Here is a 1,137,957-nt window from a genome sequence, read left to right as displayed (position 1 = left end):
CAGATATTGTGTTATACCAGACTGATGAAGAGACCTGGGTAGTCCCGAAAGCTTGCAATCTATCATTCTTTTTTGTTAGCCATTAAAAAAGGTATCAACTACTGAGGACTCTCAATCTTTACATTTCATATCCACTGGCTAATACAGTACAAAGATAAAATTTTTCTTATGCAAAAAATTGCTACATGAGTGCGATATGCTACCGCAGTACAAGTAAACTGTCCGAGTACTACTAACGGCATCTGACAAAAATCCAATATATGAGGTGGATTTCTGTCTTTGCTTGGTCTAATAGGATCTGTTGATGTTAATGGGGTTTTCCAGAACTTGGCAGATGATCAAGAGAGAAGGGGGTTGGCTGGCTTTGTGATTACAATGAGTGAGTTTGCTTCACACGATAGTACATAACATACTAAGCAATGAGAAGGAGAGAAGAGGGAATCAGGCACCAGATATGCTTCCAGTCAAGTCAGTCGCTTTCAATAGAATTAAACAACCCATTTAAAAATAGGTCATCGGTATTAAAGCCAGCCACTCCAGTGAATTTTAGTAATTTGGCATCCATTTTATTAATATGTTTCAATAACAGCTTTGTTTAAGGTGTTATATTTTCTTTTCAGTTAATTTCTAGCCCTGTCATACAAGGTATAATAATGAGCAATGTAGCCACGTACCAGGTGTATTATTCACTTTAAACACAATGCACACAATGGGTCACTGGCCCACTTACACACCATGTGGAAATCACTTTTCCTATGTAAGTCTATGAGAATCTTTATCTTATGCTTATTGCCTTACATAGAAATGACAAACTTCCAACTGAGAATTGGCAGGACTTCTGCTCATCACAAGACCAGCCAAGAAGCTACTTTCCGTACATTTCAGGGGTAGGCATTATTCCAGTTTGCTTAAGTGGGGCTTTAAAGGGGGTTTTCATTAAAGCAAATTATCCCTTATCCATAGGATAAAGGAAAACTTAAATATTTGTGGATTTTTAAAGATCCAACCACTGAGATCCCTACTGATCAGGAGAGTGGGACAATTTTTTTCCCCTGTTATGAATGGAGCAGAGATTGGGCTGTATGTGCAGTGCTCCATTGTTTTCATTGAGAGCTGAAGTAGAGTACTCAGCTATCTCTAGCACTCCCATTGAAATGAATGAAGCAGTGAACAGTGCCCAACTACTGCTCCATCCAGAACACAGGAAGAAAGTGTCCCATTCTCCTGATCAGTGAGGGTCTGAGTGGTCGAACTCCCAATAATCTGCCAGTTATCCCCTCTCCTATGGATAGTGGATAACTTGCTTTTGAGGAAAACTCCTTTCATTTTATAGAAAATGTCTTTAGGCTGGAGATACACAGAGTTTAGTTATAAGGAGTTGGCCTCTGCAAAATTGTCAGGAGATCATTGTGTTTACAGGTTTAACATAGTGGATGAAATTTCTCAAAAAACATTGCTCCAAAGAGTTCACATTTATATTGTCTTGAATGTATAGATGTGGCAATTGCCAAGGGCAAATAAGTCACTGTACATAGGTGTATCTCTGGTTTTATGCCACCCAGTGTTCCTGGTATCATTTGAAAGTTTTTTTATTTTAAAAATGCAGCTATCACTAGTTAAAAACACAGTTTAGACTATTTGGTATAAAACTGGAAATACAGTGTTTGAAATCAGGCTACATAGTGAGCCACAGCCAAAACGCCACATATTTGCAGTGTGGGGGCCCGGCCTAAAAAAATTGTTGTTCACATCTGTCTACTTGCAGTAAAATAGGTGATTTAGTAACAACTGGCAAAGTACAACAAAAGTGAAGCAGAGTTCTCAGAACACAATTTAAACTTCAATAAAATCAGGAAGTGGCATTGATGGACAGTCCTGAAATATCAAATTGGCAGGGCAGGACGTGGCTCTGGCAGCACATCTGATATAACTAGGAGTATGAGAGAAAACTAGGAAACAGCTGAAGCACCAAACAGTCAGATGCCCTAGACCTGAAACTAGAAGATACCAGAAACAGGTTCTAGGAATAGCCAAGTCGTGACCAGGAGATGCCAGGAGTAGCATTTAGGAACAGGGAACAACATAGGAGCGAAATTTTGGCACCAACAGGATACAGGCTCAGGTATCAAGTTACACAGGACCAGTGTTCGGGAGTATTTAAAATACAAATTACGTATTTTTTTTGACTATAAGACGCACCGGACCATAAGACGCACTAAGGTTTTAGAAGAGGAAAATAGGGGGAAAAAATTTTGAAGAAAAAAAAATTGTAAAAATTTGTAAAATATTTAATAATATAATATTTGCCCCCCACCAGTGTCCGCTTACCTGCACAGCTGCAGCTCCCAGTTCTTCTTGGTCCGGTCCTCTGTCCTTCACATGTCTTCAGAGCGCCAGGGAGTAGGCGTGGCTTGGTGCCTTTGGAGAGTGTGAGCGGGGAGATGTGAGTGCATCACTCACGTCTCCCCTCCCAGTACCCGCCCACACTCTCCTAAGCCCTGCCTTCTCTATAATACTAGTCTGCGGGACGCAGGGCTCTCTGAAGCCACATGAAGGACAGAGGACCGGACCAGCAGAGGGCAGCGGCAAGCACTTCTGAGCAGGTAAGTAGGGCGAAGTTCACAAGTAGATAGATATTACTGTACATTGACTTGTCTAGTAAATAGACAAGTCAATGTACAGTAGTATCTATCTACTCGTGAACTTGCCTCGTCATCCTCACACATGTCAGGGAGGGGCATGATAAACAAGTACAGGTGCCGCAGACTTTCTTCTAACTTGCCTGCGCCGCCTGTACCCTCTATTTGTAGCCATTCTCTGCTTCGCACAGACGGGACACAGGCTGCATTCGGACTATAAGACGCACCCCCATTTTCCTCCCATATTTGGAGGGGAAAAAGTGTGCCTTTATAGTCCGAAAAATACGGTAATTAAAATATTATTTAAAATACTTGTCAGGTATTTGTATTTTGTAATTAAAATACTTTTTTTATTCAGTATTTTGTATTTGTAATTAAAATACTTTTAGGAAGTATTTTATGTATTTTAATTACTGTCTAAATTCACAACAAATGTTGTAATTTAAATAACCCACCTCAACGCACTTAAAAAAAAAAAAACAGCGCGAATCACGTCATCATTCTTGTTTCTCGTGCGAGGTGCAACGAAAGGATGGAAAATTCCAGCAATGCAAGTCCGCCTTGTAGTGAAGCGTGGTTTATTTTTATTTTTTAATCATCCCGATCGCGTAATCCATTCTGTAAAATTACTTTAAAAATGGAGGAAAATCGTAATACCAGTGAAGGGGGTGCAACTGACAATGACTCAAATCTCGAAGATCCATATCTCCCTGCAATTTTGGACGGAACTTTTTTCAAAATTAACAAGACTAAATCCAAAGCATCAGGGGCAGGATAAAAAGTGTATGCTTACTGCAAGGCCCTTCCAAACAAGTTAATCACGGGTCAAATAAACTCAATGTCCAACTTCCTTAAAGGGGTTGGCCACTTTCAGACCAATATTGATAAAACAAATGTACAATAAAAAGATATACCATTTTCCAATATACTTTCTGTATCAATTCCTCACGGTTTTCTAGATCTCTGCTTGCTGTCATTCATTCTGTTACTTCTAGAGGATAAAACTCTGACCATGGTCATGTGATTTACGGTCCTGTGATGAGCACACAAATGCACAGCTGATTACCAGGCAGATGTCTGATAACTGTGCTATGATTATAACGAGCAGCACCTGTGTCCTCATCACATGACCATGGACCGTAAATCACATGACCATGGACCATAAATCACATGACCATGGTCAGACTTTTATCCTCTAGAAGTAACACAATGAATGACAGCAAGCCAAAATGTAGAAAAACGTGAGGAATTGATACAGAAAGTATATTGGAAAATTGTATATCTTTTTATTGTACATTTGTTTGTCAATATTGGTCTGAAAGTGGCCAACCCCTTTAAGCACTTAAGGGTAAGTTATTTAATTACATCATGGTTTGGTTTTTATTTTACAATCCCCAACCCCAAAGCAATTTTTTAAAACCAGTTTAGGGGTGTTTGAGTCGAAAGTGATAAAAACCTTTTCCTTTTTTTTTTTTTCTTTGGACGATTTATTTCTTACTACACTATTAAAAATTTAAATAAAAATCTGGTTTCAAATAAAAAATATAATTATATAAAAAACAAAATTAATATCCTTTTTTAAAACAAGTAAAATAGAATTTTCTCAGGTGTCACGAGAATCTCGCCCACGCTGCGTTACCTTGTTAATTTATTAATGATAACGAACAATTTCTACATTTTTAACATGTTATTTACTTGTTTTTTTTAAAAAAAAGTATCCGATCGGGAATATATTACGATATATATAATATAAATATACATATATATGTATGATTATGTCATGAAATAAAATACCATAAATTTGCTTTTTTTAGCTTATGTTCAATTGTTCCATTTTTTGTTTAAATTTTTCAAGTATTTTAGTATTTTTAAAATACTTTTGAAGCAGTATTTAGTATTTCTATTTAAAATACTTCAGGATGAAATTATTTCAGATTTGTATTTAAAATACTTCAGTCATAAGTATTTAAAATACTTTCTCACAGTATTTTCCCGAACACTGCACAGGACCAGGATACAGGCTCAGGCACCTGATACAAGGACGCAGCTCAGATTTTGGGATACACAGAATACAGACTCAGGGTTCACAGAAGACCAGGAAACAAACCCAGGCTTTGTGCTTCATAGGATACAGGCTCAGGTTTTGGAGAGTACCAAAATACAGTTTCTGGGTTCAGAGAATACAGACAGCAGTAGAACCTGGGAGCAAAAAGCAGAATTAACAGGTCAGGACAAACCCAGGTTCAGCTACTGAACAGAATGCACATGGGACAGGCAGGCTTAAATACCAGAGTCAATCAGTAACTGCTCATTGGAGAGCCAAAGTTGTAAGAACTTGCAAGAATGAGAGGGATAAATGACTGTGAGGCAAAAATAAATCTCATTGAAGTCAATGGCAGTCTTATTTTCAGCCTGTATCCTTTACATGAGTTATTGTGGCAAAAACAGCGCCAGAAAACTCTGTGTGAATGCACCCTTAGAATATACAGGGTGTGGTTGAGAAAGGCACCTGTATCACAGGCAAGATGGACAAAGTAGAAGAGCTGACTGAGGCTAACGCCCCACGTGTTGAACTGTAACTTTAAAAAACTCTGCTAGTTTTTCTATCTACTGTATTTTTCATTGTGTCTTTGCAGCATTTTGCCTTTAATTAACCCCTTCCCGCATGATCCAAGGTTTTTATACTGACTGCCTAATTGGAGTTAGGAAGGAATTTATTCCCCTGAAATGGGGCAATTGGCATGAGCCTCATGGTTTTTTTTGTTTGCCTTCCCCTGGATCAACACTGTAGGGGATTGTAGGTTTTCATCTATCCATCAATATTGTGTGATGCCACTGTGAGCATGTAATACCGTGGGGGGGGGGGGGCATTGTGAGCATATAAAACTGTTTATGGGCTTCTCTGAGCATGTAATACTGTGGAGCATATAATACTGTCTGGGGGCCACTGTGGAGCACGTTATACTGTTTGGGGGTCACTGCGAAGCATGTAATACTGTTTGGGGGCTACAATGTAGCACTTAATACTGTTTAGGGGCCACAGTGAAGCACATAATACTGTGTGGGGCCACTGTGGAGCGCTTAATACTGTTTGTGGGCCACTGTGGCACACACAATACTGTGTGGGGTCCACTGTGGAGCACGTTATACTGTTTGGGGGCCACTGTAGAGCATGTAATTCTGTGTGGGGTCCACTGCAGAGCATGTAATACTGTCCCAGTATTGTTTACTTGCCAGGTGCTGTGCTGCTCACTCACCGTATTCTTGGTAACTGCAGTTGTTGGTACTAAAGCTGTGCCCCTTTCAAGTATCTGAGATTTTGCTTCAGTGCCCATAACTGCCACTATGAAGAATTCACTCTAGGAAGAGGGTAGGGGGCCCCGGAGAAAAGTTTGCACCCGGAACAACAAGATGTTAGTTACACCACTCAGGGCCGCCATCAGGAATTTTGGGGCCCCATACAGCCTAAGTGTCTGGGCCCCCCTCGCCATTTTAAAACTGCCTTATTTTGCGACATACCAATTCTGTATTACATTTCCCTTTATTTAGCAGCATTACAAGGCTTAATCAGATTCTATTTGCAGGTAAAATCTGCTCCGTGTGACAGCGCCTATAGAGAGCCAACACCATCTATAAGAGCCCTCCTAATAAATCCTCAGGGCTTTTTCACATTGTGTTTTTGGCCTCCCTTGTCGGGATACGTTGGTAACCAGTCAGAATCAGATGTCAACTTATCCCTGCACGAAGAACTGGCCATTAAAAAAAAAAAAGGGGGGCCTGCAGTTCTCCGTGCAGGGATAAGTGGGGAGCTGATTGTGACTGGTTACCAACGTATTCCGGCAAGGGAGGTCAAAAACGCAATGTGAACACTCCTTTAAAGTGAAAGTCCCACCCCCAAACAGGCTGCTATGCTAGTAACATATCAGCCTACATCATTATTAATACAAAGCACACGTACCTTTGGAGGTATTGTGTGCTTTGTAGTTCTCCAGCTAAAAACTTATATATTATATATTATTGCCCCAGTTCCCTCTCCGCAGTGCCGCACACCCGATGCCCCAACAACCCCCCCCCCTTCTAACATCTTTCCATTGTACCCATACCTCCCAACTTTTGAAGAACCAAAAGAGGCAAATTTAGCCCCACCCACTTTTATGTTGACTCCGCCCATTCTCATTAATTTTTCATGTGCCCGTACACAGTATAATCCTCCTACAGTCACCCGTACATTATATGTACCCCCTCTATCTCTCCCCCAGCTTCATATACACCCTTCATCTGCCCTCAGTTTCATGTCTCCCCCTCCATCTCTGCCCCCAGATTCATGTCCGCCCATCCATTTCTGCCCCCAGTTTCATGTCCCCCCCTCCATCTCTGCCCCCAGATTCATGTCCCCTCCATCTCTGTCCCCAGATTCATGTCCCCTCCATCTCTGCCCCCAGATTCATGTCCCCTCCATCTCTGCCCCCAGATTCATGTCCCCTCCATCTCTGCCCCAGATTCATGTCCCCTCCATCTCTTCCCCCAGATTCATGTCCCCTCCATCTCTGCCCCCAGATTCATGTCCCCTCCATCTCTGCCCCCATATTCATGTCCCCTCCATCTCTGCCCCATATTCATGTCCCCTCCATCTCTGCCCCTATTTTCATGTCCCCTCCATCTCTGCCCCCAGATTCATGTCCCCTCCATCTCTGCCCCCAGTGTCATGCCGTCCTCTCCATCTCTGCCCCCAGATTCATGTCTCCACATCTCTGCCCCCAGATTCATGTCCCCCCATCTCTGCCCCCAGTGTCATGCCGTCCTCTCCTTCATCTGCCCCCAGTTTCACGTTCCACCTCAGCGTACACAACATTACACTTACCTTCTCCTTCGTTCCCTCGCAGCTCTCTGCGCGCCTCTCTCTCACTGGCGCACAGTTGTAGACGCGATGTGACGTCATCACATCGCGTCTACAAGCCAGTAGCAGCGGCGGCAGCGGCGAAGCGAGGAGCTGACACAAGTCAGCTCCTCGCTGCAGCCGCATATGTGTCAGCGAGAGAGGCACGCAGCGGCGAAGCGAGGAGCTGACCTGTGTCAGCTCCTCGCTTCGCCGGCTACTGGCTTGTAGACGCAATGTGATCACATCGCGTCTACAAGCCAGTAGCCGCGGCGGCAGCGAAGCGAGGGGCTGACACAAGTCAGCTCCTCGCTTCAGCCGCATATGTGTCAGCGAGAGAGGCACGCAGCGGCGAAGTGAGGAGCTGACCTGTGTCAGCTCCTTGCTTCAGCCGCGTATGTCTTCAACTCAGATCTGCGTCCTCTGGATGCAGATCTGAGTTGAAATAGGACATACAATGACTGCTACGGGCGCCAGGGGGCCGGCACACGGTGGCGGGCCAAAACCGGGCCCCCCCCCATTTTTCAATTTGGCCGGGCCCCTGACGCCAGTACCGGTAGTACTGGCCTATCGGCAGCCCTGACACCACTGCCCCAGGCCAAATTAAAAAATAAACTTTTAACCGGGACAACCCCTTTAAGTTGGAGATGTTTAATTCTATGTTGAGTATACAAGTATAAATGTTTTAAATAAAACTCACAGCTTGCAGCTTTGGTTAACCCCTTCCTGACATCTTCCTTACTATTACAGCAGATGTTGGGTATTTGGGGACATCTAAGGCTAAGTTCACATGTGAATTACGCGTGGAGTAATTTGGTCTGGAAAAAAAAAAAAGCCTCCTAATTAGGAAGCGTTTTTTGGACCTTGAGACGTTTTCTGGAGCGTTTTTTTTTTTTAACAAAAACCGCTTCAGAAAACGCCAGCCGGTTTTCCCCTCCTGGAAAGTGAATGGACCGTAAAAAACACATCGCAGTTTTTGCCAAAAAACGCAACCAAAAGCAGTGACGCGTTTTTTGGCAAAAAACTGCAACACTGTTTCTGCCTCCCATTCACTTCTGTTGTCTTCCTGAGGCAGAATCCACCTCAAGAAAAGTCATGTTGCTTCTTTTTTCCACTAGCGGCAACATGCCACTAGCGGAAAAAAGAACGCTAGCAGTCTCCATAGACCACCATTGTGAGGGCACGGATTATGACGTGGATTCCGTGCCATAATCCGCCCCCTCTGTGCCTGTGTGAACGGGCCATAATAAATACTGTAAAACAAGAAAAAAGTAAAAATTAAAATCACCTCCCCTTCCCTAGAATACATATAAAAGTTTTTGGTTTTTTTTAAAAAATACTATGAAACAAATACACATTAGGTATTCCCGTGTCCTTAAACCCTCCGGTCTACAAATTTATAAAAAAATATTTTTCCATTTTTCCATTCCACTAGCAGCTTTCACTTTTTGGATATTTATTTGATTAGAATTTTATAAACCATGTATTATTTTCTTTCTACTTCACAATTATCTGCTACTCGGTGTTGGTCTGTCACTTAAAATCTCAATAAAACACATTTAAGTTTATGGTTTTAAGGTGACTAAATGTGTAAAAGGTCAAGTTCCAGTGCTTTGTGTGCATATTAACCATTTAGCAATCTAACACATTTTATCCCTCTTTGCATTCTTTACAAGACCTTGTATTCAGATTTCTCTCAATCCTATTAATATTATAAATGTGAAAGTTTGTGAGTTTGGATGTTTGTGGGTTTGTGTGTTCGGATGTTTGTTAGTCAATCATGCAAAACCCGCTCGACCGATTTGGCTGAAATTTTCCACAAACATAGTCACTACACTGGATTGCGCAATAGGCTACTTTTCGTCACAATAGCGCACATACGTTTGTGCCAGGACCCCCACAAAACCCAAACTCACACCACCATCTCTGCAATCTCACACACTTTGGACCATAGCAACCAACAAAATTCATATTACCCTCTAAAGCCTCGCCCCTAACCCCACACAATCTCATATACATATACTTTACCACTTTGCCCCTCACCTTAACGATACTCCAGGAGGCTCTCTTTAACGCTCCGGAGCAGCCATGTTTGCCGACCCCCACCGCTCTGACAATCCGCGACACCGCCCACCCATGTCAATACCCCTAGGAGGTCTAATAAATGCACAAAAAAAAGTTTAAAAAAAAAGTAGAAAAAATATAAAAACAAATAAAAAGGATTAAAAATTCAAATCACCCCCCTTTCCGTAGAACACATATAAAAGTAGTTAAAAACTGTGAAACACATACATGTTAGGTATCCCCGCGTCTGAAATCGCCCGCTCTACAAAGCTATACAAATATTTTTCCTGTTCGGTAAACGCCGTAGCCGGAAAAATGGTCAAAAGTGCCAAACCGCCGTTTTTCCACTGTTTTGATTCTGATAAAAATTTGAATAAAAAGTGAACAAAGCAATAACATTTTCCAAAAATGGTAGAACTAAAAAGTACACCCGACCCCGCAAAAAAAGACGCCCTATACATCCCCGTACACCGGCGTATAAAAAAGTTACGCCTGTCGGAATATGACGACTTTTCAAAAAAAATTTTTTTAACACAGTTTCGGATTTTTTTAAGGTGTCAAAATGTAAATAAAACCATATCAATTTGGTATCCCCGGAATCGTAACAAAACACAGAATACAGGGGACATGTCATTTTGGTTGCACAGTGAACGCCGTAAAACCAAAGCCCGTAAGAAAGTCCCAGAAATGCATTTTTTCTTCAAATCCACCCCATTCTGAATTTTTTCCCTGCTTCCCAGTACATTATATAGAATAAATAATGGCACCATCATGAAGAAAAATTTGCCCCAGGAAAAATTAAGACCTCATATGGCTCTGGGAGCGAAGAAATAAAAAAGTTATGGGGTTTAGAAGGAGGGGAGTCAAAAACGAAAAGCGAAAATCAAAAAAATCCCATCGACGGGAAAGGGTTAACTTCAAATACTTCTGTCCCAAAGTCACTATGTAAAGTTTCTCACAACACCGTATAGCAGCTCAAATACAAATTAACTTCAACACAAAAGTCTCACGCATTCTCTGAATTACAGCAAAAACAAGATACAAACTTACATTTAATATCCCATACCTTATACACAGTACGAAAAACTTACCCACCCCTGTATATACACACTTCTACAATCACCGCAGACGAAGTCGCGGGTACCAGCTAGTAGAGAAATAAGGGAAATAGTAAAGAAGTGCAAAATTTCACAAAAGAAGCCAACATTTTTTCATAAAGTATATTACAAAATTCATTAATGATATTTATGCTGCCAGAAAATCAAAACTTGTTTGAAAGTTTAGTCTTGCTTTTAGATGAGTCTGACTCAACTGTAACTAAGTTACTTGGACTTCTAGAGCATAGTGTCATTTATTAATCTTCTGTTAATTATATGTTATCTGGTATCTATAATTTATTAGTGCCATTTCTTTGTAATGCCCCAAAAAGCCTTCAATAAAAACACTCTCGGGCTAAAGCCCCACAGGCCGGAAACGCCGCGCAAAAGCGCTGCAGGAACAACCACGGCAGGTACGCATCGCGGTTTTTCCCACAGCACTTTGAACAGAAAGTTCACAGAGTTTTCCTCCGCAGAATTTCTTTTTTTTTTTTAAGTCTTATTTTATTAAATTTTTTAAATTTTTTACAAATACAACTAGAAAACAATATCAGAAAAGTAATTGAGAACAAAAATCCACAGTCCAAACTTGTAGTCGAAAAGCGTTAAACAATACTACATTCTGAGTCCAAGAAAAAGAATACAGCAATTATACAGAACAACAAAAATACACATATCAAATCGAGTATCCTGATGAATTGGTCTTTTATACAATCCGCTTATTGTTGTTAGGAGTATTTAGGTTCATTGCTTTCTTTCCTGGTTGATTAGTCTGTCCTCCCATTTGCACCTGGGAGGAGTGGTCTCTACTCTGTATTTAAACCCATGCCTCCCATGGTTCTGTGCTGAGTGTCGCTTTTACAGAGCTAGGCCTTAGCAGGAGGAGTAGGTGGTTATCTTGGATAGAGGAAGTTCCGTGGTTGGTTTTTGGGAGGTTTTGGGTGAACGAGTTGGTTTGTGTTTTCCCTTCTGTGTTCACCAATCCTCCCTCTGTGTATAATTGACTGTGTGAGTGAATTGCCTTATCCTTTGATTTCTACTCAGTTTCCCTGTGTTTGTTTCCTAGTGTAAAGTTCCTTCCCATATTGGTTTGGGGGAATTCTTTCCTACATGTTTCCTGTGTGCTGCTTGTGTTGTTAGTCAGCGCACACCCTTGTCAGTCCCTGTCAGTAGCAGCTTCACTTGTTCGTTAGGGGTGACCCCCTTTAGTCTCCAGTCCCTAGAGGTCTTATAGGGCATTCCTTCTCCCACTTTCCTCTAGGCCTATGGTGTCAGTGAGAGAGGAGCTGTCGGGGTCAGGCTTAGCCTGAGAACAGCCGACCTACACCCGTGAGGCAGGGACCGGGTTAGCTAGTGGGAGTAGTGCAGGGCGAGATTCCCTACTGCTATCCCTTAGCCCCGTTGCAGCTACCTGGACTGACATAACAGTACACTCAGCCGGTAAAAAAAAAAAAAAAAAAAAAAAGGTTTGTTTGTATTATGACGGACCTGAAACAGTTGTACCAGGCGGTGCAGCAGATCTCCACTGAGATGGAGGGGATCAAGCTACGAATGGATGCCATCCAAGCTTCTGGCGTATCTCAAGTACAGCAGTTGGCTCAACACACAGCCTCTCAGGTGGAGGGCATACAGAGGCAGGTGAGTAGCGCCCCTGTGGGTCGGCCTCTGGAGCCAAAAGTCAGCTTACCTGAACCCTTCCGAGGTAAGAGGTCAGATTTTTTCCGATTTCAAAAGGACTGTCTTTTGTATTTCCGGCTACGGCCGTTTTCCTCCGGTTCTGAGGTACAGAGAGTTGGGATTATTATTACTTTATTGAGAGATGATCCCCTCATCTGGGCACATTCGTTACCAGCCGACTCAGCTTGCTTACTAACTGTAGAGGCGTTTTTCTCCACAATGGGGTTACTGTATGACGACCCAGACAGGGTACGCACGGCTGAGTATAACCTACGACGTGTGGTGCAAGGGGATCACGCTATAGAGAAATATTGCACGGAGTTTCGTAGGTGGGCAGCAGAAGTACATTGGAATGACCCCGCTCTACTTAGTCAGTTTGAGACAGGGCTCTCAGACCAGGTTAAAGACCATCTAGTTTCTCACCCTGTTCCGGGAGATCTAGATGAGGCCATGCAGCTGGCAATTAGAGTTGGACGGCGCCTCCGGGAGCGTGGAGACAAGAGTCCTGGGGGGCTTAACCCTCCTCAATTCTCCGTTTTTAGAGAGGACCAGGGGGAACAACCCATGCAGATTGGGGCCACTGTGCGAAGTGCCAGACCCAAGAGTGAAGGGTCCCGCACAGTACGCTGTTTTGTGTGTGGAGGGATGGGACATGTAGCAAGGGTATGCCCCTCCAGAGAATGGTTCGCCAAGGAGAGTAATAACCCCAGGTCTATTGAGGGTAAAGGGAGAAAACCTACTAAGGAGGGAGGTGTGCATATTTCCTGTACTCAGACTGCCGGGTTGACCCTTGAAGGATGGGTAAATGGGCAGAAGTGCCGGATTTTGGTTGATTGTGGTTCAGCAGTCAACCTTATAGACTCAGAGTTTTGTGAGCAATTAAGGGTGAGTCCTTTGGTCTTGGAGTCTCAGATTCCGGTGTGGGCTATTGATAAGACCCCTCTACAGCAAGCTGTCATCTCCAAACAGGTGGAGGGTTTGGAGTTTATTGTGGGTGGCCACAGGGAAGAGATTGACTTGTTCTTGTTGTCTAAATTACCAGCACAAGTAGTGTTGGGGTGACCCTGGCTGAAGCAGCATAACCCTATTATCAACTGGGAGACCGAGTCAGTAGTTTCTTGGGGGCAGGGGTGTAATGGTCGATGTCTGCCCATATCCGTTATGTCTTTGTCTATAGACAATTTGCCTCAAGAAATATGTGAGTTCAGGGAGGTCTTTGAGGAAAGGGCAGCCAAGACATTACCACCACATCGCACCTATGATTGCTCGATTAAATTTATACCAAATGCAGTGCTACCCAAGACACGATTGTACAATCTCACTATTCCGGAGAGGGAGGCGCTCAAAGAGTATATTGAGGGGAGTCTAGAGGTGGGGCATATTCGCCCATCTAAGTCCCCAGTAGCAGTGGGGTTTTTCTTTGTAAAGAAGAAAGATGGAGGGTTGCGCCCTTGTTTGGATTTTAGGGAGATTAACAAAATCACGGTGCGGAATCCCTATCCCATTCCGTTGATCTCGGATCTATTCAGCCAGATTACGGGAGCCCGCTGGTTTAGTAAAATAGATTTACGTGGGGCATATAACTTGCTGAGAATCAAGAAGGGGGATGAGTGGAAAACAGCGTTTAACACACCCCTAGGACACTTTGAGAATCTTGTGATGCCTTTCGGTCTAACCAATGCGCCTGCGTTTTTTCAGAATTTTATTAATGATGTACTAAGTGCCGTCATAGGGAGGGGGGTTGTGGTCTATCTGGACGATATACTCATTTACACCCCGGATTTGGAGACTCATTGGGAGAGAGTGAGAGAGGTTTTAGATCTCCTGAGGGTTAACCAATTAAGTGCTAAGCTGGAGAAATGTGTGTTCGCGGTCAATAAGTTATGTTTCCTTGGCTATATCCTATCGGACAAGGGGTTCGAGATGGACCCTGAGAAGGTCAGGGCAGTCTTGGAGTGGCCGCGACCCGAGAACCTAAAGGCGGTCCAACCGTACTTGGGGTTCTCCAACTATTATCGCCAGTTTATCAAGGGATTTTCTGAGGTTGTGAAACCTATCTCGGACTTGACTAAGAAGGGGGCTGACTGTGCTAAGTGGTCGCCAGAGGCGCTAGCTGCGTTTGAAGAACTGAAGAAGCGATTCTCGTCCGCTCCCATTTTGAGACAGCCGGATGAGAGGTTGGCCTTCCGAGTGGAGGTGGATGCCTCCTCGGTGGGGGTGGGAGCAGTACTTTCTCAGGAGTTCGAGGAGGGTATGCATCCCTGTGCCTTCTTTTCTAAGAAATTCTCTGCCTCTGAACGGAATTATGACATCGGGGATAGGGAACTACTGGCAATAAAACTAGCGTTCGAACATTGGCGTCATTTCCTGGAGGGGGCCAGAAGGCCAGTCCAGGTATTTACTGACCACAAGAATTTGGTTTATCTTGGGTCGGCGAAGAGATTAAATGCACGGCAGGCCAGATGGGCTCTATTTTTTGCGCGGTTCCATTTTAACGTGACTTATGTGCCGGGTTCAAAGAATGTCAAGGCTGATGCTTTATCCCGGTATATGTCGACTGAGGAGGAACGAGAGGCGCCTGCCACTATTCTTGGGGATGGAGTGGTGGTAGCAGTATTGGGCGCGAAATTGGAGAAGGCCTTGATCGAAGCGCAACACGCTGCACCTTCCAAGATACCTAGAAACAAGCTTTTTGTCCCAACTACTCTCCGACAAAGTCTCCTGAGGGAGTGTCACGAGTCGGTTCTTGCTGGTCACCCGGGGGTTTCAGAGACCATGAGATTGGTGTCTAGGAATTTTTGGTGGCCAGGGTGGAGTAAGGATGTCTTGCAGTTTGTTCAAAATTGTTCGGTCTGTGCAAGAGCCAAGGCGTCGCATACCCGTCCCCACGGTCTTCTACATCCATTGGAACCTCCTAAGGCACCTTGGACTCATCTGTCTATGGATTTCATCACGGGCCTTCCGGTGTCTAAGGGTTTCACGGTCATTTGGGTAGTCGTTGACCGCTTCACGAAAATGTGCCATTTGATCCCGTTTTCCAGGCTGCCATGTGCCAAGACACTATCTGAAGCGTTTATTAAAGAAATTGTAAGGTTGCATGGTCTTCCTGAGGATATCGTTTCGGACAGGGGACCGCAATTTGTGGCTAAATTCTGGCGGGCTTTTTGCAGCAGGTTGGGAGTTACACTGTCGTTTTCCTCCGGGTTTCACCCAGAGTCTAACGGACAAACAGAGAGGAAGAATCAGGATGTGGAACAGTTTTTGAGGTGTTTTGTTCGAGAGAACCAGAATAATTGGGCTGCCTTTCTCCCCCTGGCAGAATTTTCCCTAAACAACCATGATTCCAATGCCACAGGTACCACACCTTTTTTTTGCTCCGGTGGTAGACATCCTGTTTTCGGAGTATTTTCTTCCATTTCTTCCCCAGTTCCGGAGGAGGAGCTATTTTCTAAAAAGCTGCAAGGGGTATGGTCCCGTATCCGAGAGAATCTGGTGCGGGCGTCGCACCAGGCTAAGGTCCAGGCGGATCGGAAGAGAGGAGAGTTGCAGTTCTTCCCTGGTGAGATGGTTTGGTTGTCCACCAAGAATATCAGGTTGAAGGTTCCTTGCAAGAAGCTGGGTCCCAGGTTTGTGGGTCCTTTTAAGATCATCAAGATGGTAAATGAAGTGGCGGCGCAGCTGCAACTACCTAAAAGGTGGAAGATAAACCGGGTGTTCCATGTCTCCTTGTTAAAGAAGGCCAAGAAGGGAACGTCTCCTGTTAAGGTTCCACCAGTTTCTGAGTCCGGGGAGTATGAGATATCCCGAGTTCTGGATAGCAAATATGTTCGGGGGAAGCTACGGTATCTGGTGGCATGGAAGGGATACGGTCCTGAGGATAATTCTTGGGTTCTGGAGTCGGATATGTCAGCCCCCAGACTCGTGGAGAAATTCCACAAGGAGTTCCCGAAGAAGGATGCTCCTAGAGAATCCGGAGTCTTCTCCTTGAGGGGAGGATCCTGTTAGGAGTATTTAGGTTCATTGCTTTCTTTCCTGGTTGATTAGTCTGTCCTCCCATTTGCACCTGGGAGGAGTGGTCTCTACTCTGTATTTAAACCCATGCCTCCCATGGTTCTGTGCTGAGTGTCGCTTTTACAGAGCTAGGCCTTAGCAGGAGGAGTAGGTGGTTATCTTGGATAGAGGAAGTTCCGTGGTTGGTTTTTGGGAGGTTTTGGGTGAACGAGTTGGTTTGTGTTTTCCCTTCTGTGTTCACCAATCCTCCCTCTGTGTATAATTGACTGTGTGAGTGAATTGCCTTATCCTTTGATTTCTACTCAGTTTCCCTGTGTTTGTTTCCTAGTGTAAAGTTCCTTCCCATATTGGTTTGGGGGAATTCTTTCCTACATGTTTCCTGTGTGCTGCTTGTGTTGTTAGTCAGCGCACACCCTTGTCAGTCCCTGTCAGTAGCAGCTTCACTTGTTCGTTAGGGGTGACCCCCTTTAGTCTCCAGTCCCTAGAGGTCTTATAGGGCATTCCTTCTCCCACTTTCCTCTAGGCCTACGGTGTCAGTGAGAGAGGAGCTGTCGGGGTCAGGCTTAGCCTGAGAACAGCCGACCTACACCCGTGAGGCAGGGACCGGGTTAGCTAGTGGGAGTAGTGCAGGGCGAGATTCCCTACTGCTATCCCTTAGCCCCGTTGCAGCTACCTGGACTGACATAACAATTGTAACCTAAAACAAAATACAGGGAATTGAAAGTTAAGGCACATAATCTCCGGGTAGAAGACAGAAAATATTAGGGGGGAGGGGGGAGGAGGGGGGGGATCAAAATGAGCAAATATAATCAGTATTTCCATCCACAGTATCCGACAGTGCAGTTCAAGACTCAAATCTACACCTACTAAATATGTCTTCAGCAGGTCTAAGATTCAACAAAGAGGTTTTCCTATATTGTAGCCACGGGGACCATACTTTCAGAAATTTATGATGCGAGAAGTTAGCCCAACTCGACAATTCTTCGAATCTCGCTACCAGATCCATGGTCGACAGAAATTGTGACATTGGTGGCACTGAGGTCTGTAACCAGTACAAAGGAATGAGAGACTTGGCGATTTCTATCATGTCGGTCTCTAGGTTAGATTTAGAGGGGGTGAAAGTAGTTGATGGTACAGATAGGCAAACTAATGCTGGTGTCAGTTGTAATGTCTTAGACGTAACCTCTGAGATCACGTTTGATATTTGTGTCCAATAACTTTCAATCTTGGAGCATGACCACCAGATATGTGATATTGTGCCAGCTTCAATCCCACACCTCCAACAAAGATTTGAGGTAGCTAGGCCATGTTCAAAAAGCCAATATGGCGACCTATACCACCCCTCCGCAGAATTTCTGTTACCATTATATCTACGGGAAAGCCTCCAGCGATTCTGTAATTATAATTGACATGCTGGGATTCCCAAAACTGCGCCGGTTTTGGAAATCGCAGCATGTCCATGCTGCTGTTTTGGCCACAAAGTGGGCATGGGATTTGCATGAATCCCATCCACTTTGCAAGTACTGTAAAACGGTGCGATTTTTCTAGTGTTTTCACTGTGGGCAAATCGCGGTGTTTCCGGCCCGTGTTGCTCCAGCCTTAAAGACAAAAAATATAAAGCCACATATCTTAAGTATTACCTCATATCTTTACTTTGAAGATTGGCATGAACTGTAGTCTTCTGTCAGAATAGCTCATACCATTATGTTGCTTTGTAACTATGTCTAAATAGAAGGGATTTCAAGAATGTTTTATTCAGCTTTAGAGATGCGTTACTCACTCTGAGGTGAATGACTGAGAGTGAGACTAAACAATGCCTTAAATTGGCTGTACACAATGAAATATTTCTGACTGTGTGAATGAGATGTGCACCATGTATGGCAAAATATCTCTTTTGATGATCAGAAGTGTTTACTATTACACAAAGATATTTTTTAATGTGTTAAAAAAAATCATGTGAATCAGTGTTCTACCTTTTTTCTTTGATTAAAAGTTGTCTTGTATTACTGCTGTGTGAGAACAAGAAGACATCTCACTGGCCATAAGATGTGCAAGCAGAACTTTTCTCGGCATGTTTTATGCGGAAACCGAGGAGAAAACACACGGACCCCATTATAGTCTATGGGATCCATGTGGTTTCTTAGCTAACTGCTTTTTAAAGGGGCTCTATAATTGGGAAAAGTCATTTTTAGATAAGCACATACTTGCATAGCCTTTAGAAAGTCTATTCCACACCTACCTTTTTTATGTAAATCTCCTCAGTGGTTTTTGAATGAGCCTGTTTTTATTCATATACTAATTAGCCTCTCGGTGCACCCCGGAAGTCTGATCGTGCACCCTCTGCCTATTGTTCCCTATGTTTGTGTACAGCACAGTCTGCTGCTGCTGCTGATTACTTCCTGCTTCCTGTTGGCAGACACAAAGAGGAGAGAATAGCATAGAGGAGTGCTGCTGGGAACTTCCTGTGCTGGCTGGAAGCTAATTAGATTATGAATAAAAATTGACTTATTCAAAAGCCACTGAGGCAATTTACATACAAAATGTAAGTGTGAAATAGCATTTCTAAAGGCTATGCATGTATGTGCTTAGTTAAAAATGACTTTTCCCAATGATAGAGCCCCTTTAGCGCATTCAGTATTTCATTCAGGTTGTTCCCAATCGGACTTCCCAAACGAAATACTGAACTCAGATGTGAACCAGGCCTAAGGTCCCATGTTGCAGAAACACAGCTATTTTGTTGCAGATTTTGCTGCATTTTTTTGAGACAAAGCCAAGAATGGCTGCAAAAAAAGGGAAATATATAGGTAGCTCTTCTTCCTTTTATATGTCTTCCTATTGCTTAATCCACGCCTGTCTTTGGCTCAAAAAAAAAAACACAACAAAATCTGCAACAAAAAAGCTGCATTTCTTTCATCGGGCTTCATCATTTAGGTTTTGCTGATGTGGTTTTTGAAGCCAAAGTCAGTCAGGAGTGGATTGACGAATCAAATCAAATCAAATCAAAAAAGCTTTATTGTCACGTCCGAATAGATATTTGGCATTGCCAAAGCTAGTAAAGTGTGTGGGGGGGGGGAGTTGGACTCGGGTGGGTGAGTGGTGGGGGTGGGGTGGGTGGTTTGGGGTATAACAGTCCATGGAGTCTCATCTTCCTCTTCGTTGGTGACCGTTATATGGGGAGGTGGGGGTGGGGCGGGTGTTTTGGGATAAATATAACAGTCCGTGGAGTCTCATCTTCCTCTTCGTTGGTGACCGCTATATGGGGAGGTGGGGGTGGGGTGGGGCGGGTGTTTTGGGATAAATATAACAGTCCTTGGAGTCTCATCTTCCTCTTATTTGGTGACAGCTGGACACGTATTGGGCAGCGATCTCCACAGTGGCCTCTTCTTCTCCCAGTAGGATGTAGAGTTTCCTCTTCTCGTCTGCAGATATGAAGTCTGGGATGTGGGCAGAGAGTCTTTGGTAGTAGACGGCCCTCACAGCTGAGTATTTGGTGCAGTGTAGCAGGAAGTGGGTCTCGTCAAAGTGGTTACGAATAAGACAAGTCTTATAATCCTATCCTATGTTTGTTCCTCGATCACGCAAAAACCACTGAACGGATTTGGATGAAATTTGGCACATAGATAGTTTGTAACCTTCATTAACACACAGGCTACTTTTTATCCTGGTAAATGACATGGCATCACGACTGTTATGAATTTATATTCATATATTATTTTAAACTGCTTTTAGCAGCAGGCTGATAAAGCCAGGTCTGTTATCGCTCTATGTAAACACACAGCTAACCTTCAGTCCATTGTGTACATGCATTTGCATATTGTCTGATGCACTGGATGGGAAAACACTAGAGATGAGTGAATACCGTTCGATCGAGTAGGTATTCAATTGAATATCATGGTATTCGACATATTCGATTTTGATCAAATACCACGCGGTATACGCAGTAAAAATTGGTATGCCCTCCCACCTTCCCTGGTGTTAGGAGTATTTAGGTTCTTTACTTTCTATTTTTCTTACCTGGGGAGTTTTTGGCTGCGCAGTGTCTGGGGTGGCATCCTGGCGCTGCGGGGTTGTCCTGTCGTGAGTATTGGTGCACACCTTCTGACTTGCACGTGCGCACTGATGGTAGGCAGCTTTATCTCCTGGTTGATTAGTCTGTCCTCCCATTTGCACCTGGGAGGAGTGGTCTACTCTGTATTTAAACCCATGCCTCCCATGGTTCTGTGCTGAGTGTCGCTTTTACAGAGCTAGGCCTTAGCAGGAGGAGTAGGTGGTTATCTGGGATAGAGGAAGTTCCGTGGTTGGTTTTTTGGGAGGTTTGGGTGAACGAGTTGGTTTGTGTGTTTTCCCTTCTGTGTTCACCAATCCTCCCTCTGTGTATAATTGACTGTGTGAGTGAATTGCCTTATCCTTTGATTTCTACTCAGTTTCCCTGTGTTTGTTTCCTAGTGTAAGGTTCCTTCCCATATTGGTTTGGGGGAATCCTTTCCCACATTTTTCCTGTGTGCTGCTTGTGTTGTTAGTCAGCGCACACCCTTGTCAGTCCCTGTCAGTAGCAGCTTCACTTGTTCGTTAGGGGTGACCCCCTTTAGTCTCCAGTCCCTAGAGATCTTATAGGGCATTCCTTCTCCCACTTCCCTCTAGGCCTACGGTATCAGTGAGAGAGGAGCTGTCGGGGTCAGGCTTAGCCTGAGTACAGCCGACCCACACCCGTGAGGCAGGGACCGGGATAGCTAGTGGGAGTAGTGCAGGGCGAGATTCCCTACTGCTATCCCTTAGCCCCGTTGCAGCTACCTGGACTGACATAACAGTACACTCAGCCGGTAAAAAAAAAAAAAAAAGGTTCGTTTGCATTATGACGGACCTGAAACAGTTGTACCAGGCGGTGCAGCAGATTTCCACTGAGATGGAGGGGATCAAGCTACGAATGGATGCCATCCAAGCTTCTGGCGTATCTCAAGTACAGCAGTTGGCTCAACACACAGCCTCTCAGGTGGAGGGCATACAGAGGCAGGTGAGTAGCGCCCCTGTGGGTCGGCCTCTGGAGCCAAAAGTCAGCTTACCTGAACCCTTCCGAGGTAAGAGGTCAGATTTTTTCCGATTTCAAAAGGACTGTCTTTTGTATTTCCGGCTACGGCCGTTTTCCTCCGGTTCTGAGGTACAGAGAGTTGGGATTATTATTACTTTATTGAGAGATGATCCCCTCATCTGGGCACATTCGTTACCAGCCGACTCAGCTTGCTTACTAACTGTAGAGGCGTTTTTCTCCACAATGGGGTTACTGTATGACGACCCAGACAGGGTACGCACGGCTGAGTATAAAATACGACGTGTGGTGCAAGGGGATCACGCTATAGAGAAATATTGCACAGAGTTTCGTAGGTGGGCAGCAGAAGTACACTGGAATGACCCCGCTCTACTTAGTCAGTTTGAGACAGGGCTCTCAGAACAGGTTAAAGACCATCTAGTTTCTCACCCTGTTCCGGGAGATCTAGATGAGGCCATGCAGCTGGCAATTAGAGTTGGACGGCGCCTCCGGGAGCGTGGAGACAAGAGTCCTGGGGGGCTTAGCCCTCCTCAATTCTCTGTTTTTAGAGAGGACCCGGGGGACCAACCCATGCAGATTGGGGCCACTGTGCGAAGTGCAAGACCCAAGAGTGAAGGGTCCCGCACAGTACGCTGTTTTGTGTGTGGAGGGATGGGACATGTAGCAAGGGTATGCCCCTCCAGAGAATGGTTCGCCAAGGAGAGTAATAACCCCAGGTCTATTGAGGGTAAAGGGAGAAAACCTACTAAGGAGGGAGGTGTGCATATTTCCTGTACTCAGACTGCCGGGTTAACCCTTGAAGGATGGGTAAATGGGCAGAAGTGCCGTATTTTGGTTGATTGTGGTTCGGCAGTCAACCTTATTGACTCAGAGTTTTGTGAGCAATTAAGGGTGAGTCCTTTGGTCTTGGAGTCTCAGATACCGGTGTGGGCTATTGATAAGACCCCTCTACAGCAAGCTGTCATCTCCAAACAGGTGGAGGGTTTGGAGTTTATTGTGGGTGGCCACAGGGAAGAGATTGACTTGTTCTTGTTGTCTAAGTTACCAGCACAAGTAGTTTTGGGGTGGCCCTGGCTGAAGCAGCATAACCCTATTATCAACTGGGAGACCGAGTCAGTAGTTTCTTGGGGGCAGGGGTGTAATGGTCGATGTCTGCCCATATCCGTTATGTCTTTGTCTATAGACAATTTGCCTCAAGAAATATGTGAGTTCAGGGAGGTCTTTGAGGAAAGGGCAGCCAAGACATTACCACCACATCGCACCTATGATTGCTCGATTAAATTTATACCAAATGCAGTGTTACCCAAGACAAGGTTGTACAATCTCACTATTCCGGAGAGGGAGGCGCTCAAAGAGTATATTGAGGGGAGTCTAGAGGTGGGGCATATTCGCCCATCTAAGTCCCCAGTAGCAGTGGGGTTTTTCTTTGTAAAGAAGAAAGATGGAGGGTTGCGCCCTTGTTTAGATTTTAGGGAGATTAACAAAATCACGGTGCGGAATCCCTATCCCATTCCGTTGATCTCGGATCTATTCAGCCAGATTACGGGAGCCCGCTGGTTTAGTAAAATAGATTTACGTGGGGCGTATAACTTGCTGAGAATCAAGAAGGGGGATGAGTGGAAAACAGCGTTTAACACACCCCTAGGACACTTTGAGAATCTTGTGATGCCTTTCGGTCTAACCAATGCGCCTGCGTTTTTTCAGAATTTTATTAATGATGTACTAAGTGCCGTCATAGGGAGGGGGGTTGTGGTCTATCTGGACGATATACTCATTTACACCCCGGATTTGGAGACTCATTGGGAGAGAGTGAGAGAGGTTTTAGATCTCCTGAGGGTTAACCAATTAAGTGCTAAGCTGGAGAAATGTGTGTTCGCGGTCAATAAATTATGTTTCCTTGGCTATATCCTATCGGACAAGGGGTTCGAGATGGACCCTGAGAAGGTCAGGGCAGTCTTGGAGTGGCCGCGACCCGAGAACCTAAAGGCGGTCCAACGGTTCTTGGGGTTCTCCAACTATTATCGCCAGTTTATCAAGGGATTTTCTGAGGTTGTGAAACCTATCTCGGACTTGACTAAGAAGGGGGCTGACTGTGCTAAGTGGTCGCCAGAGGCGCTAGCTGCGTTTGAAGAACTGAAGAAGCGATTCTCGTCCGCTCCCATTTTGAGACAGCCGGATGAGAGGTTGGCCTTCCGAGTGGAGGTGGATGCCTCCTCGGTGGGGGTGGGAGCAGTACTTTCTCAGGAGTTCGAGGAGGGTACGCATCCCTGTGCCTTCTTTTCTAAGAAATTCTCTGCCTCTGAACGGAATTATGACATCGGAGATAGGGAACTACTAGCAATAAAACTAGCGTTCGAACATTGGCATCATTTCCTGGAGGGGGCCAGAAGGCCAGTCCAGGTATTTACTGACCACAAGAATTTGATTTATCTTGGGTCGGCGAAGAGATTAAATGCACGGCAGGCCAGATGGGCTCTATTTTTTGCGCGGTTCCATTTTAACGTGACTTATGTGCCGGGTTCAAAGAATGTTAAGGCTGATGCTTTATCCCGGTATATGTCGACTGAGGAGGAACGAGAGACACCTGCCACTATCCTTGGGGATGGAGTGGTGATAGCAGTATTGGGCGCGAAATTGGAGAAGGCCTTGATCGAAGCGCAACACGCTGCACCTTCCAAGATACCTAGAAACAAGCTTTTTGTCCCAACTACTCTCCGACAAAGTCTCCTGAGGGAGTGTCACGAGTCGGTTCTTGCTGGTCACCCGGGGGTTTCAGAGACCATGAGATTGGTGTCTAGGAATTTTTGGTGGCCAGGGTGGAGTAAGGAGGTCTTGCAGTTTGTTCAAAATTGTTCGGTCTGTGCAAGAGCCAAGGCGTCGCATACCCGTCCCCACGGTCTTCTACATCCATTGGAACCTCCTAAGGCACCTTGGACTCATCTGTCTATGGATTTCATCACGGGCCTTCCGGTGTCTAAGGGTTTCACGGTCATTTGGGTAGTCGTTGACCGCTTCACGAAAATGTGCCATTTGATCCCGTTTTCCAGGCTGCCATGTGCCAAGACACTATCAGAAGCGTTTATTAAAGAAATTGTAAGGTTGCATGGTCTTCCTGAGGAGATCGTTTCGGACAGGGGACCGCAATTTGTGGCTAAATTCTGGCGGGCTTTTTGCAGCAGGTTGGGAGTTACACTGTCGTTTTCCTCCGGGTTTCACCCAGAGTCTAACGGACAAACAGAGAGGAAGAATCAGGATGTGGAACAGTTTTTGAGGTGTTTTGTTCGAGAGAACCAGAATAATTGGGCTGCCTTTCTCCCCCTGGCAGAATTTTCCCTGAACAACCATGATTCCAATGCCACAGGTACCACACCTTTTTTTTGCTCCGGTGGTAGACATCCTGTTTTCGGAGTATTTTCTTCCATTTCTTCCCCAGTTCCGGAGGAGGAGCTATTTTCTAAAAAGCTGCAAGGGGTATGGTCCCGTATCCGAGAGAATCTGGTGCGGGCGTCGCACCAGGCTAAGGTCCAGGCGGATCGGAAGAGAGGAGAGTTGCAGTTCTTCCCTGGTGAGATGGTTTGGTTGTCCACCAAGAATATCAGGTTGAAGGTTCCTAGCAAGAAGCTGGGTCCCAGGTTTGTGGGTCCTTTTAAGATCATCAAGATGGTAAATGAAGTGGCGGCGCAGCTGCAACTACCTAAAAGGTGGAAGATAAACCGGGTCTTCCATGTCTCCTTATTAAAGAAGGCCAAGAAGGGAACGTCTCCAGTTAAGGTTCCACCAGTTTCTGAGTCCGGGGAGTATGAGATATCCCGAGTTCTGGATAGCAAATATGTTCGGGGGAAGCTACGGTATCTGGTGGCATGGAAGGGATACGGTCCTGAGGATAATTCTTGGGTCCTGGAGTCGGATATGTCAGCCCCCAGACTCGTGGAGAAATTCCACAAGGAGTTCCCGAAGAAGGATGCTCCTAGAGAATCCGGAGTCTTCTCCTTGAGGGGAGGATCCTGTTAGGAGTATTTAGGTTCTTTACTTTCTATTTTTCTTACCCGGGGAGTTTTTGGCTGCGCAGTGTCTGGGGTGGCATCCTGGCGCTGCGGGGTTGTCCTGTCGTGAGTATTGGTGCACACCTTCTGACTTGCACGTGCGCACTGATGGTAGGCAGCTTTATCTCCTGGTTGATTAGTCTGTCCTCCCATTTGCACCTGGGAGGAGTGGTCTACTCTGTATTTAAACCCATGCCTCCCATGGTTCTGTGCTGAGTGTCGCTTTTACAGAGCTAGGCCTTAGCAGGAGGAGTAGGTGGTGTTCTGGGATAGAGGAAGTTCCGTGGTTGGTTTTTTGGGAGGTTTGGGTGAACGAGTTGGTTTGTGTGTTTTCCCTTCTGTGTTCACCAATCCTCCCTCTGTGTATAATTGACTGTGTGAGTGAATTGCCTTATCCTTTGATTTCTACTCAGTTTCCCTGTGTTTGTTTCCTAGTGTAAGGTTCCTTCCCATATTGGTTTGGGGGAATCCTTTCCCACATTTTTCCTGTGTGCTGCTTGTGTTGTTAGTCAGCGCACACCCTTGTCAGTCCCTGTCAGTAGCAGCTTCACTTGTTCGTTAGGGGTGACCCCCTTTAGTCTCCAGTCCCTAGAGATCTTATAGGGCATTCCTTCTCCCACTTCCCTCTAGGCCTACGGTATCAGTGAGAGAGGAGCTGTCGGGGTCAGGCTTAACCTGAGTACAGCCGACCCACACCCGTGAGGCAGGGACCGGGATAGCTAGTGGGAGTAGTGCAGGGCGAGATTCCCTACTGCTATCCCTTAGCCCCGTTGCAGCTACCTGGACTGACATAACACCTGGCACTTTTTTTGCACCAATAACTGTGCAGGGGAGGTGGGACAGGAAGGAGGAAAACGTAGGCATCGAAAAAAATAGGATTTATAAGAATAGTGTCAGCCATATTCGTGGTAGATGTGGTTTGGTGAGCTAGGGAGAGACATCGTGATGAGGGTCAGAGAGAAATTTTAGCTTCTGCTAGGCAGGAAATATTCTGAAAGCAGCACTTCTGTTTGAAGGGTCTATAAACACCATCAGCTTATAGACTCATCCTGCAGACATTTCTCAAAAGTACTTTTAGGGCACAAATTCCATACCACAGGTATACAGTATATACCTGGGCTGAAGCAACAGAATGGGTCTGACATTCTAAACGCTGCTGGGGCAAGTTACAACTCCAAGATAGGGGTGAAAGAATTACAACTGGGGGTGGCAGGGCTGAATTGGCACAAAGGGGCACAAAAAAAGAACTCTGCTTGTGGGCTGAACTGGGGCATAAACTGAAAATGCAGGTGCACAAATCTAACTAGAACTCAAAAGAAAGCATAGACACGCAGGTTCTATCATGATGTTACAAGTAGACAGTTGGGGTTTATTGTGTACACTCTATGTCACCAAAAAGGCTAACTGTTGGGTGTACTGGCACCCTGTTGCCAAACTCACCCAAAACTCATCTGGGGCAAGTCTCCACTCATCCCAAGGGCCACAGGTCCAACTTCGACACCCAATGCGTGTACAGCGCAGAGGGATCAAAGAGTACAGGGCTGTGGTTGGCCAGGTACTCATGCAACATGCACCTATACTTTTCCCTCCTGGTGACACTAGGCCCCTCAGTGGCGGTAGTTTGGCCAGGGAGGGGGCATTAACGTGTTCCGCACCTTGGAGAGTGTTCCTTTGGTGGTTGTGGACTGGATGGCTGTCTTGGAGGAAATCTCCTCTCTGCCGCCAGTGGGGGTTGATGGAAACACTTCCATCATATTCTGCACCAGTTGCTTGTGGCAATCATTTATGCGATTGTTCCTCTCCCCTACCAGAACAAAAGACGAGATGTTATTTTTATACCGTGGGTCGAGGATTGCAAAAATGCAGTATTGGTTGCTCTCCATGATGTGAACAATGTCTTTGACTCTGGAAAAGCAGCCCAACATGAAGTCAGCCATGTGTGCCAGAGTGTTACTTGGCATCGACTTCGCTGCCCCCACTGGAAGAGTTACTCTCCATTTCCTCCACTTTCTACTCTCCTTCACATCATCCGCGCTGAAGCAATGGGATGCACTGAACTTCCCCGCGAGCCTCGTGAGGGACAGTGACATCAAATGCCACTTCATCCTCCTTCTCTTCCTCCATCATCCAACAGTGAGAAGATGACAGGAGTGTCCTCTGAATGTTTTCAGGCTAGCAGTGGCTAGCCTGTTTTCAGTCTAGCAGTGTCTACTTTAGACTTATGAAAATGGCTGCACTTTCACCAGTATATCAGGCACAACGGGGTAGGTTTTTAAAAACCTTTGCAGCAAGTTGAAAATGTGGGCCATGCGTGGACCGTGTTTGAGTCTGGCAAGCTGCAGAGTTGCTACCAGTTTCCGGTCATTATTACACACGACCATGCCTGGGCATCGGTGAAAACGACATTGCCGTTTCCTCTAGGTTGGTATCCTTCACCTCGGGGGCAGTGTTTTCTGTCTGCCAAGCTGATGAGCTTCAGCACGACCTGCTGACGTCTCCACACACCAGTGCTGCAGCGAGCTGGGGTCAATGTTGCAGTGGAGCAGTAGGCTTTCTGAGAACCCCTGGCATGACTTTTGGGCTGGGAGAGGAGATAGGCCGCCCCAGTTTGCGTGCTGGACCCAGCCTCCACTACATTCACCCAGTGTGCCGTGAGTGAAATGCAGCGTCCCTGACCACATGTGCTTGTCCAGGCGTCGGTGGTCAAGTGGACCTTACAGCAAAGCGCGGAACACAGGGCCGGACTGATGTTATGGGACACAGTGGAAGAGTCATTGGCGGCAACGCCAGATGACAATTGTCCAGCGTTAGCTCTCTCCCACTGAGCCCAGTGCTTGCTTTCCAAATGACGGTGTATGGCTGAGGTGGTCAGGTTGCTTTTCTCAGAACCCCTATTTAGTTTTGAGTTGCACAGTGTGAAAAACGCAATCACTTTGTCCTCCACGCATACGTTGAAAAATCTACACACCATCGAGGGAGGTGGCCAACATGGGCGAGTTTTGGGCAAGTGGCTAGTACAGGTGGGCCTTGCTGGCTCTGGCCTGGCTTCTGTGAAGCAGCTGTCCTGTGCCTCTGGATATGCCTCTGCCTCTAGCCACCTTTGTTGGTGCTCCGCCTGCCTCCACATCTACACTGCTATCCCTGCTAGACATCACCCCTGTCCAGGTCGGGTCAGTGGCCTCATCGTCCACCACCTCCTCTTCCAATTCCTTCATATGCTCCTCCTCCTGAACACCGCACATAACCACAGCTTACCCTGATGGCAACTGTGTCTCATCATAATCTCTTAGGCAGAGTGCATGGGGACTCGTCAGCGTTGTAGCCTGTGTCCTGCTTAACGCAGCTATCAAGTCAGGAATTGTGATGAGTGCATGCTAATGTATCTTTAGATTTAAATTTGTGTTTCTGTCCATATTAATGTAGAGGAAAGAAGGTTTCCAAGTATTTTTCCACTTTTCATAGAGGTTCTATTGAGTGTGGAAAGTGTCTAGTTTATAGGCTGTGATAGTGGGGTAATACTGGGACTTGGGTGTGTTAGATACACCCAGGCATGCTTCCCCTGCTGTCCCAGTTGCATTCCAGAGGTGTTGGCATCATTTCCTGGGGTGTCATTGTGGATTTGGTGAATTTCCTTAGTCGAATTATGGTTCCCCCTGAAACGAGCATTTTTTTCCCCATAGACTATAATGGGATTCGATATTCGGTCGAATAGTCGAATATTAAGGGTCTATTCGAAATGAATATCGAATATTTCACTACTTGCTCATCTCTAGAAAACACCTTTAATCCAAATTGGCAGTTTGCCAATTTTAAAAATGCTGGGAAAAAGAAAATTTAATTTGTGGCAAAATTCTAAAACAACGAGATCTATGAAGGTAGCCAGAAGTCACAGACTTCTCCTGAAGCGGAGCTCAGGGGAATCATGAACGCCAACAACATGCTCGTTATATGGCGTTCCAGAGAGCTGCTGAGATGCCAGAGCAATCACAGGCACAGCATGAGGAACGAGTTCAGCGGCAGGCCAGCTTGACAGTTGCCGAAATGCCGGAGCAGGCGGATCATCAACACCAACAAGATAAGATAAGATAATCCTTTAATAGTCCCACAATGGGGAAATTTCAGTGATACAGTTTCATAGATGGTACAGTAGTATATAACAAGAGAGAAACACATACAAGCTCATGGCAGATAGAGAAATCCTAGGAATCATAGCAACTAAATAGGAAAGAAACACAGACACACTGCAGGATCATTTAGTTCTCTGTGCGGATTGATGTTAATAATACAGCCAAATGTGGTTGGAGGACACGAGGAGGGGGGTCACAGCATGTAGATATAACAAGCAGAAAACATTTTTGAAGAGGTGGGGGACTTATGCAGCTATCATGATAACATGTGGTAGTTCTTAGTACGTAGTGAGATCTCCTGCTCACAGCTGATAGTTTGGTATCTTGCATCAGCACTATTGTCCATTAACCACAAAAAATGCCCCAAATATCCTTCATCACTAGCCCTCCTCTTCCTTTCTTCTTACCACTGTGTTCTACTGCCCAGAGAGGTCTGAAGCCATCCAGGTAGACAGGGTGCTGCTCTCTTGCCAAGCTTCCATAACTCCTGGGGTAGGTGGGTGATGGTAGGTTCCCAGGTTGTAACAGAGTCCCATGGGTCCACAGTAATAGAAAGAAATACCAGTCATCTGTAGGCATCTTCACACATCAGCAATAGACGCAAAAAATCATCTTCTTGAAAGAAGAAGTCCGCATTTCCATGTAGGTTTCTCCTCCATGCCGCATGGTGTCCATGCTGTCCTTAGCTCCTGGGGGGATGGTAACAGGCACATGTGTACACACAGGAAACCAGCTGAACCAGGTCTTGAGTCATTGTCCATGCTTTACAATAGAAACAAAATACTCCACAGGGTCTTCCATTCGATTTATAGTTGCTAATTCATAGTGCTAGTTTGCTTGGTTACAGGATTTTTGAAGATACAGAGAAAAGAGTGAGAAAGGAAAGATAAAGGTTGCTCCCAGCTTGGAGCCCTGTATCGAGGCAGCCACTAAGGGCGCCAGGAAGTAGGAAGTCTACAACACGCTCATTATAAGTTGTTCCAGCCAGCTGCTGAGATGCCGGAACAATTACAGACACAGCATGAGGAACAAGATCAGCAGGAGGACAGTTTGAGAGCTGCCAAAACGCCGGAGCAGGCAAACCATCAACGGCAGCAATTTGCTGAATATAGGCGGATCATCGATGTCAACAACACGCAAACGAAGTCACGGGTTGAGGCTAGTAATAATTTAATAATACTGATATAAATATAATAATACATTTTATCTACATAGCGCCAACATATTATGCAGCACTTTACAAATTGTAGTGTTCAAGTACAGACAAACAAATACAATACAGTTTAATATTCAAATCACATAATGGGGTTGAAGGCTGTGTTTAAAATAGCTTACAATCTATGAGGTAGAAAGGGAGACACAAGAGGTAGCAGGGGCGACATAGAAGGTAGCATTGCTTATACAGTGAAGATATCTCTCTATATTATAAAAATGAATTCTTGTCTGTCTGTCTGTTCTCCATGCACGACCAAACGACTGGACCGATCTTCACCAAATTTGGCACACAGAAACTTCAGGTGTCCAGGAAGGTTTAAGATGAGGCCCCAACTCACTCGGACGTACCATTCCGGAGATACAGCTTTCCCAACACCCTGCCCCCCCCATTAGCCAATACAAACCTGCAAGTCTTTCACTCATATTCCAACTGTAATACACACGGTCACGCCACATGTACAATCCAACACCGATATCCAAACTGAGATACACACATAAGAGGATTAGGTACACAGGTCAGCACACAGTATCACACGCCAGAGGACTAATGATTATGACTATGAAGTCTTCCTTCTTTCTCTGCCATTCCTTTGCTGCTATGGACTCCTAGTATATTTTCTCTTCTCAGCATATGTGTGTCTACGTCTGTAATATATTACTGTGTATTATCCTGTATCTGTATTACTATGCTGCTGTAACATACTGAAATTTCCCCACTGTGGGACTATTAAAGGATTATCTTATCTTATCTTATCTTAGATATGCACGTCTGAACACAGTTCCACACGTCAGAGGATTAAATAAGCGCATCTGCACACAGTTCCACACGCCAGAGGATTAGATATGCGTGTCTGCTCAAAGTACCACACGCTGAAGGATTAGATACACAGGTCAGCACACAGTATCATAAGCCAGAGGATTAGATATGCAAGCCTGCACAAAGTTCCACAACCCAAAGGATTAGATATGCACGTCTGCACACAGTACCACACGCCGAAGGATTAGATACACAGGTCAGTACACAGTATCACATGCCAGCACACAGTATCACACGCATCTGCACACAGTTCCACATGCCAAAAGATTAGATTAGATACACGTGTCTGCACAAACTACCACGCGCCAGAGGATTAGATACAGAGGTCAGCACACAATATCACACGCCAGAGGATTAGATACCCACGTCTGCACACAGTACCACAAGCCAGAGGATTAGGTACGCACGTCTTAACACAATACCACATGCCAGAGGATTAGATATGCATGGCTGCACACAGTTCCACATGCCACAGGATTAGATACGAGCCACTGCACACAATACCACACGCTGGAGGATTGGATACAAGCCAATGCACACAGTTACACACGCCACAGGATTAGATACGCGCATCTACACACAGTTCCACATGCCACAGGATTAGATATGCGCATCTGCACAAAGTACCACACGCTGGAGGATTAGATACACAGGTCAGCACACAGTATCACACATCAGAGGATTAGATATGCACATCTTTACACAATACTACACAACGGAGGATTAGATATGTGCCACTGCACACAATACCACACACCAGAGGATTAGATATGCATGTCAGCACACAGTACCACACGCCGGAGGATTAGATACACGCATCTGCACACAGGACCACATGCTGGAGGATTATATACACAAGTCTGCACACAGTATCACATGTCAGAGGATTAGATGCGCACGTCTGCACACAGTTCCACATTAGATACACACATCTTTACACAATACAGGAGGATTAGATACACAAGTCAGCACACAGTACCACACATCAGAGGATTGGATATGCACCACTGCACACAATACCACTCGCCAGAGGATTAGATATGCACCAATGCACACAATACCACACAGGGAAGGATTAGATACATGCCACTGCACACAGTACCACACGCCAGAGGATTAGATACGTGCCATTGTACACAGTACCACATGCTAGAGGATTGGATGCGCACCACTCCACACAGTACCACATGCCAGTGGAATTGATACATGTGTCGGCACACAGTACCACACACCGGAGGATTAGATAAACGACTCTGCACAGAGTACCACATATTAGAGTTTTACTCCAGGTTTCCATAGCAACCAGGCAATTTTCTTCAGTACTTTATGTGAGCCTTAAAGGAGCAGGGCGCTGTGGATGACACAAGGTCACACAAACACAGCTTTACTCCAGGTCTCCATAACAACCGATCGCAGGTTTTTCACTGATATCGAAAATGATCACATGATGCTTATGGACACACACAAACGATATACAGAATACACCAGTGCAAAACTGGACAATTCTTATGGGGCCACAACACAAACAGAAAATTAAATATACCCGTGCAAATCTGGGTCCTCCCACTAGTATGTGATATATGTTACTTTCATTACAGATACATAAAGCTGTATGAACCATCACCAGTCAGTGTCCTTTTATGTGCAGAAGGTGCCTGGACATATAAAATTACATTTATTTACAGTCTTTCTTTGTGATGCTGCAATTTTTGTCTGGATAACCCTTTTAATTAATTAATTTATAAATAGTACATTGTGATTTAACTTGTTCTATACTTGTATCTGTATTATTACTAGTAAAGCTGGATTCAAATCTGCCTATGACAGAACAGAAAAATGGAATTTACAATAAAGTCAGATCTGTCCAATGATCCCATTGACAAAAATGGGGTTTATCAGGTATCCATTTTGCAGGATGAAAAAGTCCTTCATTCAGGACTTTTTCCTTATGTGATTTTTGATGAAGTCTGCGCCAGAGGTTTCTAATGGAACATCTAACACAGATGTGAACCCAGCCTAATAGTTTAATTATTAATTAGTTAGTTAATTAAATTATAATAATTAATAGATGATTGTCGTCCAAACCTATTGACCACGCCAATTGCAAAAAAATTGGGATGTTGTGTAAAATGTAAAAAAAAAAGAAAAAAAAGAAAAGAAAGCAATGTATTAGAATTCAAATAAAACTACATTTTATGCACAATAGAACACGCATCATAAGTTCAAAGTTAAATGTTTTTTTCTGCTGGTGAAAGCCCTGGCATGCAGGCAGGTCAGTTCAGCAACTGGATTCTTATATGAACTCATGCTGTTGTGATGGATGCAGTATGTGGTTTAGCATTGTCTTTCTGAAGTATGCAAGGCTTTCCATGTATGTTCACACAGAGTTTTTTGCATGCTGATTTTGAGGCAGAATCTGGCTGATACAAAGCCTTCCATTCATTTCAATGGGAGTCAGTAGCAGTTTTATTCCTCTAACTGATTTTTTTCAGGAAAAAAAAGCAATATAATCTTTCTCAATTTAACCACTGCCCATACCATCAGAGATACAGGCCTTAGAATTATGCTCTGATAACAAGCTAGATGGTCCCTTTCCTTCCACATTGGCCTACAGGCCAACTACCACATAAAAGACAACATTATTATAAAAAAGTATAAATTTATTGAAAAATACATAAATAAATAATAATATAAATTCAGAGGTAATTGATGCAACCAGCAATGAATGCAATGAAATACATACTAATAGGCTTCCATGAGGTAATATGCTTTATAATTAGTCATAATTTGATAGCTATCTCCCCCTGACGAAGCCACTTGCGTGGTGAAACGCGCGTCGGGGCGCGTACTGATGCATGATATACATACAGGTAATGTTCAAAGCAGTTCACATGCCTTTCTTTATGTCTGCAATATTAAGTGTAAATATATTGGCTCTCTAGTAAGAATTGCTAGCGATTCAAAGTTTTCATATATTTATTCACACACAGCAAATGACACCCATCTTTATGGGGTAATTTTTTTCATTGAATATTGCATTGACTAATTATAAAGCATATTACCTCATGGAAGCCTATTAGTATGTATTTCATTGCGTCCATTGCTGGTTGCATCAATTACCTCTGAATTTATATTATTATTTATTTATGTATTTTTCAATAAATTTATACTTTTTTATAATAATGTTGTCTTTTATGTGGTAGTTGGCCTGTAGGCCAATGTGGATGGTTTTGATAATACTACCTAGAATTGCCCTATATTTTTTGTTTGACATTAATGGTCCCTTTCCTGTTGAGTCCGCAGGGGGCCAAATAGGTTGACATGGCAGCTGAAGGTCTAAATCATAGAAACAATATCAACATTGCTGTTGTTTCATGCGGCCTTTTTATAGATGGAAAAATAAAAAATATGGGTTTTAGAAAGCAAAAATAGATTAAAAAAAGAAAGTGTTTTTTTTTTATTGTACAAAATATATTGTATAATAAACATAATTTTGGTATCTTCTTAATTGTGTTGACCCAAATAATAAAGTTATGCTATTTATATCACTTATTGGACAAAAGCCTGAAAACAGCTGTATTTACTGAACTGCACTGGTCTGTGGAGCTGGACTCAGTATTGTAGTTATCTAGGCAGAGCGGTACAGGTTGGGAAATGCCAGACACACAGCACACCACAAATCACAGTAGAACCAGAAACTGGGAACTCTTACCAGCAGATCTTCAGGGCACAGTGCAGGTCCAAGGAACCAGAAGGCAGTGGTGGGTGGGGATCAGCAGTTGGCAGCAGAGAGTCAACGCGTAATCGTTCAGTCTGAGTCGTCATTAAGACAGCAACACATTACAGTGGGAAATCCAAAGGGAAAGTCAGGCAGGCTGGGTCAGTAGCAGGAGAGGCAAAGCAGTACAAAGGTCAGGAAGCAAAGGTCTAAAGGCAAGCGGGGGTCATAAACAGGAGCAGGCACAGTACACAAATCAGGAGGCAAAGGCAGAGTCAGAGGTCAAGGCAAAGAAACACATGAAATCAATTACAGGGAAATGCTTTCTATTAGGAACCAGAGGAAATGCTGAATAGCCAAGAGCCATCCTTAAAGCATGTTCATACGGAAGTTTTTGCAGGCATATTTTGACGTGGAATTTGCCTCAAAATCTGTCTGAAAAACCGCCTCCTATTCATTTCAGTGGGAGTCAGTAGCAGTTTTTTCCGCAAGCGATTTTATTCAGCTAGCGGACAAAAAAAAGCGGCATTCCCTATCTTCAGGCGGATTCCATGGCTGAGTCAGCCGTGGCTCAAGACTCCCTCCTAATTAGGCCCGTTCATCCGGGCCTAATCAGGAGCGGGATGCCACTGCACTGCACTGCATCGGCTTCCCATCCCAGCTAGCTGCGCGAGAAAGGCACACAGCGGAAAAGGTTTTTACCATATGAACTAATCCCTAAATAGGTTCTGACCCGGCGCTAGATAAAAACAAAACAAAACAGAAGTCCCCACATCTGCCGGTAAGCACACGGACCCCATTATAATCTATGGGGTCCGGGTGCTTTTACAGCACTTGTGTTTGGTATTTGGAATTCAAATGCTGATGTGAACAGGGCATGAGCACTGCAGCTCCTGGGAAAACAGTTCATGTGTGAGGATCCCAGCAGTTGGACCCCCCCCATCTAAAACTGATTTCCTATCCTATGGCTAGGACGTCAGTTTAACCTCTTAATGTAAACGCGTACTCTATCATTCTTTCTCCCTATCATCCCTTTCCATGGAAGCTCAAAAGAATGGTATTACTCATGTTTCAGAGTCCTAATATTTTTGTCTAGTTAAAGTTTTGTAGAATCCAAACCAGCAGTTAGGTGCATTTACGCTAATACTTGCACACAACAGTTATACAATTTACATGGAATTGTTATATGTTGGTGATGGGTGTTCTGCTTTCTCAGCCTCTTTCTCTGGCTGTAACAAACTTCTAGCACAACTGTGTTTTAATATAGCAATCTGATGCAGTACTTGTTCCCTGTGAGATGTAAGATAGCCAGGTGCTCTCAATATCCTGTGTCTTATTCTTTGTCCAGAATGACTACCGTACCTAATATATCCATTGCCAACAGAAAGGTATTATTAGGTCTCTTTCTAAAGGTAAACCTGATATTAAATTGTGAGTCTTGAAATTGTGACATTTTAAATAACAATTTGTTGTTTCATTTTTAATGTTTAGTTAATGCAACGATCCTTTCATAAAAATCCTTTGATATAGAGTTTGTGCTAGTAATAGTGAAATTTAACCATGTCTGTACCAGGCCAATTTCTGGTTCAGGACCAGACACATTTTAGGTTTTATTTGTATGTGCAGTTTTTAGGGCTGTAACATTTTTATCATTTGGGTTATTCAACTAATTTCTGCGTCTTTTTTTAAATAGTAGGGAAATCGTGTGTTTTTCACTTTTCTTTTTTTTTTTTATCTAATAACACAAAGTGCTACTAAAAAACTTTTTCCTTTCCATTACTGTAATTTTTATTTTGTATTCGGTCATCTGGGTGGGGCTATAACCTTTAAGGGAGCCTACACACGGAGTTGACGCTCGCTCATTCTGAACGTAAAACTCGCTTGAATGAGCAGCATAAAAAACAGATCCCATTGACTTCAATAGGTGCATGCTCCACATTGAAATGAATGGGAGGCTTTTTTACCTATTGCTTTTAATGTGATACGCGCGTATCACATTGAAAGCAATAGGTAAAAAAGCGTCCCATTCATTTTAATGGGGAGCATGTGTATGCCGGCACCCATTCAAGTCAATGGGATCTGTTTTTTATGCTGCTCACTCCAATGAGTTTTACGTTCAGAATGAGTGAGCGTAAACTCCGTGTGCAGGATCCCTAACAACGGTGTTTTATTGGCATATTATTTTATTTATTTTTTAACCCCTTAAGGACCAGGCCATTTTTTGGTTTCGCATTTTCGTTTTTCCCTCCTCACATTTCAAGAGCCATAACTTTTTCATTTTTCAGTTCACAGAGTCACATGATGGCTGATTGTTTGCGGGACAAATTGTACTTTGTAATGGCACCATTCAATATGCTGTGCAATGTACTGGGAAGCTGGAAAAAAATTCAGAATGAGGTGCAATTGGAGAAAAAATGCATTTGCGCCATTTTCTTATGGGTTTAATTTTTACAGCGTTCACTGTTTGGTACAAATGACATGTTACCTGTGTTCTACGTGTCAGTACGAATGCGGTGATACCAAATTTATATAGTATTTGAAATGTTTTGATACTTTTAAAAAAATTATAAACTTTGCAAAATAGAAAAAAAAAATTGTGTCATCATGTTCTAACACCTGTAACTTTTTCATATTTCCATGTATGGAGCTGGTTGTGGTGTCTTTTTATGCGGGACGATGACGTTTCTATTGATACCATTTGGGGAAAGATCTGATGGTTTGATCACTTTTTATTCAATTTTTTATAGGAGGCAAAGTATTGAAAAAAACGCTATTTGGCTATTTTTATTTTTTTTGCCGCTACGTTGTTCGCAATACGGGATAAATGTTTTAATATTCTAATAGTTCGGGCATTTTGGAGCGCGGGGATACCTAATATGTTTATGTTTAATGTTCTTTAATTACTTTTATAGCTGATCTCGGGAAAGGGGGGTGATTTGAACTTTTATATTTTTTTATTTTTTCAATACTTTTAAAAACTTTTTTGCAGTGAATAGGAAAATCGCAGCACTTCTATTAGACGATGCCTCTGGCATCGTCTAATAGATCTAGTGCAGAGACAAGCCTGGAAGCCTTCAATAGGCTTCCGGCTGTCATAGCAACCGATCACCGCCCTCTTGTGACGTTCAGGAGGGCGGTGATCGCCGAAACATGGCGGCGCCCGTGCCGCCGGCGCCGTTTACACGCAGTGTGTAAAGGGTTAACAGCAACGATCGGCTCGGGCACCGACCGCTGCTGTTAGTGGCAGGTCCTGGCTGTATGATATAGCCGGCATCTGCCGTGTATGGAGCGAGCTCAGCGTGTCATAAATTAACTCTACTTTAAATTTCTCCACAACTTTGTCTCTGATCTGTCTGGTGAGTTCCTTGGTCTTCATGATGCTGTTTGTTCAATAGTGTTCTCTAATGGACAAGAATGAGCTTCTACTTTGCATTTTTTATGCTGGATAGAAGAATAGCAACAAGTCAGACTGGGGGAAGATTTATTTATTTATTTAGAGGATCTATGCGCTGCACTAAACATGTCAAATATTTTTGTTCTGTGTGTATAATCACAGATTGTGCAGATTCTTCAATGAGATATTTCCATTCTTTCAAGCTTGCAATCTTGCAAGCTTGATGGGTAGCATCACCCTGTCTCTGGTGTAGTATTTCTTTTCAGCCAGATAGAAGAATGTGAGAAGAACCACAGGTAACGGATCTTCTCATGGACTTCTTGTGGAATAGCATAGCACCTGTGTCCAAGTAAGAAGAGTAAACTTCCAGGAAAAACTGTCTTCAGCATATGGGTCATGTGAAATGGATGTGAAGGCTTTTTATAAAGAAAAAAGTCACTTTCAGCTTCCATAGTTGAATGCTTCACATTCACCCCCTTCCTGGTCTGTTTCCTGGATTGGCCAAAGTGGTAATGAGTAAGGAAAAGCTAGGGATACACTATGTATAGAAATTAGTGAAGCCAATGAGCACTTAGGCACTGAAGACAAGGCCAATTCTGGATCCATCTGTAGACTAACACACCCTGAGAAGAACAGTGAATATTTTTCAAATCTACACTTCACCATATATACAGAAATTTCTCACATAGTCCAGACAGGACTTAGTGCCAGAAGCATAGTAACTGGGAAGGGGGGCAGCAGGGGTGGCCACCCAGGCTCACTGAGAAGGTCAATCACATTGACCTATGAATACCTGCCACAGTTCTGCTATATATCCGGGGCTAATAGCTCATTTGGCTGCTGCTGGCTAAGCAGGTTGTAAAAGCCAAGTGTTGGGTAGCACTGAGTGCTTTTCAGAAATATCACATGACAAGTTTGTTTCCTCCTTGTATCCTCCTGGAACAGCTGATGGCCTGTAAAGCATCCATTCATCACATAGTTTAGTGACAGTGGGACACACAAAATCCCTCCTCTCCATCTTATGTGGTGTCTATGGCTGTCATTATTGTAGAAAGAGTCCTGGTGTAACATCTCTGCCTGTTCGGGTCTCTGCGCCACCCTCTGCTCGCATGCTGCGGTGCATGAGGCGTGTGCAGTTTGATAACTTGCTTAGAGTTTTTGGTTTCATTGTCTGAACACTGTCCTATTCCTTCACCTTGTGAATTGATTTTCCACCACACCCATCTCTTTCACCTTCATTTCCCTCTGATCCTCTAAGAGATAAGTTTTGTTTTGCCCTGTGATTGACAGCCTGCCCTCCTATCAGGTTCAGGGCAGGTTCTTCCTCCCTATTTATTCTTGGCTCACATTCACATTAATGCTTGCTATTGCCTTGTGCGAACTGCCTTTTCTCTCACTGTTATTACTTGTATTCTGATTCTTGACCTCTGGCTTTCCCTATTGACTACTCTTTTGGATATCATTTTTGACACTGCATTGCTCGACTGTTACTGACCCCTGTCTAGCTGACCTCCCTTTGTTGTTGTTGCCTTGTCTGCATTTTTTGTGTCACGTATATAGGAAGGGATCGTCTCCAAGTTGTCACCTATCACTTAGGATAGGACTGGCAAGCAGGAAGGGACAGTGGGGGGGTTTCATACCAGGGCTCACTGTCTCTTGTGCCCCTTCCTCCAGGGTTCAGCAGTTACTGGGAAATTGTTGTCCTGGCAATTCCCTAACACCTGACCTCTGGGACAGCTAATCTGTGTGAGGTCTGTGTATCACACTACAATAGATCTATATCCTGTAGATAGATCATCATCAGTATGAAAGCTCCTTTTGAGGCCAGAAAAACCCCTTTAACCTGATCCCACTAGGCGTCAGACATGTACAGTGCAGGGTGGATCTTTAAAGGGTTGTGTCACTATACAAACTTACATAAGAAGAATATGCAAATCTGTCTCCCAAGATGTAAACAGGGAGACAGTGCCTCTGTTTGCTGCCCTCTATAGCAAGCACCCTGAACAACATGCCCGACTTCCCAGAAGCCTTTGCTGCATGATGCGAGGTTATAACCAAATCAGTTTCTCACCTCGCATCATGCAGCAAAGGCTTCTGGGAAGTCGGGCATGTTGTTCAGGGTTGCTTGCTATAGAGGGCAGCAAACAGAGGCACTGTCTCCCTGTTTACATCTTGGGAGACAGATTTGCATATTCTTCCCATGTTCCTTTGCAGTGGAGCAACTATGGCTATAAGTCTCCACACACCTGAGAAGGTGGTCTCTCCCTAAGGAGTGACGTTATCCCCACAATCTATACAAACTTATACTCTGTTCTGGAGCAATGAGGCAATATTTTTTTCATTTTTTTTCCAATTCTACTCCATTCTGCTTTTTTCAGTTTACCAGTACATTGCAAAGAATATTAAATGGTGCCATTATTAAGTACAATATTTCCTGCAAAAAAATAAGCACTCAGTTTTGTGAAAAATAAAAAGGTGTGGCTTTTGGAAGTGAATGTTGAATAAAAACTGATCAGTTTCTGCTAATTTTTTTTTTTTTTTTTAATAAACATAGTATGTCTTACTTTTCTGTCCTACAGAAACTGATCCGTTTTTATTTATCATTGACTCTATGTAAAACAGGAGAAAAAACAATGCAAAAAAGGCACAAATACTGAATTTCAACTATAAAGTGCAAAAAATATTGTCAAAAATACAGAAATTCATAAATGAATGAAGTTTATTAGAAGTAATGACGAAGCCATATCAGTGAAACGTGCATCGGGGCGCATACATTTGTGGTAAGGTCCCATTATGATTTACTAAAAGGTGCTTTTTTCCTGTGGGTCTACTTTGGAGATGTTTGGAACTTGACCAGGTTTTCTTGTGCTTTACTATTAGACTTTGCCTTGTTCATTACTATGCACACACTTGGTCACTTTTCTTTACTGCTACCTGTTTCAGAAAGGCTGATGCTCTATATATCTCTCTATCTTATAAAAATGAATTCTTGTCTGTCTGTCTGTCTTTTCTTTATGCGCGACCAAACAACTGGACCGATCTTCACCAAATTTGGTACAGAGATACTTCAGGTATCCGGGAAGGTTTAAGATGAGACTCCAACTCGCTCGGAAGTACTGTTACTGAGATACAGCATTCCCAACACAATGCCCCCCATAGCAAATACAAACCTGCAAGTCTTTCACTCATATTCCAACTGCAATACACACGGCCCCTCCACATGCACAATACAACACTGATATCCAAACTGAGATACACGCATCAGAGGATTAGATACACAGATCAGCACACAGTATCAAACGCCAGAGGATTAGATACACGCGTCTGCACACAGTTCCACACACTGAAGGATTAGATATGTGTGTCTGCACACAGTTCCACATGCCAAAGGATTATATACACACGTCTGTACACAGTACCACATGCCGAAGGATTAGATACACGCGTCTGCACACATTACCACACGCTGGAGGGATTGGATACATGCGTCTGCACAGAGTACCACATGCCATAGGATTGGATACACGCATCTGCACACAGTTCCACACACCAGAGGATTAGATAGGTGCGTCTGCACACAGTTCCACACGCTGAAGGATTAGATATGTCTGTCTGCACAAAGTATCACACAGGGGAGGATTAGATACGCACCTCTTCACATAATACCACACAGGGGAGGATTAGATATGCACATATGCACACAGTTCAAAACGCAGGAGGATTAGATACGCATGTCTTCACACAGTACCACATGCCGCAGGATTAGAAACGCGCATTTACACACAGTTCCACATGCCGTAGGATTAGATACGCGCCTCTTCACACAATACCACACAGGGGAGGATTACATACGTACGTCTGCACACAGTACCACACTATGGAGGATTAGGTACATGCCTCTGCATACAGTACCACACGCCAGAGAATTAGATACGCGTCTCAGCACACAGTACCACATGGGGAGGATTAGATACGCGTGTTCTCACACAGTACCACACACCAGAGGAGTAGATACGCGCTTCTGCACACAGTTCTACATGCCGTAGTATTAGAAACACCCGTCTGCACACAGTACCACATGCCGCAGTATTAGATACGCACGTCTGCACACAGTTTCACATGGCGGAGGATTAGATACGCACGTCTGCACACAGTACCACACACGGGGGATTGGATACATGTGTCTGCAGACAGTACCACATGCCAGAGGATTGGATACATGCATCTGCACACAGTTCCATACAACAGAGGATTATATACGCATGTCTGCATACAGTACCACATGCCATAGAATTAGATATGCGTGACTGCACACATTTCCACACACCAAAGGATTAAATGTACGCGTCTGCACACAGTTGTACATGCCATAGGATTAGATACATGCATCTACACACAGTTCCACAAGCCGTAGGATTAGATACGTGCCTTTTCACACAATACCACAAAGGGGAGGATTCGATATGCATGTCTGCACACATCTCAACATGCCGGAGGATTAGATACGCATGTCTTCATATAGTACCACATGCCATAGGATTAGATACGTGTGTCTGCACACATCTCCACAGGCCAGAGGATTAGATACGCGCATCTGCACACAGTTGTACACACCATAGGATTAGATACACACGTCTGCACACAGTACCACATGCCGCAGAATTAGATACGCACATTTACACACAGTTCCATATGCCGTAGGATTAGATATGCGCATCTTCACACAATACCACACAGGGGAGGATTACATACGTGCGTCGGCACACAGTACCACACTTTGGAGGACTAAATACATGTCTCTGCACACAGTACCACACGCCAGATAATTAGATACACGTCTCAGCACATAGTACCACACGGGGGAGGAAATAGATACGTGTGTCTACACATAGTACCACACGCCAGATGATTAGATACGTGCATCTGCACATAGTTCTACACACCATAGGATTAGATACATGTGTCTGCACACAGTACCACATGCCGTAGGATTAGATATGCGCATCTGCACACAGTACAACACGCCGGAGGATTAGATATGCACGTCTTCAGACAGTACCACACGCCAGAGGATTAGATACGTGCGTTTACATACAGTACTACATAGGAGAGGATTAGATACGCACATCTGCAAACAGTTCCACACACCAGAGGATTAGATACGCGCCTCAGCACACAGTACCATACGCTGGAGGATTAGATAGACGGCTCTGCACAGTACCACACATTAGAGTTTTACTCCAGGTTTTTATAGCAACCCAGCCATTTTTCTTCACTGCTGTATGTCAGCTTTAAAGAAGCAGGGCACTGTGGATGACACTGTTACACAAGGTCACATACACACATATTTACTCCATAACAACGGATCACAGTTTTTTTTTTTACTGATATTCAAAATGAGATACACATGATCATCACGTGATGCTTTTGGACACACACAAACAACATACAAAATACACCAGTGCAAAATTGGACAATTCTTATGGGGCCACTACACAAACAAAAAATGTAATATACCCGTGTGAAGCCGGGTCCTCCTGCTATTCCATTATATATGTATCTGTTACATTGTAGACCCTGCATCCCATTTATATGGTTTTGGTTGAGGGGTTTTGGTTTATTTTTACAATCATGCTACATTGAGACATTGTCTCTTGAATAATTTAGAGCAATAAATGTTTATTTATGCCCCGCACCAGTATGATCCATGTACCTTCCACATTGTTGTTCTGGTAGTTTTGGTTCACCTGTCTTATATGTAATTTATTTGTATTCATTTTGTTACTTTGTTTTCTTATTTTTATTAATTACTTCTAATAAACTTCATTCATTTATAAATTTCTGTCTTTTTGACAATATTGTTTGCATCATTGACTCTATCTAAGACTAGGTTCGTATCTGTGTCGGAGTCTCTGTAGGAGACTCTGTCACAAATTGCTCTGCCAGTTTCAGTATAAAAACAGTGGAAATCCCACGGACACCCCACAGACCCCATTATAGTCTGTTGGTGTCCACGGGTAACCACTGTTTTTTTTATCCGTAAACTTGATGTGAATTATGTGAATGTAGAAATATATGCAGCATCCTTGTTCATTCAGAATGCAATATAACTACATGTGGTTTATGTTGCAAACCTACATTAGGACCCCGGTAGATTGGGGCCTGACTCAGATTTTGGGCACCCTGTGCTGAACTCCTAGCTACTGTATGGCTGTGCATGGTATATTTGTCTTTGATGAGTAAAATCAGGATGTCAAGGTACAACAAATCCCTCAAAGAATTCAGTGAGAAACTCCTGAGAGACTGGAATATATTTATAATCTGAGCACCCATTATGTTCACTGGAGCTGTTTGATTCAATAAAGGTCCAATACAGGAGGGGATGTTCTGTGTTCTCTACACTGTAAATTGGATTAGAAAATATTAATTGGCTCACATTTATAGCTAAAGAATGTGGAAACTCGTCAGACCCCATTACAGTCTAGGAGGTCTGCGGGTTTCTGCGGGTAACTGCTTTTTAAGTGGATTGGGTTTCCATTTTTCGGGTCCTCAATTGGACCTGAAGAACGGGAATCCGAATGCAGTTGTGAACCTAGAGTTAGCCGATTTGGTGACACTAAAGTTTCTATTGTGATTATGATTGATATTCTGTAATGTTCTATGAATGTGGCTTGGTGATAACATACAATATGTGATTCATTTGAAGATGTATATCCTTTGATATAAATTAATAATTATCACTCACTTATTGGCATAGCAACCTTTCACAATAAAAAAAACTCACGTCTATAACAGCATAAGATAGTTTCTATTATGTTTATATTGCTTTCCTCCTTCATTTTCATGTTAATATAGTTCTTTAGATATGCAAACTATCACTGTCTTCATTTATCAGGGATATAAAGTTCAGAAATATCTGGTTTGAGTCTTAGTGTCTTGTTGCTTTAGAATCAAACTGCTTAACCTCGGAGCCAACTTGTTCTATAATGCCATTATGATACCAAGGAAACGCATTAAGAGGTTTATAAACACATCCAGGACAAAGAGACAAAATGTAATATAGGGCACCGACTATTCTCGTGCATTCAACTTTAATCTATGCTTGTTGTATATGTAATGAGAAAGCTTGTATTCTAGTGTTACCCCCAAGGTTGAAATAACGAGTTCCTCAACAGCGCCAGATAGGAATAATTCAGAATGGGCAAGCATCTCCATAATGTTTTACATACAAATGTTATAGAACTTGAATACTCTTTTTGTTTTGTTTTCTTTTTGATTGTAGTTTTAGCAACTTAAAAATCTAAAGCTTATTACAAGTGAAATTTCCTTCTCTATTTCTACTACTTTATATACAACTTATTGCCAAAAAAGAGTATGCACCAAGAAGTTATTGGAATGGAATGAAACTTTATACTTTGCAATTTAATATATGATATATGTAACTGGTTGCAATATTACAAAGAAGAATATACATTTATTGGGGAAAATAGTACAAAGGACTTTTGAAAGGACTTTTAACCCCTTAAGGACACAGCCGAACAGTGCATTAAAGACCAGGACTCTTTTTTCAAAAGTGACGTGTCACTTTAAATGCCAATAATTTTGAGACGCTTTAACTTACCCAAGTGATTTTGAGATAGTTTTTTCGTAACATATTATACTTCATGTTAGGGGTAAACACTAATCAATATTTTTGTACTTATTTATTAAAAAAATAGGAAATTCAATGGAAATTTTGAAAAAAATTGCAATTTTCAAAATGTGAAATTCTCTGTTTTTCAGGCAGATAGTCATACCACCCAAATACATGAATAAATATTAACTACCATATTTCTGCATTATATTGGCACCATCTTTTGATTGTCTTTTAATCCACTTACAAGTGTAATAGAGATTTTTCAGATTTTCCAGATTTACAAGAAAATTTCCCAAACTAATTTTTTAGGGATCACTTCAGTTTTGAAAGGAATTACAAAGGCCTATATAATAGAAACCCCCATAAATCACCTCATTTTCAAAACTGTACCCCTCAAATAATTCAAAACAGCATTTGGGATGTTTGTTAATCCTTTATGCATTTCATAAGAATTCGCAAAGGGTTAAAGGAGAAAATGCATCTGGCAGTTTATCATCCAATTTCTTCCATACACAGAAATACCCTACATGTGGGTGTAAACTGATTTTTGGGCAGCGCATGGAAGGGAAAGAGTGACACTAGACGTTTGAACAGCAGATTTTGTTGGAATAGCTTTCAGGCGCCATGTCTCATTTGCAGAGCCCTTAGGGTACCAAAACAATGACCCCATTTTAGAAACTACACTCCTCACAGAATTCATCAAGGGGTATAGTGAGTATTTTGACCCTACAGCTGTCTCACAGATTTTACTAACATTGGGATGTGTAAATGAAAAATGACTAAAATGTCACTTTATCCCCAAAGTTTTCATTTTCACAAGGGGTTAAAGGAGAAAAAGTACCCCACAGTTTGTTAAACAATTTCTCTTGAACATGGCAATACCCCATATGTGGATATAGACTGCTGTATGGGTACATGGTGGGGCTCAGAATGGTAAGAGCGCTATTTGGTTATTGGAGGGTGGATTTTGCTGGAATACTTTTGAGGTGCTATGTCGCATTTGCAGAGCCTCTAGAGTACCAATACAGTGGAAACCCCCTAAAAGTGACCCCATTTTGGAAAATAAACCCCTCATAGAATGTATCTAGGGGTAGAGTGAGCATTTTGACCTCACAGCTGTTTCACAGATTTTATTAACATTGGGATGTAAAAATGAAAAATTACTTTTTTTTCCAATAAATTGTCCATTTAGCGCCATATTTTAAATTTTTGCATGTAGTTAAAGAATTAAAAACACACCACAGTGCATTACACAATTTCTCCTTAACAGGCCAATACCCCATATGTGGCCATAATCTGCTGTATGGGTACATGGTGGGGCTCAGAATGGAAAGAGGGCTTTTGGAGGGCAGATGTTGCTGGAATAGTTTTCAGGTGCCATGCCGCAATTGCTGAGCCCCTAAAGTATCAATACAATGGAAACCCCTCAAAAGTGACCCCATTTTAGAAACTACACCCGTCAAGGAATGTATCAAGGGGTATTATCATTTTTAGACTAAAAATGCTTCCCAAAAATTAATGTTGAAAATGAAAATTGAATTTTTTAAAGAAATATGCCCAGTACTTGCACCCACTTTGTGTTGTCAGAGACCTGCACTCCTAATACTATTAAGTGGGCCATCCCGAGGGGCAAAAAATTATATATGCAGGTGTAAACTGCTGCTTGGGCACACAGCAGGGCTCAGAAGAGCACTGCGCTTTTTACCTTTTGAGGTTCAGATTTAGAGGGACTTTCTGGGCGCCATGTTGTTTTTGCAGAGCCCTGGAGGTGACAGTAAACTGAAATTCCCAGAGAAGTGACCCCATTTTGTAGGGGGCAATTTTAGGATCTCTGCAAAAGTGTCATGGCATCCAAAAACCAAACCATCTAAGTCTGTGCTCCAAAAACCAACCTTCTTCCGTTCTAGGTCCGGCTGTGCCCTAATATCAGTTTATACCCACATATGACATTACGTACGTTATCCTGGGTACACTAGTGTCATACATGTGGCTTAAACTGCAGTTTGGGCACACTGCAGCTCTATGCGGTTTTTGGAGTGCAGATTCGGATGTTTCGTATCTGGATGCCGTGTCATGTTTGTAGAGCCTGTAAGGTAGCAAAAAAGTGAATTTCCCAAAGGAGTGACCTCATTTTGAAAACTGCACCCCTCAAAGAATTTATCAGGGGGTGTAGTGAGTATTAGTATTCCAGATGTGACTACACAGCGGATGGTGAAGAGTGAATACGTAAGCTGTGCGGAGAACATTGCAAACACCAAATTCTCTACTATGTCCCAGTAAGTCCTATATTTGGGGGAGTCACTTCTGGGGGTCACTTTGGGAGTCACTTCTGGTGTCTTTTCCCTCATAAGTTCTAAATCTGGGGTGTTTGCTGATATTTGCTCGCACAGCTTATCCCTTCCTGCCACAGCCAATTGTGTTCTAATAATTTGGCGTTTTTGCGGGTTTTTGTCTTCACATTACTAGATGCTATATTTTCTTTATTTTCTGGTGATGTGGCCATATAAGGGCTTGTTATTTGCGGGATGAGATGAAATTTGTACCATGCATTTTGCACCATTTTTGGGTGCCTACAACTTATTAAATACTTTTATTAACTCTTTCTTGCTGGATTTAAAAAGGGAAAAAAATCAATTCTGGCATTACGTTTTACGTTTTTAAATTTTTTGCCATGCAGCGTACAGTTTAAGTAATATGTGACCTTTATTCTGCGGTTATGTTCGGTTCGTACAATTATGGCGATACCTCATTTATATGATTTTTTATGCAATTCTAATTTTGCAGAATATAAACACATTTCGGGACATAAATCAATGATTTTTGCATTGCCATCTTCTGAGAGGCGTAACATTTGTATTTTTCGGTTCCCAGTGTTGGTTGAGGGCTTATTTTTTGCAGGACAACCTGTGCTATTTATTGGTACTGTTGTGGGGTACATATGACTTTTTGATCACTTTTTATAGCATATTTTGTAGAGTGAGATGGCAAAAAATCTCTACTTCTGGCGGGTTTTTTCCATTTTTTTCCCCAACGTTCACCATGTAGATTAAGTATTGTTTCAGTTTTGTTGTACAGGTTGTTACAGATGCAACAATACCAAATATGTATTGTTTTTAATAATTTTTAGTTTTTTTTATATAATTCATTTTCTATAGAAAAAAAGGAATTTTGGGGGCTTTATAACTTTATTCTTTTTTTTTATACACTTTATTTATTTTTTCCACTTTCTTTTCACTTTTTCATGTGTCCCTGTAGGACATACTTTGATTGCTGATATAGTATTATATACTGTGAGACACAGACTGCACGTGTCTCATAGTGCATCACAGGAAGTCAGGCTGGGCAGGCATACAGCAGACTAGAATTTCTTTTTTTTAAATTTTTTCTTTCTTTCTTTAGATCCAGAAGACATCATAAAAATTGCATCTGATGGTCATAACGCTAGTACATGTTCAGCGAGATTTAACGAGTCGTTAAATCTCGCTGAACATGTACTAGCGTTATGACCATCAGATGCAATTTTTATGATGTTTTCTGCATCTAAATAAAGAAAGAAATTTAAAAAAAAAAAAAAGAAATTCTAGTCTGATGGATTTCCACCTTGGAATGGTTATTTGTGTTGCCACACCCTCAGTCGGGAGGACTTCTTGGAGTTATCCATGCAGCTACTACAAACCAAAAGTGAGTGATCTTTTGCCTGAGCTTACATTGCAATCAGAACGTTATTTGCATTGTGCATTGGACTGTTTTATTCAGTAAACTCAAGTGGAGGCTGTTGTCAGGGGTGAACCTGGGCTTTCTGCCGCCTGAAGCGGACATCAAAAAGCCCCCCCCCCGAGGAGGGGGCAGAGCTGAGGGGACGGGGGTCGCAAGAAAGGGATGGGGCCGAGTGGAAAGGGACAGGGCCGAGCGGAAAGTGGGCGGGGCCGAGCGGAGCGAGCGGCGTTCGCAGGCAGGGAGAGGACCTGCTCTCTGTCTGAGTGTGAGGGGCGGCCGCTGGAGCGGCGCTGCGTCCAGCAGGGCCGCCCCAATACACCGCTCTCTTCCCATGTCGGGCTGCAGACATGGTGACGCTAAGCCAGTCCAGGACAGCTTGTCCTGGACTGGCTTAGGTCAGCAAAAATGCCGCCCTCCCGAGGCCCTGGCATAGTGGTCGCTTCAGGTCGCCTCATGGGAGGTGCGGCGCTGGCTGTTGTTCCCGTTTCCCTTTTCCCTACCAGTCTATACAACTTTCTGTGCAGACATACACCCTGACTTTCGCAGGTCCTGGCAGGATCACCAGGTATCAGGGGGCTCCGGGCAGCCTGGGGTCACTAGCCAGACCCCAGGCTGCATATTACAGATACCAGACGCGCGTATCTAATCCTCCCCGTGTGGTACTGTGAGCTGAGACGCGTATGTAATTCTCTGGCTTGTGGTACTGTGTGCAGAGGCATGTATCTAATCCTCCAAAGTGCGGTACTGTGTGCAGACACACGTATCTAATCCTCCCCTGTTTGGTATTGTGTGAAGAGGCGCATATCTAATCCTACGGTGTGTAGATGCGTGTATCTAATCCTACGGCATGTGGTACTGTGTGCAGACGTGTGTATCTAATCCTATGGCATGTACAACTGTGTGCAGACGCACGTATTTAATCCTCTGGAGTGTGGAACTGTGTGTAGACGCGCGTATCTAATCCTACGGCATGTGCTACTGTGTGCAGATGTGCTTATCTTATGCTCTGGTGTGTGGAACTGTGTGCAGATGTGCGTATCCAATCCTTTGGCATGTGGTACTGTGTGCAGACGTCTGTATCCAATCCCCTGGCGTATGGTACTGTGTACAGACGCATGTATCTAATCCTCCGGCATGTGAAACTATGTGCAGACACACGTATCTAATACTATAGCATGTGGTAATGTGTGCAGACGTGCGTTTCTAATCCTCTGGCATGTGAAACTGTGTGTAGATGTGCATATCCAATCCTCTGGCGTGTGGTACTGTGTGCAGATGCGCGTATCTAATCCTCCCCGTGTGGTACTGTGTGTAGATGCGGGTATCTAATCCTCTGGCGGTGGTACTATGTGAAAACATGCGTATCTAATCCTCTGGCGTGTTGAACTGTGTGCAGATGTGCGTATCTACTCTTCCCCTGTGTGGTATTGTGTGAAGCGGTGCATATCTAATCCTCCCCCGTGTGATACTTTGTGCAGACACACATATCTAATCCTTCATCGTGTGGAACTGTGTGCAGATGCACATATCTAACCCTTGGTCATGTGTTACTGTGTGCAGACGCACGTATCTAATCCTCCCCTGTGTGGTATTGTGTGAAGAGGCACGTATCTAATCCTACGGTGTGTGGAACTGTGTGTAGATGTGCGTATCTAATCCTCTGGCGGTGGTACTATGTGAAGACATGCGTATCTAATCCTCCAGCATGTTGAACTGTGTGCAGATGTGCGTATCTAATCCTCCCCTGTGTGGTATTTTGTGAAGAGGCACGTATCTAATCCTATGGCGTGTGGTACTGTGTGTAGATGCGCGTATCTAATCCTCTGGCGGTGGTACTATGTGAAAACATGCGTATCTAATCCTCTGGCGTGTTAAACTATGTGCAGATGTGCGTATCTAATCCTCCCCTGTGTGGTAATGTGTGAAGCGGCGCGTATCTAATCCTACGGCATGTGGTACTGTATGCAGACTTGTGTATCTAATCCTATGGCGTGTACAACTGTGTGGAGACGCACGTATTTAATCCTCTGGAGTGTGGAACTTTGTGTAGACGCGTGTATATAATCCTACGGCATGTGGTACTGTGTGCAGACGCGCGTATCTAATCCTCCAGCTTGTGAAACTGTGTGCAGACGTGCGCTTCTAATCCACTGGCGGTGGTACTATGTGAAGACATGCATATATAATCCTCCGGCATGTTGAACTGTGTACAGATGTGCGTATCTAATCCTCCCCTGTGTGATATTGTGTGAAGAGGTGCATATCTAATCCTCTCCTGTGTGGTACTTTGTGCAGACACACGTACCTAATCCATCAGTGTGTGGAACTGTGTGCAGACGCGCATATCTAACCCTCGGTCGTGTGGTACTGTGTGCAGGCAAACGTATATAATCCTCCCCTGTGTGGTATTGTGTGAAGAGGCGCATATCTAATCCTAAGGCATGTGGAACTGTGTGCAGACACGCGTATCTAATGTTCTGGCGTGTGGTACTGTATGCAGATGCACGTATCTAATCCTCCCCGTGCGGTACTGTGTGCTGTGACGCGTATCTAATTCTGTGGCTTGTGGTACTGTGTGCAGAGACATATATCTAATCCTCCAAAGTGTGGTACTGTGTGCAGACACACGTATCTAATCCTCCCCTGTGTGGTATTGTGTGAAGAGGCGCATATCTAATCCTACGGCATGTGGAACTGTGTGTAGACGCGCGTATCTAATCCTACGGCATATGGTACTGTGTGCAGACGTGTGTATCTAATCCTATGGCATGTACAACTGTGTGCAGACGCACGTATTTAATCCTCTAGAGTGTGGAACTGTGTGTAGACGCGCGTATCTAATCCTTCGGCATGTGGTACTGTGTGCAGACGTGTGTATCTAATCTTATGACGTGTACAACTGTGTGCAGACGCACATATTTAATCATCTGGAATGTGGAACTCTGTGTAGATGTGTGTATCTAATCCTACGGCATGTTGTACTGTGTGCAGACGTGCTTATCTTATGCTCTGGTGTGTGGAACTGTGTGCAGATGCGCGTATCCAATCCTTTGGCATGTGGTACTGTGTGCAGACGCATGTATCTAATCCTTCAGCATGTGGAACCGTGTGCAGACGCACGTATCTAATCCTTCAGTGTGTGGAACTGTGTGCAGAAGCACGTATTTAATCCTCTGGTGTGTGGGACTGTGTGCAGATACATGTATCTCATCCTCTGGCATGTGATACTGTGTGCTGATCTGTGTATCTAATCCTCTGATGTGTGTATCTCAGTTTGGATATCAGTGTTGTATTGTGCATGTGGAGTGACTGTGTGTATTGCAGTTGGAATATGAGTGAAAGACTTGCAGGTTTGTATTGGCTAAGGGGGGGGGCATTGTGTTTGGAATGCTGTATCTCAGCAACGGTACGTCCGAGCGAGTTGGAGTCTCATCTTAAACCTTCCCGGATACCTGAACTATCTCTGTACCAAATTTGGTGAAGTCTGGTACAGTGGTTTGGTTTGCAATAGAGAACAGACAGACAGAAATTCATTTTTATAATATAGAGAGATTATACACTGGTGTCTCCCAGACCCCGGAGTATAATAAGTAGAGGTAGAGGTAGGGTAAGAATGATTGTGAGAAAGGTCAAGAATCTGGATGATCCAGAGGAGGCATGAGAGAAGGTCATGTGGTCAGATGAGATCAAAGTAGAACTTTTTGCTATCAACTCCACTCACCGTGTTTGGAAAATGAAGAAGAATGAGTACAACCCCAAGAACACTGTCCCAACCATAAAGCATGGGGGTGGAAACATCATAGCCCAGCGACAGCCCCGAAACCTGAAAGATCTGGAGAAGATCTGCTTGGAGGAGTGGGCCAAAATCCCTGCTGCAATGTGTGCAAACTTGGTCAAGAACTATAGGAATGTCTGACATCTGAACTTGCAAATAAAGGTCTCTCTACCGTATGTTCTGTTTTTCTATGTATATACAGTCCTATGAAAAAGTTTGGGCACCCCTATTAATCTTAATCATTTTTAGTTCTAAATATTTTGGTGTTTGCACCAGTCATTTCCGTTTGATATATCTAATAACTGATGGACACAGTAATATTTCAGGATTGAAATGAGGTTTATTGTACTAACAGAAAATGTGCAATATGCATTAAACAAAAATTTGACCGATGCAAAAGTATGGGCACCTCAACAGAAAAGTGCCATTAATATTTAGTAGATCCTCCTTTTGCACAGATAACAGCCTCTACTCGCTTCCTGTAGCTTTTAATCAGTTCCTGGATCCTGGATGAAGGTATTTTGGATCATTCCTCTTTACAAAACAATTCAAGTTAAGTTTGATGGTCGCCGAGCATGGACAGCCCGCTTCAAATCATCCCACAGATGTTCAATGATATTCAGATCTGGGGACTGGGATGGCCATTCCAGAACATTGTAATTGTTCCTCTGCATGAATGCCTGAGTCAATTTGGAGCGGTGTTTTGGATCATTGTCTTGCTGAAATATCCATCCCCGGCGTAACTTCAACTTCGTCACTGATTCTTGAACATTATTCTCAAGAATCTGCTGATACTGAGTGGAATCCATGCGACCCTCAACTTTAACAAGATTCCTGGTGCCAGCATTGGCCACACAGCCCCAAAGCATGATGGAACCTCCACCAAATTTTACAGTGGGTAGCAAGTGTTTTTCTTGGAATGCTGTTTTTTTTTGGACGCCATGCATAACGCCTTTTTATATGACCAAACAACTCAATCTTTGCTTCATCAATCCACAGGACCTTCTTCCAAAATGAAGCTGGCTTGTCCAAATGTGCTTTTGCATACCTCAGGCGACTCTGTTTGTGGCGTGCTTGCAGAAACGGCTTCTTTCTCATCACTCTCCCATACAGCTTCTCCTTGTGCAAAGTGCGCTGTATTGTTGACCGATGCACAGTGACACCATCTGCAGCAAGATGATGCTGCAGCTCTTTGGAGGTGGGTCTGTGGATTGTCCTTGACTGTTCTCACCATTCTTCTTCTCTGCCTTTCTGATATTTTTCTTGGCCTGCCACTTCTGGGCTTATCAAAAACTGTCCCTGTGGTCTTCCATTTCCTTACTATGTTCCTCACAGTGGAAACTGACAGGTTAAATTTCTGAGACAACTTTTTGTATCCTTCCCCTGAACAAATATGTTGAACAATCTTTGTTTTCAGATCATTTGAGAGCAGGCTGTCCATGCTCGGCGACCATCAAACTTAACTGAACTTGAATTGTTTTGTAAAGAGGAATGGTCCAAAATACCTTCATCCAGGATCCAGGAACTGATTAAAAGCTACAGGAAGCAACTAGAGGCTGTTATCTTTGCAAAAGGAGGATCTACTAAATATTAATGTCACTTTTCTGTTGAGGTGCCCATACTTTTGCACTGGTCAAATTTTGGTTTGATGTATATTGTACATTTTCTGTTAGTACAATAAACCTCATTTCAATCCTGAAATATTACTGTGTCCATCAGTTATTAGATATATCAAACTGAAATGGCTGCTGCAAACACCAAAATATTTAGAACTAAAAATGATTAAGATTAATAGGGGTGCCCAAACTTTTTCATAGGACTGTATATAAATTTGGACACACAGAATTAGGCCCCATTTGGTGCTGATTTTGTAGCGGTTTTTGCCCAAAAATCTGTGACAGATTCATCCCTTACTCTGCTTTCTATTGGTTTTTAAGTATTATAGAGAAGCAAGGAAAAGAATAAAGAAATTAGTACATTAATGCTTGGCAACTTTTTTCATATTTTCTCTCGAAAATTAATAACACTTTTATTTTTCTGTTGCCATAGCTATATAAGGGCTTATTCTTCGCGTAATGAGTTGCTGTCTCCACAGCATTACAGGGCCACACTATTATGGTGATGAGGTTAAAGGGGCTCTATCAGCAAAATCATGCTGATAGAGCCTTACATATGCGTGAATAGCCTTTAAAAAGGCTATTCAGGCACCGTAAATGTTATATTAAACTACCCCCCCCCCGTTTTAAAATAACAGTTTTAATAATAATAATAGTTTTAACAGCTTCCTGCTCTGCTTCCTGCTCTGCACTGTTCTTAAAGGGGCTCTATCAGCAAAATCATCGGAAGAACAAGAGGCGTGGATGAAGAAGAAGACACACCCTGAATGCCCGCCCAGCGTGCACGATCCGTAAGTAGATAACATTCTTTTTTAGGGTTTTATTTTAAAACGGGGGGGGGGGGGGGGGGGGGTTAGTTTAATATAACATTTACGGTGCCCTGAATAGCCTCTTTAAAGGCTATTCGCGCATATGTGGGGCTCTATCAGCATGATTTTGCTGATAGAGCCCCTTTAAGAACAGTGCAGAGCAGGAAGCTGTTAAAACTTCTGGCCACACTCATATCACTTACATTAGTGACGTACATGTTTTAAAAAATTGTGGCCAGTATTTTAAATTAGGAGCCAAATGATATTAAAACAAGAATTTTCAGAAGCAGAGCCACTTTGGTCATTGACTGTTTGGTATTTCAACACCTATCATCTTAAAATGTTGTTTTGAAGATGTATTCAGAGTAATCAATAAATACGTTTAGGCTATGGCCCAATGTAGTGAGCCGCAGCAAAAAAGAAACTCTGCACGAAAAATTGTGAATACACATTGTGTTTCTTTCTGCAACGTTTTTCACAGAATGGGTCTATTCACACGGAGGAAAATGGCACTGAATTTGGTGTGGAATTTCAGCGCTGAAAAAAAGCCTCCCAGTTTTCTGCCCCTACTATACCTGTACGGAAAACGCCAAGTGTGGATGGGATTAGCCAGAATCTTTACAGATTACTTACCAGTATACCACTATCAACAGTGCAATTCCCGACACATTTCACCAGGTTACAGGCTTCATCAAGGGACAGCAATATACTGTCCTGTACTGTAATCGGTATGGGACAGTATGTTGCTGGGAGGTAGGGATTCCTAGCATCATACATAACTATGATAATAGAAGACCCGCTTCTATCATGAAGGTCTGACTGTTAAATCTGTCGTATGCGTATACCAAGTTTCTTGGGTGAAATTCGGTTGTGAAAATCTATTCTTAGTTTATGAGAGCCCAGATGTTTCACTCTCATAGACTAGCATAGATATAAGAATTACTTTGCTCCATGAGTCCCACAATGCAGTCTCAAAGCCCAGTGTTTACACAATTATTTCATTTTCATTATACTAAATTGAATGCAGGAAGCAATAATTCAGACAGGTAACTGTGTGACTTGGGAAATGATATAACCACCTAATTTAATGACTTTCAAGGGCGTACTGCAATATATTAGTGTAAAATGATCATCAATGTCTCCATGATCACTCTTCACAACATGACATAGTTACATTTGATCACAGCCTGCTACAACATTTCATTATGATTTTCCACTATTACTATAGACAATGTTCAACTATTCCCCCTTTATTGATGAGCGCTCACAAACAGGAGATGAGAGCTTGGATGCCTTTGCTCTCCCTCTCATTTTTTATTCATTTTGAGGTATCGCTCTACTCATGATTGTATTTTCCATGGTAATTCTCCGAATGATCTTCTGTACAGAAAGTTTCACACAAATTTCCTAAAACAACATTTAGGAAAAATATCTGCAAATGACAATGGCAATAGGTGACCTTGTTTTGGCAATAAGCCCTAAAGGATAAAATGAAGAGATCTGCAAAAAATAGGATGGCGCATATCAGGAAACTTTATTCATGCATGAAAAATGCCTGGGCAGGCAACCAAAACAAGCTAGTGATGGCGTATTATGTGCAAAGAATAAAACAAAGTAGGGCATGGAAATTGTTCTTTATGCAGACTCATATGAGTGGAACAGACTATATGCAAATAATAGTCTTCTGTTACATTACAGTGTATAGAGTCTACCACAACTCTGCCATTATTTTACATGTTTTATTAAGCTTGGCCTTTGATGTGGCTAGCTGTACAAATACATTTATTGTCTATATATCTTTATTTATACAGTCCTATGAAAAAGTTTGGGCACCCCTATTAATCTTAATCATTTTTAGTTCTAAATATTTTGGTGTTTGCAGCAGCCATTTCAGTTTGATATATCTAATAACTGATGGACACAGTAATATTTCAGGATTGAAATGAGGTTTATTGTACTAACAGAAAATGTGCAATATGCATTAAACCAAAATTTGACCGGTGCAAAAGTATGGGCACCTCAACAGAAAAGTGACATTAATATTTAGTAGATCCTCCTTTTGCAAAGATAACAGCCTCTAGTCGCTTCCTGTAGCTTTAAATCAGTTCCTGGATCCTGGATGAAGGGATTTTGGACCATTCCTCTTTACAAAACAATTCAAGTTCAGTTAAGTTTGATGGTCGCCGAGCATGGACAGCCCGCTCTCAAATCATCCCACAGATGTTCAATGATATTCAGGTCTGGGGACTGGGATGGCCATTCCAGAACATTGTAATTGTTCCTCTGCATGAATGCCTGAGTCGATTTGGAGCGGTGTTTTGGATCATTGTCTTGCTGAAATATCCATCCCCGGCGTAACTTCAACATCGTCACTGATTCTTGAACATTATTCTCAAGAATCTGCTGATACTGAGTGGAATTCATGCGACCCTCAACTTTAACAAGATTCCCGGTGCCGGCATTGGCCACACAGTCCCAAAGCATGATGGAACCTCCACAAAATTGTACAGTGGGTAGCAAGTGTTTTTCTTGGAATGCATAATGCCTTTTTGTATGACCAAATAACACAATCTTTGTTTCATCAGTCCACAGGACCTTCTTCCAAAATGAAGCTGGCTTGTCCAAATGTGCTTTTGCATACCTCAGGCGACTCTGTTTGTGGCGCGCTTGCAGAAACAGCTTCTTTCTCATCACTCTCCCATACAGCTTCTCCTTGTGCAAAGTGCGCTGTATTGTTGAGCGATGCACAGTGACACCATCTGCAGCAAGATGATGCTGCAGCTCTTTGGAGGTGGTCTGTGGATTGTCCTTGACTGTTCTCACCATTCTTCTTCTCTGCCTTTCTGATATTTTTCTTGGCCTGCCACTTCTGGGCTTAACAAGAACTGTCCCTGTGGTCTTCCATTTCCTTACTATGTTCTTCACAGTGGAAACTGACAGGTTAAATCTCTGAGACAATTTTTTTTATCCTTCCCCTGAACAACTATGTTGAAAAATCTTTGTTTTCAGATCATTTGAGAGTGGGTTGTCCATGCTCAGCGACCATCAAACTTAACCAAATTTGAATTGTTTTGTAAAGAGGAATGGTCCAAAATCCCTTCATCCAGGATCCAGGAACTGATTAAAAGCTACAGGAAGCGACTAGAGGCTGTTATCTTTGCAAAAGGAGGATCTACTAAATATTAATGTCACTTTTCTGTTGAGGTGCCCATACTTTTGCACCGGTCAAATTTTGGTTTAATGCATATTGCACATTTTCTATTAGTACAATCAACCTCATTTCAATCCTGAAATATTACTGTGTCCATCAGTTATTAGATATATCAAACTGAAATGGCTGCTGCAAACACCAAATTATTTAGAACTAAAATGATTAAGATTACTAGGGGTGCCCAAACTTTTTCATAGGACTGTATCTATATCTGCTGTATTTACCAGACTCTACACAATTTGAAGACTTGAATTCACAGTATCACTGCCTCACTATGGGACTACTTTACCGTCATGATAGGAGTACAGGACAATGTGGGTGGCCATTTTTTATGGCCGCTTGCGCGAGCAGGCGCTGTACGCTCTGTACACCATAGAGCTACAGGGGCGTACTTTTTTTTTTATTTTAAAAAAATATATATTATTAATAAATATTATTCTTAATATTGAGAATTACCGGAGTGGACAAAACAGCATATAATTTGCATGGTCCAACACATTTAATTAGTTTCAAGAAAAGGAAGTCTTGGCTCTGAACTGTGCCTGCAGCAGAAAATGCTAGTATGATGCAGCATGAGGCTCTCAGCAAACAGTATTTTTTTTATCCCAGCATGATAAGATTGTGTTTTTCTATGGGTTGCTTAACCCCTTAATGACAATATCATTTTTTGGATTCTTCTGTTGTCACATACCAAGAGCCATTTATTTATTTTGCTTACTTACTACAGTGTCAACATATTCCGCAGTGCTTATACAGATATTGTCAACACTGTCCCAAAGTCAGTTGTAAGAAAGGACCGAGTTTGTCGATTTGGGATTACAAATCCTGGACAAGAAGGACCTGCGCTGATAGGTTAGGTGAAAAAAACGACTTTTATTGGAACAACACACTACGCATTTCGGGCATACACTCTGCCCTTCCTCAGGTGCAATAGTTCTTAGCCGTCCAGCCGAGAAGCTTCTGCGGCCCACATGCTGAGTTGAGTTTGAGACCCCTGATCTAGGCAGACAGCATGGCTAGGTGCTGGATTACACTGCGCAACAATGATTTTGCTACTGAGAGAAAAACATGTGATTTATACTAAAATGAGCATGCTGATTCCAAATATGAACTCGGAATTTGCCTCACATGTCTAGATTTTAAGTTATACATGTAAAGCCTATTCACTTATAATATTAATGCATATATTGGAAATATTCCAATGGACATCCCCCAGACCTGTCCAGCAACACAACTTCACACTTTGACATCATTGACACACCAAGTTAGCTGCATACTACGCAATGAAAAGCAATGTCTGTTTCTGCACTGATGTAAATGGTCTTATGATGGTGCACATGTTCCTGATGAATGGAGGCTAATTGGAAATAATCAAATACTCAGAACATGAATGGACAATCTCTGCTAACCTGAAAGTGGTAGCACTGTTGCTTGGTCTAGAGTAGGGTACACAGAACATATGTATTCCTTGTGCCTATGGAACAGTTGTGATGACAACAATTATGACAATATGAGACAGTGGCCTCTCAGATCCAAGCACACAGTTGGTCAATACAATGTACAACACTAGTCACAGGTCGATTCACCTTAAACTTATCTTCCACGACTTCACATTACAACTTGGTTTAATGAAAAATGTTGTATTTGCACTGGAAATGGTTTCCAGCATTTGAAGGAGAAGTTTAGCAAACTGAAAACTGAGGCTAAAATAAAGGGCAGAATTTTTGTTGGCTCCAAAATCAACAAACTAACGCAATGACACATTCAGAACAAAACTCAACCCTCTGGAACTTGCAGCTTGGGATGTATTTGTGTTAGTAGTGCAGAACTTCCTTGGGAACAGACGAGGTGAAAACTGCTGAATTAGTAGACAACATGCTTACAGCATATAGACAACTTGTCTGCTGAATGTCATTGAAAATACATTTCTTACATTCCCATCTTGATTTTTTCCCACCCACATAAGTGACGACCATGGAGTGTGGCTCCATAAAGATATTTCTACAATGGAGAATAGATATCAAGGCCGTTGGAGTCCTAGCATGATGGGGACTACTGCTGGTTTTTGCAACAGGAAAATATGACTGTTCACAAACACAAAAGCAGATGCCTGAAGCACTTTTAACAGTCCTAGGCTTTGCTCAAGTAAGACTTCTAAACTGAAAAATTAGACTTTTTGAAATGTTGTTATTCCATTACATTTTCATACACTGTTTACTAGGAAAACTTTGATGTAGATCAGGTAATCGTTGGAGTAAAACTTGTTCTGTTCAAAATTATTCAATGCTTTCCAAGTGCTTCATTCATTTAGGCATACTTATACATAGCAAAATTTCCTGACGTGTTACACCAATTCTGACTTCGGATTTGGAATCTACACACTCAATTTAGTATAAGACAAATGGATTTTGCCCAGTAGCAGACAAAAAGTTTTTTTTTTGTTGTGTGGTATTATATACAACTGTGGCAATGGGACTGAATGAAACCCAAATTCAATTATTAAGAAGTGTGCCCAATACTTTTATCCATATTGTGGCAGCATACGGTATCCTATAGTGCACAGTTTAAAAGGCCACTTTGTGAAAATCTGCTGCAAACAGCACTATGAGCAATTTACTAATATTGAATATTCTTCTCTGACAAGTGCCCCAACTGGATATGTATTGTGTTCTTAACTGACTGTGCGGTGCTTAATTTCTAACATGGCCACCGATGAAGTGACACATGACCAGGTCATCAGTGGTTTCCATTGAACACTGTTTCTCATGCTTTGCACATTGTGTTTCAATAGATAAAGGACATATGCCCCTCCAGTGACCATGTTGGACCTGGATCACATTAAAAGTTATATTAAGTATTAGTAATAATAAGAGGATAAATTGATGGTTGATAATTTGGTTAGTGTTGGTCAGTCCTTGTCTCTGGACGAGACCTTCCCTTTATTACTTGCCTATTTTCAAGAATATTCTACAAAAGGAATAAAAACTGTACAGACAAGCTTACTTCATCCAAAAACACATTAAAACATACATTTATTATATATGTGAAGGTAGTGAAACTGAACATTATCCTACAAATACAACAACCAGGAAAGAAAGAGCAAAATCTCTAAACAACTTAAGTGATAGATGCTAACATTGTGGAAAAAGTGATAGCTGGGCCTGAGAACACATTGCAGCAACCAGGGAAGCAAGCGGTAATTGTAAAGTACATTATTCAGATGGAGATTGTGAGAAATAGGAAAATAAGACTTGGTTCACATAATGGTTTTTAGCTAAAGAACTGCATGCTGTTGTTAATTGCAACAATGAATAGTACTTGTTAATATGTATATCACATATATGCTAACAACCAGTAAACTGAAAACCTCATAACATAGGCCTTATTCACACGTCTGTGTCCATGATCTAGGTTTAATTTCACAGATCCTTTCTCATCCATGACATATTCATGATATTCTCTTTTTTAATCATGTTTCCGTGAAATGTCTCCAGTGATTCATTAGTGAATGGTCCATGTGTCATTCGTGTGTCATTGTTTTTCTTGATTTTTAAAAGTAGTGCCTTATTAGCCTTAGCCAATCCTAGTATATTAGTTACCAATTATGTTCCAGGTGCCATTTACAATTTTCTTTAGGTGTTTATAAAAAGTTTGTTTTGGCCCTTGATCAGTGTCGGACTGGGAGGTCTAGGGCCCACCAGTGCAATTGTTTCTAGGAGCACACCACCAAGATCCCTGCAGATCAGCTGTACCGACACAGCATGGCTATATGTGATAAAAATGCCATGCTTCTCACCTGCCATACAATGTGCACCATTGTACTACCTAAACCCACCACTACACTCTGTATTTCAAGAGATACATTGACATGGCCCATATAACTATAGTACCCACAACTGCATTTATCAAGAATATGGTGAGTGAGCAGCGTCCAGAATTGAAACAATACTGGAAGCTGTGTATTTTGTTAAACATCTGAGTTGTAGGGTGCTAACAGTTTAAGAAATTGACCGTGAAATGGAATTAAAGCCTGTGATAATATCATATCTCTACTATAAAATTGATGGGATGTGATGTAAATAATGAAGGGGCCCCACACAGTGTAATATGCTTTTTCGTATCCCCCACACAGTATAATATGCTCCATGATAGCGCAGTACAGTACTATATGCTGCACAGTGGTCCCCACACAGTATAATATGCTCTATAGTGACCCACATGCAATGTAATATGCTCCACAGTGGACCACACATAATACAATATGCTCCACAGTGGCCTCAAAGTATAATATGCTGCACAGTGCTCCTACACAGTATCATATGGCTCCCACAGTGGCTCCACACAGTATAATATGCTTCATAGTGGCACCACACAGTACAATATTCTCAACAGTGGTCCCAAACAGTATAAACAGTATAAAGAGTCCCCAATAAGCTGCTTCAGGCGAATCCTGCGACATTCGGGAGGTATGGCAATCAGATTAGATTTATTGCTATTATTATACATTGGGGTTGCCTCAGACCCCAGGGTATAATTATCAGAGGCCTAGGGGAGGTGATGGAAAATAACAAACACTCATACTCACCTTAACTCACCTGTCCTGGGCATTCTTGCTCCATCTGGCTGTCTTCAGCATCCTCTTCAGTCTTCTTCTGCCTGCGACTGCCATGCTCCAGACATTGCTGCTGGGACCTATGATTTGGGCGTCAGCAGTCATGTGAGGCACAATGATGTCATTATATCAATCACAGACCTCATCAGAGAAGTCTGTGGTGAGTGATCTCAGTCAGAGGCTGGAAGAGCACCGAAGAAGTCAGGAGCTATCGGAGCCCCAGGAGAGGTAAGTAAAAGTATTTTTTATGATTAATCACCTCCCCTGGGCCTCTGATTATTATATTCTGGAGTGTAAGGCAACCACAGTATATAATAAAAGCACTATTAGAAAGGGACCTACATAACACCAGGCCCCTTTCCATTAACAATATCTACATATATCTACACAATAGTCTGGAAATTTCCCCGACTACTATGTCAGTGCTGAACAGCCCTGGTAATCTCCAGCGGGACCCCAAATGCGCCAGTTGCACCTCCTGCAACCATGATCATTACCCTGCCCATTACCAGACTTCCACTGCCTATTAAAAAAAGTGAGGGTCCTGTAAGGTGCAGTAGAGACATGGGGCCCATCGGGAGCCTCACTGATTTATTGGTGGGCCAGTCCAACTCTACCCTTGTTTGTGTGTTTGCATGCAAGTATGCCTTCTGCTTCTCCAGACTACATTCCCTTTAGCTGGATGATCTCTAGTTACTTTCTCATTCGATGTTTGAGACAGATTGAAAAACAGAGTAGAAAGAGGCTGTGCGTTCACCCTACATTCTCACTGCATTATCATAAAGGCTGCTTCCACATACTTTATGGTGATCTCCTTCAGCAGCCAGACAAGTTTACAGCCTTCTGTCATATGTCTATCTTCCTTTAACAGACTGTTGGCACTTTATCCAGGCTTTACATTTTTGGATGCTGTTAGGTAAAGTTGCATTTTTCCCAAGGAGTGACTCCTTGTGATGTTGAGGTATATAATTCACAATTTGCATTTACATTTTTAAAATTAAAGCAAACTTCCTTTCTTTAAAGCATAGTCTTTATCACTACCATATATGTTATTTACATTTGTTAAATACTCTCTGTTCTGGGCCTTTATTTTTAAATTGTAATTTTTTTTCAAGTGATTATTCTCATGTGTTCCAGTTTTCAACAAGTTACAGCCTTAGATATGTAAGTGCTGTACTTAGGCTATGTTCGGGATTCATATATAAACATGTATAAGTGTTTGCTGTACAACCCCCTACTCATTTCTCAATGTTGGTACAAACACCCCACTTCTCATTATTGTTGTTGTTTACTACAGATGATTTATTTTTTTTCATTTGCTAATATTTTTATTTTATTTTAACAGATTACTTGCTATGGGGAATTCCTGTGAATCTCAACAATTGCAGGATCTGTCCAGGAGACCTGTGACGTTATTTGGGACACACTGAAGCTCTCACTGATGAGCTAGCCTACATTTCAACAGTTTAAGAAATTCCCTACCACAGTATATATCCAGAAGTTTAAAATGGAATGGTAGAATACATTATCAGAATGTTCATTTAAGCTCATGAATTTAATTTTAGAGCACGAAGAGAAGAAACTGGTTGTTTTGAAAAATGATATGACACAGATTAGAAAGGATCTCTAGAAATATGAGAAAACAAGAGAGTACATAGACCTGCATACTAAATATCAAGCAGAAATGAAAAGTCTAGAAGACAACATAATCGACATAAAAAAAAACCAAAAACACAACAATTTTTAAGGGATAGATTATGAATCAGGAAAGATATATAGATTGTATGGAAATCAAACAAATGGCAATATACTAAGAGGAGAGTTTCCTTTAGTTTATCTGAAAGGGAGTTGGAAATTTCTGACTCAGAACCCTGTTTTATTTTTTATTTTTTTTAACCCCTTAAGGACACAGCCCAAAAGGCCTCGTTTTTCAAAACTGACATGTGTCATGTGTCACTTTACTTCATGTTAGTGTTAAAATCAAATCAATATTTGTGTATTTATTATAAAAAAAAAATAGGAAATTTGATGGAAATTTGCAAAAAAATCACAATTTTCAAAATGTGAACTGCTCTGCTTTTTAAACAGATAGTTATATCACACAAATACATGAATAAATATTATCTACCATATCTCTGCTTTACATTGGCATCATCTTTTGATTGTATTTTAATTTATTTTGGATGCTAGAAGGCTTTGAAGTGTAATAGCTTTTTTCCAGATTTACAAGAAAATTTCCCAAACAAATTTTTTAGAGACCATTTCAGTTCTGAAGGGAATTATAAAGGCCTATATAATAGAAACCCCCATAAATCACCCCATTTTCAAATCCACACCCCTTAAATAATTCAAAAAAGCATTTGGGAAGTTTGTTAACCCTTTAAGTATTTCACGGAAATTAGAAAAATATGGAGGTGAAATTTAGACCTTTCATTTTTTTTCTATAATACATTCATATAACCCTAAAATTAACACATTCACAAAGGGTTAAAGGAAAAATTGCATCTCACATTTTGTTATGCAATTTCTCTGGAGCACAGAAATACCCCACATGTGCGTGTAAACTGTTTTTTGTCCACACAGCAGCGCATGGAAGGGAAGGAGCGACACTGGACGTTTGAAAAGCATTTTGTTAGAATAATTTTCGGGCACCATATCTCATTTGCAGAGCCCCTAGAGTATCAATACAAAGGAAACCCCCCAAAAAGGACCCCATTTTGGAAACTATACCCTTCACAGAATTCATTAAGGGGTATAGTGAGCATTTAGACCCCACAGACTTTTCACAGATTTTATTAACATTGGGATGTGTAAATGAAAAATTACTAAAATGTCACTTTTCCCCCAAAGTTTTCATATTCACAAGGAGATAAAAGAGAAAACACCCCCCCACACACACACACAGATTGTTACAAAATTTCTCCTGAACACGGCAATACCCCATATGTGGTCAGAATCTGCTGTATGGGAACATGGCGAGGCTTGGAATGGAAAGAGCGCTATTTGGTTTTTGGAGAGCAAATTTTGCTGGAATAGTTTACAGGTGCCATGTCACATTTGCAGGGACCCTAGCGTACCAAAACACTGGAAACACCCAAAGATGACCCCATTTTGTAAACTGGGTCTAATGAGTATTAGTATCCCAGACATGACTGCACAGCAGATGGTGGAGCGTGAATATATACGCTGTGCAGAGTACATTGGGAACACCAAATTCCTCACTATATCCCCAGTAGCTCCTAAGATTGGGGGGTCACTTTGGGGGTTAGTTCTGGTATATAGTGTAATAACATGTGACCTTTATTCTGTGGGTCAATACGATTACGGCAATACCTCATTTATATTGTTTTTTATGCGTTACTAGTTTTGCAGAACAAAAAACTATTTGGGGAAAGAAATCAATGATTTTTGCATTGTCATCTTCTAAGATGTGTAGCATTTTTTTTTCGGTTGATAAAGTTGATTGAGGGGTTATTTTTTGCGGAACTATCTGTGCTTTTTATTGGTACTGTTTTGGGGTATGTGTGACTTTTTGATCTTGTTTTATAGCACTTTAATAAGGCGAGATGGCAAAAAGTCATTATTTCTTTGCTTGATTAATTAATTTATTTATTTTTCATACATTTAAATTCCTTTTCTTTAATTTTTTTTTATTTTTTTTTACTTTCTATTGATGTCCCACTAGGGGACCTGAACCAGTGATCCACTGGATCACTGATTCAGCATTATAGATGTGCAATACATTTGTATTGCAGTCTATAGAGGAAGTTACTCTATACAGACGCATAGAGTAACTTCCTCCTTTCTTGGCAGGATCATCCAGGTATGTGAGGTCTGCAGGCAGCCTGGGGTCACTGTCCAGACCCCGGGCTGCAGATACTTGATATGGGCACCCCTGCGGGGGTGCCCAGGGGCCCCTTAACCCGGCACAGCCCATTGGATATGGCAGACATGTTTTCCCGCCGTATTCAAAGGGTTAAAACCCCCGATTGAAGCACAGCTTTGATTGGGGGTAAGGAGCATTTTTAGTTTCAGTTTGAAACACTTAAGATGAGGCAGTCACTATGGACCGCCTGCCCCTTAAGGGTTAAACAGCGAGGATCAGTGTTATCACCGTCCCCGCTGTTACAGCGGGAGCCTGACTGCCAGATACAGCCCGGCTCCCATGGTGATTGCAAGGGCTCTGCTTCTGAGCCCGTGCAATCTCCATCACGTACAGGCACGTGGGAATGTGAGAACAAACCACATTCCCTGACGTGCATGTACGTGAAATAGCGTAAAGGGGTTAAGGAGGGTTTTTCGGAGGTCAGAGGTCTGGATGGTACAGAAGCAATGGAAAGAGAGAGGTCGAACACAAGGAATACAAGAAACATAAGAGGAGACAAAACAGAGGGAGATTAAACATAGAAAGAAATACTAGCTATTATACGCGGAAGCAACTCAATCCCTAGATTTAAAGCTAACATCTTCAACATCTTTAATAGAGATGAGCGAACACTAAAATGTTCGAGGTTCGAAATTCGATTTGAACAGCCGCTCACTGTTCGAGTGTTCGAATGGGTTTCGAACCCCATTATAGTCTATGGGGAACATATACTCGTTAAGGGGGAAACCCAAATCCGTGTCTGGAGGGTCACCAAGTCCACTATGACACCCCAGGAAATGATACCAACACCCTGGAATGACACTGGGACAGCAGGGGAAGCATTTCTGGGGGCATAAAAGTCACTTTATTTCATGGAAATCCCTGTCAGTTTGCGATTTTCGCAAGCTAACTTTTCCCCATAGAAATGCATTGGCCAGTGCTGATTGGACAGAGTACGGAACTCGACCAATCAGCGCTGGCTCTGCTGGAGGAGGCGGAGTCTAAGATCACTCCACACCAGTCTCCATTCAGGTCCGACCTTAGACTCCGCCTCCTCCGGCAGAGCCAGCGCTGATTGGCCGAAGGCTGGCCAATGCATTCCTATGCGAATGCAGAGACTTAGCAGTGCTGAGCCAGTTCTGCTCAACTACACATCTGATGCACACTCGGCACTGCTACATCAGATATAGCAATCTGATGTAGCAGAGCCGAGGGTGCACTAGAACCCTTGTGCACCCTCGGCTCTGCTACATCAGAGCCAAGGGTGCACTTGAACCCTTGTGCACACTTGGCTCTGCTACATCAGAGTTGATGGTGCGCTTGAACCCTTGTGCACACTTTGCTTCATCAAGCTAATAGAATGCATTGGCCAGCGCTGATTGAAGCAGAGCTGAATCTGTGTGCTTAGCTCAACTACTCCACCGGTGTAGTTGAGCTAAACACACACATTCAGCACTGCTTCATCACGCCAATACAATGCATTAGCCAGTGCTGATTGGCCAGAGTATGGAATTCGGCCAATCAGCGCTGGCTCGGCTGGAGGAGGCGGAGTCTAAGGTCGGACCAGAATGGAGACTGGTGTGGAGCAATCTTAGACTCCGCCTCCTCAAGCAGAGCCAGCGCTGATTGGCCGAATTCCGTACTCTGGCCAATCAGCACTGGCCAATGCATTCTATTGGCGTGATGAAGCAGTGCTGAATGTGTGTGTTTAGCTCAACTACGCCGGTGGAGTAGTTGAGCTAAGCACACAGATTCAGCTCTGCTTCAATCTGCACTGGCCAATGCATTCTTTTGGCGTGATGAAGCAGTGCTGAATGTGTGTGTTTAGCTCAACTACGCCGGTGGAGTAGTTGAGCTAAACACACACATTCAGCACTGCTTCATCATGCCAATAGAATGCACTGGCCAGCGCTGATTGGCCAGAGTACGGAATTCGGCCAATCAGCGCTGGCTCTGCTGGAGGAGGCGGAGTCTAAGGTCAGACCAGAATGGAGACTGGTGTGGAGCGATCTTAGACTCCGCCTCCTCCAGCAGAGCCAGCGCTGATTGGCCAAAGTACGGAATTCGGCCAGTCAGCGCTGGCCAATGCATCCCTATGGGAAAAAGTTTATCTCACAAAAATCACAATTACACACCCGATAGAACCCCAAAAAGTTATTTTTAATAACATTCCCCCCTAAATAAAGGTTATCCCTAGCTATCCCTGCCTGTACAGCTATCCCTGTCTCATAGTCACAAAGTTCACATTCTCATATGACCTGGATTTGAAATCCACTATTGGTCTAAAATGGAGGTCACCTGATTTCGGCAGCCAATGACTTTTTCCAATTTTTTTCAATGTCCCCGGTGTCGTAGTTCCTGTCCCACCTCCCCTGCGCTGTTATTGGTGCAAAAAAGGCGCCAGGGAAGGTGGGAGGGGAATCGAATTTTGGCGCACTTTACCACGCGGTGTTCGATTCGATTCGAACATGGCGAACACCCTGATATCCGATCGAACATGTGTTCGATAGAACACTGTTCGCTCATCTCTAATCTTTAACATTTAACTCCAATGTATCTTAACTGAGTGAGTATTAAACATTTGATTCTAGTATATCTTCACAGACTGAGTCTTTATTTCCTGTGAATGTTTCCAAATATACAACTGATTCTGGGAGTATTCTTAACTTATCTTCAATACAACTTTCACAGGCATGTGTTCAGTTATTGGAAAAAGGGTCTGAACTTTATTACAGTTGAAAATTTGATTTATTTAGAACAATGTTAGATGTGAACAAATCTGTTAGGACACTCAAGGACAAGAAGCATTTCTTTGATGCAGATAAGGATAAGTCTGATGTTGATGTGGATTCGCAATTTAGTAGTAATGGATTTGCAGATATTAATTTTCAAGAACAATGCTGTCTTGTGAGTCTTCATGATCTAGAGACAATGGAACCATGTATTAGGTCCAAACATACTGTGGACGTTGAGTAACCTGTATTTTTATCCTTTAACATCTAGCGTTCCAGTGCTGGATTATTTCCAAGCGGCAGTGGAGAGAGATCTAGTTAAATTGTAAGATATTTCTCATTATAATCCGGTTTCTGATAATTTGAGTAATAGTGATATTTGTAATAGAAGTTGTGGAGTATCTTTTGAAACATAATTTCTTTATGTTCAATAACAATTTTTACCTTCAAATATGCGGAGTCCCTATGGGGGCTCATTTCTCCGCCTCCCATGCGAATTTAGTTATAGGGTGGTGGGAAGAGCAGTATATTTATAGTAGTAGTAATCCTTTTTAATCATATATACGATGGTATGGAAGATATATGGACAACGTGTTGTTGATCTTGTTGGGGGACAAAAAAACGTATTGCTTCTTTTGTAGATTACATTAATTACAATCTCAAATTCACTTTTCATATGGATAATATTAAGGTGAATTTCCTTGATGTCATTTTAATATGGCATGAGGATAACAGAAAGGTTTCATCAGATTTGTGTCGCAAAAGTGAAGCAGGTAACACAATTTTACATGAGACCAGTTCACATCCAGGTCATACCATCAAGTCAATACCAGTAGGAGAGATGTTACGCATGAAAAGAGCCTGTTCTGATACTCAAACATATAATATGCAAATTAATATTACTGGCCAGGGACTCAGAAATAGAGGCAATCCTAAATGGTCATTGAACAGAGCTAGAAGAATCGCAGATGCCAGGGATAGAAGATCTTTATTGTCAAAAAGCGCTAACAATAAAAACAAGAACTCTAATAAAAAAAAAGCTCTTTATTTTTCTACAACATATAGTAGAGAGTACAATGACATAATTAAAATTATAAAATAGAATCTGCCCATTTTTCATCAGGATGAGATTTTATCTTCTGTTCTGGATGATGGGTGCAATTTTGAGGCCAGAAACGGTAAAACGCTAGACTACCATTTGTCACCCAGTTTATTTCATGACAAGTCTTTGGAAAGATCCAAAACTTGGTTATATACCAAGGGATTTCATAGGTGTGGAGCTGAAAGGTGTCCGGTGTGTAAATATATGAATAGATCCTCAACATCCTCAAAGTTTGTCTAGGGGAGTAATTTATCCAATTAATACCTTTGTGAATTGCAACTCCAATCATGTTGTGTATTCTATAATCTGCAGAACTTGTAATGTACAGTACATAGGGTGTACAACACAAGCCTTTAAAGTTTGTATATCAGAACACTTTTATAGCAGCACAAGTGAAAAACCCCTCAAAAATAACAGGTCTCCAGACACTTTTCTCTTGTTTATTTATTTATTTATTTATTTATTTATTTTTAAATGTAGATTGTGAGCCCCACATAGAGCTCACAATGTACATTTTTTTCCCCTATCAGTATGTCTTTTTCGAATATGGGATGGAAATCCATGCAAACACGGGGAGAACATACAAACTCCTTGCAGATGTTTTTTTTTGTCCTTGATGGGATTTGAACACCAGGACCCCAGGGCTGCAGTGCTAACCACTGAGCCACCGTGTGGCCCCCTCTTGTTTATTTATTAAGCAGATACAAGACATATGTCTCTCTTAGATGAACAATAAAGGGCTCTGTACTGTCCTATGGAGTTAATTTTCGGGTTGATGATTTTCAGATTTTTAATTCTTGTCAGTGTTGTAGATTTACTCTTACTTTGTTCTGTTATGTAAATGGTGAACAGTTTACAGCATAGACATACAATAAGAATAGATAGATAATGAACTGTGGCTCACCATGTATTGCTCCGGAGACCTGGAGGGGTGCACAACCTTGTACCCTCCGGACTAGAAAGGCATGTTTCTTCAATAGGAAATCTTGACAAAAATAAAGATAATCTGCACTGTTCCAGGGCTCCATAAAATGTAACTTTTAATTTTCCATCTTAATATATAGACAAGTACAAAAAACTACAAAAAAGTGAAAAGATCAGAAAAAACAAATATAGTGATTAACCCCTTCCCGACATCTGCCGTAATAGTACAGCGCTGCAGAGAAGGACTTCCCGCAAACCGCCGTATACTACGGCGGCTGCATGGTGCACACACAGACACTGTGTGCGCATCATGCCCTGCCGTAACATACGGCTGACAATGCCCTGTAACACTCGTGGTCGGAACTGGGTCCGATTGTGGGTGTTAACCCCTGAGATGCTGGCAGTCAAACATGACCACTGGCATCTCTGGGCATTGGGACATACTGGTGCCGGTTTCGGGCGGTGGTGGTAGAGGGCAGCCCAAGGTCTGATCAGTGACCCCGGGTCTGCCCCATGCCGTCCCCTCCACTTACCTGGTTGATCCTGCCAGGAATGGAAGCAGTCATCCCGTGCGTCTGCACAGGATGACTCCTTCCTGTGTTCTGCAATACACATGTAACACGTGTATTGCAGATACAGTTAGTGAGGCAGTGATCAGCAGATCACTGCTTCAATCCCCCATGGGGACAGAAAAAAAAAGTGATAAAAAAGTAAAAATAAATAAGTTTAAAATAAATTAGAAATAAATAAAGCCCCAAAAATCCCATTTTCCCATATAAAATGTTTCTTTATGTAAAATAAAAAATAGAAAAAAATATTACATATTTGGAATCACCATGTCCATAATAACCTGAACAATAAAATTAAAACATTATTTAACCCGAACGGCGAACATCATTAAAAAAAAAACGTACAAAACCGCATAAAATAATGATTATTCACCAACTTTGTCAGATGAAAACCAAAATGGTACCAATAAAAAGCAGAGGTCATCCCGCAAAAAATAAGCCCTCAACCAGCTCTGTCTACCGAAAAATAATAAATGTTATGCCTTTCAGAAGATGGCGATGCAAAAATAATAGATTTTTTCCCGTAAATTGAATTTTATCCTGCACAAATAGCAACACATTAAAAAATAATATAAATGAGGTATCGCTGTAACCGTACTGACCCTCAGAATAAAGGTAACATGTTACTTATGCTGTACGCTGTGCAGGAAAAGAAAATGCTAAAAGCAATGCTAGAATTGATGTTTCCTTTTATATCCCACCCAGAATGAGTTAATAAAATGTAGTCAATAAGTTACAGGCACCCCAAAACGGTGGCATTGAAAAGCACATCTAATACCGCAAACACCAAGCCCTCATATGGCCACATTGCCAGAAAATAAAAATAAAATAAAAATAAAACAAAAGTCACCAAATCATTAGGACATAAGTGGCTGCGACTAGAAGGAAATGTATAAGCTGTGCGAGCGTTTTCAGGGGACACCCCATATTTAGAGATTATGAGAGAGAATACACCAGCGTTGATCCCCCAGAATGCCTCTCTTCCTCGTCCGGGTCACTTTCTAGAGGTTCATCAATATAGAATCGAAAAAGCGGCACTACTGCGATCGGGGTGGCAATCAAATAATATCACCTCATCGTAATCGAGCCTATTACGAGGAATAAACCATGGACTTTAGCTGATCCCAGGTGGTGCTCACTGCAACGAGTACCATCAAAAAAGTAAAAAAATTTCTAAGAAAAAAGCTTCGTTATTTCATCATTTCATCTGACTCTATCCCTATGATTAAAATATCGACTGTTTTAAGAAGATGACATAAAAGTTTGCTGTTTTATTTATTCCGTGGCTGGTGAGTGCCCTGTTTTTTCTTACAATTTTTTTACTTTCTAGAGGTTTCCACTGTTTTGACACCTCAAGGGCTTTGTAAATGCAACATGGTTCCTGAAACTGATCACAGCCAGATCTGCCCTCTAAAAGCTCCTTGGCGCGCCTTCCCTTCTGCGTCTCGCTGTGCGTCCATATATTAGTTTACACCCACAAGTGGGGTACTATGGTAGTCGGGAGAACTTGCATAACAAATTGTGGGATATATTTTCTCCTTTAACCCCTTGTGAATGTGCAAATTCTAGGGCTAAACGAAAATATTAGTAAAATAAAATCAAATTTGAAAATTTCACCTCCATTTTGTCTTAATTCCTGTTACACAGTTATAGGGTTGAAATACTTGGTATATGCTGTTTTGGCTTATTTAAGGGGTGCAGTTTTGAAAATGGGGTGATTTATGTTTTTTTTTTTTTTTTAAATACAAGGTTCTTTGAAAACCCCTTCATAACTGGATTAGTCCCTTAAAAAATGGGTTTTAGAAATTTCTTGAAAATTTGAATATTGTTGTTTCATTTGTATATCTTATAATATCCGTAAAAAATAAAAGGGTCACTAAAGTTTTATGCCAACATAAAGCAGAGATCTGGGACATGAGATTTATTATATAATTTTGGCATTCTGACTATCTGTATGCAATGCACATCATTTCAAACTTTATAAAATGCATATTTTTCAAAATTTCCACCAAATTTCCTATTTTTTTCATAATTAAATACAAAACATATCAACCAAAATTTACTACTAACATGAAGTACAATGTGTTATGAAAAAACAATCTCAAAATCACTTTGGTAAGTTAAAGCATTCCAAAGTTATTGCCACATAAAGTGACACATGTCAGTTTTGAAAAATCGAGCTTGGTCAGGAAGTCAAAAAGTGCCATCGGCGGGAAGGGGTTAAATAACAGTCAAGTGTTGCGGATCCCCTCTCTATTGAAGTGAATATGTATATCTTTTTATATGGTTTTCATGACATGACTTTTTCTTCTTCTTTTCTTCTGCATCTTATTTATGTATGTGTTGGATTGATTTTGTTTTATTTCATTGTATTTGACTTTTTCTGGTCATCAATATATTAATATAAATATTTTGTTATGTTGATTTATTGTTCATGTTTTGTTTTGTGTTCACTCTGTACTAGTTTTTTTTATTTCTTTTTTGATTTTGTGTCAACTCTGTGTTAGTTTTTTTTTTTTTTATTTCTTTGTTTGTTCCTGGTATCCTTGTATGGGTAAGTAACAAATTGATGCAGGTGGTTTTAATGGTTTGAGTGTTGTATTGTGGGTAGAGATGAGCGAGTAGTATTCGATCGAGTAGGTATTCAATCGAATACTACGGTATTCAAAATACTTGTACTCAGTCAAATGCCACGCGGTAAACGCAGTAAAAATTTGATTCCATTCCCACCTTCCCTAGCACTTTTTTTTTTACACCAATACCTATGCAGGGGAGGTGGGACAGGAACTAGGACAACATAGGCATTAAAAAAAACAGCAAAAAAAGTTTCTGCTCACCTTCATGTTCGTATCCAAGGACAAGGAGAATTTTTCGGGGTGCACGGCCAGCACATCACTCCATGTGTGCTAATGTATTAGAATTCAAACAGGAAAAAACTTTGTAGTCCGGAAACTCTCCATATAAATAAAATTTAACTTTTAATAATTTTCATAAAAATGACCAAAACATGAAATATAGAGAAAAATAAACAAAAAAGAAAAGCAAGAACCCCCTAAAAAAAAGCCAATGCCTTTCGGAGTTGCATAGTTCCTTTATCAAAGCGTATCTCAAACAAATAGCATGCTAGTTTTATATGCACTAGATTCCTTACGTCATATCCGTTCAGGTGAATAATTCTACCTGTGTAATTTTTAACCACTTGTTAACTCATTTTGTTATAAATATATATATTTACTTCACGTGAACCGACATCTCAAGATTAAAGACACTGTGACTATCTCCCTGACTAACTTGATGGTTTCCATTCATATATTTTGTTTGGTGGCGTGTAGCGTATTTAGGTGAATCGTAAGCATTTCAAATTAATTGTTTGTGTTTGTTTATATTAAAAGTTATGTTTTATTAATTAAAGGAGTGATTTGTATTCTGGACACCGTGCTTTTTTTTATACACTACAACAGTGGCGTGCAATAGATGATAGTTTCATGTATTCTGCTTTTTTCTCCTCTTTTCTGCTTCACTCACACATTTTTTCCTTCGGCTTTTTCTTTCTTCTCCTCATTTCAGCCTCCTCTCCATCTTTTCTTCACCTCTTCAACTCTTTCTCAGCTAACTCTGGTTCACATGATATGAGTGCCGGTTCCAAACCCCTCATCAGCAACAATCATAAAAGGGACTGGGGGACCAGATGATCCAGGGCGTGGTTGGGTATTAGGGAGTCCAAACTCATTGTTCTGAAGCCGCAGACCCATTATGGAAGTCCTGAAGAGGTGAGTATCAGAAGCACTTCCATAGACATTGATATTAACATTTATATATTGGTATCTGCTGTCAGACAAGGCAACAGCATTACCAATAATTAATGCTTGTAACTGAAATATCATTACCCTGAGTGTGGCGGCTTCTTCACACATATGTGCTTGCTACTTATGGTGCCAACGCAGTTTAGGAAAAAGGTAAAGAGATTTGCAAACAAGATCCAGGGATTTGAGCAAAAGATCAATGTAATGGTAAGATGTGAAGAAAGTCACTCATTGAAACCAATGATGTCTTCTTAAAGGGGTTGTCCCACGTCGCATACTTACCCGTCTTCGTTCCTCTAAAATCTTCTGTCTTCCGGCTTTGTTTCGTCATTGGTGGGCGGGGTCACATATGCAGAGCCAAGCGGCGAGATGCCGCCGGCCCTGCGTGCGCGCTCATACACCAGTCTACCCTTCACAATGCAAATACAGACCCGACACCCTGCGGGTCTGTATTCGCATTGTGAAGGTTAGACTGGTGTATGAGCTTGCACGCAGGGCCGGCGGCATCTCGCCACTTGGCTTTGCATATGTGACCCCGGAGCGGAACAGCATAGCTTCTGCCGCTGCTGTCTTCATGCAGGGCAGAAGCATAGCGATGTGCCTGTGCCAGCGTCTAACAGTCCCCAGCATCCGCCTATTACAGCGGATGCCGGGGAGTTAGACGCCGACACAGGTGAAGCCAGCAACATCGCTATGCTTCTGCCCTGCATGAAGCCAGCAGCGGCAGAAGCGATGCTGTTATTCCGCTCCTCCGCCCCCCCCCGCCCCGGAATAGCAGCATCGCTTCTGCCGCTGCTGTCTTCATGCAGGGCAGAAGCATAGCGATGTTGCTGGCTTCACCTGTGCCGGCGTCTATCCCTGTATTGGCGGCCCCTTCCCCCAAAGGGTAAACTACCCCCCCCCCCCCAGGCTCGCTCCCGTGAACTTAGCCCCTCCTCCCTCCCCCTCAGAGCAGGCTGACACATCACTTGACTCAGGAGCAGCTAGGTCAGGTCTGTGGCCTCAAAAAAATGAATAAAGTGAGATAGTGGCCAAACAAAGCAGTTTTGCTGAAGCATTGTATTTAGGAAAAGTCTTACATTCACATTAATAAGCATTATAGATAGGATCCTTGTGACGGGACAACCCCGTTAAACTAGGAAGCATAGGGGAATTTAGATTGTTTCAGGCTTTCCATGTGGCAGATTTCATTAACTTGCTGCAGGATATGATATAGCAATGGGGGTTTAGAGGATCAATCTGCAACTGTAAGCCCACCTGCCCCATCAAGGTGACCTCTGTTAGTTGGGCCTCTACACTAAAATGACTCACCTCTCTTAGGGCCTTGGTCTCCCATGAATTAGTGGCAAATGTGTTTTTCAGCCATATCATATCCTGAATATATCACAAATAGCCTCCTCTCTTTAGACCTATGGCCTCTGAATAAATAGGAGAGTGTAGTTAACCCATATGATATTATGTTCTAGTTAAAATCATCCTTGGACAGATGAGTGGTGTGCTCGAACCAAAATGAATGTCAGCTACACCCCCAAAAAGTACAGCAAAACAATATAATGCACATTGCTGTGGGTGCAATATAATTGCAAAGACAAAAAAAATGAAACCAGTCAACAATCCTGGACAAGTGGGCTACCTAGTAGTATAGTGTCATACTGGGAAATGCAACTCCACCTCAGTTTTCCGGGTGGGAGAGCAGCTTGCACTGGAGGCAAGGTGGTCAGTTTTTCCATACAAAGGAGAAGAAAAGCATGTAAATGTCTCTAAGGAACTCTGAGGGGAGTGATATTGGTAGGGCCTGCATTGCTTAGAGAAGATGGACAGAACATTCTTACATTAATATGACCGAACCAGGAAAGGAATCCACGTCTGCAAGTCCTCCCCCACAGCTCATAGGAGCAGAGGAGAAATAAGGTTTGCTCCACCCCTGCTGGTAAGCAGATGTGCTGAGGTAACAGATGCAATTTGTGTTTTTATTTTTTAAATTTTAATCAAATCAATACTTTGTAGAGCCACCTTTCATTGCCAAACATACCAAATATCTACATATATCTCTATATATACATTTTCACTAAATAGAAGCATAAAACATTCTTGTATTGATATTGTTTGCCCTGTTTGAAATATAGTAGAATCCACAGGTTGTTGTCTCACACTTGATCCAGTATCTAGTAGCTATTCGAGTCTGTGACCCAGTCTCCAACTATTGCCTGATCCGCCCAGCCCTGGAGTCATGGTGGCCATGGTGGTCTTCCAAGTCCTGGCTGTCTTCAAAGAAAATATCCTCTTCCTCCTCTGTTGCACATACCTGATCCCTCAAAGTTATGAGGCTGTCCTTCAATGTGCACAAAAGTGTCACAGTCATGCTGATGCTGGTGTTGTTTGTGCTGACCACTTTTGTACAGTATTCCAGACATTGAAGAACCAAACAGACGTCATGCAGCTGTGCCCACTCCACAGCCATAAGATGGAGATTACCGGGGAAATATTTGTACGTCGGGCCCCTCTCGTCATCAAAAGATCAATTACTGCTAACTTCTGTTCGACAAACCTCTGCAACATATGCAATGTCGAATTCCACCTGGTGAGGACATCACATATGAGCCTGTAAATGGGCAAGCGGTGTTTGCGCTGAAACTGAGCCATGAGAGCTGAAGCTACCTTGGACTGTCGTATATGGGCATACAATGTTCGTACTTTGTCAATCAGGGGTGCAAGATCGGGATAGTGTTTCAAGAACGCTTGCACCACTGAATTGAATACATGTGCAAGGCAAGGTATATGCCTCAATGGGAACAAATTCAGGGCCGCCACCAAATTTCTACCATTGTCGCAGACCAGGTTGCCTATTTTGAGGTCTAGCGGACCAAACCATAATTCAGTTTCAGCAAAAATCGCATCTTTGATGTTTTTGGCAGTGTGACTCAGTTACCCCAAACTAAGTACTGAGTGGCACAGTACTTGCTGCCTTCGCCCGCTAGCACGTCGATACAAATGAAGTGCATTTCCAGCCCCATGATTTGGTGGAGGTTCTGGTGTGGAACTCATTCCGTCCCCGGAACTCTCAGGAAATGAAGTTTCAGAATTTGTTGAAGGGGAAGTTGGAACCCCCAATGACTTCTGAACAACCCTCCTTCAAACATGTTGACCCAATGTGCGGTCAGAGATAGGTAGTGGCCCTGCCCATGCTGGCTAGTCCATGTGTCTGTTGTCAAATACACACATGCACTAACAGATTGCTTTAGGGCATGCTTTATCTGTTGCTTGACATGCTCCTGCAAGTCAGGGACCACCTTTCGTGAAAAGTAATGGTGGCTGGGTTCAACATATTGGGACACAGCATGGGCCATTAGGGAGCGAAAAGCCTTTGATTCCACAAAACGGAAAGCGACCATTTCCAAAGCCAGTAGTTTTGAAATGCTGGAGGTAAGCAGCTTAGCATGCTCATGTGGGGCTGGATAGGTTTTTTTTCCGTTCCATTAATTGCTGGAGGGTGGACTGAATATTAGAGCCAAAAAGAGAGGAACATGATGGAGCAATTGGCATCTGAAATTCAGACGTGGCTCTTCGGCCAGTGGTTCCTGTAATTGTTTTAAGCCAATTGCTTGACTGTTGTCCAGCACTGCTGCCTGGCACACATGATGTTGGTGTGTATGTGGCACTGGCATTGGAAAAGTAGGTGGAAGAACTCGCCAAAGCTCGTGGTGGATCAACGTTTACAGGCACATCCCTATCTTTACTTTCTTGTTTATTATACATTTTAAAAAGTGATGGGTGTACAGATTTCACATGCCTAGGCATAGCATTTGTATTGAGGTGCCTAGTGTCCTTTCCTCGGCTAAGTGACTGCTTGCAAGTCTTGCATATCACCCTCGTTGGGTTATTTTCATCTTTGTTTGGAGCCTTTCTTTTTTGGATTAGCACTTTTAGGTGCTTTGGGTCGCGCAGTGCCGGCGGGAGTAGCGCTTACTGGTGTGCATGTGATAACTGGGATTTGTGTATTAATTGGATGAAGTTTTGGTAGCACTGGCAAACAAACTTGAACCTCATCATCAAAAGTAGTTCCCTGATCCTCTTCACGTGGAGACCAAGTTTTGTCAACATAGTCATCATCCACTGGCTCTTCTGAACAATCTTCTACACTAACACATGGACTGGCCTGGATGATGGTGAAGGCAGCCACGTCTGGAATTTCTGTTTCATCATCGTCAGGTGACAGCAGTATGTCTGTGAACTTGGACATTGAATGATCAAATAATGCATCAGATCCCTCAGCTTCTTCCAAATTTGTTGGACAGGTTAATTTATAAGGGGGTGAACTGGATCCCCATTGAACATTTTGCACAGCAGATGACCCAAAGCTTCGTTCAGTGGAATATGAGGAGGAATTCCTTCCAGAAGAAGATGTTTCAATATATGAAGTAATAAGTTCTCTGTGGACTGGCTTATCAGCATTCAGAATACCAGATTCGCCACACACCATCAATACTGATGCCTTACAGTGGTAAGAAGAAAGGAAGAGGAGGGCTTGTGATGAAGGATATTTGGGGCATTTTTTGTGGTTAACCACATGAGGACCGCCGTACGTAAATTTACGGCCTCATGTGCTGGTACCTAAAGACCGGACTATTGTCAAAATACGTCCGGCCTTTAGGTACCTTGTTGGCGGGGGGAGGGGTGTGGAGGGGGCAGGGGTTAGGTGTTACTAACACCTAACCCCTTCCTCCATAACGTCCAGTCGGAACTGAGTCCGACTGGGCGTTTTAACCCTTTCAATCGCGCCGTGAAACATCACGGCGCGATCGAAAGGGATCCGCCGACAGGTTAACCCGATCGGCACCCCCCGCGGCGAGATCGGGGGGTGCCGATATCAGTAAAAGGTAGTCTGGGGTCTGGCCAGTGACCCCAGACTACCGGAGCCCCCACATACCTGGTGATCCTGCCAGTCGGTGGAGGAAGTGAGCGATGTGTCTCACTTCCTCTGCAGCTTGCAGGACACGAGCAGGCTCATGTCCTGCTCGTGTCCTGCAAGCTACTATACAGAATCAGTTGGTGCTTTCATCAAAGCATCAACTGATTCAAGTGTCCTAAATGGACACATGAAAAAGTAAAAAAAAAGTGAAAAAATAAAATAAAGTGTATGAAAAAGTAATAAAGTTATAAAGCCCCAAAATCTCTTTTTTTTCTATAGAAAATGAATTATATAAAAAAAACTTTAAAAATTAATAAAAACAATGCATATTTGGTATCGCCGCGTCCGTAACAATCTGTACAATCAAAGTGTAATAATATTTAATGTACACGGTGAACGTCGGAAAAAAACCCCGGAAAAAACTCGATGGAAGTAATGATTTTTCACCATCTCATCTTACAAAATATGCTATAAAAAGTGATCAAAAAGTCATATGCACCCCACAATAGTGCCAATAAAAAGCGCAGGTTGTCCCGCAAAAAATAAGCCCTCAACCAACACTGTCAACCGAAAAATAATAATGTTACGCCTCTCAGAAGATGGCAATGCAAAAAACATTGATTTATGTCCCCAAATGTGTTTTTGTTCTGCAGAATTAGTATCGCATAAAAAATAACATAAATGAGGTATCGCCGTAACCGTACCGACCCGCAGAATAAAGGGAACATGTTAGTTTTACTGTACGCTGCATGGCGAAAAATTAAAAAGGTAAAACTCAATACCGGAATTGATTTTTTTTTTTCTAAATCCAGCAAGAAAGAGTTAATAAAATGTATTCAATAAGTTGTAGGCACTAGAGATGAGCGAACAGTGTTCTATCAAACTCATGTTCGATCGGATATTAGGCTGTTTGGCATGTTCGAATCGAATCGAACACCGTGTGGTAAAGTGCGCCATTACTCGATTCCCCTCCCACCTTCCCTGGCGCCTTTTTTGCTCCAATAACAGCGCAGGGTAGGTGGGACAGGAATTACGACACCGGTGACGTTGAAAAAAGTAGGCAAAACCCATTGGCTGCCGAAAACATGTGACCTCTAATTTAAAAGAACAGCGACGCCCAGCTTCGCGTCATTCTGAGCTTGCAATTCACCGGGGACGGAGGTTTCCGTCCAGCTAGCTAGGGGTTAGATTCTGGGTAGGCAGGGACAGGCTAGGATAGGAAGGAGAAGACAACCAACAGCTCTTATAAGAGCTAAATTCCAGGGAGAAGCTTGTCAGTGTAACGTGGCACTGACGGGCTCAATCGCCGCAACCCAGCTTTCCCAGGATCCTGAATGGAATACACTGTCAGTGTATTCCCGTATACCCGATATATACCCCCGATACCCGTTCCAACGGTGTGCCCCCCCACCTTCACCCCAGAAATACACTGCAAGTCCCCTAGCAATAGAATTGGGGCTATATACACCCACTATTTTTGCTACTGCCATATAGTGCCATTGTCTGACTGGGAATTCAAAGAATATATTGGGGTTACGTGCACCCACAATTTTTGCTACTGGTATATAGTGCCATTGTCTGACTGGGAATTCAAAGAATATATTGGGGTTACAAATACCCTCATTTCTTGCTACTGGTATATAGTGCCATTGTCTGACTGGGAATTCAAAGAATATATTGGGGTTACGTGCACCCACAATTTTTGCTACTGGTATATAGTGCCATTGTCTGACTGGTAATTCAAAGAATATATTGGGGTTATAAATACCCTCATTTCTTGCTACTGGTATATAGTGCCATTGTCTGACTGGGAATTCAAAAAATATATTGGGGTTATAAATACCCTCATTTCTTGCTACTGGTATATAGTGCCATTGTCTGACTGGGAATTCAAAGAATATATTGGGGTTACAAATACCCTCATTTCTTGCTACTGCCATATAGTGCCAGTTTCTGACTGGTAATTCAAAGAATATATTGGGGTTATAAATACCCTCATTTCTTGCTACTGGTATATAGTGCCATTGTCTGACTGGGAATTCAAAGAATATATTGGGGTTACAAATACCCTCATTTCTTGCTACTGCCATATAGTGCCAGTTTCTGACTGGTAATTCAAAGAATATATTGGGGTTACGTGCACCCACAATTTTTGCTACTGGTATATAGTGCCATTGTCTGACTGGGAATTCAAAGAATATATTGGGGTTACAAATACCCTCATTTCTTGCTACTGGTATATAGTGCCATTGTCTGACTGGGAATTCAAAGAATATATTGGGGTTACAAATACCCTCATTTCTTGCTACTGGTATATAGTGCCATTGTCTGACTGGGAATTCAAAGAATATATTGGGGTTACAAATACCCTCATTTCTTGCTACTGGTATATAGTGCCATTGTCTGACTGGGAATTCAAAGAATATATTGGGGTTACGTGCACCCACAATTTTTGCTACTGGTATATAGTGCCATTGTCTGACTGGGAATTCAAAGAATATATTGGGGTTACAAATACCCTCATTTCTTGCTACTGGTATATAGTGCCATTGTCTGACTGGGAATTCAAAGAATATATTGGGGTTACAAATACCCTCATTTCTTGCTACTGCCATATAGTGCCAGTTTCTGACTGGTAATTCAAAGAATATATTGGGGTTATAAATACCCTCATTTCTTGCTACTGGTATATAGTGCCATTGTCTGACTGGGAATTCAAAGAATATATTGGGGTTATAAATACCCTCATTTCTTGCTACTGGTATATAGTGCCATTGTCTGACTGGGAATTCAAAGAATATATTGGGGTTACAAATACCCTCATTTCTTGCTACTGCCATATAGTGCCAGTTTCTGACTGGTAATTCAAAGAATATATTGGGGTTATAAATACCCTCATTTCTTGCTACTGGTATATAGTGCCATTGTCTGACTGGGAATTCAAAGAATATATTGGGGTTATAAATACCCTCATTTCTTGCTACTGGTATATAGTGCCATTGTCTGACTGGGAATTCAAAGAATATATTGGGGTTATAAATACCCTCATTTCTTGCTACTGGTATATAGTGCCATTGTCTGACTGGGAATTCAAAGAATATATTGGGGTTACAAATACCCTCATTTCTTGCTACTGCCATATAGTGCCAGTTTCTGACTGGTAATTCAAAGAATATATTGGGGTTATAAATACCCTCATTTCTTGCTACTGGTATATAGTGCCATTGTCTGACTGGGAATTCAAAGAATATATTGGGGTTATAAATACCCTCATTTCTTGCTACTGGTATATAGTGCCATTGTCTGACTGGGAATTCAAAGAATATATTGGGGTTACAAATACCCTCATTTCTTGCTACTGCCATATAGTGCCAGTTTCTGACTGGTAATTCAAAGAATATATTGGGGTTATAAATACCCTCATTTCTTGCTACTGGTATATAGTGCCATTGTCTGACTGGGAATTCAAAGAATATATTGGGGTTATAAATACCCTCATTTCTTGCTACTGGTATATAGTGCCATTGTCTGACTGGGAATTCAAAGAATATATTGGGGTTATAAATACCCTCATTTCTTGCTACTGGTATATAGTGCCATTGTCTGACTGGGAATTCAAAGAATATATTGGGGTTACAAATACCCTCATTTCTTGCTTCTGCCATATAGTGCCAGTTTCTGACTGGTAATTCAAAGAATATATTGGGGTTACGTACACCCACAATTTTTGCTACTGGTATATAGTGCCATTGTCTCACTGGGAATTCAAAGAATATATTGGGGTTACAAATACCCTCATTTCTTGCTACTGGTATATAGTGCCATTGTCTGACTGGGAATTCAAAAAATATATTGGGGTTACAAATACCCTCATTTCTTGCTACTGGTATGTAGTGCCATTGTCTGACTGGGAATTCAAAGAATATATTGGGGTTACAAATACCCTCATTTCTTGCTACTGCCATATAGTGCCAGTTTCTGACTGGTAATTCAAAGAATATATTGGGGTTACGTGCACCCACAATTTTTGCTACTGGTATATAGTGCCATTGTCTGACTGGTAATTCAAAGAATATATTGGGGTTACAAATACCCTCATTTCTTGCTACTGGTATATAGTGCCATTGTCTGACTGGGAATTCAAAGAATATATTGGGGTTACAAATACCCTCATTTCTTGCTACTGCCATATAGTGCCAGTTTCTGACTGGTAATTCAAAGAATATATTGGGGTTATAAATACCCTCATTTCTTGCTACTGGTATATAGTGCCATTGTCTGACTGGGAATTCAAAGAATATATTGGGGTTATAAATACCCTCATTTCTTGCTACTGGTATATAGTGCCATTGTCTGACTGGGAATTCAAACAATATATTGGGGTTACAAATACCCTCATTTCTTGCTACTGCCATATAGTGCCAGTTTCTGACTGGTAATTCAAAGAATATATTGGGGTTACGTGCACCCACAATTTTTGCTACTGGTATATAGTGCCATTGTCTGACTGGGAATTCAAAGAATATATTGGGGTTACAAATACCCTCATTTCTTGCTACTGGTATATAGTGCCATTGTCTGACTGGGAATTCAAAGAATATATTGGGGTTACAAATACCCTCATTTCTTGCTACTGCCATATAGTGCCAGTTTCTGACTGGTAATTCAAAGAATATATTGGGGTTATAAATACCCTCATTTCTTGCTACTGGTATATAGTGCCATTGTCTGACTGGGAATTCAAAGAATATATTGGGGTTATAAATACCCTCATTTCTTGCTACTGGTATATAGTGCCATTGTCTGACTGGGAATTCAAAGAATATATTGGGGTTACAAATACCCTCATTTCTTGCTACTGCCATATAGTGCCAGTTTCTGACTGGTAATTCAAAGAATATATTGGGGTTACGTGCACCCACAATTTTTGCTGCTAGTATATAGTGCCATTGTCTGACTGGGAATTCAAAGAATATATTGGGGTTACAAATACCCTCATTTCTTGCTACTGGTATATAGTGCCATTGTCTGACTGGGAATTCAAAGAATATATTGGGGTTATAAATACCCTCATTTCTTGCTACTGGTATATAGTGCCATTGTCTGACTGGGAATTCAAAGAATATATTGGGGTTATAAATACCCTCATTTCTTGCTACTGGTATATAGTGCCATTGTCTGACTGGGAATTCAAAGAATATATTGGGGTTACAAATACCCTCATTTCTTGCTACTGCCATATAGTGCCAGTTTCTGACTGGTAATTCAAAGAATATATTGGGGTTACGTGCACCCACAATTTTTGCTACTGGTATATAGTGCCATTGTCTGACTGAGAATTCAAAGAATATATTGGGGTTACGTGCACCCACAATTTTTGCTACTGGTATATAGTGCCATTGTCTGACTGGGAATTCAAAGAATATATTGGGGTTACAAATACCCTCATTTCTTGCTACTGGTATATAGTGCCATTGTCTGACTGGGAATTCAAAGAATATATTGGGGTTACAAATACCCTCATTTCTTGCTACTGGTATATAGTGCCATTGTCTGACTGGGAATTCAAAGAATATATTGGGGTTATAAATACCCTCATTTCTTGCTACTGCCATATAGTGCCAGTTTCTGACTGGTAATTCAAAGAATATATTGGGGTTATAAATACCCTCATTTCTTGCTACTGGTATATAGTGCCATTGTCTGACTGGGAATTCAAAGAATATATTGGGGTTACGTGCACCCACAATTTTTGCTACTGGTATATAGTGCCAATTTCTAACTGGGAATTCAAAATGCGCAAGGCTCCCGGAAAGGGACGTGGACGAGGCCGTGGGCGAGGTCGGGGGAATGGTTCTGGGGAGCAAGGTAGCAGTGAAGCCACAGGGCGTCCCGTGCCTACTCCTGTGGGGCAGCAAGCATTGCGCCATTCCACAGTGCCAGGGTTGCTTGCCACATTAACTAAACTGCAGGGTACAAACCTTAGTAGGCACGAGAACCAGGAACAGGTCTTGCAATGGCTGTCAGAGAACGCTTACAGCACATTGTCCAGCAGCCAGTCAGACTCTGCCTCCTCTCCTCCTATTACCCAACAGTCTTGTCCTCCTTCCTCCCAAAATTCCCAAGCTTCACAGAACAATAACCCCAACTGTCCCTGCTCCCCAGAGCTGTTCTCCGCTCCTTTCATTGTCCCTCAACCTGCCTCTCCACGTCACGATTCCACGAACCTAACAGAGGAGCATCTGTGTCCAGATGCTCAAACACTAGAGTCTCCTCCATCTCCGTTCGATTTGGTGGTGGATGACCAGCAACCCACCCTCATCGACGATGATGTGACGCAGTTGCCGTCAGGGCATCCAGTTGACCGGCGCATTGTGCGGGAGGAGGAGATGAGACAGGAGTTGGAAGAGGAAGTGGTGGATGATGAGGACACTGACCCGACCTGGACAGGGGGGATGTCAAGCGGGGAAAGTAGTGTGGATGTTGAGTCAGGTGCAGCACCAAAAAGGGTAGCTAGAGGCAGAGGCAGAGGTCAGCAGCATAGGCGAAGCCAGGCCACACCCGGAATCTCCCAAGATGTTCCAGTTCGTACCCAGCCCCGAAAAACTCCCACCTCGAGGGCACGTTTCTCGAAGGTGTGGAGTTTTTTCAAGGAATGCGCCGAGGACAGATATAGTGTTGTCTGCACAATTTGCCTCTCGAAATTGATTAGGGGCTCTGAGAAGAGCAACCTGTCCACCACTTCAATGCGCCGTCATTTGGAATCCAAGCACTGGAATCAGTGGCAGGCAGCAACGGCAGGACAATGGCCGCCTGCCGTTCATGCCACTGCCACTGCCTCTGCCTCTGCCACTGCCACTGCTGACTGTGCTGGCGATGCACTCCAGAGGATGAGCCAGGACACCACTTCATCTGCCTCCGCCACTTTGTTGACTTCTCCCTCATCCTCCCCTGTTCCTGTCTTATCTCCTTCTCCTGCACCATCAAAGGCACCATCAGGCGCTTCTTTACAACAACCCACCATCTCTCAGACATTGGAGCGGCGGCAGAAATACACTGCTAACCACCCACACGCGCAAGCCTTGAACGCCAACATCGCTAAACTGCTGGCCCAGGAGATGTTGGCGTTCCGGCTTGTTGAAACTCCCGCCTTCCTGGACCTGATGGCAACTGCGGCACCTCGCTATGCCGTCCCTAGCCGTCACTACTTCTCCCGGTGTGCCGTCCCCGCCTTGCACCAGCACGTGTCACTCAACATCAGGCGGGCCCTTAGTTCCGCGCTTTGCACAAAGGTCCACTTGACCACCGACGCGTGGACAAGTGCATGCGGACAGGGACGCTACATTTCACTGATGGCACACTGGGTGAATGTAGTTGAGGCTGGGACTGCCTCCCAAACTGGCCCGGTGTACCTCGTCTCCCCGCCTAACATTCCTGGCAGGGACACGAGAAGAACACCCCCCTCCTCCTCCTCCTCTACCGCCTCCTCCTCCGCCACCGCCTCCTCCTCCGCCACCGCCTCCTCCTCCGCTGTTAGATTGACCCCAGCTACGAGTTGGAAACGTTGCAGCACTGGCGTTGGTAGACGTCAGCAGGCTGTGCTGAAGCTGATCAGCTTGGGAGACAGACAGCACACTGCCTCCGAGGTGAGGTATGCCCTCCTCGATGAGACGGCAATATGGTTTGAGCCGCTGCACCTGGGCCCAGGCATGGTCGTTTGTGATAACGGCCGGAACCTGGTAGCAGCTCTGGAGCTTGCCGGACTCCAACATGTTCCATGCCTGGCCCACGTCTTCAACCTAGTGGTGCAACGTTTCCTAAAGAGCTACCCCAATGTTCCAGAGCTACTGGTGAAAGTGCGGCGCATGTGCGCCCACTTTCGCAAGTCGACAGTAGCCGCTGCTAGCTTAAAATCTCTCCAGCAACGCCTGCATGTGCCACAACACCGGCTTTTGTGCGACGTCCCCACACGCTGGAACTCAACGTTTCAGATGTTGAATAGAGTGGTTGAGCAGCAGAGACCTTTGATGGAATACCAGCTACAAAACCCTAGGGTGCCACAAAGTCAGCTGCCTCAGTTTCACATCCATGAGTGGCCATGGATGAGAGACCTTTGTGACATCCTACGGGTCTTTGAGGAGTCCACAAGGAGAGTGAGCTCTGAGGATGCGATGGTGAGCCTTACAATCCCGCTCTTGTGTGTTCTGAGAGAATCCCTGATTGACATCAGGGATAACTCAGATCACACAGAGGAGTTAGGGATAGCATCCGATCCGTCACAGCTGGAGAGTAGGTCCACACATATGTCCGCTTCACTGCGTTTAATGGAGGAGGAGGAGGAGGAGGAGGAGGAAGAAGAGTTGTCCGATGATGTGATGGTGATACAGGAGGCTTCCGGGCAACTTCGAATCGTCCCATTGTTGCAGCGCGGATGGGTAGACATGGAGGATGAGGAGGAAATGGAGATTGAACTTTCCGGTGGGGCCAGAGGAGTCATGCCAACTAACACTGTGGCAGACATGGCTGAGTTCATGTTGGGGTGCTTTACAACCGACAAGCGTATTGTCAAAATCATGGAGGACAACCAGTACTGGATCTTTGCTATCCTTGACCCCCGGTATAAAAACAACATCTCGTCTTTTATTCCGGTAGAGGGGAGGGCCAATCGCATCAATGCTTGCCACAGGCAATTGGTGCAGAATATGATGGAGATGTTTCCAGCATGTGACGTTGGCGGCAGGGAGGGCAGTTCCTCCAGTAGGCAACCAAGTTCTCACCGGTCCACACAAACGAGGGGCACACTGTCTAAGGTCTGGGACACCTTGATGGCACCCCCTCGCCAAAGTGCCGCCACGAAGGGTCCTAGTGTCACCAGGCGTGAGAAGTATAGGCGCATGTTGCGGGAATACCTTTCCGATCACAGCCCTGTCCTCTCCGACCCCTCTGCGCCCTACACGTATTGGGTGTCGAAGTTGGACCTGTGGCTTGAACTTGCCCTATATGCCTTGGAGGTGCTGTCCTGTCCTGCCGCCAGCGTCCTATCTGAGAGGGTGTTCAGTGCAGCCGGTGGCATCATCACTGACAAGCGCACCCGTCTGTCAGCTGAGAGTGCCGACCGGCTCACTTTGATAAAAATGAACCACCACTGGATAGAGCCTTCATTTTTGTGCCCACCTGTGTAAAGCACCCCAACATGAAGCTCCATGTCTGTACTCAACCTCTCCAATTCCTCCGCATCCTCATACTCATCCACCATAAGCGTTGCACAATTCTGCTAATACTAGGCTCCCTCCACCCTGATTTCCCCCAACTCTGCTGGTTAGAGGCTCCCTCCACCCTGATTTCCACCAACTCTGCTGGTTAGAGGCTCCCTCCACCCTGCTTTCCCACAACTCTGCTGGTTAGAGGCTCCCTCCACCCTGCTTTCCCACAACTCTGCTGGTTAGAGGCTCCCTCCACCCTGCTTTCCCACAACTCTGCTGGTTAGAGGCTCCCTCCACCCTGATTTCCACCAACTCTGCTGGTTAGAGGCTCCCTCCACCCTGCTTTCCCACAACTCTGCTGGTTAGAGGCTCCCTCCACCCTGATTTCCACCAACTCTGCTGGTTAGAGGCTCCCTCCACCATGAATTGGTCCAAACTGGGCTGTTTAGCAGCTCCCTCCACCATGAATTGGTCCAAACTGGGGTTTTTAGAGGCTCCCTCCACCATGAATTGGTCCAAACTGGGCTGTTTAGAGGCTCCCTCCACCATGAATTGGTCCAAACTGGGGTTTTTAGAGGCTCCCTCCACCATGAATTGGTCCAAACTGGGCTGGTTAGAGGCTCCCTCCACCATGAATTTGCCCAAACTGGGCTGTTTAGAGGCTCCCTCCACCATGAATTTGCCCAAACTGGGCTGTTTAGAGGCTCCCTCCACCATGAATTGGTCCAAACTGGGGTTTTTAGAGGCTCCCTCCACCATGAATTGGTCCAAACTGGGGGTTTTTAGAGGCTCCCTCCACCATGAATTTGCCCAAACTGGGCTGTTTAGAGGCTCCCTCCACCATGAATTGGTCCAAACTGGGGTTTTTAGAGGCTCCCTCCACCATGAATTGGTCCAAACTGGGGTTTTTAGAGGCTCCCTCCACCATGAATTGGTCCAAACTGGGGTTTTTAGAGGCTCCCTCCACCATGAATTGGTCCAAACTGGGGTTTTTAGAGGCTCCCTCCACCATGAATTTGCCCAAACTGGGCTGTTTAGAGGCTCCCTCCACCATGAATTTGCCCAAACTGAGCTGTTTAGAGGCTCCCTCCACCATGAATTGGTCCAAACTGGGGTTTTTAGAGGCTCCCTCCACCATGAATTGGTCCAAACTGGGGGTTTTTAGAGGCTCCCTCCACCATGAATTTGCCCAAACTGGCCTGTTTAGAGGCTCCCTCCACCATGAATTGGTCCAAACTGGGGTTTTTAGAGGCTCTCTCCACCATGAATTGGTCCAAACTGGGCTGTTTAGAGGCTCCCTCCATCATGAATTGGTCCAAACTGGGGTTTTTAGAGGCTCCCTCCACCATGAATTGGTCCAAACTGGGCTGGTTAGAGGCTCCCTCCACCATGAATTTGCCCAAACTGGGCTGTTTAGAGGCTCCCTCCACCATGAATTGGTCCAAACTGGGGGTTTTTAGAGGCTCCCTCCACCATGAATTTGCCCAAACTGGGCTGTTTAGAGGCTCCCTCCATCATGGATTGGTCCAAACTGGGGTTTTTAGAGGCTCCCTCCACCATGAATTGGTCCAAACTGGGGTTTTTAGAGGCTCCCTCCACCATGAATTGGTCCAAACTGGGGTTTTTAGAGGCTCCCTCCACCATGAATTTGCCCAAACTGGGCTGTTTAGAGGCTCCCTCCACCATGAATTGGTCCAAACTGGGGTTTTTAGAGGCTCCCTCCACCATGAATTTGCCCAAACTGGGCTGTTTAGAGGCTCCCTCCACCATGAATTTGCCCAAACTGAGCTGTTTAGAAGCTCCCTCCACCATGATTTGGTCCAAACTGGGGTTTTTAGAGGCTCCCTCCACCATGAATTGGTCCAAACTGGGGGTTTTTAGAGGCTCCCTCCACCATGAATTTGCCCAAACTGGGCTGTTTAGAGGCTCCCTCCATCATGAATTGGTCCAAACTGGGGTTTTTAGAGGCTCCCTCCACCATGAATTGGTCCAAACTGGGGTTTTTAGAGGCTCCCTCCACCATGAATTGGTCCAAACTGGGGTTTTTAGAGGCTCCCTCCACCATGAATTTGCCCAAACTGGGCTGTTTAGAGGCTCCCTCCACCATGAATTTGCCCAAACTGGGCTGTTTAGAGGCTCCCTCCACCATGAATTGGTCCAAACTGGGGTTTTTAGAGGCTCCCTCCACCATGAATTGGTCCAAACTGGGGGTTTTTAGAGGCTCCCTCCACCATGAATTTGCCCAAACTGGGCTGTTTAGAGGCTCCCTCCATCATGAATTGGTCCAAACTGGGGTTTTTAGAGGCTCCCTCCACCATGAATTGGTCCAAACTGGGGTTTTTAGAGGCTCCCTCCACCATGAATTTGCCCAAACTGGGCTGTTTAGAGGCTCCCTCCACCATGAATTTGTCCAAACTGAGCTGTTTAGAGGCTCCCTCCACCATGAATTGGTCCAAACTGGGGTTTTTAGAGGCTCCCTCCACCATGAATTTGTCCAAACTGAGCTGTTTAGAGGCTCCCTCCATCATGAATTGGTCCAAACTGGGGGTTTTTAGAGGCTCCCTCCACCATGAATTTGCCCAAACTGGGCTGTTTAGAGGCTCCCTCCATCATGAATTGGTCCAAACTGGGGTTTTTAGAGGCTCCCTCCACCATGAATTGGTCCAAACTGGGGTTTTTAGAGGCTCCCTCCACCATGAATTTGCCCAAACTCTGCTGGTTAGAGGCTCAATCCACCCTGATTTTCAAAACAAATGTTGGTGCCAACCTCAACTTACTACAAGGGCCAAATTCACTGCTGATGACAAGCTCTCCTCACTGCAAGTGCCAAATACACATGTTTCAAGGTGTTTTCCTACTGTCAGAGAGGTGGTATTGAGTGTGTAAAGTGTGTAGTTGTTAGGCTGTGATGTTGGGGTAATAGAGGGTCTTTGGTGTGTTAGATGCCCCCAGACATGCTTCCCCTGCTGTCCCAGTGTCATTCCAGAGGTGTTGGCATCATTTCCTGGGTTGTCATAGTGGACTTGGTGACCCTCCAGACACGGATTTGGGTTTCCCCCTTAACGAGTATCTGTTCCCCATAGACTATAATGGGGTTCGAAACCCGTTCAAACACACGAACATTGAGCGGCTGTTCGAATCGAATTTCGAACCTCGAACATTTTAGTGTTCGCTCATCTCTAGTAGGCACCCAAAGATGGTGTCATTACAAAATGCATCTCATCCCGCAAACAACAAGCCCTTATATGGCCGTGTCACCAGAAAAATAAAGAATTTATAGCCTCTACCAACGTGAAGACAAAAAAACACCAAAATCGCCAAATCATTAGAAAACAACTGGCTGCGGCAGGAAGGAAATATATAAGCTGTGCGAGCGAATATCAGGGGACACCCCAGATTTACAGCTTATGAGCGAAAAGACACCAGAAGTGACCCCCAAAGTGACCCCCAGAGTGACTCCCCCAATCATAGGAGCTACTGGGACATAGTAGGGAATTTGGTGTTTGCAATGTCCTCCGCACAGCTTATATATTCACTCTTCGCCATCCGCTGTGCAGTCACATCTGGGATACTAATACTCACTACACCCCCTGAGAAATTCTTTGAGGGGTGCAGTTTTCAAAATGGGGTCACTCCTTTGGGGAATCCACTTTTCTGGTACCTTACAGGCTCTACAAACATGACATGGCGTCCAGATACTAAACATCAAAATCTGTACTCTAAAAGTCGCATAGCGCTCCTTCCCTTCTGCGCCCTGCTGTGCGCCCAAACTGCAGTTTATGCCACATGTATGACACATGTATGACACTGGTGTACCCCGGATAATGCACGTAATGTCATATGTGGGTATAAACTGATATTAGGGCACAGCCGGACACAGAAGGGAAGAAGGGTTATTGGGTTTTTGGAACACAGACGGTTTGGTTTTTGGATGCCATGACACTTTTGCAGAGCTGAAACGCCAGTAAAGTGGAATCCCCTGATATGTGACCTTATTTTGGAAACTACACCCCTGAAGGATTTATCCAGGGGTACAAAGAGCATTTTTAACCCCCAAGTGTTGCTATAACTTATTATCCATAAATGAATACGAAGCTGATTGTGAGAGGTGAAAATGACCATTTTTCCAGGAATACGTCATTTCAGTGCGTAACATGTTGTGCCCATCTTGTATCAGAGATGAACGCTCTAAAAGCTGTTGTGCCCGGGATACCCCCTACCAGTTTCTGGAGTGTCTCTGCTGACATAAGTCGGGCACAACATATTGGCACTGAAATGGCGAATCTCTGGAAAATTTTCATTTTTAACTTCTCATTATCAGTTGCGATTTCATTTCTGGAAACTAAATAAGTGCAACACTCAAGGGTTAAAAATGCTCGCTACACCACTTGATAAATCCCATGAGTGGGCTAGTGTCCAAAATAGGGTGACATGTCTGCGGATTCCACTTTATTGGCAATTCAGGGGCTTTGCAAAAGTGACGTCCAAAAACCAAACTGTGCGCCAAAAACCAAAATAGCACTCCTTCCCTTCTGTGCCCAAACAGGCATTTTTACCCACATATGGCATTAAGTCTGTTATTTGGGGTACACCAGTGTCATACATGTGGGAATACACCGCCATTTGGGTACACAGCAGGGCGTGAAGGAGCGATATGTGCTTTTGGAGTGCAGATTTATATTCTTTGTTTTTGGACACCACGTCACATTTGCAGAGACCCTAAAATTGTCCCTACAAAATGGGGTCACTTCTTGGTGAATTCCAGTTTACTGTCACCTGTGTAGTTTCTAAAATGGCGTCACTTTTGAAGGGTTTCCATTGTATTGATACTTTAGGGGCTCAGCTAATGCGACATGGCACCAGAAAACTATTCCAGCAACATCTGCTTTCCAAAAGCCAAATAGTGCTCTTTCCATTCTGAGCCCCACTATGTACCCATACAGCAGATTATGGCCACATATGGGGTATTGCTGTGTTAAGAAGAAATTGTGTAACAAACTGTGGGGGGCTTTTAATTCTTTAACTACTTGCAAAATTAAAAATATGGCGCTAAATGGACGATTAATTTGAAAAAAAAGTAATTTTTCATTTTTACGTCCCATTGTTAATAAAATCTGTGAATCAGCTGTGAGGCCAAAATGCTCACCAAACCCCTAGATAAATTCTATGAGGGGTGTAGTTTCCAAAATGGGGTCACTTTTAGGGGGTTTCCACTGTATTGGTATACTAGGGGCTCTGCAAATGCGACATGGCACCTGAAAAATATTTCAGCAAAATCTGTCCTTCAAAAGCCAAATAGTGCTTTTTCCATTCTGAGCCCCACCATGTTCCCATACAGCACATTATGACCACATATGGGGCATTTCTGTGTTCAGGAGAAATTCTGTAACAAACTGTGGGGGGCTTTTTCTCCTTTATCCTCTCGTGAAAATAAAAAATTTGGGGCTAAATTGACAGTTTGTTGGAAAAAAAAGTAAATTTTCATTTTCATGCCCCAATGTTAATAAAATCTGTGAAACAGCTGTAGGGTCAAACTGCTCACTATACCCTTTGATATGTTCTGTGGGGGGTGCAGTTTCCAAAAATTGGGTCACTTTTGGGGGGTTTCCACTGTATTGGTTCTGTAGGGGCTCTGCTAATGCGACATGGCACCTAAAAATTATTCCAGCAAAATCTGCCCTCCAAAAGCCAAATAGCGCTCCTTCCATTCTGAGCCCCGCCATGTACCCATACAGCATACTATGGCCACATATGAGGTATTGCCGTGTTCAGGAGAAATTGTTTAACAAACTTTGGGGGCTTTTACTCCTTTAACCCCTTTTGAAAATGAAAACTTTGGGGATAAAGTGACATTTTAGTAATTTTTCATTTACACATCCCAATGTTAGTAAAATCTGTGAAACAACTGTAGGGTCTAAATGCTGACTATACCCCTTGATGAATTCTGTGAGGGGTGTATATTCTAAAATGGGGTCACTTTTGGGGGGTTTCCATTGTTTTGGTACTGTAAGGGCTCTGCAAATGAGACATGGTGCCTGAAAATGATTCCAGTAAAATCTGCTGTTCACACACCCAGTGTCGCTCCTTCCCTTCCATGCACTGCCGTGTGCCCAAAAATCAGTTTACACCCACATGTGGGGTATTTCTATGTACGGGAGAAATTGCATAACAAAATCTGAGATGCATTTTCTCCTTTAACCCTTTGTTAATGTGTTAATTTTAGGTCTAAATGAATGTATTAGTGAAAAAAAATGAAATGTCTAAATTTCACTGCCATATTATTTTTATTCTTATGAAATGCTTAAAGGATTAACAAACATCCCAAATGCTGTTTGGACTAATTTGAGGGGTGTAGTTTTGAAAATGGGGTGATTTATGGGGGTTTCTATTATATAGGCCTTTATAATTACTTTCAGAACTGAAGTGGTCCCTAAAAAATTAGTTTGGGGAATTTTCTTGTAAATCTGGAAAATCGTTGTTACACTTGTAAGCCTTGTAACAGCCTAAATAAATTAAAAGACAATCAAAAGATGATGCCGATATAAAGCAGAGATATGGTAGATAATATTTATTCATGTATTTGGATGGTATGACTATCTGCCTGAAAAGTAGAGAATTTCACATTTTGAAAATTGCAATTTTTTCCAAATTTCCATCAAATTTCCTAGTTTTTTTTATAAATAAATACAAAAATATTGATTAGTGTTTACCACTACCATGAAGTATAATGTGTTACGAGAAAACAATCCCAAAATCACTTGTGTAAATTAAAGCGACTCAAAGTTATTGCTATTTAAAGTGACACATGTCAGTTTTGAAAAAAGAGGCCTGGTCTTTAACGCACTTCTGGGCCTGGTCCTTAACCGGTTAAAAGGATAATGCTGATGCAAGATACCGAACTATCAGCTGTGAGCAGGAGATCTCACTACCTACCAAGAACTGCCACATGTTATCATGATAGCTGACTATGTCCCCCACCTCTGCAAAAATTTCTGCTTATTATATCCACATGCTGTGACCCCTCCTCGTGTCCTACAACCACATTCGGCTGTATTATTATTAACATCAATCTGCACAGAGAACTAAATGACCCTGCAGTGTCTTTGTTTCTTTCTTTTTTAGTTGCTATGATTCCTAGGATTTCTCTATCTGCCATGAGCTTGTATGTGTTTCTCTCCTGTTATATACTACTGTACCATCTATGAAACTGTATCACTGAAATTTCCCCATTGTGGGACTATTAAAAGGAATATCTTATCTTATCTTTTTTCCCTTTCATGGCAGGTAGTTGAACATTGGCCGGAGCACCTCTGTTGGATCCTTTTACATTTTTAGTTTTTGGGGGCATTTTTTTAAAAATAAAATAGTAACTTTCAAGTGATAAAGCAGTTTGTATTTAGTTGAGTGACTGGAGAGTTCCCCTTTTTGATGGGAACAGCCTCTCTATTTTAAAAAAACACAAAACGTAGATATACGTTTTTTTAAAAAGGTGAATATAGTTTGAGGACAGAGCTGCCTATTGGATGTAGACAGCCACTGGTTCTCAGAAATGAACAGATGCCTTTCTGTGAAAGGTATATATAAATCTGAGGACAGAGCTGCCTATAGGATGTGGACAGCCACTGGTTGTCAGAAATGAATGGATGCCTTTTTGGCAAAGGTATGTATTAATCTGAGGACAGAGCTGCCTACTGGATTATATACAGCAACTGGTTGTCAGAAATGAACGGATGCCTTTTGTGAAAGGTATATACAGTCTGAGCACTATAACACCCTCACTAGCACAGCTAAACACATACACTGACCCTAGCTACAACTGAGCTCCTCTCCCTAGCTAGTATGTACAGCATCATCACCGCCCTTATATAGAGGGGTGTGATGATGCTGCCGACAACCAATGAGATTACTGCCCATAGCTCACATGGTGCCTGAGTTTCAGGCATCATGTTAGCTGTTCCCACAATGATTGGCCAGTCGCCAAGCATTGTGGGAACATAACCTCTGACCTCGATCCCGTCGGAAAAGATCAAGTTCAGAATTCCAATCGCGATCGTGAAATTTACTCGATCGCTGATCGGAATCCAATCTTTTCCGAACCCGATCGCTCAACCCTAATGGTAAGTATATTATAAATATGGAAGTAGCAACATAATGAGGATGAGATCAACATACTCAATCCTACAAACACGGGAATAATTTTATCAATTAAAATCCCACAAAAATGCCCTTAGAAGAACATATAAGCAAAGATGTTGGATGAATAAGCATGTAACAGGAAAAACTTTAATATCAAATAGGAAAATGAATATATGTGCGTTTTCACAAAAAATGGAGCAATGTGAATGTTGACTAAAAAACACTATCACTCACCAACCTGAATTCGTCTATTTAATCTCAAAAGCTACAGAACTCCTAATTATATGTCACCCACAGCAATTTACCAAAAGCACCATGAACTAGACCATATTCACACGATAAAATCCACTGAGAGCACCACATGCGTCTGTCCATATAGAAATAATGTGATCAAACTAATGTATGCCCATAAGAAAGATGGTGTAGGGTAATAAATAACAGGTAACACACATGCTGTTACTAATAGTCCTTATTGGTTATAAGTGGAGATGAACGCCCACAGAGAATAAGCCAATCAGTGTCTCTAAATACACCAAGAAGAAACTGTCAGGATACGGAGTCGCCGCGGTCTCCTTACTGCGCGGCATCTCCCTGGGAGACGTGTTAGGAGTTCTATTGGGTGTGCTTAGGTCACTTTGGGTTTCCTGGTTCCCCTGCTCAGTCTGTTTCCCTGTCTGTTTGTATTCGGTCTGTTCCTTGGTTATATACCCGGCTTGTATTTTTGGCTATCCCTTGTCTTTTGATTCGGTACCTTTATTATATCTCCTGGCTTGACCTCTTGCTCGTCTGACCTCGCCTTCTCTTCTGTGTCTTGCTGGGACTTGTGGTCCTCCCTGGTTCCATGCTGTTTAGTCTTTTGTTTTGCATTGCAGTTACACTGTGCTTTCTGTTTAAGTGTGACCCCGTGACTCCAGTCCCTAGGACTTTCAGGGCCTCCTCTTCCCTTATCCTAGCCACCGGGATAGAAGCGTAAGGAGTCGTGGTAGGCGCACTTCAATTAGGAAGTGCATTGGTCTGCCTCATCTCAGATATTACAGCATAGTTATAGCTGCAGGGCCTACGACCCCTTTTGTCATTAGCTGCACAGTGTTGCTTTCCCAGCTGTGTCACTTTGCACTGCCTGACCCTGACTCCAATCCTTACAGAAACACTCCGAAGCAAGAGTAAGCACAAGACTAGAAGAGCCGCAGCGGCTACTTTTAATCAAACGGTAAGTAGAAAATACATCAATAAATATATGACACTCTTGTTAAGACCTGTTGGTTGTCTGGTGTCTAATTTTAGAATACAGTGTGCTTCCATAATTCTAAGTGTATGTTCTCTGTCACCACCTCTAATAGATTTTGTATATGATCTATCGCCTTGAAGGAAAAATGGGAAATATCCCCATCATGTTTTTGAATAAAATGCTGTGAGACACCTTTTGATTTAGTTGAGGTGCTGTGACTAATACTGTATAAGTGCTCAGCTATTCTAACCTTAAGTGGCCGCGTTATGCTACCAACATAATCTTTGTTGTACATGTTGCAAGTTATAATATAAATAACATGATTAAAACAACAATTCAGAAATTATTTGATGGGATAAGTGCGAGTTCTAGCAGCATTATGGAAAGTTGTGCTTCTAGTAAGTAAATTTACAGATATTGCATCGATTAAGACCACATCTGTAAAAACCCTTTAGATGCATCCTAGATCTAGGGAGTCTGTTAGTTTTGTTAATATATAAACTCGGTGATAGGTAGTTGTTTAACGTTTTTTCCACTTTTAGCTACAAAATTGCAGCCTCCCGAGAGAAGTGTTCCTAAGATAGGATCCTGGTTCAATATGGGCAAATTGGTCTTTATAATTTTTACAATTTGACTATAATTATTATTGAATTGAGTGGAGAAAAAAATATTTGATCTGATGTTATCAACCTGGTTAGATATTTTCTTAGATTGCGTTAGAAGCATTGTTCTGTCCTGTTTTGAAGTAATACTCAAGGCCCTCTGAAATGTCCATGATGGATAGCCACATTCCTTAAACCTGCGTCTAGTTTCTTCTACATGCTTTTGGTAATCATCGGGTTCTGTACAGGATCTCTTGACCCTGATAAGTTCTCCAATGGAGAGGGAGCTAATAGTATGCCTCAAATGTTGGCTATGGGCATGTAACAATCTGTTACCTGATTGTGGTTTTCTGAAAAGGCATGTTGATACCTTACCCGTGTCCAAGTTTCCCTTAAGAGTCACATCTAAAAAATTTATACTATTTATTTCATAATGAAAGGTAAATTTCAAATTGTACAAATTCGCATTGATGTAATCAATGAAGCTCGGAATATTGTCAACAGTGTCCTACCATACTAGTAACAAATCGTCTATATACCTGCCGTACCAGATTAAAGAGCCTCTATATGGGTCATTGTCACTGTAAATGTGCTGTTCCTCCCTGAACGACATTACCAGGTTGGCCAATGAGGACAAGAACTTTGCCCCCATTGGTGCCCCGCAGATCTGGAGGAAATATTCCTTGTTAAATGTGAAAAAATTATGACCCAATAAAAACTCTACAACTGATACAACATATTCTGAAAAAATTGCAGAAAATTTGGAGTATTTTGAAAGATGGTAAGCCACTGCCTGTAAGGCTACGTAATGTGGAATTGACGAATACAAGGAAACAACGTTACAAGATAGCCAGACATAATCCCTCCTCCACTGAAACCCATCAAACATTTTTAATAGTTCTTTTGTGTCCCTGATGTATCCGGGAACTCTTGTAATGAGGCGTTGGAGAATTTTGTCCACCCACTGGCAGAGTCTCTCATTCAAAGAGTCAATGCCAGATCCAGATATGATGGGTCTGAGTGGAGGGGGGAGCACGCCCTTGTGGACTTTGGGACTTTGAGAGGCTTTTCCTCTCCCCGAACCATGCTCAGTACTATGGTCAGACACGGCTGGAACATCTTGGAGACTATCTTCAGTGCTAAAATTTAATTTCACATTTTTGAAAATATATTTTTAAGTAAAATGTATACATAATGATTAAACCCTTCTTTCCACAGCCATTTTTTGATTTTCAATTTTACTCTGCACATTTCCAAAGCCATAAGTTTATTTTTTTGTTCACAGAGCCATATGAAGGCTTAATTATTGTGGGACAAAATGTTCTTCATAATGATATCATTAATATTCTGTAAAGTGTACTGGATGGCTGTAAAAAACTTCATAATGAGTTGGAATTAGAGGAAAACTGTGTTTGAACAACTTTCTTACAGGCTTCGTATTTATGGTGTTTTACTCTCCACTATGGTCTTCAGAAACACTGATGTTTGGATACATTGAAATAAATGCTTATGTATGGTGTTTGCAAAAAAAAAGTGGATGCCATAAGTCCTGTCAGGGTCTGGGGTTGCTAGGTGGGGTGGCATAGACACAAAAGTCCAGTTTCTTTAGTCCAAAACAAAGGTAGAGTTTTAATTTCACTCAAAAATATAGTGCAGCAACAAAAGGAAACAATACAAAAATAAATACCTGCCAGGCTAGGCTCTAACTAAACATAGAATAGGTTACCTCACCTAGAATAAGAGAAATCAAAAGACAGTAGAATCATTCGGGACACAGCTCAAAAAATATGACCTCTAGCTTGGCTCTCCAGCCAAGCTCTGCCCAAAGTCTGCTGCTAGAGTTGACTTCTTAAGCTCCCTTGATGAGCAGATTCTCTGCAGCTGAGTCTCTGCCAGAACATCCCCAAAGTGTGGACTGGAAGGGGGGTGGAATGACAGGTCCCACTGCCAACCTACCTGCCATTCCTAAAAATCCAGCCCAGTAACCGGAACTTTTTAATAACCCTCAGCAGACAATAGTTATCTGATAAGAAACATTCTTTCTGGAGTTTTCTCATCTCACCCACCTTAGTAGTCTGGGGGAAATGTACACCCCCCATTATTTTGCTAGTCATCAGCTTACAGTACATAAAATGCAGACATGTGAAAAAGGTCTTAAAAGGGGTTGTCCAATTTGAGTCAAATATTGAGAGACAAACATAATTGTTTGTAAAATGAAAAGTTATACTGTTTTGTAATATGGTTTCTGTATCAATTTCTCACGCTTTTCTAGATTTCTGTATCTTGATAGACTAATAAATATATAGAGAGGACTTGAGTACAGAAAATTCTAGGCTAAAGTTCCTTAGTAAAGATATATCTAAAACATAACTTTTAATGGTGAGAAAGAATATAACATAATAAACAACACCCCAAAACGTGATTCAAATTGACAATAGGAGTATATGAGGCAAATATCCCAAACGTTGCTGCCTATGTCCTGAATCGGAAGGACTAGAAAAAAAACAGGAAAGGGCTGCCCACTTGTGATATCTCAGAGTTATATAAATTAAGATAATCTACTAAAAGTGGAGGGCCATAAAGGGTTAAAATACTGTTTTTCAACCACCCATGAATAAATTCAAAGTTGAGTATTAAAATAGAATAAAGGGGCATTTATCATAATGATAAATATATCTTTGTACCATATTAGCCAGTGTATATGAAATATAAAGCTTGATAGTCTTCAGTAGTTGCTACCTTTTTAACCCCTTCCCGACATCTGCCGTACTAGTACGGCAGACGCCGGGTGTTTAACTATGGCAGTCGCTCAGGAGTAGCTGCATCGTGCCGAAACATAGAAAACAGATGACATGTCATTTTGGCTGCACAGTGAACGCCATAAAAACGAATCCCATGAGAAAATTGCACAAATGCACTTTTTAATCAAATCCCCCCATTCGGAATTTTTTTCCAGCTTCCCAGTACATTGTATGGAATAATTAATAGTCGCATCATGAAGAAAAATTTGTCCCGCAAACATTAAGACCTCATATGGCTCTGGGAGCAGAGAAATAAAAGAGTTATGGGGTTTGGAAGGGGGAAGTCAAAAACCAAAAACGAAAATCAAAAAATGCCGTCGGCGGGAAGGGGTTAATGGCTAATAAAAATGATGAAATAAATAAGTTAAAGGGATTGTCCCTGAAAAGCATCCTATCTCTACTGCTAGTTTGTGTGGATTTAAGAGATTTCCTAAATACATTGCTTTATCAAAACTGCTTTGTTTGGCCGCTATCTTAATTTATTCACTTCACTGTTGACACTGTGTTTCTATGGCCACTGGGCTTATCTGCTCAGTTCTCCATTGACATAGCTCCCTGCTCTCAGGGGGGAGGGAGTGGCTGACAAGCAACACAGTTCCTCAGATAGGGGAGGGGGGAGATGAGAGCTCTGGCATTATCTTCAGCTTTTCCACTTATCAGCAGGATTAATTGAATTTGGCTGATAAGGGCTGAGATAAGGAGTCCTTTACCTCTGTATGTAATGCAAGCTGACTCAAATCCAGCTCTGCTACATCAGTTTCCACATCAGCTTTATACTGTGGTAATTCATTTACAATCAATCCCTCATTACTGACTGCAAACATAGCAGATAGCAGAGCAAGTGAAACCCCGCCCACCAATGTGCTGAGAAATCCAGGAAGTGAAGAGAGCACACAGCCTGCAGGTGGCAGAACAAGAGTTATGGGAGGTATCTCTTTAAAGAACAAATTATCAGTTCAAAGGATGGCCTTCTAAGTATTATGGTCCCTTTGATTAGTGATGTGATACCTAGTTGTTGTAAAATGACATAAAACCTTTGATTTGAAATTCCCCCTTAACAACTAAATCTTCATGTCATTGATGATATTATGATTTTGATTGCAGAAGTGTTTTGGCACAGGGAGGTCCGTTCTCTGTTCTGTAATCATGTGGTGGTGTGAGTTCCTCCATATCCTGAGTGTCTGTCCTGTCTCTCCTACATAAAGGCCCCCTAATGTGGTGTATTTAATGATATGTACAAAGTATCTACCATCTTTTGACAAGAGGAGCCCCCACATTCAGTAACCGTGACCATCTATCTATCTAAATAAGACCCGGGTCAGTAAGTATGCACGTCAATTTTTCTGGGACTGATATCGGGCCTGTAATTAGTATAGTTATGGCTGTTGTTTATGACAGGCCACAATATAACATTTTAGGAACATCACAGCTGTGGGACATTGGAATAAATCCTCCACCTACGATACTTGCTCAGCAACAAACTCATCTATTTGTTCTTTGAGACTGTTATATGTGGTTTGGGGATATTGTGAATAGTTTATAAGATTGTAAGCTGTCGTGCTACACCACAGCGTGCCCATGACACACACCCCACATAATTATTCCAGGGGTTTCAAGAGATTAATAGGTAAATGGCGGCCGGCCTATCCGAGCATGATGATAAGTAAAGTTGCTTTGTATATCTATAACATGTTTCTGGGCGATTCGCTGCATAGCACAGGGGCCTTGGCTCATACTTGTGTGTATGTAATTTCGAGTTATCTGAGATTTTAGTACCTTTTTCTATTCCCTGGTCTATCAGATGAGTTATATCATTGGACTTTTGTGACCTAGTGACACAAGTGTTAGCCGATTTGCAGTACTATTTGCTAATTGTTTAGCTTGTTTATGGATGCCTATTATAGTAGTAATTTATCAGCACTGCTGTCTTTGTTTATATAACAGGGTTAGGCAACCCCTGGCACGCGTGCCACTCTTGACATGCATGGCATATTTTGCTGCCACGGCAGCCAGCAGAGAACCTGCATGAATTAAATGAAGAAGGAGCGTTCCTTTAGTGCTCTGCTAGAGCTGAGGTATAGGACGCTCCCCCTTTTCTTGCTGCCCTCTCTCTCCACCAATGAAAGGGGGTGAGGAAAGACTAGGAGGCAGTGCTCATCACTGCATAGCACAAGGACCTGATTACTGATCTTCCATATTCTGTGGGAAAGTCTGTCATCTGGGGAGTTGTTGATTGTTTCAGTACAATGTATCATTTTATTCCATTAAAGAGGACCTTTTACCTCCTGTGGCACATGCGGTGTAATACACCCCTAGAAAGCCAACAGTGCGCTGAATTCAGTGCACTATCGGCTTTCACGTTCTATGCCCCCAGTTAAGAGCTATCGTTGCTGGTAGCGTAGCTCTTCACTATCAAAAGGGCATTTCTGACAGTCAGTCAGGAACGCCCTTCCTCACAGCAGCGTTGCTGCGTTCCTCACATTGCTTACCGCCCAGCCATGACGCTGAGCGGTGAGGAACGCCCCCCTCCCCAGTACTAGGCGTTCCTCACCGCTCTCACAGTACAGTGCAATAGGCGCTACTGTGAGGAAGGGCGTTCCTGACTGACTATCAGAAATGCCCTTCTGACAGTGAAGAGCTACCATACTGGCACCGATAGCTCTTCACCAGCGGCACAGAATGTGAAAGCTGAATTCAGTGCACTGTCTGCTTTCTAGTGGTGTATAAAACTGCATGTGCCCCAGGACGTGAAAGATCCTCTTTAACTCAACTTCCAAATGCCAAAATTCTCTTCATATTGTGTATTGATTATATAAGATAAGATAATCCTTTAATAGTCCTGCAGTGGGGAAATTTCAGCATGTTACAGCAGCATAGTAATACAGATACAGGATAATACACAGGAATATATTACGGAAGAAGACACACATAAGCAGAGAAGAGAAGATATACTAGGAGTCCATAGCAGCTAAGGAACAGAAGAAGAAAGAAGGAAGTTAGTTTACATGGTATGCCAGATAACATTGTCATTGAGAGAGATTTGATTTAATTGATTTAATTAACATACAATGATGGTATCCCATCTGGATCCCTAGAAGATTTGAAAAGGGATTAATGTAGACTTTACCCTTTCTGAAAAACCATTTTGTGCCTCTCTCTATACAGCATATATATACCTTCATCTTATCATATATTATTGCTTTTATATTTTTTCTTACAAATCAATATAACGCTTTGACATAAAAATATTACCTGTTCACTTGCTGACAGTTGCTATAGCAGCACATTAGAAATTTCTTATGAGACTGGTTTATAATAGAAATATTGTTCAATTTTACAATATGTCCTTTTGTTTTTCTAGGTCTACAGGTGAATATGTGGCAGGAAATATGTGGCTTTTCAAATGCAGAAAACCTTATAATTTTCAGCCTAAGGACAAACCAATATGTTTTTTCTATTATATACCACATTGCCCTGTTTCATCTTTTCCTATTGTTAAAGAAATAAAAAAAAGCTTATTGGTCAAAGGGAGATGTTATTAGCTACCATTGTTTTTTCATCATGGTGCAAAAGTGCTCATTCAGCTTCCTTCTCATTCTGTGACTTACAAATGGTTAACTGCTGTGGACTCCCACCGATGTAAAGAACCAAAACAGGACAGGTTACATATGACCATTTTAAAATGACACAGATCCATGTAGAACTGGTCTGCCGACTGCTTTACCCATTATGGTCAACTTGAATTTGTCTTATGGTCATATTTATAAAGAAGTTATTTACTTGTACTTTACATCCTGTTGGCTTAGGGCTATTTTTAAGGCCGAGGTCCCACATTGCAAAAATGTAGCATTGTACATTACCTGTAAAGTGGATGGAATTCTGGTTAATTCCGTTCACACATTGCAGAACAAAATCTGCGTTTTCATCTATATCTTGCTGGCTATATGCTGGCATTTTCCTTATAGGTATAACATGGGCAGAAAGTCTGTGAAAAATTCTTTCTGTGAAAAATACTGTGGAAAAAAAGAAATGTGATTTTTTTTTTTTTTTTGTGCAGCTCGCCTAAAGCTGTTGTGGAAGGAAGTTACTGCCCTGGTTATCATATTTTAACCCCATAAAAACATATAGACTTTGCTGAAGGGGAAACAGGTCACTGCCTCCTGGAGTAGTAGTTCTGATGATAGCCGACATGCAGTGGCGTAACTAGGAATGGCGGGGCCCTGTGGCGAACTTTTGACATGCCCCCCCCCCCCCGACACCGACGCCGAAGACCTCGACCGACCCCCTCCAACGCATTCCTTCGCGCTCTATTATGCCCCATAGTGGCCCCTTCACACAGTATTATCCCCCATAGTGGCCCCTGCACACGGTATTATCCCCCATAGTGGCCCCTCCACACAGTATTATCCCCCATAGTGGCCCCTGCACACAGTATTATGCCCCACAGTGGCCCCTGCACACAGTATTATGTCCCTTAGTGGCCCCTGCACACAGTATTATCCCCCATAGTGGTCCCTGCACACAGTATTATCCCCCACAGTGGGCCCTGCACACAGTATTATGTCCCTTAGTGGCCCCTGCACACAGTATTATCCCCCATAGTGGCCCCTATATACAGTATTATCCCCAATAGTGGCCCCTGCACACAGTATTATCCCCCATAGTGGTCTCTGCACACAGTATTATCCCCCATAGTGGTCTCTGCACACAGTATTATCCCCCATAGTGGCTCCTGCTCACAGTATTATGTCCCACTGTGGACACCCATAAACAATTATTATACTCTGTGGTCTTTTCAGACCCCAGAGTATAATAATCGGAGACCCAGGGGGAAAAAAACACAAAAAAACCTCTGTTACTCACCTATCTCCCGGCTCCTATGCTGTCGGCCTCCGAAGTAGTCGATCTTCAATGACGTCAGATGTCACATGACCCTGGACACAGGTCGGGGTCATGAGACGTCATACGACTAGGCCGAAGTCTGCACGGATCGTAGAGAGGTAAGTAACAGTGTTTTTTATGTTTCTTACCTCTCCTGGTCCGCCAATCATAATACTCGGGGGTCCAAAAAGACCCTCGAGTATAATGATAGTAACGGTAGTGGCTGTCAACGGGCCCCTAATGTCCTGGGCCCTGTGGCAGCTGTCTCTGCTGCTATGGCGGTAGTTATGCCACTGCTGACATGGCGGATCAGAGACACTGGTGCAGGAATAGGTGTCAAGAAATGTCAAAACTGGTAGCATACATACAGACTTACAGTGCCTTATGAAAGTATTCGGCCCCCTTGAACTTTTCAACCGTTTGCTACATTTTAGGCTTCAAACATAAAGATATAAAATTTTAATTTTGGGGGGAAGAATCAACAACAAATGGGACACAATTGTGAAGTGGAATGAAATTTATTGGATATTTTAAACTTTTTTAACAAAGACAAAACTGAAAAGTGGGGCGTGCAATATTATTCAGCCCCTTTACTTTCAGTGCAGCAAACTCACTCGTTCAGTTCAGTGAGGATCTCTGAATGATCCAATGTTGTCCTAAATGACTGATGATGATAAACAGAATCCAGCTGTGTGTAATCAAGTCTCCGTATAAATGCACCTGCTCTGTGATAGTCTCAGGGTTCTGTACAAAGTGCAGAGAGCATCATGAAGACCAAGGAACTGTTAAGAGCAAATCAGCCCTGGATATGTTGCCATAGTCCTAATTAATCAATATATGAGTATTGGTGACGTCACAGCAATTGCTCGGAGAACACACAGTCAGACACACAAGTATCGTGATCAGGATGTTCCAAAGTTTATTACATGTTACTTAGCTTATATAGAGGAATAATGGCTGTATGCTAATTTAGGCATAACAAACTACATCATATAGAAATATGAATTATCATTGGTCAAAGTACAAAATGGGCGTTTACAAACTATGAATACGTATATAAATAATACATCAATTAACACATGGTTGTCCGTGTCATCCATTTTAGTGTGTAGCACAGTCTGATGAAATGGATGCCATGACCTTCCAGGTTTCATGCTAATGGATGACAGACAAAACAAGAGATTAGAACTGACTTCATAGCTTGTGAACTTTATGCGTCTTGTTATGGCCATCACGTATTGCGATGTACAAATATGGTAACTTACATCCGCCAGCATGGAGTACGGAGGGGCAGCGAAAAACTGGTTTTAACTTGATATATTTTAATACGCACATAGACACAAAGATCAGCACATTTAGTCACAATATAAGTCTCAGGGTTACTGGGAAGCCTCTTATCTGTTACTCCTGGCTATACGCTCAGGGTTAGTGGTCAGCTTATTTTTCTCTATTTTTCAAGTTACAGTTTTAGGAACTGGAATTAACCCCTCACAGTTTCCCCCATTTTGGACATATGATGAATCCCTCCATCAGGTACATTCACCCAAACGTGAGTGCCAGGCCTGCTGGATTCCCTAAATGGAGTTCATCATCATGTTTACCTGATATATTTGTCCAGGTTATACCAGTTTCGCTTCATTTTACAGAATACATAAAGGTTAAAACAAGTCATAAAGAAAAACCATACAGCAAGTATAATAATCGGATTTTTCATCCAGTGATATAACTTCCCAGCCGTGGGTGACCATCCCGTGAATAGATCATACCAATTATACGCTGTTAGTTCTTGAATAACATTATCTTTGGATAACGCTGCTCTTAGTCATTGTGCAAGGTGTGATTAAATTCATTAATATGCTTTTTAATAATAGCTGACTGATTCAACAAGTTTTGTAATTTACCCATGTAAACTATAAGCTCACTAGTTTTAGATACATCTACATGAATTTCTGTGGTTCAGTATAGATCAAGCTCACTATCTAGCACAAATGTCTAATTTTTCCATACAAGACTAGAGACGTTTCTAAGGCCCCCAGCAAATGGTGCTGTAAGGTTCAGGGGCGACCGTGTTTGTTCGTCATCTGTGACTATACAAACAAACTTTGGACCCACTTTTACCATTATATGGCCTGCAGTGGTAGGTAGTCTAGTCATTAAAGTGTAGGAGACATGGTTCTAGTAAAATACTCCTCTTAGTGCAAACGTACCCTTGTTCTGTTTCTGAACAGGTGTCAGGACTTCATGTTAGTTCAGACATTTTCAAACAAAATAATAATTTGAACAAGTAAAAGAAATACAATATTATCATCATGATTCACATTATAAATTTTCATCAGGGTCAATGTCCCAAAAATCTAAAACAACCCTCCTTGGCCGCAGTGATATAGTCCATTGATCCAACAGTCCAATAGTCCTTTAGGTTTCCTTCTCAGGATCCTTATCCTCTATCAGTATAACAAGACTTTCCTTATAATCTCACAGCTGTATTGGTTATCAACAGGAACTGGAAGGGACCACTGAATCTCATGTGTCTCTTATCACCATCCAATCTTTGGGTTATATCTTATAAGTTACTTCCAATAACTCAGAATCTGGAGGGAAGGAGAAACTGAGAATGTACATTAATCATATGCTATTAATGATTCATCACATAGTCAGTCAGCACATCAGACGACATCTGGGACAATTATGAAAAATACAATCCTAATCTAGGGCTAAGGCTAATTTCTCCTGTCAAGAATATACTTTACAGAGAAGACAAACACAAGTGACAAGTGATAAAGACTTTCCAATACTTTGGGAACAGTATGGGGGTAAGATACACTTGTTATATCCCCATAATTATCGCTTTGATGGTCTCGGGGATCTTACTTACACTACATCTTTCAGTAGCCGTCTATCTTCAGTTTGTGGTGGTTTTCTTCACCAGATATGCCCCAAGCCATCCTGAAGAGGGATATTATATACACAAGCACGTACTCATACCGTCTCACCTTTAGTAACCCCATACACTTAACCTGCAATCTCTGGAATGGGCACAAGGGCTTCAAGTATAACTCACATATATCTGACTGTAGTGATGCTAAATCCTGCAGCCGCCCATCCTCCACTCACCAGGTCACACATAGCTACTGCTAAACACCGCACTTAGTAATGATCTGCTTATGCCATAAGTGGGGACAATGTTCTCAGTACATACTCTCTTACCACCGGACACCAGGACTTGTACATCCTCTTCCCAAGTCTCCTCTCCTCCTGGACCATCTTCGGTGCATCAGTGTCATAAAACCTGAAAAGAGAGCTAAAAGGTCAGGGGCTAGCATGGTGACCCCTGTGGTGAGGCATGTCCCCTAGGCCTCTGCAGCTGGGCTAGTGGCAGTGTCTGCCCATATGTTACCTCTACTTCCTTTCATATCAGCCTTGGTGTGTGTCCTGACTTTTGACTATACCCACCTGTGTGGGGGCAGCAGCAGGGTCTCCATCACTACCTGAACAGCCTGGAAATCCTTTTAGGCTTAATATTAACCTTACAAAAAGCTCTCATTCTCCAGCTTGGACCATAGTCCTACTATAGCAAACACCTACCCTCAGGCCTTGTACCCCCTCCAGTGATGGCTTCTCATGAACCGAGACCTGTGGAGTCCCATAATAGTTCTACCTGTGCATGGTTTACCTCGTATTCGATGACTGTGGCATATCTGATGCAGGATCCACCATCTTTCCCAAATCCAAGACCATCTATAATAGAGCTCAATCAAAAAGTTATCAGTAGGTTCTTATTAACAAGAAAAAAATAATTTTTAAGTCGTCTTTACTTCCCCCTGGAAAAAAAATAAACAAACAAAAACAAAACAAAAACCTTCTAATGCAGCAAGCAAATGTGACTTGTCAGAGAAATGAACTTTAGCACAATTTAATGTATGTGGACTGGACCTGAGAAAAATAACCTTTAATTACAATTCAATATTCATTAACAATGGCTTTTGGTCTTCTGCTTTTTTTTTTTTTTTTTCCCCAAAATTACTTCATGTTCTGTGAGAGAGATGTACAGAGACTCCAAGGTCAAAGCCAGACAATACAAGAAGAGCCAGTATTAACTTATCATGCTGCTGCTCACATAGCTGCCTATCCCACTCATAGCTGCGGCTGGGTATCCCCCCCCCCCTGCATCTCATAGCTGTTAGAGATGAGCGAACAGTGTTCTATCGAACTCATGTTCGATCGGATATTAGGCTGTTCGGCATGTTCGAATCGAATCGAACACCGCGTGGTAAAGTGCGCCATTACTCGTTTCCCCTCCCACCTTCCCTGGCGCCTTTTTTGCTCCAATAACAGCGCAGGGTAGGTGGGACAGGAACTACGACACCGGTGACGTTGAAAAAAGTAGGCAAAACCCATTGGCTGCCGAAAACATGTGACCTCTAATTTAAAAGAACAGCGACGCCCAGCTTCGCGTCATTCTGAGCTTGCAATTCACCGAGGACGGAGGTTTCCGTCCAGCTAGCTAGGGCTTAGATTCTGGGTAGGCAGGGACAGGCTAGGATAGGAAGGAGAAGACAACCAACAGCTCTTATAAGAGCTAAATTCCAGGGAGAAGCTTGTCAGTGTAACGTGGCACTGACGGGCTCAATCGCCGCAACCCAGCTTTCCGCGGATCCTGAACGGAATACACTGTCAGTGTATTCCCGTATACCCGATATATACCCCCGATACCCGTTCCAACGGTGTGCCCCCCCACCTTCACCCCAGAAATACCCTGCAAGTCCCCTAGCAATAGAATTGGGGCTATATACACCCACTATTTTTGCTACTGCCATATAGTGCCATTGTCTCACTGGGAATTCAAAGAATATATTGGGCTTACATATAACTTCAATTCCAGGGAGAAGCTTGTCAGTGTAACGTGGCACTGACGGGCTCAATCGCCGCAACCCAGCTTTCCCAGGATCCTGAATGGAACACACTGACAGTGTATTCCCATATACCCCATATATACACCCCAAATCCCCGTTCCAACGGTGTGCCCCCCCACCTTCACCTCAGAAATACCCTGCAAGTCCCCTAGCAATAGAATTGGGGCTATATACACCCACAATTTTTGCTACTGGTATATAGTGCCATTGTCTGACTGGGAATTCAAAGAATATATTGGGGTTACGTGCACCCACAATTTTTGCTACTGGTATATAGTGCCATTGTCTCACTGGGAATTCAAAGAATATATGGGGGTTACGTGCACCCACAATTTTTGCTACTGCTATACAGTTCCAGTTTCTGACTGGGAATTCAAAGAATATATTGGGGTTACGTGCACCCACAATTTTTGCTACTGGTAGATAGTGCCATTGTCTCACTGGGAATTCAAAGAATATATGGGGGTTATGTGCACCCACAATTTTTGCTACTGGTATATAGTGCCATTGTCTGACTGGGAATTCAAAGAATATATGGGGGTTACGTGCACCCACAATTTTTGCTACTGCTATACAGTGCCATTGTCTCACTGGGAATTCAAAGATTATATTGGGGTTATGTGCACCCACAATTTTTGCTACTGCTATATAGTGCCAGTTTCTGACTGGTAATTCAAAGAATATATTGGGGTTACGTGCACCCACAATTTTTGCTACTGCTATACAGTGCCATTGTCTCACTGGGAATTCAAAGAATATATTGGGGTTATGTGCACCCACAATTTTTACTACTGGTATATAGTGCCATTGTCTCACTGGGAATTCAAAGAATATATGGGGGTTACGTGCACCCACAATTTTTGCTACTGCTATACAGTGCCATTGTCTCACTGGGAATTCAAAGAATATATTGGGGTTACGTGCACCCACAATTTTTGCTACTGGTATATAGTGCCATTGTCTGACTGGGAATTCAAAGAATATATGGGGGTTACGTGCACCCACAATTTTTGCTACTGCTATACAGTGCCATTGTCTCACTGGGAATTCAAAGATTATATTGGGGTTATGTGCACCCACAATTTTTGCTACTGCTATATAGTGCCAGTTTCTGACTGGTAATTCAAAGAATATATTGGGGTTACGTGCACCCACAATTTTTGCTACTGCTATTCAGTGCCATTGTCTCACTGGGAATTCAAAGATTATATTGGGGTTATGTGCACCCACAATTTTTGCTACTGCTATATAGTGCCAGTTTCTGACTGGTAATTCAAAGAATATATTAGGGTTACGTTCACCCACAATTTTTGCTACTGGTATATAGTGCCATTGTCTGACTGGGAATTCAAAGAATATATGGGGGTTACGTGCACCCACAATTTTTGCTACTGCTATACAGTGCCATTGTCTCACTGGGAATTCAAAGATTATATTGGGGTTATGTGCACCCACAATTTTTGCTACTGCTATATAGTGCCAGTTTCTGACTGGTAATTCAAAGAATATATTGGGGTTACGTGCACCCACAATTTTTGCTACTGGTATATAGTGCCATTGTCTGACTGGGAATTCAAAGAATATATGGGGGTTACGTGCACCCACAATTTTTGCTACTGCTATACAGTGCCATTGTCTCACTGGGAATTCAAAGATTATATTGGGGTTATGTGCACCCACAATTTTTGCTACTGCTATATAGTGCCAGTTTCTGACTGGTAATTCAAAGAATATATTGGGGTTATGTGCACCCACAATTTTTACTACTGGTATATAGTGCCATTGTCTGACTGGGAATTCAAAGAATATATGGGGGTTACGTGCACCCACAATTTTTACTACTGGTATATAGTGCCATTGTCTGACTGGGAATTCAAAGAATATATGGGGGTTACGTGCACCCACAATTTTTGCTACTGCTATACAGTGCCATTGTCTCACTGGGAATTCAAAGAATATATTGGGGTTACGTGCACCCACAATTTTTGCTACTGGTATATAGTGCCATTGTCTGACTGGGAATTCAAAGAATATATGGGGGTTACATGCACCCACAATTTTTGCTACTGCTATTCAGTGCCATTGTCTCACTGGGAATTCAAAGATTATATTGGGGTTATGTGCACCCACAATTTTTGCTACTGCTATATAGTGCCAGTTTCTGACTGGTAATTCAAAGAATATATTGGGGTTACGTGCACCCACAATTTTTGCTACTGCTATACAGTGCCATTGTCTCACTGGGAATTCAAAGATTATGTTGGGGTTATGTGCACCCACAATTTTTGCTACTGCTATATAGTGCCAGTTTCTGACTTGTAATTCAAAGAATATATTGGGGTTACGTGCACCCACAATTTTTGCTACTGGTATATAGTGCCATTGTCTGACTGGGAATTCAAAGTATATATGGGGGTTACGTGCACCCACAATTTTTGCTACTGCTATACAGTGCCATTGTCTCACTGGGAATTCAAAGATTATATTGGGGTTATGTGCACCCACAAGTTTTGCTACTGCTATATAGTGCCAGTTTCTGACTGGTAATTCGAAGAATATATTGGGGTTACGTGCACCCACAATTTTTGCTACTGGTATATAGTGCCATTGTCTGACTGGGAATTCAAAGAATATATGGGGGTTACGTGCACCCACAATTTTTGCTACTGCTATACAGTGCCATTGTCTCACTGGGAATTCAAAGATTATATTGGGGTTATGTGCACCCACAATTTTTGCTACTGCTATATAGTGCCAGTTTCTGACTGGTAATTCAAAGAATATATTGGGGTTATGTGCACTCACAATTTTTACTACTGGTATATAGTGCCATTGTCTGACTGGGAATTCAAAGAATATATGGGGGTTACGTGCACCCACAATTTTTGCTACTGGTATATAGTGCCATTGTCTGACTGGGAATTCAAAGAATATATGGGGGTTAGGTGCACCCACAATTTTTGCTACTGCTATACAGTGCCATTGTCTCACTGGGAATTCAAAGAATATATTGGGGTTATGTGCACCCACAATTTTTACTACTGGTATATAGTGCCAGTTTCTGACTGGTAATTCAAAGAATATATTGGGGTTATGTGCACCCACAATTTTTGCTACTGCTATATAGTGCCAGTTTCTGACTGGTAATTCAAAGAATATATTGGGGTTATGTGCACCCACAATTTTTGCTACTGCTATATAGTGCCAGTTTCTGACTGGTAATTCAAAGAATAATTTGGGGTTATGTGCACCCACAATTTTTACTACTGGTATATAGTGCCATTGTCTGACTGGGAATTCAAAGAATATATGGGGGTTACGTGCACCCACAATTTTTACTACTGGTATATAGTGCCATTGTCTGACTGGGAATTCAAAGAATATATGGGGGTTACGTGCACCCACAATTTTTGCTACTGCTATACAGTGCCATTGTCTCACTGGGAATTCAAAGAATATATTGAGGTTACGTGCACCCACAATTTTTGCTACTGGTATATAGTGCCATTGTCTGACTGGGAATTCAAAGAATATATGGGGGTTACGTGCACCCACAATTTTTGCTACTGCTATACAGTGCCATTGTCTCACTGGGAATTCAAAGATTATATTGGGGTTATGTGCACCCACAATTTTTGCTACTGCTATATAGTGCCAGTTTCTGACTGGTAATTCAAAGAATATATTGGGGTTATGTGCACCCACAATTTTTACTACTGGTATATAGTGCCATTGTCTGACTGGGAATTCAAAGAATATATGGGGGTTACGTGCACCCACAATTTTTGCTACTGCTATACAGTGCCATTGTCTCACTGGGAATTCAAAGATTATATTGGGGTTATGTGCACCCACAATTTTTGCTACTGCTATATAGTGCCAGTTTCTGACTGGTAATTCAAAGAATATATTGGGGTTATGTGCACCCACAATTTTTACTACTGGTATATAGTGCCATTGTCTGACTGGTAATTCAAAGAATATATTGGGGTTACGTGCACCCACAATTTTTGCTACTGCTATACAGTGCCATTGTCTCACTGGGAATTCAAAGAATATATGGGGGTTAGGTGCACCCACAATTTTTGCTACTGCTATACAGTGCCATTGTCTCACTGGGAATTCCACAAATAATTTGGGGATTCATTCACCCTACATCTCAGGCTCTTGCCATATTCACCCAGGTTGTCAGTGCTGCACCAGCTCGTTCCCAGACAGCTCGGCCCGAAAAACACGTTACCTATATAGAGGATTTGGACAATGAAGACAACATGTTCTAAATCAAATGTCTGCACCTTCTCCAGAATTAAAATAAAGGCAGCGTTTAACTTTCAAATAGCACTGCACAAAGGAAGAGCTTATCAGCTTGTCTCATGACATGCTACTGAAAAGTGTCATTTGTGTATCTTAATGTAAATATAGTTGTATAAGCTTTTTGGGTTTTAGGCACTGCCAAGTTATTTATTACCACCTGCTCCCTTATAATGATGATGACGCCAAAGTCACTGTGGGTGTTCAGAGCTCACAGCTTTGGTTGACATTTGTCTTGCTCTCTGTCGGTACCAGCTGTCTTTTTGGATACCGTAAAGTTATGTTGACTTTATTAACAGCTATAGAAGCTTTAGCCAGGTTGTGACGGTGTGTAACCCTAACAACACTAAGTGGGATACACATTAATAGTCAGTCTATGTACGCTAAATGTATCACTGAAGTAATTTTTTTTCCCTCTCCCCTAATATAAGAAAGGAACAGACATTAGACCTAGACCGGGGTTCGAGGCTTGTAAAAATCCAGTATTATTTGTTCTTCATAATGTGAAATATGTGTTGAAAAGCAACCCAAGATGAAGTCAGCCATGTGTGCCAGTGTGTTACTTGGCATGCCTTTGCTGGCCCCAACTGTAAGGGTCACTCTCCATTTCCTCCATTTTCCACTCCCCTTCACACCATTTGTGGTGAAGCAATGGGATGCACTGAAGTGCACCCTCTAGCCTCGTGTGGGACAGGGACATCAGATGCCACTCCAACCCCCTCGTCTTCCTCCGCCAGCCAACGGTGCGAAGATGAGAGGAGTGTGCTCTGAATGTTTTCTGCCTAGCAGAGGCTAGTTCTCACTTACGAAAATGGCCCCACTTTGACCTGTATATCAGGCACAATGGTGTAGGTTTCAAAGAAACATGGCACCAACAAGTTGGAAAATGTGGGCCATGCGTGGACCGTGTTTGAGTCTGGCAAGCTCCAGATCTGCTACCAGGTTCCAGCCATTATCACAGGCGCAAAAATGCCAGGCCCCAGGTGTAGCAGGGAAAAAAAAATGCCATCTCAGCCAGGATGGCATCCCTGACCTCGGAGGCACTGTGCTTTCTGTCCCCCAAGCTGATGAGCTTCAGCACTGCCTGCTGACGTCTCCCCACACCAGTGTTTTAGTGTTTGCCGCTAGTAGCTGTGGTGGATGTTGCAGCGTCGTAGGGTTTCAGTCTACTCCTGCCATGAATTTTGGCCTGGGAGAGGAGATAGGCCACCCCAGTTTGCACCCGGGGAACAGACTCCACCACATTCACCCTGCCTGTCATTAAAGATAAGCACTGCAGCATCCCTGACCACAGGCGCTTGTCCAAGTGTCGGTGGTCAAGTGGACCTTGCAGCAAAGCGCGGAACTAAGGGCCCACCTGATGTTGAGTGACACGTGCTGGTGCAAGGCGGGGATGCCACACCGGGAGAAGTTGAGACGGCTAGGGACGGCATAGTGAGGTGCCACAGTTGCCATCAGGTCCGGGAAGGCGGGAGTTTCAACAAGCCGGAACGCCAACCTCTCCTGGGCCAGCAGTTTAGCGATGTTGGCGTTCTAGGCTTGCGTGGGTGGGTGGTTAGCGGTGTATTTCTGCCGGCGCTCCAATGTCTGAGAGATGGTGGGTTGTTGTAAAGAAGCGCCTGATGGTGCCTTTGATGGTGCAGGAGAAGGAGATAAGACAGAAACAGGGGAGGATGAGGGAGAAGTCAACAAAGTGGCGGAGGCAGATGAAGTGATGTCCTGGCTCGTCCTCTGGAGTGCATCGCCAGCACTGTGAGCAGAGGCAGTGGCATGAACGGCGGGCGACGTTTGTCCTGCCATTGCTGCCTGCCACTGATTCCATTGCTTGGATTCCAAATGACGGTGCATTGAAGTGGTGGACAGGTTGCTCTTCTCAGGGCCCCTACTCGATTTCGAGAGGCAAATTGTGTAGACGACACTATATCTGTCCTCGGCGCATTCCTTGAAAAAACTCTACACCTTCAAGAAACGTGCCCTCGATGGGGGAGTTTTTCTGGGCTGGGTACAAAAGGGAACATCTTCGGACATTCCGGGTCTGGCCTGGCTTCGGCAAAGCAGCTGACCTCTGCCTCTGGACATGTCTCTGCCTCTAGCTACCCTTTTTGGTGCTGCACCTGCCTCAACATCCACACTACTTTCCCAGCTTGACATCCGCCTTGTCCAGGTGGGGTCGGTGTCCTCGTCGTCCACCACCTCCTCTTCCAACTCCTATCTCGCCTCCTCCTGCACAATGCGCATGTCAACTGGCTGCCCTGACAGCAACTGCGTCTCATCGTCGTCGATGAGGGTGGGTTGCTGGTCATCCGCCACCAAATCGACCGGAGATGGAATGGAGGAGACTCTAGTGTTTGAGCATCTGGACACAGATACTCGTCTGTTAGGTCCGTGGAATCGCGAAATGGAGGGGCAGGTTGCGGTACAGTCAAAGGAAGGGAGAACAGCTCTGGGGAGCAGGGACAGTTGGGGTTATTGTTCTGGGAAGATTGGGAATTTTGGGTGGAAGGAGGACAAGACTGTTGGGTAAGAGGAGGTAGAGGCTGACTGGCTGGTGGACAATGTGCTTTAAGCGTTATCCGACAGCCATTGCAAGACCTGTTCCTGGTTCTCGGGCCTACTAATCTTTGTACCATTCAGCCTAGTTAATGTGGAACTTTTGTGCAAAGCGCAGAACTTAGGGCCCGCCTGATGTTAAGGGACACACGCTGGTACAAGGCTCAACTCACCCTAAGTGCCAAAAACACTGCTGGTGCAAGGCTCTACTCATGCCAAGGGCCTCAATCTCTGCTGGTAGCTCAGCTTAAGGTCCTGTAACTTTGTTTGGAAGGGCTCATGTTAAGGGCTAGAAAAGTGAATTTTGGAAGGTCTTACCACATCACACACACACACACACACACACACACACTCAAAATGACAGTTAAGGGTGAGGGCTTTTGGAATTCCCATTGCCTATTCCATTTGTGGTTGTCATGGGGAACGTGATTTAAAGGGGTGGTTGTTACTGTTTGTTGAGCTTAAATTGGGGTTTGTGTCCATCCATTTGGGGAGTAAAGAAGGTTTCCAGGTATTTTCCCACTTTGATAGAGGTTTTTTTGAATGTGGAAAGTGTGTAGTTGTTAGGCAGTGATGTTGGGGTAATAGAGGGTCTTTGGTGTGTTAGATGCCCCCAGACATGCTTCCCCTGCTGTCCCAGTGTCATTCCAGAGGTGTTGGCATCATTTCCTGGGGTGTCATAGTGGACTTGGTGACCCTCCAGACACGGATTTGGGTTTCCCCCTTAACGAGCATCTGTTCCCCATAGACTATAATGGGGTTCGAAACCCGTTCGAACACACGAACATTGAGCGGCTGTTCGAATCGAATTTCGAACCTCGAACATTTTAGTGTTCGCTCATCTCTAATAGCTGTGTCTTGTGTAGGACTACAGACTTCAGCAATCTCTCTTAAAGAAACAGAAACACATTTGTACAATCTCATAATATCAATACAATAAGGTTAGGTACATATTCAGAATATATATATATATATATATATATATATATATATATATATATATATATATATATATATATATATATATATATCAGCAGAGAAGGCAGAAACATTACTGAGGGATCAAATCAATCTCCTGGTCACACAACAAAATCATACACAGGGGACATTACACAGCAGATATGGGAGTGACTTCTAATTCACTTAGTATAGAACAAAGGAATTTTTCTCTCTCTTTTTCTTTTTCCTAAAACCAAAACATCATTACAAAGATAATCTGTTCTATGTTTTTTTTTTTATCAATCAACATACACATACACGTTTTCAAATTCGGACACCTTACTGAGTTTCTAAGTTTCAATAACGGTTTTCCTACAATGGGGGACAATCCTGGTTTCAATCAGCTTACATCAACCTATGTTCACTTTCTTGCCCAATCTTTCCACTTGCTTCAATCTAAAATCTGATACCCATCCTATTATGTGCATATTATCACATCACTTTATGTTTCAACATTCTAAGTTCCATCTTTTTGACATCCTGAACTTAGGCAACATACCTAAACCTCCTGTTTCTTGCCACTTTCTGGCATCTTTTCATTACATCAACATCTTCCAACTATCATTCCATGATTCACATAATCTAACACATTGTGACCACTCATTGACCAAAATACATAGGCAGCTCATGGAAATGTCAACAAATGTATTTACAACCTCTCTCTTTTTAAAGATATACATTTTTTTTTTTACACAATTCCACACTATGTTCCAGATTATTGGATGGACGTCTCAAAATTCCAGATTATTGGAATTTTCCTAAAATTTTTACTTTTAACCCCTTAAGGACCAGGCCATTTTTTGGTTTCGCATTTTCGTTTTTCCCTCCTCACATTTCAAGAGCCATAACTTTTTCATTTTTCAGTTCACAGAGTCACATGATAGCTTATTGTTTGCGGGACAAATTGTACTTTGTAATGGCACCATTCAATATGCTGTGCAATGTACTGGGAAGCTGGAAAAAAATTCAGAATGAGGCGCAATTGGAGAAAAAATGCATTTGCGCCATTTTCTTATGGGTTTAATTTTTACAGCATTCACTGTTTGGTACAAATGACATGTTACCTGTGTTCTACGTGTCAGTACAAACGCGGTGATACCAAATTTATATAGTATTTGAAATTTTTTGATACTTTTAAAAAAATGATAAACTTTGCAAAATAGAAAAAAAAATTTGTGTCATCATGTTCTAACACCTGTAACTTTTTCATATTTCCATGTATGGAGCTGGTTGTAGTGTCTTTTTATGCGGGACAAGATGACGTTTCTATTGATACCATTTGGGGAAAGATCCGATGGTTTGATCACTTTTTATTCAATTTTTTATAGGAGGCAAAGTGTTGAAAAAAAACGCTTTTTGGCTGTTTTTATTTTTTTTGCCGCTACGCCGTTCGCAGTACGGGATAAATGTTTTAATATTCTAATAGTTCAGGCATTTTGGAGCGCAGGGATACCTAATATGTTTATGTTTAATGTTCTTTAATTACTTTTATAGCTGATCTAGGGAAAGGGGGGTGATTTGAACTTTTATATTTTTTTTATTTTTTTAATACTTTTAAAAACTTTTTTTTTTCTTCTGTTACATTTATGATCAGACCCCTTAGGTACCTTGAAACCTAGGGAGTCTGATCGCTCATACTATTCACTGCAATACTACAGTATTGCAGTGAATAGGAAAATCGCAGCACTTCTATTAGACGATGCCTCTGGCATCGTCTAATAGATCTAGTGCAGAGACAAGCCTGGAAGCCTTCAATAGGCTTCCGGCTGTCATAGCAACCGATCACCGCCCTCATGTGACGTTCAGGAGGGCGCGATCGGCAAAACATGGCGGCGCCCATGCCGCCTGCGCTGTTTACACACTGCGGTCACGTTTGACCGCAGTGTGTAAAGGGTTAACAGCAGCGATCGGCTCGGGCACCGACCGCTGCTGTTAGTGGCAGGTCCTGGCTGTATTATACAGCCAGCATCTGCCGTGTATGGAGCGAGCTCAGCGTGTGAGCTCGCTCCATACATCCCCATGCGACCCATGACGTACAGTTACGTCAAGGGTCGCTAAGGGGTTAAAGTCAAAATGTTGCTTCTAGCACTATGTTTTCCCAACTATCTTAAGGGGTCAGGTATGGCTTTAAAGAAGGCAACACCAAATGCTTTACTAAGACAATTCTATGTCGGATCGGTGACTACATAAGAAGAGAACGGAAGCTAGTGTGATATTGTGCACACTTCTGTATGATACAAATTATAAAGATTAATATACAAAGATTAAAATACGGCACAGACCAGATGAGTTACCTTCCGTCACAACCGTGATCTGAGTCAGCTCAGGGAAATATACAATCATGAGGTACAAATAAGTAACAAATAATAAGGATTCCGGTCTCTAATGGTAAACTCTTAGACAAAAAGAAGATACTTTAGGATAATTAGCATAATTATATATATGACTGGGTATACAGTTACAACATAAGTTCCAACACATAACTATTGTATAAGACACAAAGAAGTTTCATCCCATTATAGATAACAGTTTCCAGCATGGGAGGGGGGAGTGAACACTGGGCAGAGCCAGTGAATGGAATCTAAGATGGAGACGGTCACATACGACATCCCTCTATTCCCCTAGATTTCACATAGATACAAAAACAAACAAGTAAAAATCAGCACTGTCAACAGTTTAAGTTACAATAACAGACAAAACAGTAAACTCACATAACATGTTACAATAGTACAATAACATCATATGCTTAGATATCCCTCCATACACATTGTCATTATATGTTACTTAGGTTAACTCTTTTGTACCAAACAGATATAACCCATAGACTGTGGACTCTTGTGGTGGCACAAAGCCAAGTTTCAACTCCTCTGTGTTCCCCAGTAATCTTATCAGATAAAACAACCTTGAAACTCTTCGCAGTCAGTTAAATGCTTTGATTGCTCTCTACAGAAATACAGGAAGACAATTCAAGCAGATAGAAGTTAATACTGACACAAAAATTACATATTCATATTTTTGTGCAATTTTTGAATATGTTCATGGCAAACCTCACTCTAATTACCACAGATGTTCAGAACCTCTTAAACTATACTTGAACCTTCTGGATGCCCCGCTTATGAGCATTTTACGCCCTAAGGATTCAAGTCTGCCCGTCACTTCCCCTCCCTTACTGAGTATTAGGGCCACGGTGTCCGCTTGGCGTTATTTTTTGTCATATACTTCCAGAGAAGACCTGGTCCCTTTATCAAAGCTACCCATACTATATTTAACCTCCTTTCTTCCCCAGCTGCGACTCCGTGGTTGGGTCTCTAGGGGTCTCTATAGAGTGACACAGCTGTTTACGGACGACGGGTTTAAATCGTTCTCCGTGTTACAGGAAGAGTTCCAGCTCCCTAAAACGGACTTCTTTAAATATTTGCAGTTGCGTCATTTTTTTCAATCCTATGAACCCTCTAGATTGACCTTTCCCAGGCTAGCCTTAAGGCTGTGGAATAGGTCCTCGCCTGTTAGAGGTGGGCTGTCTGTGTTTTATGGCTTTTTCTCTGTCCCCCCGGAGCGGGTCAAGCCTCTTCACCTGCTTCGTTGGGAGACGGACCTGGCCAGAACTATCCCTCTGTCGGATTGGTATGCGGCAGCTGGGTTTGTTAAACGTGTATCTAAGGGGGCAGCACATTGGGAAACGGCTTTGAAAATTATGCTGAGGTGGTTTAGGACTCCGACCCAGTTGGCGCATATTGATCCTTCTTGTTCTAGACTCTGCTGGAGGGGATGCGGCCAAATAGGTTCATTCTTGCATTTGTGGTGGGACTGCCCACCGGTACGAACCTTCTGGATAGCGGTATTTCATTTCATGTCCACCATGGCTGGGTTTGATATCAGTCCCTCTCCTGGTCTCGCCCCTTGTTTCTTAGATATTGGTAGTTTCCCCTCGGAGATGCAGGTCGTCCTGGGTCAGATCGTGCTCGCAGCTCGGGCCATGATCGCTCGCCAGTGGAAGTCCGCTCTTTGTTTGACCTTAGCTGAACTATTTCACCATGTGAACTTGGCATGTACCTTGGAACGTTTGTTGTCTAACAAAAACCATACTTACACCAAGTTTCGATCCCAGTGGTCTCTCTGGATTTCGTATTTGGAGTCTAATAAGGGTGTTCTTTCTCCTCGGCCTCAGGCCGCCCCCAGGGGGTCCCCTTGATTACTATTTACCTACTATGTTATTACCCCAGGTGGCTTTATTTTATTTTATTTTACCGTTTTCAATTTTTCGGATGTATTTTGTGTTTTTCTGGTATTGTATTCAGGTATGTGGTTATGTTGTTTATGTCATTGTTTGGTTTTCTTGTTCTTTTCTGTTCCTACTCCGTCTCCCCTATTTCTCTTTTTCTTGTTTCTTTCCTGTTCCCTTCTGGTTGTGCTCCCCTTTTCATTCCTTTCTTGTCTTCTTGTAGAATTGGTGTCTTTGTAGCGTTTGTATATCTGGTCCTTTGGTCTTTGTATGTTCGGTCGTGTCTGTGTCATTCATGTATTTGAGCTACAGCCCGGAGTTCCGGCTTGCGATTCCTATTCTACTGCTTGGACTTATGCCGATTCTTCTTATGTTTGTAATTGCTTTTTTTATTATATTGTAAATGCTTTCTTCTTTTCAATAAAAATCATATTTAAAAAAAAAAAAAAAACTATACTTGAAGTTTTTTTTTTTTAAGATCAAACTGCTAGACTTTAAAATTTTCTTTACCAGATTCTAATCTAAGTCTAAACCACTGTGAAACGTCACATTCTCCTTACAAATGCATAAAAGTCAAATACTGACATTGCTTATTAACATACAATTACATAACATTACAATTACAAATCGAACCTTATATACAGAATTTTTCAAACATCATACCAGTGATGTTACACTCAATCACTTATAGCTGACATCTTAGTTACTCATCTCCAATCTGGGTTTTTCTCATCACATCGGGGACAGGTCCATACACCTTCTCCTTTTCCCTCATAAGGAGGGGGCTTCATGGAATGGGCTAGCTTTGCCTTGTCACACATCAACTCGGAACACCCTTTGTGGGCCAGTTCTCTTTCCTGACTCTCTCACTATGATCTATGATACTATGGATGCCTTGTTGCAAATTCTTTGCCCTTAGGTCGCCTGCATGGTCTTATCTAAATTGTTCCCAAAATTCTCTATTCAAAATGCCATCCTTTTTCACCCCAGCCTTTTTGAAAACTTTCTAAGCTAATTCAGCTATTTCTTTATGGGTGAACCATATCTTTGTAGGTCCCACCCCCATTTCGGCTGTTAGCTACGCAGCCGCTGTCCGGGCCGTCTACGGAGAGTTATCGGGGTCTCTTAAGACACGAACTCTGATCCCGGAAATATGGAGATCACGGAGAGCTACGGAGAGTTATCGGGGTCTGCTAAGATACAAACTCTGGCTCTGGACTCCTGGAGTTGAGTCACGGAGAGTTATCGGGGTCACTTAGGACACAAACTCTAGCTCCAAACTCCTTTCTTTCTCTTTCTTTCTGAGGGGAGGGGTCTAGGGCAATTTAACTCTTAAGGATCAAGGGGTGACCAAGGCTTCGGGGAACTCTTATAGATTCGAACATAAACATATACCAAGAATATTGCTAAACCCACCATGCAAGCGCCTATCAGGACCAGTTCGATGCTCTCTACAGACAACATATCCCCTTATAGGGTTCTTCCGTCTATGTACAAAGGTACAGGGCACAAGGTGTTATACAAAACATGCAGCGACTAACCTCCCATCGACACAGGAACAAGATCACGTAGGAGCCCAGATAATATAATGGCAAGACAATGGTTTACCTCAGCGCTGTTTTATCTGGGGTCCTCCGGTTCTCGGTCCAAATCGGTCGGTGGGTGGATGGTCCCTCTATCTGCTGCACATCGAACAACCTCGAGCCCCACGTTGGGCGCCAGAAATGTTAAGAGCAAATCAGCCCTGGATATGTTGCCGTAGTCCTAATTAATCAACATATGAGTATTGGTGACGTCACAGCAATTGCTCGGAGAACACACAGTCAGACACACAAGTATCGTGATCAGGATGTTCCAAAGTTTATTACATGTTACTTAGCTTATATAGAGGAATAATGGCTGTATGCTAATTTAGGCATAACAAACTACATCATATAGAAATATGAATTATCATTGGTCAAAGTACAAAATGGGCGTTTACAAACTATGAATACGTATATAAATAATACATGAGTTAACACATGGTTGTCCGTGTCATCCATTTTAGTGTGTAGCACAGTCTGATGAAATGGATGCCATGACCTTCCAGGTTTCATGCTAATGGATGACAGACAAAACAAGAGATTAGAACTGACTTCATAGCTTGTGAACTTTATGCGTCTTGTTATGGCCATCACGTATTGCGATGTACAAATATGGTAACTTACATCCGCCAGCATGTAGTACGAAGGGGCAGTGAATAACTGGTTTTAACTCGATATATTTTAATACGCACATAGACACTAAGATCAGCACATTTAGTCACAATATAAGCCTCAGGGTTACTGGGAAGCCTCTTATCTGTTACTCCTGGCTATACGCTCAGGGTTAGTGGTCAGCTTATTTTTCTCTATTTTTCAAGTTACAGTTTTAGGAACTGGAATTAATCCCTCACAGAACACACCAGGCAGGTCCGAGATACTGTTATGGAGAAGTTTAAAGCCGGATTTTGATACAAAAAGATTTCCCAAGCTTTAAACATCCCAAGGAGCACTGTGAAAGCAATCATATTGAAATGGAAGGAGTATCAGACCACTGCAAATCTAGCAAGACCCGGCCGTCCCTCTAAACTTTCATCTCAAACAAGGAGAAGACTGATCAGAGATGCAGCCAAGAGGCCCATGATCACTCTGGATGAGCTGCAGAGATCTACAGCTGAGGTGGGAGAGTCTGCCCATAGGACAACAATCAGTCATACACTGACCATTTCCTCCGGACGCAGATCTGAGTTGAATACATACACGACTAAAGCTCCGACTAGTGGCTGTTTAAGCACTAAGATAGTGACACTGCAGAGAGAGCAGCGGGGGAGCGTTGGAGCATTGGAAGGTGAGTATAAGTGTTTTTTTGTGTTAAACATTGAGGAGAACATAATGAAGGGGGCCCATGAAACTGGGGGCAGATGAAGGTGGGGGGGGAGAATGGTATGAAACTGGGGGTAGAGATGGGAGGACATGAATCTGGGGGCAGAGAAGGGGGGACATGATTCGGGGGAAGAGATGGGGGGACATGATTCTACGGGCAGAGATGGGGCACATGATTCTGGGGGCAAAGATGGGGGGACATGAATCTTGGGGCAGAGATGGGGCACATGATTCTGTGATTCTGGGGGAAGAGATGGGGGGACATGATTCTATGGGCAGAGATGGGGGACATGAATCTGGGGCAGAGATGGGGGGACATGATTCTGGGGGCAGAGATGGGGGGGACATGAATCTTGAGGCAGAGATGGGGGACATGATTCTGGGGGCAGAAATGGGGGACATTATTCTGGGGGCAGAGATGGGGGACATGATTTTACGGGCAGAGATGGGGGGACATGAATCTGGGGGCAGAGATGGGGGACATGATTCTGGGGGTAGAGATGGGGGGACATGAATCTTGGGGCAGAGATGGGGGACATGATTCTGGGGGCAGAGATGGGGGACATGATTCTGGGGGCAGAGATGGGGGGACATAATTCTGGGGGCAGATATGGGGGGACATGATTCTGGGGGCAGAGATGGGGGGACATGAATCTGGGGGCAGAGATGGGGGGACATGATTCTGGGGGCAGAGATGGGGGGACATGAATCTGTGGGCAGAGATGGGGGGACATGAATCTGGGGGCAGAGATGGAGGGACATGAATCTGGGGGCAGAGATGGGGCACATGATTCTGGGGGCAGGGATGGGGGCACATGATTCTGGGGGCAGAGATGGGGCACATGATTCTGGGGGCAAAGATGGGGCACATGATTCTGGGGGCAGAGATGGGGGCACATGATTCTGGGGGCAGAGATGGGGGACATGAATCTGGGGCAGAGATGGGGGGACATTATTTTGGGGGCAGAGATGGGGGGACATGAATCTTGAGGCAGAGATGGGGGACATGATTCTGGGGGCAGAAATGGGGGACATTATTCTGGGGGCAGAGATGGGGGACATGATTTTACGGGCAGAGATGGGGGGGACATGAATCTGGGGGAAGAGATGGGGGGACATGATTCTGGGGGTAGAGATGGGGGGACATGAATCTTGGGGCAGAGATGGGGACATGATTCTGGGGGCAGAGATGGGGGACATGATTCTGGGGGCAGAGATGGGGGGACATAATTCTGGGGGCAGATATGGGGGGACATGATTCTGGGGGCAGAGATGGGGGGACATGAATCTGGGGGCAGAGATGGGGGGACATGATTCTGGGGGCAGAGATGGGGGGACATGAATCTGTGGGCAGAGATGGGGGGACATGAATCTGGGGGCAGAGATGGAGGGACATGAATCTGGGGGCAGAGATGGGGCACATGATTCTGGGGGAAGAGATGGGGGGACATGATTCTACGGGCAGAGATGGGACATGATTCTGGGGGCAAAGATGGGGGGACATGAATCTTGGGGCAGAGATGGGGCACATGATTCTGTGATTCTGGGGGAAGAGATGGGGGGACATGATTCTATGGGCAGAGATGGGGGACATGAATCTGGGGCAGAGATGGGGGGACATGATTCTGGGGGCAGAGATGGGGGGGACATGAATCTTGAGGCAGAGATGGGGGACATGATTCTGGGGGCAGAAATGGGGGACATTATTCTGGGGGCAGAGATGGGGGACATGATTTTACGGGCAGAGATGGGGGGACATGAATCTGGGGGCAGAGATGGGGGACATGATTCTGGGGGTAGAGATGGGGGGACATGAATCTTGGGGCAGAGATGGGGGACATGATTCTGGGGGCAGAGATGGGGGACATGATTCTGGGGGCAGAGATGGGGGGACATAATTCTGGGGGCAGATATGGGGGGACATGATTCTGGGGGCAGAGATGGGGGGACATGAATCTGGGGGCAGAGATGGGGGGACATGATTCTGGGGGCAGAGATGGGGGGACATGAATCTGTGGGCAGAGATGGGGGGACATGAATCTGGGGGCAGAGATGGAGGGACATGAATCTGGGGGCAGAGATGGGGCACATGATTCTGGGGGCAGGGATGGGGGCACATGATTCTGGGGGCAGAGATGGGGCACATGATTCTGGGGGCAAAGATGGGGCACATGATTCTGGGGGAAGAGATGGGGGCACATGATTCTGGGGGCAGAGATGGGGAGACATGATTCTACGGGCAGAGATGGGGGACATGAATCTGGGGCAGAGATGGGGGGACATTATTTTGGGGGCAGAGATGGGGGGACATGAATCTTGAGGCAGAGATGGGGGACATGATTCTGGGGGCAGAAATGGGGGACATTATTCTGGGGGCAGAGATGGGGGACATGAATTTACGGGCAGAGATGGGGGGGACATGAATCTGGGGGCAGAGATGGGGGGACATGATTCTGGGGGGTAGAGATGGGGGGACATGAATCTTGGGGCAGAGATGGGGGACATGATTCCGGGGGCAGAGATGGGGGACATGATTCTGGGGGCAGAGATGGGGGGACATAATTCTGGGGGCAGATATGGGGGGACATGATTCTGGGGGCAGAGATGGGGGGACATGAATCTGGGGGCAGAGATGGGGGGACATGATTCTGGGGGCAGAGATGGGGGGACATGAATCTGTGGGCAGAGATGGGGGGACATGAATCTGGGGGCAGAGATGGAGGGACATGAATCTGGGGGCAGAGATGGGGCACATGATTCTGGGGGCAGGGATGGGGGCACATGATTCTGGGGGAAGAGATGGGGGGACATGAATCTGGGGGCAGAGATGGGGCACATGATTCTGGGGGAAGAGATGGGAGTACATGATTCTGGGGGCAGAGATGGGGAGACATGATTCTACGGGCAGAGATGGGGGGGACATGAATCTGGGGCGGAGATGGGGGGACATTATTTTGGGGGCAGAGATGGGGGGACATGAATCTTGGGGCAGAGATGGGGGACAAGATTCTAGGTGCAGAGATGGGGGGACATGATTTTGGGGGCAGAGATGGAGGGACATGATTCTGGGGGCAGAGATGGGGGGACATGATTCTACGGGCAGAGATGGGAGGACATGAATCTGGGGGCAGAGATGGGGGACATGAATCTTGAGGCAGAGATGGGGACATGATTCTGGGGCAGAGATGGGGGACATGATTCTGGCGGCAGAGATGGGGGGACATGATTCTACGGGCAGAGATGGGGGGACATGATTCTGGGGGCAGAGATGGGGAGACATGATTCTAGGGGCAGATATGGGGGGACACGATTCTGGGGGCAGTGATGGGGGTACATGATTCTGGGGCAAAGATGGGGGACATTAATCTGGGGGCAGAGATGGGGGGACATGAATCTGGGGGCAGATATGGGGGGACATGATTCTGGAGGAAGAGATGGGGGACATGATTCTGGGGGAAGAGATGGGGGGACATGATTCTGAGGGAAGAGATGGGGGAAATGATTCTGGGGCAGAGATGGGGGGACATGAATCTGGCGGCAGAGATGGGGGACATGATTCTGGGGGCAGAGATGGGGGGGACATGAAACTGTGGGCAGAGATGGGGGGACATGATTCTACGGGCAGAGATGAGGGACATGATTCTGGGGGAAGAGATGGGGGGACATGAATCTTGGGGCAGAGATGGGGGACATGATTCTGGGGGCAGAGATGCGGGGGACATGATTCTGGGGGCAGAGATGCGGGGACAAGATTCTGGGGGCAGAGATGGGGCACATGATTGTACGGGCAGAAATGGGGGGGACATGAATCTGGGGGCAGAGATGGGGGACATGAATCTTGGAGCAGAGATGGGGGACATGATTCTGGGGTCAGAGATGGGGGACATGATTCTGGGGGCAGAGATGGAGGGACATGATTCTGGGGAAGAAATGGGGGACATGATTCTGGGGTAGAGATGGGGGGACATGATTCTACGGGCAGAGATGGGGGGACATTAATCTGGGGGCAGAGATGGGGGACATGATTCTGGGGTAGAGATGGGGGGACATGATTCTACGGGCAGAGATGGGAGGACATGAATCTGGGGGCAAAGATGGGGGACATGAATCTTGAGGCAGAGATGGGGGACAAGATTCTAGGTGCAGAGATGGGGGGACATGATTTTGGGGGCAGAGATGGAGGGACATGATTCTGGGGGCAGAGATGGGGGGACATGATTCTACGGGCAGAGGTGGGAGGACATGAATCTGGGGGCAGAGATGGGGGACATGAATCTTGAGGCAGAGATGGGGACATGATTCTGGGGCAGAGATGGGGGACATGATTCTGGCGGCAGAGATGGGGGGACATGATTCTACGGGCAGAGATGGGGGGACATGATTCTGGGGGCAGAGATGGGGAGACATGATTCTAGGGGCAGATATGGGGGGACACGATTCTGGGGGCAGTGATGGGGGTACATGATTCTGGGGCAAAGATGGGGGACATTAATCTGGGGGCAGAGATGGGGGGACATGAATCTGGGGGCAGATATGGGGGGACATGATTCTGGAGGAAGAGATGGGGGACATGATTCTGGGGGAAGAGATGGGGGGACATGATTCTGGGGGAAGAGATGGGGGAAATGATTCTGGGGCAGAGATGGGGGGACATGAATCTGGGGGCAGAGATGGGGGACATGATTCTGGCGGCAGAGATGGGGGACATGATTCTGGGGGCAGAGATGGGGGGACATGAAACTGTGGGCAGAGATGGGGGGACATGATTCTACGGGCAGAGATGAGGGACATGATTCTGGGGGCAGAGATGGGGGGACATGAATCTTGGGGCAGAGATGGGGGACATGATTCTGGGGGCAGAGATGCGGGGGACATGATTCTGGGGGCAGAGATGCGGGGACAAGATTCTGGGGGCAGAGATGGGGCACATGATTGTACGGGCAGAAATGGGGGGGACATGAATCTGGGGGCAGAGATGGGGGGACATGAATCTTGGAGCAGAGATGGGGACATGATTCTGGGGTCAGAGATGGGGGACATGATTCTGGGGGCAGAGATGGGGGACATGATTCTGGGGAAGAGATGGGGGACATGATTCTGGGGTAGAGATGGGGGGACATGATTCTACGGGCAGAGATGGGGGGACATTAATCTGGGGGCAGAGATGGGGGACATGATTCTGGGGTAGAAATGGGGGGGACATGAATCTGGGGGCAGAGATGGGGGGACATGAATCTTGGAGCAGAGATGGGGGGACATGATTCTGGGGGCAGAGATGGGGGGGACATGAATCTTGAGGCAGAGATGGGGGACATGATTCTGGGGGCAGAAATGGGGGACATTATTCTGGGGGCAGAGATGGGGGACATGATTTTACGGGCAGAGATGGGGGGACATGAATCTGGGGGCAGAGATGGGGGACATGATTCTGGGGGTAGAGATGGGGGGACATGAATCTTGGGGCAGAGATGGGGGACATGATTCTGGGGGCAGAGATGGGGGACATGATTCTGGGGGCAGAGATGGGGGGACATAATTCTGGGGGCAGATATGGGGGGACATGATTCTGGGGGCAGAGATGGGGGGACATGAATCTGGGGGCAGAGATGGGGGGACATGATTCTGGGGGCAGAGATGGGGGGACATGAATCTGTGGGCAGAGATGGGGGGACATGAATCTGGGGGCAGAGATGGAGGGACATGAATCTGGGGGCAGAGATGGGGCACATGATTCTGGGGGCAGGGATGGGGGCACATGATTCTGGGGGCAGAGATGGGGCACATGATTCTGGGGGCAAAGATGGGGCACATGATTCTGGGGGAAGAGATGGGGGCACATGATTCTGGGGGCAGAGATGGGGAGACATGATTCTACAGGCAGAGATGGGGGACATGAATCTGGGGCAGAGATGGGGGGACATTATTTTGGGGGCAGAGATGGGGGGACATGAATCTTGAGGCAGAGATGGGGGACATGATTCTGGGGGCAGAAATGGGGGACATTATTCTGGGGGCAGAGATGGGGGACATGATTTTACGGGCAGAGATGGGGGGGACATGAATCTGGGGGCAGAGATGGGGGGACATGATTCTGGGGGTAGAGATGGGGGGACATGAATCTTGGGGCAGAGATGGGGGACATGATTCTGGGGGCAGAGATGGGGGACATGATTCTGGGGGCAGAGATGGGGGGACATAATTCTGGGGGCAGATATGGGGGGACATGATTCTGGGGGCAGAGATGGGGGGACATGAATCTGGGGGCAGAGATGGGGGGACATGATTCTGGGGGCAGAGATGGGGGGACATGAATCTGTGGGCAGAGATGGGGGGACATGAATCTGGGGGCAGAGATGGAGGGACATGAATCTGGGGGCAGAGATGGGGCACATGATTCTGGGGGCAGGGATGGGGGCACATGATTCTGGGGGAAGAGATGGGGGGACATGAATCTGGGGGCAGAGATGGGGCACATGATTCTGGGGGAAGAGATGGGGGTACATGATTCTGGGGGCAGAGATGGGGAGACATGATTCTACGGGCAGAGATGGGGGGGACATGAATCTGGGGCAGAGATGGGGGGACATTATTTTGGGGGCAGAGATGGGGGGACATGAATCTTGGGGCAGAGATGGGGGACAAGATTCTAGGTGCAGAGATGGGGGGACATGATTTTGGGGGCAGAGATGGAGGGACATGATTCTGGGGGCAGAGATGGGGGGACATGATTTTACGGGCAGAGATGGGAGGACATGAATCTGGGGGCAGAGATGGGGGACATGAATCTTGAGGCAGAGATGGGGACATGATTCTGGGGCAGAGATGGGGGACATGATTCTGGCGGCAGAGATGGGGGGACATGATTCTACGGGCAGAGATGGGGGGACATGATTCTGGGGGCAGAGATGGGGAGACATGATTCTAGGGGCAGATATGGGGGGACACGATTCTGGGGGCAGTGATGGGGGTACATGATTCTGGGGCAAAGATGGGGGACATTAATCTGGGGGCAGAGATGGGGGGACATGAATCTGGGGGCAGATATGGGGGGACATGATTCTGGAGGAAGAGATGGGGGACATGATTCTGGGGGAAGAGATGGGGGGACATGATTCTGAGGGAAGAGATGGGGGAAATGATTCTGGGGCAGAGATGGGGGGACATGAATCTGGGGGCAGAGATGGGGGACATGATTCTGGCGGCAGAGATGGGGGACATGATTCTGGGGGCAGAGATGGGGGGGACATGAAACTGTGGGCAGAGATGGGGGGACATGATTCTACGGGCAGAGATGAGGGACATGATTCTGGGGGAAGAGATGGGGGGATATGAATCTTGGGGAAGAGATGGGGACATGATTCTGGGGGCAGAGATGCGGGGGACATGATTCTGGGGGCAGAGATGCGGGGACAAGATTCTGGGGGCAGAGATGGGGCACATGATTGTACGGGCAGAAATGGGGGGGACATGAATCTGGGGGCAGAGATGGGGGACATGAATCTTGGAGCAGAGATGGGGGACATGATTCTGGGGTCAGAGATGGGGGACATGATTCTGGGGGCAGAGATGGGGGACATGATTCTGGGGAAGAGATGGGGGACATGATTCTGGGGTAGAGATGGGGGGACATGATTCTACGGGCAGAGATGGGGGGACATTAATCTGGGGGCAGAGATGGGGGACATGATTCTGGGGTAGAGATGGGGGGACATGATTCTACGGGCAGAGATGGGAGGACATGAATCTGGGGGCAGAGATGGGGGACATGAATCTTGAGGCAGAGATGGGGGACAAGATTCTAGGTGCAGAGATGGGGGGACATGATTTTGGGGGCAGAGATGGAGGGACATGATTCTGGGGGCAGAGATGGGGGGACATGATTCTACGGGCAGAGGTGGGAGGACATGAATCTGGGGGCAGAGATGGGGGACATGAATCTTGAGGCAGAGATGGGGACATGATTCTGGGGCAGAGATGGGGGACATGATTCTGGCGGCAGAGATGGGGGGACATGATTCTACGGGCAGAGATGGGGGGACATGATTCTGGGGGCAGAGATGGGGAGACATGATTCTAGGGGCAGATATGGGGGGACACGATTCTGGGGGCAGTGATGGGGGTACATGATTCTGGGGCAAAGATGGGGGACATTAATCTGGGGGCAGAGATGGGGGGACATGAATCTGGGGGCAGATATGGGGGGACATGATTCTGGAGGAAGAGATGGGGGACATGATTCTGGGGGAAGAGATGGGGGGACATGATTCTGGGGGAAGAGATGGGGGAAATGATTCTGGGGCAGAGATGGGGGGACATGAATCTGGGGGCAGAGATGGGGGACATGATTCTGGCGGCAGAGATGGGGGACATGATTCTGGGGGCAGAGATGGGGGGACATGAAACTGTGGGCAGAGATGGGGGGACATGATTCTACGGGCAGAGATGAGGGACATGATTCTGGGGGCAGAGATGGGGGGACATGAATCTTGGGGCAGAGATGGGGGACATGATTCTGGGGGCAGAGATGCGGGGGACATGATTCTGGGGGCAGAGATGCGGGGACAAGATTCTGGGGGCAGAGATGGGGCACATGATTGTACGGGCAGAAATGGGGGGGACATGAATCTGGGGGCAGAGATGGGGGGACATGAATCTTGGAGCAGAGATGGGGACATGATTCTGGGGTCAGAGATGGGGGACATGATTCTGGGGGCAGAGATGGGGGACATGATTCTGGGGAAGAGATGGGGGACATGATTCTGGGGTAGAGATGGGGGGACATGATTCTACGGGCAGAGATGGGGGGACATTAATCTGGGGGCAGAGATGGGGGACATGAATCTGGGGTAGAGATGGGGGGACATGATTCTACGGGCAGAGATGGGGGGACATGAATCTGGGGGTAGAGATGGGGGGACATGATTCTGGGGGCAGAGATGAGGACATGAATCTTGGGGCAGAGATGGGGGACATGATTCTGGGGGCAGAGATGGGGACATGATTCTGGGGGCAGAGATGGGGGGACATGAATCTGGGGGCAGAGATTGGGGACATGATTCTGGGGGAAGAGATGGGGGACATGATTCTAGGGGCAGAGATGGGGGAACATGAATCTGGGGGAAGAGATGGGGGGACATGATTCTGGGGGCAGAGATGGGGAGACATGAATCTTGGGGCAGAGATGGGGACATGATTCTGGGGGGTCCAGAGATGGGGGGACATGAATCTGGGGGCAGATATGGGGGGACATGATTCTGGGGGCAGAGATGGGGGGACATGATTCTGGGGGCAGAGATGGGGGACATGATTCTGGGGTAAGAGATGGGTAAATGATTCTGGGGCAGAGATGAGAGGACATGAATCTGGGGGCAGAGATGGGGGACATGATTCTGGCGGCAGAGATGGGGGACATGATTCTGGGGCAGAGATGGGGGGACATGACACTGTGGGCAGAGATGGGGGGACATGAAACTGGGGGCAGAGATGGAGGGGGGACATGAAATTGGGGACAGAGATGGGGGGACATGAAACTGGGGGAGAGATGGAGGGGGGACATATAATTTACAGGTGACTGTAGGAGGATTATACTTTGTGGGGGCACATGAAAAATGAATGAGAATGGGCGGAGACAACAGAAAAGTGGGTGGAGCTAAATTTGCTGCAGCGCGCTACGCACACTTTGTCCCTCTTTCGGTTCTTCAAAAGTTGGGAGGTATGATAGCGTCAAACAGTATAGTGGGCGGATCTGTGGCTGGAACAGGAAATAGTCATAGCAGAGAGAGGAAGTAATATTCTGTAAGCAGCCAAGGGAGAAGAAGCAGTTAGTATTGTGTGTCAGTAGCCATTTTGTATGCTTGACACTGTGTGCTGTGAGGAAGTGCCACAGCATCGGCAGGGCAAAGAAGTTGTGTGACAGCGTCCTGCATCACTATCATTAAGAGGGCAGGATTATATCAGGCTGAGCAAAACTACAACCCTGGCAGCCTGCACCTACCTCTACAAGGTAACTGAACTCCTGCAGGGGACCAGAAACTGAACCTGCAGACATCTTACATGGGTGGTTTCAGCCAGCTACAAGCCACTTTGCGACAGCTCACTGCTACAGGATATGTGAACCAGCAGATGCCTGTTACAATAAAGCAATGAGTACTTCAACTGATCCTGGCCTAGACATTGCCTTCCTTACAGCTAATCCCTGGGCTCCAGATCCTAGTTGGAGAGGAGTACTGACACCAACTCACTATCTCAGCCCAGGGACCTGCTGGTGTCTGCTTACTTGGACTGGCATCACATCCAACTGATCCTCCCTATTACCCTGTGCACCTCTCCTGGGAGTTTTGGTGCCTATAAGGTCACTGTGATAGTCTAGCTTCCTTTATGGTTCTCCCAGGGTGGTCGTAGGTTATCATTTTCTGGTCTGAGTGGGTCCAACACACAGGCACAGCAAAAATCAGCCACTACAGCAGCCTACAGGCACTACAGCAGTGAACAGGGGAATAGGCCATAGGACAGGATAGGCGATCACATTCCTGGGAGTTGGAAAACATTAGGGATTGGAAAACTCTTTTAACCTTTGCATAGTGTGCATACATTCTGAATGGAAAAAAAATATTGATTGTCTTAAACAAAGGACTCGATATCTTCAAATCCAACTGATGAATTTTTTTCTCCACCCAACATCTGCCATTAAGGGAGAGTCAGTAGGTCCTACTACACATAAGATGGTTGGCTGGTCCCACTGAAATTGACAGGTTTGGCTGTCACTAATCTGAGGTGTATAACCACTTTTAATTAGAATCTGGAATTCACTATAGATTATTTTCTCACACTATTACTATTGGTTCCCTTAAACCAGGGGTCTCAAACTCGCGGCCCGCGGGCTGCATGCGGCCCCCCGAACAATTTTGTGCGGCCCGCACAAGCCTAGGGACGCCAGATCCGAGTTGAATACATTGCGAGATGATTATATCCACTAGCCGCTACGTTCCGGCTAGTGGACATATAGGCGCGATGTGATGACGTCACATCATCACATCGCGCCTACAGATCTATTAGTGAAACTGCAGAGCGCGGTGGGGGAGCGTTGGATGGTGAGTATAAGTGTTTTTTTGTGTGTTAAAGAGGACCTTTCACCATTTTGCCCACAGGCAGTTCTATATACTGCCGGAAAGCTGACAGTGCGCTGAGTTCAGCACACTGTCGGCTTTCCCGACGTGGGCCCGGTGTGAAGAGCTTACGGTCCGGTACCATAGCTCTTCTATGGTCAGAAGGGCGTTTCTGACAGTCAGTCAGAGACGTCCTTCTTCACAGCACAGCCAATCGTGCTGTGCTGTGAGAGCCGGGAGGAACTCCCCCCTCCCTCCGTGATAATGCTCGTCTATGGATGAGTACTGCGAGCAGAGGGAGGGGGCGTTCCTCCCGGCTCTCACAGCACAGCGCGATTGGCTGTGCTGTGAAGAAGGACGTCTCTGACTGACTGTCAGAAACGCCCTTCTGACCATAGAAGAGCTACGGTACCGGACCGTAAGTTCTTCACACCGGGCCCACATAGGGAAAGCCGACAGTGTGCTGAACTCAGTGCACTGTCAGCTTTCCGGCAGTATATAGAACTGCCTGTGGGCAAAATGGTGAAAGGTCCTCTTTAAACATTGAGGTGGAATGAAGGGGCTCATGACACTGGGGGCAGACGAAGGGAGAGGGGAGAACGGCATGACACTGGGGCAGAAATGGAGGGACATGAATCTGGAGGCAGAGATGGAGGGGACATGAATCTGGGGGCAGAGATGGGGGACATGAATCTGGGGGCAGAGATGGAGGGACATGAATCTGGGGGCAGAGATGGGGGGGCATGAATCTGGGGGCAGAGATGGGGGACATGAATCTGGGGGCAGAGATGGGGGGACATGAATCTGGGGGCAGAGATGGAGGGACATGAATCTGGGGGCAGAGATGGGGGGACATGAATCTGGGGGCAGAGATGGGGGACATGAATCTGGGGGCAGAGATGGGGGGACATGAATCTGAGGGCAGAGATGGGGGGACATGAATCTGGGGGCAGAGATGGAGGGACATGAATCTGGGGCAGAGATGGAGGGACATGAATCTGGGGGCAGATGAGGGGGGTATATGTAACTGGGGGAAAGATGGAGGGGGACATATAGTTTACGGGTGACTGTAGGAGGATTATACAGTGTGGGGGCACATGAAAAATGAATGGGCGGAGTCAACATAAGAGTGGGTGGAGCTAAATTTACCGCGGTGCAGCCCGCCGACTGGCTGGGATCTTGCTCTGCGGCCCACATGCTGAGTTGAGTTTGAGATCCCTGCCTTAAACAATACCATTGAATATACAATTTGATTTCCAATGAATTTGCTAAACAGTATTAAACAATGTTATTATGCATAGTTTTGCCACTATGTAGACACGCAGATAAGTGCTCTGGTACAACAAGTTTTTTCCTGGACAACCCCTTTAACTACCATGTGCGTGCTCTGCTCAACAGGTGAACTCTCCAGTGACTGCAATAATATTCCTTAGAAAAATAGAGCGATACTGCAAAACCATATAGTAATAAAAAGGTTTATTCAACCATAGTATTCTGCAATATTTCACTATTACAGCGCTTGAAAAGGACTTCATTGTGAAGTTGATACATTGTACTACACTATGAGTGAATAAACCTTATTCTATTTTCAGTGGTTATAGATAACAGAATATAAATAGAGGTAGATGAACTTGTCATGTGTAATCATAACTTTAGTAGGGAGTTACTCTATTACAGTGTAAAGGCTAGAAAGGCTGTTATTTCCACAGCACATATTTATGTGTCAAGGGCTCCTGAATACATTTCAGGCATTGCTTGACCTACATTGCAGCAGCAGCACATGGTGCACCTACCTGCAAGTATTATCCCACATCATTGAAGACAATGGAGATAGCATGTAATTGTCTTCTAATTCTCATCTGTGGCTCTAAAATGTTCTGTTTAAAATAAACCTAAGCGAGCCTGGAAAGCACTTACTGGATTAAAACCCTTATTTTGAGTTATTGATGTCATCTAATGTGTTCACTTGCAAAAATACCATGTTTGTATTGCTTCATTTCCTTCATGTCACAGAAACACTTGAAATGATTATATGGGAGACTCATATGATTTATTGACTGGTAATAATCTTTCCAGGCATGAACAGAAAACAAATTTCAAGGTCATGTATACTATATATACTTCTAGTTCGTCGGCACAGTGTTCCATTGAATGTAATACATGAACATAATTACTACAATAATATCATTAGCATTTTTGTTACCCAGTAGCACTATCTCCCTCTACTTAACCACCTCAGTACTGGGCCAATTTCTTGTTTAGGGCCAGACACATTTTTGTTTTTTTTATATGTGCGATTTTTGGGGTATAACATTTTTATCATTTGGGTTATTCAACTAAATTCTGCATATTTTTTCAGTGGCACATAGGACGTTATTTTCATGTTTTTTTTTTTTCTTTTATATCCAGGAAAATATAAACAAAAGAGGATGGAAAATGTGTTCTATCACCTTTCTTTTCTTTTTTTATTTAAAGCACTCTAAGTGCCACTAAAACACTTTTTGAAACAGATTTTCCTCTAAGTTACAGTAATTTTTATTTTACTTCATTGAGGGTAGGGCTAGAACCTGAAATAAGGGTGTGTTATTGGTGTATTATTTTATTTATTTTTTAAATTATTTTACTATAATTTTTAATTTTTATATTTTACTTTTCTACTTATATTATAATGTTTGGGGCCACGATGGAGCATATTATACTTTGTGTGAGTCACTGTGAGCATTATACTATGTGAGGGCCACTGTTGAGCATTATACCGTCTGAGAGTGCACTGTATGGGGCCCCTTCATTATTTACATCACACCTCATCTAGTTTATTGTAGACATTTGATAACATCACAGGCTGTAATTAAATTGCATGGTCACTACAAAACAGATATTATCACAGTCCTTTCAAACAGTTGATCTCAGCAGGGGCCCTGGGTGTTAGATCCCAACTGATCTCTTAGATCTTTTAGAGCGTTAGGACCCCCCCCCCCCCCCCGCAAGATCAGATGTTTACCAGAACAGGCAATTCTCAGTATTATGTCCATGCTGAGTGATGTGCTGCTCACTTACCATATTCTTGATAACTACAGTTGTGGGTACTATAGTTATATGGGTCATATTAATGTTTCAGACTCTAATGCAGCTCCTAAAAATTTGAACTCTTGTCTCAGTGACACCTACCACTTACTGCCAGTCACAGGTAGGAGTCACCTGCAGAGAAGATCACGGGTAAAAGGAGTAGGATGGTCTTGCTCACTTCCTCTGTCAGTGTCACTGCCAACTCTATTTTGCCCAATAAGCTGGTGATGCATTTTCATGCCACTATGTAGAGATATAGCTCCTATATTTGTTCCTGTACACCATGGAAAGTTTCTGCTTGCTTATCTTTCACATTGCCATTGCAATGTAAAAAAATGTGCTCAAATGAGAAATGACTGCCAAAACCAGCAGCAACAAAATGTGTCTGTCACTACTACCAGTACCATCACTCCCATCCCCACCCTGCAAGCTTCTCCAAGTTTTGCCCAAGATGATTTTTGGATGTTGGTTGTGTGAATTGTCTAGAATTGTAAGGTTGCATTCACACAGAGGAAAATGGTGAGGAATTTGGTGTGGAATTTCTGCACTGAAAAGAAGCCTCCCATTGACTTCAATGGGTTCCTTTTTCTGTCTTCATCTTGGCCATGGGATTCCTGAAGATTAGCAGGTTGCGTCACTAATTCTTGAGTAACCAAAAAAAAACAAACCTCAGATTAGTAGGCTGCTTCAAAGTTTATTGGGTAACCATAAAAAACCAAAACTTGAGTGGAGATTTTTCAGATTAGCATGTTGCATCACTGTTTATTGGGTTATCAAATAAACCCTTAATAAGCAGATTTTTTTCAGGTTAGCAGGCTGTGTCATTGTTTATTAGGTAACAAAAAACAATCCCTAATAAACACAACAAACAGTGGCGGAATTAGTGTTTTTCCATTGAACACTGGATTGTATCTATTTAACAAAAATAATGTAACTTTTCACCAAAAAAGCCCTTAACAAAAGATTTTTTTCAATAACAGGACTGACTTTGTCAGCAAAAGCAATATAAAACACTTACAGATCAAACTGTTCTATTGAAAAACAGTAACCCTCAGACCCCATAGACTATAATGGGGTCCACCAGGTTTCTACCTGAAATTGACAGACAGAAGTCCTGAAAGTCCTGCTCACAGCACAGTGCAGTTATTCTCCCTCACGCTATCTCACTATCTGGCTGTAATTGATTAAATCTGACTAAACTTCATTCTACTTCTCCTGCTCCTGATTTTCTAATTCTGTTTTCAAGCTTTGCTGCTGTGTATTACAGAATGGAGTAATTGCTGTTTTATATTGCAGTGATGAATAACACATCCATTACTTTCTTGACTATTATTAAAATGATTCCTGCCCACAGCATCTTATATACGGGCTGTTAAATCAGCATTGTGTTATTGACTGGCTGAGAGGCTGTCAGGTGTCACACGCATGTCTCTTCTTTATTTTCATCATGCAATGCATGTCGTGGTGGCCATTTTAGTTCATCTGAAGTATTCTGCTTCATTATAAACTGAACAATTTGGGTTATTCAGGTAGAACTTGGTTCAGAATTAATTGGTTTGCCCATAACTAATCTCTAGTGAGAGGTATTTCTGTAGTACATATTTTTTCATGATTATTCTCAATCGGCTCACTTTAAGTCAGAGAAAATAGATTTAAGTAATAAATACAAAAGAAAAATGTATTATAATAGGGCATTACATGCTGACCATTATTTTTTTAATCTTCTATGAATTACAGAATACAGAAGGCGATCTGGTTCATCTGCAGTTATAGACAGAAATGTTAGCCCCAGATAATGTTAATATAAATGCGAGGTTATGCAAAATTGTTGGACAAAGACCTGCAAACATTAAGACCTCAAATGGCTCTGAGAACTGAAAAATAAAAAAGTTATGGGGTTTGGAAGGGGCAGTTAAAAATAAAAATTCTAAAATGCGGGAAAGGGTTAATGGGAAAATGTTAACTTTTGCCCAAAAAAGTCCTTAACCAAACATTTTTCACTAACAGGTTTGTCTTGTCAGTAAAATAGTAAGTTTAAAGTATAGAGATTAATTTTCTCTATTGCACAACAGTCATACAAAATTTGATTATTGGCAATGAAAGGGTTAACTGTCTGTGTAATAAGCAGCAGTAGAAGCACAAATTCACCTAGTCACTGTCTATGTGGAATTCCTATAGCCTTTTCTGAATTGTACTTTAGTCTATGTTTCAGTGAGATCTATTTACATGTGCATAATTACAGTAACTAAAGGCTGATCATAAGGGTGCAACCTTTTATACTACACTAGCAGGAGGACCCAGCTTCGCACGGGTATATTACATTTTATGTTTGTGTAGTGACCCCATAAGAATTGTCCAATTTTGCACTGGTGTATTTTGTATGTTGTTTGTGTGTTATGTCCATTAGCGTCATGTGATTATGTGTATCTCATTTTGGATGTCAGTGAAAAATCTGTGATCAGTTGTTATGGATACCTGGAGTAAAACTGTATCTAATCCTTCCCCGTGTAGTACTGTGTTTTAGACACAAGTATCTAATCCTTGTTGGTGTGGTGCTGTGTGCAGATGCACATATCTAATCCTCCAGCGTGTGGTATTGTGTGCAGATGCGCGTATCTAATCCTCCCCTGTGTGGTATTGTGTGAAGGGGCGCGTATCTAATCCTCTGGCAAGTGAAACTGTGTGCAGACGTGCGCATCTAATCTTATGTCATGTGGTACTGTGTGCAGTCACGCATATCTAATCCTTCAGCGTGTGGAACTGTGTGCAGAAACAGCAGCAGCCATTTTCATGTAGTATGGCCATTTTTGTTTTTCCAAAGAAAATCGCCACTAGTTCAGTTTCGTTAAAAACCAGTGTGGAATAATTGTATTGAATCCAGTTAGTTACAAACCAATTCTCCATCTCTAGTAATAACAATATATTATATATTTCAGTAGCATGGATATTTAATTGGCAGAGTGAATGGAAAATGTCTGTGTTCTAGACAAACCCTTAACATTCAGAGGGCTATATGGACATATTCAGGGTTTCTGATTCTTCCACCATTGCAGTCTTTTCTTAGTCTTAGCACTATGTGTGACATTGCACTACATTTTAAATATACCAAGACAACCCACGGTTGAATGCAGTACATAAATTGAGAGCAAACGTGAACATTTGCTTTTATAATTATTGCTTAATTATTTAACAGTTGTCTACAAAATATGCTCTGATCTGTGATATAAAAGGAAGTTTCGCTGGTAACATGTTTCATATTGTACAGAGGCACAGAACGTTATCTCTTATTATGTAGGTCAGGGCAAGCAACTAATGAATGTTTAATCTATAACTTTAGTACATCAAACCAAGTTAACCACACAGGACTGTATTATGATGCTCAAAAAGGAGTATTTTTCAGTTTATGTCTTGGAAAATAGAATTGTCAATTAAATACTCAGCAGTTGTTTTGTAACTATTTGTCTTACTTTATTTATTGGAAACCAGATTTGTAGATGATTGAATTTGCTTATAGTCAACTGAGATGGAAAACATATTGCTGTTTTGTAGCATGTAGGAGGTAGATTGTAGGATGATTTTTTTTTAGAATTGATGAGCCCAGCATAATAATAATAATAATAATAAATTTTATTTATATAGCGCCAACATATTCCGCAGCACTGTACAATTTGTAGGGTTCAAATACAGACAGAAAAATACACTACAAAGAAATAGTCATTTCACACAATGGGACTGAGGGCCCTGCTCGCAAGAGCTTACAATCTATGAGGTACAGGGGGTGACACAAGAGGTAGCAGGGGCAGCATTAGTGGCAGCATTGCGTATACAGAGGTCAGACAATTTTGTAATAGAGGTTACTGTCATTACACTAACATAAAACTTTGAGCCATCACGAGTCGTGTCCTTTAATATGTGGATGGTGCCTGGGCATATAAAGTTAGCCTGAAACGGCATCATATCATGTGGGATAAAGTGGGAGCTGGAACAGAGAAGGGTTAATATTAGGGATTCTAATTATGGTATGGAAGTGTTTTCATGTCTGAAAAGACATGCCTTTAGTTTGCGCTTGAAGCTGTAGAAATTGGAAGTTAATCTGAATGTCTGGGGTAGAGCATTCCAGAGAAGTGGTGCAACTCGGGAGAAGTCTTGTGTATGATTGTGGGAGGCTCTGATAATAGTGTTAAGGTCATAGTCGCATTTATGACCAATTGACTAATTGACCAATAATCTCAGGTAACTGTCGTCATCCTAATTAATAAGGCTGAGGGTCGGCGGTCAAGAAATCACACCACTCTATGTGTTGGTATTCATTCTTCTCTCAGCTAAAATGTATGCTGACAAAGAACTCTAAGCAAAGAACCCAACTGAACACACCTTCTGCACGGCAGTATGCAAGCAGAGGATGGCGCAGAGACCTGAACAGGTAGATGTTACAGAATTTGTTATAAGAGATGACCTACTACACAAAACACAACAGAAAAAAAACTTTTCGTCTGCTACTGGGCAAAAACCATTTGTCCTATACTAAATTAAGTGTGCAGATTCCAAAGCCGAAGTCAGAATTATTGTAACATGTCAGGAAGTTTTCCTATGTATAAATATGACTAAATTAATTAAGCACTTGGACAGCAGACTTGGAGTTTTACTCCAACGATTACCTGATCTACATCAAAGTTTTCGTAGTAAATAGTGTATGAAAATGTAATGGAATAACACAATTTCAAAAAGTCTCGTTTTTCAGTTTAAAAGTTTTACTTGAGCAAGACCCAGTATTGTTAAAAGTGCTTCAGGCATCTGCTTTTGTGTTTGTGAATGGTCATATTTTCCTGTTGCAAAAACCAGCAGTAGTCTCCCATCATTTTGGGATTCCAGTGGCCTTGATATCTGTTCTCCATTGTAGAAACATCTTTATGGAGAAGCTCTCCATGTTCGTCACTTACGTGTCCCAAATTGGGTGGGAAAAAGTCATGATGGGAATGTAAGTAATGCATTTTCAATGACATTTGGCAGACAAGTTGTCTATATGCTGTAAGCCTGTTGTCTATTAATTCAGCAGTTTTCAGCTCGTCTGTTCCCAAGGACGTTCTGCACTACTAACACAAATACATCCCAAGCTGCAAGGTCCAGAGGGTTGAGTTTTGTTGTGAATTTGTCTTCATGCATTAGTTTCCTGATTTTGGGGCCAATAAAAATTCTGCCCTTTATTTTAGCCTCAGTTTTCAGTGTACTAAACTTCTCCTTCAAATACTGGAAACCATTTCCATCACGATCAAGTGCAATTACAAAATGTTTCATTAACCCTTTCCCGCCGATGGCATTTTTTGATTTTCGCTTTTCGTTTTTGACTCCCCTCCTTCTAAACCCCATAACTTTTTTATTTCTCCACTCCCAGAACCATATGAGGTCTTAATTTGTGCGGGGCAAATTTTTCTTCATGATGCCACCATTATTTATTCTATATAATGTACTGGGAAGCAGTAAAAAAATTCAGAATGGGGTGGATTTGAAGAAAAAATGCATTTCTGCAACTTTCTTACGGGCTTTGGTTTTACGGCGTTCACTGTGCAACCAAAATGACATGTCCCCTGTATTCTGTGTTTCGGTATGGTTCCAGGGATACCAAATTTATATGGTTTTATTTACATTTTGACCCCTTAAAAAAATCCAAAACTGTGTTAAAAATTTTTTTTTCTAAAAGTCGCCTTATTCCGACAGCCGTAACTTTTTTTTATATGTCAGTGTACGGGGATGCATAGGGCGTCGTTTTTTGTGGGGCCAGGTGTACTTTTTAGTTCTACCATTTTCGGGAAATGTTATTGCTTTGATCACTTCTTATTCAAATTTTTATCAGAATCAAAACAGTGAAAAAACGGCGGTTTGGCACTTTTGACTATTTTTTCCACTACAGCGTTTACCGAACAGGAAAAATATTTTTATAGATTTGTAGAGCGGGCGATTTCAGACGCAGGGATACCTAACATGTATGTGTTTCACAGTTTCAACTACTTTTATATGTGTTCTAGGGAAAGGGGAGTGATTTGAATTTTTAATACTTTTTATTTTTTTTATATATTTTTTTTACTTTTTAAAATTTTTTTTTTTTTTTTGCATTTATTAGACCCCCTAGGGGTGTTGAACCCCAGGGGGTCTGATCACTAATGCAATGCATTACAATGCTAAAGCATTGCAATGCATTGCAAAAAATCATCCTCTCTTTTGCAGGCTGCATAGACCAGCCTGCAAAAGAGAGAATTTGCAGACAAGCCTGGGAGCCTTGTAAAGGCTCCCGGCTGTCATGCCAACGTGACATCGGCCCTGGAGCATGGTCCAGGAGCCGTCGATCACCGGCAAAATGGTGGCGCCCATGCGCCGCCGGGAAAATGGCGCCTCCGGGAAAATGGCGCCTCCGGCGCCTTTGACGGTGGCGCCGGAGGGGTTAATGCCGCCGATCGGTCTGGGGACTGATCGGAGGCATCAGAGCCGGAAGCTTAAAGCAGTAGACACCCGGCCCGGCTCCCGGGCGGTCGCCATAGTTACAGACCCTACGTGCGCCGTACTATTACGGCGCATGTCGGGAAGGGGTTAAACCGAGTTTAATGTGAAGTGGTGGAAGATAAACGTGAAGTAGATCAACCAGTGATTTGTATTGTTATTGTACTGACCAACTGTGTTCTCGACTCTGAGAGGCCATTGTCTCATTTTGTAATGATTGTTGTCATCATGACAGTTCCATAGGCACAAGAAACACATATACTTTGTATACCCTAACTGTAGGCCAAGCAGCAGTGCTACCACTTTCAGGTTAGCACACATTTTCTATTTATGTTCTGAGTATTTGATCATTTCCAGTTAGCCTCCATTCATCAGGAACATGTGTAGCATCTAACTCCATCATAAGACCCTTTACATCAGTACATAAACAGACATCGCTTTTCATTGCGTGGTATGCAGCTGACTTGGAGTGTCGATGACAAACGTATGAAGTTGTGTTGCCGGACAGGTCTGGGTATGTCCATTTTAATATTTCCAATATATAATGCATTAATGTTATAACTGAATAGGATTTGCATGTATAACTTATAATCATAGACATATTGGACAAATTCCGAGTTCATATTTGGAATCAGCACACTCATTTTAGTATAAATCACATGTTTTTCTTGCAGTAGCAAAATCGTTGTTGCGTGGTGTTATATATGAGAGAATTTTGTATATAAGTGTTCCCTCCTTATATTGGTCCCCTTATATATTATAGTTCCTCCCTTATAACAGAGCCATTATAAATATAGATGAGCGAACACTGTTCGATCAAATAGATATTCGATCAAATATCAGATCGTTCGAGGTATTCGATTCCAATCGAATACCACGAGGCAAACTCACTAAAAATTCGATTCCCCTCCCACCTTTCCTGGCGCTTTTTTTACACCAATAACTGCGCAGGGGAGGTGGGACAGGAACTACGACAACGGAGGCATCGGAAAAAAATCTGAAAAAGTTGGCTAAATCAGGTGACCTCCAATTTATACGAATGGTGGATTTAACATTCGGTTCATATGAGACTGTGAACTATGTGACTGTGAGACAGGGATAGATGTACAGGAAGGGTTAGCTAGGGATTACCTTTACTTAGGTGAGAATGTTACTCACACAGCTCTTTGGGACTGTATCTGGTCGGGATCCCTGTCAGCTTGCGATATGCGCGAGCTGACTTTTTCCCATAGGAATGCATTGACCAGCGTTGATTGGTCGAATGCCATACAGAGTACAGCATTCGGCCAATCAACACTGGCTCTGCCGGAGGCTCGTCTGTGAGGAGGCGGAGTCTAAGATTGGACCAGAATGGAGATTGCTGTGGACTGATCTTAGACTCCGGCTCCTCCAGCAGAAGCAGCGTTGATTGGCCGAATGCTGTACTCTGTATGGCATTCAGCCAATCAACACTGGTCAATGCATTCCTATGCCGAGATGTAGCAGTGCTGGCCATATGCTCAGCTCGATTACACCGGAGATGCAGCCGAGCTAAGCGCACGGCCAGCACTGCTACACTGGAGATGTGAAGGATGGTTCAGCGCATCTCTGAGCAGCAGAGATGAGTGTGCAGCAGGGTTCAGCGCACACTCAGCTCTACTACATCTCTGATACAGCAGAGCTGAGTGTGCAGCAGGGTTCACATCTCCGGTATAGCAGTGCTGGTCGTGCGCTCAGCTCGGCTGAATCTCCAGTGTAGCCGAGCTCAGCGCACGGCCAGCACTGCTGCATCTCGGCATAGGAATGCATTGACTAGCTTTGATTGGCCAAATGCCATACAGAGTACAGCATTCGGCCAATCAACGCTGGTTCTGCTGGAGGAGGCGGAGTCTAAGATTGGTCCACAGCAGTCTCCATTCTGGTCCGATCTTAGACTCCGCCTCCTCACAGTCAAGCCAACGGCAGAACCAGCGTTGATTAGCCGAATGCTGTACTTTGCAGTACGCTGCTCTACCTTATTGAATGAAAATAAACTCAAACTCACCTTTGTTTTGGACTAAAGAATATGGACTTGTGTGTCTATGCCACCCCACCTAGCAACCCCAGACCCTGACAATAGGTGGAGGATGCGGGCATACAGTGGTTTCTAGGGGCAACGACACGTCCACTCCTTGCTGGAGAAACTTTTTTTTTTTAATGTCCTGGGTAAAGGCTGCAGCCGCTATACAGACCCAGACTGTGGAGATACTGAAGCATCTTGTACAGTCCAATGTGCAGCAACAAAAAACTAATCATTTGCTGATGGAGCAAATTGCGCTATTTAAAGAGACTGGTGTCACTAGCCTGCAAAAACCTGTGGAGCACAGAGATGAGAAGAAGGCTGTGCAAAGAGCTTTGCAAAAGATGACCCCAGATGATGACGTGGAGGCCTTCCCGACTGTGTTTGAGAGAGTGGCCGAACGGGAGAACTGCCAGCTGCTGACTGGGGAGACGTCATTGCACCCTATTTGACCGGTGAACCCCAGAAGGCCTATTATGACCTGCGCCAGCGAGATGTCCAGGACTATGATAAACCAAAGGCGGAAATTCTTGCTCGGCTGGGGGTAACCACTGCTGTCCGTGCCCAGTGGGTACATACCTGGAGCTACCATATGGACAAGCATACCAGATTCCAGATGTACGACCTGATTCACCTGGTGAAAAAGTGTCTGGAACCAGACACCTGTACCCCTGCAAAGATGGTGGAGAATGTGGTCCTAGACCGATTCACCAGAGCTCTTCCTTCTGTGTTGCAGCGCTGGATTGGACATGGAGACCCCAAAGATGCCAACCAGCTCATCAGCCTTCTGGAGAGGTACCTGGCGACTGAGGCAGAACTCCGTGATGACCCTACAGCGCGACCATCCCCCAGGAACACCTCCAGGTAAGACTGTTCCGTTATTTGAGAGTGGAGGGAAAGGAGCTCGAGATGTGTTTTCTAGGCAGTCCACCAGCCCAAGAAGGGACTGTCTGCTAGAGAAACCAGGGCTGGTACAGTGTTGGAGATGCCATGAGCGGGGACATATTGCTGCCCAGTGCCCATTCACCTCTGAGCCTATGGACTGTGATGCTGGTAGGCGTCAATCATTATTTGCCTGACCTGATTGTGCTGCAGCACCAGGACTAGAGAATGGGCCTCAGGAAGTACAAGAAGCAATGGGATGAAACTAAAGGGAAAGAGATACAGATTAGACATTAGGAAAAACTTTCTGACAGTGAGGGTAGTGAGAGAGTGGAATAGGCTGCCACGGGAGGTGGTGGGCGCTCCATCAATGGAAATCTTCAAGCGGAATCTGGATAAACATATAGCTGGGATGATTTAGGAAGACCTGCACTTGCAGGGGGTTGGACCCGATGGCCCTTGAGGTCCCTTCCAACTCTACCAAAAAGTAAAAAGTAAAAAGTAGGTCTGCCAAGTTGTGGTGAATGGCCATTCTGTCCAGGCGTTGTTGGACTCTGGTAGTCTGGTCACAATAGTGCATGCCAGCTTGATAGCTGGGGACTTTATCCCAGACAAACATATGAGTGTTTGTTGCATCCATGGGGATGTCAAGGACTTCCCCATGTCCAAGGTCACAATAGAGACTATAAATAGGATCTGTTTATTATGAAGTGGGTGTTGTAAACAGACTTATGCATAATGTGATTTTGGGACATGATTTCCCTTTGTTCTGGGATTTGTGGGGAAAAGGTACAACCACACAGCCAAAGGTGGAAACCCCTCCTACGCCCAAAGTGCATGAGGAGGGCGACACCTTTCTGTTACAGGTCCTAGCTGGAGAGAAAGATGATGCCTCTTCCCCAGCTCCTGAGCCTAATATACCTGAATTAGAAATCTCACCGGATAATTATGGTACTGCACATTTGAGAGATCCCACTCTTGCTAATGCTCATGATAATGTGACAGTTGTTAACAATGTGCCTCAGGAACCTGATGCTGACCACCAATTCCCATATTTTGCTATGAATAATGACCTCTTGTATTGGGTTGCAAAAAGTAATGGGGAAATTGTGGAGCAGCTTCTTGTACCAAAGCCATACCGCCATATGGTACTTGATATGGCCCATAATCATGTGCTTGGGGGACACCTAGGAGTGGAGAAAACACAGGAGAGGATTCTCCAAAGATTTTATTGGCCAGGCGTGTACAGGGAAGTGAAAGACTACTGTGTGTCTTGTCCTACGTGTCAGGTACATGCCCCAGCCCCACATTTCCGTAGTCCCTTGGTTCCCCTGCCCATTATTGAAGTGCCTTTTGAAAGGATTGGTATGGACTTGGTCGGTCCAATAATTAAGTCAGCTAGAGGTCACCAATATATTCTGGTTGTCTTAGATTACGCTACTCGCTATCCTGAGGTGGTTCCCTTGCGTAATACGACATCAAAGAGTATTGCCCGTGAGTTATTCTATATGTTTTCAAGAATTGACTGACCAAGGTACACCGTTCATGTCAAAGATGATGAAAGAGCTATGCAAGCTGTTTAAAATTACCCACCAACCTCTGTGTATCACCCCCATACAGATGGGTTAGTGGAGCGCTTTAATAGGACTCTCAAGCATCTGCTTAAAAAGGTGGTAGAAAAAAATGGTCATGGCTGGGATTGCCTGTTGCCATACCTGATGTTCTCTATTAGAGAGGCTCCACAACTGTCTACAGGTTTTTCCCCTTTTGAATTAGTCTATAGTAGACACCCCAGGGGCTTACTTGATATAGCCAAAGAAACCTGGGAATTTGAGGCTTCTCCATACCACAGTGTAATAGAGCATGTAGCTCAAATGCAGGATCGCATTTCAACAGTCATGCCAATTGTAAAAGAACATCTGCAAAGAGCACTAGAGGCCCAAAGCAGAGTTTATAATCGTTCTGCCAGAGTCCTACAGTTTAACCCAGGGGACAGAGTCCTTATTTTGGTGCCTACTATGGAGAGCAAGTTCTTAGTGAAATGATAAGGCCCATATGAAATTGTGGAAAAAGTAAGGCCAGTCAACTATAAGGTTCACCAACCAGGGAAAAGGAAGCCTTTTCAAATCTACCATGTGAATTTGATTAAGCCCTGGAACCAGAGGGAATCCTTGGTGGCCTCAAATACAGAGGTGGGTGATTTGTTGCCACCAATCCCTCCAGTCCGTGTGAATAACAACCTCTCAGTGCCCCAGCAACAGGAGGCAATAGAGTTCCTGCAGAAGAATAGATGCAAGTTCTCTGATCTACCAGGGCGTACACACCTGATAGAGCACCATGTAGAGACAGAACCTGGAAGGAAAGTAAACCTCAAACCCTACAGAATACCAGAGGCACTTAGGGAGGTAGTGTCAGCTGAGGTTAAACACATGCTTGAGTTGGGAGTGATTGAGGAATCCAAAAGTGAGTGGTCTAACCCAATTGTCTTGATACCAAAGCCCAATGGTACTTGTAGGTTTTGCAATGATTTTAGAAAATTTAATGAAATTTCAAAGTTTGATGTTTATCCCATGCCTAGGATTGATGAGCTGATTGAGAAGTTGGGTAATGCCATTTACATAACCACAGTGGACCTTACAAAAGGTTACTGGCAAATACCTTTGTCTAAAGAAGCCAAGGAGAAAACTGCCTTTGTTGTTCCAGAAGGGCTGTTCCAGTACAGGGTTATGCCATTTGGTTTGCATGGAGCTCCTGCTACCTTTCAGAGGTTGATGGACCAGATCTTGCGGCCACATCGTGACTATGCAGCGGCTTACCTGGACGATGTGGTCATTCATAGCCCAGACTGGGGAAGTCACCTCTGTAAGGTGCAGGCAGTACTAGACTCCATAAGTGAGGCAGGCCTTACTATCCACCCCAAGAAATGTGCTTTAGGGCTTGAGGAAGCCAAGTACCTGGGCTATGTCATTGGCAAAGGGGTAATAAAGCCCCAAATCATTAAAGTGGAGGCAATACAAAACTGGCCAAGACCACTGACCAAGAAGCAAGTCAGGGCATTTCTTGGCATTGCTGGCTACTGTCAGAGGTTTTTGCCAAACCTTGCCTCGATTGCAGCTCCTCTCACTGACCTGACGCAAGGTGGGAAGTCAGTGATGATCCACTGGACACCAGAGGCAGAGGAGGCATTCCAGAAGCTAAAGTTAGTTCTTTGCCAGCAGCCAGTGCTGATAGCCCCTGACTTCAAGAAAGAGTTCTTGGTGCAGACAGGTGCCTCAAATGCAGGTTTAGGAGCAGTGCTGTCCCAGGTTGTAAATTGTGAGAAGCATCCAGTAATGTACCTGAGCAGGAAACTGTCCCCTGCAGAGAAAAACTACGCTATTTTGGAAAGGGAATGCTTGGCTATTAAGTGGGCACTAGAGGCTCTGAGGTATTACCTCCTGGGGAGAAAGTTTAAATTGATCATTGACCATGCTCCCCTTACATGGATGAAAATGAATAAGGACAGAAATGCAAGGGTTACCCGATGGTTCCTGTCTGTACAAAATTTAGCGTTTGATGTAGAACACAGGCCAGGGAAATTATTGGGAAACGCTGATGCCCTGTCAAGAGTGCACTGTATGATGGCCACAAATGCCCAGCCCTCCGGTCTGGAAAAGAGGGGGGGATATGTAAGCTGTTGGCTGGTCAGACATCTCACCCAGACTACTAAGGTGGGTGAGATGAGAAACTCCAGAAAGAATGTTTCTCAGCAGATAACTATTGTCTGCTGAGGGTTATTTCAAAGTTCCGGTTACCGGGCTTAATTTTTAGGAATGGCAGGTAGGTTGGCAGTGGGACCTGTCATTCCACCCCCCTCAAGTCCACACTTTGGGGATGTTCCAGCAGCAACTGAGCTGCAGAGAGTCTGCTCATCAAGAGAGTTTATGAAGTCAGCTCCAGCAGCGGACTTTGGGCAGAGCTTGGCTGGAGAGCCAACCTAGAGGTCATATTTTTGGAGCTGTGTCCCGAATGTTTCTACTGGCTATTGATTTCTGTTATTCTAGGAGAGGTAGCCTATTCTATGTTTAGTTAGAGCCTAGCCGGGCAGGTATGTATTTTTGTATTGTTTCCTTTTGTTGCTGCACTACCTTTTTGAGTGAAAATAAACTCTACCTTTGGCTTGGACTAAATAATCTAGTCCAAAACCTAGAAATCCCAGACTGTGACTATAACCACATATTTACACACACATATATATATATATATATATACATATATATATATATATATATATATATATATATATACATACGGCTATTATATGAGGGAAACGTTATAAAGAGGGTATTGTTAAAGGGGCTATTATTTATAAGAGGGCCAACATTGATAATGTGGAGGATTATTTATAAGTAAGGGGGTGTTCACACTACCGTCCGTGTCCGACAGCTAGTGTCCGCTGCTAATGTCCATTCAAAATCTTGCTCGGACATTAGCAGAGGACACTAGCTGTGTCCGTGACATTTTGTATTGATTTAAATGGAGATCAGGTGCGTTCTTTTACAGTCCGTGCATGTCCTTAACTGTCCGTTCCCAAAGATGTCCGACTTTTCAAGTGGACAGCAAAATCCGACATGTAGGTTTTTGCTGTCCGCTTGAAAAGTTGGACATCTTTGGGAACGGACAGTTAAGGACAGGCACGGACTGTAAAAGAACGCACCTGATCTCCATTTAAATCAATACAAAATGTCACGGACACAGCTAGTGTCCTCTGCTAATGTCCGAGCAAGATTTTGCACGGACATTTGCAGCGGACACTAGCTGTCGGACACCGACAGTAGTGTGAACGCTCCCTAAGCTTGAGCCGATCTTGAGATTTCAGGATCGTTTTTAAAATCCGATTTCCGATCATTTTACATTCGAATCCGAGACTGATCCCAATTCCGATCCTAATGCAAGTTAATGGGATTTTTTCATTAATCGAAGATCGGATTTTAAAAACAATCCTATTCACTACACAGCATGGAATCCAAAAATTGAACGCTTTAATTTTTAGACTCCACACTGTGTAGTGATTAAAAAAAAATACTCTGGCTACTTAGTCCCCCCTGTTAACTGCACAGATCACTGCTGCTGCCCGTTGTTCTCGCTCCTCTTCTCTATTCATTTACGGGCCTTGAGAACGCCATGTGCGCCTCCACCTCCCAGGCTAGAGATGATGGGAGAAGGCAGGGCTTGTTATGGCTTATAAGAGTGTGGGCGGGTACAGGGCTGGGAGACGTGAGTGCATTGCTTCAAGGAGGTCTCTAGTTGATGTGGCTGTTGAAGAAGATATTCAAGAAAATATTAATGATGGAGATGATGAAGACAGTGACCAAGAGGAAGAAGACGTGTTAGCGCTCTAGGTCTGTATGAGAAAGAACCGGACCAAGAAGAACGGGGAGCGACAGCGGCAGCAGATCTGTGTTAGCTACTAGAGATGTTAGCTGAGCGAGTACTATTCGAAACTGCCGTTTCCAATAGCACACTCCCATTAGAATGAATGGATGCAGCCGGCGCGCAGCGGATTAAGCGGCCAGACGCCAGAACAGGCTGTGTGCCAGCTGCATCCATTCATTCCTATGAGAGTGTGCTATTCGAAACGGCAGTTTCGAATAGTACTCGCTCATCTCTAGTTAGCTTTTCCCACAATCCTTGCTACTGGCCAAGCATTGTGGGAAATAACCTCTGACCTCGATCTCGGCTAAAAAGATCGGACCGGGATCAGAATTCCGATTGCGATCGTGAAATTTACTCGATTGCCGATCGGAATATTTTCTGATCCCAATCGCTCAACCCTATTTATAAGGTGAACTATAATTTATGAGGTGAGCTGTTACTGATAAGGGGGAGCTATTACTAATATTGGCACTATTTTTAAGGGACTATTGTTTTTGTTTTTTTGTAATGTAGTTTGTGAGCCCCACATAGAGCTCACAATGTACATTTTTCCCTATCAGTATGTCTTTAGAATATGGGATGGAAATCCATACGGACACGGGGAGAACATACAAACTCCTTGCAGATGGTTTTATGCCCTTGTTGGGATTTGAACACCAGGACTCCAGCGCTGCAAGGCTGCAGTGCTAACCACTGAGCCACCGTGTAGCCCCCAAGGGACTATTGTTTATAAGGAGGTGCTATAATAACTGATGAGGGGGTACAAAAATCTATTAGGCCTTACAAAGGTGGTAATTTGAATTGTGTGTTGGCATAAGGGGGGTGGTTGTTACTGTTTGGGGGGCAGAAAGAGGGTGTTATTAATGGGCTGCCATTGTAAATATGATGGCATTGTTGATATATCATCATTTTAGGCTCCACTTTTAATCTTGCCCAGGGCCACAGTTTGTCTAAAAGTCCCACAGTGAGATCTGTGCCTACGACCAAGAACTCTGCACATTGATTGGGCATGTGCTTGAGATCACCATTTGGCATGTCCACCCTCTTCACAGATGAGAACAGGTTCACAATGAACGTATGTGACAGACATGAAAGAGTCTGGAGACAATGTGGTGAACATTATGCAGCCTATGGTATTATCTAACATGACTGATCTATCACAGTTGCTCATTGCTGGTCTGGAAAGGCAAATTCTTGGCGGGTTTCTCAAATCTCCAGTTAGTGCCCTGACTGTTGGGATAGGACCATCATGTCCAGGAAAATGCCTGTTCTAATGTGGTGCAAGTGTGTAGGCACTTCATGGCAAAAGGAATTAATGCTATTGACAGTTTTTTTCACATTCCTTAGACTTAAATTCAATTGAGAACCACTAGGACATTATGAATCAATGCATCTACACCAGCAAGCAGCTTGGCGCACACATATATAAGGACTGTGCCAATGTTAAACACATTAAAAATGAAATAAAATAGGATATGTCCTACTACCCAAAGTTCTTTCATTTTAAGGATTTTTTTTAAATACCAGATATGTTCATTCTGTCATAGTTAGCACTAGCGTTTCCCTTGGCCTTGTCACCAACTGACATGATTGTTTCTGATTCTATCAAATGGAGCAGGTTGGGCAGCAATTTGGTAATGACTTTTAATAAGATTTTGGGGTTTTAACTTGGGTCCAAAATGATGTTCTTATTATTTTCTTAAACTTTGTTAAACTATCTTACTAACTAGAGAGAGCATAATAACTTACTGCATAGTGTTGCATCCATTGGACTCCATGATAAAGACAGTATGCAGTAAGCTTGTATGCTTTCTCTAGTGACTAGAGATGAGCGAACACTAAAATGTTCGAGGTTCGAAATTCGATTCGAACAGCCGCTCAATGTTCGTGTGTTCGAACGGGTTTCGAACCCCATTATAGTCTATGGGGAACAGATACTCGTTAAGGGGGAAACCCAAATCCGTGTCTGGAGGGTCACCAAGTCCACTATGACACCCCAGGAAATGATGCCAACACCTCTGGAATGACACTGGGACAGCAGGGGAAGCATGCCTGGGGGCATCTAACACACCAAAGACCCTCTATTACCCCAACATCACAGCCTAACAACTACACACTTTACACACTCAATACCACCTCTCTGACAGTAGGAAAACACCTTGAAACATGTGTATTTGGCACTTGCAGTGAGGAGAGCTTGTCACCAGCAGTGAATTTGGCCCTTGTAGTAAGTTGAGGTTGGCACCAACATTTGTTTTGAAAATCAGGGTGGATTGAGCCTCTAACCAGCAGAGTTTGGGCAAATTCATGGTGGAGGGAGCCTCTAAACACCCCAGTTTGGGCAAATTCATGGTGGAGGGAGCCTCTAAAAACCCCAGTTTGGACCAATTCATGGTGGAGGGAGCCTCTAACCAGCCCAGTGTGGGCAAATTCATGGTGGAGGGAGCCTCTAAAAAACCCAGTTTGGACCAATTCATGGTGGAGGGAGCCTCTAACCAGCCCAGTTTGGGCAAATTCATGGTGGAGGGAGCCTCTAAAAAACCCAGTTTGGACCAATTCATGGTGGAGGGAGCCTCTAACCAGCCCAGTTTGGACAAATTCATGGTGGAGGGAGCCTCTAAAAAACCCAGTTTGGACCAATTCATGGTGGAGGGAGCCTCTAACCAGCCCAGTTTGGGCAAATTCATGGTGGAGGGAGCCTCTAAACAGCCCAGTTTGGGCAAATTCATGGTGGAGGGAGCCTCTAAACAGCCCAGTTTGGGCAAATTCATGGTGGAGGGAGCCTCTAACCAGCCCAGTTTGGACCAATTAATGGTGGAGGGAGCCTCTAACCAGCCCAGTTTGGGCAAATTCATGGTGGAGGGAGCCTCTAAACAGCCCAGTTTGGACCAATTCATGGTGGAGGGAGCCTCTAAAAAACCCAGTTTGGACCAATTCATGGTGGAGGGAGCCTCTAAACAGCCCAGTTTGGGCAAATTCATGGTGGAGGGAGCCTCTAACCAGCCCAGTTTGGACCAATTCATGGTGGAGGGAGCCTCTAACCAGCCCAGTTTGGGCAAATTCATGGTGGAGGGAGCCTCTAAACAGCCCAGTTTGGACCAATTCATGGTGGAGGGAGCCTCTAAAAAACCCAGTTTGGACCAATTTATGGTGGAGGGAGCCTCTAAACAGCCCAGTTTGGGCAAATTCATGGTGGAGGGAGCCTCTAACCAGCCCAGTTTGGACCAATTAATGGTGGAGGGAGCCTCTAAACAGCCAAGTTTTGGGAAATTCATGGTGGAGGGAGCCTCTAACCAGCCCAGTTTGGACCAATTCATGGTGGAGGGAGCCTCTAAAAAACCCAGTTTGGACCAATTCATGGTGGAGGGAGCCTCTAACCAGCCCAGTTTGGACCAATTAATGGTGGAGGGAGCCTCTAAACAGCCAAGTTTGGACCAATTCATGGTGGAGGGAGCCTCTAAAAACCCCAGTTTGGACCAATTCATGGTGGAGGGAGCCTCTAACCAGCCCAGTTTGGGCAAATTCATGGTGGAGGGAGCCTCTAACCAGCCCAGTTTGGACCAATTAATGGTGGAGGGAGCCTCTAAACAGCCAAGTTTGGACCAATTCATGGTGGAGGGAGCCTCTAAAAACCCCAGTTTGGACCAATTCATGGTGGAGGGAGCCTCTAACCAGCCCAGTTTGGGCAAATTCATGGTGGAGGGAGCCTCTAAACAGCCCAGTTTGGGCACATTCATGGTGGAGGGAGCCTCTAACCAGCCCAGTTTGGACCAATTAATGGTGGAGGGAGCCGCTAAACAGCCCAGTTTGGACCAATTCATGGTGGAGGGAGCCTCTAAAAACCCCAGTTTGGACCAATTCATGGTGGAGGGAGCCTCTAAAAAACCCAGTTTGGACCAATTCATGGTGGAGGGAGCCTCTAACCAGCCCAGTTTGGACCAATTAATGGTGGAGGGAGCCGCTAAACAGCCCAGTTTGGACCAATTCATGGTGGAGGGAGCCTCTAAAAACCCCAGTTTGGACCAATTCATGGTGGAGGGAGCCTCTAACCAGCCCAGTTTGGGCAAATTCATGGTGGAGGGAGACTCTAAACAGCCCAGTTTGGGCACATTCATGGTGGAGGGAGCCTCTAAAACCCCCAGTTTGGACCAATTCATGGTGGAGGGAGCCTCTAACCAGCCCAGTTTGGGCAAATTCATGGTGGAGGGAGCCTCTAACCAGCCCAGTTTGGACCAATTAATGGTGGAGGGAGCCTCTAAACAGCCAAGTTTGGACCAATTCATGGTGGAGGGAGCCTCTAAAAACCCCAGTTTGGACCAATTCATGGTGGAGGGAGCCTCTAACCAGCCCAGTTTGGGCAAATTCATGGTGGAGGGAGCCTCTAAACAGCCCAGTTTGGGCACATACATGGTGGAGGGAGCCTCTAACCAGCCCAGTTTGGACCAATTAATGGTGGAGGGAGCCGCTAAACAGCCCAGTTTGGACCAATTCATGGTGGAGGGAGCCTCTAAAAACCCCAGTTTGGACCAATTCATGGTGGAGGGAGCCTCTAAAAAACCCAGTTTGGACCAATTCATGGTGGAGGGAGCCTCTAACCAGCCCAGTTTGGACCAATTAATGGTGGAGGGAGCCTCTAAACAGCCAAGTTTGGACCAATTCATGGTGGAGGGAGCCTCTAAAAACCCCAGTTTGGACCAATTCATGGTGGAGGGAGCCTCTAACCAGCCCAGTTTGGGCAAATTCATGGTGGAGGGAGCCTCTAACCAGCCCAGTTTGGACCAATTAATGGTGGAGGGAGCCTCTAAACAGCCAAGTTTGGACCAATTCATGGTGGAGGGAGCCTCTAAAAACCCCAATTTGGACCAATTCATGGTGGAGGGAGCCTCTAACCAGCCCAGTTTGGGCAAATTCATGGTGGAGGGAGCCTCTAAACAGCCCAGTTTGGGCACATTCATGGTGGAGGGAGCCTCTAACCAGCCCAGTTTGGACCAATTAATGGTGGAGGGAGCCGCTAAACAGCCCAGTTTGGGCAAATTCATGGTGGAGGGAGCCTCTAACCAGCCCAGTTTGGACCAATTCATGGTGGAGGGAGCCTCTAACCAGCCCAGTTTGGGCAAATTCATGGTGGAGGGAGCCTCTAAACAGCCCAGTTTGGACCAATTCATGGTGGAGGGAGCCTCTAAAAAACCCAGTTTGGACCAATTCATGGTGGAGGGAGCCTCTAAACAGCCCAGTTTGGGCAAATTCATGGTGGAGGGAGCCTCTAACCAGCCCAGTTTGGACCAATTAATGGTGGAGGGAGCCTCTAAACAGCCAAGTTTTGGGAAATTCATGGTGGAGGGAGCCTCTAACCAGCCCAGTTTGGACCAATTCATGGTGGAGGGAGCCTCTAACAGCCCAGTTTGGGCAAATTCATGGTGGAGGGAGCCTCTAAAAAACCCAGTTTGGACCAATTCATGGTGGAGGGAGCCTCTAACCAGCCCAGTTTGGACCAATTAATGGTGGAGGGAGCCTCTAAACAGCCAAGTTTGGACCAATTCATAGTGGAGGGAGCCTCTAAAAACCCCAGTTTGGACCAATTCATGGTGGAGGGAGCCTCTAACCAGCCCAGTTTGGGCAAATTCATGGTGGAGGGAGCCTATAAAAACCCCAGTTTGGACCAATTCATGGTGGAGGGAGCCTCTAAAAAACCCAGTTTGGACCAATTCATGGTGGAGGGAGCCTCTAACCAGCCCAGTTTGGACCAATTAATGGTGGAGGGAGCCGCTAAACAGCCCAGTTTGGGCAAATTCATGGTGGAGGGAGCCTCTAAACAGCCCAGTTTGGGCACATTCATGGTGGAGGGAGCCTCTAAAAACCCCAGTTTGGACCAATTCATGGTGGAGGGAGCCTCTAACCAGCCCAGTTTGGGCAAATTCATGGTGGAGGGAGCCTCTAAACAGCCCAGTTTGGACCAATTCATGGTGGAGGGAGCCTCTAACCAGCCCAGTTTGGGCAAATTCATGGTGGAGGGAGCCTCTAAACAGCCCAGTTTGGACCAATTCATGGTGGAGGGAGCCTCTAACCAGCCCAGTTTGGACCAATTAATGGTGGAGGGAGCCGCTAAACAGCCCAGTTTGGACCAATTAATGGTGGAGGGAGCCGCTAAACAGCCCAGTTTGGACCAATTCATGGTGGAGGGAGCCTCTAAAAACCCCAGTTTGGACCAATTCATGGTGGAGGGAGCCTCTAACCAGCCCAGTTTGGGCAAATTCATGGTGGAGGGAGCCTCTAAAAACCCCAGTTTGGACCAATTCATGGTGGAGGGAGCCTCTAACCAGCCCAGTTTGGGCAAATTCATGGTGGAGGGAGCCTCTAAACAGCCCAGTTTGGGCACATTCATGGTGGAGGGAGCCTCTAACCAGCCCAGTTTGGACCAATTAATGGTGGAGGGAGCCGCTAAACAGCCCAGTTTGGACCAATTCATGGTGGAGGGAGCCTCTAAAAACCCCAGTTTGGACCAATTCATGGTGGAGGGAGCCTCTAACCAGCCCAGTTTGGGCAAATTCATGGTGGAGGGAGCCTCTAACCAGCCCAGTTTGGACCAATTAATGGTGGAGGGAGCCTCTAAACAGCCAAGTTTGGACCAATTCATGGTGGAGGGAGCCTCTAAAAACCCCAGTTTGGACCAATTCATGGTGGAGGGAGCCTCTAACCAGCCCAGTTTGGGCAAATTCATGGTGGAGGGAGCCTCTAAACAGCCCAGTTTGGGCACATTCATGGTGGAGGGAGCCTCTAACCAGCCCAGTTTGGACCAATTAATGGTGGAGGGAGCCGCTAAACAGCCCAGTTTGGACCAATTCATGGTGGAGGGAGCCTCTAAAAACCCCAGTTTGGACCAATTCATGGTGGAGGGAGCCTCTAAAAAACCCAGTTTGGACCAATTCATGGTGGAGGGAGCCTCTAACCAGCCCAGTTTGGACCAATTAATGGTGGAGGGAGCCTCTAAACAGCCAAGTTTGGACCAATTCATGGTGGAGGGAGCCTCTAAAAACCCCAGTTTGGACCAATTCATGGTGGAGGGAGCCTCTAACCAGCCCAGTTTGGGCAAATTCATGGTGGAGGGAGCCTCTAACCAGCCCAGTTTGGACCAATTAATGGTGGAGGGAGCCTCTAAACAGCCAAGTTTGGACCAATTCATGGTGGAGGGAGCCTCTAAAAACCCCAGTTTGGACCAATTCATGGTGGAGGGAGCCTCTAACCAGCCCAGTTTGGGCAAATTCATGGTGGAGGGAGCCTCTAAACAGCCCAGTTTGGGCACATTCATGGTGGAGGGAGCCTCTAACCAGCCCAGTTTGGACCAATTAATGGTGGAGGGAGCCGCTAAACAGCCCAGTTTGGACCAATTCATGGTGGAGGGAGCCTCTAAAAACCCCAGTTTGGACCAATTCATGGTGGAGGGAGCCTCTAAAAAACCCAGTTTGGACCAATTCATGGTGGACGGAGCCTCTAACCAGCCCAGTTTGGACCAATTAATGGTGGAGGGAGCCGCTAAACAGCCCAGTTTGGACCAATTCATGGTGGAGGGAGCCTCTAAAAACCCCAGTTTGGACCAATTCATGGTGGAGGGAGCCTCTAACCAGCCCAGTTTGGGCAAATTCATGGTGGAGGGAGCCTCTAAACAGCCCAGTTTGGGCACATTCATGGTGGAGGGAGCCTCTAAAAACCCCAGTTTGGACCAATTCATGGTGGAGGGAGCCTCTAACCAGCCCAGTTTGGGCAAATTCATGGTGGAGGGAGCCTCTAACCAGCCCAGTTTGGACCAATTAATGGTGGAGGGAGCCTCTAAACAGCCAAGTTTGGACCAATTCATGGTGGAGGGAGCCTCTAAAAACCCCAGTTTGGACCAACTCATGGTGGAGGGAGCCTCTAACCAGCCCAGTTTGGGCAAATTCATGGTGGAGGGAGCCTCTAAACAGCCCAGTTTGGGCACATTCATGGTGGAGGGAGCCTCTAACCAGCCCAGTTTGGACCAATTAATGGTGGAGGGAGCCGCTAAACAGCCCAGTTTGGACCAATTCATGGTGGAGGGAGCCTCTAAAAACCCCAGTTTGGACCAATTCATGGTGGAGGGAGCCTCTAAAAAACCCAGTTTGGACCAATTCATGGTGGAGGGAGCCTCTAACCAGCCCAGTTTGGACCAATTAATGGTGGAGGGAGCCTCTAAACAGCCAAGTTTGGACCAATTCATGGTGGAGGGAGCCTCTAAAAACCCCAGTTTGGACCAATTCATGGTGGAGGGAGCCTCTAACCAGCCCAGTTTTGGCAAATTCATGGTGGAGGGAGCCTCTAAACAGCCCAGTTTGGGCACATTCATGGTGGAGGGAGCCTCTAACCAGCCCAGTTTGGACCAATTAATGGTGGAGGGAGCCGCTAAACAGCCCAGTTTGGACCAATTCATGATGGAGGGAGCCTCTAAAAACCCCAGTTTGGACCAATTCATGGTGGAGGGAGCCTCTAAAAAACCCAGTTTGGACCAATTCATGGTGGAGGGAGCCTCTAACCAGCCCAGTTTGGACCAATTAATGGTGGAGGGAGCCTCTAAACAGCCAAGTTTGGACCAATTCATGGTGGAGGGAGCCTCTAAAAACCCCAGTTTGGACCAATTCATGGTGGAGGGAGCCTCTAACCAGCCCAGTTTGGGCAAATTCATGGTGGAGGGAGCCTCTAAACAGCCCAGTTAGGGCAAATTCATGGTGGAGGGAGCCTCTAACCAGCCCAGTTTGGACCAATTAATGGTGGAGGGAGCCGCTAAACAGCCCAGTTTGGACCAATTCATGGTGGAGGGAGCCTCTAAAAACCCCAGTTTGGACCAATTCATGGTGGAGGGAGCCTCTAAAAAACCCAGTTTGGACCAATTCATGGTGGAGGGAGCCTCTAACCAGCCCAGTTTGGACCAATTAATGGTGGAGGGAGCCTCTAAACAGCCAAGTTTGGACCAATTAATGGTGGAGGGAGCCGCTAAACAGCCCAGTTTGGACCAATTCATGGTGGAGGGAGCCTCTAAAAACCCCAGTTTGGACCAATTCATGGTGGAGGGAGCCTCTAAACAGCCCAGTTTGGGCAAATTCATGGTGGAGGGAGCCTCTAACCAGCAGAGTTGGTGGAAATCAGGGTGGAGGGAGCCTCTAACCAGCAGAGTTGGGGGAAATCAGGGTGGAGGGAGCCTAGTATTAGCAGAATTGTGCAACGCTTATGGTGGATGAGTATGAGGATGCGGAGGAATTGGAGAGGTTGAGTACAGACATGGAGTTTCATGTTGGGGTGCTTTACACAGGTGGGCACAAAAATGACGGCTCTACCCAGTGGTGGTTCATTTTTATCAAAGTGAGCCGGTCGGCACTCTCAGCTGACAGACGGGTGCGCTTGTCAGTGATGATGCCACCGGCTGCACTGAACACCCTCTCAGATAGGACGCTGGCGGCAGGACAGGACAGCACCTCCAAGGCATATAGGGCAAGTTCAAGCCACAGGTCCAACTTCGACACCCAATACGTGTAGGGCGCAGAGGGGTCGGAGAGGACAGGGCTGTGGTCGGAAAGGTATTCCCGCAACATGCGCCTATACTTCTCACGCCTGGTGACACTAGGACCCTCCGTGGCGGCACTTTGGCGAGGGGGTGCCATCAAGGTGTCCCAGACCTTAGACAGTGTGCCCCTCGTTTGTGTGGACCGGTGAGAACTTGGTTGCCTACTGGAGGAACTGCCCTCCCTGCCGCCAACGTCACATGCTGGAAACATCTCCATCATATTCTGCACCAATTGCCTGTGGCAAGCATTGATGCGATTGGCCCTCCCCTCTACCGGAATAAAAGACGAGATGTTGTTTTTATACCGGGGGTCAAGGATAGCAAAGATCCAGTACTGGTTGTCCTCCATGATTTTGACAATACGCTTGTCGGTTGTAAAGCACCCCAACATGAACTCAGCCATGTCTGCCACAGTGTTAGTTGGCATGACTCCTCTGGCCCCACCGGAAAGTTCAATCTCCATTTCCTCCTCATCCTCCATGTCTACCCATCCGCGCTGCAACAATGGGACGATTCGAAGTTGCCCGGAAGCCTCCTGTATCACCATCACATCATCGGACAACTCTTCTTCCTTCTCCTCCTCCTCCTCCTCCTCCTCCTCCTCCATTAAACGCAGTGAAGCGGACAGATGTGTGGACCTACTCTCCAGCTGTGACGGATCGGATGCTATCCCTAACTCCTCTGTGTGATCTGAGTTATCCCTGATGTCAATCAGGGATTCTCTCAGAACACACAAGAGCGGGATTGTAAGGCTCACCATCGCATCCTCAGAGCTCACCCTCCTTGTGGACTCCTCAAAGACCCGTAGGATGTCACAAAGGTCTCTCATCCATGGCCACTCATGGATGTGAAACTGAGGCAGCTGACTTTGTGGCACCCTAGGGTTTTGTAGCTGGTATTCCATCAAAGGTCTCTGCTGCTCAACCACTCTATTCAACATCTGAAACGTTGAGTTCCAGCGTGTGGGGACGTCGCACAAAAGCCGGTGTTGTGGCACATGCAGGCGTTGCTGGAGAGATTTTAAGCTAGCAGCGGCTACTGTCGACTTGCGAAAGTGGGCGCACATGCGCCGCACTTTCACCAGTAGCTCTGGAACATTGGGGTAGCTCTTTAGGAAACATTGCACCACTAGGTTGAAGACGTGGGCCAGGCATGGAACATGTTGGAGTCCGGCAAGCTCCAGAGCTGCTACCAGGTTCCGGCCGTTATCACAAACGACCATGCCTGGGCCCAGGTGCAGCGGCTCAAACCATATTGCCGTCTCATCGAGGAGGGCATCCCTCACCTCGGAGGCAGTGTGCTGTCTGTCCCCCAAGCTGATCAGCTTCAGCACAGCCTGCTGACGTCTACCAACGCCAGTGCTGCAACGTTTCCAACTCGTAGCTGGGGTCAATCTAACAGCGGAGGAGGAGGCGGTGGCGGAGGAGGAGGCGGTGGCGGAGGAGGAGGCGGTAGAGGAGGAGGAGGAGGGGGGTGTTCTTCTCGTGTCCCTGCCAGGAATGTTAGGCGGGGAGACGAGGTACACCGGGCCAGTTTGGGAAGCAGTCCCAGCCTCAACTACATTCACCCAGTGTGCCGTCAGTGAAATGTAGCGTCCCTGTCCGCATGCACTTGTCCACGCGTCGGTGGTCAAGTGGACCTTTGTGCAAAGCGCGGAACTAAGGGCCCGCCTGATGTTGAGTGACACGTGCTGGTGCAAGGCGGGGACGGCACACCGGGAGAAGTAGTGACGGCTAGGGACGGCATAGCGAGGTGCCGCAGTTGCCATCAGGTCCAGGAAGGCGGGAGTTTCAACAAGCCGGAACGCCAACATCTCCTGGGCCAGCAGTTTAGCGATGTTGGCGTTCAAGGCTTGCGCGTGTGGGTGGTTAGCAGTGTATTTCTGCCGCCGCTCCAATGTCTGAGAGATGGTGGGTTGTTGTAAAGAAACGCCTGATGGTGCCTTTGATGGTGCAGGAGAAGGAGATAAGACAGGACCAGGGGAGGATGAGGTAGAAGTCAACAAAGTGGCGGAGGCAGATGAAGTGGTGTCCTGGCTCGTCCTCTGGAGTGCATCGCCAGCACAGTCAGCAGTGGCAGTGGCAGAGGCAGAGGCAGTGGCAGAGGCAGTGGCAGTGGCGTGAACGGCAGGCGGCCTTTGTCCTGCCGTTGCTGCCTGCCACTGATTCCAGTGCTTGGATTCCAAATGACGGCGCATTGAAGTGGTGGACAGGTTGCTCTTCTCAGAGCCCCTAATCAATTTCGAGAGGCAAATTGTGCAGACAACACTATATCTGTCCTCGGCGCATTCCTTGAAAAAACTCCACACCTTCGAGAAACGTGCCCTCGAGGTGGGAGTTTTTCGGGGCTGGGTACAAACTGGAACATCTTGGGAGATTCCGGGTGTGGCCTGGCTTTGCCTAAGCTGCTGACCTCTGCCTCTGCCTCTAGCTACCCTTTTTGGTGCTGCACCTGCCTCAACATCCACACTACTTTCCCCGCTTGACATCCCCCCTGTCCAGGTCGGGTCAGTGTCCTCATCATCCACCACTTCCTCTTCCAACTCCTGTCTCATCTCCTCCTCCCGCACAATGCGCCGGTCAACTGGATGCCCTGACGGCAACTGCGTCACATCATCGTCGATGAGGGTGGGTTGCTGGTCATCCACCACCAAATCGAACGGAGATGGAGGAGACTCTAGTGTTTGAGCATCTGGACACAGATGCTCCTCTGTTAGGTTCGTGGAATCGTGACGTGGAGAGGCAGGTTGAGGGACAATGAAAGGAGCGGAGAACAGCTCTGGGGAGCAGGGACAGTTTGGGTTATTGTTCTGTAAAGCTTCGGAATTTTGGGAGGAAGGAAGACAAGACTGTTGGGTAATAGGAGGAGAGGAGGCAGAGTCTGACTGGCTGCTGGACAATGTGCTGTAAGCGTTCTCTGACAGCCATTGCAAGACCTGTTCCTGGTTCTCGGGCCTACTAAGGTTTGTACCCTGCAGTTTAGTTAATGTGGCAAGCAACCCTGGCACTGTGGAGTGGCGCAATGCTTGCTGCCCCACAGGAGTAGGCACGGGACGCCCTGTGGCTTCACTGCTACCTTGCTCCCCAGAACCATTCCCCCGACCTCGCCCACGGCCTCGTCCACGTCCCTTTCCGGGAGCCTTGCGCATTTTGAATTCCTAGTTAGAAATTGGCACTGTATACCAGTAGTAAAAATTGTGGGTGCACGTAACCCCAATATATTCTTTGAATTCCCAGTCAGACACTGGCACTATATGGCAGTAGCAAGAAATGAGGGTATTTGTATTCCCAATATATTCTTTGAATTCCCAGTCAGACAATGGCACTGTATACCAGTAGTAAAAATTGTGGGTGCACGTAACCACAATATATTCTTTGAATTCCCAGTCAGACACTGGCACTATATGGCAGTAGCAAGAAATGAGGGTATTTGTATTCCCAATATATTCTTTGAATTCCCAGTCAGACAATGGCACTGTATACCAGTAGTAAAAATTGTGGGTGCACGTAACCCCAATATATTCTTTGAATTACCAGTCAGAAACTGGCACTATATGGCAGTAGCAAGAAATGAGGGTATTTGTATTCCCAATATATTCTTTGAATTCCCAGTCAGACAATGGCACTGTATACCAGTAGTAAAAATTGTGGGTGCACGTAACCACAATATATTCTTTGAATTACCAGTCAGAAACTGGCACTATATGGCAGTAGCAAGAAATGAGGGTATTTATAACCCCAATATATTCTTTGAATTCCCAGTCAGACAATGGCACTGTATACCAGTAGTAAAATTTGTGGGTGCACGTAACCCCAATATATTCTTTGAATTCCCAGTCAGAAACTGGCACTATATGGCAGTAGCAAGAAATGAGGGTATTTGTATTCCCAATATATTCTTTGAATTCCCAGTCAGACAATGGCACTGTATACCAGTAGTAAAAATTGTGGGTGCACGTAACCACAATATATTCTTTGAATTCCCAGTCAGACACTGGCACAATATGGCAGTAGCAAGAAATGAGGGTATTTGTATTCCCAATATATTCTTTGAATTCCCAGTCAGACAATGGCACTGTATACCAGTAGTAAAAATTGTGGGTGCACGTAACCCCAATATATTCTTTGAATTACCAGTCAGAAACTGGCACTATATGGCAGTAGCAAGAAATGAGGGTATTTGTATTCCCAATATATTCTTTGAATTCCCAGTCAGACAATGGCACTGTATACCAGTAGTAAAAATTGTGGGTGCACGTAACCACAATATATTCTTTGAATTACCAGTCAGAAACTGGCACTATATGGCAGTAGCAAGAAATGAGGGTATTTATAACCCCAATATATTCTTTGAATTCCCAGTCAGACAATGGCACTGTATACCAGTAGTAAAAATTGTGGGTGCACGTAACCCCAATATATTCTTTGAATTCCCAGTCAGACACTGGCACTATATGGCAGTAGCAAGAAATGAGGGTATTTGTATTCCCAATATATTCTTTGAATTCCCAGTCAGACAATGGCACTGTATACCAGTAGTAAAAATTGTGGGTGCACGTAACCCCAATATATTCTTTGAATTCCCAGTCAGACACTGGCACTATATGGCAGTAGCAAGAAATGAGGGTATTTGTATTCCCAATATATTCTTTGAATTCCCAGTCAGACAATGGCACTGTATACCAGTAGTAAAAATTGTGGGTGCACGTAACCCCAATATATTCTTTGAATTACCAGTCAGAAACTGGCACTATATGGCAGTAGCAAGAAATGAGGGTATTTATAACCCCAATATATTCTTTGAATTCCCAGTCAGACAATGGCACTGTATACCAGTAGTAAAAATTGTGGGTGCACGTAACCACAATATATTCTTTGAATTCCCAGTCAGACACTGGCACTATATGGCAGTAGCAAGAAATGAGGGTATTTGTATTCCCAATATATTCTTTGAATTCCCAGTCAGACAATGGCACTGTATACCAGTAGTAAAAATTGTGGGTGAACGTAACCCCAATATATTCTTTGAATTACCAGTCAGAAACTGGCACTATATGGCAGTAGCAAGAAATGAGGGTATTTGTATTCCCAATATATTCTTTGAATTCCCAGTCAGACAATGGCACTGTATACCAGTAGTAAAAATTGTGGGTGCACGTAACCACAATATATTCTTTGAATTACCAGTCAGAAACTGGCACTATATGGCAGTAGCAAGAAATGAGGGTATTTGTATTCCCAATATATTCTTTGAATTCCCAGTCAGACAATGGCACTGTATACCAGTAGTAAAAATTGTGGGTGCACGTAACCACAATATATTCTTTGAATTACCAGTCAGAAACTGGCACTATATGGCAGTAGCAAGAAATGAGGGTATTTGTATTCCCAATATATTCTTTGAATTCCCAGTCAGACAATGGCACTGTATACCAGTAGTAAAAATTGTGGGTGCACGTAACCCCAATATATTCTTTGAATTCCCAGTCAGACACTGGCACTATATGGCAGTAGCAAGAAATGAGGGTATTTGTATTCCCAATATATTCTTTGAATTCCCAGTCAGACAATGGCACTGTATACCAGTAGTAAAAATTGTGGGTGCACGTAACCCCAATATATTCTTTGAATTACCAGTCAGAAACTGGCACTATATGGCAGTAGCAAGAAATGAGGGTATTTGTATTCCCAATATATTCTTTGAATTCCCAGTCAGACAATGGCACTGTATACCAGTAGTAAAAATTGTGGGTGCACGTAACCCCAATATATTCTTTGAATTCCCAGTCAGACACTGGCACTATATGGCAGTAGCAAGAAATGAGGGTATTTGTATTCCCAATATACTCTTTGAATTCCCAGTCAGACAATGGCACTGTATACCAGTAGTAAAAATTGTGGGTGCACGTAACCCCAATATATTCTTTGAATTACCAGTCAGAAACTGGCACTATATGGCAGTAGCAAGAAATGAGGGTATTTGTATTCCCAATATATTCTTTGAATTCCCAGTCAGACAATGGCACTGTATACCAGTAGTAAAAATTGTGGGTGCACGTAACCACAATATATTCTTTGAATTACCAGTCAGAAACTGGCACTATATGGCAGTAGCAAGAAATGAGGGTATTTGTATTCCCAATATATTCTTTGAATTCCCAGTCAGACAATGGCACTGTATACCAGTAGTAAAAATTGTGGGTGCACGTAACCCCAATATATTCTTTGAATTCCCAGTCAGACACTGGCACTATATGGCTATAGCAAGAAATGAGGGTATTTGTATTCCCAATATATTCTTTGAATTCCCAGTCAGACAATGGCACTGTATACCAGTAGTAAAAATTGTGGGTGCACGTAACCACAATATATTCTTTGAATTACCAGTCAGAAACTGGCACTATATGGCAGTAGCAAGAAATGAGGGTATTTATAACCCCAATATATTCTTTGAATTCCCAGTCAGACAATGGCACTGTATACCAGTAGTAAAAATTGTGGGTGCACGTAACCCCAATATATTCTTTGAATTACCAGTCAGAAACTGGCACTATATGGCAGTAGCAAGAAATGAGGGTATTTGTATTCCCAATATATTCTTTGAATTCCCAGTCAGACAATGGCACTGTATACCAGTAGTAAAAATTGTGGGTGCACGTAACCCCAATATATTCTTTGAATTACCAGTCAGAAACTGGCACTATATGGCAGTAGCAAGAAATGAGGGTATTTATAACCCCAATATATTCTTTGAATTCCCAGTCAGACAATGGCACTGTATACCAGTAGTAAAAATTGTGGGTGTATATAGCCCCAATTCTATTGCTAGGGGACTTGCAGGGTATTTCTGGGGTGAAGGTGGGGGGGCACACCGTTGGAACGGGTATCGGGGTATATATCGGGTATACGGGAATACACTGTCAGTGTATTCCATTCAGGATCCGCGGAAAGCTGGGTTGCGGCGATTGAGCCAGTCAGTGCCACGTTACACTGACAAGCTTCTCCCTGGAATTTAGCTCTTATAAGAGCTGTTGGTTGTCTTCTCCTTCCTATCCTAGCCTGTCCCTGCCTACCCAGAATCTAACCCCTAGCTAACTGGACGGAAACCTCCGTCCCCGGTGAATTGCAAGCTCAGAATGACGCGAAGCTGGGCGGCGCTGTTCTTTTAAATTAGAGGTCACATGTTTTCGGCAGCCAATGGGTTTTGCCTACTTTTTTCAACGTCACCGGTGTCGTAGTTCCTGTCCCACCTACCCTGCGCTGTTATTGGAGCAAAAAAGGCGCCAGGGAAGGTGGGAGGGGAATCGAGTAATGGCGCACTTTACCACGCGGTGTTCGATTCGATTCGAACATGCCGAACAGCCTAATATCCGATCGAACATGAGTTCGATAGAACACTGTTCGCTCATCTCTACTAGTGACCTATCTGGATTATACAGAACCATAATACGGGACCATAGAGCTTTATGGAACTCTACCGTACCTCTGTATGCCTAAAATATTGATTATTAGACCAAATGGAGCAATCAATGGATACAGTTATAAAATTATTATGGTGTTAACGGCAAAAAAAATCCCTTGTAGATGTAGTACTGCAAAAACATGTTTATAGAGGAACCGTCAGTTTAAACAAACTCTTTATGTAAGTAAATACTAGTATGCCCCAATCTTTTTTTAACTCTCAGAATTGTTATTCCTCTGTTGTTTCTAAAAAAAAATGTATACATAAATTGATGATTGGGTGACACCATTCTCCTTGTCAAAGAGAGGGGCCCTACTCAGTCTCATACTGTCACCCTCCAAATGGTAACATCCAATTGTAAATTTATTCATACTTTTCTAGGAAGAATAACAGAAAAAGCACAAAGCAGAGTTATAAGAGAAGATGCTCCAGAATTTGTTATATTAATTATATTATCCAAGAAACAATCATTTACTGGTAGAGAGGTGCCAGAAGTGGTAACATGTCCACTTTATGTCTTATTCTTATGTTATATTAGTTTTGTTGGATTGCATTTTCTCATTTGCTATTGTACACCACGAAATTCTGTTTGGAAGAACTCAGTATGTTTGTCATGCAGGAGTAATTTACAGTTACACTTATTTTGCACAATAAAGTTTAATCTCTCCCAATGGACTCATTATGACAAAGTTGTTTTCACAGAGCATCCACAGTTCTTGCTCAGTTGAATACAATACTAATGTTAAGATGTCAAAGCAATTGTCAAAACAGTTTATTGAAATATCTTCATGTTCTGAGAGATAGTTCCCTGGGGGCTTCGCTTACCTTCTATTCCAACATAACATCTCTGCACTGTGTGTCCCTCTATTTATCTCCTGTCAGATTTCTACTCTTCACTCATGAATCTATTTTTCTACTGATGAATTTCTTTTGCTTTGGACCTTACAATTTAACACAACATGGAGGATTTCCTTGTTTTGTATGACAAATACGAAACAAGGAAAAGGAAATTATAACAGAATGAAGAATAAATATTATAGCTTCAGGTGCTGAAATTTCAGTCCTTTGTGTTAAACTGGACATACACAATAGATTCTGAATGGTAGGGATGCAGCCCTTTGTTTGATGATGCCAGAATTTACATTATCTATTCAAAATGGCTGATGATTTGCTACGTTTTACTGGTAATGCTGAAAACTGTTTTTTTCTCTTTGGTTGGCTGACCATCAGCTGAAAATATGGCTGAACTATTTTTGGCAGAATAGACATTCACTGCTAATCATCGGCTCAAATGGCTTAAATCAACCATTTCGGAATGTGAAATTGGGAAAAGAGTTTTTGAACTTGTAATATTTATTTATTTTTTAAAAAAATTTTTAAACTTTTTCAAATTCATGTACTGTTCCACAAGGGGACTTGAACCTGGGATCCCCTGTACCATATGCTGCAATTTAAATAGTATACTATTACAGTGACTTGTAAAAGTATTCATACCCCTTGAACTTTAATACATTTTGTCACCTTACAACTAGAGATCAGTGAACGGCGTTCGATCGAATTGATATTTGATCGAATATCAGGCCGTTTGAGGTATTCAATTGCTACCTCTTGTGTCACCCCTTCTACCTCATAGATTGTAAGCTCTTGCGAGCAGGGCTCTCAGTCCTATTGTGTGAAATGACTTTCTTTGTAATGTAGCTTTCTGTCTGTATTTGAACCCTACAAATTGTATAGCGCTGCGGAATATGTTGGCGCTATATAACTAAAATTTATTATTATATTATTATTATTATTGAATACCACGAGGCAAGCACACTAAAAATTTGTATCCCCTCCCACCTACGACAGGAACTACGACAACGGAGGCATCGAAAAAAATCGCAAAAAGTAATTGGTTGGCTAAATCAGGTGACCTCCACTTTATACGAATGGTCGATTTCAGATTTGGGTCATATGAGACTGTGAAAAATGTGACTGTGAGACAGGGATAGATGTACTGGCAGGGTTAGCTAGGGATTACCTTTATTTAGGTGGGAATGTCACTCACACAGCTCTTTGGGGCTCTATCTCGTCGGGATCCCTGTCAGCTTGCGATATGTGGGAGCTGACTTTTTCCCATAGGAATGCATTGACCAGCGTTGATTGGCCGAATGCCATACAAAGTACAGCATTTGGCCAATCAACGCTGGTTCTGCCGGTGGAGGTGGAGTCTAAGATCGGTCCACAGCAGTCTCCATTGTGGTCTGATCTCAGATGTAGCAGTGTTGAGCGCACAGGTGTAGCAGAGCTGGCTGTGCACTGAGTCTGCTACACCAGAGATGTAGCAGAGTTGAGTGTGCGCTCAGCTCTGCTACACCAGAGATGTTGCAGAGCTGAGTGTGCACTGAGCTCTGCTATACCAGAGATGTAGCAGAGCTGAGTACTGGAGGAGGCGGAGTCTAAAATCGGTCCACAGTCCGATCTCAGATGTAGCAGTGTTGAGCACACAGCTCTTTTACACCTGAGATGTAGCGGAGTTGGCCGTGCGCTGAGCTCTGCTACACCCGAGATGTAGGAGAGCTGAGTGTGCGCTGAGCTACTGACACTGACCTCCCCCTCCTCCTAATACACAGATATCAGGACACTGTTCTCTCACCTCCTCCACTCCACGCCACGCCACACATACATACACACTCACACACAGACACACACTCTCCATCCTGCATCTCATATCCTCCCTCCCCTTCAGTACCTAGCACCACATCTCTACTTCTCTTCATCTCTTCCTGGACTCTTCCTGGACTGACTGCATGGGCTATAAAGACACGCCCACTTAGTCATGTGATGGCTTACGTCACACAAGGTCCTTCAGCACAAGCTTTCCCCGCTCTTATCGCAGTTACAACATTTTGTCTGTTATAAGAGCAGGGGTAGCAGGGGTAGTGGCTGTCTCTGGGCCCCCTAATGTCCTGGGCCCTGTGTCAGCCACTACCACTGCTACCACGGTAGTTACGCCCCTGCTCGGGGGTCCAAAAAGACCCTTGAGTATAATGATAGCAGCGGTAGCGGCTGTCACGGGGCCCCTAATGGCCCTGTGGCAGCTGCCTCTACTGCTATGGCGGTAATTACGCCACTGTCCCCGTCCCTTTATGCTACCCTGGCGCATTGTCAGAGGTGTACAGGTAACAGTACAAAGCTTTATACTCACCCCTATTCGACACTTGTAATGAATTTGAGCCCTAAAAAGGGCTTTTGTGAAGCTTTGGCAGGTTGAGTGTATATACACTGTTCCTGCAGTGTAGCTGTGAAAAGAGCTGTTGCTTGAATTTGTCCTGCCTAGCAATAGCTAAACTCTCTCTCACCCTAATACAGATCGCTTGAAACCAGTAGCGAGACACTTTGCGGCCTATCACAATAGTGACCCTACTTTATTACAAGTACAGGGCATTGATTGTATTTCACCCACTATCAGGGGAGGAGATATTAAAAAACGTCTGGCACAAATGGAATCACGGTGGATATGGACTCTGGGGACCATGGTTCCGCAGGGATTGAATGAAACAATGAATTTCGGAGCTTTCCTCTGATCTTGTCTTCACTTGGGTACTTTTCCACTACTGAAAAACTATTTTATTTTATTTATTTATTTTTTATTTATTTTTAATGAGTCTATGTTTGTCATCTGTCAGTAATCTTTCTGTTTTTTGTTATGTGTTATGTGTTACGTTTGTAAATGTATATGTGGTGCTGTTTTTTGTATATTGATATTTATTGTGATTTTTTGTATTTTTTGGCAGTAAGCATATAATTATGGATATGTCTGATGGAATGTTGGGGAGAGGATTCATGACAATCTCGTTGGGATGAGAGGACCTTGTGATTTTTGGTATCCGACTAGTATTACATGAAGATTTTGGACCAGTATATATTTTTTACTTTTTCATTTTTCATTTTTTATTTTTTATTTTTTACTTTTTTACTTTGTTATGTCTGATATCTATATATTTATATATTTATTTATTTATTTATTGGTATATACGCATGTATATGTTTATATACATTAAACGCACAGGATGCAATTTTTGTTTATTTACATTTATTTATATCCACTTATTTTTCACTTTGTTATGTCTGATATTTATATATTTATTTATTTATTTATTGGTATATATGCACATATATGTTTATATACATTATATGCACAGGATGTAATCTTTGTCTATTTATATTTATTTATATCCACTTATTTTATATTTCCATAGTTTGTTTATTATGGTATTTTGTATTCTATCTATTATAAATTTTCACTTTCACTTACTATAGTTGTTGATTTTAGTAGGAGGTTACACTTTTTCAACACACCTCATTTACACATTTCATTCATTCACACATTCCTTATTTACACATTTCATTATTCACACATTCCTTATTTACACATTTTTTGTTTCACGATAAATATCTGTATCCATTTTGTTTCCTGTATACTATATGACACAGATACCTCTGATCTTGATAGACAGGTCCTACATCTCGCCTTGTACGCATGCCCGTGTACGCTGCTCCGTTCGTGTGTTCCGGGGGAATCGAGGCTTGGACTGCGTGCCGCGCCTCGGTTTCTACCCGTGGATCACATGATCGGGTCAAGCCTTCTGCACTGGGCATGCGTCAGTAGTGGCGTTGTTAGGTCTATATTCCACAAATAGACACCTACCGGAAATGCTAGTTCCTGGACTCCTCCCCTCATTTTTTAATTGGTTTTTATAGTAATAGGGTATACATATATAGCGTGACACATACTTACCTGACCCCACCCCCGGAAGAAGGCCGGTGATTCGTGCCGAAACGCGCGTCGGGTCGGTCGCAACCATACCAGCGGGCTCCTGGTTTATACTCTAATTATGGGTAAGGAACACTCTCCTTGTATCTAGGCACTATTCACTAGTGGGCATATATATTTATGTGCACTTTATATTACTTCATATGCCCCTTAGAGAATAAAACCATCTAGCATTATCTTGTGGATGTTCTCATGTTAGCACTGCACTCCTTGACATCTACGTATGTACCTCTGTGCCAGCAAGGATTTTGTAATAGACACATTTGTATACATAGTGTCATATGTGCCGGCACTTTAGCGTCTTTATCTATATGCTGCGCCTAGTAGTATGTTCCCAGCATTTTCCCAGTGATTTTACCTGCTGTGTTATGGTTGCTTCTGTCTGTGTTTAAATAATTGTGTCTGTGTGTTTAACATATTATTCGTATTATGTATTTCTGGAAATGATTTTTCATCAATAAAAAATATTGTTTCATACTATTTTGTATGTTGAATATTTCAACTCTTTGGAACTGTTGTTCCTTCTTGTTTGTTTTTGTTCTCTCTCACCCTCAGCACGGTTTCTCTCCCTATCTCACCAAACCGCATCTGACACAAATATGGCTGCCGGTCATCTTATAAATCCGAGGTCACCTGATTTAGCCAGCCAATGACTTTTAACTATTTTTTTTCGATGCCTACGTTTTCCTACTTCCTGTCCCGCCTTCCCTGCACAGTTATTGGTGCATAAAAAGCACCAGGTAAGGTGGGAGGGGATTCGAATTTTTACTGCATTTACCGTGTGGTATTCCAGTGGAATCGAATATCTCAAATACCGTAATATTCGAACGAATACCTACTCCGTTGAACGGTATTCGCTCATCTCTAATAAATGGGCCTCCAGTCTCGAGACACACAACCGGTGGCAATTTCAAATAGGATGCTTATTTTTTAAGTATCCTGCTGCAATATCTGCCTCCCATTGAGAACAAAGGGAGACAGAATCAGCGTGAAATCTGCTACTGATTGTGTGAATTGGATGTTATAGAGCATTAAGACTTGCTCAGTATGGCTGATATTTTAATAGAAGCTCATATGATAGCACTCTTACGAGGTCTTCCATACATGCTTATTGGCAGGGGTATAACTTGAGGGGGTGAAGAGGGTGCAATTGTGCCTGGGCCCAGGAGACTAAGGGGGCCCATAAGCATAGGCATAACTACCGAGGTCACAGTGGTTGCAGCTGCCACACCACTTGGCACATAAGCCAAGGGGTTCACACGTCACCCTCATGACACAATAGATAAATATAAATATATAAAATAAATATATAGGAAGTATTTTCTTCTGCTAAATTCACTCCAAGCTTTGTTTGAAAAAAACAAAACAAAATCTGCAACAAAAAAAAAAATCAGCTTTTCTGCAACTTGTGGCTTCAGATTAAGACTGATTACATTTCCTTTGATTCGCTTTGAATGCTGGCAGTCTGTGTATCATAACTGTATTATCCCTCCACTCAAGGTGCATGTTGTGAGCAACTTTTTATAGTATTCAATGGCCAGATAGAGGCGGAAAGGGAAAGGGAAATGTAATTGTTTTTAAATACAAGGTTATGTTTTGCTCCAGGGCACATGAGCCTTCAGTTACGCCCCTGCTTATTGACATCACTTTCAATAAGTTGTGCTGCTGTTTACTTGGTCAGGGTCCTTGGCATTATATGACTTTTTAAAACTAGATGCTATTTATCTGGACACCGTATATACTTATCTCAGTATTATATGATACGTTTATGTAAAGAATATATACACTATTTATTAGGGTGCTATATGTATCATTCATTTGATGGTATATGTATCCTCCACATTGCTCCACAGAGAAAATCTGGTGCAGTTTACAACATTGATGACAAATTAAAACGTGACTAAGTCTTAGACAGTTTTACTTTATTCCTCAACTGATTTATGCTAGTGAACAGTAGAGTAGGTACTGGGTTAGATCTTGACACCCCAATGTACAATATCAATGAACAAAATCACACAAGTCAATTTTTCTACTTGTGTGAGTTTTTGTATTGAGCTTTATACTCTTCAAGTTTGTGTGTTTGGATGTTTGTGGATTTGTGTGTTTGGATGTTGGATGTTTGTTCCTCAATCACACCCGAATGGCTGAATGGATTTCCTAGAAATTTCACACACACCTACATATTGGCCAGGAAGGATACATAGGCTACTTTGAAAGTGTCTCAGTCACCCCAAATCGCCACCACGACCCTCAAAAGTTGGCTCCGGCTCCGCTGTCGGCCCTGCCATAACGTCAGTGCAGGTAGGGACACGCAGCTCCGATTGGTGCATGACTGTGTGCGGGCAAGATAAGGAGACAGCACAGCGGACCCATAGGTTACCACCAAAATGTGGGCGTGGCCAGCGCGCAAGGACACTTGCCTGAACATGGCAGCTGCCTGCATGTTCCCAACGCTGCTCACATGCCGGCCACCCACACATCGCCTAATGGTGGCATTACATACAGCAGCACAAGCAGGTCACAACCGCACAGCCGCCCGTACCCACTGTTACCAACACTGCTGACATGCCGGCCACACATTGCCTCCTGCAAGCATAACATGCAGCAGTGCGGCCAGCACTCAAGCCCACAGCCACCCGTACCAGCGTACTGTGCCGCCGAGAACAGACAGCACTCATGCCGTCTTATATCGTGGTCACTACACACAGACCTCCCCTGCATATACAAGGTGAGTGCTGGGAGGTTCCATGATCGCCAGTTTCCTTAGTGGGGGGGGGGGTTTTTACAAGAGTTGGCATGTAGGGGGCTGGGGGGGAGACGTGGTGGGTAGGGGGCAGAGCAGGGGGTGGGGTTGGTGGTTTGGAGGAGGTGCTGGTGCTGGGGGTTAGGGAGGGGGCCTGGGGGGGTTGTTTGGTGGGGGTTGGGACCGGAGGGCCGAGGGTAAGTAGGAGGGAGGCCGATTGCACAGGTTGAAAGGAGAGGTGGGAAGGTTACTGGGGTCACGGGTGGGTGGTGGGGGGAGATGTGGAAGGTCACTATAGGCTCTAAAGGGTGTGGGAGGGACCTGCGGCGGCCACAAGAAATGGGGCGTGGGGTCCAAGGGGCCACGCTGCACATGGTCCACGCAAGGATGGGGGGTTCGCGAACGAAGTCATGGCTACAGCTAGATGAATATACTTACACTTTTAAACCAGAAGATTTTATCAGATGAACTATTTAAGTCTTTAGCTTTAAATGTGCTTCTTATTCACTCCTACACTGACAGACTGAAAATAAATGTCTTTAAACTACTCTTTAAATAAATTGCACCTTCTAAAGTTCCTATTCATTTAGTATTAGGAGATCATTTGCTTGTCTTGCCTTTTAAATATTCAGCTTGACTGATATATTTCAATTAATGAGAGCTATTAATATCCCACACAGTCTGAAATTATATAGCCCTTTTGTAAATGAACTTATTAGCCAGGCTGTAGTAAAATGTAGGGGTTGTGAGTTAACTATGGTACAAATACCTTTGTAATATGCCATGCTTCTGTCTGAGATAAGGATAATACCACTGGAAATGCAGGCAATAGAGCTACATTAGGGTCACTAGAATTATCTGGGTGCAATGTTATGGCCCTGTTAAATGCAGAACATGTATGAAGAAGTTATACTATGAATTAGGCCTTAAACTAGCAATAAAGGTGTCAATTTTGTTTCAAAAATACCTAATTGGGGTTAAATACAAACCATGACAACAAAAGGGTACAGAAAAATAAACAGATAAAAAAGCAGGGATAGTCGAAGGAAGAATGATGAAAAGAGAAAAACGATATGTTAATGGGGGCCTGAGCACTAGATACAAGAATTATCATTAGAATTACAAAACTTATAGCACTGGGGATATAGTCTTATGGAAACATTGTCCACTTGTGCCTAATACTTGGTAGCACAACCTTTAGACAAAATAACTGTGAACAACCGCTTCCGGTAACTATCAATGAGTTTCTTACAATGCTCTGCTGGAATTTTAGACCATTCTTCTTTGGCAAACTGTTCCAGGTCCCTGAGATTTGAAGGGTGCCTTCTCCAAACTGCCATTTTGAGATCTCTCCACAGGTGTTCTATGGGATTCAGGTCTGGACTCATTGCTGGCCACTTTAGAAGTCTCCAGTGCTTTCTCTCAAACCATTTTCTAGTGCTTTTTGAAGTGTGTTTTGGGTCATTGTCCTGCTGGAAGACCCATGACCTCTGAGGGAGACCCAGCTTTCTCACACTGGGCCCTACATTATGCTGCAAAATTTGTTGGTAGTCTTCAGACTTCATAATGCCATGCACATGGTCAAGCAGTCCAGTGCCAGAGGCAGCAAAGCAACCACAAAGCATCAGGGAACCTCCGCCATGTTTGACTGTAGGGACCGTGTTCTTTTCTTTGAAGGCCTCTTTTTTTTTTCCTGTAAACTCTCTGTTGATGCCTTTTCCCAAAAAGCTCTACTTTTGTCTCATCTGACCAGAGAACATTCTTCCAAAACGTTTTTGGCTTTCTCAGGTAAGTTTTGGCGAACTCCAGCCTGGCTTTTTTATGTCTCTGGGTAAGAAGTGGGGTCTTCCTGGGTATCCTACCATACAGTCGCTTTTCATTCAGATGCCGACGGATAGTATGGGTTGATACTGTTGTACCCTCGGACTGCAGGGTAGCTTGAACTTGTTTGGATGTTAATCGAGGTTCTTTATCCACCATCCACACAATCTTGCGTTGAAATCTCTTGTCAATTTTTCTTTTCCGTCCACATCTAGGGAGGTTAGCCACAGTGCCATGGGCTTTAAACTTCTTCATGACACTGTAGACACAGGTAGACATGGTAGACACAGGAACATTCAGGTCTTTGGAGATATACTTGTAGCCTTGAGATTGCTCATGCTTCCTCACAATTTTGCTTCTCAAGTCCTCAGACAGTTCTTTGGTCTTCTTTCTTTTCTCCATGCTCAATGTGGTACGCACAAGGACACTGGACAGAGGTTGAGTCAACTTTAATCCATTTCAACTGGCTGCAAGTGTGATTTAGTTATTGCCACCACCTGTTAGGTGCCTCAGGTAAGAGGTGCTGTTAATTACACAAATTAGAGAAGCATCACATGGTTTTTCAAACAGTGCCAATACTTTTTTCCACCTCCTTTTTATGTTTGGTGTGGAATTATATCCAATTTGGCTTTCTGACAATTCTTTTTGTGGTTTTCCATTGAAGACAAATTAAATGAAGATAATACCAAAGAATTTGTGATTGCAATCATTTTCTGGAAGAAAATGAGTATTATCTGACAGAATTGCAGGGGTGTCAATACTTTTGGCCAACACTGTATGTATGGTAAAGGAAATTATTTGGCAGACTGCAGACTGATTCATAGGCAGGGGTGGGGCCTAATTAGCAAACACATAACACATCCCCATTGGCAGATCAAAAAATCTCCTTGTTTGACCCCCGCACACAGAATATTACCCTCTTTTTCTGGCTTCCCACACAGTATATAACTCCCTTTCTTAAGCCCCTACATGCTGTATATAGCCTACTTTTTCTTGCCAAACATATGGTATATGATTCTATGATTCCTTTACGTATCCCACCACACTGTATATTATCCCCTTTTTTTTGCCTTGTACAGTATATGACCCGCTTTTTATGGCTCCCCATAGTATATGACCTCTATTTATGCCACCCTCACAGTATATGACTCCTTTCTTATGGCCTGTACACCGTATATGAACCGTATTTATGAACACCACACAGTATATGACCCCCTTTTTTTACCCCACTCCACCCCCACCACACAGCATATGATCCTCCTTTTTATGGCCCAGGACTTGCAGGACTTCTCACATACACTCTCCATCCAATCTGGCTGAGCTTGACCTATTTTGCAAAGAAGAATGGGCAAAAATTTCAGTCTGTAGATGCGCAAAGCTGGTAGAGACATACCCCAAAAGACTTGCAGCTGTATCATTTTCCTTCCATTTCATAATTATATGCTACTTTGTGTTGGTCTATCACTTAAAATCTCAATAAAGTACATTTAAGTTTGTTATTGTAAGTAGACAAAAAGTGAAAAAGTTCAAGGGGTATGAATACTTTTACAAGCCACTATAAGCAGCAAAGTAAACCTTTCACAAGCAACATAAGCAGAGTTTCCTGTAGGAGCAGTGAGGGAATTCAAAGTCACAGGATGAGGGGATGGTGGATACATTGCAAGTTCTAAGAGGGCCCGGATGTCTTTCTTGATTTGAAAAATATGGGCATTAGATTTTGGTGAAGACAAGTTTGATTCAGGGTTTTATACTGATTGCCAGATTTGGAGTTGGGAAGGAATTTTCCCCTGATATGGGGTAATTGACATTAGCCTCATAGGGTTTTTTGTCTTCCTCTGGATCAACACTGTATGGTTATAGATTTAAGTTGATGGATTCAACTCTTCATTCAACCTCAGCTATTATGCAACTATTTAACAATGTGCTGATATACAGTCCTATGAAAAAGTTTGGGCACCTCTATTAATCTTAATCTTTTTTAGTTCTAAATATTTTGGTGTTTGCAACAGCCATTTCAGTTTGATATATCTAATAACTGATGCAAACAGTAATATTTCAGGATGGAAATGAGGTTTATTGTGCTAACAGAGAATGTGCAATATGCATTAAACCAAAATTTGACTGGTGCAAAAGTATGGGCACCTCAACAGAATAGTGACATTAATATTTAGTAGATCCTCCTTTTGCAAAGATAACAGTCTCTAGTCGCTTCTTGTAGCTTTTAATCAGTTCCTGGATCCTGGATGAAGGGATTTTGGACCATTCCTCTTTACAAAACAATTCAAGTTAAGTTAAGTTTGATGGCCGCTCTCAAATAATCTGAAAACAAAGATTGTACAATTTAGTTGTTCAGGGGAAGGATACAAAAAGTTGTCTCAGAGATTTAACCTGTCAGTTTCCACTGTGAGGAACATAGTAAGGAAATGGAAGACCACAGGGACAGTTCTTGTTAAGCCCAGAAGTGGCAGGCCAAGAAAAATATCAGAAAGGCAGAGAAGAAGAATGGTGAGAACAGTCAAGGACAATCCACAGACCACCTCCAAAGAGCTGCAGCATCATCTTGCTGCAGATGGTGTCATTGTGCATCGGTCAACAATACAGCGCACTTTGCACAACGAGAAGCTGTATGGGAGAGTGATGAGAAAGAAGCTGTTTCTGCAAGCACGCCACAAACAGAGTCGCCTGAGGTATGCAAAAGCACGTTTAGACAAGCCAGCTTCATTTTGGAAGAAGGTCCTGTGAACTGATGAAACAAAGATTGAGTTGTTTGGTCATACAAAAAGGCGTTATGCATGGCGTCCAAAAAAACCAGCATTCCAAGAAAAACACTTGCTACCTATTGTAAAATTTGGTGAAGGTTCCATCATGCTTTGGGGCTGTGTGGCCAATGCCGGCACTGGGAATCTTGTTAAAGTTGAGGGTCGTATGGATTCCACTCAGTATCAGCAGATTCTTGAGAATAATATTCAAGAATCAGTGACGAAGTTGAAGTTACGCCGGTGATGGATATTTCAGCAAGACAATGATCCAAAACACCGCTCCAAATCGACTCAGGCATTCATGCAGAGGAACAATTGCAATGTTCTGGAATGACCATCCCAGTCCCCAGACCTGAATATCATTGAACATCTGTGGGATGATTTGAAGCGGGCTGTCCATGCTCGGCGACCATCAAACAACTGAACTTGAATTGTTTTGTAAAGAGGAATGGTCCAAAATACCTTCATCCAGGATCCAGGAACTGATTAAAAGCTACAGGAAGCCACTAGAGGCTGTTATCTTTGCAAAAGGAGGATCTACTAAATATTAATGTCACTTTTCTGTTGAGGTGCCCATACTTTTGCAACAGTCAAATTTTGGTTTAATGCATATTGCACATTTTCTGTTAGTACAATAAACTTCATTTCAATCCTGAAATATTACTGTGTCCATCAGTTATTAGATATATCAAACTGAAATGGCTGTTGCAAATACCAAAATATTTAGAACTAAAAATTATTAAGATTAATAGGGGTGCCCAAACTTTTTCATAGAACTGTATGGTGCACAAGGTGTAGCTTATTATCAAACACATGACAAAACAGTCCTTATAAAAACATAACCCTGCATCCTAAAAACAGATGTCCATCAGTCCAATACTTATAGCAGTTTTCCTACTGAACACATATATTTAGCCATGTTAATGATGTTAGTTCAGTCAGTTATGAGCAGCAGATTATACACCTAATGGATATTCAAATAAGATTATAAATGATGTTATTCAGGAAAATTCATGGGACTGATCTAATGAATCCCTCCTTCCCTTGTTTAGTTAGTAAAGGACAATGTTAGCACTCAGCCAGTCAAATGATAATAGCAAATTTCAAACAGGAAAGCAGGAAAAAAAGCAGAACTTTTCTCTCCGATGATTTTAGGCGGAAATTGGGACGGAAACTCAGTGGACTCCATTATACTATATGGAATATGCGGGTTTCCGCAGGTAGCCGCTTTTTAATTGAATAGGTTTTCTGTTTTTTTTTGAGCCCCAAGCGGACTCAAAGAATGGAAGCCCAAACACTAGTGTGAACCTAGTGTCATTCATTCATATCCTAACCATCAATTCCCTCGAAAAAAGCTCAGGGTAAGAGAGAATCGCTTTCCAATTAGAACAGCTCCACTGAAAACTTTTAGATCCATGTTACTGTTATGGTCCTCTCTCATGTGTTGAGTGAAATGGGGTGCTCCCTCGCCTGTTAGAATTGAACATATCTATTCCCTAAACCTCCTATTTAACAATGGACACATTAGCATATGATTAAATTAAAGGAAGGCCGAAGACGACAGGGAGTTGTGACTGAGCCTAGGAACAAGGTAAGTCACACTGGTTTTTGTTTTTCACCTCCCCTTGGCCTCCGATCATTATACTCTGGGCCTCCAAATATTAAAATCTGATGGGACCCCATCAAATTGTTTGGTTAGGGCCCATGTCGCTAAACTTAAGCCTGCCCTGCACCCTACTGTCATTTAAACAAGGATCAGTAGACAACCAATCTTGTATAAAACAGATATTACAATCACATTTTCAAATGGTGCCAAAGTGCAGATAAAAACAATAGGTAAGATCATTCACATATATACATGTTTCTACAAGTTCTCAAAAGTTTAGATTTGTGAGATAAAGTGGTGTTGAGCAAGTCATTTTCTGGCAGATTTCATAAACAAAATGAAACTTTGTCGCCTAGAATGAAATAGCAGATGACCTTGATAAATATAATGTACTCACATGTTTGGAGATAAGACATACTTCAGATATAATTTAGCATGAAAACGTAGTAAGCAGCAATTGCAATATATTGAAAATAGTGATATCTGTTCAACGAAGAAACAAAGACATAACCTATCTTCCCTTAGATGACCAAGTCTTAAATATCACAGTGAAAGAACATAAATAGGTAGCATGAGAGATAATAATATAATATTCTCTTTGAAAGTCACCTTGCACCCAAATCTCTAGATCCACACTGAAAACAATGATGAATGAGTTTTATCTTGTTTTCTGTGCAATATTTTTCATGAGTTTTTATTTGAAGCCTAATGTAGTACAAATAAATTCTGCTGCTCCATAAATATGTAAAACTACTACACACATGAAAACTTTTAACACAAGTTAAACTTGTAGTGAGGATGTTTCCAACTACAAAGTATTTGTACTGTTCCAATACCCAACCCAAATTATTATAATGGATGGCTAAATAAGATCACCGGACAAAAAATTAATCACCCTAGTGCGCAAGCAAAGAAGAATCGCTAAGCCTGTAAAGATGGGACAGCAGTTGAGTCACGTGCTCAAATGCGCGTGTACTACCTCTACATGATAATAAGGAAGTAGTGATGAGTTAGTTTGTTTCAAGCGGTAATTGTACGTAAACATGGGTAAATATAAGGATGTGATGGAGTGAAAAAAGGGGCAATCGTGTTTGGCCATGTCCATGACCATACAGTGAGTGAAGTTGCTGGATTTGTTGGTGTTTCGCAGCGGACTGTGCAACGTGTCTATAAGCAGTGGTGTAATAAACATGGCCATGAAACATGATGTCAGAATTGTGGTTGGAAAAGGATCCTTACCAAGAGGTAGCAGAGACGAGTCTCACAGCTTGTGGATTAAAATAATTTCCAAACCCGACAGGAATTGCTGCGGTCACTGAATTAAGGTCCTTCCTAACGTATTAGTGAGCGAACATTGCGACGGGAACTGCATGCAATGAACATTTGGAGTCATTCACCTCGCAAAGGGCCATTGCTCACACAGGCACATTGCTGCACATCTTCAATGGGCTACAAATCACTGAACGTGGACAGTAGCTGACTGGCGAACTGTAATGTGGTTTTGCCTTTATCCAATGAAGAACATCATCAAGTGCACCAAGTGCATCAAGGCCAAATGAAGCATTTCATCCTGAATGCAACAAAAAAAAATGCAGCAGAAAAACTAAACAAAAATTCTGCATGTTTTCTTCCGCACTCCATATAAGTCTATGGGAAAAACACAGCATTTCAGCAGGTAAAATTAAAGGGGTTTTCCGGTTATTTTTTTTTTAAGTGTTATTAATGGGTTAATAAGTGCACCCAAATACCTTTAGCAGTTTTTTTTGAGTGATTAATGGGTTTCTCTGGGAGCGCCTAGCATCTTCTACAATTGTTTACTTGGTGTACCTTCCTGTTGCCTTAGCTGATGTAATGCATTCTGGTAGTTGTAGGCTCTCACACTCCCTCTCACGCCTCCCCCTCCCTCTTTAACACTCCCTCCCTGTCTCTCTACCTGTTCCTACCACTGCTCGCCCTTCCCAACTCACTCAGCTCACCCCCGTACCCTATTACACTTTACCTGCCTTCTTCCATTCTTCCTTCTTTGGGGAACAGCTCCTCTTCTTTTGTGACTGCAAGTGTGCAGCACTGTGCCATAGCCTTCAAGACATCTCTATTGCACAGACTCACAGCTTGCACAATAGAAATGTAGTGTCGGCTTCAGTGCTAAACCAGGACTCTGACTCTATTGCACATGTGCATGCTGACATCAAGGAAGAAGGAGTAGCCATTCCCCGCAGAAGGAAGCCTAGACAGGATGAAGATGGGTAAGTATGAGTGGATGGGGGGGGGGAGAGTAGTAGTGACTATCTGTTTCTGGATAATCAGAAAATGACCGCCCCACGGATACATGTAAATATAAATTTTGATTAGTAATGTAATTTAGAAAGTAGGCAGGGGAAGGGGGTTTAGATTAGGGTAGGGTTTTATAGTAATCCCAGACAAACCCTTTAACATGCAGTGGTTTTCAAAAAACATGCATTTTTTTTCTCCAGAGTGTGGTTGAGATTAGAGATGAGCGAACAGTGTTCTATCGAACTCATGTTCGATCGGATATTAGGCTGTTCGGCATGTTCGAATCGAATCGAACACCGCGTGGTAAAGTGCGCCATTACTCGATTCCCCTCCCACCTTCCCTGGCGCCTTTTTTGCTCCAATAACAGCGCAGGGTAGGTGGGACAGGAACTACGACACCGGTGACGTTGAAAAAAGTAGGCAAAACCCATTGGCTGCCGAAAACATGTGACCTCTAATTTAAAAGAACAGCGACGCCCAGCTTCGCGTCATTCTGAGCTTGCAATTCACCGAGGACGGAGGTTTCCGTCCAGCTAGCTAGGGCTTAGATTCTGGGTAGGCAGGGACAGGCTAGGATAGGAAGGAGAAGACAACCAACAGCTCTTGTAAGAGCTAAATTCCAGGGAGAAGCTTGTCAGTGTAACGTGGCACTGACGGGCTCAATCGCCGCAACCCAGCTTTCCCAGGATCCTGAATGGAATACACTGTCAGTGTATTCCCGTATACCCGATATATACCCCGATACCCGTTCCAACGGTGTGCCCCCCCACCTTCACCCCAGAAATACCCTGCAAGTCCCCTAGCAATAGAATTGGGGCTATATACACCCACAATTTTTACTACTGGTATACAGTGCCATTGTCTGACTGGGAATTCAAAGAGTATATTGGGAATACAAATACCCTCATTTCTTGCTACTGCCATATAGTGCCAGTTTCTGACTGGGAATTCAAAGAATATATTGGGGTTACGTGCACCCACAATTTTTACTACTGGTATACAGTGCCATTGTCTGACTGGGAATTCAAAGAGTATATTGGGAATACAAATACCCTCATTTCTTGCTACTGCCATATAGTGCCAGTTTCTGACTGGGAATTCAAAGAATATATTGGGGTTACGTGCACCCACAATTTTTACTACTGGTATACAGTGCCATTGTCTGACTGGGAATTCAAAGAATATATTGGGGTTATAAATACCCTCATTTCTTGCTACTGCCATATAGTGCCAGTTTCTGACTGGTAATTCAAAGAATATATTGGGGTTACGTGCACCCACAATTTTTACTACTGGTATACAGTGCCATTGTCTGACTGGGAATTCAAAGAGTATATTGGGAATACAAATACCCTCATTTCTTGCTACTGCCATATAGTGCCAGTTTCTGACTGGGAATTCAAAGAATATATTGGGGTTACGTGCACCCACAATTTTTACTACTGGTATACAGTGCCATTGTCTGACTGGGAATTCAAAGAGTATATTGGGAATACAAATACCCTCATTTCTTGCTACTGCCATATAGTGCCAGTTTCTGACTGGGAATTCAAAGAATATATTGGGGTTACGTGCACCCACAATTTTTACTACTGGTATACAGTGCCATTGTCTGACTGGGAATTCAAAGAATATATTGGGGTTATAAATACCCTCATTTCTTGCTACTGCCATATAGTGCCAGTTTCTGACTGGTAATTCAAAGAATATATTGGGGTTACGTGCACCCACAATTTTTACTACTGGTATACAGTGCCATTGTCTGACTGGGAATTCAAAGAGTATATTGGGAATACAAATACCCTCATTTCTTGCTACTGCCATATAGTGCCAGTTTCTGACTGGGAATTCAAAGAATATATTGGGGTTACGTGCACCCACAATTTTTACTACTGGTATACAGTGCCATTGTCTGACTGGGAATTCAAAGAGTATATTGGGAATACAAATACCCTCATTTCTTGCTACTGCCATATAGTGCCAGTTTCTGACTGGGAATTCAAAGAATATATTGGGGTTACGTGCACCCACAATTTTTACTACTGGTATACAGTGCCATTGTCTGACTGGGAATTCAAAGAGTATATTGGGAATACAAATACCCTCATTTCTTGCTACTGCCATATAGTGCCAGTTTCTGACTGGGAATTCAAAGAATATATTGGGGTTACGTGCACCCACAATTTTTACTACTGGTATACAGTGCCATTGTCTGACTGGGAATTCAAAGAGTATATTGGGAATACAAATACCCTCATTTCTTGCTACTGCCATATAGTGCCAGTTTCTGACTGGGAATTCAAAGAATATATTGGGGTTACGTGCACCCACAATTTTTACTACTGGTATACAGTGCCATTGTCTGACTGGGAATTCAAAGAATATATTGGGGTTATAAATACCCTCATTTCTTGCTACTGCCATATAGTGCCAGTTTCTGACTGGTAATTCAAAGAATATATTGGGGTTACGTGCACCCACAATTTTTACTACTGGTATACAGTGCCATTGTCTGACTGGGAATTCAAAGAGTATATTGGGAATACAAATACCCTCATTTCTTGCTACTGCCATATAGTGCCAGTTTCTGACTGGGAATTCAAAGAATATATTGGGGTTACGTGCACCCACAATTTTTACTACTGGTATACAGTGCCATTGTCTGACTGGGAATTCAAAGAGTATATTGGGAATACAAATACCCTCATTTCTTGCTACTGCCATATAGTGCCAGTTTCTGACTGGGAATTCAAAGAATATATTGGGGTTACGTGCACCCACAATTTTTACTACTGGTATACAGTGCCATTGTCTGACTGGGAATTCAAAGAGTATATTGGGAATACAAATACCCTCATTTCTTGCTACTGCCATATAGTGCCAGTTTCTGACTGGGAATTCAAAGAATATATTGGGGTTACGTGCACCCACAATTTTTACTACTGGTATACAGTGCCATTGTCTGACTGGGAATTCAAAGAGTATATTGGGAATACAAATACCCTCATTTCTTGCTACTGCCATATAGTGCCAGTTTCTGACTGGGAATTCAAAGAATATATTGGGGTTACGTGCACCCACAATTTTTACTACTGGTATACAGTGCCATTGTCTGACTGGGAATTCAAAGAATATATTGGGGTTATAAATACCCTCATTTCTTGCTACTGCCATATAGTGCCAGTTTCTGACTGGGAATTCAAAGAATATATTGGGGTTACGTGCACCCACAATTTTTACTACTGGTATACAGTGCCATTGTCTGACTGGGAATTCAAAGAGTATATTGGGAATACAAATACCCTCATTTCTTGCTACTGCCATATAGTGCCAGTTTCTGACTGGGAATTCAAAGAATATATTGGGGTTACGTGCACCCACAATTTTTACTACTGGTATACAGTGCCATTGTCTGACTGGGAATTCAAAGAGTATATTGGGAATACAAATACCCTCATTTCTTGCTACTGCCATATAGTGCCAGTTTCTGACTGGTAATTCAAAGAATATATTGGGGTTACGTGCACCCACAATTTTTACTACTGGTATACAGTGCCATTGTCTGACTGGGAATTCAAAGAGTATATTGGGAATACAAATACCCTCATTTCTTGCTACTGCCATATAGTGCCAGTTTCTGACTGGGAATTCAAAGAATATATTGGGGTTACGTGCACCCACAATTTTTACTACTGGTATACAGTGCCATTGTCTGACTGGGAATTCAAAGAGTATATTGGGAATACAAATACCCTCATTTCTTGCTACTGCCATATAGTGCCAGTTTCTGACTGGGAATTCAAAGAATATATTGGGGTTACGTGCACCCACAATTTTTACTACTGGTATACAGTGCCATTGTCTGACTGGGAATTCAAAGAGTATATTGGGAATACAAATACCCTCATTTCTTGCTACTGCCATATAGTGCCAGTTTCTGACTGGGAATTCAAAGAATATATTGGGGTTACGTGCACCCACAATTTTTACTACTGGTATACAGTGCCATTGTCTGACTGGGAATTCAAAGAGTATATTGGGAATACAAATACCCTCATTTCTTGCTACTGCCATATAGTGCCAGTTTCTGACTGGGAATTCAAAGAATATATTGGGGTTACGTGCACCCACAATTTTTACTACTGGTATACAGTGCCATTGTCTGACTGGGAATTCAAAGAGTATATTGGGAATACAAATACCCTCATTTCTTGCTACTGCCATATAGTGCCAGTTTCTGACTGGGAATTCAAAGAATATATTGGGGTTACGTGCACCCACAATTTTTACTACTGGTATACAGTGCCATTGTCTGACTGGGAATTCAAAGAGTATATTGGGAATACAAATACCCTCATTTCTTGCTACTGCCATATAGTGCCAGTTTCTGACTGGGAATTCAAAGAATATATTGGGGTTACGTGCACCCACAATTTTTACTACTGGTATACAGTGCCATTGTCTGACTGGGAATTCAAAGAGTATATTGGGAATACAAATACCCTCATTTCTTGCTACTGCCATATAGTGCCAGTTTCTGACTGGGAATTCAAAGAATATATTGGGGTTACGTGCACCCACAATTTTTACTACTGGTATACAGTGCCAATTTCTAACTAGGAATTCAAAATGCGCAAGGCTCCCGGAAAGGGACGTGGACGAGGCCGTGGGCGAGGTCGGGGGAATGGTTCTGGGGAGCAAGGTAGCAGTGAAGCCACAGGGCGTCCCGTGCCTACTCCTGTGGGGCAGCAAGCATTGCGCCACTCCACAGTGCCAGGGTTGCTTGCCACATTAACTAAACTGCAGGGTACAAACCTTAGTAGGCCCGAGAACCAGGAACAGGTCTTGCAATGGCTGTCAGAGAACGCTTACAGCACATTGTCCAGCAGCCAGTCAGACTCTGCCTCCTCTCCTCCTATTACCCAACAGTCTTGTCTTCCTTCCTCCCAAAATTCCGAAGCTTTACAGAACAATAACCCAAACTGTCCCTGCTCCCCAGAGCTGTTCTCCGCTCCTTTCATTGTCCCTCAACCTGCCTCTCCACGTCACGATTCCACGAACCTAACAGAGGAGCATCTGTGTCCAGATGCTCAAACACTAGAGTCTCCTCCATCTCCGTTCGATTTGGTGGTGGATGACCAGCAACCCACCCTCATCGACGATGATGTGACGCAGTTGCCGTCAGGGCATCCAGTTGACCGGCGCATTGTGCGGGAGGAGGAGATGAGACAGGAGTTGGAAGAGGAAGTGGTGGATGATGAGGACACTGACCCGACCTGGACAGGGGGGATGTCAAGCGGGGAAAGTAGTGTGGATGTTGAGGCAGGTGCAGCACCAAAAAGGGTAGCTAGAGGCAGAGGCAGAGGTCAGCAGCTTAGGCGAAGCCAGGCCACACCCGGAATCTCCCAAGATGTTCCAGTTCGTACCCAGCCCCGAAAAACTCCCACCTCGAGGGCACGTTTCTCGAAGGTGTGGAGTTTTTTCAAGGAATGCGCCGAGGACAGATATAGTGTTGTCTGCACAATTTGCCTCTCGAAATTGATTAGGGGCTCTGAGAAGAGCAACCTGTCCACCACTTCAATGCGCCGTCATTTGGAATCCAAGCACTGGAATCAGTGGCAGGCAGCAACGGCAGGACAAAGGCCGCCTGCCGTTCACGCCACTGCCACTGCCTCTGCCTCTGCCACTGCCACTGCTGACTGTGCTGGCGATGCACTCCAGAGGACGAGCCAGGACACCACTTCATCTGCCTCCGCCACTTTGTTGACTTCTACCTCATCCTCCCCTGGTCCTGTCTTATCTCCTTCTCCTGCACCATCAAAGGCACCATCAGGCGTTTCTTTACAACAACCCACCATCTCTCAGACATTGGAGCGGCGGCAGAAATACACTGCTAACCACCCACACGCGCAAGCCTTGAACGCCAACATCGCTAAACTGCTGGCCCAGGAGATGTTGGCGTTCCGGCTTGTTGAAACTCCCGCCTTCCTGGACCTGATGGCAACTGCGGCACCTCGCTATGCCGTCCCTAGCCGTCACTACTTCTCCCGGTGTGCCGTCCCCGCCTTGCACCAGCACGTGTCACTCAACATCAGGCGGGCCCTTAGTTCCGCGCTTTGCACAAAGGTCCACTTGACCACCGACGCGTGGACAAGTGCATGCGGACAGGGACGCTACATTTCACTGACGGCACACTGGGTGAATGTAGTTGAGGCTGGGACTGCTTCCCAAACTGGCCCGGTGTACCTCGTCTCCCCGCCTAACATTCCTGGCAGGGACACGAGAAGAACACCCCCCTCCTCCTCCTCCTCTACCGCCTCCTCCTCCGCCACCGCCTCCTCCTCCGCCACCGCCTCCTCCTCCGCTGTTAGATTGACCCCAGCTACGAGTTGGAAACGTTGCAGCACTGGCGTTGGTAGACGTCAGCAGGCTGTGCTGAAGCTGATCAGCTTGGGGGACAGACAGCACACTGCCTCCGAGGTGAGGGATGCCCTCCTCGATGAGACGGCAATATGGTTTGAGCCGCTGCACCTGGGCCCAGGCATGGTCGTTTGTGATAACGGCCGGAACCTGGTAGCAGCTCTGGAGCTTGCCGGACTCCAACATGTTCCATGCCTGGCCCACGTCTTCAACCTAGTGGTGCAACGTTTCCTAAAGAGCTACCCCAATGTTCCAGAGCTACTGGTGAAAGTGCGGCGCATGTGCGCCCACTTTCGCAAGTCGACAGTAGCCGCTGCTAGCTTAAAATCTCTCCAGCAACGCCTGCATGTGCCACAACACCGGCTTTTGTGCGACGTCCCCACACGCTGGAACTCAACGTTTCAGATGTTGAATAGAGTGGTTGAGCAGCAGAGACCTTTGATGGAATACCAGCTACAAAACCCTAGGGTGCCACAAAGTCAGCTGCCTCAGTTTCACATCCATGAGTGGCCATGGATGAGAGACCTTTGTGACATCCTACGGGTCTTTGAGGAGTCCACAAGGAGGGTGAGCTCTGAGGATGCGATGGTGAGCCTTACAATCCCGCTCTTGTGTGTTCTGAGAGAATCCCTGATTGACATCAGGGATAACTCAGATCACACAGAGGAGTTAGGGATAGCATCCGATCCGTCACAGCTGGAGAGTAGGTCCACACATCTGTCCGCTTCACTGCGTTTAATGGAGGAGGAGGAGGAGGAGGAGGAGGAAGAAGAGTTGTCCGATGATGTGATGGTGATACAGGAGGCTTCCGGGCAACTTCGAATCGTCCCATTGTTGCAGCGCGGATGGGTAGACATGGAGGATGAGGAGGAAATGGAGATTGAACTTTCCGGTGGGGCCAGAGGAGTCATGCCAACTAACACTGTGGCAGACATGGCTGAGTTCATGTTGGGGTGCTTTACAACCGACAAGCGTATTGTCAAAATCATGGAGGACAACCAGTACTGGATCTTTGCTATCCTTGACCCCCGGTATAAAAACAACATCTCGTCTTTTATTCCGGTAGAGGGGAGGGCCAATCGCATCAATGCTTGCCACAGGCAATTGGTGCAGAATATGATGGAGATGTTTCCAGCATGTGACGTTGGCGGCAGGGAGGGCAGTTCCTCCAGTAGGCAACCAAGTTCTCACCGGTCCACACAAACGAGGGGCACACTGTCTAAGGTCTGGGACACCTTGATGGCACCCCCTCGCCAAAGTGCCGCCACGGAGGGTCCTAGTGTCACCAGGCGTGAGAAGTATAGGCGCATGTTGCGGGAATACCTTTCCGACCACAGCCCTGTCCTCTCCGACCCCTCTGCGCCCTACACGTATTGGGTGTCGAAGTTGGACCTGTGGCTTGAACTTGCCCTATATGCCTTGGAGGTGCTGTCCTGTCCTGCCGCCAGCGTCCTATCTGAGAGGGTGTTCAGTGCAGCCGGTGGCATCATCACTGACAAGCGCACCCGTCTGTCAGCTGAGAGTGCCGACCGGCTCACTTTGATAAAAATGAACCACCACTGGATAGAGCCTTCATTTTTGTGCCCACCTGTGTAAAGCACCCCAACATGAAACTCCATGTCTGTACTCAACCTCTCCAATTCCTCCGCATCCTCATACTCATCCACCATAAGCGTTGCACAATTCTGCTAATACTAGGCTCCCTCCAACATGATTTCCCCCAACTCTGCTGGTTAGAGGCTCCCTCCACCCTGATTTCCACCAACTCTGCTGGTTAGAGGCTCCCTCCACCCTGCTTTCCCACAACTCTGCTGGTTAGAGGCTCCTTCCACCATGAATTTGCCCAAACTGGGCTGTTTAGAGGCTCCCTCCACCATGAATTGGTCCAAACTGGGTTTTTTAGAGGCTCCCTCCACCATGAATTGGTCCAAACTGGGCTGGTTAGAGGCTCCCTCCACCATGAATTGGTCCAAACTGGGCTGGTTAGAGGCTCCCTCCACCATGAATTTGCCCAAACTGGGCTGGTTAGAGGCTCCCTCCACAATTAATTGGTCCAAACTGGGCTAATTAGAGGCTCCCTCCACCATGAATTGGTCCAAACTGGGTTTTTTAGAGGCTCCCTCCACCATGAATTTGCCCAAACTGGGCTGTTTAGAGGCTCCCTCCACCATGAATTGGTCCAAACTGGGCTGGTTAGAGGCTCCCTCCACCATGAATTTCCCAAAACTTGGCTGTTTAGAGGCTCCCTCCACCATTAATTGGTCCAAACTGGGCTGGTTAGAGGCTCCCTCCACCATGAATTTGCCCAAACTGGGGTGGTTAGAGGCTCCCTCCACCATTAATTGGTCCAAACTGGGCTGGTTAGAGGCTCCCTCCACAATTAATTGGTCCAAACTGGGCTAATTAGAGGCTCCCTCCACCATGAATTGGTCCAAACTGGGTTTTTTAGAGGCTCCCTCCACCATGAATTTGCCCAAACTGGGCTGTTTAGAGGCTCCCTCCACCATGAATTGGTCCAAACTGGGTTTTTTAGAGGCTCCCTCCACCATGAATTGGTCCAAACTGGGCTGGTTAGAGGCTCCCTCCACCATGAATTTCCCAAAACTTGGCTGTTTAGAGGCTCCCTCCACCATTAATTGGTCCAAACTGGGCTGGTTAGAGGCTCCCTCCACCATGAATTTGCCCAAACTGGGCTGTTTAGAGGCTCCCTCCACCATGAATTTGCCCAAACTGGGCTGGTTAGAGGCTCCCTCCACCATGAATTGGTCCAAACTGGGCTGGTTAGAGGCTCCCTCCACCATGAATTTGCCCAAACTGGGCTGTTTAGAGGCTCCCTCCACCATGAATTTGCCCAAACTGGGCTGGTTAGAGGCTCCCTCCACCATGAATTGGTCCAAACGGGTTTTTAGAGGCTCCCTTCACCATGAATTGGTCCAAACTTGGCTGTTTAGAGGCTCCCTCCACCATGAATTTGCCCAAACTGGGCTGTTTAGAGGCTCCCTCCACCATGAATTGGTCCAAACTGGGCTGGTTAGAGGCTCCCTCCACCATGAATTTCCCAAAACTTGGCTGTTAGAGGCTCCCTCCACCATTAATTGGTCCAAACTGGGCTGGTTAGAGGCTCCCTCCACCATGAATTTGCCCAAACTGGGCTGTTTAGAGGCTCCCTCCACCATGAATTTGCCCAAACTGGGCTGGTTAGAGGCTCCCTCCACCATGAATTGGTCCAAACTGGGCTGGTTAGAGGCTCCCTCCACAATTAATTGGTCCAAACTGGGCTAATTAGAGGCTCCCTCCACCATGAATTGGTCCAAACTGGGTTTTTTAGAGGCTCCCTCCACCATGAATTTGCCCAAACTGGGCTGTTTAGAGGCTCCCTCCACCATGAATTGGTCCAAACTGGGCTGGTTAGAGGCTCCCTCCACCATGAATTTCCCAAAACTTGGCTGTTTAGAGGCTCCCTCCACCATTAATTGGTCCAAACTGGGCTGGTTAGAGGCTCCCTCCACCATGAATTTGCCCAAACTGGGGTGGTTAGAGGCTCCCTCCACCATTAATTGGTCCAAACTGGGCTGGTTAGAGGCTCCCTCCACAATTAATTGGTCCAAACTGGGCTAATTAGAGGCTCCCTCCACCATGAATTGGTCCAAACTGGGTTTTTTAGAGGCTCCCTCCACCATGAATTTGCCCAAACTGGGCTGTTTAGAGGCTCCCTCCACCATGAATTGGTCCAAACTGGGCTGGTTAGAGGCTCCCTCCACCATGAATTGGTCCAAACTGGGCTGGTTAGAGGCTCCCTCCACTATGAATTTCCCAAAACTTGGCTGTTTAGAGGCTCCCTCCACCATTAATTGGTCCAAACTGGGCTGGTTAGAGGCTCCCTCCACCATGAATTTGCCCAAACTGGGCTGTTTAGAGGCTCCCTCCACCATGAATTTGCCCAAACTGGGCTGGTTAGAGGCTCCCTCCACCATGAATTGGTCCAAACTGGGCTGGTTAGAGGCTCCCTCCACCATGAATTTGCCCAAACTGGGCTGTTTAGAGGCTCCCTCCACCATGAATTTGCCCAAACTGGGCTGGTTAGAGGCTCCCTCCACCATGAATTGGTCCAAACGGGTTTTTAGAGGCTCCCTTCACCATGAATTGGTCCAAACTTGGCTGTTTAGAGGCTCCCTCCACCATGAATTTGCCCAAACTGGGCTGTTTAGAGGCTCCCTCCACCATGAATTGGTCCAAACTGGGCTGGTTAGAGGCTCCCTCCACCATGAATTTCCCAAAACTTGGCTGTTTAGAGGCTCCCTCCACCATTAATTGGTCCAAACTGGGCTGGTTAGAGGCTCCCTCCACCATGAATTTGCCCAAACTGGGCTGTTTAGAGGCTCCCTCCACCATGAATTTGCCCAAACTGGGCTGGTTAGAGGCTCCCTCCACCATGAATTGGTCCAAACTGGGCTGGTTAGAGGCTCCCTCCACCATGAATTTGCCCAAACTGGGCTGTTTAGAGGCTCCCTCCACCATGAATTTGCCCAAACTGGGCTGGTTAGAGGCTCCCTCCACCATTAATTGGTCCAAACTGGGCTGGTTAGAGGCTCCCTCCACCATGAATTTGCCCAAACTGGGCTGTTTAGAGGCTCCCTCCACCATGAATTTGCCCAAACTGGGCTGGTTAGAGGCTCCCTCCACCATGAATTGGTCCAAACTGGGCTGGTTAGAGGCTCCCTCCACCATGAATTTGCCCAAACTGGGCTGTTTAGAGGCTCCCTCCACCATGAATTTGCCCAAACTGGGCTGGTTAGAGGCTCCCTCCACCATGAATTGGTCCAAACGGGTTTTTAGAGGCTCCCTTCACCATGAATTGGTCCAAACTTGGCTGGTTAGAGGCTCCCTCCACCATGAATTTGCCCAAACTGGGCTGTTTAGAGGCTCCCTCCACCATGAATTGGTCCAAACTGGGCTGGTTAGAGGCTCCCTCCACCATGAATTTCCCAAAACTTGGCTGTTTAGAGGCTCCCTCCACCATTAATTGGTCCAAACTGGGCTGGTTAGAGGCTCCCTCCACCATGAATTTGCCCAAACTGGGGTGGTTAGAGGCTCCCTCCACCATTAATTGGTCCAAACTGGGCTGGTTAGAGGCTCCCTCCACAATTAATTGGTCCAAACTGGGCTAATTAGAGGCTCCCTCCACCATGAATTGGTCCAAACTGGGTTTTTTAGAGGCTCCCTCCACCATGAATTTGCCCAAACTGGGCTGTTTAGAGGCTCCCTCCACCATGAATTGGTCCAAACTGGGCTGGTTAGAGGCTCCCTCCACCATGAATTGGTCCAAACTGGGCTGGTTAGAGGCTCCCTCCACCATGAATTTCCCAAAACTTGGCTGTTTAGAGGCTCCCTCCACCATTAATTGGTCCAAACTGGGCTGGTTAGAGGCTCCCTCCACCATGAATTTGCCCAAACTGGGCTGTTTAGAGGCTCCCTCCACCATGAATTTGCCCAAACTGGGCTGGTTAGAGGCTCCCTCCACCATGAATTGGTCCAAACTGGGCTGGTTAGAGGCTCCCTCCACCATGAATTTGCCCAAACTGGGCTGTTTAGAGGCTCCCTCCACCATGAATTTGCCCAAACTGGGCTGGTTAGAGGCTCCCTCCACCATGAATTGGTCCAAACTGGGCTGATTAGAGGCTCCCTCCACCATGAATTTGCCCAAACTGGGCTGTTTAGAGGCTCCCTCCACCATGAATTTGCCCAAACTGGGCTGGTTAGAGGCTCCCTCCACCATGAATTGGTCCAAACGGGTTTTTAGAGGCTCCCTTCACCATGAATTGGTCCAAACTTGGCTGTTTAGAGGCTCCCTCCACCATGAATTGGTCCAAACTGGGGTGGTTAGAGGCTCCCTCCACCATGAATTTGCCCAAACTGGGCTGTTTAGAGGCTCCCTCCACCATGAATTGGTCCAAACTGGGTTTTTTAGAGGCTCCCTCCACCATGAATTGGTCCAAACTGGGCTGGTTAGAGGCTCCCTCCACCATGAATTGGTCCAAACTGGGGTGGTTAGAGGCTCCCTCCACCATTAATTGGTCCAAACTGGGCTGGTTAGAGGCTCCCTCCACCATTAATTGGTCCAAACTGGGCTGGTTAGAGGCTCCCTCCACCATGAATTTGCCCAAACTGGGCTGGTTAGAGGCTCCCTCCACCATGAATTGGTCCAAACTGGGGTTTTTAGAGGCTCCCTCCACCATGAATTGGTCCAAACTGGGGTTTTTAGAGTCTCCCTCCACCATGAATTGGTCCAAACTGGGGTTTTTAGAGGCTCCCTCCACCATGAATTTGCCCAAACTCTGCTGGTTAGAGGCTCAATCCACCCTGATTTTCAAAACAAATGTTGGTGCCAACCTCAACTTACTACAAGGGCCAAATTCACTGCTGGTGACAAGCTCTCCTCACTGCAAGTGCCAAATACACATGTTTCAAGGTGTTTTCCTACTGTCAGAGAGGTGGTATTGAGTGTGTAAAGTGTGTAGTTGTTAGGCTGTGATGTTGGGGTAATAGAGGGTCTTTGGTGTGTTAGATGCCCCCAGACATGCTTCCCCTGCTGTCCCAGTGTGATTCCAGAGGTGTTGGCATCATTTCCTGGGGTGTCATAGTGGACTTGGTGACCCTCCAGACACGGATTTGGGTTTCCCCCTTAACGAGTATCTGTTCCCCATAGACTATAATGGGGTTCGAAACCCGTTCGAACACACGAACATTGAGCGGCTGTTCGAATCGAATTTCGAACCTCGAACATTTTAGTGTTCGCTCATCTCTAGTTGAGATTACAGAAAATCTCATTCACTATGCTGGTACTATAGTACACAATATTCTTTTATCTTCTGTATTTCCACAACAGCCAAAAATGCTGCGCTTCCGCAATGTATCACATTAGGCTCAGTTCACATCTACATTTGGGGATTCTGTTCTCTCTGCATTGAGAAATTGTGGAGAGAAAAGCGCTGGAAGCAGCACTTTTCTCTCCGCATTTCTCGTGCGGAAACCATACAGACCCCATTATGGTCTGTGGGGTCCATGGGTTTCCTAAGGTAACCGCTTTTTTATGTGGATTCGCTTTCCATTCGGGAGGGGTGGGGGTTCCCAAGCAGAAGTTCATGCGTGGATGTGAATCAAGCATCAGCCTAACTAGCTTTATTGGGAGATTCTTCTACATTGAGGAGTTGCTTATCTATCTAGATTAATTTCATCCCCCAAAAAAATACCTGTACTATGAATATAAATAAATATAAAAAAATAATAAAAGTTTAAGACAGTGTTTGGAATATTTAATATTTCAGTCCTACTTGCCCATAGCACTTCAGTACATCCTGCATTAGATCCTTATAACCTCTGGATTGCCAACTGTATCTGTGTTGGCAGAATTCCCCATAGCTTTCAGGTTTAACTGACTCTGCTAAGACATTTACTTTCTAACATCACCCAGTTCATAATTTATAATAACAAGTAAATAATAAAGTTCAAAAAGTATTGCATAAATGAGAGTTATTAAAATGACAATCAGCCTTTAGTGAAATCTGTCATGATGATATCTGCATACAAAATGCTATGGGAATTTGGTGAAGCATTAAATAAACCTGACAGCAATGCTAATCATTTGTCACATCAATGATAAAATTACGTGTGCTGCTGTTTAACTCCTTTGTTACTAGGTAGCAATTTGATTGCAAAACAGAAAAATAAAATAAGAATTTCAGCCTTCTGTTTGTCAATGCAGTACATCAAAAAGAACTTTGAAATGTTTTGTGCAAAAAGTGTAAAACCATTTTTTAAGAAAACAACTTTTCATAACTGAATAGTAAATGTCAATAAAAGAAACTTTGCAATATACAGTATCTTTGAAATATGTTTCCGTCTCCAGTTATTGGGCTGATCTCCTTGTCAACCTTATCAGTCTGTTTGTTTTCATAGAATCTTTACTCAGCTGACAGACAGAACTCTATGGAGAGAGGAGGGGGAGGTGGAGGCTGTTACTGATTTATTACCTCATTCTGGGAAGAATATGCAAATCTGTCTCCCAAGATGTAAACAGGGAGACAGTGCCTCTGTTATGTTGCCATAGAGGGCAGCATAACAGAGGCAATGTCTCCCTGTTTACATCTTGGGAGACAGATTTGCATATTCTTCCCATGTTCCCTTGCAGTGGAGCAACTATGGCTGTATAAGTCTCCACACACATGAAAAGGTGGTCTCTCCCTAAGGAGTGACATTATCCCCATAATCTGGTCTCTCAGCCTCTCACTTCTACCAAATCTGTTCTCTCTAGGCTGCGCTGATGAAGTACAACCAGACACAAACGGTGCTGTCCGTAGCTGAGAAATTGATTTGGTTATAACCCCGCATTATGCAGTAAAGACTTCTCGGAAAGTCAGGCATGATGTTCAGGGTGCTTCCCATAGAGGGCAGCATAACAGAGGCACTGTCTCCCTGTTTATATCTTGGGAGACAGATTTGCATATTCTTCCCATGTTCCCTTGCAGTGGAGCAACTATGGCTGTATAAGTCTCCACACACCTGAAAAGGTGGTCTCTCCCTAAGGAGTGACATTATCCCCATAATCTTACCTCATTCTGGTGACTGGTAGTCTGTTGCAGCACAGCATAGCAAAAACGTGCCGTCTCAAGCATAGCAGAATGTAGTAGGAGTAGTTATGTGTGTGTTTTTCAGAAGCTACCCTTTCCATAGAATAATATCTAAAAGTGACTCAGCTTGAAAAATGAAGAAAGAAAGCATACTTCTTTAATAAGATATATTACAACGTTCTTATATTCACCATTATTCATTTATTCAGAGTTGTTTTAGAATTGGATTTTTAGAATTGGATGCATAAGTAGAGACTACACAAATTTTTTTAAAGGGACTGTTCAGTAATGCAATTCAATTTCTCTGTTTCCTTAGGTAGCACACTAAGACCCATGTGTGCTGTTGCAGAACGAAAAAGAAACACAAAATTGGGTCTTGGAATTTTTGCTTTCTTTGCATTCAAGTCAGCACAAGAATACTCTAACAAACTTAATTTAAAGAAAAAAACTCATCCAGTTAAAACACAAGGGATTAGTGAAAGAGGAGAGTTATTATACTATCAGTTATGCTAATTAACTCTCTCATTGCTTCATAGGGCTAGTCCTAGAAGGAAGTAGGTGGGACAACTTACCTATGTGTGCTTCCTTGAACTCAAAGAAAGCAAAATTTCAGGTAAGATGCAATTTTCTATATATCTGTTGGTTAAAATTTAGTCTAGAAGTGCCCCCTTCTTGTTGTGTCCTGCATTAGTTGAGAAAGGTTTCCAAAAATCTGTTATATTTGTTGGAACTGCAGGTTTCTGTTTCCCACTTTATTTCGGGGTAGTTCCCCATATTAATTACATCATTCCTTTTAGCTGTCTCCTCTGTTTGTTCCCTTAGTAACTGTTCCACCTCCTTCCATATGTGAGCATATGGCTCATACAACTAAACTGCATTAAATTTGTAATTTTGCCCTCAACACTGGTATACTGTATATTAATTGAGTCAGTTTTGACATACATAACATAGTACATTACCTAATACTTTATCTGCAGCTTTATCAACATTGGTCTCAATTTTATATCTAAATTTAAATAACTCTTTACATAATATTATATACAGTATATCCACAGTAGCGTGAGTCCAATTGGGCTCTTTTTTTTTTTTTTTTTTATCAGGGAATGCTCTGATAGATGCTGGAGGTGTCTCTCCGACCGAGGCACGATGGCCCACATCTGGTGGGGTTGCCCTCTCTTGCGCCCCTTCTGGACTGGGGTCAGACAGGTTATTCTACAGGTAACGGGGATTGATTTAGAAGATGATCCGGCGCCGCTACTTCTTTCCCTATTCTCCCAGACGTTTCGTAAATCCACTTGTACACTTCTTAGATTTTTGTTAGTGGCAGCTCGCTTAGTCATTCCCAGGCTATGGAAGTCCACGACCCCTCCCTCGCTCATTTGTTGGCTGAATGAGGTTCTTGCCTTGCGAACTATGGAGACCCTGGTAGCTGAGCTCTGCCAGGATGATGCCAAGCATCGACAGACTTGGCTCCTTTGGAACCATTTTTATTACTCTGCCGATTTCCGTTCCCTTTTCCCTTCTGTGTCCCCTGTGTAACGTCTCCCTGTGCGACTTGTTTGTTCAATTTTCTCTTCATTTTACCTGACAATTGATACTCGTAATTTCGAGGTTTTTGCACATGTTTTGTTTGTAAGCTCTGCTGCGCCAGAGCATTTATTGGTTTCTTGCCTATTTCCCATCTTCCACCTCCCCCTTTCCACCCCCTTTCTTTCTCCCCCATGCTTTGCCATCAATTGATACCTCTGTATGCTATTTTGGCCCCCTCCCTCACTACCTTCCCCCCCATTTTTTTCTTTTTGCTTCCTCTCCCCCCCCCCCCCCTCCTCTGGTTTTGTAAAAATTTGTAAAACTTTCAATAAAACTTCTAATGTTAAAAAAAAAAAAAAAGCGCGGGAAAAAAAGTGCATTTTTCGCCTCCCATTCACTTCTATTGCTTTCTTCAGGCAGAAAACGCCTGAAGAAAGGTCATGTCGCTTCTTTTTTCTGCTAGCGGCGAAAAACTGGTAGCAGAAAATAAAAAGCTAGCGGTCTACATAGACCACTATTGTAATGAGGCGGATTTTGAAGCGAAATCCGCTGTCAAAATCCACCTCTTTGCCCCCGTGTGAACTAACCCTTATTGTGAGGAAGTATGACACTGCGGCTACTGGCAGGGCTGTCTTATTGGTAGTAGTACATGCAAAATTATTTTCTCCTCCATCTTCTTTTACCTACACCCATGCAGTCAAAAAACATGCCTAAAAAATTAAAACAAACAAATTAACACTATCACACTGTTTTTGGTGAGCAGAGCAGAAAAACAATTAAATAACAAGAGTTTTGTTCAGATTAGTGCCTGCTAGACTGTATATTGGGTGAATACAACAGAAAGGCTTAAATAATGGAGATTCTTTTTAAGATTAGTGAATGCTGCAATGCTGTGCAGCAAAAACCAAAACAATGAGATTAATACTCTGTCACACTGTTTATTTGGTGAGCAGATCAGAAAAAACTGGTTAGATAACAAGACCTTTTTTCTTTTCTTGCGCAGGTGAGACTGTACCGTATTTTACGGACTATAAGGCGCACTGGACTATAAGGCGCATTGCCCATGAGCGCCTTATAGTCCGTCTCGGTTCATATATAAGGCACACCGGACTATAAGCCGCAGTCCGGTGCGCATTATATGTTATTGAAAGCGGGGGCAGGCAGACTTTGCCAGCGGCCGCTTAACCCCCAGCGTGCCAGCCGCTTCTATTGGAAGCGCTCGGCAGGCGAGGAGGGGCTCTATCAGCAAAATCATGCTGAGAGAGCCCAACCGTAAAAGTTAGATTAAACTACCCCCCCCCCCCCGTTTTAAAATAAATGCCTGAAACAGAATGTGAAACTGACCGAGCGGTGCAGGGCGGGCGGGCCTTCAGGCCTCCTCTTCCTCCGATGTTCCGTCCTCCTCGTCCGGTGCTCGCTAACTGATAATGGCCTGGGCGCATGCGCAGTAGAAGCATTATGTGCGCATGCGCCCAGGCCATTATCAGTTAGCGAGCACCGGAGGAAGTGGTCAGGACATCGGAGGAAGAGGAGGCCTGAATGCCCGCCCGCCCGCCCTGCACCGCTCGCCCGCCCGCCCTGCACCGCTCGGTAAGTTTCACGTTCTGTTTCAGGCCGGCGTGACAGCAGGGCTGCCGGACACTTCCTATTCATTTCTATGGGAGCCGGCATGCGAGCGCTCCCCATAGAAATGAATGGACAGACACTTCCCATTCATTTCTATGGGGAGCGCTCGCATGCCGGCTCCCATAGAAATGAATGGGAAGTGTCTGTCCATTCATTTCTATGGGGAGCGCTCGCATGCCGGCTCCCATAGAAATGAATAGGAAGTGTCCGGCAGCCCTGCTGTAACGCTGGCGTGTACCGCTGTGATACACGCCGGCATTCCGTAGTGTGAATGCACCCTTACGGTGCCTTTTATGTATGTATGGAAGCGGCACGCAGACTTTGCCGCCGCTTCCATCCATATATAAGGCGCACCGGACTATAAGGCGCACTTACGATTTCTGAGGAAATATGTGCGCCTTATAGTCCAGAAAATACGGTATATTTGGTGATTTGCTCAGGTAGAAACAGCACTTTACGCTCTTGCCCAAAAAAGTTCCTAGCAAAAGATTTTTCACTATTAGGATTTTTTTGTCAGTAAAAAGTATGTTTAAATCTTGTGTATATAGATGAAACTGCTCTATTGCACAACAATAATGGAAAAAAATTAGATTATTGGCAATGAAGGGTTTACAGTGCTGTTTGTGTGACTTTAATTCTATATTAGAACAGGAATGAAAAAATTCTACACTGATCTGGTAGAGTCTAAAGTTGTCCCCAGGGACTTCACCAGAGCTCACTGCAAGCCAGGTTGGACTTTATTATCAGAAACCCAGGTTACCACACCTAAGAAAATAGATTCATTTGCAGACAAAAAACAGACCAACAAACCTACAGGAAGGGAGTAAATATACAAGCAAGGTAAATCCAGGAGAGCACAAGAGACTCCAAATCAATAGCTAAAGAATAACCAAGTCAGCATTGAGTCTAGGAGTTCACAGATAAAGCTAAATCAGTAAGAAGTCAAATAACATGAAAACCCTTAGAGAACACAAAATTAAGAACAATAAATAGCAGGCAGCTGAGTAGTCTTAAGCAGAGTTTAAATATCCCACCTCAACTCAGGATTGGATAATGAGGCAGCACTCCTGTTGATTCAGTTCTCAGAGCTCTTACTGGCTGCAGACCAAGACAGAACTTCGCTTGTAGGTTTATCAAATTTAAAATGATGACAGTGAAAAGTGCTGCACTGAAAAGTATGATGGCTGCATGTAGCATCATACATATTGAGATTCCCAACACTGCCACTGCATGAACATGGGGCAGGCTATTGAGTGGCAGAACTGTTGTCTGTGCAACTTGTGGCTGAACATTTGCAGAAGAAGAGGCAGAGTTTGGAAGGCCCTGCACTGCGTAAGGAAAGGGCCATGGACTGAAGGGCATGAGAGATGGAGTTTTGATTTGAAATTGGTGACGTTTTATAAACAAAAAATGGGGAGGGGGAGCAGGAGTATAAAATACTGTGAGGGGCCGTCTTACTCTCAACATCGGTGTGAGGAACACCCGCCCACCCTGCCCTTTTATAGATCTTGTCTCCCCTGGTATTTTTCATTTTTCTCGTTTTTTTCTTTTGTTTTTTCAGGTTCCTTCCCTATTGGCGAGTCCATGCCCAAGATGGAGGAAATCGATCCTGATCCACAGCGGGGCATTCTGGCAGGAGGAAGAGAAGAGGACAAGAAAGAGATTTGGGCATGGCAGTATGTGTATTTTGGTTATTTTGTTTTGGTGATTCATGTTCTTTGGTTGATTGTTAAATTATGTTGGCCAACCCCACGTTACCCACATTTAGGTCTCTGTTGTTATTGATAAATTGGTAATATAAGGGGTTTAATCATAACTAAGTCACCAAGAGGTTTACAAGGGGTTCGTAAGTCCATTCAGTCTAGATAGGAAGCAACTGTGTTCATATAATGTTAGTCTTGGATTGCGGGTTACTTCCAAACTGGTTTCACTTTGAGACACCTGTAAAGGGTTTGTCTCAGCAGCATCACCCTTTAATACCTGTACAGGGATATGGATTTCACTGCGGGGAAACTATCAGGTTGCTACCACTTAAGGTGATCGTGATATTGGTAGCAACTGACCCAGTAAGCCAGTAGGCAGTAGATTGATGTAGTAGTGCAGGTACGAACAGGTAGTCTAGGCAGGTGGCAAGCTTCCTAGATCAGGTCGGAGCTGGTGGTTTGAGTAAGGTTTCGAAGTCAAATACAAGCCAAGGTTTGGCACAGATAACAAGTAGGACAGAAACAAAACACGGGTCAGATCAAGTCTGGTTAGATATAGGAACACTTTATAGCTGGTATAACTATCTAGGAATTCTATTGCTAAGGACCTAAGGAGAAAGTTAAGCGCGCTTACAAAGGACAGGACCAGCAGAGATTAGATGGGGACACAATTACTAGTCTGCAATGGCTCCTTAAAAAATCTAAATAACCAGTACACACACTCTACTGATGCAACTATCAGTTTGAAGGAGGAGAATGCTGAACAGGAGAACGAAGGAATGAGGTGGTGAACCTTGATAGGAAGTTAAAGGGGTTGTCCCATCACAAGGATCCTATCTATGCTGCTTGTTAATGTGGATTTAAGACTTTTCCTAAATACACTGCTTCAGCAAAACTGCTTTGTTTGTCCACTATCTTACTTTATTCAATTCTTTGTGGCCACAGCCCTGACTTAGCTGCTCATGAGTCAAGTGATGTATCTGCCCGCTCTCGGGAGGGGGGGGGGGGAGGGGCTAAGTGCAGGGAGCGAGCCTGTGTTTCTAGCTATTCCTGTGTCTACACCATGTGACCTAGCTTCCTGTTAGCAGATAGAGGAGAGGAGCTGCTTTCATTTCTTCTGTTCTCCCAGTTATCAGGCTAGCTAATTCAATTGTGTTCATTATGGCAGAGACAGGCAGTCTCTGTATGTAACACAGAATGGAGTTGCTGCTGCCTGTACTTCATAGTCCAATATGGGTGGGCGGAGCTACACACGAATTTGGGGGCGGAGCTAATCGGCAGGTTACATGTGAAACCCCGCCCACCAAATGATGCAAGAAACCAGGAAGAAAGAAGATTTTACAGCAGTAAAGACTGATGAGTATGTGAGGTGGGAATACCCCTTTAAGCCAGTGCTGCCTACAACAAAGAGAAACAGGTGCCAGTGGCAGTGCACCACTGGTGTATCGTTAACCCACACCTCCCTAATATTATTATTCTGTACCCTACTTAACTTACTCTGATAAACCTCCTTATTCTTTTGAAGCAGGAGATACAAACTGTTTTACAAATAAACACTACTGGCTATCTACTAAGCCCTTTCTTCAATCACTGTACTAGTAGGGTCCCCAAGACCAAATTTTTCAGCATTTTATGCGATAATGTGGTGGTAAATGAGTATTTGATGCTGACTGTGAATGGGCGTTAGTTACAGTTTGTACAAGAATACAGCCGCATAATACTGTGTCATATAGCAGCACTGTGGTCTGAATAACTCACCAACTTAATGTTCGATGCAATACAATGTACAGTATGTCTCAAAAGATGAGCCAACAAATATTAAGCAGGTTTCAGTAATAAGAAGCTTAGTATGTATATAACTGTTTGATATATTTTTATATTGGCTACAATTATGCCCTTGGATTTCCTTGTGAATAATCAATAAGTTAGCTATAGTATATACCTCTGGACAGAACCATGCCAACTTTTCCACTGTGTCCTGATGGGGCTTTTCTATGTTACATATATTTTCTGTATATTTTATATAGCTGTTATAAAAACTACAGTATGTCCTGTTGTATTTGTATTGCACATTAATAATGTTTCAGTACCACCCTATAATATACAGTAGAGATTCAAAAGGACCATAAATTAATATACAGTGTATACTATGCCATGGTTATTTATCAGGTAACCAGGGTTTTAAAATATTGCATAAAAAAAGAACCATCAGGGAAATATGATTGAACTCATTGTTCTGGACACTGACAGCTACTACTTTAGTATTTGGACTAGCTTTATCCATTTAAAGTCAAAAGTCGTCTTTGAAATACCTGTGGTCCTATAAGCACAGCAACCTTGTGTCAGTGTCATTCACTTTCTTTTGTAGAATAAGGGAAATCTCTGAGATTTAGGAAATGTTACAATTTCTGAGTTGGTCGCAGCTGTAATGCCTAGTTTCCCTCGTAGTGAGATGTCAGACTGACCCATTTCATAAGCGACTTGGTTGTTGCTCGATGACTGTGAAGTAATACTGCCACAAAGAATAATCTTAGAAAATATTATGTTACTGAAAGAATAGTTGAGGCTTGGAACAGACTTTTAGTGATAGGGAAATGTACAGTAAGTGAATTTAAATATGCCTGGGGCGTATATCTGAAGATAATAAATTAAATGGAAATTATTATAGGGGTAGATTAGATGAACCACGCCGTCTTTTTCTGCCATCAAACTTCAAAGTTTCTATGTTTATGGTTGGAGTACTTATTAGACATGCTATTTCTGATCAATGGTGCTCTTACTGTAGGGATGAATACAACAAAGTTGAAGCCTAAGGCTAAGGCCCATACTCTGGAAATGCTGCTTTTTTGTTGCATATTTTTCAGTTTATTTGAGCCAATGCCAGAAGGAAGAAATATAAGACCCATTCCTTTTGTATCCATTCCTGACTTTGGCTCAAAAACTGCAGCAAAATCTGCATCAAAAAGCTCTGTATTTCAGCAACGTGGGGCCTTAGCCTTAGTCTAAAGCTGCATATATATTGTCAGGGTCTGGGGTTGCTAGGTGGGGTGGCATAGACACTCAAGTCCAGTTTCGTCAGTCCAAAACAAAGGTAGAGTTTATTTTCACTCAAAAATATAGTGCAGCAACAAAAGGAAACAATACAAAAATAAATACTTGCCCGGCTAGGCTCTAACTAAACACAGAATAGGTTACCTCACCTAGAATAACAGAAATCCAAAAGCCAGTAGAATCACTCAGGACACAGCTCCAAAAATATGACCTCTCTGTTTGCTCTCCAGCCAAGCTCTGCCCTCAGTCTGCTGCTGGAGCTGGCTTCTTAAGCCTCCTTGATGAGGAGACTCTCTGCAGCTCAGTCACTGCCGGAACATCCCCAAAGTGTGGACTGGAGGGGGGTGGAATGACAGGTCCCACTACCAACCTACCTGCCATTCCTAAAAATCCAGCCCAATACTGAGCATTTACCAAAATGCTCAGCAGACGAAAGTTGTCTGCTGAGAACAAACATTCCTTCTAGAGTTTTCTCATCTCACCCACCTTAGTAGTCTGGGTGAGATATACACCCCCTCCATTACCTGACCAGCCATCGGCTTACAATTGGTGCACTATTATTTATGAGGGGGCTATTACTGATAAGTGAGAAACTATTACTGATATCGGGAACTGTTATGAGCAGGGACTATTATTTATAATATGGCGCTATAATAAGTGATGAGGGGTGCAGTTAGGCGCGATTATCTAGATCAAAGTGTGAAGCCCCAGCAGAAATAGAAATGCCCTCAAAGCCCCTTTTCAGCTAATTTTCATAACAATAAAATGTTTATTTTCATGAAAAGGGAGCTGCAATGCAGAATAAGAAAGCTATGTTTGGAAAGTGTAGAAGCAGCTCCACACGGTACTGTCATTATTTTGATAACAATTTTCCTGCTGACAGACTCTCTTTAACAGCTATGTTCTGATGCAGATGTTGCTGTGTAGCCTCTATAGGTTGCAGTTTGAAGTTCTACCATAGTCCTAATATCTATAGTAATTAATCTTGCCATGTCTGAATAGGGAACGTAAAACAATGTTTTTTTTTTATATGTTGTGGTCATCAGAAAAATTTAAAGGGATTCTATCATTAAAATCAAATTTTTTTTGTCAATGACACGTAAGAATAGCCTTAAGAAAGGCTATTCTTCTCTTACCTTTAGATGTCTTCTCTGCATCTCCGTTCAGTAAAAATCCCGGTCTGTATGCAAATGTGTTCTCTCGCTGCACTGGGGATGGGTCCCACAGTTCAAACAGCACTGGGGGCATCCCCAATGCTGCGAGAGAAATCTCCAGAGCTGCCTCCAGCTTCTTCAGGAACGGCCTCTCTTCCCATCTTCTTCCAGAGCTGGGTTCAAACTTCTAGGCCTCGAACAGAGCTGACTGCACATGCCCACAGGCCACAAGAAAATGGCCATTTACCCAGCTCTGGTAGAAGATGCGCAGAGAGGCCCTTCCTGAAGAAGATGGAGGAGGTGCTGAAGATTTCTCATGCAGCATTGGGGATGCCCCTAGTGCTGTTTGAGCGCTGAGGACCACCCCCAGTGCTACGAGAGAAACCATTTGCATACAGACGAAAACCGGAATTTCTACCTAACAGCGGCGCGGAGAAGACATCGAAAGGTAGGAGAAGAATAGCCTTTCTTAAAAATGTGATTTTAATGATAGAATCCCTTTAAAGGGGCTCTACCAGCAAAATTATTTTGTATGAGCCCCACATATGTGTGGATAGCCTTTAAAAAGGCTATTCAGGCACCGGTAATCTTATTTTAAACCCCGCTGCTATTTTAAAATAAAACTATAAGGGGGCGTGGCTAGCCGGCAAGGAGACAAGACGTGTCTCCTTGAGCTTCTGGCGCCTTGTACAGGTTCTCTCCAGCATCCGCGGTTTCTTGCACCTGCAACCAGTCAGTAGCGGGTGGTCTTACCCCAGCAGGTGTAGCAGGTGGTCTTACCCCAGACCCCAGTGGACAGTTTCGGGGCGTTATTTCCCTCTCCTCCCAGACCGGCAGGCTCTCTGCTGTTAGAGGCCTACTTACCATCACGGGACGCACCGCCATCTTGTTTCCGGGCCTTCTTCACCTCCGTGGTCTGCTGCGACTGGGACTCCTCCTCCCCTCACCGGACCCATCAGTCTAAAATTGTTAAAAAAAGCCTGCAAGGACAGACATCCGTCAGATACCAGACAGATCCCGTTATAGTCAATGGGATCACTTAGTCTCCATTGGTGTCTCTTATTTTAATGGTCTGTTTGTCTGTGTTTATGGTCCTTTTACGCACTAGAACAATGGACATCATCACTGCTGTGAACCTAGCGTTACTGTGGTATATACTATGTTTCCATGACTAAAGCACCATTATTTTTTTTTTCTTTTTGTTGTTGACTTTTTATAAGCATAAGTTAACCTGCAACTTTAAGCTGCAGTTTGTAACCAAGACAACTCTAAGTGAAGAAGCAAATGTAATGGCCTGTGAGTGCTGTGACTCATTACTGTGAATCAGTAGGACCCACAAGTCTTTACCTATGCCCCTCTCTCTTTGAAAACAGTTGGCAGTGCCATCATTTGTCATCACAGCATTTTGCCTTTGGCAAAGCAATCCTAGCATTCGGTTAAATGATGTTCACAAATACAAACACCCACAAGGGCAGTTTTATTATTAGTGAAGGAGATGAGAGGAAAACATGTTCCCCATACTTGTTTTCTCTTAATAAAGAAATGCCATGATGTGACATCTGCTTGATCTAATATATGTATCCATTGCTTCTCCCTCCACCTGCATGAATATCTGCCTGTGGCATCTTCCAGCTGTGTCTCCCTTCACATCTGTCAGGCAGTCCACAATGCACTTGGCATTCTAAACATATTGTTAATTAAGTGAAGCAGATAATTGCCTCACTCCATTATTCTTTGCTTGTAGTTAAAAGGCCTTTTCTTGTCTTTATTTTCATTATGCAGAAATTGCTGTGCAAATATCCAAGTGGTGAGTTTTATAGAAAAAAAATCAGACAGTGAATCAAAAAGAAACAGTGGGTCATCCTAGCTCAGGCAACCTTATCTGTTTTATGTGGATATTCATGTATCTCTAATGTCTGGATTTACAGTACCTGCAGTACCTACTGCCACATATATTATATACACATATATAATGTTACATTTCCACTGCAGCAGCTAGAGATGCCTTCTCTGTGTATAATCGGATGTTTACTGGGATTGCTGAGAGCTGGCTCCATGATCAGCTGATCACCACTATGACTCAAATGGCGTTTTCAAAACACATTGGTGCAGATTTATTATGCCCTGTACAACAGTTTTCTGACATATAAAGTCACATATTTTACAAATAACATGGCTTTGCACAATAACATTGTGACTTAAAAAAAAAAAAAAAAAAAAAAAAAAACCTCTCCACTGCCTTCAGCACTTTCCCAAAAAGGGGCAGGGTGTGGGGCCATCAGCCCTGCCAGCTTTACTATCATTGGTGCGAAAATACGACGTAAGTGATGCAGGAAATATACAGCTATAAGGTGTTGTACATTTTCCCTCAAGCACTCGCCCAGCAGAGGGTAAGCCTTATTTTGGTTTTATGCAAAAATGTGACATAGATGATGAAAGTTATGTCAGCTACAAGTTTCAGTTTGTACAGCAAGTGTGCAGTGTGGCTGTGACCCTGCAGATGTAATATTGATTTATCTTAGAAACCAGATAAACATTTCTATTTTATAAAGTACCTCCTACAATCTTTGCTCTCTTTCTCTCTATACATACGTGTGTTGATACATGGTGTGTGATGCTATTGTTTGAATAAAGAAAATTTCTATTATGCTTTATATGGTTGCTGGTAGACTAGACTGCTTTTCTTCTTTGTAAATAACCCCAAATGGGATATGGGGTTCCACTATGCAACTAAGGAAGTGGTTTTACCCCCATTATCTTGAATGCTGCTCGTGTTGGCACCCCTGAAATTTTTCCAGAAAATGAAGTAGTTCTGCCAGAAAATTATTGTAATTACACATGATTATTTCCTTTGTGTGTATTGGAACAACACAAGAAAACAGACAAAAAATAACAAATTAAACACAAAACTCCAAAAATGGGCCGATCAAAATTGTTGGCACCTTTTTAAAATTATGGGTAAATAACTGTATTTCAAGCATGTGATGCTTGTTCATATTCAGCTGTGACAAGTAACAGGTGTGGGCAATATAAAAATCACACCTGAAACCAGATAAAAAAAGAAAGAAATTAACTGATTTTTTTTTTTTTTTGAATCAAGGTTTTTATTAGTTTTTCAAAACTTATTAAAAGTACAATACAATGAGCAATGTAACATTATCGGTTTCAAGCATAACAGTGAGTTCTAGATATTACTTTATAGTAAATGCATCCTGAGTAAAGACACAACACTTGCAGCATTGCGAGGAAGGGCAATTAAAGGGGTATTCCCATGTACATAATTATTTTTAAATTTGTAGATAATTAAAAGTTAAACATTTTTGCAAATATAAATAATTAAATATTTTGTAGAGTTTTAAAGATTTTCTCTAAATATCTTGTGGTCACAGTTTTGTAGTTTTGATCAGTTGCCGATGGATATGACCATGAATGCAGGACCTTTCTAAGGTCAGAAAATCAGCTATGATTTCCTTATTGTGGCCGGGATATCTTCTCATACATGTAGTGTCCCTGCCTGATAACCCAGCTACGATAAGAAAATCATGGATGAGTTTTTGACAAGTCTCAGACCATAGAAAGTTTCTGCATTGGTGGTCGTATCCATTGGCAACCGATGAAGACAACAGACTGTCATTACTAAGATAGTTAGAGAAAATCTTTAAAACTCTGCAGAATTTTTAATTACTTATATTTGCAAAACTGTTTAACTTTAAATTATCTACAAATATATATATGATTATGTTGATGGGAATACCCCTTTAAGTTAGTCAAAAAGCAACATGAGCGCAGACTTCCTGGGGTCCGCAGACTAGGATTGAGCAATAAACAATAGTAGAGAAGAAACAAGAGCAGGACACCAGCTCAAGGAGAGAAAAGAAAAGGAAAGAGAAGTAAGGAAGCAGGAAGGAAGAGAGCAGGGAGAAAGGAGTGGAAAAGAGAAGAAGGGAAAAAGGGGGGGAGTACCCAAATGGCCAGGAGAGGCATCTTTAATGTTTGTGTAGCAACCAGGGGGTCCAGGTTTTCACACATTTGGCCCAGCACATCAGTTCATCAAATCTCGCGATTTGGTTAACTTTGTCAACCCATTGAGAAATTTGATGGACAGCTTTATTCATCCAGAACAGAGGGACAAGGGACTTTTCAGCTGACAGCAGATGGGTCACTAGTTTGTCTTTCTTTGGATTGTAGTCACCGGAGGGCATAAAGAGGAAAATTGTCTCTGGCCGTAGAACGAAATATGGATAGCTGACTTTTCTAATAACAGACTGTATCTCACGCCAGAAAGGTTGTATGGTGGGTCAGTCCCACCAGATATGGAGGTAGGAGCCAACATCAAACATTCATCTCCAGCAGCTATCAGTAGAGTATAACTTTTTCTGGAACAGCCATTCTGGTGTCCTGTACCATCGTGCTAGCAGTTACGTGTAAAAATAAGACTCCCATTGACTTCAATGACATTTTACAGGCATATTTTTACAGGCGTATTTTTACACGTGTAAAAAAATATCATTGAAGTCAATGGGATAGCAAAATTTACAAGTGTAATTTTACTCTACAAAATAATCTAGTGTTTACTTAGTGTGAACTTACCCTAATACAGGGTAAGAAACCGTGTGATTGGCTCAGGATGCCAAGCATGTCGTCTTACGTCAATGAGATCTGCAACTCTTTCTCCCACTGAGATATATATGACGGCTTATAAAACACATGAGGCTCCACAAAGTGATGTAGACAGTGAGATATATTGTACAACATTGCTGTCTTAGGGTGAATTCACACTGAGTAAACGCTAGCTTATTCTGAACGTAAAACACGTTCAGAATAAGCGGCGTCTAAAGCAGCTCCATTCATTTCTATGGGAGCGGGGATACGAGCGCTCCCCATAGAAATGAATGGGCTGCTTCTTTCACTCCGTGCAGTCCCATTGAAGTGAATGGGGAGTGCCGGCGTGTACGCTCCGGCATGAGCAGAGCTTGCCGTATACGCCGGCACTCCCCATTCACTTCAATGGGACTGCACGGAGTGAAAGAAGCAGCCCATTCATTTCTATGGGGAGCGCTCGTATCCCCGCTCCCATAGAAATGAATGGAGCTGCTTTAGACGCCGCTTATTCTGAACGTGTTTTACGTTCAGAATAAGCTAGCGTTTACTCAGTGTGAATGCACCCTTAGAGAGCAGTAGTTTTTCAAATTCTGTAAGATTATGACAGAGGGAATACATCCGCTGAAGCTTGGTTAGTATTGTGGACAGTTGTTGTTTGTGGAGGAAATGAAGAGGTTCGTCTGGAAGTAAAGCACAAACGTCATTGATCAATATCAAGCCAGTGGACGAGACAGCATCTCTCAGGGAAAATCCGCAAAGGTCTTTGTACAGAGATGGAGCCATTCCCACCAAGCGTGGGACCAATTCAAGCGGTAGTACAGGTGAGGGTGGTGGGAGCAAGCCATCCAGCAAATCAGTCCAGGGTTTTGCGGCACTTGGTAGGTAATAATAATAATAAATTTTATTTATATAGCACCAACATATTCCGCAGCACTGTACAATTTGTAGGGTTCAAATACAGACAGAAAGATACGTAACAAAGAACGTCATTTCACACAATGGGACTGAGGGCCCTGCTCGCAAGAGCTTACAATCTATGAGGTAGGGGGGGTGACACAAGAGGTAGCAGGGGCGGCATTGCTTATACAGTATTCAGACAATTTTGTAATAGAGGTTATTGTCATTACACAAACAAAACTTTATGAGCCATCACTAGTGGTGTCCTGTAACATGTGGATGGAGCTTGGACAAATAAAGTTAGCCTGAAAAGACATCATATCATGTGGGGTAATGTGGGAGTGGGGACAGAGGAAAGTTAAATTTTGGGGATTCTAATTATAGTATGGAAGGGTTTACGTTAGAAATTGTGATAGGCTTGTCTGAAAAGATGTGTCTTTAGTTTGCGTTTGAAACTGTAGAAATTGGGAGTTAATCTGATTGTCCGGGGTAGAGCATTCCAGAGAAGTGGTGCAACTCGGGAGAAGTCTTGTATACGAGCGTGGGAGGTTCTGATAATAGAGGATGTAAATGTTAGGTCATTCAGTGAGCGGAGAGCACGGGTTGGGCGGTAGACAGAGATGAGGGAGGAAATGTAGGGAGGTGCAGCATTATGGAGAGCCTTGTGGATGAGAGTGATAACTTTATATTTTATTCTATAATGAATAGGCAGCCAATGTAGCGACTGGCACAGACCCGAGGCAACGCTGTAGTGTCTAGCCTGATAGATGAGCCTGGCCGCTGCATTCAGAATAGATTGAGGGGAGAGTTTAGTGAGGGGAAGACCGATTAGTAAGGAGTTACAGTAGTCAAGGCGAGAATGAATCAGAGAGACAATAAGTGTCTTTAGTGTATCTCTGGTGAGGAAAAGGCGTATTCTGGAGATGTTTTTGAGGTGGAGGTGACATGAACGTGCGAGTGATTCAATATGAGGGGTGAAGGAAAGGTCTGCGTCAAACATGACCCCGAGGCAGCGGGCATTCTGCCTAGGAGTTATAGTGAGGCCTGAGACTGCAATGGATATATCAGGGACAGATCTATTAGATGGTGGAAACAGTAGTAGTTCAGTCTTGGAGAGATTTAGTTTCAGATAGAGCAAGGACATGATATTAGAGACAGCAGAAAGACAGTCACTGGTGTTCTGTATGAGTGTAGGGGTGATGTCATGGGAAGATGTATATAATTGGGTGTCATCAGCATAAAGGTACCTGAAGCCAAATCTGGTGATGGTTTGTCCAATGGGGGCTGTGTAGAGAGAAAAGAGCAGGGGGCCTAGGACTGAGCCCTGAGGAACCCCAACAGCAAGGGAAAGAGGGGAAGAAACAGAGCCCGCAAATGATACACTGAAAGTGCGGTCTGAGAGATAATAGAACAAGGAGAGCACAGTGTCGTTGAGGCCGACTGAGCGGAGCATAGTGAGGAGGAGATGATGGTCAACAGTATCAAAAGCTGCAGAGAGGTCCAGAAGAATAAGAAGAGAGAAGTCACCATTGGATTTAGCCATTAGGAGATCATTGGAGACTTTTGTGAGAGCCGTTTCAGTAGAGTGTAGAGGGCGGAAACCAGATTGTAAGGGGTCAAGCAGAGAGTTAGCAGAGAGATAGCGGATTAAACGAGAATAGACCAGATGTTCCAAAAGTTTAGAGATGAAGGGGAGGTTAGAGATGGGTCGATAGTTAGCAGCACAGGATGGGTCCAGGGAGGGTTTTTCTTAATAGCGGGGTTATAACAGCATGCTTGAAGCAGGATGGGAAGATTCCAGAAGAGAGAGAGAGGTTAAATATTTTAGTAAGGTAAGTCGTGACAGCAGGCGACAGAGATTGGAGAAGGTGCGAGGGGAAGGGGTTGCTACTGCAGGTTGTAGGGCGAGATGAAGAAAGTAGCTGAGAGACTTCCTCTTCTGTAACAGGTTCAAAAGATGAGAAAAGACAGTCTGAAGTGCGGCTGGTGAGGGGATCAGTACTATGGTAGGTGATGGGATCAATGCCACTTGGGGCTTGGGCGGTTATTTCCTGATGGATCTTATCAATTTTATCATGGAAATACGAGTCAGTACCAGGCGGGAGTGACACATTCAATACTTCCAATTTTGAGAAATTAGCCTTGTAACCTGGTATGGTACCATAAAAGGTCAGTAAGTCCATCAGAGTAAGTAGTCCCTCTTCAGCGTTGGAAACGATAAACAATACATCGTCTGCATATGCTGTGGCGTGAAGGGAAAGACCATTCAGCGATATACCGTGAATATTGGGGGCCTGCCGTACCGCCTGTAATAAGGACTCAAGGACCAAAACAAAAAGGTGTAGGTGATAAAGGGCACCTTTGCCTAGTCCCGTTAGTGATGGTAAAACTGTCAGACAGAGTGTCGTTCACTTTCAGTCTCACCGTGGGCATACAGAGACAGAATTGCTGTTACGAAACTGCTTCGGTAGTCCGAAACGTCTCAAGGACCAACCATGTAATTCCATGCGACTCTATCAAAGGCCTTCTCGGCATCAACACCGAGAAGGACCAGTGGGATATTGTTCTTGTGTGCCAGGTGAATCAGTGGGAGCAGATTTGCAGTACTGTGTCTCCCTTCTCTTCCCAACACAAAACCGGATTGTTCCTCATTCACCAAGGAAGGGACTAGTGGTTGCAAATGCTGTGCTAAGATTTTTGCCCAGATTTTGATGTCCAGATTCAGAAGGGAGATGGGACGGAAGCCGCCACATTGGGTGTGATCCTTGCCATCCTTTGGAATGAGTGCTATGTGCGCCTCCTGTGATTGCAAAAGAGCTCCTGTCATAAGCGAGTTACAGAGAAGGGAAAGCTGGGAAGATAAGACTGCTGCAAACTTTTTGTAGTAGTGCAAAGGCAGCCCATCAGGTCCAGGGCTCTTACCAGTAGGGATGATCTTTAGAGTGTCCTCCACTTCCTCTAAGAAAATCGGGCCTAACAGCGATTGGGCTGCATCTGAGGAGAGGCGGGGCAGAGACAGCCCATCAAGGAATCTTTATATGCGACATATTCAGTCTATGGTAGTCGCAGTGTCACAAGCGGAGTCTAGGTTATACAAACTGGTGTAATATGAGACAAACTCAGCCGCAATGTAGAGCAACGGGTCTCTCGCTTCGGACTTTGGATATTCGATATGAAAGGTCTTGTAGGGAAGTGTGTATCCTTCTCAAGGCTCTCTGTGAGAAGGATTGTCAGGTAGATGAGGAGTCCAGGGCACAGTTATGTGATAGGCCGAAATCACCTCCCAAAATAATCGTGCCTTCCGCAAAGAGCTCTAATGTCTGAAGGGCAGCCAGCAGCCATACCATCTGTCCAGTGTTAGGAGCATAAAAGTTCACCAATGTGTAAGTTTCTGAGGCGATAGTTCCTTTAAGCAGCAGTATCCTGCCCTTGGAATCAGTGTATTGTTTGGTGCATACACGTGGTACATCCTTATGGAGCAGGGTGGACACTCATTTAGAAGCTGAAGAGGGTTGCGAGTTATGAAACCATTGGGAGAATTGTGGCCTGGGTAATGTTGTGATGCGGGTACCTTTGAAATGAGTCTCTTGAAGAAAGACGATATTAGCCTTTTGTTTACGGAAGAGCAACAGAGCATGGCTCCTTTTCTGTGGAGAATTGAAACCTTTTACGTTAAAAGAGAGGCAAGTCAGTTTGGCCATTTGGGGAGGAAGGGGTAAGATAGGGTTAGTGAGAGAAAGGTGAGGAAGAATCAGAAGAGCAGGAGGAAGGAGGAAACTGGGAGAAGAATAAGAACAGAGAGATAATACAGGTAAGTAGTTAGTAAGAGAGAGTTTATTGCTCAGAGTACAATGCAACAATGAGACTGTAACAAAAGTCCTGTCTCGCAACAACAGGTCAACAAGAACTGTGCCCCAACTGACACGCTGAGGGCACAGAGTACCTGGCAATAGGTTAACAGGTTAATACAGCAAAAGTTATATAATATGACGAGGGTGGAGATAAGTCCTGTAAAGAAATGCTAATGTCCATTACGCGCAATCTCAGCTTATAGATCCCTATATCGGACTAAGAGTAGGTAACAGTCAAACATATATAGATCAAAATGGCCTGAGGGGAACACTTCAAACCAAAGGATTTCAGGACACGGCATACAAAATGGCAGTGCAATAGTACAGTAAGATCACCGCACAGTGTAGTGTGATGACAGCTCATGGACAGAGCAGCGTGCATTATAAGATGTCTATAAAGGGAAAAAAGGAGGGAGGGGGAGGAAGGGTAATGGGGGGGGGGGGGGAGAGGAGAGGTGAGAGCAGCATTTACCATTTGAGATTCATATCCAAGTAAACGGTAAACAAATAAACGTGGGCGGGCAAAAATAAGTGTCTGTTAGGCAGTGCCGGATTTACCAATAGACTAACTAGGCTTCAGCCTAGGGTCTCAAGATCAAGAGGGGCCTACATTAAAATTGTTAGCCAAATTTAAATTACACTATTCTAAAAACAGTGAACACTAAAACACAGACGAAAATAAGGAGAAATTCTACGCATATGACTAATAAACAAACATAAAAATGTATTGGTTAATATTGTGGCGGAGCTACCACCAGAGGGCAGCAACAACTTGCCCGCGACATACAAAACCGGAAGCTGGCGTAAGTCACTCTCTTTTCTACTTTGTATTTGACACAGTGGGCAGCAACGAAGGATCGTGCTCTCGACAATAAAGTATTTTTTCAGCTAATCTAAGAATGAGTAAAAGATTTGAAAGTGGCGCTTGCAAACGCAAGAAAAAGAAGCTACAAGAGTATGAGGCAAAGAAGCTAATGCCAATTACTGCTTACATGCATGTGCCAACTAGTACTACTCAATTGGAGGCAATGCAGCACTTTGAATGTGAGGACACGGCTGTTGCACCAACTCAAAGTGAAAATATGGAACTAATTCAAGAGCAACTTACTGAACGCGAATATACAAACGAGCCACAAGAAAATAATACGAATATTCAGAATGAGAAACACCATGTTCAAGATGTTGCAATTTTTTTTTTTTTTTTTTTTATTATCCGTGTCACATTTTTTATAAAGGTTAGTACCAATAACAACATATAATACACAGGGTCTAGGAAAAGACTAATTATTCAAATATCACAAAGAAATAATTCCCTATTAAAATATAACTTTTAATGACTACCAATAAAACGTAAATCCCCTTGGTAAAAAGGTCTGGTGATGTAAGGTAGCTGGGGAGTTTTAAACACACATGGGAGCTAGATAGGGGGTACAGGATAAGTGGGACTAATCCCTCCAAACAGTCCTATGGTCACCACTATTCCTACACCAAGTCTAGTGCCCCTCTATAACAATGTACTTGCTCCCATGATGACTCTTGCCCTTACAGACACTAAATTTAGATATAAGCCATATAGCTGCATGGGTAAACAGCTAGTGAGTTAGGTCCTATAGCCTCAGCTGATAGTGCCCTGTCCTGTCAATCCATAGGATCAGGGCTGGCAGATATATGCACCCTCACTGAATGATACCCTCTAGGCTGAACATTTAACCTCAACGCGTTTCACTGCACCGTTCATCAGGAGGTAAGTATGCAATTCAATAGATGTGCGGTAAAAACCGCAGTTCACGGGACCATGAGGGTTGGCCCCGTTACTTAAAGGATTGACGCTGTTCTCTGCTTCACCTCCGCTCTAAATAGACAGAGCCTGGAGGTTCCGCCTCTCCTGGCTCCGCCCCCCCTCCTCGCCCTCCAATCTCTGAGTGCGAGGAGACAAGCCTACAAGGGGGGCGTGCCCGATGTCCGGAGCTGGCCGGGATAGAGATCTCGCTCATGCGCGAGTTCTTAATAAAACACTGACTGTTTCTTCATCCCGTACCAAGGTAAGTGTATTGCGGGCGATGCGTACAACATTGAGATACATACATAGTCCTACCGGTACAAAGTGATATGCAATGATCAAAGCTAATATTGACCAATTATGCAGCTGAAGAATTCGGAACTACCACCTTTTGTCCGGTATACTTGCCAACTGAACTATGAATACTCATAGGAGGCTAATCTATATGTGGGTCGCAAAACAATTGGTCTAAAAGAATTCCACAGTCTCTGACCTGAATATGGTCCTATACCCATTCGTCTCAACGTGACTCCATAACGGCCTCAAGTCGGGTAGATCACTGGACCCGATATTCTAAATACTCCTATAATAGGAATTAACCTCTTAACTCCCCACCACCACCTAAGTGTGTAATTAAAACGCTAACTACAACAAGTATCTATTCTGGAGATCTCGTATATACCCGTTTTAAAAAGTTTAGGGTTAGCTGCATATTGTAATGCACACATATTTGTAGATTTTACGTCCTGCATAAGAACATGTATGATTTATGATAGAAGAAAGAGGAATGTGTTCATCAATCCAAAAACTCAAATGACAATATAACACGTCTAATCTACCACACAATAACCAAAAAACTTCCACAACTCAGGTATCTCAAAAGCACCGTGGAAAAGTGATAACTGCACACGCGTACGTTGAGATCCCGAATGGTGGTTCACAAAAAGGGCAAAAAAGAAATGGAATCATTAAGGCCATTAGGTCTAACGGATTTGAAACGGAAAATCCATTGTGTCTCTTTTTTCAAAATTAGACCCTCCCAGTCACCGCGTCTATTTGATCTAGGGACCCTTTCTATTCCCTGGAATTTAATAGCGAAGGGATCTCCTGTGTGATGCGCCCAGATATGGTTCGCCACTGGAGTATCACGCCGATGTACAATATCTCCTACATGATCTAATATACGTCGGCGGAACTCCCGCTTCGTCTTGCCGACGTAGTTGATGTTGCATGAACACGTAGTTGCGTATATGATACCTTCGCTACGACAATTGATAAATTGACGGGTCTTGTAAGTTTTTCCTGTGGTGTGCGCTAGCACATCCGTGCCCTTCTTTACATAAGCGCAGGCCCTGCAAGATCCACACTTATAAGTCCCTAAGGTACGGATTCTTGTCATCCACGTTTCCTCCACTGGGTTTGGGGAAGATGAGTATTAGTGACCAGATCCCCTACATTGCGGCCTCTCCTGAACGTAATGGACGGATAAGATGTAATAATTCTCCTAGTGTCTTCATCTTGTAGGAGAATTCCCCAGTAGGTGTTAAAGATATGATTTATTTCCTGGGTATATTTATTATACGTTCCTATTAGGCGTGTAACTTTTCTGTCATCCACTCTCGCTCTTGGAGACAATAGAGTTTCCCTAGGAGTGCATCTCGCCGCTTCCCTAGACTGATGTAATAAATTCTTTGGGTAGCCCCTAGCTGCAAATCTCTGCATTAGGGATTCACTATGTCTATCGAATTCCTCCATTGAAGAGCAATTCCTTCGGACCCTTAAAAATTGCCCTTTCGGGATGCCTCTTTTTAAAGCTAAGGGATGATGACTATTCCAGGCCAGTAGCGAGTTGGTAGCGGTGTCTTTTCTGAATAGACTGGTCTCTAGTGTACCCTGATCCGTAATTGTGATAGTGACTAGAGATGAGCGAACACTAAAATGTTCGAGGTTCGAAATTCGATTCGAACAGCCGCTCACTGTTCGAGTGTTCGAATGGGTTTCGAACCCCATTATAGTCTATGGGGAACATAAACTCGTTAAGGGGGAAACCCAAATTCGTGTCTGGAGGGTCACCAAGTCCACTATGACACCCCAGGAAATGATACCAACACCCTGGAATGACACTGGGACAGCAGGGGAAGCATGTCTGGGGGCATAAAAGTCACTTTATTTCATGGAAATCCCTGTCAGTTTGCGATTTTCGCAAGCTAACTTTTCCCCATAGAAATGCATTGGCCAGTGCTGATTGGCCAGAGTACGGAACTCGACCAATCAGCGCTGGCTCTGCTGGAGGAGGCGGAGTCTAAGATAGCTCCACACCAGTCTCCATTCAGGTCCGACCTTAGACTCCGCCTCCTCCGGCAGAGCCAGCGCTGATTGGCCGAAGGCTGGCCAATGCATTCCTATGCGAATGCAGACTTAGCAGTGCTGAGTCAGTTTTGCTCAACTACACATCTGATGCACACTCGGCACTGCTACATCAGATGTAGCAATCTGATGTAGCAGAGCCGAGGGTGCACTAGAACCCCTGTGCAAACTCAGTTCACGCTAATAGAATGCATTGGCCAGCGCTGATTGGCCAATGCATTCTATTAGCCCGATGAAGTAGAGCTGAATGTGTGTGCTAAGCACACACATTCAGCACTGCTTCATCACGCCAATACAATGCATTAGCCAGTGCTGATTGGCCAGAGTACGGAATTCGGCCAATCAGCGCTGGCCAATGCATTCTATTAGCCCGATGAAGTAGAGCTGAATGTGTGTGCTAAGCACACACATTCAGCACTGCTTCATCAAGCCAATACAATGCATTAGCCAGTGCTGATTGGCCAGAGTACGGAATTCGGCCAATCAGCGCTGGCTCTGCTGGAGGAGGCGGAGTCTAAGATCGCTCCACACCAGTCTCCATTCAGGTCCGACCTTAGACTCCGCCTCCTCCGGCAGAGCCAGCGCTGATTGGCCGAAGGCTGGCCAATGCATTCCTATGCGAATGCAGACTTAGCAGTGCTGAGTCAGTTTTGCTCAACTACACATCTGATGCACACTCGGCACTGCTACATCAGATGTAGCAATCTGATGTAGCAGAGCCGAGGGTGCACTAGAACCCCTGTGCAAACTCAGTTCACGCTAATAGAATGCATTGGCCAGCGCTGATTGGCCAATGCATTCTATTAGCCCGATGAAGTAGAGCTGAATGTGTGTGCTAAGCACACACATTCAGCACTGCTTCATCAAGCCAATACAATGCATTAGCCAGTGCTGATTGGCCAGAGTACGGAATTCGGCCAATCAGCGCTGGCCAATGCATTCTATTAGCCCGATGAAGTAGAGCTGAATGTGTGTGCTAAGCACACACATTCAGCACTGCTTCATCAAGCCAATACAATGCATTAGCCAGTGCTGATTGGCCAGAGTACGGAATTCGGCCAATCAGCGCTGGCTCTGCTGGAGGAGGCGGAGTCTAAGGTCGGACCTGAATGGAGACTGGTGTGGAGCGATCTTAGACTCCGCCTCCTCCAGCAGAGCCAGCGCTGATTGGCCGAATTCCGTACTCTGGCCAATCAGCACTGGCTAATGCATTGTATTGGCGTGATGAAGCAGTGCTGAATGTGTGTGCTTAGCACACACATTCAGCTCTACTTCATCGGGCTAATAGAATGCATTGGCCAGCGCTGATTGGCCGAATTCCGTACTCTGGCCAATCAGTGCTGGCCAATGCATTCTATTAGCTTGATGAAGCAGAGTGTGCACAAGGGTTCAAGCGCACCCTCGGCTCTGATGTAGCAGAGCCGAGGCTGCACAAGGGTTCAAGCGCACCCTCGGCTCTGATGTAGGAGAGCCGAGGGTGCACTTGAACCCTTGTGCAGCCTCGGCTCTGCTACATCAGAGCCGAGGGTGCGCTTGAACCCTTGTGCACACTCTGCTTCATCAAGCTAATAGAATGCATTGGCCAGCGCTGATTGGCCAATGTATTCTATTAGCCTGATGAAGTAGAGCTGAATGTGTGTGCTAAGCACACACATTCAGCTCTACTTCATCGGGCTAATAGAATGCATTGGCCAGCGCTGATTGGCCAGAGTACGGAACTCGACCAATCAGCGCTGGCTCTGCTGGAGGAGGCGGAGTCTAAGATCGCTCCACACCAGTCTCCATTCAGGTCCGACCTTAGACTCCGCCTCCTCCAGCAGAGCCAGCGCTGATTGGCCGAATTCCGTACTCTGGCCAATCAGCACTGGCTAATGCATTGTATTGGCGTGATGAAGCAGTGCTGAATGTGTGTGCTTAGCACACACATTCAGCTCTACTTCATCGGGCTAATAGAATGCATTGGCCAATCAGCGCTGGCCAATGCATTCTATTAGCGTGAACTGAGTTTGCACAGGGGTTCTAGTGCACCCTCGGCTCTGCTACATCAGATTGCTACATCTGATGTAGCAGTGCCGAGTGTGCATCAGATGTGTAGTTGAGCAAAACTGACTCAGCACTGCTAAGTCTCTGCATTCGCATAGGAATGCATTGGCCAGCCTTCGGCCAATCAGCGCTGGCTCTGCCGGAGGAGGCGGAGTCTAAGGTCGGACCTGAATGGAGACTGGTGTGGAGCGATCTTAGACTCCGCCTCCTCCAGCAGAGCCAGCGCTGATTGGTCGAGTTCCGTACTCTGGCCAATCAGCGCTGGCCAATGCATTCTATTAGCCCGATGAAGTAGAGCTGAATGTGTGTGCTTAGCACACACATTCAGCTCTACTTCATCAGGCTAATAGAATACATTGGCTAATCAGCGCTGGCCAATGCATTCTATTAGCTTGATGAAGCAGAGTGTGCACAAGGGTTCAAGCGCACCCTCGGCTCTGATGTAGCAGAGCTGAGGGTGCACAAGGGTTCAAGTGCACCCTCGGCTCTCCTACATCAGAGCCGAGGGTGCGCTTGAACCCTTGTGCAGCCTCGGCTCTGCTACATCAGAGCCGAGGGTGCGCTTGAACCCTTGTGCACACTCTGCTTCATCAAGCTAATAGAATGCATTGGCCAGCACTGATTGGCCAGAGTACGGAATTCGGCCAATCAGCGCTGGCCAATGCATCCCTATGGGAAAAAGTTTATCTCACAAAAATCACAATTACACACCCGATAGAGCCCCAAAAAGTTATTTTTAATAACATTCCCCCCTAAATAAAGGTTATCCCTAGCTATCCCTGCCTGTACAGCTATCCCTGTCTCATAGTCACAAAGTTCACATTCTCATATGACCCGGATTTGAAATCCACTATTCGTCTAAAATGGAGGTCACCTGATTTCGGCAGCCAATGACTTTTTCCAATTTTTTTCAATGCCCCCAGTGTCGTAGTTCCTGTCCCACCTCCCCTGCGCTGTTATTGGTGCAAAAAAGGCGCCAGGGAAGGTGGGAGGGGAATCGAATTTTGGCGCACTTTACCACGTGGTGTTCGATTCGATTCGAACATGGCGAACACCCTGATATCCGATCGAACATGTGTTCGATAGAACACTGTTCGCTCATCTCTAATAGTGACGTCTAAGAATGGTATATGTTTATCATTTATCATGGAGGTAAAGTGAAGATTCAGGTTGTTAACATTTAGATGTTCAACGAACTGATGAAATAGTTCATGAGTGCCAGACCAAATAATCATGACGTCATCAATGTAACGGAGCCATAATACAATGTACTCCGCCCATTGTTCACAGTCATCACTGAAAACTACAGTCTCCTCCCAGTAACCAAGATAAAGATTCGCATAAGTTGGTGCGGCGGGGCACCCCATCGCGGTGCCCCGCCGCTGATGGTAAACCTTGCCGTTAAACAAAAAAATGTTGTGGGAGAGAATGAAGCGCAATAGTTCCAGTATGAAATTTCCATGGTCCCTGAACCGTGACCCCCGGGTCCCCAGTAAGCGCCCCACAGCCCCACAACCCAAATCATGGGGGATGGAGCTGTAGAGCGCCTCCACATCCAGCGACGCCAGGACCGCCCCAGGTGGTATCTGGATGCCCTCCAAATGGCGGAGGACATCCATCGTGTCCCGGACATAGGAGGGAAGCGCCAGAACGAATGGACGCAGAACCTTGTCAACATATTCGCTCGCACCTTGTGTTAACCCCCCGGGTACCCTTTGTGGATTTTGGGTAGGATGTAAAACGTGGGGACCCGGGGGCAGCAAGGTAACATGTATTGCCACTCGCCATGGGTGATCAGTCCATTCATCTTTGCCCGGTTCAAAATGTCAGTTAGTTCAGTACAAAAACTTTCGGTTGGGTCAGCAGGAAGAACAGTAAAAGCATCGGTGTCAGCCAAGATGTGTGTACATATATCAATGTAATGGTTTCTGTCTAAAACGACCAAATTCCCCCCTTTATCCGCTGCTTTAATTATCACGGATTTATCCGCCTCCAAAGACTTTAAAGCTCGGATTTCATCCTTGGGTAGATTGTCTCGCTTAAAACCCAAATTCTGTCACAATTTCTCCAAGCCATCAAGTACTAATTTTTCGAAGACGTCTATTATTTTTGTATCGCAGGGAGGGGGATTTATTTTGTTTTTCGGTCGCAAATTTGTTAACTGTAATGGTTCAGACTCGCCCTGTCCCTCAAGTTGAAGGGTTCTAATGCCTGCCCGATCTGATGGTTCTACTCCCAGATCACGGGCTTTGGCGCGTTCCATTATATTCATGTATTTTGACCACCTAAGCTTCCTTGTAAATAACATTGTATCTTTGACCCAATCAAAATGATTGAAACTGACACTAGGGATGAATGAGAGGCCCCTAGATAATACCCTCTCTTCGCTTTCACTCAATATGCGATTTGATAAGTTAATGATCTGTAGCGAGTCTTTTGATGCATGTAAATCCTGAGATTTGTTTATTGGGATGCCAGGTCTGCTCTGGTTCTCAATAGATAGCTCGTGATTCATGGGGTTTGACCTAAAAAAAAACCTGCAGCTCCCACACCACCACCACTATTGGGCTGCCCAGGGACCTTGTCAGCTCCTTGTGGTTCCCTTCTCCATTTGCCCCTATTACTGATGGTATTGCCACGGCCTCTTCCCCTATGGAATAGCCTAGGGCCTCTTTTCATCTAAATCTGGCACTGCTGGTAGGTCACCATGGACAACAGCAACTGTATATAGACGTGTCCAACGTGAGGGCGAAAAGAGAGCATACACGTGAATCAATGGCATTGAGTCAATAAACACATGGCGAACACCAATGAAACATAAACAAACCTGCTGATGAGATTGTGCACGGTGTAACTTCAGCGATGATGAGAAATAAGTATATCCAGAACCATCTAGTAAGAGTACATTACGTGGTGCAGGGCATATCTAGAAGAGGAGGGGTGGGTTAGAAGAGATGGGGGGGGAGTCATTAGGTATAAACAATGAAGATGATCAAAGAGGAGGGAGGAAGCCAAAGGGAGGGAAGGTGTGTGTGTAGCAAAGCTGCTGCGTGTCCCGGCTAGCAATGAGAAAGTGGCAGCAAACAGCCGTTACTGTAGCAACTCAGGTGGAAGATGCAGGTCACATACAATACTGAGGCACGCATAGCAGCTCCGCAGGACAGTGAAAAAAGAGAGAGGAGAAAAGTATAGTAGGAGGGGTTCAAGGGGGAAGAGGTGGGGGAGAGCGGAGGGAAAAGACAGAGGATAGGAGAAAGGAGGGAGAGAGGAGGGGAAAGATAGAGGAGGGGTGGAGGGGATGAGACGGGGGGAGGATGATATAGATAGAAAGCACAATAAGGGGGCATTCACACGGAGTAACGCCGGGCGTGTATCACAGCCGTACACGCCGGCGTTACGGCAGACTGCCGAACACTTCCCATTCACTTCAATGGGAGCGCTCGTAACAGCGGCGTTTATGAGCGCTCCCATTGAAGTGAATGGGAAGTGTTTGGCAGTCTGCCATAACGCCGGCGTGTACGGCTGTGATACACGTCCGGCATTACTCCGTGTGAATGCCCCCTAAAAGAAGGGAGAAGGGGTGGGAATAAAAGGGTGGGTAAGAAGTATAAATAGAAACAAGAAAAGGCGGGCGAAATTCCCACCAACTAACGGCTCACAGCAATGAAGTAGGATACATAATGGCCATTTTGACCACATGAAGTGAACTATCACAGTGCAAACTTTAACCACACATTATGATAAGTCAAAAAGTGCTAATGGTGTGGCTATGGGAAAAGAGAAACACACAGTAAGCACCAAACACGTTTGTTAAAGCTATAAATCGAATGTCCCTCCGTTCGTCACATAATACAATAAAACAATATGTCCGAGTTGCCAACAGACGTGGGGGAGGGTGCGGGAGAAAGTAGCCCTACATCCATAACGCCACTGTGAGCTCGGGGTCTCTGCAAGTCAGCATTCTTACGTAGAGGCAGGTGCCAAAGCTGTGGCCGAGGTGGAGGCCTCTGACTGTTTGAGCAGGGATTTCCGGACCTTGGGGGACTTGTGTTGTCCCAGAGTACGGGGAGAATCCAGGCCACCAGCAGGTAAGGCAGGCAAATCAATTGGGTCCTCCTGCACAGGCATCCATGAGGGAAGGGGCAGTCCAAACCATGAGGCGAGTGCACATTATATTGTCTACCGTTCTTGAGGATTGAAATTCCAAAGGGGAACAACCAAGCGTACCTCAGTCCACTCGCCTTAAGCTGGTCCAGAAGGGGCTTCAGCAAGCCGCGCTTCTGTAGGGTAGACGGCGCCAGGTTCTGATAGATCCGGAGCGGGCATCCTTCGTAGGCCAGGTCCGCCTTGTCTCTGGCAGCACTGAGAAACTCCGTAGTATGCGCCGAGGAGAGAAGAGCGCACACCACGTCTCGCGGAGGGTCCTCTGCACTGGGGTTCGGGCGTACAGCCCGATGGATCCTCTCCAGTGTCATCCCAGAAGCGGACTCTTCTCCGACCAACAAGGTAAAGACATCGGCAGCGATCCATGGCAGGTGTTCAGGTAAGTAAGTCTCAGGTAGGCCTCGGATGCGGAGATCCGCATTTTTGTTCTTGAGGTCCTCCATATCAAGGTAGGTGTTATTGAGATGCGCTGTGTGAGCTTCCAGGGGCCCGGACATAGTAGAGGCAACCTGTAGCACCTCGCTCTGGCAAGTCCTCATGATGTCCACTCTGCGTGTGATGCTATTGAAATCAGCTCAGAGTGCGCCAGTTCGCTTAGCACTGGGGCGAGTGCTTGGGAAAGTGCCTTCTTTAGGTATCCCTTGGAAATTGGAGCTGGGTTACTGTCCTGTAACGAGCTGTCCCCATCAGAATCTTGTGTAGGGTCTCTTGCTCCACCAGTATCAACAGGCGCCATCTTCCGGAGGTGAGCTAGGGAGCCTGTAAACTGTTTCTTGAAGAATTTTTGCATCGCAGTTTGTTGGTTTGAGGGACCCCTCGATTCAGGAGGGTCACTGGACCTATCACGTTCGATCTTTAATGCTAGAGCAGATAATCACTTAATTTAGGCAAATAAGAAGGTACCTGTGATGGAGCACACGAGTCAAGCGTCCATCACACAGCGCGGTCAGGCTCCGCCCCAATCAAATGGTCATTAACTGAATATTTGCATTGAGTGTCTGTGTGTGCCACACTAATGTAAACAGAAAGAGGAATTGAGAACTGTGGACTGAGGACTTGAGAATCAATATTGTGGAACAATATCAACAATCTCAAGGTTACAAGTCCATATCCAAAGATCATCATCTTCTTTTGTCCATGGTGCACAAGATAATCAAGAAATTTACAATCCATGGCACAGTAACTAATCTCCCTGGATGTGGACGGACGAGAAAAACTGATGAAAGATTGCAATGCAGAATAGTGTGGACTGTGGATCAGCCCCAGTAATGTTACAAAGAAATTCAAGCTGTCCTGCAGGCTCAGGGTGCTAATTATGTCGAACTATCCATTGACATTTGAATGAAAAGAAATTATATGGCATGAAACTCAGGAGGACCCCACTGCTGACAGAGACATAACAAATAGAGATGAGCGAACACTAAAATGTTCGAGGTTCGAAATTCGATTCGAACAGCCGCTCACTGTTCGTGTGTTCGAACGGGTTTCGAACCCCATTATAGTCTATGGGGAACATATACTCATTAAGGGGGAAACCCAAATCCGTGTCTGGAGGGTCACCAAGTCCACTATGACACCACAGGAAATGATGCCAACACCTCTGGAATGACACTGGGACAGCAGGGGAAGCATGTCTGGGGGCATCTAACACACCAAAGACCCTCTATTACCCCAACATCACAGCCTAACAACTACACACTTTACACACTCAATACCACCTCTCTGACAGTAGGAAAACACCTTGAAACATGTGTATTTGGCACTTGCAGTGAGGAGAGCTTGTCACCAGCAGTGAATTTGGCCCTTGTAGTAAGTTGAGGTTGGCACCAACATTTGTTTTGAAAATCAGGGTGGATTGAGCCTCTAACAAGCAGAGTTGGGGCAAATTCATGGTGGAGGGAGCCTCTAAAAACCCCAGTTTGGACCAATTCATGGTGGAGGGAGCCTCTAAAAAACCCAGTTTGGACCAATTCATGGTGGAGGGAGCCTCTAAAAACCCCAGTTGGGGCAAATTCATGGTGGAGGTAGCCTCTAAAAACCCCAGTTTGGACCAATTCATGGTGGAGGGAGCCTCTAACCAGCCCAGTTTGGACCAATTCATGGTGGAGGGAGCCTCTAAAAAACCCAGTTTGGACCAATTCATGGTGGAGGGAGCCTCTAAAAAACCCAGTTTGGACCAATTCATGGTGGAGGGAGCCTCTAAAAAACCCAGTTTGGACCAATTCATGGTGGAGGGAGCCTCTAAAAAACCCAGTTTGGACCAATTCATGGTGGAGGGAGCCTCTAAAAACCCCAGTTTGGACCAATTCATGGTGGAGGGAGCCTCTAAAAACCCCAGTTTGGACCAATTCATGGTGGAGGGAGCTTCTAAAAAACCCAGTTTGGACCAATTCATGGTGGAGGGAACCTCTAACCAGCCCAGTTTGGACCAATTCATGGTGGAGGGAGCCTCTAAAAACCCCAGTTTGGACCAATTCATGGTGGAGGGAGCCTCTAAAAAACCCAGTTTGGACCAATTCATGGTGGAGGGAGCCTCTAAAAACCCCAGTTTGGACCAATTCATGGTGGAGGGAGCATCTAACCAGCCCAGTTTGGGCACATTCATGGTGGAGGGAGCCTCTAACCAGCCCAGTTTGGGCAAATTCATGGTGGAGGGAGCCTCTAACCAGCCCAGTTTGGGCAAATTCATGGTGAAGGGAGCCTCTAAACAGCCAAGTTTTGGGAAATTCATGGTGGAGGGAGCCTCTAACCAGCCCAGTTTGGGCAAATTCATGGTGGAGGGAGCCTCTAACCAGCCCAGTTTGGGCAAATTCATGGTGGAGGGAGCCTCTAACCAGCCCAGTTTGGACCAATTAATGGTGGAGGGAGCCTCTAACCAGCCCAGTTTGGACCAATTCATGGTGGAGGGAGCCTCTAAAAACCCCAATTTGGACCAAATCATGTTGGAGGGAGCCTCTAAAAACCCCAGTTTGGGCAAATTCATGGTGGAGGGAGCCTCTAAAAACCCCAGTTTGGACCAATTCATGGTGGAGGGAGCCTCTAAAAACCCCAGTTTGGACCAATTCATGGTGGAGGGAGCCTCTAAAAAACCCAGTTTGGACCAATTCATGGTGGAGGGAGCCTCTAACCAGCACAGTTTGGACCAATTCATGGTGGAGGGAGCCTCTAACCAGCACAGTTTGGACCAATTCATGGTGGAGGGAGCCTCTAAACAGCCATGTTTGGACCAATTCATGGTGGAGGGAGCCTCTAACCAGCCCAGTTTGGGCAAATTCATGGTGGAGGGAGCCTCTAACCAGCCCAGTTTGGGCAAATTCATGGTGGAGGGAACCTCTAAACAGCCAAGTTTTGGGAAATTCATGGTGGAGGGAACCTTAAACAGCCAAGTTTTGGGAAATTCATGGTGGAGGGAGCTTCTAACCAGCCCAGTTTGGGCAAATTCATGGTGGAGGGAGCCTCTAAACAGCCAAGTTTTGGGAAATTCATGGTGGAGGGAGCCTCTAACCAGCCCAGTTTGGGCAAATTCATGGTAGAGGGAGCCTCTAACCAGCCCAGTTTGGACCAATTCATGGTGGAGGGAGCCTCTAAAAACCCCAGTTTGGACCAATTCATGGTGGAGGGAGCCTCTAACCAGCCCAGTTTGGACCAATTCATGGTGGAGGGAGCCTCTAAAAAACCCAGTTTGGACCAATTCATGGTGGAGGGAGCCTCTAAAAACCCCAGTTTGGGCAAATTCATGGTGGAGGGAGCCTCTAAAAACCCCAGTTTGGGCAAATTCATGGTGGAGGGAGCCTCTAAAAACCCCAGTTTGGACCAATTCATGGTGGAGGGAGCCTCTAAAAACCCCAGTTTGGACCAATTCATGGTGGAGGGAGCCTCTAAAAAACCCAGTTTGGACCAATTCATGGTGGAGGGAGCCTCTAACCAGCCCAGTTTGGACCAATTCATGGTGGAGGGAGCCTCTAAAAAACACAGTTTGGACCAATTCATGGTGGAGGGAGCCTCTAAAAACCCCAGTTTGGACCAATTCATGGTGGAGGGAGCCTCTAAAAACCCCAGTTTGGACCAATTCATGGTGGAGGGAGCCTCTAAAAACCCCAGTTTGGACCAATTCATGGTGGAGGGAGCCTCTAAAAAACCCAGTTTGGACCAATTCATGGTGGAGGGAGCCTCTAACCAGCCCAGTTTGGACCAATTCATGGTGGAGGGAGCCTCTAAAAAACACAGTTTGGACCAATTCATGGTGGAGGGAGCCTCTAAAAACCCCAGTTTGGACCAATTCATGGTGGAGGGAGCCTCTAAAAACCCCAGTTTGGACCAATTCATGGTGGACGGAGCCTCTAAAAACCCCAGTTTGGACCAATTCATGGTGGAGGGAGCCTCTAAAAAACCCAGTTTGGACCAATTCATGGTGGAGGGAGCCTCTAAAAACCCCAGTTTGGACCAATTCATGGTGGAGGGAGCCTCTAAAAAACCCAGTTTGGACCAATTCATGGTGGAGGGAGCCTCTAAAAACCCCAGTTTGGACCAATTCATGGTGGAGGGAGCCTCCAAAAAACCCAGTTTGGACCAATTCATGGTGGAGGGAGCCTCTAAAAACCCCAGTTTGAACCAATTCATGGTGGAGGGAGCCTCTAACCAGCCCAGTTTGGGCAAATTCATGGTGGAGGGAGCCTCTAACCAGCCCAGTTTGGGCAAATTCATGGTGGAGGGAGCCTCTAAATAGCCAAGTTTTGGGAAATTCATGGTGGAGGGAGCCTCTAACCAGCCCAGTTTGGGCAAATTCATGGTAGAGGGAGCCTCTAACCAGCCCAGTTTGGATCAATTCATGGTGGAGGGAGCCTCTAAAAACCCCAGTTTGGACCAATTCATGGTGGAGGGAGCCTCTAACCAGCCCAGTTTGGACCAATTCATGGTGGAGGGAGCCTCTAAAAAACCCAGTTTGGACCAATTCATGGTGGAGGGAGCCTCTAAAAACCCCAGTTTGGGCAAATTCATGGTGGAGGGAGCCTCTAAAAACCCCAGTTTGGACCAATTCATGGTGGAGGGAGCCTCTAAAAACCCCAGTTTGGACCAATTCATGGTGGAGGGAGCCTCTAAAAAACCCAGTTTGGACCAATTAATGGTGGAGGGAGCCTCTAACCAGCCCAGTTTGGACCAATTCATGGTGGAGGGAGCCTCTAAAAAACCCAGTTTGGACCAATTCATGGTGGAGGGAGCCTCTAACCAGCCCAGTTTGGACCAATTCATGGTGGAGGGAGCCTCTAACCAGCCCAGTTTGGACCAATTCATGGTGGAGGGAGCCTCTAAAAAAACCAGTTTGGACCAATTCATGGTGGAGGGAGCCTCTAACCAGCCCAGTTTGGACCAATTCATGGTGGAGGGAGACTCTAAACAGCCATGTTTGGACCAATTCATGGTGGAGGGAGCCTCTAACCAGCCCAGTTTGGGCAAATTCATGGTGGAGGGAGCCTCTAACCAGCCCAGTTTGGGCAAATTCATGGTGGAGGGAACCTCTAAACAGCCAAGTTTTGGGAAATTCATGGTGGAGGGAGCCTCTAACCAGCCCAGTTTGGGCAAATTCATGGTGGAGGGAGCCTCTAAATAGCCAAGTTTTGGGAAATTCATGGTGGAGGGAGCCTCTAACCAGCCCAGTTTGGGCAAATTCATGGTAGAGGGAGCCTCTAACCAGCCCAGTTTGGACCAATTCATGGTGGAGGGAGCCTCTAAAAACCCCAGTTTGGACCAATTCATGGTGGAGAGAGCCTCTAACCAGCCCAGTTTGGACCAATTCATGGTGGAGGGAGCCTCTAAAAAACCCAGTTTGGACCAATTCATGGTGGAGGGAGCCTCTAAAAACCCCAGTTTGGGCAAATTCATGGTGGAGGGAGCCTCTAAAAACCCCAGTTTGGACCAATTCAAGGTGGAGGGAGCCTCTAAAAAACCCAGTTTGGACCAATTCATGGTGGAGGGAGCCTCTAAAAACCACAGTTTGGACCAATTCATGGTGGAGGGAGCCTCTAAAAAACCCAGTTTGGACCAATTCATGGTGGAGGGAGCCTCTAACCAGCCCAGTTTGGACCAATTCATGGTGGAGGGAGCCTCTAAAAACCCCAGTTTGGACCAATTCATGGTGGAGGGAGCCTCTAAAAACCCAGTTTGGACCAATTCATGGTGGAGGGAGCCTCTAAAAACCCCAGTTTGGACCAATTCATGGTGGAGGGAGCCTCTAAAAACCCCAGTTTGGACCAATTCATGGTGGAGGGAGCCTCTAACCAGCCCAGTTTGGGCACATTCATGGTGGAGGGAGCCTCTAACCAGCCCAGTTTGGGCAAATTCATGGTGGAGGGAGCCTCTAACCAGCCCAGTTTGGGCAAATTCATGGTGAAGGGAGCCTCTAAACAGCCAAGTTTTGGGAAATTCATGGTGGAGGGAGCCTCTAACCAGCCCAGTTTGGGCAAATTCATGGTGGAGGGAGCCTCTAACCAGCCCAGTTTGGGCAAATTCATGGTGGAGGGAGCCTCTAACCAGCCCAGTTTGGACCAATTAATGGTGGAGGGGAGCCTCTAACCAGCCCAGTTTGGACCAATTCATGGTGGAGGGAGCCTCTAAAAACCCCAATTTGGACCAAATCATGTTGGAGGGAGCCTCTAAAAACCCCAGTTTGGGCAAATTCATGGTGGAGGGAGCCTCTAAAAACCCCAGTTTGGACCAATTCATGGTGGAGGGAGCCTCTAAAAACCCCAGTTTGGACCAATTCATGGTGGAGGGAGCCTCTAAAAAACCCAGTTTGGACCAATTCATGGTGGAGGGAGCCTCTAACCAGCCCAGTTTGGACCAATTCATGGTGGAGGGAGCCTCTAACCAGCACAGTTTGGACCAATTCATGGTGGAGGGAGCCTCTAAACAGCCATGTTTGGACCAATTCATGGTGGAGGGAGCCTCTAACCAGCCCAGTTTGGGCAAATTCATGGTGGAGGGAGCCTCTAACCAGCCCAGTTTGGGCAAATTCATGGTGGAGGGAACCTCTAAACAGCCAAGTTTTGGGAAATTCATGGTGGAGGGAACCTCTAAACAGCCAAGTTTTGGGAAATTCATGGTGGAGGGAGCCTCTAACCAGCCCAGTTTGGGCAAATTCATGGTGGAGGGAGCCTCTAAACAGCCAAGTTTTGGGAAATTCATGGTGGAGGGAGCCTCTAACCAGCCCAGTTTGGGCAAATTCATGGTAGAGGGAGCCTCTAACCAGCCCAGTTTGGACCAATTCATGGTGGAGGGAGCCTCTAAAAACCCCAGTTTGGACCAATTCATGGTGGAGGGAGCCTCTAAAAACCCCAGTTTGGACCAATTCATGGTGGAGGGAGCCTCTAAAAAACCCAGTTTGGACCAATTCATGGTGGAGGGAGCCTCTAACCAGCCCAGTTTGGACCAATTCATGGTGGAGGGAGCCTCTAACCAGCACAGTTTGGACCAATTCATGGTGGAGGGAGCCTCTAAACAGCCATGTTTGGACCAATTCATGGTGGAGGGAGCCTCTAACCAGCCCAGTTTGGGCAAATTCATGGTGGAGGGAGCCTCTAACCAGCCCAGTTTGGGCAAATTCATGGTGGAGGGAACCTCTAAACAGCCAAGTTTTGGGAAATTCATGGTGGAGGGAACCTCTAAACAGCCAAGTTTTGGGAAATTCATGGTGGAGGGAGCCTCTAACCAGCCCAGTTTGGGCAAATTCATGGTGGAGGGAGCCTCTAAACAGCCAAGTTTTGGGAAATTCATGGTGGAGGGAGCCTCTAACCAGCCCAGTTTGGCAAATTCATGGTAGAGGGAGCCTCTAACCAGCCCAGTTTGGACCAATTCATGGTGGAGGGAGCCTCTAAAAACCCCAGTTTGGACCAATTCATGGTGGAGGGAGCCTCTAACCAGCCCAGTTTGGACCAATTCATGGTGGAGGGAGCCTCTAAAAAACCCAGTTTGGACCAATTCATGGTGGAGGGAGCCTCTAAAAACCCCAGTTTGGGCAAATTCATGGTGGAGGGAGCCTCTAAAAACCCCAGTTTGGGCAAATTCATGGTGGAGGGAGCCTCTAAAAACCCCAGTTTGGACCAATTCATGGTGGAGGGAGCCTCTAAAAACCCCAGTTTGGACCAATTCATGGTGCAGGGAGCCTCTAAAAAACCCAGTTTGGACCAATTCATGGTGGAGGGAGCCTCTAACCAGCCCAGTTTGGACCAATTCATGGTGGAGGGAGCCTCTAAAAACCCCAGTTTGGACCAATTCATGGTGGAGGGAGCCTCTAAAAACCCCAGTTTGGACCAATTCATGGTGGAGGGAGCCTCTAAAAACCCCAGTTTGGACCAATTCATGGTGGAGGGAGCCTCTAAAAACCCCAGTTTGGACCAATTCATGGTGGAGGGAGCCTCTAAAAAACCCAGTTTGGACCAATTCATGGTGGAGGGAGCCTCTAACCAGCCCAGTTTGGACCAATTCATGGTGGAGGGAGCCTCTAAAAAACACAGTTTGGACCAATTCATGGTGGAGGGAGCCTCTAAAAACCCCAGTTTGGACCAATTCATGGTGGAGGGAGCCTCTAAAAACCCCAGTTTGGACCAATTCATGGTGGAGGGAGCCTCTAAAAACCCCAGTTTGGACCAATTCATGGTGGAGGGAGCCTCTAAAAAACCCAGTTTGGACCAATTCATGGTGGAGGGAGCCCCTAAAAACCCCAGTTTGGACCAATTCATGGTGGAGGGAGCCTCTAAAAAACCCAGTTTGGACCAATTCATGGTGGAGGGAGCCTCTAAAAACCCCAGTTTGGACCAATTCATGGTGGAGGGAGCCTCTAAAAAACCCAGTTTGGACCAATTCATGGTGGAGGGAGCCTCTAAAAACCCCAGTTTGAACCAATTCATGGTGGAGGGAGCCTCTAACCAGCCCAGTTTGGGCAAATTCATGGTGGTGGGAGCCTCTAACCAGCCCAGTTTGGGCAAATTCATGGTGGAGGGAGCCTCTAAATAGCCAAGTTTTGGGAAATTCATGGTGGAGGGAGCCTCTAACCAGCCCAGTTTGGGCAAATTCATGGTAGAGGGAGCCTCTAACCAGCCCAGTTTGGATCAATTCATGGTGGAGGGAGCCTCTAAAAACCCCAGTTTGGACCAATTCATGGTGGAGGGAGCCTCTAAAAACCCCAGTTTGGGCAAATTCATGGTGGAGGGAGCCTCTAAAAACCCCAGTTTGGGCAAATTCATGGTGGAGGGAGCCTCTAAAAACCCCAGTTTGGACCAATTCATGGTGGAGGGAGCCTCTAAAAACCCCAGTTTGGACCAATTCATGGTGGAGGGAGCCTCTAAAAAACCCAGTTTGGACCAATTAATGGTGGAGGGAGCCTCTAACCAGCCCAGTTTGGACCAATTCATGGTGGAGGGAGCCTCTAAAAAACCCAGTTTGGACCAATTCATGGTGGAGGGAGCCTCTAACCAGCCCAGTTTGGACCAATTCATGGTGGAGGGAGCCTCTAACCAGCCCAGTTTGGACCAATTCATGGTGGAGGGAGCCTCTAAAAAAACCAGTTTGGACCAATTCATGGTGGAGGGAGCCTCTAACTAGCCCAGTTTGGACCAATTCATGGTGGAGGGAGCCTCTAAACAGCCATGTTTGGACCAATTCATGGTGGAGGGAGCCTCTAACCAGCCCAGTTTGGGCAAATTCATGGTGGAGGGAGACTCTAACCAGCCCAGTTTGGGCAAATTCATGGTGGAGGGAACCTCTAAACAGCCAAGTTTTGGGAAATTCATGGTGGAGGGAGCCTCTAACCAGCCCAGTTTGGGCAAATTCATGGTGGAGGGAGCCTCTAAATAGCCAAGTTTTGGGAAATTCATGGTGGAGGGAGCCTCTAACCAGCCCAGTTTGGGCAAATTCATGGTAGAGGGAGCCTCTAACCAGCCCAGTTTGGACCAATTCATGGTGGAGGGAGCCTCTAAAAAACCCAGTTTGGACCAATTAATGGTGGAGAGAGCCTCTAACCAGCCCAGTTTGGACCAATTCATGGTGGAGGGAGCCTCTAAAAAACCCAGTTTGGACCAATTCATGGTGGAGGGAGCCTCTAAAAACCCCAGTTTGGGCAAATTCATGGTGGAGGGAGCCTCTAAAAACCCCAGTTTGGACCAATTCATGGTGGAGGGAGCCTCTAAAAAACCCAGTTTGGACCAATTCATGGTGGAGGGAGCCTCTAAAAACCACAGTTTGGACCAATTCATGGTGGAGGGAGCCTCTAAAAAACCCAGTTTGGACCAATTCATGGTGGAGGGAGCCTCTAACCAGCCCAGTTTGGACCAATTCATGGTGGAGGGAGCCTCTAAAAAACACAGTTTGGACCAATTCATGGTGGAGGGAGCCTCTAAAAAACCCAGTTTGGACCAATTCATGGTGGAGGGAGCCTCTAAAAACCCCAGTTTGGACCAATTCATGGTGGAGGGAGCCTCTAAAAACCCCAGTTTGGACCAATTCATGGTGGAGGGAGCCTCTAAAAAACCCAGTTTGGACCAATTCATGGTGGAGGGAGCCTCTAAAAACCCCAGTTTGGACCAATTCATGGTGGAGGGAGCCTCTAAAAACCCCAGTTTGGACCAATTCATGGTGGAGGGAGCCTCTAAAAAACCCAGTTTGGACCAATTCATGGTGGAGGGAGCCTCTAACCAGCCCAGTTTGGACCAATTCATGGTGGAGGGAGCCTCTAAAAAACACAGTTTGGACCAATTCATGGTGGAGGGAGCCTCTAAAAACCCCAGTTTGGACCAATTCATGGTGGAGGGAGCCTCTAACCAGCCCAGTTTGGACCAATTCATGGTGGAGGGAGCCTCTAACCAGCCCAGTTTGGACCAATTCATGGTGGAGGGAGCCTCTAAAAACCCCAGTTTGGACCAATTCATGGTGGAGGGAGCCTCTAACAGCCCAGTTTGGACCAATTCATGGTGGAGGGAGCCTCTAAACAGTCAAGTTTGGACCAATTCATGGTGGAGGGAGCCTCTAACCAGCCCAGTTTGGGCAAATTCATGGTGGAGGGAGCCTCTAAAAAACCCAGTTTGGACCAATTCATGGTGGAGGGAGCCTCTAAACAGCCAAGTTTTGGGAAATTCATGGTGGAGGGAGCCTCTAACCACCCAGTTTGGGCAAATTCATGGTGGAGGGAGCCTCTAACCAGCCCAGTTTGGGCAAATTCATGGTGAAGGGAGACTCTAAACAGCCAAGTTTTGGGAAATTCATGGTGGAGGGAGCCTCTAACCAGCCCAGTTTGGGCAAATTCATGGTGGAGGGAGCCTCTAACCAGCCCAGTTTGGGCAACTTCATGGTGGAGGGAGCCTCTAACCAGCCCAGTTTGGACCAATTCATGGTGGAGGGAGCCTCTAAACAGCCAAGTTTGGACCAATTCATGATGGAGGGAGCCTCTAAAAACCCCAATTTGGACCAATTCATGGTGGAAGGAGCCTCTAAAAACCCCAGTTTGGGCAAATTCATGGTGGAGGGAGCCTCTAACCAGCAGAGTTGGGGGAAATCAGGGTGGAGGGAGCCTCTAACCAGCAGAGTTGTGGGAAAGCAGGGTGGAGGGAGCCTCTAACCAGCAGAGTTGGGGGAAATCAGGGTGGAGGGAGCCTCTAACCAGCAGAGTTGGTGGAAATCAGGGTGGAGGGAGCCTCTAACCAGCAGAGTTGGGGGAAATCAGGGTGGAGGGAGCCTCTAACCAGCAGAGTTGGTGGAAATCAGGGTGGAGGGAGCCTCTAACCAGTAGAGTTGTGGGAAATCAGGGTGGAGGGAGCCTCTAACCAGCAGAGTTTTGGGAAATCAGGGTGGAGGGAGCCTCTAACCAGCAGAGTTGTGGGAAAGCAGGGTGGAGGGAGCCTCTAACCAGCAGAGTTGGTGGAAATCAGGGTGGAGGGAGCCTCTAACCAGCAGAGTTGGGGGAAATCAGGGTGGAGGGAGCCTCTAACCAGCAGAGTTGGTGGAAATCAGGGTGGAGGGAGCCTCTAACCAGTAGAGTTGTGGGAAATCAGGGTGGAGGGAGCCTCTAACCAGCAGAGTTGTGGGAAATCAGGGTGGAGGGAGCCTCTAACCAGCAGAGTTGTGGGAAAGCAGGGTGGAGGGAGCCTCTAACCAGCAGAGTTGGTGGAAATCAGGGTGGAGGGAGCCTCTAACCAGCAGAGTTGGGGGAAATCAGGGTGGAGGGAGCCTAGTATTAGCAGAATTGTGCAACGCTTATGGTGGATGAGTATGAGGATGCGGAGGAATTGGAGAGGTTGAGTACAGACATGGAGTTTCATGTTGGGGTGCTTTACACAGGTGGGCACAAAAATGAAGGCTCTATCCAGTGGTGGTTCATTTTTATCAAAGTGAGCCGGTCGGCACTCTCAGCTGACAGACGGGTTTGGACCAATTCATGGTGGAGGGAGCCTCTAACCAGCCCAGTTTGGACCAATTCATGGTGGAGGGAGCCTCTAAAAAACCCAGTTTGGACCAATTCATGGTGGAGGGAGCCTCTAAAAACCCCAGTTTGGACCAATTCATGGTGGAGGGAGCCTCTAACCAGCCCAGTTTGGACCAATTCATGGTGGAGGGAGCCTCTAAACAGTCAAGTTTGGACCAATTCATGGTGGAGGGAGCCTCTAACCAGCCCAGTTTGGGCAAATTCATGGTGGAGGGAGCCTCTAAAAAACCCAGTTTGGACCAATTCATGGTGGAGGGAGCCTCTAAACAGCCAAGTTTTGGGAAATTCATGGTGGAGGGAGCCTCTAACCACCCAGTTTGGGCAAATTCATGGTGGAGGGAGCCTCTAACCAGCCCAGTTTGGGCAAATGCATGGTGAAGGGAGACTCTAAACAGCCAAGTTTTGGGAAATTCATGGTGGAGGGAGCCTCTAACCAGCCCAGTTTGGGCAAATTCATGGTGGAGGGAGCCTCTAACTAGCCCAGTTTGGGCAACTTCATGGTGGAGGGAGCCTCTAACCAGCCCAGTTTGGACCAATTCATGGTGGAGGGAGCCTCTAAACAGCCAAGTTTGGACCAATTCATGATGGAGGGAGCCTCTAAAAACCCCAATTTGGACCAATTCATGGTGGAAGGAGCCTCTAAAAACCCCAGTATGGGCAAATTCATGGTGGAGGGAGCCTCTAACCAGCAGAGTTGGGGGAAATCAGGGTGGAGGGAGCCTCTAACCAGCAGAGTTGTGGGAAAGCAGGGTGGAGGGAGCCTCTAACCAGCAGAGTTGGGGGAAATCAGGGTGGAGGGAGCCTCTAACCAGCAGAGTTGGTGGAAATCAGGGTGGAGGGAGCCTCTAACCAGCAGAGTTGGGGGAAATCAGGGTGGAGGGAGCCTCTAACCAGCAGAGTTGGTGGAAATCAGGGTGGAGGGAGCCTCTAACCAGTAGAGTTGTGGGAAATCAGGGTGGAGGGAGCCTCTAACCAGCAGAGTTTTGGGAAATCAGGGTGGAGGGAGCCTCTAACCAGCAGAGTTGTGGGAAAGCAGGGTGGAGGGAGCCTCTAACCAGCAGAGTTGGTGGAAATCAGGGTGGAGGGAGCCTCTAACCAGCAGAGTTGGGGGAAATCAGGGTGGAGGGAGCCTCTAACCAGCAGAGTTGGTGGAAATCAGGGTGGAGGGAGCCTCTAACCAGTAGAGTTGTGGGAAATCAGGGTGGAGGGAGCCTCTAACCAGCAGAGTTGTGGGAAATCAGGGTGGAGGGAGCCTCTAACCAGCAGAGTTGTGGGAAAGCAGGGTGGAGGGAGCCTCTAACCAGCAGAGTTGGTGGAAATCAGGGTGGAGGGAGCCTCTAACCAGCAGAGTTGGGGGAAATCAGGGTGGAGGGAGCCTAGTATTAGCAGAATTGTGCAACGCTTATGGTGGATGAGTATGAGGATGCGGAGGAATTGGAGAGGTTGAGTACAGACATGGAGTTTCATGTTGGGGTGCTTTACACAGGTGGGCACAAAAATGAAGGCTCTATCCAGTGGTGGTTCATTTTTATCAAAGTGAGCCGGTCGGCACTCTCAGCTGACAGACGGGTGCGCTTGTCAGTGATGATGCCACCGGCTGCACTGAACACCCTCTCAGATAGGACGCTGGCGGCAGGACAGGACAGCACCTCCAAGGCATATAGGGCAAGTTCAAGCCACAGGTCCAACTTCGACACCCAATACGTGTAGGGCGCAGAGGGGTCGGAGAGGACAGGGCTGTGGTCGGAAAGGTATTCCCGCAACATGCGCCTATACTTCTCACGCCTGGTGACACTAGGACCCTCCGTGGCGGCACTTTGGCGAGGGAGTGCCATCAAGGTGTCCCAGACCTTAGACAGTGTGCCCCTCGTTTGTGTGGACCGGTGAGAACTTGGTCGCCTACTGGAGGAACTGCCCTCCCTGCCGCCAACGTCACATGCTGGAAACATCTCCATCATATTCTGCACCAATTGCCTGTGGCAAGCATTGATGCGATTGGCCCTCCCCTCTACCGGAATAAAAGACGAGATGTTGTTTTTATACCGGGGGTCAAGGATAGCAAAGATCCAGTACTGGTTGTCCTCCATGATTTTGACAATACGCTTGTCGGTTGTAAAGCACCCCAACATGAACTCAGCCATGTCTGCCACAGTGTTAGTTGGCATGACTCCTCTGGCCCCACCGGAAAGTTCAATCTCCATTTCCTCCTCATCCTCCATGTCTACCCATCCGCGCTGCAACAATGGGACGATTCGAAGTTGCCCAGAAGCCTCCTGTATCACCATCACATCATCGGACAACTCTACTTCCTCCTCCTCCTCCTCCTCCTCCTCCATTAAACGCGATGAAGCGGACAGATGTGTGGACCTACTCTCCAGCTGTGATGGATCGGATGCTATCCCTGACTCCTCTGTGTGATCTGAGTTATCCCTGATGTCAATCAGGGATTCTCTCAGAACACACAAGAGCGGGATTGTAAGGCTCACCATCGCATCCTCAGAGCTCACCCTCCTTGTGGACTCCTCAAACACCCGTAGGATGTCACAAAGGTCTCTCATCCATGGCCACTCATGGATGAGAAACTGAGGCAGCTGACTTTGTGGCACCCTAGGGTTTTGTAGCTGGTATTCCATCAAAGGTCTCTGCTGCTCAACCACTCTATTCAACATCTGAAACGTTGAGTTCCAGCGTGTGGGGACGTCGCACAAAAGCCGGTGTTGTGGCACATGCAGGCGTTGCTGGAGAGATTTTAAGCTAGCAGCGGCTACTGTCGACTTGCGAAAGTGGGCGCACATGCGCCGCACTTTCACCAGTAGCTCTGGAACATTGGGGTAGCTCTTTAGGAAACGTTGCACCACTAGGTTGAAGACGTGGGCCAGGCATGGAACATGTTGGAGTCCGGCAAGCTCCAGAGCTGCTACCAGGTTCCGGCCGTTATCACAAACGACCATGCCTGGGCCCAGGTGCAGCGGCTCAAACCATATTGCCATCTCATCGAGGAGGGCATCCCTCACCTTGGAGGCAGTGTGCTGTCTGTCCCCCAAGCTGATCAGCTTCAGCACAGCCTGCTGACGTCTACCAACGCCAGTGCTGCAACGTTTCCAACTCGTAGCTGGGGTCAATCTAACAACGGAGGAGGAGGCGGTGGCGGAGGAGGAGGCGGTGGAGGAGGAGGAGGAGGGGGGTGTTCTTCTCGTGTCCCTGCCAGGAATGTTAGGCGGGGAGACGAGGTACACTGGGCCAGTTTGGGAAGCAGTCCCAGCCTCAACTACATTCACCCAGTGTGCCGTCAGTGAAATGTAGCGTCCCTGTCCGCATGCACTTGTCCACGCGTCGGTGGTGAAGTGGACCTTTGTGCAAAGCGCGGAACTAAGGGCCCGCCTGATGTTGAGTGACACGTGCTGGTGCAAGGCGGGGACGGCACACCGGGAGAAGTAGTGACGGCTAGGGACAGCATAGCGAGGTGCCGCAGTTGCCATCAGGTCCAGGAAGGCGGGAGTTTCAACAAGCCGGAACGCCAACATCTCCTGGGCCAGAAGTTTAGCGATGTTGGCGTTCAAGGCTTGCGCGTGTGGGTGGTTAGCAGTGTATTTCTGCCGCCGCTCCAATGTCTGAGAGATGGTGGGTTGTTGTAAAGAAGCGCCTGATGGTGCCTTTGATGGTGCAGGAGAAGGAGATAAGACAGGAACAGAGGAGGATGAGGAAGAAGTCAACAAAGTGGCGGAGGCAGATGAAGTGGTGTCCTGGCTCGTCCTCTGGAGTGCATCGCCAGCACAGTCAGCAGTGGCAGTGGCAGAGGCAGAGGCAGTGGCAGTGGCGTGAACGGCAGGCGGCCTTTGTCCTGCCGTTGCTGCCTGCCACTGATTCCAGTGCTTGGATTCCAAATGACGGCGCATTGAAGTGGTGGACAGGTTGCTCTTCTCAGAGCCCCTAATCAATTTCGAGAGGCAAATTGTGCAAACAACACTATATCTGTCCTCGGCGCATTCCTTGAAAAAACTCCACACCTTCGAGAAACGTGCCCTCGAGGTGGGAGTTTTTCGGGGCTGGGTACGAACTGGAACATCTTGGGAGATTCCGGGTGTGGCCTGGCTTCGCCTAAGCTGCTGACCTCTGCCTCTGCCTCTAGCTACCCTTTTTGGTGCTGCACCTGCCTCAACATCCACACTACTTTCCCCGCTTGACATCCCCCCTGTCCAGGTCGGGTCAGTGTCCTCATCATCCACCACTTCCTCTTCCAACTCCTGTCTCATCTCCTCCTCCCGCACAATGCGCAGGTCAACTGGATGCCCTGACGGCAACTACGTCACATCATCGTCGATGAGGGTGGGTTGCTGGTCATCCACCACCAAATCGAACGGAGATGGAGGAGACTCTAGTGTTTGAGCATCTGGACACAGATGCTCCTCTGTTAGGTTCGTGGAATCGTGACGTGGAGGGGCAGGTTGAGGGACAATGAAAGGAGCGGAGAACAGCTCTGGGGAGCAGGGACAGTTGGGGTTATTGTTCTGTGAAGCTTGGGAATTTTGGGAGGAAGGAGGACAAGACTGTTGGGTAATAGGAGGAGAGGAGGCAGAGTCTGACTGGCTGCTGGACAATGTGCTGTAAGCGTTCTCCGACAGCCATTGCAAGACCTGTTCCTGGTTCTCGGGCCTACTAAGGTTTGTACCCTGCAGTTTAGTTAATGTGGCAAGCAACCCTGGCACTGTGGAGTGGCGCAATGCTTGCTGCCCCACAGGAGTAGGCACGGGACGCCCTGTGGCTTCACTGCTACCTTGCTCCCCAGAACCATTCCCCCGACCTCGCCCACGGCCTCGTCCACGTCCCTTTCCGGGAGCCTTGCGCATTTTGAATTCCCAGTCAGAAACTGGCACTATATGGCAGTAGCAAGAAATGAGGGTATTTGTAACCCCAATATATTCTTTGAATTCCCAGTCAGACAATGGCACTATATACCAGTAGCAAAAATTGTGGGTGCACGTAACCCCAGTATATTCTTTGAATTACTAGTCAGAAACTGGCACTATATGGCAGTAGCAAGAAATGAGGGTATTTGTAACCCCAATATATTCTTTGAATTCCCAGTCAGAAACTGGCACTATATGGCAGTAGCAAGAAATGAGGGTATTTGTAACCCCAATATATTCTTTGAATTCCCAGTCAGAAACTGGCACTATATGGCAGTAGCAAGAAATGAGGGTATTTGTAACCCCAATATATTCTTGGAATTCCCAGTCAGACAATGGCACTATATACCAGTAGCAAAAATTGTGGATGCACGTAACCCCAATATATTCTTTGAATTACCAGTCAGAAACTGGCACTATATGGCAGTAGCAAGAAATGAGGGTATTTGTAACCCCAATATATTCTTTGAATTCCCAGTCAGACAATGGCACTATATACCAGTAGCAAAAATTGTGGGTGCACGTAACCCCAATATATTCTTTGAATTACCAGTCAGAAACTGGCACTATATGGCAGTAGCAAGAAATGAGGGTATTTGTAACCCCAATATATTCTTTGAATTCCCAGTCAGAAACTGGCACTATATGGCAGTAGCAAAAATTGTGGGTGCACGTAACCCCAATATATTCTTTGAATTCCCAGTCAGAAACTGGCACTATATGGCAGTAGCAAGAAATGAGGGTATTTGTAACCCCAATATATTCTTTGAATTCCCAGTCAGACAATGGCACTATATACCAGTAGCAAAAATTGTGGGTGCACGTAACCCCAATATATTCTTTGAATTACCAGTCAGAAACTGGCACTATATGGCAGTAGCAAGAAATGAGGGTATTTGTAACCCCAATATATTCTTTGAATTCCCAGTCAGAAACTGGCACTATATGGCAGTAGCAAGAAATGAGGGTATTTGTAACCCCAATATATTCTTGGAATTCCCAGTCAGACAATGGCACTATATACCAGTAGCAAAAATTGTGGGTGCACGTAACCCCAATATATTCTTTGAATTACCAGTCAGAAACTGGCACTATATGGCAGTAGCATGAAATGAGGGTATTTGTAACCCCAATATATTCTTTGAATTCCCAGTCAGACAATGGCACTATATACCAGTAGCAAAAATTGTGGGTGCACGTAACCCCAATATATTCATTGAATTACCAGTCAGAAACTGGCACTATATGGCAGTAGCAAGAAATGAGGGTATTTGTAACCCCAATATATTCTTTGAATTCCCAGTCAGAAACTGGCACTATATGGCAGTAGCAAGAAATGAGGGTATTTGTAACCCCAATATATTCTTTGAATTCCCAGTCAGACAATGGCACTATATACCAGTAGCAAAAATTGTGGGTGCACGTAACCCCAATATATTCTTTGAATTACCAGTCAGAAACTGGCACTATATGGCAGTAGCAAGAAATGAGGGTATTTGTAACCCCAATATATTCTTTGAATTCCCAGTCAGACAATGGCACTATATACCAGTAGCAAAAATTGTGGGTGCACGTAACCCCAATATATTCTTTGAATTACCAGTCAGAAACTGGCACTATATGGCAGTAGCAAGAAATGAGGGTATTTGTAACCCCAATATATTCTTTGAATTCCCAGTCAGAAACTGGCACTATATGGCAGTAGCAAGAAATGAGGGTATTTGTAACCCCAATATATTCTTTGAATTCCCAGTCAGAAACTGGCACTATATGGCAGTAGCAAGAAATGAGGGTATTTGTAACCCCAATATATTCTTGGAATTCCCAGTCAGACAATGGCACTATATACCAGTAGCAAAAATTGTCGATGCACGTAACCCCAATATATTCTTTGAATTACCAGTCAGAAACTGGCACTATATGGCAGTAGCAAGAAATGAGGGTATTTGTAACCCCAATATATTCTTTGAATTCCCAGTCAGACAATGGCACTATATACCAGTAGCAAAAATTGTGGGTGCACGTAACCCCAATATATTCTTTGAATTACCAGTCAGAAACTGGCACTATATGGCAGTAGCAAGAAATGAGGGTATTTGTAACCCCAATATATTCTTTGAATTCCCAGTCAGAAACTGGCACTATATGGCAGTAGCAAAAATTGTGGGTGCACGTAACCCCAATATATTCTTTGAATTCCCAGTCAGAAACTGGCACTATATGGCAGTAGCAAGAAATGAGGGTATTTGTAACCCCAATATATTCTTTGAATTCCCAGTCAGACAATGGCACTATATACCAGTAGCAAAAATTGTGGGTGCACGTAACCCCAATATATTCTTTGAATTACCAGTCAGAAACTGGCACTATATGGCAGTAGCAAGAAATGAGGGTATTTGTAACCCCAATATATTCTTTGAATTCCCAGTCAGAAACTGGCACTATATGGCAGTAGCAAGAAATGAGGGTATTTGTAACCCCAATATATTCTTGGAATTCCCAGTCAGACAATGGCACTATATACCAGTAGCAAAAATTGTGGGTGCACGTAACCCCAATATATTCTTTGAATTACCAGTCAGAAAACGGCACTATATGGCAGTAGCATGAAATGAGGGTATTTGTAACCCCAATATATTCTTTGAATTCCCAGTCAGACAATGGCACTATATACCAGTAGCAAAAATTGTGGGTGCACGTAACCCCAATATATTCATTGAATTACCAGTCAGAAACTGGCACTATATGGCAGTAGCAAGAAATGAGGGTATTTGTAACCCCAATATATTCTTTGAATTCCCAGTCAGAAACTGGCACTATATGGCAGTAGCAAGAAATGAGGGTATTTGTAACCCCAATATATTCTTTGAATTCCCAGTCAGACAATGGCACTATATACCAGTAGCAAAAATTGTGGGTGCACGTAACCCCAATATATTCTTTGAATTACCAGTCAGAAACTGGCACTATATGGCAGTAGCAAGAAATGAGGGTATTTGTAACCCCAATATATTCTTTGAATTCCCAGTCAGACAATGGCACTATATACCAGTAGCAAAAATTGTGGGTGCACGTAACCCCAATATATTCTTTGAATTACCAGTCAGAAACTGGCACTATATGGCAGTAGCAAGAAATGAGGGTATTTGTAACCCCAATATATTCTTTGAATTCCCAGTCAGACAATGGCACTGTATACCAGTAGTAAAAATTGTGGGTGCACGTAACCCCAATATATTCTTTGAATTCCCAGTCAGAAACTGGCACTATATGGCAGTAGCAAGAAATGAGGGTATTTGTATTCCCAATATACTCTTTGAATTCCCAGTCAGACAATGGCACTGTATACCAGTAGTAAAAATTGTGGGTGCACGTAACCCCAATATATTCTTTGAATTACCAGTCAGAAACTGGCACTATATGGCAGTAGCAAGAAATGAGGGTATTTATAACCCCAATATATTCTTTGAATTCCCAGTCAGACAATGGCACTGTATACCAGTAGTAAAAATTGTGGGTGCACGTAACCCCAATATATTCTTTGAATTCCCAGTCAGAAACTGGCACTATATGGCAGTAGCAAGAAATGAGGGTATTTGTATTCCCAATATACTCTTTGAATTCCCAGTCAGACAATGGCACTGTATACCAGTAGTAAAAATTGTGGGTGCACGTAACCCCAATATATTCTTTGAATTACCAGTCAGAAACTGGCACTATATGGCAGTAGCAAGAAATGAGGGTATTTATAACCCCAATATATTCTTTGAATTCCCAGTCAGACAATGGCACTGTATACCAGTAGTAAAAATTGTGGGTGCACGTAACCCCAATATATTCTTTGAATTCCCAGTCAGAAACTGGCACTATATGGCAGTAGCAAGAAATGAGGGTATTTGTATTCCCAATATACTCTTTGAATTCCCAGTCAGACAATGGCACTGTATACCAGTAGTAAAAATTGTGGGTGCACGTAACCCCAATATATTCTTTGAATTACCAGTCAGAAACTGGCACTATATGGCAGTAGCAAGAAATGAGGGTATTTATAACCCCAATATATTCTTTGAATTCCCAGTCAGACAATGGCACTGTATACCAGTAGTAAAAATTGTGGGTGCACGTAACCCCAATATATTCTTTGAATTCCCAGTCAGAAACTGGCACTATATGGCAGTAGCAAGAAATGAGGGTATTTGTATTCCCAATATACTCTTTGAATTCCCAGTCAGACAATGGCACTGTATACCAGTAGTAAAAATTGTGGGTGCACGTAACCCCAATATATTCTTTGAATTCCCAGTCAGAAACTGGCACTATATGGCAGTAGCAAGAAATGAGGGTATTTGTATTCCCAATATACTCTTTGAATTCCCAGTCAGACAATGGCACTGTATACCAGTAGTAAAAATTGTGGGTGCACGTAACCCCAATATATTCTTTGAATTACCAGTCAGAAACTGGCACTATATGGCAGTAGCAAGAAATGAGGGTATTTATAACCCCAATATATTCTTTGAATTCCCAGTCAGACAATGGCACTGTATACCAGTAGTAAAAATTGTGGGTGCACGTAACCCCAATATATTCTTTGAATTCCCAGTCAGACACTGGCACTATATGGCAGTAGCAAGAAATGAGGGTATTTGTATTCCCAATATACTCTTTGAATTCCCAGTCAGACAATGGCACTGTATACCAGTAGTAAAAATTGTGGGTGCACGTAACCCCAATATATTCTTTGAATTCCCAGTCAGAAACTGGCACTATATGGCAGTAGCAAGAAATGAGGGTATTTGTATTCCCAATATACTCTTTGAATTCCCAGTCAGACAATGGCACTGTATACCAGTAGTAAAAATTGTGGGTGCACGTAACCCCAATATATTCTTTGAATTACCAGTCAGAAACTGGCACTATATGGCAGTAGCAAGAAATGAGGGTATTTATAACCCCAATATATTCTTTGAATTCCCAGTCAGACAATGGCACTGTATACCAGTAGTAAAAATTGTGGGTGCACGTAACCCCAATATATTCTTTGAATTCCCAGTCAGACACTGGCACTATATGGCAGTAGCAAGAAATGAGGGTATTTGTATTCCCAATATATTCTTTGAATTCCCAGTCAGACAATGGCACTGTATACCAGTAGTAAAAATTGTGGGTGCACGTAACCCCAATATATTCTTTGAATTACCAGTCAGACACTGGCACTATATGGCAGTAGCAAGAAATGAGGGTATTTGTATTCCCAATATATTCTTTGAATTCCCAGTCAGACAATGGCACTGTATACCAGTAGTAAAAATTGTGGGTGCACGTAACCCCAATATATTCTTTGAATTCCCAGTCAGACACTGGCACTATATGGCAGTAGCAAGAAATGAGGGTATTTGTATTCCCAATATATTCTTTGAATTCCCAGTCAGACAATGGCACTGTATACCAGTAGTAAAAATTGTGGGTGCACGTAACCCCAATATATTCTTTGAATTCCCAGTCAGACACTGGCACTATATGGCAGTAGCAAGAAATGAGGGTATTTGTATTCCCAATATATTCTTTGAATTCCCAGTCAGACAATGGCACTGTATACCAGTAGTAAAAATTGTGGGTGCACGTAACCCCAATATATTCTTTGAATTCCCAGTCAGACACTGGCACTATATGGCAGTAGCAAGAAATGAGGGTATTTGTATTCCCAATATATTCTTTGAATTCCCAGTCAGACAATGGCACTGTATACCAGTAGTAAAAATTGTGGGTGCACGTAACCCCAATATATTCTTTGAATTACCAGTCAGAAACTGGCACTATAAGGCAGTAGCAAGAAATGAGGGTATTTGTATTCCCAATATATTCTTTGAATTCCCAGTCAGACAATGGCACTGTATACCAGTAGTAAAAATTGTGGGTGTATATAGCCCCAATTCTATTGCTAGGGGACTTGCAGGGTATTTCTGGGGTGAAGGTGGGGGGGCACACCGTTGGAACGGGTATCGGGGTATATATCGGGTATACGGGAATACACTGACAGTGTATTCCATTCAGGATCCTGGGAAAGCTGGGTTGCGGCGATTGAGCCCGTCAGTGCCACGTTACACTGACAAGCTTCTCCCTGGAATTTAGCTCTTATAAGAGCTGTTGGTTGTCTTCTCCTTCCTATCTAGCCTGTCCCTGCCTACCCAGAATCTAACCCCTAGCTAACTGGACGGAAACCTCCGTCCCCGGTGAATTGCAAGCTCAGAATGACGCGAAGCTGGGCGGCGCTGTTCTTTTAAATTAGAGGTCACATGTTTTCGGCAGCCAATGGGTTTTGCCTACTTTTTTCAACGTCACCGGTGTCGTAGTTCCTGTCCCACCTACCCTGCGCTGTTATTGGAGCAAAAAAGGCGCCAGGGAAGGTGGGAGGGGAATCGAGTAATGGCGCACTTTACCACGCGGTGTTCGATTCGATTCGAACATGCCGAACAGCCTAATATCCGATCGAACATGAGTTCGATAGAACACTGTTCGCTCATCTCTATTTATTTTATGTTTTTCCGTGTGGATTATAATGGTGAGTCTTTTATTTTATGTTTTCCTGTTTGGACTTGGACAGGTAGATGTCCTGCTGTTGTACTATAATTATCTGATAAAAAGCCATCCAAATATGCTTTGCAATGGAGGAATGAAGTATGAAGTTAGTTCAGACATTAGTGACAAGTCCTTTTATCAAAAGATCTTCTGCTGCTCTTTGAATAAGGGATTATGTGAAAAAGCATTAGATGCAGCCATCAAAAGAAAGAACTTCTTACATAGAAAAAAAAAACACTTCAAAACGAGACAAGTTCGGTACAAAATGTTTTCAGAGACCAAGAATGATGAACATATTTTAATAAACAAAGGGCAAAGGGAACAGTATGCCATTTTTGACGTCCTTAGAAATGTTTGGACTGAGCTGCATGTATGTGATGACAAGGCGTATATAGTACCATCTGCAGAATCTAGTATATGTAAGATATTCCACCCATCACTCCTCATGATGCCAATGATTTCAACCAAATTATGTATAATGATGGAGAAAGGTTATGGAGCAAATATTTCTGGGACAGCTATAACACCTTTGCATTGTAACAGGTGCTGAAGCTGTGTCATTTGCTGTTTTGTCCATGTTCCAGCCCACAGTAAGGCTAAATAGGAAAATGGCAGTTGTTCGGAAATTAGCAATTACAATTAGTCTGGAAGAAATTGGTGTTCAGTCAGGAAAAAAAAACAGATTTAAACAATCTGTTTCTCAGTGACTAATAGTTGCTCACAACACTCTGGTTGGCACTTGAGTCAACTGTATTTGGCTTTGCTTAGTAGCCTGACATGCTTTTCCAAGTTATATTTCAAACATTTTCTATACTTTCCTTATTTCCCTATTATGGATACTACCCTATAGATGTTATTTAGCCTGAATACTTACATTGGACGGACAAGTGCCTTTTCTATAGCTAAGCACATTATTATGAGATGAAAAAACTATATAAAGCTAAGGCCCCACGTTGCCGAAACACAGTATTTTTTGTTGCATTTTTTTGAGTCAAAGCCAAAAATGGCTACAAATGGAATGGGAACTATATAGTGAATACTTATACTTCTACCTTCTGTTCAATCTACTCCTAGATTTGGTTAAAAAAACTGCAGCAAAATCTGCAACAACAAAAAAAAGCTGTGCTTCCTCAACGTGGGGCCTCAGGCTAAGGCTGAGTGCACATGGGGTTTTTCAGTCCGGCCTCCGCCTCAGTATACGGACCAAAAACTGGGTAGCTGCGACTGGATGCTGGTGCAGTGCATCGGCATCCAGTCGCGCACTCCGCTCTGGATTAGGCCCAATGAATGGGCCTAGTTGGCAGGAGGGAGTGTCTTTGTGAGGCGAATCAGCCTGAAGAATGAGCATGTCCAGTTCCCATTGATTTCATTTGGAGCTTGTTTTTGGTCAGGATTTTGAGGTGAACACGGCCTCAAAATCCTGACCAAAATACCCCGTGTGAACTCAGCCTAACAGTTTGAGGCTACCTTCACACAGCAGTAAAAACACCAGTATTGGATGCATTTTTAGTCTAAGGCCCCACTTTTTTGGAAGTACAATAATAAAACACTACTATGTTTTATATAATTTAATCTAATTCACATATTGTAAAAATAAGGCCTACAAAAATCTGAATTTTAAAAAACACATGCATTTTTTTTTATAATCACAGCATGATAATTGTAGCAGTAAAATCACGGATAATAGATTTAACACAAATTACGGCTAATAGATTTAACACAAATTGTGTGAACCTGGTCTGAAACACTGCATTTTCTTCTACAGAATAAGACATACAAGAGAATACAACATTTTTGTCACAGACGTTTAATCTGAAATGATAGGAGGAAAACTTTTATGTCAAAGGTGTTTTCATCTGAGAGCTAGTACGTTCACAGTGGCAGATGGTTTGTTTTATTACTCGTGACAAGATTATATTTCCTTCCTTTGATGATAAACATTATACATAATTATACAAAGTGTCACATAAACGTTGAGAGCTTGTTTGCAAATGAGAATGTTTGCTTGTAAAAGAGCCCTAATTAAGATGTACAGAGATGGGAGGCGATGTCTACCCATTAGCTCTGACTTTACAATTCTGCAGAGGAATACCTTCTTACAAAGTGCTGCCCACCCCTGTGAATACATTTTGGAGTCTGCAAAATGCCTAATCTTGGCAATATACTATGGTAATGAGTTCTGAAATAGCTGCCCTAGAAAAAGAGCCTTTTCTGTCTAAATAATTTCTAAATCCTTGAGCATTACATGGAAGCTGTAACATATGAATATAATCTAAACACAATGGTAAAGGTTTCCCAGGTACACTGTCACTTAAAGGTTATTTCTTTATGTTTCTAATATTGTTACCTAGAAGACTTATGTTAGTCTAAATGTATAACGCGGAGAGGTAAGTAACTTGTTTTTTATGTTCCCTTACCTCTCCCGGGCCTCCGGTCATTATATTCATGAAAAGACCCCCGAGTATAATAATAGTGTTTGTGGGACCCGTGGCATCACTTACCAATCCCGGCCCCTGCCAGGATTGGTAAGTATATAGGGCCCGTTACCGGCCAGAGTAACTCCAGATGGTAACGGCCTATTAAGAAAAAAAAACCTGCAGTAGTAGCGGCAGTCACTGGGCCCCTAATGTCCCAGGCCCTGTGGCAGCTGCTACCCCTGCTACCCCGGGAGTTACGCCCCTGCTAATGACTTTCACAAGTTCAAGAGAGGACTGGAAAGGAAAATATGTAGAAGTTATGGGAACTAGTATTTTAGGGTGGGCTGTTCATCCAGGAATTTATTCCATTAGCAATTTTTTTCTAGTTGGGAAAGATTTATTTTCAAGTGATATGGGGCAATTGGCATTCACTCAGGGAAGTAGCTTTGGAATCAGCACAGGTGGGGGCAAACACATCCAAGTGGGTCCTCAACTCAGGTATATCAATATTATCACTATACGGTGACTATATAATGGTAAGTGTCAGCTCTGCAGACAATCTAGTTAAATACAGTACAGGAAACATTTAGTGACTTAAAGGTGATATTTCTGAATGTAATCATTCACATTTGCTGTGTCTTCCATCTTTACCACTATGACCACTTCCTTCTTCTAGCTGTGACTTGTCTCTGTAAGACATTTTTGGTTCTGCACTCTTCCAGGCACCTAACCCACATGTCCTTACCTACATAAAGATCCTATCCTGCTGCTATCCCCAGTTATAGAGTATATCATATAACCCCACCTTCCAGAATGAATAATACTAAGAGCATCTTTAAATGAATACTGTCCTTATGTGCCCTCTTAAATAATGCATCTTATTAGTAATGCCACCTGTGTACCTCCTAACCAAAGGGGTTTTTCAGGTCATCAATAAAAAATGAGTAGAGGTCCGACAATCAGGCCCCTGCTGATCATGTTTAAAGGGGAACGTGGTTATTGTGCACTCATTCTCTGTTTACATTGTATTGCTTGTTTCATAGTGGCCATGCCACCGCATGTCTTGTCCTATACATTTCTAGTGGGCAAGTCTGCAATGACATTGCATGGTCACTATAAAATATACAGCGTGTGCTGTAAATCATGCTTGCACATGTGCCATATCCACTTCAAACAGCTGATTGGTGGGGTTCCAGATGTCAGACCCCCACTGATCTCTTATTGATGATTGATCCTGAGGATAAATACTGCCCTCCAATGACTTCTTATATAAATGATTCATAATAATACTGTACCCCCCTAATAACCCCTTGCAGTGCCTTGCAAAAGTATTCCTACCCCTTGAAATTTTTCACATTTTGTCACCTTAAATCCACAAACTTAAATGTATTTTATTGAGATTTTAAGTGATAGACTAACACAAAGTAGCAGATAATTGTGAAGTGGAAAGAAAATGATTTTCAAAATGTTAATCAAATAAAAATCTGACAGTGTTTCTCTACCAGCTTTGCACATCTACAGACTGAGATTTTTGCCCATTCTTCTTTGCAAATAGATCAGGCTCAGCCAGATTGGATGGAGAGCATCTGTGAACAGCAATTTTAATGTCTTTCCACAGATGCTCAATGGGATTTAGGGCTAAACTTTGACTGGGCCATTCTAACACATGAATATTCTTTGATCTAAACCATTCCACTGTAGCTCTGGCTGTATGTTTAGGATCTCTGTCTTGCTGTAAATCTCTTTCCCAGTCTCAAGTCTTTTGCAGCCTCCAACAGGTTTTCTTCCAGGATTGCCCTGTATCTAGCTGCATCCATCTTCCCATCAACTTTGACCAACTTCCTTGGCCAGATTTGTGGAGTGCACAACTTATAGTTGTCCTGGAGACAGATTCTCCCACCTGAGCTGTGTATTTCTGCAGCTCCTCCAGAGTGACCATGGGCCTCTTGGTTACTTCTCTGACCAGTGCTTTCATTGCTTGATCTGTTTAGGAGGATGGACATTTCTTGGTAGGTATGCATTTGTAGAATACTTTTTCCATTCTTGGATGATGTATTGAACAGTGCTCATTGAGATGCTCAAAGCTTGGGATATATTTTTATACCCTAACCCCACTTTAAACTTCTCCACAGCTTTATCTCTGACCTGTCTGGTGAGTTTCTTGGTGTTTGTGATGCTGTATTTTCTAACAAACCAATAAGGCCTTTACAGAACATTCATGATTCATTTATGCATCATTTCATTTTCTACATTTTCTGATTTCACAGCACAATACAGCTCTCAGGGTAGCCCAGATCCACAAGCTACTGGTCAATCTCTTGCTTTGGATACTTGTAGTTATTGGTTTTCCTTAATTAGTTACTGAGATGATCACAGGTCCAGAAAGGTTGGCTACACAATTGTGAATATTTGGTATAGAAATACCACAAAGAAGCACTAAGAATAAAAATTACAAATATTTTCAATATTCAACATTGATTGAGTGTAAATATATTTAATAAATTATGAAGTCATCCAACCACAAATAGAAAGACCAAAGTATCTTATGATATAAGATAGAGCTGAACATTCATAAGAAAAGCAATTCTTCCAGAACCAGCAATAACACATAATTATTGTTTAATATAACTACGTTTTCTTATCGATACACTGTGAACAATCTAGAATGAAACAGATAAGAGTCAGCAGGACGGAATAGGAAATGAAAAAATAAGTAAAAGAGGTACAGGGTTCCCAGATTATTTATGTCATGGTGGACAGCTGAATGACAGATGAGCTACAGCAAATTTAAGAAATCTTCCAAAAAGCAACAAGGTTACAAAAAAGAGATAACGAAACTTGTAAAACAGAAAAGAGCTAGACTTTTCTATTAGTCTATATCAGTGACATAATATGTAAGATGATCTTTCAAGGTTCTTACGGGTATGAACATGGCAAAAAAGTGAAAACACTGTTTATATTGCTTCATTTCACAGCAAAAAGAAGCTAGTAAAGAAAAGAAAAAGGAATACAACAAAAACAGTAGAATCAAGTAAGATGACCATATTTGGGAACAGAAGCATAAAAAAGGCTTATTGTATTTATTAATATTTGGAAATAATGTATATTATTAATTTATGAATGTAAAATAAGTCATTGATTAAAATATTATGTGACAAGTGGGAAGGTGAATGGGGGGTGAGATACAGTTTTTTGCCGTTCAGCCTTCCCAGTGGATACTACTAAACGGTTTATGTTTTTTGTATTTGTTTTATTGTTTAGGTGCCACTGTGTGTATATATTGTATTTGTAATTGTTTTGTAGCTTCCCTGCAAATACTTGTATTACATTTCCCCCTGCACTTTTACAGTTTTCCACTGGGAATTGGGACACCCCTTGTTTAGAGGGGGTCTTGATTTTGACTCAGTAATTGGCTGAGGAAGGGGAGGAGATTGGAAGTTTCCAAATCTCAGTTAATCTAGTTTGCAGTTGAGCAAAGCAAACAGGGTCTTGAACAGAAGCCATTAGTATGGAGTAGGAGGGAGGGGAAAAAAATTTTTTTTTTTTGTTTTTTTTTAATGGGCTTGCTATTATGTTAGGGAATTGCTAGGACATAAATTCCCCAGTAGCTGTTGAACCCTGGGACAGGACACAAGAGACAGTGAGCCCTAAGCTGAAGCTCCCAACTGTCCCTTCCTATTGCCAGGCCCAATGCTACGTAATAGGCAGCAACCACGAAGACGTTCCCTTCCTGTATATGTGAAACACAAAACGGAGACAAGACGGACAACAACAAAGAGAGGTCAGCTAGCCAAGGGCCAGTAACAGTCAAGCGATGCAGTGCCAAATCGGAGTCCAAAGAATAGTCAGTGAGGAAAGCCAAAGGTCAAGGATAAGAATTCAAGCAAAATAGGGACAGTAAGGAGCAAGTATGCACACGGTAATAGCAAGCATTGGTGTGAATGAGAGTCAAGACTAAACACGGAGGAAGAACCCGCCCATGGAGTTGACAGGAAGGCAGCTGTCAATCACAGTGCAAGGCCAGATTAACCATTAGAGGAGCAGAGAAAACTGAAGGTGAAGGAGATGGGTGTGGTGGAAAATCAATTACCAAGGTGAAAGAATAGGGCAGTGTTCAGACAGTGCAGGAAGAAACCAACGGAATAAATCACAACCGAACACATCTCCTGCTCCGCGGCATGCGGCCGGATGATGACACCAAAGCCCGGATGGGCAAAGAAGTTACAGTACCATTGCTAAAACCTTGATAAAGGGAAGCATTGCTGAATGGAGAAATGGAGGTTTTCCAGAATTTAACATCCTAGATCCTAAAGTACACAGGTAGACAGGGTACCTAAGGGACTTATTCATATACAGCCCTCATACAGATAGTGGGAGAGATAGAATATAGTCATATTGGAGTGGAAATAAAAGGCACTAAATACCCACATTGGAGCCCAAACCATCTGGGAAACGGCATTGGTTCCTTGTTACCTCACTAAAGTTACAACATTAGTTGATCTGCACTGCTGCCTACTGAGTTGTTCCTGTGCTTACCATCAAGGCCCTGAGGGATGACTGGAGGAAGCCTTTGATCGAGTGTTGAAAATACAGAAAACTCTTTGGGCCACAGGCAATGTATTACCACCCTGGAGTGTTCGAGAGGATCAGGATCCTCTTCTATGATGCCAAGAGAGTCTAAAGTATAATGATTTACCATATAATTTACCAAATGTTTTGGTAAAACCTAAACAAAGTCTCCCACTTGGTGAATAAGCACTACTTTACATACAAGTAAATAGCTTAAATTCAAAATGATTAAAACATAACTTTTATTTCTAGTATTAAAATAGTAGAGTTTTCCTAAAACAAGTTAAGGGGAGTGGTTACCCCCAAACACACAGGCAGCTGTAAGTATTGCATACAAGATGGAACACTGGGAAGACTAATTCATATGGTCAGCCTCAAATAAGCAGTGTTATAGTTTAGATCACCTGCATTGGAGGTAGCTGATCACGCTAAACCTGGGTGCATTCCTGAAGGCCATACTTGCTAAATCAGCTCCTAAGGCTGTATACTGTATAATTATGAGTTGTAAGGCTAATCCACATCCTATTCTAATACCTACACATTTCTGCACTAAGGTAGGTGTGCATCATTAGGGAAATGGCATAATTTATTCTGCAGAGTGCATGAGCAGCTACCGTCTACTGCCACTGCTCTGTGATAGTGTCTCTGATAGTATTAAATGCCTTCTTCTCTACAGTGTTTACACAAGAACATCTTTTGGCTAGCAACATGATTAGGGGTAATGTTAACTCTCAATTCAATGTCACCTGCTTAACCCAGGAAGAATACGGCGCCACCTGCAAAACACTAAAATAAAGAAATTGCCCGGTCCAGATGGAATAGACCCCCGAGTTCTGATGGAATTAAACATGGCTTTTGACACTGTTGACCATCATCTCCTCCTCACTATGCTCCGCTCAGTCGGCCTCATGGACACTGCGCTCTCCTGGTTCTCCTCTTATCTCTCAGGCTGCATTTTCAGTGTATCATTTGCGGGCTCTGTTTCTTCCCCTCTTCCCCTTGCTGTTGGGGTTCCTCAGGGCTCGGTCCTAGGCCCCCTGCTCTTTTCTCTCTACACAGCCCCATTGGACAAACCATAGCCAGATTTGGCCTCAGGTACCATCTTTATGCTGATGACACCCAATCATACACATCTTCCCATGACATCACCCCTGCACTCATTCAGAACACCAGTGACTGTCTCTCTGCTGTCTCAAATATCATGTCCTCACTCTACCTGAAACTAAATCTCTCCAAGACTGAACTACTACTGTTTCCACCATCTAATAGATCTGTCCCTGATATATCCATTGTAGTCTCAGGCCTTACTATAACTCCTGGGCAGCAGGCCTGCTGCCTCGGGGTCATGTTTGACGCAGACCTTTCCTTCACCCCCCATGTTGAATCACTCGCACGTTCATGTCACCTCCACCTCAAAAACACCTCCAGAATACGCCCTTTCCTTACCAGAGATACATTAAAGACACTTATTGTCTCTCTGATTCACTCTCGCCTTGACTACTGTAACTCCTTACTAATCGGTCTTCCCCTCACTAAACTCTCCCCTCTACAATCTATTCTGAATGCAGCGGCCAGGCTCATCTATCAGTCTAGACGCTACAGCGATGCCTCTGGTCTGTGCCAGTCACTACATTGGCTGCCTATTCATTATAGAATAAAATATAAAGTTATCACCCTCATCCACAAGGCTCTCCATAATGCCGCACCTCCATACATTTCCTCCCTCATCTCTGTCTACCGCCCAACCCGTACTCTCCGTTCACTCAATGACCTAACACTTACATCCTCTATTATCAGAACCTCCCACGCTCGTATACAAGACTTCTTCCGAGCTGCACCACCTCTCTGGAATGCTCTACCCCGGACAATCAGATTAACTTCCAACTTCTACAGTTTCAAACGCAAACTAAAGACACATCTTTTCAGACAAGCCTATCACAATGTCTAACGTAAACCCTTAACCCTCCTCTATCCCCGCTCCCACATTTCCCCACATGATATGATGTCATCTCATGCTAACTTTATAGGTCCAAGCTCCATCCACATGTTAAAGGACACGACTGTCGACGGCTCATAAAGTCTTATGTTTATGTAATGACAGTCACCTCTATTACAAAAGTGTCTGACCTCTGTATAAGCAATGCCGCCCCTGCTACCTCTTGTGTCACCCCCTCTACCTCATAGATTGTAAGCTCTTGCGAGCAGGGCCCTCAGTCCCATTGTGTGAAATGACTTTTTTTGTAATGTATCTTTCTGTCTGTATTTGAACCCTACAAATTGTACAGCGCTGCGGAATATGTTGGCGCTATATAAATAAAATGTATTATTATTATTATTGTTGTCATAGACCCTTGTATCTAATATTTAAGGATTCAGTAATGACTGGGTCTGTACCACAGGATTGGCGAATAGCAAATGTGGTGCCAATTTTCAAAAAGGGATGTAAAAGTGAACCTGGAAACTATAGGCCAGTAAGTTTAACTTCTGTGGTGGAAAAGATATTTGAGGGCTTTCTAAGAGATGCTATCCTGGAGTATCTCAATGTAAATAATCTTATAACACCAAATCAGCATGGGTTTATGAGGAATCGATCCTGTCAGACTAATATGATCAACTTCTATGAGGAGGTAAGTTCAAGACTGGACATGGGTAATGCAGTAGTCATGGTGTACCTGGACTTTTCAAAGGCTTTTGATACTGTTCCACATAAACGGTTGGTATGCAAAATGAGATTGTTGGGACTAGGGGAAAACATATGCATTTGGGTTAGCAACTGGCTCAATGATAGGAAACAGAGGGTACTTGTTATTGGTAAATATTCAGACTGGGCCATAGTCACCAGTGGGGTGCCGCAAGGGTCAGTATTAAGTCCTCTCTTGTTTAATATCTTTATTAATGACCTGGTAGAGGGTTTACAAAGCAGGGTGTCCATATTTGCAGATGATACTAAACTTTGTAGGGTAATTAATAATGAGGAGGATAGTAGAATATTACAAGGGGATCTAAGTAAACTGGAAGCATGCGCGGAGACTTGGCAAATGAAGTTTAATGTTGACAAATGTTAGGTAATGCACTTTGGTCGACGTAATAACATGTATGACTATGTACTTAATAGTAAATTACTGGGTAAGACTGCCAATGAAAAAGACTTAGGGATTTTGGTGGACAGCAAGCTTACCTTTAGTGACCAGTGCCAGGCAGCTGCTGCCAAGGCAAATAAAATTATGGGATGCATCAAAAGAGGTCTAGATTCTCATGACAAGGACATAGTTATGCCTCTATACAAATCACTGGTACGGCCGCACTTAGAATATTGTGCGCAATTTTGGGCCCCGATATAAAAGAAAGACATAAGTGAACTTGAAAAAGTGCAAAGACGGGCAACCAAAATGATTAGGGGAATGGGTGGACTGGAGTACAACGATAGATTAACAAACTTGGGGTTATTCAGTTTAGAGAAAGGCGTCTACGGGGAGATCTAATAACAATGTACAAATATATGAAGGGACAATACAAAGAGCTTTCTAAGGATATTTTTACTACTAGGCCAGTGACAGTGACAAGAGGACATCCACTACGTATGGAGGAGAGAAGGTTTCACCAGAAACATAGAAGGGGATTCTTCACAGTAAGAACAGCGAGGCTCTGGAACTCTCTGCCCCAGGAAGTGGTGATGGCGGATTCATTAAACAAGTTCAAAGAGGGCCTGGATGCCTTTCTTGAAGAGAAAAATATAACAGGTTATGGACTCTAGATTTTAAGGACACGTTGATCCAGGGTTTTTATACTGACAAAAGGGGTACACGGACATAATCAAAAATCAGAGAAACAAATGATCAATCATGATTGATCATTTGTTTCTCTGATTTTTGATTATGTCCGTGTACCCCTTTTGTACATATATTGTACAGAATTTTATTCATTTGAAATAAAGTTAGCGATTTTTTAATTTCAAGAGGATTTCGCTGGACTCCGCTTACTTCGTTTTACTATACACTCATGTTCCAGGCTGGAGGAACAAAGGATGTGACGTGCGGCTCCTCTAAGACGCTATGGGTGTGTAAATGCCTAAAAATATTTTTTCCTTTATATATGTTGATTGTTGAGAATGATTTTCCTATAAGAACAATTTTGTATCAAGCAACCACGGGGATCATAGGGCTGTGTTTTATTTCTCCGTTTTTATACTGACTGCCAGATTTGGAGTCGGGAAGGAATTTTTTCCCCTGAAATAGGGCAATTGGCATGAGCCTCATGGTTTTTTTTTTGCCTTCCCCTGGATCAACACTGTAGGGATTGTAGGGTTATAGGTTGGACTTGATGGACTGATGTCTTTATCCAACCTCATCAACTATGTAACTATGCATCATTGCTGGCTATGTCCAATAAAAAGTCATGTGAAAATGCCCCCCCAAATGCACATTATAACCTAATGGAGGGCAAAATGTGTTTTTACAAAAAAAACAAAGAGTTTTCTCACAGCACTGGAGGCCAGTTCCCAGTACACAAACACCACTAATGGCCTCCCCTGTGCTGCATGAAAACTCTCCAGCACCAGCTCTCCCGTTCGGCCACAGGAAAATGGACAACAGACATGCGCAGTGGGCACAGACAGCCATTTTCCTGTGGCCAAATAGGAGAGAAGAGGCGGAGGTGAAGAACAAGAAGGCAGCGCTGTAGAGTTTTCTCGCAGAACAGGGGATGCGCTGTTTGAGTGCTGGGGAACAATCCCAGTGATACGAGAAAACTCATTACCATAATGAAGAAACCGGGAATATACAGTACAGACCAGAAGTTTGGACACACCTTCTCATTCAAAGAGTTTTCTGTATTTTCATGATTATGAAAATTGGTGATTCATACTGAAGGCATCAAAACAATGAATTAACACTAGAGATGAGCGAACAGCAATCTATCGAGCAGAAGTCCGATCGGACATCACGCTGTTCACCATGTTCGATTCGATACGAACACCACGTGGCAAATGTACTTAAAATTCGATTCCCCATGGGACAGGAACTACAACAACGGAGGCCATGAAAAAAACTAGGAAAAAGCCATTGGCTGCCAAGGACATGTGACCTCTGATTAAAAAAAAACAGGCGGCGTCATCTCCGATTCATTTGCGGCTTGTACTTAGTTTGAAACAGACATCTGCTGAGAGCTAGATAGGTTTTTAGATTCCGCTAGGCAGGAAATTAAAAGAAGAAGAAGAAGAACAGCTCTTTTAAGAGCTACACTAAAGGGAGAAGCTCAATCCAGCTTTGTGTTACCACAAACGCCAAAGTGGGATACACAACAATTAAGATAGGCTATATCCGCTCAACCCAGCTTTCCACGGTGTTGAATAAACTAACTAAGATACACTGAAATTGTCAGACTATATACCCTATATACGCTTAATCCAGGTTTCACCAGTGTGTACCCCCTTCCCCCCACCACCAAAAATTAAGTGGGATATACATTCTAATTTTCAGGCTATATACGCTTAATCCAGGTTGTAACGGTGTGTACCCACCAAAAATCAGTGAGATATACATTATAATTTTCAAGCTTTATATGCTTAATCCAGGTTGCAACGGTGTGTACCCCCTCAAAACTAAGTGGGATACACTGAAATTGTCAGCCTATATACCCTAAATACGCTTAATCCAGGTTTCAACAGTGTGCACCCCACCAAAACTAAGTGGGATGCACTGAAATTGTCAGCCTATATACCCTATATATGCTTAATCCAGATTGTAATGGGGTGTACCACCCCCAAAACTAAGTGGGATACACTTAAATTGTCAGCCTGTATACCCTATATACGCTTGATCCTGGTTGCAACGGTGTGTAACCCCTCAAAACTAAGTGGGATACACTGAAATTGTCAACCTATATACCCTATATACGCTTAATCCAGGGTGTAACGGTGTGTACCCCCCAAAACTAAGTGGGATATGCTTAAATTGTCAGCCTATATACCCTATATATGCTTAATCCAGATTTCAACAGTGTGTACCCCCAAAACCCCCAAAACTAAGTGGGATACACTGAAATTGTCAGCCTATGTACCCTATATACACTTAATCCAGGTTCCTTGTCCCTATATATAGGGTATATAGGCTGACAATTTAAGCGTATCCCACTTAGTTTTTTTTTTTTTTTTTTGGGGGGGGGGGGGGTACACACCATCACAACGAGAGATTATGAAGATAATCTTGTTTCCCTTAGTCCTAACAGTGGCACAATATGGGGGTATTTTCTGCCCCTGTGTGCTGGTAGGACAGGCAGAATTTAAATTAGCCAATCAAATACATGGCTTGCCCTATAAGAGGGCACAAGAGCCTCCCCCTGCGTGTTTTTTTTCTGTCCTTTGTGGACAGGGACAGGTGGGGAGGATCTGGTGTCCTCCTTAGGGCCAGACTGTGTCTTACCTGCTGCTCTGGTCCTTTGATTCATTCCATTCTTCACTTGGAAGTCTTCCCTTCCTAAAAGGGAAGAAATCCTGTTATTGAGGTTTTTATTCCTCTCCCCCCCACCTTTCAGCATCTTACCTCCGTTTGCAGGAGGTGCCGGCTTGCTCCTGATCCGGCTATAGGTTTCGCAGGGGGAACCTTTCTTCCTCTGTTGTGTTTCGCGCTGGACACTTTTCCTGGCCGTGCACTTCCGTTTTGCGGGTAGCACGAACCGGAAGTACACTTTTGAGACCAACGGCGGCCTGTCCCAGCTGATTAAGGTGCCGGAGGGCCTCCTGGGAGTTAGAGGTGTCATTCTGGACTGCCCTAGGAGCAGCTATACTCAGGAAACCAGGAGCTTTTTCAGGTCACACGCTTAAAGGCGGCCTCCAGTGGCAGGCAAGTTGCCCTTCCTGGTTTCCTGGTATATGCCTAGAGTACTGGTGGGGTTCTCCTGCATCGTGGCAACCCCAGGGATGATCCCAAGAGAAATTAAGAGTTTTGATGGGGCGCCGCTCTCTGTGGCCACAGATCCTGTTGGAGGGCATCTTCTCCATTTTTTGGAAGCATGGAATACCCATATACAAGACCTTTGGGTTATAAAAGTAGTAGAACGCGGTTATTTCATAGAGTTCGATCGTTTACCACCCGACCGGTTTGTCATTGTGGATTCAGAGTCAATGCAGATCTTCCTCTCCAGCCCAAGGAGGTTGAGAATAGAGGCTGCCGCCCGCTTCCTATTTCGGACCTGGCAAGTTACCATTCACACCGCCATGAGAGTCCTCGGCCTGATGTCATCTTCAGCCTTGGGCTTTATGGCATTTGCGTCCCCTCCAAATGGAAGTGTTGAGAACCTGGAACGACTCTCCACTGGGATTGCACAAGATCTGCCTTTCTCCCAGTACCCCTCTTTCCCTCAGATGGTGGATACACCTAAAAGACGGAAGGTCCATGGTCCCGACAGTGTGGACCTTGTTGACAACAGATGCATCCCACCTGGGATGGGGAGCCCATCTGGAGGACAAAACTGTACAAGGTCGTTGGAGGAGACCGGAGTTGGGAACGTCCAATGTCAAAGAGCTCAGAGCAGTTTATCTGGCACTTCTTCACTTTGCTCAGGATCTCAGAGGCAAAGCAGTGACATGACCACAGTGATCTATCTGAACAAACAGGGTGGCACCAGATCTCCAGCCCTTCTCAGAGAGGCGAACCTAATATTCTCCTGGGCAGAAAAGAATCTGACCCAGTTATCCGTTGTTCACATCAAGGGTTCCCTGAACATAGTAGCAGATCAGTTGAGTCAGGGTATCACCGTATCAGGAGAATGGTCTCTCAATCCAGACGTATTTCAACAGATCGTCCTGAGATGGAGTCTCCCGGAGGTCGATCTTATGGCAGCCTGATTCAACGCCAAGGTGGGGACCTTCTGCTCTCTGTACCAGGAGGACAATCCCTTGGCAGTGGATGCCCTGTCCATCCCTTGGAGGTTCAGGCTGTTTTACATATTCCCTCCAGTTCCAATCATACCAAAGGTAAGATAAGATAATATAAGATAAGATAATCCTTTAATAGTCCCACAGTGGGGAAATTTCAGTATGTTTCAGCTGCATAGTAATACAGATACATGGTAATACACAGTAAATATTGCAGAAGTAGTAGACACACATATGCTGAGAAAGATATACTAGGAGTCCATAGCAGCTTAGGAACAGAGAAGAAAGAAGGAGGACATTCATAATCATTAGTTCTCTGTGCAGAGTGATCTTCGCTTGGTCTGATGTAGATTATACAGCCTGGTCGCGGTTGGAAGGAAGGACCTGCGATAGCGCTCCTTCTCACACTTGGGGTGAAGCAGACGGTCACTTACAGTGCTGCCAAGTCCCATCAGGGTCCCATACATGGGGTGGGATTTGTTCTCCCGCATGGAGGTCACCACAGACAGTATCCTTCTGTCACCCACCACCTGTACTGGGTCCAAGGGGCTCCCCAGGACAGAGATGGCCCTCCTGATCAGCCTGTCAAGTCTACTTCTGTCCCTGGTTGATATACTGCTCCCCCAGCAGGCTACACCGAAAAAGATGGCTGAGGCAACCACAGAGTTGAAGAAGGCCCTAAGAAGTGTCCCCTGGACTCCGAAGGCCCTCAGCCTCCTGAGCAGGTAGAGTCTGCTGTGGCCCTTTCTGTGCAGCGTCTCCAGGTGATCAGCCCAGTCTAGTTTATTATTGAGGAGCACACCCAGATACTTATAGGTCCTGACTATCTCAATGCATGTCCCCTGGATCTCCACCGGGGTCGGAGCACTCCTCCGTTTCCCAAAGTCCACCACCATCTCCTTGGTCTTCCCAGCATTAATCCTGAGCTGGTTCCGCTGGCACCATTCAACAAAATCCCGATTTAAGTCTCTGTATTCCCTATCGTCGCCATCGGTGATAAGGCCGACTATAGCAGAGTCATCGGAGTACTTCTGTAAGTAACAGCTGGAGGAGTTGTGCCTAAAGTCAGCAGTGTACAGTGTGAAGAGAAATGGGGCAAGAACTGTACCTTGTGGTGCCCCCGTGCTACAGATCACAGTGTCAGACACACAGTCCTGGGCTCTCACATACTGAGGGCGGTTTGTCAGGTAGTCTAGGATCCAGTTGGACAGGTGATGGTCCACACCACCAAGGTTCAGCTTCTCCCTCAGTAGCCCTGGCTGAATGGTGTTGAACGCACTGGAGAAATCAAAGAACATTATTCTCACAGTGTTCCCTGGTTTCTCCAGGTGAGAGAGAGCTCTATGAAGAAGGTGGATGATGGCGTCATCTACCCCAATGCCCGGCCGGTAGGCAAACTGGAGGGGGGTCCAGAGCGGAGCTCACTAGGGGGCGTAGGTGTGTCAGGACCAGTCTCTCTAGGACCTTCATCAGGTGGGATGTCAGTGCTACAGGTCTGTAGTCATTGTAGTCCATCGGGTTGGGTTTCTTTGGGACTGGTACCACACAAGATGTTTTCCACAGTTGAGGTACCACTTCCAGCTTCAGACTCATATTGTACATGTGCATAATAATACCACACAGCTGGTCACTGCACATTTTAAGAACTCTTGCGCTTATCCCATTGGGTCCGCCGGCCTTGTCTGCCTTAATTCTCTTAATTTCCCGACACACCAGAGACTCCTTGAGGATCAGACATTTGGATTGCGATTTACTGCCAGTCGGTGGGGGTTGGGTCTTGGTGTGTGAGGGGAAGGGGGTTGCTTGTGAGGGGGGAGTTGGTTTGGAGTCGAATCTATTGAAGAATAGATTAAGCTCATTAAGCCACTTCCTGTCACCTTCTATCTGATGAGCTGTCATTTGTTTATGTCCGGATATCACCTACAGGCTGTCCCAGACCTTTGAGACTCTACCCTCCCCCATCTGTAGTTCCATCTTCCGCCTGTAGTTGGCTTTCCCTTCTCTGATCAGTTGTCTTAGTTGTTTCTGCACCGCCCCCAGGCCATTTTTGTCCCCAGACCTAAAAATTCGCTTTTTCTCCTTAAGAAGAGTTTTAATCTCAGAGTTGATCCATGGTTTGTTATTGGAGAAACACCTCACCTTTCTAGTTGGTACCGTGCTGTCCACACAGAAATTAATGTAGTCCGTTATGCAGTGTGTGAGTCCCTCAATGTCCTCTGGAAATGAGTCTTGAAACACTTCCCATAGAGTTATATTAAAACAGTCCTTTAGAGACTCGACACTTCCCTCTGACCAAATCTTCACTGTACGGGTAACCGCCGGTTCTCTGCGCACCAGTGGAGTGTATGTGGGTCGCAGATGTACCAGGTTGTGATCTGATCTGCCTAGGGGTGGTAGGGCAGATGAGTTATATGCATCCCTTACATTGGCAAAGAGCAAGTCCAGTGTTTTGTTGTCTCTTGTATGGCAGGTTACATACTGGGTGAAGCCTGGTAGAGTGGATGCTGGGGAGACGTGGTTGAAGTCTCCAGACACTAGGAGCAGGGCATGGGGGTGAGATGATTACAGATCGCTCACAACCGCATGGAGGACTTCACAGGCAGAGTCAGCTGTAGCAGAGGGGGGGACATAGGCAGCTAGTACGATAACATGTGATAGTTCCCTTGGCAGGTAGTAAGGTCTCATGCTCATGGCTAGCAGTTCAATATCCTTTCCACACATTTGTTTCTTAACTACAACATGTCCTGGATTACACCATCTCTCATTCACAAATATTGCGACCCCTCCTCCCTTGAGCTTACCGCTCTCCAGTGTTCTGTCCACACGAAGAAGTTTGAAGCCCACCAAGGAGGCGAGTGTGTCCGGAGTGATTTCAGTAAGCCAAGTCTCTGTAAAAACCATCATACTGCACTCACGAAACTCCTGTTGATGTCTGGTCAGTGCTGTCAGTTCATCCATCTTATTCACAATTGATCTCACATTCCCCATAACGATAGCCAGAATCACATGCTTGTTGCGATTTTTCCTTGCCTGTTTTGACACACCGGCCCGCCGTCCACGTTTCCTAAATCGCCTGAGTTTTCTACTTAGCTCATGTGGGATGTTGAGACCATGCTTGTTGTCTTGTCCTGCAGCCATAAGCTGTAACAACGCTTCCTTTGTGTACACAAGCCTCCCCTGTGTGTGTGAAGGCATTGTCCCGCACAAACAAAGGCTCAAAAGATTCCTTTGAAAAAGTGTTCTGCCGCAATTTCAGTCCAGCAATAATTAGTCCATTAGATCCAGCATGCTAATGTTCCTTATAGTGATAGACAAGGAGTGTAAGATAGGAAAGGAAAGAGAAGATCAGTTTAGTTTGTAGCAGCTGAAACAAAAGGCTGCCACACATGAGGGTGCACAGGTATTGATCTAAATAAGACAGGACCAAGCCTCGGGAATTTCCATAATCCCATTCTGGCCAAAAAGGGCTTGGTTTGCCCAGCTCATGAAGATGAGTCAAGGCATAAATTGGAGGCTTCCCCCCCTCCCAGACCTGGTGACCCAAGGAGAGCTGAGATGCCAGGATCTGAGGAGATTCAACCTGACAGCCTGGAGGTTGACCAGTCCCTATTAAGAAATAGAGGACTGTCTCAAGCCGTTCTGAAGACTCTCGCAAGTGCCAGAGCTGTGTCTACTAATAACAACTACAGAAGGATTGGTAACATCTTCAATGCCTGGTGTCTTGAACATGAAGTGGACTCCTCCAATCCCCCAGTGAGGGCGATCCTGAATTTTCTTCAGAACGAACTAGACAGAGGACTTGCTGCTGCCACCCTAAGGGCCCCTTCACATGGAGTAAACGCGCCGTGCATTGTGGCGCGTTTATGGCGCGTGTACGCCGCGTTTTTTTATGGAGCGCGATTACGCCGTGTTAACGCCGCGTGAAGGGGCCCTAAAGGTACATGTAGCCGCTCTGTCCGCCTATCTGGGGAGGCGGTTGTCTCAAGATCCTTTAGTGAGCACCTTTATTAAAGGGGCAACTAGGCTGAGACTATTAGTTTCTACTCCTGTCCACCAATGGGATCTCAGTACGGTCCTCTCGGCACTATTTACAAGTCCCTTTGAGCCTCTGGTTGAGGTCGAACTGAAGTTCTTGACCTATAAGACGACTTTTCTTTTGGCTATAACATCAGCCAAAAGAGTTGGTGAACTACAGACTTTCTCCTCAGAGGAGCCATATACCACCTTCTTTGCTGACCGGGTCCAGCTCAGATTTCTTCTGGGCTTTAGGCCAAAAGTTCCTTCCACCACAAACATTAACCAGTTAATCTCTCTACCTGTATTTTTTCCTTCCCCTTCTTCTGCAGATGAGAAGAAGTTTCATACCATGGACCTTGTAAGATGCCTAAAGATTTACCTTCAGCATACTCACCCATTCAGGAAGTCTGAAAACCTCCTTTAACTTTATGGGGAAACAAAAAGGGCCCTCAATTTCTAGGTGGGTCAGGGAAACGATTAAGGTCTCATATTCAGCCCAAGGGTTATCTCCTCCGGCCCTAGTGAGGGCACATTCAACACGCTCAGTCTCCACCTCCTGGGCGGAGTCTAGAGCTTTATCTTTGGACCAGATCTGCGCTGCAACATCTTGGTCTTTAGAATCAACTTTCGTTTCGCATTACAGACTTAATGCTCGCACCTCAGAAGCTACCGCTTTTGGGTGCACTGTATTGGGTGCAGTCTGTGGTGAGGTCCCACCCTAGGGGATTACTCTCTAATTCCCCATATTGTGCCGCTGGTAGGACGACAGGGAACAAGATATTATGAAGATAGTCTTGTTTCCCTTAGTCCTAACAGCGGCACAAGACTTCCCCCCAAGGGGAGTTTTGATTGTTATTGAGTATTGTATTACTTTGTATGTACACACAGGGGGGCGGCTCTTGCTCCCTCTTATAGGACAAGCCATGTATTTGATTGGCTAATTAAAATTCCGCCTGTCCTACCAGCACACAGGGGCAGAAAATATTGTGCCGCTGTTAGGACTAAGGGAAACAAGATTATCTTCATAATCTCTCGTTGTGATGGTGTCCCCCCCCCCCCCCCGCCATAAAAAAACTAAGTGGGATACACTTAAATTGTAAGCCTATATACCCTATGTACGCTTAATCCAGGTTGTAATCGTGTGTACCCCCAAAAACTAAGTGGGATACACTGAAATTGTCAGCCTATATACCCTATATACCCTTAATCCAGGTTTCAACAGTGTGTACCCCCAAAAAAAAACTAAGTGGGATATACATTCTAATTCGCAGGCTATATACGCTTTATCCAGGTTGTAACGGTGTGTACGCACGAAACCTGCATGTCCAGAGGCAGAGGTCAGCTACTTCGCCGAAGCCAGGCCACACCCAGAATGGCCTAAGGGCCCCTTCACACGGCGTATATGCTCACTGCTTTGGAGCGTGTAAATGTTCCGTAGCAGCGGCGTCTAAACGCAGATCGCATTGTTTTCTATGGGAGCCGGCATACGCGCACTCGCCATAGAAATGAATGGGCTGTTTTTTCCATTCATTTCTATGGGGAGCGCGCGTCTGCCGGCTCCCATAGAAAACAATGGGAAGTGCTTTAGACGCCGCTGCTACGGAACGTTTACACGCTCCAAAGCAGTGAGCGTATACGCCGTGTGAAGGGGCCCTAAGATGTTCCCTATCATAGCCAGCCAAGAAAAACTCCCCCATCGAGGGCACGTTCCTCGATGGTGTGAGATTTTTCAAGGAATGCGTGGAGGACAAATATAGTGCGGTTTGTACAATTTGCCACCCGAAACTGAGTAGGGGCTCTGAAAAGAGCAACCTTTCAACCACTTCCATGTGCCGTCATTTGGAATGCAAGCACTGGACTCAATGGGAGAGAGAAAACGCAGGACAATCATCGTCTGGCGTTGCCGCCACTGCCTCTCCCACTGTTGCCAGTGTTGGCGCTGCAGTCCAGAGCACCAGCTAGGAGACCGCAACATCTGCCTCCGCCACTTTGGGGACGTCTCCCTCATCCTCCCCTGTTCCTGTCTCAGCTCCTTCTCCTGCACCATCATGCACCTCCTCCCAGCAACCCACCATCTCTCAGACATTTGAGCGCAGGCAAAAGTACAGCGCTACCCACCACATGCACAAGCCTTAAACGCACACATCTCCAAACTCCTGGCCCAGGAGATGTTGCTGTTCCGGCTTGTGGAAACTCAGGCCTTCCGTGACCTGATGGCAAGTGCAGCACCTTGCTATACCATCCCTAGCCGTCACTACTTCTCCCGGTGTACCATCTCTGCTTTGCATCAGGTGGGCCCTAAGTTCCGCGCATTGCAGAAAGGTCCACTTGACCACCGACGCGTGGACAAGTGCATGCAAACAGGGATGCTACATTTCACTGACGGCACACTGGGTGAATGTAGTTGAGGCTGGGACTGGGTCACAAACTGGGCCGGTGTACCTCGTCTCCCTACAGACCACAGCAGAACTAGCAAGCCTGAAACAAACCAAACCCATAAGATAAATCAATAAACAGTCCCACAAATGGTTCGATAGTGACTGCAGGGCATTACGCCGTACCCTAAGAACAGCCTCCAACCAAAAACACAGCGACCCCAACAGCAAGGAGGCGTGGGAAGCCTACAACAATCTGCACAAGCGATACAAAGGCACCGTCAGAGAGAAGAAACAAAGGTACCTCTCCCACAAAATAGAGCAACTAGAGGACTTCCTCAAAGGCAGCTCATTCTGGGAGACCTGGCACCACATGGGCACAAAACCCAAGAAAAACTCCCTGCACATCCAAAATGGCAATATCTGTCTCAACTACTTCAGAGGTCTCTACAAAAACATCCCTGAAGAAGACCTAACCCCAGAACAGAAATAGATAACCACCAAACTGAGGGATATGGAGAAAGTCATCAAGGACTTCCAGAACTCTGTGGACTCACCAATCACCATAAAAGATATACAGGAAAGAATTGCCCTGCTGAAAGGAAAAAAGGCCAGTGGCCCTGACGGCATCCTACCAGAGATGATCAAACACAGCCCTCCAGCAATACACGCGGCACAGGCAAAACTATTCACGCTCGTCCTCAATGCAGGACACTTCCCACAAGACTGGAACAAAGGCCTCATAACCCCCATCTACAAGAATGGAGACCAATACGAACCCAACAACCACAGAGGGACCTGTGTCAGCAGCACGCTGGGGAAACTGTTCAACAGCATCATCAATAACAGAATCCTCACCTTCCTCACACAACACGGGGTCCTCAGCAAGAGCCAAGCAGGGTTCATGCCAAACCACCGCACCACAGACCATATCTACACCCTGCACAGTCTCATCAAAACCCACGTCCACAACACCAGAAGTGGCAAGATATTCTCCTGCTTCGTGGACTTTAAGAAGGCGTTCGACTCAGCATGGCACCCATGCCTGCTCCTAAAACTCCTAGAGAGTGGAATAGGAGGAAGAATGTATGATGTCATCAAGAGCTCCTACACCGGAACCCAATGCAGCGTGAAGGTGAATGGGAAAAGGACAGCATACTTCCAACAGGCCCGAGGGGTCAGACAAGGCTGTAGCCTGAGCCCACACTCTTCAATATCTACATCAATGAACTGGCTGCAACCCTAAAGGCCTCACCAACCCCAGGCCTCACCCTGAACAACCGGGAGGTGAAGTTCCTGCTATACGCCGACGACGTCCTACTCCTGTCCCCCACCGAGAAAGACCTCCAAGAAAGCCTGTCAGTAACAGCCTGCAGAACCTTCTACGCCATCAGAAGACAACTGTACCACCTCAAACCATCGCTGAAGGTCTGGTTGAAGATATGTGACGCAGTCATCGCCCCGATCCTCCTCCACGGCAGCGAGCTTTGGGGCCCAGCCACCTACCCAGACCAGCCAAAATGGGACTCTAGCCCAACAGAGACATTCCCCCTGGAGTTCTGCAAATACCTGCTCCATGTCCATCGCAACACCTCCAACATGGTCTGCAGGGCAGAGCTAGGCAGGCTCCCCCTATGGCTCACCATACAGAAGAGGGCGCTAGCTTTCCAGGTGCACATCCAGGAGAGCAACCCCGACTCCTACCACCACCAAGCATGGCTAAGCCACAGAGACCCGAGCAAACCCAACACCCCAACCAAACAACAGCCAACCACCAAACAAAAAACACCAACAGATGATAACTAAGGCTGAAATAAAGGTGACCACGAAGGCAAACAGCGAGCAGTACATCGAAGAATGGAGAAACAAAATAACTCCAAGAAACTCACCATGTACCAATCCCTGCAAAGGGACTACACCATGGCCACCTACCTGGAGAGAATACCCCACCCCAAACACAGACAGACCCTGAGTCGGTACAGACTGAGCATCCACAACCTAGAGATTGAAACGGGGCGGCACAGGCAGACGTACAAGCCACGGGAGAACAGACTGTGCCAACACTGCGACCAAGGGGCCCTAGAAGACGAGACCCATTTCCTGCTATACTGCACCAAATACTCAGCGGTGACGGCCGTCTACTACCAAAGACTCTCTGCCCAAATCCCAGACTTCACATCTGCAGACAAGAAGAGGAAACTCTACATCCTACTGGGAGAAGAGGAGACCACTGTGGAGATCGCTGCCCACTATGTGTCCAGCTGTCACCAAGCAAGAGGAAGATGAGACACATGGACTACCAAACCCCAAAATGATGGTGTGTGCTTTGGGATTGTGTCTTTGACCACCTAGGTTTCAATCTCCGCTCTATACTCCGAGTTAAAGCACTTTCTTCTTCATTTACAAATGGGCTCCAGAGCTGAGTACAAGAGGCATATTTGAAACTGTAAAAACACCACAACAAGATTTTTGGTCAGGTTTATAACCAAGTTACTGCTGACAGACTCTCTCTAAAGAATATTTTGATTATGTAGTCATAAAGCCTACACCCCGTCCACATATACTCTTTAACATAAATATGGTTGGTAAAAAAAGAGGTTGGGGTCATAAGGAATGTCCATAATATAAGCCAGTATGATCAGTCTACACAAGATTTATTTGTTGTATGTTACCTTGGAAAGCTATATATTTCCATAAGAACTTTTGACATAAAAATGACAGGAAAATGGGTAATTATGGCTGCAAAGTTACTTGCTCTTCATTTTAGATGCAATAGATCAAACACGGATGGGCACAAGCTTTTGTCTAATGCGTTTCCCTAGTGGTCGCACAGACCTAGTGGTCTCCAGAGCTGAGAGTTTCTCATTTCTAAACACACACTCTTTAGGTGTGGAAAGTAAAAGCACCCCAAATCAAATTGATAGATCATCGGCTGAACCTACTGATTTCAATGGAGTTAGTCAGCCAGCTATAGTGAGGGCCTAACAAATCTCCCTCTGACAGTAGATATTATAGTCAGACAACCATACATCTAGGGAGTAGACACAATTCCCTACACTCTTTGGAACCACACTGTTCCAGTGCATATGTAAAAGCTGTTGGAAATACAGAGCAGTAATTATTTTCTCTAGTCAAGGAAAATGCAGCACCAGCCACTTCTATTCTGACTTTCAATAATAGCTCATACAAATAAAAAAGGAGCAATTGGTGGGATAGTAATGATTTTCCTTCCATAAGCAAGAAAACATGAAAGCAAAGCAATACTATTACATTTCTGTACTTTGCAGTTTCATTAAATAAATCCTCTGTAACAAAAACAGAACAGTTTCTATTTGCTGCAACATTAATGATTTTCTTACTCTAATCAAAAAGTAATAGAGCAAACCGTCGCCGCTCTATTGAGTGTCTATTTAGACATTGCTAGAGGTGTAGATTGCTTCTGAAGAAATAATAATAAAGAACTTGGAAAATGAGGACTTGATTTTAGCATATATCTGCATTCTCTACATGAATTTAAAAGAAAGTGTCACCAGGAAACTTGTTGTTTAATTTTAGTTCACATTTTTATATTAAACATATTGGTAAAGGTTTTTGGGTGGTTTTTAATCTTCTGTCATTATCTGCATTTAAAGAAAATCGTACAAATCTTGAAACTCCAAATCTTGCCACTAAGCATAACATAATTTGTGACTTCCTATCCCATCTAGACGGATCATGGGCCTTAGACCCAATGGTCTGAAGCAGATCCCATTGACTTTCATGGTAGCATTTTCTAGGCATGCTCTGTGACCTCTGCAGAGGTTATTTTACAGAGGGGGAAGTAGATAAAATACGAAGTCGCTGATGTATTCTGTGTCCTATGTACATATATAGTAATGACTGTAAGTGTTGGCAGCCCTGAAATTTTTCCAAAAAATGTAGTACCGTACTTCTCCCAGAAATTATTGGAATTACACATGTTTTGTTATAGGCATGTATATTTCCTTTGTGTGTACTGTAACAACACAAAAAAAAATAAAAAATTGAGAAAAAAAAGTCAAAGTCAATAATTTCATGCAAAATTCCAAAAGTGGACCTGACAAAATTAGACAGAGCATGGTGGATATCCCCACTACTACCCAAATGTACCCTGTCAATCCCCCTTCCCTGTAACCTATGTGGGTCACAACAATAACATAACGAAAATCATGTGGCATCAGTTGCAATTTCTCAAAATCATAGACTTTTGACACAATTTTGTTGACATGTTCAAGGACACATGTTTTCAGTGCCCTACTTATCATGCCTATGTAAATTAAACCACAAGGACACGTGGGAAAGTAAATTACTGCTTCTTTGCTGTCTGTGTTAGAGTAATTCTCTTTCTTATAATACTCATATTCTTATATGACATCATATTGTTATATGCATCTTTCTGACTCAAATGAGTCTCTGAATCCATTTTGTCAGTTTGATTCCATTATGTAACACCATCAGATTGTGTAATATTGCAGAGTGTCTTCTCGTCCATATATGGACCTTTTGTTCTGTTCTGAGATACAAGACATTCTTGTCCCATTAGGAAACTAGATGTTATCATTTTCATACAATGTGACCAGCCCACAGAACCAAAAGATGGTTATACAGACCCAAAGTATTGGTTTGTCCCAGAAGTGACGTGTATTATTGCTTAATTTCCCCAAATGGTTATTCATGTAGCTTAAAGTGATACCAATGGTCAGCCATATTTTGATGGACGTGTTTTATGGATAAAATAAACAGTTTCTGGGTGGAACCTAACAAAGCTTTGACCGGAGACCATAACCCATCAAGTTGTCCGTTTCTTCAATTCTTCTATTTCTGTGATTGACACTGGTGACAATCTGACTATACAATTTACCTGGGGTAAGATAATTGACAACTATGACATTTTTTGGAGGCACTGCTGAGATCTTTGGCAGTGCAACGAGTGTTGTAAGAAAAGTCACTGGTGTAGCCCGGTCTAAGGGTGTGATCTTTTCTAAGCAGCAATAAGTTGCAAATTGCTGATTTGGATGTGACCGGATTATAGAAAGCAAGGCTTGGATGTGACCAGACTATAGGATGCAAGGTTTGGCTGTGACCAGAGCATAGGATGCAAGGTTTGGCTGTAACCAGAGTATAAGATGCAAGGTTTGGATGTGACAGGAGTAAGAGACACTAAGTTTGGATATGAGCAGAGTAGAAGAAGTAACCCAATATAAATCATAGAGATGTATAATGATGCGGAGCCATACTCCAAGGACTCTAAAGCACTGAAGATATGAAGGAGTTCCTCCTTAGGTTCCAGCAGTGTGCTATATTACAGAGGCGAGCTGCCTGTACATGAGGAGGACAATATATACACATATAGACATATATACAGTACTCACCCTCCACTTATCATATAAACTCTACATACAGTGTTGGCCAAAAGTATTGGCACTCTTGCAATTCTGTCAGATAATACTCATTTTCTTCCAGAAAATAAGATAAGATAATCCTTTAATAGTCCCACATTGGGGAAATTTCAGCATGTTACAGCAGCATAGTAATACAGGTACAGGATAATACACAGTAATATAATACAGACGTAGGCACGCATATGCTGAGAAGAGAAGATATACTAGGAGTCCATAGCAGCTAAGGAAAAACGGAAGAGAAAGATGAAGACCTCATGGTCATCGTCATAATCATTAGTTCTCTGCGCAGAGTGATCTACGCTTGGTTTGATGTAGATTATACAGCCTGGTCACGGTTGGAAGGAAGGAACTGCGATAGCACTCCTTCTCACACTTGGGGTGAAGCAGACGGTCACTTACCGTGCTGCCAAGTCCCATCAAGGTCTCATACATGGGGTGGGATTTGTTCTCCCGCATGGAGGTCACCACAGACAGTATCCTTCTGTCACCCACCACCTGTACTGGGTCCAAGGGGTTCCCCAGGACAGAGCTGGCCCTCCTGATCAGCCTGTCAAGTCTATTTCTGTCCCTGGTTGATATACTGCTCCCCCAGCAGGCCACACCGAAAAAGATAGCTGAAGCAACCACAGAGTTGAAGAAGGCCCTAAGAAGTGTCCCCTGGACCCCGAAGGCCCTCAGCCTCCTGAGCAGGTAGAGTCTGCTTTGGCCCTTTCTGTGCAGCGCCTCTAGGTGATCAGCCCAAATTCTTTGGTATTATTATTAGAGATGAGCGAACAGTGTTCTATCGAACTCATGTTCGATCGGATATTAGGCTGTTCGGCATGTTCGAATCGAATCGAACACCGCGTGGTAAAGTGCGCCATTACTCGATTCCCCTCCCACCTTCCCTGGCGCCTTTTTTGCTCCAATAACAGCACAGGGTAGGTGGGACAGGAACTACGACACCGGTGACGTTGAAAAAAGTAGGCAAAACCCATTGGCTGCCGAAAACATGTGACCTCTAATTTAAAAGAACAGCGCCGCCCAGCTTCGCGTCATTCTGAGCTTGCAATTCACCGAGGACGGAGGTTTCCGTCCAGTTAGCTAGGGGTTAGATTCTGGGTAGGCAGGGACAGGCTAGGATAGGAAGGAGAAGACAACCAACAGCTCTTATAAGAGCTAAATTCCAGGGAGAAGCTTGTCAGTGTAACGTGGCACTGACGGGCTCAATCGCCGCAACCCAGCTTTCCCAGGATCCTGAATGGAATACACTGTCAGTGTATTCCCGTATACCCGATATATACCCCCGATACCCGTTCCAACGGTGTGCCCCCCCACCTTCACCCCAGAAATACCCTGCAAGTCCCCTAGCAATAGGATTGGGGCTATATACACCCACTATTTTTGCTACTGCCATATAGTGCCATTGTCTCACTGGGAATTCAAAGAATATATTGGGCTTACATATAACTTCAATTCCAGGGAGAAGCTTGTCAGTGTAACGTGGCACTGACGGGCTCAATCGCCGCAACCCAGCTTTCCCAGGATCCTGAATGGAACACACTGACAGTGTATTCCCGTATACCCCATATATACACCCCAAATCCCCGTTCCAACGGTGTGCCCCCCCACCTTCACCTCAGAAATACCCTGCAAGTCCCCTAGCAATAGAATTGGGGCTATATACACCCACAATTTTTGCTACTGGTATATAGTGCCATTGTCTGACTGGGAATTCAAAGAATATATTGGGGTGACGTGCACCCACAATTTTTGCTACTGCTATACAGTGCCATTGTCTCACTGGGAATTCAAAGAATATATGGGGGTTATGTGCAAGCACAATTTTTAATACTGGTATACAGTGCCATTGTCTGACTGGGAATTCAAAGAATATATGGGGGTTACGTGCACCCACAATTTTTAATACTGCTATACAGTGCCATTGTCTGACTGGGAATTCAAAGAATATATGGGGGTTACGTGCACCCACAATTTTTAATACTGCTATACAGTTCCTTTGTCTCACTGGGAATTCAAAGAATATATGGGGGTTATGTGCACCCACAATTTTTAATACTGGTATACAGTGCCATTGTCTGACTGGGAATTCAAAGAATATATGGGGGTTATGTGCACCCACAATTTTTACTACTGGTATACAGTGCCATTGTCTGACTGGGAATTCAAAGAATATATGGGGGTTATGTGCACCCACAATTTTTAATACTGGTATATAGTGCCATTGTCTGACTGGGAATTCAAAGAATATATGGGGGTTACGTGCACCCACAATTTTTACTACTGGTATACAGTGCCATTGTCTCACTGGGAATTCAAAGAATATATGGGGGTTATGTGCACCCACAATTTTTACTACTGGTATACAGTGCCATTGTCTGACTGGGAATTCAAAGAATATATGGGGGTTATGTGCACCCACAATTTTTAATACTGGTATATAGTGCCATTGTCTGACTGGGAATTCAAAGAATATATGGGGGTTACGTGCACCCACAATTTTTACTACTGGTATACAGTGCCATTGTCTGACTGGGAATTCAAAGAATATATGGGGGTTACGTGCACCCACAATTTTTAATACTGCTATACAGTTCCATTGTCTCACTGGGAATTCAAAGAATATATGGGGGTTATGTGCACCCACAATTTTTAATACTGGTATACAGTGCCATTGTCTGACTGGGAATTCAAAGAATATATGGGGGTTACGTGCACCCACAATTTTTAATACTGCTATACAGTTCCATTGTCTCACTGGGAATTCAAAGAATATATGGGGGTTATGTGCACCCACAATTTTTAATACTGGTATATAGTGCCATTGTCTGACTGGGAATTCAAAGAATATATGGGGGTTACGTGCACCCACAATTTTTGCTACTGCTATACAGTTCCATTGTCTCACTGGGAATTCAAAGAATATATGGGGGTTATGTGCACCCACAATTTTTAATACTGGTATACAGTGCCATTGTCTGACTGGGAATTCAAAGAATATATGGGGGTTACGTGCACCCACAATTTTTAATACTGCTATACAGTTCCTTTGTCTCACTGGGAATTCAAAGAATATATGGGGGTTATGTGCACCCACAATTTTTAATACTGGTATACAGTGCCATTGTCTGACTGGGAATTCAAAGAATATATGGGGGTTATGTGCACCCACAATTTTTACTACTGGTATACAGTGCCATTGTCTGACTGGGAATTCAAAGAATATATTGGGGTTATGTGCACCCACAATTTTTACTACTGGTATACAGTGCCATTGTCTGACTGGGAATTCAAAGAATATATGGGGGTTATGTGCACCCACAATTTTTACTACTGGTATACAGTGCCATTGTCTGACTGGGAATTCAAAGAATATATGGGGGTTACGTGCACCCACAATTTTTAATACTGCTATACAGTTCCTTTGTCTCACTGGGAATTCAAAGAATATATGGGGGTTATGTGCACCCACAATTTTTACTACTGGTATACAGTGCCATTGTCTGACTGGGAATTCAAAGAATATATGGGGGTTATGTGCACCCACAATTTTTACTACTGGTATACAGTGCCATTGTCTGACTGGGAATTCAAAGAATATATGGGGGTTACGTGCACCCACAATTTTTAATACTGCTATACAGTTCCTTTGTCTTACTGGGAATTCAAAGAATATATGGGGGTTATGTGCACCCACAATTTTTAATACTGGTATACAGTGCCATTGTCTGACTGGGAATTCAAAGAATATATTGGGGTTATGTGCACCCACAATTTTTACTACTGGTATATAGTGCCATTGTCTGACTGGGAATTCAAAGAATATATGGGGGTTATGTGCACCCACAATTTTTAATACTGGTATACAGTGCCATTGTCTGACTGGGAATTCAAAGAATATATTGGGGTTATGTGCACCCACAATTTTTACTACTGGTATATAGTGCCATTGTCTGACTGGGAATTCAAAGAATATATGGGGGTTATGTGCACCCACAATTTTTAATACTGGTATACAGTGCCATTGTCTGACTGGGAATTCAAAGAATATATGGGGGTTACGTGCACCCACAATTTTTAATACTGCTATACAGTTCCTTTGTCTCACTGGGAATTCAAAGAATATATGGGGGTTATGTGCACCCACAATTTTTAATACTGGTATACAGTGCCATTGTCTGACTGGGAATTCAAAGAATATATGGGGGTTATGTGCACCCACAATTTTTAATACTGGTATACAGTGCCATTGTCTGACTGGGAATTCAAAGAATATATGGGGGTTATGTGCACCCACAATTTTTACTACTGGTATACAGTGCCATTGTCTGACTGGGAATTCAAAGAATATATTGGGGTGACGTGCACCCACAATTTTTAATACTGGTATACAGTGCCATTGTCTGACTGGGAATTCAAAGAATATATGGGGGTTACGTGCACCCACAATTTTTAATACTGCTATACAGTTCCTTTGTCTCACTGGGAATTCAAAGAATATATGGGGGTTATGTGCACCCACAATTTTTAATACTGGTATACAGTGCCATTGTCTGACTGGGAATTCAAAGAATATATTGGGGTTATGTGCACCCACAATTTTTACTACTGGTATATAGTGCCATTGTCTGACTGGGAATTCAAAGAATATATGGGGGTTATGTGCACCCACAATTTTTACTACTGGTATACAGTGCCATTGTCTGACTGGGAATTCAAAGAATATATGGGGGTTACGTGCACCCACAATTTTTAATACTGCTATACAGTTCCTTTGTCTCACTGGGAATTCAAAGAATATATGGGGGTTATGTGCACCCACAATTTTTACTACTGGTATACAGTGCCATTGTCTGACTGGGAATTCAAAGAATATATGGGGGTTACGTGCACCCACAATTTTTGCTACTGCTATACAGTTCCATTGTCTCACTGGGAATTCAAAGAATATATGGGGGTTATGTGCACCCACAATTTTTACTACTGGTATACAGTGCCATTGTCTCACTGGGAATTCAAAGAATATATGGGGGTTATGTGCACCCACAATTTTTAATACTGGTATACAGTGCCATTGTCTCACTGGGAATTCAAAGAATATATGGGGGTTATGTGCACCCACAATTTTTAATACTGGTATACAGTGCCATTGTCTCACTGGGAATTCCACAAATAATTTGGGGATTCATTCACCCTACATCTCAGGCTCTTGCCATATTCACCCAGGTTGTCAGTGCTGCACCAGCTCGTTCCCAGACAGCTCGGCCCGAAAAACACGTTACCTATATAGAGGATTTGGACAATGAAGACAACATGTTCTAAATCTAATGTCTGCACCTTCTCCAGAATTAAAATAAAGGCAGCGTTTAACTTTCAAATAGCACTGCACAAAGGAAGAGCTTATCAGCTTGTCTCATGACATGCTACTGAAAAGTTTCATTTGTGTATCTTAATGTAAATATAGTTGTATAAGCTTTTTGGGTTTTAGGCACTGCCAAGTTATTTATTACCACCCGCTCCCTTATAATGATGATGACGCCAAAGTCACTGTGGGTGTTCAGAGCTCACAGCTTTGGGTGACATTTGTCTTGCTCTCTGTCGGTACCAGCTGTCTTTTTGGATACCGTAAAGTTATGTTGACTTTATTAACAGCTATAGAAGCTTTAGCCAGGTTGTGACGGTGTGTAACCCTAACAACACTAAGTGGGATACACATTAATAGTCAGTCTATGTACGCTAAACGTATCACTGAAGTAATTTTTTTTCCCTCTCCCCTAATATAAGAAAGGAACAGACATTAGACCTAGACCGGGGTTCGAGGCTTGAAAAAATCCAGTATTATTTGTTCTTCATGATGTGAAATATGTGTTGAAAAGCAACCCAAGATGAAGTCAGCCATGTGTGCCAGTGTGTTACTTGGCATGCCTTTGCTGGCCCCAACTGTAAGGGTCACTCTCCATTTCCTCCATTTTCCACTCCCCTTCACACCATTTGTGGTGAAGCAATGGGATGCACTGAAGTGCACCCTCTAGCCTCGTGTGGGATAGGGACATCAGATGCCACTCCAACCCCCTCGTCTTCCTCCGCCAGCCAACGGTGCGAAGATGAGAGGAGTGTGCTCTGAATGTTTTCTGCCTAGCAGAGGCTAGTTCTCACTTACGAAAATGGCCCCACTTTGACCTGTATATCAGGCACAATGGTGTAGGTTTCAAAGAAACATGGCACCAACAAGTTGGAAAACGTGGGCCATGCGTGGACCGTGTTTGAGTCTGGCAAGCTCCAGATCTGCTACCAGGTTCCAGCCATTATCACAGGCGCAAAAATGCCAGGCCCCAGGTGTAGCAGGGAAAAAAAAATGCCATCTCAGCCAGGATGGCATCCCTGACCTCGGAGGCACTGTGCTGTCTGTCCCCCAAGCTGATCAGTTTCAGCACGGCCTACTGACATCTCCCCATGCCAGTGTTACAGTGTTTTCCGCTAGTAGCTGGGGTGGAGGTTGCAGCTTCGTAGGGTTTCAGTCTACTCCTGCCATGAATTTTGGCCTGGGAGAGGAGATAGGCCACCCCAGTTTGCACCCGGGGAACAGACTCCACCACATTCACCCTGCCTGTCATTAAAGATAAGCACTGCAGCATCCCTGACCACAGGCGCTTGTCCATGTGTCGGTGGTCAAGTGGACCTTGCAGCAAAGCGCAGAGCTCTGGGCCCGACTGATGTTATGGGACACATGCAGGCGCAAGGCAGAGACAGCACACCAAGAGAAGTAGTAACGGCTAGGCCCAGCATAGGGAGGTGCCCCAGCTGCCATCTGCTGACGGAAGGCCTGGGTCTCCAGAAGCATAAACAAACACCAACATCTCCAGGGCCAGCAGTTTATCGATGAGGCTGTTACAGGCTTGGGCATGGGGGTGGGTTGTATTGTACTTCTGCCTGCAATGAAAAGCTTGGGAAATGTGGAGTGGCTGGGAAGAGGCGCATGATGGTGCAGGCCAAAAGGGCGCATGAGGGTGAACTCCCCAATGTGTCAGAGATAGGTGTGTAGGTGTCCTTGCATCATATACTTGCACCATATTTGGCTTTGGAAGTTAATTTTGTGCCAAAAAGTGGTTAAGACAGCGATCCCTCAGCTACTCCCGTTACACTGTCTATTGAAGTTACCATCTGTGGAAGTGGACCACCATTTCTAAGATCCCAAAGGAAGCAGGCAAGAGATGTGCAGTTCAGAAAAAAAGATGAGAAAATAAGTTTAGGCTGTAGAGCACAGAGGGATCGGAGAGGACAGAGCTGGTGTCGGCCAGGTATTCCCACAACATGCGCCTATACTTGTCCCTCCTGGTGACACTAGGCCCCTGAGTGGCAGTAATTTGTCCAGGGGGGCCATTAACGTGTTCCAGACCTAGGAATAAGTCTTCCAACAGGGTAGAGTTTTGCATGCCTTTGCTTCTACCCACTGTTTTTGCTGCTTAGCTTCCCTCCACATCTACTCTGCTTTCACCCCTAAACATCACCCCAGTTTATGCCTTTGCTTCTACCCAGGTTTTTTGTTGATTTAGCTTCCCTCTACATCTACACTGCTTTAGCCCCTAGACATCACCCCTGTCCATGTGGGGTCGGTGGCCTCGTCATCCACCAACTCCTCTTCCAATTGCGCACTGCCCCCTTACTGCAAACCGCACATGACCACAGCTTGCCTTGATGGCAACTGTGTCTCATGATCCCCACTTAGGTCCAGACAAGTCGGTGGCGGGTCCAAAACCCCAAAATTGGAAGGAAATGGCAGATGCTGCAGTATTTCTAACACCTGTTCCTGGTGCTCGGGCCTGGTCTGTGTTGTACCCTGCACCCTGCTTAACGCATCTGCCATATCCGAAGTTGTGCTGAGCGCATGCTAATGTTTCGTGTCCAGTGGAATGGATGGGATGGGATTTCACATAAGTCTGCCACCCATGGCCACTCATGGTTGAGCAACTGAGGGAGTTGACTTTGACGAACCCGAGGGTTTTGGAGTTGGAACTACATCAAAGGTCTGTGCTGCTCACACACTCTGCTCAACACATGATATGTTTAGTGCCAGCAGTGTGGAGACGTCGCACAACAGCCGTTGTTCCAGCAGGTACAGGCGTTGTAGGAGTGCATAGAGGCTAGCAGCGGCAACTATACACTTTAAAAACTATCCGCACAAGCGCCACACTTTCACCAGTAGCTCAGGAACATTGGGGTACCTTTTTCAAAAGATTAGCAGCAATGAGTTAAAAACGTGGCCCAGGCATGGAATATGTTGCAGGCTGCCAAGCTACAGAGCCAATCCCAGGTTACGGCCATTATCACACATGACAACATGCCTGGGCCCAGGTGCAGTGGCAAAAACCACATTGCCGTCTCATCGAGGATGGCATGACTCACTTTGTAGGCAGTGTGCTGTCTGGCCCCCAAGCTGATGAGCTTCAGCACGGCCCGCTGACGTCTCCCCACACCAGTGTTGCAGCGTTTCCAGCTCGTAGCTGGGGTCAATTTAACAGCGGAGGAGGGTGGTGTTTCAGCCCTCCTCCCAGCAATGTTGTGTGGGGAGACAAGTCAGGCCACCACATTTTGCGACCCGGTCCACGCCTCAACTACATTCAACCACTGTGCCCAAATTGAAAGGTAGCGTCCCTGTCCGCATGCACTTGTCCATTCGTAACTGGTCACATGGAACTTTAGGGCTAAGCGCTGAATTTAGGGACCGCCTCATGTTTGGGGGAAAGTGCTGGTGTGGACGGCACAGTGCGGTGGCGCAGTAGACACTCTGCCCAAAAAGGGCAGAGTGTCCCCCAGCCGGGATTCCAACATCTCCTGGGCCAGATTTCTTGAGATGAGGCCGTTGAAGCCTTGGGCATGTGGGTGGGTTGCGCTGTACTTTAGCATGAAATGAAAGGCTTGGGAGATGGGGAGTTGCTGGGAAGAGGCGCATGATGGCGCGGGCAAAAGGAGAAATGGCAGGAAAAGGTGAGGATAAGGGTGAACTCCCCAAAGTGTCAGAGGCAGATGTGGAGGTGTCCTGGCTCCTGGTCTGGACTGCAGCGCCAGCCCTGTCAACAGTGGAAGAGGCAGTGGCCGCCAGGCCAAACGACGATTATCCTGCGCTTGCTCTCACCCACTGAGCCCAGGGCTTGCCTTCCAAATGATGGCACCCGCAAGAGGTGGTGAGATTCCTCTCCGCAGATCTCCAAACCATCTTGGACTTGCAAATTGCACTAAATTTGTCATGTAACTGACATGTATATGATGAGTCTATCCATTGTCTGTTCATTTTGGTGAAAGTCAGCCTGTCAGCTGACAGACAGCTGTGCTTGTCAGTGATGATGTCACCGGCTGCTTGTACCCCCAGTTTTTGCTGCTTAGCTTGCCTCCACATCCACACTGCTTTTGCCCCTACACATCACCCCTATCCATGCCTGTGCCTCTAGCCATAAGTCTGCCACCCATGGAAACTCATGGTGCAGAAAGTGAGGGAGCTGACTCTGAGGAACCCTTGGGTTTTGTAGCTGGTACTCCATCAAAGGTCTCTGCTGCTCACACACCCTGCTGAACATACGGTATCTAGGGTTAGAGCGTGTGGTGACCTCGCACAACAGTAGGTGCTTCAGGCAGATGTAGGCCTTGCTGGAGTGTATTGCGGCTAGCTCCAGGTACTGTAGACTTGGAAAAGTGGGTGTCCAAGTGCCGCACTTTCACCCTTAGCTCAGCTAATTTGGGGTATGTTTTTAAAAATCATTGCACCACTACATTGAACATGTGGGCCAGGCATGGAACGTGTTGGAGGCTGGCAAGCTCCAGAGCCCTCCAACAAGCTAAAAAACCTGGCCCCAGGGGCAGCGGGGATAAACAAATTGCCATCTCATCCAGGATGGCATCCCTGACCTCAGAGGCAGTGTGCTGTCCGTCTCCCAAGCTGATGAGCTTCAGCCCAGCCTGCTGACGTCTCCCCACACCAGTGTTGCAGCGTTTTCAGCTCGTAGCTGGGGTAAATCTAACAGCGGAGGAGGAGGAGGGTGGTGTTTCAGCCCTCCTCCCAGGAATGTTTTGTGGGGAAACAAGTCAGGAAAATTCTTGAAACGGGAGAGTTTTGCATCTTTGCCCTTGCTGCCTATGGACATCCCTTTGCCTCTAGCCACCATTTTCCCTGCTTTGCTTGCCTCCACATCCACACTGCTTTTGCCCCTAGACATCACCCCAGTCCATGCCTTAGCTTGTACCCCCAGTTTTTCCTGCTTAGCTTGCCTCCACATCCACACTGCTTTTGCCCCTAGACATCACCCCAGTCCATGCCTTAGCTTGTACCCCCAGTTTTTCCTGCTTAGCTTGCCTCCACATCCACACTGCTTTTGCCCCTAGACATCACCCCAGTCCATGCCTTAGCTTGTACCCCCAGTTTTTCCTGCTTAGCTTGCCTCCACATCCACACTGCTTTTGCCCCTAGACATCACCCCAGTCCATGCCTTAGCTTGTATCCCCAGTTTTTCCTGCTTAGCTTGCCTCCACATCCACACTGCTTTTGCCCCTAGACATCACCCCAGTCCATGCCTTAGCTTGTACCCCCAGTTTTTCCTGCTTAGCTTGCCTCCACATCCACACTGCTTTTGCCCCTAGACATCATCCCTATCCATGCCTCTTCCCCTAGCCATAACTCTGCCACCCCTGGAAACTCATGGTGCAGAAACTTTGGTTGCTGACTTTGAGGAACCCTTGGGTTTTGTAGATGGAACTCCATCAAAGGTCTGTGCAGCTCACACACCCTGCTCAAGATATGGTATTGTAGGGTTTCAGCGTGTGTGAATGACGGACAACAGCCTGTGTTTGGACAGATGTAGGCCTTGCTAGAGTGTTTTTAGGCTAACAGCGACTCCTGTGCACTTGCAAAAGTGGGTGCACAAGCGCCGCATTTTCAACAGTAGCTTCGGTACATTTGGGTATGTTTTTAAAAAACTTTGCACCACTAGGTTAGACGTGGGCCAAACATGGAACGTGTTGGAGGCTGGCAAGCTCCAGAGCCGCTACCAGGTTCCAGCCATTATCACAGGCGTAAAAATGCCAGGCCCCAGGTGTAGCAGGGAAAAAAAAATGCCATCTCAGCCAGGATGGCATCCCTGACCTCGGAGGCACTGTGCTGTCTGTCCCCCAAGCTGATGAGCTTCAGCACCGCCTGCTGACGTCTCCCCACACCAGTGTTTTAGCGTTTGCCGCTAGTAGCTGTGGTGGAGGTTGCAGCGTCGTAGGGTTTCAGTCTACTCCTGCCATGAATTTTGGCCTGGGAGAGGAGATAGGCCACCCCAGTTTGCACCCGGGGAACAGACTCCACCACATTCACCCTGCCTGTCATTAAAGATAAGCACTGCAGCATCCCTGACCACAGGCGCTTGTCCAAGTGTCGGTGGTCAAGTGGACCTTGCAGCAAAGCGCGGAACTAAGGGCCCACCTGATGTTGAGTGACACGTGCTGGTGCAAGGCGGGGACGCCACACCGGGAGAAGTTGAGACGGCTAGGGACGGCATAGTGAGGTGCCACAGTTGCCATCAGGTCCGGGAAGGCGGGAGTTTCAACAAGCCGGAACGCCAACCTCTCCTGGGCCAGCAGTTTAGCGATGTTGGCGTTCTAGGCTTGCGTGGGTGGGTGGTTAGCGGTGTATTTCTGCCGGCGCTCCAATGTCTGAGAGATGGTGGGTTGTTGTAAAGAAGCGCCTGATGGTGCCTTTGATGGTGCAGGAGAAGGAGATAAGACAGAAACAGGGGAGGATGAGGGAGAAGTCAACAAAGTGGCGGAGGCAGATGAAGTGATGTCCTGGCTCGTCCTCTGGAGTGCATCGCCAGCACTGTGAGCAGAGGCAGTGGCATGAACGGCGGGCGACGTTTGTCCTGCCGTTGCTGCCTGCCACTGATTCCATTGCTTGGATTCCAAATGACGGTGCATTGAAGTGGTGGACAGATTGCTCTTCTCAGGGCCCCTACTCGATTTCGAGAGGCAAATTGTGTAGACGACACTATATCTGTCCTCGGCGCATTCCTTGAAAAAACTCTACACCTTCAAGAAACGTGCCCTCGATGGGGGAGTTTTTCTGGGCTGGGTACAAAAGGGAACATCTTCGGACATTCCGGGTCTGGCCTGGCTTCGGCAAAGCAGCTGACCTCTGCCTCTGGACATGTCTCTGCCTCTAGCTACCCTTTTTGGTGCTGCACCTGCCTCAACATCCACACTACTTTCCCAGCTTGACATCTGCCTTGTCCAGGTGGGGTCGGTGTCCTCGTCGTCCACCACCTCCTCTTCCAACTCCTGTCTCGCCTCCTCCTCCTGCACAATGCACATGTCAACTGGCTGCCCTGACAGCAACTGCGTCTCATCGTCGTCGATGAGGGTGGGTTGCTGGTCATCCGCCACCAAATCGACCGGAGATGGAATGGAGGAGACTCTAGTGTTTGAGCATCTGGACACAGATACTCGTCTGTTAGGTCCGTGGAATCGCGAAATGGAGGGGCAGGTTGCGGTACAGTCAAAGGAAGGGAGAACAGCTCTGGGGAGCAGGGACAGTTGGGGTTATTGTTCTGAGAAGATTGGGAATTTTGGGTGGAAGGAGGACAAGACTGTTGGGTAAGAGGAGGTAGAGGCTGACTGGCTGGTGGACAATGTGCTTTAAGCGTTATCCGACAGCCATTGCAAGACCTGTTCCTGGTTCTCGGGCCTACTAATCTTTGTACCATTCAGCCTAGTTAATGTGGAACTTTTGTGCAAAGCGCAGAACTTAGGGCCCGCCTGATGTTAAGGGACACACGCTGGTACAAGGCTCAACTCACCCTAAGTGCCAAAAACACTGCTGGTGCAAGGCTCTACTCATGCCAAGGGCCTCAATCTCTGCTGGTAGCTCAGCTTAAGGTCATGTAACTTTGTTTGGAAGGGCTCATGTTAAGGGCTAGAAAAGTGAATTTTGGAAGGTCTTACCACATCACACACACACACACACACACACACACACACACACACACACTCAAAATGACAGTTAAGGGTGAGGGCTTTTGGAATTCCCATTGCCTATTCCATTTGTGGTTGTCATGGGGAACGTGATTTAAAGGGGTGGTTGTTACTGTTTGTTGAGCTTAAATTGGGGTTTGTGTCCATCCATTTGGGGAGTAAAGAAGGTTTCCAGGTATTTTCCCACTTTGATAGAGGTTTTTTTGAATGTGGAAAGTGTGTAGTTGTTAGGCAGTGATGTTGGGGTAATAGAGGGTCTTTGGTGTGTTAGATGCCCCCAGGCATGCTTCCCCTGCTGTCCCAGTGTCATTCCAGAGGTGTTGGCATCATTTCCTGGGGTGTCATAGTGGACTTGGTGACCCTCCAGACACGGATTTGGGTTTCCCCCTTAACGAGTATCTGTTCCCCATAGACTATAATGGGGTTCGAAACCCGTTCGAACACACGAACATTGAGCGGCTGTTCGAATCGAATTTCGAACCTCGAACATTTTAGTGTTCGCTCATCTCTAGTTAGGTGTGACCATAACCGGCTGGTTACAGAGTTATATAGTACATAAGGTTGGATGAAGACAACAGTCCATCAAGTCCAACCTATAACCCTACAGTCCCCTACAGTGTTGATCCAGAGGAAGGTAAAAAACCCCATGAGGCTTATGCCAATTGTCCCATTTCAAGGGAAGAAATTCCCGACTTCAATCTGGCAGTCAGTATAAAACCCTGGATCAACATGTCCTTAAAATCTAGAATCCATAACCCGTAATATTGTTCTTTTTGAGAAAGGCATCCAGGACCTCCCTGAATTTGTTCAGTTAATCCACCATCACCTCTTCCTGGGGCAGAGAGTTCCATAGCCTCGCTGTTCTTTCTGTAAAGAATCCCCTTCAATGTTGCTGGTGTGACTTTCTCTCCTCCAGACATAGAGCATGTCACTGTCACTGACCTAGGAGTGAAAAGATCATTAGAACGTTCTTTGTGCTGTCCCTTCATATAGTTCTACATTGTTATTAAATCTCCCTGTAGACGTCTTTTCTCTAAACTGAATAAATCCAAGTTTGTTAATCTATCGTTGTTGTACTCCAATCCACCCATCCCACTAATAACTTTGGTTGCCCTTCTTTGCACTTTTTCTAGTTCGATTGTGTCTTTCTTGTATATCGGGCCCAAAATTGTGGCCTTACCATTGATTTGTATAGAGGCATATTTATGTTCTTGTCATGAGAATTTATACCTCTTTTGATGCATCCCATAATTTTATTTGCCTTGGCAGCAGCTGGCTGTCACTGGTCACTAAAGGTAAGCTTTCTGTCCACCAAAATCCCCAAGTCTTTTTCATTGACAGTCTTACTTACTATTAAGTACATAATCATACATTTTATTTAGTAAAAAGGCATAACCTTATTCCCAATGGCTGTATGTTTTTTAGTGCCCCTATTTAGAATGTTTTTGAAGATGTCCCATTTAGTTTGTGTTCCCGTCACTTTAAGGACATTGTCCCAGTTTATGCTGCTAAGCTCCTCTCTGAGCTGGGTATAATAAGCCTTCCTGAAGTTTAGTGTTTTTGTACCCCCTCTACTGAACATCTTCTTAATGTGTACAAGAAAACTTATTATGTTATGGTCACTATTACCCAGATGTCCCCCAACCTCCTCTTTTGACAGTGTGTCACGTTCACGTGTTAAAATTAGATCTAAAAGTGCTTCCCCTCTTGTTGGGTACTGCACTAGTTGTGATAGGTAAATGTCTTTTATTACTGACAAGAACCTGTAACTTTGCTGGACCTGCAGGTTTTTGGCTCTCAGTTGATATCTGGGTAGTTGAAATCCCCCATAAGGGCCCCTTCACATGGAGGATACGCTGGCTGATTCTGAGCGTGTAAACGTTCCGAATCAGCGGCGTTTAAAACAGGTCCCATTGCTTTCTATGGGAGCCGGCATACGTGCGCTCCCCATAGAAACGAATGGGCAGCCGGAGCCGGGTAGTGGGAGGCAGCAGGAGGGCACATCAATCCACATGGGCAGCCATCAAGAAACACTGGAGCATCCTACTGAACAACCCTCATTTGCTGGAATCTTTGCCTAAAAATCCAAGGTTCACGTTCAGGAGAGCAAGAACTCCGAAGAGTCTGGTGGCGCCTAGCAGGCTGAGACAAAGCAATCGTCAGACTTCCACTACCACCATACAAAAAAAGGTCAGCTTTCATTGTCATAAAAAAATATATTTGTCTGCACTTGAGAAAGGGTATTTAGGCCTGGAACGCGTCGTGCTAAATAAAGTTTATTCTATTGTGAATGGGTGAGCGCTGGTCCTTGGCTATTCCTTTGGAGGCTGGTCCTTTTCTTCCACCTGCTGCTGAACTTGTTCCTCACACTGTGCTTGTGATTGTTTTGGCATCTCAGCAGCTCGGTGGGACACCATATAATGAGCGTGTTATTGGCGTCCATGATCCACATTCTCTAGCGTTTCGGCAGCTGTCAAGCTGGCCTGCCGCTAAACTTGTTCCTCGCACCGTGCCTGTGATTGTTCTAGCATCTCAGCAGCTTGCTGAGACGCCATATAATGAATGTGTTGTTAGCATCAATGATCCCCCTCATCTCCGCTTGATCAGAAGTTTGTGACTTCTAGCTACCTTCATAGCTCTCGTTGTTTTAGAACTTTGCGACAAATTAGATTTTCTTTTTCCTGGCATGTTTTCCCATCCAGCGTGCAAGCACATTGCCTGGAGCAGATCAGATAATATGCAAATGCATGTACATAATGGACTGAGGGTTATTTGTATGTTTACATAGAGAGATAACAGACCAGGCTTTATTAGCCTACTGCCAAAAACAGTTTAATATAGTACATGAACATAAATTCATAACAGTTGTGAAGCCATGTCATTTACTGGGATAAAAATAGCCTATGCGTTAATTGAGGTTACAAACTATCTATGTGCCAAATTTCATTCAAATGCATTCAGCCGTTTTGCGTGATTGAATAGCAAACCTCCAAACTTTCACATTTATAATATTAGTAGGAAGAATAGGATTAGTAGGATAGGATCTACAATTCCATTAACATAATCAAAATAATATATTTTTGGCCATTGTAGATAACTTTATTTTTAAGATAACACTCTGATGTCTAAATATTGGAATTACTTAGTATAGATAAGTCAAGTATAATTTGGAGGATTTATTTGAGCTGTTGAGTTCATCTAGGGAAGCTGGTTATGTAAAACGTTCAGATGACTCATTTTCAGATTTTTTTTTTCAATTCTATTATTTTGCAACAATGCAAGTAAGTACTGTAAGTAATTTTCCATAAGGAAACAAGTAGATGTTGATCTACATTGTGCAGTTGTGAATAATATTATAATAATAATAAAACATTTTATTTATATGGCGCCAACATATTCTGCAGCAATTTACAAATTGTAGGATTCAAGTACAGACAAAAAGATACATTGCAGAGTAATAGTCAGTTCACACAATGGGACTTATGGTCCTTCTCGCAAGAGCTAACAGTCTATGAAGTAGAGGGGGGGTGACATAAAAGGTAGCAGGGACGGCATCACAGGTGCATTGTTTATACAGTGGTCCAGACATTTTTGTGATAAATATTACTTTCATTACGCATAAATTAAGCTGTATGAACCATCACCAGCCAAGGCCTTTTAATGTACAGATGGTGCCTGGACATACAAAGTTACAGTACAATACAGAATCATATCCTGTGAGATAATGCGGGAGTGTGAACAGAGAAGAGTTTGTCTTAGGGATTCTAATTGTGGAAGGGTTTACATCAGGAATTGCGATAGGCCTGTCTGAAAAGATGTGTCTTTACTTTGCACTTGAAACTGTAAAAACCGGGAGTTACTCTTATTGTCTGTGGAAGAGCATTCCAGAGAAGTGGTGCAACTTGGGAGAAGTATTTGATTCGGGAGTGGGAGGTGCTGATAATAGAGAATGTTCATCTTCGGCCATTGAGTGAACGGAGAGCATGGGATGGGTGATAGACAGAGATGAGGAAGGAAATGTAGGAAGGTGCAGCATTGTGGAGAGACTTGTGGATGAGGTTGATAAGTTTATATTGTATTCTGCATTGAATAGGTAACCAATGTAGTGACACAGACTGAAGGCATCTCTGTAGTGTCTAGACTGATAGATGAGCCTGGTTGCTGTATTCAGAATAGATTATAGAAGGGAGAGTTATAGTGAGGGGAAGATCGATTAGTAAGGAAGGAGCGGATTCTGCAAGTGTATTCAAGGTAGAGCTGAGATGAGCGTGCGAGTGATTGAATATGTGCCGTCCTCTGGCCTCATTGTATGATGCAGCAGGCGTGTCCGCTCATGATTAACTGCTCCCAGACTCTTGTCATTCTGTGTGGCAACCTTTGTGTGCTTGTGATTGACAGCTTACCTGCCAATGAAACCTCGGGCGGGTTTTGGACTTCCTTAAACTGGCCCACACATGGTTTCTAGCTATTGCTAAGCATTTCCATTACTCTTATATTGTATTTTCTGACCTCTGCTTTTTGGGGGTTTTTTTTACTACTCTTTTGGATTGCGATTTGGTACTGTTTTGTCTGGTTTGACCCTTGGCTTGCTGTCTCCTCTTCTGTGTTGTGCTGTCCTGTTCTGTGTATCACTTATCTAGAGTAGGTTTGTCATCCAGTTGTCCATGTCTTTAGGACAGTTGCTGCAAATAGGTAGGGACACAGGGTGTGCTTAGGCTTAGGGCTCACTGTCTCTATCTTCCTTTCCCCTAGCAGCTTTTATTGGGAATTACTTTCGGGCAATTCAAACAGGGGGTGAAAGAAAATTCTGAGTTAAACATAACCCTGAGGCAATGGGTATACTGTCTATAAGTTATGGTAAGGCCAGTGTGACTGAAATGGAGATATCAGGGTTGGGTCTGTTAGATTGTGGAAATAGTAGTATTTCGGTGTTTGAGAGTTATAGTTTCAGAATAAGCAAAAACATGATATATGAGACAGCAGAGAGACAGTCACTGGTGTTCTGTATTAGTGCACGGGATGAGGTATATTGTTCGGTGTCATCAGCATAAATATGATACCAGTAGCCAAATCTGGTAATGGCTTGTCTACCAGAGGTGGTGAATGGAGAGAAGAGCAGGTGACCTGTGATGGAGCCCTAAGGAACCCTAATGGCAAGTAGAAGAAGGGAAAAGACAGAGCCCACAAATGATACAATGAAAGTGCGATCTGAGAGATAACAGGAGAACCAATACAACGCCATGTCCGTGAGGCCGACAGAGCGCAGCATAGTGAAGAGGAGTTGGTGGATATTAATACAACTGAACTGAAATTTAGAGATGAGCGAGTAGTATTTGATCGAGTAGGTATTCGATCGAATACTACGGTATTCGAAATACTCGTACTCAATCGAGTACCACTCGCTATTCGAATGGAAAAGTTTGATGCAGAACCAGCATTGATTGGCCGAATGCTATACAGTCGGCCAATCAACGCTGGTTCTTCTCCTACCTTTAGAAGTCTTCTCCGTGCAGCTTCCCCGTGGCGTCTTCCGGCTCTGAATTCACTCTGCCAGGCATTGGGCCTGGCAGAGCCGACTGTGCATGCCCGTTTGTAGTGCGGACACACGCAGTCGGCTCTGCCCAGGCCCAATGCCTAGCAGAGTGAAATCAAAGCCGGAAGATGCCGCGGGGACGCTGCACGGAGAAGACTTCTCGGAGGATCCAGCCCGACCCTCACTCGTGGACTTGGTAAGTATAATTTGATCGAATGTTGCCTACACCTCAAACGAGCATTTTCCCCCATAGACTATAATAGGGTTCGATATTCGATTCGAGTAGTCGAATATTGAGGGGCTACTCGAAACGAATATCGAATCTCGAACATTTTACTGTTCGCGCATCTCTACCTATTATTTGTGCTTATTACAAAGTGTATTCATCTACTGTATGTGGTGGATGATTGATATTGGAATATGGGAGGAATATGCAAATCTGTCTCCCAAGATGTAAATAGGGAGACAGTGCCTCGTTATGCTGCCCTCTATAGGAAGCACCCTGAACATCATGCCCAACTTTCCCAGAAGCCTTTACTGCATAATGTGGGTTTTATACCAAGACAGTTTCTCAGCTACGGACAGCCGTTTCGGTCTGGTTGGACCTCGTCAGCGCAGCATAGAGAGAACTGACTTGGTAGAAGTGAGAGGCTTTGAGACCAGATTATTGGGATAATGTCCATCCTTATGGAGAGACCACCTATTAGGTGTGTGAAGACTTATACAGCCATAGTTGCTCCACTGCAAGGGATTACGGGAGGAATATGCAAATCTGTCTCCCAAGATGTAAATAGGGAGACAGTGCCTCTGTTATGCTGGCCTCTATAGGAAGCACCCTGAACATCATGCCTGACTTTCCCAGAAGCCTTTACTGCATAATGTGGGTTTTATACCAAGACAGTTTCTCAGCTACGGACGGCCATTTCGGTCTGGTTGGACCTCATCAGCTCAGCGTGGAGAGAACTGACTTGGTAGAAGTGAGAGGCTGAGAGACCAGATTATGGGGATAATGTACATCCTTATGGAGAGACCACCTATTAGGTGTGTGGAGACTTATACAGCCATAGTTATAGTAAAGTAATGCACACAGTACTTGACAGCAGTTTAAGGGGAGTCTGTTATCTCCTAATTTACTATTAGACTATGCCTAGAACCAAGTAGACTAATTAATCCTAAGCACCATCATTCCTGTGCCTTCTAGGTCTGCAACACTGAGAATACTTGTAAATGTAAATAAGATGTCCAGCAAAACTGAGGGCTAGGACTTCTGGAACTGTGCGCTATTTATCACACTGTCTTTCTGTCTAGCCCCACCCCTCTCATGCTTGACTGACAGCTCATGTTATCCCCCTTCTTTTAGCACAAATGGAAGTGGAGCTGAGTTGAGCAATACAATGGGATATATTGTGTTCATGCCTGATAATCCACGCCTTTCTGCTCAAGACTACTAATATACATAAAGAATAAAAGATAGGTTTCCTAGCTTGGTGGACATGAAGTTGCAAAGTAGATATATATAAGGGAAACACCGAGCATTTGGAGAATCCCAGGGATGATAGCCAATTGGTAATCCCTCTGGTCCGGGGAGAAAAGATCATTGGAAGTGTAAGCAGCAGAAGCCTTTTAACAACCCAAGCAGGGATGAAATGATGCAGGAAACCAGATAGGCCAAACCTGTCCCCTCAAGTAGTGGGTGGGGACCAGAGAATAAGGCAATGCGCTCACTCTGAATTTCTCAAAATACGCAAAACTTTAATCTAAAACACACCATCACACACAACGCTGAACAGCGTTTCAGGGTAACACACCCCTGTTTAAAGTGAGACAAGGTAACAGAGAAGGATCTTCTATATAGCTTAGGAAAGTAGAGGCTGCTATAGCATGGGAATATATCAATTCATGGCTATATAGTGAACTTTCTCTGTTACCTTGCCTCACTTAAAAAGGGGGGGTGTTACCCTGAAATGTTGTTCAGCGTTGTGTGTGATTGCTTGTTTTGGATTAAAGTTTTGTGTATTTTGAGAATTTCAGAGTGAGCACGTTGTCTTATTCTCTGGTCCCCAATACCTTTACAGGTAGTTCTGCGGCCCGCACAAAAGTCTCAAACTTTGTCTCTAAGAGACAAAGTTTGAGACTTTTGTGCGGATCGCAGAGGTGCAATACTCTCGCGGCTACTCGGTACTACACGCTGCTGTGTAGATGTGATGTGACGTGATGACGTCACATCGCGTCTAACTCTTCAGGCGGAAGCCGCGCGGGTTGAGCCGCGCGGCTTCCGCCCCCGGCAGCACCCTCAATGTCGGCTCATTCTTTTGAGCCAACAGCGGAGGGGAAAGCCGCGACCGTGATGGTCGCTGCAGGCGGGTTTTGCCGCGTCGCCGCGTCTCTCTGGGTGTCAAAACCCGCGTGGGCAGTTCACGTGTGAACTAGCCCGAGAGGGAGAGAGAGAGTGTGCGGCGGGGGAGCGAGGACTCGGAGTCGTCAGAGAAGGTAAGTTTAATGTCTGTACGCATAGAGGTGGAACGTGAAACTGAGGGCAGATGAAGGAGGGGACGGCGTGACACTGGGGGGCAGAGATGGAGAGGACATGAATCTGGGGGCAGAGATGGAGGGACATGACTCTGGGGGCAGAGATGGAGAGGACGACATGACACTGGGGGCAGAGATGGAGAGGACGGCATGACACTGGGGGCAGAGATGGAGAGGACGGCATGACACTGGGGCAGAGATGGAGAGGACATGTATCTGGGGGCAGAGATGGGGGGACATGAATCTGGGGGCAGAGATGGGGGACATGAATCTGGGGGCAGAGATGGGGGACGTGAATCTGGGGGCAGAGATGGGGGACATGAATCTGGGGCAGAGATGGAGGGACATGAATCTGGGGGCAGAGATGGAGGGGACATGAATCTGGGGGCAGAGATGGGGGACATGAATCTGGGGGCAGAGATGGGGGGACATGAATCTGGGGGCAGAGATGGGGGGAACATGAATCTGGGGGCAGAGATGGAGAGGCCATGACTCTGGGGCAGAGATGGGGGACATGAATCTGGGGCAGAGATGGGGACATGAATCTGGGGGCAGAGATGGGGGACATGAATCTGGGGGCAGAGATGGGGGGATATGAATCTGGGGGGCAGAGATGGGGGGACATGAATCTGGGGGCAGAGATGGGGGACATGAATCTGGGGCAGAGATGGGGGACATGAATCTGGGGGCAGAGATGGAGAGGCCATGACTCTGGGGCAGAGATGGGGGACATGAATCTGGGGCAGAGATGGGGACATGAATCTGGGGGCAGAGATGGGGGACATGAATCTGGGGGCAGAGATGGGGGGATATGAATCTGGGGGGCAGAGATGGGGGGACATGAATCTGGGGGCAGAGATGGGGGACATGAATCTGGGGCAGAGATGGGGGACATGAATCTGGGGGCAGAGATTGGGGACATGAATCTGGGGCAGAGATGGAGGGACATGAATCTGGGGGCAGAGATGGAGGGGACATGAATCTGGGGGCAGAGATGGGGGACATGAATCTGGGGGCAGAGATGGGGGACATGAATCTGGGGGCAGAGATGGGGGGAACATGAATCTGGGGGCAGAGATGGAGAGGCCATGAATCTGGGGCAGAGATGGGGGACATGAATCTGGGGCAGAGATGGGGGACATGAATCTGGGGCAGAGATGGGGACATTTATCTGGGGGCAGAGATGGGGGACATGAATCTGGGGGCAGAGATGGGGGGATATGAATCGGGGGGGCAGAGATGGGGGGACATGAATCTGGGGGCAGAGATGGGGGGTATATGAATCTGGGGGGCAGAGATGGGGGACATGAATCTGGGGGCAGAGATGGGGGGGATATGAATCTGGGGGCAGAGATGGGGGGAATATGAATCTGGGGGGCCGAGATGGGGGGGGGATATGAATCTGGGGGCAGAGATGGGGGGATATGAATCTGGGGGGCAGAGATGGGGGGACATGAAACTGGGGCAGAGATGGAGGGGGGACATGAATCTGGGGGCAGATGAAGAGTGTATATGTAAACAGAATTTTATTTTATGAAACTAACAAAATCTCAGAGAACAAGGCTGACTGATCACTACTTATAATCTAAAAAAGATTGAAAAAAATGATAGCAAATAAATGTTTAGTTTTTAATTGCTGTATTTTTGTTAAATATATGTTGCTGTTACATATTACTACTTCATATCTTGTTTTCATGACTGCTCTTAAAATACGTGTGTGACATTAGCTCCTGTGTGCGGCCCTCGCAACAACCTCTTGTTACTCATGTGGCCCTCGGGGTACCCTGAGTTTGACATGCCTGCATTATACCATATACGTTGTACCTTAGGGGGCATTTTAACACAACTTGGTTTTTTTTGTTTCCTATGGATTTTCCTCATACATTAGTCTCAGTTCCAGGAGAAATACAGCATGTTGAGCTACACTGGAGAGCTGAGTTGGGTACTGCATTCCTGGACTTAAAGAAGGCCTCCGGTCAAGTCCAGCACTCCGTGGTTTCCAGGCCACGTGTATTAGGTCTGCGTCCGGCTATCGGATACCGCAGCCCAGTAACCGCGAGTAACTACATACTCCCCAAATTAGTCACCCGCTGGGAGCAAATCGGTGAAGATCCCTCTTCTGTAGCTATAATCTGGACTGTGTTTCTCCAAAATCTGAGGAAAGCTGTATCAGAATTAGCCCTCACCTGTCATTGTACAAGGGAATCCTGCATCACATGCACCTGCTGTATTGTACATGAGACTGTATCACTGTGAGGTATTGCTGTACTTTATGAGAGTCCTCAGTGAAGAAACTTTGGTTAACAAAGGACTGTGTCTTTTGCTATCCTTCTTTTGAAAATTGACTTACTGTGTGTTCTATGAGAGGTGCCCCACAGTCTGGACCACTATAGCGTGACCATTACAACAGCTCAACTATCAGAGGGACTACTACCCACATTAGGTCCTACTATAACACCTGCATCCTCTGGGATACCACATACAGCATTTTGAGCTACACTAGAGAGCTGAGTTGGGTAATTTAGGACCTAACAGTTCATACAGTTCCTGGCCCCAGCTGTCAAATGATCACTTGGCTGGAAAGTTTGCTGGAAATTTTTGCAGATTGAAAACATAAGTAAAACAACACAATAATAAAAACATGCATGTAGAGATGTAACAAAACTTAAAGAGGACCTTTCGCCATATCTGGGCACATGCAGTGTTATATACTGCCGGAAAGCTGACAGTGCGCTGAGTTCAGCACACTATCAGCTTTCCCGATCTGTGCCCGGTGTGAAGAGCTTACGGTCCGGTACCGTAGCTCTTCTATGGTCAGAAGGGCGTTTCTGACAGTTAGCCAGAAACGTCCTTCTGCCTCGCAGCGCCTATCACGCTGTACTGTGGAGCGGGGAGGAACGCCCCCTCCCTCTACTCACAGTACTCGTCCATAGACGAGTATTATAAGGAGAGGGAGGGGAGAGTTCCTCCCCGCTCCACAGCACAGCGCGATAGGCGCCGCGAGGCAGAAGGACGTCTCTGGCTAATGGTCAGAAGGGCCCTTCTGACCATAGAAGAGCTACGGTACCGGACCGTAAGCTCTTCACACCGGGCACAGATTGGGAAAGCCGATAGTGTGCTGAACTCAGCGCACTGTCAGCTTTCCGGCAGTATATAACACTGCATGTGCCCAGATATGGCGAAAGGTCCTCTTTAACTGACAATTAACACATTAACAATACTGTGTGACTGAATATAACTCCACTCTTTCAACAACTTTTTGGCTAAAGCCACATGTTGCACAAACGCAGCCTTTTTGTTGCAGATTTGACTGCATTTTTTGAGCCACGAGTGGATTTAACAATAGGGAAACATCTACCATTCCTTTTCAAGTGACTCCTGACTTTGGCTCAAATCACAGCAAAATCTGCCAAAAAAAGCAGAGCTTCCGCGATGTGAGGTCTTAGGGCTCGTTCACACGTGAACAAAGGACAGCGGATTTCGCTTCAAAATCCGCCCCTTTACAATGGTGGTCTATGCAGACCACCGGGCTTCTTTTTTCCACTAGCGGCGGGCTACTGCTAGCAGAGAAAAGAAGCGACATGTTCTTTCTTCAGGCGGAAGCCACGGCGCGCTGGACCGCGGCTTCCGCCTGGCGGCAGCACCCTCCTGTATCAGCTCATTCATTTGAGCCTACAAAGGAGGGGAAAGCCGCGACCGCGATGGTCGCGGCAGGCGGATTTTGACCAGAGAGAGACTCAGCGAGCCGCGTCTCTCTCTGTGTCGAAACCCGCACGGGCAACCCACATGTGAACTAGCCCTTAGCCTTTAACAGTTTTTGTTGTGTGATAATCCATCATGTTTCAGCAAGTTACCTGTATTTTAACTTTGCTACATCTGTAAACCTTTTTTCTTTTGCGTTGTAGTCAATCCAGTGTATTTGTCCTACAAGTATTTGTCTCATTTATAAGGAAGATAAGTGTTTAGTACATGTTATCAGTGAAAAGATAAAAGTATTAACTACTAAATCACTAGAGTACCATTGTTACTTATCACAGACAAATACTATGAGCTCTTTCAACTTGAATAAAATTTAAAAAAAAAATAAGATTACAGCAGAATACAGAAATAAGCAGTTTGTTTTTTTTCTAATCACAACAGCATATCACACTATTTCATGATGTTCTCTAGCTTCAAAAAGCACTTGAGAGGAAAAATATGTTTTTTGATTTAATTAAAAAGATAATTACCTTTATGAGTTTTTTTCAATAAAGGATACATTGTGATGTGTGTTTTTGTAATTATCCATTTTTACAAAATGTTGTATCTTTTTAATCTTGTAGAAAACCTTGTAGAGATAATAAATAACCTTAAAAGGGGCTTACTGGGACAAAAACAATTATACCTTAAGGCTAAGGCCCCACGGCCCGGAATTGCTGCGCTTTAGCGTGTACACATTGCGGTTCTTCCCGCAATGCTTTGAACAGAAAGTTCACAGACTTTTCCTTCACAGACTTTCTGTTACAGTTATATCTATGGGAAAGTCACTGGCGTTTCCATAGATATAATTGACATGCTGCGATTTTCAAAACATGAATCCCATCCACTTTGCAAATGGAAACTCTAAAGCGCCGTGATTTTTACTACAGCATATCCGCCACGGCTAAATCACGGTGGTTCTGGGCCGTGGGGCCCTGGCCTAAGTTTGGGATCACACTATGTTGATTTCCGTTATGAAGGTGTCTGTTAAGAAAAAAAAAAAAACACCTATCATAACAGACATTAACGGACACTCTGATGTTAATGTTGTAAGCCGATGGCTGGTCAGGTAATGGAGGGGGTGTACATCTCACCCAGACTACTCAGGTGGGTGAGATGAGAAAAGCCTGCCAGATCCCAGATGTACGACCTGATTCACCTGGTGAAAAAGTGGCTGGAACCAGACACCTGTACCCCTGCAAAGATGGTGGAGAAGGTGGTCCTAGACCGATTCACCAGAGCTCTTCCTCCTGCGTTGCATCGCTGGGTTGGACCATGGAGACCCCAAAGATGCCCACCAGCTTGTCAGCCTTCTGGAGAGGTACCTGGAGATTGAGGCGGAACTCCGTGATGACCCTACAGCGCGACCATCCCCCAAGAACACAGGGCGGAGGGCATCTCCCGGTAAGACTGTTCCAATATTTGAGAGCGGAGGGAAAAGAGCTCGTGATGGGTTTTCCAGGCAGTCCACCAGCCCAAGAAGGGACTCTCTGCTGGAGAAACCAGGGCTGGTACAGTGTTGGAGATGCCATGAGCAGGGACATATTGCTGCCCAGTGCCTATTCACCTCTGAGCCAATGGACTGTGACGCTAGTAAGCGTCAATCATTATTTGCAGTTCCTGCCTGTGCTGCGGTACCGGGACTAGAGACTGAGCAGCAGGTCTGTAACATTGTGGTGAATGGTTGTCCTGTCCAGGCGTTGTTGGACTCTGGTAGCCTGGTCACTCTGGTGCATGCCAGTTGATAGCTGGGGACTTTGTTCCAAAGAAACGTATGAGTGTACTTTGCATCCATGAGGATACCAAGGACTACCCCATGTCTAATGTCAAAATAGAGACTATAACAGGATCTGTTTATTATGAAGTGGGTGTTGTAAAAAGACTTATACATAATGTGATTTTGGGACATGATTTCCCTTTGTTCTGGGATTTGTGGGGAAAAGGTACAACCACACAGCCAAAGGTGGAAACCCCGCCTACACCCAAAGTGCATGAGGAGGGCGACACCTTTCCGTTACAGGTCCTAGCTGGAGAGGAGGATGATGCCTCTTCCCCAGCCCCTGAGCCTAATATACCTGAATTAGAGGTCTCACGGGATAATTTTGGTTCTGCACAATTGAGAGATCCCACTCTTGCTAATGCTTGTGATAATATGACAGTTGTTAACAATGTGCCTCAGGAATCTGATGCTGACAACCAATTCCCACATTTTGCTATGAATAATGACCTCTTGTATTGGGTTGCAAAAAGTAATGGGGAAATTGTGGAGCAGCTTCTTGTACCAAAGCCATACCGCCGTATAGTACTTGATCTGGCCCATAATCATGTGCTTGGGGGACACCTAGGAGTGGAGAAAACACAGGAGAGGATTCTCCAAAGGTTTTATTGGCCAGGTGTACAGGGAAGTGAAGGACTACTGTACGTTCTGTCCTACGTGTCAGGTACATGCCCCAGCCCCACATTTCCGTAGTCCCTTGGTTCCCCTGCCCATCATTGAAGTGCCTTTTGAAAGGATTGGTATGGACTTGGTCGGTCCAATAGTCAAGTCAGCTAGAGGTCACCAATATATTCTGGTTGTCTTAGATTATGCTACTCGCTATCCTGAGGCGGTTCCCTTGCATAATACGACATCCAAGAGTATTGCCCGTGAGTTATTCTATATGTTTTCAAGGACAGACATACCTAAAGAGATACTGACCGACCAAAGCACACCGTTCATGTCAAAGGTTATGAAAGAGCTATGCAAGCCGTTTAAAATTACCCACATACGGACCTCTGTGTATCACCTCCAGACAGATGGGTTAGTGGAGCACTTTAATAAGACTCTCAAGCATATGCTTAAAAAGTTGGTAGAAAAATATGGTCGTGACTGGGATTGCCTGTTGCCATACCTGATGTTCTCTATTAGAGAGGTTCCACAAGCGTCTACAGGTTTTTCCCCCTTTTGAATTAGTCTATGGTAGACACCCCAGGGGCTTACTTGATATAGCCAAAGAAACCTGGAAAACGAAGGCTTCCCCATACTGTAGTGTCATAGAGCATGTAGCTCAAATGCAGGACCGCGTTTCAACAGTCAAGCCAATTGTAAAAGAACATCTGCAAAGAGCACAAGAGGCCCAAAGCAGAATTTACAATCGTTCTGCCAGAGTCCGAGAATTTAACCCAGGGGACAGAGTCCTTATTTTGGTGCCTACTGTGGAGATCAAGTTCTTAGCGAAATGGCAAGGCCCATATGAAATTGTGGAAAAAGTAGGGCCAGTCAACTATAAGGTTCACCAACCAGGAAAAAGGAAGCCTTTTCAAATCTACCATGTGAATTTGATTAAGCCCTGGAACCAGAGGGAATCCTTGGTGGCCTAAAATACAGAGGTGGGTGATTCGTTGCCACCACTCCCTCCAGTCCGTGTGAATGAGACCCTCTCAGTAACCGAGCAACAGGAGGCAAAAGAGTTCCTGCAGAAAAATAGACGCAAGTTCTCTGATCTACTAGGGCGTACACACCTGATACAGCACCATGTAAGAGACAGAACCTGGGAGGAAAGTAAACCTCAAACCCTACAGAATACCAGAGGCACGTAGGGAGGTAGTGTCAGCTGAGGTTAAACGTATGCTGGAGTTAGGTATAATTGAGGAAAGTGAGTGGTCTAACCCAATTGTATTGATACCAAAGCCCAATGGTACTTGGCGGTTCTGCAATGATTTTAGAAAATTGAATGAGATTTCCAAGTTTGACGCTTATCCCATGCCCAGGGTTGATGAGCTTATTGAGACGTTGGGTAATGCCAGGTACATAACCACACTGGACCTGACAAAAGTTACTGGCAAATACCTTTGTCTAAAGAAGCCAAGGAGAAAACTGCCTTTGTAGTTCCAGAAGGGCTGTTCCAGTACAGGGTTATGCCATTTGGATTGCATTTAGCTCCTGCTACCTTTCAGAGGTTGATGGACCAGATCTTGTGGCCACATTGTGACTACACAGCAGCTTACCTGGACGATGTGGTCATTCATAGCCCAGACTGGGGAAGTCACCTCTGTAAGGTACACTCCATAAGTGAGGCAGGCCTTACTATCAACCCTGAGAAATGTACTTTAGGGTTGGAGGAAGCCAAGTACCTGGGCTATGTCATTGGCAAAGGGGTAATAAAGCCCCAAGTCAATAAAGTGGAAGCAATACAGAACTGGTCAAGACCGCTAACCAAGAAGCAAGTCAGGGCTACTATCGGAGGTTTGTGCCAAACTTTGCCTCTATTGCAGCTCCTCTCACTGACCTGACGAAAGGTGGGAAGTCAGTGATGATCCACTGGATACCAGAGGCAGAGGAGGCGTTTCAGAGGTTAAAGCAAGCTCTATGCCAGCAGCCAGTGCTGATAGCCCCTGACTTTAGGAAGGAGTTCCTGGTGCAGACAGATGCCTCAAATGCAGATCTAGGAGCAGTGCTGTCCCAGGTTGTATATGTGAGGAGCATCTAGTAATGTACCTGAGCAGGATGCTGTCCCCCGCCGAGAAAAATTACGCCATTGTAGAGAGGGAATGTTTGGCCATTAAGTGGGCGCTGGATGCTCTGAGGTATTACCTCCTGGAGAGAACGTTTAAAGTGATCACTGACCATGCTCCTCTTACATGGATGAAAATCAATAAGGACAGAAATGCTAGGGTTATCCGATGGTTCCTGTCTCTGCAAAAGTTTGTGTTTGATGTAGAACACAGGCCAGGGATATTATTGGGAAACGCTGATGCCCTGTCAAAGGTGCATTGTATGATGGCCACAAATGCCCAGCCCTCCAGTCTGGAGTAGAGGGGGAGATATTTAAGCCGATGGCTGGTCAGGTAATGGAGGGGGTGTACATCTCACTCGGACTACTCAGGTGGGTGAGATGAGAAAACTCCAGGAATGTTTGTTCTCAGCAGACAACTTTTGTCTGCTGAGCATTTTGGTAAATGCTCAGTATTGGGCTGGATTTTTAGGAATGACAGGTAGGATTGGTAGTGGGACCTGTCATTCCACCCCCCTCCAGTCCACACTTTGGGGATGTTCCGGCAGTGACTCAGCTGCAGAGAGTCTGCTCGTCAAGGAGGCTTAAGAAGCCAGCTCCAGCAGCAGACTCTTGGCAGAGATTGGCTGGAGAGTGAAAGAGAGAGATCATATTTTTGGAGCTGTGTCCTGAGTGACTCAACTGGCTTTTGATTTCTGTGATTCTAGGTGAGGTAACCTATTCTATGTTTAGTTAGAGCCGAGCCGGGTAGGTATTAATTTTTGTATTGTTTCCTTTTGTTACTGCACTACCTTTTTGAATGAAAATAAACTCTACCTTTGTTTTTGGACTAAAGAATCTGGACTTTTGTGTCTATGTCATCCCACCTAGCAACCCCAGACCCTGACAATGTGAATAACAAAAAAAAAAATAGACATACAGTACTAGCATCAGTTAGTTTCAGTTAGCATCAGTTAGTGTCTGTTTTTTTATACTGTTTTTTTCTTTTTTGTTTCTGATTTCTGAGCATGCGCAGAAAAAAAGGACACAAAGTAAATGATGGCTATTAGTTACTGTCTGTTATAAGTCCGTTGCCCATAGACTTCAATGTTAACAAAATAACAGACACTTGCCGTCTGTGTTTTCTAATGGAAACAAAAGATCTGCATGTAGGTTTTTTTTGTCAACTGGAAAAAAAAAAAGACATCTGACGGATTGGAAATTGAATGAAAATTTTAACGGATTTCTGACGGTTAAGTTAGTGTCCGTTGCTAAAATCTTGTAAAGGACAATAGCTACGGACACTGCTAACGGTAGTGTGAAAGCCCCATAAGTCTAAGGGCTAGTTCACACGGGGACAAGGAGGCGGATTTTGACAGCAGATTTTGCCTCAAAATCCGCCTCCATACAATGGTGGTCTATGGAGACCACTAGCGTTTGCGAGCTGCCCTTTGCTCAGATGGATTTCGCGGCCCGCCGAGCCGTGGCTTCCGCCTGGCGGCAGCAACCTCCGGGTTTGGGCCATTCATTTGAGCCGACTCTGGAGGGGGAATCCTCGACCCCGACAGTTGTGGCAGGCAGGTTTTGACCCGAGAGTGACACGGCTCCCTGCGTCATTCTCGGTGCCAAAATCTGCCCCACAGCCCCCCGTGTGAACGAGCACTAAGCCCCCACATAGTGAGGTGCAGCAAAAAAAAAAAAAGTAGCAGAAAAGCATGGTGTTTTTTTCTGCAGCGTTTTTCATGACATTTTCGTAAAGTTTCCTTTTTGTCCCTATTATACCTACATGGAAAGCGCCAGAATTTCACAGGTATAAATGACAGGCTGCGATTTTAAAAAATGCAGCAAAAATGCTTTTCTGCTACAGATTTTTTTTCTGCAGTGTGTGGATAGGATTAGCCAGAATGTCATCCACTTTGCAGGTACTGTAAAATGCAACATTGTTTGCTGATTTTTCCCAACAATGCCTAAAGAGGATATTCATAAAGTATAGAGTCTAGGCATTCAGTGTTAGGTTCTTAACAAAACTTATTTTATTCGATAGATCAAATTTTATAGGATTAAGGAGAAAAATGGGTGCTGATAATGGAAATACGTTACCGGAAAGTCACTGGGTCATTTTATGTATGGCCATCCAGCAGTGATGCCACAAACATATTAAATGCTGTAATGGAGACAAAAAAAAATTACTGCTTCGCTTGTAAAAAAATTTTTTGCCATGCAGTGTACAGCATAAGTAACGTGTTCCCTTTATTCTGCTTGTCGGTACAATTACAGTGATACCTAATTTATTTTGTTTTTTTATGCATTAATAAGGCCTGGTTCACATCAGGCCATTCCTTTCCCTTTTTCATGCGGAGAGAAAAGTCTAGTGTTTAGTTTTATTGATGGGGTTTTTACGGACGCGTTGATACCAAATATGTAATATGTATGTTTTTTTATTTATTTTTCTTAATTTTACATAAATAAAAGATTTTATAACGGGAAATTGTATTTTTGGGGCTTTATTTATTTATTTAATTTAGGGTCCATTCACAGGGAGGAAATGGTGAGGAATTTGGTGTGGAATTTTCCACTCTGAAAAAAAAGCCACATACGATTCTCTACGACTTAAGGGTGCATTCAGACTACGTAACGCCGGGCGTGTATGAGAGCCGTACACGCCGGCATTACGGCAGACTGCCGAACACTTCCCATTCACTTCAATGGGAGCGCTCGTAACAGCGGCGTTCCCATTGAAGTGAATGGGAAGTGTTCGGCAGTCTGCCGTAATGCCGGCGTGTACGGCTCTCATACACGCCCGGCGTTACGTAGTCTGAATGCACCCTAAGAACAAATTACTAAAATTTTACTACTTCGGGTAGTACATATACTTTCTTAATTGTTCATTTTATCACGGTCTTGAAATCATTCATTTGTTATATTCTGGTGTTTGTCACCCTTAATTCAGTCAAAATGTTTGTTTTCTCTTTTTTGGAAAATGTTATGTATTCAACTTCAGTCTATGATACTGATTTTTTCTCTTGTATATGTAAAAAAACAACTAAAATAAGATTTACAGAAAAAAAGCCTCCCATTAATATCAATGGGTTCTGCTAGTTTTTTTTTTCCACTAGCAGAATTTTCCACTAGCAGAAAATTCCACTAGAGGAAAAAAAAAGCTAGCAGAACCCATTGAAATGAATGGGAGGCTTTTTTTTCCAGTGTGGAAAATTCCATACCAAATTCCTCACCATTCCACACCATACTCCTCACCATTCCACACCAAATTCCTCACCATAAGCGTCCATTCACACGGAGGTGTGAATGGATGCTTAAACTTTTTACTTTTTTTTTTTGTCCCATTGGAAATTGAAGCAGCGATCTTCCGATCTCTGTTTCAATATACCTATACACATATATTGCAGTGTATAGGAGGCTGTCAGCCCGTGCAGATACATACAGGTAGTCTGACAGCCTCCATTCAGGGCAGGATCAACCAGGTAAGTGGACGGACAGAAAATGATGATAAAACTTCCAGCATCCATAAAAAATAACTTTTAATCTTCTTTGTTATAACATGAATAAAATGTGAAGGTATTTTATTATGTTATTTCCAAGGTCAAAAAAACGCTTCCTAATTAGGAAGCGTTTTTTTCCCGTGCCAAAATAAGCCACACGTTATTTATGTGTGAACTAAGCCTAACACCTACAAAGCACAGTGTGCACACAGTTTCTGTGTGAGCACCATTTTAACGCCGTAGTACTACGGTGGTTTGCGGGAAGTCCTTCTTTGAAGTGCCATACTATTACTGTGGATGTTGGGAAGGGGTTAAAAAGGCCAGTTAGTGCTACTAATAGGTTGATAAGTGCACCCAAATACCTTTAGCAGTGTTTTCATGGTTTCTCTGGGAGCTCCTGGCATCCTATGCATTTGTTTGCGGGGTAGCTTCCTGCTCTTCATTACAACTACCATGATGCATTGCACTTCACCAAATGCTGCCTCACACTAGCTCCCATTCTCCCTCTCTGTTTCTGCAGCTAGCCTGCCCAACTAACTCAATAACCCCACCCCACCATACTTACCTGTCTTCATGTTCAGATCTTCTGGACATGGGAGAACACTACTTTTTGTGGGGCCAGCTCCTCCTTCTCTTGACTCTGCTAGCACCTGTGCAATAGAGTATAACCAGCACTCTGGTTCTATTGTGCAAGCGTGGGAGGCCTTTAGACATCAAGAAGAGAAAGAGCCCCTTCACGCGGAGTATACGCTCGCTGATTCGGAACTTGCAACACGTTCCGAATCAGCGGCGTTAAAACAGGTCCCATTACTTTCTATGGGAGACGGCATACATGCGCTCCCCATAGAAATGAATGGGCTGTTTTTTTCCCTATTGCTTTCAATGTGATATGCGCGTATCACCATACCTCCCAACTTTTGAAGAACTGAAAGAGGGACAAAATGTGCGGCTGAAAATTTAGCCACGCCCACTTTTGTGTTGACTCCGCCCACTCATTAATTTTTCATGTGCCCGCACACAGTATAATCCTCCTACAGTCACCCGTAAATTATATGTCCCCCCTCTATCTCTCCCCCAGTTTCATATAACCCCTTCATCTGCCCCCAGTTTCATGTCTCCCTTCCATCTCTGCCCCCAGATTCATGTCCCCACATCTCTGCCCCCAGATTCATGTCCCCTCCATCTCTGCCCCCAGTGTCATGCCATCCTCTCCATCTCTGCCCCCAGTGTCATGCCGTCCTCTCCATCTCTGCTCCCAGTGTCATGCCGTCCTCTCCATCTCTGTCCCAAGTTTCACGTTCCACCTCCACATTAAACTTACCTTCTCCTCCGCTTCAGCCGCATATGTGTCAGCGAGACCGGCGGCAGCGGCGAAGCGAGGAGCTGACACAGGTCAGCTCCTATTTCAGCTGCATATGTGTCAGGGAGAGAGGCGCACAGCGGCGAAGCGAGGAGCTGACCTGTGTCAGCTCCTTGCTTCAGCCGCATATGTGTTCAACTCAGATCTGCGTCCTCTGGACGCAGATCTGAGTTGAAATCGGGGCATACCTCCCTCCAATCGGGACCGTGGGACATGTCACCCAAATCGTTACTGTCCCGCGGAAATCGGGACGGTTGGGAGGTATGGTATCACACGTTCAGAATCAGCGAGCGTATACTCCGTGTGAAGGGGCTCAAAGAGTCGGCACTAAAGAAGGAAGGGAACTCCTGTTCTCAGAAGATCTGGACTGGAAAATAGGTAAGTATGATGGGGTGAGGTTAGTATTTGGTGAAACGTAACGTCACCAAAAAATGTGCCTTGGCGATTTCGATATACATCTGTTATATACTAAATTAGAGGAGGAATGGTGTAGAAATATAATTTTTTAATATACATATAACATAATTTCATCCCGTACAACCCCTTTAAGACTGTTTAGTCGAACTTTACACGGTATTAAAGTTAGACTGATAGTGTATCTGCCACAGCATATATTGATGTTGCGCATGCTCAGAAGCACTATCAGTACACTACCAGGAGTAAAGTATTGGCCCGTGTCTGTGAGACAAGACACGCCATGTGAATAGACTCCTGTACACAGCCAGGCAGCTTTCTAGGATTTATGAAGTCGTTCAGAATGGAGGGTTTTTATAACTACGTAGAATTCATAGGCGAGCGCCGACTCCTACGTTTTCTACACACGTGACTGATCACGTTGTCGTGACATCACGAAGGTCCTTTAGTTTCTAAGTGCCTATTCTGTCTTTATCTACTGCATGCGGAGCTTCCAGAAACAAACATGGCTGCCTCTACAGTTCATCTGTCACATGCGGCTTTTTCTGCCAACCGGTGCCCGCACTGTGTGAGCTGGAGTCGGGGTGATGTGTTGGCGTGTGGTAGTTGTCACTCCATAGTATTGTACAGCCCTCAGGTAATTACATTGGGGCTGTGTATGTGCTGACAGCCTGCTGGGGGTGGAGAAGGGGGGTTTGTAATGTGTAAAGTATAAGCCTTACTTGTATTTCTTTCTAGAAGACTAGGTGACAATGGCTATGTGGGTGTACCAGAGGAGATGGCAGATCTTACTCTTTAGACCAGGGGTAGGGAACGTACGGCTCTCCAGCTGTTGCAAAACTACAACTCCCAGCATGCATACTGGCTCTGCTGTTCTGGGAACTCCCATGGAAGTGAATGGAGCATGCTGGGAGTTGTAGTTTCACAGCAGCTGGAGAGCCGAAGGTTCCCTACCCTTGCTTTAGACGTTTGGGAAACTGAGTGACAGCAGCTGGTTCTGTTCGGTTCAGGAATCTCATTACATCACTGTGATGGGACAGATGTCTTTTTTACTAGTGTATCTGTCATACTGCTAAACCTGCAAACGTTTGCCGGAAATGGGCGACTTTAGTCAGCTAAATGAAGTTCAGTCATGTGGGGAATTTCTGGTCGGTGGTCAAATGAAGTTATTAGTGCTTGTTATGTTCGTCTGCTTTTGTCACAGATTTATTAAAATGACCTAAAAAACAAAACTTTCTTAGTTGCCCATAGCAACCAATCATATCGGAATTCTTATTTTTCAGGAGAAGAATTCAAAATGAAAGCTGTGTAGTCTTCGTTGCTATCGGCAAATAAGACTGTTTTGCGTTCTGCTCTAGTGTTTTTTTTTTTTTTTTTTTTTTTAAAGGGATCCTATCATTCACAAACTATTTTTTTCTAGGTACCACGTCGAAATAGCCTTAAGAAAGGCTGTTCGTCTCCTACCTTTCGTTGTCTTCTCCGTGCCGCCATTCGCCTACAATCCCGGTTCTTGTTGGTATGCAGATTAGCTCTCTCGCAGCACTGGGGGCGGGCCCCAGCACTCAGACAGCACTGGGGGTGTCCCCAATGCTGAGAGAGAACTCTCTCCAGCGCCGCCTCCATCTTCTTCAGCAGCGTCATCTTCAGCCTCTTCTTCCGGCGGTGGCTTGTAACTTCTAGGACGCTGCTGAAGAAGATGGAGGTGGCGCTGAAGAGAGTTATCTCACAGCATTGAGGACGCCCCCATTGCTGTCTGAGCGCTGGGACCCGCCCCCAGTGCTGTGAGAGAGCTAATTTGCATACCGACAAGAACCGGGATTGTAGGCGAACGGCGGCACGGAGAAGATAACGAAAGGTATAGCCTTTCTTAAGGCTATTCCGACGTGATACCTAGAAAAAATAGTGTGTGACTGATAGGATCCCTTTAAGAACTAAAATGCCCCCCTGATCCAGGTAGTTTAGTTGTTTATAGTGGGATCGTTCAAGCATCAACCAAACGGCCCTCCTAAGTCTGTGTATGGTCAGCTTTAGGAACAGTTGATTGAAATTCGTAGCAATGTCACCCCATTTGATGGTATATCTGATGTTCATGTTAGAAATTCAGATGGCAATCCTAGCTAACGCCATTAAGGGAGCGTTCACACTACCGTCGGTGTCCGACAGGTAGTGTCCGCTCAAAATCTGTCACGGACATTAGGAGTGGACTCTAGCTGTGTCCGTGACACCTGTCATTTATTTACATGGGCATCGGGTGCGTTCTTTTGCACTCCGTGCCCGTCCTTCCCTGTCCGCAAGTGAAGATGTCCGACTTCTCAAGCGGACAGAAAAACCCTGGGTTCTTCTGTCCGCTTGAGAAGTCGGACATCTTCACTTGCAGACAGTGAAGGAAGGGCACGGAGTGCAAAAGAACGCACCCGATGCCCATTGAAATGAATGACAGGTGTCACGGACACAGCTAGTGTCCACTCCTAATGTCCGTGCCAGATTTTGAGCGGACACTACCTGTCGGACACCGATGGTAGTGTGAACGCCCCCTAACCAGCTATCTGTCAGAGGGCTCTGAATGCTGTCATTGAATTATAGCAATAACTGTGTATGCTTTTCTTCAGTATTGTCTAAATATTACAATATACTCGTCCAGTTTGGTAGTCGGACCTGTCATGATATTATGCTGCTGTTGAATAGGACGGTGTATTTTAGTTACAGATCCAGTTTATAAAATTAAGTGAGCGCCTTTTTATTCTCAGGATGTCTGTTTAAAAATAAATATTATTAGTAATTATTATATATATTTTTTTTTTAATAGAAAAAGATTGTGTTATCCATACTACATGGACACACTGCGCGGGTCAATTGTGTACAATGGATTCAGAAACCTGACTGCAGTAAGTTCTGGTAATCCAGTTACCAAAGATATTTGAAACTGTAGTAGTTTCTTATAATTTTAAGCACTCTATATGCTTTGTCAGGGAAGTAATGGGGGTCTCTCTCTTTCAATTTCTTTCTCTCTCTCTCTTTCGACATTTACATTTTAAGCAGGTCACACACATTACTGTTGGCCAAACTTGCTGACCATTTAGTTTGTATCAGAGCCTCTCTACTCTTCCTTACCCTTTGTTCACATCTGCGTTTGGTAATCCGTTCAGGGAGTCCACATGGGGACTACTAAATGCATTTGCAAGTGGTGTGCAGTTAAAGCACTTGGACCCTATAGACTATAATGGGGTCCATGTGCTTGCCGCGATATCTCCGCACGGGTCATGCAATCAGGAAAGTAGATTCTGAGCTACTTTCCTGTCCGCATGTTCCCTGCGGGGATCTCGGTAGTCCGTTCGGGGTGGGGTGGGGGGGTCCCCATGTGGATTACCGACGCAGATGTGAACGAGGCCTGAGTTACAAATCTCCAGGAATTAAGTATTGGGCAGTTGGAGTTCATTATTGATATGTGCAGGCACTAGTACGCTTCAAAATGTCTTACTGGAGTGGGGTGTTGGTATGGCTCCAGGATCTTTTGAGTCCATTGCTACAAGTGCTGGCATATATTAGCTGATTTTGTCACTTTTTTAAAGGGGTCCTATCATTCAATCACAATTTTTTCTCATTAACACGTAGGAATAGCCTTAAAAAAGGCTATTCTTCTCCTACCTTTTGTTGTCTTCTCCGCGCTACCGTTCGCTTGAAAATCCATTTTTTTGTCGGTATGTAAATGAGTTCTCTCACAGCACTGGGGGCGTCTCCAATGCTGCCATAGAACTCTCCAGTGCTGCCTCCATCTTCTTCTAGAAAGAGGTCTTCACTGTGTCTTCTTCCGGCGGTGGCCTCGGGCCTAGGGCAAGCCAACTGTGCATGCCTGCCGGCCACGAGAAAATTTGCTGCTTACAATACTTTGTCAGCGGCCATTTTTCTTGTGGCCGCGGACATGTGCAGTCGGCTTTGCCCTAGGCCCGAGTCCTAGAAGTTACAAGCCACCGCCGGAAGTAGATGGGGTGAAGACCTCGTTCCAGAAGAAGATGGAGGCGGCACTGGAGAGTTCTCTGGCAGAATTGGGGACGCCCCTAGTGCTGTTTGAGCGCTGGGGCCTGCCAGTGCTGCGAGAGAATTCATTTATATACCGACAAAAAATGGATTTTCAAGTGAACGGCGGTGTGGAGAAGACAATGAAAGGTAGGAGAAGAATAGCCTTTCTTAACGCTTTTACACCGTGTTAATGAGAAAAAATTGTGATTGAATGATAGGATCCATTTGAAGCCTTCATATATCTGAACAGGGCTGAAAATGAAAACTGTTGTGGTGTTTGGTCTCTGTCCTCTTTTACTCTGCTGCTCCCGTTTTATCATATTTTGGCTGCATGGAAGATGACTGTTTCATATCTCACAGTGTTCACTAATTTTTATTTGCTTCCTCTCCTTGTTAGTTATTTACTGTTCTCTATTGGTGGTGTTAACGTTGGCAGTAATGTTGAGCTTTATAGAGGACCTTCCACCACCTCCATCAATTCACGATATTAGTCTGTTAATAGGTGTCCACTGACTCCAGCACAGCTGGAATTATTTCTCTACCCTCCATCATTCCCTAACTAAAAGTACAAGTGATTTTGGTTCCTGATGTGTTATTTAAGCTCTGTACTGCCAGAAGAACAGATGGGGCATGATTCAGAGTTCCAATCAGAGGCATCCAGAGTCAGACCTCAGAATCGCACTACTTGTCTTCTGCCTGACACCACCCCACTTGACAGTACAGAACCTAAATGGCATATCGGGCACCAAAACTAACAGCCTTGATTGATCGGGAACGGTGGGGGCTAGAATAAATACCAACTGTGCGGGAATAATAATAATAATGCATTTTATTTATATAGCGCCAACATATGCAGCAGCACTTTGCAAATTCTTGGATTCAACTACAGAAAAAGAGACATTACAGAGTGATAAGTCAAGTTACATGCTGGAACTGAGGGCCATTCTTGCAAGAGGTTACAATCTATGAGTTAGAGGGGGGGGGGGGGGTGACACAAGAGGTAGCAGGGGCGGCATAGGAGGTAGCGTTGCTTATACAGTGGTCTAGACATTTTTGCAATAGAGGTTACTTTCAAGACACATAAATAAAGCTGTATGAACCAGCACCAGTCAGTGTCTTTTAATGTGCATATCTTGCCTGGACAAGCAAAGTTATAGTCAGATACAGCATCATATCCTGTATGATATTGTGGAAGTGTGAACGAAGGAAGGTTAGTTTTAGGGACTGACTGCGAAAGGATTTATGTTAGGAATTTTGATTGGTCTGTCTGAAAAAAGTGTCTTTAGTATGAGCTTGAAACTTTAGAAATTGGGAGTTAATCTGATTGTTGGGGGTAGAGCATTGTAGAAAGTGGTGCAATTCCGTATACGTGTGTGGGAGGTTCTGATAATAGAAGGAAATGGGAGTGATAAGTTTATGTTGTATTGTTGTGTTCAATAGAAAGCCAATGTAGTGACTAGCATAGTTCGGAGGCATCGCTGATAGAAGAGTCTGGTAGCTGAATTTAGAATAAATTGTAGAGAGGAGACTTTAATAAGCTTAAGACCGATTAGTAGGAAGTCACAGTAGTCAAGTCGAAAGTGAATCAAGGTGACAATAAGGGTCTTTAATGTTTCCGTGGTACGGAGAAGGTGTATTCTGGAGATGGTTTTTGAGGTGGAGATGACATGAGCATGTAAGTGATTGGATATGGGGAAGGTGGGGTGGGGGTGGGGGGTGAAGGAAAGTTCTGAGTCAAACATACCCCTGAGGCAATAAGATAAGATCCTTTAATAGTCCCACAGTGGGGAAATTTCAGCATGTTACAGCAGCATAGTAATACAGGTACAGGATAATACACAGTAATATATTACAGACGTAGACACACACAAGCTGAGAAGAGAAGCTATACTAGGAGTCCATAGCAGCTAAGGAACAGAAGAGAGAGAAGGAAGACTTCATAGTCATAATCATTAGTTTTCTGCACGGAGAGATCTTCGCTTGGGCTGATGTAGATTATACAGCCGGATTGCGATTGGAAGGAAAGACTTGCGATAGCGCTCCTTCTCACACTTGGGGCGAATCAGACGGTCACTTACAGTGCTGCCAAGTCCCATCAGGGTCTCATACATGGGGTGGGATTTGTTCTCCCGCATGGAGGTCACCATGGACAGTATCCTTCTGTCACCCACCACCTGTACTGTGTACAGGGGGCTCCCCAGGACAGAGCTGGCCCTTCTGATCATCCTGTCAAGTCTATTTTTGTCCCTGGTTGATATACTGCTCCCCCAGCAGGGGGGGGGGCTTACCTGTTTTGTGCATTATCTAAGTGCCATGTGTGAGTGCACTTGGTTTGTGATGCACTTAAAGTGCCTTGTATAAGTATTCATACTCCTTGAACTTTTTCACATTTTGTCACCTTACAACCACAAACTTAAATGTATTTTATTGAGATTTTAAGTGATAGACCAACACAAAGTAGCATATAATTGTGATGTGGAATGAAAATGATACATAGTTGCCAAATATTTGATCAAATATAAATCTAAAAAGTATGATGTGCAAAAGTATTCAGCCTCCTTATATCAATAATTTGTGAAGCCACCTTTGGCTGCAATTACAGCTGCAGGTCTTTTGGGGTATTTCTCTGCCAGCTTTGCATATCTAGAGACTGAGATTTTTGCCCATTCTTTCTTTGCTCAAGGTCAGCCAGATTGGATGGAGAGTGTCCATGTATTGTCACAAATGCTCAATGGGATTTAGGTCTGGACTTTGACTGGCATTGTAACACATTAATATTCTTTCATCTAAACCATTCCACTATAGCTCTGACTGTATGTTTAGCATGATTGTCTTGTTGGAAGTTGAATCTCCTTTCTAGTCTCAAGTCTTTTGCAGCCTCAAACAGGATTTACCAGTATGTAGCTCCATCCATCTTCCCATCAACTCTGACCCGCTTCCATGTTCCTGCTGAAGAAAAGCCTCCCCACAGCATGATACTGCCACCACCATGTATCACAGTGGGGATGGTGTGTTCAGGGTGATGAGCAGTGTTACTTTTCCACCACACATAGCGCTTTGCATTTAGGCCAAAAATTAAACTTCGGTCTCATCTGACCATAGCACCTTCTTTCACATGTTTGACAAACTGCAAATAGCATTTTTTATGTCTCCTGGTTTACTTCTTGCCGCTCTTCCGTAATGGCAACATTTTTTGGAGTGCACAATTTATAGTTCTCCTGTAGACAGATTCTCCCACTTGAGCTGTGGATTTCTGCAGCTCCTTCAGAGTGATCATGGGTCTCTTGGCTGCCTTTCTGACCAGTGCTCTCTTTGTTCAATCTGTCAGGTTAGGTGGCTGGCCATTTCTTGGTAGGTTTGCAGTTAAAGAATACTTTTCCAATTTTCTGATGATAGATTGAACGGTGTTTGTTGGGATGCTCAGAGGTTGGGATATGTTTTTATAGCCTAACTCTGCTTTAAACTTTCCCACAACTTTCTCTGACCTATCTGCTCAGTTCCTTGGTCTTCATGATAATGTTTGTTCACTAATGTTGTCTAACAAACCACTGAGGTCTTCACAGAACAGGTGTATGTATTCTGAGACTAAATTACACTCAGCTGGACTCTATTAACTAATTAAGTGACTTCTGAAGGCATTTAATTGTACTGGATTTTATTTTAGGGGCTTTTGAGCCAATTTCTGAAACTAATAACAAAGAGCTGTCCTGTTGAAGTGCCTTTTCTGGTTACCATAACATCTGCAAGATGCTACATGCGGCCTTAACCTGAAACTCATTCTACCACAGCAAAATCAGTTTCTTAGGCTTATAGGGCTGATGACTCTTTAGATCAAATCTGTATAGCAGCTACTTGGTCTTCGGTTCATACATTTACTAAACTTTACAGATTGGACCTTTATCACTCGTCGGACTTCTCTTGTGGAAGGAAGGTCCTACAGGTGATAGTCCCTCCCTCAAAATAGTTGTCTGGTATTCTTCCTGTGGTGCTATCATAGAGGCCATTTAAAATTGAATTAAAATAGAATTTGTACTTTCTGGTAATTCGGTTTGTAGTGTAGCCCTCCATGATAGCACCCTGATTACCCTCCCTTGATCTTGACTATATTTGGTTTAGGATATACTAATAGTGGTCATTTGAAAAACACTGAAGAGTGAGGTTGGGACGAACTGATTAACCTCTTGAGAGTTTTTTCTTGATCCTAATAGTGGGTAAAGATACAACCTCCTGTGGTGGTGTCATGGAGGGCTACCCTAATTCTATTTTGTTTGCAGAAAGGGATGGATTAAAGGGGATCTATCATTAGTTAAAAATTTGTTTTGCCAATCACATCCTTGCATATCCTTTAGAAAGGCTATTCCACACGTACCTTTTGTATGTAATTAGCCTCTGTAGTATATACAGCAAAGGCAGCAAAGTGGTATATGCAGCAAAGTAGTATATACAGCAAAGGCTGCTTCTGCTGCTGCTGACTCCTCCCTGCTCTCACACACAGCATAGAGAGGAGAGCTGGCTGATAACTTCCTGTGCACCCTGGAGCCTAATTAGCATAATTAGAATTTTGAATAAGTCCGTTTTTATTAATATGCTAATTAGGCTCCAAGGTGCACAGGAAGTTGCCAGCCAGCTCTCCTCTCTATGCTGTGTGTGAGAGCAGGGAGGAGGAGTCAGCAACAGAAGCAGCCTGTGCTGTATATACAGAAGACAGTGCACGAGGACACTTCCGGGGTGCACAGAGAAGTTATTTAGCATATGAATAAAAACTGACTTATTCAAAATCTACTGAGGCAATTTACATACAAAACATATGCGTGGAATAACCTTTCTAAAGGATGTGCAAGGATGTGATTAGTTAAAAATGACTTTTTTCCATTGATGGAGCCCCTTTTAAGCATGCACTTCAGTGGCAAAGTTGAATTTCTGTGCAATTTTTGCTTTTAATCAGTTTGCTGCAAAGTTGCATGAAGGTAGTTGTGTATATTGTGTGTGTGTGTATATATATATATATATATATATATATATATATATATATATTATATATAATGAAAATACAAATTAATATTTCATATAGTAAGCTGTGCAATCTTAAAAAAGTTAGATTTTGGCGTCACAATTTGTGTTTTGTGTGAATGTGCAATTGAATGTAAGTTTTAGGTGCAAGTATATGTTTTATTGAATTTTTTTCAGAAAATAATTTTTATTAGTCACAAAGTTACATGAAGGTGGACATGGCTATTGATAACCCATTGAGACTCAGGTTGTCTAATTTCAAGAAATATTTATGGTTCATGGGTGCAATTGCTTTTTATGATGTGTAATCCCACCATTTTATGGGATACTCTTTTTTTTATTTTTTATTTCACAGTATCCGCAGAGATCTCCACTGAAAACTTTCTGCTCCCATTATACCTGTAGGGATAATGGGCGTTTCCATAGGTATAATTGATAGGCTGCGATATGCAAAACTGCAACGGTTTTGGAAACGGCAGCATTTGCAATGTGTATATTTTTCTACAATGTGTGGATGGGATTCGCTATCACTTTGCCGTGACTGTAAAACCACTCAGCCAAACTGCAATGTTTAGGCCACATGGGGTCCGTGCCTCAAAGCAGATTTTTTTTTTCCCTTCCAGTTCTAGTGATTTTATGAATATATTTCATGCAGGTGTAGGCCTTAGTGATAGGAATGAACTTTGAACAAGCTGAACTCTTATTTTTAGGAGGTGTGGTACACATAACTTTTTGTTTAGTTTCTACTTTTATGAACCAATATAAATTTGTGTAATTTTTTTTTTTTTTTTTTTATGTACACCTTTCCGATTTAAATAATAAAAAAAAACTCCCTCTAATAAATATTAAGCATCCATGGTTGTTGTTTGTGTTTGTTTTTTAGGTGCTGAAACAGAGCTTGTTTCTGGTGGGTCTGATAAGAAGGTGATTATTTGGAGGACAAATGACTGTCAGGTATTTAGATTTTTGAATTTACATTGTAATAACCCACAACATGCTGTATTTTTCATTCTGATGTTAGGAGGCATTCAGGGTCTAAACTAATGTGGTGGATGCCAGAAGAAATACTATAGAAAAAATAAGATCAACTCTAATTTCAGATCCCACTCCTGCAGTGAAGCTATGCAAGAAGAGAAAAAGGGGCAGGCCAGATGGGTGAAGGAGGTGTGGTTTTCTAAGCAAACTTGAAAACACACCTCCTTCACCCGTCTGGCCCACCCCTCCTTCCCTGCCTTTCTGGCTTCATTGCAGGAGCAGGATCTGAGAGGCAGTTAAGGAAGGGCAAGCCAGACGGGAGAAGGAGGTGTGGTTTTCTCGGCAAGCTTCAAACCACGCCTCCTTCACCTGTCTGGCCCGCTCCTCCTTCCCTTCCTTTCATATCTCGCTCCTGCAATGAAGCGACACAGGAGGGAAGGAGGGGTAGGCCAGACAGTTGAAGGAGGTGTGGTTTTCTCGGCACAGCGCTGCTCTCCTTTTGCCATCCCTGAGGCTTTCCGGACGCCTCCAGTAATAGGATACAAGGGCCAGAGGGATGCGCTCTGATAGTCCTGGAGACTAGAGTCGGCGTATAAGACGACCCCCAACTAGAACGATATGATCATCCCCATAAATGCATGAGATTTTGTGAGTTAAGCTAAATGTACGGGATCTTAAAGTTGTATAGATTTTTTTTTTTGGACGGTATGCAGCTTTATCGATCTATAATATTTTATAGGGGCAGTTAAATAAAGCAAGTCAGACTTTGTTTAAACAGCAGATATCTTAGAATATCGCTGGTATGTATGTATACCGGTTGAGGAATGAATTTTTCTTTACAGAAACATCTAAAGACGCACGTTTACTAATGAAGTCTGAACAACTAATACAAAAACAACTTTATTGAAATGGCAACAGACATGCCAAAAGAAAAGGAAGTTTGATTAATGAGAAACAGATGAAGTGCCTTAGGGTGTGTCAGTTTGCTATTTAAACAGGGGACTCCGTAGGAGTCAGTACACTATGACTAAGGGGCGAAGTAACCCCGAAACGCGTCAGCAATTCTTTTAAACAGCACTTTTTTGTATGTTTTTCCTACTTTCACAACTTGTTTGTATACTATATCTTTTATGAAGATGAAATAAAGAAACGTATTTAGAAGATTCGGTGAGATGCGAACTTCTCTTTTCAAATACTACTGAAAAAATGTGTTCTGCTCCATCTTGCCACGGAGTCTGTGCTGTGAGACACTCAGCTGATCATTTCCATTCATCTAGGGCTGATCAGTGAGTGAAATCTGCGGTATAAAGTTGAAGCACCAGAAAGTGAATAGAAATCGAGATATGTTATTTATTGTTTTATAAATCTATCCATCCATCCATCCATCCCTCGAAATGTGATCAAAAGACACCTGCATAATGCTGCATTCACACTAGCGCCTATGTCTGCCCTTTGGGTTTCCGTCCTAATCCCAGGAAAAACTGCATAGAGGACGGCTTCAAATGAATGAGTTTTAAAACTGACCTCCGACAAGCTATGCACTTTTTCTGGGGGTTAGGATGGAAACCCAAAGGGCGGACTGGGTGCAAGTGTGAACACCCCTTATTAAGTTTTTTTTCAAGTCATATTTGTGTGTCTGGATTACCTGCTCTGTGTAGTCCTTGCCCCATATCCTGCTTTTATGAGTATTTTTATTATAATAGTAATGATTCACATTACTAGATCTTGGGTGCTGAGTCTCACATTCCTATGCACCGTTGCAGGGAGGAGGAGTTTGAATAGAGCAGCAATCGACCATGCATGGTTTGAGGGATTGGTGGAGACAGCCAGCTCTGGTGCGGGTCTTCTGGCCTCTTCTGTTCGTAGAGGCGTCATGAATGACGTCAGACACTGCTCACTTAGGCCTGTGATTGGGCCTCAGCGTTCACATTGGCGTCAACCTACGTGACTGTGTCATTTTGCATTTATTGGGCCTTAGGGGTCTCTGCCATTATTCATGACTTTTCTACAACCAAATGAGGCCCGAAGACCCACACAGAAACCCTGGAAAGGTGAGTAACACTATTTACTCTGTTTAATGACCTCCCTGGTAGAGATGAGCGAACACTGTTCGGATCAGCCGATCCGAACAGCACGCTCCCATATAAATGAATGGAAGCGCCTGTGACGCTGACTTTGCCGGCAGCCCTTGCAGTTTGCAGGCATGTGTGAGGCTGTGAGTAGAATTGGCCCCTCCCATCTGCATTTCTCCTAGTGGCAGGAATTTTAGAGAGGTTTTTCAGGGGAAAAGCAGCTTCATTTTAATTAAAGTGCATTATGTGTTGGTCCTGAATCACATACTCTATGAAATGAGAATAAGTGGTCTGAAAAGTCATTAACCATTGAACTGCTATTATAGTAGTTAGAATGTGGATTGGATCAGGAAAATGAACTCTGATTAGAACAGATCTTTCATTGTAAATAGAGTGACTTTCACGCACCTTTGTTGCTTGGTTCTTGGTAATCGTAATCCTAATAATTATAGCAGTGCTGTTTTAAAGGGATTCTACCATTAAAAACTTTTTTTTTTCTCGTTGACACGTCGGAATAGCCTTAAGAAAGGCTATTCTTTTTCTACCTTTAGATGTCTTCTTCACCCCGCCGTTCGGTTAAAATTCAGTTTTTCTTCGGTATGTAAATGAGTTCTCTTGCCGTACTGGGGGTAGGGCCTCAGCGCTCAAACAGCACTGGGGGCGTCCCCAATGCTGTGAGAGAACTCTCCAGCGCCGCCTCCATCTTCTTCTGGGCATGTGTCTTCTTCCAGCTCTGGGGTCACACTTCTACGCCTGCGCAGTCGGCTCTGCCATCGGGCCGCAAGCAGAGTCGAATGCACATGCCGGCGGCCATGTTTAATGTAGTTCCTCAACCCTCACTCTTTACCAAAGATATACATCAAATGGATATAAACAGCAAACTAACTCCTCTTCGCTGCATCACAATTATTAGTGTGTGTATGGTTGGTGCATACATTGAGAGATTTTCTTGGTATGTGCACTAAACTTAAAGGTGTTGTCTGGGATAACCGTAAAACCCTACACTAATCTAAACACCTTCCCCCTCCTACTTTTTAAATGACATTATTAATAAAAAAAAAATGCCTACTTGCCCATATGACGACCCCAGGGACATTTTTTGACTATCCAGTGACTGTTTTCCCATTTCCGGAAACAGATCGTCACTACTACTCCCCCTCCCATCCACACCATCATTCTTACCCATCTTCTCCCTGTCTGGGCCTCCTTCCCTGGGGGAGGGCTCCTCCAATGATGTTGGTGCGCGCATGCGCAATAAAGCACTGAAGTCAACAATACATCTCTATTGCGCAAGCTGGGAGCATGCGCAATACAAAAGTAATGAAGGCTACGGACACAGTGCTGCGCGTTCCCGGCAGAAGGAAAAAGACAGGTAAAATATAATAGAGTAGGAAGGGGGTGGGTGGGCTGAATGAGATAGGAAAGGCTAGCAGTGGGTGGAATAGCTAGGGAAACAGGGAGGGAGTGTTAGAGAGGGGGGGGGGGGGAGTGAGCTGGAGATAGTGTGAGAGCGTACAACTACCAGAATGTATTACAGCAGGAAGCTACACACCAGTAAACAAATACAGAAAATGCTAGGCCTTCCCAGAGACACCCAGAAATCACTCAAGACACTGCTAAAGTTATATGGGTGCACTTATTAACCCATTGATAACACTAACAGACCTTTTAAAAAAATAATAATAATAATAAAAAAAAAAATTATATATATTTGCCCAGAAAACCCCTTTAAAGGTCCTTCGTTTTAATGGCAATATTCTCTAATAACCTTACTTTCTCCTTTTTACAGCTTGTCCATAGTGAAGTACTGCTTGGTCACACTGATGCTGTGTGTGCAGTTCATGCTGTGTACATAACCTCGAAGCCTGAGCATGATCTTCTTGTGGCCTCTGCAGCCTCAGATTGCACTGTTAGAATATGGTTAAGGCACAAGTCAGCAAGTAAGTGGTTGTTTTTCTGTTTGTTTTTTTTTCTTTCTGAAAAATACATTTAGATGTACTGTAAGATATTTAAAGGGATTCTACCACTAAACTAACATTTTTTCTAATGGTCTCCGTTCCGTAGAAATAACGGTTTTAACTGGTATACAAATAAGCTCTCCATGGCAATGAGGGCTGGCCCCAGCGCTGAAACGCCGGTGAGCGCGTCCCGACTGCTGCCCGAGAGCTGTTTCCAGTGCCGCCTCCTTCTTGAGGAGCAACTCCGCCTCTTCTGTCGTCTGATGCGGTCCAACTTCCGACGCCTTGTAGTTCAATGCAGGAGCATACAGCGCCACCCAAATATGGCCGCCGGCCGCTCCTGTATTGAACTGCAAGAGCGGCCACCCAAAAATGGCTGGCGGCCATTTTTGGGAGGCTGCTCTTGTAGTTCAATACAGGAGCCTACTGCGTAGGCGTCGGAAGTTGGACTGCATCAGAAGACAGAAGAGGCGGAGTTGCTGCTCAAGAAGGAGGCGGAAACAGCTCTCGGGCAGCAGTGGGGACGCGCTCACCGGCGTTTCAGCGCTGGGGCCAACCCTCATTGCTGCGGAGAGCTTATTTGTATACCGGTTAAAAACGGTATTTCTACGGAACGGCGTGGCGGAGACCACGTCTAAAGGTAGGAGATGAATAGCCTTTCATAAGGCTATTCCGACGTGGTCATTAGAAAAAATGTTAGTTTAGTGGTAGAATCCCTTTAAATGCATTTTATTCTTTGCAAACAAGAAGTGATGCATTAATGCAGTGGTTTAAATTGCTTGCTGTTAAAAGATTGCAGTAAAATTGTAGACAATTAGATATTATTATTAAATATTTTCTAAATATTTCATCTGATGGCTACTGGACATGCTAGAATGTTATGCATAAATAAAAATACTTTAAGTAAAATAATAAAATCAGTAGGAAAATGTACACCATATTAGCAATATGTCACTATTTTATTGAACTTAGGCTAAGTTCACATCTGTGCCAGAGACCCCGCCTCAGAAACTGCTAAAAATCATCAGAGAGAAAAGTCCTACATGGAGGACTTTTCTCTCTGGTGATTTAAAAATAAAAATTGTGGACTTCATTCTAGTCAACTACAGTTTTTAACTGCTGTTTTAGTGGTCCAGCTTTCTCTCGTGCGGGGGTTCTTAACCCAGTGAGGATGTGGACCTAGTCTTATTACCATAGTACTAGCCCTCATGATGTACTGAAAAACAGCATGGTGTGGTACTGTGTTAGCCAGAAAACGTATGTTCTGTATCACAGCAGAAGACTAACTTTAAAGAGCATGTCTCTTCCACTAGCTCAGGAGTTACGCAACTTAAGAATCTCCAGAAACAGTGGAACTAGTTGTGCTATGCTGTTTCCACAGCCCCAATTTACTACTATGGGAGTTATGGAATTGGTGAAGAACAGTGAACTTGACTGTTTCCATGATTCGTAGCCACTGAGTTACAACCAAGAGTTACTAGTGACTTGGATGGTGTTACCTTTTTTGAGATTGTTTTAGGTCCCTTCTTTAGGATCCCATCTATCAGTCATCTATGGCCTATCCTGGAGATATTCCATGAAACTATAAAGGAGCCTTAACTGGGTATTTCCATCAGACGTGAATAATTATATGAAAAATTTTATATAACTGAGCAAAAGTGGCAAGTAGTCAATTAGTGTAAAACCGTACAACAGTCAGCCGACAAGTGACTGATCAAGGCCGAAAAGTTTTTCCTTGATCACTTCTTTTATGCTTTCATAAGAATAGCATAGCATAGCATTGCAAGGTAAAGCATTTGAAATGAGCGAGAACATATGTGATATACATGAATACAATGGTTCATCATTCAAACTTTGACTTGCTGCACGATTACGTCAGTTATCCACACATCTAAAGCTGGCCTAAAGGATACCATTCCATCTGTAACCATAGTTTTATTCCTCTGGCTTATCTTAATGATGGATTCCACCATGTAAATGTCTTGGTATAACCTTAAATTGGTTGCAATTTTTCTCTTCTCCAACTGAGCAAGTTTAGATAGTAAATCCCATGCCAATTGCAAGTCTAAACTAGGTCATACACGTGAGATTTATTTGTAGATCATTGTCCAGTTCGGATTATATTCGTAGCATGTGTTAAATTTTTCTATGTGACCACCGCAACTGAATGTGCAAAAGGCCTACAAAATAAATATGTATGGCCAGCTTGATAACCCAATCTAGCAGCCTCATAGTGATCAGTGGTGGTGCAAGTTAAGATCATAAGATCCACAATCTGGATAGTATTTGAAAATGAACAGTAATATAGACTGTATAATGTCACCACATTTCAGCCATTTAAATTCGCCTTTAGTAGGCTGGCTCTTCCTGTTCTGTAGAGTTACCGTAACTTTTCAGTACTTCAAAGTATCATTACAGGCAGGCTTACAATGAAAGAAAACTGCAAAGATATAATGATAGGGAAATTATATTGTGATTGCGTTGTACAAGCTCAGTTATGATAGAACTGTTTAGAAACCTGAGTTCAGGGGGCTTTCACAGTAAGGGCTAGTTCACAATGAGTTTTTTGGCAATGGATTTTGACGTGGAATCCGCCTCAAAATCCACTGCCAAAAACGACTTACATTGACTTCAATGGGAGCTGCTCGCTTCTAGCTAGTAGTGGGACAAAAGAAGCGATATGCCCCTTCTTCCCACAGATTGCGCGGCTGACTCGTCCGCGGCGAGACACTCTCTCTCCCGATTAGGCACATTCATTTGGGCTTAATCCGGAACGGAATGCTGCGACGGGATGCTGGTGCACTGCATCGGCATTCCGTTGTGGCTAGCCGCGCGGTATGTTGACACGCGAAATTCAATTTCTGCTGTGTGAACATTCCCTTAAGTTAGGCAATCCATTATTTTTTTATGTAGATTGTGAGCCCCACATAGAGCTCACAATGTACATTTTTTTTTTCCTAACAGCATGTCTTTTTGGAATATGGGATGGAAATCCAGGCAAACACAGGGAGAACATGCAAACTCCTTGCAGATGGTTTTTTGCCCTTGGCGGGATTTGAACACATGTTCAATTCATCCCTAGCATTGATGGGACGAGATCAGTGCCATATTCATTTTCTAGGCTGTTTCTCAGCTGTAATAAATTGCTCTGCGATGGATCTTGAGTAATATTCATTGCATTTATCTGCTTAGTTGAAATTGAGAAGCAGAAAAGGTCAAATGTGCACAATAGGTGAAGCACTTGGGGCCATGTCATTAAAAGTTAGCCTGTTAATACAGTTCCCAAGCCTTTGGCAGTAATATTCTCTTTGGCATCTGTAGATGGGTGCACTAGCCTAATGGATTTTTTTTTTTTTTTTTAAGCTGAATGTCTTCAAACTTTGTCATTTGGAAATGGATTTGTTCTGGATGTCTGCTTATCAGTATTACCTGGCAGTGGAGGTGAGTAGGGTTCACCAGCTCTTTATCATTGCTAATATTATCAAACAGTAAGATGTCTCTAAAGTGACATTTTAGAGCTTTTAACTTGACAGCTAAATAATGAAATTTACTTTCTTCTGCCATTTACTTTTTTAGTATCTCAGAAGTCCGAAGTTTTATTTGATTATTTACCTACAATCTAGAACAGGGGTAGGCAACCTTTTTTGTTCAGCGTGCCAATTTAAATGAAAAAATCAAAGATGAAGTACTTGTAGTGTCGGCAATAATTGTAAGGCTGAGGATCCCTGTAGTAAAGTCATATCGCACAAACTATAACCTAGAGGTGCTGTCATACTGCGCTCCCAGCCACATGTGTTTACCGCTATTTGCCTGGAGTTTTCCATTAGAAGCAATGTAAGTACATGTGTAACCCACAATTAGTAGTAAATGTATGTGACTGGAAGCAGAGTGAGGTAACCTGTAGAGCAGTGACACACTATGTACCTGAATGCTTCCTCCATTCCCCGGCCGCCAATACTTTCACATTTCTGTAAACGCGGATTAATTTCAGCCATTTTTAATTCTTGGTGGTGCGGTAACAGCAAAACCACAGCCAGGAATTAATGAATGTCACACTTCCACCAAAGTGACAGCATTGGTACCCGGAAACGGGATTTGGCTATAGCCGCACCTGGGCACACAATGTGTCACCACCTGAGGCCCCACGTTGCAGAAACAAAGCTGCTTTTTTTTTTTTTTTTTTTTTTTTGCAGAGTTTTGCTGCCTATTTTTTCAGCCAAAGCCAAGAATGGGAAATAGAAAGTAAGTTTCTTATACCTCTATTTTCTGCTCAATCCACTCCTGGCTTTGGCTAAAAAAAAAAACTGCAACAAAATCTGCAGCAAAAAAAAGCTGTGTTTCCGCAATATGGGGCCTCATCCTAAGGTTGAATATGCTACACATGCCAACCTTGACACACGTTCCAGGGGTTGCCGAACCCTGATCTAGATGATTGTGTGGATAACTTTAAATCGACCTTTCAGTTCATGGTAAAATATTTACAATTAATACATGGTGACTTTCTGCTCTCAATCCTTCTAGTACAATTGTTCCTATTCTCAACTTGGGAAGTGTCCTAGACTACTTTACTGCATTGTGGGCGTATAGGAGAGAGGAAAAAAAGTGCTCATAGGTTAACGTTTGAGATGAATGCTTATCAGTTACCCACAAAATCCTTGTGTATGGGTACTCGCCTATTGTAAGATCAAATAAGGTGCAATGCCCTTCACATCGAATGGTGTGAAAATAGATGCAGTAATGGAAGAAACCTTCCAGGAAGACTCTGGCACAAATTCCTTTACATTTTCATTACCCAATTACACCTTTGTATTAAGATATTCCTTTTTTGGGTGTAAATAAATCCAGATTTTTATTAGTAGTAAATGACACGCTTTGGGGTTAAAGGGGCTCTATCATTGGGAAAAGTCATTAACTAATCACATCCTTGCATAGGCTTTAGAAATGCTATTCCACACCTACCTTTAGTATGTAGATTGCCTCAGTGGTTTCTGAATGTCTGTTTTTATTCATATGCTAATGAGTAGAGATGAGCGAGTACTATTTGAAACTCCCGTTTTGAATAGCACGCACCATTCATTCCTATGCATGCGTGCTATTTGAAACGGCCGTTTCGAATAGTTCTCGCTCATCTCTACTAATGAGCTTCCAGCCAGCATAGGAAGTTCCCAGCAGCACTCGTTTCTGCTATTATCTCCTATGTGTGTGTACAAACATGAAGCTGAGTCATCATCATCATCAGCAGCAGCAGCAGCCGCTGCATGGGAAACAATAGCAAAGAGGATGCATTGTGCACCAGTCTAATTAGCATATGAATAAAAACTGACTTATTCAAAAACCACTGAGGCAATCTACATACTAAAGGTAGGCGTGGAATAGACTTTCTAAAGGCTATACAAGGATGTGATTAGTTAAAAATGACTTTTCCCAATGATAGGCCCCTTTAAATAAACAAAATGTATATATGTTTATTTGAGAAAGTGGTTGAAAGTGACCCTTCCCCACTATTATTTTCTCTTCACTTCATACAGCCCCTACACCATACAGCAGGGGTGCTCACACTTTTTCAGTATGCGAGCTACTTATAAAATGACAAGTCAAAAGATCTACTACCCACTTCTTGTGGGCGGGGCCTGTGCCGCAGCATTGTCAGATCGACATCGAAATACTCCAACAGGTAGCAGCCTATTATAAAACAAACAAACATAAAGTTCTCATACTGACCGACCTCGATGCCTGCGTGATGACGCTGCCTACGCTGAAACGTAGACGTCTGAACCAGCGCAAGGAGAGCGGCAGCTCTCCTGCGCTGGTTCAAACAAAATAAAATGTAAAATATAAAAAATGTTAAGCGATTGACCCATACTTCCTTTAGCGATCGATGTATTGGGGACCACTGCCATACAGGATGACAAAATGAATAGAATGCAGCGGAGACCCAGTGCTAATGCCCACAATCAGAGTTCACTTGTCATTGCATTGTCATTGTCATTGCATTATCGCTTAAGGCTAGTCTATGACCAGCTTCAATAGCTATGTAACGAATCTCCCATAGACTGCAATATAGTTCTATTGCAGTATATGGCACTTGCAATCAAATGATTGCAGGTTCAAGCCCCCTAGGGAAGGCTAGTAAAAAAAAAAAAAAGTGCCAAACCGCCATTTTTGTCGCTATTTTGCTTCTGATTTTATTAAAATCAACTCTGTGGAAACAGATATTCATCTTTTTTTTTTTTTTTTTTTTTTTTTTTTTTTAAAGCTACAGTATAAAACTGATGAGAATGATTTGATGATCAAAACGTGATGTAAACAACTCCTTTAGAATGCATATCGCAACCATATAGCAGAGTTCTTCAGTGGATGTTTAACAGATGGGCACCTGTTTCCATAGAGTCAGTGTAAAAAAGAAAATGGGTTCATCACAGCACATTAATTGATACAGAAAGTATATTAAAATTATATGGCCTTTCGTTATACAAACAAAATTTCCACTCCTGAAACTCTAAGCATTTTTCTCTGTACTACAGTAAACTGCTCTTTGGTTACGTGGCTATCCCTGCTGGGGCTGGAATTCCCTTTTGGCAGCTACCATTGATCTGCCACACAAGATTGGGTGCTACAAGCAGACGCAGTGCGGGCTGTGAGTGTGTACCGCAAACCAAATCCTGGCCAAATTGATCAAATCATTTAAAACATAGATTGCATATCACTAATCAAATGTGGATTTTTCAATGATTTCATGAAAGAAATCCAATGCTAAAATCTTTTTGTATTAGAAACTAATGCCAGCAATGTACCATGCTATGGGAATGTAAACCGTGAAATAAACTTTGCTGCTTGTCGAGTCTAACTTTATGCCATGCAGCGTCTCGTCCAGGATACGTGAGCAAAGTGGTATGACATATAGACCTACCTTTACTAACAGTTAGTATAAACTTAAGCAGTCTGAAAATATGCCAGATTTATCACAGTGCCTCATGCTAGATGATAAACTTGGTGCATCCTTAGACTTGTCTAGTCTAAATTTATGCACCTATTAGTAGTCTTCGTTATGCTTTGTCTCATGTTGTCCCCCACCCATTTACCCGATAATCTCTGCCCTTTGTCAGACAAGGTGCAGAATGTGAACAGTTAAGGAATTTGTTTGAAGGCATGTACAATATATGTGCAGGTTTTTTTTTTTTGTTTTTTGTTTTTTTAATGTAGATTGTGAGCCCCACATAGAGCTCACAATGTACATTTTTCCCTATCAGTATGTCTTTTTGGAATATGGGATGGAAATCCATGCAAACACGGGGAGAACATACAAACTCCTTGCATATGGTTTTATGCCCTTGGCGGGATTTGAACTCCAGGACTCCAGCGCTGCAAGGCTGCAGTGCTAACCACTGAGCCACCGTGTAGCCCCCTAATATATGTGCAGGTTTTATGGCACATTTTCAATAGTAAATTTTACCCAAGTGACTTCAGGTAAGAATTTACATTAAATAAGTGATACACAGTGGAGTATTTGTTTCTTATTTTGCATATACAAGGAGAATAAACCTCTCTGGTTCTTGTTATTAAAAACCTAACCTAAGCCTACTATGATTGCAGTTATCCTCTGGTGTTTTGTCAGTGGGTGTCGAAGTTTAAGTCTTCAAACCAATTTTAAGAATCTCGTTTTGCACAACGCTACAATGTAATTTATATGGGTCATTAACACAGCAAATACTGCAGTATTGTCTTATATCTTAAAGAGGACCTTTCATCAGATTGGGCACAGGCAGTTCCATACACTGCTGGAAAGCAGACAGTGCGCTGAATTCAGCACACTATCGGCTTTCCCGATCTGTGCCTCGGGTAAAGCACTATTGGTCCTGGTACTGTACCTCTTTGCAGTCAGAAGAGCCTTTCTGACAGTCAGCCAGGAACGTCCTTCTCCACAGCAGCACCTATCGCACTGCACAATGTGAGCGGGGAGGAACGCCCCCTCCCCTCCTGATAATACTCGTCTATGGACGAGCACTGTGAACAGAGGGAGAGGGCGTTCCTCCCCGCTCACACACTACAGCGCGATAGGTGCTGCTGTGGAGAAGGACGTTCCTGACAGACTGTCAGAAATGCCCTTCTGACTGTAAAGCGCTATGGTACCGGGACCGATAGCGCTTTACCCGGGGCACAGATCGGGAAAGCCAACAGTGCGCTGAATTCAGCGCAGCGTCGACTTTCCAGCAGTATATGGAACTGCCTGTGACCTGGACCATGAAAGGTCCTCTTTAACTATCTGCTTGTTATGCACTAATGTTCATTTTTCACATTTCTCTGTATCCTTAGTTCCTATTTTAGCCTGTGGAGGAGATGATAGCCGTGTTCATTTGTATGTAATGCAGGACAGACAGGTAACTATTCCTTCCACAGTTGATATTGATGTAGTTGTAGAAATTTGCTTTATTTTTCACCTTCTTTGATATATGGCCCAGCTGTAGCTGTAACTATATTAGTTCTCCCCAGACAATCACCATCTGTGACTTTTCCAGCTGAATTTGGGTACACGTTTTCTTTCTATGAAAAACAGAAAAGCTCATTGCTTCTCTGCCTTTTTGGCTAAGATCAAGTATATTTTCTGTTCTCATCAGTGGTAAGTAATTACCTCTGCCAGCGGTTGTTTTCATGCTTGTGTATAGGATTGAGGGATACCATTGTCCTTTTGAGACCCTTCCGAGGTCTAGGGAGAGGAGTTGTGTGGCTACTATGTTCTCTCTTCCCCAGCCCACTTCTGATTCTGTGGAACAAACTAGAGTAACTAGACTTGGACAAGCAACTTTATTTTCATGAAGTTATTACACAACTCCAGTTTGCCGAAGTAGTTCTAATTTAGAGGACTGCTTACCAAGATGTTAGAAAGGCAGTAGCTTTTCTTAAAATAATAATAAAAAAAAAATTATAATAATTGTGCTAATAGTTTGTGTGTTTTATGGAAATGATCTAATTATCTGGTTAGCAAAATCCCATTATGCACCTGGACCCTTTTCTCAACTCCCAGCAGCATACAGAGTTAGAGCTGTGAGATGTCATGGCTCTCACTAAGAACATTGCTGATAAATCTTCTAGTGTCACACTTTGTCAGAGCTGTAAGATCAAGGCATTGACACTGTATGTCACTGGGGGTTAGCTAGCAATGCTGTTTTTAGTCAGGGCCACAAGATCTTACAATTCTGAATCTGTGTGCTGCCAGAGGCGTGATGGAATTCTCCTCATCCATATGTTTGGACCTGACTCCTGTGGAGTGCTGCAGAGTTCACAAGGCAAAAATTTTCTTTTTTTTTTTTTTTTAATTACCTAATGTCCATTTCAAGATATCAGGGACGAGTAGACCCTTTTGTATTATAAATTGTCAAGCCCTTTTTGGCTGGATCCTTTTTCCTACTTGTCTCTGGTTGGTCCCCTTTTTTTAAATTTATTGTACTTGTTTAGATACTTCTATGTGTGTAAACCCCTTCACTAATTTACAGCACCATATAAATAATAATTGTGTACTTGCCACTTCTAGAAAATTGGCAAACTTTTCACAATAAGAATTAGAATTTAAATGGACATCGGGTGCGTTCTTTTACTATCCGTGCGTGTCCTTAACTGTCTGTTCCCAAAGATGTCCGACTTTTCAAGCGGACAGCAAAAACCTACATGTCTGGTTTTGCTGTCCGCTTGAAAAGTTGGACATCTTTGGAAACGGACAGTTAAGGACACCCACAGACAGTAAAAGAACGCACCCGTTGTCCATTTAAATCAATGCAAAATGTCATGGACACAGCTAGTGTCCGTTGCTAATGTCCGCACAAGATTTTGCACAGACATTAGCAGCGGACACTAGCCGTCAGACACCGACGGTAGTGTGAACACCCCCTTGTTTAGAGTCGGAGCAAACCAGAAATACAAAGAAGACCCCTATGCAAACATGGACAGATGTTGTCCTTGACTGGATTCGAACCCAGCACTTCAAGGCAGAAGTGCTAACCACTGAGCCACCATACTATCCTCTATTAGGTGTTTCATATTTTAGAAAGTAATAGCATAACCATACACTGCAAAGAGATTGGCTGAGAGTGTTGCTGTTAAGGCAAACACTTGAAAGCTGAGGCCCCGTAGAAAATCCACTTTTTTTTCCTGCAGTTGATTTAGTTGAATTGAGAAGTATAACTGATTCCTTCATATTTCTCATTCATTGTAGCCAGTATAAACCCTATTAAATGCATATTTTTACTTTTTATAATACAGTATGTACAGCAAACACATGATAAATCTTATCTACTTTAATTTTAGTTTCAGAAAACGCATGTCCTCCATGGACATGAGGATTGGGTGAGAGGTGTAAAATTCGCCACTAACGGTATGTACTACTTTTGCTTGTGGAAACAATATTTTCTGGTTGTTCCTTATGCAGAATATGGTACTGAAACAGTTATTCTGATTTGTAGGTAACAGGAATCAAGTCTGACTTAAAGGGTTGTAAAGGATAAACTGTTTTTGGCAAAGAAGCCAGAGTCTGCTTCTTCTGACGGAAGTCCTCTCCTCCACTGAGGCCAATCGGCAGCGTAAGGAAAAGAACCAGAATGTCACTTTGTCTTTTCCCAACGCCACTGATTGGCGGCAAGGACTTCCGCTTGACCAGACTGTGGTGGACAGGTGAAAAGCACCCAACCTTCCCGGCCTCCTTGCCAAAAACTGTTTATCCTGGGCAACCCCTTTTAAGGTTTAGTCTGCTGTAATATGGGTACTTGTTTTGTACTGTATTAAGGATGCAATGTGCCAAGTGAATAATTAGGATGATTAGCCCAGTGAAGATTTGTTCTGTTGACCTTTATGGATCTTGTGTGCAAATTTGCCATTAAAAACTTATAGTAACTCCAATTTTGATGACCTGCCAAAGGTTGGCGTTTTGAGTCTGTAATAATATCTCAAAACGCACCTGAAGGCCCCAGATTGCGGAAACACTGCTTTTTTTTTTTTTTTTTTTTTCTTTCAGATTTTGCTTTGGTTTTGTACCAAACCCAGTAGCGGCTATAGACGAAATAGGAAATATGTAGGAAGCTCTGATACCTATCCCTTCTGCTCAATCCACTCCTGGATTTGGTTCAAAAAGCCTCAGTAAAATCTGCAACAAAAAGGCAGCTTTCTACAATACGGGGACTTAACCTATTATGGTTTTCTGTAAGTAGCTAACTAGCAGAAAAAACTGAGTGTGGGCTTTTATTGATGTTTGCACAGGAGAATCTGTGGTGGTCTTCTGGCTCCTCACTTCTATATTGGCTAAGTGTTGGGGTGGGGGAAGGATCAGGTTTGGTATCCCTTTAAAGGGATCCTATCATTCAAACGCCTTTTTTTCCTAGTAACTTGTCGGAATAGCCTTAAAGGGGTCGTCCCATCTCAAGGATCCTATCTATACTGCTAGCTTATGTGGATTTAAGACTTTCCTAAATACATTGCTTCAGCAAACCTACTTTGTTTGGCCGCTATCTGAGATTACTCACTTCATTTTATTACACTGTGTTTCCATACCCACGGACCTGGGGATGATCTTATATCTGGGATTCTCATCATCTATTAAATCCAGTTCTACTACATCAGCTTCATATTGTGCATTTTCCAGTGATACTGTGCTAATTTATTTACAACCATCCGTCATTACTGACTGCAAACATGTACTGCTATGAAGAGAGCTAGCAGAGCTGGCTTTGTGTGTGAGATAGCAAGTGAAACCCCGCCTACCAATTTACTGAGAAAACCAGGAAGTGAACAGAGCATACAGACTGCAAGTTGGTGAACAGGCGAGTTGGGAGTACCCCTTTAAGAAAGGCTATTCTTTTCCTACCTTTCGTCTTCTCCATGCCGCCGTTCGCTTGAAATCCCGGTTTCGTCGGTATGCAAATGAGTTCTCTCACAACACTGGGACGGGCCCCAGTGCTCAAACAGTACTGGGGGAGTACCCAATGCTGCGAGAGAACTCTCCAGCGCCGCCTCCATCTTCGTCAGCAACGGTCTTTCCACGCGTCTTCTTCTGGCGTGCGTGGGGGAGGGGTGTGGGTCAAAATTCAACGCATGCGCAAGTCGGCTCTGCCAGCAGACCTCGGGCAAAGCTGACTTCACATGCGGGCGAACTTTTTGATTGTGGCCGCTTACGTGAGCATGCGCAGTACGCTCCTGTAGTTCTATGGCCGCCCGTATGTTAACTTCGCTCTGCCCGAGGCCCGCTGGCAGAGCTGACTTGTGCATGCGTTGAATTTTGACCCCCTTCCCCGTGCACGCCAGAAGAAGACGTGCGAAGAGGCCATTGCTGATGAAGATGGAAGGGGCGCTGGAGAGATAGATCGCAGCATTGGGGATGCCCCCAGTGCTGCAAGAGAACTCATTTGCATACCGACAAAAAACGGGATTTTAAGCGAACAGCAGCACGGAGAAGACAACAAAAGGTAGGAGAAGAATAGCCTTACTTAAGGCTATTCTGACGTGTTACTGAGGAAAAAAGGCGATTGAATGATAGGATTCCTTTAATTCTGCTTGTAACTATAACATTGCTTAGGTAAGGTCTTTCTCCATTGAAGTAAACTTACACATTGGTTATGGTAAGCTCCATGTGTTTGCTGTGCTCTTTGAGGTTGTGGTGATACTCTGCTGGGATTTGTAAATGGGGTAAAATAATGTGAAACATTTTCTTACATTTTGGTGACTTTGTAATCTGTTATATTTGTCACATTCTGGAGCGATAAATGCTATCTAGTTTATTAATTAATTTAATGAATTTATTTTTAGCATCTCTTATTCAGGCTATGCTTTGCTCTCCATAGCCCTTACTATACAAACTGATGATAGTGTATGTTCTGTAGCCTTTCAAGTCTTTCATCCTGACCTTATACTAATGCATAAAATTGCTTGTTGACTCATCACTTTGTATGTTTGTGAATCTTTCCTTGGTTGTCTATCCTGTTTTTTTAACAGTTTACTGCTCTATTTGGAGGTCCTTTTCGCTCTGTACCAGCAAATTTCTGCAGTTTCTTGCACTGAGCAGCAAAAACTTATTTAGAAAAAAAAAAAATCTAATGCATCGAGTTAATACAACATCATCCCTCATAGGGAGTGCCAAGTCTGCATGTGCTCAAGTGACAGTTGCTAATATTGACTTACTGAAATGTACTTTCCTGAGGCGCTGTTCTGGGACAGTTGCTTTTCAGGACTGGTGTAACTTGTCTATACATCATTTGGCTACTTGTTTTGTTGATGGTCCAATTAAACTGATGGAAAAGGTTCAGTACAAAGTGCAAGAGCATGCAGTAAAGTACTTGTACTGTTTCTGATAATGTTCTGGTGTACTACACCAACCAAGGTTTCCAATTTCTTTTCTTGCATTTTAGGCGGAATGCTTTTTCTTTAAACTATTTCATTCTTGGATATAACGTGTATATTATTTAGAAAATTACTCACATCTTTTGTATTCCATATGCATTGTTTATGCATATGTGTAAATACATGTTTATTTTTCTGTTTGTCTCTCATATTATGAGGCTGAACTGTCTGCACTAGAGCTGAGCGAACGCTATTCGAAACAGCCGTTTCGAATAGCACGCTCTCATAGAAATGAATGGAAGCGGCCGGCACGCAGACTTTGCCGGTAGCCGGCCGCTTAACTCCCTGCGTGCCGGCCGCTTCCATTCATTTCTATGGGAGCATGCTATTCGAAACAGCTGCTTCGAATAGTGTTCACTCATCTCTAGTCTGCACATGCAGCAAAGGTGGTGAGTTAACTGCAATTCCCTTAAAATGTGGTTCTACCATTAGATTTTGGCCATTTGAAATAATCATATGCCTGAATAGCCTTTAAAACAAAATATTCAGGTGCTGCTAATCGTTTTTTTCAAGACCCCATGGTTGTTGTGATATACCGGTAAAACGGATATGCTAATGAGCCCCTCCGTGCATCCCCCCCCCCAGCGCCATACCTTGCTCATGCCCACCTCTGTTGCTTGTGCTCTAAGTCGTCCTCCTCCTCCCTACGAGTAATCTCAGGCATGCGCAGTAGCAATACACCCTATAGTACACCGTAAGCTCTGCTATATCAGCGTTCCTATGGCATTGTCATAGGTTTAAATGGGAAGTTGTGGATTTGTCTTCTCTGATCCTCCCACAACACTAACAGCTCAGCTACTTCATGTTCTGCTGTGTTCTCCAGCTTGGTGAAACTTCTGCTGTGCCCCCCTCTCCTCTTGGTTTCTCGGTCTCAGCGTCTGTATTCTCGGCGATTTTAGGCATGCGCAGTGTCAATTGGTGTAGGTATACAGAATTAAGCCCCCTCCTCAATTATAGCGGTGGTGGGGGAAGGCGCAGCAGAAGTTTCCCCAGACTGGAGATCACAGCAGAACATGAAGTAGCTGAGCTGCTAGTTTTGTGGGAGGAGCGGAGAAGACAAACCTGCAACTTCCCATTTAAACCTATGACACTGCCATAGGAACTCTGACATAGCAGAGCTCTCTGTGTACTATAGGGTGTATTGCTACTGCGCATGCTCAAGATTACTCGCAGGGAGGAGGAGGAGGACAACTTAGAGCACAAGCAGCAGAGGTGGGCGTGAGCAAGGTATGACACTGGGGGGTGCACGGAGGGCCTCATAAGGATATCCGTTTCACCTGTATATCATAAAAACGGGAGGGGGGGGCATCTTGGAAAAATGATTAGCAGCATCGGCATAAGATTATCTCAAATGGACAAAATCTAATGATAGAGCCCCTTTTAAAAAGTTTTTTTTTCCCCCCCAAGATCAACATTATCCACAGAATAGGTAATAACTTTCTGAATATTTGGGGTTGAACACTGGGACCCTCTGCAACCAAATAATGGTGATGGATGATGTGTGTTGTCCATTCTAAGTATATGGGACTGACAGAGATAAATGAGTCTTTTAACAGTATCATAAACTTGGAATGGAGTGGCAGTGCATATTCTTGACCACTGCTCCACATTGTCCATTTAAATGTTCATGTGACTGGTGCAGTCTGCAGTGATACATTGGGTGTGATAAGTGTTGATCTTGGGACAACCCTTTTAGGCCGGGGCCCCACGGACCGGAAACGCCGCGATTTGCCCGCAGTGGAGACGCTGCGGGAAAAATCGCGGCATTGTACAGTGCAGGCAAAGTGGATGGGGTTCATGTGAATCCCATCCCCACTTTGCGGAAAAGATCACAGAGCGGACATGCATGTCAATTATATCTACGGAAACGCCGGCGGCTTTCCCTTAGATATAATGTTAAGAGAAAGTCCGCAGAGGAAAACTCTGTGAACTTTATCTTAAAAGCGCTGCAGAAGGAACCGCAATGCGTTCACGCAGCGGTTCTTCCCGCAGCGCTTTAGTGCTGCAGATACGGCCCATGGGGCCTTAGCCTTAAGCAGGAATCGCAGCCAAATTAAAAAAAAAAAGTAATAAGTAAGCCTTTCTGTTTATAGCTTTACATTTTGGACCCTTTGGTTTACATTTTGGAGCTTTGGTTTCTAAAACTCTGTGGACAAACCACATTTGCATTAAAACTGCCTGTATGATGGAGGAAGGTGAATTCAGGTACTTTAATGTGAAAACCTGGGCAGTTGGGAGTGTGAATAAGTGTGTACTTTGATATCTTCTGTTTTCTATACAGAGCACGATATGTATTTGGCAAGCTGTGCCCAGGATTCTCTTATCCGCATATGGAAAATATTTCCCAAATCTGCAATTGAAAATCTGAAAACTGATAATGAAGATACAGAAAACTACATTAAGCTGAAGGAGAACATGCTTACAGTTAAAGAGCAGGGTAAGTAACTTTTACAATGAGACTTGGATTCACGTGTTGTGGACTACATACATACATACAAACATACATATGTTAGTGTGTGTGTGTATTTTTATAGATACACACATGGACAAAATTGTTGGTACCCCTCGTTTAATGAAAAAAAAAACAGAACACAATGGTCACAGAAATAACTTCAGTCTGACAAAAGTTATATCTAAATACAAATTCTATGAAAATGAACAAATGAAAGTCAGACATTGCTTTTCAACCATGCTTCAACAGAATTTAAAAAAAAAATAAAACTCATGAAACAGGCCTGGACAGAAATTGATGGTTAGTTGCACAACCTTTTGAGGCAATCTCTGCAATCAAACTATTCCTGTTACTCTCAACAGGTATTCTGACGCACTCCTCATGAGCAAACTGCTCCACTTGTCTCTGGTTTGAAGGGTGCTTTTTCCAGCCGGCATGTTTCAGCTCCTTTTAAAGATGCTCAATAGGATTTAGGTCAGGGCTCATAGAAGGTCACTTCAGAATAGTCCAATGTTTTCCTCTTAGCCATTCTTGGGTGTTTTTAGCTGTGTGTTTTGGGTCATTATCCGGTTGCAAGACCAGTGACCTGCGACTGAGACCAATCTTTCTGACACTGGGCAGCACATTTCTCTCTAGAATCCCTTGATAGTCTTGAGATTTAATTGTACCCTGCACAGATTCAAGACCCCCTGTGCCAGATGCAGCGAAGCAGCCCCAGAACATAACAGAGCCTCCTCCATGTTTCACAGTAGGGACAGTGTTCTTTTCCAGATATGCTTCATTTTTCCATCTGTGAACATAGAGCTGATGTGCCTTGCCACAAAGTTACATTTTTGTCTCATCTGTCCATAGGACATTCTTCCAGAAGCTTTGTGGCTTGTCAACAATTTTTATTTACTATTATTTTTGTCATGTTATTTCTGTGACCATTGTGGGTTTTTCGTTCATTAAACGAGGGGTACCAACAATTTTGTCCACGTGTGTATATACACACACACTGTCTCACACCTCTATAAGTATGTGTGTGTATATTAAATTGACTTTAGATGGCTGTTTTATATACGACTCTAGGTTAGTGTTTTGTGGTCAGCAGCTTACTCCTAGAAAATTATGTGACAATGGAGGAGACTTGTGTTTGCTGTACAAAAGATGATTTGAATTCCATTTTGCCATTGTACGTTATAACAAATACATATTAAATTCCCTTGTAGGCAGCCTCTCCTCTCAGCACAATCACCTTCATTGTCAAGGGAAGATTGTAATCCGGGAGAAGAATAGTTTGGTCTTTTGAAGTAGTCATTGTTATTCGGCAGAGCTCAGAAGTGATATGTTACATTCCAGCTCATGGGGGAAATATTTCACATGTCGTTTTATTGATTAGAAGTCATTTGGCTCTGCTGTTCTCCCGCGTATGCATCCAGCCAACGCTAATCATTTCAGAGCGGAACAAAAAGCTTTGTCTTTATTGTTTGTGTTTGTTATTAAAGGGGCTCTATCAGCAAAATTTTGCTGTATGAGCCCCACATATTCGTGAATAGCCTTTAAAAAGGCTATTCAGGCACCGCGAATCTTATTTTAAACCCCCTGCCAGTTTTAAAATAAAACTATAAAAACATATATGTAAATCCATACCTTTGCATGCACGCTGGCCGGCCGTGCACGATCCAACATCATCTTCGGTCCTGCATTCCTCCTCTTTCTTCTTCCAGCGACGTTCTCCTGTCCTGGCTCTTCTTCACCTTCAACTTCTTTTCTTCCGGAGTGAAGAAGTTCACGAGCGTACTGCGCATGCTCACGTAGTTCTAAGGGATACTTACAACTACAACAAAAATGGCGCGTGCGCAGTAGCGCTTCGGAGGGAGAGCTACTGCACACGCATGGGATTTGAACACAACTCGCCGGAAGAACAGAAGATGAAGGTGGAGAAGAGCCAGGACAGGAGGACGTCGCTGGAAGAAGAAAGAAGAGGAAGGCGGGACCGAAGACGACATCGGATCGTGCACGACCGCCCAGCGAGCATGCTGAGGTATGATTTACATATATGTTTTTATAGTTTTATTTGAAAACGGGTGGGGGGTTTAAAATAAGATTAACGGTGCCTGAATATCCTTTTCCTATCCTGAAGGTGTAAAGGAGTACAAAGGTTAAAGAGGGTCTACTAGGAGGCAGGTAGGAATCGGAACTTTATTTCTTCAAGCTGTTTTATTGCTGTAGACCAGGAACAGTACCTCCCCAGTACTCTTCGATGGACAAGCACTATCAGGAGGGGAGGGGGGCATTCCTCTCCGCTCTCACAGTACAGCGCTATAGGCGCTACTGTGAGGAAGGGCGTTCCTTACTGACTGTCAGAAACACCTTTCTGACGGTGAAGAGCTATGGTACCGGCACCGATAGCTCTTCACCCGGGACACAGAAATGACAGCCGATAGTCCGCTGAATTCAGCGCGTTGTCTGCTTTCTAGCGGTATATAAAACCGCATGTGTCTCAAGTGGTGAGAGGTCCTCTTTAGAATAAAAATGCATACTGAAAGGTTCTGTTTTATAGGTTTCTGCCTTAGCATTCCCATACTTTTTTATTTCATAGTAGTGAAATCCCTTGCTATAAGATGAAGGAACAAGGTGCTTGGAAGACTAGAGAATCCTACCATTTATGCCATTTTTGTTAGAATCTGGGACCTACACATCCAAAGCTGACTATTTAGGTGGAATACTACTTTAAAATAATGATCACATTAAGTCTGGAAGCGATGAATTTTCAGTGACAGACTGTTCACAGGAAATTCAAGACTGATTAGAGTATGCAATTTATAGCATTCAGTAGTTTGTAAATGTAGGCCTCAGACTACAGTGTGTTGTAAATAATTTTATAGTTTAAGGGACCTGGAATTAGTTCTGAAATTTTAAAATGTGTAGATCAGCCTTGTACAGATATAGCATATTGTGACATTGAAGTATCAGAGATGTGTTCTATATTTCACAGTTCTACTAACTGAAATTGTTTGTTTTTCTTTATAGGGGAAGAGTTTACTTATGCACTTACCTTAGAATCTGTCCTAGCTGGTCATGAGAACTCGGTGTATGCTGTCCACTGGCAGCCATCTTTCATGAAAGGTAAACCTGTAGCACACTTTAGCCTCTATTCGGACAATAGACTACAGTGAAATGCAGCCTGCAGTCAAAGCAAGTTTTCAGTGCTCCAGATCGCCCAGCAATCTGTATAATGCTCGCCCCTGTGGTGCCACCACACAGTATGTTTTCCCTGAGTGACCCCCCCCCCACACCACCACACAGTATGTTTTCCCTCAGCCCCGCCTCCATAGCATAATGCTCTACACAATATGTGAGCCTATCATGTAGTATAATCCTGTCCTCATAGCATAATACTCCCCAGTGCCCTCTCACATTGTGCAATGCTTTCCTCCTGTGGTTCACACACAGTATAATGCTTTACCCTTAAGATAAGATATTCCTTTAATAGTCCCACAATGGGGAAATTTCAGTGATACAGTTTCATAGATGGTACAGTAGTATATAACAAGAGAGAAACACATACAAGCTCATGGCAGATAGAGAAATACTAGGAATCAGAGCAACTAAAAAAGAAAGAGACAAAGACACACTGCAGGATCATTTAGTTCTCTGTGCGGATTGATGTTAATAATACAGCCGTATGTGGTTATAGGGCACAAGGAGGGGTCACAGCATGTAGATATAACAAGCAGAAATTTTGCAGAGGTGGGGACATATGCAGCTATCATGATAACATGTGGCAGTTCCTTTGGTAAGTAGTGAGATCTCCTGCTCACAGCTGATAGTTCGGTATCTTACATCAGCACTATTGTCCATTAACCACAAAAAAAATGCCCCAAATGTCCTTCATCACAAGCCCTCCTCCTCCTTTCTTCTTACCACGGTGTTCTACTGCCCCCAAAGAAGTCAGAAACCATCCAGGTATACATGGTGCTGCTCTCTTGCTATGCTTCCATAACTCCTGGGGTAGGTGGGTGATGGTAGGTTCCCAGGCTGTAGCAGAGTCCCACGTGTCCACAGTAATAGAAAGAAATACCAGTCAGCTGTAGGCATCTTCACACATCAGCAATAGACTCCAAAAATCATCTCCTTGAAGGAAGAAGTCCACACTTCCATGTAGGTTTCTCCTCCTTGCCGCATGGTGTCCTAAGCTCCTTGGGGGATGGTAACAGGCACATGTGTGCACACAGGAAACCAGCTGAACCAGGTCTTGTCATTGTCCATGCTTTACCCTTAAGGCCCCCACATACAGTGTAATGTTCTCCCACAGTGTCACCATCCCCACAGTATAGTACTGTCTGCAAGTGATCCTCAGACACAGTTTATTGGGCGGTGGTGCACTAGGGAGAGCATTATAATGTTCATCCTACTGGCCCTTCACACATTGTAATGCTTTACACAGTGCCCCCCTCCAAACACATAGTATAATGCTCTCCTTGATGGTTTTCCCCACACAATATAATGCTGTCACTTGTGCGTGTGTGCGCGTGCGTGTGTGTGTGCATATAATGCTCTCCGCCGGTGGCCAACCCACAGAGTGTATTTCTCTCATCAATGGCTCCACATAGCATTTGTATCATATAAATACATTTTCTCCATTTCACTGGGGGACACAGCACCATGGGTATAGATCTAGCCACTAGGAGGCTGACGCTAGGAGTATCAAATGATGTCTGCTCCGCCTCTGGGCTACACCCTTTCACAGACCATATACTAGTCAGCTTTAACCTAGTGTCTGTAGGAGGCACACAACCCCTGAATCAGGTCTTTCTGTCTTGCATCGTTTTTATTTTTTCTTTCAGGTGCAGGGGGGTCTTCAGCATGTATGCTATGCTAGTCATAACCTTCCCCTGTGGGCACAGTGCTCTGCAAAAGAGCGCTTCGCCAGTCACCCAGTCCCCAATCGCTGCCTCTGTGGCCAAAATGCCAGTGACCCCACTCCCATGTGCAAGGTTCACCAAGGGGCTGACCCTGCTGTGGCTGAAGACGCCATATAGGTGAGTATGAGAATCTCCCAAAACGTTTTCTTTGGTAGTCTGGTAGGTTATTCCTTTGGTCCCATTCACCTTATCATCCCTTGAAGAGCCAGCCCTCCCCTGGCACCCTCCAGAGCCAAGGTAAGTTTTATTCATGCGATGGCTGTAACAAAAAGTTATCATGTGGACAGCCTGAGCCTATCTGCTCTCTCTGCCTTCCTCCTAAGCCAGTTCAGGAACCTTCTGGCCCTCTACAACGCATCCCTCCATGAATTGAGCTGTCTCCCTTACGCGGGCCATAGGCGACCTTGCCAGACTTAACCAGTTTGTGATGGAAACTTTGCCACTCAGATTGCTGCTCAGTCAGTGGATTCTGGGTCCCTCCCTGGGCACCCTCATCTTTCCATCTCCAGGAACTGTCTGTGCAAAAGGACCAGGAAAGTTTCTGACAGGTCATGGTCTTTCTCTCCTCTTCCTCTGGGCATTCCCTGTAATGGGCCTCAGCTCACTGCTCCACTCTGAAAGGTAGATCCCTGTCTCCCCCTGCTTAATTTGTTTCTCTTGGGGACGCCTCTGTCTCCAACTCGGAGCACCATTCAGGCACTTCTATAGCTGCTACTATGCGGGATGTCATCTTTGTGGTCAGAGATTCCGAGATCTCAGAGGAACCTGAATCCTGCTTCTTAAGAGGACATCTCCTTCCTCCACAGTTGCTGCCCTCCTCTGGTCTTCCTCAACCATGGGCATTTGACCGTATCTTAAAGGAACATTGGCTTCACCCAGACTGTTCCCTGTCTTCCCTTCCCAGACCAGTGTGTCTCTAAATGGATGGTGCCTCATGCGGCAGACTGCAATTGCTAGGCTCTCCAAGGCAACTATTCTGCCTTTAGCGGACTCCTCTTCTCTCAGTGATCCTTTGGACAATAGGGTTCACTCTCTTGCCAAGGCAGCCTTGGTTGCAGCTAGCTCCTCCCTGTGGCCTTTCTTTGCTACTTCTTGGGTCAGCAAGGCCTGCATTTCCCGGGCCAAACAGCTCCAGACGTATCTATCCAATGAAGCTCCCAGAAGCAGCTCACTGTTGTGCCAAGACAACCACTAATGCAGTGGTAATCCACCACACGGTTAAGAGGCGTTTGTGGAACACTGAATCTGCCTCCAAGAAGGCGGTTGTGGCCCTTCCCTTCTCTCAGGGCTGGCTTTTTGGCATGAGCCTAGAGAAGCTGATCTCTAAAGCCACATGGAGGAAAAAGCTCACTCCTCCCACAGAGGCATCCTAATCGACAACCTATCTCCTCCAGCTGCTCTGTGTTTTCAACTTTCGTGGCTCCACCTTTCGTTCCAGAAGACAGCTATCCTTTTTACTTGCGCTCCAAGAAGCCATCTTTTAAGCTAAGATCTGCATGGCAGTTCTGCAACCAAGTCCTCAAAGTCTTCCTCTTCCATGCGCTTCTCTGCATGAAGGTCTTCCCCCTCAGGTGAGGGGACAACTGTTTTCCCTCCGGTATATCTGACTTGCCAGTGTTGATGACACCTGGGTCCTCAACCAATTACTACATTGAATTCTCCTCTCTTCCAAGCGGAAGATTTTTTTCTTTCTGTCCACTTTGCCTTCTTCCCCCTACTTAAGCGGTCACTTTTCTTCATGCTATCTCCACTCTCCAGTGGCAGAGAGTCATCGTGTCCGTTCCCACTTCAGAGCATTTCCAGGGTTTTCAATAAATCTTGTTTATCATTCTCAATAAGGACGGCTCGCTTTGCCCCATCCTGGCCTCTGCAGGGGCTCATCAGGTTCATCCCTGTGTCTGCATGTTTCACATGGAGTCCTTGCAGTACGTGGTAGCATCTCTGGAGCCTGGGGAATTCCTGTCGTCCATCAACATTCGCGATGCCTACCTCCTCATTCCTATCGCACTGTGCCATCAGCGTTTGTTTCATGGTGGGTTCAGCCTCTTCGGCTGGCACATCACTGAGGAAAAGTCCTATCTCGTGCTTTCTCAGAGCATGGAATTTCTGCGCATGATCCTCGACATACCATGGCAAGATTCTCATCCCGGAGTCCAAGTTCTTGGCTCTTCAGTCTGTTGTGTCCCGGTTTCGGAGGAACTCTCTGTGCTCTGTGGTTCTGCATACGGTTCCTGGGCATGATGGTCTCGACCTTCGAGGCCATCCATTTTGCTCAGTCCCACTTGCATGTTCATTAATCGGCGATTCGGGTCTGCTGGGACAAGTCTCCGTCCAGTTTTGTCCATCTGATTCTCTTGCCTCCTTGGGTTTGCAGAGACTTTCTTTGGTGGCTCTCCTCCCTGGAAATTTCTCAGGGGAAGTCTTTTCTTCCTTCTCCATTGCCATGTGGTCTCCATCGATGCCAGCCTTTTCAGGCTGGAGAGCAGTCATCAGTGCCTTGACCATCCAAAGGTCAGTGCTACAAAGCCAACATTTCCCTCCAGATCAACCTACTGAAACTGAGGGCCACCTTTTTTGCCCTGTCTTATTGGACCTCTCTCCTCCAACAGCGTCCGATCAGAGTCCAGACTGACAACTCTACCTTAGTCGCCTACTTGAATTCTTATAGGGGCACCAGGAGCCTTGCAGCCATGCCAGAAGCCTCCCACTCTCCTTTGGGCAGAGTGTAATGTCCCATCCCTGTTGGCAGTTCACACTCCAAGACGTGGACAATTGGGCAGCAGGCTACCTAAACTGAGAAAAGCTCGATCCGGGTGAATGGTTGCTTCACCAGCAGAATTCTTCTCCAGTTGTGCTCCCGGTGGGGTATGCCCAGGTGTCGTACCTGTTCCCTCCTCTTCTCACTCAGGTTCTCAAGAAACTCAAGACTGAGGGGGTTACAGCCATGCTGGTGGCTCATGGACCGCTGTTCCACCTCACCTTGCCTCATCAGTATTTAACAGCGGGGCTGTTGAAGTTGAGGTCCTGCGGTGTTGTGGGTTTTTCAGAACCTGTTATCCACACCATGCTCAAGGCCCGAAAACCCCATTCTGCAAGGATCTATCATAATACATGGGGGGCTGACGTGCGGTGGTGTTTGAGTAATGATTTCCATCCACTCTCCCCCCCCCCCCCCCCCTTTCTGTTTCTAGTCTATTTCTATTCAAATTCTATTTCTTTTCTCCAGTCCGGTTTGGACCAAGGTCTCCTCTTTTCTCAAGGGGCAGGTTTCTGCCCTGTCCATTCTTTTTCAGAAGACCCTGACATTAGTGTCTCAGGTAAAGATTTCCTGCAGGGAATGGCACGCTGTGCTCCTCCTGTGGAACCATGGGACTTTAATCTCATCCTTGACACATTTCAGGCTTTCCCTTATTTTTGAGCTTTCGCACAAGGTCTTTTTTCATCTTTTGTCCTGGAAAGTTGCCTTCCTGGTGGCCGTTACTTCCATCCGCGTGGTCTCCAAACTTGCTGCCCTGTCCCAGAAGCCTTTCTTTCTTGTTTTCCACAGGGACAAGATTGTACTTTGTCCTCCAGTCTTTCCTGTCTAAAGCGGTTTAAACTTTCCTTACTGTATTTCTGCCCTAAGCACAGATGTGAGCACTCTCTTCACTGCCTGGTTGTGGTCTGAGTGATCCAGGTCTATTTGTCCCTCACTGACCGCTTTCGCCATTTGGACACATTGTTATCCTTGAGGGCTTTCTTAAAGGTTAAAGGCCTGGCTGCTTCCAAGGCTTTCGTCTCTAGGTGGATTTGGTCTATCTGGAGGCCTGTTGGTTTAAGGATCATCCGCTTCCTCTCTGTGTGACCACGAGAGCGGTTGGAGCTTCCTGGGCTGTTCAGCATTAGATTTCCGCTGTTTAGGTCTGCAAGGTTGCCACCTCTGTCTACACTTTTATCAAGTTCTACTAGATCCATTCTGTGGCCTCTGCCAATGCCAGTTTGGGTCGTAAGGTTCTGCAAGCAGCTGTGCACTAGGATGCTCACATAGCTGTGTAATTCCCACCCCCGGGACTGCTTTAGGACATTTCATAATGGTGTGTCCACCAATGAAATAATCAAGAAAAATGGATTTTTGTACTCACTGTAAAATCCTTTTCTCGTTGTATTCGTTGAGGTACACAGATCCAACCCTTGTTTCTTGTTGTTAATGCATCGGGCTGTTTTTTTTTTTTTGTTTTTTTTTAAGTTCAGGACATGAAGGTGATGGTTATTGCTTCTGTGTTCTTTCTCCCCCCCCCCCCCTGTTTGTGTCTTTCTCCTATTGCTGTTGTATAAACTGGATAGCATAGTGTCTGTGGTGAGGGAGGATATAGCCCAGAGGGAAGCCGAACATCTTTTGTTATTCCTAGTGTCAGCTTCCTAATGGCCAGGCCAATACCTATGATGCCATGTCCCCCAATGAATAAAACAAGAAAAGGATTTTATGATGCATACAAAAAGCCTTTTTTTTTTTTTTTTGGTCTAGAAATGTCATAACGTGATTGTAAAGTGTGTTTTGATTATGCCAGTTAAATGCCTAGGATTGTATATATTTTAACATAAGCTGGAATTTCATGAGCTGCAGAAATTATTCTTTATCAGATTTGTAGCTGAAGTACTGCACAGTAAATAATCATTTTGCTGGATTCAAAAAATAAAACTTTATCCTCAATAAAATAATGCACTACCAACAAATGAAATCTAAAGGAGATGATTTGTGAATGTTATTTAAAATTTGTACAGTCACTAGATTTATAACAAAAAAGCAAGGTAAAGGCAGAGATCAGGCTCACCGAACCTGAAAGGTAAACTTGTATAATCCATGAAGTCACTTCTTGACATCATCCACTCTAGATGTCTTCATCTATGCTGCAGTGGACTTCACTAATTATACAAGATTTCTAAGTTTTTCCAATGATCTTTCTCAGTATGGGAGCGTTCACACTACTGTCGGTGTCCGACATGTAGTGTCCACTCCTAGTGTCTGGTCAAAATCTGTCACGGACACTAGGAGCGGACACTAGCTGTGTCCGTGACACCTGTCATTCACTTTAATGGGCATCGGGTGCGTTCTTTTGCACTCCATGCCCGTCCTTTCCTGTCCGCAAGTGAAGATGTCCAACTTCTCAAGCGGACAGAAGAACCCTGCATGCAGGTAGTGTGAACGTTCCCTATGGTCTTTTAGTTATGACCAAAAAATATATATATCAGTGTTGTGTTTTTGTGTTGTTTTGTTTTTTTTGTCACTATATGCTAGGGAAGTTTTCAGCTGCTCAAAAATATTGCAATTTGTCCCACAGATGGCAGCATTGTACAGCCTATGAGCATCTTATCTGCATCAATGGATAAAACCATGATTCTATGGGAACCGGATGAGGAGACTGGAGTATGGCTAGAACAGGTCTGTATAGTATATGTTTTATATTTATGATTGTATCTTTGTAACAACATTTGCTTTGCATCAAACTGTTTTTGATTTTTGTTACTTCAGAGTGTCTTACTGAGCATATGTTCTCTCAGTAGGGACAAGGAAATAAGATGAATGCTAATGATGTTATAAAAATAATACCTGGTTTCCTTTTAATTTTAAGGACTCTGGATTAAATGTATTACTTTTGATGAGTTTTCCACTTTTGTGGAATCCAGTACAATGCAATTCTCTTCAACTCCCTTCTCCGTCCTCCTGTGCCCCCTCTGACGTCACTTATCTCAGCTGACAACTTTGCCTCTTATTTCAAAAGTAAAATTGACACCATCAGAGACAGTCTCACCCTACACCCCCAGCAACCACTCTACCCAACTGCTCGGTGCTCCTCATCCTTAACCTGCTTCTCCACCATCACTGACTAAAAACTCTTCCACTTCACCTCCTGCACGCTCGAACCGATCCAGTCACATTTCATCCCCAAACTCACTAAAGTCATCACCCCAGCCCTAACCCATCTCTTCAACCTATCTCTAACCAATGGATCCTTCCCTTCCACCTTCAAACATGCCACTGTCACTCCTATACTTAAGAAACCATCCCTCGACCCATGCTATCGTCCCATCTCACTGCTCCCGTACGTCTTAAAACTGCTTGAGCAACACGTCTACTGAGAACTATCCTCCTATCTCTCATCCAACTTGCTCTTTGAAAGACTTCATTCAGGCTTCAGACCCCATCACTCCACAGAAACCGCCCTAACCAAAGTCACTAATGACCTTCTAACCACCAAAGCCAAGCGCCATTACTCTATCCTCCTCCTCCTTGACCTCTCCTCTGCCTTTGACACAGTCAACCACTCCCTCTTGTTAGAAACTCTCTCATCCCTTGGTATCTCAGACCTGGCCCTTTCCTGGATCTCCTCATACCTCACTGACCGCACATTCAGCATCTCCCACTCGCATACCACCTCCTCACCACGCCCTCTCTCCGTAGGTGTCCCCCAAGGGTCCGTCCTAGAAACCCCTCCTGTTCTCCATTTACACCCTCGGCCTAGGCTTACTCATAGAATTTCATGGTTTTCAATACCGGTGATATGCCGATGACACCCAAATATACCTCTCTGGACCAGACCTTACCTCTCTGTTGGCCAGATTTCTAGATTGTTTATCCTTTTCTCTCCTCCCACTTTCTCAAACTCAACATGAGAAAACGGAGTTCAGCTTCTTCGCCCCACCCCATACGGTCCCTCTACCTCACCCATCTATCAAATTTAATGGAACCACATTTACCCCTGTCCCACAGGTCCGATGCCTTGAGATAACCCTGGACTCCGACCTATCCTTCAAGTCGTATGTTCAAACCCTGAACACTTCTTGTCGCCTCCAACTCAAGAACATCCATCGAATCCGCTCCTTTCTCACCCCAGAAACTACTAAGACTTTAGTCCATGCCCTCATAATCTCCCATTTAGATTACTGCAACACCCTTCTCCATGAACTCCCAGCAAACACTGTCGCCCCTCTCCAGTCCACCCTAAACTGCTGCTCGCTTAAAGGGGTTGTCCCATCACAAGGATCCTATTTATACTGCTAGTTTATGTGGATTTAAGACTTTTCCTAAATGCATTGCTTTATCAAAACTGCTTTGGTTGGCCGCTATCTTAATTTATTCACTTCATTGTTTACGTTCCGTTTCTTTGGCGCTTGGGATTATCTGCTCAAATGTCAAGTGATGCAGCTGCCTGCTCTCAGTGGGGAAGGAAGGGACTGGGAGCAGCTCTGAGCTGTTTGAGAAGCTCCGCTACTTAAATGACACAGATAGGGGAGGTGAGAGCTCCGGGATTTCTGAGCTCTTATCAGTCGGTTTAATTGAATTTGGCTGATAAGGGCTGAGATAGGGAGTCCTTTACCTCTGTATGTAATGCAAACTGACTCAAATCCAGCTCTGCTACATCAGCTTCACACTGTGGTAATTCATTTACAACCAATCCCGTGCAAGTAAAACCCCGCCCACCTATGTGCCGAGAGAAGCAGGAAGTGAAGAGAGCACAACAGCCTGCAGGTTAGTGAACAAGCGTCATGGGAATACCCCTTTAATTCACTTCGCCCCCTGTTCTTCATCGGCTGCTCCCCTCTGCCAGTCCCTCCCCTGGCTACCCATTGCCCAGTGAATTGAGTTCAAGCTACTAACGTTAACATACAAAGCCATCCACATCTTGTCCCCTCCATATATCTCCAACCTAATCTCCCGCTACCTGTCGACATGTAACCTTAGATCCTCCAAAGACCTCCGCTCTACCCTCACCTGTTCTTCACGCAACAATCTCCAAGATTTCTCCTGTGCATCCCCCATACTCTGGAACTCCTTACCAAGACACATAAAACTGACCCCCACAATCACAGGCTTCAAGAAGGTCCTGAAGACTCACCTATTCAGGAAGGCCTACAACCCCCAATAACAATACTGTCGCCACACCACCACCTGAACTATCTCCCACTCACCTTCTGTCTCTAGCCCTCTTCCCTCTCAGAATGTAAATCCTCGCGGGCAGGGCACTCTATCCCACTGTGCCAGTCGGTCATTGTTAATATTATATCTGTTTGTATACTTTGTGTACTGTATGTTAACCCCCAAATGTAAAGCACCATGGAATTAATGGTGCTATATAAATAAATAAATAATATTATTAATTGTCTTGTTGTAAAGTCTGCACTGATGTAGAAAACGGTATTGATATTTCCAAGACCTAACATTAATTTCTACAAATCATTTCACATTGTAATATGGCATAGTTATATACTAAATTTTATTTTCTGATACCTGGTACATGATAAAATATGAGGACATTTTATTGAGTTAAAAAATGGACTTCAGTTTATCTGTTCTCCTGATTTTTGAAGGGATCCTATCATTAAAACGCAATTTTTTTCTGACTAACATGTAGGAATAGCCTTAAGAAAGGCTATTCTTCTACTACAGTGGGGCAAAAAAGTATTTAGTCAGTCACCAATAGTGCAAGTTCCACCACTTAAAAAGATGAGAGGCGTCTGTAATTAACATCATAGGTAGACCTCAACTATGAGACACAAAATGAGAAAACAAATCCAGAAAATCACAGTCTGATTTTGTAAGAATTTATTTGCAAATTATGGTGGAAAATAAGTATTTGGTCACCTACAAACAATCAAGATTTCTGGCTCTCACAGACCTGTAACTTCTTCTTTAAGAGTCTCCTCTTTCCTCCACTCATTACCTGTAGTAATGGCACCTGTTTAAACTTGGTATCAGTATAAAAAGACACCTGTGCACACCCTCAAACAGTCAGACTTCAAACTCCACTCTGGTGAAGACCAAAGAGCTGTCAAAGGACACCAGAAACAAAATTGTAGCCCTGCACCAGGCTGGGAAGACTGAATCTGCAATAGGCAACCAGCTTGGATTGAAGAAATCAACTGTGGGAGCAATAATTAGAAAATGGAAGACATTCAAGCCCACTGATAATCTCCCTCAATCTGGGGCTCCACGCAAAATCTCACCCCGTGGGGTCAAAATGATCACAAGAACGGTGAGCAAAAATCCCAGAACCACGCGGGGGGACCTAGTGAATGAACTGCAGAGAGCTGGGACCAATGTAACAAAGCCTACCATCAGTAACACACTACGCCGCCAGGGACTCAGATCCTGCAGTGCCAGACGTGTCCCACTGCTTAAGCCAGTACATGTCCGGGCCCGTCTGAAGTTTGCTAGAGAGCATTTGGATGATCCAGAAGAGTATTGGGAGAATGTCCTATGGTCTGATGAAACCAAACTGGAACTGTTTGGTAGAAACACAACTTTTTGTGTTTGGAGGAAAAAGAATACTGAGTTGCATCCATCAAACACCATACCTACTGTAAAGCATGGGGGTGGAAACATCATGCTTTGGGGCTGTTTCTCTGCAAAGGGGCCAGGACGACTGATCCGGGTACATGAAAGAATGAATGGGGCCATGTATCGTGAGTTTTTGAGTGCAAACCTCCTTCCATCAGCAAGTGCATTGAAGATGAAACGTGGCTGGGTCTTTCAACATGACAATGATCCAAAGCACACCACCAGGGCAACGAAGGAGTGGCTTTGTAAGAAGCATTTCAAGGTCCTGGAGTGGCCTAGCCAGTCTCCAGATCTCAACCCTATAGAAAACCTTTGGAGGGAGTTGAAAGTCCGTGTTGCCAAGCGACAGCCCCAAAACATCACTGCTCTAGAGGAGATCTGCATGGAGGAATGGGCCAACATACCAACAGCAGTGTGTGCCAACCTTGTGAAGACTTACAGAAAACGTTTGACCTCTGTCATTGCCAACAAAGGATATATAACAAAGTATTGAGATGAAATTTTGTTACTGACCAAATACTTATTTTCCACCATAATTTGCAAATAAATTCTTACAAAATCAGACAATGTGATTTTCTGGATTTGTTTTCTCATTTTGTCTCTCATAGTTGAGGTCTACCTATGATGTAAATTACAGACGCCTCTCATCTTTTTAAGTGGTGGAACTTGCACTATTGGTGACTGACTAAATACTTTTTTCACTCCACCGTTCGTTAGAAATCCTGATTTTCGTCGGTATGCAAATGACAGTAAGTAAGCGGCCATTTTCTTGTGGCCGTGGGCATTCGCTGTCGGCTCTGCCCGAGGCCTAGAAGTTTGACCCCCTGCGCTGGAAGAAGATGTGTGAAGAGTCCGTTCCTGAAGAAGATGGAGGCGGCGCTGGAGAGTTCTCTTGCAGTGTTTTGGACGCCCCCAGTGCTGTTTGAGCGTTGGGGCCCGCCCCCAGTGCTGAGAGAGAACTCATTTGCATACCGATAAAAACCAGGATTTCTACCGAACAACAGCATGGAGAAGACATTTAAAGGTAGGAGAAGAATAGCCTTTCTTAAGGCTATTCCTATGTGTTAGTCACAAAAAATTGTGTTTTAATGATAGGATCCCTTTAAATGCAGGTCTTGGTGCAGCTCAATGGGCCTTGTATACAAAAATGAGTCCGGTCAAAATGTAAAGCAGTTTTCCCTTATATTTTTCTGTTCCTAATGGCCAATGTGTAAAACAGAAGTTTTTAACTGTGTTGGTGTAAATCCAGCCCTTGAATGAATATAATGCCTTTTGTTAGCCACTTAATAGTTGCCTACAGACAGGAAGAAATTATATAACTTTTAAACTATGAAAGATATTCAAAAGGTATTTGAAGCGGTGAAGTGCATGTATATCCTAAGCTGAGGCATATATTTTAACTGCTTATTGGAACTATGATCAAAGTAGAATTCATCTGGCCTCCATGTGATGTGAACATAGGCTAAGGAATTGCTTAACAAATTGCAAATGCAGAATTACCTAGGTAAATAAATAGATCACATCTCTGATCTGTCTATAACTCTTGCGGGTGTCTGTAAACATGGACAACATACCCTGATACTGTTAACAACCAGTTTTAGGATTATTATTTGAAACCTTCTGTAGAACAAAGAGAAATAAACATTTGAAAAGTTGCAGAACATAGGTTAACCTCTACATAAAAGAAACCATTTTATTATAATTAGCTCCATTATGCATAATGCCAGGCAAATTTCTAGCGCGAATTATGTAAAAACAGATTTCTCACTTAATTCATTGAGGGACCCAGCACCATGGGTATAGACCTGGCCACTAGGAGGCTGACACTAGGAAAAGCAAAGGATGTCGGCTCCACATCTAGGGCATTCTATACCCTATCCACAGATTCTGTCTTAACCAATTTTTATCTAGTGTCCATAGGAGGCTCGCATGACCTGACTGAAGTTTGTTTCAGCTGCAGGGGGTCTTTATCATATACACCACTGTAGTTGTACCCCACTGTGGGTGCAGCAATTTGGGAAGGAGCACGTCGCTGGTCACCCAGTCCCCACTTGCCACATTGGCCACTGGAATGCCGGTGACCCTACTGCCATGTGTGAGGTAAACCATTCTGGTCACCCTTTTGCGCCGGAAGATGGTGGATGAGGTGATTACACAAGAACTCATGGTCCCTGCACCCAAAACCCCCTAATTCCCCACCTGAAGGGCCCCCTGAGATTCTAGGCTTACTTTCCCTGGTGTCTTTCTTTCTGGGGTCCTTCCTGTAGACAATTTAGATGACCCCCATTTCTTTTGGTGCTCCTGGGCCTTTTTTGCTGCTCCTGCCAAGCTCCCCCATTGTGCGGGGACCCCCTTTCCTTGCCCCCCACACCTTTTTAGGCCTTCATCGGGCCTTTCAGAACTTCCAGCCCGATTTCCACAGTGAGGGTACATCGGCTGCCGCTTCTACTTTAGGTCCAGGCCTGACCAGGACTCGGCTGCAACTAGGCCTGTCTCCTCTTTGTGCCTCCTAGGCTTCTAGGACACCTACTGGCTCAGAGGAGTTCCCATCTTTTCTCCTGCCTCAGGTCCTTGCAGGAATTCCTGCAGTTTCTCAGGATCTTTTTTTTTTCTTCAGATCCTTGCTGGTCTCAGCACCTGGGCACCTCTCTGTGCAGCCCCCTATCTTCCCTGATTTATCCTTAGGGCCCCTGCTGCCATGTCCTACGTGACAAACCAACTCTCCCCTGGGAAGCTCCCAGTGCTGCTGTGTATTCCATATGCGCCTTCTGTACTTAAAGGTTACCATGCAGTCAGCCTGAGTCCATCTGCTCTTTCTGCCTTCCGCTTAAAGGGGTATTCCCATGTACATAGTTATTTTTAAATTTGTAGATAATTAAAAGTTAAACATTTTTGCAAATATAAGTAATTAAATATTTTGTAGAGTTTTAAAGATTTTCTCTAAATATCTTGTGGTCACAGTCTGTTGTCTTGATCAGTTGCCAGTGGATACGACCATGAATGCAGGAACTTTCTAAGGTCAGAAAATTTCTTTATTGTGGCCGTGATATCTTCTCATACATGTAGTGTCCCTGCCTGATAACCCAGCTACAATAAGAAAATCATGGCTGGGTTCCTCACAAGTCCCAGACCATAGAAAGTTTCTGCATTAGTGGTCGTATCCATTGGCAACCGATCAAGCTAAAAGACTGTCACCACTAAGAAAGTTAGAGAAAATCTTTAAAACTTTGCAGAATTTTTAATTACTTCTATTTGCAAAAATGTTTAACTTTGAATTATCTACAAATATAGATATGATTATTTACATAGGAATACCCCTTTAAGCCAGCTCAAGATCCTCTTGGCCCTCTCCAGCAGAACCTCCCCTGGATTGGGTGGCATCCCTTGCCTGGGATGTAGGCGACTTTGCCTGATTAACCCAAGTTATGCTCCTGGTGGGGCACGCCGGTTGTCGACCTCTTCGTCTCCTGTCTGATCCTCAAGCTTCTCCCCTACATGGCCAGGTCAAAGGACCTCAGGACATCGCCAATGTGATTCCCTGGTTGAACTTCAGCCTTCTGTATCTATTTCCTCTTCTTCCTGTTCTCTCTCTCTGGTTCTCTGGAACTCAAGGCTGAGGGGATTCTAGCCATCCTAGTGGCTCCAGATTAGCCCCGCCGGCCTGGTACACAGGTCTCATGTTCCACCTGGCAGACGCTCTTTGGTCTTTTCCTTTGCAAGTCGACCTCAAGGACTGCTGCTCCCCAACTTTACCTGCATTTACGGCGTGGCTGTTCAAGCCAAAGTCCTGAGGTGTTGCAGTTTTTGGTAGCCTGTTATCCGGACTATTCTCAAGGCTCTAAAATCCCAGTCTACGAAGATCTATCCCTGCACGTGCCTGTGTACAAATGTGTGAGCGTCATCCCTTCCTCCTGCTCTTCTTTTCTCTTCCCAGAATCCTGGCTTTTCTCTACTCCAGTCTGACCACAGACTTGGTTTTTCTTCCTTTAAGGGGCATGTTTCTGCCCTATCTATTTTCAGAAGACACTGGCCTTCCCATCTCGGGAAAAGACCTTCCTGCAAGGAGTGGCACACTGTGCTCCTCTTACCGTCCTCCCTTGGAACTGTGGGATCTTAATCTTGTCCTTGAGAAGCTTCAGGCTCTTCCTTTTGAGCCTTTCGGTATATAATACTATGTTTGTTAACCCTCTAGTTTGCAGCTTTAATATACCAGTCAGTGACTTGATCTGAGTATCCGGAGCTTATTTGGTTGTGGCCTCTGTCCTAAGGAGTGACATTATCCCCATAATCTGGTCTCTCAGCCTCTCACTTCTACCAAATCAGTTCTCTCTAGGCTGCGCTGATGAAGTCCAAAGAGACAGAAACGGTGCCGTCCGTAGCTGAGAAATTGATTTGGTTATAACCCCGCATTATGCAGAAAGACTTCTGGGAAAGTCGGGCATGATGTTCAGGGTGTTATGTCAGTCCAGGTAGCTGCAACGGGGCTAAGGGATAGCAGTAGGGAATCTCGCCCTGCACTGCTCCCACTAGCTATCCCGGTCCCTGCCTCACGGGTGTGGGTCGGCTGTACTCAGGCTAAGCCTGACCCCGACAGCTCCTCTCTCACTGATTCCGTAGGCCTAGAGGGAAGTGGGAGAAGGAATGCCCTATAAGACCTCTAGGGACTGGAGACTAAAGGGGGTCACCCCTAACGAACAAGTGAAGCTGCTACTGACAGGGACTGACAAGGGTGTGCGCTGACTAACAACACAAGCAGCACACAGGAAAAATGTGGGAAAGGATTCCCCCAAACCAATATGGGAAGGAACCATACACTAGGAAACAAACACAGGGAAACTGAGTAGAAATCAAAGGATAAGGCAATTCACTCACACAGTCAATTATACACAGAGGGAGGATTGGTGAACACAGAAGGGAAAACACACAAACCAACTCGTTCACCCAAACCTCCCAAAAACCAACCACGGAACTTCCTCTATCCCAGATAACCACCTACTCCTCCTGCTAAGGCCTAGCTCTGTAAAAGCGACACTCAGCACAGAACCATGGGAGGCATGGGTTTAAATACAGAGTAGAGACCACTCCTCCCAGGTGCAAATGGGAGGACAGACTAATCAACCAGGAGATAAAGCTGCCTACCAGCAGTGCGCGCATGCAAGTCAGAAGGTGTGCACCAATACTCACGACAGGACAACCCCGCAGCGCCAGGATGCCACCCCAGACACTGCGCAGCCAAAAACTCCCCAGGTAAGAAAAATAGAAATTAAAGAACCTAAATACTCCTAACACAGGGTGCTTCCCAATAGAGGGCAGCATAACAGAGGCACTGTCTCCCTGTTTACATCTTGGGAGACAGATTTGAGTAATAGGAATGGTGTAGAAGCCCCGTCCACTACATAGTGGTGGTGCTAGGGAACTGCAGCTCTATTACTTGAATAGGAACAGCCTAGCCTGTCCATGGTGAATGTGTACTGTAGAATTGTAAAGCAGTTTGCATGCTTCTATGCATTGTGTGCAGGAGACCTTAGACTAAATACCCCTTAGTAAATACTAAATTCTACGCCTATTGTTGTTTCCTGGGTTTAACACCATATAAAATGTTTCTAACTATGTTTCATTGATCCCGGACATTGCTCTTTTAAAGCAATTTAATGGATACTATCAAATCATGCTTTTAGACTTTCACTTTGTATGTATCCAAAGCGGTTTAACAAATACAGCCTCTAGCACATTAAGCAAGTTTTTTGTCCATTTGAAGGATAAAACCACTATAACCCTGAGTGGAATATAGAATGTCCTGAAGGATGCAACACTTAATTCTTCCATTTGGAAGGTTTCAGTCTGCTGCCTGGTTGAATATCTTGTGCAGTCATATTTGAGCAGACATGCAAGGAAAGTTGTTTCCTTTCTGTTGGACTCAATTTAAGCTTGCTTGCAGGCTATCTGCTGTAAAAACTGGAATTTGTTGCATACGAGGCATATTTAGTTTATGGCATGTACTGCTAGAGCATTTGTACACGTGTGTATGCATTTATAGGCATTTTTATGAGTAAGCTGAAAGCCATATCCTCAGGTATACTATAGACTGTGCTCCTTTGATATGCCAAGGGATATAACAATACCGTTCAATTCTGAAAATTCCTGTCCATTTCTGTTAAATTCAATTTCTCTTTTTATAATGTAACTAAATGCTAGACACAATAGTCAAATTCATCTGGAGTCACATTAGGACTTATATTACTGAGTATCTGCATGGACAAATGTTACCAGTCCACAACACTCTCAATATGCAGATGTCTTAAATGATTTTATTCCATCTGGTAGTTTTATATTGATCCAGGCCTAGGTTAACAGCAGAACTCAGTTGTATTGTATGGCTGTAGATACAGTAATTGGACATTTGGTTCCTCAGAACTTTCTTCAGCTGTATTACATTGTGTGTGCACTTTGCATGGTGTATACAGAGGAATAGCTGGCTATATATATTATAACATCATAACATTAGAACATGAAAGCATGTAATAGGCAAAACTCAGCATCTTAAGCTGCTTTTGATAAAAATAATAAATAAAAATAAAGGTGCTTGGTGACTGCCAACATCAAAATCTAGTAAGAATAAGTGAATATTGCACTCTACATGACCCCTGCTTCTGCAAAGCCATCCTACATTAACAGACTGAGGTCAAAATACAAGATTGGTGGTGCCTCTGAGCCCCTTGCAGAGCACAAAGAACCCTCAAGTTTAATTTTAGGTTATATAACACAATTTTTTTTGTATAGGCTGGGGTAGCCCTCAACCTGAAATGGTGCTAGTCTCTTTATATCATAATATATTTTAAATATTGATATAAATCTTACATAATATAATATTTGTATGTTTTATTAAATCTGCCAGCTTCCAAATTAATGAAATTTGCCAGACTTTTATCAAATTGTGGTATTAGTTGTTAAATATTGCATATGGATGTGTAAGATTTCTTTTTCATACACTATACATCAGTCAGGTAATCCAAAAATGCATGCAGAATATGTACATCAAATGGTTAATGTTAAGTTAAAAGAAACATTCTCACAAAAAATATTCTCTAGCCCTTCATTTGATTTAAATTCTAGTCTTCTTACCAATAGATGTATTTGTAAGTTATCCATTTCCTTCTGGTCCTCAGCTGTGTCATGTGACCAGCAATGCAGCAATGTGCAACTGATTATCTTGTGTGGACAAAAATTCTGTTTCTTTATTCATTCCTATGAGACTCACATTAAAAAGAGATTACGACAACATTTCTTTGCTAGCTAGATAGATTAACTTCCTACTGTACAAAATTCACTGAAGGGGGTTGACTAATCCACCATAGGAATATATAAATATTTTAAAACTTCACTTTTATTAGATTACCCATAAATAAAACATGAAAAAGAAGTAAAAACATGTTTCACACCAAAAGCCAATTTGACATAAAGTGGGAAGTCTTGAAAGGGGGGGACACTGTTTCAGGTTCTTACCCTACTGAGTATATCTTGCTACCTCCCTATTCCAATCAAGATGTGCGCTAGACTCAACATTAATCAGACCAGAACCTACATATGCAGGACTCCGTGGATATCTCCCCCACACCTCCGAGGTTACTGGCCTAATGCCACACCAACAGAGAGGGGAGGTACCACTGGTCAGGTTCCTGTTCAGATTCAGTGAGTGAGCCACACACCATAAACTATTTACACTGACCCTACGCGTTTCATGTTTGAAAGGAAAGAATCATCAGGGGTCATACTACAAGATTCCCACAATTGCATAGCAGTAACAACTGCTGTATTACAAATCAGCGGTGGGTACACTGACCGCCGGCAGGACCGCCGCTAGACTGTCAGCAGTGAGTTGCCCTGCCTTGCTCCAGCTATTTACACTTCTTTCCGCGCCCATCCATATCTTTCGGTCCAATAGTTGCCGTGCATCGAACGCACAATTGAGAATTGCCCAATATTACCTTGCCTCATATTAGATAAAAAAATTATATTAAATAAAATGCATATTAAATCTGAAGCGGGAAAACCCCCTGAACCTGTCCACGTCTATTCAAGGAAACATGAAAAATCCAACTGTTCATTTAAACCCTTCGGCGAGATACTGTCCATCCTATAAATCCGTCGTCTCCTTTTTAAGGATAAAATTATCCCATTCTCCTCCTCTTGGGGGTGGTCTCACCACTTCCATAATCTGGACTTTAAGTTCCATGCATGAAAATTACAGAAGTGACGAGCCACTGATGTGTCTCTATTATTCTCAATATCACAAATGTGATCCTTAATCCTCCTCCTCAGCTGCCTTTTGGTTTTACCCATATAATTTAGTGAGCATGGGCAGCTGAGGAGGTATACCACTCCCATCGTTTCGCAATTAGCGAAACTTCGACATTTGTACATGTGGAATAGCCTTTCTAAAGGCTATGCAAGGCTGTGCTTAGTTAAGCACTGATCCCAATGATCAGTTCCCAATGATAGAGCCCCTTTAAAGCTACCAAGAGAATGAGAAACCAACTTCCCGTCAGTCATAGATAATGCCAGCCTAAACATGCATACACAGTATACATGTCTATTTTAGTCAGCTTGCTTTTTACCGCCATCTTGCTATTAAGGCCTCTCTGAAAGCCTCCATAAACAATACTGATGGTTAATCCTGACAAAATTGTCCTGCTTAAATAATTTTTGTCACATATGTACTTTATGTCCAGATATTGAAAGAATTTAATGGACAGCCATTTAAAATGGTTTCCTATTATATTTATTATCAGAGAGAATTTTTTCATCTGTTACTTTTTCAAGAAATACATAATGTTTTCTCTTTTTTTTTTTTTTCCCCTTTATTAACTGAAGGTTCGTGTTGGAGAAGTTGGAGGAAATACGCTAGGATTTTATGGATGTCAGTTTAGCCCAGATAAATCTATGATTCTTTCCCATGCGTTTCATGGAGCCCTGCATTTGTGGAGTCGGAATCCAGAGAAACATGTAAGATATTTGTGTTTTTATCTTTGAAGAAGCAAATGTGAACACGTGTAATGCACTTCATATGATTGATCTGGTACTGTAAGTAACTATTAAACGCTTCTCCCGTGGCTGACATTTAAATAGCCCTTTCTCTACCTTTCTGAGATGGTTGGGAGTTACAGTAACTCCTGAAGCTATGGAGTTACTTTTACTTCTGTATTTCTCAACCCTTTCAACTGAAGTACCCCCTAGTAATAAAAAAAAAAAAAAAAAAAAGTCCCAACAGAGTACTACCAAAGTAGCGATCATTTATAAGTATTAACAAAATAAGGCTTTGTTTGGAATTGCATCAACAGTTATGTAATGGCATCCTCACGGCGCCCAGATGTAATATAATAGCGCACGCACTCCGTAGAATGTCTCTCTCAATGCCCCACTTGTAGTGTAATGGTCCCACAGAGCTGCCACATGTTTAGTGCCCCCACACTTGGTGAGTACAGAGCGAATGGTAAGCCCATTAATTACTTACCATTCTGCTCCATGCTCACCACTCTGAAGTAGGAAGTAAGAGTGGTGAGTACTGAATGCAGCCTGCCACTTAGTCCCTAGGGAACCAGTAACTGCTATTAGTGCCTCCATCAGTATTTGTGGAAGTGCCCATTGAGCTTGTAAAGTAAGGATGGTGTCCATGGTAGTGTGTAGGCATTCATACTTGGTGGGGGCCTGGGAGTGCTTCTCAATACAGCACATGTCCTGTGGGTACATGTCCTGTGGGTTTAGAACCTCTGGCATAGAACAGTAAATCATGTTAATACTGAAATCTGAGGAAGTAGAGAGAGGGCTATTCTCATCTCATCCATGAAAGGAAATTGGTAAATATGTTTAGATTAATTTTATTATTCATGACATTGGGTTACAGGTACCAGTGAAATTACCTTATTTTATACATTGCTTAAAACATGCATTTAACAATTTGCCCATAACATTCTGTATTCATTGTTAGTCTTCAACTACAGTATTTCAATGTAGGGCAGAATGTAGGCTACATGTGTTTTCTACTTCAAGGACTATATGGGTACTATTTTTTGAATATGTTTGTATGAGTCATAAAATTAGAAGCATGGCAAGATCACTACCGAAGAACTTGTAATTAGTCATTAAAACTGTAAGACAAAAGGAGACGTCAGCCTTCTCTCCTCAGAAGATGATCTTCCTTTTGTGGGGATGCAGCGCTAATCAGTGCAGGGCAGATGGCAATCAGAATTGCAGCACATTAGAGCTGATTGCAGCAGAAGTCCAACTGGCACTGCTTTCTTCTATTTAGAAAACTTATGAGCTGCCTGCTGTCAAAGCGACATGGTGCCGATATACAGCACTGCTTCAGTTCATTTCAGCTTGTATGCCCTGCACCTTTCAGCATGCTGTTTGCCTATGATAAAGTTAAAGGCTGAAAATTGCAGCCCTTAAGGGAACATTTTTGCTGTCTATTAAATTGCAGATCACTTTAAGCTGATTACTTCATAATTTTCTGTAAAGTAGGCTAAGATGTTAATAAAATCCCCCCATTGTCATTATTAGGGCTCACATTGCTTAATCAATTCCTCTGGATGCTCCAGAATTATTAAGATCCTCCAGTGCCTTATAAGGTTTGACTGACCCCAAATTGATTTTTTTTTTTTTGATGATCTTTGCTAGACTGTGGTGTGGGACCTGTACTTGTTCACTCCTCTTCCTCTTCTACCTTGGGTTCTCAAGAAACTCAAGACCAAGGGGGTTCCCACCATCCTGTTGGCTCCTCATGTTCCTGCTGGCGGATGCTCCTTGGCGTCTTCCTCTGCAGGTCAACCTTCTGTCTCATGAACTGCTTTTCCACCCCAACTTACTTCAGCTGCATTTAACGTTGTGGCTGTTGAAGCTGAGGTTCTGAGTCATCATGGATTTTCAGAGCATGTTATCCAGACCATGCTCAAGGCCCAGATACACCAGTCAGCTAAGATCTATTATCGCACGTGGAAGGCTTAGGTCCACTTGTGTGTGAGCAACAATTTTCATCCGCTCTCATTCTCTCTTCCCAGGATCCTGACTTTTCTCCAGTCCGGGCTGGGTCTTGGTCTTTCTTTTCTTAAAAGACAGGTATCTGCCCTTCCCATTCTTTTTCAGAAGACTCTGTCCTTTCAGCCTCTGGTGAAGACTTTCCTACCGGGAGTTGGCGCACTGTATTCCTTTCTAATGTCCTCCTGTGAAATGATGGGACCTTTAAAGGGGAACTTTCATGTCCTCCTGCACATGTGGTTTTATATACCGTTAGAAATCAGACAGTGCACTGAATTCAGTACACTGTAGGCTTTCCCGTTATGTGCCCACGTCAGAAGAGCGTTCCTGACAGTTAAACTGGGCTGTGAGGAATGCCCCTCCTGACAATACTCCTCCATAGACTTGTACTGGGGGGTGTTCCTCGTATAGGGCCGAGTACTGTTGGGGGGGGGGGGGGGGGAGGTGTTCCTCACATCCCAGTTAGACTGTCAAGAACACCCTTTTGAATTCAACGCACTGTCTGCTTTCTAGCGGTATATAAAACCACCTATGCAGGAGGACATTAAAGGTCCTCTTTATTCTCACCTTTGAGGTTCTTCAGGCTCCTCCTTTAGAGCCTTTGTGGGATATCTCTCTTCGCCTTCTGTCCTGGAAGGTCAACTTCCTGGTGGCTATTACCTCCATCTGCAGAGTCACCAAGCTGGCTTCCCTCTCCTGGTATCCTCCCTTTATTGTTCTCAACAAGGACCAGTTTATCTTTCGTTTACCACCATCTTTTCTGCCTAAGGTGGTTTCTTTACTTCCACATCAACAAGGATCATCTTATCATCTTTCTGCCTATACTCCAAGCATCCACATGAGCATTCTCTTCACTGCCTAGGCAATCCGGGTTTATTTGTCTCTCATTTACCCTTTCCATTGTTTGGACGCCTTGTTCGGGTGTTCGGTGTTTCCTTGGTAATTGTAAGGACCAAAGTTGCTTTTTGTGTAGATATCACAAAATTAAAGTCTAAGCTGGTGTTTCCTGGTCCTGTAAGCCAAGTCCTAGGGTGTAGTGGGCCTTTTTTTTTTTTTTTTTTTTTCTGCAGAAAAGGACAAGCTGTCAACGTTTTTAGCATGTGAAAACATTGTCAGTGCCTTTTTGGGATTTCTTGCAGACTAGTTAAGGACACATTGGTCTATGTCAATGTTTTTCAACCCATTCAAGCGAAATACCCCTTGATGAGCAAACGTCCCAACCAATTACTTAGTAATTACTATAATTGGCCCTACAGTGCCCCACATGTAGTATAATGACCCCTATGTGTAATATAATTGCCTTCAGTACCCCCAAAACTCATTCATGCATGAGAAGTGAGTGGTAAACAGCATTCATTGCTGCATGCTTCCCCATGCTCACCCAGATGCCATCCTTATTTTACAAGCAGGATAAGTGCTTCCATCAGTTTATAGGTGCTCATTGCAGTTCCAGCTTCCCTGGGGAGCAAATGGTAAGCTGAATTTAGTACTCACCGCTTTGCTCCTAACTTCCTCTTTGATTCCTGGTTCTGAGTGCTAAGATCACAGTAGGCCCAGAGCAGAGTGATGAGCACTAAATGTAGCTTGCCACGTTTTTCCCAGGGCATCAGTAACTACAATAAGCGCCTCTATCAGCAGTACTGGTAGATGCATTCATTGCACTGGTGAAGTGGAGGCCGTTGTGAAGCATGTTATACTGTGTTAAGCCACTGTGGAGCATTATATTGGGTGGGGGGGGGCACTATTGTGTGCATAGTAGAGCATATTATATTGTGGGGCTGCTGGGTAGCATATTGTACTGTGTTGGATACTGTGGAGTAGTCTACTGTGTTGGGGCTCTGGGGAGCATATTATATTGTGTGGAGCTCAGAGCACCATTTAATTCATTTTATACCATGTGGGGCCACTGTGGTGCATTATATACCATGTGGAGCATTACACTGTTGGGGGGGAGGGGGGGGGCTCAAAATTCCTGCTGGCAGGAATCTTTCACATACGTGTAGTGCTCCACGGCTATTTCATTCCTCATACAGTGCTGTGTATGAACTGGCCATTCAGTTATTGGGGCCTGCACAATACTATAGGAGCTAACTATACTGGGAACATACTCAGTAGCACCAGATAGTCAGTACATATGTAAGATTTCAGTGAAGGAGCCATGGTGTAGGCTATTAGCAGGAAGTTACTGGGTAGGGCCCCAGAACAAGTTCCTCTAGTAGGCCTAAGGCCTTTCAGTCCGACACTATACAAGGGAGAACTATTATATTTAAGGGGATTTTATTTATAAGGGAGGAAATATTATATGTAAGGATGGGCTTCTATATATATGGTGGAAACTGTTAAATATGAGGGGGCTATTATAAGGTGGAACTATCATTTATTAGATGAGCTGTTATTTATACTAGTGTGTGTGTGTATACTATCTATACTATTGTGTGTGTGTGTGTGTGTGTGTATATATATATATATATATATATATATATATTAGCCCCGGCTATGGGGGCTGCTGGATGATAAAGAGAGAAGAGACAGCATGTGTGAGCAAGAGGGGGGAACGAGGGGCAGATGCAGGGGGGCAGTTAAACTTAATGCACATGTAGGGGGGGACATTAAACTTGGGCAGCTGGAGGAGGGTATTAAACCGTGGGGGGTAATTGCCCCAGTATAATGTCCCCTCTAGCTTTTGCTGGTTTATACTGGGGCACCAGGAGAGGGACTTAATGCTGTGGGACATTTGGAGGAAAACGTTATAATGTGGGGGTGTATAATATTAGGGTGAGTGTAGGAGGATTTTACTTTGTGGGGCACATGGGAAAAATGAGAATGGGCGGAGTCAGCAGAGAAGTGGGTGGAACTAAATTTGCCACGACTCGCATGGCCCTCTAGAACAGTTACAATTTCTCATGTGGCCCCATGGGAAAATTAATTGCCCACCCCTGTTTTAAGGGATGATGGGTGTTTTTTTGTTTGTTTTTTTTTACCTCTATTAAAGAACCTTCATCCTTTCTCAAGATCTTTGCAGAGCCGATTCTTTGTGTAAAAATAAATTGATAAAATATATTGACATTTGTAAGATATATGGGCAAAGATATTTTCTTTGGTTAGTGCTGTCACAATCCCTTTTGTGTTATCTATCTATCTATTTATTTTTATAATATAGGAGGAGTGGATTCCTCAGGTTGTGATCTCTGGACATTTCAACAGTGTTCAAGGACTGAAGTGGGATCCGGATGGAGAATTTATTATAACAGTAGGCACAGACCAAACTACCAGACTGTTCGCTCCTTGGAAAAGAAGTGGCCAGATGCAGGTATTTAAAGCTCATTTTATTTTTTTAAATTGGCCATGTGAAAAATATGAAAGGTTTTTTTAGTCATTTTTCAGTTATTCCTTCCTTTAGGTTTGCATTTTCATCTGTCCTCCTCCTCTTTTAAGATGTGCAGACAGCTTGTGCTTATATATGGAGCCTGTATGCAGTACTAGTGAAGTCTGCATACGGTATCCTTGTAATAAGATTCAGGCGTGATGGCGTCCTCACCCAGTGACTGGTAAGCCTGTCAGCTTATCTACTCTGCAATGAAAGAGGCAGCTGAGTGATCTGCAGGCAGTTGTCTTACTTGTTTCGTCAGTACTTTGGGGTAGTTGTCGTCCTCGGGATAAACATACTTGTCCAGCAACATGAAGCTCATGGAAATAAGAGCGCTAACGGTCTACATAAACCGCTCTTGTGAGGTGGCGGATTCCGCGCCAAAATCTGCCACCTCTTGCCCCGTGTGAACGGGGCCTTAGGCTCTCTCCCCTTATCACCATAAGTTGCTAGTAGGTTTGTGTCGTGTCCTTGAACTGTATATATTCTACAGTACACAAAAACTAAAGTACCAACTGCAGAATTAGTAATTATATTGTAGTAAAGTTAATATTTTTGTGATCTATATATGATGGAAAACACCTTTTTACAAGTTGTAGTAAACTGTGTTTATTTACAGTCTCCCCAAAAAGATATGGATTAACGTTTGATGATTCATCCTCTAGTACAGATCGATAGACGTTAGAATAGCCACTGCAGTAAGTCAAGTGCACGCAAGCGTTTTATTGCATTTACAATTACTGTAACTTGATTATAAAAGCACATCCTGTGCCATTTTGTGTTGAAATGTAATGTCACATTATAGCTTATTATCTAACAGCCTATATGGCCATGTAGCAATGGTCTTTTATGCCGTGAAAAATCCATAATGTGGACATCAACTAAGGGTTTTATAAACATTAAGCTCAAGCCTCCAAAGATTCACTGATCTATCAGCAGATATATGAAAAGATTTTAAATTTTTCACACTTGAAAGATTTAAAAATTTCCTCCTATAATCTGAAGTACTTGGTACCAGATGCAATTTCTTCCTTTAAAGGGGCTCTATCAGCAAAATCATGCTGATAGAGCCCCACATATGCGTGAATAGCCTTTAAAAAGGCTATTCAGGCACTGTAAAAGTTAAATTAAACTACCCCGCCGTTTTAAAATAATAACTTAAAAAAGAATGTGATCTACTTACTGAAGGTGCACGCTGGGCGGGCATTCAGGGTGCGCCGTCTTCTTCTTCCCCGCCTCTTCTTCCTCTGACGTCTTCGGGTCCCGTCCTCCTCTGGCGCTTGCTCGCGGACACTGATAAAAAAAAAAATAGCCCGGGCGCATGCGCAGTAGCCGTAGTAGAAGCCGCGTGCTACTGCGCATGCGCCCGGGCTATTTTTTTTTTTTTTTGTCAGTGTCCGCGAGCAAGCGCCGGAGGAGGACGGGACCCGAAGACGTCAGAGGAAGAAGAGGCGGGGAAGAAGAAGACGGCGCACCCTGAATGCCCGCCCAGCGTGCACCTTCAGTAAGTAGATAACATTCTTTTTTAAGTTATTATTTTAAAACGGCGGGGTAGTTTAATTTAACTTTTACAGTGCCTGAATAGCCTTTTTAAAGGCTATGCACGCATATGTGGGGCTCTATCAGCATGATTTTGCTGATAGAGCCCCTTTAAAGCAGGGGTAGACAACCTGTGACACGCCAACTGCCGTGGAACTAAAAGTTCCAGCATGCCTACTTTCTCTGCTCTTCTTAGAGGCACCCTTGGAAGTGAGTGGAGTATGCTGATGGCTCCAAAGGTTTATACCTGCATTTAAAGCATACTGGATCATCAGCCCATAACATGTGTTATAACCATGCAACTGCTAATAAATGTAGTCAATGGTTCTCCAGACATAAACTTTCTGATAACCCCCCCTCCCCCTTTCAATAGTACAGTAAGAGCTTTGAGGGATTTAAGATCTCCATCTTCAAGTCAAATCCTGTGTGTGTATGTATGTAAGGATCTGCCTGTCAGACTGGACCCATGCCTGACATTAGGCTTTTTCCAATGACTGCTGTTGTTGCATTAATATCTTGTCCAAGTATATGTGTTTTTTTCAATGTAGGAGACAAATTCACTTATGCTAGACACCTCTGCCAGGCTGTTGCCTGTGTGAACATGGAATCCGCCATGCTGAAATCTGATGTTCCTGACACTTTTTTTTTTTTTTTTCTTTTGATCAGTAGCTACTAGGAGGCTTCCATGCATATAAACTTATTCATTGAGCCTGGTGAACTTAGCTGTTTTAGTGGACTTTAATATAATGTTTATTGCAGTTTTATTTGGGAGACTAGTCAAAATGAAACCACCTCTGTCGTCCCTCTCACTGTGCAGAGACTTGTCTTATTACATCTCTGCCTGTCCATTAAGAGGAGTTGTGGCAATTTATGAGTATGGTGGTAAATTGCTGGTACTCTTCTGTTAAAGTAAGGAAACCTCACAAAGGTCACTGAATTAAATTTAAAAAGACAAAAGTATTAATACATTTACTAAAAATCAAATAAAGAAAATCAGACTTTTTTTTTTTTTTTTTTTTGAATTGAGGTTCAACAGGTTAGTTAAGAAACAAACTAATGAAACTGGCCTGGGCTAAAATGATGGGACCCTTAGAAAAGATTGCAGAGAATGTGTTCATAGGGAGAAGTGCTAAACTCTGTATACCATCTTCCAAAAGCCACAACCCTTTTTTTTTTTTTTTTTTTTTTAATTTTTCAATTCATAGGTGGTCTTAATTTTTCTCACACAAATTGTTCTTCGTACTAGCACAGTTTTATATTCCTGTATTCCATATGGTGTACTGTGATGGTACCCTCTTAGTTTTTAAGGACTTGTACTTGCTTGGCGTTATTCCCAGATTATGTGCTTAGGTTTTTTTTTAAAACAATGCATTGATCTATAAGGAACTACCTTCCAAAAGGTGGTTCTAAAGCTCTACCAGTGAGTTCTTATTTGCATGTTCTTTACTTTGAATTTTTAGCAGGACATACATGTTCTAATAAGCCCAATTACTGAAACCTTTATTGATAAATAAAGTTTATGCAAAGATTCAATATTTACAATGTTGACCCTTATTTTTCAAAACTTCTGCAATTTGCCCTGGCATGCTAGATATCAGCACCTGGAACAAATCCTGACTGATGGCAGTTCTTACCTAATCAGTGCTTGGGGTTTATCACCGTTTCTTTGTTTGTCCACGCACATTTTGAGTATTGATAATAAGTTCTCAATAGGTTTTAGATCTGGAAAGCATTCACAAAATTGCAATATTTTGTTCACTGAGCCACTTAGTTATCATTTTTGCCTTGTGACACAGTAATCTTTCATGCAAAATCAAGACCAATTGAACATTTTTGCTGGATTATAATTAAAGGGTTTGTCCACTTTCAGACCTATATTGATAGACTAATGTTATTGTCTGTATTATAAAAAAGTTTTGCAATTTTCCAATATACTTTCTTTACCAATTCCTCACACTTTTCTAGATCTCTGCTTGCTATCATTTATTCTGTTACTTTTAGTGGATAAAAGTCTGACCATGGTCATGTGATGAGCACACAGGTGTGCAGATCATTACCAGGAAGAGGTCTGATTACTGTGCTGTGACTATAATGAGCTGTGCACCTCTGTGTCATCACATGACGATAGACTGTACCTCACATGACCATGGTCAGACTTTTATCCACTAGAAGTAGGCAGAATAAATAACAGGAAGCTGAGATCTAGAAAACTGTGACTATACAGAAAAGGACCTATCCAACCAACTTCTACAGAAGTATCAAATGGATAAAAGGATCCGCGCTTACCAACCGTAGTTCTTGTTGCATTCGTTTATTAAAGCCTCACACACAACGCGTTTCGAAACCGGAAGCTGGTTTCTTCTTCAGGTGCACAAAGGACATCTATGTCCTTTGTGCACCTGAAGAAGAAACCAGCTTCCGGTTTCGAAACGCGTTGTGTGTGAGGCTTTAATAAACGAATGCAACAAGAACTACGGTTGGTAAGCGCGGATCCTTTTATCCATTTGATACTTCTGTAGAAGTTGGTTGGATAGGTCCTTTTCTGTATAGTACCATGCATACGTGTTTTCACGGTTAAGATCTGCCAGCTACTAGCCATTTTGTCTATGAAGTGATATTTGAGTGCTGTGATCACTTCACAGCGCTTAAAGGTGATTATATGTTGAATAATACTTTGTGGAATCACTTTAAAAGGGTAATGCACAAGGTGCCGCGCGGTGCTCTCTCTTCTGTTTTCTTCTAGAAAACTGTGAGGAATTCATATTGTTCTGAAAGTGGCCATCCCCTATAATGAGCGATTTATTTATTTTTTTATTTCTTTAAAAACATCCTTTTTTACATGTAATTTCTCCTATTGACATGCCAAGCCATGCCACTGAATTTTAGTTTCAGTGATATGCATGTCAGCAATCCTGGTTGGAAAGCATAATTAGGGCTAGTTCACATGTGCGGCACCCGCCTGCCGCGACTATCGCGGTTGCGGCTTTCCCCTCCTATTTCGGCTCAAATGAATGAGCCGACACAGGAGGGTGCTGCCGCTAGGCGGAAGCCACGGTCCAGCGTGCCGCGGCTTCCGCCTGAAGAAAGGACATGTCGCTTCTTTTCTCCGCTAGCAGCAGCCCGCTGCTAGTGGAAAAAAGAAGCCCAGCGGTCTGCATAGACCACCATTGTAAAGGGACGGATTTTGAAGCGAAATCCGCTGTCAAAATCCGTCCCTTTGTTCACTTGTGAATGAGCCCTAATAATACATTTTATTTATATAGCGCCAACATATTCCGCAGCACTGTACCATTTGTAGGGTTCAAATACAGACAAAAAGATACATTATAAAGAAAGTCATTTCACACAATGGGACTGAGGGCCCTGCACGCAAGAGCTTACAATCTATGAGGTAGAGGGGCTGACACAAGTGGTAGCATGGTAGCAGGGAGCATTGCTTATACAGTGGTCAGATAATGTTGTAATAGAGGTAACGCTGGGTTCACACCTGCGTTTGGGGTCTCCGTTCTATGGTTTCCGTCTTCTGCATGCCAGAAGACGGAAACCATAGACTGGGTCCGGCCGTGAGCGGCGGAGAGCGTTTTAGGCTCTCCGCCGCGAAACCGGATTTTTTTATCCGGACACAGAGTACTGCATGTCCGACTCTGTGTCTGGATTATAAAACTCGGTTTCGCGGCGGAGAGCCTAAAACGCTCACCGCCTCGCACGGCCGGACATTTCTCTCACCCATTCAAATGAATGGGTGAGAGAGACTCCTGCAGGTTTCCGTATCCTGCCTGTGTTTTAGGCAGGAAACGGAAACCTAAGTACGGAGTGCCGGGCCGCAGATGTGAACGAGCCCTTACTGTCATTACACAAACATTAAAACTTTTTGAGCCGTCACCAGTCGTGTCCTTTAACGTGGATGGTGCTTGGACATATAAAGTTAGCCTGAAATGGCATCACATCATGTGGGGTAATGTGGGAGCTGGAACAGAGGGTTAAATTTTGGGAATTCTAATTACGGTACGGAAGGGTTTACATTAGGAATTGTGATAGGCCTGTCTGAAAAGACGTGTCTTTAGTTTGCGTTTGAAGCTGTAGAAATTGGGAGTTAATCGGATTGTCCGGGGATAGAGCATTCCAGAGAAGTGGTGCAGCACGGGAGAAGTCTTGTATACGAGCGTGGGAAGTTCTGATAATAGAGGATGAGCGTGGGAAGTTCTGATAATAGAGGATGAGTTAGGTCATTGAGTCAACGGAGAGTACGGGTTGGGCGGTAGACAGAGATGGAGGAAATGAAGGGAGGTGCAGCATTGTGGAGAGCGACTGGCACAGACCAGAGGCATCACTGTAGCGACTGATAGATGAGCCTGGCCACTGCATTTAGAATAGATTGTAGAGGGAAGAGTTTAGTAAGGCGTTACAGTAGTCAAGGCAAGAATGAATCAGAGACAATAAGTGTCTTTAGTGTATCTCTGGTAAGGAAAGGTGTATTCTGGAGATGTTTTTGAGGTGGAGGTGACATGAGTGTGCAAGTGATTGAGCATGGGGGGGCGAAGGAAAGGTCTGAGTCAAACATAACCCTGAGGCAGCGGGCATGCTGCCTAGGAGTTATAGTTAGTCCTGAGACTGCAATGGATATATCGGGGACAGATCTATTAGATGGTGGAAACAGTAGTAGTTCAGTCTTAGAGAGATTTAGTTTCAGATAGAGCGAAGACATGATATTTGACACAGCAGAAAGTCAGTCGCTGGTGCTCTGTATTAGTGCAGGTGTGATGTCACGGGAAGATGTGTATAATTGGGAGTCATCAGCAGAAAGATGGTACGGGAAGCCAAATCTGGTGATGGTTTGTCCAATGGGGGCTGTGTAGAGAGAAAAGAGCAGGGGGCCTAGGACCGAGCCCTGAGGAACCCCAACAGCAAGGGAAAGAGGGGAAGAAACAGAGCCCGCAAATCATACACTGAAAGTGTGGTCTGAGAGATAAGAGGAGAACCAGGAGAGCGCAGTGTCCTTGAGGCCGACTGAGCGGAGCATAGTGAGGAGAATTTGATGGTCAAAAGCTGCAGAGGGGTCCAGAAGAATAAGAAGAGAGAAGTCGCCATTGGATTTAGCCGTCAGGAGATCATTGGAGACTTTTGTGAGGGCCGTTTCAGTAGGGTGCAGAGAGTGGAAACCAGATTGTAAGGGGTCAAGTAGAGAGTTAGCAGATTAAACGAGAATAGACCAGGCGTTCCAAGATTTTAGAGATGGAGACGTTAGAGATGGGTCGATAGTTAGCAGCACAGGACGGATCCAGGGAGGGTTTTTTCAATAGCGGGGTTCTGACAGAATGCTTGAAGGAGGATGGGAACATTCCAGTAGAGAGAGAGAGAGAGAGAGAGAGGTTAAATATTTTAGTAAGGTAAGTCGTGACAGCAGGCGACAGAGATTGGAGAAGGTGTGAGGGGAAGGGGTCACTGCTGCAGGCTGTAGGGCGAGATGAAGAAAGTAGCTGCAATACTTCCTCTTCTGTAACAGGTTCAAAAGATGAGAATGGACAGTCTGAAGTGTGGTTGGTGAGGGGATTTGTACTATGGTAGGTGGGGGAATCAATGCCACCTGGGGATTGGGCAGTTACAGTCCTATGAAAAAGTCCTATGAAAAAGTTTAATCTTAATCATTTTTAGTTCTAAATATTTTGGTGTTTGCAGCAGCCATTTCAGTTTGATATATCTAATAACTGATGGACACAGTAATATTTCAGGATTGAAATGAGGTTTATTGTACTAACAGAAAATGTGCAATATGCATTAAACCAAAATTTGACTGGTGCAAAAGTATGGGCACCTCAACAGAAAAGTGACATTAATATTTAGTAGATCCTTCTTTTGCAAAGATAACAGCCTCTAGTCACTTCCTGTAGCTTTTAATCAGTTCCTGGATCCTGGATAAAGGTATTTTGGACAAACAATTCAAGTTCAGTTAAGTTAGATGGTCGCCGAGCATGGACAGCCCGCTTCAAATCATCCCACAGATGTTCAATGATATTCAGGTCTGGGGACTGGGATGGCCATTCCAGAACATTGTAATTGTTCCTCTGCATGAATGCCTGAGTTGATTTGGAGCAGTGTTTTGGATCATTGTCTTGCTGAAATATCCATCCCCGGCGTAACTTCAACTTCGTCACTGATTCTTGAACATTATTCTCAAGAATCTGCTGATACTGAGTGGAATCCATGTGACCCTCAACTTTAACAAGATTCCCGGTGCCGGCATTGGCCACACAGCCCCAAAGCATGATGGAACCTCCACCAAATTTTACAGTGGGTAGCAAGTGTTTTTCTTGGAATGCTGTTTCTTTTTGGACGCAATGCATAACGCCTTTTTTTTATAACCAAACAACTCAATCTTTGTTTCCAAAATGAAGTTGGCTTCTCCAAATGTGCTTTTGCATACCTCAGGCAACTCTATTTGTGGCGTACGTGCAGAAACGGCTTCTTTCTCATCACTCTTCCATACAGCTTCTCCTTGTGCAAAGTGTGCTGTATTGTTGACCGATGCACAGTGACCCCATCTGCAGCAAGATGATGCTGCAGCTCTTTGGAGGTGGTCTGTGGATTGTCCTTGACTGTTCTCACCATTCTTCTTCTCTGCCTTTCTGATATTTTTCTTGGCCTGCCACTTCTGGGCTTAACAAGAACTGTCCCTGTGGTCTTCCATTTCCTTATTATGTTCCTCACAGTGGAAACTGACAGGTTAAATCTCTGAGACAACGTTTTGTATCCTTCCCCTGAACAACTATGTTGAACAATCTTTGTTTTCAGATCATTTGAGAGCGGGCTGTCCATGTTCGGCGACCATCTAACTTAACTGAACTTGAATTGTTTTGTAGAAAGAAATGGTCCAAAATACCTTCATCCAGGATCCAGGAACTGATTAAAAGCTACAGGAAGCAACTAGAGGCTGTTATCTTTGCAAAAGGAGGATGTACTAAATATTAATGTCACTTTTCTGTTGAGGTGCCCATACTTTTGCACCAGTCAAATTTTGGTTTAATGCATATTGCGCATTTTCTGTTAGTACAATAAACCTCATTTCAATCCTGAAATATTACTGTGTCCATCAGTTATTAGATATATCAAACTGAAATGGCTGTTGCAAACACCAAAATATTTAGAACTAAAAATGATTAAGATTAATAGGGGTGCCCAAACTTTTTCATAGGACTGTATTTCCTGACGGATCTTATCAATTTTATCATGGAAATAAGTGACCAGGTCATCAGCACTAAGGTCTGTGCATGGCGTCTGCAACTTGGGTGTGAGTAAGAAGTGAAAAGTTTCAAAAAGCCTTTTAGGGTTGCTGGAAAGAGAAGAGATGAGAGCAGTGAAATAGCCTTGTTTGGCGAGGTAAAGGGCAGAACTATGTGTGTTAAGCATAAATTTGAAGTGGAGGAAATCTGCAGGTGAATGTGATTTTTCTCTACAGACGTTCGGCACATCTAGAGCATCGCTGAAGAAAACGTGTCTGTGGCGTGTGCCTGGGTTGCTGCCTCCTATGTGGGATTTTACGAGTGGAGGGGAGCCACGTCATCCAGTGCATTTTTAAGGGTTTCATTATAGTGACTGGTGGCCAGATTGGGACAGGAGATTGAGAGATGGGGGACAGAGAGGACTGTTGAGTATCTGAGAGGTGCTGGGCGTTGATAGCATGCAAATTCCTATATGTGTGTTGGATTGGTGTACCTTGTGAAGGGGAGAGAGCAGTGATGGTGAGAGATAGAAGGTTATGATCAGAGAGTGGCAGAGAAGAGTTAGTAAATTTAGAAACTGTGAGGAGTCAATGGAAAACAAGATCAATCATGTGTGGCAGAAGAAGAACATTGTGAAAGACCAAAAGAAGTGGTTATTGAGAGAAACTGTGAGGCAGCTGGGGAGACAGGGGTGTCAATAGGAATGTTAAAGTCACCCATGATGAGGGTATTCATTTCATTCGATAAAAAGTGGAGAAGCCAAGAAGCAAAGTGGTCCAAAAATTGGTAGGGGTGGACGGTAGATCACGGCTACACGTAAAGGAAACTGGACAGAAAAGTCTGATCGCATGGAGTTCAAATGAAGGGAATGTGAGTGAGGGTACCGGTGGAATAGACTAAAAAAATGCACTGTGGCGACAGGAGTAAGCCTACCCCACCACCCTGCCTATTATCAGGCCTAGAGGTATGTGAGAATTGTAGGCAACCATGAGACAGAGCAGCAGGGGAGGCTGTATCTAGCTGCTGGATCCAAGTTTCAGTAAGGGCGAGCAGGCTGAGGGATTTACTAAGGAATAAGTCTTTAATATATTCTAGTTTGTTACACACTGAGTGGGCGTTCTAGAGAGAGCAGTTAAGAGACGGGGGAGAGATGAGGAGAAGGAACACGGTAAATATTAATGAGGTTTGTAGGCCTTCTATGTGTGCAAGAAGAAGAGTTAGTGAAAGAAGGAATACAGTTAGTGACTTATCTTTTTGCCAGTGGCAGTGTGAGACAGGATGGCATTTATGCAAAATAGATGTGAGCAAGTTTACATCCATTAGACTTACATTTTCTATAATTTTGCGATTAATTTCCCAGCTCTAATTCCCTAACTTCCTTTGGATGAAAAGCTGATAATGATGATTTCCTCTCTATAGCCCTGTTGCTCACATACTACCGATTGTGTGAGAGGGATGAACTGTCAGGTCATCTTGTTCCCATTACCCAAGGGATTGGATATGAAATTTTGTCAACAGGGCAGTATTGAGCATTAAAGTACATTTAACTTTTTATAATGCTAGGCAACCCCTTTAAAGGGATTTTTCCATCTCCCTGTTTCAATAGCTTTGCCTGCTGTCTCTTCTTCTCACTTCCTATATTCCCATCCTACCCTCCCAGCTTGCTGAACAGGACACTATGAAGGTATCACAATACTTTTGATGCTAGAAATCTAATATAAATGCAGATCAGATAATATACAGATGCTTGTAGAGAAGGGACTCCGTGTTATCTGTGTGGTTACATATAGAGATAACACTGGGCTTTATAAGCAAACTGTGATTAACTGAACTGATTGTCCTGCAGAGCTATAGATAACAGTGCAAGCAGTGAGTGATGTCACTTGTCCTATCACACAGATCCGGTGTTATGGAAACGCTGGGCAAACAATGGGAGGAATAAGTTCACACATAACAGGCAAACAAAGCAGCATTTCTACATCAATATCTGTAGGGAAACTCTTCAATTCAAATAAGCTACCAGTATAGATAGGAGATTAAGATGGGAATAACTCTTGAATGCTACAGACCATTTTGTTATTCTCAAACTTGTAGTTTTAGAACACCAATAGCTATTACACATTTCTTTCAGAGATCTGTGATGTGCAAGTTTTATACTACCTGGTGCATTAGAAAAAAAACATTAGTATTCTAGTAATAAAATATATATATATATATATATATATATATATTTATATATATATATATATATATTTTCTAGAACCGATGGTATAGTCCCTTAGTACTGTAATAAAACCTGATATTGTGTTAGGCACTGTTGTTTGTGATTATTCTTCCTGACTCATTAGGCAAATGTGCATAGAAAATAAACAAAAATCTGTGTATTTTTATTTGTTTGGGTTTACCTTGCCTGACAAAGTGTGATTTGCGGCTGTAAGAAAATAAATATATAAGAATAATGTGCTGAATAACTGTTTGTTGCCTGAAAAATCTATTCAGTAGGTCTGTGAAAGAACCAGGCTTGTTGCTAGGCAACAAGACAGCATGAGGAGCTAGTCATCTAAAACAAATAAAATGTAATGATGTGACTTTTTATTTTGGCTCCGAGGGGCACCTTTGTGGGGCTGCAGTATGAGCAGCCTTGTTATTGTTGTGCTCCATTAGCAGGAATCTGGTTACAGCCTCTGATACAACCACGTAACAGATCCTTCTAAGTAGCTTCCACATCTTTCGACCATCAAATCAAAAGTTGCCATTGGTGGTGATCTGCTTGCTGTCACCTCCACCAGTTAGTAAAACCAGAGCTGCAGGGCTTGTTGTATAAATGTGTTCCAGCCCATGGCCTTTCTCTGACTTTCTATCAAGGCTATGGTTTCTCCATGTGGCTCTCTTGGCCAATAACTACCTCCATCACAAGGAATGCAAAACACCATGCCACAGTTTTCTTTCTTTATGGTTTTATTATGAATCTGTTTGAAAAAAACATGTAAAATCAGTGGCATACAGAGGTACAGTAAGGGCCTATAGGCATATATATATATATATATATATAGTATATGGGTGTAGTACAACACCAATCTATAATAGAGCTGTGTACATTAGTTTTTATATGGATCTAATGGGACCACTGCCTGAAGTAAAGCCAAACTGAACAAGGAAATACCGTATATACTTGAGCATAAGCCGAGTTTTTCAGCACAGTTTTTGTGCTGAAAAAGCCCCCCTCGGTTTATACTTGAGTCAAGCAAGAAAAAAAAAATCTATGACCATCTGCAATAGTAATGTATAGAAACTCACATAATATAGTGAAAAAAAAAAAAAAGAATTTAAAAAATAAAAAAATAAAATGTTCTAAATCACTCCTTTCCTTAGAATACATATAAAAGTAGAAAATGACTGTGAAACATATACACATTAGGTATCCCTGTGTCTGAAAGTGCCCGGTCTACTGAATATAGGGTATCTGCAGTGCTCCTGTTCCGTCGGGAAGGGGTTAATAGGAGCACTGCAGATACCCTATATTCAGCCAGGCTGAATCCCCCCCCCCCCCCCCCTTCCCCTTCGGCTTATACGCGATTCGATAAGTTTTCCCAGTTTTTTTGTGGTAAAATTAGGGGCCTCGGCTTATATTTGAGTCGGCTTATACTCGAGTATATACGGTAAATCAATGATTTTAGTGAACATTTTCTCACAGAACTGTAACTCATACAACTTATTTGTTTCTGGTCTCTAACCTGCTGCAAGAAAGAAAGAGGATGAGGTAATCAATATACACTCAACATATGAAAACATACAAAAGTTTTTATCAAAATATATACATATATATATGTGTGTGTGTGTGTATATATATATATATATATATATATATATATATATATATATATACAGTCCCATGAAAAAGTTTGGGCACCCCTATTAATCTTAATCATTTTTAGTTCTAAATATTTTGGTGTTTGCAACAGCCATTTCAGTTTGATATATCTAATAACTGATGGACACAGTAATATTTCAGGATTGAAATGAGGTTTATTGTACTAACAGAAAATGCGCAATATGCATTAAACCAAAATTTGACCGGTGCAAAAATATGGGCACCTCAACAGAAAAGTGACATTAATATTTAGTACATCCTCCTTTTGCAAAGATAACAGCCTCTAGTCGCTTCCTGTAGCTTTTAATCAGTTCCTGGATCCTGGATGAAGGTATTTTGGACCATTTCTTTCTACAAAACAATTCAAGTTCAGTTAAGTTAGATGGTCGCCGAACATGGACAGCCCGCTCTCAAATGATCTGAAAACAAAGATTGTTCAACATAGTTGTTCAGGGGAAGGATACAAAACGTTGTCTCAGAGATTTAACCTGTCAGTTTCCACTGTGAGGAACATAGTAAGGAAATGGAAGACCACAGGGACAGTTCTTGTTAAGCCCAGAAGTGGCAGGCCAAGAAAAATATCAGAAAGGCAGAGAAGAAGAATGGTGAGAACAGTCAAGGACAATCCACAGACCACCTCCAAAGAGCTGCAGCATCATCTTGCTGCAGATGGTGTCACTGTGCATCGGTCAACAATACAGCGCACTTTGCACAAATAGAAGCTGTATGGGAGAGTGATGAGAAAGAAGCCGTTTCTGCACGTACGCCACAAATAGAGTTGCCTGAGGTATGAAAAAGCACATTTGGACAAGGCAGCTTCATTTTGGAAACAAAAATTGAGTTGTTTGGTTATAAAAAAAAAAGGCGTTATGCATGGCGTCCAAAAAGAAACAGCATTCCAAGAAAAACACATGCTACCCACTGTAAAATTTGGTGGAGGTTCCATCATGCTTTGGGGCTGTGTGGCCAATGCCGGCATCGGGAATCTTGTTAAAGTTGAGAGTCGCATGGATTCCACTCAGTATCAGCAGATTCTTGAGAATAATGTTCAAGAATCAGTGACGAAGTTGAAGTTACGCCGGGGATGGATATTTCAGCAAGACAATGATCCAAAACACTGCTCCAAATCAACTCAGGCATTCATGCAGAGGAACAATTACAATGTTCTGGAATGGCCATCCCAGTCCCCAGACCTGAATATCATTGAACATCTGTGGGATGATTTGAAGCGGGCTGTCCATGCTCGGCGACCATCTAACTTAACTGAACTTGAATTGTTTGTCCAAAATACCTTTATCCAGGATCCAGGAACTGATTAAAAGCTACAGGAAGCAACTAGAGGCTGTTATCTTTGCAAAAGGAGGATCTACTAAATATTAATGTCACTTTTCTGTTGAGGTGCCCATACTTTTACACCGGTCAAATTTTGGTTTAATGCATATTGCACATTTTCTGTTAGTACAATAAACCTCATTTCAATCCTGAAATATTACTGTGTCCATCAGTTATTAGATATATCAAACTGAAATGGCTGTTGCAAATACCAAAATATTTAGAACTAAAAATGATTAAGATTAATAGGGGTGCCCAAACTTTTTCATAGGACTGTGTATATATATATATATATATATATATATATATATATATCTCTCTATCCTATTAATATTATAAATGTGAAATGTTTGTGAGTTTGTGACTTTGGATGTTCGGATGTTTGGCGGTCAATCACGCAAAAACCGCTCCACCGATTTTTCTGAAATTTTCCACAAACATAGTCACTACACTGGATTGCGCAATAGGCTACTTTTCGTCACAATAGCGCACATACATTTTTCCCAGGAGCCCCACAAAACCCAAACTCACATCACTATCTCTGCAATCTCACACACTTTGGACCATAGCAAGCCACAAAATTCATATTACCCTCTACAGCAGAGGTCAGCAACCCCTGGCACACATGCCAAGAGTGGCACTCCTGCCATATTTCACTGGCATGCCAGCAGCACAGGACCTGCAAGAGTTAAATGAAGTCCGTGCTCTGCTAGAGCTGAGGCATAAGGACACTCCCCTTTGAGAGGGGTGCAGGAAACCCAGGGTGTGGAGCTTAATCGCTCAAGTCTCTGCCTGCTATAGTGATAGCTCCTGCCATCTGCACCCTGCAAACATTCCCCGAGGAGGACAGGAAGCTGCTAGCAAACAAAGTAAGAAACACACAGGTCCCTTCCTTTAGTTCCTATTCTCATTAATGTCAGGCATTTGGGGTTATTGGTTTAGTGTTAGTAACTCCATGTGCCTCACATTAATAGTAATAAACCCCATCATGTCCCTCATATTAACCCCTGTGTGCCCCATATAAAGGTTACTAATATGTGAGACATATGGAGGTACTAATAAAAGACCTCAATAATGAAGATACTTAAAGGGTGCATTCAGACTACGTAACGCCGGGCGTGTATGAGAGCCGTACACGCCGGCATTACGGCAGACTGCCGAACACTTCCCATTCACTTCAATGGGAGCGCTCGTAACAGCGGCGTTTACGAGCGCTCCCATTGAAGTGAATGGGAAGTGTTCGGCAGTCTGCCGTAATGCCGGCGTGTACGGCTCTCATACACGCCCGGCGTTACGTAGTCTGAATGCACCCAAAGAGGACCTTTCACCACTTTTGGGCACATGCAGTGTTATATACTGCTGGAAAGCTGACAGTGCGCTGAATTCAGCGCACTGTCGGCTTTCCCGATCTGTGCCCGGTGTAAAGAGCTTATGGTGCCGGTACCGTAGTGCTCTATGGTCAGAAGGGCGTTTCTGACCATTAGCCAGAGACGTCCTTCTGCCTCGCGGCGCCTATCGCGCTGTGCTGTGGAGCGGTGAGGAACGCCCCCTCCCTCTGCTCGCAGTACTCGTCCATAGACGAGCATTATCAGGAGCGGGAGGGGGGAGTTCCTCCCCGCTCCACAGCACAGCGTGATTGGCGCCGCGAGGCAGAAGGACGTTCCTGGCTAACTGTCAGAAACGCCCTTCTGACCATAGAGCACTACGGTACCGGCACCGTAAGCTCTTTACACCGGGCACAGATCGGGAAAGCCGACAGTGCGCTGAATTCAGCGCACTGTCAGCTTTCCAGCAGTATATAACACTGCATGTGCCCAAAAGTGGTGAAAGGTCCTCTTTAATTATTACCTCCAAGTCTCTCACATATCAGTAACTAGAGATAAGCGAGTACTGTTCGGATCAGCCGATCCGAACAGCACGCTCCATAGAAATGAATGGATGCACCTGGTACTTCCGCTTGGACGTAGCTGGCGCGCTTAACCCCCCGCGTGCCGGCTCCGTCCATTCATTTCTATGCGAGCGTGCTGTTCGTATCGGCTGATCCGAACAGTACTCGCTCATCTCTATCAGTAACTCTTACACAGGGGTTAATGTGAGGGACATTATGGAGTTAATTGCTATTAATAAGAGGCACATGGAGTTACTAAACTGTCATGCACAGGGCCAGACTTTATGTTGCTTGCTCAAGAGTATCCTGTGCCCAAAACTTACATGTACTGGCACAAAATAACAAATTATACAATGTCGTATATCGAAGTATATTAACCTGAAATACCTCTGTCCCAAAGACACTATGTACAGTTTCTCAGAACACCGTATAGCAGCTGAAATACAAGTTACCTTCAACACAAAAGTCTCATGTGCTCTCTGAATTACAGAAACAAGATACACAGTTACAGTTCATATCCCAGACCTTATACACAGTACTAAAACCTTACCCGCGCCTGTATTTACCCACTTCTACAATCACCGCAGACGAAGTCGCGGGTACCAGCTAGTTGTATATAAAACAAGGATAAACAACAGGAATACAGGCAAATTCCCGCTAGAGGTCAGCACTGGGATAGATTATAAATCCCAATAATGTTAATATATTGTACTACATCTTTATAACAGTAATACATGGGTATAATTACTGTCCTTAAAAATCCATATATAATAACTCACTTTAATTCAGTTATCTCGGAGTTTGAAGTGCTTACAAGGCAAAGGGAATAGATGGCAACAAAGTAATTACACACATGTGTTTGGCAAAATCCTTATGGCTGGTTAAACAAGCATGTACAAATGACCCTGCGTCTACATAGGGATAGGATTAGCAAGTGCTCAAAGGTACAAGTTTAACTACCTGACCCAAAAAATAGACTAATAGTACCAGCCACCATGCAGTGCTGAGCTGCAGCCCTTGCTCTAGGTAGGCACAATGATGAGATCGAAAGAATTTGATAATGAATCACACATCGTAACTAAATTGCTTACCCATGTAGAAAGTGATCGAGTGACAAAAAGTGATGGAAATGCCCAGGCCGACCGCCCGACGCGTGTTTCGGCGTGTCGCCTTCGTCAGGGGATGGTCATCCTAATGTGCCTGCTGTTAGCACGTAGAAGATTCAACATAAATGATCCATTATTTTTATAAATTCATAAGCTATACAAAAGTATGCGTAGAATAGTGTTTCTCTTGGATTTGAGAGTTACAAGCAGCTTCCTCTGTGCTTATCCAGCACTTTCTCAGTGATCATATGTAATATTTATTTACATGGCGCACCCTTGATAAAGATGAAATGTAGCCATAGGATATAATAATGACAAAGAATTTTAAGCTAACAGATTTGGGCAAAGTTGACAAAAGCCCTTTACTAGTGTCAATGTGGTATTTTAATGTCCACTAGTCCTTCAACAACCTTTGCATTAAAGGGATTCTATCATTTGAATCCAATATTTTAAGACTCTTTGGAATAGCCTTAAAGGCTAATCTTCTCCTTCCTTTAGAAGTCTTCTCCACACTGCCGTTCGGTAGATATCCTGGTTTTCTTCAGTATGTAAATGAGTTTTCTCGCAGTACTGCGTGAGGTCCCCTGCGCTCAAACAGCACTGGGGGCGTCCCCAGTGCTGTGAGAAAACTCTCCAGTGATGGCCTCCATCTTCTTCTGGCATACCTCTCCCTGATGTCTTCTTCCAATGGTTTCTTCTGTATTTAAATATCACACATGTGCAGTCTGCTCTGCCAGTGGGTAGAGCCGACTGCGCATGTCCGTGGCCATTTCCTTGTGGCCGCTTACACAGCGAGAAAACTCATTTGCATACCGAAAAAAACGGGATATCTACTGAACGGCGGCACGGAGAAGACTTCTAAAGGTAAAAGAAGAATAGCCTTTAAGTCTACTCCTACGTATTAGTCTTAAAAAATAGGATTCAAATGATAGAATCCCTTTAATTACAGTGCTTGTACATGGCGAGTAACACAATTTCTGCTCATTGTATGACTTGATATTTAGCATTTTTTAGCCTTTTTTCCCTTTTGCAGTCTGTGTTTTGAAATTTACAGTTCTCGCTGAGCTAAGTGGAAACAAGCTGTTGTGATTTCTTCTACACAATACACACAAAGTAGAGGAGAACCCTGCTTCTTAAAGAGGACTTTTTATGTTCTCATGAATGTGTTTTTATACTGTATAACGCTAGAAAGTCGACAGTGTTCTGAATTCACCGTCTGCTTTCCCAGTGTTTGCTCGGTGCTAGAGATATCAGTGCCGGTAATTTCAGAATGTTTCCCTCTGGCGGTACAAGGTTGTGGTTGAGTACAGTCAGGGGCTGAACTGTGACCTCCTTCACCATAACTGTGTGATAGGAACTGTCTACTCTTCAATAGTTAGTGACAGAAGCTTCTGTCTCCCCCTGTAGAGTTTGTGTGGAAGCCTCCTTTAGACAGATAATATTTAAACTTGGGCTTACTGAACTGTTTTAGCCAATACATTGATTTGCTTATCTTGCTTCATTTGTCAGATACAGCTGTGTTTGTCTTACTCAGTCCCTATCCCCAGCCAACTGGTCTGGGCTATGCTGATCTTACACTACCGTATTGAATGTACGGTCCGCAAGTTGCTGATCAGCAACACTAGTTGCTGATCAGCAACACTAGTTGCTGATAGGCAACATAGACTCCGCAGACGTCCGTGTCCTGCCGCACTCGCCCATAGAGTTCTATGGGCGAGTCCGTGCAGTGCTGCAATTCACAGCCATTACGGACATGTTCTATAAATTGCGGACCATGGTTGCGGCCTGGCCACACCACGGATAAAGTATCCGGTGGTGTAAAAGGCCGCATTGAATATAATGTGTCCGCAACTGAAAACCCTCAATTGCAGACCATTTGCGGACTTACACTACGGCCGTGTAAGACCAGCCTTAGTCATTAATCACAGCAAAGAGAAAAGAATAATAGCTCTGTGAATTTGGTTGCTGAGCCCTGATAAGGGCTATAACAGTGCTTTATCTGTGTCTGTTCTCTGTATGGAAATCTTAAGCACACTGTTAATTTAGAGAGCGTGTTGCTGTCCTTAGGGGTGTATTACACAGGCTAAGCCAGCCCACCAATTTGTCACTAAAAAACAACATTTTTGTTTGTTTTCTTGCAGGATAGGAAAATATGGCAAGTGCACACTTTGCTATCCTGCAAAGAAGCAGATAGCCAGAGACATAGTGGATACCCTTTTCTTTGCATCTCTACCTTTTTTATTTTTCCTGTAAATGCAGTAGTTTAGTAAAATCATTGGCTCCGAGGTAAAAGGGGGGAGTTTGGCTGACAGTTTTGTGTACATTACATGCCAATTTCTTTTCTTTTCAATAGGTCACTTGGCATGAAATAGCAAGGCCTCAAGTTCATGGATATGATATGCAGTGTATTGCAATGGTTGGAAGATTCCAATTTGTGTCCGGAGCAGATGAGAAAGTTCTCAGAGTGTTTTCTGCAACAAGGAACTTCATCGAAAACTTCAGTTGCATTTCTAATATATCAATGGAAAAAATCCTTTTGAATGTAAGTGCCAACACCCATTATTATTATTTTAGAGATCTGCAATTATGTCATATAGTAATATCAACAAATGAGACTTTATCTGTAATTCTCCTTCTAACTGGGCTATATCTACCTTGTGTGTTTCTAAATAATTCTCTAAATTAGCAGTGTGTATGCAGCTGTCATATTTGACTTCCGCCTTTGTATCATAGTGAAAAAAACTGAAATGAGGTTGGGGTCTGTTTTGTGCCAGTATTTGCATTGTTTACATATTAGGATCACATACATTACTGAACTCTTTGGTGCTCTATTGTATCTTCATTCCTGCGAAAAGTTCATGGAAGATGGAAACAGGTATTCTCGTATCTCCCAGCAAGCCAGCTGCATGGCCAAATTTGTTTATCTTTAACGCTGAGAAGGTGAGCAAGGAGAGATCTTTGTGTTGCGTCTAGCAAGACTGTTTTCAGCCAAGTTTCTGCAAATTCACCTGGTCTCTGGTCCTCTGCCCTCAGTAAGAGCTAAAGTCCTTAACATGAGTGACATGCTGACACAAATTCTGAAGATCTTGATTAAGGAGACCCAAATCTGACACTGATCTCATCAATGTTGGTAGTAAGGGAAGGTCTAGTATCCATTATAGCTGCCACAAAGCTAGTTTCAAAGTGATTGAGGTACCTCAGCAGGTGCTGCAGAAGTATAGGTGGCGCTGCCTTCCACGATAGAGGCACTGGAAGAACAAGCCTCCCATCCACTCTGAGGAATCCCTCATAACTGCTATGGGGCTAAAGAGCAAAGTCCACAGAGTGCCTGACCATAAGGATCAAAGCAGGAGTATCCTAGCACCCTATCACTGGGGGGTGGGGAACTTGTATATGCAAGAGAGTAGCAATTATGCAAAAAGTTCAGTGTCCCAGAGGAGCAATAAAATGTGCTATGCTAAGAGCAAGCAACACTGCAACGGTCCAAAACAGCACTGAAAACACCCAAAAGGGGGGCATTTACAGAGTATGTACTCTAGAAATGCACCCCATGTGCTCCTGCTACCCAGGGGAGCAACTACAGGATGTTTTTGCACCAGAGGAAGAGCAAGGACTGCAGAAGTCCGGGGCTGAAAATCCAAAATGGCTGCCATTCCTCATGATGCCATTAGATGTGGAATGTCAGGTGGCCAGGAATGCAAAAATTTCAAGCTCAGAAGTGACTCCAAGAAAATGGCAAATGTACCCTCTCTGTATACTGGATTTAGTTTGCAGGATGATGAGGTGCTGCTATTCATATTCGGTAGCTAAACTCTCCAACGTCCTGCTATGCTTAGCGTTAGCTATGTCCCTGGTGCATGACTTGCACGTATCCTTTCTGAGGTTACAAATGGTGGCTATCTGAAGCTTCGACTATTGTAAAAATGTCACAGGTCTGTGGTCTTGGGGAATATGTGTTGCTGGCATTACAGATGATACATCAAAGTGGAATTACCGTTTAATGGTGGTTTATATAATCAAGTTGAAATGTTTTATATTGTCTTTGAGCTGCTAATACACCTTACAATGTAGATGGCATATGAATATTTTTAATTGGGACAAAGGTTAGTAAAGGTTTTTTCTAACATACGATTTCAAACGATTTGTCCAAGATTTAGATTTTTGTTGACTGTCTTTATGGTGTATCGGCTGTACGGGTGTGCTTCCAATGCCTATACTATTCACAGCACAGATCTGGAAGCAAATAGCATCAGTCCTTGTATAGTAGCCGAGTACCAGTACTGCAGCTCAGCTACCATTTGAAGTCAATGGAAGCTAAGTTGCAGTTACAAGCACTCTCCACTAAATATGACATGGAACCAACCGCTTCAGGCCACATATTGCGTATAGTATAGGCTTCAGAAGCAACCCCTTACAGCTCAAAGTCATATAAGACATTATAACACGTACAAGCTTGCTTTTAGAGTCCTATTAAAGAGGAGATTCTCTTATTTTATATGTCACTAAGGCTGCAGTGCTATCTAAATTATATTTTCAGAAATATAACTGGTTGAAAACACACCTGAGATTAGGATAGTTATATGCAGCTGTATAATATATGATTTAAATATTCCAATCACAACTGTATTTTCAACCAGGGATATTTATGTAAATAATTTAGGTAGCTCCTTAGTGTTATATGAAATATTTTACAGAGTCCTGTACTCCTAGCCTGTACTACATACATAGTGAGAGGTAGGAACAGCTTTCAATTCAGAAGCACGGGAAGTATAATGAGTTGCAGAATTGCACAGAAATTCTGTCCTACTGATTTTTCCAAAGAAGATAGTCCTGCATGCCTAGGAAACAACATGTACAGGAATCCATGAAAGAGAAAAGTTCCAGGAATCTATTGCCCAGTTATCCTGCAAATCAAGCAAGTGGTCCTGTTCGGTCGAGGTCTTGGATAAGAAATATTAGATTCTGGATGAAACCACTACTACTTCGTCAGAGAAGGTGTGACACCATCTTTTCCCCAGACTACTACTTCCTAGAATAACTGTCCCTTGGTATGTCTAGGGTCACATTGATGGCAACGTTTAAATGTATAGCATTAGGAAGAGGAATATCACAATCTTTTGCAAGTTAAATGGCTACTCTTGGATATAGGCTTTTTCCACCAGATTCTCTCCCATTAGATCCAGCTGTTTCTGCAAGGAACAGAGAAATTCATTAGAGAGGAAGAGCAGGAATTAATCTCCAAAGTAAAAGGAGATACCTTAGATTGCAAAAAAAGCTTACCTAGTAGAAAACAGGGTTGGGGGATATCGTCACTCCAAAGGGAGAGACCACCATTGAGGTGTGTGGAGTCTTATTAAGCCATTAGCGCTCCACTGTGCAAGGGAACATGGGAAGAATATGCAAATCTGATTTCCATGATGTAATAAGGATGTCAGTGCCTCAAGTGTGCACACCAATAGAGGGCGCTCACTGAGGATGTGCAAGTCTGTCTTCCATGATGTAATTAGAAAGACAGAGTGGTGCTCCCTTTAACATCATGCCCGACCGTCTCAGAGGCCTTTGTTTGCAATGATGTTGGGATTTTACCAGGTAGTCTCTCAGCCAAGGACAGCTGTTTCGATGCATCTCGTCAGCTTGGCCTCTCACTTCTGCCAGGTCAGTCCTCTCTACGCTGCGCCTCTCAAGATGACGAGATGCAATAACAGCTGTCCTTGGCTGAGAGACTACCTAGTAAAATCCCAACATCATTGCAAACAAAGGCTTCTGAGAAGGTCGGGCATGATGTTAAAGGGAGCGCCACCTATTGGGCTGCATGACTGAGGCTCTGTCTTCCTAATTACATCATGGAAGTCAGATTTGCATATTCTTCCCATAATAGAAAACAGCAAGAGTAAAATACAGAGCAATATATTTTACATAGATCTAACTATCTGTCTCAGTGGATTTGTAATACTACTGCTATAACCAGTAACAAAGGATAAAGGCTGCCCACATACAAGGAAAATGAGGCAGGGAAAAACATGCAAACAATCCCCACAAGGGGACGGATACAAACTCCCAACTTAGTAAGGGAGAATGTGCATTATAATGCTGAACAGTAAGAAAAAGTGACGAAAGAGAACTTCTGCCCTGCTGGATATGCTGTACCGATGTCCAAAGAGAAGAAATTTCCCTCCGGCCAGTGTATATATCCTGCCCAGTAACAAGGAGGGCAAAGAGAAAACAAGACCAAGAAGTGATGAACTCCACTTGAGCTGGTGTGAGTGATTGAAAGTTTGAGTGAAGGAAGTGAGAATTAACAGCTGAGCTCATCTGTTAGGCAAATTACAGAAAATAGAGGCTATCTATTTTAATTTAGCCTTTGGTCCCTTGCTTGTGAGACATAATCGCAGCAAAGCTTTTTGGATAGCATTCTCTTGGTTTTTGTGCTGATTCATTTACTACTATTGAATATATCCAGTTTTCCAAAATTAAAACCTATATAGGTTCTAAAATCTAATAAATGCTAACAAGTTATTGATTCTATAGTTGATTAGTAATGTTACCTTTGATGAGATTTGGATGTTGAGGGTAATTTATGTTCCGTCATGAATCTCTGTAAGCAATGTTATGTGGAGTGGTCATAAGACTACTTCACCAAATTTGGAATCTTCTGTCTTGACAAATATTTTATATTCACATGATAATTATGAGGGTACATTGGACCTTAGTTATTCTAAGGTAACAGACTATACCAGTGAAATAACTTATAAATGATACTCATTGAAGAAAATGTCTTGCCTTAAAGATAAGATAATACTTTAATAGTCCCACAATGGGGAAATTTCAGTGATACAGTTTCATGGATGGTACAGTAGTATATAACAAGAGAGAAAATACAAACTAGCTCATGGCAGATAGAGAAATCCTAGGAATCATAGCAACTAAAAAGAAAGAAACATAGACACACTGCAGGATCATTTAGTTCTCTGTGTGGAGTGATGTTAATACAGCCCGACCGAGGACATGAGGAGGGGGTCACAGCATGTAGATATAACAGGCAGAAACATTTTTGCAGAGGTGGGGGACATAGGCAGCTATCATGATAACATGTGGTAGTTCTTTGGTGGGTATTGAGATCTCATGCTCACAGCTGATAGTTCGGTATCTTGCATCAGCGCTATTGTCCATTAACCACAAAAGAAATGCCCCAAATGTTGTCCATCACAAGCCCTCCTCCTTTCTTCTTACCACTGTTTTCTACTGCCCAAAGAAGTCTGAAGCCATCCAGGTAGACAGGGTGCTGCTCTCTTGCCAAGCTTCCATAAACTCATGGGGTAGGTGGGTGATGGTATGTTCCCAGGCTGTAACAGAGTCCCACGTGTCTACAGTAAAAGAAAGAAATACCAGTCAGCTGTAGGCATCTTCACACATCAGCAATAGGCGCCACAAATCATCTCCTTGAAAGAAGAAGTCCACACTTCCATGTAGGTTTCTCCTCCATTCCGCATGGTGTCCATGCTGTCCTTAGCTCCTGGGGGGATGGTAACAGGCACATGTGCAAACAGGAAAACTCCAGCTGATTCAGGTCTTGAGTCTTGTCCATGCTTAACAATAGAAACAAAAGGAAAAAAAAAATACTCCACAGGGTCTTCCGTTCGATTTATAGCAGCTGATTCATAGTGCTAATTTACTTGGTTAGAGGATTCTTGAAGATACAGACAAAAAGAGTGAAAAGGAAGATAAAGGTTATTCTCAGCTTGGAGCTCTGTATCGAGGCAGCCACTCAGTGCAGTGCCATCATTTTAGTGTATTAAAGCCATATACATGGAAGCTATTTTTCTGTTTTGCAAGTTGACCTATCTTGAACTGAAATTTTAATACATTTCATTTGCTAGATCCTGTGTCTTTTGTATAGCATCTTAACTATAAACCAGCTTCACTATCTATTTCCTTGATGTCACCTTGTAAAGTGATTACCTTCAAGCTTCTTATATATGTAATTTCCCATTGGCCTTCAGGTCTCATCTGCTTCATTTACTTAACTAAATTGTTTCCATTTGTTTAGATTAAATTAATTGAAAATGGAACGTAGAATTCAGGAGGTATTCATTAAAGAATTTATATCATAAGACCACGTGATGTAAGGCCAGTGTCTGGTGAAATGAAAAATGAAATTGCCTGGGCAGATAAATAATGTAATCCACTTTGTGATGTTACTGCATCATTTTTTATGCACGTCATAAACCAGTAACTATTGAATGAATTGGCACAGTGTCATCAAGCATTATAAATGGAGTAAACGGGAAAAAGCAAGAAAACACTGTAACAGCACAAGTGTCGTTCTGCGCACGTTTTGTTTTTTTATTTTTTTATTTTTTTTTGAGAGGCTCCATTTTCCAGGATACAAACTTTACGTATAGTTACACAGTAGATGAGGTTGGATAAAGACATCAGTCCATCAAGTCCAACCTATAACCTCTTACAATCCCCTACAGTGTTGATCCAGAGGAAGGCAAAAACAAAACAAAACATGAGGCTTACGCTAATTGCCCCATTTTAGGGTAAAAAATTATTTTCAGACTCCTCCAATGTGGCAGTCAGTATAAAAACCCTGGATCAATATGTCCTTAAAATCTAGAATCCATAACCCGAAGTATTGTTCTGTGCGAGAACGGCATCTAGGCCCTCTTTGAACTTGTTCAATGAATCCACCATCGCCACTTCCTGGGATAGAGAGTTCAATAGCCCCGCTGCTCTTACTGTAAAGAATCCCCTTCTATGTTGCTGGTGAAACTTTCTTTCCTCCAGATGTAGAGGATGTCCCTTTGTCACTGCCACTGGTCTAGGAGTAAAAAGATCATTAGAACGTTCTTTGTTGTCCCTTCATATATTTGTACATTATTATTACATCTCCCCGTAGAAGTCTTTTTCTCTAATCTGAATAACCCCAAGTTTGTTAATCTATCGTTGTACTCTAGTCCAGTGATTTTCAACCAGTGTGCCGTGACACATGGTCGGGTGTGCCGCGGGGAAAATTCCCCAAACGCGTGCCAAGATTGGCACGGGAGACCTATTTTGCTGGCACAGCAGCCAGTCCCCGACGTTCGTGTACTTGTAAATGTAGACGGAGCGTCCCTTCACTGCTCTGCTAGAGCTGAGGTGTAGGACACGCCCCCTTCTCTCCCTGCCCACCAATCAGAGATGAGCCTCTCACTGCACAGGATAAGGGCTCCTTGGACCTGGTGCTACACGTGAGGAGCTCCTGCCGTCTGCAGCCCTGAATAGGAGAGGAAGAGAGGAAGCTGAACAAAGTGAAAGTAAAAAAAAACACCAGGTTAGTAACTATTCTTATGAATGTCAGGCATTTGGGGTTATTACTTTAGTTTTAGTAACTCCATGTGCCTCACATTAATAGCAATTAACCCCATCATGTCCCTCATATTAACCCCTGTGTGGCTCACATAAGAGTTAATAACATGTGTGACATATGGGGGTACTATATAATGAAGATATTTACTTAATTATTACCTCCATATGTCTCACATATCAGTATCCTTTATGTAAAGCACACAGGGGGTTAATGTGAGGGACATGATGGGGTTCACTGCTATTAATATGAGGCACATTGAGTTGTAACCTGTAATATACATGACCAGACTTTTTATACACAACTTTGGATAAAAGTACAGACCTATACATTTCTAAGGACCCATATATACAGCCATTCTTTTTGTGGCTGTGTATCTGGGCCAAATTGAAGAGCTGAAAATTATAGAGCAGGTCCTATATCTGTCCTATACGTACCCTATATCTGTCCTATATATACCCTATATCTGTCTGCATTTGTGGCCCTGTCACTTATTTTTTAATATTTATATCAGTGAAAACCACATGCATGCCACTTGTATGCAGGAGGCGTAAGGCTGAGGCCCCACGTTGCATAAATGCAGCGTTTTTGTTGCAGATTTTGCTGCAGTTTATTTCAACCAAAGAATCAACCATTTAGAATCTATATTATTAACTATATGTATAATATGTACTGTTTTAGTGTCATTTTGTGCCATTTTGGTTGGTGGTGTGCCCCGGGATTTTTTAAGTGTAAAAAGTGTGCCGCGGCTCAAAAAAGGTTGAAAATCACCCATTCCCCTACTCATTTTGGTTGCACTTTTTTAAGTTTGATTATATCTTTCATGTATACAGGGGCTCAAAATTTCATACTATACCAGTGATTTGTATAGAGGCATAACTATGTCCTGTCATGAGAATCTTTACCTCTTTTGATGCATCCCATAATTTTATATACTATAGTATAGTACTACTGACTACTGGAGTGTAAGCATCTCCCAACATGAGCTCCTGACTTTCATCAAAGTAAAACCTTGTAATTGAGCTACCTGCAAGACGAAAACCAGGAAATATCGGCTCCATGGAAGACATAACTAAGCGAGACTAAAAACATCCCAAGAGAAAAATGAAATAAGAACAGAAAAAGGATTTTAAAATACAAGAGAAGATTCCTACAGACCTCAGACTGGCTGAATGCAACAGGAACATCACATCTGACCCCAGGATCCCACATCACAGAAGGTAGGGCCATCACTTGGCTAATCCCATAAGAAATCGGGGACACCCTCAGATTTTGGGAACCTGGGAGATTATAATATGGAATTCTTAGATGAACCTAGTATGAGCTCCATAGAACCTAGGACAAGGTCCCAGCACAGCAGGGGGTCAGGCATCCCAGAAGGTGTGAAAGAAGCAATGCAGCCAACAGAGGACATTGACTGTTATGCGAAGAGCACTGTCTCTGTACACAGTGGGGGGCAGGCCACTCTACAGATTACATACCCTGATAACATGAGTGCCAATGAAAAGAAAAATGCAAAGAAAGATCTCCTCAAAGCCCATGCTGAGACCCTGTTTGCTGATTACACATCAAACCAAAGAATGACTAACCTCATTATGCACACCGATTATATAAGAGCCTGGCAGCATGCAATATGTGACTGCTACAAGAGTACAACAACAGAAGAGGCGGATACAGGCAAAATAACAATCAGAATAAAAAACCCACAAGGGGCCGGCGAAGTGATTCTCACAACAACCATTTTTAATAATGGGACTTTAATGATTCAAGGAAGAGAAGATAGGCTTCACCAATATATAGAAAAATTCCCAGAAATCAAGAATCAGGCACAACTAAAAAGGGGCACAGACACAGGATCACCCACTGACTCAGGTGAATTACCCGTGACATCCCCCAACACTGCCAGTACACAAGCCCTCCCCCGACTCCTCACACCTCTCAGTAGAGTCCCTCACAGAGATTGTATCCCGGCTGGAGAGAGATTTTACTATCTATAAACACAATTATAACAGAAACTGTAATGTCAACGAACTGTCCAGCACAAATGGCGACACAAAAGCCATCCACAAACTTATCCAGGAAAACACAAATCTGAGAAAAGAGATAGCAGCCTGCCAGCAAGAGAATGTCAAGCTGTGGGATAAAATGACGCAGTGCCTACAAGAAATCACAGAACTAAAGGAAGAGTTATCAGGCCTGAAACTACAGACACAAGAGATAAGATCTAAGGAAGAGGGGGAGGAAAACACAACAGACTCTGATCAAGGTATCAATAAGCCAGAAATGCCTCACACATCACAAGAAAGCCCAGAACTGCCCATCACCCCAGACATAGAGCCAGAGAGAACCCAAACAACGAGAACCTCAAACCCAGATATAGTCCTGATCATAGACTCCAATGGCAAGTACATTAATACAAGAAAGCTCTTCCCACGGCAAAGAGTCAAGAAAATCCACAGCCCAACCATTGAAAAAGCCAATACCGTCATTTGCAAGCCTTTCTTCACTACCCCGAAACACATTGTCATACACACAGGCACAGAAGATCTCACTGACCAGCCCCAACAGACAGCAGGCCAACTGGTCCAACTAGCAGAGAAAGCAAAGCAACAGTTCCCAGACAGTAGTATCATCCTGTCATCTCTGCTCCCACGAGAAGACATCTCTGAAGCTACCATCATGGGGATCAACAAAGAGCTGGCGACCAGAATCAGACAAACATCAGGCATCACCCTGGCACAACACCCCTCCATAGATAAGCGTCACCTATATGATGACAAACACCTCAATAAACATGGCGTCAGCCTCCTAGCGAAGGAATTCAAAGACTTAGTGCTCAACAGAGCCCCCGGGCCTAGACAACAAACAAGACAAAGAACCATGGAAATAATACCCGACAACCGCCAATATCCAAGACAGAACCCCCCAAAGATGCCACCTATCAAGAAAAAGCCAACCAGAGCAACCCAGAGCACCAACATAGAGACAATAAAGAGAATAGAGCATGCGGTTACTACAATGGCCACAACAGCAATGCACATAAACCAATACCTGGCCACACTGCAACCAACCAAGAACCCAGCCCGTCCTCTGCAGGACAGCTCATTACAAGGTTTACACACTGAAGATGAAATCACTAACTATCAGTAGTTGGAACATACAAGGGCTGAACGCCTCAGCCTTTGGATCTAAATCAAAAGATCCAGACTTCATAGACAGACTAAAAAACATAGACATTCAAATCCTCCTAGAGACATGGACCCGGGCAGATGACGAGTCCCTAACACCCATGGGCTACAAGGAATTCTCAGTGCCCGCCCAGAAAAATAAGACCACCAAACATGGCCGCCACTCAGAAGGCATACTAATATGGTACAAGGAGGAGCTCAAAGAACACGTAAAAGCTACCAAACGTGGAACTAATCACATATGGATAAAAATAAGCAGCTCCATCCTCAGCGGCCAGCAGGACATCTATCTCTGTGCAGTATATATGCCCCCACCAGGGTCCCCCTACCACGACCCCGACACTTACGAGGTCCTACAAAGGGAAGCTGTCCACTTCCAACCCAAAGGCAGAGTACTAATATGCGGAGACCTGAATGCAAGGACAGGCACAGAGTTAGACTACCTGCCTCCTGACGACAACCCACATACGCACGGTAGTGAGATCCACCACCCAGAACCCACACAGACAAGAAGAAACAGCCAAGACAGAATTGTCAACAAGAGTGGGAGACAACTGCTGAACATGTGCCGAAGCCTAGGACTGTACATAATAAACGGACGTACCACAGGCGATCCCAGAGGACGCTTCACACTAAACTCTCAAGTGGGCAACAGCGTGGTGGACTATGCCATTACAGACGCAGACCTGTCAGACATTGAAGACTTCACAATCGCACCTGACTCCCATCTATCAGACCACAACCAGATCCTACTATACATGAGAACCAGGAACAAAACACCCATACATGAGCCCCAACAGTCCGGCCTCTACAACCTACCAAGACATTTCAAATGGGCCAACCACCAGGCCATAGAATATAGCAACGCAACCAACCGACCCGAAATCAAGACACTGCTCACAAACTTCCATACAAACAACTATCAGCCAGACCAACAGGGAGTCACCAGAGCTGTGAAGGATCTCAAGTACATCCTACAGACCACAGCAGAACTAGCAGGCCTGAAACGAACCAAACCCATAAGACAAACCAACAAACAGTCCCACAAATGGTTCGACAGCGACTGCAAAGCACTACGCCATACCCTAAGAACAGCCTCCAACCAAAAACACAGGGACCCCAACAACAAGGAGGTGAGGGAAGCCTACAGCAATCTATGCAAGCAATACAAGGGCACCCTCAGAGAGAAGAAACAGAGATACCTCTCCCACAAAATTGAGCAACTAGAGGACTCCCTCCAGGACAGCTCATTCTGGGAGACCTGGCACCACATGGGCACAAAGCCCAAGAAAAACTCTCTCCACATCCAAAATGGCAATATCTGGCTCAACTACTTCAGAGGTCTCTACAAAAACATCCCAGAAGAAGAACTAACTCCAGAACAGCAACAGATAATCACCAAACTGAGGGACATGGAGAAAGTCATCAAAGACTTCCAGAACCCTCTGGACTTGCCAATCACCATAAAACATATACAGGAAAGAATTGCCGTGCTGAAAGGCAAAAAGGCCAGTGGCCCTGACGGCATCCTACCAGAGATGATCAAATACAGCCCTCCAGCAATACACGCGGCACTGGCAAAGCTATTCACCCTCGTGCTCAATGCTGGACACTTCCCCGAAGACTGGAACAAAGGGCTCATAACCCCCATCTACAAGAATGGGGACCAATATGACCCCAACAACTACAGAGGGATCTGCGTCAGCAGCACGCTAGGGAAACTGTTCAACAGCATCATCAATAACAGAATCCTCACCTTCCTCACACAACACGGGGTCCTCAGCAAGAGCCAAGCAGGGTTCATGCCAAACCACCGCACCACAGACCATATCTACACCCTGCACAGCCTCATCAAGACGCACGTCCACAACACCAGAAGAGGCAAGATATTCGCCTGCTTCGTGGACTTTAAGAAGGCGTTTGATTCAGTATGGCACCCAGGCCTACTTCTAAAACTCCTAGAGAGTGGAATAGGAGGAAGAACGTACGACGTCATCAAGAGCTCCTACACCGGAAACCAGTGCAGTGTGAAGGTGAATGGGAAAAGGACAGCATACTTCCAACAGGCCCGAGGGGTCAGACAAGGCTGTAGCCTGAGCCCAACGCTCTTCAACATCTATATCAATGAACTGGCTACAGCCCTGGAGGCCTCACCAACCCCAGGCCTCACCCTGAACAATCGAGAGGTGAAGTTCCTGCTATACGCCGATGACCTCCTACTCCTGGCCCCCACCGAGAAAGACCTCCAAGAAAGCCTGTCAGTGCTGGAAAAATTCAGCACCACATGGGCCCTACCCATCAACCAGAAGAAGACCAAAATCATGGTATTCCAGAAGAAGGGCCACAATAAAGCCTCCACCACCTCACAATTCACACTGAACGGCTCCACACTGGAGAAAACCAACAGCTACACCTACCTGGGGCTGGAGCTCAGCCAATCAGGAAGCTTCAAAGCAGCAATAGAAACCCTGAAAGCAAAAGCCTGCAGAACCTTCTACGCCATCAGAAGACAACTGTACCACCTCAAACCACCGGTGAGGGTCTGGATGAAGATATTTGACGCTGTCATCTCCCCGATCCTTCTCTATGGCAGTGAGGTTTGGGGCCCAGCCACCTACCCAGACCAGTCAAGGTGGGATTCCAGCCCAACAGAGAACTTCCACCTGGAGTTCTGCAAATACCTGCTACATGTCCATCGCAACACCACCAACATAGCCTGCAGGGCAGAGCTAGGCAGACTCCCCCTATGGCTCACCATACAGAAGAGGGCGCTAGCTTTCCAGGCACACATCCAGGGGAGCAAGCCTGACTCCTACCACCACCAAGCATGGCTAAGCCACCTGAGCAAACCAGACATTCAACAACCAAACAGCAGCCAACCACCAAACCAAAAACTCCAACAGATGATAACCAAGGCCGAAATAAAGGCGACCACAGAGGCAAACAGAGAGCGGTACATTGAAGAATGGGGAAACGAAATAAATAACTCCAAGAAACTCACCGTGTACCAATCCCTACAAAGGGACTACACCATGGCCACCTACCTGGAGAGAATACGCCACCCCAAGCACAGACAGACCCTGAGCCGATACAGACTGAGCGCCCACAACCTAGAGATAGAGACGGGGCGATACAGACAGACGTACAAGCCACGGGAGAAGAGACTGTGCCAGCACTGTGACCAGGGGGCCCTAGAAGACGAGACCCACTTCCTGCTACACTGCACCAAATACTCAGCTATGAGGGCCGTCTACTACCAAAGACTCTCTGCCCACATCCCAGACTTCATATCTGCAGACGAGAAGAGGAAACTCTACATCCTACTGGGAGAAGAAGAGGCCACTGTGGAGATCGCTGCCCAATACGTGTCCAGCTGTCACCAAACAAGAGGAAGATGAGACTCCATGGACTGTTATATTTATCCCAAAACACCCGCCCCACCCACCCCCACCCCCACCTCCCCATATAGCAGTCACCAACGAAGAGGAAGATGAGACTCCATGGACTGTTATAACCGAACCCCCCCCCCCCCCCATACCCAAAAAAATCAAAGATGAGGTCCTCGGAGTGCCGAGCAATAATTGTAAGGCTGACGACCCCTATACTGAAGTCATATAGCACAATCCGAAACATAGAGGTGCTGCCATACGACGCTCCCAGCCACATATGTTTACCGCTATTTGCCTGGGTACACATGTTCTTTTCCATTAGAAGCAGTGTAAGTACACGTGCAATCCCAATTAGTGGTAAATGTATGCGACTGGTAGCAGAGTGAGGTAACACCTGTAGGGGGCGTCACAGAATGTACCTGGATGCTACATCTATTCCCCAGCCGCCAGTACCTTCACTTTTCTGTAAGTGAAACATGGATTAATTTCAGCTACATTTAATCCCTTGCAGTACGGTAACCGGAATTAATAGGTGTCACACTTATACCAAGGTGACTGCACTGGTGCCGGGGACTAGATTTGGCTATAGCCGCATCTGGGTACACAGTGTGTCACCAACTGAAAAGAAACACCCTAAGGGTGCATTCACACGGAGGAAAATGGCGCTGAATTTGGTGTGGAATCCGCGTGAGATTCAGCACCGAAAAAAAGCCTCCCATTCAGCTTCCAAAAATTATCTGCAAATTCATCAACAGCAGTGCTAAATACTCACGGTTTCCTTTCTCCTTGGCTTTATTGGGAGGCTTTTTTTTCAGTGTGAATACACCCACCCTAAGGCTGAAGCCCCACATTGCAGAAATGCAGCTTTTGTTGCAGATTTTGCTGAACCAATGCCAGGGGTGGATTTAGCAGAAGGGAGACATAAGAAGGTTCCTAGATATTTCCCATTCTTTTTGTAGCCATTCTTGGCTTTGGCTCAAAATATGCTGCAAAATTTGCAACAAATATGCTGCGTTTCCACAACATGGGGCCTCAGCCTTAGGGGAGCAGCACACAACCAGCGACATACTGTTTTGCACTGTAATTGATACGGGGCAGAATGTCGCTGGGGGGCCAGGAGTCCTAGCACCATAGATGACTATACTGCCTGGAGTCCCACTCTCAGCATGACGCTCAAGCCGGTAAATCTGGCTGACATACAGTCCTGGTTTCACATGGGAAACACGGTCGTGTGCTGCACCCCTTAAGCCTCCTGCACAAAAAACAGCACGGATGTAGTTTTCACTGACTTATACATGAAAAATGAATTGATAGGACTGCAAATGCGGACACATAGAGGACAGTTATAGGACACATATAGGACCTGCACCATCATTTGCAGCTCTTCAATTTTGGCCCAGATGCACCTACGCAGAAACAACGGCTGTGTGTATGGGCCAATTAAAATATAATAGTCCACAATATTATCCACAATTATATGGTATGGTCATGTGCATTACAGTTTATTAACTCCATGTGCCTTATATTAATAGCAGTTAACCCCATCATGTCACTCACATTAACCCCTGTGTGCTTCACATAAGGGTTAATGATGTGAGATATATGGAGGTAATAATTAGGTATCTTCATCACTGAGGTCTTTTATTAGTACCCCCATGTGTCTCACATGGTAATAAACTGTCAGGCACACAGGGGTTAATGTGAGGGATATGATGGGGTTAATTGCTATTAAAGTGAGGCACATGGAGTTACTGAAACTAAATTACTAACTCCAAATGCCTGACATTAATGGGCATAGTGACTCCAGCATGTACCTGGTATTTTCTTTTTTTACTTTGACTGCTCGAATCTTCCTCTGCGTGCAGGATGCCGACAGTAGGAGCTCTTACTACAGGCAGGGTCCTGGAGTTGTGTAGTGATAAGCTCCGCCCCCTGAGCTCACCTCTCTCCTCTCATTGGTGGGCAGTGAGCAGCCTGAGAAGGGGAGTGTCCTGAGAGCACTGAAGGGTCGTTGCCCTGCTGCATCTCCCATGTGCCGTGCCAGGGAGAAATGCCACACGTGCCAGGGGTTGCTGACCCCTGGTCTAGATGGTGGATAAGCAGTTCCAATCAAGTTTCAAAGAAATTCAAGCAGGCTCAGGGTGCATCAGTGTCAGTACAAAGTATACTTCAACATTTGACTGAAATGAAACACTATGGCAGGAGACCCAGGAGGACCCTGCTGACACAGAGACATAAAAAACTAGATTGCAGTTTTCCAAAATGTACATAAACCAAAATCCTTCTTGGAACTAGAGATGAGCGAGTAGTATTCGATCGAGTAGGTATTCGATAGAATACTACGGTATTCAAAATATTCGTACTTGTTCGAATACTACCCCTATTCGCAATAAGGACTCGATTCAGAACCAGCATTGATTGGCCTAATGCTATACAGTGTATAGCATTTGGTAAATCAACACTGGTTCTGCAGCAGGCTCTTCTTTGCTAGTCGGGAGAGCTGGCACCTTCTGGTTATGCGGGAGCTGACTTTTTCTCATAGGAATCCATTGACCAGCGTTGATTGGCTGAATGCTATACAGTGTACAGCATTCGTCCAATCAATGCTGGTTCTGCCAGAGGCTCGTCTGTGACGAGGCGGAGTCTAAGATCGGACCACAATGGAGACTGTTGTGGTCCAATCTTAGACTCCGCTTCCTCACAGACGAGCCTCGGGCAGAACCAGTGTTGATTGGCCGAATGCTGTACACTGTACAGCATTCGGCCAATCAATGCTGGTCAATGCATTTCTAGGAGAAAAAGTCAGCTCCCGCATAACCGAAAGCTGCCAGCTCTCCCAACTAACAAAGGAGAGCATGCTGCAGAACCAGCGTTGATTTGCCGAATGCACTGTTCAGTTAAAGCGCACGGACTCGTTATAGTCTATGGGGTCCGTGCACTTTAACTGCACAGCGCTCCTCCTATACACTCTCCTCCTGCTACTCGTGGACTTGGTGATTCTCCTTTAGTCGAATAGTGGTTTCCCCTGGAACGAGCATTTTTTTCCCATAGACTAAAATGAGATTCGATATTCAATCGAGTACTCGAATATTGAGGCTCTACTCGAAACGAATCTCGAATATTTCACTACTCGCTCATCTCTACTAGGAACCTTTTGGTTAAGCACATCATTCTACTGGTTACCGAAAACAGAATGAGACAAAGAAAAGAACACAGAACCAACAGTCAAATATAGTGGAGATTCAAAGACGTTTTGGGGTTGTTTTGCTGCCTCTGGTACTTTGTGCCTTGACTGTGTGTAAGGCATCATGAAATCTCAAGATTACCAAAGGATTTTGGGTCTCAATGTAGAGTTCAGTGTCAGAAAGCTGGGTTTGCACCCTAGATCATTGGTCTTCCAGTAGAACAATACTTAATTCGGACATACTTCTGAAAGCACCCAGAAATGGATGGTAACAAAGAGTTGGAGAGTTCTGAAGTGGCCAGCAATGAATCAGCAATGCTGATAAGGGCTGAAACAGAGAGTCTGTTACCTCCGTATGTAAACACAGACCTAAAACTGAGTTTATTACAAGCTGACTCTTGGTCCTGTAGCATGTAAGTTTGGGATTCTCATCATTTATCAGCTCTGCTACATCAACTTCATATTGTGCATCTTCCAGTGATACTGTGCTAATTTATTTACAACCTTCCCTCATTACCGACTGCAAACATGTACTGCTATGAAGAAAGCTAAGCAAAGCTGGCTTTGTCTGGGAGACAGCAAGTGAAACAATGCACACCAATTTGCCGAGAAAACCAGGAAGTGAACAGAGTAGACGGCCTGGAAGTTGGTGAACGGGTGAATTGGGAGTACCTCTTTAAGTTAAGGGTGCAAGTAATGTTTTCTGACCCATTTTTGGAGTTTTGTGTGAGATTTATATAATTTTTGGCCTTTTTTTTTTGTTCCAATACACACAAAGCAAATTATAAAAAGTATAACAAATGTGTCATTGCAATATTTTTTTGTGGAGAAATACTTCATTATCTGGAACAATTTAAGGGGTGCCAACACTTATGGGCATGACTGTAGCTTTACTTGTTTGGCGTCTGTGCAGAAGTTGGTCTGGTGATTTACACTTTCCACTTTCCAGAAAGTCAGTCATTATAACATACATGAGTGAATTGAGGAAAGAGGCCCAGTGGACTGTCTGAGCAGCTGATGAGTATTATGGTACAATGAGCACATTCCGTTAGTGGAGAACATCATCTGAAGAGGGAAGGGGCTTTTTACAGAGGGTAAATATTGAGCTGAGAAAGTAAAACCAAATATAAGTTTGAGAGCTTTGGCTCATCTGGATGGTGAACCATTGTGCAGGATAAACATAGAATAGTTGTACACCACTAAGCCAAAACCATGTGGTTAGAGACAAATCCTAGGGATTGCACAATTCATAAAGTGAAGACAAATCCATTAACTTTAATCAGTTCCTGCTTCTGAGTACTGTAAAACCTCTCTGTATTCTTTTGAATTCTGAGGCACACACATTCCCTTATTGTTCGCTGTTGATATAAAATATTGATTTGTTTCAAAGTGAAAAAAATATTTTGTACACTATTCATTTTCCACTTCTGTGCTGTTGCAGGGCCACTCTGATCTTCCTGAAGGCGCTACTGTCCCCGCTTTAGGATTGTCCAATAAAGCAGTCTTTCACGGTAAGACTGTTTTCATTCTCATGGGAACAGTACGTGTGTTGCTATAGAAGTCAGTCTCTGTAACAGTAAAACTGCATTGTACATAGAGATAGTTTTAATGGCAAGAGACAGTTGTAGCAATTATCTGCTGTAACAGCAGTGACTTATTGCTTGCTGTTGCTTTATTAGTTTGTTTTTCCCCTTTGGTTTGTCATTAGCTTTATCTCATTATCACATTGTTTGTAGGAAGCTGTTTTCACATCCTAAACTTAATAGAGGCATAAAAATCAATTAGGGTTCTACAAGTTACTCATGCACATTTTTTGCTCTTTGTTTTAAGATGTGAGTAAATATAATCTAGAAGTATTTACATTTTTTTATATGTTAATATACATACAGTACTGTGCAGATGTTTTGAAAAATGCTGTTGAAAAAAGTGTTATACCCGTGAAGCTTTAGGAAAGGAGTAGAGATGAGCGAGTACTGTTCGCATCAGCCGATCCGAACAGCACGCTCCATAGAAATAAATGGATGCACCTGGTACTTCCGCTTTGACGTCGGCCGGCCGCTTAACCCCCCCGCGTGCCGGCTACGTCCATTCATTTCTATGCGAGCGTGTGGTTCGGATCACCTGATCCGAACAGTACTCGCTCATCTCTAGAAAGGAGTATTTTTCAGGTGGGAAAGATTAAGGGATTTTTCTTGTACTATTAAAGTGGTCTTGTTTATGTCCATTGAAAATTTTCCTTTACCATCATATAGTCTACCCCATTTGAAATACTTACTACTTCTATTTTCATATGTGTCATGGTCTAGCACTTAGAAAAATTAACTAAAAAAAATATATTTAAAAAACAAAACAGTTGTGTACACATCTTTGCCTGCCAAAAATTGGTTGAGGAAAAATGCAACTGAGAGGCAATGCTAGTGTGAACCCAGCATAAGAATGCTTTGAAAAATAGAAGTGTTATTAAAATATCAATTATACTAGGTAGATTTGATGCACTTTTTGAAGGAACTCTGCAGGGAGGTTGCTTCAAACATCTTGAGGCATTAACCACAAATCTCTGTGGATGTAAGCTTGAGATTGTGCCACAGCGTGGCATTGTGACACTTGCGTCTGTGTGTCACAACTCTATGATGTGATCACAATCACAGGACTCAGTGTTCCCTGACGTGGTTTTAATAGGGGTGTGACCTAAATAATTACCATTAAAGGGGTTGTCCTAGATAAATTAATATTTTTATAATAAGCCTCCCATGCCCACTTCTCCAACTTTCTTAATAATATATATATATATATATATATATATATATATATATATATATATATATATATATATAATATATTTTATTACTGTAATATATCTAGCTCATATAGTTCTACATATATTACATTTTTTACTTTTTCTGCTGACATCCTGGGTTGTCGGGTCTAAGGGATATCCGCACCCCGGGACGTCACTAGAGAGAAGTCCAACCCCATTCCCACTATACTTACCTGTTTCTCCTGTTGATATACGGATCCCAGGACGTCATCGTTGGAAGGCCCGCCTCTTCATTATGTGTGCCGGCCATCCACACATGCGTAATGCAGTGGGCAGCCCACACACGTCACAAAGAGGTGGTGTAAGCCGCTGATGACATCCCAGGGGGTGAACTAAAGAGGAAATGTTGATCGATACAGGTCATGTGTCTGCTGCTACCTCTATAGAGTCAATTGCGCCGTATAATATGGATTGCTAATGCGCAATCAATATTCTGCCCTGTGGGGGACACTATAGAGTCTTGTAACCTCTGGAGGCTACTGTGAAGCATTATACTTTTTTTTAGTTTGTGTGTGTAATATATATATATATATATATATATATATATATATATATACTGTGTGTATATATCCTAACGTCTAAATTAAGGCTTCTGATGCATCTTTGGAAATATATAATAACTAACTTATTGAAAATATGGAATTATGCATTACAAGAAAACTGGGTTAGGTTCTATCTGGAAGATTTCAAGTCTTTTTGCATATTTAAATCCTAAAATGTAGTTGTCAAAGGGCTTTAGGTCACTCTGCATTTACTGTCATTTCAGGATTTAAGATTGAAATTTTATCTTCCACCCTAGATTCTTTTTCTTTACCCCTGGGAGAATATGCCCTCCCTATTACATTTATTTTCTGTCTACACCACCTATTGTAGTACCACACAAACCTATTAGGTGAATGGAAAGAAGGCAGAAAAAGGCAGTGATGTGTTTATATATCTAAAATTTGCTTGACTAAACTTTTGGACAACGTTTGATTTCTGGCAGTATTTGTCATGAATACATTTTTTAATATACTTTATTAACAAATTTTGGATCACTTCCTTGAAATCCTGCATTTCTTCACTCTCACCCTCTCACTCAATGTTACTGTGTGTGGTAAATTCAATCCATTACATCTCGGACATTATAAAACATACAAACCTGCTTTTTGTTTCACATGAAAGAGGAGATTCTCTTTTTTCATGTGACACTAAGATTCCAGTGCTATTAAAATTATTTTTAAACTTAATTTTATTTTTTTATATGCAATCTTTTTGTTCCCCTGGAGTTCTGGGTTCTTAGCATTTGTTTATATCTGCATCTTCCTGTTCGGTTCCTTTTCCTATACTCCCATAATTCCTTGAGCTGCAATAAGAGCTAACTCACTCCCCCTCCCTGTTTTCCTGACTATCCCACCTACTACACCCTCATATAATGCTGCAATGGCCCCTGCACATTGTAATACTCCAGTGACCCCTGGACAGAATAATATGCTCCACAATGGCAACCACACAGTATAATATGATCCACAGTGGCTCTTGCATAGTATAATGCGTTCCACAGTGGCTCCTACACAGCATATTGTGCTCCATAGTGGCCCCACACTGTAAAATATGGATTGCACATGCGCAGTCCATATTATATGGTGCCAGAATCCGTTTTGTGACGTGTGCTGCCAACACCTCTTCTATGACGCCCCCCAAGCTCCATTACACTTCATCGCCAGCTGGCACAATCTGTATTGCGCATGCGTGGGTAGCTGGCACACACAATGAAGAGGCGGCCTTCCAGTGATGACGTAAATATCATGACCTAAATGTCCTAGGTGATAAGAGCAAGCATGCACCCGGACAGTTATATCTGAGAATGCATTATTCCAACACAATTGATGTTGAAAGTCAGTTGGGCGGAAGAAAGCAGAAGTGACTGATGTAGAATGTCTGTATGCCGATCCCTAAGAGTTAATCACACACCCCTTCCCACCTCTACTGATGATGAGATTTTTATGGCCTCCATATTCCTGGATAGCCTCTTTTAATGTATATAGCCTATTATCTAATTTATTTATTTATTTTAAATATGATAACATGATTTATTGCGACATATTAGTAATATTACCTAATACCTTTGTTTTATCCAGGGGATTTGAATTCAAAGTCTGTTCAGGAAGAGGAGACCTTTAACAGTTTGTCTGATCAGTATCCTCAGCCATATTTTCAGTCTCACGTTCTTACAGGTATGTTAAAAATCACTGATAATTTAAGCCTTTAACCCATTGGGGAGACAGCACCAAAGTACCCTAACGACCAGGCTTAGTTTTCAAAACTGACATGTGTCACTTTATATCCTGATTTACAAGAAATTTCCCTGAACTAATTTTTTAGGGACCACTTTAGTTCCGCAGGGAATAAAAGCCTACATATTAGACCCCCCCATAAATCACTCCATTTTCAAAACTGTACCCCTAAAATAATTCAAAACTGAATTTGGGAAGTTTATTAATTATTAACCCTTTAAGCATTTCATGGTAATTAAAATAGTATGGAGATGAAATTTAGCATTTATTTATTTTTTTCAATAATGCATTCATGTATCCCTAAACTTAACATATTCATAAAGGGTTAAATGAGAATATGCATCTCGTAATTTGTTAAGCAATTTCTCCCAAGCACAGAAATACTTATACCATCCTGATGAAGGGACCTTTAGTAGTCCAGAAAGCTCGAAATATGTCATCAATATTTTTTTAAGTTAGCCATTAAAAAAGGTATCAACTACTGAGGACTTCTCTCAAAAAAAATTTTCATTTCATATCCACTGGCTAACACGGTACAAAGATATATTTTTTCTTATATAACCTGAAGGAGCTGACATCTCAGTAATGAAAACCGCCTCACAGGCAGACTTGTGTAGTTGCTCATAGCAACCAATCATAGCTCAGCTTTCACTTTACCTCAGCAGCTTCAGTGATGAAAGCTCCCTGTATAGTAAGCAATAATGACAATCTTACTATGGGGCAGTTTTCGCCTGACCAATATTGCTGCTCAGTAAGGCTGCTTGCACACTTCAGTATTTTTCACGGGTCTCCGGGCTTCTATAGCTCCCTAAACTACAGCTTTATGCACAAAGTGGTCTATGGAACCGCCAAATCCATGGCCCGGAGGCCCGTGAAAAATACTGTAGTGTGCAAGCAGCCACTAAGGACATCAGACGTGTTTTGTCAGTGTTTCTGTGTGTGTGTGTGCGCGAGCACGCGTGTGATCCATATGTATAGATGCATGTGTGCATGCACGGGTGCAGTCCATGTATACGTATGCGTGCATACGCACGCATGTGTGTGATCTATGTGTATGTATGCGTGTGTACATGCATGTGTGTGATCCGTGTATATGTATGCGTGTGTGTGCGTACGCACGCATGTGTGTGATCTATGTGTATGTATGCGTGTGTACATGCATGTGTGTGATCCGTGTATATGTATGCGTGTGTGTGCGTACGCACGCATGTGTGTGATCTATGTGTATGTATGCGTGTGTGCATGCATGTGTGTGGTCCGTGTATATGTATGTGTGCATGTGATCCAGTTTAAGTGTCCATGCGTGTGGTAGTTGTGTGAGAGTATGCATGTGCTCTGTTCGTCCGTGTGCGTAGGGTGCATCCATGTGAGTGTATTTGTGTGCGTGTGTGGTCCTTGCGTGCGTGTGTGTGATGTACATGTGGTGTGATGTATGTGATGTATCAGGTGGTGTTTGTTTTGTGTGTGTCTAGAGTGGTCTGGTGTTTGTGTGGTGTTTTGTAGCATTTGAGTGATGTGCTTGTGGGATGTTGTATGTGTGCTGTCTGTGTGATGTTTATATGGTGATTGTATGTTGTGTGTGGTGGTGTAGCCCCTTTAGCAGCGGCTCTTTGGCACCTTCGCTATAATCCGTCCCTGTCAGTCACAACTGTTGTTTTCCCCTCAGCACTTTCACATTCACATTTCCCCATTATATGTATAGAGCCTAACTTCAGGGACCCCAATCTCATGACGGGGGGTGGGATGATATTCTGCGCATGTGGGTGGAGAGGGGGCGTGCCAAATTTCACTTAAATCGGGCGAGAACTGTGTATTTGTATAGAGCAGGCTACTACAGATTTTGAGTTATATATACAGTGCCTTGTGAAAGTATTCATCAAGCATCAAACAAGGATGTAAAATTTACATTTTTCGGGGAAGAATCAACAACAAGTAGAACACAATTGTGAAATGGAACGAAATTTATTGAATATTTTAAACTTTTTTAACAAATAAACTGAAAAATTGAGCATGCAAAATTATTTGCCCCCCTTGCGTTAATACTTTGTAGCGCCACCTTTTGCTGCGATTACCGCTGCAAGTCCCTTAGGGTATGTGTCTATCAGTTTTGCACATCAGTTCTGGCAAAAGATTGAAAAGTTCAAGGGGGCCGAATACTTTCACAAGGCACTGTGTTTATGTATATGTATATATATGTACATAAAATTCTGAAAGCCTAAAAGGTCATATGTACCCCAAAACAGTATCAATGAAAAACAAAGTTGGTCCCCAAAAAATAAGCGCTTAATAAAAAAAAAAAAAAAATTAGTAATGCATAAAAAAATATATATACAAAAAATATAAATTGGATATCACCATTCTTGTACTGACTCATAGAATAAAGGTAATGTTACTTATTTTGTGAACTGCAAGGCAAAGAAAATAATTTAGATTGAGTGATTTGTTTTAGAATTGTAATAAGTTCATGTGGATGAGTTATTGCACGTATTTATAATGATTACCTTCATTTCAATGTAAAATAATTAAATTGTATTAATAATATTACTACTACCACCACCTAAGATGTAAGTGCATGAGCTTTGTTTGCCCAGAGTAGTGTTAATAAATTAAATGTCCTCTCTGCAGAGCCTCCGACAGAAGATCATTTGTTGCAAAACACACTGTGGCCTGAGGTTCAAAAGTTGTAAGTTTTTTTTGTTCAAATTGGTAACTTATAAGTGTTAACCACACTCAATTGTTATGGAACTTATAGATACAATATATCAAAAATATGCTAAATCCACGACCAAAGAAAACTTTAATATGAAGATTAAAAGTTACATTTTAAATCTCAATATAAAGGGAAAGTGATGAACTCCTGCTTACAAATTTTGCAGCTAAATGCCTTAGTCATTTCATAAAGTCCAACTGCCACCTAACTCAATTTAAAAGGCAAAAACACCACCCCCAATCCAATGACATGTCAGCAGGAGTACATCACTTGCCCTTTATATGGGAATTTTAATATAACGATTAAAAGTTACATTTTATGGTTTCTTTTGGTGCTGGATTTTTTCCATATTTTGATGCATTTAGTTTTACACCCTTTCAAGTCTGAGAAGTTTTTTCCAGACATCAATTGCAACATGAATATAATCGAATGAACAACCGTATTTTTCGGACTATAAGACGCACCGGACCATAAGACGCACTAAGGTTTTAGAGGAGGAAAATAGGGAAAAAAAAAATTAAGGAAAAAAAATTGGTAAAATATTTAATAACCTAATAATATAATATTTCACCAATGTAAATAGAACCGGGGGCTTTCGGACACAGGGATACCAAATGTGTATGTGTTTCACAGTAATGTTTTTGTTTTATATGTATTGTAGGGATATGGGGTGATTTGAACCTATCTATCTATCTATCTATCTATCTATCTATCTATCTATCTATCTAATCTATCCTATCTATCTATCTATCTATCTATCTATCTATCTATCTGTCTATCTATCTCCTATCTGTCTGTCTGTCTGTCTATCTGTCTGTCTATCTGTCTGTCTATCTGTCTGTCTATCTATCTATTCTATCTAATCTCATCCATGGATGGAAAGAGACACCCTGCAGTGAAGCTATGTAAGAAGAGAAAAAGGGGCGGGCCAGACGGGTGAAGGAGGTGTGGTTTTCTAAGCAAACTTGAAAACACACCTCTTTCACCTGTCTGGCTCGTCCCTCCTTCACTGCCTCTCAGATCTTGCTCTTGCAATGAAGCCACACAGGCAGGGAAGTAGGGGCGGGCCAGACGGGTGGAGGAGGCGTGGTTTCAAGCTTGCCGAGAAAACCACGCCTCCTCCTCCCATTTGGCCCGCCCCTCCTTCCCTGTCTGTGTGGTTTCATTGCCGGAGCCAGATCTGAGAGGCAGTGAAGGAGGGGCGAGCCAGACGGGTGAAAGAGGCGTGGTTTTCTCGGCAAGCTTGAAACCACGCTTCCTTCACCTGTCTGGCTCGCCCCTACTTCCCTGCCTCTCATATCTCGCTCCTGCAAACACGCGACACAGACAGGGAAGGAGGGGCAGAGCAGGCAGGCACCGTGCTGCTCTCCGTGCTGCTCCTCATAGACAGGACACAGACGCTGCACACGCTGCATTCGGACTATAAGACGCACACACATTTTCCTCCCATATTGGGAGGAAAAAAAGTGCGTCTTATAGTCCGAAAAATACGGTATGTTACATTTGTTTCATTTTTTCTATGAACAACGTTTGTGTTGACTGTATTTCAATCTGATAGATTTGCTTTGAGTTACACTAGGCTCACACTACTGTTCATATCTTTTTCATTCATGCAAGTACATCGAAACAGCTGTCCTTGGCTGAGAGACTGTATCTGGTAAAATCCCAACATCATTGCAAACAAAGGCCTCTGCGAAGGCCTACCCTCTATAGGCTTGTTTGACTGAGACTCTGTCTTCCTAATTACATCGTGGAAGATAGACTTGCACATTCTCAGTCAGCGCCCTCTATTGGTGTGCATACTTGAGGCACTGGCATCCTAATTACATCATGGAAGTCAGATTTGTATATTCTTCCCATGTATCTGAATATAGTTAGATATCAGGAGAGCAGATTTGGTGGGATCTAATATGACTTTCAGGAACAGTAGAGGAAACAGACAATTTTTAACTCATTTCAACTGTTATTGGACTGAAATCTGGAATATGACAATTCTAAATGTATTCTGTGTTTTGAATGCTGTATGATTTCTTTATTTATGTTAGACAGTTTTTTAGTTTTTGGTTTCCTACAACTTTCAACTGGAAGATGCTGAAAACAATATCGGTACCCTGAAGCATCACCCAGAGAAGCATGAGTATAGTTCTGTTTTCAACCATTTCATGTAGCTTTCTAAATGTGTTCTTTTTGTATACTTTCTAGGTATGGACATGGCTATGAGATTTTCTCAGTAGCTTGCAACAATGCTAGAACAGTCATTGCTTCAGCGTGTAAGGTAATATGCATCATTTGTTGATAAGACTCTTTACATCTCTCACCATAAAATCTATGACTACAGGGTTCCTATTTCTTTTATGTCTATTTGTTATTTGGAAGCAGCTGTTACTTATACTTATTTTGTTTGGTTGGCACAAGCTTACACTGGTTTGACCTATATTTTTTATATGTTTAGGCTTCCAAAAAAGAACATGCTGTAATTATTCTATGGAGTACCACAAACTGGAAACAGATCCAGAGCTTGTCTTTTCATAACCTGACTGTAACTCAGATGGCATTTTCTCCTGATGACAAATTCCTATTAGCAGTTTCCAGAGATAGAAATTGGTCCCTGTGGAGGAAGCAGGAGGAAATTCCAACAGAGTCAGGTGAGGAGCAGATGGGCTTTTCTGCACTCTGTTAATTGGTTGTCAGACTGAAAAAACAAGGTAAAATGTGTCATGGTGACTTGTTTGTATATTATTTTTGTATGACGTCTAGCCCAAGTTTACTGGATCATTGGCTTCTTCAATGGATGTATTCATGATTTTACCTTGTAGTCCTTAAAATATACAACTTTCTTAACCTGTATACAGTAAGCTTGATGTAATATTGTAACAAATGTACGGTATATGAAATTTTTGTGTACCAAAATAATAATTTTCTATGTGGAGAAAAAAAAGCTTACAAAAATTTTTGTAAGACATTAAGGTAATTTTAAAACAAATGTGAATGTATGTGTTGACCTAGCCTAAAGGTTATATTAGTGCTATGTCTTTTATACAGAGATTCTTAAAATATTATCTTTGAAGTAGATACAATTCTATAATAGTCTGATTCCCTGCAGCTACCAGCAACCACTGCAGCTACAAGAGTGGACTGCTTATACACTGCTCAAAAAAATAAAGGGAACACTTAAGAAACACAATGTAACTCCAAGCAACACTGATTGACAATCAATTTCACATGCTGTTGCACACATGGAATAGACAACAGATGGAAATTATTGGTAATTATTGAGACACACTCAATAAAGGAGGGTTCTGCAGGTGGGGACCACAGGCCACATCTCCGTACCAATGCGTTCTGGCTGACTTTTGAATGTTGGTCGTGCTTTCACACTCGTGGTAGCATTAGACAGACTCTACCCACACAAGTGGCTCAGGTAGTGCAGCTCATCCAGGATGGCACATCAGTGCGAGCTGTGGCAAGAAGGTTTGCTGTGTCTGTCAGCATAGTGTCCAGAGGCTGGAGGCACTACCAGGAGACAGGTCAGAGGAGACATGGAGGAAGCCTTAGGAGGGCAACAACACAGCAGCAAGACCGCTTACCTCTGCCTTTGTGCAAGGAGAAACAGGAGGAGCACTGCCAGAGCCCTGCAAAATGACCTCGAGCAGGCCACAAATGTGCATGTGTCTGCAAAAACTGTTAGAAACCGACTACATGAGGATGTGGACGTGGTGGAGATCAACAGATAAGAAAGTTGCACTCCTTCTGCTCAATAATGAGCAGCAAAATCACCCAGGAAACTCCTCCAAATCTTGGGGAAAATTGCAAAACCCAGTTCGACTTTATTTGCGTGAGATGCTTTTGGGCCGGGGCTGCATCCAAATGGGATTACCGGTCATGTGACCACTGGGAAATGAGTAGAGTTTAGAGCATATAGCTCCTGTGCCCAGAAATGATGCACTCCTCTTATAAGACTTGATCAACACGCCTTGGAGTGTGGTTTAACAGGCTTTTATTATACTAATAAAAGACTGTTAAACCACACTCCAAGGCGTGTTGATCAAGTCCTATAAGATGAACACATTATTTCTTTTTCTATTATTCTTTAATGTACACGGTGAACGTCGAAAAAAAAAAAAAAAAAACTCGCCGGAAGTAATGATTTTTCGCCATCTCACCTTAGAAAATATGTTATAAAAAGTGATCAAAAAGTCATATGCACCCCACAACAGTACCAATAAAAAGTACACATTGTCCCGAAAAAAATAAGCCCTCACCCAACCGAAAAATAAAAATGTTACGCCTCAGAAGACGTCGATGCAAAAAACATTGACTTATGGCCCCAAATGTACTTTTATTCTACAGAATTACTAACGCATAAAAAAATATTATAAATGAGGTATCGCTGTAATCGTACCAACCTGCAGAATAAAGGTCACATTTTACTTGTACGATGCATGGTGAAAAATTATAAAGGTAAAACTCAATGCCAGATTAGATTTTTTTTTTTTTTTTTTTTTTTTTTAAATCCAGCAAGAAAGAGTTAATAAAATGTATTCAGTAAGTTGTAGGCATCCTAAAATGGTGTCATTACAAAATGCATCTCATCCCGCAAACAACAAGCCCTTATATGGCCACGTCACCAGAAAAATAAAGAAAATATAGCATCTAGCAATGTGAAGACAAAAACCCACAAAATCGCCAAATCATTAGAATTCAACTGGCTGCGGCAGTAAGGGTTTATATTAGCTGTGCGAGCGAATATCAGAGGACACCCCAGATTTACAGCTTATGAGCGAAAAGACAACAGAATTGACCCGCAGAGTGACTCCCCCAATCATAGGAGTTACTGGGACATAGTAGGGAATTTGGTGTTCCCAATGTCCTCCGCACCGCTTATATATTCCCTCTTCACTGTCCACTGTGCAGTCACGTCTGGGATACTAATACTCACTACACCCCATGATAAATTCTTTGAAAGGTGCAGTTTTCAAAATGCGGTCACTCCTTTGGGGAATCCACTTTTCTGGCACCTTACAGGCTCTACAAACATGTCATGGTGTTCAGATACCACACATCCAAATCTGTACTCCAAAAGCCGCATAGCGCTCCTGCCCTTCTGCGCCCCGTTGTGTGCCCAAACTGCAGTTTATGCCACTGGTGAACCCAGGATAATGGACGTAATGTCATATGTGGGTATAAACTGATATTAAGGCACAGCCGGACACAGAGGGGAAGAAGGTTTATTTGGTTTTTGGAGCACAGACGGCTTGGCTTTTGGACACCATGACACTTTTGCAGAGCTGAAATGCCAGTAAAGTGGAATCCCCTGATATGAGACCTTATCTTGGAAACTATACCCTTGAAGGATTTATCCAGGGGTACAGAGAGCATTTTTAACCCCCAAGTGTTGCTATAACTTATTATTTGTAAATGAATACGAAGCTGATTGTGAGAGGTGAAAATGACAATTTTTCCAGGAATACGTCATTTCAGTGCGTAATATGTTGTGCCCGACTTGTATCAGAGATGAACGCTCTAAAAGCTGTTGTTCTCAGGATATCCACTTAACAGTTCTTGGAGTGTGCATCTCTGCTGACATAAGTTGGGCACAACATATCGGGCACTAAAAAGGTGAATCTCTGGAAAAAATTTAATTTTTACCTTCTCATTATCAGCTGTGATTTCATTTCTGGAAACTAAATAAATGCATCACTTAAGGGTTAAAAATGCTCGCTATGCCACTTGATAAATCCCATCAGTGGGCTACTGTCCAAAATGGGGTGACATGTCTGCGGATTCCACTTTATTGGCAATTCAGGGGCTTTGCAAAAGTGGCATGGTGTCCAAAAACCAATCTGTACAAAATGGGGTCACTTCTTGGCGAATGCCAGTTTCCTGTCGCCTCCAGGGCTCTGCAAAAACAATATGGCGCCCCGATAGTCCCTCTAACTCTACCCCAATAGCTAAAAAGCGCAGTGCTCCTTCCCTTCTGAACTCTGCTGTCTGCCCAAGCAGCAGTTTACACCAGCATATATAATTTTTGGACCCTCAGGACAGCCCCTTAATTTTCATTTTGTACATTAATTTTTGGGAAGCATTTTTAGGCTCAAAATGATAATACCCCATGATAAATTCCTTAAGGGGTGTAGTTTCTAAAATGGGGTCACTTTTGAGGGGTTTCCATTGTATTGATACTTTAGGGGCTCAGCAAATGAAACATGGCACCAGAAAACTATTCCAGCAACATCTGCTCTCCAAAACCCAAATAGCACTGTTTCCATTCTGAGCCCCACCATGTCCCCATACAACAGATTATGACCACATATGGGGTATTGACGTGTTCAGGAGATATTGTGTAACAAACTGCGGGGGGGCTTTCAATTCTTTAACTACTTGCAAAAATTTAAAATAAGGCGCTAAATGGACGATTTATTGGAAAAAAAAAGTAATTTTTCATTTTTACATCCCAATGTTAATTAAATCTGTAAAACAGCTGTGGGGTCAAAATGCTCACTATACCCCTAGATAAATTCTATGAGAGGTTTAGTTTCCAAAATAGGGTCACTTTTAGGGGGTTTCCATGGTATTAGTACTCTAGGGGCTCTGCAAATGCGACATGGCACCTGAAAAATATTCCAGCAAAATCTGCTCTCTAAAATCCGAATAGCGCTCTTTCCATTCTGAACCCCACCATGTTCCCATACAGCAGATTATGACCACATGTGAGGTATTGCCGTGTTCAGGAGAAATTGTTTAACAAACTTTAGGGGGCTTTTTCTCCTTTATCCTCTTGTGAAAATGAAAAATTTGGAGCTAAATTGACAGTTTATTGGGAAAAAAAAGTAATTTTTCATTTTTAGGCCCCAGTGTTAATAAAATCTGTGAAACAGCTGTGTGCTCACTATACCCTTTGATATGTTCTGTGGGGGTGTAGTTTCCAAAATGGGGTCACTTTTAGGGGATTTCCACTGTATTGGTACTCTAGGGGCTCTGCAAATGCGACATGGCACCTGAAAAATTATTCCAGCAAAATCTGCCATCCAAAGCCAAATAGCGCTCCTTCCATTCCAAGCCCTGCAGTGTTCCCATACAACAGATTATGACCACATATGGGGTATTGCCGTGTTCAGGAGAAATTGTTTAACAAACTGTGGGGGGCTTTTACTCCTTTAACCCCTTGTGAAAAATTAAAACTTTAGGGATAAAGTGACATTTTAGTAATTTTTCATTTACACATCCAAATGTTAGTAAAATCTATGAAACAGCTGTGGGGTCAAAGTTCTCACTATACCCCTTGATGAATTCTATGAGGGGTGTAGTTTCTAAAATGGGGTCACTTTTTTTTTTTGGGGGGGGGGGGTTCCGTTGTTTTGGTACTCTAAGGGCTCTGCAAATGAGATATGACGTTCAGGGTGTTCAAACACCCTGTGTCGCTCCTACCCTTCCATGCGCTGCCGTGTGCCCAAAAATCAGTTTACCCCCACATGTGGGGGTATTTCTGTGCACGGGAGAAATTGCATAAACTGTCAGCTGCATTTTCTACTTTAACCCCTTGTGAATGTGATAGTTTTAGGGCTAAATGAGTGTATTAGTGAAAAAAAAAATGAAATGTCTAAATTTCACCTCCATATTATTTTTATTCTTATGAAATGCTTAAAGGGTTAACAAACATCCCAAATGCTGTTTTGAATAATTTGAGGGGTGCTGTTTTGAAAATGGAGTGATTCTATTATATAGGCCTTTATAATTCCTTTCAGAACTGAAGCGATCCCTAAAAAAATTATTTTGTCGAATTTTCTGATAAATCTGGAAAATCGCAGTTACACTTGTAAGCCTTGTGATATCCAAAGTAAATTAAAAGACAATAAAATGACGATGCCAATATAAAGCAGAGATATGGTAGATAATATTTATTTATGTATTTGGGTGGTATGGCTATCTGCCTGAAAAGCAGAGAATGTCACATTTTGAAAATTACAATTTTATCCAAATTTCCATCAAATTTCCAATTTTTTTTTTTATAAGTAAATACAAAAATATTGATTACTGTTTAACATGAAGTATAATGTGTTAAAATCTCTTGTGTAAGTTAAAGCTTCTCAAAGTTATTGCCATTTAAAGTGACACGTCAGTTTTGAAAAAAAAAGGCCTGGTCCTTAACACACTTTTGGCCTTTGGCCTTAAGGGGTTAATGAATTAATTTAATGTTCGGAAACTATATATTTTTATGTGGAATAGTTTTTCAATATATTTTTTCTCCTTTTTTAAACAGTACCACAGTTTATATTGTATGCAAACACTGACAAGAGCACTTCAGTCCATACACGAATCATTTGGTCATGCGACTGGACACCAGACAGCAAGTTTTTCGTCACAGGAAGCAGAGACAAAAAGGTGTGTAACCATTTCTATATTGAGGGTATATTGGGGTGTTGCACACCATTATTTTACTTTATTCTTTGTATATGTTATTTAGGTGATTGTATGGGGTGACTGTCAGGTAACTGATCCCATGGGTGATAGTAACAGTGCACCTGTCAAGCCTTGCTCTACACTTCTGGATACAGAAGACTCTGTCACTGCAGTCAGCGTGAACCAGGCAATTGCTTCTCAAGGAAGGTAATAATACAAATAGGAATTATAAACTTCAGATTGTTTTCATACATTGACTTAAAAAAAGAGATTGTTTTATGTATTTGCACATACATGATTGACATAAGAGATGTACAATTTTCTATATGCATCTGTATTCTGTTATATTGGCATCATTGTAGGTTAGGGAGTCTCTTGCTCTGGCAGAGTTGAACTGTCCATATACTCACTTCCTTTACACTTCCTTCCATTTGTCTAAATACCCTCTTATATTCCTACATATTTGGTTGGCTGTAGCTTTCCCTGGAAATATTGTAATTGCTGGGGACCTCAGCAGATTGTCACAGTGGTTCCCATTGTAAGACCATATATGTGATGAGACAACCCTTTTACATTACCTGATAAATGTAAGCAATTTTACTACTTTTATCTCTATGTATGATGCAAGTGATTTAGTTATATTCAAGGTTGGTATGAAAATCTTTTGAGTAACATCATTCATTCTAATCTCTATATCATAGCTATATCATTGCTGTTGGATTAGACTGTGGCAAGATTATTTTGTACAAATGGCAGTACGGCATTATACCTGACGACTGGATAAAGGGTTATGAGATAGATCAGGGGTGAGTATGACTTACTGTTGGTTTTACACAACTTTACACAGAGTATGTAAAACAGGCATTTTTAAAGTAACATTTTTCACAGTAAAAATTCCAGAACACAATGTCTTGTTGAAATACCTGGTTTGCCTGTCTTTTTTAACCTTTCTGATGCGGTTCCTCTGACTGTTTGTTTTTTTTTTTTTGTTTTTTTTTTTCAATTTTCAAAATTAAAACTGAAACACATAGCTTTTTCACACACCAACTGTATGACCCTGTTTCCTATGCAGGTCTGTGAAAGCATAACATCCAAACTGTCACAGACTTGCATAGGAAAATTGACTTCTGGCTGGTTGCTAATCAGCAGGTTAGAATGCTGACCACATGACCAGCCAGGGGGACCCATTCAGTGGCTGTTTACAGTGAAGGATGTGCTTGGTGAATGACCTCACCCTGCAGTAGACTATAGTATGCCCTGTACTAAATGGCTGGTGATTAAGAAAAAATAAATGTCTGGAGTGTGGATTTAAAGAGGACCTTTCATGGTCCAGGTCACAGGCAGTTCTATATACTGCTGGAAAGCCGACAGTGCGCTGAATTCCACGTACTGTCGGCTTTCCCGATCTGTGCCCCGGGTAAAGAGCTATCTGTCCCGGTACCATAGCTCTTTACAGTCAGAAGGGCGTTCCTGACAGTCAGTCAGGTACGTCCTTCTTCAAAGCAGCGCCTATCGCGCTATACAGTGTACAGCTGTGCAGTACCTCTGCTCACACCTGCTCGTCCATAGACGAGTACTATCAGGAGGGGAGGGGGCGTTCTTTCCCGCTCACACTGTACAGCGCGATAGGCGCTGCTGGGAAGAAGGACGTACCTGACTGACTGCCAGGAATGCCCTTCTGACTGTAAAGAGCTACGGTACCGGGACCGATAGCGCTTTACCAGGGGCACAGATCGGGAAAGCCAACAATGCGCTGAATTCAGCGCACCGTCGGCTTTCCAGAAGTATATAGAACTGCCTGTGCCCGGACCATGAAAGGACCTCTTTAACATGCCTGTCTTTTTCAGTGGCAGATATCATGCTGCAACAAGTTATTAGGATGTTACTAAACAGCTGAAGATTTAAAAAAGTAGTAGTCTGGATTGGGTATTTAACATTTGCTACATCTGTCTTTGTGAACTTTCAGTACTTCTCATGTATTTAGCATGTCAAGTGTCAAATTAAGGTTAACTACATCTGTATATTTAGTTGGTACCTGTACAAGTCATTTCCAATTCTTCTCCAATGGCCAAATTTGGTGCGTATCATGGAAAATGACAAATCTTTTTTTTTCCTTTTTTAAATTGCAGTGTAAGATCACCCCCTAAAATCATTAAATAGTAATTGAGATGTGTGACCTGACACTAATGTGCTGAAAGTGAAATCTGATGAAGACTTCGCAGTCTAAATTATTGACAAGCGAAGGGATAAAATGTCATTAGTCTTGTTAATAACCTTGGCAATTCCGGCATATTTAATACCTGCAGGTTGTGACAAGTCAATTTCTCCCAGTTGGCAGTAGTGAGATAAAGTACACTAATTAGATGTAAGATGGTATTTGAGTCTTGCAGCCCAGCTGAGTTTGACATTTTCCTGTTGTCACACAGATCCTCACCTCATTCTGTTATATCTCTTTCAGCCTTTGTCACACACTGACTGTCAAGCAGCTCTGCTGGAGAAGCAAGCCAGGTCGTGCTGGACATGATGATTCGGACAATGGAGAGTGGCTGCAGCTGGCGAGCTGTGGAGCAGATCATGGTGTGAAGATATTCAATGTTAACAAGAGTATATTCTCCTTATAAAAGCCACTTGGAGGAATGAACATAATTTATAAATGAGCTAGCACGGCCAGTGCTGTTAGATCATGGCTTCAAAGAAGCTAAATGCTATTTTAGTTACAATTGCAAGTCTGGTGGGTTATTTGTTAAACGTAGAAATAAATCATCTGTATGACAACTGACATTTACATATTGTCACTATTTCAGTTGTAACGTTCTATGCATAGAACTGCACCAACAATCATGCACTGGTACTGTATTTCATGCGCTTGTCTATTCTAAGCCCAAGTTCACATCATGTTACATTTGTCTTCATACTGATGAATGACTCTTCTAAATGGACAATATGTACTATCCTCATCATTATTTTGTTCCTACTTCACTGTCAAGACATACATACTATGTTCACATTACTTTGAGTTAGTACATCATACAAATTATTCTTCGTATTGTCGCAGGAAGGGGTTTCTTACTGCATGTAAACTCCTCTTACAGAACATAACTTACAGAACATCATATTTACACACTATGTGGTTGTTTTTATGCTTTTTATTCTGAATATCCTGAAAACAAAGATTGGAATTTTTTTTTTCTTTTTAAGTATGGTTTATTAATAAATTTTGACTCCATTCTATGAAATCCTATGCTGAAATCCACTTCTGGCCTTTCTGTATTTTTTTTCTTTGTTTCTGTCACTGGCCTTTCACTGAAGTACAGTTGTACGGGCTCTAAAAAAACTAGTGAAACTTGGTCGGGAGATCACTTAAAACCGATATATCTCAACCATTGTAAAACATACTGTTAAATGCTGGGCCAGGTTAAACTTAGTGGAGGTGTGTCATGGAGCAACTCTTTTAACCCTTTCCCGACATCTGTTATAGTGTGGTGAATGTCAGGTCTTTTAAATATTGTGGCCATGGCATTGACCCTTTTGATCGCTCGGCCAAGGCACCATTTTCCTGGCAGCATGTGCGGCAGTGTCATTTTGAGGAGGATTGTCATCCTTGTATGAGGTCTGGGGGCAGCAATCTGTTACTTTTGAAGGCCCCTATGCTTGCCATTACAAAACTTATATTACTCGCTGCGCTTCTGTTACCTCTATTTTGCTGTTTCACCTCTAATAAAAATTTGGGGAATGTCTGATGTTTTACTCACTTTTTCATAGTGGTATAAATAAAATGCATATGTGCATATAATGCATATATGGTCCTGCAAAGAAAGACCTCTTGGGCAGTCCTGTATACAGCCCTGTATCCTTGGGAAGACCAAGGAGATGTTGGTAGACTTTAGTAAGTAAGGAGACGGTGGACAACCAGGGAACAGGCATTGAGATAGTCAACACCTATAAGTACCTGGGTGTGCTCCTCAATAACAAACTAGACTGGGGGAATCATCTGAATAGAAAGGGTCATAGCAGGCTCTACCTGCTCAAGAGGCTGAGGGCGTTTGGAGTGAAAGGGGCACTTCTTACGGCCATTTTCAATTCTGTAGTAGCATCAGCCATCTTCTTCAAGTGGCCTGCTCGGGAAGTAGCATTTCAGCCAGGGACAGACATAGACTTGACAGGCTGATTAGGAGGACCAGCTCTGTGCTGGGGAGTCCCCTGGACGCAGTAAAGGTGGTGGGTGACAGAAGTATACTGTCTGTGGTGACCTCCATGCTGGAGAATAACTCCCATCCCATGTATGAGACCGTGACAGCACTGGGCAGTACTGTCAGTGACCGACTGCTTCACCCCAAGGGTGAGAAGGAGCGCTATCGGAAGTCCTTCCTCCCAACCGCAGTCAGGCTGTATAATCAACACCAGGCTAAGTGTAGAGCACTCCGCACAGAGAACTAAAATGATCCTGAAATTTCTTGCTATGACTCCTCCTATCTTTTCTATCTGAGCTTTTTGTATGTTGTTTTTCTTGCATTATTATTGTATTATCTATGCTGCTGTAACACACTGAATTTCCCCACGGTGGGATTATATAAAGGATTCATATCTTATAAAATGGTTATGGTGTCAGGTATATGAAGACTCCAAAATTTAGAAGAAAAAATAAAAACAATTTTTCTTTGAATATTTTTTTTTTTCAACACAAATAAATCACTGTAATCGTACGAACCCACAGAATACAAGTTAAATGCCATTTTGGCTGCATGCTGACCCCATAAAAACGAAGTCTATAACAATGTTGCGCAATTGCTGGTTTTTTCTAATGCTATCCCATTCTAAAAAATGTTTTATCCCTTCCCAATACATTTTATGTGATATTAAATGGTACTAATACAAAGTACAATTTGTTTTGCAAAAATTAAGCCCTCATATGGCTCCATGAACATAAAAATAAAGAGACAGATACATAGATACACAGAAAGGTGATAGATGCACAGAAAAGTAATCTGTCATCATTATTAGTTAGCCATTAAAAAGGCATCAACTACTGAAGACTATCAAGGGTTTTTTGTTTTTGTTTTTTATATTTCCTACCCACTGGCTAACACGGTACGAGAACAAACATTTTCCTTATAGAAAAGTAGACAGCATAGAAACAGGAAAATAATTTAAAATTAGATAGATGTGTAAACAGATAAGTAGATAGGAAAGTGATAAATGGAAAGCTAAATAGGCAAATAAGAGATTGATGGAGAAATGGAGGAAATACAATACAGGAGAGAGATCAAGAAAGCAAAGATAGAGGGAGATATTCGATAATTAGACAGATTGGAACTAAAGAGAGAAATGAAAGTGTCCCTACACTTTTAAACCTATACTGTTGAGACTTGGTAAATTCAGAGTTGCTAAATTTTGTTGGTGATTTATTTTTTTCTTACATGATTCTCTTGTTGGCTGCATCTGCAGCCAGTCAGCAGGACAGGAGGCTGTATAGAGAGGGGCAGAATCTGCACAAGGAACCAAAACTTTTATCTACTTCATCCTCAGTGATTGTCTCATTACTCCAAACATGGATTCACAGAAAATCTATTAACTCCTTCAGGACCAAGCCAATTTCATTTTTGCATCACATGATGGCTTATTGTTTTTTAAACCATTTGCACAGGAGCCATTGCAAAGTACAATGTACTGGGAAAGCTGGGAAAAAAATTTAAAAATGAGGCGGTATTCGAAAAAAAACAACACATTTGCGCCTAGTCCTTTATGGGTTTAATTTTTACAGTATTCACTATGTGGTAAAAATGACGTTACCTGTATTCTTTGGGCCAGTACAATCACAGGGATACCAAATTTATTTAGTATATGTAATGTACCTTGATACCGTTTAAAAATATTAAAAACTTTGCAAAAGTGAAAAAAAAACTTGTCGCCATAATGTGACACCTGTAACTTTTTCATGTTTAGTTGTTTGGAGCTGGACATTGTGTTTTTTTTATGTGGGAGAAGACGACATTTTTGTTGATACTATTCTAGGGAAAGTCTGATGGTTTGATCTCTTTGCATCCTATAAAAATGGAATAAAAGGTGTTAAACAGCCATTTGGCCATTTTGCTTTTTTTCCCCTGCTACAACGTTCACCGGATTAATATTTTTATATTTTAATAGTTTGGGCATTTTTGAGCGAGGGGATCCCTAAAATGTTTGTTTTCTTTTGTTTTATTTTTATATGTGATTTGTGGAAAAGGAGTGATTTGAATTTTTATAACTTTTTTAACAACTTTTATTTCCAGACCCCTAGGAGCCTTGAAGCCTGGGGGGTCTGATCGCTCATACCATACACTGCTATACTAATGTATAATCTTAATTAGACATATTATTTCTGTAATCAGTATATCTTTGTATGCATTTCCCATGTTTGCAGTGTGGAAAGAAACTCGGGAACCTGGAGGAAAACCATACAAACTCCTTGCAAATGTTATGCTTGGCTGGATTCAAACCTAGGATTTCCGCTCTTTGAGGCTTCAGTGCTAACCACTTAGTCACCATGCTGCAGTACTTCAGTTACTTTTGTTTATAGAAAAACAAAAAACTTAAGTCTTCAGTAGTTGATACCTTTTTTTAATGGCTCACTAATAATGATGACAGATTACAAGCTTTCGGATAACTCTGATCGCCTTCCTCAGGTATAGTATAAAAACAATTTCTGAAGGTTGCATATTTATGTACAAAGAGGCACATGAGAATAGAATAGAAACATTGGTACATACAAGTAAACAATTATCAGTGCATAAGGTCCTTATTGGCTCAAAGAGTGGTCTTTTTTGGCTTCGAGTGTGGCTTCGATCAGTGATGATTCCTGTAAGAGGCCATAAAACCATGTGACAAATTCAACCCCTCCTTGAGTGTAATGAACAGAGTCATGAACTTGTACTCGTAAATCCTTCTGTCTTTCTTTGATTTGAAATTTCCCCTTCAATCCAAAATTTTCATGTCATTGGTGATATTGTGATCTTGGTTGCAAAAAAGTTTTGGTACAGGAAGGTCCATTCTCTTCTCCCTAATTGTGTGTAGAGAGGAGTGCACGATGACACTTCTGGAGTGCACCACGAGGCTAATTAGCATATGAATAAAAGCAGGCTAATTCAAAAACTGCTGAGGCAATTTACATACAAAAGGTATGTGTGGAATAGCCTTTCTAAAGGCTATGTAGGTATGTGCTTGGTTAAAAATGACTTTTCCCAATGATAGAGCCCCTTTAACTTTCTAGAATAAGCCAAGAGACTTAATCCCAGACATGTCTGGTGGGCATTATTCTTTATCAGACTTGATTTTGTGAAAACCTATAGACCCAGAACTAAAAATGTTTTTCTCAAACCCCTGATCTAAAGCCTGAACCAATACGCTCAGAAGGAATCATTATTAATGCTGTTTCTTCTGAGATCAGAGAAAATCAGCAGTGAAACATAATGATGGTAATATCCTTGATCTGGTTTACTTAAGTATCTGTTCAGTCTCTGACTTTATTAACTCTCTCCTACTAATGTCTAAGATTCTTCTTTCCTTTAGTATCAAGGCTTTTGTCCTTCTCAGAAAACACCAACCTCTCTCACACACACAGGAATTCACGTGTCATTAACACTTAGAAGCCTTCAGATACCCTACACTTATCTCTGTCCCGCATACCTTCTCTCTCCTGCCCAGATCTGGCCAATCACTACAACACTCAAAATTGATCTGGATGAAGTAGCACTACCGTAATCTATAAACCTGCATGTCCATGAAAAAAAAAATCAATCACTTTTACTCCGCACAGAAAACTAATGATTATGAAGTCTTCGTTCTTTCTTCTTCTGCTCCTTAGCTGCTATGGACTCCTAGTATATCTTCTCTTCTCAGCTTATGCGTGTCTACTTCCGTAATATATTCCTGTGTATTATACTGTATCTGTATTACTATGCTGCTGTAACAATTTCCCCACTGTGGGACCAATGGACTTTTTGCTGGATTTGGGGTCAAAGTTATCACCACAGAAACCGTACCTGAAATAAATGAAGGAATTCAATTGAGATTCAACTTCCATTTGGGCTGAGTATTTAACTCTTTTTTCTTTTCTATTTTTTCATCTATTATACTGAAATAAATGCTCCACTATCAGAAATCAAAGCCATAACTCTCAATTTTCTACAAGGCCAATCAGTATCAGGAGGACAAATCAGATTAGTAAATGTCCAGGCTAGTAGTCAGTAGCAGTTATCCGGCTTCAAGCCAAGGGTCAATTCCTAGAGATCATGATAGAGACAGAGTCAGTAGACAAGTGGTTTTCTGGTTTCAAGCCAAGAGATCATTCCTAGAGATTAGTATGAAGCTGTGTAACACAAAGTCAGGCATGATGCAATTGTTTGGGTTACATTATGGCTAAACCTGTCCCTGAATATTACCACCCTTGGCCTGCAGCAACTGTGACTGTGGCCAGGTGTACACAAGCTATGCCACTGATAATTCAAGAAATGGTAAATAAACTGAATAATTTTGTCAGATTAGAATGGAAAATATATCTAAAATGTAAATGCCCCTCAAAGTTTGTGGCAGTCTGGGGCCAATGGATCTGAAACAGATTCTTGCTTACTTCTTCACTTGCCTGCTGTTGGGGGGAAACTAGAGCTGTGAGGGTAGGGATGACCCTGGAATGGTGTATGCATGCCTGAAAGATTTAAGCAAAATATGTCCACCTTGTTAACCTGTTCCCTATGGATAAATAACTGACATTTACTGTGATAAGCTTGAGCCACATATACTCAATGCCTGCACTCTTGGCTTACAAAACTTTGCTGGAGTCTGGTGGATTGTGTGATTATCTGCACTTGACATTTGTTATATTTTCTTAAAGTCTTAAAAATAATCTGAGTAATAAAAGAAAAAAAGTGTAGTTGATCTAGATTGTACCATTATGTTAGCTAAGCCATTAATTAGATCTTTCCATAGTATAGGTGATTGCTAAGGAGCGTACCACTGGATGCCCTGCAGCCCCTGGAATCAGATGACTGGCAAGTCTGTTGGTATTTTAGCTTTCACCAATGTGAAATGTATGTATCACCAATGTGATAATGATAGCATCTCCTAAGGATAGACTAAGTATAGTAGTCATGGAAAACCACTTTAACTTGTCAAAACATTGCAAAAATTATAAGATGTAAAACTGCTCTATATTGTATTTCTTCCTTATGTCAACCGTTTAACACAACGAACTGCAACATTCCTCTTTACCACATATTGTTATAGTTATTGTTCTTATTGTTATAGTTATAATTCTATAATTTATTCAAGTTTATTCACAAGGTTGTTATAATTTATTTTTAATATGTAGGCAAAGTATCTGTTTGCCGATTTCTCAACACTATTGACTATGAATAAGATAAATTCTCACACTTTATTATGCAATAAAGTTTGTCTTTTGATCTAGATCTGAATAATTTATCACATTATGACTATTTATACTTGCAAATCATCTTATGTTTCTCTATGTTAAATTAATTTAATACAAACCTTTAACATTTTGTATTCATTATTAGAGATGATTCCATACGAACACCGCGTTGAAAATGCACTTAAAGTTAGATTCCCTTCCCACCTTCCCTGGCACTTTTTCTGCACCAATAACAGCACAGGGGAGGTGGGACAGGAACTATGACAACGGAGGCATTGAAAAAAATTAGGAAAAAGCCATTGGCTGCCAAGGACATGTGACCTCTGATTCAAACGAACAGGCGCCATCAGCTCCGATTCATTCTGTGCTTGCACTTAGAGAGAGAGACATCTGCTGAGGGCTAGTTAGGTTTTAGATTCTGCTAGGCAGGAATAGCAAGGAAGAAGAAGAACCACAACAGCTCTTTTAAGAGCTACACTAAAGGGAGAAGCTCAAACAAGCTTGGCACAGTGTCTACCCAGGCTATATACGCTTCATCCAGGTTGTCACGGTGTGTACCCACAAAAAAGCAGTGGGATATACATTCTAATTATCAGGCTATATACGCTTCATCCAGGTTGTCACGGTGTGTACCCCCAAAAAAGCAGTGGGATATACATTCTAATTTTCAGGCTATATAAGCTTCATCTAGGTTGTCACGGTGTGTACCCCCAAAAAAGCAGTGGTATATATATATATATATATATATATATATATATATATATATACGCTTCATCCAGGTTTTCACGGTGTGTACCCCCCAAAAAGCAGTGGGATATACATTCTAAGTCTCAGGCTATATACGCTTCATCCAGGTTGTCACGGTGTGTACCCCCAAAAAAGCAGTGGAGTATACATTCTAATTCTCAGGCTCTATACACTTCATCCAGGTTGTCACGGTGTGTACCCCCCAGAAAGCAGTGGGATATACATTCTAATTATCAGGCTATAGACGCTTCATCCATGTTGTCACGGTGTGTACCCAGAAAAAGGAGTGGGATATACATTCTAATTCTCAGGCTATATATTCTTCATCCAGGTTGGCACAAGTGTACCCCCCAAAAAGCAGTGGTATATGCATTCTAATTCTCAGGCTATATACGCTTCATCCAGGTTGGCACGATGTGTACCCCCAAAAAAGCAGTGGGATATACATTCTAATTCTCAGGCTATATACGCTTCATCCAGGTTGTCACGGTGTGTACCCACTAAACCATCAAAACCATCTAAAAATGCGCACGGCTACTGGTAAGGGACGTGGACGAGGCCGTGGGCGAATGCTGCTGGGAGCAAGGTCGAGGTGAAGCCACAGCGCATTCCGTGCCTACTCCTGCACTTCTTCACAGTCCCCGGCTTGCTGGCCACATTAAGTAGGTTGCAGGTCAGAAACCTAAGTAGGCCCGAACACCAGGAACATGTGTTACAATGGCTGGCGGATAATGCTTCCACCACATTATCCACCAGCCAGTCAGCCTCTACCTCAACTCCTCCTCCTACACAACATTCTGGTCCTCCTTCCTCCCAAAATGCCCAATCTTCCCAGCAGAGTAATCCCAACTTTCCCGGCTCCCAGGAGCTGTTCTCTGGTCCTTTAACTGTCCCTCTCCCTGTCCCTCCATTTCCCAATTCCACTGAGCTACCAGATGACTTTCTGTGTCCAGATCATTCCTGGCAGGGGCTCTGAAACAACACTCTTCTCCTCCTCCTCCTCCTCCGCCGTTAAATTGACTCCAACTACGAGCTGGAAACGTTGCAGCATGGGTAGACGTCAGCAGGCTGTGCTGAAGTTCATCAGCTTGGGGGACAGACAGCACACTGCCTCCCAGGTGAGGGATGCTCTCCTCGATGAGACAGCAAAATTTGAGCCGCTGCACCTGGGCCTAGGCATGGTCGTGTCTGATAACGGCAGGAACCTGGTAGCAGCTCTGGAACTTGCCAGCCTCCAACATGTTCCATGCCTGGCCCACGTCTTTAACCTAGTGGTGCAACGTTTTTTAAAGACATACCCAAATATGCATGAGCTACTGGTGAAAGTGCGGCGCCTGTGCGCCCACTTTCGCAAGTCTACAGTAGCCGCTGCTAGCCTCAAAAAACTCCAGCAACGCCTACATCTGCCCAAGCACCGGCTGTTGTGCGATGTCCCCACATGCTGGAACTCAATATATCATATGTTGAGCAGAGTGGTTGAGCAGCAGAGACCTTTGATGGAGTACCATCTCCAAAACCGTAGGGTACCACAAAGTCAGCTCCCTCAGTTTCTCAACCATGAATGGCCATGGATGGGAGACCTATGTGAAATCCTATGCTTGTTTGAGGAGTCCACCAAGAGGATCAGCTGTGACGACGCACTAGTGAGCGTAACAATCCCGATTTTGTGTGTGATGCGAGAATCCCTTATTGCCATCAGGGATAACGCAGATCACACTGAGGAGTCAGGGATAGCAGCAGAACCATCACAGCAGGAGAGTAGTTGCACACACCTCTCCGCTTCACAGCGTTTAATGATGGAGGAGGATGAAGACGTAGCAAGTGATATGATTGTGACACAGGAGGCTACCGGGGAAGCTCAATGCGTCCCATTCTTGCCGCGTGGATGGGGCGAAAAGGGAGGAGGAGGAAATGGAGAGTGACCATTCCGGTGGGGGCAATGAAGTCATGCCAAGTAACACTCTGGCACACATGGCTGACTTCATGTTGGGGTGCTTTTCAAGTGACAAGTGCATAGTCAAAATAATGGAGAGCAACCAATACTGGATATTTGCAATCCTTGACCCCCAGTATAAAAATAACATCACATGTTTTATTCCAGTAGAGGGGAGGGCCAATCGCATTAATGACTTCCACAAGCAATTGGTTCAGAACATGATGGAGATGTTTCCATCAACTGTCATTGGCGGCAGAGAGGACAGTTCCTCCATGAGGCGAACAAGTGCTGTCTGGTCCACACCCACAAGGGGTACACTGTCTAAGCTCTGGGACACGTTAATGGCACCCCCTTGCCAAACTACTGCCACTGAGGAGTCTAGTGTCACCAGGCAGGAAAAGTATAGGCGCATGTTGCGGGAATACCTGTCCGACCACAGCCCTGTCGTCTCCGATCCCTCTGTGCCCTACACGTATTGGGTGTCGAAGTTGGACCAGTGGCTTGAACTTGCCCTATGCACCTTGGAGGTGCCATCCTGTCCTGCCGACAGCGTGCTATCTGAAAGGGTTTTCAGCGCAGCCGGTGGTATCATCACGGATAAGCGCAGCCAGCTGTCAGCTGAGAGTGCCGACCGGCTGACTTTCATCAAAATGAACAGCCACTGGATAGACCCAACATTTTTGTGCCCACCAGTGTCAAGCACCCCAACATGAATTGACATGTCTGCGCTCAACCTCTACAATTCCTCCTCATATTCCTCCACCATCTGTGTTGCACAATTCTGATCCTTCTAGGCTAAATCCACCCTGATTTCCCCAAAATCTGCTGGTTAGAGGCTTAATTCACCCTGATTTGCCCAAACTCTGCTGGTTAGAGGCTGAATCCACCCTGATTTCCCCAAACTCTACTAGTTAGAGGCTGAATCCACCCTGATTTCCCCAAACTCTGCTGGTTAGAGGCTTAATCCACCCAGATTGCCCCAAACTTTGCTGGTTAGAGGCTGAATCCACCCTGATTTCTCCAAACTCTGCTGGTTAGAGGCTTAATTCACCCTGATTTCCCCAAACTCTGCTGGTTAGAGGCTCAACTCACTCCAAGGGCCAAAAACACTGCTGGTGCAAGGCTCAACTAAGTTAAAGGGCCTCAATCTCTGCTGGTAAGAGGCTGAAGTCACCTAAAGGGCCTCAATCTCTGCTGGTAACTCAGCTTATGGGCCTAACTTAATTTAGAAGGGCTCACATTAAGGGCCAGGAAAGTGAATTTTGGAAGGTCTTACCACATCACACACACACACACACATCCATAATGACAGTTAAGGGTGGGTACTGCTGGATTTCCCATTGCCTATTCCATCTGTGGTTGTCATGGGCAACGTGATTTAAAGGAGTGCTTGTTACGGTTTCATTAGAGTAAAATTTGGGTTTCTGTCCATCCAATTGGGGAGGAAAAAAGGTTTCCAGGTATTTTTCCACTTTCTTATTGGGGTTTTTGAGTGTGGAAAGTGTGTAGTTGATAGGCTGTGATGTTGTGGTAAAACTGTGACCTGGGCTTGTTAGATGCCCCCAGGCATGCTTCCCCTTCTGTCCCAGTTGCATTCCACAGGTGTTGGCATCATTTGCTGAGGTGTCATAGTGGACTTGGTGACCCTTCTGAGTTACACATTGGTTTCCCCCTAAACAAGTATTTTTCCCCATAGACTATAATGGGGTTCAATGTTCGATCGAACAGTCGAGTATTGAGCGGCTACTCGAAACGAACTTCGAACATTTCACTGTTCACTCATCTCTATTCATTATCTGAAGTAAGTAAAATAATTCACGCTAGAGTGGAATAGAGCGGCAGCGCATGTAAAGAAAAATATTTGAAGAAATAGTATATTTATTTGTAAATTTATATCTATGTCTTGCCGATAATATATTAGACATTTTTGAGTACTATAGTTATATTCATACAGCTTTAGTTATTGCTCAACTGAAAAAATATAAATTTGCATAATTCAAATGTTATAAATTCTGAGGGCTGGTCTTGCTAGTGGGAAGTCTTGAAATAAGCTGGTTAGTTAAGTGGTCAAAGGTTTGTCCAAGACATCATTTTGTACATTTTGTAATTCAAGATGGAAAAAAGTGAGACAGAACAGCAGGGTGCTTCCAGAGTATAATGATTGGAGACCCAGGGCAAGACCTAAAAACCTTACACTATTTTGCCTGTTGTAATTTTCAGCATCCTCTGCACTTGCCTAGTAGGTTTTAAACTATAATTGAAGAGTACAATTGCAGACAATTGACAAACTTCTCACCCCCTTCCTGTGGCATAACCAGACTCCTCAATTGGGAAGGTGTCCTTGTGATCAGGGTGGCCTGGCCCTCCCTGACCTTTATCTTTATTATATAGCGATACAACTTTCTTAGGCGGCCTTGTACATCAGGGTAGATGCTAACAACCCTCTGGTGGTACTGGAGGTGGCCCTATTGGGCTCCCATGAGGCTTTAGCTAACCTGGTGTAAAGGTAGAGCTCATACCCCGCCAAGTGTTATACCTCTGATTTGTCTGCAACACTTACAGACATGGAAGACTTTTGTACATATCCATAGAGAAGTAGATAATGATGATGATGATATGTATTGGTCCCCATATATACTTCTATGGAGGAATAACTTTATTCTAGAGTTAAAGAATTTACCTGATTTCGAGTTTTGGCCCCAGAGGAGAATGAAGTACCTCACTCAGTTGTATGACGGGGGAATTCTTCTGTTCTTTTGAGAGTTTGAGATTGGAACTTCATCTTTCACATGCTAGTCACTATCTCCAGTTCCGCCATGCATGTAGGCAACAATTTGGAGGGGACTCTGTGTTTTTGGTGTGTGGACTACTGCACTCTCTGGCAAGAAGGGTGGTCCTCCTACAAACTGATCTCTTTCTACACAGTGCTGATTGCTAGTCAAAAGTCCCTATTAGGTAAATCTTTCCTCATGCGGCAGACAGATATTCACACTTTGTACTTTAGGTGTAAGAAGGAACTGGCCACAACATGGAAATCCATGGTCATAAGTGCTAGAGACCGGCTTAATCAGGTCAAATGGCTTCAGAGAGTGTAAGGGCTCGTTCACATCAGCGTTGTGAACTCCGTTCTCCAGGTTTCCGTTTCCTGCCTAAAACAGAGGCAGGAGACGGAAACCTGCAGGAGTCTCTCTCACCCATTCATTTGAATGGGTGAGAGAGATGTCCGGCCGTGAGCGGCGGTGAGCGTTTTATGCTCTCCGCCGCGAAACCGGGTTTTATAATCCGGACACAGAGTCGGACATGCAGTACTCTGTGTCCGGATAGAAATATCCGGTTTCGCGGCGGAGAGCCTAAAACGCTCACCGCCGCTCACGGCCGGACCCGGTCTGTGCTTTCCGTCTTCTGGCATGCAGAAGACGGAAAGCACAGAACGGAAAGAAGAACGCAGGTGTGAACCTAGCGTAAGCTAATAATATGATTTCTCACCTGGTATGTGGAATCGTCAAGATGAGGTGGGAGTCCACTGGCTGTCAATCCAGATGACTGGAATAGGCGTGGTCAAATAGCAGTCCGAATTTGGTACACAGGTTAAGGCAATAGTTGTACATGAGAAAGGAGCAGTAGTCAAGTAACAGTGTGAGGTTGATTACTCAGGTAAGGCAATAGATGTTAGGTGAGGCTGGAGTCAAGTAACAATCTGAGATTCAGTACACAGGTAAGGCAATAGATGTTAGGTAAGGCAGGTGCAGTAGCTGGACTAAAGGAGAAAGTGTCGAGGCTTGGCTTAAATAGGAAGTTCAAGGGTGGAGTTAATCAGACAATTAAGGCAAGATTACTTGGAACTGTCCAGAAGCAAGGATCAGGAAATTGTCCATAAATTTCCAGTAGCTAAGTGAAAAGAGCTACTGCCTGGGACACAGGAGGTTCTTGGTTCAAATTCTAACACAGAATGTACAGTATAGGATGCCAGTTAAGTTGGTGCAGATTTGCAGACTACTCACCGATATCTGCACCAGATGTGGGGATCCTTTATACATATGGTGTGGGACTGCATGGTTATCTGTGGTTTTTGGTCTGATGTTCATGGGTTCCCTAAAGTGACTATAGGTCTTCCCTGTCTCTGCTTGCCTGAGGTCTGTCCGGTGGGCTTGTTTTAAGCAATTTGCCCAACTCTCCGTTCCTCTTACTGGTTTTGTAGTACCTGTCTCATCTCCAGACTGCCACCAGACTGTGACCATGATTTCATCCATGTCTTTCATCCATTCTTGTGAAAGAATCTGCACTAATATTGCAGGACTGGCATTATCAGTACAATTTCTACCTTTCCCAGGAGGGCAGCTATATGAGTGATAAGCATCATCAGTAAAAGTAATGCAGTGTATTTACAAATGTACTTCATATTTATCTGTTAATTATTAGTTATCCAGAGTCAAATCTAACTTTTCTGCTGCCTGAGGGGAAAATTACAGTTGCGCACCCTCATAAAAATGTTAACTAACCTCTTAGAAAACTGGCATTTGTTCGTAATATAAACATGCCATGCTAGCAGCCACAGTCTATCTGTCTTCTACGCTCTTCTAATAGGATGTTGGAGATGTTGGCTGAGGAGAAAAAACATGGGTGCAAGGTGCTGAAGTCAGTCACACTCACTTGTTAGGTATAAACACTCTCTTTGCAATCATTTGTTAAGTATAATGTGAAAAAGCACAATTCAGCTATTGTTTTTTGGGGTTTATTTTTAAGGCATTCATAGTGTAGTAAAAATCACCTGTTAGGGCTCGTTCACATCTGCGCCCCAGTCTCCGTATTGAAGGTTTCCACTTCCTGCCCGAAAATGGACAAGAGACGGAAACCTGCAGTCATTTTTCAAACCCTTTATTTGAATGGGTTTGGAAAGTGTCTGGCAGTGAACGCTGGTGAGCGCTTTGTGCAGAAGACGGAAACCTGAAAACAGAGATCACGCGCTGGTGTGAACCCAGCATTAACTGTGGGCCAGCAATACCAAATTAATAGAGATGAGCGAGTAGTACTCGATCGAGTAGGTATTCGATCAAATACTACGGTATTCGAAATACTCGTACTCGATCGAGTACCACTCGCTATTCGAATGGAAAAGTTAGATGGAAAACCAGCATTGCTTGGCCGAATGCTATACAGTCGGCCAATCAACGCTGGTTCTTCTCCTACCTTTAGAAGTCTTCTCCGTGCAGCTTCCCCGCGGCGTCTTCTGGCTCTGAATTCACTCTGCCAGGTATCGGGCCTGGGTAGAGCCGACTGCGCATGCCTGCTTGTAGTGAGGACATGCGCAGTCGGCTCTGCCCAGGCCCGATGCCTGGCAGAGTGAATTCAGAGCCGGAAAATGCCGCGGGGACGCTGCACGGAGAAGACTTCTCGGAGAATCCAGCCCGACCCTCACTCGTGGACTTGATAAGTATAATTTGATCGAATGTTGCCTACCCCTGAAACGAGCATTTTCCCCCCATAGACTATAATAGGGTTTGATATTCTATTCGAGTAGTCGAATATTGAGGGGCTACTCGAAACGAATATCGAATCTCGAACATTTTACTGTTCGCTCATCTCTACAAATTAACATAGTAGATATTGGAAAAAAATTGTATTGCCATATCTATGGAGGTATGTAAAGGCTCTTTTTTGCATGGCAAGGTGTCATTTTCATTACTACCACTATGGGACAAGTACAACTTTTTGATCACTTGCTATTCAATTTTTTTTTTTTTTTTTTTTTTTGGGGGGGGGGGGTAGAGGGTGATTTTTTTATTTTTTCTGTTACAGAAAATCTTCGGAGTGACTTGCTGGGGGAGTAGCATACCAACCAGGGATAGAAATAGCCAATCAGGAAGCTTCAAAGAAGCAATAGAAACCCTGAAAGCAAAAGCCTGCAGAACCTTCTACACCATCAGAAGACAACTGTACCACCTCAAACCACCGCTGAGGGTCTGGCTGAAGATATTTGACGCAGTAATCGCCCCGATCCTCCTCTATGGAAGTGAGGTTTGGGGCCCAGCCACCTACCCAGACCAGCCAAAAAGGGACACTAGCCCAACAGAGACCTTCCCCCTGGAGTTCTGCAAATACCTGCTTTTTGTTCATCGCAACACCACCAACATGGCCTACAGGGCAGAGATAGGTAGACTCCCCCTATGGCTCACCATACAGAAGAGGGCGCTAGCATTCCAGGCGCACATTCAGGGGAGCAACCCCGACTCCTACCACCACCAAGCATGGCTAAGCCACAGAGATCTGAGCAAACCAAAAACACCAACAGATGATGACCAAGGCTCAAATAAAGGTGACCACAGAGGCAAACAGAGAGTGGTACACTGAAGAATGGAGAAACAAAATAAATAACTCCAAGAAACTCACTGTGTACCAATCCCTACAAAGGGCCACCTACCTGGAGAGAATATGCCACCCCAAACACAGACAGACCCTGAGCCGGGTTTGGGTGTTGAACCCTAATTATATACTGACATACCGATGAGCTGTCCTGTGGATATGTTATGAGTATACAAAAAATCAATTTGGGGTCAGAAAACCCTTTCATTAATGTGGTGTTTATTGTGTTAGAAGTCTGTGTAGTGCTCGGCTATGGTCTTTGATTCATTATGCAATGTAATGGCAGTAGTCACAGTATGGAGGTCTTCTACTGTCTGAGCTTTGTATAGAGGTGATGTTGGCTTATACATGATGCATTTTGTATGGTAACTGTCTGTATAGTGGTAATAATTCTTCCCAGTATAGCAGTTTCACAACTATATATATATATATATATATATATATATATATATCTTTACAATTTTTTTTGTATTCCTGATCTTTTGAGACTATATCAATGCCGCTGGAAGTGCAGCACTGACTTCTGAAATGACTGAATATGATGGTATTGGTATGTCAGGATATGAGGGCCCCGCTTTTAATTTTGCCCAGGGCCACAGTTTTTCTAAAACCGGCCCTGGGCATGATGCAGCTATAAAGATAATTTTTTTTCTTAACTGTGATTGTTATTGAAATTTTTTACAAAATAATAAAGAAATAAATACAAAGGCAGCTGCCAAAACATTAGACAACAGTCAGTGCAAAAACCAGTCAATAAAGCCACAAAGGCGGAATAACAGCAAATCAGTAACAAAAACAGAGGAGGGGGAGAGAAAGAAGACTAAGGAACAGACTGAAAACATCGGGGAAAAAGAGGGGTAGTGGGGGGGGGGGTAGATGAGAGATCAGAGACCATTAGAACAATAGGAATCCCAAGGTGCCCATACAGCTCGGAACTTCTCCACATTGCCCAGAGAAGCCGTAAGGGACTCCAAGCATTTAACATCCTTAATATGGGGCAGGAGAAAGGGGAGTGAGGGCGGCTGGGTAGACTTCCACTGACGGGCTATGAGGGATTTAGCCGCAGTGCAAACATACAGAAATAACAAGGACGAAGTTTAGCTCAGAGAGCGGGGAGGGAGGTTAAAGGGGTATTCCCACGTCGCATACTCACCAGTCTTCGTTGCTGTATAATCTTCTGTCTTCCTGCTTTGATGCGTCATTGGTGGGCGGGGTTACATATGCAAAGCCAGCGGCGAGATGCCGCTGGCCCTGCGTGCACGCTCATAGATAGTGAGACCAGTCTAGCCTTCACAATGTGAATACAGACCCGGCATCCGCCTCTCTCTATTAAAGCGGATGCTGGGTCTGTATTCGCATTGTGAAGGCTAGACTGGTCTCACCATCTATCTCGCCGCTGGCTTTACATATGTGAATACAGACCCGGCATCCGCTGTAATAGAAAGATGAATGCCGGGGAGTGTAGACGCCGGCACAGATGCCTGCAACATCGCTATGCTCCTGCCCTGCATGAAGCCAGCAGGCTTCATGCAGGAATAGCAGCATCGCTGCTGGGTTCATGCAGGGCAGGAGCATAGCGATGTTGCAGGCATCTGTGCCGGCGTCTACACTCCCCGGCATCCGCCTCTCTATTACAGCGGATGCCGGGTCTGTATTGGTGGCCCCTTCCCCCCAAAGGGTAAACTACCCCCCAGGCTCGCTCCCATGCACTTAGCCCCTCCTCCCTCCCCCTGAGAGCAGCAGATACATCACTTGACTTATGACCAGATAAGTCAAGGGATGTGTAAAAAAAAAATGAATAAAGTAAGATAGTGGACAAACAAAGCAGTTTTGCTGAAGCAATGTATTTAGGAAAAGTCTTACATTCACATTAACAAGCAGTATAGATAGGATCCTTGTGATGGGACAACCCCTTTAAGGAGGTAGACCAATGGATCCAATGGAAGAGCATGAAGCAGTACATCCTCCAGAAGGGACTTAACCTCAAGCCAGAAAGGACGAATCAAGCAGCAGTCCCAGAAAATGTGACAGAGAGTCCCCAGGCCAGAGAGGCATCTCCAACAGACCGAGGGAACATTGAGATTAAGGGTGTGTAGGAGAGCCAGAGTATACCAGTGGAACAGGATCTTATACTAGGTCTTACGATAGGTGATACAAGTAGAGGATTTGATGACCCGAGGCCATATGATCTGCCACTGAGGTAAGGCTATCTGCCTTCCCAAGTCAGAGGACCAACGAGTCATATATCTGTGAACCTGAGTGGTCCCTCCGGAGAGGACAGCAACTGGTAAATATCAGAAATCAACCCTTTATTGGAGGTGCCAGTATGGCACAATCTTTCAAAACTGGTAGGGACGGAGACTTGCAGAGCTCCAAAGTGAGCAAAGTGTGAGATCTGCTGATAATGAAACCACTCTGAATCCGGCATATGTAAAGTAGCAGTGAAGTAAGCAAAGGGCCTGAGCTCCAACGAAAAAGGGTCAATAAGATCAGACACATGAAATAAACCCAGCGCACCATGGGTGACCTCAGCCCCTCCAGGAGAAGCGGGTTGTAAAGAAAAGAGACCATGGAAGAGTGGGGTGAGGCAAGCGGAAACAGCCTAGATAGAGCATGAAGCCAAAATGGATCTAGTAAATTGAATGGGGCCTAACAGATGGATAACTGGGGCAGGGGGGGGGGGGGAGACCACAGGAAGGCATTGGGCTGAGTCGGGGCCAACCACAGCTTTTCAATCTCTACCCATCTGGTAAACACACGGGAAGCCGCCCAAAATGGAATGCAGCACAGATGAGTGGCCCAGTAGTAGTAAAGGAGATGTGGGACCCCGAGACCTCCCTCCGCCTTGCCCATGAGCATAATGCTGTGTTCACACATCAGTATGCCATCCGTCCGTTTGAATTCAGTTTGACACTTCAAAACGGACTGATGCACATACTGATTGTATACTGATACCTTTTTATGCTGATAGCAAACACTGTGCATCCCCTAGAGGACAGATAAGGGGATTAAAAGTAGCAATTGTAAACAGAGTAGAGATAAGGAGGACAGACGTAAGGACATTTATTATATCTCCTTATCTTTACTTTGTTTACAATTGCTACTTTTAATCCCCTTATCTGTCCTCTAGGGGACAGAGAACGTTTGCTATCAGCATAAAAAGGTGTCAGTATACAATCAGTATGTGTATCAGTCCGTTTTAAAGTGTCAAACGGAATTAAAAAGGATGGATGGCATACTAATGTGTGAACACACCCTTACTGAACGAGGAATACGATGACGTTTTCCATCCCATATGAAATGGAAGATGGCCTTCTGGAGGGAGCGAAGCTCAGACCAGGGGACAGCAACAGGAAGAGTTTCAAAGAAATACAAGAGTTTTGGGAGGAGGGTCATCTTAACCGCTGTCATACGGCCAAGGAGGGAAATGGACAAGTGAAGAGGACAAGAATCAAGAAAAGCCTGCAGGGCTGTTCCTGAGGTAGAGGGAGGGGGAGTGGAATGGGCATAGAGATTATACAGACGCTTGTAGTAGGCAGGGCCGCCGATAGGCCAGTACTACTGGTACTGGCGTCAGGGGCCCGGCCAAATTTAAAAATGGGGGGGGGCCCGGTTTTGGCCCGCTACCGTGTGCCGGCCCCCTGGCGCCCGTAGCAGTCATTGTGTATGTCCTATTTCAACTCAGATCTGCATCCAGAGGACGCAGATCTGAGTTGAAGACATACGTGGCTGAAGCAAGGAGCTGACACAGGTCAGCTCCTCGCTTCGCCGCTGCTACTGGCTTGTAGACGCGATGTGATCACATCGCGTCTAAAAGCCAGTAGCCGGCGGCAGCAGCGAAGCGAGGAGCTGACACAGGTCAGCTCCTCGCTTCAGCCATCGCGTCTACAAGCCAGTAGCCGGCGGCGAAGCGAGGAGCTGACGAAGGTCAGCTCCTTGCTTCGCCGCTGTGCACCTCTCTCGCTGTCACATATGCGGCTGAAGCGAGGAGCTGACCTGTGTCAGCTCCTCGCTTCGCCACCTCCGCTACTGGCTTGTAGACGCGATGTGATGACGTCACATCGCGTCTATAACTGTGCGCCAGTGAGAGAGAGGCGCGCAGAGACCTGCGAGGGAACGAAGGAGAAGGTAAGTCCGTCAGTGTAATGTGGAACGTGAAACTGGGGGCAGAGATGGAGAGGACGGCATGACAATGGGGGCAGAGATGGAGGGACATGAATATGGGGGCAGAGATGGAGAGGACAGCATGACAATGGGGGCAGAGATGGAGGGACATGAATATGGGGGCAGAGATGGAGGGGACATGAATATGGGGGAAGAGATGGAGGGGACATGAATATGGGGGCAGAGATGGAGAGGACGGCATGACAATGGGGCAGAGATGGAGGGACATGAATATGGGAGCAGAGATGGAGGGGACAGGAATATGGGGGCAGAGATGGAGGGGACATGAATATGGGGGCAGAGATGGAGGGGACATGAATATGGGGGCAGAGATGGAGAGGACGGCATGACAATGGGGCAGAGATGGAGGGACATGAATATGGGAGCAGAGATGGAGGGGACAGGAATATGGGGGCAGAGATGGAGGGGACATGAATATGGGGGCAGAGATGGAGGGGACATGAATATGGGGGCAGAGATGGAGGGGACATGAATATGGGGGCAGAGATGGAGGGGACATGAATATGGGGGCAGAGATGGAGGGGACATGAATATGGGGGAAGAGATGGAGGGACATGAATCTGGGGGGCAGAGATGGAGGGCATGAATCTGGGGGTAGAGATGGGGGACATGAAACAGGACAGAGATGGAGGGGACATGAAACGGGGCAGAGATGGAGGGGGGGACATGAAACTGGTGGCAGAAAGGGATGGGCGGACATGAATCTGGGGGCAGAGATTGGGTGGGAGACATGAAACTGGGGGCAGATGAAGGGTGTATATGAAGCTGGGGGAGAGATAGAGGGGGGACATATAATGTACGGGTGACTGTAGGAGGATTATACTGTGTGCGGGCACATGAAAAATTAATGAGAATGGGTGGAGTCAACATAACAGTAGGTGGGGCTAAATTTGCCGCGGCGCGCAAAGCGCGCCACACATTTTGTCCCTCTTGGTTCTTCAAAAGTTGGGAGGTATTGGTACAGGGGGCAGTGGAAAGATGTTAGAAGGTGGACGGGGGGGAAGGGGGATTGTTGGGGCATCGGGTGTGCAGCACTGCGGAGAGGGAACGTCTGGGGCAATAATATATAAGTTTTTAGCTGGAGAACTACAAAGCACACAATAGCTCCAAAGGTACATGTGCTTTGTATTAATAATGATGTAGGGGCTGATATGTTACTAGCATAGCAGCCTGTTTGGGGGTGGGACTTTCACTTTAAAGGAGTGTTCACATTGCATTTTTGGCCTCCCTTGCTGGGATACATTGGTAACCAGTCACAATCAGCTCCCCACTTATCCCTGCAGGCCCCCCTTTTTTTAAGGGCCAGTTCTTCGTGCAGGGATAAGTTGACAGCTGATTCTGACTGGTTACCAACGGATCCCGGCAAGGGAGGCCAAAAACGCAATGTGAATAAGCCCTGAGGATTTATTAAGAGGGCCCTTATAGATGGTGTTGGCTCTCTATAGGCGCTGTCACACGTAGCAGATTGTACCTGCAAATAGAATCTGATTAAGCCTTGTAAAGCTGCTAAATAAAGGGAAATGTAATACATAATGGGTATGTCGCAAATTAAAGTAGTTTTAAAATGGCGGCGGGGGGGGGGGGGGCCCAGACACTTAGGCTGTTTGGGGCCCCAAAATTCCTGATGGCGGCCCTGGTAGTAGGACCTGAAAGTTGAGCTATAAAGATTCCTGACACAGGAAAAGAGTAATCTATTGGTATAGTCAGTACATTTGCTTGCTGTCTCTGAATAATATCCCATATGTAACCACACAAGAAGCCAGAAGTAAAAAAAAAATAAAAAATCGTACATTGTAATAATAATAATAATAATAATAATAATAATAATAATAATAATAATAATAATAATAATAATACATTTTATTTATATAGCGCCAACATATTCCGCAGCACTGTACAATTTATATTGTAAGCTGTGAGATGTGCAGAATGTTCAGCCCAGTGCACAGAGAAAGCAGTTTGCAGACGTGCTGTGAAAAAAAACAGCCCTCCACTCTCCATTCACTGTGTGAAGACAAAATAGGCCATCTTCTTCCCACTCAGTGTGAAACTAACTTTTTAAATGGTATCTATGAGAAGACTTCCCTAGTAACTGGGAAGTGCATTACATTTTTGTCCAGAATCACATGTTCTAATATATGAAACTAAGTTGTCTGAATAGTTAGTGACCATTTAATATACTTTAGGTTGCAGTAAAAGATTGTATTGCATTCTAGACCAAATGTAAATTTTAGCCAATCTTTCCATCATTGTTAATGTTCTAAATATTTGCTGAAAACAGAAAACTGATACTTTAAAATCTTAGTAACCAAAGTTTGCAGAAACTCTAATCTTAGTTTAATATATATTTATATAAAACATGTGCAGGTAATAGAATACAAATACATATTAAAATATGGTCTGATCTTCTTTATATTAGGAACATAAATCATCAGAATCTGGTATGTTTAAATATTTTATTCATAAAAACAGATTTTGAATGTTTTATTAAAAATTGGTATCATGCAGTATAAGGATACAAGAAAATCTTCAGTTTCATGTTAATCCTGGCAGTTCCAGTCTAGTTTTAAAGCATTTGTGCAATAACATCATTGGAAATTGCCATCTGGCACAGGCTCTGTACAGTACACTTTATTTTATGTCGCGGACTTAATGAACAAAGCATCATAAATTATCTAGTGTATAGTAGGGTCATGAAATGTGTATGAGAAAGTAAAAGAAAGATATAGTAATTATTAAGATGGTGAACTTCATGGACTTAGCTATAGTACTTACAACTTGCACACAGTGAAGAATCACAAACACAAACACACACTCTCATCTCCAGGAGTACAACAGTTATGTCAAAGAGTTTCTACTGTTATGTGTCTTTACCTTATTTATGTACATATGTGTTATGTCCCAGGATGTTGTTTACCATGAAGTGATCCAAATTAAATTTGACAACAGGTAAGAAATACTCTAAGATACACAATAGTCTGTGAGTCGAGAGACTTGGATGTGCTTGACATGATAGCTTTTTAATGAGTCAACAATTTCATGTTTGTCCTTAAGAAATGAATAGTGTAGATATATTGTGTATGTGTAAAGGTTGTATTAAAAGACTTAATATAGTTTACACTGGAATAAAATCAATGTACACAATCACATTGATCTAGTGTTCATTTCTATTACTTCTCTCAGCATTTAAGTTGAACTCTACCTAAATAATTCCATATTGACAAGTATGATCTGGTCTTTCTCATCAAATCCTTAACCCTACGTGTTCCCTTGAAGTGCCTCTATGGTCAATACAGTGTGAGGCATCTGCTTTGCGTAGTTTGGGTGCAGATTATTAAATCACTATAAATAATTCCTTCAAATAGATTACTTATACAACATGTATAAATTCAGGTCACATATAAATTCTGGAGATCATGTATTCTCAATGAAATCGTTAAGCTTGTTGAATAACTCTAGAAAATATCTGCCTGATCTGAATCATATATTAAAAATAGTCAGACCCAACAGAGGTCTAAGCAGTAATAGTCCATTAGAAAAGTAACCACAGCTTGAATGGACATTTCTGCACTTTTACTTGTAGGAAACGACTGATCAATTTAGTCATCTATGTATTTACTCTGAAAGGTATTGTCCGGGGCTAAACATTTCTTCCAAAAGCCTCATAATGGGTATAAAAAAACGTAAAGAAGCGATACTCACCTCACTGATTCCTCCACGCTACTGTTCTGATATGCTGCCTATTGTCCCTTTCCCTCCACTCAATGGCTGAGGTAAATGACCACTGTGGTCATTTCCTGTATGTAAGATGGGGTAGGGAGAGAGACTGTTAGGAGGTCAGGACAGCATCAGCATGGTAGTAGTCGTGGATCAGTTTTCAACCCATTCTGAGCTTTTGGTAAAAAAAAATACACACTGGACAACCTCTTTAAAATTTATGCAAAACTTGATAAATAAACTATTCTAAAGTAGGTAACAGAGAGGCATGTACCATAAGACATTTATAAATAACATATTTAGAAACACGTATATATTGTGTTATACCTCATATGGGGTCTGTGAGTATAATGCATAACACAGGGATGTTCCCTTTGATGTTCCTTGTGTCATGCACCATCCCCTCAGGCTGGCACCAGGCATAATACAATGTACAGTATATGTGTTGTCTGCTATGTCCATGTTAGCTTATATGATCATTCTGTTATGTATGTGCTCATCTGTTTCTCTTGGCTTGAGTTATGCTGAAATGACCATTCTTAAGAAAATAATGTTTGCATTACTCTGTTGTGTAATAAAATAATTATTCTTTTTGTAAATCTGGTAATATTGTACTACAGATCTTAGGACAATCTTTTGTTAGTAGGAAGGACACATCTGTACGTTCTTCCAGCTTTTATCAACTTCCATTTGTTTCATTAAATAAACTACGTAGCGTAACAAATCATGTCGAGTTAATGAATGGACTGCAAAACAAACACCAATTGAATCCATAATACATCTAAAATGCTTTATGCTGCAAAGCACTATTATTTTATTTGGTAAAAATATATGGTAGTTTATGTATGGTAGCCATCCAATATGAAGGATTGAAGACTAATGAATTTTAATGAAGTTTTGGATGGTTAAATATATTTCTTACAAAATAGAAGTAATTCTACTTCCCCAGTGTTTGACTACTGTGTGAATGGCGGCAAAGTGATAAAATGTTATGGTAGTTTAAATATGCGTGGACATAGCATTGATGCCCATCTACAATAGGTGACACCTAATAAGATACACCAGACTACAGTACATATTCAGTATATACGCAGTTACGTACACCGGACTGTTTCTTATTATTGCTGTAAGTACTGAGGGTACCTCTGACACTGTATACTGCACAGTTCACTTGTAGGTATTAAAGAAAAAAAACAACACCATTCTCAATAAGGTTTTCTCTTTTTTATCAAACAAGTAAAACTACAGATTTGAATACAATTAAATGGCTGTTAATACATATAAATGAGTATCAAGACACTTTACCATTTACTGTATGTCTATCTAAAACAAACCTCAGCATTGATAGTTAAGTTACATTTTGGTAACCGTGAAATCTCTTGTTCTGTGGTGCTATTAGTTATTGTAGTGAGGGGTATCAAAAACACTGTAGCCATTTACTTAATGCTGGGTACCATTTATTAACTATTGAATTGCACTCAGGTTTAATAAATGGTATACTATGAGACTTATTCAACGGTAGGTGAAAATAGCACAAAGTGGTTGGAAATTAGAGTTGATCAGGCAAACGAGACGACCATAGATAGGTAGACCTTGACTGGAGGAAACTTATGGCATCCTGCTTAGAGGGGTTTTGTTACAGGTCGTTTTTTCACTTGTCAATTTATAAAAAGTATGTGAAGAAGATTGTATATTGCAGGATGGATATGTAATAAAACTAAAATTGTTTGTATAGTGATGGAAGGTTTTGGTGGTTGGTCGTTGGTGGACATTTATCTTTTTTTTTTTTGTCTTGAAAAGGCATTTTAATATATAGTGGATTTCAGAAAAAGTCCAATTGTGAAAAAGCAAAACTCCCTTTATTGGCAGGAACAGTCTAATAATAAGCCTAAAGTATAATGCATAAATGTTTGCCCCTATAAAATGTATGGCACTTACACATAAACACACTCTCATTTACTGTCCATGAATTTTAAGGAGGTGTGAATGAGTTTGAAGGGTATATCCACCTTTCAACATTACATTTCACTTCATTTAGAGTTATTCTACATACAAAGCTGAGCAACTTTGCAAATACAGTGCAATGCATATCTCTTGTTAAAATGGAGATACTTCCTTCAGAGTTATATTCACAGTTCTGTTGGTCATCAGACAAAACCCTAAAAGTTTAATGCAATGTAAAGTTTTTTCTATATCAGTTTAGTGCCTTGTGTAAAGAGTACATTTCTAGAAGTGTCTTCAGCAGACAATGAGCTAGCAGAGAATTCAGGGAGAGTTCAGCTCTGAAGTGCACAGAATTGTGTCTATAATACAAACTAGGCCAGCAGTAGTACAAGTAAAGTAATACCATAAACTTACAACGTTACTAAATTTGGAATTCCACTTGTAAAGGTGGAGAGATATTCTAAGTAAAAAGAAATACATTAAATAACAGCTTTCAAACTAACTTAACTAGAAACCTAGCTAAGAGTACCAGCCATTTTGTGCTATTCATATGATCCTGATGTACAAGCCCTACAGTACATGATGTTTAGGTTGGTATGACATTACTCTGAAATATTGATGGCTCATAGTAATCTAATGATTCGTGAAATTGATATTCCAAATATAAAGTTTTTTCACAATTCATATTCATCATTTGGTGCATTTACCAATCAAATCAGGTGTGTATATATATATATATATATATATATATATATATATATATATAAACACAATGTAGTACAAAATTTTTAAAGAACTAAAATCTCTGGCATGTATCAAGACCTTTATTTCAGAAAGTGGACTATTACTTCCACATAGTTCTTTAACTCTAACGGAAAAATACTTAGGGGTTGGTTAAATTCATTAATAAAGCAAATGTAACACAATTCTGGCGCAACGGCGTATGTTGTTAAACATAATTGGCATCAGTGTGGGTATGCCTAAGGAACCTGAATCCACTGTAAAATTGGTTTTATCATACTTTTTCTGTGGCACTGTATGGAACAAATCAAACACAAATTGTGACATATCATCCATCTTGTGACATATAAGCTATTTACTAGGTCCCAAGCCTGCAAGTCACTCAGTTCTGTGCATTACAAAAAATACAGAAACCTTGATAAAACATAGTCCCAAATGGCGAGCGTAGGAACATATCCGTTCCTAAATTTTCAGAAGTGCTGTGCTGCAAATTGTTCTGGCTCAGTACAGTAAAACCTTGGTTTCCTATTAACTCCATACTGCTTTAAATATATACCATTGTTAAAACAGCTTAGTTCAGTTACAGAGACAAAACCTTGGTAATACTGCATGTCTCGCTGTCACCTGAGGGATCATTTGTAAAGATGCTCTTATTTTTTGTTGCCATGTACTGTCTGACATATGAAACACAAGCAGGGCTTATTATAATGGAATGCATTCAGCATCTCAACAGAATTGTGCAAACCCGTGTACAGTATGTTTCTCTGTAAATAATTCCTAGCTGTGCTGTCTCCTCTTTTTTTTTTTATTATTATTTTTTAACATTTTTTTTAAGGTTTTTACATGTGTATAAATGTACTAACCAAAGTTCATAGCAGCCATATTCGTAGCATTTTGTGTTGAATTTAAAAAGTTTCTTCTTTCGGAATTTCTTTATTTCCATTGTGCAAGATTCAGAATTTTGTTCTCTTGTTCTTTTGCTCGTAGAGTTTTGGGAAGAATTATTTTATCTGAGTCCTCTGAGTAAAGAAACAAAAACTCCACAAATAAGGCTCCAGGTATAACTCTGTGCATCTCTCTAACTCTTTCATTAATAGCCCATGCTGGTTGAAATCGGCCTCCCAGGGTGACATCCTTAGAATTCCTCTGTCTCCATACATTAAGAGCAAATGTTATGTGTGTAGCAAAGATTCTATATCAGAATGTGCAGTTGAGTCTTTCTTGAGAAATTACAGGAGTAGTCCAGGAAGCCTGTTTCACCCATTTCTACAGGCCAGAGACCATGACTTGGAAGGAAGGCTGCACATGTCTGTGCCGTGGACTGGCACTAGGGCTTACACACGGGCTGGCACAGCTTGCATCCACACCACCTATTGATGGCAAGTAGGCATGGTGGAGGATGGGTAGTTGTAACGATAGCCGTCGCTGTATACTGTAAAAAAAAAGAGAAATAAATATCTTTAATCATATATAGTAATACAGATATATTCATATTATAATAATATTCAGAAATTAATGCAGTAGTCTTATAATTACAATCATACATTGTTTTGAACCCGTATAACACTTCAATGTGGTTTTTGTTTTGCTATCTTTTGTTATGAAACATCTTCATATTTTTAGACTACATAGTAACTTTTGATTAATTTCTATTCTTTTTGTATTTCACTGTCAAAATAAATGATTTCTTCATATAATAGAGATTACCAAAACACATAGGCAACTCTTCTCCCAGTTGCGATCTTACGGGACAAGGGTCCTTAGTTCGTTTAACTATGTTATATTGTATATCCTGTGAGTTATAAATCCTATTGCTTAGAAATCTCCTTTTAAAGAGGACCTTTCACCTCCTGGCCAGTACCATAGCTCTTCACTGTCAGAATTGTGAAAATTTTGAGTTGTAATAATGGAACTCTAGGCATAAATGGGTTAAACCTTTTTTTTCTCCAGAGGAAATGCCCCCATGTCTTTTGAGAGGATTTTACACAAAACAACTTTCCCCCATATTTCTTGTATGGGCCATTTATATTTACCGCATATACTCGAGTATAATCTGACTTTTTCAGCACAGTTTTTATGCTGAAAAAGCCCCCCTCGGCTTATACTCGAGTCAGGGTCCAACTCAGGGTCGGACTTGCCCACTGGGGAACCGGTGAATCCCTCGGTTGGCCCTGAGCCCCAACTATTAATCCTCATTTTGTTAATACAAATGCATTCGTCAGGGGTCCCGATCGGTTCCTTGGCAAAATGAGGCATGGAGCACAGGACCTGCAAGGACCTGCATAAATTAAACGAAGGGGGAGGTCCTTTAGTGCTACAGTAACAATATAGGACACTCCCCCTTCTCTAGCAAGAGAGATGAAAGCCCAGAAGGCCCCTGCTGCTGCCCTGGAATGAGAAGAGGAAGCTAGAATAAAGTGAAAGTAAAACACACAGGTCCCTTCCTTTAGTTACTATTCCTTGTAATGTCAGGCATTTGCGGTTATTAATTTAGTTTCAGCAACTCCATATGCCTCACATTAGTAGCAGTTAACCCCATCATGTCCCTCATATTAACCCCTGTGTGTCCCATATAAAGGTTACTAATATTTGAGACACATGGGGGTACTAATAAAGGACCTTAATTAGGAGGATACCTAATTATTACCTTCATATGTCCCACATATCAGTAACTCTTATGTGAGGCACATAGGGGGTTAATGTGAGGGACATTATGGGGTTAACTGCTATTACTAGATGGCACATGGCGTTACTAAGCTGTAAAGCACATGACCAGACTTTTTATCTGCAATAGTGGATAAAATTATGGACTATTATATTTCAATGGGCCCGTACACATAGATGCCGTCGCTTTTGCGGCCGTATGTCCAGGCCAAATTGCAACTTATGACTAGGCCTATACTCGAGTCAATAAGTTTTCCCAGTTTTTTGTGGTAAAATTAGAGGCCTTGGCTTATATTTGGGTCGGCTTGTATACGGTATATAGGTTTATCATATCTCTCCTTAAATGCCTCTTTTCCAGACTAAACTGATTTAACTATTTTAATCTCATCTCATAACTGAGATCCTCCATGCCCCTTATTAGTTTTGGTCCTCTGTTGAAGCTTTTCCTAATCCAGGACATCCTTTCTATGAACTGATGCCCAAAACTGCATATTCCAGATGGGGGTAACACCAGCGCCGCACCTCCCATGAGGCGACCTGAAGCGAGCACTTCAGGCGGCGCTATGTCAGGGCCTCAGGGAGGGCGGCATTTTTGCTTCCCTAATCCAGTCCAGGACAAGCTGTCCTGGACTGGCTTAGCACCGAGCGGTGGTTTGGGGAGGCCACTGGAGCAGCGCTGCTCCAGCAGCCTCCCCTCACGCTCAGGCAGAGAGCAGGTCATCTCCGTGCCTGCTCTCTGCCTGCGAACGGCGCTAAGGCCCGCCCCCTCCACTCGGCCATGCCCCCTCCTCCCGGGGGGGGGGGGGGCGGCTTTCTGTAGTTCACCTCGGGTGGCGAAAGGGGAAGGTTCACCCCTGGGTAACACCGATGATTTTTAAGGTGGTATTACATCCCTGTCCCACAAATCCATACCCCTTTTAATACATGAAAATATCCAGATGATTGACATTGCATGCTGTAATTTAACCAGTGATCTACAAGTACACCCAGGTACTTCACCCAGGTACTTCTCCACCAGTGACTCTCCCAGCTTTATTATCTCCAGGACATATATTTCATGCAGATTATTTTTAACCAGATGCATAACTTACATTTATTTACATCAACCTCTTTTGTCATGTGGAAACACTGAACCACTTATAACAGAGGACCAGTATAAGCTGCAGTCATTGACCGCAACTCTCTGTATACGATCTTTTAACCAGTTTTCAATGCAAATATAAAATATATTTTCCAAGCCAATGGCCCTGATTTTACCCATTAAACATCTATGAGGCAGTGTCAAAAGCCTTTGCAAAGTCCAGGAACACTTTATCTACAGTCTCCCCTCTGTCCAGACTTCTAATCACCTCTTCATTAAAAGCAAATCAGGTTAGTCTGACAACTCCAGTCACTTATGATATTGCTTACAGTTTCATACTCCTTTATATACTTGCTTAAGAGCCCCTCAGTTTCACCTCTTCAGGAAAGTCTACAATTTTCAATAATGTTGCTGCAACCAAACCACCATCCAAAGAGCTTCTATCCTTGGCTTCTGTCTCTATTTCCCTTCCTTCATAGATTTTAAGACCTTATAAGTACTTGTTCTGTGTATTGTATGTAAAACCTCAAATGTACAACACCATGGAATTAATGGGGCTCCAAAAATAAACTTTATTAATATGATATGTATAGAACCCTCTAATTATAGCTGATAACAGAGGACAGTGAGTGAGTGCAATCCTCTGATAATGGTGTATGCCATTGAACTTGAGTCTAGAATGGATTGGTTTGAATCAAGTGTGTTGTGGATGCAGTAGATTGTGCTGCCTTGTATACAGAAATAATAGCTGTATGGTCTGGCGGACCATCATAGCTAACACACCTGGAGCCCCTTTATTTTAAGGGTGTTGCATTGTTGAAGTACAGCGTAACTATGCCTTTCATATATATATAACACTAACCCTCCTGGTTTGACATGGATAGAGCAGATGATGCCTCGTTATAACAGTCACAGAAGGTAGTGCAACCTACTGGATCCATGGACTACTAGGGAGCACCTGATTTTGCTCACTTCATTGTAGCATCTACCATGTCAGTGAAGCTAAGAATGAAGAACCAAAATGTGTCTATCAGCAAACAAGGGTCATGTGATGTGATATGAAGGAAGATCTTTGATGTGGAACCAATGGTGCTATATTTGCTTATGTGAATATGACAAGAACGGTAGGTCCCAGAAAGTTGAAACAAGGTCTAAAATCTTCAAAAGCGCTTGATTTATCTATATGTCAAATATGTTGCAGATTTGTCCTGTCATTTGGCTGCACATAAAGACAGCAAATACCATGAATCTATTATATATATATATATATATATATATATATATATATATATATATATATATATATATATATAAACACACAGTGGGGCAAAAAAGTATTTAGTCAGTCACCAATACTGCAAGTTCCACCACTTAAAAAGATGAGAGGCGTCTGTAATTTACATCATAGGTAGACCTCAACTATGAGAGACAAAATGAGAAAACAAATCCAGAAAATCACATTGTCTGATTTTGTAAGAATTTATTTGCAAATTATGGTGGAAAATAAGTATTTGGTCACCTACAAGCAATCAAGATTTCTGGCTCTCACAGACCTGTAACTTCTTCTTTAAGAGTCTCCTCTTTCCTCCACTCATTACCTGTAGTAATGGCACCTGTTTAAACTTGTTATCAGTATAAAAAGACACCTGTGCACACCCTCAAACAGTCAGACTCCAAACTCCACTATGGTGAAGACCAAAGAGCTGTCAAAGGACAACAGAAACAAAATTGTAGCCCTGCACCAAGCTGGGAAGACTGAATCTGCAATAGGCAACCAGCTTGGATTGAAGAAATCAACTGTGGGAGCAATAATTAGAAAATGGAAGACATACAAGACCACTGATAATCTCCCTCGATCTGGGGCTCCACGCAAAATCTCACCCCGTGGGGTCAAAATGAACACAAGAACGGTGAGCAAAAATCCCAGAACAACGCGGGGGGACCTAGTGAATGAACTGCAGAGAGCTGGGACCAATGTTACAAAGCCTACCATCAGTAACACACTACGCCGCCAGGGACTCAGATCCTGCAGTGCCAGACGTGTGCCACTGCTTAAGCGAGTACATGTCCGGGTCCGTTTGAAGTTTGCTAGAGAGCATTTGGATGATCCAGAAGAGTATTGGGAGAATGTCCTATGGTCTGATGAAACCAAACTGGAACTGTTTGGTAGAAACACAACTTTTCGTGTTTGGAGGAAAAAGAATACTGAGTTGCATCCATCAAACACCATACCTACTGTAAAGCATGGGGGTGGAAACATCATGCTTTGGGTCTGTTTCTCTGCAAAGGGGTGAGGACGACTGATCCGGGTACATGAAAGAATGAATGGGGCCATGTATCGTGAGATTTTGAGTGCAAACCTCCTTCCATCAGCAAGGGCATTGAAAATGAAACGTGGCTGGGTCTTTCAACATGACAATGATCCAAAGCACACTGCCAGGGCAACGAAGGAGTGGCTTTGTAAGAAGCATTTCAAGGTCCTGGAGTGGCCTAGCCAGTCTCCAGATCTCAACCCTATAGAAAACCTTTGGAGGGAGTTGAAAGTCCGTGTTGCCAAGCGACAGCCCCAAAACATCACTGCTCTAGAGGAGATCTGCATGAAGGAATGGGCCAACATACCAACAACAGTGTGTGCCAACCTTGTGAAGACTTACAGAAAACGTTTGACCTCTGTCATTGCCAACAAAGGATATATAACAAAATATTGAGATGAAATTTTGTTACTGACCAAATACTTATTTTCCACCATAATTTGCAAATAAATTCTTACAAAATCAGACAATGTGATTTTATGGATTTGTTTTCTCATTTTGTCTCTCATAGTTGAGGTCTACCTATGATATAAATTACAGACGCCTCTCATCTTTTTAAGTGGTGGAACTTGCACTATTGGTGACTGACTAAATACTTTTTTGCCCCACTGTATGTGTGTATATATATATATATATATATATATATATATATATATATATATATATCATTGCCCCAATGACCCACTGCATTGCCTAAAGTAGTTGTATTATTTTTTCTGAATTTTGCCCTATGTATGTTCATTTTATATGAAACAAAAACATATCACAACGAGATAAACTGTAATTTCAGGACACATGATTGAAGCTTAATTCAGCTTGTCAGAAGACTTAATGTCCTAAAATGCTTGTGTATTGTATGTCTTACCATGACACATTAGACTTATGCCTCCAGAAAGTCATGGAGTCATATATTTGAGGGATGTCTGGACCATTAAAACTCTTGGTCAATCAGCTTGTTGTATGCTCATGGGCATCTTGTAGATGTCCTTATATCACAGAAGGAATTCTGTATAATCTACTAAAGGCAGCGATAGCACAATAAATTCTGGTAATTTTCCACACGTTAAAATCTTTTTTTGTGGAATTTCTATTGTTTGAGGTGATGTAGCTCCTCTATTTTCTTTCTTCATGAATGAACTGTGTAACTATTTCCAGTCTCATTTTCATTCTAAAGACATAGGCCGCCTTAGTTAAGTTTAACACAAGAATAAGGCTAATTGTATAGGGCTCCCGCATTCTTATTATTATCATTTTTGAAGTCACGACAAGCAGTTCTTTAAATATTCTCTTCTACTCCAACTCTACAATATGCAGATCGCTTTGAGAACTCTGTTATCAATCTTATTAAAATTTATTTAACCTACTGTAGGAAAAAACTAGCCAAAAAATTCAAAGTATATTATTAGTTGTAAGGTCTTAGAGAGCTGCTGCATTTGTATAGTTTTGAAAATACTGTGCATGTAAATGCCACTGAACCCTGAGATACAGAAGGTTTGGTCAGACAGCTATGGCTCTTATCCATATGCTGTTATCTGCTAATCAGTAGAGCTCACATTGACATCTGTGTGCATTCTATTAATACTATTAACTATATTGCCCAAAGGGCTAACAAATATCCCGTTTACACCACACTACTTGTAATATAAATAAAGCCTAATAAAACATAACTTGAATTCATCAATAAGATTTTGTATTTAAAACGTCTATACTATTGCTGTAAATATAATGTTCGATGAATAAGCTCAAAATGGAGCCAGTATTCACATGCACAGTATTGCCAAAGTTGACACGAACAGCCACTGTTAAGACTAACCTAAGAAACTAGGTGCACCCTGAAATGTATCAGCATTACAAAGTTGGCCTTTTTGTGTCTAAGTTAAAAGACGTGTCAGAAGACTGGAGTGAGTTGTAATCAGGAACGTAATGATCATGGTTGCAGGGTTCCCCGACTGCTATATATATTGTTAATGGAAAGGGGCCTGGAATTTCGCTATTAAATGCCTGCCCAGGGGAGGTGACTAAAAATAAGAAATACTCACCTTTCCTGGGATTCTGACAGTTTTCACCCTGATGTGTGAACCAAGCCTAACAGGGAATTCAGTACAGGATTCACCGTTGATAAGTGATCACTGTTTCCAGTTATATGTGCAAATGCACATACAGCTGAAAGCTGTCAATGTAGGCCATGGTTCACGGAACAAAACTAAGAAACTTTGGTGGAATACTCAACATAAGTATAAAAATAATAAACGTTATTAAACATCATTAAAATCACAGAAGGGTAAGTACCAACAGTCAAGCATAGGTGTGCCCAGATGCCAGTATCACTGATAGGGTATGACTAGAATGTACAATAGACAACAAATGAAATAATGAACAGAATATACAATGAAATAAGTACAATGATATCCCTTCTATGTATGTATGTAACTGACCAACATAGAAAATATCATGGATCAATAGTTAGAGGAGCAAATCTGGCATAGTAAGGATGTAGTCGTATTGAAAAGAAATGCTCCTATGTATTGTAAAACATCATATAAAAATATACAATGGGGGATATCAAGGAATAACTAAATGTAATAAAGTGAGGTAAGTAGACTATGCAGTACATCAATACAAATGTAGACTGGTAACACCATATAAGGAAAAGAGACTGTTATGACCCGGTCTCAGCCTGTTAGGTTCAGGCGTAGAGTGTCTGAACGGCATTCTGCGCATGGATCATCTGATGCACTGAAGGGGTATGTTCACACTAGGCATGCTGTTTCTGCAGTAGCACTCAAGCATGGATCACATAATAAGTTGCCTTGTGGATCAGTGCTTGGCCTCTGAAGGGGTTAAGTCCTCTGCAGTGCTGAGGGCTAATTACAGGCTGTGGGCAGTTCTGAGACCTGCTCTTTCCTATTTAGATTCGCTGTGCATGCTGTCTGATGCCGGTCTTAATCTTCAGTTCCTGTGTCCCCGACATGGTCTGTTTGTCTGAAGCCTACTATCTCACCTGCATCTGAGTCCTGGCCCATTCAGCTTCCTTGCTGCCTGTTCACATTATTCTGAATTACAGTTAAGTATTGAGCTTCTTTATCCAAGCAAGTTTGGAATTTTTGTAGGGTTTTTTGGTGTGTAATACTAAGTTCTGTTTTTCCTATCCCTTTGCATAGTGTCAGTATTTCTGTGTTTCACATTTATTTTATTTCCTCTATACTTTGTGTTTCCTCATATTCACTGTTAGGGCCCCTTCACACGGCGTAAGCGCTCGTCTCATTTCGAGCCATACACGCGAGCGCTTCTAAACACTTCCCATTCACTTCAATGGCAGCGCGCGTAAAGCTGGCTTTACGAGCGCTCCCATTGAAGTGAATGGGAAGTGTTTAGAAGCGCTCGCGTGTATGGCTCGGAATGAGCTGAGCGCTTACGCCGTGTGAAGGGGCCCTTAGTCCAGTCGGACACCTGTGGGGAGTTTTTTCTGTATCTTTTTCTACTCATAAATGTGACACTAGTCAGGATTTCTGTTTCACTAATAGGCGAGTTATTTCTCCGGCTGTGTTCGTGCCCACTCAGGCAAGTTAGTTGGGCCGACCTCTACTTCTAGTGTGCAAAGCAGGGTATAGGAGTATCATACACTAGCTATTCCAAACTGCTCATACTCTTGTATATTGTTTTTTCTTTTATGTTTTTCTATTTAACTTGACTGAAGTTATCAGTCAGGGGCCAGTCCATGGTCAGAGATCCCCAGACCATAACAGAGTCCGAGGCAACTGATGCCATATAGGAGGAGAAGTCAGAAGCAAGCACAGCCACAAATGAATGGTAAAGAAAGAAGTATTCAGAAAAGAACGCACATACCCATTATGAGCATATAACCGAGACCTGGTGAGGGACAGACCCATGGGAACCGCGGCCTACACTGAGTGCAAGTCATCAGCGCCTGTAGTCAGAAGAAGGAGGACACGCAATGGCTCTTCATGAATAGGTGTGTGTCAGTCAGTGTCATTTTATACTGAAGAGCATATAATACTGGGGGGGATATGTACTGAGGAGCATACAATACTAGGGAGGATGCGTACTGAGGAGCATATAATACTGTGTTTGGGAGGGGGGCATACAGAGGAGCATAAATACTGGGGGGGGTACTAAGGAGCATATAATACTGGGGAAGCATACTGAGAAGCATATAATGCTGTGTGTGGGGGTACTGAGGAGCATATAATATGGGGGGGCATACTGAGGAGTATATAATACTGTGTGTGGGGTACTGAGGAGCATATAATACTGGGGAAGCATACTGAGAAGCATATAATACTGTGTGTGGAGTACTGAGGAGCATATAATACTGGGGGGATACATACTGAGGAGCATAAATACTGTGGGGGGGTACTAAGGAGCATATAATACTGGGGAAGCGTGCTGAGGAGCATATAATATGGGGGGCATACTAAGGAGTATATAATACTGTGTGTGGGGTACTGAGGAGCATATAATACTGGGGGGATACATACTGAGGAGCATAAATACTGTGGGGGGGTACTAAGGAGCATATAATACTGGGGAAGCGTGCTGAGGAGCATATAATATGGGGGCATACTGAGGAGTATATAACTGTGTGGGGTACTGAGGAGCATATAATACTGGGGGATACATACTGAGGAGCATATAATACTGGGGGATGTGTACTGAGGAGCATATAATACTGTGTTTGGGAGGGGCATACTGAGGAGCATATAATACTGTGGTGGGGGTACTAAGGAGCATATACTGTGTTTGGGAGGGGGGCATACTGAGGAGCATATAATACTGTGGGGGGGGGTACTAAGGAGCATATAATACTGGAGAAGCATACTGAGAAGCATATAATACTATGGGGGGTACTGAGGAGCATATAATACTGGGGGGGCGTACTGAGGAGCATATAATACTGTGGGGGGTGTACTGAAGAGCATATAATACTGTGTGTGTGTGGGTGCCACTGTGGAGCATATAATACTGTGGGAGGGGCTACTATGGAGCGTATAATACTGTCTGGGGTCCCCTCACTATTTACACACAGTATCTGTTTTATAGCAGACCTGATATTAGTACAGGCTGTAATAACATTGCACGGTGAGCATTAATTATTTAAAAGTACTAAACCTTTACATTTCAGCACAAAGTTGTTTGTATTATTGAAAGCTCTGTAAAGCCCCATTCATACGACTGTATTTGTGGGTCCTTAACTGTTCACAATTGTGGATGCACACATTATTAAGGGTTAATTGCCATGTTGGCACTTTATGATAATTTAGTGGGTTTTGGGTTGCAGTTTGGGCACTCGGTCTCTAAAAGGTTTTCCATCACTGCCATAGGGTCAGGGCCACACCTCTAATGAGGCGAGGTGAAACGGTGGCCTCAGGTGGCACTCTGGAGGGGGAGGCAGCCGCGGCAATTAGATTTTTTTTTTTTTCTAAACTAGCGCAGGAGCAGCTGCTCTGAAAACATCCCAAGCGGTCCTCTTCTGCGCTGGTTATCACACTGCCTGCGCTGAGACACAGATGTCTTAGTGCAAGGTAAAGAGGAAGCAGCGGCATCAGGAGCAGCGGCGAGAACGGTAATTAACATGTTTTTTTTTTTTGTTTGTTTGTTTTTTGTTTTGTTTTATAATAGGCTGCTACCTGCTAGAGTATCCCCAGCAGGTAGCAGCCTATTTACTTACCTGCTCCTAGCTGCCCCCCGCGTCCCCTTCTAGTATAAGCCGCGGAGGGCGGTAGTGAGCAGGCCCAGGCCCAGACCGCAAACCCACTACTGGTATTATAATACTAAGGGGTATTTTCAGACCCCGAGTATAATAATCGGAGCCCCAGGGGAGGTGAAGGAACATAATAAACAGTGTTACTCTATCCAAGCAGGCTTCAGCCCTCTATGGTAATGTACGAGACGTCAGATGGTCTGGGATATTACTATACAGGCCTGTGCTAGCACTACCATACAGGCCCAGTACTAGCATATGCTAGTACTAACAACCTGAAAAGACCCCTGAGTATAATAATAGTTCATAGGTGGGCAACTGTGGGGCATAATAAAGGTTGCAGGGTCCACTGTGGCCCCTGTCACCTCTATTATGCCCCACAGCGGCCCCCCTGCAACCCCCATTATGCCCCACAGTCGAATGTGCCACAGTGGGGCATAACATAGGCTGCAGGGGCTGCTGTGGGACAGAGTGTGTGTGTGTGTGTGTGTGTGTGTGTGTGTGTGTGTGTGTGTGTGTGTGTGTGTGTGTGTGTGTGTATATATCTGTGTTGCAATCTTTACAGAGTCAAGTCACAGATGGAAGACGTGGTCATGGCGGTCCAAAGTGAAGAGATGGGAAATGTGGGAAGACCTCTCCTGTAGGTATTACTCCACAAAATATTACTGCATTGTATTCACTGTAATGTTACTAATTGCACAACAGAATTGTACTGACCCATTGAAGAAAATGAACATGTTATTTATAAAGCAAAGCCAAATGTAAAAAGCAAGATCAATGGTGGCAGTTAATCAGTAAGTACAATGTACCTAATCCTGCAATATACGAACCCCTATATATCAATGTCTATGGAAAATTAAAAAGGCCTATTTGCTAAAATAGTATCGGCACATAAGGGGTTAAATCATCAGCTGCATCTGTTACCATGGTAACTGCAGCCACCAACCAATAAGACTGCTGGATCTGAATTGCAAAAGGCAGTTGGATGCTGTCAGTTACTGCAGTGCTGGAGGAGATGGACGTTGTGCGCTCAGCTCTGCACAGGTGATAACTGTATGGTGACGTCTTTGGTAAGAGATCTGATCATATTGCTGAGGATCTTAAGACATGACCGATCATTAGACAGCACATATTACAGATAACAGCAGGGGGTGACTCTTATTAAGTGTCTATTATTAGTCACAGTTCACATGAGGTTCTCTCTACATTATTCTGCTTCATCAGTTATATAACAAATAAGAAATATTTTTATTAACGTCTTTGCTTATTTTAATAAGATTTCTTCTTGTGGTCAATGGCGTCAGTTATAATCTTAGCTCCGCTCAGTTAGGTTTAGGTTATTTTGGCGACTAGCAGGATAGCACTGTCAGCTCTGCTATTCCACATAGATATACAAGTAAGAACTTTATGATTTATTTTATATCAATATGAGAAATAAAAACTATCAGATAACATGATGGACATGACAGAGAGATCTTCTGATTAAAAAAAACAACAATGTACATTGTTATTGGGCCACTGCTCTGATATTGTACAGAAATTATCTGGTTAAACTAACTGATCATAGCTCATACCTCGAGACACTGGAGCTTAGGTGACAATAGTGGAGTCCAAAGTCCCATAAACTAGAACAGGTGCGAACAATACAATAGTATAGTACAATAAATGCAGTAAATAAAATAATACAATAATAATAGCAAAGAACAATAATGTAAAAATATAAGAGTATAATAATGGTAATAGTGATGTCGGCAATAAATTTAACAATATTTATGATTTCCTGATGTCTACCATCATTACCCCTAGTGCTGAACTGGAAGCAAGTAAATGGAATAAATAAACTAAAATAATAATGTAAAATAAAATAATATAACATGTTTCATATGTAAATCGATGTCATGTATATATTAATGTATGATATATTTATCAAGGTGCCATATGTATAATGTCCATGTTTGATATATGTAAATGTATGTCATGTACTGTATATATTTATATGTTTAGAAATATCTGTAATTAGTGACCGCATGTAATGAAGATATCTCTATATACTGACTGTGTATGGGTATATACATACTGTATAGAAATATCCATTTATATTGTATATAGCTATATCTGTGTGTATATATGTGTGTGTGTTAGATGTCTGTAAATAGTGTACACGTATGTATTTCTATGTACATTATGTATAAGGCTAGGTTCATATCTGGGTAGCAGGCTCTATTAGAAGCCTCCATTGCAGAATCAGCCTAACATTGGACTCTTCTTGTCCAATGAAATATGAGAGAACATACTGGAAACTCAGCAGTTCCTATATATATATATATATATATATATATATAATATATATATCTTTTAGTAGTGTCTACATAAAGGGGTTATGCCATTAAAGCAAGTAAAGCATGTGTGACTGTTCCAGTCACATCTATGGGGGCAACCAGAGATTGTAGTCTTGTTGGATCCATACAAGTAGTGCATGTGGGGGTTAAGTGTCTTTAATGGCACACTACTTTTAATTATATTTACTAGTATACATCTTATACACAGTATATATAACCTGTATAGATAGTCATGTCTAAGTATTTCTGGTTAGCAGCCTGTTTAATATATGCATGTATTTCTAACTATATGTAAAATGTATGTTTATATACAGTATGTGCAAGGTGTGTATCCTGTAGTTACATATGTATACACCTAAACAATTTCTGTGCAAGGGGATATATATATATATATATATATATATATATATATATATAAAATGTATGTTATGTAGTCATGAATGTATTAAAAATTGTGTAATGGGCATCTATGTTAAATGAAGTCTATCAACAGAACCCAGTGTATCACCCTAGTCATACAGATAGATGAGTCAAATAGTGTTTCCCCCTTGTGAATTACTGCCTCCATTGCCAAGATACCACAGTTTTTGTCAAAATGAAAATAAGCTTTTTGGAGCAATGAGGGTGTTCCTGATTAGCAAATTGGAGCAATTATGGTGTTGCCATTGCTCCAAAGAGCTTATTTGCATATTGACAAGAAAAAGTGAGATCTCATGGAGTCATGGAGACAGAGATTCAGAAGGGGAAAACACTGTTTGATTCAGGTGACCCTAACCTTTCTAACTTTGGGGTTAATATGCTGAGATCAAGTAACAGACTCCTCTTAAAATAACATATGTCTGGAAATAATGAAACTTAAAATGGTTGTCCAGGATTAAATTTTATTTTTAATTAGACTGGGAGAGGTGAAAAAAAAATAATTTAAAAAAACTTGGGTGTCCTCCCAGTGTGGTTTCTCTTCATAGAGAAGTGTCAGGGGCTGTTGCTCTGCATATGATTTTTAGAATTATATGCCCCACCAATATTTAGTTATTATTATTATCATCTGTATAGTATTACATCACTGTGTCATCACAGGGATAAATCATAGCCGGATGCTGTCGCTATTAGAGACTGCGGTCCTGTGATGATGCAACCTAGTCATTGGGTTCCACCATAGCTGGACCAATAGGGGCGCCTTTGCCATGATTATTTCTATTTTTGACCACTGCCCTACCAGTGTAATTATTATCCCTGTACTTTGAGTGTGACCCACTATAGGGAAAAATCACAGCAGTGCTGCTGCTGTATGTATATATTTATAGTTGCTGATGCATATTATTTAGTATTTTATTAGTTTTATTTATAGTTTTATTTAAGTGTATGGCATACAATACATTATTGAACTATTTTTGGAGTAGTTGTAGCTTGGATGGTATATAAGATAAGTATATATACTAAAAAAAAAAAAAAAAAAAAACAAAACATGATGGAAAACAAAACAAATAACCAAAAAATAACTAAAAAGATAAACAATTGAAAAATATAGAAAAAGAATTGAGCAATAATTAAGTTAAAACTATAAAATTAGAAAGAAAATGAACAAAATAATAAATAAAATAAGAATAAAAATAAAAAATGAAAAGTACCGTAATGAAAAATAAAAATTTCAAAGTGTTTTGTAGAATGTAATCAATGCAATTGTACAAAAGTAAAAAGAAAGAAATAATATACTGAGAAAAATTGGTGCACAAAAAATACATAATAGAATCATAGGGGGCAATAATAATGACTTAATTCATATATAAGTGAAATATACAGCAAAACACAAAATAAGTGAATAAAAGGTGAAATTAAAATAAGTATATGAAATATACTAATCCAAAATTGTAAAAAAAAAAAAAAAAAAAAAAAAAGTCATAAAAATGTGAAAACCCAACATATAAATGACAAAAAAAAGTTAGTTTTCATTTTCTTTGTTCTTCTTGTCTTTCTCTTTACTGAGTAATTGTGCAGGGGCTGGGAATACCAGAAATTAATGTCTAAGTATGTATGAAGGTTGTTTTTTTTTTTTTTCCTTTTCTTTTATGCAGACACGGATGGTGTTGATACAGGTCCATATGAGACACCAACCCCCCCCCCCCCCCCGATTTAGTGTCCCATACTGACTTGACAGTTTCCCTTTAATTCAATGGCATGTAATATGATTACTGAATCAATGTTTTGAGATTCAGTACCATATTGAGGTTGAGCACGAGTCACAGGATTGGAAACGCGGCTGAGCACGTGGTACCACACGTCGCAGGATTGGGCACACGGCTCAGTACACGGTACCACACGTCACAGGATTGGACAGGTGGCGCAGCACGCGGTACACCACATCGTAGGATTGGACACGCGGATCAGCACACTGTATCACACGTTGCAGGATTGGATCACGCAGCTGAGCACGCAGTACTACATGTCGCAGGATTGCACACGCGGAACCATACATCACAGGATTGGACACGCGGCTCAGCACATGGTACCACATGTCGCAGGGTTGGACACGCGGCTCAGCACATGGTACCAGATGTCGCAGGATTGGACACGCGACTCAGCAATAATGTAAAAAGAATTTCTATATACAGTATATGTTTATAGAGCCCATCAACCACTTAGTGGCCTTATTACGATGGGTCCCTACACTAACACTTTATATATAAGACAGGAGATAAACTTTTTATATTCTCACTGTTACAGTGCAGTCTATAAGAACTTCATCTCTGGGGGTCTTTTCTACAGGGGAAATGCAGCATTTTTTTTAATAAAAGTAAAGTCTTAGTGTAGGGACCCATCTGAATGAGGTCGCCGTGACGTGGCAGATGGGCTCGCACAATTTATTAAACTGTGCGCTAAGAACCTCACATTTTATAACTGTAGTCAGTGACACATGAAAGTGTAGGTGAAGATTTTCACGAGAAGTAGAAACTCGCTTGTCAGAACTCTGAATGGCTAAACACTATTTTGGGTGCATCAGTCCTCATCTAACTTACCTCGTCTTTTAATCTTCCACATTTAATTTACTTTTTAGATTGATTCAAAGGGGCATTCCAGCAAGAAATATTTAACTACCCACTGGGTAGAGGGCAAATATTAAATTGGTCCAATCCAAGTCCAGAGGCTGGTACTAGTATTTCATTTCAATGAGCCATATTAAGTGCCAGTGATTTTTAGAAAATATGCTTTCAATATACAGTATAACAATACATTTCGCTGCTGTTACATAGGAGAGGTTGTAAAAGAAGTGTTATTGCAGCCTCTAGTAGTATAAAAGTTTTGGGATTGCAAACAGCAATTTCATTGTTTATCGTAGGCGTCACTATTGGGGCATCATAATGTGTCGGCAACACTGTGGGGGCATTATTATGTGTGGGAGACACTAAGGCAATATACTGTGTGGGTAACTAAGAAGGCATCATCATTATGTTACAGAAAGAAGGGACTATAAATATGTGGGAGTACAAAGGGACTGAGGAGGAACGGGCAAGGTCATAGGGGACATGGGCAGGATTTAAGGCATGGCTTAAAATACAAAAAATTACTAATTTTTTTGCTCTTTTTATCAGGCTATATGTGTGTGGGGGGGGGGGGAGGGGGGGGGGGTAACTCATGAAACCTTTGCACTGGGTCCACCATTGTGTTAAATCTGCCTTGAATTTACCTGTCAGTATAGACTGTCAAAGTAAATTTTCCATATTTTACTCATATCTAATAACAATACTGATAATGAAATTGATGACGTGTAAAATTTCTATAAAAGTATATAAATTAGATTAGACTGAGTATAGTGCCCAAAATATTGTCTAATTGTGAGATTTAGAAGAATGGATCATTCATTTTACATTAGGTCCCCTAAAATCCCTTTTGTAGGACACATCAACAAAAAATAAAAAAGAGCCCAATCTACTTACTGCTCTGGTGAGTTAATATCTTCTATATTATCTTTGCTGGTTCTGGATGACTCTATAGTGTTCCATTGAGGAGTCATATTTTGATCATGGTGATTTTTTAAAACCGCTTTCTCGCCATCTGTAAACATGACAAATGAAGTTTATGTTACAATATAATTCTTCTTCTTAATACACATAAAATAAAATAATGCTATTGTCCCACATAACTGTACTTTTGAATAGAAATACATGGTCCGGCTACACTAGAGTTGGTACATGCTGATGTTACTACACATGTAGAAGATTTATGAAGACAGGTGTTACATTCACCAGTCTTTATATCTCACGCTCCAACAGAGAATGAGCCTAATTTAAGAGGTGGTACACAGCTTGTCATAAATCTGACAATCTTTCATGGTCATGTACCTGCACTGAACTCTATGCCAGTTCATAGCTGTATAGTGTTTTATCACAGTATGCATCTAGTCCATGCAGGGCTGAACCTGCCGTTGTCGCCGCCCAAGGCGAATGACAGAAAGCCCCCCCCCCCCGGAGGAGGGGGCGTGGCGGAGCAAAGGGGGCGGGGCTTAGCGGCGTTCACAGGCAGAGAGAGGACCTGCTCTCTGCCTGAGCGTGAGGGGAGGCCGCTGGAGCAGCTCCCCAATCCACGGCTCGGTGCTAAGCCAGTCCAGGACAGCTTGTCCTGGACTGGTTTAGGTAAGCAAAAATGCCGCCCTCCCTGGGGCCCTGACATAGCGCCGCCTGAAGCGATTGCTTCAGGTCACCTCATGGGACGTGTGGCGCTGTGTCTGTGGCGCCACTGTGATATCCATAATGTACAAATACTGTATAATTTAAGCTCCTTCATAGGTAGAATCTGATCCCACGTCCAATGTACCAGTAACTTTAATTTAAAGACATAGCAACATGAACATTTTGAGAGTGAATAACTATATAGACTTATTGGTATAACCTAACATAAATAGAAATGGAGTTTTTAAATGAAGGAATTCTGCGTAAAAGTTTGTAGTAAGGAAAAAAGAAGGGAAACCATATGAGCCAAAAATGATGGTTGCAATCTATAGTCTGAACAATGAAGTTACCTTGCACAAAATCTTTTTATCTTTCTACTACTAAACAGCAAAAGCTAATTGGAAATTCTTTAGTCTCCTTTACATTTCACATGTTTAATCACACATATTTCTAATTGTGAATGCCTTATATACAAGTCTACTGAGACTAATAATGACATTTATGTAGAGCAATAGTTACATGGCAGAATCAAGATACTGGATCTGAGGAATTTCACAGCATACCACATTTTTTCTATTGGGATTTTATTAAACTACATATACTTATAATTGAGAACAGATTGTCTTCTTCTCACTCTGCCTATGCAGAGATAATCTTTGAAATCTGTCAACAGAAAGCTGCTAATGTTTTTTTTTTTTAATGTAGATTGTGAGCCTCATATAGGGATCACAATGTACATTTTTTAATTTTTTTTTTCCTATCAGTATGTCTTTGTAGAATGGGAGGAAATCCACACAAACATGGGGAGAACATACAAACTCCTTGCAGATGTTGTTCCTGGCGGGATTCCAACCCAGGACTCCAGCGCTGCAAGGCTACAATTCTAACCACTGAGCCACTGTGTTGTCCCAAAGCTGCTAATCTTTTGACATTGCATTAGTGTTGTCGCCCAATGCCATTCTTCCAGCTGTGACTGGCATTTTCAACCTCTGCCTGTATCATGGCATACTGTAAGGAACTGTGCGTTTGATTTAAATATCCATAAAAACCTGATTGCACCTGCATTGCTTGATCTACTACTGCATCTGAATAAAATAGAATAGCACCCAGACTTCATATCTGCAGACGAGAAGAGAAAACTCTACATCCTACTGGGAGAAGAAGAGGCCACTGTGGAGATCGCTGCCCAATACGTGTCCAGCTGTCACCAAATAAGAGGAAGATGAGACCCCACGAACTGTTATATTTATCCCAAAACACCCACCCCACCCCACCTCCCCATACAGCAGTCACCAACGAAGAGGAAGATGAGACTCCACGGACTGTTATACCCCAAACCAACCGCCCCGCCCCGCCCCACCCCACCTCCCCATATAACGGTCACCAACGAAGAGGAAGATGAGACTCCATGGACTGTTATACCCCAAACCACCCACACCACCCCCACCACTCACCCACCCGAGTCCAACTCTCCCCCTCCCCCCCCACTCTACTAGCTTTGGCAATGCCAAATATCTATTCGGACGTGCCAATAAAGCTTTTTTGATTTGATTTGATTTGATTTGAGCACCAAAAGGTTATGGACTGTTGCTCAGTGGTCAAAGGTGTTTTCAGAGGAAAGTAAATTTTGCATTTCATTTGGAAATCAAGATCCCAGAGTCTGGAGGAAGAGTGGAGAGATCGCTATACACAATCCAAGCTGCTTGAGGTTTAGTGTGAAGTTTCCACAATCAGTGATGGTTTGGAGAGCCATGTCATCTGCTGGTGTAGGTCCGCTATGTTTTATCAAGACCAAAGTCTGTGCAGCTGTCTACCAGGAAATTCTAGAGCACTTCATGCATCCCTCGGCCGACAAGCTTTTTGGAGATGGAATTTTCCAACAGGACTTGGCACCTGTCCACACTGCCAAAAGTACCAAGACCTGGTTTAATAAACACGGTATCACTATGCTTGATAGGCCAGCAAACTCACCTGACATTTTGTAGAGGTATTGTCAAGAGGAAAATGAGACACCAGACCCAACAATGCAGATGAGCTGAAGGCTGCTATCATACAACCTGGGGTTCCATAACACCTCTGCAGTGCTACAGGCTGATCTCCTCCATGCCACATTGCCGCATTGATGCAGTCATTCATACTGTACATACTTTTCATTTGGCCAACATTTCTGCGTTAAATAATCTTTTTACAGTTGGTCTTATATAATATTCTAATTTTCTGAGATAATGACTTTTGGGTTTTCCTTGGTTGTAAGCCATAATTATCAACATTAACAGAGAGTAACACTTGAAAAAGTTCACTCTGTTTGTAATGACACAATATAATATAAGGGTTTCACTTATTCAATTGAATTACTAAAAAAAAAAAAAAAAAAAAAATTTTGATGATATTCCATTTTATTGAGAAGCACTAGTATTTGTAGTCACAAAGGAATGTTTCTGTTCTTACTAAATAACGACAGACATTTGTAAGGCCGGGGCTCCACGAGACATCAACACTGCGATTTGCCCGCAGTGGAGATGCTGTGGGAAAAATCGCGGCGTTTTACAGTGCAAGCAAAAGGGATAGGATTCATGTGAATCCCATGCCCACTTTGCGGAAGAAATCGCAGCACAGACACTCTGCGATTTGCAAAGCCGTTGCTGCTTTGCAAATCGCAGCATGTCAATTATATCTACGGAAACGCTGGCGGCTTTCCTGTAGATATAATGTTAAGAGAAAGTCCGCAGAGGAAAACTCTGTGAACTTTCTTAAACGTGCTGCGGAAAAAAAACCGCAGTGCGTTCACACCGCGGTTCTTTCCGCAGCGCTTTAGCTCTGCAATTACGGCCCGTGGGGCCTTAGCCTAATACAGTTTTCTCACACAAGGGACTAAAATTGTAGGGACTGTTGTGGAGTAGGGGCGTTCGTGGCTGCCATATAGTCGTTCATTTACAACACCCACAAAGATCTGCTGTCTTATGGGAAGCCATGTACTTTTGGCATGTGAAAGGAAACTCCAGTACCCAGAGGAAACCCATGCAAACATGGGACCAAAGCATACACTTGACTTGCTCTGTCTTCAGATTCCTACTGCGGTCACAAGATCATACATTAACTCTTTTTGTAGAACTGAGATAAAGCAACACTGACATAAACTGTTGCACTTGTGAGACTCCTTTCTAATTCTCTGTTACAGCAAAAACACACAAATAAGGTTCTAATTTGATCTCCATCTTCATATTCCATGCCTTCTTCACATACAGTATTGTATGGTATTAAAATAGTGGAGTCCATTTCTTTGATGCAAATGTTTGCATGTTTGCAGGTTCACCACTAGGTGGAGATGACTACCAGAGGGATAATATTGTGAAGCTACGATCTGCTATGTATTCCTCTATGTATTTAAAGGGAAAAACTAAACAAAATTCTATTCCTTCTAATATTGTGTTTGTAGAAATCTGTGAATATTGAAGTTGACCTTCATTCAAACGTGTTCTTAATTAATATAGAGTGGGTAGTTTTTTTTTTGTGTCGGACATATTCATTATACATATAGTAAGATCCAAATAGGAGTATACTGTGTGTATAGGACTACATAGTGCATAATACCGTATATGACTGCCTAGACCAGTGATGGCGAACCTTTTAGAGACCGAGTGCCCACACTGCAACCCAAAACCCAAAAAATTTTCGCGGAGTGCCAACACGACAATATAGACTTAATACTATGCGGATCCACAATTGCGGACAGTTACTGACCAAAAATTACAGTCATGTGGGGCTTTACAGAGCTTTCAATAATACAAACAACGTTGTCCTGAAATGTAAAGGTCTCGGCATTTGGTACTTTGAACAATTAATTTTCACTATTTACATCGCACAGGATCTGTTTTATAGTTACCGTGTAATATTCTTACATCCTGTACTAATATCACGTCTGCTATAAAACAGATACTGTGTGATATAAATAGTGAGGGGACCCCAGACAGTATTATATGCTCTGCAGTGGGCCCACCACACAATATTATATTCTCCACAGTACCACAGTAGCCCCCCAGTGTTATATGCTCCGCAGTAGGTGTCCCCCCCCCACAGGATTATATGCTCCACAGTGGCATCCACACACAGTATTGTGTGCTTATAAATAGCCCCCCCCCCCAGTATTATATGCTCTTTAGTACACCCCCCAGTATTATAAGCCACCCCAGTATTATAAGCCCCCCAGTATTATACACTCCCCCCAGTATTATAAGCTCCCTCAGTATTATACACTCCCCCCAGTATTATACACTCCCCCAGTATTATACACCCCACCCAGTATTATAAGCCCCCCCAGTATTATACACTCCCCCCCAGTATCATACACCCCACCAAGTATTATAAGCGCTCCCCCCAACATCATATACACAGTGAGCCACTCTCATACTCACCCCTGAAGAGCCGCCAGCATCCACCTTCTTGTCACTGGCGGCGCTGATGACGTCATCGCGCCCGCGTCGGGGCAGAGGTCAAACTCTGCAGCCAGTGTAGGCCGCGGTCGCGCGATCCGCGGCCTACCCTGACAGCTTTCAGCTGTATGTGCATTTGCACATACAACTGAAGGCAGTGATCGCTCATCAACGGGGAATCCTGTACCGGATTCCCTGTTGGTGAGCGATCCAGGCGACCGCACGCGTGCCAGCATGGAGGGCTCTGCGTGCCCTCTCTGGCACGCGTGCCATAGGTTCGCCATCACTGGCCTAGACAAATAAGACTGACTGCCTTCACTTTCCTCATTCCCCCCCCCCCCCCACACTGATAATGAACACCAGGCATGCTCTTTATTTTAATGTGACAAATAATGCTGACCTAATTTTTTGTCAACCTTGACCATTTTCTGTGTCACCTTTTTTTTTTAAATATGGGTTTGATCAAATAAAGTTGCTGAAGCAGGTGGCAATATTGCAATGTACGTGTTCCAGTTAGAAAGGGCTAAAAGAAAGTTATTTGGAAATTAACAAATACTCAGAAAATCATTAAAGGAGTTGCAGAGATGTGCTGATACTATACAGTTAGTCACATCTGTCTGGAAATTCACTGGGATTCACTGTACTGATATCAGCAGTACAGTATATTGGCAGTTATCAACCAGACTATAGTTATTTTATCTTTTTAATTATTTGCTTTTCTTCTTATGTAAAGTTGTGCTTGTAAATGTTTGTATTTCAAGCAGAATTTGTAAGGCTAGCTTTACATCATGTTTAGTCTTTGGGGCTTTCTCAAAAACAATATTTACACATACTCCATAATGGATCATTTACTTTCATTGGGATGTGGGTTACAATAATTTGCCCTCTTTTCCTTGTTTTAGCAGTTTTTTGGCCAAAGAGTATAATGCAAAAACTAAGGAAATCAATGGCATGCATGTCTAAATAAGTCGAAAGTATTAAAATGTTAAAATGTATACCATAAAATCATTTTCAGAAATACAATCATATGCTCAATAGAAAGCCCCAACAGAGAGCTAATTGTAATGTGAATCTAGCCAACTATCAACCGAGTGATTTGACAAAACATGCCTGTTACTTTAATGTGTTTCAGATGAAACTGCTTTCCATCACAGAATGACACATTTCTACCAACAGATTTGTGTACCAATGTACATCACAAAAAACAGTAAGGCTAAAGCCCCACATAGCAAAAACGCAGTGTTTTTGCCACTGCGGAAACGCCATGGCAAAAACTGCTGCATTTTACAGTACCTGCAAAGTGAATGAGATTCCAGTTAATTCCATCCACACATTGCAGAAAAAAAATCTTCCGCACAAAAACAGTTTTTTCAAAAACGCCCATGCATTTTTAAAATTGAAGCATGTCAATTATACCTGCGGAAATGCTATACTCGCGTTTTCCATATAGGGTAGAAAACCTGAAAAGGAAAACTCTGCCAAAAAACTATGAAAAACGCTGCAGAAAAAAAAACACATGCGTTTCTGCTGGGGGGGTTTTTGTTTTGTTTTTTAGAGCATTTTTTGTTGTGTTTCGCTATGTGTGGCCTTAGCCTAATGAACTAAACATCTTCTTCGTGATTCACCATAGGGATGGACTGCCTTTTTTCATACTTTAATTTTTTGTCAACTCCACTTGAAACATAGTTGTTCTGAAGGTAAATTTTGGCCTCATTGTTCCACATTATTTTGTTGCAGATTGAAACTGGCCTGGGACTATACTACTTGGCACTATTAGGGTGCATTCACACTACGTAACGCCGGGCGTGTATGAGAGCCGTACACGCCGGCGTTATAGCAGGGCTGCCGAACACTTCCCATTCACTTCAATGGGAGCGCTCGTAACAGCGGCGTTTACGAGCGCTCCCATTGAAGTGAATGGGAAGTGCTCGGCAGCCCTTCTGTAACGCCGGCGTGTACGGCTCTCATACACGCCCGGCGTTACGTAGTGTGAATGCACCCTTACAGTGCAGCGCTGGAGTCCTTGGTTCAAATCCAACCAAGGACAACAACTGCATGGAGTCTTATCTTATCTTATCTTGTGTATGTAAGGTTAAGAAAACAACTATAGCTATTGTATACCATTGTATGCGGGCTGCACATCTGTCCCACACTCTTACAGCTGACATTATATATTAATATCACAAAAGCATTATAGAACAGTTTAGTGCATTGCCTTTATAGAGTAGATAATTAAAAGTTAAACATTTTTGCAAATATAAGTAATTAAACATTTTGCAGAGTTTTAAAGATTTTCTCTAAATATCTTGTGATCACAGTCTGTTGTCTTGAACGGTTGCCAGTGGATACGACCATGAATGCAGAAACTTTCTAAGGTCAGAAAATCAGCCATGATTTCCTTATTGTGACCGGGATATCTTCTCATACATGTAGCGTCCCTGTCTGATAACCCAGCTACAATAAGAAAATCATAGCTGGGTTCCTGACAAGTCCCAGACCATAGAAAGTTTTGTGGTCGTACATTGGCAATCGATCAAGATAACAGACTGTCACCACTAAGAAAGTTAGAGAAAATCTTTAAAACTTTGCAGAATTTTTAATTACTTATATTTGCAAAAATGTTTAACTTTTAATTATCTACAAATCTAGATATGATTATGTTCATGGGAATACCCCTTTAAGGCTGAGGTCCAATGTGTTGTAAACGCAGCCATAATTATGGTGTAAACACCTGCGCAATGGAGTCATAGTGCCAGCTTCTGCATTCACATGACCGCCCTGTCGATCTAGGTAAATATAGATTTTTGGTACAGTAAGTAATTTAGAAGGTAGGTGGGGGAGGGGGGCCAGGGGTGTTTAGCTTAGATTAGAAAGATCTATTTATCCCGGACAACCCCTTTAACATCATACCTTTGTTGTCTGTGAAGTTTCGTATACTTAGTATATCATTCAAATCCTGGTAGTGGTTCTGTTTGATATAGGTTGTTTTCTCTGGAGTATCTTGAAGTTGCATTGTAACTTCCTCAAGGTCTTTGTCCAGCTGTAAATTTTGGAAAATTTTTGTTAATATTTGTTATCGTATAATAGACTGCAAGGACACAGATATAATAGAATAAAGTTTGCAAGTTTGGCACTAACTGAAAGTGATAGTGATAAGAAAAGACTTTTCCATCATTGACAATAGCAGTGAAGGATAATGTAATAGGACATTTTATAACTATCACATTTTGGATAACAGCGAACTGTTGAAGCCTTATTAAAACTGGACCGTTCTTCAATCCATTTCAGATAATGGCATCCTGGATTGTACATGTATCTAGAGCACATTTAGTGGTGTCTACAAACACAACTAAATTATTCATAAGAAGTGACATTATTTCTCAGACTACAAAAATATACTGATAGCTAAATTTGCTTCCTACGAAATTCCCCCACTATTGAATCACTGGACTCTGTACAGTGCTGTGTAATGTGATGGCACTATACAAGTGTGAAGTAAATCTATACATTAATAGAACTTCTGCAATTGGTTAAACTGACAAATAAAACCAGCAAAAAGTAATTAAGAAAAGTTATTCAATGGCTATTCATTGGTTTTTGTTGACTTCTGTGATAAGATTATTTATTTTGCTGACGTTAGGTTCAAACAAGCATTGGGGTTTCTGTTTTTCGGGTCTACTTGTGGACAATCCACATAAAAAGCAGTTACCTGTGGAATCCCTGAACCCCATAGACCTCATGGGGTCTGCTGGGTTTCCACCCTATACTGTTTGCAGGACTTTTCTCTAAGCTTTTTTCAAGCATAATGGGGAACGCAATCCCCAAACAATCACCAATGGTGTGAACTGTAGCCTTACTAGTATAGCACCAACATATTCACTAGTGCTTGTACACACACTGTCCCATATAAGGCTCACAATCTACATTCCCTATCGGTATGTCTTTGGAATACAGGAGGAAACTGGAGTAGATGGAAAATACCCACAGAAACATGGGAAAAACTCCATGTTTGTGTGGGTATTCTCCATGCAGCTGTTGTCACACTGCAAAAGTTCAGGTTAACTCTGCTATAGCTGTATAACGCAAGCTATAATTCACACAGAAATCCATAGCTATATATACTGGAAAATATTTACTACTTCTTCCAAAGTACAAATAGTGTTGATTTCTGTCAGGGCTGGACCTAGCCTTTCTGCTGTATGAAGTGAAAACTGAAAAGGTACCTGAACATAATATATCACCCCTCCTGAATATAGGCTGGGAATTATATCCAATATATAGGACAAGAGCTGTGGTACTGTGGAATATCTACTGTATATACACTGAAACCTCTCCAAAAGACCACCTGCTTCACAAGACCACATTTCTATGGCGAATTTTCTATTTTCAATAGTAACCAACTGCTTTAAGACCAACCTCTAAGAAAAACACTTTTTAATGAAATTTGGGTTTGTAGTCTAAATGAAGTTTCACTGTGTATAGAATAAGAGCACATACTGAGAAATACACACAACAAACAGATCAAAATAAGTCATATTGTGCAATGTACATATATACAAAATAATAGCAGATAATGAGAATTAGACTGAGGCCCCACGTTGCGGAAAAGCAGCTTTTTTTGTCAAAGATTTTGCTGTGTTGAATCAAAACCAGGAATGAACTGAGCAGAAGGTGGAAGTATAATTTTGTCTATAAAGGCTATCCGGAAAGTACGTACACACACTGAAAGGGTGGACTTTAGCCGGTATATTGTCAGGATCTGAGTTGTTTATAAAGTGTGTTTTTGGCAGTGTTCGTCTGGTGTCCTGTGGTTCTTTGGTCGGTTCGCTTTGCCACTGAGCTGTTGGGATAGTGGTTGGATATCTGCCACAGTGTCTACTTGAGCTTGCTTTGTGTATAGGTGGATGTGAGCTTCAGGCATGTGTAATTGTCGACATCCTAGCAAGTCTTTACAGGGTCTGTAAAAGGCTGACTGTTGGCTTCAGTCCTCGCCGGTTTTCGTGGTTACCAGCTAGGATTCTTGGTCCAGTCTTGAAGGAGAGTTTAGTTGGAGTTGTACGGTTTCTGGAGCTGAATTGGAAGTGGTGTGAGTTTTTTTTCTGTGTGAGAGTTTGCTTTTCCCTCATACATTCCTACTCAACCCCTGTCCTGCATTTTTTTTTTTTGCTGCCTGTCACTGTTTTGGTATTAGTGAGTTTCTGTTTTGGGTTTCAGTTTTGTTTTGCTCCTGTCCTGTTATTCCCTTTCCTCACTACTCCACTCCTCCTGTCCTCAATTCTTGTAGTGTGTTTAGTGGTTGTGCTGCACCTGTTATTTCTCCAGCATGTCCCATCCTAGTTAGTAATGTTTGCAGCTGCACTTATCCTTTCGCTACGGGAGACCGCCTCTAGTTTCCCAGTCCCTAGCCTCTTTCAGCTCTCATCCTACCTGTCTGTTAGGTCTTCGTGCTTAGAGAGCCAGTAGTTTTTGGGGCCAAGCTTTGCTCGGGTACAGCTGACCAACACCCTCAGGCAGGGCCTAGTCAGCTGTCGTAGTGCTAGGGACAGCTTCCCTACCCCATTTCCCTAGTAGTGCTAGCACCATCCAGTACCACGGTTGTAGGGCATTGGGCATATGAAGCGTTTTTTATTCATGAATATGTGACCGGAAATTGCCCGTGGTGGTGCTGCAGGTAGACCGATACAGAGAATATAAGCTAGTAATTGTGAATGTAACAGAAATTCTTGTGGGAACATTGTCAAGTCCGTTGTGTATTATCAAAACAAATAGTGAGTGATGCACCTATCTCAAAATTTAGACCAAAAAACAAGAAGTGCACTAAAACATAACCTTTAATAGTAGTGATTAAAAGGCAAAAGGACCCTAAGATAATAAGGTCCTAATAACTAGGGCTTCTAATGAGTGTGGCATTGAAAAACTAGCAGCTGGTCATGTGTACTGTAAGTTCCTTGCATAAACAATTGGCAGGGTCCCCTTTAAGCCAGTATACCTCCCCTCCCCATCCAGAGGAATTGGCTAAATTTCGGAAGGGAGACCCACTTCCACAAACATATAGAACAAAAACAGACACATAGAATTGCAAGCACTGGTGAACAAGACCAGCACTTCACACAGCCCGCCTACTGTTCAATGGCTGTACATCAGAGCCAGCCAAGCGCTTTGTACACCAAGCTCGTATTTTTGAGCAGAGGTGCTTGCCCATGACCAGGGCGGCAGCCTTATGGCCTACTAAAATTACATATATCTGCCTCTGATGAACCAGAATACTGGGGAAACGCGTCAGGTGGAGTATTGTGTGGCCTAATGTGTGTTAGTGTTATGCTATGTGTGTGTCATTAGTGGTGTAGGTAGTATTGCCTTACATCAACTGCAGCTGTGTGAAGTGATGGTCTTGTTCACCAGTGCTTGCAATTCTATGTGTCTGTATTTGTTATATATGTTTGTGCAAGCCAATTCCTCTGGATGTTATATTAGTGTGGAGGTATGCTGGCTTAAAGGGGACCCTGCCAATTGTTTATGCAAGGAACTTACAGTACACATCACCAGCTGCTAGTGTTTCAATGTCACACTCATTAGGAGCCCTATTTATTAGGTCCTTATTATCTTAGGGTCCTTTTGCCTCTTAATTACTACTATTAAAGTTTATGATTTAGTGCACTTCTTGTTTTTTGGTCTAAAGTCCGTTGTGTATGCAACGCCTGTGCCAACCTGCGAAGAGCTCGTGAACCGCATCCAGACTGCGTTCGTTGCAGTGAGGGCATGCCAGGAGTCTGTGAATGGGTGCATCAATCCATCTCCCGGTGTTGCACTGCTTGCATTGAGACAGGCGGCGAGCACCAAGCAATTCTTTTAAATAAGTAACAGTGATTAAACTGATTTCCCATTAATGATTCCCATTCTTTCTTTCTCCTTTCACATGGCGCAGCAAGGGATAGGAATGCCACAACTGTGCATTTCTTGTCACATGTTCATTAATTTAAAAAAAAAAAAAAAAAAAACGCTTCATATACCGGATAAAGTCCAGCCTTTCATTTTGTGTACTTACTTTCTGGACACCCTGTATATTTACCATTCAAAGTGGTAGTGGTACTGGAAGAAGTGGTACTGGATAGTGTCTCTATATACAGGGCAATAGAAGTACTATTGTATTATTGTCTGTAAATATAGGGCAATAGGAGTAGTACTATTTCTATATAAAGTAGAACTCTAATGCTTAGAAATCACATGTATAATTATAAGGGAATGTTCTGATGGCTGATTGCCAGAAATTTGGCTTAAGAATCCCTATTTTGGGACACTTGCCAGACTTATCTGCCTGATCACAGGTCTCTGTAGCTTTGTCTCTGTTCTGTTTATTATCTCCTTTTGCTGTAACCTCACTTTTAAATAAACTTTCCTCTGCATTATCCATCTGAGATACAGTTTATCGCTTGGTTTTGTGTAAAAATTTTCAAAACAGTTGGAGATTGCTCAGGGTTGTCCAGCAGCTTCAGTTCCCTCTCAAGTCAGAGACAAAGCTGCCACAGGTGAGATTTCTTACCAGTCACTCATTTCCTCCTGGGTAGCATGTCCAGATCATGCTTGTCGCATAGCTGGTCTAAGACTACTTCTACAAGGACAACAGTGTATTTGCTGATGTACAGAGACTAAAAGTGTATCTGGTGTTGCACCAATCCTTCCATTTAATATTAAGACGCACAATGGTTGTACTGTACATAGGACAAGGAAGGCATCTGTAGACTGTATCCAGTCATTCAGATGGAAAAGGCAGACAGTGACAGTGAAGAAGAAAGAATTGAGTTAGATAACTGTGTTCTCCTATAACAACACAGAAAGCTTGTGCGTATACAATAAGGGAGGGAGACAGCTAACCTGACGGTGGAGCTGGAGCATTGGGAGGTCAGACTGCAGCTGCTCCCCTTGCTCCATAGGGAAAAATGATTTGATCCCACCTTAGAAAGGAGATTTGTGAAGCAAACTAGATTGTCACATTCCCCGGTCCAAATTTGAGTGGTTCACCTAATTCCTTAATGTCATGATAGTCAACTCACTATACTTGCTCCCAAAGGACACTGCAAGGTTACCGGCTGGATTTTGGGATACTGACAGCATGGACGTGGAGTAAGACGGTCCTTTTGTAGATGTATTCCTTAAAGGGATTGGCCACTTTCAGACCAATATTGACAAACAAATGTACAATAAAAAGATACAATTTTCCAATATACTTTCTGTATCAATTCCTCACGGTTTTCTAGATCTCTTCTTGCTGTCATTCATTCTGTTACTTCTAGAGGATAAAACTCTGGCCATGGTCATGTGATGTACGGTCCATGGTCATGTGATGAGCACACAGGTGCACAGCTGATTACCAGGCAGATGTCTGATTACTGTGCTGTGACTGTAACGAGAGGCACCTGTGTGCTCATCACATGACCATGGACCGTAAATCACATGACCATGCTCAGAGTTTTATCCTCTAGAAGTAACAGAATGAATGACAGCAAGCCGAAATCTAGAAAACTGTGAGGAATTGGTACATAAAATATTAAATATTAATATATTATATTATAATATTATATATTATATTATAATATATTATATTAAATATAAAATAATAAAAATTGTATATCTTTTTATTGTACATTTGTTTGTCAATATTGGTCTGAAAGTGGCCATCCCCTTTAAGCATGTCTTAGAGTCTCAAAGTACAACAGTACCCATTATCCTGAGAACAGTAACAGGGTGTTAGGACACTGATACATGGTGGTAGTTTTTGCTAGTACAAAAAACAAGTTGCTTTCCAGAATCTAATTGCTCAGTAGTCGGTATTTGGTAATAATCTGCATAATCCTTTCTTCTCTCTCAGCCGGAATCCAAGTTGTCATTACCTTCTTACCTTTACATTTCCAAGCTAGACATTTTAGCTAGATTACATTACCACAAGAGTAAGAATTGCTTCTTCCCAGATTGGCTCTCTCTAGCTACACTAAACTTTGTATGTTGTCTGATGGTTATGTTGTTTCTAACAATAGATTACTAGTTTAAGGTTGGCCATCTGGCCAGGAGTTCCATAGCTGTAGACCTTTTCTGGGTGTTTTTGAATCAATGTGCTTAATGTAGAAATAATGTTTAGTACATATAGAATGGAGGACAACAGTAAACCTCATTGAACAGTTTATCTTGAGTGAGATGGTTACCTCCATGGATCTTGTTGTTTGTGGATTGTTTGTCTGTAGATTCATCTGTTGAGTGCAAGAGGAGACTGGTCTGGGAAAACTAGAAACAAACTGTCCTCCTATTGTTCAGATTTTCTAATCTGTAATTTCTCACTGAGTTTTGAGTATGTAGCGGCAGAGATGGATAGGGATAGAGATTCCAGGGACCCCTACCTGTGAGAAGTGTATGTATGTCAGCAAGTGTCAAAGAAAGTCTAGAGAGTGAAAAAACAAGAAGGTAATTGTATGGGGATATCTTATAATAAGAAGGCTTGATATATTTAATGTAGGTTTAGGGGATGGAATGAAAATTTTTTTTAGTTCAATTGTACTCTAAAGTAAAATCAATGGTTAATTTAGCCTTTTGGGATCTGCAGTATAATAAGAGATAAGAAAGATGGTGGGAGCAAATACAGATTGAGGAGTGTAACCTTCACAGGACTGTAAGACTGTGCACTGTGATAAGTTCTACATAAGACAAGTAAACAATCTGAGTGTATAAGTTGTGTGATTCCAGGAACAATCTTTGTTTTATTTAATTTACTATGGTTTTTATATTAATTTGACATCTATGAGATTATTGAAATGTTCCTTCCTTCCCCCCACTGCTCAGATGATTTTATAGCTAATGCTGAACTGACACCTTCTTCTGATGGTTCTAGACTCTATGATGAGCATGGCATCCTTCACACAGCCCATGTAGTTGTGAATAATCAGGCTGTAGTGACAGTGGCCACCTACCTAGTCACCATTCAGCTCAAGATACTGAGTTGGTCATTATTATTGAACATTTACACAGACCTATGTCTAACATTAAAGGGAATATGTTTCCAGTTTAGTAAGTGACAGTTATGTTCACTTGTATAAGCTATCATAGGAGACTAGAGATGAGCGAACACTGTTTGATTGAATACATATTCGATCGAATATCACGCCGTTCGGGGTATTCGATTGGAAACGAATACCACGAGGCAAATGCAGTAAAAATTCATATACCCTCCCACCTTCCTGGCGCTTTTTTTGCACCAATAACTGTGCAGGGGAGGTGGGACAGGAACTATGACAATGGAGGCATTGAAAAAAAAATCGGAAAAGTAATTGGCTGGCTAAATCAGGTGACCTCCAATTTATACGAATGGTGGATTTAACATTCGATTAATTTGAGACTGTGAACTACTGTATGTGACAGGGATAGATCTACAGGCAGGGTTAGCTAGGGATTACCTTTATTTAGGTGGGAATGTCACTCATCCAGCTCTTTGGGGCTCTATCTGGTCGGGATCCCTGTCAGCTTGCGATATGCACGAGCTGACTTTTTCCCATAGAAATGCATTGACCAGCGTTGATTGGCCGCATGCTATATAGAGTACAGCATTCGGCCAATAAATGCTGTATGGCATTCGGCCAATCAATGCTGGTCAATGCATTCCTAAGGGAAAAAGTCAGCTCCCGCATATCGCAAGCTGACAGGAATCCCGACATAATACAGTGACTTGGGCATGTTAGATGCCCCCAGACATGCTTCCCCTGCTGTCCCAGTTGCATTCCAGGGTGTTGGCATCATTTCCTAGGGTGTGATACTTGGTGACTCTCCTGAGTTGAAGGGTGGGATCCCCTGAAATGAAGCATTTTCCCCATAGACTATAATGGGGTTCGATATTCGTTCAAATAGTCGAATATTGAGCGGCTATTCGAAATGAATATTGAATATTTTACTGTTCGCTCATCTCTATAGGAGACATATTGTTTTCTCCTTACTATACTTGATATAACCCAGCATACCTTCTTTCTTGAGACAATCTCTGATTTCCAGTCATCTTCCTTGACAGTTGAATGCAGAGTATGGGAAAAGTAAGGGTGTTTCTCCCTTGGACGTATTTGGGATCTCAGTACTGAGACATGCTGATGGAAGTCCTGGTACTCCCAGGTCCTTGTTCTCCTACCTTGATACTATAGGTTATGGTGTGGCACTTGTCTCAAAAGGAGGGATGACTGTGTTAATAAATCATTGGTACCCTCCTGGATTTACCTTGTTTGTAACCAACTATTGTCAATCATGTTTGACATAATTAGAAAATCTGTGAATACTCCTCAAAAGCACTTTCCAAAAGATTTGTATCCATTACAGAGGCTACATACTGATTCCTTACAAATACCAAAATGTGATATGTGGACTATGTGCTTGTGTGTGGATTAGAGATGAGCGAGTACTGTTCGGATCAGCCGATCCGAACAGCACGCTCGCATAGAAATGGATGGACATAGCTGGCACATGGGGGGTTAAGCGGCCGGCCGCCGTCAAAGCGGAAGTACCAGGTGCAGCCATTCATTTCTATGGAGCGTGCTGTTCGGATCGGCTGATCTGAACAGTACTCGCTCATCTCTAGTGTGGATGTCTTATCGGGGTAGAGGTCAGTCAGGATGGCAACAGCCCAGCTACTACCAATAAACTACTGCCAGAAATTATCTGTAGATTTGGGGTCCCACAGATAGATAACTGATTCATATGATACAAGATAAGTAATGCAGTGGTTTATGACAGACCTAGGGGTAGAGCTGTTTGATACAGCTTTTTATTCTACATAAAGTGGTAATGTTAACATTATAGTTTTACTCTGAAAAACAAAACTGTTATAGGGTTAAAATGGTACTAAAGCAAACCTTTGAACTTGTTCCCCTTTGAGATACTCTTCAGCCCCTAAGACTGAATTATATTTTCTTCATGATTCACAGTTGTCTTCAGCACGTGGACCTTTGCAGTTACATTGGATTCTAAATGATATGCATAAGCAGATCGACACTTCTGGACCCAGATGCCTACATGCTGGTGATCGGGTGGTGGTCAGGGAACAACTTGCCAAGTTCTTTCAACTTAGATGGGAGAGGCCTTTAGGTCTTTACAGGTATTGCTGACTACATCTGCAGCAGTTATGCTACACAGCAAACCCACCTGGATCTACGCCTCCCACTGCAATAAAGTTCTACTAACACTACTAGAATTACACTATTTGAGCAGATTATGGGGATAACGTCCATCCTTAGGGAGAGACCACCTTTTCAGGTGTGTGGAGACTTATACAGCCATAGTTACTCCACTGCAAGGGAACATGGGAAGAATATGTAAATCTGTCTCCCTAGATGTAAACAGGGAGACAGTGCCTCTGTTATGCTGCCCTTAAGCACCCTTAAATACTTCTGGGAAAGTCGGGCATGATCTTCAGGGTGCTTCCCATAGAGTGCAGCATAACAGAAACACTGTCTCCCTGTTTACATCTTGGGAGACAGATTTGCATATTCTTCCCATGTTCCCTTGAAGTGGAGCAACTATGGCTGTATAAGTCTTGATTTGGTTGTAACTCCGCATTATGCAGTAAAGACTTCTGGGAAAGTTGGGCATGATGTTCAGGGTGCTTCCCATAGAGGGCAGCATAACAGAGGCACTGTCTCCCTGTTTACATCTAGGGAGACAGATTTGCATATTCTTCCACTGTTTGAGCAGTGCACTCTATATTTCCTTTGTGGCATCAGAGTCTATAAGTGGTTGCTTGTGAATTCAAGAGGTAATGGTACTGCATGAATGTAGTTCCAATCGTTACGATGAGCTAATAGACTAGTCAGTGATGGTGATCCTTTTAGAGACTGAGTGTCCAAACTGCAACCCAAAACCCACTACATTAACCCACAAAGAGGGCTCTGAGTGCCACCTCTGGCACCCGTACCATAGGTTTGCCAACACAGGACTAGATCACTTCTGATACTCTTGTAGAGGCCTCTCTAGAATCAGAGTAGGTTTGTAGACTAAATTAGTGAAAGATTATTTTTGTACCATGTGTGTTTATCATGTGTGTGTTTGTGGGGGTAAATGTGGCACTTTTATTACTTATGGATATTGTATGGTTGCAGGGAATTTTCAAAACATAAAAGAGCTTCAAGAATTACTATTTTGATTTTCATTCCTGATGATCTTGCCCTCTTTATGAATGTTGCACAGTCTTCATACAGGAAGTCATTCTTACTCCAAACTTTTTTTCTCCTGATATATTGTTAAGATCTTTATTAAGCTTTTGTACTGGAGTGTTTTGCCATGACGCAGAGCGAAAATACTGTAGCACTTTGATTTCCCTTGCTGACAGGTATCTGTGTTCAATAATGCATGACACGGCATTCTTTAAGATACTGTAAGAGGTGTCATCAGTAGTTTCTATCAAACCAAGTTCTGCATGATTACCTCACAACTAACATGCCATCAGAAGCAGCAGGAGATGCTTCATACAGAATATTTTCTACTTATACTGAACTTCTGCAGTGTTGTAAGCTTGACAGCTGAAATCCGGACTATGTGAGTGTGCATTCAATGGGAGGGTTTGCTTAGCCTGTTCCACATTCATTTCCCAGCTCCCTCTCTACAATAACGTTTACTAATGGTCTTATCATTAAATTCAGAATTAAATTATCATTTATATTACTTTTCAATTCCATATACCTTTTTAATGTCTTATAAGAGCTTAAAATATAGTTGCTGAAATATATTATGAGAAATTATTTCATGTATTAATTTTCAATATTTAATAGTTACAGATATTTTGAATAGAATTCAGTCACAACAGATCACATCCAGTAAATGGAACATTTTTGCATATTCAAATTTCATAGATGCTATAAAGATGTCAGGGTTAATATCTGAATACTGGTTCTGGAAAATTCAATGTTGTTGTTGTCTGTTAGGGCAGCGGTCCGCAACTATATATATATATATATATATATATATATATATATACACTAGCTGGTACCCGCGACTTCGTCTGCGGTGATTGTAGAAGTGGGTATATACAGGCGCGGGTAAGGTTTTCGTACTGTGTATAAGGTATGGGATATGAAATGTAACTGTGTATCTTGTTTTTGCTGTAATTCAGAGAATACGTGAGACATTTGTGTTGAATGTAATTTGCATTTGAGCTGCTATACGGTGTTGGTATAAACTGTACATAGTGTCTTTGGGACAGAGGTATTTGAAGTTAATATTAGAGATGAGCGAACACTAAAATGTTCGAGGTTCGAAATTCGATTCGAACAGCCGCTCACTGTTCGAGTGTTCGAATGGGTTTCGAACCCCATTATAGTCTATGGGGAACATAAACTCGTTAAGGGGGAAACCCAAATTCGTGTCTGGAGGGTCACCAAGTCCACTATGACAACCCAGGAAATGATACCAACACCCTGGAATGACACTGGGACAGCAGGGGAAGCATGTCTGGGGGCATAAAAGTCACTTTATTTCATGGAAATCCCTGTCAGTTTGCGATTTTCGCAAGCTAAATTTTCCCCATAGAAATGCATTGGCCAGTGCTGATTGGCCAGAGTACGGAACTCGACCAATCAGCGCTGGCTCTGCTGGAGGAGGCGGAGTCTAAGATCGCTCCACATCAGTCTCTATTCAGGTCCGACCTTAGACTCCGCCTCCTCCGGCAGAGCCAGCGCTGATTGGCCGAAGGCTGGCCAATGCATTCCTATGCGAATGCAGAGACTTAGCAGTGCTGAGTCAGTTTTGCTCAACTACACATCTGATGCACACTCGGCACTGCTACATCAGATGTAGCAATCTGATGTAGCAGAGCCGAGGGTGCACTAGAACCCCTGTGCAAACTCAGTTCACGCTAATAGAATGCATTGGCCAGCGCTGATTGGCCAATGCATTCTATTAGCCCGATGAAGTAGAGCTGAATGTGTGTGCTAAGCACACACATTCAGCACTGCTTCATCACGCCAATACAATGCATTAGCCAGTGCTGATTGGCCAGAGTACGGAACGCGACCAATCAGCGCTGGCTCTGCTGGTGGAGGCGGAGTCTAAGATCGCTCCACACCAGTCTCCATTCAGGTCCGACCTTAGACTCCGCCTCCTCCGGCAGAGCCAGCGCTGATTGGCCGAAGGCTGGCCAATGCATTCCTATGCAAATGCAGAGACTTAGCAGTGCTGAGTCAGTTTTGCTCAACTACACATCTGATGCACACTCGGCACTGCTACATCAGATGTAGCAATCTGATGTAGCAGAGCCGAGGGTGCACTAGAACCCCTGTGCAAACTCAGTTCACGCTAATAGAATGCATTGGCCAGCGCTGATTGGCCAATGCATTCTATTAGCCCGATGAAGTAGAGCTGAATGTGTGTGCTAAGCACACACATTCAGCACTGCTTCATCACGCCAATACAATGCATTAGCCAGTGCTGATTGGCTAGAGTACGGAATTCGGCCAATCAGCGCTGGCTCTGCTGGAGGAGGCGGAGTCTAAGGTCGGACCTGAATGGAGACTGGTGTGGAGCGATCTTAGACTCCGCCTCCTCCAGAACGCCAGCGCTGATTGGCCGAATTCCGTACTCTGGCCAATCAGCGCTGGCCAATGCATTCTATTAGCCCGATGAAGTAGAGCTGAATGTGTGTGCTAAGCGCACACATTCAGCACTGCTTCATCACGCCAATACAATGCATTAGCCAGTGCTGATTGGCCACAGTACGGAATTCGGCCAATCAGCGCTGGCTCTGCTGGAGGAGGCGGAGTCTAAGGTCGGACCTGAATGGAGACTGGTGTGGAGCGATCTTAGACTCCGCCTCCTCCAGCAGAGCCAGCGCTGATTGGCCGAATTCCGTACTCTGGCCAATCAGCGCTGGCCAATGCATTCTATTAGCCCGATGAAGTAGAGCTGAATGTGTGTGCTTAGCACACACATTCAGCTCTACTTCATCGGGCTAATAGAATGCATTGGCCAATCAGCGCTGGCCAATGCATTCTATTAGCTTGATGAAGCAGTGTGTGCACAAGGGTTCAAGCGCACCCTCGGCTCTGATGTAGCAGAGCCGAGGGTGCACAAGGGTTCAAGTGCACCCTCGGCTCTCCTACATCAGAGCCGAGGGTGCGCTTGAACCCTTGTGCAGCCTCGGCTCTGCTACATCAGAGCCGAGGGTGCGCTTGAACCCTTGTGCACACTCTGCTTCATCAAGCTAATAGAATGCATTGGCCAGCACTGATTGGCCAGAGTACGGAATTCGGCCAATAAGCGCTGGCCAATGCATCCCTATGGGCAAAAATCACAATTACACACCCGATAGAGCCCCAAAAAGTTATTTTTAATAACATTCCCCCCTAAATAAAGGTTATCCCTAGCTATCCCTGCCTGTACAGCTATCCCTGTCTCATAGTCACAAAGTTCACATTCTCATATGACCCGGATTTGAAATCCACTATTCGTCTAAAATGGAGGTCACCTGATTTCGGCAGCCAATGACTTTTTCCAATTTTTTTCAATGCCCCCAGTGTCGTAGTTCCTGTCCCACCTCCCCTGCGCTGTTATTGGTGCAAAAAAGGCGCCAGGGAAGGTGGGAGGGGAATCGAATTTTGGCGCACTTTACCACGCGGTGTTCGATTCGATTCGAACATGGCGAACACCCTGATATCCGATCGAACATGTGTTCGATAGAACACTGTTCGCTCATCTCTAGTTAATATACCTCGATATACGACATTGTATGATTTGTTATTTTCTGCCAGTAGTGTGTTGACATTTTTTTCTTTGTAAAAGTTGCCATATTCAGACAGCAGTCACTTTTTTTATTTGTCTGTGTGGGGATGTCTTTTTTTGCGGGGCCGGGTGTAGTTTTTAGTTGTTGCATTCTCGGGAATTGCTATTGGTTTGATCACTTTTGATTGATATTTGTATGATAATGAAAATAGTGAAAAAACAGCGGTTTTGGACTTTTCAGTATGTTTGCGGCTACGGTGTTAAGCGTTCAGGCAAAATATTTGTATAACTTTGTAGAGTGGGCGATTTCAGACACAGGGATACCTACCATGTATGTGTTTCACAGTATTTAACTACTTTTATATGTGTTCTAGGGAAAGGGGGGGGGATTTGATATTGTAATACTTTTTATTTTGTATTTTTTTTTTTTTCCCTTTTTTTTTGTTTTTGTTTTTGCATTTATTAGACTGCCTAGGAGTATTGACATGGGTGGGCGATGTCGCGGATTGTCAAAGCAGTGGGGGTCGGCAAACATGGCTGCTCCGGAGCGTTAAAGAGAGCCTCCTGGAGTATCGTTAAGGTGAGGGGCAAAGTGGTAAAGTATATGTATATGAGATTGTGTGGGGTTAGGGGCTAGGCTGTAGAGGGCAATATGAATTTTGTGGCTTGCTATGGTCCAAACTGTGTGAGATTGCAGAGATGGTGATGTAAGTTTGGGTTTTGTGGGGGTCCTGGCACAAATGTATGTGCGCTATTGTAACGAAAAGTAGCCTATTGCGCAATCGAGTGTAGTGACTATGTTTGTGGAAAATTTCAGCCAAATCGGTCGAGCAGGTTTTGTGTGATTGAGGAACAAACATCCAAACATCCAAACACACAAACTCACAAACCTCCGGCATCCCGCACAGGTGAAAGAATGCAATAACAATCTCTTGGCCAAACCCAGTCCTATGTGGCTGACTTGCCTAATTGGTACTTACAGAGCAGCTACCCAGCCACACCACCCCTCTTATGCGTTCCCTACCAAAGTTCTTCACTAGCAAAGGAAAGCAAACACTTAACCTGGAGATACCGAGGCCTTCACTGTACGGTCCATCTCCTACACTGAGTGCAATACAGTGCTCACCTGGCGGTGACCAGCGCTGCAGCCCTTGATGGCTGATGTGCCACTTTCCTGGTGAGCTGCCATGGAGCAAGCCAAAGTCCAGCCACACCACCCTTCCTTGCAGGTCAGCAACTGGAGCCCCTCATTGATTAAGGAAGGAAGACAAACACTACAGGGCTCTTCACTGGGAAGGAGATGTTTACACCACAGCAATACAGCAGCTGAACAGCAGAATTTAATGGTAAGAGTAGTGAGCAGTTCTCTCAGTCCTGACGACAGGCACCGTGCTTCTACTAGCTCAGGGGATATGATGCCTGCCTTCTGCAAACCCATAGCACTAAGCAGAGTGCAGTTGGTGTCCTAGTTGCAGGTAACATCTAAGGGTAACGGATGCGTTTCCTTGACTGAAGCAGACCCTGCGTGTAGATCTCTGGGCAGCAACCCACCCCTCCTCTCTAGAGAGCTGCACAACTTTTGATGCAGTGGAATGGGATTTTGTTGTGGGAAGTGATGCATAGATTGTTCTTGAACAAAATTTTATAAAATGGTTACAGATTCTGTATAAAACCCCATCAGAAAGGGCAGGGTCGGACCAAGCCTTAACTATCAGTTCGGGGCCCCAGGCTTCTGGCAGCACTGTAATGATTAAAGATGGCCGGCAGTTTCCCAGGGCCCTGACACACACAGGGGCCTCCTGCCAGTGGTATACTTTCCCTATTAATATAGGGAAAGCATACATCTGTAGGACTGAGGACACCAGGGGCAGCAGCTGCACCTATCCCTGCCATCCTATGAAGAGCTTTCTCTGCAGCCCGGACTTCTTCCCCCTCCCCCTTCCAGCAGTGAGTCATCGCTTACATCGTACTGTGTGGGGACAAAGAGACGTTTGCTGCGATGCTCACTTTCTGCTTCACAAATGTGCAGGGGCGTAACTACCGCCATAGCGGCAGAGGCAGCTGCCACAGGGCCTCGGACATTAGAGGGCCCGGTGACAGCCGCTATTGCTGTGGTTTTTTTTTTTTTTTTAATAGGCTGTTACTCCAGCCGGTAACGGGCCCTATTTACTTACCGATCCTGGCTGGCCGGGATCGGTAAGTGACACCGCGGGCCTCACAAAGACTATTATTATACTCGGAGGTCTTTTCAGACGCCCGAATATAATGATCGGAGGCCCAGGAGAGGTAAAAAACATAAAAAAAACGTGTTACTTAGCTCTCCACGATCCGGGCAGGCCTCAGGCCTAGTTGTCCGACGTCTCTGACGTCACATGAACCCGGCCTGTGTCCCGGGTCATGGGACGTCTGACATCATTGAAGAAGGTCGACAGCGTCGAGCCGGGGGACAGGTAAGCAACAGTGGGTTTTTTTATGTTTTTATTCCCCCGGATCTCCGATTATTATACTCTGGGGTCTGAAAAGACCCCAGAGTATAATAATTGTTTATGGATGTCCACAGTGGGACATAATACTGTGTGCAGGGGCCACTAAGGGACATAACACTGTGTGCAGGGGCCACTATGGGACATAATACTGTGTGCAGGAGCCACTATGGGGTATAATACTGTGTGCACGGGCGACTAAGGGACATAATACTACGTGCAGGGGCCACTAAGGGACATAATAGATTGCGCAGGAATGCGGAGTAGGGGGTTGGTCGAGGTCTTCGGCGTCGATGTCGGTCGGAGAGCCATGTCAAAATTTTGCCACAGGGCCCCGCCATTCCTAGTTATGCCACTGCAAATGTGAGTATATATTCTTCTTATTTTGGTAAATGTAATATTTAATATGTATTTTTGTACAATTGATTAACCCTTAAGTACTATCATACATCACTACCATACACATATCATTATGATAGACACCATGATAGTACTTAAGGGTTTTGGCGGGATTTGAGCACCAGGACTCCAGCGCTGCAAGGCTGCAGTGCTAACCACTGAGCCACCGTGTGGCCCCCTTCCACAGTGTATTTCTTTGAGCTTTTGATGCATTTTCCCGGCACTTTCTCCTGATTGTGCAGCTGAAAGTAACCGGCCATGTTTTTAGAAGAACACGCATTTTAGAGTTTACAGCATCTTCCACATCTTTTTTTCCTGCAATGTGTGGATGAGGTAAATTTGATTAAATTTCATTCACTTTGCTTGTTTTGTAAAACACATCTTTTTTTTTTCTGCCGTAGCCAAAAACGCTGTGTTTCTGCAGTGTGGGGCTTCAGCTTAAAGAAGTTGTCCACAAACTGGAGCGATCACTGTGGCGGCTGCCAGGTAGGTGTAAAAACAAAAAAACAAAAAAAAAAAAAAAAAAAAGCATACTCAGCTGTCCCCGGCACCCCATTGTTCCCCACCTGTGTCTGTTCAGTTTCATGGTAATGCCTCATTTCTGGAAATCCTGCACCTAATTGGTCTTAGCAGTCACATGATGTGCAAGACTCCCAGCAAGGAGGAGGCAGCACAAGACTGAGTGGACACTGGCGGCAGACAATGTAGCGCCAAGGACAGATGAGTGTGCTTCTTCTTTTTTTTTTTTTTTTTACATCTCCCGCCTGGCACATGGGTTGTTGGACAAATCTTTAAAGGATTTATCCGTCTTTCGAATATTGATGGTCTGTCGTTAGGATAGGCCATCAATATTACATCTGCAGTGATACAACAGCCAGGACCTCTGTAGATCAGCTCTTCCAGGACAGTGTGGCTGCAGGTAATGGTAACATTCCTAGGAGCCGCGCTGTTCATTTTCCACAAAGGGTGTAGCAGTGGGTTTAGGTAGTGAAGTGGTGCACATTGTATGAAGGGTGAACAGCGTGGCTCCCGACATGTTATTACCTTTAGCCACCCTGTCTCGGTATTGCTGGTCTGCAGGGATCCTGATGGTGGACCCCTAGAAAAAATTCCACTGGTGGGCCCTAGACACCCAAGTCCGACACTGGGCAAGGGTCCAGTGGGAAATATACAGGGCTGCACATTGTGATTACTGTTTGCCGTTATTTGTGGAACCCCTGGCTATGGTGTTAAGGAAGACCAAGGAAATTTGTGGTATTCAAATTTAGTAAATTCTCAGAAATGAGGTCATGTTTATTATAGATCTCAAAGATTGGGGGATAGAATTGGACACTATTACTTGTGGTTTATTGGGGGATATTAAGAATCTTAATTGTCTTCGTCAATGTATTATTCCGATACTTACTTCAAGCTCTTTTTTTTGGCTCGAATACTGTTGGTAGGATATTGTAGTGATAGAAGGCTAAAATTTAATGACTAAAGTGCTGGGACTGTGTTTTTTTTTCTTTTTCCTGCTCTAGGGGCCCCTGCGGGGAAAATCTGGCTCAATTCCACTTAATTTTCTTCCATAATAGTTCCCCTATAGGTAACAGTCTTCCTACTACATACTTAATAGTATTACTTATGGGGGGCTATTGCCTGGAAGAGACACTACTGCCTAAGTACGTTCCTATGGGGAGAAACTATTATGGTAATAGTGCTTCTTAAATGGGACCTGCCAGCATTCCAGTTGAAAGTTACATACAGGCTATGGCAACCCAGCTTGAGGATAATTTGACAAGGATGTGAGGACAAAGCCAGATTTTTGCCCATGAACCTTTACCTACATCCTGGTTTATATCCCTATAGCGTTGCCTTCATACCTCTTGTATGGTAGATTATGCTTATGAAATCTAACAGGTTCTTTGATACAGAAACCCTGAGTACCTCTGTGATTTTCATCCGTAATCGATGATTTTCTGACTGCAGCCCTTCTAGTCGGGATGTGCTTGCTTGATTTACACTGGTGACTGATGTCGATGTCTTGGAATCTTCTTTTTTTTGATTATGTGTAAACTGAAATCTTCTGTTCTGGGTCGCTGCATCAGGATTCGTCCTTAGGGTTATTAACTAGAAAAATAAAACAATAATTTACAATGTAATGTTGTAATAAAAGCTGACTGAAAGAAATTTAGTACTGACTGATCTTTTCAGGTGGATGTTACATTAAGCTGACAATTTAAGTCATTTTTTCCATTTACAATGCACATGTAATGTGCTCAATGGGCAAAAACAATATTAAATATTTATGCAAATAAACATTTTAATTATGCATTAATAACTTCAGCAAGTTATTGTTTGTTGGAGAATGTTGATGCTTTGTCCTCAGTTATAGCACCTGTAGCCTTGTAAATCCATACGTGGGTTTTTAGCCTTTTAAGAATTATTGAAAAAATATAACAATTTTTACATTCACAATCACAAAGTAAGCACGATAAACTGCACATGAAGGAATTAAAAGATACATGTCTTCATCTGGAAACCTATGTATTGTTCACATTTTACGATCCTTTTTTGTTAGCTTGTGAGTACGGAGCTTCTATGCCATTCCCATACAGTTGAATAGAGTTAAGCCTTACATGCATGAGGGGACCTGGGACCCTTGTTCTGGTTTTCCCCTATTGATAGGGGATAATTATTGTTTATCAATTAATCAGTAGTGGTGGGCAAACCTTCAGAGATTTGTTTTGCAAATAAAGTTTATAAGGTTCATCTCCAAGTTTTGGTTCAGACTCAGAGTCATTATGTTGGCGTGGCAGTTCAACAGGACATAATATGATGGACCAAGGACACCTCTGACTGATTGGTGGCCATCGTTGTAGCTGTGGCAACATTTGTGGCAGTGCTGCAGGGCATAATATGATGGACCAGGACACAGGACATGTCTTCCTGAGTGGTGGCAGTGGTGGTAGGCACTAGGCAGCTATGAAAACGTTTGGCAGTGCAGAAGTGAATTTTATGATGGAGCAGCCCGCCGGACATGTCTGGCTGAGTGGGAACAGGGGTGTAAACTGCTGTGGCAACACGTATGGCAGTACATCAGGGCATAGTATAAAGGTCCAGGCCGCAGAACATTGTCTGCTTGAGTGGAGGAAGTGGCAGTAACTATTTAGAAGTCACCATCAGCAGCAGTACAGTAAATGGAAAATGATGATGAAGGGAGATGGTGACAACACTATTCGGAGGCATCAGCTAGAGGTGTTTGATAATCCTCACAGATCCATGCCTGATTCATTCTGATAAAAGTAATTTTTTCCACAATACCTGTGGACATTTTCATCCTTTTAGGTGTTTCAACATCACAGGCAGCACTGAACACTCTCTCGGCCATAACACTTGCGACCAGACAAGACTCTCATGGCAAACTGGGCCAGCTTCTTCCAGAGTTATTTGCTGCACCATAGCTGCACTCTAGTTATGACTGTACATGCTGGTGCAGCCGGTGGGCGTCAGTTGCCTGTTGTAGCTCTGGTTGGTGCTACAAGCTGAAAAATTTCTGCTGGCTGCTGCTGCTTTTACTCCTCCTGACACTTGTGGCACTGACAGAGGTGGAGTGCTGGCTGAGGGAGATACTAGTAAGCAATAGCGTCTTACCTCCCATAGCCCTGATGACACCCTTCCCCTGAGGAAACTGCCAGTTGCGGTGGCAATATGCATGGGGTTGTTTTACCCCAGGCATCGCTGAAACTTTTTCCAGTTGTACTCCCAGTGGTTTGTATCTACAAAACCTTGTTCTGGATGCATGCTTTGTATTTATCATAGTTTCTGCATACTGTTATTGTATTTTGTACTCACAATTGCCTTATATCGTGGACATTGCGTACCTGTTGCACAGCGTGGCGCTCTATATTCAGACACTGCGGATTATTTTCTCTCTGAAAGGGGCTCTATCAGCAAAATTTTGCTGTATGAGCCCCACATATGCATGAATAGCCTTTAAAAAGGCTATTCAGGCACCGCTAATCTTATTTTAAACCCCCGTCCCGTTTTAAAAAAACTATAAAAACATATAGGTAAATCAAACCTGAACGTGCACCCTGGGCGGTGATGCACGATCCGACGTCATCTTCTGGCACACCTACCTCTTCTTTTTTCTTCTTTTGGCAACGAGCCGGTCCTGGCTCTTCCTCGGCTTCATCTTCATCCTCTTCAAATCCGATTGGTTGAAATCCGGCGCGAGGGCAGTAGCGCTCCCTCCGGAGCTACTGCGCACACTCTGGCGCCATTTTTCTCAATGGCAGTGCCACATGGTCTCATGCTGACTTTGTTTGCATACGTTTGCTTGGGCCCTATTACCATATTGAATCCTCTTTGAGCTTTACCATTGAGCCATTGTATTGTGTGTTCAGTAGGAGGTATACTTTACATATATATATATATATATATATATATATGCATTAAGACTGTTTGCATTTAAATTCTTTGCATTGTAGCAACGTACTTGCTTCTTACCCTGCTTCTCATACTTACCCATGGATACTTATTTACTTTGTAACGTGCCTACCCCTGTCTGATGGTTTTGTGATATTAGTCACCAATTTTAAATGTTTTTGTGTATTCATAATAAAATTTATACGTTATTATATATATTTCTTACTATTCCCTGGTTTGTTTTTCTGTTTATTTGTTCTAATATGAACTTTAGAATACAATTATTGTTTGACCTTTCTAAAGGGAATTGCACAATTACATGATGTATTTTCTATTTCCCTGATACCATGCTTGTTTATCTATGCTCATCTCTAATGTCCTATCCTAGGACAAGAAGGAAAAGAGGAAGAAACGCAAACCCCAGGCCCTGATACCAAGGTTGATTCAGTGCGTCTACTGCTAGGAGAGGGTCCAGAGGGTTTGCGGAATGAAAATTCTCCAGTTCGATGTTTTTCCTTGTGGCAAATAAATCTAGGAAGGGGAAACCCCAAATCCTGAAACACATCCTGACTGAGGCTCCGCTCTCTGTGTCGGACATTAACCCTGCTGGGAAAGTCTGCTTGAAAATTTGCACTTTAGGTTTTAGATGCCCACAGTGCTAAAATTTATTCCAGAGCCCCCACATTGATAATTGGTACCCATACTTACCTACAGTGTAGAGCAGACCTGGGCAAAGTCCGGCCCCCGGGCCATATCCGGCCCTCTGACTTATTCAGTCCGGCCCGCACAGCTTTGACTAGGGAGGCGTGTCTAGGGGGCGTGTCTTAGTGCCGGCCGAAGATGGAGATGTGGAGCGTGTCATAAAGTACTGAGAGATGTAAGGTGAGCTGCAGGGGGAGAGAGAGAGAGAGAGTGTGTGCCTGTCTATATGTGTGTCTGTCTATATGTGTGTCTGTCTACTGTATATGTGTGTCTGTCTATATGTGTCTATATGTGTGCCTGTCTATATGTGTGTCTGTCTACTGTATATGTGTGTCTGTCTATATGTGTCTATATGTGTGCCTGTCTATATGTGTGCCTGTCTATGTGTGTGTCTGTCTATGTGTGTGCCTGTCTATATGTGTGCCTGTCTATATGTGTGTCTGTCTACTGTATATGTGTGTCTGTCTATATGTGTCTGTCTATGTGTGTGCCTGTCTATGTGTGTGCCTGTCTATGTGTGTGCCTGTCTATATGTGTGCCTGTCTATATGTGTGCCTGTCTATATGTGTGTCTGTCTACTGTATATGTGTGTCTGTCTATATGTGTCTATATGTGTGTCTGTCTATATGTGTGCCTGTCTATATGTGTGCCTGTCTATATGTGTGTCTGTCTACTGTATATGTGTGTCTGTCTATATGTGTCTATATGTGTGCCTGTCTATATGTGTGCCTGTCTATATGTGTGCCTGTCTATATGTGTGTCTGTCTACTGTATATGTGTGTCTGTCTATATGTGTCTATATGTGTGCCTGTCTATATGTGTGCCTGTCTATATGTGTGCCTGTCTATATGTGTGTCTGTCTACTGTATATGTGTGTCTGTCTATATGTGTCTATATGTGTGCCTGTCTATATGTGTGCCTGTCTATATGTGTGCCTGTCTATATGTGTGCCTGTCTATGTGTGTGTGTCTATATGTGTGCCTGTCTATATGTGTGTCTGTCTACTGTATATGTGTGTCTGTCTATATGTGTCTATATGTGTGTCTGTCTATATGTGTGCCTGTCTATATGTGTGTCTGTCTACTGTATATGTGTGTCTGTCTATATGTGTCTATATGTGTGTCTGTCTATATGTGTGCCTGTCTATATGTGTGCCTGTCTATATGTGTGTCTGTCTATATGTGTGCCTGTCTATATGTGTGTCTGTCTATATGTGTGCCTGTCTATATGTGTGCCTGTCTATGTGTCTGTCTATATGTGTGCCTGTCTATATGTGTGCCTGTCTATATGTCTGTCTGTCTATATGTGTGTCTGTCTATATGTGTGTCTGTCTATATGTGTGCCTGTCTATATGTGTGCCTGTCTATATGTGTGCCTGTCTATATGTGTGTCTGTCTATGTGTCTGTCTATATGTGTGCCTGTCTATATGTGTGTCTGTCTGTTTGTCTATATATGTGTGTGTGTGTCTATATGTGTCTGTCTATCTGTGTGTGTGTCTTAGCAACCTAGGGGCAGAGATGGAAGGGGAATGTTATACTAGGGCAGAGATGGCAGATGGAGGGGGGGACATGAAACTGGGGAAGAGATGGAGGGGGGGGGACATGAAATGGGGAAAATAAAGGGGGATATGAAACTGAGGGAGAAATGGAGGGGGGGGACATGAAACTGGGGGTAGATGAAGAGGGCACTTAGACTGGGGGACATTAAACCGTGGAGGTAGGTGGAGGGGGACCTGTCTGCCTCTAGTTGCCCCCAGTTTAATGTCACCCTCCAGCTACCCCTATGGTTTAATGTCTGCTTCCAGCTTCCCGATTTTAATATCCCCCTCTAGTTGCCCCCAGTTTCATGTACCCGCTCCAGCTGTCAATTTATTGCCCCCCTCCAACTACCCCACTGTTTAATGTCCCCCTCCAGCTGCTCCAGTTTCATGCCCCCTCTAGTTTCCCCCAGTTTATACTGAGGCACCAGGTGAGGGACTTATTACTGTGGGGCAGTTGGAGGGGACATTATAATGTGGGGACATATAATGTACGGGTGACTGTAGGAGGATTATACTGTGTGGGGGGACATGGAAAGATGATTGGGAATGGGCGGAGTCAACATAGAAGTGGGTGGAGCTAAATTTGCCGTGGCGCGGCCCTCTAGCATAGTTTCAATTTCTTATATGGCCCCATGGGAAAATTAATTGCCCACCCCTGGTGTAGAGTATAGTGTAGAGCAGACCTGGGCAAAGTCCGGCCCCCGGGCCATATCCGGCCCTCTGACTTATTCAGTCCAGCCCGCACACCTTTGACTAGGGAGGCGTGTCTAGGGGGCGTGTCTTAGTGCCGGACGAAGATGGAGATGTGGAGCGTGTCATAAAGTACTGAGAGATGTAAGGTGAGCTGCAGGGGGGAGAGAGAGAGAGTGTGTGCCTGTCTATATGTGTGCCTGTCTATGTGTCTGCTATATGTGTGCTTGTCTATATGTGTGTCTGTCTATATGTGTGCCTGTCTATATGTGTGCCTGTCTATATGTGTGTCTGTCTATGTGTCTGTCTATATGTGTGCCTGTCCATATGTGTGCCTGTCTATGTGTCTGTCCTTATGTGTGCCTGTCCATATGTGTGCCTGTCTATATGTGTGCCTGTCTATGTGTCTGCTATATGTGTGCCTGTCTATATGTGTGCCTGTCTATGTGTCTGCTATATGTGTGCCTGTCTATATGTGTGCCTGTCTATGTGTCTGTCTATATGTGTGCCTGTCTATATGTGTGCCTGTCTATATGTCTGCTATATGTGTGCCTGTCTATATGTGTGCCTGTCTATGTGTCGGTCTATATGTGTGCCTGTCTATATGTGTGCCTGTCTATATGTCTGCTATATGTGTGCCTGTCTATATGTGTGCCTGTCTATATGTGTGCCTGTCTATGTGTCTGCTATATGTGTGCCTGCCTATGTGTCTGCTATATGTGTGCCTGTCTATCCAGCTGTCACCAAATAAGAGGAAGATGAGACTCCACGGACTGTTATATTTATCCCAAAACCCCTCCCTCTCCTGATAATGCTCGTCTATGGACGAGCTGTGTGAGCAAAGGGAGGGGGCGTTCCTCCCCGCTCCACAGCACAGCGCGATAGGCGCCGCAAGGCAGAAGGACGTCTCTGGCTAATGGTCAGAAACGCCCTTCTGACCATAGAGCACTACAGTACCGGCACCGTAAGCTCTTTACACCGGGCACAGATCGGGAAAGCTGACAGTGCGCTGAATTCAGCGCACTGTCAGCTTTCCAGCAGTATATAACACTGCATGTGCCCAAAAGTGGTGAAAGGTCCTCTTTAATGTCTGCTTCCAGCTTCCCGATTTTAATATCCCCCTCTAGTTGCCCTCAGTTTCATGTACCGCTCCAGCTGTCAATTTATTGCCCCCCTCCAACTACCCCACTGTTTAATGTCCCCCTCCAGCTGCTCCAGTTTCATGTCCCCTCTAGTTTCCCCCAGTTTATACTGAGGCACCAGGGGAGAGACTTAATACTGTGGGGCAGTTGGAGCAGACATTATAATGTGGGGGCATATAATGTATGGGTGACTGTAGGAGGATTATACTGTGTGGGGGGGGCATGGAAAGATGATTGGGAATGGGCGGAGTCAACATAGAAGTGGGTGGAGCTAAATTTGCTGTGGCGCGGCCCTCTAGCATAGTTTCAATTTCTTATACGGCCCCATGGGAAAATTAATTTCCCACCCCTGGTGTAGAGCCTCTAATCCTTGACTCTAGACGCTAGCATATCCTGAAGATTCACAATAATCCACTGCCAGAGGACTTCAGTTCTTTACAGCGTCTTCTCTTGGGTTCCCTCTGGCGTCTCTCTGTATGTCTAAGTATATTGGGTTTGCACACTACTCAGTTGGTTACAAAAAGACCAATACTATTGCCAGTTGTTTGGACCATAGCCATTTCAGATGTGACAATCTCACTAAATCTGTCACAAAAAATTCCCTGGCTTCTTTCCTTGTTGTATATGCATTGCATGTCAAATTTTGCACAAACGTAAAAGCTTTTTGGATGCAAATGGAAATCGACACAGGATTTATGATCACTTTACACATGCCATAGAGGGTGTAATATACATCCTTTAGTGGACATGTAACATGTACTGTACTATGTTAGCAAAACTCAACGACAACTAAAAATCAGGATTTGGGAGCATATTTTGAGCATTAAAAAGGTCAATCAGTTGGAAACAGACAGCTCTCAAAAAAAGATAATGGACAGAGGGGATCCATCTCACTGTTTCAGGATCTCAAGCCAGAGTGGTCTTGAGTGGAGCTGGGCCCACTTGACCACTGAAATTGCTGAAGTCGTTAGGCCTAGAACAGACATTATTTCCCTGAATGAACAGGATCCCTGCATCAGGATGGGTAGTATCCTTGCAGGGGTGCTGTCATGGGTGTGGGTAAAATTTTTCATTTTAATATTGCTAGAGCCTACAATTGTTAATGCTTCTCTTTGCAACTTCTTTGCTTACTATGCTGAAAGCCATAGGCAACCAAGCAAGTTCAAATTTTCTGAAAGTGTAATCTATATTTTATGATGCATAAGACAGGTTCACACTAGTGTTTGGGTTTCCATCCTTGGGGACCAGATAAACAAAAACCCTATCTGCTTAAAAATCAGTTACATGCAGAAATCTGTGAATCACATTTAAAAATGTTAAAAATAAATTAATGTTAATTAATGGTGCCACCATTTTACCGGGGTTTGCCTGCACCCTGAGCAAGATTCAGGGCTGGTGTTAGGCTTTATGCAGCCTGTTAAACAAATGTAGATATTTTTCAATGCATTAGTGATCAGATCTCCAAGGGTTCAAGACCCCTAGGGGTATAATAAATGCAAGAAAAAAAATGTAAAAAAAAAATGTCAAAAATTCAAATCATCCCCCTTTCCCTAAAACACATAGAACAGTACTTAAATACTGTGAAATACATACACATTAGGTATCCCTGTGTCCAAAAATGCCCAGTCTACAAACCTATACGGTGAACGCCATAGCGGGGAAAAATAAATAAATCAAAAGTGCTGAACTGCCATTTTTCACTGCTCTGCTAAAAATTTTGATAAAAAATAATCAAAACATTAGATATTCCCCAAAATGGTACAACTACAAAGTACACCTGGTCCCACAAAGATGTCATAAGTATCACTGTACATGGAAATATAAAAAGTTTTAGATCTTCATTAAGGGGTTAAAATGTAAATAAAGCTATAAATTTTGTATCCCCAGAATCATACCAAAACATACAATGCACGTCATTTTGCCTGCAGAGTGAACGCTGTAAAAAAGAAGCCCTTAATAAAGTCGTACAAATACACTTTTTCTCCAATTCTACCCAATTATGATTTTTTTTTCCAGTTTCCCAGTGCAATGAAGAAAAATGTGTCCCGCATTAAGCTCTACTATGGCTCTGTGAATGAAAAAGTTAAAAAGTTCTGGGGTTTGTAAGGCGAGAAGGGGTTAATATTACAGAGACATAGTAGAAATGGTCATAAAATATGATATATGCTGTGTTATTTTGTGTGTCATTGGTTGTCTTTATTAAATACAAGCCTAAATATACACTAGGGTTTATCTAAGCAATGACAGCAATAAAGATAAAAAAATGTCAATCATTGCCTATTATGCCATCTAATAACTGGCATGGTAACATTTTACTGCCTTACGGGGCAGAAGACCTCAGGAAAGCAGTAAAACTGTCTACATTAGAATTACTGTAGTGTATGTATAATATGCTTTTGGCTGGTGGTACCACATCCTTTAAATAGACTGTCTGCAAACTCAGGGACACGGGTGGGGACATTTGAAATAATTGTGGCTCATTAGTCAGGCGCCAGTGCCATCCTAAGCTCGCAGCTGTGCTAGTTCACCATGTAAATTAGTGGAACATTGATTTGGACTTATTAGATTAGTGCTGCTTAATGAATAGGGAGCGTCGCTAATTAATCTCTACTGTTGTGGCAGTATTCAATCTCCCATATGAAGAAGACAGGCGAAATATATAGGATGATCAGTTTCTATAGCCCCCTAAAAATAGGCTGGTGGGTAGAAACAGCTGGCAAGGACATGTGTGCATTTGCACTTTAAGTCTCCTCAGTTTATGAAGCTACTATTAACTACAAAATCACTTGATAATCCTCTTGCAAAAGGAGTAATCCGCAAACAGCCTTGTTCTGGGAGATCAAGAAGGAAAATAACAGATAAGAAGACGAAGATAGTAAAAGAATTTACAGTTCACATGGAAGAAAACAGGAATGATGGCCATACTGTAGCCTCTGCTACTATAGTAATACAAATGTACAACATAAAAAATATTAATTCTAATCCAGTATTTCTAGAATTGCAGATAATTAATAAAAATGAGTAGACTATTTAAGTTAGATGGCATTGGTCAATAAAAAGCTGTTATTAAAATGCAACTCCAACTTTAATTCTACTTACTTAGACTTTTCGCAAAGTGAACTCCAAGCTCCAAACTACAAGGCCTTCTAGCAAGTTTACCAACCAATATGCATGTACAGTATCTATACTATATTTCACTCCTTTGAGACTGTTGCATATTATTGGGCAAAGTTCCTGTAGATTGTCTACTGGACATCTTCGTGTCTGTATTATATTACAACCACTATGGTTACAATGTTTTGCACAAGTCACATTTCTTGCGCAAAATTATGACTTTTATGTCTTCCCTGCACATCACTTTGTCCAAGGAGAGCATAGTGAAGTAATCGTAAATTAGGTGCAAAATCCGAGCGTGTAAAATTATGGTACTTCTTGATAAATCAGCTTCTATGTCATGAGCATTACATGACATGTCAAGTCTTCATAGGCCCTTCCATTCTAACACAATTCCAATGTTTTATGGCTTATTCACATGACTGTGCCATGTACTCAGTCGATGTAAGCTTCAGTGGCACTCGTATCTAAGTCGAGTGTCCCATTTTCATGGCTTATTTTCAACCGATTTTAACGGACCCTGTATAAAACTGATGAATTTCATTTGTCCTAAAATCTTTGTTCCAACCTACTGGAAACACCTAGTATGGTTATATGATTCACTAGGCACCATTTTCCCTGGCTATACAGAGATGGTTTGGATCTTCTGCTTTATTGCAGAAGTTTCTGACTTTTTTCCTTTTTTCGTTTTGAGTTTATCATAAGCTTATCAGCTGTGCATCCTTGACCTGTGCTGGGGCCGATTTCTCAGCAATTTGGAGTGTGTCTGCAACCACAGATCCTGGAAGAAGAACCGAGGATGAAACAGCCTTAGTACTGGCTTCATCCTCTCAGCAGACAAGAAAGCGGCAATTCCATGTGCTATACCAGGATGTACACCAGCACCCAGAGAAGTTCCTTGATTTCTGCTGGATGTCTGTTCAGTCCTTCAACAGGCTGCTGGAGTCACTTTGGTTTGGTCTTGCCCACCATGAAAAAAATAGGAGGTGGCTGATTTCAGCTCATGAATGGCTGATCATTTCCTTGAAGTAAATAACTATTAACCTACTGCTGTTAAGATTACATTATACTCATTTCCACAGATACGTTGATTGGTGCGGTTGGGAAGTAGCCTTGTCTTCTTGCTCGGATGTAACTTGAATTCTGACATACAAGTTTTTTGATGTCATTTCTACATTGTTCTTTATACAAAGCCTCAGATTCCCAGCTTTATGCCTCCTGCTAGGATATTTTCCCTATCCCCCACACAAAGGCTTAGTAATTAGACTCATCATACCCATGATCTAACTGACCATCTGTACCCTGCCTTGTGGATTGAAATTACAATAGACAGGAGCCAACCTCAGATCAGCCAGACTTACTAATACATTTAACCAATATCCTTCAACAACAAGGAATGAAAAAAACCCATAACTATCCAGATAACTCATAACAATATGTATATACAAAGATAAAGGTGAAAAAAAAAACTAAATGCAACAAAAAAAATTAAATATCTAATATGACATTTGGGGAGTCATGACCACATTTCTCATTTATTATCCAGATTGTTGACTAGAATGTGAGGACCCATAGAGAGACATAAGATGGACCTGGAGGAACAGATGGACTATGAGTAGTTAAGGCATAAGGTGGTCCTGAAGAAGCAGATAGGCCATGAGAGGAAGAAGGACCAAGTGATGAGGTTGATACATGGCCATATACATTTGTTTTTGGAGCATGACGGCATATGGGATGGCCATATATACCTGGTGTTGGTTGACCACATGCAGAAGTTGCCGGATTCCCATGTGTAGTGATTGTGGGCTGTGAAAGAGAATGTGCACTTTGGAGACATTTTGGACACAGATGGGCTGCTATATGGCACACATACGCATCATGCACAATGTGTAAATGGTGCTTGTCAGGAAGGATTACATTATCATGAAAAACACATGTTGAACACAGATGGTCAGCTATATGGCATACATACTTGTCATGCACCATGTGTCACTGACACTTGTTAGGAATGTGTTAAATATACATGAAAAAAGACATTGTGGGTGCTATTAGGTCTACATAAATGCACATCATGCACTGTGTGTAAGCAGTGCTTGTCAGGAAGAGGTTACATAAGCAAGAAAAAAAAATGCATGTAAGCATTATTGCCAAGATGTCACAAATGGTACATATCAGACTGCATGGTTTTTGACCTATGGCCTATTCCTCAGGGTACATCTCCTTAGCAATGTGAACCCAGGCACTGTCTTTCTTGCTGTAATCCTGGTACAATGCACTGTTGGAATCCCACAGCTCAGGGTGGTTATGCACCAAAGAAGTTAACATCTCAACATCAATAAATATGGGCCTTGTGATCCTCTAGCATACCTCGTGGGACAACAAATATAACACCCTGCGGCAGTGAGGCCAATTGGTGAAAATTGTTTGGTTTTTAAATTTTGGGTGCTAGTGGGGACCATAATTAGGTTGTGGAAAGGCATTAGAGTGTGGCACATGTACATGCGCTCCAGGGATGCAGGTTTCTCCTAAAAATCACAAAATTTCAGCTGTTCCATGATGGGCATAGGCCTGGGTTTCCAAACAACAGATCTGTGAAAGTGGGTCGTACTGAGATACTATCTGAGTGCTGTCCATTGTTTTCAGAAACCCATTGACTTATAAGGGTGTCTGAAGTCTGTGAAAATGGACGGAGTGGTCACATAAACTTAAAACAATAGCCTTGTGTACGGATTCTATTTACAATAGCAGCTAGTACATGACCATGAAACCCTATTGTGTGACCTTAAGGTCTCCCAGTTCCAAAGGCTCATTTAATCTTAGTATATGGTATGGTATGGTAATATACGAAGATTAAATGAGCCTTTGGAACTGGGAGACCTTAAGGTCACACAATAGGGTTTCATGGTCATGTACTAGCTGCTATTGCTTGCTGTAATATAATTACCACCTTCTTTTTCTCCACTGGTGGGTTAGTAATCTGCAGTTTATAATCATTTTGACCTTGCCATGCAGGAAACTCGACATCTACATATCGACTTCCCACACAACTGTCAATTTAAAAACAGCAGTCTGAACCAATGATAAGTAGTATAGAAAGAATGGCTATAGCTAATTAGCATATGCATAAAAATGGACTTATTCAAAATCTACTGAGGCGATTTACATACAAAAGGTATGTGTGGAATAGCCTTTCTAAAGGCTATGCAAGGATGTGCTTATCTAAAAATGACTTTTCCTAATGATTGAGCCCCTTTTAAAGTTACTACTTTACTCTGTAAAGTTACAGAGTTACTACCATATAAGTGTCAGGTCAGTTTTGAAAAATAAGACTGTGTGCAAGATCACAGTGGACACTGCTACAGTTTTTGTTTTGTTTTATATTATTTCTGTGCCACTGTGGTTGCATATGTATTTTTTTGTATGTTGTGTTATATGTATTGTTTGTAGCTTCCCTATATGTAGTTTCCCTCTTTTTCAGATGTATTCCACAGTGGCCTGGTTCACCCCTATTTTTTCCCACATTTTTTAACCATTCCCAGCCAATCACTGGCCAGGACTTAAGGATGGAGACTGGAAGTCTACAGAATCATTTATTCAGTGCAGTCTAGTCCTAGCAGGGAATCTATAGAATACTTGCTTAGAGACCATTGGAGCCACTGAGGAAAAGTATGCTCTTGTAAAAGCTAAAGCCCCAGACACCATCTTTACAGCCCTGAGATGGGGAAGACGAGCTGTCCAAATCCTACCTGACGGGTGGAGAAGTTGAGGTATTCAGAACCTCCCAGCCAGTACCCATTCACATACAAGTAGCCCGGGATCATGGGACTTCATTAATTCAGCCCCATAGACAAATTGGGAGAGGCAGGACTTAGATTTATTGGAGTATTGAGACAGGCACCATATGCCATCTTAATTGTTTATTCCAAATTAGCCGCCCACAGTTGAACTCCATTACTACAACTTCCATAGGAAAGCTGCATATGTTCCTTGTTGTCTCCATCAAGTTACATCTCTGACTCCCCTGCACTGCCGCATCCTCAGTCATTCCTATGTGTATCAGGAAGGTTGTTTCCAAACATCATCACACAGCTCATAGAAAAAAAGAACCCTACGCCAACTGGAAGTGCCCTTGGGGAACTACTACCACCATCAGGTATATCGCAGGCCTTCTCAACATTGTCCATCCTAAAGTAGGTTGAATGTATTTGGTCTACAAGTGACATCACAACCACAGCTATTTCTCCTGGTTCCCTCCATCAAGTTGTGACATATGTTCTTAAGATGACTTTTGGTCATGTCCTCAAGGAGATAATATCTTTATTTTTGTAAATAAAAACTAATTTCATTTGTGAATATATTAATCTTCAGAAAATAATTTTTTTTGTTCACTTATACAAACTGAAAAAGCTTTGAGAGTAAAATGATTGGTCAAAAACTTGCAAATCATATTGTTGCTGACTAACGCTTAAGCTAAGTTACAAGCTAGAATTTTTGTTTCTAAAAGTAGTAGCAAAAGTCATTAGGTGACTGCCGAGGAGGAAGTTGATAGCTCTGCCTCTCAGTTTCTGTATTCTCCAAAGGGTCATCAAACCTCATAAAACAAAGTATTTTGAATTCTCTCGACAAAAATTCTTTAGAATTCTCCACTTTTAGCAACAGAAAATCTGAGCAAAGTGAAATTCTGTATGTAGACGTTATTCTTTGAGTCTGCAGTTTCTTTTTCTTTACAGTATTACAGTTCAAGCCAACATGTGAGTTATCTGTGCCAGCTGCTGACTTAGATCTTCAAGATCAGAAAGTTTTAAAGGCACGAGAGAAGTTTAAAGAGAAATCCAAGGGAGATGCTCGTGCTGATAAAGCAGTCTCTATGAATATGTTAATATAAAACTGACAGTCACAAAGGGGCATACACGTGTCACCAAATCTGCCTGAAGGTGAAATTTTAGCAGTAGATGAATGAGATACAGCCGCAATCAGCATCTCCTCTTGGCATTTGCTAAGGGACATAGGAGTGGTGGATCTTTAGTGCACTGATTTGCACCAATGATGCGCCACTTTCAGAGATGTCAACCTGGGAGAGCCCTTTACAGAGTGATTTGCGAATGACAGGTCATGGTAAAAGTGGGAGTGACCTTTTAAGGGGAGTGGCCTTTATGAAAGGACATAGTTTCATATATACAGACCCCACATAATAATATTAGACTCCAGATTTCTACTGGTTAATTAAAATAAACAATTGTACCATTTTTATTTACACCATTTAGAGATCATGTTAACTTTTTGGCAATACAAAATAATATTAGGACTAATAGTCCCTGCGGCTAAGTTAATAGAGTAGCAGCCTTGTATACTTCATTTCTTTCATCTTCACTCATACCTAATGAAAAAGTTAAACTTGATGGAGGAACTCCAGGCAACCTCCTCATTAATACTCACTGCACTGGGGTGACATCACAGTGCAGTGAATACTATTGAGCTTGTACCTGGGTGAAAGTGACTATCATCAAGGGTCCAGTCCCAGCTCTGACGGCTGGTGCCACAAATTATTCCCATTCATTATGGATGCACCACTGGGCCCCTTTCAGTCAGAGCTGTGACTGGGCCTTATTTAATTACCCACTGGAGCCACTTCATTGGTATATAGCAGGCCTGGCCAGCTTTCTTCTCCTGTCTACAGATGATGTCCTCCTCCAGGTAGCACCTGGCTGCTTATAGCAGTTGTGATGTCTATTCCATATAGTGTAAAACAACTACTAAACTTTTCATCTACACATACAGTCCTATGAAAAAGTTTGGGCACCCCTATTAATCTTAATCATTTTTAGTTCTAAATATTTTGGTGTTTGCCATTTCAGTTTGATATATCTAATAACTGATGGACACAGTAATATTTCAGGATTGAAATGAGGTTTATTGTACTAACAGAAAATGTGCAATATGCATTAAACCAAAATTTGACCGGTGCAAAAGTATGGGCACCTCAACAGAAAAGTGACATTAATATTTAGTAGATCCTCCTTTTGCAAAGATAACAGCCTCTAGTCGCTTCCTGTAGCTTTTAATCAGTTCCTGGATCCTGGATGAAGGTATTTTGGACCATTCCTCTTTACAAAACAATTCAAGTTCAGTTAAGTTAGATGGTCGCTGAGCATGGACAGCCCGCTTCAAATCATCCCACAGATGTTCAATGATATTCAGGTCTGGGGACTGGGATGGCCATTCCAGAACATTGTAATTGTTCCTCTGCATGAATGCCTGAGGATTTGGAGCGGTGTTTTGGATCATTGTCTTGCTGAAATATCCATCCCCGGAGTAACTTCAACTTCGTCACTGATTCTTGAACATTATTCTCAAGAATCTGCTGATACTGAGTGGAATCCATGCGACTCTCAACTTTAACAAGATTCCCGATGCCGGCATTGGCCACACAGCCCCAAAGCATGATGGAACCTCCACCAAATTTTACAGTGGGTAGCATGTGTTTTTCTTGGAATGCTGTTTCTTTTTGGACGCCATGCATAACGCCTTTTTTTATAACCGAACAACTCAATTTTTGTTTCCAAAATGAAGCTGCCTTGTCCAAATGTGCTTTTTCATACCTCAGGCAACTCTATTTGTGGCGTACGTGCAGAAACGGCTTCTTTCTCATCACTCTCCCATACAGCTTCTATTTGTGCAAAGTGCGCTGTATAGTTGACCGATGCACAGTGACACCATCTGCAGCAAGATGATGCTGCAGCTCTTTGGAGGTGGTCTGTGGATTGTCCTTGACTGTTCTCACCATTCTTCTTCTCTGCCTTTCTGATATTTTTCTTGGCCTGCCACTTCTGGGCTTAACAAGAACTGTCCCTGTGGTCTTCCATTTCCTTACTATGTTCCTCACAGTGGAAACTGACAGGTTAAATCTCTGAGACAACTTTTTGTATCCTTCCCCTGAACAACTATGTTGAACAATCTTTGTTTTCAGATCATTTGAGAGTTGTTTTGAGTAGCCCATGATGCCACTCTTCAGAGGAGATTCAAATAGGAGATCAACTTGCAATTGGCCACCTTAAATACCTTTTCTTATGATTGGATACATCTGGCTATGAAGTTCAAAGCTCACTGAGGTTACAAAACCAATTTTGTGCTTCAGTAAGTCAGTAAAAAGTAGTTAGGGGAATTCAAATCAATAAAATGATAAGGGTGCCCATACTTTTGCACCGGTCAAATTTTGGTTTAATGCATATTGCACATTTTCTGTTAGTACAATAAACCTCATTTCAATCCTGAAATATTACTGTGTCCATCAGTTATTAGATATATCAAACTGAAATGGCTGTTGCAAACACCAAAATATTTAGAACAAAAAATGATTAAGATTAATAGGGGTGCCCAAACTTTTTCATAGGACTGTAGTTGTTATAACCTGCTACTAATGCCGTGCACATCATCTGCCCTAGGGTAATGTCTCTGGAAAGTACATGACCTCTGAAGGATTCATCACTTCTGCTTTGCCAACTGCTCCACCACAACTTTGCTGTCTCCAATGGTAAACAATAAGATAAAGCGATTCCGACATCAGGTAAAGTGGGGTTGTACTGTAGTATAAGTGTGTACAGTGTGTGAATGAATTGACATGCAGTGTATAGTAAATGCTATACATTTGGCCTGTGGATTTGCATATAGAAACCATGTAGCTTATTACATATTTAGCCCTATAGATGATATTGTGGGAAATTTCATCTATAGACTCCAGAAATTCATGAATGAAGCAGATTTTTACATCCATAATATATGTAAACTACTGAAGAATTTATTTGAAGGCTTTAATGCATAGTGGTGAAATGTACAGTACAGTCCCCATGCATATACTAGTATATATTTATTTCTATACACACACACACCTGTCTTTTTGCTACTTGCACATATGCAACTGGTGGGGAAAGTGGTTGGGGCCGTGTAACAACATGTGACCACTGAAGACACTTACTTTACTTTAATACTAACATCATGTCTCCCATCACTATGTGGCGATGCCATTAGTATAGTATGTGTTCACTGTGGCCAATGGTGGGTTGCAGTGATCATTTGTGTTGCACATGTACTGATGGGCTGTAACAGTCAAGTTGTGTCCAATTCTTAACAAAGATGACAAGAAGAAACAAATCATAAGTGCTCGATCACCAGCAGGTGATGAGTACTTTTACTTTATTTCTTTATCACATTTGCACAGTTGTTTTTTACATTATTTTAAAATACTTTGATGTTACCTTTTGTTATGTGCCCTACTGATAAATCTGCCTCATGCTGCACTAAAGAAGAATATGACAGGCCACAGATACAGTGTATCTATATTAATTATCTTTCTCTTTGCCATAAAAGAGTTAACCGCCTTTCTAATATTGATTAGATATTGATTTCATATCCTTAGGATGGGCCACACACTGACCCCCTGACAAATGATATGAGGCTGTGGGTTTAGATGCTTCAGCGCTGCCCCATTGAAGTCTAGCCTGTGTAACTTCTGTCAGCATGTCGCAGTCTTTACTGTGCCATTTTCATTCTACTGCTGGCTGCTCACCCTAGAACCTAGCCCAGTCATGTAGCCTGTGGCTATATTGTAGATGGTGTATGACTAGAAACTATTTAATGTGGGGGTGACCCAAAAATGTACCTGCATGTGGCCCAAATCAGGCATGAGCTGTAGTTGAAATATTTGCCAGCCCTTGGGTAAGATAAATTTCAACTTTGGAGTTCAGGACCTTCTGAGTTGTCCCAGAACTATTTAGAGGCTTCTTCATAATTCTATTGTATCTCAGACTAATGGGGTATTTTGATTATGGCTGCAATGTAAATGCGAGTCTTAATAAATCCCCCTATTGTTTCTTTAGCATCTAATGCAGATTGATGTGAGCACTGACTGGTCAGTTAGGTCTGCAGAGATTCTCATCCCCTTGTCACATCTGTCAGATCTGCAGAATTCAGCAATGTAAGACTAGTCACAAATCCTTAGATATGTGAACAAGGGAACTGGCAATCAAGTTTCAGTAGCAGATAAGGAAGCATTGACTCAGTGCTGTGCTTGCTGAATTGTGAAGAAATGGAAATATAAAAGTTATATTTGGTGATAAGTGCAATTCTGTAAATTGGTTAAGTGGTATTACAAGTTTATTTTCTTTCAAAACCCTTTTTTTTTTCTTTTGCTTTGCACCTAGTTCACAGACTAAAAACATCTTAGGGCCCCATGTTGCGAAAACATTGCATTTTACAGTACCTACAAAGTGGATGGGATGCTGGCTAATCCAATCCACACATTGCAGAAAAAAATCTGCAGTGGTAAAGCTGCGTTTTCAACAATGCGTCAATTATACCTGTGGAAATTCTGGTGTTTTGCGCGCACACAAATACGCGCGTTAAAAAAAAAAGCCATTGAACTCAATGGCTAACAACATTTTACATGTGTATTTTTACACGTGTAAAATGGACAAAATGAGCGGAGCATTACATCGTGTGAAGGCAGCCTAAGGACACAATCCAATTTTTCACATGTGACAAACCACTGCTTGTCGTAATAACCTTGGAACACTTTACCTTAACCAAGTGATTTTCAGAGGTTTTTTTGTGAAATATTCTCATTCAACCTTTATTGAGGTTTTTGCACTTACGTATTAAAAAATATGAAATTTGGTGAGAAATTTGAAAACAAAATGGTAAATTTCACAGATTTTCACACAGATAGTCATACCACCCAAACTACACCCCTCAAGTAATGTATCTAGAGGTATAGCTATATCTTTTTACCCCACAACTGTTTCACATAATTAACATTGGAACGTAAAAATGAAAAATAATCTCTAACAAAATAATGCTTAAGGCAAATATTTTTCATTTTCAAACAGCTAAGAGCGGGTTCACACCTGCACCTGGTCTCTCAGGCAGAAGACGGAAACCTACAAAGCAGAGACCGGGTGCAGGTGTGAACCCGCTCTTAAAGGTAAAAAATGTACTCCACAGTTCATTCTCTTGAATACTCAAATATCGCAATCTCTCATATTTGGTTATGAGTATGTGGTTGGGCTTGAAATGGAAAAAGCACTAGTTGCCTTTAAAGCTGAAGCCATACTATTATTACTTGCAGTTAATCTGTGAAAAAACTACATTTCTAATTTTTCCTCCCTGCTCTCACTCTCTGTGTTCCCCTCCCTTCTCTATTCTCCCCTGCAATGAAGTCACAGGTAATAAGTCACTCGTACATCTGAGGTCACATGATACTGTGATGTTTGTTTAATTTACAAGTTTACTCCTCTCTTCCCTCGTGAGCAGACAGATGCATCTTGGGGAATGTAGTTTGTTCACATATTACCTGCATGTAAATAACAGTGACATAAACAGTCTCAATTAAAATAAAGCTAAGAAAAGGGTGCACAAGGGTATGGTGAGTACTTAGCACTTTTCTAGATGCATTTGCAGCTAATTTTTGGAAGCTGGATATCCCATTTAAGGCTAGGGCTTCATTGGATGTCCCGCGGCAAAAAAGTGTTGCAGGAAAAACCACAGCAGCAACGCATCGCGGTTCTTTCCAAAGCGCTTTAGACAGAAAGTTTACAGAGTTTTCCTCTGCAAATTTTCTGTTACTATTAACCTATGAGAAAACCACCGGCGTTTCCATAGCTATAATTGATATACTGTGATTTCCAAAACTGCTCCAGAAATTGCAGTAAAAACTGCGGTGCGGACACGCAGCAAAGTGTGCATGGGATTCGCTAGAATCCCATCTACTTTGCCCTTACTTTAAAATGCTGCTTGCTTTTAGAGAGCCTATAACAGCAATGATCATCTCCATTAACTCATTGTCCTTCTAAAATAAGGATGTTCAGGCGTCTGTCTTGGGTAGAGGGGACCTGCATGTGGTACAGTATAGACATTACAGAGTGTGGGGGCACTTTTGGGCCCATTATGTTACTGACCATAACTATTATAAGTAATATAAAAGAGATCACTACTTTGCAGGTACTTGGTTGGGACTGTTTTTTGCTAGGGGGTACTTCGCTGGAAAAGGCTGAGAGACACTGCAAAAAACTGATCCCCATGAATGGATCTATTCACCCTGTTGGTTTAATGGTTCATGTGAAAAAATAGTACATGCTTATTTCTCGGGCTGTTTTCACAGATACTTCAATAGACTCATGTTTATGAGGGATCCGAGAAGATGGATTACCCTAAGTACTTTTTCACAGCCAAGTGTACAGCACTGTCATGTGAATTGATTTCAGTGTAAGATTATAATTCATATTATTAGCTTCAAAATATGTATATCAGTAAAAGAGATGAAGATAAACAAGAAAAATGTGTAATAGAAAAAATGAAAGACTGTCATAGATAAAACATGTTTTTGCAAATAATTCAAAAATAAGGCAAAAGGTTTTTGGATTAGTAAATGGGGTTGAGCGATCGGGATCGGAAAAGATCGGATTTCAATCGGCGATCAAGTAAATTTCACAATCGCGATTGGAATTCTGACCCGATCTTTTCCAGCGGGATCGAGATCGGAAGTTATCTCAAGATTGGCTCAACCCTAAAAGTGACTTTTCCCATAGAGAAGCATTGACTAGGGTTGAGGATCGGGTTCGGAAAAGATCGGATTCCGATCGGGGATCGAGCACATTTCACGATCACGATCAGGATCGAGATCGGCTGGAAAATGATAGGAAATCGGATTTTAAAATCGATCTTGAAATCTCAAGATCGGCTCAACCCTATTAGTAACATGACTTTCATAGAGTTTTACTTTGCTTTAATTGCACAGATCTTCCATTAATGTTCAGTATACAGAATCACTGGAAATAAGCTGTAAGATAATAAGTCACCTATAAGAACGTTGATTGTGTTACATTCTGTATTGCTGAGAGATAGAATGAGAATTCGCTGTATGCTAGAACAGTTCATTTATGGATTATCATTTATTAGTTGAGAATGGATTTAGTGGCACCATCACAGGAATAAAAAGGATTTTGTTGACAATTTCTTCACCTATATACAGTATTTGTTACATTACAAATGTACGGAAGCTCCTAAGAGGTTAACAATGGTATGAAGAGCAGATGAGCATTACTGGTCTTTAACATGTTGTCTTAAATCTAGGTCACAACACAATGCATGTTAAATGCTGAAAGAGAAAAAATGATCACAGAGCAAAATAAAGTGAAAATGTGGATAAAAATAGAAGGCAAAATAACTTACCTTTGGCACAAAAACTAGACAGAGTGTGATGGTGCTGCAGAAAATGATGACTAAAGCCACAATACAGAACTGGACATTGGGTTGGTCTTTGGTGAGGAAGGAGACTGCTGCTCCTATAATACACATAATGCCCACGTTGTAGACACTCATTCCTATATACTTGCTATCATTAAGTGCTGGAATACTAACATTTCGTGTTTCCCAGGCCAAAAAGCAACCGAACAACTAAAAGGAAAAAAAGACAAAACTTTTTTTAAAAAAATGTATTACATTTTTTTTTTTTTTTTTTACTAAAGTTGTGTACGTCTGTGTAATCCTTTGGTTAGAAAACATATTTTATAGGTTTTAGTTCATTTAAACAAAATGACCTGCATAACTTGCAAAAACAAAAAGTTCATACAAATGGTAATATAGAGAGGAATAGGATCTTCCAAGTGTACCCTTATTTTCTATAGGTAAAAATTCTCCCTGGAGCCATATATGCAGACACATGTTCTGCAGTCTACATACATATATATATATATATATATATATATATATATATATATATACACACACACACATATACACTGTCTTGCGAAAGTATTCAGCCCCCTTGAACTTTTCAACCTTTTGCCACATTTCAGGCTTCAAATATAAAGATATAGAATTTTAATTTTTTAAGGAAGAATCAACAATAAGTGGAACACAATTGTGAAGTGGAACGAAATTTATTGGATATTTTAAACTTTTTTAACAACGAAAAAACTGAAAAGTGGGGCATGCAATATTATTCGGCCCCTTTACTTTCAGTGCAGCAAACTCACTCCGTTCAGTTCAGTGAGGATCTCTGAACGATCCAATGTTGTCCTAAATGACTGACGATGATAAATAGAATCACCTGTGTGTAAACAAGTCTCCATATAACTACACCTGCCCTGTGATAGACTCAGGGTTCTGTTTAAAGGGGCTCTATCACTAGGAAAAGTCATTTTTAACTAATCACACCTTTGCATAGCCTTTAGAAAGTCTATTTCACACCTACCTATAGTATGTAAATTTCCTCAGTGGTTTCTGAATAAGTCCGTTTTTATTCATATGCTAATTAGACTGGTGCACGATAGATGGTGCACACCTCTCCTATTGTTTTCTATGGGAGACTGCTGCTGATGATAATGACTCAGCTTCCTGTTTGCCTCACACACATAGGAGATAATAGGAGAGAGGAGGCTGCTGGGAACTTCCTGAGCTGGCTGGAGGCTCATTAGCATATGAATAAAAACAAACTTATTCAGAGACCACTGAGGCAATTTACATACTAAAGGTAAGTGTGGAATAGACTTTCTAAAGCCTATGCAAGCATGTGATTAGATAAAAATGACTTTTCCCAGTGATAGAGCCCCTTTAAAGCGATGAGAGCATCATGAAGACCAAGGAAAACACCAGGCAGGTCCGAGAAGTTTAAAGCCGGGTTTGGATACAAAAAATTTGAATACCAAGGTTTAAACTTCCCAAGGAGCACTGTGCAAGCAATCATATTGAAATGGAAGGAGTATCAGACCATTGCAAATCTACCAAGACCTGGCCATACCTCTAAACTTTCATCTCAAACAAGGAGAAGACTGATCAGAGATGTAGCCAAGATGCCCATGATCACTCTGGATGAACTGCAGAGATGTACAGCTGAGGTGGGAGAGTCTGTCCATAGGACAACAATAGGTCGTACACTGCCCAAATCTGGCCTTTATGGAAGAGTGGCAAGAAGAAGGCCATTTCTTAAAGATATCCATAAAAAATCTTGTTTAAAGTTTGCCACAAGCCACCTGGGAGACACACCAAACATGTGGAAGAAGGTGCTCTGGCCAGATGAAACCAAAATTGAACTTTTTGGCCACAATGCAAAATGATATGTTTGGCATAAAAGCAACGCAGGTCATCCCCTGAACACGCCATCCCCACTGTCAAACATGGTGATGGCAGGATTATGTTTTGGGCCTGCTTTTCTTCAGCAGGGACAGGGAAGATGGTTAAAATTGATGAGAAGATGGATGGAGCCAAATACAGGATGATTCTGGAAGAAAACCTGTTGGAGTCTGCAAAAGACCTGAGACTGGGATGGAGAATTATCTTCCAACAAGACAATGATCCAAAACATAAAGCAAAATCTACAATGGAATGGTTCACAAATAAACGTATCCAGGTGTTAGAATGGCCAAGTCAAAGTCCAGACCTGAATCCAATCAAGAATCAGTGGAAAGAGCTGAAAACTGCTGTTCACAAATGCTCTCCATCCAACCTCACTGAGCTCCAGCTGTTTTACAAGGAAGAATGGGCAAGAATTTCAGTCACTTGATGTGCAAAACTGATAGAGACATAGCCCAAGGGATCTGCATCTGTAATCACAGCAAAAGGTGGCGCTACAAAGTATTAATGCAAGGGGGCCAAATAATTTTGCACACTTGATTTTTCAGTTTTTTCTTTGTTAAAAAAGTTTAAAATATCAAATAAATTTTGTTCCACTTCACAATTGTGTCCCACTTGTTGTTGATTCTTCCCCCAAAGCAAAAATTTTATACCTTTATTATGTTCGAAGCCTGAAATGTGGCAAAAAGTTGAAAAGTTCAAAGGGCCGAATACTTTTGCAAGGCACTGTGTAAATCTATCTATCTATCTATCTATCTATCTATCTATCTATCTATCTATCTATCTATATACACAGTTTGCCCCTTTCATCCTGAAAGATTTACTGAGTTTTATGCCAGAGGATTAGAGTTCCCAAAGATTTACTGAGTTTTATGCCAGAGGATTTGAGTTTCTGGTCACATGACTTATTTATTAACCTTGCCTCTTATTACATTAGATGTATTCTCACTTCACATGAACTTGGGATCAATACTGGTGGATGAAATGCAGGCCTTGATAAATTCCCCCAATAAGTCCCTAATCAATAGTGGAATGTCATGTGTCCAGGATTCTCTTTTATTTATCGATTCCTGCTCCTGCCCACGGCTGCCTATGCTTCCCCTTCATCCCTTCAGGGAACCCCATGTGTCCCATATCATGTGGCTGTTCCTGAACAGCGTCAGAGCGTTGCTGCCACAGACCTGGTATAGGAGGTCTGCCTGGCATTTTTGAACCAAAACTGCTATTATTATCCTTAGACCCCAGAGTACAATGATCAGAGGCTCTGGGAAGGTAAGCAAACATAAAAACCAGTGTTACTCACCTCTCCTGGGTGTGGGTCTCCAGACCTCCACTATGATGTCACAGAAGTCATGTGGATCAGGCTGCCATCATAATACATACATCAAATACGCTGGCAAAACCCATATCTGTGATGTCATTGAAGAGGCCTAAAGACTCATGCCAGAGAACAGGAAAGGAGAGTAACACTGTTTTTTTATGTTTGATCATCTCCCCTGTGCCTGCAATCATTATCATTAGTTTGCTATAGGGCCCACTCTTTGCTAGTTACCCCTCTGTACTCAGGCCCAAGAAGGTGGGTTGTGACCGGATTTAAACTCAGAGGCCACCAGAATCCAACTTTCCAGGGTGAAGATAGAAACAATTCATGTGCCATCTTTCCCAGATAAATTAGCTGTTCCCACACCTCAAGGAATAGAAGGAGGGGGGGGGGCACCCTGGCAAGGATCATAGGTAAGCACAAGCCAGAAGCACCATCTTAGAAGAGACTGTGAATACATTGGAAACTTCTACACATTGTGGAAGCCAGCGAACAAGTGTCAGCCATACATCTCATCCAAACGTCTTAGAAACCAAAGGACTCTAAGTATAAGGTTCTTCTGTCTTTTCTCCTTCTATTTTTAAAACTGTTATGCTTATTTGTATCTTTTTTGTAAACATAGATCTGAACCCTTTGGGTATTAAATTGTTAAATTTAATGGTACTTTATGTGTACTCTACCCTTTTAAAGTGTGTTTGTAGCTGACTGCTAGAGAGATGCCTGTATACATTAGTGAGGTTTCTGCTGAGCATGGCAGGTCAGAAGTGGTGGCAGTGTATATTTGGAGTGCATGGACTGTGTTGGGGTGTGATTTCTGCTCAATTTGTAGCCTTAGTAAAGGGTGAATGCAAGACTGAGTGACTTGAGTGACTTGACCCCTGATAGTCACATGCTAAGATGATCCGTACGTGACAGAGATTAAATGGCTCTAGTTTGTTACATGATTCTAATATGTCCATTTTATTTCTTCTAATACTTTTTAAAGTGTTTACCCTCAAAAATAGTGGAGAATAAGTTAACATATTTTACACAAATCAAAAAGAGATTATTAGGATATTTTTAAAGGGTTTTCCCACAAACTAACATTTTTACATTTAAAGTTAAATATTTTTGCACATATAAATAAATAAAAATTTTGAAAAGTTTTACAAATTTTCTTTAATAGTCATAATTGTAAATCTTTTGTCTTGACCGGTTGCCAATGGATATGACCATGAATTCAGGAACTTTTAATGGTCTTGGTCAGAAACCCAGTTATGATTTCCTTACTGTGGGCAGGTTATCTTCTCATGCATGCACTCTCCCTACCTGATAACCTAAGTACATCATGTCCCAGACCATACAAAGTTTTTACAAGGAATAGAAAAAAAAAATCTTTAAAACTCTGGAAATTTTTGTTTATATTTGTAAAAAAGTTTAACATTTATTTGTCTGCCAATTTAAATATGGTTATGTTCAATGGAATACCCCTTAAAGAGTGAAAGTGTTTTTTTCTATAAGGATTTAGATATTGATGACCTACGACTATACTAAGGTCATCAATATCCTGGAAAATTCTTTTAATTATATGTCTGTTAATTTCTTAAATAATTTTCACTTACCATAAGAAGCCCTTTATAGGCATAGACAATTCCAAGCCAAATTGTCATATGAGTATTCTCACAATGCTCCAGAAATGGAAGAATGGCAATGTCTCTTCCTGCAGGATCCGGCTGAAAATAGACAAAATATATATGACAATTCCATCACTTTACAGCTTAATATGTCCTTTCAAGCATATTAATCACACTTTTACCTGCATGCCAAATTCTTACCTTTCATATTAACCCATTATTATCTTTCTCTTTCACTCACCTAAAATACTCAACATTTCGTGGGAAGTTAGTCAAAAGCAAAAATCTATTTTTCTTGTGTAGTAGGGCATATTAAACACTACATAATGATCATTTCTTTAGTGCTTACGGTGCTTCATAAAATCACCAGTGTGCATTCATCAGTCCAGATTCCCTTAATCTTCATTTACACATATACTAAAATTCCAATCTCTTCATGGACTTCTAGGGCCTTGTTGTATTAAGGTCTATTTTTCAAATTCATATTTTCAGAAACTGGAACCACTGGAAGATCCACTAATATTGTGATGAACCAGTTCGACCCAGACATGTTTAAATATATCCTAATGGAGCTCATTGACTCTTTGAAACCACTGGAAGATCCATTAATACTCTAATGGCCAAGCTTGACCCAAATGTGTTTACATTTATCCTTATTGAGCATTTACTGATTCTTTGAGGCATCTGGAAGATCCATTAATACACTAATGGACCAGCTTGACCCCAACATATTTAAATTTATCTTAATGGAGTTCTTACTGACTCTTTAACATGAAAACACAAAATGTTTTTTCTTTAGGTCTCTTGCTTTAAAAAAAAAGAAAAAATGCATAGAATACAAGGAAACCCAAAATTATATATAAAAAAAGTAATTGCTTTATATCAGGGGTAATCTTCTAAAAGAGCTGATTGTTTGGTGGAGCTTCACTGTATATTCTGTACACTGTATATTATATGGAATATAAAAACAAAAAATGTGCGAGTCTTCAGTAGTTGATACCTTTTTAATGGCTAACTAATAATGATGACAGATTACAACATTTCGAAGCTCTCTGATTCTTCTTCAGGTATATCTAAAAAATATTTCTGAAGGCTGCATATTTATGTACAGAGGGCACATAGGAATAGAATCCTAGGAGGGAGGGTGGAAGAGGGTTATTGGTTATTGATACATACAAATAAACAATTCATCAGTTTGTAATGTTCTTATCAGTTCAGAGAGTGTCTTTTTTGGCTGTTTCGGTTCAGTGATTTCTGTAGGATTCCATGAACCCATGTGACAGATTCATCCCTTTCTGCAATGTTTGAAGCAGGGTCATAAACTTGAACTCATAAATCCGTCTCTCGTTCCTGGATTTAAAATTCCCTCTTAAAACCAAAATTTTTATGTCATTAGTGATCTTCATTGCTGAAATGTTTTGACACGGGAAGGTCCATTCTTTGTTCTCTAATTGTATGACAATGTGAGTTAATCCATATTCTAAGTTTCTGACCAGTCTCTCCAACATACAAATTTTCAGTGGAACATTTGGTGCATAATATTAAATACACTACATTAGGTGTGTTACAGGGGAACGTACCTGGGATTTTATATTCCCTGTTAGAATTTGGTATCTCTATCTTGTCGGTGGTCAGTATGTGAGGGCAGGTTTTACACCTTTTCCGTCCACATGGAAATGTTCCTGTGTTAGTTGGAGGCAACAGTGAGCTGCTAGTAACCATATTCCTGAGATTTGGTTGCTGTCTATACCACAGGAGAGGGGGGTCTGTATATATGGATTGTGTGTGATTCCTCTAAGCATCTCCAGGTGTGATTTATATGGTCAGATATAATATGTTCAGATAATTTAAATGTATCAAAACAAGCAAAAATAGAAAATGTACAGCATGAAGAATAAAAACTCACAACATCCCCATTTTGATAACATTAAGTCATTCAACTTTCATTGCAGTCTTCTTCACCGTCAATTAATCAGCCTAGAGGAACTAGCAATTGATAGATACGATGGCAATGCACCACTGCCTTTCTAAATGACTCAGTCTGTTGCTATCTATGTTTTCCCGATCTCTGTAAAGAATCAATTTGATTAAAATAGGTCATATGTCCCTAAATCTATGGTTTGGTTATGTTTCCCTTCTAACTTAGTTTTTATTATGATGCAGTTAATGACATCAATGAACAGCAATCTACCTCTACCTTCATTGTAGAAGAACATTTAGGGTAATAATGTGGTACATTTTATCTTTATGAGCTGCTATAAATATTATTATATCATTTGTGGTCCCCAAGCCTGCAGATGCTCAGTACACCTGCAGGAAGCGGATGCTGAATGAATTCTTAGGGAAGCTATGGCGACTGTGATTAATTCACAAGGAGAGTTAATGAGCCTATTTGATATGAAGGCTGTTGAGATGCACGGCATAAACACTTGGTGGGGGATAATAAAGACAACTGAGCCATATTCCTGGAGACATTGCATTCACATAAAGATAGATAGTTTAGAAGATCATGGAAAGCAGATGATCTTCTCTGGGCACTGGACTGTGGAAAACCAGGAGATATTAAGTATCCTTCATTTCCACAACAATGGACAGCAAGTCATTTATAAAGGGTACATGATGCTGTAGAATGTATTATGTCATGACTAATGTAACTATAAATACTGAGATCTCCATAACACACACACACACACATATATATATATATATATATATATATATATATATATATATATATATATATATCTCCCTATATTATAAAAATGAATTTCTGTCTGTCTGTCTGTCTGTCTATCTGTCTGTCTGTCTGTGCTCTAATGCGAACCAAACGACTGGACTGATCTTCACCAAATTTGGTACAGAGATACTTCAGATATCCGGGAAGGTTTAAGACGAGACTCCAACTCGCTCGGACGTACCGTTGCTGAGATACAGCATTTCAAACACAGTGCCCCCCCCTTAGCCAATACAAACCTGCAAGACTTTCACTCATATTCCAACTGCAATACACACGGTCACTCCACATGCACAATACAACACTGATATCCAAATACAGATACGCATCAGAGGATTAGATACACAGATCAGCACACAGTATCACACACCAGAGGATTAGATACACGGGTCTGCACACAGTCCCACAAACCAGAGAATTAAATACGCACTTCTGCACACATTTCCACACACTGAAGGATTTGATACACGCATCTGCACACGGTTCCACATACCGAAGGATTAGATACAGGCGTCTACACACAGTTCCACACTCCAGAGGATTAGATACGCGCGTCTGCACACATTTGTACACGCCATAGGATTAGATACACGCGTCTTCACACAGTTCCACACTCCAGAGGATTAGATACGCGCGTCTGCACACAGTTGTACACGCCATAGGATTAGATACACGCGTCTTCACACAGTACCACATGCAGTAGGATTAGATACGTGTGTCTACACACAGTTCCACACGCCGAAGGATTAGATACGCGCCTCTTCACACAATACCACACAGGGAAAGATTAGATACGTGTGTGTGCACACAGTACCACACTTTGGAGGATGAGATACATGCCTCTGCACACAGTACCACAAGCCAGAGAATTAGATACGCGTCTCAGCACACAGTACCACATGGGGGAGGATTAGATACGCGCGTCTACACACAGTACCACATGCCATAGGATTATATACGCGCGTCTGCACACAGTACCACATGCTGGGGGATTGGATACATGCGTCTACACACAGTTCCACACACTGTAGGATTAGATACGCACCTCTTCACACAATACCACACAGGGGAGGATTAGATACACGTGTCTTCACACAGTTGTACACGCCATAGGATTAGATACACGCGTCTTCACACAGTACCACATGCAGTAGGATTAGATACGCGCGTCTACACACAGTTCCACACGCCAAAGGATTAGATATGCGCCTCTTCACACAATACCACACAGGGGAGGATTAGATATGTGTGTGTGCACACAGTACCACACTTTGGAGGATTAGATACATGCCTCTGCACACAGTACCACAAGCCAGAGAATTAGATACGCGTCTCAGCACACAGTATCACACGGGGGAGGATTAGATACGCTCATCTACACACAGTACCACATGCCATAGGATTATATATGCACGTCTGCACACAGTACCACATGCCGGGGGATTGGATACATGCTTCTACACACAGTTCCACACACTGTAGGATTAGATACGCACCTCTTCACATAATACCACACAGGGGAGGATTAGATACATGTGTCTTCACACAGTTGTACACGCCATAGGATTAGATACACGCGTCTGCACACAGTACCACATGCCGTAGGATTAGATACGCGCGTCTACACACAGTACCACATGGGTGAGGATTAGATACGTGTGTCTGCACACAGTACCACATGCCGTAGAATTAGATACGCGCGTCTACACACAGTTCCACACTCCAGAGGATTAGATATGCGCGTCTGCACACAGTTGTACATGCCATAGGATTAGATACACACGTCTGCACAGAGTACCACATGCCATAGGATTAGATACACACGTCTACACACAGTTCCACACTCCAGAGGATTAGATACGCGCGTCTGCACACAGTTGTACACGCCATAGAATTAGATACACGCGTCTACACACAGTACCACATGCAGTAGGATTAGATACGCGACTCTTCACACAGTACCACACAGGGGAGGATTAGATACGTGTGTGCACACAGTATCACACTTTGGAGGATTAGATACATGCCTCTGCACACAGTACCACAAGCCAGAGAATTAGATACGCGTCTCAGCACACAGTATCACACGGGGGAGGATTAGATACGCGCCTCTTCACACAATACCACACAGGGGAGGATTAGATACAGGCCTCTGCATACAGTACCACATGCCAGAGAATTAGATACGCGTCTCAGCACACAGTTCCACATGGGGGAGGATTAGATACGCGCATCTGCACACAGTACCACACGCCAGAGTCATTAGATACGCGCGCCTGCACACAGTTTCACTTACTGGAGGATTAGATACGCGCCTCTTCACACAATATCACATGGGGAGGATTAGATGTGTGCATCTGCACAAAGTACCACACCAACAAGAATTAGACACTTGCATCTAAACACAGTACTACACGGGGAAGGATTAGATACAGCTTTACTCCAGGTATCCATAACAACTGATCACAGGTTTTTCACTGACATCCAAAATGAGATACACATAATCACATGACGCTTATGGACATACACACAAACCACATACAAAATACACCAGTGCAAAATTGGACAATTCTTATGGGGCCAGTACACAAATATAAAATGTAATATACCCGTGCGAAGCCGGGTCCTCCCTCTAGTATATATATATATATATATATATATATATATATATATATATATATACACATACACACCCAAACAGTAGCCATGTCTATAGGTGGCAGTATGAAATGACCAAAGAGTTTGTCTAGGGTGAGTTCATATCTTTGCCGGTCTGGTCTACTATATAGAACATGCGGTGTCTATCGGTAACCGAAGTTTTGGGGGTCAGGCTCTCCATTGCTCGAGTCTCTCAGCGGACCTGAACAACGGATAACCCAGCACAGATGTGAACCTAGCCTTAGGGTAAATACTTTATGCATTCGATAGCTTTTCTCAAATGGATAACGAATATAGCTTAGCGCTGGTGCATAGCACAGACAAAACTCTCACTCTTCACATGATTCTGCCTCCCATTTTTTAAATGGGAGAAAGAGATCACAGCAGAATGCTGAAAAAAATAAGTATTCTGCTAGATCTTGCTGTGGCTATCCCCATTCATCTCTACATTGGCATTCCACAGCAGGGAGCTGGGGTGGAAAATGAAGGGGGTCCAAGGCAGATGTCAGCCTCAAATTTATTTTAATTTTCTGCCATGAAAATTGGCTCTTAACCCTTTAAGAATGGAGGGTAGTATTTATGTTGATGCTCGGCCTTCCAAATTTCATAATTATTTTCTTTTTCTGTCAATATAGCTATGTAAGGGCTTATTCTTTGCGTTATGAGTTGTACTTTTATTGCCACTTTCTTGGGGTACATATAGTGTTTTGTTTACCTTTTATTATCATTTTACTATGTTTAACAATAAAACAGTAATTTTTTAAAATGATTTTTTCTGGGATAACCACATCTAGAACTTTTTAAATCTTTTGTTGAGAGAGCTATGTCAGGGCTTATTAATTGCAGGTAAAGTAGCAGATTTTATTGGTACCAGTTTTTAGTGTGTATGATTTTCTGATTCTTTTTATTGCTATTTTTGTGGGAAGCAAGGTGACCAAATACATCAATTTGCACATTACAGTAATTTTTTTTTTTACAGCCATAAAATTTTTTGTTTTTGTATAGTGCAAACTTAGACACACATGTGGATACCTAACTGCTTGCTCTATTTTGTTTACATTATGTTTTTTGTTTTTGCTTTTTATTAGAATTTTTTTCATACTTTGTTTTTAACCTTTTCTTTTTTATTGGTTTTATTTTGGCTAGTAAAGTTTCTTAAGCAGTGATTATTTTATCTGGGTATGTAAATCCAGAGATAACTGTTCCATTTACAGCAATACCTGCTGGAGTGAGCTGAAAACTAGAAAGTAAAGGGGAGAAGAGACAGGAGGACAGCTGAAATCCTAACATGAGAAAGCACCTATAAGGCTAAGAACCCACAAAGTGTATTGAGGATGAAAAAGGCTGTAAAAATCGAGCACGAGGGTGAATAGCTTCGCCAGTGCCGCGTGTATTGCTGGAGGGCTGTATTTGATCATCTCTGGTAGGATGCCGTCAAGGCCACTGGCCTTTTTGCCTTTCAGCAGAGCAATTTTTTCCTGTATATCTTTTATGGTGATTGGCGAGTCCAGAGGGTTCTGGAAGTCTTTGATGACTTTCTCCATGTCCCTCAGTTTGGTGATTATCTGTTGCTGTTCTGGAGTTAGGTCTTCTTCTGGGATGTTTTTGTAGAGACCTCTGAAGTAGTTGAGCCAGATATAGCCATTTTGGATGTGGAGAGAGTTTTTCTTGGGCTTTGTGCCCATGTGGTGCCAGGTCTCCCAGAATGAGCTGTCCTGGAGGGAGTCCTCTAGTTGCTCTATTTTGTGGGAGAGGTACCTCTGTTTCTTCTCTCTGAGGATGCCTTTGTATTGCTTGCATAGATTGTTGTAGGCTTCCCTCGACTCTCTGTTGTTGGGGTCTCTGTGTTTCTGGTTGGAGGCTGCCCTTAGAGAACGGCGTAGAGCCTTGCAGTCGCTGTCAAACCATTTGTGAGACTGTTTGTTAGTCGGTCTCTTGGGCTTTGTCTGTTTCAGGCCTGCTAGTTCTGCCGTGGTGTACAGGATGTTATTGAAGTCCTTCACTGCTCGGGTGACACCTTGTTGGTCTGACTGGTAGGAACTCATATAGAAGTTTGTGAGCAGTTCCTTGATTTCGGGTCGGTTAGCCGCATTGGTGTATTCGGTGGCCCGGTGACTGGCCCATTTAAAGGATGGTGGTAGGTTGTAGAGACCAATCTGGTGGGGCTGCTGTGTGAGTGGCTTGTCAGGAAAACCTCTTCTGCTTTACTAATGTCTTAGAGTATTGTTTATGGTCACCGAGGATACATATATCCTGGCATGATGACATGGTACAAGAGACCAGCACTAAGGGAGGAAAGGGTTGTGATAAATATAATTATTTCCTTTAGTTGTGTTATTTGTGATCAGACTAGAGTTGATACCCTCTTCAGTAAAAGAGGAAACAACAGACAATGTCTTTATGCTCTTCTTAAGATTCAGAGATGTCACTCACATTGTAAATTAATACATTTTTGGTTCAATTCACAGACAGAGAAACATGGCTGCCAAAGCCTAGCAGTGGATCATGACTACTTAGCATTGGTTACTGTCTAACATAATGAGGAACATTTGTTTTGAATGTGGACTTGTCCTTATATGATGCTTTTTCTGATTTGTAGCTATTGAATGAATCAGAGAATTATCTGAAATATATAGCATTCTCAATATTTTCAGTATAATGTACAGCATGCATACATGAGGTTGGAAGAGCAAGAAGTTTGTGTAGCTGAGCTTCACTTTGGCCATTTTTCCTATATATTCTAAAAATACGCTGTGTTTTGTTAATTCCAAGCTGTAGTTTACAGTACAAAGCACCATGAAAGTTTGCATTTGAGGAATCATTATGAAAGCAATAACTGACTGGATATGTTACATAGTAGAGTAGTTTCAATTTTCTGATAATAAAAAAAAATTGCCCAGAGTTTAATTTTAATATCTGGTCTGTCCCAAAAGATTTCTGTATAGTTATAACTGTGTAGTGTATCATATCATTATATTGTTGTATAATGTCTGGAAAACAAATTATAATGCTAGACATTGCATTGCAACAGCAACCCCTGTGGTATTCTCTTCCATAGCCTGTATCTATAAAGCTGTAATGTAAGTGGCAGCATTGCTGCTAATTAGTCTTATATTCTCTGCAGAGTGTATGCTTTTAGCAGCATCATTATTCTTAATGGCCACATTGTAACAAGCATCGACTTAGTCCAGATAATAGTGTTAGATATTTATGGCCAAGTCTCTGCATAATTGCAGGATGTGATAAAGTTAAATTTCCTGCATATGCTGGAGGGTTATGAGGTGTCAAGTTAAATTCTTCTACTCATCAAAGTTGCAAATCATTTCACTTCCTCTATACACAAGCCATGTAAAATTATACATCTTAGGTATCATTATGCTTTCAGTGGTAAAATGGAAACCCTCTGGAGCACCATACTTGCTATATTAAACCCTGTTAATCACAAAGTGTGGGCATTGTCTATGACAATTTGTTAGAATAGTGACAACTACAATCTAATTGGCAAGTATGGCTTCTCTTTCTATTGTTCTTCTCGAGTTTTCAAATTTTACCCTGCTATTGGGCACTTGAATTCAATTTAATTTTTTTAAAGGGGAGAGAGGGGTTTCTGAATTCTAAATAAACTAATTGAGGCTGGGGTCCCACATTAACCCTTTCGCTGCCAGGCACGTATGCTATACGTGCTCCCAAGGTGGCACTTCAGTAGCGGAGGACATAGTTACTACGTCCTCCCTACTAATGCCCATATCTCTGGACTGCATCAACATATCTTGATGCTTGAAAATGCATTTTAAAGAAGAGACTCTCATCTTTAAAATTATACCAGGGACTTGATGATTTTACATACAGTCTTGGAGCAATTCACTGTTGAAAACACTATTTGGCATTGAGATCCAACTGCAGATCTCAATTCCCGACAGCGTTTCAACAGTGAATTGCTCCAAAACTGTACATTCAATCATCGAGTTCTTGATATCATTTTAAAGATGAGATTCTCCTCTTTAAAATGCAATTGAAAGCATCAAGATATGTTGATGCAGTCCAAAAATATAGAGCTCCAAAGTGTCCCCCCTCCTGTCTAAGCAAGCAATTTGCGATCTATAACAGGAAAGGGAGAGGGACACGAGCAGTTCAGAAGAGAGAGACAGACTCTGTACATACCCTGTATGTGACAGCAGGAGGGGGTGGCAGGGACTCTATTGTCCCTATTAACCCTTCTCCTGCCAATCAGAGCGTATACTATACATTTGTCTCTGATTGTCACATACAGTTATAATGTAATTCCCCCCTGAGCTTTACTAGTGGGGTATTCTTATGTTATGCTTCCTGAACATAACCAGGAAGTTTATTGGCGCTGTGTCCCAGACGTTTACCATTGTCCAGGTCGCAGCGCCAAAAAAAAAAAAAGTCACAAATAAAGTTTACATTTCACCCAATCCCTGTCCTGTCTATACCTGAGCTTTCTACAGTAAAATACATCTCTAGTGATATCCGTTACACACTAAAATAATAGTAATAACGATTATCACTACAGATGAACGTATAGATTGCTGACATTTTTATAGGGGGATGGAAAATAACATTTTTATGTAAAGTCCTATTTAATTTGCATGCACAAAATGGGATGGCGCATTTCTGCGATTCTTTAACACCCGCCCCTGTAAATATATACATGTGTGGTATGTATGAACTCCTCACATATTGCAGTTTTATGGACAGTACATTATGTTTGCAGAAAGGGATTTCTTAAGCCGCTCTTTAGTGGCAAATTTGAATTTTTGCGCAATTTTTGCTAGCAATCTCTGTTTGCGACAAAGTTGAATGAAGGTGGTTGTATATATAAACTATTAAATTGTGTTTTTATACATGGTATGCTGTGTACTCTGAAAAAAGTTAGATTTTGGTAAAACAGTCACAGTTTGGTAGGTGCAGTATAGCTTTTTAACATATTAGTGAACAACAGCAAAATCCTGCTTGTCTTCTGTATTCGTGTTTTTGGGAGTCCGAGCTCTTGTTGTAATTGATGTTTGCGGTACATATAGTATATTTACACATTGTATACACCATAAGCTATTATTTTAAAAGTATTTTGTATATGAATGTGAGATTGAACATGAGTTTTAGGTGCAAATATGTGTTTTAGCGTATTTTTTCAAAAAAATTATTTGTGTTGGTCGCAAAGTTGCATGAAGGTGGATGTGGCTATCGATGAGCCATTAAGACATTTGTAATCTTCAGGTTGTCTACTTTCAAAAAATATATAGGGTTTAGGGGTTCACTTACTTTTCATGGTGTGTAATCCCTACATTTTATAGGATGATACTTTTTTTTAACATTTCCAGCTTCAAAGCAGAATTTTGTTCCTTCCAGTTCTAGCGATTTTCTGAAGACACGTGCATGCGGGTTCAGACCATAGTGATATGAATGAACTCTGCACATGTTGAACTCTTATTTTTAGGAGGTTTGGTGCATTTAATTTTTTGTTTGGTTTCCGCTTTTAACAACTAATATACATTTATTTGCATTTTTTCATAAAACATTCACTTTAAATCAAAATTGCATGAAGGTGCCTGTTCGTATACAGTACCAAGTGGCATTCTGACAATGCTGCAGGTGTCTACTTTAAGAAAATATATAGGTATGGGGGGTTGGATGCCTTTTTAATGTTGCAATTTAGGTTTGATTTGTCCATTTCAAAACTGTGAAAATTGCTCTGGCTACTGGAGGTGCAAAATTTCCAGAGACCCTTGGCAGCGAAAAGGTTAAAGCACGCAGCGTTTTGGTCGCGACGAAAACAACATGGCAAAAAACGCAGCATTTTACATTAACTGGCTAATCCCATCCACACATTGCAGGAAAAAATCCACAGCGGACATGCCACAATTTCAAAATCACTTGTGTTTTTGCAAATCACACTGTGTCAGTTATATCTATGGAAATGCTGGCGTTTTTGGTATAGCTAAAATACACCTATAAGAGAAATAAGATTTGGAGAGATATCTATATAAAGTTAGGCCTTTGGTGACATCTCCCTCTTTGAACAGTGCTGGCAGTATATTTTTTATTGGTGTGGCATGTGTATCTGGCTGTTATAGAGGTACTTGAAGAGCTGACTCGCCCAATCCTAGATACGTTGCCCAGAAATGGCTCCTTTTGGTTGGAGGAGGTTTTCATTTCTCCGGTGAGTTGAATGTTGTGGCAGTTGTGGGTCTTCTGCCTGTGGCGGGGATGTGGACTTATGCACCCACATTTTGGGGTGCTCTGTGGGGAGGCGTCGGTGGGCTTCTCCTCCTCTAGAGTCTCCAGTCTCTTCTGGTCATAATTTCTTGGGGACCCTAATTTGTGGCAGCAGGTCCCGTCACCATAAACATCATCAATGTTCGCATTCTCACGAGTTCTCTCAAGTTTCTCATCCTAGGGAATTGAATTTTCCTGAAGCAGCTCGACCACATTCTCTACCTGTTCATTTTAGCATTAGCACTAGGCAGATGGAGAGGTCATGCTGGTCACTGACAGGAATTACCTGCTCCCTATGCCAATCCTTCTGCAGACCGGGGACACAGTTTGCCTGTACCGCCTCAAAGAGCTTCCGCTGTGATGCCACCACCGACACAGCCATCTCATCCATCCATCCACAAGAGCCACAGTAACTGGTTTGTTGTCCATGATGAGCCTTTGGCCTATGAATGGTGGGAGTGGTACTGATCATGATTTGGTTAATGTTTTGAAATTGATTCTTACTAGATTTGATGTTAGGTCTCTGAGTGAAGTGGGTTTCTCCCAGGGAGGCATGTGCCTTCGCCTGAGGTTTTGGCTGTGGTGGTCAGCTAAATATTCTATAGTTTAAACAAATCTTCATATTCTGTTCTGCAGGCTACCATTGGTGTGAGGGAGGAGTTCTGCATATTCCATAGCCACAGGCCCTTTCCTACTTTGCTTTCTGCTTATTGACAGATCTCTCCCTATGCACGGTAATAGGGAGAAATCTGTCAAAACTGTTAAGGACAGGGAGCTTGTAGCTGATGCATACTCCCAGACGACTTGTTTATGGAATTCACAGCACTCTCCAACAAATATAATGTAAGTTTTGCCATCAATTTTTTTCACTGATGCTATAGAATGTTTTATGTAGTAATTTTGGATCATTTACATTTTTAAATTCACTTCTCATTTACTGTGGACTATGTAGAATCTCTATAATGTCTAAGCCTATTCAATTACTACATCTAATTCAACACACTGGCATATTGTATTATATCACGTATTGTATGGTCACATCTCAGTTGTAGTTTTGCTTATTTAAGTGATGTTCTCTCTAGAAACATCATCAAAAAGCTGTGAGACTAAGAATTTAATTTGTGCATTTATACATCATTAACTTTATGGGTCTAATCCTTAATGTACCATGTTAATACCTTCCTAATTCCCAGAGCCTTTTAAACAGATGTAGCTTGTTTCAGTCTTAAGACTGTCTTTGTAGAAGTATTTCGCTTTGATGTATATTAAACACATAAGACTGCCTGAAAACAGACATTTCTCAAGTAAACCAAATGGGATAACGGTTATAAATATAGCTATTGTATGAAATTATTCTAACACAATATGATATCTGAGGAATATTCAGGAAATAATAACTGATCACTTCTTCAAAACTATTGATAACATTTTAATACAAAATTGAAAGTGTCCACTCATACTGCATTTTATGTTTCATGCTTAATCCCTCCTTTACCTGACCTCATATCTGGGCATATTCTGATGTGTGTATCGTAAGTTAAAGGGGTTGGCCACTTCAGGACAATACTTAGAGACAAATGTTATTGTTTGTATAATAAAGAGTTGTACAATTTTCCATCTCCCTGGCAGCACTCCCATTCAAACACCCATCCAACCATTGATTCATTCATTCTATTCACTCCCCTACTTCATTCACTCCATTCACTACTAGGCCGGACTCTCACTCCTATGCCCCCACGCATATTATTATTATTTTATGTATAAGATCCCTCGGTGCTCATACGCACCTGAAAAAAAAATTGTTGGACTATGTAAGAAAGAAACTCATCACCTTTCTATCATTGCAGAATTGACTCTTTTTTTTAATGTAGATTGTGAGCCCCAAATAGGGATCACAATGTACATTTTTTTCCTATCAGTATGTCTTTGTAGAATTGGAGGAAATCCATGCAAACATGGGGAGAACTTACCAACTCCTTGCAGATGTTGTTCCTTGGGGGATTCGAACCCAGGACTCCAGCGCTGCAAGGCTGCAGTGCTAACCATTGAGCCACCGTGTTGCCCCGACTCTTTTCTATTATCTTGATTTAACTGAACTTATTACTTTTCTGGTGGTATCTCCAAGTTTCTTTATTTGTAAATTTATGTAAAATTGTAAAATAAAAACTGAGAAAAAAAGTTGTACAATTTTCCAATATACTTTATGTATTAATTCCTTACAGTTTCTAGATGATGCAATCTGCTTACTCCCAGTGGATAAAAATCAGTCCATGGTCATGTGATGTACAGTCCATGGTCATGTGATGGACACCCAGGTGCACAGCTCGCTACCAGGCAGGTCTGATTACTGTGACTATAACGAGCTGTGAACCTATGTTTCCATTGAATGTGCTCAATAATCTAAAGTATTAGCCAGACTTCTATATATAACACTTCAATACTATAGATAAGGTTTTCATCTACCATTATTTTTTTGTTGTATCCTATTCTTAGAGTCACTGTAATGTATTGTGTAAAGGCTTTATTTCTTTTCTTATATTTTTGTTCCAATGCTTAGATATAAGCACTAAAGCAACCAGTCATTTTAGTGCCAGGAAGCTCCTTTTTGTTCCATGAAAGTCTATTCTTCTCCACACATCATTAAAAAAAACTAGTCTGAACCTAACAAAAAATCTTTCAATCAAGACTAAATATGCCGAAAAGCTTTTCAGTGTTTCTCCTAATATTGAAACTATACCAGACGCGTATAGGCCATTGACATTTACAGTTTTGGTTTGTGTTAATTATATAATGGTAAGTAGATGGAATTGACATGTTAACAAATTAAGGGGAGAACAAAAGGAAAATGTGGGTTCAATTTCTTTTGTAAATGTTTTAGTACATCAGAACTTGTGCAGGAATACAGTATTTTTCTCTACATGATGGTTGGCTAATAAAAGTTAATAGGTTCAGAGAGACAAACTTAACTTCAGATAGTAAATGTATATACAGTGGGGCAAAAAAGTATTTAGTCAGTCACCAATAGTGCAAGTTCCACCACTTAAAAAGATGAGAGGCGTTACATCATAGGTAGACCTGAACTATGAGAGACAAAATGAGAAAACAAATCCAGAAAATCACATTGTCTGATTTTGTAAGAATGTATTTGCAAATTATGGTGGAAAATAAGTATTTGGTCACCTACAAACAATCAAGATTTCTGTCTCTCACAGACCTGTAACTTCTTCTTTAAGAGTCTCCTCTTTCCTCCACTCATTACCTGTGGTAATGGCACCTGTTTAAACTTGTTATCAGTATAAAAAGACACCTGTGCACACCCTCAAACAGTCAGACTCCAAACTCCACTATGGTGAAGACCAAAGAGCTGTCAAAGGACACCAGAAACAAAATTGTAGCCCTGCACCAGGCTGGGAAGACTGAATCTGCAATAGGCAACCAGCTTGGATTGAAGAAATCAACTGTGGGAGCAACAATTAGAAAATGGAAGACATACAAGACCACTGATAATCTCCCTCGATCTGGGGCGCCACGCAAAATCTCACCCCGTGGGGTCAAAATGATCACAAGAACGGTGTGCAAAAATCCCAGAACCACGCGGGGGGACCTAGTGAATGAACTGCAGAGAGCTGGGAACAATGTAACAAAGCCTACCATCAGTAACACACTACGCCGCCAGGGACTCAGATCCTGCAGTGCCAGACGTGTCCCACTGCTTAAGCCAGTACATGTCCGGGCCCGTCTGAAGTTTGCTAGAGAGCATTTGGATGATCCAGAAGAGTATTGGGAGAATGTCCTATGGTCTGATGAAACCAAACTGGAACTGTTTGGTAGAAACACAACTTTTCGTGTTTGGAGGAAAAAGAATACTGAGTTGCATCCATCAAACACCATACCTACTGTAAAGCATGGGGGTGGAAACATCATGCTTTAGGGCTGTTTCTCTGCAAAGGGGCCAGGACGACTGATCCGGGTACATGAAAGAATGAATGGGGCCATGTATCGTGAGATTTTGAGTGCAAACCTCCTTCCATCAGCAAGGGCATTAAAGATGAAACGTTGCTGGGCCTTTCAACATGACAATGATCCAAAGCACACCGCCAGGGCAACGAAGGAGTGGCTTTGTAAGAAGCATTTCAAGGTCCTGGAGTGGCCTAGCCAGTCTCCAGATCTCAACCCTATAGAAAACCTTTGGAGGGAGTTGAAAGTCCGTGTTGCCAAGCGACAGCCCCAAAACATCACTGCTCTAGAGGAGATCTGCATGGAGGAATGGGCCAACATACCAACAACACTGTGTGCCAACCTTGTGAAGACTTACAGAAAACATTTGACCTCTGTCATTGCCAACAAAGGATATATAACAAAATATTGAGATGAAATTTTGTTACTGACCAAATACTTATTTTCCACCATAATTTGCAAATAAATTCTTACAAAATCAGACAATGTGATTTTCTGGATTTGTTTTCTCATTTTGTCTCTCATAGTTGAGGTCTACCTATGATGTAAATTACAGACGCCTCTCATCTTTTTAAGTGGTGGAACTTTCACTATTGGTGACTGACTAAATACTTTTTTGCCCCACTGTATATCATCTGCATGAATCAGCCATTGACTTGGTATTTGCGCAGTATATTGCACATATTTAGGAATCAGTTGTGAACCATTAATAAAATATGCATTACTTCTGTAAATAATGAAATCGTCGTCTGTCTTCATTATTTAAGAATATTAATACTTAATATTTCTTTTTTGATTGTAGTAGCATAAAAATATTTAAACCCTTTCATTCTTTGTGCTGCAGATGATGAACATATTGTATGTTAAACTATTCAAGTAAGAAAAGGAATACCATTGTATTCTGTTTTTCATGTAGAAAGTGTTTCACTATTTATAGTTGAAGCTAACAATGGCCTTTCACTACAATGCAATCTCATTCTTGGACAGAATCCCTCCTGCGTGTCTTCTGAATAATGGAAAACAGAGAAAGCTGAATTCTGGCACGATACAATTCTGGATTTCAGAAATTGTTATATAGCTAAATAATTAAATACTCTGACAAAACATTGCCAGAGACCACATGGTATTATAGGAATGGCAAGTAGGGCACCCTGTCTAGAACCGTCTATTAGAATTGCTTTAACTAATGAAGTTCTCAGTTGGAAATTCTATTTTTTGCTGTCCTGCTGATTTTAACCTTTAAGCTCTTACCTCTTGAAAACACATGACTTGTTCTATAGATGTTACAGAAAGCATAATCCAATCTTAACAGTTTTACAAATATTATTGCCATGCCTTAAGCCTGTAAGCAGGAGTGGAGCCTGCGGCTTAATTTGACTCAACATGGGAAACCTCACCCGGCCCGGACACGGAAAGGATTGACAGATTGATAGCGCTTTCTCGATTCTGTGGGTGGTGGTGCATGGCCGTTCTTAGTTGGTGGAGCGATTTGTCTGGTTAATTCCGATAACGAACGAGACTCCCGCATGCTAACTAGTTACGCGACCCCCGGCGATTACTTTTGGTTATTCGGTGTTTTTTGACACTATGCTATTTTGTTTGCATTCTCTGCTCTTGTTTTATACCTGGAATGTCGTTTGGTTTTTATACCTGTTCATGTATACTTTATGCACCCTTGTTTATTTGTATAGCCACCTGAGTCTTCTGCCATTTCTCTCTAGGTTGTTATTATGGTACTCCGCATATCCTCACTTAATGTTAGGGGTTTAAATAGCCCCTGTAAACGGAGTTCTGTCTGGAGGGAGGCCCGTCGCCTCCGCTGCGATGTGCTTTTTCTCCAGGAGACTCACTTTCAGGCTGGCAAGAGCCCTAAGTTTTCTAATCCCTCTTTTCCTCATATATATCAGGCTTCTTGTGATGCTAAGCGTAAAGGTGTTCTTATTGCTGTGCGAGACTCGGTAGCTTTTTCCCTTGAATCCACTCTGACTGATCCTAAAGGCCGATTTTTGGGGATTAATTGCCTTATTAATAATGTTAAATATACTTTGGTAACTGTTTATCTCCCTAATCGTTCCCAGGCTCAATATTGGAAGTCTGTGCTTTCCAAGATCCGCACTTTTGCTACTGGTATGTTAATCATTGGTGGGGATTTTAATTGTCTAGTAGATAATTCCCTAGACTCTTCCAACCCTAAGAGGCGCTCCCCTATATTATCCTCCTCTTTGATTGATCAGGGCCTTTATGATGTCTGGCGTTGTCAACATGGCGGGGAACGAGATTATAGCTATTTCTCCTCTTCGTCCTCCTCCTATTCCCGTATTGATTTTTTTCTTACCGATAAAATTGGGCTGATGCAAGCGGACTCTACGGACATTGGGCTGATCACCTGGACTGATCATGCTCCGGTGTCCCTCTCTCTGCGTGAGAAGTTCTCCACTGCTATGCCTACCCAATGGCGTTTAAATGAATATATTTTAGATCACCCTTCCTATAGTGAGCACCTCTGTGTAGCCCTGAAAGAATATTTTTCCCTCAATTCCCCTTCCATGTCAGATCCTCATGTGCTTTGGAATGCCCATAAGGCATATATGCGAGGGATACTTATTCAGGCGTGCGCGAGAGCTAAAAAAGAAAGGTCTAAAGACATAGATGCTGCACTTCACTCCCTATCCTCCCTATCCGCAATTAATAAGCTTAATCCCACCCCCATGGTCTCTGCGGAGATTAGGCAGTGTCAACTCCGACTGCAGGGCCTTCTGGCTTGCCAACAGGACTTAGCTTTTAGGCGTTTTCAGTGTCAGGCCTATGTGCATAATAGTAGGGCTAGTGCTTTTTTGGCTAAAAAGATTAAACAGTCGCGCCCTAAATCTCGTATTGCCTACCTTGTGGATGACTCTGGTACTAAAGTTATCGACCCCCGCCTCATTGCGGATCAGTTTCGCTTGTATTATAGGTCTCTATACAATCTTAGAGATGATCCCCAGACGTATCAGCCATCCAAGGAGGACATAGATGAGTTTTTAGACTCTGTGGCCCTGCCTCGCCTTTCCCCGGAGCAATCTGCCTCCTTGGCCTCTCCTATCTCCTTGCTTGAGGTTACGGCAGCTATAGCCTCGCTGAAACCGCTTAAGTCTCCTGGTCCTGACGGTTTTTCAGGGGTCTATTACAAGAAATTTGTGGATATTTTATCCCCCCATCTCTTGGCAGTGTTTAGAAAGGCGGTGGAGGAGCAATGTTTCCTAGAGGAGATGTTGTCCGCTACTATTGTGACCCTCCCGAAACCTGGCAAATCTCCTACTGTTCCGGCTAATTTTAGACCCATTTCACTTCTTAATATTGATGTCAAGCTGTATGCTAAAATTCTTGCCGAGAGATTACTCCGTCTTATCCCCCAGCTGATTAAACCTGACCAGGTGGGATTTGTGTTTGGTAGGCAGGCCCCGGATGGCACACGGAGGTTCATAGACCTCATCCAGAAAGCTGAAAAAGATGGTGCACCTTCTTTGCTTTTAGCTCTGGATGCCGAAAAGGCTTTCGATAGGGTCCACTGGAGTTATCTTGATAGTCTCTTAGATAAGTTTGGTATGGGCCCTGTTTTTAAGTCTGCTATTTTGGCTCTTTACTCCCAGCCGTCGGCTCGTGTGCTGTCTTCGGGCTTTTTGTCTGAACCTTTTCGGATCTCGAATGGAACCCGTCAGGGCTGCCCTTTATCTCCCATTATTTTTGCGCTAGTGATGGAACCCCTGGCAGAGTCCATTCGGGTGGCTGAGGACATTGAGGGTATTACTGTGGGCCGCCGGCACCACAAAATTGGTCTATATGCTGATGATGTTATTCTGGCCCTGACCTCCCCTGACTCTTCTTTGCGTGCTGCTACTGCTGCCCTTGCAAGATTTGGTAGGGTTTCTTACTATAAAGTTAATTCTTCTAAGTCCCAGATCTTACCTATTGTTGTTACACCCTCACTGAAACATGATCTTGGTGTCAAATTTCCCTATCAATGGGCTGATTCCCGTATTACGTACCTTGGCATCTCCCTGACAGCGCCTAGCTCTGATTTGTTTGCTGCCAATTATGTCCCCCTTCTGGCTAAGATCTCCTCCCTCCTTTCTTCCTTTTCTCAACCAATGTTGTCCTGGGCTAGTAGAATAGCCATTGTTAAAATGATGGCGCTTCCCCTCATTCTGTATACGTTTCGTACAGTTGCCATTCCCCTCCCGGACTCGTATTTTCCCAAATTACAGTCTATTCTTTCTAAATTTATCTGGGAGGGTAAGAGGTCCAGGGTTCGATTTAAAGTGATGACTGGGCCTTGGTCTCATGGGGGTGCGGGTGTCCCAGATATTAGGAAATACTACATGGCATCTATCCTTGAACAACTCAAAGTTGGTTGGGACGAAACTTCTAAGTGGCGTTGGGCTGAGGTCGAGGAATGCCTGTTAGATGCCCCACTTATGAGTATTCTGCGTCCTAAAGACCTGACCCCCATCAAGGTACACCCCCCTTTATTGAGTCTTAGAGCATCCGTGACTGCCTAGCGTTATTACTTGTCACACACCTCCAGGGAAGATTTGGTTCCTTTGTCGAAATTGCCCTTACTATATGTGACCGCTTTCCTTCCTCAGCTGAGCCTTCGAGGGTGGAGCTCTAGAGGCCTCTATAAGATCGCTCATCTATTTTCCGACGAGGGGTTGAAACCGTTTTCTATGCTACAGGACGAGTTTCACCTTCCCAAAACTGACTTTTTTAAATGTTTGCAATTACGTCACTTTTTTCATACAGTCCTATGAAAAAGTTTGGGCACCCCTATTAATCTTAATCATTTTTAGTTCTAAATATTTTGGTGTTTATAACAGCCATTTCAGTTTGATATATCTAATAACTGATGGAGATATTTCAGGATTGCAATGAGGTTTATTGTACTAACAGAAAATGTGCAATATGCATTAAACCAAAATTTGACCGGTGCAAAAGTATGGGCACCTCAACAGAAAAGTGACATTAATATTTAGTAGATCCTCCTTTTGCAAAGATAACAGCCTCTAGTCGCTTCCTGTAGCTTTTAATCAGTTCCTGGATCCTGGATAAAGGTATTTTGGACAAACAATTCAAGTTCAGTTAAGTTAGATGGTCGCCGAGCATGGACAGCCCGCTTCAAATCATCCCACAGATGTTCAATGATATTCAGGTCTGGGGACTGGGATGGCCATTCCAGAACATTGTAATTGTTCCTCTGCATGAATGCCTGAGGATTTAGAGCGGTGTTTTGGATCATTGTCTTGCTGAAATATCCATCCACGGCGTAACTTCAACTTCGTCACTGATTCTTGAACATTATTCTCAAGAATCTGCTGATACTGAGTGGAATCCATGCGACTCTCAACTTTAACAAGATTCCCGATGCCGGCATTGGCCACACAGCCCCAAAGCATGATGGAACCTCCACCAAATTTTACAGTGGGTAGCATGTGTTTTTCTTGGAATGCTGTTTCTTTTTGGACGCCATGCATAACGCCTTTTTTTTTATAACCAAACAACTCAATTTTTGTTTCCAAAATGAAGCTGCCTTGTCCAAATGTGCTTTTTCATACCTCAGGCAACTCTATTTGTGGCGTACGTGCAGAAACGGCTTCTTTCTCATCACTCTCCCATACAGCTTCTATTTGTGCAAAGTGCGCTGTATAGTTGACCGATGCACAGTGACACCATCTGCAGCAAGATGATGCTGCAGCTCTTTGGAGGTGGTTTGTGGATTGTCCTTGACTGTTCTCACCATTCTTCTTCTCTGCCTTTCTGATATTTTTCTTGGCCTGCCACTTCTGGGCTTAACAAGAACTGTCCCTGTGGTCTTCCATTTCCTTACTATGTTCCTCACAGTGGAAACTGACAGGTTAAATCTCTGAGACAACTTTTTGTATCCTTCCCCTGAACAACTATGTTGAACAATCTTTGTTTTCAGATCATTTGAGAGTTGTTTTGAGTAGCCCATGATGCCACTCTTCAGAGGAGATTCAAATAGGAGATCAACTTGCAATTGGCCACCTTAAATACCTTTTCTTATGATTGGATACATCTGGCTATGAAGTTCAAAGCTCACTGAGGTTACAAAACCAATTTTGTGCTTCAGTAAGTCAGTAAAAAGTAGTTAGGGGAATTCAAATCAATAAAATGATAAGGGTGCCCATACTTTTGCACCGGTCAAATTTTGGTTTAATGCATATTGCACATTTTCTGTTAGTACAATAAACCTCATTTCAATCCTGAAATATTACTGTGTCCATCAGTTATTAGATATATCAAACTGAAATGGCTGTTGCAAACACCAAAATATTTAGAACAAAAAATGATTAAGATTAATAGGGGTGCCCAAACTTTTTCATAGGACTGTACTTATGACCCCTCGCGGCTGACCTTTCCCAGACTAGCTTTGAGAATGTGGAGCCGATCCTCGCCTGCTAAGGGTGGGTTGTCCACATTTTATACTTTCCTCTCTGTCCCTGCTGAGCAGGTCAAACCTCTCCATCTGCTTCGTTGGGAATCAGACCTTGCCAGATCCATTTCTTTGTCGGATTGGTATGCTGCACATGAGTTTGTCAAACGTGTTTCTAAGGGTGCAGCCCACTGGGAAATGGCTCTGAAAATAGCGTTACGCTGGTATAGGACTCCAAGCCAATTAGCGCACATAGATCCCTCTTGCTCGAGTCTTTGCTGGCGGGGATGCGGTCACATAGGCTCCTTCATACATTTATGGTGGGAGTGCCCTCCAATCCTAGCGTTTTGGATGGCAGTATTTCAATTTATGTCTAATGTAGCGGGCCTCATTATACAGCCCTCCCCTGGTCTGGCTCTTTGTTTTTTTTGGACACTGATCTTTTCCCCTTGGGGTCACAGGTTGTACTGGGGCAGATAGTGCTGGCAGCTCGGGCTATGATCGCTCGTCAGTGGAAGTCTGCTCTTTGCCTAACCGTAGCTGAGTTAATCCATCATGTCGACTTAGCATTTACTATGGAACGTATGTTGGCCAACAAAAATCATACATATGCTAGCTTCCGTCTTAGGTGGTCCCTTTGGTCCTCTTATATGGACACTAGGAATGCACCTCTTCCCTTACAGACTTAGGTAGGCCCCGTTGAGATCTCTTATTTACTCCCTGATTACGGGTGGCTTTATTTTCGTTTCTGCTGTATTTCCTTTGTATAATCAGCGTTATATCCAGGTATACTGTTCTTGAGCGTGTTTTGTTTTGTTTCTCTTGTTTTTTTGTGTTTCCCCTGTTCTCTCTTCTCTTTGTATGTTCTCTTCTTGTGGTTCCCTTTTTTCCTCTCGTCTACTGTTTCTGTACTTATCTGTTTTTCTAGTTACACCGTAGTTGCTGGTATTTTGTTCTTATGCCCTGAGACTTGAATGGCGTATTGATCTTATAGGCTGAAATGTGATTATACGGCGCTCTGGTGTTTCTTGTTCTGTTTGTGTTATATATTGTAAAATCCTTTTTTCTCAATAAAAATCAAATTTAAAATAAAATTAAGCCTGTAAGCAGTCTATGAATGCTATGTCCAATGTTTGGGGAAGATATATAATAGCAAGCTAGAGATCATAAAATGCTCCCAAAGTAAAGCATATTTAATAGTCACCAGGTAGATTGCTATATTTAACCCCCTAACAGTCCCCTTACAAAACCCTTCTGAAAATGTAAATGTTTTATTGTACATTTTAAATTTAGTCCTCAAATAAGTATATATGGCTTATAACTCTGATGTTTTTAGTGCATTTTAACCTCTTACTCATATACATAATTTTTCCTTAAGAGCCAGTACATTTTCCTCCTCTATTTTTCAGTTGTCATATATAACTCGTGTTTTTTTTTTTTTATGTAGAAACTATTTTGGAGAACAAAGTATATAATATTGATTATTGGGATTTATTATTACGATGTAAAAATGCTGTAGAAAAGCTGTAAAATGTTACCGTTATTCTGCAGCAGGTTGATACAATTTTGACAATACCAAAGTTATATAGTTATTATATTTTACTTTGTTTGCTCAATAAAAACAAATACATTTTTTTCATGCTACCACATTCTGAGACTCATAATTTTTGTCTTATCATGGGTTTATGGTGTCTTTTTTTTGCAGGACTTGAGGTTTTCATTGGTACCATTCTGGTTAATGTTTTTCATCATATTTTCTTCTTGTTTTGGGGAAGACAGATTAAACAGACAACGATTATTCTGCCATTTTTGTTTGGTGCTCACTGTGTTCATTTTATAGTGTTTGTTGTTACAGATGTGGTAATTCCAATTGTCTGTACTTTTTAATGCTTTTACAAATAAAATGTCATGTTTTGAAAATGAACGATTTTTCTGGGGTTACCGTATTCTGATGATTATACATTTTAAAAATATAATTTATTTTTTTTCAGGACACATAAGGATTGAAATAAGTAATCTTATTTGTTAAATAAGTTGAATTTTTTTTTCCGCCAGAAGTAGAAGAATGTCATAAAATGTGAAAAAAAAAATTAATTTATAGAGTGAGGTAAATAGCTAATTAGCAATGTCTATGGGTTAATAGAGATCTTCAGGACTTTAAGGACAAAAAGGTCTATTCGTTTCTATCTGATAAGTCTACGGGTGGCAAATTAAGACACACCCCTAAAAATGTTTGTCCTAATTTGCATACAGTGATTTACATAAAAACAGGTCTTTCATTCTGAATAACAGGCATATTTAGAAACTAGAATCACCTCTACAAGATCGTGTAATTAGGTGTATAACCAATTTACTACCAATTACTCCCTTTACTAGACTGCTAGTAAATTATAAATTATTTAATGCTTATATACTGTAGTCTATGTTGTTATAAGACTGGAGTAGAGATGAAAACTGTGATGACTATGCCAGTTCTGTACATATTACAGGCAAGAATTGATTATTTTGAACACTAAGAAACAGGACATACACTAAAATGGAATATAAAAATTCAGTCATATGTGATATTAAAACCACCTGCATAACATTGTGTAGGTCCCCCTTGCAAAACACCTCTGAGCCATCAAGGCATAGACTTTCATAAGGTCTAGAGGACAATCATAATGTAACAGCAGATCATTTAAATTGTGTGTTGGAACAATCATGGGATAGATTTAGTACTAGCACGTCACACAAATATTCAATTGGATAAAGATCAAAGGAAATGAATAAAGTCAATGTCATAGACTCTTTGTCATGTTTCTCAAACCATTCTTAAACAATTTTGGCTTGTTTTACTCAATATCTGCTTGTTTGCTAATATGACTTTGCCTGTGAAGTCTTGGACTTGACCTTGGCTTTAACACATTTATTACTTTGGTTCTGTTTTAGTTAATACATTTCTCTCCCGGATTGACCAAATGTGTTTACGGATTTGATCTTAGCCTGTAGTTGTACCTATCTTTTACACTAGCTACTGGTCTGATAACCTGGATCCAAATCCACTCAAGACCATCCGGCCTCCCAATGGGCTCTGGGGAACACATCTGGGTAACCTTAGACTAGTGGTTCTTAACCAGGGTTCAATCGAACCCTAGGCCCTATGCACGGTTCATTTTGTGTACCAGTACAAAAACATATACCTATGTCTTGAATTTGGAAAAAAAATCATATTTGATTTATCACTAAAGAAGGATTCGGTGAATGTGCATATGAAATTGGTGGGTTCAGTAGCTCAAACAAGGTTAAGAACCACTGCCTTAGACTCTAGCAGCCAGGGCGGTCTGAGAGTTAGTTTGTTTGTACTACCGCTCTGTTATAGTGAAATAAAGGAGGTTGTCAAGAAAAATGTAACTGTCAGCTGGATTTGTGGATTCTAGTCAGATATAAGTGCATCATTATTGTACCTCTTGGCAAGTTTTTTTCTTATTTTTCTCTTTTCTTCTTTAACACATTTACTTAAAAATATCAAGAGAAAATATGTTATTTCTACTTATTTATGACATTTGTTTTAGATCCATTGATTTCTATGTTAATCTCTGTTTAAGTAGTTGTTACATGTGACAATACAGTAACATCCCTATCAATGTTAGGAACCAGGGTTTCCCCAAGCATTACCCAGAGTATCACATTATCTCCATTTGCTTGCCTTCATCCTGTAGTGTATATTGATGCAAACTCTTCCCCAGATAAGAGATGTAAATGCACTCTGCCATCTGCATGATGTAAAAGAAAATTACTTCCCAGGCCACCTTTTAACATTGCTCCAGGATCCAGTTCTATGGTCATGCACCCATTGTTGTTTCTGTCGGTGACAGATACCTGTTTTGGGTCCATTCACTAGTTATCCTTTATCGGACCAAACGTTTTTCTCATTGTGGTTTTCATGTTGTAACTGCCCAATCTGCATCTGAATATGAAGCATTTCTGCTTAAAATCCAAGTCAAAGAAAATCTTTTATGACAGAATTTGTTGCAAGATGGTACAAATCTGGTACAGATTTCACCTTTGTAGATTTGGATTTAATATCCATAATACAGGTCAATTTCCATATAGATTATTTGCAGATGCAGATTTTTTTTTCCCACAGCGTGTAGATGAGATTCTTTAAATTTTATACATTTTGTTGCCATTGTAAAATGTTATAAACTACAGTATATGTGGAAATTCTGTAGCATTTTTGTTTTGTGGAAACATACCCTTAACACTAGAGATGAGCGAACACTGTTTGATCGAATACATATTCGATCGAATATCAAGCCGTTTGAGGTATTCGATTGGAATCGAACACCACGAGGCAAACTCAGTAAAAATTTGTATCCCCTCCCACCTTCCCTGGTGCTTTTTTTGCACCAATAACTGTGCAGGGGAGGTGGGACAGGAACTACAACAAAGGAGGCATGGAAAAAAAATTGGAAAAAGTAATTGGCTGGCTAAATCAGGTGACCTCCAATTTAGACGAATGGTGGAGTTAACATTCGATTAATTTGAGACTGTGAACTATATGACTGAGACAGGGATAGATGTACAGGCAGGGTTAGCTAAGGATTACCTTTATTTAGGTGAGAATGTTACTCACCCAGTTCTTTGGGGCTCTATCTGGTCGGGGTCCCTGTCAGCTTGCGATATGCATGAGCTGAATTTTTCCCATAGCATACTCTGTATAGCATTCATCCAATCAACGCTGGTCAATGCATTCCTATGGGAAAAAGTCAGCTCCCGCATATCGCAAGCTGACAGGGATTCCGACATAATACAGTGACTTGGGCGTGTTAGATGCCCCCAGGCATGCTTCCCCTGCTGTCCCAGTTGCATTCCAGGGTTTTGGCATCATTTCCTGGGGTGTGATAGTGGACTTGGTGACTTTCCTGAGTCGAATGGTGGGATCCCCTGAAACAAAGCATTTTTCTCCATAAACTATAATGGGGTTTGATATTCGTTCGAATAGTCGAATATTGAGCGGCTATTCGAAACGAATATCGAATTTTGAATATTTTACTGTTCACTCACCTCTATAGGAGACATATTGTTTTTTCCTTACTATACTTGATATAACCCAGCATACCTTCTCTCTTGAGACCAATCAACGCTGGTTCTGCCGGAGGAGGCGGGGTCTAAGATCGGTGCACAGCAGTTTCCATTGTGGTCCGATCTCAGATGTAGCAGTGCTGACACAGCTCTGCTACACGGAGAGGCAGCAGAGCTCAGCACACACACCAGAGGTGCAGCAGAGCTGAGTGTGCAGCAGGGTTCACATATCCAATGTAGCAGTGCTGGCCATGCACTCAGCCTGGCTGCATCTCCGGAGTAGCCTAGCTGGAGTGCACGGCCAGCTCTGAGTGCACGAATGCCATACAGAGTACAGCATTTGGCCAATCAACGCTGGTTATGCCGGAGGAGGTGGGGTGTAAGATCGGTCCACAGCAGTCTCCATTCTGGTCTGATATTAGACTCCGCCTCCTCACAGACGAGCCTCCAGCAGAACCAGCGTTGATTGGTCGAATGCTGTACTCTGTATGGCATTCGGCCAATCAAGGCTGGTCAATGCATTCCTATGGGAAAAAGTCAGGTCCCGCATATCGCAACATAATACAGTGACTTGGGCTTGTTAGATGCCCCCAGCCATGCTTCGCCTGCTGTGCCAGTTGCATTCCAGGGTGTTGGCATCATTTCCTGGTCAAATGGTGGGATCCGCTGAAACAAAGCATTTTTCCCCCTAGACTATAATGGGGTTCGATATTCGTTCGAATAGTCGCATATTGAGCGGCTATTCGAAATGAATATCGAATATTTTACTGTTCGCTCATCTCTACTTAACACTTGATTATTTTTTGCTTTCAAGACTCAACCTTGAAGAAATGACTGTGTATTTGTTGCTTAATATATTTTAAACATTTACCATTACAATAAAAATATACTATTGCCTTACAAGTGCTACTGTTATTTGCAATGTCAAGATTCAGTGAAGCAATCTACTTTAAATAGATTAAATTTTTACCTACCCTAAATGAATGCAAACCACCAGCAAGTAAATAAATGAGTGTCATTTATAAGCTAATGTTGGAAACTGCTGAACACTGTCTTGGTAAATTTACGTAAATGTTTTAGTTGGCAAGTTTCTGAAAAAGTTTGCACGTCTGCTGCTAGTTTGCTGAAATGCCATGATACTGAGTAAAATGCTTGTGTACATTTATTCAAAATGGTAACAAACTTATCAATCTTTATTGGTGATACCTAACAAAACACAAACAGCATATCTATATACGTGAAACTTATTTATATCAGGAAGATGTCAGAAGACGTTTCATTTAGAGGAACTATCAGCATATATTGTTTATGATTATATATTTTTATCATGGTTTTCTGTATTGAAATTTATAATTACTTGAATTCTTTAATAAAGATTATATATATATATATATATATATATATATATATATATATATACACACACACATATTGTCAGGGTCTGGGGTTGCTAGGTGGGGTGGTATAGACACAAAAGTCCAGTTTCTTTAGTCCAAAACAAAGGTAGAGTTTATTTTCACTCAAAAATATAGTGCAACAACAAAAGGAATCAATACAAAAATAAATACCTGCCTGGCTAGGCTGTAACTAAACATAGAATAGGTTACCTCACCTAAAATAACAGAAATTCAACAGACAGTAGAATCATTCAGGACACAGCTCCAAAAATATGACCTCTCTTTTTGGCTCTCCAGCTAAACTCTGCCAAGAGTCTGCTGCTGGAGCTGGCTTCTTAAACCTCCTTGACGAGGAGAACTCTCTACAGCCGAGTCGCTGCCAGAACATCCCCAAAGTGTGGACTGGAGGAGGGTGGGGTGGGGGTGGAATGACAGGTCCCACTACCAACCTACCTGTCATTCCTAAAAATCCAGCTCAATACTGAGCATTTACCAAAATGCTCAACAGACGAAAGTCGTCTGCTGAGAACAAACATTCCTTCTGGAGTTTTTCATCTCACCCACCTAAGTAGTCCGGGTGAGATGTAAACCCCCTCCATTACCTGACCAGCCATCGGCTTGCAATATATATATATATATATATATATATATATATATATATATATGTATGTTATATAGGTCATTAAAATTGTGAACATATCATATATCAGTACCGTAAGCCCCGTAAAGGCTGCTACAGGGCCTGTGTCCTTATGGGGCCCAGTATGCCCTTGCTGCTTTATTTTTTAATTTTAAGAATAGGCCATTAACCTGCAGGAGTAATCCCAAGCAGTTAACAGACCCTATTTACTTACTGATTGCTGTTTCTGCTCATGGCTTGCTCCACCCCCTGAAGGGGAAGCGGAGGCAGTTGTGAGCAGGAGTGGGGATTGGTAAGTAAGGCCAAGGACCCATGGCAAGAGTATTTGTTGGATGAACTTTTTCTTTTCATTCCCCAGTGCATAATGATTGGGAGCCCAAGAGAGGTGAGTGAACATAAAAAAACAGTGGACAGTGGTACTCACCACTCCTGACCTCCTGCGTGAGTCCATGCTGTCTTCAGCCTTTGTAGTGACATGACAGAGGATCAGGCTGGCATCACGTTTCATAATGACTCCAGTATAACCCACAATTGTGATGTCATTGAAGAGAACCAAAAACAACAGGAAGTCTCGCTGGAGTCCAAGAGAGGTGAATATCACTGTTTTTTTTATGTTTGTCACCTCTCCTAAGCCACTATGTGACATTATACTGTGTTCAAGGGCCATTATGCTTTGTTGCAGTCCCACTATGGAACACTATACTGTGTGAAGGGCCCACTATGGAACACTATACTGTGTGAAGGTATCATTATGGAATATTATACTGTCTGGAGGCCACTTTGGGATACTATAATGTGTATAAATGAGATGATATCGTATGTGGGGGCCAGTAAAGAGGGCACTATACCATGAAGGGGGGGGGGCACAGGTGAAACGTTTACTTATGGGGCCCAATCGTTGCTAGATATGCCCCTGCTATATATGTATATTTTCTTAACACATTTTTCAGAATAAACCTACTTGTAAAACTACATGTAATAAATTGGTTAATGTGATACATTTTATTCCGTTAGTTGAAAACTTCGGTTGAAATTTGGTGAAAATTACAGTTTGCAATTTTCACAAACTGAAATGCTCTGCATTTCATACAGACTTCATACCACTCAAATTAGTTAATAAGTAGTATTTACCATATATCTGATTTATGTTGGCATTGTCTTTTAATCACTCTTGAATTTATTTTGACTCTCAGTTGTCTTCAGCGCTTTGCATAAAGAAGTCTTCACTTCTGGACCAGGACACGTGCAACACTGTCTATCTGCTTGTGATTGTCAGATGAGTTTCAATACAAAAGGGAGGGGCCTTTCAGGTATTGCTGAGAACATTCACAGCAGTTAAGCTAGAGGCCAAGCTCACTTGGGTACATGCTTCTCCATTCTCTCAACAGTATCACCTTCTGACTCAGAGCCTGCTTGCAGACAAACAGCTGGGTGTAGGTGAGAGTTCTACTTTGGTATGTGGATGGACTATAGTTTGCTTCAGCTGCATCATGTCCCAGTAAAAAACTAGAACTCATCAGACTCCTGGGTGTGTAGCCATATGCCAAGTACTGCTATGGAAGGGGGGGGGACTTCATGGAGAATGCTAATAAGGGTTGCTTTAAGCCAGGGGTATCCAAACTTTTTGCAAAGAGGACAAAATTTGGTGAAGTGAAATTGTGCGGGGGCTGACCATTCAGCCGACTATTCAGCCTGACATTTTTAACCACTAACAATTAAAAGCAAACAAACTTTTTATGAAATTTGGTATTTCAAATGGTATACGTTTCATTTCTTCACACAGAAAACACTAATGTGAAGCGTGATACTGAGATCTCGACTGCAGTAAATAGAATAGGTCTGGCTCAAAAACAGTGGTTTTGATGAACAAGATGTCATGCAGGTGAGAGTCACTTGGCCTCATCCTCATGCGGTTCTTCTCGCACAAGCATATGGAGAAGTATATGGCTAGCCTACATTAATGCAAATTAGCATCTGCTGATATATATTTTTTGCTTCTATCTATACCTTACCACATTTATGTATATTATCTATTTGACATTTGCGTATAAACTACTATACATTTATAACTCCATTCATATGTATCTTAGCCATACCTGTGACTAATTGTCCTTATCCAGTGAATGCCATACTATCTACATGTGGATCTCACCTGGAAGGGAAATGCCATCTACTGTGTTCTTTATATTTTGTGTTGTTCTTTTTATATATTAGTTATATTTACTTTTTATTTTTTACTTTTTGTTTTCTACTTTTTTAGTTGTTGTGCATATGGATATTTTGACTTTGCATTTACATATATGTATATTTATCCTTATCGTAGTGACGGAGGAAAGTCCATGTGACCGAACACGTTCACGTATTACTCTACACTGTATATCTTGTTGACATCTCGCAACAACTGTGACATACAATAGTGTTGATTGTACATATTACCTTTATTTATTCTATACACTGAATCAGTGATAAAATCTAGAACACTGCACTATGAGTGTGAAGTCTCTTGCTTATTGTATATGCAGAAGTAAAGACACTAGCCTACATTTAGCTAAATGATTGCATGCTGAAGATTTAGTTATGAATTGTGATTAGCTAGACAATAGATCCTTAGATAGATAAATGTCCTAAAATGTGTTGTCATTTAGCTTCATATAAGAATAGGTGTGGACTGTATTTTTATAGCTTTAGTAGAAACACTTTGCATTCTTCTTACAATATCATCAATAGTACTGTTGGGTTCTTGTAGAAATCTCGTTAAGGGGCAACATGGTGGCTCAGTGGTTAGCACTGCAACCTTACAGCGCTAGAGTCCTGGGTTCGAATCCTGCCAAGGTCAACATCTGCAAGAAGTTTGTATGTTCTCCCTTTGTGCGGATTTCACCCCATACTCCAAAAAGACATACTGATAGTTAAATAAAAGAAAGAAAAGAAACGTACATTGTGAGCCCTATATGGGGCTCACAATCTACAAATAAAATTAAAAAAAAAAATCTCTTCAGAATCAGATTAGTTTTTGTAGACTAGATTAATGGAAGATTTTTTTTATGTGTAAGCGTTTGTTCATGGGGGTGAATGTTGCACTTTTATTTCTTATGGATGTAGCAGTTGGGTTTTTACTTAAAGATAAAGCAGATTCACGTTTTATAATCAAAAAATAATATGCTTTCCTATTTATCAATTACATTGTTATATTTGGCCTTGTTACTATGTGCCTTTCAAGAGTTTTTATATATGATCAAATTACTTAGAACCTACCAAGTCCAGACCTTATGTGAAGACTTGTAATATAGGCCAAAATATTACCCAACACTGATGAAAGGACAGATTTTTACGCCACAAAATGTTTTTAGAGTTAACTATATAACATGTATATATCACATGTACAATTATAATTATAATTCTCCTATGAGAGTGATGTTAATTGTAAAAGGAAGTGCCGATGGCTAGTTGCCAGAAACTTGACTCACAACCCTTGTTTTTGGGACATGAGACAAGCTTTCTCTACCTCTTTGAAAGCCTCTGTTTCTATCTAAATCTGTTTTTGCTGTAACCTCACTTTTAAATATACTTTAATTTACTTGTAAAAACTCAATAAGAAACACTGTGGAAAAAAATGCAATACATTTTTGGTGTGTTTTTATTTTTTGCAGTTTCTTAGCTGCATTTTTGTATTTATTTATAAGGAAACAGGAAATTCGGTGAAAATTTTAATTTTGTAATTTTCAAAATGTAAAAATGCTCTGCTTTTCAGTTAGACATATTACCCAATTTAGTTAACACTTGACAAAATAAAGCAGAGATATAGTTGATATCTTTGAATCACTCTTCAATTTATTTAGGATGTTAGAAGGCTTATAGGTGTAACAGAAATTTTCCAAATTTACAAGAAAAGAACCCAAACCCATTTTTTGGGGACCACTTCAGTTCTTAAGTGGATTTTAAAGCCTTATATATTACAAACCCCCATTTTTAAATCTTCACCTCTCAAATAATTCAGAACCGCAATTGGGAAGTTTGTCAATCCTTTAAGCTTCAATTAGGAATTAAAGCAAAATGGAGGTGAAGTTATTTTTTAAAAATAATAAGTTCATTTAGCCCTAAAATTTACATATTGACAAGATATTAAAGGAGAAAAAGCCACTTGTTACACAATTTCTCATGAATTTCTCAATTTGTGGTTGTGAACTACTATTTGGCTACATGACAGGTCTCAGAATGGAAAGAGCGCTGTTTGTCTTGTTGAGGCTGATTCTGCTGGAATAGATTTCGGATGCTATGTCTAGTACAATGGAAAATCCCCAAAAATGATCTTATTTTGTAAACTACACCCCTCAACAAATTTATCCAGGGGTATAGTGAGCAATTTGATCTCCCAGCTGATTCACAGATTTTATTAACATTGGGATGTGAAAATAATTTTTTTCCCCACAATATAATGTTACTTTAGCCCCTAATTTTTCATCTTCACAAGGAGTTCAAAAGGAAAAAAATGTGCCCCACACAAACACTAAAGATCCAGCAAAATATGAATCAAATGGGTGAAGATTTATTACAATGCAAAAAAATGGATTCATATTATTGGAGTGCTGTCCATTTTTTACATTACTTGTTAAGAGATTAGTGAAAGAAATATACAACAGATGGTGCAAAATGACAATTGAAATTTTGCAAGATATATTCTTTTTAAGGACCTAGATTGCCATGCCCAGCATGTGGTACTGCGAGAGGTCAGCTCTCAAGTTATTATGCTCTGTCTCCAGATTTATGAAACACCCTCCATATAGCCCGAATCTTATACCTAGAAATATGGCGCATGTGCATGACTGAGGTCTTCTAAAAACAAAGAACATGCTTTGCATTGTCATTTTGTCGCAGATCACACAATTCTGCAACAAATATGACACGTCAATGAGATAAACAATTTAGGACTTCAACATTTCCACTTTTATTAGCCTAAAATGTAAACTTCTAAAAGTTTTTTTTATGCTTAAACATCAGGTGCTACCTCCCAACATTATTTCCTCTAGCCGCGTAATCCTCAGTGACATTGGTTTGTTATATAACAATACATGATCTATAAAATTCATGTTCTAAACAGCTACAATGCTGAAATGTTTACTTAAAGCAGGGGAAAAATGAACAGCACAAAAGGTCAGTGTCATTTTTTTTTACCAACAAATAAACATCAAAGCAGAGAATATGCTGTGTGGTGCTAAGTACTGATGCTCCGGGTTACAAGGTATTGTCCTGCATCCTTTAAATAAGCTCAAAAGTCCATGCCACAAAATATATAGAATTTTCAAAATAAACACCATTCTTATAATACAAAGAGATTAATAACAGAAGAGCCCACTGAAACATGAATTACATGGTAGCCATGGTACTTTTATAGTTTTCTCATCAAAATAAGAATCTACATGAAATTGTGGACATTTAAAGGGATTCTATCATTAAAATGCTTTTTTTTTTTTGTGGCCAACGAGTAGGAATAGCCTTAAGGAATGCTATTCTTCTCCTACCTTTAGATGTCTTCTCCGTGCCGCCGTTCCGTAGAAATCCTGGTTTTCTTCGGTATGCAAATTAGTTCTCTCACAGCACTGGGGGCGAGAACTCTCCAGCAATGCCTCCATCTTCTTCTGGAATGGCCTCTTCATGCGTCCTCTTCCGGCCTTGGCTTGAAACTTCTATGCATACGCAAGTCAGCTCTGCCATCGAGCCTCAGGCAGAGCCGACTACACATGCCCGCCTGGTGTAAGTGGCCATTTTCTTGTGGCGGCTACAAGAAAATGGCCGCTTACTCCAGGCGGGCATGCCATGATTAAGAAGCCACAGCTTCGAAACACGTAGGATAGTTGCCCACATCTGCACTTGGACCATGTATATTTAATTCGGAGCTTGTCTCCCAACTAATAAAAGTTAAGTTTTATATACGGCGGTTGACTCTGTGCTGGATTTTCCTGTTCATGCATCTTTACCTTTTTATACTCTTGATTAGAGATGAGCGAACACTGTTCGGATCAGCCCTTCCGAACAGCACGCTCCCATAGAAATGAATGGAAGCACCTGGCACGTACACTTTGCCGGCAGCCGGTCGCCGTGCCAGGTGCTTCCATTCATTTCTATGGGAGCGTGCTGTTCGGAACGGCTGATCCAAACAGTGTTCGCTCATCTCTACTCTTGATTATATATAGATTACATATGGAAGCATATTTAAGTCTTTTAAACACTGGAATTCATACCAGTTTACTGTAGAAATTTTGCTTGTACTGTTTATAAATTAGAGATGAGTGATCAAGTTTGTAATAAACCAGAATAATAAAAACTTTGGATTTGAACAATCTGAATTTTTTGCAGAGACTGGCTAAAATGGTGGTTGCCATGTGTAAGCATGTATAAATCAGTGAAGAAGAATCACATGACCTTAGGGATCAGCTAAGCTTCATAATGCCTGACAAACAGCCAATCAAGAGAGGCTACAGGTCTGAGGTCACTGATGACTCGGTGATGGTATTATAAAAAGGCCAGGCATTAAGGGAAGGTTTCTATTTTGTGGGGAGAGATTATACAGATAGGAGCATGTCAGAAAGATTTAGGAAATACAGATACACTGGTCATACAGGATAGGGAAGTGCAGTGTCTGTGTTAACAAAGACTAGAGAATAAGACTTAAATATAATTGATAGTGAGATAGAGTATATGTCAGAGACTGTGCTAGCTTAACACAGCAGCTACATTAATCTAAATAAGAATTCTCAGACTCAAAAGATTCAAATTTAAAGGGGTTTCTAATCTTTTTGATAGGTCAACAAAGATCGGCAAACAATTGAGTTACACTACATGGTGCTGTTTTTGTATGTATCTGGCATTAAATTAGCACATTTATTTCCCTTGACAAATGCCAAAACTCAGTGAAGTTATATACACCACACTAGTACCTCTGCAATTATCTGAACTTTTGTCCTACTTTTCCCCCTAAAAAGAGAACCATCCAACTTATATACACCACACTAGTGCCTCTACTTCACTTTCTACCAAGTAACAACACCACATACAACATCTTTAGCTACTCTCAAAAAAAAAAAAAAAAGAAATGAGTCTTTGGCCTGAACTAGTGAACCCGAAACTATATTTTCAAGTTTCAAACAAGTTTTTTCATCTCTATTTTTTTATTAAGTAATTCTTAAATAAACAAAAAATAATAAATACCCCAACATACAATATAGGTTTGGAACAAATAGATGTTTCTGTAAAGACTAAATCATTAACCATGAAATATGTGACCTCTTTCAATAGTGTCAAAATGACTGTCATTAAGAAAATGTTTACCTGTAAAAGGAAGGCCATAGACAGCAAGTAAAAAATGCTGTTTATTTTACTTACATTACTGCGAGAATGGGGGTCCCATTAAGTCTTTTGAATGGAGAGAGTTCTACAGCGGCATTGCTCTTCCATTCACTGTTCTGTACTTGGCTATCTCTGCCAGTCCAGTAGAGAATGGGACATGTGTGACCTATTTCTGTATTCAGGCAGGAAAAAGGGAACTCCTGTTCTTATGCTTGGCATGAGTCTGTGCGGTCAGACTACACAGTGGTCAGTAATCAGACAGTAAACATTTAAAATTTGGCGTTTCTAAAAAAAAAACAACTTGGTATCATCTGTGGATTTATGTCAAGCAAGCCATTGATTTTCATTCCCACAACCATTGATTTCCCAAGATAATTTGAAGAGTGCAAATGAAGATAAGGGGCAGGACAAAAGGGAAATCCTTAATCCCTTACATGTTCAAAACGGTCAATAACTAGCTCTGGCTCCACAAAACCCAAGATAACCATCCATGCTTTTGGCAAACCCAATTTTCAGTAGTAATAACCTCTCCTTGTAGCTTTTGTATGCGCCAGTGAAGTTTGTGTTTGGGGCTGGAGTTTCAGGGAATGGGGCTGGTAATTATGATACTGTGATTACCTATACCAGTGAATGGGTGGTGTTTTTGGCTGCATTATTCCTATATGAGCAACGAGTGGCGGATCCAGGGTTTGCGGGGCCCTGGGCAATTGACTTTGGCGGGGCCCTACGTGCAGCGCGCCGCAGCAAATTAGGCCCCGCCCACTTTTATGTTGACTCCGCCCATTCTCATTCATTTTTCATGTGATTCCACACAGTATAATCCTCCTACAGTCACCCGTAAATTATATGTCCCCCCCTCCATCTCTCCCCATTTTCATATACACCCTTCATCTACCCCTAGTTTCATGTCCCCCCCTCTATCTCTGTCCCCAGTTTCATGCCATTCTCCCCCTTTATCTGCCCACAGTTTCATGTCCCCCCGTCTCTGCCCCAGTGTCATGCCGTTCTCCCCCCTTCATCTGCCCCAGTGTCATGCTGTTCTCCCCCCTCTATCTGCCCCAGTGTCATGCCGTTCTCCCTCCGTTCATCTGTCCCAGCGTCATACTGTTCTCACACACACTCACCTTCCCTCGCAGCTCTCTCCCTCATACACATATTGTAGGCGCGATGTGATGTCATCACATCGCGACTACAAATGCCAGAGGTCAGCGTTAAAACAGGAGCTGAGCTGTGACACCTCCTGCTTTAAACGCCTATGTATTCAGCTCATCGGCATCTGTAGGACGCCGATGAGTTGAAATCGGGACATGCTGACCCAGGGCCGGCTCCAGGTTTTTATGGGCCCTTGGGCGACAGAGCCTCAGTGGGCCCCCTTGTAAAGGAGGCGGGGGAGTCGAGACACTGTGCGTCGCAGATGAAACGAGTGACGTCATGCAGGAGTGTGGCGTCACCAATGCCATACCGCCTAATTTTTAATGAGTAGAAAGAGGGGTAAAATGTGCGGCACGCTCTGCGTGCCACGGCAAATTTGGCTCCACCCACTTTTATGTTGATTCCACCCATTCTCATTCATTTATCATGTGCTCCCACACAGTATAATCCTCCTACAGTCACCCGTAAATTATATGCCCCCCCTCCATCTCTCCCCCAGTTTCATATACACCCTTCCTCTGTCCCCAGTTTCATGTCCCCCCCTCCATCTCTGTCCCCAGTTTCATCACGTTCTCCCCCTTCATCTGCCCACAGTTTAATGTCCCCCGTCTCTGCCCCAGTGTCATGCCGTTCCCCCCTCCCCTTCATTTGCCCCCTAGTTTCATTGGGCCCCCTCCATCTCTGTCCCCAGTTTCATGCCGTTCTCTCCCCACCCCCTTCATCTTCCCCAGTGTCATGCTGTTCCCCCCCCTCCCCTTCATTTGCCCCCCAGTTTCATGGGCCGCCTTCATTATGTTCCACCTTAATATTTAATACAAAACAAACACTTACACTCACCTTCTATCACTCACCTTCCATCGTTCCCCCAACGCTCCTCTCTCCGCTCTCACTCCAGTCACATACGCAATTAAAGCAGGAGCTGTGACCTCAGCTCCTGCTTAGCTGCGGCCCGACTTGCGTGTGTAGGCGCGATGTGATGACGTCATCGCGCCTACACACGCAAGCCGGGCCGGAGCTTTAAAACAGGAGCTGAGGTCACAGCTCCTGCTTTAATCGCGTATGTATTCCAGCTCATCGGCGGACGGACGCCGATGAGCTGAAATCGTGACAGGCAAGTGCCGGGGGGCCCCCAGAGGCTCTGTGGGCCCCGGCACTTGCCCGACTGCCGAGCTGACCGGGACCATTTTGTTAGGGCCGGGCCGCGGGGCCCCGGGCGGTTGCCCGGCTCGCCCGGCCCTAGATCCGCCCCTGTGAGCAACGACTTATCTTATGATAGGTCAGGTGGATACGCAGGTAGCCGGCATTCACAAAGTGATTTTTGGGAGTGATCTCATCAGTAAATAAGCTAGTTGTACTCCTGGGTGTGGGTGGTGGGGACAATAGATATGAATAGGTATGAATGAGTCCTAACTACACTGACCAGTGGGGAGTACCTGGGAGATCGCTCAATATATTTACCTATATGGTCTTTAATGGAAAAACACCTTTAGGAGCATCACATAACGTTTTTATATATACTAATATAAATTGAGACAGTTGGCTATTTTATCAGTGGACCAATAAATGTTATGTTTTAGTTAGTTCCTTATTTGTTTATTTTCATTCCCTTTGGAACCAGGAACATTTTTGGTTGGTTTATCCAAACAAAATCTGGCTACATACACATAGACATACACATGCATGTCTCTCTAGCAATTCATGTAGTATTTGAAGGACAAAAGGTCTTTGAATATAATCTTTCGCAAAGGACATTACACCAATGCATCTACATGGGATTGTTTTACTGTTTTAGGGCTTAACATAATAGGACAAACTTATATTTGTCCTATATGTTATAACTTATAAGTTATAAATTATAAGTTATAACTTATATTACGTGTAAAATCTATGACAACATAGATTTTACACAAGTTTTAAAAGTATATGACAAAAGCTAATTTTGAAAGTCATTTTTGTGTCAAAAGTTGTGACTTTCAGATAATTTGAGCTCCCAGTACCACATTTCTGAAATTGGGTGCATTTAGGGCAGAGCTTATTGGTAAGGGGAGTAGCCTTTCACAACTCAACACATTTATTATAATATATGCTAGAATTTGACATAAATAATAGCTTAAATTTTCCAAGGGGTGTTTGGAAACATGCCAGGAGGCAGTGACACTGTGATTGTGAAGATGACTTGATACCTATATACAACATTATCTGCATCCTTAGGATGCTCTTTGTCTTTTGGTAAAAATTATTTGCTATGGGTGGAATTTTTTGAGCCTAAAAAGGTTGGGAAACAATGGACTAAGTCTATGCCAGCTCCTAGCTGGTATAGATTTGTGATTCACGTACAGTTCCTTGCAAAAGTATTCAGCCCCCTTGAACTTTTGCCACATTTCAGGCTTCAAACATAAATATATCAAATTTTAATTTTGGGGGGAATAATCAACAACAAGTGTGACACAATTGTGAAGTAGAACGAAATTTATTGGATATTTTAAACTTTTTTAACAAAGAGAAAACTGAAAAGTGAGGCGTGCAAAATTATTTGGCCCCCTTGCCTTAATACTTTGTAGCGCCACCATACAGCTGCAAGTTGCTTTGGGTATGTCTCTATCAGTTTTGCACATCTAGAGACTGAAATTCTTGCCCATTCTTCCTTGTAAAACAGCTGGAGCTCAGTGAGGTTGGATGGAGAGCATTTGTGAACAGCAGTTTTCAGCTCTTTCCACAGATTCTCGATTGGATTCAGGTCCGGACTTTGACTTGGCCATTCTAACACCTGTATACATTTATTTGTGGACCATTCCATTGTAGATTTTGCTTTATGTTTTGGATCATTGTCTTGTTGGAAGATAAATCTCTGTCCTAGTCTCAGGTCTTTTGCAGACTCCAACTAGGTTTTCTTCCAGAATAGTCCTGCATTTGGCTCCATCCATTTTCCAATAAATTTTAACCATCTTCCCTGTCCCTGCTGAAGAAAAAGCAGGCCCAAACTATGATGCTGCCACCACCATGTTTGACAGTGGGGTGGTGTGTTCAGGGTGATGAGCTGTGTTGCCTTTGTGCCAAACATATCATTTTGCATTGTGGACAAAAAGTTCAATTTTGGTTTCATCTGACCAGAGCACCTTCTTCCACATGTTTGGTGTGTCTCCTAGATTGTGGCAAACTTTAAACAAGACTTTTTATGGATATCTTTGAGAAATGGCTTTTTTCTTGCCACTCTTCCATGAAGGCCAGACTTCTGCACTGTACGACTGATTGTTGTCCTATGGACAGACTCCCACCTCAGCTGTAGATCTCTGCAGTTTATCCAGAGTGATCATGGGCCTCTTGGCTGCATCTCTGATCAGTCTTCTCCTTGATTGAGATGAAAATTTAGAGGGGTGGCCGGGTCTTGGTAGATTTGCAGTGGTCTGATACTCCTATTTCAATATGATTGCTTGCACAGTGCTCCTTGGGAAGTTTAAAGCTTGAGAAATCTTTTTGTATCCAAATCCGGCTTTAAACTTCTCCACAACAGTATCTCGGACCTGCCTGGTGTGTTCCTTGGTCTTCATGATGCTCTCTGTGCTTTAAACAGAACCCTGAGCCTATCACAGAGCAGGTGCATTTATACGGAGACTTGATTACACATAGGTGGATTCTATTTATCATCATCAGTCATTTAGGACGATATTGGATCATACGGACATCCTCACTGAACTGAACGAGTGAGTTTGCTTTACTGAAAGTAAAGGGGCCGAATAATATTGCACGCCCCATTTTTCAGTTTTTTATTTGTTAAAAAAGTTTAAAATATCCAATAAATTTCATTCCACTTCACAATTGGGTCCCACTTGTTGATTCTTCCCCCCAAAAATTAAAATTTGATATCTTTATGTTTGAAGCCTGAAATGTGGCAAAAGGTTGAAAAGTTCAAGGGGGCCGAATACTTTCGCAAGGCACTGTATATAGATGATAAAAGTTATGAATTTTAGAAGACAGGAACCGGAAAATATGAAAAAAGTCACCGAACATTAACGTACAAACTACCCTGCATCTTTAAGGGGTTAATAGCACTGATTTTTATAATTAATACAGGTTTATTTCTTTATTAAAGGGAAATCTGTTGTACAAGATATAGATGGATGTAATCTACCGAAATATACAGTACATTAAATTTACATGTAATCTACCCCTTTGTTCACAATATTTGATTTTTCCTCTTTACTTTAAAAATGATACGGACATAAGATATTCCACAAAAGGTTTGTTGTGGCTTTTAATGAAACCAAATGAATGTCTGTCTAGCCGACATTATTTTCTCATCAAAATAAAAAAAAAAAAAAAACAACATTTTGGAGAATGATTCTGAAAAAATCTGCTGTTACCATGAAGGGCTAGGTGTCATACCGTAAAGCTGCTGATGTGCTCGAAATGTGTCTACCGTGTGCTAATGATATCACTGAGAACAGATGCACGGCTGGTCAAATGAGAGGGAACAGGAGAATTTGTACCATGCATGCAACATCTGTGATTTCCTTCTAGTGAAAGCAGTAACCGTTCTAGCTGATATAGGATTTTCATCTGAAAAGCACAATCATACTGCCAGTCTGGGAAAGGCAGAGGGGGGAAGGAAAAGAACCACCAGGGAAATTTAAGATATGAAATATGTTATTTTTCTTCTAAATGGATAACAGCCAAGCCTGCCTTTTGGTGCAGTTTTATACAGTTGTGTAATTAAAAAAAATATTTACTTTAAGAATTTAACAGAAGATGGAAATATGTTTAGAAGAAGAAAAATATGTATATGATTAGATCTCACAAAGAGATAAGACTTATGAAAGCAATGGAAATATGTTCGACCTACAGAGCTGAAACACCTAATATACAGGTAACAGACAGCACAAATGTATACATATTACGCATAAATAATAGCTATACTGTATGTAGCTTAGCAATAGCTTTGTGTCACATCACAATGGCTTTTACTTTGTGTAGCCACTAGGTGGCAGAAGTCATTAAAGAAAGAAGTGCCTGTTGTATTTCTATTTTGTTTACTAGGTATGAAGCGTTTCTTGTTCCTTAGTCACACCTCTGCCAGTTTACACAAATGTGTGAAGTAATTATTTAAAATCTGTGTAAAACTTTTGCTTGAAAAAAACCCCCTGTTTTCCAGGGGGTGTGTAAGAAGCGTTTGGTTGTGTTTCATATGATGATGAAAGTCAGATGAACTATCAAATCCACACAGCCACTTATGCCATTTCTTAGTTCCAAGCACCACCTGCAGCACCATGTTCTGCATGACCTTGTCAACACACAGACATATGAATAGCATACTCTTACATAGCCAACAAGGTTTCAATATTTATTTTTAAAAAATCCTCCTAATACATTCAACATTGTTTTAAGCGTTTTCTCTCATTGTCCTTCCAAGGGGGCATTCACACTTGTGCCCGTGTCTGGTGTGTGCATTCCGTTGGGAATCTGTCCTCAGCCCCGGAATACTGGACAGGGGACGGAAAACTGGCGGTCGGCTTTAATGGGTTTGAATGGGTTTGTAAAGGTGACCGCCAGTGTCCGCCTGTGGCCTGTCCACACGGAAACAAAAAGTCCTGCATGTACAACTATGTGTCCGGCTAAAAACATGGTTTCCCCGCGGACAGCAGCAGGCAAACACCGGCAGTCACCTTTATAAACCCATGGGTTTTAAAGCTGACCACCGGGTGTCCGTCCCCTGCCCAGTTTCACCGGGGCGGAGGATGGAAACCCAACGGAATGGCAAACACTGGACAGGGGTGCAAGTATGAACGAAGGATAATGTGTATTTAATATCCCTGTAATTAGGTTTCTTAGATTAAGATCTGTCAGTTTGTGGGTAGTGGATCCACTATTTCACCAAACTAGTTATACTTTGGGCCACTCCTAAGTGTATTGTACTATTCACCTTTTAAAGGAAGTCTATCATCTCCTTCAAGCAAGTCAACCCCAGGTTACAGAGCACATTACACTGACAAACAAATATCCTTGTTATATATGTAACTTTTGTAGATTTGGAGAAAAACAACCTTGAAGTCTTATTCAAATTAGGCAGTTGGTGCACTGGGAACGCTATCACCTCCTGTCTCCAACCACCCCATGCAGTGAGAGTTGATCCTCCTTCGGCTATGACATTACCCATCCTATGCAAGTAGCCATATCAGTACTCAAAGGGCTGAAGGCCCATACCCAGTGCACCAAATTCCTCATTTGCATAAGTCTTCAAAGTGTTTTTTATCAAAATCTACAAAAGTAACATACTTAACAAAGGTATGTTGTTTATTGCTGTAACATGCTCTGTAACATGCTCTGTAACATGCTCTGTAACATGGCGGTGACTGTTGAATATGCTTGGGGGTGGTGATAGACCACCTTTAAGCTCTATACAGGGATCTGGAATTCGCTGCAGGAAAACTACCAGATCGCTACCTCTTGGTGTGGTCAAAAGCTGGTTACAGGCAGCCTAGCACCAAGAGACAAGATTTGCTTCTAGCATTGCAGTGTATTGAATTAGAGATAAGATCCCTTTAGGTTCAAGCTAAAAGTTAAAAAAATGAGTTAAAAAAAATAAAGTATAACAAATTCAAATTACCCCCTTTCCCTAGAACACATATACAAGTACAGAAATAAAGTTAAACACATATACATTGGGCATCCATGTATCCAAAAATGCCTGGTCTACAAACATAAAAATAATTTTCCCATACGTATTAGTAAAAAAAAGAGCCGAAATGCTGTTTTTTGCGGTTTCCCCTTATACAAAAATTTCATAAGAATCAATAAAACATTAGGCTTTCCCCAAAAATGTACAAATAAAAAGTACCCTGCAAAAAATATGCCTTATGTAGCCCCATACTTGAAAATATAAAAAAAAGTTACAGATGTCAGAATATGGGGACTCCAAGAATTTTTTTGCAAAGTTTTGGAATTTTTTAAAGCGTAAAAAAACTATAAATTGTGTATACCCGGAATCATACCAATCCAAAGAGTACAGGTGACATGTCATTTTGACTGCACGGGGAACACCATAAAAATGAAGCCTGTAAGAAAGTTGCACAAATGCAGTTTTCTGAAATTTCACCCCATTCAGAATTTTTTCCAGCTTTCCAATAAATTGCATAGAATATTGAATGGTACCATTATGATGTACAATCTGAAAAGACTCCAGAGTATAATAATTGTTCATGGGTGTTCACAATGGGGCATAATACTGTGTGCAGGGGCCACTATGGGGAATAGTAGTGTGTTCTGGGGCCACTATGGGGAATAATACTGTGTACAGCGGCCACTGTGTGTTATAATAGTGTATGTAAGGACCACTATGGGGCATAATAGTATGTGCAGGGGCCACAATGGGGCATAATACTGTGTGCAGGAGCCACTATGGGGCATAACAGAGCATGCAGGAATGTGGGGGGGGGAGAGGGGGGTCGTTCAGGGTCTTTGGCATCGGTCAACGGAGGGGTCTATGTCAAAAGATCGCCACGGGGCCCCACCATACCTAGTTACGCCACTGACCGTTGGTCTATCCACCAGAGGACCCGAACAACAGATAAGTGGACTACTAAAATACTGGTTACACACAGTGTAATGGGGTCCATCAGGTGTCCAGTGGGGGGGAAGGGGGGGGACTATAAAACAGATGTGAACTTAGAGTATGTTTCTACACACAGGCAATACCCTATAGACCACCATTCAATCTACATGGATCAGTAGATGAAAAGCAGTCTGAAGCTTGATGCAAGTGTAGGATCCCAATTCTGGACTCAATAAAACGTCTTCTTATAACCAATTTTTTGCACACAATAAATGTAACATTTTGGTTTACTTAATAGACACTTTTCGAAAGCAATAATGATATTTCCAGTGTATAACTATGAAGGAACAGGGAAATTATTACACTAAATGCTGCTCTTTATCTTCTTTAGTGTGATATCTTGCTATATATTGTACATATATAACTGTCTTTAACTAAATCTTAAATACCTTATAGATCATATTTAGAGATGAGCGAACACCATTGAAATATCAGGCCGTTCGAGGTATTCATTCCCAATCGAATACCACGTGGCATACGCAGTAAAAATTTGTATCCCCTCCCACCTTCCCTGGCGCGTTTTTTGCACCAATAACTGTGCAGGGGAGGTGGGACAGGAACTATGACAACGGAGGCAGTGAAAAAAATTGAAAAAACCCATTGGCTGCCGAAAACATGTGACCTCCCATTTATAAGAACGGCCGTCGCCATATTCGCCAGATTTGCGGTTAGAGATAGGGAGAGAAACATATCTGCTGAGGGCTAGATAGGCATTAACTTCAGATAGGCAGGGAAAAACTGAAGAACAACAGCTCTTCTCAGAGCTATACACTGCAGGGACAGGAGTCCAGCTTTCCACGGACGGTGGAAAACAGGGATACAGAACAGTTACTTGTTGCTATATACGTGCAAACCAACTTTTGTTAGGGGTGTCCCCACACAAAATAGCAGGAATCCACAGCTGTTACTTCTTGCTATATACGTGCAAACCAGCTTTTATTAGGACTGTCCCCCACAAAATAGCTGGAATCCACAGCAGTTACTTCTTGCTATATACATACAAACCAGCATTTCTTTGGGGTGTCCCCCCACTATACAAATTTTCAGGAATGCAGAGCCTCCTGCTATACAAATTTTCAGGAATGCAGAACCTCCTGCTATATACGTGCAAACCAGCTTTTATTAGGGGTGTCCCCCACAAAATAGCAGGAATCCACAGCAGTTACTTCTTGCTCTATACTTGCAAACCAGCTTTTCTTTGGGGTGCCTCCCCGCTAGCCTCCTGTGTGACAATGAAATCTGCCACTTCGTCATCCTCCTCCATCAATATACGCTGTGAAGAGGACAGGAATGTGCACTGACTATCCTGCTGGAATGGTTCTGCTCCTATGCCCGACTCCTCAGCGTACAATGTGTTATCCATGATGGCGATGAGGAATTCTCACATCACACACAGGAGCGGGATTGTTAAAATCAGTAATGCGTCGTCAAAGCTGTCCCTCTTGGTGGACTCCTCAAAGACACGGAAAGATCTCGCATAAGTCTGGCAACATGGACTAGTTTTGCATGAGTGGCTAGTACATGGAAAATCTTTGGCCTTGCTGCCTCTGGACATGCCTCTGCCTGTAGCCACCTTTTTTCCTGCTTAGCTCGCCTCCACATCTACACTGCTTTCCCTGCTATACATCATCCGTGTCCATTTAGGGTCGGTGGCCTTGTTGTCCACCAACTCCTCTTCCAATTGCTCACTCTCCTTTTACTGCAAACCGCACATGACAACAGCATGCCCTCATGACAACTGTGTCTCATCATGATCACTGAGGACGGAAAATGCTGGTTGTGGGTCCACAACCACAAAATTGCCAGGTGATGGCGGATGCTCCAGTGTTTGGGCATCAGTACACAAAGTCGTCTGGTAGCTCCTGGGATTCGGGAAGTGGTTGAACAGGGGGAGAGACAGTAAAATGACCTGAAAAGAGATCCTGGGAGGGGGCAAGGGTGGGATGACTGAGTTGGGTAGATTGGGCATGTTGGGAGGAAGGAGGGGCAGACTCTTGGGTATGAACACGACTGCAGGTAGTGGCTGACCAGCTGCTGGAAAAGCAGCTGGAAGCATTATCCATTAGCCATTGTAACACCTGTTCCTGGTGCCGGGCCTGGTCTGCGTTGTACCCTGCACCCTGCTTAACGCAGCTGTCATATCAGAAATTGTGATGAGCGCATGCTAATGTTTCTTGTCCAGTGGAAAGGATGGGATAGGATTTCACATAAGTCTGCCACCCATGGAAACTCATGATGCAGAAACTGAGGGAGCCGACTTTGATGAACCCTTGGGTTTTGTAGATGGAACTCCATCAAACGTCTCTGCTGCACCCTGCTCAACATACTGTATCTTGGGTTTCAGCGTGTGGTGACCTCGCACAACAGCCGGTGCTTCAGGCAGATGTAGGCGTTGCTGGAGTGTATTGAGGCTAGCACCAGGTACTGTAGACTTGCCAAAGTGGGAGCACAAGCACCGCACTTTAACCAGTAGCTTGTGTAAATTGGGATAAGTTGTTAGAAACTGTTGCACCAATAATTTGAAAACGAAGGCCATGTGTGGACCGTGTTTGAGTCTGACAAGCTCCAGGTCTGCTACCAGGCCATTATCACATACGCCAACCTGCACCTGGGCCCATGTGCAGCGGGGCAAAAAACATTGCCATCTCATCCAGGATGGCATCCCTGACCTCGGAGGCACTGTGCTGTCTGTCCCCCAAGCTGATGAGCTTCAGCACGGCCTGCTGACGTCTCCCCACGCCAGTGTTGCAGCGTCTCCAGCTCGTACCTGGGGTCGATTTAAGGGCGGAGGAGAAAGATGAGGGTGGTGTTTCAGCACTCCTGCCAGGAATATTGGGCAGGGAAACAAGGCAGGCCGCCACAGTTTGCGACCCGGTCCCAGCCTCAACTACATTCAGCCAGTGTGCCGCAATTGAAATACAGCATCCCTGGCCGCATATGCACTTGTCCATGCGTCGGTGGTCAAGTGGAACTTTGTGCAACTTACCGCAGAACTTAGGGCCCGCCTGATGTTACGAGGGCCTAAGGGCCAAAAACACTACTGGTGAATTTTGTACCGTTCCAAAGGACTTTGTGTTTAGATTTGGCTCAGTCGCAAATCCAGAAAATGCCTTTGAAGGCAAGGTTTCCTTTAGTGGCTAGATCTCAGCAGGATGATGATGGTGAAGCTTGGTTAAATCTGGTGTTGGAAGGGAAAGTGGTTTCTGATCTACATCTAAAGTACTGGAGCATGTTGTTTGGACTATTAACACCTAATCAGAACCCTGTAGAGGTAATGTAGAGTCCGATATTACAGGACCATTACCGGTAGTAGTACTTGCAGCCAATTCTCCACCTTTGCGGTCCTCTAAATAAAAGTTACCCCCAAGACTTGATGCCAAAATGTTATCAATTTCCCAATCAAAATCAAGGTCAATGTCTGGGTCCTTAGTCCAATCCACTGCATCAATCCAACACGAGAGTGATGGTTCTGGAACCACCGTTTTTGGGGCTAAGAATTTTAAAGGGGCTAACACTCTGCTGGTGCAAGGCTTAACTCACCCAAAGGGCAAAAAAACTCTCCTGGTGCAAGGCTGAACTAAGTTAAAGGGCCTAAAACTCTGCTGGTAAAAGGCTGAAGTCACCTAAAGGGCCTCAATCTCTGCTGGTAGCTCAGCTTAAAGGCCTGTAACTTAATTTGGAAGGGCTCATGTTAAGGGTCATAAAACTGAATTTTGGAAGGTCTTACCACATCACACACACACACACACATCCACAATGATAGTTCAGAGTGGGTACTGTTGGATTTCCCATTGCCTATTCCATCTGTGGTTGTCATGGGCAACGTTATTTAAAGGGGTGCTTGGTAATGTTTCTTTAGCTTAAATTTGGGTTTGTGTCCATCCATTTGGGGAAGAAAGAAGGTTTCCAGGTATTTTCCCACTTTGATAGAGGTTTTTTGAGTGTGGAAATTGTGTAGTTGATAGGCTGTGATGGTGGGGTAAAACTGTGACTTGGGCTTGTTAGATGCCCCCAGGCATGCTTCCCCTGCTGTCCCAGTTGCATTGCAGAGGTGTTGGCATCATTTGCTGAGGTGTCATAGTGGACTTGGTGACCCTCCTGAGTCGAATGGTGGGTTCCCCTGAAACAAAACATTTTTCCACATAGACTATAATGGGGGTTTGATATTCGATCGAATAGTCGAATATTGAGCAGCTATTCGAAACAAATATTGAATATTTTACTGTTCGCTCATCTCTAATCATATTGTTTTACACTACAGCTCTAAGCCAACATTTAACTGAGTGAACAATAAGAACAGAGAGAATAAAAAGACAACATGAAGAGGGTCAATGTAAACATCATTATCACTAGCAAATAGTAGAGTCCTGGACAACATTTACAGTACAATTCATATAGAAATGTTAATATTCAGTGAAGACCAAATTCTTTGATTTTTTTTATTTTTAGCCACCAAAATACTTTCAATTCACACAAGTGTAAATTGTTGTGTATATAAGCCAACCAACATGCCATGCCAATTCATGCATAGTAAATACACAGCTGAGCATCAATTCCCTAGATGAATGTGTTTCCATAGTAGGTTAATCAAAGTATGTCTTTCTGGAAATCTATTAAAGGTTTCCAACACAATTTATGTCACGTGGTTGCTGTGCTATTATCCGTCAACTGTAGTATTAAGCCTAATAGTTTTCACCAGGTATATGTACTTTTTTTCCAGGCAGATAATTAATAGTTTTCTTGTAGGAATTCTAATTATTATTAATTATTATTATTATTATTAAATAGTTATTTTTCTAATCAGTTTTTCCTCTTCCAGTATCATCTAAAATCACCAATTATGATAACATTGATTATTATTATTAACATTATTTATGATCATTATTATTTCTAACTATACATTCTAATTCTAGGATATCACAAAATGCATTTATATGTATAGTTGGGAGGAGGCCTAAAACATAACCAGAAATAGCCGAAATTTACTTTAAAAAATAAATAAATAAATAAATAAATAAATGAGATTGTGATTTACAATTATGGAAAGTTATTACAAATAACCAAAATTGCCATCAACATCAAGTAAGGGGAAACTCTCATTGGAAAATGTCCTACTCTCTCCATTCATAAAACCCTTTGACAAAGGTCATTAAGTTGTTTTTTTTGGCTTTGTTGCTGGAGCGGAGTTAAAATGTAAGAGATAAAATTATGTATGAGTTCTCATTCTCACATCAAGTATATGTGGTATCTGCATTTTTCGAAGGCATCATGCCTATCCATTCACTTCAATGTGTTTTTTGTGACATTAGGGGTTTTTGCAGCACAAAACAACAAAAACACATCTTTTTTATTTTCAGACGCTGATGCATCATTCCAATGAAAGTCTATGGGTCTGTGTTAAAAAAAATGGATGGTATCTGTATGTGGTCTGGATTTACTGGCCTGAACAGTATTCCAGGAGAGGTTATCTATGCTGCCAGGAGTCCCTGACTCTCAGCGATATAGTGTCTCATACTGATTATAGTACTGGACAGGCAGGGACTTCCAGCAGCATACTGTACGTAACTGTATTTCTAGGAGCCCCCTCGCGACATACTGTTCAGGCCAGTAAATACGGTCAATAAACGTACCGAGTTTCACAGCTAAAACTGTTGTGTGAATGTGGGGTTAATATCCAGGTAGTAACTAACATGATGTAATAATCTTTAAATATATTAGTTACTTTTTTTATCCTTTTTAGCAAAGCATAGTGTAAATGCTATTAAAAGTGGTCAGCCTGTGACTTTCAGCCAGTGACCTGTTCATTTCCATGCATTTGATTCTCATGTAGTAATTAAATATCTCAGTGAAGTGATGGGAGTAAAGCTTTTAATAATATTGATTTTGAGTCTCTGTGAAGCTCAAACAAGAACAGACTGAAGTATTAATGTCATATATTTTTATTTCCCTAAAACACGGTGAGAATATGAGTCATTTCCAATCCAATCATTCCTTTGCGTCTGCATAGACCATTTATTGGCGCAACATGACGCAGACATTTACCATGTCAGTACTGCACCGCACTCATAGACACTTCAGTAAAAATGATTTACTTTAAACTGTATTTACACTATCAAGTATTGTATGCTTTCTCTGGCAGGTTTGGCATTACATTTTAAGAAATTTTATTCATTTTCACTTAAGGAATGCAACAAACAGTACAACAATGATGGGTATGCAAATCCTCAGACATAGACAGTCAGACCAAATGATCATCCTATCCATGCTACTTGCTATAATCCTTCAGTCACTTCAAAGATTAATACACAGTCGCAAAAAGGACATGGAAAACAGCTAAAAAATGAAAAAAAGTCAAAAGGAAAGAACATAACATCAAAAATACCAATTGAGGTTATACTGACAAAGTACTGTTTCACTACCATACCCGAATCCTTAGGGCTCGTTCACACAGGGGCTGGTGGGGCGGATTTTGGCACCGAGTGTGATGCGGGGAGCCGCGTCACTCTCGGGTCAAAACCTGCCTGCCATGACCGTCATCGCAGTCGCGGCTTCCCCTCCGGAGTCGGCTCAAATGAATGGGCCAAGAACGGAGGTTGCTTCCGCCTGAAGAAAGGGCAGCGCGCTTCTTTTTTCTGCTATCGGCAACATGCCAATAGCATAAAAAAGAACGCTAGAGGTCTCCATAGACCACCATTGTATGGAGGCGAATTTTGAGGCGAAACCCGCTGTCAAAATCCGCCTCCTTGCCTCCGTGTGAACTAGCCCTTATGCGTGTTACTGCAAGGCACAGTATTCTACACCACTATACAGGCTCTGTGCAGTCAGGAAATAGCTGTTTTTTAACATGATTCGTCGCAAATTAATTTGGATCAAATTTAATCACTTCAGAAAATTCAGTGAACCGGCCAAATAAAACTTTTGAAAAATTCGCTGATCTCTAATGCCTATGTATATAAAGTTTCATAAAAATATATGGCTGTAATCTTTGGTATAATATGCTTTTTATTTTACATACAGAAAGTCAAAAGTTTGAAAATCATCCCAGCTAGCAGATGTACAAAATAATAATAATAATAATAATAATAATAATAATAATAATAATAATAAAAAATAATATATTTATATAGCGCCAACATATTCTGCAGCACTGTACAATTTGCAGGATTCAAGTACAGACAAAAAGATACATTACAAAGAAATAGTCCCTTCACAGAATGGGACTGAGGGCGCTGCGCACAGGAGCTTATAATCTAGGCAGAGGCGGCATTGCTTATACAATGGTCAGACAATTTTGTAATAGGGGTTACTGTCATCACACAAACATAAAACTGTCCAGTCGTGTCCTTTAACATGTGGATGGTGCCTGGACATATAAACTTAGATTGAAACGGCATCATATCATGTGGAGTAATGTGGGAGCTGGAACAGAGAAGGGTTTATTTTAGGGATTCTAATTACGGTATGGAAGGGTTTACATTAGGAATTGTGATAGGCCTGTCTGAAAAGATGTGTCTGTAGTTTACGCTTGAAGCTGTAGAAATTTAAGTTAATCTGATTGTCCGTGATAGAGCATTCCAGAGAAGTGGTGCAACTCAGAGAGATTTAGTTTCAGATAGAGCAAAGACATGATATTTGAGACAGCAGAAAGACAGTCACTACTGTTCTGTATTAGAGGAGTGGTGACATCACGGGAAGATGTGCATAACTGGGTTTCATCTGGTGATGGCTTGTTCAATGGGGGCTGTGTAGAGAGAGACGAGCAGGGGGCCTAGGACCGAGCCCTGAGGAACCCCAACAGCAAGGGAAAGAAACAGAGCCCACAAATGATACACTGAAAGTGTGGTCTGAAAGATAAGAGAAAAACCAGGAGTGCGCAGTGTCCTTGATGCCAACTGAGTGGAGTATAGTAAGGAGAAGTTGATGAACAACAGTGTCAAATGCTGCAGAGAGGTCCAAAAGATTAAACGGGTATTCCCAACTGGCTTGTTCAGCAATCTGCATGCTGTATGCTCTGTTCACTTCCTGGTTATCTCTGCACATTGGTGGGCGGGGTTTCACTTGCTCTGCTTAGCTCCTCTTCATAGCAGTATGTTTGCAGTCAGTAAGCTGATGTAGAAGAGCTGGATTTGATTGCAATAAACTCGTTTTAGGTCTGTGTTTACATATAGAGGTAATAGACTCCTTATCAGCCAAATTCAATTAAACCCACTGATAACTGGAAGAACCAAAGATAAACAGCAAGCACAGAGCACTCACCTCCCCCTCCCCTATCTGAGAGCAGGAGCACTGTTACTTGTCTGTGGCAGAGACAGAAACAGCTCAGAAATACAGGCTCAGCTCCCTTCCCCCTGAGAGCAGGCAGATACATCACTTGTGGACCAAGCAGATAAGCTCAGCACCAGGCCCGTGGTCATGGAAACGCAGTGTAAACAATGAAATGAATAAATTAAGATAGTGGCCAAACAAAACAGTTTTGATAAAGCAATATATTTAGGAAAAGTCTTAGATCCACATAAACTAGCAGTATTCATAGGATCTTTGAGATGGGACAACCCCTTTAAGAAGAGAGAAGTCACCATTGGATTTAGCCGTCAGGAGATCATTGGAAACCAGATTGTAAGGGGTCAAACAGAGAGTTAGCAGAGAGATAGTGGATTAAATGAGAATAGACCAGGCGTTCCAAGATTTTAGAGATGAAGGGGAGGTTAGAGACGGGTCGCTAGCTAGCAACACAGGACGGGTCCAGGGCGGATTTTTTCAATAGCAGGGTTATGACAGCATGTTTGAAAGAGGATGGGAAAATTCCAGAAGAGAGAGGTTAAATATTTTAGTAAGGTAAAATGGCTCAAAAGCCCTAGTAGAGAAAGAGTTAATTTTGTAATGTCTCCCTACCTCAGCATAGAGATGCAGAAAAAGGGAATCTATTGATAAAAACCTGTCATCTTAAATTACATCTGGTATTGCAACCTATTTTGTATAGTGAATAACCTTTTTACTGGGTTACAAATATTTCAGTGATGTGAAAATCAGTTGTTGGGCAAGTATTCATTATTCTGGCCCAGGGATCTATTTTTAGAGCATAATCTGTGAGTTTAATGCTGCTGTAGTTATAACTTAATGACTTAAAATGCAGAATGCTTATTCGGGTGTCATTCAGGGATTTTATGGCCATAAATATAGCTTGAACTGCTCTCTGCTCAGCACATTTTTACATAGCTGCTGTGTAATCTCCAGCCTCACATCTTGACTATTTGATACAGTTTAAGAATACTAACTGAATAAAAATGCAGAATATTGAAGATTAGGCCAATCACTTCTATCCTGGCAACACTAACTGTGCTGTAACTGCACATTTACCATAAACCCATAAAATATTAGTAAAAATCTACAACAAACCTTATAAATGCCTATCAAAAATAAAGCAAAGTGAGTCATAGCAAACTATAACCTATTTCTTTGAAATAAAATAAACTCTTTTCTCTTTCCAATAAACACGCCCGTCTGAACCATGTATAATATGATGCAGAAATCACTTTGGACACAGTTTGCGCTGCGATCTTTTCCGCAAAGTAGGGATGGGATTCGCACAAATCCCATCCACTTTGCCTGCACTGTACAACGTCGCGATTTTTCCCGCAGCGTCTCCGCTGACGGCAAATCGCTGCGTTTCATGTCCATTGGGCCCCGGCCTCAGGCAGACCAGTGAGACACTACTGAATACATACTAGAATATGCTCGCAAACAGCAGTGACCAATCAGCCGTAATTACTAATCATTCACACATAGATTCAGAGGTTTGCCCACAACTAGAGGTGGGCAAACCTCTTAGGACTTATTTCGGTTTGAGTGGCTCAGGTCAAACATGAGCTACTAGAAACCTATCTATACAATACCAATCACAGACCTTAGCAGTGACCCTGAGACAAGGATGTCACAGAAGAGCGCCAGACATCACCAGGAGAGCCCTGGACATTGCAAGGAGGCCCTAAAGAAGTACAGTAACAGAAGGTGAGTATGAATATTATTTTATTTTTTCCTTTTCCCTGGACTTCTACTTATTATACTATCGGGTCTGAAGATACCCCAGAGTGTAATAATGTCACTTTCAAATTGACATACCGTATATACTCGAGTATGAGCCGAATTTTTCAGCCCAGTTACTCGAGTCAGCAAAAAAAAAATTTTTTATTTATTTATTTTTATTTTTTTTGGGGGGGGACTATGACCAGCCACAATATTAATGTATAGAATCTCCCATAAAATAATGCAAAAAAAAAAAAAACCTTTAAAAAAATAAAAGTTCTAAATCAATCCTTTTCCTAGAATACATACAAAAGTAGAAAATTACTGTGAAACACAAACACATTAGGTATCCCTGTGTCTGAAAGTGCCCGATCTACTGAATATAGGGTATCTGCAAAACTCCTGTTCCATCGGGAAGGGGTTAATAGGAGCACTGCAGATACCCTATATTCAGCCAGACTCAATTCCAAGTGGGTGAAGAAAACAGTCTTCAAGCTCAGGGAAGGGGCAGCCAGACAACCAGAACACCCCCCTCCCCTTCCCCAGCACCCAGCAACTACTGCACCAAAAACTCCGACCATTTTAATTTTTGAAATTTTCCAGTAGCTGCTGCATTCCCCCCCCCCCCCCCTCGGCTTATACTCAAGTCAATAATTTTTCCCAGTTTTTTGTGGTAAAATTAGGGGCCTCGGCTTATATTTGGGTTGGCTTATACTCGAGTATATACGGTAACTTTAGCTGTGCTTGACTTAGAGAGCTAGAAATTAGACAGACAGACATAGGTTCCTAGGAGCCGTAAGAGTGTTCTACTCTATGTTTTAAGCCAATTTAACGTGTGCTTCATACCAAACTTGTTCGACTTGAAACAAAGGGAACTGAGCCGCCAAACCTGAACATAAAATGAATCCTCTAGTAAGAACACATTTCAAAGCAATAAAGGATGCTTGTCAGGTGCTTCATGCTGCCCAATGTAATACAGTGAAGAGTAGTTCCTGACCTGACTGGCAGACAGACAGCGAGGGTCCTACTGGCCCTGCTCTCACAGGATGACTGACAGCATTTTGTGGACAATGATACAGGAGGTCTAGTAGTGATATAGGAGTCCTGTCAGTGGTTACTTAAAAATCCACTCCAATTTATAAAATCCAGCACTGTATATTACAAGGCTCAAGTTTTCTTCCTATTATATTTCCTGCTCTCAGAGCTGTATAAGTCACCTGAGAGGTTTGCTTTAAGATTAATCCTTTTTTTCGCACCATGACAATAATTATCAATAACCATCATAAAATTGCTCATGTCATTAATGATAATCTTTACAACCATGGCGGACTTCTCAGTAGCTACTCTGTTGTGTTCCCACAACACTGTTCATGCATACCTGAAAGGGAGTCAATTGGATTAGGCTAATTAAGCATTATCTGAAGAGAAATGCTGAAAATCCTTTCTTCTTTGCCTTGACAGTACATCTTCATACATACACATAAGAAAGCAAAGTGTCTTATATAGTATACCAAGACATCACATAATAATTAAATGTTAATTAAATGCCATAAGCCTTTATAGAATTTTCCAGAGGTACAATTTTCTCTATCTCAACAAATAAGTGAAAAAGAGGACCAAATGTGATAAATTAAAGTGGTCATATACAATAGATAAAAGCTGGTTGATGTTTGAACGTCCAGGTACAGAATGAGCAACTGGTAACCAATTGTAACTAAAGAAGACATACATAGTCCAGGACATAATAGTTGCTCAAACTGGCAATACAGTTTGTTAAATTTTCAATGGTCAACAGTCTGGAGTCTTGTTTTTTGAGAACACGGCTGGCTACTTTTCAGCTGATGACCATGTGCTGTCAAGTTTCAGCTGGTAGTCCAATCTGCATCACTACCTTAAAGAGGACCTTTCACCACTTTGCAACCTGTGCAGCTTTCTGCCCCATGTTATAGATGCAGCTGCATAGACTGTAGTGCACTTTGAATTACCTCCCTAGCCCCCCTCGTTTTGGAGCTGTGAGCCCCGTAAATTTTGGCGCCCTGTATGGTAATTAAGGCTTTAGTGTCAGAAGGGCGTTTCTGACGATAAAAAGAAAAGCTACGTCAGTCTGACACTGTCCAATTAGCAGTGGACAGTGTCGGAGCTGCTTCTCCTGCCTAATCTCGTGAGTTCTCGTGAGATCAGGCAAACGTCTCTTCACAGGGCTGCACAGAAGACCCGGAGAAGCGATCCAGGCTGAGCACTGAAGTGGATGAAGGAGAACTTCAGTGACATCTTCACAGGTAAGTGAAGAAACCCCTAAGCAATGAGCATAACTGCCCTGTACACCCTGTGGTCCTAGGTCTAGCCCCTATACAACGAGCATTAACCCCTATAGCCCCTAGGCAATGAGCATTAACCCCTATAGCCCCCTAGGGGTTAATGCTCATTGCCTAGGGGCTATAGGGGTTAATGCTCATTGCCTAGGGGCTATAGGGGTTAATGCTCGTTGTATAGGGGCTAGACCTAGGACCACAGGGTGTACAGGGCAGTTATGCTCATTGCTTAGGGGTTTCTTCACTTACCTGTGAAGATGTCACTGAAGTTCTCCTTCATCCACTTCAGTGCTCAGCCTGGATAGCTTCTCCGGGTCTTCTGTGCAGCCCTGTGAAGAGACGTTTGCCTGATCTCACGAGAACTCACGAGATTAGGCAGGAGAAGCAGCTCTGACACTGTCCACTGCTAATTGGACAGTGTCAGACTGACGTAGCTTTTCTTTTTATCGTCAGAAACGCCCTTCTGACGCTAAAGCCTTAATTACCATACAGGGCGCCAAAATTTACGGGGCTCACAGCTCCAAAACAAGGGGGGCTAGGGAGGTAATTCAAAGTGCACTACAGTCTATGCAGCTGCATCTATAACATGGGGCAGAAAGCTGCACAGGTTGCAAAGTGGTGAAAGGTCCTCTTTAAGAGCGATAGTTGTCAATACAACCCCACTTCCAAGTCCTGCCAGTATATTATCACCAATATATGGATTTATACTGTATGATCAAATTGTAATTCACACCAAACATGTATTTCTATGATATATTAATACAGTGTTATAAAAATGATTGTATACATAATTGTAATATATTTATTTGGTTGATTCTTTGACAATGGCACTTGAGAAAAGCCTGTAGATATACAGTATGATGATGTAGCAGTTCTGAAATGGAGAACAAGTAAAGCAATCTTTATGTACTTCTGGACATTTCTTTATGGTGTTACATAATTCATCCCTTGGTTACAAACAGAACCTAAATGTCACTTAGAAAATTAAAAATGCAAAACCTTGGCATGGGTAAAAGCCTTTGATGCAGGTGGAATAGCTGAAGTTCACAGCTGGGATCTCACATCATGTCAGCTTTCACATGAAGTTCTGAGGCTTTGAGATTAATAGGCACATAGAAGACTCATTTCCCATTCAACGACAGCTTTTGCATTAGACAAGGGTATACGAGAATGGAAAACAAAGAGTAGAAGGTAGATATAATGTCCAGGAAGAATTAGATTCTCACATGAATTTCTGAACATCTCCCTGAGCCCAAGCCCACAGTCTCTTATCTGCATTCTGCAGCATCCTCTAATGAGATATTTCAAGTTCATTGCTATTACTTGAAATATTTAACATCCCTCTTAAGGTGCATTTGCACTTCAAAGGAATGACTCATAGTAGCCATCCTGCAGGGCTGTAGCAAGCAGGGAAAATATCTCCTTTTGCACTCTCAGAACATGTATGTACAGACATCCAACGTGTAGCGCACAATATCTAAGCAAAGACAATCTCGCAAAAATAAGTAGATATACAGTTAAATCTCACTCCTAATTCCTGCGTAACTACCTTAGGCTATATGCACAACACCCTGTCAGATTTTCAACTGCAAAAAATGACCCATTTTTGTTACGGCTGCTGTGCATTTGATTTGCCTTTGTTTTAAGTTCGTTTGTCCAATTTTGATGGCTGACTGTTATCTGCTTTGCTTTTAACAGACTGTTTAAAAAATGAATGAATTTCATTGTTCTTTTCTCAACTCACTGATCCATTTTTAGAGGTTGTTTCTTAGATTCAAATCTGTTTCTATTGCTGTTAAAAATGGATCCATTGACTGCAATGGGGACCATGTGGTGCCCAAAATGGTCAAACATGGAACATGATGAACCTGTTAAACAGTCACTCAAAAAATGGAAATGTGAATCGACTTATTCACTATTATTGTTTTTATAATGGACAAATGAAGGCTGTCTTTCACTGTTATGTGATTAAGCTCTTAGATATGTATGTTACAGAAACTGATGCCCCTGGCACACAGAAAGTAACACATATAGCAAGCAAAATGTACAGATTATATTGACCCATTTCTATTACTATACTTTTGTAGATCCAGCTTTGGATTTACACTCCAAAGTGTTTAGCCTGCTGGGTGGAGCGACATATTCATCAACTATATATCATTGTTCAAAAATGTCTGTCTCATGGCTGTTTTTCACATCACGTGAATAAGGCCTTAGATGAAGGCAGATAAAGGATCCATCATTCACATTTACAATTGGTGATGGACAGAGCTCACCGTGTTGTACAGTGACCTCTGCACTTTGTAGCTGCTGAAAATGTCATCTCTGAACTCAGACAAGATGGCAGCCCCCATAATTAAGTACAGCATATTGAATAAATAGTCTACACAATAAGAATCAGAAAATAAAGATTACAAAACAAATCCTAGTCATTCTCTATGGGATTGCTGTAGATACAGTAAACAAGGGACCCCTATTCTCATACTCAGTAGAGGCCCAATTCCATCAATTAGTGATGTGGTAAAAACTGAAACTGTATCTCATGTATGACTAGAACTAAGGTGCCCCCTCCATCCCGACACTTGTAGGGCTTATCACAGAGGCATTGGGACATTTATGAAGTAGCATTATTGGGAGACACGTAATAAATTAGGGTTTGTTTTCATTTGTCATTAGTGGAGCATTTTTGTGTCACATTAAGATGAGGCTTGATATTTTATCATAGAAGATACCAAACGCCATTTAAATGCTAAAAAAAGAGTTAAATTAGTCACTTCATGACTGGGCCATTTGTTTGGGTTATTCAAATAAGTTTTGTGTCTACATAGGGCTTTCTTTATATATAATGTTTGTTTTACCATGTTTTTCCTTTACTAAATATTCAGGAAAATGGAAACAAAAATTAGAAACATGTCTGTGTTTTTGAAATTATCATTTCTTTTTCTTAATAATACAAAGTGGTACTTTAGGCTAAGGTCCTACATAGCAAGCCACAGCTAAAAAATGCTGTGGAATAGACTGTCGCTTAAACGCATCACGTTTTATTCTGGAGTATTTTGTGCAGAAAGTCTGAAGACTTTCTTCCTCTATGGAAAACAGCAGCGTTTACATCGGTATAATTGATATACTGTGATTTACAAAAATACAAGGGTTTTTGAAACTGCAGCATTTTCTCCACATATTTTTTTCTGCAATGTGTATATGGGATTAGCCAGAATATGCGTAGTGTTTTTTGCAGTGGGGTTTCTGCCACAGCCAAAACACTGCATTTTCACAATGTGGGGCATCGGCCTCATAATTGTTTCCCTTCTCAGTTATCTTTTACATTGAGTCACTTGGAGCGAAGCTAGAACCTGTGATGTGGGCAAGGTAGTGACTTTTTTTTTTTACATTTACATCTATATTTATGCTTATAATTTTTCAGTTTATTTATATATTTTTTAAGATCATAATAGACTATTGGGGCGACATTTAAACATTTAAACTTTTTTTCCTAGGTTTCCTCTGGGACTAAGCAGCTAATGCAATTCCTGACACCAGATCACATCACCACTGTGATGGGAGGAAGCTGAAATATGGAAGCTCCAATAGCTATGCATGTACCATCCCTGTCTTCTCTCTGTCTAGGTATTAATAATAGCCTGCTTGCCACTGCTTAACTCTGCAGGATATGCAGTTAGGTCTTTGCAGAGTTAACCCCTTAGCGACCCTTGACGTAACTGTACGTCATGGGTCGCATGGGGATGTATGGAGCGAGCTCACACGCTGAGCTCGCTCCATACACGGCAGATGCCGGCTGTATAATACAGCCAGGACCTGCCACTAACAGCAGCGGTCGGTGCCCGAGCCGATCGCTGCTGTTAACCCTTTACACACTGCGGTCAAACGTGACCGCAGTGTGTAAACGGCGCCGGCGGCATGGGCGCCGCCATGTTTTGCCGATCGCGCCCTCCTGAACGTCACATGAGGGCGGTGATCGGTTGCTATGACAGCCGGAAGCCTATTGAAGGCTTCCAGGCTTGTCTCTGCACGAGATCTATTAGACGATGCCAGAGGCATCGTCTAATAGAAGTGCTGGGATTTTGCTATTCACTGCAATACTGTAGTATTGCAGTGAATAGTATGAGCGATCAGACCCCCTAGGTTTCAAGGTACCTAAGGGGTCTGATCATAAATGTATAACAAGAAAAAAAAAGTTTTTAAAAGTATTAAAAAAATAAAAAAAATATAAAAGTTCAAATCACCCCCCTTTCCCTAGATTAGCTATAAAAGTAATTAAAGAACATTAAACATAAACATATTAGGTATCCCCGCGCTCCAAAATGCCCGAACTATTAGAATATTAAAACATTTATCCCGTACTGCGAACGGCGTAGCGGCAAAAAAAATAAAAACAGCCAAAAAGCGTTTTTTTCAACACTTTGCCTCCTATAAAAAATTGAATAAAAAGTGATCAAACCATCAGATCTTTCCCCAAATGGTATCAATAGAAACGTCATCTTGTCCCGCATAAAAAGACACCACAACCAGCTCCATACATGGAAATATGAAAAAGTTACAGGTGTTAGAACATGATGACACAATTTTTTTTTCTATTTTGCAAAGTTTATCATTTTTTTAAAAGTATCAAAACATTTCAAATACTATATAAATTTGGTATCACCGCGTTCGTACTGACACGTAGAACACAGGTAACATGTCATTTGTGAGGAGGGAAAAACGAAAATGCGAAACCAAAAAATGGCCTGGTCCTTAAGGGGTTAATTAGCTACAACCCAGATATATGTAGTCAACAAGCAGTCGGCATCTGGTTAACATTCTGTGCCTCAGTTTTTCTAGAGCATTAGGAGTCAAGTTAAACTGCTATTTCTGTACAACTTCAAAGCAAATTTTATTGCAGTAAGAGAACACAGAATGTAGACTGAATTGGTGGTCACTTCACATGAGAGAAAGTTTCATTGCGTATAGCATAATCTATGAGTACAGCAATAAGAGGTCTAAAGGGATATCAGAGTTTCCAATCTCCTCATTAGAGGGTTCTTCAGACATTTTATTGAACATGCTTCTTAAGTGCAAAGGATGCTAGGGATTGTCTGATCGAGTTTGAGTCACTGTCCAGCAAGCCCAAAGGTAATCATCCTGGATCAGCATATCTTAATATACTGTAGATCCAGGACTGTCAACTACTATCAGGGTCGGACTGGGATGTCTAGGGCCCACCAGTGGAATTGTTTCTAGGGGCCCACCGCCAGGACCCTGCAGATCAGCGGTACCGAGACAGGGCGGTTAAAGGTAATAACATGTTGGGAGCCATGCTACTCACGCACTATACCATGTGCACTACATATACCTACTGCTACAGCCTGTATGGCAAGTGAACAGCATGGCTCCTAGAAATGTTAGCATTACCCGTAGCTGAAGTGTCCTGGAAAAGCTGATCTGCAGAGGTCCTGGCTGTTGTATCATCGCAGATGTAATATTGATGGCCTATCCTAAGGACAGACCATTAATATTATAAAGATGGATAAATCCTTTAAAGTGGTTGTCCAGGAATTGGAGCAACTCATGTGGTGGGCGGGAGGTGTAAAATAAAAAAACAAATAAATAAAAAAAGAATACTCATCTGTCCTTGGCGCTCCGTTGTCCGGCGGTAGTGTCTATTCAGTCTCGTACTGGCACTACTTGCTGGCAGTCCTGCACCTCATGTGATCGCTGAGACCAATTAGGTACAGGAACTTCAGAAATGAGGCCATGAGACCAAACACAGGCGGGGACAACGGGGGCTGGGGACAGGTGAGAAGGCTCTTTTTTTAAAAAATATATATATATATATATATATTTTTACACCTCCCTGGCGGCCACCACAGTGATTACTCCAGTTTATAGACAACCTGTTTTAAGGGGTTGTCTGGGCCAAATATTTTATGGCCACTTCACTGGTCCCCCATAATGTATGGGATACAGTGATGGGGCCATTATACTGTGTGGGAGCAGTGATGGGGTAACATATTGTGCAGAAGGGGGATGTTAAATTATGTGGGGCATATTAAAGGGGTTTCCAGGGTTAAACTTTTTTTATGGCCTATACTCTGGATAAGCCATAAATACCTGAAACCTCACATTGCAGAAACACAACGTCTTTGGCTACTACAGAAAAAAACAGCAAAGTGAATGAAATATAATCAAATTTACCTCATCTGCACACTGCAGGAAAAAAGATGTGGAACAGCCACAAACTCTAAAATGTGAGCGCTTCTAAAAACATGGCCGGTTACTTTCAGCTGCGCAATTGGGAGAAAGTGCGGGGAAAAAAACACTGTGGAAAAAATACATTGAGATTCGCCATTATTTTTTTCCACAGCTATTTTTTTTAGCCGCGTCTCACTGTTGGGCCTCATCCTTATTATCTCAATAGACTGAGCATTATACTATAAGGCTGAGTTCACACAGAGTTTTCTGGTCAGGAATTTGGTTCTATTGGGTTAGAGTTCTATTGGGAGGCTTTTTTGGAGGATGATTTTGAGGTGGATTCCTGACCAAACAACTCCGTGTGAACTCAGCCTTAGGGCTCGTTCACATCTGCGCCCGGTCTCCGTTCTGCAGGTTTCCATTTCCTGCACAAAACAGAGGCAGGAGATGGAAACCTGCAGGAGGCTCTCTCACCCATTCATTTGAATGGGTGAGAAAGATGTCCGGCGGTGAGCGTTTTATGCTCTCCGCCATTAAACCGATTTTTTAAAATCGGACACAGAGTCGAACACGCAGTACTCTGTGTCCGATTTAAAAAAAAAAAAAACGGTTTTGCGGCGGAGAGCATAAAACGCACACCGCCGCACCCGGTCTGACAGCTTTCTGTCTTCTACATGCAGAAGACGGAAAGCTGAGAACGGACTGCCGAACGCTAGTGTGAACCTAGCGTCAGCCTAAAGCCCCATGTAGCAAGACAAAGCAAAAAGCGCTGCGGGAAAAACCCCGGCGGCAACACATCAGTTTTTCCTGCAGTGCTTATTGCAGAAACTCCGCAGAGGTTTCCTCTGAGGACTTTGTTTCCTTTAGGGTAAGTTCACGCGGGGATTTTTGGTCAGGATTTTGAGGCCGTATCTGTCTCAAAATCCTGACCAAAAAGACGGCTCCCATTGAAATCAATGGGAGCCGGTCAGTTCTTTTTTTTCCGGGAGCCGGTTTGTTCCAGCTCCCAGAAAAAGAAGCGTGGTGCTCATTCTTCAGGTTGTTTCGCCTCGCAATTCAGCCAGAAGACACTCCCTCCTCCCATCTAGGCCCATTTATTGGGCCTAATCTGGAGCAGAGTGCGTGACTGGATGCCGATGCAGTGCATCGGCATTCAGTCGCGGCTACCCGATTTTTGGTCTGGAACCTGAGGCAGCCTCCGCCTCAGGTTCCGGACCGAAAAACCCGTGTGAACTTAGCCTTATACCTATAGGGAAACTGCAGGTGTTTCTGTAGATATAAGTGACATGCTGCAATTTCCAAAACCGCAACAGTTTTGGAAATTGCAGTGTGTCCGCCATGTGTGTTTTTCTGCAATGTGTGGATGGGATTACACTCACTGCGTTCAGTAATGCATTTGGGGAGTCCGCATGGGGACCCCCCCAAACAGACTACCGAACGCATTAGCAAGCGGTGTGCAGTGAAAGCACACATAGACTATAATGGGGTCCATGTGCTTTCCGTGCAGTGTCCGCATAGAACATGCGGACAGAAAAGTACTTTACAATCTACTTTCCTGTCCACATGACTCGTGCGGAGACCGCGTGGAAAGCACACGGACCCCATTATAGTCTATGGGGTCCGCATACTTTCACTGCACACCGCTTGCTAATGCGTTTGGTAATCCGTTCGGGGGGAGGGGGGGGTTCCCATGCAGACTCCCCAAACAGATCACCAAACGCAGATGTGAACCAGGCCTTATACATATACCATATATACTCACACATATACAATACAATATACACATACAATACTATAGCACATATACATTTATATACATTCATATACCATATAAGTCATATATATACTTGTATGAATACTATATATACACACACACACATATACATACACATTATTATAGCATACAGTATATACTCACACATACCTGTATACAAACATACAGTACTCACAGTATAAAAGTCACATACTTTACACAAATGTACATATATACATATTAAACATACAGATTTTACAAAAAGAGTTTATTCACCTATTCCAGCAGTAGTGAACTCAGCAGACGGCTCCTGTCCTCCCCACACGCTGCGATGTAAGAGGACTCAGTGTGAGGGGGAGGGGGAGGAAGTGCGTGCATGCAGCAGGGGAGACCTCACAGGAGAGCAGCAAAGCAGCTGCAGGTAAGTGAAGGGAGCGACCGTTAGCTGATGCTGAAGAAAGACACGTTGTCCTCCGATGTGTACTTCTTCAGCATCAGCTAATGGGGGCCCCTGTGTGTGGAGGCAGATGCATTGGCCAGGTGCCTGGTTGGGGCCCCTGGCCATCCCGATCGGGCCCCGACCAATGCATCTGCATTGGTAAAAATCAAAACTTTAAGTCAGGGCTTGGGGGCTCACCGGGGGATTCCCCGGTACACCGGTGGGCCAGTCCGAGCCTGACTACTATATAGAAGAGACATTAGTAGTACTAGCCTACTTCTGCAGCTGAGCACAGTAGGAGAGATTCTATAGGCTGCTAGAATTGGAAAACAAGGTCAACCATTTTGCATTTTTTGCCTTACAAAAGTCATACCTATTTTATTTTTCTGTTCATAGTTTTTTTGTGAGGGATTTTTTTTTTTCAGGACAAATTTTACTTCTTAATGGTACCATGTAATATTTTGTATGATGTACTGGGAAGAAGGGAAAAAATCAGAATGGGGTGGATTTTGAAAGAAACTGCAATTGTGCCATTTTCTTATGGGTTTTGTTTTTATGATGTTCACAAAGATTACACATTACTTATATTTTGTGTGTTATCTTTTAATAGATTTACAAAAATTCAAATATTAGTACTATTTTAGGGAATTTCAGATGTTTTGATCACTTTTTGAAATTTTTTTATTTTTGGGAGTGAAATGACAAAAAAACCCAAAACTGTGTGATTTTGACTATAGTAGCAATTCTGCCACATAGTGTTCAAGTATGGAACTAAAGGCAACCCCCCCCCCAAAAAAAAAAAAACAACTAAAATGTTGTAAAGTATTAAATCAAAGTAAAATAAAAGAAACAAAGCCATTTTGTCAATATTATTTTCATGATGATAATAATAATAAAAAACAACAATAGAAAAATAGCCATATTCGGCATTGATATACTATAATATACCATACTATAACTACATACTACAACCATACTATAAAAATAAACATTATTTATCTTGCATGGTAAATGCTGTAAAAATACAAATATAAAATAACACAACAAAACTTTTTTTTTTTTGTCACTGCATAAAAAAATTATAAAAAAAACTCTCATATATAAACCGAAATAATACCAATAGGAACAACATCTGATCCTGAAAAAACAAGCCTTAACACAGCTCCAATTAATTATGTAAAACATAAAAATTTTTGCTCTGAGAGTATAGTGACAATATAAGAAATTAGTTTTGGTAAATAAGCAATTTTATTGTAAAAAAGTAGTCAAACATAACAAAACCTATATAAATTTAACTTGGTCAATGCTAAACACTAAGACACTAACCTAAGTGTCTCCCAAAATGGTATAATAGAAAAGTAAAAATTGTACTGCAAAAAACAAGCCCTCATATGGCTCTGTTGACAATAAAATAAAAAAATATATATATATGACTTTATTGTGACCACGAAGAAAACAAAAAAGGAGCAGATATAGTACAATATCTATTCATTTGCACTATCTCTATTCTAAATGTTTATACTGCATTAAAATACAGAGTTTCATTCTAGACAAGTTACTTAAAATATCAGATGGGACTGGCGTTATTTGTGTCTGTAGCTCTTGTCACAAAGAATACATCATTTGAAATATTATCTTGTTACAATGACATGTACAGGTCTAGAGGTGACAGGCTGTAACTCTCCTGAGCAATCCAACCCTGGAGGAAGATATAGCTTTCAATCCCTTAACCTTTTCTAGCTGGTGGTCCCCAAAGAATACTTGCCATTTATCCCTGAATCCATGCCATATACATGAAGCTCTAGAGGCCATTTAGTTATGTCCTTTTGTCCTTGCCCTAAACTGACCTACACAGTAAAGGCTGCAGCATGCTTCTGCACAACTTGTATCATTGTATGCTTGTCTAATATCATTGTTTGAACAGTTAGACATACTTTGTTGTTCTTTGTGTTACATGTGGATAATTGGTCATTAATCACGATACATAATTCCTTACAGTGGGTATTCTTATTAGAGAAGAGGGTGGGAGAAAATGGACTTCAGATTTGCTACAGTTTCATAAACACAGCCAGGGGCTTAGCAAGCAAAGACCGATCCCCATATCAAACTTTTGACTGGGGGCTCTCTGCCCCCACTCAGACTTACACTTGTTTTCTTGGCTTACACATGGTATAACGCTACATTTACTGGCCCCCACATGAAACAATGTCCCCTTACCTCTCTCACTGTATACTGCCTCTTTATTGACCCCTATATAGTAAATACAAGAGATTTTAGGCTGCCACCTGCCCCAGGTCCAATTGCTGGATAACACATTTAAGAATAATGTCCCATAGTGCACGCACGCACGGACACACACAGTATAACTTCCCACAGAGGCCTATCCACACGGGATAATGTCCCATTGCTGCCCTTCCACACAGATAATGTCCCATATTGGCCCCTCACTGTCCTCTTCTCTGGTTAAGTGTGAGAGCCCTAAGTGGGTGTATGATTTATATTGAAATTAAATGTCCTAACCCTAACTCTGCAGCAAAAATGAATCATTAACAGGCACTTATTAAAAACAATAGCTATGTACGCAATTCACAAAGACTATCTCTCCAAAGAGTTGTCGCAAAGGGGGTCTCAAGTGGTAGCTACCCATTTGTTCACCAATTATTCCTCTAGTTCACATGCAACAGGGTTGAAAAAGGCCGACAACTTAGTTAAATTACAGTTTTGGCAAATAATGTAACGCATTCTTCATGTACAAATAGAAAACATACACAGAACATGTCTTATTTCTCTGTTAGCATAAAATAATAAAAACAACATATAACATACAAGGTATTATCAGCTATATTGTGCAAGCAGGTAAAGATACAATTTAGCTTTGCAAATACTATAGGATATTTGAAACATTAAAACATAGCTCTGGTTGTGGATCAGATGTTAGTTAACACTGTTCCAAAATAAAACAGTGAATGAGTCTGAGTCTAATTGTTATGATTATTTTAGAGGAACATTGCATCTCATCTATCTATTTATTAATCTTTTTTCAACATACACCAGTTATTCAATGCGTTGCTTAGCTGTTTAAAATGATGGCTGTACATTTGGCTTTCCAGCGGTGAATAGCTTTGCAATACAACAACCAGGTAAACCTTGTCATTTGTCACTCTGACCTGTTCTGTTCCATACTGTAGTTCAAAATATTAAATGAACTATTTTGTCCATGGGGACTGCAATTTTGCTTAGAATAGAGACACAAAAAGGAAGGCTTCAGATGCAAAATGAACTGTTGTTCAGTAAAATTGATGCTGCAAACACAGAAATAGGTCAAATACTCAGCTAGGAAAAGCTGAAAAAATGGTATTTGTCCTTAAAGGGTTTGGCCACTTTCAGACCAATATTGAGAAACTAATTGCTATTGTTTGTACAAGAAAAAGATATACAATTTTCCAATATACTTTCTGTATCAATTCCTCACAGTTTTCTAGATCTCGGCTTGCTGTCATTCATTTTGTTACTTCTAGAGGATAAAAATCTGACCATGGTCATGTGATTTACGGTCCATGGTCATGTGATGAGCACACAGGTGCCGCTCGTTATAGTCACAGCACAATAATCAGACATCTGCCTGGTGATCAGCTGTGCACTTGTGTCCTAATCACATGACCATAATCAGAGGTTTATCCTCTAGAAGTAACAGAATGAGTGACAACAAGCCGAAATCTAGAAAACTGTGAGGAATAGATACACAAAGTATATTGGAAAATGGCATATCTTTTTATTATAGAAACAATAACATTTGTCTCTCAATATTGGTCTGAAAGTGACCAACTCCTTTAAGGAAAGGCAAAAGTCCCATCTTTCCTTACTAAACAATAAGTATTAGAATTTGTGACTATCTATCTATCTATCTATCTATCTATCTATCTATCTGTTCCAAATAAAAAGGGGGTGACTTGTGTGCCCTCACATGCCATGTTCTTCAGCTGAGCATGTGACTTGGATACAGTCCGCGCATATGCTGCTCTGTCCTTACTTCTTCGGTTGGCAATATTTATATGTGTTGTTTTGCAGCGGACATCTGACCTCATGGCCAGTAGTGACTTCCATTCCTCAGCATGCACGTGACTGTGCTTTGGGGAACATGGTGCCTCACCGTATTGAGACTGTGCCAACTATGTCCATTTTGTAGGTAGTTTTGTTTATTGGTCTATGCCCTTCTTTTTTCCTTTACATACCCCCAGCTTTAACTGTAGTCACCTGGCTAGTCAAAGCCTAGAGACAATGAAATGAGTGTTGGGGTTGTACTTGTGACTGAAATCACACTGATACTTCACCCACAGGTATGTATTTATTAGCTACAGAGTTTACTCTACTATTTCCTGATTAGGAGCAGGTTTCCTGTAATTGTATTATTCAGCACATCCTTTGGATACTTAATTTATTGCTTGGTATTTTTCTTTGCATATTCATATATTTTGTGGTATTTCCTACATTAAATGGTCCACTTCATATTTATTAATTATGTGTGTAGTGGTTTATTATATGCACTTGCTGTAAACAAAAAAAAAATAAAAAAAAATTATATATATATATATATATATATATATATATATATATATATACATACACACACACACACACTGTATATATATATATATATATATATATATATATATTATGCAAGGCTCGTTTGCACTTTATTCATCTATTTATTTATTGCTTATTAATTTGTCTGTTATGATTTAGAAAATCTACTTTACTTTCCTTTTGTTCTGCTTTCATGTAGCCCTTTTCTTTTATTGGTGGAATCATGTCATAACTGATATTACTTGTACCATCGTTTTTTATGTGGTTTCACCCCGTCATGTGCTTCTTGGAATGGTAACAGGCTACGTTTTGTTATTCCTCCTGTGTATCTGCTTTTTGTGATTATTGTTTTTGACAATTTTTGGTATCTGTTTTATTATTTATCATAACTTTGTATTCTTATATGATATGGGCATAAGCTCATTATGTTTTGTTGTTTTGGCAACAGTTATTGAAGAACAGACTATTCACCTATGGTATTTGATTTGTTTGTAGGTTATATGCATCTTATACTGGGCAGGTGCTGAACAGTAGTTCAATGCATTCTGTGCCTGCAAGAAAATGGGTGTATCATGGGACTTCTGCCATGTTGCTTGTTATGGATGCAGGTATCACTGTACTGCAATGCATGCATAGCTATAGACAGGTTATTGATGGAGTCCCAAGTAGATAAACTATAATCAGCTTTACAGTTTATTGTGCCAGAGTATAGTTTTAATGTGTAGGTAGTCAATGCTTCTGTATACTGTAGTTTATTATATTTTGCCTTTAATGATCACTGTAAAAGGAATAGAAAAATTGGTGTAATATCATAACGCAACACAATGTTTATAATAAATAAAGAAAAAAATGTGAGGTTTACTCACTGAATAACTGTAGTAAAAAAATCTTTTCATTGACAAATCAGACTGTGGACATTGTAAATAAATGGTCTATTCATTAGTTTTCTTTTAATATTCATACAATTGCATTAAAAATAGACTTCTAGAGGGGTGTTTCTCTCAAACAAAAGGGGCAATAGGATATTTAAAAATTGAAAATCTGTCACTGCAAAATCTGGTCTGTACAGATTTTCCTGAAAATCTGAAAGCTACATAGAAATTGCCTACATTTAAATAGACAGCTTTGGTAGTGTAGCCAAGTTGACGGATCATGATAATAACATCTGCTGTATCATATGGCTCGAAAATTCTGAAAGGTTTTCTGTTCAGGTCTCTACATGTATCAAGTATAGTTTTCTTAAAGTGTTAATACTAATGCTGCTTTATTGATACAATGAGATTACAGATGTTCATAGAGACATTTCCAGGTATTGTAAAACTCTAATCATCATTTCCTGTTCCTTTAACTCTAAATACCTGTATTCTGCACATTAAAAATATTCCATTCCACATCCTTAGTAGTTTTCAGTTAAATGTCTCGCTGGGAATAAATCGCCTATTGTGTTCTCTATGTAAGTAAGAATGAGAAAGACGTCAGCATATGATGCACATTATTTGAACCAATGTATTTTTAACATTCTTTTGAATGTTGAACTCCTTTCATCTCTTCTGTAAGCGGGAGCATCCACCTACACAGTGAACTGGGACACAGATGGGAGTTTTAAATATGTAAAAAAATGTATTCACTGAGAATTCTTCCCCATGTAATGGGTTATAAGCAGTGCATGTTTTCTAGAGTAGTCTCCTTCAGTCAAGAGCCATAATTAACAGGGAGCAAAATGGGTGGAAACCCAAAATCCCCGGCCTTCTCAAGGGCTGTGTTTAACATGAATACCCCTTTCAACAGTATTGCATCTGCAGGATGCTGATACAGCTGAGACCTATGGTAAAGCATATTATTCAAGGGGGGCATCAAGAAAAACAGGGAGCATTATTATTCTGGTAAAAAATATTTATCAAGTTTAAGGGGGCAGTATTTATTTAATGGAAATTATTCATTTAAAGGTCACTCAATGGGCATTATTATGTGGGAGTACAGCAGGTTATTTTGACTTTGTTAAACACAATTACTATTTGGGGCACAAAATGTATAATCATGGCCGTAAGTGGTCACACCTCTAAAATGTTTCCAGTAAATGAAGTACTTCTCCCAGAAAATTATTGCAATTACATGTTTTGTCCTTTGTGTATATTGGAACAACACTAGACAAAGGTAAGTAGGACATAATTTCACACGAAACTCCAAAACTGAGCCGGACAAAATTTTTGGGAACTTTTCAAAATTCTGAGTAAATAACTTTTGCTTCAAGTATGTCATGCTCATTCAATCTCACCTGTGGCAAGTAACAGGTGTGGGCAATATAAAACTCACACCTGAAACCAGATAAAAAGGAGAGATGTTGACTCAATCTTTGCATTGTATGTCTATGTGTATCACAATAACCATGGAGAACATAAAGAGGATAGGAGAATTGTCTGAGGACTTGAGAACCAAAATTGTGGAAAAATATGAACAATCTCAAGGTTACAGGTCCATCTCCAGAGATATTGATGTTCCTTTGTCTATGGTGCACAACATAATCAAGAAGTTTACAACCAATGGCTCTGAAGCTAATCTGCCTGGATGTGGACAGAAGAGAAAAATTGATGAAAGGTTGCAATGCAGGATAGTCTGGATGGTGGATAATCAGCCCCAGTCAATTTTCAAAGAAATTCAAGTTGTCCTGCAGGCTCAGGGTGCATCAGTGTCTGCGCAAGCTTTCCATCAACATTTAAATGAAATGAAATGCTATGGCAAGAGACCCAGGAGGATCCCACTGATGACACAAACACAATAAAACTAGACTGCAGTTTACCAAAATGTATGTGGGTAAGCCAAAAACATTTTGTGGATGTTTACCGAAAAACAGAACAAAGCCTACAAAGAAAAGAACACTGTACCAACAGTCAAATATGGTGGGTGTCAATGTAGGGCCCAGTGTCAGAAAGCTGGGTCTGCCAGCAAGACAATGACCCCAAACACACTTCAAAATGTCCCCAGAAATGGATGGAAACAAAGCATTTAGAGTTCTGAAGTGGCCAGAGTCCAGATCTAAATCCTAATGATCACCTGGAGAGATCTTAAACTTGCTGTTGGGGAGAAGGCACCCTTCAAATATGAGCGGCCTAGAGAAGTTTGCAAATGCAGATTGGTCCAAAATTCCATTTGAGAGGTGAAAAAAACTTTTTGATGGTTATAGGAAGCGATTGATTTCAGTTATTTTTTTCAAAGGGTGCGCATCCAAATAGTATAATTTTTGGGGTTTTTTTTCCTTCATTAAATGTTTTGTTCCAATATACACAAAGAAAATAAACATATGTAGAACAGGGAAGCCAACACTTACGACCTTACAACTGTAAGCAGATTTTGTTTTATGGGGATCTGTTTGCATGGTGTTAGATTTTAGAGGTAATTGTAGTTAAGACATATTTAAAGGGATCCTATCATTAAAAGTCATTTTTTTTGTCCCTAACACGTAGGAATAGCCTTAAGAAAGGCTATTTGTCTCCTACCTTTAGATGTCTTCGCCGGTATGCAATTGAGTTCTCTCGCAGCACTGGGAGCGGTCACCAGCGCTCAAACATCACTGGGGGCATCCCCAATGCTTCGAGAGAACTCTCTAGTGCTGCCTCCATCTTCCTCAGGAACGTCCTCTTCACGCGTCTTCTTCCGGCGCTGGGGGTCAAACTTCTAGGCCTCGGGCCTAGGGCAAAGCCGACTGCGCATGCCCGCCAGCCACAAGAAAATGGCTGCTTGCACAGTATTGTAAGCGGCCATTTTCTTGTGACCGGCAGGCATGCGCAGTCGGCTTTGCCCTAGGCTCGGGGCCTAGAAGTTTGAAGCCAACCCCAGAAGAAGACGCAAAGAAGACCCGTTCCTGAAAACGATGGAGGCGGCGCTGGAGAGTTCTCTCGCAGCATTGGGGATGCTCCCAGTGCTGTTTCAGCGCTGGGGCCCACCCCCAGTGCTGCGAGAGAACTCATTTGCATACCGACAAAAACCAGATTCTATACCGAACGGCGGCCTGGAGAAGACATCTAAAGGTAGGAGAAGAATAGCCTTTCTTAAGGCTATTCATACATGTTAGGGGAAAAAAAATACTTTTAATGATAGGATCCCTTTAAATTAAAGTATTTGGGGTCAGCATACCATACAGTAGATGCAGCATTAGAGGTCAATGGATAGAAACAAGATTGGAAATTTGTGTGGTCATGGAAAAGGTGGATCAGGTACTGGAAAAGTAACGAGTCAAAAATGGTGTGCTGCAAACTTTACAGAGGCAAGTCACAGCAGAAGAAGTGACCATGGTAGTCTGGGCCAGATGAAGTAGAAACTTCATATGTGAGTAACTAAATTTGTACTGTATTATCTTCACTTACATTTTCTAGTTCTTCATCTCTATTTTTATTGTTCGATCATAATAAAGGCAGATGTGTAATGTAAATTTGATTCTACAATATTTACAAGAAACATTTTAATACTTTCTTACACAATATTACATATGCTTCAGAGTGCATTTTTTCACATAGCTTATCATTACTTTGCAAGAGAAACTAAGATAACAGTGGTTCCTGGCAAGGTTGGTTAATGTGAATTTTCTGGCTCTGTGTCAGCCTAGCTTCCAGGAACAGCCTTAAATTACTCCATTACTGAGATGTTCAATCCGGAACTAAGGAGACAAAGGCAGGCAATGGGATATCATTATTGAAACCCCTGTAGGATTGATTGAGATGATGGAGAAAGCTGTCGTATTATATACATACATTTGAGCTGAATAAATTTTACAGGCAATCAATGCAATGTGAAATTGAGCATTTTAAGTTTATTGAAGGCCGGGAGCTGAAACAGTTAAACAACTGCTTTTTATAGCTACATCAAGGTATGAAAACATTAGGACTATGCTTAATCTACAGTGACATTACCCCTTCACAAACATTTTATTCCCATGACTGGCACATTTTACTTATTAATACTTTATAATCTCAGTGATCAAGCCTTTTTTCATGACCATCATATGACGTAAAATTCTGCAGTGCCAGAATCTTGTTTCTGGAATGCACTATATTAAATGCCAGAAGGAAGATATGCACCATCTGATGTTCTGATAATAGCTCTTCTCTAAAGTAAATGATAAAAAAAGATACCTAAGCATCTTCAGGAATGATCGGTTTTCAATTGACTTCTTTCCTGCAGCCATGTGGAAGTTTTTGCTAGTGTTCATCTAAGTTAGGTCTTACCAAGCATGTCTAGTGTACTAATGGGTCCTGCAAATCAATTATTCATTGCTATAGCATCTATTATAAACTCTGAGCCTAAATGTCTCTTGTGTTTTTAGTTTCTTGCTCTACTTTGAAACTGTAAAATGCCGTTTAAAGGAAACGATTGTGTAGAGCTCTTGTATAACACTTCTCCCTTTGATAGCAAGTCTGTGTTTCTTCCTTTGTTCATATGTGCCTAATTATTAATTGTAAGCATGATTATATATATACTCAACTAGCACACTGTGTATCTGGTTCCCATTTCAATACAGCTCCAGTCCATTGAAGCTTTTATCTGACTGCCACAAATATATTAAAAGCATATTCTAAGTCTTGAAAGTTCTATTGTGGGCCACCATGGATTGGACTTCCCACAGAATAGCACATCCAAATTGTAGAAATAGGCTAAGGGGGCGTTCACACTACCGTTGGATTCCGTCAGCAGTGTCTGTGGCTATTGTCTGTACAAAGTTTTAGCAACAGACACTAGCTGGTCTGTCTGAAATTTCCATTCATTTCAATGGGATCTTGTGTCCGTTTGTGTCAGTTTAGACCCATGTCCGTTTTTTCAAGTGGACAAAAAAATCCTACATGCAGGACTTTTCTGTCCATTTGAAAAAACAGAAAGCAAGAGCACGTTATTTTTTTAACATTAATGTCTATGGGCAACAGACTTCTAACTATCAGTTACTGTCCGTATGATAGGTATCTGTTTTTTGTTTTTTTTAATGGACACCTTCTGAATAGAATCCTATGGCATTGTGAGCCCTACCTAAGTCAGATCTTTGTCATATCACTTGAACCATATTTATACAATTTTTGCAATATGGTAGGGTGCATTATTCTGCCAAAATGGGCTACTGCCATTAGGGAATGTCATTGCAATGAAGAGATGCCCAACCTATCTGGGAACAACCATTTTCCATACAAAAATTGCCCACTTTTTTGCCCAATCCCTACCTCATTTGCAGTTCATCATGCTTCATCCTACCCATTTTCCACAACTTTGGAGTGCACTTTGTCTGCAGGTAGGTAGTACATGTCAAAGTAACATGAGCATGAATGGCCGGACCCAAGATTTCCCAGAAAAGCTAGCAATTTGTGCTGCAACATCAGACCAGATGGACTGTCCTTTGTTCTCTGTGCATAGCAGTGATGTTTGGGAGCTAATGATTCCGTCAATGGTTCAATAGTTATATTTCTTTGAACTACTTTTAGTAGGTACTAACCACTGCATACTGGGCAAAACCCACAAAACCAGCTGTTTTGGAATTTTTCAGTCCCAATCATGTGGACATCACAGATTGCCAATTTATCCTGCTTCGAAGAAACCATCATCAAGAACTGACTGTTCATTTACTGCCTATTATATCTCACTAATAGGGTCTATTGTCACAAGGTATCTTCACCTCACCCATGTATCATTTTTATTGCAATTACTTTGCAGTTACACTACAAATGCTATAATGCTACAATTAGACTTACCATGAAAAGCTGAAAGTCAAACGTATACTCCAAATTAAAATATGGCACACTCCTGTTACATGTTGTGTGGCCTGAATTTGGCTCTGTAATGTCCTGAAGCAGAAGGATCAGCTCTACACTGTCCTCAGACGACACAGCCAATATTTAGCACAGGGAGAAGTTACTATCCTGAATTCATCCTAGGCTTCAGTTTTTATATGCAATCCAAAGAAACACCATCATAGTGCACTGAGCCAAATAGTCTCCATCAATACATCTGTGTATTCCCATCATTACATTGCAGAAATCAAGATTTATAGATGATACATTTTATAAAGTTGTACAATTACAAACATCTATTTAAAGATAACCATAATGATGATGTGGCCCTTAGTGCACTAGTCCTTCTTGAAGTGATCCTTAAGAACCATCTTAAAGTAGTAAGCCATCTTAAACTATCTTTAAAGTAGTCAGAGCTTTGTTGGCGCAAATCACTTCATAAATAAAAATTCTGGCTATGTTCAATTGCCATGAGATGGGAGTAGAAGTTAATGCCATACTGTTAATGCATTGAATCTAATAAAACAATATACAGTAGGCTTCTACTACCTTTTGTAGGTAATCGCCTCAGTTTTTGAATGAGACCGTTTTTATTCATATGCTAATTAGGCTCCAGCGAGCACAGGAAGTTCTCAGCGAGTACCCTCTCTGCTATTCTCTGCTGTGTGCTGTGTATGAGAGCAGGCAGATGAGTCAACAACATCATCAGCCTGTGCTGTACACATGGGAGAGAGACAGTGTTCGATGAGACTTCCAGGTTGCATACTGGAGGCTAATTAGCATATGAATAAAACGGGCTCATTCAAAAACTACTAAGGTGATTTACATACAAAAGGTACGTACAAAATAGCCTTTCTAAAGGCTATGCCAGTATGTGCTAAGTTAAAAATGACTTTTCCCAATGACAGAGCCCTTTTATCAAGATGTACTGGAACAAACATTGAGTTAAAACCTACTTTACAATTGTCAGTGTTCTACCAGAACTATAATACATAAAACAGACATCTTACCTCTAAGTTATATTCTTCAACCGTCCTTTTTAAAGGATCAACTATTTGCCAACAAATCAAAATACATAGATCAATCAAAAGCATCCCACCAACTATTACCAGTAGCTTCTGATCTTTTATGATCTGAAAAAAATGGAGACATTTAGTTGTATATAAATATAAGCGGGACGTGATTTCCACAATGTGATGATCACAGATGAGAAATACATGGTAGGTGTATAGGTGGTAGGCAAATAAAAAATAACAGAGAAAAACTTTGAAATTCTAGGACTTTAGTTTTTCATCTGTTGCACGCACATTGTAAAGTAATAAGTACAATGTTCTCCTTACATACAGTATTTCAGGGTTTTTGTGCCCTGTATTTGGAGCAGTCTAGTTTATTTTTTACCTGTAACATGAGCAGTTTATTTTTTACTAACAAATAAATAGTTTAAAGGAACCGGACACTTGGAAAATGTTGTTAAATCTGTAGACAGCATGATAAAAAATAGAAGGAGTAGAGAAGGTTTATAGGAAAAGGTTTAGTATGACCTGTGTTTTATCTTTTGATGTTTATGGTCTTTCTTTGCAGAGAAGTCAAGGAGCCATTGTTATCAGTGACTGGCATATATCTCTGTATGCAGTCATAGAGGGAAAGCTGGCAACCACTGACTTTTCCTTGACTTATCAACATAGAAAAGGCAGGGATTTCAATGAATAAATGAAAAATCTTTTCCCACAAACATATATCAATCTGCTCAGTTGTGCTTTACTTCAAATATTTCTAAGGCAAAGTCCTCATGTTACAGAAATGCAGCTTTTTTCATTTTGCAGATTTTGCAGGTAGTTTCTTTAGCCAAACCTAGGAAAGGCTACAAAAGGAATGGGAAACATATAGGGAGTTATTATACTTCTACCTTCTGCTCAATTGAGTCCTGGCTTTGTCTCAAAAGACTGCAGCAAAATCTGCAACAAAAAAGCTGCCTCTTGGCAACGTGGGGCCTCAGCCTAAGGCATATTTTATATTGGCGGATTTTGGTCAGTATTTTGTGCTTGGATTTGTTGGGACTTCTGCATATGGCCATTTTTTATTCATCTGAGGTGCCTCCACAAACCACAGATGAAAAAAAACAAAATAGACAGAGCTCCATGAGTTAGGGCTCGTTCACATCTGTGCCCGGCACTCTGTTATGCAGGTTTCCATTTCCTGCATAAAACAGAACAGGAGACGGAAACCTGCAGGAGTCTCTAACCCATTCATTTGAATGGGTAAGAAAGCTGTCTGGCCGTGAGCGGCGGTGAGCGTTTTATGCTCTCCGCCGCGAAACCGGATTTTTTAATCCAGACACAGAGTCGGACATGCAGTACTCTGTGTCCGGATTTTAAAAAACGGTTTCGCGGCGGAGAGCATAAAACGCTCACCGCCACTCACGGCCAGATCCGGTCTGTGCTTTCCGTCTTCTTGCATGCAGAAGACGGAAAGCACAGAACGGAGACCCGAATGCAGGTGTGAACCTAGCGTTATCAGTGTGCAGTCTGTTAACCAGATTTTATGATTCCTGGTTTTTCTGCATTTCCATATGTATCTTTTATCTTGTATTTCACTCTTTATTTATAGCACTTAAATGTCATTTGGCTCTGTCTTTGATGCTCATATTCTGTTAACTTAAGATATACTTCATTTCAACAACAGCAAGTCACTATTACTTTTTATCAACCCAAACAATGATTGACTGTGTCTTAAATTTAGATTAAAGGTCAGTGTCTAGAGGCTATGTCACTGTTCTATGAAACATGTTCTAGATTTTAAACAGAGCAAAGTCTAGTGTGCTCTGCAATCCAAACTGGCCTGGGGCTTTGCCTCAAGATTGGATGACATTGTTGTATGCTTCTGAAAAAGTCTTCCAAAATGGATGAATCATTTTATACCATAACAGCCATATGTTCCATTTGTGTGAAATATGTCTACTGTTAGCAAAAATTAATCAGCTTTTAAAATATATGCTTTATCAGACAAATGCCTGTTCTTTATTCTTACTTTCTCACTTTTTTTTTGCTTTAGCCACTCCCTGCCAAAAATACCTAAATGTGTCTCTTTGCAGTGCATTTGTAAGTATACTGTAAAGCTGTATGACAACTGTATAAAAAGAAAAAGGATCTAGTATTATGTAAAAGTTACCTTATGTGCCTTGCCTTTAGCTGGTTTTAAAACATTCCACCAGTTATAAATTCATTTTTATTTATTAATGTATATTACAAGTGAATAAAAAAAAAACTTTGTAATATATCTTATTATAGAAATAGGTTTCCTTCTGCACTTGTAGGGAGGCAGAGGAGAATTGATGGCGGCTAATTAATTGATTTTCTGAAGGATTGCTATGACTAAAGAGCTCTTTCACTCACAGTGTAGCAGAGTGTGTCTTCTCTAGACCCTCTCCCCACGCCCCTCCACATAGACTTCTATATAAGGTGTTCTGGTGCAGTTGGAATTTTTTCACTAACTCGTAACACTTCCAAGTAATTATTTCTGTTAGTTTCTGCTTAGTTATTCTCTCTGCTGTCAGGCTTTGCCATAATGACCATCGTCACATTTGGAGGAAAAAGGGAGAAGCTTGCATGCTCAAAAACACCATCCCAACTGTGAAACATGGGGGTGGCAGCATAACAAAATAGATGGCATCATAAGGAAAGAACATTATGTGACAATACTGAAGCAACATCTCAAGACATCAGCCAGGAAGTTAAAGCTTGGGAACAAATGGGTGTTCCAAATGGACAATGACCTGAAGCATACTGCCAAACTTATTACAAAGTGGCTTAAGGATAACAAAGTCAATGTTTTGGAGTGGCCATCACAAAGCCCTGATCTCAATCCTATGGAAAAATTATGGGCAAAGTTGAAAAGGGAAAGAGGGCCCCATAAGAACAAAAACATGGATGTATACACATGCCTACCCCTCCAACCCCACTCCTTTTTTTGCACTCTCACCCAAAAACATATACCTTATGTCGCTGAATTTATTTATTTTTTTTACAAAACCCTCAAAAACTTCTAGATATACCCCCTACCAACACCTCTAACCCTTGTTTTCTATCAAGTTCTAGTTTCTTGTGTCTAACAATTTCCTCCAGATCAACTTGTCTGTGTTATAACAGGGACGCATTACCAGACCACCCTCACCATCTGATATGGTCACAACCATACTGAATCAATATGGCCTCTCTGTTTGCTGTACCTCCCTGTACTCCCTTATGTTGTCTCCGGATAAAGAATTACTATATTCCTTTCCCTCACCTTGCCTTAACTGCTCTTCTTTAGTCAATTTATATTGATCTATTTCATCTATGTATGCCTTTATACAGGAATTGTGACATTGTTTATCTTGTTATATGTACTTTTCTGTATATTCAGAAAACAAAAAAGATTTTTAAAAGAAAAAATATGCATGTGTATCTGTATATATATATATATATATATATATATATATATATATATATATATATATATATATGTATTGACTGAGAATGTCTGAAAAAAAAACACAACCTGGTCCCAGGAAATAACACTTCCCACTAAGGCTGTGTTCACATGGTGCTGTTTTGCTCAAACAAAAAAAAACAAAACGTGTTTTTATCAGAAAAGTAGATACGTTTTTTTTTAAATGCATACAGTTTTTATAACCCATTTTCCCTGTATGATGTCCATGCAGATTTGCACCTTTTGCTCAAATGTTTCACTATCCCCATGCATCTGCCATACTGCCAGCCCAAGACAAGTGAAAGGCTAGAATAGTTAAAAACAAAACAAAAAAATGTGTTTGTCTACTTTCCATGCTGTAGCTGCCTCTAATCACCATATGCTGGCTTGTCTGGTGATCAGGACCAGCTCCCACCTCCAACTGGCTGCTCTGGCAGTCAATAAAGTTTAGAAAAATGTTGCTGTCATCAGTGATGACATCATGTTCATAATGGGTATGGCTAACAACTGAAGTCATGTGCACAACGAATGCCACATGATCAGGACCAGTAAGGAAGTTTTTTTTTAAATGTAGATTGTGAGCCCCACATAGAGCTCACAATGTACATTTTCCCTATTAGTATGTCTTTGAAATATGGGATGGAAATCCATGCAAACACAGGGAGAACATACAAATCCTTGCAGATGGTTTTTTGCCCTTGGTGGGATTTGATCACCAGGACTCCAGCACTGCAAGGCTGCAGCACTGGAGTCACCGTGTGGCCCCCAGTAAGGAAGTGTTTTTAACAGAGACTGTGTTGCTCACACATTTCTGTAAAAAGGTAGGGAGTTTGTATTTGGTCTCAATTAAAAAAATATTTTCACCACATTTTTTGTCTATCGGTAATATACTGTATATATATATATATATATATATATATATATATATATATATATATTTTATATTCTTGCAAAACCCCTTTGAGGTTATATAGAAACCACATATAATAGAATCTGGCCACACGTGTCATATGATTATAGTATAAGACAGGTACTGTAAGTTATTTGTGCATAGACTAGTTTACTGAATGTTATACTAGAATATAGAATACTAGAATGTTACTATGTTATACTAGAGTATAACATAGTAAAAAATGGCAAAATGTAGTAAGTAACAAATCTGGGACACAATGCTGAGCAGAATAATACATGTCACTGAAGCAGCCTTTTTCCATAGACTTAAAGTAGCTCACCTTTTTCTTCATCTTTACATTCTTAAAAATGGCATGAACTCTCCATGTTTTTGCAAACATTGCCCCAAAAGCTGTTGTATAGCCTACAGTTAAAATCCATGTTCTGACCTGCAAGAAATAAAGCAAGAGAATTAAGAATTATGTTATGTAAATTTATCAATATGTCTGTCAATTAATTTATTTACAACGGTATTCAGTATACACTGTATGGCCAAACATACATGGGCACCTTAACATCATACCTGGGAAGGCTTTCTACAAGATTATTTGACCACATATGGGGTATTGCCATGTTCATTAGAAACAAACTGTGGGGAACTTTCCTCTTTCATTGTGAAAATGAAAAATTTGGGGATAAAGTGATATTTTAGTAATTTTTCATTTTCACATCTGAATGTTAATAAAACCTGTGAGACAGCTGTAAGGTCTAAATGTTCACTACACCCCTTCATAATTTCCACCTTAAGGAGCGTAGTTTACAAATGTCAGGGTCACATTTGGGGGGTTTCCAGTGTACTGGTACTTTAGGGGCTCAGCAAATGAAACATGACACCTGAAAACTATTCCAATAAAATTTGGCACTCCACCATGCGCCCAAACACCAGTTTACATACAAATGTGGTGTATTTCTAAGTCCAGGAGAATTTGCACAATAACTTTTGCATTTTCTCCTTTATTCACTTGTGAATGTGTAAATTTCATGGATAAATGAAAATATTCTTAAAAAATAAAATGAAATTTCATCTGCATATTGCTTTAATTCCTGTGAAATGCTTAAAGGGTTAGCAAAGTTCCCTAATGCTGTTTTAAATTACTTGAGGGGTTCAGTTTTAAAAATGGTGATTTAAGGGGAGTTTCTATTATATCGTCTTTTAGCATATCTTTCAAAACTGAAGTGGTCCCTAAGAAATGTGTTTGGGAAATGTTCTTATAAATTTGTGGAATTACTGGTATACTTTCAGACTTCTAATGTCCAAAATATATTAAAGACCGATTAAAAGATGATGCCAGCAAAAAGCAGGGATATGGTAAATAATATGTCTTATTAAACAAAAAAATACCTCAAAAACATCACAACACAGCTCCTTAAGTAACACATACCAAAAAAAAACTTAATAGATATTACAGTATATGAGCCATAAATATTCATTAATAACTAGAGATGAGCGAACACTAAAATGTTCGAGGTTCGAAATTCGATTCGAACAGCCGCTCAATGTTCGTGTGTTCGAACGGGTTTCGAACCCCATTATAGTCTATGGGGAACAGATACTCGTTAAGGGGGAAACCCAAATCCGTGTCTGGAGGGTCACCAAGTCCACTATGACACCCCAGGAAATGATGCCAACACCTCTGGAATGACACTGGGACAGCAGGGGAAGCATGTCTGGGGGCATCTAACACACCAAAGACCCTCTATTACCCCAACATCACAGCCTAACAACTACACACTTTACACACTCAATACCACCTCTCTGACAGTAGGAAAACACCTTGAAACATGTGTATTTGGCACTTGCAGTGAGGAGAGCTTGTCACCAGCAGTGAATTTGGCCCTTGTAGTAAGTTGAGGTTGGCACCAACATTTGTTTTGAAAATCAGGGTGGATTGAGCCTCTAACCAGCAGAGTTTGGGCAAATTCATGGTGGAGGGAGCCTCTAAAAACCCCAGTTTGGACCAATTCATGGTGGAGGGAGCCTCTAACCAGCCCAGTTTGGGCAAATTCATGGTGGAGGGAGCCTCTAAAAAACCCAGTTTGGACCAATTCATGGTGGAGGGAGCCTCTAACCAGCCCAGTTTGGGCAAATTCATGGTGGAGGGAGCCTCTAACCAGCCCAGTTTGGACCAATTAATGGTGGAGGGAGCCTCTAAACAGCCAAGTTTGGACCAATTCATGGTGGAGGGAGCCTCTAAAAACCCCAGTTTGGACCAATTCATGGTGGAGGGAGCCTCTAACCAGCCCAGTTTGGGCAAATTCATGGTGGAGGGAGCCTCTAAACAGCCCAGTTTGGGCAAATTCATGGTGGAGGGAGCCTCTAACCAGCCCAGTTTGGACCAATTAATGGTGGAGGGAGCCTCTAACCAGCCCAGTTTGGACCAATTAATGGTGGAGGGAGCCTCTAACCACCCCAGTTTGGACCAATTCATGGTGGAGGGAGCCTCTAACCAGCCCAGTTTGGACCAATTCATGGTGGAGGGAGCCTCTAAAAAACCCAGTTTGGACCAATTCATGGTGGAGGGAGCCTCTAAACAGCCCAGTTTGGGCAAATTCATGGTGGAGGGAGCCTCTAAAAACCCCAGTTTGGACCAATTCATGGTGGAGGGAGCCTCTAACCAGCCCAGTTTGGGCAAATTCATGGTGGAGGGAGCCTCTAAAAAACCCAGTTTGGACCAATTCATGGTGGAGGGAGCCTCTAACCAGCCCAGTTTGGGCAAATTCATGGTGGAGGGAGCCTCTAACCAGCCCAGTTTGGACCAATTAATGGTGGAGGGAGCCTCTAACCAGCCCAGTTTGGACCAATTAATGGTGGAGGGAGCCTCTAACCACCCCAGTTTGGACCAATTCATGGTGGAGGGAGCCTCTAAACAGCCCAGTTTGGGCAAATTCATGGTGGAGGGAGCCTCTAAAAAACCCAGTTTGGACCAATTCATGGTGGAGGGAGCCTCTAACCAGCCCAGTTTGGACCAATTAATGGTGGAGGGAGCCTCTAAACAGCCAAGTTTGGACCAATTCATGGTGGAGGGAGCCTCTAAAAACCCCAGTTTGGACCAATTCATGGTGGAGGGAGCCTCTAACCAGCCCAGTTTGGGCAAATTCATGGTGGAGGGAGCCTCTAAACAGCCCAGTTTGGGCAAATTCATGGTGGAGGGAGCCTCTAACCAGCCCAGTTTGGACCAATTAATGGTGGAGGGAGCCTCTAACCAGCCCAGTTTGGACCAATTAATGGTGGAGGGAGCCTCTAACCAGCCCAGTTTGGACCAATTAATGGTGGAGGGAGCCTCTAACCACCCCAGTTTGGACCAATTCATGGTGGAGGGAGCCTCTAACCAGCCCAGTTTGGACCAATTCATGGTGGAGGGAGCCTCTAAAAAGCTCAGTTTGGACCAATTCATGGTGGAGGGAGCCTCTAAACAGCCCAGTTTGGGCAAATTCATGGTGGAGGGAGCCTCTAAAAAACCCAGTTTGGACCAATTCATGGTGGAGGGAGCCTCTAACCAGCCCAGTTTGGACCAATTAATGGTGGAGGGAGCCTCTAAACAGCCAAGTTTGGACCAATTCATGGTGGAGGGAGCCTCTAAAAACCCCAGTTTGGACCAATTCATGGTGGAGGGAGCCTCTAACCAGCCCAGTTTGGACCAATTAATGGTGGAGGGAGCCTCTAACCAGCCCAGTTTGGACCAATTAATGGTGGAGGGAGCCTCTAACCACCCCAGTTTGGACCAATTCATGGTGGAGGGAGCCTCTAAACAGCCCAGTTTGGGCAAATTCATGGTGGAGGGAGCCTCTAAAAAACCCAGTTTGGACCAATTCATGGTGGAGGGAGCCTCTAACCAGCCCAGTTTGGACCAATTAATGGTGGAGGGAGCCTCTAAACAGCCAAGTTTGGACCAATTCATGGTGGAGGGAGCCTCTAAAAACCCCAGTTTGGACCAATTCATGGTGGAGGGAGCCTCTAACAGCCCAGTTTGGACCAATTAATGGTGGAGGGAGCCTCTAACCAGCCCAGTTTGGACCAATTAATGGTGGAGGGAGCCTCTAACCACCCCAGTTTGGACCAATTCATGGTGGAGGGAGCCTCTAAACAGCCCAGTTTGGGCAAATTCATGGTGGATGGAGCCTCTAAAAAACCCAGTTTGGACCAATTCATGGTGGAGGGAGCCTCTAACCAGCCCAGTTTGGACCAATTAATGGTGGAGGGAGCCTCTAAACAGCCAAGTTTGGACCAATTCATGGTGGAGGGAGCCTCTAACCAGCCCAGTTTGGGCAAATTCATGGTGGAGGGAGCCTCTAAACAGCCCAGTTTGGGCAAATTCATGGTGGAGGGAGCCTCTAACCAGCCCAGTTTGGACCAATTAATGGTGGAGGGAGCCTCTAACCAGCCCAGTTTGGACCAATTCATGGTGGAGGGAGCCTCTAACCAGCCCAGTTTGGACCAATTAATGGTGGAGGGAGCCTCTAACCACCCCAGTTTGGACCAATTCATGGTGGAGGGAGCCTCTAACCAGCCCAGTTTGGACCAATTCATGGTGGAGGGAGCCTCTAAAAAACCCAGTTTGGACCAATTCATGGTGGAGGGAGCCTCTAAACAGCCCAGTTTGGGCAAATTCATGGTGGAGGGAGCCTCTAAAAAACCCAGTTTGGACCAATTCATGGTGGAGGGAGCCTCTAACCAGCCCAGTTTGGACCAATTAATGGTGGAGGGAGCCTCTAAACAGCCAAGTTTGGACCAATTCATGGTGGAGGGAGCCTCTAAAAACCCCAGTTTGGACCAATTCATGGTGGAGGGAGCCTCTAACCAGCCCAGTTTGGACCAATTAATGGTGGAGGGAGCCTCTAACCAGCCCAGTTTGGACCAATTAATGGTGGAGGGAGCCTCTAACCACCCCAGTTTGGACCAATTCATGGTGGAGGGAGCCTCTAAACAGCCAAGTTTGGACCAATTCATGGTGAAGGGAGCCTCTAAAAACCCGTTTGGACCAATTCATGGTGGAGGGAGCCTCTAACCAGCCCAGTTTGGGCAAATTCATGGTGGAGGGAGCCTCTAAACAGCCCAGTTTGGGCAAATTCATGGTGGAGGGAGCCTCTAACCAGCCCAGTTTGGACCAATTAATGGTGGAGGGAGCCTCTAACCAGCCCAGTTTGGACCAATTAATGGTGGAGGGAGCCTCTAACCACCCCAGTTTGGACCAATTCATGGTGGAGGGAGCCTCTAAACAGCCAAGTTTGGACCAATTCATGGTGGAGGGAGCCTCTAACCAGCCCAGTTTGGACCAATTCATGGTGGAGGGAGCCTCTAACCAGCCCAGTTTGGACCAATTAATGGTGGAGGGAGCCTCTAAACAGCCAAGTTTTGGGAAATTCATGGTGGAGGGAGCCTCTAACCAGCCCAGTTTGGACCAATTCATGGTGGAGGGAGCCTCTAAACAGCCCAGTTTGGGCAAATTCATGGTGGAGGGAGCCTCTAAAAAACCCAGTTTGGACCAATTCATGGTGGAGGGAGCCTCTAACCAGCCCAGTTTGGACCAATTAATGGTGGAGGGAGCCTCTAACCAGCCCAGTTTGGACCAATTAATGGTGGAGGGAGCCTCTAACCACCCCAGTTTGGACCAATTCATGGTGGAGGGAGCCTCTAAACAGCCAAGTTTGGACCAATTCATGGTGGAGGGAGCCTCTAAAAACCCCAGTTTGGACCAATTCATGGTGGAGGGAGCCTCTAACCAGCCCAGTTTGGGCAAATTCATGGTGGAGGGAGCCTCTAAACAGCCCAGTTTGGGCAAATTCATGGTGGAGGGAGCCTCTAAAAAACCCAGTTTGGACCAATTCATGGTGGAGGGAGCCTCTAAACAGCCAAGTTTGGACCAATTCATGGTGAAGGGAGCCTCTAAAAACCCGTTTGGACCAATTCATGGTGGAGGGAGCCTCTAACCAGCCCAGTTTGGGCAAATTCATGGTGGAGGGAGCCTCTAAACAGCCCAGTTTGGGCAAATTCATGGTGGAGGGAGCCTCTAACCAGCCCAGTTTGGACCAATTAATGGTGGAGGGAGCCTCTAACCAGCCCAGTTTGGACCAATTAATGGTGGAGGGAGCCTCTAACCACCCCAGTTTGGACCAATTCATGGTGGAGGGAGCCTCTAAACAGCCAAGTTTGGACCAATTCATGGTGGAGGGAGCCTCTAAAAACCCCAGTTTGGACCAATTCATGGTGGAGGGAGCCTCTAACCAGCCCAGTTTGGACCAATTAATGGTGGAGGGAGCCTCTAAACAGCCAAGTTTTGGGAAATTCATGGTGGAGGGAGCCTCTAACCAGCCCAGTTTGGACCAATTCATGGTGGAGGGAGCCTCTAAACAGCCCAGTTTGGGCAAATTCATGGTGGAGGGAGCCTCTAAAAAACCCAGTTTGGACCAATTCATGGTGGAGGGAGCCTCTAACCAGCCCAGTTTGGACCAATTAATGGTGGAGGGAGCCTCTAACCAGCCCAGTTTGGACCAATTAATGGTGGAGGGAGCCTCTAACCACCCCAGTTTGGACCAATTCATGGTGGAGGGAGCCTCTAAACAGCCAAGTTTGGACCAATTCATGGTGGAGGGAGCCTCTAAAAACCCCAGTTTGGACCAATTCATGGTGGAGGGAGCCTCTAACCAGCCCAGTTTGGGCAAATTCATGGTGGAGGGAGCCTCTAAACAGCCCAGTTTGGGCAAATTCATGGTGGAGGGAGCCTCTAAAAAACCCAGTTTGGACCAATTCATGGTGGAGGGAGCCTCTAACCAGCCCAGTTTGGACCAATTAATGGTGGAGGGAGCCTCTAAACAGCCAAGTTTGGACCAATTCATGGTGGAGGGAGCCTCTAAAAACCCCAGTTTGGACCAATTCATGGTGGAGGGAGCCTCTAACCAGCCCAGTTTGGGCAAATTCATGGTGGAGGGAGCCTCTAACCAGCCCAGTTTGGACCAATTAATGGTGGAGGGAGCCTCTAACCAGCCCAGTTTGGACCAATTAATGGTGGAGGGAGCCTCTAACCAGCCCAGTTTGGACCAATTAATGGTGGAGAGAGCCTCTAACCACCCCAGTTTGGATCAATTCATGGTGGAGGGAGCCTCTAACCAGCCCAGTTTGGACCAATTCATGGTGGAGGGAGCCTCTAAAAAACCCAGTTTGGACCAATTCATGGTGGAGGGAGCCTCTAAACAGCCCAGTTTGGGCAAATTCATGGTGGAGGGAGCCTCTAAACAGCCCAGTTTGGGCAAATTCATGGTGGAGGGAGCCTCTAACCAGCCCAGTTTGGACCAATTAATGGTGGAGGGAGCCTCTAACCAGCCCAGTTTGGACCAATTCATGGTGGAGGGAGCCTCTAAACAGCCCAGTTTTGGCAAATTCATGGTGGAAGGAGCCTCTAACCAGCAGAGTTGTGGGAAAGCAGGGTGGAGGGAGCCTCTAACCAGCAGAGTTGGTGGAAATCAGGGTGGAGGGAGCCTCTAACCAGCAGAGTTGGGGGAAATCATGTTGGAGGGAGCCTAGTATTAGCAGAATTGTGCAACGCTTATGGTGGATGAGTATGAGGATGCGGAGGAATTGGAGAGGTTGAGTACAGACATGGAGTTTCATGTTGGGGTGCTTTACACAGGTGGGCACAAAAATGAAGGCTCTATCCAGTGGTGGTTCATTTTTATCAAAGTGAGCCGGTCGGCACTCTCAGCTGACAGACGGGTGCGCTTGTCAGTGATGATGCCACCGGCTGCACTGAACACCCTCTCAGATAGGACGCTGGCGGCAGGACAGGACAGCACCTCCAAGGCATATAGGGCAAGTTCAAGCCACAGGTCCAACTTCGACACCCAATACGTGTAGGGCGCAGAGGGGTCGGAGAGGACAGGGCTGTGGTCGGAAAGGTATTCCCGCAACATGCGCCTATACTTCTCACGCCTGGTGACACTAGGACCCTCCGTGGCGGCACTTTGGCGAGGGGGTGCCATCAAGGTGTCCCAGACCTTAGACAGTGTGCCCCTCGTTTGTGTGGACCGGTGAGAACTTGGTTGCCTACTGGAGGAACTGCCCTCCCTGCCGCCAACGTCACATGCTGGAAACATCTCCATCATATTCTGCACCAATTGCCTGTGGCAAGCATTGATGCGATTGGCCCTCCCCTCTACCGGAATAAAAGACGAGATGTTGTTTTTATACCGGGGGTCAAGGATAGCAAAGATCCAGTACTGGTTGTCCTCCATGATTTTGACAATACGCTTGTCGGTTGTAAAGCACCCCAACATGAACTCAGCCATGTCTGCCACAGTGTTAGTTGGCATGACTCCTCTGGCCCCACCGGAAAGTTCAATCTCCATTTCCTCCTCATCCTCCATGTCTACCCATCCGCGCTGCAACAATGGGACGATTCGAAGTTGCCCGGAAGCCTCCTGTATCACCATCACATCATCGGACAACTCTTCTTCCTCCTCCTCCTCCTCCTCCTCCTCCATTAAACGCAGTGAAGCGGACAGATGTGTGGACCTACTCTCCAGCTGTGACGGATCGGATGCTATCCCTAACTCCTCTGTGTGATCTGAGTTATCCCTGATGTCAATCAGGGATTCTCTCAGAACACACAAGAGCGGGATTGTAAGGCTCACCATCGCATCCTCAGAGCTCACCCTCCTTGTGGACTCCTCAAAGACCCGTAGGATGTCACAAAGGTCTCTCATCCATGGCCACTCATGGATGTGAAACTGAGGCAGCTGACTTTGTGGCACCCTAGGGTTTTGTAGCTGGTATTCCATCAAAGGTCTCTGCTGCTCAACCACTCTATTCAACATCTGAAACGTTGAGTTCCAGCGTGTGGGGACGTCGCACAAAAGCCGGTGTTGTGGCACATGCAGGCGTTGCTGGAGAGATTTTAAGCTAGCAGCGGCTACTGTCGACTTGCGAAAGTGGGCGCACATGCGCCGCACTTTCACCAGTAGCTCTGGAACATTGGGGTAGCTCTTTAGGAAACGTTGCACCACTAGGTTGAAGACGTGGGCCAGGCATGGAACATGTTGGAGTCCGGCAAGCTCCAGAGCTGCTACCAGGTTCCGGCCGTTATCACAAACGACCATGCCTGGGCCCAGGTGCAGCGGCTCAAACCATATTGCCGTCTCATCGAGGAGGGCATCCCTCACCTCGGAGGCAGTGTGCTGTCTGTCCCCCAAGCTGATCAGCTTCAGCACAGCCTGCTGACGTCTACCAACGCCAGTGCTGCAACGTTTCCAACTCGTAGCTGGGGTCAATCTAACAGCGGAGGAGGAGGCGGTGGCGGAGGAGGAGGCGGTGGCGGAGGAGGAGGCGGTAGAGGAGGAGGAGGAGGGGGGTGTTCTTCTCGTGTCCCTGCCAGGAATGTTAGGCGGGGAGACGAGGTACACCGGGCCAGTTTGGGAAGCAGTCCCAGCCTCAACTACATTCACCCAGTGTGCCGTCAGTGAAATGTAGCGTCCCTGTCCGCATGCACTTGTCCACGCGTCGGTGGTCAAGTGGACCTTTGTGCAAAGCGCGGAACTAAGGGCCCGCCTGATGTTGAGTGACACGTGCTGGTGCAAGGCGGGGACGGCACACCGGGAGAAGTAGTGACGGCTAGGGACGGCATAGCGAGGTGCCGCAGTTGCCATCAGGTCCAGGAAGGCGGGAGTTTCAACAAGCCGGAACGCCAACATCTCCTGGGCCAGCAGTTTAGCGATGTTGGCGTTCAAGGCTTGCGCGTGTGGGTGGTTAGCAGTGTATTTCTGCCGCCGCTCCAATGTCTGAGAGATGGTGGGTTGTTGTAAAGAAACGCCTGATGGTGCCTTTGATGGTGCAGGAGAAGGAGATAAGACAGGACCAGGGGAGGATGAGGTAGAAGTCAACAAAGTGGCGGAGGCAGATGAAGTGGTGTCCTGGCTCGTCCTCTGGAGTGCATCGCCAGCACAGTCAGCAGTGGCAGTGGCAGAGGCAGAGGCAGTGGCAGAGGCAGTGGCAGTGGCGTGAACGGCAGGCGGCCTTTGTCCTGCCGTTGCTGCCTGCCACTGATTCCAGTGCTTGGATTCCAAATGACGGCGCATTGAAGTGGTGGACAGGTTGCTCTTCTCAGAGCCCCTAATCAATTTCGAGAGGCAAATTGTGCAGACAACACTATATCTGTCCTCGGCGCATTCCTTGAAAAAACTCCACACCTTCGAGAAACGTGCCCTCGAGGTGGGAGTTTTTCGGGGCTGGGTACGAACTGGAACATCTTGGGAGATTCCGGGTGTGGCCTGGCTTCGCCTAAGCTGCTGACCTCTGCCTCTGCCTCTAGCTACCCTTTTTGGTGCTGCACCTGCCTCAACATCCACACTACTTTCCCCGCTTGACATCCCCCCTGTCCAGGTTGGGTCAGTGTCCTCATCATCCACCACTTCCTCTTCCAACTCCTGTCTCATCTCCTCCTCCCGCACAATGCGCCGGTCAACTGGATGCCCTGACGGCAACTGCGTCACATCATCGTCGATGAGGGTGGGTTGCTGGTCATCCACCACCAAATCGAACGGAGATGGAGGAGACTCTAGTGTTTGAGCATCTGGACACAGATGCTCCTCTGTTAGGTTCGTGGAATCGTGACGTGGAGAGGCAGGTTGAGGGACAATGAAAGGAGCGGAGAACAGCTCTGGGGAGCAGGGACAGTTTGGGTTATTGTTCTGTAAAGCTTCGGAATTTTGGGAGGAAGGAAGACAAGACTGTTGGGTAATAGGAGGAGAGGAGGCAGAGTCTGACTGGCTGCTGGACAATGTGCTGTAAGCGTTCTCTGACAGCCATTGCAAGACCTGTTCCTGGTTCTCGGGCCTACTAAGGTTTGTACCCTGCAGTTTAGTTAATGTGGCAAGCAACCCTGGCACTGTGGAGTGGCGCAATGCTTGCTGCCCCACAGGAGTAGGCACGGGACGCCCTGTGGCTTCACTGCTACCTTGCTCCCCAGAACCATTCCCCCGACCTCGCCCACGGCCTCGTCCACGTCCCTTTCCGGGAGCCTTGCGCATTTTGAATTCCTAGTTAGAAATTGGCACTGTATACCAGTAGTAAAAATTGTGGGTGCACGTAACCCCAATATATTCTTTGAATTCCCAGTCAGACACTGGCACTATATGGCAGTAGCAAGAAATGAGGGTATTTGTATTCCCAATATACTCTTTAAATTCCCAGTCAGACAATGGCACTGTATACCAGTAGTAAAAATTGTGGGTGCACGTAACCCCAATATATTCTTTGAATTCCCAGTCAGAAACTGGCACTATATGGCAGTAGCAAGAAATGAGGGTATTTGTATTCCCAATATACTCTTTGAATTCCCAGTCAGACAATGGCACTGTATACCAGTAGTAAAAATTGTGGGTGCACGTAACCCCAATATATTCTTTGAATTCCCAGTCAGAAACTGGCACTATATGGCAGTAGCAAGAAATGAGGGTATTTGTATTCCCAATATACTCTTTGAATTCCCAGTCAGACAATGGCACTGTATACCAGTAGTAAAAATTGTGGGTGCACGTAACCCCAATATATTCTTTGAATTACCAGTCAGAAACTGGCACTATATGGCAGTAGCAAGAAATGAGGGTATTTATAACCCCAATATATTCTTTGAATTCCCAGTCAGACAATGGCACTGTATACCAGTAGTAAAAATTGTGGGTGCACGTAACCCCAATATATTCTTTGAATTCCCAGTCAGAAACTGGCACTATATGGCAGTAGCAAGAAATGAGGGTATTTGTATTCCCAATATACTCTTTGAATTCCCAGTCAGACAATGGCACTGTATACCAGTAGTAAAAATTGTGGGTGCACGTAACCCCAATATATTCTTTGAATTACCAGTCAGAAACTGGCACTATATGGCAGTAGCAAGAAATGAGGGTATTTATAACCCCAATATATTCTTTGAATTCCCAGTCAGACAATGGCACTGTATACCAGTAGTAAAAATTGTGGGTGCACGTAACCCCAATATATTCTTTGAATTCCCAGTCAGAAACTGGCACTATATGGCAGTAGCAAGAAATGAGGGTATTTGTATTCCCAATATACTCTTTGAATTCCCAGTCAGACAATGGCACTGTATACCAGTAGTAAAAATTGTGGGTGCACGTAACCCCAATATATTCTTTGAATTACCAGTCAGAAACTGGCACTATATGGCAGTAGCAAGAAATGAGGGTATTTATAACCCCAATATATTCTTTGAATTCCCAGTCAGACAATGGCACTGTATACCAGTAGTAAAAATTGTGGGTGCACGTAACCCCAATATATTCTTTGAATTACCAGTCAGAAACTGGCACTATATGGCAGTAGCAAGAAATGAGGGTATTTGTATTCCCAATATACTCTTTGAATTCCCAGTCAGACAATGGCACTGTATACCAGTAGTAAAAATTGTGGGTGCACGTAACCCCAATATATTCTTTGAATTACCAGTCAGAAACTGGCACTATATGGCAGTAGCAAGAAATGAGGGTATTTATAACCCCAATATATTCTTTGAATTCCCAGTCAGACAATGGCACTGTATACCAGTAGTAAAAATTGTGGGTGCACGTAACCCCAATATATTCTTTGAATTCCCAGTCAGAAACTGGCACTATATGGCAGTAGCAAGAAATGAGGGTATTTGTATTCCCAATATACTCTTTGAATTCCCAGTCAGACAATGGCACTGTATACCAGTAGTAAAAATTGTGGGTGCACGTAACCCCAATATATTCTTTGAATTACCAGTCAGAAACTGGCACTATATGGCAGTAGCAAGAAATGAGGGTATTTATAACCCCAATATATTCTTTGAATTCCCAGTCAGACAATGGCACTGTATACCAGTAGTAAAAATTGTGGGTGCACGTAACCCCAATATATTCTTTGAATTCCCAGTCAGAAACTGGCACTATATGGCAGTAGCAAGAAATGAGGGTATTTGTATTCCCAATATACTCTTTGAATTCCCAGTCAGACAATGGCACTGTATACCAGTAGTAAAAATTGTGGGTGCACGTAACCCCAATATATTCTTTGAATTACCAGTCAGAAACTGGCACTATATGGCAGTAGCAAGAAATGAGGGTATTTATAACCCCAATATATTCTTTGAATTCCCAGTCAGACAATGGCACTGTATACCAGTAGTAAAAATTGTGGGTGCACGTAACCCCAATATATTCTTTGAATTCCCAGTCAGAAACTGGCACTATATGGCAGTAGCAAGAAATGAGGGTATTTGTATTCCCAATATACTCTTTGAATTCCCAGTCAGACAATGGCACTGTATACCAGTAGTAAAAATTGTGGGTGCACGTAACCCCAATATATTCTTTGAATTACCAGTCAGAAACTGGCACTATATGGCAGTAGCAAGAAATGAGGGTATTTATAACCCCAATATATTCTTTGAATTCCCAGTCAGACAATGGCACTGTATACCAGTAGTAAAAATTGTGGGTGCACGTAACCCCAATATATTCTTTGAATTACCAGTCAGAAACTGGCACTATATGGCAGTAGCAAGAAATGAGGGTATTTATAACCCCAATATATTCTTTGAATTCCCAGTCAGACAATGGCACTGTATACCAGTAGTAAAAATTGTGGGTGCACGTAACCCCAATATATTCTTTGAATTACCAGTCAGAAACTGGCACTATATGGCAGTAGCAAGAAATGAGGGTATTTGTATTCCCAATATACTCTTTGAATTCCCAGTCAGACAATGGCACTGTATACCAGTAGTAAAAATTGTGGGTGCACGTAACCCCAATATATTCTTTGAATTACCAGTCAGAAACTGGCACTATATGGCAGTAGCAAGAAATGAGGGTATTTATAACCCCAATATATTCTTTGAATTCCCAGTCAGACAATGGCACTGTATACCAGTAGTAAAAATTGTGGGTGCACGTAACCCCAATATATTCTTTGAATTCCCAGTCAGAAACTGGCACTATATGGCAGTAGCAAGAAATGAGGGTATTTGTATTCCCAATATACTCTTTGAATTCCCAGTCAGACAATGGCACTGTATACCAGTAGTAAAAATTGTGGGTGCACGTAACCCCAATATATTCTTTGAATTACCAGTCAGAAACTGGCACTATATGGCAGTAGCAAGAAATGAGGGTATTTATAACCCCAATATATTCTTTGAATTCCCAGTCAGACAATGGCACTGTATACCAGTAGTAAAAATTGTGGGTGCACGTAACCCCAATATATTCTTTGAATTACCAGTCAGAAACTGGCACTATATGGCAGTAGCAAGAAATGAGGGTATTTGTATTCCCAATATACTCTTTGAATTCCCAGTCAGACAATGGCACTGTATACCAGTAGTAAAAATTGTGGGTGCACGTAACCCCAATATATTCTTTGAATTACCAGTCAGAAACTGGCACTATATGGCAGTAGCAAGAAATGAGGGTATTTGTATTCCCAATATACTCTTTGAATTCCCAGTCAAACAATGGCACTGTATACCAGTAGTAAAAATTGTGGGTGCACGTAACCCCAATATATTCTTTGAATTACCAGTCAGAAACTGGCACTATATGGCAGTAGCAAGAAATGAGGGTATTTATAACCCCAATATATTCTTTGAATTCCCAGTCAGACAATGGCACTGTATACCAGTAGTAAAAATTGTGGGTGCACGTAACCCCAATATATTCTTTGAATTCCCAGTCAGAAACTGGCACTATATGGCAGTAGCAAGAAATGAGGGTATTTGTATTCCCAATATACTCTTTGAATTCCCAGTCAGACAATGGCACTGTATACCAGTAGTAAAAATTGTGGGTGCACGTAACCCCAATATATTCTTTGAATTCCCAGTCAGACACTGGCACTATATGGCAGTAGCAAGAAATGAGGGTATTTGTATTCCCAATATATTCTTTGAATTCCCAGTCAGACAATGGCACTGTATACCAGTAGTAAAAATTGTGGGTGCACGTAACCCCAATATATTCTTTGAATTACCAGTCAGAAACTGGCACTATATGGCAGTAGCAAGAAATGAGGGTATTTGTATTCCCAATATATTCTTTGAATTCCCAGTCAGACAATGGCACTGTATACCAGTAGTAAAAATTGTGGGTGCACGTAACCCCAATATATTCTTTGAATTCCCAGTCAGACACTGGCACTATATGGCAGTAGCAAGAAATGAGGGTATTTGTATTCCCAATATATTCTTTGAATTCCCAGTCAGACAATGGCACTGTATACCAGTAGTAAAAATTGTGGGTGTATATAGCCCCAATTCTATTGCTAGGGGACTTGCAGGGTATTTCTGGGGTGAAGGTGGGGGGGCACACCGTTGGAACGGGTATCGGGGTATATATCGGGTATACGGGAATACACTGACAGTGTATTCCATTCAGGATCCTGGGAAAGCTGGGTTGCGGCGATTGAGCCCGTCAGTGCCACGTTACACTGACAAGCTTCTCCCTGGAATTTAGCTCTTACAAGAGCTGTTGGTTGTCTTCTCCTTCCTATCCTAGCCTGTCCCTGCCTACCCAGAATCTAAGCCCTAGCTAGCTGGACGGAAACCTCCGTCCTCGGTGAATTGCAAGCTCAGAATGACGCGAACCTGGGCGGCGCTGTTCTTTTAAATTAGAGGTCACATGTATTCGGCAGCCAATGGGTTTTGCCTACTTTTTTCAACGTCACCGGTGTCGTAGTTCCTGTCCCACCTACCCTGCGCTGTTATTGGAGCAAAAAAGGCGCCAGGGAAGGTGGGAGGGGAATCGAGTAATGGCGCACTTTACCACGCGGTGTTCGATTCGATTCGAACATGCCGAACAGCCTAATATCCGATCGAACATGAGTTCGATAGAACACTGTTCGCTCATCTCTATTAATAACCAACACATATATAAATAAAAAGAGGACAATTACATCAATAGAATCACTGACAATGGGAAGGGTATAAAATATGTCCAAACCCCAAAACAAGGGAGAACACAGGAAGTAAAAAAAAAAAAAAAAAAAAAAAAAAAGTAATGGGGGAATGGCACCAGGCTATAAATAATGTCTATTTTACAATGGATTATAACAAATTACAGTTATAACAAATCCTTTGCTTCGTGCTTCTGGTCCGGGTCTCCCTTTATCCTGTTTGGAATATAACCAGCTCCTTTGCTTTCTCTGCAGGCTATCCTGCCTTCCCATCTCTCCTCTGACCCCTCCACACTGAGAGAGTTCTTTCACAGTCTGCCACCCCCACGTGAGTAATATTCTTACTCTACAGCATTGTCTTAGGAGATGCAACCCTGGGTACCTCTTCCTACACCAGACCTTGGGAGCATGATCTACAGCTGTGCCTCTGTCCTATTCATTGGGCCAGATCCTTTCTGTTCATTCATAAGTTAGCTCTGTCATGCACTGCTCAGAAGAACTTCAAGACTTTAATTCTGTTATATTATTGTCCAGACTTCCTTCACAGGATATATCCTATTGTAAATCCTACTGTACCTGATCATTGCTGGTGCTTGGGGCTCTTTTCTACATATGGTGGGACTGTGTGGACACAGGACCATTCTGGAGCTCTATATTTGATCTATACAACAAGGTTAGAGTTTGTTCCTTTGTGCCTTCTCCTCTGCTGGATTTACTCTAAGTCATGCCTAGGAAAATTTCTAAGGTGAAGGTTGACCTCCTGCACAACTTCTTCACAGCAGGCAGAGTGGTCATCTCCAGACACTGGCATAGTGTAGTCGCCCCCAAGTTATTGGAATGGCTCCAGAAATTTTTGCACATATGGAGGTTTCCATTGTGGACTTTGCTTCCAATATACCAATAGGATTTTGGAGATCGCAGAGTGTCTACAGCACATATGTTTTTTTGCAAGGTGCAGATGTGATTTGCTAGAATCCTGTCCACCTTGCAGTGAATGTATAATGCCATGTTTTTTCCCCATGGTATTTATGCCACAGCCAATCCGCAGCGCTTATGCCACATGGGTCTGCAACCTTAGGCAGTTTTTGGCTGTGTCCTTAAAGAGGACCTTTCATCAGATTGGGCACAGGCAGTTTTATATACTGCTGGAAAGCTGACAGTGCGCTGAATTCAGCGCACTGTCGGCTTTCCCGATCTGTGCCCGGTGTAAAGCGCTATCGGTCCCGTTACCGTAGCGCTTTAGTGTCAGAAGGGCGTTTCTGACAGTTAGCCAGGGACGCCCTTCTGCCCAGCAGCACCTATCGCACTGTACAGTGTGAGTGGGGAGGAACGCCCCCTCCCTCTGCTCACACAGCTCGTCCATAGACTAGTATTATCAGGAGGGGAGGGGGCATTCCTCCCCAGTCTTAGAGCACAGCGCAATAGGCGCTGCTGGGCAGAAGGGCGTTCCTGGCTAAGTGTCAGAAACGCCCTTCTGACTGTAAAGCGCTACGGTACCGGGACCGATAGCTCTTTACACCGGGCACAGATCGGGAAAGCCGACAGTGCGCTGAATTCAGCGCACTGTCAGCTTTCCAGCAGTATATAAAACTGCATGTGCCCGATCTGATGAAAGGTCCTCTTTAAGGGCTAACACTCATAACACACTGGAATGAATTCTGGAATTTACTTTGTTTAAATGACAAATGCAAAATAGATAAGCAGGTGAAGCAATATCAATGACTAAGAATTTTCTATTAAAAGTGATGGACACTTGTTTCAAGAATGGCTTGACTACATATGTATAACAAATTTTCTATCTAAAGATGTTTTTGCTTCTCTATAATGTGTTTTTAACCTTATGCAAATAAATTACATGCATATGATAACATAAAGGGTTATTCCCATCTCACCAAATTATTGCTGGGAGGGGAATAAATTGAATCAAGTTTCAACCACCAGGATGGGATTTATGGAAATAGATGAGCTGCTCTGCCCCACACCGTTTTTGTAGGAGCTGAAAACAGACTTAGCAATTTCCACAAATTTAACTATGGGTAAAAATATTGTAGTCGGTGGCAATACATAGCTTGTTTAAAATATGCTGCAGTGTTAGATTTTTTTTCCACATTTAAAATGAAAGAAATGGTTGAAAAATTATCCTTTTTTGGGGCAAATACCTGTTACTCATACACATAATGCAATCAGGAGAAGCAATGGCTTTTACAAGTGCCCCAAAAATTATATCTTTTTGGGGAACAACATAAGGTTTGGTGTTGTACAGTGAAGAATCAAAGGCTTTTTTGTTTTATTATGGTGGTGGAGGTGGGAGAATGCGGTAAAGTTGATGAACACTGGCTTAAAGTTACAGTCACACTGTCCTCATTATCCTGCTGTGGTGGAGATGATGAGTAAGTCATATACTCCACAATCCCATCTGCTTTTTCCATAATTTTATGCAATTGCCTACTGCAAGCACTGGCCAATTTTGGAGTTCTGCTACTACTTGCTGGGTGGCTACCACCCACAATCTTACCTGTGGTGGTGGATGATGCAGCTTTCCAGTTTCATTTTCTTACATTATCCCATTTGCCACCCTGAGGTTTATCAAACATTATTATGGCACTTTATGCAGCAAAAATTAAATTGCAAAGGTACTAGTATAGTGTATAGGTAATTATGAAAAGCAGGCTTTGTGTACAATGCCTGGCATTTTTAGGCAATGTATAAAATGTGAGAATCATTACATACTTTCCCTAGACATTCTATAGAATGACAAATGCTATTTAGGCAAAGTATGAAAAACAAAAATAAAATGAGAGTGCTATTGAAAAAAATGTATTAAAATACAATGAAAGTTGTATGATACAAAATCTATTAAGGGCAAAATTTATGCCTTAAGGGAAACAAAATTTTCATATAAAGAATAAGAAATTCAAATTAACCTACTTTTTGCGATATGGTAGGTATTATAACTGGCAGGACATATTAAAAAATAAATAAATACACCCTGCGGAACCCATTGGGCTTAGAACTGCAGGGCGTACTGGTGTGAACAAGGCCCGACAGTTAACCTTAATGCCGGGCTACACCACAAACTAGGTGCTCCCTGTTACCAAACAGGGCAGCTGCCACTGCAGCACAAAGCAGCCGCTTAAATGAATTCCAAAGTCTTGCAGTTACTGCAATGCAAGACTAACACAAACTAAACTATGAGCATGTGCTCCCAGCAGCTAACTGGGCCGCACCCATACCACAGCCACCTGCTGTGGAGTACCACAGGTAACAGCTTTCCTAAGGCAACTGACAGACTGTGTGAACTATGTCCTACACTAAGTTACCATTTCTGGAAGGGAGACCCACTTTCACAAACATATAACAGTGCTGGGCCAAACACACATCTGCAGCATATGAAACAATTAAGATTGGAGGCTAGCTAGGTGGGAATTCCCTGGGCAATTTTAGGGCAACAAAACTGTTTAAAGCCCTACCTAGCTAAGACAGTACTCTGCCAAACTAAAGTACTACACTGACATGCATCATGTGGAATTTGAGGCTAGAGCACCCAAAGGCCCAAATCTGACTTCTTAAATAGAGGGAAGGCAGAACCAATCAGCCAGCCCAGGTACTCAAGTCAGATGCCAATAGGCTGACACCAGTGTCAGTCAGCAGACCGACCACACCTATCGGTTGCAAGGGGATTAACACCATGCATGCCGGACTGAGCAGAAACAGTGAAACAGTCTGTGACCCTAAAACCATGGCCGCACCTGCTTTTCAGTCCTAACAGTAGGCTTGAATGACATTTTGAATTACATTTCATTCAATTTTTCACACAAAGACATCTCATATTTTGGTACTTTGTTTTACACAAAAATTTGTCAAATCTTTGGTCGCTTCCACTGGACTGAGCAATTACAACTGACAGGAGAAGAATTTCATGATCATGAATATTGGGGCGGAGGGTTCAAAGTCACGTGCCTTGCTTGCCAAACAAAGCGCAATCAGAGATGCTAGTGCCTTGCCGGGACGAACAAAGCACGATCGGAGATGCTAGTGCCTTGCTGGAATGAACGAAGCGATCCTCGGAGATGCTAGTGCTTTGCTGGAACAAACAAAGCGATCCTCAGAGAAGTCTCCTATTTGTCGCTTGCCTATCCTACTTTGCCGCTTTCTCATTTGGCATTCTATAGAATGCCAAGGCAATGTTTGAAATGATGAATTGTTTCATACATTGCCAGCTAGTTTTGCCTAGGCATTGTATAGAATGCTGCATTTCATACATTGCTGGTATCATACTTTTAGAGAGTTTTTTTTATGTCAAGGAAAACAACAGGCCATATTTTACTGTATTAATTTGATACAACAAAAAAGGTACTAGAGTAGTATACTTCACATGGATTTTGGTGTTTGGCAAGGATAAAAAAAAACTCCAAATGATGTCAGATACATAGAATAACAGTGCCATGACTAAATTGTCAGTTCTTAGTCTTAGGCACAATATATTGAATTTGAATGTTTTGAATCAGAGAATTGTGATTGAGTTTGATGTAGCTGCTGTAACATGGTAGCTGCTGGTCTAACAGTGTGACGAGACACAGAGTAACCCAAATCTATATCTATCTCTGTTGATTAAATCTAAATCTTCTTTCATTCTTTCTAAAATCGACAATATACTTCCCCAAACTGTAACACCTGTATATCTATACTTCTAATCTCTCTCTGTGTGACAGTCTGAGATGCCACAAAATGAATACCTAATCTTCCTGCCTGTAATTTTTATAAGACTCATCACTGAGTCGTTATTATAAGTCTCATAATTGGCTGCCCCTGTCATGAGTGCTGATTGCAAGGCATAATGAGGAAGCCCTTAGGATAAGGATAAGGATATGTGCCTGCCCTCAGGATAAGGATATGTGCCTTTCTCTACACTTTTTCTATATTTTCCAAGGTTGCATGGATCAAAGAGCTAAAAGTTCAGATTCATTCAAATATGAAGTTTTTGTAAACTTCTGGCTGAATCCAGTTTTGTTATGACCTTGCTCGCTCATCTCTACTAATTATATGTATCATGTCCTGAAAATAAGAATCAAAAGATATGGGAATGAATGACAAGAAATACAGGATTCACTTGTTGAAAAGTAGCAATGTTATAAGTCAATGTAGTTTAAACTGGCCATGGCACATGACTTTGATAAAAGGCGAATCAGACACTGATCTGCAAACAGCTGTTTAAGGGAAACTGCCCTCCATAAGGGAAACAGTACTCACCCTCAGATCCTCTGCACTGATGAAGGGCCAGTCATTGCAAAGAGACTTCACCATGGCCACCTACCTGGAGAAAATACGCCACCCCAAACACAGACAGACCCTGAGCCGGTATAGACGGAGCACCCACAACCTGGAGATGGAGACAGGGCGACACAGGCAGACGTACAATGGGAGAATAGACTGTGCCAGCACTGTGACCAGGGGGCCCTAGAAGACGAGACCCACTTCCTGCTACACTGCACCAAATACTCAGCTGTGAGGGCCGTCTACTTCCAAAGACTCTCTGCCCACATCCCAGACTTCATATCTGCAGACGAGAAGAGGAAACTCTACATCCTACTGGGAGAAGAAGAGGCCACTGTGGAGATCGCTACCCAATATGTGTCCAGCTGTCACCAAACAAGAGGAAGATGAGACTCCACTGACTGTTATACCCCACCCCACCCCACCTCCCCATATAGCGGCCACCAACTAAGAAAAAGATGAGACTCCACGGACTGTTATACCCCAAATCAACCCCCCCACCCTGACTCCAACCCCCCCCCCCCGACTCCAACTCCCCACACACACTTTACTAGCTTTGGCAATGCCAAATATCTATTCGGACATGCCAATAAAGCCTGTTTGATTTGCAATCACATAGAAACAGCTGTCTGTATTGTTTGATATGACTTACATTCATGTTCCAAGGCCTGTTTCAAGTGCTGAACATTGACTTAGAGGAATGGTACCTTCCAACCGGAAGCACAGCTTTTTTTTTTTTTTTTTTTGGCAGGAGAAATTATTTGTATAAAGATCATATTAGCATAAAAACACTGTCTACAAGATCTGTTCTCAACAAATGCATGGCTGCAGTACATGTACTCCATACATAAGTTACTGTATTTATTCTAGAGAATTCTAATAACACGTCCTTTTCATTCCTGGCCATTATATAATATAATTATATTATAAAAGTGCTGCTATTATGTGTTAATCCTCTTTTTTTAACCAGTGCTCAATATCAGATGTTTTTTTTTTACTTTTTGAGCAATTCATGTTAACCTCATTTACATTGCCAAAAATTGTTGTTATAACCAACATCAATAACACTTTGGCTGCTGGAGTCCTGTAGCTCTAAGAACCCTTGCCATCTGGTATAAATCATGAATAACAATTTGTTGTTACAAGCTCATGATGAAGCGCTTCATGTCAATTAACATTCAGATGCTGTTTTCCTGAGCAACAGAAGGGATCATTTTCCTTGTCTTGCTAGTCACTTAAAAAGAAAATGCACCAGTTGACATACTCTACAATTCTAATAGTACAATTCTGGAACTAACTGTCTTTAATTTCGTTTTAATTTAGCTTTCCTTTCATGTCTGTTTAGTAAATAAATGCATTTTACATGAAACAATGCTGGAGCAACTTACCTTACAGATACCTATTGTGCCATTATTCTGCTATCTCTCCCATCTGAGTGTTACCATTTACCTTGCTAATAGTTTGCAACCCTACACAATCTGAAACTGGCAGGTCTGTGAAGGTGCTTGTCCAGCGGTGTAACTAAAGTCTTGTGGGCCCCGTGGCAAACTTATGTCTGGGGAATCTGTGCCAGTCCCAGCATCTGTACAGCAACCTGCCAATGCACATCTCTCAGTCCTCCTCCTTCCGTTCCGGCATCTCCTTCCACTGCACATCTTCTGACCCCCTCCCCCTACAACTACCAGTACATTATACAGGCTTCTCTTCTCTCCATTCGGGTTTCTGTTCAGGGAGTCCACTTGGGGACTTCCCAAACAGAAACCTATCCACATAAAAAAAGCGATTACCTAAGGACTATAATGGGGTCTATGTGGTTTCCGCTTGGTTTTTGCACGAAAAATGCGGAAAGAAAAGTGAATATTTCATGCAGATAGGGGAACAGAATGGCCCAAACACAAATGTGAAGCGGGCCTCAGTCACTCTCCTGGGCTTGGTCTGTCAGCGGCCGGCCATCGGCGTTAGCTGCTGCGGCCTGGGATATATTTTTCTTTTGTAAATTAATAACTCAAATGCCTGTGTGCCTGACCCCCCCCACCCCCACCCCCACTGTGACCGCACTTGTTACGCCACTGAGCTTGCCCCATTGACATGTGGAATAATAAAATTAAATTTTCAATGTAGTCATACATTTCCAGAAAAAACAGAGGGATGATACAGCACAGAGTTCTAAGAAAAGATGCGCCAGAGCTACATTGTAAGAGGAAATACAAGATTTCCTAAAATTGTCATGGAGAGCTTATGGTTACCCTCTACAGAGAACTATGGAGCTATATATTTGGCACAAATACAATATAGCATAGGTTTAGCCCAAGCCTCTTTATTACAGTAATTCTTTGGATTTTTTTTAATTTTTACACATATTTTAAGTACCGTACAGTGCAGTGCAAAAGTTTTAGGCTGGTATGGAAAAAATATTGCAAACAATAATTTCAAAAATCGAATTGTTTATTTTGTCAAGTAATAAAATGAAGTAAGTAAACAAAAGATCAATATTAAAACTTTTGCACAGTATTGGTATCAAGGTTAAAGCCCAATGCACATGACAGAGTGTGCTATACAAACTGGGGGTAATTTTATAGTGGAATGAATTTGGATGATACATGAAGTGACAATCAAGTGCCTTTCATGTTGCATTCACTTCTATGGGTTCCACTGATCCATTTTGTTCTGTGTGCCTTACACCTAAGGGGTAGCAGTTTAGCAATATAACTTAACTATGCATGCATACTGTGGGGGAAGGCGTGCATTATTCTGTGTGGGGAGCACTGGTGAACATCATATATACTGTATGGAGGCCATAGGTCAGATCAATATGAAATCACTTGCTCTGATATATTAGTAATGGTCAGGATCAATATCATGTCTTCACCACTACTAGCTTTTTTACGATAAATCTATAGAGTTAAAAGTAATACATTTATAATTCTATATGTATTATTATATTACTACTCAAACGTATTTCTTTGTGTTATAAATATTTTATAAACTCCTGTGGGCCTCCACTTATTATACTCTAGGGTCTGAGGAGACCACAGAGTATATTAGCAAAAATTGGAGATAGGTAGGTAACTATCAGGGACGTATTTAAAATTTCACTTTTATTGATATGTATTAAAAGCTATACTTAGTACAAGACAACATAACAAAAATGTGGTATAAAATACCCCAAAATTCACAAAGGTAATGATTATGTGCAACCACCTAGCCTGTGGGGGAGTGGGACACACTGTCCTCCACAATCGTTTATTTACCCCACTAGTGTTACACTTCTTATCTTTGTTGTGGATAATGGGTTAAAGAGCAGGGCTGGAAAAACGTGTGCTATAGCCGCCTTTGTTATCTATAGAGTACTGGCTGGCAGATAACTCCACTGCTATAGATTTTTCCTTCCCATAAGCTGGAGCTACAGTTAATAATTCATTTTGTTAAAATACTGAAGCTCTCTGCTGTGCAATAAAATGCCTACAAAAGAGGACTTGTTAGCAGGCTGGTATACAGAGTAACCGGATAGTAACACCTATCTAAGGCTAAAGTAGTTATCCGGGTAGAGCTGCTCTGCTGCTGATAAAGCTGCTCTGCTGCTGATAAATCACATGCAGCTCAGACAGCTCAATTCCCCTTGCCTGCTTTAGGGCTAAAACAATAGCCGAGATTGTCTTAATCTTTGCCTGACGTTTAGCTAAACATCAATGCCATGGGGGAAACGGGAGTCATATCATAAGACGCTAATGTGATTTAGATAGTGGTCAGTTAATCTCCTGTGCACAACAAAAGCCTCTGTTGATTCATGCTGACAGGGAGAGTGTTAGTATGTTAAAAAAATAATTTTTAACAGTGAAAACGTCTTCAATTTTTAAATAAATTTAAATTCTCTTACAGTTACAGCTTTAGCAACAGCGATTGAAGACTTGCAAAGATTAAAACAATCTCGGCTATTGTTTTAGCCCTAAAGCAGGCAAGGGGAATTGAGCTGTCTGAGCTGTATGTGATTTATCAGCAGCAGAGCAGCTCTACCCGGATAACTACTTTAGCCTTAGATAGGTGTTACTATCCGGTTACTCTGTATACCAGCCTGCTAACAAGTCCTCTTTTGTAGGCATTTTATTGCACAGCAGAGAGCTTCAGTATTTTAACAAAATGAATTATTAACTGTAGCTCCAGCTTATGGGAAGGAAAAATCTATAGCAGTGGAGTTATTTGCCAGCCAGTACTCTATAGATAACAAAGGCGGCTATAGCACACGTTTTTCCAGCCCTGCTCTTTAACCCATTATCCACAACAAAGATAAGAAGTGTAACACTAGTGGGGTCAATAAACGATTGTGGAGGACAGTGTGTCCCACTCCCCCACAGGCTAGGTGGTTGCACATAATCATTACCTTTGTGAATTTTGGGGTATTTTATACCACATTTTTGTTATGTTGTCTTGTACTAAGTATAGCTTTTAATACATATCAATAAAAGTGAAATTTTAAATACGTCCCTGATAGTTACCTACCTATCTCCAATTTTTGTTTATTAACTGGGCACGTAGCATTGGTTATCTCTACTTTAATTTTTGAACACAGAGTATATTAGCACTTAAATTAACTGGATGGCCGAACCTCACGAATATTCGTCAAAACTAATCTTATGGGATTTTCCTATCAGTATGAATTGGCTTGAGGCACTGATTGCACTGTGAGGGGTCATACCTTGGAGGAACTGAGGAGCATATTATATTGTATGGAGCCAATGAGGAGCATTATAATATAAGGGCCTCTGGGGAGCATATTATACTCTGTGAGGCCACAGTGGAGAATTATACCTTGCAAATATTTGTAAGACATCAAGGATGACCTTTGTCTAGGCTGGTCAATCATTTTTAACAGTGAAAACGTCTTCAATTTTTAAATAAATTTAAATTCTCTTACAGTTACAGCTTTAGCAACAGCGATTGAAGACTTGCAGTTAAAATAAGTATTTTAAAATGTGTAGACAATGTTGGGATATACAGGAAGATGGTGAGGTTCTTGGGTGTGTAACCAAGAAAGGGGGTCTGTTATTTCAGAATTAATCAGACACTAGATAATACAAAAAAAATATATTGATAGATGTAATAGACATGAAGGCAGGTAACAAAATGTACAAAAAAATATGTCAAGATTTGAGTAACTTTCTATGCATGGCCCCCAAAAAGGCAGAGAGGACAACACTATTTATTGAATATGAGGGAATGCCTGTATAGGATTCTTTTTATGTATCATAATTGTGTGTGTCTCATCGGTGACTGTAGCATGTTACCGGTGTCTGGACAGTAATACCATATTTTCACTGCAGTTGCTACTAAAGAATAAATGTAAAATTGGCAACAGCAATCTCTAGCAATCTAATGGGAAAATATGTCCCTTTGGGTTTTTTTTAGGGTTTGGCTTCATGAGACAACCTCTTTTGAAAGGTTAAAAAGATATTGTTAGATGAAACAGTAAATTACAGTAAATTTAATAATTGTTTTGATTATATGTATAAAAAGGATGAAATAAAGGTATAATTTTATTGGAAAAAGAATGGACGCAAAAGTAGGTGAAACACGTAAATATTTGGGGTATAAACACATGAATTCTAGAACAAACTGTGGTCTACATATTTAATAATGACAATATGGAAACAAAAAAATATTATAATAAAAACAAAAGGGCAGGCGAGATGTTTTATGGAACTATTTCTGTAATACTGGTGCATATACATAACATTAATATAATGCATATCATGGACAAAGTATTAATGCCTGGTGTAGCATAATAGCACAGAATGTTGCATAGAATGAATTGCTCAATCTTACTACATACACATTAGTTTTAGAAAATTAGCCATAGCAAATGTAGAATGAATCCAAATAATCAGACTAATTTAATATTCCATGTGTTGACTATGATAATAGGAAAGGAAAGATACTTGGATATTAATCTGCAAAAAAAATGAAGCTGATTTGTAAACATACTAATTTATTCTTGGAAAATGCAATTATTTTATATGGAGGGGAGGTCATTCTGAGATTGAGAAAACCTGTTTAATAAAAGTTAAAGGATGGTCTTTGACAGATGGAAGTAGGAGTTTTGGCAGAGTTATCCTATGTAGAGATAAACTTGCTAATGCAGGAATGAAATTACAGTGGCAAAGCGTCTAATTCCGATTTTCCTCTTATGCTCATTGCAAAAAATACTTGTACAAACAAAATTAATGAGAAGAATTTCGCTTCTAACATATTACCGACTTTGTTTTGCCTCTTAGCTAAGGGAATTACTGGAGTGTTTCTTATGAAAATCTTAAAGTACAGTGTGACTACTGAGACCATTGATTTGCAATAAATGGGGATGCTATGAGTACCTTACGTCATGCTCTCCTCCTATATTTTCTAGATTTCTTAAGAAGCACTCACCTTTCTGAATCAAGTAGTCTCTGTAGAAGAGATACAGTCCTATGAAAAAGTTTGGACACCCCTATTAATCTTAATCATTTTTAGTTCTAAATATTTTGGTGTTTGCAACAGCCATTTCAGTTTGATATATCTAATAACTGAGGGACACAGTAATATTTCAGGATGGAAATGAGGTTTATTGTACTAACAGAAAATGTGCAATACGTATTAAACCAAAATTTGACTGGTGCAAAACTATGGGCACCTCAATAGAAAAGTGACATTAATATTTAGTAGATCCTTCTTTTGCAAAGATAACAGCCTCTAGTCGCTTCCTGCAGCTTTTAATCAGTTCCTGGATCCTGGATGAAGGTATTTTGGACCATTCCTCTTTACAAAACAATTCAAGTTCAGTTAAGTTTGATGGTCGCCGAGCATGGACAGCCCGCTTCAAATCATCCCACAGATGTTCAATGATATTCAGGTCTGGGGACTGGGATGGCCATTCCAGAACATTGTAATTGTTCCTCTGCATGAATGCCTGAGTCGATTTGAAGCGGTGTTTTGTATCATTGTCTTGCTGAAATATCCATCTCTCCGGTGTAACTTCAACTTCGTCACTGATTCTTGAACATTATTCTCAAGAATCTGCTGATACTGAGTGGAATCCATGCGACCCTCAACTTTAACAAGATTCCTGGTGCCGGCATTGGCCACACAGCCCCAAAGCATGATGGAACCTCCACCAAATTTTACAGTGGGTAGCAAGTGTTTTTCTTGGAATGCTGTTTTTTTTTTGGATGCCATGCATAATGCCTTTTTGTATGACCAAACAACTCAATCTTTGCTTCATCAGTCCATAGGACCTTCTTCCAAAATGAAGCTAGCTTGTCCAAATGTGCTTTCTCATACCTCAGGCAACTCTGTTTGTGGCGTGCTTGCAGAAACGGCTTCTTTCTCATCACTCTCCCATACAGATTCTCCTTGTGCAAAGTGTGCTGTATTGTTGACCGATGCACAGTGACACCATCTGCAGCAAGATGATGCTGCAGCTCTTTGGAGGTGGTCTGTGGATTGTCCATGACTGTTCTCACCATTCTTCTTCTCTGCCTTTCTGATATTTTTCTTGGCCTGCCACTTCTGGGCTTAACAAGAACTGTCCCTGTGATCTTCCATTTCCTTACTATGTTCCTTACAGTGGAAACTGACAGGTTAAATCTCTGAGAGAACTTTTTGTATCTTTCCCCTGAACAACTATGTTGAACAATCTTTGTTTTCAGAACATTTGAAAGCGGGCTGTCCATGCTCGGCGACCATCAAACTTAACTGAACTTGAATTGTTTTGTAAAGAGGAATGGTCCAAAATACCTTCATTCAGGATCCAGGAACTGATTAAAAGCTACAGGAAGCGACTAGAGGCTGTTATCTTTGCAAAAGGAGGATCTACTAAATATTAATGTCACTTTTCTGTTGAGGTGCCCATACTTTTGCACCAGTCAAATTTTGGTTTAATGCATATTGCACATTTTCTGTTAGTACAATAAACCTCATTTCAATCCTGAAATATTACTGTGTCCATCAGTTATTAGATATATCAAACTGAAATGGCTGTTGCAAACACCAAAATATTTAGAACTAAAAATGATTAAGATTAATAGGGGTTCCCAAACTTTTTTTTATAGGACTGTAAGTAAAGTGGCTGGGGAGCTTCCAAGTAGGTCACCCAGAGTGGACAGCTGTCTTACCTCTACTAGAAAACATGGGGAGGAGATACCCATTTTTCTTATATGGATAAGCTTTTTAATGACAGTAAAGTAGGTCCAAATTAAACAAATGGATAAAACATAACTTTTATTATATAGTTAGATAAATAAAAAAAAACACCCCGAGTATAGTCACTAAATCGGCATAGAGCTATGGTCAGTCCCAACACCAAAAATACTGTCTATTCTACATTGGGAGATATTATTACTACTTTGGTAAGTTGGTTTATGGGATTGAGGGATTTACAAGGCTGGTGGAAGGGTCTGGTGGTCTAATTACCCCCAGACTATGTTATTATCTATGTTTCTGTGATTGTTTAACCATATCTGTGTTTAAAAAAATTCCTATGGAATGTTTGTGTCCCTACAATAGGGTACACTTCAACGCTTGCTTATAGGTGGGGCATGATTGACCGTTCCCCCTATTTTGCATTTTTTTTGGTGTTGGTGTCAACCCTAAATTTATGCCGTTTTAATGACTGCACTTGGGACTTTTTCTTTTAATATAACTATATAATAAATGCTATGTTTTATCCTTTTTTTTATTTTGGGTACCCCTTTTCACATTTTGTGATTATATAAGTTTTTTAATGGTTTTCTCCAAAGAGAGGCTGTTCCCCAGTCAGTTCTTTGTTCCTTTATTACAGTAATCTCAAAGCTGTGAAAGGGCACATCAGAGTGTTCCAGATATCCTATTTAGTCTCTAATGTGCAGATACTATTGAGTTACTGGTTTCCCCAGTTGAAACATAAGGATTAGGTTGAGTTTGTTTGAGGGTTAGCATTCACTACTATATCACATATACACATTTTGCATTGTGGCCCAGGAGCTTCAATTTACCCTCTGAGTAAAGAACTCCATGTTAATGAGGTTGACTTGTCAAGGCAAATGGGCTATCACAATTAGATAAAATTGCGCGCCAAGAAACTCAAATTTATATATAGTAAATAACTTTAGCAGTAATACAATTTAAACTATACTTATTGTTTGCCCCAAGAAAGTGCTGCTGCATTTTTTTTTGTGTTTTTTGAGCTGCTGAAACATACTGATCATGGGTATTAACTGTCCATAATGCCTCAATCAGAGATGACCAAGGCTCCTTCCTAGGCTGGTATGTGTACCGCCATTTTGGGGTTGATTGCTGGCCCTGGGAATGTTATCATGGTCAGGTTTGTGCTGTTTTACTGCTAATAAAAATTTGGATAAAAAGCAATCAAAACAATAGACATCCCCCAAAAGGGTACAGATAAAATGTTTTAGGTGTCAGAGTATGGTAACACCAAGACATTTTTGCAAAGTTGTGGACTTTTAAGGATTGTTATTGTTGTATTCGTATTTGCACAGTGAATGCCAAAAAAGAAAGCCTGTAAGCAAGTCTCACAAATTCAGGTTTTCTCTAATTTTCCCCATTCTGATTTTTCCCCCATTTCTCAGTAATTACACTTCCATACGGCTCCATGTACAGAAAAGTAAAAGGTTTAATTATTACTAGAAGCTTTGCATTTACTTAATAAGGAATTTATTAGATTTACACTACTGTATTATGTATTGTTCACTATATCTTATGCTATATAGTATTTATTTCTATCTATTTTCTGGTTATTTGATTTTATCTGTGGTTTCAGGGTAGACTTCCGTAGATATGGGGTCTTACTGTAGTACACTCTATTGTAATTAGTCAGGGAAGAGATCCAGTTTGTTCAGGATACAGAGCTGTACAGGGCTGTACAGAGCAGTACATAAAGATCAAAAAGCTAAACAATAGCACAAAATACAAGCAGTGCCTCTCTTTATGCTATGATACTACCCAAGGGGACAGGTGCCAAACTGTAGGTATTACAATGATACATCACTATAATTTAACTCCCAAAGAGATCCAGTTAGTTCAGGATACAGAGCTGTAAAGGGCTGTACAGAGCAGTATATAAACATAAAAAATATTTTTATTAAAAATAAAAGTGTCTAGTGCATAGGTAAAAAATGCATGAGTAGTAATGGTTATAATAATATTTCACACAGTGTATGTTACTTGATACACAAGAGTCAAATAATAAATAGTAAATGAATAGAAAATAGTAGGGTAGTATATCTATTCATGTTAGAAAAAATCCTACAGAGCCATAGCTCCACCATTAGTCCCAATGCAAGGTATATGAGTGAATGTAACCAAACAAACTAAACTGCCTATAGGTATAGTGCCTACAATAAAACATGTTCAAGTAAAGTGCATACTCAAAAAGTTCATGTAGTTATGTCCCAGATGAATCACAGTTAAGAAAAATCACATAGCAACATATATAGTAGTTACATAACACTGAATAACAAACAAAATAGAGTATAAACCAATACATGCCTCAAATTTACTGTAATTCCCCTTGACATACAGTGCCTACAAGTAGTATTCAACCCCCTGCAGATTTAGCAGGTTTACACATTCGGAATTAACTTGGCATTGTGACATTTGGACTGTAGATCAGCCTGGAAGTGTGAAATGCACTGCAGCAAAAAAGAATGTTATTTCTTTGTTTAATTTTTTTTTAAATTGTGAAAAGTTTATTCAGAGGGTCATTCATTATTCAACCCCTCAAACCACCAGAATGGTCTCTGTTCCAGACGAGCCCGTAAGGTACCTTTACTTTCAAAGCGTCATGTCAAGGCTCGTATACAGTTTGCTCATGATCACTTGGAGGACTCTGAGACAGACTGGTTCAAGGTTCTCTGGTCTGATGAGACCAAGATCGAGATCTTTGGTGCCAACCACACACGTGACGTTTGGAGACTGGATGGCACTGCATACGACGCCAAGAATACCATCCCTACAGTCAAGCATGTTGGTGGCAGCATCATGCTGTGGGGCTGCTTCTCAGCCAAGGGGCCTGGCCATCTGGTCCGCATCCATGGGAAGATGGATAGCACGGCCTACCTGGAGATTTTGGCCAAGAACCTTCGCTCCTCCATCAAGGATCTTAAGATGGGTCGTCATTTCATCTTTCAACAAGACAACGACCCAAAGCACACAGCCAAGAAAACCAAGGCCTGGTTTAAAAGGAAAAAAAACAAGGTGTTGCAGTGGCCTAGTCAGTCTCCTGATCGTAACCCAATTGAAAACTTGTGGAAGGAGCTCAAGATTAAAGTCCACATGAGACACCCAAAGAACCTAGATAACTTGCAGAAGATCTGCATGGGGGAGTGAGCCAAGATAACTCCAGAGACCTGTGACGGCCTGATCAGGTCTTATAAAAGACGATTTTTAGCTGTAATTGCAAACAAGGGTTATTCCACAAAATATTAAACCTAGGGGTTGAATAATAATTGACCCACACTTTTATGTTCAAAATTTATTAAAATTTAACTCAGCAACATAACTTTTTGGTTTGTAAGATTTCTGCATCTGTTAATAAATCCTGATCTTGTTTGAAGTTTGAAGGCTCTAACTTATTTGCATCTTATCAAACCTGCTAAATCTGCAGGGGGTTGAATACTACTTTTAGGCACTGTAGTATATATATACTGTATATGCAACATGACAACTGTGAATATAACCTACACAAGACTCTCTCAATTAAAAATTCCCTTTAATGTGATCAGGTGCAATAGACACAATGTACAGTAAATAGCACAGTATATGACTCATTCACTTACTGACAATACAATTTTATAAAGGTGAAAAAGGTATAAAAACAGAAGACACAGAATTACTTACTGTGCACAAAGTTTCAAATGTTTTTGCTGACACAAATGATCCATCAAGGCCAAACAGAAATATGGATGCGTAGGAAAGCATTCCTCCAAGGATGATAAGGTTGTTCATATAAGGACTAGACATCTTTATTAACCTGTCAATGGGAACACACAGGTCTGAATGAATTATATATCATATAATCAAGGGAATTCTGTATGGGCTTATTTCTTGTAAGACTGCACAAACTGTAACTTTTTATCTATGTACATGCACTTGAAATATAATTTATTGACTATTGGCATTACTATTCCTGTTGACATGAGCATTATTAAAGAGGACCTATCACGAGAACTCAGCTCTTTGGACCCCTGCGATATACATCTGGGGTTCACATCATTCGCACCTTCTTAATAAATACATTTTTGTTTCCAGCCATCTTATTTATTATCATTTTCTTGAATTGGATGCCATTTATTTTATTATTGTTTATTTTTCTTTTCCTCATATTTGTATGATGAGTCTATTAGTATTTTCATATCTGATAATGTATTTCTTTGCTGTTTTTAGGCTGGGTCTTTAATATATCCTATTATGGGTAAGTGGTATTATGTGGACTTCTGATATTACAGTTGTCCCTTCTATTTCTGTATTGTTTTAAATCATGTATCTGACTTTTTATTCCTCTTGTGTGGCATAGTACTGTAAATACACATTATATTTCTTTATTTAAGTGTGCCTTTGAGTTATTGTGTGTTGCTTTTTTATTTATTGTCTTTTAGTGACCAAGTGGTAGAAAAAAAAAACATTGAAAGCTTGATACTGAAAATGCGTTTGACACCTCATAAACTTATCATTAGAACAGCTCACTACCGTATGTAAATGGTGTATTGATATTCTGAGTAGCATATTATCAGTAAAGGTGGTACTTGCTGAAGTACATCTGTATAGCTTTGTGGAAAAATATCTTTAATATAACGTAACTTATTGATTGAAATTTCTGCTCAGTGGGCGGTCTCACTCAGTGATTGGCAACCTTCCCCGTATGAGTTTTGCATAGAGAATGACTGTCACTGATTAGGACCACCCATTCCTAAGAGAAAGAAATATCAATCAATATGTTAAAATTTATACTAAATGATTTCTCACAAAACTATATATCAGTCCGCCCATATGCATTGTTCTTTCTGCCTCTTTTTCTTCCTTTTTTATGTTTTATCATAGGAAAAGAAGAATGGAAAGAGTAATGAGAATGGAACAGAATAGATCTGTAGATATCTATGGTGCCATTATTTTGGCAGATGAAAATGTCCTGGCTGTACGACTTTTTTACTGTAATTTTAGACATACTCTGTGAATCCTCAGACATGTGAGCTTCATGAAAATAAGTGAAAGGTTATAACGTTATTTTTCATCTAAAGCTAGGTTCCGTTATCCATTCCGCTTTAAAAATGCAGAGAGAAATTCCTACAAGCAGAAACCCAGTGGACTTCATCATAGTCTATGGGGTCCACAGATATCAGCAGGTAACCGCTTTTTAAGTGGATTAGGGTTCCATTCGTGGGGACCCCAAGCGGCCCCATGAACAGAAACCTGAACATAGATGTGAACCTAGCGTAAATATGAAGATACTATAGTACAGGGGTAGGGAACGTACGGCTCTCCAGCTGTTGCAAAACTACAACTCCCAGCATGCATACTGGCTCTGCTGTTCTGGGAACTCCCATGGAAGTGAATGGAGCATGCTGGGAGTTGTAGTTTCACAGCAGCTGGAGAGCCAAAGGTTCCCTACCCTTGCTATAGTACATCAGAAGGTTGAAATGAAGTATGATCTATAAGACAACTGATGACAACACTTACTTTTGGTTTCTGTTTTTGATGTTGAAGAATAAAAATGTGCTGGCCATAATCATTCCAATAATTGTTATGGCGGAAAGAATACTGTAAAGCGGCAGGTAGATCTGACGACGCTCCATTCGAATAAAAGTTTGATCTTTTGGAGGCTCTACCCCTAAAATGAACAGAAAGTGAAACATGAAATACTGTATTTATATGAATTTTAATATTACCAAGTCAAGTCTTGTTAGGTGTTTTTCAGTTTGTTTGATTTTTTGTTTTGTTTTTTTGTTGCTCCTGAATTGGTATGACTTAAAGGTCTTAGTCCTTAATAGAGATGAGCGAACAGTGTTCTATCGAACACATGTTCGATCGGATATCAGGGTGTTCGCCATGTTCGAATCGAATCGAACACTGCGTGGTAAAGTGCGCCAAAATTCGATTCCCCTCCCACCTTCCCTGGCGCCTTTTTTGCACCAATAACAGCGCAGGGGAGGTGGGACAGGAACTACATCGGGGGCATTGAAAAAAATTGGAAAAAGTCATTGGCTGCCGAAATCAGGTGACCTCCATTTTAGACGAATAGTGGATTTCAAATCCGGGTCATATGAGAATGTGAACTTTGTGACTAAGAGACAGGGATAGCTGTACAGGCAGGGATAGCTAGGGATAACCTTTATTTAGGGGGGAATGTTATTAAAAATAACTTTTTGGGGCTCTATCGGGTGTGTAATTGTGATTTTTGTGAGATAAACTTTTTCCCATAGGGATGCATTGGCCAGCGCTGATTGGCCGAATTCTGTACTCTGGCCAATCAGTGCTGGCCAATGCATTCTATTGGCGTGATGAAGCAGTGCTGAATGTGTGTGTTTAGCTCAACTACAGCGGTGGAGTAGTTGAGCTAAGCACACAGATTCAGCTCTGCTTCAATCAGCGCTGGCCAATGCATTCTATTAGCTTGATGAAGCAGAGTGTGCACAAGGGTTCAAGCGCACCCTCGGCTCTGATGTAGCAGAGCCGAGGCTGCACAAGGGTTCAAGCGCACCCTCGGCTCTGATGTAGCAGAGCCGAGGGTGCACAAGGGTTCAAGCGCACCCTCGGCTCTGCTACATCAGAGCCGAGGGTGCGCTTGAACCCTTGTGCACACTCTGCTTCATCAAGCTAATAGAATGCATTGGCCAGCGCTGATTGAAGCAGAGCTGAATCTGTGTGCTTAGCTCAACTACTCCACCGGTGTAGTTGAGCTAAACACACACATTCAGCACTGCTTCATCACGCCAATACAATGCATTAGCCAGTGCTGATTGGCCAGAGTACGGAATTGGGCCAATCAGCGCTGGCTCTGCTGGAGGAGGCGGAGTCTAAGATCGCTCCACACCAGTCTCCATTCAGGTCCGACCTTAGACTCCGCCTCCTCCGGCAGAGCCAGCGCTGATTGGCCGAAGGCTGGCCAATGCATTCCTATGCGAATGCAGAGACTTAGCAGTGCTGAGCCAGTTCTGCTCAACTACACATCTGATGCACACTCGGCACTGCTACATCAGATGTAGCAATCTGATGTAGCAGAGCCGAGGGTGCACTAGAACCCCTGTGCAAACTCAGTTCACGCTAATAGAATGCATTGGCCAGCGCTGATTGGCCAGAGTACGAAACTCGACCAATCAGCGCTGGCTCTGCTGGAGGAGGCGGAGTCTAAGATCGCTCCACACCAGTCTCCATTCAGGTCCGACCTTAGACTCCGCCTCCTCCAGCAGAGCCAGCGCTGATTGGCCGAATTCCGTACTCTGGCCAATCAGTGCTGGCCAATGCATTCTATTGGCGTGATGAAGCAGTGCTGAATGTGTGTGTTTAGCTCAACTACACTGGTGGAGTAGTTGAGCTAAGCACACAGATTCAGCTCTGCTTCAATCAGCGCTGGCCAATGCATTCTATTAGCTTGATGAAGCAGAGTGTGCACAAGGGTTCAAGCGCACCCTCGGCTCTGATGTAGCAGAGCCGAGGGTGCACAAGGGTTCAAGTGCACCCTCGGCTCTGCTACATCAGAGCCGAGGGTGCGCTTGAACCCTTGTGCAGCCTTGGCTCTGCTACATCAGAGCCGAGGGTGCGCTTGAACCCTTGTGCACTCTCGGCTCTGCTACATCAGAGCCGAGGGTGCGCTTGAACCCTTGTGCAGCCTCAGCTCTGCTACATCAGAGCCGAGGGTGCGCTTGAACCCTTGTGCAGCCTCGGCTCTGCTACATCAGAGCCGAGGGTGCGCTTGAACCCTTGTGCACCCTCGGCTCTTCTACATCAGAGCCGAGGGTGCGCTTGAACCCTTGTGCACCCTCGGCTCTGCTACATCAGAGCCGAGGGTGCGCTTGAACCCTTGTGCACCCTCAGCTCTTCTACATCAGAGCCAAGGGTGCGCTTTAACCCTTGTGCAGCCTCGGCTCTGCTACATCAGAGCCGAGGGTGCGCTTGAACCCTTGTGCACCCTCGGCTCTGCTACATCAGAGCCGAGGGTGCGCTTGAACCCTTGTGCAGCCTCGGCTCTGCTACATCAGAGCCGAGGGTGCGCTTGAACCCTTGTGCAGCCTCGGCTCTGCTACATCAGAGCCGAGGGTGCGCTTGAACCCTTGTGCACACTCTGCTTCATCAAGCTAATAGAATGCATTGGCCAGCGCTGATTGAAGCAGAGCTGAATCTGTGTGCTTAGCTCAACTACTCCACCGGTGTAGTTGAGCTAAACACACACATTCAGCACTGCTTCATCACGCCAATAGAATGCATTGGCCAGCACTGATTGGCCAGAGTACGGAATTCGGCCAATCAGCGCTGGCTCTGCTGGAGGAGGCGGAGTCTAAGGTCGGACCTGAATGGAGACTGGTGTGGAGCGATCTTAGACTCCGCCTCCTCCAGCAGAGCCAGCGCTGATTGGTCGAGTTCCGTACTCTGGCCAATCAGCGCTGGCCAATGCATTCTATTAGCGTGAACTGAGCTTGCACAGGGGTTCTAGTGCACCCTCGGCTCTGCTACATCAGATTGCTACATCTGATGTAGCAGTGCCAAGTGTGCATCAGATGTGTAGTTGAGCAGAACTGGCTCAGCACTGCTAAGTCTCTGCATTCGCATAGGAATGCATTGGCCAGCCTTCGGCCAATCAGCGCTGGCTCTGCCGGAGGAGGCGGAGTCTAAGGTCGGACCTGAATGGAGACTGGTGTGGAGCGATCTTAGACTCCGCCTCCTCCAGCAGAGCCAGCGCTGATTGGTCGAGTTCCGTACTCTGGCCAATCAGCACTGGCCAATGCATTTCTATGGGGAAAAGTTAGCTTGCAAAAATCGCAAACTGACAGGGATTTCCATGAAATAAAGTGACTTTTATGCCCCCAAACATGCTTCCCCTGCTGTCCCAGTGTCATTCCAGGGTGTTGGTATCATTTCCTGGGGTGTCATAGTGGACTTGGTGACCCTCCAGACACGAATTTGGGTTTCCCCCTTAACGAGTATATGTTCCCCATAGACTATAATGGGGTTCGAAACCCATTCGAACACTCGAACAGTGAACGGCTGTTCGAATCGAATTTCGAACCTCGAACATTTTAGTGTTCGCTCATCTCTAGTCCTTAATATAAAATATTTTAAAGACTCTCAATTATTATGCATTATTTATAATAATGGTTTCCTCATGCTGAGTTAGAAGGACTTTTTGGGCTACTCATAGTTTACGACATGGTAGGACTGCAACCTCTATTCCCCAATAATGACACCCTCGCTTATGTACAATATTGTATATACATTTAGTGTCTGATATTTACTCTATTGTGCATTGTATTTTTACATTATTTACTGTACATTATGTATTTGTTGATATACCTTGAAATCTGATAGTATCATTTATAAGTTCAAGGCTGTCAGCTACTGCGTTGTATTCGCCAACTTTCACTTCTTTACCATCTGTAAAGACAAAGGGAGGAAGAATTAGGTTACCCTAGTTGATTCACACTTTACATTTGCTCTGCAAGGGAGCTATATAGTAACAAATAAGGCAATTGGTAGAGTTGTCCGAAACCTCTCAAGATTCATTTCTTTTCAGGTTTGGGTGGCCCATGTCCAAGATTTGTTTCAGGTCAAACAAGTTCGGTATGAAGCACACCTTATATCTTATAGCTATAGCGTACCTCCAGTTATAAACAACTTTTCATAAATGAATAATAGTACAGGTTAGAATATGAAATAATACACTTTTTTAAAAATTAATTAAATAATATGTTTTCTTATTCATTTTGCAAGCAGTTACTTTCTCCAGATTAGAAAGAAGGAAAGAAGCTTAGAAAAGACACTTAAAAAATTGCTGGAGTTGCACTCTGGTATTCCTTGCTTTTTTTTAACACTGCTAAGTTGTAGATAGCAGGCTGTTAATGAGACAGTAAATCAATAAACCATCCTGCAGGGGACTCTCCCTCTCTCCTTCTCCCTCCATAGAGGTCTATGTCTTAAGATAAATATAATATAATAATGTAAACAAAGCAGTCAAATTGAAGATAAGGAGCAGGAGAACAGCATAATAATAGGAGAAGGAAGATGATCTCCCTAATAAGATATATTACAATTTTTTTTTTATTTTCACCTGTGCTATGGAGGTATGTTCTAAAACATAGTGTAAAACACTCTCCTTTCTATCCAAATTCTAGCTCATTAAGGCAAACACAGCCAAAGTTATGTCGAGGTGAATGTAGCATGTATGTCTACGAAAAAACTGATGTCAAGCAGTGGATGCAAACTCGGTGTTTAACCACACACTCCTCTGCCACTAACGTTTACAAGTTTAACATTTAAAATGCTCTAAAAATTACTCTTTTATTAGGGTAAAAGGTGCTTGCATGAGGTTTTTTCAGACACACATAGTGGTTATATTGTAAAAGACAATGGTTTTGTAGAAAAATTAGCCTGCTGCATGCCTGTTGTTATTTGGATGAAAAATTTGTGGTTGTGATCCTAGTAGAAAAGTTGATGGGAGCAGATGTGAAGTCTATATATATATATTTTTTTGTTATGCCAACACTGTGGCACTAACAGTCTGGTATACAGGAATGTAATGGACCAGATCTCAGGACATGTCTGGCAGAGTGGTGGTAGTGGTGGTAGCTGTGGCAGCTGTGGCAACATTTGTAGCATAATATAATTGATCAGGCCTCCAGACATGATTGGCTGAGTCATGGCAGTGGTGGTAGTTATATTGGAGCATGAGGCAGCATCAGCAGCAGTAGAGAAAATGGAACATAATCCCAAAGGGAGAGAGTGACACCACTATTCAGAGGAAACAGCCAGAGGTGTTTGAAAATCCTTATGAATCTATGCCTAATTCATTTTGACAATTGTAATTTTTCTAAGCTAGCTATGGAAAATTTTGTCCATTTAGGTGTTCCAACACTATAGGCAGTACTGAACTATTACAATTCAGCCATTACAATTGAGGCTCAACAAGATAAAACCCCCATGGCAAACTGGGTCAGCTCCTTTCATTGCTCTAATTTATTGGATCTGAATTCCATGGGTTCACAGTTATCTGCTGGAATATAGGTTCACTCTAGGTATGACTGTACCTGCTGATGCAGCTGGTGGGTGTCAGTTGCCTTTTGTGGCTCCGATTGGTGCTGTGAGTAGAGTTGAGCGAGTACTGTTCGGATCAGCCGATCCGAACAGCACGCACGCATTGAAATCAATGCACGCAGCCGGCACGCGGGGGGTTAAGCGGCCGGCTGCCGTCAAACCGGAAGTACCAGGTGCTTCCATTCATTTCAATGCGTGCGTGCTGTTCGGATCGGCTGATCCGAACAGTACTCGCTCAATTCTAGCTGTGAGATGAAGTTTCTGGTTCATCATCTTTCAGATACCGTACTGGGTCTGGCTGCTAATGCTGCTGATTTTGCTCCTTCTGACAATTGGAAGTGGAGTGCTGGCTGAGTGAGGTGGACTATGAGTGGGCAAAGGACACCTGGATTCACATGTAACTAGCAATTGAAGTGGTCTCTAAATTCTGTGGTAAGCTGGGGATTCAGCCTATCTGATAATATTCTAATTTTTCTACCCTTTGGGAAGAAATCCTGCATTTTGTCTTTACAGCAAGGATCTAAGAACACTGCCATTCATAGAGCCTGCCATGCTTAGTAGCATATGTGTGTTTTTGGCCAGTGTGGTCATTGTCATCATCATCATCCTGAAACAGATAAGGGCCCTCTATGCATCCAAGGAAGAGTCTTCCTCCTCTTCCAGTCTAGGAGTCCCAGTTCCTCTACCATAATAACCCTGACCCAGATCCTCATCACCCTCCATCAACACAGTGTTGACTTACAGGTGGTTTCCTCTTCTGTTCTTTGTTGCATGAATTTAAGTGCCTCCTACAAGATGTACAATAGAGGGATCACATCACTGATGCTGAAGTTGCCTCTGTTGACAAACTTGGTGGATTTTTCAAAGAGCTTTAGAAGCCGGCACACTTCCCTTATGAGCCTCCAATAATATATCTTGAAACTAACACTTTATCCCTGTGTTCTGCTGTATGCAATAATCGCTCACCACCTACTGCTGAACACAAGGATGCTCTAGCATTTTTAAGGTGGCATTCCATCGAGTTGGAAGATTGCAGATAAGGTGCTGCATAGGCAGACCATTTTGTTGCGGCAAATTGATCAGGGTGTTTCTTTGTGACATAAAAATGGCTGTAATGTGCAGAGACTTTTACACCACTGGCAAACCACTAGATTAAGGACACATGCCATACAGTGGCAATGTATTATTCATCTTATCCATAGCACAGTAACAATATTGTTGCCATTGTTACTGTCAACACTGGCTAGTTGGAGTTGGCTAGGAGCCATCCAGCAGGATGCTTGCTGCAGGATACAGCAAAGCAGCATCTGATCCGCTGTGTGATCCAGGCTTTGATCCAGCTCCTCTGATTCAGGTTTATTAATTGTAGAACCACATAGCAGTGCTACACATTGGTGATGATTGGGAGCACATTACTGTTTCCTGGACACACATTCCATTATAGGTGACTGATGTTGCCATGAAAGAGGAGGAGATGATGATAATGATGATAATGAAGACCATGTGGCCTGGCTACAAGATGACAGAGAGAAGGACTAGTACTGTCTTGCTCACTTTCCCTGCCAGTGTCATTGCCAAGCTTACTTTTCCAAATAAGATAGTGATGCCTTTTTATATGCAAACATAAAGATGTTCCTACATTTGATCCTGCATGGCTACAGATAAGTTTCTGCTTGCAGATCTTGCATATTGCCATGGATTTTTCCTTTGCCAACGTACAATAAAATTCCCGCACAGGAGATTACTGCGTCTAATTGCTTCCACCAGCAGAAACATGCCTACTCCTACCACCACTATCACCGACACCCTTGCCCTGCGGGCTTCCCCTGGTCAGAATTGCAAAAGGAACAAAAGAGACAACGAGCGCACTAAGTGCAATATTACACTGTTGAAATGTGACAAATCTTGTCATAATAAAGAACGACCGGTAGGCCTCTCTCCTGATGGGGTTGTGACAGGATCACAACACCCGGAGACACAATTGTGAGATGAATGATTCTGGTGAGAGTGGCAGCGGTTCCATCAGCAAACACCGGAAACCCGGAAGGCAAACAGAACAACAAATGGAGAAGAGGATCCGCGCTCAAAGGTCATACAGGAAAAGCGAGAAGCAATCGTTTGAATAAGAGCAGCTGCTGCATTAAAGCTGCTCTTGTTCAAACGATTGCTTCTCACTTTTCCTGTACGACCTTTGAGCGCGGATCATCTTCTCCATTTGTTGTCCTGGTCAGACTTGGGCAGCCTTTTTTGGATGTTGGACTTGCACAATAGCTGGAATCACTACTATGACCACTGCCACCACCTTCATCTGATGTCACCTTATCACGTTGAACCGGCTGCTTGGTCCTATCCACAAAAGAATCATCATTTCTGCTTTTTCTGACTCATCATGGCCATGCACACCCTTAGAATTTCCACCTCCAGAATTCCTCCTAAATGCCCTACCAGAACAATTACCAGTAGTAGTGCCACACCTACTGTCACTACTACCTCTATCACCAACAGTCTTCCTCCTCTGCTTGCACATGAATCAAGATCCCTTCACTCTCGGATGCAATACCCTCCAATATCTTCTCCTGGAGATGAATAAGCTAAACAATAAAAAAATTCATCTCATTCTCAGGAAGTACAACAATCCTGTTGCCACCCATATTCTTATTGCTATTACTTGCACTCATGTTTCTTCATCCCTCTTCTTTTGCCTATTCCCTGTCTAGTTTTTTTTTCCACAATTTTTTTTTTTTTACTGCACAGTGCTCGATTATAATGATTGGGAAAAATTCTGGCACTGTATGTGTTTTTTAAAAAACAAAACTATTTCACGAAATTCATCTTTAATCTGTTTTTTTTTTTTTTTAAAAAAAAAAAAAGATTATCATAGGCTTAAATACTGCATATATGTAAATAAAAAAAAAAAGTCTAAAAAATTTATATTTTTCCAGATTAACACTTTTTTTATTTGGTATTTGGTGAGCAGAACAGAAAAAGACCCATTAAATAATAGTATGAACTGAGTGAACATGGCAAAAAAAGAAAAGAAAAAACAACTATTTTTGTTTTAGATTAGCCCAGACTGCAATACTATATATCTGCGCAGCAAAAAAATAAAAACACTTACATTTTTTTTCAGATTAGTGCAGGCTAAACTGTGTATTAGGTGAACAACAAAAATTGCCTAAACAACAGACTTTTTTTTTTCAAATAAGAAACTAACAGTCACAGATTATGATACATAAAAACAAAAACATGTTTTGTATCGCCACTATTTAAGTGTATTTTTTATTTTGTGAAACATTTTTTGCTTTTGATGCATCTTTTTATAATTATAAGAAGTGACTGTAAAATTATATGAGAAAATTAAAGAGTAAAAGGATTTAAAGGATAAAAACAATTAATTAAAAATAAATATTTAAAAATATCAGATGGTTGAGAAATATAAATCAAAGAAACACTCCAGCTACAACTGCATATAGTACAGAGCCACAGAGATCAGTGCAAATCAGGGTAATGTTAGAAACTCTAAAAACATTAGCTATAAACTAAGCCCTACACTGACTAGTATCATCTTTGCCTGGAATGCCATATAAATTTCTAATTTGTCTGATTTACATTGCATTAGTACAGTACAATTTGCAACATCCTTTTTGCAGAAGATAAACAAGTAGCCCTTTAATACGACAATCTTCTTATCCCTACAGCTTAATACATTTTCCCAAATGTATGCAGGACCCTCCTGTCTGAATTCTTCAACTTCCTGTAAGGTTAACGTCAAAGATTACATCACATGATCATATCTAATAATCATACTGTGCAAGGTAAAGTGTTGCATATCATTTATGACAGTTTTCTAGTGTAAATGATGGTTTAAATCTGACACCTAGAAATAGGCACATATAGTGTCACAGCATTTTGGTCATTTAGGTTGCCCCCTATCTACTGCTTTATCAGAATACATACTAAAATATTACTCCATATTTAAGTTGGGATATTTAGGTGGTAGCAGATGACATCAAGAACAAACCAAATCCCTTGAATTACACTGTAAGGCTGGATTGGAGTCTCCACCGGTTTCAGTATAAAACTGTCGGTACACCCAGCGGACCTCAATTTAGTCTATGGGATGCGCTAGTTTCCGTGGGTAACAATCTTTTTAAAAGAACAGGGTCTCTGTCTTTTAGGTCCCCATACGGACCTGAATGACGGAGACATGAGCATTAGTGTGAACCTAATGTAAGTGTAATTTAATTCATTGACGTTTCTACAGTATTTACGACACCTTTGTACTAGGAAATTGTTTCCATTATCTACTAGTAGATTTGCTTCCACTCATAAAGGGAACAATGAAAATAAATTTCAGGAAACCTTTTATCATTTAATTTTTTATTTCTTTTTAGTTTGAATTATTTATATCCTATAAAATGGAGTGGATAGTGAAAGTGTTTTTTTTTTTATAGTGTGATTAGAGTAGTTATATAATGACATGATTACTGCGGCTAAATGATAATACTAGTTGTGACAATTTTTTGACAGTAGTCTGACAATCCCTTAGAAGTTGTGATAGCACAAAGCATTGACTTCTATCAGGCAATGCATGCAGCTGGATATATTTTTCAAATGATAGTTGTAAAAAAATATTTTACCAACATATTTATGTAGATGTTTGTCATATTTGATGTCAAAGGTCTCATGCCTTCTTTATGCATATTGTATGTGTTTACTTCTCCTCAGTAGTTGGTATTTATTTTAGTATAAAAAAAAAAATCAGCTACTTGTAATAGGATAACTACACTCACCGGCCACTTTATTAGGTACACATGTCCAACTGCTCGTTAACACTTAATTTCTAATCAGCCAATCACATGGCGGCAACTCAGTGCATTTAGGCATGTAGACATGGTCAAGACAATCTCCTGCAGTTCAAACCGAGCATCAGTATGGGGAAGAAAGGTGATTTGAGTGCCTTTGAACGTGGCATGGTTGTTGGTGCCAGAAGGGCTGGTCTGAGTATTTCAGAAACTGCTGATCTACTGGGATTTTCACGCACAACCATCTCTAGGGTTTACAGAGAATGGTCCGAAAAAGAAAAAACATCCAGTGAGCGGCAGTTCTGTGGGCGGAAATGCATTGTTGATGCCAGAGGTCAGAGGAGAATGGCCAGACTGGTTCGAGCTGATAGAAAGGCAACAGTGACTCAAATAGCCACCCGTTACAACCAAGGTAGCCAGAAGAGCATCTCTGAACGCACAGTACGTCGAACTTTGAGGCAGATGGGCTACAGCAGCAGAAGACCACACCGGGTGCCACTCCTTTCAGCTAAGAACAGGAAACTGAGGCTACAATTTGCACAAGCTCATCCAAATTGGACAATTGAAGATTGGAAAAACGTTGCCTGGTCTGATGAGTCTCGATTTCTGCTGCGACATTCGGATGGTAGGGTCAGAATTTGGCGTCAACAACATGAAAGCATGGATCCATCCTGCCTTGTATCAACGGTTCAGGCTGGTGGTGGTGGTGTCATGGTGTGGGGAATATTTTCTTGGCACTCTTTGGGCCCCTTGGTACCAATTGAGCATCGTTGCAACGCCAAAGCCTACCTGAGTATTGTTGCTGACCATGTCCATCCCTTTATGACCACAATGTATCCAACATCTGATGGCTACTTTCAGCAGGATAATGCGCCATGTCATAAAGCTGGAATCATCTCAGACTGGTTTCTTGAACATGACAATGAGTTCACTGTACTCCAATGGCCTCCACAGTCACCAGATCTCAATCCAATAGAGCATCTTTGGGATGTGGTGGAACGGGAGATTCGCATCATGGATGTGCAGCCGACAAATCTGCGGCAACTGTGTGATGCCATCATGTCAATATGGACCAAAATCTCTGAGGAACGCTTCCAGCACCTTGTTGAATCTATGCCACGAAGAATTGAGGCAGTTCTGAAGGCAAAAGGGGGTCCAACCCGTTACTAGCATGGTGTACCTAATAAAGTGGCCGGTGAGTGTATATTCCTATCTACCCCTGAGCTATCGTAAATGCACAGATTTGGAATGATAAGGATGGTTGAACAGTATTAACCAACCAATATCAGCAGGTACAGTATTTGGTTGGATGTACTTTTAATGCATAAATACAGTAGTTTGCAATAATTATAATTACATTAATTTTCAATCTTCAACTATAGAAACTGCAAACAATAAAGGTGACCATTTCTCTGTTTGTAATACTAGAAATGTGTTGTGTAAATTGACAACTGGGTGCATTGTCCCATCAGAGATGCCAGTAGGAGATGGCCTTTTCACAAGTAAAATGGTAACACCCAGTTCTCTATTTGTTCATAAGTTTCTTGGAAGATAGTATGTTTAATATGTAATATGACAACATTCTTGACAGGTCCTTTTTAAGAAATAGAAATATACTATTTGGTATAGGATATTCTCCTTTATAAATTATAGCATACATAGTCCTTGTTTTTCCAAAAGATGTTTCGCAACAAATAAATCAGGTCCTAAAAATTCTATCTTAAATCCCTATGAATTTTACTTAAAGAGGACCTTTCATCAGATCGGGCACAGGCAGTTCTAAATACTGCTAGAAAGCTGTCCCGATCTGTGCCCCGGGTAAAGCGCTATCGGTTCCGGTACCGTAGCGCTTTATAGTCAGAAGGGCATTTCTGACAGTCAGCCAGGTACATCCTTCTACCCAGCAGCGCCTACTGCACTGTACTGTGGAGCGGGGAGGAACTCCCCCCTCCCACTCCTGATAATACTCGTCTATGGACGAGCTGTGTGAGCAGAGGGAGGGGGTGTTCCTCCCCGCTCACACTGTGCAGCGCGATAGGCGCTGCTGGGCAGAAGGGCGTCCCTGGCTAACTGTCAGAAACACCCTTCTGTCTGTAAAGCGCTACGTTACAGGGGACCGATAGCGCTTTACCCGGGGCACAGATCGGGAAAGCAGACAGTGCGCTGAATTCAGCGCACTGTCAGCTTTCCAGCAGTATATATAACTGCCTGTGCCCAATCTGATGAAAGGTCCTCTTTATATGTTGTACTATGTTCTCAATCTCAGTACCTAAAATGCACTACTGAGTTAAATTGGATAACTGGCTTCCTTTCTGTATAACATTAATGGACTTTAAATAGTAGCGATGTAATTTACTCTAGATTTTAAGGAAGTGAAAGGAAAGAAGCTAAGTGCTTTGTATATTTCTAATTGACTGGATGCTTAAGTCAGACTTTCCAAAAATAAGCTGAACAATAAAGATTAAACACAATTAGAAAACATGTTGGAGAATTTTGTAAAAATTAATAAAAATATAAATTGACTTGCACTTTAGTTACCATAAACCTTCTAAATTAGTCAATAGTCATAGATTCAGACAGAAAGTTTGTGTGTTTGTGTGTTTGGATGTTTGTGACTTTGGATGTTTGTTCCTCAATCACGCTAAAACGCCTGGACGGATTTGCGTGAAATTTTTCACAAACATAGTTTTCGCTCGGGATTGAAATATAGGCTACTTTTGGTGCCGATAAACAACATGCTTTCTTGCTAGGAGAGTCCCAAAAGCAGGACTACCAACCCCAGCTGTAGAATCACACACACTTCCTCACACACTCCTTATTGCCGCCTCAACGGTAGCCCTAACCCCACTCAATGACATTTACATGTATTTGCTCACCTTACACAGTCACGTTACAGTAATATACCTCAGCAGCCTACCAAAGCCGACGCTCCGGGACTGACATGTTTGCTGAACATCAGCGCAACACTGCTTGGGCAGTGAGACAAACTATACTGCAGTGAGGAGGCTGAATGCATACTTCTTGCGTACACATCACTACAGCGGACACACAGCCTGGGCCGCACACCAGGATTCCACAGTCATCCCCGACCCTCGAATGTACCTTCACTGGCTTGCTTTTTCCGCGATCCTCCTGCTTTCCATGATCTCCACACTCAGCGCTAAGTTCGCAGCACACATTCTTCTATGGACAGCTGCTCCATATATAAGCTGCCCTGCTCTTTGTCCTGTGTCCTCCGCCCCAGCCATACAACACAGCCGGGCGGCCAGCCGGCACATTACATTAGCTGCTATCTGCCGAGGGTCTTGCAGTGCCCTGTTCCTCAGTTGCTCCTCCAGCCACTACCACATACAACCTCACTGCATGTTCCGGCGTATAACACGACTTTTTCCCCAAAAAAACACTTTCCAGAAAACTTGGGAGTCATCTTATACACCGGGTATACAGTGGGGCAAGGGGTAGAGGAGCACGATCGCAACCTTCCTGCCACCACGGGCTTCCTGCAGCGGCAGGAGTGGAGCGACGCTGCGGCCCGGCCCTCCACGACATCCTGTGTAAAAGTACAGCCAATCGCTTTGTTGCAGAGCGGTCACCATAGCAACCGGCTCTCCACTACACGCAGAGGCCCGACGCTAATGGCTGCAATCTCCCATAGACGGCAATACACTTGGATTGCACACTATGGGCACTTGCAATCAAATGATTGCAGGTTCCCACCAACTATAAAAACACCCCCCCTGTGGTTGATACATATATATATATATTAGTTGCCATAGAAGTATATTAACTTAAAATACCTCGCTCCCGAATACAGTATGTACATTTCAACTTTACCATATACCAGCTGAAATAAAAAAAACCTTCTCTCAAAATAACAACAAATTGTCTGTATTACTACATACACAATCTAAAATATCACATTTGCTACCCCAGCCACATTTTTAAAGTACTGTCACAGTTTCACACATCTGTGTCCGCCCAATTCTCAAATCACCAAAGACGAAGTCGCGGGTAAAAGCTAATATTACATACATTCAAAAATATGTCATTTTTCTTTGAACTCAGCATCACAAAAGAATATGCCGGATAGAGAGTGTAGGGCAGGGATGCCCAATACGTCGATCGCAATCTACTGGTAGATCACAAAGGACGTATGGGTCGATCGCGGGATGCAGGGATCCCCGGTGTCTGCTTGTTCACAATGCAGGCTGAGAGTCATCTCCGGACACTGGCAGGCAGGGCTGCCGCAGCCCCAGCCTGCCAGTGTCCAGAGAGAACTCTCAGCCTGTTAAGTGAAGAAGCAGACAGCGGTGATCCCTGCGCAGCCACAGAACGCCGCTGTCTACTGCTGTCACGATCTGCCTGGCCCCGCCCACATACCTGGCCCCGCCCACAAGCCCGTCCATAGGTCCGCCCCGGCCACGCCCACATGCTGTCCCAGCCCCGCCCTAGTAGATCTTTTGCCTTGGTCAGCTAATAAAGTAGCTCACACGCTGAAAAAAGTGTGAGCACCCCTGGTGTAGGGCATGAGTGCAACCAGTACAATAAACAGATCAGAAAACAGAAATATCAGAGGAGACTTGAGAGAGATTTTAGAGTTACAAAATGTCCCATATAGAAATGTGCAGATAAATAATAAATGTAGTAGTAGTAAATGGGGATTAGCAGACTAATATAAGCTCTTGAATTCTCTTTAAATGGATTGTATCACCAAACTTTTGTCTTTTTAAAAATTTTTGTTTCAAATTTTTAAAATTTCTATACCACTAATATATATTTTAACAAATTGGTACTAAATCCTGCAATTTTAATACTGGGCACTTTACCTAATAATAGATTGACACACAATTAAGACATGATTACAATAGAAGTTGACACCCATACAGATTACACCACTGACCCATCATTGCATTCTCTACTGACAATTGATGACGTCACAGCTCCCTCCATACAAAGCACATGTCTAACAGAGTAGGAGAGAATATCAGGAAAGATGTACAGTAAATGGAAGAAAAGTGTACATCAGAATAATGCATGGTAAATAGAATAATAAATAAAATCAATAGTTGTGAACAGATAAAAAGGGTAATGTCTACTTGTATTGTATAGTGATACATTCCTTTTGAAGTCTTCCAGGTCTAAAATACCTCTCAAATCAATTATGTCTTGTACGGGCCTTTAATAAAGGCCTAAACATTAGAGATGAGCGAACAGTGTTCTATCGAACACATGTTCGATCGGATATCAGGGTGTTCGCCATGTTCGAATCGAATCGAACACCGCGTGGTAAAGTGCGCCAAAATTCGATTCCCCTCCCACCTTCCCTGGCGCCTTTTTTGCACCAATAACAGCGCAGGGGAGGTGGGACAGGAACTACGACACTGGGGGCATTGAAAAAAATTGGAAAAAGTCATTGGCTGCCGAAATCAGGTGACCTCCATTTTAGACGAATAGTGGATTTCAAATCCGGGTCATATGAGAATGTGAACTTTGTGACTATGAGACAGGGATAGCTGTACAGGCAGGGATAGCTAGGGATAACCTTTATTTAGGGGGGAATGTTATTAAAAATAACTTTTTGGGGCTCTATCGGGTGTGTAATTGTGATTTTTGTGAGATAAACTTTTTCCCATAGGGATGCATTGGCCAGCGCTGATTGGCCGAATTCCGTACTCTGGCCAATCAGTGCTGGCCAATGCATTCTATTAGCTTGATGAAGCAGAGTGTGCACAAGGGTTCAAGCGCACCCTCGGCTCTGATGTAGCAGAGCTGAGGCTGCACAAGGGTTCAAGCGCACCCTCGGCTCTGATGTAGGAGAGCCGAGGGTGCACTTGAACCCTTGTGCACCCTCGGCTCTGCTACATCAGAGCCGAGGGTGCGCTTGAACCCTTGTGCACACTCTGCTTCATCAAGCTAATAGAATGCATTGGCCAGCGCTGATTGGCCAATGCATTCTATTAGCCCGATGAAGTAGAGCTGAATGTGTGTGCTAAGCACACACATTCAGCTCTACTTCATCGGGCTAATAGAATGCATTGGCCAGCGCTGATTGGCCAGAGTACGGAATTCGGCCAATCAGCGCTGGCTCTGCTGGAGGAGGCGGAGTCTAAGATCGCTCCACACCAGTCTCCATTCAGGTCCGACCTTAGACTCCGCCTCCTCCAGCAGAGCCAGCGCTGATTGGCCGAATTCCGTACTCTGGCCAATCAGCACTGGCTAATGCATTGTATTGGCGTGATGAAGCAGTGCTGAATGTGTGTGCTTAGCACACACATTCAGCTCTACTTCATCGGGCTAATAGAATGCATTGGCCAGCGCTGATTGGCCAGAGTACGGAATTCGGCCAATCAGCGCTGGCTCTGCTGGAGGAGGCGGAGTCTAAGATCGCTCCACACCAGTCTCCATTCAGGTCCGACCTTAGACTCCGCCTCCTCCAGCAGAGCCAGCGCTGATTGGCCGAATTCCGTACTCTGGCCAATCAGCACTGGCTAATGCATTGTATTGGCGTGATGAAGCAGTGCTGAATGTGTGTGCTTAGCACACACATTCAGCTCTACTTCATCGGGCTAATAGAATGCATTGGCCAGCGCTGATTGGCCAGAGTACGGAATTCGGCCAATCAGCGCTGGCTCTGCTGGAGGAGGCGGAGTCTAAGATCGCTCCACACCAGTCTCCATTCAGGTCCGACCTTAGACTCCGCCTCCTCCAGCAGAGCCAGCGCTGATTGGCCGAATTCCGTACTCTGGCCAATCAGCACTGGCTAATGCATTGTATTGGCGTGATGAAGCAGTGCTGAATGTGTGTGCTTAACACACACATTCAGCTCTACTTCATCGGGCTAATAGAATGCATTGGCCAATCAGCGCTGGCCAATGCATTCTATTAGCGTGAACTGAGTTTGCACAGGGGTTCTAGTGCACCCTCGGCTCTGCTACATCAGATTGCTACATCTGATGTAGCAGTGCCGAGTGTGCATCAGATGTGTAGTTGAGCAAAATTGACTCAGCACTGCTAAGTCTCTGCATTCGCATAGGAATGCATTGGCCAGCCTTCGGCCAATCAGCGCTGGCTCTGCCGGAGGAGGCGGAGTCTAAGGTCGGACCTGAATGGAGACTGGTGTGGAGCGATCTTAGACTCCGCCTCCTCCAGCAGAGCCAGCGCTGATTGGTCGAGTTCCGTACTCTGGCCAATCAGCACTGGCCAATGCATTTCTATGGGGAAAAGTTAGCTTGCGAAAATCGCAAACTGACAGGGATTTCCATGAAATAAAGTGACTTTTATGCCCCCAGACATGCTTCCCCTGCTGTCCCAGTGTCATTCCAGGGTGTTGGTATCATTTCCTGGGGTGTCATAGTGGACTTGGTGACCCTCCAGACACGAATTTGGGTTTCCCCCTTAACGAGTTTATGTTCCCCATAGACTATAATGGGGTTCGAAACCCATTCGAACACTCGAACAGTGAGCGGCTGTTCGATTCGAATTTCGAACCTCGAACATTTTAGTGTTCGCTCATCTCTACTAAACATACATTATGGCCATAAACCAATGAAGAAATGCAGAGATAGCCATGCAAATCAGCTTCAAGTGCATTGGGGCAGTGCCTGATTTACCAAATTTATCTACAGATAAATGTTCATTTGAGCAAATGGACAGCTTTTCCTGTACACAGAGAACAGTATGCATAGAGGGAAGTATATAGAGAAGGCTTTCATTCACTGTGTTGGGGCAAGGTAATCATAACTCTTTCAGAAACCCAGCTATAATACTTTCCTTATTGTGGCCAGGTTATATTCTCGTGCATATGACACTGCCTGATGACCTTTCTATAAAGAATATTTGGCCAGATCTTTGACAAATGTCAACCCATAGTAAATTTCTGCATCCATGGTCGTATCCTTTGGCAATTGATCAAAAAGACTTTTACAGCTAAAGCTAGGTTGACACCCAGTGGCATAACTAGGAATGGCGGGGCCCCGTGGCAAACTTTTGACATGCCCCCCCCCCCTCCCCGACCGACACCCTCGACCGACCCCCTCCTACGCATTCCTGCGCGCTCTATTATGTCCCTTAGTGGCCCCTGCACACAGTATTATATCCCTTAGTGGCCCCTGCACACAGTATTATGTCCGTTAGTGGCCCCTACACACAGTATTATGTCCCTCAGTGGCCCCTGCACACAGTATTATGTCCCTCAGTGGCCCCTGCACACAGTATTATGTCCCTCAGTGGCCCCTGCACACAGTATTATGTCCCTCAGTGGCCCCTGCACACAGTATTATGTCCCTCAGTGGCCTCTGCACACAGTATTATGTCCCACTGTGGACACCCATAAGCAATTATTATACTCTGGGGTCTTTTCAGACCCTAGAGTATAATAATCAGAGACCCAAGGGAATAAAAACATAAAAAAAAACTGTTACCTGTTCCCCGGCTCCGTTGCAGTCCTCCGCTGTCGGCCTTCTTCAATGACGTCGGATGTCACATGACCCGGGACGCAGGCCGGGTTCATGTGACCTCAGACAACTAGGCCGAAGCCTGCCTGGAGCCTGGAGAGGTAAGTAACATAGCTTTTATGTTTCTTACATTTCCCGGGCCTCCGATCATTATAATCGGGGGTCTGCAAAGACCCCCGAGTAGAATAATAGTCTTTGTGGGGCCCGCGGTGTCAATTACTGTTCCTGGCTGGACCAGGATCAGTAAGTAAATAGGGCCTGTTACCGGCTGGAATAACTCCAGCCGGTAATGGACTATTAAGAAAAAAGAAAAAACTGCGGTGGTAGCGGCTGTCACCAGGCCCCCTAATGTCCCTGGCCCTGTGGCAGCTGCCTCCGCGGTAGTTACGCCACTGTTCACACCTGCGCCTGCTCTCCAATTGGAGATTCCATTCCCCATTCCGTTTTAAAAATGTGAGACAAGTTCTGCAAGCAGCGCTTTTCTCTCTGTATTTTTTGCACCTTTTTATGTGGAAGAAACCTGGCGGATCCCATTATATGGGTTTCCATGGGTAGCTGCTTTTTTAAGCAGTGGACCCCCTGAACGGAAACCCAAATGCAGGTGTGAACCTAGCGTAAGATGGTTACAGACATTCTTTAAAACACTGCAAAGTTTGTTAAAATGTTTAACTTTAAAATATATAAAATTTTAAATATTTAAAATGTTAAATATGGTTATATTTATGTTAAAAACCATTGAATTACTTTTGAGCACCTTAAATTGGTGCAACTATGTCTGTAAGTGACTGTAATTCCAAAAATATTCACATGCTTAAAGTGACCCATAGACGTTCAATATTATTGTGCAATGTGGGTTGCACAATATTTTGACGGTGGCCCCTAGACAGTCAATATTATTGTACAATATTTTGGTTTGTACAAAAGATTGTACTGTATGGAGGCGATATTGAAGGTTGTGCAATACATTGCGCAATCATGAGCACAGACGTACAACCACATTGTGCAAACAGACCCTGTCAGAAGTCAACATGTTGAGTGAAACTGAATTGTGTTGCGTGATAATTGCAGTGACCACAAGTCGTAAAAAAGGAAAGAAAAAAGGCTCATAGAAAGGTAGAAAATGGGCCAAACAGTGGTTTATTGATAGGGAGAAGTTCACCCACGACAAATTACTCAATGAACTGAGAGTAATTGAACCAAATGATTTCCGCAACTTTGTACGAATCGACGGAGAATTATTTGATGAACTCCTTGCTTTGGTTACTCCTGAAATCGGTAAAAGGAACACCATCAAGCCCAAATACACATGCATATGCATCACTAAGGGGGCGTTCACACATGCAGGGTTCTTCTGTCCGCTTGAGAAGTCGGACATCTTCTCTTGCGGACAGGAAAGGACGGGCACGGAGTGCAAAAGAACGCACCCGATGCCCATTCAAGTGAATGACAGGTGTCACGGACACATCTAGTGTCCGCTCCTAGTGTCCGTGACAGATTTTGAGCGGACACTAGGAGCGGACACTACATGTCGGACACCGACGGTAGTGTGAACGCTCCCTAACACAAAAAAGTTGCACAATATTGCCAACAGACGGCACAATATTATGCCGTTTGCACATTATATTTTCAAGATTTTGAACATCACACAATATATTGCACAACCTTTCAATATTGCCCACATACGATCAATTATATTGCACAAACCAAAATATTGTGCAATAATATTGATCGTCTAGGGGCCCCTTTAGATGTAAATAGCCCATAAGTCCTTCAGCTTGAGGTCAACATTAACCTTAAAGCACTTTGTACCTGTTAGACATTTACAGGTACCCCACTTTAAGGGTGAGTAATTGTTTTAGCCTAAGTCTTACAGTCACAACTCTAATATACCGTGTAAACACTAAAATAACAATAACTTGGACAGTGTTCTAATAGCTATAGACCTGACTTTAGGTGATTCTGAAAAGTCAATACAAACTTTTTACTCATTGACACGATGAAAGAATAGTTGAGAAGCTTAAGATAGAGCTTTAATGTGGATTTGCAATTTTTTATGGCCATAGATGGGCCATTGATTTAAAACGTGAGAAAAGTACACTAAACTTCAAAGCAGAAGACATTATTTGCATATATTTTAGCTGGAGTCTGTACATGAATTATGACAGGAGTGATTTGGTTTGAAGTAATGTAGACTCTGAGGATGAATTATGCATGAATACCCAGTTAATATTTATTTTGAACTCATTTCCGCTGTCACTGATTTAACAAACCACTTTTCCAACAAGAATAAAAACACCTTCTAATGTCAATTAAAAATCGTATATGGTAAAAAATAAATCCAGATTGCTTCTTTATTTTAGAATGTCAGACATTCACTGTCAGGTTTAACTGAGAATGATGTTACTCTGACTGGTGTTATATAAGTCAGCCACTGAACTGTAAGAATCAGAACACAGCCATTTAAGCATAAATAATTCATCATGAAAAAGGAAGCCAATTTTTATCCATTTAGCAATGTTTGTTAACTATTACAATACAACAGACTTAATGATGGCACATTTGTATCCACTGGGTTGATTTTATACTTATGTAACTTTTGCAGGCGAACAAAAATAAATTAAAAGGGAGTTACAAAATACAGGCCAGAGACGGTTAGGTAATGGTTACACCGACAAAACAGCATTGGCACAACATTCATTATCTTGTAAACAAGTACTCGCTCGTAATCGTTTATTAATGATTTTAAGACTACTTTCCCTTTGGAAACCTACAAGACAAATATGGTGCACAATGTACAGTATATAAAATAACTTTGCATCCATTAACTGCATATACAATCTTAAGAATTATTTCCACTGTATGCCTGGGGAAAATATAGAATGTAAACCTGTTCTTCTAGAAATAGAGCTTCAGCACACATCTTAAAACTTCAATATCTTTATTGAAACAATTCTAATTATAAAATGGTACAGAAAACAACTGTACATTGTATACTGGTGTAGCCTTTAATCTCTGTTCAAATTCATTTTATATTCAGAAATTTGTTGCATGTGGACTAAAATGTCAACTTCCCAGGAAGTACTGTCTAGCCCAGTAATGGCAAACCTTTTTGAGGCCGAGTGCCCAAACGGCAACCCAAAACTCAATAAACTATCGCGGAGTGCCAACATGGCAATTTAATCTTAATACTCTACAATTGTGGACCCACAAATTACAGTTGTGTGAATGGGGCTTACAGAGCTTGTAATGAAAGGTAAAGGTCTCTGCATTTGGCACTTTTAAACAACTAATGTTCACTATTTACATCATGCAGGATCTGTTTTATAGTGACCGTGCAATGTTATTACGGCCTGTACTAATATCACATCTGCTATAAAACAGATACCGTGTGATATAAAGAGTAAAGGGACCCCACACAGTACAATCTGCCCCACATTGGCCCCCACACAGTATAATCTGCCCCGCAGTGGCCCAAAACACAGTACAATCTGTCCTGCAGTGGTCTCCACACAGTGCAATTTGCTTCGCAGTGGTCCCCACACAATACAATCTGCCCCACAGTGGCCCCCACGCAGTACAATCTGCCCCATAGTGGCCCCCACACAGTACAATCTGCCTCGCAGTGGCCCCCACACAGTATTATATGCTCCACAGTAGCCCCCCACAGTATTATATGCTCTACAGCAGGCCTCCCTCACACTTTATTATATGCTCCACAGTAGCCCCCTCCCCACATAATATTAAATGTTCCACAGTAGCCCCCCTCCCCACACAGTATTAAATGCTGCACAGTAGCCCCCCTTCCCACACAGCATTAAATTCACCACAATAGCTCCCCTCCCTACACAGTATTAAACACTCCATAGTAGCCCCCCTCCCCACACAGTATTAAATGCTGCACAGTAGATCCCGTCCCCACACAGTATTAAATTGACTTACATCATTGCGCCTGCGTTGGGGCAGAGGTCACACTCTGCAGTCAGTTTAGGCCGCGGTCGTGCAGATTGCAGCCTACACTGACAGCTTTCAGCTGTATGTGCATTTGCTCATACAACTGAAAGTAGCGATTGCCCACTAACGGGGAATCCTGTACTGGATTTCCAGTTAGTGAGCAATTTGTGCGACAGCGTGCATGCCAGCAGTGAGGGCTCTGCATGCCCTTCTGGCATGTGTGCCATAGGTTCACCATCATAGGCCTAGCCTATAAGACTCCCTATGTAAACTGAAAAAAACAGTATTCCTATAGATTTACATCATAGGTCTCTCACCAAGCCAAACAGTTCTTGTGCTGAAGGAGAAGATTCTGTTAAAGCCTAAGTCATGCTGAAAAGACTGGTAAAAGATCTGACATTGACTTATTAGCTGTCCAATAGCTGACTCTGGAGAGGCAGCTGTCTCCTCCTGGATTAGAGCTAATTTTCATTACTGTGTTGCTTGAAATTATACTTTTTAAGACCTTGGCAATTACTGGTAAATTTTAGGTACCCCATTACCTGCATTGTATACATTTTTATCATGTTTATTTGTACATAACTACATGGGGCACAAATAAGGCAATGTGCATCATCATTTGGCCATGGCCATCATTAGGAGTGTATAGATGGTATTACTGTGGGAGCAGGAAGATACAAAGGTCCCAAATCACTTGAGAGCTGCTACCACCTTATCTAATACTTGCTCCAAGATACAGTAAATAATTTGGCAGAGCTTTACCCAAAAATGAAGAGGCACCATTGGGTAACCAAAGGAAAACCTGAAATATTCGCTTGATGCCCTTCATTTTGCATAAGTCTGATGTGCTGGTAGAGAAAATTATAGGAATTTAGCGACCTTGCCATTTTTCCCACATGGTGCACACATATGTGAAATAATAACCCTAAATTAGCCAGATTTACAGTACTTGTCAATTATTAGGAAAATGTGAATTGATCAGTCATTTTATCTAGTTCTCTGTGGGCTCCATGCAGTATTTTTCAAGTTCAAATTCAATAAGTGCAGAGGTAAGCACCTTTGGTGTTTCTTAGTGTTTAGTGAAAATGCTGTCAGGAATTGAGATCTGCAATTGGATCTCAATGCCAAATAGTGTTTTCAATAGTGAATTGCTCCCTAACTATAAGTACTATCATGAAGACCATGGTATCATTTTAAAGTTGAGATTCTTATCTTTAAAATGAATCTCAAACCATCAAGATAGCTCCATCCAGGTCCAAGATATCGGCAATATTAGGGAGGACGTATTAACTACGTCCTCCGCTACAGAAGTGCCACCCTGGGAGGATGTAGAGCTACGTCCTTGGCAAGAAAAAGGTTAAACCTTTCTGCCTTCAGAAATGTGAGGGAGACCTCTCCAGAAGTATCTCCCTACAGGACTGTTCTAAAACCACGTGATTTGTGAAACATCTTTCTAAGGGCATCGCCCACTGGGGGACGGCTTGGAATATCTCTCTGAGGTTGCATCATGCTCCAGCACAAACAACACATAATTCCCACCTACCCAAACCTCTATTAGACAGGTTGCGGCCCCCAATTATCAGTCTCCTACATATGTGGTGGTACTGTCCTCAAATCCTCACTTTCTGGTCTATCACCTTTCAATTTATGGACCACGATTCCATTGTTCCCTGGTTTAGTATATTGCTTCTTGGATACTGACTTACTTCTAGATGGCTTGGAGGAAACGTTAAGACAGAATATCCTTGTCGAACGATTCATGATTGCACACCAGTGGCGACCTGTCCAAAGTCTGACTATCGTAAAGCTGACTCAACATATACAATTGGCCTTCACACTAGAAAGAATAGTGGCATTTAATGGTAACTGCCTTCCAGGTTTCTACTCCAGATGGGCTTTCTGGACGGATTACCAGGAAATATCAAAATCTCCTCCCTCATATAAACGCTAGATCTTCTACTTCACATCTCTGCTCAGTCTTTCTTACACGCGTGATACATCACTCTACGTACTGTACACTTTCTGTTATGATGCATAAGCTATTGTTCTTGATCCTTTGTTCATGTTTATATTGGTTATCTGCACTATTATTATTATTTGTTATGGACTTTCTTCAGCCACAGTTTTTTTTCTCCCCCCGCAGTGATCAGGACACTGTCTGTATGCAGCTGTATCTGTATATGTATGACTTCACCGTTACATATTTTGTCCTCGATACATGCTTGCATATGATGCCTCAATACCTGTTTACTTCCCTTATAACTCTCATTTATATGCACTGTCTGTAACTATTACTATTATATTGCAAACATGAAAAACTTTAATAAAAACTTATATTTGAAACAAAAATAACTTGCTTGAAAACTCATGGGATCTCCCCAAATGTCTTTTAGTAAATATTTGTGTTCCCCATAATGATGAAAAAATCCTGAAGCAATTTTTGCACACTTTGATTCTGTCCAATCAGAGCTGACAGTGATAAAACGTGCAGAGGGAATGGTAACACCCAGTTGGCAATTTAGTCATAAAGTTTTAGAAGGAATAACTGGAGTATTTTTTAGTACAAAAAATAGACAAAGAAAGCTGACCAGCCCCCTTTAACCCCTTTGTGTTCTGGACTGTACTATAATGTTGCACTAATGATATAGTTAATGCTCAGTCATAATAGTACAGAACAGCTCTGTAGCAAGCACAGGATTATACAGCGGGTACTGGGTGCAAGAATTGGATGACCCCCTCCCCCATCATCCCCTCAAGTCCCGCGGGTTCCAAGAAATTGCCATGGGAACTTATGCATAATTTACTACACTACAGAAGTATTGTTAGTATAGTATATCCCAGGTTCAAGCCCCTTGTCGGACAGGAGAAAAAAAAAAGTAAATATTTAAATTAAAAAAGTATAAAGATGGTTTCTGATATAGATAGTTAATCGTACCAAACAAAACGAATAAATCCAGCTCATCAAACCATGGACAAAAAATTCTTTCCTGGGAGGCTCGGATGACAGACGGACTTAAACCAGCTGAAGAATATGTGATCGGTAGAATAAAGATCCAGCATCAACCAGGCAGAAAATCTTCAATAAAATATAGCCTTTATTTTGAATCCAGATAAAATGTTACATGGTAACAAGGGGTAGAAAATCGAGCAAACACATGATGTGGCTACGCGTTTCAGAACCATGTTACCATGTAACATTTTATCTGGATTCAAAATAAAGGCTATATTTTATTGAAGATTTTCTGCCTGGTTGACGCTGGATTTTTATTCTACCGATCACATAGATTGTTGATAATGTGGCTCACATTTGATGCAAGGCCTCACTCTGCAACTCTCTCACTATTTTCAGTGAATATGGCATAATGAGGCGGGAATGCCTTAACTCGGCATATATATTATGACTCACTCGAGTTTTCTGGTGTGAGTCATATAGGAATTCTATGCCAGTACCTAACTGACATAGACTTTCATTGTGCTTCACAGGCATGCATCTGATTTATTAAGAGGGAAAACCCTCTAGCATTGATAATTCAGGTGTGCCTTGCACTTGTTGGGACTTTAGCATCAAGTACAGGCCATCCTATAGTACGTGATGCGGGTGTGTGTCCGTCAGGGGTCAACTTGCTTCACTCACTCAATCTTACAGCCACCCTTCACTCTGGCTGCAAATTTTTTTTATTTTTTATTTTTTGTAGATTGTGAGCCCCCATAGGGCTCAAAATGTACATTTTCCCCCCTATCAGTATGTCTTTTTTTTTTTGGAATATGGGATGGAAATCCATGCAAACACGGGGAGAACATACAATGGTTTTTTGCCCTTGGCGGGATTTGAACACCAGGGCCCAGCGCTGCAAGGCTACAGTGCTAACCACTGAGCCACCATGTGGCCCCCTACTCAGGCTGCAAATTGAGCGTAAATCTTAGGGGGCGTTCACACTACTGTCGGTGTCCAACAGGTAGTGTCTGCTCCTAGTGTCCGCTCAAAATCTGGCACGGACATTAGGAGCGGACACTAGCTGTGTCCGTGACACCTGTCATTTATTTAAATGGACATCGGGTGCGTTCTTTTGCACTCCATGCCCTTCCTTCCCTGTCCGCATGTAAAGATGTCCGACTTCTCAAGCGAACAGAAGAACCCTACATGTCGGATTTTTCTGTCCGCTTGAGAAGTCGGACATCTTTACATGCGGACAGTGAAGGAAGGGCACGGAATGCAAAAGAACGCACCCGATGCCCATTTAAACAAATGACAGGTGTCACGGACACAGCTAGTGTCCGCTCCTAATGTCCGTGCCAGATTTTGAGCGGAGACGAGGAGCGGACACTACCTGTCGGACACCGACGGTAGTGTGAACGCCCCCTTACTCTAACACATTCCATGCATCCAAATACACGCTGCCACCACCTATCAAGGACCAATAGGAATCCCACACACACTACTGCTCCAGTGGTCAGTCACACTTCAAAATGGGTAATGGGTTCATACAGCAATAAAACCTAACTTTAAAATAATGTATAAAAATAAAATAAAAATAACAAATTACATGACAAGCAAACAGCCTAAAAATAATGGGAGAGTCTTTGTTTTCAGGAAGCTTGGAAGATCTCTTCTGATGGAATTCAGCTCTGTACCATAGTAGAGCATCAACCTGGGAGAGCCTTTCACAGTGAAACATGAAAAGTGGGTTATGGAAAATTGGGAGTGGCCTTTTGTGGGGTGTGGTTTATATAAAAGGGTGTAGTTGTATAATAAAGACAAAAAAACATAGCACCATACAGCACCTAGTGTGATACTGCCAGATATATATAAAGGCAGACAAGTTTTTAGAGTAACTGCTTACATTTCTGGGTTATGACTAAGTCACAACTCCCTGAAGCACAGAACAACTACAATATGGTAGGTGCTGGATCACAATCATCAAGAACTTTTGTAGATCTAGAGCGATGAGGACCAGAACCAACCAGTGGTGTAGAAATAGATCAGTGCTTACCCAAATGAAGAAAATTCCTTTAAATCAGGAGGTAAGGGTCATAAATTTATAACCCACAGAGTGTAGTCATCAAAGGAAATTAGAAAAGAGATCCTAGAATTTGAGAATGACCTCCAGGTCATTGCAACTAGTAAGACCTCTATAGTTGTCAGTGGAAATGGCCCTTGGTTTTGATATTGTAAATATCTCTTAGATATTTGGCAGCAGTTAAGATTCTTTCTTAATCTGGAATTACCAAACTCTGCATTTGTGGAAGTATTACGTTTCTCTGGAGACCTTGTTTTCTGGTTACTTATGTGTGGATTCCTGTTTCTTTAAGGATTAGTGTTCACGTTTCCTTCTGCTACTTACTGCCTATTTATATGTATAAAAGCTTCTATAACCATGGCTTTCCTGAGCAACGTCTTAGGTTCTGCTTGTATGTTTGGACGCATGCTGTCCTTCTGCCTATATATTTAAGCATTGTTTCTGCTTCTGTCTGAATCATGTCCTAACTGATGCCTATATTTGTCTTTGACATGTGTGGATGTATATGTCCTTCTGTTAAATATCCTCATGTGCATATATGTCCTTCTGATATGTATTCCTGTGTAGACATATATGGCCTTCTGCTATGAATGTGCAGCCTTCAGGCCTTCCACCATGTATGTACCTCTGCTACCTCTGGTCTTTTGGCCTTCTACCATGTATGTATCTCTGCTACCTGATGTCCTTTCTTAGATTCTTGTGCTAGATCGAGCCTTTGCTACTTGGATGTTACCTGTTCCTGGTTCTGCATTTATGTTACCATGTCTGAACTCCTATTTGTTTTTACTTGTTCATTTATTCAGTCTTCTCTAATTTTAGTCTTTAGTCACACTATGTCTTTGCCTGATTCTTTGGTGTGCTGAACAATAATCTGTGATGTTCTTGGTCAGTTTTCAGCAATACCAGGACCACTTCAAGAGACAGCAACCTGGTGGTCTTCTTTCAGCAAAATCTAGACCCCCATTTATATAAAAAAGTTATACAAGTTTTCAAAATATTTTATGTATCAATTCCACAGGGTTCCCTAGATCTCTGTTTGCTGTAATTCTTTGTTTACTTCCAGTGAATGAAAATCATTGCAAGACTGAAATCTGATTACTGAGCTGTGACTGTAACAAACTGTGAACCTGTGTCTTCATCACATGCCAATTGATATAAACAAAGGATACCAAGATTGACAGCAAGCAGAAGTCTAAAAAAAAATGCAATAATTTGATACACAATGTATATTGGAATATGACTTTTCCTTACACAAACAATAACATTTATTTGCTAAAACTGAAACTTCTTTAAATATAAAAAAACTGACAAAAATTAGAAACCTAGTTATCAAACCTAAATCAGCTGCCCCACTGTTGTCACTATGTTCACCTGTAAGGGGGCATTCACACGGAGTAACGCCGGGCGTGTATCACAGCCGTACACGCTGGCGTTACGGCAGACTGCCGAACACTTCCCATTCACTTCAATGGGAGCGCTCATAACAGCGGCGTTTACTAGCACTCCCATTGAAGTGAATGGGAAGTGTTCGGCAGTCTGCCGTAACGCCGGCATGTACGGCTGTGATACACGCCCGGCGTTACTCCGTGTGAATGCCCCCTAACTGTGGCTTCCATAGATGCCTCAGTTACAATGGAAAACTAATAAAATAACAAAATGTGAGTGTACCACAGGGATCTTTTATGACCTCATTGTCACATATTATGTAACAAAATATATATAGCATTGAGAAAAAAAAAAATATATATATATATATATAAATAATAAAATACAAACATTAGAGATGAGCGAACAGTGTTCTATCGAACACATGTTCGATCGGATATCAGGGTGTTCGCCATGTTCGAATCGAATCGAACACCGCGTGGTAAAGTTCGATTCCCCTCCCACCTTCCCTGGCGCCTTTTTTGCACCAATAACAGCGCAGGGGAGGTGGGACAGGAACTACGACACCGGGGGCATTGAAAAAAATTGGAAAAAGTCATTGGCTGCCGAAATCAGGTGACCTCCATTTTAGACGAATAGTGGATTTCAAATCCGGGTCATATGAGAATGTGAACTTTGTGACTATGAGACAGGGATAGCTGTACAGGCAGGGATAGCTAGGGATAACCTTTATTTAGGGGGGAATGTTATTAAAAATAACTTTTTGGGGCTCTATCGGGTGTGTAATTGTGATTTTTGTGAGATAAACTTTTTCCCATAGGGATGCATTGGCCAGCGCTGATTGGCCGAATTCCGTACTCTGGCCAATCAGTGCTGGCCAATGCATTCTATTGGCGTGATGAAGCAGTGCTGAATGTGTGTGTTTAGCTCAACTACAGCGGTGGAGTAGTTGAGCTAAGCACACAGATTTAGCTCTGCTTCAATCAGCGCTGGCCAATGCATTCTATTAGCTTGATGAAGCAGAGTGTGCACAAGGGTTCAAGCGCACCCTCGGCTCTGATGTAGCAGAGCCGAGGATGCACAAGGGTTCAAGCGCACCCTCGGCTCTGATGTAGCAGAGCCGAGGGTGCACAAGGGTTCAAGCGCACCCTCGGCTCTACTACATCAGAGCCGAGGGTGCGCTTGAACCCTTGTGCAGCCTCGGCTCTGCTACATCAGAGCCGAGGGTGCGCTTGAACCCTTGTGCACACTCTGCTTCATCAAGCTAATAGAACGCATTGGCCAGCGCTGATTGAAGCAGAGCTGAATCTGTGTGCTTAGCTCAACTACTCCACCGGTGTAGTTGAGCTAAACACACACATTCAGCACTGCTTCATCACGCCAATACAATGCATTAGCCAATGCTGATTGGCCAGAGTACGGAATTCGGCCAATCAGCGCTGGCTCTGCTGGAGGAGGCGGAGTCTAAGATCGCTCCACACCAGTCTCCATTCAGGTCCGACCTTAGACTCCGCCTCCTCCGGCAGAGCCAGCGCTGATTGGCCGAAGGCTGGCCAATGCATTCCTATGCGAATGCAGAGACTTAGCAGTGCTGAGCCAGTTCTGCTCAACTACACATCTGATGCACACTCGGCACTGCTACATCAGATGTAGCAATCTGATGTAGCAGAGCCGAGGGTGCACTAGAACCCCTGTGCAAACTCAGTTCACGCTAATAGAATGCATTGGCCAGCGCTCCACACCAGTCTCCATTCAGGTCCGACCTTAGACTCCGCCTCCTCCAGCAGAGCCAGCGCTGATTGGCCGAATTCCGTACTCTGGCCAATCAGTGCTGGCCAATGCATTCTATTGGCGTGATGAAGCAGTGCTGAATGTGTGTGTTTAGCTCAACTACAGCGGTGGAGTAGTTGAGCTAAGCACACAGATTCAGCTCTGCTTCAATCAGCGCTGGCCAATGCATTCTATTAGCTTGATGAAGCAGAGTGTGCACAAGGGTTCAAGCGCACCCTCGGCTCTGCTACATCAGAGCCGAGGGTGCGCTTGAACCCTTGTGCAGCCTCGGCTCTGCTACATCAGAGCCGAGGGTGCGCTTGAACCCTTGTGCACCCTCGGCTCTTCTACATCAGAGCCGAGGGTGCGCTTGAACCCTTGTGCACCCTCGGCTCTGCTACATCAGAGCCGAGGGTGCGCTTGAACCCTTGTGCAGCCTCGGCTCTGCTACATCAGAGCCGAGGGTGCGCTTGAACCCTTGTGCACCCTCGGCTCTGCTACATCAGAGCCGAGGGTGCGCTTGAACCCTTGTGCACACTCTGCTTCATCAAGCTAATAGAATGCATTGGCCAGCGCTGATTGAAGCAGAGCTGAATCTGTGTGCTTAGCTCAACTACTCCACCGCTGTAGTTGAGCTAAACACACACATTCAGCACTGCTTCATCACGCCAATAGAATGCATTGGCCAGCACTGATTGGCCAGAGTACGGAATTCGGCCAATCAGCGCTGGCTCTGCCGGAGGAGGCGGAGTCTAAGGTCGGACCTGAATGGAGACTGGTGTGGAGCGATCTTTGACTCCGCCTCCTCCAGCAGAGCCAGCGCTGATTGGTCGAGTTCCGTACTCTGGCCAATCAGCGCTGGCCAATGCATTCTATTAGCCCGATGAAGTAGAGCTGAATGTGTGTGTGCATTGGCCAATCAGCGCTGGCCAATGCATTCTATTAGCGTGAACTGAGTTTGCACAGGGGTTCTAGTGCACCCTCGGCTCTGCTACATCAGATTGCTACATCTGATGTAGCAGTGCCGAGTGTGCATCAGATGTGTAGTTGAGCAGAAATGGCTCAGCACTGCTAAGTCTCTGCATTCGCATAGGAATGCATTGGCCAGCCTTCGGCCAATCAGTGCTGGCTCTGCCGGAGGAGGCGGAGTCTAAGGTCGGACCTGAATGGAGACTGGTGTGGAGCGATCTTAGACTCCGCCTCCTCCAGCAGAGCCAGCGCTGATTGGTCGAGTTCCGTACTCTGGCCAATCAGCACTGGCCAATGCATTTCTATGGGGAAAAGTTAGCTTGCGAAAATCGCAAACTGAAAGGGATTTCCATGAAATAAAGTGACTTTTATGCCCCCAGACATGCTTCCCCTGCTGTCCCAGTGTCATTCCAGGGTGTTGGTATCATTTCCTGGGGTGTCATAGTGGACTTGGTGACCCTCCAGACACGAATTTGGGTTTCCCCCTTAACGAGTATATGTTCCCCATAGACTATAATGGGGTTCGAAACCCACTCGAACAGTGAGCGGCTGTTCGAATCGAATTTCGAACCTCGAACATTTTAGTGTTCGCTCATCTCTAACAAACATACTAGAAAAATAATTCACCCAAGGAACATATTTTCTAGTTTAAATATTAGTTTGCAATTTAGATGAAGTAAGGCGAATAAATTTAAAAAATAAGATCATTATACTACCACATACACAAAAATATTCAGTAATTAAAGAGGACCCTGTGCTCAGAAATGTGTAGTACTGCATACCACTAGAATTCCAACACTGCACTGAATTTGGGTTTCCCGGGTATGTTCTGGTGCTGGAGATATTGGTGCTGTTAGTTTTGGCACTCATATCTCTACACTATCAAAAGGCCTGGCCTTACAGCCTAGCGTTATCACTGGGCTTTGAGAAACGCCCCATCTATCAGTACTCCGTCATAGCCTGTACCATGTACTGTCATGGGAGTTTTCCTCACAGCCTAGAGATGATGCTGCACTGTAAGGCCCACTTTTTTGACATTAGAGACATAGCAATGCATTTTGTTTTTACAGCAACTTTTTCAGGCAGGTCATTATGATTACAGCGATGCCATATTTGTATTGGTTTTAGTATGTTTTACTGCTTGTACAAGTATAACGTCACTTTTTAAAATGGAACCATTTTCTGGGGTCATAGTATTCTGACACCTATAAGGTTTTTTTTTTTACTGTTTTGTTGATGGAGATATTTAAGGGCTCTTTATTTGCAAGGCAATTGTACTTTTTATTACTACCAATGCTTAGCATATATGGGAAAAGTAAAGTGACCAAAATACGTTATTTTGCACATTGTTGTATTTTTTTTTACAACATTTACCATAAAGGATAAATAATGCTATTTTTGGATAATGGGGACTTGCACATGGGAATACCTCACATGATTTTTTTTTTTTTTCGTTATATGTTTTTTAAATGTAAATGTTTTTTTTTTTTTTTTTACTTTTCCCCTGTCCAGCAAGAATACTTTGAACCTGGAATCTCTGATCACCAGTGCAACATTGCATATAGGTTCTCTATGGGGAATCTGCATAGGCAGTCAGGATGCTGCTGCTATGGCAGCCCCTCAGAACCCTCAATCTTATCGCAAGGGATCCAAAGAGGGGTGGGGCAGATTAAACCCCAGGATGCTGTGCTCAATAACAATCACAGCATCCAGGTGGTTAATTCAACAAAGTCAGAATATCTTCTGACTCTCAGTAGCAAAATGTGAAAACCCGGCAACTCACTGAAGCAGCAATTTTGCTTAAAATTTAACTTTTAATGAAAACTCATAAAAAACAATATATACATATATGGACAGAAAAAAACTGTTTTTTTTTCTGTCCATATATGAATATTTTGTGCTGCAGTGAGTTGCCGGTTTTCCACATTTTCACATTTTGCTGCTCAAATTTCGCTCAAGAAGTCCTGAGTGTACCGTGCACCCCGAAGGCAATGATAAATAACATACGGAATAATGAAGAGAGGTGAGCTCAAACTGTTTCTTTTTTATCTTCTGACTCTGGTGGCCGGTCCCAGTCCTTGACTGTTTAACACAACCGAGTGCCATAAGTAGTGCCTCAGGCACAGCTCCTGCACCCGTAGCTTTACAGCGCTGTGCTATTAGGGTGCTAAGTGTTAACTATAAACTCAGTGCGATGAAATAGTATATATGCGATGTAAAAGTATAGAGCTTTAAGGGGTTAAAGAGTATAATAATTTGGATAAACACAAAAACACACAACTCACAGTAGAAGTGCTACAGTGCCCCATCAGATGATGGATCAGATGCTTTTTAATCCTTTTGTGATATCTACTGTACTATGAGGGAGCCTTCACACGGAGTTTACGCTCCGCTCATTCAGACGCGTAAACACGTGTCAAAGTGACCGCTGTAAAACACAATGGGAGGCTTTTAAACTCATTGATTTCAGTGTGTAGCGTGCGTAAGACCGGCACACATTGAAGTCTATGGGATTGTGTTTTACAGCGGTCACTTTGACACATGTTTACATGTCTGAGCGGAGTATAAACTCCATGTGAAGGCTCCCTTATGAGGGATTTCAAGTATTTAAATATGGCAGCCCATCAGGAGATCAGTGGCTGACATAGGTATGGGGTCCACATTGCTATGCAACAATGTTGAATATCAATTCCCGCACTGATCTCGTGCATTAAACCCCCTGACACCTCGGTCAATCATGACCAAGGCTCCATTTTGCGGTGTATCGCTAACCCCAGAAAAAGATCTGGTGATCCTATAAGGCTGAGTTCACACAGAGTTTTTTGGTCAGGATTTTGGTCAGAAAAAATCTGCTCAGTAAAATTTGTGTGGCGTTTTTAACACTTTTTTTAAGTGTATTTTGAGACGTTTTATAGAGGCGTTTTTGGAATGTGGCCATGAATTATCCTCGCGGATTTTGAGTCGTTTTTTATCAATTCTACGTCAAATAGCGTGTCAAAATCTGTGTCCAAAAACCTCGAAGCGGATTTTATGCCTGCCGTTGACTTGCATTGATTTTTTCAGGTGGAATCCACCTGAAGAATGGACATGTCGCTTCTGTTTTCCACTAGTGGAAAAAAATTACGAGCGGATTACATAGGACTCTATTGTGAGGCGTTTTTTGCAGTTGGATTTTGAGGCAGATTCCACATCAAAATCCTGACCAAAAAAACTCTGTGTGAATTCGGCCTTAAAGACAAGTATTGACTTGGCTGTTAAAGACTTCTATTACAAGCAGCTCTAGGCAGCCTGTAAAAGAAGGACTGCAGTTTTACAATGCATTTCAATGCATTTGCATTGCAGTGATTTGTATTAGTGAACAGAGGTCTAAAAAAAAGTTAAAATTAAACAAAAAAATATAAAAAATATCTAAAATTTTATAACAATTCAAAATTTAAAGAGGACCTTTCATGTCCCTGGGCACACGTAGTTTTATATACTGCTAGAAAGCGCACTGTCGGCTTTCTAGTGGTATATAAAACCACATGTGTCCCCCTTTCCTTAGAACACATGCAAAAGTATAAAAATTAAGTTAGGTATCTGAAAATGCTTGTTCTATAAACTTCTAAAAATATTTTTCCCATACAGTGAATGCCATATCAGGAAAAAAAAAAAATCGTTTTTTCATTGTTCTACCTCCCATAAAAATTGGGATAAAAAATGATTACAACAATAGGCATTCCTGAAATGGTATAAAAAAAAAAAGTAAATCTGTCCCTGCAAAAAAAAAAACCCAAATCCCTGTACATGAAAATATAAAAAAGTTGAATATGGCGAATTCAAGAATTTTTATATTTTTTGAAAAACAAGGCTCGTAATATTGTCCCATAATTGCAGCTTCTCTCTAATTCTGATTAGATTTTAATTCTAATTCTGATTTTTTCCAGCTTTCTAATACATCGTACAGAATATTAAATGGTACTATTATGAAGTACAAATTGTTCTGCTAACATTAAGCCCTTATACAGCTCTGTGAACAGAAAATAAAAAGGTTATGGATTTTGGAAGATGGGAAGCAAAAAATGAAAATTAAAAAATTACTGCAGCAGAAAGGGGTTAAACTTGGTGACAGGTTTTCATAAGTCAGTTAAAATAACGTTCCATGTATTACCTGGTTAGTTTTGGAGTGCTGTAAAGTAGATTGCTATCCATAATTACAACCTAATCCTTCTCCATTTTAGATTCTCCAGATAGTAATCCAATTACACTGTAAATAACATGCATGTTTTTGGCCCAAAGTGTATTACTATTCATTTATTAACATACTGAACTTCATAATCTATTTTGTTGTATATGATCTTCAAACCAATTGCAACATTTGCTATTCACATCAATTGCTTTTTAAAGTGCATTACCTAAAACATAGCATATTAGATCTGGTTATATGTTAGAAGTAATAAAGCATATCTTACCTTGAAACTGAGTAAACTTTATTGTGCCCATTCTTTCTCCATTTCTAAACACAACTTGCCCCTAAAAAGAAAACACACTCATAAGAGTGAAGAATAGCTTATGTTGTATATTAAATAACATATCAGTTTTTCATTTCAGTACAACCCTTTGAAAGTGCCCTGGGGTGTCTGTAACCAACATATTAGCAGCATATAGCAAATCCTGTAAATTGTGAGGTGGAATTTTCACAGATTGGATTTGTTTTTCCAGAATGTTCCACAAATGCTTGATCAGAGTAAGATCTAGGGCAGGGGTCGGCAACCCCTGGCACGTGTGTCATATTTTGCTGGCATGGCAGCCAGCCTGTAACTTTCATACACTAAATTGAGACAGAGAGCGTCCCTTCAGTTCTCTGGTAGAGCTTGAGGTGTAGGACACGCCCCCTTCTCTCACTGCCCACCAATCAGAGGTGAGCCTCTCACTGCACAGGATAAGGGCTCCCTGGACCTGCTGCTACAGGTGAGGAGGAGCTCCTGCCATCTGCAGCCCTGAGGAGGAGGAGAGGAAGCAAAGTGAAAGTAAACACAACACCAGGTACGTGTGTGTTACTAACTATTCTTAATGTCAGGCATTTGGGGTTATTACTTTAGTTTTAGTAACTCCATGTGCCTCACATTAATAGCAGTTAACCCCATCACAGAGGCGGATCCAGGGCCGGGCGAGCCGGGCAACCGCCCTAACAAAATGGTCCTGGTCAGCCTCGGCATAGTCGGGCCTGTCACGATTTCAGCTCATCGGCGTCCATCCGCCGATGAGCTGGAATACATACGCGATTAAAGCAGGAGCTGTGAGCTCATGGAAGGTGAGTGATAGAAGGTGAGTGTAAGTGTTTGTCTTGTATTAAATATTAAGGTGGAACATAAGGGGGGCCATGAAACTGGGGGGGGCAAATGAAGTGGAGGGGGGGAACGGCATGACACTGGGGAAGATGAAGGGGGTGGGGAGAGAGCGGCATGAAACTGGGGACAGAGATGGAGGGGGCCCAAAGAAACTGGGGGGCAAATGAAGGGGAGGGGGGAACAGCATGACACTGGGGCAGATGGAGGGGGGGGGGAGAACAGCATGACACTGGGGCAGATGGAGGGGGGGAGAACGGCATGACACGGGCAGATAGAGGGGGGGAGAACGGCATGACACTGGGGCAGATGGAGGGGGGGAGAACGGCATGACACTGGGGCAGATAGAGGGGGGGAGAACGGCATGACACTGGGGCAGATGAAGGGGGGGAGAACGGCATGACACTGTGGCAAATGAAGGGGGGAGAGAACAGCATGACACTGGGGTGGATGGAGGGGGGGAGAACAGCATGACACTGGGGCAGATGAAGGGGGGGAGAACGGCATGACACTGAGGCAGAGACGGGGGGGACATGAAACTGTGGGCAGATAAAGGGGGAGAATGGCATGAAACTGGGGACAGAGATAGAGGGGGGGACATGAAACTAGGGGTAGATGAAGGGTGTATATGAAAATGGGGAGAGATGGAGGGGGGACATATAATTTACGGGTGACTGTAGGAGGATTATACTGTGTGGAATCACATGAAAAATGAATGAGAATGGGTGGAGTCAACATAAAAGTGGGCGGGGCCTAATTTGCTGCAGCGCGCTGCACGTAGGGCCCCGCCAAAGTCAATTGCCCAGGGCCCCGCAAACCCTGGATCCGCCACTGCCCCATCATGTCCCTCACATTAACCCCTGTGTGGCTCACATAAGGATTACCGATGTGTAAGACATATGGGGGTACTAATAAAGGTCCTATATAATGAAGATATTCACTTATTACCTCCATATGTCTCACATATCAGTGTTTCCTTATGTAAAGCACACAGGGAGTTAATGTGAGGGACATGATGGGGTTAACTGCTATTAATATGAGGCACATTGAGTTGTTAACCTGCAATGCACATGACCAGACTCTTTATCTACAACTGTGGATAAAGTACAGACCTATATATTTCAATTGACCCATATATACAGCCATTCTTTTTGTGGCTGTGTATCTGGGCCAAATTGAAGAGCTGAAAACTATGGAGCAGGTCCTATATGTGTCCTATACATCCCCTATATCTGTCCTGTACATCCCCTATATGTGTCCTATACATCCCCTATATCTGTCTGCATTTGCAGCCCTGTCAATTCATTTTTAATGTATAGGTCAGTGAAAACCACATCCGTGCCATTTGTATGCAGGAGGCGTAAGGCTGAGGCCCCACGTTGCAGAAACGCACCGTTTTTGTTGCAGATTTTGATGCGGTTTATTTCAACCAAAGCTAAAAATGGCTACAGAAGGAATGGGAAATATATAGGGAGCTTCTTATACGTTTCCCTTCTGCTCAATCCACTCCTGGCTTAGGCTCAGAAAAACACAGCAAAATATGTAGCATAAAAAGCTGTGTTCCAACAATGTTGGGGCCTAGGCTAAAGCCCCACATTGTAGAAACAGCTTTTTTTCATTGCAGATTTTGCTGTTTTTTTTTTTTTTTTTTTTTTAGCCAAAGCCAGGAGTAGATTGAGCAGGAGGGAGACATATAAGAAGCTTCATATATACAGTCCTATGAAAAAGTTTGGGCACCCCTATTAATCTTAATCATTTTTAGTTCTAAATATTTTGGTGTTTGCAGCAGCCATTTCAGTTTGATATATCTAATAACTGATGGACACAGTAATATTTCAGGATTGAAATGAGGTTTATTGTACTAACAGAAAATGTGCAATATGCATTAAACCAAAATTTGACTGGTGCAAAAGTATGGGCACCCTTATCATTTTATTGATTTGAATACTCCTAACTACTTTTTACTGACTTACTGAAGCACAAAATTGGTTTTGTAACCTCACTGAGCTTTGAATTTCATAGCCAGGTGTATCCAATCATGAGAAAAGGTATTTAAGGTGGCCAATTGCAAGTTGTTCTCCTATTTGAATCTCCTCTGAAGAGTGGCATCATGGGCTACTCAAAACAACTCTCAAATGATCTGAAAACAAAGATTGTCCAACATAGTTGTTCAGGGGAAGGATACAAAAAGCTGTCTCAGAGATTTAACCTGTCAGTTTCCAATGTGAGGAACATAGTAAGGAAATGGAAGACCACAGGGACAGTTCTTGTTAAGTCCAGAAGTGGCAGGCCAAGAAAAATATCAGAAAGGCAGAGAAGAAGAATGGTGAGAACAGTCAAGGACAATCCACAGACCACCTCCAAAGAGCTGCAGCATCATCTTGCTGCAGATGGTGTCACTGTGCATCGGTCAACTATACAGCGCACTTTGCACAAATAGAAGCTGTATGGGAGAGTGATGAGAAAGAAGCCGTTTCTGCAAGCACACCACAAACAGAGTCGCCTGAGGTATGCAGAAGCACATTTGGACAAGCCAGTTCCTGTGGACTGATGAAACAAAGATTGAGTTGTTTGGTCATACAAAAAGGCATTATGCATGGCGTCCAAAAAAAACAGCATTACAAGAAAAACACATGCTACCCACTGTAAAATTTGGTGGAGGTTCCATCATGCTTTGGGGCTGTGTGGCCAATGCCGGCACCGGGAATCTTGTTAAAGTTGAGGGTCGCATGGATTCCACTCAGTATCAGCAGATTCTTGAGAATAATGTTCAAGAATCAGTGACGAAGTTGAAGTTACGCCGGGGATGGATATTTCAGCAAGACAATGATCCAAAACACCGCTCCAAATCGACTCAGGAATTCATGCAGAGGAACAATTACAATGTTCTGGAATGGCCATCCCAGTCCCCAGACCTGAATATCATTGAACATCTGTGGGATGATGTGAAGCGGGCTGTCCATGGTCGGCCACCATCAAACTTAACTGAACTTGAATTGTTTTGTAAAGAGGAATGGTCCAAAATACCTTCATCCAGGATCCAGGAACTGATTAAAAGCTACAGGAGGCGACTAGAGGCTGTTATCTTTGCAAAAGGAGGATCTACTAAATATTAATGTCACTTTTCTGTTGAGGTGCCCATACTTTTGCACCAGTCAAATTTTGGTTTAATGCATATTGCACATTTTCTGTTAGTACAATAAACCTCATTTCAATCCTGAAATATTACTGTGTCCATCAGTTATTAGATATATCAAACTGAAATGGCTGTTGCAAACACCAAAATATTTAGAACAAAAAATGATTAAGATTAATAGGGGTGCCCAAACTTTTTCATAGGACTGTATTTCCCATTCCTTTTCTAGCCATTCTTGGCTTTGATGGAAAAAAAACACAGCTAAATCTGCAATAAAAAAAGCTTCATTTTTTGTAATGTGGGGCCTCAGCCTTAGAGTGATTCTATTGGGTGGTGACACTGTAACTAGATGCAATTATAGCCAAATCCAGTTCCTGGGCACCAGTGCGGCCACTTTGTTGAAAGTGTGACACCGATTAATTCCTGGGGTTTTGCTGTTACTGCACCACCAGGAACTAAAAGTGACTGAAATTAATCTGCGTTTCACTTAGGGAGCGTTCACACTACCGTCGGTGTCTGACGGCTAGTGTCCGCTGCTAATGTCTGTTCAAAATTGTGCGCGAACATTAGCAGCGGACACTAGCTGTGTCTGTGACATTTTGCATTGCTTTAAATGGACATCGGGTGTGTTCTTTTACTGTCCATGGTGTCCTACATGTCGGGTCTTGCTGTCCGCTTGAAAAGTCGGACATCTTTGGGAACGGACAGTTAAGGACACCCACGGACAGTAAAAGAATGCACCCGCTGTCCATTTAAATCAATGCAAAATGTCACAGACACAGCTAGTGTCCGCGCAAGATTTTGAACAGACATTAGCAGCGGACACTAGCTGTCGGACACCGATGGTAGTGTGAATGCTCCCTTACAGAAAACTGAAGTTACTAACAGCCGAGGACTGGATGGAGCATACAGGTACATTGTGTGTCAGCTCTTTACTGGTATGACCTCACTCTGCTCCCAGTCACATACATTACCACTAATTGTGGGTTACGCATGTACTTACATTGCTTTTAATGGAAAAGAACATGTGTATCGAGGCAAATAGTGGTAAGCGCATGTGGCTTGGATCACAGTATGACAGCACCCCTATGTTGTGGTTTGTGCTATATGACTTTAGTGTAGGTGTCGTCAGCTTTACAATTATTGCCCGGCACTGCGAGGACCTCATCTTTGATTTTTTAATTTAAATCAACACGCCAAACAAAAAGGGTTACCTACCCCTGATCTAGGGGATCTGCAAGCCAAATCAATGTCCTTGGACTATTTTTCTTGTTTTTCAAAAGATCCTCATGTAATTTTTGGAGTATGGAAAAATAATTAGCCTGCTAAAACAGGTAACCTACAGTTCTTGGGTTGGGTTTACAATTCCGTTATGTAGGTGTCCTTTAAAAAAAATAAAAAAATGGACACCTATCATAACAGATATTAACTGATGTTAATGTGTCCATTTTTTTATACTGATCCATTTAATGAATTAATTAATAAAATGGACACACTAGCATCATTGGAGTCAGTTACTGCCAGTTAGTGTCCATTTTTATTTTATACTGTCCATTTGTTTTTTGTTTTGTTTCTGCTTTCTCAGGATGCACAGAAAAAAGCGGACACAAAATAACAGACAGTAACTGATGGCTATTAGTTACTGTCCGTTATAACTCCATTGCCCATAGACTTCAATGTTAAAAAAATAATGGACACTTGCCGTCCATTTTTTTTATAATGGACACAAAAGTCCTGCATGTTGGATTTTTTGTCTGATGGAAAAAAACGGACTTCTGATGGATTGTGTGTAAACGGACACAAACAGACACTAACAAATGATAAGTTGAGAGAGGAACGAATACCAATACATAGAATGGTGTGACTTCTTTACCGCCTGACATTCAGCCTAATTAGGACGACGACAGTTACCCGGGATTATTGGTCAATTAGTCATAAACACGACTCTAACCTTATCATAGACACTAACGGACTCAATATAAAATCCCATTGAAATGAATGGAAATTTTAAAGGATTTCTGATGGTTTAGCTAGTGTCTGTTGCTAAAATATTGTAACGGACAATAGCTACGGACACTGCTGACAGTCACCAGTGGTAGTGTGAACGCCCCCTTAGTTTCCAATGAGGTTTAGGTCCTTGACTCATTCCACAAGACATGCCATTTGGGAAAGGCTCTAACCTAGTCATTTATCACAATTTGATCTTCCAAAGTCACTCATATCTGTATGCTTTGCAACATCAAGGACTATCTGCTCATTTACTGCCAAATATATCTCACCCTGTGATAGGTGCCATTGTAAGCAATGTTATTCACTTTACTTGGCTATACAGAGTTAAACTTAATTGGTTCATTAACAGTTTAGCTACAATTCAACACAATATCACTCAATGCTAACAAATGCCACAATTCACACCTCACCCCACAAGGAGCATGCCCTATCCTTTTCTGTTAGCTTATACAGAGATCATATTGCTTTTAAAAAAGTTGTTTAAGCTGTGAGACACATTACTAGACATGTCCAGCCAATGGGACCAACATGGGAAGACATGTCTGTATAATATATACAGAAGAAGTTGGATCACTCCAGCAAAGAGTCCATGAAAAACAAGTATTTGATTATGTCATTGTAATGTTTTAATTCCACACTATAACTTTATTCACATTTCATTGTGGAAGTGAAACGTTGCACTGTAATTGAGGGGAAAAAAAGCCTTTGCTGTTTCTCACTAGATCTTCACTGTAACTTCTTTATTTGGAGTATAGACTTACTGGCAGCCACCACACATCTTTACAACTTTTATAGAGTACTGCTGACTACTTTCCATGTTTGTATAACACACATACAGTATATGAGCATGCTCCCTGAGTTTATGGAGATAAAAAAAACAGTGCTGTATTCAGTGGTCTCCGTAAGTCACAAACTTTGAATGGCACAGTACCCTGTATGTGTGACTCATTGTTATGGTTCTGTGTATATATTTAAAAATAATATTTTTAACGACAGAACTGCTAGCCTGCAAGGCACTGCAGCGAGGTCCACAGGCCCAGATGGGCGGCTGTAAGGTCTGAACAGTGTGCTACCAGTTAAACTGCACTGGCAGTCACGTGATGTGGTACACAATGTGAAAAAGCTGCAACAACACCCTGCCAGTTAACCTCACTGGACAGGTGCACAGTACAGCTGAAACAGCAAGGCTGCCAAGGGTTAAACTTCACCCCAGGTCAGCAACAAAACATGCCCCTGCAATAGCTAGGAGCTACTAAGTGAGTAGACAGTTAAATGGGCTACTGATTCCCACTGGCAGAGCCAAGGACTCCTACCTAGATCCCTAGAGACTGCTCCTACCATTAACTGGAACCTGGCCCTAACCTGCTGTTTTAAAGGTACATAGTCAAAGTGTGAGCACCAGGCGGGCGTCGGCTCACACCATATAAAGGATAGTCCCCGCCCAACAGGGCGGTGGTCATAATGTCACTGATCATGCTCAGTATGGGCAAAACGGGACTTAGCCTCTGAGCGGAACCAAAATGTCTGAGCATGCTCAGTAGGCAGAAATCTGGACTTACACCCCAGACACTTCACTACCCAAGGCCGAGGGCATGAGTTAGATTGGCCCGCAGGTGGCGCTGTGTGCTGAGAGAGAACCCTGCGGGACCCAATCCTAACACCCATACACCATTCATGGATCTCTGTTCTAGTGATCTTTGGTATTCACAACAGTGGGGCCCACAGTGATCAGACATGTAGGGATAGACATGGTCAAGGGGTGAGAAATCCCCTTTAAGAATTTAGAAACAGCTATTTAGGATATTTTGATAGCTGGTATTAATAAAACCAAAATAACTTCCTGTGTGAAGAGGGTGATGTGTGGCTGATAGGGTTGAGCGATTGTGTTCGGAAAAGATCGGATTCTGATCGGCGATCGAGAAAATTTCACGATCGCCATCGGAATTCCGAACACGATCTTTTTATGTGGGATCGCGATCGGTGATTTTTCCCACAATGCATTGCTTAGCCTTCACACTGAGTATACGATGTATATTCAGTGTGAAGGCTCCGCTGCAGTTCCATAGGAATGAATGGAAGCAGCCGACACACCCCCTGCGCGCCAGCTGCCTTTATTCATTCGAATGGAAGGCTAAACTAAATCTCTAGTAGCTACTTACCTCTAGAGATGGCTGCTACAGTGCCCTCCTTCTTCTTGCCTCGCTGCCCCGCCTCCCAGGTTAGTGTTTAAAGCGCTAGGTAGGCGGGGCTTGTGGCTTAGTGTGGGCGGGTACAGGGCGGGGAGACATGACATCTTCCCTCCCAGTACCCGCCCACACTCTCCTAACCTGGCAGGGAGGGGGCAGTGAAGAGAGAAGAGCAGCATGGAGCAGCAGCGAGGCGAAGAATGAAGGCACGGGGCACAGGACCAGCCATCTCTGGAGGTAAGTGGACACCAGGGGGTAGGATTGCTTTTAAAATCCGATCTCCGATTAATAAAAAAATCCCATTGACTTACATTGGGATCGAGATCGGGTTCGAATGAAAAATGATCGGAAATCGGATTTTAAAATCGATCCTGAAAAGTCAAGATCAGCTCAACCCTAGTGGCTGACAAATTTAGACAAATAGTTCTTGCTGCATGGAAATACAAAGATTGGAAATAAATGTTATTAGGAACAACTTTTGCTGACCAGCCATTGTAGAAGGGTCCTAAGTGAGGAGCAAAGGCTAGAGTGTTTTTCATAAATTCAGATTTGTTGTCTGCCAATGATTCTAGAAACTAAACTGACATTTTAGATATATAAACTTTCCTGCTACAAATATCCACTGCATTTGGATAATAATATTACACTAAGATTACATTAAAATTAAGCTATTAGATGCTACAATTTCCATATAAGGTGTCTTATTGATTAATGTTCAGTACGAACGTTGCCTCAAACCTGAATAAACCACAATGGAACGCATTATGTCAGGAATTAGTGAGTGCATTAACTTTTACTCTTTACTTTGCCATTTATATTTTTGCAGTGTTCACAAAATACATTATTGCATTGCAATACATGGTCATTTCAAAGAAGAAGAAGAATCATTGTAAGCAATTCCATGCTCCACAAACAGTAACAATAGTTACAGGTGCCATATTAAAAATACAACATTGACTACTAGTTTTCTAGCCCAGCAATTTTTTTTTCCTATAAAAGTGGGTTGTCAGGGAGGTCACAAGAGATAGCAAATTACAATGTAAAATCTATTTCTTACCACTTAATAATTTTTTCAACCTCTTTAACAGTCTGTATTAGGTTAACAGTAAGACTAAGGTTCCAAATAGATAATAGTGTCTGAAAGTCTGACTATTTTCAGCAGTCCATTCCCTTGTGGCACCTCTATGTTGAACATTGCTTCGATGGCCCCCATGAAATCAAGGACATTGTTAACTCTGACTATTGAAAGTGAATGAATGTCTACAGCTCTTTCATTTTTATGTCAATCACCTAGCACAGTTTATTTTTTGCTAGTAATAATTGTATTCTCAGGTCACCTTTACACTGGATTCTATTAGTTCATTGTTTATACCCAAACGACTTCCATCTTCCAAGGAAAAAAAATAAACAGGATTAAAGAAAGTTTCTGTTTTGCTTTTAACATTACAGCGAAGACACAAGGAAGGAGAATTCATCTGAATCTTCCATTCTGTCAGAATCCTGATCCTATGATGGCTAATAACACCAGACTAATAGAAGCCAGAGCAAACTTAGCCTAAATTATTTTACCTAATAGTTTTCCCAAATTATGCAAGAAGGGATAAATTCCAAACCGACAGTTTTTTTGCAGTTCTCTTCCTCTCATCATTGCTTTAAAGCTATGCATTGTTGTAGAAGTTTGAGACATTGTTAAATTACGGGGTACAAGAAAAAATAACAGTTGTTAAGCTTGCCACCTACATTTAGTTGTGACACATTTTTGCAATGTTTTTTCCATGGAAGACGCTAAAGATACAGTTGTACATTAATTTTTATTAAGTAATACACTGGTGGCTTCTATTTCATTTAAGTATTTTACAACAATGAAATACTGTGCATACTGCAGTAGAGATCACCTCATAGTCTTCTGCATCTATTCCCTGAGCTGAGGGCTAGAGGTCTTGGTGGGTCACATCTCTTTACTGCTTGTCTATTTATAGCTCATCTTTGTAAAGTTGCTATCACATCAGATTTAAATGTATTTTTTGAACTGAAAAGTATTAAGGGTTATGGGTTTCACATTTTGGTAAGGACAAGATTTGGAAGAAGAAGGAATTCTTTCCCCTGTAGGGTTATAGTTGAAACATGATAGACCTGTGTAACTACTATACAGAATATTATTAGGCAGAAACCAATTGATTTTACATTTACCAAGTAAAAAAAAAAAGTACAGAGAATACTTTCTGAGTTTTTAATTCAGTTTTGGCTGTGTTACTGGTTATTATTTATTAGAACACATTAAAATTTAAGTTCCAGTTAGGTGGAGAGTCTCTTGATGCCTTAGGCTGGGTTCACATCTGAGCCTGGTATCCGTCAGCTTGCGAACAGTTTTTTTTTTTAAAAAAAAAACAAAAAACGGTTTGGTCCGAAAAAGGACTCCAAACAGTTAACAGCAGAAACCCGAATCAGTTTTTTTAGACGGATAGTCAATGGGTGTCAGGTTAAAAAAAATTACTGCTTGTGTCAGTTTGTGTCTGTTTTTGATCAATCAGTTTTTTTTTCTTCCCCCTTCTTCATTCTGAGGATGCACAGAGGGAAAAACAGATACAAACTGATTGCTATCTGTTTGTAATCCATTTTCCATAGACCTCAATGTTAAAAAAAAATGCATTAGGGAGGGTTCACACCTGCGCCTGTGCGCACTTTAGGCAGGATTGGTGTAACGCATTATGTAGTTTTAATCTCTTAAACTTACTCATTGAACTGTCAAAGTGCCAGTAAATACAAACACATTGCTATTTAATACAACCATCACCAATGAATAAAAATGTGAATACATTTAAACTAATTATAATGTATAACTTTGATCTAATGCGTTACAATTTTAGATCACTATACAAAATTTGACACTAAGGAAAGACTGAATTACTAAGCAATTTATAGAAATGCTCAAGTGATTATTTTTCTGTTTTGCTGGTTGGTTTTTATTGCAGGTTTTGAACAAAATACATGGGGAATTATCGCTCCTTATAATTACTTTGACAACTAACAAATTCATAACTGCGTTATATGGCACGGCTCCCAAAATCCAAAACACATTCATGAAACTAATAGAGTTTACTACAAGAAGTAGTCTGTCTAGTCAATGAACGTTTCCATATAATAGGGCTGTTTAAATGGAAAGAGTACATGTATAATATATTATATTGGCAAAACCATTCTGTATTGGTTATCTTCTTTCATTGTAACACACAAAATGTATAAACATAGGGCATGTCATAGGGTAGACTATTGATAAACTACTTGTTCTTTTGCCAACAAAAAGGCAAGACTACCACAATAAATATAAAAAATCTGTCCAAACTTTATTAACAAAAATGTTAAAACACAAATATCCAATTGAAAAAAGAAAAGAAGTTAAAAACACATACAAATGGACCAGCATTCAGGTAAGTATGGTATACAATGACACAATTCACAGCAATAGGGGCAATATAAATGCAATGACTGGTATTTTAATGTGGCAGGGCACCATTAATGACCTGGAGGTGTTTATTTCTCATCTCAACACCAATGACAAAAACATTCTACTCACTTAGAAAGTCAACAACAATTGGAATTTCTGAATGTAAAATTAAAGGTGGGGGAGGATAGTTTTATACAAACTGACGCTAGGTTCACACCTGCGTTCAGGGTTCTCCGTTCTATGGTTTCCGTCTTCTGCATGCCAGAACACCGATCCGGATCCAATCCGGACACAGAGTACTGCATGCCCGACTCTGTGTCCGGATTATAAAACCCGGTTTCGCAGCGGAGAGCCTAAAACGCTCACCGCCGCTCACGGCCGGACAGCTTTCTCACCCATTCAAATGAATGGGTGAGAAAGACTCCTGCAGGTTTCCGTCTCCTGCCTCTGTTTTAGGCAGGAAACGGAAACCTGAAGTACGGAGTGCCGGCGCAGATGTGAACGAGCCCTGATTTATTTGGAAAAGAAAACTCCATTAATTCTCTTCTACACTTTAATACAGCTCATCCGCGCCATCTTGTACAAAACATACCAGTTGGACAGTTCTTACATGCCTGCAGGATATGTTCCACGGACGAATGTTTTATACAATCCTCTTATGATCTGAGTAGGCGGTTTCGTGATCGTGGATACAGTGAGCATTCCATTATGAAAAGGTTTTAAACGAGCTGTTTCTTCTAGCAGAAAAGATATTTTGAAAACATGGACAAGAAAACCAGAATACAATAATAATGTTCACTTTATTACCAACTACACTTCCAGGTGTCAGGAGATGGGTCGCATCCTCCATAAGAATTTTAATATTCATTGTGGTAGTCTTGCCTTTTTGTTGGCAAAAGAACAAGTATCTTCTTTCATTAACACAAAGATTCTTCCAGTTATTACACACAACATGTAGGAAACCATCCATAAATTGTATTGTCATATGTAGATGATATTATTCACTAATTATAGACAGTGGCTATGAACAATAATATGCATGAATTATTGCTGTCCAAAAAATTAAATAAAAAGTAATTTAATCCTGCGACCTATCTAATGTGTAAGGTAATCTCCCGACTCTTCCCTGATTGATGATTTGAGGGAAAAAAGATCAGGAATGTTTAATTTCAACAATAGATCCTTCTATTTTAACTGGAAATAAGCTATCACAAGTGGTGTCTGGCATTGGCTTATTCTATTCTTCCCATTCAAAACACATTCACACTCAATGGAACAGAGCATGTATGTGTATGGGGAACTTGAAAGGAATAACTGTTGGCTGATTGTTTGGCCAAAAACTATTGAAAGTGTATTATTATTATTATTATTGTTATTATTTATTTATATAGCACCAATAATTTCATGGTGCTGTACATTTAGGAATCTACATATGGTACACAAAATATACAAACAAATATAACACTAACAATGACCGACTGGCACAGTGGGATAGAGGGCCCTGTCCGCAAGGGCTTACAATCTGTGAGGGAAGAGGGATAGAGACAGAAGGTGAGGGGAGAGGCTGTTCAGATAGTGATGTGGTGACAGTAGTGTTTTTGGGGGTTGTAGGCCTTCCTAATAGGTGACTCTTCAGGGCCTTATGTGTCTTATTAATGAGTTCCAGAGTATGGGGGACACATGGGAGAAATCTTGGAGACTGTTGTGTGAAGAATGCATAAGAGCCGAGTCGAGTAGGAGGTCTTTGGAGGATCTGAGGTTACGTGTGGGCAGGTAGTGGGAGATTAGCTCAGATATATATGGAGGGGACAAGTTATGGATGGCTTTGTATGTAAGTGTTAGTAATTTGAACTCTATTTGCTGGGAAATGGGTAGCCAGTGAAGGGATTGGCAGAGGGGAGTGGCCGATGAAGATCTGGGGGAAGAGGTGTATTAAGAGAGCTGCACAGTTTACTTTGACTCAATTATTGGAAGATTGTACAAGCATGGTTCCCCAAAGACACCACCATATTTGTTTGTTTTGTACAGGAGCATTACAAGTAAATAAAATAATAGTTATGAATACTATTGTGATTTGTGACTTAAAGGAGTGTTCACATGGAGCATCACTACTTAGCTACTGCTTGACTGACATGCTCACCTGTGTGAAGAATATGAACAAAGACCAAGGACCTGAACGGAGACTTTCCACTGCATCCCCAGCCAAATGGAGAATTGAGTATGTAAATTTTGTTTTTAAAAGGGTTAAAAATAGAAATTGGAACACCCCTTTAGGTGTCATGCTATAAATCTAATCCTATCTGCAGGGAGCATGTTATAGATCTGTAGGAGTTAAGTAGATTGATACAGTGCATATAAATTAGTTTAGTGATCTAAGTCTCTGCTCATCCTTGACTTGTTGGTATGGTTCTGCATGGGGACTGATAGCTATGTCCGTATGCAGGCTTCTATGGGGAAAATTGCCAATAATTGATTGAGACTGTATTTTTAAGTCCAAAACTGGCACACTTGTATCAATAAATGACTTATTACTAGTTATGCTGAGTCTTTTCTCACTAAACTATACACCAATCTGCTCATCTACTCCTGCTCTATAACATGCCTATAAATTAATCTTTCACATTTACAAAGAAGAGCAGATGGGATATAAATTAATGGGGAGCTGTCATTACAAGCCAGCATATAAACTAGAGTCGCTTGAATCAAACTGTCTTTTCCCTTTGTGAATCCGTGCACCCTTTGCTAACATATACTGTTTTTTTTTTATCAGTATCCAAATGAGTTCTTTGGAGCAATAAGGATGTTCCCTCTAAACAGTTTGCAGCAATAGTAATGCCTTTGTTGTTCAATTGAGTTCATTTGCATAGTGACAAAAGCAGAGTCTGAAGCTATACAGCGGGCAGTGCCAGAAGCACTTCAATAAGAGCAGAACTGCTGTAACTGGCATGGCTGCTATACAACAGGCTGTGTCTTCTGCATGTCAGCATCACCCACAGTACAGCTTCCCACTCATAGAAGTCACCAGAACAGCTGATTGGTGCGGGTCCATCAATCCGATACTGTGTATTGTGGGTCCAGAAAAGTGCTTTAAACCATGTACTGAATATCACTACTGGTTCAAGGCAGCACATTATTACTAAGATCAAGTATGGCCTACATTTACTGATACTTGAGAGACAAGACTATATTATTAAAATTTGACATACTACTAAGAACCATTTCAATAACACTTATGAAGAAATTTTTTGGGAGAGGCCAAGCATAGTAGCACTGGTCACGGTGGTTAGAAACTCAACCAGCTCCTCCAGGCCTCCTCCTGAGCTGGTGCAGGCCTAGAGGGTAACTGAATTTGGTGATAATATTACCCCCAGGGCACAACCTAATTGTTGTCAGCTTTTGTGAGACTGATGGATGTTAAAGTGTCCATGATGGTTGTGCATGAACAATACTCAGATGAATAAAGAGGTACTGCAAAATAGAGTAACTCATAGCCTTTAATTCGCATATGACAAGATTAAACAGAATTCGGGTAACATGGTGGCTCAGTGGTTAGCACTGGAGTCCTGGGTTTGAATCCCGCCAGGAACAACATCTGCAAGGAGTTTGTATGTTCTCCCCGTATTTGCATGGATTTCCTCCCACTCTACAAAGAAATACTGATAGGAAAAAAAAAATACATTGTGATCCCTATATGAGGCTACATAAAAAAAAAAAAAAAAAGATTAAATAGAATCCAGTTTCTGAATGTACAATACTTACGATGTAACCACTAGAGCCTGGGGCTGAGCTGATTAATAGTAAACCATTTTTATAGTCTACATCTCCATTGCTGGGGCAGACTTCAGTCCAAACAGTATGCAATATTCTCTTGCACAATCCACAAAGTCAAATTTCAACTGTGGGGGGTTAATCAACAGGGTTTCCTTGTTAGTCCTGAGACACACATGGGATTGTAGCTCTGAGGGCCATGTTAAACATATCCTCAAAGAAAACAGTACACTATTCTGCTGTTACATTATGTCTTATACTCCAGTCACATCTAGAGCTGCAGTCACTATTCTGCTGTTACATCATATCTTATACTCCAGTCACCTCCAGAGCTGCAGTCACTATTCAGCTGTTACATCAGGTCTTATACTCCAGTTACATCTAGAGCTGAAGTCACTATTCCACTGTTATATCATATCATATACTCCAGTCACATCCAGAGCTGCAGTCACTATTCTGCTGTTACATCAGGTCTTATACTCCAGTTACATCTAGAGCTGCAGTCACTATTCTTCTGTTACATTGTCTTATACTCCAGTCACATCTAGAGCTGCAGTTACTATTCTGCTGTACATCATGTCTTATACTCCAGTCACATCTAGAGCTGCAGTCACTATTCTGCTGTTACATCATGTCTTATACTCCAAGCACAGCCAGTTCTTCTACATCTCATATGTAGCAGGGTTCAGCACACACTTAGCTCTGCTGCATCTGAGGGTGTAGCAGAGCACAGGGTGCGCACTCAATGCTGCTACATCTGAGATCGGACCAGAATGGAGACTGCTGTGGACCGATCTTAGACTCCGCCTCCTCACAGACGAGCCTCTGGCAGAACCAGCATTGATTGGCTGAATGCTGTACTCTGTATGGCATTCGGCCAATCAACGCTGGTCAATGCATTCCTATGGGAAAAAGTCAGGTCCTGCATATTGCAAGCTGACAGGGATCCTAACGTAATACAGTGATTATGGCATGTTAGATACCCCCAGACATGCTTCCCCTGCTGTCCCAGTTGCATTCCAGGTTGCGGGCATAATTTCCTGAGGTGTCATAGTGGACTTGATGACCTCCTGAGTCAAATAGTGGTTTCCCCCTTAACGAGTATTTTTTTCCATCGAACAGTCGAGTATTGAGCGGCTACTCGAACCGAATTTCCAACTTCGAACATTTCACTGTTCGTTCATCTCTAATCTTTAAATTGATTGACAACTGTAGCCCATAAGGTTGCATGCAACTCAATGCATATATTTGGAGTACAATTGTAGCTAAATACCATATATACTCGAGTATAAGCTATAGTTTTTCAGCACAGTTTTTGTGCTGAAAAAGCCCCCCTCGGCTTATACTCCAGTCAAGTGGTGGTGGTGGTGGTGGGGTCTATGACCAGCCGCAATAGTAATGTATAGAATAGTAATGTATAGAATCTTCCATAAAATAATGGGGGAAAAAAAGAAGCTGTAAAAAAAATATAAAAAAATAAATAAAAAGTTTAAATCCCTCCTTTCCCTAGAATACATATAAAAGTAGAAAATTACTGTAAAACACATACACATTAGGTATCCCTGTGTCTACTGAATATAGGGTATATGCAGTTCTCCTGTTCCGTCAGGAAGGGGTTAATAGGAACCCCTCAGATACCCTATATTCAGCCAGGCTGAATTCCAAGTGGGGGTAAAAAAAAAAAAAAAACAGTCCTCAAGCTCAGGGAAGGGGCAGACAGACAACTAAAACACCCCCTCCCCTTCCCCAGCATCTACTGCACCCAAAAACTCCGACCATTTTAATTTTTGAAATTTTCCAGTAGCTGCTGCATTACCCCCCCCCCCCCCCAGGCTTATACTTGAGTCAATAAGTTTTCCCATTTTTTTTGTGGTAAAATTAGGGGCCTCGGCTTATATTCAGGTTGGCTTATATTCGAGTATATACGGTAGTTAAAATCAATTTGTAGCTTTATGAAGAGCCTCGTGGTAGCCCTAGCCTTATTCATTAAGTATTTGTTTCTAATTTATTTATTTTTTTACGTTACAAGGTCATTATAAAAATACATCAGGATATCACTTTCATACAAAAAAACACGTGGGGGGAAAAAGCCTATTATTTCAAGACTGTAAGTGCTGTGGTTTTTTTTGTTTTTATTTTCCATAAATTGCAAATTGATCATAAAAAATGTGATACACTTGAATTGCATCATTTTGGAGAAGTGAATAATTTTACATGCATAAGTGTGCTCCATACTTTTATACACATACAACCTACTGTAATTTTTGCTTTTTGTTTCATTAACTTCAGTGAGAGAGATTACATATGGTCCATTGACTACACATATGTACCTGATTACAGAATCTTCACGATTCCTTAATCCTTCCTTCCCTTCTTCTAATTGGCACTTTCAAAAAGAAATGCAATTACTTGGTATTTTTAGATACTTAATTTTAACAGCCAGGCTTCTATTTTTTAAGTAAAAAGAAGTAGCCAGTAAGTATGTTAATATGTCTCCTCTCCTGTATTGTATGCCTATAGTAGTGTGTGATTTTTGGATGCCATTTGAACATTCTGTACTAGATTATTATATAAATTACCTGTTACATAGCAAGCGCATTGTACTATTTCTGTTAGGGAAAGAATAGCTACAACCAAGTTGAGCTTTATAAAGAAAATAAAATGACGATTGTGGTTATATTATTTGAATACCAAATTTATACAAAAATCCTATTGCCTAAACTAAAACAACATAGCTCAACATAGTTTGAAATCCAAAATTATAATCATAAAAACCCCATGGTTAGCTTATTGGATCAGCTTACATTAGTGAGACGCAGCGAAAAAGAGCTTTTCTAGAAAGTCCCAAGAGTTTGCCTCTGTGGACTTTCTGTCCCTCTTATACCTATATGGAGAACACCAGCACTTCTGTAGGTATATATATATATATATATATATATATATATATATATATATATATTTTTTTTTATGTAGATTGTGAGCCCCACACAGAGCTCACAATGTACATTTTTCCCTATCAGTATGTCATTTTGGAATATGGGATGGAAATCCATGCAAACACCACATTGACAGGTGACCCTGCAGCTGTACGGGGATGCATAGAGTGTTTTTTTTTTTGCGGTGCCAGAAGTACTTTTTAGTTATACCATTTTGGGGAATATCTATTTCTTAGATCACCTTTTATTGAAAAAAACCCCGGTGGTTTATGATATATGATTTTCTACTTTTATATATATATTCTAGGGACAGGAGGTGATTTAGAACTTTTATTTATTTCATATTTTTAAAGCTTTTTTTTTTTTTTTACTATTTTATTCCCCCCGGGGGCTTGAACCTGCGGTCGCTTGATTGCAAGTCCCATAGACGGCAATACAACTGTATTGCCGTCTATGGGACATTCTGTCTATTAGTATTACGGCTGGTCATAGAGACCAGCCGCAATACTAATACAGCAGTGACAGGCCTGGGAGCCTCATTAGGCTCCCGGCTGTCACCCGAACAGGTCGGCTCCTGCGATATCGCCGCGCAGGAGCTGGCCTGCAACTTTACAGGTACGGGGCCGGTGGGGACCGGCCCCGGGGGAGAAGGGGCCACCGATACTGACCCGGCATCCGCTGTACTAGAGAAGCGGATGCCGGGGAGGGATAGACGCCGGGGCCTGAGACATCGCTGCCCTGCCCTGCATGAAGCCAGCGGCAGGGGGGACGGAGGAGCGGAATAGAAGCATCACTCCTCCCGCTGCTGGCTTCATGCAGGGCAGAGGAGCGCAGCGATGTCTCAGGCCCCGGCGTCTATCACTTGCCGGCTTCCGCCTCTCTATTACAGCGGATGCCAGGCGCCACATTCGGAATATAAGACGCACCCTTCTTTTCCCCCCAAATTTTGGGGGAAAAAAGTGCGTCTTATAGTCCGAAAATACGGTAATCACTTGCTTCTAGGATTTATTATCTATTAATTTCTGAAAATCTCCACTTTCAGGTTTCCATCTTCTGCCCGAGAAACTGGACAGGAGACGGCAACTGGCAGACAGTTTTCAAACCCATTCATTTGAATGGGTTTGCAAAGTGTCCGCCCGTGATCGCCCGTGAGCGTCTTCAGCCCTCCGTGGCGAAACTGTTTTTTTTTTTTTTAACCGGACACAAAGTCGGACATGCAGGACTTCATGTCCAGTTAAAAAATAAAAAATTTCGCCGTGGAGACCAGAACACACTAACGGGGGGATACTGAATGTCGGGTTTCCATCTCCTGTCAGCAGAAGACGTAAACCCACAAAACAGACACCGGGCACAGGTGTGAACCCACCCTTACATATTAGATGTTGTTGATGATATTTTCTGCAACTAGGTTCTATTAACCATTTTCTCTGTTGACATTCACAAATACTCACTACAACAGAGACTGAGAGTCTGTATCTGGTAAAATCCCAACATCACTGCAGACAAAGGCCTCTGAGAAGGTCGGCATGATGTTAAAGGGAGCGCCCTCTATAGGTTTTGCTTGACTGAGACTCTGTCTTCCTAATTACATCATGGAAGATAGACTTGCACATTCTCAGTCAGCGCCCTCTATTGGTGTGCATACTTGAGGCACTGGCATCCCAATTACATCATGGAAGTCAGATTTGCATATTCTTCCCAAATATATTTGATGATACTACAGGTTTACTGACTAATCTTTTTTTAAAGCAATTTCTATATAGTTTTATTAGGAAAGTTGTTAATCGTACACTAACTTTGTGCACCATTTCCAGTACTGTGAATGCAGTCACCAATATGTGTAACAGATCTTTATATATGGTGTTTCTGATATAGTACCGTGCTATTCTTTCCGTCAAAGCCTATTATAAGTCAGTGAGGTTTAACCCCTTCCCGACATGCGCCGTAATAGTACGGCGCTGCCGGGAAGGGCTTCCCGCAAACCGCCGTACTATTACTGAGGGCGCATGAACCTGTGTGCGCACCATGCGCTGCGGGTGACAGCCGTATGTTATGGCTGACAGTGCCCCGTAACACCCGCGGTTGGAACCGGGTCCGATCGTGGGTGTTAACCCCTGATATGCCGGCGGTCAACATGACTGCCGGCACTTCCGGGGTTTCGTTTTAAAATGGTGGCAATCGGCACCCCCCGGCGTTTCGGGGGTGCCGGTGTTCGTAGGGGTCTGATCAGTGACCTCGGGTCTGCCCCATCACTTACCCCCTTCACTACCTGGTTGATCCTGCCTAAAAAGGAAGCTGTCAGCCTGTGCGTCCACACAGGCTGACAGCTTCCTATACTCTGCAATACACGTGTAACACGTGTATTGCAGCGTATATGTAGTGAAGCGGTGATCAGCAGATCACTGCTTCAATCCCCCATGGGGACAGGAAAAAAAAGTTAGAAAAAAGTAAAAATAAAAAAGTTTAAATAAGTTTAAAATAAATTATAAATAAATAAAGCCCCAAAAATCCCTTTTTCCCCATATAAAATGTTTTATTATGTAAAATAAAGAAAAAAAATTACATATTTGGTATTGCCGCGTCCGTAATAATCTGAACAATGAAATTAAAACAATATTTAACGCGAACGGCGTAAAAAAAACCCGTAGAAAACCGCACAAAATAATGATTATTCACCACCTTTCCCTTACAAAATGTTCAATAAAAAGTAATCAAATGGTCAGATGAAAACCAAAATGGTACCAATAAAAAGAAGAGGTCTTCCCGCAAAAAAATAAGCCCTCAACCAGCTCTGTCTAGCGAAAAATAAAAACGTTATGCCTTTCAGAAGATGGCGATGCAAAAATAATTGATTTTTTTCCCTAAATTGAATTTTATTCTGCACAAATAATATTAAATTAAAAAATAATATAAATGAGGTATCGCCGTAACCGTACCGACCCGCAGAATAAAGGTAACATGTTACTTATGCTGTACTCTGCACGGGGAAAAAAATAAATGCTAAAAAGCAATGTCAGAATTGATGTTTCCTTTTACATCCCACCCAGAAAGAGTTAATAAAATGTAGTCAATAAGTTACAGGCCCCAAAATGGTGGCATTGAGAAGCACATCTAATACTGCAAACACCAAGCCCTCATACGGCCACATTGCCAGAAAATAAAAATAAAAATCTAGCTTGTACAATGTGAAGACAAAAACCCTAAAAGTCGCCAAATCATTGGACGTAAGTGGCTGCGACTAGAAGGAAATGTATATGCTGTGCGAGCGTTTTAAGGGGACACCCCATATTTAGAGCTTATGAGAGATAATACACCAGCGCTGATCCACCAGAATGCCCCTCTTCTCCATCCGTGTCATAGGAGCTAGTGGGAAAGTAGAATGGATAGAATGGGATTTGGTGTACCCAATTTACTCCGCACAGCTTACATATTTACTTCGGGGTTACTAATGCTCACTACATCACTTGATAAATTCATTGAGGGGTGCGGTTTTCAAAATGGGGTCACTTTCTAGAGGTTTCCACTGTTTTGACACCTCAAGGGCTTTGTAAATGCGACATGGTTCCTGAAACTGATCACAGCCAGATCTGCCCTCTAAAAGCTCCTTGGCGCGCCTTCCCTTCTGCGTCTCGCTGTGCGTCCATATATTAGTTTACACCCACAAGTGGGGTACTGTGGTAGTCAGGAGAACTTGCCTAACAAATTGTGGGATGTGTTTTCTCCTTTAACCCCTTGTGAATGTGGAAATTCTAGGGCTAAACGAAAATATTAGTAAAATAAAATCAAATTTGAAAATTTCACCTCCATTTTGTATTAATTCCTGTTAAGCACTTATAGGATTAAAATACTAGGTTTATGTTGTTTTGGCTTATTTAAGGGGTGCAGTTTTGAAAATGGGGTGATTTATGGGGGGGTTAATACAAGGGTCTTTCAAAACCCCTTCATAACTGGATTAGTCCCTTAAAAAATGGGTTTTGGAAATTTCTTGAAAATTTTGAATATTGTTGTTTCACTTGTAAACCTTATAATGTCCGTAAAAAATAAAAGGTTCACTAAAGTTTGATGCCAACATAAAGCAGAGATCTGGGACATAAGATTTATGATATAATTTTGGCAGTCTGACTATCTGTATGCAATGCACATCATTTCAATCTTTATAAAATGCATATTTTTCAAAATTTCCACAAAATTTCCTATTTTTTCATAATTAAACACAAAACATATCAACCAAAATTTACTAGTAACATGAAGTACAATGTGTTACGAAAAAACAATCTTAAAATCACTTTGGTAAGTTAAAGCGTTCCAAAGTTATTGCCACATAAAGTGACACATGTCAGTTTTGAAAAATCGAGCTTGGTCAGGAAGTCAAAAAGTGCCATCGGCGGGAAGGGGTTAATCATCTAATAAAGTCCAGAGCACAGACAGACCCCTTCCTCCTTTGCCCTTCATAATCACAGCTGTGTAGAGAAGAATAATCTTCCAACTACTTTTGTTTTGGCACTGGTGTATCATAGTAACGGAAGAGCAGGGATTGGCAATCATGCCTTTTGCCTCCACAGCATTAACATAACCATAATTACATTGCTACGTAGGCAGCAGGGATGCCGATGCCGCTCCCTGCACTGCTGCTACTGTGCTATAATATCAGTGTCAGAGACATTGGTCAGGAGATCAATCTTTCTTTGTCAGTGTCATTACATAGGACCACAGGGAGCTGAAGGTCACCTACCTCTGGTCCCATGGTTTGACAGAGGGGACACTGTAGTGTGTTGAAGGACTGTAAGGGCATTTTTCAGTGTGGGGACAGTAATGGGGTGGTAAACTAATCTCCACGGAGAGCTTTGGAGGTCTGTGAAGGGACGACCAATGTGTGTCAGAACCACTAGTGGCACGTGTGTGAAGGCCTCTTCAACGCCATCTTGTATTTTGGTCAATATGACTGGGCTTTTCACTACCACAGGTTCTAAGGTGTTTACTGTCATGCCAACACATCGCTATCCCTTCCTCCATAGTCATGGCATTTAATATAATTTTTCTCAATGAGAAGGGATTAAATTCCCCATACAAGTAGTCAGCTCTTTGGAAGGAAGCAGCCTGCTTATGTGCTGATGTCCTGTGCATTCAGGAAACCCACCTAAAGAAAACGACCTCTTTAGACTTAAAAATCAGCATTTTCCCCATATTTTTTCAGCTCCGTTAAAAAAGCTAGAGTTTCTTTTGCTATTAAGTCCTCTGTAGCTTTCCATCTATTGGAGCAGGTTGTAGATGGCCAGGGCCGGTATGTCATATTGAAATGTCAGATTAATAATGTAGGATATACATCTGTGTTACTTTATTCCTCTCAGGTCAAGTAGAGTTCCTATCTCATTTGCTTTCTAAGATTTCACATGGTGCCCATCACTCTGTTGTAGTGGGTGATTTCACTTCAGTACAATGGTCCTCAGTTGACTCCACCTCCAAATGTTTAGCAGTGGAACAATACCTATGTTCTCCCTAGTTAATGCTCATGATCTGTATGATGTTTTGCACATTCAGCATGTTACTGAACATGATTACCAATGTTTCTCCCACCCTCATTAAATTTATACCAGAATATAGATTCTTTCAGGTTATCAAGCCTCTATTCACCCACGCACTTCCCCTTGGAGACTGAATAACTATATTTTGCAAACCCATGAAAACGCTCTTAAAGCCAAGAGCTTTTTAAAAGATTTTGCTGATCTTATCAAAAATGGTGAGGTCTCCAGCTCTATTCTATGGTGTGCGCTTAAAGTAACTTTGAGTGGTCACTTAATCCCTAAGGCTTCTACTGCCAAGAAACAAAGACTAGTCGTCCAACTTGACCTTCATAATAAACTAGCTAACCTTCACTTAATAAGCGCATAAATAAATTATATAAGCAATTGCATAATAAATTACACTAACTCCGCTCCTTCCAGTATGCCCTGGCCTTAACCATTACTGGCAATAAACCTAGCTGCTTACTGGCTCATCAAATTAGGTCCCAAATAGGGAAAATAAGGGTACCTCACTTGCATTCTTCTGATGTATCCAGGGTTTTAAAACCTCACGGGGTTGCACTATTACAGCAAACCAGGTTCTATCCCTTAGAGTACGATTCTCTACACAGGAGGCTATGCATGCACTCTCCTCCCTAAAACTTAATAAATTGCTATGCTCGAATGGTCTGACCAATGAATTCTATAGAATGTATGGTCAGCAACTAGCTCCCTATCTCGTGTGTGTTTATAATGAAGCCCTAAACAGGCAGTCCTTCCCTGATGAGATGTTGGAATCAATCATAATTACCCTGCCAAAACTTCTGAACCAAGCAGCTAACTATAGAACAATTGTTTTGCTTAGTTCTGATATCATCAACAAGTGTAAGTTAAAATTCTACCCACTAGACTGGCAGACCATGGATACCATCCATTATTGATGATCAAGTTGGGTTCGTAAAGGGCTGTCAGTCATGTATCTGGCTGCATCACGTTGAATGCCTTCTCTGCTTCTCTGTTTGAATGCGGAGAAAACATTCAACAAGGTCCACTGGGGATACTTGGGAGAGGTTCTTAGCTCTTTTGGGTTTCCTCCTGAGCTCAGAGTGGATATTATGGCTCTTTATATTGCCCCTTCTGCTAGGGTCTTCATCTCCAGAGCTAAATCTAAATCATTCCCAATTACATATGGTATTAGGCAGGGGGTGCCCCCTCTTCCCAGTTATATTTGTTCTTGTTATGCTCTTGTCCAGAGTATATGACTCTTACCAATGCTGCAGGGTCTTAAGATTGGGGACCATGAAAGCAACATTGACTTGTTTGTCAATTATTTGCCTCGAATCACCTAAGCATCAACCTTATGAATGCTTTTAGTTAGTTATTACAAAGCAAATCCATTTAAGTGTCTGAGTCTTGCCATGGCAATTTCATAAGTTCTAAAACGTCATCTCCAGTCTCAAATCCCTTCTGTGTGTGTAGATGGAGGTATTTCCTACCTGGGTATTATTCTAACTTTCCTCTCTTGCAATAAGTCAATAGCTCTCGATTGTCTTACAACTCCAAAAAGATGTAGCTCAGTGTGCTAAATTCCCATTATCATAGGTAGCGAGAATTTCTGCTGCCCAAGATCCTGTACTATTTTAGAAACTAACCCTTTCAGGTTTTCCATGGCATGACCCATAAACTTTAGAGATGAGCGAACAGTGTTCTATCGAACTCATGTTCGATCGGATATTAGGCTGTTCGGCATGTTCGAATCGAATCGAACACCGCGTGGTAAAGTGCGCCATTACTCGATTCCCCTCCCACCTTCCCTGGCGCCTTTTTTGCTCCAATAACAGCGCAGGGTAGGTGGGACAGGAACTACGACACCGGTGACGTTGAGAAAAGTAGGCAAAACCCATTGGCTGCTGAAAACATGTGACCTCTAATTTAAAAGAACAGCGCCGCCCAGGTTCGCGTCATTCTGAGCTTGCAATTCACCGAGGACGGAGGTTTCCGTCCAGCTAGCTAGGGCTTAGATTCTGGGTAGGCAGGGACAGGCTAGGATAGGAAGGAGAAGACAACCACAACAGCTCTTGTAAGAGCTAAATTCCAGGGAGAAGCTTGTCAGTGTAACGTGGCACTGACGGGCTCAATCGCCGCAACCCAGCTTTCCCAGGATCCTGAATGGAATACACTGTCAGTGTATTCCCGTATACCCGATATATACCCCGATACCCGTTCCAACGGTGTGCCCCCCCACCTTCACCCCAGAAATACCCTGCAAGTCCCCTAGCAATAGAATTGGGGCTATATACACCCACAATTTTTACTACTGGTATACAGTGCCATTGTCTGACTGGGAATTCAAAGAATATATTGGGAATACAAATACCCTCATTTCTTGCTACTGCCATATAGTGCCAGTGTCTGACTGGTAATTCAAAGAATATATTGGGGTTACGTGCACCCACAATTTTTACTACTGGTATACAGTGCCATTGTCTGACTGGGAATTCAAAGAATATATTGGGAATACAAATACCCTCATTTCTTGCTACTGCCATATAGTGCCAGTGTCTGACTGGGAATTCAAAGAATATATTGGGGTTACGTGCACCCACAATTTTTACTACTGGTATACAGTGCCATTGTCTGACTGGGAATTCAAAGAATATATTGGGAATACAAATACCCTCATTTCTTGCTACTGCCATATAGTGCCAGTGTCTGACTGGGAATTCAAAGAATATATTGGGGTTACGTGCACCCACAATTTTTACTACTGGTATACAGTGCCATTGTCTGACTGGGAATTCAAAGAATATATTGGGAATACAAATACCCTCATTTCTTGCTACTGCCATATAGTGCCAGTGTCTGACTGGTAATTCAAAGAATATATTGGGGTTACGTGCACCCACAATTTTTACTACTGGTATACAGTGCCATTGTCTGACTGGGAATTCAAAGAATATATTGGGAATACAAATACCCTCATTTCTTGCTACTGCCATATAGTGCCAGTGTCTGACTGGGAATTCAAAGAATATATTGGGGTTACGTGCACCCACAATTTTTACTACTGGTATACAGTGCCATTGTCTGACTGGGAATTCAAAGAATATATTGGGAATACAAATACCCTCATTTCTTGCTACTGCCATATAGTGCCAGTGTCTGACTGGGAATTCAAAGAATATATTGGGGTTACGTGCACCCACAATTTTTACTACTGGTATACAGTGCCATTGTCTGACTGGGAATTCAAAGAATATATTGGGGTTATAAATACCCTCATTTCTTGCTACTGCCATATAGTGCCAGTTTCTGACTGGTAATTCAAAGAATATATTGGGGTTACGTGCACCCACAATTTTTACTACTGGTATACAGTGCCATTGTCTGACTGGGAATTCAAAGAATATATTGGGAATACAAATACCCTCATTTCTTGCTACTGCCATATAGTGCCAGTGTCTGACTGGGAATTCAAAGAATATATTGGGAATACAAATACCCTCATTTCTTGCTACTGCCATATAGTGCCAGTTTCTGACTGGTAATTCAAAGAATATATTGGGGTTACGTGCACCCACAATTTTTACTACTGGTATACAGTGCCATTGTCTGACTGGGAATTCAAAGAATATATTGGGGTTATAAATACCCTCATTTCTTGCTACTGCCATATAGTGCCAGTTTCTGACTGGTAATTCAAAGAATATATTGGGGTTACGTGCACCCACAATTTTTACTACTGGTATACAGTGCCATTGTCTGACTGGGAATTCAAAGAGTATATTGGGAATACAAATACCCTCATTTCTTGCTACTGCCATATAGTGCCATTGTCTGACTGGGAATTCAAAGAATATATTGGGGTTACGTGCACCCACAATTTTTACTACTGGTATACAGTGCCATTGTCTGACTGGGAATTCAAAGAATATATTGGGGTTATAAATACCCTCATTTCTTGCTACTGCCATATAGTGCCAGTTTCTGACTGGTAATTCAAAGAATATATTGGGGTTACGTGCACCCACAATTTTTACTACTGGTATACAGTGCCATTGTCTGACTGGGAATTCAAAGAATATATTGGGAATACAAATACCCTCATTTCTTGCTACTGCCATATAGTGCCAGTGTCTGACTGGTAATTCAAAGAATATATTGGGGTTACGTGCACCCACAATTTTTACTACTGGTATACAGTGCCATTGTCTGACTGGGAATTCAAAGAATATATTGGGAATACAAATACCCTCATTTCTTGCTACTGCCATATAGTGCCAGTGTCTGACTGGGAATTCAAAGAATATATTGGGGTTACGTGCACCCACAATTTTTACTACTGGTATACAGTGCCATTGTCTGACTGGGAATTCAAAGAATATATTGGGAATACAAATACCCTCATTTCTTGCTACTGCCATATAGTGCCAGTGTCTGACTGGGAATTCAAAGAATATATTGGGGTTACGTGCACCCACAATTTTTACTACTGGTATACAGTGCCATTGTCTGACTGGGAATTCAAAGAATATATTGGGGTTATAAATACCCTCATTTCTTGCTACTGCCATATAGTGCCAGTTTCTGACTGGTAATTCAAAGAATATATTGGGGTTACGTGCACCCACAATTTTTACTACTGGTATACAGTGCCATTGTCTGACTGGGAATTCAAAGAATATATTGGGAATACAAATACCCTCATTTCTTGCTACTGCCATATAGTGCCAGTGTCTGACTGGGAATTCAAAGAATATATTGGGAATACAAATACCCTCATTTCTTGCTACTGCCATATAGTGCCAGTTTCTGACTGGTAATTCAAAGAATATATTGGGGTTACGTGCACCCACAATTTTTACTACTGGTATACAGTGCCATTGTCTGACTGGGAATTCAAAGAATATATTGGGGTTATAAATACCCTCATTTCTTGCTACTGCCATATAGTGCCAGTTTCTGACTGGTAATTCAAAGAATATATTGTGGTTACGTGCACCCACAATTTTTACTACTGGTATACAGTGCCATTGTCTGACTGGGAATTCAAAGAGTATATTGGGAATACAAATACCCTCATTTCTTGCTACTGCCATATAGTGCCAGTGTCTGACTGGGAATTCAAAGAATATATTGGGGTTACGTGCACCCACAATTTTTACTACAGGTATACAGTGCCATTGTCTGACTGGGAATTCAAAGAATATATTGGGGTTATAAATACCCTCATTTCTTGCTACTGCCATATAGTGCCAGTTTCTGACTGGTAATTCAAAGAATATATTGGGGTTACGTGCACCCACAATTTTTACTACTGGTATACAGTGCCATTGTCTGACTGGGAATTCAAAGAATATATTGGGAATACAAATACCCTCATTTCTTGCTACTGCCATATAGTGCCAGTGTCTGACTGGGAATTCAAAGAATATATTGGGAATACAAATACCCTCATTTCTTGCTACTGCCATATAGTGCCAGTTTCTGACTGGTAATTCAAAGAATATATTGGGGTTACGTGCACCCACAATTTTTACTACTGGTATACAGTGCCATTGTCTGACTGGGAATTCAAAGAGTATATTGGGAATACAAATACCCTCATTTCTTGCTACTGCCATATAGTGCCAGTGTCTGACTGGGAATTCAAAGAATATATTGGGGTTACGTGCACCCACAATTTTTACTACTGGTATACAGTGCCATTGTCTGACTGGGAATTCAAAGAATATATTGGGGTTATAAATACCCTCATTTCTTGCTACTGCCATATAGTGCCAGTTTCTGACTGGTAATTCAAAGAATATATTGTGGTTACGTGCACCCACAATTTTTACTACTGGTATACAGTGCCATTGTCTGACTGGGAATTCAAAGAATATATTGGGGTTATAAATACCCTCATTTCTTGCTACTGCCATATAGTGCCAGTTTCTGACTGGTAATTCAAAGAATATATTGGGGTTACGTGCACCCACAATTTTTACTACTGGTATACAGTGCCATTGTCTGACTGGGAATTCAAAGAATATATTGGGAATACAAATACCCTCATTTCTTGCTACTGCCATATAGTGCCAGTGTCTGACTGGTAATTCAAAGAATATATTGGGGTTACGTGCACTCACAATTTTTACTACTGGTATACAGTGCCATTGTCTGACTGGGAATTCAAAGAATATATTGGGAATACAAATACCCTCATTTCTTGCTACTGCCATATAGTGCCAGTTTCTGACTGGTAATTCAAAGAATATATTGGGGTTACGTGCACCCACAATTTTTACTACTGGTATACAGTGCCATTGTCTGACTGGGAATTCAAAGAATATATTGGGGTTATAAATACCCTCATTTCTTGCTACTGCCATATAGTGCCAGTTTCTGACTGGTAATTCAAAGAATATATTGGGGTTACGTGCACCCACAATTTTTACTACTGGTATACAGTGCCATTGTCTGACTGGGATTTCAAAGAGTATATTGGGAATACAAATACCCTCATTTCTTGCTACTGCCATATAGTGCCAGTTTCTGACTGGTAATTCAAAGAATATATTGGGGTTACGTGCACCCACAATTTTTACTACTGGTATACAGTGCCATTGTCTGACTGGGAATTCAAAGAATATATTGGGAATACAAATACCCTCATTTCTTGCTACTGCCATATAGTGCCAGTGTCTGACTGGGAATTCAAAGAATATATTGGGAATACAAATACCCTCATTTCTTGCTACTGCCATATAGTGCCAGTTTCTGACTGGTAATTCAAAGAATATATTGGGGTTACGTGCACCCACAATTTTTACTACTGGTATACAGTGCCATTGTCTGACTGGGAATTCAAAGAGTATATTGGGAATACAAATACCCTCATTTCTTGCTACTGCCATATAGTGCCAGTGTCTGACTGGGAATTCAAAGAATATATTGGGGTTACGTGCACCCACAATTTTTACTACTGGTATACAGTGCCATTGTCTGACTGGGAATTCAAAGAATATATTGGGGTTATAAATACCCTCATTTCTTGCTACTGCCATATAGTGCCAGTTTCTGACTGGTAATTCAAAGAATATATTGTGGTTACGTGCACCCACAATTTTTACTACTGGTATACAGTGCCATTGTCTGACTGGGAATTCAAAGAATATATTGGGGTTATAAATACCCTCATTTCTTGCTACTGCCATATAGTGCCAGTTTCTGACTGGTAATTCAAAGAATATATTGGGGTTACGTGCACCCACAATTTTTACTACTGGTATACAGTGCCATTGTCTGACTGGGAATTCAAAGAATATATTGGGAATACAAATACCCTCATTTCTTGCTACTGCCATATAGTGCCAGTTTCTGACTGGTAATTCAAAGAATATATTGGGGTTACGTGCACTCACAATTTTTACTACTGGTATACAGTGCCATTGTCTGACTGGGAATTCAAAGAATATATTGGGAATACAAATACCCTCATTTCTTGCTACTGCCATATAGTGCCAGTTTCTGACTGGTAATTCAAAGAATATATTGGGGTTACGTGCACCCACAATTTTTACTACTGGTATACAGTGCCATTGTCTGACTGGGAATTCAAAGAATATATTGGGGTTATAAATACCCTCATTTCTTGCTACTGCCATATAGTGCCAGTTTCTGACTGGTAATTCAAAGAATATATTGGGGTTACGTGCACCCACAATTTTTACTACTGGTATACAGTGCCATTGTCTGACTGGGATTTCAAAGAGTATATTGGGAATACAAATACCCTCATTTCTTGCTACTGCCATATAGTGCCAGTGTCTGACTGGGAATTCAAAGAATATATTGGGGTTACGTGCACCCACAATTTTTACTACTGGTATACAGTGCCATTGTCTGACTGGGAATTCAAAGAATATATTGGGGTTATAAATACCCTCATTTCTTGCTACTGCCATATAGTGCCAGTTTCTGACTGGTAATTCAAAGAATATATTGGGGTTACGTGCACCCACAATTTTTACTACTGGTATACAGTGCCATTGTCTGACTGGGAATTCAAAGAATATATTGGGAATACAAATACCCTCATTTCTTGCTACTGCCATATAGTGCCAGTGTCTGACTGGGAATTCAAAGAATATATTGGGGTTACGTGCACCCACAATTTTTACTACTGGTATACAGTGCCAATTTCTAACTAGGAATTCAAAATGCGCAAGGCTCCCAGAAAGGGACGTGGACGAGGCCGTGGGCGAGGTCGGGGGAATGGTTCTGGGGAGCAAGGTAGCAGTGAAGCCACAGGGCGTCCCGTGCCTACTCCTGTGGGGCAGCAAGCATTGCGCCACTCCACAGTGCCAGGGTTGCTTGCCACATTAACTAAACTGCAGGGTACAAACCTTAGTAGGCCCGAGAACCAGGAACAGGTCTTGCAATGGCTGTCAGAGAACGCTTACAGCACATTGTCCAGCAGCCAGTCAGACTCTGCCTCCTCTCCTCCTATTACCCAACAGTCTTGTCTTCCTTCCTCCCAAAATTCCGAAGCTTTACAGAACAATAACCCAAACTGTCCCTGCTCCCCAGAGCTGTTCTCCGCTCCTTTCATTGTCCCTCAACCTGCCTCTCCATGTCACGATTCCACGAACCTAACAGAGGAGCATCTGTGTCCAGATGCTCAAACACTAGAGTCTCCTCCATCTCCGTTCGATTTGGTGGTGGATGACCAGCAACCCACCCTCATCGACGATGATGTGACGCAGTTGCCGTCAGGGCATCCAGTTGACCGGCGCATTGTGCGGGAGGAGGAGATGAGACAGGAGTTGGAAGAGGAAGTGGTGGATGATGAGGACACTGACCCGACCTGGACAGGGGGGATGTCAAGCGGGGAAAGTAGTGTGGATGTTGAGGCAGGTGCAGCACCAAAAAGGGTAGCTAGAGGCAGAGGCAGAGGTCAGCAGCTTAGGCGAAGCCAGGCCACACCCGGAATCTCCCAAGATGTTCCAGTTCGTACCCAGCCCCGAAAAACTCCCACCTCGAGGGCACGTTTCTCGAAGGTGTGGAGTTTTTTCAAGGAATGCGCCGAGGACAGATATAGTGTTGTCTGCACAATTTGCCTCTCGAAATTGATTAGGGGCTCTGAGAAGAGCAACCTGTCCACCACTTCAATGCGCCGTCATTTGGAATCCAAGCACTGGAATCAGTGGCAGGCAGCAACGGCAGGACAAAGGCCGCCTGCCGTTCACGCCACTGCCACTGCCTCTGCCACTGCCTCTGCCTCTGCCACTGCCACTGCTGACTGTGCTGGCGATGCACTCCAGAGGACGAGCCAGGACACCACTTCATCTGCCTCCGCCACTTTGTTGACTTCTACCTCATCCTCCCCTGGTCCTGTCTTATCTCCTTCTCCTGCACCATCAAAGGCACCATCAGGCGTTTCTTTACAACAACCCACCATCTCTCAGACATTGGAGCGGCGGCAGAAATACACTGCTAACCACCCACACGCGCAAGCCTTGAACGCCAACATCGCTAAACTGCTGGCCCAGGAGATGTTGGCGTTCCGGCTTGTTGAAACTCCCGCCTTCCTGGACCTGATGGCAACTGCGGCACCTCGCTATGCCGTCCCTAGCCGTCACTACTTCTCCCGGTGTGCCGTCCCCGCCTTGCACCAGCACGTGTCACTCAACATCAGGCGGGCCCTTAGTTCCGCGCTTTGCACAAAGGTCCACTTGACCACCGATGCGTGGACAAGTGCATGCGGACAGGGACGCTACATTTCACTGACGGCACACTGGGTGAATGTAGTTGAGGCTGGGACTGCTTCCCAAACTGGCCCGGTGTACCTCGTCTCCCCGCCTAACATTCCTGGCAGGGACACGAGAAGAACACCCCCCTCCTCCTCTACCGCCTCCTCCTCCGCCACCGCCTCCTCCTCCGCCTCCTCCTCCGCTGTTAGATTGACCCCAGCTACGAGTTGGAAACGTTGCAGCACTGGCGTTGGTAGACGTCAGCAGGCTGTGCTGAAGCTGATCAGCTTGGGGGACAGACAGCACACTGCCTCCGAGGTGAGGGATGCCCTCCTCGATGAGACGGCAATATGGTTTGAGCCGCTGCACCTGGGCCCAGGCATGGTCGTTTGTGATAACGGCCGGAACCTGGTAGCAGCTCTGGAGCTTGCCGGACTCCAACATGTTCCATGCCTGGCCCACGTCTTCAACCTAGTGGTGCAACGTTTCCTAAAGAGCTACCCCAATGTTCCAGAGCTACTGGTGAAAGTGCGGCGCATGTGCGCCCACTTTCGCAAGTCGACAGTAGCCGCTGCTAGCTTAAAATCTCTCCAGCAACGCCTGCATGTGCCACAACACCGGCTTTTGTGCGACGTCCCCACACGCTGGAACTCAACGTTTCAGATGTTGAATAGAGTGGTTGAGCAGCAGAGACCTTTGATGGAATACCAGCTACAAAACCCTAGGGTGCCACAAAGTCAGCTGCCTCAGTTTCACATCCATGAGTGGCCATGGATGAGAGACCTTTGTGACATCCTACGGGTCTTTGAGGAGTCCACAAGGAGGGTGAGCTCTGAGGATGCGATGGTGAGCCTTACAATCCCGCTCTTGTGTGTTCTGAGAGAATCCCTGATTGACATCAGGGATAACTCAGATCACACAGAGGAGTTAGGGATAGCATCCGATCCGTCACAGCTGGAGAGTAGGTCCACACATCTGTCCGCTTCACTGCGTTTAATGGAGGAGGAGGAGGAGGAGGAGGAGGAAGAAGAGTTGTCCGATGATGTGATGGTGATACAGGAGGCTTCCGGGCAACTTCGAATCGTCCCATTGTTGCAGCGCGGATGGGTAGACATGGAGGATGAGGAGGAAATGGAGATTGAACTTTCCGGTGGGGCCAGAGGAGTCATGCCAACTAACACTGTGGCAGACATGGCTGAGTTCATGTTGGGGTGCTTTACAACCGACAAGCGTATTGTCAAAATCATGGAGGACAACCAGTACTGGATCTTTGCTATCCTTGACCCCCGGTATAAAAACAACATCTCGTCTTTTATTCCGGTAGAGGGGAGGGCCAATCGCATCAATGCTTGCCACAGGCAATTGGTGCAGAATATGATGGAGATGTTTCCAGCATGTGACGTTGGCGGCAGGGAGGGCAGTTCCTCCAGTAGGCAACCAAGTTCTCACCAGTCCACACAAACGAGGGGCACACTGTCTAAGGTCTGGGACACCTTGATGGCACCCCCTCGCCAAAGTGCCGCCACGGAGGGTCCTAGTGTCACCAGGCGTGAGAAGTATAGGCGCATGTTGCGGGAATACCTTTCCGACCACAGCCCTGTCCTCTCCGACCCCTCTGCGCCCTACACGTATTGGGTGTCGAAGTTGGACCTGTGGCTTGAACTTGCCCTATATGCCTTGGAGGTGCTGTCCTGTCCTGCCGCCAGCGTCCTATCTGAGAGGGTGTTCAGTGCAGCCGGTGGCATCATCACTGACAAGCGCACCCGTCTGTCAGCTGAGAGTGCCGACCGGCTCACTTTGATAAAAATGAACCACCACTGGATAGAGCCTTCATTTTTGTGCCCACCTGTGTAAAGCACCCCAACATGAAACTCCATGTCTGTACTCAACCTCTCCAATTCCTCCGCATCCCCATACTCATCCACCATAAGCGTTGCACAATTCTGCTAATACTAGGCTCCCTCCAACATGATTTCCCCCAACTCTGCTGGTTAGAGGCTCCCTCCACCCTGATTTCCACCAACTCTGCTGGTTAGAGGCTCCCTCCACCCTGCTTTCCCACAACTCTGCTGGTTAGAGGCTCCCTCCACCATGAATTTGCCCAAACTGGGCTGTTTAGAGGCTCCCTCCACCATGAATTGGTCCAAACTGGGTTTTTTAGAGGCTCCCTCCACCATGAATTGGTCCAAACTGGGCTGTTTAGAGGCTCCCTCCACCATGAATTTGCCCAAACTGGGCTGTTTAGCGGCTCCCTCCACCATTAATTGGTCCAAACTGGGCTGGTTAGAGGCTCCCTCCACCATGAATTTGCCCAAACTGGGCTGTTTAGAGGCTCCCTCCACCATGAATTTGCCGAAACTGGGCTGGTTAGAGGCTCCCTCCACCATGAATTGGTCCAAACTGGGTTTTTTAGAGGCTCCCTCCACCATGAATTTGCCCAAACTGGGCTGTTTAGAGGCTCCCTCCACCATGAATTGGTCCAAACTGGGCTGTTTAGAGGCTCCCTCCACCATTAATTGGTCCAAACTGGGCTGGTTAGAGGCTCCCTCCACCATGAATTTCCCAAAACTTGGCTGTTTAGAGGCTCCCTCCACCATTAATTGGTCCAAACTGGGCTGGTTAGAGGCTCCCTCCACCATGAATTTGCCCAAACTGGGCTGTTTAGAGGCTCCCTCCACCATGAATTGGTCCAAACTGGGTTTTTTAGAGGCTCCCTCCACCATGAATTGGTCCAAACTGGGCTGTTTAGAGGCTCCCTCCACCATGAATTTGCCCAAACTGGGCTGTTTAGCGGCTCCCTCCACCATTAATTGGTCCAAACTGGGCTGGTTAGAGGCTCCCTCCACCATGAATTTGCCCAAACTGGGCTGTTTAGAGGCTCCCTCCACCATGAATTGGTCCAAACTGGGCTGTTTAGAGGCTCCCTCCACCATGAATTGGTCCAAACTGGGCTGTTTAGCGGCTCCCTCCACCATTAATTGGTCCAAACTGGGCTGGTTAGAGGCTCCCTCCACCATGAATTTGCCCAAACTGGGCTGTTTAGAGGCTCCCTCCACCATGAATTTGCCCAAACTGGGCTGGTTAGAGGCTCCCTCCACCATGAATTGGTCCAAACTGGGGTTTTTAGAGGCTCCCTCCACCATGAATTGGTCCAAACTTGGCTGTTTAGAGGCTCCCTCCACCATTAATTGGTCCAAACTGGGCTGGTTAGAGGCTCCCTCCACCATGAATTGGTCCAAACTGGGTTTTTTAGAGGCTCCCTCCACCATGAATTTGCCCAAACTGGGCTGTTTAGAGGCTCCCTCCACCATGAATTGGTCCAAACTGGGCTGGTTAGAGGCTCCCTCCACCATGAATTTCCCAAAACTTGGCTGTTTAGAGGCTCCCTCCACCATTAATTGGTCCAAACTGGGCTGGTTAGAGGCTCCCTCCACCATGAATTTGCCCAAACTGGGCTGTTTAGAGGCTCCCTCCACCATGAATTTGCCCAAACTGGGCTGTTTAGAGGCTCCCTCCACCATGAATTGGTCCAAACTGGGTTTTTTAGAGGCTCCCTCCACCATGAATTGGTCCAAACTGGGCTGTTTAGAGGCTCCCTCCACCATGAATTTGCCCAAACTGGGCTGTTTAGCGGCTCCCTCCACCATTAATTGGTCCAAACTGGGCTGGTTAGAGGCTCCCTCCACCATGAATTTGCCCAAACTGGGCTGTTTAGAGGCTCCCTCCACCATGAATTTGCCCAAACTGGGCTGGTTAGAGGCTCCCTCCACCATGAATTGGTCCAAACTGGGGTTTTTAGAGGCTCCCTCCACCATGAATTGGTCCAAACTGGGGTGGTTAGAGGCTCCCTCCACCATTAATTGGTCCAAACTGGGCTGGTTAGAGGCTCCCTCCACCATTAATTGGTCCAAACTGGGCTGGTTAGAGGCTCCCTCCACCATTAATTGGTCCAAACTGGGCTGGTTAGAGGCTCCCTCCACCATTAATTGGTCCAAACTGGGCTGTTTAGCGGCTCCCTCCACCATTAATTGGTCCAAACTGGGCTGGTTAGAGGCTCCCTCCACCATGAATTTGCCCAAACTGGGCTGTTTAGAGGCTCCCTCCACCATGAATTGGTCCAAACTGGGCTGTTTAGAGGCTCCCTCCACCATGAATTGGTCCAAACTGGGCTGTTTAGCGGCTCCCTCCACCATTAATTGGTCCAAACTGGGCTGGTTAGAGGCTCCCTCCACCATGAATTTGCCCAAACTGGGCTGTTTAGAGGCTCCCTCCACCATGAATTTGCCCAAACTGGGCTGGTTAGAGGCTCCCTCCACCATGAATTGGTCCAAACTGGGGTTTTTAGAGGCTCCCTCCACCATGAATTGGTCCAAACTTGGCTGTTTAGAGGCTCCCTCCACCATTAATTGGTCCAAACTGGGCTGGTTAGAGGCTCCCTCCACCATGAATTGGTCCAAACTGGGTTTTTTAGAGGCTCCCTCCACCATGAATTTGCCCAAACTGGGCTGTTTAGAGGCTCCCTCCACCATGAATTGGTCCAAACTGGGCTGGTTAGAGGCTCCCTCCACCATGAATTTCCCAAAACTTGGCTGTTTAGAGGCTCCCTCCACCATTAATTGGTCCAAACTGGGCTGGTTAGAGGCTCCCTCCACCATGAATTTGCCCAAACTGGGCTGTTTAGAGGCTCCCTCCACCATGAATTTGCCCAAACTGGGCTGTTTAGAGGCTCCCTCCACCATGAATTGGTCCAAACTGGGTTTTTTAGAGGCTCCCTCCACCATGAATTGGTCCAAACTGGGCTGTTTAGAGGCTCCCTCCACCATGAATTTGCCCAAACTGGGCTGTTTAGCGGCTCCCTCCACCATTAATTGGTCCAAACTGGGCTGGTTAGAGGCTCCCTCCACCATGAATTTGCCCAAACTGGGCTGTTTAGAGGCTCCCTCCACCATGAATTTGCCCAAACTGGGCTGGTTAGAGGCTCCCTCCACCATGAATTGGTCCAAACTGGGGTTTTTAGAGGCTCCCTCCACCATGAATTGGTCCAAACTTGGCTGTTTAGAGGCTCCCTCCACCATGAATTGGTCCAAACTGGGGTGGTTAGAGGCTCCCTCCACCATTAATTGGTCCAAACTGGGCTGGTTAGAGGCTCCCTCCACCATTAATTGGTCCAAACTGGGCTGGTTAGAGGCTCCCTCCACCATTAATTGGTCCAAACTGGGCTGGTTAGAGGCTCCCTCCACCATTAATTGGTCCAAACTGGGCTGGTTAGAGGCTCCCTCCACCATGAATTTGCCCAAACTGGGCTGGTTAGAGACTCCCTCCACCATGAATTGGTCCAAACTGGGGTTTTTAGAGGCTCCCTCCACCATGAATTTGCCCAAACTGGGGTGTTTAGAGGCTCCCTCCACCATGAATTTGCCCAAACTCTGCTGGTTAGAGGCTCAATCCACCCTGATTTTCAAAACAAATGTTGGTGCCAACCTCAACTTACTACAAGGGCCAAATTCACTGCTGGTGACAAGCTCTCCTCACTGCAAGTGCCAAATACACATGTTTCAAGGTGTTTTCCTACTGTCAGAGAGGTGGTATTGAGTGTGTAAAGTGTGTAGTTGTTAGGCTGTGATGTTGGGGTAATAGAGGGTCTTTGGTGTGTTAGATGCCCCCAGACATGCTTCCCCTGCTGTCCCAGTGTCATTCCAGAGGTGTTGGCATCATTTCCTGGGGTGTCATAGTGGACTTGGTGACCCTCCAGACACGGATTTGGGTTTCCCCCTTAACGAGTATCTGTTCCCCATAGACTATAATGGGGTTCGAAACCCGTTCGAACACACGAACATTGAGCGGCTGTTCGAATCGAATTTCGAACCTCGAACATTTTAGTGTTCGCTCATCTCTAATAAACTTCAAAGTTTACTCCAATCAGGGGCCACACGGTGGCTCAGTGGTTAGCACTGCAGCCTTGCAGCGTTGGGCCCTGGTGTTCAAATCCCGCCAAGGGCAATAAACCATCTGCAAGGAGTTTGTATGTTCTCCCCGTGTTTGCATGGATTTCCATCCCATATTCCAAAAAAGACATACTGATAGGGAAAAATGTACATTGTGAGCTCTGTGTGGGGCTCACAATCTACATTAAAAATAAAAAAAGAAAAAAAAGTTTACTCCAATCAATCATATGAAATGGTCACAGACCCAGAGTAGCTTCCCATATACGATATACCCCCTACTCACCTGGGTGTCTTAGAATGTCCAAATGCATTCAGTTACTTCCAGGCAGCAGCCCTCGATCAAATAAAATCGTGGTCGATCCAAGAGCTTTCCAAAAAAATGGATTGATATTGAGCATACCAATATCTGGTGTTAAGTATGCTGATATCCCCCGTACTCCTATTATCAAATTGTTGAGGTGGATATATTCCTTGCTTAATCTGAACTGTGGATACCAATTTCCACTTAGTTAATTAAAAGTACCTTGTGCTGTTAATATTAATACTTGATGAAGGCTCTGGTGTGCTACATATAATAAGGAAGTTCCCCCAGCAGTAAATGTGAGCTACAATGCTTATACTTTATACATATAGATGTTTTTGTATATGGATTTTTTTTCCCAGTATGTATATTTCCCTGAGTAGCAAGTACATCAAGTATGCACCCCAATGTGCCAAGACATACAGAGGGAGGGAACCCATGAGAAGACCCCAGAAAGAACTGAAGTTCTCCAGTGGTGGACTCCAGAGCCGAAGTCTCACAATAATCTATGTGATTTTGGGATTCACTAGCTTTCGGAGCAAAGGATCAGAGGCTGTAGCACAGAAGCACTGTAGGTAAGTATAGGTACTGAGTGTCAATGTATGAGGCTGGGAAATAGATTTTAGCACTGCGAGCATGTAAAACTTGAAGCACAAACCCCAACCAGATTCTGTGTTCTTCTAATTAATAACACTGTATGTGTGGGCACAAGGCCAAATAATAGGAGAAGATTATTGAATGGGATATTACTGATCTGTCCCTGAATAGAATAATATAATAATAGATTATTAGATTGTTCTTATGCACATTTGACTGGTTAGAAAGTCTGGCTTCTTCTGGGAGTCAAACAATTCCTCAAAAGGCCTTCCTTTTAATGAACAGTGGGTATTCCAACAGACTTATCTTCACAAATACTGTGTGCCCCATGGCTCGTATAAGCTAATTTGCAAACTTTCTTCCCATGGAGCATTGACTAAAAATGAGGCTTAAAAGACCTTTGTGCTTCTTAAACGAGTACCTGGACCCCTGAGCAGCAAATAAAATGCACACTGTTATTAATTGCAGAAATAAGTAGCACATGTTACTATACATGTCACCTATATGCTAAAAGGCTGTACGCCAGAAGTTTTCAGTTTAATGGTAGTTAGTAGAGATGAGCGAATACTATTCGAAACGGACGTTTTGAATAGCCCGCTCTCTTAGGAATGAATGGATGCAGCCAACGCGCAGGGTGTTAAGCCTCCGGACGCCGGCTGCATCCATTCATTCCTATGGGAGCGGGCTATTTGAAATGGCCGTTTCGAATAGTATTCGCTCATCTCTAGTTAGCATAAAGGAATGCTACTTATTACTGTGGTTAAACATAGCAGACAGTTCTTTAGCAACTAAGTTATGTCTGAATACAGCCTTTACTACCTCTACCAATTTGAGCTCTTTTCATCATTTAATAGGTACCACTCTACTGATTCCATCACAGTTGGAATTTTTTGTCCCCACTATTCCTGAGCAATCAGTGCAATTTTATCTAGTGTCAAGTGGGTGGTCACTCAAAACTCATGAGATGTACTGGATCTATAGATTCAATACACTACATCCTAGTGGCCTCAATGAGACCACGGCAATCATGGTTTGAACTGACACCTCAGCTTCTAGTTCATTATTCCATGTTCCCCTCACCTCCTCCCGCCCTCCCTTTCACCCCCTCATCCCAGTTATCATGCTACCACACAATATACTGAATCATATGCTATGCCACACACTTTATATTTGAGTCATATGTGTTCTCTCATCATCACAATTAACACAGTATAGAGTGTACATATTTTACATACATTTAACAGATACTCACCATACTAACACATTTTTATATTAAGTTAATCCCTCAAATAAGCCTATGTACTTATTTTATATATTGATTCAATTATTTAATTATTTTACTATATGTATATACATTTTTTATCCTTTGCTTACATGTTGTAATTAGAAATGAGTGAGTAGTATTCGATCGAGTAGGTATTTGATCGAATACTACGGTATTCAAAATATTTGTACTCGATCGAATACTACTAGCTATTTGCAGTAAATATTCGATTCAGAGTCAGCGTTGATTGGCCGAATGCTATACAGTGTATAGCATTCGGCCAATCAACGCTGGTTCTGCAGCAGGCTTGTCCTTGCTAGTCAGGATTGCTGGCAGCTTGCTGTTTTGAGCGAGCTTACTTTTCTCATAGGAATGAATAGACCAGCGTTGATTGGCCTGTGTACAGCATTCGGCTAATCAACGCTGGTTCTGCCAGAGGCTTGTCTGTGAGGAGGCGGAGTCTAAGATCAGACCAATGCAGTCCGATCTTAGACTCCGCCGATCAATGCTGGTCAATTCATTCCTATGAGAAAGAGAGTCAGCTCCCTCATAACAGCAAGCTGCCAGCTCTCCCGGCTAGCAAATCCTCCCACGTGTGGTACTGTGTGCTGACACGCATATCTAATCCTCCAGCGTGTGGTATTGTGTACAGTAGCGCGTATCCAATCCTCCAGTGTGTGGTATTGTGTGCAGTGGCACATATCTAATCCTCTGGCGTGTGGTATTGTGTACAGTGGCACATATCAAATCCTCCAGTGTGTGGTATTGTGTGCAATGGCATGTATCTAATCCTCTGGCATGTGGTATTGTGTGAAGACGTGCGTACTTGATCCTCCGGCTTGTGGTAATGTGTGCAGCCAGCGTGTGGTACTGTGTGAAGACGTGCGTATCTAATCCTCTGGTGTGTGATACTATGTGCCGACTTGTGTATCTAATCCTCTGGTATGTGGTTCTTTGTGCAGACGCGTGTATCCAATCCTCTGGCATGTGGAACTGCGTGCAGATGCTCGTTTCTAAACTTTCAGCATGTGGTGCTTTGTGCAGACGTGCGTATCTAATCCTCTGTTGAGTGATACTTTGTGCAGATGTGTGCATCTAATCCTCTGGCGTGTGATAATATGTGCTGACCTGAGTATTTATTCCTCCAGCGTTTGGTACTTTGTGAAGACGCATGTATCTAATCCTCTGGCATGTGGAACTGTGTGCAGATGCAAATATCTAATCTTTTGGAGAGTGGTACTTTGTGCAGATGCGCACATCTAATCATCTGGTGTATAGAACTGTGTGCAGATGCGTGTATCTAATCCTCTGCTGAGTGATACTGTGTGCTGACCTGTGTATCTAATCCTCCAGCGTGTGGTACTTTGTGCAGACACATGTTTCTAATCCTCTGGCATATGGAACTGTGTGCAGACGAACGTATCTAATCTTTCGCCATGTGGTAGTTTGTGCAGACACGCGCATCTAATCCTCTGGCGTGTGATACGGTATGCTGACCTGTATATCTAATCCTCTAGTGTGTGATACTGTGTGCTGACATGTATATCTAATCCTCTGGCTAGTGGTACTCTGTGCAGACACACATATTTAATCAAAATGAATAAAGTAGAAAAGAAAGAAGGAGGGGCACTCACCCATAGACGAACATCTTCTAAAAAGCATCCTTTATTAGGGAAAATATTGCATAAAAAACAACCATTGCGCTGAGGTGAGCGCGAAACGGTTGTTGCCTTTTCATGCCATTTTTTGCTGTTTCTTCCCTCCCTGATGGTTGTTTTTTATGCAATATTTTCCCTAATAAAGGATGCTTTTTAGAAGATGTTCTATGGGTCTCTGCTTTACTTTATTCATTTTGAATATATACTTTTTGGATGTTGAGCACCCCCGGACTTATTATCCACATCGGTTGTCTCTTCGTGCAAATATTTATGCATTCTGCAATCTGGATTTGATCCACACACGTTTGTCATCAGCAGTGCCATCCTTATCTTCTTTTGTTATATTTATACACATATCTAATCCTCTGGCGTGTGATACTGTGTGCTGACCTGTGTATCTGATCCTCTGGCGTGTGATACTGTGTGCTAACCTGTGTATCTAATCATCCAGTGTGTGGTATTTTGAGTAGACACATGTATCTAATTCTCTGGTATGTGGAACTGTGTGCAGATGCATAGATCTAATCTTTTGGCGTATGGCACTTTGTGCAGACACGTGTATCTAATCCTCCGGCGTGTGGAACTATGTGCAGATGTGCATATCTAATCCTTCGGCTTGTGGAACTGTGTGCAGACACACGTATCTAATCTTTCGGTATATGGAACTGTGTGCAGATGCATGTATCTAATCCTCTGACATGTAATACTGTGTGCTGACCTGTGTATCTAATCCTCTGATGCGTTTATATCAGCTTGGATATCATTATTGGATTGTACATGTGGAGTGACCGTGTGTATGGCAGTTGGAATATGTGTGAAAGACTTGCAGGTTTGTTTTGGCTAATGGGGGTCAGGGTTTTGGGAAAGCTGTAGCTGTTATTTTTTTTTAATTAAATCTGATGAAGGGGTGGTGCTCCTAAAACACCAAAGACGCTGAAACACGTTATCTGTTGTTCAATAAAAGTTGAATCATTTGCTACTTCCAGCTTAAGTTGTTACCTTTAAGGAGAAGAGAGGTTTTGTTTTTTTGTGGAATACTATGAATTCTACTAGATGCCGGTCAAGTGGGTGGTGTCAGACAGGAGCGGACAAGGGGACTTGACTAAGAGCTCCAATCATAGACAGAGCTGAGAACTACAGCACTTTGTCTGCTCCTGCCTGACATGACCCAATTTACCTTGGCAAGTCTTGTTGGAGTATCAGGCACCAAAGCACTGATTGCTTGGGAGTTGTACTAGAGAGAAAATGCCCACTGTACCAGAAGCAATGGAACCGTGGCCATTAAAGCATAAAAAGAGCTTGATTTGAAGGATTTTAAGGCTCCCCCTCCACCCTGCTCTGTGCTGCTGGGCAAAGCTCCAAAACAGTGTTGTCAGCAGCATAGTAGTTGCCTATGGTGCCCAACCTGAAAAATATTCTATATATACCACTATGACTCCTCAATGAGAAATAGTAACTTCAAAAGCTGTGTATAAGGCATCTCACCTAGTCAAACAGTACCCTGCAGAGCAAGAACACCAAAACAGATGCTATAGATACATCTGTGATATGGCTGCTATGTGTTAATTTGTATACTTTTTCCAAATCATGGATAAGGAAGGGATGAGGCTGTTCTTTGATACTATCAATGGTTCTACAACTGGAGCTATTTACCTTGAATTTGGGACATACTGGATTGGTTAAATATGAACTGTAGATGCATTGTTCCCTAGACTATCTTGTTTTATTTCTCTTTTATTATATTTAAAGCGAATAGCACATATTGTCTACACAAACCTATTCAAAGGTAATGAGCAGTTATTATAGTGAAATAAAGATATGCTCATGATTAAAAGTACCCATTTGTCATGTTCAATCTTCCATATAGTCTAACTCACTAAAACACAAGCATCATTATATTTTATTGTGAACGTTTTACAATGTGCTCTAGTTTCTATATCCCCCTAGAGTGATAGCACGGCGTTTCCCCTGACACCAATCAGTCAAATGATATGCATAGTGCTCTGCAATGTGTAGGAATGTTGAGTGATGCTATAAACCAAGCAGTTACACATTTCATTCCTTCCTTCCAGTCTGCTGCTCACACAGGAATTCATAATTATGCAACAGCTAATGCAAATAATTGCTAACTCAAATTAGATCACATTTTATTTTCCATTTTCTAAATTGACTGAAGGAGTTACTTAATTCCCTGCAATCCTGATAACACCACCAACACTGGTCTAAGGAAACCTAACTCAGGTAAATCACATATATGAACTGTAATTTTACTGTAAGCTAAAAAAAATCAACAAGATCATCTACTGTGAAGCTCCTAAGCACAGTCAAAATGCATCCAGTTTTTATTCCAGCCACAAATTATTTGCCTAACATGAACTACAACATCATAAGGATCTAAGATGCTGCATGTTTGGGTCATTAGACTGGAGCATGGAAGAGGATTTGGGGGCTAGAATACAATCTGGAAGATCCAGATGCCTTATGGCCAGGATCAGATGGCCTTAGGCTACATTCTCAGTTTTCATTAGCAGGCACCATGTATGGTAAAGAGACAGGGGATCATAGTGCATTTTTGTTGCAGATTTCAAAGTTGAAATAATGCAAAATTCAATAACTGACATGCTACAGGCAGAATTTTTTCTCTCGTCAAAATTTACAATGCTTATACATGCATTTTGATCTCATTTTGTATGCAGTAGGTGTTTTTCCTAACTTTTTCCTTCCTTAAAATATTGATCACCAATCAGTACTGAAAATATGCTTTGAAACCTTAGGGGTCTTGGTGGTACCCCAGATATATATATATATATATATATATATATATATATATATATATATATATATATATATTTTAAATAGGCCGTTTCCTACTGGATTACTCCAATAGGTAACGGCTGCTATTTACTTGCCCACAGTCAATTCTGCCTTCCCTTCATCCTTCCAGGGCTGAACAGCATCACCAATCCTATTCATTGCGGTGTATGGACCCTCTGGGAGGCTGAAGGGAGAAGTGGAGGTAGCCATGGGTAGGAGCAGGGATTGGTAAGTGGGCTATGGCACTTAGAGTATTTGTTGAGTGAACCTTGCAGGATTAATTTTGTGGGGTTCGCTCATTGGCTTCATTCAGATTGAACATGTCCAAAATTCAACTGCTATTATCATACTCTGAGAACTCTTCAGACCCCAGAGTATAAAGAGCAGATTCACCGAGGAGGTGGTGAAACAAAAAAAATTGTGTTGCTCACCTCTCCTGGGCTTTGGCACAGATCTTCCAGCCTTCTGAATAAAATCAGAGACCACTGAGGCCCAATTACAGGCCTGTGCATAATGACACCAGAATAACTCATGTGACTGCTGAGGCCCAATTATAGGTCTAGGCAGTCTGTGAAGTATGTGAAGTCATTGAAGAAACCTAAAGATAATTGGCCCTTCCACACAGTATAATGTCCCATAGTGAGCCCTACAGTATTCGTTACAAATTTTATAAAAATGTTGGATTCGGCCAACCTTGAAAATTTTGGAGTTCATAAACCACTATTATTATACTCTATAAAAACTATTATTATACTCTGGGGTCTCTTCAGAGTGTTACTTATGCCTCTCATGGGCTCCGGTGTAGGTAACACGCTGAACAGACACCAGAGGATAATAATAGTTTGTGGGTGGTGAACCCTCAAAATTTTGTGGTTGGCTGAACCCAAATTGTTTGCAAAATTCATAATGACAGGGGGTCACTATGGGACATTATACTGTGCGGAAGGGCAACTGTGGGACATTATACTGTATGGAGGCCACTATTGTACTTTCTACCATATAGAGACCATTTTGGGACATTATACTGTGTGAAGGGGCCACTGTGGGACATTATACTTGGTGAAAAGGCCACTGTGGTACATTATACTGTGTGTAAATGGGGCATTATAACACGTGGGGGACAGTAAAGGAAAGCAGGAGCTATATCATGTGGGGGGCCCCAAATCAAAAGCTTGCTATGAGGTCAAGACTTTGCTAGTTATGCCCCTACTGCCAAGCACACTGATCTTCACAGTATGCTATAGAGTATTTTTTGTATACTACCAGGATCAATGGTTATATGTTAAATTTTTTTCCATTCAACTCTATTTTGGATTTCTAAATGTTGCAGGGTATGAAATTATATATAATTATCCCTACTGAATGCGTTGTGTTTTGGTGTGCCCTTGTAGTGCGAAAAAAGGCACAGGACACAGGATGGCAGTTGAAGCAGACACATCCTGTTGCACAGTTCACTTAGCAGATATCATCTAGTTACAGAGCAACATGGAAGCACAATTCACATACAGTATTAGGCTTCATGCATATAGTACTTAATACTGTTTTCCTAACACTTTAGTGTCTTAGAGGGGTTGTCCGGGATAACCACTTTTTTTTTATATGAGACTAGGCTAGATGAAAAAAACAAAAAAATCCCCACATACTTACCTGTTCCCGATGGGCAGGTCCTGCTGCCTTGGTGTTTTCTTTCGGCAGAAGTCCCAGCCACATGTGACTGCTGAGGCCAATCAGCGGTCTTAGTTGCCTAAGGAAAGGGACACAAGATGTCATAGGTATTGTACTTTCCATAGGCTGCCGATTGGCCTCGGCGAAACAAGACCACTGACGCCAATCGGCGGTCTAAGGAAAAGGACACAGGATGTGACAGTGCACTGGGGACTTCTGCCAAAACAAGACAGCAGAGCCGCCAAAGCATCTGCATTGCTTTTTCTATTTTCTTGTATTAGTAGAGATTATCTAATAATACCACATATCTTTACATGTGGAGAAATCCGCTTTAAGACACTTTCTTCCATTAATAAAATAACATTACTACTAATTTAAGTGTGAATTCTAGAAATGGCATTTCCAACCTTAGAAACCCTACAGATTCTGATTCATTGGTGTGGAAGGATAAATGGTTACATTTAATCACACAATAGAGGTCTTATAGCCTAGAGAAACATACTTCCTGTTAATGAAAGATAGGCAATATATTTGCCGTCATGAAGGTGATATCTACAGTATAGATTGTTGGTAAACTAAATTCTTTATGTACCATTATATATTATTATTATATTCCTTTACAAAAACCATTTACTTCTAATTTAAATATATAGAGAAAAGACTAAAATTGGTACAAATGGCCTCCTCTAAGCAATGAAGTGTTCCTGTGGGCTTTGCATTTTAAAATGTGTAAACAACCATGAAGTTCAAAGACTTGCAATGTTTGTTGACCCATTAAAACTGAAAATCGAGCATATATGACTTTGAATTTTACCAACACTAATTTGCAAATTGCTTTAATTGGAATTAAACTCTGAAAACGTTACACATCCTATAGCAATGTCATACACATGGGAATATCTACCAAGGATCATTATCTGTACTAATTACTTTGTCAATTTCTGTACCATATTTGCTTGTACTATAATCACAAATTCTTTACTAGGGAGGAGTCGCACTTATAAAAGTAAGATTTCTAGCGCAGTATAATTGTGGTAGTTTTACAAAATGTAAATGTATTTAGAAATTTCAGTAAAGGCAAATACATGAAGAGTTGGTCACAAGACATCTGTGGCTGCAGATTTTCATACTATTGGATTACAATTTTAAACTGGGATTACAAACACAGATTTCTCATCCATTATATCATGTCAGTACCTGAAATATGAGTCTGAGAATGTTGTTGACAAATACAGATTTCTTTTTTGAAATGTGTTTAATTTTTTCTCTCTGTTTCTGCCTATAATCATACTGGCTTTCAGACATTGTTCACACAGGATAATAGCAATGATAATGGGAAAAACATATTGTAGGCTAAAACCACAGATAAACTATGTTTTTTGCTGCAGATTTTGCAGCACTTTTTAATCAAATCCAGAAGTGGATTTGGCAGCAGGGAGAATTATAACTGATTCCTTTAATTTCCCCATTCCCTTTAAAGACTCTTTTGGTTTAACCCCTCCCCACTGATAGCATTTTTTGATTTTTGTTATTCATTTTTGACTCCCCCCTTCCAAACCCCATCACCTTTTTATTTCTCCACTCTCAGAACTATATGAGGTCTTAATGTTTGCAGGACAAATTTTTCTTCATGATGCCACCATTATTTATTCTATACAATTTACTCAGAAGCTGGAAAAAAATTCAGAATGGGGTGGATTTGAAGAAAAAGTGCATTTGTGCCATTCTCTTATGCAGCCAAAATGACATGTCATCTGTATTCTATGTTTCAGAATGATTCTGGAGATACCAAATTTATTTGTTTTTATTTACATTGTAACCCCTTAACAAAAATCCAAAACTGTGCCAAATTTGTTTTTCTAAAAGTCGCCATATTCTGACACCCATAACTTTTTTATACTTCCGTGTACAGGGATGTATAGGGTGTCTTTTTTTGCGGAGCCGGGTGTACTTTTTAGTTCTACCATTTTGGGGAATTGATATTGCTTTGATCATTTTTTTATTCACATTTTTGTCAGAGGCAAAACAGTTAAAAAGTGGTGGTTTGGCACTTTTGACTTTTTTTTCCCACTACGGCGTTTACCGTACAGGAAATATATTTTTAGAGATTTGTAGAGCGGGTGTTTTCAGACACACGGATACCTAACATGTATGTATTTCACAATATTTAACTACTTTTTTATGTGTTCTAGGGAAAGGGAGGTGATTTGAATTTTTAACACTTTTTAATTTTTTTATTTTTTTTTTCACTTTTTTTTTTTTTAAATTGCATTTATTAGATCCCTTACGGGTCTTGAACTCCAGGGAGTCTGATTACTAATGCAATGCATTACAATGCTAATGCATTGCAATACATTGCAAGAGCAGCCTGCAACGGAAACCACTGCAGACAGGCCGGAGAGCCATTACAAGGCTCCCAGCTGTCATTCCAATGTGATGTCAGCCCTGGAGCTTGCCTGGAGCATGTGCCGCCAGGAAAATGGCGCCTCGGTCATCTTTGACCAAGGCGCCGGAGAGGTTAATGCCCCCGATTGGTGCGGGCACCAACTCGGGACATCAGCGCTGGGTGTCTACTGTGTAAAACAGTAGACACCCGACAGCTATAGTGGCCGCCATAGTTAAACACCCAGCGTCCGCCATACTAGTAGGGCGGATGTCGGGAAGGGGTTAAAAAAGAAAGCAGTAAAATACCTAGCTTTTCTGCAATATATATAGGGGCTCCTCTTTCATAAGGCGACCTGAAGCGATGACCTCAGGAAGGGCTTCATGTAATAAATTGGGGGCGGAATTCTTTTTTTTAAATAATCGGCTTCTTATTGTATTATTGCAATAAGTAGTGGCCAATAAGTTATTCACCTATCCACAGAAACCTCATTTGTCACCTCTGAAAGAAAGAGGGTCATGATCTATGTAGTGGTCCAGAGAAAGGGGGTCCTGTACTGTGTGGTGGGCAAGAGAAAGGCGGTCATATACCATGTCCCTTTTGTTAGTTAATTGTGACTAGTTAGATTCCTGTGCTCTGAGCATATCTGTTGGTTTGCTGTACCCCTGACCTTGGGTGGTTTATTCAATTGTTTTCTGATTTTGATTTTGATAAAGTCTCGGATTGACCTTGGTTTAGGCACAATTATTCCTTTTATTCCGTTCTACTGGGATGACCTGTTTTGTGACCTGTTCTTTTTTTTGCTGCAGTTCCTGGTTTTATTTTCAGCTTGTAGTGTGCCTATTTATACCAAGTCCATCCAGCCTTATGGCGGGCTCTGGTGAACTTGTCTGAGCAATCTTAGACTATTTCTCAGCACAGTGTGAAATTTAGGATAGCTTGTTCTACTACTCTGTGTTATCTGCCAGTTTTTGTATTTCGGGAATTGCTTTTTGAGGCAAGTTTGTTACAGTGTCATTGGGATTGGAACCAATCCTATCCTGATGTTTTCCATCAATCCTAAGGGTAAGTTCACACGGAGATTTTTGGTCAAGATTTTGAGGCCGTATCCACCTTAAAAATCCTGACCAAAAAGACGTCTCCCATTGAAATCAATGTGAGCCACTGCCAGAAAAAATAAGTGAGATGCTCATTCTTCAGGTGGAGTTGCCTCACAATTCAGCCTGAAGACACTCCCTCTTCCGGACTAGGCCCATTCATTGAGCCTTATCCGGAGCGGAGTGCGTGGCTGGGTGCCGGTCTCCGCCTCAGGTTCCGGACCAAAAAACCCTGTCTGACCTTAACCTAAGGCTGCTAGTTGCAGCTGGTACTGAGAGACGCAGGGTTTAACTGTAGATAGGGAATAGTTTTCCAAGCAGAAATAGGCAACTCCTTAACTTTTAAATCAGCCAGGGGCAGTGGAAAAAAAAAAAAATCATACTCACCCATCCTCAATCCTCCAATATCTTCTGGAGTTCCACTGATTGGCCACAGCGGTCACGTAATTGCTGAGGCCAATCAGCAAATGGCATGCCATGCCACTACCTGTGACATCATGGGTCTCTTCCTGAGGCATGCTGCAAAATTGCCTGACATCAGGTAGTTTTTACATATAGTTTGCTTTGCAACTTCAGATATGTATTGTCACATATGGATGGAAATTCTACTGCAAGATTTTAATGTAGCATTTGGTTAATTTTTTTTTATATCCCACCCACTATGCTGCAACTGTATTTTGCTGCAGGTTAGCCACTGGCAAATTCAGGGCAGCTAACCCAGGCTGATTTCGCCCAGTGTGTCTTCTGCCTAAAACAAATTCCAAGTTATATACAGCTTAGGATAAGTGTAAGGTATGTTAAAAATAATAAAATACACTACACTGAGTCAAGCAATGTCTTTCTGGTTCTCAGAACCAAGATAATTTTACTTGGATACAGCGGGGAGGGGTCCATATGCACATCACCATTGCAGACAATCACTGGCCTCAGTGGACATAGGGAAGCTTTTAGAAGCAGCAATTATGAGAGCAGGTCCTGGAAGTATAGTCTTTTATTCATTTTTATTTCTCCCCATAGTTCTCTTAAGATTTTTGAAACTTGGACAACCCAGTTAATCTAGTGAGAATGGGTTACTAAGACTTAGTGAAATTGCTGGTTTTGGAGTTCTCTAATGTCTTCACTTATTTTACAAACTTTGTTAACTTCTGGAGGCAGCACAGTGGCTCAATGGTTAGCACTACAGCCTTGCTGTATTGGTGTCCTGGGTTTGAATCCTGCCAAGGACAACATCTTCAAGGAGTTTGTATGTTCTCCCTGTGTTTGCGTGGATTTCCTCCCATACTCCAAAGATGTAGTGATAGAGAAAAATGTACATTGTGAGTTCTATATGGGGCTCACAATCTACATTTAAAAAAAGAAAGAAAAAAAACTTTGTTAGCTTCAATCACAGCAGGCCAACCTGGTTTTGTGATTTCCATTTACTTCTCAGGGGTAGAGGCATAACTGAAGGAGGCAATATTTTTTCACATTTGCTTGTCATGAGCCACAATTCTATGGAGCACCAATGAAGTCTACCTTTCACTTCAGTACTCTAAACCAGGGGTCCCCAACCGCCGGTCCGCGGACCAGTACCGGGCCACGAGGCATGTTGCACTGGTCCGCGTACCGGCGGCGAGGAGTCAGCAGCTGCTGTGGAGCCGGCAAGTGCCCGGGGTTGAGCCAGGACCCATCAGCCAACATTAACACTTGGTTGTTGCTCATCGGGATAAGGTGAGTAAAGTGCGGGGTTGAGCTGGGACACGCTGTATGTCCAGAATTCTAGTACTAAGCAGCACATGCAGCGGGTCTTGGCTCCACCGCGCACTCGCCTATCAAACTTTGGGCAACTACATTACACGTCACTTGTCCCTGTGACGTGTAATGTAGCTGTAGTGAGGCTGTAGTGAAGTTAATAGCAGCATTAAGAGTGATATCAGTCATCAGTATCCATCTTCATAGCTGTGTCTGTCATCAGTAGCCATCTTCATAACCTGCAGTGTCCGTCAGTTTGCACTTTCTCTTGTGTTTTCATATGTACATGATTCTAATCTACACCCCAATGTTTAACCCTTCCCCCAACCACACCCCTTCCCGCCTCCATCCACACCCCTTCCTGCCCCCACTGGGCCATAGAAAAATTGTCTTGCTGAAACTGGTCCCTGGTGGAAAAAAGGTGGGGGGCCACTGCTCTAAACAGACTGGATGTGACTGCATCTGGCATTGGATATCATGCATTTAAATAAATGGTGATGATTTGCAGTACCAGACACAGTTACGAATGCAAGCAACCCCTGGTTCGGAGTACTCCTGCTGAATAGTCTGAGTCCCATGATATGATATATTGATAGTTTTACATAAGGAAAAACTATTAGGCCAAGGCCCCACATAGCAAGACAATGCGGAAAAGACAGGTGGAAATGCATCACGTTTTTCCTGCAGCATTTTTCACAGAAAGTCCACAGCGATTTCCTCTGCTGGCTCTTTCTGCTTCTATTACACAGATATGGAAACCACCATCTTTTTCCTAAGTATAATTGATATGCTGCAATTTACAAAAATGCTACAATTTTTGGCAGTGCAGCATTTCCGCTGGGGGTATTTTTCTACAATGTGTTCATGGGATTATCCATAATCCCATCCACTTTGCCTGTACTGTAAAATGCCTCGTTTTTTGCCAGGGCATTTCTGCCATGGCCAAAATACAGTGTTTTTGCAACCTGGGGCCCCGGCCTTACAGTGGCAACCTGGTAAAACCTTTTCTTTTAAAAGCCAAATAGAGCCTGATAGGAATTGGGAGACGGGGTGCAGTAAGGAGGGTCTTGTTCCAGCTCCTCTGAATCTTTACCTACGCCCTGCTTGTAAATGGAAACAAAATCATGTTATAGCATTGGAAGGATGAGGCAGAGCCATTCTTTCTCTTTTCCATCTGCTCAGAATTAGATAACCTGCAAGCTTATTACCAGTAGAATCTGCTCGATATAGACAGAGAATGCATTTAATGAGTAGTCACTGAATCACTTTCAAAGGGGAGAATGCCATAGACTGCTGAATGTTTGCTTACCAACTGCTGCTGTGCAAAACATGTGGAACACATCTAAATAAAGTTCAGTCTAACTAGCACATAGTGCTATTAATATCTGCTTGAAATTTGTGCAATGATCAAACATCTTAGATGAAAGATAAACCTACAGAAGTATTTTTGGTCTTCAAAACACACTTGAAGAAGGAATCTATGACAATTTCTTAAAGGGATTCTACCACTAAAACAGGCATGTCAAACTCAGGGTACCCTGAGGGCCACATGAGTAACAAGAGGTTGTTGCGAGGACCGCACACAGCAGCTAATGTCACACACGTATTTTAACAGCAGTCATGAAAACAAGATATGAAGTAGTAATATGTAACAGCAACATATATTTGCAGTGCGCAACAGCAAGTAATATATTTAACAAAAATACAGCAATTAAAAGCTAAACATTTATTTGCTATCATTTTCACATACAGGAGGGCCACTCACTTGCTTAGACTTTGCCTGTGCGGCAGTGGGTCCCTTCTTCCTCAGCACGGTCACAGTATCCTAGTCACTCTCAGCCACGACTCTTCCTCCGCTCACAACAAAACTGACTTAGGTACATCAGCAGCCAAGCGAGCCGCAGATGTACAAAATTCACGATCAGCACTTCCGGGTTGTCATTCATTGGCCCATATCCCTGCATATGACCTGCTTACGTGATCAGCAGCCGACCAAAGTACACACGTCATGGACTGACACAGCTAGTTGGTCGGCTGCTGATCACGTAAACAGGTCATGTGCAAGGATATGGGCCAATGAATGAAGAGCCAGAAATGCTGATCGTGAGTTTTGTACATCTGCGGCCCGCACAAAAGTCTGAAACTTTGTCTCCAAAGTTTAGAGACAAAGTTTGAGACTTTTGTGCGGGCCGCAGATATGTCCGTAAAGGACCGCATGTTTGACATGCCTGCACTAAAACATTTTTTTTTTCTATTTACCACATCAGAATAGCCTTATTCTGATGTCAGATGTTTGCTGTGGAATTATATCCAATTTGGCTTTTTGACAATTCTTTTTGTGGTTTTCCATTGAAGACAAATTAAATGAAAATAATACCAAAGAATTTGTGATTGCAATGATTTTCTGGAAGAAAATGAGTATTATCTGACAGAATTGCAGGGGTGTCAATACTTTTGGCCAACACTGTATAGCTGTCCATTTAGTGATGAAATTCCAGCCTGGATTTTGCACTACTCTGTGGATTGTCCAAACTCTTCTGCAAAGTTTGTGCCAAAATGCTTGTTGCTGTAACATATATGGTCACCAGAGCCCAGCACCTAAAGGGTTAAAACTAGAGATGAGCGAGTAGTATTCGATCGAGTACGTATTCGATCGAATACTACGGTATTCAAAATACTCGTACTCGATCGAGTACCACTCGCTATTTGAATGGAAAAGTTCGATGCAGAACCAGCATTGGTTGGCCGAATGCTATACAGTCGGCCAATCAACGCTGGTGCTTCTCCTACCTTTAGAAGTCTTCTCCTCGCAGCTTGCCCGCGGCGTCTTCCAGCTCTGAATTCACTCTGCCAGGCATCGGGCCTGGGCAGAGCCGACTGCGCATGCCCGCGCTACAAGAAAATGGCAACTTTGACTGTAAGCGGCCATTTTCTTGTAGTGCGGGCATGCGCAGTCGGCTCTGCCCAGGCCCGATGCCTGGCAGAGTGAATTCAGAGCCAGAAGATGCCGCGGGGACACTGCATGGAGAAGACTTCTCGGAGGATCCAGCCCAACCCTCACTCGTGGACTTGGTAAGTGTAATTTGATCGAATGCTGCCTACCCCTGAAACGACTATAGACTATAATAGGATTCAATATTCAGGGCTACTCGAAACAAATATCGAACATTTTACTATTCGCTCATATCTAGTTAACACCCCTTACCATGAGCCTGCTGGAAACAGCACTCAGGCAGGAAAACACCAGCACTTCCTAGGAACAGTCAAGTACCTGCCAACCTGCTTGAAATACCAGGAAATTTTTTATTGTGGGACAGCCTCCTCATCAGAACAGCCTCAAGTGGAGCTTTTAGGCGCCACTATCTTGGGTGAGACTAGACATTGGCCCAGTGTACCTCTATTACTTTTGCTCACTGATTGTTAAAGGGTTTTTGCAGGACTTTGAAAACATGGCTGATTTTTTTCTCAGGAAGTGACCTTACATCTGTTGGTCACATGGCAATGCCATATCCCCACCCCATTAAAATTAATGGGAATGAGCTGCTGGTTGCCATGTGACCAACAGGCATGACTTCACTGATGTCAACAGACATGAAAAAGAAAGCAGCCATGTTTACAAAGTCCTGCACAACCCCTTTAATACATATCAAAAGTGCATTGTCTGGAGACTTTGTCATTGAACAACCACTGTAGTCATGTCAAATATAAATGATCATGAGTCTCTCAGCCATGGCGGATCTCCTGTGCCTACTGTGGACACTCTATCTCCAGTACCTACCATAGCTGAAATTTATGTTGTGCCTCTAACTTTGCCATATTGGGGGCACCTTAGCCCCCTTGCTATCAGCAAGAAGTCCACAAAGACTTTAAGGAAAAGATGTTGGAACTGTTCAATCTGTATCTCCATTTGAAAGAGCAGACAGTAGTGGTCCTGATTAGAGATGAGCAAACCTCTGAACAATCCATTTATTTTTGGGTTCAGAAAGTTTGGTCCAAAGATTTGTTTTGGGTTGAATAAGTTTGTAAAGCTGTATTCACACCTGCATTGGACTCCGCCACGGATTCCTGCAAAGAGGACTTTTCTCTCCACCAGTTTTATACTAAAACCTGGAAGACCCCATTATAGTCTATGGGGTTTACAGGTTTCTGCTGCTAACCACTTTTTAAGCAGACAGGGTCTCCGTCTTTCAGGTCCCCATGTGGGAACTTAGTGTGAACCTAGCATAATGAACCAGAGTTTAAATAGGATTAAAACAAAGTGTATGGCAGGGCTTTTTGGTCTTTCTAGCTTTTTCCAGCCAACTTGCAGCTGTAGAATTTGAAGAAAGATTTGTGGCACTCAGTCAGTGGGCCTGCCAATTAAAAAGTGATAAAGAATTGAGTGTAGAAAAAGCCAAAAAAATGATCCCTTTATGGAAGCACATGTGGCACTGAGGAGTAACAAACTACAGTATTTGAAGAAAACATTTTGGCAAACTATCAGTGTGTCTAGCGTGCCAAATGAAAAAGCTGGATTATCTTCCAAGAGTGATCAGGGAGTTTTTATTCACCTTCCTTGAATTACTTATCTGTAAATATTTTCTGTATGATGCATTTTAAAGGGATGATATCAATGATACTACAGTTTTCCATGCTGCTTAGATGGTTGGTGGTCTCCGTAAACGGTTTCAGAAGATGACACACTTTGCTCTTGAGCCTCCAATAGCAGAATTCAAAATAACACATTACAGCTTGTGGTTTGCTGCATGCAGGAATCTTTCACCACCTTCTGATGCTCCAGCATGTGCCACATTGCCACCTAATGTGCGTTTCACCTTACAGCCATGAATTGAGGGAGGGGGAGTGGAAGCAATGGCTTGTCCTGGTGAAATTGAGGCTGGAAATAGTCCAGTGAGGAGAACATGGAAGAGGGGGATGAGTCTCATCTGGTCTTAAAACTGGGCCTTCACCCACGCTTGGACTGGCTCACTGTGATATGAGTGAATCCCCTGGTGGGCCCCATGCCTTTTAGGAGGCATAATGGATCCCCCACTGCTTTTTTTTAATAGCCGGTGGGTGTTCAGTTACGGCCCATATTAACTTACCTATTTCACCCCTGTAGTCTTCCATGGGATCCCCATGCACCACACATTATGTCATCTCAACATGATGTGCACCATACAGGGCCCACTAAAGGCTGAACCGAGAAGAGTAGGCCACAAACAGAAGCTGGTATTGTAAAGTGAAAGCAGCCAGTTCTCCCTGGTTCTGCCAATCTGGTTTAAAATACAACTGGATCATCAGAACCAGAGAGAAGTGGCATGCTAACCCAGTTCTGCTACTATTAGAACAGTAAGCCATAAGCTGACTGCCAGTACTTACCTGTCAGCTCTCAGGCCCCTCCCACTCCTTCTGGCTTTGGGCACACATGATGCTGCAACAGTGCACCCAGATCAAGAAAGAGCAGGACTAGGGAGCAGGCAGGTAAGTAATGACCTAATAGCGGTTTTGCTCACCAGTGCCACTGCCAATTTTATTTTACCAAATTAACTGGTGATGCCATTTCATGTGAGTACAGAGAGAGACCTAATTCCTAAATGTGTGCTTGTATTGTCCTGGCTAATTTTCTGCTTGCAGATCTTGCACCTGCCTATGGATTTGTCATTTGGTATTGTGCAAAAAATTATCATATGGGAATTGACTGGATATAACTGCTGTCTCCAACACCAGCAACAATGGAAATGTGTCTGCCAGTGCCATCACCACCCAATCCTGCCTTAGATCTCCGACAGGCAGGTGTTTTGGATATTGCGGCTACACATTAGATGGGATTCTTATTACTGCAGTTGTAGATCTTATCTACAAAAGAGTCATCATCAGATTCAGTAATTTCATCAGGTACCCCACTTTTTTTTTTTTTTTTTTTTTACTCATCATGGCAATGGGATTCCTCTATACCTTTACATTTCCTACCAGCAGATTTCACGCTAGTGCTGCTACCAGCACTACCAGTAGCACACCCTTTACAACTTACTCTGCCATCACTAACAGTCATGTCTTCCACCTTTGTCTACTGTACATCTAAAAAACACTGCTCTCATCCAATGGAAGACTTGAACTATGAGGACTATCTTAGCAGATGTCACATGAGCATTAGGGAAAGGAATGTATCAGTGATGACAGTCAAGATTGAAGAAGACGTGGTTGACAGGGCAGAAGGGCAGCATAGAGGAGAAGGAGAAACACAAAACCCTGACTCAACATTTACATTTCACTGCTTTCAGGATGTGCTTTCAGGAAGTGCTTTCAGGAAGTACAATAATCATGAGGTTATAGATGTTGCTGCCTAGAACAGAAGTAGTGTTGCTGCCACCCACATTTTTATTGTTAGTATTAGTACTTGCACTAGTATTAGCTTGACAGTAGTACAATTGTTTCCTTCTACTTTAGCCTGTCCCCTGCCCTATTTTTTTCTGTCATTTTACTTATTACTTATATAAGTTATTGAAAAACATTTTGAGACTGTGTTAATTTATTTTGCTTGTTTTCTTTTATAAAAATACCTCTAGCTGAAAAAAATTAGGAAATACAATTAGATTTTGCCTTGAAAAAGTAAACTGGCTTATATTAGATTCTACAGTTCATTGTGTGAGTCAGCTTGTTAACAGAACTTTTTTTGTATTGGTTAATAAAAAAAAACCCTTACAAAAAATTGAATTTAAACACTAAAAGGACAGTAAAAACAATGTATGACACTGTGTGGACAGTGACTGATCACAGTGCAGCAAGCTGCATTAATATTATTAATGGATACTCTGACACTACATTACAAAAACTTAGACTTTACAAAATGAGATTATTGGCAATAAAAAAATGAGAACTGTCCATTGCATGTACAAAATTGTTTCACATGTAGAACACAAAGTATTCTATGTGCTTTTGTGTTAGTAGCTTGTGTGCGTTTGTGTTAGTACCTTGTTGCACACAAAGTTCATAGAAGATGTCATCCCTGCTGGTCCTGCTAAGGTTCCTGAAGATGTCCTTTCCAGTGTTTCTGCTGAGTAGATACCCATGAGGAGATCCAATAATACCACTCAATGTTAGAGACCATCCAGATACTGTACCTGAATTAAAATCTGCCATATTGGGCAGGAATCTATGTTGTTATATATGTGTTGAACTATGGACACTTCTCCCAGTTATTTGTTTATATGGTGCCAAACCTATGGACACTAACTCAGTTAATTCATATTGTGCTCTAAGCTTACTGGCTCTAGGAATGGACATTAACGCACTTGTGCCCCTGAGTCCCCCTCTAGTGTTCCTTGTCCTATAGGCCCTATGATGGGCACTAAAGGACCTGTGTCTCGGTCCCTTGTTTTTCTTTGTCACTGTTCTCAGTACCAAACTCAGTACCATAATCTACAATTGCACTCTTTTTGCATGACTACCCCATATAGAAAGCTGCATTGGTTGCTGTTATCACAATAAAGTTATTTTGGTTCAACTGCATGTTTGTCGCCTGGGTCATTGATGTGATCACCATCACGGACCCTTCCAACCACCATCATTTGGCTTAGGAAAGGAGAGGACTCTTCGCAACATGAAACACACATTGAGAATTACCACCACCATCAGGTACACTGCAGGTCTCCTCAACATTGTGGGGATATTATTGAAAAGTGTAAGAATTTAGGAACCATGGCAACTCAGCAATAAAATGTGGAACCACATAAAGTTGGAAAGGGGAGTTACTGAGTGCGAAGGCACATAGTGCCTAAAAGTTGCTGACACTCTGCTAGCTTTTGCACATTTCCATAGCTTCTATGCAACACCAGTGCAAAAGCTGTACAACAGGAGCTTCATGGTATGGGTTTCCATACACAATGCCTGGGATCTAATACAGTGGTGACCAGTGTGTGATGTGTGGGGTACCTGCATCATGATATAAGACGCTGCCGTTGACCCGCCCTGTTCCATCCTCGGTTTTGATATTCCTCTTATGAGCCAAGTCATGTCTGGCATTCACTGACTCAACTCTTGATGTGTGGCTAATAGATCTTGATGGGCTTTTGGTGAAGGAGTGCCGTGAAGCGGCACAGCAGTGCTGTGAGAGGCCTGGCAGTGTAGTTATAGTATAGGGTCTGCACCCTGTTTTTGCCTGTGCTCAGGGACATGTTGTTTCAATCTGTGCGACGGCTCTGGGCATATTATACTGGCTCTAATCTTTTATATCTGCTCTCCTCTACCCCTCCTCCATAGTTATTTGAACTTAGATTTGTGGTAATAATATGTATCTATAGTTTATTGTTTATACCATTGTCATTATCTCTAAATATTTTTCTATATATTGCACTTTAATGCTCTTAAATGGGTTGTCGGGGATGAAATAAAAATTAACCAATAAAGTCCCCCCCCCCCATCGTCGCTTAACTTCTAACTTTCTTTGTTTAAAAAGAAATCTATAATTACCCATATCCCTTTCACTTTCACTCATATCACTTTCTGATAATCCGGAGAGGTTCAATTTCCCCATTTTGGATACAGAATGTCACCAGTACTCCCACCATTCCTCCACCCCATCATATTTACAGCTCCTCCTCCTTCTGTCACTCTGCTGGTACTTGCATAATCCAGAGTTGCCTCTGATACATGCGCAGTAGAGATTGTGCACACACCATCAAAGGTCCCATCCCTACTGCGCAGGCATCTCCAACCTGCGCATAGCCAGGAGAGTAGAAAGAAAAGAAGGGAAGTTTAAAAAGGAAGACAATGTGATACGCACATATTACATTGAAAGCAATAGGTAAAAAAGCCTCCCATTGATTTCAATGGGTAGCGCACGTATGCCGGCACCCATAGAAATCAATGGGATCTGTTTTAATGCCGCTCATTCTGAACGAGTTTTACGTTCAGAATGAGTGGAGCGTAACCTCCGTGTGAAGCCTCCCAAACCCAGGAATCACTCAAAGCACTGCTAAAGGTATTTGGGTGTACTTAAGCCATTAATAGCACTAACAGACCTTTTTTTAACAAAAACATTTTTTGTCTGGAAAAACCCCTTTAAGATAAGCTATATCTTATATAAGTTATATCTTATATGTTTTGTGCTGATCTTGTACTAGTACAATAGCTCCACTTATCCCCCTATAAAGAAACTTGATATGTCTTTTGATTTTGCTTCTAAATCTGAACTACTATTTAATAAACTGTTAACCAGATATAAAAGAACAGCAGGTATTCAAAAGAGTGAATCACTTAATACAAGTGATGAAAGTAAAAACTCAAATATGTCAAAAAGTAGGAAAATAACACCTCATAATTCTAATCAAAATGAAGAAAATAAGGAACTTGATTCCTTTGCACAAATATAAGAAAACACTATGGGAAATTCAAACCCAATTTTACAGGAAATACTTAAGGCGGTAAACAAATCTAATAAAGCACTGCTAGACATGAAGATACAAATTGGCAGTTAAAAAAGAATATTTCTTTTTTGAGAAATGACTTTAATAAAATCAGTAAGGATGGGCAAAGTGGAGAGCAGAGTTAAAGTATTGGAGGATAAGCATAATATGATGGATTAAAAAAAAATTGCTAAATTCCTTCTTCAAGAATTTAAAAGCAAACTAGCTGAAATAGAAGCTAGAGCCAGAAGAGGGTCTTAATCCCGTTGTCCTGGGGATAATAATGATATAGAATGTTTTCCAACTTTTTCCAAGGCATACATACCAGGCATGACAAATGTATGGAAATCTTAAAGGACTGCCTTGGGAAAAAAAAATACAATATCCTTTTTCCCAAGATATGGTTTATATTTTATCTTCCAAAGATGTGGAAATATACATGGAAAGTAAAGGCCTTGATATATAGCACGGAGGGAAATGCCGCCCCTGCTACCTCTTGCGTCACCCCCTCTACCTCATAGATTGTAAGCTCTTGCGAGCAGGGCCCTCAGTCCCATTGTGTGAATCGACTTTCTTTGTAATGTATCTTTCTGTCTGTATTTGAATCCTACAAATTGTACAGTGCTCCGGAATATGTTGGCGCTATATAAATAAAAATTATATTATTATTATTATTATTATTATTATTATTATTGGGAAACTGAAAATGAGGGGAAATCCAAAGGAGGGACTGTTTTAAAACTGATCTTTTTTTCCTTTTTTTTTCTTCTATTCTGAAATACTTATTTAAGGGATATTATTATTAGATTAAACTATTTAGAGGGTGGTGTAAGGGGGGGTTGATCAGTTTGCAACAGATAAAGGGGCCCAAGACCCAATATCAAAATTCATAAAATGGGGATTGTAGGATTTGGGAATTTATTTATTTATTCCTTTTTTTTTTTCTATCATTCTAGGATAAAATGCAAGTTGAGAGAAATTGTCTCATGGGGTTATCCAGTGGTTATCACATGACCACTGAGGCTAATAAGCAGCATCAGCACATTGCAAGAAGAAACCCGGAAGAGCAAACGAACCAAGAGGCGTGGGACAACAACTGAGCAACTGGGGCAGTTGAGTATATTTTTTTTTTCACTGCCCCCAGCAGATTTAAACTTTAAAAATTTAGCCTGGGCAAACACTTTAAGGCTGGGAGACGCCATGTTTTACAGTACCTGCAAAGTGGATGGGATTCTGACTAATCCAATCTACACACTGCAGAAAAAAATCAACAGCGGAAATGCTGAGATTTCAAAAACACAAAAGTTTTTGCAAATTGCAGTATGCCAATTACCATATTTTGCGAACTATAAGGCGCACTGGACTATAAGGCGCATTAGCCATGAGCGCCTTATAGTCCTGTCTAGGTTCATATATAAGGCGCACCGGACTATAAGGCGCACCGAACTATAAGGCCCAGCGCTGTCCGGTGCGCCTTATATGTGATTGAAAGCGGCCGCTTAACCCCCCGAGTGCCAGCCGCTTCTATTCACTTCAATGGCACGCTTCCATTGAAATGAATGGAAGCGCTCGGCACGCGAGGAGTTAAAGGGATTCTACCATTAAAATAAGTTCTTTCCTCTTGACCACGTCGGAATAGCCTTAAAAAAGGCTATTCGTCTCCTACCTTTTGCCATAGCCAGCGCTGCCTTCTTCCTGAGCTGCGTCCTCCCCTTCTGTGTCGTCTTCTTTGGGCCTCATGGATGACACATGCGCAGTCGGCTCTAACAGGCTCTCGCAGCCAGAGCCGACTGCACATGCGTCATCCATGAGGCCCAAAGAAAGACGACACAGAAGGGGAGGACGCAGCTCAGGAAGAAGGCGGCGCTGGCTATGGCAAAAGGTAGGAGACGAATAGCCTTTTTTAAGGCTATTCCGACGTGGTCAAGAGGAAAGAACTTATTTTAATGGTAGAATCCCTTTAAGCGGCGGCTGCCGACAAAGTCTGCGTGCCGCTTCCATACATTGCAATGGGAGCATGCTATTCAAATAGTATTCGTGCATCTCTAACTTCAATTGTAAGAAGTTATGTGCGCCTTATAGTCCGGAAAATACGGTATATCTATGGAAGCACTGGCTTTTTCTTTATAGGTATAATAAAAGCAGAAAACCAAAGTCCAAATTACTATTAATTAATTCACATAAGTGTAATTAAGATAGAAAATGCCAAAAAACCTTAACTCTAAAAGCAAAGAACTTCCAGAACTTCCATATACCACTATGCAGTAGAAGTCCAATTGTAATTCATTAATACAATAATTCTATTCGTAATTAACACTACGCTTGCTCCAGTACATAACATAATGTATCAGACTGCACTAGTAGATGTAAACAAAATCCAACACACTGGAGAATTTCTGATTTTACAGACCAATGGCTCAACCATTGATCCACAAGGTTTATCTGCTATACAAATAAGGGCTGATGAACAATATGGAAAGTCGATTGGTGCTCATTTAATATTGCATTCATTTAGCAATGACTTCGAGGGTGTTCATATGAACAATAATTGGTTCCCTCTTCTTTTTATACACATTACATTATTGTTGTAGGATACCCCATGGTTACATAAAAAGATGTTCTGACAAAATATAACTTTTATGCCCATGTAAAATGGCATCAATCACAAACGTGTTTTATCATTAGTCCTTTAACCCTTTTCCTGCTGCCCATGTACATTATACGTCCTCTCAGGGTGGCAATTCTGTAGCCGAGGACGTATCTACTACGTCCTTACTTCTACTGCCAATATCTCAGGAATGTTTTGGGGCTATGAAAATAATTTTGGATTCAATTTAAAGATGAGAATCTCATCTTTAAAGTGATACCAAGATCTTTATGATAGCAATTATAGTTATGGAGCGATTCACTGTTGAAAACGCTATTCAACATTAAGATCCCAATGAAGATTCGAATTCCTGACAGCATTTTTAACAGCAATTTGCTCCATAACTGTAAGTGCTATAATGAAGATCTGGAGATCTTGGTATCATTTTTTTTTCATCTTTAAAATGAATCTTAAACCATTATGATAGCCCAATTCACTCCTGAGATAACTAACCATTATCACTAGAGATGAAGATATAGATTGCTAAAATTTTTATAGGAGGAGAGAAAATAATATTTTTATGTAAACTCCTATTTAATTTGCATGAACAAAATTGGTTGGCACATTTCTGCAATTTTGGCTTTTCTTTAACACCCGCCCCTGTAAATATATACATGTGTGGTATGTATGAACTACTCACATATTGCAGTTTTTTTGGAAAGTACATTTTGTTTGCAGAAAGGGATTACTTGAGCCAGCACTTTAGTGGCAAATTAGAATTTTTTTTTTTGCAATTTTTGCTTGTAATCTATTTGCTGAAAAGATGCATGAAGGTGCTTGTGTATATAAAATAATAAGTTGTGTTTTTATATACAGTATGCTGTGCAATTTCAAAAAAGTTAGATTTTGGTGTCACAGTCACAGCTTGCTAGGTGCAGTATAGCTTTTTAACATATTAGTGAATAACAGCAAAATCTTACCTGTCTACTGTATTAGTGTTTTTGGAAATCCGAGCTTTTGTTGTAGTTGATATAGTATATATAAACATTGTCTACACCTTAAACTATTTTTGTAAATGTATTTTGCATATGAATGTGAGATTGAAAATTAACTTTAGGTGCAAATATGAGTTTAAGTGCATTTTTTCAAAAAATTATTTTTGTTTGTCACAAAGTTGCATGAAGGTGGATGTGGCTATTGAAAACCCATTGAGAAATATGTAATCTTCAGGTTGTCTACTTTCAAAAAATATATAGGGTTTAGGGTTCACTTGCTTTTTACGGTGTGTAATCCCTACGTTTTATAGGATGATACTTTTTAACATTTCCAGCTTCAAAGCAGATTTTTGTTCTTTCCGGTTCTGCTGATTTTCTGAAGACACATGCATGCAGGTTTAGGCCTTAGTGATATAAATGAACTCTGCACACATTGAACTCTTATTTTTAGGATGTTTGGTGCATATAATTTATTGTTTGGTTTTCACATTTAGCCATTTTTTTTTTTTTTATAAAACATACATTTTAAATCAAAATTGCATGAAAGTGCCTGTTTGTGTACAGTACCAAGTGGCATTCTGACAATGCTGCAGGTGTCTACTTTAAAAAAATATATAGGTATGGGGGGTTGGATTATTTTTTAATGTTGCAATATAGGTTTTATTTGTCCATCTCAAAACTGTGAAGATAGCTCCAGCTACCGGAGGTGCAAAATCTCCAGAGACCCCTGGCAGTGAAAGGGTTAATCTCTAGCCGCCTTTACACTGGGCAATGATCAGGAACAAATGTTTGTACAAATAAATGTTCAAGTGTTTATCACCCCATGTAAAAGGCAAGGCTCCTAAGAGACTATTCCTCCATAACATTCATGAGGGACTCCGCATGTTAAGTTCAAGGATGCCAAAGACTGTAGTAAGGAAACTAAGCAAATTTTAGTGATCTAATGGCATCACTAATCTCAACAAATAAGAACAATTGTTAATATTCTCATTTTTAGCACCCTTTGCTATGAAACTGCTATCATACTGAAAATGAAAGAGTTACACGTTTGTTGCTCACCAAATTAAATCTGCAATTGGAACACCTCTCCAAGGAAGTAAACTAGTTTAGGACTGAAATTGTGTCTGCCCAGGAAGAGGAGCAGTGATGTATGAAAAACTGATCCAATGAACAACATTAGACCTGACAAGTTTGGAGCCTCTCCAAGCAAAGTCAGTTAGTTTCAGAAGTTTAACTAACACAGGTAGTGACTAAGAAAGTATGTTTTATATTATCTAATACTAACATGCAGTATAATACATTCAATCTTCCAAGTCCACCATACATGAGAAAACATTCAGGTATTTCTTCTTATTTTAATGTGTTATGCAGAGTAACACATTATTGTATTGGAGAACTATCCAAGACATAGCCTAATTCAGATAATGCTACAAATAAGCCATGGAAGCTATGTATATGTATGATTGTAAACCAAGTTTATATTAAGAGTAAGAGACTCCAATTGTGAAATAGAGGTCCAATTGAAAGAAGAACATTAATAAATAGCAGATAGTCTAGAAAATAAATCTAAAATACTGTAGTATTTGTAGGTATTCTGCAGAGTCTTCTCTTGGGCACAGTTTGGTCGCATTCCGATGATTTGTCTGCTGTTCTGAACTTTACTATTCAGGATCGCCCCTTCAAAGATTTTGTAAGGAAACAACAAATTAGGCGAGTGTTTTTTTTTCGTTTTAAGATCCCTGTCTTGTGCCATTACTTATGGAATTAATGAATGAATAGACAACTAATGATTATTATTTCTTTAATCAATATGGTCCCTATTCCTTGTTTGGTGACAAAGAGAACAGTAGTACTAAGCAGTCAGCTTATTCATACACACATTGCAAGGGGGTTGAGATACTGAACCCACAGCAATCCATTGATTATATGAAACAAGTTGGCATTCTGATATACTGTAACCTCCTTTAAGGCTAAGTCCCCATGTAGAGGGATGCAGCAAAAAAGCGCTGCTCGAAGAACCGCGGTGGCAACGCATCACAGTTTTTCCCACAGCACTTTTCACAGAAAGTCCGCAGAGGTTTCCTCTGTATGTATTTTTCAGGCATGTGTGGATGGGAGTTTTTTAGTTACTATAAGGCCACATCTATGCCATGTGGGACCCCGGCCTATCATTTATCACAATTAAGTCTACTATACAGCCATTAAATATTTAAACACAACAAAACCAAATGTATATATATTTTAAGAATAATTATATTCATCTTATCTTGAGATACATTTATTATCACTGTAAGATTACTAGATTTTGGTTGAAACTTTTTATATATATATATATATATATATATATATATATATATATATATATTATCACGGGCAATCCATTCTGGTTTCAGTATTGTAACTTACATCCTTCTGAGTACTTGATTTTCATTGTTTTGGAATAGAATGTAAGCACACTATAAAAACCCTCAACAAATAATACTATTACGATAAATTGCTTTGGCATGTAGTTGTTTTTGTAAACCATTGTATAAGAAGGATAACAGAAGGGTTTGTGAAGGACAAGAAGCTGCAAAATGGCTGTCAAATAAATTATTGTCAAAATTAGCAAAGAGTCTTTTATACAAGATTCAGGTCTGCCACAAGGCACATATAAAATTGAAGTGCATGGAACATTTCCGAAAGGAAAATCTCCCTAAGGAATGTTATAGATTCAACTCATTAAAGTGACTCCCTTGGCAGTCTAACTCTATTACTATACATCTATAGTCATGGAGCTCCAGTGTTTTAGTTACATTCAGCTGAGTAATGGAAAGGATTCCCTGCCCAAAGAATCCAGGTTACAATGTATAACCTGGAATACAAAGCATAACACCACACACAAGTCTCTGGTAGAAAATACATGTAGCAGTGAAGGAACAGCATAATAATAATAATTAATTATTATTATTATTATCCTTTAATAGCCCCACCGTGGGGAAATTCAGTGTGTTACATAGATAATATAATAATAATACAAAGTACAGATACAAAATACTCCATGTTAGAGGCATTACAGTGACAGTAGATACAGATAAAAAGATAAAGGTAGACAAGATAGTAGGAAGAATATCACAATTTAAGGATCTTTCAGTTTTCTGTATGGAGTGATCTACGCTTAGCCTGGTGATGATTGTCCAGCCTAACCGCAGCGGGGAGGAAAGACTTCCGATAGTGCTCCTTTTCACTCTTAGGGTGAAGCAGTCGGTCACTGACAGTACTTCCCAGTGCTATCACAGTCTCATACATGGGATGGGAATTATTCCCAGCATGGAGCTCAATACGGACAGTATCCTTCTGTCAACCACCACCTGTACTGGGTCCAGGGGGCTCCTCAGGACAGAGCTGGCCCTTCTTATCAGCCTGCCAAGTTTATTACTATAGATGGCTGGTATGTTACTCCCCCAGCACTCAACTCCAAAGAAGATGGCTGATGCTACTACAGAGTTGAAAAAGGCTCTAAGAAGTGGTCCCTTGGACTCCAAAGGCCGTCAGCCTACTGAGCAGGTAGAGCCTGCTGTAATCCTTTCTGTGCAACCCATCCAGGTGATCAGCCCAGTTCAGCTTATTATTGAGGAGCAAACCCAGGCACTTATAGGTCTTGACTATCTCAATGCCTGTCCCCTGGATGCCCACTGGTTTTGGAGCATATCTCCACTTGAGAAAGTCCACCACCATTTCCTTGGTCTTACCAGAATTAATTGAGGTGGTTCTACTGGCACCAATTCACAAAATCCCAGTTTAATTGTCTGTACTCCTTGTCATCTCTGTCTGTGATGAGGCCTACTATTGAAGAGTCATCCGAATACTTCTGTAAGTAGCAGCTAGATGAGTTGCACCTAAAATCTGCAATGTATAGTGTGAAGAGGTATCTTGAGATGCCCGGTGTTACAGATCATGGTGTCTGACAAACAGTCCCAGGCTCTCACATACTGAGGTCGGTTTTTGAGGTAGTCTAGGATCCAGTTGGACAGGTGATGGTCCACTCCAGCAAGGGCCAGTTTGTCTCTACAGCTCTGGCTGTATGGTGTTAAAAGCACTGGAGAAATCAAAGAACATTATTCTCACAGTGTTCCCTGGTTTCTCCAAGTGAGAAAGAGCTCTGTTTAGAAGTTGTCCGATAAGCAAACTGGAGTGGGCCCATTTCTGAGCTTAATAGAGGGCAGAGATGTGAGAACCAATCTACAGGTCTGTAGTGATTAAGGTCTCTTGGATAAGGTGTCTTTGGAACTGGTACCACACAAGATGATTTTCACAATTGTGGTCTCACTCCCAACTTCAGGCTCATATTGCTTGATACTCAAAGGGCATTTTACACAGTGCAATAATCTAGAATGCTTGTATGTTCAGTCCTAACCCCTGCTGTATGTGAAGGTGTCCAGCAATCAAACAACAAATAATAATTTCCTAATCTATCATTGAGAGCATCTTTAATAACGCTTAAAAATGATTGTTAGCTGTAAATCCTCACATGTAAACAATGCCAACTATAGAATACGTACGAGAAGAGGGAATTAAAGATCCTACAATTATTTGTATGAAAAATCTCTCTTGAATTGCATTGTAATGAGAGATGATCAATTTGATAGATCAATCAGTGTTTTTACAGGCAATTTATCTGCACTATAATATCAGTAGCTCTTCATATGATGCTGTGAAATAATCATATTCCCTTTTGATATCAGTGAAGATGAAGACTTCGAAAATGTCTCACACAGCCAGCCAAAATTCTATACTGCACATATAAAACACCCCAAAACTTTTGTCTGCAAATTAGTATGTGGCTTGGCTACCAACCCTAGTCACGATCCAAGGCTTATTGAAGAGTTGGACATTCACTTCAATAGATGACACAAGTCACACATATCCTCTGAAACAGCTCTGAAAGGTACATACTCTTAGACAGCAATTCATACTACATACTTTCACTACTGTAAATTCTCATGCATAATGTTTGTATATGTTTTAACAACTGCTTCAATAAATTGAACAGGATCAGCTAATGTGAATAGGGGCCAACGTGTACATTCATTAGTTTCCTTTCCTAAATTCACAGAATTATTTCTGCACATATAAAACATAACACCAACTGTACACAAAGCTAGATATTTACAATATATGTCAGTGTTTTTCATGCATAAAAATATGATTACAGATTCATTTTCTTCTTTTGTCTGCCTACACAACATGGTTGCCTTTGTAATAATGTCCTTCTCCACAATAGATATTATTTGTAGGCCTACACAGAATGGTTAAGAAATACATTTATGAGAACACACATAAAAAAAGAAAAAAAAAACCTGTGACACAAATATCATGAGATAACCATGTGAAAATTTCTAAGGACTGAGCACACCCATTAAATTTAGTATTTTGCAAAGCTGAAAAGTGTGACTGTAATGCCAAAAGAATGACAGTTGACAGAGGGCTATGTAATATTCCATGTGACATCAGCATTAGACATGCTATTAAATGATCAAATAAGGGAGATTATTCTTTTTCTTTAATTTAGTCCATTCTCACCAAGTCTAGTCTTTCTTGATTTCTAAAGTAGCCAAAATTATGTTAACAAGGAATTTCTTTTAATTGAAAACTTTTCTGATTATGCGTTTTATAAAAATAAAAAAGGGATAGAAAGACAAAACAAAAAAATCATAATGTTCATATTTTATTGTGTTCTATATTTTACTTAAACCTTCTATAAAAGCATCTGCAAAAATATACAGCAAACTGAAAATCAGGTATTCTTAGTTTTTTTGTCTCCTATAGAATGGAAATTACTTACTGTTACTCCAAAGAAGTTTGTTTCATTCATTGCATCAAGAAAAATTTTCCCAAGCTTGTGGTTTGTATAATTAAAATCCTGAATGCTTTGATGACGATTAGTAGCATTAAGATATTCCATTGCTCTGTGTAGAGTCTTGGCTATTACCCATATTCCATCATAGGCGTAACCATGAAATTTACTGGGCTCCACATCGGACCTCTTTTCATTGTACTCTTTTTCATACTGTTGTGGGGTCTAAATGAAAAAAATATTGCATATAGTTAGTTTTTTACAGAATAATAAGTAAAATACAATATAATATGTAATTGTGTTTTAGGCTAAGGATGTAGAGATGAGCAAACAGTAAAATATTCGATATTTGTTTCGAATAGCCGCTCAATATTCGACTATTCAATCGAATATCGAACCCCATTATAATCTATGGGGAAAAATGCTTCATTTCAGGGGAACCCACCATTCGACTCAGGAGGGTCACCAAGTCCACTATGACACCTCAGCAAATAATGACAACACCTCTTCAATGCAACTGGGACAGCAGGGGAAGCATGTCTGGGGGCATATAACAAGCCTAAGTCACAGTTTTACCCCACCATCACAGCCTATCAACTACACACTTTCGACACTCAAAAAAACCTCTATCAAAGTGGGAAAATACCTGGAAACCTTCTTTCTTCCCCAAATAGATGGCCAGAAACCCAAATTTAAGCTAAAGAAACATTAACAAGCACCCCTTTAAATCACGTTGCCCATGACAACCACAGATGGAATAGGCAATGGGAGATCCAAAAGTCCCCACCCTTAACTGTCTTTGTGGATGTGTGTGTGTGTGTGTGATGTGGTAAGACCTTCCAAAATTCACTTTTATGGCCCTTAAGGTGAGCCCTACAAAATTAAGTTACAGGCCCTTAAACTGAGCTACCAGCAGAGATTAAGGCCCTTTAGATGACTTCTTAGAGTGAGTAGAGCCTTGCACCGGCAGTGTTTTTGGCCCTTGGAGTGAGTTGAGCCTCTAACCAGCAGAGTTTGGGGGAATGAGGGTGGATTGAGACTCTAACCAGCAGAGTTTGGGGGAATGAGGGTGGATGGAGACTCTAACCAGCAGAGTTGGGGGGAATGAGGGTGGATTTAGACTCTAACCAGCAGAGCTGGGGGGAATCAGGGTGGATTAAGACTCTAACCAGCAGAGTTGGGGGGAATGAGGGTGGATTGAGACTCTAACCAGCAGAGTTGGGGGGAATCAGGGTGGATTGAGACTCTAACCAGCAGAGTTGGGGGGAATCAGGGTGGACTGAGCCTAGTAGGAGCATAATTGTGCAACACTGATGGTGCTGGAGCAGGAGGAGGAGGAGGAATTGTAGAGGGTGAGCACACACATGAAACTTCATGTCGGGGTGCTTGACACAGGTGGATGTGAAAATGATGGGTCTATCCAGTGGCTGTTCATTTTGATCAGCATCAGCCGGTCAGAACTGTCAGCTGACAGCCGGTTGCGTTTATCCGTAATAATGCCACCGGCTGCGCTAAAGACCCTTTCTGAAAGCACGCTGGCAGCAGGGCAGGAAAGGACCTCCAATGTGTACAGCGCAAGTTCCAGCCACAAATCCAACTTAGAGACCCAATAAGTATAGTGCGCAGGAGAGGACAGGGCTGGGGTCGGCCAGGTACTCCCGCAACATGCGCCTATACTTGTCCCTCCTGGTGACACTAGGCCCCTCAGTGGCGGTAGTTTGGCGAGTGGGTGCCATTAACATGTCCCAGACCTTGGAGAGTGTGCCCCTGCTGGGTGTGGACCAGATGGCAGTTGTTCGCCTGTTGGAGGAACTCTCCTGTGTGCCGCCAACAAGAGTTGATGGAAACATCTCCATCATTTTCTGCACCAGTTCCTTGTGGCAATGACTCATGCGACTGACCCTCCCCTCTACCGGAATAAAATTAGAAACATTATTTTTATACCGGGGGTCGAGGATTGCAAAAATCCAGTAGTAGTTGCTCTCAATGCATTTGTCAGTTGAAAAGCACTCCAACATGTATTTAGTCATGTGTGCCAGAGTGTTATTTGGCATGACTTGGCTGACCCCAGCGGAATGGTCACTCTCCATTTCCTCCTCTTCCTCCTCCTCCTCCATTTTTCCCCATCCGCGCTGCAGCAATGGGACGCACTGAACTTCCCCGCTAGACTCCTGTGTGACAATGAGATCTGCCACTTTGTCATCCTCCTCCTCTTCTTCCTTCCTCAATACACGCTGTGAAGCGGACAGGAGTGTACCCTGACTATCCTGCCGGGATGGTTGTGCTCCTATACCCAACTCCTCAGTGTCCAATGCGTTATCCCTGATGGCGATGAGGGATTCTCGCATCACACACAGGAGCGGGATTGTGACACTCACGAGTGTGTCGTCACAGCTGACCCTCATGGTTGACTCCTCAAAGACACGCAAGATCTTGCATAAGTCTGCCATCCATGGCCACTCATGGTGCAGAAACTGCGGGAGCTGACTCTGAGGAACCCTTGGGTTTTGGAGATGGTACTCCATCAAGGGTATCTGCTGCTCACACACTCTACTCAACATGTGGTATGGTGAGTTCCAGCGTGTGGGGACGTCGCACATCAGCCAGTGTTCTGGCAGATGGTGGCGTTGCTGGAGGGTTCGGAGGCTAGCAGCGGATACTTGAGACTTGCGAAAGTGGGTGCACAAGTGCCGCACTTTCACCAGTAGCTCAGGTACATTTGGGTAAGTTTTTAAAAAACGTTGCACCACTAAATTGAACACATGGGCCAGGCATGGAACATGTTGGAGGTTGGCAAGCTCCAGAGCCGCTACCAGGTTCCAGCTGTTATCACACATGACCATACCTGAGCCCAGGTGCAGCAGCGAAAACCATGTTGCCATCTCATGTTACCTCGGAGGCAGTGTGCTGCCTGTCCCCCAAGTTGATGAGCTTCAGCGCGGTCTGCTGACGTCTCCCCACGCCAGTGCCGCAGCATTTCCAGCAGGTAGCTGGGGTCGATGTGATGGCGGAGGAAGAGGAGGAGGGTGGTGGTTCAGAGCCCCTGCAAGGGATATTGGGTGGGGAAATGAGGTAGACCACCCCAGATTGTGACCCGCTCCCAGCCTCAACTACGTTCACCTAGTGTGCCGTCAGTGAAATGTAGCGTCCCTGTCCGCATGCACTTGTCCACGCGTCGGTAATCAAGTGGACCTTTGTGCAAATCGCAAAACTTAGGGCCCTCCTGATGTTGCGTGACGCGTGCTGGTGCAAGGCAGGGACAGCATAGGGGGAGAAGTAGAGGGGGTTAGGGACGTCATAGCGAGGTGCCTCACTTGCCAACAGGTCACGGGACACCCCAAAGAAAAGCTGGTTTGCACGTATACAGCAAGAAGTAACTGCTGTGGATTCCTGCTATTTTGGGGGGGGGGACACCCCAAAGAAAAGCTGGTTTGCACGTATATAGCAAGAAGTAACCGCTATGGATTCCTGCTATTTTGTGGGGGACAAACCTAATAAAAGCTGGTTTGCACGTATATAGCAGGAGGTAACTGCTCTGTATTCCTGCAAATTTGTGTGTGTGGAGGGGGGACCCCAAAGAATTGTGGTTTGCACATATATAGCAAGAAGTAACACTGTGGATTCCTGCTATTTTGTGGGGGACACCCCTAATAAAAGCTAGTTTGCACGTATATAGCAGGATGTAACTGCTCCGTATTCCTGCAAATTTGCGGAGGGGGGGCACCCCAAAGAAAAGCTGGTTTGCACATATATAGCAAGAGGTAACTGCTGTGGATTCCTGCTATTTTGTAGGGGGACACCCCTAACAAAAGCTGGTGTGCACGTATATAGCAACAAGTAACTGTACTGTATCCCTGTTTTCCACCGTCCGTGGAAAGCTGGACTCCTGTCCCTGCAGTATAGCTCTGAATAGAGCTGTTGTTGTTCTTCGGTTTTCCCCTGCCTATCTGAAGCTAATGCCTATCTAGCCCTCAGCAGATATGTTTCTCTCCCTATCTCTCCCTCTCCCTATCTCTCACCGCGAAATGACACAAATATGCCGGCTTATGAATGGGAGGTCACATGTTTTTGGCAGCCAATGGGTTTTTTCAATTTTTTTCACTGCCTCCGTTGTCGTAGTTCCTGTCCCACCTCCCCTGCACAGTTATTGGTGCAAAAAACGCGCCAGGGAAGGTAGGAGGGGATACAAATTTTTACTGCCAATGCCCTGTGGTATTCGATTGGGAACAAATACCTCGAATGGCCTGATATTTGATCGAATAGCTATTCGATCAAACGGTGTTCGCTCATCTCTATAAGGAAGCGCAGCTTTTTTTGTTGCAAATTTTGTTGCGTTTTTTTGAGCCAAAGCCAAGAATGCCTACAAATGAAATCAGAAATATATAGAAAGCTCTTATAATTCTAATTTCTACTCAATCTAGTCCTCGCTTTGGCTCAAAAAAACACAACAAAATCTGCAACAAAAAAAGCTGCGTTTCTGTAATGTGGGGCCTCAGACTTAAAGTGTATAAACAAAAAATTGTATTCAGGTACTGGCACATGTTGCAGGTAACCACCTACGACAAATAGTGACTTCCAATTTTTTAAGGCAGTTATGTGGCCTTTGGCCACCATTGGTTAACTTTGGTTTCAGACATGTGCATGTTGTAGCTGCAACATAAATTCAGACCAATAGATCTAATGCAGTGAAGTGGCAGTTTTTCCTCTTTATCTATATACATTTATATTTTCTGTAGTTATATTTACTCAGTGGGCAGGTTATTCTTGGTATGATGCAAGAATTGTGCTGTGTTCTCTGTGACAATTAGATAATTCCCTCTACTTCTTTTTCGATAGGGCTTTTTCACTTAAACAGTGATTTCAAAACTTTTGCTTCATTCCCTTTTTCTCTGTCTTCTAATGTATTTGCTATGAATTATTAACTTTTTCTCATCATAATAATCAATATATTTACTATTGATATATGCCTCAGTAGGAATGCTTTAAGCTTGTTGAAAGATAATCACATGCATAAAAGATTTAAGTGTTTGCTTCATGTATCCCCATGTTTATGTAAAAAAAAAAAAAAACAATTCTATAATCCTTTAAGGGCTCTGTTTTTTTTTTTTTCCATAAAAGGCAGAGTTGGTATTTGTAGGTACCGTTTGGAGTACATATAAGTTAGTGTTCGATACATGTATTATAATTATGAAAGTCTAGGATTCCTTGAATTTTTGTTTTATTTTTGTGCCTTTATTTTTTAAATATGTTTGGAGTGTCAATTGAGTGTAAATAACAAGAAGTAAACTTCTAGCAAATATATGGCATCTGACTCTATGGTCTCAAACTGCTTGGATGGACTCATTTAAATAAATACAGACAAGTCTTAGAGGTTGAACATTGAAAGTTACCAGGATTATTATTATTTTTATTTACAAATAGAAATAAGCATCTAAAATAAGGGTTTTGGTGCCGTTGACGTGTTCTAGATAAACGTAAAGTCATAATACTGCAGTGCGCCATTTCCTAAATGCTGTCTAGCCATTTGTTGTGTGACATATAGGTAGAATAACACAAGCTACAATATTTGAATCAAAATGGATATTTGTCCTGCAATTCATTTTACACCTACTGAAATTGTTCTAGTTATTAGATAAAGCTGTGCCCTTTTACAGCCACATAAAATGTTTGTAGATTTATATTGTAGATTATTAGTAAATAATTACTTTATTTGCATTTCTGTTTCTATAATAAATGGCTAATATGATTATGTGCAAAAATTAAATTTGGTGTTGCCTGTGGGAGTTAATTAATTCTCAACAAGTGATATTGTCATTGGTGATAGTTTTGTGTCTTGAGGGTTTTATATTTATTGGTGTAGTTTATTCATAAAGTAAATTAACTATAGAAAGAACACTGGTGGAAATTCCCCGACAGGCGCAAAGCATGTCTGAATTATTACAAGAACTAATCCTCTTAATAAATCGGATCAATCCAGTGGATTTGAGATGAAATGTAATCTAGTCAGGTGTAGATTTCATGTACACCCCGCACCACTTTTTTGGCATGAGTTATAATAAATTTGTCAGGCTAGAACAATTTCAGTAGGTGTAAAATGAATTGCAGGACAAATATCCATTTTGATTCACATATTGTAGCTTGTGTTATTCTACCTATATGTCACACAACAAATGGCTAGACAGCATTTAGGAAATGGCGCACTGCAGTATTATGACTTTACGTTTATCTAGAACACGTCAACGGCACCAAAACCCTTATTTTAGATGCTTATTTCTATTTGTAAATAAAAATAATAATAATCCTGGTAACTTTCAATGTTCAACCTCTAAGACTTGTCTGTATTTATTTAAATGTCTCCTGCCCAGGCCACCTTGCTCTCCACTCCTTCACAAAAAGAAGCGGAGCGAGGCACAAAACAAATGATATGGCACATGTTTGGTGCAATGGCCGAGTGCCAAAGACGTGCCACATTAACATCCAACTATGCCAGAAAATGATCATAGATGGGCTAATAAATTCACCCCATTTTATTTTTGACTATTGTTACTATTTTGTGAACAATCTTGTTTTTTTTTCATGAAAAACTCACCCGTCCTGATATAGTTTTGATATTTTTTGTGCTAAGAGGTTCAAAATCCACTCCAACATATCCTTCCATTGCTGTGAGTAAATTTTTACTTGAACAGGTAGATGAATTGGCTTGCTGCCACCATAGTGCTTGATACCATCCAGGGATTATCCATTGATATTTACTGCCATACATTTCTTCATTGTAAGCCTACAAAATTAAGAAAAAATAAATAAATAAAAAATCCTTATATTTTTATGCACCCTAAATCTTAACCAAAACATCAACATTAATTTTTCCCCTTGTGTATGGAAAGACCATATTTTTTTTATTTTATTTTAAATATGATTTTTATTGAAAAGAAGAAAACTTTTACAATACAATAAAAAAGCAATTACAAACATAAGAAGAACCGGCATACGTCCAAGCAGTAGAATAGGAATCGCAAGCTGGAACTCCGGGCTGTAGCTCAAATACATGAATGACACAAACATGACCGAACATACAAAGACCAAAGGACCAGATACACAGACGCTACAAAGACACCAATTCAACAAGAAGACAAGAAAGGAATGAAAAGAGGAACACAACCAGAAGGGAACAGGAAAGAAACAAGAAAAAGAGAAATAAGGGAGACGGAATAGGAACAGAAAAGAACAAGAAAACCAAACAATGACATAAACAACATAGCCACATACCTGAATACAATACCAGAAAAGCACAAAATACATCCGAAAAATTGAACACGATAAAATAAAATAAAATAAAGCCACCTGGGATAATAACATAGAGGGTAAATAGTAATCAAGGGGACCCCCTGTGGGCGGCCTGAGGCCGAGGAGATAGAACACCCTTATTAGACTCCACATACGAAATCCAGAGAGACCACTGGGATCGAAACTTGGCGTAAGTATGGTTTTTGTTAGACAACAAACGTTCCAAGGTACACGCCAAGTTCACATGGTGAAATAGTTCAGCTAAGGTCAAACAAAGAGCGGACTTCCACTGGCGAGCGATCATGGCCCGAGCTGCGAGCACGATCTGACCCAGGACGACCTGCATCTCCGAGGGGAAACTACCAATATCTAAGAAACAAAGGGCGAGACCAGGAGAGGGACTGATATCAAAACCAGCTATGACGGACATGAAATGAAATACCGCTATCCAGAAGGTTCGTACCGGAGGGCAGTCCCACCACAAATGCAAGAATGAACCTACTTGGCCACATCCCCTCCAGCAGAGTCTAGAACAAGAAGGATCAATATGCGCCAACTGGGTCGGAGTCCTATACCACCTCAGCATAATTTTCAAAGCCGTTTCCCAATGTGCAGCCCCCTTAGATACACGTTTAACAAACCCAGCTGCCGTATACCAGTCAGACAGAGGGATGGTTCTGGCAAGATCTGTCTCCCAACGAAGCAGGTGAAGAGGCTTGACCCGCTCCGGGGGAACAGAGAAAAAGCCATAAAACACAGATAACCCACCTCTAACAGGCGCGGACCTATTCCACAGCTTTAAGGCTAGCCTGGGAAAGGTCAATCTAGAGGGTTCGTAGGATTGAAAAAAATGACGCAACTGCAAAAATTTAAAGAAATCCGTTTTAGGGAGCTGGAACTCTTCCTGTAACATGGAGAACGATTTAAACCCGTCGTCCGTAAACAGTTGTGTCACTCTATAGAGACCCCTAGAGACCCAACCACGGAGTCGCAGCTGGGGAAGAAAAGAGGTTAAATATAGTATGGGTAGCTTTGATAAAGGGACCAGGTCTTCTCTGGAAGTATATGACAAAAAATAACGCCAAGCGGACACCGTGGCCCTAATACTCAGTAAGGGAGGGGAAGTGACGGGCAGACTTGAATCCTTAGGGCGTAAAATACTCATAAGCGGGGGATCCAGAAGGCATTCCTCAATTTCGGCCCAGCGCCATTTAGAAGTCTCATCCCACCCGACCCTAAGTTGATCTAGGACAGACGCCATATAATATTTTTTAACATCTGGGACACCCGCACCCCCATGGGACCAAGGGCGTGTCATCACCTTAAGTCGGACCCTGGATCTTTTACCCTTCCAAATGTAGTTGGAAAGAATGGACTGAAGTTTAGTAAAATATGAGTCAGGGAGGGGGATAGCGACTGTACGGAACATATACAAGATTAAGGGTAACACCATCATCTTGACAATAGCAATTCTGCTCGCCCAAGACAACATCGGTTGTGAGAAAGAGGCAAGAAGAGAAGTAACTTTGGTCAGAAGGGGGATGTAATTGACAGAAAACAGATCAGAACTAGGGAGATGCCAAGGTAAGCTATACGGGAGTCGTTCCATTGGTAGGGGAATCGAGAACAGAGATCCCGTCTCAACGAGGGAGAAATGAGAACAGGCAATATCTGTGATTTGGAGGAATTTACCTTATAATAAGAAACTTTACCAAATCCCTCCAAGACCTCCGTAGCAGCACTCAAGGAGGAACCAGGGGAAGTCAGGGCCAGTATGACATCATCAGCATATAAGCCGATTTTATGCTGCTGGCGACCCACAGTAATACCCTCGATATTTCCCGCCGACCGAATGGACTCCGCCAGAGGCTCCATCACAAGCGCAAAGATAATAGGGGAAAGAGGGCAGCCCTGGCGAGTACCATTCGAAATCCGAAAGGGCTCAGACAGGAAGCCCGATGAGAGCACACGAGCCGACGGGTGGAAGTACAGAGCCAGAATAACAGATTTAAAGACTGGCCCCATACCAAACTTATCCAAAAGGCTGTCTAAGTAACCCCAGTGGACCCTATCGAAAGCCTTCTCAGCATCCAAAGCCAGAAGCAAAGAAGGCGTACCATCTTTTTCGGCTTTCTGAATAAGATCTATAAACCTCCGTGTGCCGTCTGGCGCCTGCCTACCGAATACAAAACCCACCTGGTCAGGACTGACCAACTGAGGGAGAAGGAGGAGCAACCGCTCAGCAAGGATTTTAGCGTACAATTTAATATCTGTGTTTAGAAGGGAAATAGGTCTAAAATTAGCCGGGACAGTGGGAGATTTGCCGGGTTTAGGGATGGTCACTATAGTGGCCGACAACATTTCCTCCGGGAAGCATTGCTCCTCCGCTGCCTTCCGGAACACAGCTAGAAGATAAGGGGACAAAATATCTGCATATTTCTTATAGTAGATCCCTGAGAAACCGTCAGGGCCAGGGGATTTCAGTGGTTTCAGTGAGGCTATAGCTTCCGTAACTTCAAACAAAGTGATAGGCGAGGTTAGGGAGGCAGACTGCGCAGGGGAAAGGCGGGGCAGGGCCACAGAATCTAAGAATCGATCGATTTCTTCCCTAGATGGCTGGTACGTCTGGGGATCATCCCTAAGATTGTATAACGACTTGTAATATAAGCGAAACTGCTCTGCAATAAGGCGGGGGTCAATTACTTTAGTACCCGAGTCATCCACAAGGTGAGCAATATGGGCTTTGGGGCGCGACTGTTTGATTTATCTAGCTAAAAAAGGCGCTAGCCCTACTATTATGCACATAGGCCTGACATTGAAAACGCTTAAAAGCTAGGTCCTGTTGACAAGCCAGAAGGCCCTGCAACCGGAGTTGACATTGCCTAATCTCAGCAGAGACAGAGGGAGTGGGGTTAAGCTTATTAATTGCAGAGAGGGAGGATAGGGAGCGAAGTGTAGCATCTATGTCTTTAGATCGTTCCTTTTTAGCCCTCGCACACGCCTGAATAAGCATCCCTCGCATATATGCCTTATGAGCATTCCAGAGCACATGAGGGTCTGATACGGAGGGGGAGTTGAGGGAAAAATATTCCCTCAGGGCCTCACGGAGGTGCTCAGCATAAGAGGGGTGATCTAGGATATACTCATTCAAGCGCCACTGGGTAGGCATAGCAGTGGAGAACTTCTCATGTAGAGAGAGGGACACCGGAGCATGATCAGTCCAGGTGATCAGCCCAATATCCGTAAATTCCGTCTGCATCAGCCCAATTTTATCAGTGAGAAAAAAGTCAATATGGGAGTAAGAGGAGGACGAAGAGGAGAAATAACTATAATCTCGTTCCCCGCCATGTTGACAACGCCAGACGTCATAAAGGCCCTGGTCAATCAAAGAGGAAGACAATATAGGGGAGCGTCTCTTGGGGTTGGAGGAGTCTAGAGAATTATCTACTAAGCAATTAAAATCCCCCCCAATGATCAACATACCAGTAGCAAAAGTTCGGATCTTGGAAAGCACAGATTTCCAATACTGCGCCTGGGAACGATTCGGAAGATAAACAGTGACTAAAGTATACTTAACATTGTTAATAAGGCAATTAAGCCCCAAAAACCGGCCCCCGGGATCAACTAAAGTGGATTCAAGGGAAAAGGCTACTGAATCCCGCACAGCAATAAGAACACCCTTACGCTTAGCATCACAAGAAGCCTGATATATATGAGGGAAAGAGGGATTAGAGAACTTAGGGCTTTTGCCAACACAAAAATGAGTCTCCTGGAGGAAGAGTACATCGCAGCGAAGGCGACGGGCCTCCCTCCAGACAGAGCTCCGTTTACAGGGGCTATTCAAACCCCTAACATTAAGTGAAGAGATACGGAGTACCATAGTGATAATCTAAAGAAAAATGGCGGAAGACCCAGGTGGCTACACAGAAAAACAAGGATGCATAAAATATGTATGAACAGGCATAATAGGCATACAACATTCCAGGTATGAAACAAGAACAAAGAATGCGAACAAAATAACATAGTGTCAAAAAACACCGAATAACCAAAAGTAATCAGCTGGGGGGGGGGGAGAAAAACAGGTCAGTAACACTCAGCGAGAGTGAGTATTAGGAAGGCACACAGGTCACCTAAATCAAAGAATAAAGTTATAACATTAGGCAAGGCAAGTCAGTCCGCCGAAGCGGCTAACGGATTCACTTACGACCGCCCACCACAGTCCATTCCTTAGCAAGATGAGAAGGCCGCACTGAGGATTCAGGCACAGATGAGTGAGAGTCAGCAGGGGCAAGCTTCCATTTACGGAGGAGGGACATGCCCGCCTCCACATCAGGGACAGAATGGAAAATCCCATTGCGGGGAATCAGCAGCTTGGCAGGGAAGCCCCAACGATACCGTATGCCCCGGTCTCTGAGGATCTTGGTGATGGGAGCCAGTTCACGCCTGGCCTGCATAGTAGCTGCGGATAAATCGGGAAACAGGGAAATGGAAGCAAACGGAGCTGGGAAGGTGCCACATTTCCTGGCTTCTGCAAGAATCGAGTCCTTAACTTGGTAGAAATGGACCCTCGTTAACACATCTCTCGGGACATCCACAGGAGCAGAGTTTGCCTTTGGAATACGATGGGTTCGATCCAGGGTGAACTCCAGCTCAGTAAGTCGCGGGAGAATTTTCTTGAAGAGGCGTTGAACATAGGCCGCCAAGTCCTCCAATGACACATCCTCGGGGACACCACGGATCTTAATATTGTTGCGTCTAGACCGATCCTCAGCGTCAGCAGCTTTAATTTTCAGCCATCTGACCTCCGCTTCCAGGGTGTTGTGAGCATCAACCAAGTCATTATGAGCAGTCGAAAATTCCTCCATTTTATTTTCAAGATGGTCAGTCCGCTCTCCCAAAGCATCAATATCCTGTCGCAATTTGCCCACCGCAGAGGAGACAGTCTTGTTAATCCCCGCCTGTAGAAGAACAAGCATCCCTTTCAATGTATCACACGTTACAGGGTCTGAGGAGGCCGGGAAATCAGAAATGTCCGAATGAACAAAATCAGAGGTAGCAACAGAAGCAGGTAGGACATCAGCGACCCGCTTACACACCGGTTCCTTGCCGGACGGAGAACCCTGAGGAGACACAACAAAACTTCTCTTACCACCATCAGCCAGCAGGGGGAGACGATCGGCTGAGAGAGAGCCCTCTTCAGGCAGAGAGTCCGCTAATTCAGACCGTGGAGGCGATTTCGCTGGAGAACGGGAACCTGAAGGTGAAGAAGGCATCGAACGCGACATGGTGCTCGAGAAGAAGTCAGATAGCTTCCTAGGGGTTTTGGAGGAGGATGGTTTCTTCCGAGGCATAATAAAGACAGCAGGAAAGGTCAGGGATGCAACTGAAGTCGGTAAGGCCGGAGGGCAAACTTATGCGACAGGGACAAAGTTCGCGGAGCAGTGCAGGAGGTCAGACAGCAGCAAATTCCAACAGGGCGGTAGGGGCCATATAACAAGAAGCCTAACAATCAGCTGAGAGCCGCCAGAGGTGACACTTGTTAGCAATTCAATCCAACATGGTGAGATAAGTAACCAGCGGTGGGGACACACAGGCAATTATAAATCCACGGGAGCCCAGTGTGAGGAGCCCCCCCTGGTGGTGGAGTAGGGGCTCTGCACTCACAAAGGGCTCAACCAGAAGAGGCAGGGAGCAGGCCAAGTAATATGTAAAGTCCAGTCCAGGTGGCAGGTGAGGAGCCCCCCCTGATGGTGGTGTAGGGGCTCAACACTCACTGAAAATAATATCACTCAGGCAGGGGAGCAGGAGGCAATGTCCAGAAGAGTCCAGGGGGAAGGAGAGGAGCCCCCCTGATGGTAATGTAGGGGCTCAACACTCTTCCAACCCCCCTGAAGCCGCAGAGCACAGGCGCTTCACAAGATGGCCGCCGCCACTGCCAGTCCCAGTAGAGCAGTATGAAGGCCGCACAGCAGGTTCCTCACAGGCCAGGGGCAGACACCAGACTCCGGAGGCAGCACACAGGGGGTCAGAAGAAGTACCGCTCACCTCCGTACAGCAGCCGCTGCCACAGCGCAGGAATGGAAGACGGGAGCCGGCCGCCGCGATCCACAGGAGGGAACCGGATGTGGAGATGGCGTAGCAGGACAGGCCGGCGGGTAGGCCGCAAAGCCTCCAAGGCCAGGAGAACCGGGATGGAGGCCGAAAATGAAGGTCCAGAAGGCACCGCCGGGATCCAGGGACTCACCGCCGGGCGTCACCAACCAGGAGCAGGTGAGTAGAAAGGAGATGCCGAAAGGAGAAGGCCGCAGATGCCGGGAGCTCCAGCAGACGCGTCCTCTCTCCTTGCCGGCTAGCCACGCCCCCCCAAGACCATATTTTTTTTTTATGACATCTTGTATCCCTATTCCCAGGCCTTGTATTAAGGCACCTTAAGTTACACTTACTCTGTAATAAAAGCAAGAACAAATGAAGTTAGAGTTATCAAATTCAAGTTAAATGGGTTATCTCAGTATAGCAAACACTAAGTATGTCATGGGGCTCTGTTATACCTGGCTCATTCATGTATTACATTTATGTATGCACAATAATACCCCATGCAGTAGTAACTACGGTATAAAATGAGGTTTTCGTGAGAAAACAACCAACTGCTAACACCCAGTTCTCAATATGAATCATTTTAAAAAATGTATTGCACTCAAGGAGGGTGCAGCTATGTTGGGTAAGAAGGTGGCTAAAAGAGAAGGGAAAGATAAAGGGGATGGTGTGGAAAGAGGGGATAGAAGAGTTAATAAGAAAGTGCAAAATATGAATAACGTAAACCAATTAAAGTGCAAGTATACAAGATTGAGTAATTAGAAGAAATAATGTTGGAAGACATAGTGGGGATAAGTAAGATATGGCTGGATTATAGCTATGGTTGGGCTGTAAATATACAGGGGTATAGACTATAGACTGGAAAAATCCGATACATAAGAGATGGGGAGGGGTTTGCTTATATATAAAAACCTGCCTAAAGCCTGTACTGTGAAACATAGGTGAGGAAAATGAAGATGTACAGTCTCTATGGTTGGAAATAAGAGGAGGGAAATTTAAAAATAAAATATTAATAGGGGCTTGTTATATATCTCCAAAAAGAGTGGAAGAAGGAGTATGGTTACTAATGAACCAAATAGAAGAGTCATCTAACAATAATGTTAACTATTTTGGGGGACTTTAACTAACCCAATATAAATCAAACCAAACCTATATGTACATGGACCTATATTAGATAACATACACATATCCTGTGTAGTAATATGTATCCAATCAATAATAATAATACCACAAAAGAATTAATATACACCTTTACTAGGAATCCATAAAAATAAATAAATCCACATACAAACATATGGTATATAGGATATATGCACCTGAATACAAACCTGTAACATCTCTGCCTGTTCGGGTCTCTGCGCCACCCTCTGCTTGCGTGCTGCAGCGCAAGAGGCTTGTGCAGTTTGGTTCTTGGCTTAAAGTTTTTGGTCGCACTGTGTGAACACGGCTCTAGTTCTGTGATTGTATTTGCACCACACCCGTCTTCTGCCCTTGTTTGCCTCTGTTCTTGAAGTGTTAATTCGTGTGATTGACAGCCTGCCTTCCTGTCAACTCCAGGGGCGGGTTCCTCCTCCCTCTTTAGTCTTGGATCCCATTCACACCAGTGCTTGCTATTGCTTTGTGCATACTTGCTCCTTACTGTCACTATTTTTGCTTGCATCCTTCACCTCTGGCTTTCCCTACTGACAATTCTTTGGACTCTGATTTGGCACTGCATCGCTCAACTGTTTACTGACCCTTGGCTAGCTGACCTCCCTTTGTTGTTGTCCGTCTTGTCTGCGTTTTGTGTCTCACATATCCAGGAAGGGACTGTCTTCGTGGTTGCCGCCTATTACATAGCATTGGGCCTGGCAATAGGAAGGGTCAGTTGGGGGCTTCAGCTTAGGGCTCACTGTCTTTTATGTCCCATCCCAGGGTTCAAACGGTTACTGGGGAATTGCTGTCCTAGCAATTCCCTAACAAAATCATTCCTGAATGGATGCTCTACAAGCTATTCCAAATAATATATGCTGGGCAAACTGTTCCAGCTTTCACTCTCCCAGTCAAATTTCAATCAATGCCATTAGACATTGCTGTAGTTGACAGTAGACAGTGAATTATTTTGGTTATTTTTCATTGGCACTTTAAATTGCAAGTCACAGGATCACTTATTATAATTATTAATATTTATTCACTTATTATTTACTTTGATATACATTGTTTATTATATTAAAATAGTTTACATGTCTTTGATAATTATTATTTGTTTGCCCCCTTTTACTCCCCTTTTCTTTTTTTCTCCAATGTATGGGATTAAGTGGATAGGGAAGCTTGTAAGTATGTGACCCTTACCCTGTATTGTTCTTCTCCAGACAAAGCCTATATACATGCCCATGTATGAGCAAAACTTAGAACGAGCTCTATACCTGACAGCAATGAGTGGGGCTGTGGAGGCAGGGGCAGCACACACGATGTAATTCATGTGCTGCCCATGATGTTGAATCACATCCCCAGCCATGTGTTTGTAGCCTTGATGGTAAGTATGACTTGTACAGACCACTCAGTTTTATGGGTAAACCTGCAGTCACCAATAGTAGAACAAGATCAATAAATGTTTGAAATGTATTTTTATAAATTCTAGATGTAATGTTCTTGAAATGCAATAACTGCAACAATTTTCACTTACACAACAGAAGACTTTTGCTGCCATATGTTCATCAAATTGGCCAATGATTATCCGTACATCGTTACCCTATAGAAATGAAAGGAAAAATTTGACATTGTGTTATTCATATTAATAATGCACCCAGACAGAAGCTGCTGCAAATCTCAGTAAGCAGTTATGTCTTAGGCAGATATGTAAATGAGTGCAGGTATGGTCTGATCAAATATTAAGTCTTACCACAAGAGGGTGTAAATGTCTGTATAGAAAGTATCTCAGAAACTACTTTCTTATACCTCTTGGTAAAAAAAATTGTTGCGTTTCACTGCTAGACTATATGATGACCTCAAAGACCTTATGCCCAGTTCACAGACTTAGAGAAAGCATGCATTATTGAACTGACAGAAGCTGGATGTGCATTTTGACAAACTGCAGTCCTATGAAAAAGTTTGGGCACCCCTATTAATCTTAATCATTTTTAGTTCTAAATATTTTGGTGTTTGCAACAGCCATTTCAGTTTGATATATCTAATAACTGATGGACACAGTAATATTTCAGGATTGAAATGAGGTTTATTGTACTAACAGAAAATGTGCAATATGCATTAAACCAAAATTTGACCGGTGCAAAAGTATGGGCACCTCAACAAAAAAGTGACATTAATATTTAGTAGCTCCTCCTTTTGCAAAGATAACAGCCTCTAGTCACTTCCTGTAGCTTTTAATAGACAACCAGTCAGTGTTGTCTTTGTTTGCAGTGTTGTAGTTAATCAGTAATTTGGACTGCTATGTACGGCAACTGTATCATCTTTAGGAACAAATCCAGGTTTGGGATCCAATGGCTATTGGGTTTGAGTATGGATCTCTCCTGGTTAGGCCAATAAATCCTGCGTTTGCAGTGGAGTGACAAACTTGCCTACTTTCACCAATTGTACAGTTTGTCCTAATAAATTTATCCTTTTGGTTTTAGATTTTTTTACATTTACTACTCTCCAAATAATTAATAAACGCTAATCAATAGGTCAAATTTACTCCAAATAACCATTGTATACCAAGATACTAATGAACACTACATTTTGTCCTGCAAAAACCTTCATATAGGTACAATGACCTATAGTTATGATCCTGAGAAAATACCAAACACAAAAAGAAGACTTTTTTAAGTACACAAGTTGTAGGAGTTACACAAGAAAATTGAAAAAAAAAAAAAAAAACCAGTATAGGTCTTAAAATATGACAATGAGAAAACAAAAACAAATGTTTGGTCCTGTAGTTGTGAAATAGGCTGTTCCTGAAGTGATCAATCAGTCCAGCACCTTAGTGTCCACCTTAGGGCCCCTTCACACGGAAATGAATGGGAAAAAGCAGCCCATTCATTTCTATGGGGAGCGCATGTATGCCAGCTCCCATAGAAAGCAATGGGACCTGTTTTAAACGCTGCTGATTCGGAACGTTTACACGTTCAAAATCAGCCAGCGTATCCTCCGTGTGAAGGGGCCCTTAGGACTGGATAGATTAGTGGGCAATGGCTACACAATTTCTAAGGTAATAGCTCAGTTTTATTGAAAGGTGGGTGAGGTTATGGACTCATCCTGTCAACCCACTGATTTAGAATACTCAATCTTGTTTTGCAGTTTTGCAGAATCATCCATTCTCAATTCTTATATTCTATACATGTCATAGATCAAACGAGTGGTGTACCCTAAAGCTCCAGAGAACCCCGATGTGAGTGTACCTCTGAGCCCCCTAACATTCCTCCTGTTTTGTATCAGTAGAACATTTATTAAAATTCAAGGCATTAAATTTGTCAAATGGATTTCACACATTTTATACTTCAGATGAACTATTTATTCTTTAGTGAACATTAGTTTACTCATAGGATACTTATCCATTGAATAATATCATTTTTATATAAAAGCCTTTAAAGGAAGTCTTTCATCAGGGTGAAGCATATGAAATCAGCAACACAGTTACTCCGTTAATATGCTTCACCTTGGTGACAGACTCCATTTAAAATCTCTCCAACATACTCTGTATAGTGAATCATTTTTCTATGAATTATATTGTACACTTCAATCCAGAAAACAAGCTCATCAGGTTCTGCCTTCTGCTTATTGTCTTGACTAATGATGGCATTATAATTACCGTGAAAACACAAGGCAGAAAAAAAACTAAAAAGCTTTAAAGAGGAGACAAGGTTGCATCATTAAAATACATTTGGTGCAAACTGAATAAATATTTGAAAGTATTTTATAATAGAGCAACGTTGTCCTTAGCTGACATCAGTCTGAATTCTCAGGTTTCCATGATGGTAATTTCTTTTGACTACAATACTTATATTTGTATGACAGGCATACAGGAATATCACAATAGTTGCAAATCTGCACGTATATTAAAGGAGCTTGACATGGTATCTATCTATCTGTCTACCTATCTATCTATCTATCTATCTATCTATCATTTCAACTCAATCTGGTCAATCAAAAAGTTAAATAAGACTTTCATATTTATTGTACAGTATCTGAATAATTCCTTGATCAGTAGAAAAAAAAGAGAGCCTTATGTACATGTCAGAGCTCCTTCTCTGATCGACACAGCTCATTCATGTATTACATGGGCAACTATTCACTTGAATGACTACTATGTAATGCATATGGCCAAGTGCAGAATTCAACCATCAATACAAGTTAAAAGTAGTGTTGGGTGAACATTGCATGTTCAGCTGGTAGGGTCCCAAGATTTTTTTTGGTCTGAAAGCTGTATAGCAGCCCTACTGTTCATTTGGGCTGCTATACAGATATAGAGCATAAAAGCTACAATGAATGTTTACAACATTATACAGTATCTGTATAGCAACAAACATTTGTCATGACTACTATTCTGTATATATTACACACAGAACTGAAGCATCCCAGAGTGCTACTGCTTAAAGTGTTTATCTATTGTGCCTCTGGGTTATGATGGTATGTCCCTGTTCTTTATGTTATATGTTACATGTACACTGTTTGAAGCTTTTCCCTTGTTAGTTCCCCCTTCACTGTTCAAACTCTTGCATTGGTTCAGTCCTGGCCAATCACAGGCCACTGGGTGGAGTTGTAGGAGACCCTAGTTTTCACAGCGACTGTTGGTCTAGTGAGAGCAGTCATCCTGTGCAGTTCATGCTGGACAGTTAAGGGAGAACACCAGCTTTGAGACTCAACGGCTTCTTATACAGCCTCTAGGAGGATTGTTACTTGCCCCAGGCTCATCTGGAGACAGTCCTAAGCAGGGAATACCGCTGCCTGAACATTTGCATCATGCTGCCCCTGCTACCTCTTGTGTCACCCCCTCTACCTCATAGATTGTAAGCTCTTGCGAGCAGGGCCCTCAGTCTCATTGTGTGAAATGACGTTCTTTGTTATGTATCTGTATTTGAACCCTACAAATTGTACAGCGCTGCAGAATATGTTGGTGCTATATAAATAAAATTTTTTATTATTATTATTATTATTATTATTATTATTATTATTATTATTATGCTATGTCAGGAGGAGCAGTGGAGGTCCCTGACAGGAGGAACTCACTTGGGCCTAATCATAAGGTAACTAGATTCCTGTCAGGACTCCCTGATTCACTACTATAAGATAAGATAATCCTTTAATAGTCCCACAATGGGGAAATTGCAGTGATACAGTTTCATAGATGGTACAGTAGTATATAACAAGAGAGAAACACATACAAGCTCATGGCAGATAGAGAATTACTAGGAATCATAGCAACTAAAAAGAAAGAAACAAACACACACTGCAGGATCATTTAGTTCTCTGTGCGGAGTGATGTTAATAATACAGCCCGACCGTCTTTGGAGGACACGAGGAGGGGGGGGTCACAGCATGTAGCTATAACAGGCAGAAACGTTTTTGCAGAGGTGGGGGACATATGCAGCTATCCCGATAACATGTGGTAGTTCCTTTGGTAGGTAGTGAGATCTCATGCTCACAGCTGATAGTTCGGTATCTTGCATCAGCACTATTGTCCATTAACCACAAAAAATGCCCCAAATGTCCTTCATCACCAGAACTCCTCCTTTCTTCTTACCACTGTGTTCTACTGCCCAAAGAAGTCAGAAGCCATCCAGGTATACATGGTGCTGCTCTCTTGCCAAGCTTCCATAAACTCGTGGGGTATGTGGGTGATGGTATGTTCCCAGGTTGTAACAGAGTCCCACATGTCCACAGTAAAAGAAAAAATACCAGTCAGCTGTAGGCATCTTCACACATCAGCAACAGACGCCAAAAATCATCTCCTTGAAAGAAGAAGAAGTCCACACTTTCATGCAGGTTTCTTCTCCATGCCGCATGGTAACCATGCTGTCCTTAGCTCATGGGGGGATGGTAACAGGCACATGTGCACACAGGAAAACTCCAGCTGAATCAGGTCTTGAGTCTTGTCCATGGTTTAACAATAGAAACAAAAGGAAAAATAGTACTCCACAGGGTCTTCCATTCGATTTATAGCAGCTAATTCATAGTGCTAGTTTGCTTGGTTAGAGGTTAGATTCTTGAAGATTCAGACAAAAAGAGCGAAAAGGAAGATAAAGGTTGCTCTTAGCTTGGAGCTCTGTATCGACGCAGCCACTCAATGCAGCGCCATGTTGGAAAAAAAAAAAAGCATCCTAAGGCCGGGTTCACACGGAGTTACGTGCCGCGAGATTTGGCACGTAGACGCCGCGTGACCCTTTGCGTGCCGTACACGCTCCCATTCATTTCAATGGGAGCGGGGAGCGTATGCGCCGCGCTAGTTTGCGGCCGTGAATAAATGCACGGCCGCAAACTAGCGCGGCGCATACGCTCCCCGCTCCCATTGAAATGAATGGGAGCGTGTACGGCACGCAAAGGGTCACGCGGCGTCTACGTGCCAAATCTCGCGGCACGTAACTCCGTGTGAACCCGGCCTAAGTTGGAAGTGGCATGCGAGGAGGAGTAGTGGTGAACTATATTACAGAGCCTGTAACATCCTGGGCAACCTCCTATGACCAAGGCAGGGGGATTGGACAGTGTACTACTACCCCCATCTTCCAGCTGCCGTTCTCTTTGCTCCAGTTGTATTAATAAACGGTTACCTGATTCACTGTACCTCTGGACTTCTGACTCATGCCTACTTTACCATCAGGGCCCTTTTGATCAACACCACACTCTCTCAGAGAGGAGAGGTCACATCTACATCTGGAAGCATTCTGGGGGAACTACTACTACTACACCACCATCCAGTAGTGCTGCAGGACCCCCCTTGGCGGTTACTAGCCCAGTGTTAGGATCGGGTCTCGCAGGTATCCTTCCCGGCGCACAGCGCCACCTGTGGGACAGTCCGACTCCCGCCCTCGGCCTCATGCAGTGAGGCGACTGGAGTCTAAGTCCAGTTTTCCCCTTACTGAGCATGCTCGGACATTTTGGAGCCGCTCAGAGGCGAAGTCCCATTTTGGCCATACTGAGCATGACCAGTGAGGTCATGGCCACCGCCCCTGCTGGGCGGGGACATCCCTTTATATAGTGTGAGCCGACGCCCACGGGTGCTCACACTTTCACTGGGAATTTGTTAATGACAGTAGTTCAGGGCTGGGATCCAGTAGTCAGGCAGGTTGCCAGATTAGGCCTCTGTGTGGGAATACCTCAGCCTCTATCTGGCACTGTAAGCAGAACCAGTAAATCCTGAACTGTCAGCCCTACACCAAGGCTAGGAGCAGTTGTCTCTGTTCCAGCCTGTGGCGCTGACAGCAGGTTTGACCTCTTAGTTAGCCTATTTGAACTGTCTATTCCCTTTGTACTCCTAGCTGATGCAGGAGCATGTTTTGTTGCTGACCAGGGGTGAGGGTTAACCCTTGGCAGCCTCCATGTGTCAGCTGTATACAGGTGCTCTTTTCCAGTGAGGTTAACTGGCAAGGTTTGGTTGCACCCTGTTCACATTGAGTGCCCCGCCACATCAATGCCTGTGCAGTTTAACTGGTAGTGTGCTGTTCAGACATACAGTCTGTGGGCCTGTGGACTTCGCTGCAGTATCTTGCAGACTAGCAGTTCTGTTGTTTAAAATATTATTTTTATATATTTACACAAAACCATAACACCCAGGAGTGGGACTGGAGTGATAGCTGGAGTATGCTCGGCTTAGCAGGTGGCACAGCATCCGCCGCTACAATTTCCATCCTCCGGTCTCCTCTATCTGGGTTGCAGCAGAACCACAAACTGAGTACTTCCTCCACTGTCTATACTCACTGTGCCTGGGGAGTGTTGTTAAGACGTAGTCATCACTGCTCTCTGGGCATCATGCAATCAGTAATTCCATGTAAGTTAACTGCAGTCTTCATTACAAGAAGGAGTCCTCACATTCTGACATAAAGAAACCCCAGGAAGATTGTGGCTCATCTCTGAGCTTTGTGCGTCAAAATTGGGGTACAAGGGTTTATTGGCCAATGAACTTTAGTAACCCCTAATACATGATGTAGCTGTGCCAATGAGATGTCATTGGCTGGTTCACTCCATGAGAGGAGACAAAGCTTCACCAGGATGGGTAACATGATTGTATTACTCATATATATATATATATATATATATATATATATATATATATATATATATACACTCACCGGCCACTTTATTAGGTACACCATGCTAGTAACGGGTTGGACCCCTTTTGCCTTCAGAACTGCCTCAATTCTTCGTGGCATAGATTCAACAAGGCGCTGGAAGCATTCCTCAGAGATTTTGGTCCATATTGACATGATGGCATCACACAGTTGCCGCAGATTTGTCGGCTGCACATCCATGATGCGAATCTCCCGTTCCACCACATCCCAAAGATGCTCTATTGGATTGAGATCTGGTGACTGTGGAGGCCATTGGAGTACAGTGAACTCATTGTCATGTTCAAGAAACCAGTCTGAGATGATTCCAGCTTTATGACATGGCATTGCATTATCCTGCTGAAAGTAGCCATCAGATGTTGGGTACATTGTGGTCATAAAGGGATGGACATGGTCAGCAACAATACTCAGGTAGGCTTTGGCGTTGCAACGATGCTCAATTAGTACCAAGGGGCCCAAAGAGTGCCAAGAAAATATTCCCTACACCATGACACCACCACCACCAGCCTGAACCGTTGATACAAGGCAGGATGGATCCATGCTTTCATGTTGTTGACGCCAAATTCTGACCCTACCATCCTAATGTCGCAGCAGAAATCGAGACTCATCAGACCAGGCAACGTTTTTCCAATCTTCAATTGTCCAATTTCGATGAGCTTGTGCAAATTGTAGCCTCAGTTTCCTGTTCTTAGCTGAAAGGAGTGGTCTTCTGCTGCTGTAGCCCATCTGCCTCAAAGTTCGACGTACTGTGCGTTCAGAGATGCTCTTCTGGCTATCTTGGTTGTAACGGGTGGCTATTTGAGTCACTGTTGCCTTTCTATCAGCTCGAACCAGTCTGGCTATTCTCCTCTGACCTCTGGCATCAACAACGCATTTCCGCCCACAGAACTGCCGCTCACTGGATGTTTTTTCTTTTTCGGACCATTCTCTGTAAACCCTAGAGATGGTTGTGCGTGAAAATCCCAGTAGATCAGCAGTTTCTGAAATACTCAGACCAGCCCTTCTGGCACCAACAACCATGCCACGTTCAAAGGCACTCAAATCACCTTTCTTCCCCATACTGATGCTCGGTTTGAACTGCAGGAGATTGTCTTGACCATGTCTACATGCCTAAATGCACTGAGTTGCCGCCATGTGATTGGCTGATTAGAAATTAAGTGTTAACGAGCAGTTGGACAGGTGTACCTAATAAAGTGGCCGGTGAGTGTATATATGTATATATATATATATATATATATATATATATATATATATATATATAGTTATTTTTTTTTTATTTCTCTGTCTGTTCTTTTTTTCAGATTTGCTAATTGGACTGTGTTAGATTTGGTGGACAATGTTGATGACCAGCAACAATGTATGAAAGTTTTATTTTAATAAAAACTGCTTTAGTTCTGTGTTTTTATTAAAGGGGACCTTTCACCTCCTGGGGCACATGCGGTGTAATACACCGTTAGAAAGCGACAGTGCGCTGAATTGAGTGCACTATCGGCTTTCACGTTCTTTGCCCCCGGTTGAAGAGCTATCGTGCCGGTACCATAGCTCTTCACTGTCAGACGGGCGTTCTGACAGTCACTCAGGAATGCCCTTCCTCACAGCAGCGTCTATTGCGCTGTACTGTGAGAGGGGGCATTGCTTACCGTCCAGCGATGACGCTGAACAGTGAGGAACGACCCCCCAGTACACGTCTATGGACAAGTACTATCAGGAGGGTAGGGAGGCATTCCTCACCATTCTCACAGTACAGCACAGCGCAATAGACAGTACCGGCGCCGTTAGCTTTTCACTGGGCGCACAGAACATGAAAGCTGTAAGTGCAGTGAATTCACCGCATGTGCCCCAGGAGGTGAAAGGTCCTCTTAACTTTATGAGTGTTGTTAGCTGTTAATTAGGATAGCTATAATCCCCATATCTACCCCTGTACCCACTGGCACCAATAGTGCTAAGAAGGGCCAGGTATGTTTCAACAGCACCAACCATCTAGTGATGATTAGGTATGGGTTGGACTGCTAGGATAGGGCAAAGGATTGTTATGGACAATGTGGGGACTGAACCTTGTTATTATATTTATTTCAATTATTTTTTTTTTTTTTTATTAAAATGACATCTCATTTGCAGGCTATATCATCTGATTATTATAATTCATTAGTAATACCTTTTTGGAGCATGAAACCCTAAGATGCATCAGGAGACATGGTGAGTGTTGCATACTGATCACTGCGACTCCCTGGTCACTGTAGATGGTGGAGGCAATGGCACACACTGTGGAAGATATAGTTGGCAGTGTATAGAGTAAAAAGCCCTGATGAACCTCTGTTAGGGTGCTATACAGATAGATTATAACAATTGTTTATCTATATAACAACAACTCTTTATAGCTAAGGAATGTTTTTTAGAGACTCAGGGAGTTATACAAGGCCTCTGAGTATTCTGGCACCTTGTGCAAATTGATAACTTAGGATCAAATCTGGTTTGTTCTGAATAGATTTCTCCATCTCTAATCAAATGCGTTGTATCACACACACACACACACACACACACACACACACACACACACACACATATATATATATACAGTCCTATGAAAAAGTTTGGGCACCCCTATTAATCTTAATCATTTTTTGTTCTAAATATTTTGGTGTTTGCAACAGCCATTTCAGTTTGATATATCTAATAACTGATGGACACAGTAATATTTCAGGATTGAAATGAGGTTTATTGTACTAACAGAAAATGTGCAATATGCATTAAACCAAAATTTGACCGGTGCAAAAGTATGGGCACCCTTATCATTTTATTGATTTGAATTCTTCTAACTACTTTTTACTGACTTACTGAAGCACAAAATTGGTTTTGTAACCTCAGTGAGCTTTGAACTTCATAGCCAGATGTATCCAATCATAAGAAAAGGTATTTAAGGTGGCCAATTGCAAGTTGATCTCCTATTTGAATCTCCTCTGAAGAGTGGCATCATGGGCTACTCAAAACAACTCTCAAATGATCTGAAAACAAAGATTGTTCAACATAGTTGTTCAGGGGAAGGATACAAAAAGTTGTCTCAGAGATTTAACCTGTCAGTTTCCACTGTGAGGAACATAGTAAGGAAATGGAAGACCACAGGGACAGTTCTTGTTAAGCCCAGAAGTGGCAGGCCAAGAAAAATATCAGAAAGGCAGAGAAGAAGAATGGTGAGAACAGTCAAGGACAATCCACAGACCACCTCCAAAGAGCTGCAGCATCATCTTGCTGCAGATGGTGTCACTGTGCATCGGTCAACTATACAGCGCACTTTGCACAAATAGAAGCTGTATGGGAGAGTGATGAGAAAGAAGCCGTTTCTGCACGTACGCCACAAATAGAGTTGCCTGAGGTATGAAAAAGCACATTTGGACAAGGCAGCTTCATTTTGGAAACAAAAATTGAGTTGTTTGGTTATAAAAAAAGGCGTTATGCATGGCATCCAAAAAGAAACAGCATTCCAAGAAAAACACATGCTACCCACTGTAAAATTTGGTGGAGGTTCCATCATGCTTTGGGGCTGTGTGGCCAATGCTGGCATCGGGAATCTTGTTAAAGTTGAGAGTCGCATGGATTCCACTCAGTATCAGCAGATTCTTGAGAATAATGTTCAAGAATCAGTGACGAAGTTGAAGTTACGCCGGGGATGGATATTTCAGCAAGACAATGATCCAAAACACCGCTCCAAATCCTCAGGCATTCATGCAGAGGAACAATTACAATGTTCTGGAATGGCCATCCCAGTCCCCAGACCTGAATATCATTGAACATCTGTGGGATGATTTGAAGCGGGCTGTCCATGCTCGGTGACCATCTAACTTAACTGAACTTGAATTGTTTGTCCAAAATACCTTCATCCAGGATCCAGGAACTGATTAAAAGCTACATGAAGCGACTAGAGGCTGTTATCTTTGCAAAAGGAGGATCTACTAAATATTAATGTCACTTTTCTGTTGAGGTGCCCATACTTTTGCACCGGTCAAATTTTGGTTTAATGCATATTGCGCATTTTCTGTTAGTACAATAAACCTCATTTCAATCCTGAAATATTACTGTGTCCATCAAATATTAGATATATCAAACTGAAATGGCTGTTATAAACACCAAAATATTTAGAACTAAAAATGATTAAGATTAATAGGGGTGCCCAAACTTTTTCATAGGACTGTATATATATATATATATATATATATATATATATATATATATATATATATATATATATATATATACACACTCACCGGCCACTTTATTAGGTACACCATGCTAGTAACGGGTTGGACCCCCTTTTGCCTTCAGAACTGCCTCAATTCTTCGTGGCATAGATTCAACAAGGTGCTGGAAGCATTCCTCAGAGATTTTGGTCCATATTGACATGATGGCATCACACAGTTGCCGCAGATTTGTCGGCTGCACATCCATGATGCGAATCTCCCGTTCCACCACATCCCAAAGATGCTCTATTGGATTGAGATCTGGTGACTGTGGAGGCCATTGGAGTACAGTGAACTCATTGTCATGTTCAAGAAACCAGTCTGAGATGATTCCAGCTTTATGACATGGCGCATTATCCTGCTGAAAGTAGCCATCAGATGTTGGGTACATTGTGGTCATAAAGGGATGGACATGGTCAGCAACAATACTCAGGTAGGCTTTGGCGTTGCAACGATGCTCAATTGGTACCAAGGGGCCCAAAGAGTGCCAAGAAAATATTCCCCACACCATGACACCACCACCACCAGCCTGAACCGTTGATACAAGGCAGGATGGATCCATGCTTTCATGTTGTTGACGCCAAATTCTGACCCTACCATCCGAATGTCGCAGCAGAAATCGAGACTCATCAGACCAGGCAACGTTTTTCCAATCTTCAATTGTCCAATTTCGATGAGCTTGTGCAAATTGTAGCCTCAGTTTCCTGTTCTTCGCTGAAAGGAGTGGCACCCGGTGTGGTCTTCTGCTGCTGTAGCCCATCTGCCTCAAAGTTCGACGTACTGTGCGTTCAGAGATGCTCTTCTGGCTACCTTGGTTGTAACGGGTGGCTATTTGAGTCACTATTGCCTTTCTATCAGCTCGAACCAGTCTGGCCATTCTCCTCTGACCTCTGGCATCAACAACGCATTTCCGCCCACAGAACTGCCGCTCACTGGATGTTTTTTCTTTTTCGGACCATTCTCTGTAAACCCTAGAGATGGTTGTGCATGAAAAGCCCAGTAGATCAGCAGTTTCTGAAATACTCAGACCAACCCTCCTGGCACCAACAACCATGCCACGTTCAAAGGCACTCAAATCACCTTTCTTCCCCATACTGATGCTCGGTTTGAACTGCAGGAGATTGTCTTAACCATGTATACATGCCTAAATGCACTGAGTTGCCGCCATGTGATTGGCTGATTAGAAATTAAGTGTTAACGAGCAGTTGGACAGGTGTACCTAATAAAGTGGCCGGTGAGTGTATATTCATATGCATTTATTTATTTATTTTTGTATTTTGATTTTATGGTGCATTGAATTCTTAAATTAATATAAATACAATTTATATTTGAGATATATAAGATAGTGTTTTCAGTGTTTTCTATAGGTCTAATCCTAACTGGGCCATGCCTGGGATCCAATCAGTCTCTGCTTCCTGGTTTCTCTCAACACACAATAAAGGCCACTAAGCCAATCACTGGCCAAGGCACGTCACCATTTGTGGTGGAGGCGTAACTTGAAGTTCATGGGACCCAGTGCAAAAAGTGTAATAGGGCTCCCACTTACCATGCGCTCTCTATAATACTGGTGTCTTTTGGGCTTTGGACCCCCTCAGGCTCCAGGGACGGTAGTGGTTACTGCCTCTGCACACCCTATAGCTACGCCCCTGATGCGTGACAGTCTGAGCATTCTTTTCCTGTTGTTGAAAAGGGACTAGAAAGCAGAGACTGGTGGGTCAACCCGGCAGCAACTATGCTGCGACTTTTTTTTGTACTGACAGTGAGGGCAATGATCATGTGATACAAATTTAAGAATATGGACATAAAAGCAAATTAGTTATTTGGCACAACCATTTATGGTAACCCTATAATTATCATTATGATGTACAAAGAAGAAATATCCAATTCTTGATTTATTAATAAGTTTCTAGAATAAAGGAAGAATGTATGTTAAATGTATATTTAGATATAAGAACATCTGATTCAGACTTAAAGACAAGTACAAGAACTTGCTAAAAGAGACATGACAGGAGTAGCAATAATTCTTTATTTTAAGATAAATACATTTTCTTTATCTTCAGCTGTTTAAAATGGCAAAAAGTATGTTCCTTCATAAAGAAATAAGCTTTTTCTATCTGATGAAATGCTTTTCACACATATACACATATTATAATCTGTCTCTACCTATCTATCTATATCCACCTAATGGAGACAGAACTCTTCTATTTTTAATTCCCTGACATTTTGAAATTGTGCACTATGGCTCCTGACAATGCAGTCCTTAGGTGATCTATTTTGCCATCTATTATTAGGTCCGCTCATGCTGTGCTCTCTTTCCAATGAATTTAGCTTGAAGCAAACCAAAGCAAATCCATCTGTGGCTATGTACTGCTGGTTTCTTTCTTGAAAAGTACAATTCGCTCTTTTCCTGCTTTCAAAGATACAGTTACATAGTAAATGTGATCTTAATAATGTATCACTGGATTTACAGTTTACCTGTTGCAGGTGACCCCAGCTCTGACCTACCCACAATATATTTCAGACACCTTTTTTATACACCTTTATTGTTCAGCTTTTTATTCTGAAAAGTATTAAGGAAGTCAGATTCAACAAAAAATGGAAAAGCCGTAAAATAGAAAAGGCACATGTGAAAAAATAAGGACACCCCATGAATCAATAGCTTGTAGAGCCACCTTTAGCAGCAATAACTTGAACTACTATTTTCTATATGACTGTATAAGTATCTCACATTATTCTCTGACAACTCTCTTAAGATGTAACTAAATGTTTGAACGACTTTTGATTTTGTGGCAGAAGAAAATGAAGGTGGAGGAGGGTAACTTCCAACAGTTATATCTCAACCGGTATAAAACTTAGAAATGTGTCTCTGGTGTCATATGAAAGATAAGAGTATCCTCTTTCATGTTATGTTATTGAGCTAGAACTGTTGGAAGTGATTACATCTACCTTTATTTCCCCTGTTATACACACACAAGTACGTACACTGTACATAGTGAGATGCAGCTCTTAATAAAGAAGCAAGAGGAAGATTAAATAAGGCACTGAGTATCACAGAAAGGAGCCAAAATCTGTTCATAAAGTATATTACAAAATGTATTAGTGACACAAATGCTGCCACAAAATTAATAGTTGTTCTAAAGTTTAGTTACACTTTAAGGTCCAACCATACCATTTTAAATTGGGTGAGGTTTTGTTGTATTACCCATTTTCAGCCAAGTTTTTGCTGTTAGATAGATGGCTTCACATTTGACTCTAGAATACTTTGGTATATAGAAGAGTTCATAGTCAACTCAATGACTGAAAGGTGCCCAAGTCCTGTGGCTGCAAAACAAGCCCAAATCAGGTGCTGATATGCTGTTTGTTTTTTGCCTGTCCAAAGAACACAGTTTCGGAAGTCCTGTAGCTTATTCAGATGCATGTTGCAAACCTAAGTAGTGATGTAATATTATTTTTTTAGAAAGAAGAGTTTTTCTCCTAGAAAACCTTTCAAATAAGCCATACTTAACAACTGTACTGTCACAAAGATGAATATTTAATATGTTCACTAAGGTCTGTAGAGTCTTAGGGCTAGTTCACATGGGGCAAAATGGTCAGGATTTTGACACGGAATCTGTGTCAAAATCCTGCCACCTCCCATTGAAGTCAATGGGAGCCGGTCATTTCCTTTTTCGGCGAGCGGTTTGTTCCCACTCGCGGAAAAAAGAAGCAAGCTGCCCTTTCTTCAGGCAGATTCCGCGGCTGATTCAGCCGTGGCGTCCGTCTCGCAATACCACCCTCCAGAGTAGGCCCATTCATTTGGGCGTAATCCAGAATGAGGAGCCGCGACGGAATATGTTCACGCAGAACCCCGTGCGAACTAGCCCTTAGATGTAGCTCTTTTACATAATTTCTTTGAGCATTGAACCATCTGACTTTGTGATGAACTTGTTTTGACAAATACTGAGAAGATTATCAACTGTCTTGAATTTTTTCCAGTTGTGAAGTTGTAACAATTTTTTTCTGACTATAAAATAATGGCCTTCAAATTGTTTGGAAATGGAATGAATTTGGCTCTCCCTTATTGATGAAACGGCAGGCCGAACATATACCCTGTCACTCCATTCATTCTGTGTGGGAGTGCCTGAGATATGTGAATACAGAGCTATTTTTTTAAATTTTTTCTGATCCTCTGACAGATCAGAATAGTGAAAAATTGAACAGTGTGAACATAGTCTAAAAGTTGTTCAAAATAGCATCAACACACTGTAATTTAACAGTTGATAAATTTTTGAGTTAAATGACGGTGCCAGCACAGGACATCATAGGATTGGAGATAACCAGGAACAATCAACATATAGTTTCTTTATTTTTTGTGCTTTCTGCGGTGGAGTCACCCGTGGAGACTCCTGTGCAGATGTGAACTTAGCCATCCTGAGACAACGTCCTATATAAAGACTGGAACAACAAGTTTAGTCCTAGTTTTACTGAACTGAACTTGTATCAGCAAAGAATTGACCAGTGATCCAAGCTTTGTTTGGTAGAACCATGAAGATCTGGGTACTGCAGTCTTAATTTGACCAGTGAAATGTGGCTGTATTATAGTCATATGGAATGGTATTAAAATGACTGTCCAGTCACTTCTGACACCTGAAACTTGGAAACAGTTGGTAAATTTAGTTTTAACTTATATTATTGCATAGTTTGTATTGTTTCTACCCCTTTGAATGATAAATATATTTTAATGTAACTAGGGCAATATTTGTGCCCCTTTCCTTTCATTTAAACATTTTTTAGAATTCTAATAGATAGATTTAATAGATGGACAAAATAGCAAATATGAGAGCCTTCATTATAGGCTGCTTGCCATCAATTGGCACCATTCAATTACATTGCCCGAACAGAAACCACCATGTTTATAGATCCAAGATCCCCCATAATAGTACAGCAGATGTCAGAAAAGGTATAAGATCTAGATACCTCACCTATAAAAAAACATTCATAAAATAGAGAAGGTTACAGATGGCAACAATGGTGGAAGATATCCAGAACACAAAACTTATCATTAGAGACCTGAAAAACATTACATGTATTACAGTGAGGATGGCTGATAAGGAAAGCAGTCACTCATCCCTTAGATGAAACAACCACTATTGCCACAGTTGCCATCACAGTGGTTATATGGTCACAATAAGTATGACTATTGCAGCAGTATGTCACAGCTGTCACCCACTGCTGATAGTGTGGACCCAGCTCTTCAGCAGGTGCTAATGCAATGCTGTTGCACTTTTAGCATTTTGTATTTGGGTCCTCTATTCATGACTTAATAGTACATAAATAACTTTTACTGTTTCCTCACTGCAATACATGTAGTGTTTTTCAGGTCTCTAATGACAAGTTTTATGTTCTGGATATCTTCCACGATTGTTGTAACCCATCTGCAACCTTTTCTATTTTATGAATGTTTTTATAGGTGAGGTATCTAGAACTTAAACCTTTTCTGACAACTGCTGTACTATTATGGTGGATCTTGGATCTATAAACATGGTGGTTTCTGTTCGGGGCAGTAAGTCTTTAAATGGTAAAAAATGACAAAGGCATCTATTTACTGGTGGCATGTGTGCCGCCATGTCTGTGATAATCGGTATTTAAGATCTGGGGGCAGCAAACTGTTGAACAGTGAATGCCATAGTGTGTGTGTGTGTGGGGGGGGAGAACCCCTCCCAAAAAGTTGGAATAACTTATAATAACACAGGCCTGCAAAAAACATTTTTTCAAGAGCTGTTTTGGTTATTTCACGTAATCTTTGTTTTTTGATTTTTTTTTTTGTGCGCTCAATCCGAAAATGACCTCTATTTTGTCATAGAACATCATGTTTCCTGACAATTTAGGTAACTGTGTTAAATAAGGCAATACTTCAAAATAAGTGGAAGGTCTCTCTGAAGCATTTTCTATTAGCTGTCTCTGGAAGTTATTTTCTTTGAGAGTTAAGGTTTTTTGGCATTTTATATTTAAATGCACATAGGTGAATTAATTAATAGTAATTTGGACTTTAAATTTGTTTAAAAACCCATAATATAAAAATACTCCAAAAATCATAAATAATTATTTTATTTTTATTTTAATTTTTTTTAATTTTTTTTATTTTGTTTATATTATGGGTTTTGTTCCGAGGTGGAACAAAAATGACCCACACTAAAACTTATAGACTCTAGGATATTTGAGTGAGTCATGTTTTTTCTTCTAAATAATGCCATTGGTGTATTTTTTAACAACCCATGTAACAAAATCCACACAACACTGTAATCAAATGGTGAATAAAGGAAAAAATGAAAATGGCTGAATTGCTGTTTTCCCATTGCTGGATTCAAACGCAATAACACAAAGTCTATTTTTCCTTGAAATGTCCTATTATATGCAAAAGTAGTAACTGTACAAATCCACAGAATAAGTCTACATTCACACAAACGTTTATTAATGACCGTTATATGGACTTTCAATGTCTTCGAATGGGCATCAATTCACATTACTGATGTTTTGGCAGTCTGCTGTCACAAATCATCACAATATACATTTTACTCTATTTTTGGAAGTTTTCACAGATCCCTCCATACACTGTAATGTATTAGGGATCTGTGAACATGTTGCCCCTTGAGTAAAAAAAATCACTTCTATCGTGTGAATGTAGACAGTAATGGTTACAGCTAATGTATGGCCAGCGCCGCACCTCCCATGAGGCGACCTGAAGCAAGCGCTTCAGGCGGCGCTATGTCAGGACCCCAGGGAGGGTGGCATTTTTGATTACCTTTTTTTTTTATTACCTTATTTTTGATTACCAAGCTGTCCTGGACTGGCTTAGCACCGAGCGGTGGTTTGGGGAGGCCACTGGAGCAGCGCTGCTCCAGCAGCCTCCCCTCACGCTCAGGCAGAGAGCAGGTCATCTCCGTGCCTGCTCTCCATCTGCGAACGGCGCTAAGCCCTGCCCCTTTGCTCGGCCACACCCCTTCACTCGACCACGCCCCTTCGCTCCTCCCCCTCCTCCCGGGGGGGGGGGCTTTCTGTAGTTCGCCTCGGTCGGCAAAAGGGGTAGGTTCACCGCTGTGTATGGCTCACAGTGAAAGGTGTATATTTAAGATGCAAAAAATAATGGCAGATTTGTAGATTATTTATTATTCGCTGCAAAACAAGGTGAAAAAAATCAATATGTTGTAGGTATCTCAGGATTATGTAATTTAAAAAGACAATTCATCCTACATAACACAAGTTCTCATACATCTATTTTGATGGAAATATTAAAAAGCTATAGGTCGCTGAATGCAGTGAAGCAAGAATGAAAACATTTTTTATTCAAAATATACTTGGTAATAGAGGCCGGGTTATCCCTCTATTAGTGAAGTGGATAAATAATTGCACTGTTTACAATACCTTGAGTTTTTTCACACTGATGCAAGGATCATTGGAGAAACTCTCAGTGTCTGCAATTTGAATATCTGAGTCTTCCAGTTCACCTGTCAAGTCATTTCTCACCTGCAATGTAATAAAAAAGAAGGCTAAATGGAAAAACTGGTTACTGTTTAGTTGAGAGCAGATGGACTGCATGGCTTTATCTTGATAAAGTACACAGATATGGTATGATTAATGTCTCCTTTTTCCACTTTTTACAGACCTTAAAACAATCCACTGAGATCATTACAGGAGGTAGACTATTTAGCATAATAAACTGAAGCTGCAGAGAGAAAAAACGCATTGGATCTGTGTAACGTAGATGATTGATTTTTACATTTTTCAGTCCTAAATCTACCAACCTGTTAAAATTTATGGGAGCAATTTATTAATGGTAATTACAAAATGTATGCATAGTGTCACTAATCATTAGAAAATTGTGGGTGGCCTTCAATTAATCTTATGGCACATGGCCAAAATAATCAAGCTTTTTATAACAAGATTCTAAAGAGGTCACTGTGAACGTAGTGGTCGGAGCTGCCTTTCTGAGAACATTACCATTTTAATGACTTTTAAAATACTACTTAAAATATAATGAGACAGAGCAGTTACAGTATCCTTCGATTTAACATGATGGATGTCCACTCGAAATAGTAAAAATGGTATTAAATATGTGTATTTTGGATAATAGAAGAAACAATGTATACTGTTTTAACAGACAAAAAATATAATTCATGTTCTATCTTTGTCAGTTTTCAAGGGCGACCTTGGCCATGAAAAATGGCACCACTACTGGATGTTACTGAGATGTGCAGCAAAAGTTGCAAGAATGACATTCAGTGCTTAACAGTTCTCAACAGCTGTGCTAAAAAGACTTCAACTATTCCTGCCCCATGTATACATTCTGTACCTAATACTGATAATATTAACAAATCTCAAGTACATTTCTCTTCATTGAACATTTGTCTAATTGACTATAGTACTATAGGTGCATTTTTATTAAGCATGGAAAGGTATCATATAATATATTGTAAATATAGTATCCTAGATTAATTTTGGATACTATTAGGCTAAGGGCTTGTTCACATCTGTGCCCGGTCTCCGTTCATACAGGTTTCCGATTCCTGTACAAAACAGAGAAGGAGACGGAAACCTGCAGGACTCTTTCAAACCCATTCATTTGAATGGGTTTGAAAGATGTCCGGCCGTGAAACCGATTTTTTAAAATCGGACACAGAGTCGGACATGCTGTACTCTGTGTCCGGTTTTAAAAAAAAGGTTTCGCTGCGGAGAGCATAAAACACTCACTGGCGCACACGGCTGGACCCGGTCTGACAGCTTTCCGTCTTCTGCATGCAGAAGACGGAAAGCTCAGAACGGACTCCGGCTGCTAGTGTGAACCTAGCACAAGGCCCCAAAAGTTTTTGCCTGCTGTGGAAACGCAATAGAAAAGAACACTACGCTTTACAGAACCAGCAAAGTGAATGAGATTCTGGTTAATTGCAAAAAAAGAAGCAGAATTTTCAAAAACATATGCATTTTTTAAAAAATGCTGCAAGTCAATTTTACTTGCAGAAACGCTTGTGATTTCCCTATAAGTTTAATAAGAAAGAGAAACTGCAGAGACAAACGCAATGAAACACGTATGAAACAACTTGATGAGTTTGCTGCATTTATTTCATTTATGGCAGTGCTTTTTGGTTGCCTTAAGCTAAGGATCCACGTTGCGGAAACACAGCTTTTTTTGTTGCAAATTTTTTTTTCGGTTTTTTGAGCCAAAGCCAAGAATGGTTAAATAAGAAGTGGGAAATTTATGGAAAAAAACTTAGACTTCTACCTTTTGTTCAATACACTCCTGGCTTTGGCTTAAAGAAAACACAACAAAATGTGCAAAAAAAAAATCTGCGTTTCCACAACGTTTGCTCCGCAGAACATAGTGCTACCTGGGACCGGTGGCGGCAGCCTCACACCTCTCACTACCGGGACATCAGCTGCAGTGCTGGGAGTTACATACCAAAGCGGGTTAATTTTGCACTTGAGGAAGGGCCTTTGGTCAGCCCAAAATGCGTTGTGCTTCTTCTGTTTTACCTATGACAATAAAAGTTACTGTCCATTCGGATTTATCGACATAGTCTTTCTGGCTGCCAGTGAGCACATATCCCCTGTTTGTGGACCTAGGTTCGCAGTGTTTGCCTCCTACTGTTTTCTCCTCATCGGTGTAAACGGGTTGAATCGCTGCCGCCCCTGCCTTGGTATCTACATGCTAATAGGGTGTTGTGTTTGACAAAACACCACAAGGTGAGAGGCCATCTGCGTCTGCTATTATTATCAATAATATGCCAACAGATTCTAATCCTGCTGCATTTAGTGCGCATGGTGTCCCTCTTCTCACCCTAAAACAATGAGATGAGGGAGGGAGTGTAAGCAATGGCTTGCACTTGTGAAGTTGTGTCGAGGAATTGGAGGAGGACAAATCAATATTGTGTTAGCTGATAAAACTAGAATACCTTCCGACATGGAAAAAGATTGTATGACCCTGAACAACAACACATAGGAAGCATAAAATAAACACGATTATCCCTGTATAAAAACACATGTATGGGGTCACACTATTGCTGTGCTCGCCATTTTAAAAAGTAATAAAAAATGAAGCGTAGAGAAAAGTCCTCTTTATGTGTGAACGTGCAGCGCGAAGAAGTGTAAAGAGTGACAATTTACATAAATTCAAGAAAAAATTGGGGCACTCTATCAGTGCACCTACTGCCTAATCGGCTTGGCAGCTGAAAAAGATGGACTATCCTCCAAAACTGTTCACATCGTGATGAGGTAGAAATAGTTGTTCTTCCTCTCTGCATGGTTTGCTGTATGCAGTAATTATTATTTTTTATTATTATTATTATTATTGTTTATTTATATAGCACCATTAATTCCATGGTGCTTTACATTTGGGGGTTACATACAGTACACAAATTATGCACTGTTTTCCCAGTCATTTAACTGCTCACTAATTAATTATAATAATTATTGGCAATATATATGATAATGTGTGTATTTTTTTGTTTTACAAAAAACTATTTAAAGTAAACTAGCAAAGAACTAAAAGGGTCATCTGATCAATGAGTATTATTAATATGTAAGTATATTGGGTAACCAAAAATACCTTAACACCTTCAGATTAGCAGCCTGCATCACACTGTTTACTGGCTCAGAAAAACCCCTTAGGGGGAGTTCACACGGAGTAACGTGCCGTGTGATGTGGCACGTATACGGCATGTGAGACTTTGAGCGCCGTATACGCTTCCATTGGGCTTATTTTGGGGCCAGGATTTTGTGGTCGCAAAATCACGGCCGCAAAATAACGCGGCATATACGATACAGGCTCCCATTGAAATCAATGGGAGCGTATACGGCGCTCAAAGTCTCACACGCCGTATACGTGCCACATCACGCGGCACGTTACTCCATGTGAACTCCCCCTTAAATAGTTTTTTTTTAAATTAGCACAGGCTGCAGTAAATATGAGCAATAAACTAAAATGAAAAATGACTTTGTTTCAGATTAACACTCCATTACACTGTGTATTGGTTGAGCAGAACAGAAAAAAAAATAACTATTTTTTTTTTTTCAGATTAGCACAAGTTCTTAGACTGTATATTGGGTGTACAACAAACCCCCCACTAAATTAACATATTTTGTTAGATTTGCTTAGGCTTAGACTTTACATATGAATAGCAACAAAAAAAAACATTTAACAAGCAAATATTTATTAAAATTAACACTCCATCATACTTTGTATTGGTGAGTAGAGCAGAAAAAAAAATCATTAGGCTTTTTTTAGATTAGTTCAGGTTGTTAGATTATATATTTGGTGAGCAACAAAAGAAGCCTCTTAAATAGCATAATGTTTTAGATTTGCAAAGGCTATGATGCAGTGGCAAACTGAAATCTTGTGGACACTGGTAAAAACTTTTGTCCGGGGGCCCCTACCCTCGCTCTAGAGAGATTCTATTCTTGATAGTGACGTATATCAAGCAATATCTCAGATACTTGACAGGGATACAGCTGTAGTACCCACAACTGCAGTTATCAATAATAAGGTGAGTAAGCAGCGAAGCGCCCAGCACGTAAACAATACTGGGACAGTAATATATGCTCCACAGTGGCCCCCACACAGTATTATATGCTCCCCAGCAGCCACCACATAGTATAATATGCTCCACATTGGCCCCCACACAGTATTATATGCTCCAATGGTGGTAAACAGTAAAATGTACAGGGCCACTGCTGGAGGACAATAAACATTCTAAAGTGTGTTTTGTAATGTTCAAGCAATCGTGTTAATTAGAGTGAACCACCAAGTGCCATATATAGGAGTCTTAACAACCATCAAGCATATTTTGCCTTTCCATTGTAAAGAAAGAAAACTGTACATTATGTTCTAAGTCAACTTAAAATGGGAACCACCCATACACAATATTACAAATCAATAAATTGATAATGTCCATCATTTTTTAATATAAGTTTTGAGCATCTATTGGAATTTTATATCTGCATATACATTATATTGGAATTTCATACCACTAAAATGTTAATTATGATAACTTACATAATAAACCATAATGCTGCCTTTGACCTTGTGGAGATACACATTTTAATTTAACAACCTTAATTGGCCTTACTTGTTATTCACTTTTGTTATGTTTGAACAATAAGTAGCAAAAGGGACATATTTTGCTTCCGTATACCATCTGGTTCTTCTATACAGTATTCGAATACATAGAAACAAGCATTATTTTCAATACAGAAATAGCCTCTTCTATAAAAAAAAAAAAATTAGTTTGTAATGCAATGTACTTCCGCACATACAGCTCAGTTGCCTTCTATTTCCATTATATTCTGAAAATACCTAATGTAATTACTAATGTTGTTCACGATTAGTGGAAAGACAGTGAGCTGAATTAAAAAGTTAGCAATTCACAGGGATGGCTTAAAGTGATTACATTTGAAGAGGATTGCCTGATAATCAGTCCGTTGGCAGTGTAATGGACTGATATGCATCTGTCAGGCTCCACAACCTTACTCAGTTTCTTCAGTGTTTAACCTATTTAAAAAGGTTAGCACATAGCGGAGAGGAAATGAAAGATGAATAATGACACTCAACCAGACGTGGAAATAGTAAATAATGCAGGGATGTCATTGCACTAGGCTTATGAAATGCCCCTGCAGTCTTGAAGTACATTAAGACATTAGGTACAAGAGCAGAGACAACTGATGTTTTTATCTTCCTTGTTACTATACTTTTTAATATACATTTTGTTCTCTCTTTAGATATATAAGTAAAAACTCTTCAATAGATAATTTATTTAAAGTCTTTATAACCTCAAACATTTTATTCCTCATTGCTCCAAATACACATTGAGACCAAGTTTACTTCTGTGCTGGAGTCTTCTTTTAAGATTCTGTCGCAGAAGCCTCTGAAAATCGGCAGAATGAATAGTCCTGCATGTAGGACTTTTTTTTCCACCGCTTTACGGCATACACCTGACAGACCTCATTATAGTTAACAGACACCATGGTGCCAGTATGAACCTATCATAAAGTAGACACAAATATAATGATGTTCTATTGTGTAAGATCCAGTAAAGTCCAAAAATTACCATCTTGCAAAAAAGCAGCAAGTCCAACTTTTACAGCCTGAGGATTCAGTGTAAAAGCCTAGACAACCAACAAATCCCATTATAGTCAATGGGGTCAGCTCAGCCAAAACCATGTTGCAAAAAATGGGGACACCCCAATCAAAGCTAAAGTTTAAACTACAAAATTCTAATTAACAAGAATTCAATGACAGCTGAATCAAATTACTCATTAAACAAATGTCCAGCAGACTGTTGCCTATCAAAAGATGTTACTTAAAAGGGTTCTCCCATCTCAGCCTGTCAGCCGAGCTGTATACATTGTCTGCTTCTCACTTCATGTATTTCTCTCCCTCCCCCTCCCTCCTTCTGAACGGGACAAACAACACTTCTGCAGTCAGATAATCTGAAGATTCTTGTACGGAACAAACTCTGTGTTATCTATGTGTTTACATAGAGAAATAACAGACTCGGCTTTATCAGCAAAGTGCAATTAGCTGAATGGATTGTCCTGCCGACACCGAGTAAGTGACGTTACTTGTCCTATCTCCCAGGTCTGTGGTTATAGCAATGCTGTGTAAACAATGGGAGGAATAAGGCCACATAGTAGGAGAACAGAGCAGAATTCCGAAAGCAATATATTTAGAAAGAAAGCTACATTTTATATAAGCTACCAGTATAGATAGGATCCTTGAAATGGGACAACCCCTTTAACAAAGAAATTCCCTTCTCATTTCATGCTAGCAGCAATGGCACCACCTGGAGAAGAAATGTCACCAAATCTGAGAGAAACAATAATTAGTGACAACCAAACCTCTCAAAATTTGTTTTGTTTCAGATTCAGGTTGAACAAATTCAGTATGAACCAATACTTAAATTGTCCTAAAATATAGTGTATAACAATGTCAGGGCTTTTAGGAACCTATGTATCCAATTTCTAGCAGATGATTGTGGGCGAGATCCGTGTGCTATCCTTGTTTTTAGCTGATAGCATGCTGAACCATTCAGTTCTATGGGTATGTGCACATGACCACGTTTTTCACTGATCAGTGTGCGAGCCAGGATTCCGCACCGCATCAGATAGAACATGTCCTATTCTGTTCAGTTTTCGCAGAAAGGACTTGCCCATAGATGCCTATGGGAGACTAAAAACATAGGATAGCACACTGATGTACTCAATGTGTCATCAGTGTGCCGTCCATTTTCGTGGACAAGCTAGAGATATAATTAAATGTCACCTGTTTTTTTTTTTTGTTTTTTTTAATGGTGGATCCGTAAACTAGAATCACACACTGATGGCACACTGAAGACACTGTCAGTTTTTGCGGATATACTTCACTGATACTGAAGAAATACTGAACACACACTGAAGACACTCTGTATGCAAAAATTGAAGACTAATTACTAGTTTGCTGACCGCAAAATACACACAGTCACCTGCAACTAGCGTAAGGCTGCTTTCACACGGTCAGTGTTTGGTCAGTGATTTTGTTCAGTGATTGTGAGCCAAAATTAGGAGTGGAGACTACACAGAGATCAGGTATAATAGAAATATTTGTACCTGTTCTGTGTTTTTAGCCCAGTCCTAGTTTTGGCACACAATCACTGATGAAAATCACTGACCAAACACTGACTGTGTGAAAGCAGCCTAAGGCAAATACAGCCAAAGCTATATCACTGTGAGAGTGGCATGTTTGTCTATGGAAAAACAGATGGTAAGCAGTGGATATAAACTCCTAGCTTAACCAAACACTGAGCTGCCAATAGTTTTTACACATTTTAACATTTAAAATGCTCCAAAAATTACCAGTTTTTGGGGAAAAAGTTGCTTGCTATGTTATTTTAGACACATATGGCAAAAAGCAATGGTTTTCTAGAAAAAAAATATTTTGTAAGTACTACAGGCATATTGTTATTTGGGAAACAAATCATCCCTTCATGGGAGCAAAAGTGAGATCACAATGTTTGTTTTTTTTACATGAACACTGTGGCACCAACAGTGTGCTATAGTGGAATGTAATGGACAAGTGCGCAGTGGTGGTCAATGTGGCAACATGAGTGGCAGAACAGTATTGAATAGTGTGATGGAGTCATGTGTAGCATGAGTAGTACAGTAAATGGAACATGATGATAAAAGGAGACAGTGGAAGCTCTGTCCAGAAGCATCAGCCAGAGGTGTGTGAATATCTGAATGGCTGAATGTCTGATTAATTTTTATGCATGCTAGTGGTGTACAATTTGGTCATTCGAGGTGATGAAACACCAGCAGCAGTACTGAACACCCTCTCAGCCATTACACTTGAGGCTGGAAAAGATAAAACTCCCATGGCAAACTGGACCAACTCCTTCCGCTGCTCTAAGCTATTGGGCCAGAGTTTATCTGAGTAAATGGGTGTACTCTATGTACAACTGTAACTGTTGGTGTAACCTTTGGATGTCAGATGCCTGTTGTGGATCTAGATGGTGCTGCTAGCTAAAAAATAATTCTGGTTAACCCCTTCCCACCGTAAGCATTTTTCAAATTTGGTTTTTGACTCCCCTCCTTCCAAACTCCATAACCTGTTTATTTTTCTGCCCTCAGAGCCATATGAGGTCTTAATTAGAGATGAGCGAGTACTATTCGAAATGGTAGTTTCGACTAGCACACTCCCATAGGATAGTATGGGAGCGGCCAGCGCACAGGGGGTTAAGTGGCAGGACACCGGCCTCGGCTGCGTCCATTCATTCCTCTGGGAGCGTGCTATTCAAAACTACTGTTTCGAATAGTACTCGCTCATCTCTAGTCTTAATGTTTGCAAGACAATTTTTTGCTTAAATAATAAATAATGCCAGCATTAATTATTCTGTGCAATGTACTGGGAAGCTGTGAAACAATTCTGAATGAGGAGGATTTGAAGAAAAAGAGCATTTGTGCGACTTTCTTATGGGCTTTATTTTTAGAGTGTTCACTGTGAAGCCAAAATGTCAACTGTATTCTATCTTTCGGTACAATTCCGAGGATACCAAATTTATATGGTTTTAATTACTTTTTAATTTAACCCCTTAACAAAAAGCCCAAACTTTGCCAAGAGGTTTTTTTTTTTCTAAAAGTTGCCATATTATGACACTGGTAATTTTTTTATACTTCTGTGTGAGGGGATGCATAAGGCTTTTTTTTTTTTTTTTGCGGAACCAGGTGTACTTTTTAGTTATACCATTTTGGGGACCTACTATTGCTTTGATCACTTTTTATTCAAATTTTTATCAGAGTCAAAATGGCAGTTTGGCACTTTTGACTTTTTTCCCGTTACGTTTACCGTATGGAAAAAATAATTTTATAAATTTGTAGAATGGGTGTTTTCAAAGTAAAGGTTTCAAGTACTTTTATATGTGTTCTAGGGAAAGGGGAGTGATTTGAACTTTTAATATTTAATTATTTTTTTTTATTTACCGTATATACTCGAGTATAAGCCAATCCAAATATAAGCCAAGTATAAGCCCCTAACTTTACCACAGAAACTGGGAAAATTTATTGACTTGAGTATAAGCCTTGGGGGGGGGGGAGGGGTTCATCATTGCAGATAAAAAGTCTGGTCATGTGCATTATAGCTTAGTAACTCCAAGTGCCTCATAGTGATAGCAGTTAACCCCAACATGACCCTCACATTAACCCCCTGTGTGCCTCACATAAGAGTTACTGATATGTGAGACATATGGTGGTAATGATTAGGTATCCCTAATAATCCCTAATCCCTAGGTAGTACCCCCATGTGTGTCACATATTAGTAACCCTTATATGGGGCACACAGGGGTTAATATGAGGGACATTATGTTACTGTTATTAATGTGAGGCACATGGAGTTACTGAAACTAAATTAATAACCCCAAATGCCTGACATTAATAGGCATAGTAATAGGCACAGCAGGTACCTGTGTTTTACTTTCACTTTATTGTAGCTTCCTCTCCTCCATACGACAGACATCTTCTATAAGACACAATAAATCCTGGCCACTGACTTATCTGCAGATGTTACATTCTAGTAGCTACAGGGCCTTTGATAACATCACAGTCACGTGACCTAATGAAAAGCCAATCACAGCGCAGTAGCACTAAAGGACCTCCCCCTTCATTTAATTTATGCAGGTCCAGTTTTCTGTGCTCCGTGGACCCTGACTCGAGTATTAGCTGAGGGGGGCTTTTTCAGCATGAAAAATGTGCTGAAAAAGTTGGCTTATACTCGAGTATACTCAAATTTTTTTGCATTTATTAGACCCCCCTGGGGGTCATAAACAAAACTGGCAATTTGTATGTACCCTGAAAAAGAACATAATGTAAGAATAGCCTGGGAGTCTTTACAAGGCTCCCAGCTGGACATGACAATGGGATGCATGCCCCAGAGCTTGCTTTGGTGAGCTTTTACCAAGGCGCCAGAGGGGTTAATACCCACGGTCAGTGCGGACACCAATCTTGGGGATTAGTGCTGGGTGCTGTATAAAAGAGCAGATGCCCGGTGGCTATAGGGACCACCCGGCTCTTAAGCAGCTGCCATCTTTAAAGACACTGGTATCCGCCATATTAGTAAAGAGTTAATTATGTTCCACATACTGTACTGACTGCTGATTCTGCTGCTTTTACTCCTGCTACTTTTAGCTATATCACTAGTGGTGGATTGGGAGCGGTCAGAGGCCACTTGAGCACACATAGGACTATCACTGGCCCTTGCAATGGTCTCCTTAAAAACTTCAGAAAGCTGAGTATACATCTTATCCTGATAATATTCCAATTAGTCTTCCTTTTGTGAGGCAGAGGAGAATTTCCCCATTTTGTCTTTATAGTGTGGGACTAAGAGCACTGCATGTAGAACTCATCCCTTTGCTTGATGCTTATAAAATACCTGCCACTGTGCAAGCATTAGAACATGCAGCCTGTCATGCTTGCACATGTAAGCATGGACTATGGCCTTCCATGGTTTTTCTTCTTCTACAGAGTTGTTGTCATTATCATCATCATCATCTTGAAAGAAATAAGGGTCAGCCTCCTCCCCTGGCTGTACCTGTGACATAACAAGGGCCCCCTCTGCATCCTCTTCCATTCCATTAGGAGTTCCAGTTCTTCCACCATAATGACCCTGACCCACTTCTTCATTATCCTCCAGTTCCTGGGGTGATGACATTGACTAAGAGGTAGAAGCTGTTCTTCATCTTCCGTCTCTCGTTACATGAGTGTGTTTCCTGTAAGATATATAATAAAGGGATCACATCGCCGATGCTGAAGTTGTCCTTGCTGATAAATTTGATGGCCTCTTCAAAGGGCTTGTGAAGCCAACACAATTCCCTTATAAACCTCCAGTGATGGATCTTGAAATAACACATTTTCCCTGTGATCTTCTGAATGCAGTAATCATTCACCAACTTCTGTTGCTCACACAGATGCTCCAGCATGGTTTAGGTGGAGTTCCACAGAGGTGCAAATGCAGTCCATTATCACTGCAAATCTAGCAGGGTGTTTTTTTTGTGACATAAAAATGGTTGAAATGAGCAGACTATTTTCTGGCCATGAGGTGCACCTCTTTTAAGCCACTATACATGTTATTAAAGTGGCAAACTACAAGAGTCTGCACATGTGCCATACAGGGACAATGTGTTATTTGACCCAACTGCAGTGCAGAGCAAAATATTAGTGCCATTGTCACTGGCAACATTGAACATTTATAGTTGGTTGCACTACTGGTTGCAGGATACAGCATAGCAGCTTCTCTGCTGTGTGGTTACTATGATCCATGCTCATTAACTGTAAAACCACATGGCAGCACTCCATCTTACACCCATGAAACGTGTAGGAGGATTGGAAATAATGCCTTGCCCTGCTATAGCAGAGTTGAGAAAGGGTCCAAAGAGCAAGATCCAGAGGAGGCAAATAGGCCCTGCATGGCCTTGAAACTGGGTCATAACACAAACGGGTTGGAACTAGCCTCTGCCCCTGTTGTGGTTCTGGAAAGTGGCTGCTGCTAATCAAAACATTGATTCAGTGGGCCATGAAAGTCATGTATTGTCCTTGTCCGAAATTACTGCTTTACACGTCAATGGTGGCATGCACCTTTCTCCCGAATGACCAGGAAAAGGCCCACATTCTCAGATACATGGTGAGATGAAGCAGAATTATCATCTTTGGCAATATCATTGTCTTCCCCACACATCATGGCCATGGGATTCCTGTATATACTCATAAATCTCCCCCTCCAGATTTCCCTAGTTCCCCAACCAGAAAGAATACCAGTAGTAGTAACACACCCTATGCCACTACTTGAAAACAAAGCTGATTGCTCTCATCCAACTCATCAAAAAGAGGGGAAAGACTGCTCTGACTAAGAAAAATAGCTTTCTCAGCAGGTGCCACATCACTACTAGGGAATGGGATCTGTGTCAGTGAAGAAGATGAAGGAGACATAGTTGAGAAGGAGGAACACACAGAAGCCTGACTCAAGATCACATCACTTTTGGATGCAATATCCTCCTGTGATTGAGATAAGTAGTTTAAGTAATCAAAAACGTCATCTTCATTCTTAGGACAGCAACCATGTGGCTACTGCCAGTACCATCATAACAAAGAATCAAAGTGCTGAAAGGGTATCCTGGTATTAGACTAGAATCAGCCAGCTCATTTATTTTATTTTATTTCTTTTACATTACAATGGCAGCAAAAGAAAACAAAACAAACCTTGACAGAGACTTTTTCAATTACAAGGCTGTGTCACTTTGTTGTGTGTGCCAGGAAAACTCCCTTAAACAGAAACTTCACTCAGTGCTTTGCTGTTAGAACAGCAGTTTGTATGTGTTTAAGGAAAAAAAAAAACTTAAACACTTGCCCAAAAAAACCTTAAGAAAAGATTTTTCACTAACAGTACTGATTTTATCAGTACAAACAATGTAAAACAGTCGCAGATAAAACTGCTCTATTGTAAATTAGACAAAATTAGATTATTGATAATGAAAGAGTCCATTGCCTGTATTTCTGCAGCAGTCTGTCTCACACAGTACAGTTATTTTATATCACTCCTACCAATGATTTCTATAACTGTCTATAATTCATTAAATCTGACTAAACTTTGTTCTACTTTTCCTACTCTTATGTTTCTTTTGCCCCATTGCAAGTTTTGCTGCAGTCAGTGCTATGTATTCAGTGATAAATAACAATCAATTCTCTACCTCCGCCATCACTGAAATGCTTTGTATAGTGCATGTGACATCTGCACTGTAAGGTGTCCACCTACCACTAACTATTGGGAATGACAGGCTGTCCGGTGATGTAAGGTAATGCCACAGTGACTCACAGACATGGATGTCTTCTGTATTTTCATTGTGCAATGAATGTTAAGGTAGCCATTTTTGTTAGTTCAAGAAGAATTTGAAAAATAAGCACTTGGAGATATGCAGGTGGAACCAGCTTGGAATAAACATGTTTGCCCATCTCTAGTACCTACCTGTCTACCATTCTACTAAAATCCAGAAGCTGGACTACCTTCAGTACAACTAACGTTTGCTAAAGGTACTTATGTCTCACTTAACTTTACTCAGATAGGATCTAGTATGAGTGGAATATTGGGGAAAGGTAGTAATTCTCAAATATTTTGCCTGTCACTGTCTCATAGTAGTTAAATAGTTGGTAAATTGGTTCATCAAGTCGAGCCTATAATCTTAAGGTCTACATCTTGTGTTGAATTGGTTTCATGAGATTTTATTGGTTTCCAAAACTGGAGATCAGTTAAAGAGTAGAGATGAGCGAGTAGTACTCGATCGAGTAGGTGTTCGATCAAATACTACGGTATTCGAAATACTCGTACTCGATCGAGTACTACTAGCTGTTCGAAGTTAAGATTCGATGCAGAACCAGCGTTGATTGGCAGAATGCTATACATTGCCAATCAACGCTGGTTCTTCTCTTACCTTAAGAAGTCTTCTCCCTATGCAGAGCTCCCACGTCCTCTTCTGGCTCTGCATTCACTCTGCCAGACATCGGGCCTGGGCAGAGCCGACTGCGCATGTCCGCTTGTAGTGCGGGCATGCGCAGTCGGCTCTGCCCAGGCCCAATGCCTAGCAGAGTGAATTCAAGGCCAGAAGAGGACGCGGGGACGCTGCGCAGGGAGAAGAATCCAGCCCGACCCTCACTCATGGACTTGGTAAGTAGAATTTGATCGAATGTTGTGTACCCCTGAAATGAGCATTTCCCCCCATAGACTATAATGGGGTTCAAAACCTGTTCGAACAGTCGAACAGTGTGTGGCTTTTCGAATCGGATTTCGAACCCCCAACATTTTAGTATTCACTCATCTCTATTAAAGAGGTTTTCAGACAGGCTGAGTGGATGAGACTGGAGGAGGTCAGTGCTCCCATTCACTTCAATAGGAGTGCTGGAGACAACAGAAGAATGTCACTAAAGTGAATAATATCACCAAGAATAGATGTGTGTTGTAATTAATGTGGAATTCTGAGGATAACAAAGTTAAATCATTTTATTTACATTTTAAAGCCTTAAAAAAATTCTAACACTTTGCAAAAAAAAAAAATATTTTCAGTCAACATATTTTGACTTCCTTATTTTTTTTTATATTTTCATGTACAGGGAAGCATAGGGCATCTTTATTTGCAGGGCCAGGTGTAAATTTTAGTTACCGTATATACTTGAGTATAAGCCGACCCAAATATAAGCCGACCCCCCTAATTTTACCACAAAAAACTGGGAAAACTTATTGACTCAAGTATAAGCCTAGGGGGGAAATGCAGCAGCTACTGGAAAATTTCAAAAATTCAAATGTATGAAGTTTTTGGGTGCAGTAGACGCTGAGGAAGGGGAGGGGGTGTTTTGGTTGTCTGTCTGCCCCTTCCCTGAGCTTGAGGACTGTTTTTTTTTTCCCACACTTGGAATTCAGCCTGGCTTAATATAGCGTATCTGCAGTGCTCCTATTAACCCCTTCCCGACGGAATATGAGCAGTATAGATACCCTATATTTAGCCTGGATGTAGTCAGGCTGAATTCTAAGTGGGGGGGAAAAACTTGGGGCAGGGGCAGGTAGACAACTTTTTTTTCCCGCTATGGCATTTACCGTACAGGAAAAATATATTTATAGTTATGTAGAGCGGGCGTTTTTGGACACAGGGATAACTAACGTGTATGTGTTTCACAGTATTAACAGTATTAGTTTTATATGTGTTCTAAGGAAAGGGGGAGGATTTGAATTTTTAATACTTTTTATTTACTAATGCTTTACTAATACTTTATTTTTATTTATTTTACTTTTTTTAAACATTTTTTTTTGCATTTATTAGACCCCCTAGGGGGTCTTGAACCCCAGGGGGTCTGATCACTAATACAATGTATTGCAATGCTAATGCATTGCAATACATTGCAAAAATTGTCATTTCTTTTGCAGGCTGCATAGAGCATCCTGCAAAAGAGAGGCACTGCCGGCCGATGAGCCTTTACAGGAGCTCTGAGGGGAATCCCCAGCAAGAGCTCTGAGGGGAATCCCCAGCCGGCCAGACCTGAAGAAGAACTGCAGCCGGCCACGCAGGAGCGCTGAGGGGAATCTCCGGCAGAAGCGCTTCTGCCGGTGGCCGGCCGCAGTTCCTATCTAAAGGATCGCCCTTGAGAGAGCGGTCGCGTCCGCTCCCTCCAGCAGCATGGCGGCACCTGCCCGGACCCCTCGTACTGGGACATCATAGAGCATCTCCGGTGTAACACTTACAGCGGAGATGTTCTAGCTCATGCCTGCAATCTCTGATTGCAGGCATGATTGCAGGGAGCTCCGACATTATTGCTGTAAAAGTTACAGCGGAGGTGCCGATTGGTATGGTGACCGCTCTGAAGCAGAGCGGCCCCATTATAGTTACAGACCCGGCATCCAGAACCGGCATACAGACACCAGGGCGTGTGCCGGGCTGCAGCATCGCCACGCTCATAGCAGGAGCATAGCGATGCTGTTAATTTCAAACTGCAGAAGTACTTACGGTCATTTCTGCTAGCAGGCCCGGAACACAGATATACGCCGGATGCGGGCCTGAGCTTACGTGGCCAGGTCACCCGGCGTGTGATAGAGCGGGGGGTGGGGGGGTTGGGCGGGGTCTGTATTCCGGGCCTGTTAGCAGAAGTACCGTACATACTTCTTCCGTTTGAAATGAGCAGCATCGCTACGCTCCTGCTATGAGCGTGGCTATGCTGCAGCCCGGCACCCATCCCGGTGTCTGTATGCCGGGTCCGGATGCTGGGTCTGTAACTATGATATTGCTGAATTACCGTAATGACCCGAGTATAAGCCGAGGCGGAATTTTTCAGCACAAAAACCGTGCTGAAAAACTCGGCTTATACTCGAGTATATACGGTATACCTTTTGGGAATGTCTATTGCTTTGATCAGTTTTTGTTCAATTTTTATCAGAGGGGAAACAGCAAAAAAACGATGGTTCGGCAGTTTTATTTTTTTTTTTTCTGCTACAGCGTTCACCTTAGGGGAAAAATATTTTTAGAATTTTGTAGACCGGGCAAACTAATGTGTATGTGTTTCACAGTGTTTTTTTTAAAAAAACCATTATATGTATTGTAGGGAAAGGGGGGTTATTTGAATCTTTTATTTTTTTTTTAAATATTTTTATTGGTGTAATTTAATGGATAAATGTAAAGTTGTGCATCTGCATGCAGCATATGTCCTAGGGGAATAAAGGTCACTGGTGGAGAATGACCTGCAAGTACTTGTAGACCTTAGAGTGAATAATAGCATGCCATATCAATCAGCTGTACCTGAGGCCAGTGGGATATTGCTATATATTAAAAGGGATGTGATCCTACAGTACAGGGATGTAATATTACCACTTTATAAAATATTGGAGCTTCCCCATCTGGAATATACAATTCAGTTCTGGACACTATTTCATAGAAAGGATGTCCTAGAGTTGGAAAAAATTCAACGGAGGGCCACAAAATTGATAAGAGGCATGGAGGATCTCAGTTAGGAAGAGCGATTAAAGGAGATGATTTGTTTATTCTTAAGAAGAAGCTTTTAAGGGGAAATATGATAAACCTGTATAAATATGTAAATGACCCATACAAGAAATATGGGGAAAAGGCATTCCATGTAAAATCCCCTCAAAAGATAAAAGAACATGTCCTCAGTCTGGAGAATAAAAAGTTTCAGGTCTAGTAGAAACAAGGCTTCTTCACTGTAAGGACTGTGAATCTGTGGAATAGCCTACCCCAGGAGCTGGTTAGCTGACTGCTTCAAAACGGCTTAGATGCTTTTTTTTTTTTTACAGCAAAAATAGCATTGATACTTATGGATATGTATGAAATACAAATTTCCTTCAGTCAAGCCCTTTTCCATCCCCTTCAACTTGATGGACATATGTCTTTCTTCAACTGATCTGTGTTACTTGTATGGTCTGCGCTCCATTCATTGCTGTGGGGCTGCTGGTCACACACACCCAGCGTTGTGATACTTATCCCTTATCCACAAGATAGGGGATAGGGAATAACTGTCTTTAATGTGACAACCCATTTAAGCCCTGTAAGTTTTGAGGTGTAGGCCCCATTGCATTGCTCAAACAGTATTCACCCTTGATGGCATGGTCTCTATAACACCTCAGAAAATATCATACAGTATTGGTAAGCAGATCTGAAGTTGTCTCATGGATAGCACTTGTGTTTCCAGCATATTCCACAGATTCTTGATTTGGAAGAAGTTGAAGTGAATGTTTTCAACTCTTTGTCATGTTCCTCATACCACTCCTAAACAACTTTTGCAAAATGGTAGAGTGCATTGTTCACTCGAAAGAGACTACTGGCAATGCCATTGCCATGCAAAGGTGTACGTTTTCTGCATGTTTTTAAGCAAGTATGATGTCTCAAAGTAACATCCTCGTGAATATCAAGAGCTTGACACTGCCTCCACCAGCTCCCCCCTCCCCATAGTGCATTCTAGTACCATCTCCAGCATGAGTTATAAAACCAGAATATCTTTTATTATTTATCCATAGTGAACTTGCTCCATGGTGCAGATCTAATGGTCACATGCCCATTACAGACATTTTCAGTAATGGACAGGGTTCAGCATACACCTTCTAATAGCTCCATCCCTTGTCAAAGTTGTTCAGATCTTTAAATTTGTTAATTATTCCCATTTCAAACAAGTCAACTTCAAGACTTAACTGTTTACTTGCTGCTTTATATAACCCTTACCTCGGGCATAGGGGTGGACATACTATTGGTGAAACCTGTGCAGCATGTGCAGGTGCATAGAGACCCAGTAGGTCAAGGATTCTGTTCCCCTTAAGAGCAGCTTTCTATAGTCTATTAGATTGTGGGTAAATGCCTAATCTGTTGAACCACTTCATGAGTGACAGATTGTTAAAGAAACGTAAAGGAGATTCTGAGATATCAGAAAACAAAGGACGCATAACTGTTCTTGGACACAGGCCCTCAGTTATCTGTGTCCACCTCTGCTTTGGAAGATGCCATTGTCAAAAGATAATGAATAGAGATGAGCGAACAGTGTTCTATCGAACACATGTTCGATCGGATATCAGGGTGTTCGCCATGTTCGAATCGAATCGAACACCACGTGGTAAAGTGCGCCAAAATTCGATTCCCCTCCCACCTTCCCTGGCGCCTTTTTTGCACCAATAACAGCGCAGGGGAGGTGGGACAGGAACTACGACACTGGGGGCATTGAAAAAAATTGGAAAAAGTCATTGGCTGCCGAAATCAGGTGACCTCCATTTTAGACGAATAGTGGATTTCAAATCCGGGTCATATGAGAATGTGAACTTTGTGACTATGAGACAGGGATAGCTGTACAGGCAGGGATAGCTAGGGATAACCTTTATTTAGGGGGGAATGTTATTAAAAATAACTTTTTGGGGCTCTATCGGGTGTGTAATTGTGATTTTTGTGAGATAAACTTTTTCCCATAGGGATGCATTGGCCAGCGCTGATTGGCCGAATTCCGTACTCTGGCCAATCAGTGCTGGCCAATGCATTCTATTAGCTTGATGAAGCAGAGTGTGCACAAGGGTTCAAGCGCACCCTCGGCTCTGATGTAGCAGAGCCGAGGCTGCACAAGGGTTCAAGCGCACCCTCGGCTCTGATGTAGGAGAGCCGAGGGTGCACTTGAACCCTTGTGCACCCTCAGCTCTGCTACATCAGAGCCGAGGGTGCGCTTGAACCCTTGTGCACACTCTGCTTCATCAAGCTAATAGAATGCATTGGCCAGCACTGATTGGCCAGAGTACGGAATTCGGCCAATCAGCGCTGGCCAATGCATTCTATTAGCCCGATGAAGTAGAGCTGAATGTGTGTGCTAAGCACACACATTCAGCACTGCTTCATCACGCCAATACAATGCATTAGCCAGTGCTGATTGGCCAGAGTACGGAATTCGGCCAATCAGCGCTGGCTCTGCTGGAGGAGGCGGAGTCTAAGATCGCTCCACACCAGTCTCCATTCAGGTCCGACCTTAGACTCCGCCTCCTCCAGCAGAGCCAGCGCTGATTGGCCGAATTCCGTACTCTGGCCAATCAGCACTGGCTAATGCATTGTATTGGCTTGATGAAGCAGTGCTGAATGTGTGTGCTTAGCACACACATTCAGCTCTACTTCATCGGGCTAATAGAATGCATTGGCCAGCGCTGATTGGCCGAATTCCGTACTCTGGCCAATCAGCACTGGCTAATGCATTGTATTGGCTTGATGAAGCAGTGCTGAATGTGTGTGCTTAGCACACACATTCAGCTCTACTTCATCGGGCTAATAGAATGCATTGGCCAGCGCTGATTGGCCGAATTCCGTACTCTGGCCAATCAGCACTGGCTAATGCATTGTATTGGCTTGATGAAGCAGTGCTGAATGTGTGTGCTTAGCACACACATTCAGCTCTACTTCATCGGGCTAATAGAATGCATTGGCCAATCAGCGCTGGCCAATGCATTCTATTAGCGTGAACTGAGTTTGCACAGGGGTTCTAGTGCACCCTCGGCTCTGCTACATCAGATTGCTACATCTGATGTAGCAGTGCCGAGTGTGCATCAGATGTGTAGTTGAGCAAAACTGACTCAGCACTGCTAAGTCTGCATTCGCATAGGAATGCATTGGCCAGCCTTCGGCCAATCAGCGCTGGCTCTGCCGGAGGAGGCGGAGTCTAAGGTCGGACCTGAATGGAGACTGGTGTGGAGCTATCTTAGACTCCGCCTCCTCCAGCAGAGCCAGCGCTGATTGGTCGAGTTCCGTACTCTGGCCAATCAGCACTGGCCAATGCATTTCTATGGGGAAAAGTTAGCTTGCGAAAATCGCAAACTGACAGGGATTTCCATGAAATAAAGTGACTTTTATGCCCCCAGACATGCTTCCCCTGCTGTCCCAGTGTCATTCCAGGGTGTTGGTATCATTTCCTGGGGTGTCATAGTGGACTTGGTGACCCTCCAGACACGAATTTGGGTTTCCCCCTTAACGAGTTTATGTTCCCCATAGACTATAATGGGGTTCGAAACCCATTCGAACACTCGAACAGTGAGCGGCTGTTCGAATCGAATTTCGAACCTCGAACATTTTAGTGTTCGCTCATCTCTAATAATGAATGTTATTCACTTTGCTTAAGTAAATGTCATGACCCTTTGTGTATACCCAGTTTTGCAATGAACAGTTAAATATCCAGCAGATTAAAACAGATTTCTGAAAGTAATGTTTTTATTCTCCCTTCTGGAATTACAAAAATACCAAAATACCAAAATTGACCCGGGATGGTAACTCTGATCAAATCTCGTCTCAAATGTAGATTATGTATTATATCGTTTCTGCAACTCAAAATAAAGAGAAATTTATGAAAAAGAAAACTAGTCCTTTTCTTTTTCAGAAAATTCTCTTTAATTCTAATCATCTTTACTTCTGAGAAAATCTGATTCTTTAATGGATCGTCCAACTGTTTTCATTAGTATCACTTAGTTTTACATCCTTTAATGCTGTTGAGGGGGGGGGCATAGATATAGAGGTTTCAAAATTAGCAGTCACTCCGGGGTTTGAGCTCAGAAGGAGCCCCAAAGGTCCTTCCATCACATAAAATACAACACAATTCTTAATGCCACAAGCTACAAAGGGACCCCATTACAGATTCTGTTTTGGGGCCCAGGAGCTTCAAGTTTCACCTCTGCCGCTGTCCCAAATTTTTGGAGATCTGTGGCTTCCATCAATTTCAAAATTAGTTATTTTTTTCAAATGAAATGGAAAAATGTCTAACTTTTAACTTTTTGTATGTGTTCTATGTTTTCTTTACATTTGACAGAGCATCTCAAAGCTTTTGGAATTGGGGTCGTACCTATGCATTGGGTATGACAACACAGACATTAATGCAGCCATTGAAATGAGCCCTACGTTACACTGACTTCTCAAGCTGTTGTATTTTTAAGTACAACCAAAAACTCTATCTTGAGGGCAGGGGTGAACCTACCCCTTTCGCCGCCCGAGGCGAACTACAGAAAGCCGCCCCCCCCCACGTGAGGAGGGGGCGGAGGAGGCGTGACAGAGCGAAGGGGGCGTTGCAGAGTGAAGGGGGCAGGGCTTAGCGCCATTTGCAGGCAGAGAGCAGGCATGGAGAGGACCTGCTGTCTGCCTGAGCGTGAGGGGAGGCTGCTGGAGCAGCGCTGCTCCAGTGGCCTCCCCAATCCACCGCTCAGTGCTAAGCCAGTCCAGGACAGCTTGTCCTGGACTGGCTTAGGTAAGCAAAAATGCCGCCCTCCCTCGGGCCCTGGCATAGCGCCGCCTGAAGCGGTCGCTTCAGGTCGCCTCATGGGAGGTGCGGCGCTGCTTGAGGGTGTCCAAGAGCTGTGTGAATTTACTGTGCTTTTAATATGTTCTTATAGTCTTTGACTGTGCAAAGCACTACAGGTGTGGTCAGCACAGAATTTTGGGACCTATGATGAGAGTATGGAAGTTGTGGTCTTTTTTCACACATAAAATACCTTTGGTGTGCATTTCAAAATTACATTTTTTTCTTTTGCTGATTTCTGTAACTATGGCTGATTTGTTCCAGTTACAGGAGGAATACAGTCTAGTAATACCTGCAGAGATGATGTTATCCGTACTCTAGTTCCAGTAAATTCTTGCAGAGTTAATTACCCATTTCCATATACATTCCGAATATACAATGTATATAGTAAATGAGCAGTCAGCAGTTAAGATTACAGCATGTAGAATTTACACTGCCGAAATCTGTTAAATGATGAGACAATGATGGATATAAACAGCTCATCTATTCAGAATCTTCCTATGGTTTGATCCATAGTAAAATTTCACTTGGTTTAGATAGCTATTAAAGTCAATAAAGGAACATTCCAACCTTCAGGATTATATTTAAACTTTTAACTTAAAGGGGTTTTCCGGGCAAAAAAAATATTTTTAAAAAAGGTCTGCTATTAATGGGTTAATAAGTGTACTCAATTGTCTTTAACGGTATTTTGAGTGATTTCTGGCTTTCTCTGGGAGCTCTTGTTATCCTCTGCATTTGTTTTCATGGGTAGCTTCCTACTGTGTTAGCCTACAACTACCATGAAGCATTTCTGCTCACTCAGATCCCCCATCTCTCACAATCCCCTCCCCACCTACGTTGAAATTTCACACCAAATTCATCACCATTTTTGATAAATCTCATAATTTGCTAAAAATTTGTTAAACTTAAAGTGTATGAATGGAGAAGGTCATGGTGTTGCATTTGTGTGTGGCATGTCACTCTTGACAGATGTAGGGGCTAGTGCAATGTTGAGTAGAGGTAAAAAAAAAAAAGTCTCATTATCAGCACAACACATCATTAAAGCCTAAGTTAGGGCTATGGTCAAACAAGACTTTTCCATATGAGGAAATAGCTTGGATGAGGATAAAGCAGACATTGGTAGCATAAGGGGAGAGCACTAACTCCACCTTCATACCTGCTTTCACTCTCTTCATTTTAACATTTGACATTTGTCATGCATACTCTATGTTAATTTAACCTTGTTTAACTTTTGGACTGTAACCTATTTTTTGCATTAAACATTTCTTGCTGTTTCAACTACGAATTGGATTGGACTCCAGCTGCTTCTTGGTGTCACCAAAGTGCACCTCTTGTCTCATCAGTCAAGAGGTGTGAGACTATATTTAACAATTTTCCTACATGTGACTGCATCCTTAGTCTAAAACTGCCATTTTACACACAACATACTGCCATGCTACATCTTCTCCTGTTCTAATATTCTAATAAATCCACTGATCCAGAGTTACATGTATTCCAGATACCCCGCCACATTTCATGTATGCCCATCTCAAAAGCATATCCTATCAACACACGTGTCACATAAACAAAATAACATCATTGAGACCCATTGGTTTCACAGGTTTCATTCTGAAAATTCACTGGGCCTACTTTTGCAGGATTTTACAGTCCAAGTTACCAACCCAACAGATACAGAAATCCTCTGAGCCCACTGAAACCAGAGGGGTTCCCATTATCAATGTATCCAAAAAGATTTTTTTTCCAGCAGACCATAGGTATAAAACTTAACCTTTACTAAAAATATACATAAAACATGGAGATTATATCACCATTGGAAGAACACGAGCATAGTTGAACAGCTGACGCGTTTCAGGACCGAGATATTATGGTCCCTTACTCATAGCCATAACATCAATGAATGTCTAGACTGGATATATAGGGTCAAAAACAAAACCATATTCAGCTGGTCTTCATTAACCCCTCTAGTACAAAGTCCACACACAAACTTAGACATGATAAGTAGTAGAAAAAATCAGAAAAAGCGACACACAATATAAAGTATAAAACACATGAAAAACAAAAACCAACACAGTGCTACATGCCAATCCATCACATTAGAAGATACAGATCCTATTTCAACCAATATATGGTCCATTCACATTGAGTTTTTTGGTGAGGATTTTGGCGCTGAATCCGTGTCAGAATCCACATGTAAGAAACGCCTCCCCATAGAGTTCTAAGGGTCCATTCACATGGAGGAAAATGGCTCTTTATTTGGTGCTGAATTTTATATATATGGTGGGGAATTTGGTGTGGAAAATGGTGAGGAATTTGGTGTGGAATTTTCCGCACTGAAAAAAAGGCCTCCCATTGACTTCATTGGGTGCCCTTAGCGGAAAATTCCGCTAGTGGGAAAAAAAAGCTAGCAGAACCCATTGAAATCAATGGGAGGCATTTTTTTCAGTGCAGAAAATTCCACACCAAATTCCCCACCATATATATAAAATTCAGCACCAAATAAAGCTCCATTTTCCACCATATATATATAAAAACATAAATATAATAAAAAGCATATTTTATAGAGGCTTAATTATGATGAATATAATGGTACTATGTACATGTGTATATCTCTATATTTGTTTCAATCTGCATTGAAGAAATCCCTTTTATTCTTTTTTACAATTATATGGTAATTCTATTGACTAATAGTAAGTATGTTATATTAATAGCAAACATTACACTGCAGCGCTAGTACAGATTTACAGCCCAAGTAAGGATGTCCCATATTATCTTCAAAATAAATTCTTCATATAAATCACAGAAAATGAGAAAAAGTTGGGAGAATTTGAGCAGTCTCATAAAAAGGTAATTAGCCATTACAAAAAAATCCTTTTATCACAATTTTGCAGTGTAGGGTTATTCTACTTAGCAAGATATAATATATTTGGGTTATGCTATTTACCAAGATATATTCTGAGAACTCCTTTGACCCTTAGTTGTTTCCAAACATTAGCAAGGTCTGAACAATGCAGAACTATATTTGTATTCATATTTCTGTTGCTTTTTCTGTAGCTAAAGCTACATGTAAGCATCGAAAAGTAAATCCCTTTGTCATTCAGAGGAGTCTCTAATCCCACCAGATGTTGATCATAAGAGAGTCCTAATGAGAACTAGTCATGGCAGATGGTTTGCACACTCAGGCATTTTTATGCAGTTCATATGTGCATGGAACACTAGAAGGTTATTGTTTTTTTTTTTTTTTGTCTAGTGTTATTGTATTCATACTATAACAAATGTAGATGAAGAAAGCTTAGCTTCTCCTAAGCTTCACAAATCCCTTTTCTATCTGAAATGCGGCAACACATCATACAAGGAGCTTAATCAAAAGTTCCTAGCTAGCTAGACTTGGAAAGGTACTTGATATCACACAAGTGGGAATCTCACTTATACCTTCTTTTACAGGGATCTATAATATGTGTATTTATCACAAAGGAGTAGGAATAACGGGTAAAGAGCCCCCAGGTGTGAATTTCCTTCCGTTTCTATATACTGTTATTGCCTTATTTTTTAATGGACACTTTGGATGTCTCTTCTTGAAAATTTTTAAAGGCATCATTAACATGTGTATTTGTCCCAATGGGCTACGCATATTGGGTTAATGGGTCTCCAGGTGTGAATTTCCTGCACAGTTTTTCTCATAGTTACATTGGACACTTGTGGTTAAAGAATAGCAAACTTGGGATCAATCCAAGTATTATAGTATATTAAAATTTCTAAATTAGTTATCTGTTGTAGTAGCAGGACTTTCCTCTATTGAGATTCCAAATACATTCCTAAATAGATATGAACCATTGATAGAGGAGTCTGTAGTTCTACTGCCCTCATTTAGACATTGGGGGAATTTACTATACATTCATTTTTTTATATGCCAGTCTTGATCCTGTGCACTCTTGAGTAAGATGTTCCTAATTTATTAAGAGGCACCTCTTAACCATAGACCATAATGATTTGGAGCAGATTCTATTGATTTTTATGGAAGCATTTTATGGGCATGCTCTATGACCCCTCTATGATATGAAATTACCTATTGTAACTGGTGGATTCTGTGTCTTATCTCCCATCTACATGTACATTATAGCTTTGTTCATCAGTATGTGAGTGTATGCAGAAAACAGGAAATCTAAACCACTCATGTGCTGCTGTCATCATTGATTACAGCATCTAAGGAGTTAAATGTCTAGGCTGTAGAGGCAACAAACACAAAGCAGTCATTACATTAAGTGTTCATCTAATCACTCCAGAAAGAAAAGCCACGTGACAATGAGAGAACAAGTATGGTTTATGATTGATAAGGAAGAGGTGTGATATAGTGAATAAAAGTTCATGAAGCCCCTTCCTTTGTCGTCATGTAAAGTAACAGGAACTGAAGAATAAGAAATCCTTCTCCTTTCTTTGCTCACTGTCACCTGTACATGTTCCCCTGCACACTGTGTATATGGCAGGTGTGACTTCCGTCACATTGGTCTTGCACTCCCATCTCAACGTTATTTTAACTAGAATAGAGCATGTTTCTGGATTCTACTTACCCTATGTTCATATTGTTGGCCTAAGGCCGGATGCAGACGACCATGCTGCAACCGGCCTGTCTTCAATGAAAAGCATGGGCTGCACACGTGGGACACGGGCTGCCTGTGCACGGGCTGTGCTTCCGCGTCTCCTTTCATTAAAGGGGCTCTATCGCTGGATTTTTGCTATTTTACATAAACATATGCCTGAATATCCTTTAAAAAGGCTCATATCTCTTTAAAAAGGCTATTCAGGTCCTGCTAATCGTTTGTTAAAAGACCCCCTGTTTTAATGAGTTACCTTTTAAACGTATATGTAAATGAGCCCTCCGTGCACTGTGGGCATTCCCGTGCACCCCTCACGTCATACTCTGTTCACGCCCTTCTCTGTGGTTCTTGTATGTAAGTCCCTCCTCCTGCTTTCGATTCACAGCCTCACAACTGTCTCTTCCCTGCTAGTGGTACAGGACTTGTGATGATGTCACTACTGCTCTGTGATTGGCTTGTCCCTGTGATGACGTCACTATAAGGTCCCTCTAAGCAATGATTATGCAGAGCAGGGGCTGCAGATCCCTTTTTCTATCATAGCATAGATCTACTGTGCACATGGAGATGTATGATAGACACAGGGAACTGCAGTCCCTGCAGGGGGAGGGGTCTTTTAACAAACGATTAGCAGGACTTGAATAGCCTCTTTAAAGGCTATTCAGGCATATGTTTATCTAAAATAGAAAAATCCAGTGATAGAGCCCCTTTAAAAGGATAGGACAGGACCTGTCCTATCTGATGCAGCCCATACTGTTGGCCCGCACACAGGACCGTGAAAATAGAAAACAATGTGTCGGTGTGCAACCGACACCATGGTCATCTGCAAAGGGGCCTAAGACTTTATAGGCCTGAGAGAAGTATAGGATAATCTACACAAACTAGTAACATGTTATGGGGGTTTTTAACTGTAAGATTAGTTTCATTTATTAATTATACAATGATTAAGTGGATAAATTCTATTATATACATTATATAAGAAAAGTGCTTGTATCTGTACAGTAGACATCTATGAGGAAGTCAAGAGGAAAGGTCCTCAAACCAGAGAGACATCTGCACCATAGTGTGACAGTGGGTATTACTATGCAGCCTTCTCCTGACAGGAATGACTCATTTAATGTTGAAGATGACCTCATATCTCTATCTCTCCCCATCTCCTCCCTCCCTCTCTCCATAGACTGCATTGTAACCTGAAACTACTGGCATAAGGAGTAAAGACAATAAGAGTTTACTTACACTTGGCTAACTTAGGAAGATTGATATTACTGTACTTCATGAAGAGCTCAATGAATCCATAAATAGTAAGAGGTAAAAACGCTTTATGACATAGGGTTACTATATTAGGAGTAAATCATTAGTAATAAAATTCCATTGACCTTCTCATTGATTTCCTGCATTTCTAACCAAATCTTATTTTTTTTTTTCTACATGATATGTTATAGTACAGAGTTTTCTATACCAAGAACAATACCTTTCATATAGGTTAGAGAAGTAATACTGAAGGAGAATTTAGATGGTTGCGGTTATATAGTCAATGTAACAAGGTTGTTCACCAAGCCTATTGAGTACATTAGAAACCACATTTACTTCACTGAGATTACAGAGATAAATGTTTCACAAGCTGTGGTTAAGTCAACATGAGTTGATTCTGTCCATTAGCACTAAAGACAGAATATGTGAAGTGATCTACTTACTACAAGAATGCCAGCAAATCCAGGATGTACGGTATATACGCACATGGTCAATATGACAGATGCATCATATATGAATTTTTCAACATTGCGGAGACCATTTATCTATAATTCATCTATACCTAATATTTGGACAAAATATAACTTTTTATGGTTGTAAAGACAAACAATGCTTTCACTTACCTCTGAAAATCGCTGTATGTCTTGCGTTAATGTTCCGACTCTTTGCCACTTGAAGTATTTGAGGAATTTTACTATGGCTGGATTGACTGCATTATCTGAAGGAACAGTCCGGAAAAAGTAAGGATATTTTTTTTTGTCAGCTAAAACTGGAGTTGTTGCAGCAAAAGACAGCTGAAAGGAAAGAGAAAAATAATGTTAGTAATTGTTAATTAATAACTAAAATAAAAAAAATAAAAAAATAAAAAATTAATATATATATTTTTCATACAAATTGTTGTCTTATTTTGTCTGGGCCTACTTTTGGTGTTTTTGCTGCTTACAATTGATGACAACAGTGCACACCACACAGAAACACCATAGTTAAATACTGTACAATCCCCATCAATGCTAATGGATGTGGGGCCTGTTCCATTAATCAAAGAGGCTCCACCTAGCAGCAACATAGTGCCACAAATCTGTGTCATGGGGCATGTGACCACAGAGTTCAATAGGCGGAGGGGCATGAAGTTCATATGGAAATGGAGGACACCTGCTGTCAACATGTCCTCTCTGACCAGTTTCATACAACGGTAAGTCCCAAGTCCCAATGATAATATTAATTGATAGCAGAAGTAGTTCTCTGAATGTGCATAACTGAAAATAATACAGTATATAATTATATAATATATAATAAACAGTATATAGCCTTTGTAGAGCCATCTACTCAGTGACTATACAGAAACTCTCGTTTACAGAATATAATACAACTTATAAAAATAATAAAAAGAACACTCATAAACATGTGAAAGAGAATGGAAATGTAACAGATTTCCTCTTGCTCAAATAAATCTGACATGTCTAGGATAGCAGGGCAAAAAAGAAAATACATACAGAGCTGTACCAGGTTTTCTAATCGACAAATATATCAGACATAATCGGGTTTGTAGGGAACCAATATAGAATGCCCCCACGCAAAATACTGAGCACAAAAAGAAGGGGACAATTTTTACAGATGAAACAGAACTTTTCCATTATTGCTGACTCTATTGCATCAAGCCTCAGAGTCCTCCAGGAGGTATGTGGAGAAATATAGGATGTGAAGAGAGCTTATAGGAACGCAAGATATGTCTCAAAATCCACTCTTTTGGTACCCAAAGCTAGAAAGTGGATGACCATTTACAGACAACAAGAGTGATTGGCACATTTGACTCCAGGTAATGCCAGGTATAGAATGTCTTGTCATGCCACTGGTGTATTCTGATGGCAGACACGGACATTGAGATAGGCTCTCTTGTCTCCTACAAGTCACTGACTAATGGGGAAAAAAATACCCATGATAGGTTGGTCCAAAGTTACCTGGAGCCCACTTTGTGCCCATGTGTGTGCCTACACAGCCGTGGGTACTTTTAGATACTGTGCATATGCCTATGATTTCATCTCTCCAAGCAAAGAGCTCAGAAGTATCACATAAACTCTTTATTTCTGCAATTTTGGGGAATGTCTATTGCTTTGTCTATTGCTTTAATCACATTTTATCCAAATTTATATAAGCGGCAAAACAACACCAACAAAAAAAACGGTGGTTGGCTGTTTTGATTTGTTTACTTCTAAGGCATTCACTGGATGGGAAATATATTTTTTTAAAGGTTTGAAGAAAGAGTGTTTTCAGAAAAAAGGATACCTAATATGTATGTGTTAATTTTATTTATGTACTTTTATATGTGTTAAAGGGAAAAAGCAGCCTGTGATCAAATACATACAATGACAAACCTAGGAGCCTTCCATAGGCTCCCGGGTTCCATAGTAACAGTTTGCTGGCCCCAGATCTAACTCCAGGCAAATGGCACCTTGTTCAGTTTTGAGCAAGGCGTCAGGGGCATTGGCGCAGGGTCTGTGCTGTAAACTACACTGATTAGCCATAATATTTAAATACCCAACATCTGCCATAATAGTAAAGGCGTATATTGGGTTTTGGCATGTAACCTAAAATATCAGAAACTGTGACAGACTGGAAATGATTACTGAAAGAAGACCAAATCCAAACAGCACAAAGTACCAGAAAGGATCCAACGGAACCAGCGCTAGCCACACCAAACAATGTAGTAAATGGATAGACTTTATTGAATCTTCACAAATCCACTTTACAACACGCATCCATGCATCCATTTTTGGTACACTTGATAAGGGAGTGTAACCTTGGTAACACGTAGTGTAAAGTGAATTTGTGAAGATTCAATAAAGTCTATTTGTTTACTACATTGTTTGGTGTGGCTGACGCTGGTGCCATTGAATCTTTTCTGGTACTTCGTGCTGTTTGGACTTGGGTCTCTTACAGTATTCTATTGATGTCCCTGTGATGGAGGAATCTAGCTGCTGTCATCATCATCTTACCAGTTATTGGTGATAAGTCTACTGTGTCCATTATTTACAACAATAAAACACAAGACGTTGCTCAGTTCCTGTTTTTTGTTATTCAGACTGGAAATGATGTCAGTGTGAACAGTTTCTTAAAGCGGTATTTGAATCTTAGACATCAATGAAATATCCCATGAATATTCCATAAATTTCAGGTAATTGTGGTAGATGCATATCCTACTTTTCCGACATAGCTCCAAATCTGTGTTCAGAAGTGGTGTGAGCCACATTTATCAGTCATTTATACTGAGGATACATCATATATGTCAAGATGGCAATACCCCTTTAAGTTTATAAAGTCTACCCTAGGTCGACAAATTATGAAGTATTTCAACAATGAAAACACTATAATATTATCTATGTGGGGCTAATATTATGTTTAAACATTTCTAGACTTTATTTTTATCATTACTGTATATACTCGAGTATAGGCCGAATTTTTCAGCTGAAAAAAGCCCCCTCAGCTTATACTTGAGTCAAGCAAAAAAAGGTTTTGGTTTTCTTTAGGAGGGGGGGGGGGGGGTCTATGACCAGCCACTATATCAATGTATAGAATATCCCATAAAATAGTGGGGGGGAAAAAAGAAGCTTTAAAAAAAAAAAAAGAAAAGAAAAGTTCTAAATCACTCCTTTCCCTAGTATACATACAAAAGTAGAAAATAACTGTGATACAGGTATCCCTGTGTCTGAAAGTGCCCGGTCTACTGAATATAGGGTATCTTCAGTGCTCCTGTTCCGTCGGGAAGGGGTTAATAGGAGCACTGCAGATACCCTATATTCAGCCAGACTGAATTCCAAGTGGGGAAAAAAAAAACAGTCCTCAAGCTCAGGGAAGGGGCAGACAGACAACCAAAACACCCCCTCCCCTTCCCCAGCACCCAGCAACTACTGCACCCAAAAACTCCGACCATTTTAAGTTTTGAAATTTTCCAGTAGCTGCTGCATTTCCCCCCTCGGCTTATACTCGAGTTAATAAGATTTCCCAGTTTTTGTGGTAAAATTAGGGGCCTCAGCTTATATTCGGGTCAGCGTTTACTCGAGTATATACTGTATATTTTAATTACATATGAGGCTCCAATCAAGAGAGATACATTGAAAAGAACTGTATCCGCAGTTATACAAAGTATATTCCTAAAAAAGCAATATCTTTCATGACAGTCACTTATGCATCAAGATAACAACAGATAATTCCATTTGTATGTATTCTATCTAATACCCTCTGAATCACCCCACATAAATTATCATTACTATAGTATAATTTCCAAATGTATTATCTCATTTCATTAACCTGTTGCTGCATGTTCCCCCTCTAATAACACTTTACCCTACAGTGATCAATATAATAGACAGGATCATCACCATGCTAGTCAAGAAAGCATATTCCTACTCCATACAAACTGTTATACAAACACTTATAGAAATAGTAAGGCAATGGTAAATGATTAGAGGATTTTAAATGAAAAGTTTTTGTAAAATTACTGAAATGTGTTATTCTTTATAAAAGGCCTACCATTTTTTACCTATGTCTATAATATGTTTTCTTTTTTTGACAAAAACTAAAGTGTAAAAACTGTAAAAGTAAAAATCTGAATATGTAGAAACAGAACAGTTTTATTCGGATTGGGAGGAAATGTTGAACCATCATTGCTAATAGAAAAATCAATGTTCTGTTTGGTCAGTGACATAGCCATAGTAATTTCACGATGTATTGCTACCTGGGTTACTTTTTGTGTTGCGTTTTGAACTGTGTCATTCTTATGAGACCAGTAAAATCCAAGAAGGAAATTAGCATATTTCCCATTAAATACTCTTAAGTTGCTTTGTAGTCTTTAAATAGCTAGCTGTTTTCCAAAACACTTTGGAATGAGAAAATCAATTGCACACTTGCCAATATACACAAAAGAATGACACTGTTTGCTTGCTGAAATAAGAGTTATATTACTTTAGGTTTGTAATGCAAATCACATCTCGGGGAGGTTGACAAAGGTTAAATGTGATTTTAAAATTCAAGCATCGTTGTAATGTTAGAAGGAATTGTTGAATCCTCAATAGCCATTGTAGCCACAGCCTAGATATATTCTAGTGTGAGTTACAATTTAAGTATTTGGCTCATGCATTAACCTATAAAAATACCCAAATCATAAGTATTTGTGATGTCATCTTTGTTTGAGTTTTAGTGTAAATTAATCATGTAAAGTGCTAAATAATTTCATAAACTTAAATAAACATTAATTTGTATAGCTATTTAAAACAATTCAGTTTGATCTTCAACATATAAATACTAATAAACATTATTCAAATTCTGACCAATCAAACTGTAGTAAGAATTTTCACCCAATAGGTCATGCATATTTTTAATATTCATGGACTTCTGCGTATATCTTTTTGCACATGGCGCTCCAGGGTAGAAGTCCTGTCGATAAACAATAATGGGCCCCAAAGGTCCAGCTGAAGGACCTCTTTGAAGCCAATTACTTGCCACTGAGGTTTATTTCTTATGTGTTGATATAGGAATAACTTGTTAGCCTTTATTGATGATATGTCCTAGGTGTACCATGAGAAATGACAGCAAAGTTTATGATGCAATAAAAAGTAGTAACCCCTGTATGACACCATTTATATACTGTACTCATCAAAGTATGCTGTATTGTTGAGAAAACACAATGGGAATAGCAAAGAACTATGTGGCATAGGGTTTCGCTTTATAGGGCAACCAATAAAAAATAATTTTTAGTAATTCATTCTCTACGTTCTTACAAGCAAAAACAGGAAACCCAGCTAGTGAATTATCTAATCTTCTATACATGTTAATAGTGAATTACAGAAAGTGATGAGCAAGCAAATCAGCATTGGACAATTGTTCATTCCTCAGTCATTGCTCTGGGTAATCGGGACATTGATGTCTTTCTGTGGTCAAAAATCAGATCACTAGTGGCCATCACATCTCCCCACAAAAGAACAGATGTGCTACTGACATAATGGAAAGTCCATGAGAAAACGAAGGTAAAACTGATTGCATTAGAAGTCGCTTACTTTTTGGGGCCACACGGTGGCTCAGTGGTTAGCACTGCAGCCTTGCAGCGCTGGAGTCCTGGTGTTCAAATCCCGCCAAGGGCAAAAAACCATCTGCAAGGAGTTTGTATGTTCTCCCCGTGTTTGCATGGATCTCCATCCCATATTCCAAAGACATACTGATAGGGAAAAATGTACAATGTGAGCTCTATGTGGGGCTCACAATCTACATTTAAAAGAAAAAAAAAAAAAAAGAAGTCGCTTACTTTTTTCTTTTGCATATGGATATTATCAATTAATGTTTGAAATTGTAAAAAAAAAAAATCTGCCCATGTAATAGCACCCTTAGACAGGAGAAACATATGATAGTATGTCTACCTTTGTATTTTCTCAGCTTGTTCTGGACTACTGAACATGAGCTTCACACCCTGACTTTGGCTCATTCCCTTTGTTTGTTTGCTGCCTGCCACTAAACTTCGGCCTGTTCCCTACTATCACTCTGTCACGACTGTCTGGTGCCTCATAACAGAGTCCATATGGTCCCTAGTCAGCAGCCACCTATTTCAGTACCCCTTTGGTAGGTGACACAGTCTGCTCACACATGCGCTCCCCATTACAGTTTACTTGGGCCATGAACCTGCTGACAATCTGAAACCTACTGTGTAGGTTCTATGTAAAGACATAAGAGATCTGAGAGGAAGCCAAGAACACATAATGCAACCCATGAATGTGATCACGTTGCCTGGATAATATGGCTAGATTCCTGCCAGAAACTCCTCATGTTGTAGAACCTTAACCTGTTCATCAACTAGCACCCTGTTCACACTACAGAAGTTCCAGAATTCTCGTTATGATGGAAGTTCTAAATTATACCATGGATTCCTGAATCAGCTTACCATCTACTTTGATCTCCATGCACACCTGTCTCCATCTGATAGAGCTACGGTAGCTTCTATAATTTCTCTGCTTTGTAATAAGTTAACCCTTTATGGGAACAAGAGGATCCGATTTTTCATTACTTTTCATGATGATTTTGGCCGCTTCACTTCTATTTCCTCTGTTGTGCTAAGGCTGGGTTCACACTGGCGTAGGTGTCCGACAGCTAGTGTCTGTAGCTAATATCCGCACAAGAATTTAGCATCGGACACTAGCTGTGTCCGTTTACAATTTCCATTATTTTAAATGGTATATTATGTTGTGTCCTTTAGTGTTCGTGTGTGTCCTTAAGTATTCATTTAAAACCATGTTCGATTTTTCAAGCGCACAGCAAAATCCTACATGTAGGATTTTGCTGTCCGCTTGAAAAATCGGACATGATTGTAAATGGACACTTAAGGACACACACAGACACTAAAGGACACAACATAATATCAACATTGCAGGCTGAACTGGGTGGACTTTGCTACTGTTATTATGCTCTCTATGTCTATATAAATGCACAACCTAGCAGAAGTAAAATAAAAGACTTTGCCAGGCCCTGGGACATGTAAGAGAAGTTGGCCAAACTTTCTAATTTCCTACACTCCCCTGACATTGTGTGTTGTAATATAACGTACTATGAAAGATCAGACATGCTGAATTTCAATGTCTGATCTTTTTAGTTCTTAGGGGAGGTGTTTGGCAGTGAATAACTCCCCTCCCATTTGGAGAAGATGAAGAGAAATACCTGTCAGAATGGGATTGTAATTATTTTAATCTTTCATTATATATAGTCACATTCATAGTGAATCAAGAGAAGCTTTGTGCCACATTAAACTCAACGATTATCAAGAGCCAAATTCAACCCAGACACCCCTTTGTCAGGTGACAAATATGCATCTAGAATATTCTGGACATACACAACAGATTGTTGGACGTATACAACAGATATGTACTGAATTGAAATGATTTATTACATCATTGATCTTTGTAAAGTAGACTGGATGCATCCCAAAATATACAGGTTTTGACAGCAGGATATTAAACTTAATACATCAAGTTAATAAGAACATGCCACTGAAGGCTCTAATAAGTCTTCAAGCCAAAATCTCACTTGACAGATTGAACTGGGGCTTACTTTTTCTTTTATTTAATGTGATGAACTGTGTTGAGTAGAAATCCCTTAGAAGTTGAAAGCTTTATTGCCCAAAAGCAAAAGTTAGCATAATGACTGATAAATAAAAGATAGATCTCGGCTATCCATTTTATGCATGTTAATTTATCTATTAACCTACAGAGTATAATGATACAAGCACCTGCCTATGTATATAATGAAGAGCTATTTATCATGTGCTTGTCTGTTTTAAGACAGAACAGCAGTAGTAATCTGTATAATATGCATATCCCAAAGATATTACCAGATGCTGGTAGGTATCAGCATACACAAATATAGTGCCTGGACTGATAAATTCATAGGGTGTCCTAGGGGGAGTCATTGCTGTGACACCATTGTTACACACTAATTATTATGGAGTGCTGCATTAATAAAACAAGGCCCCCAGTGATTACTTAATATTACCACATAATGGAATATGTAACAATTGTCACAACTCGATGGTTAATTTAGCACACAGGATCACCATCTCTTCATCTAGATGGTTAGCACATCAAAACATCCAATAAATTAATAAATTCTCACTCCAACATGGTGAATTCCATTCAAAAACTGATCTCAGCCAACTTGAGTCTTCTGTTCACACAGCAAAACAGCATGGACATCGTCAGTGGCTATTGACTACATATTCAATGTACCTCTTTATGAGACCCTTGACTTACTACCCAGTATCTCCACAAACACAGATGTTCTCCCAACTGTCATGTGGTTCTGTAGTCCGCAGGCCTTGGCACAGCCCGTTTTCCCCAGACTGGGATCACTATGGGAAGGGTTGACACTTTACTTGTAGAGCCTTCCACCTGGCTGCTAATTAACCTCATTAACAACCCACTTGTCTGTAAATGAAATGAAACACCCAACTTTCCAGAGACTTCTCTTTTCCACCCTGCTTTGCCACCCTGAATCCATTTGAACAGATCAAAACACTAAAGTAATAGTACATTAAAATATAACTTTTGTTTAGTTCTCTGTAGAATAACCTCTACGATGGGACCCGCCTCAACCATTGATATTTATTAGACGTTCACAAGACAGTGTAGGCTGAATGTGAAATGGTATACACCTGATAGTCCCAATTGATAGTCTCACTACCCCACTAATGCATTGCTACTTGCTAATGTTAAGGCAATCACCATAGCGAATTATTCCAGGAGGTGGTGAATAGAACACAGGAAGATGAGCAATGCAGCACTCATCCCTTCATCCACCCTAATAATGCCTGGAGGTTGTGTATATAACAACAAGTGGGTGAGCAGAATGGCACTCACTTCCTTAAACCACCATAATAACACCTGATGCGTTTTTGCTAGTATTTGATACTAACTCGCTCCTCAGAGTTGAATAATCTAACAATGTTGTCACAAGATCGTAGCACCGGCGCTTAGTATATAAAGCCTAGGCAACATGACACTTCATGGGTGGGAGCGCCCAATCATCGAGCGCTCCTGCCTCCTTTAATGTCATAGATGGCCCGCTCACTGGAAACATCGGACCGCACAATAGTAGCGCATATCACATCCTTGGTAACCTGATGATCACACATCGCAGTGATCGTTAGTAGGGTAAGCATGACAGTTTTCAAAAAAAGTCACCATCAGTAACAGTAGAGAAATGGATCCTCGTAATTGTTGCATGTACCTTCCATACAGCCTAATACTGCCATGCAAATGCAACAAACCTTTACAGCAGAACACATTGCTCAATCAAGGTAAAAAATACACAATGCATTACAAATGACCACCCTTTGAATTTAAAACAGCATCAATTCTTCTAGGTGAACTTAGAGAAAATGTTTTGAAGGAAGCTGGCATTGAGGTTTTTCCAAGCATCCTGGAGAACCAGCCACAAATATTCTGTTGGATGGAGACAAGTCCTTCTGCCTCTTCATGTAATCCCAGATAGACTTTTTGATATTGAGATAAGGGCTATGTGGGGGCCAACATCACAGCTAGGACTCCTTTTTAGTCTTTAGTCAAGATCGTTCTTAATGACGTTAATTGTATATTTGGGGTAGTTGTCCTGCTGCAGAATAAAGTTGGACTCAGACACCTCTAGAACCGGTTTAAAATCAAAACTAAAAAAGGTTTTGGGTTCACCTAAATATGAAACTTTTGGAGTCCATCATTCACATTACACACCTTAGAGCACAGAGGATAATATGCAGCAGTTCAGGGGAGGTGACAAAAAAATGACAAAAACTTATACTCACTTTGTCTCATCTTTCCTGGACACCACAAGAATGCCCAGGTAAGGTGAGGAAAAGTGAGTATAACTGTTTATTATTTTCCCTCACCTCCTCTGGGCCTCCATTTATTATACTCTGGTGTCTTAGGGGGCCCCAGGGTATAATAATAGCACTTATGGTTCTATGCAAACAAGTTCGGCCCAAAACAAACCAGAGGGCCGAACCTCACTAATATTCTTTTAAACTAATCTAGTGAGATTTGCCCATTTCTAGACACGCCCTGATGGTATTGCATGATGGATAAGTATCTGCCTGTATTTCACGGCATTCAGTACACCATTAATCCTGATGAAATCCCCATTTTCATTTGCTGAAATGCAGCTCCAAATGTGCAATGAGCTTCCACTATGATTGCTGTTTACTGCAACCAACCTCCATCCATTTGCTTAAAACAATACCCCCTGCTGTAGTAAAATATCTAAAACTTTGCCTCATCAATCCAAAACATTTGATGCCATTTTTTTGTACCTTGGTATATTTTCATAGGTATTTTACTTTTCCTTGTTTCCATGTCAAAGCTATTAGGTTTTTGTCTACAATTCCTACATGAAGACTGCTTTTGGACAAACTTCTCCGAACAGAAGATGGATGTACCTGGGTCCCAAAGGTTTCTGACAGTTGTGGTATTCCCAGGCATCATCCTATTTTGAAGGGAAATAAGCTTCTTTCATTTGCTCTACTACTTTTCTTTGGCCAACCACTGCATCTACAGTCTTCAATGTTGCCCACTTCTTGATGATTTTTCAAATTTGGCTGTAACAGTAGGCAGTTTGTGCTAGCAGGGAGGGATTTGATTGACATATATACAGGGCGTCCTGGAAGAGATGATGTCTTCCACAAAGCCCTGATCCCACCATCATCAAATCTGTATACATGCGTAACTGTAAATTTGTATGTGCATCACAGGATTAACCTGCAGAGACAGAAAGTTTTGAGAAGATCTGTGGTTAGTCCTCCAAGATTATTGGAAAACCTCCTTGTCAAGTTCCTTCAAAAACTGTGTGCAAGTGTATGTAGAAGAATTGTTGCTGTTTGAAGGCAAAGTATTGATTTGATTTAGATTTCTCGTTTATGCATTCAATTAATTTTGTTAACGGAATAAAACAAATTATTAACACATCATTGAAAGCACTCCTGCCTAAAACTTTTATACAGTACTGAATATATATGTAGTGCACTGCATAAATGTGTGAGTGCAAGCGCTTTGAAAACTAAGATTTTAATCAATATTTCACTGAACACAAGAACAATTTCCAAATTTTGACAACACTGAGTTTTATAGAACATTTGTTTAACCCACAACATGAAAATAAGGAATTCTTAGGCATTTTTAGACACAGGAATGTGTATGTGTGTATAGGTGTTTTAGGGAAAGACAATGGATCGTTGGGCCCAAATCGCATTGGGTGACCAGCAATTCTCCCCAAAAAGGCTAGGTTCACACATTTCAGTTTGCTATTCCGATAGAATGACTGATGCAGATGGAGCACTCTCCTTTTGCATCCACCATCATTCACTGCAATGTTAAAAATAAGGCATAAGCTTTTTTTTCCATCTTGTTTTAAACAGCAGATAAACTCTGGACAGAAAAAGCAGATATGATGTTCTCCATGAATCACGACACTCACTGGATTTAACTGATTTTACCTTTTACCGTGACTGAGATGAGGCCCACTGACACTCTGTCACCCAAGGACCACACCATTGTATTGACTGCATTGATTGTTTGATCAGTCTTTATGGATTGTAAGTTAAAGGGGCTCTATCAGCAAAATCATGCTGATAGAGCCCCACATATGCGTGAATAGCCTTTAAAAAGGCTATTCAGGCACCGTAAAAGTTATATTAAACTACTCCCCCCCGTTTTAAAATAATACCCTAAAAAAGAATGTGATCTACTTGCGCATCGTGCATGCTAGGCGGGCATTCAGGGTGTGTCTTCTTCTTCATCCACGCCTCCTCTTCTTCCGATGTATTCGGGTCCCGTCCTCCTCTGGCGCTCGCGAGCGGACATTGATAAAAAGAAATGGCCTGGGCGCATGTGCAGTAGCATGCGGCTCCTACTACGGCTACTGCGCATGCGCCCATTTTTAATCAATGTCAGAAGACACACCCTGAATGCCCGCCCAGCGTGCACGATGCGTAAGTAGATCACATTCTTTTTTAGGGTATTATTTTAAAACGGGGGGGGGGGGGTAGTTTAAAGGGGCTCTATCAGCAAAATCATGCTGCTAGAGCCCCACATATGCGTGAATAGCCTTTAAAAAGGCTATTCAGGCACCGTAAAAGTTATATTAAATTACCCTCCCGTTTTAAAATAATAACTTAAAAAAGAATGTGATCTACTTACCGAACGTGCACGCTGGGCAGGCATTCAGGGTGTGTCTTCATCTTCCTCCACGCCTCTTCTTCCTCCGATGTCCTCCGGTCCCGTCCTCCTCCGGCGCTCGCGAGCGGACACTGATATAAAGAAATAGCCTGGGCGCATGCGCAGTAGCCGTAGTAGAAGTCGAATGCTACTGCGCATGCGCCCAGGATATTATTTTAAAACTGGGGGGTAGTTTAATATAACTTTTACGGTGCCTGAATAGCCTTTTTAAAGGCTATTCACGCATATGTGGGGCTCTATCAGCATGATTTTGCTGATAGAGCCCCTTTAAAGATTGTTAGTCATTGCCCTGCATTCTTTCTTTAAACGATTATATATATATATATATATATATATATATATATATATATATATATATATACACACTACTATATGATATGCAGTAGAAATATATGACATTATACACAGTAAATGTCATGGATCCAACTTACTGAATGTTAGATATTACATTACATCACAATCCTCTGCACAGCCTTTCTGAACTTAATGATGGTAACATTTATGTATGTATAAAGTGAGGACACAATCTTTACTTCATAGCATGCCAATGCACTTGAGACGTAGAGTCCCACTGAGGCCAATTTAAAATACCTGTTGGTACAGGGCACAAGAAAATAATTAAGCTGCTAATCAGCGCTAACAACGTAAATTTTAATCAGAATGAGAACAAAGTCACAGATAACGCCTGAAAAAGTAAAGGTTCTGTTATTTTGTATAATTGGTAGTGTTAATTAATTACTATATTATATATGTAAGAAAATGCTAAAGAAAGCAGATGGACATCATTTTAAAACATATCTTGGAATCTAACTAGCTTTCCATGTATCTATCTACTGAGCATATCACACAGAATTGCTTATATAGAAAGTTCAATATAAATTTCATATAAATATAGCAATCACATATGATTGACAACAGGACAGTTATTTCAATGTACTAGACAGAGAACGCCTATTATGTATAACTGATGCTAGGTTCATACTGGCGACGGCTGTTTGTTGTTCTAGTCCCCTGCTCTGCACCTCTTCCTCCACTTTCTGTGAATATGGGCTGATCGGACTAGAGAGTGGGAAGGGGATGCCTTGGCCGAACATATTTAATATATCTTACAATGGAACTTATTCATAAATCTAATGTGCTTTGCATCTGTCAGAGCCTTTATTAAGAATGGATTAGGAAACACCGATCTTAATAAATTTGCTCCACTATCTTTGTGCCTAAACCTGAGGCTTTAGAATTCACATCAGAACCTTTATTATATACCGTTTACGTTGAGGACACATAAAATGTTGTGTAGTTTAGAAAATACATTTTTATGTACCTTATGATATACTGCAGTTAAAAAATATTACCTTCTATATACATATAAAAATTGTATTGAAAAACCATGCACAGTATCATATCTGCAGTACCAATAGCTTCCATCCTTTACCTTTTGAGGACTTATTATTGCTAATTCAATAGGACAGTTATCTCTACTAAGCATCAATATCAATTGTTTATTTCCAGGATAAACAACCATTGCAGAGTCTCCTGAAGACATCAGCCCTTGTCGATTAAATGATCTATTTCTAACCCAGCTCTTATATCATGATTTACTATTTATTATATAATCTGCAGATACAAAGAGCAATGTTGTGGAGATGGATTAAGTCGTATATATGGCATGAGCCGGGGAACTTTGAAATGTGGAATCCCATTTAAAATTCAAGTTGATGTCATTTTAATATGTTGTTACTTATAGTAGGTTTTGGCTATTTCTGATGAATTAAATATCATTATTTTATTTATTATGCATATCAACAGGACAATTACATAATAAAATACAATACATAAAATAATATCAAAAGGTAGCAAAAGTAAAGTACTTCAGCCAGCAATGGCATAAAGATTGTGCTCACAGGGGTGGAAATGCAACAGGGCCTGGAGGGGAACTGGAGATGGCCGGGGTCCCGGAACACCATTATAATGGTTGGGTATAACTTGGTTCCTCAACCACTATACATATTGTTAATAGAAAGATGCCAGCCCAGGGGAGGTCAAATACTTATACTCACCTCTTCTGAGGATCTGATGATTCCCAGTATCTTCTCCAGGGCTATTCCAGCCTGTAACGTAGGTCATGCGTCGTCCCAGTTGCAGGCAGAAGAGGACAAAAGATGCTGAAGACACCCCAGAGTTTAATAATAGCAATGAAGCAGAGGGCTGAACCTCACGAATATTCATTAAATTTCAAATGGTTCACCTGAAGTGGCTCTAGGGGGCCCTTGAGAGCATTTTATATTGTGTGGGGCCAATGTGGGGAGCATATTATACTGTGGAGGGGCTACTGTGGAGCATTTTATACCTTGTAGGGTCACTGTGGAGCATATTACACTGTGTGTGTGTGTGTGTGTGTGGGGCACTGTGGAGCATATTATACTGTATGGGTGCCACTGTAGAGCATATTATAGTGTTTTAGGCCACTGTGGAGCATATTATAGTGTTTTGGGCCACTGTGGGGTATATAATACTGTGTGGGGCACTGTGGAGCACATAATACTGTGTGGGAAACACTGTGAAGCATATTACACTTTGTGGGGCTATTGTTCAGTATATAAAACTGTGGGGCTGCTTCACTTTTCACATCACACACCATCTGTTTTATATCAGTTGTGCACTATTATTACAGGCTGTAATAACTGAATGGTGATTATAAAACATCTTATGAAGTGCAAGAGTCTTTTTTCCCTTGTCTCAATATTTTCAATATTCATCACGCGCTCTAGCTCGTCTAAAACTACAGGACAGAGGGCTGTACTCGGACGATGGACTAACCTTTCTCAAAGTTTCTTATCTTCACTTGTACTACCGGTATGCAGTTTGTTGAAAAATTATTGACCATAATATATGGGCAATTGTAAATTTTCTCTTTAACTGTTCAAAGAAAATGTTCATATTTAACATATTTGAAATATTGGGAAAAAAAGCTGTTTCAAGCCAACACCTTTGAAAATGAATCTTGTAGAATATTTTTGATCAATTATTTAAACGTAAGAGGAAGCTGTATATCACTATTGATATTTCTGAGAAAGTGAAATCTTTTTTGCTTAGCAAAACTGTAGTAAACAGTATATTTATAGGAAATAAAATATCATTTACAATACATTTTTCTATTCTAAATTTATTTCAATATATAGGCATATGGAACAATATATAGACATAAGTGTGCCATGCAGAGTATTAATAACAAAGCAAATAAATTGGAGATATAACCCATCTCTAAGAGCTGCATTTTTGCATTTGGTCAGTCAGCAAGATGATGCCACTAGTCAGGATTAAATATTCAGTTTGAGGGAACAATTTGTTTCTGTTTACTTTATATTTAATTAAACAGCAAAATGGTAAAATAAATAAAATAGAGAACAAGAAGCTGCTGTAGCTACTCTATTTGTCCTCAGGACAAAGCCTTAGACTTCAAAGATACCAAAGTCATTTGCTAATCATACAGGAGATGTAGTGTAGCAAATTTATTCTGCACCTTAGGCTTTCATGTATTAAAGTAGCCATGCCCAGTTAAAGTCTAGTGAAATGAAGTAACCAGGTCACAATGTTGTAGACCTTGGAGGTTTATATTTACCAGTTCCCATAACTGTTTTGGTTTGCATGTACAAGCTGATACAATGTGCCTACTGTATGTTCAACTTTAAGAAATACTCTTGCAAGGCTATGCTTGCCTGCATATTGCCTATCTTAGCAGACTTAGATGCCTGGTTACTACTGACTATACCCCTGTTTTTTAAGGATTACTATTTATACCTGCAAACTTTCTTCACAGTCGATCTGTGTGCGTAAAAGTCTGCTTTTGTAGCCCTCCGTAGCCTGTGTTTTAGTTTTTGCTAAGCATTTCTGTGTGTAACAATGTCCTTTCTGAACATGTCCTCATGTTTATATGGTGAGCAACACTTCAGTCTCTGTTATGCATTCTTGTATGCTCAGTTTGCATACTGAGCAAATATCTATAAAATTTTCTTCAGTTTCATGATATGATATGTTTGAACTAATATCATTCTATCAGTTTTGGCATGATCTTTGTTGTTCTATTGTCTATGCTATGCTCTACTCTCTGCCTGCCATGTGTGAATGTATATGTCTATCTACCATGTATGCACTTCCGCTACCATGCAGACTCATATGTCCTTCTGCTAAGTATTCCGGTATCAACTTGTATGTCCTTCAGCAACATGTGCACCTCTGTTACCTGTCTTGGTTTCCTGGCCTTCTGCCTAGTTCTGCTATGTGTTTGGGCATATGTCCTTCTGTTTGAATGTCTGTATGCCTGAGCTCTGTATATAAATTGTTACTGGACTTGGACAAGCATTGCGACTCTTGAATTTTAGATATGTATTTTGTTCTTAATCTGAGGAGGTTTTTTTTTATACTATCCTGGGGACTAGAGTTGGGCCTATTCCTTTAAATATGCATGCATTACCTTGTAGTCAGTTTATGCCCTTGGTTCCATAGTTCCTTCTTTTGTCTTGGCTCACTTTCTGTTTTCTGCTAACTTCAGTTCATGCCTCTATTACTTGTCTTTCCGGACTCCAGATCTGTTATAAAGGACTCCTGTGTTCCGATAGGATATGTTCACATGGCTGAATAGGGATGTGAATTTTAGGTGGATTCTACCTGAAACCAGCCTTCATTCCTTCAATGTGTTTCTTGTTACCGATTAAGTATCTATGATAAGAATCCTGAATACCAGCATTTGCCTAATTCTATGTTGCGCTGAACGATAGTGTTGGCCTTACTCCTCACAGTGGGATGGTTTAAAACATGAATACCAGGAAGTCTGCTTCGACAACACCTTTAGGAGTGGCCCACAACCAAACCAGTTTCCTATTTTCAGGTAATGAGCTGTGCATCTGTGTGTACATCACATGACCATGGACTGTTCACATTTGCGCCCTGGCCTCTGTTAAGCAGTTTTCCGTTTCCTGCCCGAAACTGGGCAGGAGACGGAAACCTGCAGTCAGTTTTCAAACCCATTCATTTTAATGGGTTCGGAAACTGTCCAGCCGTGAGCGCCGGTGAGCGTTGGTGAGCATTTTGTGCTCTCCGTGGCGAAACCGGACATGCAGAAACTATGGTTTTGCCGCGGAGAGCACAAAATGCTCCCCGGCGCTCATAGCCAGACACTGTCTGTCGGGTCTCTGTCTTCTGTCTGCAGAAGACGGAAACCTGACAGACGGAGATCAGCCGCAGATGTGAATGAGCCATCAATCACATGGTCTCAGTAGCATAATTACTACGGTAGCAGCTGCCACAGGGCCCGACACCTTAAGGGGCCCGGGCCCCCTCACTAGTTAATATGCAAAAAAGAAACCTAAAAAATGTATTTTACTTTTTGAGGGCCCAGGCTTCCTAAGGTGTCGGGTTCTGGGCAGGGGCCTCAGAGTGCGTCCTGACAGTGGGGGAAGGGCGGAGACATCGTACAAGAAGAAGATAACTGTGCAGAGGATTCATCTTATGAAGTGAGCAGCGCAACGCTGAAGTCGTCTGGAGCGTGAAGACTGGTGAGGTTAACCCATGCATGCAGGGCAAGTTGCACAGCACACAGTGCTATGCTGGCAGCTGCCTGCTGCTCTTTATCCTCTACAATAGCTAGAATAAGTTAAGTTAATAAGTTAAGTTGAGAACACTATAATTTGATATAATTTGTTAGATGGCCACTTGATTTTGACAAAAAAACCAAATCATTCTGTTCCTATGCAAATGGCCTAAGAGTGCATTATGGCAGGGCCTCACCTCTAATGAGGAGAAGTGAAGTGATGGCCTCAGGCGGCACTCCGGAGGGGGGCGGCAGCAGCAGCAATTAGATTTTTTTAAACTTTTTTTTTCTAAACTAGTGCAGGAGAGGGCCACTCTGAAAACAAACCAAGTGGCCTTCTCCAGTGCTGGTTCAGACCTCTGCGTCTCAGCGCAGATGGCGTCATCACGCCTCCTGTACTGAGACGCAGACATCTTATTTCGGGGTGCAGTGAAGAAGCAGCAGCGGCGGCGAGGTCAGTAAGTAACAGACTTTTGTTTTGTTTTATAATAGGCCGCTACCTGCTGGAGTATCCCCACATGATCTGGGATATTACCATGCAGGCCCAAAGCCTGTGCTAGCAGTACTATACAGGCTCAAAGCCTGTGATAGTAGTAACAGCCTGTTACTGCTAACACAGGCTTTGGGACTGTATGTATCCCAATGATAGAGCCCCTTTAATAACGCTTTTGGTGGTGACAGGCTCCTTTTACTCTAAAATAAAAACTTTCTAAATCTAAAATTAGTTTTTTGAACTGCGAACAATGGAGAACGAGCAGTAGTGTGAACCTCACATCTCTAGAGATTTAGACTAGTGTACTGTTTTTAGTTTATAAAAAAGGAAAAAAAGAAGCATGCAAATAAAAAACATATCAAACTAAGCAGTGCAGGCCGAGGCACAGGTTACACAGCAGAAAAATGGAGATCATAGTACAACATGAGAACGTATGTGTCCCGAAGGGAACAGGTATCCTAAAATTTGTCTCTGGTGTTGTGAAGCAAGATCAATAGATAAACCATTGCACAAAGGTCCTGCATTCTGGAGTATAAGTCAGCTTGTGGGGATGGGGCCAGATGCTTCCAAAACTGCACATTAATACATTACCAAACTAATAGCACATGAAGAGATGGTCTGACACTACATTTGTTCAAATGGGGAATTCAAAAGATAAGTGATGGCATCCAAGGGGAGCGTAAAACTAATGAGGGGAGCTCAAATCGACCACACCAGCACCAAAACGGTTTCATTGAGGGGATTGCACAGTAATTTTCTTGTAATAGTGTCTTCAGGTAGAGACTCCTGGACCCCAAAGCAAACTCTGTAACAGATCCCACCTTCCAAGTGTCATTTAGAAAACTGATGTCTGTCACCAGGGGCATTAATGCTCATGTGCCGTCACTACCTCTTGACCACATATAGCTATGTCCCACCTGCAGTAAGACTGTATGGTTGTGTGAAGTGAAAATTTAATGTTGGACCCTATAAAGATGTTGCGGACGTATATGGGAAGTAAGGAACATTGGACATGTTTAGGTTAAATTATATCATACGTATTCTTCAACCTCCATCATAATTTATTTTCGTATATTTGTTGTTATTCTAGAAGGCCTATTTACCAAGGCAGGTGTGATGAGAATAAGTATTGATACATAGAGTGGTAAACACAAAATATAGTCCCAGATAAACATTATTTGATACATTTACTATGACTAATTTATGTATTCATAGGTCTAAGACACAACAGTGCTTTCTCAGCAAACAAAATTTTCACGTCAGTTGAATTTCTTTCTAAATCTGCTGGGAGTTTGCTCAAGGCATTTCTATCTTTTAGTACAATTTTCAGTACAATATTTAATCTTACTTCTTAAGCTATTATATTTTCTTTTTCTATCTTTTAACTTTTCCTAGTACAACATTATCTTCTTGAAACAGAAAGCATTTATTTATTATGATATTGTTTGGGTTTATTCCTTGTTGAAGGGCAATAGGCAGAGTAATCTATGCCATTCATTGTCGTAACACAAGCTGCCTATTCTATTAATGCTGTAAGCATAGAGTCATTCATTTATTATGTTCTAAGTTTCTTTGTCCCAGTACCAGTATGCAGTGGCGTAACTAGGAATGGCGGGGACCCATGGCAAACTTTTGACATGAGGCCCCACCCCTTCCTGACCGACACCGAAGACCTCGACCGACCGACCCCCGCCACATTCCTGCGTGCTCTATTATGCCCCATAGTGGCCCCTGCATACAGTATTATGCCCCATAATGGCCCCTGCACACAGTATTATGCCCCATAATAAAGTAACAGTACCAGGATAATACACAAAGATGTCACAATACAATGCGGGCAATGATTGCAGGAAAAGGATATGAGCTTTATTTCAACTATCAGAAAATTGCTCTGTATTGTCCCATTTAGGACTAAAAGCTAAACTAAATACATATAATTCAGTTTATTTAAAACAATTTGCATAGTTAAACAAAAATAAAACAAAAATATTTTCTAAAAACAGTATCTTTAACATGTTAAAAATGAAATTCCTTTTTTCCCCTTCTGTCAAAAATAATAAATGTTAGTTATTAACTTCCATGTACCCCAAAATGGTACTAATGAAAACATCTTGTCTTCCGAAATACAAGAACACATACATAGCAGGAAAAAAAATCAAACATTCCAAACCACTAGTTTTTTTTCCTGTTTTACCTCTGATAAAAACTTGAATAAAAGTGATCAAAGCAATAGACATACCCCAAAACGGTATAACTAAAAAGTACACCTGGCTCTGCAAAAAGAGACACCCCATCTATGCCTATACACAGAAATATATATATATAAAAAAACTTACGGGTGTCAGAATTTGGCAACTTTTTTGTGCAAAGATTTGTTTTTTTGTTAAGGGGTTAAAATGTAAATAAAATTATATAAAAATGGTATCCCCGGAATTATAACAAAACTTATAATACAGGTGACATGTCATTTTGACAGCACAGTAAACGTCATAAAAACAAAATCACACAAAAGCACTTTTTCTCCAATTCCAGTTTATTCAGAATTTTTTTTACAGATTCCCAGTGAATCATACAGAATAAGAAATGGTATCATTATGAAGAACAATTTGTCTATCAAACAGTAAGCCAGTAGGCAGGGGGTCAAAAACAAAAATCGAAAAAAGTCTCCAGCAGAAAGGGGTTAAGAAAGACAATACAAACCATAAAAGGGCCTACATATTTTTCTTGTGGTATTGCTCTTGTGGAATGGTGATCACGTGTCACACATCTTTATTTCGATAGAATCAAACTAGTAATTGGAACACAAAAAGCGCAAATGAAAGCTCTTTACTCTCTTTATTCATATTTCATTTTGTTATGCCACACTAATAACAGAGTGTCAGTTTCAACTATTTTTTTTAAAACATTTTGTAACCCTAAATCAAGTAATCTCTTAATCCCTTTTGTTCTACAGAGGGTGTATAATCTCTTTAAACACTTCCTAAAACAAATTCTGAATACCAGAAAAGAATACAATGCAGCACCGTTTGGAGTTTATTTCATCACAAAATTGCTTCTTTGGCACAATATCTGATTATTTTACTTGATGAGGAATGTCCCAAATCCATAGCTGCCAACACTTTGTTAATTTGGAAAAAGTGAAGAGGAAAACAAAATGTAACGGAACATCTATTCAGCCATTTAGCCATAAAGGCTATAAAGTTCTATAAAAAGAAAAGACCCCCTTCAGTCTTTCTAGATTATTGTCAATGAAATAGTCTCCAACAATTCCAGTCAGGAGAAAAGGAAATACTTAAAGAGGACCTTTCACCATTTTGCCCACAGGCAGTTCTATATACTGCCGGAAAGCTGACAGTGCGCTGAGTTCAGCGCACTGTCGGCTTTCCCGATGTGGGCCCGGTGTGAAGAGCTTACGGTCCCGGTACCATAGCTCTTCTATGGTCAGAAGGGCGTTTCTGACAGTTAGCCAGAGACGTCCTTCTTCACAGCACAGCCAATGGCGTTGTGTTGTGAGAGCCGGGAGGAACACCCCCCTCCATCCCTGATAATGCTCGTCTATGGACGAGTACTGCGAGCAGAGGGAGGGGGCGTTCCTCCCGGCTCTCACAGCACAGCGCGATTGGCTGTGCTGTGAAGAAGGACGTCTCTGGCTAACTGTCAGAAACGCCCTTCTGACCATAGAAGAGCTACGGTACCGGGACCGTAAGCTCTTCACACCGGGCACAGATCGGGAAAGCCGACAGTGTGCTGAACTCAGCGCACTGTCAGCTTTCCGGCTTTCCACCTTTTGATTTGTCAGCATTTGTGTCATTAATACATTGTATAATATACTATAAGACATACCTAGGTTTTAGAGGAGGAAAATAGGGAAAAAGAATTGAAGCAAAAAGTGTGATAGAGATGAGCGAGTAGTGAAATATCGAATCCCATTATAGTCTATGGGGAAAAAATTCTTGTTTCAGGGGAACCACAATTCGACTATGGAGAGTCACCAAGTCCTCAATGACACCCCAGGAAATGATGCCAACACCTCTGGAATGCAACTGGGAAAGCAGGGGAAGCATGCCTGGGGGCATCTAACACGCCCAAGTCCCAGTATTACCCCACTATCACAGTTTATAAACTAGACACTTTCCAAACTCAATTGAACCTCTATGAAAGTTGAAAAATACTTGGAAACCTTCTTTCCTCCACAATAGCATGGACAAAAACAGTAATTTAAAGCTAAAGAAACATTAGCATGCACCCCTTTAAATCATGTTGCCCATGACAAACACAGATGGCATAGGCAATGGGAAATCCAACAGCCCCCACCCTTAACGGTCATTGTTTATATGAGCCTTTCCAAATTAAGTTACAGGCCCTTAAACTGAGCTACCAGCAGAGATTGAGGCCCTTGAGGTGACTTGAGCCTTTTTCCAGCATAGTTTTAGGCCCTTTAAGTTAGTTCAGCCTTGCACCAGCGGAGTGTTAGGCCTTTTAAGTGAGTTGTGCCTTGCACCAGAAGAGTTTTTGGCCCTTTGGGTGAGTTGAGCCTTTAACCAGCAGAGATTTGTTGGTCCTCTAATATGGGACTCTACATTACCTCTACAGGGTTCTGATCAGGTGTTAATAGTCCAAACAACATGCTACAGTACTTTAGATGTAGATCAGAAACCACTTTCCCTTCCGAGACCAGATTTAACTAAGGTTCATCATCATCGTCATCATCATCATCATCCTGCTGAGATGGAGCCACTAAAGGAAACCTTGCCTTCCAAGGCATATTTTGTAGCTGCGACTGAGCCAAATCTAAACACAGAGTCGTTTGGAACTGAACAAAATTCAAAGTGTCAAAAGACTTTAGAGACTGTTGAAAGTAATGGGATCCAGAATGAGGAGTTCATTACAAGGCTGACAGACCCAACGCCAAATGATGCAGCACAAGCAACCAGCAGTCAGACTAAGATTGTCTCTTCTTCAAGTAAGGCACAGGATTCTTTGGAACCAGAACAGGAAAACCCAGTGATTGCCATTGCAACAGTGCCTTGGCCATCTTTCAGAGCAGTTCATTCAGAAATTGAATTGGAGAAAAATAAGAACATTTACTGTGATCGAGTCTTCATGCACATTAGTGAGCATGGACAACCTAACGTACAAGATCCTCATGCTGAGCTGGACTCATTACTGAACACGATCAACCAGCATAATCAGGGCTGGAAACAGCCATCAGATCTTACCGAAAGGAATCACCTTCGGTTTGGAAAGAAGCCATCTAAACGTTGCACCTTTAATTGAGTTGAGCATTGCACCAGCAGAATGTCAGCCCCTTGGGGTGAGTTGAGCCTTTAACCAGCAGAATGTTAGGCCCTTTGGGTGAGTTGAGCCTCCAACCAGCTTAGTTTTTGGCCCTTTGGGTGAGTAGAGCCTTGCACCAGCAGTGTTTTACTTTTTGGCCCTTTGGGTGAGTTGAGCCTTTAACCAGCAGAGTTTTAGTTTTTGGCCCTTGGAGTGAGCCCTAAAAAAATTACTTTTCAGTCCCTTCGGGTGAGCCTTAAAAAAATATTCTGCAGGCCCTTGGGGGAATCCCTAAAACATTAATTTTCAGGCCCTTGGGGTGAACCCTAAAAAATATTTTTCAGTCCCTTGGGGTGAGCCGTAAAACATTAATGTTTTTTTTTTTTAACTATTTGTTAACGGTGAAGGTGGTGGTTTTGGAGGAGGAGGAGGAGGAACTTAAATGCTGGCACAGACACATGGAACTGTGTCTCATCAGTACTGTGGATGGGACATGCTGGTTGCGGGTCCACAATATCTGCTATCCACCCTAGCATAGGTTCCTGGTGCTCAGGCCTTGTACCCTGCACCCTGCTTGATGTTGTGGCACTACTGGCTGCCCCTCTCCAGTAGATAATTGGATCCACAGTTGAGCTACTGTGGCCTGGATCCCCAGCTGAGTTTGAAAAATGACTGCAGGTTTCCGTCTCCTGTCCAGTTTCGGGCAGGAAACAGAAACCTGCAGAACTGAGACTGGGCACAGATGTAAACAAGCCCTTAGCAACGTTATACAACAAACAAGTGCAAGTAAGACCTCAGCGTACAGCGCTGTAGACTATGTCCCCGCCAGGAGATATGCCAGGATCCATGACACTGTAGCCAGATCACTGACCTGCCCCATATAATGAGTCATGTCAGGAGCCACATCTGCAGCCAGCCCGCCACCATACGCACCGGCACAAAACCCATAACGGCCCGCTCCTGGTCTGTGCACTGGTGGTTGGGGACCCCTGGTATAGAACATGTTTACATCCTATTGTTGATTTACAAATCCTTCTGTATAAGCAGTAACAAGTAATTATTGTGCTGTGCAATGTTTACAAAGCATCAGTAACCAGTAAATGTGCTTTATTTTCCCAGCATGTCTTTTCCTAGTTTCTCGCTATGGTATATAATCTGATAAAATATGTTCTTCTTCAAATAGCACACTTTACCTTCTTGTATCGCACTCAATTTCTTTGGCCACCTGTCTTCTGTTTCAATGGTCACAGTACACAGCAAATTATTGTGTGGTCATAAATAATTTTTCCCTTTCTAATTTTCTGATATTTTAGGTGCCTGGCTTGACTGAAACATGTCACGCTATGATGCCTTTCCAATTTCTTCCTTAGTCACACTTCTATACCGCAGAGATGAGCACAGAAATGAGGTGTGACTCAGGTCTCTAAACAAATCATACAGAAAGAGGGAGACAAACTGAAAAAAGACAATTGGGCTAAGCGAACTATTGTCAGGTGAACAAACACAATGGTAAAGTCTTTGATTCCATGGGGAAAGAATAAGGATAGAGTCACTAATAGGGTCACATGTCCATACTAAGTAGATTTGTTGCAGAAATTTCTGCTACTGTACCATTTATCCAAATAAGATTTGCAGATATCCATGCACATGCAACAGGAAAACAGCGAATCCCATCCACAAATCGCAGGAACACATGTACAAAACAGCGAATCCCATCCACAAATCGCGGGAACACATGTACAGCGGGTGCGCTGCGTTTTCCAAAACCATTGCGGTTTTGGAAATCTCAGCATGTCAGTTATACCTACGGAAATGTCTGCAGTTTCCTTGTAGGTATAATTGAAGCAGAAAGTCCACAGAAAAGCGCTGTGGGAAAACCGTGTTGTGTTGCCACCATGGTTTTTTCCACAGGATTTTTTTTTTGCTGTGGCCCGGTAAGTGGTGCCTTACCCTAAAAGCAGTACTTAAAGGATCTCTATCATTCGGCTTTAGAAAGGTTATTCCACATGTACCTTTTGTATGTAAATTGCCTCAGTAGTTTTTGAATAGGTCATTTTTATTCATGATATTTAGCCTTCTTCGTGCACCAGAAGAGTCTGTGTGTACTGTCTGCTCTATGTGTATGAGAGAAGGAGGATGAGTCATCAGCAGCAGCCTCTCTGCTCTCATACGCATAGAGAATAGCAGACAGTGCACACAGACATTTCCGATACATGGTAGAAGCTAATTAGCATATAGATAAAAACCGACATATTCAAAAACTACTGAGGTAATTTACATACAAATGGTAGATGTGGAATAACCTTTCTAAAGGCTATACAATTATGTGCTTAGCTAAAAATGGGTTTTCCCAATGATAGAGCCCCTTTAAAGCAAATACCTTAGCAATTTCTGCTAATCATAATTTGAGGGAGAAGGGGAATTTACAGAAATCCTTATCCTAATCTTCCAGGTTGATGAGAATAATTAAAGTGTAACTCCCATTTTATTTATTCTATCTCTATTGTGTCAGGGTGTGAGGTGAACATATTTGTAATACACTTTATTAATCTACCAAACTTCCTTTTAATAGAAAATAGACTGTGAAGTTCCTATTAGTAATGATCTAACTAAGCATTGCCAGGGGAACTCTGTCTGTAAAGGGGTATTCCCATAAGCATTTCTGTATTTGTAGATAATTAAAAGATAAACATTTTTGCAAATATAAGTAGTTAAAAATTCTGCAGAGTTTAAAAGATTTTGAAAGACAGAAACTTTCTATGGTCTAGGACTTGACAGGAAAACCCTGCCATGATTTTCTTATTGTAGCTGGGTTATCAGGCAGGGACACTACATGTATCATCCTGGCCACAATAAGGAATTCATTATTTTCTGACCTTAGAAAGGTTCTGAATTCATGGTTGTATCCACTGGTAACCGATCAAGACAACTTATGACCAAAAAGATATTTAGACAAAATGTGTAAAACTTTACAAAATGTTTAACTACGTATATTTGCAAAAATTACCGTATATACTCGAGTATAAGCCAACTTTTTCAGCACATTTTTCATGCTCTCCTCGCCTTATACACGAGTCAGGGCCCACGGAGCACAGAAAACTGGAAGGACCTGGAAGGGGGAGGTCCTTTAGTACTACTGCTCTGTGATTGGCTTGTCATGAGGTCACGTGACTGTGATGTCATCAAAGGTCCTGTAGCCACTGGTATGTAACATCTGCAGATAAGGTTGAGTCTAAATCAGGGGTAGGGAACCTTTGGCTCTCCAGCTGCTGTGAAACTACAACTCCCAGCATGCTCCATTCACTTCCATGGGAGTTCCCAGAACAGCAGAGCCAATATGCATGCTGGGAGTTGTAGTTTTGCAACAGCTGGAGAGCCGTACGTTCCCTACCCCTGGTCTAAATCCTAGTAGCTCTGCCCACACCAGAGCCCGATCACATGGTCATGACATCATCAGAGGTCCTTTAGCACACTAGGATTTAGCATCTACCCTGCAGATGAGTGGCCAGGATTCATTGTGTCTTATGGAAGATGTCTGTTGTATGGAGGAGAAGAAGCTACAGTAACGTGACAGACACAGGTCCCTTCCTTTAGTTACTCTACCTATTAATGTCTGGCATTTGGAGTGAGTAATTTAGTTTCAGTAACTCCATGTGCCTCACATTAATAGCAGTTAACCCCATCATGTCTCTCATATTAACCCCCGTGTGCCCCATATAAGGGTTACTAATATGTGAGATACATGAGGGTACTAATGAAGGACCTTAATTATGAAGATACCTAATTATTACCTCCATATGTCCCACATATCAGTAAATGATGGGGTTAACCGCTATTACTATGATCCCCATAGAGTTACTAAGCTGTAATGCACATGACCAGACTTTTTATCTGCAATGGTGGATCCCCCCCCCTCGACTTATACTCGAGTCTATAAGTTCTCTCAGTTTTTTGTGGTAAAATTAGGGGTCTTGGCTTATATTCGGGTTGGCTTATACTCGAGTATATACGGTATCTACAATTTAAAAATGATTTGTGGGAATACCCCTCTATTGCAGCATGTAGAGCTGAAACATTTACTAAAGGGGGATAGTCATTTCAAATGACTGCATCTCCTGTTTTTACTAACATGTGGATAAATGGTCCTGGTATCCCAAGAAAGCCAGAATTTTTTTTTATTTTACTGTTGAGATACTTACAGTATATAAATATGAGGGCCTGTTTTTGTGAGATATGTTGTATATGTTCAAGGTATCATTTTTGGGTACATTACAATTCATTGTTTAGTTTTTATTAGGCATGTAATAAAAAAAAAAAAATCACAGCAATTCTGCCACTACATTTCTGAATTTATTATTTGCTATTTAACATGTTAACTTTATTCTATGAGTGGATATGAAGACAGCCATACCAAATATTATTTTTTCATCATTGCAGGTGTTTAAGGGCTTTTGTGCAGGATAAGTCACTGTTTGAATTATTACAACTACAATTGGTAGTTGCTGCTGAATGTGGCATCTATGGGGTTGAAAAGCCAAGTTGGTAGTAGTTTTGATTTTGGTAGTTGCAGTTTGGGAAAACGTGCAAGGCTTGGGCTCCACGTTGCGAAAACACAAAGGTGCATTTTACAGTACCTGCAAAGTGGATGGAATACTGGCTAATCGGATCCAAAATTGCATAAAAAAATCAGCAGCAGAAAAGCTGCATTTTTAAAAATGGCCACCTTTTTGAAAATTTCTGGTGTTTCTGTGTAGGCATAATAGGGGAAGAAAGTCTGCAGAGGAAAACTCTGTGAAAATCTAATGAAAAAGTGTTGCAAAAGTCTCAATGATTATAATCCTGAATGCACTGAAAATTAGAGACTTTTCAGTGCATTCAGCATGCTGACTGCTCCATTTTTTTAAAATGCTTTCAACTTCCACAGCATTTTAAAAGTATTATTAACCTTTGCCTTTTCTTCTCTATTGTACATGGCTTCTTTAAAGGTGGTGTCAGGGGAAGGATCCTCCATGGTCACAGTGTAGTCAACACTTTATCCACTGAAGAGGCCTACCCTGACACTTTCTTAAAGAAATAATTGTAGTCACCTTTGCCTTTTCTTTTCTTGTTTGGTTGTTAATAAAAAAAATATATTTAATAAAATAACCTTCATTACTTTAATTATTTAATTTTTTTTAAATTAAATACCTAATTTTGTGAATAAGCTATAACTTTTTACATAAATAAATATATACAGTGGGGCAAAAAAGTATTTAGTCAGTCACCAATAGTGCAAGTTCCACCACTTAAAAAGATGAGAGGCGTCTGTAATTTACATCATAGGTAGACCTCAACTATGAGAGACAAAATGAGAAAACAAATCCAGAAAATCACATTGTCTGATTTTGTAAGAATTTATTTTCAAATTATGGTGGAAAGTAAGTATTTGGTCACCTACAAACAATCAAGATTTCTGGCTCTCACAGACCTGTAACTTCTTTTTTAAGAGTCTCCTCTTTCCTCCACTCATTACCTGTAGTAATGGCACCTGTTTAAACTTGTTATCAGTATAAAAAGACACCTGTGCACACCCTCAAACCGTCAGACTCCAAACTCCACTATGGTGAAGACCAAAGAGCTGTCAAAGGACACCAGAAACAAAATTGTAGCCCTGCACCAGGCTGGGAAGACTGAATCTGCAATAGGCAACCAGCTTGGATTCAAGAAATCAACTGTGGGAGCAATAATTAGAAAATGAAAGACATACAAGACCACTGATAATCTCCCTCGATCTGGGGCTAACAGATAACATCCCATTGAAATCAATAGTGTCCGTTTTTAACATTTTGTAGCATATGCTAGCAATAGACACTACTGACGCTCAATAATGGTAGTGTGAACGTCCTCTTACTTTGCAGCATTTTGCATTTTTTGCACGCCTGCTTAACACTATTGCCCAGTACTGTATATATTTGGTCATAAACAAGAGATTAATGCATGATGTATGAGCAAATTTCATAGACTTGTTATTTAACTGTGAAAACTACTTGATAGCTTATATACTGTATATTACAAAAAGTTTAACCTAAAATTCATAGGAAAGACACAGGTAACATCAAAATATCATAATGATAAGTGTCGAAGTGACCCCTGATATAACTGTATTTCTGTGAAACAATGAAGAACAAATGATGACAGTGCTTCAATGTGTAGAAGAGCTTTTATATATTCTAAGCCTTGATTTTTAATACCTCATAAAAGCTGTAAAACATGTGACATAAAAGCTAATATACATAAAGTGAGAACTAGTTATTCACACTCAATTATCAGGTCTAGACTATTACAAATGAGACATAAGATTTAAAGGAAAATCCAGAAATGTACTGAACCGTATGTTACATGTTACTTTAGGAATCTAGATCTATCAATGCTAAACCATGCTACTTCTTTATGGAAGTGTTTGAAATATCTTTTTGTCAGAACTCTTGCAAGTCATTTACCTGGTTATTTGAGGTAAAATCTGAAGCACTTTTTTGGGCTAGTTCACACGGAGTTAATGTGCGCGCATTATTGCACATATACACATGTCAGAATGTGAGCGCTCAAAACAAATCCCATTCATTTCAATGTGCCGGCTTACGGGCGTATAATGCACGTAATTTTGCACGTGTTATTTTGCGCCCGCAAAATTAAGCGCGTTATATGAAAAAAAAAAAGCCATTGAACTCAATGGCTTACCACATTTTACACGTGTATTTGTACACATGTAATTTGTGGTAAAATGCGTGGAGCTTACTCCGTGTGAAGGCTAAAAGCCTCCCATTGATTTCAATGTGTAGCACCCATAAGCTGACACATTGAAATGAATGGGAGAATGGGATCTGTTTTGAGCACTCACATTCTGACACGTGTATACGTGCCAGAATGCGCACGCGTTAACTCTGTGTGAACTAGTCCTTCCTTTAATTTGTATATGAAACATCAATTTATATGAAAATAGAGTTGCATGTCTGAATAGCATAAACTTGGAAGAATCTCCTCTACAAGTCAGTGATTAGGTTCATAATAAATGTACTGTTAACAGGCTCCCTAAAGGCTGTGTTTACACAGAGAAATTTGCCATGGATTTGGGAGCGGATATCTCTTTCCAGAATCTGCTTCCCATTGTTTTCAATGGGAGACAGAGATCGCAGCAAGATGTGAAAAAAAGAAGCACCCTGCTTGATTTTTCTGCGCATTCTGCGGCTCAAGACTCCCTGCAGGTTAAGCCCATTCATCCAGACCTAATCAGTAGCGGGACGCGGCAATGGAATGCCGATGCACTGCATTGGCATCCTGTCGCGGCTAGACTATGACGAAAATGCCTAAAGCTATGTACATGCATTGGTATAGTGCATGTTGCTGGCATTGTTAAAGTATAAATAACCTTAAGGTAGCACAGAAAAAAATGAAATAGGAGGGGGTGGGGAGAGAGGTAAGAAAACAGTATAAGTGTAAGTCCATAAGCCTACTAGAATATAGCTGGAGAGTTTTGATCAAGCAAAGGAAACTGTCTACGCCATGGAGACCAGACTGTATGGAACACTGTAAGAGAACCATTCCGAAGGGCAAACAGCTTTTCAAATACACAATGTTGTGACACTTTTCCAAACAGCAGTAAATTCGGAGGTGATGCAGGAGAACTCCAATGTCTCACTATTAATAGTGTTTGAGTAAGAAGGATGTCGAGAAGTAGTTTACATTCCTCTGGTGGGTAAGACCAGAGACTAACACTGGGGTCACATTAATGGACCTTTGAAAAACAGAAGAGAGCAATCGAGTAATCCTACACCACACAGTATGGCCTTTAAAGATATGCACACAGCTTTACACCAGCCCTGTAGAGTAAAGGGGGTTCCATGGCTCCTCTCCCAATTAATAATGTGTATTTTCTTAGAGATCTCCTGGTCGTCCAACACACAATCCTACAACATTGTGACCCCACCTCTCTGCGTAGAAAACTGTCTAAGTTGTAATTCAGTGTGGATCTCAATAACACATAAACCAGTAGCACTTAAATAATGGGCAATGTATAAATTTAACATGTTGGGGTGTAATCTACATTTAAGTCTCATAAGGGAGTACAAAATCTCCCCTCCAGAAATCAGCAACCAATCGAATATCATGTGTCATGAAAGGTTCTACATGTAAGTTCGGTATTATATATAAGATAATCCTTTAATAGTCCCACAATTGGGAAATTGCAGTGATACAGTTTCATAGATGGTACAGTAGTATATAACAAGAGAGAAACACATACAAGCTCATGGCAGATAGAGAAATCCTAGGAATTGTAGCAACTAAAAAAGAAAGAAACACAGACACACTGCAGGATCATTTAGTTCTCTGTGTGAAGTGATAATAATACAGCCCGACCGTGGTTGGAGGACATGAGGAGGGGGCACAGCATGTGGATATAACAGGCAGAAACATTTTTTTTTGCAGAAGTGGGGGACATATGCAGCCATCATGATAACATGTGGTAGTTCTTTGGTAGGTAGTGAGATCTCATGCTCACAGCTGATAGTTCGGTATCTTGCATCAGCACTATTGTCCATTAACCACAAAAAATGTCCCAAATGTCCTTCATCACAAGCCCTCCTCCTTTCTTCTTACCACTGTGTTCTACTGCCCAAAGAAGTCTGAAGCCATCCAGGTAGACAGAGTGCTGCTCTCTTGCCAAGCTTCCATAAACTCATGGGGTAGGTGGGTGATGGTAGGTTCCCAGGCTGTAACAGAGTCCCACTTGTCCACAGTAAAAGAAATACCATATACTGTATGTTATATATGTTTAAACCTCAACGGAATTGGAAATTCCTTAGTATTTTACTGTTTATTGTATATTGGGTTTTGTAAAGACAATTTTAATTGGGACCAAGCATCTAAGGACACTCGAATGGAAGGCACTGGAGAGGCCTGTAAGTGAAGGATCAATAAGTTAGGTAGTGTAGAGTAAGGAAAGCAGAATAGCTCTATGGAGGGCCGTGAAATGCTAGAATAACCAAGGTGCCAATATCTAAGCTGGTGTAAAATAGATGCTTTATAATATGCCAGCATATCGGGCAGTCCTACAATCCCTTTCAGTCTTCTTGAGCATAGGATAGATGTTGCAATTCTTAGTCTGCTGCCTGAACATACAAATGCTCCAAGTTGTTTTTGGAGTTTCTCAATGATAGGAGGAGATATTGGGACTATAAGAATCCTAAAGAAATATAATATGTTTGACAAAACAACCATATTGTATAACATTATCCTGCCCATCCAGGACACCTTCTGTTTACTTAGGTAGTCTAGCTCAACTTGAATGCTACTAAGGAGGGACAGAAAGTTCAGCTGTGGAATATTACAGAGGGGGAAGTTCAACTTTATGCCTTGTCCATGTCCCATTGAAAAGGAAACTCATGTTTAATTTCCTGCTTAAGGGAGTCCGATAAAAGTATACATAACCTTTTGAACAACTTTTGATTTTGGAGCAGCATTAACAGATGCTGTAATATAATTTATTAACAGATATAAGATTCTTCCTGTGAACTCCTTTGGTGAAATCCACAAATATGCCTTTATTATTTTTCTCTGCTTCAATCTCTATACTGTTGCTCACTGGAGTAAGGAGCTTTTGTACAATGAAGAAAAGTTCACTTCAAACAGATATCTCGGGTATTAAAGACTGTAGAATAATGCTTCTGGTGTCATATGAAAGATGAGATTCTTAAATTTCATTTGATACCAAGACCACAGTTACTTATATTATTTCCAGTAGAGTCACTAGTTGAAAACACAGATGAGGTTAGCATATTTATATGCAACTTCAGTTGCTCCTGATCCAGCCTGTGTTTTCAACTGATGGTCATTCTTGGTGTCAAGATGTAACTGAGAGACCCCTTCCCCTCTCCTCAGCTTCCTACATGAGTCCACCCACTTGTATATCAGAAAGAAGCAGTGTACAAATTCAGGTCACCGTAAAGAAACAAGGGAAAGAATAAATAAATACAAGATTTCACAGAAAGGAGGCAAAACTTGTTAATAAAATATATCACAAATGCTTCCAGAAAATCAAAGTTGTTGAAAAGTTAAGGTACACTTTAAGGAGTATACCTAAAAGCCATCTTGAGATGGAACTGTGCACAATGTAGCGATGGGGTCTGGCAACTTATTGGGCCATCTCTTATGCTTCCCAATAATAATGATAGATAAGACAGGGAAAAGTAAAATGAAATAAAATTCATGTTCCAGTTCCAAGCTTCCTTGTGAACCCCTATAATTATTTTTTCCCATGATAATATTCTGTGAACGATGACTGCTTATCAAAATCTTCAAACAAATGTAGATTCCTTTGTAATATAACATTTACACATATTAAGCACCTATTATGTTGTCATTTATGCAGATTTATAAAATGAGAAGAGTTTGATATGTTTATTGATAATGACAGATATCCATCAATTTTTCCTATCTTTGCAGTATATACTTACCTTGCTAATTTCTCAAAACATGTATGTAATCATGCTAGGCGTATTATCTGGATAATAGTGGAGGAGAGATGACATGATTTATTATTACTTTCTGATGTTATTGATGAACTTGGAGTCAGTTTGTGCATGCCCCTTGAGAAATGTCATGTCATGCTGTGGTACTAGTAGTCTGGAAGAGATGTATTGCTTCATAAATAATATGTTGGTAAGAAAATCTTATTTTGCCTACCACATTTAGTCATTTAAGCAGCAGAGCATGAGGATGTGTGCTACATTTGCATTATTAACCTGTTCAATTTTTCACCATCAAAGCAACAGTAGGAATTATATATGAAAGTCTTCCCGCTGTAAATACATTAGGAGAACACCAAATCCATCAAATGCAGCAAATGGGATTTTTTTGTAATTATTTCTGTGCTATAATACTATTTCAAAACAATTAGCTTTTGCCCAACAGGAAATTGATTGCCATTGTGGCTGAACTTGCTGAAAAAACTTACAGGTAGATAGAAAACAAAGGAAAGAAGTGACTTTACAATTCTTAGGAGGCTTCTGAGAGTCTTTGTTTGTTACAGTAAACATATATTTGTAATTTAAACTTATTTTATTCAGAAAGATAAACCTTTTTTTGAAAACTATTAACCTCTTTTCACTATGATTTTCTAATTGGTTTAATAATGCTAACAAGCAGGGATATAGTCTAGATTGTAGTTGTCATGTATGTTGAATTGTTTTTGATGGGAGATATCTTTTTTTGCATTATTCTTGTTTATTTACTGCAATAACAGTTTAATTATTTTCTTTCATAGTTTTGTATTGACTACCATATATGCAACATTAGCAATACCTTTACCAGTAATAGACTATATAGATGTATCTGGATATATGTCAGACAATTTTTTCTTTCTTTACTCACCAGACCAATAATGTGTTAGGATGAGTTTTGACATTCAACTAACTGGACAATTAGATATTGTAATTTGTTATTCTTTTATTGTAATATAATGTGAGAAAATTGAATACAAAATACAATAATACAATATTAAATGAGAATAACTCTGGGTTGCAAAATTATTGTTCATTATTTTATTAGGAAATTCATAGTTAATAGATGGAAGTCATCTTTTCTGGGTCTCCAACAGCTAGGTTTGCCAGATCAGACATCTCATTCATTTCAATAGGTATGTTTCAAGCATTTATTTTCTTCTTAGCAGTGATATATACTTTCTGTGCGGTACTGTCACAGGTTAGATGACACTGTTGAAAGTTGAGTTGTGAGGAAACCCTGACATTGGCTTATTTTATGGACCAATTAAAGTATACAAAGTACAAGTTCTTTACCTAAATAGACATGCCAATGTGATATCTGTCAATGTAAGTGGCAAATACTGTAAAAAGTGTACAGTAGAGTTTTCTGATTGTCAACTCTTATTAATGTCCTTTTAAAAAAAAAGAAAGCAAAGTACATCACATATGATACTTTGAAGTTGGTACGATGTAAGGAGATTGCTAGAAGAGCAATTCCCCAGATATGCACGTGAACCCTGGGGGGAGGGGCACAACAAGACAGTGAGCCCTAAGCTGGACCCCACTGTCACTGCCTACTTGCCTGAACCATCCTAGATGTCAGACGACAACTTGGAAGCAATCCCTTCTTGACATAAGTGAAGAACGCAGACAAGACAAACAACTACGAAAGGGTGGTCAAAGGGTCAGTAACAGTTGAGCTACTCAAAGGGTCAGTAATAGTTGAGCTACCCAAAGGGTCAGTAACAGTTGATCAACGCAGAATCAACAGAATCAAAATCTGAGAAAATAGTCAAAGGTAAAGCCAGAGGTCAGGAATATGAATACAAGTAATAAAACAGCAAGAGTAACAGCCAGCACGCACAAGGCAATAGCAAGCACCAATGTGAATGTGAGCCAAGAATAAATAGGAAAGAGGAACCCGCCCCAGACTTGATAGGAAGATAGGCTGTTAATCACGCAGTCAAGGCTAAAATTAACTATTATAGAGACAGAGGGAAACCAAGGTGAAGGAGATGGGTTTGGTGGAAAATCAATGACAGAGGTGAGGGAATAGGACAGTGTTCAGACAGAGCAACAAAAAACCTAAGCAAGGAGACAAAACTGAACATGCCTCCTGTGTTGCAATGTGTGAGCAGAAAGCAGAGAAGTTAGAATGGGTGCGGATGTAATATATGACCTTTACATTCTATGTAGTATTAATAAAACCAAAAATCTCCTAAAATGATATGATATAATAGCTCCAACAACATGAACAGTAAAAAACAAAGGACACAGTGGAGTCAATTTATGAGAATGAGCATTTTGTGCATTGGTCTTAATCCATTTGCATGTTGGTGCAAGATGTACCAAAATTAAAATGTTCTGGCTTCTTAATAATTTTGGCACACCACGGGGAGTACCCTTGCTTCTGTAATGCCAGGTGGTGGCCTAGATTTCTAGTTTTTGCGGACCTAGTAAATCCGAAGCATTCCCACAGTGAACCTCCTAGATTCCTACTGTGTCCCTCCCAGATAGGGCAGAAAATGGGAAAAGTTGCAGTTCTTTCCTCAGAAACATGACTTCTCATGACTTGCACGGTATGTAGTTTAAGAACTCATATAGTAGTCTTCATTCCTTGATATAAATAGGTGGTAATAGAAGACAGTCCTGTCATGGAAGGTTCCAGTATGAAATAAAAACACATACAGCCACTTAGGAAATTTGGATCTTTTTCCCTATCAGTATGTCTGTTTTGGTATACGGGATGGAAATCCATGCAAACACACAAACTCCTTGCAGATGTTTTTTTTCCCTTGGCAGGATTTGAACACCAGGACTCCAGTGCTGCAAAGCTGCAATGCAAACCACTGAGCCACCCCCTTTCTGCGGCGTTTCTATGGAGTTTCCACAACTATGGAGGGAAAAACTCAGCGTTTCCGCAACTATAATTGACATGCTGCGTTTTTAAAAAAACGCGAACAATTTTGAAAAACGAATAGAGATGAGCGAACACTATTTGGATGGAAGCACCTGTGACGCCGACCGGCCGCCGGAAAAGTCAGCGTCACAGATGCTTCCATTCAATTCTATGGGTGCCTGCTGTTCGGATCAGCTGATCCGAACAGTGTTCGCTTATCTCTAAAAACAAAGCTTTTCCGCAGCATTTTTTTTTCCGTAGTGTGGGGCTAGGATTAGACAAAATTGCATTCACTATGCTGGTACTGTAAAATGCACGTTTTTTTTCCGCTGGGTTTCTCAATGCCCAAAAATGCTGTGTTTCCTCTCAGTGGGGCCTTCGCATCAGGCTAAGACCCCAATGGGCGGAAAGGCAGCGCTAAAGTGCTGCGGGAAGAACCGCGATGTGAACGCATTGCGGTTCTTCCATCAGCGCTTTAAACAAAAAGTTCACAGAGTTTTCCTACGCAGACTTTCTGTTACAATTATATCTATAGGAACGCCACCGGCGTTTACGTATATATGCTGCGATTTTCAAAATCACGACAGTTTTGGAAATCGCAGTCTGTCCACGCTACAATATTTTCTGCAAAGTGGGTATGGGATTTGAATGAATCCCATCCACTTTGCAAGTACTGTAAAACACCACGATTTTTACCGCGGCCTTTTCGCTGCAGCCAAATCGCGGCATTTCTGGCCAGTGGGACCCCGGCCTCAAGGAGTTTTCCAAAGTAAACAAATTATTTAAACACAGCTGTAAAAATTGCCCTCAACTAACTGCTTTCCTTGAGTGTCTGCACCAGCCAGGAGTATCATTTCTTGCTTTTCTATTTCTTGTACTCACATTTTGCTTCTTATATAGCCAACACTGATTTTAATTTGCTTGAATTGTGTGCTTGCTTTCTCTTCCATGTACATGACCTAAAGGTTTTACCTAAATGTTTAATTATTATTAATACAGTATTTGGTCATATATATAAAATGATGTTTGATGGGACTGTACACAAGTGCTATGATATTTACTTAAAAATATATTTAGTGCTTATGTAGAAACGTGACGTCGGCCCTGGAGCATGCTCCAGGAGCTGGCGATCACCGGTAAAATGGCGGCGCCCATGCACCGCCGAGAAAATGGCGCCTCCGGTCCGGGGACCGATTGGAGGCATTAGAGCCAGTTGTCTACTGCTTAAATCAGTAGACACCCAGTGGCTATGGCGGCCGCCCGGCTCCCGGGCGGTCGCCATAGTTACACACCCGACATGCGCCGTACTATTACGGTGGATGTCGGGAAGGGGTTAACCAGAGTGAAGAAACTGTTGATCCTAGCACTGACTGAACGGGCCCAGGGCTATGGCTCTGATGAAGGGAGCATGGCAGAGCTGAAAAGAAGTGCAAGACATGGCAGTGTCATATGTGAATGCTGCACCATATTAACTCCTGCCACATCCACTTTTTGGTTTTTTACGCTTTAATTTTTTTTTTCTGAGATTTGAACTGGCTATTTTTCTAGTCTGGGCATTCTGAAACACAGAACTTTTGTATAAAAACATCTGGACCATTGTATAAGCAATGTTACCTGTCACGCTGCCCCTGCTACCTCTTGCGTCACTACCTCTACCTCATAGATTGTAAGCTCTTGCGAGCAGGGCCCTTAGTCCCATTGTGTGAATTGACTTGTTACTCTGTAATGTCTCATTTTTTCTGTACTTTAACCTTACGATTTGTAAAGTGCTGTGGAATATATACTGGCGCTATATAAATAAAATGCATTATTATTATTATTATTATTATTATTATTACCATAGACTACTCTACTACTGTATTGCAATCTATTGTAAAATCCCTGCATATCTGCCACAGGCAGACGTCAATAATTTTATTGCTATGGCAGGAACCTTCAGCAAGCTCTGGTTGTCATAGTAACAGATGGCAATCTTTCCACACAGATGCCATTTAATGGGGAGTGAAAGAAACAGAACTGCTGCGGTGCTGTGGTTGCATCTCATGTCTCTGATCACAGACACTGTCCCCAGGTTTCTGCTGGGTGCATATGTAAAGTCCCTGAACACTATTACTGTGGATTTCTGATTAAGGTAGTAAGAATCAAATTAGACATTCTGTTAAAAACTGAAACATGAACACCTTAAAGACAAATTAATCTACATGGCATAGCAGAAAAATGGGGCCTGTCAGGAACCTTCAGAAATTTAGTTGCTTGAAAAAAAAAATATATATATATGTGTGTATATATATATATATATATATATATATATATATATATATATATATATATATATATATAGTATATATATATATATATATATATATATATATATATATATATATATATATATATAGTATATATATACATATATTCATTCAATTGGATTGGAATACTCATAGGTATGCTGCAGGAATCTACCCTAAGGCCCCACATTGCAGAATTGTAGAATTTTTGGCTGATGTGGAAACTGCATTTTACAGTACCAAGAAGGTGAAAGATTTTGACTAATCCCATTCACAAGTGGCTGGATGCATTTTTCAAAATACATATGTTTTTGAAAAATGCAGCATGTCAATTTTACCTGTGGAAAAAGGAAAGGAAAACCAAGGGAAAAAAAAAACTGCAAAAAAAAAAGAAATATGATGCATTTGTGGGGGTTTTTCACCGGCTGTTGTGCGACGTCCCCAGACGCTGGAACTCGACGTACCACATGTTGAGCAGGGTGTGAGCAGCGGAGACCCTTGATGGAGTACCATCTCCAAAACTCAAGGGTTCCTCAAAGTCAAACTCCAGCAGTTTCTGCACCATGAGTGGCCATGGATGGCAGACTTATGCGAGATCTTACGCGTCTTTGAGGAGTCCACCAAGAGGGTCAGCTGTGATGACGCACTCGTGAGTATAACAATCCCGCTCTTCTGTGTGATGCGAGAATCCTTCATTGCCATCAGGGATAATGCATTGCACACTGAGGAATCGAGGATAGGAGCAGACCCATCCCAGCAGGATAGTCAGGGCACACTACTGTCAGCTTCTCAGAATGTAATGATGGAGGAAGAGGAGGAGGAGGATGAAGTGGCAGATGAGATGATTGTCACATACAAGGCTAGCGGGGAAGTGCAGTGCATCTCATTACTTGAGCGCGAATGGCACGATGGGGAGGAGGACGAGGAACTGGATAGTGACCCTTCCGGTGGGGGCAGTGAAGTCCTGCCAACTAACACCCTGGCACACATGGCTGACTTCATGTTGAGCTGCTTTTCCAGTGACAAACGCATTGTCAAAATCCTGGAGAGCAACCATTACTGGATTTTTGCAATCCTTGACCCCCGATATAAAAATAACATCATCTTTCATTCCAGTAGTTCATGAAGTTGGATGTGTGTGCTCCAGGTCTTCAGTTCCTCCTCCTCCTCCAACACCACCACCACCTTTACCGTAAATAAATAGTTAACGCCCCCCATTCTTTATTATTATTATTATTATTATTATTATTATTATTATTGTTTATTTATATAGCACCATTAATTCCATGGTGCTTTATATTTGGGGGTTACATACAGTACACAAAATATACAGGCAGATGTAAAACTAACAGTGACCACTGGCACAGTGGGGTAGAGGTTGTAGGCCTTCCTGAATAGGTGAGTCTTCAGGGCCTTCTTGAAGCCTGTGATTGTGTGTGTGTGTGGGGGGGGGGGATGGGGTGTCAGTCTTATGTGTCTTGGTAAGGAGTTCCAGAGTATGGGGGATGCACGGGAGAAATCTTGGAGAGGGTTGTGTGAGGAGTGGATGAGAGCAGAGTGCAGTAGGAGGTCATTGGAGGATCTGAGGTTATGTGTGGGCAGGTAGCGGGAGATTAGGTTGGAGATATATGGAGGGGATAGGTTGTGGATGGCTTTGTATGTTAATGTTAGCTTGAACTCAATTCGCTGGGCTCTGGGTAGCCAGTGGAGGGACTGGCAGAGGGGAGCAGCTGATGAAGATTGGGGGGAGAGGTGAATTAAGCGAGCAGCGCAGTTTAAGGTGGACTGGAGGGGGGCGAGGGTATTAGCTGGGAGTCCATGGAGAAGGGTGTTGCAGTAATCTAGGTGGGAGATTATGAGGGCCTGGACGAGCGTCTTAATAGTTTCAGGGGTGAGGAAGGAGTGGATTTGATGGATGTTCTTGAGTTAGAGGCAGCAGGAAGTGTTGACGGTTTGAACTTGTGACTTGATGGATAGGTCGGGGTCCAGTGTTACCCCAAGGCATCGGGCCCGTGGGACAGAGGTAAGTGTGATTCTGTTGACTTTGATAGATGGGTCGCGTGGAGTGGCCATATGGGGTGGGGCAAAGATGATGAACTCCGTTTTCTCCATATTGAGTTTGAGAAAGCGAGAATAGAGGAATGAGGCTACAGCCGTTAAACAATCTGGAACTCTGGCGAGCAGAGAGGTAATGTCTGGTCCAGATATGTATATTTGGGTGTCATCAGCATAGCAATGGTACTGGAAACCATGAGATTATATGAGTTGGCCCAGGCCAAGGATGTAGATGGAGAACAGAAGGGGTCCTAGGACGGAGCCTTGGGCTCACCCCAAGGGCCTGCAAAATAATTTTTTAGGGCTCCCTCAAGGGTCTTCAAAATATTTTTTTAGGGCTCCCCCAAGGCCCTGCAAAATAATTTTTTAGGGCTCCCCCAAGGGCCTGAAAATTAATGTTTTAGGGCTCACCCCCAAGGGCCTGAAATCTAATTTTTTAGGGGTCACCTAAAGGGCCAAAAACTAAAAGTCTGCTGGTTAAAGGCTAAATTCATCCAAAGCGCCTAAAACACTGCTGGTGCAAGGCTCTACTCACCCCAAGGGCCAAAAAATAAAACACTGCTGGTGCAAGGCTCTATTCACCCCAGGGCCAAAAAATAAAACATTGCTGGTGCAAGGCTCTACTCACTTCAAGGGCCAAAAACACTGCTGGTACAAGGCTCAGTTCACTCCAAGGACCAAAAACATTGCTGGTTAAAGGCTCAGTTCACGCCATGGGCCAAAAACTAAATATCTACTGTTTAAAGGCTCTAGTCACCCCAAGGGCCAAAAAATAAAACACTGCTGGTACAAGGCTCAGTTCACCCAAATGGCCAAAAACTATGCTGGTGCAAGGGTGAACTAAATTAAAGGGCCAAAAACTATGCTGGTTAGAGGCTCAGTTCTTTCCAAGGGCCAAAAACTATGCTGGTTAGAGACTCAGTTCACTCAAAGAGCCAAACACTATATCTCTGCTGTTTAAAGGCTCAACTCACCCCAAGGGCAAAAAATTATGCTGGTGCAAGGCTGAACTAACTTAAAGGGCCTAAAACTCTGCTGGTAAAAGGCTCATGTCACCTCACGGGCCTCAATCTTTGCTGGTAGCTCAACTTAAGGGCCTCTAACTTAATTTGGAAAGGCTCACATGAAGGGCCAGAAAAGTCATTTTTGAAGGTCTTACCACATCACACACACACATAAACAATGACAGTTAAGGGTGTGGGCTTTTTCCCATTGCCTATGCCATCTGTGGTTGTCATGGGCAACATGATTTAAAGGGGTGCATGCTAATGTTTCTTTAGCTTAAAATTTGGGTTTCTGTCCATACTATTGTGGAGGAAAGAAGGTTTCCAAGTATTTTTCCACTTTCCATATTGAGTTTGGAGTGTCTAGTTGATAGGCTGTGATAGTGGGGTAATACTGGGACTTGGGCTTGTTAGATGCCCCCAGGCATGCTTCCTCTGCTATCCCAGTTGCATTCCAGAGGTGTTGGCATCATTTCCTTGGGGTGTCATTGTGGACTTGGTGACTCTCCTGAGTCGAATTGTGGTTTCCCCTGAAACAAGCCTTTTTCCCCCATAGACTATAATAGGATTCAATATTCGGTTGAATAGTCGAATATTGAGGGGCTACTTGAAACCAATATTGAATATATCACTACTCATCTCTACTGATTTTTAATTGTAGATGTTGCTGGTGTTTAGTGGTGTTGCTTGTGTTAGAGGAGAATGAAAAGCCATATACAGATAAAATAGTTAGCTGATTTGGCTGAAATCCAAAAGGTTTTATGAGGGCCTTATATGTTTCACTGATGGAATCTTTCTAGAACTTGTAGACCTGTTTCATGCGAGAATTACCCAATCACATTAAATTTCATTCAGTCTAGTATGTTATACCTTTTTGGCATGTCAGTCTAATTGTATATAAAGAAATCTGCATGGATGGTGCCTTCAACAAATTCATATGCAGCAATTTATCATGAAATCCTGTAAAAGTGTTGTAGTATCAGTTTACGCTAGTATCTACCACATCATGAAATTAGGTCAGACACATGTTCGTGGACACTCATAGTTTAGGTCTACACGGTACCAGGCTGCAGGAGAAGGGTCAGGCTTCAAGCTATTTATTTTGCCACAGTATTCCATCTATTCATAGTCATTTTTCTTAAGCTCCTGTGGTGACTTCTAACAGTGAATGGAAAGCTGAGCTAAGTGATCTGGAAACAGCTGTGCTAAAAATGAGCTCAGGGCACCAGATTCTCAATACAGCACTGCCAGGTAACATTTTCATTAAATTATGGTTTTAACACTTTTCACTCCAGCTGGCACAGGTTAGAGAGCATAATGCACGTCATGTCTCTTAGCTGTTCTCCTTTAACTAGGAATGATAACGGTAAACTGGTCTGCTTACACTGTCGTGAACTGACATTGTTATTATGAATTGATGAAAGAAATGGAAATACATTTATATAAAGCTACAGTGGGTGGGATCTACACAATTATGGACTTTTTTCCAGCACAAGAAAACTTTGGCAGCCTGCCAGTAACTGCTAGAGCTTTTTATAATTTTATTTTGTGATCTCTCTATAGCCAATGATACAAAACCGTCAGCCGTGAAATTAGGTACCACAGATATAATACATTAGTTTTCTGTGCTTAGAGTGATTGTTTCCTGAAGGGAGAGTCAACAAGAAATCCTTTTTGGTGGGTCCAAAACATTCATATTTCATAGTCAACCTTATCAGCAGGTACTGGGGCAAGAGGCATCATAGGAGAAACTATAATGCAGTCCTACTCTACGTTGACCACTTTAAGGAGCAAGCTCAGATCAGTATACAGTAGAAATAGCACACATACTGTAGTAATGTTACAGTACAGATGGAAGAAAGAACGTCACACTTGGAGTGCTGGAAAATTTCATATATTTTTATTCAAACAGTGATAGAAGTAGAGTTTAAATGTTTTTCGGTATAACAATACCTTCTTCAGACTCTTGATGTTTGAAGCAATAGACATAAGAGGAATATCTCCATGTAAAGCGGTAAGAATCAGCATGAACTCCGTCTGTTTCCATACAGGGTCCGCCGTGCGATAGGTAAAAGTATTGGAATCAGTATGAATATGCGCTATGAGCAATGGCAATGACACCGGGTGAAAAAGAGCACTCTCTTAGGTTAGGTTAGGAGTCTTTACCCTGGCAGTGTTGTAGTAGACACCGGGAAGACCAAAGCTCAGCCATAAGGTGAGACCAAATCCATTTGTCAGGGTGAAAGCACCAGATTAGTTGTCAAGAAACAGTAGGTGAACAGTGCCATCTCTATAGATCAGGGCAAGTGTTAAAGTTGTGGAAAGTAACTTAGTTCAGGAGGATCTATCTGTCAGAACAGATCAAGTGGAAGGAGGTCTCTCCCTATTCCAAATCTGTTAAGATCAAGCAGAATGTTGTAGAGAAGAAGAGGGATCGTAATAAATAGCTTCCTGTCTTATGGAGTGAGTAGACCCTTGCACCAGCAGTCTTTTTGGCCCTTGGAGTGAGTAGAGCCTTGCACAGGCAGTGTTTTTTGGCCCTTGGAGTAAATAGAGCCTTTAAAAAGCAGTGTTTTTGGCCCTTGGAGTGAGTTGAGCTTCTAACCAACAGAGTTGGGGGGAATCAGGGTGGATTGAGACTAGTAGGAGCAGAATTGTGCAACGCTGATGGTGGAGGAGTAGTATGAGGAGGAAACTTCATGTTGGGGTGCTTGACACCGGTGGACATGAAAATGATGGGTCTATCCAGTGGCTGTTCATTTTGATCAGCGTCATGAAGACCCTTTCGGAAAGCATGCTGGCAGCAGGGCAGGAAAGGACCTCCAATGCGTACAGTGCAAGTTCCAGCCACAAATCCAACTTGGAGACCCAAGTATAGGGCGCAGAAGGATCAGTGAGGACAGGGCTGAGGTCGGCCAGGTACTCCCACAACATGCGCCTATACTTGTCCCTCCTGGTGACACTAGGCCCCTCAGTGGCGGTAGTTTTGCGAGGGGGTGCCATTAACGTGTCCCAGACCTTGGAGAGTGTGCCCCTGCCAGGTGTGGACCAGATGGCAGTTGTTAGCCTGTTGGAGCAACTCTCCTCTCTGCCGCCAACGACAGTTGATGGAAACATCATATTCTGCACCAGTTGCTTGTGGCAATCACTGATGCGACTGGCCCTCCCCTCTACCGGAATAAAATTAGAAATATTATTTTTATACTGGGGGTCGAGGATTGCAAAAATCCAGTAGTCGTTGCTCTCCAGGATTTTGGCAATGCGTTTGTCAGTTGCAAAGCACTCCAGGCGTCACTTGGCTGCCCCCACCAGAATGGTCACTCTCCATTTCTTCCTCCTCCTCCATTTTGCCCCAACCGCGCTGCAGCAATGGGACGCAATGAACTTCCCCGCTAGCCTCCTGTGTGACAATGAGATCTGCCACTTCATCATCCTCTTCCTCTTCTTCCCTCAATATATGCTGTGAAGCGGACAGGAGTGTGCCCTGACTATCCTGCTGGGATAGTTGTGCTCCTATGCTTGACTCCTCAGCGTGCAATGCATTATCCCTGATGGCGATGAGGGATTCTCGCATCACACACAGGAGCGAGATTGTGACAATCACAAGTGCATCGTCACAGCTGACCCTCATGGTTGACTTCTCAAAGACATGCAAGTCTGCCATCCATGGCTACTCATAGTGCAGAAACTGCAGGAGCTGACTCTGAGGAACCCTTGGGTTTTGGAGATGGTACTCCATCAAGGGTCTCTGCTGCTCACACACTCTACTCAATATGTGGTATGCCGAGTTCCAGCGTGTGAGGACGTCGCACATGAGCCGGTGTCCTGGCAGATGGAGGCGTTGCTGGAGGCTTCGGAGGCTAGCAGTGGCTACTGTAGACGTGCAAAAGTGGCCGCACTTTCACCAGTAGCTCGGGTAAATTGGGGTACGTTTTTAAAAACCGTTGCACCAAATTAAATTAAACACGTGGGCCAGGTATGGAATGTGTTGGAGGTTGGCAAGCTCCAGAGCTGCTACCAGGTTCCAGCCGTTATCACACACGACCATGCCTGGGCCCAGGTGCAGCAGTGAAAACCATGTTGACGTCTCATCAAGGAGGGCATCCCTTACCTCGGAGGCAGTGTGCTGTCTGTCCTCCAAATTGATGAGCTTCAGCACGGCCTGCTGACGTCTACCCACGCCAGTGCTGCAGCGTTTCCAGCAGGTAGCTGGGGTCGATGTGATGGTGGAGACAGAGGAGGAGGAGGGTGGTGGTTCAGAGCCCCTGCCAGGAATGTTGGGAGGGAAAATGAGGTAGACCGCCCCACTTTGTGACCCGGTCCCAGCCTCAACTACATTCACCCAGTGTGCTGTCAGTGAAATGTAGCGTTCCTGTCCGCATGCACTTGTCCACGCGTCGGTGGTCAAGTGGACCTTTGTGCAAATCGCGGAACTTAGCGCCCGCCTGATGTTGTGTGACGTGCTGGTGCAAGGCAGGGATGGCACAGTGGGAGAAGAAATGACAGCTAAGGACAGCATAGCGAGGTGCCGCACTTGCCATCAGGTCATGGAAGTTTCCTGCTTTTCCACAAGCTGGAATGGCAACATCTCCTTGGCCAGGAGTTTGGAGATGTGCACGTTTAAGGCTTGTGCATGGGGGTGGGTAGTGCTGTATTTTTGCCTGCGCTCAAAAGTCTGGGAGATGGATTGCTGTGAAGTGGCGCATGATGGTGCAGGAGAAGGAGCTAAGGCAGGAGAAGGAGCTGAGGCAGGAGAAGGAGCTGAGGCAGGAAAAGGGGAGGATGAGGGAGAAGTCCCCAAAGGAGGTGGAGGTAGATGTGGAGGTTTCCTGGCTGCTGGTCTGGACTGCAGCTCCAGCACTGGCAACAATGGGAGAGGCAGTAGTGGCAACGCCAGATGACGATTGCCTTGCGTTTACTCTCTGCCACTGTGCCCAGTGCTTGCCTTCCAAATGACGGCTCATGGCAGTGGTCATAAGGTTGCTCTTTTCAGAGCCCCTATTCGGTTTCAAGTTGCAGAGTGTGCAAACCGCACTATATTTGTCCGCTGCACATACATTAAAAAAAATTCCACACCACCGAAGACTGTGGCCTTGATGTGGGAGTTTTTCTAGGCTGGCTACAAGAGGGAACATTTTGGGCCCTGCTGGCTGTGACCTGGCTTCGGTGAAGCAGCTGTCCTCTGCCTCTGGACATGCCTCTGCCTCTATCCACCCTCTTTGGTGCTGCACTTCCCTCCACATCTATACTGCTCTCCCCGCTTGACATCCGCCCTGTCTAGGTCGGGTCAGTGTCCTCGTCATCCACCACCTCCTCTTCCAATACCTCTGACGGCTCCTCCTCCTCTTGTATACTGATGATGGCAAAAGGCTGCCCTGATGGCAAGTGTGTCTCCTCATCGTCGTCACTGAGAGCCGATTGCTGGTCAACAACAACAGCAGGAGATAACCTGATAACAAGGTGTTAGCAGCAGTTGCCTGCTGTTAGCGGGGGTGCCTGTTGGGTTGCTGCTGAGCCCTCTCCATGGTACATCATTTGTTTCTAAAGGGGTGTTCACACTAGCTTTGGTATCCGACAGCTATTGTCCGATGCTAATGTCCTCGCAAAATCATGTGCGTTCTTTTACAGTCTGTGTCTGTCCTTAAGTGTCCGTTCACAAAGATGTCCAATTTTTCAAGCGGACAGCAAAAACCTACATGTAAAAGAACGCACATGATGTCCCATTAAATCAGTGCAAAATGTAATGGACACAGCTAGTGTCCGATGCAAATGTCCGCGCAAGATTTTGTGAGGACATTAGCATCAGACACTAGCTGTCGGACACCGATTCACAAGAAAAATACAAAAACCTTTTCATTCACCAATGGCCTACCATAAGATGAGTAACCTTTAGCAATATGCAAGGCTACATTATGAATTAGTGATAACCCCAGTTAAAGAAATACAGGGTGGCCATAAAATAACCTCAGGTGTTTGGAGTCGTGTGCAGGCTGACCCAATGGACGGAATTGCCTGAAAATTTGTATGTGTGCTAATCAAGGCATGGGGAAATGGATGGCATGAAAAAAATAATAATAATATGAAAAAAAAATTTATACGAAAACTCCCCACCAGGGGATAATGTGGCACTGTACAGTGAGCACGCGGCGCAAAACCCTTCTGTTGATACTTGGGTCCCATTTGGACCACCGACTAGCATGACTATTCAATGTGGCCGCCATCATGCATGGTGAGCATGGTCAGCCTATGCAGAACGTTCTCGACGCTTGCGTGTAACATCTCTAGTGAGATGCTGCGCACTTCCAACATGATGCGGTCTTTGAGGTCAGGCAGGGTTTCGACATTCCCCCGATAAACACGCTCCTTCAAGTGTCCCCACAACCAGAAATCACAAGGAGTGAGATCCGGAGAGCGCGGTGGCCACGCTGTAGGGAATGAGCGGCTCAAAATCCTGTCATTGGGAAAATGTGCACGAAGAGCGTTCTTCACAGGATTTGCGATGTGAGGAGGGGCTCCATCCTGCATGAAGGTGATCGTCTGCAGACACTGCCGCTGTTGGAGTTGGGGAGCGACTACTGTTTCCAGCATTGTCCGGTACCTCGCTGCTGTGACAGAACAGGTGGCAACCACAGTTGGGCCCAAATCTTCAAAAAAGAACGGTCCGATCATGAACGATGAGGTGAACCCACACCAAACGGTCACCTTGGGCGAATGCAGCTGAACCCCCTCGAGCGCACGCGGGTTTTCAGTGGCCCTTATGCGACAGTTCTGTGTGTTGACCGTTCCATTCAGGTAAAAATGCGCTACGTCGCTCCACAGGATATTCCATGGCCAACTGGTATCCACTTCCACTCTGGCCAGAAACATTAATGCAAATGTCATGCGGGTGTCATTGTCACGAGGAAGCAGTTGGTGATGATTTTTAGAGGGTTTTTTTTTTATGCCATCCGTTCAGGGGCGATCCTGCCCCTTTCGCCGCCCGAGGCGAACTACAGAAAGCCGCCCCCCCCCCCTGCCGGGGGAGGGGACGGAGCGGGCGGGAGCAAGGGGCGCGGCTTAGCGGAGGGGGCGTGGTGACTCGAATGGGGCGTGGCTTAGTGCCGTTCGCCGGCAGAGAGCAGGCCCGGAGACTGCCTGCGCTCTGCCTGAGCGTGAGGGGAGGCTGCTGGAGCAGCGCTGCTCCAGTGGCCTCCCCAAACCACCGCTCGGTGCTAAGCCAGTCCAGGACAGCTTGTCCTGGACTGGCTTAGGTTAGCAAAAATGCCGCCCTCCCTGAGGTCCTGGCATAGTGCCGCCTGAAGCGCTCGCTTCAGGTCCCCTCATGGGAGGTGCGGCGCTGCATCTGTTTCCCCATGCCTTGATTAGCACACACACAAATTTTCAGGCAATTCCATCCATTAGGTCAGCCTGCACACAACTCCAAACACTTGAGGTTATATTATGGCCACCCTGTATGTTTGTGTAGAACACACAATGGCAATTTTGCAAGTTTTCCCATAGAATGGAGAGCTCTGTAATTTTTATTGTAGTTACACTTTAACTGTAAGAGACAGAATATAATAATAAAAAAAAAAAAAATCCCATTGTATGACTTCTAAATGATTAATTTGCATTTTATTGCATGAAATAAGTATTTCATCAACCAACCAACCAACCAGCAAGAATTCTGGCTCTCACAGACCTGCTAGTTTCGCTTTTTCTGCACTTGTTACCTAACTGCACCTGTTTGAACTCAATATCTGTATAAAAAACCCCTGTCCACACACTCAATCACTCACACTCCAACCTCTCCACCATGGCATAGACCAAAGAGCTGTCTAAGGACACCAGGGACAAAATGATAGACCTGCACAAGGTTGAAATAGGCAAGTAGCTTGGTGAGAAGGCAACAACTGTTGGCGCAATTATTAGAAAATGGAAGAAACACAAGATGACTGTCAATCTTCCTCGGTCTGGGGCTCTATGCAAGATCTTGCCTTGTGGGGTAAGGATGATTTTGAGAAAGGTCAGGAATCAGCCCAGAACTACACAGAAGAACCTGGTCAATGATCTGAAGATTGCTGGGATCACAGTCTCTAAGATTACCATTAATCACACAAAACGTTGTCATGTATTAAAATCCTGCAGGGCACACAAGGTTCAACTGTTCACACCAGCACATGTCCAAGCCTGTTTGAAGTTCGCCAATGACCATCTGGAAGATTACCTTGTTTGGATGTATGTGTAGAGAGAACAAATGCATCCACTGATCTTCCTAAAAATCCTTCCGAAGCCCTTTCTTCCTTTAAAGTTGAAATGGCAGCTGCTCTATTTGCATTACTTGCTAAATTTCCTCATATGCTGTATGTCTGTCCGTCTGTCCATCTGTCTGTTCTCTAATGCAAACAAAACGACTGGACCTATCTTCACCAATTTTGGTAAAGAGATACTCCAGGTATCCGGGAAGGTTTAAGATGAGACTCCAACTCGCTCGGACGTACCGTTGCTGAGATACAGCATTCCAATCACAATGCCCCCCCCCCTTAGCCAATACAAACCTGCAACTCTTTCACTCATATTCCAACTGCAATACACACGGTCACTCCACATGCACAATACAACACTGATATCCAAACTGAGATACACGCATCAGAGGATTAGATACACAGATCAGCACACAGTCCCACACACCAGAGGATTAAATATGTGCTTCTGCACACAGTTCCACACACTGAAGGATTAGATACGTGTGTCTGCACATGGTTCCACATGCCGAAGAATTAGATACACGCGTCTGCACACAGTACCACACGCCGGGGGATTGGATACATGCGTCTGCACACAGTACCACATGTCAGAGGATTGGATACACGCATCTGCACACAGTTCCACACACCATAGGATTAGATACGCACGTCTGCACACAGTACCACATGCCATAGGATTAGATATGTGGGTCTACACACAGTTCCACACACTGTAGGATTAGATTTGTGCCTCTTCACACAATACCACACAGGGGAGGATTAGATATGTGTGTCTGCACACAGTACCATACTTTGGAGGATTAGATACATGCCTCTGCACACAGTACCACAAGCCAGAGAATTTTATACACCTCTCAGCACACAGTACCACACAGGTGAGGATTAGATACGCGTGTCTGCACACAGTACCACACGCCAGAGGATTAGATAAGCACGTCTACACACAGTTCCACATGCCATAGGATTAGATACGCACCTCTTGACACAATACCACACAGGGGAGGATTAGATACGTGCATCTGCACACAGTACCACACACCCGAGGGTTAGATATGCACGTCTGCACACAGTTCCACACACCAGAGGATTAGATAAGCATGTCTGCACACAGTACCACATGCCGTAGGATTAGACACGCGTGTCTGCTTACAGTTCCACACGCCACAGGATTAGATATGTGCGTCTTCACACAGTTGTACACACCATAGGATTAGATACACGCGTCTGCATACAGTACCACATGCTGTAGGATTAAATATGCGCGTCTACACACAATACCACACAGGGGAGGATTAGATACGTGCATCTGAACACAGTACCGCACTTTGGAGGATTAGATACATGCCTCTGCACACAGTACCACACGACTGAGGGTTAGATATGTGCGTCTGCACACAGTCACAAACGCTGAAGGATTACATACGTGTGTCTGCACAAAGTACCACATGGGGGAGGATTAGATACGCACCTCTTCACACAATACCACTCAGGGGAGGATTAGATACGCACATCTGCACACAGTTCAACACGCTGGAGGATTAGATACGCATATCTTCACATAGTACCACTGCCAGAGGATTAGATATGCACCTCTTCACACAATACCACACAGGGGAGGATTAGATACGCACATCTGCACACAGTTCAACATGCTGGAGGATTAGATACGCATGTCTTCACATAGTACCACCACCAGAGGATTAGATACGTGCATCTACACACAGTACCACACGCTGTAGGATTAAATATGCACGTCTGCACACAGTACCATATGCTGTAAGATTAGATATGCGCGTCTGCACACAGTTTCACTTGCCGGAGGATTAGATAAACGCCTCTTCACCTAATACCACACGGGGGAGGATTAAATATGTGCATCTGCACACAGTACCACACCAATAAGGATTAGATACTTGCGTCTACACACATTACTACACGGGGAAGGATTAGATAGGCACATCTTCACACAGTACAACACACCTGAGGATTAGATACGCATCTTCACACAATACCACACACTGGAGGATTAGATACATGCCACTGCACACAATACCACACGGGGGAGGATTAGATACGTGCCTCAGCACACAGTACCACACACTGGAGGATTAGATACGCGTATCTTCACACAGTACCACATGCCGGAGGATTAGATATGCACATCTTCAGACAGTACCACACAACAAAAGATTAGATATGTGCGTTTACACACAGTACTACATGGTAGAGGATTAGATACGTGCACACAGTTCCACATGTCGGAGGACTAGATACGCACCTCTGCACACAGTACCACAAGCCGTAGGATTAGATATGTGCCTCAGCACACAGTACCATATGCTGGAGGATTAGATAAACGGCTCTGCACAGAGTACTACACATTAGAGTTTTACTCCAGGTTTCCATAGCAACCCAGCCATTTTTCTTCACTGCTGTATGTCAGCTTTAAAAAAGCAGGGCACTATGGATGACACTATTACACAAGGTCACATACACACAGCTTTACTCCAGGTATCCATAACAACTGATCACAGGTTTTTCACTGATGTCCAAAATGAGATACACATGATCACATGATGCTTATGGACACACACAAATGACATACAAAATACACCAGTGCAAAATTGGACAATTCTTATGGGGCCACTACACAAACAAAAAATGATGTAGTATACCCGTGCGAAGCCGGGTCCTCCTGCTAGTATGTATATGTATGTATGTATATATATATATATATATATATATATATATATATATATATATATATATATATATATATATATATTGCATGATTAAGGAAAGAGTCTTCCTAATACTGTGCAATATAATGTAAAATAATTCTCATAATGCACTTGGGAAATGGCAACATCTGACACTAATTTCAATGCAGTAACAGAAAGCAAATGTCATGGATTATTAATTGTTTGAGTCAATCTGTTTCTGTGAAATAGTGCCTATTGGGATGCCACTGATGCTTTTGATTTTCTTTGGATTCTATTTCTAAGAAGAAGAAAAATATATAAGTTGCTAATAGGTTAACCTTGTTCAATAATGAATAGAGAATATTTTTCTCTTTAGATCTATGTGAAAATAGAACTAGAAATGTAATATTCTTTCCAATCTCGTTCTTTTCAGATCTCTGACATATTAACTAAACCTAGAGTATCTTAACATGAATGTTACATAGTTTGATACTATAGTTTAGATTAAAAAAAATATTTAACAATTAACTAACAGCAGATTTCTGTGTCAAATAGTTGGTGCATTTGGGGGCGTGGCCTAACTGTGGAGGTGAAAAGACGTGCGCTTCTGGAGCTCCGGATCCATCGGCACATTATCTATCTCCATCTGCCTCTACAGAGCCACCATCCACTGGACCTTCATCAAGGGACCTTTCCCCCACCCCTACAGCACAATTGTCCAGAGACATTTTCAAGTACTTTTTGTATTTCGGCCCTAATTCGGGGAGGAGAAGCTGCGGCCTACTTCACATCCCCGCAGCCTGGCTCTCGGCGGCTGCACGCTTCCGCCGCGAGAGTGAACATCGCTACGGAGGTTCAAGGGGACCCGCCTCACTCTCACTGCCTACCTCCGTCCTCTCCGGCGACCCGATCAGAGACGCTTCATTCCGTAGCTGGGCGGCTTCTCCTGCATCCCGGCCTCTCCTGCCAGCAACGCCGCGCCGGCCTACTTCCGGTCCCGCCGGCTACAGCACCACCGCGCAGACGCCTCCAGACAGCCGGAGTGGACACAGACAGCTGCCGTATCCCCTCTTGCTGGTACACCTGGTCTCCGGTGCCGTCCCTGAGGGAAAGAGGAGAACACACTCCAGGGCAAGTTAAGTGGAACGGCTCCCCCATTACCCCTGCCTTCCTCAACCATCTTCCTCCCCCTCCCCCCCCTGCTTCTCAGCACTGCAGCCCCAGCATATCTCCCACAGACCCAGCCATAGACTGTCCCTGCAACTGGACTTTGGCTGCCAGGCGGTAGAGTGCAGAGCCTCTACACATCCATCAGGGAGGCTCCTCATACCGCCTGGTTTCCCCCCACTACCGCCTTGTCCTGCCCCCCCCCCCCCCCCTCCCTGTGCCTCAAGCTGTGCGGCCTACCATCCTGCCATAGACACCTCTGATTGCCTGGAACCTACCTGGCCCTTACACAACGGATTCTCCCTCCTGCTGCCCGCTATTTTACACTAATTTTTGCATATCTTCTTAAGTTTATCTCTGGCCACTGGCTCACTGCCCCTCATGAGCCTGTAATTCATCGCTATAGGACGCTGACACACACCTATTTAGCTCCCTTCTACTAGAAATGGTCAAGATTGGGAAAGATAGACCCGCCGATCCTAAATCACAGCAGACAACGCCTGTATCTCCGGCTAACATGCAGAAATTCTTGAAGAAGCAAAACCTTGCACGTCCTGTTCAATCTAATAAACAACAGAGTATTGACAGCTCTTTACAGGGCGCTGGAGCCCCGGACTCGGAGGAGGATTCCTTTAATATGGACTCTGATTCCACAGTTATAACACAAGGTTTCCTCAAAGAGGCTCTCTCCCATGCGCTTGTCCCGGTCCTGTCCGAGATTGCCGAACTTAGAGCTGACATGAAAGCAATGGGGAAGAGAGTTGACTCCCTGGAATCTAAACAGGCAAAGACTCAGAAAACCACTTCTACCATGGCGGCTATGCTTGATTCTCACACGGAGCATTTCAATAAAACGTATTTGTTACTGGAGGACTTGGAGAATCGCAACAGGCGCAAGAATGTTCGCATACGGGGCCTCCCGGAAACGTTTCCTCCGGATTCTCTGTCTGATGTAGCTGGAGCACTTTTCAAAGTTTTGCTTGGTGAGGAAAAGGCGAAGTCTGTTTTGATTGAGAGAGCACATAGAGCAATCCGCCCACGGCCGGAGGGTAATGACCCGCCGAGAGACGTCATTTGCAGCCTTTTATCCTCCGCCCATGCTTCTGAGATTCTCCGAGCGGCCAGAGATAAAAAAGACTTGTCATATGATGGCACCCCGGTACAAATCTATCAAGACCTTGCTCCTGCCACGTTACAAAAACGACGCCTGATGCGCCCACTACTGGAGGTCCTGAAGGCGCATAATCTTCCATATGCTTGGCTGTTTCCCTTTGGACTCTCGTTCACCAAGAATGGCAGGAGATACAATGTCTTCACTCCCAGAGATCTAGACCAGGTCTGGTCAGTACTCAACATTCCTCCTGTTCCAGTGCCGTCTTGGTTGCCGATTCCGAGAGAGCCGGACCCGACCTCTATTCTACCGCTGATGGACCCACCACGTACTCCAGGTAGACTCCGATCCCCGAGATCCAGGAAGCAGCTCCTGCGTGGACTGGACTCCAACTGATTTCGCTCGCCACGGTTTGCTCTTACCTTATATTTGTGAACTGTATATGTTTCCTAGCGTACTTTAGGTTTTACCCTAGATCGAGTTGGTTCTCATCTGGACTTTAGTTTTTCGCATTTAGTCTAGTACACCCCTCGCTCTCTAGAGGTGTTTTTCGCTGTCGTATCCCAATGCTGACTGTTATGCTCTTCTCTTTACCATTGCAATGTCTAGTATAGTGTTTGTGCTAACATGAGCCAGGTGTGGACGGGTCAGCGTCCTTAGTTGTATCCTCTTTCGTATTACCTGTTTTTGAGATCTCTATAGATCTAAGTTACTCTGATACTGTTTAGTTCGTAGTCACCTTAAGTGGCATTGCCTAATATCTTACTCTTGTTTTCGTCTCAGCCGAAGTTGATTAGATTGTGCTAACCCTAACCTATTATCTTACTGTTGCTGAGCTTACGCCAATTGCCCTATCCCCCTTTCTCCTCGCTCCTGTCTGTTTTTTCCTACCCCCTCCCACTCTTTGTTAGCCCATCTTTTCCTTTCTGTACTTAATTCCCTTATTCCCTCCCCTAGGTGTCTTGTAAACCTACTGCGGTGGAATGCCTTCCTCATCGGCTTCCACCTTTGCTACCCTCCAATGTGTGACACTGAATGCTAATGGCCTCAATTCCCCGAATAAGAGGCATCATATTATGTTCCTGCTCAGACGTTGGAAGGCGAATGTAGTCTTCCTCCAGGAGACACATTTCAAGGGTCTCAAGATTCCCAAATTTCCGGTTAAAGCCTTCAACCAGTGTTTCCACAGTGCCCATCCCAACTCAGCGTCAAAAGGAGTGTCCATCCTGATAGATCCTTCCACGCCTTTCGCCCTCAAGGCAAAATATGCTGACTCTGATGGTCGTGCATTATTCATTAAAGGCAGCATAGCCTCAGTTCCATACACCTTTGCATCCCTATATGCCCCGAACAAAAACCAGACGTCATGGCTTGTCCGAACTTTGCATTCCCTAAGCCTCTTCACGGAAGGACAGCTGGTGGTAGGCGGAGACCTCAATGTGGCATTGAACCATGTATTAGACTCTTCCTCCCCTAAGTCGCTTCTATCGCAGAGGTCCATTAGCGCGATCCATAGGGCTTTACAAGAGCTGAACCTAGTGGACTCATGGCGCATGCTACATCCCACTGGGCGAGATTACACCTTTTACTCTACCACCGCGGGGACTTACCACAGGATCGATTATTTGCTCATCACCAAAGATTTGCTCCCTCTCTCCTCAGACGCTAAAATTGGTCCAATAGCAGTGTCTGATCATTCAGCGGTCTTCGTCTCTCTTCAGCTCAAGCAGATCTCTAAGGGACAGTGGACTTGGCGCCTGAATGAATCCTTGCTTGACTCGCAGAAGAATGTCGACTTCTTGGAGGAACACTTGAGAGAATACTTCCGCAGCAATGAGACGCCAGAGGTTTCTCCGCCAATAGTCTGGGAAGCACACAAAGCATACATTAGAGGTGTACTTATCTCCCTAGCGGCAAGAGTGAGGAGAGAGAGGCAGGCGGAGGTTGATTCTCTTCTCGCCAATATAGCGAGATTGGAGCGCATTCATAAAAGAACCAAGGCGGAAGCTGCGCTTTCAGACTTGCTCAGTCTTCGGGAGACTCTCTTGAACATACTCAACATGAGAGCGGCCAAACATCATCTCCATTTTCGGAAGCTGCTTTACGCCCATGGCAATAAGGGCAGCCGCCTCATGTCGTCACTCCTCCACAAGGCAAAACAGAAATCGTATATTACCAGCATTATGACTGACCAGGGTACGCCCACTGCTGATACGCCTGAAATAGCGAAGGAATTCGTACAGTTTTACTCCAAACTTTACAACTTGGCAGATGGTGAAGCCCCATATGTGGAAGTGGAGCGGCGGAACTTGATCAGAGATTTCCTATCCTCCCTAGTGTTGCCTGAGTTGTCTTCAGACGAAGTGTCTTCACTCTTGGACCCGGTTTCGCATGAAGAGCTATCTGGCGTTCTCAATAGCTTCCCAGTAGGAAAGAGTCCAGGACCTGATGGTCTCCCGCTATTGTATTACAAAAAGTTCAAATCCATCCTTGTACCTCGTTTAGCGAAAATGTGCAATGCCCTGCTCTCTGGCGACTCTCTCCCATCCCAGACGCTGGAAGCTCATATAACTCTCATCCCCAAGGAAGGTAGAGATTCCACCCTCTGTGGCAACTATAGGCCAATCTCCCTGCTAAACTTGGACCTGAAAATTTGGGCCAAGCTCCTGGCCCTCCGGATGAAGACGCTGGTACCAGCGCTGGTTGACCCGGAGCAATCTGGTTTTGTAGCCGGAAGAGAAGGCAGGGACAACACGAAACGCCTGCTACCGCTGATCTTCAAGGCGAAAAAAGACAACATCCCCCTCATATTACTGGGCGTAGATGCGGAAAAGGCCTTCGACAGGGTATCCTGGACATTCATGAAAGAGACGCTGCTACGTTTCCAATTTCCACCGCCTTTTGTAGATGCGATTCTGACTCTTTATGAGTCTCCCTACGCCAGACTCAAGGTCAATGGAACGCTTTCGGAAACGTTCCAGATTCGTAACGGGACTAGACAAGGTTGCCCCCTTTCACCGACCTTATTCATCTTAGTCCTCGAAACGCTCCTTCAAAGGGTTCGCCAAGATCCATCCGTCCTAGGCATCCGGACCAGAGAAGTCACCACCTCTGCAACGGCGTTTGCAGATGACGTCTTGTTCGTTATCTCGAACCCAGAAGAGGCCTTACCACGCATTGTGGAGATACTACAGGCTTATGGGGAAATCTCGGGATACAAAGCGAATTTAGAAAAATCCGAGATCTTAAATGTCTCGCTCCCGAAGCACCGCGCCTCCCTCCTTCAGGCTAGCACTCCGTTCCAATGGACCACTACTTCACTTAAATATTTAGGCATTCGACTTACGCCAGCCATTGAAGACCTGTATGCGGCGAACTTCCAGCCCCTCCTTAAGTCTCTCAAAGCTGACCTCGATTCTTATCAGCAACTACCACTTTCATGGTTTGGCAGAAAAGCGCTTATACAGACTTACCTACTGCCGAAAATCGTCTACAAGCTGTCTATGCTTCCTATCTATGTCCCGAGAGACTTTTTCACTGCTATACGCTCCATGTTCACGAAGTTCATATGGCGTTGCAAAGCACCTAGAATAGCATGGTCACTGATGGTGAAACCGAAAGCGCAAGGTGGGATTGGTCTCCCGGACGTCCAACTATATTACCGGGCAATCCAACTGGGTTGGTGGTCGCATCTGCTGTTCCCGATCTCCACTAGCACAGTTTGCCTACCCCCCTCCTTGTTGAGAGATCTTTGGCTACCTCACAAGAAAAAACCACACACGAACTCCCTCAATCCACTCTTCAGAGGTGCGATCGAAACTTGGCGTTCTATTGGACCAGAACTAGCCCCAGGTCCTTCGCCACTACTCCCTGTCGCCCTCCTTCCAGCCCTATACGGTGATCCGGTCAGGCAGTATGCCTCAGCGTGGACGGCCCTTGGGGATCTCCGACTGAGAGACCTATGGGATGAAGATGCAAAGGAATTGATCACTGACCCGTCTCGCTTCCCACAACTGTCACAATTGTCTTTCCTTCACAAGGAGCACATTAGATTCTTCCTTACGCAACTGAAAGACACTCCTGACTTGAGACTTCGTCTGTCCGCTTTTGAGAAAGTCTTAACCTCCCGCACTAGGATGTTGCGAAAAGTTTCGTCCTTGCTCCACAGATTTGTTGCACCCCCTGCAGATTACAAACCGGCCTACATTACCTCCTGGGAGATGGACCTAGAACTCAAGTTCTCCTCTGAAGAAATAGCTAACATCCTGAAGTTTTCACACGGCGCGTCCTCATGTGTGCGCATGCAAGAAAACCACTTCAAAATTCTCTCGAGGTGGTATAAGACACCTGAATGGATGGCTAGACGTGGTTTGAGTGATAACCCGCATTGCTGGAGATGCTCGCAGCAAGTAGGCACGTACTTACACTTGTGGTGGACATGCCCTTCTATTGCAGATTTCTGGGCTGAGGTGACGGAGCGTATTAGAACCATCACAGCAGCACCCTTTGACCTCACACCTGCGACGCTGTTCTTGGCTCATCCAAACCCCACTTATAAGCCTGAAAAAGACAAGCTGGTTATGCTACTGCTTGCTGCAGCTAAACTTCTGATTCCAAGGTACTGGTTGCAAACCGCCACGCCCCCCTTATCACTGTGGGAGAACACTGTTAACGAGATCTCGAGGTTGGAGGAACTACTCAGCTGGTCTCGAAGGAATCATGACAAATATGTCAAGATCTGGAAGCCATGGCTTGAATACTGGAATACAACACGCGCTACCAGTAGTTGTACGCAATGACAGAATGGACCTCTCTGACAGGTCCGCCCAGCTATTTTGGCCTTTCTTTGAACAGACACCTACCCCCCCCCCACCTCCCCTCACCACTTCTTTCTTTTGTGTCTGCCGATTTGCTTGTACACTGGTACAGTAAAACTAACTAGGTATGAACCTTATTTAGTTTCTGGTCCCTAGGTACATTTTGACATCCGACATTCTTGGCCCATTTAGTTGTAGCCATGTACCGTCTATATTAGAGATGGCTCTATGTGTGCTGATTTGAATTTCTGTTGTAATGTTCTCTTCCCCTTCCCTTTTTCTTTTCTGTACCCCCATAAAATTTTTTGAAAAACCAATAAAAACCTCTGAATTAAAAAAAAAAAAATAGTTGGTGCATTTCATTTTTGCATAGTATAAAATTTGTTGCCTTTAGTTACATATTTAAAGTATGTTCTTAATGCTGTATCTCTGTTTTTAGTCCTGTATCCTTCTTAGTTTTTAGTCCATACAAAGAGGTTTATAGCCTGTGTTTACGTTATGCATTTTTTGCCTTTTTCTGTAGTGCTGGACATCATAGTCCTGACCTGTCTGGTCCGAGACTACCAAATCGGGACCACCTCAGTAGGTAGCGACCTGTCTGACTCCCAACAGCAAGTATGTGAAATGCTAGGTAACCCCCCTTAGAAGCGAGGATATGGCTGGCTATTAATGGTTGCTGTTATGAAACATATGATTCAATGTATCAGAAGAATATTGCAGCATGCTGCAACATTCAATCTGTCACAGTGACAGATGCTTTGACGGAACCCCAACAGATCCCATTTTAATCAAAAGTGTCTGTCCAGCACCATTAGCATCATTTGTGTGACTGATTCAGTTTTGCGCCCTTGTTCTAATGTATAACAGAAAATACAGTGGCAATGAGATTGCAGTAGATACACCTCAGTTTCAGCATCGCTGAATTAATAGGACTTGTGGGAGGATTCATATTAAAGCATATCAATAATGAATATAAAAGTAGTAATATCAGCATAGAATTTATATGAAATATCTTTAATAATCTATATTAATGTTCAATTCATATATGCAATGTAATGTTTTTTTTAGACCATGGGAAGAATATGCAAATCTGTCTTCCATGATGTAATTAGGAAGTCAGCTGCTGCCTCAGTGTTGCAAACCAATAGAGGGCGCTCACTGGAATGTGCAAGCCTGTCTTCCCTGATGTAGTTAGTGCCCTTTATTGGTTTGCAACACTGAGGCAGCAGCTGACTTCCTAATTACATCATGGAAGACAGATTTGCATATTCTTCCCATGGTCCCTTGCGAAGTGTAGTGCTAAAGGCTTAATAATTCTCCACACACCTATATGGTGGTCTCTCCCTAAGGAGTGACTATATCCCCTTAACCATGTTTTTTTAGAATGATACATGTGAAATGAACAGTAATAATACTTGTTCCATCATTCATTCCATTACAGCAACACCCGATAAAAGGTAAAACACCAAGATGAATATTAATCTCATATTTTCCAAAATAATGTAACTTTTGCTGATCAAATGATTAGCTGAGGATTTCAGTTAGAAGAAGCTAATGTGTTGTACATAGTGTACACTTAGTAGATCTGCTTCAGATGGAATAAACAGCAAGGCACTGCCACATTTTGCTTGTTTCCCTGGCAACCAGCATGAAAGCTTGAGCTTGACATGAGAATTTTCATATTTTCCTCGCAATTCTTATCGACAGATTAGGTACACTTATACTTGAAAAAATGACTTGGGCATTGTCATTGCAGACTTCTGGAGCTGTAGGCCATTTTTCTAGTTCTTGAATAATTAAAAAATATAAATGTAATATTATATTTGCAAGATGGTTATGAAAAGGCATCAGATCTCTCTACCAATTGTAATGTATTTGCCCATGGTAAGACCTGGTAAAGACTCCTAGAGTGTGAATAATAGAAATCAATCTCAAACAGCTGTAGAGCTTCTCCCCTCTACTCCTTTGATTTTTAAGCTTCTAACTTCACCACGTTCCAAATTGTTCTGAAAATCGGGTTTTGGTGTCACAAACACTTCATTTTTTATTTTTCAATTAAACACTTGTATGATGCTGTGTCTTAAGGTTCTTTGGATCACTGAAATCAATCTAAAATACCTGTGATAATGAATTTGCCAGATGAGCTCAATTAAAGGAAACTTACTTAAGAAGGATATTCCATATTATTAAGCAGTCTGCAAGCAATATGGGAAAGAAAAAGGATCTCTCACAAAAACTAAAGCGTGATCATTGCACTGTGACAAAAAATGTGCCTGATTCAGAGCTCAGATGGGTTTGTGCAGATAAATGCGTAATGAGGAAAGTCTCTGCCAGACAAATTAGTACAAATCTCAAGATGTGCAATCCTCCAGAGACTTGCAGTTGTATATAAATCTACTATTCAGAGACCCCTAAACAGTGCTCATAAGCAGAAACAGTTGCAGTACGCCCAGATGTACATGAAGATTAATTATAAAACAGTCTTATTTACTAATGAGCACAGTGCAACCCTGGATGGTCCAGATGGATGGAGTAGTGATGGTTGACGGATGGCCACCATATCACAACAAGGCTGCAACATCAGCAAGGAGGTGGCGGAGTCATGTTTTGGGCCAGAATAATGGGGAGGGGGTAGTAGGCCTCATTAAGGTCCCTAAAGGTATAAAAATTACCAATGCAAAGTATATAGAGTTTCTGACTGACCGTTTTCTTCCATGATACAAAAAGAAGAACCATGCCTTCCATAGCAAAATCATCTTTATGCATAACAATGCACCAAACAATATTTCTGCTAGGGATATAAAAGAAAAGAAACTCCTGGTGTGGCCACCATCTTCGTCTGACCTCAACCCTATATAGAACCTATGGAATATCCTCAAGCAAAAGAAAAAGATCTATGGGAGACAGCTCACTTCAAAGCAGCTGGTCTGTGAGGCTATTCTATCATCTTACATAGAAATTCATGCAAAATTATCCAAAAACTTGCAATCTCAATGGATGCAAGAATTGTCAAATTGATATAAAAAGGGTTCTATGTTAACATCTAACATGGCCTGTTAAGATGTTTTTGATTGAAATAGCTTTTGGGTTCAGTAAATGTGACCTCTTAATGCTGCAAATTTAACAAATGACTATTTTCAATTATTTACAACCTATAAACTGTTTAGAAACTCTGTTGAACATACTCTGTGGATCAACACTGTAGGGGATTGAAGGGTTATAGGTTGGACTTGATGGACTGATGGCTTCATACAATCTCATCAACTATGTAACTACGTAACTGTAATTTGGAAGAGGGGATTTTGATTTGTTAAATTTGCGAAAAAAATTTTTTATCATCGGAAGATTTGACCACATATAGCAGAAATATGGTAAATTATATTTATGAACTCATTTGGGTGATACAATTATTTTCATAAATTAATGAAACACCTATCAACTACAATTTACCTTTAACACAATGAAACTGACTACAACACATTTGGGCATTGTACGGTCCGCGAGCCACATTCGGCCCTCTGTCTCTGACCAGCCCGTGTGAGATCATTGTACAGGGGTGTTCCCCCTGTATTCGGAAAGCACAGGGGGTGTTCCCCCTGTGCTCTGAGCACAGCGTTGTCATCCATCCAGCTTCGCCCTTCTTCTGCTCCGTTGGCCATTCTCCTCTTCTTCTTACAGGAGACCACCACAAAATGTCTTACGCAACAGCCGATGTCCGTTGGCCAATTTGTGGTAGTCTCCAATAAGAAAAAAAGGAGAATAGCAAAAGGCGGTGCTGGAATGGATAACAATGCTGTGCTCAGAGCACAGGAGGAACACATTCTGAGTACAGGGGAACACCCCATGTGCTTTCTGAGCACAATAAAGAAAAAAGAAAAATTTTAAAATGGTGGCGCAGACTTTCAAGATAAAGGTAAAAGATGAATAACCTTTATAAACGCTATTCCTATGTGCTTTTAATTTAAAACATGTTTTTTTTAAATGATAGAATCCCCTTAAGTTAAAAGGATGCTGTTCTTTGAAAAACTTGCTATTTTATGTCAGGATGTGATGCTAGTTTTTAAACACTACAAAAGTTTACAATTGTCAAAACTAAACAAACACAAGTTCATTAAAGTTCATTACAAGTTCATCATCTCATCATTAAATAATGATGTAATTAGGTCCTCCACATTTTCATTGAATCATTGTAATGTTTCATTTACTGTTTTTTTATGAAGGGATAGTATATATACTGTACAGTATATAGTATATAGGTATTGGGTAGAACTGGGTTAAGTATATTAGTCTGGCCCTTATGTGGCCCCATGGGGAAATTAATTGCCCACCCCTTGACTAGAGAAACTTGGTATATTCTTGGATAGGTAAAGTTATTCTCAAAAACAATGAAAGATGTTACATTTGCAAGTTGTTCTCTCAGTCTTAGGGCCAGAACTGCCCATAGGGTTAAAAAAAAATTGAAACTTGCTTCAGAACGTGCAATAAAAATCATAATGTGATTTGTAGGCTATCCATCTTTACATTAGTGACAGAATGACAGGCACTTGTAAAGCTGAATGAGGAGGCCTTGTTCTTTTGTGCATCTAAGGGGGTATTCCCATGTCACATACTCACCAGTATTCACTGCTGTAAAATCTTCTTTCTTCCTGGTTTCTTGCATCATTTGGTGGGCGGGGTTTCACATGCAACATGCCGTTTAGCTCCGCCCCCAAATTAGTGTGTAGCTCCGCCCGCCCATATTGGAATATGAAGTACAGGCAGCAGCAACTCCATTCTGTGTTACATACAGAGACTGCCTGTCTCTGCCATAATGATCACAATTGAATTAGCTAGCCTGATAACTGGGAGAACAGAAGAAATGAAATCAGCTCCTCTCCCCTATCTGATAGCAGGAAGCTAGGTCACGTGGTGTAGACACAGGAATAGCTAGAAACACAGGCTGGCTCCCTGCACTTAGCCCCTCCTCCCTCCCCCCTGAGAGCAGCAGACACATCATTTGACTCATGAGCAGCTAAGTCAGGGTTGTGTCAACAATGAATTGAATAAAGTAAGATAGTGGACAAACAAAGCAGTTTTTCTGAAGCAATGTATTTAGGAAAGTCTTACATCCACATTAACAAGCAGTATAGATAGGATCCTTGTGATGGGACAACCCCTTTAAAGCTTGCAAGTCTCATTTTTACCGGTTAGCCAATAAAGGTATCATACCTACAAACAAAACTATCAAATATTGCGTGATTTTTCTGGCTAACATGGTACAACACTATTTTCTTCACTTCGAGCCTAGTTTGGAAATCGATTTAATCTCCATTCTTAAAATATGTAACAATAAATAAATATTTGAAGTTAGGGTACATATAATGTTATTATATAGATTTAATTCAACTTTTAAACACAAAAACACCAGTGTTTTGATGTTAACTGTGAGTGATATTCATTTCCATTAACAGAATGCTCTATTTGATGTGCCCTCAGTATATTTTCAGGGTTTGAGCATTTTCAAAAGCACAGCATGCTCGAGGTTTGCTGTTTCCATGTCATTTTTTTCCACAGGAAAACTGCCAGTGAGCCCTAACTACTGTGAGTAGAAGGTTGATCTTGAAGCTACCGAATGGCTGGTTTGTTAAAACTGAAAAGAATGTGAAAGGTTGAACTGTATGGCTATACTGTGCTCAATCATTATGTTATGTTGAGCAAAATACACTCTGACAGTGGAGCCTCAGCATCTTGCTGTTAGACTGCACACAGAATTGAAATATTCCTCTAATTGTTTCCTATTGCTATGAAAGTGAACCATTAAATCTATTTTAGTTTGCTTGCAGGTGTTTTCTCATATGACTTCCAAGGCTGAAAACAAAGTTCATACTTTACTGAACAAATGCAATTTTGGTTTAATGCATATTGCACATTTTCTGTTAGTACAATAAACCTCATTTCAATCCTGAAATATTACTGTGTCCATCAGTTATTAGATATATCAAACTGAAATGGCTGTTATAAACACCAAAATATTTAGAACTAAAAATGATTAAGATTAATAGGGGTGCCCAAACTTTTTCATAGGACTGTATAATAAAAATATGCACTCATACATAAACAGTATAATGCTTCATAGTGTCCCCCGCACAGGATCATGCTCCACAATGGCCCCTGCATGGTATAATATGCTCCACAGTGGCTCCTGCACAATATAATACTCCACATTGGCCTCTGCACAGGATAATGCTCCACAGTAGCCCCTGCACAGTATAGTATGCCCAACAGTGGCCCACACACAGAATAATGCGCCACAGTGGCCCCTAGACAGTATATTGTACCACATTGGCCCCTGCACAGTATAAGGTGGTCCACATTGGCCCCTGAACAGGATAATGCTCTGCAGTGGCCCCCACACAGGATAATGCTCCACAATGGCCCCTGCATGGTATAATATGATCCACAGTGGCTCCTGCACAATATAATACTACACAGTGACCTCTATATGGTATAATATGCTCCACAGTGGCTCCTGCACAATATAATACTCCACATTGGCCTCTGCACAGGATAATGCTCCACAGTAGCCCCTGCACAGTATAATATGCTCCACAGTGGCCCACACACAGAATAATGCTCCACAGCGGCCCGTGCATGGTATAATATGTTTTACAGTGGCCCCTAGACAGTATAATATGGTCCACATTGTCCCCTGCACAGGATAAGGCTCTGCAGTGGCCCCCACACAGGATAATGCTCCACAGTAGCTCCTGAACAGTACAATATGCTCCACAGTGGCCCCCACACAGGATAATGCTCCACAGTAGCCCCTGGACAATATAATATGCTCCACAGTGGCCCCCACACAGGATAATGCTCCACAGTAGCCCCTGCACAGTACAATATGCTCCACAGTGGCCCCACACAGGATAATGCTCCACAGCGGCCCCTGCATGGTATAATATGCTCTACAGTGGCCCCTACACAGTATAATGTACCACATTGGCCCTTGCACAGTATAATATGGTCCACATTGACCCCTGCACAGGATAAAGTTCCACAGTAGCCCCCACACAGTATAATATGCTCCACAGTGACCCCTGCACAAAATAATGCTCCACAGTGGCCCCTACATGGTATAATATGCCACACAGTGGCCTCTGTACAGTATAATGCCCTAGAGTGGCACCTGCATGGTATAATATGCTCCACAATGGCCCCTGCATGGTATAAGATAAGCTAATAAGATAAGATAATCCTTTAATAGTCCCACCATGGGGAAATTTCAATGTGTAACAGCAGCATGATAATATGAATATAGGATAATAACAGCACTATATTAAAGAACGATAATGCATCACAGTGGCCCCCACACAGTATAATGCTTCATAGTGACCCCCACATGGTATAATGCTCCTTAGTGGCCCCCACACAGTACCATATGCTCCAAAGTGGTCTAAGCACAGTATAATATGAATTGCGCATTCATAGTTCATATTATACGGCGCTACATGACTCTTTGGAGATGCCGACTGGTATAAACTCTTTGTGACGTGTACTGGCTGGAATTTCCTATTTGACTCCTCTAGGTGTGAAAATTGGAGTCCACTGTAACAAAGTGCAGAAGGAGAGGTAGTGTCAGATTGTTTAATCCAGGTTTCTGTGACAGTCAGCAGGTTAAAAGACTGTGAAATGAAGAGATCGTAGACAATGTCAAGTTTGTTGCAGACTGAGCAAATGTTCCAGAGGGCAAGAGAAGGAGACTGGTGGAGGAAAAGGGGACGGTAGACAGCAAATATTGATAAGGTTAGCAGGGTTTCTTAGTGAGACAGGTATGGAGTTAAGCTTAACAGAAGGAGGACCAGGATTTGGAGATATGTCCCCAGCAACTAATAGCAGAAGAATGGAGAGAGACAGCAGACGGTTCATTGACTTGTGAGAGCGTCTAATTTGTTGTTCAGAAGTGCTAGGTAGGTTACAGTGGTTGAGAAAGGTGAACAGAGAATGGTAGCTTCACATAGGTGAGGGAAGGAGAGAGGGACTAATGTGGATAGAAATCCCTTGGCTCCTCTCCCCTTTCTTTCTTTATTTTTATCCCTTTCTTTTATTTTCTTTTTCCTTTTTTAAAGTTTTCTTTTTTTCCCTCTTTTTCTTTTTTTTCTTTTTTTTTTTTTTTTACGTTTTTTAGGGTTTTATTTTGGGACCTTATTTGTAACTTCCTTTGCATCATATCTTATGTTTTTGTTTTGATTATATAATCTTTAGCCCCCGTTTGGGGTTTATCACCATTTAAACTTCTACAGCATTTATGTTGCCTTTTTATTTCTGTAGTAAAACCTTATATGAAACTAAAAAGTGCCAGGATGCCGATCTTATATGTAACAATATTAGAAGTTATAGTAATAACTCGTGATATAACTCGTATTTCTCGTGATAGGTCATTGACCTTGGAATTTATTCTGATCCAGATTTGGAGTGGTTATCAGCCCTGCATTAAGGTCTCTTCTCCTAATAGCTGCTAAAGATTTACCCTCTTTCCACCTATCCTCCATTCAAAGCAGCAATTTTATTGCTAAAACAGTCTAGAGGTCATACTATACAGTAAGGGCTCACACTATACAGTCCCTAGACAAGTGCAGGGGGTTTCCAGGCAGAAAATCTTTTTTTTAAGAAAGGTATGTTAGTGCTAGTGATGGGTTAATAAGTACACCCATATACCTTTAGCAGTGTTTGGAGTGATTTTGGGGTGTCTCTGGTTGCTGCTGCATCTTCTGCCTTTGTTTTAATGGTGCCAGCTTCTTGCTGTGCAGCTTCCTGTGTAGCTGCTAACTAGCCACTCGCCTCCATCAACCTAGTCTAGGGATCCCACCTACCCTCCCTGTCTCACTAAGCTTAGCGATCCCGCCCATTACTAGCCCCTCCCACCCTTTCCCATCTCCCTCTAGCCTAGTGATCCCACCCAATACTAGCCCCTTCCACCCCCCCCCCCCCGTCTCTCTCTAACCTAGCGATCCCACCCATTACTAGCCACTCTCACCCTCTCCCGTCTCCCTACCTTACCTATTCTGTCCACTACTAGCAGACAGGAAGAGGGGGAGGAGCTGTTCCCCAAACATAGGAAGGCTTGGTAAGTATTGATGGGGACAAGGGAGGGGAAGAGTAATGGTGACATTCCATTTCAGAAATGGTGAAACGGAACATTACCGGATACAGAAAGTGTCCCTGGGGAGGTCACATCATGACTGCTCCAGGGATATGGGTAATTATAGATTTTTTTTTTAATTGAAGTAAATTAGAAGTCAAGCGGAAGGGGGGGGGAGGGGTTAGTTTAGGGGTTAATTCTCTTCTCAGTTTATCCTGAGCAACCTCTTTAAAGAGGACCTTTCACCATATCTGGGCACAGGCAGTTCTATATACTGCCGGAAAGCTGACAGTGCGCTGAATTCAGCGCACTGTCGGCTTTCCCGATCTGGGCCCAGTGTGAAGAGCTTACGGTCCGGTACAATAGCTCTTCTATGGTCAGAAGGGCGTTTCTGACCATTAGCCAGAGACGTCCTTCTGCCTCGCGGCGCCTATCGCGCTGTACTGTGGAGCGGGGAGGAACGCCCCCTCCCTCTCCTGATAATGCTCGTCTATGGACGAGCTGTGTGAGCAGAGGGAGGGGGCGTTCCTCCCCGCTCCACAGCACAGCGCGATAGGCGCCGCGAGGCAGAAGGACGTCTCTAGCTAATGGTCAGAAACGCCCTTCTGACCATAGAAGAGCTACGGTACCGGACCGTAAGCTCTTCACACCGGGCACAGATCGGGAAAGCCGACAGTGCGCTGAATTCAGCACACTGTCAGCTTTCCGGCAGTATATAACACTGCCTGTGCCCGGATATGGTGAAAGGTCCTCTTTAAGTTAAATATTTTGTCTGACCAAACTTTTTGACTAAATATAGACTCATACTGGCGTATCAATATAGGAGAGGTGATAGCTCATGGAGTCTTATGATAAATGGTGGGCTATACCCGGAGCTAGATCTGGTCAAATTTGAGCCATAGTTTATATATAAAAAAAAGATATATTTTAGCCCTTCCAATTTACCATTTACTTTAATGTTTCAAGTGAACAAAAATCCTTTTTAAACTAAGCCAAATACAATTTGAGGCAGAAGATACTTTGTCATCAATAATCATTAGAGATGAGCGAGTAGTATTCGATTAAGTAGGTATTCGATCGAATACTACGGTATTCGAAATATTCGTACTCGATCGAATACTACTAGCTAGTCGCAGTAAATATTCGATTCACAACCAGCGTTGATTGGAATGCTATACAGTGTATAGCATTTGGCAAATCAACGCTGGTTCTGCAACAGAATCGTCCTTGCTAGGAGCAGGCAGCATGCTGTTACGAGGGAGCTGACTTTCTCATAGGAATGAATTGACCAGCGTTGATTGGCCAGTGTACAGCATTCGGCCAATCAACGCTGGTTCTGCTGGAGGCTCGTCTGTGAGGAGGCGGAGTCTAAGATCGGACCACAGCAGTCGCCATTGTGGTCCGATCTTAGACTACGCCTCCTCACAGACAAGCCTCCGGCAGAATCAGCGTTGATTGGCCGAATGCTGTACACTGGCCAATCAACACTGGCCCATTCATTCCTATGAGAAAAAGTAAGCTCCCACGTAACAGCAAGCTGCCAGCTATCTTCTGACTAGCAAGGACGAGCCTGCTGCAGAACCAGTGTTGATTTGCTGCAGGCTCATCCTTGCTAGTTGGGAGAGCTGGCAGCTTTTGGTTATGAGGGAGCTTACTGTTTATCAGCGCAACTGCAAGCGCTGTGCAGTTAAAGCACACGGACCCCATAGACTATAATGGGGTCCGTGCACTTTAACTGCACAACACTCATCCTAAACACTCTCCTCCTGCTACTCGTGGACTTGGTGACTCTCCTTTAGTCGAATAGTCATTTCCTCTGAAATGAGCATTTTTTCCCCATAGACTATAATGGGATTCGATATTCGATCGAGTAGCTGAATATTGAGGCTCTACTCAAAACGAATCTCGAATCTCGAATATTTCATGTTCGCTCATCTCTAATTATGGTGCATCCAATGTGTTTCTGTGTTAAGAAAACAGTAGTGTCAGACTGAATATTTCTCCTTCCTGTGAGATGGTAGTACATTTACCACATCATTTACATTACTTGGACAGGAAGACTGGGTTGTACATTTTGTATAGTAACTAAAGTGAAAGGGGAGGTAAATAACTTCAGCACTTAAGAGCATAACACTTTTTGCATGTTTAATATCGTAAAAGGAAGCAGGATTCGTTCTCTTAGACCAATAGAACATTAGTGCCAAGGAGATGAACAAAAGGAGGCCTTACCCTTGTCATAGCAAACCTTTCAATCCAATTAACCTTTATGCTTGTCAAATATTAATGGACAAACAAAGATGAGAAATTTGTTTCCATTTCTAAATCAGCCAGTCCGGTCAATTACATTTAGTATAAGCAATATGCAAATAAGATTGGAAAGCACATTTTGATTAATATCTACAATACAGCAAAATAACATAATGATATGATATTAGGATACATATATATGTGCATTTCACTCAATCTGATAAGATTTCCACGGTTTCTCTAAGGAAGGAAAAATGTTATTGACGCCAGAAGCATATATTCGAGTAAGTCCATATATTTCTCCTGCATATATACTGTACCTTCTCCTTAGGTATGTTTGTTTTTTTATTGTTCTGGATTTGCTACAGAACAATACATTGCAAAGGGTAAAATACTCTGAAAATCAGCACCACAGGTATGGATTTTACTTCCACAGCAAGTAGATTAAATTTTTTAAAACTCCATCGTGTTTGCTGTTACTACAATATACTGCAGATTTTATGCTACTATGCGTGGATGGAAACTCTGTCACATATATACTATTTGTGGATATAAACAATGTAAAACATCCAATTACTACAAAGAATTTGGTGTATATGCAGCTGTATCACACATGTACCCTTCCTCACCATTCATTTGCTTTGCCTAGATATGAGTGTCACCAGACAACACTGTTTTCTGTGATATTGTATAACAAAGTAATATGCTATTATCCTCAATTGGTTTTATTAGGGACAATATAGCAACATGTTGCATCTGTGCAGGAGGTAGGGACAATTACCAATACCTGCTGCCACTATAGCAATGTGTTATTACTAAAAGGGCAATGATCAGGATGTGAGAGTTTCTCCCGACTGCTGTCATTATGTAGGCAGGGGTCTGGAGATCTGATGGCCATGGTCCCCAATTGAACGACAGTCATTCAGCTGTACTAATTTCTTGTATGACCTGCACTGTTATGGGGGAAAAAAAGCCTGTATAGATTGTATGATATGCTCCCATACAGTGTGATCGAACTCCAGTTTGGTTTCTTAGGAAATTTACTGTATTCAGCACAATATCACAACATGCTAAAAAAACTTATTGAAAAGCTGCAATTCACCCCCACCCAGTACAATGAGGTCAGGCATAAACAGATACAGGACAGTTAAGAAATCTCTTTGTATTAACTTATTACAAAATCCTGTTGCTTTTAGAAAAGTTGTGATGTACTTATCTAGCCATGCTCAGCCAAGCTGGACACAACTGTAAGTCCCAGATCAGCTCAACCTTTCAAAACCTAAGAGTATAAAAAATCACCCAAAGAATTCTGGCATAAGAACTCAGTGGAGGACCTCTAACTTTTTGTTGTGGAATGCCTTTTCACTGAACCTAATTCAGGATCTCAAAAGGGGTTTTGTGGTCTCCATCTGCTTTTGCATACTGATGACTTATCCACAGGATGACCTATCATGCAGTAGAAGGCGCTAATGCTGATTATATATGATAATCTATTCTGTGAATAGGGCTTTGGTACGAAAAATTACCTAACAGCTGAAAAATACCTTTTGGCTAATTCCTCAGGTAGCAAAAAGACACTACGGAAAGAACAGCATCATGTTTTTTTCAGCAATATTTTTCATTGTATTTTTGTCTGCAGACTTTCTCACCCATATTTTTTGCCATAGTGTTTCTGCAACGCTGTAGCCGAAACACTGTTCTGTACATGTGGCCCCAACTTTAAACCCTTCCTGCCACTGCCATTTGTCAATTTTTGATTCTGTTTTTTCACTCCCTGCCTTCCAAGAGCCATAAGATTTGTATTTTTCTGTTCACTGAGCCATATGAGGGCTTATTGTTTGTGGAACTAATTGTACTTTGCAATCATACCATTTAATATTCTGCATGAGGTACTGGGAAGCTGGAAAAAAAAAATCAGAACAGGGAATGGAATTGGAGAAAAACTGTTTGTGAGACTTTCTTACAGGCTTCAGTTTTATGGCTTAAAAAATCCAAAAATTTGCCAAAAAATATATATATATATATATATATATATATATATATATATATATATATATATATATATCTTTTAATCTGCTACAGGGTTTGCGTCGGGGAGGTTTATGGACAGGGCATTTTTTGGATGCGGGAATGTATAATCTGTTTATGTTTGTTTCTGTTTTATTTAAAGTCTAGGAAAAGGGTGGTGATTTGAATTTTTTTTTTTTTATATTTTCAAAAACTTTTTTAAATTACTTTTTTTTTTAAACGTCTCCCGAGGAGGCTTGAACCTGCAATCTTTTGTTATACTTCCTAATAGTACCATTTAATATTCCTTATGATGTACTGGGATATTGAGATTCACTATATAGATATTGAGGCAGGCGATTAGGCTCCTGACTGCCATAGAAACAGAATGGCCCCCACGATCTTACCATACGGGAGCCGTTCTGCACCGCAAAAAAGTACGGGGCCAATAGTGACCACCTCCAGGGGGGTCCTGGGCACTTTGGGTGGTCATTACCAAAAGCAATGCTCACCACCAGAATTAACTCTGATCACAGGCATTAGCTTCGGGTCTCCAGTCTGCTTCAGAGTAGTCACCATCTTGAAAGACCCAGTATCATTCGTAATATTTTAGTGACTGGAAGTCACAGTTGCGGCACCCTCGGGGTTGCAATGAGCTTCCATTCTCTTACGTATGTGAAGGAGTTGCAGGGGCACAAATGGTTGTGTAGCTGTAGCCTAAATGCTTTCCTTGCATGATGAAAGATAAACTTCTTAGTGTAAATAAATGAACATCGTGGAGCTTCTAACAGTCTCTAAAAATATTATATTACCTTAATTTACATGTTGTAATTATACCCTGCCCCACAAAATCATCAGGAAATCAATGCCATGTTTTACTTTACATGTTGGTGCTATATAAATAAAAAAATTATTATTATCAGTGTACAGTGCTGCGGAATATATTGGAGCTATATAAATAAAATTTATTATTATTATTATTATTATTACTTAAAGGAGTTGTCATGAATATCCCCTTTTATATGAAATCCACCGTAGCTTTTAGTTCCTTTATTAAAATGAATCAATAAATCAGAAATCAACTCTTTTTACAGAATAAAGTAGTAGTTAATTGATGAACTTTAATTTCATTTTAGAAAAAAAAAAATCTACATTGCCTTATGTGAACAGAAAATTATTTTATAATAAAACAGATAACTTGTTAGGGATGTGCTATACAAGGCATAAGAATGGGGCAGTTCTACATCTTCTCTATTATGATGTGTGCCTTAAAAATGTTTTGTTGACTTCTTCTCCAAAGATATTGCTTTTTGTGCATTTTATGTGAAAATCAATACTGGATAATGTAGAAGGTGTACTTTGAGCTGAAAATGGAGTTTACATTTATTGTGGAAGATATCACATTCAAAACAAAGAACTCAAAGACGTTATTCACTGATCTGGAGCTTGTAGGTTCTCATTGGAAGATTAAAATCACATTGCAGATGCTTAAGACGTCTCAATCAAAATACAAAAGTCTCAATTGAAATCCAAATCAGTATTTCTGTACAAAATGTAAATATATATATATATATATATATATATATATATATGTATATATATATATATATATATATATATATATATATATATATATATATATATACACACACACACACACACACACACACACATACACTCATGGACATACCTGCTGGTACCCCTCGTTTAATGATAGAAAAACCCACAATGATCATAGAAATAACTTGAATCTGACAAAATTAATAAATACAAATTCTACAAAAATGAACAAATGAAAGTCAGACATTGGTTTTCAACCATGCTTCAACAGAATTTTTTGAAAAATAAAACTCATGAAACAGGCCTGGACAGAAATGATTAGAGATGAGCGAACAGTGTTCTATCGAACACATGTTCGATCGGATATCAGGGTGTTCGCCATGTTCGAATCGAATCGAACACCACGTGGTAAAGTGCGCCAAAATTCGATTCCCCTCCCACCTTCCCTGGCGCCTTTTTTGCACCAATAACAGCGCAGGGGAGGTGGGACAGGAACTACGACACTGGGGGCATTGAAAAAAATTGGAAAAAGTCATTGGCTGCCGAAATCAGGTGACCTCCATTTTAGACGAATAGTGGATTTCAAATCCGGGTCATATGAGAATGTGAACTTTGTGACTATGAGACAGGGATAGCTGTACAGGCAGGGATAGCTAGGGATAACCTTTATTTAGGGGGGAATGTTATTAAAAATAACTTTTTGGGGCTCTATCGGGTGTTTAATTGTGATTTTTGTGAGATAAACTTTTTCCCATAGGGATGCATTGGCCAGCGCTGATTGGCCGAATTCCGTACTCTGGCCAATCAGTGCTGGCCAATGCATTCTATTAGCTTGATGAAGCAGAGTGTGCACAAGGGTTCAAGCGCACCCTCGGCTCTGATGTAGCAGAGCCGAGGCTGCACAAGGGTTCAAGCGCACCCTCGGCTCTGATGTAGGAGAGCCGAGGGTGCACTTGAACCCTTGTGCACCCTCAGCTCTGCTACATCAGAGCCGAGGGTGCGCTTGAACCCTTGTGCACACTCTGCTTCATCAAGCTAATAGAATGCATTGGCCAGCGCTGATTGGCCAATGTATTCTATTAGCCTGATGAAGTAGAGCTGAATGTGTGTGCTAAGCACACACATTCAGCTCTACTTCATCGGGCTAATAGAATGCATTGGCCAGCGCTGATTGGCCAGAGTACGGAACTCGACCAATCAGCGCTGGCTCTGCTGGAGGAGGCGGAGTCTAAGATCGCTCCACACCAGTCTCCATTCAGGTCCGACCTTAGACTCCGCCTCCTCCGGCAGAGCCAGCGCTGATTGGCCGAAGGCTGGCCAATGCATTCCTATGCGAATGCAGAGACTTAGCAGTGCTGAGTCAGTTTTGCTCAACTACACATCTGATGCACACTCGGCACTGCTACATCAGATGTAGCAATCTGATGTAGCAGAGCCGAGGGTGCACTAGAACCCCTGTGCAAACTCAGTTCACGCTAATAGAATGCATTGGCCAGCGCTGATTGGCCAATGCATTCTATTAGCCCGATGAAGTAGAGCTGAATGTGTGTGCTAAGCACACACATTCAGCACTGCTTCATCAAGCCAATACAATGCATTAGCCAGTGCTGATTGGCCAGAGTACGGAATTCGGCCAATCAGCGCTGGCTCTGCTGGAGGAGGCGGAGTCTAAGGTCGGACCTGAATGGAGACTGGTGTGGAGCGATCTTAGACTCCGCCTCCTCCAGCAGAGCCAGCGCTGATTGGTCGAGTTCCGTACTCTGGCCAATCAGCGCTGGCCAATGCATTCTATTAGCCCGATGAAGTAGAGCTGAATGTGTGTGCTTAGCACACACATTCAGCTCTACTTCATCAGGCTAATAGAATACATTGGCCAATCAGCGCTGGCCAATGCATTCTATTAGCTTGATGAAGCAGAGTGTGCACAAGGGTTCAAGCGCACCCTCGGCTCTGATGTAGCAGAGCTGAGGGTGCACAAGGGTTCAAGTGCACCCTCGGCTCTCCTACATCAGAGCCGAGGGTGCGCTTGAACCCTTGTGCACACTCTGCTTCATCAAGCTAATAGAATGCATTGGCCAGCACTGATTGGCCAGAGTACGGAATTCGGCCAATCAGCGCTGGCCAATGCATTCTATTAGCCCGATGAAGTAGAGCTGAATGTGTGTGCTAAGCACACACATTCAGCACTGCTTCATCACGCCAATACAATGCATTAGCCAGTGCTGATTGGCCAGAGTACGGAATTCGGCCAATCAGCGCTGGCTCTGCTGGAGGAGGCGGAGTCTAAGATCGCTCCACACCAGTCTCCATTCAGGTCCGACCTTAGACTCCGCCTCCTCCAGCAGAGCCAGCGCTGATTGGTCGAGTTCCGTACTCTGGCCAATCAGCGCTGGCCAATGCATTCTATTAGCCCGATGAAGTAGAGCTGAATGTGTGTGCTTAGCACACACATTCAGCTCTACTTCATCGGGCTAATAGAATGCATTGGCCAGCGCTGATTGGCCGAATTCCGTACTCTGGCCAATCAGCACTGGCTAATGCATTGTATTGGCTTGATGAAGCAGTGCTGAATGTGTGTGCTTAGCACACACATTCAGCTCTACTTCATCGGGCTAATAGAATGCATTGGCCAATCAGCGCTGGCCAATGCATTCTATTAGCGTGAACTGAGTTTGCACAGGGGTTCTAGTGCACCCTCGGCTCTGCTACATCAGATTGCTACATCTGATGTAGCAGTGCCGAGTGTGCATCAGATGTGTAGTTGAGCAAAACTGACTCAGCACTGCTAAGTCTGCATTCGCATAGGAATGCATTGGCCAGCCTTCGGCCAATCAGCGCTGGCTCTGCCGGAGGAGGCGGAGTCTAAGGTCGGACCTGAATGGAGACTGGTGTGGAGCGACCTTAGACTCCGCCTCCTCCAGCAGAGCCAGCGCTGATTGGCCGAATTCCGTACTCTGGCCAATCAGCACTGGCTAATGCATTGTATTGGCTTGATGAAGCAGTGCTGAATGTGTGTGCTTAGCACACACATTCAGCTCTACTTCATCGGGCTAATAGAATGCATTGGCCAGCGCTGATTGGCCGAATTCCGTACTCTGGCCAATCAGCACTGGCTAATGCATTGTATTGGCTTGATGAAGCAGTGCTGAATGTGTGTGCTTAGCACACACATTCAGCTCTACTTCATCGGGCTAATAGAATGCATTGGCCAATCAGCGCTGGCCAATGCATTCTATTAGCGTGAACTGAGTTTGCACAGGGGTTCTAGTGCACCCTCGGCTCTGCTACATCAGATTGCTACATCTGATGTAGCAGTGCCGAGTGTGCATCAGATGTGTAGTTGAGCAAAACTGACTCAGCACTGCTAAGTCTGCATTCGCATAGGAATGCATTGGCCAGCCTTCGGCCAATCAGCGCTGGCTCTGCCGGAGGAGGCGGAGTCTAAGGTCGGACCTGAATGGAGACTGGTGTGGAGCGACCTTAGACTCCGCCTCCTCCAGCAGAGCCAGCGCTGATTGGCCGAATTCCGTACTCTGGCCAATCAGCACTGGCTAATGCATTGTATTGGCTTGATGAAGCAGTGCTGAATGTGTGTGCTTAGCACACACATTCAGCTCTACTTCATCGGGCTAATAGAATGCATTGGCCAGCGCTGATTGGCCGAATTCCGTACTCTGGCCAATCAGCACTGGCTAATGCATTGTATTGGCTTGATGAAGCAGTGCTGAATGTGTGTGCTTAGCACACACATTCAGCTCTACTTCATCGGGCTAATAGAATGCATTGGCCAATCAGCGCTGGCCAATGCATTCTATTAGCGTGAACTGAGTTTGCACAGGGGTTCTAGTGCACCCTCGGCTCTGCTACATCAGATTGCTACATCTGATGTAGCAGTGCCGAGTGTGCATCAGATGTGTAGTTGAGCAAAACTGACTCAGCACTGCTAAGTCTGCATTCGCATAGGAATGCATTGGCCAGCCTTCGGCCAATCAGCGCTGGCTCTGCCGGAGGAGGCGGAGTCTAAGGTCGGACCTGAATGGAGACTGGTGTGGAGCGACCTTAGACTCCGCCTCCTCCAGCAGAGCCAGCGCTGATTGGCCGAATTCCGTACTCTGGCCAATCAGCACTGGCTAATGCATTGTATTGGCTTGATGAAGCAGTGCTGAATGTGTGTGCTTAGCACACACATTCAGCTCTACTTCATCGGGCTAATAGAATGCATTGGCCAGCGCTGATTGGCCGAATTCCGTACTCTGGCCAATCAGCACTGGCTAATGCATTGTATTGGCTTGATGAAGCAGTGCTGAATGTGTGTGCTTAGCACACACATTCAGCTCTACTTCATCGGGCTAATAGAATGCATTGGCCAATCAGCGCTGGCCAATGCATTCTATTAGCGTGAACTGAGTTTGCACAGGGGTTCTAGTGCACCCTCGGCTCTGCTACATCAGATTGCTACATCTGATGTAGCAGTGCCGAGTGTGCATCAGATGTGTAGTTGAGCAAAACTGACTCAGCACTGCTAAGTCTGCATTCGCATAGGAATGCATTGGCCAGCCTTCGGCCAATCAGCGCTGGCTCTGCCGGAGGAGGCGGAGTCTAAGGTCGGACCTGAATGGAGACTGGTGTGGAGCTATCTTAGACTCCGCCTCCTCCAGCAGAGCCAGCGCTGATTGGTCGAGTTCCGTACTCTGGCCAATCAGCACTGGCCAATGCATTTCTATGGGGAAAAGTTAGCTTGCGAAAATCGCAAACTGACAGGGATTTCCATGAAATAAAGTGACTTTTATGCCCCCAGACATGCTTCCCCTGCTGTCCCAGTGTCATTCCAGGGTGTTGGTATCATTTCCTGGGGTGTCATAGTGGACTTGGTGACCCTCCAGACACGAATTTGGGTTTCCCCCTTAACGAGTTTATGTTCCCCATAGACTATAATGGGGTTCGAAACCCATTCGAACACTCGAACAGTGAGCGGCTGTTCGAATCGAATTTCGAACCTCGAACATTTTAGTGTTCGCTCATCTCTAGAAATGATGGTTCCCTTCACTTAATATTTTGTTGCACAACCTTTTGAGTCATCACTGCAATCAAACGATTCCTGTAACTGTCAATGAGACTTCTGCACCTCTCAGCAGGTATTTTGGTCCCCTCCTCATGAGCAAACTGCTCCAGTTGTTTTGGGTATGAAGGGTGCTTTTTCCAGATGACATATTTCAGCTTATTTCAAAGATGCTCAATAGGATTTAGGTCAGGGCTCATAGAAGGCCACTATTCTGAGCTCAATGTTTTCTCTTAGCTATTCTTGGATGTTTTTAGCTGTGAGTTTTGGATCCAGTTGCAAGACCCATGACCTGCGACTGAGACCAAACTTTATGACACTGGGCAGCACATTTCTCTCTAGAATCCCTTGATAGTCTTGAGATTTCATTGTACCCTGCAAAGATTCAAGACACCCTGTGCCAGATGCAGCAAAGCAGCCGATGTTTCGCAGTAGGGACAGTGTTCTTTTCAAGATATGCTTAATTTTTCCGTCTGTGAACATAGAGCTGATGTGCTTTGCCAAAAAGTTCGATTTTTGTCTCATCTCTACATAGGACATTCTCCCAGAAGCTTTGTGGTTTGTCAACATGTAGTTTTATTATCATTACTTTTGTCAGATTCAAGTTATTTCTGTGACCATTGTGGGTTTTGCTTCATTAAACAAGGGGTACCAACAATTTTGTGCCATTTACCATTTGGCTTAAATAACATTCTAAGAATGACCATATGAGGGTCAGTTTGATTACAGCAATAGTGAATTTATATAGTTTTATGTTTTGAACATAAACTATATAAAAACTATAAAATCTTTTTTGAAAAAAAATCATTTGCTTTTGCATTATGTTCCAAAAGTCATAGCATGTTGAGTTAGAGCTAATTGAGGGTGTATTTTTTGTGATGTGAGGTAATGTGTTTATTGAGGTACATGTGACTTTTGATCACTTTTTAATTAATATTTTTGGAGGTAAGGTGAGCATACCTGGAGATTATTTGAGCTTTTCTGGTGTTGTTCACAGTGTGGTATAAATAATCTATTAGATCTACAATATTTTAAAATTCATATTTATCTCCTAAAAGCAGTAATGTTTTATTTTTCATGCATTTGAACAAGTTTGTAATAGTGCAGTTTTACAGCACATGCAACTTTTTGCGAACTCAATGATGGTAAACGTCTGGGTCACAGCACCAAAAAACTTGCTGGTTATGTTCAGAGAGGTATTATATAAGAATACCCCTGGGATTGGGCTCAGAGGGATATTACATTATTCCTCTATGACAATCAGAGTCAGAAGACAGAAGTCCTTGCTACCCCTCCCCTGGGGTCACATACAGGTTATGCACAGATGATGATGATGATGATGATGATGAATCATCAACTCTACAGGACTGCTCCTCCACCCTCCTTCCTCCTACTGCTGTTCTAAGATGCTACCTGAACAGGAGGGGAAGACACTTTGAAGCCCTGTATCTCAGGATCCATTAAGGCTATGAAGATGACCTTGGATTCAATTTAATCCCTTATCGCAATAGTACGCCGCTGCGTAAACATTGTTCATGCTCATTTTAGTACTATTACTGAGCGGTAATGCCGCGGGCACAGCGGGCACAGGTTTTAACCCTTTAGATGCTCCGGACAAACATGTCCACAGCATCCAAGGGGTTGCACGATATTAACAACCCTATGGGCACCCCCCGTGGCAAGATCGGGGAGTGCCCCCGAGTACCTGGTTGTTCCTCAGGGATCAAATGAGTTATACAAAAAAAACAACTAAAAATTAATAAAAACAATGCATATCTGGTATTGCCACGTCTGTAACAACCTGTACAATGAAACTAAAACATTATTTCACCTATATGGTAAACGCTGGGAATAAAACGGAAAAAAAAGCCCGCCAGAAGTAATAATTTTTTGCCATCTCACCTTACAAAATCAAAAAAAGTGATCAAAAAGTTATATGTATCCCAAAATAGTACCAATAAAAAGCAGTGGTTGTCCCGCAAAAAATAAGCCCTCAAACAACTCTGTCAACAAAAAATAAAAATGTTACGCATCTCATGAGATGGCAATGCAAAAATCATTGATTTATGTCCCTAAATGGGTTTTTGTTTTGCAAAATTACTAATGCATAAAAAACCCTATAAATGAGGTATTGCCGTAATCATACCAACTCGGAGAATTAAGGTAACATGTTACTTATGCCGTAAGCCGCGCGTGAAAACATTTAAAAAGTAAAATGTAATGCCAGAATTGATGTTTTTTTTTTTATACAACATAAAAAATTGTCAATAATTTATAGGTAACCAAAAATCGTGTCATTACAAAATGCATCATATCGCGCGCGCAAAATACAAGCACTAATATGGCAACATCACCAGAAAAATAAAAAAAATATAGCTTGAATAATGTGAAGACAAAAAACCCCCCAAATGGCCAAATCTTTAGAACAAATCTAATTGCGTCAGGAGGGGAATGTATAAGCTGTTCGAGCGAATATAAGGGTACAAATCAGTTTTACAGATTACAAGAGAAAATACAACAGAAGAGATCCCCAGAGTGACTCCCCCAATAATAGGAGCTACTGGGGAAATAGTAGGGAATTTGGTGATTACAATGTACTCCACACAGCTTATATATTCACTCTTTACCATCCGCTGTGCATTCACGTCTGGGATACCAATACTCACTACACCCCCTGATAAATTCTTGGGGTCATTCTCTAGGGAAATTCACTTTTTTGGCATATTAAAGACTCTGCAAACATGACATGGTGTCCAGATACCAAACATCTAAATCTGCGTTCCAAAAGCCACATAGCTCTCCTTCCCATCTGCGCCCTGCTGTGTGCCCGAACTGCAGTTTATGCCACATGTATGACACTGGTGTACCAGGGATAACGTACGTAATGTCATATGTGGGTATAAACTGATATTTGGGCACAGCCGGGCACAAAAGGGAAGGTGCGCTATTTGGTCTTTGAATCACAGATTTAGACGGTTTGGCTTTTGCACACCATGACACTTTTGCAGAGCTTCTGAAATGCCAGTAAAGTGTAATCCTCTGACATGTGACCCCATTTTGAAAACAACACCCCTTAAGGAATATATCCAGGGGTACAGAGAGCATTTTTAACCCCCAGGTATTGCTATACTTTATTATCCATAAATGAATAAGCAGCTGATTGTGAGAGGTGAAAATTAGAGATGAGCGAACACTAAAATGTTCGAGGTTCGAAATTCGATTCGAACAGCCGCTCAATGTTCGTGTGTTCGAATGGGTTTCGAACCCCATTATAGTCTATGGGGAACAGATACTCGTTAAGGGGGAAACCCAAATCCGTGTCTGGAGGGTCACCAAGTCCACTATGACACCCCAGGAAATGATGCCAACACCTCTGGAATGACACTGGGACAGCAGGGGAAGCATGTCTGGGGGCATCTAACACACCAAAGACCCTCTATTACCCCAACATCACAGCCTAACAACTACACACTTTACACACTCAATACCACCTCTCTGACAGTAGGAAAACACCTTGAAACATGTGTATTTGGCACTTGCAGTGAGGAGAGCTTGTCACCAGCAGTGAATTTGGCCCTTGTAGTAAGTTGAGGTTGGCACCAACATTTGTTTTGAAAATCAGGGTGGATTGAGCCTCTAACCAGCAGAGTTTGGGCAAATTCATGGTGGAGGGAGCCTCTAAACACCCCAGTTTGGGCAAATTCATGGTGGAGGGAGCCTCTAAAAACCCCAGTTTGGACCAATTCATGGTGGAGGGAGCCTCTAACCAGCCCAGTGTGGGCAAATTCATGGTGGAGGGAGCCTCTAAAAAACCCAGTTTGGACCAATTCATGGTGGAGGGAGCCTCTAACCAGCCCAGTTTGGGCAAATTCATGGTGGAGGGAGCCTCTAAAAAACCCAGTTTGGACCAATTCATGGTGGAGGGAGCCTCTAACCAGCCCAGTTTGGGCAAATTCATGGTGGAGGGAGCCTCTAAAAAACCCAGTTTGGACCAATTCATGGTGGAGGGAGCCTCTAACCAGCCCAGTTTGGGCAAATTCATGGTGGAGGGAGCCTCTATACAGCCCAGTTTGGGCAAATTCATGGTGGAGGGAGCCTCTAAACAGCCCAGTTTGGGCAAATTCATGGTGGAGGGAGCCTCTAACCAGCCCAGTTTGGACCAATTCATGGTGGAGGGAGCCTCTAACCAGCCCAGTTTGGGCAAATTCATGGTGGAGGGAGCCTCTAAACAGCCCAGTTTGGACCAATTCATGGTGGAGGGAGCCTCTAAAAAACCCAGTTTGGACCAATTCATGGTGGAGGGAGCCTCTAAACAGCCCAGTTTGGGCAAATTCATGGTGGAGGGAGCCTCTAACCAGCCCAGTTTGGACCAATTCATGGTGGAGGGAGCCTCTAACCAGCCCAGTTTGGGCAAATTCATGGTGGAGGGAGCCTCTAAACAGCCCAGTTTGGACCAATTCATGGTGGAGGGAGCCTCTAAAAAACCCAGTTTGGACCAATTCATGGTGGAGGGAGCCTCTAAACAGCCCAGTTTGGGCAAATTCATGGTGGAGGGAGCCTCTAACCAGCCCAGTTTGGACCAATTAATGGTGGAGGGAGCCTCTAAACAGCCAAGTTTTGGGAAATTCATGGTGGAGGGAGCCTCTAAACAGCCCAGTTTGGGCAAATTCATGGTGGAGGGAGTCTCTAAAAAACCCAGTTTGGACCAATTCATGGTGGAGGGAGCCTCTAACCAGCCCAGTTTGGACCAATTAATGGTGGAGGGAGCCTCTAAACAGCCAAGTTTGGACCAATTCATGGTGGAGGGAGCCTCTAAAAACCCCAGTTTGGACCAATTCATGGTGGAGGGAGCCTCTAACCAGCCCAGTTTGGGCAAATTCATGGTGGAGGGAGCCTCTAAACAGCCCAGTTTGGGCAAATTCATGGTGGAGGGAGCCTCTAACCAGCCCAGTTTGGACCAATTAATGGTGGAGGGAGCCGCTAAACAGCCCAGTTTGGACCAATTCATGGTGGAGGGAGCCTCTAAAAACCCCAGTTTGGACCAATTCATGGTGGAGGGAGCCTCTAAAAAACCCAGTTTGGACCAATTCATGGTGGAGGGAGCCTCTAACCAGCCCAGTTTGGACCAATTAATGGTGGAGGGAGCCTCTAAAAACCCCAGTTTGGACCAATTCATGGTGGAGGGAGCCTCTAAAAAACCCAGTTTGGACCAATTCATGGTGGAGGGAGCCTCTAAACAGCCCAGTTTGGACCAATTCATGGTGGAGGGAGCCTCTAAAAACCCCAATTTGGACCAATTCATGGTGGAGGGAGCCTCTAACCAGCCCAGTTTGGACCAATTCATGGTGGAGGGAGCCTCTAACCAGCCCAGTTTGGGCAAATTCATGGTGGAGGGAGCCTCTAAAAACCCCAATTTGGACCAATTCATGGTGGAGGGAGCCTCTAAACAGCCCAGTTTTGGCAAATTCATGGTGGAGGGAGCCTCTAAAAACCCCAGTTTGGACCAATTCATGGTGGAGGGAGCCTCTAACCAGCCCAGTTTGGGCAAATTCATGGTGGAGGGAGCCTCTAACCAGCAGAGTTGTGGGAAAGCAGGGTGGAGGGAGCCTCTAACCAGCAGAGTTGGTGGAAATCAGGGTGGAGGGAGCCTCTAACCAGCAGAGTTGGGGGAAATCATGTTGGAGGGAGCCTAGTATTAGCAGAATTGTGCAACGCTTATGGTGGATGAGTATGAGGATGCGGAGGAATTGGAGAGGTTGAGTACAGACATGGAGTTTCATGTTGGGGTGCTTTACACAGGTGGGCACAAAAATGAAGGCTCTATCCAGTGGTGGTTCATTTTTATCAAAGTGAGCCGGTCGGCACTCTCAGCTGACAGACGGGTGCGCTTGTCAGTGATGATGCCACCGGCTGCACTGAACACCCTCTCAGATAGGACGCTGGCGGCAGGACAGGACAGCACCTCCAAGGCATATAGGGCAAGTTCAAGCCACAGGTCCAACTTCGACACCCAATACGTGTAGGGCGCAGAGGGGTCGGAGAGGACAGGGCTGTGGTCGGAAAGGTATTCCCGCAACATGCGCCTATACTTCTCACGCCTGGTGACACTAGGACCCTCCGTGGCGGCACTTTGGCGAGGGGGTGCCATCAAGGTGTCCCAGACCTTAGACAGTGTGCCCCTCGTTTGTGTGGACCGGTGAGAACTTGGTTGCCTACTGGAGGAACTGCCCTCCCTGCCGCCAACGTCACATGCTGGAAACATCTCCATCATATTCTGCACCAATTGCCTGTGGCAAGCATTGATGCGATTGGCCCTCCCCTCTACCGGAATAAAAGACGAGATGTTGTTTTTATACCGGGGGTCAAGGATAGCAAAGATCCAGTACTGGTTGTCCTCCATGATTTTGACAATACGCTTGTCGGTTGTAAAGCACCCCAACATGAACTCAGCCATGTCTGCCACAGTGTTAGTTGGCATGACTCCTCTGGCCCCACCGGAAAGTTCAATCTCCATTTCCTCCTCATCCTCCATGTCTACCCATCCGCGCTGCAACAATGGGACGATTCGAAGTTGCCCGGAAGCCTCCTGTATCACCATCACATCATCGGACAACTCTTCTTCCTCCTCCTCCTCCTCCATTAAACGCAGTGAAGCGGACAGATGTGTGGACCTACTCTCCAGCTGTGACGGATCGGATGCTATCCCTAACTCCTCTGTGTGATCTGAGTTATCCCTGATGTCAATCAGGGATTCTCTCAGAACACACAAGAGCGGGATTGTAAGGCTCACCATCGCATCCTCAGAGCTCACCCTCCTTGTGGACTCCTCAAAGACCCGTAGGATGTCACAAAGGTCTCTCATCCATGGCCACTCATGGATGTGAAACTGAGGCAGCTGACTTTGTGGCACCCTAGGGTTTTGTAGCTGGTATTCCATCAAAGGTCTCTGCTGCTCAACCACTCTATTCAACATCTGAAACGTTGAGTTCCAGCGTGTGGGGACGTCGCACAAAAGCCGGTGTTGTGGCACATGCAGGCGTTGCTGGAGAGATTTTAAGCTAGCAGCGGCTACTGTCGACTTGCGAAAGTGGGCGCACATGCGCCGCACTTTCACCAGTAGCTCTGGAACATTGGGGTAGCTCTTTAGGAAACGTTGCACCACTAGGTTGAAGACGTGGGCCAGGCATGGAACATGTTGGAGTCCGGCAAGCTCCAGAGCTGCTACCAGGTTCCGGCCGTTATCACAAACGACCATGCCTGGGCCCAGGTGCAGCGGCTCAAACCATATTGCCGTCTCATCGAGGAGGGCATCCCTCACCTCGGAGGCAGTGTGCTGTCTGTCCTCCAAGCTGATCAGCTTCAGCACAGCCTGCTGACGTCTACCAACGCCAGTGCTGCAACGTTTCCAACTCGTAGCTGGGGTCAATCTAACAGCGGAGGAGGAGGCGGTGGCGGAGGAGGAGGCGGTAGAGGAGGAGGAGGAGGGGGGTGTTCTTCTCGTGTCCCTGCCAGGAATGTTAGGCGGGGAGACGAGGTACACCGGGCCAGTTTGGGAAGCAGTCCCAGCCTCAACTACATTCACCCAGTGTGCCGTCAGTGAAATGTAGCGTCCCTGTCCGCATGCACTTGTCCACGCGTCGGTGGTCAAGTGGACCTTTGTGCAAAGCGCGGAACTAAGGGCCCGCCTGATGTTGAGTGACACGTGCTGGTGCAAGGCGGGGACGGCACACCGGGAGAAGTAGTGACGGCTAGGGACGGCATAGCGAGGTGCCGCAGTTGCCATCAGGTCCAGGAAGGCGGGAGTTTCAACAAGCCGGAACGCCAACATCTCCTGGGCCAGCAGTTTAGCGATGTTGGCGTTCAAGGCTTGCGCGTGTGGGTGGTTAGCAGTGTATTTCTGCCGCCGCTCCAATGTCTGAGAGATGGTGGGTTGTTGTAAAGAAACGCCTGATGGTGCCTTTGATGGTGCAGGAGAAGGAGATAAGACAGGACCAGGGGAGGATGAGGTAGAAGTCAACAAAGTGGCGGAGGCAGATGAAGTGGTGTCCTGGCTCGTCCTCTGGAGTGCATCGCCAGCACAGTCAGCAGTGGCAGTGGCAGAGGCAGAGGCAGTGGCAGAGGTAGTGGCAGTGGCGTGAACGGCAGGCGGCCTTTGTCCTGCCGTTGCTGCCTGCCACTGATTCCAGTGCTTGGATTCCAAATGACGGCGCATTGAAGTGGTGGACAGGTTGCTCTTCTCAGAGCCCCTAATCAATTTCGAGAGGCAAATTGTGCAGACAACACTATATCTGTCCTCGGCGCATTCCTTGAAAAAACTCCACACCTTCGAGAAACGTGCCCTCGAGGTGGGAGTTTTTCGGGGCTGGGTACGAACTGGAACATCTTGGGAGATTCCGGGTGTGGCCTGGCTTCGCCTAAGCTGCTGACCTCTGCCTCTGCCTCTAGCTACCCTTTTTGGTGCTGCACCTGCCTCAACATCCACACTACTTTCCCCGCTTGACATCCCCCCTGTCCAGGTCGGGTCAGTGTCCTCATCATCCACCACTTCCTCTTCCAACTCCTGTCTCATCTCCTCCTCCCGCACAATGCGCCGGTCAACTGGATGCCCTGACGGCAACTGCGTCACATCATCGTCGATGAGGGTGGGTTGCTGGTCATCCACCACCAAATCGAACGGAGATGGAGGAGACTCTAGTGTTTGAGCATCTGGACACAGATGCTCCTCTGTTAGGTTCGTGGAATCGTGACGTGGAGAGGCAGGTTGAGGGACAATGAAAGGAGCGGAGAACAGCTCTGGGGAGCAGGGACAGTTTGGGTTATTGTTCTGTAAAGCTTCGGAATTTTGGGAGGAAGGAAGACAAGACTGTTGGGTAATAGGAGGAGAGGAGGCAGAGTCTGACTGGCTGCTGGACAATGTGCTGTAAGCGTTCTCTGACAGCCATTGCAAGACCTGTTCCTGGTTCTCGGGCCTACTAAGGTTTGTACCCTGCAGTTTAGTTAATGTGGCAAGCAACCCTGGCACTGTGGAGTGGCGCAATGCTTGCTGCCCCACAGGAGTAGGCACGGGACGCCCTGTGGCTTCACTGCTACCTTGCTCCCCAGAACCATTCCCCCGACCTCGCCCACGGCCTCGTCCACGTCCCTTTCCGGGAGCCTTGCGCATTTTGAATTCCTAGTTAGAAATTGGCACTGTATACCAGTAGTAAAAATTGTGGGTGCACGTAACCCCAATATATTCTTTGAATTACCAGTCAGAAACTGGCACTATATGGCAGTAGCAAGAAATGAGGGTATTTGTATTCCCAATATATTCTTTGAATTCCCAGTCAGACAATGGCACTGTATACCAGTAGTAAAAATTGTGGGTGCACGTAACCCCAATATATTCTTTGAATTACCAGTCAGAAACTGGCACTATATGGCAGTAGCAAGAAATGAGGGTATTTGTATTCCCAATATATTCTTTGAATTCCCAGTCAGACAATGGCACTGTATACCAGTAGTAAAAATTGTGGGTGCACGTAACCCCAATATATTCTTTGAATTCCCAGTCAGACACTGGCACTATATGGCAGTAGCAAGAAATGAGGGTATTTGTATTCCCAATATATTCTTTGAATTCCCAGTCAGACAATGGCACTGTATACCAGTAGTAAAAATTGTGGGTGCACGTAACCCCAATATATTCTTTGAATTACCAGTCAGAAACTGGCACTATATGGCAGTAGCAAGAAATGAGGGTATTTGTATTCCCAATATATTCTTTGAATTCCCAGTCAGACAATGGCACTGTATACCAGTAGTAAAAATTGTGGGTGCACGTAACCCCAATATATTCTTTGAATTCCCAGTCAGACACTGGCACTATATGGCAGTAGCAAGAAATGAGGGTATTTGTATTCCCAATATATTCTTTGAATTCCCAGTCAGACAATGGCACTGTATACCAGTAGTAAAAATTGTGGGTGCACGTAACCCCAATATATTCTTTGAATTACCAGTCAGAAACTGGCACTATATGGCAGTAGCAAGAAATGAGGGTATTTGTATTCCCAATATATTCTTTGAATTCCCAGTCAGACAATGGCACTGTATACCAGTAGTAAAAATTGTGGGTGCACGTAACCCCAATATATTCTTTGAATTCCCAGTCAGACACTGGCACTATATGGCAGTAGCAAGAAATGAGGGTATTTGTATTCCCAATATATTCTTTGAATTCCCAGTCAGACAATGGCACTGTATACCAGTAGTAAAAATTGTGGGTGCACGTAACCCCAATATATTCTTTGAATTACCAGTCAGAAACTGGCACTATATGGCAGTAGCAAGAAATGAGGGTATTTGTATTCCCAATATATTCTTTGAATTCCCAGTCAGACAATGGCACTGTATACCAGTAGTAAAAATTGTGGGTGCACGTAACCCCAATATATTCTTTGAATTCCCAGTCAGACACTGGCACTATATGGCAGTAGCAAGAAATGAGGGTATTTGTATTCCCAATATATTCTTTGAATTCCCAGTCAGACAATGGCACTGTATACCAGTAGTAAAAATTGTGGGTGCACGTAACCCCAATATATTCTTTGAATTCCCAGTCAGACACTGGCACTATATGGCAGTAGCAAGAAATGAGGGTATTTGTATTCCCAATATATTCTTTGAATTCCCAGTCAGACAATGGCACTGTATACCAGTAGTAAAAATTGTGGGTGCACGTAACCCCAATATATTCTTTGAATTCCCAGTCAGACACTGGCACTATATGGCAGTAGCAAGAAATGAGGGTATTTGTATTCCCAATATATTCTTTGAATTCCCAGTCAGACAATGGCACTGTATACCAGTAGTAAAAATTGTGGGTGCACGTAACCCCAATATATTCTTTGAATTCCCAGTCAGACACTGGCACTATATGGCAGTAGCAAGAAATGAGGGTATTTGTATTCCCAATATATTCTTTGAATTCCCAGTCAGACAATGGCACTGTATACCAGTAGTAAAAATTGTGGGTGCACGTAACCCCAATATATTCTTTGAATTCCCAGTCAGACACTGGCACTATATGGCAGTAGCAAGAAATGAGGGTATTTGTATTCCCAATATATTCTTTGAATTCCCAGTCAGACAATGGCACTGTATACCAGTAGTAAAAATTGTGGGTGCACGTAACCCCAATATATTCTTTGAATTCTCAGTCAGACACTGGCACTATATGGCAGTAGCAAGAAATGAGGGTATTTGTATTCCCAATATATTCTTTGAATTCCCAGTCAGACAATGGCACTGTATACCAGTAGTAAAAATTGTGGGTGCACGTAACCCCAATATATTCTTTGAATTCCCAGTCAGACACTGGCACTATATGGCAGTAGCAAGAAATGAGGGTATTTGTATTCCCAATATATTCTTTGAATTCCCAGTCAGACAATGGCACTGTATACCAGTAGTAAAAATTGTGGGTGCACGTAACCCCAATATATTCTTTGAATTACCAGTCAGAAACTGGCACTATATGGCAGTAGCAAGAAATGAGGGTATTTGTATTCCCAATATATTCTTTGAATTCCCAGTCAGACAATGGCACTGTATACCAGTAGTAAAAATTGTGGGTGCACGTAACCCCAATATATTCTTTGAATTACCAGTCAGAAACTGGCACTATATGGCAGTAGCAAGAAATGAGGGTATTTGTATTCCCAATATATTCTTTGAATTCCCAGTCAGACAATGGCACTGTATACCAGTAGTAAAAATTGTGGGTGCACGTAACCCCAATGTATTCTTTGAATTCCCAGTCAGACACTGGCACTATATGGCAGTAGCAAGAAATGAGGGTATTTGTATTCCCAATATATTCTTTGAATTCCCAGTCAGACAATGGCACTGTATACCAGTAGTAAAAATTGTGGGTGCACGTAACCCCAATATATTCTTTGAATTCCCAGTCAGAAACTGGCACTATATGGCAGTAGCAAGAAATGAGGGTATTTGTATTCCCAATATATTCTTTGAATTCCCAGTCAGACAATGGCACTGTATACCAGTAGTAAAAATTGTGGGTGCACGTAACCCCAATATATTCTTTGAATTCCCAGTCAGACACTGGCACTATATGGCAGTAGCAAGAAATGAGGGTATTTGTATTCCCAATATATTCTTTGAATTCCCAGTCAGACAATGGCACTGTATACCAGTAGTAAAAATTGTGGGTGCACGTAACCCCAATATATTCTTTGAATTACCAGTCAGAAACTGGCACTATATGGTAGTAGCAAGAAATGAGGGTATTTGTATTCCCAATATATTCTTTGAATTCCCAGTCAGACAATGGCACTGTATACCAGTAGTAAAAATTGTGGGTGCACGTAACCCCAATATATTCTTTGAATTCCCAGTCAGACACTGGCACTATATGGCAGTAACAAGAAATGAGGGTATTTGTATTCCCAATATATTCTTTGAATTCCCAGTCAGACAATGGCACTGTATACCAGTAGTAAAAATTGTGGGTGCACGTAACCCCAATATATTCTTTGAATTCCCAGTCAGACACTGGCACTATATGGCAGTAGCAAGAAATGAGGGTATTTGTATTCCCAATATATTCTTTGAATTCCCAGTCAGACAATGGCACTGTATACCAGTAGTAAAAATTGTGGGTGCACGTAACCCCAATATATTCTTTGAATTCCCAGTCAGACACTGGCACTATATGGCAGTAGCAAGAAATGAGGGTATTTGTATTCCCAATATATTCTTTGAATTCCCAGTCAGACAATGGCACTGTATACCAGTAGTAAAAATTGTGGGTGCACGTAACCCCAATGTATTCTTTGAATTCCCAGTCAGACACTGGCACTATATGGCAGTAGCAAGAAATGAGGGTATTTGTATTCCCAATATATTCTTTGAATTCCCAGTCAGACAATGGCACTGTATACCAGTAGTAAAAATTGTGGGTGCACGTAACCCCAATATATTCTTTGAATTCCCAGTCAGACACTGGCACTATATGGCAGTAGCAAGAAATGAGGGTATTTGTATTCCCAATATATTCTTTGAATTCCCAGTCAGACAATGGCACTGTATACCAGTAGTAAAAATTGTGGGTGCACGTAACCCCAATATATTCTTTGAATTCCCAGTCAGACACTGGCACTATATGGCAGTAGCAAGAAATGAGGGTATTTGTATTCCCAATATATTCTTTGAATTCCCAGTCAGACAATGGCACTGTATACCAGTAGTAAAAATTGTGGGTGCACGTAACCCCAATATATTCTTTGAATTACCAGTCAGAAACTGGCACTATATGGCAGTAGCAAGAAATGAGGGTATTTGTATTCCCAATATATTCTTTGAATTCCCAGTCAGACAATGGCACTGTATACCAGTAGTAAAAATTGTGGGTGCACGTAACCCCAATATATTCTTTGAATTCCCAGTCAGACACTGGCACTATATGGCAGTAGCAAGAAATGAGGGTATTTGTATTCCCAATATATTCTTTGAATTCCCAGTCAGACAATGGCACTGTATACCAGTAGTAAAAATTGTGGGTGCACGTAACCCCAATATATTCTTTGAATTACCAGTCAGAAACTGGCACTATATGGCAGTAGCAAGAAATGAGGGTATTTATAACCCCAATATATTCTTAGAATTCCCAGTCAGACAATGGCACTGTATACCAGTAGTAAAAATTGTGGGTGCACGTAACCCCAATATATTCTTTGAATTACCAGTCAGAAACTGGCACTATATGGCAGTAGCAAGAAATGAGGGTATTTGTATTCCCAATATATTCTTTGAATTCCCAGTCAGACAATGGCACTGTATACCAGTAGTAAAAATTGTGGGTGCACGTAACCCCAATATATTCTTTGAATTCCCAGTCAGACACTGGCACTATATGGCAGTAGCAAGAAATGAGGGTATTTGTATTCCCAATATATTCTTTGAATTCCCAGTCAGACAATGGCACTGTATACCAGTAGTAAAAATTGTGGGTGCACGTAACCCCAATATATTCTTTGAATTCCCAGTCAGACACTGGCACTATATGGCAGTAGCAAGAAATGAGGGTATTTGTATTCCCAATATATTCTTTGAATTCCCAGTCAGACAATGGCACTGTATACCAGTAGTAAAAATTGTGGGTGCACGTAACCCCAATGTATTCTTTGAATTCCCAGTCAGACACTGGCACTATATGGCAGTAGCAAGAAATGAGGGTATTTGTATTCCCAATATATTCTTTGAATTCCCAGTCAGACAATGGCACTGTATACCAGTAGTAAAAATTGTGGGTGCACGTAACCCCAATATATTCTTTGAATTCCCAGTCAGACACTGGCACTATATGGCAGTAGCAAGAAATGAGGGTATTTGTATTCCCAATATATTCTTTGAATTCCCAGTCAGACAATGGCACTGTATACCAGTAGTAAAAATTGTGGGTGCACGTAACCCCAATATATTCTTTGAATTCCCAGTCAGACACTGGCACTATATGGCAGTAGCAAGAAATGAGGGTATTTGTATTCCCAATATATTCTTTGAATTCCCAGTCAGACAATGGCACTGTATACCAGTAGTAAAAATTGTGGGTGCACGTAACCCCAATATATTCTTTGAATTACCAGTCAGAAACTGGCACTATATGGCAGTAGCAAGAAATGAGGGTATTTGTATTCCCAATATATTCTTTGAATTCCCAGTCAGACAATGGCACTGTATACCAGTAGTAAAAATTGTGGGTGCACGTAACCCCAATATATTCTTTGAATTCCCAGTCAGACACTGGCACTATATGGCAGTAGCAAGAAATGAGGGTATTTGTATTCCCAATATATTCTTTGAATTCCCAGTCAGACAATGGCACTGTATACCAGTAGTAAAAATTGTGGGTGCACGTAACCCCAATATATTCTTTGAATTACCAGTCAGAAACTGGCACTATATGGCAGTAGCAAGAAATGAGGGTATTTATAACCCCAATATATTCTTAGAATTCCCAGTCAGACAATGGCACTGTATACCAGTAGTAAAAATTGTGGGTGCACGTAACCCCAATATATTCTTTGAATTACCAGTCAGAAACTGGCACTATATGGCAGTAGCAAGAAATGAGGGTATTTGTATTCCCAATATATTCTTTGAATTCCCAGTCAGACAATGGCACTGTATACCAGTAGTAAAAATTGTGGGTGCACGTAACCACAATATATTCTTTGAATTCTCAGTCAGACACTGGCACTCTATGGCAGTAGCAAGAAATGAGGGTATTTATAACCCCAATATATTCTTTGAATTCCCAGTCAGACAATGGCACTGTATACCAGTAGTAAAAATTGTGGGTGTATATAGCCCCAATTCTATTGCTAGGGGACTTGCAGGGTATTTCTGGGGTGAAGGTGGGGGGGCACACCGTTGGAACGGGTATCGGGGTATATATCGGGTATACGGGAATACACTGACAGTGTATTCCATTCAGGATCCTGGGAAAGCTGGGTTGCGGCGATTGAGCCCGTCAGTGCCACGTTACACTGACAAGCTTCTCCCTGGAATTTAGCTCTTACAAGAGCTGTTGTGGTTGTCTTCTCCTTCCTATCCTAGCCTGTCCCTGCCTACCCAGAATCTAAGCCCTAGCTAGCTGGACGGAAACCTCCGTCCTCGGTGAATTGCAAGCTCAGAATGACGCGAACCTGGGCGGCGCTGTTCTTTTAAATTAGAGGTCACATGTTTTTGGCAGCCAATGGGTTTTGCCTACTTTTCTCAACGTCACCGGTGTCGTAGTTCCTGTCCCACCTACCCTGCGCTGTTATTGGAGCAAAAAAGGCGCCAGGGAAGGTGGGAGGGGAATCGAGTAATGGCGCACTTTACCACGCGGTGTTCGATTCGATTCGAACATGCCGAACAGCCTAATATCCGATCGAACATGAGTTCGATAGAACACTGTTCGCTCATCTCTAGTGAAAATGACAATTTTTCCAGGGATACCTAATTTCTGTATGTAATATGTTGTGTCCGATTTGTATCAGAGATGAACGCCCCAAAAGCTGTTGTGCCCGGGATACCCGCTTACCAGTTTTTGGAGTGTGTGTTTCTGCTGATGCAGGTTGGGCACAACATATCTGGCACTGAAATGGCATATCTCTGGAAAAATTGCAATTTTCATTTTTTATTACCAGCCACACATTCATTTCTGGAAATTAAATTAATGCATCACTCAAGGGTTAAAAATGCTAGCTATTCCACTTGATAAATCCATTCAGGGGTGTAGTGTCCAAAATGAGGTCACATACCTGTAGATTCCACTTCACTGGCAATTCAGCGGCTCTGCAAAAGTGACATGATGTCCTAAAATCAAACTGTGTTCCAAAAACAGAAATATCATTACTTCCCTTCTGTTCCTGGCTGTGCCCAATCATTAGTTTATACCCACATAGGAGATTGTTAAGTACGTTATCCTGGGTGCACCAGTGTCATATATGTGGGCATAAACTGCAATTTGGGCACACAGCAGGGCACAGATATGAAGGAACACTATGTATTTTTGGAGCATAGGTTGTTGGTTTTTGGATGCCATGTCAGGCTTGCAGTGACCCTATAATTGTCCTGACCAAATGGGGTCACTTCTTGGGGAATTCCAAGTTACTGACATCATTGTGGCTCTGCAAAAACATGGTACCCAAAAAAGTCCCTATAAATCTTTACTCCAAAAGCTAAAAAGAGCATGTTATGGAATTACTAGGACAGCAATTCCCCAGTAGCTGCTGGAAACCCTGGGACGGGCACAAGAGACCGTGAGCCCTAAGCTGAAGCCTCCCACTGTCCCTTCCTATTGCCAGGCCCTATCCTACGTAATAGGTGGCAACTCGAAGACGATCCCTTCCTATATATGTGATACACAAAACAAAGACAAGACAAACAACAACAAAGGGAGGCCAGCTAGCCAAGGGTCAGGAAACAGTCGAGCAATGCAGTGCCAAATGGAAATCCAAAAGAATAGTCAGTAGGAAAAGCCAGAGGTCAAGGATTAGAATACAAGTAATAACAGCGACAGAAAAAAGCAAGTACGCACAAGGCAATAGCAAGCACCAGTGTGAATGTGAGTCAAGACTTAATAGGGAGGAAGAACCCGCCCAGATCCTGATAGGAAGGCAGCTGTCAATCACAGGGCAAGGCAAAAATTAACCACTTAATGGACAGAGGCAACCTTGGCAGAAAATGGGTGTGGTGCAAATTCAATTACAGAACTAGAGCCGAGTTCACACAGTGCAACTAAAAACTCTAAGCAAATCAAACTGCACATGCCTCCTGCGCCGCAGCATGCAAGCAGAGGGTGGCGCAGTGACCCGAACAGGCAGAGATGTTACAGAGCAATGCTCCTTCCCTTCTAAATCCTGCTGTGTGCCCAAGGAGAAGTTTGGGTCCACATATACAACTTTTCTGTACCTGGAATAGCCCACTTAATAGTTTTACGAATGCAGGTCCCTAATGATGCAAAGTGGGCCTAATATATTGGGCCCTGAAATGATATATACGATTCAAAAATTGCGATTCTCCTTCTGTACCTTCTGCTGTGCAAAGCCATTTACAAAAGCTTGTGACTTCAAAATGCTCACTGTCCCCCTAGATGAATTCCTTAAGGGGTCTAGTTTCCAAAATGGGGTCACTTTTGGGGATTTTCCACGGCTGTGGTACCTCTAGGCCTCAGCAAATGTGACATAACACTTACAAACCATTCCAGGAAAATCAAAGCTCCAAAAGGCAAATAACGCTCCTTCTCTTCTGAGCCCTCCTCTGTGACCAAACAGTGGTTATTGACCACAAAATGGGGCATCACTGTACTCAGGAGAAATTGTGCAACAAGATTGACTACTTTAATTCCTAGTAAAAATGGGAAAAAAATGACGAAAAAGTACATATAACTCTAGAAATTATCTTTTTTTTTCATTTATGGCCAAATACAGATACATTTAGTGAAAAGCCTGGGCATTAAAAATGGTCATACCACTCCTAGATGAATTCATTAAGGGGTCTAGTTTCCAAAATGGGTTCACTTATGGGGGTTTCCCACTGTTGTGGTACCTCTAGCGCTCTGCAAATGCAACATGGCACCTATAAATCATTTGTGTAAAATCAGAGCTGTAAAAGAGAAATAACACTCCTTTGCTTCTGAGCCCTCCTCTGTGCCCAAACAGCGTTTTGTTTTTTGTTTTTTTGGTTTTTTAACCACAAATGGGGCATCGCTGTACACGGGATTAATTGTGTAATAAGATGGGCTACTTTATTCCCTGGTAAAAGAGAAAAAAATATGAAAGAGTACATATAACTGTAGAAAATTTTTTTTTAATTGATGGCCAAATTCAGAGAAGTTCAGTGAAAATCCTGAGGGTTCAAAATCGTCATATCACCCCTAGATGAATTCCTTAAGTGATCTATTTTCCAAAACAGGGTCACTTTTGGAGGTTTCCCACTATTGTGGTACTTCTAGGGCTCTGTAAATGCAACATGGTTTCTAAAAACCATCCTAATGAAATTGCTGCCCGAAATCGCTAAAGGTGCTCTTTGATTTCTGAGGACACGTATTGAGTCACGTTGCACAGAAGGGCCACATATTGGATATTTCTACAAACTGCAGAATCAGAGAAATAAATATTATGGTATGTTTTGCTGTTACCTCCTTCTTTGTTACAGAAAAATGTGGTTTGAATTGGAAAATGTGCATAAAAAAGTGACATTTGCAAATTTCACCTCCATTTTGCTTTAATTCCTATGGAACACCTAAAGGGTTAATAACGTTCCTATATACAATTTTGAATAGTTTGAAAAATGTAGTTCCAAAATTGGGGTCATTTATGGGTGTTTTCTATTATATAGGCCCCTCAAAGTCGTTTCACAACTAAATAAATCCCCAGAAAACAAAAACTTGAAATTTTCTTGAAAATCTGACAATTTTCTACTAAAGTTATAAGCCTTCTAATTTCCTAGAAAAGTAAAAGGACATTGAAGAAATAACGCCAATATAAAGTAGACATATGGGAAATGTTAATTAGGAAGAATTTAGTGTGATAGGACTGTCTGTGTTTTTTATGAGAATAACAGAAACTTTCAAAATTGATAACAAACAAACGCAAAGTATAATGACCAAAATTTACCACGAACATAAAGCACGATGTGTCACAAAAAAAAACAAAAAACAAAAAAAAACAATCTTGGAATCACCTGGATAGGTAAATACATTATGAAGCTATCCTCACATGAAGTAAAAGATGGCATATTTGAAAAATAGGGTCTGAGCCTTAAGCCCAAACTACCCTGCGTCCTTAAAGGGTTAGAGATGAGAATTTCATCTTTTAAATGATACCAAGATCATCATTATTGTCATTACAGATTATTAGTGTTTTGCTGGTAAAAATGCTGTCAGGAATTGAGGTTTGCATTGGGATGTCAATGCTGGACATTGTTTACAAAAAAAAATAAAATAATTCAGACAGCACCTTCAAATGTGAAAAGGCGTAAGCTGCCATATTGACCTTGCTCTCCTTTACTTTGCACAGGACTGCTGTTTACATTTTTATATAAGGTTTAATGTGTATTTAATCATGGACTACACAACATCAATAGAAGAAACCTACAAATAATGCAAGCACATTGTCACTGTCCTATAATCCTACCAAATGTGTTATTGACATAATACTCTACTCAATTCCCTTCATGGCTTTTTCATGGTAGAACCTTATATTTAATTATCATGCATACAATATTATATATATTGATAATTATTATAGTAGTTACCGTATTTTTCGGACTATAAGACGCACTGGACTATAAGAGGAGGTTATAAGGTTTTAGAGGAGGAAAATAGGGAAAAAAAATTTTGAAGCAAAAACTGGTAAAATATTTAATATATGGGAGTTGTAGTTTTGCAACAGCTGCAAGGCCACATTGACAGGTGACCCTGCAGCTGTACGGGGATGTATAGAGCGTTTTTTTTTGCGGGGCCAGCTGTACTTTTTAGTTATACCATTTTGGGGGATATCTATTGCTTAGATCACCTTGTATTGAAAAAAAAACAGGAGGTGATTTAGAACTTTTATTTATTTCATATTTTTAAAGCTTTTTTTTTTTACCTATTTTATTCCCCCCCGGGGGCTTGAACCTGCGGTCACTTGATCGCAAGTCCCATAGACGGCAATACAACTGTATTGCCGTCTATGGGACATTCTGTCTATTAGTATTACGGCTGGTCATAGAGACCAGCCGCAATACTAATATATAGCCGTGACAGGCCGGGGAGCCTCATTAGGCTCCCGGCTGTCACCCGGACAGGTCGGCTCCTGCGATATCGCCGCGCAGGAGCCGGCCTGCAACCTCACAGGTACGGGGCCGGTGGGGACCGGCCCCGGGGGAGAAGGGGCCACGGATACTGGTACAGCGGATGCCGGGGAGGGATAGACGCCGGGGCCTGAGACATCGCTACGATCCTCTGCCCTTCATGAAGCCAGCAGCGGGGGGACGGAGGAGCCCTTGCCGCTGCCTGGCTTCATGCAGGGCAGAGGAGCGCAGCGATGTCTCAGGCCCTGGCACCTGTAATGGCGTCTATCACTTGCCGGCTTCCGCCTCTCTATTACAGCGGATGCCAGGCGCCACCTTCAGACTATAAGACGCACCCTTCTTTTCCCCAAAAATTTTGGGGAAAAAAAGTGCGTCTTATAGTCCGAAAAATACGGTATATGTTTTACTCTATTCATGGGTCTTGACGCAGTGCACAGAATACTGTTGTAGTTACATACATGATATATATATATATATATATATATATATATATATATATATATAGTATGATGTATTTTTTTATAGCAAGAAATTTTCCGTCCTCCTAATTGTAGTATATTTTTGGAGGTTTTGGAGCACCGCATGCTCCACTTTGAATCTTCTGACCCTGATTTGAACTGTCATGTTTTACTTTCTGTGTTCAACGATCATCCTTTAACCTGTTTCAACTCCCTTCATCACTGTTGCAGTATGTAAGCCAGGTTGCCATGCCAATGAAAGGTGCACTCTTTGTCCCACTGTCAATCATCATACAAGTACCAGCTGAGATACATCATTTGCTGCTGCAGGCAAAGGCAGTGTGATCTTTCATGTTGACATAGTAACAAGCATCTTGCATGTGTTGAAATTGTGATGGCCAATGTGACCAGCATGTATTAGAAGGCACCTTACCCAGTCTGCAACAGACTATACAATAAAGACACAACAAGAAATAAGTATATTAATTGCATAACAGGAGAACGAGCGTGCAGAGAGCATACGGTATATAATAATGTCATATTTCCTTTTTAGCATGGGTTTGATAAATGCCCACTTATAATGAACAATTCATTACTGTATGCAAAGATTAAATGAATAACAAATATCTCCGACATTATTCAGGCAATCTATTTTCTCCATTAGGAAATTGCCTCAGGGGAACAGAAGGATTAGCTAAAATAATTCAGATGCAGATATGGGACTTCCAGACAAAGACAAAATGTAATTAACTTTATTCAGAATTTCATACTTTAAGAGAGTTGTGAATATAGCATTGTTCATTTCACACATCAAGGTGTATATACAGTGTGAATTGGCTATGGTGTTTAATCTAAAATAAAACTGTATAAGGCTTATGGAGGAAGAAGCTGGAGATTAATGTCCCAAATGTAAAATAATGCGCTTGTGGAGAAGGAAACCCCTGAGTATTGGATTGGAAAATTTGCAAGGACGAGGACTTCAAACAAAAAGCATCTATGTGTTCTGATATCAGACAGCTTTATGTTTTTTTATGTTTTTTTTCTACAGCATTTTTCAAAGAAAGTCCCCAGAGTTTTCCTCTGAGGACTTTCTGCCTTTATTATACCTATATGAAAGACACCAACGTTTCTGTAGGTATAATTGAGATGCTGCAATTTACAAAAACTCAAGCAGCATCTCCACTGCAGGTTTTATTCCTGAAATGTGTGAATGGGATTAGCCAGAATTCCATCCATTTTGCAGATAATGAAAAATACAGCAACATGGAGACCCGGCCTTAATGTGATTTAGATTTTAAGGCTAAGGCCCCATATTGTAGAAACGCAGCTTTTTTGTTGCAGATTTTGTTGTGGTTTTCTGAGCCAAAGCCAGGAGTGGATTGAGCGGAAGGGAGAAGCATAAGAACTTCCTATATATTTCCCATTTCATTTGTAGTCTTTACTATTTTTGGCGCAAAAAACTGCAACAAAAGAAGCTGCATTTCCATATTGTGGGGCCTCAGCCTAAGACCGGGGCCCCACAGTGTTATGTCAGTCCTGGTAGCTGCAACGGGGCTAAGGGATAGCAGTAGGGAATCTCGCCCTGCACTACTCCCACTAGCTAACCCGGTCCCTGCCTCACGGGTGTAGGTCGGCTGTTCTCAGGCTAAGCCTGACCCCGACAGCTCCTCTCTCACTGACACCGTAGGCCTAGAGGGAAGTGGGAGAAGGAATGCCCTATAAGATCTCTAGGGACTGGAGACTAAAGGGGGTCACCCCTAACGAACAAGTGAAGCTGCTACTGACAGGGACTGACAAGGGTGTGCGCTGACTAACAACACAAGCAGCACACAGGAAACATGTAGGAAAGGAATTCCCCAAACCAATATGGGAAGGAACTTTACACTAGGAAACAAACACAGGGAAACTGAGTAGAAATCAAAGGATAAGGCAATTCACTCACACAGTCAATTATACACAGAGGGAGGATTGGTGAACACAGAAGGGAAAACACACACACCAACTTGTTCACCCAAAACCTCCCAAAAACCAACCACGGAACTTCCTCTATCCAAGATAACCACCTACTCCTCCTGCTAAGGCCTAGCTCTGTAAAAGCGACACTCAGCACAGAACCATGGGAGGCATGGGTTTAAATACCGAGTAGAGACCACTCCTCCCAGGTGCAAATGGGAGGACAGACTAATCAACCAGGAAAGAAAGCAATGAACCTAAATACTCCTAACAGGATCCTCCCCTCAAGGAGAAGACTCCGGATTCTCTAGGAGCATCCTTCTTCGGGAACTCCTTGTGGAATTTCTCCACGAGTCTGGGGGCTGACATATCCGACTCCAGAACCCAAGAATTATCCTCAGGACCGTATCCCTTCCATGCCACCAGATACCGTAGCTTCCCCCGAACATATTTGCTATCCAGAACTCGGGATATCTCATACTCCCCGGACTCAGAAACTGGTGGAACCTTAACAGGAGACGTTCCCTTCTTGGCCTTCTTTAACAAGGAGACATGGAACACCCGGTTTATCTTCCACCTTTTAGGTAGTTGCAGCTGCGCCGCCACTTCATTTACCATCTTGATGATCTTAAAAGGACCCACAAACCTGGGACCCAGCTTCTTGCAAGGAACCTTCAACCTGATATTCTTGGTGGACAACCAAACCATCTCACCAGGGAAGAACTGCAACTCTCCTCTCTTCCGATCCGCCTGGACCTTAGCCTGGTGCGACGCCCGCACCAGATTCTCTCGGATACGGGACCATACCCCTTGCAGCTTTTTAGAAAATAGCTCCTCCTCCGGAACTGGGGAAGAAATGGAAGAAAATACTCCGAAAACAGGATGTCTACCACCGGAGCAAAAAAAAGGTGTGGTACCTGTGGCATTGGAATCATGGTTGTTTAGGGAAAATTCTGCCAGGGGGAGAAAGGCAGCCCAATTATTCTGGTTCTCTCGAACAAAACACCTCAAAAACTGTTCCACATCCTGATTCTTCCTCTCTGTTTGTCCGTTAGACTCTGGGTGAAACCCGGAGGAAAACGACAGTGTAACTCCCAACCTGCTGCAAAAAGCCCGCCAGAATTTAGCCACAAATTGCGGTCCCCTGTCCGAAACGATATCCTCAGGAAGACCATGCAACCTTACAATTTCTTTAATAAACGCCTCAGATAGTGTCTTGGCACATGGCAGCCTGGAAAACGGGATCAAATGGCACATTTTCGTGAAGCGGTCAACGACTACCCAAATGACCGTGAAACCCTTAGACACCGGAAGGCCCGTGATGAAATCCATAGACAGATGAGTCCAAGGTGCCTTAGGAGGTTCCAATGGATGTAGAAGACCGTGGGGACGGGTATGCGACGCCTTGGCTCTTGCACAGACCGAACAATTTTGAACAAACTGTAAGACATCCTTACTCCACCCTGGCCACCAAAAATTCCTAGACACCAATCTCATGGTCTCTGAAACCCCCGGGTGACCAGCAAGAACCGACTCGTGACACTCCCTCAGGAGACTTTGTCGGAGAGTAGTTGGAACAAAAAGCTTGTTTCTAGGTATCTTGGAAGGTGCAGCGTGTTGCGCTTCGATCAAGGCCTTCTCCAATTTCGCGCCCAATACTGCTACCACCACTCCATCCCCAAGAATAGTGGCAGGCGCCTCTCGTTCCTCCTCAGTCGACATATACCGGGATAAAGCATCAGCCTTAACATTCTTTGAACCCGGCACATAAGTCACGGTAAAATGGAACCGCGCAAAAAATAGAGCCCATCTGGCCTGCCGTGCATTTAATCTCTTCGCCGACCCAAGATAAACCAAATTCTTGTGGTCAGTAAATACCTGGACTGGCCTTCTGGCCCCCTCCAGGAAATGACGCCAATGTTCGAACGCAAGTTTTATTGCCAGTAGTTCCCGGTCTCCGATGTCATAATTCCGTTCAGAGGCAGAGAATTTCTTAGAAAAGAAGGCACAGGGATGCGTACCCTCCTCGAACTCCTGAGAAAGTACTGCTCCCACCCCCACCGAGGAGGCATCCACCTCCACTCGGAAGGCCAACCTCTCATCCGGCTGTCTCAAAATGGGAGCGGACGAGAATCGCTTCTTCAGTTCTTCAAACGCAGCTAGCGCCTCTGGCGACCACTTAGCACAGTCAGCCCCCTTCTTAGTCAAGTCCGAGATAGGTTTCACAACCTCAGAAAATCCCTTGATAAACTGGCGATAATAGTTGGAGAACCCCAAGAACCGTTGGACCGCCTTTAGGTTCTCGGGTCGCGGCCACTCCAAGACTGCCCTGACCTTCTCAGGGTCCATCTCAAACCCCTTGTCCGATAGGATATAGCCAAGGAAACATAATTTATTGACCGCGAACACACATTTCTCCAGCTTAGCACTTAATTGGTTAACCCTCAGGAGATCTAAAACCTCTCTCACTCTCTCCCAATGAGTCTCCAAATCCGGGGTGTAAATGAGTATATCGTCCAGATAGACCACAACCCCCCTCCCTATGACGGCACTTAGTACATCATTAATAAAATTCTGAAAAAACGCAGGCGCATTGGTTAGACCAAAAGGCATCACAAGATTCTCAAAGTGTCCTAGGGGTGTGTTAAACGCTGTTTTCCACTCATCCCCCTTCTTGATTCTCAGCAAGTTATATGCCCCACGTAAATCTATTTTACTAAACCAGCGGGCTCCCGTAATCTGGCTGAATAGATCCGAGATCAACGGAATGGGATAGGGATTCCGCACCGTGATTTTGTTAATCTCCCTAAAATCCAAACAAGGGCGCAACCCTCCATCTTTCTTCTTTACAAAGAAAAACCCCACTGCTACTGGGGACTTAGATGGGCGAATATGCCCCACCTCTAGACTCCCCTCAATATACTCTTTGAGCGCCTCCCTCTCCGGAATAGTGAGATTGTACAACCGTGTCTTGGGTAGCACTGCATTTGGTATGAATTTAATCGAGCAATCATAGGTGCGATGTGGTGGTAATGTCTTGGCTGCCCTTTCCTCAAAGACCTCCCTAAACTCACATATTTCTTGAGGCAAATTGTCTATAGACAAAGACATAACGGATATGGGCAGACATCGACCATTACACCCCTGCCCCCAAGAAACTACTGACTCGGTCTCCCAGTTGATAATAGGGTTATGCTGCTTCAGCCAGGGCCACCCCAACACTACTTGTGCTGGTAATTTAGACAACAAGAACAAGTCAATCTCTTCCCGGTGGCCACCCACAACAAACTCCAGACCCTCCACCTGTTTGGAGATGACAGCTTGCTGTAGAGGGGTCTTATCAATAGCCCACACCGGTATCTGAGACTTCAAGACCAAAGGACTCACCCTTAATTGCTCACAAAACTCTGAGTCAATAAGGTTGACTGCCGAACCACAATCAACCAAAATCCGGCACTTCTGCCCATTTACCCATCCTTCAAGGGTCAACCCGGCAGTCTGAGTACAGGAAATATGCACACCTCCCTCCTTAGTAGGTTTTCTCCCTTTACCCTCAATAGACCTGGGGTTATTACTCTCCTTGGCGAACCATTCTCTGGAGGGGCATACCCTTGCTACATGTCCCATCCCTCCACACACAAAACAGCGTACTGTGCGGGACCCTTCACTCTTGGGTCTAGCACTTCGCACAGTGGCCCCAATCTGCATGGGTTGGTCCCCCGGGTCCTCTCTAAAAACGGAGAATTGAGGAGGGTTAAGCCCCCCAGGACTCTTGTCTCCACGCTCCCGGAGGCGCCGTCCAACTCTAATTGCCAGCTGCATGGCCTCATCTAGATCTCCCGGAACAGGGTGAGAAACTAGATGGTCTTTAACCTGGTCCGAGAGCCCTGTCTCAAACTGACTAAGTAGAGCGGGGTCATTCCAGTGTACTTCTGCTGCCCACCTACGAAACTCTGTGCAATATTTCTCTATAGCATGATCCCCTTGCACCACACGTCGTAGGTTATACTCAGCCGTGCGTACCCTGTCTGGGTCGTCATACAGTAACCCCATTGTGGAGAAAAACGCCTCTACAGTTAGTAAGCAAGCTGAGTCGGCTGGTAACGAATGTGCCCAGATGAGGGGATCATCTCTCAATAAAGTAATAATAATCCCAACTCTCTGTACCTCAGAACCGGAGGAAAACGGCCGTAGCCGGAAATACAAAAGACAGTCCTTTTGAAATCGGAAAAAATCTGACCTCTTACCTCGGAAGGGTTCAGGTAAGCTGACTTTTGGCTCCAGAGGCCGACCCACAGGGGCGCTACTCACCTGCCTCTGTATGCCCTCCACCTGAGAGGCTGTGTGTTGAGCCAACTGCTGTACTTGAGATACGCCAGAAGCTTGGATGGCATCCATTCGTAGCTTGATCCCCTCCATCTCAGTGGAGATCTGCTGCACCGCCTGGTACAACTGTTTCAGGTCCGTCATAATACAAACGAACCTTTTTTTTTTTTTTTTTTTTAACCGGCTGAGTGTACTGTTATGTCAGTCCTGGTAGCTGCAACGGGGCTAAGGGATAGCAGTAGGGAATCTCGCCCTGCACTACTCCCACTAGCTAACCCGGTCCCTGCCTCACGGGTGTAGGTCGGCTGTTCTCAGGCTAAGCCTGACCCCGACAGCTCCTCTCTCACTGACACCGTAGGCCTAGAGGGAAGTGGGAGAAGGAATGCCCTATAAGATCTCTAGGGACTGGAGACTAAAGGGGGTCACCCCTAACGAACAAGTGAAGCTGCTACTGACAGGGACTGACAAGGGTGTGCGCTGACTAACAACACAAGCAGCACACAGGAAACATGTAGGAAAGGAATTCCCCAAACCAATATGGGAAGGAACTTTACACTAGGAAACAAACACAGGGAAACTGAGTAGAAATCAAAGGATAAGGCAATTCACTCACACAGTCAATTATACACAGAGGGAGGATTGGTGAACACAGAAGGGAAAACACACACACCAACTTGTTCACCCAAAACCTCCCAAAAACCAACCACGGAACTTCCTCTATCCAAGATAACCACCTACTCCTCCTGCTAAGGCCTAGCTCTGTAAAAGCGACACTCAGCACAGAACCATGGGAGGCATGGGTTTAAATACCGAGTAGAGACCACTCCTCCCAGGTGCAAATGGGAGGACAGACTAATCAACCAGGAAAGAAAGCAATGAACCTAAATACTCCTAACAGGATCCTCCCCTCAAGGAGAAGACTCCGGATTCTCTAGGAGCATCCTTCTTCGGGAACTCCTTGTGGAATTTCTCCACGAGTCTGGGGGCTGACATATCCGACTCCAGAACCCAAGAATTATCCTCAGGACCGTATCCCTTCCATGCCACCAGATACCGTAGCTTCCCCCGAACATATTTGCTATCCAGAACTCGGGATATCTCATACTCCCCGGACTCAGAAACTGGTGGAACCTTAACAGGAGACGTTCCCTTCTTGGCCTTCTTTAACAAGGAGACATGGAACACCCGGTTTATCTTCCACCTTTTAGGTAGTTGCAGCTGCGCCGCCACTTCATTTACCATCTTGATGATCTTAAAAGGACCCACAAACCTGGGACCCAGCTTCTTGCAAGGAACCTTCAACCTGATATTCTTGGTGGACAACCAAACCATCTCACCAGGGAAGAACTGCAACTCTCCTCTCTTCCGATCCGCCTGGACCTTAGCCTGGTGCGACGCCCGCACCAGATTCTCTCGGATACGGGACCATACCCCTTGCAGCTTTTTAGAAAATAGCTCCTCCTCCGGAACTGGGGAAGAAATGGAAGAAAATACTCCGAAAACAGGATGTCTACCACCGGAGCAAAAAAAAGGTGTGGTACCTGTGGCATTGGAATCATGGTTGTTTAGGGAAAATTCTGCCAGGGGGAGAAAGGCAGCCCAATTATTCTGGTTCTCTCGAACAAAACACCTCAAAAACTGTTCCACATCCTGATTCTTCCTCTCTGTTTGTCCGTTAGACTCTGGGTGAAACCCGGAGGAAAACGACAGTGTAACTCCCAACCTGCTGCAAAAAGCCCGCCAGAATTTAGCCACAAATTGCGGTCCCCTGTCCGAAACGATATCCTCAGGAAGACCATGCAACCTTACAATTTCTTTAATAAACGCCTCAGATAGTGTCTTGGCACATGGCAGCCTGGAAAACGGGATCAAATGGCACATTTTCGTGAAGCGGTCAACGACTACCCAAATGACCGTGAAACCCTTAGACACCGGAAGGCCCGTGATGAAATCCATAGACAGATGAGTCCAAGGTGCCTTAGGAGGTTCCAATGGATGTAGAAGACCGTGGGGACGGGTATGCGACGCCTTGGCTCTTGCACAGACCGAACAATTTTGAACAAACTGTAAGACATCCTTACTCCACCCTGGCCACCAAAAATTCCTAGACACCAATCTCATGGTCTCTGAAACCCCCGGGTGACCAGCAAGAACCGACTCGTGACACTCCCTCAGGAGACTTTGTCGGAGAGTAGTTGGAACAAAAAGCTTGTTTCTAGGTATCTTGGAAGGTGCAGCGTGTTGCGCTTCGATCAAGGCCTTCTCCAATTTCGCGCCCAATACTGCTACCACCACTCCATCCCCAAGAATAGTGGCAGGCGCCTCTCGTTCCTCCTCAGTCGACATATACCGGGATAAAGCATCAGCCTTAACATTCTTTGAACCCGGCACATAAGTCACGGTAAAATGGAACCGCGCAAAAAATAGAGCCCATCTGGCCTGCCGTGCATTTAATCTCTTCGCCGACCCAAGATAAACCAAATTCTTGTGGTCAGTAAATACCTGGACTGGCCTTCTGGCCCCCTCCAGGAAATGACGCCAATGTTCGAACGCAAGTTTTATTGCCAGTAGTTCCCGGTCTCCGATGTCATAATTCCGTTCAGAGGCAGAGAATTTCTTAGAAAAGAAGGCACAGGGATGCGTACCCTCCTCGAACTCCTGAGAAAGTACTGCTCCCACCCCCACCGAGGAGGCATCCACCTCCACTCGGAAGGCCAACCTCTCATCCGGCTGTCTCAAAATGGGAGCGGACGAGAATCGCTTCTTCAGTTCTTCAAACGCAGCTAGCGCCTCTGGCGACCACTTAGCACAGTCAGCCCCCTTCTTAGTCAAGTCCGAGATAGGTTTCACAACCTCAGAAAATCCCTTGATAAACTGGCGATAATAGTTGGAGAACCCCAAGAACCGTTGGACCGCCTTTAGGTTCTCGGGTCGCGGCCACTCCAAGACTGCCCTGACCTTCTCAGGGTCCATCTCAAACCCCTTGTCCGATAGGATATAGCCAAGGAAACATAATTTATTGACCGCGAACACACATTTCTCCAGCTTAGCACTTAATTGGACCGGAAACACCGCGATTTGCCCACATTCGGTTCTTCCCACAGTGGTTTAGTGCTGCGGATATGGCCCGTGGGGCCTTAGCCTAAGGGTGCATTCACACGGAGGAAAATGGTGCAGATAAAAGAACCGTTAGATTCCGCGTGGAAAAAAGCCTCCCCATAGAAGTCTAGTTCCGTGAGGAATCTGCGCCATTTTCCTCCGTGTGAATGCACCCTAAGGGTCCAAAATACGGGTAGCCGCGGCTGAATGACGGTGCACTGCATCGGCATCCAATTGCGCACTCCGCTCCGGATTAGGCCCAATGAATGGGCCTAGTCGGGAGGAGAGAGTGTCTTCAGATTGATTTGCGAGGTGAATCAGCCTGAAGAATGAGCATATCCATTCTTTTTTCCGGAACACGTAACAAACGGCTCCTGGAAAAAAGACCTGACTGGCTCCCATTGATTTCAACAGGAGCCGTCTTTTTGGTCAAGATTTTGAGGCGAATACGGCCTCAAAATCCTGACCAAAATATCCCATGTGAACTTAGCCTAAGGATCCATTCACATGAGGAAAATGGTGAGGAATTTGGTACTGAATTTTCCACGCTGAAAAAAAAATGCCTCCCATTGACTTCAATGGGTGCCGCTAGCTTTGTTTCCACTAGCGGAATTTTCTGCTAGCGGAAAATTCCGCTAGTGGAAAAAAAAGCTAGCAGAACCCATTGAAATCAATAGAAGGCCTTTTTTCAGGGAGTTTTTTGGCGAGGAAAAAATTTGCCTCAGGAATTAGGAAATGATTTTTGAAGCAGTTTTGGAGCATTTTTTGAGGCCCCCTGGTGTTTCCATAGGTATAATTGACAGGCTGTGAATTTCCAAAGCCGCAACGGTTTTGGAAATCGCAGGTAGTCCTCAGTCAGTATTTTACCGCAATGTGTGAATGGGATTCACTTTGCAGGGACTGTAAAACACCATATTTTTAATGTCACGTGGGGCCCCGGTCTTAAGTGCATTTAAGTGCATAGTGCAGAGATGTGGAGCTAGAGATCATGTGTTGATTAATCATGAGATCAATTAACCCTTACTTCTCCTGCACATCAAAATCAGACAACACTGTGAAAGACACAGTCTCCATGGAGATGGGGAATCTAAGGGTTAATTCCCTTGCACAATGTGAGGAGGCAGAAACCAGACACCCAGACACCCTATTCTACAGAAGAAGCTGGCGGGAGACACATCTGCTACTAATTAGCTCTTCCTGCTCGTCAACTGATGAATGAACACAAGACATCACTATCAGTAATGGCCTTTGCAATTTGAAGGAATACAATACGTTGCAATCAGTAGTGGGGCTAAGGGCTTTTTTTGTGGGATGAGTGGTGATTTTCATTGGCATCATTGTGGGGCATTCCCTACTGCTAATTTTATATACTCCCAGAAAATTCAATAATGCAATATTTTCTGGGAGTGGTATGAACATGGTATGAACTGGAAGCTGTATACAGTACATGCAGCTCTATACACTGTAGCAGTGGTGCCAATAGTTTTCACTTGAACTGGAGCAGAGCTAATTCTGACTGTATACCTGGTATATAGTTTGCTTTTAGGTGAAACAGCTTATCGGTGCAGGGTCTGTGTAGACATATCCTGCCAAGAGAACAGCTAAGAATGGATGCCTCTGTTCCTCTAGAAAAGACTCCGTTTTTGTTGTACCAGGGTAGTAGAGTAAAATTTGGCCTTTGTCTTTCTTTGCCACATTCTGACACCCATTACTTTTTTTATATTTCCTTGTGCTACATAAGGTGTCTTTTTGTGGTGCCAAATGTATTTTTTTTATTTACACCTTTGGGGAAAGTCTGTTGCTTTTAAAAATGTTTATGAGAGTTGAAACAGCAAAATCAGACAGCTCTAGATTTTTTCCCACAGAGATCACTGTATGGGAGAAATATTTTTATAACTTTGTAGGCCAAGCATTTTAAAACACAGGGCTATCTAATGTGTATGTTCACTTCACTTTATTTAGTTATTTTTATAGCTGTTCTAGGGCAGGGATAGGCAACCTTCAGCTCTCCAGCTGTTGTAAAACTACAACTCCCAGCATGCATACTTTCTCTGCTGTTCTTTGAACTCCTATGGAAGTGAATGGAGCATGTTGGGAGTTGTAGTTTCACAGCAGCTGGAGTACCGAAGGTTGCTGTGACTCCTGTTCTAGTGAAAGGGGGAATTTAATTTTTACAACTTTTTACATTTTTTTTTACAATTTCTAACTTTTATTTTTTGATTCCCTAGGTATTTGAACCCCAAGGGAGTCTGATCACTTATTTAATACACTGCAATGTTAATCCCTAGACTGCCTAGAGTAGCCTGTAATACTAGCTTTGGGGCACTAATAGGTTCCTGGCTGTCACTTTCACTAACAGGGTTGCAGCGGAGCCCCTGGGGAACTATTACTACAATTTCTGCCGTCAGAAATCAGGACTCTTGGGGCCACACGGTGGCTCAGTGGTTAGCACTGCAGCCTTGCAGCGCTGGAGTCCTGGTGTTCAAATCCCGCCAAGGACAAAAAACCATCTGCAAGGAGTTTGTATGTTCTCCCCGTGTTTGCATGGATTTCCATCCCATATTCCAAAAAAAAAGACATACTGATAGGGAAAAATGTACATTGTGAGCTCTATGTGGGGCTCACAATCTACATTAAAAAAAAAAAAAAAAAAAAAGAAATCAGGACTCAAAGAAACCAAGAGTTCAATCATAACTGGAAGGGAAACATTGAAATAGGCGTTAATATACCATGCACCACAAAGAAGTGTGCATAGATGTTGTAAGGAAGTAATGTATGGTACAGTGTCTTCATCTAAGGTACAAAGAAGTACAGTAGAGACTCCATGTACCTGTACAGCAGTCCTGAGCCAGCTAAATAAGTCAGCATCAGTTAACTTCATCAAATTAAGAGCGGGTTCACATCTGCGCCTGGTCTCCGCTTTGTGCAGAAAAAGGAACACATTGAAGTCAATGGAAGGCTTTTTTTTCAACACCAAATTCAGCATCATTTTCCTCTGTGTGAATGGACCCAAAGTGCCTTGTCACTGGGGGGGAATTTACTATTCCCTTTGCGCCAGAAAATTATGTAAATTGGAGTCGTTGTGCCACATCTTTTGTGTGCAGCTTTTTTTTTTTTTGTTCCAAACGTGCCTGCAGGGCGAAGACCAAGACAAGTGGGGAAGGGGACAATTCGCTCTGACAAATATACTATAACTGAGAAAGTCCCTGACTGGCATAGATTTTAATTCTCACGTTAGTCCGATAATTAAATAATACTGCATAGGAAAATACAGTCTTAATACAGTATATTACCCATATTATCTTTTTGCTTCAGCATGGTATTAACAGCTTCTCCTTACTACAGTAAGCATTGTGAACTTTAACTTTTCAATCTACTTAATTGTTTTATGATTCATACTTTAAATCATTCTACATTTTTATTATATATTTTTATTTTCATCATATGACAGACTTTTTGTCATTTATTTTTTACATAGCTTAATGCTGTACATTGCTACGTGAATATATTTATGTTTTTCTTTACTAAAACGAGCTTAATAAGCTTACAACAATATCCCAACAACATTTGGATTAATCATACTTTGGAAGGGGAAATGGTGTAATTTACATTCTTCTGGCAAGATTTATATAAATATTAAAGACTCCACTGTCTTCAATAAAACAGTTTTAAGATGAATTAGTCATAAGTGTTTAAAAAACAAGAAATTGAGATACCTTTCCTTCAGGTTAATTTTATATTTTTGCCCCCTCTGACCATTTATAATGGCACCTGTCAAAGATGTCCTCTTTCTCTGATCCTATTTGCCCTAGTCGTGGAGCATTTCCTGGTTACCATCCAGCATAACCTGGACATAAAGGGACTGTGCACCTTGGACTTAGATCTTAAAATCTTAGCGTTCGCGGACTATCTGCTACTCTTTATCATCCAACCATTAATGGTGCTCCCTTCCCTCCTATGTGAATTTGGCACATGGCCCTTCTTTAGCAACTATAAAATTAACCTTTTTAAGAGTACTGCACTTAATATCTCTCTGACCGACTCTTTAGTCCACTCGCTTCGCTTTCCCCTGGTCTCCAAAGGCCATCAAATATCTAGGTATATATCTCCGCAGTTCCCTCTCTGACAACAAATCTTTGAACTTCCTTCCCATCTTACATACCCTCCAATCTGACCTCACCCGCTGGGACACAAAGGTTTCTCCATCCCTAGACTCCTTTACTTTTTTTCAAATGATCCCTGTCATTCTTCCTAATGAGTTTCTCTCCACAGTCCAGAGAACATTCTCCAAATTTATCTGGGCCTTGAAACCCTCTAGATTCGCCAAGCAAACTATGATCAAGTCTAAACAAAGATGAGGCTTAGCTGTCTCGGATGGTACCCGATACCATTTGACTATTTGTGTTGGGTCACTGCATGCATTCAAGACTGGCACCACTCCGTCCATTCTAAACTCTGAGTCACCCTAGAGCAGGGATGGTGCACCTTTTAGAGACTGAGTGCCCTAACTGCAACCCAAAACCCACTAAATTATAGCTAAGTGCCAACACGGCAATTTAACCTTAATACTCTGTGGATCCACAATTGTGGACAGTTATGGACCTACAAATTACAGTCATGTGAATAGGATTTTAGAAACAACTTTGTACTGAAAGTTAAAAGTCTCTGCATTTGAACAATTAATGTTCATTATTTACTTTGCACAGGGTCTGTTTTATAGTGATTGTGCAATGTTATTAAAGCCTGTACTAATATCACATCTGCTATAAAACAGATACTGTGTGATATAAATAGTGAAGGGCCCCGACACAGTACAATCTGCCCTACAGTGGCCCCCACACAGAATTATATGCTCCACAGTAGCCCCTAAAGAGTAGAATATGATCCATAGTGGCCGTCAGACAGTATTATATGTTCCACAGTAGGACCCCCACACACAGTGTTATATGTACCACTTTGGACCCCCAAACAGTATTATATGCTTCATAGTAGGCCCTCCTAAACAGTATTATATGCTTCACAGTAGCCCCCCCCACAGTATAATATGCTCCACAGTAGGCTCCCCCAAAAAGTATTATATTCTCCACAGTAGGACCTCACAGACAGTATTATATACTCCCCAGTAGCCTCCACACAGCATTAGATGCTCTACAATAGCCCCCCCCACCGTATTATATGCTCCACAGTACGCTCCCCCACAGTATTATATGCTCCACAATACGTCCACCCCACATAGTATTATATACTACACAGTGGGTCCCCTCCCACAAAGTATTATATGTTCCACAGTAGGCACCACTTAAAATTCCATTATTATTACACCTTCTTGAAAAAAAATTGCAAAACTTCCATAGACTTTTGATTCGATTTGAATGCCTCTGTGTTTCCCCATCCATGCCACCGATCCGATCTGTTATATACAGTTTGTCATCAGGCTTTAAGGACGACTCCTTGCCAGCATTCACTGAGGGCTTTGCAGGTAGAGTTTGGGGTTTCTTTTCAACCAGATGTATTGCTCTCCATCTTCCAGTCGTGCCATAAATTTTCTCTCTTAAGTAAAGCTCAGGAGACAGACGCTGGAGGTTGACCCAGCCCCCCTTCTTTTCCAAGTAAACTTAAAAAACACATATGTAAACTGATTGGTCTCTTGCTAATGAAACAAACATGGTAGAAGGGAACATCACAACATGGTTACAAACCATTGAGTCCCTAACCTGTAGGTCCAAAATAAAAGGTAAGCCCCAAAATTCACAAAAAATATATAACTGAAAACCAAAAAAGAGTGACTGGAGCACAATAATATGTTCAAAATACAAAAAATCTTTATTAATCCATAATGATAAAAATACACAAGCGAGGACAGAGTGCTATCAGTCTGGAGGAACCGGCTGTAGTGGGTATCACAAAATATACATGGGTAAGTATGCAGGTAGGTACAAAAAGGTATATATGTTTCAAAAAGGCACACCATATACTGTATAGCAGTAAATGTATAAGCAATATGTCAGAACTAAGCCAAGTGGCTATAAAAAAGTTTGTCAATATACAAAAAGATATATAAACATGTGTGCAATACATACAATATGGTAAAGTGTGGTGTATGCCTAAGAGGACAAAGCACAACACTATGTATAGTGTGCAGTATGTCAATTAATATAGGCCAAATAAACCATAAGATAGTATGGAAGGATAGCCAAATGCAAAGGATGTTAATGCAATAATATGTACCTACTGAAGGAAATGCAGAGGTCAAATACTACATAAGATTAGTACAATCAAGCAGACATACCCATGATGGCGACGTCGCACACGAAGGATACCTAACAGGGCCTGATCTCCAGCGCGTTTCGGCGCTAACCTTCTTCCGGGGGGTGGTGTATAGCAATGAAAGAGGAGAATATAAAGAGTTCATCCGCCAATAGAGTCATGCCGAGCAGATAGTAAAAAGTGTACAGCTGAGAGAGAGAAGGCAGTGTGTACGATAGTGTTTAGAAGGCGTTGCCAATGTCGTGTGAAAGGGATTTTACAGAGCTTTGAATTATAGAAACTGATTGGTAAACTGGTCTCTTGCTAGTAGCGACCATATCCATTATACCCAGGATGTGTTAGTTCACTTCAATACCATCCAAGACAGCTTGGCTTCAAGATATTCTATACATACGTTGTATGGAGGACCTGGTCATGGAACTCAGGTTGGATGATACTTTTTAGTACTCTGCCGCCTTCCAAGCCGCCTTCCTCACCCCTTCTTCCCAACTTTGTAAGCCTGACCATTCCCATTCACACCATGACTGTGAACCTTCCACCTCCCCCCACCGGCCTCCACCTCTCCCTCAGACATCTGATTGTATTCCTCTTGTATCATTTCACTGGTTCTCTAACACTGTGTTTTTATTATGCTTTCATTCCTATTACATTCATGCCTCCATAGGATCTTGTTATTCCTGCTGCTTCAGGCCTGATTCTACTTGCTTTAGTAGACTCATATTGCTATTTTTCTTTGTTTACGGCATGTAAAATCTTCAATAAAGATATGTCAAAAACAAGGAATTCTTTCATGGATTCATTTATCACTTACATTGACTACTTAATTTAAAAAGTAACAGATATGTTAAATATTCATCCCACGCCCTGTACAATAAAATACATTGCAATTATTAGCAATGACCGATTTCATCACATCAGGCAGTGTATACCACTGTGTACTATCTAGGGAATACAATACTTACAGCAGCTAACATGATTAGCAGCATAAGTATCTTAATGCCATTTTGTTAAAATTACAGGAGACAGATAAGCTATCTATTAATGATGTTGTTGTGTGAATGCTTAAAAGCTTTGGCTCCAGCATGGATATGTACTGCATAACAGTCAATAGATTGAAAAAAGACATAAACTCCATCAAGCTCAATCATTTACTTCCTGCTAATCCTCATTTCATTGATTCAGAAAACTACAAGAGATATGGCCCCTTGGACTGATATTATTTTTCTAGAAAGTCAGTATAATCAGGATAAATACTGTACTAATAATCACTGTGGAACATTGGGAGTTTGTTTCGACAGCTACAGTATATGCCCATTAGCCTTCATAGACATGAAGTCTAATAGCATATGAAGTCTAAAGGGCATGCATCTATGATCATTTGCCATGACAGAGCTATTTTGTTGCATGCTAGGCATAATAATATAATATATCTAATATAATATAACAAACAAACATGAATGGCAATGGAAACAGGATACAAACGCATGTATGAGACAACTAGGACAACTAAATAAGGATATAAAATAAAGGATATTTTGACCATGTTACAGCGAATAGATACCAGGCACTCAACTTTTTACTGTAGTTGAATCTCCTGTAGCCTAATGCATAAAACAGCACCATGTTCACTGGGTTACACTCAGGGGCGTAACTTGGGGGGGTGCAGAGGGTGCAGTCGCAGCAGGACCGAAGAGCCTTAGGGGGCCCATAAGCACTGGCATCAGTATTGAGACTGTAGCTTTCATATGGCCCATAAACCAAGAAGTCCCACAGATTACCTTAACCACACTAGGGCTGATTAAATTCCTTAGCTTCCTTAACCGTCACTATCAAGAATTTGCTGTAGGGATGAGGTAGGGGGCCTACAAGATTCTAGTTATGCCACTAGTCGCAATGCCCCTGCAATTACAAATTATTTAGCCACAGGAACTCCATGTGGTGTTTTATGGTGTTCTGAGTGGAAGCCTATATATTGTAGGCACACAGCCGCTTGTACACCCAAATGAAGTTAAAAATTTCCTTCTGGAGGGTAGCTAGGAAAGAAGTGGTCACCGGGGTTGAAAGAATGCAAAAGTAATAGAGAATGTGCGGCAGGGTAATCATATTAACTAGTGCACACTAACTATCCAGGAAACAGTGGGGGAATTCCATGCAACATAAACCTTCAAAAGCTTTGGTCTCAATGTGGCATAGTTCCATTTGAAGTGGACATCTAAGGAATTACAGAGTTTAATGCTTAGATATGGTAGAAATGTATCCCTAGTCTGGAAACAAAGGTTCAGGATAATCAGTTTTGTGGTGCCCGGAGGGATGTTGCAATGTAATATTTCAGGATGTGTTCAGTTTAAGAACCGACAGTCTTGCAAAACAGGAGAGAGTATGAATTAACTTTTGGACTGACATCAGAAGGTTTATGATCGTTAACAGCCTATCATCCGCAAAAAGGATATGTTTTGTTAATGTTTGTGTGAATAAAGGTACACTAGCTTGCAAACGTATTTATACCCCTTGAACTTTTTCACATTTTGTCATCTTACAACCACAAACTTAAATGTATTTTATTGAGATTTTAAGTGACAGACCAACATAAAGTAGAAGATAATAGTGAAGTGTAAGGAAAATTATACATGTTTTCAAAATTTTACTCAAATAAAAATCTGTAAAGTGTGAAATGCAAAAGTATTCAGCCCCCTGTACTCTGATACCCTTAAATAAAATCCAGTGCAATCAATTGCCTTCAGAAGTCACTTAATTAGTTAATAGTCCAGCTGTGTGTAATTTAGTCTCAGTATAAATACACCTGTTCTGTGAAGGCCTCAGTGGTTTGTTAGAGATTGAGAACACTAGTGAACAAACAGCATCATGAAGACCAAAGAACTCACCAGACAGGTCAAAGATAAAGTTGTGGAGAAGAGTAAAGTAGGGTTAGGTTATAAAAACATATCCCAAGCCTTGAGCATCCCAAAGAGCACTGTTCAATCCATCATCCAAAAATGGATAAAGAATTCTACAACTGAAAACTTACCAAGACATGCCCTTCAATCTAAACTAACAGATCGAGCAAGGAAAGCAATGGTCAGAGAAGTAGCCAAGAGGCCCATGGTCACTCTGGAGGAGTTGCACAAATCCACAGCTCAAGTGGGAGAATCGGTCAACAGGACAACTATAAGTCATGCACTCATCAAATCTGACCTTCATGGAAGAGTGTCAAGAATAAAACCATTGTTGAAAGAAATATATAAGAAGTGTTATTTCCAGTTTGCCAAAAGCCATACAGGGGACACAGAAAACATGTGGAAGATGAGATCAAAAATAATTTTTTTGACCTAAATGCAAAGTGCTATGTGTGGTGGAAAGTAACACTGCTCATCACCCTGAACACACCATCCCCACTGTGAAACTTGGTGATGGCAGTATCATGCTGTGGGGAGGCTTTTCTTCAGCAAGGACATGGAAGCAGGTCAGAGTTGATGGGAAGATGGATGGAACTAAATGCAGGGCAACCCTGGAAGAAAACCTGTTGGAGGCTGCAAAAGACTTAAGAAGGAAAAGGAGATTCACCTTCCAGCAAGACAATGACCCTATATACAGCTAGAATTAGGGTGCATGCACACTACGTAACGCCGGGCGTGTATGAGAGCCGTACACGCCGGCGTTACAGCAGGGCTGCCGAACACTTCCCATTCACTTCAATGGGAGCGCTCGTAACAGCGGCGTTTACGAGCGCTCCCATTGAAGTGAATGGGAAGTGTTCGGCAGCCCTGCTGTAACGCCGGCGTGTACGGCTCTCATACACGCCCGGCGTTACGTAGTGTGCATGCACCCTTACAGTGAAATGGTTTAGATCAAAGAATATTCATGTGCTGATGGGCAATCCACTAATCGGCTTGTAACAGACCATGGAAAGAAGAATTCATGAGAAGTTGAAATCTATCATGCTGAATCCAGGGCATCTGCTAAACAATACAATAATGTCACAGAATCGTAGTTTCAGTGGTCTATGATCTATGGTGTAGCTCCAAGAGGTTTTGCAGATCGTTCTTCCAACTGCTATCATTGTATTTATCACAACATCCAGTAGGAAGAATAGGGGTAAGGTCAAGACCTCCAGAAGTGGCCCTTCAGCACCTTCCATGACCGGACCGTCCTGGGTTGTGTTATATTGTATTGTAATGTATTGTATCCAGCTACTACCATGGCATACCAATTTCCCCAATAAAGTTCTATTCTATGTTATCATAAAATAGGTGCAAACTATGGCAAGGCAGGGATTATCCAGACTGAAGTGGAACCAAGCTGGTCTTGATCAATTAGCCCCATGGAGTTCCGGCAGTTCTGTTCTACAGGGTCAACTCATAGGCACTCCATGTGCTGCTTTAAGATGTCACTTTATGACACTGTATTATAAAGATGTTCTTCCCCTGAAACTTCTAGCAGACAATATGAGGTTGTATACAGTCATAATATAACCATATACATAAAACCTAACTGGTAAACTTTATTTAACCTAGCTACTTTCTATGTTTACCCCCTTTTGGAACCTAGAGAGAACTATAAATGGAGAGTTGTATTTTCCTTGGGTTGAAAGATCTAGTGCAAACAAAAATCTAGAGAAATAGAATGTATTATCACATCTACAATGGATACACTATACAAGTGGATTATACATACATTATTACATTGCTCAACATAGTAGTGAAAAAACACTTGTATAATAAATTCCAGTACAATAGATCTAATAGAAGTTATTACTAGACAACCGTTAGGTATTATGAATTATTAATTATCCAACAGTCTGACTCAGTAATCTTGTTGCTAGTCACAGTCACACTTCCACCCTGATTGTCAATGACGTACATTTATGACGTCATGTCGGAACCATATTCTGCTGATGACATATATGTATATGATTAGACATTAGGGGGTTAACAAATGTCTATCCCTATCTATCTATCTATCTATCTATCTATCTATCTATCTATCTATCTATCTATCTATCTATCTATCCATCCTCCCTTTGTTTTTGTGAATCCCACATATGTTTTCAACTACATGTATTAATAGACTTTATATTCTGCCTGGATGCAAGTACCTGTTCTCACTTAATGTCAAAAGGCATTTATATGTTTAGAAGTTAATCCTGGATGGCTGAAAGCCCTATGGCATAGCTAAAGGCAAACTTCTAACTTGCAGAGTAAAATGTAATGTAATGTCTGAGTATACATTATGAAAGGCTTTTAAGTAGAGCATTCATTATACATTAGATGCCACCATTCAGTAAATTGCAGAATAACATTTTATTCAAGAGGACAATCTTTCCCATTAGATAACTACAATGGATATAGACACCTGTGTAAAATAAAGTATTTCTAAGGCTAAGGCCCCACAGACTGTATCCGCAGCACTAAAGCGCTGCAGGAAGAACCGCTGTGTGAATGCATTGCGGTTCTTTCCACAGCGCTTTTAAGAGAAAGTTCACAGAGTTTTCCTCTGCGGACTTTTTCTTAACATTATACCTACGGGAAAGCTGCCGGCGTTTCCGTAGATATAATTGACATGCCGAAACGGCTTTGCAAATCGCAGCGTGTCTGCATTGCAATATTTTCCGCAAAGTGGGGATGTTATTCGCATGAATCCCCTCCACTTTGCTTGCACTATACAACGCCACAATTTTTCCTTTAGCGTCTCTGCTGCGGGCATATCGCGGCATTTCCGGTCCATGGGGCCCTGGCCTAAATTAGAATTTAAAGAATAGCATACAATGCAAAACACAGATTTAGCAATACGGTATACTGTTTAGACTCACATCGGCCTACTGGTTAATGGTTGACTTGGAATGCCAACATCATGGGACAAAAACTTATTTGTAGGAGGATTATTGACCACTGCTCCAAATGTACCATATACAACTATTGTAAATGCGGGACCTTCAGAGAATATAAGTTGCTAGGTCAATCAGACGAAGGCAAGGACGGCAGCTTAAAGTGGTAGTTTTATTTTAGCAGAAACCAAATCAACTCATAGGTGATGTAAACCTTCTAACATTGAAAAATTCTAACAGTGAAACAGATTTATTATATGGTGAATTTTAAAACTGCCTAGTCTAAATCTTACTGATTCATCAGGATGATACATATTAAATCAGTAACACAGATAGGTCAGGCTCACCTCAACATGACACCTTTTTCTCCATGAAAATACATGACTTCATTCATTTAGCTCACATAGGTATGAAAGAATACTGACACATCTTTTGTTTCTTTGTGCTATTGGCTATGACTTGGCCCACCATAGCTCTTCTAATAACTATGAAAATATTGAGGGGTGATAAGGACTTACTGGTGGGCAAGAGAGTTTTTGATTTGACCTTTCATGCCATTGACATGACTGTTATAAGGCGGGTAAAGCAAGTTTATGTGGTCAAGGAGTACCTCGAGCTATACACAATTTTACTTGGGTGGGTGTAAGCTAAGACAGTCAGCTAGGGTCTTATACATAAGTTTTCCCCTAATAATAGTCCTCCCTATATATAATAATTTATCCTTATAATTAATAGTTTTCTCCTTATAAATAATATTATAAATAGCCCCATGGTATATAACTCCCTCACCTTATTACAGCCCTCTTATATATAACAGTCTCCCCATTATAAATAATTAATTTATAAGGGAGGAGCTATAACATATAAGAGGACTATTGTAAGGGAGAGCGATCATATACAATAGTCCCCTTATAAATAATAGTTACATCTTATATATAGTAGCCCATATACTGTATAACAGTTCTCCCTTATACAAAACAGTTCACCCTTACAATAGCCCCTTATAGTTTATAATTTGCCCACTATAAATCGTAGCCCCCCCCCTTTTAATAGCCCCTTTATCAAATCCCCTTTCTCTTTCCAATAAACAATAAATCTTTTACTCACCTTGCCACACTCCAATAATGAATGGAGCAGCCAAAGTCTGTCCCTGTAGGACTGTCACAGGTGGTGCAATGCAGTGACGCCATCACGCCACCTGCTCCACAACGTTCTTTGCGTTATTGTCAGTCTTTGGCAGAGCTCCCTGCTCTGTCACAGGCTGTAACAGTATTGGCCTGCACAGCACACTGACGCAGCTGCGGAGCTCCCTAGATTTGAGTTGACAGGCTGAAAACCTGATGCTCTGGATCTCAGGGACCCCTTCGGGGATGAGGAACAGCTTATGGCCAGCTTTAGAACAAGCGATCAATATCTGATAAGTGGGAATTAACCAGTAACACAGTGAGATAAGTGCGGCTCATCTGAATGTAATACTATTATCACCTTGAAAATTTGTGCCTCTGTTGCAAAGATGTTTATGGATTTTAGATTATAGCAGCTCCTCCAAACTGCTATACCCCACAGTACCAAAGAATGCCTTCCTTCCCCCTCTCTTCTTTGGGTGACAGGGCTAGGGAGCTATGCTGAAATCTCACCTGCTCCTGTCACTGAAGAAGGAAGGAAAGGGGTGAAGGAAGTCGTTTGCGTCACTTTGGAACCATCCGTGGTGCTTCCGATTAATAATTTACATATTCTGAAATATATGAATACCTCTGCAAAGGAGGTGAAAAAAGAATTTCATAAAAGTGAGCCTGACCTATCTAACTGTGTTGCTGCCACAGCTATTTTTCAATTTTTACTTCCCTCCTTCCAAAATCAATAACTTTTTTTATTTATTGTACAAATTGTTATGGGGTTTGGAAGGTGGGGAGTCAAAAACAAAAATGTAAAAATGCAGCAGGAAGGGGTTAAAAATATATGGCACATTAAGCTTTCTTGAAGTGCTGTATACACGCATTTAGCAGTATATATAATTTGTTGAATACTCTCCTCTATATATGTACATGGTTACCCAAAATCACAGCACCAGCCTTGTAGCTATGATCTCCAGTTTCACTTCAGACTATAGTCTATAGTCTGACTAAATAGACTATATCACAACATCACTATATAGACTATATCACAACAATACTGTTGAAACTACATTCTTTCATATTCTGCCTAAAATGCAAAGTTTGATCAAGCAATGTATGCAAAATAACCAAGTGAATGGGCATCTCTTACCTGAACCAAGTTCCATCCTTTTAGAGACTCTGCTATAATAGATGTTACTGAAGGACATACTCCACCGAAAACCATCAGGTGATTAGGTCCATACTTGATAGCATCATAAAATGACTTTAATCCTCTTGCATTGTCGCACTAAAAATATAAAATAATATTAGTTATACAAAGCAGAAGTGTCTATTAGTAATATCATTGCCACAGTTAATTCAGGGAATAATAGCTACGAAGCCGCATACTTCAACAAACTTTACAGTGTCTGTCTATCCATCCGTCATCTATCTATCTATCTATCTATCTATCTATCTATCTATCTATCTATCTATCTATCTATCTATCTGATTTCTGATTCTGCTATTACATTGTTGACTTTAACCAGATTGCCTAAGATACAACTTGTAAGGAACAAGGTCTAGTCTGTAAGCAACCATATAAATGATAAAATAGAGGAATAAAATTGAATTATAATGCTGCACAAAGTTGACCCCCACACTCTGATAGATACAAGCTTTTTTACAAGCCCATATAGAGCTCACAATGTACATTTTTTCCTATCAGTGTGCGAGGAGGAAATCCATGCAAACACGGGGAGAACATACAAATTCCTTGATGTTGTCCTAGGCAGTATTTGAACTCAGGACTCCGGTACTGCAAGGCTGCAGTGCTAACCACTGAGCCACCATGTTGCGCCTAAAAGATGCAAGCTTGTGCTGAAAGGATCTCTTTCTTAAAGGGGTTATGCCATGAAAACTAATTATCCATAGAATAAATTGTGGGTAAAAAATATGCAAATCTATTCTCCAGGATGTAATTAGGAGAACAGTGCCTCTGTTTGCTGCCTTCTAGGGGCAGCCCCCATAACATCTAAAAATACAACTAGTATTTCTATTCCAAAAGGAACAGATTCCCAGCTATGGACAGCGCTGTTTCAATCTGTTGGATCTCCTCAGCATAGCATAGGGATACTAGTTTGGCAGAGTGAGAGACTATAGACCAGGATCAGGGGATAATCATACTCATTAGGGAGAGTGTGCACCTACACTGGCGTACGGAGACTTACATGCCATTTCTGCTGAGTATTATTATCCCCTGATCCTGGTCTATAGTCTCTCACACTAGTATCCCTACGCTATGCTGAGGAGATCCAACAGATCGAAACAGCGCTGTCCATAGCTGGGAATCTTTTCCTTTTGGAATAGAAATACTAGTTTGGCAATAATCCCCGCATTATGTTATTAGGCTCACTAAACGAGTCATGCATGATGTTATGGGGGCTGCCCCTACAGGGTAGCAAACAGAGCCACTGTTCTCCTAATTACATCCTGGAAAAAAGATTTGCATATTTTTTACCCATAATCCCTAGCGGAGTAGAAATGGCATATAAATCTCCATACGCCTGTAGGTGCACTCTCTCCCTAATGAGTGTGATTATCCCCTGATCCTAGAATAAATTGCTGATTGGTAGGGATTTGTCCACTGAGAGCTCCACTGATCCTGAATAAGGTGTCTTACTCCTTTTGTGAATTAGACCGAACCCATGGTTAATGCAGATGTTCCCCCAATCCCTAACTGGAGATAGCCAAGGGCTGAACTTTGCCCACATTTTTGTGTTTTCATTGATATCCATTAAAAGTTACATTGTTTTACACAAAAATGAAGTTGCACAAAAATTTGAGACTTAATTTATACCAGAAAACTGATATAGTTAGTTTAACTTATGCCCATTTTACTATTAGACATTGGGACATTGCAGAAAAAAACTCATTTTATAAAGAGGGCTTTCCCCCAGCACCTCTTTTCCTTTCAATTCTGTTTATATTAAACTTGCTCAGTGCATCTAAAGAGAAACAGATAAATATACAATAAGGTAGTTTCATAGAATAACACTATGTGGTTGATTTGTCTTGGCTTGTTAAAAAAAACCCTGCCATACAAGCCGTGAAATGTTGCAATATTTTTTTGCATGTAGGACCATTGGCGTCATCAGATTTATCATCAGTTTCAATAGTTTTCTGGCCTAGAGATGCGCTGAACCCTGCTGCACACTCAGCTCTGCTGCATCAGAGATGTAACAGAGCTGAGTGTGCGCTGAACCCTGCTGCACATTCAGCTCTGCTGCTTCTCAACAGAGCTGAGTGTGCAGCAGGGTTCAGCGCATACTCAGCTCTGCTTCATCTCCGGTGTAGCAGTGCTGAGCGCATGGCCTGCACTGCTACATCTCGGCATAGGAATGCATTGACCAGCGTTGATTGGTCGAATGCCATACAGAGTAAAGCATTCGGCCAATCAACGTTGGTTCTGCCGGAGGAGGCAGAGTCTAAGATTGGTCCACAGCAGTCTCCATTCTGGTCCAATCTTAGACTCCGCCTCCTCACAGACGAGCATTCGGCCGAACCAGCGTTGATTGGCCGAATGCTGTACTCTGTATGGCATTCAGCAAATTAACGCTGGTCAATGCAATCCTATGGGAAAAAGTCAGCTCGTGCATATTGCAAGCTGACAGGGATCCCGACCACATACAGCCCCAAAGAGCTGTGTGAGTGACATTCCCACCTAAATAAAGGTAATCCCTAGCCCTAACCCTGCCTGTACATCTATCCCTGTCTCACAGTCACATAGTTCACAGTCTCATATGAACCGGATATTAAATCCACTATTCATATGAATTGGAGGTCATCTGATTTAGCCAGCCAATTACTTTTTTCGATTTTTTTTCGATGCCTCTGTTGTCATAGTTCCTGTCCTGAATCGAATTTTTAGTGAGGTTGCCACCTGGTGTTCGACTCGAATCGAACATCTTGAACAGCCTGATATCCGATCAAACATGTACTAGATCAAACTCTGTTCGCTCATCTCTAGTAAACACAACACTTAAGAGCAGTTTAGCAGAAATTAATGAAATATTGCTAAATGCAAAATATCCATTATTGTCTTATGCAGAAAACACTTTCAAACAAATTAGTGTTAAGGAATAAATTAATTTTAACACTTTCCCTGGCCTGCCAGTCATTTTACATTTGTCACATTAAGTAATTAGTATTAACATCACTAAAGTAAATTACTGACAGCTGAAGTAGACAATTAAGCTTATTTTATAGACATAGAACTGACTAGAAAATTCAGAGCCAATAGAGGAATTGACACATCGAGGCAATGAGAGAACTTCCAGCCAACAGAGGATACATTACACATTTCTGCACTCCAAAATGTAATTTTAGAATTCTAGCAGAAGGCTTTATGAACAATGAATAAAATGATTTCAGTTTTGAATCTAAAACATTTTCCACCACTCACATTTCTGGTTTACATTTGGGATGGCTAAGAAATGTGACTAGTGCTGATGTAAAATCCCTTTAAATGGATCTGAATGTTAATTACATTCAAAAGTAAGAAAAAATTATATTTTTATTGTTTTTATGACTATTCAGTTTATTTATATTTAGTTATTCAATTGTTGAAAAAAATCTCTTAAATTGTGTTGAGTATACCAGATAACCCATAACCCATGCATTGCAGACTTGTGTTCTACAATACTGTAATACAGCACTATGGACTCCTCTGGAATAATACAGTCACATGTGCCTTCAATGCCTCTAGGGGAGAATACAGTGTCCATAGAGTGCCATGAGTGCTTGTGGGTCCCAAGATGTGGCTTTTCCATGTGCAATGACCATCCAAGACCTAGTAATTAGAGATGAGCGAACACTGTTTGGATCAGCCGTTCCAAACAGCACGCTCCCATAGAAATGAATGAAAGCACGTACACTTTGCCGACGGCCGGTCGCCGTGCCAGGTGCTTCCATTCATTTCTATGGGAGCATGCTGTTCGGAACGGCTGATCCGAACAGTGTTCGCTCATCTCTACTAGTAATGTACACTGCTCAAAAAAAATAAAGGGAACACTCAAATAACACATCCTAGATCTGAATGAATGAAATATTCTTATTGAATACTTTGTTCTGTATTCAATGAGAATATTTCATTCATTCAGATCTAGGATGTGTTATTTGAGTGTTCCCTTTATTTTTAGATCAGTGTATTTAGTTGTGTCCGTTTTGACTTCGAGTAATATTAGATTTGGGGCAAATTTATTTTTTCTTTTAGATACTAAAATGAATTTATTCTACAATGAAAATAAACAAAGGATAAAGGGTAATAAATAGAGATGAGCGAACAGTGTTCTATCGAACTCATGTTCGATCGGATATTAGGCTGTTCGGCATGTTCGAATCGAATCGAACACCGCGTGGTAAAGTGCGCCATTACTCGATTCCCCTCCCACCTTCCCTGGCGCCTTTTTTGCTCCAATAACAGCGCAGGGTAGGTGGGACAGGAACTACGACACCGGTGACGTTGAAAAAAGTAGGCAAAACCCATTGGCTGCCGAAAACATGTGACCTCTAATTTAAAAGAACAGCGCCGCCCAGCTTCGCGTCATTCTGAGCTTGCAATTCACCGAGGACGGAGGTTTCCGTCCAGCTAGCTAGGGCTTAGATTCTGGGTAGGCAGGGACAGGCTAGGATAGGAAGGAGAAGACAACCAACAGCTCTTGTAAGAGCTAAATTCCAGGGAGAAGCTTGTCAGTGTAACGTGGCACTGACGGGCTCAATCGCCGCAACCCAGCTTTCCCAGGATCCTGAATGGAATACACTGTCAGTGTATTCCCGTATACCCGATATATACCCCGATACCCGTTCCAACGGTGTGCCCCCCCACCTTCACCCCAGAAATACCCTGCAAGTCCCCTAGCAATAGAATTGGGGCTATATACACCCACAATTTTTACTACTGGTATACAGTGCCATTGTCTGACTGGGAATTCAAAGAATATATTGGGAATACAAATACCCTCATTTCTTGCTACTGCCATATAGTGCCAGTGTCTGACTGGGAATTCAAAGAATATATTGGGGTTACGTGCACCCACAATTTTTACTACTGGTATACAGTGCCATTGTCTGACTGGGAATTCAAAGAATATATTGGGAATACAAATACCCTCATTTCTTGCTACTGCCATATAGTGCCAGTGTCTGACTGGGAATTCAAAGAATATATTGGGGTTACGTGCACCCACAATTTTTACTACTGGTATACAGTGCCATTGTCTGACTGGGAATTCAAAGAATATATTGGGGTTATAAATACCCTCATTTCTTGCTACTGCCATATAGTGCCAGTTTCTGACTGGTAATTCAAAGAATATATTGGGGTTACGTGCACCCACAATTTTTACTACTGGTATACAGTGCCATTGTCTGACTGGGAATTCAAAGAATATATTGGGGTTATAAATACCCTCATTTCTTGCTACTGCCATATAGTGCCAGTTTCTGACTGGTAATTCAAAGAATATATTGGGGTTACGTGCACCCACAATTTTTACTACTGGTATACAGTGCCATTGTCTGACTGGGAATTCAAAGAATATATTGGGGTTATAAATACCCTCATTTCTTGCTACTGCCATATAGTGCCATTGTCTGACTGGGAATTCAAAGAATATATTGGGGTTACGTGCACCCACAATTTTTACTACTGGTATACAGTGCCATTGTCTGACTGGGAATTCAAAGAGTATATTGGGAATACAAATACCCTCATTTCTTGCTACTGCCATATAGTGCCAGTGTCTGACTGGTAATTCAAAGAATATATTGGGGTTACGTGCACCCACAATTTTTACTACTGGTATACAGTGCCATTGTCTGACTGGGAATTCAAAGAGTATATTGGGAATACAAATACCCTCATTTCTTGCTACTGCCATATAGTGCCAGTTTCTGACTGGTAATTCAAAGAATATATTGGGGTTACGTGCACCCACAATTTTTACTACTGGTATACAGTGCCATTGTCTGACTGGGAATTCAAAGAGTATATTGGGAATACAAATACCCTCATTTCTTGCTACTGCCATATAGTGCCAGTGTCTGACTGGTAATTCAAAGAATATATTGGGGTTACGTGCACCCACAATTTTTACTACTGGTATACAGTGCCATTGTCTGACTGGGAATTCAAAGAATATATTGGGGTTATAAATACCCTCATTTCTTGCTACTGCCATATAGTGCCAGTTTCTGACTGGTAATTCAAAGAATATATTGGGGTTACGTGCACTCACAATTTTTACTACTGGTATACAGTGCCATTGTCTGACTGGGAATTCAAAGAATATATTGGGGTTATAAATACCCTCATTTCTTGCTACTGCCATATAGTGCCAGTTTCTGACTGGTAATTCAAAGAATATATTGGGGTTACGTGCACCCACAATTTTTACTACTGGTATACAGTGCCATTGTCTGACTGGGAATTCAAAGAGTATATTGGGAATACAAATACCCTCATTTCTTGCTACTGCCATATAGTGCCAGTTTCTGACTGGGAATTCAAAGAATATATTGGGGTTACGTGCACCCACAATTTTTACTACTGGTATACAGTGCCATTGTCTGACTGGGAATTCAAAGAATATATTGGGGTTATAAATACCCTCATTTCTTGCTACTGCCATATAGTGCCAGTTTCTGACTGGTAATTCAAAGAATATATTGGGGTTACGTGCACCCACAATTTTTACTATTGGTATACAGTGCCATTGTCTGACTGGGAATTCAAAGAGTATATTGGGAATACAAATACCCTCATTTCTTGCTACTGCCATATAGTGCCAGTTTCTGACTGGGAATTCAAAGAATATATTGGGGTTACGTGCACCCACAATTTTTACTACTGGTATACAGTGCCATTGTCTGACTGGGAATTCAAAGAGTATATTGGGAATACAAATACCCTCATTTCTTGCTACTGCCATATAGTGCCAGTTTCTGACTGGTAATTCAAAGAATATATTGGGGTTACGTGCACCCACAATTTTTACTACTGGTATACAGTGCTATTGTCTGACTGGGAATTCAAAGAATATATTGGGGTTATAAATACCCTCATTTCTTGCTACTGCCATATAGTGCCAGTTTCTGACTGGTAATTCAAAGAATATATTGGGGTTACGTGCACCCACAATTTTTAATACTGGTATACAGTGCCATTGTCTGACTGGGAATTCAAAGAATATATTGGGGTTACGTGCACCCACAATTTTTACTACTGGTATACAGTGCCATTGTCTGACTGGGAATTCAAAGAGTATATTGGGAATACAAATACCCTCATTTCTTGCTACTGCCATATAGTGCCAGTTTCTGACTGGTAATTCAAAGAATATATTGGGGTTACGTGCACCCACAATTTTTACTACTGGTATACAGTGCCATTGTCTGACTGGGAATTCAAAGAATATATTGGGGTTATAAATACCCTCATTTCTTGCTACTGCCATATAGTGCCAGTTTCTGACTGGTAATTCAAAGAATATATTGGGGTTACGTGCACCCACAATTTTTACTACTGGTATACAGTGCCATTGTCTGACTGGGAATTCAAAGAGTATATTGGGAATACAAATACCCTCATTTCTTGCTACTGCCATATAGTGCCAGTTTCTGACTGGGAATTCAAAGAATATATTGGGGTTACGTGCACCCACAATTTTTACTACTGGTATACAGTGCCATTGTCTGACTGGGAATTCAAAGAGTATATTGGGAATACAAATACCCTCATTTCTTGCTACTGCCATATAGTGCCAGTTTCTGACTGGGAATTCAAAGAATATATTGGGGTTACGTGCACCCACAATTTTTACTACTGGTATACAGTGCCATTGTCTGACTGGGAATTCAAAGAATATATTGGGGTTACGTGCACCCACAATTTTTACTACTGGTATACAGTGCCATTGTCTGACTGGGAATTCAAAGAGTATATTGGGAATACAAATACCCTCATTTCTTGCTACTGCCATATAGTGCCAGTGTCTGACTGGTAATTCAAAGAATATATTGGGGTTACGTGCACCCACAATTTTTACTACTGGTATACAGTGCCATTGTCTGACTGGGAATTCAAAGAATATATTGGGGTTATAAATACCCTCATTTCTTGCTACTGCCATATAGTGCCAGTTTCTGACTGGTAATTCAAAGAATATATTGGGGTTACGTGCACCCACAATTTTTACTACTGGTATACAGTGCCATTGTCTGACTGGGAATTCAAAGAATATATTGGGGTTATAAATACCCTCATTTCTTGCTACTGCCATATAGTGCCAGTTTCTGACTGGTAATTCAAAGAATATATTGGGGTTACGTGCACCCACAATTTTTACTACTGGTATACAGTGCCATTGTCTGACTGGGAATTCAAAGAGTATATTGGGAATACAAATACCCTCATTTCTTGCTACTGCCATATAGTGCCAGTTTCTGACTGGGAATTCAAAGAATATATTGGGGTTACGTGCACCCACAATTTTTACTACTGGTATACAGTGCCATTGTCTGACTGGGAATTCAAAGAGTATATTGGGAATACAAATACCCTCATTTCTTGCTACTGCCATATAGTGCCAGTGACTGACTGGGAATTCAAAGAATATATTGGGGTTACGTGCACCCACAATTTTTACTACTGGTATACAGTGCCAATTTCTAACTAGGAATTCAAAATGCGCAAGGCTCCCGGAAAGGGACGTGGACGAGGCCGTGGGCGAGGTCGGGGGAATGGTTCTGGGGAGCAAGGTAGCAGTGAAGCCACAGGGCGTCCCGTGCCTACTCCTGTGGGGCAGCAAGCATTGCGCCACTCCACAGTGCCAGGGTTGCTTGCCACATTAACTAAACTGCAGGGTACAAACCTTAGTAGGCCCGAGAACCAGGAACAGGTCTTGCAATGGCTGTCAGAGAACGCTTACAGCACATTGTCCAGCAGCCAGTCAGACTCTGCCTCCTCTCCTCCTATTACCCAACAGTCTTGTCTTCCTTCCTCCCAAAATTCCGAAGCTTTACAGAACAATAACCCAAACTGTCCCTGCTCCCCAGAGCTGTTCTCCGCTCCTTTCATTGTCCCTCAACCTGCCTCTCCACGTCACGATTCCACGAACCTAACAGAGGAGCATCTGTGTCCAGATGCTCAAACACTAGAGTCTCCTCCATCTCCGTTCGATTTGGTGGTGGATGACCAGCAACCCACCCTCATCGACGATGATGTGACGCAGTTGCCGTCAGGGCATCCAGTTGACCGGCGCATTGTGCGGGAGGAGGAGATGAGACAGGAGTTGGAAGAGGAAGTGGTGGATGATGAGGACACTGACCCGACCTGGACAGGGGGGATGTCAAGCGGGGAAAGTAGTGTGGATGTTGAGGCAGGTGCAGCACCAAAAAGGGTAGCTAGAGGCAGAGGCAGAGGTCAGCAGCTTAGGCGAAGCCAGGCCACACCCGGAATCTCCCAAGATGTTCCAGTTCGTACCCAGCCCCGAAAAACTCCCACCTCGAGGGCACGTTTCTCGAAGGTGTGGAGTTTTTTCAAGGAATGCGCCGAGGACAGATATAGTGTTGTCTGCACAATTTGCCTCTCGAAATTGATTAGGGGCTCTGAGAAGAGCAACCTGTCCACCACTTCAATGCGCCGTCATTTGGAATCCAAGCACTGGAATCAGTGGCAGGCAGCAACGGCAGGACAAAGGCCGCCTGCCGTTCACGCCACTGCCACTGCCTCTGCCACTGCCTCTGCCACTGCCACTGCTGACTGTGCTGGCGATGCACTCCAGAGGACGAGCCAGGACACCACTTCATCTGCCTCCGCCACTTTGTTGACTTCTACCTCATCCTCCCCTGGTCCTGTCTTATCTCCTTCTCCTGCACCATCAAAGGCACCATCAGGCGTTTCTTTACAACAACCCACCATCTCTCAGACATTGGAGCGGCGGCAGAAATACACTGCTAACCACCCACACGCGCAAGCCTTGAACGCCAACATCGCTAAACTGCTGGCCCAGGAGATGTTGGCGTTCCGGCTTGTTGAAACTCCCGCCTTCCTGGACCTGATGGCAACTGCGGCACCTCGCTATGCCGTCCCTAGCCGTCACTACTTCTCCCGGTGTGCCGTCCCCGCCTTGCACCAGCACGTGTCACTCAACATCAGGCGGGCCCTTAGTTCCGCGCTTTGCACAAAGGTCCACTTGACCACCGACGCGTGGACAAGTGCATGCGGACAGGGACGCTACATTTCACTGACGGCACACTGGGTGAATGTAGTTGAGGCTGGGACTGCTTCCCAAACTGGCCCGGTGTACCTCGTCTCCCCGCCTAACATTCCTGGCAGGGACACGAGAAGAACACCCCCCTCCTCCTCCTCCTCTACCGCCTCCTCCTCCGCCACCGCCTCCTCCTCCGCCACCGCCTCCTCCTCCGCTGTTAGATTGACCCCAGCTACGAGTTGGAAACGTTGCAGCACTGGCGTTGGTAGACGTCAGCAGGCTGTGCTGAAGCTGATCAGCTTGGGGGACAGACAGCACACTGCCTCCGAGGTGAGGGATGCCCTCCTCGATGAGACGGCAATATGGTTTGAGCCGCTGCACCTGGGCCCAGGCATGGTCGTTTGTGATAACGGCCGGAACCTGGTAGCAGCTCTGGAGCTTGCCGGACTCCAACATGTTCCATGCCTGGCCCACGTCTTCAACCTAGTGGTGCAACGTTTCCTAAAGAGCTACCCCAATGTTCCAGAGCTACTGGTGAAAGTGCGGCGCATGTGCGCCCACTTTCGCAAGTCGACAGTAGCCGCTGCTAGCTTAAAATCTCTCCAGCAACGCCTGCATGTGCCACAACACCGGCTTTTGTGCGACGTCCCCACACGCTGGAACTCAACGTTTCAGATGTTGAATAGAGTGGTTGAGCAGCAGAGACCTTTGATGGAATACCAGCTACAAAACCCTAGGGTGCCACAAAGTCAGCTGCCTCAGTTTCACATCCATGAGTGGCCATGGATGAGAGACCTTTGTGACATCCTACGGGTCTTTGAGGAGTCCACAAGGAGGGTGAGCTCTGAGGATGCGATGGTGAGCCTTACAATCCCGCTCTTGTGTGTTCTGAGAGAATCCCTGATTGACATCAGGGATAACTCAGATCACACAGAGGAGTTAGGGATAGCATCCGATCCGTCACAGCTGGAGAGTAGGTCCACACATCTGTCCGCTTCACTGCGTTTAATGGAGGAGGAGGAGGAGGAGGAGGAAGAAGAGTTGTCCGATGATGTGATGGTGATACAGGAGGCTTCCGGGCAACTTCGAATCGTCCCATTGTTGCAGCGCGGATGGGTAGACATGGAGGATGAGGAGGAAATGGAGATTGAACTTTCCGGTGGGGCCAGAGGAGTCATGCCAACTAACACTGTGGCAGACATGGCTGAGTTCATGTTGGGGTGCTTTACAACCGACAAGCGTATTGTCAAAATCATGGAGGACAACCAGTACTGGATCTTTGCTATCCTTGACCCCCGGTATAAAAACAACATCTCGTCTTTTATTCCGGTAGAGGGGAGGGCCAATCGCATCAATGCTTGCCACAGGCAATTGGTGCAGAATATGATGGAGATGTTTCCAGCATGTGACGTTGGCGGCAGGGAGGGCAGTTCCTCCAGTAGGCAACCAAGTTCTCACCGGTCCACACAAACGAGGGGCACACTGTCTAAGGTCTGGGACACCTTGATGGCACCCCCTCGCCAAAGTGCCGCCACGGAGGGTCCTAGTGTCACCAGGCGTGAGAAGTATAGGCGCATGTTGCGGGAATACCTTTCCGACCACAGCCCTGTCCTCTCCGACCCCTCTGCGCCCTACACGTATTGGGTGTCGAAGTTGGACCTGTGGCTTGAACTTGCCCTATATGCCTTGGAGGTGCTGTCCTGTCCTGCCGCCAGCGTCCTATCTGAGAGGGTGTTCAGTGCAGCCGGTGGCATCATCACTGACAAGCGCACCCGTCTGTCAGCTGAGAGTGCCGACCGGCTCACTTTGATAAAAATGAACCACCACTGGGTAGAGCCGTCATTTTTGTGCCCACCTGTGTAAAGCACCCCAACATGAAACTCCATGTCTGTACTCAACCTCTCCAATTCCTCCGCATCCTCATACTCATCCACCATAAGCGTTGCACAATTCTGCTAATACTAGGCTCCCTCCACCCTGATTTCCCCCAACTCTGCTGGTTAGAGGCTCCCTCCACCCTGATTTCCACCAACTCTGCTGGTTAGAGGCTCCCTCCACCATGAATTTGCCCAAACTGGGCTGTTTAGAGGCTCCCTCCACCATGAATTTGCCCAAACTGGGCTGTTTAGAGGCTCCCTCCACCATGAATTGGTCCAAACTGGGTTTTTTAGAGGCTCCCTCCACCATGAATTGGTCCAAACTGGGCTGGTTAGAGGCTCCCTCCACCATGAATTTGCCCAAACTGGGCTGTTTAGAGGCTCCTTCCACCATGAATTGGTCCAAACTGGGCTGGTTAGAGGCTCCCTCCACCATTAATTGGTCCAAACTGGGCTGGTTAGAGGCTCCCTCCACCATTAATTGGTCCAAACTGGGCTGGTTAGAGGCTCCCTCCACCATGAATTGGTCCAAACTGGGTTTTTTAGAGGCTCCCTCCACCATGAATTGGTCCAAACTTGGCTGTTTAGAGGCTCCCTCCACCATGAATTGGTCCAAACTGGGCTGGTTAGAGGCTCCCTCCACCATTAATTGGTCCAAACTGGGCTGGTTAGAGGCTCCCTCCACCATGAATTTGCCCAAACTGGGCTGTTTAGAGGCTCCCTCCACCATGAATTTGCCCAAACTGGGCTGTTTAGAGGCTCCCTCCACCATGAATTGGTCCAAACTGGGTTTTTTAGAGGCTCCCTCCACCATGAATTGGTCCAAACTGGGCTGGTTAGAGGCTCCCTCCACCATTAATTGGTCCAAACTGGGGTGGTTAGAGGCTCCCTCCACCATTAATTGGTCCAAACTGGGCTGGTTAGAGGCTCCCTCCACCATTAATTGGTCCAAACTGGGCTGGTTAGAGGCTCCCTCCACCATTAATTGGTCCAAACTGGGCTGTTTAGAGGCTCCCTCCACCATTAATTGGTCCAAACTGGGCTGGTTAGAGGCTCCCTCCACCATGAATTTGCCCAAACTGGGCTGTTTAGAGGCTCCCTCCACCATGAATTGGTCCAAACTGGGTTTTTTAGAGGCTCCCTCCACCATGAATTTGCCCAAACTGGGCTGGTTAGAGGCTCCCTCCACCATGAATTGGTCCAAGCTGGGTTTTTTAGAGGCTCCCTCCACCATGAATTTGCCCAAACTGGGCTGGTTAGAGGCTCCCTCCACCATGAATTGGTCCAAGCTGGGTTTTTTAGAGGCTCCCTCCACCATGAATTTGCCCAAACTGGGCTGGTTAGAGGCTCCCTCCACCATGAATTGGTCCAAACTGGGCTGGTTAGAGGCTCCCTCCACCATGAATTTGCCCAAACTGGGCTGTTTAGAGGCTCCCTCCACCATTAATTGGTCCAAACTGGGCTGGTTAGAGGCTTCCTCCACCATGAATTTGCCCAAACTGGGCTGTTTAGAGGCTCCCTCCACCATGAATTGGTCCAAACTGGGTTTTTTAGAGGCTCCCTCCACCATGAATTTGCCCAAACTGGGCTGTTTAGAGGTTCCCTCCACCATGAATTGGTCCAAACTGGGCTGGTTAGAGGCTCCCTCCACCATGAATTGGTCCAAACTGGGCTGGTTAGAGGCTCCCTCCACCATTAATTGGTCCAAACTGGGCTGGTTAGAGGCTCCCTCCACCATGAATTGGTCCAAACTGGGTTTTTTAGAGGCTCCCTCCACCATGAATTTGCCCAAACTGGGCTGTTTAGAGGCTCCCTCCACCATGAATTGGTCCAAACTGGGCTGGTTAGAGGCTCCCTCCACCATTAATTGGTCCAAACTGGGCTGGTTAGAGGCTCCCTCCACCATGAATTGGTCCAAACTGGGCTGGTTAGAGGCTCCCTCCACCATGAATTTGCCCAAACTGGGCTGTTTAGAGGCTCCCTCCACCATTAATTGGTCCAAACTGGGCTGGTTAGAGGCTCCCTCCACCATGAATTTGCCCAAACTGGGCTGTTTAGAGGCTCCCTCCACCATGAATTGGTCCAAACTGGGTTTTTTAGAGGCTCCCTCCACCATTAATTGGTCCAAACTGGGCTGGTTAGAGGCTCCCTCCACCATGAATTGGTCCAAACTGGGCTGGTTAGAGGCTCCCTCCACCATGAATTTGCCCAAACTGGGCTGTTTAGAGGCTCCCTCCACCATTAATTGGTCCAAACTGGGCTGGTTAGAGGCTCCCTCCACCATGAATTTGCCCAAACTGGGCTGTTTAGAGGCTCCCTCCACCATGAATTGGTCCAAACTGGGTTTTTTAGAGGCTCCCTCCACCATGAATTGGTCCAAACTGGGCTGGTTAGAGGCTCCCTCCACCATGAATTTCCCAAAACTTGGCTGTTTAGAGGCTCCCTCCACCATGAATTGGTCCAAACTGGGCTGGTTAGAGGCTCCCTCCACCATGAATTTCCCAAAACTTGGCTGTTTAGAGGCTCCCTCCACCATGAATTGGTCCAAACTGGGCTGGTTAGAGGCTCCCTCCACCATTAATTGGTCCAAACTGGGCTGGTTAGAGGCTCCCTCCACCATGAATTGGTCCAAACTGGGTTTTTTAGAGGCTCCCTCCACCATGAATTTGCCCAAACTGGGCTGTTTAGAGGCTCCCTCCACCATGAATTGGTCCAAACTGGGCTGGTTAGAGGCTCCCTCCACCATTAATTGGTCCAAACTGGGCTGGTTAGAGGCTCCCTCCACCATTAATTGGTCCAAACTGGGCTGGTTAGAGGCTCCCTCCACCATGAATTTGCCCAAACTGGGCTGGTTAGAGGCTCCCTCCACCATGAATTGGTCCAAACTGGGTTTTTTTAGAGGCTCCCTCCACCATGAATTTGCCCAAACTGGGCTGGTTAGAGGCTCCCTCCACCATGAATTGGTCCAAACTGGGGTTTTTAGAGGCTCCCTCCACCATGAATTTGCCCAAACTGGGGTGTTTAGAGGCTCCCTCCACCATGAATTTGCCCAAACTCTGCTGGTTAGAGGCTCAATCCACCCTGATTTTCAAAACAAATGTTGGTGCCAACCTCAACTTACTACAAGGGCCAAATTCACTGCTGGTGACAAGCTCTCCTCACTGCAAGTGCCAAATACACATGTTTCAAGGTGTTTTCCTACTGTCAGAGAGGTGGTATTGAGTGTGTAAAGTGTGTAGTTGTTAGGCTGTGATGTTGGGGTAATAGAGGGTCTTTGGTGTGTTAGATGCCCCCAGACATGCTTCCCCTGCTGTCCCAGTGTCATTCCAGAGGTGTTGGCATCATTTCCTGGGGTGTCATAGTGGACTTGGTGACCCTCCAGACACGGATTTGGGTTTCCCCCTTAACGAGTATCTGTTCCCCATAGACTATAATGGGGTTCGAAACCCGTTCGAACACACGAACATTGAGCGGCTGTTCGAATCGAATTTCGAACCTCGAACATTTTAGTGTTCGCTCATCTCTAGTAATAAAAGGTAGTGTCAGTATCAACGCAGACATTGTTATTGAAGACATAACCAAATGACCAATGGCTTTGACAAAAATGTATGTTTTCTATGTTTTTTAATCTATTATTTACCAAGTGCTTTGATTGCACTTGTCTACAGCACAGGGTTATGATATGAATGGGACAGTTTTGCTGGTTTATTTTGGTTGCCCTGCATTGTGAGTGAAAGATTCTGCTCATTTCATGTCAAGACAATTAATACCCCAAGGACACAGACAAAGATGAAGACCGACAGCTCTAAATTCCCTTTATTCCATCTAGGTTACCTGCTGACTTTTATTTTGCCATGCATATAACTAGATTAGACATTGAGAAAAAATATTGTGGGTAAAGTATATAGCTATTAATTAGAATATCAATTAGTATTACATGGCTGAACAATGTCAAATATATTGGAATCCACTCGACCAAACAACTTTGGAAAATGTTACTCAACCATTCATAATGATAAAATGTGGAATGTAACTCTGGTGACGGTGACATAATATAAGTCTAATATTTCTGAAAAAACATATACAGGTAAAACAGAATCTGGGTTACAATATTTGTCCACCATGTTTTAAGCCTACATAGGCTTAAAACATGTATAAATAGACGCCATGGCCTTCCTGCTATGCGGCGCATGCCCCGGAGGCGTGTCAGAGACTCCTCTGGCTGTATTTAGTACACTAAGGGGTTATGTTGTCTCCTTGGTGTCGGTTTGACTGGCAGGCTGTCTGGCCAGTCATACCTATCTGTGATGGGTGGGGTTGTATCTCAGCCTTATAATAGAGAAGTTTACCTTTCATTGTAATCTTACCCTCTGATTAGACAACAATTGAGAGGTGACCTCTGAAAAACCAAAAGTATCAGCCTTGGGGCCATGGTGGAAACTACAATATTAAAGTATATAATCAATCATCTCTGATAAAATGCCCACTATAATTTTTTTTTAAAAAATTGATGAAAAATAGCAGTCCCAAAACAGTTTTGAAAATTCTATAAATTATAGTGCAGACAATTTCTTTCCGATGGCTCTGTTTGTGTTATCCACTTCATTCTGCGTTACGGATTTTATTTTCTACTATGACATAGCTAAGGTCCAGAATGAAGTGAATAACTCATAGCCATTATTGATATGATTACCCTCACTAAAATTTATATCACACACCTTTCTAACAGGCCATAGAAAAAACCCCAAAAAACAATCAGTGTCTACTTTTAATCAATTAGTATTGCATAGTACAGTACATATAATCTACATAATTCATAATCAAGCATACATGTGAATGTAGTGGATGTTAGTTAAGAAATATGTGTTCTTCTTCATTTATAAAGCGGAGTACCTTTTAACTTATTAGTCTCTGGAGAAGGGAGTGGGAGAAGGAGGCTGCTGGAAAACACACATAGATAACTTCTGCTGTTACACTCTGCTATTCTGTGAGTCAGGTCGCACTTTTACCCTGCTATGCTAGAAATCACAGACTACCACTGCACTGAATGAGGCAATATGTCAATTATCAGACTACGTCTCCCCCTCCTTTCTCTATAGAGTTCTGTGTATACTTTACATTCTATGTAATACAACCAGGGAAATAAGGAGGAGGAAAGCAGCCTAATAAGGGTAAAAGGAAAGCCATTCCCTTAAAGGGGTTGTCCCATCACAAGGATCCCATCTATACTGTTTGCTAATGTGAATGTAAGACTTTTCCTAAATACATTGCTTCAGCAAAACTGCTTTGTTTGTCCACTATCTTACTTTATTCATTTTTTGGGACACATCCCTTGACTTATCTGGTCATAAGTCAAGTGATGTATCTGCTGCTCTGAGGGGGGAGGGAGGAGGGGCTATGTGCACGGGAGCGAGCCTTGAGGGGGGGGGGTAGTTTACCCTTTGGGTAGAAGGGGCCACCAATACAAACCCGCCATCCGCTGTAATAGAGAGGCGGATGCCGGGGAGGGTTAGACGCCAGCACAGATGTCAGCAACATCGCTATGCTTCTGCCCTGCATGAAGCCAGTAGCGGCAGAAGCGATGCTGCTATTTCGGGGGGGGGGGGGCGGAGGAGCGGAATAACAGCATCGCTTCTGCTGCTGCTGCTGGCTTCATGCAGGGCGATGTTCAGACATATTGCCTCATTCAGTGCAGGGCGATGTTCAGCATAGCGATGTTGCTGGCATCTGTACCGGCGTCTACACTCCCCAGCATCCGCCTCTCTATTACAGCGGATACCGGGTTTGTAATCACATATGCAAAGCCAAGCGGCGAGATGCCGCTGGCCCTGCGTGCACACTCATAGACCAGTCTAGCCTTCACAATGTGAATACAGACCCGGCACCCGCTGTAATAGAGAGAGGCGGATGTCGGGTCTGTATTCGCATTGTGAAGGCTAGACTGGTCTATGAGCGCGCACGCAGGGCCAGCGGCATCTTGCCGCTTGGCTTTGCATATGTGACCCCGCCCACCAATGACGCAACAAAGCCGGAAGACAGAAGATTTTATAGAAACGAAGACTGGTGAGTATGCGACGTGGGAATACCCCTTTAATTAGATATATTACAAAGTTTTTTATATACACATGTAGCATTCATTTATTAAAGCTGCATCATATCCGGAGGTACACTTTAACATATCTGGCTGGAAATATGATGCTGACAATTATTTAATTTACTATTTTGTGAGATTATAAACTTTTCTAACACATTGACAGTAATACTGAATTATACAAGCTGTTCCTGAGCAAAAACTAATTTCCATTGCTGGCAATTTATTCTTAACATGTAAGTTAGCATAAATAAGATATGTAGTATACCGTATAATGTTTTAATCCTGGCACGTGCTACACCAGCTTTTATTATAACCTGTAGTTATGTAGCCAAACAGCATCTTACAGCCTTATAACTACTGAACTGGTATCTCTGTCTACTGATCACAACTTTAACATTCTGTCTACATCTTAAATGAATCCAATTAAAATTTTTGCAACAAGGTTAGAGGCATACGAATCTGCACATTATCTTTCAGCAGATAACAGTAAAATGAATGAATTTGCTAAACTACAGCTACTTCAATGGTATGCAAAGTCAGTGCAATTTTCAATTTCTAGATATAAAACGTTTAGAGCTGTCAACTATTAAGCAAGGTTCAATGTCCAGTGGCTGATAATCTCTTTAGTATTGCTATGAACTGCTGAGCATAGCAAGTCCTAATGCAAATTCTATACATTTAATTAAATTACATGAGAACTTTAGAAGCTTCACAAGTATCCTAGATATTGTCCATTTGTCATGTAATATATTCAAAATGAAATTTCTTGAGAAAGTCATAAATGGGAAATAATAATTTACTTAGATATCAAGCATTTTAATGGTTACTGCACTTTAGGGAATAGCTAAAAATCAACTTTTTACTACTTAGCGTAGTTTTATGCTAGATGACATTGTAAATTTATCGTTTTTAACTCAATAATACAAATTATAATACAATTAAATATATCATATCAAACAGACTAAAAACAGTCAGAATGGAACTCTGGATCAATGACCCATTTGTAGCAAGCAGTAAATGTACTGACCCTTATAAAGATCATACATTGTGTAATTATCATATGTCATATTAATAAATAGGATAGAATTAAAGGGAGTCTGTCAGCAGGAAACTCAATATCAAATGACAGTACTTTGTACGGCTGCTTCTATACTTTTCAAAAATGTATTTTAATTTTGCATTGCCGCTCCATCTTTATGAAAATCAATGTTTTATTCTTATGAAAATTATCTAAGACTTGGACCCCCTGTGGCATAAACACCACGGCTTGCCTGCGGTAGGAACACCTAAAAAAAAACAACACAGTTTTTTACAGTCACAGCAAATTGAGTGGGATTCTAGCAAACCCCACCCCCACTTTGTGGTAAAAAGCTGACATAGCAGCCAGGTCTCTGCTGTGATCTGCAGCAAAGATCCAGCACTGTTTGTGATCAGTGCCCACCAAACTTATACAAAATATTATTCCATAAGGTGAGTGCCTCAGTGAGAAAAAAAATCTAAAGAATCATTTATTCGCTGTTTCGCCTATGATAAAAATGTGATTAAAAAGTGATAAAAGTAATAGACATTCTTCATCTGGTCCCGCACAAAACAAGACCTTACGTATGCCTGTATCGCTCTACGGATTTTTTTAAATGGGTTAAAACATAAATAAAACTATATAAATTTGGCATATCCAGAATTTTACCGACCCATAGAATACAGGTGACATATCATTTTGGCTGCACAGTGAACACTATAAAAACAAGCCCGTAAGAAAGTCACACAAATGCACTTTTTCTACAATTCCACCCCATTCGGTATTTTTTTCCAGCTTCCACAGGGTCGCACCCCTAATGAGGCAAGGTGAGGCGGCCGCCTCAGGCAGCACTTTCGGAAGGGGGCGCAATTTGACTATTTTATTTGTTTATTTATTTATTTTATTTATTTTTTTATTTTTTTCTAAAATAGCCCAGGGCAGGCAGCTCTGAAAGCAATTGTCCTGGGTTGGTTTAGTCCTCTGCATCTGAGCGCAGGCGGCATCATCACACCGCCTGCGCTGAGATGCAGACGTCTTATTACCGGGTGAAGAAGAGGCAGTGGTAGCAGCAACAGAGCAAGGGATCGCAAGGTAGGTAAGTAAATACTTTTTTTTTAATAGGCCACTACCTGCTGAAGTATCCGCAGCAAGTAGTGGCCTATTTACATACCTCCCCAGGCCTGCTCATGGCCGCCCCCCGCTTCCCCTTCAGTCAGGACGCAGGGGGTGGCCGTGATCAGGCTCGGGCCCAGGCCACGAACCCCAACAACTACCACTATTATTATACTCAGGGGTCTTCTCAGACCCCAAGTATAATAATCGGAGCCCCAGGTGAGGTGAGGGAACATAATAAACACTGTTACTCACCTCAACTAGATCCAGTGTTACTCCTAGAAGGCTTTGGGCTTGTATGGTAATGTCCCAGACCACGTGACGTCTGGGACACTACCATAAAGGCCTGAAGCCTGTGCTTGAAAAGACACCCGCCAGCCCTCTCTCCCCCGGTATTCATTATTCATCCGGGGGGGGGGCCTCTTTTGATCATCCACCTCAGGCAGCAGAGAGGCTAGGTTCACCACTGGCTTCCCAGTACATTGTATGGAATATTAAATTATCCCATTATGAAGAACAGTTTGTCCCACAAATATTAAGACCTGGATCACATCCAAACGGAATACCGAATGCAGATATGAAGCAGGCCTAATCCCTCATATGGCTCTGTGAACAGAAAAATAAAAAAAATTATAACGTTTGTAAGGCAGGGAGTAAAAAATGAGAAATGTAAATTGAAAAATGTCTGTGGTCTGAAGCGGTTAAGAAAACTGCATCTTTTGAATAAAGGATTATGTGGACATTGTATGAGATTACCATATGTGAAGCGAGCAAAAAGAAGGGGGCAATAACCATGGCATGTCCTGAAATTCCATCTTTATTCCATAAATTCCAATAAAAACACAAGCAACATGTGTAATGCAATGGTTGTGCTGTATCTGGACTTTTCAAAGGCTTTTGATACTGTACCACATAAAAGTTTGGTATGCAAAATGAGAATTTTGGGACTCTAATGATCTGATAGAAGGTTTATAAAGTAAGCTGTCCATATTTGTAGATGATACTAAAACTTTGTAAGGTAATGAGGCTTCAAGATATCGGGTCGCATAGTCCATGACTACCAAAATATGATGATGCCCTCGAGCGGACTTAACTAAAGGACATACCAAGTCCATGGCAATTCTTTCAAAGGGCACCTCAATAATGGGCAGAGGTACCAGGGGGCTTCGAAAAATGTGCCATGGGGGCATGCAACTGACATTCTGGACATGTTTCACAAAACACTTTTACCTCAGGATATACCAATAAGAACGCAATATGCGGTCCAGTGTTTTTGTGGCACCTAGGTGACCCCCTAGCACAATGGAGACTTCTGTGGTCCAATCTTAGACTCCGCCTCCTCACAGACGTGCCTCCGGCAGAACCAGTGTTGATTGGCCGAATGCTGTACACTGTATAGCATTCGGCCAATCAACGCTGGTCAGTGCATTCCTAGGAGAAAAAGTCAGCTCCCACATAACGGCAAGCTGTCAGCTCTCCCAACTAGGAAAGACAATCCTGCTGCAGAACCAGCGTTGATTTGCCGAATGCTATACACTGTATAGCATTCGGCCAATCAATTCTGGTTCTGAATCCAATCTTTACTGCGAATAGGAGTAGTATTCAAACGAGTACGAGTATTTTGAATACCATAGTATTCTATCGAATACCTACTCGATTGGATACTACTTGCTCATCTCTAATCATTAATAGAAGTGAAATAAAACTTTGTAATATCAAACTGTTGCCTAAATAACATGTTTTGTTTCTAATGATGTCATACTTTCTGAATAAAATATATCTTTTTAAAAAATCCTGGTTCCTGAATAAGCATCCATGCTGTCAATCTGGCTTCAGCCTAGTCCAAAAGGTAGTAGGCTGTCAGATCATGCCATCTGTCTACACACGTGGCAAGAGCAAGACAAATGCACCATACTGTTATAGAAACAGCCCATAGCATATGACTGCTAAATCGCCATCATATTAACACTTTCTAGCAATAAATAACGTTTAATCACATTTAAATGTTATATATTACTAACACATCACAGATCAGACTTTTCTGAATATAAATACAGAAAAATCAATCTAATCATATTTTTCGTGTGATAAGACATGTCTGACTATATGACATACCCCTTGCTTAATCAAGAAAAGTTAGTAAAAATGTTTTTATATTAATTTAGTTTTTCCTAATGGAAAAATGATAGGGAAAATAAAGCGGTTTATTACACAACAGCCTGCCCCTGCTACTTAAGTAAACATGACAGAATATCTTTATTGTGAAAACCAGAAAAATCCCTGAAATACTAAATGTATCAAGTATTGTTATGTTTTAATACCTCTAAAAAAAGTCTTTAAAAACCTGACCACAGACAGAGGTGGGTGCATCTGGTCACATGACCATTTATCTAATGGTTCTATTGCTGCCTAAAATGGGGCAGGCTGGTGGTACCTGCATAAAAAGAAGCATACCAATAGCAATTTGGTGCTGGTGACCCTGGTCAAATCAAACACACCAGGGGAATCTGACATATCCTCAGGCTGAGTGTACATGTGTTTTTTGGTCTGGAAACCAAAAAACGGGTAGCCAGTGCACCGACATCCAGTCGCAGCACTCCGATCCGGATTAGGCCCAATGAATGGAGGAGGGAGTGTCTTCAGGCAGATTCGTATTGTAAGTGCAATAATTTGGTTATATTGAATTGTACGTATATTATAAGATTATTGTTATATAGTTTGATTTTCTCTGTTATCATGTTCGTAGGGATACTATCACGTCAGACCTACACTGCACTCTCTGCATGTATATGGCTGACATTAAAGTGACTATGTTTAATGTCAGGGATTTAAACATCCCACAAAAGAGGTCACTGATGTTCACCCTTCTGAAAAAAATGGAAGCCTCTATAAGTTTCCTACAAAAGACCCAGAAAAGGGTCAATTATGGTTATGTTGGCTTGTGTCTATGCTCAAAATACTGGTCAGGCACCCTGATGCATACATATAATAACCTTGTTGAGGGCCTCTCCTTGGTAGGGGGGGCGACTCGAATGTAGCTTTGAATCCCATACTTGATGTCTTGATGGGCTCCTCAGTTCACTTTCATAGGGCCTTGTAACCCACAAATCTCGTCAGGCCAACGATTTCACTGATGCTTTGAGACTAGTTCATCCTATAACGCAAGACTATTTGTATATCTGTAATGTGCATGGTACCTTTCAAAAAGTAGATCACATTTTTGTCTCCATCTGCCCTGTTGACACTGTTGGTAGGGTGGACATTGGCCCCGTTTCTGCTTAAGTCATACCCCTGTGACAATGACCCTGCTGTTCAACAACCTGCCAAAGCAAACACTGTCATGGAGACTAAATGAGGCTCTTTTATGAGACAGTTTTTCAAGGAAAATTCAACTGCAGACACTCCTCATACTATTATGTGGGAGATGTACAAAGCCTCTATAGGGGAAGAACTGATAGCCTTGGGTATACACATCAAAAAAGAGACATTGGAACAGTTAAATACTTCATTAACTCTCCTTTCCTTGCTAGAGACAGCAATCTGTGTTGGCATTGGCTCAGGAGGAAATAATTGGATTTAGGCAACAACATCATGACCATGTAAGGCAGTTAAGAATTACCAGTATGCCAAGTTAAGACACTATGCCATTTTGATAGGCTTATGGATTGCATAATTAAGAAACAGAAATATGCCTTTATCAAATTTATATTGAGTATGAGGAGAAGAAAGTTCATACCAATGAGGAAGTAGCTGTTGAAGTTAAGCTCTTATCCTATGATGTTGTTAATCTGCCAAGCATGTCCCCCTTTGACATAGAATCTGCAGTTGAGATTAATTGCTTTCTGGAAAACCTGGGTTTGAGTTTCCCCCTCCTACACTCTGAACATAGTGTGGAGTTGCTTAAATCTGGAATGAGTTAAATCTATTATTCACTCCCTTCCACTAGGGAAAAGCCCTGGCCTGGACAGTCTCCCGTTGGGATATTATAAGAAACTCATGTTCCCCTGCCACACATTCCAGTTGGCGTAAGGTTACCCGACAGCTTGTGTTAGAGGCAACTGTCACTATCTTACAAAAAGAAGGGAAAAAGCTGTTAGAGCTTAATGCCACATATCTCTCCTTAAGATTGACATCAAGCTTTATGTCGAACTAGTTAAGATAGTGTCATTGCTAATACACCATGAACAAACAGGGTTTGTCCCCTGCAGGAGGGGCAGCCACAACTCGAGTAAAATCATTTATGCCATAAATTGGGCTAAAACCCCTAGACTTCCCCTCCTCTAAATGCACAAATGCACTTACTGGTAGTATATGTAAGCAGTCTTTCACAGCTTTAGATTACCCGACAGTTATTAAATCTATTTGTTATCCCTATATTCCTGCCCCAGAGCCAAAATATTTGCAAATTCCATCTGGCACAGATATCTTCTAGCCCCATTTATTTTATCCTAGTTATGGAGATGCTTCTCCAAGTACTCCACAATTACCCAAACATAAAGGCTCTGATTCGCGATTAGTGCTTCCAAAACACTGCCTTTGCAGTCCTCCACCAGTCTTCCATATTTTGGGGCTATTATATCGAATCAGACTCGGCAAACTCTCTAATTTTTAAGATTAACTATATCAATTTTGAACCCAAATTGTAACATCTCTGCCTGTTCAGGTCACTGCACCACCCTCTGCTCGCATGCGGCGGTGCAGGAGGCGTGTGCAATTTGGTTCTTGGCTTAAAGTTTTTGGTCTGTGATTGAATTTCCACCACACCCGTCTTCTGCCTTTGTTTGCCTCTGTTCTTGAAGTGTTAATTTGTGTGATTGACATCCTGCCTTCCTGTCAACTCCAGGGGTGGGTTCTTGCTCCCTATTTAGTCTTGGCTCTCATTCACACCAGTGCTTGCTATTGCCTTGTGCATACTTGCTCCTTACTGTCACTATTTTTGCTTGTATTCTAATCCTTGACTTCTGGCTTTCCCTACTGACTATACTTTGGACTCCGATTTGGAACTGCATCGCTCGACTGTTACCGAACCCTGGCTAGCTGACCTCCCTTTGTTGTTGTCCATCTTGTCTCCGTTTTGTGTCTCACATATCCAGGGACAGTCTTCGTGGTTGCCGCCTATTACGTAGGATAGGGCCTGGCAATAGGAAGGGTCAATTGGGGGCTTCAGCTTAGGGCTCACTGTCTCTTGTGTCCCGTCCCAGGGTTCAACAGCTACTGGGGAATTGCTGTCCTAGCAATTCCATAACACAAATAGTTTGATTTTTAATGAATGCTGATTCACTTCAGACAAACAAAAATTACTGTTCTACAAGAAACGGCTGCTGCCATGTTAGACCAGGAAGTACAGAGCAGACAATGTCATGTGTGCAGTGATTCACACATCACATGATAGCAACATCAGACAGCCGCTCAGCCAGTAGACAATAGTAGGTAGACTGTTCTGTACTGATGTCATATTGACTAATGACTACATAAGGCTGCACCCTTGTGATCTCAGTCTCATTTGGTGTAAATAGTGGACACGTAAATACATCTGTGTTCTATCTCACTGCATCTCATAGCTATTAGCTGGCTATAGGCAGCACAAGTCAGAAAATTGATTAATAGTTATAGGAGTACGTAGAGAATCAAGCAATAATTATACACAGACAGATTAGTAGTGAGGTGTTAGAAAACAAATGAATAGACAGACATAGAAAGGACAGGTTAATTGAGTCTGCTGCAGACAGATAACTATTTCATTGTTAGGCAATAATTTATATTGTCTGGCAGTACGTGCAATAGAAAAATGTCATCTCTATACACATTCTTTAAACATACTTTTGTACTTTGTTTTTAAGTGCTGCAGATTTTACTTTTGCAAATCTTAAAAACATAACTTATTAATTTAACTTGTTAATTTATATACTAGTGTGATCTTGTTGATTACCCAGTATACAGCACTGTGCAAATCTTTAAAAAAAAATAACCCTGGCTTCATGTTGTTGCATTGTTTGCCACACATTTAGAAAAAAAAAAGTAAAAACAACCATGTATTTTTCCACTCCAGACTGGTCTGACCCATACACAGTGACCTGGCGCTAATGTTCAAGATCAGTACCTGCACTGATTGCAGGTATTAAGGCCCATTACGCCTCAGTCAAAGCTGACCAAAGAGCCATTTTCCCGGTGTCGCAAGGGTGCCACCATTTTGGTAAAGATCATTGGTACACAGAACTATATCTGAGTATAGCGATAATTTGCAATGACAAATGGGAGCCTATGGAAGGTCTCCAGACTTGTTTGGCATTAATTTGTCTGTCATACAAATACAGACTGTTGTAGAAATGTCAGTACTTTTCAATTCATTAGCATTGTAATGCACTCCATTAGTGATCAGACCCCTGGGGTTCAAGAACCCTATACTAATAAATACAGCATTAAAAAAAAAAAAAAAAATCAAATCACCCCCCCCCCCCTTTTTCCTAGAATACATGTAAAAGTAGAAATTTACTGTGAAACACATACACATCTACACTTCTAAAAATATATTTCCCAAACGGTGAACGCTGTAGTGGGTAAAAAAAATTGCCAAACCAGCAGTTTTTCGCTATTTCACCTCTGATAAAAATTTTAATAAATAGTGATCAAAACAATAGATATTCCCCAAAATGGTATAACTAAAATATATTTCCTGGACATAGGAATATAAAAAGTTGTGAATATGGTGGCTGTAAGAAAAACATGTTTTTGCAAAGTTATGAGGTTAAAATGTATATAAAATTATATAAATTTGGTATCCCCAGAATAGCAGTGAAACATAGACTACAGGGGACATGTCATTTTGGCTATACAGTAACGCCATCAAAAACAAAGCCGCTAAGAAAGTTGCACAAATACACTTTTTCTCCAAAAAAAAATAACATATCTGTTCTTTTAATTTATACCAATTTGAGGAATGTCTACGTGCTTTGATCACTTTTTATTTAACTAAAACAGAGAGTAAAAACGGTTCATTTCTTTCTTTGTTTTTTTTTTACTGTTATAGTGTTCTCTTAATCTGTTTCACTGTATTTTGTAATTTTATATGTGAAAGGAGGGTAATTTTTGATTTTTTTTAAAAAACTTTTTAGATTATTTAACTCTTTTTTTTTAATTGTAACTTTTAGAACTCCTGCATATCTTAGCGTAAGTTCACACGGGTTTTTTTGGTCAGGATTTTGAGGTCATATCCGCCTAAAAATCTTGACCAAAAAGATGGCTTCCATTGAAATCAATGGAAGCTGGTCAGTTCTTTTTTCCAGGAGCCGTTTCTTCCGGCTCCCAGAAAAAAAGAAGCGAGATGCTCATTCTTCAGGCCAATTCACCTCGCGATTCAGCCTGAAGACACTCCCTCCTCCCAACTAGGCCCATTCACTGGGCCTAATCCAGAGCGGAGAGTGCAACTGGATGCCGATGCAGTGCACCGACATTCAGCCGCAGCTACCCGTTTTTTGTTCCTCAGGTTTCGAACCAAAAAACTCACATGGAGTCTTTTGGTCAGGAATTTGGTCAGGAATCCGCTTCAAAATCAGCCTCCATAAAAAGCCTCCCAATAGAACTCTATTGGGAGGCTTTTTTGGGGGCTGATTTTGAGGCGGATTCCTGACAAATTCCTGACCGAAAAACTCTGTGTGAACTCAGCCTTAAACCCAAGAGGCCTGATCACTAATATAGTGCATTACAATGTTAATGCATTAAAAAAAAACATATATTTGTATTACAGTATGGTCTATGTCTCCCATAAAAAGTAGGGTAAAAAGTGATCAAAGTAGTAGATATTCCCCAAATTGGTATAAATAAAAAGTACATCTAGCTCTTTAAAAAAATAAAAATAAAAAAAAGACTCCTAGAAATTAATTTTTTTGTCCACTGGATTTTTTTAAAATATAAAAAAACTACTATCATGTCATCACTGTATTCGTACCGACCCATAGAATACAAGTGGCGTGTCATTTTGGCTGCACAGTTAGTGCAAAACAATGCTCATGAGAAATTTGGTCATACACAGTTTTTCCCCTCTTTCACCCCATTCTGAATTTTTTCCGACCTTCACAGTACATTGTATGAAATATTAAATGGTACTATTACAGTTTACAATTTGTCCCACAAAAATTTAGCCACATATGGCTCTGTGAACAGAAAAATAAAAATCAAAGCATGCCTGTGATCAGAGGGGATTAATGTGCACTTAAACTTTTGAACAACTTTTTATTTTTTTGCCAGCATTTTTGACATTAATATATCTTGTACTATACTTTAATAATAAATTGTGCCTCTTTTTTTGTAAAATTCTGTGCTGTTGCTCACTTTCTGTTCTTTATTTATTCATTCCCCTGTTTCTCTATGCCAGACAAGTATGGAATCCTACAATACACTCCATGCTGTCAGGACAATGAATCGCCGATCCTGGATCTTGTTCTGGCGGGGTGGAGATTCATCCCAAGATGGCGGTAAAATGGTAAAATGCTGACCAATGCATATGGGGAGGGGGGGTTAATGCCCTCAATCAGTGACAGCACTGATTGCAGGCACTGCAATACTGAGCGCTGGGCAATAGAGTGAAAGGCATACACGGCTGGATGAAGTAGATGATCATTAATTAATTGCAATTGCACATACAGAATAAAAGGCAACACAAAACTAGCGTCTTCCTCAAGCCAACTAAACAGATACATAAAAATTGTATCAGACAGTATGCATATACACATAAAAAACATGAAAGGTGGCAATAAAAAGAAATACATAATCAGAAATATAGATATAAAATGCTTAAAAACAATAACAAGTGAGGGGCAATAAGTCAAAAGCACAGAAATCTGAGAGACATGGGTAAACTTCGAAGTGCAAATCCTAATGATATGTAGTGATGATAAAAATAGAAAAAAAATCATAGAAAATAGTCTAACATGATAAAGCCAAGTTAATGTATAATAATAAGATGATAATAATATTGTATGTGATAACATAAAAGGTAAATATGTATGTTTGTTGAAAAAACATGCCCATAGAGAATAGATCAATGTCTGTCCATAATGAGTAGATCAATGGAAAGTTAAAATGGGTACATAATAAATAGGTAAATTAATTAAAAAAAAAGACAAAAGAAAAGGTGTGTAAGTATATAAGTACATGAATAAATAATTATATCTATGTATGCATATACAAAGGAATGCCTGGGAAGCATACTAAATAAAAAGAGTTGTATGTTGGTGTAATAATTTCCAGTGCGATCCAGTGTGCACCTTGCAGCATGTATTCTCTGCTTGAGCAGCCGCTTGAGGGAGCATACTGTTGTGAAAGATGTAAGCACATTGCACATTTGGAAGCCCAGATCAAGGATATAAATGAGCAAATTGCAACACTGAGATCCATTGATAACTTAGAAAGGAGTTTGTTGCTCACAGAGCAGGAACTCGCTGGGGCAAATGCAGAGGGGGATGGTAGAATGGAGGTGCAGGAACGTGATACAGCTAGCTGGGTGACAGCTGGGTAGCAGCGAGGTAGAGGGAAGAGTGCTAGGGAGGATAGTCCTGAACTGGCACCCCCCCCCAAAAAAAAATGTAGTCAATAAGTTACAGGCACCCCAAAATGGTGACATTGAAAAGTATGTCTAATACCGCAAACACCAAGCCCTCATATGGCCACATTGCCAGAAAAAAAAAGCTTGTACAATGTGAAGACAAAAACCCCGAACATCGCGAAATCATTAGGACATAAGTGGCTACGAATAGAAGGAAATGTGTAAGCCAGGGGTCCTCAAACTGCGGCCCGAGGGCCACATGCGGCCCGCCAAGCACTTCCGTCTGGCCCTGCCGACAACGCCAGCAGGCGTGCATTTATAATGAAGCTCCTGGGGAGCTCGGGCCAGGCCATGGAGCGCACTTCACTTTACCTATTGGAGGGCACCGCTCCCGATGTCTGTGCGACCTGCTCTGTCTCCGGCCCACTGTTTAAAAAGTTTGAGGACCCCTGGTGTAAGCTGTGCGAGCGTTTTCAGGGGACACCCCAGATTTAGAGCTTATGAGAGAGAATACACCAGCGCTGATCCCCGAGAATGCCCCTCTTCCCCATCCTTGTCATAGGAGCTAGTGGAAAAATAGAATGGGATTGGTGTACCCAATTTACTCCGCACAGCTTACATATTCACTTCTGGGTTACTAATGCTCACTACATCACTATATCACTTGAAGGTGTGCATCACTGTTTTGACACCTCAAGGGCTTTGAAAATGCGACATGGTTTCTGAAACTGATCACAGCCAGATCTGCCCTCTAAAAGCTCCTTGGCACCCCCTCTCTTTTGCATCTCGCTGTGCATCCATATTTTAGTTTACACCCACAAGTGGGGTACTATGGTAGTCCGGAGAACTTGCATAACAAAGTGTGGGATGCGTTTTCTCCTTTAACCCCTTGTGAATGTGCTAATTCTTGGGCTAAACGAAAATATTAGTAAAATAAAATCAAATGTGTAAATTCCACCTCCATTTTGTCTTAATTACTGTTAAGCACTTTTAGGGCCGAAATACTAGGTATATGTTGTTTTGGGTTATTTAAGGGGTGCAGTTTTGAAAATGGGGTGATTTATGGGAGGTTTTAATCCAAGGGTCTTTCAAAACCCCTTCATAACTGGATTAGTCCCTTAAAAAATGGGTTTTGGAAATTTCTTAAAAATTTTGAATATTGTTGTTTCACTTGTAAACCTTCTAATGTCCCTAAAAAATAAAAGGGCGACTAAAGTTTGATGCCGACATAAAGCAGAGATCTGGGACATGAGATTTATGATATAATTTTGGTGGTCTGACTATCTGTATGCAATGCACATCATTTCAAACTTTATAAAATGCACATTTTTCAAAATTTTCACCAAATTTCCTATTTTTTCATAATTAAACACAAAATATATCAACTAAAATTTACTACTAACATGAAGTATAATGTGTTACAAAAAAAAAATATATCTCAAAATCACTTTGGTAAGTTAAAGCATTCCAAAGTTATTGCCACATAAAGTGACACATGTCAGTTTTGAAAAATCGAACTTGGTCAGGAAGTCAAAAAGTGCCATCGGCGGGAAGGGGTTAATGACCTGATAGAAGATTTATAAAGCAGGGTGTCCATATCTGCAGGTGATAACAAACTCTATAAGGTAATCAAAAATGAGGATAGTAGAATATTACGGGGAGATCTATGGAAAATGGAAAAATTCAGTTTAATGTAGACAAATCTAAGGTTATGCATTACGTAATGCTCAGCCTCTGTTACCATGAGTTCCCTGTCTGCCTTCTACAGCCTTATCATTCTAGATCATCAACAATGTCTTCATCAAATCTGACTTTGAACTATTATCATGTAGCTGTGCTTTATTATCTTCCCATGCCCTTCCTTTCCTAAGTTCAAATCTCCTATTGCGCATGTGCAGCCTTCGGAGTACGCACATGTGCATTGCACACTTAATTTTGTTAGCATGTCGGCACCACCTGCTGAGCAATTCTGCATTTACCACATTTTTTCATATACTCATCTATATAATGCCTGTCAAACTTTTTTTTCCCACATGACTGATCTTGGTAAGATCTCGCCCTTTCAGGCTTCCAGCCTCTATATTTCTGTATACATTTTGTAATACCTGTCTACAGTTTATTACTCATTTTACAACACTTGCTCATATATATATATATATATATATATATATATATATATATATATATATATAATCTCAGTCATATAATTATTATATTTATTTGCCATATATCAATCATATATTTATTTATATACCATTAAATACAATCCTGTTTATTTATAGTGCTGCCCACACATTCCTATGTATACATACAAGTAGAGTTATTGATTCATGTACTTATAGAGCTATATGCATTTTTTTTTCTTCTCTTTTTTAATTAATTTATCTACTATGTAGCCATTTTATCTTTCCATTGATGTACTCATCGTGGATGGTCACTGATCTATTCTCTATGGGTATGTTTTTTCAAAAAACATACATATTTACTTTTTATCCTATCACACACAATATGATTATCATCATGTTATTACACATGACCTTGTCTTTAAAAGCATATACTATGTAATGCTATGCTAATAAAGTTTATATATTTTATATTATTATATTTTTGCAGCTCATTCGATGTACATGTATACTCATTATTTATATATGGTGGTTGGTGCCCACTGTTTTATATTTCTCTTACTGTGATATTAGTAAGACTGAAAGCTCGCTGATAGCAGTAATATTAATAATATGTCTAATTAGTGCTATATATTCTAAAGGAAACAGATAAGACCAATCCCAAGACAAGATAATTCTTAGAGTTTTAAGTAACAATGGGAATACGATAAAAAAACAATGGCTCTGTTTATTTCCTGTGCAAAGTGCTGAAGCAATACAGCTGTGTCTATATTATACCATTTATTATTCAGTGCAATAGTCTGAAATCTTATTTTTGTAGTTCTTTCAATTCAATGAATTCACGTACACTGCTACTACTATTGATCTTTCTGCACCGTTTTTTTTTTTTTCCGCTGCAGTTTTCATTAAAGAAAATTTCACATCAAATGACTGGACAGTTTAATTACAAAATGGGCATTTCCAATAGATACGTATAACTAACATCAGAGTCACAAACTTATTCTGAATTTTAAAATGCATGGGCTTTTTTGTTTCTTTTTTTAAAAAACCATTGCAAATCAGGAGGGTCTTGTGGCATTTTTACAAACTGTTTTTGGAGGCATCATTTTATATCTACATTTTCATAGCTTTTTTAAGGTAGTTTTTACCCTATGTACAGCTCAAACAAAAAACACAAACTTAAACGCAGCGGTTTGGCCACAGTGGAAACGCAACGGTAAAAACTGCTGCGTTTTACAGTCAATCTGTAAGGGAATTGCTAAGACAGCAATTCCCAGAACTGTTAAACCCTGGGAGGGGCACAAGAGACAGTGAGCCCTAAGTTGAAGCCCCCAACTTTCCCTTCCTATTGCCAGACCCTATCCTAGGTAATAGGCGACAACCACGAAGACAGTCCCTCCCTGAATATGTGAAACACAAAACGCAGACAAGACGAACAACAACAACGGAAGGTCAGCTATCAATCACTGGCAAGACAAAATTAACCACTTACCACCATTTGGGCCTGAGTCACATGTGGATTAATCCAAAAACTTTAAGCCAAGACCCAAACTGCACCCGCCTCCTGCGCCGCAGCACACGAGCAGAGGGTAGTACAGTGACCGGAACAGGCAGAGATGTTACACAATCGAATCCAAATCAATTCAAACCTTGCAGAAAAATGCATGCAGTGGAAATGCTGTGGTTTCCAAAACCACCATATTTTTGGAAATTGCAGCATGTCAATTATACCTATGGAAAGTGTGAATGCTTTCACAGAAACCTGAGTGATGATGATAATGAAAAAGCAAATCATTTCATTCAACTGTACAGGAATAATCATTCCTTGTCCCATCCCTATTCCTATATATGCAGGAAATCATGAGAATTAACTTTAATAAGATTATTTTTAGGAACCATGTATTTTTAGTACACATTTTGGATCACGTATAAATATTCATAAAATAAGAATAATAACAATTATGTAATTACCCTGAATGTATCCCCCACATGAAGTATAATGGCCCTCACACTTCAATGCCCCACATGTAATATAATAGCCTCCACATGTAAAATAATACCCACCACAGTGCCCCCCGCATATAACAAAATGACCCCACAGAGCATGTAATGGCTCCTACGCTCAATGATGTTTAAGGAGTGAGTTGTAAGCTACATTCATTAGTTACCATTGGTAAATTATTATTGGGTTACAATATTCATGGTATATAAGGGTTAATTCTATTCTACTAACAACATATTTCTATCTAAGTACAAATGAGCATGTCAAAGGTATAAGTTATATTGGTGTTATCCATATAGAATGACATACAGTTTGTGAATTCTAAGGATACACCCCCTCCTATTGATGTAAATGAGCGACGGACACACACGTCTGGATTCTTTCTGCCTTACTTGAGACATAACATGTGAAGAGGCCCAAATGACCATCACACAAATGAATATCCAAAGGCCAAATGAAGTACAGGCTGATAAACTCCATACTACAAAGGAAAGCTAACTATGGACTTCTTCAATGATGTAAGGCTGACAAACTTGATTTATAGATCCAGTTCTGTTACGTTATAGTTCTGTAACGTTTTCCTGTATCTAAATTTACAAATTATGTTAGAGGCCCTTAAGCTGAGCCATACAAGAATTTACTTTTCAGGCCCTTGTGGTGAGTTGAGCCTTGTACCAGCAGAGTATTAGGCCCTTGAAATCAGTTGAGCCTTGCACCAGTAGAGTATTAGGCCCTTGAAGTGAGTTGAGCCTTCTACCAGCAGAGTTTTAGTTTTTGGCCCTTGGGGTGAATCGAGCCTTGTAGCAGCAAAGTTTTAGTTATTGGCTCTTTGGGTGAATGGAGCCTTTAACCAGCAGTGTTTTTGGCCCTTGAGGTGAATTGAGCCTTTAAAAAGCAGTGTTTTTGGCCCTTGAGGTGACTTGAGCCTTGTACCAGCAGTGTTTTAGTTTTTGGCCCTTGGGGTGAGTTGAGCCTTTACCCAGCAGTGTTTTAGGCCCTTTGGGTGAATTGAGCCTTTAACCAGAAGAGTTTTAGTTTTTGGCCCTTGGAGTGAGCTCTATAAAATTAATTTTCAGGCCCTTGGGATGAGCCCTAAAACATTATTTTTCAGGCCCTTGGGGTGAGCCCTAAAAAATTATTTGTAAGGCCCTTTTGGTGAGCCTTAATGGGGTTATTTTAATAATTTTTTAACGGTGATGGTGGTGGTGTTGGAGGAGGAGAAGCACGAGAAGGAGGACAAGGAACTTGTGAGCTGAAACAGAAACATGGAACTGTGTCTCGTCATTAGCACTGAGGACGGGACATGCTGGTTGAGGGTCCACAGTCACTACATCGCCAGGAGAGGCAGACTGCTGTGTTGCTACACGCCTGGAGATAGTGGCTGACTGGCTGGTATAAATGCCGCTTGAAGCAATATCTGCTATCCACTGTAACATTGGTTCCTGGTGCTCGGGCCTCGTCAGCGGGGTACCCTGCACCCTGCTTGACGTTGTGGATGAGCGCACTGCTGGCTGCCCCTCTCCAGTAGCCATTGGATCCGCAGTAGCTCGACTGCGGCCTGGATCCCCAGCTGGATTTAGTATTAAGCTTTCTTCTCACCCCTATGGGATAGGTATATAGTGTATACCACTTGTAATTAATTTGAGCCCTAAAAAGGGCTTTTGTGAAATTTTGGCAGGTTGAGTGTATATACAGTTGAGTATAATATAATTTGCATAATTTTGAAGATTTTTCTCTAAATATCTTGTGGTCACAAGTTGATGTCTTGATTGGTTGCCAGTGGATACGACCATGAATGCAGGACCTTTCTAACGTCAAAAAATCCAGCCATGATGGCCTTATTGTGGCTGGGATATCTTCTCATACAGTACATGTAGTGTCTTTGCCTGATGACCCAGCTACAATAAGATCATAGCTGGATTCCTGACAAGTTCCAGATCAGAGAAAGTTTCTACATTGGCGGTCGTATCCATTGGCAACCGATCAAGACAACAGACTGTCACCACTAAGATGGTTAGAGAAAATCTTTAAAGCTCTACAGAAGTTTTAACTACTTATATTTGCAAAAATGTTTAACTTTTAATTATCTTGAAGACTAGATATGATTATGTTCATGGGAGTATTCCTTTAAGGATACCATGGGCCTATGGCTATTAAGAAAATGTACCCCCATTCATGTCAAAGGTCCCCGCAACAGAATAATGTCCCACAGTGGCACTACATGCATTGTAAAGGCCCATAGAGGACCCATACAGTATAATTTTCCATAGTGAACCTCCATATCGTATAATGCCCATCATTAGAACATCACACAGTATAATGTCCCAAGTGGCCCCTCCATACAGTATAATGTCTCAAAATAGTCTCCATATAATTAAATATCCCACAGTGCCCTCCATACAGTATAATCTCCCTGAGTGGCCCATACATTAATAAAATTAATAAATCACACATACATAGGGATTTAAATTTTTTTTTCGGGTAGCCCACAAAGAAGGTAAACATACATAAGTGCTACTCACCTCCCCTTGCCACTGGTGCTTCTTCTTTTGCGTTACGAAAGAGGCCCCAGAATATAATAGTAGTTTGTGGGTGGTGAACCCCACAAACTACCATTAGCGATGGGGAATTCTCTCCTGTTCACACACTCTTAGCATGGCTTAACATACCTCCAGGGCTATGCGTACTGCGCCTTGAGAATCACTGCTGTAGATAAATATACGGTAAGTAGAAGTTTGCTTTCTCTACTCCCAGTAGCCACCAAGCAGTGTATATTGGTGTTAATAATTGCCATGTTTACAGGTGCAGTTGTAAAAAAAAGCATAAAAGACTACCCAAGGTTGATGCTAGAATTGACTCAAATACTGGAATGATGCCTTTTTCTCAAAAAGTAATGCATGAATTTGTAGTTCAGTGACCCTATTGTCAGTGTATTATAACACTGCAGCTGTTGGCTGGCAGCCCTCCTGCTTCTATCACAAGTCCATGTATGGGGCCGTGAGTCCAGGACAGAACTCCGAATAGGTCCTATATCTGTCAGAAGTCCATGTATGGGGCCATGAGTCCAGGACAAAACTCAGAACAGGTCCTATAGCTGTCTATTTTGTGGCCTAGGCTCACTGAATCAAATGAATGCGTCTGTGAAGGCACAGATGGCACCTGGATGTCATCCATGTGCCATCCATGCTGTTCAGTCGGGTAGCTCATATCCAGCAGTGATTCAGTTTAGTGCTCTGAGAGACCCAGAAGGCATGGACCAACAAGCAGATAAATAAAAAAAAAACAGGTATATAGTAGATGTTACTGATGAACCAGATGAACCTTTATTGAACAGTTAAAAGAATATGTAAAGGCTGAAGCATTGCTAATGTCTTTTAATGTGTGAAGAAAAAAAAATCCTTAAAAATAAAAAAGGAACAACACAAATTAAAAAACATGCATAAAAGACATCAAATCTATCCTCACCTTTCTAGAAATAAATACGTGACATAAAAACAGGGCAACATCTTTTTTTATTGAAAGGCATCATCCTTTATATTCTTTCACAATCTATTGTGTCCCTTTTGCCTTTGTGTATAGTGATCAATCACTACAATATAAATGAATACAAAGAGCCCTTTCTGAGATTATTGGCCTGCCAGGAGAATTAATCAGAGATTTATGTATTTTCAGTAAGCAACTTAGTAGGGGTCAAATTAGATTAAGTTGGAAACAAAAGACTTACAGAATCGTATCACTCATATCAATACAAAATATGAAAACTGCAGTGATAGATAGGTAACATTAAAGGGCCACTCTGTTTAACGCTAGGTTCCCACCTATGTTGTGTCTCTGCTCGGGCAGGAACTGGGCAGAAACCTGGCAGACCCCATTATAGTCTGCCGGGTTTTGCAATGCAGCTCAGCCTCATTCATTTGAATGGAACTGAATTACAGCAAGGCCATGAGACAAATATATGTGAGAAGAGGAATAAAGGTGCACTCACATGGAGAAAAATGGTGCTGAATTTGGTGTGGAATCCGCCTCAGATTCAGCGCTGAATAAAAGACTTCCATTGACTTCAATGGGAGTCTTTTTTTTTTCAGCGCTGAATCTGAGGTAGATTTCACACCAAATTCAGCGCCATTTTTCTCCTTATGAATGCATCCTTAGAGTTCAAAATCAGAGTCCTGGACAGCACTTTTAATGTACCGGTTGACCAGTATCAGCTGCCATGTATATCTTAGTATTATTAGTAATTAATGCCAAAAACGAGAAGAACTAATGATGTAAAAATGTCACATTTATATTTAAGTAGTCACTAAGCTCAAATAAACGTTTCAAGGAAAAATGAAAAGCAATAGCAATAGTTGATCGTTTTACATTTGTAATGTCATTGGCTTCTATTTTCATAAAGCTTTAATGGACACTTCAGAAAAAAATGATATTGTAGAGCAGATTTACTAATGACAATATATGACAGGTCTCACTAGCTACTTGGCATAAGGTTCTGAATATGAATTAGGACTAATGCACATGATCATATCCACATGCATAAAAATCTGCAGGTCCTACTGCAACACAGAATGCCTCTGATTTCATACAAAGGCATGGAGGTTTTTACAGGCTAGTCTCTGCAGAAATCTAAGAAATTGTTCTATTGTATGACATAAATATGATACGTGAAATGCCAACAGTGCACAGTATAGTGCATAGGCCTCTGTGCTGTACATGAGGCCTTACTGAGAATGGATTTCTCTCATTGCTCCACCTTCCCATCATACAAGCAGACTGGATACCACACTTATCCAGAAAATCAAATCAAAAGCAACTCCAAAAACTACAAAGTCCATCATTCCAGCACTCCAAGACAATGAGTAAAATAATTTCTCTTTATTGTAGATGATACAGCAGGATAATTCTGTGCATATCACTTTCATATCATATCACACTGCTATCAGAAACATAATGCAAAACCATAACATGGAAATGGATCCAAAAGCAGTCATTCCAACTGTAAATACAATATATACCACACTAGCATGTTATCACACATTACCACACATCATTCCAAGATAGTATTTCATGTGTGAATTCATCTATATAACATAGACCTACTCATGACTTCCCCAAAATATCGCCATTTATCAAAATGATACTTATTTATACCTATGATTCATACCTTAGTGACCTGTCAGTAGTAAGAAGACCCAATAGGTTTCATGGTTAAGCAATTGTCTTCTCCTGTCTCCAATGCCACCCTTTCCATGCCAATCACAGTGAACTAGGTTAGGTCCCCATTATGATATTGCCAACATTATTGTGACACTGCTAAAAGATTACTGGCGTTGTGGTTTGTACTAGCAAACTGATGCTTATGAATATTTACCTTCCAATGTTTAGGTGTTGTAGCCGATGTATAGCAGTCTGCACACGGTGTATGGAATTAAATATACCACATAACTTATATTACAGTTAATATAGGTACAAATGTAATCTATACTTTTATGTGAAGATGTAAAGATTGCATCCACCTACAGTACAGACCCTATGTCCACATCCAGTATCTATTGTTTTTTATCCTCAAATAAGCTGTGTGACACTATCTGTCCTATTGTGTGTAATTTTAGGGAAACCGGCCTTATACAATCTTTCAGCACATGATTTAAGACTCTATCCTGGCATAAAATAGCTGTGTTCTTCATCACAATATCTCTTAACCGGTTAAACTGCAGACTGAAGGACATTTTAAAATCCTGGCACCCCTTTGACTTTTTGGTGACAGGTTTCTGTTTCAGTATTTTGCTTCTGGACCTTTCACTTACATTTTTCTCTACAGACTCAATTGCCAAGTAGAGTACCTTCACTTTAACAGCCTCCTCTATACTTTATCCTGTTCCACATTCCATATAGCGTTATCTGAACAATCTCTTCTGGCTCTAACTACTTTACAATGGTAACCGACTTCTTGACATGTTTAAATATAAATTTCAAGGTGCAAGGATTTTTGTTGAGGTAGCTGATAAAATCTGGGATGGCTCAGTAAAGGTTCTTGAGGTTCTTGATGCAATGACTAGAGATGAGCGAACACTAAAATGTTCGAGGTTCGAAATCCGATTCGAACAGCCGCTCACTGTTCGAGTGTTCGAACGGGTTTCGAACCCCATTATAGTCTATGGGGAACATATACTTGTTAAGGGGGAAACCCAAATCCGTCTCAGGAGGGTCACCAAGTCCACTATGACACCCCAGGAAATTATACCAACACCCTGGAATGACACTGGGACAGCAGGGGAAGCATGTCAGGGGGCATAAAAGTCACTTTATTTCATGGAAATCTCTGTCAGCTTGCGATTTTCGCAAGCTAACTTTTTCCCATAGGAATGCATTGGACAGCGCTTATTGGCCAGAGTACGGAATTCGACCAATCAGCGCTGGCTCTGCTGGAGGAGGCGGAGTCTAAGATCGCTCCACACCAGTCTCCATTCAGGTCCGACCTTAGACTCCGCCTCCTCCGGCAGAACCAGCGCTGATTGGCCGAAGGCTGGCCAATGCATTCCTATGGGTATGCAGAGACTTAGCAGTGTTGAGCCAGTTCTGCTCAACTACACCGTGTGCCGGTCAGCCCATCAGATGTAGCAGAGCCGAGGGTGCACTAGAACCCTTGTGCACACTCGGCTCTGCTACATCAGAGCCGAGGGTGCACTAGAACCCTTGTGCACACTCGGCTCTGCTACATCAGATGTAGCAGAGCCGAGGGTGCACTAGAACCCTTGTGCACACTCGGCTCTGCTACATCAGAGCCAAGGGTGCACTAGAACCCTTGTGCACACTCGGCTCTGCTACATCAGAGCCGAGGGTGCACTGGAACCCTTGTGTACACTCAGCTCACGCTAATAGAATGCATTGGCCAGCGCTGATTGGCCAATGCATTCTATTAGCCTGATGAAGCAGTGCTGTATGTGTGTGCTTAGCTCAACTACTCCACCGCCGTAGTTGAGCTAAGCACACACATTCAGCTCTACGTCATCATGCTAATAGAATGCATTGGCCAGCGCTGATTGGCCAGAGTATGGAATTCGACCAATCAGCGCTGGCTCTGCTGGAGGAGGCGGAGTCTAAGGTCGGACCAAAATGGAGACTGGTGTGGAGCGATCTTAGACTCCGCCTCCTCCAGCAGAGCCAGCGCTGATTGGTCGAATTCCGTACTCTGGCCAATCAGCGCTGTCCAATGCATTCCTATGGGAAAAAGTTTATCTCACAAAAATCACAATTACACACCCGATAGAGCCCCAAAAAGTTATTTTTAATAACATTCCTACCTAAATAAAGGTTATCCCTAGCTATCCCTGCCTGTACAGCTATCCCTGTCTCTTAGTCACAAAGTTCACATTCTCATATGACCCGGATTTGAAATCCACTATTCGTCTAAAATGGAGGTCACCTGATTTCGACAGCCAATGACTTTTTCCGATTTTTTTCAATGCCCCCGTTGTCGTAGTTCCTGTCCCACCTCCCCTGCGCTGTTATTGGTGCAAAAAAAGCGCCAGGGAAGGTGGGAGGGGAATCAAATTTTTTGGGAGTTTGCCACGTGATGTTCGATTCGAATCGAACACATCGAACAGCCTGATATCCGATCGAACATGTGTTCGATAGAACACTGTTCGCTCATCTCTAGCAATGACCATACGGGACACCCCAATGAAGTTAGCTGGGCAAAAAAAAAATTAGATTTTTTATTTTATAACGAAAGACAGGGAAAATTTTGTGCCTATGCTTGCTCCAGAAATCTGCAAATAATAGTCACTATTGAATTGAAAAAATTGTGAGCTAATAAATATTCAACAGTCGCTATCAAAACCTCCATTATTGAATGGTATAATTACCATACTTATAAAGGAACCAGAACAATGCCTGCAATCCCCAATCATGTGGTATTGCCGGATACAATGAGACCACATCCCTTTATCCATTTATACAATGGTAACCATTTGACTTTATCTAGTAGGCTTGGGATGTATTTTGTATCTTTTATATAGTCTGATACCTGCTTAAAAAAAAAAAAAAAAGACTGCAACAAACAGTCTGCCCAAGCCACCACTGGACACTCAGGGATAATGTCAACTGCAAGTTTCTTTGTTAATATTCCTAATCTCATTCAATGCGGACCCAAATGACAGAAAGCTGATCACTAGTGTGAACAGTCTGCCCCTCCCCCATACAGTGCTGATAATGTTCTGCTATTTTTCCAAGATTAACTATATTAATGCCAGAAAATACCTGAGATTGTAAACTTTTGTGAGCAGGGCCTGCAGTCCCATTGTGTGCATTCACTCACTACTCTGGAATGCCTCATTTTGTCTTTACTTGAACTCTACAAATTGTAAAGTGCTCAGGAATATGTTGGAGCTAAATAAATAAAATGTATTATTATGATTATTATTATTATTATTATTATTATTATTATTATTATTACTCAAGTGACAATAATATCCAGGTGACCATATAAAATCCAACTGACCGAAGGGACACTGGACTGCAAACACAGAGCGAATACATGCAACCATACTTCATCTGTAATCAAGCAGCCAGAAGTACATTCAAGTACATAAAAGACTTCCTACATTGTAAACTGAGATTTACAAGATCCTCAGTCTTTTGCACCAGCAGTTTGCAGACATGTCTGTGCAGGCTGTGAGCAGGACGCCCTCCATTCATTGTGTGAAGAGAGAAAAGGACTGACCCTACACTCACTGAGATAAGATGTATAAGGAAAAATATCTTTGTATCGTGTTAGCCAGTGGATATGAAATATATAGAAAAAATTTTTTGAGGAGTCTTTAGTAGTTGATACCTTTTTTAATGGCTAACTAAAGATGATGACATATTGCGAGCTTTCGGGACTACTAAAAAAGCCCCTTCATCAGGCTGGTATAACACAATATCTGAAGGCAAGCAGATTTATACAGGAATAGAGTGTTAGATGCACAATTGATGGAATATAGTGATTAGCAGCTCACTGTCACCTCCAACTAACACAGGAACATTTCCGTGCGGACAGAAAAAGTGCAAAACCTGCCCGCACATACTGACCAAAGATAAAATAAAAATCACCAACTTGGATCAGGACTACAAGATCCCAGGTACCTTCACCTGCAGCACACCTAATGTGGTGTATTTAATAATGTGTACCAAGTGTCCTGGAGGCCTGTATGTAGGAGAGACAAGCCAGACACTTAGGATAAGGATGAATTCACACCGACATACGATTAGAGAGCAGAGAATTGACCTCCCTGTGCCAAAACACTTCTGCAATCAAAATCATAATTAGAGATGAGTGAACAGTAAAATGTTCGAGGTTCGATATTTGTTTCGAGTAGCCCCTCAATATTCGACTACTCGAATCGAATATCGAACTCTATTATAGTCTATGGGGGAAAATGCTCGTTTCAGGGGTAGGCAACATTCAATCAAATTACACTTACCAAGTCCACGAGTGAGGGTCGGGCTGGATCCTCCAAGAAGTCTTCTCCTTGCAGCGTCCCTGCAGCATCTTCCGGCTTTTTGTTCACTCTGCCAGGCATCGGGCCTGGGCAGAACCGACTGCGCATGCCCGCACTACAAGCGGACATGCACAGTCGGCTCTGCCCAGGCCCGATGCCTGGTAGAATGAATGAAGAGCCGGAAAACGCCGCGGGGAAGCTGCACGGAGAAGACTTCTAAAGGTAGGAGAAGAACCAGCATTGATTGGCCGACTGTATAGCATCGAGTACGAGTATTTCGAATACCGTAGTGTTCGATCGAATACCTACTCGATAGAGTACTACTCGCTCATCTCTATTCATAATATCATCAATGACATGAAGATCCTGGTTTTAAGAGGAAATTTCAAAAGCAGAAAACATAGAAGGATATGAGAATATAAACTCATGATGACCTTTGGCACACTCCAAAGGGGGTTAAACCAGTCACAGGGTTTCATGTCGTTTTACAACAACTAGACACCATGTGACTGATCAAAGGAACTATAAATTCAGAGAACCTTCCTGTGAACTGATATACATGTTTTTTTAACTATTTATTTGCATGTGCTGCTTTCCATCAATTGCGTATCCAACACTCTATTCCTGTATAAACGTGCTTGCCTTCAGATACTGTGTTATACCAGCCTGATGAAGGGACCTTTTTAATAGTCCCGAAAGCTTGCAATATGTCCTCATTTTTAGTTAGCCATTAAAAAAAAGGTATCAACTACTGAAGACTCCTCCAAATATGTTTTATATGAGATAAGATGGAAAGGAATAATCTATATAATAGGAATAAGTAAATAAGTTAGAAGGGAGATACCTAGTGGCAGGAACTTTTGAAGTTTTTTAAGGCAGAAAGCAGCCACATTTTTTAATTAAAGTACATTACATTTTGGTCCAGATTTACAAGCTCTATGAAATGACACTAAGTTGTCTGAAAAGTTAGTGACCATTAACCCCTTAGCGACCCATGACGTACTATTACTTCATGGGTGCTAGGTACTTAACGACCCATGAAGTAATAGTATGTCATGGGTATAAACAATCCCCGCAGCGCAGTGCGGGCGTTCTTGGAGCGGGTGTTAGTTGTATCTGACACCTAACACCCTGCTCCATCCCCCTCCATCGGACATGAGTGCCGATTTTGGGTTTTAACCCGTTGATTGCCGTGATCAAACATGATCACAGCAAACAACGGGTTGCCCGATCTTGTAGGGATCCCCGGCACCCTCCGCTGCGAGATCGGGGGGTGCTGGTATCCCTACTATATAGCCAGGGGTCTGATTAGTCACCCCTGGCAGCCCTGAGCCTCCACTTACCTCAGTGAAGACAGAAAAGGACTGACCCTACACTCACTGAGATAAGATGTATAAGGAAAAATATCTTTGTATCGTGTTAGCCAGTGGATATGAAATATATAGAAAAATTTTTTTGAGGAGTCTTTAGTAGTTGATACCTTTTTTAATGGCTAACTAAAGATGATGACATATTGCGAGCTTTCGGGACTACTAAAAAAGCCCCTTCATCAGTCTGGTATAACACAATATCTGAAGGCAAGCAGATTTATACAGGAATAGAGTGTTAGATGCACAATTGATGGAATATAGTGATTAGCAGCTCACTGTCACCTCCAACTAACACAGGAACATTTCCGTGCGGACAGAAAAAGTGCAAAACCTGCCCGCACATACTGACCAAAGATAAAATAAAAATCACCAACTTGGATCAGGACTACAAGATCCCAGGTACCTTCACCTGCAGCACACCTAATGTGGTGTATTTAATAATGTGTACCAAGTGTCCTGGAGGCCTGTATGTAGGAGAGACAAGCCAGACACTTAGGATAAGGATGAATTCACACCGACATACGATTAGAGAGCAGAGAATTGACCTCCCTGTGCCAAAACACTTCTGCAATCAAAATCATAATTAGAGATGAGTGAACAGTAAAATGTTCGAGGTTCGATATTTGTTTCGAGTAGCCCCTCAATATTCGACTACTCGAATCGAATATCGAACTCTATTATAGTCTATGGGGGAAAATGCTCGTTTCAGGGGTAGGCAACGTTCAATCAAATTACACTTACCAAGTCCACGAGTGAGGGTCGGGCTGGATCCTCCAAGAAGTCTTCTCCTTGCAGCGTCCCTGCAGCATCTTCCGGCTTTTTGTTCACTCTGCCAGGCATCGGGCCTGGGCAGAACCGACTGCGCATGCCCGCACTACAAGCGGACATGCACAGTCGGCTCTGCCCAGGCCCGATGCCTGGTAGAATGAATGAAGAGCCGGAAAACGCCGCGGGGAAGCTGCACGGAGAAGACTTCTAAAGGTAGGAGAAGAACCAGCATTGATTGGCCGACTGTATAGCATCGAGTACGAGTATAGAGTATTACTTCATGGGTGCTAGGTACTTAACGACCCATGAAGTAATAGTACGTCATGGGTATAAACAATCCCCGCAGCGCAGTGCGGGCGTTCTTGGAGCGGGTGTTAGTTGTATCTGACACCTAACACCCTGCTCCATCCCCCTCCATCGGACATGAGTGCCGATTTTGGGTTTTAACCCGTTGATTGCCGTGATCAAACATGATCACAGCAAACAACGGGTTGCCCGATCTTGTAGGGATCCCCGGCACCCTCCGCTGCGAGATCGGGGGGTGCTGGTATCCCTACTATATAGCCAGGGGTCTGATTAGTCACCCCTGGCAGCCCTGAGCCTCCACTTACCTCTTGTATCCTGGCCGGGATCTCCTGGAGCTGAGCTGTCCCGTCCGCACGAGCCGAGAGCCTCACTTCCTGTTTACAGAGTGATAACGTGCAGGCTCTTACTGCAGCCTGTGACTCACTCTGTAACAGGATTAGTGATGCAATCATCACTCATGCAAGTGTCCCATAGGGGACACATGAAAAAGTTAAAAAAAAAAAGTGGAAAAAAAAAATAAAGTGTTTTGAAACAATTAATAAAGTTATCAAGCCCCAAAAACCCTTGTTTTCTATAGAAAATGAATTATATAAAAAAAAACTAAAAATTAATCAAAACAATACATATTTGGTATCGCCGCGTCCGTAACAATATGTACAATAAAACTGAAACAATATTTAATGTACACGGTGAATGACGGAAAAAAAAACCCTGAAAAAAAACGCCGGAAGTAGTGATTTTTCGCCATCTCACCTTACAGAATGTGCTATAAAAAGTAATCAAAAAGTCAAATGCACCTCACAATAGTACCAATAAAAAGCACACATTGTCCCGCAAAAAATAAGCCCCCAACCAACACTGTCAACCAAAAAATAAAAATGTTACGCCTCTCAGAAGATGGCGATGCAAAAAACATTGATTTATGTCTCCAAATGTGTTTTTGTTCTGCAGAATTAGTTACGCATAAAAAAAATAATATAAATGAGGTATCGCCGTAACCGTACCGACCCGCAGAATAAAGATAATATGTTACTTATACTGTACGCTGCATGGTGAAAAATTTAAAAGGTAAAACGCAATACCGGAATTGATTTTTTTTATTTAAATCCAGCAAGAAAGAGTTAATAAAATGTATTCAGTAAGTTGTAGGCACCCAAAATGGTGTCATTACAAAATACATCTCATCCCGCAAACAACAAGCCCTTATATGGCCGCATCACCAGAAAAATAAAGAAAATATAGCATCTAGTAATGCAAGAACAAAAATCGCCAAATTATTAGAACTCAACTGGCTGCGTCATGTAGGAAATATATAAGCTGTGCGAGCGAATATCAGGGGACACCCCAGATTTAGAGCTTACGAGGGAAAATATACCAGAAGTGACCCCAAAGTGACCCCCAGAGTGACGCCCCCAATTATAGGAGCTACTGGGACATAGTAGGGAATTTGGTGTCTGCAATGTCGTCCGCACAGCTTACATATTCCCTCTTTGCCATCCGCTGTGCAGTCCCGTCTGGGATACTAATACTCACTACACCCCCTGAGAAATTCTTTGAGGGGTGCAGTTTTCAAATGGGGTCACTCCTTTGGGGAATCCACTTTTCTGGTACCTTACAGGCTCTACAAACATGAAATGGCGTCCAGATACCAAACATCTGAATCTGTACTCCAAAAGCCGCATCGCGCTCCTTCCCTTCTGTGCCCTGCTGTGCGCCCAAACTGCATTTTATGCCACATGTATGACACATGTATGACACTGGTGTACCCGAGATAATGCACGTAATGTCATATGTGGGTATAAATTGATATTAGGGCACATCCAGACACAGAAGGGAAGAAGGTTATTTGGTTTTTGTAGCACAGACTTAGACGGTTTGGGGTTTTTTTTTGGATGCCATGACACTTTTGCAGAGACCCTAAAATTGCCCTTACAAAATGGGGTCACTTCTTGGGGAATTCCAGTTCACTGGCACCTCCAGGGCTCTGCAAAAACATCATGGCACCCAGAAAGTCCCTCTAAATCTGTACCCCAAAAGCTAAAAAGCGCAGTGCTCCTTCCCTTCTGAGCCCTGCTGTGTTTCCAAGCAGCAGTTTACACCCACATATATAATTTTTTGCCCCTCGGGATGGCCCACTTAATAGTTTTAGGAGTGCAGGTCTCTGACAACACAAAGTGGGTGCAACGTATTGGGCACCAAAATGACATATTTCTTTAAAAATTAAAATTTTCATTTTGTACATTAATTTTTGGGAAGAATTTTTAGGCTCAAAATGATAATACCCCTTGATTCATTCCTTGACAGGTGTAGTTTCTAAAATGGGGTCACTTTTGAGGGGTTTCCATTGTATTGGTACTTTAGGGGCTCTGCAAATGCGACATGGCACCAGAAAACTGCCCTCAAAATCCAAATAGCCCTCTTTCCATTCTGAGCCCCGCCATGTTCCCATACAGAAGATTATGGCCACATATGGGGTATTGCCATGTTCAGGAGAAATTGTGTAACAAACTGGGGGGCTTTTAATTCTCTAACTACTTAACTAAATATGGCGCTAAATGGACAATTTATTGGAAAAAAGTAATTTTTCATTTTCACATCTCAATGGTAAAAAAATCTGTGAAACACCTGTAGGGTCCAAGTGCTCACTAAACCCCTTGATAAATTCCTTGAGGGGTCTAGTTTTCAAAATGGGGTCATTTGGGGGAGGGGGTTCCACTGTTCTAGCACTTCAGGGGCTTTGCAAATGCAACATGGTGCCTGAAATAGATTTCCGCAAAATTTGCCCTCCAAAATCCCAATAGCGATCCTTCAGCTCTGGACCTCACAGCGTGCCCATACATCACTTTATATCCACATATCGGACATTTCTGTAGTTGGGACAAAATGCGTAACAATTTGTGGGGTGCATTTTCTCTTTTATCCCCTTGTGGAAATGCAAAATTTGGGGTTAAAACAACATTTTATAGCAAAAAATGTCACTTTTCCTTTTGTTGGGCCAATTCTGTTACACTCCTGTAGGGTCAAAGGGCTCACTATACCCCTTGGTAAATTCCTTGAGGGGTATAGTTTCCAAAATGGGGTCACATTTTGGGGGTTTCCACTGTTTTGGCACCTTGGGAGCTCTGCAAACGGGACATGGTGCCTGAAAAGTATTGTAGCAAAATCTGGCCTACAAAATCCAATTAGCGCTCCATCTGCTCTGAGAGCGACCGTGTGCCCATACATTAGGGTACCAGCACATATGGGGTACTGTCGTGTTCGGGAGAAATTGTGTAACAAAATTTGGGGTGCAATTTTTCCTTTAACCCCTTGTGAAGATAAAAATTTGGGGCTACAGTGACATTTTATTATAAAAAAAGTAATTTTTCATTTTCACATCTCAATGGTAAAAAAATCTGTGAAACACCTGTAGGGTCAAAGGGCTCACTATACCCCTTGATAAATTCCTTGAGGGGTCTAGTTTCCAAAATGGGGTGACATTTTGGGGGTTTCCACTGTTTTGGCACCTTGGGGGCTCTGCAAACGGGACATGGTGCCTGAAAAGCATTCTAGCAAAATCTGGCCTACAAAATCCAATTAGCACTCCATCCGCTCTGAGAGCGACCGTGTGCCCGTACATTAGGGTACCAGCACATATGGGGTATTATCGTGTTCGGGAGAAATTGTGTAACAAAATGTGGGATGCAGTTTCTCCTTTAACCCTTAGTAAATGTGTAAATTCTAGGGCTAAATGAATATATTAGTGACAGAAATTGAAAAATGTAAATTTGACCTCCATTTTGTTGCAATTGTTGTGAAATGCTGAAAGGGTTAAGAAACTTTCTAGCTGCTGTTTTGGATTCTTTCAGGAGTGCAGTTTTTAGAATGGGGTGACTTTCGGGGGGTTTTATTAGAGACAGGGTCGGACTGGCCCGCCGGAGCACCGGGGAATCCCCCGGTGGGCCCCAGGCCCCGACTATATATTGCTGCACGTTTTAAGAAAAAGCATAGGCAGGAGAAGTACTGGTCAGGGGCCCGATCGTGATGTCAGGGGCTGGTTCGGGCCCCTGTCCAGTGCATTTGCATTGATAAACTGGGCGCTGCTAGTGGGTGGCAGGGGCTGGAACAGTAAGCTCGGGGCCCAAGCTGCTGGCAGCGCTGTAATGAATAAAGAAGCACGGCTGCAGGCAGTTTCCCAGGGCCCCGACACTTACACAGAGGGGCCTCCTGCCAGTGCAATCTTAGGAAGCGATCTCTCTGCAAGCCGGGACTTTCCCCCCTCCCCCTCCTCTTCAGAGTGAGTCATCGCTTACATCGGCCCGTGTGGGGACAGAGGAGTCTGCTGCTGCTGCTTCACAAATGTGAGTATATTTTTTTCTTTTTTTTGGTAAAATGTAATATTTAATATGTATGTGTGTATATTTTTTTAACCCTTAAGTGCTATCATGGTGTCTATCATACACCATTACCATACACATATCACTATAATAGACACCATGATAGTACTTAAGGGTTAAAGCATGTGTCTTGTATACTGTGTGAGGACTGTATGTTTGTATACAGGTATGTGTGTGTATATACAGTATGCTATAATAATGTGTGAGTGTATGTATATATGTTAGTATATATGGTATATATGGTATATGAATGTATATAAATGTGTATATGCTAGATATACACTCACCGGCCACTTTATTAGGTACACCTGTCCAACTGCTCGTTAACACTTAATTTCTAATCAGCCAATCACATGGCAGCAACTCAGTGCATTTAGGCATGTAGATATGGTCAAGACAATCTCCTGCAGTTCAAACCGAGCATCAGTATGGGGAAGAAAGGTGATTTGAGTGCCTTTGAACGTGGCATGGTTGTTGGTGCCAGAAGGGCTGGTCTGAGTATTTCAGAAACTGCTGATCTACTGGGATTTTCACGCACAACCATCTCTAGGGTTTACAGAGAATGGTCCGAAAAAGAAAAAACATCCAGTGAGCGGCAGTTCTGTGGGCGGAAATGCGTTGTTGATGCCAGAGGAGAATGGCCAGACTGGTTCAAGCTGAAAGAAAGGCAACAGTGACTCAAATAGCCACCCGTTACAACCAAGGTAGCCAGAAGAGCATCTCTGAACACACAGTACGTCGAACTTTGAGGCAGATGGGCTACAGCAGCAGAAGACCACACCGGGTGCCACTCCTTTCAGTTAAGAACAGGAAACCGAGGCTACAATTTGCACAAGCTCATCGAAATTGGACAATTGAAGATTGGAAAAACGTTGCCTGGTCTGATGAGTCTCGATTTCTGCTGCGACATTCGGATGGTAGGGTCAGAATTTGGCGTCAACAACATGAAAGCATGGATCCATCCTGCCTTGTATCAACGGTTCAGGCTGGTGGTGGTGGTGTCATGGTGTGGGGAATATTTTCTTGGCACTCTTTGGGCCCCTTGGTACCAATTGAGCATCGTTGCAACGCCAAAGCCTACCTGAGTATTGTTGCTGACCATGTCCATCCCTTTATGACCACAATGTACCCAACATCTGATGGCTACTTTCAGCAGGATAATGCACCATGTCATAAAGCTAGAATCATCTCAGACTGGTTTCTTGAACATGACAATGAGTTCACTGTACTCCAATGGCCTCCACAGTCACCAGATCTCAATCCAATAGAGCATCTTTGGGATGTGGTGGAACGGGAGATTCGCATCATGGATGTGCAGCCGACAAATCTGCGGCAACTGTGTGATGCCATCATGCCAATATGGACCAAAATCTCTGAGGAATGCTTCCAGCACCTTGTTGAATCTATGCCACGAAGAATTGAGGCAGTTCTGAAGGCAAAAGGGGGTCCAACCCGTTACTAGCATGGTGTACCTAATAAAGTGGCCGGTGAGTGTATATATATATATATATATATATATATATATATATATGTGTGTGAGTATATATGAATGTATATGTGTGTGTGAGTATATATGAATGTATATGTATGAGTGTGTAGGTAAATGTTGCAGTTTTTGGAAATCGCAGGACTTATACCTACGGAAACACCTACAGTGTCCCTATAGGTAGAATGGAAGCAGAAAGTCCACAGAGGAAACCTCTGTGGAGTTTCTGCAAAAAGCACTGCAGGAAAACTGATGTGTTGCCGCCGGGGGTTTTCCTGCAGAGCTTTTTGGCTGTGGGACGCTGTGTTAGGTCTTATCCTTATAGTGTGATGTACAGTATATTGAGATGTTAAGGAGGAGCTCTTACCACCTGGGGCACATGCGGTTTTATATACCGCTAGAAAGCTGACAGTGCGCTGAATTCAGTGCAGCTTTCCCATTCTGTGCCCCCGGTGAAGAGCTATATGTCCCGGTACCGTAGCTCTTCAATGTCAGAAGGGCGTTTCTCACAGTCAGTCAGGAACGTCCTTCTTCCCAGCAGCGCCTATATCGCTGTACTATGAGACCGGGGAGGAACGCCCCCTCCCCTCCTGATAATGTTCATCCATAGACGTGTACTGGGGGAGGTAGCGTTCCTCACCGCTCAACGTCATCACTAGGCGGTAAACAAAGCCCCCTCACACAGTACAACACAATAGACGCTACTGTGAGGAAGGGCGTTACTGATTGACTGTCAGAAACGCCCTTCTGACAGTGAAGAGCTATGGTACCGGCACCGATAGCTCTTCACCGGGGGCACAGAACGTGAAAACTGCACTGAATTCAGCGCACTGTCGGCTTTCTAGCGGTGTATTAAACCGCATGTGCCCCAAATGGTGAAAGGTCCTCTTTAAGGATTAGGTGAAACAGAGACGCAGTGTTTTTCATTGAGTTTTTGTCCCCAGCCCCCTGTTACCTTTGTCTGTTCAGTCTCATGGCCTTATTTCTGGAAATCCTGTATCTAATTGGTTTCAGTGGTCCCATGAGGTGCAGGACTCCCAGCAAGGAGGCGCCGGCACGAGACTGAATGGACACTGGCGGCGGACAATGGAGCAATGGGGACAGGTGAAGGCACTTTTTATTTTTTTATTTTACACCTCCCGCCAGGCAAATGGGTTGATCCAATTCCTGGACAAATCTTTAAAGGATTTATCCAACTTTATAATATTGATGGTCTGTCCTTAGGATAGGCCATCAATATTACATCTGTGATGATACAACAGCCAGGACCTCTGCAGATCAGCTATTCCAGGATAGCGCGGCTATAGGTAATGGTAACATTTCTAGGAGCCGCGCTGTTCACTTTCCATACAGAGTGTAGCAGCAGGTTTAGGTAGTATGTTGTTGCACATTGTATGGCAGATGAGCAGCATGGCTCCCGAGATGGTATTACCTTTAGCTGCCCTGTCTCGGCATCGCTGGTCTGCAGGGTCCTGGTGGTGGGCCCCTAGAAACAATTCCACTGGTGGGCCCTAGACACCCCAGTCCGACCCTGATTAGAGAGGCCTTTCAAGTACCCTTCAGAACTGAACTGGTCCCTTGAAAAATGGGTTTTGGAAATTTTCTTGAAAATTTGGAAAATTACTGCTTGACTTGTAAGCCTTATAATATCTGAAAAAAATGAAAGGGTAATTAAAATTTGACTGCTACATAAATCAGAGACATGGTTAATTATATTTATGAAAAAATTTGGGTAGTATGGATTTCTATTTGAAAGGCTTGCAATTTCAAAGTTTGAAAACTGCATTTTTAAAAAAATTTTCACCAAATTTCCTATTTTTTCATAATTAAAGACAAAACATATCGACTAAAATTTACTACTGACATGAAGTACAATGTGTTACGAAAAAACAATCTCAGAATCACTTGTGTAAGTTAAAGCGTCTCAAAGTTATCGCCATTTAAAGTGACACATGTCAATTTTGAAAAAAGAGGCCTGGTCCTCAAGTCACTTTTGAGCTGTGTCTCTATAGGGTTAAGGTTTAGTGAGCTGCAACTAAAATGAGAAACAGTATACAGTACCTACAAAGTGAAATAGATTCTGGCTAATCCCATACACACAATGCAGAAAAGAATCCACAGCGGAAAACTGCATTTACGAAAACAGCATTTGTGAAAATGGCAGCATGTAAATTATGCCTACTGAAACGGTGGCACTTTCTGTATACGTATAAAAAGAGTAGAAAGTCCACAAAAGAAAAATCTGCAAAAACGCAATTAAAAAAACACAACAAAGAAAAATGGATTTCTGCTGTAGTTTTTTCTACATCATTTCTTTTTTTGCTGCATTTCGCTATATGGGGCAGTTCAGAGAATACTTTCTCCTTAATGTGGACTGAGACATGCGTGAGCACATCTTAATTATTTTTAAGTTTTTGGATTTTTCAACTAAAAAACAACACTTTTTTAATATAATTTATTGCACATTATTTTTATTTAAATATATTTTCTGCTTGCACTTAATTTGCAAATGATGTGAACCTCTTCAAAATCAAAGTGAAAAAGAATGTGTTGAATGTGTTGAAATACGCTCATGAATGCTTTCATTTTATGCAAAACCAGATAAAAGATTGGAACATATCCTGTTTTACATAATATTGAGGGAATAATAAATCAAAAAACTTGAGGCTGCAATGGATGGAAAAGAATCTTAATGAAATCAGAGAAAGATAACCACAGAAATTGCCTACCAGTAAATGTAAGCTATGAGATCCATGTACCCAAAGAAGAGGGAAGATATTTCCAATGTTGCAATCGGATAATGGGGGTCAGTAGATGAAAATGAACTCATAGTAACTAGTTAGGAATTAGGTTTGATAACATGAAATAAATATCGATAAAAATGAGACATATTTATGATAACAACATTTAGGCTAAGGTTCCATGTAGCGAACTATAGCTAAAATAGCTGTACAGATGAGACCTAGAGCTAATGCCTGCGATCAGCGCCCACTCTCACAGGCATTGCTGAGTGTAATGAAGTATAACAAATGTTCCAGTGGGGATCGTCCCATCTTGTTCTTTTCTGGTTTCCGTCATAGCGACTGTACCAGGTCTCCGCTATAATATGCGTCTACTCTGATCGTGGGCATTGTTGAGTGTGCCCCCCCAAAGAATACCACAACTGTCCCTGGGACCGGTAATGTACAGCAGACACCCGGAGCTAATGCCCACGATGAGTCTACCCTGATCGGGCATGCCGATAGTGTGTGGCAAATTTTTCTTCAAATCTTGTAATTGTAATGTTTCTTCTGCCACATTTTTTCTATGAATCCATCGCTTTTTACAATATAGCTGCCATGTGTGCATAAAAAAACATTGGCAAGCTGCTTTCCCCAAAAAAGCGTAATTTTATGCAGCATTTTAAATGTTAAAAGGTGACACAAAATGTCAGTCAGCACAGTGTATCCCAGAGTTTGTGTGAACTGCTTACTATACATTTTTCCATAGACATACAGTATATGACACTTTCACTCTCCTTTGCTGTCTGTGAGGGCAATTGTGGAAATTGCCAAACGAATGGCACAACAAAAAGGGGAGCTGCAGTTTAACGTGAGGATGGAACTGCCAATAATACATTTTAATAATGAACCGAACTGGCTGCAAATAACATAGCACAAGCGATATCAACAGATTAGGGAGAGTGCCATCATTTTTTTCACTAGATCTCTTCATTATCAATAACCATTAAAACAGTACCGGATTTCTTCCGAGTTAGTCATTCCAATGGTTCACTGTAACAAACATGAAAAATTACTCACCATAGACTGCAAAGTTAGGGAAAATCTGTTTAAATAAATGGAATGCTGAATGAGTCAACGCGCTTCATGGCAGTGAGCACATATACAGCAGATGTGACATAATTATGTGAATCATTGTAATGTTAAATAACATTGTGGTGAAAAGATGGTTAAGAAAGGACAGAGGATGAGTCACGGATTTAACTCATTATGGGGAAAATCACAGGTGATGAGTCAACAGAACCTTTCTGTCCCTACCTGGGGTACTTCATATTACATTATATATCCCTGCATCCTAACATTAAAGTAATATTGCTATATTATCCACTATTATTCTGATGGTTATTTATTGAGTCCATGTCTACCTTAAATACTATTTGTATAACTATATTGCAGAACTTCACCAATCGCGTCTCACACAATCCAACTCTTCAAACATTCTCTTTAGGTGCCCCTCAAGACTCTTTTCTGGGACGCCTACTATTCTCCATCCATATCCTTAGCTTCAGCTAACTCATAGGGTTCCATGGCTTTAAAGACAACTATTATGTCAACCGCACTCAAACATATCTCTCTGGCTCAGACATTATTTAGCCTCCTTTTTCAACTCATGTTTTCTCAAACTTAATATGAAGAAAACAGATTTCACCGTCTTTCACCTCACTTGATGCAGCGCTCCTACCTGACCTATCAAAGTTAATTGCTCCACATTTACCCCAGTATCACAATCTCATTGCCATGAGCCGTGACTTTGCCATCATTCAAGCCATATATTCAAACACTCAACACCTCCTGCCACCTCCAACTTAAAGACATTTGCCAAATCCTCTCTTTTTTTTACCTCTGAGATGATAAAAATACTAGTCCATGCCCTCATCTCCTGCTTAGAGCAATGCAACACCCTTCTCTGTATCCTTCTAGAAAATGCTCTCACTCCCCTCTAGTACATCCTTAAAGGGGTTCTATCATTTGAATAACGTGGTTTTTTTATATTCATATGCCTGAATAGCCTTTAAAAAGGTTATTCAGGTGCCGCTACTCTTTTTTAAAAGACCCCCCCAGCCCCCCCCATAAATGAGCCTCTCCGTGCACCGTGGGCGTTCCTCCAAGCCTCCGTGCACCCCCGGGTGTCATACCTTCAAACCGCCCCCTCTTGCTTGTGCTCCGAAAATTCCTCTTCTCTTCTTGTAAACGCCTCCAGCGTCTCACATCTCGCTCCTGTACATTGACATATCGGGCATGCGCACTAATGCTCCCTTCTGAGCGCTACTGCACATGCCCGAGCGCCATTTTCTTGTGGACAAATGAAGAAAGCACACAAGTAAATGGCGCTCGGGGATATGTGAGATGGAATTGAAAATGTGGGGGCAACTTGGAGGGGGACATTATGAAGGACATTATGGGGCCACTAGAGAAGCATTAGCCACTTAGGTGCATGTGGGGGGCCATTGAGGGTGAATTAGAATTTGTGCAGGTCAGGTAAATAGCTGCACAGGGCCCACCAATGTGTTATAACGGCCCTCGCTGTATATATTAACTTTAATTTTTTTGCAATATAGTTTTTCTTCAGAAGGTCAGACTTTTTCTCTAGTGCCATGTATAAGAGGTTCCCCTCCCAGTCACTCAATTTTATATTATTTACTAGCTGTTACCCGCGACTTCGTCAGCGGTGATTCGAGAATTGGGTGGATATAGATTTGTTAAATGTTTGCGTACTTGAAAAAGTGGAGTGGATAGCAAATTCTCCAGGTTATATTGAGTATAGCTGGTACCCACGACTTGGTCTGCGGTGATTGTAGAAGTCTGTATATACAGGCGTGGGTAAGGTTTTCATAGTGTGTATAAGGGATGGGATATGAAATGTAACTTTGTATCTTGTTTTTGCTATAATTCTGAGAATACGTGAGACTTTTGTGTTGGATGTAATTTGTATTAGAGCTGCTATATATACGATGTTGGTATAAACTTTACATAGTGACTTTGGGACAGAGGGACTTGAAGTTAACCCTTTCCCGCCGATGGCATGTTTTTATTTTCGTTTTTGACTCCCCTCCCTCTAAACCCCATAACTTTTTTATTTCTCCGCTCCCAGAGCCATATGAGGTCTTAATTTTTCCGGGACAAATTTTTCTTCATGATGCTACCATTATTTATTCTATATAATGTACTGGGAAGCAGGGAAAAAATTCAGAATGGGGTGGATTTGAAGAAAAAATGCATTTCTGCGACTTTCTTACGGGCTTTGGTTTTACGGCGTTCACTGTGCAACCAAAATGACATGTGCCCTGTATTCTGTGTTTCGTTACGATTCCGGGGATACCAAATTTATATGGTTTTATTTACATTTTGACCCCGTAAAAAAAATCCAAAACTGTGTTAAAAAAATTTTTTTTGAAAAGTCGCCATATTCCGACAGCCGTAACTTTTTTATACGTGCGTGTACGGGGATGTATAGGGCGTCTTTTTTTGCGGGACCGGGTGTACTTTTTAGTTCTACAATTTTCGGGAAATGTTATTGCTTTGATCACTTTTTATTCAAATTTGTATCAGAATCAAAACAGTGAAAAAATGGCGGTTTGGCACTTTTGACCATTTTTCCCGCTACGGCGTTTACCGAACAGGAAAAATATTTGTATAGCTTTGTAGAGTGGGCGATTTTGGACGCGGGGATACCTAACATGTATGTGTTTCACAGTTTTTAACTACTTTTATATGTGTTCTAGGGAAAGGGGAGTGATTTGAATTTTTAATCCTTTTTATTTGTTTTTATATTTTTTTTACTTTTTTTTAAACTTTTTTTTTGCTTTTATTAGACATCCTAGGGGTATTGACATGGGTGGGCGGTGTCGCGGATTGTCAGAGCGGTGGGGGTCGGCAAACATGGCTGCTCCGGAGCGTTAAAGAGAGCCTCCTGGAGTATCGTTAAGGGGAGGGGCAAAGTGGTAAAGTATATGTATATGTGATTGTGTGGGGTTAGGGGCGAGGCTGTAGAGGGCAATATGAATTTTGGGGCTTGCTATGGTCCAAAGTGTGTGAGATTGCAGAGATGGTGGTGTGAGTTTGGGTTTTGTGGGGGTCCTGAGAAAAACGTATGTGCGCTATTGTGACGAAAAGTAGCCTATTGCGCAATCGGGTGTATTAACTATGTTTGTGGAAAATTTCAGCCAAATTGGTCGAGCGGGTTTTGCGTGATTGAGGAACAAACATCCGAACATCCAAACTCACAAACCCACAAACTTTCACATTTATAATATTAATAGGATTTATTTCTGAAAAGAAACTATGATTTTGTAATGTACATTTCTTAACATTCTGTTCACATTCTTTTCCTATATCAGTGCAATTAACTCCTATTTGCTAAACAGAATGGTAGCCCATGGATCAGTCCTGTGTAATGCATCTACAAATATATTCTTACTTACAATTCCTATTGACTGGACATGTTCATATTTGTGTGTGGTGAGATTAACAACTTTTCATGACAATATTGCTTTTTTCTATTTTATATGTATGGCTGTGGAGCAGCATGTAAATGTGAGGATCTATAATATACACTCACCGGCCACTTTATTAGGTACACCTGTCCAACTGCTCGTTAACACTTAATTTCTAATCAGCCAATCACATGGCGGCAACTCAGTGCATTTAGGCATGTAGACATGGTCAAGACAATCTCCTGCAGTTCAAACCGAGCATCAGTATGGGGAAGAAAGGTGATTTGAGTGCCTTTGAACGTGGCATGGTTGTTGGTGCCAGAAGGGCTGGTCTGAGTATTTCAGAACTGCTGATCTACTGGGATTTTCACGCACAACCATCTCTAGGGTTTACAGAGAATGGTCCGAAAAAGTTAAAACATCCAGTGAGCGGCAGTTCTGTGGGTTGAAATGCGTTGTTGATGCCAGAGGTCAGAGGAGAATGGCCAGACTGGTTCGAGCTGATAGAAAGGCAACAGTGACTCAAATAGCCACCCGTTACAACCAAGGTAGCCAGAAGAGCATCTCTGAACGCACAGTACGTCCAACTTTGAGGCAGATGGGCTACAGCAGCAGAAGACCACACCGGGTGCCACTCCTTTCAGCTAAGAACAGGAAACTGAGGCTACAATTTGCACAAGCTCATCGAAATTGGACAATTGAAGATTGGAAAAACGTTGCCTGGTCTGATGAGTCTCGATTTCTGCTGCGACATTCGGATGGTAGGGTCAGAATTTGGCGTCAACAACATGAAAGCATGGATCCATCCTGCCTTGTATCAACGGTTCAGGCTGGTGGTGGTGGTGTCATGGTGTGGGGAATATTTTATTGGCACTCTTTGGGCCCCTTGGTACCTATTGAGCATCGTTGCAACGCCAAAGCCTACCTGAGTATTGTTGCTGACCATGTCCATCCCTTTATGACCACAATGTACCCAACATCTGATGGCTACTTTCAGCAGGATAATGCGCCATGTCATAAAGCTGGAATCATCTCAGACTGGTTTCTTGAACATGACAATGAGTTCACTGTACTCCAATGGCCTCCACAGTCACCAGATCTCAATCCAATAGAGCATCTTTGGGATGTGGTGGAACGGGAGATTCGCATCATGGATGTGCAGCCGACAAATCTGCGGCAACTGTGTGATGCCATCATGTTAATATGGACCAAAATCTCTGAGGAATGCTTCCAGCACCTTGTTGAATCTATGCCATGAAGAATTGAGGCAGTTCTGAAGGCAAAAGGGGGTCCAACCCGTTACTAGCATGGTGTACCTAATAAAGTGGCCGGTGAGTGTAGGTTTGGTATCTACGTTTTTCTCTTTCATTCATGGTTTATATTTCCAGTGAAATCCCACTCACAAAAATCTTTTAAATGTCTTATGCATATTTTGCAAAGAATTGCATTCTAAATTCATAAAAATTGAATAAGCAATAAAAATGGAAAGAACAGCCAAGTTTCTAGGTTAATATGCAGTCACCACTAGGTGCAGCTTAATAGTTTACAGGATTATTTCATTTTCATTGAGTTTAATTAATAAATACAGAGCGGTAAATTAACGAATGCCGTCTACAAGTATGACAGTCCAAATGTAGACTTCATCAATGGTTCTCATTTTAAAGTATACATACCCCAAGGGGTACACCACACAGCCTCAGGGACAGCTGTGTCAGCTCCATTCCTGGTCTCCTGCATACATGTATGTTGGCTCTTGGCATAGCTGTATGCAGGAATCCTCTGAGGACCTTCTTTAATCATCTTCCAAATGTTTTCGGCATTGGAAAGAAGATACCGGTATATGAGTCTGTTATTGTATAATAACTGAAGGTGAATATGAGTGTCTGAAGAGCCTGATGTGCACCCCCCGACATTAAGGTGCAATATGCTGCCAACAACCTCATAACCCTCAAAGACACTAAGGGAAGATTTTGTCCCCCAGCGTCCTCAAGTAGCATGCTGGCCAAGAGTCAGGTCAGTACATGCCACTACTGTGTACTATGAGGAGTCTAAAGAGACACTATTTTCTCCGGAATCTCGATCAGTGCTAACTCTGAGATCTCGTGATGACATGCAAAATCGCTACAACAAGCTAGAACAGGGGGCTCTCACGCTGATCTATTAAAGCTGTGCATCTCCCTGTTTGAACAGGGAGATCAGGTTAGAAGGCCAACTAAGGGCGGGTTCACACCTGCGCCGGTCTTCGCTTTGTGGGTTTCTGTCTTCTGCCAACAGGAGACGGAAATCCAGCATTCAGTGTCCGCCCAAAACCGAGTTTTTTTAACCGGACACAAAGTCCTGTACATCCGCCTTTGTGTCCGGTTAAAAAAAACTGTTTCACCCTCGAGGGCAGAAGACGCTCACGGGCACTCACAGGTGGACACTTTGCAAACCCCTTTCAAATGAATGGGTTTGAAAACTGTCTGCCGGTTTCCGTCTCCTGTCCAGTTTCTCGGGCAGAAGACGGAAACCTGAAAGCGGAGACCAGGCACAGGTGTGAACCCGCCCTAACACTTAATATGTATACTGCCATCCTGTGCTGTTACACTCTGGCTAAAGGAGGTAAAGTAGGGAGGCAGGTTGCAATGGATATAATTCCCTGCTGTTAATAACTATCCGACATACATTTCCCTGGGTATACTTTCTGGCTTCTTCTGAAGACGAGCTCCCTTGAAATTAGGGACCTCTTTATAGGCTAAGAGTGATTGTTACGGGTAACACAGTGGCTCAATGGTTAGCACTGCAGCGCTGGAGTCCTGGGTTCAAATCCCGCCAGGAACAACATCTGCAAGGAGTTTGTATGTTCTCCCCATGTTTGTGTGGATTTCTTACCATTCTAGAAAGACATACTGATAGGTAAAAAAAAATGTAAATTATTACAGTGTGATCCCTATATGGGGCTCACAATCTACATAAAAAAAAATTAAAAAAAAGATTGGTGGTACAGTGTTGAGGCAAGCACTTTGTATGCATAATGAACAAACTAGGAAAAGCAATTCTCACATATTACATATGCTGTTTTAATTAAAAGAAAAAAATTATATCAATACTGCACAATGAATAAAACACAAAATGTGCTCAAAATAAAAGTGACTAAAGAGTGTGGTAAATGTGAATGAACAATTGTTAGAATCAATGTCAGTCTGAGTCCTCTAATCCTATCCTATTAATATTATAAATGTGAAATGTTTGTGAGTTTGTGGGTTTGTGACTTTGGATGTTCGGATGTTTGGCGGTCAAACACGCAAAAACCGCTCCACCGATTTGGCTGAAATTTTCCACAAACATAGTCACTACACTCGATTGCGCAATAGGCTACTTTTTGTCACAATAGCGCACATACGTTTTTCCAAGGACCCCCACAAAATCCAAACTCACATCACTATCTCTGCAATCTCACACACTTTGGACCCCAATTTGGCTGAAATTTTCCACAAACATAGTCCCTACACTCGATTGCGCAATAGGCTACTTTTCGTCACAATAGCACACATACATTTTTCCCAGGACCCTTTGGATGTTCGGATGTTTGGCGGTCAATCACGCAAAAACCCCTCCACCGATTTGGCTGAAATTTTCCACAAACATAGTCCCTACACTCGATTGCGCAATAGGCTACTTTTCGTCACAATAGCGCACATACGTTTTTCCCAGGACCCCCACAAAACCCAAACTCACATCACTATCTCTGCAATCTCACACACTTTGGACCATAGCAAGCCACAAAATTCATATTACCCTCTACAGCAGAGGTCAGCAACCCCTGGCACACATGCCAAGAGTGGCACTCCTGCCATATTTCACTGGCATGCCAGCAGCACAGGACCTGCAAGAGTTAAATGAAGTCTCTGCTAGAGCTGAGGCATAAGGACACTCCCCTTTGAGAGGGGTGCAGGAAACCCAGGGGGTGGAGCTTAATCGCTCAAGTCTCTGCCTGCTATAGTGATAGCTCCTGCCGAAGCTGCTAGCAAACTGAAAGTAAGAAACACACAGCTCCCTTCCTTTACTTCCTATTCTCATTAATGTCAGGCATGGGGTTATTAGTTTAGTGTTAGTAACTCCATGTGCCTCACATTAATAGGAATAACCCCCATCATGTCCCTCATATTAATCCCTGTGTGCCCCATATAAAGGTTACTAATATGTGAGACATATGGAGGTACTAATAAAAGACCTCAGTTATCAAGATACTTAATTATTACCTCCAAGTCTCTCACATATCAGTAACTAGAGATGAGCGAGTACTGTTGGGATCAGCCGATCCGAACAGCACGCTCCATAGAAATGAATGGATGCACCTGGTACTTCCGCTTGGATGTAGCTGGCGCGCTTAACCCCCCGCGTGCCGGCTACGTCCATTCATTTCTATGCGAGCGTGCTGTTCGGATCGGCTGATCCCAACAGTACTCGCTCATCTCTATCAGTAACTCTTACACTGGGGTTAATGTGAGGGACATGATGTGGTTAATTGCTATTAATAAGACGCGCATGGAGTTACTAAACTGTCATGCACAGGGCCAGACTTTATGTTGCTTGCTCAAGAGTATCCTGTGCCCAAAACTTACATGTACTGGCGCAAAATAACAACTCACACAATGTCGTATATCAAAGTATATTAACCTGAAATACTTCTGTCCCAAAGACACTATGTACAGTTTATACCAACACCGTATAGCGGCTGAAATACAAATTACATTCAACACAAAAGTCTCATGTGCTCTCAGAATTACAACAAAAACAAGATACACAGTTACATTTTATATCCCATACCTTATACACAGTACGAAAACCTTACCCGCGCCTGTATATACCCACTTCTACAATCACCGCAGACGAAGTCGCGGGTACCAGCTAGTTTTATAATACAGGAGATTATAGTACAGCATTTAAAAGTAACTGATGGCAAATTCATCGCTCAACTTTTTTTTCCAAATCTCAGCTATAAGGAAGCATCTAAAATTATATCAATCTACTCTTCTTGTAAGAGTAAAGTATCAAGATCACCACCATGAATATCAGTACGAAGATGACAGTTTCCCCTTTAGTTATTATTAGAGATGAGTAAACAGCATTTGATCGAATATCAGGCTGTTCAAGATATTCGATTCCAATCGAATACCACGGGGCAAACGCAGTAAAATTAGATTCCCCTCCCACCTTCCCTGGCGCTTTTTTTTGCACCAATAACTGTACAGGGGAGGTGGGAAAGGAACTACGACAGAACTGGGACAGAAATACTGATTTAGCAATTAAATCCACATTATGATTAAAAGACTTTATAACTGAGTCGTTCATGATGTTAAGGATGCTGCCCTCTATAGGGTGGTGTACAGAGTGCACTCTGTTCTCCTAATTCCATCCAGGAGAATAGATTTGCATATTTTTTACCCATAATCCCTAGCGGAGCAGGAATGACTTGTAAGTCTCCGTACTGCCTATGTAGGCAAACACTCTCCCTAATGTGGACGAGTGCCCCCATACCCTACGACAATGTAGGCATTGAAAAAAAACTAGGAAAAAGTCAAGAATAGTTCGTCTCATTTGCGGTTTGGAGAGATAGGGAGAGATTGTTCTGAGAGTGATGAAGAGATTTTAGCTTTTTCTAGGCAGGAAAACATTCAGAAACAACAGCTTTTCAGAGCTACACTGCAGGAACAGTGTACACATACAGTGAACTTGCCAATGACACATGAGGGTAGCAGCAAGGGACGGGGGCGAGGATGTGAAAATCCAGCTGGACATCCAGTCCACATTCCTGATTCTGGAGAGGGGCTGCCAGCAGTGACCCTCGTTAGTAGCACAAGTGAGCGAAGATGTGGACATGGAAATCCAGCTGGGCATCCAGTCCACACTCCAGGTACTGGAGAGGAGCTGCCAGCAGTGCCCCTCGTCAGTAGCACAAGGGGGCGAGGACGTGGACCTGGAAATCCAACTGGGCATCCAGTCCACAGTCCAGGTACTGGAGAGGGGCTGCCAGCAGTGCCACTCGTCAGTAGCACAAGGGGGCAAGGACGTGGAAATCCAGCTGGGCATCCAGTCCACAGAACTTCGACTCCAATTATATACTTGAGAGGGGCAGTCAGCAGTGCCACAACATCAAGCGGGGTGCAGGGTGTAGTGCTGCCAGCACACAATTTACTCCTCCTCATCCAACACCCCTTCACCGTAATTTAATACTTAAAAAACCCCATTAATGTTTTAGGGCTTCCCACAAAGACCTGAAAATTAATGTTTTAGGACTCCCCCCAAGGGCCTGAAAATTAATGTTTTAGGGCTCCTCCCCAAGGGCCTGAAAATTACCGTATTTTTCGGACTATAAGACACACCTAGGTTTTAGAGGAGGAAAATAGGGAAAAAAAATTTTGAAGCAAAAACTGGTAAAATATTTAATGTATGGGAGTTGTAGTTTTGCAACAGCTGCAAGGCCACATTGACAGGTGACCCTGCAGCTGTACGGGGACGCATAGAGTGTTTTTTTTTGCGGGGCCAGAAGTACTTTTTAGTTATACCATTTTGGGGAATATCTATTGCTTAGATCACCCTTTATTGAAAAAAAAAAACGGTGGTTTATGATTTTCTACTTTTATATATATATATTCTAGGGACAGGAGGTGATTTAGAACTTTTATTTATTTCATATTTTTATTATATATTTTTAAAGCTTTTTTTTTTTTTTTTTTTTTACTATTTTAAATTTGGGGGGAAAAAAGTGCGTCTTATAGTCCGAAAAATACGGTAATGTTTTAGGGCTCCCCCCAAGGGCATGAAATCTAATTTTTTAGGGGTCACCCAAAGGGCCAAAAGCTCTGCTGCTACAAGGCTCAATTCACTCAAAGGGCCTAAAACTCTGCTGCTACAAGGCTCAATTCACCCAAAGGGCCTAAAACTCTGCTGCTGCAGGCTCATTTCACCCAAAGGGCCTAAAACTCTGCTGCTACAAGGCTCAATTCACCCAAAGGGCCTGAAAACCTGCTGCTACAAGGCTCAATTCACCCAAAGGACCTAAAACTCTGCTGCTACAAGGCTCAACTCAATTTAAGGGCCTAATACTCTGCTGGTGCATGGCTCAACTCATCCCAAGGGCCAAAAACAATGCTGGTGCATGGCTCAACTCACCCCAAGGGCCCAATTTACTGCTGTTTAAAGGCTCAACTCACCCCAACGGCCAAAAACACTGCTGGTGCATGGCTCAACTCACCCAAAGGGCCAAAAACTAAATATCTGCTGGTTAAAGGCTCAACTCACCTCAAGGGCCAAAAACACTGCTAGTGCATGGCTCAACTCACCCAAAGGGCCAAAAACACTGCTGGTGCAAGGCTCAACTCACCCCAAGGGCCAAAAACACTTCTGGTGCATGGCTCAACTCACCTCAAGGGCCAAAAACACTGCTAGTGCAAGGCTCAACTCACCCCAAGGGCCAAAAACACTGCTGGTGCATGGCTTAACTCACCCAAAGGGCCAAAAACTAAATCTCTGCTGGTTAAAGGCTCAACTCACCCAAAGGGCACAACATTCTGCTGGTGCAATGCTCAACTCAAATAAAGGTGCAACGTTTAGATGGCTTCTTTCCAAACCAAGGGTGATTGCTTTCGGTAAGATCTGATGGCTGTTTCCATCCCTGATTATCCTGGTTGATCTTGTTCAGTAATGAGGCCAGCTCAGCATGAGGATCTTGGACGTTAGGTTGTCCATGCCCACTAATGTGCATGAAAACTCAATCACAGTAAATGTTCTTATTTTTCTCCAATTCAATCTCTGAATGAACTGCTCTGAAAGATGGCCAAGGCACTGCTGCAATGGCAATCACTGGCTTTTCATGTTCTGGTTCCAAAGAATCTTGTGTATTACTTGAAGAAGAGACAATCTTAGTCTGACTGCTGGTTGCTTGTGCTGCATCATTTGGCGTTGGGTCTGTCAGCCTTTTGAGGAACTCCTCACACACACACGCACACATACACAATAAGAGTTAAGGGTAGGTACTGTTGGATTTCCCATTGCCTATTCCATCTGTGGTTGTCACGGGCAACGTGATTTAAAGGGGTGCTTGTTAAGGTTTCATTAGCGTAAAATTTGGGTTTCAGTCCATACAATTGGGGAGGAAAGAAGGTTTCCATGTATTTTTCCACTTTCATAGAGGTTTTTTTGAGTGTGGAAAGTGTGTAGTTGATAGGCTGTGATGGTGGGGTAAAATAGTGACTTGGGGGTGTTAGATGCCCCCAGACATGCTTCCCCTGCTGTCCCAGTTGCATTGCAAAGGTGTTGGCATCATTTGCTGAGGTGTCATAGTGGACTTGGTGACCCTCCTGAGTTAAATAGTGGTTTCCCCTGGAACGAGCATTTTTTCCCCATAGACTATAATGGGATTTGATATTCATTCGAATAGTCGAATATTGAGGGGCTATTCGAAACGAATATCGAATATTTCACTCTTCGCTAATCTCTAGTTATTATACAATAATGCTTGTATATTGGTGATAACTGACTCAGCCAAGGATTGAAGATCGTCTTTGACAGACCAGCACATTGAATTATACTCATCCCATCTAGTTATGATAATATTTTGTGAGCTCGTATTCACGCATTAGTGGCAATATTATAAAGTCATCCAGTTCTGATAATAAACTGTGAGTATTCATTCACTTATCAATAGCATTGCAAAAAGCTCATTCTTTGGTGTTCACTTGCAGATTGCAATGGCTGCACTATGTTGAGATAACATAATGACTACTTGATATTGTGCTCTGAAGGGTGAATGATAGGGGATTAAATCACACTGGTTTTTATACAGACATTTATTTTAGGTTTATTATTAAAAGTTAAATATTATTTCTTTGCTTGCACTGCCCCTTACCCAATTCCTACCTATAGCTTGAAATTCTTAGTATTAATTTGGCGGGGTACGTTGCAGTGGAGTTTCACGATTATAATAAATTTCTATGTTATATTTACTATGTGAAAAGTTCACTATATTATCCAGTAAAGGGACATCTGCAAAATATATGGTTACAACACAGCCCTACTACTTGAAGTGAAATTCACTTGCATTGCTGAAAAACTGATTGGGGGTTTGTTGGCTCAACTACAGTTTCCCTGATAGCAGATTGTGCCAGACACAGATGACCCTATAACAGTGAATGCCATTCCATATAACAGTGTTCTCTAGCCACAAGAGCCCCTGTAACAACTCATACTTTTCATAGGTGCCCACATTAAAGTGCATGCCAGTCACAGGTTGTAGAAGCACAGTTGCTTTACAGGTGCTTCTGCAACAGTGTACCTAGGTCATTCCCCCAGTATCATTGCTCACCTTCCCCTCTTTTGAGGTCCACACTATCAGACTTTTCCACCCTTTCTCCCTGTAAACACACTGTAAGCCACAAAAAATGCAAAGCTACCGCAATGAATATATAAAAAATAATATGTGTATGTTGTTTAATATTTCTCCCTGTAAGTATCTGTCATCTACCACACCCCTGGCTCAACCCTGCCAATTCTTATATCACTTTGCTTCATTGCTTCCTATGCCACAAAATAAATTCCCTCATCATATGTGATTTCCACATTCTCATGGTGATATCCTTGGTCTGGTCTTCTTACAGCTGTTCTGTCACTAACTTTACAAATTCTCACCTACCAATTTGTGCCCACACACCAAATATAGGAATCTACGCATTTAAACACTCAACACATCTCACAAACCCTATAGTCATCACTGCCCTCCATCTCTTCTCTCTACTGGCCACCAGGTTCTCTGAACTGGCAACCAAGTTCTACAATGAGATTCTGAAAACCGGAATCTGATCAGTTATACATAGAAGGGGCTCCCTCTATAAATTGATCAGCCCCTTTACAATGGCAGTCATGGAGGCTAGGGGTCCCAGTAAAAGCCCCCCCCCCCCCCCCAGGACTGATATCTTTATGCACCTATTACATTGTATGTCAAGTACTGTATAGTGTAATTGAGTGCCCAACTATGTGTAATACACCGTAGTACCGAAGCATTGCAATGTATTATATACAGTAAGTGATCAAACATATAAAACTTAATTAGGAATATTAAAAACCACATCACTAATAAAAACTTAAATCACTCTAATGTCACTCTCATCAATTTAAATATAAAAGGCAAAAAAATATCGCCAAATGTGAAAATCTTAGAAGTATATAAAATAATTAATCATACAAATTAAACATTGCAACTGAAAAAAAGAAAATTCCTTTCTTCTGTTTTTTACTTTTTTTTAGCTCCCTTCAAAAATTATAATAAGAAGTGATCGAAGAGTTCAATGTACTCTAAAATGGAGTCAATAAAACTGTAATTCATCCCACAACAAATGAGCCCTCTCAGAGCTCCACAAATGAGAATGTAACAAGGATACAGGTGTCAAAATATTTTGCACTAAGGATTTATTTTCATAAAAAGAAAAAACAGAAGATACTTTTTTTCCCACTACACTCCACAAATTTGTCGAATTGGTTACAAATTTTCCCAAAATTTCTGGTTCACCCAACCCAAGATTTATAGTATTCTTTTCTAAAGAATCATTATTATAATCTTGATACTCCATTGTGGTCATCTTTGGTCCTTTGCCAGCCTCTTTTGGCCTCCTGGGTGACATCACAGGCCCCTAAGGACAGTTATGACCTGTGAATGAGCTGGTCATATGTGGTACGCCAAGATCATGACTCTCTGACTCAAGAGACCTCAGAATATAATGATATCACTTTTGGTTTGCAGGATAGCCTCCCCAATTTTCACAAAATAAATTTCGGAAGTTTTGCCCATCTGTAATTGTGTGAAGCCTTAAACAGCCACTGAAAAATAAGTATTCTAAGTCCGTGTAAACTGAAAAATATAAAAATAGCTATGACTTTGACTGAAAAGCAGGGACAAGAAAAGAAAAACGGAAAAGACAAATTTGATATGGTGGAAAAGAGCTAAAGCTCGTGAGATTAATTTTCAACAGAACAATGATACACACACATCACATTTTTTTTTAGCTGTTTTTATACTAAATATTACTGTATAATCTTACTAACTACAGTATATGCTATATAGGCTTTAAAAATGTAAATATAAACTTATTTTACAAGTAATTAAGGTTTCTTCCAGCCCCAAATGCATTTTTGATACTGATGACCCATCCTACGTATCTGATCTGTGGGAGTTGGCCCATTGTATATGTGGTGGTGTATTGGTGGGGAATTGCAGCCTGTTTTCACTTCCATCCACTGTTGTACCTTCGGTGCTTAGAGGAAGCTAGATCAGCAAATCTGTGACCATCCTGTGCCTTCTGTCATCAGTGTCAAAAATGCACTTAGGGCAAGAAAACCTCTTTAAGGCTAAGGCCCATGTAGCGAGCCGCAGTGAAAAAGCACTACCACTGCGTTCTTTACTGCAAATAAAAAGAGGAAAACTCTCTCTTTCTGCTTTCATTATACCTATAGGAAAAACCGCCAGCGTTTCCGTAGGTATAATTGACATGCTGCGATTTCCAAAAATGCATAATTTTTAGAAATCACAGCATTTCCACAATGGGTATTTCTCTGCAATGTGTGGATGAGATTCGCTAGAGACCTCCCAAAAAAAGCACCTTTAGTAAATCATAATGGGACCTTACCACAAATGTACGCGCCACGGCGTGCTTTTCGCCGAGATTGCTGATTTACTACAGGTGCTTTTTTTCCTGTGGGTCTACTTTGGTGATGTTTGCAACTTGACCAGGTTTTCTTGTGCTTTACTATTAGACTCTGTCTTGTCCATTATTATGCAAACACTTGGTCACTTTTCTTTAGTGCTATCTTTTGCAGAAAGGTTGATGCTCTATATATTCACTATATATGTACCTGTTACATTGTAGACCCTACACCCCATTTATATGGTTTTGGTTGAGGGATTTATGGTTTATATTTTTTTACAAACATGCTATATTGAGACATTGTCTCTTGAACAATTTAGAGCAGCATTGTATGTTTATGTATACCCTGTACCAATGTGATAAACTTTATTCAATTATGAATTTCTGTCTTTTTGACAACATTTTTAAAAATATATTGAAGCAAACTACAATTCCTGGCTGTCCACAAATTAAGTTCCTGGCTAAGTAACAATTGTTGAATGCAAGTGTAGCTCTATCCTTGAGTTAAATATGAAGTGAATGCATTGAATTATTCGCAGCTTATAAAGCATGATGTAAAATTACTACGATTTCTATGAAATAAAACAAAGGCGTGCTATCTTATCTGAAATATGAGTCTATTTCTATTAGTATTCACTTTAAATGCAATACATCTTCCCAGTGATATCTTCCCATCTTCCTTCACTTTAAATACATCTTCCCAGTAACATCCCAGTCCTGTGGCTCAGACTTAGCACTGCACTGACCTTCTCTCAGTACAACTTCCCTGAGATTCTGTACAATAATCATTTACCTAATGAAAACTATTCATTAGATCTCTATATGACACAGCCTCATTCACTTGCAGATTAAATAAAGGTCTTTTTTTCCATATTAAATTAGGTAATGTGTGCCATATGAGCCTTTACCAATTACCAATTGTATCTTTATTGATATCAGCTTATGGTCAGGGAGGTTACAAAACACTTACAACCTCACATATATACAGAATGAAAAAAATTGTTAGACATAAGTCTACATATGTATTAGTATTAACCAAATAGAACACAAAAAACAACAAACACAAACTTATCATTCAATTTGATGGTATAAATATAGCATATCATATAACCAGTCCCAAAACTATAACTATAGTCACCCACATACTTAGTGGGTGACTTAGGGCCCATGTCCACGGAGTTAACGCGAGCGCATTTTAGCATAATACACGTGTATAGAATACACTCCCATTGACTTCAATGAAATTTTTTACACGTATAAAAAACGCGTCAAAATAAGCATCGCGTTTTTTGGCGCATATTTTGCCGCGTTTTTTTTACACGTGTAAAAAATGTCATTGAAGTCAATGGGACTACTATTTTTACACGTGTATTCTATACACGTGTATTATGCCAAAATGCACTCACGTTAACTCCGTGTGCACGGGCCGTCACTGATAGCTACTGTTTTCAGCACATGCTTGCTGTGTGTCTGAGGGTCCATGGGAGGTCCATTTTCCTCCGTGTGAATGGACCCTTAGGCTCCATGCACACAACCAAGTGTGCAGTCTCACTGAGGTTCTAATATTCCATTCCCTTGGAAATAAGTAAAGCATAGAAGGAACTCAGATGTCACCTGAGTACTTCCCATTAAAAAATCCTAACACTCTCGGACTGATTGTGTGAATGAGACCTGACTGGAAAATATGATTTTCTCTTTTGAGCTATTTTTCACATTTGCTTCTATTTTCTGTCCAGAGCTGTGGAATTTAGATGGTTGCTATTGGAATTAGTCATACATATTTGTTGACAGACCGGCCACTATCCGTTTAGCTGCTCTCCTATAATTTTTCCTCTACAGAACGTCGTGTAAAACTACACATTGAAAAATGTAGATTATCGAAACAATTTCTGCGCAGGCACTGAACTGTGAAAATATGATGGGGCACTTTAAGGTTGAGGTTTGCTGCAGATTTTTTGACCCAAAGCCAGAAGTGGATTGAGCAGAAGGTAGAAGTATAAGAACTAACTATATATTTCCCATCCTTGTGTATTCATTCTTGGCTTTGGCTCAAAAAAATACAGCAAAATCTGTAACAAAAAAAAGTTGTGTTTAAAGGGATTCTACCATTAAACTACCTTTTTTCTAATGAACACATTGGAATAGCCTTAAGAAAGGCTATTCGTCTCCTACCTTTAGACGTGGTCTCCGCCGCGCCGTTACGTAGAAATACCGGTTTTAACCGGTATGCAAATGAGCTCTCCGCAGCAATGAGGGTGGGCCCCAGTGCTGAAAGGCCGATGAGCGCATCCCCATTGCTGCCCGAAAGCTCTTTCCTGCGCCGCCTCCTTCTTCTGTAGCAACTCCGCCTCTTCTGGCTTCTATTGCTCTTGTAGTTCTATAGAGGAGCATAGAGAGGCCACCCCAAAATGGCCGCCGGCCAGCTCCTGTATTGAACTGCAAGAGTGGCTACCCCCAAATGGCCGCCGGCCGGCTCCTGTATTGAACTGCAAGAGCGGCTACCCAAAAATGGCCACCGGGGCCTGCCCTCATTGCTGCGGAGAGCTCATTTGCATACCGGTTAAAACCGGTATTTCTACGGAACGGCGCGGCAGAGACCACATCTAAAGGTAGGAGACGAATAGCCTTTCTTAAGGCTATTCCAACGTGTTCATTAGAAAAAAAAGTAGTTTAATGGTAGAATCCCTTTAAGCAATGTGGGGCCTCAACCTAAATGCTTTTCCAAAGGACAATAATCTGGAGTTCCACTGCTGGGACCTATAGTGATCATAAGAACAAGGGTCCCTGAGTTCTGTGTAAATGGAAGACTACTATTTCATTCACTTCTATGGGACTGAAAGAGATAGCACAGGTATAGGAACTGGTATCACTGCCTACTGTCTGGCATCAAATTGTGAAAGTGAGAACACAATACAACGGTTGATATCATGCACCCAATTAATAATAATGACTATAGTTTTAGGTCTATCGTTTTAACAGTAACTGGGTTTGTTCAAGTTTTCTTACTCATTCACAAAACATATAAAAAAAAAAAAACTGTACTAAAATATTAAACAAATATAACTAAAGTCATTTTGACATATGCCTCATGCATAAATATAATCATGCCTTGTACAATGCTCTCTATGTTACAGTATATGCCTACATTTGAGATATGATTTTCTTTCTGCCTGACATAACCCAGAGTTGTCTGGCTGAACTGGCTGATCCCCTATCTTGGAATATTAATTTGCCTTAGACAATGTTGCCAACCCTGTCATAGCAGCGTCCAACCTTCTGACTGCTTCATCATCCAGCTCTTTTGTTCTGACATCTTCACAGAGCACTATAGTTCATCAGCCCATGTTCCAGCTGATCAAATACAACAAAGCATATCCATATGTTATAATAACTGTTTTAGTTTGTTACAGATTTTTTTTATGACTCGGTACATTTTAACTGACATGTTTGTTTAGCATATTTGTAACATTTTATTCATGCATCACTTTATTCCAGTGATCGAAACTGGATAAAGTGTTAACCATGTTACCAGGTAATCTCATATCATAGAAAATCCACTGGGTTATATGCAGGCATGTCAAACTTAGGGTACCCCGAGGGCCACATGAGTAACAAGAGGTTGTTGCGAGGGTCACACACAGAAGCTAATGGCTAGGGCCTAGGGGACTGATCACTGATACCATGCATTGCAAAAATCCGGCATTTCTATTGCAGGCTACATAGAGTAGCCTACAATAGAAAGTATAGAATGACAGGCTGGAGCCTCACAAGGCTCCCGGCTGCCATAAAAATGCACGCAGGCCCCGAATCTTGCTCCGGTTGCCTGCGATAGCTGGTAAAATGGCACCTCAGTTAAAGCTGGCAGACACCATTATTGTGTTGAAGTGCTGGGGAAGGGTTGGAGTGCTGGGGGGGGGGGGGTGCGCTTCTGGATGTCTGCCCCCCCCCCTGTTTTTTCCCACCCACTTGAAATTCTTGCACTTGGGGGTTAATAGGAGCACTACAGACTGTAATGCTCCAATTAACCCCCAAGTGAAAGAATTACAAGGTGGGTGGGAAAAAAACAGTCCTCAAGCCCAAGGAAGGGCCAGACAGACATCAAAAAGCCCCCCTCCCCCAGCACTCCAACCCCCCCATCATCATAAATCTAGTATTCATCCCCTATCCTCAACTCTGCTACATCTCTGGTGTAGCAGAGCTCAGCGCACTGCCAGCTCTGCTACATCTCAGGTGAAGCAGAGCTGTGCGCTCAACACTGCTACATCTGAGGTCGGACTGTGGACCGATCTTAGACTTCGCCTCCTCCGGCACTCAGCTCTGCTACATCTCTGATGGAGCAGAGCTCAGCACACACTCAGCTCTGCTACATCTCTGGTGTAGTAGAGCTCAGCGCACACTCAGCCCTGCTACATCTCGGGTGTAGCAGAGCTCAGCGCACGGCCAGCTCTGCTACTTCTCAGGTGTAGCAGAGCTGTGCGCTCAACACTGCTACATCTGAGATCGGACTACAATGGAGACTGCTGTGGACCGATCTTAGACTCCGCCTCCTCCGGCAGAACCAGCATTGATTGGCCGAATGCTGTACTCTGTATGGCATTCGGCCAATCAACGCTGGTCAATGCATTCCTATGGAAAAAAAGTCAGCTCCCGCATATCGCAAGCTGACATTGATCCCGATGAGATAGCGGCGTAATACAGGTACTTGGGCATGTTAGATGCTCCCAGGCATGCTTCCCCTGTTGTCCCAGTTGCATTCCAGGGTGTTGGGATCATTTCCTGGGGTGCCATAGTGGACTTGGTGACTCTCCCGAGTCGAAGTGTGGCTTTCCCTGAAACAAAGCATTTTCCCCCATAGACTATAATGGGGTTTGATATTTGTTCAAATAGTCGAATATTGAAGGGCTATTCAAAATGAATATCTTTTCTCGAATATTTCACTGTTCGCTCATCTCTAATGGTCAATAATGAGTGTAAAAAAAAAAAAACACACCTTATTGTTAAAATTTTTAAAAAATTCTTTCACATAAGTATTTGAATAAAACAACTCTGCATTGCTGCATTCTGTAGGTTATTTTCATTTCAGCCATAAGTTTATCGTAGAGACGTTTTATAAGTTATTGGTGGAATGCCATAGATAATTTTTATTACACACAAGAATAAGGTAGATTTATATAATTTCATCAAGTCTCTGAGCAGTGATTGCAATGATTTTCCATCACTTAGCATAAATGAGATTAAAATAGGTGAAGCGTAGTTAATCCCAGAAAATCACTCAATCCCCTTGAAATATAGCTGGAAAGGAAATACCTCAGGGAATTTACATGGTAAACACCATAGTATCATGATGATTTTAGAGACTTAATGATAACCTCCCATGAGTAATGCATACGTCTCACAAAAACTGAAGTAGCAAAAAGAAAAATGTGTAACTGTATCAAGATTTACAACTACGTTACAAGTGATGGCTGTGAATTTCGCATACAACTAAGCATAAAATTATATTCTTTGATCTTTATAGGCAGGGAAAAGAACAATCTCATATGAACAAACTCATATTCTGATTTATTTGATGTTTGACAATTCCGCAATAATAATCATTTTCTTGTATTAAACAGGTTTTTACAGACGAAAATACTGAATTCTTCTTCTAAATCAAATTGTTGGGATCCGATATTCAGCACTCCTACTCCTACTGATCACCTGTTCTGAGTAGGTGATGCACAGAGAATGGAGCATGTGGTATACAGGGTAATGGCCAGACGAAATAACTGTAGATCAGCTTCGTTTTATTTATGTATTTATTTATTTGAATAAATAAACAATTGAAAAAAATTATGTAGCGTTTTCTTCTTTTATCAGCCAAGGTAAAAACTAGCTTCTGTAAGCTATGTAAGGAATCTCAGTTCTGTCACTATTGCTTTAAGGTTAACGTGCCAATCGGAGAAGCTTCTGCAATGCCAGAGTTCTCTGGTCTTATCCATTTAGCAGCTGAAGAAGCACAAATGCAGTTTTTTTTGTTGCAGATTTTGCTGTAGTTTATTGAGCCAAAGCCAAGAATGGCTACCAAAGGATGGAAAAAAATATAAGTACTTATATTCTACTTTCTGCTCAATCCACTCCTGGGTTTGACTAAAAAAAAATGCAGTAAAATCTGCAACAAAAAAGCTGCGTTAACACAATGCCAAGCAGGAAAGGCACTAGCAATGATTTTATAGTTTATAGTTTATTGTTGCTGCCCACCTGGGATATGCTATAAGATCATTTCCAAACAATTTGAAGCCTTTATTTTAAAGAGATTATTCCCAAGTGGAAAATACCCTGTTTCCCCGAAAATAAGACAGTCTCTTATAATTAATTATCAAACGAAATATATGACCTTTCTTATTTTCGGGGGATGTCTTATGCAGCGGCTGGAGCGGGGAACAATCGGCAGTCATGCTGATGCTTCCTTAGCGGAGCGCCGGCATGACTGCTGGTTGTATGTGATCCAGAAGGTGAAGGGGGGGGGTCTTATTTTCGGGGAAACAGGGTATTCTAGACAGTCTTTCCAGAAGTGAACATCTCAGCAAATTCACTCCAAAATAATTTATTTTATTTTATTTTTTGTTTCAATAATTTTTATTATGGTACCCTGCATAACGTCAAGCAGGGTGCAGGGTACCACGCTGACGAGGCCAGAGCACCAGGAACCGATGATACAGTGGATAGCAGATATTGCTCCCAGCGGCATTTATACCAGCCAGTCAGCCACTACTTCCAGGCATGTAGTAACACAAGAGTCTGCCTCCCCTGGCGATGTAGTGGTTGTGGACCTGCAACCAGCATGTCCCATCCTCAGTGCTAATGACGTGACACAGTTCCATTTTTCTGTGCCAGCTCACAAGTTCCTCGTCCTCTTCCTCTTCCACCACCATCACCGTTGAAAACCAATTAAAATCACCCCATTAAGGCTCACCCCAAGGGCCTTACAAATAATTTTTTAGGGCTCACCCCAAGGGCCAAAAACTAAAACTCTGCTGGTTAAAGGCGCAACTCACCCCAAGGGCCAAAAACTAAAACACTGCTGGTACAAGGCTCAACTCACGCCAAGGGCCAAAACACTGCTGGTTAAAGGCTCAACTCACCCAAAGGGCCAAAAACTAAAACACTACTGGTACAAGGCTCAACTCACTCCAAGAACCAAAAACACTGCTGGTTAAAGGCTCAACTCACCTCAAGGGTCAAAAACACTGCTGGTTAATGTCTCAACTCACCAAAAGGGCCAAAAACTAAACACTGCTGGTGCAAGGCTCAACTCACTCCAAGGGCCAAAAACTAAAACACTGCTGGTGCAAGGCTCAACTCACCCCAAGGGCCAAAAACACTGCTGGTTAAAGGCTCAACTCACCTCGAGGGCCAAAAACACTGCTGGTTAAAGGCTCAATTCACCTCAAGGGCCCAAAACACTGCTGGTTAAAGCCTCAATTCACCCAAAGGGCCAAAAACTAAAACTCTGCTGCTACAAGGCTTAGTTTACCCAAAGGGCCAAAAACTAATACACTGCTGGTACAAGGCTCAACTCACGCAAAGGGCCAAAAACTAAAACACTGCTGGTGCAAGGCTCAATTCATCCCAAGGGCCAAAAACTAAAACACTGCTGGGGCAAGGCTCAACTCACTCCAAGGGCCAAAAACACTGCTGTTTAAAGGCTCAATTCAGCTTAAAGGGCCAAAAACTCTGCTGCTACAAGGCTCAACTCACTTCAAGGGCCAAAAACTCTGCGGGTAAAAAGCTTATTTCACCCAAAGGGCTAAAAACTAATACACTGCTGGTTAAAGGCTCAACTTACCCAAAGGGCCAAAAACTAAAATGCTGCTGGTTAAAGGCTCAATTCACCCAAAGGGCCTAAAACTCTGCTGGTACAAGGCTCAACTCACTTCAAGGGCCTAAAACTCTGCTGGTACAAGGCTCAACTCACCTCAAGGGCCTAAAACTCTGCTACTACAAGGCTCAACTCACTTCAAGGGCTTAATACTCTACTGGTACAAGGTTCAACTCACTTTAAGGGCCTAATACTCTGGTGGTACAAGGCTCAACTGACTTCAAGGGCCTAATACTCTCCTGGTTGAAGGCTCAATTCACCCCAAGCTAAGTTTGGGAGGGCTCTCCCCAAGGGCCTGAAAAGTAAATGTATGTATGGCTCAGCTGATGGGCCTCTAACTTAATTTGGAAGGGCTCACCTGAGGGGCCAGAAAAGTAATTTTTAGAGGTCTCATCATATCACACAAACATAAACAATAACAGTTAAGGGTGGGGGCTGTTGGATTTCCCATTGCCTATGTCATCTGTGGTTGTTATGGACAACGTGATTTAAAGGGGTGCATGCTAATGTTTCTTTAGATTAAAATTTGGCTTTCTGTCCACACTAATGTAGAGGAAAGAAGGATTCCAAGTATTTTTCCACTTTCATAGAGGTTCTATTGAGTTTGAAAAGTGTCTAGTTGATAGGCTGTGATAGTGGGGTAATCCTGGGACTTGGGCATGTTAGATGCCCCCAGGCATGCTTCCCCTGCTGTCCCAGTTGCATTCCAGAGGTGTTGGCATCATTTGTTGAGGTGTCATTGTGGACTTGGTGACTCCAATTAGTCGAATTTTGGTTTCCCCTGAAACAAGCATTATTTCCCCATAGACTATAATGGGATTCAATATTCGGTTGAATAGTCGAATATTGAGGGTCTACTCAAAACGAATATCAAATATTTCACTACTCACTCATCTCTAATGGTAATAATCGAGGAGTAACTAGAGTACCATAAAGTGTATTAATGGGCGGTACAATATGAGCTTTATCTCCAAACTCTTCAAATATTATTGTATTTGGCAAAGGACAAATTTCCCAATGCTATTGTTCGTTCATAGGTATAAGTGATGTCAATAAGAGTTAAGAGTTCCCGAATAGAAGGAGCAGAAGGTTGTTTCCAACTCCTAACAATTACTAGTTGTACGATAACTAAGATCTTACATATTAATTTTCGATTTGGAGAAGTGATTGAACTCAGTTCCAAATGGAGAAGAGCTGTCTGTGGAGTTCGAGGCATCCATTAATTTATCCAAAATATCCAGTATCCAGTATATCTTTCCAGTATTCAGTTACCCTGGGGTAGTCCCAGAGGATATGAAATAGAGATCCATTCTCCCCACATAATCTCCAACATGCCGAGGGAGAACTGGGGAACATCTGATATAAACGGGCCGGAGAAAAATACCATCCCAGGTAACCTTATATGCCATCTCTATACTATACTTCATTTAAGTGAAGTATGTACCAGTGAGAAAGTGGCTTGCCATTCTTCATTAGACCAACTTTTATCAAGTGTTCTCTCCCATAAACGATCGGGTGACTCTTTTGAAAGGATGAACAAGAATCAGTAGAATAGTAAATAGGTCGTAGACCACGACGGGGTAGTTTAAGAAAAAGTATAACTTCTGGGTTACAGCTTACTTTGAAATAATCATAAGTTTGTATACAATGTCTAACTTGTAGATATTTATAAAAATCACTGTTAGGGCCCCTTCACACGGAGTAAACGCGCCGCGCATTGTGGCGCGTTTACGGCGCGTGTACGCCGCGTTTTTTTACGGTGCGCGATTACGCCGTGTTAACACCGCGTAAACGCGGCGTAATCGCGCACCGTAAAAAAACGCGGCGTACACGCGCCGTAAACGCGCCACAATGCGCGGCGCGTTTACTCCGTGTGAAGGGGCCCTTAGGCAGATCATATTCTTTGGACAGAGAGGCAATCTTAAGAATATCTTAAGAATATTATTTTGAAATAAAGAATTTAAACTGACCAGCCCTTTAGCAAACCAGCTCTCCATACTCAAAAATGAGACCAAAATTGAAAATATTCGGATAGGGATCATAGAATAGTCTAATATACCTGGTCTAACTGCTTGTGAATGAACATATTTCCAAGCAGAGACAGAGTATTTAGTAAAAGGTGAACAAAGGCCCGAGTTAACTTTAGATCAAAAGGAGGCAAATATAATGTCTCGAAGACTTTTAGCTGAAAAATAAGATTTTTCAATATGCGTCCAATGAAGATCTTTCTCCCTAGACAAACTTTTCATTAATAAAGACACAAGGGTAGCAATATGATATACCTGAATATCTGGGACTCCAAGACCACCCAGCAAGTTATGTCTAATCAAAATTGTGCGAGAGAGGCGAGGTTTCTATCCTGACCAAATAAATTTAGTAAGTAGGCCATTCAAAGAAGTATAAAACGCAGATGGGAGAGTAATAGGTAATGTACGAAACAAAAATCATTTATTTAATGCTCAGAGAAATGCCAATAAATTGAAGAGCTACCTCTAAGACTGCACAGTACTTAATTAGCATGTTTGATGTTTCAGTTAATTACAGTATCGTTAGAAAAAACTGAACAAGTATGACTTAAAGTAGCTAGTGGCAGGATGGCTTAAACTTGCAAAGTTGCATACACACAAACCAAAAGACTTCTAGAACAATGTCCTTTGGACAGATAAGACTAAAGTTGAGATGTTTGGCGGTAATGCATAGCACCATGTTTGGTTAAAACCAACTATAGCATATCAATAAAAAATGGAAAGGATATATAGAAAAAACGGGAAATTATGGAGCGCTAATGGCAGCAAAATCCGTAATAAATATAAAAGTAAAAATAAACAATGTGGATGGTTAAGATTGGTTGTGTTTATTGCTCCAAGTACATGAACAAGCTTAAAACAACTTTGTGTTTCGACACTGGGTGGGTGTCTTCTTTTTTTTTTTTGATCATTAACTCGTCTGTAAATCTCAATCTAATTGCTGTGGTTGGACCTCAAAGGGACATTGTAAAAGTAATTCTACAGTTATTCAGCAATGGTGCCCAATTTCCATGCAAATTAATGTTTTATTGATATGCAAATGAGAAGAAAAGTGCTCTATCCTGGAACCTAGAGCTAAAGCTAAAGCCCACATGAGATAAGACACAACCCCAAAGCACTTTTCACTTAATTTCCCTTTTCTTTTCCTGCTGAATAGAAAATAATCACTACAAACTTATGGCTGCTAAATGTGGTTTTACATACTATAGTTTTCCATGACTGTAGACTATATGTACCTAATTTTTGTACTTTTTTCAAGCTATGGAACATATTAATTGGATACCATTGTTTCTAAACTGACTTTTTACATTTACTACTGCAAGATAAACAAGTAATTTCAAGAATGATAGTGGAGGCTTCACATGAATGTAGGACAGCATCAAATTGCTTCACACTAAACTGCACACTCTACTTATCAAGAGAAATGCTATATATCAGGAAGTCAAAACTGAAATCTTTCATTTCATAATTGTAAGGAAACCATAATTCATTTATTCCCTCATCATTCATTTATAAACCTGCCACAGTTCATTTTCTTTGATGCCAAGCAAATTCATAACAATGTTTCTTTTTTAGCAGAAGACTTAAAGAGGACCTTTCATGGGTTTGGGCACAGGCAGTTCTATATACAGCTGGAAAGCCGACAGTGCGCTGAATTCAGTGCACTGTCGGCTTTCCCGATCTGTGCCCCGGGTAAAGAGCTATCAGTACCGGTACCGTAGCTCTTCACAGCAGTATATAGAACTGCCTGTGCCCAAACCCATGAAAGGTCCTCTTTAAGAAATACAGTCTGCAGTTCTTGAAATGTTTCACTTTGTTATTGTCACATCTTTAGATTTGTAATAATGTGCTACTATTTGACTATGATAAATACAGTATATTGTGTCCTTTAGAAGGAAAATAAAAATCCTGGGTTATAAAATTACTCACACCATACAAAAACAGTACAAAGTATACAGAGGACTATCTGTTTTCTAGTTTCCCAGTTTCATTGTAATACATTATATATTTTCTCTTTTTTCACATTCTAAAACACATGCAATAAGTTTCACCAAAGACTATTTGCAAAAATATGACAAAAAGACTGTAGACAAAATACTTGACTTACAAATACACTTCTTTTCTAGTCACATATACATTATGATTTTATCTATTTACTTATCATTTAATATGTCACTTGAACACATCATCAGTCTTAAACTAGTACTATATGCATATATTTACATGTAACAGATTTGTTGCAGAAACTTCTGACCTTCTGATTTGTAATGTTCTAATTTCCCAGTAGGACACTACAGATTGTGTTACGTAATGACTTGTATTTCAGGAATTGCACTGGTTATTGCATTGTATCTGATAATAATTAATGTGGTTAAATAACTATAACTTTAATTGTAGGATGATACCATCTATGTCTGGGGCTGGAGAAAGAGACAACCTCCTCTCAACCAGGGTTTTCCCATCTCACTCATTCAGCAGCTCACCAGCTCCCTTTTATTTTTAACTTCCTCTTTTTCTGACAGACTTAGAATTCTTAATGGGCAGAAAAAACTTAAGTTGCCAGAATGAACAGTGGGCTTGCAGTAAACTCCACACTGTTATCTCTGCATTTACATACAGAGATAGCATGCAATGAGCAAGCCCACTGATGGAGTCCTTATCAGGTTATCAGCAAACTGCAATTAGCAAAGGAGAAGGAAATTACTGAGCTGTGGGACAAAGAGGGCTTCAGAGAACTCAGCTTCTCTCCCCTCCTGAGATCAGATCAGATCACCTGTGCCTTGCTGCTGTTAGATTAGAGAAGAGGCGGGGACCAAGGCAATGATGTGTAAACAATGAAGAGGATTAATCCGATATAGCATGTAAACAATGCAGTATTTGTAAAGCAATACAATTAGGAAATGTGTTATTTTGACAGAAGGTAGCAGTTTAGATAGTATCCTTGTAATGGGAATACCTAACTCAGTCAGGCAGTGTATGAGAGCTAGGTTAGTCTTAGAGAATTATCACAAGGCCTCATAACTTTGACTAAGTATCATTGAGCTTAAGCACTCCTTGTTGTAACTACACCCTGTAGCTTGAGTATTGTAGGCAAATTTTAGATTATGTAAGAAAGGCACACTTTTGGCAAAATAGAAGAGAAACTAAAAAGAAAAAGAGATACATTCTGATGACCCTGAGGAGAAAAATATCTGACCCCCTGCTCAAACCCCAAAAACTTTAAGTATAAGTACCTCCATAATTTTTTGCTACCTGCTTATGATTTCCGTACCTTCCCACCTTCAGTAAAGAATTGTGAGCTACTACAGACTACTTGTGTTTGCTGACTATTTAGACCATCAAGGGCACCCCAACCACCATCAGCCAGGTATGACCCAGGGGAGATTTCTATTACCACCATCAACACTGCGGATTCCAGAGGGTTGTGCGAGCTTTGGTGGAGATGACTACAGCCACTGTGACCACATTGAGACAAGATGAGCATTACTCCCATTCTCTCCTCATTCCCCCTGCTCTGCTGCACATGTTGCAGAAACAATCCTATTCATATATATGGGATGGATTTCCATTGCAGACATGTTTTTAACAAATATGTTGCTTACTTAGTTACTCATTACCTATATATCAATAACTATAACTCATGTGTACGCAAGCTAGCGATGTGACCAGACTTAAATGATCTCCTATCAACTAATTTAATTTCTCATGAAACCAACTGAACACAATAACACAGAATGCAAATATAAAAAACCACCCCCACAGAGTGCGAACACAAAGAAACAAATAGGATAGCTAGCATATCTCTTTGTGTTTACTCAGCAGGAGATCAAGTTACTTTTAGAAAAGTGAATTGACTAGTGATGATACACATATATGGGTATGTCCAGCTAAAGGGGCAGGTAAGGGAGGATACATCAGTGTGCACTCAAAACCAAAACCTATGCAAAAACAAGCACTTATAGAGTCACAAATACTATATATGGAAATATGTGTGTTATTATATATACTGTACAGTCATGGCCAAAAGTTTTGAGAATGATACAAATATTAATTTTTACAAAGTCTGCTGCTTCAGTTTTTCTAATGGCAATTTGCATATATTCCAATATGTTATAAAGAGTGATCAGCTAAACAGCAATTACTTGCAAAGTCAATATTTGCCTAGAAAATGAACTTTATCCCCCAAAACACATTTCAACATCATTGCAGCCCTGCCTTAAAAGGACCAGCTAGCATTGTTTCAGTGATTGCTCCATTAACACAGGTGTGGGTCTTGATGAGGACAGTGCTGGAGATCAATCTGTCATGATTAAGTAAGAATGACACCACTGGACACTTTAAAAGGAGGCTGGTGCTTGGCATCATTGTTTCTCTTCTGTTAACCATGGTTATCTCTAAAGAAACACGTGCAGTCATCATTGCACTGCACAAAAATGGCCTAACAGGGAAGAGTATCGCAGCTAGAAAGATTGCACCTCAGTCAACAATCTATCGCATCATCAAGAACTTCAAGGAGAGAGGTTCCATTGTTGGCAAAAAGGCTCCAGGGCGCCCAAGAAAGACCAGCAAGGACTGTCTCTTAAAAGTGTTTCAGCTGCGGGATCGGGCTACCAGCAGTGCAGAGCTTGCTCAGGAATGGCAGCAGGCAGGTGTGAATGCATCTGCACGCACTGTGAGGCGGATACTCTTGGAGCAAGGCCTGGTCTCAAGGAGGGCAGCAAAGAAGCCACTTCTCTCCAGAAAAAACATAAGGGACGGACTGATATTCTGCAAAAGGTACAGGGAGTGGACTGCTGAGGACTGGGGTAAAGTCATTTTCTCTGATGAATCCCCTTTTCGATTGTTTGGGACATCTGGAAAACAGCTTATTCGGAGAAGACGAGGTGAGCACTACCACCAGTCTTGTCTCATGCCAACTGTAAAGCATGCTGAAACCATTCATGTGTGGGGTTGCTTCTCAGCCAAGGGAATCAGCTCTCTCACAGTCTTGCCTAAAAACACAGCCATGAATAAAGAATGGTACCAGAATGTCCTCCAAGATCAACTTCTCCCAACCATCCAAGAGCAGTTTGGCGATCAACAATGCCTTTTCCAGCATGATGGAGCACCTTGCCATAAAGCAAACGTGATAACTAAATGGCTCAGGGAACAAAACATAGAGATTTTGGGTCCATGGCCTGGAAACTCCCCAGATCTTAATCCCATTGAGAACTTGTGGTCAATCATCAAAAGACGGGTGGACAAACAAAAACCTACAAATTCTGACAAAATGCAAGCATTGATTGTGCAAGAATGGACTGCTATCAGTCAGGATTTGGTCCAGAAGTTGATTGAGAGCATGCCAGGGAGAATTGCAGAGGTCCTGAAGAAGAAGGGTCAGCACTGCAAATATTGACTTGCAGCATTAGCTCATTCTAACTGTCAATATAAGCTTTTGTTACTCATAATATGATTGCAATTATATTTCTGTATGTGATAAAAACATCTGACAAACACACATAAAAACCAGAGGGCAACAGTGAAAATATAATATTTGTGTCATTCTCAAAACTTTTGGCCATGACTGTACAGTATTTAACCCCCTTGCTGGCATTCGTTGTACTATTATGGCAGATGTTAAGTCTTTAAAAATAGGCCGGCATAGCTTCCGGGTCTCTGCTAATTGTGCAACCCAGAGCTAATGTCTGTGATCAGAGTTGACTCTGAATGTGAGGATTACATTTTACTGTAGCCCCCAAAGTAAAGAAAGTCAAAAGCTGTCTAGCAACCTTTGCTGGTGCAGGACAGGTCCTGCATGGCAAGGTGACGTGAGCCGTCCAGTTTTTATGATAGTCGGGAGCTTAATGAAGTCTTCCAGGCCTATCATTGCAATAGAGCTATTGAGTATAAGGAAAATGTTTGTTTTTGTACTGTGTTAGCCAGTGGGTAGGAAATATAAAAAGAAAAACTTGAGAGTCTTCAGTAGTTGATACCTATTTTAATTGGCTAACTAATAATGATGACATATTACAATGTTTCGAAGCTCTCAGCTTCTTCTTCAGGTATATCTAAAAACAAAAACACCTGGAGATGCTTAAAGGAATAACACGCAAATTACATCCACTACTGCAAAAAGACGACCGTCTAAAATCCACATTTCCAGACCCCCCTCTCCTGTGCTATAGACAGCCACCAAACCTCAGGAATATGCTTGTTAGCAGCTCACTGTCACCTCCAACTAACACAGGAACATTTCCATGCGGACAGAAAAGGTGCAAAACCTGCCCTCACATACTGATAAGATAATTGATACAAGATAGAGATACCAAATTCTAACAGGGAATATAAAATCCCAGGTACATTCACCTGTAACACACCTAATGTAGTGTATTTAATAATATGCACCAAATGTTCCATTGAAAATTTGTATGTTGGAGAGACTGGTCAGAAGCTTAGAATGCGGATTAACTCACATTGTCATACAATTAGAGAACAAAGAATGGACCTTCCCACGTCAAAACATTTCAGCAATGAAGATAATAATATCACCAATGACATGAAAATTTTGGTTTTAAGAGGGAATTTTAAATCCAGGAAAGAGAGACAGATTTATGAGTTTAAGTTTATGACCCTGCTTCAAACATTGCAGAAAGGGATGAATCTGTCACATGGGTTCATGGCATCCTACAGAAATCACTGAACTGAAACAGCCAAAAAAGACACTCTGTGAACTGATAAGAACATTGCAAACTGATGAATTGTTTATTTGTATGTAACAATAACCAATAACCTTCTTCCACCCTCCCTTCTAGAATTCTACTCCTATGTGTCCCTCTGTACATAAATATGCATCCTTCAGAAATTGTTTTTAGATATACCTGAAGAAGAAGCTGAGAGCTTCGAAACATTGTAATCTGTCATCATTATTAGTTAGCCATTAAAAAAGATATCAACTACTGAATACTCTCACGTTTTTTTGTTTATATAGAGCTATTGAGGCAGGTTTATGATCAGCCTCACCAACTAAGTAGCAAAAGTCCTATAGACTTAAATATGGTTACATTGCAGTCTATGGGAAATGCAATCAAAAAATTGCAAGTTCAAATAGTTAAAAAAAAAAAAGTTTTTAAAAATTAGACTCACCCTTCTTTCCCTAGATTTTAAATATAAGGAAAATGTTTGTTCTTGTACCGTGTTAGCCAGTGGGTTGGAAATAAAACAAAAGAAAAAAAACAAAACTTGATAGTCTTCAGTAGTTGATACCTTTTTAATGGCTAACTCATAATGATGACAAATTACTGGCGTTTCGGCACCTCTAGGGTCCTTTATCAAAGTAAATTTAAAACATTTCTGAAGGATGCATATTTATATACAGAGCAGGCACACAGGGTGTTAGAATTCCAGGAGGAAGGGGGGGGGGGTTGTTAGTAATTGGTAGAGACAATGTAAACACTTACAGGTCCTTATCAGTTCACACGTTTCTGTAAAGAGACATGAAACTCTGTGACACATTCAATCCACACTCCAGTGTCTGAAGTAGGGTCATGAATTTGCACTCATGAATGCGTCGTTCTCTCCTGTGCTACAGACAGCCACTAAGACGTCCCCCTCTCCTGTGCTACCTGTCCCCCTAGAAATAGAAATAACTAAACAAAAACAATCTTAACCACTTCAGTACCGGGCCAATTTGTGGTCCAGGACCAGACACATTTTAGGTTTATTATGTATGTGCGGTTTTGAGGTCTGTAAAATTTTTCTCGTATGTCTTAGTCAACTAATTTTTGTGTCTTTTTTCGGGGACACATAGGGCTTTATTTTTATGTTATTTTTATTTTCAAATGTGTTTTAATTTTTTTATATCCAGGAAAATATAAACAAAATAGGAGGGAAATTGTGTCTGGTTTTCAATTTATAATTTTTTTTTATTTAATAACACAAAGTGTCACTGAAAAACTTTATAATATAGTTTTTCCTCTCCATTACGGTAATTTTTATTTTGTATGGTGTCGTCGGGGTGGGGCTATAACCTTTAAAAACAGCGTTTTATTAGCGTATTATTTATTTATTTTTTATTATTATTTTATTTACTTTTTTTTAAAACTTTTTAATTATATTTTTATTTTATTTTTTTCCCAGATTGTGTCCCCATAAGGTGATAAGAGACCTTTGGGGACATCTGATCACTTTTTTTTTTGTACTTGAGGCTGATTTCTCCTATAACTGGGGCTGATACATTTAACCTCAGTTACAGGAGAAATACAGACTCCTGCACACTGTATACACAGTATACAGAGCTGATCTGGGGTCCTGTAGGACCCAGCAGCTCTGGCAGGACACTGCTCCCGGCAGATCACGTGTCTGCCGGGTCAGGGGGCAGCTGATTTATGGCAGCGTCCATAGCCGTGTATACAGCGCTCATTGAGCGCTGTATACACAGCGATCGATCGAGATAGCAGAGGAGGTAATAAATCTTCCCTGCTATCTCTCTGGGAGCTCCGGCTGAAGTTACAGCCGGCTCCTAGTGAAAGCAGTTACACGATCTTAGTGCAGCTGCTGTGTTCTGACTTGGACGTACAGGTACGTCCTGTCAGAACAAGGCAACCACTTCCCGGATGTATATAGTCTATGGGCGGTCCGGAAGTGGTTAAACAAATTATACATACCCATGTCCGAAAACGCCCAGTATATAAACATATTAAATATTTTTCAGCAAATGCCATAGCAGGGGAAAAAAAAATCAAAAGCGCCGAACTCCCTTTTCTTAAACATCAAAAAACAAAAAAAACATATACATTTGGTATCCCCAGAATCAAACTGACTCATAGAATGCAGCCTGAGTCCCTTAGGGGATGGCATTTCAACAATCTTGCACACCAGTTTCATTTGAACCAAACAAAGCTGAAACAAAACTGCTATTATTATACTGTGTGGTCTTTAAAGACTGTCCGGACCTTTATCAGCAAACTGTATTTAGCTGACCTGATTTCCTAGACCAAGAACAGGAGTTAACAGATCTGAGAGAAAGCAAGATCTTTAGAACTCAGTCCCTCCCCTCCCTAATGCTAATTAAGGAGAGGCACCAGGCCAAGTGCCTTGACAATGTTGTGTAAACAACGGGGAGGAATAATTTCACATAGCAAGTAAATGAAGCAGCATTTCTAAAGAAATATACTTAGGAATTTCCATTGGCTAGCAGGTTAGATAGGGTCTTTGAGATGGGAATACCTCTTTTAAGGCTACACAATGCATATCATATGAGTTCTTTAATAAAGGTGTTGGGGTTTTCATTTTCCCTTTTTATTATCAGAGCTCATTCACATGTTGTAACTACGTCCAAATATAGACACGTAGGCATTTCATTTGCCACCCTACATTGTACACAATAGAGCATACTACATTTTTTTCCTGCAAATTCATGTGGAATGTGCAAGAAGAAAAACTGTGTGTTTCTTTATAAGATTGGAGACACACATTGCCAGACATTACAAGGTACAGTATATCTGTTTTAGGGTCAATTCACACGGAGGAAAACGGTGAGGAATTTTCTAACATATTCTGCTAGCAGAAAAAGGAAGATATGCTTCATTTTTCCATCTGTGAACATAGAGCTGATGTGCCTTACCAAAAAGTTCGATTTTTGTCTTATCTGTCCATAGGACATTCTCCGAGGAAGCTTTGTGGCTTGTCAACATATAGTTTGGTTATTACTTTTGTCAGATTGAAGTTATTTCTGTGACCATTGTGGGTTTTTATTTAATTAAACGAGGGGTACCAACAATTTTTCCACGTGTGTAGACACATATAAGATAGTTATCTTGTGAAAAATAGCACAAAGTACTATTGTTTTGAAAAGCTGACTTTTCTTTAAATATCATTCATATTAAAGTTACTTTCTTTTCGGGTTAAGAAAAATGAACTGAGGAACAGTAATAGAGTACATTTTATAGAGTACAAGCTGAGAGAAACAAAATAAAAAAACCTAGCAGTTCTACACCTTGTTACAAGCCTGTGAGTTTTCCCTGTATTAAACAGACAGGCTCACATTGAACAGTCGGTGGTGGTATAGGCACAAAGCTATTACAAGCTGCAAACGCAGGCTGCTCCTGCTATTGTACTTGATTGATTTATATCAGAGTGAGAATAATAAGGGGAAAACAAGATGTGCATTGCTTGCCATACTGGATATATATCATGGTGCAGCTCATGAATTAAGTGCATTCTCTACTGACTTGATTCATTACACCTATTATTTTTTCCAAAATACATAATCCTCTTAATAATTCTGGTGCATTTTGGATAGTCTGGTGAAAAAGTGCTGAGCAGGGGCTAAACACAAAAAGTGGCAAATCTTTGGTGCAAACTGGGGGCATGCTCCAAACATGTGCAGCTTCTACTGCCGATTTTTTGGTGTACATATTATAGTAGATTCCCTTCAGTGTTCAAACCCATTCCTGGACAACTATAAGAACAACATGATCACTAAATAAATCCTATAAATAACTGATTGACAAAGTATACTGTTACACTGGTTATACTAGTTATGCTTCAATGATATGTGGAGTACAAAAACTTTTTACAATTTTTGTCACAATTCATTTTTATCTATTATCAGTAGAGATGAGCGAACAGTAAAATGTTCGAGGTTCGATATTCGTTTCGAGTAGCCGCTCAATATTCCACTACTCGAATCGAATATCGAACCCTATTATAGTCTATGGGGGGAAAATGCTCGTTTCAGGGGTAGGCAACATTCGATCAAATTATACTTACCAAGTCCACGAGTGAGGGTCGGGCTGGATCCTCTGAGAAGTCTTCTCCTTGCAGCGTCCCCGCGGCGTCTTCCGGCTCTGAATTCACTCTGCCAGGCATCGGGCCTGGGCAGAGCCGACTGCGCATGCCCGCACAAAAAGCGGACACGCGCAGTCGACTCTGCCCAGGCCCGATACCTGGCAGAGTGAATTCAGAGCCGGAAGATGCCGCAGGGAAGCTGCACGGAGAAGACTTCTAAAGGTAGGAGAAGAACCAGCATTGATTGGCCGACTGTATAGCATTCGGCCAATCAATGCTGGTTCTGCATCGAACTTTTACATTCGAATAGCGAGTGGTACTTGATCGAGTACGAGTATTTCGAATACCGTAGTATTCGATCAAATATCTACTCGATCGAACACTACTCGCTCATCTCTAGTAAGCATCAGAACAGAAGTGACAATGAAGTAAGTAATTTTTCTTACTACATTGCCTCTTCTGTTCTGATGCTTACCACACTGGTCCTTACTATGTTGCCTGTTTACAAAAAAGTTATCCCCTGGACACCCCCTTTAATGTAAAGCTAGTTTTACGCTACCATTGACTTTCCATTTTTTTAATGGAAATATGCTCAGCCATAGTTCCATAGTAAGGTGTATTACTTCACTGGGGCAGCGGCGCTGTAATACCTAAAGCTGCCACTATACTTTGCACAGCTCCTGGCATGTAAACATTACCATGAGCAGCACTGTCGGGCAGCTCGCTCATCTCTAATTATCAGACCATTTACAATGAATTTCTTCAATTTTGTGTTTTTTAGAGAAATGGGATTAAATAATCTGTATCGACTGCAAAAGTGAAATCCTAACCAATGCAAATGTTTTCAAAGTTCAATGCAAGAAATGCTTTGATGTCAGATATTTTAATATGACTAAAGTAGATAAGTCCTTGTAGTTCCTGGCATTGCTGCTCTCTCTGGCTTATTTCTGCAGTTTCACTCCCTATCTGACCTATTTCTGGGATTAGAGAAATATTAAGTTTCAATAAGAAACAATGTCATCTTATTTGCAATTAGGCTCACAAAATGTTCATAATCTCAACAGCTGCGTTGCCTCTGAGACAAGTGCTGTATGTCAAAAAAAAATTGTGGTTTCCTTGACAACATCGCAAAAATGTGCCATGCAAAAGCATCCTTTACTGCTGTGACTGTAATGTGTGTGGTGTAAAACATGCACATGTTCATTAAAGAAGGATCACATGCTCTGCCAGTTCACATTAAAGACCTTATATCTGGTTGCAGTATCGGAAGCTTACAAATGGGTTTTATTTCTGGCAACACAAAAACTATATTTATTAAAAATGGACTGGAAAATGAAATTAACCCCTGAAGGACGCGGGCTAATTTGGATTATTATTATTTTCATATTTTCTATCTCCGCTATCCAAAATGTATAATTTCTTTATTTTTATGTTGATATGGCCATAGGCGGATTTATTCTTTGCACAAGTTGTACTTACACCTAGCACCATTTTGGGGTGCATAAAAAACATTACATTTTACGGTATCCATTCTGCATTAAAAAAGTCATTGTCGTTTTTTCAGCTAGGTCATTATAATTATGGCAATATCATAAAATGGCTTTATTATATGTTGCCCTATTATTATGTATTGACAGCAAATCTGACGCTAATTCAAGATGTTTCTTTTCGCACAGATTGACAGCAGAACAATAATCTGCAATAATCCCCACCATCTAATTGCAAAAATAGAACTGCAAACATGCACGTATGTAATATACTGTATATATTGAGTTATACAAGCTTTCATTATGTGGTAAGTGCTAAAGTTTAGAAAGAGCAAATAAGGACAAATCTCTATAAAGTTCAGGAAAAAAGGATCATGATTGGTCTAGGGAAGGAGAGGGGGTTCTATATAAATGCTCGTATTACAGAATACGCTGACAACTGGCTAGAATGTCTTTTTATAGGGTTAAGTGGACACAGATTTCTATGCTCATCTTTCCAGAAAATATGTTACAATCTGAAGACTTTTTAAAATTGCATAAAGTAAATAATTCATTTTTCTACTCACCTTATTTAGCATAAAAATAATTTGGCATAATTAGTTTTAGGAGCAGTTGTGTTTTTGCATGGTTAGACAATATTCATCCAGTTAATGCGGATTTAAGTTCCATCAGTAAGAACAAAAGCTACACAAAGAATGAAATTCAATAGGTTAAACATGCCAAAGGTCCCTATTTTGTTGTAAATGGCAGCACGTATAAAGGTTACTATGGATGGAAGTATTTCAATCGATTTGGTAAAATATTGTTAAAAATATTTATCTTTTCATACTAGAGAAAAACCTCCTGGTCAGCATTATCTAGATGTTGGGCTACCTTCCAGGCATATTTTGGAAGGTAAATAGGATTATTATGCATTATGGATAAAAATTTAAATAATACCTATGTATTAGATGTAATATGCCAAAAAAGGAAAAATCTATTATGGATTTTCCTTTCCTTTTCAGTTTTTTTAAATCTAAATACAGCAGCCTATAGTCATTCTTTCACTGTTCTCTGTACATATTCACAAAACTCTACAGCCAACAAAAAAATCCATCTAGTGTAAACCAGTAGAGATGAGCGAGTAGTGAAATATTCGAGATTTGATATTCGTTTCAAGTAGAGCCTCAATATTCAACTACTCGATCGAATATCGAATTCCATTATAGTCTATGGGAAAAAATGCTCATTTCAGGGGAAACCACTATTCGACTAAAGGAGAGTCACCAAGTCCACGAGTAGCAGGAGAAGAATGTTTAGGAGGAGCATGGTGCAGTTAAAGCACACGGACCCCATAGACTATGGGCTGGATCACATTAGCGCTTGCCTCCCATCCGGAAGGAGTCCACAGGAGGACCCCCCCAAACGGAATATCAGCGCAACTGCAAGCACTGGACAGTTAAGCACACGGACCCCATAGCATATAATGGGCTCAGTGTGTTTGCCACGCACTGCCCGCATGAATCATTTGTGCAGGCAGTGCGTGGCAAGCACACGGAGCCCATTATATGCTATGGGGTCCATGTGCTTAACTGTCCAGCGCTTGTAGTTGCACTGATACTCTGTTCGGGGTGGGGGGTCCACCTGCGGACTCCTTCCGGACTGGAGGCAAGCGCTAATGTGAACCGGCCCTTGCTCGTCCTGCAGAACCAGCATTGATTGGCCGAATTCTATACACTATATAGCATTCGGCCAATCAACACTGGTTCTGCAGCAAGCTCGTCCTTGCTAGTCTGGAGAGCTGGCAGCTTGCGGTTATGTGGAAGCTGACTTTTTCTCATAGGAATGCATTGACCAGTGTTGATTGGCCGAATGCTATACAGTGTACAGCATTCAGCCAATCAACACTGCTTCTGCTGGAGGCTCGTCTGTGATGAGGCGGAGTCTAAGATCATACCACAATGAAGACTGATGTGGTCCGATCTTAGACTCCGCTTCATCACAGACGAGCCTCTGGCAGAACCAGTGTTGATTGGCCGAATGCTGTACACTGTATAGCATTCGGCCAATCAACACTGGTCAATGCATTCTTATGAGAAAAACCCAGCTCCCACATAACTGCAAGCTGCCAGTACTCCTGACTAGCATAGACGAGCCTGCTGCAGAACCAGCGTTGATTGCCCGAATACTATACACTGTATAGCATTCGGCCAATCAACGCTGGTTCAGAATCAAATCTTTACTGTGAATAAGAGTAGTATTTGATAGAGTACGAATATTTTGAACACTGTAGTATTCGCTCAAATACCTACTCGATTGAATACTACTCATTTCTATAAACCAGTAAAGAGAAGGTAAAAGCTGTCCATGCCATGTGTAATGCATGGGCATGTAGAGTCCTCTAGAGGGAGTGAAGGACATGTTTCATAGCAACTAGACGGACTAATTAATGAAGGTTGCAAGTGAAAAAGTTCCCCTATTAATTCAAAATGACAAAGTCAGGTGTCTGAAGATGGCATTGGGAGATATATCTTTACATGACTGCAGGAGGGAATTGTTCTATACACACAATGCTCATGTAGATAATCATTAGCCACAGTGGTAAAAACTACTTGAGGCTAAAGCCCCACAGAGCGGGCCAAAGCAAAAAAAAAACCCAGCTAGAGAAACCGCAGCGGCAGAAGGTCTGTGGACCTTCTGATTCTATTATACCTATAGGGAAACCACTGGTGTTACTGTAAGTATAGTTGACATGCTGTGATTTCCAAAATGCAATGGTTTTGGAAAGTGTAGCATATCTACTGTGTGTATTTTCCCGCAATGTGTGGATGGGTTTCACTAGAATCTTATCCAATTTGCAGGGATTGTAAAATGGCGTGCATTTTTCCCGCTGTGTTTCCGCCACTGCCAAGCCGCAATGTTTTTACATCATGGGGCCCCGGTATTAGTTGTTGTCAGCCAAACAAAAGTATTCTTGCATCAGCCCAGAATGGTTATTTTATTTTGCATACTCATAAAGCGCTATCATATTCCGTAGATACTGTCAGCACTGTTCCATATAGGATAAATTCCAGAGCAGTATGTATTTGGAGTACATACATATGAACATGGTGTACATTAATAAAAATCATTCAATCATTGGCTGCTGTGGGTGAGTGCTGAAGCCAATTATTTGCTGCACTGGTCACATGTTACTATGTCTGGACCTCATTGTTGCAACGGAAAGTAAACAAGGGAACCCGGTAGCAATGAAAAGAGAGCAGAAGGAGATGAGAATGCATTTTTTTTATTACTGCACACTCTATATTTTGTATGTTCTGAGCCATTTATAAACATTTTTAAGCATTTATTTTTATTATTAGACAACCGATTTAAAATTATTCTTAGTTATTATTCTTTTAAGGCTGGAATTTTTCAGAGGCGTTGTCAGGTACGTATGACTGCTAAGAGTCAATGGTTTGACAAAACTTCTTAAACAAGAATTATTAAATACATATACTTATATATAAATGTATGTCATAACACCCACCAAATAGGCCTCTAAAATGGTAGGTGGGGTTGAAAGCTGGTGTATGATCGATGTCAGCAAATTATGACCATTAAAAAGTATAATTTTTAAGCCAGATGAAGCTATTGACTTCTCACAGGTTGAAAGGTTCAGTGTTTTTGTTGCCTGTTTTTGGGCCCATTACAACCTCTTGTATTGATTTTTCTGCACACAATCAATGTCATTTTTGTACTTCATTACTAAAACTAGGAGGCATTTTTGCAAAGTAAAGCTATGGGGTTCGTGATATTTATTTACCAGTGATTTTTTACAACATGCTGTCTCTCCTACTGTATAGATTTTAAGATTTTCCTACATTTGTAGATCTAAATACTAAGATAATTCTGCTGCTAATATTATAAAATAACAAAGCTGAATAAGCTTCATCCCAAAAAAAAAGCTTCTGGTCCTATTTGCTCTGAGAAAAAGTGTCAACATGGTAGATTCTCATTACTTAACCGAGTGGAATCAGTCATAGCTGGCTGTGCAGTGTGCAGTGAAGCGCGGCCATTCACCACCGATATACTAGAATATTTTTCTGAATAGAGGAAGCAGGTGACACGCTAGAAAATTCCAACAAATCACCTTCCCTAAAAATGTGCCTAAGAATGTTTACTTTTATTATAAGACAGCACTACTGCCACAATTCACTCTGATGTCTTCTCTTTAAAAATGGAAAGGTCTGAGGTTGTCTCAGAGAAAGCTTCTCTGCTTGGAAGCCGCTCCATGAGTGACAGTGGAGAGATTATCACAAAGAGCTTTTGTTCTGTTGTATGCAGTCTCTCCAGGTACCACACCACACTCAGCGATACAAATGGATTGTTGGGGTTATAGATTTTGTACTGACTGTCAAGCTGGTTTTTATTTATAAAGAGTGTGCCTGTGTGAGATAATCCCTTTAAGATTAACTATAGGTACATATATGCTTACATAATAGTTTAAAAAACTTAATACTTGGAGATGTAGCAAAGCTCAAATGAACATTTTGATATTTACATAGAATGTCACAGCACCCAATGGAGATGGGAGAGTGTGGAAGGGGCTAGTAATGGGTGGGATCGCTAGTCAGTGAGAGTTGGAGGGGCCATGCTTAGTGAGACAGTGAAGGTGGGAGGGGCTAGGCTTAGTGAGACATGGGTTTTGTAACAGAGTGAGAGTGGGGGGGCTGACAATCATGTAAACAAATCATTTTACTGAAACTGCAACAATTGTAACACTATTACAAAAAAGAGTCTATTTTAAGAAAATCAGCAAAGAAAACAGATCAGGCACTAAAAGTGTGATCTGGCGAATAAGTCACACACACAACACACTGCTTGACTGTGAGCTTGGATTTTTGCAGTGATAATGTCAGTATTTCTACATTTGCTCACTGCCATACAGACTAAGTATGACTATGTCCAAGAAGGGACAGAAGCAACACAATAAACAAAATGACAATAAATAGTATATAGGTCTAGGGTGAAAAAGGTATGTATACCACAGTCAAATAATAAGGGTTCACATGTTGTTGCAAGTGTGGCAGTTCCAAAGCAGATAAAAATATCTAATCAGTAAGAATGCACAACAGAGAGACATATGTGAAAATTGTATACATAGAAGGTAAAGAACCAACCCTAAGACCCTATTCTCATGCAATGCCTTACATTTGTTCTTTCCATATAGTGTAAACACATTTAGAACATCTTGATAGAATTCCCTAAATCTGTTTTCAGAATGTTGGAATGTTTATTGCCCAAGGATTTATGCTCATAGGCAGGCCAGTTTAATGGTGTAATGTAGAAATGCTTAAATTGTGATAGATGTCATCAGAGATTCACTAGCCTCAGGAAAACAGCAATTTCAGAATTTACAGATGAAAGTACACTAATGTTTTTTTTTTATTCAGCTATAGTTCCTGTCTGATCTCATAATCCAGATTATTCTTTTTATGAAGGAGTTGATGGTTCTTAGTTAAGATGTCAGGACCTTGTTGTAGGACTAAAAGAAAGTAGCATAGACTTGGAATATTACAGCAAAAGTTTATTTTATTTTTTTTAAATGTAGATTGTGAGCCCCACATAGAGCTCACAATGTACATTTTTCCCTATCGGTATGTCTTTTTTTGGAATATGGGATGGAAATCCATGCAAACACGGGGAGAACATACAAACTCCTTGCAGATGGTTTTATGCCCTTGGCGGGATTTGAACACCAGGACTCCAGTGCTGCAAGGCTGCAGTGCTAACCACTGAGCCACCGTGTGGCCCCCTACAGCAAAAGTTTATTATAGCTAAACTGTTTTCACACAATATTGCAACATGCTAGCAGGTTACCTACAGGCTGCACATAAAAATATATAGAATATCCTTTTCTGACACAATACCACAAAAGCAATTTTGTTTTGAAAAGCTGGTTATTTCAAGGCACACAGTTGAATCAAGATAACAAAAGATTTAATTTATTTTTAAATTTGGGGCACAATTTAGCATAACTTGTAGTTTATAATTCTTTAAAGCGGTTGTTCAGGGCTATTCTTTGGGTAGGCCATAACTTTCTGATCAGTGGATGCTGACTAGATCAGTTATATGAGGTCTCTTTCGACACCAATACTATAAACAACACCGAGCTAGTAACAGTTGGCTCCATGCCCTGAAAATAGGTCAGGTGCTGTCACTGCAGATCATCTCCCATTGACTTCAAAGAGAGTAATACCTGCACCCAACTGCTATATAGGTACAAGAGTCATCTACTTCACGTTGTGTATAGTAGGGGCAGTGGCAGTGGGGGGGCCACTGAGGAGTATATTATACTATGTGGGGCCCCTTCACTATTCACATGACATCCCATCTGTTTTATAGCATTAGAATCAGCCCATACAGCCAATCTATGATCAGATATTTGTGCCCTACCCTAAGGAATATCACTTTAAATTTTTATCAATTCTGGCTTTAGGGGCCCAGTCAGTTATAGGGGTGGCTGACAGAATTTCTTTGCAAAGTTGACAGCTGTAAATCAGTGAGCAGGACAACAGAGGTTGTAAAACCCAGAAAGAACACGAATTTCAATTCAGACATAACTTTAGTTTTACTGAATCCTTTTGTACAAAATTATATATTATGTTTTATCAGGTTTGTTTTTATCAATCATATAGTATTCATAGGTTGTTTTTTTTTCTGTGGAAGAATATAAATTATTGCACTGGTAAGCTTTTATTTTTTCAGCATAATCTCATTAAGGTCGGAGCCCTATGTGGCGGAAAAAAGCAGCGGTTTACAGTCACAGCAAGGTGGATGGAATTCTAGTGAATCCCATCCACACTTTGCGAAGAAGTAAGTGTTGTGGATATGATGCAACTTCCAAAACTGTTGGAAATCTCAGCATGCGAATTATACCTACGGAAACACCTCTGATTTCCCTATAGGTATAACTGAAGCAGAAAGTCCACCGAGGTTTCATTTCCGTGAAAAGCACTGTAGGAAAAACTGCAATGCGTTGCAGTCACGTTTTTTTTCACAGCGTTTTTTTTGCTGTGGGACACTATGTGGGGCCTGAGCCAAAAAGAGTTGTCCAAAAAATTTTAGTATTGCAGCAGGAGGCCAGGGAAGGTGGAAAAAAAAAAAAAAAAAAGAAAAATATTCACCGATCTTCAGCGCTCTGGTATCCCAGGGTGCTGTCCGGTCCCCATGGTGCCCTAGGGCTTTTCTGCCAGAAGTCCTTGCTGCACGTGACTATTGAGGCCAATATTTTTCACCTTCCCCAGCCTCCTGCTGCAATGCTAGAATATCATGGACAACCCTTTTAGGCTAAGGCATCACATGGCAAGCTGGAGAAAGTAATGCTAGCGAAAAGACTGCGGCGCAAACTATTGTGTTTTTTTTCCACAGCATTTTTCAGACTTTCAGCCCCTATTACTGTAATCCTTTACAGAAAATGTAAGCTTTTGAAAACGCAGCTTTTCTGCTGCAAATGTTTTTCTGACGTGTGGATGAAGAAAAATACTTTTTTTTTCCCATGGTGTTTCTGTCGTAGTCAAAATGCTGTGCTTTTGCAACATGGGTCCCCGGATTTAATGAATTTAAGGCTCCACATAACACATTTAAGGCTCCTGACGAAGCCGAGTGCAGGCGAAACGCGCGTCAGGCGTTTCTTATGGTCCTACCAGTCTCAGACTGAGTCCCCCCTGTTGTTTTCTTCATTGCTATATTTGTGATTACAGAAAATATGTCGGCACCTACGGGTATGTATTAAGGTGACCCCATTTGGGACACTTCCTCACTTGTTTACCACCCTCTATCTATATTAGTCATATTATTATGGTCTGAGGACATTTGTATTCAAGTCCTCTTACCTATGTTTGGTGTGTAATACTAGGCATTTAGCTTTAACTGGGGATTATATTCCTCTTTTTGCGACTTTTTTCTTGTATCTTTGTATCATCTTTAATATCTGGGGTTATACTCAGTTTGTTACTGGTGGGAGGGTTATGGTACTCCTCTGCTATTTAATGGGGAAATTAATCTTTTTCCCTATGTGTGTCTCCCCTGTCTGTTTATGTATTTTTTTGTGTGATATGTATTAATAAAACTATATATTTTTTACATTTTGTGTCTCAAGTTGTTTGAACTATATCCACATAACAAAACACAGCTTAAAAAAAAAAGTAAATAAATAAATAAACATAGTGGAGAAATATGCAGCAGTATTTTTCACTGTATTTTGTTGTTGTCTTTCATCTGCTGTAACAGTCTGACAATAGCAGAAAGAGATCTTTTTCTCTGATAAAATATATTGCAATGTTTCTTATTTATGGAATGTTTGTTGATAGACTAGTGACTATATAGTATGTATTTTATATATACACACAGTACAGTATATATGGTCCCCTAGACACATACCTATCTCTGATGCAAAATGTAAATGAGGCTTTAGATTGCAGGAAAGGGCGAAGCGCCGCAGCTTAACCCGATGCTTAGTACAATGTAGTACATGGGAGCCCCTTTCATACCATATAAAGGTGAGCCGTAAAATCTGTTGTCGTCCTATGTAAAGACCTATTTATTGTTAGCACTTAGTAAGTTTTACAAATGCGCACAATGTATGGAATGGTATTAATCTCCTCCTTCCTTTCATCACAATGTTATGCTGTGAGCCTTCATTTTCTTCCATCATCGTTCATAGCTTCGCTAGACTTGGTTACCATACCAACCTGGCTTTGTTTATGGTATAGCAGTATGAGTGCGATAACATGTTACCTAGCAACAAGGGAAAAGCTGGGATTGCGGAAATATTCCAATCTGTCTGGAGCTGTACATTAGGAACGGGTTTATATGCCAGGAAACGAAGAATCTTTACATACAGTAGTGCAGCATGTAAAGGCAAAGGTTTATACTATTGAACCCAAAACCAAATGAATCCGGAGGGGCTCGCCCATCTCTACTGTCTACTCTATATTTATACCACCTTTTACTTGGGTTCATTCAAAGCCTGATTTTTACACTATTTTGATACATTGTGGCATGCCATGCCCCATTTTTTCTGAGAATCTACACCCAAATTTTAGCCTAAAGTAGATGATCCAAAGATGAACCCCACTGTCCCAGAGATGTTCCAAAGATGTACCATGTTTACACTAGTGACTGTAAAACGCCACATATGGTGCTCCGGCCTAAGGCTAAGGCTCCACGGGCCGTATCTGCAGCACTAATGCATTGCGGTACTTTCCACAGCGCTTTTAAGAGAAAGTTCACAGAGTTTTCCTCTGCGGACTTTCTCTTAACATTATATCTACGGGAAAGCCACCAGCGTTTCCGTAGAAATAATTGACATGCTGTGATTTGCAAAGCTGCAATGGCTTTGCAAATTGCAGCGTGTCCGCGCTGCGATCTTTTCTGCAAAGTGGGGATTGGATTTGCATGAATCCCATCTACTTGCTTGCACTGTACAACACCACAATTTTCTCCGGTCCGTGGGGGCCCCGGCCTAAAACAAACCTCTACTCATGTAGACCCTTAAGGACCCTTAAAGAAGCAATTGACAGTAGTTTGCCAGTTATTAACCTGAATCTCCTGTTTCCTGCTATTATATGAAAAAAGTAACCTACTCTAAATAATGAAGAATAATCAACAAGGATCGTGAAGATCTGTGACCCGTTTCTTTACAGCAGGTGGTATATTATTATGGAGTTTTAAGTTTCTTCGTTCATCTGTATACTATGTCACAGTGCATACTCTCAGTTGACGGTCTCTGCTGGTCGGCAATGACAGTTTGTTAGCTCAGTGTCTTTTCTTTTCGTGTCCGCATGACTATATCCAGTCACCTTTAATGTATTATGGACCTATATTTTTTTATTTGCCTGACCCTTAGTGTCATATTAAATATGTCATCAGAAACGTGATTAAGTCACATTTCTGAACCAGGCAGGGTGCCTAAGGATAAAACTGATCCAAAGGGAAAGATCAAAGCAGTATAAACACAACTACTTTGCAAATAAAACATGTGAGTATGTAATAAAAGTAAAGTCTATAAGATTTAGGATAAATTTAATGTTTCAGGTACTGAAGACAAAATTCAGGATCCTAATGGAGTTAAAAAAATGAAAGATCAACTTCATTAAAAAAAATATTTGCTGGTACCTCAAGATACTGATTTCTCCAATAAAAGGCCATTCACAGGAGTCCTGAGATCTATGGTATTACATGGCAGAGTCTTCACATTAGAGAACTGCTTCAGCTGCCTTCAGAACTATGATGCTAAGGTGTGAGGACCTTGCTAAAAAGCACGTCCCCAGATACCTGTGTCATGAAGCTTGGAGGAGGAACATTAGACCTACTGGATAATGACATCATGCTTCCCCATTGTAAACCATAAGTTTAAATAGTCTAGTAACTTTCTTCTTAAAGTATTTATTATTCAGGCTGTTATATATAATAGCTGTTATATACAGTATGCGAAACTGCAATACACAAAGATTGTCCTATTCCTATTATCCCTACTTTGTGTTAATGTTAGCTAGAAGCAATACCAAAGATCTCTCTGAAATCTCATTGCAATAATATTACAAATCACTACAACAGAGACTGGCACTATCCCAAAGGGGAATTCTCTGCTGATCTTTACAGGTAATGAGTGAGGTCATAGACAATGCAGGCATCAAAACAAAATCCAACATGACATATGGCCATTACAGCAAAGGATCCCCCTCTCTGGATGTGTCTATGTGCCAGAGCAGAGTAGCCGGTATCTTACTCGATTAGACCTGTCTCACCCATGTATTCAATGGAGGGCACATACAGAGCAGAGCCAGAAGGATTAAACTAATGCAAAACTCTATAAATCAATCATTTATTTACATCCTCATTACATTATGTACGTTTTGATTGCCAGCCACATTACACATACACACAAATAACATTTACGCTGTATTCACATAACAGTAATTCTACTGTATATTAATGGGTCCATTGTAATGGACCATCAAAATATAGTTCATGTTCTATTATGTCTATTTTCAAAGATCCTTCCGTACACTTAAGTGGAACTGGATATTTTTCAAGGTAACTTCGCGCCTCAGTCATGAGACAGTACCCACAAGTACATTAAAAACGGATGAAACTGTCAGTTTAAAATGTCAATTTTTCACCAGTGTTTCAGTTATTTTTCAGCAGTTTCCTGGCAGCTGTCTTTGACTAATGTCCATCTTGCACCAGTCCGTCATCTGTTTTTAACTGGCAGTTACAAAAAAAAAAACCACGTAGTTCATTGGTCTATTTTTTGACTCAACCCTCTCATCCATTTTTTTAACTGCTGTCACAGTAATGCAAATTAATTCTGATGGCTATTAAAATTAACCCATCGACTTCTATTAGTCTGTCCATCCAGGAAAACTTGTCCTATGTTTTTAACAGTCGGTACATTAAAAAAATCACCATTGACTTTGTTTGTCACATACATGTGCACAGGGCCCTAGAGTGAACCTGTGACATGGGTATATTTTCCATGTGACAGCTTCTCAAAAAAATGGAAATATGGTTCGGTTTTTAAATAGTAACCATTAGCAATCCTATTTAAAAGATCTGGTTAGGAATCCTTTGTTGTATATTGTATACATGTTAGTTTAATGCTTTACTGCAATTTCACTAAGTTCCCATTAAATCTAACATGAGTAGCCATAACTAAGCAGCTCTGATTGATGAAAGATTTATTAAACCCAACAAAATCCATCCATAACCTTGGGAGGTTATTGCTTTCCAGAGTGTTCACTAATCTACAGCTATAAAAAATATTAAAATGATAATTCTAATAAAGAGATAAACTCTACATAGTGTAAAGACTGTAACTGTGAGCCAATGAAAAGTATTACTTTAATTATTTTACCTCTTTATAAATAAAAATTTCAATGTTATTTTCTGAAAGAATTAAACTCCTCAATTCACCTAAATACATACTTCACTACTAGAGATGAGCGAAAACTAAAATGTTCGAGGTTCGAAATTCGATTCGAACAGCCGCTCAATGTTCGTGTGTTCGAACGGGTTTCGAACCCCATTATAGTCTATGGGGAACAGATACTCGTTAAGGGGGAAACCCAAATCCGTGTCTGGAGGGTCACCAAGTCCACTATGACACCCCAGGAAATGATGCTAACACCTCTGGAATGACACTGGGACAGCAGGGGAAGCATGTCTGGGGGCATCTAACACACCAAAGACCCTCTATTACCCCAACATCACAACCTAACAACTACACACTTTACACACTCAATACCACCTCTCTGACAGTAGGAAAACACCTTGAAACATGTGTATTTGGCACTTGCAGTGAGGAGAGCTTGTCACCAGCAGTGAATTTGGCCCTTGTAGTAAGTTGAGGTTGGCACCAACATTTGTTTTGAAAATCAGGGTGGATTGAGCCTCTAACCAGCAGAGTTTGGGCAAATTCATGGTGGAGGGAGCCTCTAAAAACCCCAGTTTGGACCAATTCATGGTGGAGGGAGCCTCTAAAAACCCCAGTTTGGACCAATTCATGGTGGAGGGAGCCTCTAAAAACCCCAGTTTGGACCAATTCATGATGGAGGGAGCCTCTAAACAGCCCAGTTTGGGCAAATTCATGGTGGAGGGAGCCTCTAAAACCCCCCAGTTTGGACCAATTCATGGTGGAGGGAGCCTCTAAAAACCCCAGTTTGGACCAATTCATGGTGGAGGGAGCCTCTAAACAGCCCAGTTTGGGCAAATTCATGGTGGAGGGAGCCTCTAAAAACCCCAGTTTGGACCAATTCATGGTGGAGGGAGCCTCTAAAAACCCCAGTTTGGACCAATTCATGGTGGAGGGAGCCTCTAAAAACCCCAGTTTGGACCAATTCATGATGGAGGGAGCCTCTAAACAGCCCAGTTTGGGCAAATTCATGGTGGAGGGAGCCTCTAAAAACCCCAGTTTGGACCAATTCATGGTGGAGGGAGCCTCTAAACAGCTCAGTTTGGGCAAATTCATGGTGGAGGGAGCCTCTAAACAGCCCAGTTTGGACCAATTCATGGTGGAGGGAGCCTCTAAAAACCCCAGTTTGGACCAATTCATGGTGGAGGGAGCCTCTAAACAGCTCAGTTTGGGCAAATTCATGGTGGAGGGAGCCTCTAAACAGCCCAGTTTGGGCAAATTCATGGTGGAGGGAGCCTCTAAAAACCCCAGTTTGGACCAATTCATGGTGGAGGGAGCCTCTAAAAACCCCAGTTTGGACCAATTCATGGTGGAGGGAGCCTCTAAACAGCCCAGTTTGGACCAATTCATGGTGGAGGGAGCCTCTAAAAACCCCAGTTTGGACCAATTCATGGTGGAGGGAGCCTCTAAACAGCCCAGTTTGGACCAATTCATGGTGGAGGGAGCCTCTAACCAGCAGAGTTGGTGGAAATCAGGGTGGAGGGAGCCTCTAACCAGCCCAGTTTGGACCAATTCATGGTGGAGGGAGCCTCTAAAAACCCCAGTTTGGACCAATTCATGGTGGAGGGAGCCTCTAAACAGCTCAGTTTGGGCAAATTCATGGTGGAGGGAGCCTCTAAACAGCCCAGTTTGGGCAAATTCATGGTGGAGGGAGCCTCTAAAAACCCCAGTTTGGACCAATTCATGGTGGAGGGAGCCTCTAAAAACCCCAGTTTGGACCAATTCATGGTGGAGGGAGCCTCTAAACAGCCCAGTTTGGACCAATTCATGGTGGAGGGAGCCTCTAAAAACCCCAGTTTGGACCAATTCATGGTGGAGGGAGCCTCTAAACAGCCCAGTTTGGGCAAATTCATGGTGGAGGGAGCCTCTAAACAGCCCAGTTTGGGCAAATTCATGGTGGAGGGAGCCTCTAACCAGCCCAGTTTGGACCAATTCATGGTGGAGGGAGCCTCTAAAAACCCCAGTTTGGACCAATTCATGGTGGAGGGAGCCTATAAACAGCCCAGTTTGGACCAATTCATGGTGGAGGGAGCCTCTAAAAACCCCAGTTTGGACCAATTCATGGTGGAGGGAGCCTCTAAAAACCCCAGTTTGGACCAATTCATGGTGGAGGGAGCCTCTAAAAACCCCAGTTTGGACCAATTCATGGTGGAGGGAGCCTCTAAACAGCCCAGTTTGGACCAATTCATGGTGGAGGGAGCCTCTAAAAACCCCAGTTTGGACCAATTCATAGTGGAGGGAGCCTCTACACAGCCCAGTTTGGGCAAATTCATGGTGGAGGGAGCCTCTAAACAGCCCAGTTTGGGCAAATTCATGGTGGAGGGAGCCTCTAACCAGCCCAGTTTGGACCAATTCATGGTGGAGGGAGCCTCCAAAAACCCCAGTTTGGACCAATTCATGGTGGAGGGAGCCTCTAAACAGCCCAGTTTGGACCAATTCATGGTGGAGGGAGCCTCTAAAAACCCCAGTTTGGACCAATTCATGGTGGAGGGAGCCTCTAAACAGCCCAGTTTGGACCAATTCATGGTGGAGGGAGCCTCTAACCAGCAGAGTTGGTGGAAATCATGGTGGAGGGAGCCTCTAACCAGCAGAGTTGGTGGAAATCAGGGTGGAGGGAGCCTCTAACCAGCAGAGTTGGTGGAAATCAGGGTGGAGGGAGCCTCTAACCAGCAGAGTTGGTGGAAATCAGGGTGGAGGGAGCCTCTAACCAGCAGAGTTGTGGGAAAGCAGGGTGGAGGGAGCCTCTAACCAGCAGAGTTGTGGGAAAGCAGGGTGGAGGGAGCCTCTAACCAGCAGAGTTGTGGGAAAGCAGGGTGGAGGGAGCCTCTAACCAGCAGAGTTGGGGGAAATCAGGGTGGAGGGAGCCTAGTATTAGCAGAATTGTGCAACGCTTATGGTGGATGAGTATGAGGATGCGGAGGAATTGGAGAGGTTGAGTACAGACATGGAGTTTCATGTTGGGGTGCTTTACACAGGTGGGCACAAAAATGAAGGCTCTATCCAGTGGTGGTTCATTTTTATCAAAGTGAGCCGGTCGGCACTCTCAGCTGACAGACGGGTGCGCTTGTCAGTGATGATGCCACCGGCTGCACTGAACACCCTCTCAGATAGGACGCTGGCGGCAGGACAGGACAGCACCTCCAAGGCATATAGGGCAAGTTCAAGCCACAGGTCCAACTTTGACACCCAATACGTGTAGGGCGCAGAGGGGTCGGAGAGGACAGGGCTGTGGTCGGAAAGGTATTCCCGCAACATGCGCCTATACTTCTCACGCCTGGTGACACTAGGACCCTCCGTGGCGGCACTTTGGCGAGGGGGTGCCATCAAGGTGTCCCAGACCTTAGACAGTGTGCCCCTCGTTTGTGTGGACCGGTGAGAACTTGGTTGCCTACTGGAGGAACTGCCCTCCCTGCCGCCAACGTCACATGCTGGAAACATCTCCATCATATTCTGCACCAATTGCCTGTGGCAAGCATTGATGCGATTGGCCCTCCCCTCTACCGGAATAAAAGACGAGATGTTGTTTTTATACCGGGGGTCAAGGATAGCAAAGATCCAGTACTGGTTGTCCTCCATGATTTTGACAATACGCTTGTCGGTTGTAAAGCACCCCAACATGAACTCAGCCATGTCTGCCACAGTGTTAGTTGGCATGACTCCTCTGGCCCCACCGGAAAGTTCAATCTCCATTTCCTCCTCATCCTCCATGTCTACCCATCCACGCTGCAACAATGGGACGATTCGAAGTTGCCCGGAAGCCTCCTGTATCACCATCACATCATCGGACAACTCTTCTTCCTCCTCCTCCTCCTCCTCCTCCATTAAACGCAGTGAAGCGGACAGATGTGTGGACCTACTCTCCAGCTGTGACGGATCGGATGCTATCCCTAACTCCTCTGTGTGATCTGAGTTATCCCTGATGTCAATCAGGGATTCTCTCAGAACACACAAGAGCGGGATTGTAAGGCTCACCATCGCATCCTCAGAGCTCACCCTCCTTGTGGACTCCTCAAAGACCCGTAGGATGTCACAAAGGTCTCCAATCCATGGCCACTCATGGATGTGAAACTGAGGCAGCTGACTTTGTGGCACCCTAGGGTTTTGTAGCTGGTATTCCATCAAAGGTCTCTGCTGCTCAACCACTCTATTCAACATCTGAAACGTTGAGTTCCAGCGTGTGGGGACGTCGCACAAAAGCCGGTGTTGTGGCACATGCAGGCGTTGCTGGAGAGATTTTAAGCTAGCAGCGGCTACTGTCGACTTGCGAAAGTGGGCGCACATGCGCCGCACTTTCACCAGTAGCTCTGGAACATTGGGGTAGCTCTTTAGGAAACGTTGCACCACTAGGTTGAAGACGTGGGCCAGGCATGGAACATGTTGGAGTCCGGCAAGCTCCAGAGCTGCTACCAGGTTCCGGCCGTTATCACAAACGACCATGCCTGGGCCCAGGTGCAGCGGCTCAAACCATATTGCCGTCTCATCGAGGAGGGCATCCCTCACCTCGGAGGCAGTGTGCTGTCTGTCCCCCAAGCTGATCAGCTTCAGCACAGCCTGCTGACGTCTACCAACGCCAGTGCTGCAACGTTTCCAACTCGTAGCTGGGGTCAATCTAACAGCGGAGGAGGAGGCGGTGGCGGAGGAGGAGGCGGTGGCGGAGGAGGAGGCGGTAGAGGAGGAGGAGGAGGGGGGTGTTCTTCTCGTGTCCCTGCCAGGAATGTTAGGCGGGGAGACGAGGTACACCGGGCCAGTTTGGGAAGCAGTCCCAGCCTCAACTACATTCACCCAGTGTGACGTCAGTGAAATGTAGCGTCCCTGTCCGCATGCACTTGGCCCGCCTGATGTTGAGTGACACGTGCTGGTGCAAGGCGGGGACGGCACACCGGGAGAAGTAGTGACGGCAAGGGACGGCATAGCGAGGTGCTACAGTTGCCATCAGGTCCAGGAAGGCGGGAGTTTCAACAAGCCGGAACGCCAACATCTCCTGGGCCAGCAGTTTAGCGATGTTGGCGTTCAAGGCTTGCGCGTGTGGGTGGTTAGCAGTGTATTTCTGCCGCCGCTCCAATGTCTGAGAGATGGTGGGTTGTTGTAAAGAAGCGCCTGATGGTGCCTTTGATGGTGCAGGAGAAGGAGATAAGACAGGAACAGGGGAGGATGAGGGAGAAGTCAACAAAGTGGCGGAGGCAGATGAAGTGGTGTCCTGGCTCGTCCTCTGGAGTGCATCGCCAGCACAGTCAGCAGTGGCAGTGGCAGAGGCAGTGGCAGAGGCAGTGGCAGTGGCGTGAACGGCAGGCGGCCTTTGTCCTGCCGTTGCTGCCTGCCACTGATTCCAGTGCTTGGATTCCAAATGACGGCGCATTGAAGTGGTGGACAGGTTGCTCTTCTCAGAGCCCCTAATCAATTTCGAGAGGCAAATTGTGCAGACAACACTATATCTGTCCTCGGCGCATTCCTTGAAAAAACTCCACACCTTCGAGAAACGTGCCCTCGAGGTGGGAGTTTTTCGGGGCTGGGTACGAACTGGAACATCTTGGGGGATTCCGGGTGTGACCTGGCTTTGCCTAAGCTGCTGACCCCTGCCTCTGCCTCTAGCTACCCTTTTTGGTGCTGCACCTGCCTCAACATCCACACTACTTTCCCCGCTTGACATCCCCCCTGTCCAGGTCGGGTCAGTGTCCTCATCATCCACCACTTCCTCTTCCAACTCCTGTCTCATCTCCTCCTCCCGCACAATGCGCCGGTCAACTGGATGCCCTGACGGCAACTGCGTCACATCATCGTCGATGAGGGTGGGTTGCTGGTCATCCACCACCAAATCGAACGGAGATGGAGGAGACTCTAGTGTTTGAGCATCTGGACACAGATGCTCCTCTGTTAGGTTCGTGGAATCGTGACGTGGAGAGGAAGGTTGAGGGACAGTGAAAGGAGCGGAGAACAGCTCTGGGGAGCAGGGACAGTTGGGGTTATTGTTCTGTGAAGCTTGGGAATTTTGGGAGGAAGGAGGACAAGACTGTTGGGTAATAGGAGGAGAGGAGGCAGAGTCTGACTGGCTGCTGGACAATGTGCTGTAAGCGTTCTCTGACAGCCATTGCAAGACCTGTTCCTGGTTCTCGGGCCTACTAAGGTTTGTACCCTGCAGTTTAGTTAATGTGGCAAGCAACCCTGGCACTGTGGAGTGGCGCAATGCTTGCTGCCCCACAGGAGTAGACACGGGACGCCCTGTGGCTTCACTGCTACCTTGCTCCCCAGAACCATTCCCCCGACCTCGCCCACGGCCTCGTCCACGTCCCTTTCCGGGAGCCTTGCGCATTTTGAATTCCCAGTTAGAAATTGGCACTATATACCAGTAGCAAAAATTGTGGGTGCACGTAACCCCAATATATTCTTTGAATTACCAGTCAGAAACTGGCACTATATACCAGTAGCAAGAAATGAGGGTATTTGTAACCTCAATATATTCTTTGAATTCCCAGTCAGACAATGGCACTATATACCAGTAGCAAGAAATGAGGGTATTTGTAACCCCAATATATTCTTTGAATTCCCAGTCAGACAATGGCACTATATACCAGTAGCAAGAAATGAGGTTATTTATAACCCCAATATATTCTTTGAATTACCAGTCAGAAACTGGCACTATATGGCAGTAGCAAGAAATGAGGGTATTTGTAACCCCAATATATTCTTTGAATTCCCAGTCAGACAATGGCACTATATACCAGTAGCAAGAAATGAGGGTATTTATAACCCCAATATATTCTTTGAATTCCCAGTCAGACAATGGCACTATATACCAGTAGCAAGAAATGAGGGTATTTATAACCCCAATATATTCTTTGAATTACCAGTCAGAAACTGGCACTATATGGCAGTAGCAAGAAATGAGGGTATTTATAACCCCAATATATTCTTTGAATTCCCAGTCAGACAATGGCACTATATACCAGTAGCAAGAAATGAGGGTATTTGTAACCCCAATATATTCTTTGAATTCCCAGTCAGACAATGGCACTATATACCAGTAGCAAAAATTGTGGGTGCACGTAACCCCAATATATTCTTTGAATTCCCAGTCAGACAATGGCACTATATGGCAGTAGCAAGAAATGAGGGTATTTGTAACCCCAATATATTCTTTGAATTCCCAGTCAGACAATGGCACTATATACCAGTAGCAAGAAATGAGGGTATTTATAACCCCAATATATACTTTGAATTCCCAGTCAGACAATGGCACTATATACCAGTAGCAAGAAATGAGGGTATTTATAACCCCAATATATTCTTTGAATTCCCAGTCAGACAATGGCACTATATACCAGTAGCAAAAATTGTGGGTGCACGTAACCCCAATATATTCTTTGAATTACCAGTCAGAAACTGGCACTATATGGCAGTAGCAAGAAATGAGGGTATTTGTAACCCCAATATATTCTTTGAATTCCCAGTCAGACAATGGCACTATATACCAGTAGCAAGAAATGAGGGTATTTATAACCCCAATATATTCTTTGAATTCCCAGTCAGACAATGGCACTATATACCAGTAGCAAGAAATGAGGGTATTTATAACCCCAATATATTCTTTGAATTACCAGTCAGAAACTGGCACTATATGGCAGTAGCAAGAAATGAGGGTATTTGTAACCCCAATATATTCTTTGAATTACCAGTCAGACAATGGCACTATATACCAGTAGCAAGAAATGAGGGTATTTGTAACCCCAATATATTCTTTGAATTCCCAGTCAGACAATGGCACTATATACCAGTAGCAAAAATTGTGGGTGCACGTAACCCCAATATATTCTTTGAATTACCAGTCAGAAACTGGCACTATATGGCAGTAGCAAGAAATGAGGGTATTTGTAACCCCAATATATTCTTTGAATTCCCAGTCAGACAATGGCACTATATACCAGTAGCAAGAAATGAGGGTATTTATAACCCCAATATATTCTTTGAATTACCAGTCAGAAAATGGCACTATATGGCAGTAGCAAGAAATGAGGGTATTTGTAACCCCAATATATTCTTTGAATTCCCAGTCAGACAATGGCACTATATACCAGTAGCAAGAAATGAGGGTATTTATAACCCCAATATATTCTTTGAATTCCCAGTCAGACAATGGCACTATATACCAGTAGCAAGAAATGAGGGTATTTATAACCCCAATATATTCTTTGAATTACCAGTCAGAAACTGGCACTATATGGCAGTAGCAAGAAATGAGGGTATTTGTAACCCCAATATATTCTTTGAATTCCCAGTCAGACAATGGCACTATATACCAGTAGCAAGAAATGAGGGTATTTATAACCCCAATATATTCTTTGAATTCCCAGTCAGACAATGGCACTATATACCAGTAGCAAGAAATGAGGGTATTTATAACCCCAATATATTCTTTGAATTACCAGTCAGAAACTGGCACTATATGGCAGTAGCAAGAAATGAGGGTATTTATAACCCCAATATATTCTTTGAATTCCCAGTCAGACAATGGCACTATATACCAGTAGCAAGAAATGAGGGTATTTGTAACCCCAATATATTCTTTGAATTCCCAGTCAGACAATGGCACTATATACCAGTAGCAAAAATTGTGGGTGCACGTAACCCCAATATATTCTTTGAATTCCCAGTCAGACAATGGCACTATATGGCAGTAGCAAGAAATGAGGGTATTTGTAACCCCAATATATTCTTTGAATTCCCAGTCAGACAATGGCACTATATACCAGTAGCAAGAAATGAGGGTATTTATAACCCCAATATATACTTTGAATTCCCAGTCAGACAATGGCACTATATACCAGTAGCAAGAAATGAGGGTATTTATAACCCCAATATATTCTTTGAATTCCCAGTCAGACAATGGCACTATATACCAGTAGCAAAAATTGTGGGTGCACGTAACCCCAATATATTCTTTGAATTACCAGTCAGAAACTGGCACTATATGGCAGTAGCAAGAAATGAGGGTATTTGTAACCCCAATATATTCTTTGAATTCCCAGTCAGACAATGGCACTATATACCAGTAGCAAGAAATGAGGGTATTTATAACCCCAATATATTCTTTGAATTCCCAGTCAGACAATGGCACTATATACCAGTAGCAAGAAATGAGGGTATTTATAACCCCAATATATTCTTTGAATTACCAGTCAGAAACTGGCACTATATGGCAGTAGCAAGAAATGAGGGTATTTGTAACCCCAATATATTCTTTGAATTACCAGTCAGACAATGGCACTATATACCAGTAGCAAGAAATGAGGGTATTTGTAACCCCAATATATTCTTTGAATTCCCAGTCAGACAATGGCACTATATACCAGTAGCAAAAATTGTGGGTGCACGTAACCCCAATATATTCTTTGAATTACCAGTCAGAAACTGGCACTATATGGCAGTAGCAAGAAATGAGGGTATTTGTAACCCCAATATATTCTTTGAATTCCCAGTCAGACAATGGCACTATATACCAGTAGCAAGAAATGAGGGTATTTATAACCCCAATATATTCTTTGAATTACCAGTCAGAAAATGGCACTATATGGCAGTAGCAAGAAATGAGGGTATTTGTAACCCCAATATATTCTTTGAATTCCCAGTCAGACAATGGCACTATATACCAGTAGCAAGAAATGAGGGTATTTATAACCCCAATATATTCTTTGAATTCCCAGTCAGACAATGGCACTATATACCAGTAGCAAGAAATGAGGGTATTTATAACCCCAATATATTCTTTGAATTACCAGTCAGAAACTGGCACTATATGGCAGTAGCAAGAAATGAGGGTATTTGTAACCCCAATATATTCTTTGAATTCCCAGTCAGACAATGGCACTATATACCAGTAGCAAAAATTGTGGGTGCACGTAACCCCAATATTTTCTTTGAATTACCAGTCAGAAACTGGCACTATATGGCAGTAGCAAGAAATGAGGGTATTTGTAACCCCAATATATTCTTTGAATTCCCAGTCAGACAATGGCACTATATACCAGTAGCAAGAAATGAGGATATTTGTAACCCCAATATATTCTTTGAATTCCCAGTCAGACAATGGCACTATATGGCAGTAGCAAGAAATGAGGGTATTTGTAACCCCAATATATTCTTTGAATTCCCAGTCAGACAATGGCACTATATACCAGTAGCAAAAATTGTGGGTGCACGTAACCCCAATATATTCTTTGAATTACCAGTCAGAAACTGGCACTATATGGCAGTAGCAAGAAATGAGGGTATTTGTAACCCCAATATATTCTTTGAATTCCCAGTCAGACAATGGCACTATATACCAGTAGCAAGAAATGAGGGTATTTGTAACCCCAATATATTCTTTGAATTCCCAGTCAGACAATGGCACTATATACCAGTAGCAAGAAATGAGGGTATTTGTAACCCCAATATATTCTTTGAATTCCCAGTCAGACAATGGCACTATATACCAGTAGCAAAAATTGTGGGTGCACGTAACCCCAATATATTCTTTGAATTACTAGTCAGAAACTGGCACTATATGGCAGTAGCAAGAAATGAGGGTATTTGTAACCCCAATATATTCTTTGAATTCCCAGTCAGACAATGGCACTATATACCAGTAGCAAGAAATGAGGGTATTTATAACCCCAATATATTCTTTGAATTACCAGTCAGAAACTGGCACTATATGGCAGTAGCAAGAAATGAGGGTATTTGTAACCCCAATATATTCTTTGAATTCCCAGTCAGACAATGGCACTATATACCAGTAGCAAGAAATGAGGGTATTTATAACCCCAATATATTCTTTGAATTACCAGTCAGAAACTGGCACTATATGGCACTAGCAAGAAATGAGGGTATTTGTAACCCCAATATATTCTTTGAATTCCCAGTCAGACAATGGCACTATATACCAGTAGCAAAAATTGTGGGTGCACGTAACCCCAATATATTCTTTGAATTACCAGTCAGAAACTGGCACTATATGGCAGTAGCAAGAAATTAGGGTATTTGTAACCCCAATATATTCTTTGAATTCCCAGTCAGACAATGGCACTATATACCAGTAGCAAGAAATGAAGGTATTTGTAACCCCAATATATTCTTTGAATTCCCCGTCAGACAATGGCACTATATACCAGTAGCAAGAAATGAGGGTATTTGTAACCCCAATAGATTCTTTGAATTCCCAGTCAGACAATGGCACTATATACCAGTAGCAAAAATTGTGGGTGCACGTAACCCCAATATATTATTTGAATTACCAGTCAGAAACTGGCACTATATGGCAGTAGCAAGAAATGAGGGTATTTGTAACCCCAATATATTCTTTGAATTCCCAGTCAGACAATGGCACTATATACCAGTAGCAAGAAATGAGGGTATTTATAACCCCAATATATTCTTTGAATTACCAGTCAGAAACTGGCACTATATGGCAGTAGCAAGAAATGAGGGTATTTGTAACCCCAATATATTCTTTGAATTCCCAGTCAGACAATGGCACTATATACCAGTAGCAAGAAATGAGGGTATTTATAACCCCAATATATTCTTTGAATTCCCAGTCAGACAATGGCACTATATACCAGTAGCAAGAAATGAGGGTATTTATAACCCCAATATATTCTTTGAATTACCAGTCAGAAACTGGCACTATATGGCAGTAGCAAGAAATGAGGGTATTTGTAACCCCAATATATTCTTTGAATTCCCAGTCAGACAATGGCACTATATACCAGTAGCAAAAATTGTGGGTGCACGTAACCCCAATATATTCTTTGAATTACCAGTCAGAAACTGGCACTATATGGCAGTAGCAAGAAATGAGGGTATTTGTAACCCCAATATATTCTTTGAATTCCCAGTCAGACAATGGCACTATATACCAGTAGCAAGAAATGAGGGTATTTGTAACCCCAATATATTCTTTGAATTCCCAGTCAGACAATGGCACTATATACCAGTAGCAAGAAATGAGGGTATTTGTAACCCCAATATATTCTTTGAATTCCCAGTCAGACAATGGCACTATATACCAGTAGCAAAAATTGTGGGTGCACGTAACCCCAATATATTCTTTGAATTACCAGTCAGAAACTGGCACTATATGGCAGTAGCAAGAAATGAGGGTATTTGTAACCCCAATATATTCTTTGAATTCCCAGTCAGACAATGGCACTATATACCAGTAGCAAGAAATGAGGGTATTTATAACCCCAATATATTCTTTGAATTACCAGTCAGAAACTGGCACTATATGGCACTAGCAAGAAATGAGGGTATTTGTAACCCCAATATATTCTTTGAATTCCCAGTCAGACAATGGCACTATATACCAGTAGCAAAAATTGTGGGTGCACGTAACCCCAATATATTCTTTGAATTACCAGTCAGAAACTGGCACTATATGGCAGTAGCAAGAAATTAGGGTATTTGTAACCCCAATATATTCTTTGAATTCCCAGTCAGACAATGGCACTATATACCAGTAGCAAGAAATGAGGGTATTTGTAACCCCAATATATTCTTTGAATTCCCCGTCAGACAATGGCACTATATACCAGTAGCAAGAAATGAGGGTATTTGTAACCCCAATAGATTCTTTGAATTCCCAGTCAGACAATGGCACTATATACCAGTAGCAAAAATTGTGGGTGCACGTAACCCCAATATATTATTTGAATTACCAGTCAGAAACTGGCACTATATGGCAGTAGCAAGAAATGAGGGTATTTGTAACCCCAATATATTCTTTGAATTCCCAGTCAGACAATGGCACTATATACCAGTAGCAAGAAATGAGGGTATTTATAACCCCAATATATTCTTTGAATTACCAGTCAGAAACTGGCACTATATGGCAGTAGCAAGAAATGAGGGTATTTGTAACCCCAATATATTCTTTGAATTCCCAGTCAGACAATGGCACTATATACCAGTAGCAAGAAATGAGGGTATTTATAACCCCAATATATTCTTTGAATTCCCAGTCAGACAATGGCACTATATACCAGTAGCAAGAAATGAGGGTATTTATAACCCCAATATATTCTTTGAATTACCAGTCAGAAACTGGCACTATATGGCAGTAGCAAGAAATGAGGGTATTTGTAACCCCAATATATTCTTTGAATTCCCAGTCAGACAATGGCACTATATACCAGTAGCAAAAATTGTGGGTGCACGTAACCCCAATATATTCTTTGAATTACCAGTCAGAAACTGGCACTATATGGCAGTAGCAAGAAATGAGGGTATTTGTAACCCCAATATATTCTTTGAATTCCCAGTCAGACAATGGCACTATATACCAGTAGCAAGAAATGAGGGTATTTGTAACCCCAATATATTCTTTGAATTCCCAGTCAGACAATGGCACTATATACCAGTAGCAAGAAATGAGGGTATTTGTAACCCCAATATATTCTTTGAATTCCCAGTCAGACAATGGCACTATATACCAGTAGCAAAAATTGTGGGTGCACGTAACCCCAATATATTCTTTGAATTACCAGTCAGAAACTGGCACTATATGGCAGTAGCAAGAAATGAGGGTATTTGTAACCCCAATATATTCTTTGAATTCCCAGTCAGACAATGGCACTATATACCAGTAGCAAGAAATGAGGGTATTTGTAACCCCAATATATTCTTTGAATTCCCAGTCAGACAATGGCACTATATACCAGTAGCAAGAAATGAGGGTATTTGTAACCCCAATATATTCTTTGAATTCCCAGTCAGACAATGGCACTATATACCAGTAGCAAGAAATGAGGGTATTTGTAATCCCAATATATTCTTTGAATTCCCAGTCAGACAATGGCACTATATACCAGTAGCAAAAATTGTGGGTGCACGTAACCCCAATATATTCTTTGAATTACCAGTCAGAAACTGGCACTATATGGCAGTAGCAAGAAATGAGGGTATTTGTAACCCCAATATATTCTTTGAATTCCCAGTCAGACAATGGCACTATATACCAGTAGAAAGAAATGAGGGTATTTGTAACCCCAATATATTCTTTGAATTCCCCGTCAGACAATGGCACTATATACCAGTAGCAAGAAATGAGGGTATTTGTAACCCCAATAGATTCTTTGAATTCCCAGTCAGACAATGGCACTATATACCAGTAGCAAAAATTGTGGGTGCACGTAACCCCAATATATTATTTGAATTACCAGTCAGAAACTGGCACTATATGGCAGTAGCAAGAAATGAGGGTATTTGTAACCCCAATATATTCTTTGAATTCCCAGTCAGACAATGGCACTATATACCAGTAGCAAGAAATGAGGGTATTTATAACCCCAATATATTCTTTGAATTACCAGTCAGAAACTGGCACTATATGGCAGTAGCAAGAAATGAGGGTATTTGTAACCCCAATATATTCTTTGAATTCCCAGTCAGACAATGGCACTATATACCAGTAGCAAGAAATGAGGGTATTTATAACCCCAATATATTCTTTGAATTCCCAGTCAGACAATGGCACTATATACCAGTAGCAAGAAATGAGGGTATTTATAACCCCAATATATTCTTTGAATTACCAGTCAGAAACTGGCACTATATGGCAGTAGCAAGAAATGAGGGTATTTGTAACCCCAATATATTCTTTGAGTTCCCAGTCAGACAATGGCACTATATACCAGTAGCAAAAATTGTGGGTGCACGTAACCCCAATATATTCTTTGAATTACCAGTCAGAAACTGGCACTATATGGCAGTAGCAAGAAATGAGGGTATTTGTAACCCCAATATATTCTTTGAATTCCCAGTCAGACAATGGCACTATATACCAGTAGCAAGAAATGAGGGTATTTGTAACCCCAATATATTCTTTGAATTCCCAGTCAGACAATGGCACTATATACCAGTAGCAAGAAATGAGGGTATTTGTAACCCCAATATATTCTTTGAATTCCCAGTCAGACAATGGCACTATATACCAGTAGCAAAAATTGTGGGTGCACGTAACCCCAATATATTCTTTGAATTACCAGTCAGAAACTGGCACTATATGGCAGTAGCAAGAAATGAGGGTATTTGTAACCCCAATATATTCTTTGAATTCCCAGTCAGACAATGGCACTATATACCAGTAGCAAGAAATGAGGGTATTTGTAACCCAAATATATTCTTTGAATTCCCAGTCAGACAATGGCACTATATACCAGTAGCAAGAAATGAGGGTATTTGTAACCCCAATATATTCTTTGAATTCCCAGTCAGACAATGGCACTATATACCAGTAGCAAGAAATGAGGGTATTTGTAATCCCAATATATTCTTTGAATCCCCAGTCAGACAATGGCACTATATACCAGTAGCAAAAATTGTGGGTGCACGTAACCCCAATATATTCTTTGAATTACCAGTCAGAAACTGGCACTATATGGCAGTAGCAAGAAATGAGGGTATTTATAACCCCAATATATTCTTTGAATTACCAGTCAGAAACTGGCACTATATGGCAGTAGCAAGAAATGAGGGTATTTGTGACCCCAATATATTCTTTGAATTCCCAGTCAGACAATGGCACTATATACCAGTAGCAAGAAATGAGGGTATTTATAACCCCAATATATTCTTTGAATTCCCAGTCAGACAATGGCACTATATACCAGTAGCAAGAAATGAGGGTATTTATAACCCCAATATATTCTTTGAATTACCAGTCAGAAACTGGCACTATATGGCAGTAGCAAGAAATGAGGGTATTTGTAACCCCAATATATTCTTGGAATTCCCAGTCAGACAATGGCACTATATACCAGTAGCAAAAATTGTGGGTGCACGTAACCCCAATATATTCTTTGAATTACCAGTCAGAAACTGGCACTATATGGCAGTAGCAAGAAATGAGGGTATTTGTAACCCCAATATATTCTTTGAATTCGCAGTCAGACAATGGCACTATACACCAGTAGCAAGAAATGAGGGTATTTGTAACCCCAATATATTCTTTGAATTCCCAGTCAGACAATGGCACTATATACCAGTAGCAAGAAATGAGAGTATTTGTAACCCCAATAGATTCTTTGAATTCCCAGTCAGACAATGGCACTATATACCAGTAGCAAAAATTGTGGGTGCACGTAACCCCAATATATTATTTGAATTACCAGTCAGAAACTGGCACTATATGGCAGTAGCAAGAAATGAGGGTATTTGTAACCCCATATATATTCTTTGAATTCCCAGTCAGACAATGGCACTATATACCAGTAGCAAGAAATGAGGGTATTTATAACCCCAATATATTCTTTGAATTACCAGTCAGAAACTGGCACTATATGGCAGTAGCAAGAAATGAGGGTATTTGTAACCCCAATATATTCTTTGAATTCCCAGTCAGACAATGGCACTATATACCAGTAGCAAGAAATGAGGGTATTTATAACCCCAATATATTCTTTGAATTCCCAGTCAGACAATGGCACTATATACCAGTAGCAAGAAATGAGGGTATTTATAACCCCAATATATTCTTTGAATTACCAGTCAGAAACTGGCACTATATGGCAGTAGCAAGAAATGAGGGTATTTGTAACCCCAATATATTCTTTGAATTCCCAGTCAGACAATGGCACTATATACCAGTAGCAAGAAATGAGGGTATTTATAACCCCAATATATTCTTTGAATTCCCAGTCAGACAATGGCACTATATACCAGTAGCAAGAAATGAGGGTATTTATAACCCCAATATATTCTTTGAATTCGCAGTCAGACAATGGCACTATATACCAGTAGCAAGAAATGAGGGTATTTGTAACCCCAATATATTCTTTGAATTCCCAGTCAGACAATGGTACTATATACCAGTAGCAAGAAATGAGGGTATTTGTAACCCCAATATATTCTTTGAATTCCCAGTCAGACAATGGCACTATATACCAGTAGCAAAAATTGTGGGTGCACGTAACCCCAATATATTCTTTGAATTACCAGTCAGAAACTGGCACTATATGGCAGTAGCAAGAAATGAGGGTATTTGTAACCCCAATATATTCTTTGAATTCCCAGTCAGACAATGGCACTATATACCAGTAGCAAGAAATGAGGGTATTTGTAACCCCAATATATTCTTTGAATTCCCAGTCAGATAATGGCACTATATACCAGTAGCAAGAAATGAGGGTATTTGTAACCCCAATATATTCTTTGAATTCCCAGTCAGACAATGGCACTATATACCAGTAGCAAAAATTGTGGGTGCACGTAACCCCAATATATTCTTTGAATTACCAGTCAGAAACTGGCACTATATGGCAGTAGCAAGAAATGAGGGTATTTGTAACCCCAATATATTCTTTGAATTCCCAGTCAGACAATGGCACTATATACCAGTAGCAAGAAATGAGGGTATTTATAACCCCAATATATTCTTTGAATTACCAGTCAGAAACTGGCACTATATGGCAGTAGCAAGAAATGAGGGTATTTGTAACCCCAATATATTCTTTGAATTCCCAGTCAGACAATGGCACTATATACCAGTAGCAAAAATTGTGGGTGCACGTAACCCCAATATATTCTTTGAATTCCCAGTGAGACAATGGCACTATATACCAGTAGCAAAAATTGTGGGTGCACGTAACCCCAATATATTCTTTGAATTCCCAGTCAGACAATGGCACTATATACCAGTAGCAAAAATAGTGGGTGTATATAGCCCCAATTCTATTGCTAGGGGACTTGCAGGGTATTTCTGAGGTGAAGGTGGGGGGGCACACCGTTGGAACGGGGATTTGGGGTGAATATATGGGGTATACGGGAATACACTGACAGTGTGTTCCATTCAGGATCCTGGGAAAGCTGGGTTGCGGCGATTGAGCCCGTCAGTGCCACGTTACACTGACAAGCTTCTCCCTGGAATTGAAGTTATATGTAAGCCCAATATATTCTTTGAATTCCCAGTGAGACAATGGCACTATATAGCAGTAGCAAAAATAGTGGGTGTATATAGCCCCAATTCTATTGCTAGGGGACTTGCAGGGTATTTCTGGGGTGAAGGTGAGGGGGCACACCGTTGGAACGGGTATCAGGGGTATATATCGGGTATACGGGAATACACCGTCAGTGTATTCCATTCAGGATCCGCGGAAAGCTGGGTTGCGGCGATTGAGCCCGTCAGTGCCACGTTACACTGACAAGCTTCTCCCTGGAATTTAGCTCTTATAAGAACTGTTGGTTGTCTTCTCCTTCCTATCCTAGCCTGTCCCTGCCTACCCAGAATCTAAGCCCTAGCTAACTGGACGGAAACCTCCGTCCCCGGTGAATTGCAAGCTCAGAATGACGCGAAGCTGGGCATCGCTGTTCTTTTAAATTAGAGGTCACATGTTTTCGGCAGCCAATGGGTTTTGCCTACTTTTTTCAACGTCACCGGTGTCGTAGTTCCTGTCCCACCTACCCTGCGCTGTTATTGGAGCAAAAAAGGCGCCAGGGAAGGTGGGAGGGGAATCGAGTAATGGCGCACTTTACCACGCGGTGTTCGATTCGATTCGAACATGCCGAACAGCCTAATATCCGATCGAACATGAGTTCGATAGAACACTGTTCGCTCATCTCTATTCACTACCTAAATATATGTTGCATCAGTTGGTTATGTTATATTATGCAATAAAAAATATTATCAACAGTTACGCTGACCACACAACTGACATGACAAATGACACCCCCAGGCACGTGACTCAGAGCAATGTATGTGTAATGAAATGGCAGAGAAGAGAAAGCTAGTGCCAGCTTATTCCCATGAGAACAAAACCGTGCGGGGAGGCGCTGGAGCACCAGACAGGTGAATGCCGTTTTTTTTTTTTTTTTCACGTCCCCGGCCTAAGTTAATAAATAAATAAAATTTTAGGCTGGACAACCTCTTTAAGAAAAATGCAGCAACTATGTTTTAGGGAATATCCTTCATCATGGTGGACAATTGGCTACAAAAAAAGGAATGAGATAGTGTAATATATGAGAATACCAAAACGTACAAAAATAACAAACAAAAGACAAGAAAATATTCTACGATATTACAAAACAATATATACTAATGTAAGAATATTTACTGGGAAGTATCCTGGTATAGTGAATACTTTGTACTTAGTAAGGTACTATTTGCAGATGTATAATAGTTGCTGTACTGTCCTGCTATTTGTATTGAATTCTGAATTTTTTTTATGGACCCTTATGGCTAATCTATGAGACACTTGTTACAGGTGACAAGCTGAGACATTTTTGCTGACATGCAACAAGCTGACAGCATCCGGAGGTGGGGCAACTCTTCTGATTCCTGCTGAGAGTGCGACCACTCTCTTTTCTGCTGAGAGCGCTGGGTGAACGGCAGTCAGCTTACCTCCGTTATTGAAGTTGGTGTTAGGCAGTGAAGCTCTCATCCGCACTAAATGTATTGCAGACTTGCACCCAGACAGCTGGGAACACTAGAACTGTGTCCCCCTGTCAGCGGCAGACGGCTGGACCAAGGGTCCATTCCAGTGACTACAGGGGGATAGGAAAGTCATCTCAGGGTGTGTGTTGCTTACATCCCGGCCATTATCTGAAAGCCAAACAACTACTTCTCAGCAACATTGGGGTAAGTGAACACCCCATCAGAGAAAGTTACCTCTGCCAAGACCTCACTGGTCTTGATGTGTACAAAATACCAACCTTCAATTGAAGATTTAGCGAATGAAATTGAGCAACAAAAAAGTCACTAAGCGGATAGGTAAAGAATAATTTTTTTGTGCAATATATACTTGTTATATATTATATGCAATAGTATATTACTAGTGCAGTATATAAAGCCACACATGAAATGTACTGTATAATATAATCTGTTCTAAAAATCAGACTCTATACCTGCACAAACTTAATAGAACAGGAGATAGGACTATGATTTGATCATTGTACATTCAATGTGGTATCTGGCATGCTAAGGATAATATAAAATGAGCTAGTCCCAAGGCACTTGTGATGTTCTGCCCTTGAGTGGAATGTGATATTGTGATTAGTAGAGAATTACGCTGCAGTACGCCGTTGTGACCTGCTTTACTGACAGCGATCACATGTTTTGGTTTGATCTACAATTGTCTTACAAAAATCTGTGAGTGAAATTGCGTGTTGTGTGAAGCAGAGGCTGTAGAATTCCTGGATAAATTAAAACAACTGTCAAAACTGTCAATGTAAGCAGGGATGAGAGCGCATAATTAAGGTAAGAGTTTATGCAAATCCTAAAATTCATATAGACTGTAGTGAATGGCAAATGGTATGATGAAAGAATTATATAGTACAGATTATTCCCCTGCTGAATACTTAGTTCATTCACCTGTCAATATACTGTTGTTTTAAAACACAATTCATAATATTGTGATTGTTGTCTATTGTTCTTTAATATTACATCAAGCAACTAATATTATATAAAAAAGCAAAAAAAAATAAAAAATTCTTTAAGAGTAGTGCAGCAAGAAAAAACATGATGTGTTTCCACCATGGTTTTTCCTTCATTGCTTTCTTGATGCACTGATGCAATGTACTTTTTTTTTCTATCAGTATGTTTTTGTTTTTTTTTGTAGAATGGGAGGAAAACCACACAAACACAGGGAGAACATACAAACTCCTTGCAGATGTTGTTCCTGACGTTATTTGCACCCAGGACTCCAGCGCTACATGGCTGCAGTGCTAACCATTGAGCCACCGTGTTGCCAGAGCATCTAGCTTCTTTTTCCGGAAGCCGGAATAAACGTCTACCGGAAAAAAAAGAACTGACCGGCTCCCATTGAATTCAGTGGGAGCCGTCTTTTTGGTCAGGATTTTGAGGCAAAACCATTTTTTTTTTAACCGGACACAAAGTCCTGCATGTCTGACTTTGTGTCCGGTTAAAATGGAAACCTGCATAACGGAGACCCGGGCCGCAGATGTGAATGAGCCCTTACCTGCATTCTGTGGGTCAGTACAATTACGGCAATACTAAATTTATTATTTTCAATGTTTTGGTACCTTTTAAAAAATGAAAAAGTTTGGAAAATAGTTGTCATGTTCTGACTCCTGTAACTTTTTCGTCTTTTAAAGTATGGAGCTGGCTAACACATCTTTTTATTCCAGACAAGATGTAGTTTTTATTGACACCATTTGGGGGAAGGTCTGATGATTGGATCACTTTTTATTAAGGCCCAAGACCTTTCCATTAAAAGGGTTGTCCCATCTCAAGGATCCTATCTATACTGGTAGCTTATGTAAATTGAAGACTTTTTCTAAATATATTGCTTTAGAAATCCTGCTTTCTTTGCTGGGCAGGGCAATCTGTTCAGATATTTGCACTTTGCTGATAAAGCCAAGTCTGTTATCCCTCTAAGTAAACACACAGATAACATTGAGTCCCTTCTGTACAAGAATCTACAGATTATCTGACCTGCAGAAGTGTTCTCTGTCCCGTTCAGCGGGGGGGGGGGGGGAGAGAAATACAGGAAGTGAGAAGCAGACATTGCATGCAACCTGGCTGAAAGGCTGAGATGGGAGAACCCCTTTAAGTGACAGTAAACAGTTAAGACAGTATGTCTTGAAAATGGCGAGAAACTGAACAGAAGTTAAATTACAAATATCATAACAACAAACAAGCTACAAAATCAAGTTTTATATTTATACTACAAAACATTACTAAATGTGATGTCACTATAAATGCAGAAGTCATATATCTAAAGTGAGACTCCAAGAAACCTAAATGAAATCCAAATGCTTTTAACCATCATAAAAGAGAATGAGGGACATCACACAAGTATAAAACTACGAACTTATTCAAGAAGGTGAGTGAATGGCTTCTCTATACACTTTAGAAATATTCTCAAGCCATTTTTTAGATGCTTTGATTGAACATTCACTTTGATATGCTGCTTACAATGGAGATAAAAGCAGAATAATTACACTTTCCCTTCCTCTACAAACACCTTATTTTGTTTAATTACAAGAGTGAAAGAAAACATTACAAACAACATGAGATGAAAGAATGTACAGCCAGGGATGGGATTGACTATGTCATTTTAAGGCAGCCATGACTAAATCGTTACCCTCTAATTTTCTCCGCACAGCCCATTAGACTCCTTATAGTAGTATAGGTGTCACTTAAACTGCTTAACAATGATACAATAGTCAGGTGATAATGTGTTGTAAGGTCTATTGCATTATATTAGCCGGTGTGAGGTCATTAGGCTGGACACTGATACCAAGAAGGACAAAACTGGCGGCACAAGAGAGACTGGAAACCATCAAAGTGCGGTTTCCTTCATCGTCTTGCTGGTGGCAGCCATTCTGGCTCCGGCTAAACACAGTAATCAATGGAGTGGGGAAGATGGGACTTTAATCTTGGGGTTTGGAAGTCTATTTTCTGCATTTCTGCACCTTGAATTTGTGACTTGTTAAAGTGTCACCAGAAAGTGGCGTACTTTATAGCTTAAATCTACGCCAGTGCAGCTCTAGCGTATACTAGAGATACTGTAAATCCTCCCCAATATGTATATTTCCACAGGATCCAGTATAAGAGTTAACCATTACAATCCATTCTCTTAGAACCATAGAGCTGTGAACTGGTTAAATGATGTAAATTATTAAATTCATCTTCGCTGCATAGAAGCAAATTTAGAGTGTTGCTATGGCTACCAATGCTACCGAACCTGCAATAGCAGGTTAAGGCTCACTGTTAATCTGTCAAGATACAGTACTTGAGACATAACATAGCAAAGAGGAATCTCCAGTTTCTGCACCACTTTACAGATTAAGACAAGTGAAACCATTTTCTTGTAGGTCTGAAGACTTTTATCAATGCTTTCAGTTGCAATACATGACAACATTAATGTTAAGTGATCTGGGCAATCTGGTCTTCTTGGGTATTAGTATCTATCTAGGCCACTCTCTTTGTTTTATTGCAATAGGCTATTTCTTCTGATACATTCTAATGGGTTATATTAAGCTAATTTAGGGTCTTCATTTCTTATCTTCCTTTGTTAGGTTTACCCCTTCATTTCTCCACCCTGTCAAATCCATAGTTACATGATAAAATTCTAGCTACAGAAAGTCTACTCAATGGTGTAATAACTCGGCCCCACAAGTCACTCAAATTCTTTGATCTACCTAGGTCTACCCTATGAAATACCTAAATGACCCATCAGAATTCATACATCCTATTAAAGGAATTTAGGATTATATATCAAATGAATGTTTACAGAGATTGATACAATGTCCCTATCACAACACAGAACCCCTAGAACATAAAAACAGGCATTTTATCACTAGGGAAAAGTGGGACAATATCCACTCCTACTTTACACTGGCCCCCTATATCACAGCTTCTTGTTATTCTGTGAATGTATATGTCTGCTACTTGTATAGATTTTAAAGAGTATTAATAAAGAGTGGGATTTACGGACTTGAATCACTTGACACTCTGACTTATCTCTGATCCGAACTGAACCAGACACCTGGGAATTGCTGATGGTTTGAGCTGCTGCTTCTCTTTTTGTGGTACAAACCTTTGAGTGTATATCCTCTGGGTAAATGGCAGCATATCAGGGTTACCTGTGGAGTGGAGGTGAACTTCTTTATAAGCTAGCAGACATCCATCTACAGTTGTAACATTAGGAAATGGAAGCAGAGTTTTTAGCACATAAAACTGCGGTCCTGTATGTGCGTGGTCATGATGACAGCTAGTTACCTTCATATGCAAATAAATAATTTATGTCCTTTTGTCCGCAGTCTCTTCAAACACAAATTGGTCCTAATTTATGCAGTGCATTTGGCCTTGGTGTAATAGCACTGATGCATAATTCTACATTGTGTCCCTTTCTTTGTTATGCACATGGACAATGATGCAGCTGCCAGCCACATTTGTCTTGTCTAAATGTTAATTGTGTACTTTATTTTCTGCAACATGTTTCGTGTTTTCACATTCTTGTACCAATCTCTGTGCTTCAGAAAACATGTCATTTATCAGCAAAGCAATGTAAATTCTCTAACTAAAATGATTTATGTATTTTTATTTTTTATAAAATGTCGCTTTAAATTAATGTTAAGCGCCCTACTACTGATGCAGGAATGCAAACACCACAAGTCCCAAGCCTTTTCACAGTCAACATCATGTCTATTTGCATATAAGTATACTCAAGTGACACTTAATAACACACTACTCAATATTGAAATTGCAACACCGAGAAGGACAAGCCATAAGGTTATGCAAATCAAGGAAGTAGAAGCTGTCGCTAAGATCTGTAAATGATCAAATTTTCAAGCCTTTATTTCCATTCTGTGCCACGTGGGAAGGGCATAAACACCAGATTGAAAGCAAAGTCATTTGGCCCAATGAAACTTCAAAAATTGTATCAAGTATTGTGGAATTATTCTGCGATTCCTCTTGTTGGTCACTGTGCCAGTTGAATCCATCAAAGGGCAACATCTGCAAGGAGTTTGTGTTCGCGTGGGTTTCCCGTGGGTACCTCAGTATCCTCTCACGCGCCAAAGACATACGGGAATTTAGATTGTGAGCCCTTCTTACAACAGTCAGTGATTACACTATTTATAAAATGCCTTTTATAGCCCCTGGGGGGGGGGGATAAAATTAAGCAAAATAAACAAATGAATAAATAAACTGAGAGGGATAGTATCCTTGAACTGAGAGACCTTGGTTTAACACTCCGGTAGATCGCTACATGCCTAAGCCAAGATGTCAGAACTGCTCAATGTTGCATGTCCCAGTGTTTGGGAGAACAATAATGAACTAGAATGACAGCAATAGTGGGGTAGAGATTAACCTCTGAATGGACAGATTGTCTCATTGGAAGAATGGTTCGTAGTAATCCATTCTGTACTATCACATGGTGTGGTGGCAACAGTTTTGACAAAAACCATCAGAAAGGATTTGCACAACACTGAACTATGAGCCAGACATGCAGTTACAGGCTTTCCACTGACCTTGCACCACTGCTTCTAGTGCACAGCAAGACTGGAATGAAAGTCTATCCTCTTCAGTAATGAGTCCCTCTAAATCTATACCCCAAAAGCTAAAAAGCGCAGTGCTGCTTCCCTTCTGAATCCTGCTGTGTGCCCAACCAACAGATTACACCCACTTATATAATTTTTTGTCCCCCAGGATAGCCCACTTAATAATATTAGGAGTGCGTGTCTCTGATGACACAAAGTGGGTACAACATATTGGGCACTGACATTGCATATAGCTTTAAAAATTTTAATTTTCACTTTGTAAAAATTGGAAATAAAAGTAATTTTTCACTTTCACCCGCCAATGTTAATAAAATCTATGAAACAGCTGTGGTATCAAAATGTTCACTATACCCCATGATAAATTTTGTGAGGGTTGTCATTTCCAAAACGCGTTCACATTTTGGGAGTTTCCATTGTATTGGTACTCTAGAGGCTCTGCAAATATGACATGGCACCCAAAAAGTATTCCAGCAAAATCTGAACTACAAAAGCCAAATAGCGCTTTCCATTTTGAGCCCTGAACATGTACCCATACAATAGATTACAACCACATGTAGAGTATTGCCATGTTAATGAGCAGTTGTTTAACCCTTTTCTGACTTCTGCCGTACTAGTATGGTGGATGCGGAGTATTTAAAGATGGTGGCCACTCGGGAACCTGGCAGCCGCCATAGCTGTTTTATACAGCAGACACCCGGAGCTAATGCACGTGATTGGTGCCCGCACTGATCGTGGGCATTAACCCCTCTGTTGCCTCAGTCAGAGCTGACTGCGGCATCATTTTATCGGCAGCACATGGGCGCCGCCATTTTCCTGGGGATTGACGGTGTCTGAAACAAGCTCTGGAGCCGGGATCCTGTTTTCATGACAGCTGGGAGCTGGGAGCCTTGTGAAGGCTCCCAAGCCTGTCATTTAATATGTTCTATTGCAAGCTACTCTATGTAGGCTGCAATAGGACTGCCAGTTTTATGCAATGCATTGGAATGCATTAGCATTATATTATAAAATATATATATATATAAATATATATTATAAAAAAAAGCAAATAAATATACAATTTTTAAAAAATATTAAAATTTCATCAATTCACCCTTTCCCTAGAACACATATAAAAGTACTTAAATACTGTGCAATACATACACATTAGGTACAAATTTCAAGAGTAAAAAGGATCCAGCAAAAGCCAAGGTAGATGGTTCAATATAGAAAAATTTCTTCTTTATTGTAAATTGCACATGCTCAATAAAAACCGCAACGGTACAAACATTACTAGCAAAAAATAGCGTCAGACTGCTAGTAATGTTTGTACCGTTGCGGTTTTTATTGAGCATGTGCAATTTACAATAAAGAAGAAATTTTTCTATATTGAACCATCTACCTTGGCTTTTGCTGGATCCTTTTTACTCTTGAAATTTGTACCTACTACTCCGAGTCGAGGGAGTCTAACTTTCCGGGCATAGCCTTACCGAGGATATATCGGTGAAAAGGAACTTTACACATGGAAACCGAGATTCGACAACATTTGGGCTGAGTATCAAATCTTTTTCTTGCTTAATTTTTTCACTGACTGTACACATTAGGTATCCCTGTGTCTGAAAATGCCCAGTCTACAAATCTACAGAAAATTTTTTCCTGTATGGTAAACTGACATTTTTTCACAGTTTTGCCTCTAACAAAAATTTTAATAAAAGTCATCAAAACAATAGTAATTCCCCAAAATGGTATAACTAAAAAGTATACCTGGCCCACAAAATAGACACATCTTCGTACACAGAAATATCAAAAAGTTACAGGTGTCAGAATACGACGACTTTTAGAAAAACAAATTTGGTACAGTTTTGGATTTTTGTTAAGGGGTTAAAATGTAAATAAAACCAAATAAATTGGTATTGGAATTGGTATCCTCAGAATCTTACCAAAACATAGAAAACAGATGACATGTTATTTTAGCTGCACAGTGAATGCCATAAAAACAAAGCCTGTAAAAAAGTTGAACAAATGCACTTTTTCATCAAATCCATCCCATTCTGGATTTTTTCCAGCTTCCCAGTACATTGTACAGAATAATTAATGGTAGTATCATGAAGAAATGTTTGTCCCTCAAACATTAAGACCTCACATGGCTATAAGAATGGAAAAATAAGTAAGTTATGAGGTTTGGAAGGGGAGGGGGGGATTCAAAAATTAAAATTGAAAAATGCCTGCGGCAAGAAGGGGTTAACAACCTTTGGGGTGCTTTTTCTACTTTAACCCCATATGAAAATGAAAACTTTGGGTGATAAAGTGATGTACACATCCCAATGTTAATACAATTTGAGAAACAGCTGTGGTGTCAAAATGCTCACTATACCCTTTGACAAATTCCGTGAGGGGTGTAGTTTCCAAAATGGGGTCACTTTTGGAGAGTTTCCATTGTATTGGTACTCTAAGGGTAAGTTCACACGAAGGAAAGTGGAGCGCAATCTGGCACGTATACATGAGCCGGCAGATGAAGCGCTCAAAATGCTCCCATTTATTTCAATGGGAGTTCGGATTGTATACGCCGCGTTATTTTGCGGCCGTGATTTTGCGGCCTTCATCTCCTGTTCTTCCGGCAAGTTGTGTTCAAATCCCGCGCGTGCGCAGTATCGCTCCCTCCGCCATTTTTGTTGTAGTTCTAAGTACACCTTAGAACTACACGAGGATACTGCACATGCGCAGTACGCTCGTGAACTTCTTCATTCCGGAAGAAAAGAAGATGAAGGTGGGGAAGAGCGAGGACAGGAGGGCGTCGCTGGAAGAAGAAAGAAGAGGAAGGCGTGACAGCAAGATGACGTCGGACCATGGAGGACCGCCCACAATGCACAATAAGGTATGATTTACAAATCTTTTTATGGTTTTATTTTAAAGCGGGGGGTGGTGGATGTTTAAAATAACATTTGCGGTGCCTGAATAGCCTTTTTAAAGGCTATTCACGCATATGTGGGGCTCATACAGCATAATTTTGCTGATAGAACCCCTTTAACAAAGCCTTCCTGATCTCACAATTCAACTGTAACCCTTTTTGGGCTTATTCACACTTTGGTTTTCATGAATGGATCTGTATTCTCCACAGAAAGGACATAGTCCTACTGAGGTTAAATTGGTGAGTGTAGTCATTCACTTGTTTCACAAACCGTTGGTCAGAGCAAAAAGAAAAGAAAATGGAGACATACCCTATTTTGGTTATTTTTGCACACTTATCATTCTCTTTAAAGGGGTTTTCCAGGTAATTTTTTTTTTTTAAAAGGTCTGTTAGTGTTATTAATTTCTAGATGTCTGTGGTTTGTTCTGCATTTGTTTACATGTGTAGCTTCCTACTATGTAACTTCCTGTGTACCTGTCATGCTCCCTCCCTGTCACTGCTCCCCCCTCCTGTCACTGCCCCCCCCCTCCTGTCTCACTGTGTTACACCCCCTCCATCTTCCTAGCTAAACAACACTAATTTATCCCATCCTAGCTATGCTATGTTATTCTGCCCACTGATACCCCCCCCTCTCATAACCCCCTTCCTGCCCACTGATGCTGCCTCCCATAGCATCATACTTACCTAGCTTCCAATGTGGGAGATGGCTCCTCTTCTCTTCTTCACTGTGCGCAGCCTGGAGACACTGCGCACAGACTGAAAGTAACTGTGAGACATGCTGTAGAGATGGATTGCAATCTCTACTGCACATGTCTTGAACTCATCCTTCAGACAGCGCTGGAAGAGGCGCTGGAAGAGGAGAGGAGGACCCGTTCCAGACACAGGAAGACATGGAAGTATTGATGGGGATGTTGGGAAAGGGAGTACTGGTGATGTTCTGTTTTGGAAGCGGTGAAACGGATTATCAGAAAGTGTCCCTGGGGTGGTTATATAGGTAATTATACATTTTTTGTTTAATTGATGTAAATTAGAAGTTAGGTGGGGGCAGGGAGTTTAGTTTTCATTCCTACTTCCTGGCACCCTTAGTGGCTGCCTCGATACAGGGCTCCAAGCTGGGAGCAACCTTTATCTTTCCTTTCTCACTCTTTTTCTCTGTATCTTCAAGAACCCTGTAACCAAGCAAACTAGCACTATGAATTAGCAACTATAAATCGAATGGAAGACCCTGTGGAGTATTTTGTTTCTATTGTAAAGCATGGACAATGACTCAAGACCTGGTTCAGCTGGTTTCCTGTGTGTACACATGTGCCTGTTACCATCCCCCCAGAAGCTAAGGACAGCATGGACACCATGCGGCATGGAGGAGAAACCTACATGGAAATGCGGACTTCTTCTTTCAAGGAGATCATTTTTGGCATCTATTGCTGATGTGTGAGGATGCCTACAGCTGACTGGTATTTCTTTCTATTACTGTGGACACGTGGGACTCTGTTACAACCTGAGAACCTACCATCACCCACCTACCCCAGGAGTTATGGAAGCTTGGCAAGAGAGCAGCACCCTGTCTACCTGGATGGCTTCAGACCTCTCTGGGCAGTAGAACACAGTGGTAAGAAGAAAGGAGGAGGAGGAGGAGGGCTTGTGATGAAGGACATTTGGGGCATTTTTTGTGGTTAATGGACACTAGTGCTGATACAATATACTGAACTATCAGCTGTGAGCAGGAGATCTCACTACCTACCAAAGAACTACCACATGTTATCATGATAGCTGCATATGTCCCCCACCTCTGCAAAAATGTTTTCTGCTTGTTATATCTACATACTGTGACCCCCCTCCTCGTGTCCTCCAACCACATTCGGCTGTATTATTATTAACATCAATCCGCACAGAGAACTAAATGATCCTGCAGTGTGTCTGTGTTTCTTTCTTTTTAGTTGCTATGATTCCTAGTATTTCTCTATCTGCCATGAGCTTGTATGTGTTTCTCTCTTGTTATATACTACTGTACCATCTATGAAACTGTATCACTGAAATTTCCCCATTGTGGGACTATTAAAGGATTATCTTATCTTATCTTATAGGAAGATTTTTTTTTCTATCCCGAAAAACCCCTTTAAATTCTAAGCTGCGTGAAAATCCCAGTCAGCATATGAATCTGTGTCTTGTCTGCTTTTTACAGATCCAACACATTGCAAAGTATAACAATTTTCTTTCACGTATGTGAAAAATGGACTAAAGACACAACACAATCAATAAGACTGTGCACTGAGAAAGGAGGACATGGAAATGTGAATAAGCCCTGATGATGGTAAAGGATATTGGAGAATATTAATTTCAACCCCAGTCATACCAGATATTTTAGGTTTAGAGTAAAAATGGCCTGTAAATCTGAATATTTTTTCACATGTGCTATGTAAATGTTGGATAATATAACTAGTAAAGGAAAAGGTCTATAAATGTTATCTCATAAAATACAAAATCATAAGTGAATTATATAATATAGTACAGCATATCAAATATGATTGAACATATACAAACATATTCCTATTGGTGTATAACTTAGTTCCTTAAATTAAAATAAAGCAATGAATCAAAAAGTGTATTTCTGTGTTTGTCTAACGCTATATTTCCATTAAAGATCATACACCATTTAATGTGACCAACACCAAAGTAGTGCAAATGACAAGAGATGACCAATATTTTTCATATCACTGCAGAAGTCAAATATTTTTCACACCTTTAGGCACTGATTATATAACATGAAAATGCAGACATGTACAGTAGCAGCAGTATGTAGGAGAGCTGAGCAGAGGCTCTTCTTTTTTTGAGACACTTCATCTTTGATTCTCCTGGGAACTGAGTGAGTGGTTATAAATGGGAAAGTGCTGTAATATATCTCTCCAGTTAAAACTTCATTAATTTTGTATTCACTTCCATCCTAAATGCACTTTGCCAGCTACATAACACTTGACTTGTGTGAAACAGATCTAGAAATTAGATAGATGGATGGACAGATAGATAGATAGATAGATAGATAGATAGATAGATAGATAGGAGATAGATAGATGATAGATAGATATGAGATAGATAGATAGATAGATAGATAGGAGATAGATAGATAGATAGATAGATAGATAGATAGATAGATAGATAGATAGATGATAGATAGATATGAGATAGATAGATAGATAGATAGATAGATAGATAGATAGATAGATAGATAGAGGGACGGACGGACGGACGGACAGTCAGACAGACAGACAGACAGACAGACAGACAGACAGACAGATAGATAGATAGATAGATAGATAGATAGATAGATAATACAACAGATGCAAGAAAGGTAGAGGACTCCAATAGTCCTAATGAAGAACTGAAACATGACTGAATATGAGCTAATAGACACAAAGGGCAGAATGGTTTAATGGATTCCTCTTTAGCTATTAGATGTCAGCACTGTGGCCAGTATTTAGCCGAACAGTGACTTCTATGTTGATGGGACAAGGAAGTAAGGACCAGTGTGGTAAGCATCAGAACAGAAGTGACAATGTAGTAAGTAATTTTTCTTACTACATTGCTTCTTCTGTTCTGATGCTTACCACACTGGTCCTTACTATGTTGCCTGTTTACAAAAAAGTTATCCCCTAGACACCCCCTTTAATGTCAAGCTAGTTTTACGCTACCATTGGCTTTCCTTTTTTTTAATGGAAATATGCTCAGCCATAATACCATAGTAAGGTGTATTGCTTCACTGGGGCAGCGGCGCTGTAATACCTAAAGCTGCCACTATACTTTGCACAGCTCCTGGCATGTAAGCATTACCATGAGCAGCACTGTCGGGGAGCAAATGATTTGAGGGTCTCCTGACAGTCAGTCCCTCTAAGATCTAATATTGATGACCTATCCTAATGAAAGTGGATAACTCCTTTTACGCTTCTGTTCTTAAAAACATTCTTCATTTGCAGTCTTTTCTCCCACATCCACCTAAAACTTTTACACATCACTGTATATATGTTTCTGTTTGAGTACGGAATACAGTATGGGACACTAAGGGACTAAAATAGAATTTAACTATTGTAAAGAATTTTGATAAAAACTGAAAGATTTATAATACAAATGCGTCTAAAATGTTTAGTTCCTGACAAAATAGTAGAATGGAATGTACAATTTCCAGTAATTCCTTGAGTAGTTTTCTCTCATATTTGGAGCGAGACAGCTGTTCTAATAATATAGAAGGTAATATGGGAGTTTTAGAAAGCTATAATTAGCTCTTGACAAGTATGGTGTGGTCCACAATCTAAATGTCTATAGCTTTGTAATTCAGTTCCTTTAAGTGGAAAAAACATGTTAAATCCAGTCAATGGAATAGCTGTGTAATTGCATTGACTTCCTAAGTGCATGACCTTTCAATTAGTCCTATTCCTACAAGTAAATCTTAAATTTATGTTAAACCAAATGACCAAATACAGTATGAAGGTGCCAAAATAATTAAAATAGAAAAATATGAAACTTTTTTTTATCAAGCTTTCAAGTTTTTTGCTTTAAGGGACACTCCGGTGATTTTTTTTGATACATTATATTGTCTGAAGAATCAACCTTTCAATAATAAGAATTGCATACTCAAAGTTTATTCAATAACTCACATGATCACAATGTGAATTCTTTTTTTTTATATGGATTGCTGGGTAAACAGGGGGTCTCTCTACTGCTTGCCAATACTATTGACAGCTATGCGACCTCAGATTCATCATGGTCCTGTCCACCTTTTCTTCTGCCCTATCTCTTCTATGAATACGTCTTTCTGCTCCTCCTCTGCTTCATGATATATTCCCTATATCGCCAACAGATTTTCTTAAGAACACCTGTCTCTGTTACCCATCACAACCAATCACAGCTGCTCTAGAGAAATGAAAGCTGCACTGTCATTGGCTGCTATGGGCCCGAGTCCACCTCTATGTCTTCTCTGCAACTGACTGCTGGGGATGACGAGCGCAGATTACCATTATACAGTTGGTATTCAGTCAGCACTCATTTTCATCAGCCTTTTACACAATCTAATGGAAAATACAATGGAGTGGAATGGTCGTCACTGCAAGTGTTCCTCCTGATACAGTGTCACAGATTGCCAGTGCTACATCTCTGTCCATACTATGTTGCATAAAAGATGCAATCGGCCAAAAAACAAGAATCTGTGTTTTAGATTGGGAGAACATTGAGGGTGGTAATATACATAAAGCCCACCATACCGTAACCATACATTGGTGAGAAGCGGGACACCCATGATTTCCCATTGACTGCACAATGTTGCGGGTAATACCTGTTTTACCCACAATATTGTATGTTCATTTAGGAAGATGGACTTTTAGCAGTGTGAGGCTTCCACATTTTTAGCAATGTTTGTTCCTGATAATTTTCCTGACAACCAGCCTGCATTAACAAGCCCTAGAACATACCTTTGCATACATGGGGCTGTAAAGCCTTAACCAATCTTCCCAGAAACACCCACAAATCCTTGCAGAAATTACCATATTGGGATCCATTGAAAAAGCTTTAAGACCCCACGTAACGAAACACATAGTGTTTTTTTTAAGCGGTGTTTTTCATTGCGTTTTCCTGAGTTTTTGTCAGTGGATTTTCTTCCCTGTTTACACCTATAGGTATAATTGACATGCTGTGATTTTCAAAAACCTGGTCGTTTTTCGAAAACGCAGCTTTGAGGATATTTTTCTGCAATGTGTGGATGGGATTAGCCAGAATCTCATTCACTTTACAAGTACTGTAAAATGCAGTGTTTGTTTGTTTTTTTTGCTGCAGTGTTTGCCACAGTGGGTCAAAACGCTGCATTTTTGCAATGTGGAGCTTTAGCCTAAGACTCCGAATATCACAGAAGTATTACTATTAAGGTGTCACTTTAAATTTTTGCAGTGAAGCGATATTTAACCAACATCCTCAGAACCACTATTACCTTGTCACAAAAATTACGCTAAATTATCAAGGCTATCATAATAGTTATTATTTTAGAATAATACATTTAAATACCTCACTGCCCTTAAATTCAAATGTTCTGCAGATTTCTTTTGTACCAGTGAATTTCATAAATTAGATATTAAGGATATTAAGTAACTACATGCCCTAACTTTTTGTAGTGTGAGTATACATTGAAATAATACAAATGCAAACAGACAATGACTACAAAAATGACCAGAACTATACAAAAGATCATATACACAGATATCTGGTAAGGGTGTTGGCAAAAACTAAACATTTACAATTCATGTTAAGCTCAGGGCCCCACGCTGCAAAAGCACCATGTTTTACAGTATCTGCAAAGTGCACAGAATTCTGGCTAATCCCATCCATACATTGTATAAAAAAGCTGAAGTGGAAATGTTGCGATTCCAAAAACCTCAGATTTTTGTAAAACGCAGCATGTCAATTACCTGCAGAAACACTGACGTTTTCCGTACAGGTATAATAAAAGCAGAGAGTCTACAGGGGAAAACTCTGTGGAATTTCTTTGGAAAAAGCTGTGGAAGAAGCAAGCCTGAGGAAGTGCAACATGCACGAAACAGACATTGCTTTGCTGTCAAATGCTACCACTCTTCTTGTTATGTGCATACAATTTTAAAGGAAATGTAATAAAGAGTTGCATATTTTAAGAATCGCTATGGTGAGTGCCTTGTTTTTTCTATCTTTCAAACATTGAAATTGGAGGTAAGATTAGTGAAAATGAAAAAAAAAAAAACACAAGCCCTTTTAACCAATAAAATTAGTTGCTGTGCTAGTGATCATATAAGTCTAGCAATATAAGAATATTAAAGGGTAGACCAATACAAATTGCTACACTATAACGCCATGAGTTAATGTCGAGGAATCCATTACTTATAGTCTTTAGAAAAGCTTCAACACTGGAAAAGATATTTGCTCCTGCAGAAGTAGTAACAAAAATATAGTATTCAATCTTATTAAACATTTTATCAATGCAAGTATGTACTACCATTATTATTTTTCTATATTATTAACTGTACCTGTGTATCCGTAAATGTTAATTGTAGTTGATAATCCTTTAGGATCTCAGGGTGGCTGACTAAGTGTTCCAAAGCTAGATGAACAGCAGGCAGGACACCTGCTGTAAGATTTGTTGGGCCCATAAAGCGACTAATAGGCAGGAGCCCCAGAATTGATAAGCTTACAGGCCTTGATTCAGTGGAAAACAATAACATGAACAACAAATATATTCCAAAAGGTTCTCTCTTCCACATCCGAGTCACCATGTTTTATATGCGGTCTGTCGATCAACTTCCTTGGAATGTTCATTACTAGAGCCTTGGAGCTATCTGTCAACATCGTCTTCTGTGTGTGTCTGAGAAAGGGATGACTGTCATTAAGGGATAAAGAGCTCACCAGAGCTGGCAACTCTACAGTGGATAGTAAACCTGTTCAACAAATCCGTGGCTATAGATAAACACAGTGACATAAGCACTGTCAATGAAAACCTTGCTGTGACATAACCTTCACTGAACCTTCTAATGTTGGGTTTCATAACATATATTGAATGAAGTTTTTTGTGTTGCATATTGAAGGAAGCAAAAAATTGATTTTTAGAGGAAATCAAATGTAATAAATAAATGTGAGAATCCAGTGTAAATATATATATATATATATATATATATATATATATATGGTCTTTGTTGCATTCTGTGATAAGATATCATGTCGCAGCAGTTTAACCTAAATTAAATTTGGGGGTAATTCTGCTACATATGTATATAAAAAATATGGAATACAGGGCTGTGTAAAATGCTAAGAAAATGAGTTGCTCAAACACTAAGATCAAGCCCTGAAGCTCTGCTATGGCCATTTTGTTAATTCTTAGGAAGAATACATCTTGTTTACTGTAAAATACATTACTTATGCTCTTTAGCAAGGCTTCAACACTGAAGAAGATATTTGGTCAAGCAGAAATAGTAACACAAATTTAGTATTCAATCTTATTAAACATTTTATCAATGCAAGTATATACTGCCTTTATTATTTTTCTCTTATTAGCTGTACCTGTGTAGTTGTATAATGTATATGATATAAAAAAAATGAAAATTTTGTTACACTATAAGAAGACACACTGAGTTTGGTGAAATAAACCTTTCCTTCTACAGTTTGCTGGGATTGTTATGTTCAGTTGCATACTGGTAAGACACAAAAAGACAAATACCCTTCCTGCACCAAAAAACCTGATTGAGTTTATTTCCTTTATTCAATGTATTTATTTAGTCAATTCATTTTGCAGCCAAATCATTTCCATGGATTGAGCTTCAAACATTTATGACCATTCCCAGGGTTTCTCTTCTCTGCTTTTCCTATATATACATACATTTTTTTAAAGTAAATATGGCTTGTGGCTCAGTGTGAATCTTAAGCTCCATTTTCCATAACACTAAATACCTCCTGTGGACATTGCTAATGACTCTAATTAGGAATTCCTAAACTCCTGCTGAGCAAATATAAACCTAAACATTTGCAAAAGCAAACCTAGTGCTTTGTCATGTGTGTTACATTCCGTAACATTTTACCCTTCATAAGGATTCACAAGGATCTAATGTGTCCAGTCCTCATATGCCCAGTCCAATAAGGCCCCATTATAGTTTACAGGACTTAAAGGATCTGCTGCTAATGTCTTGGTGCTTGTTACTGCAGGATCCTTTCTGAGGTCTAGTTTGTTCTTACCTTGATGGCTCAGAGATGTTCTGTCAGCACAGCTAGGCCAAGTACAATAATGAACAGACAGTTTTAATATTATGGCTTATACGTTTGCGTTTTTCTTCATTTATTTAACCCCTTTCATCTCTGTGCTGTACTATTACATTGCACTGTGGGTATAATTATTTAACATTCAGTACCGTAATTATACACAGTATTAATGTAGCCGGCACTGGCGCTGTGCCTATTAGATTGGTCAGATTTCTGTATAATTCAGCTGGAACCCAGAATTAACTACTGATGTCAGAAAATACTCTAACACTGGCAGGTTAACCCCTCAGATGCTGTGATCAATATTGATATCGGCATTTTCAAGGTTCGATGGGAGCCCCTTCTTTTACCCCCAGTTAGATCACAAGGTGCCAAGAGGATTCCCCGGCAAACAGGAGGGAAATCAAGAGCTTCTTGTAAGAGAATTGCAATAGGAGCAGCAATTCCCCAGTAGCTGCTGGAAACCCTGGGAAGGGGCACAAGAGACAGTGAGCCCTAAGCTGAAGCCCCTCACTGTCCCTTCCTGCTTGCCTAGTCCTACCCTACGTAATAGGCGGCAACTTGGAGACGATCCCTTCCTATATACGTGAAAACACAAAATGCAGACAAGACAAACAACAACAAAGGGAGGTCAGCTAGCCAGGGGTCAGTAACAGTCGAGCAATGCAGTGCCAAATCGAAGTCCAAAAGAGTAGTCAATAGGGAAAGCCAAGGTCAGGATAAAGAATACAAGTAACTAAACAGCAAGAGAAACACCAGCAAGCACAAGGCAATAGCAAGCATCAATGTGAATGTGAGCCAAGAATAAATAGGGAGGAAGAACCCGCCCTGAACCTGATAGGAAGACAGGCTGTCAATCACAGGGCGAAACAAAACTTAAAGAGATGGGTGTGGTGGAAAATCAATTAACAAGGTGAAGGAATAGGACAGTGTTCAGACAATGCAACCAAAAACTCTAAACAAGTTATCAAACTGCACACGCCTCCTGCGCCGCAGCATGCGAGCAGAGGTTGGCGCAGAGACCCAAACAGGCAGAGATGTTACACTTCCATGTCCAGATAAGTAATAGACCTTGACCTAGGGAAGAGAGGGACAGGGAAGGCGATGGAAGAATAGAGCAGGGAGGAAAACAAACATTGTTAAAAGTAAAAACAAATTTGGCATAATAAAGTCAATAATTATCTAAAAGCAAAAAAAAACAATTGTAGTACCAACAATAATAATAGCAACTATGATCCGATGCGCGTGACACGTTATGGAATTGCACTAGGGGTGGAGAGGGGATTCTTGGCCCGGGGAGTTTTCCTATCTTCCATAAAAGCAGACCAAAGGGCCCATCTGGAGCAGAAACTGGAGAAGGTATGGTTTTTGGTGGCCAACATCCGCTCCAGGGTGAAAGCCAAGTCCACATGATGGATCAGCTCATTTATTGTCATACAGGATGTAAACTTCCACTGCAAAAATGGAATCAAAATATTTAAAACATCTTAATTTATTCAGTATTGGATATGAGCGCCATGCACAGAAATACATGCTCTCGCACCCCTTGGAATGCTATCAATGAGATTATTAATTGTTGTTTGAACAACCTTATCCCACACCATGCACTTTGTAATCATTTTTGTTTGCTGGCACCCTCCCTCCCTCCCTTTGCAATTGTCGACCAAAGACACCCCAGATGTTTTTTGATGGTGACAAGTCTGGAGATACTTCTCAGGTCATGATACCAGGCCACATAGGCTGCTCACAGTAGCACGAGCAACATACAGACTGGCATTGTTCTGTTTCAAAAACCTCCCGGGACACTTTGGAAAAATGGTCGTACCATTGGTTCCACAACCAAATTAATGTAACATGAAGTGCACCTGAAATGATATCTGGATATCATTGCATCTAGGACAAGAGACAGGTCTCACTGCTGCACAAGATAGACCAGATAGACCTCCATTACAGCTTATCATGTAAGCAGTGTATCATGAGAACCTTTCATAGTGGTACGGTAGCATAAGGTCAATGAATCACCTATAGCTAGATTTCTGGTTTTGGTTCCCTGTGTCATGAAAATGCTTTCTAATGGTTTGTATCAACCCAATATGCCAAGACTCTTTCTGTCATTCTAGTTTGTTGTTATTGTTCCAAATACCATGGCATTCAGAGTTGATAAGTGCTGATGTCTCAGACACTAGACATAGTGATATGCCAGAATGATAAACCAAGGCCTCTCAGTTCAAGGATTCTGTTTGCCACAAATGGCTATACCTGGCATGTCAGCAAACATTAGGCATAGTAGAATCATCCCACAGCTCTTTATCAATCTGGCGTTTATGCCCCTTCCACATGCTACAGATTGGAGATAAGTGCTTGAAAATTTGATTGTTTGCAGATCTTAGCGAAAACGTCTACATCCTTGATATGCAAAACCTTACAGCTTGTCCTTCTTAGTGTGGCAATTTCAATGTTGAGATATTTTAAAAAAATGAAGAATGCCATTCCATCTAATAGAATAAAAGAGTGGTGAACTGACAAAAAAATCTAGAAACATGCCTGAACTTTTCTTATTCAAAACTTTAAAATATATAATTGACTATTTTAATTTGTATCTGTAAACATAAGACAAAAAAGAGATATTGGCTAGAAATAACACTTTCCATTCACATACCAAATTTGTCTAAGCTGCACATACATATTAATCTATACTGAGGCAGTGGGTTGAGCGCCTGCCAGAATCTCTGGCGCCACTTTTCTCAAGGGAAAGCAATACAATTGGACAAGGAAAGTATAACCTGTCCAATTTATATTTTCCTTTGGGAACAGCACTGCATCTGACAGTCATTATAGACATAAGCCTATCACCAATATGTTGTCTGTTGTTGATCCAAGAAGTGATCAATGGTTAGGTGATCACAGGGTCGTTCTATTCTTTTTATCCCCCTAGACAAACAAGTGAACAAACGGCCTGACCCTTAAGTAAAATAAGTACAGTACATAGATTGATATACATTTATTGTATAATAGACATATGTGCATATAAGTGCTTTACAACTCAAACAGCAGAAAATAAATCATCAAAAATGGGCACCTTGAATGGTCCTAAAATCAGACTGAATTTTATAATCTGTGAATTTCCTCTACCAGGAGAAGTCAAGACAAATTTTTAATGTCAAGTGATGGAGTAAGGAACTGGTCAATGTCTTTTGATGTCACTGCCTGCACTTCAAATGAAAGGATCAAGCAGCCGTCAGTTTGTTGTCACAGAAAACCCTGAACACAGCAGTCATATTGAGGGCTCTGTTTCCAAATGCAGCAGCAATGTATTCATTTGGACAAGTGATTTGATCCTTTTGGCATCAGTAATGACATCACAGGGGTATCTTGTGCAGAGGTGGCACATGCAAGAAAGATCAGTTTGCATTTTCTATACATAACTGTATATACAGGTCACTAGTGAAACGGACTCATTTTGGGGGAGACTAAGAATCAAAAATTTTACTTTTAAATGCAGTTTTACAAAAGATGAAAACCCATAGCATCCCAAGTGATAAAAGGAGTTAATAAATGAAAAAAAGTAAATCAAACATCAATTACCTCCCTGATCTTGTGCTTGTAAATAGTTTTGAAACCTACAGTACTAGAGGATGTACAGTTGTGCAACATTAGGCAGTGTCAGTACCATCTGACACCTGCTCAGAGAGAGAGCGCCATAACATGTTTACACAGCAGTGACCTGCAATATGGCCCAATCCACCCTTGTCTGTGGCAGACTCCAACAGTTACACTGTATTGCAGTCTATGGCACAAGTGATCTATAAATACAGTTTCAAGCCTGGACAAAAGTATTAGGATACCTATACATTACACCTACAGGATCTTTTATCTCTTTAACTCTATAGACATTTATTCGTCTCTCCATTCCCCTTACAGACAAAAAGCTTTCGCTCTTCTGGGAAGGCTTTCGACAACATTTTGGAGTGTATCATTAAAAGATTTGTGGGATCCGACACAGATGTTGGAGGAGATGACCAGGCTCACCATCTCCATTCTACAGTTGTAGGCAAAAGTTTTGAGACTGTCAAAAATATTGGCTTGTTGGTAAGTTTGCTGCTTCGGTGTTTTTAGATGTTTTAGTCAAATGTTTCTATGGTATACTGAAGAACAGTTATTAGCATTGGTTAAACTTGTATTGCCAAACACATCAAGCTTATGCAAAAACTCAATATTTATAGAGTTGACTCTTTATTTCAAGATTTCTGTAATTTGTCCTGGCATTCTGGATATCAGTTTCTGGGCCAAATCCTGATCCTAATGGAAACCCATTGTTGCCTAGTCAGTATATGAAATTTATCACATTGTCTGTGCTTTTAATTGTCCACTTGTTTTTTAAGGATTGACCACATGGGTCAATAGGATAGAGATCTAGGGAGCTGGTTTATCACCAGGCAATCCAAGTAAATAGAATATACATTACAATTGTACCCAATGATAAAGCTCTGCTATATATTGTATAAGAATCCAAATACACATATCCATTTCAGAAGGTACATTACATAATATGATGTAAATCCTTTTTCTTTGCAGAATGGAGTGATTGTTTTTCAGCACATGTCCCCCTCTGAAACATAAAGCAATACTATTTTACTATTTACTGTATATATGGCCACATCCACAGCTACCCTTGAAAGGACATGTGTATAAGATGAAAAGCACCTTGTCTGCTGCTTAAGGCTGAAGCCCCACATTGCGAAAAAGCAGCGTTTTTCACTGCATTTTACAGTGTCTGCAAAGTGGATGGGATTCCACACATTGCAGAAAAGAAATCTGCAGGGGAAAAGCCATGTTTTCAAAAACACTTGAAAATTGCAGCATGTCAATTATACCTGCAGAAACAATGATGTTTTCCATTTTGGTATAATACGGGCAGAAAGTCCACAAAACTCATCATTTTTTTTGCTGTGCTTCGCTATGTGAGGCTTTAGTCTAAAACAGACTTGACTTCACTTACTTCAAAAGAACAATAACATTTTTTGAGGAGTCCTCAGTAGTTGATACCTTTATTAATGGCTAACTAAAAAATGATGACATATTGCAAACTTTCGGGATAACTAAATCGATCCCTTCATCAGGCTGGTATAACACAATATCTGAAGGCAAGCATATTTATACAGGAATAGAGTGTTGGATACAAAATTCATACCATCCAAGAACAGTTGATAACCAAATTAACAGGGCCACGAGAATACCAAGATCGGATATCCAAATTCAAAAGAACAGAAAAACATCTTCAAAAGGATGATTAAAGGGAACACATGACCTATCGTTTCTATGTATCTTCCTGTTTCATCCCACAATTAGTGATAGTGGTACAATATAATGGTACTTCTGGGAATATTTTAGGTAGGCTTGTAGTAAGATTGCATGTGACTTTCCTTGTGTGGGTAGAAAGTGTACTGGTAGAAACTGGTTGGTTTATTAAGAGATTGTAAAGTATTTTAGAAAGACATAGTAGGTAGGATTACTTTAAATGTGAGGTTTTTTTTGTAATTGGAATCAATGAGCTGTAGATGCTCACAGTCCCTTCATTCTCCTGGAGAGTCTTAATTCACAGAAATCCAGCAGTATTATAATATGACAAATCAGAATGAGAACAGATGACAACTAAATCAAAATTCCTATTTAATGACTAGGTTTTAAAGTGCTATTCTATTACCATAATGTGGAAGATACTAGGCAGAATCTACTATATACTGTATATACCATACAGGAAATAAAAATTAACATGTGTTATAAAACAAAGGTTCTCCAATTTTCCCATTTCCCTCTTAACTTTCATGTTAAAAGCCTTGTATATTTACATACAACATATTTGCTGTATGTTGTCCTTTTATAGTCCTGTAGATTTATGCTGAGCGCACTGCAGTGTACTCAGTCTGAAATTAATAGGGTTTACTGTGCAAAATCTGATATGTTGAAATGCCATCAAATGCAATAATGTAGGATAAGAGAATTTAGATGGAGTCAGATGACCGGTAAGTCAATCTGTAGTACTATCAGTGATCATAAGAAGCTAGCTGTTACAAAAAATGCTTAGTGATAGGCTAATGAAAAATAGGATGTGACTGATGGAGTACTGAAACCTAGATACTACTATATATATAAGTGTGATAAGAAGAATTTATCTAATTACGTGTAACCTGACTAAAGGCATTTTATGAAGGCTGTTTATTGGATAGACAAACGTTCATAGAAACATTTATTCCTGACCACTAACCAGTGTAAATATAACCAGAGGTAACTCCACATATGAACAAATATTTTTTGTCAACTCTTCATATCTTTATGTACATATAAATGATTGCTTGTTGGCAGCACATTTAACCATGTAAACAGCCTACAAGCAATCTACATCTACAAGAGGAAGGATCTGCACAGATGATTGCAGGAGCAATGAATCTTCTTAGAGGGGTATACAAACAAATATAACCATGTTTAATATAAGACAATTAAAGTTTAACATTTTCAGTAATTAAACATTTTGCAGAGTAGTGATGATTTTCTCTAACCATCTTATAGTAGCTTTTTATCTTTTGTCTTGATCAGTTACCAATAGACATAATCATGAATGCACGAACTTTCTATACTCCGAAACCAAGCCATGATTTCCTTATTGGTGGTAGGGTATCTTCTTGTGCATGCAGTGACCCTGCCGGATAACCTGGTGCAATAAGATCATAGAAAGTCCCTGCATCCATCATGACAGAAGACTGTCACCACGAAGATGGTTAGAGAAACTCTCTAAAACGCTGCAAAATGTTTACTTATATTTGCTAAATTGTTTAAATTTTAGTTGTCTACAAATCCAAACATAGTTAAGGCCCAATTTAGTGAGTTGCAGCAAAAATTGCTGTGGAAAAATCCACAGCGAAAGCGCATTTTTTTCTGCAGTTTTTTTTTCACAGAAAGTCCACAGAGGATTTTTTTCTGCGATGTGTACATGGGATTAGCCAGAATCCCATCCACTTTGCAGGTAATGTACAAAGCAAAGCTTTCTAATAATCAGCAAGTGAAAATAAAAGTAAATATAGAAGACTGTCTTCACATATTGTTGAGTCCCCTTGTTACAGACAATTGACCTAACTGTGTAAATGGAATCTAAAGACATTAGTTGCATACAACATCACTGGTATAGTCTTCGAATGTCCTTTTGGTCTATATGCTGTGGCCATTGCTGAAGGCTAGAATATAATGGCAGACACAATAGGACAACACTCTGTCACTGTGTTTGCTGCCAGCTTCACTCGATTTTCTTTGGTGGCTGTATAGTCTGTCGTTTATCATGAAATAAGTCAAAGTTTCATGTTAGTTGGCACAAGCCACTGGCAGTACAGTAAAGGACCCAATAACGATGCATATAATGAGGCTGAGGTTACAAACAGATTTTATCAGTAATACTAAAGGGACTGTTCAATGAGTATTATTAAAACAAAAACAAAAAACCCCATCTGTATGACATATCAATTAAAAGAAAAACGAGAAAAAAAAACAAAAAAACAACTATATTCACCTGCCACTCCCTGTCCATCTGGTCACTAGATTTACCACTTCCTGGTACATTATGACAAACTGGAAATGCCCACTGATCACAAAGGCTGAGGTGCGTCCCTGCTGCGGCTAGTGTTGACAGAAACCCGAAAGTAGAAACCAGAGAGGACCTGTTGGATCAGGAGCTGATAGGGATGAATGAGTTAGCTATCACTTGTTTTAAATGTTGTCATGCCATGCTCACCCTTTTTTAAGAAAAAAATATTTGCCAGACATCCCTTTAAATCTCTATCTATCTATCTATCTATCTATCTATCTATCTATCTATCTATCTATCTATCTATCCATCTATCTATCTATAGTAATGTCAAAATGCACATAACATTCTATCCATTTCCATAAGCATCAATGCTATTTTGCTTTAAAAAGGCCTTTTTTGAAGCTATAGTAAAAAAAGAAAAGTACCCAGTTGCCTTGGAGCCTTAGGTTGGAAAAGGATTGAATGCAGTGTCAGCTCCTACCCGGAGAACCACCCATGGGTGGTGAGGATCAATGTGAAAAAAAGAAAAAAAAACGGGATGTGTAGAGAGTGCCACTAAACAAAGTCCAAGGAGGCCAAAAATAAATTAATTATTCATTTAATGGTTCAAAAATACAGACAGGAATGGCACAATATAGCTTGTGCTGTCAAGGCTTGGAAACCTGTCCTTTTTTGAAGCTGTCATCTGTTGCTCCAGTGACCAGCTCCTTGGGTAGGCTATTCCACAGATTCACAGTCCTTACAGCTCTTGAGTTTAAACCTTTTTTTTCTCCAGACAGAGGGAGTAATCTTTGTCCTTGTCTTTTGAGGGGATTTTACACAGGACAACTTATCCCCATATTTCTTGTATAGGTCATTTATTTATTCATATAGGTTTATCATGTCTCCCCTTAAACACTTCTTCTCCAGACAAAACAGATTTAACTCCTTCAGTCTCTTCTCATAACTGAGGCCCTTGATGTCCTGTACCAGTTTTATGGCCCCCTGTTGAACCTTCTTCATCTCCAGGACATTCTTTCTATTAACTGGTGCATGTGCCAGATGGGCCTGCACCTTATAAAGTGGTAATATTATATCCCCGTCCTGTGATTCCATACCCCTTTTAATACATGACAATATCCTGCTGCTATAATCTTCTCTTTATATGCTTAAATTTAGGCAAGTGTTAATAATTAATAATGTTACAGTATCCTAACATTTATTATTAGCCAAATATTGAACAAAAGTTAAATACTAATGGAAGGTTATTGATCAACCAGAAGAATATAGTATAACATAACAAAGGTCATATGAAAAACACAGATTTCTTCATTCAATTGAAATTGCTTGCAGGCTTGCATTGCATAAAATGCTTAAATATATATGGGTAACTGCATCCATACCAATGATCTATGTGGCTTTTTTTTCTGTAGAAACAATAATACTCCGAAAAATGTCTGCCAACACAGAAATAAATGTTCCCCCTGTCCCATAAAACTGCACTGTCACCATCTGTTCCAAGGGTACTGCCATACATCAGTAGGAATAATAGCCTGAGCTGAATCTGTGTATAGTACCTGGAGTTATATTACAGATATAATGGGTAGTGCTAAAAATAAAAAGTAAATCAAGCACACATGAAAATATAATTAACATAAAACAAAATGAGGAATATCATGGCATTGGCAAACAATAAGAGATTATAACAAGCAGTTCGGTAGCAAATTTTCAACTAAAACAGCAACAGCAACGGAATAATAGTAAAGAAATGTATGCTTGGGAAAACACTTTTGGGCTTATATAGTTACTAATATCTCCTTTTGATACTTACATTTTACAAATCCAATTAAAATATAAATCTGTGGGAAAAATCATTAAAAAAAAAAGTATTCTTGTGTGTTTTTAGCTGTGTGTTTTGGGTCACTGGGTCATTTTTGGGTCATTGGGTCATGTGTGTTTGGAAGATCCATGACCTGCGACTGAGACCAAGCTTTCTGAGACTGGGCAGAACATTTCTCTCTAGAATCCCTTGTTAGTCTTGAGTTTTCATTGTACCCTGCACAGATTCAAGACACCCAGTGCTAGATGCAGCAAAGCAGCCCCATAATATAACAGAGCCTCCTCTATGTTTCACAGTAGAAAAGATATGCTTCATTTTTCCATCTGTGAACATAGAGCTGATGTGCCTTGCCAAAAAGTTTGATTTTTGTCTCATCTGTCCATAGGACATTCTCTGAGAAGCTTTGTGGCTAGTCAACATGTAGTTTGGCAAAGTCCACTTTCTCAGATTCAAGTTACCATTGTGGGTTTTTCTTTAATTAAACGAGGGGTACCAACAATTTTGTCCATATGTGTATATGTGTTTTGTGACATTTCCTAAAGTGTCATATCTACAGATGTAGCAAGCATTAACTTGTCAACAGGTATGCTATGTTATTAAGGTAGAGTAAGGTTCTAAAACACTTCCGGCACACACTATACTAATAGTGTACAGTGTATCGCTATACTGCATTGCTATGATAATAGTGTACAGTGCATCACACTGCTAATAGTGTACAGTCCATTGCTGTATTAATAGTGTACAATGCATCGCTATACTAATAGTGTACAGTCCATTGCTGTATTAATAGTGTACAATGAATCGCTATACTAATAGTGTACAGTCCATTGCTGTATTAATAGTGTACAATGCATCGCTATACTAATAGTGTACAGTGCATTTTGATGCTAATAATGTACAGTGCATTGCTATACTAATAGTGTACAATGCATCACTATGCTAATAACGTCCAATGCTCTACACTAATAGTATAACTTGTCCACTGATGAGTTCTATTATCTATCTGTCTGCTTGTTGGTGAGGATAGCCACAGCAAGTGTGGAAGCAGCAGTCATTCCTGCAAATGATAATATTAGTAAGGGCCCTGATACAGCCTTTGCATTGAAGACCATGATTTTTAAATCATCCATTGACCTCCCTACACTTATCTACTTGTGTAGAAAAAAGAAAGCAGCAATGTACTGTATGTTCAACAATTTGGTGCTTGCCTCAGGATACTGACCTAGTGTCTCATAGACAGAATTAAAAATAGGCAGCACTCCTAGATATTTAAGTGAACAAGAGGTGATTTTGTATATTCACCTGTATGTGTGACATTTGATCCCAAACTCAAGGGGGGACATTTTCACACCTATTTATTTGCAAATAGGTACCCTTAACCAAAGGTGACATTCTACATGGTAGACTAAATGGACAAGAAAATTTGTAAGCAATTATTTTTTTATCTATATAAAATAGAAAAATATTCACCAAATTCACCTCTTAGTAAATACACAGAGAGTATAATATATATACAATATATATATATATATATATATATATATATGTATATATATATATATATATATAGTTTGTCTTATTTCTCAAGCAGTGAAGCTGAAGAAAGGTAAGAAGCTTCCCAATTCTGATTCTACCCAAAAAGAAGCTCAGAATCTAATATGTGGTGCCAAAAACATGGCTTACGTTGATGAGCTCAAGATATGAAGAAGGATTCCAGCTGACTGTTTTTCAGCACATGTCCTTACTATGCTTTATATACCTAATGAGTAGAACATCACATACAAACAGAAAGATAAGTATATGAGGTCAGGACAATGAATTTTAGTAAAATACTTGTAGAATACTAATACACGAGGTCCATTTCTGGTGAAATGGTTTATTATGGGTATGTATCAACTTTCCAATACTCTTCCCTATTAATGGAAAATCTGCTCTGAATCAGGAACTTAGGCTGTTTTTACATTTTATATAGATAAGAGCATCTTAACAAATTATCTTTTCTACTGATACGTTTTTTACAGAGAGAATTACAAAAGACATGACTATTAATATTGAAGATGTCTTGAGCTAGAGTATACAAAGCATATGAGCAAGAACATTTGCAATAATCATTTAAGATATGTTAGTACCATCTTTAAGCATTCTACGCTTTTTTTCTTAAATTCCTTGGAGTCACTTAGAAGTAGGTGTATTCCAGCAGAAACAATCTGAGGAGTTTGCCTTGGAAAGGGTATTAGGCTCCTTGACAAGAAATGACTGCCATCTTCAGGCACTTGCTCAATCAACAGGGTCATCCCAAAACGTTCAATAGAATCATGAGTAGAATCTATTAAAGGTAGGGAAAGCCAATACCATCCTTCAGACAAGAATAAACTTATTGAATTATGTTTAGTATAGACCAACAGGCAGAGTGAGAAGCACAATGAAATGATGTCTTCCCTCACCAAGCCGCTAGCTATTTACCCACCTCACGTCTATCTACACTACATCACATCTCTTTCTCTGTCTTTAGTATTTCAACAGAATGAATCTTGATACAACCTATGTGATCAATGCACGATATATTCCAACGATTATTTTCTTCCTTATAATGACAATACCAGTCTGACGTAATAAAATCTGAGCGCAATGACTTTTACACCCTTGGAGGATATGTCCATTTCATGTTGTGTCTCCATAGGTAGAAGTATATAGCATGATGAGTCTGTATTAGTATGGCTCAGCTTCAGCAATGCTGATTAGTATTCACCAGCTATATACACCTACAAGGAGTCTTTTTCTGTGTTCATGTGCAGTATTGAGACTGCGATGGTTAATCCAAATGATTTGCATCTTTTCATCTAAGCCCTAAGAATGCCCATATAGAAAGATATCATCTGATCTCCCATGTAATTGCTGAAAACTGCTTGCCTAAAGCTTGAAATAGGAGACATTTTAATGCATCTGTTGCTCAGTCAGCTGAACTTAATCTATATAAAGGAATGGAGAGACCATATTAAACGTTTAGCAAATGCTAGTTGATACCTGAGAGAAGGGAAAATGAGAAGACATAAGTCGAAGTGTGTAAGCAGGCAGAATTATGCAGAAAGGTAAGCATGCACCTATGCAGCATTATGGGATGGCAGCACATACTGCATTTCTGCATTCTCTTCATCATTACTGACTCCCACTCAAGGAATGGTGCCTTGTTGCTATGTTATGGTGCACAATGACAGCTGAGCCTGTACCATAGACTACAATGCACACCAGCCCCTATCCATACACATCCAGGTAAATCCATCTGCAGCTCCATGATGACTACCCCCTAGCCCTAACAGAAGACTCCAGAATCCCCGCCACCACAGCAGGTACAGAAGAGTAGGTGAGCATCCTTACCGCCGTGTCATAGAGCTTCAGGTCCAGGACGTAGGGATGCAGCAGCGATTCATTGCGGATCTGATCGATAGCCAGCAGCACAGCTGGCAGGATGCCTCGGCCGATATTTCCCTTTGCCACAGTCTCGCTAAGGGGCATCAAACCCATGATAGACAATGAAGTGCCATTGGCAGACTGCTCGATGGTTGTCCCGCTTGATCCACGAACCAGCCCAGGTCCCAATCCCAGTCCCAGCACCAGCAGTAGGCATTGCGGAGGCAGCACTGGCATCTGAAGGGCAGGTTTAGAGGAGCCTCCAGCAGTCAGAGTGGTCGCAGCACCAGCAGCTCCTGCAGCTTCAGCACCAGCTGATCTCTTCAGCCTCCTCGGGGACGGAGCCATTCCTGTGTGTGACTGCAGGGGAGATGGAGCCGCTCCGCCCTCTCACTCACCAAGGTTCCCCAAGCATAGGCGGGCCCAGCACACACACCGAACACCCCCTATGGGGAGGACATCATGTGCATGGCCAGAAGAAGCGGCAGCACAGGGAAGCATGGCATAGTAGTGTCCACTCTGTTGCCTGCCCACACACCTCGTCCTCTCCTGCCTATTTGTTTTCCTTCGAGGATCAGGGTCTCCCCCCACTTCCCTGTACACACACCCCTGACAATCCTCCTGTCAATGGCGCCTCCTCCTTCACAGCTCCCAATTGTAGCACCAGCAGTGCAAGAAGCACAAGCTGCAGAGCTGAGAGCCGGCTGCGACAATGGATCCAGCGCCCTGTACACCAGCACTGCCGCACTGCCAGCTATGGCTTCTCATGTGTCCCACAGGGATGGACGAGCACTTTATCCTGCTCTGAGGAGGATGCTGAGGATGCTTGTCACAGGCTGCAGACAGCTGGGAGGGAAGCAGGCAGCAGTGCAGGAGGCAATGGATCTGTGCTCTACCTTCTGGACACATGTGAAACTTCTATGTTATATTGCAATGTAGCGTGCCATTGTGTAATCTGCCTTGGTTTCCATAGGATTACAGGTAACCCTACTGCTAGATCTGAATGCAGGGAATCACAGCCAGTCACATAATGGTGCTAGGTGATGGATGATGGTAGGATGCTGGGAGCTGTAGTCCTGCATTGCTGCAATTATTCTAATAGCACTAGTACATCAGCCTGACTATGAACTCGCTCCTAATGCCTGTGTGCTGCGGTTTCCAGCTCAGTAATACCGCACAGTTTTATCTGTGGGCAGAAAAAAAGCCGTAAGGCAGCAATCACACATGCAGGTTTTGTGGCAGTTTTTTGTGCCAAACAAGAGAGATGAATCAATCTGTATTTTATACTTACCATTCATTCTAGCTCTGCTTCTGCATCAAGACTGTGATATAATAATTAAAACTGCTAGTATTATCACTAATTATGATATAAGTGCTAGAATTACTGTTAATAATACAAGTGATGCTAGAAAAGTAAAATACACAACACCATAATAGTATTAATGAAATTTATACTGCAACTACTATCATTAATAATAATAAAAAGGACCATTAATGCCAATATTTCAATTACTGCTTATAAGAAATATAAGCAACACCATTAGTGTTTATCATAATGTAAGTGCTGCTATAACTACATGTAATAGGTACTGTATGTAAGTATTACTACTACTAATGCAAGCAGCGCTGTCATAGCTATTTACAATGCTAGTGATGAATTTATTTGTAGTGAATAATGAATAATACTATTGCTGTAATTAATAATGTAAAAGTAATATTATTTACAAGAAAAATTGTACTAATACTCACTAATAGAAAAAAAAGTTATACCACTGCAGCTACAACTAATACACTGAACTACTAACACAAGTGATAATACAACTGAATCTGCTACTAATATAAATAATAAATAATACTAATAATAATAAAAAATAATACTTGTACAACTGCTACTATTATTAAAGTACTACTACTGATGTAGATAATAGTATTACCGCCAAGAGTACTAATACTGTCGCTATCACTAATGTACTAATACAAATAATACATTACTGACACTATTATTATGCTTACTTGTAAAGCACCATCATCATTCCGCAGCGCTTTACAGACATTGTCAGTCACTGTCCCATATAGGGCTCACAATCTACATTCCCTATCAGTATGTCTTTGGACTGTGGGAGGAAACACACACAAACACGGGGAGAATATACAAACTCCTTGCAGATGTTGTCTTTGGTGGGATTTGAACCCAGGACTCCATGTACTACCACTAATTCAAATATTATTAATACTATTAGTGCCACAAATACCACTACCAACGCAGATTATACTACTAGTGCCACCACAACTGATATACTACAAATAATACACATAATAATAGTATTAATATTGTCTGTAGTATTAATATTAAAATTACAAGGAATACTAATAGTTTACTGCTACTAATGCAAATTAGAATACTAATACTCAGGATCGGACTGGGGTGTCTAGGACCCACCAGTGGAATTGTTTCTAGGGGCCCACCGCCAGGACCCTGCAGATCAGCGGCGGGACAAAGACACGACGACTAAAGGTAATAACATGTCGTGAGCCATGCTGCTCACCCACTATACCATGTGCACTACCTAAATGTACTGTTACACCTTGTATGGCAAGTGAACAGCATGGCTTCTAATGCTACTATTACCTGTAGCTGCTCGATCCTGGAAAAGGCTGATCTGCAAAGGTCCTGGCTGTTGTATCATCGCAGATGTAATATTGATGGCTTATCCTAAGGACAGACCATCAGTATTAGAAAGATGAATAAATCCCTTAGGGCTAGTTCACACGGAGATACATGAACTCCGCGTGTGAACATTCCGTCGCAGATGCCAGGCATCCCGTTTTGGCATTCTGCTGCGGATTAGGCCCAAATGAATGGGCCGGAGCCTCGCGCCGCAGATGCTGAGACTGACTCAGCCGTGGAATCCGCGGCAAGATAGGACAGCTGGCTTCTTTTTTCTGCTACTAGCTAGCGGAAAAAAGAAGGGAGCGGCTCCCATTGAAGTCATTGGGAGCAATTTTTGGCAGCAGATTTTGAGGCGGATCCGCTGCCAACTTCCCCGTGTGAACGAGCCCTTAAAGTGGTTGTCCAGGAATTGGAGAAACTCATGTCCCGGGCGGGAAGTGTAAAATCAAAAATAAATAAAAAAAGCATACTCATCTGTCCCCGTCGCTCCGTTGTGCACTGCCAGTGTCCATTTGGTCTCGTGCTGGCACCTCCTTGCTGGGAGTCCTGCACCTCATGTGATCGCTGAGACTAGTTAGGTAAAGAATTTCCAGAAATGAGACCATGAGACCGAACAAACACAGGCGGGGGACAGCGGGGTGCTGAGGACAGATGAGTATACTTTTTTTTTTATTTGTTTTTTTATTTTTACACCTCCCTGGCGGCCACCACAGTGATCACTCCAGTTTATAGACAACCTCTTTTAAGGGGATGTCTGGGCCAAATTTTTTATGGCCATTTCACTGGTCCCCCTATACAGTGGTCTCTTCACTGGTCCCCCATAATGTATGGGGTACAGTGATAGGGCCATTATATTGTGTGGGAGCAGTGATTGGGTAACATCCTGTGCGGAGGGGGATGTTAAAATGTGTGGGGCATATTAAAGGGGTTGTGCAGGGTTAATCTTGTTTATGGCCTGTGCACAGAATAAGCCATAAATACCTCAAACCTCATATTGCAGAAACACAACTAGTATCTTTGGCTACTACAGAAAAAAAAATATATGTATTTTACAAAACCAGCAAAGTGAATGAAATCATTTGAATAATGCACACTGCACACTGCAGGAAAAAAGATGTGGAACAGCCACAAACTCTAAAATGCGTGTGCTTCTAAAAACATGGCGGGTTACTTTCAGCTGCGCAATCGGGAGAAAGTATCGTGAAAATGCATCAAAAGCGCAATAAAAAAAACCCTGTGGAAAAAATACATTGAGATTTGCAGCTATTTATTCCACAGGGTTTTTGAGCTGCGTCTCGCTGTTGGGCCTCATCCTGATCATCTCAATATACTGTATACTAGGGACAAAACGTTGGCTCAGTGGTTAGCACTGCACTGGAGTCCTGGTTTCGAATCCTGCCAGGAACAACATCTTCAAGGAGTATGTATGTTTTCTCCGTGTTTGCGTGGATTTCCTCCCATATTCCAAAAAGACATACTGTTAGGGGGAAAAAATGTACATTGTGAGCACTATATGGGGCTCACGATCTTCGTAAAAAAAAAATATATATATATATATATATATATATATATATATATATATATATATACTGTGTACTACACTATAAGGCCAAGGCCCCATGTAGCATCCCGGAGAAAAAAATGCTGTGGAAAAACCCCGGCGGCAACACATCAGTTTTTCCCACAGCACTTATTGCAGAAACTCTGCAGAGGTTTCCTCTGAGGATTTTCTGCTTACATTATACCTAAAGGGAAAACGCCAGTGTTTATGTAGGTAAAAGTGACAGGCTGCAATTTCCAAAACCACAACAATTTTGGAAATTGCAGTGTGTCCACTGCGTGTATTTTTCTGCAATGTGTGGATGGGATTGCACACACTATATACCTACACACTCAGGCCTGGTTCACATCTGCGTTCGGTAATCCATTTGGGGAGTCTGCATGGTGCCCCCCGAACAAACTACTGAACGCATTAGCAAGCGGTGTGCAGTGAAAGCACATAGACCCCATAGATTATAATGGAGTCCGTGTGCTTTCCGTGCGGTGTCCACACGGAACATGCGGACAGAAAAGTACTTCATGATCTACTTTCCTGTCCGCATGTTCTGTACAGAGACCGCGCGGAAAGCACACGAACTCCATTATAGTCTATGGGGTCCATGTGCTTTCACTGCACATCGCTTGCTAATGCTTTCGTAGTTCATTCGGGGGGCCCCCATGCCGACTCCCCGAACGGATTACCAAACGCAGATGTGAACCAGCCTTATACATATACCATATATACAGTATTATAGCATATATACACACATATACATTCATATACCATATATGTCATATATATATTTATATGAATGTATGAATACTATATATACTCACATATATACATACACTCACTCCTACACATTATTATAGTATACTGTATATACATACCTGTATGCAAACATACAGTACTCACACAATATACAAGACACAAACTTTTAACAAATGTACACATATATACAGATTAAATAGACAGATTTTACCAAAATAATATACTCCCATTTTCCAGAAGAGTGAACCATCACAGCAGACTACTTCCAGTCTTCCCCACACACTCCGATGTGAGAGACAACTCACTGTGAGGAGGAGGGGGAGGGAAGAAGTCCGGGCAGCGCAGCAGGTCCTAACAGGAAAGTAGCTATACAGTAGCTGAAGCAGGTCAGTGAGAGGATTACGAGCAGCCATTATAGCTGATGCTGAAGCTGCACATGTGTCCTCCGATATATACTTTCTCTATATTTCAGGAGGACACTATGTGCAGCTTCAGCATCAGCTAATGGAGGCCCATGTGTGTTGAAGCAAATGCAGATGTATTGGTCAGGTGCTCGATTGGGGGCCCCTGACCAATGCATCTGCATTAGTACAATGAGGACTTAACAGTCGGGGCCCGGGGCCCACAGGGCGGATTCTCCGGTGGGTCAGTCTGACCCTGCTAATACTGCTAATTGTGATATTAAATGACTTTTCTGCCAAGATCAACATCATTTATTTAACTGATAATGTGTGACATCTGAAATAATAACATGTTTATAGCTGTTAGAAATTTTAAAACAATTTAAAAAAAATTAATTTTACCAGTTTTGAGGTTCGCTGTGAATAAAGCCAATTTGTTCCCACACAAATTTACTGTAGGGAGTTTTTAAAGACCCCCCTCATCTCTACTTTTCAATGTACAGATGTTGAAAATGTCCTTCTAGTAATGTGATGCACAAGTTTGCCTATAGCGAGAAGCTTTTTAAGGCTGCATTTTATAGTACCTGCAGTATAGATGGGATTCTGGCTAATCCCATCCACAGATTGCAGAAAAAATCTGCAGCAGAAATGCTCTGATTTCAGAAACGTAAGCATTTTTGCAAATTTCAGCATGCTAGTTATACCTACAGAATCATTGGCATTTTCTGTATAACAGAAGCAGAAAGTTCTGAGGAAAACTCTGTGGTCTTTCAGTGAAAAACGCTGTGGAAAAAACTGCATTTCTGCCATGGTGTTTTCCGTAACGTGTTTTTGGCTGCTGCTCGCTACGTGGGGCCTTAGTCTAAAAGTAATTTTTAGATTTCTCATCAAGTTTCAGGTCTTCCATTATTTGCTGATACTTAAGTACAATTATATAATTGTATGTAATTGTCTATACTGCACATTTAACGTGGTCATTGAGAATACTTGTAGTCTTTACTTTAAAGATGTTTCCCAACCATAGACATTTATGGAATATTCACAAGATACACTATAAATATCTTGGAGTAGAAATTGTACAGTTCTTTCTGTAACTTCTATAGACAGTATATAGTCAGTATATAGTACACCTATGCACTTACCTTTCTATGCAGTCAATACTTGTTCAACACTAATTGTTGCCATCACTGTACAGTTTACTGTGTAGGATGTGGTTATGGGTAACCCTATTCCATCTGTAAGGGACGATTGCTGGGGATCCTATCTTTTCTTTTACACAAGCACAGAATTCTTATCATTATTATTATTATTATCTTATCATTAGTTGTCCTTATCATTGGTCCATAAAAAGGGCTTAAAGGGGTTCTCCAAGTTATTAACACAATTTTACACAGCTTGTAAAAGTGCTAAAATAGAGCAGAACATATACTACTACTACCTCTTTACTACCTTGTTATAGACCCCATTTCACCACTGCAGCCAGTCAATGGGCTCAGCATTATACGGCACAAGACTACTACATGCAGTGTTTGAGTGCAGCTATCATGTTGGACAAACAATATTTCATTGGTGTGGACAAGTAAAGAAACCCACCAGGGAGGATCAGAGCAGCAGCAATGAATATACAGGTAAATATACCATCTTTTTTTTTTTAATTTTACACCCTTTAATATGGGTAAAATGATGAGCGTATGTGAAGTACGGTCTATATTGTATGGCAAGTGTACCCCTTGCTTGACACCCATATGTAACAGGTATATTGGGCGCATAAAGCGATGTATACACGGTATCTATTTTGAGCGTATGTGAAGTACGGTCTACACTGTATGGCAAGTAGACTCCTTGCTTGACACCTGTATGGGACAGGTATATTGGGCGCATAAAGCGATGTATACACGGTATCTATTTTGAGCGTATGTGAAGTACGGTCTACACTGTATGGCAAGTAGACTCCTTGCTTGACACCTGTATGGGACAGGTATATTGGACGGATGCTCCAGTATTTGGTTATCAGGATACAGAAATTATTCTGATAGCTCCTGGGAGGGGGCAAGGGTGGGATGACTCTGCTGGGAAGATTGGGCATGTTGGGAGGAAGGAGGGGCAGACTCTTGGGTATGAACACGACTGGTGGTAGTGGCTGACTGGGTGGTGGAAAAGCAGCTAGCAGCATTATCCATTAGCTCTTGTAACACCTGTTCCTGGTGGGTCTACTCAAAACGAATATCGAATATTTCACTACTCGCTCATCTCTAATAATAATGTAATTATAAGCCATATTTGTCCAGAAACATACCTGTATTTTAATACTGTACAAGTTTTAATGAATAAACATACCGTATATACTCGAGTATAAGCCGAGTTTTTCAGCACAGTTTTTGTGCTGAAAAAGTGCTCCTCGGCTTATACTAGAGTCATTACGGTAATTTTCTGCTAGCATGCCAGGAACGCAGACCCCGCCCCCCCACCGCTCCATCATCCATGGCGTGCTAGCAGAAGTACCGTAAGTACTTCTGAAGATTGAAATATACAGCATCGCCTTGCTCCTGGCAGTAGCGTGGGGATGCTGCGGCCCCGGCACCCGCCCCGGTGTCTGTATGCCAGGTCCGGATGTCGGGTCTGTAAGGGCCGGTTCACACATGCTGATGTGTTGCGTCCGTAAGGAGTACGCATGAGGACCCTCCCGGACGGAATACAAGCGCAACTGCAAGCGCTTTGCAGTTCAAGCGTACGGGCCCCATAGACTATAATGGGTTCCGTGGACTTGCCGTGCATTCGTGCGGGCAGTGCGCGGCAAGCCCACGGACCCCATTATAGTCTATGGGGCCCCTGTGCTTGAACTGCACAGCGATTGCAGTTGCGCTTGTGTTATGTCTGTAGGGGTCCTCATGCGGACCCTTACGGACGGAACACATCAGCATGTGTGAACTGGGCATAAGTGTAATGGCGCCGCTGCAGAGCGGTCGCCATAGAAACCGGCACCTCCGCTGTAAGCTTTTACAGTGGGTAGTGCCGCAGCTGCTTTGGCATCTCCGCTGTAAGAGTTACAGCGGAGGTGCCCTCTAGAGATGCCCTTCCCACCCCCCTCCAAGATTAAAATTAGCCCCGGGGCCGGTCCCCACCGGCCCCATACCTTTAAAGTTGCAGGTCAGCTCCTGCACAACGAGCTCACAGGAGCCAACCTGTTCCGACGACAGCCAGCTCCCAGGCCTGTCATCGCTATATTACTATTGCAGCTGGTCTATGACCGTCCGTAATAGTAATGTAGAGAATCTCCCATAGACGGCAATACACTTGTATTGCCGTCTTTGGGACTTGCAATCAAATGATTGCAGGTTCAAGTCCCCTGGTGGGGGGGCTAATAAAATAGTGAAAAAAAAGTTTTAAAAAATATAATAAATAAAAGTTCTAAATCACTCTTTTCCCTAGAATACATACAAGGGCGGGTTCACACCAGCACCTGATCTCTGTTATGCAAGTTTCCGTTTTCTGTCGGCAGAAGACGGAAACCGACATTCATTGTCCGCCGGTGAGCGTCTTCTGCTCTCCGTGGCGAAAACGTTTTTTCTTTTACCGGACACAAAGTCCTGCATGTCCGACTTTGTGTCCGGTTAAAAAAAAACAAAAACGTTTCGCCGCAGAGAGCAGCAGACGCTAACTGGCAGACACTTTTCAAACCCATGAATGAATGGGTTTGAAAACTGCCTGCCGATTTCCGTCTCCTGCCCAGTTTCTCGGGTAGGAAATGGAAACCTGTATAATGGAGATCGGGTGCTGGTGTGAACCTGCCCTCAAAACAGCATTACTGTGAAACATACACATTAGGTATCCCTGTATCTGAAAGTGCCCGGTCTACTGAATATAGGGTATCTGCAGTGCTCCTATTCCGTCGGGAAGGGGTTAATAGGAGCACTGCAGATCCCCTATATTCAGCCAGGCTGAGTTCCAAGTAGGGGGAAAAAAAACCAGTCCTCAAGCTCAGGGAATGGGCAGACAGACAACCAAAACACCCCCTCCCCTTCCCCAGCACCCAGCATCTACTGCACCAAAAATTCCCACCATTTTAATTTTTGAAATTTTCCAGTAGCTGCTGCATTTCCCCCCCTCGGCTTATACTCGAGTCAATAAGTTTTCCCAGTTTTTTGTGGTAAAATTAGGGATTTCGGCTTATATTCGGGTCAGCTTATACTCTAGTATATACGGTATTCTTTTTGTTGTGTTCCCCTGGTACATTTTCTCCTCATATAATGTTCCTGGGGGACACCTGTTGTGTTCAGTTGCCATAGTGGACATCACTAACCTGGAAATGTTGGTGACTGTAAACAAAAGCGTATCACTATAGCTTTGCATCATCCCCAGGGAAATACTCACATTTACAGTGAATCAACATTCAATTATATGAACTCATCCCTTTTTTAAAGAATTAAAAAACTTGTCAGATTTCTGTTACTTCTTTTTCAATCTCACTATTTTTTAACATTTGGAAATTAAAAGCTGTATACCATTTGTCTGTAATTGTCACAGTTTCCATCCATGATGATGTGCGCAGTTAAATGGAATTAAATATCCAACATAACCACAATTCTTCTCCACCCCTCATCAGTAACCATGATAGAAGTTTGTGTCACCCTGAGAAGAGTCTGTGTCGAACAGTCGATGTGTACAGGAAATTCTAAAATTTCAAGAATAGGAAGGAATGTTATGTTAAACACATCACAATGAGACGACAGGACATGACCCAACTTAAAAAGAGTATGCATGGATTTTCAGCTAGAAAGCAATAATTAGATACAGTTTTGCTAGCTGACTTCTATATACTGGAGTAATAGGTACATAAAGAAAGAAAAATACTATAGTGTTGGTTTAAGTTCTGATTCACATAGTGGAGCCAAGGTTACATAATCTGTAAGGGACAAAGAGTACCCGGGGGAATGATCTCTATAATAAGACATTAAGTGGAACATTGCACTCAGTATGGCTTCATAGATTCATCTCAGTTTTTACAGAGCCATAATACGGAAATGTACATGGACCATTTTTGCCCACAAGTTCTTTCTTCTGAGCAGACCTTCCACAGCCTCTGGGCCCATCCATAGAAGTCCAATCTTCCTGATGATAGGTGAGGAAGTCGAACGAATGTTATATGAATGTGTTAATTTCCCTTGTGAGTAAATAAACTATTATTTTGACTCCTTATTAAAGGGGATTTCCCATAAACTTAACCATATTTTCATTTCTAGACCATTAAAAGTTAAGTATTCAAAATAAATAAATAAATAAATAAATAAATAAAAAAGTTAAGTATTTTGCAAATATAAATAACTTTAAATTTTGCAACATTTTAAAGATTTTCTCTAAAGGGGCATTCACACTATTGTGGCTGTCTGTCCAGGGATTTCCATCCTGAACCTGGGGAACCTGGACAGGGGACAGCTTGCCGGCGGTCAGTTTAAAACCCGCGGTAACCACTGATGTCCATATGTAACCTCTCCACCTGGAAACTGTTATTTTTGAACGGACACAAAGTCCTGCATATACCACTTTGCGTTCGTGCAAAAAAAATAAAATAAATTGGTTTCCACGCAGAGAGGCTGCATATGGACACTGGCAGTTTCCTTTAAAAACCCATTCAAATGAAGTGGTTTTAAAGCTGACCGCCAGCAAGCCGTCCCCAGGGTTTGCAATGGAAACCCCTGGGCGGACAGCTGTGGTAGTGTGAACGCCCTCTAACCCATCTTAGTGGTGACAATCTTTTATCTTCATCGAATGAGAGATTGTCAGACAGGAACAATACATGGATGCGAAGATAACCAAGCCACAATAAGCGAATCATGGCTTGATTTCTGACAAATACACTGTCTACCATAAATAAAATAAATACTACTGTATCTTCATTTGGACAGCTATGCAAATGAAGATCCAGTATCTGCAGTCATGATGTACATCACACCTTCCGCTGTTAAATAGGAAACAGCATTGGTATTAGTCGCATGCAAGATGCCACGAAGTACAGAGTTGTCGAGAAAGGAGTAATTGTGGGATATCACAGAAACGGTCGATCTTTAAGGGACAGAGCAAGCAAAATGAATTACCCAAAATCGACAGTGGCCTATTTAAACAGCACGAAAAAAAAAAAACCCGCTCCACCTAGTAATGTTTATGAAAAGGCTGCACGGGCACTAACCCCAGACTGCAATGGAGTCAAAAGTGACACCCAATCGTAAAAAAGAGAGGCCTTAATTCCGAGAGGTCTGCGAATTAAAGAATTCCCCACCTTTATATATGACACTGAGTTTGAGACTATGTGGAATGTTATTCTAACGGACTGTTCTATTAAGCTAATGAAACTTATTGTGGATCATGAACAAAAGAAATTGGTTTTAATCAAAAAGGATATTCAAGATACGCTATCACAATTGGAGCCTATCAACACAACCCAATCTTTTAAGGATGCCAATATGAATATTATGAAGAAAATTGAGAAATTAAGAGTCTCAGATTATGATGACCAAAAAAAGGGAGTTTGCAAGAGACTCTGATGATTACCAGATGAGTTATGTCTACAAAAGACAACAATTTAAAGGAACATACACACCAAAATCGATCTTAAAGAAACGTGACTATAAACGCAGAGTATCTTTTAGCTCACATGACAAAGAATCTGACAATTCACATATAGAAGGTCAAAAAACAGGGCCGCAGAGCGGGAGTCAAACATCGGAAGACATCCCGGGAAGAGATACCAAACGAGAACCCATTACAGGAAAATTTAAATTATACACAGCCTGGAGTGGATGAAAAAGTTTTTGATGATGTTGTCAACTTATCATCGACCTCTTTGACAACAGTCCAAATAAAAGTCTTTACTAAAGGACTTAAATTCATCCTTACTAATACTTTTGATAACTTTCAAACTCTGTTGGACGTCAACAAGTTCTTCCGCTTATTGACAGTAAGAAAACATTTTTTTTGATAATGATAAACCTGATAACTTGCCATCTATGTGTGTTTCTTTGGACAGTGACTTAAATAATGATCATAATGAGTTCTCAGGTTTAGAATTTTGTGAACAGGTGGCGATTCTACAGTTAATGGACCTTACTTATACCAATGATTTAGGTCCAAAAAAGGATGTACACACTACGGATATTAGGGTTCATAACCCCACCTTCTACCCCCTCAAGTCTTGTGCCTCAGTTTTTAGTCTCTTCCAGCATAATGTAGAAAGAGATCTGAAATTCTTAAAAAAAAAGATTCTTTATGTGACAAGAAATTTCATAACAACTTAACCAAAAATGAAAAACAAGCTTTGGATCAACTTAAGGCGAATAACAACATAATTATTAAAATGGCAGACAAGGGGGGAAAGGTGGTGGTTATGAACTCTGAAGATTACAAAAGTTCATGTCTAACCATGTTGAATGATCATGATACCTATAGAAAATTGGACCAAGACCCCACTATGTGTTTGATTTTTTTTTTATCTTAATACCTTGCCATTATGTATAGTATAGCCTATTGCAGTATGGTATGATTTGTGACATCATAGTAATTCTTATCCTTTCATTGTAGTACTTAACATGTAAGGGGTAAAGTTTTGCATATTAGGTGTGGTGTATGGCTGGACTTTTTGTTTACAACTCATTCAAGCTATGAGTAAGGGACAGCAGAGGGAGTCCTGAAACGCGTAAGCTGTTGGCAATGTTCTTGTATCCTGGACAAACAATGTAAGATCGTCTTTTTATTTTTTATATGAAGTAAAAGTTATATTTTTAACTGTTGGCATGCTGGACACATTAGTGGCCTACGTAAATACGAAGTGGACGGTGAATGATGATTGTCGGAATGTACCCCGAGTCAGCAGACCCTTGAAACTGGGAAATAGAGATCGATGGGTGCTGGCCAGAGAAACTGCACCCGACCGATGGCTCACATACACTAGGAGTTTCAACAGGCATCCGGGAGTATTGTGTTGATCAATACTATCCGTAAGGAAGCATCTGCTGGGTTCTGCCCACTATTGAATATGAATAAACTACAGGTATTTGGGATGAGTGGGGTTAATTCTTTACAATCCTAAGGTGTGTGTATAAAAGAGCAGACAGCACTCAGGTAGATTGCTCTCTGCTCCTGGGTACAGCACTTGTGAGTACAAAAACTGCTATGTGTTGTGTTTGAGAAGCTGTGCAGTAGATCCAGCTCTGTGTAGTTAGGAACTTGTGTAGTAGGTAGTGTTCACATTTCTTGGATTTTATTTTGTATTGTTTGACTGCTTGAAAAAATGCACTAATAAAACTGGTGCAGGGAGTTGCACCATTCTTGGCTGGACTGAACTCTTATTTCTCTGCCAAAAGTATTCATCTATCTAAAAAGATGACAATCCCCGAGCTAATCTTGTCACAACAGCTTTTTCTAGCCATCACCCTTTTATGATGATATGATTACAGAATTTTAAAGTTTTCACAAATGAGAAATTAATTAGACTATAATGGGCCTAATTTATCATAATTGTCAGACAAAAAAGTGACCCTGCTGCCCTTAGCAGCCAATAACAGTGAAGCTAACAGTTTTCTAGAGCTCTTTAAGAAATGCAAGTTAGGCTCTGATTTCTATGTGTAATGCGGACATCATTTTTTCATCTAGACAATGTTGATTCATCCCAGTTTCTTGAACCCCTTTCCACTCAGCACCATAGTATTAAGTTGTGCTGGGCAGAAACTTTACACTTAAAATTACAAAATTACAGTGATGGTACAAGACAGGAGTATAGTCTACACCATTGCAGCCATAATACAGCCAACACCACGCGGTCACTGATCGAATAAGAGATCATTTGGACTCTGTTACATTTACCGGTAAGATTCAATGATCTATACTAATCATGACAATTAAGCAGTTAGAGAGGGGAAACTCCTTCACTCATCCCTTCAAGTTCCCTGCAACATGATCCAGTGAGGTCAAGTCACAAACAGCGCCTAATGGACATCTGTTAAAATGTAAAATATATTGCAATAAAGATGTATTGCAGTTTATTCTAGAAGCAATCAAGTTACCGCAAGTTCAGTTAACTTGAGAGGCTAAATAATAATAAAATTTCTCCAAGAAGTAATATATAGTTGCCACATCCACGAAAGTCCAAACTATTAAAGGGGCTCTATCAGCAAAATGTTGCTGCATGAGCCCCACATATTTGTAAATAGCCTTTAAATGGCTATTCAGGCACCGCTAATGTTATTTTACCCCCCCCCCCCCCGTTTTAAAATAATACCCTAAAAACGAATATGCTAATTATACTTATCATGCACGGTGGGCGGTCGTACACTGTCCAACGTCATCTTCTGGCACGCCTTCCTCTTCTTTCTTCTTGCAGTGACGCCCACTGGTCCTGGCTCTTCCCCGGCTTCATCGTCCACTTCTTCCGGAGGGATTGGTTCAAATCTCACGTGTGCGTAGTCGCGCTCTCTCTGGGTGTACGGGGAGGGGGGTGATGAGCTACTGAGCATGCTCAGTTCCCCTTAGAACTAAACGAGCGCACTACGCACGCACGGGATTTGAACCAGTCCCGCCGGAAAAAGAGGACGATGAAGCCGGGGAAGAGCCAGGACCAGAGGGCATCGCTGCAAGAAGTATGAGTATCATTAGCATATTCATGATTTGGCACATCAAAAAATAGATCTTTATTTAAAATAAAAGATCATTACAATTGCAACAGCTCTTTTGTAGTTTACGTAATAGAATGCGCTTCTTGTTCTCTGCTATATGTGCTATATGTGGGCTGCACAATATGGCAGGTCTAAATTAGAATTTCGGAACATCTCTCAGACTGCAATAAAGTACAGACCGAAAACATGTCGAGTGCATCCAGACATTTCAATACACAACATGGGGGGAACACTTCTTCTTTTTCTTATTATGTGATTGACCACATCCCATGTCCAGTTCGCGGTGGCGATAGGAAAAGTTTACTCCTTAAGCGCGAAACATACTGGATATGGCGTCTAAATACTCATATGGTCTCAATATTAAACAGGATCTGACATTGATATATTAAAACTATATGGTTTCTTTTAATTGACATACCTTTATTTTGTTTATTTTGAATTGCTGTTTTTCCATTGGCTATTCGCTATCATGTGCTAGTCACGTGACATTGTTCACATGACCAGAATAACTGGAGGTACGAGCTGTTTGTTTCTATCAGGATTATTCATGCATCTTGCTTATTGCACTAGATTGCTCAACAAATCCATGGGGTAAGTTGCTTGTAGGCTTGCATTTAAAATTGGATTCATGCGGCTCAATATATGTGACCTTTCACATTGTGATCTTCGTACGAGCTGTTTTTTTTTTTTTTTTCCCTCTCATTAGGATTATATATGCCTCTTACCTATCGCAACAAATCTATGGGGCAAGTTGCTCCTAAACTTGCATTTAAAACTGGATTCATTTGATTTAATATATGTAACCATTCACATTATGATCTTTGTATGAGCCATTTGTTTCCATTAGGATTATTTATGTATCTTGCTTACTGCACTAGATTGCTTAATAAATTCATGGGGTAAGTTGCTCCTAAGCTTGTATTTAAAACTGGATTCATGCTGTTCATTATATGTGACCATTCACATTGTGATCCTTTGACATAATCTTCCTGGTGCTTGCATTGATATTGCTTAGAATGATATATTATAAACGGAATTTGTCATTTATTGCTATCATGTATACTAGACAATTATCACTATGTATTTTCAATGTTCATGTGGTTATATTATGTTGCATGTATTGTAATTGGTTAATTTTGTTCTGATGTAGAAAGGGTCAATATGTAAATGTGGCGTGGTTTTAGACCTATATATGTGTGTCTTTGTATTCACCTCACTCAAGCTATAACTAAGGGATGTGTATGTGTCCTAAAACGAGTAAGCTCCATCATGATCGTGTGTCCTGAATGGGTGATGTAATATCTCTTTTTACCTTTTTTGATATGAAGTAAAGGTTACGTTTTATCCAATTGTGGCATGCTGGAACATTTTTCTATACTTTTCATGTCTGTTGGCTCCTTTGCAGTCTGGAGCAGTTCCCCTAGTTGCCACACCCCGTCTCTGTCATTGACTGCCATACCAGGTGCAGTGGTTTTCTTTGTTTTCCTCCAGAGGAAGCCATACACATCCTTAGCAGCCACCCGGAGCCACAAGCTCTCTTGGATCTACTCCCAAGCATTGCAGACATGGACAGTCTTGCCTCTGATCTTGGCACCACAATCTCAAATTGATAAAAAAGACATCTTTGCACTGCAAAGTAGGGTGAAACAACTGCAGTCGTTCAAGTCGTCAGTCACAATCACCATCCAAGACTTGCAACGTGACTCAACCACTCTCACAGCTCAACACTGAAACCTGTTCCTCCACCTTTTCATCATCCTAGATGATGTCAAAGACAAAAACTGGAGAAACAACATTCGGATTAGCTCTCTTCCTGAGGCCACCCATACTCTTGACCTAATGCCCAATTTCATTGGCTTCTTTAACTCTCTCCTTGGCAGACCGGTCGACACTTACATTGAAAATGACAGGGCGCATAGGGTTCTGCGTGCATGCACCCTATGAAACCTAGAGATATCATATATAGGATTCATTACTATGCTATCAAGTAGGAGATCATGCAGAAAGCTAAGGAACGGAGGGAGATAGACTTCAACAGGGCCAAAATTTACTGTCACGCCTGACATTCAAGCAAAGAGCTGCTATGAAGCTCTTTGCCATCCTCCAACAACGCGGAATACCATACCACTGGGGCTTCCCTTTCTACCTATAGATCAGTTCAAGAAACAATGTCATTGTGCTCTCTGCTCCTGAGGATCTCTCAGATTTCCTTCAGGTTCTAGATCTACGTCCACTACTTCTGCCTGACTGGGATGCTATCCACAGCGGCCCTTCCACACATTCCATTTCATGAAATTGAATATGGTAAATACCCCAGCTCTCCTCAACCATAATGACCAGGTCATTGTCCAAGGACTACCCCAAGGTGCTCTAGAATCACCTGAACTATCTGGGACTGCTAGATGACAAGTAACTCCCTCTTCATCTGTTACAAGGTTTTGTGTCTGTTGTGCTGTTAGTCATATATTCCTCTTATGCATAACCACAGGTTTACTATTTTCCCTCCCAGAGGTCAAGTACCACAGGGGGTCTTATCACCCATACAATAAACTGCAATATTAATGTATAAAATTCAAAGTAAAAAAAATTAAAAAGCTTATAAAAAAAATTAATATAAAAATATCTAAAATTTTTAAGTTACACCTCAAATATAAAAATAAACAAATGCAAACATAAAATCATTAGATATCCATATGTCCAAATACACCTGAATGATAAACACATAAAATAATTATCATGGTTATTATGGTGAAAACTTTAGTGAGAAATAAAAATACAAATGGCTGAAGCGCTGTTTTTCAGCATTCACCTTCCACAAACATTGACTAAAAATAGATGCCTTCCTGTATTTCTATACACACACCAGTTTTGTTGGAGGAAGGAATGCTTTTACAAGCCTGACAAAAATTAGCCAGTTTTGCGAAGTTACAACTGCAGCAGGTTTAGTGTTATTTTAAAGAAAACATTGTAACAGTGTACTTGGATGAAAAGTAAAGAAGTGACTTAGATGTAGTGATGAACTGACTTAGATGACTTAGGATTTCCCTAGGGAATCAGCGCCTCCATTCCAGAAATAGTACAGTTTTGTCAATATACGCTATTTGTCAATATGAGTTATTTGGTACAAAGACAGTTCAAAGAACTCATTTTCATGTTAACAAAAACTGTGACATTTTGGCAATGGAGGCACTGATTCATGGGGGGAAAACCATTTGACTCCAATAACCCTAACTTATCTATCTAGTGGTTATTCTAGATTCTGGTAACAGACTCCATTTAATAGCTTTGGAGAGGTTTTCAGGAAAAAAATCAAACTTTGTATGAAGGTCATTTGCAACTTGAGGGGTTCTCAGGATACAAGAGAAGTGTAAGGAATCCACTGTTGGTACCCTTAACAATCAGAAGTCCTCTGTTGGAATGTAGTTGAAGATACACATGTTAACTGCCATTACATTTGCCTCTACGGAACTGTAAAGCATAGCTGACTTCTGTAATGCTGTGCCAAAATCTGAAAGTACTATTGAAAGTCTAAAGGTCCCTCTGTCCCTAGAAGTAGCTGTTCTAAACTGACAGCTCTATTTCCTGTTTCATTGTGAAGAATTGCACTCCTAAATAACATAGCCCCAAAATAAAATGTATAACAGTGATAAATGTACTTTGAGGACAGAAAATGTGCTATGTGAACAAAAAGCGAATAACTCTGAGAAGGAGAATAATGGTATTTCAACATGCTACAAGAGGTTAGCCTATAAAGTTTATACCGTATTTTGCGGACTATAAGGCGCACCGGACTATAAGGCGCATTACCCATGAGCGCCTTATAGTCCTGCCTAGGTCCATATATAAGGCGCATCGGACTACAAGGCGCAGCGCTGTCCGGTGCGCCTTATATGTTTGAAAGCGGCGGCCGGCAGACTTTGCCGGCGGCCGCTTAACCCCCCGCGTGCCAGCCGCTTCTATTCATTTCAATGGTACGCTTCCATTGAAATGAATGGAAGCGCTCGGCACACGAGGAGTTAAAGAACTTCCTTCTTGATCACGTCGGAATAATCTCCTTACCTTTTTACCATAGCCAGCGCCGCCTTCTTCCGCAGCTCCGTCTCTGTCTTCTTTGGGCCTCATGGATGACGCATGCGCAGTCGGCTCTAACAGGCTCTCACAGCCAGAGCCGACTGCGCATGCGTCATCCATGAGGCCCAAAGAAGACGACACGGAAGGCGCGAACACAGCTCAGGGAGAAGGCGGCGCTGGCTATGGGAAAGGTAAGAGACGAATAGTCTTTTAAGGCTATTCCGACGTGGTTAGGGGGAAGAGGTTCTTTTAATGGTAGAATCTAGAGTTGAGCGAGTACTGTTCGGATCGGCTGATCCGAACAGTACTCGCTCATCTCTAGTAGAATCTCTTTAAGCAGCGGCCGCCGGCAAAGTCTGCATGCCGCTTCCATACATTACAATGAGAGCGCGCTATTCAAATAGTTAGAGATGAACGAATACTATTTGAATAGCGCGCTCCCATTGCAATGTATGGAAGCGGCATGCAGACTTTGCCGGCGGCCGCCGCTTAACTCCTCGCGTGCCGCCGCTTCAAGCCTTATATAAGGCGCACCGGACTATAAGGCGCACTTTCGATTTCTGAGGAAATCGAAGTATTTTATGTGCGCCTTATAGTCCGGAAAATACGGTACTTGGTTGCCAGTCCAGGTTAAAAAATTTGAGAAAGATTTACTCTAGAAAAATAGAAGTTGCCTTCTCTATTATATTATGGATTATTTAAAGAGTGTTCATCACTTTATATACAATATATATAGCTTTAACCCCTGTAATGGGTTTATAAAGAGCAGCAGGCACTGATATGATTGGCCATAGAACCGAAAAGAACTGGTATAGTTGTTGAAGAAAACCACAAGTGTTGGGGCAGCAACCTGGAGACAAGTAACTGCCAATGATATTGATAACTGATAGAGATGAGCGAACAGCGTTTGATAGAATATCAGGCTGTTCGAGATATTCGATTCCAATCGAATACCACGCGGCAAACGCAGTAAAAATCCGTATCCCCTCCCACCTTCCCTGGCGCTTTTTTTTTTTTTTTTGCACCAATAACTGTGCAGGAGGGGGGGCAGGAACTACGACAACGTAGGAATCGAAAAAAATCGGAAAAAATAATTGGCTGGCTAAATCAGGTGACCTCAACTTTATACAAATGGTGGATTTCAGATTCGGTTCATATGAGACCATGAGACAGGGATAGATGTACTGGCAGGGTTAGCTAGGAATTAGCTTTATTTAGGTAGGAATGTTACTCAAACAGCTCTTTGGGCTCTATCTCGTGGCAGCCATTATATGCTAGTCGGGATCCCTGTCAGCTTGCGTTATGCGGGAGCTGACTTTTTCTCATAGGAATGCATTGACCAGCGTTGATTGGCCGAATGCCATACAGTGTACAGCATTCTGACAATCAACACTGGTTCTGCCGGAGGCTCGTCTGTGAAGAGGCAGAGTCTAAGATCGGTCCATAGCAGTCTCCATTGTGGTCCGATCTTAGATGTAGCAGAGTTGAGTGCATGGCTCTGCTACACCTGAGATGTAGCAGAGCTGTGTCAACTCACTGTTCATGCTGCAAGTATTTACTTATTATTAAGTGAATATGCTATTTCTTAAAGGGGTGTTCCCATGTACATAATCATATCTATATTTCTGGATAACTAAAAGTTAAAAATTTTTGCAACAAATATAAGTAGTTAAGAATTCTGCAGAGTTTTAAAGATTTTCTCCACTATTTTAATGGTGACAGTCTATTGTCTTGATCAGTTGCAAATGGATACAACCACAAATGAGGAAACTTTCTATGGTCTGGGACTTGTTAAAAAAATAGCAATGATTTTCTTATTGTAGCTGTGTTATCAGGCAGGGGCACTACATGTATGAGAAGATATCCCGGGCACGATAAGGAAATCATAGCTGATTTTCTTACCTTAGAAAGATCTTGCAGTCATGGTCGTATCCATTGGCAACTGATCAAGACCACAAGACTGTGACCACAAGATATTTAGAGAAAATCTTTAAGACTCTGCAAAATATTTAATTACTTATAGTTGCAAAAATGTTTAACTTTTAATTATCTACAAATTTAAAAATGGTTATGTTCATTGGAATACACCTTTAAGTGCACCAATACTCACAGCAACAGAGCCCTATAAACAGACTGTAGAATCATATATTGTATACTAATGCAATTGTGTTAGGCCCGGTTTCACATCTGTGTTCGGTATTCCATTCGAGGAGTCCACTTGGGGAACCCCCGAACGAAATACCGAACACATTAAAAATTAAAAAGTGGTTAGCTAAGAAACCATACAGACCCCATAGACTATGATAGGGTCCGTATGGTTTCCGCTTGGTTTCCACACGAAACCTGCAGAGAGAAAAGTGCTGCTTGAACCCTGATGGGGCCCAAAAGGCCTCTCTGACAAAATATATCACTATTCTAAATGGCACAAGATAGGCAGTGGACCCATTACAGATTTTGCACTGGGGTCTAGGAATTTCAAGTTATACCTCTGCATAGTAACGTGTCCTACTCACTATTGAAATTAAAAACTGCATGCAGTCCTTCAGTATAAGAAAAAACAAAAAACGGAGAATAAACCCAGCCATATCTATGAGGTATAATGTAAACATTTTTACCTGTTTTGTGTTGTCAAGACAAGCTGGGTTTTGACTTACAACTGCTGATGCAAAACACTGACCAAAACCCTAAAACGTGAATAAGGCCTAAGGTAAGTTAAAGGGGTTGTTCCATCTCAAGGATCCTATCTTTACTGCTAGCTTATGTGGATTCAAGACTTTTCCTAAATACATTGCTGCAGCAAAACTGCTTTGTTTCGCTGCTATCTTAATTTATTCACTTCATTGTTTACACTCTGTTTCCACTCTGAGGATGATCTTATCTATCCGCCCAGGACAAGTGATGTAGCTTCCTGCTCTCAGGGAGGGAGGGGGAGCTGAGTTCTCGCAGTGAGCTTGTATTTCTGAGCTGTTTATCTCCATGCTCTTCCAGATATCAGCTCTGGTAATTGAATTTTGCTGACAAGGGAGCACGCAGGGATGCAAGGCCAGCGGCATAGAAGCACTCGCCGCTGGCTTTACATGTGAGACAGCAAATGAAATCCCGCCAACCAATTTATGGAGAAAACCAGAAAATGAACAGAGTTTACAGCCTGCAAGTTGGAGACTGGGCGATTTGGGAAAACCCCTTTAAGCAAGCAATGTCAAATCAGAGGCAAGCATATTTGACTTGCATCCACCGGAATCAAACGAGATCTTTGTAATAGAGAAACATCTACTGGGACCAAATGGACTTATTGCTCAAGTGTAGAGGAAAGTCATAGACCTCATTCACATGTCTGTATTTGAAGTTCATGATATTCACGGATAACACTCCACCCTGTTCATTTGCGGATAGTGTGCTTTCTGTGGTTGATCCACTTTTCATGCCTGTGAAAAACATCAAATTTTTTTTTTGTTTAATTTTTAAAAATTTTGTATATCTGGCTCCTGGAAAACAAATTACGTGCAGATGCTATCTGTTTTTTTTTTTTTTTTTTTTATCAAGGACCCATAGACTTTCATTTGTGAGATGTAGTTAAAAAAAAGGAAGTGCTGATGTGTACATAATCACATTGGGATGCATTTATTAAGCTACTTGCTCCTTTTTTTGGTATAAATTGTGCCTGTAAATTCTGTGGTCTTTTTCTGCTCTGCACATTATTTATGAAGCATTTCCATCATCTTTTACAGATGTTATGCTGCCCGCATCACTTTTGCTCTTTGTTGTGAAAAAGGTGCATAGTCTAAATGTAAATCTAAATGTAGATCATTTTCATGCTGTTGCAAAAAAGGTGCACATGAACACCATAAAAAAGACATCAGGTCACACAGCATTAAAAAGGGGCTATTGCACTTTTTTTTTTTAACAAAATGTGCATGGCTTATAAAGGCGCATCTAAACAACACATGTGCACAACAGTTAACATCATAAATAGATACCGCAGTGAAACTAGTCTAAAAAAAAGGTCTGTGAAAATATGACCAAAAAAATTGGAAGATGATAAATAAAGCACATTGACATGACAAAAAATGCGGACGCCACATTTTCGTGATATGTATCGACTTAGGAATATGGTCATAGAAAGTCTATAACAAGACACTGATTAATTTTCCTACCTATCAGCTCTTTATAACAGTATGCATATCAGAGCTGAGCAATGTCATAAAGGGACAAGCACATGTCTACTGTTAATGCTCACTGGAATTTATTTCATTTTTGTATCTATTAATAAACTTGTCTCATATTTCTGAAGCAGCAAAGCTTCTTTGTGCCAGTTATGTTCTTGTTTATGTTGATTTTCCCAGCATGGATTATTAATTCTGCTTTTAACTCCTTCCTGGCACATGACATAATAATAATAATGTTCAGCAATACATTTCTGCAACATAGTGTACTATTACTATATCATTGGTTTTGGTCACCATGTTTAAGAACACCAAACAAATATGGCTGCTGTCCATTCTCTTCTGCCTGGCCAATAACAGCTCTGTTAAGGAAAAAAAACAATGGTAGCACAGTGGAGAGTGGTAATTTGTGCTGTCCTAGATAATGATTTGTAAGGTGGTCTGATCCCCTCCATGACTGTGATTGGTTGACTGATATATCTGATTAATCACTGCCATGTTTCCTGATTCACAGTAATGATCACTACTCTATTTGTGCCACTCCAGAGCTGTGATCCATGCAGTCTGTGTACCCCTGACCTGGAAATTTTACCTGTGTGCCTTCTGCATTTATGCTTCCCTGGCCATCATTGGGTTGGTGATACAAGCAGTGCTATACTCAGCCTTCTTGCTTCTGTCTTTTCTTGCCTTCTTCTGCTTGTGAGCACCCTCTACTGTCCTCCTACCTGTACTGTATCTCCACAGTGTGCTGTATCTTCACAGTGAAACCTATCCAGAAGACCATTTCTCCCAGAAGACCCCCACCCCTTAAAGGCCTTTTTTTTTCAGTAACCAATATTTTCTCCCATTACACTCAATGGAAGTTGACTCTCTATCACCAGACTACCTGATTCTCCAAACAAAGACCACTTTTTTGAGCATATATTTTAGTGGGAACCTCTATGAAAAGACAACGCACTGAACTTATACACACTCTGACATCAATATGGACACAACTCTGTGCTTTACCCAGGTCCAATCTTATCTAGTGCCTGAAAAAAAAAAATGAAATTGTGCCTCTTGGTCAGTATGTTTCCTTGATTAGGAAACAATAAGCACCCTACTCCATCTTACCATGGATTCCACAGCTGATCAGTCACAGAACCCACAGCGCGCCCACTCTGCTTATTAACCATATTCATCTGTGTCTAATCAGAAAATGAAAATAGGAGAGTCAGGGGACCAGAAAATGGAGAGGAATCTGTGGCTGCAGCAATTCATTCTTTTCTGCCATTTGAATGGGCCCTAATAGTTTCCCTACAAAAATTGTAAGTAACTCTTCCATATTGGAAACTAGTGCTCCCCCACAAGATAACAGTCTTCCCTTTACATAAATAATGATATCATGTGAGGGGCATTATCTGGGGGACACACTATAACCTACATGGGGGCGAATAATACCTATGAGGGGATCTTACTATAATAGTATCCCCATAGGTAATAGCCCCCCCCCAAGTGATGCTATTACTCTAATAGTTCCTTTATATTGGCCCCTCATGGGTAGTAGTCCCTGCACATAAGTAATACTAATGAGGCTAATAGATTCCCATAATACTCAGCTAGTAAAGGGAGGAAAGCCAAAAAATGGGAAGTATCAGTGGAAGTCTGCTTCAATTCCTTTTCATTTTCTGGCATGTGAATCAGCCCTAATGGTAATATATCCCCCCACACTGAAAAATAGTGTCTTCTACAGGTAATAGTCCTACCCCTACACTGCTTGTGGTGTGTGTGTGTGTGGGTGGGGGGGGGAGCTATTATCTGTGGGGGCACCATTACTGTAATAGTGCCATACGAGTGCCCCCATAGGTTATAGCCTCCTCAAAAGTAATAGCATTACCTGTGGGGGGCATTATTATTGTGTAATAGTATCTTAATAATGCTCCCCACACATAATAGTTCCCCTCACATAACTAATACTATTATCTGTGTGTGTGGGAGACAATTACAGTAATAGTGCCACCCCTACATATAAAAGTTCCCTCCACATGTAATAGCCCCCACCATAAGTAACCTTTGGGGGGGCGCTATTACAGTAATTAGAGGAGAACGTTGCTGAAGAACATGATTTAAAGGAATACCATGCTGGGGACCAGAAATAAGAACTGGAGCCATTGTAAGGATCAGGATTTAATGGGACACCATGCTGGGGATTAGAAATGACAGGGGAACCATGCTGAGGACCACAGTTTAAAGTGATATTATACTGGGGAGTAGGAATGAAAAAGGAATCAATCTAAGGACCACAATCTAAAAGCATACCATGCTGAAGTAAAGGACAGTCATGCTGGAGATCTAGAATTAGTATACACCATGATAAGACCAAATATATATACCATAAACTTAACATGAAGGGAATAAGGGCTAAGTACAAAACATATAGTCAATTCCCTGTGTATGAGTCCAACATCTTATGTATTCCTATGCCAAACTAGATAGACAAAACAGAACAAAAGGGAGGAATACCCAAAATAATTGGGGATAAGATTTATATCTTTAATTAGAAAACATTAGAAGGTCATAGAAGAAGGATTGTTACCAACAGACAAAGAAATGGGGTCCCAGACCCACAAAGAATCCAAACATAGCAGGGTAATAGTTAATGTGAATTGGATATAGTCACCTGTAAAATAAAGTATATCATAAAAAAGTAAGGGTAATGTACACATAAAATGATATCAAGGTGAGTATATAAGTAGAAAATATAATGGACTCCAAAATCTGTATAATAATATCTACAAGTCACAAAATTGTATACTGTCATATAACATAGATGGTCAAATACACATGGTCATAAGTGCCTATGGACACAAGTACCTATAATAGTAGTGGTAAAAAAAATAAATGATGACAGTAAAGAGGGTTCCTCTTGTATAGGTAGATAGAGCAAAGAGTAATGAAGCACACCTAGAAACCACAAGTCATAGTACAATGTGTAGAAAGACTAAATACCACAATTAGCAGACAGGAGAACACATACCCATGATGGAATGTAACTAGGATGCCCGGTGGGATATGACCCATCCCCAATGCATCCATCCCCATTTCGGCGAATGTGCCTTCTTCTGGGAGTGACTATATCCAATTCACGTTAACAATTGCCCTACTATGTTCAGATGCTCAGTGGGTCTGGGACCATATTTCTTTGTCTGTTGGTAACAATCCTTCTACTATGACCTTTTAATGTTTTCTAATTGAGATGAGCGAACACTAAAATGTTCGAGGTTCGAAATTCGATTCGAACAGCCGCTCACTGTTCGAGTGTTCGAACGGGTTTCAAACCCCATTATAGTCTATGGGGAACATATACTCGTTAAGGGGGAAACCCAAATCCGTGTCTGGAGGGTCACCAAGTCCACTATGACACCCCAGGAAATGATACCAACACCCTGGAATGACACTGGGACAGCAGGGGAAGCATGTCTGGGGGCATAAAAGTCGCTTTATTTCATGGAAATCCCTGTCAGCTTGCGATTTTCGCAAGCTAACTTTTCCCCATAGGAATGCATTGGCCAGCGCTGATTGGCCAGAGTACGGAATTCGACCAATCAGCGCTGGCTCTGCTGGAGGAGGCGGAGTCTAAGATCGCTCCACAGCAGTCTCCATTCAGGTCCGACCTTAGACTCCGCATCCTCTGGCAGAGCCAGCGCTGATTGGCCGAAGGCTGGCCAATGCATTCCTATTAGTAGCAGTGCTGAGCCAGTTCTGCTCAACTACACCGTGTGCCGGTCAGCCCATCTGATATAGCAGAGCCGAGTGTGCAGACTCGGCTCTGCTACATCTGATGTAGCAGAGCCGAGTGTGCAGACTCGGCTCTGCTACATCTGATGTGCCGGTCAGCCCATCTGATATAGCAGAGCCGAGTGTGTGATGTAGCAGAGCCGAGTGTGGATATAGGAATCCATAGGAATGCATTGGCCAGCGCTGATTGGCCAGAGTACGGAATTCGACCAATCAGCGCTGGCTCTGCTGGAGGAGGCGGAGTCTAAGATCGCTCCACACCAGTCTCCATTCAGGTCCGACCTTAGTGTGGTGGTGGTAGTAGTGGTGTAGTTGAGCAGAACTGGCTCAGCACTGCTAAGTTTCTGCAGTAGCAGGCTCTGCTACATCAGATGTAGCAGAGCCGAGTGTGCACACTCGGCTCTGCTACATCTGATGTAGCAGAGCCGAGTGTGCACACTCGGCACACGGTGTAGTTGAGCAGAACTGGCTCAGCACTGCTAAGTCTCTGCATTCGCATAGGAATGCATTGGCCAGCCTTCGGCCAATCAGCGCTGGCTCTGCCGGAGGAGGCGGAGTCTAAGGTCGGACCTGAATGGAGACTGGTGTGGAGCGATCTTAGACTCCGCCTCCTCCAGCAGAGCCAGCGCTGATTGGTCGAGTTCCGTACTCTGGCCAATCAGCGCTGTCCAATGCATTCCTATTGGAAAAAGTTTATGTCACAAAAATCACAATTACACACCCGATAGAGCCCCAAAAAGTTATTTTTAATAACATTCCTACCTAAATAAAGGTTATCCCTAGCTATCCCTGCCTGTACAGCTATCCCTGTCTCTTAGTCACAAAGTTCACATTCTCATATGACCCGGATTTGAAATCCACTATTCGTCTAAAATGGAGGTCACCTGATTTCGGCAGCCAATGACTTTTTCCGATTTTTTTCGATGCCTCCGGTGTCATAGTTCCTGTCCCACCTCCCCTGCGCTGTTATTGGTGCAAAAAAAGCGCCAGGGAAGGTGGGAGGGGAATCGAATTTTTTTGGAGTTTGCCACGTGATGTTCGATTCGAATCGAACACATCGAACAGCCTGATATCCGATCGAACATGTGTTCGATAGAACACTGTTCGCTCATCTCTATTAAAGATATAAATTTTATCCCCAATTATTTTGAGTGTTCCTCCCTTTTGTTCTGTTTTGTCATGATAAGACCAAGAATAATTGGGCCATATTGAACTTGCAGTATTGGTGTGCATTGTGTCCATTATATTAGTCCCAGTCTGCACCTGGTTTAGTATAATATACTAATATGCCTTTTTTTTTTTTTTTTTTTTTTTTTTTTTTTTTTTACTGTAGTACATTTTTATACGACTGCTTTGTTGGCACACAAGCTGTCTCCTTGTGTACATTCCGTGGCCATTGAGCATTGTTTTTTTCCCTGCTTGTTAATACAGAATGGATAGAATTAGTTGCTATATACAGTATCACATAGCTACAAGTTTCTGTATAAATATATATGTAAATTTCATGTCATTTTCAGGTAATTTTTTTTTTTTTTACTGCAGTATATTTTTATACTGATTTGTTACTGATTACCATCAGTGCTCAATGTTTTGCCACAGAATTGTGTGGGTATATAACCTAGTAATACTTACCAGTAGTTTGCTATATACAGATGTAGAACAGTTAAAGGGGTTGTCCAGGCTAAATGATTAAAGCTGCCATAGGCTATGGGCAATGTAGGCTATAGTGCCTTCTCAGCTCCTAAATAGGCAACGTGTTTAAAGTCCTGACATCCACCATACATGTACAGTGAATTTTGGGAATGGGATAAAGTCGGAGTAGTATCCCAATGAAAATAAGTTAGCATATGTGCTCATACAGTTTGTTTAAAATAACAGAATGTTGGCAAATTGATTTACCCAGGTTGATTAGAGTTTGTTGTAAGAGCCTATTTCAATTTTTTAAAAAAAGTAGTAATTTACCATTTTCTGCAGTTACATAAGTTATCAAAAATGTGATTTTTGGGAATGATTGCATTATAATAACTCCAAATTCCTTTGTATAATAGAGTTGTTCAATGGCTTCAAACGGGAAAATGAAATTATTCACTTTGCTTTTAATGGATTCTCACCATTAAGCAGTAGGTTTTCCTTTGCTTTTATAGTATGCATTATTGATAACAGAAAAAGAACTGCATACATATAAAAACATTGTAGTACTGCAGATATTTTGTAGTATATGTCAACAAGATGTCAGTAAGGAAATGAGAAGACATGAGAAAAATGCACTGTTCTATTCGATGACTATTCCACCATTTAGATGAGAATGAGCATAAGAATGAGAATGATCTACTCATGGGGACATGGCTGTGATTGCCATGAACCTGAGATAAAAATATACTTCAGAGACATCCCTTTTTTATTTAATTTTTTTTTAAATTAAATATATCAGTATCAAACAAATATACAGATGTGTTCTTCCTTACCCTTTCTCTTGTCTGAGACGTCTAGATGAGCGTCATGATTTGATTAGCTTTTCAAAATAAAACTGTTTTTGATATAGTGTCACAAATTAAAATGCTACGTGCGTGTTACGGTCAGCAGGGTTTATTTAAAAAAAAACAAAACAACTAAATAAACAAAACCCTGCGGAGCCCTACTGGACTCTGAACTGCTGAACACCCTAGTGTGAATACGGTCTGGCAGTTAGTGGCACTAACCGGGTGTGCTTTGTTTAAAATCACAGAGAACCCCAGATCAGTTCAGAGCAGCCGCTACAATAAACAAACTGTCTAGCCAGAACTCCTGGACTAGACAGAGACCGACTTAACCCTGTTTGCCACAGTTCCACCCAACCCACTAGGCAGCTTACTGCCAAACCAACTTTCAGTGTGAATACTGACTAAGGGGTAAGGTTTGCTAAGGCCAACTGTGATTAGAGTTTGTGAATAAGCAAGCAAAGGTACATGTGCCAAGAACCTGGCATGTGACATAAGGGAGGTCATGGGTGGCTTTGTCTGCATTTAGGAAGCCATGGAACAGCAGTGAGTGGGAAAGAACTTATAGTTTCCTCCAGGGCAACCTACAGTTTAGAACGGGAGGAGTGGTGCTAGTTCATAATGCAAGCAGTCACCACAGTCAAATAGTAATGTGTACAGTCTAGAACAGTCAGCTCCCTCCTTTGTTTATGGTGCATCAGAGTTCATTTGGTGATTCAGGGGTGTTTTTTTGCCCTTATGAATTTGGAGAAGGTACTTTGGACCATGGATTCTTTGGGGAGGATAATAGGAATCGTTTAAAAGAGGTAGAGTTGATGGGGTAGGACATTCTTTTTTAAATGTTTATGTGACCAAACCACGAAAAACCCTTCATGTCCCAGCGAGAAAGGTCAGATTGGATGGTGAGAAGAATGGGGAGGAAGTTCAATGAGCATGTATTGTATAGAAAATTGAAAGTATTTGATGGCCTTTGGGGACCATGAAAATGGGAAATTAGAGCAAAGTGGGCGGACTAAGGATGGTGGTAAAGAACTGTTTACAGCAGTGCTTTTGGAGAGATTAATTTTTTAATTTCTAAAAAAGCTGTATGAGGAGGGATGGGAGTGTTGTTAACAGTTGGGTTATGAAGAGCAGGACACTGTCCATGAATGCTGAAATTTTGAGGTGTAGATTTCCAACGCATAGTTCTCTGAAAATAGATTTTATACAGTTGTACAGGGTATATACATGTAAGTACTGTATGGTCTTGTATTTGTGGATCTGTTCTTAGGAAGATAGACTCTTCCTTACTATAAATGAATTAATGAGATACCCCCAATTGTAAAAGCAATGGCACCTCTAACTGGAACTGCACTCTTACCATAAAAAAATGTCAGAAAGTATGTAAAAATGCTTTATTGTTAAGGCCATGATTGCTATTGTCAATTTCTACATAGCATAAAATAGAGTACACCACAGTGACGTAACTACTAGAGATGAGCGAACAGTGTTCTATCGAACACATGTTCGATCGGATATCAGGCTGTTCGATGTGTTCGATTCGAATCGAACATCACGTGGCAAACTCCAAAAAAATTCGATTCCCCTCCCACCTTCCCTGGCGCTTTTTTTGCACCAATAACAGTGCAGGGGAGGTGGGACAGGAACTACGACACCGGAGGCATCGAAAAAAATTGGAAAAAGTCATTGGCTGCCGAAATCAGGTGACCTCCATTTTAGACGAATAGTGGATTTCAAATCCAGGTCATATGAGAATGTGAACTTTGTGACTAAGAGACAGGGATAGCTGTACAGGCAGGGATAGCTAGGGATAACCTTTATTTAGGTAGGAATGTTATTAAAAATAACTTTTTGGGGCTCTATCGGGTGTGTAATTGTGATTTTTGTGACATAAACTTTTTCCAATAGGAATGCATTGGACAGCGCTGATTGGCCAGAGTACGGAACTCGACCAATCAGCGCTGGCTCTGCTGGAGGAGGCGGAGTCTAAGATCGCTCCACACCAGTCTCCATTCAGGTCCGACCTTAGACTCCGCCTCCTCCGGCAGGGCCAGCGCTGATTGGCCAAAGGCTGGCCAATGCATTCCTATGCAAATGCAGAGACTTAGCAGTGCTGAGCCAGTTCTGCTCAACTACACCGTGTGCCGAGTGTGCACACTCGGCTCTGCTACATCAGATGTAGCAGAGCCGAGTGTGCACACTCGGCTCTGCTACATCTGATGTAGCAGAGCCTGCTACTGCAGAAACTTAGCAGTGCTGAGCCAGTTCTGCTCAACTACACCGTGTGCCGGTCAGCCCATCTGATATAGAAGAGCCAAGTGTGCACACTCGGCTCTGCTACATCAGATGTAGCAGAGCCGAGTGAGCCGGTCAGCCCATCTGATATAGCAGAGCCGAGTGTGCACACTCGGCTCTCCTACATCAGATGTAGCAGAGCCGAGTGTGCACACTCGGCTCTCCTACATCTGATGTAGCAGAGACGAGTGTGCACACTCGGCTCTGCTACATCTGATGTAGATGAGACGAGTGTGCACACTCGGCTCTGCTATATCAGATGGGCTGACCGGCACATCAGATGTAGCAGAGCCGAGTGTGCACACTCGGCTCTCCTACATCTGATGTAGCAGAGACGAGTGTGCACACTCGGCTCTCCTACATCTGATGTAGCAGAGACGAGTGTGCACACTCGGCTCTGCTACATCTGATGTAGATGAGACGAGTGTGCACACTCGGCTCTGCTATATCAGATGGGCTGACCGGCACATCAGATGTAGCAAAGCCGAGTGTGCACACTCGGCTCTGCTACCTCTGATGTAGCAGAGCTGAGTGTGCACACTCGGCTCTGCTATATCAGATGGGCTGACCGGCACACGGTGTAGTTGAGCAGAACTGGCTCAGCACTGCTACCAATAGGAATGCATTGGCCAGCCTTCGGCCAATCAGCGCTGGCTCTGCCAGAGGAGGCGGAGTCTAAGGTCGGACCTGAATGGAGACTGGTGTGGAGCGATCTTAGACTCCGCCTCCTCCAGCAGAGCCAGCGCTGATTGGTCGAATTCCATACTCTGGCCAATCAGCGCTGGCCAATGCATTCCTATGGATTCCTATATCCACACTCGGCTCTGCTACATCACACACTCGGCTCTGCTATATCAGATGGGCTGACCGGCACATCAGATGTAGCAGAGCCAGCGCTGATTGGTCAAATTCCGTACTCTGGCCAATCAGCGCTGGCCAATGCATTCCTATGGGGAAAATTTAGCTTGCGAAAATCGCAAGCTGACAGGGATTTCCATGAAATAAAGTGACTTTTATGCCCCCAGACATGCTTCCCCTGCTGTCCCAGTGTCATTCCAGGGTGTTGGTATCATTTCCTGGGGTGTCATAGTGGACTTGGTGACCATCCAGACACGGATTTAGGTTTCCCCCTTAACGAGTATATGTTCCCCATAGACTATAATGGGGTTCGAAACCCGTTCGAACACTCGAACAGTGAGCGGCTGTTCGAATCGAATTTTGAACCTCGACCATTTTAGTGTTCGCTCATCTCTAGTAACTACCAGGGTAGCAGGGGTAGCGGCTGCCACAGGGCCCAAGAAATTAGGGGCTCGGCGACAGACGCTACTGCTGTGTTTTTTTTTCCCTGTTACAGGGTAACGGGCCCTATTTACTTACCGATCCTGGCAGTGACCGGGATTGGTAAGTGACACCACGGGCCCCACAAACATCATTATTATACTCGGGGGTCTTTTCAGGCCCCCAAGTATAATGATCGGAGGTCAAGGAAAGGTAAGAGAACATTAAAAAAACTGTTACTTACCTTTCCACGCTCCAGGCAGGTTTGGGCTTACTTCTGGATGCTCCCTGATGTCATATGACCCAGGATGCAGGTCCTGGTCATGTGACGTCCCAGGTCATGTGACGTTCTGGCCTCATGGAAGAAGGCTGACACCACCAAGGACTGCAGCGAAGCGGGAGATAGGTAAGTAACATTGTTTTTTATGTTTGTATCCCCTCTCGGTCTTCGATTATTATACTCTGTGGTCTGAAAAGAGTATAATAATTGTTCATAGGTGTACACAGTGGGGTATAATACAGTGTGCAGGGGCCACTATGGTGAATAATACAGTGTGCAGGGGCCACTATGGGACATAATACTGTGTGCAGGGGCCACTATGGGGCATAATACTGTGTACAGGGGCCACTATGGTGAATAATACAGTGTGCAGGGGCCACTATGGTGAATAATACAGTGTGCAGGGGCCACTGTGGGGCATAGTACTGTGTGCAGGGGCCACTATGGGCATAATACTGTGTGCACAGAAATGCAGAGGGGTCGGTTGCTCGATGTCTTTGGCGTCGGTCGGGGGGCCCATGTTAAAACCAGGGACCGCTATGGGGCATAATAGAAAGCATAGGAATGCGGGGGATGGGGGGGGGGGGCGTCGGTCAGGTTCTTCAGCGGGCGTGTCAAAATTTCACCACAGGGCCCCACCGTTCCTTGTTACGCCACTGGTCACCCAAATTCCCAGGGTAATTCTTTTCCAGACTCTCCCCTGCTATTTCAGTAGCTGAAGGCCAAATAAAATTCTAAGGTTATGAGCATAACTACCAATTCAGACAGAAAGAGTTATTCAAGACTCATTTACAGGATAAAACAATTATTCATCCTTTTTCTGAAAATGAATGAAGAAAAACATCAGCCAAGGAAATTAGTGCTACCAGAGAAATTGGCGCTAGATTTTTTATTTATTTATTTATTTATTTATTTTACTTTTTGGGGTTGTACAAGGGCATGTAGCAAAGGTTAGGTGCTTCAAAAAGAATACTGCAAAATACCGTAAAATTGCTGGAATCCATTAAAAAATTTAGGAATAAATCTTGGAGCACGGGTTTTCAGGAACCATGCAGATTATTGTAGGCATCACAATCATTGTACAACTTGTTCAAATTTTTAATGCATATGTTTTACTCATGATATTCTCTTTTACCTGCAAGGCTTCAAGAAACAAGGGCTAGATGAACGCACGAAATCTCCAATATTGGGAAAAGTGGAAGTGTGAATTGACTCTGTAAATATTGAAACACAGACATCTTTGACTCCTCACTTCTCTACGCATCCCAACCCCAAATATATATATATATATATATATATATATATATATATATATATATATATTGTCAGGGTCTGGGGTTACTAGGTGGGGTGGCATAGACACACAAGTCCAGATTCTTTAGTCCAAAACAAAATTAGAGTTTATTTTCACTCAAAAATTTAGTGCAGCAACAAAAGGAAACAATACAAATATAAATACCTGCCTGGCTAGGCTCTTACTAAACATAGAATAGGTTACCTCACCTAGAATAACAGAAATCCAAAAGCCAGTAGAATCACTCAGGACACAGCTCCCAAAAATATAACTTTTCTGTTTGCTCTACAGCCAAGCTCTGCCAAAGTGTTGCTGCTGGAGCAACTTCCTCCTTGACGAGGAGACTCTCTGCAGCTGAGTCGCTGCCGGATCATCCCCAAAGTGTGAACTGGAGGGGGGTGGAATGACAGGTCCCACTACCAATCTACCTGTCATTCCGAAAAATGCAGCCCAGTACTGAGCATTTACCAAAATGCTCAGCAGACGAAAGTTGTCTGCTGAGAACAAACATTCCTGGAGTTTTCTCAACTCACCCACCTGAGTAGTCTGGGTGAGATGTGAACCCCCTCCATTACCTGACCAGCCATCGGCTTACAATATATGGGATGAATATATAATATGAATATATAATATTCATCCCACAGCGGCCCCTGCAGCCTATATTATGCCCCACAGTGGCACAATAGACTGTCGAGTATAATAGAGGTTACAGGGGCCACAGTAGACCCTTCAAGCTCTATTATGCCCCACAATTGCACACCCATGAACTATTATTATACTCAGGGGTCTTTTCAGACCCCCGAGTATAATAATCGGAGCCCCAGGGGAGGTGATGGAACATAATAAACCATGTTACTCACCTCTCCGGAATTCGATGTTAATCCTAGCAGGCTTTGGGCCTGTATGTTAATGTGTCAGATGTCACATGGTCTGGGATATTACCATATAGGCCCAAAGCCTGTGCTAGCAGTACCATACAGGCCCAAAGCCTGTGCTAGCAGTAACAGGCTATTACTACTATCACAGGCTTTGGGCCTAAATGGTACTGCTAGCACAGGCTTTGGGCCTAAATGGTAATATCCCAGACCACGTGACATCTGGGACATTACCATATAGGCCCAAAGCCTGCTAGGATTAACATCAGATCCTGGAGAGGTAAGTAACACTGTTTATTATGTTCCCTCACCTCCCCTGGGGCTCCGATTATTATACTCGGGGGTCTGAAAAGACTCCTGAGCATAATAATAGCGGTAGTGGGCCTGGGCCCGGGCCTATTCACTACCGCCCTCCGTGGCCTATAGTAAAAAATGGGAAAAAATGGGGGCGGCAGTCAGCAGGTCTGGGGAGGTTGGTAAATAGGCTGTTATCTGCTGGAGTATCCCCTGTATCCCCTATTATAAAACAAAAAAAAGTTATTTTACTTACCAGCCTCGCGCTGATCTTTCTGCTGCCTCCTCTTCTCCCAGCAGTAAGAAGTATGCGTCTCAGCATAGGCGGCGTAATGACGCCACCTGCGCTGAGACATAGACATCTGAACCAGCGTAGGAGAGAGGCAGCTCTCCTGCAGTAGTTCAGCCAAAAAAAAGTTAAAAAAATAAAAAATAAATAAATCGCCCATGCTGCCGCCCCCTTCCGCCGCGCCGCCCGAGGTGGTAGCCTCACCTCACCTCATTACAGGTGCGACGCTAGTGATAGGGATAAAATAGGTATAGACATAAAACTGAATATGAGTCACTTTATAAGTAAACATGTAACCCCGAAGGTTACATAGGTATCTCATATATTTCATGTTTCATCTCTGCGTAATTTTATATGATATATGTATTACACTTTGGATGGTAAACTTAGCTTGGAAGCTGCTTTGAAACCTACCAATACATGTGGTTCTTCTGCTCTCCAGTCATTTACACCAGAAAACTCTAGAATTTAGTTACCAACATTGTAGATTGCTGTAAAATGGTAAATAGCCCTTTAGGACATGCCACAATTATGTCATACACATAACTCAAATTACACAATTAAAGGGGTTAGTGATCAATTGAAATGAGAACCCTATGGTTGTCCAGATTCTACTTCGATAACACAATTGAGGTTCCATTTTCACTAACAAAGCTACAGAGCAGCACAGTCCATAAGCAGTGTATACATAAAATAATAAACGTTTTTTAACTGTGTCCAATCTATAGCATTCTATTTCTTATGCCCTCCAGTTATTCTTTGGCCTAAGATGGCAGCTAATAATATAAATAATTTTACTACGCCTATTCACAATAGGAGATTTTCTTCATTATGATCAATGACATGTCACTATTGTTTCATTATAGCAATGAATTGCCTTCACTAAGATAGCCAATATAATACTTCCTTCCTTAATGTATCAGCCCCAGTTACAGGAGAAAATGCCACATCACAGGTTCTATAACAGCTTGAGTGACCCAGTAAGTGCCACCCAAGTTAAAATGACCATAACGGACTGGGAAAACAATTTTTTTAAAATTCAGTACCAGTTTGTGCTATTAACAAAAAAAAGTGAAAAGACACATTTGCCCTCTTTTTTGTTTACATTTTCTCAGATTTTTAAAAAAAAGATGGACAAATAAAAACAACATAAAAATAAAACCCTATTTATCACTGAAAAATATGCACAAATGATTTGAATAATCCAAAGGATTTCCCTGATAGGAAAGAAATAGCTCTCAAAACTACACGTAAGGAAAAAAAAACAAAAAAGTGTCTGGTCCTCAAACAGGGGAAATGGCCTGGTCTTCAACTTAACTATTCTTTCTAAACACAATACGCTTTTATAACAAGACACCATAAAGTGATATGCTAACTATCGTATTTGTGTCTGCATATGACTATTAGAGTAATGGAGGGCAAATTTCAACCTTTAAATTGCAAGCCTTTGCAAGGCCCTCTATTCTACTGTGCCAGTTGGTCACTATGTTAGTAATGTACATGTTTTGTATATTATATATTGTATGCAGACCATGAAATTTACGGCACAATGGAACTAATGGAACTCGAAAAATAAATAATAATAATAATGATATTGTGTTGAATTGAGTTCAAGACAAGTTTTCAAAACTAAGTTTGAAATCAAGTTAAAGAAGACTTTTCACTACCTCCACCAACATCAACTTTTTATATCCTTAAATAAATTCTCCTCCACTGATTCCAGCATAATTGGAATTTTTTTCTCTAGTCTTGACCATACAATGATTATTGCTGTTATTTTTAGCACATTTTTGTTCTCTACTGTCAGGTGGGCAGTCTCTGTCTTTCTGATCCAGCCCAGGACTGATATAAGAGAGCATAATTGTATTGAAACGATCAGCATTGATTGCTTGGAAATGGTGAGGCTAGAGAAATAAACTGCAACAGAATCAATGGAGTGGTGCCTAGTAACAGATGCAAATAGGTATAATTGGTGGAGATGGTGAAAAGGCATCTCTAAGGCTAAGGCCCCACTGGAATGCATCACGGTTCTTCCCGCAGAGCTTCACACCAAAAGTTCACAGACTTTTCTGCCACTTACTTTCTTTTACAATTATACCTATGGGGAAACTACTGACGTTTTGCAGGTATAATTGAAATGCTGCGATTTCCACACCAGTTTTGGAAATCTCAGCGTGTCTACACAGCGGTTTTTACCACAAAGTGGGCATGGGATTCGCTAGAATCCCATCCACTTTGCCCTTACTGTAAAATGCCGCTATTTTTCCCGTGGCGTTTCAGTCATGGGCAAATCGTGGGGTTTCTGTACCGTGGGTTTCCAGCCTAAACGTGGACATATCTACATATAGTGTTATAGATACATACCAATATAATTTCTACTTATTTCTTACTTTACTGGAATTAAGAGCAAGAAATGCATAACATTACAACAGAGAAATTTGAGAAAAAAATACAGTTGTGTATTTGTTACAGTAATATCATGAGAAATAAAATTTCTTTCTCATGGCAATAAACTTAAAACAATATGCAAAAAGAAAATGTAAGAACGAATTAGAAACTAAAATATCTGAGTATTTCAACTGTATGCACATTATACTGCATGCCATCTGGATGTAAGCTAGCAATGAGATTTATAGTGTTTTTACAGACAATTACATAGAGTAGGCTGTCCAGCAAAATGATCTGTGCATGCGCTGCCTTCACATAATGCCCTCAGAGAATATGTCTATCAAAATGACGTGTCTGGGGAACCGTGAAGCAAATACTTTCCATCTGGGATTTATACAAATATTTGATTCAGTATAAAAAGATTTTATGCGGCAGACACAAAATACAACACTCAGTTTCTACAAAAATATGCAGACTAGAAGGTCAAGAGGATTGTGGTGCCCAATGTAGGTATTTACATGAATTAGCCCTATAATTCAATACTGAAGAACATTGTCTTCAGTTCAAGCAAAGGGCTATAATCATGACTACATGGCATAAAGCGGTATAGAAAGGCCCAATATATTTATTTGAGTTCATACTATGGCATACGCCTCAATGTTTTTTAATGGCAAAAATATCGCATTACTCTTCAACTAGCCCCTATCTAATGAGGGGGAAAAAAGCAAAAAAAAACATTTGCATTGGCTTTCTCTGATCAATTTAAACTATGCAATGTAACGCCATGAATATCATTAATCTACTGCACGAATATATGTCTCTTGTTTGTCTCTAAAATTGTCATGGGTTCCATAGAAAACTTCCAAACAGTTGTGTGTATATTAAAAATATATTTCACTTTTATGCTCTTCTTCTGTAGGCTTTTTGTTTCTGCGTCTATGTAACCTCTTGGGGAGCTCTTCATGACAGAATCCATTCTGGTTGCATTTCAAGCTGTTCTTTCCTATCATGCAAAATGTCAAGGGGCAAACATTTTGCCATCACAATGTCACCTGTGGAAACAAGGGAATACAAGAAACACGCCTGTGTAATACCAGCTACAGCTAGGGCACAATAGACTATAAAGAGCCACTGTATTCTCTTAAACATAAAATATGGATTTTTATTATCCTCATCATGTTCCTCCTTTTTATACGTTAAATAGCAACTCCAGAAGAAAAACAAAGAGATTTACAACTTAACAGTTCCTGTTTTGGTTTACATTGATGGACCTTGCAGGGATGTTCCAGGCAAACATCACTGACATATAATTGAATGAGTTGTTTCAGATGCTTTAGGCTAAGGCCCCATGTGGCATCCCGTAGCAAAAAAGCTCTGCGGGGAAAAAACGCAGCAGCAAGGCATCGCGGTTCTTCCCGCAATGCCTTAGACGGAAAGTTTGCAGAGGTTTTTTCAGGGTGCCTTCACACGGAGTGCTTTTTGTCCATTTTACACGTGTAAAAATACACG

General features: G+C 42.4%; 2 protein-coding genes across 3 annotated transcripts; one reads left to right on the top strand and one right to left on the bottom strand.

Annotated features, from left to right (window-relative positions):
- Window positions 1–320,245: 320,245 nt before the first annotated feature.
- ELP2 (elongator acetyltransferase complex subunit 2) lies at window positions 320,246–436,544 on the top strand. Its single transcript, XM_075271001.1, has 22 exons — window positions 320,246–320,420; window positions 322,590–322,668; window positions 329,694–329,764; window positions 333,647–333,797; window positions 337,179–337,256; window positions 342,129–342,193; window positions 344,115–344,181; window positions 349,474–349,629; window positions 352,660–352,755; window positions 359,873–359,973; window positions 372,742–372,873; window positions 378,065–378,214; window positions 397,578–397,766; window positions 415,776–415,845; window positions 419,273–419,368; window positions 422,054–422,111; window positions 424,341–424,413; window positions 424,591–424,783; window positions 430,399–430,520; window positions 430,603–430,745; window positions 431,240–431,344; window positions 432,997–436,544. Exons 1-22 carry the CDS (start codon window positions 320,289–320,291, stop codon window positions 433,157–433,159), a joined length of 2,490 nt encoding a protein of 829 aa, XP_075127102.1. The 5' UTR covers window positions 320,246–320,288; the 3' UTR covers window positions 433,160–436,544.
- Window positions 436,545–459,594: 23,050 nt separating this feature from the next.
- On the bottom strand, window positions 459,595–1,098,650 carry GABBR2 (gamma-aminobutyric acid type B receptor subunit 2). 2 transcript variants are annotated; one of them, XM_075270993.1, is made up of 19 exons: window positions 1,097,890–1,098,650; window positions 943,860–943,997; window positions 819,036–819,206; window positions 791,141–791,242; window positions 772,916–772,981; window positions 763,463–763,651; window positions 756,862–757,098; window positions 685,020–685,080; window positions 652,480–652,560; window positions 648,652–648,802; window positions 646,816–646,948; window positions 614,039–614,146; window positions 609,350–609,472; window positions 531,042–531,152; window positions 526,218–526,442; window positions 504,323–504,505; window positions 485,694–485,823; window positions 477,622–477,739; window positions 459,595–461,003 (listed from the first exon to the last, which is right to left on the bottom strand). In XM_075270993.1, the coding sequence occupies exons 1-19, from the start codon at window positions 1,098,268–1,098,270 to the stop codon at window positions 460,838–460,840; spliced, it is 2,874 nt and encodes a 957-aa protein (XP_075127094.1). In that variant the 5' UTR covers window positions 1,098,271–1,098,650; the 3' UTR covers window positions 459,595–460,837. The 2 variants fall into 2 exon arrangements, with proteins under 2 accessions (XP_075127094.1, XP_075127095.1); XM_075270994.1 differs by lacking the exon at window positions 1,097,890–1,098,650 and adding an exon at window positions 1,083,400–1,083,867.
- Window positions 1,098,651–1,137,957: the final 39,307 nt, after the last annotated feature.

This window comes from Leptodactylus fuscus, chromosome 4, assembly GCF_031893055.1.
Source record: "Leptodactylus fuscus isolate aLepFus1 chromosome 4, aLepFus1.hap2, whole genome shotgun sequence".
Lineage (NCBI taxonomy): Eukaryota > Metazoa > Chordata > Amphibia > Anura > Leptodactylidae > Leptodactylus > Leptodactylus fuscus.
Note: the sequence above shows the minus strand (reverse complement) of the source record. Positions and strands in the feature narration are given on the sequence as shown.

Coding starts and splice junctions, on each gene's coding strand:
- ELP2 (XM_075271001.1), top strand. CDS start 320,289: ATGGCTGCCTCTACAGTTCATCTGTCACATGCGGCTTTTTCTGCCAAC. Junction 342,194..344,114: donor ATGTAATGCAGGACAGACAG/GTAACTATTCCT, acceptor CTTTAATTTTAG/TTTCAGAAAACGCATGTCCT. Junction 430,521..430,602: donor CAGGAAGCAGAGACAAAAAG/GTGTGTAACCAT, acceptor TATGTTATTTAG/GTGATTGTATGGGGTGACTG.
- GABBR2 (XM_075270993.1), bottom strand. CDS start 1,098,270: ATGGCTCCGTCCCCGAGGAGGCTGAAGAGATCAGCTGGTGCTGAAGCT. Junction 763,652..772,915: donor CAGCAAAAGTCTTCTGTTGT/GTAAGTGAAAAT, acceptor TTAATTTTGTAG/GCTTACAATGAAGAAATGTA. Junction 504,506..526,217: donor GTCTAGTTTTTGTGCCAAAG/GTAAGTTATTTT, acceptor TTATTTTTCTAG/TTAATAACCCTAAGGACGAA.